At 34.0% G+C, this 1,153,433-nt stretch overlaps 1 protein-coding gene and 1 pseudogene across 3 annotated transcripts; one reads left to right on the plus strand and one right to left on the minus strand.

The window, feature by feature from the left end:
- Nucleotides 1-115,122: 115,122 nt before the first annotated feature.
- On the minus strand, nucleotides 115,123-858,789 carry EYS (eyes shut homolog). Of its 3 annotated transcripts, XM_056818439.1 has the most exons (15): nucleotides 858,065-858,789; nucleotides 847,187-847,326; nucleotides 811,748-811,911; nucleotides 795,787-795,926; nucleotides 398,876-398,989; nucleotides 384,487-384,684; nucleotides 378,414-378,535; nucleotides 287,633-287,754; nucleotides 214,005-214,264; nucleotides 207,555-207,651; nucleotides 207,176-207,283; nucleotides 189,875-190,020; nucleotides 128,126-128,297; nucleotides 126,726-126,804; nucleotides 115,123-115,487 (listed from the first exon to the last, which is right to left on the minus strand). In XM_056818439.1, the coding sequence occupies exons 1-15, from the start codon at nucleotides 858,237-858,239 to the stop codon at nucleotides 115,182-115,184; spliced, it is 2,343 nt and encodes a 780-aa protein (XP_056674417.1). In that variant the 5' UTR covers nucleotides 858,240-858,789; the 3' UTR covers nucleotides 115,123-115,181. The 3 variants fall into 3 exon arrangements, 2 of the variants coding, with proteins under 2 accessions (XP_056674417.1, XP_056674418.1); XR_008916582.1 differs by lacking the exons at nucleotides 115,123-115,487; nucleotides 126,726-126,804 and adding an exon at nucleotides 189,632-189,712 and having other exon boundaries at nucleotides 128,160-128,297; XM_056818440.1 differs by lacking the exons at nucleotides 115,123-115,487; nucleotides 126,726-126,804; nucleotides 128,126-128,297 and adding an exon at nucleotides 189,356-189,712.
- Nucleotides 216,593-218,713, plus strand: LOC107651445 (T-complex protein 1 subunit beta-like; annotated as a pseudogene).
- Nucleotides 858,790-1,153,433: the final 294,644 nt, after the last annotated feature.

Consider the following 1,153,433-nt stretch of genomic DNA (forward strand, 5'->3'; position numbering starts at 1 on the left):
AAAGGATATCATTTGAATTATAGTATTTTCAACAAGATTCTTCAGTGCTTGTATGTGTGTGTTTTTTACCAGAAATTTGAGAAACTTTTTGTTCCATATTCCTTTAATTTAAAAAAATTCCTCAATATAATTATTAATTTCCAACCATAAAATTACCCCCAATTAGTCAATTTTTTACTCAATCCCTCCCCAGAGGCACGCAGGTAATTTACACGTTTAATGCTAATCCATTCTCACAATTCTAGTTAAAGCCAACAATGCGTTACCTTGCAAAGTTTAGTTGTACTGACAATCACATGTGACACAAAGTATTCAGAACACTCAGGAGCAAGTTAATTTTTCTAATTAAAGCACATTGCTCAAAATACTTGGTGGGGAAAATATCTTTTATTTTACCAATTTATCCAGTTTCCTAAAATTTTTAGTATATTTTAATATAACATTACAGGAAGGGATGAAAGTTAGAAGATTTGTTAGGGAAAAAGTTGAAAACCACTAGGGTCACACATCAATAATCTACAAATTGGATTTTCCAGTAAAATATGATTTGGATACCAAATCTGATAAAATTTGAAGTGAGAAACAGATGATGCATTTTTTCCCTTCTGTACAAGTGATCTCTCCAGAGGAACCATTTTAAAGTGACACAATTAAGGCAACACACAAACCTTCACACTGTTCTGACATTTTGAAAGTTTGCTACGACAACTCCAGTGCATTTACTGCCAATAAATTATCTAGAGAACAATTTCACTGTTTATGTATTTTCACTGTTTACCAGCCGCAGACACCTGAAAAGGCACCTGTGAAAATTAAGGCTTCTGAAAAAAATCTATTAATACATGTAGCGGTATGAATCATTATTTTAACACCAATGAAATGAAAGCATGGGGAAATTAATAATATTCATAAAAGATATGGTAGACTTTTGAAGAGAATTCTAGCTTTTTCAAATCCTCTATGGCATAAACATGACCTTTGACAATAAGCAAGCTCACATATATAATAAGGATCCAATATTCTGTGGAAAGAAACAAAGTCAAACATAGAATTTTTCCTCTTTTTTTTTGGCTACCTTAAAAATCATATTATTTAACCTATAGTTATCTTTAAAATTATAAGAGTAGGTTTATTCAGATGTTTTATATTTATTTTTTTATGGTACATAACCAAGGTACTCTCAAAAACATTCCTTGCTGTAGAGGTAGAATGCAACAGTTGCAAACAAAAAATCTAAAATATGCCATTTCTGGAACATCTGAAGTTTAAATTTGAATACAACTGAGAATATAAGAAAAATGCCAACCCAAGTAATTTCGTGGGATAATAAAATTTCGTGACACTGTACTTTGAGATCAAGTCACACATTTAATATCATTTTGGAACAAATCTTATATGTGGCCAGGTATTTTTTTTATTACAATGTTAACAAAGGTTTTAGATTAAAAACCTTGTGTTTGTGGGCTTTGTTTTCATTCACTTCTTACAAGATAAAGGGTAGTTATAACGAGACAATTGAATCATTGAAGATTGTGCTTTTAGTATTGGATTTATCCTTTAAGAGCTATAATATCTTGGACAAGTAAGAGAAGGTCATGGTTTCATCATTAAAATAAAGTGGGTGGAAGAGAGATGATAAAGATGAGTAGGCAAAATAATTTTTAAAATTATTTTCTATTTTATCTCCTTTTGAAGCAGAACTATAAGAAAACAACATTTATATTATTTTATCATTCCTAAAGGAAGGAATATAATCAATCTTTACTTAAATGATGCCTGAATTAAACTTTAAAATTACCTCACCCTTACAGGATTATTTTCCTTTTCTACCTCAAAGGTGAAATTACCCTTTTTTAGTTGCATAGATGCTGTTCTCCTGAACACTAATTATAGTTTCCTAGTTTTGATGGGAAAATAAAAATAATTTTACCTTCTTTCCATGAGTTATCTACTGGACTCAACCTAAAGATATGCAAGCATTTGACAAAATATTTTTATTTATTGTAAATTGATGTTTGTTCACTCTTTGTTTATTGCATTCTATTCTTTATAATTCCATTTGGGGTTTTCTTAGCAAAGATATTTGAGTGGTTTGCCATTTCCTTCTTCAGTTCATTTTGAAGATGAGTAAGGGTTAAGTGAGTTGCGCAGGGGCACATAGTAAGTGTCTGAGACCATATTTGAATTAACAAAAATGAGTCTTCTTGATTTCAAATCCTGTGCTTAATACATTAGTTTTTGTTTAATAAAATTTTAAACCCTTACCTTCTCTCTTATAATCAATACTGTATGTTGGTTCTAAGGCAGAAGAGTGGTAAGAGTTAGGCAATGAGGGTCAAGTGACTTGCCCAGGGTCATATAGCTAGGAAGTGACTGAGGATAAATTTGAATCCAGGACCTCCCATATATGGGCCTGGCTCTCAATCCACTGAGCCACCCAGCTACCCCCTACATTAGCTTTAAATTAGGGCAGCTGTGTGGTTGTATAGAATGGTTAAATGATATCAGGAAGTCTTATCCTCCTGAATGAGATGGAGAAGGAAATGGCAAACAACTTCAGTATCTTGCAAGAAAACCTCAAATGGTGTCACAAAAAGCTGGGTATGATTGAAAAGCAACTTATTTTAAGTTAGATAACCAAGAGACTGTAAAAATTATTAGCTGCCATGGTTTTAATGGAAAATATTTTAAAAACATAGGCATTAAATGACTTTTTTATATTATCAAAATCAATTATTTAAAACCAAGAGAAATCACTATTTGTAACCAGTTTATTTTTCAATAACTAAGCATTTATTTTTCACAACTGCATTGGGAAAAAAGAACAAACAAATACAAACAAAGATATATAATCAAGCTAAATAAATTTCCAAATTGGCCCTGTAAAAATGTGTATGAGTTTCTGAATCTTAAATTCATCTATCTGTAGGTAAGTAGTATTCTTTATCTTCTGGAGTCATGTTTAGTCATTTCATTCATCATAATTCTTAAATATTTCAAAGGTGTGTTCTGTTCATTTCACTTTTTCTGGGTTTCTATAAATCCAATTTTCATCATTTCTTTTTTCAGTAATATTCCATTACACTCATATAGTGCCATTCAAATATATGCTATATACATACACACACGTTTTGCAAATATAGGTACTTTTCTTACCTATCTATATCTATATCTTTATCTATATGAGCTATACTCTTAAGGCATGCACAGTTTTCTATCTTTTGGGGAATAGCTTCAAACTGCCTTCCTGAATGGGTATACCAATTAACAGCTTTATCAAGAGTGCATTAGTATGTTTGTTTTCTTGTAATCTCTATAAAATTTGTCATTTCTATTTTTATCAACTTTTTTTTAATCTGAGGGAAAGTGAAATAGAAACTGTTATTTTAATTTGCATTTCTCTAATTAGTAGTATTTTGTATCATTTTTATATGATTATGATATTTTAGGATTCTTCCTTTGAAATTCCTGTTTATATCATTTAGCCAGTTGTACATCAGAAAAATGACTTATTCATATAAATTTAAATCAATTCATTATATTTTGGAAATTAGAATTGTCAGAAACTTATTACAAATTTAGACAATCCCATTATATCTTCCCAATCATTTCACTACTCCACTCACCACAGTGGCTTTTCCAAACTCTTTTTATCCTCCTCTAACATCCCACAACTTCCTCTACTCATAATTTCTCAGCTAGGAATCTTGCCTCATATTTTATTGAAAAAATCAGGGCCATTTATTTAGAATTTCTTCTCCTTCTCTGTCCTTATACCATATCACTCAGCTGCCTTCTGCCACTATTTCCTTCTTCAGTCATTTAACACCAAAAGGTGGTCTTTTTCTATGCCCGGGCAAATATCCTATACATGTAAGTGATTGTTTTCCATTTCATATTCTGCAGCAGATTGCAACCTTTGTCATCACTAATCTTATATATCTTCTTTTCAATTCACCATTTCTCTCTTGTCTAAAACCATTTCCCCTCTCCTCAAAAAATCCTGATTTAATCCATCCCAGTTATCTACCATCATATATCTCCTTTCCCTTTTATAGCTAGTCTTTGGTAAAGCAGGTTATGAAAGGTATCTCCACTACTTTTCCTCCCTATGTGTTCTTAACATTTGGCAGTCTGACTTTTGACCTCATAATTTCAAATAAAACGATTCACCAAAGATGGCCTTATTTCAATCTTCATAATGTTTGAACTCTTTGTAGCTTTGGCAGTTTAATCATTTTCTTCATCTTGATTCTCTCTTCTTTATAGATTTTCCTGAAACTTTCCTCTCTTGGTTCTCTTACTACCTGTTTTTCTCATTCCTTTGTCTCTTTTGCCAATTTTTCCTTCATACCATGCCAACTAATAAAGATAGTCCCTCAGACTACATTCTGTACCTGCTAATTTTATCTCTATATGATTCCAATTGGTGGTATCAACAGGTCTCATGATTTCAATTATTGTTTCCATGTAGATGACTTCCAGACCTTTTAGACTGACCCTAAACTCTTTCTTGACCTCTAGGTTTACATTTCCAGCTATTTTATAGGCATCTCAAAATGGAAGCTTCATAGAAAGCTTAAACCCAATATATGCAAAACAGAACTGATTATGCATTTCCCCAAAACCTATCTTTTTAAAATTTGCTATCACACATCACAATATCAAAATATCTCATCACAATTAATGAATCACAATATATCGTTCATAAAACAATCATCTCCCGAGAAAACCATGATCACGATGTAAGTATCATGCTAAAGTTCATTGTCTCCTATCTCATAACCATATCCAAACAGTTGTAGTTTCTCATCTTTTTTTATAATTTTAACAGATATTGTGTATTTTCTCCTCTGCCTTTTACACTGTAACCACTCTGATAAAGTCTTTCATCAACCTTATGCCCAGATTATTGTCTTAAAGTCAATAAGAATCCTGAATTTATTTTTTCATAATTTATAGAATTTTTATTTATTTTGTTAAATACTTTCAAATTACATTTTTAAGGAAATCAATATCCTTTTTCTCTTATATTTTGATTTCTAAATTCCCTGCCTCCCTCCAAACCCTACTCAACCACTGAGAAGAAAAGTAAATTATATCATTTGTACCTGTGAAATCATGTAAAACTTTTTTTTTTATTAGCCATATCCCAAAAAAAGTAACAAAAAAAATTCTGGAACGTGAGAAAGTTACACTTTAATTTGCATCACAGTTCATCAGTTCTCTCTCTGGAGGTAGTCAACATTTTTTCATCATGAGTCCTCTGGAATTTTCTTATATAATTGTATTGATCACAATCTTTTACATCTGATCATCATTACAACACTGCTGTTACCTTGCACAATGCTCTGACTTCATTTTGCTTCAGTTCATATAGGTTTTCCAATATTTTTTGAGACAACCTCCTTCATCATTTATTACAATACAATCGTACTCCATCATTATCACATATACATCGATTTTTTTATTTCCCAGTTAATGTAAATTTCAAATTCTTTCCCATCATAAGAAAACTACTATTAATATTTTTGTGCATACAGGTCCTTTTCCTTTGATCCATTCAGAGTATATAGACCTACCAGTGGGATTTTTTAGATTTTATTTAATTTATTACTTAAGAAAAATTTTCCATGGTTACATAATTCATGTTCTTTCCATCTCCTCCTCCCATAGCCAACACACAATTCCACTGGGTTTAACATGTGTCTTTGATCAAAACCTATTTCAATATTATTGATATTTGAACTAGAGTGATCATTTAGAGTCTACATCACTGGTCATATCCCTATCGACTCAAGTAATCAAGCAGTTGCTTTTTTTCTGTGTTTCTACTCCCACAGGTCTTTCTCTGGATGTGAATAGTGTTCTTTCTCTTAAGTCCCTCAGAAATGTCTTGGATTATTGCATTTCTGGTGGTAGAGAAGTCCATTACATTCGATTGTGCCATAGTGTATCCATCTCTGTGTATAATGTTCTCCTGATTCTGCTCCCTTCATTCTGTATGGCTTCTTGGAGGTCATTCCAGTTCACGTGGAATTCCTTCAGTTCATGATTCCTTTGAGCACAACAGTATTCCATCACCAACAGACACAACAATTTGTTCAGCCATTCCCAAATTGAAGGACATCCCCTCATTTTCCATTTTTTGCCACCACAAAGAGCATGCCTATAAATATTTTTGTAGAAATCTTTTTCCTTATGATCTCTTTGGGGTATAAACCCAGAAGTGGCATAGCTGGATGAATGGACAAGCAGTCTTTTAGCACCCTTTCAGCATAGTTCCAAATTGCCATCCAGAATCCTACCAGTGGTTTTGCTTCATCAATGATTATAGCCCTTAAGGCATAGCTCCAAATTGTTCTCTTGTTCTTATTTAGCCTTGTTCATAACTCCACTGATATTTTATTAGTTTACCAATTTTCCCTCAACTCTTCTAGAATTTGTCATTTCAGGTATTTATAAAGTAGTACCCTAAATTTATTTTAATTTTCAAATCCTTAATCAATAGTGATTTATGTAAAAGGAGATTAGGAGAAGGCAATCGGATTACAAAGAGTGTCATAGAATGCTGTGAAGTAAGACTGACGGGTTAACTCTGTTAGACTCTTGGAAGGATAGGGGTATGCTCCCAGCAATAAGAGTTGTTCCTTGACAGAGTTGAATCTGGAAGGACAACCAGCTCCCACATCCCTGCTCTAACCTTTGGAAAGTGGCAACCATTCCTGAAAGAGAACTTAACAAGAGCCTGAAACCTGCTGAGACTTATAACTCTCCTGTGACTGTGAAGAACAAGATCTGAGAGGGAGCTGATCAGACTCCTCAGTTTGCCTTTAGGGGTCATCCCCAAAGATCTGATCACTCTTGAAGTCTGACTTCATTTCTATTCAATCTACATTCTAGCTACTTATTTCTAAGTGCTTTTAGCCTAGGTTTAGTAAAGAATAGAAGAAATTTATCAGGCAGAGGGTGTATTCAGAGCAGTCTTGATTTTGCTCAAGGACAGAAGAGACTTGCCATCAAAGTCAGATGGTGGGGAAATAAAATTAGTTTTTATTAGAGATGGGGAGAAATCCTCAAACCTCTTCCCTCATCCCATACCCAGTTATTGTGATTAAACCTTGTTATCTCTGAGAAGCAATCAGATTGATTACTCACTGGCCTGAGGCCAGAGAGAGCAGCCATTTTTGTTCTCTGGCCTTGAAAAGACTACTGACCAGGTTCTGTATAATCCTGGTCACCTGTTTATTCCATCTTAACAGGAGCTCTCTTCACCATAACATTTAGAATATTTTTTTTTCATGTGATAAATTTGATTTCTTCTTTTGAAAGCTGACTGTTCATATATCTTGATCATTTATCAATTGGGGAATGGCTCTGATGTTTTATAAATTTGGCAAATATTTGTTAAAGGAAGCACTTATCTGTCCATATAGGAATATAAACAGTTTAAACATATTAAGCTATTTATGATTTCTCTTTCATGTTTTATCTTTTTATGCTTCTTTTGAACCTTGTTTTTGAAAGTCAGAAATTTTCTTCAGCTCTGATCTTTTTATCAGAAATCTCTGAAAGTCTTCTATTTCATTAACTGTTCATTATTTGCTGAAAGTTTGAAGTATTTTTCTTTACTTAGAAGCTCTGGAATTTGTCAAAAATATTCTAGTGTTTTTATTTTGAGGTTTCTTTTAGAAAGTGACAAGTAGATTCTATTTTACACTTATATTCTGAGAAATATGGGCAGTTTTCTCATGTTTTTTTGAAATATGATGCTTAAGTCTTTTGACTTTTAGGAAGTTCAATAAATATTAAATTAATGTCCTAGTGAGACATTATCTTCTGCTTGGTCTATTTTTATGTAGTCAATAGCTTTGGTTAGGTTTTGTACCTCTTATGTCAAGCTATTAATTCTCTTTCCATTTATTACTTTTACATAATTAATTTCTTTTAATTTTTTTTACCCTTATTTTCTCATTTACTTTTCTAATTGTTCCTGTTAGTACTCTCATGTTATTTATCATTTACCCTCCTTCCTCCTTCTGGCACTAGGGAGAGTTTAATGAGACACATGACTAGAGTTAAGTAAAAAGTATCAACAAAATATATTTTAAAAAAAGAAAGCTACTCTCAAGATTTCATGAATCTTAGTAGATAAAAAATTATATTTTAACGAAGAAGTACTAACCTAGGCTTCTCCAGCAGCTTTGTTTTCTTTAAAATTCAAGCCTTGCCTTCTATATGAGTCTTTTCCTGAGTCTCAATCCCACACCCCACCTGCCATCATTGAGTTCCCCTCAAAAACTACCATTGCATTATTTTTATATATTTTACATAAAAATAATTATGCACATTTTGGCTACTTTCCTAGCACATAATTTCCTTGAGGGCAGGAGCTGATTTATTTGACTTATCCCCAATGCCTAGCACAGCTCCTGGCACATAAGTGATTTTTAATAAATGCTTTTTGATTGTTTAATTTACAAAAGCCACAGGCCAATTGGCTGTCTTTTTTTTTTTCATCTCTAACTCATTTGTCAGTATCATAAAGAATATCTGATTTGAGAGTATGATAATTGGAAATTGCATACATATTCAAAACCTATTTTACATGCATACTTATGATAGCATACTTTGTCAGCTATTTGTCAAAAATTTCCTTGTTATTCATCATCTTGTATCTATTTTAACAAATTTAACTTGTATAGCTCATTAAAATATTTCCAAACAGATGTCATTAAGAAATATAATCATGATGCAGGAACTTAAAAGTCCCAAGCTTTTGCTGTTTTGACAGTTGCACTGTACCATGGGATATTAAGAAGCAAGTAATAATATTTCCCATTTGTTTAAAGTAATTTTACAAGATATTAAATTGAAAGGCATGTGCTTCATTGTATATGTAGCTGAATATATTTAATTTCAAACATCAGATAAATACATTTCAAATATATGAGATATAATCATTACTACCTCAGGTTTTAAAATAAAAGTGACAACAGATTTAGTGAGACACTTGCCAAATGTTCCTTAGCTATTTTGAGCATAATGATGTATTTGTCCACCTCTCTTTTGGGTAAACGGGGCAATAATTGAAGTGGGAGGACAATCAGGAAGAGGGGAAAGGTTGGTGGGAATTATAGGACTGAATAGACTGAGTGTATGTTTCTTTAGCTAATGGGTACCAATATGTAAGTTTCCTTGAGTTTGGTGAGATGAACAAGATGATGGATTAGGAAGTGAGGAGTAGACTGATCAATATTTCAATTAGTTAAAATAACAAGGGGTTAGATATCTTTCCGCTTGTCCCACAAAGGCAGAAATATGACAAATAGCTGAAAGTTATAAGGAAGCAAAATTTTGCTCTACAAGGATTGTAACAGTCAGCTATCCTATGGTGAGATGGGATTCCTCCTGGGGGAATGAGTTCTATAGGAAGTCTTTAGGCACAGGCTGCCTATTTATTAGAAATATTGTGTGTATTTTTTTATAATTTGGACTGAAATGGGTAATTTATGTTCCCTTACAGTGATTCTCTTCCATAAGATTTTTGCTACTGTGATTTCAATCAGACCTAAAACTCAGTAGTCTTTCTCTTTTTCCTTTCCTAGACCCTCACACTCAATCATTAATCCTTTCCTGTCAACTCTTCTTTCATAAGGTTTATCCAAACCTTTTCATTTGAGTAAGGTAATATGTGTGTATGTGTGTGTATTAACCCCTGAATAGGATCTCAAAGAAAATTGCATTATATTAAATAGATCATTTTATGACATTTCAGACCTAGAAGAAAGGAAATTTATATAATATTGCCCATATCAGAAAATGTCAAAAGAGATTGGTAGTAAATAGTACAAAAATGACAGAATCAAGGGGTTACTGAGGTGCTATGTATAAATATATTAATACATGTGGAGACTGGATCTGAGGTTCTATTGGCATAGACAACTTTCAGATTAGCAAGAGGGTTTTTTGTTATTTTAAGCAATTTTTCATAAACATACTTATTCCTAACCCAGTTATCCCTCATCGATCTCCATAATAGGCACACTGAGCATGCTCATAAGGCATATTTTTCTATATATCTTTTGAAAACTGTATTATTACTCTAATTTGCATTTCAGATAAATGTGTCTACAATTTCAATTTAAGGATCAGGCCTATAAAAGTAATCTGCTTTCTCTCTAAAATTACCATTTTCCCAAACTTCCTATTTTTGTGGCGAGCATTTCTTCTACTTACTTAAATTCATAACACCAGAGTCAGCCTTGATTCTTTTCTTTCTCCCACTTCATCTCATACCTCCCCACATCAAAATGTCAAGACTTGTTGTTTTTAGCTCTCAAAAATCATTTACATTTATCTCTTCTGCATTCACAAGTCCACAGTCACTAATATAATAATTTCATAATTGAGCTTTCTATCTCATTATTTTTCAGTATCAAAACCTCCTAAACATAATTTCCAAAATAAGCTTTTTAAGTGACCCCTTTGTTCCTCTGCTCTCAATGCCTCAATACTGTATTTTCTATCTGCCTTTATGAATTAATTTAATATTACCTTCTGTAATACAGTCTACATACCAATCAAATTAATCTCTTAGATTTCTTCAAAATTTGGCATTCTGTATCTTAAATCTCTGTCTTTCTATTGGCTACCAGGATATATGGAATATACTACCTACTGATGGGGGGGGAATGCTTTTCTGTGCTGATAGATAATACTTTGGTCTTCAAATTCAAATACTTGAGGAACCAATTCTTCCACTGAAAAATGAGAGTTGTCCTCAATAGCCTGAAGGATTGGTTCAAGTTCTAAATTTACAGACTATATTCTAAACAACCTGTACAGATTTATGCTAACTATATTAAAAAATTCCATTTCCCATTTCTTTGTGTTCATACTATCTGGTCCTCATACCTAAAATATACTTACTTTTCTCTTTAGCTTTATGCAATCCAAATAGATGGACAATTTTGAATCCATCAAATTGAAAATAAATATACAGATGAAATTAACATAACAAAGATTAAAAGCAAAGCAAGAAATTGGGAAAATTTTTCCAGGTAGTTTCTTGGATAGAGATCTTATTTTAAAAATATAAAGAGAACTGTGTCAAATATAAAAGATTATGAATCATTCCCCAATTGATAAATGGCCAAAATATATGAATAGAAAGTTTTTGGATAAAGAATTAAAGCTATTATGTAAAATTATATGTAACACACATATATAAAAGTATATTAAAAGCTTTAAATCATTATTGATTATAAAAAATAAATCAATTAAACTCTGAGACATCATCCCAATGCATAATATTGACTAAGTTTTAAATAGTGTGGAAAGGAAACTAGACTAATAGTTGGTGGGGGAAGGGGCAACTGGGAGTGGCAGTTGGGTCTTGTGACTAGCACTTCTTTCCTGCCAGGTGGGACTTGCTTCCAGGGGTTTGGAGGAGAGAGGAGCTTGTTCAGCCCAGTCTGGTGTGGTGTGCTGCCTCTTCTTGGTTCAGCCTGAAGATTCAGGCCCAATCACTTCTAAAAGTTATACCTGTTCTTGTTTGCTTTCTATCTACTGCTAAGATTCTGAATTAGACTAAGCAGGACTGATATAGAGTAGACGGGAGTGGGAGAAAGCCTCCTCCAGTCTCTGGGGCCTGGCCTCGACTCTAAAGCTAAGGAAAAAATCTCCAATCCCAACTGGTTAATAAACTTTATATTATTTTGAATTAGCAGTCAGATAAGTGGAGTATCTTTTCTGGGCATAGAGGGAGTTGAACTTCAGTCAGTCATTCCAAGACAAACAGTCCTTATCAGACCCCTGCTGTTTCCTCTCAGCAGGGGGCAGCTTCCTCCTTTGCCTCACCAAGCAATATTCTCTCTCCCTTCAACTACTCAATACCCCCATACAAACCTCCCATTATCCCCATTTTTCCAGTCCTCCATTTCCTTTCCCAATAAATATTACAATAGGGTGAAATGGCAAATGTTGAAGGTGATCTGAAAAAATAGGGACACAATCATATTTGGTGGGACTGTGAATTGATGCAACTATTTTGGAGAGTAATCTGGAAATATACTCAGAATTACAAAACTGTAGGTACCTTTTGACCTAGTATTACTATTATTATGTTTACTTCCTAAAGCTATTAAGGAAAAAGGAAAAGAAACTATATAATTTAACATTTTAGTAGCTGTTTTTTATTGACAAAGAACAAGAAATTGAAGAGATTTTCTATCATATGCAAAATGGCTAAATAAGTTGTGGTACATGATTGTAATGATAAACAAGACGAGCACAAAAAAACCTGGAAAGACATATGAAATGATGCAAAATGAAGCAAGAAGAACCAGAACATTGTACATAGTAACAACAATAATGTATGATAATCCAACTGTGAATGACATAACTATTATCAATAAAATCATATTGGATGAAAATCCAATATGATAATCCAACATGTGAATGACATAACTATTATCAACAAAATGAAGGTGCAAGGCAGCTCCAAGGCACTCTTGATGGAAAAAGGCTATATACCACTCTAGAAGGAACTGATATACTTTGCAAACTGAAACATACCATTTTTCACTATATATCTTCCATGAATTTTTCACTGGTGTAAGCAGTCTTATTTTAGAAAAAGATGAAGAAGGAAATATGTGTTATATGATAATACATGTACAAATTATATCATATCATCTGCTTTCTTTGGGAAGAATTAGGGGCAAGGTGGGAATGAATGATACATAGATTTTTTTTGAAATAACTAATATGTTTCTCTTGTATAAGCATATTTATTATAATTCTGAAATATTTACAATAAATCACATGTATTATATTAGTTATGCTACATAATATATTAAATTATATACTTTCCTTGATGGCATGATTTGTTATGTTTACTTATATAGACAATATATGTGTATATATATATTATTCTAAAGAATCTTAAGAATATAAAAGAATTCTTAAAATGTTATATATAATATTTATACATATATTCTTAATACTTAGAACAATGCCTGACACATATCATGTGTTTAATAAAGACTTTATCAGTCATGTATGTATGAGTGGATCTATCCTAACTTTCAATGATTAGGTGGTACAATGCAGAGTGTTGAGAATGGAAGAAGTAATACTTGAATTCAAATATCTTACTAGCTGTACGATACTGAGCAAGTTCTATGTAACTTATCTTCCTCAGTTTCCTCATCTCTAAAATGAGGATAATAATAGCATCTACCTTCCAGGGCTGTTGCGAGGATCAAATGGGATAATATTTATAAAACACTTAGCACAAGTCCCAACACATAATTGGTGCTTATTAAATGTTTTTTTCTTTCTCTGCCCTTAAATCTATCTCTCTATCTATTTATCTACAAATTAAAATTATTATTTTCCTTCCAGGTTTAATCCTTCTGGTTGTCAGGATCCTCTCACTCCTGAAATTGCCTTGTACTTACTTATCTGTGTATTGGCTGTATCTTCCAATAAGATGCCTGCTCATTAAGGGAAATGAATTTGATCATTTGTATTTGTATCCTAAGTGCATAGCTCAACATTTTGCATGTAGAAACCATGTTAAATATTTGTTAAAAAGAATCGTAGAAATCAAAATACTTATCACTATCTGGTGGCAATATATTAACAATAGAAATTCACTTCTATAGAGTATATAAATATATAGCATATAAAGTATATAAATAAACCTTTCTAGGATAAATCTATAACTTTGATATTATAAAGAAATAATGGTGAAATATCATGGTAAATATGCATTGCCACAAAATATGGAGCTGATGCTGTCATGCAGGACATGAACATTCAGATCCAATTATATTTTCCAAATTGATTATGACACGAAGATCTGTAAGTAACATATTATATAATCTAGTCAAATAGAACCACTCTGAAATCCCTAAACACCTACCTTCTGCCTCCATGTCTTAGTTCACATCTTTCTCATTCTGTCAGACATTTTCTTACTGCTTTTGCTACTTGCTCAAATTTTATTTATCCACAGATTCATTGTTTGTTAGTCAGGAAAAAAATACTAAAGTAGGAAGGGAAGGGGAAGTGAATAAGCACATTTAGTACTCATTATGTACTAACCAACAAGCTAAATGCTTTACAAATATCTGAACAGATACAACACTGGGAGGTAAGTACTATTAATAGCCCCATTTTACAGTTGAGGACAATGTGTCAAACAGAGGTTAAGTGACTTTTTTGGGATCACAGAGTTGGGTTTAAACTCAAGTCTTTTTGACTCCAATACTCCATCTATTGAGCCACCTAGCTACTCATCCAGTCCTATCTTATCATTTAGGAATGAGGACCTGAGACTCAGAGAATTTCATTGGCTTCCCAAAAGTTCATGTAATGATATATTTTGGAAATTTCTTTTAGAGGCTTTTTAACTATTAGTCTAATATAATTTTTACACGGTACCACTTCTTTTTATAAGGTCTAATTCAAAAGCTTCCTGAGAGACAAAACCTTCTTACATTTACCCAGGGAACTCTGGTCCTCCTTTTAAACTCATTACTTTCTACTTTTCCTTTGTATGTTATTGCATTATAATTGTCATTTTAGTGGGAGTGGGACTATATCTGTACCTTAAGCCTTTTGAGGCCTAAAGTCATATCTTCATATCTTCTCCAGACAGAAAATGTTGCAAACATTTCAAATGCTGTTTACATATTTTTTCTAATTATTGCTAAAAGAATAGAAATAAACATGTTAATTTAAACTTTTTTGATTTTTAGGTTAAATAATAAATTAAGCAAAATCGAGATAATAAAGATAATAAAAATGAACATTTATTTAGCATCTACTATATGTCGGGCACAATGCTAAGATTTTTTAAATTATTTTCTCATTTGCCAAGGTCACAAAGATAATGCATAAGACCACATTTGATCTCATGTCTTCTTGACTTTAGACCTAGATTTCTATCTGCTTTATGACTGAAGACATTAACCTCTATTATATACTTCCTTTTTATGTCCTCCATCAATTAAAGGAGAAGATTGCAGGGGCTTTTCAAATATGATAATGGACAACATTTTAAGTATGAGTCTGATTAAATTAAGCTTACTTGACCACTCTGAATCTCAGTTTCCTCATCTGTCAACTGAGATGAATCTAATAGAAGGCCTCTGAGGTCTCAAACTACTCTTCATCTATGATCATATGAAGTTTTAAAGATCCAAACATAAAACTGGCTGAAACAACTTTTTAAGCACCAGTGGTAAATATTTTATTATTTTGCATAGGAAACTAATTTGAGAAATTCCAGAGAAAATAGAAATAATTAGAAAAAGAATCTTCATATATTCACTTTAAGGGGAAAATGGGCTAAAAACAACTGGGACTTCCTCAAGTCTTCAAGTACTTCATAGATGTAAACATAAAAGAAAGAAGTAGTTTCAAACTATATACAAGAAAGGATAATTAGAACTAATTAGAAATGACTTTTTGCATTGAAAGATTATAAATATTTCTTTATATGAAAATCAGATTACCATAAAAGTTTCCTTAGAGGGATGAAGAATCAGTTTAGACAGTCTAATATTCCCACTGTCAATGCCTAAATGTAAATTATTATTGAAGCATGTAAAAGTGTCAACTTAGTAATGCATTAAAATATTATACTTACATTGAATATGTTCAGCAGGGATTTCCCTGACTGAATGCATAATAAAATTTTAAATGAAGTATGATAATCTTAATTAAGAGCAAATTTTGAAATGCTTTTAAAGCTAATAACAGACAAAAGTTATATCTTTCTATACTATTTCCTTGGAACAGATTTTCATACTTCTTTCTATTCTAGCACATAAGGATAGAGATTTTCATTTAAGCAATTTTTATCATTTACTTAATTCTTCTTACATAGAAAAAATATTTAAACATTTTATTGTTTTCTTGAAACATAGCCATTGCTTTGTGAGACAATACAATTCTCTTGAAGATTCAGGATAAAGATGTTCCAAGATATGAGAAATTAAATTCTTTTTTAAACCCTTACCTTCCACCATAGGATCAACACTATGTATTGCTACTAAGGCAGAAGAGTGACAAGGGCCAGGCAATGAGGGTTAAGTGACATGCCCAGTATCACACAGCTAGGAAGCATCTGAGGCCAGCTTTGAATTTAGGACCTATCATCTCCAGACCTGACTCTTAATCCCAATGAGCCACCCAACTGCCCCGAGACACTGAATTTCTGAGAGTGTCTGACTTGTAAAAATCAAAAGACAAATAAGTATTATGTAGTACTTGGAGGAGAGAATATTGATTGTATTAAATTACTACCTACTGAATTTGTGGGGAGCTTAAAATATTAATTAGTATTATTAGAATATCATCAGTTTATCAGTACAAGTTTTTTCAAAATTGTATTTTAATAATATTTTCTTATGTTGTGCAATCCATATTCTTTCCCTCTTATATCCCCAAGAAATCATGTAATACTATATTGGTTGTACAGGTATGATCATATAATATATATTTCCATGTTCATCATGTTGTGAAAGAAGACACATATCACTTACATTAGAGAAAAATTCATGAAGAAAATAAAGAATGATATTGTTCAATCTGTATTCACAATCTATCAGCTCCATCTATGGTGGTTAATGGTCTTTTTCATCATGAATCTCTTGGAGTTGTTCTAAATCCTTGCATTGCTAATAACAGTTTATTCATACAGAGTTCAGGGAAGGGTTGTCCTATCACCTAATGCATTTGCTTTCATGTGAAGACAGCATGTGGTTTATCTGCTTCTATATTTCATTATATACAAACAATTTAATTAAATCTTTTAAAATGTCATAAAGATGGAGTAGAGATAACAGAGCAAAACCTAGGTATATTCATTTCTTTTCTGTCTTTACTAGGAAAAACTTCTTGTTTCCACAACTGTAAGGTCCAGGGAGATTTTAAAATCATGTTTAGAACTTTCTGTTGAGATATATGCTCACAAAGCAAAGTAGTGTCTAAGTGTGAGGTTTCTGCCTCCTGTTAAGATAAGAGAAGAGAGGTTTTACATTGACAAGAGATCATTTCTTGGCGATACCAGCTAAAGAGAGAGTTGAGGAAGGGAAAAGAAAAAAAGCTGAGAATTGTAAGAGAGAATCAGAAGCTTGAAGATCCAATGGGCAACTCACTTCCAGCTGGGAGCCAGAGGAGAGAGGTGGATTCCTGGAGATCTACTATCCCTTCTGAAACCCTGAATACACTCAACTAAGACCTTCAGTTACAGCAACCCAAAGTCCTCAAGGGGAACCGTGGATTTGGACTTTTGAGCAGAGTCATTCACAGACCCCTTTCCTAAGATTTCTCCTTCTCTCTCTCCCTTACCTGTCTCCCTTACTTTGAGGATTAAGTTATCTTGAGAGTAGGGACTAAAAGGCAGTTGGTAAGAAAGAGGGGTCAAGGCTGAGAAGCCTTGAACTCCCAGACTTTGGAGGGCCAACCTGTTAGAGGGGAAAATCATTAGGGTCTCCTATTTCCCCCCTTCCTGCCTCATTCCTCTACCTTCTCCTTCTAACCTTAATCTAAATGAATTACTTGACATTTAGGATTTGGGGTTTGGACCTGCCTTTAAACTAGATCAAAGGTTTAGGAGACTCATATCTCTCACCAAGAGAGGGCTTGACTTTCAGACCCTAGTGAAATTGAGACCATCTGACCAGAAAAGGTGACATCTTTCCTTGGCAGTTGGGCACCCCTAAGCCAGGGAGGCAGAGATACAAGAGATCATCTTGTCTCTCAAAGACAGATTTGATCTCAGGAGCCCTGGGCTCCTCTGAGGGAGATGTCTTGCCATCTCATTGGGGCAATCCTACTCTGGTCTTCTGTCCTCCATCTCCCAGATAATATCTCTGTGGAGACATATTCCTCTTCCAAGGTTCAGTACCCTGCTTACCTCTCCCCATAAGTAAAGGAGGAGAGAACCCTATCCCTTCACTCCTCTCTCATTCCTTTTCCCTCCTTCTCCCTCCCGTTCTTCTGCTTTACACTCCTCAGCACATTCTACAGAATTCACCCCAAATCTGGCAACACATTTTATTCAGTCATTTTTAAATGCAAATTGCTTTATGACCTTCTGCATTAAGGAACTACAGAAAAATTCTTTGTACCCAATGTTACAGGTACAAGCCATTTTCCATGACTGTTACTTAGTTCTCATCATAAATTCTCTATAACATTTTATCAGAAGAATCTGTGACTCACTCATGAACAAATTATTCTTTAATACACAATAATAATCCATTATATTATATACCACAATTTTTAAAGTCATTTTCCAAACTATGAATACCTAGAGCTATACAAGAGGCAGGCAACATGACATTACCCAAATAAGTTATGAATAGACTGGGACAAAATTTGTGGAACGAAGGAAAGATGAAGCCAATACAGTAGACAAAATGGTAAGTCATGCAAATCCTGTCAATGGCACCTTGCTTCAATCCTCCATTCCTAGAACTGCCTAACTGTCCCAGCACTCTTTGTTTATCCTCCAAATGGGGAGAAGGAATGAAGGTAGGAAAGATATGCATCTTGTCTTAGTTGCAAGGTAAGTAAAATTTAGAAGCTTTTTCCACTTAATTGCTACTTCAAGGTTCCAAGTTATCTAGAGTTGCTATCATACTTGCCATTAACTTTCAACTATTAAAGACAGATAATCATTTTAAAAGGAGAAACAATTTTTCTCGGCAACATATGAAGATAGGGTTATCAAGGAATCAAAGAGAAAACTTCTATAGCAGTTGATATTTCGAAAATTTTAGAGAATACATATATATGTATGTATGAATACACACAGTCATCAAAGCAATCTGGTACTGACTAAGAAATAAAGTAATGGATCAGTGGAAAAGTTTAGGCACTCAAGATGCAGTAGTGAGGGATTAACTTGGAAAGTAGTATGACAGAATCTAGACACAAACCAACAATTCATGCCATTTACCAAGGTAAAGTCAAAATGGATAAATGATTAAGGAATAAAGGGTTATATTATAAACAAATTAAGAGAGCATGAAAGAGTTTACATGTAAGATTTATGGATAAGGAAAGAATTTATATCTGAAGAGAACAGAGAGAAAATCACAAGATGTGAAATAAATAACCTTGACATTTTATTTTAAAAGTTTTACACAAGCAAAACCAATGTAGGCAAGACTAGAAGGGAAACAGCCAACTAGGAAAAATATTTTATAGCAAGTGTCTTTCACAAAGATCTCATTTCTCAAATATATAGAAAATTGAGTCAAATTTATTAAAACATGTAAGACATTCTTCAACTGAAAAATGATCAGAGGATTTGAACAGGCAATTTTCAGATGAATTTAAAACTAACTTTAGTGATATTTATAAAATTTTCCAAATAACAATGAATTAAAGTAATGTAAATTAAAAAAGAAAACTCTGAGATACCACCTCATACATATCAGACTGGCTAATATGACAAAAATGAAAAGAATAAATGTTGGAAGGGTTGTGGAAAAATTGAGATCAATACACTGTTGGTAGGGTTATTAACTATAATTAATAATTATAAAATAATTCTGGAATGTAATTTAGAACTATGTTCAAAGGGCTTTTGAACTATGAGCCTTAGGTTCAGCATTACCACTCCTAGATCTATATCCTACTGAGATGAACGATAAAGGTAAAGACCCTACTTGTACAAAAAAAGAAATGTATCAGTGGTAGCAAAAAACTGGAAATGGAAAGGTTGTCCATCAATTGAGGAATGAATGGTTGATGACATTGCGATATGTGCTTGTAATGTAATACTATTTTAGCATAAGAAATTATCAATAAGAAGATCACAAAAAGATCTGGAAAGACTTATAAGAAGTGATGCAAAGTGAAGTGAGTAGTACCAGGAGAAATTTGTGCATAGTATAAAGTACAATGATCAACTGTGAATGACTTAACTAGTATCATCAAGACAAGAATCCATGACAACGCCAAGGGACTCATGAGGAAAATATTTTCCATAGAAGGAACTGATGGAGTCTGAATGAATAATAATTCCTTCAGGAGTTTTTCTCAGCTTAAGTGATATGTTTCTTCTTTTAAAACATGACAAATATGAATATATTTATTCTATGATAACATATGTACAACCTACATATGACCTTCCATCTTGGGGAGGAACAAAGGGTATATGAGAGAGAGAGAAATATTAAATTTTAAACATTGAAAAATGTTTTAAAACAATTATTAAATATTATTTTGACATGTAAATAAAACACATACACTCATTATAGGTGTACATGTATATACATATATAAACATGAACATAAATTCAAAAGGAGAGAGTAGAGAGATAGCAAGACAGAATAAAAGACACAGACAGACAGAGAGAAGCAGAGACAGATAGAGAGGCAGAAAGAGGCAGAAACTGACAGAAAAAGGCAGAAGGAGAGAGATGGAGAGATGACTTATAAAAGAGACAGAGAGACAGAGATAGCAAGATAAACTATAATGGAACAGCCAGATGGTCTTGAGATATAAGTATTTGGAGGGGCAATGAGATGGCACAGTGGATATAGCACTGAGCTTGGAAGCAGGAAAATCATTTTCGGAATTCAAAACCTTCCATAGACACTTACTAGCTGTAGGCAAGTTACTTCACCCTGTTTTCCTCAGTTTCTTGACTTGTAAAATTACCGATAGAAGGATATGTCCAACCTCTCCAGTACCTTTGCCAAGAAAGCGGCAAAAGGGGTCATGCATGGAACGTTGGATACAACTAAAAAAATTACTGAACAACAACAACTAGATATTTGGAATATAGTTTTTTTTCTTTTCTTTGAGAACTCCTTGGCCCTGCCTTCTCCTTCTAAGGAAATGTTGTTCCATCCTTTGTACTAGTATCCCTGAATTCCAATCACTGTGCCTGGAACATAGTAGGTACTTGATAAATGCATATTTTTATTGTTACTGTTACTGTCATATGTTTCTGTCATTAGAAGACATATAGTTCTAAAAGCAAATTTTCTATCCTGGACTGATCAGGTATTTCTCACTGCCACCTCTGTCCCCCCAAGCCCTGTTGCTCCTAGAAGGCTAGTCTAGATAGCAGACTTAGGAGATATTTTCTCTTGGCTATCCAACATTAATATTCTAAGAAATGCTTTTCATTACCATAGAGTGTTTCCTAAAACAAAGGCTCATCTTTATAAAAGTAAGGTGGCAAAGTCAATAACAATCTATACTGAAGGGAAAATCTCAGTTCAAATCCAGTCTCATGAAGTGCCAGATTTGTGATTCTGGCCTAGTGACCAAATTTGACTTAAGTCAGTTTCCATATCATTACAATGGGAACAACAGCAGCAACAACAATAATAATAGCATCTATCTTTCAAGGTTGTAAGTATCAAATGAGATATTTATAAGGTACTTATAAAGCCAGGCATATGGTAGGTATAATATATTACATATGAACTATTGGTATTATCATTAATGTTATTATTGCATTAGTATTTGACTGGTTTTGACATATGACGGTTGTAAAACACAAAAGTCTTTGAAGGATTAAAAGTGGACATCACTAAAAAAAGAGAAGAATAAATTTTGGAGGGAATGTGGAAAATTGGGGGCACTTATTAATGTTTGTAGAGCTATGAACTGATACACTATTCTGGAGAGTAATTTAGAACCCTAGCAACAGGGTGATCAAACTATGATCAAACCTTTGACACAACAATATCCCTACCAGGCCTGTAGCCCAATAACTTCAAAAATAGGGGAAGAAGCCTACCTATACAAAAATATTTATAGAAGCTCTTTCAGGGCTGGCAAAAACTAGAGATGGAAGAAGATATGCCCATCAAATGGTAATGACAGAACACGTGGTAGATAATTGTAAGGGAATAATCTTGTGCCACAAGAAATGACAAACAAAATGACCCTCATAAAAAAATTAAACAATTAGAAAGACATATGAAGTGATACAAAGTGAACAGAACCAGAAGAATGTTTTACATACTAACAGTTATAAAGTACAATAATTAAGGGTGATTGATAATAATTATCAGCAATGCAAAGATTCAGGACAACTTCAAGGAACTCATGATGAAAATATCTAGGCACTATTATAGAAGGAACTAATGATTTCTGAATGTGGATTGAAGCATTCCATTCTTCACATTACTTATTCCATAAATTTTTCTTTAGTGTAAGTGTTATGTATCTGATTAACAAAATAATATACATTCTATAATAATGCATGTACAATATATAATATATCTGCCATCAGGAAGAAGGGGAAGAGGTGGGAGAGAGGTAAATGACATGGATCACAAAATAGTAGAAAATAATTATTGAAATTGTACCAATATGTAAACTGGAAAATATTTTTAAAAATTAAAACTTGGAAAAATTCAGGTCACCTGAAGAGCAAGGAAGAAAGTCCTAAGTAAGATGTGACATACTACAAACAAAGAATTGAATAGGACATGTAACCAACAAAAGATTAAGTGACTAAAGAAGTAAGGGTTTGATCTTCTTAGCACATTGATTTATTAAACAAGCCAATTGCTCAAGAAATCACAACCATGGCCATTCTTGAGGTTAGGGTGGGATCCCCCCAAAAGGAAAATAGACTTTTGTGCATTTAAAAACAATTAAGTAAAAACCAATGAATCAAAAGGAAATAATAAAATATTTGGTAACTTAATAGTGATTCTAATTGGAGGAAAGATTAGGAACTTTCCAGGGTGCAAAGGACAGAGTTAACAGGTGCAATTCCCTTAATGAAAGAAATGAGGTGTCTCACTCCTTCCTAGTGTCTATAAACAATCAAAGGAACATGGACATTCCTTTAATTTCCAATTTTTTGCTACCAAAAAGAGAGCTACTATAAATATTTTAGAATGTATGGTTCCTTTACCTTTTTTCTCCAATCATTAAGGAGGTAAACTTAATAATGGTATTATTGGGCCAAAAGATATACACAGTCATATAAATCTTTGATCATAATTCAAGATTCATTTCTAAAAATGGTTGGATCAGTTCACTGTTCCACCAACAGAGCATTAGTGTTCCCATTTTTCAAAATCTTCTCAAACATTTGTCATTTTGCCTTTTTAACAGTTCAGCCAATCTGATAGTAATGAAATTATATATCAGAGTTTTGAGTTGTATTTCTCTAATCAATAATGATTTAGAACATTTTTTCATATAATCATACATAGCTCTGATTTCTTCATTTGAAAATTGTCTGTTTACATTTTTGACCATTTATCAACTGGGAATGACTCAGATTTTTATGTATTTGACAAAGTTCTCTATCTATTTTAGATGTGGGACCTCTAACTGAGAAAATGTCATTAATTTTCCCCCAACTTACTGCTTTCTTTCAAATCTTGGCTAAATTAATTTTATTTATAGGAAACATTTTAATTTAATGTATTCAAAATTATCAATTTAAATTTCCCAAAGCTTTCTATTACTTGTTTATTCATAAGCTCTTACCCTCTTCATAAATCTGATAGGTAATATGTTTCCTGTTCTAATTTGCTTATAATAGCTCCCTTTATGCCTAGGTCATATACCCATTTTATCTTGGTAAATGGTATATAATATTAGTCTAGATCTAATTTCTGCCAGACTATACCTCTAGAGAAAGAACTAATGAATAGAAATAAGTAAGACATAGTTATATATAGTTATATATATACAAATATTTATTTATTTGTTCATTTATATATTTGCCAACTGATGCCTTCTCTAATGAGGAGAGGGAGTTAAATGAGTATTTCAATGTAACAAACAAACAAATTCTGCCAGAGTGCATCTCAAGAGAAAGAATTAATAAATAGAAATAACTAAGACAGAGTTTTATATAAATAAATAAATATACATACATATATATTTGTCAACAGATACCTTCTCTAATGGGCAGAGGGGATTAAATGGGTATTTTAATGTAAAAATTCTTAAAATTAAAAAAAATTAAAATAGTTATGCAACACAAAGACCTTAAAAAAGGAACATGCAAATAGTAATTAATTAATCAGTATGGGGTCAGTTTTTAAAAAGACATATAGTTGTTTGTGATGTTTAATTACCAGAAAACTCCTTACATCAATTTTAGGATCTGTCTTCATTTTTATTCAACATAATCTAGGTCCTTCATTAAGGGTATCTAAACAGCAGGTATAGGTGGTTCAGTACCCTAGTCACATAGGGTTAAGTTCAAATAATGCAATGAATTTGTTTAGTTTTTTTTTTCCCCAATTACCACAGAATATTCACAGGACAGAATTTGGCCTAGGCCCATAGGTGGAGTCAGTATGGTTTACTCTACTGCCTTTTCACTACCACTTTCTGTCCTAATCCCCTCACTTCCTTCAGAGAAATGGCACACAGTTTTTTTAAAGAGACATATTCCAAGCCCCACTGCCACTTACCTCCTTTCTTAAGACTTTCTATTACCCACTCATCCCTCATATATTTTCCCTTCCTGTTTCCTATATCTGGTATTCTCAAAAGATCTTTCCCAAATCCCCCTTAATTCTAATGGCTCTCTTCTGAGATTATATCCAATTTATCCTGCATATATGTGGTTTGTCCATAGCTGTTTGCATATCACATTAATTAGTGAGCTCCCAGAGGGCAAACATTTTGCCTTCATTTGGATTCCTCGTGAATAGCACGGTGCCTGGCACATAGTAGGCACTTAAATATTGAATTTGATTTGGTGTTTGGGAAAGAATTTAGGTAAATATTGGAGCAAACATGAGGAATAAAGGATAAAAGATCTGTATTTTCTGTACATATGACAGGAGGAGATCAAGAGAAAAAATTCAGTAAGTACGAATGAACTTTCTTAAGGGATTTAGGAGGTACATGGGCAAGAGTATTAAGAATAAGCCATTAGAGGCCGCTAGGTGACTTAGTGGATAGATGGTTAGGCATGGAGACTGAAGGTCCTGGGTTCAAATATGGACTCAGACACTTCCCAGTTTTGTGAACTTTGATAAATCATGCAATTGCAATTGTTCGCCTTTATTGGTCTTCTGCCTTAGAAACAATACTTAGTATTGATTCTAAAACAAAGTATGGGTTGAAAAAAATATTAGGCCACAAGGTGTGAGCAGGTTGCCATTAGCATGATTGGAGAGAGAACACTCACACTGAGGTGATCATAAATCCATCAAATTAGTGAAAAATATCTTAAATCATTAAATATGAGAACACTTTATATAAATAAAAATTATCTCAGTGAATACAAAGCAAGCATATATTAGTTAAGAAAGAGTAAGGCAGTCACCAACTAAGACAGATAGATATGAGATAAAGATAGAGAGATATAAGTATATAGCATACTTAGAGATAAATATGAAAGAGATAGAAAGATAGGATAGACAGACAGGCAAACAGAGGCAGACAGACAGAATGAGAGAGAGAGAAAGAGAAAGAGATAGAGAGAAGAGACAGAGAGAGGGAGAGAGAGAGAAAGAAAAAGAGAGAGATGGATAGATGGATATAGATTGATAGATAGATATAAAGGTATGACAGCCTAATGTTATACAAATGTTGCTTCTATATTGAGGAACTAAAATATGAAAAGTGAGACAAAGTATTCTTAGGATAGTTGACTTGTCACTACTTGTTTTTTTGGAATTTTTAGATCTGGAGGAAAAAGAGCCCCAGTAAAATTCCATCATGTTAAAAAATTATTAATTTACTAACATACTTGAGCAGAAATGGTTATGTGTAGTTAACAGTTCTTCTGAGGTCCAATCTATCTCAAACATGAACTGTATAAAAAATGTGGCCTGAGTTATACAAAGTCAGTTTTGGAAGACTTTTGAGAGATGTAATTTCTACAAACAATTTGAAATAATGCTTTATAAAATACAAAGGACAAAAAAATCATAATTCTTTTTTCCCTTTTCAAACTTTTTTCAAACCTTTTCAAAATCCTTTTTCATTTCTCTTTAAAATGTATAACATTATAGGCTTTACATCAATACACACAATGGCTCACAAATTTCTCTTCTTTTGATTCTTCTTTCCATCTTCTAGTTCTATATATTTTGCACAGGAAGTCATCCAAAGCACAGAGGAAGCATATGGTCTTCACCCTGAGAATGCTAAACATCCTTCAGGACAATTTTCAGATGTCTCCTCTTAGACACCCTTCTGAATCCTGCCAATCATTAGTGTTCTTGGTCTGGTCAAGTTACCCTGTATTACTTAATAATTTAATTTAATACTATTTAGCCAATACAACAGAATAGAATAGGCAATAAAATAGAAAGGCCCAGTACCTAATAGAGCGAGTTCCATGTTACAGAAGTTTTATAAACCTTATCTGAATTGAATTTAATACAATATATCATAGAATAGAATTTCATGGAAAGGTATTTCATCTTGGATCCCTTCCAAGGATCAATTAAAAGATCTATATTACCTGTTAGTGAGATTTTGTTTTAGTGTTCCTTCTAAAATTTTAATAAATTAGAAATCATCAGAAGATATTAAAATGTAGATTTTTAAATTAAGAACCATGAAATTTTGGTTCAAAAACTAAAGACAAGTCTTAAAATAATTGGCTTTATTTGGAATCCTATCTATTTCATTATATGGATTTTAAAACATTAATTTTAAGAGCCCATAGGCTCCCCCATACTACCAAAAGCATCTTACACACACACACAAAGAAAGATTAAGAGCCTCAGCTCAAAAAGATATTAGATGTGTGATTTTGGGCAAATGACTTATTATGACTTGTAATTTTCCACATCTTTAAAATGGCAGCAAGGTGGTACAGTGTATAGAATCCAGGCTTGGAGTCTGGATTGCAAATCAAGTCCTGGGTTAAAATCCTGCCTCAGACATTGATTAGGTTTGTGACTAGGGACAAGTCACTTACCTTTTGTTGCCTCAGTTTCCTTATCTGCAAAATAAACTGAAGAAGAAAATGGCAAACCACTCCAGTGGTTTTCTTTACCAAGAAAACTCTAAATGGGGTCACAAAGAGTAAGATAGGATTGAAACAACAGAAGAACAACAAAATGGAGATATTGATAGCACATCTCAGGCTTATTTAAGGATACATATGCACATACATACATAATACATATATATGTATATATATACATATATATGTGCTTTCATATATTTCCTAATTAGGTGAATTTCAGATGAAAATGATCTGAAAACTTTATTGGAAAAACGTTAATGTGATCATACTTTAATACTTTTATCTTTCAATGGAAGTTTGGTCATATCAGAGGGACAATTCTTCCATTCTTGTAAAATACAAGCTATTACTGCCCCCCGATTCTTTATTATTCTTACCTATAGATTTCCATAAATTCTCAATAAAAAAGATACATGAAAGCCCTCTTCCTCAAGATCTTTTCAAATTTTGTGGAGAGTAACACTGGGGCTGTCTTCCTTCTCTCAGGATATATTATTGACTCATTTCCTTTTAAAGCCATGCAAGAGAAATTCAGGGTGGTATGATTGGATGGCTACACACTCTGCAGGCACAAGAATGGTTGGTGCAGTATCAGTCATAACAAGGAAATTTCTAGGCTCAGAGTTCTGAGAGTACTGGGGAAAGGACTGACTTTGCCAAAAAACTTCAGAAGCCTGTGATATGTGAATTTTTTCTGTTTATATATATATGTGTGTGTGTATGTGTATGTATACATATATACACATACATAAATGTGTATATATATAATTAATATGAATATATTTGCATATATTATTGATAGGCACATTTGTGTATATAGACATCCATATATATATATATACATATATATATATATATAATATTATGTGGGTGTTTGTGTGAAATTAAGCAGTTACCATGTGCTAGGCATTATTCTAGGCATAAGGAAAACAAAGGCAGAAAAATAGTTTCCTCTCTTGAGGAGCTTACATTCTAATGAGGGTAGATAACACATAAACAGATACTCTATGTTAGAAAGTATTTAGAAAGCAAAGCTTTAAATCCAGAGAGAAGAGTGATCCCAAAAAAGCTCATTGAATGTGTACTGGCAAAAAAAAAATGTATGTTTGACTCTATCATCATTTTTTACTTTTAGTAACTTATTTTAGAGGAATGATAGCTATTCAATGAAATTACAACATTGAAGGCTCCCAAAGTAAGATTATCTAGCAACTCTAAAAAACTGCTTAGATAAGAAGATATGAAAATAACTGACATGTGATGGGAATATTCAAAGCAGGTGGTTGTGAAGTGGTTGTTAGAAATTCTTTGCCCCAACACTGAACTGGAACTTTGAATATAAATGATCATTTCTGACATCAAGTGTAATCGAATTTGAGATTCAGTGATCATAATGACAATGTGGCTGAGATACTGTCCTGGAATTCTTTTTTTGTTTGTTTGTTTTCTTTGAAAACCCAGAGAAATTTCACATTGTAAAAAATGTATACCATATGAATTCATGTATTAGAGTGGTTTGATTACATTTTTGGTTAACTGTTTCCTTGGCAAAGTGTGGTCCATATAAGATTAGGGAAAAGAGTACAAGAGATTGAGAATGGAATAGATAACTACATATATGTGAACAAGAACAAATTGGGACGTTAGAATACTTTCTCTGGGATTAGAGCAGTTAGGTCAATAACAGTCTTTCTCTATACCACTGTAAATTCCTGAAAGTAAAGACTGCCATTTTATTTTGGGTGCTTTGCTATTTAAATTTTGGGTGCTTAGCATATACACAGTGCCACTTAATACTTTTTTTTCCCATTAACTCATCAACTTATTTATTCATTTATTGTTCAGACATTAATCACTTTTCACTTTTACTTATGTAATGACTTCCCAATTGGCCCCCCAGATTGCACACACTGATATACTTAAATCACAGTTGTCACCATGTCACCCCACTGCTGAAGAAACTCCTTTTAAAACTGTTTTTGTTTTAAAGTTTTTTATAACCATGCTCAATCTACTCAAAATTAAAGAGAAATTCTTTCCTTTACCTACTACAAATTCTAGGCAAACTCATCCAAGTTTCCCCATTCATGAAATTCTAATTCCTTTGTACAGTTTATCCATCATTCTGAAAAAGTATCATTCCTTACTTCTATTCTACAGAATAGCAAAACCTCTTAGAAACTCAGCTAAAGTGTTTCTTTCTAGAGAATCACTGTACTGATCCTCCCACTTCTTATTACCCTTCCTAAATTACCTTCTAAATATTTATATTTTCTTATCAGAATATATATTCTTTTCCCCAGTATAATATAAGCTTCTTGAGGTTAGGGACTGTTTTGGTTTTTTGCCTTTCTCCAGTGGATAACACATACTAAGCATTTAACAAATGAATGTTCGATGACATGAATAGTTTGGAATTTATGAAAAAGACCCTGGAGAAAGGAATTCTTTCCCTTCCTCTCTTCTTTAATAGGCAAAAGGGCTCATGGATGTAGATTATCTTGTTCTGCCCTATTGTTTTGCTTCCTCCATCCTTATTTTTCTCCTTCATTTAGAAATGAGAGGGCTATATCGCTTCATGCAAGAATTATCAAAAGCCTAAATGTTCACCTCCCGCCTCTACTTCCAGTCCATCTTCCACTCAATTATCAGATTGGTATTTCTAAATATAAAACCATATTGGATCTAACCATAACACATCTATTATTCAGTAAACCGTAGTGTATCCCTTATTAAGTCCACGATCAAGTATAAAATCTCTATTATCTCCTTAAATGAATTTTACATTATTCTCTACATGTATTTCACAATTTAGCAACACTATCATCTTGTTCTTCCAGGAAAACATGTTCTGAATAAGCAATTTCCTTGGCTATCTCTTATGCCTAGAATGTTTCTTTCTTTCTGGTTTTTTTTTTGTTTGTTTTCATTTCCACCTTTTAGCTTCCTTGATTTCTTTTAAGTCTCAGGTAAAGTCACACCTTCAAGAAACCATTCCTAAGCCTGTCTAATTTTAGTCTTCTCTCTGATTATTTCTAACTCATTTTGTTTATATTTTTCTTATAAATAATTGTTTTCATGTTAGCTTTCCCGTAGACTGTGATGCCCTTGAGAAAAGAATCTGACTTTGTTTTTTTCATTTCTTCCTATCCCTAACATTTAGCATAGGCCCTGGAAGACTCTAAGCATCATAGCCTTCTTAAAATAGTGTTATAACTGTTAGGGACTTTGATTACTTGTTATAGCATTTCCAAATTTCTTGAAACAAATGTTTAGCATTATTTTGTTTATAACTTGAATGTTTCTTGATGTTGAAAGAGTATTATTCTTTTTAAAGCTCTTAAAACTGTGCCTTTGATTTGTAAGCTTTAAAATTATCTGTAGAGTTTTATACTGCCAGTAAGCCAGGTTTAGTGAAATTAATACTTTTGTTAAGGGTTCAGGTAAAATGTTGTGTAGTGCCTAATTCTATAACTTAAGTTTATAATAAAACCAAATTCATTTCTGTAATACACACACACACACACACATATAATTAATAAAGACTTCTTGACAACCTGTCAAGATGCACCCAATGATATTTATGAGTGGTAAGCAATAAGTTTTAATTATATATTGTGTATATGGATAATTGTCTGTGTCTTTCATATTGTCATACCCTTAATTAACAGAAGTAATTTTTTGTGAATTTCCATGGTTGTATAGTGATTGGGGAAAACTTCAACCTATGAAATGGATTTCCAGTAAATGGCTATCCAGGTTTAGCATATACAGAGTTGTTTATACATTAAAACCATGTGTCATGACCTCCTTCTACCCCATTTGTCTTACTTTTAAAAGTCAAAAGGCAAAATGAGTACAAAGCAAAATTATTTAATGAAATGGAATAAGAAAAAACACAGCAACAAAATTTCCCTTATAACTTGGAGCATACTCTAACAAAAATACACAAAGAATCAGTGGGAATAGTAGATATGCATATGGAAAAAAAGTGAGAAACATACACCTATAAGGGAAATATGTGGCCAAAGATTAAATATAGGAGTATTATTAATAATTTTCATAATAATTTATGAAAAAAATTCCCATTTGAATTAGTTTAACCAATTTAGAAGATTATTCTTTGGTTACAATAATCACATTATTTCCCTCCCACCCCTCCACCCATTCTTCCCTCAGCCAATTTCATTGGGTATTACATGTGTCCTTGATCAGAACCTATTTCCATGTTGTTGATGTTTACACTAGGATGTTCAAATTACAGTCTACATCCCCAACCATATCCCTTCCACCCATGTATTCAAACAGTTTTTTTCTTTGGTGTTTTTACTCCCACAGTTTATTCTCTGCTTATGGATAGTGCTTTTTAGATCCCTGCAGATTGCTCAGGGACATTGCATTGCCACTAATGGAGAAGTCTGTTACATTCTCTATTGTACCACAGTGTATCAGTTTCTGTGTACAATGTTCTCCTGGTTTTGCTCCTTTTGCTCTGCATTACTTCCTGGAGGCTGTTCCAGTTCCTATGAATTTCCTTCAATTTATTATTCCTTTGAGCACAATAGCATTCCATCACCAATATATACCACAATTTGTTCAGGCATTCCCAAATTGAAGGGCATCCCCTCATTTTCCAATTTTTGGCCACCACAAAGAGAACATCTAAGAATAATTTTGTATATGTCTTTTTCCTTATTATCTCTGGGGTACAAAGCCAGCAGTACTATGGATGGATCAAAGGGCAGGCAGTTTTTTAGCCCCCTTTGGCCATAGTTCCAAATTGCCCACCAGAATGGTTGGATCAATTCACAATTCCACCAGCAATGCATTAATGTCCCAACTTTGCCACATCCCCTCCAGCATTCATTACTTTCCTTTGCTATCATGTTAGCCATTCTGGTAGGTGTGAGGTGATACCTCAGAGTTGTTTTGATTTGCATTTCTCTGATTATAAGACATTTAGAACACTTTTTCATGTGCTTATTAATAGTTTTGATTTCTTTGACTGAAAACTACCTATTCATGACCCTTGCCCATTTGTCAATTGGAGAATGGCTTGATTTTTTGTACAATTGGTTTAGCTCTTTATAAATTTGTGTAATTAGACCTTTGTCAGAGGATTTTGTAATGAAGATTGTTTCCTGATTTGTGGCTTCCCTCCTAATTTTGGATGCATTAGTTTTGTTTGTACAAAAACTTTTTTAATTTGATGTAATAAAAATTATTGATTTTACATTTTGTGATTTTTTTTTCCTAGTTCTTGTTTGGTTTTAAAGTCTTTCCTTTCCCAAAGATATGACAAGTATACTATTCTGTGTTCACCTAATTTGCTTATAGTTTCCTTCTTTATATTCTGGTCATTTATCCATTTTGAGTTTATCTTGGTGTAGGGTGTGAGATATTGATCCAAACCTCATCTCTCCCATACTGTCTTCCAATTTTCCCAGGAAACTTATCAAATAGTGGGTTTTGGTCCCCAAAACTGGGATCTTTGGGCTTATCATTGACTATCTTGCTGAGGTCATTTACCCCAAGTCTATTCCTCTGATATCTACCTTCTCATGTGTGTTTCTTGTAGATAGCATATGGTAGGGTTTTGGATTCTAATCCACTCTGTTATTCCCTTGCTTTTTATGGGTAAGTTCATTCCATTCACATTCAGAGTTATGATTGCCAGCTGTATATTTCCCAGCATTTTGATTTCTCCTCCTAGTCCTGCCTTTCCTTCTTTCACTATTTCCTTCTACATCAATGTTTGTTTTTAATCAGTCCCCCTAGTTCCCACCCTTATTTGACTTCCCTTTCTATCCCCCTTCCTTCTTATCCCCCCCTTATTTTCTTTTGCAGTCTTTTTAAAACTACCCTCACCCTCACCCTCCCTTGTACTGCTTCCCTCCCCACCAGTTCATTTCTTACCCTTCTACTCTCCTATAGGGCACAAATCTATTCTCTGCTCCAATGTATTAGATTGTTCTTACCTCTTTGGGTCAATTTGAATGTAAGTAAGAGTTGAATATTTCCTATCTCCAACCTCTCCCCCTCCGGCCATGAGCTTCTTTGTGACATATAAATTTACCCCCTTTTGTTTCTTTTCCCATTTCTTTTAGTATTAACTTCTTTTTTAGCTCTAGTTGTATATATATTTATGCATACATATATCTATATACCTATTTATATCTTGTCATTTCATACTATACAGTTTGTCACTGTTCCCTCTAAGTGTAATTCTTCTAGCTGCCCAGGTGATAATAACAATTTTTAAGAGTTACCAAATGACCTCTTTTAACTTATTGAGTCTCTTAAAAAAAAGTTGTTTTTTTGTTTTCTTTTTTTTCTTTTTACCCTTTTTTAAAATTACCTTTTGATGATTCTCTTGAGTTCTGTGCTTGGGCATCAAATTTTCTGTTCATGTCTGGTCTTCTCTTTACAAATGATTGGAATTCTTGTATTTTGTTGAATGACCATATTTTCCCATCTAAGAATATAATTAGTTTTGCTGGGTAGTTGATTCTTGGTTGTAGTTCCCTTGCTTTCTGGAATATCATATTCCATGCCTTTCCATCCTTCAGTGTAGATGCAGCCAGATCCTATGTTATCCTCACTGTGGGTTCCATGGTATCTGAATGACTTCTTCTTGACAGCTTGTAATATTTTTTCTTTGGTCTGATAGTTCTCGAATTTGGCTATAACATTCCTGAGTGATGTCAGTTGGGGATTAAGTACAGGAGGTGATCTGTGGATTCTTTCAATCTCCACTTTTCCCTCTTGTTCTTGAATATCAGGGCAGTTTTCTTGGATAATTTCCTGTAGTATTATGTCCAGACTCTTTCTTTTGTCATGGTCTTCTGATAGACCAATGATTCTTAAATTGTCTCTCCTCGAATGATTTTCTAAATCTTCTGTTTTGTGAATGAGATGCTTCATATTTTGCTCAATTTTTCATTCTTTTGGTTTTGTTTTATAGTGTCCTGCTGCCTTGTGAGGTCACTTAATTCTAGTTGTTGTATTCTGGTTTGTAAAGATTGGATACCCTCCCTGTCTTTTTAGTCATCCTTCTCCTTCTGGTCTGATTTTCTTTGGAGGTAATCTTTCATTCTCTTTACCTCATCTCTCATCTCCTTTGCCTCATCTTTCATCTCATTTGCCTCATTTTCAAACTGATTGATTTTGGCTTTCAAGACATGATTTTCTGTTTCCAGGTGTCTTATCTTAGTTTTTAAGTTTTTTTCCTAATTATCTTCTGCCTCTCTTAATTGTGTTTTGAATTGCATTTTGAGTTCTTCCAAAGCCTGTAATCAATTCTCTGGGATTTCTGATTTATTGTTTGATAATCTTTACTCCTCTGTTCCATTTGCTCTTTGTTTGTTGCCTGTATAGAAGCTGTCAATTTTAATGTCTTTCTTCTTTTTCTGTTGTTTGCTCATATTTACCCCTTCTTTTCTTCCTGTATTTGTCTGTGCTCTTGCTCCTCTCATTTTTTTTGGTTTTGGGGTTTTCTGACAGTCTCCTATATTGAAAGTTTTCCAGTAGATCTCTTGGTGCAATCTGTGGGGGAAGGGTGTTGGAGTTTGAGCATCCCTGTCCTCTGGAGGCTTTTGATTGGATTAAAGTCCAGCAGTCGGTGAGGGAGGGGTGTTGGAGCATGGGCTTCCCTGACTTCTGAATTCTTTTGATGAAATTAAGTTCATCTGGGTTGGGCTGGATGTTCTCTGAGGAGAAAATTTCCTGGAAGGCTCGAGCAATATGGAGGTTCTCTACCACTGTGACCAGACTCCTCGCTCTGATTTCCGTCTCCAGCTCCTTTCCCACCACCTGTATTTGATGCTCTAAGTCTGGCACAGCCCTGCCCTCAAGGTACACCCTCTAGACCAGCTCCATTGCCTGCCTAGAGGTTCCTGCTTCCACTGGAGCACTCTAGGTGGGGATGGAGGGGGTCCTGGTACATTCTTTCTGCCTTCCCCTTAAACCGAGGTGTTTTCAAATTCTGGGGAGAGGGCGTACCTTTTGAATTGAGTCCAGCAGGAGGGTTCCTTGACTCTGTCTTATGTTAGGTTTATTTTTCAGTCCCCTAGGAGCATTTAGTTTTTTAATTAGTAAGGAAGGGTATTCAGAGGTCTGAACTTTTGTTGCTTCTATGCTGCCATCTTGACACTGCCTCCCTATGAAAAATTTCCCATATAGTTTTGGGATTGTGATATTTTTAGGTTTATGATTTTTTCTGAATAGCTGTTTTTGTAACATCATAAGGTTATAGTTCCAGAACTAGAAGATACATTAGAGAACATATAGTCTAATTACTTTATTTCACAGGTGAGGATAATTAGCACATGGAATATCACTTTATCTGTTCAATGTACAAATAATAAGCATAACATTTAAACCCAGATCCTTTGGTTTCAGAGAGGGCTTTTCCTACTCTTCCTCCCTACCTATATTCCTCAAATTTTGCATTCTATCTTAAAGTTCATATTTTTTTAGTTTTGTAGGCCTATTATTTATTTTTGTCCATTCTTGCATTTTTGATTAAATCTTGGTCATTTTAATTTTTTAATTTTTGAGTTATTGAGAATATTTTTCTTTTTTTATTTGCAAATTCAGTTCATGATTACATTGGTCAATTTCTTTCTAGGTAACTTAAATTTCTGTCCTTATTGCTTTGTATTATTTCCATTCAATTATTTGTTCTCATGCAGGAATGACTTAAGGCCCATGTTGGCTCTGGGAGTTGGGGAATAATGAAATCTCAAATGTTGGGGATCCCAAGGACACTGCAGTAATGAAATGTTGCTCAATTATTATTGTTTTTCTTGTAAGGACTACATTTTATAGATCCAGTTTTTCTCTTCTTATCACTGAATTTTCTCCAATAGTCACTATACCTTTCATTTTGTTTGCTGAGGTAAAGAGAGAGTGGTCACTAGAAACATTTCCCTCTGTCAGGATACCTTCTCTAAGAGCAACATTTGAAGCAGTATGATCACCATATGAAGGTCACAATCTGAAATAAATTAAATCTCCTCACCCAAGTTGAAAATTTTTCTTTCTTCATATATTTGACTTTTCCATTTTAACATTCCAAAAGACAGTTCATCATTAGATTAGAGCCTTTAGTTATCAAAAACTTTGAGAGCCATGAGTGAAAAATAGAAAAAAAAACAAGCTAATACCAACTTATAACTGAAGAGTCAGAGATCCATTTAATATAGCAATCTGTCTCATTTATTTTGTAACAAAGTCTGACACATAATTGGATAACATCTGAATGCCAACTTAAGGATAGTTATGAAAAGAATGTTTCTGCCTCTCTCCTTAGTTTGGCTAATAAAATGTGGAATAATTTTCTTTGTACATATTTTACAATTGTACAATTTTAGGTTTTGATGACTATTTGACAATAAGGAAGGAAAGATCATTCATGTGCTAAAGATAGAATAGAGATATTGTATTGCACATCTATCTAAAAGGAAACTAGCACAAATCTCCCAGTAACAAATGGAAATTTGGCTTATGATAGAGTTGTTGTATTGAACTATTATCTACTTTGCTGTTATGTTAAATTTACATAATAAATATCAACATGGAAAAAGGTATAGATATTGTAGTATCATTTTCCATAGATTTGTAAATTATTTTAGTGCACTAAAGAATCAAAAAAGTATCCCATAAAGAAATGTCATTTTACCTTTTAGTCAAAGAATTTCCATTTTAGAATATGTTGATGATGATGATGTCTATTACTGCTATGAATTTTGGAAATGTTCACATCATATTTTCTCAACCAGAGTAAAAAATATTTTTATGTGATGTGATTGATATATACCTTACAGTGCAGTTATCATACCATTAAGGATGTAAATAAACTATCCCATAGCTATTCCTAGGGTGATTTAAAATGCATCTTACACAACTTCATAAACTAGAGAAATGGGAAAAGCATATCTGGCCAAAAAGTAAGCATCCTAGGTCTTTTGAAGCAATGAATTTTTTAAAAGGTTTGCTTAAAACAACAGACTATGTCAATTGGCAATATCAGTCCACATATGAGCTTTCAAATATGCTTGCTCTAAGCTGAGGCAGCTGGGTGATTTGTACTCTATTTGATTTTTACTTTTCAGCAGCACATTTTGATTTAGTGTCATTTGCATTTTTATAGGCAACAATGATCCTGCAGCAGGGTTTACTTTGCTGCTAAATTTTTAGAAGCTTATAACAATAAAAGGTATGGATAGTATGAATCTGATTTAGTCATGGTGTTTTAAAAACCATCAGTGCCAAGAAACCTGAATTAGGGGACCCAAAAGATATTTTGCCTTTAATATTTTTAATTTCAACTTATTATTCCAACTCAGAGAATTTTGGGGAGCATTTACCTTACCTTTTTCTACTTTAAGTGATTTCCCTTATTAATTAGACTGATAGCAATGACTTTTCTCTCACTAAATATGATCTATTATGAAACCAAATAACACTTAACACTTCTCTCTGTAAAAAGGATAATTTTAAGACTCAGTACTAAGGTCAGGGCTTCAATCAGCATGTTCTAGAACCTACAACTTTTCTTAGGTGAGTACATGGCCCAAGAAAAATCCTGTTGTATACCTCTCTCCCTCCACTATTTAATGGGGATCAGGTAGTAACAGAGATTTAACGATCATTAAAAGCATAGAAGGTAAAGGCTGAAGTAGGAAAAGGAGTTTTGTTTGTCTATCCAAAGACTCAATCACTGTTGCCAAAGCAGTTCTGTGTATATATATATATATATATTTATATATATATATTTATATATACATATGTATGTATTTGTGTGCTTTTATCAGTGTATACATACATACCTGCATCTCTCTCTCTCCTCCATTGTTTCCTTGTCTCCCCTTCTCTCTCTCTCTCTCTCTCTCTCTCTCTCTCTCTCTCTCTCTCTCTCTCTCTCTCTCTCTCTCTCTCTCTCTCTCTCTTCCTCTCTCTATCTCTCTCCCTCCCTCACCCCACCTCTTCTGTCCCCACTCCCCTGTATATCTCATCTATCTCTACATACCCAAGAGAACCCCAGTGACAAACATATCACCAAAGCTGTCTTTAACACTTACTAGTTGTTTTACTTGGTAAATCATTTATTCTCTGAATGCTCCTGGCAACTCACTAAGACTAAAATCTCAAAGTAGATATTAATCTGCTTTGGTTCAAAGATTCTCCTCTCTGGGTCTTCCCTATACTTATGAAATCATGTTCTTATGCCAATAAAGGTAAAATAAATTTTCTGAATCATAGGGGAGGGAGGAGCAGAAGGCAGGAATTTGGACCAACTGCAGAGTTTCAAGGGTCTGGTTAGAATGGGGTGCAAGTTCCTTTGCAGGCCAAGACTTAGTTGAACCCCTCCCTCATTTCAAAATGTTTGTTTTCCAGGAAGCATACCAATTGCTATTTCAATGATCCATACTTATGGAATGTTCTCTCAGTTCAGATCCTCTAGCCTGATGCTAGTGGAACCAAGTAAAGAGAGCTACAGCCTGTAGCCCTGACTTTCCAATTGCTGAGGATATGGGGGGAACATGTCACATGACTGCCTGAAGGCTAGTCCAGCTGATCAGCGGGGAGCAGGCAGTGCAGTGTGGGACTCTCTGCCTCAGTGGAAATGTAGCCACAGGAGGATAGGGATGTTGATAGAAAGCTGGAAGTTAGCAGCCTAGGGACAGAGACATGGAAATGGTTGATTTCAGCAGGGAGAAGCCCCAGCAGGTGTCTGTACCTGGAGCAAACTCTTGTGGCCTCAGGCTAGTTTATATTATGGTTATCCCCATCTATGACCTTCCAAAATCACTATGCAATGTGAAAAGCATAATATCCCAATATGATATTCCCTAGGAACACCTCTAGTCAGTGCCAAAACTTTTAATTTAATGTTAACAAGCTTAATTTTGTACAGGATCCTATTGAGTTTAGTTTAGGGGATGATGAGATGTGCCAGAAGAGAGGCTAGACTTGGAATTCCTGATAGCTCCAGAAGCAAATTGAGGTCAGAACACAGATAAGGTCAAAAGGATTTGCTTGTAAAGAAATAAAATCTCAAGATAGGTCTGATATTAAGAGATCAGTCTATACAGGGAAAGAGAAGAAATACAACTATAATTACAGAAAAGTCTAAATCATTTCTAAATACAAGGATATTATTTAAGCAGAGTGGGAATTGATAATCAGTCAACTCAATATCCAAGGAGAAGAGGCAAGTAGTTAGTGCAGTAGATAGAGAGCCAGACCTGGAGTTGGGAGGATTTGGGTTAAAATCTAATCTTAAATATTTCCTGGAAGTGTGATTCTGGGAAAGCCACTTAACCCTGATTGCTTACTTAGCCCTTGTCTTGATTCTGTCTTTGAAATGATAGTAAGATGTAAGGATGGAAGGGAGGAAGGAAAAGAATTTGGAAGAGGCATGGAGGAAGAGAGAGTTTCAAGCTTGCAAGAAACAAAGCTGGAAACCTGATCTGCCAATCAAGGTGAAGATTCCAAAATACAATGTTCCCAGGAAAGGCAGTTGGAGCTGGCCAGAGGAAACAAACTGAAAAACTTCTTCTCTGGGGTTTCAGAACAAGGGAGACTGACTTTGTCTGTCCTAGGTTAAAGGACCTTTGCGGGGGGGGGGGGTGGCTTCTGGAATTAATCTGAGAAGAAATTAACTTCTATTGGTGGTTTTGTGTAATTGGAAGAAAAAGAAGATTTAACAGTTGTCCTCCATCTCTCTGACTGTTTCTGAGTCACAGTTGTGACAGGACTGACATTTTTCATAATCCTCCTAATTCTCCTTATAGATTAGGGACACCCCTATCCCTTTCACCTCAATCCCCATCCTGTTGTTCCCAATAAACCCCCTTTACTTGAGAAAGGAAAAGGAAGGAGTTTTCCTCATAAATCTCACAGTCCACTGGGGGGGGAGGGGTGAAGCCAAAAGGCTTCAAGAAGAGGGTGATTAAGGGAGGTGAAGGGATGGTGGAGGGTAGGAAATAGTTTGATCTATTAGCCATCAGCAGTGATCAATAGGCAACCCCAGAATACCCCAGAGTACCCCCTCTAGCAGCATCTCTCTATCTGAAGAAATATTTCTATCTCCATTTTAAAAACTAGGCACCTTGAGGTTTCCCCTGTTAGTAGTATCTCCATTATAATTAGGCACCCGCAGGTTTTGCTAGTATCCATTCACTGTAACTAGAAAATAGCTCCACAGATTATCTATTTATTACAGGAAATAAAAGAAGGAAGGGAAGAAGGAAGGAAAGAGAAAGAAAGAAAAAAAGAAAAAAGGAGTCTAAGAAAGAAAGAAAGAAAGAAAGAAAGAAAGAAAGAAAGAAAGAAAGAAAGAAAGAAAGAAAGAAAGAAAGAAAGAAAGAAAGAAAGAAAGAAAGAAAGAAAGAAAGAAAGAAAGAAGGAAGGAAAGAAAGAAGGAAAGAAAGAAAAAGAAAGAAAGGAAGGAAGGAAGGAAGGAAGGAAGGAAGGAAGGAAGGAAGGAAGGAAGGAAGGAAGGAAGGAAGGAAGGAAGGAAGGAAAGAAGGAAGGAAGAAAAAAGTAGGAAGGAAAGAAAAAAGAAAAGGAAATATAGAAAAAGAAAGAAAGATCCATGAAGCAAAGATATTTCAACTAGGCATTTAGCATTAGGAACACCTTATAGTAAAACTCAGGTAATAACTCTAGACAAATTAAGATTCAAGGTCAGAAAATCTAATCACACAAGAGAAAACTAAGGAATCTGAAAAGGACTGGAAAACATGGGAACTAAATAAGAATCACACCAATAAGGTCATTCTTTATTTTTTTAAGAATTATTTTCTTTTCTTTCAAAGTTAACATGCATACATGTATACTTCTTATACCAAAAGTCATCAAATTTTTTAAAAAAATCTTTTTGTAGACAAAGTAATATTGGTTGTATCTAACTTTGATTCATCCCATCTTAGGAAAGGGATACGATGATTTATTATTCTTAACTTAGATCAGGGATTTGCTTCCTGCTATATTTCTTCTAATTTGGTTTGATATGCTTAAAAATGCCAATAGCATATAATGAAACCTACTAAAAATTGTAGGTACCAGACAAATGGAAAAGATGGAGTAATGGTTTTAAAGTTAAATAGGAACTCCACGATTATCTGGATTCCAAAGTGTTAAATGAGTTGCCCAAACTCACTATAGGCTGCAGAATTAAGATTCAAACAATTCTTCTGACTATAAATCCAATGCCTTTTCATTATGTCAAGTTAGCTTTTCATCACATATCTATGATTTCATTGGTTGAGATTATAATCCTTTTTTATTTTTTTAATTTTAATTTTCATATAATTTCAACCAGTTTAGGGAATTTCTATATTGAAATTCCTTTCCTAGATACGGATTAACAACTATCCTATATAATCTGAAAGAGCTGCCTGTGATGCAGGAAAAATATGGCTTGGACGTGGTACCACAGCTTGTAGTCTAATGTAATATTTGAACCCAGGGATTTCTCACACCAAGACTGACTCTCAAGTCACAATGTCCTTATGGCTCCTATTAGTACAGATTATAATTCCCATAAGAGCTTAGTCAGAGATCTTTTTAGACTTGATAATAGCTGAAAAATTCACAAACCTATGGCTAATGTGGTTGTGAGCTTCTCAGATTTACCTATGTTTTTCTCTTCGGACAAAAGACATAAAATCAATTATCAGACATAATCTAAAAATGTTTCTGTTTGATTGGGACTTGCCAGATTTTGCCCTTCACTGATATGGCCTTTGAATTCCCTTGAATCCATATTAAATATTTTGATAGGGCTTTAGTCACTCAGTATGAATAACACATTTTTTCTCCTCATCTTCCTTAAATACTTAGGTAATTTAAGACAAATTACTACAATTACTTGAAAATTGATATTTTTTCCATTAACAGATTCAAAAGTATTTATTGTAAAAAGTGTTCAGTATAAAAATTATAATAATGACCTTACACTTACATAGTTTTTCAAAGAATCTCTTCAAGTATAGTTTCATTAAAGATAAGTTGTTCTCATAGAGTTATTCTATGAAGGCAGAGATGGGAACATTGTGTTATAATTTATTGAAAACAAATCTGATGTAGGCTGAGATAAAGTACTTTCAGATCATCTAATAATGCTTAGAGGAAATTGGAGCACCTAGATAAATGGTTATTTAACAGATATATTAAACTGTCTTTCTCAGATACTAGATGTCTTAAATTAGTTTTAGAAAGATAACATATATCCATTTGTTTTTCATATTTAAATATTCTCCTTGATTTGCAGTTCATAATCATATTCTTTCATCAGTGTCCATAGCTCTGGTATTCATACTACTAATTAAAGTAAGAGAACAAATTTATGTTTTGTGCTCTGTAGACTTCCATTTCTCAAACTTCTCCTTTAGTGACATCCCCATTTCCTCAGTGTCTTTACATTCTTTCATAAAGATTGCTCAGAAATGGGCTATTTAAATCAATTTATACAAAGTTGTTAATGACTGCTAATACTGAAAATATTATTCTTAGGAAGGATTTTTTTCATTGTAACAAGAAAAAGAGAAGAGGGAGCTATGAGCCAAAAAACATACTCTTAGACACCAAAAACTGGTAGAGTCAATTTTGAGGGGGCAGGGAAATTTTCCTGACATTCTTGAAGTTACTGCATAGAGACCATCTTTACCTAATTCCATAACTCTATCTGGGCTTGAAAAATAACCAGTGTCTTTTAGCAAGGATCCCAGTAAGATGTTATATAGGAAATTCTCCAGAATGTTACATTACAATATGTAAGCTAAAATATAAATACAAAATTTATCAAAACAAATTTACATGGGTATATTCATTTGGATCTTTATACATGTCTATGTAATTTTTAAGAGTAAAAAAGTACTAAAATGAATACAGAAACTTTCAAGTCAGAAATTCCCCAAGTGACAGTATATCCTTTGTCTTCTGCACCCAGAAACTCTTTTGATGCAGTAATGGAAAAGATAAAAGGTTTAGTGTGAGGAGAACTAGTTTCAAATCCTGGATTTCATATAAGCACTTTATCCATTTTTACTCAAGGTGTCTCATCTGTAAAATGGGGCAATTAATGTCTCTTAATGGAGGAGATCTAGTAAAATTAACAACCTTTTCAAAATTTGAATAAGGTCTCCATTATTTGAAGGGCAGTCACGTAGAAGAGGGCTAAGATTTGTTCTTTCTGGCCCCGTAGAATAGAATTTGAACCAATAGATAGAAATTGAAGAGAGTGCTACTTTGAATTTCTAACTAGAGATATTCAAAGTTAGAATGAGTTGTCTTGTGAAGGAATAGATTCCCATTACTGTGGGTCAAATAAAGCCTGGATATCATTTCTCAGGTATATTATAAAGGAGATAGATGACCTCTGAGGACCTGCCAACATTAAAAAATCTTTTATTTCTGTGATACTTGCACTTTGTGCCTCATTGGATTTTTAGGAATATGTTAATTAATAAAGAACTATGTAAATAAGTTATCATTAATTTGCATTTTGACAATTGTTAATTAAAGGAATATAATAAAGTGCTATCTATGTGTTGGAGCCCTGAATTTATGGTCTGGGATATAGGAATAAGATAGATGAATCCAGTTCAACCTTTAATTTAATATAGTTCTAGCACTGGTAACTGATATTTTTTAATGATGGAAGATTTAGTTAGTATGAATGAAAATCATTAGAAATACCTGGAGGCTAAATATTTTTAATAAAAATCATTAACCATTGGACAAAACAAAAACAAACAACAAAAACCTTTTGGACAGTCCTTTTGAAAAATTTACATGTGTTAAATATAATCAGAAACCTACAAGTTTGGGGGAAGCTAGGTGACACAATGGATTGAACAACAGATCTGAAGTTATGAGGATAGTGGTTCAAATATGGCCTCAGATACTTCCTGGATTTGTGACCCTTGGCAAGTTATTAAACTTGCTTGCCTAGGTCTTACAAATCTGCCTTAGAGCTATTAATAGGACAGAAAGTAAGGATTAAAAAAAAGAACCTACAAATTGTGAAATTTGGAATCTCTCTAAATAGCTCCCCAAAAGCTTCCCTTTCATTTCCATTCAAATAAAAAGCAAAGAAAGCAAAATGCAGAGTAAAAATCCTTCTCTCTACATCTGCTACCTTTTGTATTCAAGGGGACAAAAACAGATAAACTAACAAAATGGAAAACAATTATAGAAGTTCCAAAAAGGGTTGGGAGATTCTGTAGTTCTCAAAAATCATACCATACAATGAGATAAAAATGTGAACCCAATATTTTCCCTATTGACAGATATGTTAACTTAATGCTTAATAACTTAATAAATATATATATAAAATCACAGGAAGCATCATTTTTATAGACACTATAAAAAGAGTTGTTTACTAGGCTAATATACTAATATATCACATGAATGAAAATCTTTATTTGATCTTATTTTTTTAATTTAAAAAAGTTTATTTAATTTATAAATTTAGAATATTTTTCCATGGTTACATGATTCACATTCTTTCTCTTCTCTCTCCCTACCCCTCCCACAGCCATTGAGCAATTCTGCTGGGTTTTACATGCATCATTGATCAAGACCTATTTCCATACTATTAATATTTGCATTAGATTGATCACTTAGAGTCTACATCCCCAATCATATCCCCAGAATGAAAATTTTTAAACAAAGGGCTACAATCAAGAGTGTAAGAAGACCACTGGTTTGCTGACCACATGACTAGAGTTGAACGACCAGAGACAAACAACATAAAAGGACATGGAAGGACTATGAAATTTTGGACTTTTGATCATGAGGATATATAAGAATACATCATACATGTTAACATCACATATATGCATACACATCCTACATAGAAAAGGAAGATGTCTCATGGAATGGGTAAGTATACAACGTACAGGATAGCTGCATATCACACAAAGTCACACAAAAATTATGTTGAAAATTCAAACAGATAAAGATATTTCTTATCTGCATGAGTTTGCACAGAAATCATGAACAATTTATATGGATGCACATATGTAAATTTGTAATAGGTATAACTTATGTACATATGTAGATACTAATGTACTTAAAAACTAACTATATTAGAATATTTTATTAATATTTTAATGACTAACGATAGTGACAGCTTAGTGAATTTGTTCAAGTCTTAGGAAAGTAGTGACAGATATAGTACTACTTAGATATAGAAGTTAGATTGCATTATGATTTTAGGTTAGCAATTGTTAGTGATAGAAAATTTTACTTAGTTAAATTTATAGACATTAGGAGATAAGACAGTTGCATATTCAAAATGTTATGGAAATTGTTGGAATGGCTTACAAATTGTTACATGATTTGTGGTTATGTAAAAACCGTGTTCATGTAAATCCCTATTACCTAAACCATTTTCCTATACCCAAACTTAGCATAGACCTAGGTAGACAGAATAGTTAATATAAGTTAGGATTTCTTATTTTGGGAAGGTAAAGGAATTTTTAAGATAGTATAGGGTAAGAATAGATAGAATAGATAGCTAGAAATATCCATAAGGTAAGCATCATTAAAATTTGCTGGTTGCAAATTTAAGACAAAAAAGGGAAGTATTGTCAAAGAGGCATACATGCAAAGGACAGAAAAAGCTGAGGATGAGTCATCTGTCAGTCAAAAGGAACATTCCATTTGGAATGCTACCGGGAAAGACAATTGAAGCCAAGCCAGGCTGAACTGGGCTGAGAGAAGAAGAAAGAAGACAGACAGTTTTCCTCCTATCTCTCTGACTGTCCCTGCTAGTGACTGATTGCCATTTCCCCAATATCCTCCAAACCAAGGCTCCTTGTAGAGAATAGGGAAACCTATCCCTCTTACCTTATCCTTCATCCTTCTCTGTCTTCCCCAAATAAACCCTTACTTGAGTTAAAGAAAAGAGTATTTTTCTCTAAAGCATCATAGTTCACACTGAGTGAAACTGAAGAAGGGGGTGGGGAGTTGAAAGGTTTCTGAAGTGGGAGGAAAAAGGAGAAGGGCAGGAAAAACATGATCCATTAGTTATCTAGAATCAATTAATAGACACCCTCAAGAAATATCTATCTATTACAGTGATCAATTCTTTTGGAAACTATAGAGAGGAATGCTTTTCAGATCCATAATGACAGAGGAATATGTCTCAACTAATACTTAGTTATCAAGAATTAGTATGAATAATTACAGAAAGACAACTCTCTTGTACTTAAATTGTATCTCGTACTTAATGCCTCTGTGTGCTAGAGTAAGTCACCTAACATCCCAGAACCTGGTTTCCTAATTTGTAAAATGAGAGCTATATTTGACTAGCTGGTGTCTGGAGTCCCTTCCAGACATAGATATATTATTGTCCTTTGATTTGTGATCATTATGATTCTAGGTCATTAAGAGGTCGAACTTTATTCAGTCATTCTGTCCAATAAGGCAAGAAAAATGTAGTGTGTTAAAAGTATTCTAAACAATTATTTTTAAAAACCACTTGAAGGTATGAAGGGATAGACTATTTATCTGGACAATTAATTCATGTGGAAGCTTTCATTCACCATAAAAACAGATTATTAGAGCAGAAAGGGACTTTAGTTATCATCTAGTATGGAATTACTAATTTTACAGATAGAGATATGGTTTACAGGGAAGTCAAAGTGATTTATTTGAAGTCATATAGCTTGTGAATAGTGACAATCAGGTTTTGTGACTTAGGACAATACTGAGTAGATAAATCAAGAGAATAAGAAAATGCAAAGGCATATTTACTTGTCACAGAACTCATTTCATGAGATTAACAGGTTTTTATTAGAATTTAGGAAACAGAGACTTTCTATAGTAATACCAGTGACCATGTTCTCAAAAGGCAAAGTTGTGCAAACCACATTAGATATTGATATATTTAATAGTATTTTATTATTTATTTCTTCCAAATTGATCAATTGTAAATAATTTATAGGATACTTTATTTAATAAATTTAGAAAAAAATGTGTCAAAATATCATGGCATTATATTTTACCAAGCAAAAAAGACACTGCCATGTTTTACATATGTGTACTCCCACATGCCTAAGCCTAGATACACATTTGAGCAAACAATTAGTCATTATTATAATTGAGCAGTTATTTGGAACTGTATACTTTCCATAAATCTCTTAGAATCAATTGGATTCTGAAAGAAGGGCATTAGGAAAAGGATTGAAAAAGGGTAAAGAAGCAGATAAATAGAAGAACATAGTTTGTCCCATTCACAATGACACACAATTAAGTTCCACCTCTATAGTTTCTGAAACATTGCAATTAAAGGGTCCAAGACTGTTTTTGAATCTCTTATGGACAGGTTCATAATTAGAAATCTAGGGAGTTCTGGTGATGGTTAAAGTTGATAGAGGAGGGTTTTTGGCAAAGAGTATAGATTCATCATACATGAGGTCACACTAATTAGGTACCACTAAATAGTTTATTTCTGACCACTTGAATGTTTGGGAAGGAAGACACCATATTAGGGACACTATGATGTTGTGACCATAGGAATGGTTGTGCCAGAAGACTAAAAAACAAGCAGGAGAAGCAGTTGCTACATAGAATCCATATGTTTCTTTGAATATTGAAATAAAGTTTTATATACCTATGCCTAAGATCTATAATGGGATACCTATATGTCAGATATAGGAATATATATATATATATACATATATATGTTCATAATATATGTACACATAACTATTAAATTAGTTTTATTAAATAATATCTCTTGAAGCTGAACAAAGAACACATTTCATGTACATTCAGAATGTGGTGTTTTTGTCAAGAAAGTTTTTTGTATCACATAAATCTACTTTAATATATTGGTATCTACCAGTAGTATCTTTTTATACTTGTAGTGAAAAATAGAGCAATAAGGAGAAATCACTGAATAATTAATTAATCATATGATTAATAGCACTTTATAATTATTTAAGTTAAACATATATCAAAGAAACAACTATCTAATCAATGTATCAGTCCCATTTTAGATGTAAGGTAGGGTTTTGCCAAAAATCACATACAAAAAATTAGTAGTTTTATGAAAAAATATGTTGATGAAAGACATCTTTCTTAACATTATGGGCAATAAAGTTGCAAAACTTATTCGCTAGCCCATGTCTCTTTTTGAATTATTAGATTTCAAGCTCAAGTTACTATAATTTAAGTATTATTAAATAAACTATGATATAACATAGTACAAAGGAGAGGAGGTTTTAAGCACCTGAATTTAAATACCAGTTTTGCTCTTTATTTTTCATGTGAAGTTGGGCAAGAAATTTTAATTCTCTGGGCCTCAGTTTTCCCATTTGTTAATTAAGGAAATTGAACTTTAAGGTTCATTCCAACTCTAAATGTTTGACTATTCAATCCAAGTCAACAAAATTCAAATGTGAAGATCAGCAAATGTTCCTAACCTGTTCAATATCATGAAAATCTATCTTTTTAAATATCGATAGTCTTTCAGTGACATTGTAAGGCTGTAAATCTTAAAACAACAGAATCACTACAAAATCACAATTGCAAGGGAGCTAAAAGAATGAAAAGATCCATGATGGATTAAAGTAGTCTGCAGAATATTTCCAAAGATGATTTACACTTACACAAGTACTGAAAAAGGAAATATCCTGAATATGCATAACTAGATAAAGAAGTGGACTGTTTATGGAATGATGTTGAGCAATAAAGAAGCAGAAAACTGTAATTTACTTCAGCACATGAAATACTAAAGAACAAAAGGAAGACAGCTTGCCTGACCAGATAGATGGAAGATTTGTATAAAGACAGGTAAGAATTAGATAAGTTGAAATGTATGTCTACATTAGGATATTAATCAGGAGAAGCAGTGTCAACATAGTTGTTATCACAAAAGCATTATTGCCAAAGATTTTATACTTTTGATGTTCACAATCCTTATGATATTATCTTTAAATACTGACTAATATTCTTCATTTGGGCACCTATCAACCAAGGAACTCTTTTACCCTACATTCAACTTTTATTTACTCTTCCTATAAAAACTCCAAGGAAAAGTAATTTAAATTCTTTTGCATCTAATGATAGCACTAATGGAATGATGAAGAAGAAGAGGAAGAAAAGTAGGAAAATAATTATAGTTAACATGAAGGTAGTGCTTTATTGTTATAAATTATTTTATATATGTTTGATATTCAAAACAATTCAATTAGTTATTTATTGCAAGTTAATTATTGTTCTTTTCCTCTTTTGTCTCTCCTAATGAGTTCTGTGTTTGCTATACTGTAAACAAACAGGCTCATGAAACTTGTTTTTACTATGTTCTCATATTTAAAAAATTGTGGAGTTGTTCTCATTTCCCATTGTTTTGCTTTCAAGTCACAACTTATTTTTTCATTTATTTCCTCAAATAGATATCACTACAAATATTTTCTTCTTATTGAATAGTCTCAATCTCTCCATGTTATACCATCCACTTGATAATTTTCAAATATTTATTAGCACTATCTTTTCAGACGTATGTACTTAATCTTCTCAATTGGTTTGTTTTTGGTATTCAGGGAACATATTCTCCATAACTGCTCTGTGCATTTCTATTGAGGATAAGAAGAGCATAGATTTAGGGCTTTGAGGATCTATCCATGTTTGAGTCCAATTCTCAACCTACACAGCCATATTAAATAGAAGGGGAATAAATGGAGGATCATTTGTTTTAAAATATTCCTAACTATTGCTTAGATTACATCATTATATTGTTGAACTCTAAATTTTACTGCACTTTTGGACATGTTCATAGAAAAATATATATTAGGACTAATTCAGAAGGAGTTCCAGTATATGAATATTATTTTTAACTTTAGTCTTTTATTATACACATTCAGAGTTTTAATAATTATGAAGATAGGCACTATTATCATTGTATTCATTAAAGATAAAGCTTCCTCAGAGGGGAGAGAGAAGCTTTAAGGTAGGAAGATAGAGAAAGGATAGAAGTTTTAGATACCACGAGGGGGATGAAGGAGTCGAAGTAGAGATATGAGGTGGCAGGAATGAGTCTTTATTAATTACCAATGAGCCACAGCCAAGCTCTGATCAAAGGACCCTTCCAAAGGCTTTTACCAGTCCAGAGATCCAGATTCAATACCACACAGGTCGGAGAGATGATAGAGAAAGATTAAAGATGCAAGAACATCTTTAAAGAGAACATCTTTTTAGAGAAAGATTAAAGATGCAAGAACAGCAAGAACAGCCATCAGTGCAACCTGGAAGGGAGGAAGAGTAGAAGAGAGCGAGGAGGAGCTGGCTGGGCCCTATTTATTCTCTTTGATATGCAAATATACACAGTACATAGGGATGATCATCATTGGTTAATGACAAGGTATAGGTGTGGTTTCTCTTAACCAGGTGAGCACAAAGAAACCTGTGTTCCCACTTAACCTGGGGGAAGCTGGGGTCAAGGGTCAGAGGCTTTCCCAGCCACATGCAATACTCTGTACATACCAACTGTTTCCCTTGCCCATAGCTAGGGGTGGACTGCTACAAAAGATTATTTTCATGTTTTATCATTTAACTTTTTTAAATCTTAAATCTTAACATCAAGAATTAGTTTTGACAGTTGAATTTACTTAGTGATTACATCTTGAGTAATTAATGTCAATGTATAACATCATTTAAGTTAATCCCACAAATGTCTCCATCAAGATTCTTTGACTTTTCATTTTCATTTATTTTTTATAAGCTAATGTGTATTCCATTATCTGGGTTTTGCACTTTTAATTTTGTATTCTCCATAAAGAACTTTCTAGATTTATTTGTATTTTTTTTTTTACATCTGGCTATGCTAAATGTGTTATAGTGTTCGATTATATCACTGTTAAAACAGCTGCTTCATGTTAGACATTTTAGTTATATAGGGTTTTTTTTTCAATTTTGTATAATATGTAATAAATATGTGATAATATGTGCAATTTTATCTAATAAAAATAAAAGATTTCAGAAATTTGTGATTCCAAAAGCAGAATGACATGATGTTCTTTCTAGAACTGATTTTCATTAGTTTTTCTTATTATGATCATTAATGGGCCTCCAAGTATCTTTAAAAAATGGATATATACAAGAATTATGTTGCGGGTTTATAAATTGAATTCAATAAAAGTGAAATATGTAATAAAATATTCATTGAACTTGTCTACCTTTGATACTTTGTGATGAGAAGTTATTTATTTTCTCAGATCCTAAATCTCCTTATCTGTAAAATAAGAATGATGGTATAAGTACTCTATCTTCAAGACTATTGAGAAGAAAACTTTAAAGCACTGTAGGAATATGAATAATTAATTTTGTTATCAAAAAAGGGATTAAGACAGTATGTCATATGCCAAAACACTCAATAAGAAAAATATTGTAATTTCTTCTCAATTCACTAAATTATCCTGCCCAGGGCTTCTAGTACTCAGAAAAAATTACCTTCTATACTCACATCTCAAATACTTTTCAAAAAAATAATGAAAATCTTGTGCAGTTTTTAAAATTTCAAGAATATTTCACTTTCCTTTCCTGAGAATATGAAGAAATTTTTATTGTCAAATATAGCATAATTAGAAATACTTTGAGAGTCTAAGGAATAATCATTGAGGTATTTTATTTTTTATTATTTTTGGCTATTGCTCCCAGTGTTATTTTCTGGCATTTTTTTTTCTGTTTCTATGGATTTAATGGCATTGAACAAATTAAGAGATATTTTTAAAATTGGCATGGATATTTAGCCCCAGTGGCATTGCTTTTAATCTAAAAAAGGTGTTCTCTAAAAGGGAAATCCAGTCAATTCCATTAGGTCCTGAGGTCAGGAAGTCTATAATTTCCCTATTAGATTTTGCTTGCTGTCTTCCATTCACTGAGAGAAGCTTCTGGGGATGTGGAAGTAGGAATGACAAAAGGAAGATATCAGAGGGAAAACAACAAGAAAGATAGTTTTGGTGTTTGTTTCTACAGGTCAGGGGAACTTACTTTTAATTGTTACTGTGGTTATCATTTTTTTTTGTTTTGTTTTAGTGTTGTTGTTTTGCTCCTAGCATTCTGGAACTGTTCCTTTGAATGGTTAGGAGAATGTTTTAGGAGAATGACTTCTTCTAAAACAACATCTTGCCTGGGACTTGGTGGTCTCCCTTCACTCCCTTGGGAGTCTGTTTGAATCAAAAAGCACAATAGGATGGAAAAGTTGAGTGTCTTCTCTACACACATTTTGCTAGGTGATTCAGGATGTCTGTGATAAACAAGTAATTCTCCCTTCTAAATGCTTCCCTGGAGTGTAGTGAAAGCTACAGCCTATTTGCAAATTGTTTTGAAGATGCAAAAATGTCTCTAGATATTAGAAGAGAATTGGGAATGCAGCAGATGCTCTGATAATGTTCAGATACTAAAGAGAACTAAGGAAGCACTGCATACAGGTAGGATAAATTCCCTGTTTTCTGGCATTCCTGTCATCTGGGAATATCTAATGATTCAGCAACTCCACTATAATTAGAATGATGATCATTAATGTTTATAATGGTAATCTGGAGGCATTAAATTTTTTTCTGAAGCACCTGAAAAACACAGTAAAGCACGCATAAATGAGAGCTGTTGGTGGGTTTTGGCCCAGAGTTGTGATTCCATTAGTATAAGGATTTCTGATAAGGAAACATCCTTTTCCCATATCAACCAGTAACTGTTAGCAATTGAAATTCTAAGAGTTTCCCAGAGTTTAAGTGCCTTGTCTATAGTCACAGATCTAGTCTCTATCTATTTAAATGAGCATTCAGATAGATCTGGTTACTAAAGTTGTGGGATAAGCAGATAAAATGGATTATATAAGAGGAGTTGGGAAACTGAAGATTTTGTTCATTTCCAGAAATTCTGAAGCTTTCTTTCCCCTGAGAAATAAAACATTAATTGAAATTTGCTGTAGCATAATTCAATTTACAAATATCCATTAAGCACCTGAGACATGCATGGCATATTATTATGAAGTGACCTCCCTTTTCTGAATTCTCAGAATCTTTTATTTATATCTCTCTTTAGGTATTTCTAATAATCTTCTCTAGCAGTCTTTCTGAGGTGCTAACTTGTTAAAGATTGGTAGTCGCATGGGGATATGATTGGGGGTTTGGCATTAAAAGATCACTCTACTGCAAATATGAATAACATGGAAATAGGGTTTGAACAATGATACATGTATAACCCAGTGAAATTGCTTGTCAGCTCAAGGAGTGGGAAAAAATCATGAATCATGTAACCATGGGAAATTATTCTAAAAAGATTGGTAGTTGCAGGTTGTATTTATTTTTTCTTCATCCCAGGTATCAATGGTCTAAAAATTTGAAGACTGATTTTTTTAACCTGCAGCAGCAATTATAAATTGCATTTTAGAGAGACAAAAAAAAAAAGAACTGGCAAGAATCAGAGAGTCCATAGGGGTAGAGAGAGGGGCAACTACAGTAGAAACAGATGGAGGCCACTTAGAACTGACTCTAAGCAATGTAGTGGTTGGATCCTTTTCATTTCCCTGGCCCATAACTCTGTTTTGTTAGGGAATTCAGCAGAGACTCACATGACTATAGTCACTGTGAGAAACGGTTGGATCAATAATGAATTTACCCTATTCTCTGTATCTTTATTATCTTTTGTTGCTGAAGCAACAGATAGCATTACTTATTAAATGTTTGTTCTTTCAATTATACAACAATTATTTCTCCCCAGTGTCAACCCCTTTCTCTATAATATATACCAAGGAGTCTATAGCAAAGTTATTACAGGGTTATCTATTTATCTAATCAAATATAAATAGGTAAACATAAATATATGAATAAAATGTACTTATATTTATGCAGCTTTACATAGATAAAACATATATGTATTTGTGTGTATATATGATTATATGTATTTATCCATATATATGTATATATTTATAATTTAAAAATACAACCATTGAGCAGAGTAAAATAATACTTAATAAAAAAGCAGTGTTATACATAAGAATACCTATATGTGGAATTGTGAACCTTAAAAAATTCTCAGACCCTACTTCATAAGGTTAGGATTGTAAACCTTAAAAATTCCCTATTGGGACCATTCACCATTTGGGCAGTGAAGGTACTTAGATCAGGAATGTGAGACCTCTACTCCACCCCTACTTAAGTCTGCCCTAGGGGAAGATAAAGTTGTCAACTCTTTTCTGAACAATGAAAAGTACTTAAACCCATACCTATAGTAAGACAAAAAGTTCCTTAAGCCACGCCTATTTTAGGACTAATACAAAAGGGTGCTAAGTACCTATAAAGGTCAAGCAACTTGTGAATTTACAAGGAACAAAGAGGTGAGGAACTTACTCAGAGCTTTCCTGGTGTGAATTACTTAAAAATTTACAGCTTCTTAGGTGTGAACTAAGAATGGTCTGTCCTTTGAAAACTGTCTACTGTGATTGGTAGATGTAAGGATTTAGGGGAGGTGACAAAGGAGAAAATTCCCTTTAAATAGGTGCTCAGATAGAGCTGAAAGGACATTTGGATTTGCATGCAGATTCAGGCATTGAGCTGGTGGAGACAGCTGAGATGAAGCTGGCCTGGTGTCACTAGAATCCTTGCTTGGACAGATCTTATGGTGAGTGATTAAGGACTGACTGATCTTTTAGGGCTTAGGCCTGGGTTGACCAGGGCTGTCCTGGGCCGGCTTATCCTTTTCTCATTATTTCCCTTTTCTCTCTTTCTCTCTTTCTTTAATTCCTCATTGTATTAATTAATTAAAATCTCTATAAAACCTAGTTGACTTGGGTATATTTCATAACTGGGAATTTTTCCCTGGCAACCACCTTATATATTGATTTAAAAACAAGACACTGTAGTGAAAACATATTTTCTGCGGTCACAATTTACTCATCCACTCTTATATCTACAACAATTTATATCTTCCACTATTTTAATCACTACAGTTTACTGCCTCAACTATTTTAATTCTTACAGAATCTATTAACAAAGAAAGACCTTCTAGACCTTTCAGAATCAGGTTATTATATGTTATTTTTTCCTTCACATCTATTCATATATTCTTTGAATCTTTACTTTTTGTCTATAACAATCCTAAAACAGAAGGGCAATGACTATGTAGGGGTGATTAAGTGACTTGCCCAGGATTACACAACTAGGAAGTGTCTAGGGCCATATTTGAACCAAAGACCTCTCATCTCTAGACCTGGCTGTCTGTCCACTCAATCATCTGACTGTTCCCATCAACAAATTCACTCTTTAGGTATTCTATTACTATTATACTTTTACATTTAAGTCCATTCTTCTCATGGACGTCCTATATATTTGTAATGGGTGTGGTGTACCAGGACGTTGAAGGAAATACTTTAAGCCAATTGTTCTTAATACATTTATATTTGCTAAAAGCTTATTAAACCTACTGACTGATTCTTAATAGGACATAGCTTTTTTTTTTCATGAGCTGTAGTTTTAGTATCATCGCCTACAGGGATAAATCTTAAAACCCAAGTTAACAGCTCTCTTGCACCCAACCTGTGACTGTTTGAGAGAGCAATCGAAAAGATGTGTGACACATCTCTATCATAGTATCAACATTGCCATCCAATTGCCATCAAACATTGATATATCTTGTGCAGATTTTTGATCATCTATCCCTTGGCTAGCCCTTCTTCCATTTGACAATCAGATTAGTAGTCTTGGGAAGATGTATGAACTATCTCCTGCTATCTTATATTTATTTTCCCTTACATCCTCATTCCATTGTCCTAAGACAGGTTTAGAGATAGGTAATTGTGGCATTACTTTATTAAAATACATTATACACTGTTATATAAGGTACATACATTATATATTATATAAATTATGTTATATAATAGTATATTACCTTATTAAAGCTCTGATTTGATCTGTGTGAGGATTTTAATGACTATATAATCATGTTAGAAAGATACTTAAGTTACAGAAAGTTTAAATGACTTGCTTCTGCTCACTTTGCTTAAAACTGTGAGAAAGGATTGGAACTCATGGCTATATAAAATCCTGAACTCACAACATATTAAGTGCTTAATTATATTATAAAATATTTTGAATTGACAAATAGGAAATACTCAAAAGAATACTGAATCAAAGATGAGTCCTAGCCCAAGGTACACAAATAGCTAACGGTATGGCCTTCAGAAAGCCAGAGCCTCTTTGGGTATCAATTTTTCCATCTATGTAATGGTTGTGAGTATCTTAGATCTAAGACCCTTTCCATTTCTAAAACTGTATAATTGTAACATTAAGTACTCAGAATGTCTCCTGGAGAAACAATGGCACAGGAAAAGATGTCACTACAAGATCAGCCACTTCTATATATTTTTATTAAATATAAATGTTATTAATAAAGATACACCACTAATAAATGGAATGATATGACAAGCAATATATGTTCCATAATCCTCATTTGAGGAAACTTTCAATTTGGCACTATCTAATATATAACAATGCCAAAAGCCTTTCTGTATCTTCAGACTTCAATTCAGGAAATAAATGACAGCATCCTTGCTTTCAGTCCATTTGCAGAAACAATCAATAGTCCATTTAGTGTCAGTAAGGAGAAACAACATATCTTTCATGAATTTTAATTAAGATTTAGCTTGCCCAATGGAAACACAATCCTCTTTCGAAATGTAGTTCATTAATGCTTAGGTCTAACCAAGCTTTCTTTATGTGGGAGGAAAAAGGACTCACACTTTCCAATGCTATTTAACACAGATAATCAATGTTCTTCTTTAACCTCTTAGAGATGTTTCTAGGTATTGTTATTTTTGTCAAAACTTGTTATTTTTCCATGAAAAAACATGTTATTCAGTTTTAGTGAAATAAATTTAGAATTGGAAAGGACCCTAGAGTTCATCTTCTGAACAGACCCTTGCTTTTAAATATTAGAAAACCGAACCCCAAAGAGATTAAATTATTTGATCAAGATCACAGAGGTAGTAATCAGTAGAACACTACCCTACAGTAAGGAAATCTGGACTCAAATTCCAGATTTGCTACTTAAGGGTTATGTAACCTTTTGCATAATTCATTTCACTCTATTGAGCCTTAGTTTCCTCACCTGTAAATTGAGGATGTTTGACTAGCTCATCTCTAAAGTTTCTGCCACACTAAATAGTCTATGATTAATTAAAAAGTGTTATGAATTTTTAATGGCCAAAAATGCCAAGAAACAATTTGAATTAAATACAAAAAAATAGTAGTCTTAGAAGAAAAATTAATATTTACATTTAATAGTTGCTATTGTTGATAGTAATATTAAGGGTTTTTTTATTACATTTTTATATAAATGACAGATATTAACTCCCTTCCTTCCATTGGCTATCAGTGTAAAATTTAAATGCATAAGAGCAATAGAGCAGTGTTTTTTGGAAGGAGCAATGAACAAGAAGTCAACTTAACCACTAATTAGCTGTATGAAATGGGATATGTCTCATCCCCATTTAGGGACCCAATTTGCTATTTATCTCTTACTATTCTAATATTGCAATCCCATTCTTTTTAAAATTAATTTAGTCAATTTAGAAAATTCATATCATTTCCCTCCCTCCACTCTATTTCCATGTTGTTGGTGTTTGCATTAGGATGTTCATTTAGAGTCTACATCCCCAACCATATCCCCTCAACCCATGTAATAGAGCAGTTGTTTTTCTTCGGTGTTTCTATTCCCAGTTTTTCCTCTGAATAGTGTTTTTTAATAGTGTTTTTACTCTTAGATCCCCCCAAGTTGTTTAGGATCACTGCATTGCCACTAATGGAGAAGTCCATTACGTTCGATTGTACCACAGTGTATCAGTCTCTGTGTACAATGTTTTCCTGGTTTTACTCCTCTCACTCTGCATCACTTCCTGGAGATTGTTCCAGTCCCCATGGAATTCCTCCATTTTATTATTCCTTTGAGCACAATAGTATTCCATCACCAACATATACCACAATTTGTTCAGCCATTCCTCAATCAAAGGGCATCCCCTCATTTTCCAATTTTTGGCCACCACAAAGAGCACAGCTATGAATATTCTTGTATAAGTCTTTTTCCTTATTATCTCTTTGGGGTTGTAATCCCATTCTTTCTAAAAGCTATATTTGAGTTTGTGGAATAGTTACAGAAAGCATGATAGGTATAACTAAATAGAAATATTTTAAGTGGCTTTGTAATGCAAAATGAAATCTATATTAAAATGGATTACAACATAATTGAGATCAGTAGTTTTACTTATTCATTCTTCACAATATCTTTCTGAAATGGAAATACAAGACATCTAGCTTCTATTTACTTTCATCTTCTAAGATGGTGGTTTGGAACCACAACCCAGAAGACTTGATTTTGGAGTTTTTTTCTCTATTAGAATATAAGCTTCTGGAGGACAGAGATGGAGTTTCCTTATTTTTTTTCTCTTTGTATCTCCAGTACCTAGAATACAGCATAATGAATGCTTAATAGATTCTTATTGTTGAGCATACATTTTCAGAGAACATATCAACATTCATTTTGCCTGGTCATCTTTGTGAATAACTATAAGGATTTTTGATATTCCTGGTTGGAAAGACATCAAATTGTGAATTCTTTGCCAAGCAAATTAGATAATTAGAGATCAGACCTGAACTTGACTTGATTAGTAAAAACATGCTCCAAACATCTCAGCTACTTGGCCCTACGCTAGCTATCACATATGGTATCGGTGAAATTCCATTACAATAAATGTCTCGGAGACAGCCAAATTATTTAATTTGATTTGTTGTAATGAATATTATCCAAAATAATCAGACTATCATGAGGGACACATGAATGCTTTCCTCCTGTAGTATAGTATTGTATTTGAACATCAATTTAACTGGAAATTATCAGTGCAGAATAAAGCCCACTGCAATTCCAAATTGTTATATGAAGAAGAATGGCCATGAGTGACAATATTTAGATATGTCACAGAGGTAATATTTTGATATTAATGAATCAATTAAAGATCTACTTATAAAATAACCAGGTGGCAGCTGGGGTCTAGATCAGTTTAGAAGTAATGGAAAATAGATTTTAGTTACAGACCACTTAAAGCTAGCCTCTTCTTCATTTAAAAATAGAGGGATGAGAATAACAATACCTGAATGTCTTTCTTGGTATATTATTATAGAATTTCTTCATCCAGTACTTTTTCCATAAGCAAAATGAAACCTCCAAATTTCCAATTTTCCATGACAGACTTAACTATGTGCTTCCCAACAGGAAAAATAAAATAAAATCATCTTTTCTTACCAACACAATTTAAGAAAACTTTCACAAAATCTCATAACAACTGGAATTGACTTCAAATTGTGTAAAATATAGGTTATATTTGAAAAATCCCTTCTATAGCATATGAGCCAAGTGGTCATCCTGAAATTGCTTAAAGACTCCTATCGTGGGGAGAGAATCACAAATTCCAGTGATGGTCATTGCCACTCAGATATTTTTATTGTTAGGAAACATTTCTCCATATATCAAAGCTAAATTTGAATTCTTAGTAACTTATACTTATTTTGTCTAGTCATCTCTTTTAGGGCAAGCAAAACAATTCAAATTTCTCCTTTCTCTTTAAACAGTTATCATATTCCTTTATAGCCTTTTCTTCTTCAGGATGATTGTGCCCAGTTCCTTTATTCACTTCTCATCTGGCATGAAAATTAGGCCTTTTGGTTTAGTGTTTGCATTCCTCTGAATGCACTCTGGCTTTTTCATGTCATTTCACTGCTAGAATGACAGAATTGAAGACTGTAATCTTGATATGGCCTGCCTGCAATTGAGTTCAGTGGGTCTATTATCCCTCATTCCTACAAAACAGACTTCTCTGAAATTTGATTCATAAAGCTTTAGCATTTTTGACTGTGATATCACATTACTGACCCACATTGAGTTTGTTATCCATTAAAACATAATATTTTTAAAACAACTGCTATCTTTCAATATCTTCCCATAACATAGTTTGTTCATTTTAAATCCTTACCTTCTGCCTTACAATCAATACTGAGTATCAGTTCCAGGTAGAAGAATGGTAATGTCAGTTAAGTGATCTGCCCAGGGTCACACAGCTAGAAAGTGTTTGAAGTCAGGCTTGAACCCAGGACCCCCCAGATCTAGTCCTAGCCCTTAATCCACAGAACCATCTAGCTGTTCCTACCCCCTTCCCCTTGACAACGTATAGTTTTAAAGTTGATGTTTTATACTCCAAAAATGAGAGCATTGTACCTAGTACAAACAATAATGCACAATGTTAATTGCGAAAGACTTAATTATTATCAGCAATATAAGCACCCAGAACAGCTGCAAAAGAATCATGATGGAAAAGACTATCCATAGCCACAGAAGGAACTGATGGAGTCTGAAGACAGATTGAAGCAAACTATTCTTTACTTTATTTCCTCCATGCAATTTTCTTTAGTGTAAGCAATATGTGTCTTCTTTCACAACATGATTAACATGGAAATATCTATAGTATGATAGCACATGGATGGCTTATATCATATTACCTGCCTTCTGAGGAAGGAAGGATGGGAGGAGGGGAGAGAATTTTGATTGTAAAATATCAGAAAATTATAAATGAAAATTGTATCTACATGTAATCTCAATTAAAAAAAATCTACTTGTCAAGTTCACAAAAAAACAATATTTCCCTCTTATTTAATTTTAGCTCCTCAGATTTATCTCAGTGTTCTAGCTTCTCAAGACTCTTTTTTAATACTGACTATTATCCAATGTGTTACCTATTTCAATGAGCTTTATGCCATCTGCAAATTTGATATTCATATAGTCTATTCCTTTATCCAAGTTGTTGATAAAACTAGTGAACAGCATATAGGTAAATACAAATCCTGAAATCAAACCCCTTTCCAAACTAATATGAAACCATTAATAATTTTTGGGGGTTCAGCTAAATAACCAGTTTCAAAATGACCAATCAGTAAATATGGATTAAGAACAAAACATCTCTACAATACATCAGTATTTGGTAATATGCAACTAGAGCTCAAGAGAGAAATATTGCAGTTAGAAATATAGAGATTGTATCTCTTGAAAGCTAGATCTTAGATTAATATTTAATTTCTTTTGAACAGATAGAGCCTCTAAGAGCAAAAATGTACAAAAGGATGACACCAGGACCATGAATCACCTTAAAATATACTCACAGTTTAGGATTATATTGTGAATAATAATCTAGGAAAAGGAAGTGAGAAGCAAGCATGCGATATGTAAAAAAATCAATAGGGGAGATAGGATTCAGTATTAAAAGACAATCGCCATTTTCAAATACAGCAAAAGGTCAAGAAGATGAGGTCTAAATCTATGCTAATTAGGGCAGCTGGGTAGCTTGGTGGATTGTAAACCCTGCTTGGATATGGGAGGTGCTGGGTGCAAATTTATATTTGATCACTTTCTATTTATATAACCCTATTTACCCCCAATACCTAATCTTTGTTGTTTTTCTGTATTGGAACCAATATACAGTGCTGATTCTAAGACAGAAGAAAAAGGTTTAAGAAATTTATATATATTGGTATACTAATATTTACCCATGATTCTCTGTCTTTTATACAATAATACTATGAGGAACTTTCTTAAAATACAGATAAGTCTCTTTGCCCTGTCCTCTACACTGCCCTAATATAGGAATCTAATTATCCTGTTGAAAAAAAAAAATAGAGGTACTCTAATATTACCAGTTTTTGCTAATGCCAATATTGACTCTTTCTGATCTTATGTCATTTCCTAAATTTTCACTAACCATATCTTTTACAACTAATTTTTGAAGGTTATTGGGGATCAAAATCAAATTGAATGGAATATATATTTCAGAATCCATTCTATTTCCTTTTTTTAAAATTTGGGAAAACAGGAGCTTTTCTCCAGTGTTGTGGTAGTTCACTCTTTTTTTCCACAGTCTTTGAAATATCACAGTAGCTCAGCACTTTGCCAAAAGGTACATTTGCCAACAGGCAATTAAGCACCTGAAAATAGAGTACATTTGGTAATTTAGATTCACAAATGTATCCAATGGTTCTCTTAATTTATCTACTTATTGTGGGTATCCATTCTCTATTAATATAAAACTTAGAAAGGCCTCTAAAAAGGGTCTCTATAGAGAGTTTTATTTCCAGGGTTAAATCTTTAGTTTTTTCATTTTTTTGTTTTTTATCTAAAATCTAATCTAGACAATTTAATAGAGGTCCAGGTAAAGCTTTCATAATACAATTTCTTTTCTCAGTAGCCTCTAACAAGTTTTTAACTGTGTGTATTTGTGTGTTTGTCACAGATCCTTTTTAGAGTCTATTGAAGCTACAGATCATTCTCAGAATAATGTTTTTGCATGCAGAAAACATATTGGATTCAAAGAAAACCAGTTATAATGAAATAGTTCTCAAAGTAATTAAAAACCAGTTCATAAATCCCAGGTTAAGTACTCTTGCTCTAATAGCTAATTCTTGCCTACTAGATAAATTGTTTATTCCCTATCCTGGCATGTAAGACTCTCCTGGTAACACCTTCCTTTCCTAGACTTAACTCACAAACTTTGAATTCTGTGATCAACTCTTCAGTTATGCTGGACAACCCTCAGTCTTAATGCACACCTAGTGCTATCTCACTTATAAAACTAAGGGTTTCCTAAGTCTGGAATCATGAAGACACTTTTATATAACAATTCAAGTTTATAAAACATCTATAAAGCTATTCACAGTTAATATCTAAGGTAAATATTGGAAGAAGTACCCTTTCAGATGTTCTAATAAGATGTAAAAGAGTCAAGTATATTTGGGGGTATTTCTTATTCCTCTGGCTTATTTATTTCCATCTGAGCAATCTGAGAGCTTCACTTTCTGACATCCCACCCAACATAGTGTCACAATACCCACTAAAACTCATTGACTTCCAAAACACAAGTAATTAGGATTTATAGCTTAAAGAAAATAAATTGGTCTCATAACAGATTTTATAGAAAATTAAATAGTGTCCTCCACTAGGCAATCCTCAGTCTAAAATCTAGAGAGTCTCAATGACAATTTTAAGTTTTCTAATTTAAAAAAATCCAAATATATTGATTTAATGCACATTTATTTTAAACCAGAAAAAGAGCCAGAAAGTTAGGTTTATTATTTCTATAACTCTTTGTGAGGGAAAGTTCTGTGATCAAATATTTTGGCTTTATTCAATAGTCAAGTAGTTGGACACCTGCCCATATATCATCCCAGAGGACATTGTTTCAAGTATGACTTGCTATATATCCACTAGGGAGTTTCCTTGAGCCCCTCCAGTTGACACTTTTACTTACTGGTTATTGATATGTCTATTCATGGTCATCACATTATTTGAAAAAAGCACACAGAATAAAGAAAAGAGTACTAAATTTAGTCTCATGAAAATTGAGTTCAAGACCCAGCTTTGACACTTACAATCTATGTCATCTTAAGCAAGTTACTTTTCCTTTTTTGGGCTCCAGTTAAACTGCTAATGTAATTTTCCTAAAGAATAGGTCTGACCATGTCACATCCCTCTCGGTAAACTCAAGGTGTTTCCTAATCCCTGTAGGATCAAATACCAAGTCATCTATTTTGCATTTAAAGTTCTTCATTATACACTTCCTACCTCTTCACTTATCATATAATTTGTTCTCCTCCCATTGACTTTATAGCCATACTGTATTGGCCTACTTCTTCATTGTACATGCAATTTTTCTATTGTATCTCTGTTTTTACATTGATTACCTTTTTTACCTAGAATGTACCCCCTTTTCACTTTTGCTTCTTAAGATTACTGATTTCCTTTAAGTCTTGCCTCAAATTCTGACTTCTATAGGAAATATCCCTATTCCCTCATCCCCCCCAATCTGGTAGTGACTTCATCTCTGACATGACATTTTATCTACTCTATATGTTTTGAATGTAGCTAGTTTTACATAATATATGTATGTCTTCTTCACCATTAAATATTAGCCCCTTAAGGGTAGACATTTTTTTTCATCTAAAAGGCTTAATACAGTGCCTTATAAATTGTAAATTCATACTTTTAGTTCCATTATTGATTGATTCATTTTTCTTTTTATTTTAATGAGGAAGTTATACTCAATGATTCCATGGTCATTTTTAGCCCTAAGCCTATGATTTTTCCCTACATGGAGAAATGTAACTTTCAGCACTGTTTATATTTCTTTATCATCGGCAGTGTTTAACCAGTCATGTCCAATGCTAAAACTGTTGTAGCTCTCCATAAATCCCAGCTGTTAATGTCCATCATTTTTGCCTGCATAACTATCCTATCAACATTCCAGTATTGAAACTTCTGACCAACCTATGTTCAATCCTAGTACAGAGTTAAATAATAATAACCAAAGTAATTATAGCTGACATTTATGTAGTTTTTTAAAATGTCTGCAAAACTCTTTATGTTCACTATCTCATCTAAGATAAAGAGAACTTGAAGGGGATACCAACCTTATGATAGAGTTCCTGTTTATATCTAAGACTGTCTAATGATCAAGGATATACTAATCCATTTTTCTTCTAAGCATGTCTTGATTAAAAAAAAATGTCAGTTTCTCGTATATTGATTGAATAAGGAATAATAATTTCATACCACAAATATTCTAGAAAAATATTTGCTTTGACCTGGAAAAGTTTACCATGGATATGAACTCTTCTGACTCAGGGTTATTAAGAAATTTCAAATTTATTCTCTCAACTTTTATAGCAGGACTTAACTCCTATCATTTTTAAAGGTTCTACTTTAGTTCAATATGGAGATGATTTGCTTTTAACAGCTCCAGAAGCAGAGATGTGCCAGGAAAATAGTAGACATCTCTTAGAGTTCCACTGGCGGGATCACAAGGTCTCCAAGTCAAAGGTGCAGTGATGCCTTCCAAACTTGTGTATTTAAATTTTTATTTTAGCTCTTAGGAATCCACTCTATATCTCCTAAATACATCCAAGTTATTGAATAATTCACTGCTTCCTTCTCTAAGAGGTTTTGGAGAGCAATCCTGGGTTCTGTCGACAGTGAATTCCTTGCTATGGGCAAATTGCTAAGCCTAACCCTTAGTTCAATCCTCATTTCTCTCTCTAGGGAACTGGGAATAGCTGACCAGACTCTGTCCTGTGGCATGGCTCCACCTGGATCCTCAATCAGATAAGAGCAATGCTCTTTTTTAAGTGGAGTGCAAGAAGCCCCACACAGTGGTTGAAACAATCCTAATCTGTGGCATCCCAGTCCTTATAATATATGTGTATGTATGCTGCCACAGTAATGTGTTAAAATAGCTAGTGATGGAGGAGGGCAGTGGCAGGAGGGAGATTTCCCAGCCTTCATATTAGGCTGTCTTGCATTCAAGGGGAGCACAGACAGTGTGTAAGAAATAAAAATATTGCTTCCGGTCAAGATAGCAACTTAGAGAAAGCTAAAGTTCGGAGCTCCAGAAACCCTTCCTTACCGATCTCAAATGGAATGCTCCTAGGGCATTGAAATTCAAAACAAACAGCAGAATCGACCCCAGAAACACTCCTCCTGGACCTGGATCAAAAGATACGGCCCCCCAAGAGTCAGAGCCCGAGATCACTCGGATCTAAGGGGAAGGCAAACAGAAGGTCCGAGGACCCATCCCCCCCAACCCAGAGTGCTGAGTATAAGGCAGCAGCAGGAACCTCAGGGCAGGCAGGGGGGCCTCGGGAGCCGGCTCTTCTGAGGGCCACCCCCTGAAAATGACCTGAGCCAGTCGTGGGGGCACCCAGACAGCAGGGAGGCAGAGAGAGAAGGGGGGAAGGGGAGGGCCTATAGCCCCCTGACCAGAACCTTCCATCTGGGTCTCACTGAAGGTCGCTGCCTGAGGGCATACTCAGTCTGAGGTTAATCCTATCACCAGCCCTCAGAGCTCCAGGAAGCCACGACACCTCCCCCCTCAGAGTGTAGGGTAGTCTGAAACAACAGTAACCCTCAGGGCTGGCAAAAGGGCCTTGGAGCTGAAGGCCGAATCCTGAAAACAACCTGACCCAGTCAAGGGGGCACCCAGACAAGCAGGGAAACAGAGGGAGACAGGAGGAGTCTGTAGCCCCCTGACCAGATCCTTCCATCTGAGTCTCACTGAAGGTCCTTTCCTGAGGGCATACTCAGTCTGAGGTTAATCCTCTCACCAGCCATCAGAGCTCCAGGAAGCCGCAGCCCCTCCCCCCTCAGAGTGCTGGCTCTTCCTGCTGGCTGAGGTACAGAAACAAGGGCCAAGCCATAGAATGGACAATCTGCCTAGGGCTAAAACCTCTGAATGCGGGACAGAGATAAGAAAAGTTAATCCTCCCCACTCAGATAGAGATGGAAAACTCCACAGAAGCACAAAAAACCCAAAATTCCAAAAAACACAAGAAGAAGGGGGTGATTTTGGACACATTTTATGGAGCAAAAATACAAAACACAGAGGAGATAGAATAGGAAACACAAGCAAATGCCCTGAAATGTTCCAAAGGAAATGGAAACTCTCCACAAACCCATGAAGAATATGAATCAGAAATGATAAAAAGATGGGAGCCTTCTGGGAGGAAAAATGGGAAATAATGCAAAAGAAATTCATGCATCTACAAAACCAGTTTGACCAAACTGAAAAGGAAAACCAGGCTTTAAAGCAAGAACTAATAAAGCAAAGCCAAAAGACCAAGAAATTAGAAGAGAACATAAAATACCTCACTGACAAAGTGACAGATTTGGAAAATAGAGGGAGAAGAGATAATTTAAGAATAATTGGACTTCCAGAAAAGCCAGAAATAAACAGCAAACTCAACATCATAATACAAGATCATTGTATTGTACGTACTTTGAAACTGACCCAAAGAGGGAAGAACAATCCAATTCTTTGGGGCAGAGAATAGATTTGCACCCTTTAGAGGAGTAGAAGGGTCAAAAACGAACTGGTGGGGAGAGAAGTACAAGGGAGGGAGAGGGTGGGTGGGCAATTTTAAAAGACTACAGGGGAAAATAAGGGGGGAATAAGAAGGGGGGAGGCTAGAATGAGAAGTAAAATAAGAGGGACTGATTATAAACAAACATTAGTGTAGAAGGAAATAGTGAAAGAAGAAAAAGTAGGACCAAGAGTAGCAATCAAAATTCTGGAAAATGCACAGCTAGTAATCATAACTCTGAATGTGAATGCAATGAACTCACCCATAAAACACAAGTGAAAAGCAGAATGGATTAGAATCCAAAACCCTACCATATGCTGTCTGCAAGAAACACACATGAGGAAGGTAGATATGCATAGGGTGAAAGTAAGAGAATAGAGCCAAATCTATTGGGCATCAACTGATAAAAAGAAGGCAGGAGTCACAATCATGATATCTGACAAAGCCAAAGTAAAAAGAAATCTAGTTAAAAGAGACTGGGAAGGTAATTACATTCTGATAAAAGGCAGCATATAAAATGAGGAAATAACTGTACTCAATATGTATGCACCAAATGGCATAGCATCCAAATTTCTAAAGGAGAAATTAGTGGAGCTCGAGGATGAAATAGATAGAAAAACTATACTAGTGAGAGATCTGAACCTTCCTCTATTCAAACTAGATAAATCAAACCAAAAAAAAAAATAAATAAGAAAGGTGAGAAAAGTGAATGAAATCTTAGAAAAATTTGAGGTAGTAGACATGTATTAGGGCAGAAAAACATTGCAGACAAGTGCAAAAGGGCAGAAATAATAAATGTAACCTCAGACCACAATGCACTGAAAATAATAATTAGTAAGGTACATGGAAAGATAAATTAAAAAATTAATTGGAAATTAAACTATATGACTCTCCAAAACAGCTAGTTAAAGAAGAAATCGTAGAAACAATTAATAACTTCATTGAAGAAAATGACAATGGTGAGATATCCTTTCAAAACCTATGGGATGCAGCCAAGGCAGTACTCAGGGGGAAAATTTATATCCTTGAGTTCATATATTAACAAATTAAGAATGGCAGAGGTCAATGAATTGGGCATGCAAATTAAAAAAACTAGAAAGTGAAAAAATTAAAATTCCTCAGATGAAGACTAAATTAGAGATCCTAAAAATCAAAGGAGAAATCAATAAAATTGAAAGTCAAAGAACTATTGATTTAATAAATAAGACTAGAAGCTTCTACTTTGAAAAAATAAATAAAATAGACAAAGTACTAGTCAGTCTAATTAAAAAAAGGAAGGAAAAAAAAACAAATTGACAGTATCCAAGATGAAAAGGGAGACCTCACTTCTAATGAAGAGGAAATTGAGGCAATCATTAAAAATTACTATGCTCAATTATATGGCAACACATATGGCAATCTAGGTGATATGGATGAATACTTACAAAAATATAAATTGCCTAGACTAAAAGAGGAAGAAATAAATTACCTAAACAACCCCATATCAGAAAAAGAAATTGAACAAGCCATCAAAGAACTCCCTAAGAAAAAATTCCCAGGTCCAGATGGATTCACAAATGAATTCTATCAAACATTCAAAGAACAACAAATCCCAATATTATACAAACTATTTGACAGAAGAAGCCAAGAAGGGGTTCTACCAAATTCCTTTTACGACAAAAACTGCAGGTTAAAAACAGAGAAAGAAAACTATAGACCAATCTCCCTAAGGAAGTTAGATGCAAATATCTTAAATAGGATACTAGCAAAAAGACTCCAGCAAGTTATCACAAGAAATGCAAGGACGGTTCAATATTAGGAAAACCATCCACATAATTGACCATATTAATAAGCAAACTGACAAAAATCACATTATTATCTCAATAGATGCAGAAAAAGCATTTGATAAAATATAACACCCATTCATATTGAAAACACTAGAAAGTATAGGAATAGAAAGTCCTTTCCTAAAAATAATAAACAGTATCTATCTAAAACCATAAGCAAACATCATCTGCAATGGGGATAAACTTGAAGCCTTCCCAATAAGATCAGGAGTAAAATAAGGATGCCCATTATCAACTTAATTATTTAATATTGTACTAGAAACACTAGCAGTAGCAATTAGAGAAGAAAAAGAAATTGAAGGTATTAAAATTGGCAATGAGCAGACCAAGCTGTCACTCTTTGTGGATGATATGATGATTTACTTGAAGAATCCTAGAGAATCAACCAAAAAGCCAGTGGAAATAATGAACAACTTTAGCAAAGTTGCAGGATACAAAATAAACCCACATAAGTCATCAGCATTTCTATATATCTCCAACCCAGATCAGAAGCAAGAATTAGAAAGAGAAATTCCATTTAAAGTCACCTGTGAAAATAGAAAATACTTAGGAATCTATCTGCCGAGACAAACACGGGAACTATATGAACACAACTACAAAACACTCTCCACACAATTAAAAATAGATCTAAACAATTGGAAAATCATTGATTGTTCATGGGTGGGATGAGCTAACATAATCAAAATGACCATCCTACCCAAACCTATCTATCTATTTAGTGCCATAACCATTGAACTTCCAAAAAACTTTTTTACTGAATTAGAGAAAAAACATACAAAGTTCATTTGGAAGAACAAAGAATCAACGATATCCAGGGAAAAAATGAAAAAAAAAAATACAAAGGAAGGTGGCCTTGCAGTCCCAGATCTCAAACTATATTACAAAGCAGCAGTCATCAAAACAATTTGGTACTGGCTAAGAGACAGAAAGGAGGATCAGTGGAATAGACTTGGGGTAAATAACCCCAGCAAGACAGTCCATGACAAACCCAAAGACTCCAGCTTTTGGGACAAAAATCCACTATTTGATAAAAAAAAAAACTGCTGGGAATATTGGAAGACAGTGTGGGAGAGATTAGGTTTGGATCAACATCTCACACACTACACCAATATAAACTCAGAATGGGTGAATGACTTGAATATAAAGAAGGAAACTATAAGTAAATTAGATGAACACAGAATAGTATACATGTCAGACCTTTGGGAAGGGAAAGATTTTAAAACTAAGCAAGACTTAAAAAGTGTCACAAAATGTAAAATAAATAATTTTGATTACATCAAATTAAAAAGGTTTTGTACAAACAAAACCAATGCAACTAAAATTAGAAAGGAAGCAACAAGTTAGGAAACAATCTTCATAACAAAAACTCTGACAAAGGTCTAATTACTGAAATTTATAAAGAGCTAAACCATTTGTACAAAAAATCAAACCATTCTCCAATTGACAAATGGGCAAGGGACATGAATAGGCAGTTTTCAGCTAAAGAAATCCAAACTATTAATAAGCACATGAAAAAGTGTTCTAAATCTCTTATAATCAGAGAGATGCAAATCAAAACAACTCTGAGTTATCACCTCACACCTAGCAGATTGGCTAATGTGATAGCAACAGAATGTAATGAATGCTGGAGGGGATGTGGCAAACTGGGAACATTAATTCATTGCTGGTGGAGTTTGAATTGATCCAAACATTCTGGAGGGCAATTTGGAACTATGGCCAAAGGGCGACAAAAGAATATCTACCCTTTTACCCAGCCATAGCACTGCTGGGTCTGTACCCCAAAGAGATAATAAGGAAAAAGACTTGTACAAGAATATTCATAGCTGCACTCTTTGTGGTGGCCAGAAATTGGAAAATGAGGGGATGCCCTTCAATTGGGGAAAGGCTGAACAAATTATGGTATATGTTGGTGATGGAATACTATTGTGCTCAAAACGATAATAAAGTGGAGGAATTCCATGGAGACTAGAACAACCTCCAGGGTGTGATTCAGAGTGAGAGGAGCAGAACCAGGAGAACATTGTACACAGAGACTGATACACTGTGGTACAATCGAATGTAATGGACTTCACTATTAATGGCAATGCAATGTCCTGAACAATATGCAGGGATCTATGAGAAAAAACACTATCCACAAGCAGAGGACGAACTGTGGGAGTAAAAACACCGAGGAAAGGCAACTACTTGACTACAGTGTGGAGGGGATATGATTGAGGATAGATGCTAAATAAGCACTCTAATGCAAATACCAACAACAAGGAAATGGGTTCAGAGCAAGGATACATGTGATACCCAGTGGAATTGAGTGTAGGCTAGGGGAGGGGTGTTGGGGGTGGGGGGAGGAAAAGATAATGATCTCTGTTTCCAAAGAATAATGTATGAAAATGACCAAATAAAATAATGTTTAAAAATTTTAAAAAATAAAAAAATGAAAGACTTAAAAGGAAAAAAAAATAAAAATAAAATATACAATTAATTGTTACATTTTTAAAATAGTGTTTGGGAAACATTTTTTTTCCTTTTGATTTTGTTTTGTTAGTTTTATAGCTTGTGGAATTTTATCTGATATTTAGTATTGATAGATTTGCTTATAATGTCTAAGAGTTCTAATGATGATATTGCATATCCCAAGACTTAGACTATTGAAACCAACCATTTGTTAACAAATTTTATGGGACAATAATTGATCTTGCTTGAGTCTGATTCCAGATATACTAACAAGGGAGTACTAATAAGCCACTGATCATAGATGATAAAAGTTCATGTAGGAATAACAAATGTTACTGATAAAGTGGGGAGAACTTTCTAGGGTAGGTTGGGAAAGTGATCATTTGGCAAAGACTGAAGTAGGGATTTCTTCATGTTTTCCCCTAATACCAAATCTCTGGGGAAAAACTCCCACCTAGTTTTGCTTGGTATTTCTATAACTTTGTAAGGAGAAGCCATCAGATTAGGGGATCACATTCTTCTCTGTCATACCGTTGCCCCTCTTTTTATTTATTATGATAACTTTTTTCAGTCATGGTAAATGGTAGGTAATTGTAATATTTTTTCACTTAGTCTGTATGCTTGTAGGATACATGTTACCTCCACTAGAAAGTGGATAAATATTAAGGATTTATTAGAATTTATATTTTTTTTCTTATTTGGAGGAAAAGTGGTTTAAATTTTATTTAGATGGACTATTTAATGCATGATTAAATAATTGATCTAGCCACATCTCATACCAAGCTTTGTTGTTATAAAAGAATATACACTACTCAAAAACATTCTTCACTGTTATCATCAAGTTATCTATGTAGTTATGTGTAAAATGAGGTACTTCATATTATATCTTCCTCCTCAGGGGTGGGAGTGTAAAGCTATCCTAAAAGTTCATAAATTGCTTGCCTTAAAATCTACTTTTAAGGAATTTTAGGGAAAGATATTGCCAGCAATATGGACCAGGAAAGCAGTTCTGCAGGAGAAATTGTAGAATTTCTACAGAATTTCTACAGAAACAGAATTGTAAGGACTATCATGATTCCAAATGGCCTAAGAAGATGAAAGCAATAGAAGATTCCCCCAGAAATCAGATACTTCATGAGACTCTGAGTGAGTACTTGGATATAATGATCTTAACTGTGGTGTTTGGGTCACATTTCTTTCAGTTCTCCCCATGTGCCAAACTTTTATTTTGATTATAAAACCCTTGTACCAAAAAGGAGAATGTCCTCCAATCACTCTGTTAATACATCTATCAATAATTTTAACATGTTGAGAAATATTAAAGCATAGTTAGATCCTTCCTGAAATGTATAATACATTTGGTCCCTTAAGAAAAAAGAAATAACAACTTCATCATGGTTAATTTCATATTCTAATATTACTACTCCCCTTTCATGTCAAAACCTCCCATTGCTTTAGAATCTTTATCACACCTTTCACTTAAAAATTACTTTTTAAGTACCTTTGGGTCATTTAAGGAATGATTGGTCTGGGTTATTTAAATTACCCAGGACTTCTTTAGCATTAAGGATCTAAGCAATATCTGAAATTTGACTTATCTAAGCATTCCTCCAGATATTGCTAAGTCATAAAGGAGGATGGGGGGTATATAATCTCTTTCAAACTGATTATTATATCCATTTTTCTAATGAGGAAATTGAGGTTCAAAGACCTAAAGTAAGTCAAGTCTAGTTATTACTTAAAGACATTAGTCAAGACTAATGATTATATGAGTAGTTAGTTCCCAAAGAGGCCTTAAAAACAAAATCTACTGATTTGAAATCTGATACTTTAAACAAATAAACAATAACTACACCTTTCCATTTCCATTCTTATCTCCAATTTTTGAAATAAAAATATTCTCCAAGACACAGAAGAAGCAATATAGATCCTCCAAAATATTGTACTTTTCTCAACAAATTAATGCTATACTCAGGGTGAAAATTTTCCACAGTGTGGGGAATCCCAGAGAAATAGACAAGGATATTTATGAAGTTGTGTGTGGGGGCGGAAGGGCTCTGGAGTCAGAGAGTGATTTCCCAGACCCTGATATTTTACTGCCAGTTATCCCAGTCCAATTTTCACACACACACATACCCAATGATGAACCTCATGTAACTCTAATAGTTGGAAACATGTATTATGATGGTCTCTTAGAAACTGGAGCATCCAGATTGGTATTGATGAGTAAACCTTATTCTGAATGCTATTCTATTGGCTTTCTAAATTTAGTAGGGGTATCAAGGCCATCCCTAAAAGTCTCAAAGCTTTCCCCTTGAATGGTGTCTTTGGGACCCCTATCAGCAGTACATTCTTTCTTTCTAATGCCTAATTGACCTACAAATTTATTAGGAAGAGATATTTTATGCAAGCTTAGAGTCACAATAACATGCTCTCCAAATGGCTCTATGACACTAGAATTGCTGGGGAAATCCTTAAATTTACTCCCTGTACTTCTTTCAGACAGTCGAGAGATGAAAGAACCTCCCACCTTTAAAATCCCAGCTGGTGTACTTGAGACTTTCTGGGTCACATTGTCTTTTGATGTTGGCCTACTACAGGTATAGCTGTTCTTATTCAAATAAAGAAAAAAAGGTGACCTACCCCCTTCCATTCCTCAGTATCCTTTATCAAAGGGGGCAACTGAAGGAATTATCCCAGTGATACATTCATTAATTGAGTAAGGAATAATAAATCCATACAAATCTGAATATAATATACCTATTCTACCTGTAAAAAAAAAAATCAAAGCCAAAATTAGGCCCAGACCAGAAAACTGTCTGTTGACTGGAAATCTTTTTGCTAGTGTCCTATTTAAGATTTTTGCATCTATATTCATTAGGGTGGTTGGTCTATAGTTTTCTTTCTCTGTTTTTGACCTGCCTGGCTTTGGGATCAATACCATATTTGTGCCGTAAAATGAATTTTGTAGAACTCCTTCTTTGCTTATTCTGGCAAATAGTTTGTATAATATTGGGATTAGTTGTTCTTTGAATGTTTGGTAGAATTCATTTGTGAATCCATCTGGACATGGGGATTTTTTCTTAGGGAGTTCTTTGATGTTCAATTTCTTTTTTCTGATATGAGGTTGTTTAGGTAATTTATTTCTTCCTCTTTTAGTCTAGGCAATTTATGTTTTTGTAAGTATTCATCCATATCACCTAGATTGCCATATTTGTTGCCATATAATTGGGCATAATCGTTTTTAATGATTGCCTTAATTTTCTCTTCATTAGAGACAAGGTTTCCCTTTTCATCTTGGAAATTGTCAATTTGGTTTTTTTCTTTCCATTTTTAATTAGACTGACTAGTACTTTGTCTATTTTATTTGTTTTTTCAAAGTACCAGCTTCTCATCTTATTTATTAAATCAATAGTTCTTTGACTTTCAATTTTATTAACTTCTTTGATTTTTAGGATCTCTAATTTAGTCTTCATCTGAGGATTTTTAAATTTGTTCGTTTTCTAGTTTTTTTAATTTGCATGCCCAATTCATTGACCTCTGCTCTCCCTACTTTGTTAATATATGACCTCAGGATATCAATTTCCCCCTGAATACTGCTTTGGCTGTATCCCATATGTTTTGAAAGGATGTTTCATCATTGTCATTTTCTTCAATGAAATTATTAATTGTTTCTATGATTTTTCTTTGACAAACCAGTTTTGGAGAATTGTATTGTATTGATTAATTTCCAATTAATTTTTGATTTACCTCTCCATGTACCCTTACTAATTATTGTTTTCATTGCATTGTGGTCTGAGAAGGTTGAATTTATTATTTCTGCTCTTTTGCACTTGTTTGCAATGTTTTTATACCCTAATACATGGTCAATTTTTGTGAATGTACCATGTGCTACTGAAAAGAAGGTGTATTCCTTTTTGTCCCTCTTTATTTTTCTCCACATATCTACTAACTCTAAATTTTCTAAGATTTCATTTACTTCTCTTACCTCCTTCTTATTTATTTTTTTGGTTTGATTTATGTAGTTCAGATAGAGGAAGTTTCAGGTTTCCCACTAGTATAGTTTTTCTATCTATTTCATCCTTGAGCTCCACTAGTTTCTCCTTTAGAAATTTGGATGCAATACCATTTGGTGCATACATGTGGAATACTGATATTTCCTCATTATCTATACTGCTTTTTATCAGTATGTAATTACCTTCCCTGTCTCTTTTAACTAGATTTGTTTTAACTTTGGCTTTGTCACATATCATGATTTTGACTCCTGTATTCTTTTTATCAGTTGATGCCCAATAGATTTGGCTCTATTCTCTTACTTTCACCCTATGAGTATCTACCTTCCTCATATGCATTTCTTGTAGACAGTATATGGTAGGGTTTTGGATTCTAATCCACTCTGCTATTCACTTGTGTTTTATTGGTGAGTTCATTCCATTCACTTTCAGAGTTATGATTACCAGCTGTTTATTTCCCAGAATTTTGATTTCTACTCCTGGTCCTGCCTTTTCTTCTTTCACTCCCTTCTACATTTTATTTCCTTCTACACCAATGTTTGTTTTTATTCAGTCCCCCTAGTTCCCTCCCTTATTTTACTTCCCTTTCTACCCCCTCCCTTATAATTCCCCCCCTTTTTTGCAGTCTTTTTAAAACTACCCTCACCCTCTCCCTCCCTTATACTGCTTCCCTCCCCACCATTTCATTTGTTATCCTTCTACTATTCTCTACCCCAATGGATTGGATTGTTCTTCCCTCTTTGGGTCAATTTCAATGCAAATAAGAATTGAGTATTTACTATCTCCCACCTCTTTACCCTTCCAGTGTATTGATGTTCTCTCCCCTCCTGCCATGAGCTTCTTTGTGACATATAAATTAACCCCCTTTTGTTTCTTTTACCATTTCTTTTAGCATTAACCTTTTTTAAACTCTAGTTGTATATGTGTGTGTATGTATTTATGCATACATATATCTATATACCTATTTATGTCTTGTTATTTCATCCAATACAGTTAGTCACTATTCCTTCTAAGTGTAATTCTTCTAGCTACCCAGGTGATAACAACAGTTTTTAAGAGTTACCAATGACCTTTTTTCTTATAGGGATACATATCATTTTAACGTATTAAGTCTCTAAAAAAAAAGGATTTTGTTTTGTTTTGTTTTGTTTTATTTTTCTTTTTCCCTCTTTTTTAATTACCTTTTCATGATTCTCTTGAGTTCTGTGTTTGAATGTCAAATTTTTGTTCAGGTCTGGTCTTTTCTTTGCAAATTCTTGGAATTCTTCTATTTTGCTGAATGACCATACTTTCCCCTGTAAGAATATAGTCAGTTTTGCTGTATAGTTTGATTTTTGGTTGTAGACCCAGTTCCCTTGCTTTCTGGAATATCATAGTCCATGCCTTTCAGTCCCTTCAGTGTGAATGCTGCCAGATTTTGCATTATCTCACTGTGGTTCCATGGTATCTGAACGACTTCTTCTTGGCAGCTCATAATATCTTTTCTTTGGTCTGATAGTTCTTTAATTTGGCTATAACATTCCTGGGTGTTGTCAATTGGGGATTAAGTACAGGAGGTGATCTGTGGATTCTTTCAAACTCCACTTTTCCCTCTTGTTCTAGAATATCGGGGCAGTTTTCTTGAATAATTTCCTGTAGTATTGTGTCCAGGCTTTTTCCATGGTCTTCTGGTAGAACAATGACTCTTAAATTGTCTCTCCTCGAATGATTTTCTAAATCCTCTGTTTTGTGAATGAGATGCTTCATATTTTCCTCAATTTTTTCATTCTTTTGGTTTTGTTTTATATTGTCCTGCTGCCTTGAGAGGTCACTTAATTCTAGTTGTTGTATTCTGTTTCTTAAAAACTGGATTTCCTTCCTGACTTTTTGGGCATCCTTCTCTTTCTGGTCTGACTTTCTATGGAGGTCATCTTTCATCCTCTTTACCTCATCTTTCATCTTCCTTAACTCATCTTTCATCTTCTTTGCCTCATCTTTCATCTCTTTTGCCTCATTTTCCAGCTGATTAAATGTTAGGTTTCAAGACACTGTTTTCTGTTTCCAGATAACTTATCATGTTGTAAAATTTGTCTTGAGCCTCTCTTAATTGTGGTTTGATTTGCATTTTTAGTTCTTCCACAGCCTGTATCCAAATTGCTGGGATTTGTGATTAATCATTTGCTGATCTCTCCCCCTCTGTTCCATTTGCTAAGTAGAAGCTGTCTATTGTAGTTTCTTTCTTATTTTTCTGTTGTTTGCTCAAATTCACCCCTTCTTTACTCCCTGTATTTGTTTGTGCTCTTGCTCCTCTCATTTTTTTTTTGTTTTGGGGGCTTCTGTCAGTCTCCCCTCTTTGAGCTTTGATAGAAGGTCTTTCCCTGAAGTCTGGAGATGGGGGTGTTGTAGTTTGAGCATCCCTGCCCTCAGGAGGTCTTGATGGGTTTAAGTTCAGCTGGGTTGGGCTGGATGTGCCCTGAGACCAAAACCTCGTGGAAGGCTGGAGCAATATGGAGGGTCTCCACAGCTCTGTCCAGGCCACCAGCTCTGCCTTCCCTCTCCAGTTCCTTCCCCACTGCCTGTGTTCGACACTTTGAGCATGGCACAGCCCTGCCTGCAAGGTACACTCTCCAGACAAGCTCCTTTTCCAACCCAGTGGTTTCTGCTGCTGCTGGAGACTTGGTGCTTTAGGTGGGGGGAGGGGTCTTGGGACCTTCCTTCTGCCTTCCCCTTAAACCGAAGTATTCTAGATTTCCAGCTTTTGGGGGGTATACCTTTTGGATTGAGTCTAGCAGGAGGGTTCCTTGTCTCTGTCCTGTTGTTAGGTTTGGTTTTCAGTCCCCCAGGAGCATTCAGTTTGTGATTGGTAAGGAAGGGTTTTCAGAGGTCTGTACTTGTGCTGCTTCTAAGCTGCCATCTTGACGCCACCTCTTAATGTTTTTTTTTTTATTTTGCACTAAAATAAGTTTACAATATCCATTAGCTCCAATATTAATCCATATCCAAAAGCTTTAGACTATGGAAACCTGTCATTGATTGTTATATATTATGGGACTTTGACTAATAATTGTTTCTGATTTCAGAAGAAGGCATCACTAAAGAGTCATTGTACAGTACCAAAAAGCACAAGGTCAAGGAGACCAACCAATTCAGTTGGGATTGACGAGAATTTGTGCCAAGACATAGGAATTCTTTTGGAGTTCAAGGAAGCAGCTGTTTGACAATGTCAGAGGCAGGATTTCCCTCCCCATGCCAGATTCAAACAAAGAACCTCAGTTTGGCTGCCATTTTGGCTCCCCTATCCATGTGAGTGAAGGTAAAATAAGACTAGGGAATGCTATTTCCCTTTTGCTTTAAATTCTAGTCCCCTTTCTCTCTTTTGTAGTATGGCAATTTTCTGTAGTCCTGGCTGCTGATTCTGTAAGTGCATATTGCCACAATTGTCCTACAGGTTTATGAAACATAAATCACCTTATTGGGCCCTGATTCTAGGACCTATTTTGGGTTTACTCTTGCTTAATCAGAATTTTAATATACAATTTGATTTTTATTTTTTTTCCTTTTCTTCTATTTTGTTTTGTTTTTATGTTTTTGATTTCTTTTGGAAATTTATTATATACCTCATAACTCAGCCATGTATCCGAGGGTGATCTGAGTGTTGGTCAATACCCTCCAATGGGGGAATTATATTATTATCCTATAATACAAGTTTTAATATCATTTAAAGAAATTTCAGGAAAAGAAACTTGCTAACTCTTCGAATCAAGAAAATGAACTGTTTGGAGAAGGCACCATGGAGATGCCTGCAGAAACCACACACTGCATCAAAAGATCCAGAATGAACTTTGGGATTTAGTGAATTGAACTGTGGGGGATTTAATTCATTTATTCTGAACGTAAAGTCTTATCAAAAAGGAATTGCCCCCTAATTGGCTTTTTGTCAATGCAGCCACCAAACATTGGTTTTGCTCTGTTTCTCTTTTATTTCCCTCTTATCCCAAAATTATTGTAATTTCCCTTTAGAGAGTACAATACTGTATGTACCTTTAGTAAGAGATCTTTTTGATATAAGTTGTTATGTGCAATGATTCACTGGGGAGACTAGGCATGTAAATCTCAGAGACTCCAACATGCTCGCCTCCCAATGGAATCATGGGGGTGGGGGTTGTGTGGATAGAATTTGCTCCCCAGGACTCAGCATCCCATTTCTGTATTTACACTACATGTGAATGTAGAGAGGATAAAGTTTTGATATAACCCCATCTCTCTCTTTTTTCTCTTTAAGGTGGCTGCTGAAGCTGGCTTTGTGCCAGGCAAGATAATTTACACATATGGTCTTACTTAAGTTAGAAAATTAGGCTTTGAAGTTGTATTTCTTTTTTTTTTATTTCTTCTACGTCAAGTGATTATTAATAAACTTTATAAAATTAATATTTGGAGTTATTGATGTTAATTTAAATATCTATAGAGAATCTTAGTGATTTTATATTTGTATAAAAATGTATTTCCAAGGTTAAGCAAAAGCATGTATTTGTTGCCTTTAACCTGGCAACACATGGCCTAAGGAGATTCGAATATCTGGGGATTAGACTGGTAGTGCAGTTACACAAATCTTTTCTCCATTGTTATCTGTATACAGACAGAGAATTTCCCTTAGAGAAGATACTGATCAAAAAGAGGAAGTCATTTGTAAGCTGTGGAGTAGAGCAATGGTGATATTGGACTGAGATATTAACATTCAAAAGGTAAGGATAAAAGGAACAAGTACCTGCCTGCCCATCATAGTTATTCAGCAAATAAGATTTTTGTATCATATAAACATCAGTTCAGGGTATCCAGTTATTTCTTATAAAATAAGCAATTCATTAAACTTTTGTGAACCAGCTATTTTCCCTGAAGTTCTGTGTTAGATGTAGGGGAAGGGGGGACAAAAATACTACTTTCTATCCTTAAGGAACTTTAGGTCTAATGGTGGGGTACAACATGTCCTCAAATAGGATACAAAATAATTTGCTGAAGACATTAAAAACAATTGGAGATGTGGGGAGAGGTTAATGGAGGTAGGTTAGAAGGTAATTTATTTAACTATTTAATGAAAACATTCACCACCATATGACTTCAAATAGGGAGTTACACTTAAGAATTTAAAATAAAATTAAGTGAATAAAAATTTATAGCCTTTATTTTCTTGAATCATAGTTAACATTTATATAGCATTTAAAAATTTATAACCTGCTTTCTTTCTCATATTGTGCTAAAATATAGGGCAATTACCAGCTCCATTTTACTGAAGAAGAGGCTAAGGATTAGAGACATAGACTGACTGACTTATTTACAATCATGCAATTAGCAAATGGCAAAGCGTGGCCTTGAATCCATGCCTTCTGCCCCCAAGTTTAATGTTTATCCATTATCTCACAATACATCTACTGTCCGAAACAAGGTACATCTGTGAAATGAACCATTATAAAAATTGAGTAATAGAACATAGAAGAAAATAAAGGAAAGCCCCTTTGTCATAGCTCTGTTCTGATTATATCTTTAAAATGTATAAATCCTCAAGTGAGAGAGTCTTTGGTTTCTTTAGTCACTGGTTTTTATTTTCTTTTGTTTTTTGTTTGTTTGCTACTAGAAACAAAAGAAACTTCTTGTCACTTGATGCATTTCTTCCTGTCAAGGAGTCAGCCGTTACCTACCAATATCACAACCTTGTTCGGAACCACTGATGAATCACCTATCGTCTCATTGATTTTCTCATTAGTATTTTGAGAAAAAGTCTCCATCAATGGCAAAGGGTAAATGGTATTTCTACATTTTAATGGAGATTTTAAATGAGAAGAAATAAAAAGGGTAAGAGAAGTAAAAAAGCAAACTTAAATCTTGCAAAAATTGAACAAGTTAAGAAAGGAATAACAAAGTATTACTTCTAACATTCCCTCTAACTGAATCTTTGAATCTGTGTTGTAAAAAAATTCTAATCTGCTCATTCAATATGATTTAGAAAGGGCTATATAATCTATTTTCAGAGAATTATAGAGAAGACCCTAGAAATGATCAAATTCCATTATTTTATAGGCAATTCAGAATCAAGAACAGGAGACAGAGAAGATTATATGGACAGGTTCAATGTTGAAAGTTTTCCTTTGATACTTTCTTTGACTTTAGACCCTTACCAACACCTAATATTTTCTTTTGGAACAACAGAATAACTCATACCCATCAAGGAAGCAAAAAGAGAGGAGCCCTATGTCTTCTGCTTTATTTTAATAAGTGACTCCCTTAACAAGCCTCCATTTATGTTTTTTTTTTCTTTAGAAAACCCCTTACTTTCATCTTAGAATCAATATTAAGTATGGGTTTCAAGGAAGAAGACTGGGATAAGGACTAGAAATTGAGGTTAAGTGACTTGCCCAGGGTCATAATAGCTAGGAAGTATCTGAGGACAGATTGAAACCCAGAACCTCCCATCTCTGGGCCTGGCTCCCTATTTACTGATTCCCCTAGCTGCCCCTTCCATTTCAGTTTAAAATAAACACCCAGGGTACAGAGTGGGCCCTAGTAGCATAACCCAGAAGCATAGGTGGTTGGGGCTGTGGTTTAGCCTGGGGAGGCACCTAAGCCTGTGGTGGAAGAGGAGAGCATTTTAGAATGTTGGGAAGACAAAGTTGGAAGAGTAATTAGGCAAGGACCTCATGTAGGTGGAGAGTTTTAAGGACAAGGTTGATTTAGTTCCTGAAGCCATACTGAACAGAATTCATAATGAGAAGAGTTAATGGAAGATCCTAGGCTCCATAGTCCCTTTCAAAGGTCTTAGAAGTGGTAATCCATGGCCACCATCCCTCCTATTCCTGGAATCAATATCTAGTTTACTTCACTTGTTATTCTGGTCCATTCTTCTTTTTTTTCCTGCTCTTCTCCCCCTATATCCATTCTCCTTCCCTTTGATCACCAGGTTGGTTCCATCAATCTCCATGGGCACTTTATGTTGCTACCCAGTGACCTACTACTGTCTAGCCTGTGGAGAGACACAATCAAAGAGAAGGCATGTTCCCTGCCAAGGAGGATACCGTTCATCTCACAGTGATTACAACTTCTTAGACTTTTTGAGTTTAGGAGTATTGATGAGGAGATTCAGCTTACAAAGGAATTATTCATAATGCTATCATTTTCCCAATAAAAGATGATAGTAGACCCTGTAACTGTTGTTCAATAACTAATGGATCTAATATCAACTATCAGTTTCTGAGACTAGAGTCTTTACTTTAACTTCACATAAGCATAGTCCCAATTTAGGATTAGCCTGTCTCCTTCCAGACATTATTTTGACTAGATACTTGTTGCCAGTATTCCTGGGTCTATAATCTAGAACCATGAAGAGTATAAATCCAATTAAACTATAACCCAAGAACTCCTTATTTCTCCCCAAATTCATATCCACCCAATTCCTCTGTTTATGTTTTTTATCTCCTTCAGTTCCCCATGTTGTTCAAGCCATGCCACAAAAAGCAAACGTGACTTACTTACTCTGCACCCACTACACATCGAGACTTAGATTGACTTCTCTCCATTTCTTCCCTTCCTTGCACCATTTATATTTGTGGAGGTAGGAACTTGTTTATATTCAGAACTCACTTTGACTGAGAAAAGAAATGTTGACCATCAGTTGGTCTTTCCATATGGTTTCCAATAATTATAAATCTTCTTCATCTGAATTTTGCCCCACATGTCAAATGGTTATTTACCATAATTCAAGGCTTCTTCAAAAAAAACAATGTACCCTCAGCTCCCATGGGAATCAGGCAAAAAGAAAATCATCAGATATTGTATAGAGTCTATTTAATCCCATTTTTAAAAACCAAAGCATTATATATAGGATCATAGATTTAGAACTTGAAGGGCCTTTTTGAAAATCATGTAAACCAACTGCTTGTTTTTAACAAGAGGAAAATGATCCCTGGAGAGGTTAAATTATTTTCACAAGGCTACAAGTTCAATAAATTTGAGAGCGAGGATTCAAAACTACATTCTCTGGCCCCAAATCTAAAAACTGACAGCAGATGTATTCACTTTCAAGAAAACTTAGGTTTTTCTTTTTCATCTTTTGGAGGTGAATCTCCTTCTTTTCTAGGGACTATCCTGAATATACTGTCTCTCACAAGGAAAGTTAATTCAGTGTTGCTAAATGTCAAGTAACTATCCCCTTTTGAAGGACCTCATACTGCCTTAGATATCGTCCACTTTTACATTATAAGGGAAAAACATTTGGGTATGCTAGAGAGTCCAGAGGGAGTCAAATAAATTTCCTCTATATTGAGTTATGAAATTCCTATGAGTTTATATACTCCTCCAGATTAGTAAAACTTCCCTAAGTGGGACCTCTTTGCAATGAGTTTTCCTCCATGCTATGGTTTCATGTTGTAGAAATTTGGTTCTGTCTCTAAATAACTCCTTTTTTTCTACAACTTGTTTTAGGAAAATTCCTCAAAGCACATATATGTCCCTAGAGATTCATGAAATAGCTCAGAGAGAATTCATGAACACCTAGAACCCTCTGCAAGAAACCTATTCTATGTAAATGGGAAAAAAAAATCTGCAAGAATTATAAACAACTTGATGGCAGCAAAATTTAAGATTAAAAATGGACACATTGTACAAAAATACACAAAATTGTGATATACCCATTAATAAAGAAAAAATAGATATCTCTTCAGAAAACACATTGAGAAAGCCAGAAATGAATAGTTAAGGTTTTAAAACCCTGAGGCATTTTGGACCTACCAGAGAATTCTATGTAATGTATAAAACATAATACCTATGCTCCAAATATTCTCAAAAATAGGGACAAAAAGCACTTTTCCAAATTCTGTTAAGAGGAAAAAGTTCTTTTTCTGATACTGAAGATGAAAGTGAATAATAAAGAGAATGAAAACTTTAGGTCATTCTCATTAATGAGTAACAATGCAAAGTTTCAGTAAAATCCCCCGAAAGAAGACAATAATTTCTGAAAAATTTACCATTACCAAGTGAGATACATGCCTACAATAGGAGTCTAACATTAAAAAATTACTAATATTAATCATATAAACAAAAAGTTATACAAAATAGGATTATTTCTAAGGATGCAAATACATTTTGAGAAAATGTGAATCAGCTGTAATTTATTAAAAACAAAACAAAACATAAAAGATGTATGAGAGCCATTTTTTGATATTTTCAAAAGCAATCTTGTTTGCCAAGGGGAAACTCTAGAATTCCCAGTCCCCATCCAAAAAATGAATAAAATAAGGATGCAATATTAATTGACACTACTAGAAATGATAGTCTTATTAATAGACAAGAAAACAAAAGGAAAGTTATAAACATGACCTGAAGTAAATAAAAGTATTCACATTTGCAGATAACTCATGAAGTCCTTAGGGAAAACACAAATATGACTGTGGCATCATCCCTTTCCTTTAACCCCTGTATTCAATAAGCTCCCAGACTTTTCTTTTACCTCTAGAAACAAATACAGGATATTCTGTTTGGCTTTCAGAGCCCTTCCTAACTTAGTCTCCTCTGACCTTTCCAGACTTCTTCAATCTTAACCCCAAACACACGTTCTTTATATTTAAACCTCCTGACCTTAAACAACTATGGACTCTAAAAATTACCTCTGGTTTCCCCCATTCCTGTAATGCTGTTCTGCTTCTGCTCAAATTACTGACCTCCCTGGTCTCCTTTAAGTCCCAAATAAAATCCCACCTTCTATCAAAAGCCTTCTGTAGTTACTCTATTCCACTGCTTCCCTCTGTTGACTATTATATTTAATATTGATATGGAGTGATAGCTTGCTTTTGTAATAAATTTGTTTTCATGTTTTCTCCACCAGTAAACTGTAAGCTCTATTAGGACAAGGGATGTATTTTGCCCCTTATTACTTTTTGTATCTTTGGTACTTAGAACAGTGCATTGTGCACCAAAGGTAATTAGTAAATGTATATTGACTGTCCTCAGGAAATCAGTAAAGAAACTAAAATAATTATAATTTTTGGAATTAATTTATTTAGTCAATTTAGAAAATTATTCCTTGGTTATAAGAATCACATTATTTTTCTACCTCCCCTCCCCCAACCCTTCCAGTAGCCAGTGCTCAATTTCATTGGGTATTACATGTGGCCTTGATCAGAACCTATTTCCATGTTGTGCTTACATTAAGATGTTCATTTAGAGTCTATATCCCCAGTCATATCCCCTTGACCCGTGTATTCAAGCACCTGTTTTTCTTCTGTGTTTCTGCTTCCACAGTTTTCCCTCTGAATGTGGATAATGTTTTTTCTCATAGATTCCTCCAAGTTGTTCGGGATCACTGCACTGCCACTAATATAGAAGTCCATTACATTCGATTGTACCACAGTGTATCAGTATCTGTGTACAATGTTCTCCTGATTCTGCTCCTCTCACTCTGCATCACTCCCTGGAGGTTGTTCGATTTCCCATGGAATTCCTCCACTTTATTATTGTTTTGAGCACAAAACTATTCTATCACCAACATAAACCACAATTTGTTCAGCCATTCCCGAATTGAAGGGCATCCCCTCATTTTTCAATTTCTGGCCACCACAAAGAGCACAGCTATGAATATTCTTGTACAAGTCTTTTTCCTTATTATCTCTTTGGGGTACAAACCCAGCAGTGCTATGGCTGGATCAAAGGGATCAAAGTCTTTAAGTGCCCTATGGGCATAGTTCCAAATTGTCCTCCAGAATGGTTGGATCAATTCACAACTCCACCAGCAATGAATTAATGTCCCCAGTTTGCCACATCCCCTCCAGCATTCATTACATTTTGTTGCTATCATATTAGCCAATCTGCTAGGTATAAGGTGATACTTTAGAGTTGTTTTGATTTGCATCTCTCTGATTATAAGAGATTTAGAACACTTTTTCATGTGCTTATTATTAGTTTTGATTTCTTTAACTAAAAATTGCCTATTCGTATCGCTTGCCCATTTATCAATTTGAGAATGGCTTTATTTTTTGTACAATTGGTTAACTCTTTATAAATTTGAGTAATTAGACCTTTGTCAGAGGTTTTTCTAATGAAGATTGTTTCCCAATTTGTTGCTTCACTTTTAATTTTGGTTGCATTAGTTTTGTTTGTACAAAAACTTTTTAATTTGATGTAATCAAAATTATTGATTTTACATTTTGTGATTTTTTATTAGCTCTTGTTTGATTTTAAAGTCTTCCCTTTCCCAAAGATCAGACATGTATACTATTCTGTGTTCACCTAATTTGTTTATAGTTTCCTTCTTTATATTCAAAATGTTAACCCATTTTGAGTTTATCTTGGTGTAGGATGTGAGATGTTGATCCAAACCTAATCTTGTCTGTATTATTTTCCAATTTTCTCAGCAGTTTTTATCAAATAGTGGGTTTTGGTCCCAAAAGCTGGGATCTTTGGGCTTGTCATGGACTGTCTTGCTGAGGTTATTTACCCCAAGTCTGTTCTACTGATCCTCCTTTCTGTCTCTTAGCCAGTACCAAATTGTTTTGATGACCACTGCTTTATAATAGAGTTTGAGATCTGGGACTGCAAGGGTACCTTCCATCACATTTTTTTCATTATTTCCCTGGATATCCTTGATCTTTTGTTCTTCCAAATAAACTTTGTTATATATTTTTTCTAATTCAGTAAAAAATTTTTTTGGTAGCTCAATAGGTATGGCGCTAAATAAGTAAATTAATTTGGGTAGGATTGTCATTTTTCCTATGTTAGCTCATCCTACCCATGAACAGTTGAAGTTTTTCCAATTGTTTAGATCTAGTTTTAATTGTGTGGAGAATGTTTTGTAGTTATGTTCATATAGTTCCTGTGTTTATCTCGGCAGATAGATTCCTAAGTATTGTATATTGTCTAGGGTGATGTTAAATGGAATATCTCTTTCTAATTCTTGATCCTGAGATGTTGCTGTTGTGGTGTTGGAGATATATAGAAATGCTGATGACTTATGTGGATTTATTTTATATCCTACAATTTTGCTAAAATTGTTGATCATTTCAACTTGCTTTTTGGTTGATTCTCTGATGTTCTTTAAGTAGACCATCATATCATCTGCAAAGAGTTTGATCTCCTCTTTGCCTATTTTAATACCTTCAATTTCTTCTTCTTCTCTAATTGCTACAGCTAATGTTTCTAGTACAATGTTGAATAATAGAGGTGATAATGGGCATCCTTGTTTTACTCCTGATATTACTGGGAAGGCTTCTAGTTTCTCCCCATTGCAGATGATGTTTGTTGATGGTTTCAGATATATGCTGTTTATTATTTTTATGAAAGGCCCTTCTATTCCTATGCTTTCTAGTGTTTTCAATAGGAATGGTTGTTGTAGTTTATCAAAGCCTTTTTCTGCATCTATTGAGATAATCATGTGATTTTTGTTGGTTTGCTTATTAATATGGTCAATTATGTGGATGGTTTTCCTAATATTGAACCATCTTTCCATTCCTGGTATGAATCCTGCCTGGTCATAGCGGATAACCTTTTGCTTGTATTGTATTTAAGATTTTTGCATCTATATTCATTAAGGAGATTGGTCTATAGTTTTCTTTCTATTTTTTGGCCTGACTGGCTTTGGGATCAATATCATATTTGTCATAAAATGTATTTGGTAGAACTCTTTCTTTGCTTACTCTGTCAAATAGTTTTTATAATATTGGGATTAGTTGTTTTTTGAATGTTTGATAGAATTCATTTGTGAATCCATCTGGACCTGGGGCAATATGGAATGTCTCTGCTGCTGTGACTGTGTCTCCCACTATGTGCTGTGCGTTTCTTCTCTGTCTGCTTCCCCATTGCCTGTGTTGGATGCTCTGAGCCTGGCATTGCTTTGCCTGCAAGGTACTCTTTCCAGATCAGTGCCTTTAACTGTCCAGAGGTTCCAGCTGTTGCTGGGGGCTTAGTGCTCTAGGTGGGGGAGGGGTCACCAGACTTTCCTTCTTCTTTCCCCTTAAACCAGAGTGTTCTTGAATTCCAGCTTTTGGGATATACCTTTGAATTTGAGTCTAGCAGGAGTGTTTCATGGCTTTGTCTTGTCATTAGGTTTGATTTTCAGTCCCCTAGAAGCATTCAGTTTGCAATTGGTAAGGAAGGGTTTTTCAGAGGTCTGAATATTTGCTGCCTCTATGCCACCATTTTGAATCCGCCCCCAAGATATTTATAAATTTGGCAGAACAGCAAGATATTATTTTTAAACAGCTCTCTATATAGGACTAAAAAATAGTTATAGAATAGTAGATTACCATTCCCAGAACCAGAAAGACTCATCTTCCTTAAGTTTAAATCTAGCCTCAGATACTAGCTGAAGTGAACCTGGCAAGTCACTTAAATAATGCTATTTGCTTCATTTTCTTCATCTATTCAATTTGCTGGAAAAGGAAGCAGCAAACCACTTTGATATCTTTGCCAAGGAATCGCAAAATAGTCATAAAGAATCAGACATGGCTGAAAAATAATAAATAACAATACAAATACAATATAGGAAGAAATAATATTTTTAAAATATGTATTTGTTGTTAATGATATTTAGTCACTTTAGTGTCACATCTGACCTTATATGAGTCTATTTGGGGGTTTTCTTGGCGAAGAAAGGAGTTTTAAATGTATGTGTGTGGGGGGGAATTTTTTGGTTTTGTTTCCATACATTTGATCCAGTTGCTTGTATATTTGAGAAAAGTTGATTTTATGAGAGAAACTTGCTATGAAAAGTTTTGATATTTCTTCATCTAAAGTATCTTTTATCAAAATGTTTTCCCATATCTCTTTTATTTAAGTTCATTTTTGTTTTTTCTTTGTCTAAAATCATGATTATTATCCTTGCCTTTAAAAAAAAAAGTAATTTATTTGAAGCTTAATAGACTCTATTCAGTCTCCTTATTTTGACTCTCTGTGTACATCTTTCTGTTTCAGATGTCTCCTGTAATCAACATATTGTTGGATTCTGATTTCTAATTGATTCTGCAATCAGCATTTTTTATGGGTGAGCACATTCCATTCACATTCAGTTTTGATTACTCCATCTATTTTCTTCTATTTGTTCTCTTTCTTTTCATTCTGTCCTTTGTCAAAAGTCTGTTTTGCTCCTGGCCACTGTCTCCCATATCTGCCATCTACTTTGTCATTTCTCACTCCTCCTTTCTCTTGTTCCCTTCCTCTTCTATTAACATATTTGATAAGAGAGATTTTTATACACAACTGAATGTGTATATGTATGCATGCATGCTTATATACACACACCTATATTGAGGAGTAACTAAAGCAAACAGAATAGGAATGAAATATGCTGTAATATTCTTTAAATTATTAAATTAAATATATGGGAAATTCAGAGGAATGTAGAAACATATTAATATAAATGACTAAAATCTAAATGAAAGGATTACTAAAATCGCTCTTTTCTGAATAACTGGGTAAAAAGTATTAGAAAAATAATTTTAAATGCTTTCTCCTTGATTGGCAGAGAGGTTGGAGAAAAAGAGTAATATTTCAAAGTTTGTCTTTGTGTGGGATATTTGTGCTTTTTTTAAGAGGAAAAAAATAATCTCTCTTGGTGAGTTCAGAAATAATCATCAAGTAAACACTAAGAGATGAATGACACCTTAAAACTTATAAATTTTATAGAATATGATTTTCTGCAGTAATAAGTAATGTTATTTAGTGGTTCCTCAGAGTTGAGTAAACTTCTCATTTCCTAAGCTCAGAATTTAAGTATTGTGCCTCAAATAGAACAAGCTTATAGTTTGTTAAAGCGTTAAATACTTGTCCAGGAGGCACAAGTAGAAAAAAGGACTTCTCACCTATTTGGGGGGCATGTCTGGGCCCACAGATTATATTTAAATGATGAATCTGACATCCAGAAAAGAGAACAAAATAGCTCCAAGTCTCATAGATAATATTTATATTGCAGAACACCAACTCCAGTAGATTCTGTCAAACTGTAGAGTCTTAAAGGACAAGTTAATCAAATATATATCTTTTGTCTTGGATCAAGCCTCGCTAAACTAAATTACTAAATGAAATTAAACTCTTAAACTAAACTAATATTAGAAAAATGGTAAGATAAGTTGATGTTTTGTTTCCCAGCTTTTTAAATTCATGATTACAAGCTATCAAATAATGAAGACTTGAAAGCTATTGAAAGTAGAAGGTAGTCATAGTAATAAAATCATGGATTCCAGAAGTATTGAATTAGGTGTGAATGTGTATAATGTCAATATAAAAGCTTAAGGTACTATTTCATTTGGTATTTGAGTAGCACTTTGTCTTTTAGCACAAATGTAGAAAGTATTCCTAATGTTGACAAAACTGAGCTCTGGGTAAAATATAATGAAAATCTTTTTATTTACATGGTTCTTAGAGACCCATTTCTGCTACCAGAGGAACACAGAAACTTCATTTTGAACTTGGGAGCTATTTTCTGGGTGGATTTTGAGACAGTGAAACTGAAGAAAATTAGACTATCTGCTATAAGGATGTTAAAAAAATTCCTTTTGGACAGAATAATGCAACTATTTCTTTAAGAACTTCAGTGGGAAACTACATGTCAGTGATATCTTTAGAATAAAACAAGAATCACAAGTCATTGAAACTAGATCATGAAGGAAAAGATCCACCAGAATCATTGTTTTAAAATGGAGAATATTTAATTTTTCAATCATTTTAATGATTAAATGATTTGGGAAGGGGATATACCCAAACACCAATGTATCTTTCTATAGGGCAAGACCATTTCATGTGGTTATTTTTCCAATCTGATTATGTCTTCTATAGGTTGAGAATATAATGGGGTGATGTCAGGAGCAATATTTGGCAAAGAGAAAGTTTAAGTGTATAATTTTTTTTACATGTCAAATTCAACTCCACTTCTTAGGGAGTGTAAAGAAACTTCATAATATTTAGAGAAAACCCCATTAGAGAAGAATTCATCTACTTTAAACTGCCACAGATAAAATATTGACTAAATTCCAATAATGTTCATTTTTAAGATACTTAATGTAATAATGTGGTGAAAAAGAAAGGAAAATCATTCAGAAAACAAAATGTTGAAGAGATATATCTTCAACAATAAAGGGAATTAAGCATTTGCAGGCTTGTTATCTTTTTAATTCACATCTATGTCTTCCCATTTTTTTAATAATCTTGTTCCTCATTTTTATGGCATAATAGTATTCCATTACAAGCATATATCACAACTTGTTCAGCCATTCCCCAGTTGAGAGACATCTCTTCAGTTTCCAGTGCTTTGCCACAACAAAAAGAATTTCTAGGAATATTTTTCTACAAGTAGATACTTTACCCCTATCTTTGATCTCTGTGGGATAAAGACCTAGTAGTAATCTTATTGGATAAAAAAAAAAAAAGTAAGTACAGTTTGGGGGCTTTGGGTATAGTTCACAATTGTTCTCCAGAATGTTTTTTTTTTTTATCAGTTCACAGTTCCACTAACAATGTATTAGGGTCTCAATTTTCTCCTTCTCCTCTCTAACATTTATCATATTTCTTTCTTTTTGCCATATTAGTCAGTATGATAGGTATGAGATGGTACCTCAGAGCTGTTATAATTTTCATTTCTTTAATTCATATTGATTTGGAATATTCTTTTATATGACTTAGTATAGTTTTAATTGCTTTATCTGAGAACTGTCTGTTCACATCTTTGGCCATTTATCATTTGGGTATTAAATTGTATTCTTATACATTTGATGCAGTTTTCTAGGTATTTGAAAAATTAGGTGCTTGTCTGAGACATTTGCTAAAAATTAGCCCCAATTTGTTGTTACTCTTTGAGTCTTTGTTGCATTGGCTTTGTTTGTGCAAAACTTTTTATTTTAATCAAAGTTATCTATTTTGCATCTTATATTTTTGGTCATCAATTCTTCCCTTATTGAAAGGTAAACCATTTTGTTTTCCCCTAATGTGTTTATGTTATCCTCATTTATTTCTAAAATCATGTTTCCATTTTGTCTTCTTGGTTTATCTTAAAATTTAAGTGACCAGTTTCCCCTTTTATTAGGCTCTAATACATGCTCTTCTCCAAGACTGTCAGGGATATAAACAGATAGATGAAAGAAGCACAACATTACTCTTCACTATCAAATTTTTCACTCTTTATTCATTGATTTAATGGCATGTACTTCTATTCCAGTGTTAATAAAACTTCATTAAAATCAAAAGTAGTTCTAGCATTCTAAAGAAAACTTAAGTGGAAACCAGAAATACATCTTGAAAACCCATACAGGAATTTTCCATGATTGAGAAAAAATTTTTGAATGAGATGCTTCAGCAAAGCCTCCTGATTAACTGTACTTAGCTACTGAAGGAGTCTGTGATAACTATTGTGGGTCAATAATGGCCCAAGTTGGAAATGTCATTAGAGGTTATCTAACCCAAATCTCTGTTTTACCAAAATGAAAAATGTGGTCTAAGATAGCAGAGATGACATTGCTAACTGTTTTTTTTTTTTTGGTGTTGTTCTTCTTCAGTCATTTCAGTCATGTTCTACTCTTTATTACACCATTTGGGATTTCTTGGCAAAATACCAGATTAAAACAAAGAGGTCAGATTGAATTGTCCAGGGTCACACAGCTAATATTGCTCTGAGGTTAGATCTGAACTCATGAAGATGAATCTTCTTGATTCCAAGCTTAGGTTCTATTCAATGTAGTGCCTAACTGTGCTACTTAAATGCTTTAAAAAGGTAAAAAAGGGTAGATTATAAGTGAACCACAGAATTATGCTAAAAGTGAGAAATGTTGAATGCTTTATAAAGAAGAAAAGGGATACATGAAGGAATTTTCTTTAAGAATAAGGAGTGCTCTTTTTATCCACTGAATATTGAGGGTATCATTAAAACTTATGTTTAAGAGATGTCTTTTAAAATGAAATTGGAATTGTTATAATACACATGTGTGTGTCCTTTACATGATTCAAATTCAAATACATGATTCTTGGTTCAAATTCAAATTAAAAAAAAAGTTAAATGCCATCTCACATTTTCTATGCATCATCAGTCATTTCTGTTAACTTCAAAGCTATATTTTTTTCTTCATGAGAAATTCATAGATTTGTAAGACCTTTCTACTGATTTGTATAAAACAACCAGTCTATTAAGAGTTGGGTAACTGCCTCTCTTGATCCATGATACAGTGGGAAAAGTGATAGATTTGGATCTTCAGATATGGCTTCAAATAGCTAATTATTACACAAATAACATTGTATAAGGAACATAATCTATTCTCTCTGGGCCTCATATTGTTCATCTATAAAATAAAGAGTTGAACTTGATAACTTCCTCAGGTCCCTTCCTGATCTAAATTCATCATCTTAGGAGCCTCCACCAGATGTTGATCTCTAACCCTTCCAAGACCACTTCACTTACAACATTAAGATTTTAAGATTCTACAAATGAGATCTTTTGCTTGGTCACTTTTCAGGCTTGTCTACCTCGTTGTAACTCCATTTGGGGTTTTCTTGGCAGAGTTACCGAGTAGCTTGCCATTTCTTTCTCTAGCTCATTTACAGATAAGGACCGGAGGCAAATGGAGTTAAGTGTTTTGCCCAGGGTCACACAGCTAATGTGCCAAAGGCTGGATTTGAACTTATTTGAACTCATGATGATGAGTCTCCCTGATTCCAAACATAGTGTTCAATATATTGCACCATTTAGCTCTTCAAAAGGGAAACTTCTGACTTCAAATTTGATGAAAATTAATTCAATTACATACTGAGTGAAATACAACTAAGCATGGACTTGTATTATCACTCAAAATTAACAGTACTTTCCAAAGTGGATAAAAAAATTATAGGATTTTAATATTTTCCTTTCCTTACATTACTTAGTGCTTATGGAAAACTTTCCTTTGAGCAACTTTTGCTGAATGTGTGTTTGTGCATTCTGAAGAGACCAGGCATTAAAAAGGAAAATTTTATTACTCACCATAAATAATCCTACAAACAGATCTTTATAAAGACAAAGACTACTGTTAAGTGAATCAAAGTGCTAATGTGTCCTAAGCCTGAATGCGGATCTTGAACAAACAGCAGACCTATGAAATCTGTAAATCCACAAGCAGAAAGTGTCTATTCATTCTGCCAACAAGCCAGATGGTTCAACTACTTAAATTAAATAAATTAATGAATGGAAAATAAAGATACATCTTTCACAATTCCTGTAAAACTTCTTCTTACTTGTAGTTATTTGATGCCCGAAATAAAGAATGAGAACAGAATGAAACTGAACCTCTGAAATAAAATATTTGTTATAGCATATTATGTTATAGTTCTATTATTTAGAAAACTTCCATTTTCAATATTTCATTGATGGTCAGTAGCATGGTATAAATATTATAACACTGAAACCTATTAATGTAATAGTTTATTTTAGCTAAATTAACTTAAAAGAAAGCAACTATTTCCTTAAAGAACTCATTCTGTTACTATTCTTCCCTTTGTTGCTAAAATAGACTTAGTATTCTATCTTGATGTAGTAAAAAAATCTGTAAGTAGTAAATTTCTCTTTTAATTTTTAAAACTTCAGAGTTCTATAGTAATACATCCCAAAGGGTTGTCAAAGTCCATATTCCCTTGCTCAAAGAGCTAATACATAATTAATGACATCCTAAATATTTTAGATCTACTGAATATTGGGAGTTTATAAGAGAATAATGTATATATTTAAAATAAATCTACTTACAGATCTCCAGAGCTTTTTTCTATTTTTTCAAATTACAAAATCTATTATATAATCTGTTCAATGCTGCAGAAATTAAATGTCTTTATTTTATGAAAAATAAAGAGAAATGGGACAAAAAGTATATGTGAACAATTATGTAGATATATAAAAATGTACATGTCTTCCTATTTCATTTTTTAAAAAGGCAAGCTGTCCATTTATTCTTGGTTTAAAGCATGGGATCTATTATAAGGAACTCTTTCCACTATTTATTGATAAAGAAGCTTTGGCTTTCCTATTTCTGATTTAGGTAGTTTTGCCTTATATCATTTTGATACTAAATTTAATGAGGATACCCATCTGCATAAATCACTGCAACTCAGAACTCTTGTGCACAAAACTCTGCCAGTCTCCCCCTTCTCAGTAACTGGAATTACAAATGTGTGAGACCATGGTTTTCATTTTGTTTACTGAAAAGACCAATAAAAAGCACACACACATATATATATATATATATATAATACACACTATATTTCTGATATATGCATATATATCAATATATATCAGTATCTTAGCTTTTCATGCCTACCTATAGTCATGGTAGGCAACTAAGAGCATAATTTAGAGATAAGTTACTTATCAGTGTTAGAGTTACAAAAAGAGACTAATTTGTTCTAGTACTTTTTTTTTCATATCTCCATGTTAAATGTAAAATTTTACATAGATATAAAGTAGTCTCCATGTCTTAGGTAAATTCTACTCAGAAAGCCAAAGAAACAGAGAGAGAGCTAGGAGACTAAGAAAGGGAATTGGATTTGTTTTCAGTTCCTGGAAACTTTAATAAAAACAGGAGTGCTTAATTTCTTTTGTGTCACAGAAATAGATCTTTTCCAGTTTGATTATGGCTGTGGATGCTTTCTCAGAATAGTGTTTTTAAATGCATAAAATACATCAGAAACCATAATATTGCCACATAATTATGAAATTTTGAAAAAAATGTTCATGGATACCAAGAACAATTGATTGTGAGTTCAAGTTCAGAGAAAAATATGGACAGCAGATATAAGATGGCATGAAATGTATAAGGAATATTTTATTATCTGCTTACACTCCTTTTCATGAGTCATAAGCTAAATATACTAAGTTATAATCAGAAGCCAAAAAATTGTAAATGTGGTCATTTCAGTCTTCATCAGGATTAGAATTCAAGTTCCAAGCTGTCTGCTGGAGCTAAGACCTGGATCCAGATTTGACAAGTTTTACCTCTAATAAATGACCATATATATTACACACATAGGATATTATTTGATAATTGTACTGTGTTTCTTAATCTCTATTAATTGTCAATGAGATGAATAATCATGGAGTCTTACAAAAAGTCAGTTCTATTTTTTTCAGTTTAAATGTATTTGTTTATTTGTTACATTAAATCTCCTAATGTATTTTACTCCCTTCTTCCTCTCCACACATTAGAAAGGGCATCATTTGAATACATATTTATTTGCACATATACATAAATACTTAAACATATATATATCCATCTACATACATGCATGTATATACTATATTGTGCATGTTTCTATTTATCTTTCTTACAACTCTTGAATCCAAGTGATCATCTATCTGTTCTCTTGGAGGTTCTTGGTTCTAGAAGAACCTGTACAGTAGCAGATGTATTATTATTGTTTATTCTTTTTTTGTTTTTTTTTTATAGCATCCAATCATGTCTTGCTATTTTCTTGGGAGTCAAGTCCATTATGCCAAGGTCATGTGACTAGGGATCCATGAAATATAATAGGAATGAGGGAAGTTAATGGGTTGACAGTAGCTGGAAGATATCAAACTCCATATGGATAAATCCATACTAGCTGTACCCTTTTGACAAACAAGATAACTTCTACAAAGAAAGAGTAAACTGGGTTTAGAACAATGTCTGTTATCTGAGAGTAATACTGTTTTAGCATTACCTCATTATTTTCCATCAATAATATGGAGTACATTCAATAGAGTGATAGTGGGACTTTCTATGGCTAAGCTCCTATTAAAATCTGATTAAAATCTAATTGATATTTCTTAGCTTCACAGCCTGAGAGTCCTGGTTTGAAATCCCAGACACATTCTACCTATGTAAGTAGTAAGTCACTTAACTCCTTCATGATCCCAGACAACTCTCTAGGACTGTAAGTTACATATTCTAAAAACCTATGAGGTCCCAACAGTTTTTTTTTTTCAAATACTGAGTTCCTCTCCCAAAAGCTTGGATATTTGGGTTTATCATACATTAGGTTACATACTATATCAATTACCACATGTTCGATTACCTAATCTATACATTTCTCTATTTCTAAGTGAGTACCAGATTATTTTGATGATTACCACTTTATATTATGGTTTGAGATATCATACTGCTAGGCCTCCTTCTTCCATTTCATTAATTCCCTTGATATTCTGGGTTGTTTATTCTTCCAGATGAATTGTTATTATTTTTCCTAGCTCTGTGAAATAGTTTGGGATAATTCAGTTTTTATGGCACTGAATAGCTTAATTAATTTAATAAAAGTAATAAGTTCTGTTTCAGAATTAGACATTTAAGTATCTAAGTGGCTGGAAATTCTAGTGATAAAGTAATGTATTTTGGAGGAGGGAAAGGAATGGAGAAATTTAAAAAAGGCATTATAAATTTGAAAAAAAAACATGATAGTATTTAAGATTTACAGGATTTAATCATCTTAAAAATCCAAAGGATTTAATGATGACATAAGAAATAAAGCCAACCATCCAACTTTTTTCTGACAATTTTTAATGTGCACATGATGCTGAAATAATAATCATAATAGTTATCCTTTGTTGTTTTGTGGTTATGAAAACCTGAGTCAAATATGGCCACATAAGCTTGCCATCTATATATCTCTGAGCAAGTGTCAAACTCTGTCTTAGTTTTCTCCTATATAAAATTAGAGGCATAATAAAAACCAACCTACCAAAATTGTTGTGAGGATAAAATGATATAATATTTGGGAAGTGCTTTATTAACCATAAAGAACTATATGTCTTATCTGCATTATTATATCCTCACAAAAATCTTGTGAGGTATGTATTATAATTTCAAATCTTACTTTTTTGCTACATTTTGCTACATACAAAAGTACTTACTTTTCCAAATTACATTTCTCCTTCTTCCTCACAAAGAGAATTATCATATATAATGAAGTTTTAAAATGAAAGAGAAAAAAAGCTTAACATCACTTAAGGCACAAAAAAAAAGCATTTCAATAATGTATGTAGTATTCTATACCCCCACTTCTGCAAAGAAACAAAAGGGTTACATTTCCTTAGTTCTCATCTGTGGCCAATCTTAGTATTATTGCACAGTATAAAAGTTTTATTTAAATTTTTTATTACTTTGCTCCACTTAATGTATATTTTTCTAGGTTCTATATACTTCATTTTGCATTAGTTCACAGAAATCTTCCTATGTTTCTCAGCATTCTTCATATACATTTTGTGTTATTTATTTTTATATATAATACATATTGTTCATTATAAATATGTAGTAAATTATGCTTTTTTCAAGAGAAACAAATTTTTACATTAGCTACGTCTAGGTTTCATTCTTTTATTTTTTCTCTCCATCCCACTCCTTTCCCCTCCACAAGAAGGCAAGTATTATGATATAGGTTATATATATGTATATATGCATATCCTATAATATATATTTTCCTATTTATCATGTCAAACAAGACATATTGCTTATACTAGATAAAAACTCATGAATTAAATAAAGCAAATAATGGAATGATTTATTCTGCATTTTGACTCTGTTCTTTCTATGGTGGTGGATATCATTTTTAGTCATGAATCCTTGGAATTGTCTTGGATCTTTGCCTTGTTGATGATTGCCATTAATAGCTGATCATCATATATTATTATTGTTACTGAGTACAGTGTTCTCTTGATTTTGTTAAATTATTTGCTTCACTTCATATAAATCTTTTCAGAATTTTGGGGGATCATCTTGTTTGTTATTTCTTGTGGCACAATAGTATTTCATCACAATCATAAACTACAGCTTTTTTCAGCCCTTTGGTTTCAAGTTCTTTGCCACCACAAAATGAACTGATATAAATACCTTAAAACATATAGTCTCTTTTCATCTTAGGAAATAAAACTAATAGTGGTGTTTATGGGTCAAAAGGTATACCGAGTTTTGGTCTCCAAAATGGTTGGATTAGTTCATAGTTTCACCAACAGTGTTTTAGTGTCCTTATTTTTCTATATCCCCTCCAACATTTATCATTTTTTTCATTTTAGACAATCTGATAGTTTCTTAATGAGTAATGATATCCTGTTTCATTTACATATTACAACTTGTCTACCCCTTGATTAACAAGTACAGAAATTGCAAATATAATCCCTCCTCTACAGATGGGGAAACAGAGACAGAGAGATGAATTAAGTTGTTTTTGGCCACATACCTATTGAATGTCAGAGGTAGGATTTGAATAAAAGATTTTCCTAAGGACAAGTCCAGTATTTTTTTCAACATGCTGTAAAGTTCCTCTTGCAGAATATTTATAATGTTTTTCTAGTTAAAACACATATGCATATAAACACAAAAACTCAAATACTACCCCATTTTCTTGTTTTCTTAAAATTTTAAACTAAATGAAAAAACATATTTGTTTCAACCTGCTATTAATTTATGAAATCATCAAACTGCAAAAGTTTCTATCATCACCAGGGCCAGGCCAGTAATAAGCTGAAGCCATACTACTGAACCATATTTTCTTAGGGGGCAGATAGATGTTGTAGTCGATAAAGTGATGGGCTTGGAGTCAGGAAGACTCATCTTCATTAGTTCAAATCTGGCTTGTATCAAATCAAATCTTGGCAGTATCTTTGCCAAGAAAACCCCAAATAGGGTCACAAAGATTTGGATACAACTGACATGACTAAATAACATATTTTCTTAGAACTATGTGTTCTGAAGCACACCCAGTAATTTGGTGGCATATGGAGAGCTATAAAGTATTTTAGAATAATTTTACAAAAGCATGGAACACTTTGAAAGAAAAGGACATACTGTCAGTATGTATTATAACTCTTGGAACTGTCTGTGCTAACAACTCCAAAACATTGTGGGAGCTGCATTATTCCAAGACATTATTATTACTGAAGGAAATGTCTTTTTACTGATTCATTGGCAGGAGGTCTTGCACAGATTGTAAAGTGAATGGAATAACACAAGCAAAATACATTGCCCAGTGGGATCCAAGGGAACCACTGAATTGTAGAAAGATAAGCAATTTATCTTCTAAGTCAAAAGAACAAGGTCTGTCCTAGTTTATTAGTGTCCTAAATTGACTTTACAATAGCAACTTTGGACAGAGTCCTTTAGATTCACTATATTATTTATATTTCATATTATGGCTTTTATATTTCCATGCTTAATTACCAATAAATTCATGTTAGTTATCACATAATTTTTGAAAGAGATAATCAAGAGACATTTATTAAGTGGCTATGATGAGACAGATAAGTAGTCTATGACCTCATGCTGTTGGGAGGAATCAACAGGCATACATATCAGCCTACAAAAAATGCAGGCATGGGGGATAAGAATTAAATCATAAGTTCATTGATATAATAAGGTGCAAAAATGAGGTTATTTTCTTTATTGATACAAATTAGCACATTCTCTGTAATTTATAGTCTTAGATAGTAATCTGTGGTACTGGGAAGGGTTAAGTGACTTGCTTAAAGCTAGAAAGCAACCATTAAGTTGCAGAGGTGGTTCTTGAACTCAGAATTTCCAGGATCTCAGACTAGCACATTTTAATAACATTTTATTAATAAAATTTTTTTCTGACATTTTATGATCCATATCCTCTTCCTCCCTCTCACCTCTCCCCATGTCAGCAGACATTATGATATATGTTGTACATGCACCATAATGCAAAATATATTTCCATATTTGTCATGTTGTGAAAGAAGATACATGCTGCTTACACAAGAGAAAAATTCATGAGGAAATAAAATGAAAAATGATATGCTTCAATCTGCATTCTGACTCCATTAGGACATTTTGTAGCTTTGGATAGGTTTTTTTCATTATGAGTTCCTGGGAGATGCCCTGAATCCTTGCATTGTAGATAAGAATTAAGTTATTCACTTTTAATCATTGAGCATTAGTATTGTTACTGTGTACAATGGTCACTTCAATTTATACCATGTCATATAAGTCTTTCTAAGTTCCTTTTTAATTATTGCAATATGCCTCTCAGGTTGAAATTATTTCAACATAAGTAAAAGATAATTTCATAGAAAAGAAAGGCATAACAAAGGAGCCAATAAAAACTGACCTTTAAAGGAAACTAGGAATTCTAAGGGGCAGTGGTAAATAGGGATTATATTCCTGACATACAAATGGGCATTCTTTGGCAGCTTCTAGGAGTACTGGCTGATGCACAGACTTATAGATTTAGATTAAGAGACCTCAGGAATATTCCCTTATTCTCATTTTACTAGGACACTGAGACTGTGGGAAGGTGATTTCCCACAAGAGTATAATGGGATTTGAAACCAGATCATCTTGACTCCAAAAATCAGAGTTTTTTTTTCACTTTTTTGTGTTTATAATGGATACTGATGAATTTATTAGCCCCCAAATGAATGACTGCAGCTATGAAGTAGCTTTCAAAAAAGAAGTGGTAACATGTTTATTATCTCAGCTATCTGTGTTATTTACTGCATATATATATGTATATATAATTGAGAATGATATTTCAGAAATATATTATAGTGCTTATCTTTTCCATTAGCTAAATTTATAAAATCTGTTTGCAACATCAATAATTAGATTAGAAATTAACTTCCCTAATGAGTTTAGAAAAGTTCAAAATCTATCTCTGTCTCTCCCTGACAGAAAGTAGAAAATTAGAGTGAAAGAGTAATAATAGGGAGAAATAAAAAAAAAATTCTTGATGAAGGTAGAGATTAAAGCCTGGAGGGAGTATCTTGCTGGCACAGCTATGCCAGACTCAAAGTGCAGATCACAGTCAGCAGGGAGGCACCTGGAAGAGAAGCTCTTAGAGGGCAGACTAGTCACAGCCCAAACTTTCCATCTTGCCTGCCCCACCTTCTTGAGGATTTGGCCTCAGGGCACACCCAACTCCTCAGATAATCTCTGCCCTGGATTTTTCTTATCATTAGGGCAGATAAGAAGACTTCAGAGGGCAGGGAAGCTCAATCTCCAACACCCCTTCCCCATTGACTGGCTGAGAGCCTTCCTGACTAAGTTCTCAGTGCAAAGAGTGCGAGCACTACAGAATACCTTTATAACAGGGCAGAAAATATCTCTCTCTTTAGCCTCCACACCTTCACCTACACCTTCAACTTCTGCTGCCAGCTAGGGAAGATCTGATCTCAGAGCTCATTAATACTCTATCAGCCTTATGTAGTCAATCAGCAGAGCAGAGAAGAAACCCCTTTAGGAACAAATAGCCCAAACACACAGATCTACCAAATAATCATAGGAGCAAGATTCCAAAAAATGACAGGTGGCAAAGAAGGACAAAAAATATGAATAAACAATAGAAAAAGAAAAAAAGAAATTACAATCAACAGCTTCTATCCAGGTAATGAACAAAGAGCAAATAGAACAAAGGAAGATCAAGGAACAGCAAACAAAAATGCAGAAACTCCAGGGAATTGAACACAGGCTTTGGAAACACTCAAAATACAATTTTAAAAAATTAAGTGAGGCTGAAGACAATTGAGAAAATAACTTAAAAATCAAAATAAGTCATCTGAAGACAGAGGCACACAAACAAAAATAGGAAACTGATATCTTCAAAGGCAGAATTGACCAGCTCAAAAATGGGGCAAAGAAGGTGAAAGATGACCAAAAACTCAGGGATAACATTTAATCTTTAAAAATTAGAATCCAACAACTATCAGCAAATGACTTCACAAAGCAGTAGGAGTCTGTAAAACAAAATCAAAAGAATGAAAAAATTGAGGAAAATTTGGAACATCTTATTGACAAAACTACAGACCTGGAAAATAGATCCAGGAGAGACAATTTAAGAATTATTGGACTACCAGAAGATCAAGACAAAAGAAAAAACATGGATATCATTGTACAGAAAATTATCTAAGAAAACTGCCCTGACATTCTTGAATAAGAGGGAAAAGTTCAGATTGAAAGAATCCACAGATCACCTCCTGCATTTAATTCCCAATTGAAAGCACCAGGTTTATATATATATATATGAAAGGGAGGAGAACACCATATTATGGTGAATTCTACATGTCAGGAGTAGGTTTGCATTTTGTTCTATAGGCCACTAGAAGTCTCTGAATAATTTGGGAGAAAAGATTTACAGAATCAAATTTTACTTAAATTTTTTCCCATGGGGGATATATAAACACACACAACACACATATTTTTCTCTCTCTTTCACCTTGCCATTTCCAAGAAGGAAAATAGTGTAGTGGATCAAGAGCTAATCTTCTAATCAGAAAAACTGTATTCAAAGTCAGTCATACATACAAAGTATGTAACCCTGGGTAAGTCACTTAAACCCCTGTTTTCTGTAATTTCCTTATCTGTGAAATGGGAATAACATGAATACCTACTTCCCTGGGTAACTGTGAGGCTAAAATGAGATCACTATTGTAAATAACTTGACACAATGCCTGGCAAATAGCATTATATAAATGTTGGGCATTGCTATTATACTTACATCTTAAGAGTACTTTAGAATGATCACTTTGTAAATTTACAGAATATAGCTGGGAAAGTTTAGAGAAAAGAAGCAAGGAAATATTATAAAGTTATTGGTATTAACAAGGTGAGAGATGATGAAGTCCTAAATGACCATAGTAACTTGTTGGAGTGAGGAGAATGAAATAGATGAAGGGATTGTATGGACAAAGGATTGAAAAGCTTGGCAAAAAATAAGTCTTGGCAACTGATTGGATGTGGAGGATTAGGCAAATGGAAGTGTCAAAGATAACTCCAAATTTGTGAATGTCGATTCATAAAGGGTTGATAGTGTCCTCGATAGAAATGAGGAAATTTGAGAAGTATGTTTAAGGTAGGAGGAGGGCATTAACAGAGATGACATTCTGTTTTGGACATATTGAGTTTGTGTTATTTATGGGACAGCCAGATGACAATATCCAGCAGGAAGCTGGTGATACAAGACTGCATTAAGGTTGGCTATATCAGTAGGAGATTCCTTTACACAGGGATAACTGAATCCACTGACAGACAAAAGTTCAAGTCATGTTTTCAAAACTTATTGGTTTCATGATTCTGGTTAAGCTAATAAACTGATCTGTGTTTTAGGTAGCTCTCTAATACTTTGCTTTAGGAGAGCCAGGGATGTATATGAGTAAAAATTTTCCTTTCTGGATATTCTATGAACCTGTGAAATAACAAAAGGACATTCCCTACTCTCTATAAACCTTGTCCAATTAAAGCTAATGTTCTAAGCCTTCCCCAGTCATTTTGTTATAAAAACAAAAACAAATTAATCTTCAATTTGAAACTATAGAGGGTGTTGATTTGTTTTCTTTGTTTTAAATTAAGGATAAAAGTAAAGTTTGGGGTAGGAAAATTCACTGATATCCTCATCAAAAGATGGAGAATTGACAAGAAGTTAGTACATGATTTTAACAAAGATCTGTATAAGGTTAAGCATATAGGTAAGTGATGGTGGTAGAAGAGGAATTATGAATGTGACAGTGATAATCAAACCATTCTGGAAAACAATTTGGAACTATTCCCAAAGGGCAATAAAACTGCAGATGCCATTTAATCCAGCAATATCACTACTCTGACTATATCCCAAAGATATAAAAAAGAGGACATATTTATACCATAATTTTTGTCAGTCTTTTTGTGGTAGCAAAGAAGTAGAAATTGAGAAGTTGTCTATCCTTTGAAAATTGGCTGAACATGTTGTGGTATATAATTGTAATAAAAATATTATTGTGCTATAAAAATAATGAGCAGGATAATTGAAGAAAAACTTGTAAAGACTTGATGAACTGATACAAAATAAAGTAAGCAGAACCAGAAGAACATTGAATATAGTAACAGCAATATTTTTTGATGAACAACTGTGAATGACCTAGTTATTCTCAGCAGTACAGTGAAAGAACACAATCTCAGAGACTCATGATGAAAAATGTTATCTACCTTCAAAGAAAGAACTGTTTCTTTCTACAGCTTTAGACTGAATATATACTTAAACATTCTGAAAGTTATTTTCTTTTTTCCCTTTTTTGTTTGATATCTTCCACAAAATGACTAATACCAAAAAAAAAAAGGTTTGCATGAATGAACATGTAAAATCTATGTAATTTTCAGTTCTATCTCAGGGAGGTGAAAGGGGTAGAAAGAAAGCAGAGGATTTCGAACTTATTTTTTTAATGAATGCTAAAATTTGTTTTTACATGTAATTGGGGAAAATAAATATTATTATATAAAAAAGAAAAGATTTTGCCTACTTCTCTTTAATGTGTCTAATGTACATAGAAAAGCCTCTTGAAAATGCTGCTAATGATCTTCTACAGGAGCCAGATTTGTTTTACATGTGGCACAAAGTGTATAGCACTGGAATCAGAAGCATAGAATCAGAAGATCCTGACTTTAATTCAGTCTTTGACACCTAAGTGGTGTGATAGTTGGAAAGTCATTTAATCTGTTTTTGCCTTAGTTTCCTCTTCTATAAAGTGTGGATCTTTATATTATATATATAATATAAATTGTGAGGATCAAATGAGATTCTATTTGAAAGAACTTAGGACATTGCCTTGCACATAGTAAGCAGCATATAAAGTTAGCTATGATTGTACAGTAAGTATAATTATCAGAAGATATAATTTGGGATGAAAAGAATAAGGATCATGAATAATTTGTTAAAAGTGGAATAGAAGTTTCAAAGGGCTTGGGGAGGGTGAATTCGGTCAAGGCCTATATAAGATTATCAAAATTGTCCTTAAAATAAAAAGAAAAAAAGTCAGTTTTGCATGCATTATCGGGAAAGCTTGATTGTAGTGACTGAAAGTCATCAAATAAAATGAGTAATCCTTGGCATTGATTTAGCCATTTAAACTTGTTTGATGAGAGGGCTTGTTAAATGGTTTTCTTGAAAAGGTAATTGACCTTCTTGGAAGAACTTGAACATTTGAAATAAGAATACCTAAACAGTTTATGGTACCTGTACTTCAAGGACCTCAATCATTTTTTATATTATGACCTAAATTTGTAGAAGAACTGCTAATTTGGTCAAGAAAAGATTATTTCTAGCAATTATTCACTTTTTGAAAATGAACATAACCAGGTTTTTCTTTTCCATTTTATGTGGCAAAAATTATTAATCTTGTGGGAAAAATATTGTTAAAAATTGATCTTTGTGCAGCACTGCATCTTTTGCTAAGAGAAAAATTTTCAAATATCTATGGAATGTACAAAATGTGATTTGGCATGAAATTCATTTTTTAAACTTATTAAATATATTTTGAGGAAGAATTAATTAAAAATAAGAAAATCATTACTATGAGTTAATTTTCTGTTCAGTTTTTCTGACTTTCACATCTATTTCTCAAGGTACTTTTGAGGAAAAATACTTGTAAAAGTATTTTAAATTAAAAAAAATACTTGTAAAGCACTGGCAAACACTTATATGTTAGTTTTTAAGTGCCAGTTACTATTGTTGTTGCTGCTAGTATCACTGTTGTTGCCATTACCACATCCCCTTGAAGTCAAAATAATGTGGAAAAACTTGGCAGTCTTAGATTTGAAAAATAATTTAGTTTAGCCTTTTCACTTGTAATTTTTCATACAATTGATAACTTAATCATCCACTGAAAATTAACAATTCATTGTTTTCATAATCTTCATAAATTCATTAATAGTTTTCCAAAAATTACCGCATAATTGAAAATGAGCAAAAAAATAATTAGAAGTTGTGAAAACAGAAAAGAGAGAGAGAATAGTAAATATGGAATATAGAGCCTGAGCAAAACCTGGAGAAATGCAAAATTTAATGAAAATTTGATTTAATATTTTATTAGGATATTGATTTGGCAAAATTAGTCTTTTGAATAATTTCACTTAATATAGAATATTTGAAGAAAGTAAAGACAATTAAGTATTGAAAATATGATATGCTTGAAACAGATGATTAAAAACATTAATAAAACTTAAACCCAAAGGGTTTGCCATTACTTCCTTTAAATAATGTACATTCTACTCCTTATCCAGAAAAAAGGTCTTTGGTGGTCAGTAATAACAGTATATGGAAGCACTAGTATCCCCCCAGAGGAATTTCAAATTATTCCACAATAAAAACAGAAAAAAAAATAACAGTAATACCCAATTGTCACATGGTTCTTCTCTAGCAAAGGGATCAAAGGTCTATTATGAATAAAAATCTAAAATTGCATCTTGATCATTAAAAATAAATCTCTAATGCCAGCAAGCAAGATATAACTAAATATAAAAAGACATAAATATCTTGAATTGTGAATATTTTCTATTTCTGAAGGGAAAATACTAAAGTTATAAAAAATATTATTCCAGCATTTAATCAGGGAACAGACATATTCTCTGTCCTCAGATCACTAACCTAATTCTGCAAGTTAAAATATCACTTATAGTTCTGGACCTCCAAATAAATAACATTCAGCCAGAACTATGAATCCTAAATGATAAACTTATCTTATTAATAATTTTCCTATTGGAGTGTATCTCTATTAAGACTGTAGAGTAATTTGCTAGAATATTTTCACCACCTGATTTATATTTCTACTTGGCCAATGTGTCTCAATAGAGATAATTTTTAATACAATCTGAAATATTATAGCAATTATATTTCAGGTTGTAATCATAAACCATTGTGTTGGGGCTATAATTGAACCTATCAATGTTGAGTGACTTAGCCTCAAAGGCCTCTGAATAAGAGCAACTTCTGCCTTCTTACAATATACAGAGCTACCCACAGTTTGTACTAGTCAACAACAGGTATCTAAGAGACCTAAACTTAGTTCATCAGAGTCCAAATCATTCATGTGTGTAAATCCCTAAGTCTTGAACAACTTTCTAACCTCCCGTTCATATTAATCCTCAGAGTTACCTTCACCAGGAGGAACCTTTGCAGACTCTCTTACTTACTAGAAATTCCCTTATATTCCTGAGCAGGATCACTCCCTACCATAAAGGAAGGGGACCTCAAATACCATTTGGGTTGTCCACATAGTGGAGTTATGGGTACCATCTCTTGCTGGCTACTGGTGCTGAATGAAGGCACAATCCAATTATAATAGTAAGTTACTAAAATAGATGTCTCAGAAGAGTGTCCTCTATTAGGATAACTAACCAACATCTGGGGACTATATTACTATGCACGAGTATACAGAGATAATTAATTATAGCATGTGGTTAAGTGACTTTGTTTACATAAACAATGCTTGACCTGAAAAGACAGTCAAAGTAGGATTGACTGGCTTTAGATGTAAGGGCAGTAATGTGATACCATGGATAGAGCATTTGGCATGGAGGCATGAAGACATCAGTTCAAATCCAATCTCAGTCATTAGCTAGCTGTGTGACCCTGGGGATATTACTCAATCTCTGTTGGCCTCTATTTCCTCATCTATAAAAATAGGAAAATAATAATAGCATCTAACCTCTAAGGATTAAATGTGATAATAATTTTAAGATACTTAGCATAGCACCTGGCATAAAATGCAATATAAATAATAGGGATGATGATAATTCACAGTCAGTGGTTACTAATATAATATGATATGATGAGAAAAAAAGGCTTTCACTAAGAGAGTGATGAATGGCTTGGGAAAGCAATCTGTGAGTTCAGTTTCTATGTTGGTATTATAGGTCAGTGGACACTTACCAAAAAAGGATAGCCATAGCATAAAAAGGATATCCAAAAAGGATATTCAAGTCATTAGCATGAATGGATGTAGTTCCCTTTATTACATGGCCCCAAATTTCCTTAAATGATTAGGAAGCCAGATCAATATGGTGAAAAGCTACTACAAAGTTACATCAAGGGAGGTACAGTTTGAATCATGATCCTTGGTCAATTATATTAATGAAGAGCTTTGCCATCTTATTGGGAAAAGAAAAAAAATAAACTAATACATTAGAAGGGAGACGAGAATAGCAATCCATTCACCCTATCCAATCTAAATACATATTCATAATCAAATTTCATGAAATTTAATCATTAAAAGAATAAGCTTTGTGGTTACCCCCTAGAGCAACGGTTCTCAACCTGTGGGTTGTGACCCCGGTGGGGGTCAGATGACCAAAACACAGGGGTCACCTAAAGCCATCGGAAAATATGCATTTTCCGATGGCTTTAGCCGCTGAGAAGTCGTGCTACTTTACAGCAAGATCTCGGAAAGAACGGGGACCCTGCTGCCCACACATTGTACTAATATTAGTTACCTATCAGCAGCCCTCCCCCAATGAGAGGTGATGGATTTACCCTGTTGCCTGGAGACTGAACTCAAACAGAGACCCAGAGAGAGCACCCAGGCACTGGCTCCAGAGGGGTTAAGAATGAGTCCTGGAGCAGATAACTCCTGGAGCAGATAATGGATCTGAGTAACCCCAGCAAAGTGAAGCCTCAGCTCGAGCTGGAGGGAAACGATAGGAAGAAGAAGGCAGTGTCTGCAGACCCCCTCCCCAGGCAGGACTTACCTCCCACCCCAGTGCTCAGGCTGCCTCCTGCTGGATTAATATTTCTCAACATATAATTAAATATTGTTTTTGTGATTAATCACTATGTTTAAATTATGTTTGATTTGTAGCAATGAGAATACATAATGCATATCAGGTATTTACATTCCAAATAATAACTGTAGCAAAATTACAGTTTTGAAGTAACCACCAAAATAATTTTTTGGTTTGGGGTCACCACAACATGAGGAACTGTATTGCGGGGTCATAGCATTAGAAAGGTTGAGAACCACTGCCCTAGAAGAAGATCTATATTAGTAGGCCATCATTCGTTCACTTTAATTCATTTGTTAATATAAATTAACTTATCAGATCACTTTTCTCAATCAACTAAAATCAAAACACTGAAATGATATATTAAGACTCAGTAGTGTTATTACTATTATTGATTTGAATGGTGTTAATGATTATAGATAGCTGGTTGGCAATGCCCAGCTGTTATAAGTAACTAAAACTGGTATGGGGCCAAGTTGTTGTAAGTATAATTAATATGGACTAGTATTGAATATTAATAACAAAATGGTAATGGCCAGTTATTATATGACAGCTCAAGCTTTCAGAGGTTAAACTGAATTTCAGGCAGTGGATGGATAGCCAGGTGTAGTTTAATCCAACTATAATTTATTACTGGTTGAGGTAGGAAAAGGAAGAAGGAGGATAGAAACCAGGAGTTAGGGGTAGTATATGAAATCTTTTAATATTATTCTAAATATCTAAATAACCCCCTCCCCCAAATCCAACTCCTCACAGAGTTTCTTCTTGTCTACAGAGGTGGACCTGCTCTGAACCATGCTTACTGACTAAACAAAAGATTTCTCTATCTTATCCTGAGCTAAAACTGAATGTCTCTATTCTTAGAATAATTTTTGAAACTCAAAATATCACTTTGGAGTTGAGTGAGAAAGAGGAGCTTCATTTAGTTTCATTAGTTGTTGTATGGTAAAGCATCTCCTATGTGGGCTTCTCAGGCAAATGAGTAATAGAGAAACAAGAAGTGAAAGCCAAATTTTCAAATAACATTTATTAACGATCAATGCAGAAAGCCAACTTTACAGATTTCCCACTATTATGGAGAACTTTGTTAAGGTATAGATTTATGAAGACAAAAATCAAATAGCCTCTAATATCGAGGATATTCTGTTTAATTGGAAAGAGGGATGACAATGAAGGAGTAGGCACATACTGTAGACAAATTTCAACCACATCTCAATTTTGCTTAAAGATAGTATAAATTATTGTAGGCCTGGATTGGGGAGTCTACTAGTATAGGCTTTAAACATAGACTTCAATATTCCTAACACACTCTGTCTAGTATTGTATTGTACTTTTCCTTTACTTGTCATATTCCCTATCAGACTGTAAACTCCTTGAGGTCAGGTACTATGTCATTTTTTATATTTATATCCATAGTGTAAACCTTAAAATTTCTTAGACTTATGAATGTTGGAAATTTCCCCATTGGGAAATTTCATACTGGAAAAAATTTCCTACTGATAGTAAGAACTCTATTGGAATGTGAAACCCCTTGGCATGGGAGGATCCTTCTCCTCCCTACTTAAGACTACTTTGGGACAGAAACCTTTTGCTAAACAATGGAAAGGGTTTTGACCTATGCTTAAGCATAGAACAGGAAGTTCTTTGAGTCATGATTGATTTTAGAATTGATACAATAGAGATACTTGGAATGACAGAACCAGGTCTTGGAAAATACAATCTCCACCCTACTTAGAGTAACAGGATTTAGGAAGGGCTGCAGCAAAGATCAAGATTTAATTATTTGAGAATATGACCTTCAACAGACATGTGCAAAGCCACAGACCTCTGGGCGGTCCTGGGTTAAACTAGAGCCACCATTGGCACAGGGGAGACATCAACAGTGATTGGTAGATGTGAGAACTGAGGGAAGGGAACTTAGATGGTTTCCTTAAAGATAGCAGGGGGTCTGAGAACAGGGGAGGAGAGTTTTTTGCTCGGAGGAGGTTTTGCTCTGAGTGAGGTGGCTCTGAAGGAGGACTGAGGAGGTTGCTCTGTGGGAGGACCAGGAGAGAAGGCTGGCTCTGAAGGAAGAGAATTCTCTGGAAACATTTCTTGAAAGGAGACTCTCTTGAAGGTGGAGCCTGAGGTTGGCATGAGAAGCCTTACCTAGAGAGATCTTGGGTGAGTGATAAAACCAACTGACTGATTTATTCATTCTTATTCCTTTCTTCCTTTCTCTCTTTTTCTATTGATTAATCAGTGTATTATAAATTAAATTTCTCTATAAAACCCAGTTGGCTTGGGCATATTCATAAATTGGGAATATATTCCCTGGAGACCATCTTATATTTATATAAAACCAAGACACAGTAGAAAACATATTTCAGCGGTCGTAATTGATATATATATATATTTCCCTTGCTCCCAAACATTTTAATTATCACAGTTTATGGCTCCCACTCTCTTATCTACAACTATTTAACACTCAAAACTATTTTAAATCTAACAATAGAAACTATATAGTATTCTCCACCTAGAAGGAAATAATTGTGTTTTTGTCATTGAATTATAAATGATTTCACACAATCAAATAATTTACAAATTGGTAGAGATAGAAGGCTCAGGCCATCTAATCCAGACCCTATCAGAAAAAAACAAAAAAACAAACAAAGAAAAAAAAAACCATTGTTGCTACAAATATATCCAATAAAAGGTTGATGAGTATTAGCTGAAAGGGAGCTATTGAGGGTAAACCAGGGATCTACTAAAGCAGCTTACCTTGAACAATCTATACACTTGTAGATTTACCAGTTAAATATACAATTTCAAGTTTTTATTTTTCTCTACAATTTCAGATGTTTGAAAGTTTAATTTAGATTTTAATGTGACTTCAACACATTCTTAATAGTTTAATAAAACTTAAAGGCATGAAAATACTATTAAAATGTTAGATGTGGTTAATAATTGTTATAGACTTCTGAAAAGCAGCTATTATTATATTTAACAAAGCAATTAATTTCTCTAAGCTTTGCTTCAGGCTATAAAGTAAAAACCAGATGTTCTACAGCTTTTAGTGTTAGTGCTACATGTGAGAACCCATTTCTGTCACTTCATATGTCCTTATTCTTTTTAAACCAATAGATAAAACAATTTGTATTTCCAGTTATGAATAAAACCACCAACCTACTTCCTAAAGTAAATGTTTTAAATGCACCTTGAAAGACACAAAAATGTGTATGTTCAAGAATGAATAGGCTTTGATAACTAATTATAATTTATCTGTAGGCTACAAAGCTCCATTTTCCCCACAGAGGAACTAGTCTTTCAATTGTGATTATTCATCATCCTTTTACTTCTTAAGATCAGCATTATTAAAATAAAATTGCTATATTTTCATGAGGTCATTTTATCTGAATCACTAAAGCTATTTGCACTGTCTCATGTGCATAGAAATTAAAATAAAAATTATCTTGTTGTTCTGAAGTTTCATTTTACTTTTCTATACGTCACTGCTGAACTGCCAATAGTATTTTTTAAAATTGAGGGCTTTAAAGGATAATGTACTAAGGCAATTCACAATGATCATTCTACACATATATAGATTTAATAGCTTAATGTTATTTTTTGTATTTATTATTATTATTATTATTTATTATTTTTTGATTGTAGAAAGGAAACAAGACTGACAGTTTGTGTGGGGGAAGGGCCAACTGGGAGTGGCAGTTGGGTCTTGTGACTAGCACTTCCTGCCTGCTGGGAGAGGTCTTGAGTCCTGGGGTTGGAGGAGACTGGAGCTTGTTCAGCCCAGTCTGGAGTGGCATGCTCTTCTTGGTTCAGCCCAAAGACACAGGCTTCTAAAGGTTAGAATTGTTCTTGTTTGCTTTCTGTGTACTGCTAAGATTCTGAATTAGAACAACAAGAGTAGATGGGAGTGGGACAAACTCTCCGCCAGCCTCTGGGGCCTGGCCTCAGGTCTGAAACTGAGAAAAACTCCAATTCCAACTAGTTATTAAACTCTATGTTATTTGAATTCGCAGTCAGATAAGTGGACTATCTTTTCTGGTCATAGAGGGAGCTGAACTTCAGTTTCCATCATTCAAAGACAAACAGTCCTTATTGGACCCCTGCTGTTTCCTCTCAGCAGGGGGCATCTCCCTCCCTTGCCTCTCCAAGCAATATTCCCTCTCTCCCCTCTCTCCCCTCTCTCCTTCATACCCTGCAACAAACCTCCTTTTATCTCCCTTTTTCCCAATCCCATTCCCTTTCCCAATAAATATTACACTGCCAATAGTATTTTTTAAAATTGAGGGCTTTAAAGGATAAAGTACTAAGGCAATTCACAATGATCATTCCACACATATGTAGATTTAATAGCTTAATGTTAAGTATAAAGGTTTTATTTTTCTTTACAGTCTCATGTATTTTCAAGTTTAATTCATATCTCTAATGTAACCAACACTTTTTTACATTTTAATACAGAACTCTTCATGATCAAGTAAATCTATTTTTTTCAAATATCCTATTTATGTAATAAGTACTGTCTCTTTTACTTGTTTGAAAAGGACTGATTTGTCATTACTGTTTAATATCAAGTTTTCCAATTTTTTTTCTAAGATCTTGTTCATAGACAGTGAAGAGAAGTGTTCTGGGAAACCATGGATTTATCTACTTTAATCATCTTCATATTTGAAACTAATTATCAAATTACAAGACTATTGGGGTCCACTTCCAATAAAAAGGGCTTTTGAAGTAGAATCAGATTTGCCTATCAAATCTGAAAGTAATAGGCCTTTTTTTAAAATATGGCATGACTAAGTGAAGGTCATTTAGATTAACTGGAAACCCCAAAGTAATATAGAAAGAGATACTGGATTGACAAGAGAAAGCTATTTGGGAAACAACTGTTTCCAAAATGGGTCAACCAAGAGGAGGAATCAAAAATGTGTACCAAAAGACTACTGCCTGGATTTGAGATATGAGTACACTAAGCTTTCCCTGGAAAAACTATGTCCAACACCTTTCCTTTCATTCATTAGAGCATTTGAGAAAGCCCAGAACAGATCAGGGAATTCTATCATTTAGGTAAAGACAGGTGGTGTCTTATTCAGGTATTTTGAACTGACTTTCTGCCTAAGACAGGAAGATACCTATCAGCCAGGAAACTGACAGTATTTAGTCGAGGAAAAATATAGCCAAAAACGATTCAAATATAGGAAGGGTAAAAAGAAAGGCCAAACTAAAGGTTTGGACTACTAGATAAGTAAAGGAAACATAAACTGCTTGTTGAACAAAGACTTCAACAGTCAAGCAGATTATGTGTCAAAATATATTGATTTTTTCCCCAAATTAACTATCAGTCAACCATGTTGTAAGTACACAGATTTTCCAGTAGAGATAATGGATAGCTAATTTAAGGACAAAAGAATGTTTATTGTCAATATCGATGACTTTCATTCCCCATGCATAGCATAATAATATATACAGATTTATAGTCATACTTTATTTTTCAAAATATTATATCATGTATATTTTTCTGAGATTTTCTCAGCATTGCAGCTCCCCACACTCTGATCTTTAAGAATAAAATGCATATTTTCTATATCAAAGATAAATAAACAAACTGACCTGCAAGAGAAATTGTGTCCAGGTCCATCAACACATATTCCTTCATTCAAACAATAGGCTAAGTTCATTGCAGGATCCTCACAAACATCAATATCCTCTTCACAGGATTTACCAGTGAATCCACTTGGGCAGACACAAACAAATCCATTGACCAAATCTTTACAAGAGCCACCATTTATACAGTGAGCTGAGGCACAGTCCTAAAAGAATGAGTCAAGAATTGATCATATTACGCAATTGGTCATTCATCAGATATTCACTGAGCGATTATTACAAGCAAGAAACTATTAGGGATTGAGAAGATAAAGATACAAGATTTTTTAATGAGGAATATGAACATAAATGAATATAATATTCAACAAAATGTGATAAGTGCATAGGGCAACTACAGAAATAAGAATTAAAAGAAAGAAGAAACATTGCATAACGTGTAATTGTGGGTAGGGATCATAAAAAAAGCTTTGAGGAAGAAAGGACATTTTATTTTTAAAAATTATATTTAATTAAATTAAAATATTTTCCATGGTTACATGGTTCATGTTTTTTTTTTCCTTCTCTTTCTCCCTCTCCATCCCAGAGTCAACAAGCAATTCCATTGGGTTTTATATGTATCATTTATCAAAACTTATTTCCATATTATTCATATTTGCAATAGAGTGATCATTTAAAGTCAATATCCCCAATCATATTTTTCTTCTGTGTTTCTACTCCCACAATTCTTTCTCTGGATGTGGAGAGTGTTCTTTCTCATAAGTGCCTCAGAATTATCCTGGGTCATTGCATTGCTGCTAGTAGAAAAATCCATTACATTCAATTGGGCCACAGTATATCAGTCTCTGTATAATGTTCTCCTGGTTCAGCTCCTTTCACTCTGCATCAGTTACTGGAGGTCTTTGCAGTTCACATGGAATTCCTCCAGTTCATTATTCATTTCAACACAATAATATTCCATCACCATCAGATACCACAATTTGTTCAGCCATTCCCCAATCAATGGATATACCCTCTTTTCCAGTTTTTGCCACTACAAAGAGCAAGGCTATGAATATTTTTGTATATGTATTTACCCTATTATCTCTTTGGGGTACAAAACCAGCAGGGGTATGGCTGGATCAAAGGAAAGGCATTCTTTTAAAGCCCTTTGGGCATAGTTCCAAGTTGCCCTCCAAAAAAAAAATTGTATCAATTCACAACTCCACCAGCAATGCTTTAGAATCCCAATTTTGTCATAAACCCTCCAACATTTATTATTTTCCTTTGCTGTCATATTGGCCAATCTGCTATGTGTGGTTATTGATATGTGCTTATTGATAGTTTTGATTTCTTTATCTGAGAACTGCTTATTCATGTTCCTTGCCCATTTATAAATTGGAGAATGGCTTGATATTTTGTACAATTGAAAGGAAAGGTCCATCTATTCATATGCTTTCTAGTGTTTTCAGTAGAAATGAGTATTGTATTTTGTCAAAGGCTTTCTCTGCATCTATTGAGATGATTATGTGATTTCTATTTGTTTGGTTGTTGATATGGTCAATTATGTGAATGGTTTCCCTAAAATTAAACTATCCTTGCATTCCTGGTATAAATCCCACCTGATCATAGTGAATAATCCTCATGAAAACTTGCTGGAATCTTTTTGCTAGTATTCTATTTAAGATTTTTGTATCTATGTTCATTGAAGAGATTAGCCTGTAGTTTTCTTTATCTGTTTTTGGTCTGCCTGGCTTTGGAATCAGTACCATACTTATGTTATGAAAGGAATTTGGTAAAACTTCTTCTTAACTTATTTTGTCAAATAGTTTGTATAATATTGGGGTTAGTTGTTCTTAAAATGTTTGATAGAATTCACTTGTGAATCCATATGGCCATGGGAATTTTTTCTTAGGGAGTTTTTTGATGGCTTGTTCAATTTCTTTTTCTGAGATGGGATGGTTTAAGTATTCTATTTCCTCTTCTATTAATCTAGGCAATTTATATTTTTGTTATATTCACACATTTTGCCTAGATTGTCATATTCATTGCAATATAATTGGGCAAAATCATTCTTAATTATTACCTTAATTTCCTCTTCATTAGAGGTGAGGTCTCTCTTTTCATCTCAGAAACTGTTCATTTGGTTTTCTTCTTTCCTTTTTTAAATTATATTAATCAGTACTTCATGTATTTTGTTTTTTTTTTTTAAGTACAAGCTCCTAGTCGTATTTCTTTCTCCAATAGTTCTTTTACTTTCAATTTTATTAATTTCTCCTTTGATTTCTAGTATTTACAATGTACTTTTTATCTGGGAATTTTTAATTCTTTTCTCTTTCTAGTTGTTTTTTTTTTTTTTAGTTTCATGCCCAATTTATTTCTTCCCTCTCTGATTTGTTGATACTTGCACTCAGGGATATAAATTTTCCCCTGAGCACTGTTTGGCTGCATCCCATAGATTTTGATAGATTCCCCCCCCCCGCATTGTCATTCTCTTCAATGAAATCAGCAAATGTTTTTTGATTTGTTCTTTGACCCACCAGTTTTGAAGAATTCGATTGTTTAGTTTCTAATTAATTTTATATATACTTTTAAAGGCCCTTATTGATTATGATTTTTATTGTATTGTGGTCAGAAAAAATTCATTATTATTTCTGCTTTCCTACATTTGTTTGCAATGTTTTTATGACCTAGTACATGGCCAATCTTTGTATATGTGCCATGTGCTGCTGAAAAGAAGGAACATTCCTTTTTATCCCTATTTATTTTCTCCAGATATCTATTAGCTCTCATTTTTCTAAAATTTCATTCACTTCCCTTAGTTCTTTCTTATTCATTTTTCATTTTTATTTATCTAGTTCTGATGGGTGAAGTTTGAGGTATCCCACTCGTGTGGTTTTACTATTTATTTCCTACTTAAGCTCCTTTAATTTTTCCTTTAGAATTATGAATGCTTTACCATTTGGTGCATATATATTGAATACTGATATTTCTTCATTATTTATACTGCCTTTCATCAAGATGCAATTACCTTCCTAATCTCTTTTTTTTGCTTTAGCTTTGTCTGAGATAATAGTTGCTACTCCCACCTTCTTTGTTGCAGCCTAGTAAATTCTGCTCATCTCTCTTAACTTTCCCCTGTGTACCTGCCTCAAGTGTGTTTCTTACAGACAATATATGGTTGAATTATGGTTTTTGATCCAATCTGCTATCTGTTTTCTTTTTATGGATGAGTTCATCCCATTCACATTACAGTTATGCTTATTGTCTGTGTATTTCCCTCCATTTTGACTTACTCCTTTTCTTCTTCTTTTACTCTTATTCCTCTTAGCCTCCCCTACAACTTTTCATTTTTATTCAGTATCCTCCTTTTCTCCTTTCTAATGTTACTCCTCTTCTAATTCCCTCCTTTCTTGTTATTTCTCTCTTGCTGTAGACCCTTTAAAATGATCCCCCTAATCTTTACTTGCTTGTATTGCTCCCCTTCCAACCAGCATGTTTATTACCCTTCTCCTCCTCTATGGGGCATGATACAATTCTCTTCCCCAATGGATCTGGGTTGTTTTTTTCTCTCTCTGAGTCAATTCCAGTGAGTATAATATTTAAGTATTACCTGTTGCCAACCTTTTCCACTATTCCATTGTATTGGTCTTCTCCCCACTCCCCCTATGTACTTCTTTAGGAAGCATATATTTACCCTATTTTTTCTCTTCCCATTTCTCTTAGTATTATACTCTTTTTTACTCCTACTTTGTAATATATTTTTGACATATCATCCTATACAGTTTGTCACTATACCCTCTAGGTATACTTCTAGCTACTCCAATGATAAATTTTAAGAGTTACCAATATCTTCTTTTCATATAGAAATAACAAATCATTTGAAATTATTGGGTCCTCTAAATCTTTTTTTCTTTTTAAAGTAGCTTTTGGTGATTCTCTTGAGGTCTGTATTTGAGCATAAAATTTTCTATTTAGGTCTGGTCTTTTCTTTAGGAATGCTTAGAAATCTTCTATTTTATTAAATGACCATATTTTCCCTTGCAAGAATATAGTAAAATTTGCTGGGGTGTGGATTCTCAGTTGTAGATTCAGTTCCCTTGTTTTCCAGAATACAATATTCCATGTCTTCTTGTCTTTCAGCATGGGTACAGTCAGGTCTTGTGTAATCCTTACTGTGGCTCCATGATATCTGAATTTCTTCTTTCTAGCAGTTTGTAGTACATTTTTCTTGTTCTGGAAGTTCTTGAACTTGCCTCTAACATTACTGGGCATTATCAATTTGAGATTTAATATAGAAGGTGACCTGTGGATTCTTTTAATCTCTACTTTAACTTTTTGTTCAGGAATATCAGGGCAGTTTTCTTGGATCACTTCCTATAGAATATATCCAGGATTTTACTTTTGTCATGATTTTCAGGTAGTCAAGTAATTCTTAAATTGTGTCTCCTGCAATTATTTTCCATGACTGTTGTATTATAAATGAGGCTTTTCATATTTTGCTCAATTTTTTATTCTTCTGATTTTGTTTTATAGGTTCTTACTGTTTTATAGAGTAATTTGCTTCAGTTGTTTGATTCTAATTTATAAAGTCTGAATTTCATCCCTGGCTTTTTTATTCTCCTTTTCTTCTTGGTCTATTTTTCTTTGCAGGTCATTTCCCACTTTCTTTGCCTTATCTTCAAGCTGGTGAATTCTGGCTTTTCAGACACTGTTTTCTTGTTTTAGTTCATGTGCCTCTGTTTCCAGATATCCTCTTTGGCTTTTTCAATTCTTTTCTCAATTTTCTTCAGCCTCTCTTAATTGGTGTTGTTGTTGTTGTTGTTTTAATTGTGTTTTGAGTCCAATCCACTGGATTTCCTTAGTCTTTGCTTGGTATTCCTTGGTCCTCCTCTGTTCCATTTGTTCTTTGTTCATTACCTGAATAGAAGCTGTTGATTGTAATTTATTTTTTCCTTATTTGTTGTTTACTCATATTTTTCTTTCTTCCTTCTTATTGGATGTATTCTTATTCTTCTGTTTATTTGCTGGATCTGTGAGTTTGGGCTTTTCTGTCCTAAAGACCCTTCTTCTCTGCTCTGCTAATTAATTGGATTAGGCTGATGAAGCTGATCAGTGGTAGTAATGTACCCTGAGACCAGATTCCTCCCCCCCCCCCCAGTTGCCAACAGAGGCTGCAGATGAAAGTTAATGTGAAGAGGAGAGTCTGATGGTAGTTACCCTTGTCCTCCTCTCTTCCTTTCTGCCAGCTGCCTTCCTGCCAGAAGTCTGGTCAGAGTCCTCAGCTCCTAATTTCCTGTCCATAATGGCACTCCTCTTGATTCTACAAATGACACCTTTCTAGAATCTCAGGCTTTGACCTCAAGTCAACAAACACCTGAGCCCAAATGCTGTTTTGAAATTCTGAAAGTTGCATCTCCAAATCATCACTTTGCATCCATTCAAAACCATTTAATTCCAAACTACTGTAGACTACTACATCAGTATACTTGATTATTTTCATGGTCTGTTCTAGGCTTCTAAATTTATTAAATCTATCACTGAACTGGTAAAGTAATGAATCTAAAACATGCCGGTACTTTATAGGCAAGAGTTCCATTTCATTTTGAATAGCTGCACTGGCCTTCTCAAAACACTTTGTTCCTCAAGGAAAATATTTATAAGTTTTAGTTTCCACATCTCGCTTGAAAATTTTAAGTTTACTTTCAAAATTTTTATGTATCCAAACATAGTGTCAATACTTTTGCCAAAACCTTGAAACTTTAAATTCAGTTCATTAATATGAACAGAGAGATCTGTAAAAAAGCATCAGAGTGTTGACCTACTTATCATCATTGAGCCGAGGAAAGTTTCCCAGATCCTTATTCTCAAGAAATACCTTATTTTCTTCAAAGCACTCCACAAAGCACTCAAGAACTTTGCCTCAGCTTGGCCATCTTACATTATTGTACATCAGCAGTCCACTATAGGTAGAAATCAACCTCCAGTAAAAACGGAGAAAATTCTTGCTTGTGAAAAGGTTGAGCCACTATTAAATTAAATATTTTTGTAACAACTGACATTAATTTCCTTAAGTCAGTGAATCCTGTCTTGGCACATAAAGCCTCCTGATGGATAAATGGGACCCATAGCACAAGCCCTCGCCTCTCCCAGCCTCCCCCTCACTTATCTCAGTAATGATGGTCAATTAAAAATCCATGACACCCCAGAAAAATAGATTGGATGATGGTTGCTGTGGTTATGTGGTTTCTGATAATGGCAATCACAGGACCCCCAGAGATGTGTTCCCTGTGGCATTCTGCTGCTCCCTGTTCTGCTGGCCAGAAGTGATGTCAAAGATCCCTTAACAGCCTAATCGGAAGTCTCAGAACTAGAAGCTCTGTGTCATCAGAGTTATTTTGTTTTGGCCTACAGACCTTCGGCACAGTGTCTACACTATACTCCAGCAAGTGTTTTATCCTCAGCTACTGCACCTGGCCTTGCAGGAGCCAAGGATGAAACATCCTTCTTGGCAATAGGCCCCATACTTTTCTGTATGTGGCCGAATGCAGCCATGTGTCATCAAAAATGGCTATATGTGTCATAGGTTTGCCATCAGGGTCCTAAGATGTTATAACTGAGGATCACAGAGTTGAAATGATTTGCCAAGTTCTCAGAGGTAATACTATAGATAAGACTTGAAAGTGGTTCTAAATTCAGTACTCTGTCACACCTTTATATACCCAGTTTACATTTATTCATAATTTAAAAATATAGACATATCTATTTGTGAACAATATTTTCATCTTTATCTTTCCTCTCATCATTGTATCCACTCTAGAAGGCATAGTTCATGTTGCACCTCCTCTCAGAAATTTCCACTCCTGCTGAAGTTTCAAAGTATCTTTTTCTTTCATTTCACAATGACCAGTCAATTAAATTAGCATATCTATTTGTGACATTAGCATGAATATGTAGTTTTTCCAACAAGATTTAGGGTTGAAAGAATCTTTAAGGTGCATCCAAGATAACTCCTTAATTTTAGCCATGTAAAGAAATTTAATATCAGAGATCAAATGGCTGGACAAGGTATCAGCAGAAAGTAAACAAGAGGAAAGGTCTGAACCTAAGGCTTAAGTTAAATATTGTGCTTTTTTTCTGTTGTATCATGCCTGGGACATATGTAAAACTTTTGTGTTCAATATAAAACTTATGAAAATGCCTTGAATATAACATAATAAAATGTTAGTTATAATTTCATTTAAATCTGTAAAAGTTATAAATCCTTTTTCTTACTATTGATCATCTAGAGATTTATACCAGTATTTATAAACAACAAACCTTCACTCATCCAAACACTTTTTTTTCTTTGCTAACTCAAGAAAAAATATTGCCTACTCCGTATTTCTTAGTGAAAGTTACCTAATTTGAATCTCTTGCACTCTGGCATCTCAAGTAATTATATACATAATGCTAATTACCACATACAAACATGTAATATCCCTTTGGCATCATAATAACCTGAGAAGTGATAATTTTCTAGAACTACCATTAATTGATAGTATTTATGCTTACAAACAGTTAGTGACTTTTTCAAAGTGTTAACACAACAATAACAAATCATTCTGACAAGGCTAATGTGCAAGCCATTGCATTCTGATCATGTAAAGCAGTGGTGAATTAACAGTTTGTCAAAATTACCAGAGAGTTTAATTAGTGTCATTTTCAAAAAGAAATGGATTTTGCCCTTGAGTCTGGAAACCCAAGTCAAGCCTAGAGCCCAGATGTGATCTTTTGTTACATTTACCCAAGTGGCTAAGCTAAATGACTTAGACTTCTAAAAATGAGATACTTGTTTTTTACATATTTGTTTTACTTTGCTGAAAAGGTAAACTCTTTGAGCATGATCAAGGTTACTTTGTAGATTACATGCAGGTACTGCAGTTATTTTTATCGAATGGGAATGGGTAATTCTATGGGGAGTTGTATGAGAACAATGTTTTTCTATCAGTACTACAGTTGGGCATATATAGAATGATTTATTAGAGTGCATTACATAAACTAATTGAATTATATATCCCATAGGAGGATGGGGATAGTTTCTAGGCTGCCAAAAGTTCTGTCTCTTGGGTTTAGGAAGAATATTTTTTACTAAATTAATTAGATGGCTTAATGGGAAATTCAAAGGCAATTTCTTTCAGAGAAAATCAAATTGTCATTTAAAGTTCTTGATCTTTCCTTGTTCCATATATCAAAGAGGAAGTCATTCTTTTTTCATCATTGTTTCTAAAACTTTGCTTTACTTCTAACTTTAATGTAACAAAATACTTTCCATACTACCACTCACAAATTTTATTCAATAATAGAAAATAAATACAAGCCTTCAAGTGGTGGGAATCAGGGAGCTAGAAAGAAGACTGAAGTTAAGGGCATTCTTGAATCATTAAGGCAGTCCATCTTGGATAAATTCACCCTGTTTTGGAACATATAATATGGAGGAGAGTATGCAAGACTGAAAGAGAGGAATGTTCAGTGAGTAGCTAGAGAATATCAGCATAGAAAATCAGTGACATTAATTTATCATAGATTCATTGCTTCACTTGAGCAAATGACATTCTGTGGCATTATAGAAATTATTATCTTCATGTTTTCATGTCCATGTAGGTTAAAATCATGCATGGTTTTTATCCTAGTGTGAATCATGGGCTGTAAATAAGAGAGGGAAAAATTAAACCTGATTCTTTTATCTTCACTATTAATTTATAGGTTTTTTAGCACCTAATTGACCTTTCAGCTGAAAAGATGATGCTTCTGATAGAGACTATGAAAAGGTCCTAGAAATTCCTTCCTATTCATTCTGGCCTGTTCAGTCAACAATGCCACTACAAAGCAGGATTCCAAGCCATATAATTAGGGTAAATTTTTCTGCCAATCTCCATTTATTCTGGACCAGTTTTAAATCAGGAGAGGCCAGTGTTTGAAATTTGGGACTGGAATGCCATGAAATATTCATGGACCATAAAAATGGGAAACAAATTTATTTATGAAATTAAATATGATATATTTATTAATTGGAATTCATACCTGTTCTCTTCCACCTTTATGTTCGCCCTGGCAGTAAGATATGTTAGGTTAAAAAGGTACTCTCCCAGAAAATGGTGATTCTGCTAAATTTCTTCTGCACAAACCATGCCTAGAGCTTTCTTTTGCTTTAATGGGAATATAAGCAATGATAACAATGAAAGCCCTAGTTCTCTAAACCAAGGAAATCTTTAAGATGGTCTCTTTGACCCTTTATAGAAAAACCTAGTAATTATCTCAGACTAGATTAGATAGGCTGTGCCTATCTAGATACTGTGCCACATCTGACATATAATTTGTCATCTGACATATAATACTTGCTTAACTAGATGAGTTGAAAAGTGCAAGAACATGAAAATTAATTATTTCTGGAAATTAGATTCTCATACATAAGTTGTAACTTCAGTTCCCTGAATTTCCCAACACCCCAAAAAACCTGAGGATTTTTCCACAGTTAGAAAACTTTTCAGTACTTCTAAAACTACACTTTGGTAGCTTTAGCAGATAAATGATACTCGTGTGAAGTTGAAAGCAGAGGTGGAAGAGAGAGTTTGATTCTGAATGAACTAGTCAGCAGAACTTACTTAATCGGGCCATTAGCTCCTCATAAGAATGGCCAGCTTTTTCCAGGTTCTTCTGTGTCATGTTCTATATGATTAATGAAATGAGTGCACAGCTAGTGTCTTTTTGCATTGGAACATTTGTTCCCATTTAGAATTTTGTATGACCTCTGCTGATGTTTTCTTGGCAGTTAAGCTAAAAATGTCCAATTCTTTATTTTCCCCAGAGGATAGTGGGGTAGTGGTGGTGATATCTCCAACCAAATGACTTCAAATATGTTTAGAATTCATAATGGTTTTAAATGGAATATCTGGAAACTGAAGATTAGAACAAGAAAATGTTTCCATACATATTTAATTGGATTTTAATAGATCTTTGGGATATATAATTATCTTTTCATCATTGCCTTTTCTTTCATTTTAATACCTTTGTTACTGTTATCTTTTGATATTTGAGAGAAACAAATTGGATGCTATGTTATATTTATTCTCCAAAGTTCCCTTCAAATCCAAGAGAAATGATGTGGTTTCTATGGCAGCATCTCCTATTTCATAATTAGCACATAACCAAGTATAGCTGGACCTGATTCCCTCAAAAAACACACAGACTTATTCATTCTCTATCTTCCTCTCTCCATGCTGTAATACAGTATTAATAGAAAATAGAAACATTTGAAATTTTGATATTTCTTTTTGTCCTTTTCAACTAATTTCTCATGATGTGTTTGGATTCCTACTATAGATGTTATGAAACTAATTCCTAAAAAAATAATAGCCAGCATTTTGATAGAACTTTCAAGTTTTTTAAGCACTTTATATGCCATTTCATTTGATATTCATAATAACTCTTTGAGGTCCAGAGAAGTTAAGTGCATTTCCCAAGATGACAGTCCTAATGTGTGGCAGAATTAAAACTGAAAACTTCTTGACTCCGATGGATATGTTACTCTATGTACTACGTGTTGTTCAGTTGTTCAGTACTCTCTAACTCTTCTTGAACCTGTTCCTGGTTTTCCTGGCAAAGACATTAACATTGTTTGCCATTTCCTTCTCCACCTTACTGTACAGATGGGGAAACAGACAAATAGGGTTAAGTGACTTCAGCATGGTCACATGGTTAGTAATTGTCTGAGGTCAGATTTTAAATCAGGTCTTCCTGACTCCAGGTCCAGTGCTCTATCCACTGCATCACCAACTGCCCAATCTGCTATATTATATATTTGTTTAAATTGATGGTAGTTATATTTTTACCTTTTTCCGTATATATAGAGCATGATCTATGTGTAAATATATGTGTATGCATGTATTCATATCATATATTAATTCATTAATTATAAATGTTACATTATATATAAATTTATAAATTTATGTTAAAAGATCAATGAGAATAAGGGCAGTATTGTTTTCATCTTTTTATTTCTAGTATATAGCACAGTGGTTACACATTAGGACTATCTATAAAAATAAAAGATGTTTTTTCTAGCTGTGTGGTGGCCAATTCTTGATCATTTTAGATACTGGCTAAAAGTATGAATACTTCATTAAGGAAGTTAGATTCTGAAACATATTAGAAGAACCTAAGTAGATAGGGGATACAAGTGACCTTCTACATCTCAGGAATATTGGGAAATTAAACCAAGTTATAAGAGGAAAAAATAGAGAACAGATGAGTGGCTTTGAAGAATTCATAGGATGCTGATAGAAAGATAGATTAGTGAAGGACTTTAAAAGCAATATTATTTATACTTAATAAATTAAGTAATGGGCCAATGCTAGTGGATTTTAATTAGTTCCAAGTGACTCTTTCCCCCATTTCTTATGAAAACATTAATTAATTTAAAAACCTACATTTATATTGATCTCACATCTTGAGCTTGTCCATCCAGCTTCACAAGAACATTCATATCCATCAATGAAATCTATACATCTGGAACATAGAACAAAGTCTTCCATTAGTATCACTATCTCATTATTAACTCAATATTAAAATTTAAGTTTTAGCAATTACCCTAACTGGTCTCCATTTTCCTTTTCTGCTCTAGGTCTGGAAAGATGCCTTGCTCCATTCTTTTGTTTTCTCTAGATAGTATTAAGACTTCTATCCACTTCAGAGTCTTTTTATTTACCTCTAGTCATTTGGTAATAGGTGACACAGTGAATAGTGCACCAGATCTGGACTAAAGAAGTCCTGAGTTCATATGAAACCTCAATCTTTGTAACCTTAGGATCCTTAGTCACTTAAACTCTTTATGACCCAGATTCCTTATATATTAAATGAAGATAATGGCACCTCCTTGCCAAAGATTTTGTGAGGTTTAAAAGAATTTATTTGTAATGTATTCAGCATACTGGCTAGTATGAAGTAGGAACTACATACATTTTGTTAGTGTTACCTAAATAATTAGCTAACATTCACCCTGCCTTATTCCTTATGAAGTAGGAAGACAGGAAATGTATTAATAGATTTAAAGTAATATATAGAAAAACTAGGAAAGTCATGAAAGTTATGGAAGTTAGCAGTGAGCCACATGGATCCCACTCTCTTTGAAAATCTATCAAAGAAGGTGTTATGGTTGCATAATTTAAAAATGCTACACTATACTTAGAGCATGGTACATATTTGTGAATAGCTTTAGGGTATGGAGTATGAAGATGTGAACATTCAAATGTTCCAGGAGGTCTCTTTGGCAGTTACTCCAATCCCTTCAGAGGGATGGCACTCCCATCTCTCCTCTAACATTGAATGAACACATCCACTGGACTTGAGACCTCCTTAAGTCTTCCCACCAAGGATAGAGAGATCTCTCTTATCAAGCTCTTTTTGGTACATTAAAAGGACAGAATAGGAGTTTGTTTAGGCATATGTTATTTGATACAGAGTAATAAGAATGTAGAGAGAGAACCTAATAAGAACAAAACAAAAATATATGCTAGATTCATTCTACCTTCTTGCATTATGTGTGGAAAAGTCTCTTTAAAAGAAATTAAAGCCTAATTAATCTACATTTATTGAAAATGACTTCATGCTAATGAACAGAAATAAAAGAAGAGGAGAGCTAATGTATCAGTATATTCCATTAACTAAAACAGGCAGCATCTGTCATCTTAACTGTGCTTGAGCTCTTATTTTATGGCAGAGCATAATTAAAATTATCTTTATCAACTTTCCCTTGGCATTAAATCTAAAACATTGCCAGCTAAATATACTTCCTCAAGAGTTAATAATAGAAAAAAATAAAAATAGCCACCTTCCATGGAGACAAGGATCCGACAAACAGGCATCTGCATTAGTTTCACAGTGAGTGCCAATGAACCCATCCTTGCAGTAGCATGTGTAATAGCTGATGCCATCAGCACATATTCCATCATTGAGGCATGGTTCTGATAAACATTCATTTATATTTACTTCACATTTTGTGCCTGAATTAAAAACAGACAGAAAAAATCCCAGTTTTTTTTTTAATTTACAGTTCAATGTTTGTTTATTTTATTTAAAAGAAAATAAAGATATTCTATCATACATCCTCATGTTGTTCATTTAACATCTTTCCTTAGAAAACATTGTACAAGGTTAAACATTTATAGAACTAAGATTCCTTATTTAAAAAGTATGAGTAGGAAAAAGAAACTTGGTACCTAATTGTTATATGATAATTCTGAAATTATGATATTGAGGGAGATTTTAATGTAAGGTTTCATATGCTCTGATTTAGGTGAAGTATTGAATTTTATTTACAACTTTGAATCTAATTTTTTAAATATTTCCCTGAAATTGATCTGAGAAGAGAGAAAAGTCCTTTTTCTTTAAGTATCATTAAAGAGTTTTATTTATTACTAAAATTTTCATATTTTGGAATAAAAAATATACTGCATACTGGGTCTCTTCTATTTAGAATACGGACATGATTAGCATGGTAGCTTTGAAAGCATGCAGAAGGCCTTAAAGAATTATAGCACAAAATAAAGTTTTCATGAAGGATGAGAGTACCAAAGAGAACTTATCTGAGAAACTTCCCTAACTGTAATTTCATTGGCATCTAGAATGAGATCATTGGGTAGGGATGTCGTAGAGTAAAGCAAAAAAGTGTATGGATTCTCCAATTGGTAGATGGTCATATAAACAAGTAGTCAAAAAGAAAAACTCAAAGCTATCAAGAGTAATGAAAATATGCTCAAAATTATTACTGATTAGAAAAATGCAAATTGAAATAACTCTGAGGTACCACTTCACACTTATCAGATTGGGTAACATGACAGGAACAGAAAATGATAAATATTGGAGGAAATGTGAAAAAAAATGGGACACCAATGCACTGTTGGCAGAGTTGTGAATTAGTTCAGCCATTCTGGAACTTATGTGTGAAGGGCATTACTATGTCTGAAACCCAAAGAGATTAAGTAAAAGGAGAAATGCTCTATTTGTATATAAATATTCATAGCAGCTCTTTTGTGGTAGAAAACAATTAGAAATTGACGGGATTCAAGTGTAGATGATTGTGATGGAATACTATCATACTATAAGAAACAATGAGCAAGATGGTTTCAGAAAAACTGATAAAAAAGCAGAGAACAAAACGAGAATATTGTACACAGTAATAGCAATATTGTACAGATAATCAGCAGTGAATGACTTAGTTATTCTCTCCAAGACAATGATCCAAGCCAATTCCAAAGGACTCATTATGAAAAGGCTATCCATCTCTAGAGAGAGTCTCACTGATGAACTTTTAATGTAAATTGAAGAATATTATTTTTCTTATTTTGACCTGTTTTCTTATCGAACATGATTCATATGCAAATATGCTTTGCATGCCTTTGCATGTATAATTGATAGCAAATTATATGTCTTCTCAAGGGGTAGGAGATGGTTGGGAGGGATAAAGGGAAAGAATTTGGAACCCTGAATAAAAAAAAGGGAATGTTAATTTTTTCATGAAATTGGGTAATATTTAATGAAATAAATAAAAATACATTTTAAGATGAAAGTATATGGGGCTAAGGATAGAGAGAGGAAACCCAGAATGTTTCATCTAATTCCCAGTTATGTCAGGATTAGTTCTCTTGCTACAAGATGCCTATTAGGCATTATTGACTACTTTTTAAAATGAGTTTATAATTTTTCTATACCTGACAGCTGATAACACTGAAGATATTTATATATACAATGAAACACAGAGATTACATATCCATGAAATGAAGCCAAAATCACTTTACTTTTTCCAAAACTCCCAAAATGCATAATTGATTAAAATTTTTATAAGAACAAAAATTCACTTGGTGAGAAAACATTAGTGAATCCTAAAATAATTCATCCTAATAGAAAAATAAAACTCTTTATCATCAAAAGTAAAAATAACATTTAACACTTTAAATTTTGAATCCATTTTACATATCTAATTCAGAATATAAATAAATATCATATTTGAGTAGCTCTTCCAAACTGAAGATTAAAATTGGAATATGATTGTGTTTTTAATAATAGAGGTAATACTCTAATGGTTGTCTTTTTTGAATACTTATTTTAAAGGCAATATTAGAAGAAAAATTTAAAAACACAAAATGTGACTTGTAAAGTTTTATTTCTAGAATTGTAATTTATTTTCCTCTTGTCTGTTTCCATCTCTGCCACAATGAATTCCAAGAAGTTGTCACATCTCAACATAGAATCTCAGAATTATAATCTATCAGAGCTGTAAAAAATTGTAAATTTCTGGATCCATTATTTTACAGAAAAAATAACTGAAGGCTAGGGATAGGCTTAAGATATTATGACTAGTTAGTGGCAGAACCAGAATTACAATTTAGATCTACTACAGTACCCTTTCTATCATATCATACCACTTTGTGTGTAGTCAATAGGTTTTTCTGCTGTTATTATATCCTTGGTGATGAGTATGATAGGACTAATGTTTTAAAGTTGAAAGAAATCTAAGAGGCCGTCAAGTCAAATTATTTTATTCTAAAGATGAGGAAACAGGCCAGAAGACTGAACTTGCCCAAGATCACATAGGTAATAAATATTAGAGAGAGGGTTTCAACCCAAATCTGACTCCAGAACCTATATACCTATATGGTTTACACTCTATGATAATGATGAAAAAACAGGCCTTTTTAGCTTGAACATATATACTTATATGTATTTATATATAATGTAACAAATAGAATAATGCAAAATATAGTCAGAAACATCATTTGAGACCAGATTATGAAGTCCAGAATAATGAAATTTTATTTTATCCTAGTGATTACTCTAATCAATTGTATTTCAAAGTCCTCAGTAAAATTATTCAGAGTAGAAAATAATTAATGAAATCAGTGAAGCACAGAATAATAGACAATATACTAGATAAAAATTTAAAAAGAAGAAAAGGATTCTAGTCCTACTTCTGTAAATTAAAATGTGGCTTTTAGTAAAAGATTTCACCTCATTAAGTTTCAGTTTCTATATCCTGATGTAATTCTTATATGGGTAAAATGACATGTTTATGAAAGAAATTTAGAAGACAGTTTAAAAATGAAAAATAACAAAATATAGGTGGTCAGTGTTAAGAAAACTATAGGTGAGGGAAGCAACAAATTGGGAAATATTACAACAAAAACCTCTGACAAAGATTTAATTTCTCAAATCTATGAGTTGCTAAATCAATTGCACAAAAAATCAAACTATTCCCCAATTTATAAATGGGCATGGGACATGAATAGGCAGTTTTCAGATAAAGAAATAAAAACTATCAATGAGCAAATGAAAAATTATTCTAAATGTATCATAATTAGAGAAATGAAAATCAAAACAACTCTGAGGTGCCACCTCACATCTAGCAGATTGGCTAATATCTGTTTATCTATCAATATTCCTAGTCTTTATAGAAGGAAAACATTCCATATGTTTATGCATCTGTAGATATGTGGTAGGAGGGCTCATTTTTTATTTTAAATATCTGAAGGTAAAGAAACTTGAAAAACCATCAAGCTTGTTAAAATATGTGCTGATACTTTTTTGACAAATTTATGAATTTTAGCCACATGCATTTAGAATATGTTCAAACATCATTGTAAATGAAATTTTCCCTATTTCCCATTAAAAGAATGGGAAGGATTCACACAATATATCAATATTTAGGTTGTATAATAGGAAGAGAAATATATTTCCTCTCCCATTTTTCTCTACTTTTCTTTTCTAGTCTTTTTTTCCTTCTCTCAATTATCTGAACATATTTATCTTTGTGCTTCTTCAATTGTTTTATCTTCATCTTTAGTTTATTCCCTACATTACATAAGCTATTTGTAAGAGTATAAGAGGGCTTTGTATTTTGGTTTTGTTTTCCTCCACTGTCAATGTAAACTTTTAAATTACATAGCTTTTCAATCCCATAGTTAAGCACTGTATGTTATCATGATAAAAATATGCCACCCAGATTGATTTTCTTTATAATTAAAGAAGATTAGAACATCAAATTATCCTTCTGCTACCTCCCTAATTTCCCTGTAAGGCAGTAGGAAGGTAGGAGGGTGGAAAGCCTCCAGGACAAAACATTGTCTTTGACCTCAGGTCTTTCATTTCTTGTACATGCCCCTTGAGGGAAAAGAGAAGTAGATGAGAATAGGACTTCCCTCTCATGCTGGGCTGTCTCCTAACTAATTTCTAGCTTTCTAAAGGAAGGGGATTAAAATAGAGTAGTAAAATGGGGTTTCCCAACTAGCTATCTTCCATCTGGTGGTATGATTGTCTCTTGCCTGTTCTCTAACTTCCTCTATGAAGACTAGCATCTTCAATTCCACGATGAACCTTCTCACACTTGACTAGATTCTATACATCTGAGTGTTTCTGAACCTCTCTAAGAAATCATCCAAACCCCATTCTCCAATTCTACATTCTAGTTTCTTATTTCCACCCCTTTAATGCTCCTGCCACAAAGTCCTAACAAAATGCTATTCACTCCTTACTGTCACATAGGCAACAAACTTTGCTTCATCCTGAAAATTTTCCTCTCCCAATCAGGCCTTCCAACTTTAACAAATAAATTAAATATTGCTAGAAATAAATGAAACCTGGCTCTTTACAAATAAGACCTGACTCCAATACAACCCTGGTCACTCTTTTCAGTAACTGGTTGCACCTTCATTCATTAAGCTCAACTCACTGACTGAGGTTCATTAATCAATCTAAAATATCAGAAAGAAATTGTTTGGTAAGTTAGTGAAAACTTCAATATATTACCCAAAGGGCATCTTTGATGGTGTGAGAGATAGTTCTTCAATCTTTGCAGTTGAGACTGGAGAAGAATCTACTGGCTGGAGCTGAGACTCTGTTCCTGGTGAGCCTGTCCTTAAATCTCTCCCTTTGGATTGACATGTGGTGAATGAAAAAGCTGACTGCTTTCCTGGATTTTCTGATAAAAATTAGCCTCAGGAGAGACCTACCTCTTGAGAGAGACTTCCCCAGGTCCTTGGCTTTGCCTGGCTGGGTTGAGCCAGGGGCTGGGATTAAATTACTTAGTGCTTAGGCTACATATCTTACCCTATCCTCTCTCTGATTGTCTTACTTCACTCTTTCTATATTGTTTAAATAAACTGTAAATAAATCTCTTTGGAATAAATTAAACTCCTGGTGACCCTATTATAAATATAATCCTGTCTGACCTTTTTTATATAATGTAATCCCCTTTTCCCCCTTACAATGGATTCAACAAGGTAAACAAATGCTCCTAATCTGAAAAAGTAAGATAGATTCAATATCCTTAGAGCAGTTTTTCTCAATGAACCACAAAGTTTATTTGATGAAAAATCTATATAATTTCAAAAATGTTCATCATGCACAATCCCTCCAACTATTTCCAGGATTACTTCAAACAATAAAAAAATACTTCTCTTGGAACATTCAGTTTGATTTATTCAAGAGCCAATACTTTAAAAAAAAGAACCTATAATATCTCAGAAATAAATTTATAAGTATGCATCTTATTCGAGAGAGTAAATTAGTTCTAATACTAAGAAAACAACATGATACATTGTTGATGTAGCTGTGAAGTAATCTTTTATGTAGAGATTACACTATTGGCCATACTCCCAAGGAAATAATCAATTAAAAAAAGTTCTATGAATACTAAAATATTTATTTTAGTACTTTTTGAGGTAAAGAACTGGCAAAAAAATAAATTGCCCATTAAGTGGCAATGACTAATCAAATTGTGGTGCATAAATGTAATGGATCATTTTGATGCTCTAAGAAATAATGAATTTGAAGAATTCAGAGAAGCATAAAACGATATATTTGAACTTATTCAAAGTAAATTAGGGAGATCAAGAAAAGCATGTGCCTAAAGACTATGTTAATGTAAACAGAAATATTAAAAATAAGGATCTCATCAAGAATGAGTGTTGTCAACATATGTATACAAAATATTCAGAGTAGCTCTTTTTTGTGAACAAAGAACTGGACACTGGGGCAATGTCCACCAATCAGAGAATGGCTGAACAAGTTGTGCTATATGATTATAATGGAATAGCATTATGCCATAAGAAATGACAAGCAAAATCATAAAAATACATGTAACTTTTTATGTGAAGAGATATAAAGTGAAGTGAGCAGAACCAGGAAAACATTACATAACAACAATAATGTATGATGATCAATTTTAAATAATTTAATTATCATTAGAAAGGCAAGGAACCAAGACAACTCTAAGGAAACCATGACAAAAAAGTATATTCACTGCCACAGAAGGAACAGATGGAGTCTGAATGCAAAATGAAATAAAACATTTTTCACTTTGTTTCTTCCATGAAAATGTCTCTGGTGTAAGCAATATGTATCTTATCTCACAACATAATAAATATGGAAACATTATATGATTATATATGTAAAACCTATGTCATATTACCTGCTTTCTTGGGGAGAGAAAAGGGGTAGGAGAAGGGGAGATAATGTGAATTGCCAAATGTCACAAAATAAATATTTAAAATGGTATCAACATGTAATCCAGAAAAAAAATAAAATTTAAAAAGTATCTATATTGTAAAATTTCAAAGAACAGGCATGTACACAAAGTAGAGATATGAGAACATCTTCCCCCATAAATCTCACTGACCACATATCTTTGTATAGATCAGTTATCCACTGGTACAGAAAATAATATACATAACCAGAATTTTTTCAATGTTATTTGCCAATCATTTATTATTTTTCTTTTTTCCTCTTATTTTTTTAGAAACATTTTTATTTGAAATATATCTCTTAGATGGGAACAAATAGAGGGAAAATCACATTATAGAAAATTAAAAGAGAATAATATTTTTCTTTTAAATGATATTGTGAACTTCTGAAAAAGATGACAAAATGAAAGGTTATAGTTAGGTCTGACTTCTTAAAAAATTCTCCAGCAAAGATGAAAGAAAATACCAGGTAAAATAATAATAAATAAAAACAAAGGGAAACACCAGACAGCCAGAAACCTGAAGGAATTGTTGAAGGGATACACCAAGAGGCCTGAAGCCAGAATCAATACCAGTAAATTATGGCTTGTCTCCAGTTTACTGTAAGTCTTGGCCCATCACAGCCTCAGCAGGGAACAAAGCAGCAGAACACTGTACATTAAGATGGGACAAAGGCATATGGGCAGTGCATACATGTTTTAGTGCCTATTAGGAAGCCTGAAATCAACATAATTTCTGATATAAAGTTGGAAACTTTCATTATCAGAGTGACAAATTCAATTCACACTACTTAGTAATAGTAGAAGACAAAAAGAGAATTGAGACTAGTGCCTGTATTGAGTCACCAGGAGATGGACACAGAAGACAAAATTGAAGCTGAGAGCAGGGAACTGGGACCAATTACCTTTCCCAAGCCCCTGTTATAGAAGAAAACAAGAAGGAATATGAGGGTACCCAATTCATAAATTCAGCAGCAGTCATAGACCTTAGGGTCAAGACAATAAGGACACAACCACTGTGTCTAAATGTTCATGAATTTATGAAACCTGAACTTGGAATGAAGTCTCAATAATAGAAATGTGAGTGAAGAAAAGTAAATATCCAATTTGTAAACAGTATAGGTTCAGAGAAGTCCAAGATAAAAGTTTCATTCCTTATTACTTTTAAGTACAGAATAAAACTAGTGATACTAATTGTTTTCTATTATTTTTTCCACTCTAAGAAGTACCTTTAAGCCAATTTTCCATTTATCTATAATTTTCTTTTTTCTTGTAGTTTTCTTATTGTAAGAATAAGATTGGTATAATTTTGTTCATCTAATTATGTGTCAACTCATTGATCATCAAAAAGGATCTCACATTCACAGTAAAAATAGCCAAGTTAAAATATAAATGGTGCATAAAAATTGCATGAATTTTAGTCCTCTATGCTTACTTTACCACCAGTGGATGATAATTACTTCAGAATCAAAAAAAAAAAAGGTAAATAGGCCTGAGGAACATTCTGTTGTTTTGAGATAACCAAATAACAATATGTACCCCAGCTCTCTGAATCATAAGCTGCCATGGACAGAGACTTCATCACCATGTTAGCCTAGTAGGGATGAACCTTGTCTTCGTTAGATAGGCTGTTCCTCTCAAAAGGTGTTTTTATTTTTTTTTGTTAGTTTGTTTTTATCAAAACTATACTAACAGCCCTTTCAGCATGGTGCAACCTATCAAGGTTCCCAGTACACAAATATAGCCTTCAAGAACCAAGAGTCACTTACAAGCCATGATAAAATGTCAGTGTAGGGCTACTGAAACTAATCATCCCATAAATATTCTATGAGAAAATCCATATTAGATAAAGGTTAAATGTATTTTTGTTTTCAGGATTTTCATAAAAAATTTTATGCAATGATGAAGATATGCATGTATCTAAGTATATATGCAATGATACACATATATACCTCTATGTTTCTGCTTCTGTATAAATATTTATTTGTATATATATATGCATATATCTACATTTGCATGTGCACCTTTACATGTAGTTATAATTTTATTTTATGTGAATTATTTAAATATTTATAAACATTTGTAATTATATACCCATGTGTGTATACATATACATGAATATATGTATGTATATCTAAACATATATAGATGCATATATATTTAAAAGAGGAAATCTTTGATTAGTTACCTACATTTTAATGTAGAGTATGTCAGCATTCTCCATACATAAATGGGATTAGTCATAAAAAATAAAGACCATTAAGTACCTAATCATTTAAAATACATCAGTGTTATACAGTTGATTTAGGTTTGTTGGTTTGAATCCTCCAAGTACTCAATGAAATAATCTTAAAAAGTAACATTTTCATACTCTGGCTCTACTAAATAGCTGCATTTTTGTGCCTTTCTAAGTAAAGAAAACCCACAAGAAGGAAAATAAATATTAGTATTCCTTTTATTTTAATGTAAATGAAAGTTTAAAATGAATTTTATTTAATAAAAGGATATACTTGAGTGCAGATCTAGAGGTTTCCACTTAGGATTTATATGTGAAAATGAATTAGAATTCAGAAAGCAAAGCTAGTAAGATTAAATGTTTGAAATATTTCTATAGAGAAATATATAAGCTTTTTTTTTCAAAAATATACATGGGCCAAAGTTCATAACACATTTTCATAGCTTCAAAGAACCTCAGTATCTAATTCAACCTGTACCTGATCAAGAATCTCCAATAAGTGGTTATCCAGCCTTTTATTAAAGATGTCCAATGTGAAAGACAATCTTATTCTGAATTATTCTATTTCACTTTAAGACTGGGCTAATTTCTCTTTTACATTAATTTAAAATGAACTATCTTCAAATTCTATCCATTGTTCCTTGTTTCCACCCTTTGAGGAGGGAAAATAATTCTCATTCCATCCACACATTCTACTCCTTCATGTTATCATGTATAAAGAATAATTGGATTTAGAATTAGAGAAACTAAACTGAAATCCTGATTTTGCCACTTATTCAGTGTGTGACCTCTGATTCTCAGGTTCCTCATCAGTAAAATTAAGAGGCTAGAATTCTAATACCCTTTACCTCTCTAAATCTTTGGAGTCTACTTCATCTTCTTGTTCTTTCAGCAACAACAACAAAAAATATTCCTAATTCCATAATTAAATTTCATTCAGCAAGGGTTTCCAATATTCTCATCATCTGAATATGCAGCTTCTTAACAATGCCTTTCTTAGAATGTGGTGCCAAACACTGAAGACAGTATTCCAGAAATGGTCTTACTATGGCAGAAGATTAGAACTCTTTGGTACTGTACAATTTGATTCTTTTAATATGGCCTGAAACAACATCTAAATTTTAGATACTGTAGTGTAATGTGGATTCCTATTGAGTTTCAAGTTCATTAAACTCCTATATCTTTTTTTTTAATTTCCTTATATACTGTGGTGTTACAGCAGTGCTTTTCCCCAATCTACTTGTGAAATTGATTTTTTGAACTCATACTGAACTTCAAACTTATCTCTATTACATTTAATTTTACTATATTCGCCTCATTGTTCTAGTCAGTCACCTATTGTGTGTGCAGATTCTCACTCTGATATTTGATGTTAGATATTTTTCTAAAATTTGGCTGAACCTCTGACAAGTATTCCTTGAAATGCAGACTAGTAGAATACATGTCATCAGGAGCAAAAGGATAGCGTATGGCAGCTATGAGAACTCTACCTCAACTGTGACTGTCTCAAAAGTGAGAGACTAAATGAAATGATTTAAATCAGCCTTCTGCCCTATATCAGCTAGCCAACAGTTACTAGAATGGAAGAATAGACAAAAATGTCTTTAGTTCTTGTATTTGAAGGGCCCAAGGCCTTGAATGCTTATCATAGTTTATGGCCCATTTGAGAGGAATAGTTTCACTATAGCAATTTTTGGAAAAAAAGAGAAAGTATTTTTAAAATACATGTTTAGATCCAGAAGGCTAAAAGAGAAAGGAAAATGAAAGATTGGTTCATGATTCACCTGAGGTTTCTGAACTAATCATGCCCATAGAATTCCCTGATCTGAATTTCTAATTTGTTCCTTGCCTAACACTCAATTGGCAATTCATCAAAAAAGTCTTTGTGACATCTCTATTATGATTGAACTTCGGTATTGTTTTTAATTTCTCAGCTATATCTGGCATATTGGTTTTGCCTCCCAAATGGATTTTGAATTCCTTGAAGAGGGGTTCTGCCTAAGAAACTTTTCTGGATTGCCCAAAACTATGCATGTAATAGCTGCTCAATAAATATTGATTGAATAAATGACTGTGAGACTGCACTATGATAGGAAAAAGAAACATGAAATTTATGAAGACTTCTATAAAATACAAATCTAATGTATATATCCAAATTAGAAATTTTAAGTTATATCCTTAATTCTAGAGAATAAGTTGATGAGGAAGTATAATTCAAAATTTCCTAGAGTAATTAATAGGTTCATAGATCCAGAGCTAAAAGGTAGCTTATAGACCAACTAATCCAAATTAATTGAATTGAATTGAATTTAAAAACCCTTACCTTTTGGATTAGTATCAGTTCTAAGACAGAAGAGAGCCAAGGGTTAGGGATAGTAGTTAAGTGACTTGGCCAGGGTCACATAGCTAAAAACTGTCTGATGTCAGATTTAAAACCAGGACCCCCATCTCTATGCCTGACACTCTATCTACTGTTATACCTGAATACCCCCAAACCTCTGAATGAGAGCTGAACTCTGCCTCATTATCCACAGAAAATGAAAAGAGGCAAAGAAAACCTTTTCATGTGTTAGATAGTTTCTCATATGGATTTATCAAAATCTCGAGACAAGAGTTACACCAAATGAGAAAGTGAGATGGATTGTGATCTTCAGTGGTGAAGCAAGTGACCACATTGATTGGAATCACAACCATATATCATTAGAATTGAAGCTATTGCTATGAGGGATATACCAAAGTTCTTGGATATGAGACAAATGTATACAAATAATTTTTGAGGGAAAAATAATGATCACAATTAGGTACTTCTTTATCTATAGATGCCCAATTGTCTCTAAAATAGAAGTTCTCAATAATTTCAACAATAAAGACCTTTTTAAAATGCAAATGGGAGGAGGGCTGCTAGGTAGCTCATTGGATTGAGAGCCAGACCTAGAGATAGGAGGAACTGGATTCAAATTTGGCCTCTGACACTTCCTGTGTGGCATTGGGCAAGGCACTTAATCCCTGTTACTTAGATCTTACTATATGTCTGCCTTGGAACCAATATATAGTATTGATTCTAATATATAAGATAGTTTTAAAAAATGCACATGGTGGCACTTCTGGTCAAGATGGCGGCTTAGAGAAAGCTAAAGTTCAGATCTCTGGAAACCCTTCCCGACCGATCTCAAACTATAAGCTCCTAAGGCGCCGAAATTCAAAACGATCAACAGCATAGACCCTGGGAATCTTCCTCCTGGACCTGGACCTGGATCAAAAGGTATGGCCCCCCTCAAAAGATGAACCCAAGATCACTCGGACCTAAGGGGTAGGAGCTCAGAGTCCAAGACTCCGGGAAGCCGCAGCCCCGTCCCCCTCAGAGAGCAGGGTCATCTGAAACAACAGCAACCCTCAGGGCTGGCAAGACAGCCTCACGGCCAGCTATTCTGAAGGCAACTTCCGGAAAGCAACCCAACCCAGTCCAGTCGAGGGGGCACCTTAGCAGCAGAGAAACAGAGAGAGCTGGGGGAGAGTGTGGCCCCCTGTTCCAACCCTTCCATTCCAGTTCCAGTGAAAGTCATTGCCTTAAGGCATAATCAGTTTAACCCAGGGAAAGCTCATAGAACCAACAATCTGCCCAGGAATAAAGCCTCTGAACACCAGACAGAGATAAGAAAAGCTAATCCTCCACATTCAGAGATGGCAAACTCCACAGAAGCACAGAAGCCCCAAAATCCCAAGAAAAATAAGAAGAAAGGGGAGACTTTGGACACATTCTACTGAGCCAAAATACAAAATACAGAGGAGATAGAAGAGGATACACAAGAAAATGCTTCGAAACCTTCCAAAGGAAATGGAAACTCTCCACAAACCCATGAAGAATTTGAATCAGAAATGACCAAAAAGATGGAAGCCTTCTGGGAGGAAAAGTGGGAAATAATGCAAAAGAAATTCACGCATCTACAAAACCGGTGTAACCAAACTGAAAAGGAAAACCAGGCTTTAAAGGCCAGAATCAGGCAACTGGAAGACAACTTTTGTGTAAAAGAGCAAGAATTAATAAAGCAAAGCCAAAATACCAAGAAATTAGAAGAGAACATAAAATATCTCACCAACAAGGTGACAGATCTGGAAAATAGAGGGAGAAGAGATAATTTAAGAATAATTGGACTTCCAGAAAAGCCAGAAATAAACACCAAACTAGACATTGTGATACAAGATATAATCAAAGAAAATTGCCCAGAGATTCTAGAACAAGGGGGTAATACAGCCACTGACAGAGCTCACAGAACACCTTCTACACTAAACCCCCAAAAGAAAACTCCCAGGAATGTAATTGCCAAATTCCAAAGCTCTCAAACAAAAGAAAAAAATCCTACAGGAAGCCAGAAAAACACAATTTAGATATAAAGGAATGCCAATCAGGGTCACACAAGACCTTGCAAGTTCTACTCTGAATGATCGTAAGGCATGGAACATGATTTTCAGAAAGGTAAGAGAGCTGGGTCTTCAACCAAGAATCACCTACCCAGCAAAACTGATTATATACTTCCAAGGGAAAGTATGGGCATTCAACAAAATAGAAGGTTTCCAACTTTTTGCAAAGAAAAGACCAGAGCTCTGTGGAAAGTTTGATACCGCAAAACAAAGAGCAAAGAATACCTGAAAAGGTAATATTAAGGAAAGAGGAGGGAGAAAAATGTTATCTTCTTCTTTTACTCAAACTCTCTTCTATAAGGACTACATTTATATCAATCTATGTATACTAACATGTGGGGAAAATGTAATGTATAAATAGGGAGTAAAGAAAGACCAAATAGAATGATCTTTCTCACACAAAGATTCACATGGGAAGGGGAGGGGAAGAAAACTCCTATAAGAAGGAGAGGAAGAGAGGGTTGTTTTTTTTTTTTACTTAAACCTTAATCTCAGGGAAATCAACTCTGAGAGGGAAAAACATCCAGATCCATTGGGATCTTGAATTCTATCTTACCCAACAAGGGTAGGGAGAAGGGAAAACCAAGGAGGGGAGGGGGAGAGGGAAAACAAAAAGGGAGGGAAGAGAGGGGGTAGGGAGAGGGAACAAAAAGGGAGGGACTAAAAAGGGAAACATCAAGGGAGGGGACAAGGGGGACTGATTCAAAGTAAATCACTGGACTAAAAGGTAGAGCCAAAGAAGAAAAGGTTAGAATTAGGGAAGGCAATCAAAATGCCAGGGAGTCCACAGGTGACAGTCATAACTTCGAACGTGAATGGGATAAACTCACCCATAAAATGTAGACAAATATCAGAATGGATTAGAATCCAAAACCCTACCATATGTTGTCTTCAAGAAACACACATGAGGCAGGTTGACACCCACAAGGTCAGAATTAAAGGATGGAGTAAGACCTTCTGGGCCTCAACTGACAGAAAGAAGGCAGGAGTGGTAATCATGATATCTGATAAAGCCAAAGCAAAAATAGACCTGATCAAAAGGGATAGGGAAGGTAATTATATTTTGTTAAAAGGGACTTTGGACAATGAGGAAATATCATTAATCAACATGTATGCACCAAATAATATAGCACCCAATTTTATAATGGAGAAACTAGGAGAATTGAAGGAAGAAATAGACAGTAAAACCATATTAGTGGGAGACTTAAACCAACCATTATCAAATTTAAATAAATCAAATCAAAAAATAAATAAGAAAGAGGTAAAAGAAGTGAATGAAATCTTAGAAAAAATTAGAATTAATAGACATATGGAGAAAAATAAATAGGGATAAAAAGGAATACACCTTCTTCTCAGCACCACATGGCACATTCACAAAAATTGACCATATATTAGGTCACAGAAACATAGCACACAAATGCAGAAAAGCAGAAATAATGAATGCAGCCTTCTCAGATCACAAGGCAATAAAAATGATTAGTTATGGTACATGGAAAACCAAATCTAAAACCAATTCGAAATTAAACAATATGATACTCCAAAATCTTTTAGTTAAAGAAGAAATCAGAGAAACAATTAATAATTTCATCAAGGAAAATGACAATGGCGAGACATCCTTTCAAACCTTTTGGGATGCAGCCAAAGTGGTAATCAGAGATAAATTCATATCCCTGAATGCTTATATTAACAAACAAGGGAGAGCAGAGATCAATCAATTGGAAATGCAACTGAAAAAACTCGAAAGCGATCAAATTAAAAACCCCCAGCAGAAAACCAAACTAGAAATCCTAAACATTAAGGGAGAAATTAATAAAATCGAAAGTGATATAACTATTGATTTAATAAATAAGACAAGAAGCTGGTAATTTGAAAAAACAAACAAAATATACAAAGTACTGGTCAATCTAATTAAAAAAAGGAAGGAAGAAAAGCAAATTAACAGCATTAAAGATGAAAAGGGAGACAGCACCTCCAATGAAGAGGGAATTAAGGCAATCATTAGAAATTACTTTGCCCAATTATATGGCAATAAATACACCAATTTAGGGGATATTGATGAATATATACAAAAATACAAACTGCCTAGACTAACAGAAGAGGAAATAGAATTCTTAAATAATCCCATATCAGAAAATGAAATCCAACAGGCCATCAAAGGACTTCCTAAGAAAAAATCCCCAGGGCCTGATGGATTCACCTGTGAATTCTATCAAACATTCAGAGAACAGTTAATCCCAATACTATACAAACTATTTGACATAATAAGCAAAAAGGGAATTCTACCAAACTCCTTTTACGACACAAACATGGTACTGATTCCAAAACCAGGCAGGTCAAAAACAGAGAAAGAAAACTATAGACCAATCTCCCTAATGAATATAGATGCAAAAATCTTAAATAGGATACTAGTAAAAAGACTCCAGCAAGTGATCAGAAGGGTCATCCACCATGATCAAGTAGGATTTATACCAGGGATGCAGGGCTGGTTCAATATTAGGAAAACCATCCACATAATTGACCACATCAACAAGCAAACCAGCAAGAACCACATGATTATCTCAATAGATGGAGAAAAAGCATTTGATAAAATACAACACCTATTCCTATTAAAAACACTAGAAAGCATAGGAATAGAAGGGTCATTCCTAAGAATAATAAACAGTATATATCTAAAACCATCAGCTAATATCACCTGCAATGGGGATAAACTAGATGCATTCCCAATGAGATCAGGAGTGAAACAAGGATGCCCATTATCCCCTCTACTATTTGACATTGTACTAGAAACACTAGCAGTAGCAATTAGAGAAGAAAAAGAAATTGAAGGCATCAAAATAGGCAAGGAGGAGACCAAATTATCACTCTTTGCAGATGACATGATGGTCTACTTAAAGAAACCTAGAGATTCAACCAAAAAGTTAATTGAAATAATCAACAACTTTAGCAAAGTTGCAGGATACAAAATAAACCCACATAAATCATCACCTTTTCTATATATCTCCAACACAGCTCAGCAGCAATAACTAGAAAGAGAAATCCCATTCAAAATCACCTTAGACAAAATAAAATACCTAGGAATCTACTTCCCGAGACAAACACAGGAACTATATGAACACAGCTACAAAACACTCTCCACACAACTAAAACTAGACTTGAGCAATTGGAAAAACATTAACTGCTCATGGATAGGACGAGCCAATATAATAAAAATGAACATCCTACCCAAACTTATTCATCTATTTAGTGCCATACCCATTCAACTACCAAAATACTTCTTCACTGATTTAGAAAAAACCATAATAAAGTTCATTTGGAAGAACAAAATATCAAGGATATCCAGGGAAATAATGAAAAAAAACACATACGATGGGGGCCTTGCAGTCCCTGACCTTAAACTATATTACAAAGCAGCAGTCATCAAAACAATTTGGTACTGGCTAAGAAACAGAAAGGAAGATCAGTGGAATAGACTGGGGGAAAGCGACCTCAGCAAGACAGTATACGATAAACCCAAAGATCCCATCTTTTGGGACAAAAATCCACTATTTGATAAAAACTGTTGGGAAAATTGGAAGACAGTGTGGGAGAGACTAGGAATAGATCAACACCTCACACCCTACACCAAGATAAATTCAAAATGGGTGAGTGACTTAAACATAAAGGAGGAAACCATAAGTAAATTGGGTAAACACAGAATAGTATACATGTCAGACTTTTGGGAGGGGAAAGAATTTAAAACCAAGCAAGACATAGAAAGAATCACAAAATGTAAAATAAATAATTTTGACTACATCAAATTAAAAAGCTTTTGCTCAAACAAAACCAATGTAACTAAAATCAGAAGGGAAACAACAAACTGGGAAAAAATATTCATAGAAACCTCTGACAAAGGTTTAATTACTCAAATTTATAAAGAGCTAAATCAACTGTACAAAAAATCAATCCATTCTCCAATTGATAAATGGGCAAGGGACATGGATAGGCAGTTCTCAGATAAAGAAAGCAAAGCTATTAAGAAGCACATGAAGAAGTGTTCTAAATCTCTTATAATCAGAGAGAAGCAAATAAAAATAACTCTGAGGTATCACCTCACACCTAGCAGATTGGCTAGCATAACAGCAAAGGAAAGTTATGAATGCTGGAGGGGATGTGGCAAAGTGGGGACATTAATTCATTGCTGGTGGAACTGTGAACTGATCCAACCATTCTGGAGGGCAATTTGGAACTATGCCCAAAGGGCAACAAAAGAATATTTACCCTTTGATTCAGCCATAGCACTGCTGGGTCTGTACCCCAAAGAGATAATGGACAGAAAGACTTGTACAAAAATATTCATAGCTGCGCTCTTTGTGTTGGCCAAAAACTGGAAAACAAGGGGATGCCCTTCAATTGGGGGATGGCTGAGCAAATTGTGGTATATGTTTGTGATGGAATACTATTGTGCTAAAAGGAATAATAAAGTGAAGGAGTTCCATGGAGACTGGAACAACCTCCAGGAAGTGATGCAGAGCGAGAGGAGCAGAACCAGGAGAACATTGTACACAGAGACTAATACACTGTGGTATAATCAAACTTAATGGACTCCTCCATTACTGGCAGTGTAATGTCCCTGAACAATTTGCAGGGATCTAGGAGAAAAAAACACTATTCATAAGCAAAGGATAAACTATGGGAGTAGAAACATCGAGGAAAAGCAACTGCCTGAATACAGCGGTTGAGGGGACATGACAGAGGAGAGACTCTAAATGAACACTCTAATGCAAATATTATCAACATAGCAATGGGTTCAAATCAAGAAAACATGTAATGCCCAGTGGATTTACGTGTCGGCTATGGGGGGTGGGGGAGAGGAAAAGAAAATGATCTATGTCTTTAATGAATAATGCTTGGAAATGATCAAATAAAATATAAAAAAAATGCACATGGTGGAATCTTATAAGATATAAGATAATCTTATAAGGGTATCCCCTCCTTGTGCCTATACATACTCATTCTCCCTAAGCATGGTATGCATATTTATAAGGCATCATGCCCTATATTTATGTGAAGATATTCTACTACAAACATATATTTTTATTATACCTTAGAAGAGGCTGAAAAAGTAGACATATTGGTGAAGAGTGATGAGCAGATGCTTTAAGTGAATGTGAATCCCAGAGAATCTTGCACACAGTAATTATAATAAGGACCCCTGTAGTGGGGAGTATTTTTTTAATATTTAGGGGGAGTTCTATATGTACTGTATTTAAAAATAATTGTAGTGATTGTAATAAACTCTAGAGGAGATCTCCCCAGATAACAAGATGAAATTTGGCAATGATCCTGACTATCAGTATTTTAGAAGTTGTCCTAAGGGCAGCTACTGAGAAATTCCAGGGTTTAACTGCATGAATACAAAACATTATGGCTTCATTTTGATAAGACAAAAAATAGTGAACAAGAAAAACCATAGAACTGGATTTGGATTTTAAGGACCCATATTCAAATCCCACATCTGCTGCTTGCTAGGTTTATCATTAAGAATAAATAAGCCACTCATATTTTCTCTAATGTTCAGTTTCTCCATCTAGTATTAGATAATCTCTAACATCCTTTCTTGCTCTAAATTCTAATATTTTAAAAATGCATGTCAAATCCAGAGATCTCAAAAATTCTATAGTTATAAAAACTCTATGCATCTATCTCTCTTTATCAAGGGAAGAAGGAGGAAAGGAAGAGAGAGACAGAGGCAGAGAGAGACAGAGAGAAAAAAAGACAGAAAGAGACATACAACAGAGAGATATAAGCTTCAACTTTCCAGGAATTATACAGAATAGTATGTTATGAATATATGTATTAACTCATTCTAATCTCCCCCCCCTTTTTTTTTCTTTTCATGGTTCTTAATGGAATTTTATTCCTGTGGGGAATTCCTGGAAATGAAATCATTCCTCTCAGATGAGGCAACTCCTATGTAATTTAAAGAATTAAAAAGCTGTCTAGATGCAGAATTTGAATTAAATTCTTTCTGATTCCAAGGGCATCCCTTTATCTGGTACCCCATACTGTTCTCTGTTTCCATCTGTACCAACTAAAATAGTCAGTTACATTTTATTTAGTCTGAGTGGTTATAAAGCAAGGCTGTCTTTCTTGGTAACTGAGAAATAACTCTTGGTTAACAAAATCTGCACCAAAATCATGGAATTTTTGCCAGATTCCTCTTTCACCTGATGCTACTTTATGATTATCATTAACACAATTAAAGTCTTATGATTAAGACTTGTGAAATTAGTCTGAAAACTTTAACTTTGCCAGCTTTCAAGTTCAGATCTCCAAGTCTGCATTTATTTCTATAGCACCATATGTTTCATGTGACTGGTACCTCTTAACTAGCTTGTTACTTTGTCTACAGGCATGCATATGCATACATCATACCAGCTAACATTTTTATAACATCTCTCGTTTCCACATCCCTTGATTTTGTTTCTGTAAAGGAATCCCATGAGTGTTTCGTAACCATGAGAACTGCATAACTAGTGAAACATGAGATTGCATATAAGTGAATAAATATCTATCCCAGATGGTTTCTTGCATAATCCTAGTTCATCACACAAATGTTTTGATTTTCTTAGACTTTACAGTCCCTCATTTTTGTGCTCATGGTGCTATCTAAAAATGTTTGAGTGAGTCTATGGTAGACATTCATTTATTTAGATTCCTAAATACCTATTTCTCAAATGCCTGAATTTATTCTCCTTGCTTCTATTTCTGTGGCTACCTTTTTTTTTTTAACATTTTAGATTTAAAGCCTGGGCAACTAGGAGGAGCTACAACTCCATGGTTAAATTGTAACCTACAGAGGGAGAACTTTAACAAGGAAGGCTATTAAGAAATCGTTTTGGCATGCCTAGAATTTAAGGAATCACTGAGAGTTTTACTTCATTCCCAGGGTCTTAGCAATTATATATTCTATTCATAATAAAAATTCCATAGTTAGTACTTGATGATTAACATCATGTAATTAAACACATTTTGCTAGACTTTCTTGATCTGCCCTTATTTCAGCTGTATTGATCCAATACGATATTGAATTATTTTTTGCTAAAGCAGTTTGGTAGACATACAATGAAAACCTATTATTTTATTGTGTAAAAGGAGATTGGATACATAAATTTCATTAAGCATTAGATAATTACCAATGCCCCATGTTTTCTAAGTCACTAACCTGTTATACAAAAACTGTGGCTTTTTCAAAATTTCAGCATAACAAAAATATAAAGTGTGGTCACATTTGGCTTTCTAAATTAATAGTAACTAATTTTATATAGCACTTTAAGTTTTGCAAAAAGCTCTAAAAATATTATTTCATTTGAGTCTCACAACAGCCCTCTGAGGTGGGTGCTCTTATAACATTTGACAGATGAAGAAACAGGCAGACAGTTTAAGAGCCGCCCCTCTTGATTATCTACAATTTATCCTTTACATATGTTGTTTATACATAGGTGAATGATTTCTCCTAATAAAGCTGTGAGCTCCTTGAGTGCAGGGACTGTCTTTAGTCTTTCTTTTTATCCCCAGTGCTTGTTACAGGGCTTGAGACATAGTAGTGACTTAAAAAATGTTTATCAATACTTTCCTAGGGTAACACTAATAGTAAACTCTTGTAATCATATTTGAATTCAGATCTTTATGACCAGTTCCAATGCTCTATTCACTTTACCACTTAGCTGCTATTATTCTACATTACCCTTGACTATATTAATGTTTATTAATGGTGAAAAATTGTTTTTAAAAAATAATATTTTCCAGATTACATTTCAATACAATTTTTAACATTAGTTTTCTGATCTTTTGCAATCTATGTTCTCTCTCTCTCCTTCCTACCTCTCCCCAGAAGGCAGGTAATATGATAAAGATTGTACATATATTATCATATAATATAATATATATTTCCATGTTCATTATGTGGTGAAAGAAGATATATTGCTTTTACTAGAGAAAATTTAGTGGAGAAAATAAATTATAGAATGTTATGTTTCAATTTGCATTTGGACTCTTTTCCTTTTATGGTGGTGGATATTATTTTTCTGTTATGGTCACTTGAACTTTTCCTGGATCCTTGCAATCTTTATAATCATTAAGTCATTTATTGTTGATAAACCTACATTATTGTTGTTACTATATACACATTCTCTTGGTTCAACTCACTTCATTTTATATTGCATCTAAGGAACAGATTTATTTAGTAATATGTCAATTCACCAAATTGAATTGTGTCATGATTCAAGAATACTTTTCAAAACTTTTAGTTGTTGAAAAAAGATACTATATTTAATAATTCATTCATTCATATTAATTTGTCATCTATGTAATCCACTTCTTCCAAGGCTATTTTATCTGCCATTTTAACTATTTTAACATTCATTCTTTTCAGTATTCAAACTGATTGGAACCATTTGATATTTACCTTCATAGAAACCTTTAACAGTTTATGAATTTTATGCCATTTTAGCAAATTATGTTCCTTGTTGAGATTTTATGATCCCATATATTTTCATTTCTTTCCTCATAGCATAATCCACATATCATTTAATGTTTCTACTTTAATTTCACATTAAAATGATTTAATTTGATGTAATACGTGCCTTCTAGGTCCCCTAAACTATGAATTTAATTGAAATCTTTATGATTTTTTTTGGGTTAGGACCAAAAGAAGTAGTGAGTTATAACTGGATGAATGCTGAGCTTGGCATTACAGGACTAAGTTCAAATTCTGATTCTACCATGTATGGCATATTTTGTCTTAGTGATTTATTTAACTTCTCTGGACTTTGATTTCTTTAGCTCCAGAATAAACTATTATAGTAAGTTACATCTAAGGCTGCCTCTAGCTCTATATCTGTGATCATTTAACCAATATTTTATCAGTAAATAGTAATAACTTACATTTATAGAGAGCTTTATATTTAATAGAACAAAATTCCTCACAATAATCTATGCATAGCTGGTATAATTGTTTTATTTCTTATGCAAAATAAGTATGGCACCAATATTCGAATGGACAACCTCCAACCCTACCCTAACTCTATGTAGTGTCTCTCTTTTCTTTGAATGGGAGTAGCTTCCTCTTTTCAACTACATCCGTGTTGGTGGGTGGCATGATTCCCCAGACTATAAACCAAGATGCTACAAATATTTTCTCATATTCCTAGGGATAACTCCGGAGTTATATATAGTAGTAGTATTCTCTCAGTGACCGAGAAAGACGATTGTCTTTGTGCATTATCATCTGTTGATGCACCCTCATGTGGCTTTGGAGTCCAAAGGCCGAGGCTCAGAGTTTGTGGCACACGGGGCCTGGAACACCAGGTGTTACGGGAGGTGTGGCTGTGGCCTGGTGTCGGCGTTCGCGCAGCAGCAAGACGTCAACGTCGCTCATCTTCAAAGGTGGTGGCGGCATGGTTAATGTGGGTTCGCCAGCTGCTTCTGACAGAGGCAGCGAGTTCTAGTTGCCTTGGTGTAATGCCAGCCCACTTCAAGTTGGACTTTAGCTGATCCTTGAGTCTTTTCTTTGGTCGGCCTTGTTTCCTGAGTCCAGCTGACAGTTCACCATAGAATACCTGTCTTGGTATTCGCTGTGGGTCCATGCGGATGACGTGTCCAGACCATCATAGCTGGGTTTTGAGGATCAGGACTTCAATGCTGGTGGAGTTGGCTCTGTCGAGGACTTCCTGGTTGGTGATTCGGTCCTGCCATCGGATCCTCATGACTGACCAGAGAGAACATTGGTGGAATTGCTCCAGCTGTTTAATGTGCTTCCGGCACAGTGTCCATGTCTCACAACCGTACAGGAACGAGCTGAGGACCACTGCGTTATACACTTTGAGCTTCGTCGCAGTGCTTACACCTCTGTGTTGGAGGACTTTGCAGCGCAGCCGCCCGAGTGCCTGGCTGGCCTTTTGGATCCTGGCATTAATCTCGTGGTCTAGGGACCTGTCGTTGGCGATGGTGCTGCCCAGGGACTTGAAAGTGTTGATGTTAGAAAGCTGCATGCCATCGATTGTAATGCACGGCTGGTTCGTTGGCCTCCCTGGTGCAGGTTGGAACAGCACCTCTGTTTTGCTGAGGCTGATAGTCAGGCCAAACATAAGGATATATAAATCTACACTCATGACTGTAGCTCCAAAGACCACACCGATGAGCTTCCTATACAAATAAATTAGTCACAATTAAATCATTACTGATGTTTCAGAAGCAATGATCAGCTTTTTTAAAGGGAAAAAAAAAGAGACAGTTAGGTACCTCTGTGATTACGCACTAAATGCCATCAGGAAGAGATGAGTTTAAATCTAACCTTTGATGCTAATTCATTATTTATCTCTGGGCAAGTCATTCACCCTTTTTATACCTCAGTTTCCTCAACTGTAAAAGATGAATAACAATAGACATACCTCCCAGGGTATTTATGAGGGTTAAATGAAATATATTTGTAAAAGCACTTAGCTGAGCCCAATAATCTACAACAGTAGGTACTTAATAAATCCTTGTTCACTTTCCCTTAGTCTAGTAGCATCATTAAGCATGATTTCTTCAGAGTTCCCCAAGCATTCTCCCTTGCCTGAGTGATGAGAAAATATGACATTTTTTTCAGTGAAAGGCAAATGTAGGCATGGAATCTAAAACTATGGCTCTGTCTCCTATTGTCTTTGTAGATTTTGAAGGCATCCTTAATGCCAACTTTCTGTTAATTCACATTCAATGTTGGAATAAAAAGAGTCACTGAAGTCCAATAGCTAACAAAAAGAAAGTTTGCCCTACACTAAGAGCAAGGCTATACAACAAGAATAATTTGGCACTTAGCTTCTGATAATTCAGACACTTCTCTTTTTTCCATATGGAAATCTATTAGGTTATCAAGACAGTATATTATGAATGACATGGTGACATCATAATCATCAGAGGTCCATTAAATCCAAGAGGGCTTGAACTCTACATGGCTGATAACTTTTATGATCTCAGGAAACCAGGAATCTGTGAAAGAGAAGTTAAGGATAGAGCCAATTTTCTTACCTTTTTAGGGAAAACTAATTTCTCTTTAAGGAGGGTAAGGAAGAGGGGTCTAGGCTCAACCTAGGCTGCATATGTATATGAGTGAGGGGGGAGAAGCTAGAAAGATATATCAGGGAAATTATGCTAAACATCAGTTCTATTTTTGAAGCATTTTTTTTTTTGCTCCTGAGATACAGAGAATAACTTGGACAAAATTTTGAGAGATTTCCCCTTTCTCTAACTATATATGGAACTATATACAACATTATACTGGTTTTAAGCTCACTTCACTTTGCATCACTTCATAAATGTCTGTTTTGGGGGGGATCATTTTATTTGTTATTTCTTATGGCACAATATTATTCCATTGCAATCATCTACAACTTACTCAGCCATTTCACAATTCATGTACAATCATTTCAATTTCCAGTTCTTTACTATCACAAAAAGAGGTACTATAAATATATTTTGTGTCAGTAGGAACTTTCCCCCTATCTCTAAACTTTTGGGGTTAAAGATCTAGTAGTGGTATTGCTGGGTTAAAGGATATACACAGTTGTATGGCCTTTTGGACCCAAATAACTCTTCAAATAGAAAAAAGACTAACAAGACAAAAGGGAATAGCTTAAAGATACAGTTTGGAAATTCTCTAATACTTCTTAAAAATCAGGGAATTTTGGAGCAAAGGTGACCTTATATCTGTCTGTCAGTAAACCAGTACTTATTTTAAAAACTTATTAGGTGGCAGACATTGTGCTAAACACTAGGGATACAAGGAAATATAAAAATATAAACACCTTTCTTCAAGGAGCTCACATTCTAATGAGGGAGACATAACATAATGTACATATCAGATATAATCAGAGTAGATGGGAGATAATTTAAGAGGGAAAGCACTAGCATTTGGGGGATGGAGAGGAAGTATGGCAGCGGGATCTGAGCCAAATGTTCAAGAAATTCATGTGGAAATAATGGGTATGTTTCAGATATTAAATATGAAAAGTCCCAGAATTGAGAGAGAGTATATTTTATGAAAAAAATATCAAGAAATCTAGAGCAATTATTGGACCTTAGAGTACATACAGGAGAGTAAAGAATACTGGAAAGTAAGAAGAGGTCAGGGTTGTAAAGGACTTTAAATGCCAAATAGATAATTTTATATTTGATCCTGGAGGTGATATGAAATAATTGGAGTTTATTGAATGCCAGTAGTAGAGAAAGATAGGCAGGAAGGAATATGTTTTTTCAATTGTGTGAAAATTGTCAGACATGTTTTTTGGTAAGATCACTTTGGCTGCTGAATTGAAGATGCCTTGGTGTGGGAAAGAAACTTGAAGCAGGAAAACCTAACAGTGGGTTATTTCACTAATCCTTCCATGAGATGATGAGGGCTTGCACTGAAATTGTTGCTGAGAGTTGAGAGAAGGCGACATACCGGATAAATATTGCAGATGTCACAATGACAGGATTTGGCAACAGATTGGATATTTTAGGTATGTGAGTCTGACAGGTTAAGAATGACACCAAGCTTACCAGCCTGAGTGACTGAGAGAGAATATGATCTTGATGAGATATTTCTATTAGCTTCTATTATTCCCAACCACTGAGTCATAAAAACAAGGAAGAACAGTCACATGGTAATAAAATATTTTCCTCATAAATATCAGGTGAGGCAGATAAAGTTATTTTATCCCTTTTTCCAGATAAGAAAATAACTTGCCCATGTTCATGCTTTATTCGTAAGAATCACAAATCAAATTGAGATCTCTGACTCCAAGATTTGTAATCATTTTTTTTTCTTACAAAAAGCAGAATAAATGTGAATGTTACATATAGGTGATTTATATAACAAGTATGGCTTTCCTCAAGGCAAAAATAATATTAATTATATAAAAGAGTAAATAATCAATAGAGAGAGCTAATTATGGAGATATGTATTTGAATCCAACCTCTAACACTGAGTGAATTTCTGTAGGGCATAGAACACTAGGGCCTCATGGAATTCTTTATGACTTGCCAGAACTCTTGCAAATCTGTATTTGGTATGGGGACTTTCCTCCCTGGGATTTATCCAGGTTGATGAAATCACAATTTGAGAGCAACAATTATAAGAATTCCTAAAGTATTAAGTGATATTGACAATAGACATGCAATCCAGCTTGCAGCAGACAAAAACAGATATCAAAGGAGGCCTAGTCCTTTCTCTCCCATCCTTGCCTTTCTCAAAGAAAGATGGAAGAGTGAAAATAGAGGTTCACTGAATTCTGCCCTTTGAAGAGTTAATTAAGGTATTTTAAAATGAAATGTAAAATAATAAGCCAGAATCAATAACCTCAAATTATTAATGGCTAAAACATTAAATAAGAGAACCTAGGTTCAGATAATCAGAAGGTAAGTTCTAAAACTTTATCTAAATTATATCTTTGACTTTAAGGTGTGATCTTGATAAAGTCATTTAACTCCTCTCCCTTGGTTTACACAAATGTAAAATGAGGGTGTTGAGTAAGATGGCCTTTCTAGATCCTTATTAATAATCATTTATCAATCCATTTTGGGGGTATAGAGAAACATAAAGCTATGATAACAGTTGGTCTGCTCTCTTCATGTTCTCTGAATGCAGATTAGAGTGGATTTGAAATTATTAGAATAATTATTAAATGACAACAATAGGCAGTGTTCATATAATTAAATCAAAACTATCAATAAGCACATGAAGAGGTGTTTCAAATACCTCTTGATTAGAGAAATGAAAATTAAAACAACTCTGAGGTACCACTTTACACTCAGCAGCCTGGTCAATATGGCAGCAAAGGAAAGTGATAAATGTTGGAGGGATGTGGCAAAATTGGGACACTAATACAGTGCTGGTAGAGTTGTGAATTGGTCCAACCATTCTGTAGGGCAATTTAAAATTATGCCCAAAAGAATTTAAAAGAATGCTTGCCCTTTGATACAGCCATACCACTGCTGGGTTTGTACCCAGAGAGATAATAAGGAGTAGTGACAAAAAATTGGAAAACGAGGGAATGCCTTCAATTGGGGAATGGCAGAACAAATTGTGGTATATGTTGGTGATGGAATACCATTGTGCTCAAAGGAATAACGAACTGAAACGAACTCCAGGAATTGATGCAGAGCAAAAGGAGCAGAATCAGGAGAATGTTGTACACAGAGACTGATCCATTGTGGCTCAATTAAATGTAATAGACTTTTCTGCTAGCAGCAATGCAATGATACAGGACAGTCCAGAGGAATTTAAGAGAAAGAAAGCTATGCACATCCAGAGAAAAAACTGTGGGAACAGAAACACAGCAGAAATGTGGTTCGATGGGGATATGATTGGGGTTTTAATGTTAAAGAATTACTCTACTGCAAATATGAATAACATGGAAATAGGTTTTGAACAATGATACATGTATAATCCAATATAATTGCTTGTCATATCCACGATGGGGAGGGAAGAGGGGTGGGAAAAATCATGAATCATGAAACCATGGAAAAATATTCTAAAGAAAAAATATTGAAATAAGATTACAGGTTGAGTCTTTTCTTTCCTAATTTAGAAATATTTTTTTTCATTTTCCTTTTTAAATTAACAAAGGAAGATATGTTTTGATCATGCAAACATGAGCATTTTAAAATATATACACTTTGGTAGTTGCTTATGTCCTGCTGTAAAAAGTAAAAAAAAAAATTAGAATGCTTTCAAAGAGATGGAAACTATTTTTATGGTCAAATCTTGGAAGAGTTCCTGTTAGGAAAGGATTTTCAGTCAGATGCTTTGCTCACAGATTGAAGAGATTTATTGTGATGGGTTGATGTTTTAAAAAAAATCACCAAATACAGGAGATAAAATTATGACAAATAGCTTGTTCCAATTCAGGGAAAGAAAAAAAAAGAACAGTAGTAGAGGAGAACAGGTGTATGAGCAGAAGGATGAATGTCTTTAGTTGCACTGAACAAGAGAATAAAGCTGATGTAAATAGCATTGACTGGGTAATAGTAAGCAGAACTAGTGAAGGAGAGAATGATAAATATTGAGAGTGCCACAGTGGATCAGTGCATTAGTCCATCTAAGTTGCAATTCTTCCTATGGCAATGGCCAATATTTAATGCTCTAAAGGAAGATAAAAACTCCCATAATGTGCCTAGTCAATTTTTGAAGTGCTGTTTATCAGGTGAAAAATTCTTCCCTGATTCTCATGTGTAATCATTGGACACTGTGTATTGCACTGTTTAAAGACCCATATGATACTTTTTTTTAACCCAGCAGAGCTGCAAATGTTATTGACAAAAATAGAGCAAAGCTTTGTAAAAGAAAATTCACCCACAGAATTTGTATCAATGCTGTTCATTTGATGTTAAATGCACCAGGCACCTGCAACAAGGGAAATTCATGCAGAAGTTGAATGGAATACTGGCAATAGACTTGGGCAACAATATTGCTAAAATTCAAATATTTACCTCCTATGATCACAGAATATAATGTAACTGCAAAGCTATGTGTTTATATATCTTGCCATGTATTCACATAACTACATTTTAAATTCCTCCTGGAATTTAGACCAGTTATGTTTATTACACAACCCACCAAAACAGAATGTTTCATATTAATGTGGTTGAACCAAAGAAATTTATCTTAATCAAGTCTGGCTCCCCTGGAAAGACTTCATTCCACAAACGGAAAGTTTGAAGGAAAGTGTCAAAGTTAGAAAGCAAGGAACAGAAATTTTGAAAGGGTGGAGTAATAGGTGAGAATGCTAAGAGTTATTTTTTAAAGTGACTTTTATATATGCATTTAAAGTTTGCAAATAGGTTTAGAATAAATTAAATTCAATAAGCATTTATCAAGCATCTAAGTGTGAAATACTATCCTAGATGCCTTGAGTATTAAAGAAAATCAAGAGAATTTCTGTCCTCATTAAGCTTTTATTCTGCTAGTGTAAATATGATTTGATTGGAAATGGAGGAAGAAACACTAATAAATGGAATCAGAAACAGACTCTTGAAGGAGATTCTCTTTAAGCTGAAACTTGAAGGGAGCCAGAGATCTAAGAGGTGAAAGTGGGGAAGGAGGGAAGTATAGGGAAGGGGAAGGGTGAGGCACAGGAAGAGAAGAAGATTAGAAGAGAGGGGGGAGAAGAGAGAAGTAGGGGAAGGGAGAAATAATTTTGATTACATTAAATTAAAAAAGGTTTTATACAAACGAAACCAATGCAACCAAAATTAGAAGGGGAACAACAAATTGGGAAAAACTTTTTTTATAACAAAAAGCTCTGACAAAGGTCTAATTTCTCAATTTCATAAGGAGCTGTCAATTGTACAAAAAAAAAAATCAAGCCATTCCCCAATTGACAAATGGTCAACAGGACATGAATAGGCAGTTCTCAGACAAAGAAATCAAAACTATCAATAAGTAAATGAAAAATTGTTGTAAATCTCTCATAATTAGAGAAATGTAAATCAAAACAACTCTGAGTTACCATCTGACACCTAGCAGATTGGCCAATATGACAGTACAGGAAAATAATAAATGTTGGAAGGGATGTGGCAAATTGGGTTTTTGCTGGTGGAGTTGTGAACTGATCCAACCATTCTGGTAGGCAATTTGGAAATATCCACAAAGGGGTTTAGAAGATTGTCTGCCCTTTGATCCAGTCATACCATGCCTGGGTTTGTACCTAAATAAAAAGGGAAACGGTGTGTACAAAAATATTTATAGCTGAGCTCTTTGTGGTGGCAAAACAATTGGAAATTGAGGGGATGTCCTTTGATTGGGGAATGACTGAACAAATTATGGTATATTATGGTGATATAAAACAATTGTGTGAAAGGAATAATGATCTTGAAAGACCTCCAAGAACTGATGCAGAGTGAAATAAGTAGAACCAGGAAAACATTTTACACAGAAAATGAAACATTGTGGCACAATCAAATGTAATGGCCTACAAGGACAATCCTAAGGGACCTAGGAGAAAGAACTGTGGGAGTATAAATGCAGAGGAATAGCATATGATCTGCTTAGATGGATACATGATTGTGGATTTTGGCTTTAAAAGATCACTCTATTGTAAATATGAATAATATGGAAATAAGTTTTGAACAATGATACATGTATAATCCAATTGAATTACTTGTCAGCTCCAGTATGCTCCACTCCTTATAAAAAAACAATTTATTATTTTTTCTAGATTATATATTAAGACAATTTTGAATATTCATTTTCTGACATTTTGCAATCCATGTTCTCATGCTCCCTTCCACTTCTCCACCCTCCCCAAAAAGCATATAAGTTGATTATATATTATCATACAATACATATTTCCACATTCTTCTTCTTGTAAAATAGACACACATTTTTATTGCTTACACTAGAGAAAAATTCATGGAGAAAATAGAGTGAAGAATGGTATGCTTATATCTGCATTAAGGCTCCAATTGTTGCTTCTATGGTAAGGGATGCCCTTTTTGTCATAAGTACCTTGGAATTGGCCTGTCTTCTTGATAATAGTTGATTCACTCATATTTGATTATCATACACTATTATTGTGTACAACAGTTTTCCTGGTTCTTCCAGTTTCACTATGCATTACTTCATATAAATATCCAGTAATGTTAAATTGCCAAAAGTCACCTATATAATTGTATTTCAGGAATAATGAGAACCCAGGTCCTTTAATTTCAGAGTAAGGGCTGTACCAATCTGATTTCTCATCTTCCTGACTCCAAGGTTGTCACTCTATTCAATATGCTGGTTTTCTTTTATTTTTAAAATTTAGAGATAACAAAAATATAGTTAATTTCCAAGAAAAAAATTCAGTGAATGATGATTATAGAGACTGATGTATAATAACAGCTAAAATTTCTTAGTAATGTTAACCATGCAGCATTATTAAAACATTTTTGCATTAAAAAAGTCCATAAGAAATATATATAATGTGTATATATATATAATATACATAGTGAGAAAGTCTTCTAATATGCATACAAATTAAGTGGTAACTTACTGAAAGGATTCTAAATATATCCCTTATGTAAAAATAATAATGGTGAGGTACATAAAAATATATCGAAAACTCACCAATACAGGTTCAAAACTGTTTGGATACTTTTGACAGATGTTAATCAAAAGTATCTTCAGTGATGAAGTGAAGCTCAAATGTGAACTTCCCTTCAGGGCCAAGTACAAGAAGGCTAAAGAGACTCTTATAAAAATAAAAATATTTACTGAAATATATAAGAATAAAAAAAATTTCTAATTTTAAAAATTCACCCAAATAAACTCCCTGGTTTCAAAAGGAACTGCTTCTCCTGTGTTTCAAAGGCTACAATAATCCTCTCTGATCTGACTAACCCAAATTCATACTATCTAAATAAAAACTACCACTATTATCCTTATAATTCCTAACTTTGCCTTCAAATTCTAAAATTGCAAAGCTTAGCTGGTTGAGTCTCAGCAGGAATCAAGTTAGGACTCTGAGCCTTAAAAGACTCAGAGTCCAAAGCCTTAAAAGACTCAGAGTCCAAACCAAAGACCAGGCTTTTCATTGGTCTTCTTAGAGTTAAATCAATCTATAAAAACCACAATAGATAGACAATAGTGTTTCCCAAGTTGGGAAAAGAAAACACTGAGCTCCTTCAGGTCTTTCCCTCAGACAGAGAGAGGCAAAGATGTTACTTCCTCCAGCCCTGAGAGAGAGTCTCTGAGTGTGTGTCTCTGCCAACAGCCAGAGAGAATAATTGACACAGGAAAACAGTTATAACTGTCAGCAATTGAAATTAACATGCTTTCTCAGCTCTGCTTCAAACTATAATTATTTCTTAATCCAGGCACTTTACTTCTTATCTCTAAACTAATCAAAAATATTTATTTTCTAATATAATCCTTACATTTATTAGCATTTTCCTATTTTTTAAATGAACTCTGAGTACAAATATAGAAATTTCATAATAGATTATGAGACTAGATCAATCTAGAAATCATGACCTTTTCCCATTTTCTAGCAATTTTTTCTTCCAATGAAGTAGCAAGTCATCTAAAAAAATGGATTTGGAAAGAATGATTACATCTGACATACAGAAGGAATTAATCATGCCAATAGTAGCTTAATATTAAAGGCAAAGATAATTTATTTTAGAAATCTCAAAAAGGGAGGAATTCCAAAAGAATTGGGAAATTAAAAAATATTATTTTAAAAGATAACCAATAAAACATCAGTAACTACCATTACTATATACTTATTGGTAAATCCAATCAATAAACATTTATTAAGGTTCTGTTATATTCCAGGCACTATATTAAGACTGGAGTTAGAAAAAAAAAGAAGAAAAAAATCCATGCCATCAATATGCTTACAATTCCATGATGGAGACAATATCTAAACAAATATATACAGAATAAGCTATACACAGGATAATTAGTAATTAAAAAAGGGAAGGCACCAGAATTCAGAGGGGTTATGAGCTTCCTGAAGCATTAAGTGTTTTCTATATGAAAATAGGACTAGTAGAAATTCATAAGTTATTCTCCACAGAAGTTCATATTCGGTTGTACAGGAAAACATAGAGCATATAACATCTTGTGATATTTTTATTATTTTAACAACACAAAAATTACTTAACTGAATAAAACAAAGTATATTCTTAATTGTTCTCTGCTAAGAAGGTGCCTACAGTGTAAAATGGTACTTTAAGCTAGAAGACATCAAATCTCCCACTTTAACTCTTAAATATTTGATCCTATCATCATCATCATGTTAGTACCCTCCTCTATAGAAGCTTCATAGGTAGTCAGTCAAGAGATGAAAATAGATTGTTGAACTTAGTTTCCAGAAAATATGATTTCAAATTTTTCCCTAAACACTTAAGTTACTTAAACTCTCAAACATCAATTTCTTCAGATGAAATTAATAAGCATAACCTTTAACACATAAATAGTATCTATGACTGTGGGATGAGAGTGTGTGTGTATATAATAATTTCCAAGTGTATGTTATTGATACATGATGTTAATTCAATGTGATGGTGAATTTTATGTATTACTTACATTAGTTATGTAGTAATATATCCTCCTTGCCAATAATGTTTGATACACTTTGTATAAAGTTCTTTATGCCATTTAATACATATTTAGAAACCCAGGAGAGAGGCTTATGTAGGAATTTCTTTATAAGTTATTCTTACCAATACAGAACAATATCATCATCTTCATCAAAGAGGAGGAATTTTAATATTTTCTTGTTGAAGGGACTCTTTATGGAGTTTGATAAAGCCTGTGGATTCCTTTTATAAATACTATTTTAAATTTTTTTCAAAAAGACCCAATATAAGCAGGATTACAAAGAAAACCAAAGTTTTTTGAAAATAAATATATTTTTCACATTAAAGTTAATGGTCCCCTTAACCCCAGGTTTAAAACATAACTTATAGAGTTGATTGGACCCAAAGAGAAGTCTCTGATACTTTCACAGAGGCAGAATGTGTCTGACTTAATATTTGAACCCAAGATTTTTTTTTTCACTCTGATGCCAGTTCTCAGTCCACAATGCAATGCTGCTTCTCTGTAAATTATTCAATTCAATTCAAATCTCTGTAAGTATAGCCAGTGAGAGAGCTGGGTGAAGTCAAGCACTTGAGGCTTCCTGGAGAGTATGAATTTAAGCTCATCTAAAGGAGTAAAGTATATCGATTACAATAGAGAGGAAGACATTCCAACTAACATCCTGAATGATGAGTGAAGTAGCCCTACAGCAGTGTTAAGTAGTTTAGCTGGCCTAAGAGCCTAGGGCTCTTTGTGAGATGTCATTGAACATGGTATGATTTAACAGCACAAAGGCTCTTAGTGGAGCAGCTTAAATTCCAGGTTCTTTTCCACAGATGCTCTAATAGCATCTCCTTCGCTCTCATCCTTTCAGCTACTTTAGCAGAAAACTCACTGGTGGTTAGTATTTCATTTATTTCTCAACATTATATTTTTATTCTAGTTGCACAACAACTATACTATTTTTCCAATCCTGGAATGCTCATGAAAATACATGGCATTAGCCTAGAGAGATCATAAAATCTATTCAACTGTGTCCTATGAATATGTGATTCCATAGATGTAAGGTGGTCACATAGCAGTGTTGGACTCTTTGAAAGGATCATTTTATAAATGGCTTCTCCAAGTGATAAAGAAGGCATAAACAGTTTACCTGCCAGATTTGGGCTATAGAAATTTGGGAAGTTGGGACAGAAAAAATGACACAATAGTTACTTGTGCTATTAGCGTACAATGTAGGACTTCCTACCCTATGGCATATTATTTATTCAGAACCTCCTAAATATTTAAAGTCATACAATTTTTCTTCTTCTATAGAAGGAATGTTAAATATCCCCATAGTGCTGAAAGTTAGGGATTTTTCATGATGCTAGGCATAAATATTCCTTTCTTTAATTCCATCTATCTGATATAGCTTTCTAATATTGATTTATCTTGATTAAAAATATACCAAAAGTTTTTTTGCATGATAATTCGAGGTTTTAAGAGGATTCAGGGGAATGATTATATTTTTTATAGAAAAGGTCTGCAGAATAACAATAAATATTTAAGGATAAATGCCCAGAGTGCAATTCAAATTCATCCACCTATTTGAGTATAAACAAATAAAAGCAATCAGAATGAAAGGGGATAAGTTATTTAGAAATATAAGAGAGACAAACTCATTTGCAACATCAATTAAGTTACAGATATTTACTCTCCCTTCTTGCAATTGATCAATACCATTTCATTATGTGCCAACTATGTGCCAGAGCCAGGCACTCTATTAAAGGCTGAGGATGCAAAAATGAACAAACAAACAAAAAAGAAAACAACTTCCTTCCAAGAGATTACTTTTGTTGGGTTTATAACACAGAGAGAAGTAAATACAAAACCAAATGTCAAAATCAAAAATAAAAAATATGAGCAAATATAAAAATCAGCTAGGTGGTACAGTGGATAAAACCTTGAACTTGCAGTTAGGAAGGTCTGAGTTCAGATTCAACTTCAGACACTTTCTAATTGTTTGATTCTGGGTAAGTTACTTCTGTTCTCTATAATCTCATTTTCAAGTCTGTAATATAGAGATAATTGGATCTATTTCTTAGAGTTGTCATAAGGATAAAGTGACATAATATTTGTAAAGCACGTTGACCACAAAAAAAATGTTAAATGCTAACTATAACTAAATGTGAAGTTAAATACTAACATCTAGGGGAGATCAGGAAAGGTTGAATTTAAGAAAAAGAAAAAGTGGCATTTGAACTAAGCTTTGACTTTTAGGATGCAAGAATTCAGAGGTCAGACGGTACGTTCCAGGTATAGGGAAATATACATATGCACATATGCACTCAGTTAGGAAATGGTTTGCCATATTTGAGGAATATATATATATATATATATATATATATATATATATATATATATATATATATATATATATATAAGCCATTTTGCCTGGGCCTTTAAGTTTGAGAAAGGGAATAATATGTAATAAGACCTGACAAATGGGCTAGAATCACATTGTGAAGGGCTTTAAATGCCAAATAGAAAAAAATATTGCATTTTTCCCCCTGGAGTGTATAGAAAGCCATTGAAGATTATTGTCTTTGTTTATGAAATGTCTTGTGATTAAGAATATCACAAGAGCAGCTGTGTTAAGGCTAGATTGGAGAGGTGGGATAATGGAGTCAGAGAAACCAACTAGACAGCAACCACTATAGGTCTGGGAGAGAGATGATGAAGGACTGAACTAACATGGCAACTGTAAGAGAAGAGAAAAGGGGAAAGATGCAAGAAATGTTATGAAGAGACAAAACTGGTCATTTATTGAATATGAAAAGTTAGGGGATAAAAGAGGAGTTGAAGATGACTCTGAGTTTTGAGACTCTAGATGCCTGAAAGAATGGTGTTACTCTCAAATATATATATATATATATATATGCATATATATATGCATATATATATATATATAAAGTTCACAAAAAAGAAGGATTTGGTTGCTTTTTTGATATCTTATGTTTATTGATTTTCTTTTCTTTGTTAAGGAAAAGATGTGGTATTCTAAAGACCTTCCTAATTTTCCCCAGATCTTGCTCATCCTTCTACCTCCTTTTGTCATGTACCACATATTGCCTGACCCTTTGGTTTTAGCCAGTCTTTTATTACTTCATATGAAAATCTTGCCTTTTAAGCAGAATAAGGAACACATTCAAAAGCCATAGTCTTAAAATCCCTCAATTTTTCACTCAGACTTAGATATATAGGAGGTATTTGATGGGTCCAATATGAAATCAAGCAATGGAGCAAAATGACAATTACCTCAACAGATTAGGTTGGTTGGAATGTCAAAATTTCCAAGCCATTTTAGAAAACCACACAAAATTAATCTCCAATTAAAAAAAAACTATTAAGGTAAATGGACTGTGATGATTTGTCTAAATTTCCTGGTCTTTCCTCGCCAATTAACATTTGTCACACAATGAATTTTCATTGGATTATTTCTGTGAAGTGTTCACTTAAAGCATCATTAATTTTAATTTCATTTCTAAAAAACAAAACAAAACAAAACAAAATTTGTGTGCCATTTAGCTATTTTGTGATAACCACATTTAAATATATAAATTTTCCAAAACGAATCACTGGTAAATTTATAAAATAAATCAAACAAAATCCAACCAGAAAATGTGACCCACTGACATAATTATTTTCCCCCTATATGATCAGTTCAGATAAATATTCAGCAAGCCATTTATTCTAAAATCTTTATATAAGTATTGCTGTTATTTCAAAGCAACTAGATATAATAGTAGAGTGAAGTCAAGGAGTCCTGAATTTTAATCCTGTACCCAGCTTTATGACCCTGTGAAAGGTGAACTATCAGAGTCCCACTTCCTTATTAGTAATGAAGAAGACAAACATTTTAAAAGTACATAATATATGCCAGAATCTTGAGATAACTTGAAGAATTTAGGGTCTTAGTGTATTTTATTTTATTTTCCTCAGATGCACAATTTCATTCATGTGAGGAGGAATTCCTGGTTTAGAAAAAACTTAAATGTATAGTTCTCCTCTTTCCTTGCATTTTTTAGTCTTAGAGATGAGAGTAATTGGCTTGAAGGTCAAAAAGTAAAGAAATGCCAGAAACAGGTCTTAAACTCATGTAATCCTGACTTCAAGGCCTGCCTTGGCCTCTATAAATACTATACCATTCTATCTCTTATCTTTAATGTTTAAAGGATTTTAAAATCAAATTCTGCCCAAAGTGATAAAAGATAATGTGAAAGAAAATTATTTACTCTATTATCTATCTTGAGTTAACACTAACTTAAGTACCTCTACTTAGTACTTCACTAGACTGAAGACAGGATTGACTCTCCTTTGGTTACTTTTAAATTGGATCAACAAAATATTGAACACCCTACTTAGTACTAGGTGAAAGTTAGAAAATTCACACCCTTAGCTATGAATCCTTTTGAATGAGAACTTAACCTTCAGAAGGTCAGAAGGTGAGACAGTTGATCCCACAGATACTGCCCCCTGGGCAGTGCTAGACAATTTGGAAACTAATTGGCCCCTGTGAAAAGGGAAAGGGACAAGAAGTCACCATAATAGCAATCCCCCAACTACCTCAGAGATTATTTTTGAGAAGACAGTCTGAAGAGATTATCTTCTGAGATAGTCTTCTGACTGGGGAGAATCTTCAAAGAAAGCTTTGCTGGAGACTGTGGCTTGGATTGTGGGCTTGGAGCTTGGCTTCAACTTAGACTGACTCCTGGACTACTTCCTTGGGTGAATGAAAGGCTGACTCTTCCTAGTTTCCTAAGAGACTAGCTTCCATCTTGAAATAAGCCTCATGGTTACTCACCACCAGTTAATTAATCTCTGCCTGGATTAAGCAGATAGATAACCTCTCTAACCTCTTCACATTATTCTACTTTATTGCTTCATCTCCTTTTTGTAAATATTTGTAAATAAATTTCTGACTTGAGATATAATAAATATTGGCGACCACATAATTTCATAAAATTATTGTTAAACAGTTAAATTTAACCCTTACAATAAGGGAAAATAACCTACTTGTACAAAAAAAAATTATAGCAGATGTTTTTATCATGACAAAGAATTGGGTTCTGAAGGGATTTCCATCAACTGGGGAATGGCCAAACAAATTGTGATATATAATTGTAATGGAATATTATTGTGCCATAAGAAAGGATGAACAAAAGGATCAAAAAATTCTGGATAAAATATATCAAATGTTTCAAAGTGAAGGGAACAGAACTAGGAGAACTTGGCACACAATAACAATAATAATATACAATGATTAATAGCAAATGACCTGTCTATTATCAGCAATGCAAAGTGCAAGACAATTTCAAGGCATTCATGGTACAGAGAGTATTTACCACCAGACAAGGAACTGACAGAGTCTGGATACAGATTGAACTACACCATTCTTCACTTTATTTCCTCTACAAATGTTTCTCCAATGTAAGCAATATGCATCTTCTTTTACTATATGATGAACATGAAAATATGTATTATGTGATAACACACGTACATCACATAATACATATTTACACATTACATATTTACATAATACATTTTACATATAATGCTTTCTTTCTTAGAGGATAAGATTGGAAGGAGAGAACATAGATCACATAACAACAGAAAAAAAGCTCATTACAAATTGTATCAACCTGTAAAAAAACTTAAAATGAAAATTCTAACTAAAATATTTTACAGTCTTTGGTATTTTTCCATCTCAATCTCATTCAATTATTGATACATTTGCATAAAATTGTGTCATAGTAATTGCTGTAAAAAGTAAAAGTGAAGTCATCCAAAGATTCAAAATAATACTGAATTTCCTATAATTTATCTCATTAAGTTATTCCAACCCAAGAAAAATATATCTGTTTCAAAAGGTGACATGTCATTGTTGTTCATTATATTATTCTTCAGATCTGTATTTTAGGACTTAGAAGTTCAAAAATCATAAGTCTAAGACTTAGTCTTGACTCTGTAGTGCAGAGACTTCTAACTAGTTAATACACTTCCTAATTCCTATCTTGAGGCAGCTAAATTACTTAGTATATAGAATCTTAGGCCTAGTGTCAAGATTTTAAATAATCTGACCTCAGGTACTTAACTAGTTATGTGGTCCTGGGAAAGTCACTTAACTTCTGTTTACTTTAATTCAGTGAAAAAATAACTGCCAAACCATCCCAATATCTTTGCCAAAAGAACAAACAAACATCCCTGTATGGGGTCACAAAAACTCAGATGCAAACAAACAACTGCAAAATTCCTTTCTTCTCTATTTCTATTGAGGTCAACATCATTCTTCTGATCAATCTGGTGTGCAGCTTCAAAGTCAATCTCAATTTCCCATTCTCCTTTAACCCTTCATATCCAACAAATTGTAAAGATGGCACAAAGATATCATTCTTCCCATTATGTTCTTTTATAGAAGGGGGGGACTTATTAAGGGGGGGTGTTATATATATATATATATATATATATATATATATATATAACTTCCTAACTACTTGTAGGGATAATATGGCTATTAAGATTTTTCTTTATCTAGCCAGTCCCAGACTTAATCATATTTTTTTAAAACTGATCTTCTTTAGACCTATTGCTGTCCCACTTGTTCTGATTGCTTTAATAAAATCAACAATGCAAGAACCCTTCCAGGAAGGGCATGACAATTAAAACTGCTTTATTATTCTGTTTATCTTCTCTATGACTTCCCAGACCAAAATACCCTTCCCTGATTCATCTATGTCTCCTCTTACTGGATTATAAATTCTTTGAGGTCCAAGACTTCTTTTTAAAATATTTTTATACATAATGTTTAGGATAGGGTAAATGCTTAATAGTTTTCCCCCTATTTGTTTCTTTATTCATTTGCAAATAAATATTCAAGTAAATAAATTAAATACCTTCTCTTACCTCAATAAATGTCTTACTTATCTAAACATTATTAAGTCAATCTTTCTGGCAATGTTCAGTGACCATAATTATATGAGGGGGTTGAGAAGGAAAAGTGCAATTAAGGAAACTCTTAAATATTCTAAAGTACTTTAGTTCCATTCAATCCTCAAAAAAAAAGAAAGAAAGAAAGAAAGAAATTCTAATAGATATTATTATTCCCATTTTACAGATGAGTAAGCTGAGGCTGGGATAGTTAATAAATATTCCTAATGTCCCCCTCAGACATGTGACTTCCCACCTGATTGAATTTATTATGGACCACATTGGCTTCTCCACATGTGATCTAGGAACCATTATTTTGTACCCGGAATCCATTCTCAATGAGCTTTTCTGGACATCTAATTCCTCATTAGGATTTCTGATCAAAGACTTTATTGCTTCAATAGTAGTAACAAATAATATACTTAATTAAGCCAAGAGGACAAGAAGGGATGAGATTTCCTTTCTCTCTCTGCTTTTTCTTGATTCAATTATTTGAATATGTTTAAAGGTAATACTTTAAAAACACAGGAGAGAAGGCTGGAAAGACTCCATTTAGGTTTGTAATACCAATATTGATTTGGGGTACAAAGCATAATCAATTGATCACCTGACTAAACTGCAACAGTCAAAACTAAAAGCTTAGTAGATTTCCATTTGTGTGAGCAGGACAAATGGAATGATAGACATTGCTATGGCTACTGTTAATTACTAGAGTCTACTGCAGTAGGGTTTGCTAAGTAGAAGGAGTTTGTTTCAATAAGGCATGTATTCTTTGAATGTCAGAAAAATAAGTTAGGCAAATGCTATGCAACAGTGGATCAAAAATGGTTCATGTCAAGTGGAAAGATGTAGTCAGTCTCTTTAATTTTATGTCAAAATTTCCTTAACAAATATGACTATTTTAAAAACTCTGGGAGAGATGAGGTAGAATTCATTTGCTAGACTAGCAAAATGACTCAAGTGAAGGTAGAAGAAAGGTGAGACATTTTGTGTTGATGATGAAAGGTTGTGGGGAGGGGGTAATTGATTTCAGGTAAATTAATAGGCCATCCAACTATCTAATCATTTAAGACATATTTATGCCAAATACTGTTCTAAAGACATTTCCAAATATCACAGAGACAAAAATGAAAGTCCATGACTTTAAAGTGCTTATATGTGGAGGGAAAAAAGCATGTACACAAATACTAGATATATACAAAATTAATACAAAGTTATTTTTTTGATAGGACATTAGTAATTTGGGGATTCAGAACAGATCTCCTTTGAATGTGACAAATATGTAAGTTTGATGGCATTTAGAGATTTAAAATAAAAGGGGTGGCAATAGGGCTAAAACTCTAAGGCAGAAGATGGAGTATCAAATTCAGTAAGTAGCAAGCCAGTTTGGATAAAAGCAATAGTATATGAATGAGGGGTAGCAGAATGGATTAGTGGATAGAAAGCCGAGCCTGGAGTGGGGAGGTCCCGAGTTCTAAACCAGTTTCAGACACTCTCTAGCTGTGTGACACTGGGTAAATCTCTTATTCACAATTTGCTTAGTCCTTACCACACTTCTACATTGGAATTGATACTTAACAATCAATTCTAAGAGAGGAAGTAAGGGTTTAAAAAAAAGTATATAAGTATACTCTTTGATAACCTGGAAAAGTGGTCTGGAGGCAGATTGTAAAGCACTTCAAATGTCAGGCATCAAATTTTGTATTTTATCTTAGAGATAAATATCCTAATATAGAAAGAAATCCTAGTAGAGATGTCCTACGTTCCTTTATCCATTACATAGTGGGGTGGCCTCCTGTAACTAGTAATGCAAAGGTAGATAAACATTTGATAGTCCATTTTCCCCTTCCCAGAGGTATTTGGAACATTGGCTCAGTTCTGGCAGGAATTTAGATCATTGGAGACTTACAGTAGATTCTGAGATCTGAGGTTGACTAGAGCCCTAGTCTGAGGATGAAGACAATTACATTTTATCATACGATCAACTAGCATTTATTAACTGCCCATTATGTTCTAGGAATTATCCTAAAGGCCTAAAAAGCCAAATATAGTATGTGTATTTAAAAAGTTCACAATCTCCTTCTATGTATCATATAATGTTTCTTTGGATGGCAAAGAGAGAAGAAAGAGGGGTATCAGTATTTCTTTTGATGAAGGAATGGCAGTCTTTTCCTGAGGAGAGAGGCAATAACTGAAAGTGGGCTCCAAACAACCTAAACCCAAAGACTTCATTTATGTTTCTTCAGTGCAATTAAGGATGTGTAGATGAGTGGAAAACTCTTTGCTGGAACAGGAATTTAGACTGAAAAGTGGTATTGACTCAGTATGTGAGAAATGGGGAAATTCTAAAAAGATAATCACTTGTATGATTCAATCTATTTGTCCAAAGTCTTAGTCTTTTTCAGCAAAACTTTCCTTTCTTCTCTGGAAACTTATCCTACTAACTGGTCTGGTTCAGATCACTTTCATTGTGACTACTCAGAAATTAAGTCTTTCCCAACCTCCCCAAAACCTCCTAATATGTGTAGGATATTTCTTGGAAGAAAAGGAAGACATGGATGGAAAGTTTCTACCAATTCTAGGGAACTCTGGAATAATTTTATAATAGTATTTCCTTTATTCATTGTTCCCAAGTTCTCAGAATTCTCTCTCCCTATGCAAACTCATCTATCTATGCTTCCTGGACTGAAGGCACTCAGACCATGTTAGCTGAGACACCATGAGTCACACTTCCTTAATGATATATTAACCAGATGTCTTTCAGTGGAAAAAAATGGAATAAATCGGGGAAGAAACCACAGTTGCTATAGAAGATTGAGTATTAGGTAAACAAGTGGATTTTTGTGAAGGTCTGATGGTAAGAAATTTTGCAATGAAACTGAATCCTATGGATTATATATTACTATTAACTGGATTATATAGACCAGTCATCTCCATTATTATTATGAAAAGGAAGAAGAGAGCAATTTTAAAATTTGAATTCCTAGCAACATTTGCCCAATTATAGTTATATATATATATATATCTGTAGTTTTGACCATAAAGGGAACATAGAAATGATTTTTTGACTATAAGAAGGTTGCAATAATTCCAAACTATCTTTTCTCTGGGGTCTAAGGCAACAGCCATATATTTTTTCAGTGATCAAGTCAGTCAACTAGCACTTATTAAGCACGCATTACTATGTGACATGCACTATGTTAAGTGCTGAGATTATAGAGGAAAAACAAAATAAAACAAAACAAAACAAAACAAACAAACAAAAAAAACCCAGTCCTTGTTTTTAGTATAGTGGAGGAAACAGCATTCAAACAATTATGTACAACTAATGATACATATGTAGAGGAAATGGAGGCAGATACATATGGGAAAACATGAGCGCACATAGACATCCACAACTGGGGTAATCTCATATTAAGGAATCTTCCAAGTCTACTTGCTAACAAAATGCTAACAAAATCCCAAAACTTGGAAGTTTGGTTACAAAGTACTAAACACTGTTAAGTATCAGACATTTCTAGATGGTTACTAGAATGTGAAGAATAGTCAATTTTCCTGAAAGAGTAAGAGGACCATACTATTTGCATATCCATGGTGGTAGCTTAGCCTGCCTCTATATTAGTCCCTGCCTGGGATAAGGCCTCTTATGCCCAGTCAGAATGGGGGTGAGCTAAATTTGGTTCCCTTTAAGCTATTTCTGCTGTCTTCCCTCCAAGTATTCAGTTGGTTCCTTTATGAATCATAACTAGAAATTTTGGTACCTTGGGTGAAGAGCAACCTCTCCCCCCAAAATTACCATAAGATAGTAGCCTTCAAAATGTTTGTAATTTCTAATGAAAAAAATAATACAAGTAATTAAGACAAATTGAGGTGAGACGAAATCTGAGATACCAAACCAAAGGAAATACACTGCATCCAAGAGGAGGAGATAATGGAACACTATCAGTACTAGGAAGAACTGCTTTCAGATAAAAGAACAGAGAAAGGCCCAAAAGAAAGAGCTCACTTGTTGTTAGGCCAAAGGAGGGATAATCTGATACCATATGGAAAATTGTATAATTTTTTAAAATCATCACATTAAGTATTCATTTCTAAATTTCAGTGATTAAGTACAAGCTCTCTTTGTCCCCAGTCTAGATAGTGTTTCTGGAATGGGGGAGCTACATAGTACATTTTAATTTTGGTCAAAACCTAAGGTGATTCTATAAGTTCATACACTGCTGTGTGTAATTGTATGCATTCTCATAGAGACCTTAAAGTCACACCATTCCTTCCTGCTATGGCTTTACTTTCTTCTGATTGAAATTTTGATCCTATAGGTAACTAACTGAAATGGGTTTTTTTTGTTTTTTTTTTTTTGTGCTAAAAATATGGCTGTGAAGGCCATACATGCCTTATTGAACCATGTCTCTGCTATTTGGGGGTAGCCAAGGACTCTCCATGGGCCCTCCTTCTCTATACTATCTTAAATACAACATGTATAAAATGAAACACATTATCTTTTCCCTCTAAATTTACCCCTCCTCCAAAGTTCTTTTTATTTACTGAGTGTAACTCCTCTCCTTCCAGGTACCTAAATTTTCCTTTTAGAATTTATACTTAACTCTTGACTCTCCCTCAATACTCTCCCAATACTCTCATTTGAGTTAACAAGTCTAATCATTTCTATCTCAGCAACATCATATGTATTTATCTCAAGTTCTCCATTTACACAGTTAAGTTCACTTCTCCTTAGTCCATGATTTTGTCATCTCTCATCAGATAACTATAATCTCTTTTAGATCTTTCCACTTGCTTCCAGTTTTTTTCCAAATTAACTTTCTTAGAAATGCCAAAATCTTCATTAAGCACAAGTTTGACCACATAACATCCCTGACCCTCATTGCCATAATATTTCAGAAGACAAAAATTTTAAATGAACTAAAGAACAAGGGAGAAAGAAATCATCATTTGTGCTAAAACTTACTGAGCAATTTAATTTTTTTATCACATGTTACAAATATCCCATTTTTTTCTTCACACTAGGCTTTGGTTATAGATATTATTATCCTCATTTTACAAATTAAGAAATTGAGGGAGAATGAGATTAAGGTGCAACTTCTAAGTATCAAAATGGATTTGAATTAGTCTTTCTGCCTTCAGGTCCATCAATCTAGCTACTATGCCATAAACTTATGGTGGGCAAAAGCAAACTCCAGCATATAATAAAATCTTGCTTGAGTACCAGGAATAGTATAAATGACCTCAGGAAGGACATGAATTATGGATTCAAGTATTTCTGACTCCATGTCCATTGGTAAAAAGAGGTCATTGGCTATTGTAAAATATCAGAGAGCTCAAATGCTTTATTGGTATCCAGGAGACCTAAGGGGAAGATTTCTAGAACCATGGGTAGATCCATTATGGAGGATTTATGGGAGTATGTTGACAAGAATTATACAGGATAAGGCTTAGATGTATACTGTTGGTAAAAGTATTCATGTGAAATTGAAGAGGGACTCATCAGGATAAGAATGATCCAAGAACAAAGGTTATTTCTAAATTTCTTGACAGATTAGAGGGGGATTACTTAAGATTTACTGCAGAAAGTGATATTTGATAGCTGGGCCTTGAAGGACAGCAGAATTTCTCCAGGTGGAAATGATAAAACATTTAGGTTGTTCTAAATATATTTAATACGAATATCAAAAGCACAAAAAGTGGAAAAAGATGCGGTGAGATTTCATACTGAAGTAAAGAATTAAAGAAATAAAAACTTAGTAAATTTTATTCTTTTGTGATAATAGATTGGATATTGGACCTGGAGTCAGGAAGAGCCAAGTTCAAATTCATTCTCAAACATTAGCTGTGTTAAAGGGATTTTCTTAATCTCTCCCTCTGTCTCCTTAAGAGGCTAAAGGGCAGGGTTTCTAAGTAGATCAGAACTGACAGGAATCAGTGAGCCAAAGCTGAAGATTCTATTACCAGGGAGAACAGGACTGAGGAGAGGAAGTAGAAGGTCCTCTGACAGGAAGTTGGAAGTGGGGGAAGTTGGTCAGTGAGGAGAAAAGGAAGCAGGGCTGACAGTTGAAGGTATTTTGCCTCTGGTATCTCTAGAGAGCAGGTCTGTCTTTGAGGCAAGGATCTGCTGGCAGTTGGCTTCTGACAGTTGGGCTGCTATAGAAAACTGATTGAAGGAGTGAGTGAGTGAGTGAGTGGTGGCTGTCTATTATTTTAGGGAGTTAGATAGTTAGTGAGTAATTTATAGACAGAGTAGGTTAAGATAGACCTGGCATGCCAGGTAGAAGAAACTGTCCTCAGAAGACAATGAGAGATAGTTTTAGGAAATTTTAGGTAATATTAGGAATTTTTAGGTATAGTTATAGGGTATAAGATTAATAATCTCTTTCCTCTTTTCTATCTATCTGTACTTCTTTCTTAAATTAAACAATGTTTCTGTTTAACTGCTCTCCTCACTTTGTCAAACTCCTTAACAGCTGGATCTTAGATCCTGGGCAAGTATTTAATCTCATCTTGAAAAATGAGCATAATAGTACCTAAATTCCAGGTTTCTTATGGGGATAAAATCAGATATTTGAAAAATTGCTTTTAAACCTTATAATAGTATTCAAAATGCTAGTTGCTATTATGTAATTTTAGAGATTCACCTCAGAGGGTTATTTTTTTACTTAAATATAAAATATCCAATAAAATCATTGATTTTTTCCCCATTATTTGTTTTTATAGTAATATATTTTCTTAAATTATAGGAAGGAATAACATTTGATAATAAGGAAATAGGAGTACTACTTTACTATCCTCTCATAAGACTATAATAGGAATATTTTCTATAGTTGTGGGTAGTAACATTTTATAGAATTTTTAAGGGAGAATTTAATTTAAGAACATCCATAGGAAGGCAACCATGATGGGGAAAATCTTTAACATTTTAAGAGCAAATATTGAAAGTTTGGCCAGACATGAGATAGCATGTATGTGGGAAGGAGGGAGTGATTTAGAAGCAGAACCATGTATGTGTTGAAGAATTTGAAGTGCTTTCTGAAAGAGGAATTATATTGTTCTGCTTGGGGAAAATGTTTCCATATTAAGAAAATTTCAACTGTTAAACATGACAAAATAGGAAGAGTTGCTTTGGAAAGTTTTTTTATGCCTTCAACCAGTGACTACTTGTTGTCTTTTTAGGAAGTTGTACTGGAAACCATCTTTAAGGTTTGTCATGAAGAGATTGCTCAAGTCCCTTTCCACTCTGAAATGCTTTGAGGTGGTAATCCTCTGAAGTAGCAGAAATATCCTTTTAGAGCAAATGTGGATAAATATTTCTTCCCTAGAGAAGAAATCCCTAGATCCATAAATGGATCATGACCTGCAGTTTTCTTATAATTGATGAGTATTTAATAGTCAGAACATTTTTTCATTATCTTATTTTGTAAGTTTAAAAAAAAATTAACTGCTTTAAGAGTACTTTATGTGTTGCATGAAAAACCCCTAATGATAAGGTCACTTGGCTTAATTTTCCATTGATTTCATTTTTGAAAGATTTATTATAGGCTAATGATGAATACGAAAGGTCTGAATTTTGGATTTTAGGTCATTTCTAGATTTATTATGTGGTAATATTTCACTCATTAAAATTAAATCAAATGGAATTCCTCCTGAATTGAAAGTTGGATTCCTAATTTGTGAGAACTACCACAGCATGCACACACACACACACACACACACACACACACACACACACACACACACACAAATCTCCTTGTCTCTGCACAAAACTGTTTCACATTTTTAAGAATAAAAATAAATAATTTATATTTTCTTTAGCTTGCCACAGACTCAATCCTGCTAAAGTCTAAATTTAGTTTCCTAAGAAATTAATGAAAGTAGTTGCTGTATAAATGACAATGTAGCATGATAATGTAATGCTTTCTGAATGAAGAAAACAGCCCCAATGGGTTGTTGAAAGTAACAGAAAATTTAAAAATTCAAAGAAAAGTATTGTCAACTTAAAAGAGCTAAGAGAAATTGAATTTATCTCAGCAGAGGTATTATAAGATCATTTTTAGGTGCTTAGACAAAGGAGAATATAACTAAAGTCTTAAAGTAACACATAACACAAAGCACATTCTTTTCACTATTATAGTCCTAAGGGATACATACAGAAAGAACTGGTTAAAGCACTGTCCTGAGGTTTGTTATAGTTTGGGCTCTATCACTGTTGAGACCTCTGTCTTTGGAATAACATTTAGCCTTTTAGTGTATATTTCTTTGTTTGTAAAATTAGGGTTGGACTGGGATGTGAGAGTAAGTCAAATTCAGCCTTCTGCCTGTTTCTGAATAGCATTTGAGTTAAAAAAAATTTTTTTTAATTTTTACATTTTAAAATGAAATAAATTGTACTTAAAAATGTAGAAATCATTTTTGGTTCTCCAAGCACCTGGATACAAGCTATGGGCTTGTTTGGCCCTGAGACAGTAGATGACTAGACTTGTACATCATTAGATGGCATCTGAGGGTCTTAGCACTACTAAACTCATGATTATTCCTTTGACTTCTAAAGTTTCTCCCAATGGTAGAAGATATTATTTTTAATGAAAGTCTCCCCTCAAAGATTTTGATCAGGCTTAAACAAATACATTAGAATTTATTCTTTCATGTCTAATTTCACTGATGTAGGGGACTCCTCTGGAAGCTCTTTTCAAAGATGCAGGTTGGCAACTCATCTATAACTGACTAGCTCATGATGACAAAGCTAGAATGTGTCAACAGCCTCATTAGAATTAACATTTTTCTTTACTCTAAAATAAGGGCCTTCTATCTATTGTTCCTTCACTATCTATCAAATGAATAACATAAACAATAAAAAAATTAGAAGAATTAGAGGAAATGAGAAAAACTATGAGCTAGGATGGTCAGGGAAGATTTCATAACTAAAAGTGACTAGTGCTAACTCTTTAAAGGTTAGAATAGATATTTACAACAGAAAGAGAAGATTAGAATCAATGACAGAGAAGAAAATAACTCAATTAGAGTCAGAAGTATTTTAGGGAACAATAGGAAGAAGAAAAGATAAGTTGGAGCTCTGCTAAGGAGTTTGAATTTTTTGCAATAATAGGCCATGAGGAGCCATTGAAGATTTTTGAGCTGGAAAGATCAAAATGAAAAGTGGGAATTTAGGAAGATTAATACTCTGTCAGAACCAAAGAAAAATAAAATTTAAAAATGGGTTATTTATATTTACCACCAGGTACCATCAGGAAAACCATCTAGGAGAAAGAATCAAGTTACAGTAGGAGATTTACAAGTTTTCCTTCAGTGTAGAACAATTCAGAAATGCATCACACATGTAACACGATGTCACAACTGAATTTGTATATTTGTCAAAATAATATAAACTACAGCCACAAGAATACTTCAAGTAACAAAATATTCACTTAAGAAAACAAAAGATCAGTAATAGAGTACTTTGCTTAAATCTTCATCTTTTCCCCTAGTGGAACATAAGCATACATTTATAACTATTGACCTTTCTTTGATATATTTGGTTTAGAAGAGAGCTATTCCTTTCCCATCTACTTTAGTTTGTCTACTTAGGATGCCTAAGTCACCTGTATTTTGTTATTCTTAGTAGGTATTCAAATTTACCTAATAAGCCTGTGGTTCTGAATATGCCCAATAAGAATGGAAATGTGATTCTAATGCGAGAGATGGAAGAGATTACTAAACCATCTTGTCTAAACCTTTCATTTTATAAATAAGGACATAAATGCCCTTAGAGATTCTGGGATTTGCTCAAGGTCATAGAAAGTGTAATCATTAGAGATAGTGGTGACCTTCCTCTCACAGGTGAAAGTAATGTTCCCTATAATTAATTCCATTCCCTTCTCATTTACTGAGCACTTGCTACATGCATAATTCTGGACTGAATACTTTTAGAGAAAGAAAAATCCTAAGGGTCATGTTCCCTGCCTCAAAAGAGATTAGGAACTCACCAGGGACAGAAGACTAAAGGATGTGAAATGGCCAGGACTGATTTACTGCCCAAATATATGATCTAGAGTGACAATATTTGCTAATGGTGTTTTAAATGAGCCCAAGTAAATTGGAAAGAACATTAGGCTAGGGAGTCAGAAGGGATAGCATTTATAGAACATTATAAGTTTACAAGGCACTTTATAAATATAAGCTCATTTGATCCTCACAATGAACCTTGGGAGTAGGGAGTAATATCCTCCCTTTACACATAATGACAGTGAGGTAGACAGAGGTTAAGTGACTCTTCCAAGGTCATATAGCTACTAAGTGTCTGAGGCTACATTTAAACTCAAATCTTCCTCATTACAGGTCTAATATTCTATCCACTGTATCATGCAGTTGCTTCCAATACAGAAGGCAATATATCTTTTGACAAAATTGTAGGAAAATTATAGAAATGATTAATTCTTCTCTTATAAACAGTGTGACAGATTTCATCAAGTCGTTTCACCTATGAGGCTTAGCTTCCTTATCTGAAAAATATAATGATAAAAATAGATATGTTACAAAAGTGTTATGGGAATCCAAAGAGGTTACATATTCAGTGAATTCACTATAAAGTTCTATAGAAATGTCAATTATTTGTTAACATTTCTCCATTAATGCTTAATGAACATGCTTGGAAATAATGTGACAAATTTAATGATTATCTCAGTCTTTGCATTTAAAGACCAATTAAATATATATACTTGATTGATGGCTTTTCAGACCATGCTGAACATGTTCAGCGAGGGAAATGAGGTTCACTGTTGGACAATTTTAATTATTAGAAGGTTCTGGACATAATGATCATAGGACTCTTTTAGCTCTAAACTATATGGTGAAATCACATAACCAAGAATTTTTAAAAATACAAACAGAAAGAGAAAAATTAAAGTCATAAACATTGTGAAAGAGGATGCTAACCTATCCTTTTTGTTGATAACAAAACACCGTACTTGGAAAGTCCTAAATATTCAGTAAAGAAATTGAATCTCAAAATTAAAAAAAATAAGTATATACCAATGACAAAATTAACAATGATTCAGAAATGGAGACTATATTGAAAAACTACAGAAATACATTAATATTTGTGAGTCAGTGTTCAAAGGAATATCCAAGATGTATAGATATGGTAACGAAGAACTCTTAAAAGCCATAAAAATTATATATGATACTTTCCAAAAGAATTTATATATTAGTGCTATTTAAAAATCTAGGGGGCAGCTGGGTGGCTCAGTGGATTGAGAGTCAGACCTAGAGATGGGAGGTCCTAGGTTCAAATCTGGCTTCAGACACTTCCCAGCTGTGTGACCCTGGGCAAGTCACTTGACCCCCATTGCCTAGCCCTTACCACTCTTCTGCCTTGGAGCCAATACCCAGTATTGACTCCAAGACAGAAGGTAAAGGTTTAAAAAAAAAATCTATATAGAGAGCATGGAAAAAATATATATGTAGTCAGATGGAAAATATAATTTGTAGAAATGCAAGTCTAAAGAAAGTCTCAAAGGGTTTTTTTTTAAAAGGAGGAATTAAAATGGAATAGAACTCCCAAACTCTAAAATGTGTACATGTATTCAAAATAACTTAATATTATTTTTACACATGCACTCTTAAATTATCAAATGTGTATAGCCATCATTTTTAAGAGTGTCTTTCTACATATTTTGCCACATTCAGCAAATATATTCCAGAAAGACTAAAAACTCCTCTACTGCTAAAGTTGTGAACAAACATCTGTCTTAGTACCTTTCATCTGAGAGTTGCCAACCACCATTTTTTACTACTATGACTAGGGCTATAAAAGACTGTCTGCCCTTTGATCTAGCCATAGCACTGCTGGGTTTGTACCCCAAAGAGATAATAAGGAAAAAAACTTGTTCAAGAATATTCATAGCTGCACTCTTTGTGGTGGCCAAAAATTGGAAAATGAGGGAATGCCCTGCAATTGGGGAATGGCTGAACAAATTGTGGTGTATGTTCGTGATGGAATACTATTGTGCTAAAAGGTATAATAAAGTGGAGGAATTCCATGGAGTCTGGAACAACCTCCAGGATGTGATGCAGAGTGAAAGGCACAGAACCAGGAAATCATTATACACAGAGACTTACACACTGTGGTACAATCGAAGGTAATGGACTTCTCCATTAGGGACAATGCAGTGCCCCTGAACAATCTGCAGGGATCTAAAAAACACTATCCTTAAGCAGAGGATAAACTGTGAGAGTAAAAACACTGAAGAAAAGCAACTGCTTGACTACAGGGGTGGAGGGGATATGACTGAGGAGAGACTCAAAATGAACACTCTAGAGCAAATACCAACAACACGGAAATGGGTTCAAGTCAAGAACACATGTGATACCCAGTGGAATCATGAGCCGGCTATGGGAGATGTGGGGGTGGGGGGGAGGAAAAGAAAATGATTTTTGTTTCCAATGAATAATGTTTGGAAATGACCAAACAAAATAATGTTTAAAAACAAAATAAAATAAAATGCTCAAAAAAAAGGAAAAAGAAAATCAAATAGAAAAAAAAAACATTAGGTCTTCATGCATCTATCCTTCTTGGTATTTATTTCTTTGGAGAAAATAGGATCTAGAATTGCCTCTGGCATCCTTCAGTTTTGGAACTCATATCTCTTTATTTCTTTTCCCCTGTCTTATGAACTTCCTTTTTCTTGAAGTCCCTTTATCCTCTTTTGTGTTACCTAATTGAGGCCTTTTCTTCCGCTTCAGACAACCAGCTTCAGGACTTCCTGTGTCAGCTCAAATCTTCCAAGTTTTCCCTCCCCCAAACCAGTCTCTCTTCTTCCATCTTATTCCAAAGTCCTCCTCATCTCTCTTGCATCACCTACTTTCCTTGTTTGCCTCTCATATTCCTCCTATTCCTCTTACACAAAACTGTCTATCAAAATTCTTCCTCATATCAATAGAAGCCACCCAAGGCCAAAGTCAGGAACATCAAAAGCATAAAATATAAGGTAATATTGAAGCCTAATCATTCTAATTTAATTTATTTCAATATATTATGTTCAGTAAACAGACATCCCCCCTTGAGTTTTTAATCTAAGATACACCCAGCTTTTATTACTTGGTCTCCAATGACCTTCTGCTGTGGAAGGCTTTGGTCTGAATAGTACACAGCTATGTTAGTGGCAAAACTTCATATTTTACAAATGGACATCACAATTCCTAGTTTAGCACATGTTAGGCATGTGAGAAATATTTGGTTAATCAATGCAGTAAGCCCTCTAGCAGAGAAGTACAGAGCCAAGTACATCAGAACTCTTTTTGCTGGATGTTTGTGTTAATGAATTGGATGGAAACATGAAAGGCATGCCAATCACAATTAAAGATGCATCACATCAGATTCCAGTATTAGGTTTCAAAAAGACTTCAATAGAATAATCATCATTATTTCAGAGAAAGCAGAACAAAAATGGGCAGAAAGGATTTGAAATTCATAAAAAAAAAAATTTAAATCACCATATATTCTAGTCCAAGTACTAGAGAAATAAGTTTTATTCTGTTCAGCTGATGGGGAATAAAGAGTGATCTCCTTTCCTAATAAGACAAGAGCATTCAGTTATTTTGTGAAAGGTAAACTTTGTTAAGAGGTTCCTTGTGAAAGGAAACAGCACAAGAAAGCTCATCAATAGTTCAATATCCTCTGGTGTTACTTTTGAGTCACGTTCTCTTTCAATGTTATTTGACTTTTTGTCTTTGTAAAAATCTTTCAGCTATTCCTTTCAATGTTTATACAGATTATTACCTCTTATGCCTTTTTCTTTTTCCTAATACTATTCATCATTGTAAACTAAAATTCTCATACTAAACAGATCTATAATAAACTTAAAAAATGCACCCAGGCAGAATCACTATGAAATTGTTATGACTGAACCAATAACAAAAACCAAATAGCATCAATATTGTAAAAATTAATGCTTAAAGTTTAGACTTATTTTTCATTCAAACACATGAAAATAAATATATGAGGATTAACCCTTCAGCATCTGAGAAGTACAAGATAAAGGTAATCAAAATGATTCTGATGAGATATAGGAAATGTGTTCTTTAGTAATTGATTAAAATCCATCCCTTAAGGATCATATCTATAGAAATCTTGTAAGGTATTTATTTGTTAATAGATACTAATTACTATCAAATCATATGATGATACTTAAAAAAAAAAAAACTCATTTTCCTTTACATTAAGAATTGTGGATATATGACTTCCAGTCAAGATGGCGGCTTAGAGAAAGCTAAAGTTCAGATCTCCAGAAACCCTTCCCTACCAAACTCAAACTATATGCTCCTAAGGCACCGAAATTCAAAACAAACAACAGCATAGACCCCGGGAATCCTCCTCCTGGACCTGGACATGGACCAAAAGGTACACCCCCCCCAAAAGCCAGAACACGAGATCACTCGGATCTAAGGGGTAGGCAGAAGGAAGGTCCCAGAACCCATTCCCCCAACCCAGAGCACTGAGTCCGAGGCAGCAGAGGCAACCACAGAGCTTCAGGGCCGGCTATCCTGAAGGCCTCTTCCTGAAAACAACCTGACCCAGTCGAGGGGGCATCCAGACAGCAGGGAAACAGAGAGAGACAGGGGGGTGAAGGAGCCTGTAACCCCTGACCAGATCCTTCCATCTGAATCTCACCAAAGGTCCCTGCCTCAGGGCATACTCAGTCTGAGGTTAATCCTATCACCAGCCCTCAGAGCTCCAGGAAGCCAAGGCCCCTCCCCCCTCAGAGAGCAGGGTCCTCTGAAACAACAGTAACCCTCAGGGCTGGCAAAAGGGCCTTGGGAACCGGCTATTCTGAAGGCCACATCCTGAAAACAACCTGACCCAGTCGCAGGGGCACCCAGACAGCAGGGAAACAGAGAGAGACAGGGAGCCTGCAGCCCCCTAGCTGGATCCTTCCATCCAAGTCTTACTGAAGGTCCCAGCCTCAGGACATACTCAGTTCAACCCAGAGAAAGTTAATCTTATCAGGAGTCCTCAGAGCTCCAGGAAGCCATGGCCCCATCCCCCTCTGAGTGCTGGCTCTCCTAGCCGGCTAAGGCACAGAAACAAACACCCCAGGGAAAGGGCCAAGCCAGGCTCAAAGCATGGAAGTAAGGCAATGGAGAAGCATCTGGAAGGAACTCAGGAGGGCAGTAACACGGAAACACCAACAATTCCTGGCTTCCCTGGGAAGACAGAACAACAACTGCATAGCAAGGACAATCTGCCTAGGGCTCTGTGGAAAGTTTGATATCTAAAAACAAAGAGCATGGAATACCTGAAAAGGTAATTTGTGAAGGAAAGGGAAAAGGAGAAAAATGTTATCTTTTTCACTTATTCAAACTCTCTTCTATAAGGACTACATTTATATCAATCTATGTATACTAACATGCGGGGAAAATGTAATGTGTGAATAGGGGGAAAAGAAATATCAAAAAGTATAATCTTTCTCACACAAAGATCCACATGGGAGGGGGAGGGGAAGAAAAGTCTTATAAGAAGGAGAGGAAGAGAGTTTTTACTTAAACCTTACTCTCAGGGAAATAAACTCTGAGAGGGAAGAACATCCAGATGCATTGGGATCTTGAATACTATCTTATCCAACAAGGGAAGGGAGAAGGGAAAACCAAGGGGGAAGTGGGGAAGGAACACAAAAAAGGGAGGGAAGAAGAGGGGGAAGGGGAAGGGAATAAAAAGGGAGGGACTAGAAAAGGAAACATATCAAGGGAGGGGACAAGGGGGACTGATTTAAAGTAAATCACTGAAGTAAAAGGTAGAGCTGAAGAAGAAAGGTTAGAATTAGGGAAGGATATTAAAATGCCAGGGAGTCCACAGGTGACAGTCATAACATTGAACGTGAATGGGATGAACTCACCCATAAAATGTAGACGAATAGCAGAATGGTTTAGAATCCAAAACCCTACCATATGTTGTCTTCAAGAAACACACATGAGGTGGGTTGACACCCACAAGGTCAGAATTAAAGGATGGAGTAAGACCTTCTGGGCCTCAACTGACAGAAAGAAGGCAGGAGTGGCAATCATGATATCTGATAAAGCCAAAGAAAAAATAGACCTGATCAAAAGGGATAGGGAAGGTAATTATATTTTGTTAAAAGGGACTTTAGATGATGAGGAAATATCACTAATCAACATGTATGCACCAAATAATATAGCACCCAAATTTTTAATGGAGAAACTAGAAGAATTGAAGGAAGAAATAGACAGTAAAACCATATTAGTGTAGGGCTTAAACAAGCCATTATCAAATTTAAATAAATCAAATCAAAAAATAAATAAGAAAGAGGTAAAAGAAGTGAATGAAATCTTAGAAAAATTAGAATTAAAAGAAATATGGAGAAAAATAAATAGGGATAAAAAGGAATACACCTTCTTCTCAGCACCACATGGCACATTCACAAAGATTGACCATACATTAGGTCACAGAAACATGGCACACAAATGCAGAAAAGCAGAAATAATAAATGCAGCCGTTTCAGATCACAAGGCAATAAAAGTAATGATCAGTAATGGTAAATGGAAAAGTAAATAAAAAACTAATTGGAAATTAAACAATATGATACTCCAAAATCGTTTAGTTAGAGAAGAAATCAGAGAAACAATTAATAATTTCATCGAGGAAAATGACAATGGCGAGACGTCCTTTCAGACCTTTTGGGATGCAGCCAAAGAGGTAATCAGAGGTAAATTCATATCCCTGAGTGCATATATTAACAAACTAGGGAGAGCAGAGATCAATCAATTGGAAATGCAAATCAAAAAACTCGAAAGTGATCAAATTAAAACCCCCCAGCAGAAAACCAAACTATAAATCCTAAAAATTAAGGGAGAAATTAATAAAATCGAAAGTGATAGAACAATTTTTTTAATAAATCAGACAAGAAACTTGTACTTTGAAGAAAAAACAAAATAGACAAAGTACTGGTCAATCTAATTAAAAAAAGGAAAGAAGAAAAGCAAATTAACAGCTCAAAGATGAAAAGGGGTACATCACCTCCAATGAAGAGGAAATTAAGGCAATCATTAAAAATTACTTTGCCCAATTATATGGCAATAAATACACCAATTTAGGTGATATGGATGAATATATAAAAAAATACAAACTGCCTAGACTAACAGAAGAAGAAATAGAATTCTTAAATAATCCCATATCAGAAAATGAAATCCAACAAGCCATCAAAGAACTTCCTAAGAAAAAATACACAGGGCCTGATGTATTCACCAGTGAATTCTCTCAAACATTCAGAGAAGAGTTAACCCCAATACTATACAAACTTTTTGACATAATAAGCAAAGAGGGAGTTCTACCAAACTCCTTTTATGACACAAACATGGTACTGATTCCAAAACCTGGCAGGTCAAAAACAGAGAAAGAAAACTATAGACCAATCTCCCTAATGGATATAGATGCAAAAATCTTAAATAGGATCCTAGCAAAAAGACTCCAGCAAGTGATCAGAAGGGTCATCCACCATGGTCAAGTAGGATTTATACCAGGGATGCAGGGCTGGTTCAATATTAGGAAAATGATCCACATAATTGACCACATTAACAAGCACACCAACAAGAACCACATGATTATCTCAATAGACGCAGAAAAAGCCTTTGATAAAATACAACACCCATTCCCATTAAAAACACTAGAAAGCATAGGAATAGAAGGGTTGTTCCTAAAAATAATAAACAGTATATATCTAAAACCATCAACTGCAATGGGGATAAACTAGATGCATTCCCAATAAGATCAGGAGTGAAACAAGGATGCCCATTATCACCTCTACTATTTGACATTGTACTAGAAACACTAGCAGTAGCAATTAGAGAAAAAAAAAGAAATTGGAGGCATCAAAATAGGCAAGGAGGAGACCAATTTATCACTCTTTGCAGATGACATGATGGTCCACTTAAAGAATCCTAGAGATTCAACCAAAAAGCTTGTTGAAATAAACAACAACTTTGGCAAAGTTGCAGGATACAAAATAAACCCAAATAAGTCATCAGCATTTCTATATATCTCCATCACAGCTCAGCAGCAAAAACTAGAAAGAGAAATCCCATTCAAAATCACCTTAGACAAAATAAAATACCTAGGAATCTATCTCCGGAGACAAACACAGGAACTATATGAACACATCTACAAAACACTCTCCATACAACTAAAACTAGACTTGAGCAATTGGAAAAACATTAACTACTCATGAATAGGACGAGCCAATAAAATAAAAATGACCATCCTACCCAAACTTATCTATCTATTAATTCCATACCCATTGAACTCCCAAAATTTTTTTTACTGATTTAGAAAAAACCATAACAAAGTTCATTTGGAATAACAAAAGATCAAGGATATCCAGGGAAATAATGAAAAAAAAAACGACAAATAATGGGGGCATTGCAGTGTGCCAATGGTGGCTCTAGCTTAACCCAGGACCGCCCAGAGGTCTGTGGCTTTGCACATGTCTGTTTAAGGTCATATTCTCAAATAATTAAATCTTGATCCTTTGCTACAGCCCTTCCTAAATCCTGTTACCCTGAGTAGGGTGGAGATTGGAATAATTAAATTTTGATCTATGCTGCAGCCCTTTCCATTGTTCAGCAAAAGGTTTCTGTCCTAAAGTAATCTTAAGAAGGGAGGAGGAGGAACCTCCCATGCCAATGGGGTTCACATTCCAATAGACTATCAGTAAGAAATTTTTCAAGTATGAAATTTCCCAATGGTGAAATTTCCAACATTTATAAGTCTAAGAAATTTTAAGGTTTAGAGTAGTCCCAGACCTTAAACTATATTACAAAACAGCAGGCATCAAAACAATTTGGTACTGGATAAGAGACAGAAAGGAGGATCAGTGGAATAGACTGGGGGAAAGCGACCTTAGCAAGACAGTATATGATAAACCCAAAGATCTCAGCTTTTGGGACAAAAATCCACTATTCGATAAAAACTGCTGGGAAAATTGGAAGACAGTGTGGGAGAGATTAGGAATTGATCAACACCTCACACAGTACACCAAGATAAATTCAAAATGGGTGAATGACTTAAACATAAAGAAGGAAACCATAAGTAAATTGGGTAAACCAGAATAGTATACATGTCAGACTTTTGGGAGGGGAAAGACTTTAAAACCAAGCAAGACATAGAAAGAGTCACAAAATGTAAAATAAATAATTTAGACTAAATCAAATTAAAAAGCTTTTGCACAAACAAAACCAATGTAACTAAAATCAGAAGGAAAACAACAAATTGGGAAAAAATCTTCATAAAAACCTCTGACAAAGGTTTAATTACTCAAATTTATAAAGAGCTAAATCTATTGTACAAAAATCCAAGCCATTCTCCAATTGAAAAATGGGCAAGGGACATGGATAGGCAGTTTTCAGATAAAGAAATCAAAACTATTAATAAGCACATGAAGAAGTGTTCTAAATCTCTTATAATCAGAGAGATGCAAATCAAAACAACTCTGAGGTATCACCTCACACCAAACAGATTGGCTAACATGATAGCAAAGGAAAGTAATGAATGCTGGAGGGGATGTGGCAAAGTAGGGACATTAATGCATTGCTGGTAGAGTTGTGAACTGATCCAACCATTCTGGAGGGCAATTTGGAACTATGCCCAAAGGGCGACAAAAGAATATCTACCCTTTGATCCAGCCATAGCACAGCTGGGTTTGTACCCCAAATAGATAATGGAGAAAAAGACATGTACAAGAATATTCATAGCTGCGCTCTTTGTGGTGGCCAAAAATTGGAAAACGAGGGGATGCCCATCAATTGGGGAATGGCTGAGCAAATTGTGGTATATGTTGGTGATGGAATACTATTGTGCAAAAAGGAATAATAAAGTAGAGGAATTCCATGGAGACTGGAATGACCTCCAGGAAGTGATGCAGAGCGAGAGGAGCAGAACCAGGAGAACATTGTACACAGAGACTAATACACAGTAGTATAATCAAACGTAATGGACTTCTCCATTAGTAGCAGTGTAATGTCCCTGAACAATCTGCAGGGATCTAGGAGAAAAAACACTATTCATAAGCAGAGGACAAACTGTGGGAGTAGAAACACCGAGGAAAAGCAACAGCCTGACTACAGCGGTTGAGGGAACATGACAGAGGAGAGACTCTAAATGAACACTCTAATGCAAATACTAATAATATGACAATGGGTTCGAATCAAGAACACATGTGATACCCAGTGGATTCAAGCGTTGGCTATGGTGGGTGTGGGGGGAGGAAAAGGAAATGATCTTTGTCTTTAATGAATAATGCTTGGAAATGATCAAATAAAATATTATTTAAAAAAAAGAATTGTGGATATACAAACATGTATACATAATACATGAAAGATATGTACATATATTTTCAAAATATTCAAGAATGCATGTATAATAGAATCTGAGGGAAGTGTATTAAATTGTTCTCCATTTTAAAAAATCTTCCTCTTCAACACTTTCAGACTTTCCCCTTCGCTTTTGAAGTTGTTTACTTCAATTGATAACCAGTTTTAAAATAGTCATTAAAACTTACTCAAATACTGTGGGTTTAATCAATTTGCCACCTATCTACAAAGTATTGGACACCAGATTATTTTTTAATCAGAAACACTTAGAATATGCAAAGATTAATTTATGTTATGAGTACAATCATATATTTGTGGGTAAATTAATAAGTAAAACATTTAAATTTGCTTATTTGAGGACAAATCCTGAACTCCCAAATCACCATGAAAAATTATTGAAAAAGTGAATGAGAAAACTTATTTTCATTCAGCTCTGCTTTCCTTAACCTGAAATAAATTCAAATTCTTTAAACCTTTTCCATATTTATGATGATTATTTTTCTCTTTGTGTCTAGTAAATTACCACCTATGTGATTGCTGGCAAAATAATATTCTTTCTCCTCTGTCATATATTTGTCTGCCATTTCTAATGTACAGGTGCAGAAAATATGTTTTGATATATTACTATGGGTAGGCAACTGAGTCATCTTTATGACGTTAAGAACTTTCCCCTGATACAACTTATCTGTGATTACCAGCTGGATAATGATAAGAAATAATATTTAAATTATCTATAAAACTTGCTTACGGGAGACTCCTTTTTGTTTCTCTGTAACTTCACTAAAGGAGGCCAGAATTGTGTGTGCAATTTGAGGATTTCCCATTCAAGCTGACATAAGACAAAGAAAAACATTGGTCATATCTTACATTTTTAAGAGGCAGAATACAATAGAATCTGTTAGTGGTCACAAGTGTCCTCTATATATGTGTCCCACTATGTTCCCTGAATGCAAAAAAATCAAATGATTAACATTCCAAGGGAGGATGATACCTGTAAATCCAGGAGCACAAAGACAATAGTAGTCTCCAAGGTGTTTTTTACAACTCCCACCATTTAGGCAAAGTAAACTTTGACATTTAATTATTTCCAACTCACAGAAGGATCCATTGTACCCAGGAGGACATGTGCATAAAAATCTGTGGAAAAAAAGAAGGAAATTTTAAATAGAAATGTGGTATAATGGAGCAAGTATTTGTTTAATGTCTACATTGTTCACCACAATTTTGGAAAATTTGTATTGCTTGTTATGACAAAAATTAGAAATATTGATTTTTTCATACCCAAGTCATCAGAACATTTTCAAATCCAAATGCTAATTTCAATGTACTATCAAAAGGCAAGTTCATTAACCATTCTTGCTTAGATAAAGAACAAATATATCATATTCATCATGATAAATTTAACCAACAAATGATTCAATACTAATTTATTAAATATTGATCAGCTATTTAACGGGCACTGTTCTAGTACTGGGGAAGCAAAGACTAAAAATGAAACAGTTCTTGCCTTCATAGAGCTAACATACTATTGGAATAGAATTGTCCATTATTATACTATAAGAAATGAAGGGACAGTTCCAAAAATTTTTCAGAAGACTTATAAAAGCCAATGCACAATGAATAAAGATTTAAGAAAAATTTATTCTATGACACAATTATTATGAAAATAAATAATTTAGAAAAACTTAAGATATCATATCAAGACAATGATTAACCATAATTGGTCCTGATTTAATGGTGAGCCATTGGCTTTTATTCCGTGGAGGAATAACATGGTTACATCCATAGATTAGATAAAAAATTACTTTGGTACCAAAAGGCAGGATGAATTATAAAGGAAATTAGAGAAATGTACAGGTTTTTAAAATACATAGAGATTTTAGTCTTTTGTGAATTTTCTATTAGTCAGTTTATTGTCTTGCACTTTCATAATTCATAATGTACAAAAATCTAGTAGATACTATATTTTAATTTACAAGCAAAAATTATTTAAATTCTATTCTATATAATTCATTTTCAAATGTATTATGTAGTTTAATTATATGCTTCCTAGGAAAAAGGGAAGAATCATTTTATATTAATGTAATAACTAATTCCTATGGGCCAGGCATTGTGCTGATTACTTTATAAATGCCTCATTTGATCCTTATAACAACCCTATAAATTAGGTGCAATTATTATCCCCATTTAAGAGTTGAGGAAACCGAGGCAACACAACAAAGAAGTCACACAACAAAGAAGTATCTGAGGTAAGTTTTAAACTCATTTTCCTGACTCCTTGCTTGATGCTCTATCCTCATACTGTTCCACTATATGATAAGCATGAATTGACTCATGTGAAAATTGCAGATATTACATCAAGAGTTACCATATAATAATTATATTTGTCTATATTAAATAATTGTTGTGAAAATATTCAATGTCAATTGAATTTTGTCTTTATTATATTGTCTTGATTGTGGGAAAATCACACAAACATATATTTAGACATAAGTTGTTCTTTAAAATGTCTATAATTTTTGTTATTGATTTATACCTAATACCATGTTCATGAAGATAGTTATGCTCCATAGACTATAAATTTCTGTTTTATGAGGAAGAGCTACATGCAGTAAAAGTTTTATTTGTTTGCCCCTCACCCTTCCTCTAATGATATCATCATAATATATCAATTTCACAGCAATATCAGAGGTTTGACACCACTTCCCCTTCCTATTCAATAAACTCCAGCAGCTTACTTTGACCTCTAAAATCAAATAACAACTCTTCTTCTTCTCTTTAGCATTTAAACTCTTCTCCCCTTATAGCCTTTCTCCCTTTGTAGTGTTTCAAACACATTGTTTACATTGACTGACTTGTCCAGCCATACTGGACTAGTGGTTGTTACACATAAATAGACATTATCACCTTTCTTCTGGAATTCATTCTTTCCCAAACTATGCTTCTAAAAATTTCCCTTTCCTTTCCTTCTTCATGATTTAGCTCAAATACTACCTTCTACATAAAGCCTTTCCTGATTTCCATCAAATCCTTACTCATCAAACCACCTTGTTTATTGTTATTTGATTATTCCTTATTTATTCATCATGTACATATTCTATATATACTTACAGATGAGCATTTCATCTGTTAGAATATAATAACTTTTGCTATTATAGCATTAATTTTCAAAATTGGCTGGTATTTAGCAGCCACTGAAAAAATTATTTTTAATAGATTGAAGGAGAGTCAAAGATAAGTTCAAAGTTATGAATATCAGAAACTAGGTAATGAATGGTGATTTCACAGATAATGATGTCAGAAAAAGGAACAAGTTTTTGGAAAAAGATAATGAGCTTGTTCTTAGATATGTTGAACATTAGTATAAATATGAGGAATAAAAAAGATACCCAGGGATATGGAAATACTCTACCATAAAGACAGTTGGAATTGCAATGATCAAGCTCAGAAGAGGGTTCAGATCTGGAAATGAAGATCTTGTGTTATCTATATAAAGATGGTAATAAAAGATGGGTGTGGCAAATTAGATTGTGAAGGGAGAGACTGTAAAGGAAAAAATAAGACTGAATTGAGATCCTTAAAGTCTAATAGTATTAAGGAAAGGAAAGAGGGAAGTAGGGAGAGAAGCAACAGTTAGATAATAAGACTGCAAAGAAAGTGGTATTTCTGAAGCTGAGGGAGGAACGAAAATCTAGCAGAAGGAAGTAGATAACAGTGAAAGAGACATGAAAGAGGACAAGGACTAAATAGAAGCTACTAGAATTGATGATTCTGAGGTCACTGGTTAATGTGTTCTTAGAAAAGTAGAATAATGGAAGCTAAATCTTTATTACAAAGAACTAAGAGAGAAGGAAGGGATTAAAGGTAATGGGCAAAAAAGTTTTTTTAGAGCACTTAAGTAGTAAAGAATAGGAAAATAATGGAATAGTAGTTAGATGGCACGGACAATGCAAAGGTTTTTAGACACAAATAATGAGACCTCAGCATATCTGTAGGTTCTTGGACAGGGACAATTTATAGAAGATGCTGAAGATGGATAGAAAGGTGAATTGAGATGGCTTCTAAGAACAAGATCCTACAGAAAGCAGAAAGGAATGGAATCAAGGAATCTATACAAATTAAAATGGAAAATAATATATACTAAATATTAAATAATTATATATTTATATATAAATAATTAAATCAATAAAATTATATATACTAAACACCTACTATGTGGAAAGGGGGCACCTACATGGCACACAGCTATAATAAAGCACCAAACCTGGAGTTAGAAAGACATGAATTCAAAACCAGTCTCTGGCATCTAGCTTAGTGTGTGACCCTGTACAAGTCACTTTACCCTGTTTACTTCAGTTTCCTCATCTATAAAGTGAATTGGAGAAGTAAATGGCAAATTACTCCAACATTTTTGCCAAGAAAACTCCAGATGGGGTTAGAAAGATTTGGACACTACCAAAGTGACAGAATGACAGCAACAACTCTGTGGAAGATACTGTGCCAGATGTTGGAGTTATAATGACAATAACAGAAAGGAGTCTTGCTCTTCAAGAATCTTTCATGCTATTGGGGATGGAGGAAAATAAAATATATTAAGTTAATTCACAATAATGTGGAGAAGATTTCATGGAGATGATGATGCTACATTAGCAGAACCTTGGAGGAAGGTGAGGATTCTGAAAGGCAGATGTGATTGGGAAATGCATGCCAAGCCATGGGGCATCACATGTGTGAATTCATATTCAGGACATGACTTGTAGTTTAATCTACTGGGAATATAGCTTATGTGAAGAGAAACAATGTGAAATAGGTCTGCTAAGGGAGATTGAATCTGCAATTATGGAAACCTTTAAATAAAAGGATAAAGTGGCACTTTGGTCTCCAGGCAGGTTTCTGAATCAGGGTGGGATGTGGTTGGATCCTGTTTGTGCCTTAATATTGTAAACCTCAAATTTCCTTAGACTTATAAATGTTGGAAATTTCACCATTGGGATATTTCATACTTGGAAAACTTCTTACTGATAATCTATTGGAATGGGAACCCCATTGGCATGGGAGGTTCTTTCTTTTCCCTTCTTAAGATTACTTTAGGACAGAAACCCTTTGCTGAACAATGGAAAGGACTTTGACCTATGCTTAAGCATAGAACAGGAATTTCTTTGAGTCTTGATTGATTTTAGAATTGATACAATGGAGATACTTGGAATAAATCTCCACCCTATTCAGTCCTAATAGGATTGAGTAAGGGCTGCAGCCTAGATCAAAATTTAATTATTCCAATCTCTACCATACTCAAGTTAACAGGATTTAGAAAGGGCTGTAGCAAAGGAGTAAAGATTTAATCATTTGAGGGTATGACCTTCAACAGACATGTGCAAAAGCCAGAAACCTCTGGGCGGTCCTGGGTTAAGCTGGAGCCTCCATTGGCACAGGGAAATTGATGAACAGTGATTGGTAGATGGGAGAAAGGAGGGGAGGAACTTGGATGGTTTCCTTAAAGATAGGGGGAGGTTGAGGTTTTGGTCGGGGGTGGTGCCTGGGCTCTGAGAAGGCTTGCTCTGAAGGAAGCTGAAGGTGGGGGCCTCTGAGACTGTTTCTCCATTTTGGACACGTGAGTAATAGGGACTGATCTCTTTTCTTTGCCCCAGCTATCTAAGGGCTTGGGCCTTTTGGCCCAGCCTAAACAGAAGGGGTATTTAAGCCCTATTCCCTTCTCTCCCTTTTTCTCTCTCTCTATCTCTAATTCCTTTCTTACTCCTATTGTAATTAAACTCCAAAAAAGGCTGACGGCTGACGAGTTTTTCATTTAGGAATTACATAGCTGATTCCTTGACGACCTTAAATTAATATATATCAGTCTTTTAAAGTGATTCCCATGTTACAATATTCATTTGACAACTTAGTGAAGGGTAGATTGGCAAAAGTAAGAACAACTCAATGCAGGGAAACTAGATATGAGACTATTCTTAATAACATGATAAAAATGGAAATATGTATTGCATGATAGTATATGAATAAGTTATATCATATTACTTCCTCCCTTGGAGGAAGGGATGAGGAGAAAAATAGAGAAAGAATATAATCACAAAATATCTGTAAATGATTATTAAGAATTATATCTAAATGTAATTGGGAAATATAATAAAAAGAGACTATTAATAAAAGTTCACATTACAGATGACTTATGGCACATTTTAGGGTAACCTTATCATCTTTGAAAAGGTTTCTCAGGACACATTCCAGGATGTCAATGATCTACCTAAAATACCTGAATTTCAATATAAAACTTCAGGTGTGGTCAAACCAAAACCAAATGTATTGTGACTATCTTTTCTCTAGTTCTAGAGATCATAACTGTATAAGTTTCCATGCGTTAATATGGCAGGGAGGGATGGTATATTGTTTTGCATTATTTAGTGAGCTTTCTTCTTTCTAGTCATGTATTCCCACCCTCTACTTGCACAGCTTATTTTTTACCTAAATGTGAACAGTTTTCCAAGAATAGGTATCCATATTTTAATTTCATCTTATTATAAACTATTTTTAAACTCCAATGTAGCTCCAACTTTTCCTAAAGACTCTTTAATAGTAAATTCCACAAATTTTACTAGAAACTAAAGTGAAGCTCACTGGTCTATAATTTCTTTTCATCTTTTTCCTGAAAATTGAAAAAAAAAAACATTTGTTCATCTTTATTTCCTACTCTCCCCAAGTGTTTCAAAGAAACCTACAGTAGCTCAATAATTACACGAGTACATTTGTTCAGTGGCCTGCTAACTTGTTCAATAGGGTCTGATGACTTGAAGTTATTGAGGAAATCTAACAATCCTCTCAGTATTCATCATTTATCGTGGATGAGCATCCAAAATGACTACCTCTCTGTTTGGATCTGCAATTTACAATTGCAGCCAAACTCTCTTGATGTTCTATCTGCTCAATCTTTCTTCTATGGCCCATGGCTAAGTCTTTCCTATATCTGCTTGCCCCAGGTCTGCCTAGTATCTTGAGTTTGTTCATCACTTTGTATCCTGCTCTGAGAATAACAGAACATTTGTACTTACAGAAAAAAAAATGTTTATATATTTTAATGTTAAGTTTTCTCTTGAAGAAAAAAAATATGAAAAATTCTACTAACCTGAATTTAGACACAACCTGAATAAAAAAGAACCTTTTTTAGAATTCATTTCTTCATTCGTATATACTATTTTCATAGATTTATGATATATGGTAGGAGAAAAAGTTTGATATCCTAACAAGATTTGATTTCTTTCTTCAAAGAGAGTCAAGTGTTGGCTTCATGATAAATTCTCACTGGGCTTAATTATTGAGTTTTATTCTCTTTACTATGTATTCTTTACTTTATATTCTACTTTATAAGTAAAAGGTAATTCTACACAGGGGAGTAGGAGATAACTATCAAGGGAATAGTGTCTTTGTTGCAACAAATTTACATTCCAGGCATGTCAGACACAGAATATTACATAAAAGTTTCATCTCTTCCATGTTTCCAATTTCTGGCACTCGTGCTAGATTTTAGTAAGACATTTGTAAAAGTTTCTATTATCTTTTTGAGAATGAAGGCAAGATATGAGCTATGAAATAGTAAAGTTTAATGGATTCATAACTAGTTAAAAAGATTTGGCCTTAAGAGTCATTACTAATGAGCCAGTATCAAAGTAGAAATTTCTAGTTGTACTCCACATAATCTATACTTGACTTTAAGCTATTTAATATGCTGTCAATGACCTGCTTAAAGTAGTTGGTTGTTTGCTTATATAGGCTCTAAGTTATGCAAAAAGAGATGGGGTATTATTCATTGAAAGCTTTCTGGATTTGGATTTGAGACCTAGATTCACATTCCTGCTCTGACACTTTCTGTTAATCATTTTAACTGTGGAAAAAGTTTACCTAATGTCTCTAAGCCTAAGTTTCCTCATCTGCAAAAATGAGTGGATTGGGCTCGATGGCCACTAAGGTCCAGTTCCATGTATATGTTCCTATAATTGTAAGAAGGAATTGGGAATGATTAGCTTGGAGATGAGAAAACAGGGGAAACAATTGTTTGAACTACAAAGTAAGTTGCTTTCCTTCCCCATGTCCTACTAGAATGTAAACTTCTTGGGAGGAGTAATTGTTTTAAAAAATAATAGCTAATAAAATCCAACATCTCTATGTCACTTACTATGTTCCAGGCATTGTATTATTTGCTTTACAATTATTTCATTTGTTTCTCACAAGAATCCTGGGAGGTAGGTATTCTTATTATCCCCATTTTATAGATGTAGCAAATGAGGCCGTGTCTGAGACCAAGTCTGAAGTGAGGTCACTCCAGACCCAACTCTCTAACCATTGTGCTGCCTTGATCTTGTTCTTCTCTAGACCTCAGTTTCCTCATTTCCTAGCAAAATTCTTGGTATTTATAGGTTCTTAACAAATACTTGTTGTTTGATTTGAATGAAGAGCTTTCCTATAGAATATGGATTTTTTTTTAAAGTTTACTTTTTGTCTTGGAATCAATACTGGATATTAATTCCTAGGTAGAAGGGGAGTAAGGACAAGGTAATTGGCTTTAAATGGCTTGCCCACTGTCACACAGGTAAGAAGTGTCTCATTCCAGATTTGAACCAAAGTCTTCCCAATTTTAGGCCTGCTGTCCTCTCTACTGAGCCATGTAGCTACATCTCACATGGCTTTTTTTTTTTTTAAAGCAAAGTCAATATCAAGTTGTAGAAGGAGATAATCCTTCTGTATTTTGCCTTGACGTGGGCAAATTTTGCATTCATTTATGAATGTCACAGTTTAGGAAGAACCTAAATTGGAGAATGTCTGAAGTAGGGCAATCAGGATGGCAAACGTCATTTAGGGGATTCCAGATGATGATAAATTGAAGGAAGCAGAGACACGGAACATGGAGTAGTCTCAGAGGGAACTTTTCTGAAAAAATAGCAATAATTTTCAAGTAATTGAAAAATGTCAAATAGAAAAAGAACTAACTTTGTCCCATTTGCTTCCACAATTTAGATCAAGCATTAATAGGTGAAAGTTGCTTTAAGACAAATTTAGATTTTATTTTGGAAAGAAATTCCCTAGTAATTCATACCATCTGAAAGTGAAAGGAGCTGCTGTGGGACACAATGATTCTCTCCTCTGCCTCTGATAGGAGGTTATTGTTGAAAAAAAAGTAAACACTTGCCATAATATAATGCCAATGATTCTACTTTTCTAGGTATTTACTGGAATTGATGATTGATGAAATATCTTTGTTCTTGTTCCTCCCCAAACTTAGTGTCATATTAACAACTGCTTTCTAAGCATTTCTCTAGATAGTTTAATTTTTTTTCTAAAATGGAACTAAATATTCTTCCTTTAAACCCATCTCTATTCATAATTTCCCTGTTTCTTTGGAGGGCATTGCTATTATCCCAGTCATACAGATTCCCAATCTCCATCAACCTCACCTCACTTTTTACTTATTCTCCCCTTATTCAATCACTTGTTAAGCCCTGATGATTCTACTTCCATGATATTTTTCACATCCACTTCCCTCTTTTAACTCATAGTCAGTACCCTACTTTAGTTCCTCTCACCTGTATTCTTCAATAGCTTCCTAATTGATCTTCTTAGATTTCATTTCTTTCAATGCAGACTCCAAAGAGATGTCAAATTAAGATCCCAAAAACATATCACTCCCCTTCTTATTGGATAAAACATTTCTTTTATAAAATTGTCAACCCTTACTTTCAATCTTGGAATCAACACTTATTATCAATAATTTCCAAGCAGAAGAGTGATAAGGACTAGGCAATTGGGGTTAAGTGATCTATTCAGGGACACACAAGTAGGAAGTATCTGACCCCAGATTTGAACTGAGTACCTCCCATTTCCAGGGCTGGCTCTCTATCCACTGAGTCATCTTCCCTAGCTCTAATATTTCTAGGAAAAAATACAAATTTCACAATTTAGCATTTAAAATCTTTCACCATCTAATTTCAGTCAATTTTAGGGGGATAACTTTGTATTACTTTCATCATACACTCTAATTTTCAGGTAAATTATCATTTGTTATTCTTCTTATAAGATAGCATTGCATATTCTGCTGTTCTCTTTTGTACAGGTTGTCCCCTCCTGTCCCTTTAGCTCCTCAGCTTTCTTCAAATCTTAGCTCAAATATCACTACCCATAAGAAACATTTTCCAATTCCTTCCAAATAGTGTAGTCAATGAAATTGTTAGTTTGATTAAATATATAAATGTGCATCTGTAAGGGTATGTGCATGTGTGTATGCATGCATGTATCTGAAAGGAATGATTATTTGGTAATTAGAACCCAGAGCTCAAGGCTAGAAAGTCATCTTTTCAGATGCCACCTCCAGCACACATTTGATATGTGATCCTAGACAGTCCACTGAAGATCTCGGTGCTATGGACAACTTTCCAAGGTTTCATATTATAGAGAAGTTATGAGCTTGCATCAGTAAAAGGAGCTTCCTTATGAAGAAATTGGGCTATCACTTTACAGGCATTGTCCTACTACATGGGTGTTATTGTTTCTCAGAATCATTTCTTTTTGTTAATGACAACATGAAATGGAGTGAATGCTAATCTAGAGGTCAGGAAGACCTAAATTCCTGTCCTGTCTTTGGCTACACTATGTGCACTGAAACCATTCATATAACCTCTTAGTCAATAAGGCCAAATTGTACAACTACAATTTCTGATTGCTCTCCTAAGAGAAACAAATTTTCATGTTGAGAGTTTTCCACGTCAATAAAATCACAGATTTTGGCAAAATAAATGATAAAAAGAAAAAAAACCATGAAATTGTATTATGATTAACTTCTTACAAATTTCAGTTTTTTTTTCCCCTCTTCACAATAGAAATGGGCTTAATTCTTTAAACACCTTTGAGTCTGATAGGTTTTACTCTTAGAGAAGTTTTTTTTTTTTTATAAATTTTCAGTATATTAGGGGAGAATGTTGAGAGTGGCATAATTTAAAATCAATTATTAATATTTTGTAAATTAGAATTTTCTTTTCTTTATTTAATAGCAGTATGTCATTGTAAATAAATATTGATTCTGGTTTCAGGAAGAGGTAAGATCTGCTGCCTCTGACAAATGCTAGCTGTGTCAGCAAAGACAAACTATCTAACATCCCAAACAACATTTTTTGGTGAGTGGTATTTGTTATCAGTATATGATATTCCAAGAGCAAAATAATTAGATTATATTTTGTTATAATAATTCAAGTACTAGATGATGGCGGGAAGACATGGGTTAATGCTATTTTAGCCAATAATCAATCAAAATAATTTATTAAATGCTCATTATATGCCAGGCACTGTGGTAAGCAGTAGAGATACAAATATAATTAATGGAATAAACACTTGACAAATAACTTAAATTGTAATAGTCATATATATATATATATATATACCTATATGTATATACAAACAGAATAAATATAAGGAGAACAAATGAAAAGTAAATTAACTTCCAGGTTGTTTGGTAAAAACAGCACTAACAGTTGGGAGGCTGAGGAAAGAACTCATGAAGAAAATAGTTCTTGAAATATGTCTTGGAGAAAGAGAGGGTGATCCCATGAGACAGAGATGAGGAAAGTGTGCCTTCCTGGAATGGGGAATAGGTAATTAAAACACGAGTATGAGAGTTGTGATATCATGGGGTTCAGAAACTTAGTAGCAGTGTGACCCTGGGAAAGTCACTTAACCTCTTCATTCTTTGATTTCGTCCTTTGTAAAATGACCGAGTTGAACTTGATGGCCTTAAAGACCCTTACAACACCACATTTATGCTTCTATGGTGAAATGATAACAATTTTGATCACACAATTCAAGATGTCATTATAGAATAACATAGTTTACTGATTTTTCCTAAGCAAGATGACAGGTTAGAGATACTTAAAGGTTAGGGACAGTTTGTCACTGAATAAAATCAACAATCATATATAAACTTGAAATACTAAATAATTAATTGCTTCATTAGACACATGACCATGGATGAAAATGGACCCATTTCTCTGAATCATAGCTAAGAAAATAATCCTGTGTTGTATCATTATTGTCAGACAAAGGAAAGATTATGACAGTAGATAGACAACTAAACATCAAAACCAGGAAAATCTATATTTAAATCATGTCTTTAATACATACTGACTATGGAAACTCTTAGTACTCCAGGTAACTATGAGTTGATGAGAAGCAAAGATGCCAAACAGCATGTTAAAGGGATTTTCCTCAACTGAGAGCTCATTAGGCCAATTTAATCATGGATACAATCCCTAGTCCTATTGAGAAGACAGTCTCCAGGAAAAGACAAACCATTTATCTTAAAATTTTGAATGCAATCACAGTATTTTTAAAAAATGCCAGATGGCTACATTATAGACATTGAAATGTCTCCTTCAAGAAAATTCTCTAGACTAATAGCTTTTTAATTTGATTGTGAACTGGACCTTATCCAAATATGGTTTTCAAGTCACCTCCACTATCCCTAAAATGCATTTGAGCAGGTGGGTTCTGAAGGTAAATGTAATAAAGATAAAATCAAGGAGACAAAATACGTACTCCAATTTTAATTCAAATAAAATGACATTGTAAAAAGTGGAAGGATAGAGGAAAAATGTTAATTAGGATTTCGTTTGGCTTATTTGATATGAGGCACCTTTCTTTGTATTCCCCAAGCCATTCATTTTCTGTGATCATCACCACCTAATTCATTCAATAAAAGGTACTGGCATGAAAGTGACAAGTTATTTCTACAATGAGGAATGTGTTGCTTGTATATTACAGGTCATCTTCAAAGGTAAATCCTTAAATAATTGAAGTCCAAACATAGCAAAGCAAGAAACTTTCCAAGTTATATCATTATGTGGGAATTTTTCTTAGTTAAATATTTCAAATTCAATAGCTTCCTAACAAATTGTTGCCCAAAAAACAGCTAGAAATTTCTTCCAAGAGATCCTTTTTTAATATTTTATTTTTTCTAATTACTTTTAAAAACAATTTTAACATTGGTTCTTTAAAATTTTGAGTTCCAAATTCTCTCCCTCCCTACTTCCCCTTTCTCCTCATTGAGAAAGTAAACACTTTGACATAGGTTATTCATGCAGTCATGCAAAACAAATTTGCATATTAGTGATGCCCAAATAGAGATTTTAATAAGATCTTTCATAACTACTAACAAGAGTTTTAAATTTTTGAGAGAAATGATACAAAGAATATTTTAACAAATTTTTTTTTTACTATTCAGATCTTTTGTATTCATTTTCCTTTAAAACAATATATTATCAAGTACTTAAGACCTTCTATGTACCAGACACTGGAATGCATACAAAATACAAAAACAAAGAAAGGAAGGAAAGGAAAAGAAAAAAAAAAGAACATTCTGTCCTTGAGGAACTTGCCATCTTCTGGGGGAGATAGCATGTACATAAGTATATACAAAACAAATGCACCATTAATTTAATTTTTTCTTAAGAAAAGGGAACTAACGCATATGTGCAATTTCAAACATTTAAGACATCACTTGTGCTAAGTTTGAAGGGGTGGGGGAAGGGTTTAAATATATAGAAATGAAGATAAAATACATTTCAGGAATAGTGTACACCCAGTATAAAAGTATAGTAAGGGGAGATGTAAAAAACAAGAAGACTTGCTTGAATGGAACATTAATAGTAAGGATAACAACAAAAAATATAGTTGAAAAGGTAAACTGAAGCCAGAATTAGAAGAGTATTTAAAGGCAAAGAAATGAACTAATATTCGATTTTAGAGGCAATAAGGAGTCAGAAGAATTCACTAAGAAGAAGAGTAAGATATTTAGGAAAAATCACTTTGGTAGGTACAAGGGAGGAAGGATCAGTTAAGGGTGAAAAAAGGCAGAGAGATGACTTAGGAAGTTATGAGTCCAAATAAGAGGTTATAATAACAGGAACTCAAGTAATGGCTATTTAAATAAAGAGAACAGAATAAAAATAAGAGATGATTTATTAAAAAAAGATTTGGCAATTAATTGTATACATTGAGTGAGGGAGACTTAGGAGCCAAAGATAATGCTATGGATGCAAGTCATCTGAGTGCTAGAAGGATGGTGATGTTCTTTACTGAAATAAAGTTAATATATGGCAAAAATTTGTTATAAAATATCTACAAAGAATTCCAGTAAATATATTTGTATTTTTCTATTGTATTTGTAGTGATAGTGTATATGCAATATATGTATTTGTAAATGTTAGTCATTTATAAAAGATTTCATGATTTCCCTTCATTTATTGATTGTTCTTCCAAAATTATTGTTTAAATCATTATTTTTTTGAATAGTGGAAATTTATGAGTAATCACAAATGCCATTTATATAGTGTTTTAGATCTGGCAAGGAAATTTACCTACTTTTTTGAGCCTCAAAATAACCATGGAATATTGGTTCAAAGGATATAAATACCCTTATTTTATAGAATACTGTGAAGTTGTGATATTTTAGTATTTCTAACAGTCACATAATTAGTATCAGAAGCAAGATTTGAAACTTTTTTCTTGACTCTAAATCTACTACTAATATAATAGAAAAATATGCATTCCAATTTAGTATATATTTCTACAACCCACAGAAAAATCTATTAAATAAGCATGCAATTCATTATCTGTTTAAATTAATGAAATGTTGAAATGGCTTCTCTTTTTCTTCTTTTCTCAGGAATTTCTTTCTAAGATGACTACTTTAAAGTTTGACATTGCTAGTTAACTTCAAGGAGGGGAAAGCTTTAAACAAAATGTAGCTTTCAACCACATTTTCCAATGAGAGTAATTTTTTTTTAATTTAATTGTCTTTACATATCTATCTTATTGTTGCCCAGTGTGTGAGTATGAATTTCTCCTGATTGACAGTTCATTTGCAAGTATATTCTGTATAGACATGTATACAGAGCTTTAAGTTTTAGTGAAATGCACATTAGTAAACATTCATCATTCTCAAATTTGTATTATTGAATAACTGCTGAAATGTTAGGCACCACCCACTGATAGCTTACAATGTGTTGCTGCTGCTGATTAAACTCTGGTGAGGCAAAAATATTCTACATATTGTAGAATGGTCTGGAGGACAGAAATTTATACTTAGCATTAGAAAGACAGACTCAAGTCAGACTTCTGACACACATAGTCAATGTGACTCTGGGCATATCACTTCACTTCCAGGGCTGAGGTTTCTCTAAGCATAAAAATTGCAAAGCAATTGTAGCTCTTCATTAGCAGAAGGAGTTTCCTCACTAAAAGCTTCCCACACAAATGAAATTATATGTTCATTAATTTGGTAAGCAGATAAATAGGTAGGAAGGGAGAGAGGTAATTAGATTAGGTAATATTTCACTAACTGCTTATGTTTCATCTATCAGAATAGGTATTTTCTGGTGAATATTCTATATTATATTCTATTAAAATCTCTAGAAACAAAAGAATATAAAAATCTTTCCTTTGTAGAGGAAGGGAAGATTAATTTTAAATGCTTTTTAATTAAAAAATGGGAAAACTGCCAAATACAAGAAATAAATGTAATCACACACAACAAGTAAAGTGGTGTCCTGCAGATTGTCTTATCTATGAATGGCATTGCACTGATTTAATCATGACCAGAAACATAGGGATCCTCCCAAATTAGATTCTTCTTTACTCAAATGAGTATTGTCCATCTATACAGGAAAAACCAGTAGAGAAGGGTTTTGTCCACATGATACCTACCAGTACCAACAATTTATAGAGAATATTCTTCTGTACATGTATCTTAAACAAAACTGGAAATAGACAATGGGAAAAAATAAAAGAAGGGGAAAGGAAGGGAATAAGCATTTATTTAGTTCCTAAAATATGCCAGGAAATGTGCTAGAAAAATTTTTTTGCATTTCATTTGTTCATCACAAGAACCCAGAGAGATAAGTGGAATTATTTTCTCCATTTTTTCCAGCAGAGGAAATTGAAAGAGACAGAGGTTAAGTGATTCTCAGAGTCACACAACTAGTTTATATCTGAGACCAAATTTGAACTCCTGTTTTACTGACTTCAGGTGCAGTGTACTACTGTACCAACTACCTGCCTACTAATAAGTCAATCTCCAGGATTAAAATAGTAGAACAATTGGCAAAAAAATCTTTGGCAAATTGCAACATTATTTTGATGCTATATCTTTTGGACTAGAAATAAACATCCATATTTTAAGTATAAAGGTATTTTAATGATGTATGTTTATAAATCATAGATCATTTAGCCTCTAAAAATCTGAAGCATTACCTAAACCATACTGGAGAGGACCATGATGGGCATGATCATGCACATTACAAACAATGAATTACAAAGAAGCAGCAATATGTGACATGTCAGAAAAATGAATGATCAGAATGGAAAATGGGCAAGTAATACTCAACAGACAATACAAATGCTTCATATATATCCTTGAGATATGAAGAAAATAGAAAGTTCTCTATCAGTTTAGGCAGATCCCCTGTGATGAATTTTTCTGGACAAAATTGGCAAGATTCATCAAGCATTGGCTAGTACTCATGTGTTATGATCTTCGGGGGGGGGGGGGGAAGGAGGTTATGTTCCATCAGTGAGAATACATATTCACCCAGTTGTTGGAAGACTCTCTGAAATTAAATACACTAAGTTGATGGGAGTTTGAAGTGGAATAAAGGTAAAAGGTAATTTTGTTTCATTCAATATTATGAGACAAGACCTGAGGAAACCTGTGGCATTATGAGGTTACTATGTGCGAAGTAAGAGAGAAAAGGAGATTTTTTCAGAAGATAATTAGAAAAAGTTCTACAAGAAAAGTTGAAAGAAAAAATTTGCCTATTCTGAATTTCTTTTCCCTAGGGCTAGTAATACTAAGTGCAAAGGCATAAAATCCTGAATCTGAACTACTATTTTCACACTGCAGTTTTCTTTCTTTTTTTAAAGTACAAATTTATTTTGTGGGTCATGGATTTTGGGGCTAATGCAGACCAATTTGGCTTAAGTCCATTATTTTATAAATGGAGAAACTGAGGCTTTTGAGAGGTTAAGTTACTTCTTTATAGGACTACAAATAGAAAATAGTAGAAACAGTATTTTCACCCAAGTCAGTTGATTCTAAATCAAGTATTCTTGTTACCGAGGATAAGTTGAGACTTGATAACAAAATTTTATCTGTGATGATGAAAAAGATTTCTGTTCTGTTCTTAGACCTGGTCTATATGCAGTTCACACAGCAATTGAAACAGATGTCCTTTTGGAGTCCATAAGTCTTGTCCTTTGTACCTGACAGTTATAGCATCTGGTAGTGGCATAGGGGGTTTATTAGTAAAGGAAGATTGATTTCAAACCTTGGAGGGTAGACTTATTATAAACATAAATCATAAAAACAAATATATTGGATTGAGGCTTAGTTCATGAGGGTAAAAAAAACTATATAGGTCAGTCTTTAAGATTATTTTAATTCAATTTTCATATGCTATAGTAGCACCTAGAAGTTTCTTCTCAAGAAGTATTAATTTAATGTAACTCATTATTATTATTTTCATTAGTTGTAGTAGTAATTATAGTAATAGTAGTACGTAGGATAATAACTTTATCTTACCATTGTAGTTTAAATAAGACACAGACTTGTGAAAATTATGTGAACAAAACTGACTTCCTTTCATAATACTGACTCCTTTTTGAGATCTAAATTTCATTTTCCCGGAAATTCCAACTGTTTGCTAATTGTGAGAACTGAGGGAAATATTAACCAGAAAAGTCATCCTAATCACTCTCTATCAACTCTCAAAACTCATCCCCATTCCAACTCAGAAAGGATATGATCTTTTTTCCAATTAGAAATCAGATTAGCTAATCTTGTATCTTCATTTATATTCTGTCAATTGTTTTCTTTTCATGCAGAAAAACCCATCTTTTCCTTTATTGTAGGTCCATTGTGAAACGTAAGAGTTCTGGTCCAGATTTGCTATATACTTGGCATAATAAATCAATATGCTTTAAAGTATGAACCTTGTTTCCTAAGTTATTTCAGATTTCCCCTGTCATAAGTAGAAAAAATACTGCCTTTTCACCTCTGGGGAAAAATAAATTCAAAATGTACTCATGACATATTGTCAAGATATAATTTGATGGAGAGTAGTGGAAGAATCTCATGAGTGACTATTTTTCCAAAATATTAAATTACTACCATACAGTATCAAAATATAGTTGAGTAATGTCATAGTGTTCACCATCCCCCAAAGTATCATAAAAATTAAACCTTGACCTGTTTATAAGATCCACACATGTTCCATTATTTTTGCATGGGGTAGAGTAGCACTCATTAATTTCAATTTCACATTGGGATCCAGAAAATCCAGGGCTGCAAGTGCATCTGCAAGAGAAGAGAGAGGACAGAGAGGAGAGGGAAGAAAAAGAGACAAATATATATGTAAATATACATAGAGAGAGAGACAGAGAGAGACAGAGACAGAGAGAGTGAGAGAAAAATAAAGATTATTGTTATCGATACTTTTCTTATGTGTTATGGCCCTAGATGAGTATACTGTGCATGGAAGTTTTACAATAATAGTAACACATAACTGAATATAAAGTGATCATGTAATATTTTAATGATATAGTCCATATTTTGTTTTTCTCCTTACCTGTAACTGTTGACTCCATCCATACAATGCCCATGGTTTTGGCATGGAAAAGAAATGCATTCATTGGTGTCAGTTTCACAGTATACCCCTTCAAATCCTGAAATATGGATAAGATGGACTCAGATGAGTGATTTTCATGATCCATATTAAAGGCAGTATCAGTGATAAAGTCCCTGATGAATGCCATCTTAATGGAACATTTTCAAACCAGAAGTACAGCTTGCCTCTTTGATCTTTCACAAAACATTTACCTATAAAAATCTTAATCACAATGTATATTAGACCACAATATAAATTAGTTGAAATAAAAGAATATAAGATATGATCCACTTTCTAAATCTACTAGGAAATATTTGAAGGGGTCTAAAACATTTTCATTAGAAAAAGGGGAATAATTCAGTAAATAAAGAACATCAAAGTATCTGTATATATTTACATAAACACAAATATAAATCTATTTATCTAAAATTAAAGTTTAATGTATTATTAAATTACATTTACAGAAATTAAATTTGCCTAAGGCCATTAGTAAAGCAGGAAGATTATTTGCTTTCTATATCTAAAAAAAATTCTTTTTCAAATTCATGGCTTAATAATTAATCACTTAATTCAAGAACAAAAAAAAAAAGAGTATTTGATGCAGACTGATCACTAAGATGTACATTTAAAAAAATTTTAGTACTCTACTTTTGAGAAATCAATACAAATTTTCTTAAGAACTGATGATGTTGGGAGCAGCTGGCCTAAAGATGGGAGGTCCTAGGTTCAAATCTGGCCTCGGACACTTCATAGCTGTGTGACTCTGGGTGAGTCACAGTCCCCATTGCATCTATGCATACAGCATATCTCCCTCCTCAGTGATATTTTACATAGAGTTATAAATTGTCTTAACTACTCAAGGGAATGCATTTTGCTTCTCCTTTGTATAGGGAAGTGAAATAAGGATCCTTACATTTAGATCTTTGCTTTCTCAATGGTACTATCATTTGAAGACTTTGTTAGTCTTTGGTTCAAATGGCCTAGCTCAGGGTGCTGAAAACATATATAGTGTACCAATATTAACAGTTTCTCTAAAAATGGAACTCCTTACTGGCTTCATAAACTCACCCTATTCTTTTTCACTATTAGGATGATCATCAAAATTGCTTCATACATTTAACAAGAATTACTTAATGATTATTCATTATAATTATAATTTAAATGTATTATTTTTCCAAAGTTATTTATTTTACTTAATGCAAAATTAAAAAAAATAAATTGTTTGAACCAAGAAAATATGTACAACCAACAATAATGAAAATTCTAAAAGACATCAGATTTCAGATTAAATATAAGAAATAATCATTGTTACTCTAGAGATTTGATGATACAAATTCCCTATTGCTTAGGGGTTGCAATTAAGGAAGGACTCATATCTCAGATTCTGTGAAAGTTTGTTTTATTAAGCTGATTTTCCTTGTTATGAGGAACTATTTCATGGGGATACTGGGAAGTAAGAACTGTATAGAAATAAATGAAATATATAAAATGTTAAACAAATTAATTCTATCCTTTTCTCAAATTGATTTAGGGGTTGACAGCTGTTTTTCATTATTCCAATATATTTTATTCTCCTTAAGTTGTAGGTGAGACTTTGGCCTTAAAAATGAATTGAAAGTCACATAATAACTCTTCTTCAGTTGCCTTTACGATTTAGATTCTAGATTTAAGGATTCCTTGTCAAAAGGGAATGTGAACAGTTTAGAAAGAAAGCCTTCACAGTTCCCTCTGACTGCTTTTTAGAATGTCTGTTTTTATCAGTTAGGCAGGAAATTTTGACACTGAGCAGTTCTTCAAGAAATAGTCTTTTGATTCATTGGACCCCAGTGACAATACACAGCCAGAGGAAAAGTGCCAGTGTGTCTCCCTAACTGGGTTGGGTTGATGAATCAGAAGAACATTCAGCACCTGTGAGCCTTGGACCTCCCCAGGAGTGTCTGGAACCAACTTTCTCTTTTGTGATTTCCCTTTATTCATTATGTTTGACATTTTAAAGATTGAACTTTGTTACAAACTAGCAGCCCATGTCAATGGGCTGGGGGAATGAACCTGCTGAAATGAAGGAGACATGAGGAGAGAGAAAAGAGGTGAAAGGAAACGTGGGCAAAATTTTAAAGAGGTCAAAGAAATTCACAAGTTTGCTGAAGGAGCATTTTTTAAAAAATTGAAATAGCCAAGAAAAGTTCCCAAACAATATTTTCCATTACTATTGTAATATTCCAATTTGAAATTCATTTGCAAGATGAATTCTTGTTTTGGATATGTGTAGTTCTTGAAAAGAGATAGGTAATGCAGAAAATTCAATGAATTAATTCAACCTTGATCCCCTGCTGTTTATCACTATCCTGTGAAACTTCTCTGCACAAACTGTTAAATTAACTTAGTTCATATTCTTTACAGGCACAAACACAGAAACATTCCAATATAGAGATACAATGCACTTTACCTTACAAAATGCCCCAACTTTCCACTTTTTCATGTCAAACATGCTTGGTTTAATTCCAGATTTAGGGAGATATTAAATAAATGATTTTTGATGGTGATATTTTGACTTGTATGGTGATAAAAAAAAATTTAATCAATTCTTTAGATCTGGCCAGGGGTTAAATGAAAGCAGACCTCAAAAATATCAATTTTTTTTCCAATTACACTTACTTCTCTCTTTATTATCGCCTTTATACTCTTTTGGTACATAGTCCCCTCGAGGAAGGGAGGCCATAGAATAGATTTTATTAGCAATATATAGGATATCAAGAAGTCAAGATAACATCAGACATTTATATAAAGTTTTTAAAAAGGGAAATATTTTTAGAAAACGTGATACTATTCAGTCCCAAGCTTTAGCCAGCTATTACTTCAGGGAATGTACAAGCAATATAAATTGAGAGAATACAGGTTTCCTAGTGAAATAAACAAAATCTTTATATTCATTTCAGTACAACAACCAAAGTTGAGTACGACAGGAAGATGTAGGATAATTGAACCTTGTGGGCAAATTAAAAAAAAATATATATATATATATATACATATATATATATATATATATTCTCCTCTTCTTTTCCCACAATCTCCACATTTTTTAAAATCTAGTTAACTACAGTTTAAGAAATAAGAAACATAGCCATCAGGTCTCCCTATTGTTGCTATATGGAGATATTTATAATTTTTAAACTAGATAAATTAGAGATTCCTTGTCCCTTCACCTCCCATTTACTCCCCCCCACACACACACACAGTTAGAAATATTTGCATTTTTTGTATATGTTATTTCTCTACAGTATTCATTTAAAAGGAAGTACCTTCTCCTTAAAGGAAGATCTTGTTTTGTTTACATCTTTATATCTCTAGTACCTAACACAGTTTCAGGAGAATAATAATGGTGAATTAAAATTTACTGAATTGAATTATTGTGACAAGTGTGAAATTTCCTTTACTTAGACCTTAGATAAAATAAAATCAGGTATCAGCTAGAGGCAATTTAAACTTGCTTTCCAAGGGCAATTATTAAATTTTAAACGTGAACATGTACACCTCAGAAATTAGTAAGTGCTGCACTTCACAGTTTATTGTTTTGTTGATTGTCTAGACTTGGGACAGTGATAGAGAAAATGTTAATAATACAAATTAAAAACTTAAACTTAAAAGTTCCTTGTACCAACATTTTCCCCCACTCCACTACAATAAGCTGGTTGTATTTACTAGCATATTCCTGAATAAAGTACTGCATATGAGAATACATAGCCAATAACTGTATAATAAAAAACAAAGATTGATGGTCAGAACAGGCAAGGCAGGGGAAGAAAGCAATAACTATGTATAGGTTGACAAATATTTTGATAATATAGAAATATTTTTAAAATTTCTAATAAAAAACATGAAAAATCAAATGTCCTATTTTTAAAAAGAAACATTGTTTTGCAAAAGGAGATAAAACATGTTCATATTTTAAATTACAGGAGACATTTTAAGAAAATGGAAATATCTCAGTGTGAAATAACCCACATTGTGCACTTTTAAACAAGACTTAAATTTTTAAATAAATATAAAATGCTGACCACAAAAGCCATAGTGTTCCAAAGCTAGAATAAAATGCAAATATAACTCTACAAATCCAGTAATGTGTATTGACACAAATAACATTCCAGATAAGCCCATGTATATTGATTTTATTAATGAAAAAATCAACTTGTATTATAAAATTAAAAAATTGCTACTTTGGGATTCAATGGAAACTTCAAGTTACTAAGATTTAATAAGACTAATTCACTAATGGGGGAGAATTTTTAAGTACTGATTTTCAGACTAAAAAGTTATTGTAAGGATACTTAGAAAGCTAATTAGCATATAACACTGTAAATATGATTCTTGCTTCAAAGCTATAAAGGGAATTTTGATTTTAGGCAAGCTATTTTCTGAAGTTATATATTTAGAATTTTAAAATATATACATTGGATGTTACATTTTTATGATAATCCTAGTATGTATACTAGAGTAATAGACATTTAAGTGCAAAAACTTGCTGCCTCTGTTAATATAAATCAGTTGAGCTTAGTAACTAATTTATAAATCAATAGCTTATGGAAATGCTCTGGTTTTAACCTTCTAACACTATACTTAATAAGTTATATTTTTCACATTTTACAAATGGGTAAAATTTACTTGAATGAAACTTCTCCCCAACCTCACTGCCCTCCACCTTGACCTTGGACCAAATGCTAACATTTTTATATTATGCCTGCAAAATATACTATACATGGTAAAGAAATGTTAATTTAGCAACATTTCAAAGTCTTTTTCTACCGAGACTTCAGTTTCCTTATTTGTAACATGAAGTATCTAGATTAGATGATATCTCTATTAGATGACTTCTAAAGTTACATTTTGCTTTAATTGATGAACCTAGGACCATTTTTAAAGCTGAGACTTAACTACAAAAGACCAAACTTTGTTAAATGGAGCTCAGAAATTATTTGGTAAGATTACTAACATTGGACAAGTCATATGTGATGATGTGAATGTATGGAGATCCTGCTAAAATGAGCACTAGAATCCTTCTCCTATATTCCTTCAGTTGTTTGTTGCTTCTTTACTTGTGCTGCTGTTAAATGAGCTTCTAAAGGAGGGTTATGGCTTAGAGTCTGGCATTAACCTCTCAATTGCCACCAACATTTGTAAAAAGTGCCTTGAGCACTTCTAGCCCCACAATCATTAATACTGGCAGAGGTCCTGAGTTTGAGAATATAGACATTGCTGTTTCACTTATTGGTTTCCAGAACAAAGTCGATGTTTTAAGGGAAGTATTCCATCTTCAAATTTGTCCAATCTCATGAGCCCTATTGCTAAAGTCTTTGTGTTTGGTGTTATACATTTTCAGGGATTTCATGTTGACTAACCCATCAAATTTCCTTGAAATGGTAGATAACACTTCAACCTATCCCCTGATATTCTTCTGTACCTCAAATATTTCCATCATTCTTCACTTTGCTTTGGTTCCTAACCTATATATTACATTCCAGAAGTTGTCTCTTCAGTGAATTGGTAGCTTCTGAAATCATTAGGATAGAGAGCTAATGTCAGTGGAGAAGGTCCTGAATGCTTCTACTGTATAGGAGGACTGTAGTAGTATCTTCCTTCTCTGGAGAATATTGGCACCATATTTGAAGGTCTTGGTCATATGTTTTTTCATATAATTTTTATACTAGAACCCACACACATAAGTTTTAGATAAGTTATTTTAATAATTACATATATATACATATATATATATATATATATATATATATATATATATATATATATATATATATATATATATATATAAAGTAAAAGAGTAAAGTGCAAATGAATCCTGAAGATTTGATTTATCTGTGATGGCTAGTTTCAAATGTTCTTCATGAGTTTGTCGAGAAGAGCATCTCATTTGCTTTTAAGTTTGTGAGATTTCTCTAAGGTTTGACATTCTTCTGCCCTCTCACAGGCAAGCAAAGATAGGAAATAGATTTTATGCTTACATAAACCTAGACCTAAAATGGGAAGAAAACATGGGCAGTTGATGGGGGTGCACTGGAGCAGTAGGTTTCAGTAAAGGAGATTGATTTCAAACTTTGTGTTCTCTCCTTTGGTAACTGTAAAATATTCTCAATGCATAGAGAAATGGGGAATAAAGCAATCAAATGAGCAATGATCATTTACAAGATCTTTTTAGGTGAATAAGATTTGGACTTGGAATTAATCATTCTGTAAGCAACAATAATGTATCCCTGTTCAATTCATGAAAGTATAGCATATTCATGTATCTTTCTTTCCTTTCCCCTCCCTAAAATATTAAGAAGCTAATGCTAACAACTTGAATGTATGCATTATCCTGAACACAAAGGATTAGGGTAAAAAAAAAAACGTGTTAGTTCTTACCTTTTGGGCAGACACAATTGCTATTTCCATCAACTGTAATCAAACATGTTGAGTTGTTTATACAAAGGTTGTAGGCCATATCACAAGGATTATATATTTGTTGGCAAAAGAAGCCAGTAAAAAAAGGAGGGCAAAGACATACAAATTGCCCTGGGACTGTGGACTCCTGACATATTGCTCCATTCTTGCATGGGCTGGCATCACATTCATTAATTTCTTCACTACAATTTTGTCCAGTCCATCCAGGGGTACAACCACATCTGAAATGTAATACAAAGTGATAATAAGGATACATTAGAAGATACTTTTACATTTATACAGTGCAATAACCCATTTGCCTAAGAATTTGTTTTTAGTAACAAAGTTATAAAATATATATAAACTTAGAATAAAATAGTTTCCCTGATTCTCAGAAATTATTATGAAATTAAGTGCATTGAAAAGAATTGAATAGGAATCAGAGATAATTTATAATCAAATATAGCATTTTATAAAGTACTGACTATTTCAATTTTAGTTTCTGTAAACCTGAGCTTATCAATTCTTCAAATATCAAATATTTCTCAAGATAGAATCAACATGTTTTGTTGAAGGAAATCGGGTTATATTTCTTGTCTATAGTAATGTAAAGCATTTTCTTTGTTTATAGCATTCATTATTTGTGTTGATTTTTTCAATATTTCAAATACCATTAGGAAATTTAACTTTTCTTTTTTATTTTAGTATTTTTATTTTAGTATTATATGCACAGTTGGAAATACAGTACAGAAATACAGTATGACATAATAACCTGATTGAGTATTTGTGTATATGTCTGTTTGTATGTATGTGGTGGTGTCTGCTGCTTACACTCTAAAGGGTTTCAAAGAAAAATCGAACATATTAATCAGTGTTAAAGCATCAGGTACTCCCTTTTTATTTTACAAATTAAAGGGAAAGCTGGTGAATCTTACTGGTAATACTCAAGGAATCATGGAAGAGAAGTAATAAGCAGTAAGGAAAGGGCAAAAGGACAGTTCTCCCTCCCCATGTAAATGAAGAAGCAAATGACACCTTTAAAACTCAGTCAACCTTTTGAGATGCCCAAATGGGGCTCAGATTAACACCTCTAAATCAGGGGAGAGAAAACCATAAAAGAGGTGTAATCTGAACCTTTGCCAGAGAACTTCAGGTATGATGGCATTTAGGTGGGCATACAATCAGAGCACAGAGATTCTACTAGATAGACTATAGATGAGAATTTTTTTTCTGTTCCCAAAAAAAATCTATATATTTAATGTCAACACCAAATTGTTCATCTCAATCCACCTATCAGTTAACCTTTTGGAATAAAAAGAGAAATAAAATTTGAACACAAGTTAACAGGCATTCAAAAATGCAGGGTATTTAAGGATAATTCATATGTATGATATCAATAAAAAAGCTAAAACATGATATGTCTTCTTCAAAAGATCTGACACCATTCTAACAACTTAAAAAAAAAACAAAGAAAATAACTGAAGGTATGTAAAGGTATTACAAGTTTTATGATGAGTTTATATTTTACCAAGCTGGGGATGAATCTCAGTATATAACAAAGAGAACAATTAGAAATACATACAAAGTAGTTAATTCTAGTGAGTTTGGAAGGCAGAGCACTAGTAGTTAATGGGATCAGAAAAAGCTTCATGCAATAGTTCTGTATTGAAGGAAGTCCAGGTTGTTATGAGGTAGAGGGTTAAAGGCATGGAGATCATAGGTGGAGTATCATGAGGGACAAATGGAAAGAGGAACAATTGGTTATACTATTCTACATGATTAATGAATAATATGAACCATGGGAAATAGCTTGGGGTATGTTATTCAAAAGATTCAGAAGCTAAAAAGGTATTGTATTTATTGGGGAGAAAAAAAGGAGGGATCTCTAGTTGAAAGACTGAAAATAATTTTGTAGAGCTAGATGACATACCAGCTGAAATCATAAATCATATGGGAAAAGCTGAAATCATAAATCATATGGGAAAACCTTAGTTTCTCAGTTGCTACCTTTATTTTTAAGAGCCCCATGATCAGCAAAAACGATGATAGAAAATTAGATGGAAGCATCTCTCATCATCTCTTTGCACTGTACTGGATTTAAGATTTTCCACAATGGAAAGATATCTCTTCAATAAAATGTGTGATACTGCATTTTTCTCTTAACTTGAGAATTATACTGGAGTAAGTTAGTGGTAGAAAATAGGGACAGGCAAAATTAAACTGGAGCATATACAAAATATGCTACCAAAGAATCATAAAAGAAATAGAGAACAATTTCTATTAGAGATAAAATTGAGTTTTCATAATTATTATTCTATATCTAATCCTTATTTTCAACTAACTGACATGAACTTTATGATTTCCAAAAAGTCAAAAGTAAGGCACATATTACGCAGACTGTAGACAGCATCAACATTTTTAAATTTTTTGATATCCTGAAAGAAAGGATTGTTTACATATAGGCAAATGGAAAAATAGAAGGAAATGTTTCTCTGTTGTGGTATATTGACAAAGGTTAATTTCTTTATACTAAAAATAATAATATTTTCTTAGTTGTACAAAACAAAATAATTTCCATTACATATTTTTTCCTTTGAGAATATGACTTTTCATGTTATTCTCTTTTCATCTTTAAAAAGAGACTTAATTGGCTCCTCTCCCAGAGAGCTGACCTGGGCAGACTGTAAATGGGCTAGTGGTGTGGTTGCCGGGAACTTTGGAATCATCACATCCCTTTTGCTTGCACCCATCAACATCTTCAAGGCTGGTACTGATAAAGAAAGAGCTGAAACATCCCATTTGTCTTCTTTTACTTGTGCCATCAACATTGGAGACTTAGTAAAAAGCATGTTAGAACCCAAAGGCATGAATACAATTCTTTTAAGCAGTGGAAAAAGCGCTTCTCTTATGGTAACCAATGTTGGTGCAACCATATTAAAAACTATTGTTGACAATCCAGCAGCCAGAGTTTTAACTGATATGTTAAGGGTTCAATATGATGAAGTTGGTGATGTAACTCTGTAACTGTGTTAGCAGCTGAGTTATCAAGGGAAAGAGTCTTTGGTTGCAAATAAATCCATCTTCAAACCATTATTGCTAGTTGAAGAGAAGCTACAAAGGCAGCAAAAAGGCTTTGTTGGAATCTACATTTGATCATGGTTATGATAAAGCTGCATTCCATGAGTATTTAATAAAAATTACTAGAACCACAATGTCTTCAAAACTCTTAACTCATCACAAAGACTACTTTACTAAATTTGATATAGAAGCTGTCCTTAAGCTGAAGGGTTCTAACAATCTCAAAAAATCATCAAAAAACTGGGAGGAAGTCTGGCAGACTACGATTTAGATGAAGGTTTTTTTTTGTTGTTGTTGTTAAATAAGAAAATTGGAGTAAATAAACCAAAGCAAAATGAAAATACAAAAATTCTTATTGCATATACTGGGATGTATATGTACAAAATAAAAAATATTTGGTTCCCAAGTAAGAGTTGACGTTAAGTAAGTAAAGGTTGCAGAAATAGAACAGGTTGAAAAAAGGGGGGGAAATGAAAGAGAATGTTGACCACATCTTGAAGCATGAAATAAATTGCTTTATCAAAAGGCAGCTGATTTAAATTTGGGGTTGCTGGCATGATGGAAATTGAACATGTAGACTTTGCAGGTGTAGAATGCCTAACCTTTGTTACAGGTGGTAAAATTGCCTCAACTTTTCAACATCCAGAACTGTTAAAGCTAGGAAATTGCAAATTTATTGAAGAAATTATGATTGGAGAAGACAAACTCATCCATTTTTCTGAAGTAGCAATGGGTGAGGCTTGTACCATCGTTTTACACAGTGTTAAATACACAGTGGATTCTAGATGAAGCAGAAAGACCATTCTTTGCATGATGCCCTTTGTGTTCTTGTTCTGACTATGAAAGATTCCGGAATTATTTATGGTGATGTTTGTTCTGAGATGCTGATGGCCCATGCTGTTACAGAACTTGCAAGCAGAATGCCAGGCAAAGAAGCTGTTTCAGTGAAGGTTTTTTTCTATAACTTTGAGAATTCTGTAAACCAACACAGCTGACAATGCTGGTTATGACAGTTCAGATTTTGTAGCTTAACTCCATTCTACCCACAGTGAAGGCCAAAAAATATATGGACTTGACAAAAAAGAAGGTACCATTAGAGATATGGCTGAGCTTTACATAACAGGAAGTTTCCAAGTGAAAAGAAAAGTCTTGTTGTGTGGCTGAGGCAGGAGAAGTAGCTCTTCATGTAGATAACATCATTAAGGTAGCACCAAGAAAATGGGTACCAAATCACCATTCCTGTTAGATATTCCCATATACCAGAAGATTCTGGGGCCAACCATTTCATAACATATTAGTTGGAGAGAAGAGCACTTCTTAAGGAACACCAAGGAACAGAAACTTATCTGAGAAGCATATCCATAAATTTGGACATTTAACTTACTCTTCTATTTCTATATGGATCTAATTTATTTGCCATTTCATTTTCAGATAGCATGAATTGTTTTTTTTTTAATTTGTTTCCCCCTACTGTGCAATGAAATAAAATTTCCAATGTTAAAAAATAAATAAATGACAAATAAAGACTTAATTGGTTCTATGTTGCTTATAGCTTAGAAAAAACAAAGCAAAGGAATTTGGAATAAAAAAGGGTGTTTGAATCGTACATGTCCTATGTACTTACTAATAACATGACCTTGGGCAAGTCAGCTAAGTTCTCTTAGCTATAAAAAAAGGAAACTGAAAGAAATGATATTTAATATTCTTTCCAAATGTAAATTACATAAACCTTTAATTCACAAAATTGGTATTCAGAATAGTCCATGATCTGACTCATTTAAATCTATAGAGTTTCCTTTTCTATAGTACCATATATACATCAAAAGTTCCTATCTAATTGTATTACTTTCCATGCCATGAATATGTCTTCTACTTTCCCGCTTGGTGCACTTGATTGAAATCCTTCTTTCCACCTGGAATTATCTCTAATCTAATCTATTTGTCCAAATTCATATCTTTCATAAAGTCCCCCCAAATAGGCACAACTGAACATTTTTGTCTTCCCTCTTTTTAGAGCTCTGTGTTTCACTTTTATGGTGTTTAATACCTGCTACTTAGAACCATGGTTAATTCTATGTAACCCTATTTTCTAAGGACCAGAGTAGTTAAGGTCAGGGAGACACCTTAGCAACATACTTGTCTTCATGAATTCTTTCCCTGTGATAAGCCATAAAACAAAGGAAAATACAAAAGAGCCAGTGTTCTATGCCCCTCCTTCATTCCCTCCATTTTCCCCCATGTAAATATAAGAACAAACTGGCAAAAAAGTAGACATGTCATCCTAAAATAAGAAGTTTTAATCATCCATAAAAGTTAATTTATTTTTTATTTTTCTACATGTGAGAACTTTGAACATGAACAATAGTCACATGGACTACTGGATAAGCTAACTCACAGAAATTGTTCCATTTTCATTTTAAATTAATCCAGAAGAAAGAAAACTGGTATGGAAGGATAGCTCAGAGATATTCCTGGGAGAGACAAAGAAAAGAATTGGGGAACTTAATTTTTTCATGCATTCGAAGGCAACCCCCCCCCCAAAACAAAAACAAAAAACAATTTCCTACATTGTGTCTACACTGGATCATGTTTGTCCTGTACCTATTTATCTACATGATGTCTTCTTCATTTAATGTAAGCACCTTTAGTGCAAAACCTATTTTCACTCTTTCTTTGTACTTCAATCATTTACCACAGTATTTGGCACATGATAATTAAATGTAAATGTGTGTTGATTGATATTTATTTTCAATTTAATTTCATAATAACTATTTGCAATGTCAAAAATTGCCACTTTTATACTACTAATCCCTGTGTCAGTAGATGAAAAATGAGAGAAATTGTATGAGAAACTTGCTAAGACTGACAAACTTAAACCAACAAATACTTTAAGTTGGGTATCTTCAATGTAAGTAAGAGTAAGGAGGCTAAAAAATGTATTGAAAAATATGGTTCAGGAGAAGTAAAAGACTAATGAACTAGAAAAATATTTATGATTATATATTATGAATAATTTCTTCAAGAAAAATCAAATAATTCTGGACATGAAATTGAAAACATAGAGCTCATTTCATTTATTATATTTTAGAAGGGAAATTACTTTTTTATGGGTCTGGTAAAGAGGTACCAAACAGTTTTTTTGAGCAATTATTGATAAACACATAAAGGAAACTAAAAGAAAAACAATTGGATCAATTCTGTCCTAACCTAACATATTGAAGAAAGGGCATTACAAGGAAACAGCTATGTGGCTCAGTAGATTGGAAGCCAAGCCCAGACACAGGAGGTTCTAGGTTCAAATTTGACCTCAGTAACTTCCTAGTTGTGTGGCGCTGGGCAAGTCACTTAGCCACTTATTGCCTAGTCCTTAACATTCTTCTGCCTCAGAATCAATATGCAATATCAATTCTAAGATAAAAAGTAAGGCTTTAAAATAAAAGAAAGAAAAGATATTGATACTAATGAAAACAATTACATAAACTAATATCTTCATTTACTGTAAAAAAGTAGACTAAAATAGCCTAATAAAAATCTTAATTAGTAAATATTTGACTTACTTGCTAAACAGAGACAAATGATAATAGAAAACTGCCATTGAAACTTTTTTCATAAAATTTTACAGAGAAAGATGGCAAAACTATTTATTGTAATACTTCTTGTTTTAGCAAAAAAATAGAAGCAAAGTAGATGCCCATCAACTGGAATATGACTAACTTATCATGAAAGAAGGATGGAAGATTGTAATTGGGTATGCCTCCTAAAAAAGCAAGAAGCTATGGAAAAAAAAAACAGTTTAAAGGAATCTTGGTGTGAGAAACAAGCAAAGTACTCAAGGCAGAATTGAAGAATGAAAATGTAAAGATAAATTATGTAAAAGATAGAGAAGATTGGCAAATAGGTTTTTAAGAAAAAAATTTACATTATCAAGGATAGCATACATAGCACATTTGAATGGTAATTGAATAGCATTTGATACACTTGTTGAGTAACTGGATATGCCAATGAAGATGGGTAATAATGGGCAAATATACTGGACAAGAACAATGATCTACAGAAAAAGGTCTGCACTATTGCCAAAAACAATATTGAAGGCATTAAGTTGCCTGAAGGGAAACCAAAGGCATGTAAGGAAAAAAAAGGAAGCCTCAAAAATCATTACTATCCAAAAAAAGTTAATAAGGAGAATCTTAATTTTTGGCACATTTTCCTTCTTTTCCATTTTGATGTTATTTTTATTTTTGATTTTGTTTTTGTTTTTATTTTTAGAGTATAACTTACCAAGAGGATTGTCTATAGTGGTACAATGGTACAAGCAAACTTTCACAAACTGTCTTCTAAAGTAGAATACATTTTTACAATCACAGAATTTATGGAAAACTGTAGGGAAAATGAATGAATATTGTTGCTCAAATTCCATTTTGAAGAAGACCAATGATATCATATAGTAAGGGTTTGATTTACACATGAATTGAATTTAAGTGAGGTAGAGTTGTAAGAATTTGTCAGCCTCACTCTACTGTAGTCATTGAAGTCTATCAACAAGTGTAATGATTGACATTTGAGAGGCAGTGTATATTAAATTTAAGTTAATTTATTAATCATTGTCTCAATAAAATCTAAACTAGGCAGTAGACTCCTTCTATGATCTGTACAGACACCAAGGAACATGAACAGGACAAAAGAAAGTGGCAAAAGAAACCTGAGCCAAATCAGAATGACTGGGCAGGAGAGGTGGGCCACAGCAAGAGCATCCATAACCAGAAAAGAGATTGGGAACCTCAGAGGTATATTGATATATACCCCTTGTGATGCTATTGTTCCATCCCTCTCTTGGATACCCCAAGACATTTCTGATTGGCAGTCACTGAGGAGTTGGGCTCAGTGACCTAAATCCCTCCCTCATTATTTCATAAAAAGAAGAGGTAGATTTTAAGGATGCTAAAAAGCCCGTTTCCTCTGTGCCATGTAGCTGGATAAACATGGCTGAAATGCACATGATACCAAGAGCTTGCTGACAATTTATTCTTTCAATTGACTCAAGTGACTGTTCTTCCCTAGCCTAAATCCTGTCATCCTTGCAAAGATATCAACAAAAGGAATCATCCAACCCAGTTTCATAACCTGGGGGAGAACCTGTTTCAGTTTTATAACCAAACTGTTCTTGGAGGGCTAAAGGGTAAATTACTTCACAAAAGAATTCCCAATTCAATATTAATTGTCCACTTCAGATAAAAGTTAATAATACCACTGTCAGTCCCCCAGGATGCAGTGGATGACCTCCCCATCTTTGATGTGTGATAAAGTTCTATGCACTCCACAGCATCAATTTTAGCCACCTTCAAAGCCATGAGAATAATCTTTCTCATATGCCCATTTTGTGGGGGAAAACCTTTACATGCTTAGGAGAAACATCCCCTTAAATCACCAATGGGTTTGAGCCTGTTTCTTACCCTTGGCATGAAATTTAAACTGCCTGCTTACAAAGTTTTATGCTGGGGTGTAACTGTTTCACATGCTACAGTTTCATGGAACCACAGGTAAGACCTTGGTGAAAGATAGACATCAAAGGTGAATGAGCAACCCTGAAAAGGGCTCTGTAAGCCCTCACACCAGAGGTACTACTCCTCTCTAAAAACTCTGTCCACTTCATTGCTATATAATGTTTGAGCAAAATACCACCTTTACTTATGTGGTATCCTGCACGAATGATTTCACAAATGATGCTACATAGCAGAAGAGGTATTTATTATCAGACCATTGATTGAATTGATTGAAAGGTATAGAGGGTACCAAATCTCATTGTTTGTTGTTTGTAATGATAAAAATATATTTGATTTGGTAGAGAAATTAACACCTAAAAAGTTTCTTCAAAAAAAAAAAAAGGTATCTCCTATGTATGTATAAGAAAAAAATCATAGTCTTAAAGGAAGAAGTATGTTTGCCAAAGATGTTAGCAATTGTAACATAATTCAAGTGGAAATGAGAGTTCCATAGATACTGTATAATCTGTTTGTCTTTATATTTTATTTCAACATTTTGGTAAAATTTCAAAATCTTCTAAATGATATTTATATTTATAAAAAATATAAAAATAAAAATCCCCATAGTCTAAATATTCAAACAAGAAATGTCAAGTGAATGCATAATGTTTATAGTCCAGAATACTGGAAAATATAAACTATACATCACATCCATCAATGTTTATCTCACTTATCTCACTTTATCTCTATCTATATGCTGAAGAAATAGAGAGGGAAAGAGAGAAAGACAGACAGAAACAGAGAGACAAACAGAAACAGAGAGAAGCACACACCTGGCACAAAAACTGCAAGAGGCCTGGGCAACTATAATAGACAGTATTTCACTATTCATATAATTTCACTGCTATTGCAATGATATAAGGCAATGTAACACTAAGGTATCAAAAGAATTTAAGATGTTTTACTCAGAAAACAATGCAGATACATATGGTAGACGAATCTTTTTAAGACATTATAATGAAACAATTATGCAGGAGAGGTGGTATACTACTTATCTGATATTGAATAAGTCATTTTAATTTCTATTGGCCTTAGGTCACACATCTTTAAGGAGAGGAAATTGAACTAAATTACCTATAAGTTTCTCATTCTAGCTCTAATTTTTTAAAATATATGATGCAAAAAAGGAGATAGGCTTTTTATTTCATGAGAATGGAAAATAACAGAGTTTTGATGCTCTAATGATACACTTACAAAATCTAGACAATATGTAAAATGACCAAGCATGTAGCATAGATCCTTTGTGGCAAGCCAATTTTAGAGGAATGGACAATAATAATATAGAAGATATAGTCATCAATAAGATGAAATTTGTACACTAAGAGACAATACAAACTTCAGTGAAGTGACCGAAAAAGATTGGTATATTTGGGTATACGTGCCTCATGCACCCTAGTTTATTGTAAGTTTCTTGAAAGTTGAATCTATTCCTAACTCACTTTTTTAATCCCCTACAGAAAATAAGAGAGTATTTTATATGCCATGGCTGAATGTCTTTGTTAAATGAATGAACAAGAGTCATATGAATTGTCTCTATTCAGAAAATACATAGTATATATGAAATGTACATATATGTGTGTATACATATTATACATATACATAATACACACAAACATATATATTTCCATTAAATAATTAGTTTGCCCATAAGATACTTAATTATTTCAAAGATAGACATAATCACTCTACACATTTTTCTTTTGTTCTATAAAATTGTGATGATTGGAAAAAATATATAATTTTGTTGCTTTTTGTATAATGAACCTGTTGGCAGATCCTTGCACAAGAGATGTCCATCCTTTGAATGAGATTTTGCTTAAAATCTTTCTAGATTAGTGTGGTTTGCCAGAATTTACATGGTAGTGGCTTTGAAGCATCTATGTCACTTTCATACCACAACTACTAAAAGTAGTAACTTCTCTACTATTATCTTATTATTTTTATTACATATATGTTTCACCTTGAAAATACTTGGTGTTTAAATATAGAAAGTCATGAAAGTAAAGCTGATAAAAATAAATGTGTTAGTAGAAAAATAATAAGAAAAGTAATATTTTCCTATGAAGATATTTTCCTGTGGAAAGGACATTTCTTTCAGGGAGTCACACAAATGTCTAAGTTCATTTCAGCACAGTTACTTCAATGTAGCTTTCACTAAAACTCTAAAATAAATGAATATTTAATACAGTACTTTTTGACACAATTATGACAGGTGGCTCATAGACTACCTACAGTGCTATTAGAAGGACCAAATCATTAGATCTGCCTGTGACCATATGTTAGTAGGGTTGGTGCCAGTATAAGGCACTAAAGGTTTTGATGTTTATATTGAAACATGATTCCCAAGGCAGAAAAACACCATTAGTACAAAAAAAGTACCAATAAGGTCTATGAGTTGATATCATTGAATCTGCTTTAGTAATATGTCAAATAAACTGGTCTTTGATGGATGAAATGTAATATTTCATGTGATAGCTCCAATTTGATTGTGTGGTTGTATCATGAAGCTATTTCAGAAGTCACTCTGCTTCCAACACCATTTTTCAAATGCACAGCAAGGCTCAACATCCTTCATGAGTTTTCAAAGAGGTTGTAGGACTAAATACTGCAGATTCCTTGTAGCAGTCATCTAACTTACAATGCAGCATATCAAGAAATAAATTCTCTTTCCTGAACGTGCCACCTAGCATCTCTTTGCGTTTAATATAGTCTTCATAAAAAATTTGTATAAAAACGTAAATATAAGGGAATTCAATGTATCAAAACTAAAGGATCATATTTGACTCTTCAGTTATCATTACTGAAGCTCAATCAATGAAGGAGAATTTATCAAACTATTATTTATGTGTCAGACATTGTTCTAGATGCTCAGGTTATAAAGAAATATATATAATTAGTCCTTTCCCTTAAGGAGCTTGCATACAATTTAGTGAAAAAAATATGCATATATGTGGTCAGGTTATTAGCTACTGAGAGATCAGGAAAGGCTTCATGTAAAATGTTGGAATTTACTGATTCTTGAAGGAAACTAGAAATTCAAAGAAGTGGACCTGAGTGAGGCATGTTTCCCAGGCATAAGGGAGAGAATGTGCAAGGCATTAAGAGCAGAAATAGAATGCTATAAGTGAAGTATGCTAACAAAGTGATATTGACTGAACTATAGAGTGCTTGGAGGAGAGTAGTGTGTAATGAGACTGGGAAGCTAGGTTAGAAATGGGTTATAAGGACTTTAGACATAAAGCAGAGTAGTTAGCATACATACCTAAAGGGAAGAGAGGGGAAATTTTTGAGGAAGGGATTCTAATCAGGCAGCATAATATATTGGTTAGAACACTGATTAGCTCAATAATTCTAGGCAAGCTCACTGATCATGGTAGAAAATAGACTCCCCCATGTCATCCTACAATAATAGATTAAAAAAAATTGGACAAGTCACTTAATTTGAAAATTAGCAGAGCTAATTACTATAGTGGTTTTTTGGTTGTTCTATTTAAAAAGTCACATTCATTTTTAAAATTTTAATTAATTTTTATATTTAATTAATTTATTTATTACTATACCAGGATTCCTCTCTTTTACATTAAGTAATAATGTAAACAACTCATATTAAAGGTAGATTCTTATTTTTATATATTATAGTAGTAAGACATTTTATTACAGATGTTTGCTTTCTTGAATCATCTCTATAAAACAGATCACAATATGAATATTACTTAGTAAATAGGAACATAGGGAGTTAACTGAGCTACCACAAGATTAAGTGATTTGCCCAGTGACTGGGTTATTCAGTGGCCTCACCACTATGTAGTATTACCTCTATAAACTTATATTTAGTAGCCTTGGATTTTTAAACATGTAAATTTCATAGTACACTTAAAAATAAAAAAAATATTTTTTCTCAAAAATAAACATAAATATATTTTATTTTTCCCATTTGGGGTTTGTAAATGTAACATCTGACACTAGTGCATTGGGGTCCCTGGGTGTGATTTCATACATCTGAAATAAATAGGGAAAATGATTTTATACATATGTACACATGCAAATATATGCATATGTATATGCATACATGTACACAACATTTTTTATTTTTTAATATGAGCACTGTATTAAAATTTTATTTTGTGCTGGTCTCCCCATGTGGATGACATCATGATTTGAGTTTCTGCCCCTGAACCAATCCAAGCACATCTCATGCCTATAGTTGCACATCTTACCAGTCATAGTTGAGCTAATGGTCCCCATAAAATTCAAGCTTCTCAAAGTGAATGAAATCCTTAGGATATAAATGAACACATAAAGGTAGTGAAATCCTCACCTGAATCACAGATAAACTACTCATCCTCAAAGTTCCTATTGACATTAAAGAAGCACAACATCGAGTGAGTGGGCAGGTTTCAATTTTGGAGGCAATATATTCACTGCCTCAGAGTCGTATTTGCTCCCATCTATAACTTTACCTTTCAGCTGGTCCCAAAGCAATAGAAGGCTCTGGGTGCAAACTGGCAGTCTGTCAGACATTGCCTTTAGTACCAGTGGGTGATGACTTACAGGCAGAGGGCTCAATCGCATCCACTCTTGCCTCCTAGAGTCTATGGATCAGTGACAAGGGACCACTAACAGGGTTCTGAAGCAAGAAATAATCATCATTGAAGAGATAGATCTTTGCTGCCAATTGTGTTCTAATGGGCACAGAGTCCTTGACAACCACAAATCCTATCACTACAAGGTCTGCTGTGGTTTGGGGGGGGCAACACTTTTAGGAAGCTTAGGTGAGTCACTAGTGTCACCTTGTTAAAATGGAAATGCTATTTTTAGGAGAGGGATAAGCTGGTCCCCCAGGGAGTCAGCAATCCCCAAAAACGTTGGCACAAACCCTCGTAAGGCCACTTGTAGCAAGAGATAAACATTATCCCATCCTGCCTGACCCACTTGGGAATGGAGTCCTCAGTCAGATCAGCTGACAAACAGATAGGGCTGAAGTTTATTTTACAAATGGTAGTGCCTCTGGTTCTGCTGAGTATCATTGCTGGGTAGCAGCAGTCCTACCCTACAATTGCTACTTCTTTAAGGATTGCTGGAAGAAAACATAAATCCCAGTGGGCAGAGCTGAAGGAGTTCCACTGAGCCATGAGAGACTTGCTAAAAAGCAAAGGAGGGTTATGGAAGAAGCAGAACTCGTCCAGGTGGTTGATGACTTCCTATGATTAACAGTTCAGACTTCCCCCATTACTGCACAGGACATGCTTCATATGGAAATAAGACTTATAAAATGGGCACCTGAGTGTTAGGGACATTGAAAGAGTGCTGGACTTTCATGTTGGTTGAGAAGGCTAAGAGTGACAGCTTCCATATCATTCCTGGACCAGGTCACCAGGGAATGTGAACTATAAAATGTATTCTACCTCCAGAAACATAATCTCAAGGGCAGCGATGTTAAAGTGTGGGCACCTCCCCAAAATTGACAGTTGGACTCTAAAGACCTTTGCCCTCTCAAGCTGGAACTTTTAAATATGCCAATACCATGACAGACACTTACACTGTACGTATGCTGTGTCACACATATAGGGTTCTGACAGCCCATAATTTCATCAACTGACAGAGGAAATCTTTGTACCCAAAGCCATCCACAATGGTCAGTGCACATATTTTACAGCCTGGGCCATGCAATAGTGATCAAAAGAACATGTTATTTTGTGGTCTTTCCATTTTTCCTATAAGCTACAAACTAATGGACGGATGTAAAAGCACAATGGACTCTTAAAAACCAACTTGCTCAAAAGACTTGGGGAAAATTGGACCCCCAAGTGAATGTGGATAGGAGCATTTTTCATGCTAAACAATTGGTCCCTTGACCCCTATTACAATGTCTACAACCTAGTTCTTGTCCCTGTCTCACTCAAAGCAAAGAAGATGTCTTCTAATGGCACCCTGATAGAATTCTGGACCTCCTAATCCCCATATCTAAGGAGAACCTACATCTTTTCCCCCTACCAATGGTTGGGAGTAGATAAGGGTGAAGTGATATGGGTATCAGACAAGAAAGTATTGATGCAATGTAATTTCCTTAATATAGAGGAAGGAGAAACACCCAGAGTTCCAGTCACTAGACCACCAAGTTTGCCACACTTTCAGATGGGACAACAGCAATCCTCAGTAAGGATGGCATGATCACCTTCCAGAGACTTGTCAAACCATAGTGGGGAATGAGTGAGCCATTAGACTAGGAAAGCCCCTCTCTTAATGACACCAAAGTGACAGCCTCAGATCCAATAAGGATCACTAAGCCTTTATCAGAAGAGAATTCAGGTAAATATCTCACCCTCAAGAAGGTAGCAAACACCACTCTATAGAGAGTACCATTGAAACTGCTCCGCTGATAATTCAAGACACTCATGGATTCTCAGCTCAGTTCCCATTACAATCAATATGTAATAATGGGAAGTAGGACAAAAGAACCATTAGGGGAAATTGGAATGTAGGAATGGCAGGTGGGAACTGAACAAGGACTTATGGGAAATTCTCCTGAGAAGCAGGGCCTTGAGGGCTGAGATGCAGAAGGGAGTGGAAGGAGCTGTTTCTAGGGCCATTCAAGACACCTGTGGAGATTTCTGTCACTCCAGAAATCCTAACATTGCTGATTCCTGTCAAGAAACCCAATTTCTTCAGACTTTCATTTCCATTAACTATTAAGATACTGGACTCTAATTGGTGAGCAGTGCTCACTCCTCTTTTTTCTACCTCTTACCTTGGGCATGAGAAAATGTTGTACTTCAATAATTATTTTTATTTAGAAAAGAGATTTAGGGCAACCAGAACCCCTCTAAACTCGACCCTTTGCCCCAATCAACAATTAAATCTAACAAGCAGTCAGATAGTGAATTCAATCTCTTTTTATTTTTATCTAGAGAGTAAACCCATTGGTAGACTGTTGCCAGTTTTCAAGAAGACACAATGGTGTGGGCACCCCAAAGCAGTGCATATCTGGATTGAGGTCCCAAATACCTCTCCTTGTAGAGAAGACTTGAGGGCCAGTACTGCCATCAAAGGGCAAGCCTTCACCAAGGGGAGATCTCCATTTTGTCTCCCTTAAATAACTTGGGGACTCTAGGAGGGAGTAATGAAGGAAGCCATTTTCATTCACCTTTTCCTCACTGTCTCCAACCCTTATTTCTCAATCTAAGGAGTATGAGTCCCCCCAACCCCCAATTACATTTGGCTGAGCCAGTTTTAGGGTGAAACCTACTATAAGGTAATAGAAATTTATTTTAAATAAATTGGACTTGTAACCTGGGGCATTGTAGAAGAAGAGATCCATGGGAAGTTGAAGCATGCAATGATGACTACTGCAGAACAACTAAAGGATCAAATTGAGGACACTGCCGGAGGATTTCACAAATTGGCTGAAAGCAATGCACTTTGAGATCTATCCTGATGGGCCACCTATTGTTGACTATCTATTATCCAGTAAGGAAGGAGTTTATGGTTTTATAAACTCTTGCTGTTACACATAGATTGTTCCATTAGTAGAAATAGCCCTCTTCATGAACTATATGAGGAACAGAGTAAAGATTATTGATGTCATCATCACGGATATCAAGAAAATTCCCCCTAGTCTTCCAAAAGTTTTCACTGATCTTTTCTTCTGGATATTTCTGGGAAATGGGCAGGATTCCTATGAGGATACTTTGATCTCATTGTGCTTGCTGTAATTTTGTTTAGATTACTACATAAACCAGTAGTATATAAGCATGGTCAGGGGATCAGAGAGAAGATTATTTAAATTGTATCTTGCTCTGGTGCCCTAGACCTACACACCCCCCTCTATTCAGTATTATATGTTTTATCAGGAAGTAAGATTAAAAAGAAGGAACTGAAGTCATATGCAAACTGACCTAAAAATACAAAATTGCATTATATAACAATGAAAATTCACATTCTAATAATATGTGCCAAATGAAGAAAACCATTTAGGGCAGTTATGGCAAACCTATTAGAGGGGTGAGTCATTTCCTCAGGTATCTGTGGAAATGGAAAGGGCATAGCCCTCTCTGCATCCCTCTGGCTTTCTGGTAATGAACTCTGGTGAACTCTGTACTAGGGTGAAGGTAGGCATGCCCACAAAGAGGGCCCTGAGTACCTCTTCTGGCACTCATGCCATAGGTTAACCCTCACAAGTGCTATGCTTATCAAAGTTATAATCCCATGAAATGTAAATTCTAGACAAATTCCAGACCTCCCTAGTTCCAAACTTGTACAGAAAATTAATATTGAAATGTGAAATAATTTCCCCTTTAGCCCCTCCAAGAACAGTTTCTTTTTAAGACTGAAAAAGTTTTACCCTCTCTAGACTATGAAACTTTTGTTTAGGTCTTAAAAGGGTAACAGAATTTAGGCAAGGTTGAGCAGTCACTTGAACTACTTGAGAGATTAGGTAATGAAATCAACAAGCTTTGGCTATCATTTTGGACCACAGTGACACAGTCATGCGGCAGTGAGGAAAAGGGTATGTTGGCATCCTTAAAATTAAGTTGGGGCCTCTAAATCTATCTTCTTTGTAGTTATTTACCAAATCAGAGATGTCTTGAGACGTCTAAGGGAGGGACAGAGTGATGAGGTCACAAAGGGTATATATTTACATACCCAGGAGAGTTTTCTCTTTTTCTTTTGGCTATGCAGACTCTTGATGAGCCTCTTTTTGCTGACTCTCTGTTGTTCACACCTATTCAAATTGTAAAAAGAAACTGCCAGCCAGTTTAGATTATCCTAAGTAGTCAATAAATTAACTTGAAATTTTAAAAAAGGTTTTTAACATTTTCCCCAGATTACATATTGATACAATTTTCAATAATCATTTTTTGACATTTGAGATCTATATTCTCTCCTTTCTTCCCTTTCTCCAAGATGGCAAGTAATATGATATAGGATGTACATGTGTTATCATTCAATACATATTTCCACATTCATCATAATATTGATAATTTTTGATGATGCTATTGAAGTATTACCAAAAACTTTGGGATAGTTTGGGTACATTCACAAACTAAGTGCAAGGAAGAACTTATAGAAGTTGGTCTGCTTCAAAAAAAAAAATACCTATAAAAATGAGACTTCAAACTACTGTTCTTCACCCTGCCCCCTGCACTCTCCTATCTCCATCAGGTTCATGCTATCTAGTATAAAGGTAAAAATTAATGGTTGGGCAATAACTTTATGAAATTATGTGGTTGCTAATATTTATTATATCTTGAGTCAGAATTTTATTTACAAAATAGAGGGGAAACAATAAAGTAGAGAAATGTGAGGGGGATAGAAAAGTTATCTATTCTATCTTAATCCAGGCAGAGATTAATTAACTCTCAATCAGGAAGGTCAATAGTAAGTAATTATGCAGCCACCTACAAAATGGAATCTAGTTTCTCCAGAAACTAGGAAAGGAGACAATCTTTCACCCCCACCACAAAATAGTCCAGGAGTCCAAGTTCAAGTTGAAGCCAAGCTCCAAGCCCAGGAATACAAGTCACAGTCTCCAATTAAGCTCCCTCTCCAGTCAGGAGGCTATCTCCACAAGGCTGACTCAAGTTGCAGAATCCATGGTTTTTTGTGGTGATATCTTGTCCCTGCCCCTCTTCACAGGGACCACTTACAGTTTCCAAATTGTCAGGGCAGTGTTTGTGGGAATCAGTTCTCACCTTGAAGGAGTGAGGGTTAATACTCAACAAAAGGGTTCACAGATTCCTGGCTGATTGAATTTCTGAGAGTGTAAACTCTGATCATAGTATTCACAAGTTTGGGACTGAGTTAAAAGGGTGGAGCTTTCTAAATCAGTGACTTGTGAGTTCTCTTAGTACCCTGCTAGCTTCTCACCTAATACTAAGTAGAGTGTTCAATCTTTGTTGATTCAATTCAAAAGTAGACAAAGGAGAATTAATCCTCTCTTCACAATCTAAGTAGGGGTACTTAAATTAGTGTTAACTCAAAATAGACAAAGGGAATAAAGGATTCCATTTCACAAGTGTAAACTCAAAGAAAACAAAGAATTCCCTTTTACACAAGTGCTCCAGACTGTAATTCATAAATATGTAACTGCTACTTTCTAACTGTCCCTATTCCCATGTTCTTTCCATTCTTAGTTCCCTCACCATCTTATTCCTCCATCTCAACCCAGTCCCTCTATCTCTGAATCCCTCCCCACCTTTCTATTCTTGTCTCTGTGCCTTATTAAAGGGGAATGTCTACTACTCTTTTCAAACTGCCAATCATAATGTTTCCCAGTAAGTACCCATAGACTAGGAAAGGAGACAATCTTTCACCCCCACCACAAAATAGTCCAGGAGTCCAAGTTCAAGTTGAAGCCAAGCTCCAAGACCAGGAATACCCATCCCTATTTCATAAATTAATGATCAGTTTAGGCATAAACATTAAATAACTGTTTCAGGTGAAACATCAAATGTATTTTAAAATCATGGCCTCTGAAACCTGCAAAAGCTCCCAGCCTTTGAAACCAGACAACCTTCTGAGAAAACACATTTTAAAATCTTTTTTTTTTAATTTTAAGGGTTTAAGATGGCTGCAAGGTAGAAGGAACATCACAATTCTTCCTACTACCAATCATAGCAAAGCATCACAAAAGGCCAAAAATCAAAATCAGACGAGGAAAGGGACACTGCCAAGGGGCACAGGTTTGAAGGTAGTCAGGGTTTGGACATTTCCACAATATAAGGAGGTAAAATTACACCTGCCAAGGCACAAATTGATACTCCCTCCCCCACACCACCTTCTAGGCCTGAGACAGAGCAAGAGCTGGGTGTATTGGAAGGCTGTTTGGGGTATAATGGAGAAAGAGTAGATGATCCCAGAAAGTAGAAGGAGGGTGAGATGGATTCCCTCTTCAGTCTTCTTTAAATATGTCTCTTCACTAACCCTGCCTTTACTCCCCTTAATAACTGATTAATGGGTGAACCTTTTCCCTTGGGGAAAGAGAGAGAAATCAGCTCTCTCCTCCTTCAATATGGCAAGGAATTCAATTTAAGATAACTGACACTTTATTCTAACAAATGGTAATTAGGGGTAAGATAACAAGATGTCTGCAGGTTGGAGTTTATAGGAAAGAAGGTAAGGACAGTCCCTATCTGTCTAAAAATGTCTTTCTCCCTGCCCCCCAAAGTTCAGAGACCCATGACTGTCAACCTGGTCTCTAAGAGGCTCAGGAATTGGTGACCCCTGTTCTTAGCACAGCCGAACCAATGTCCAGGCTCAGGGTGTCCAGAGGAGCTGTGTGAGATCTTCTGATGCTGTTCATCATCTCAGTTTTGCCACAACTCTTGGTGTCTTTGTGAGGGGGGTGAGGTGTGTGATTAGGATCAATGAGGGATTATGTATGGCTCAGGAGAGAAATCTCTGATCATCCAGTCACCCTTGGCTTCTCAAACAAGAGAGATATCAACTGTCTCCTCCCAGAATCTCCTCTTCCCTCAAGATTCCAAACCTGATCCTTCACCAACCCTTCCTATGGATGAAAACCTCTGCAAGTCCTCCAGGCTCTTTCCCTCAAAGTTTCTGGATCATTCCTCTACCACATGGGACAATTTTTAAATTCTCCAGATCTGACTGAGGACATCGACATCTTAACCCAGAGAACATTGCAAAGCTTTGGCAGCAAGACTTGGAAGCTGAGGCTGAAGAGTTTGGAGCACAGATACTGTGGAGACTCAAAAAATAGCTTCAGGGCCAAAACTGTTCTGTAGCTCCATACACAGAGAGCTGACTACCCTCCTCACTAAGACTTCTGGCTGGGAAGGGAAGAAAAAACTAACACAAAAAGAAAGAAAGGCAAGTAATTCAAAAGGAAAATAACATTTTAAAAGTCATAATCTGGGGAGGTAGAGTCAAGATGGAGGCATAGAGGCAGCAAAAGTTCAGACTTCTGAAAACCATTCCTTACCAATTACAAATTAAATGCTCCTAGGGGACTGAAAATCAAACCTAACAACAAGACAGAGCCAAGGAACCCTCCTGCTGGATTCAACTTAAAAGGTATGTCCCACAAAGCCAGAATTCCAGAACACTCTGGTATAAGGGGAACAAAGAAGGAAGGTTCCAACACCCCTCCCCCTTTTAGAGCACTAAACCTTGAGTGGTAGCTGGATCCTCTGGGTAGGCAAAGACACTGGTCTGGAGGGGTTCAACACAGTCAGTGGAGAAGCAGTTAAAGAAGAAATGCAAAGCTCAGAGCTGATAGCAATTGCAGCAGCAGAGACACTACATATTTGCCCACCTCCCCCATTTCCCAAGGTTTTGGCCTCAGGGCACATCCATCAACTTGGCTTTACTTAATCCCATCAAAGCTGTCAGAGAACAGGGAAACTCAACCTCCAACATACCTCCCCCACAGACTGCAGGATTTACTCCCATCAAAGCCTCCAGAGGGCAGGTAAGCCCAAGCTCCAACACCCCTCCCTCATAAACTGCACTGAGAGATTTACTGACAAAACTCCAAGTGTGAAGGTGGAAGGAAAAGCTTAAAACCACAAAAAAATGAGAGGAGTAAAAACTCAGGCAACTGCAGGGAGTAAAGAAGGGGTAAATAAGAGCAAACAACAGACAAAGGAAAAAAGAACTTGCCATCAACACCTTCTATATAGGCAATAAACAAAGAGCAAATAGAACAAAGAAGGATGAGGGAACACCAAAGGGAAAAAACAAAAACAAAACAGAAACCCCAGTGAATGTGATACAAGCTCTGGAGGAACTCAAAATACAATTAAAAGAAACTGAAGACAACTGGGAAAAGAACTTAAAAACTAAGATAAGGCATCTGGAAACAGAGGCACTTTAATAAAAAAAAAAATAGTGTCTTAAAAGATAACATCAACCAGCTTTAAAATGAGGCAAAAGAGATGAAATATGAGGCAAAGAAAATGAAAGATGATAAAATAGGATGAAAGATGAGCTCCAAAGATAGTCATATCAGGAGGAGGAGGATGACCAAAAAGCCATTAATGAAATCCAGTCTTTAAGAACCAGAATACAACATTTAGAAGCAAGTGACTTCACAAGGCATCAGGAAACTATGAAACAAAATCAAAAGTGAAAAAATTGAGGAAAATATGAAGCACCTCATTCACAAAACAGAAGATTTAGAAAATCATTCCAGGAGAGACAACTTAACAATCATTGCTCTACCAGAAGATCATGACAAAAGAAAAATCCTGGACATCATACCATAGGAAATTATACAAAAAAACTGCCCCAACATTCTACAACAAGAGGGAAAAGTAGAGATTGAAGGAATACACAGATCACCTCCTGTACTTAATCCCCAACTGACAAGACCCAGGAATATTATAGCCAAATTCAAAAACTATTAGAACAAGCAAAAAATATTATAAGCTGCTAAGAAGTCATTCAGATACCATGGAACCACAGTGAGGATAACACAGGATTTGGCTGCATCTACACTAAAAGACTGAAAGGCATGGAATATGATATTCCAGAAAGCAAGGGAACTAGGTCTATAACCAATAATCAACTACCCAACAAAACTGATTTTATTCTTGCAGGGGAAAGTATGGTATTAAATAAAATAGAAGAATTCTAAGCATTTGTAAAGAAAAGACCAGACCTGAAAAGAAAATTTGATGGCCAAGCACTGAACTCAAGAGAATCATCAAAATGTAATTATAAAAGAGTAAAAAAGAAAAAAAAACAAATAAAAAACACTTTTTTTTAAGAGACACAATAAGTTAAAATGATATGTATCCTTATAAGAAAATAGGTCATTGGTAACTCTTAAAAATTGTTATTATCACCTGGGAAGCTAGAAGACTTACACTTAGAGGGAACAGTGACAAACTGTATATGATGAAATGCCAAAACATAAATATACATGTATAAATATATGTATGTATAAATACATATATATATATATAATTAGAGCTAAAAAAGTGGTTAATACTTAAAAAATGGGAAAAGAAACAAAAGGGGTTAAATTTATATGTCACAAAGAAGCTCATGGTGGGAGGGAGGAGAACATCAATACACTGGAAGGGTAAAGAGGTTAGAGATAGGAAGTACTCAACTCTTATGTGCATTGAAATTGACTCAAAGAGGGAAGAACAATCCAATTCATTGGGGCAGAGAATTTATTTGGACCCTATAGGGAAGTATAAGGGTAACAAACAGAATGGTGGGGAAGGAAGCAGTATAAGGGAGGGGGTAGTTTAAAAAGACTGTAAAGAAAATAATGGGGGGATAAGAAGGGAGGGGGGGTAGAAAGGCAAGTAAAATAAGGATGAGAATTAGGGTGACTGAATAAAAACAAAACATTGGAGTTGAAGGAAATAGTGAAAGAAGCAAAGGCAAGACTAGGAGTAGAAATCAAAATGCTGGGAAATACACAGCTGGGATTCAAAACTGTGAATGTGAATGGAATGAAATCACCCATAAAACACAAGCAAATATTAGAGTGGATTAGAAAACAAAAACCCTACCATATGCTGTCTACAAAAAATACACATGAGGAAGTTAGACACCCATAGGGTCAAAGTAAGATGATGGAGTCAAATCTATTGGGCATCAACTGATAAAAAGAAGGCAGGAGTCATAATCATGATATCTGACAAAACCAAAGTAAAAATAGAACTAGTTAAAAGAGACAGGGAAGGTAATTGTATCCTGATAAAAGGCAGTATTGACAATGAGGAAATATCAGTACTCAATATGAGGAAATATCAGTACTCAATCAGCACCAAATGACATAGCATCCAAATTTCTAACAGAGAAACTAGAGTAGCTCAAGGATGAAATAGATAGAAAAATGATACTAGTGAGAGACCTGAACCTTCCTCTATCAGAACTAGATGAACCAAACCAAAAAATAAATAAGAAAGAGGAAAGAGAAGTGAATAAAATTTAGAAAAAGTTAGAGTTAGTAGATATTTGGAGAAAAATAAATAGGGATACAAAAAGGAATACACCTTTTCAGCAACAAATGGTACATTCACAAAGATTGACCATATATCAGAGCATAAAAAATTGCAAACCAGTGCAAAAGAACAGAAATAATAAGTACAACCTACTCAGATCACAATGCAATGAAAATAGTAATTAGTAAGGGCACATGAAGAGGCAAATCAAAAATTATTTGGAAATTAAAAATACAATTTTCCAAAATCCATTAGTTAAAGAACAAATCATAGAAACAATGAATAACTTCTTTGAAGAAAATGACAATGATGAGACTTCTTTCAAAATCTATGGGATGCAAACAAAGCAGTACTCAGGGCAGGGGGAAATTCATATCCTTGAGTTCATATATTAACACATTAGAGAGGGCAGAGGTCAATGAATTGGGAATGCAAATTAAAAAACTAGAAAGTGAACAAATTAAAAATCCTCAAATGAAGACTAAATTAGAGATTCTAAGAATCAAAGGAGAAATTAATAAAATTGAAAGTCAAAGAACTATTGATTTAATAAATAAGACTAGAAGCTGGAACTTTGGAGAAAAAAAAACAAATAAAATAGAAAAGGTAGTGGTCAATCTAATTATAAAAAGGAAAAAAGAAAACCAAATCAACAGTATCCAAGATGAAAAAGAGACCTCACCTTAAATGAAGAGGAAATTAAGCTCATTATTAATAATGATTTTGCCCAATTATATGGCAAAAATATGGCAAATTAAATGATAGGGATGAATATTTACAAAAATATATATAAAGTGCCTAGACTAACAGAATAGATAGAATACATGAATAAACCCCATATAAGAATTAAATTGAACAAGCCATCAAAGAACTCCCTAAGAAAAAATCCTCAGGTCCAAATGGATCACAAATTAATTTTATCAAAAATTCAAAGAACAACTAAGCCCAATATTAAATAAACTATTTGACAGAATAACCAAAAAAGTAGTTTTACCAAATTCCTTTTACAACACAAATCTGGTACTGATTCCAAAGCCAGGCTGCTCAAAAATAGAGAAAGACAACTATAGACAAATCTCCTTATAGAATATAGATACAAAAATCTTAAGTAGGATATTATAAAAAAAAAAAAAACTCCAGCAAGTCATCATGAGGGTTATTCACTATAACCAGGTAGGATTCATACCAGGCATGCAAGGATGGTTCAATATTTGGAAAACCATCCACATAATTGACCATATTAACAAGCAAAATGACAAAAATCACATGATTATCTCAATAGATGCAGAAAAACCTTTGACAAAATACAACACTTGTTCCTATTGAAAACATTGGAAAGCATAGGAATAGAAGGGTCTTTCCTAAAAATAATAACCAGTATATATCTAAAACCATCAGCAAACATCATCTGCAATGGGGATAAACTAGGAGTCTTCATAATAAGATCAGGAGTGAAACAAGGATGCCCATTATCACTACTATTAATTAACATTGTACCAGAAACACAGAAATAGAAGTTATTAAAATAGGCAATGGCGAGACCAAGCTATCACTCTTTTCAGATGATGTGATAGTCTACTTAAAGGACCCCAGAGAATCAACCAAAGAGCTAATTGAAATAATCAACAACTTTAGTAAAGTTGTAGGATACAAAATAAACCCACATAAGTGATCAGCATTTCTATATATCTCCAACACATCTCAGCAGCAAGGATTAGAAAGAGAAATTCCATTTAAAATCACCCTAGACAATATAAAATACTTAGGAATCTATCTGCCAAGACAAACACAGGAACTATATGAACACAACTACAAAACACTCTCCACACAATTAAAAATAGATCTAAACAATTGGAAAAACATTGACTGCTCATGGGTAGGATGAGATAACATAATAAAAATGACAATCCTACCCAATTTAATTTACTGATTTAGTGCCATTCCCATTGAAATACCAAAAAACTTTTTTACTGCATTAGGAAAAAAAATAACAAAGTTCATTTGGAATAACAAAAGATCAAGGATAATCAGGGAAATCATTTAAAAAAAAGAAGAAGAAGGAATGAGGCCTTGCAGTCCCAGATATGAAACTATACAAGTAATGCAGTGGTCATCAAAATAATTTTGGTACTGGCTAAGAGACAGAAAGGATCAGTGGAACATACTGGGGATAAGTGATCTTGGCAAGACAGTCTATAATAAGCCCAAAGATCCCACCATTGGGGGACCAAAACCCACTATTTGATAAAAACTTCTGGGAAAATTGAAAGTCAATATGGGAGAGATTAAGTTTGGATCAACATTTCACATACTACAGCAAGATAAACTCAGAATGGGTGAATTACTTGAATATGAAGAAGGAAAATATAAGTGATTTAGGTAAACAGAGGATAGTATACATATCAGATATTTGGGAAAGGAAAGACTTTAATACCAAGCAAGAGCTGTAAAAAATCAGAAAATGTAAAATCAATAATTTTTATTACATCAAATTAAAAAGGTATTTTACAAACAAAACCAATGCAACCAAAATTAGAAGGGAAGCAACAAACTGAGAAACAATCTTCATAACAAAAACCTCTGACAAAGGTCTAATTACTCAAATTTACAAAGACCTAAACCAATTGTACAAAAAAATCAAGTCATTCTCCAATTGATAAATGGGCAAGAGACATGAATAGGCAATTTTCAGTTAAAGAAATCAAAACTATTAATAAGCAAATGAAAAAGTGTTCTAAATCTCTTATAATCAGAGATATGCAAATCAAAACCATTCTGGGGTATCGCCTCACACCTAGCAGATTGGCTAACATGACAGTAACATAAAGTAATGAATGCTGGAGGGGATGTGGCAAAGTAGGGACATTAATGCATTGCTGGTGGAGTTGTGAATTGATCCAACCATTCTGGAGGGCAATTTGAACTATGCCCAAAGGGCAATAAAAGTCTGTCTGCCCTTTGATCCAGCCATAGTAAGGAAAAAGTCATGTACAAAAATATTTATAGCTGTGTTCTTTATGGTGGCAAAAAATTGGAAAATGAAGGGATGCCCTCAAATTTGGGAATAGCTGAACAAACTGTGGTATATGATGGTGATGGAATACTATTGTGCTCAAAGGAATAATAAACTGGTATAATTCCATGGGAACTGGAATGACTTCCAGGAATTGATGCAGAGGGGAAGGAGCAGAACCAGGAGAATATCGTACACAGAGACCAATAAACTGTGGTACAATTGAATGTTCTCAATTAGTGGCAATGCAGTGTTCCTAAACAACTTGGAGGAATATATGAGAAAAAATCATTATCCACATTCAGAGGAAAAACTGTAGGATTAGAAACACAGAAGAAAAACAACTGCTTGAATGCACGGATCAATGGGATATGGCTGGGGATATAGATTCTAAATGAACATCCTAATGCAAACACCAACAAAATGAAAATAGGTTCTGATCAAGGACATATGTAATACCCCATGAAATTGTGCATCAGCTGTGGGAAGGCTGGGGGAAGGGGAGGGAGGGAAATAATGTGATTCTTGTAACCAAGGAATAATGTTCTAAATTGACTAAATAAATTAATTTAAAAAATAAATAAAAGTCACAATCTCCCACTTGGAAAAAGAGGGACAGAAATCACATTAAAAAAACAAGCAAATTGGAGACCAGAATTGACCTTCTGGAAGGCACGAAAAGCATGTTAGAGCAAACTGAAAAGGGAAATCAAAAGATAATAGCTGAAAACAAGTCTTTAAAGACTACAATTGGGCAAGTAGGAAATAATGACCTGACAAGACAGCAAGAATTAATAAAGCAAAGTCCAAAGAATCACAAAAATTGAAGGAAACATGAAATATCTCACTGAGAAGACAATGAATCTGGAAAACACTGAAGAAACAATTTGACAGTCATTGGTCTACCTGAAAACCTAAAACAAACAAAAAAAAAAAAACAGAAGCCTTCACATCATATTACACAAAAAATTATCCAATAAAATTGCCTTGATATTCCTGAATAAGAGGGCAAAATAGACATAAAAAGACTCCATAGATCTCCCTCTATATTAAATCCTCAAAAGACAACACCCAGAAATATAATTGCCATATACAAGAGTTTCTAAGCCAAGGAGAAAATATTGCAAGAAGCCAGAAAGAGACAATGCAGATATCAAGAACCCTAGTCAGGATTATACTGGATCTGACAGTTTCCACTCTAAAGGAATGCAAGACTTGTAATATGATATTCAAAAAGGCAAGAAAATTGGGTTTACAACCAAGGATTACCTACCCATCAAAACTGACTCTATACTTCCAGGGAAAATATGGACATTGAACAAAATAGATTTCCAAAGACCAATTATTCCAAATACCAGAATTAAAGATAAAGTTTGATATTCAAAGACAAAAATCAAGAGAAACAAGAAAAGGTAAGTAAGAAAGAGGTGGGAAAAGTTAAGGACTTCAGTAAGGTCAAGTTTTTTTTATAATCCTATATGAAAAAATGATATTTGTAACTCTCAAAAACTATTTTCAGTATTATAGTAGTAAGGTGAATTATTCATAGGTAGAGGCTGGGATACTTGAGGTTTGTTTCTACTGAGAGAAAGGTTAAAGTTTTTACCTATTGGCACTCTCTTCCTCTCATTTTTATAATAGTATTCTTCCCTTCCCCTTCCAATGCACCTCTTTATGTGCTATACTTTATCGTATTTTTCTTCTTTTGTAAAGTTTCTCTTGGTGCCATCTTCTATTCCTCCCCTCCCTTTTTTTTCATATTTATTAAACTATTTTGTACCTCAACCTCTACCTCTGAATAATTCTCCTTACTACTATAAGAGTATCTAGATCCACTGGGGCATAAAATTCTATCTTACCCTATAGGGAAGTTGTTAGGGAAAAACCAAGGAGGATTAGGTTGGATGGGGGAGTACCAAAACAGCATATAAAGGTATGGAGGAAGGGAATTTAATAGACCCTAAAGAAAAATAAGAGGGGAATAACAAAGGAAGTAAAATAAGGGTGTAGAATAGGGGGACTGATTAAAAGAAAAACACTGGTGTGGAAGGGAATAGTGAAAGAAGAAAGGGCAGGATTAGGAGAGGAAATCAAAATGATTGAGAATACAAAGGTAGTAAACAGAATTCTGAATGTGAATGGGATTAACTCACCCATAAAATGGAAGCAAATAGCAGAGTGGATTAGAAACCAAAATCCTATCATATGTTATCTACAAGAAACACACATGAGGCAGGTAGACACACATAGGGTAAATATAAGAGACTGGCACCAAATCTATTGGGCATCAACTGAGAAAAAGAAGGCAGGAATAACAATCATGATATCTGACAAAGTCAAAGTAAAAATACTAGTTAAAAGAGATAGGGAAGATAATTACATCTTGAAAAAAGGCAGTATAGACCATTAGGAAATAACAGTAATCAACATGTGTGCAGCAATTGATATAGCATTCAGATTTTTAAAGGAGAAATTACTGGAGCTTAAAAATGAAATAGATAGTAAAACTATCCTAGTGGAAGACTTCATTCTTCTTCTATCAGAGCTAGATAAATCAAACCAAAAAAAAGTAAATAAGAAGGAACTAAGAGTTGTGAATGAAATCTTAAAAAAAAATAGAGCTAATAGATATATTGAGAAAAATAAATAGGGATAAAAAGGAATACACCTCCTTTTCAGTAGCACATGGTACATTCACAAAGATTGAACTTGTATTAGACCATAAAATCATTACAAAGAAATGAAAAAGGAGAAATAATAAATGCAAACTTTTCAGATCAAAATGCAATATAAATAATAATTAGTAAGGGTACATGGAAATGCAAATAAAAATTAATTGGAAATTAAATAATATGATTCTCCAAATTTGGTTGGTTAAAGAAAAAAATAATAGAAACAATTAATAATTTCATTCAAGAGAATGATAAAGAGAAGACATATCAAAATCTTAGGGATGCAACAGGGAAAATTTATATTGCTCAGTACATATATCATCAAAAAATCTGAGAGAGATTGTCAATGAATTGGATGTGCAATTTAAAAAAACTAGAAAGAGAACAATTTAGAAATCCACAGATGAAAACTAAATTGTAATCCTAAAAATTAAAGGAAAAATTAATAAAATTGAAAGTAAAGAACTATTGAATTGAAAAATATGACCAGAAGCTGGTAATTTGAAAAAAAAAAAACAAATAAAATAGATAAAGTACTGGTTAATCCAATTAAAAAAGGAAAGAAGAAAACCCAATTAACAGTATCAAAGATGAAAAGGGTGATATCACCTCTAATGAAGTGGAAATTAAGGTAATTATTAAGAACTATTTTGCCCAATTATATGGCAAAAAACATGGCAAATTCAGTTATAGGGATGAATATTTACCAAAAAAATATAAAGTGCCTAGATTAACAGAAGAAATGGAATACTTAAATAACCCCATATCAGAAAATGAAATTGAACAAGCCATCAAAGAAGTCCCTAAGAAAAAAATCACTAGGACCAGATGGATTCACAAGTGAATTCTATCAAATATTTTAAGAACAACTAATTCTAATACTATACAAATTATCTGAAAAAATAAGACAAAAAGGAATTTTACCAAATAATTTTTATGACACAATTATGGTACTGATTCCAAAGCCAGGTAGATCAAGAAAAGAGAAAGAAAACTACAGAGCAATCGCGTTAATGAACATAGATGTAAAAATCTTAAATGGAATACTAGGAAAAAGATTCCAGAAAATGATTATGAGAGTTATTCACTATGATCAGGTGGAATTTATACCAGGAATGCAAGGATGATTTAATATTAGGAAAATCATACAAATTATTGACCATATCAACAAGCAAACCAACAAAAATCACATGATTATCTCAATAGATGCAAAAAAGCCTTTGACCAAATACAATACTCATTTTTATTAAAAACACTAGAAAGTGGTGGGACTTCTGGTCAAGATGGTGGCTTAGAGAAAGCTAAAGTTCAGATCTCCGGAAACCCTTCCCTACCGATCTCAAACTATATGCTCCTAGGGCGCCGAAATTCAAAATGATCAACAGCATAGACCCTGGGAATCCTCCTCCTGGACCTGGACCTGGATCAAAAGGTATGGCCCCCCTCAAAAGCCAGAACCCAAGATCACTCGGACCTAAGGGGTAGGAGCGCCGAGTCCAAGGCTACAGAGGGAAATTTAGAGCCGAGATTGTAAACTGCTGGCTGGATCCTTCCATCCGAGTCACAGTGAAAGTCACTGCCCTCAGAGCTCTGGGAAGCCATGGCCCCTCCCCCCTCAGAGAGCAGGGTCATCTGAAACAACAGTAACCCTCAGGGCCTAGAAGACAGCCTCAGGGCCAGCTATTGTGAAGGCAACTTCCAGAAAGCAACCTGAACCAGCCGAGGGGGCACCCAGACAGCAGGGAAAGAGAGAGAGCCAGGGGAGAGTGTAACCCCCTGGCCGGATCCTTCCATTCCAGTTCCAGTGAAAGTCACTGCCTTAAGTCATACTCAGATCAACCCAGGGGAAGCTCATAGAACGGACAATCTGCCCAGGACTAAAACCTCTGAACACCAGAGAGAGATAAAAAAGCTAATCCTCCCCATTCAGAGATGGCAAACTCCATAGAAGCACAGAAGCCCCAAAATCCCAAGAAAAATAAGAAGAAAGGGGCGACTTTGGACACATTCTATGGATCCAAAATACAAAATACAGAGGAGATAGAAGAGGATAAACAAGAAAATGCTCCAAAACCTTCCTAAAGAAATGGAAACTCTCCACAAACCCATAAAGAATTTGAATCAGAAATGACCAAAAAGATGGAAGCCTTCTGGGAGGAAAAGTGGGAAATAATACAAAAGAAATTCACGCATCTACAAAACCAGTGTGACCAAACTGAAAAGGAAAAGCAGGCTTTAAAGGTCAGAATCAGGCAACTGGAAGACAAATATTTACCTGAAAAGGTAAATATTAAGGAAAGGGGAAAGGAGAAAAATGTTATCTTCTTCTTTTATTCAAAGTCTCTTCTATAAGGACTACATTTATATCAATCTATGTATACTAACATGTGGGGAAAATGTAATGTATAAAAAGGGGGTAAAGAAAGACCAAATATAATAATCTTTCTCACACAAAGATTCACATGGGAAGGGGAGGGGAAGAAAACTCCTATAAGAAGGAGAGGAAGAGAGGGTTTTTTACTTAAACCTTAATCTCAGGGAAATCAACTCTGAGAGGGGAAAAACATCCAGATCCATTGGGATCTTGAATTCTATCTTACCCAACAAGGGTAGGGAGAAGGGAAAACCAAGGGGGGGGGAGGGGTAGAGGGAAAACAAAAAGGGAGGGAAAGAGAGGGGGGAGGAGAGGGAACAAAAAGGGAGGGAATAAAAAGGGAAACATCAAGGGAGGGGACAAGGGGGACTGATTCAAAGCAAATCACTGGACTAAAAGGTAGAGTTGAAGAAGAAAAAGTTAGAATTAGGGAAGGATATCAAAATGCCAGGGAGTCCACGAATGACAATCATAACTTTGAACGTGAATGGGATGAACTCACCCATAAAACCTAGATGAATAGCATAATGGATTAGAATCCAAAACCCTACCATATGTTGTCTTCAAGAAACACACATGAGGTGGGTTGACACCCACAAGGTCAGAATTAAAGGATGGAGTAAGACCTTCTGGGCTTCAACTGACAGAAAGAATGCAGGAGTGGTAATCATGATATCTGATAAAGCCAAAGCAAAAATAGACCTGATCAAAAGGGACAGGGAAGGTAATTATATTTTTTTAAAAGGGACTTTAGACAATGAGGAAATATCATTAATCAACATGTATGCACCAAATAATATAGCACCCAAATTTCTAATGGAGAAACTTGCAGAATTGAAGGAAGAAATAGACAGTAAAACTATATTAGTGGGAGACTTAAACCAACCATTATCAAATTTAGATAAATCAAATCAAAAAATAAATAAGAAAGAGGTAAAAGAAGTGAATGAAATCTTAGAAAAATTAGAATTAATAGAAATATGGAGAAAAATAAATAGGGATAAAAAGGAATACAACTTCTTCTCAGCACCACATGGCACATTCACAAAAATTGACCATACATTAAGTAACAGAAACATAGCACACAAATGCAGAAAAGCAGAAAAAATGAATGCAGCCTTCTCAGATCACAAGGCAATAAAAATAATGATCAGTAATGGTACATGGAAAACCAAAACAAAAACTAATTGGAATTTAAACAATATGATACTCCAAAATCATTTAGTTAAAGAGGAAATCATAGAAACAATAATTTCATCGAGGAAAATGAGAATGGCGAGACACCCTTTCAAACCTTTCGGGATGCAGCCAAAGTGGTAATCAGAGGTAAATTCATATCCCTGAATGCTTATATTAACAAACTAGGGAGAGCAGAGATCAATCAATTGGAAATGCAAATGAAAAAACTCAAAAGCAATCAAATTAAAACCCCCCAGCAGAAAACCAAACTAGAAATCCTAAAAATTAAGGGAGAAATTAATAAAATCGAAAGTGATAGAACTATTCATTTAATAAATAAGACAAGAAGCTGGTACTTTGTAAAAACAAACAAAATAGACAAAGTACTGGTCAATCTAATTAAAAAAAGGAAGGAAGAAAAGCAAATTAACAGCATCAAAGATGAAAAGGGGGACAGCACCTCCGATCAAGAGGAAATTAAGGCAATCATTAAAAATTACTTTGCCCAATTATATGGCAATAAATACACCAATTTAGGGGATATGGATGAATATATACAAAAATACAAACTGCCTAGACTAACAGAAGAAGAAATAGAATTCTTAAATAATCTCATATCAGAAAATGAAATCCAACAGGCCATCAAAGAACTTCCTTAGAAAAAATCCCCAGGGCCTGATGGATTCACCAGTGAATTCTATCAAACATTCAGAGAACAGTTAATTCCCATACTATACAAACTATTTGACATAATAAGCAAAGAGGGGGTTCTACCATAGTCCTTTTATGACACAAACATGGTACTGATTCCAAAGCCATGCAGGTCAAAAACAGAGAAAGAAAACTATAGACCAATCTCCCTAATGAATATAGATGCAAAAATCTTCAATAGGATACTAGCAAAAAGACTCCATCAAGTGATCAGAAGGATCATCCACCATGATCAATTGGGATTTATACCAGGGATGCAGGGCTGGTTCAATATTAGGAAAACCATCCACATAATTGACCACATCAACAAGCAAAGCAACAAGAACCACACGATTATCTCAATAGACGCAGAAAAAGCATTTGATAAAATACAACATCCATTCCTATTAAAAACACTAGAAAGCATAGGAATAGAGGGGTTGTTCCTAAAAATAATAAACAGTATATATCTAAAACCATCAGCTAATATCATCTGCAATGGGAATAAACTAGACACATTCCCAATAAGATCAGGAGTGAAACAAGGATGCCCATTATTACCTCTACTATTTGACATTGTACTAGAAACAGTAGCAGTAGCAATTAAAGAAAAGAAATTGAAGGCATCAAAATAGGCAAGGAGGAGACCAAGTTATCACTCTTTGCAGAAGACATTATGGTCTACTTAAAGAATCCTAGAGATTCAACCAAAAAGCTAATTGAAATAATCAACAACTTTAGCAAAGTTGCAGGATACAAAATAAACCCACATAAATCATTAGCTTTTCTATATATCTCCAACACAGCTCAGCAGCAAAAACTAAAAAGAGAAATCCCATTCAAAATCACCTTAGACAAAATAAAATACCTAGGAATCTACCTCCCGAGACAAACACAGGAACTATATGAACACAACTACAAAACACTCTCCACACAACTAAAACTAGACTTGTGCAATTGGAAAAATATTAAATGCTCATGGATAGGAAGAGCCAATATAATAAAAATGACCATCCTACCCAAACTTATTTATCTATTTAGTGCCATACCCATTGAACTACCAAAATACTTCTTCACTGATTTAAAAAAAAAAAACATAACAAAATTCATTTGGAACAACAAAAGATCAAGGATGTCCAGGGAAATAATGAAAAAAAAAAACACACATATGATGGGGGCCTTGCATTCCCTGACCTTAAACTATATTACAAAGCAGCAGTCATCAAAACAATTTGGTACTGGCTAAGAAACAGAAAGGAGGATCAGTGCAATAGACTGGGGGCAAACGACCTCAGCAAGATAGTATATGATAAACCTAAATATCTCAGCTTTTGGGACAAAAATCCACTATTCGATAAAAACTGCTGGGAAAATTGGAAGACAGTGTGGGAGACTAGGAATAGATCAACACCTCACACCCCACACCAAGATAAATCCAAAATGGGTGAGTGACTTAAACATAAAAAAGGAAACCATAAGTAAATTGGGTAAACACAGAATAGTATACATGTCAGACCTTTGGGAGGGGAAAGACTTTAAAACCAAGCAAGACATAGAAAGAATCACAAAATATAAAATAAATGATTTTGACTACATCAAATTAAAAAGCTTTTGCACAAACAAAACCAATGTAACTAAAATCAGAAGGGAAACAACAAATTGGGAAGCAATCTTCATAAAAACCTCTAACAAAGGTTTAATTACTCAAATTGTACAAAAAATCAAGCCATTCTCCAATTGATAAACGGGCAAGGGACATGAACAGGCAGTTCTCAGCCAAAGAAATCAAAACTATTAATAAGCACATGAAGAAGTGCTCTACATCTCTTATAATCAGAGAGATGCAAATCAAAACAACTCTGAGGTATCACCTCACACCAAGCAGATTGGCTAACATGATAGCAAAGGAAAGTAATGAATGCTGGAGGGGATGTGGCAAAGTAGGGACATTAATTCATTGCTGGTGGAGTTGTGAACTGATCCAACCATTCTGGAGGGCCATTTGGAACTATGCCCAAAGGGCGACAAAAGAATGTATACCCTTTAATCCAGCCATAGCACTGCTGGGTCTGTACCCCAAAGAGATAATGGACAAAAAGACTTGTACAAAAATATTCATAACTGTGCTGTTTGTGGTGGCCAAAAGTTGGAAAACGAGGGGATGCCCATCAACTGGGGAAGATCAGAGCAAATTGTGGTATATGTTGGTGATGGAATACTATTGTGCTAAAAAGAATAATAAAGTGGAGGAGTTCCATGGAGACTGGAACAACCTCCAGGAAGTGATGCAGAGCGAGAGGAGCAGAACCAGGAGAATATTGTACACAGAGACTAATACACTGTGGTATAATCGAACCTAATGGACTTCTCTGTTAGTGGCAGTATAATGTCCCTGAACATTTTGCAGGGATCTAGGAGAAAAAGACACCATTCATAAGCAGAGGATAAACTGTGGGAGTAGAAACAAGGAGGAATAGCAACTGCCTGAATACAGTGGTTGAGGGGACATGACAGAGAAGAGACTTTAAATGAACACTCTAATGCAAATATTATCAACATAGCAATGGGTTCAAATCAAGAAAACCTGTAATGCCCAGTGGATTTATGCATCGGCTATGGAGTTTGGGGGTGAGGAAAAGAAAATGATCTATGTCTTTAATGAATAATGCTTGCAAATGATCAAATAAAATATTTTTAAAAAACACTAGAAAGTATGGGAATAGAAGTACCTCTCTTAAAAATAATAAACAGTATATATCTAAAACTATCAGCAAGCATCATGTGAAAAGGGGATAAAAGAAAAGCCTTCCTAATAAGATAAGGAGTGAAACAAAGATACCCATTATCACTACTATTATTTAACATTTTACAGGAACACTAGCAGTAGCAATTAGAGAAAAAAATAGAAATTGAAGGTACCAAATAGAAAACGAGGAGAGCAAGCTATCACTCTTTTCAGATGATATGATGGTCTATTTAAAAAACCCTAGAGAATCCACTAAACTGCTAGTGGAAATAATCAACAACTTTAGCAAAGTTGTAGGATACAAAATAAACCCACATATATCATCAGAATTTCTATATATTTCCAACACAACTCAGCAGAAAGAATTAGAAAGAGAAATCCCACTCAAAATCACCCTAGACAATAAAAATATTTAGAAATCTACTTACCTAGATATACAAAGGAATTATATGAGTACAACAACAAAACATTTTCCACACAATTAAAACAAATTTGAACAATTGGAAAAACATTAATTGCTGAAGGGCAAGATGAGGTAGCATAATAAAAATGACAATTTTACCCAAATTAATTTACTTATTCAGTGCCATACCTATCAAACTATCAAGAAACTTTTTTACTGCATTAGAAAAATATTATAACAACATTCATCTAGAAGAACAAAATATATAGAATTTCAAGGGAAGAAATAAACGAAAAATGTGATGGAGTGGGACCTAGCAGTACCAGATCTTAATAATTCTGTATTCATCAAAACAATATGGTAGTGGCTAAGAAACAGAATGGAGGAAGAGTGGAATAGACTTGGGATAAATGACCTCTTTAAGACAGTGTACAATAAACCTTACGATCCCAACTTTTGGGATGATAACACACTATTCAACCAAAACTGTTAGGAAAATTGTTAAGCAGTATGGGAAATATTGGGTTTAGATCAACATCTCACACCCTACACCAAGATGAACTCAGAGTGGGTGAATGACTTGGATATAAAGAAGGAAACTAAATAAATTAGGTGAACATAGAATAGTATACCTGTCAGATCTATGGGTAAGGAAAGACTTTAAGACCAAGCAAGAGCCAGAGAATATTACAAAAAGTAAAATTAATAATTTTGATTAAATTAAATTAAAAAGCTTTTGTACAAACAAAACAATGCAACCAAAACTAGAAGGGAAGCAATAAATTGGAAAAACAATCTTTATAACAATAAACCCTGACAAATGTCTAATTACTCAAATTTATAAGTAGCTAATTCAATTATACAAAAATCAAGCCATTCTCTAATTGATAAATGGGCAACAGACATGAATAGATAATTTTCAGAAAAAAGAAATCAAAACTATCACTAAGCACATGAAAAAATATTCTAAATCTCTTGTAATTATAGAAATGTAAATTAAAACAATCCTATGGTTACCTCACACCTAGCAGATTGGCGAATATGGCAGCAAAGGAAAGTAATAAGTGATGGAGATTTGGCAAAATTGGGGCATTAATGTATTGCTGGTGGAGTGGTTAATTGATCCAACCATTCTGGAAGGCAATTTGAAACTATTCCCAAGGGGCTTTAAAAGACTGACTGCCCTTTGATCCAGACATATGACTGCTGGGTATGTACCCCAAAGAGATAATAGGGGAAAATGGCTTGTACAAAATTATAGTCATGCTCTTTGTGGTGACAAAATATTGGAAAATATGGGGATGTCCATCAATTGGGGAATGGCTAAACAAAATGTGGCATCTATTGGTGATGGAATACTATTGTGTTCATAGGTATAATTAACTGGAAGAATTCCATGAGAACTGGAACAATCTCCAGGAAGTAATGCAGAGTGAAAGGAGCAGAAACAGGAGATCATTGTACACAGAGATGGATACACTTTGGCACACTGAATGTAATAGACTTTTCCACTAGCAACTATGCAATGACCTAGAACAACTCTGAGGCCTTATGAAAAAGAATGCTATCCATATCCAGAGAAAGAACTGTAGGAGTAGAAACAGAAGAAAAGCAACTGTTGATCACATGGTTTGATGGGGATAAAATTGGGGATATAGATGCTAAATGATCACTCTATTGAAAATATTAATAATATTGAAATAGGTCTTGATCAATGACATATGAAAAACCCAATGGAACAGCACATTGACTATGGGAGGAGGCTAGGAGGAGTGAAGTGAAAAAACATAAATCATGTAACCATGGAAAAATATTCTTAATTAATTAATTGAAAAAAGAAAAAAGATTAATTTTTGGAGCTCTAGCTATCAGATTTTTTTTTTCATTTGTGTTGGACATTATCCCATTTGATTTGGATTAAGATGGAATTTATATGTCATTGAATGTGATAACTTATTTTACTTATCTTATCATCTGATAATTTGCAAACATGTCGCCTAAGCTTCTATTGAAGTCAATAAAAATTACAGAAAATAGTGACAAGTATAGATCCCTGACACATGGCAGGGTAAAGAGACCTGTGGACTTATGAAAAGAATGCTATCCACATCAAAGAAAGAAATGGAGGAGTAGAAATGCAGGTGAAAACATATGATTTATCACTTCTTTATTTGTTTATATGATTTGGGTTTTGGCTTTAAAAGATTGCTCTCTTATAAAAATGAATAACATGGAAATCTGTTTTGAGTGATAATACACATATAACCCTGTAGAATTGCTTGTCAGCTCTGGGAGGGGAGACGAAAGAGGGATGGGAGACAACATAATAATGTAATCTTGGAAAACTTAGGTATAAATTTATTACAGGAATAAAGTAAAGAAACAATATTAAAAAAAGATCTTCCCCCAAGTTAAAAAAAAAAGAAAAAATAAATAAAAGGTAAGGCCCTATTCCCAGAACAAACAATTTAGAATAAATGCTGCTTTATATAGAAAGATCATGAATTTCCTCTCAAAGAACAGGAGAAAGTATGGAAATGACTGAGGGATTGTCAAAAGCAGATTGTTTCTATAACCCTGACTCAATTTTATAGAAAAAGAATTGAGTGAGAAGAGTATATATTCAAATTTAAAAATATATTACGATATTTAATGGTATTTTCTAATTCCTGGAAGTCAGTGTTTCATTTATTCATTCATCTACTATAACTGCATACTCAAAGCTCATTGATGGAGATTGATGCTGTGGTCTCAGTGCAAATAGTGCAGGGTGGACCAGAGTAGAAGAGTTCTAGTCTTTTTCAGTCTTCAGTTTTCTTAAACCTTTAATTTGCTTTGAATTCTGTGACTGTTCTGGGCACATCTTGTTTCCAGCTTCAAAAGGAAAATGAATAAGACCAACCCAATTTAGATAGCTACAGAAAAGATTCCTGGAAAGAGTTGACATGAGAAGAGATAGAAGTCTCCATCATATTCCAAGTTTATTACACTAGAGATTTAAGGAACTTCTTCTGTGATATTTAAGGCTCTTTGATTAGCGTTATGCTATAATGTAGATAAATACAATTTCTTTGATAAGTACTGTATGTATTCAATTTGGATGGGTATTTTTTGGAAGGGAGTCAAATCTTGGATATTATCTTTTAACTTCTCCAAATAGAACAGACATCAGAAGATAGATTGAACATGGTCACATCCCCTGGAATTATACTATTTAAGAGAGTAGATATAGATATAATTGTAGCCTGGTACATCCTCTCTTTTGAAGAGAACAAAGAGGAGTCTGGTCTGAAATTCTTGCTTCTCCTCCTGTCAGATTTTAAATTAGGGGAAGAGTAGGGGATAAAGAGACTAGAGATGTATAGTATGTCTTTTTTGAGCTACACACAATACTCTTAGTCTATAAGTAGGGAAAAGCCTTAGTCATAAGTGGAACTTTTATTCATATTCAATAATAAAAAGATAAAAACACTTACAATGTGCTTTTTATTTATTTTTTTATTAATTAATTTTAACATTTAAATTGAATTGAATTAAATTCAATGTTTAACATTTTTAAAATAATATTTTATTTGATCATTTCCAAGCATTATTCATTAGAGACAAAGATAATTTTCTTTTCCTCCCCACCTCCCCCATAGCCAATGTGTGATTCCACTGGGTATCACATGTGTTCTTGATTCAAACCCATTGCCATGTTGTTAGTATTTGCATTAGAGTGTTCATTTAGAGTCTCTCCTCTGACATGTCCCCTCAACAGCTGTAATTAACTGATCTCTGAATGTTTGATAGAATTCAATTGTGAATCCATCAGGCCCTGGGTATTTTTTCTTAGGAAGTTCTTTGATGGCCTGTTGGATTTCATTTTCTGATATGGGATTATTTAAGAATTCTATTTCTTCTTCTGTTAGTCTAGGCAGTTTGTATTTTTGTATATATTCATCCATGTCACCTAAATTGGTGGATTTATTGCCATATAATTGGGCAAAGTAATTTTTAATGATTGCCTTAATTTCCTCTTGATCAGAGGTGATATCCCCCTTTTCATCTTTGATGCTGTTAATTTGCTTTTCTTCTTTCCTTTTTTTTAATTAGAGTGACCAGTACTTTGTCTATTTTGTTTGTTTTTTCAAAGTACCAGCTTCTTCTCTTATTTATTAAATGAATAGTTCTATCACTTTCGATTTTATTAATTTCTCCCTTAATTTTTAGGATTTCTAGTTTGGTTTTCTGCTGGGGGTTTTTAATTTGATAACTTTCTAATTTTTTTATTTGCATTTCCAATTGATTGATCTCTGCTCTCCCTAGTATATTAACATATGCACCCAGGGATATGAATTTACCTCTGATTACTGCTTTGGCTGCATCCCAAAAGGTTTGAAAGGATGTCTCGCCATTGTCATTTTCCTCAATGAAATTATTGTTTCTATGATTTCTTCTCTAACTAAATGATTTTGGAGTATCATATTATTTAATTTCCAATTAGTTTTTGATTTGGTTTTCATGTACCATTACTGATTGTTATTTTTATTGTCTTGTGATCTGAAAAGGCTGCATTTATTATTTCTGCTTTTCTGCATTTGTATGCCATGTTTCTGTGACCTAGTGTATGGTCAATCTTTGTGAATGTGCCATGTGGTGCTGAGAGGAAGGTGTATTCCTTTTTATCCCTATTCATTTTTCTCCATATGTTTATTAATTCTAATTTTTCTAAGATTTCATTCACTTCTTTTACCTCTTTCTTATTTATTTTTTGATTTGATTTATCTAAATTTGATAATGGTTGGTTTAAGTCTCCCACTAATATGGTTTTACTGTCTATTTCTTCCTTCAATTCTCCTAGTTTCTCCATTAGAAATTTGGGTGCTATATTATTTGGTGCATACATGTTGATTAATGATATTTCCTCATTATCTAAAGTCCCTTTTAACAGAATGTAATTACCTTCCCTGTCCCTTTTGATCAGGTCTATTTTTGCTTTGGCTTTATCAGATATCATGATTGCCACTCCTGCCTTCTTTCTGTCAGTTGAGGCCCAGAAGGTCTTACTCCACCCTTTAATTCTGACCTTTTGGGTGTCTACCCACCTCATGTGTGTTTCTCTTGAAGACAACATATGGTAGGTTTTGAATTCTAATCCATTCTGCTATACATCTACATCTACATACTATATACATATACATCTACTATTTCATTGGTGAGTTCATCCCATTCACATTCAAAGTTATGATCATCACTTGTGGACTTCCTGGCATTTTGATATCCTTCCCTAATTCTAACCTTTTGTCTTCAGCTCTAACTTTTTAATCCAGTGGTTTATTTTAATTATGTCCCCTTTGTCCCCTCCCTTGATATATTTCCCTTTCTAGCCCTTCCCTTTTTGTCCCATCACCACCACCTCTTCTTCCCTCCCTTTTTTATGTTCCCTCCCTCCCTACCCCCCTTGGTTTTCCCTTCTCCCTACCCTTGTTGGCTAAGATAGAATTCAAGATCCCAATGGATCTGGATATTCTTCCCTCTCAGAGTTGATTTCCCTGAAAGTAAAGTTTAAGTAAAAACTCTCTTCCTCTCCTTCTTATAGGAGTTTTCTTCCCCTCCCCTTTCCATGTGAATCTTTGTGTGAAAAAGATTATTCTATTTGGTCATTCTTTTCCCCCTATTTACACATTACTTTTTCCCCACATATTAATATACATAGATTGATATAAATATAGTCCTTATAGAAGAGAGTTTGAATAAAAGAAAAAGATAACATTTTTCTACTTTTCCCTTTCTTTCATATTTACCTTTTCAGGTATTCCATGCTCTTTGTTTTTCGATATTGAACTTTCCACAGAGCTCTGGTCTTTTCTTTGCAAAAACTTGGAAATCTTCTATTTTGTTGAATGCCCATACTTTCCCTTGGACGTATATAGTCAGTTTTGATGGATAGCTCATTCTTGGTTGAAGGTCCAGCTCTCTTGCCTTTCTGAAAATCATGTTCTATGCCTTACGGTCATTCAGAGTGGAACTTGCAAGGTCTTGTGTGACCCTGATTGGCATTCCTTTATATCTAAATTGTCTTTTTCTGGCTTCTTGTAAATTTTTTTCTTTTGCTTGAAAGCTTTCGAATTTGGCAATTACATTCCTGGGAGTTGTCTTTTGGGGATTTAGTGTAGACGGTGTTCTGTGAGCTCTTTCAGAGGCTTTATTGCCCCCTTGTTCTAGAATCTCTGGGAAATTTCATTTGATTATCTCTTGTATTACGATGTTAAGTTTGCTGTTTATTTCTGGCTTTTCTGGAAGTCCAATTATTCTTAAATTGTCTCTTCTCCCTCTATTTTCCAACTCTATGACCTTGTTGGTGGGATATTTTATGTTCTCTTCTAATTTCTTGGTCTTTTGGCTTTGCTTCATTAATTCTTGCTCTTTTACATGCTCATTGTCTTCCAGTTGGCTGATTCTGACCTTTAAAGCTTAGTTTTCTTTTTCAGTTTTTCAAAATGGTTTTGTAGATCTGTGAATTTCTTTTGCATTTTTTCCCACTTTTCCTCCCAGAAGGCTTCCATCTTTTTGATTATTTCTGATTCAAATTCTTCATGGTTTTGTGGAGAGTTTCTGTTTCTTTTGGAAGGTTTTGGAGCATTTGCTTGTGTTTCCTCTTCTATCTCCTCTGCATTTTGTATTTTTGCTCCATAAAATGTGTCCAAAGTCACCCCCTTCTTCTTGTTTTTCTCGGAGTTTTGAGGTTTTTCTGTGCTGTTTTCCATCTCTATCTTAGTGGGGAGGTCTAGCTTTTCTTATCTCTGTCTGGTGTTCAGAGGCTTTAGCCCCAAGCAAATTGTCTGTTCGCGGTTATTACTGCTCTCAGTTTTCTCCCAATGTTTCTTCATTGTCTTACTTCCATGCTCTGAGCCTGGCTTGGCACTATCTGCCAGGTATCTCAGAGCCTTTGTGGACCAGAGAGGCCTGAGCTCTGAGGGGGGAGGGTCCAAGTCTTCTAGGAGCTCGGAGGGCTCATGATAGAATTAACTTCAACTGGGTTGGATTTAGTGTGTCTTAAAGCAGGGACCTTCCCTGAGACTCGGAGGGAATGATCCAGCCAGGGGGCTACAGGCTCCCCTCTGCCTTTCTCTGTTTCCCTGCTGTCTGAGTGCTCCCGTGACTGGCTTAGGTTGTTTTAAGGGTGCGGCCTTCAGAATAGCCAGCCCTTGGGTCCTTTTGCTGGCTCTTATGTTCCCTCTGCTGCCTCAGACTCAGAGCTCTGGGTTGGGGGGGATAGGTCATGGGACCTTCCTTCTGCCTACCCCTTAGATCCAAGTGATCTCGGGTTCTTGCTTTTGGAGGGCTGTACCTTTTGATCCAGGTCTAGGAGGAGGGTTCCCGGGAATCTATCCTGTTGTTTGTTTTGAATTTAGGTGTCCTAGGAGCATACAGTTTGAGATCGGCACGGAAGGGGTTTCTGGAGATCTGAACTTTAGTTCTCTCTAAGCCACTATCTTGACCGGAAGTCCCAATGTTTAACATTTTTAATAAAATTAAAGTTATATCTTATTTTACAACCAAAGAATTACATTCCCAAATATTGGAAACTTAGGATATTAACTTCAAAGCAAGAAAACAGTGTTGCATTTTCACAACTACTCTAATAAGTGGATTTAGAAACAGTATTAGAAACAGAATATATTTCCATGATATGAACAACTTTGTCCATATTAATTATTCATGAATACAAATTTATTAATTTACTTATTCATCAAAAATTTGTTGTGTACATACTGCAAATCATTTACCCCCCAAATTAATAGACTTATAATTTCTTTTTTAATTAAAGGAATCTTATCCATTTAATTCAAATGCATTTCATCTGTCAGATTTGTTTCTTAAATAAATCATTTTGAAAATGAACTAAGAAAATCTCTTTAAAGATATTTGATAATTAATTTTTGTCAATTTATCATAACCTAATGTATATCTTGTTTTTATTTTTAAATTGATTTACTTTTTTGAATTGTATATTTCTTCAGTATTCAGTCTTATTTGTCCACCTCTGGTGATTCCTATTACACTAACAAATACAATAACAAACAAAATCATTAAAATATCGATATTTATTTGTAACTTATGTAATTTTAATATATACATGTAATTATATTTGTAATTTATTTGTTGGCGATAATCACCAAGGAGTAAGAATTAGTTATTGGGCAGGAAATAATCCATAAACTTAGAATCAGAGACCATACCTACTTAAAATTTGTGACATAAATATAGAGGAAATATAGGAATGTTTAAGGAAGTATCCTGGATTGGGGAACAATACATTTCTGAAAAGTCAAAATCTATATTAACAACAATCTATCATGGAACATGCAAAGCTCTGAGTACACTGAGCAACATTAAGTCTCAATTATTTTGCCATTATCGTTTGAAGCAAGTATCAGAATGGGACACTTCTCAGGGAGAGGTGGTCATTAATTAGTTGGTTATGCTTCTTTAGCAATGGAAAGACACTGGAATTAACTATGACAGCATCAATTTTTCCTGCCCCTCACACATCAAAATGAGTATTGAAATAGCGGAAAAATGGTGCTGTAAAGTTTATAAAGAACTGTACATACATAATTTCATTTGATCTTAATGGTAATATTGTGATGTAGATAAAATTATTATCCTTATTTTACATTAGATAGTAAACTGAGGTCAAAGAGATGAAAAGAATTACTCAGAGTAATACAACTAGAAAGTATCAAAATCAAAATTATAACCTAGTTATCTCAACTGCAATTTCAGTGCCAATATAACAAAATCCTACTCACAAAAAAAATAGTGGTTGCCAAATTATGCCTTAATTAATCTTTATCCCTATTGACATACTGATTTGTGAATATTTTGACTGTCACTTTACTTAGTTCTAAATATAACATAATTTTTAAATTGGCTAATTTACTAAAATTTACAAAACAAATTTAAAATATCTAAACAGCTTCCAATATTTATATTGACCTCATTTTCCTTTTTATTTTATTATTCCTACATGAAAACAGGAAAAAAATTATGAATTAGCTCTGTATAATTATTATTCCATAACTTTACTTAGTAAAATGGAACCAGAAAGATAAAAATAAGCCAGAAGGTAGATGTAACTTCCTGAAAATATAAAATAATTAACAGAGATATTTGTTATTTTGTGTCTTCTTAAAATGTTTTATTTGTACTTTTATTAGGCTTTAGGCAGAAGAAATTTTTAACGATAAAGTGTAATACTTAAAGCTACTAAACTAATGGACTATGGAATTCAGGCATATTCATAACAATTTTGTTAAACAACTCACAGGAAAATGCAATAGAAATAAAAATATTTTTTAAAGGAGAAACTTTTAGTGAGTATGCTTAATGGAATATAAATTTGACTTCTAAAAAACTACCTGGATAAGCAAAAGTAAAAGAAAAAAATGGGTGCATGTATCAAAATTAAATTCGATTTGGAATTAATCTTTGAATTGTTACAGCAAATTAAACTTTAGGCTTGAAAAGCTTTATGAGTCCATTCATAAGTCCATTCAAATAAACAAGTATTAAATAAAAATAATGCATTCCACATTGGGCTAATGACATGAAGAAAAGCAAATACAAACAAATACAATAGTATCTGTTCTCCAGAATCTCACAGTCTAATGGGAGTGAACTACTATATACAAATAGGATATACACAGGATAAATAGGATATTATTATAGCTGGGATGAACTAGTATGAATGGAGAATGGGAAAAATTCTTCAGAATGTGGGATCTTAGGACCTGAAAGGAAGTCAGAGAAAGCAAAGAATAGAGATTTAGAAGGGAAAGAAATCCAGGTAAGAGAGATAGCCAATGAAAATATTAAAATTAACTGAATGGGAAAATGTGTGATGAATATCTAGAGAGGGATAAGGTAGATAAAGGTATATAAAGTATAAAAAAGTATATAAAGACTGAACATAATGGGAGAGGGTATGAAGAGCTTAAAAAATCAGAGAATTTTATATTTGATCTGGAAGGTAATAGGGAGCTGCTAAAGTTGTTTGAAGAAGGGAAGATATGGTTACACTTGTACTTTAGGAACGTCAATGTTATACCTGAAGGGAGGACTGGAAGGGATTATGATAGCAAGACCAACACAAAAACTAATGTATTAGTCCAGACACAAAGAGGTAAGGTCCTGCCCTATTACAGTGTCAGATGAAAGATGGTATCATGAGTAAGAGTCATAATGAAGGCAGAATAGATAGTAGTACTTGCCCTCTAGTGGTGTAGAAGGGATTAAGATAGCACAGAGGATAAGACTGGGGCTTGAGACCGGAATATCTGAGTTCAAATATTGCCATACTTACCTGCTGGGTGACCCTGGGCAAGTCACTTAACATCTATTTGCAATAGTTTCCTTAACTGTAATATAGGGATAATAAGAACATATGTGTCTAAAGGCTGTTGTGATGATCAAATGTGGTACTGTTTAGAAAGCACTTCACACAGTGACTGACACATTACAGGCACAAAATAAATATGTTCTCTGCAAGTGGGAAAACTGAAATTGACAGAAGTTAAGTACCTTGTCTAGGTGACACAGCTAGTAAATTTCTGAATCAAAATCTAGATTCAGGTCTTCCTGATTCCAGCTTTAGCATTTTACGAGAACTTTGTCTTATATTCTGTGTGACATGAATTTAGACTTGGAAAACCCATATAATTAGCTATTAAAATGATTTGTAAGACTATAGCTGATCAAAATATTCATTTATGTTTTTAAAGGACACACACATAGATTATGAAATATGCCCTTTTAAAAATAATCTCATATGAAAAAGCTATCCAAAAGTTATTCACCACAAAGCATTTGTATAACATGAAAGACCAAGTTTCCAAATGGAATTGCTTTCAGTAACGAGTAAATGCCAAGTCAAGTTGACTAGTTGCAATAGTAAAGTTATACCAAGGAAGCAAAATGCCAAAGCTTGACAAATGTGGTATTGAAGTAAAGAAAATTGACCACATCAAGTTGCTGAAAGAGCATTTTTGGTTTTCAGTGCTTGAATGTGAGTAAATAAAAACAAATGGTTTCTTAGTGTTGTGTTTCTGAGTGCCAAAGAATATGTAAGCTATGAATCAATGAGCATTACCTCACTGCAGCTGTATAAATAGGACAAGATAGAGATTTTGAAGCATAAAGAATCCTTTTCTAAGATTTTCCTCCCTTTAAATTTCCTAGTATGAAGGCAGAAAATTCGAGGTATTTGGGTTTATAAACACTGCTAAATTTATTTCCAGGTCATTTCCATTGCATTCTTCACTTAAGCTACACTGGATTATTCATTGATCCCTTACAGAAATTCTCTGTTTTCAATTCGACAATTTCCCTTATAGTCTAGGCCTAGAATGAAAGTTCTCTCATTTTTATCAGTTGAAATTCTACCCATTTTTCTAAGAGCTTCCTACTTCTCCAAGAAACCTTCTCCTAATTCAGGTAGAAATACATTTTCTGAAGAACCAAAAGTTCTTTGTAACTAATTAGTTGGCATGTGAAAGGCAGGAATTTAGTTAGAACAAAATACTTAAGGTAGACAGTAAGCAAATTTGTTGTTCTTCAGTCATTTAAATACTGTCTAACTCTTCCTGATCTTATTTTGAAGTTTTCTTGGCAATGACCCTTGAGTAGTTTGCTATTTCCTTTTCTAGTTCATTTCATATATGAAAAAAACTATGGCAAACAGGGTTAAATGATTTGCCCAGAAGTCACAGTGTCAAAATCTGGATTTGAAATCAAGTCTTCATGATTCCAAGCCCAGTACTCTACGTACATGTGAAGTATAGCAACGTCCTGCTAATCACCATAACCATGGCTTAGAATGCCCTCTTCAGATGCTAGATCAATGATGGTAAACCTTTTAGAGACTGTATCAGGTCCCACCCCCACAGACCATGTGCCATGCCCCACCACCCCTAAACCCACACAGGGGGAAGAAGAGAGCACTTCCACTGGCCTACTGGGTGAAGGATGGGTGATGTGAGGAGTGTCCTCATCGAGTGTAGAGAAGGGGAAGGGAGTGGTCAAGTGTTCCACTTCCTTCTAGCTATGCCACCTGTGAGTCACCCACCTTACCCCATGTGCACTCCCATTGAGCTACTGAGCAGAGGGGTAGAGAATGTGAAAAAATATTGTCATGTGCAGTGGAGAAGGGGAGGAACCATTACTCTCAAGTCCTTCTGCCTTTCTAGTAATAAACTTGGAGGAGGGAGAGCAGCCACATGCTCACAGAGAGAGCTCTATATGCCATATTTGGCATGTGTGCCATAGATTCACCATGACTAGTCTAGCTCTTAGGAGATTTCTCTGCAAATAAAGGAGTGACATGCTATATGAGAGTTTTAGAATAAATGAATTGTGAGGAGTCTCTGTGGGGCTATAAATCTCTACCTCAAACCTTTGGTCTAAATTCTTTCTTTTTTACATAAAATCTTCATGTATGTCTTTTTAAAGGACAGACATGCCATTTATATACACACATGTACTTTTTAATAATGTCTCAAATAAAGCTATCCAAAAGTTTTTCAACATAAAGCATTTCTATGAAAACTACATGAAAAACCATGTTTCTCAATAGAACTGCTTTCAGATTGTCCTGTTTGACTTTGTGTTAAGATTTATTTGTTTATATCCTATTCATTTAAAAGTTTACTGAACATGAGAGACTATATTTTACTTAGCTGGCCTCCCCTCCTTCCTTGTTGTTCAATTTTTTTTTTCAGTCATATACAATTCTTTATGATGCCATTTGGAGTTTTCTTGGCAGAGATGCTGGAATGATTTCCCATTTCCTTCTCTAGCTCATTTTACAAATGAGGAAACTGATGTACACAGGGATAAGTGAATTATGCAGGTCACACAGCTAGTAAGACTAGATTTCAACTCAGAAGAAGACTCTTCCTCACTCTAGGCCCAGCACTCTATTCACTGTACTACTTAGCTGTTCTTCTCCCCCTTTTATTCATTTTTTATCTGTATTCTTCATATAGAATTACACTGAAATGGCATAAGGGTAGAAATATGAAAATTTTAGTACTACCAACCTACTGAGTCTATTCATAGGCCACAATACTTTCCAATTTTTTTTTTTTGTTTCACTGACCTTGTGCAAAGAATCCTTAAAAAATCCTTCTATCAGGGCTACTTACAAGGGAATTCTATTGCATCTTTCCTGAATTCCATCAGCCTCTCAAATCTTACATATTCTGTCTTTCATTTCTCAGAACCTATCCAGGAGATTGATTATCTAATTTGAAAAAAATTAATGTATGTTGACATAAATTAGGGACCATTAACATACCAAACCTCATGTAGAACATTTTTAATTTAGCAGGGCCCTTCAGTATTTTCATTCAAAGAAATCTAGCCTCCCTGGAAGTTTATTAATAGGATATTTTTATTAGAAGAATTTTCAAATCTTACTACATAAAACTGAATCAAATACATAAATTATCAATAACATTTCATATTTTTGCTGATAAAGTATCAGGTCTCTTATAAATTATACAAATAACAAAGGATAAAAATATATTTTCTTATAATTTATCATGGACATAGTTAAGCATGAATATTTTTCATAATTAGGCCTTTATTTTACTAGATATTTTACTAGATAATGGAATTTACTGATGACTTACTAACACTAAGTTAGTGTTAACTCAAGATATACAAAAGAGTAAAGAATTTTTTCACATTACCTTTTATCACTTTGGGCAGTGTGATAGGGAAAGGGCATTTTGCAAAAGATTGTGTAATGCAAATATCAGGTATTGACAGGAGCATGTGGCTAATTTAGTTTTCGCCTTGATTTTAGAAGCTAAGCTGAGTGGAGAGTCACCAAATAAATTCTTCTATAACTTGCTAAAGTCCTTTTCCCACCCCACAATCCCTCACCTCTTTATAAGATTCTTTTGTTGTAGCATCAAATTACAGACACTGAATAGCTAAACTGAAGTAGCTTCTGAGAAGAAAGATAGTATTTTTAAAATTCCTTCAAAGTAAGTTTTGTATTTTTAATTTATGGTACCATTTAAAATTTATTTGATGTTTGATCATTGTCTCTATCAAGGAAGATTTATGTATCATTAAAAACTATAAAAGGAAGGCCTTTAAATGATGCTATTGCTATTCTACTGTAATAAGAGTAGCTTAGCAATATAAGCATGAGTTTGAAATTCTTTGTTTTTTTAATAAATACTAGTTGAAATAGAGGACTTTGAAAACTAAAAGTAAAACACTTTTTTCTGGCATATTCAGCTTTCTGAGTGTATGGGGGACAATCTGGGGGGAGAGAGAGAATCTGGAACTGAAAATTAAAAAAAAAATTGAATGTAATTCTCTTAAAGAATTAACCTTGTCCCTGTTACTTTCTTTTGATATTCCTTGAAGCAACTCTCCTTAAATGTGCTAATATTATCTTCTCTGGAAAATACATAATAATTTCCATCTCAAAATTCTGCACAAATAAATAAGGCTTATAAAAATCTAAAGTATGTTTTAATATCAAATAGTTACTTGCTTTCCAAGTTTTTAGTTTGTATTGGTTTTTTCTCTGTCCACTTGGTTATCATTAAGTCTGTTTTCATCTTTCTCTCTGTCTCTCTGTCTCTCAAATAGTCCTCTATTGTTCTACTCTAAACACTCTGGGTAGTTGTATAGTTCAGCTCCTGTGCCAGGAATACAATCCCTTTTATACTCTACTTATTGAAGTCCTCCTTTTCTTTCAGAGCTGAAATCATTTGCTGGTCTCCACTAATTTAATTTTTCTTCTTTGTATCAACAATAATATAATGTTTGAAGTATGGGGAATCTAACTAAATGTTTGTTGAATTGAATTGAACATAAAATGATATACATTTTTTCAACTCTATATATTTTTAAAACTTCTGATACTTTTATACTATACTGAAATAAATTGTTTTAAAATGGCCTCTGAGTGAGCTATTCAATAATGATGGGGTAACACCATAATAGAAAAAAAACATGTTCTTACACAAACCATTTTCACAGTAGAAATCCTTCTTTTCTTTTTCTAGTTTTCCATGCCAGTGGTCTCCAAAGTGGGCTGAATAGATTATAAGGTTGTATAACAATTAATTTTGGGTATGTGAAAATAATAGAATAGCCTGCCTCTTGCTTGCAACAGTTGCTTAAACTTTTCTACTTGTCTTCAGTAGATAGTCAGCCACATCTATTTCTGCTCAGGGAGCAAGTTAGGTAGGTGGTCATTAACCAGTTAAGCCCTGTAGTCCCTTATTCCTTACAGTATTATTGAAGACTTCATAAATATCCAAGGCTGTGATCTGTAGTGATCTGAGCTTCCTAGTTCTTATAATATTACACACCACACACATACACACACACATATATATATATACATATATGTAGAAATATATATAAAGCTTGATTTTATTTATTTGTTTATTTATTTATGGCTTATAATTTTTTCCCCTCTTCCTTAATTCCTGTTCTCATACTAATGGACTTCAACATTCATGCTCATTCTCCCTCAAATTCTCTGACCATTCAGATTCTTAGCTTACTCAATTCTTATTTCCTACTTATCTATCTCACCTCAGATACACCTAAAGATGATTATAGCCTTGAACCTGTCATTATCCAGGAAGGTGCACCCTCCATGTTTTACCAAGAGATCTCCAGGCTTCAGAGTTACTCCACTGATAATTGATTAGTCATTTATCTAGAAGTAATAGTCTTAGCAATTTGACTATAGGCACAAAATTTTAAGAAACTGGCTTTTGATTACACAGCTAGTATAATTCATACATGGGCCTTCAAGGTAGAGATTCTTCATCTACAACTATATACTCCTTAAAATTGATATTAATAATAAATCAGGATTTTTCTAGATACTAAATACCACATAAAATTATATTGCCATTATCTCCAGAAATCCATTTAAAAATTGTAGCCTTAGGTGGCCCCTGTTTAAGGGATAAATATAGACATAGAAATATGCATATTTCTGATATAGAAATTGCATGGACATAAAAGTGTTCAAATTATGAAGACAAACTGAATATCAAACTTATAAAAACTTGTGAGCATTTTTATGGATTCAGTGATGTGTTAAAGGAAGCAAATATTAAAGAAGGTAAAAGGGAAGTTTTAAATAGAGAAATTCCATTAGTTCAGATATATAAAACAATATTTTTATAAGTATAAATCATCTTGAATGTCTACTTATTATAAAATACAACAAAGTTCAGTAATTTTTTTGAAATATTTCAAATGTGATACAGTTATGACACTATTATCCTAAATCTTGGGCAGCTAGGTTGTTTATTAGATAGAGTATTGCATTTTAAGTCAAGAAAGCCCATTTTCCTGAGTTCAAATCTGACCTCAGAAACTAGCTGTGTGACAGCTGTGCAAGTCATTTAGTCCTGTTTGCCTCACTTTCCTCATCTATAAAATGAGGTGGAGAAGGAAATAACAAATCATTTTAGTATCTTTGCCAAGATAATACCTAAAGGGGTCATGAAGAGTCAGAACTTAAATGACTAGACAGCAAAAAGCATCAATCATGTATCACATTAGACAGAATACTAACTCTGAAGTCAGAGATTCTGTGTTTAAATCTTGCCTCTGAGACTTAACCATGTGTTTGATCTCATGTGTTTATGCATGTCTGTATGTATATAGTATTTGCTTTAGAAAATAGAGTTTCTTTTAAGCATATAACCTTATACATTACTGGTATAAGTTGATATATTTATATCTAAGATTATTATCTTAAATTACATTGAGATATTTAGAAAATCCTACAGGTATTGGTATATATGTATTGCATATGTGTGTGTTTTAAAAAAGAGTGAGTTTGTACACACACACATACATATAAACATACATACATACATATATACATATATATATATAATGTGTATTTTATATACCCTGCTTGAATATCACTTCAATCTCTCTTCCCTCCATTCCAACCAATACTTTCATGAAGAACTTTCTTTTCCTGATATGAAATACATTTTAAATTCCAGGAGAAATTCAAGAAAACAAATGTGTCCATAGCAAAATATTATGTCACATGAACACATATATGTAGGTACTTATCAACATATAATATGCTTACATTTAAATATACATAATATACCTACATATACATAATATATACAACATATATGTATGGTATACACTACATGTATATACACATCTCATTTAATAATTTTTTTTACAAAATATTCTTCTAAGAAATTCATATTTTCCTTATTTGAGCCTCAGTTTCTTTGTTTATAATATGAGGGAGGTTGTCACATAATCTCATTATTTCTTTCCATCCCTAAGTCCCTTGAAATTCCATGAAAATCAATGAAATGCTTTTGTAAATATAAAATTGGCTTCTTTGTGATTTTCATTTTGACATAAAATCATTTATGCTTCATTTAACTATGTGATAAATTGATTTAATATGAAATAAAAGTGCATTTGAGGTATCTTTATAAATGCTTTAAAAACTGTCATAAAATTATTGCCCAAATATCTTTGAAAAAACAAAAACATCACGAAGTTAATTATTTTCAATTTTTTATGAGATTTGTGGAGGAAAAGAAAATGTGGATTTTGTGCTAAGGAAGACTTTAATCTACATTCTGTCACTTTGTGTGAAAATGCTTATTACCCATTCTCCATGGTTCAATAAACTAGAATGTGATCAGTAATTCCCATAATCCTCTCTAAATTTTCCTTCTTGGTACATGTCATAGTTGTTGCCCATGCATGAAACATCTCATCTGTAGAAAACAATGACGGATGGTTTTCCATTCCTTTCTAATGAGCCATTTTGAAAATGTCTGGGTCATTTTATTGTTGTTTGTTTAAACTTCCTTTTTCTTTGAGTTTTGTGTAAAAATACTCACCATGTTTTCAGAAAATCATTGAATGAAGGGCAAAAGTACATACAAAATTGATTTTGTTATGCGTTGTCATCTGCTATAGACATATAATGAATCTATGTCTGAAATAACAAGGTCATCACATACTTCTTATTGCCATATGGTTTTCTTAGGATTAAAAAAAATCCTTGAGGTTCTTAGTTTCATAGAAAATATGCTAGGAATAAGGACCCTCCTATGGGTAAGGAATCGCCTATGAGTCAATTTTCTAAGCTTTATTCTATAGATTTCGTTTTATGTGCTTGTCTAAGAATAAGCTCTTAATAAGTACTGGTTGATTTGTTATATCAATTTTGGTTTTGCAAACTTTAAAACTTGTTTTTGTTTCTTTTATCTTTCTTGGCTGTATTTTGGACATTTAAATTACTGAATGATTTACTTCTAGATAAATGAAGCATATTATGTTTCAGGATATTATGGACTATTTACCCATTTACACACACATTCTATACTTTTATATGTTCTATAGTATACCTAAAAATCATAGAATAATAAAACAGATGCTAGAATGTATCTTGCCAAATTGCCAACTCAGCCCATTCTTTTTACAGATAGAAAAACATTGAAGGTTTAAATTCTATCAAAATGTTGCCTTCTAAAATAGTGATAATATAAACAAATTAAGGGAACACAAATAACTAATCTGTCAAACCTCCATAAAGGGATGAATTTAGGTCAGAACAAGACATAGAAGAACATTATGAGATGTAAAATAGATAACTTTGAATACATTAACAAGTGTCTGCAGAAACAAAAGCAATACAACCAAGGTTAGAAGGCAAATAACAAATTAGGAGAAATAAAAACTTTATATCAAGTCTCCATAATAAAGGGTTCATTTTAAAATACAGAGAGAATTAAATTAAATATATAAGAATACAAAGCATTTCCCAATTGACAAATAACAAAGGGAGATGAACACGCAATTCTCAGATGAGAAAATGGAAACTATCTTAATTCATATGAAAATATGGTCCAAATCAGTATTGATTAGAGAAATGCAAATTAAGATAACTCTGAGGTGCCTACTTATACCTATAATGACAAAACATGACAAAAAAAAGAAAATGATAAATGGTGCTGGTAGAAATGTGAACTGATACAATTATTTTGGATAGCATTCTGAAATCATGTCCAAAACTTCATCAATCTGTGCATACATTTTGATAACATAGTAATACTGCTACTGGGATTTTATCCCTAAGCAAATAAGAGGGGGAAGATAATTTACCTGTAAAAAAAAATAACTCTTTTTGAGGTGACAAAGAGCTAGAAACTAAACAGTTGTCCATCAGTTGGGAAATGGATAAATAAGTTGTGATATATACCTCTAACAGGGTACTATTGTGACATAAGTAATGACAAACAAGATCATGACAAAAAAACAAAACCTGGAAAGACTTATATGAAGTGATGCAAGGTTAAATGAGCTGAACCAAGAGAACAATTGTACATAGTAACAACAATAATGTATAATGATTAACTGTGAATAAGTGAACTATTATTAACAAGGCAAAGATTCAGTACAATTCCACGAGAATAATAATAGAAAAAGGAGGTTCACCACCATAGAAAGAACAGATGGAGTCCAAATGCCAACTAAGACATATCATCTTTACTTTATTTCCTCTATAAATTTTTCTCTAGTGAAAGCACTATGTTTCTTTCACAACATGGTGAACATGGAAATATGCATTATATGGCAACATATGTACAACCTATTTCACATAACCTGCCTTCTTGGAGAGGGGAAAAGGGTGCAAGCTTGAGAGAGAAGATGGTTTACAAAATATCAAAATAAATATTAAGAAATTATGTTGGCATGTAATCTGGAAAAAAATAAAAATTATGATTCAAAAGATGTTGTTTTCTATGTCTGTAAAATCTTTAATCTGTTAAATAGTAAAGTTATATTTCTTAGTTGGTGGTTTCATAGGGTCTTGTGAATTAATAGCAACTCAACAAAATATGTGTGTATATATGTATGTAGAGGGTATGGCCATCAATTCCTGTGGGGAAAAAGACTATCACACCTAATGTTTTTCATGCACTGTGCCTTATTTGTGGTAATAAATAAATATGGAAGCATTCTTTTATTTAGCATTGTGCTTGCTTATTTAGAATTGAGGAAAATAAATGACCAGTTTCAAAGGAATTATTTTTTTCATTAAAAAAGATAATTATTAGGAAAAAATGATTAAAATTCTAGGACTTTAGAGCAAGGTAAGCTAGAGGCAGAATAGAATGGTCATGTGGCCTGAGGAAACTGTATTTAAATCACATTTGCTTTTCATTTGACCTTAGAAAATTCCCTTAAATTCTCTAGGCCTCAGTTTTCACATATGTTAAAAGAGGGGTTTGGGCTAAATTACCTCTAAGGTCACTTCCAGCTGTGATCCTGTAATTACTTATTTTAATTACATTTTAAGACAAGCAAATAATTAATTAACAATAAGAGGTAATTTTTAAATTATTATTTAGAAAGGTTTATACTTACAAACAGAACTCAGTTTTCCATATAGAAACTTAAACTTTTTAGAATGGAAATTCATATGTAGTATTAAAATGAGTCAGTTGGGACTTCCGGGTAAGCATGGCTGCAGAGTAGACACAGCTCACTTCCTCTCCTCAGACCCAATGACACAGACAACCCCAAAAGACCCCCCCAAAAAAAAACAACCAACCTCATAAGAACAGAGGGACCGTACACTAAGACACAGCACTGAAGGTAGGTGGGATTCAGGCATTTCCACAATATAAGGGAACAAAAAGCTGACCTACCCTCCACCACCTACCAAACGTCGGAGCCAGAGTTAAAGTCAACACTGGGCAGAATCAACAAGACCTAGCAGTTTCCACACTGAATGACCATAAAGCCTGGAACATGATATTCAGAAAGTCAAGAGAACTGGGTCTTCAACCAAGAATCAGCTAGCCATCAAAACTGACTATATACTTCCAGGGGAAAGAATGGGCATTCATCAAAATAGAAGATTTCCAAGAAAAGACCAGAGTTCTGTGGAAAATTTGACATCCAAACACAAAAAGCAAGAGAAACATGAAAAGGTAAATATAAAGGAAAGAGAAAAGGAGAAAAATGTTATCTTTTTCTTTTATTCAAACTCTCTTCTATAAAGATTACATTTATATCAAATTACATATATATGTATATATATATATATTAATATGTGGGGAAAATGTAATGTGTATCTCTCGAAAAACTGTATCCTTCATTAGAGTTGTTAGAAGAATCACGCATAGGAAAAGATTGGGGCATCAAGACAATATGGAGAAAGGTGGGAAAGAAAGAAAAAGGGAGAGGGGGAATTGTTGATGGTACTAAGATATACTTCAAGAAATAGAAAAAAAACTAAATAGAATAATCTTTCTCACACAAAGATACACATGGGAAGGGGAGGGGAAGAATTCACCTATAAGAAAGAGAGGAAGAGAGTGCAAATTGGTATTACTTAAACCTTACTCTCAGTGAAATCAACTCTGAGAAGGAAGAACATCTAGATCCATTGAGATCTAGAATTCTAGCTTATCCAACAGGGTAAGAGAGAAGGGGAAATTAAGGAGGGAGACGGGGGTTGGAGTATAAAAAGGGAGGGAAGGAGAGGGGGGAGGGAAGTTAACAGACCCAAACCAACAAACAAACAAGAAGGGAACAAAAAGGTAAGGGCTAGAAGTGGAAGCATATCAAGGGAGGGGACAAGGGGGACTGATCTAAAGTAAATCACTGTCTTAAAAGGTTATAGCTAAAGAAGAAAGGTCAGAATTAGGAGAGGATATCAAAATGCCAGGGAATCCACAAGTGACAATAATAACTTTGAACGTGAATGGGATGAACTCACCCATAAAACATAGACGAATAGCAGAATGGATTAGAATCCAAAACCCTAACGTATGTTGTCTCCAAGAAACACACATGAGACCTCACAAGGTCAGAATTAAAGGATGGAGTAAGACCTTTTGGGCCTCAACTGATAGAAGGCAGGAGTTACAATCATGATATCTGACAAAGTCAAAGCAAAAATAGACCTGATTAAAAGGGATAGGGAAAGTGAATATATTCTGTTAAAAGAGAGTATAGACAATGAGGAAATATCACTAATCAACATGTATGCACCAAATAATATACCACCCAAATTTCTAATGGAGAAACTAGGAGAATTGAAGGAAGAAATAGACAGTAAAATCATATTAGTGGGAGACCTGAACCAACCACTATCAAATTTAGATAAATCAAATAAAAAAATAAATAAGAAAGAGGTAAAAGATGTGAATGAAATCTTAGAAAAAATAGAGTTAATAGACATATGGAGAAAAATAAATAGAGACAAAAAGGAATGTACCTTTTTGTCAACACCACATGACACATTCACAAAGAATGACCATAAACTAGGTCACAGAAACATGGCATACAAATGAAGAAAGGCAGAAATAATAAATGCTGCCTTTTCAGATCATCAGGCAATAAAAACAAGAGCCAAATCAAAAATTAAATGGAAATTAAATAATATGATACTCCAAAATTGGTGAGTTAGAGAACAAATCATAGAAACAATTAATAATTGCATTAAGGAAAATGACAATAGTGAGACATCTTTTCAAACCTTATGAGATGCAGCCAAAGCAGTACTCAGAGGAAAATTCATATCCCTGAGTGCATATATTAACAAATTAGGGAGGGCAGAGATCAATGAATTGGAAATGCAAATTAAAAAATCTTGAAAGCAAACAAATTAAAAACCCCCAGAAGAAAACCAAAGTAGAGATCCTACAAATTAAGGGAGAAATTAATAAAATTGAAAGTGACAGAACTATTGAACTAATAAATAAGACAAAAAGCTGGCAGAAAAAAAACCAAACAAAATAGACAAAGTACTGGTCAATGTAATTTAAAAAAGAAAAGAAGAAAAGCAAATTAACAGCATCAAAGATGAAAAGGGGGAACCTTACCTCCAATGAAGAGGAAATTAAGGCAATAATTATAAACTACTTTGCCCAATTATATGGCAATAAATATACCAATCTAGGTGATATGGATGAATATTTACAAAAATATAAATTACCTAGACTAACAGAAGAAGAAATAGAATTCTTAAATAATCCCATATCAGAAAATGAATCCAATAGGCCATCAATGAACTCCCCAAGAAAACATCCCCAGGGCCTGATGGATTCACAAGTGAATTCTATCAAACATTCAAAGAACAGCTAATCCCAATACTATACAAACTATTTGACATAATAAGCAAAGAGGGAGTTCTACCAAACTCCTTTTATGACACAAAAATGGTACTGATTCCAAAGCCAGGCAGGTCAAAAACAGAAAGAAAACTATAGACCAATCTCCCTTATGAATATAGATGCAAAAATCTTAAAAAGGATACTAGTAAAAAGACTCCAGCAAGTGATCAGAAGGGTCATTCACCATGATCAAGTAGGATTTATACCAGGGATGCAGGGCTGGTTCAATATTAGGAAAACCATCCACATAATTGACCATATGAACAAGCAAACCAACAAAAATCACATGATTATCTCAATAGACGCAGAAAAAGCCTCTGATAAAATACAACACCCATTCCTATTTAAAAACTCTAGAAAGCATAGGAATAGAATGGTCGTTTCTAAAAATAATAAACAGTATATATCTAAAACCATCAGCTAACATCATCTGCAATCGGGATAAAATATATGCATTCTCAATAAGATCAGGAGTGAAAAAAGGATGTCCCTTATCACCTCTATTATTTAACATTGTGCTAGAAACACTAGTATTAGCAATTAGAGAAGAAAAAGAAATTGAAGGCATTAAAATAGGCAAGGAGGAGACCAAGTTATCGCTCTTTATGGATGATATGATGGTCTATTTAAAGAATCCTAGAAAATCAACCAAAAAGCTAATCGAAATAATCAACAACTTTCCTATACTAACCACTCTGTCCTTTTTCCCATCTTGTCCTTTTTGTGTACCAGTTTAAAACTACACTCTTCCTTTCTCTTGAGTTTCTGTACCTCCTAAATTATTGTATTGTCTTTTGTCAAACTCGGTTTTGGATAACTCTTATCATCAGCTTTCACTTTTACAAACTGCTGGTACATGAAGATAGAGAAAACATGCAACCCTTTTGACTGAGTCCACTACAAATTTATGTTTCTCAATTTCAAATTTTCCTTTGCTGCTGCTAAGTGATCTTTCTATACCTCCCTTATTAACACTGCTGTCCATTCTCCTCAGACTCTCTAAAATCTGTCCATTCATATGCAGTCTTTTCCTGACTCTCACTCCACACATCCTCTGAGCTGAGAAATCTCCCCAATATTTTACAGAAAATTTTGTGACCATTTACTGTGAGCTTGTTCTTCTCTTTTTCTAATCTCTTATTCCTCATAAATCTTCTGCCATTTTCTCAGCCTTCATCATCAGTTTACATGAAGAAGTCACCTGACTCTTTACCAAGGCTAACCCCACTACCCACTCAAACAATCCCATTCTATTACATCATCTACAACAGAAATGTTCCTGTTTTACTTATATTCAATCTCTCCCTTTCTATTACCCACTACTCTGTTATCTACAAATATATATGTTTTTCTCATTTTCAAGAAACCCTCACTTTTTCCTTCCATCCTGGTCCCTCCTTTATTATTTCTGTCTTCTGTGGCTAACCTCTTTGAAAGGAGCATCTACAGGTGATGGATCCTGTCATTCTCTTTTTAAATCCTTTAAATCCAATCTCTGACCTCATCATAACTCCAAAACTGTTTTCTCCAAAGTTAATAGTGATTTTAATTGCCAAATTCAATGATTTGTCTCACTCTTTTTTTAATAAACTGAAGTCTTTGATATTGTTAATTAACCTCTTTTCATTTTCAGGATACCAGTTTTTCTTGGCTCACCCTGCCATCTATATGGTCACACCTTTTTTAGGCTTCTATACTGAATTCTCATCCTGTCCATGTTCTTTCTCTAAATGTGTGTCTTAAAAGACTCTGTCATATTTATTTTTCCCCTTCTCTCTCTATAGAGTACTATTCACTTGGTGTTCTCATAAGCCCCAATGGATTTAATTATCATCTCTACACTCATGATTCTCAAGTTTCCTTATCTTGATATAACATCTTTTCACTTCCAGTCTCACATCTCCAGATGTTTTCTGGACATCTCAAACTGGATTTCCAAAAGATATCTTAAATTCACCATGTCCAAAGCTGTTTTTCCTTCAACCCTCTCCCTACCTATGAACCTATCTAAAACTTTTGAAGGTGCTGCCATATTCCCAGTTGAAGTGGTCTACATTTCCTCCCTGACTGCTAGCTCTCTTTCATCCCACCTCATAGCTAATTTGTTGCCAAGGCCTGTGCATTTTACTTTTGCAGACATTCTCAATTATGCCATTTCTTCTGAATAGTGAGCTGTCTCTGGCATAGGTGTTTAGCCACTTGGTAGGTCTTCATGCCCTAAATCTCCCCTCATGTTAAATCATCCTCAATTCACTTACCAAAGATTTTCCTAAAACTCAAGTTTAAACTGATGCCACATTTTTTGTTCAATAAAATCTAGTCATTCCCTATTATCTCCAGGATCAAATATAAAATCTTGTGTTTAGTGTTTAAAGTCTTTCATAACCTAGGATTCCCACTTCTCTCCACTTTTCTAATGTTGATAGACATTTTTCTCTAGCATATACTCTTTGATTCAGTGATAAAGGCTTCTTGGCTGTTCCTCAAACAAGACATTGAACATGTCTCTCATCTGTGGGCTGGCTTCCATTCTTTGAAAGCCCTTCCTCCTCATCTCTTTCTACTGTCTTCAGTAGATTCTTTCCAGACCCAATCAAAACCTCCTCTTCTATAGGAAGTCTTTTACAACTCCTCTGAATTCTATTGCCTTCCTTCTATTAATTATATTTTATTTGTTCAATGAAAATTATTTATATATTGCTGTTTAGCTCCCTTATTTGATTGAGAACTTTTAGAGGGCAGGAACTGTCCTGTTTCTTTCTGTATCCATAATCCTCACCACAGTTCAGAGTACAGAGGAGAAATCAATACATTTTTATTGAATTATTCACTATTTCTCACAACTAATGTTCTTAATGATGGCATATAACTATGGAGCTGCAGGTAGGGATGCATTTGTAAGATGAACTTCATTTATATCTGAAAAGGATAAAGGAGACCTGAATATACACACCCTTAAAATATATGATGCCATATATACACCATATGTATGGTGTATATATGGTGCCATATATATGGCACCATATGATGCCATATATACATATATACACCATAAAATATATGACTCCAAGATGAAAGGTAAGGGTTTAAAAAATATATGATGCACACAAAAGTCAGTGGGGTATAATTAAATTGTTGTTTCTGAATGCAGTGAAATATTATTGCAGTAAAAGAAATTATGGAGTATAAGATCTGGAGTTATTATGAACATGTGCAGACTGTGAACAAAACCATGAAAATAATTAATACAAAAGACAAAAATATAGCAAATAAGAACTACTTTTAAAGGCTTAAGAACTACAATCAATTAAATAACCAATCAGGTTTCTAGAAGACCTGTGAAACTTCACCATGTGGCTCCCAAAAGACCTCATCAGCAAGATTTGTGCGGGAGATGCAAAGGCAAACACCTCTTCTGTGACAGTACCTTCAGCTTCAAATACATCATTTAAGAGAATGAATATGTAAAGAGTACAGCTGTAATTTCTGCAAACAGACGAGCTTCTTTTGCCTACCACCTTCCCTTCTTTGAATTAAGGCTAATCAAAATAGGATTACTTAACAGAGCCATTAAATAAAGGTATTGCAAAACAATCTATACATTAAAAATATGATGAAGCATATTTATCATTTGCTGATATAGAGGTGATAGACACAATTTGCAGAGGTATACATGCTTTGTCATAGGCAATAGGTAGATTAATTTTTTTCTTTGAGTGTTTTTTTTATAAGAATAGATTTAATGTACAGAATAATAAAGAACTAATTCCAGAAGAAAATCAGACAAGCAGTATGGTTTTGAAAGAAATATGGAGATTTTATTGTATGCTTTTCTAAAAGATATTCAATATGAAATAGAGATGCAGAATTATTATGAAATCCACTTTTATACTTCTACTGCATGTATGTGAGTACTCCTCTGTTAATACTCATTTTAGATTTTTTTTAAAAGAAAGGCTTAAAAAAACTAAACCATTTGGCCCAGAAATTTTTCTATTAGACATAATGACTCCACATCCACCTCAAAGTTGAGTTATACCAGAAGACCGTATATATGCCAAGATATTCAGAGCAATGTTCTTTGTAGTAGTAAGGAATTAGAAGAAAAGGAAATGTTCATTGACTGAGGAATTTCTAAAGAAATTGTGTCTTCTAATAACCTTGAAGCCTCCATGAAAGCAGAGGAAGATAGAAGAAATACAAAGTTTAGAAAGTAGAACCATAAAATAATTTATACACAATGTTTACAATATTGTAAATAAGCACAAGGAATGCAACAAGTATGAGGAACTCTATCCATGATATTATAAAGATCAAACTTCATCACAAAGCAGAAATATGAGAATGAAAATGATTCCTTCTTTTTTTTGTAGAGGTGAAGTGTGGATGTGGTATGTTACATTTACCATAAGACATGATTGATATAGTAGTTTTTCTGCACTTTTATATATTTCTTTATTAAATGGTATAATTCTAAAAATGAGTAGGAGAAATAGACTTAGAAATTAAATTAATGTAAAAAGAAGAGATATCAACAAAATATATTAACAAAAGCAAAAATTACTAAAATGGTATTTTGAAAATGAGTATGTACTTATTAATTTATGTTTGAGGAAATACATGATGAATCTTCATATACATCTCTTGATGAAAAGAGGAATCCCGTGTAACAAGATCTTAAAATTATCTGGAAGACCACTCTATAGTGACCAGCAGAAAAGCAGGTGAAAGAGCCAACACAAGTGCCAATTAAGGAGACAACAACAGAGCCAGATGCTGCTGGCAAAACATGTTCCAGAGTGTGACATCTGGGTCCAATAACTGCCACACAGAGCCCCATCTGTAGCTAAAGCTGTTGACTCTGCTTTGGGGAAAGAAAAATCAGAAATAAAGAAGGCAGTTAAAATCTAAACTGTGCCAGGAATAGCAGAAGGCAGGTTGAAGTCAGCATTCAAATTACATCCCTAGCCCAATTTGCTTTTTAATGTCTTGAAACTGAGTAAACACCAAACTGTGTTAACTCCAGTTGTTTATAGATGAGCACATCGAGGTAATTCAGGAATACAGAATTCACAGATCCCCAAAACAGATTTGATATTCTAACATATGTTCATTATATTAACATTTTTCTTAAGGAATGTGAACATATGGTCAAAGATATGAAGAAGTAATTTTGATTTTTAAATATACATATATATGTGCTTATGGATACACACACATATAATTTATGCCATGCTTGTTATAGTCCATATTATGGCTTACTTCAACATGTTTATAATTGACTAATGAAAGAAGATTCTTTAAAATTCATATTACTCTAGTGAAAGCCATCCCCATTATTTGATTTTCTTCAGCTGTTCAAAAAAGTCAGTGAAATGAAAGGACCTTGAATTTCCTTCAGATTACAAAGAAGCCATAACTCAAATGAAACTATAAGGGAAGAGTCCACAGGTTGAAAACTCTCAATTGAATATATTTTTCTCCATCACTCATCAAATTATGACTGACAACATTTAGTTTCCTCATAGTCCTTTTGATGTAGAGTACATGTAAAGACATGAGTTTTTAACTTATTTCTCAGGGGGTTGGTATTTTTGTATATATAGTCTATAATTCAATTCAAAGTAGATTAATTCCTGAGTTCCATCTTTTGTGTTGGAAGAAAAGAGAGCAGAATTTTTAAAAAGAATTTTGAATGGTAAATCATGATATTTAAATATAAAAATGTAGTCTACACAACATATTCAACATAGAAAACAAGGACTTCAAAGCTAAAAAAATATTTTGATATAATGATGAAATTAATTATATTAATGAAATATTGATATATTCATCCTAATACTTTAATAGTTACATAGATGTAGTCTTGGAATGGACCTCAGAGGTAATTCAGTAATCTTTCCATTTTATAGCTGAGGCACTTGAATCCAGAAAAGTTCTATACTTTGCTTAAGATTACATTTGATAAGTGGGAGAATTGGGGCTTGAATCAATATCTGGCTCTAGAACCAGTAGTTTTAAAATTCATAAAACTAAATATAGGATATTCTCAGCTGGATATGTTTTTCTTTAAGAAATATATTCAAACACAATAGGCATGTATCAAGGAAGGAATGACTGAAAAAATGAAGGTATATAAATATGATGGATTGTTACGGTTTAGTTAGATAAAACATACAAATTCAGAGAAATATAAAAAGATTCATATGGAGTAGTAGTGAAAAAATTAACCAAAAGACCAACATATACAATCAATATGACAGTATTAAAAATCATAAAGAGAAGCATTAACTCTGTCCATTATAATAGTAAATATTATCTCTATGTCAAAATTAAATAAATTCCAGACTAGAGCAGATAAAGATTCATAGAAAGGAAAAACAATAATCTATATCCATTGGTCATTTAAGATTTTATAGTAGTTTGGAGAAAGAAAAGAAGAATATTCTTTTAATATATTTTAAAATACACACACATATATATGTAAATATATATATATATATATATATATATATATAATTTGGGAAAAGTCATGATACAGCATAATAGAGTATTAAACTTAAGAGAAGAAATCTGAATTGGAATCTGTTCTTATCACTTAGCATCCAAAGCACCAAGTGTCCTTGGGAAAGTGACTTTATATCTGTAGACCTGTGTCTTACAAAATGAGAGGATGATCTGCTACATGGCCATTAAGCTCTAGATCGATGATCTCATGTTCATCTATTCAGAACTACTGGCCTTTTGTTGTCATTATAAAAATGCTGCAATGGTTCTCTCAATTATGCAAAGAATATTAAGGAGATTTTTAACTACTCTTATATTTTCATTTTTTTAAATTTCTTTCAAATGTATCAAGTAACATACCTTTTATTCCCACATTGGCTAATTAAGCAATACTCATCATTTTCACTCAGTGCAATCTTAGAATTAGAGAAATCTAATGTAGGAAAATATGTGAACAAGTTTAACATGGTGCACTCTCACTTATTTTGAGTTTTTGAGTTGGTGTGATTGTATAGAGTCCCTACCCAAACTTTCTTCACAGATATGAAGCCCATGGAATACTTCATCGTCATATAATTTATAAGATTTTTTCTCATTTTTAAAAAATGCTGATTAACTTGTAAAGAGTGATATTCAGACAACTTTGAGTACTATAAAACAGTGTAGCTACAAGTTACTGGTTTTGCTTTTTGTAACCGTAATGACAATTTTGATCATAATGTGCAAATGGACAGCAAAATACCTTTCCTTACATAAAGGGTTGTCTTCATCCTTGTAATTTGGGAAGTTCTTCAAACTAAAGCAAATGTCTTTCTTCTTACGTTAGGCAAGGTACCTCTTAGTTTGGACTAGGGTTTTAAAATATGAAGAAAACATACAGAATATTGCACAAATGCCATAGTTTGGGCTCAGATTTTCCCAACATTTGGAATTTACTCCTAGGAAATCACAGTATCAGATATTTAGAATGGAAGGTACCTTAGATATTATTGAGTCCAATCCATTCAGGCAGTCATTACCTTCCCCAGATGTCCAAGAAAAACAAAAGGAGACCTCATTCAGGTAGGGTGACAAGAAATTTCTTTATTATGGTTTGCTACATGGGGACAGTGCATGGCCTCAGCACTATCTCACTAAGCATCTCCATCTGTCTTTTTGAAGAACGCTGCAACAAACATTTATCAAACTTTTTCATCACTACAGCTTCATGTATTTTCTATCATTTGCCTGGTCTTATCTCCTTCCTTTCCCACCTGGTTGTACTCCTAGGGACTTCTCCATCATGTCCACAAAAATATAATCATTCCACAAGATCACCTCAGCCTTGACACTCATAGCTCATCAATACCTTCTACCCTTAGAAATCTTCTGAATGGAAGGTCTAGACCTCCTCACAGAACCTCCATTTAAGGAGGGTGCCCAGGGAAAGCTATTTCTTCATTTTCCCACATTCACTCCTGGCTGCTTTCCTTTGTTTTTTTCTAGAGACTTTCTAGCCCCTCCCCATTGGGCTTACCCTTTCATCTTCCTTTTTTGGGTTGGATTTTAAATTTCTTGAGATCAAGTATTGACTTTTACTGTACTTTTATTCCTCAGGACTTAGTACCTTTAGCTTAGTACACAGAAGCCACTAAATAAATGTTTATTAACTAAATGGTCCTAGTCACTTTCATCATCAGGGGCAGCCAGAAACTAGTAAAATGCAAAATAAAGGTCTAGCCTCCTAGCAAAGAAATTGCTTTTCTACAGAGGCATTAAAGCTGTGGAACAATATCATTCTCAACATCAAACTGGATGTGAAAATATATCACAATAGACTGTGCCACTGGCTTCAAGCAGAAGGTATTTGCTGAACATAGCAAAGGAGCTGTCTTTTGGTTGCAAATTGGCAAGCAACACTTGGTAATGATTCAAATAGATATTTTATTGATAAATATATAGAAATATGTCATTACTGGGGCACGATCTCTCTTCAGACATATAGCATTCAAAGAGACATCTTCAAATATTCAAATGCATCAGTGATCTCATTGATTCTAAAGTTCCTTCTAATGATAGAGCTTATCCTTGTAACCTGATCCTTTATGACTTTTGTCAGTATCTTCCTATAAATTCCTAACTTGGAATCAAGCCAATATACTAGAAGACTTTATTAATATTTATAGACATCAGAAAGAACCTTTGGTTGATTTCTCTATCATTCCTCACCATTGCCATGTAATTGGTTGTAAGTTTTCTTAATGTTATCTTTTTGCTTGAATTCTTTGAAATTCCAAATCAGATATATGGCTTAAGACTGCTTACACCCACATTATCCTACCCCAGTGGCCTCTTGGTGATAGTCATTTAAAAAAATTCTTCAGAGATTGTTTCACTTGGTGCATCACTATTTTATAGTAATTTGCTAGCTCCTTTGCATTCATCATCACATTTGAGCTTTACAACCACTCTCAGGGAGATATCAGCACCATTTTGCAAATGAGCAGTGTGAATCTGTTAGAGGCAAATTGCCTATGGTCACATAACTAGCTGGTATTAGAGATGATTTTAATCACTTCAAACCTAGCATTTTTGATATATAACATTCTAATATATTTCTTTGCCAAAGTTTCTTCATGACTCCAGGTTTGGGCAATTTACCAGATATAATTGTACATATATATCTATATACATATATTTATTTACATGTGTATATCTATATTTATTTATATTTATACATTTCATATGCATGTTTATATTGTTTATATCTATATGTCTTTTATAAAATAGAAATCACTCACAAATCAAAAGAAACATATTAGAGTGGGAGGCAATAAGTAATAATTAAGCACCTACTATTTATCAGGCACTGTACACTAAGCACATTTGTTACATTTAAAATATTTTGTCTGCCACAAACTGTGGCAATTAAAAGAGTTAATGCTATAAACTGTTATAATTAAAATGGTTGAGGTTGTAAACTGTAGTGAGTTAAAATGGTGGGAGATATAAATTATGCTAGATATAAGAGAGGGTGAGTAAATTTGTGACTGCAGAAAATATGTTTCACTACAGTGTCTTGGTTTTTAAATCAAATATAAGGTGGTTGCCAGGGAATATATTCCCAAATTATTCAATATACCCAAGTCAACTGGGTTTTATAGAGATTTTAATTAATAATACAATGAGTAATCAAAGAAAAGGAAAAGGAGAGAGAAAAGGAATTAATGAGAAAAGACTAGGTCAGCCCAGGGCAGGCCTGGCCAACCCAGGCCTAAGCCTTAAGAAAGAAACCAGTCAGTTATCACTCACCACAAGATTTGTCTTAAGCAAGGATGTCTGGGGAACAGAATCTCCCCAGAGGGAGTTCCAGCCAGAGTCAGCCTCCCAAGAGATCTTCAAAGGGCCTCCTCCAAAAGGATCTATCTCCAAGCATCTAAGGATCTAAGGATCTCCAAGCCTCCCAGGATCTCTTGCTCAAGAGATTCCTTTTCTTATATAGGATTTTTTTTCCTATGTCACCTCCCCTAAGTTCTTCCATCTACCAATTACTGTAGATGTTTTCTAAAAGACAGCCCATCTGAATTCCAGCTAAGTCGACTAATCCCCTCAGTAAAGCTGAACCAGAGAAAACACATCTGAGTCGACTAATCCCATCAAGAGAAAACCTGCCCGACCTTTATAGGTACCTAGCATCCCGTTGTATCAATTCTAAAAACAGGCATGGCTCAAAGAACTCCTTGCCTTATTATAAGCATGGGTCCAAGTACTTTCATTGTTTAGCAAGAAGTTTTCTCCCCTAAAGCAGTCTTAAGTACAGGTGGAGTAGGGGTCCTCCCATAGCAAGGAGTTTTCTCCCCTAAAGCAGTCTTAAGTACGGGTGGAGTAGAGGTCCTCCCATTTCTGATTCTGGCGAGTTCTCACATCAAAATGGGGAATGTTTCCAGTAGGGAATTTGTTCCAATGGAGAATTCCCCGATGGGGAAATTTTTAACATTCACAAGTCTGAGAAATTTCAAGATTTACACATTACAAATATTTTCTCAATCTTCACAACAACTCTGTGTAATAGGTGCTATTGTGACATTAATTTTATAATTAAGGAAATTTAACTAATTAGATATTAAATGGCTTTTCTCTGGTTACTTAGCTAATAAGAGTCAGGCAGATTTTCCTTAAGACTACTGTTCTATCTACTATGCCACCAAGCTGCCATTATATCAATTAGTAATAGCATCAGGAAATAGTCCAAAGGAGTAGAATTTTATAAACTTTATAAATTTTATGAACTTTAGAAAAGCTTAACCAATCAGAGCAGAGAAATGAGACACTCTTATCTTTACATGGTGCAATTATGATTGATACAACAAAAAGACATTGATTTTTGTGGAAGGCACACAATTCAAAGCTTCCAGTCTAAGAAAATGAAGGATTTTGGACAGGAAATTTCAAGAAGAAAAGAATAGTCTTTTCTATAATATAAGATAAATTGATAAATATTAGAGTTGATCCAAAAAAGTAGATGGTTTCTACACTCATCACTACCCCATTTCCAGATATATTCATCTAACTCTGCCAGCTGCTTTGCAATAGCTCCTTTCATTGAATCATACAATATTGTGAGATTGCTGCTGGCCAACAAAATCAGAATTATCATGCTGTAGTCATGGGGGAAAAGAGATATATTTGATGTTTTGAGAGAAAATTACTTGCTACTTGAGATGAGTCAGAATTCTTCACAAACATCTTTTAATGCATATGGAAAATGTAAGCATATGAGTAATTTTGGGGAGGACACAATGAAATAATTGAGACTTTCCTGAAAGATAACCAGCTATATATGAATACTAGGGCACTAATTATCTGCATCTGTTGCACAGAGTAAAACATCCTGGTGACAATAGGTTTGTTTGGCTCCTTGGCCAAAAGGATAAATTTTGTGTGTCCTGGCTATAATTTTGGAGAAAAAAAATGGTTTACCTTTAGAAAACTTAGAGAGCAAACTCTTGAAATTTTTTGCCCTTAGCACAATTCAAACACAGTTTATTCAGCAAGCAAAATATAAAACATGCTTAGTATGCCTCTCATCACAAAGCTATGATAAGAATAAATTATTGTCTTTTTAAAGTTTTTCAGTATATATGTGTATTTTGTATATTAACGTATTTTTTCTCACATAATTCCTTGTTCTTACTTTCAGTATTGTCATTTTTACAGGTTTGGAATTGGTTTAAAGAGAAAATAATCCAACTGACATCTCTGTTTTGAAAATCAGTTGTTCACTTTTCCCCTTTTGGGCTATGTAAAGAACTTAACAGAACTATTTTAAAGTGTAAATTGTCTTCACAATGGTTTGATATCAGACGTGACGTTCTTTGATGGTAAGAGCATAGCTTCTTTTTCTAAACATATTAAGAAATCCTAATCATACCATTTTTGTCAGGAAAAAATGGAAAATGTTTTCTCAAAGCTGCTCTCCAGCTATCCAGTTATCTCTCCTTTTTCTCTCTCTCTTTACTTGTGAATTTCAAGAGGACTCCATTACTCCTCATATGGAATATTTCTTATATTCAGTTAACTCTTGTTTTCTCAAATGTCTTCCATGTTACCTTTAAGCAAAAACTTTTACTAATTAAAAAAGTGGTCATTTTATTATTATAAGTTAGTTTCAAAACAGGCCTTTTAATGTAACACATTAATCTATTTTTACTTTTTAAAAAAAATGAACAATTTAATTTTTTAAAACTAATTTTCTTGGAAAACCCATTCAGTAACTGTAATCAAAGCCTGTTCCTCTTAACTATATGATAATGTAAATAAAAGTAAACATCTTGGTGAAATGTGAAGAAGTCTATAATATGGGAGAGCATTTGGAATTCTATACCTATGTCACAAGGGATGTGGCTAAATAGTTTCATTGGTGGCACTTTATTAAGCTTCCTAGAAACATAATAGTTCATATTTTTATTTATATTATATTTATATGATTGCATACACATATTTATATGGTTATATACATGATCTATAGTTTTCTCAGCATTAGAAAATTCTAGTATGAGAGAACAATTAATTACAACACATTATAAATCTCCTCTCACCTGATGATATATTATATTAGAAATCTTCTGTAGTTGTCTTAGGAGAAAGAGATCCAGGGAATATCCTAGGTTTATATAGGTAGTAAGCATCATAGTCAGAATTTAAACCCATCATTTCCTCATTCTAAGACCAGGAATCTGGCCACTAAGTCACTGACCATATGAGTACATAAAGTGAGAATAATTTCATTTGCTCAATTGGATGAAGCCTTATAGTACAAGTATAAAGGAAAGAAAAATTAAGTTAAAACAAGTAAAATGACTAGCTTCGTATCACTTTGTTAATAAAACTGGGACTTGAATCCAAATCTTTTGGTTCCATGATCCATTGACTTGCTCCTCTAAAACACTGTCTTCATATGAGAATTTATCCTTTCAAAAAACTTGCATTAAAGGAAATTCTATAAGTTCCATTAGTTATCCCATTCCAAAAGACAACAGTCTTACATGGAATTCTTTCTTAAATGGAATGTTATCATTGCAAACTGAAGCTTAATTTTGAACTTTGTCTTAAAAGAAAAACTATTTCTAATAGATAGATTACCAAAGACAGCTTTTAAAGTATTACTTTGGAAAGTAGGTAGGGATTTGAAAGTAAAAAGGGATAAGAACACAAAGCAGTTCATTTTATTTAAAGCTACAGAAATTACTTCAAATAGCTATGTAGAGTTATCATTGTCCCATCATTTAACTTGTCACCATTTTTTCATATTCATCAGATAGTTTTGCCTCATATTAGCTATCTACAATGTTGCAGGAATTTTGTCATCTCATTTTAATCTCTATGTAGGAAATCCATCTTTATCTTCTATGATGGACTCTTTGAAAGATAATTTATTATTTATACTCTCTCTATATATAGGAGTCCAATATATTAATTGTATTTAAAATACGTATAGAAAAAAATCTTGTCCCCTCTCAACCAGAGCTTGGCATTTAATTTTGAGTTAAGCAGTTTAGACTTATTCTTTTCAATTAGCAACATAGGTTGCTGTTTTCTAAGAGTTTCACATGAAAAATATAAAAATGAAATAATGTGTTCATGTCAGAATTTGTCTATTTACCTGTATGGTTTGTTTGTTTTTTCAAATGAACATGAAAACAAGAAAAAATCTAACTGCCTTCCATGTTTTAAGAAATTAAGTCATTTTAAGGAGAAGATGGAAATCAATTACTTACTGGTATCCATTGAAAAGATCGATACAGGTGGAATTGTTCTCACAAGGCTCAATACTGCACTCATTGGTTTCACGATCACAAAATGTTCCTTCCCAACCAGGCAGACAGATGCACTTGTAGTTCTAATTAATGATGAAAAATTAAATGAGTTCACTATCATTTCTTCCTGTTATGGAAACATATCAAATAACATGCCTGACAATTATGATCTCTATCAATGTATAGATCTCTCTTGATACTTTTTCTTCATTTTTCCTCTTCCCTTGGAACTTCAAACTTTCAAAATTATTAATTTGTTTTTTTATTATATGAGATCTTTGTAGGGGACAGCTTTTAAAACATTCTCTTTTACAATTTCTCTAGAAACCTCAGACAATAAGAAAATTATTGATGATCAGAAACTATCCTCAACCTAATTGAGCTACTTAAAAGCATAATGGCTCATTAACAATACAATAGTGGCTAGCTAGTTGTTTAACTACAAGTCTAGGAACTAAATTATAAATTTTAAAAAGACTAGCTTGCAATCTTGTGATAGCATTAGAAAATTATTAGAATGAAACATGAATACAATATGGAGGTGTGTTTAGAAAGCCATTTTCAAAGCTACCAAAACTAGATTTGAATTCCTCTAACACATGTTGGCTGGGTGACTGAGCTAGTCATTGAACTTCTTACTATGTTAGGTGAATGCTTAAGAAGTTAATTCATGGAAATGTCAAGCTAGTTTGATAGGAGTTTCTTCACATGGAAATTTAATTTACTGGTGAAATCACAGGTATGGTCTCTAAGAATTTTTCTATGGATGCAATATTACTAAAGTATAGAACTGTGGGAAATGACATATTCATATCTAAATAATAGTTTCAGAATAATAGAAAGGACCAAAGATGTCATCTTGAACTACTCATAAATTCAAGTAATCCTTACTATAATATACCTGACAAGTGATCATAGAGGATATACTTAATGACTTCTAAGGAATGTGAAGTCATTGCATTGAGACAAAACATCTGATTTTCTGCCAGCTCTAATTTGGAAGCTTTTCCTGACATCAAATCTAAATTTACCTTTTTGCAACTTCTACCTACTATCTCTTGTTCTTCCCTGTGGGGACAAATAGAACATGTGATATCTAATTCTTTACATTATAGCCTTTTAAATACTGGAACATAGTAATCATGAATGTCTCTTTTCCCATCAAATTAAACATGCCAAATTCCATTATCTGATCCTATTATGTTATGAACTCAAGTCCTTACAGCAGCATGGTTGCTCTTTTTTGATACTTCTAGCTACAGTACTTTAAATCACTTAATTTGTGCCTCAGTTTTCTCATGTGTAAAATGGGAATAATAACAGTACCTAAGTCCCAATGTTGCCATGAAGATAAAATTACAAGAAAATCATAAATGGCTAAGTACAGAGACTTGTACAAATTAATCACTAACTAAAAGTCAGCTGTCATCATCATCATCATTATCATCATTATCATCATCATCATGAACATCTTTGTGATTATAATATGTGCATTAGAATACAACTATTTTTGAGGGCAATGGTTTACCTTTGGGTACCTAGAATCCAATATAGTGTTTTATTCATAGTAGGTACTTAAAACATATATGCCAAATTGAATTCACATCAAATAATTGCATATATATCTATAAAGATATGCATGTATACAGGTTTGTTATACATGTTTGTATATACACATACAGACATTTATAAAAAAATTAATCAGTCAAAACACACTTATTAAGCATCTGATATGTGAAAGTTGTGCTGTATTGGGGATATGAATATAAAAAAGAAAGATAATCCCTGCCCTCAAGGAGTTTAAAATCTAATTGTAGAAGGCTACATAGAAAAGAAATCTGAAAAGAGGGTTGGGAGGGAAGGAGAAAGTACTTAGTAATAAGGAGGAAGGATGGGGAAGGCCAAAGGAATATAGCTAGGTAGAAAATGAAGTCATAGTTGGATTTAGTGCTGTTCTTAAATGGAGGTTTTAGGAACAGTCCTTTGCTTTTCCCTGCAATAAGTAAGGAAGAGAATACTGTGAATACTGAGGAAGGATGACAAATGCCCAAATCCAAACTTTTGGACACATACATACACACACACACACACACACACACACACATATATATACATATATATATATATATATATATATATACATACAGATATATACAGATATTCTAGTTTCCAATATTCTGGACTTTACTTTTGGGAAATGAACTAGATAGCTAGTAATTGAAATATTACCAAATCACTTTTCAAATTTCATGTTGTCATTGAGAAAGGCAATTTGCAAGACAGAAATTATTCAATACTTGAATAGCCACTTGATTTTGAAACTATAAACATGTAAAATTTAAATTACAATTAAAAGCAAACCAATGAAATAATAAAAAAGTATTTTAGCTATTATGAAATCAATAGTACAAGACAAAAATAGGAAAAAGAATCACATAAGAGTTAGATGATATGCATCCTAATCCTGACTATGCCAATTAGTAGCTGTGTGAATTTGTGCAAATAATATTTATACCTCTGGTCCTCAGTTTCCTCACCTGCAAACTTAAAGAATTAGAGTAGATGCATACAAAGGTCCTTTCATCTCTGACTACTAGGAAACTGACATAAAATATGTCATAGCACTTAGAAAGAATGGGAATAACTTCTGATTAGATAAATTATGAATACTATCTTATTTTATATCCAGAAAGTCATTTTGCTAAATCAACTTTAATTAACAGTTGACCCCAAATTAATAAAAACACGTTCCAATTTAATCTTGAGAAAGAAAAAACCAAACCATAGAGTTTAGGTGGCCTTTAAACTCAACATCAGTACACAAATAGATATAACTGCCAAAAATCTTAAGGACTTCATTTATGCTGCATTAAGAGAGACATGTTGTTTAAGACCAGGGTAATGACATTCTTGCTCTATTATTTTCCTCGTCAGATCACACATCTTGCATATTGTGCCAAATTATCTAGGGTCTTCGTGTCACTAAAGACACTAACAAATTGACATGTCTAGAAGAAAATGACCAGGATAGTGAAATGTTAGGGCTATGAAGATTAAAATTAACTCTCCCCTGATTGTGAGGATTAAAATTGTAACCCCTGCCTATTTTTAGAACATCCTACTTAAAGGTAAGTGGGAAGATCTGCCCATTTTTTAGACCTAATCACCAAAAGTGTAAACATCCCACTTAATCATTATGTGGGAGGTCTGTGACTCATTTGTGTAATAATGGGTGATGAATTAGAATTGACTGATTGCCTCCTGGGAACTCCTAAGCAAGGTTTTAGATTATGATTTGTCTATGTAAAATTTTGAGGAAGACACAGGAAGTGACACAAGAGAAGAGTCTTTAAAAGGAGTGGTCACTTCCTGTGAGAGAGACTTCTTCATTCTTTGGAGTGGAGGCTGAAGGAGAAATCTGCTGACTGGACTTGAGACTTTGTTTCTGATAAGACTGTTGGACTGACATGCAGTGTGTGAAAGAGCTGACTCCTTTCTTCAGAAAATATCCTGAAGAAACTAGCCTCAGGAGAGACCAGCCTCTTGAGAGACTTTTTCCCCAGGTCCTCGGTTTTGCCAAGGCCAGCTAACAACCAACTCTCCCTCCCTGGATTGGACTAGGGGTCAAAAGTAAAATTACTTAGTGCTTAGGCTAGATATTTTACCCTATCCTTTCTCTGATTTTTCTTACCTCACTCTTTCTACATTTTGTAAATAAATTGTAAATAAATCTCTTTGGAATTAATATAAATTCCTGGTGACCACACTCTTAAGAAATTCAGTCCAACCTTTATATAAATTAACCTCTTTTTCTCCCTTAAAGGGCACATGTCCTTTGAGGAAAAGATAAAGGGTATGTAGAATGGAGAAGAAACTTAGAGAAAATATGATAAATATTTGGATGGCTATTGTAGGGAAGAATGATTAGATTCATTTTACTTAGATCTAGAAAGCAGAATTAGAAACCATTGCATGGGAATGGTAGAGAATCAGATTTATCAATGAGTGTAATGACTATCCAATAAATGACCAAATTGCTTCAGATGTGATCTTCATGTGGAGGATGTTAGGAAAAAATATATCTCTCCAAATGGAAGATACTAGAAATCTATTTCAGTGAGACTAATGAAGGTAAAAGAATTACCTCAGATAGACAAACTATGATTTATGCATAAACAATCTGTAAATAGGTATGCAGACATCCAAAAATTCCTTTATCTTCAATTATACTCTCTTTCCCTTAAAACCCTTGGGGAGCTTGTCAACCAGTGGCAAGAGTTGAGAGAGCCTAAAATTTGTGAGTACAAAAGATCTAGAGCATCCCTTTGCATGCCAAAGTTTTAATCTGGGCTTAATAGTTTGTGGAGATCAATGTCCAAATAGCAAGGAACTACCTTCAGGAGAGATTTTTAAAATTCTAACCCAAAGGAAGGTTTCAATCCAAAATATTCATCTGCATATGAATGTGATACAGGAACTGAGCCAAATTTTCAGTCCAATAATCCAAGAGTGAGGTAGGAATTATACCCCTAAAGTGGTAGGGAGAACTGTTTACACATTTGTTCTTTTAATAACTTTTTAATGTAATCTACAGTCAATAAGAGGTAGCTAAATCTTGTCTACATATAATGAATGGTTCTTTAATTTAAAGGACATTTTCCATATAAAGCTGTCTTGAACCTATGAATGAGGCATTTTCCAAAAGTTCATTTAAATTAGATGTTTGGAATATGGAAAGCAAGCTACCTGGGTAGAGCTGGCAGCTAGGGTAGGACAGGTGCAAAGTGTTCATCATCTGAGATTATATCTATTATCCCAGCTCTACCACTGAGTTTGGAGCCAGAAACATACTGGAAACAGAAGGAAGTCCAACAAGAGTTGTGGCCTTTGAAAAGAAAAAGAAATTCAGCTGTCAAAGGTCTCTTGAAATGATGATGGATTCGGGTAAATGACTTTGGTCTCTTAACTCTGGTGATATTCAGATAGGAAGAAGCCAAGAAATGAGTCTAGGACAATATAAGAAAAAGCTAAAATTCACTTTAGAGAAGAATAAGATTTAATTCCCAATTGATAGACTTGCTTCTGTAAAAGTTCCAGATGATTACATAATAGGTCAGTAGTAGTATTAGAATTTTTGAAGGCCCAAACCATCAAAATGTATTAAAGAGGAAAGGAAATACCTGGAGTAATATGGGAAGGTCTATAGCCCAGATTAGCTCCCTTAGACTGTTAATAGGAGCATTATTTTTGTTGTTGTTGTTTATTTGCTTTGTTGGTTGGTTCATGGAGTCACATTCAAGGGGATGATACCAGTGGGACACAAAACTATTAAAAACTTCACAGAGGATGGAAATTGCATTATAAAGTTACTAGAAGAATAACATGAAGTTTAAGGAAAAAATTGAAGGGACCAAAAAATTGGTAGTGGATTCTATGAATTAGAGATTTCTACATGTGGAACTGAGAGTAGCAAGCAGTTTCTAGAATTTAGAATCATTAAGTTACTTAATTGAAAAACCAGACCTGTCTCAACTTAAAAAAGCATGCAAATTAACAATAATAATAAAAAACTCAAACACATAGAACCTCCTGTAGCACCATACCAAGCAGGTCTGAGCCAGCTGAATGAAGAGGCAAAATCTTCATTTAAGAGTCTGGTTAGGATATGAAGAGAATAAAAAATCATACCATTTATCTGGCCTCTGCCTTTGGCTGGAAAATCAGAACTAAAACTTTATTATAAAGCATTGCTTCCCACCACCACCCCCCTTTTCAGTCTGTGATTTGAAATGCTTTTATGTTTCTCTATACTGAATAACAATAGAAACTTAAACTACATATATTAAGTATTATGTACTGATTTCAGAAATATCTGTTTAAGTGGTCTTTCCATAGAGTACAGGGACTTCTATATGAAAGAAAAAATGGTGGTAGTGCAAAAGGAATAAGAAGTATTTTCCAATGTGAAGAATTGGGAGAAATGGTCAGTAAATAAATGTTGGGTCTGGTTTTAGAGGAAAGATTGATCTCTGACTAATTGACTGAACTATAATTTGGGCAGGTGAAAATTTAGATAATTTATTGCAAGAGATGCAGCAATGATAGCAGAGTAAAAGGAAGCAATGCAACTGAGCACTCATCTACAATCCCTCAAACAGATCTTTAAAATGTACTGGGATTGAATCATGATGGAGAAATACAGGAAAAAGTTACAGTGAATCTTTTACTGGTCCTTGGACATGACAGGGAGAAAGATAAATCATCACACTAGGAACTTATCTGATGCCATATCGTTCTTGGATGACTCCAGCAATCAGGGAGAGGCTTTCACTAGCAAAAAAAAGGGACCTAAACTGAGACATCCCTGGATTTATATTGGGTCATAACAATGGGAAAGGAGATCAAATGGTGGCTTTGTTGTCCACTACCCAATCCTAGTTGGCAAATCTAGAGCCAAGTGAGAAGAGGACCTGCCCCTAATGCCTTTCCCAAGAAGGGAAGCCTTGGGCAATGTACTAAGAAAGGAGGAAGATCCAAACCCAACAGCAGCAGTGTTTGATTCAGACACCTAGCTAAGAGCTGGATATCTCTTCTAGCATCTGTCTAATTTGCAGAATAATAAACAAGGCAGGAAACCTGGAAGACTACAAGTCTATTCCTTTGAACTGAGAGCTGCTAATAAGGACAGTCTATTGGCAGCCTAGTTTCACACAGACCCAACCTCAGATCAGGAACTTGAAGAGTTCAGACCAGAGAGGCAGTATTCAGACTTTGTCCTTTATCTTGGGAGCATTTAAAGTTTGCAAGTCCCTAGTTTGTCTATGATAACTTGGAAAAACACAATTAGAAGGAATGTACATCAATTGGGGAATGGATGAAAAAGTTGTGTTAAATGCTTGTAATGTAAAACATAAGAAATGGCAAACAGGATGATTTCCAAAATCTTGGAATGATTTGTATGAAATGATTCAAAGAGAAGTAAACAGAACCAGGATAACTCTGTACACAATTACTTATTATCAATAATGTAAGAGTCCAAGACAACTCCAAGAGAATCATGATGAAAATGGATTTCACCTCAATAAATGAAGAGTCCAAGTGAAGATTTAAACATACCACTCTCCTCTATGACTTTTCTCTAGTGTATGCAATATGTGTCATGTAGTATATGTATTATATGACAACATATGTAACCTATATAACAAGTAGGTAGGGGTATGAAGTAAAGAGATAACATGGGTTGCAAAATGTCAGAAAATGGACATTAAAAATGCATCAACATATAAACTGGAAAAAAAATTTAAAATTAAGCATACACACACACACACACACACACACACACACACACACTATAATGAGCTTCTAAGTGATGGATATGAGGATCCTTTGAAAAGACCAGAGTTGTGGTGAAACTTTAAAGTTCAAACATAGGAATGAAAGAAGCATGAAAAAAAAATAATCATGAACAACAATAACAGATGAAACAATTATAAGCTGCTTATATACAAATATAGAGAAATAATACCTGGTACCCTTTGATCCCTAACATCTTTTTTATAGAAGTCCAAGTAGACATGGTCTGGGAGTTGTGTTATATCTTGATTTCAAGAAAATAATGGAATGAGAGGAGAAGAGCAATATACTGAGCAATGGGGGTGGGGAAGGTTAGAGAAAATTATTCCATATAATGAAGATGCGCAACTATACTTCTATACATAAAATGAGGAGGTGGTAGAAGTATAAATAAGGAGTAACTAGCTGGCTCAGTGGACAGTTAGAGGAGGTCCTGGGTTCAAATTTGACCTCAGACATTTCCTAACTGTGTGACTCTTGGCAAGTCACTTAACCCCAATTGCCTCCCCTATTTTGCTTAACAGTTTTCCACCTTGAAACCAATTCTTAGTATTGATTCAAAAACAGAAGGTAAGGAATTTTTCAAAAGAAGAATAAATAAGAAATAGTAATCTTTATCATAAATTACTTTATTTAACATTTGCTGAATTCCTATCTTCAAGATTTTTTAAGAACACACACATATTCTGACAAGTTCTATATACACACATATATTAATATGTGTGTAAATATGTGTGTATATATAGAACTTATCAGAATATAAATCTTGAGTGTTGGAAAATCATCTAATCTCTATGTACTTCATTTTTTTCATCTATAAAGATATTTGGTGGCCTATGGTTTCTTAGTTCTAACTGTATCAAATAGTAATCTTTCAAAACATTCTGTAAGCATACAGAATAGAGCTTTATTAAGTGTTTAATTTGCCTGAATTGTTTTTTTTAATTGAAAATGGAGAATTTTCCCAAATTATAATATCTCAACTAGTCTCTGCTTCATGTATTTACTACACAAGATGCCCATGCTCTTTCACTTATCTAATGATTGAACTGTGACAGGTATGAAACTCCTTTGTAAAGCAATTGATCTTAATATCAATAACAAATTAAACTATAATTTGTAAAATAATAAGAATAGCAACAATTATTACCATTTATAGATAACTTTGAGGTCTGTGAGTCACTTTACACATATTATTTTATTTGATCCTCAAAATAATATTGGGAGGTTGGTATTATTATTATCATTCCCATTTTTCTGATAAAGAAACAGAGAGAGAAAGTGATATATGCATGAAAACATAGTAAAAAGTCTGAAGCTGAATTTTAACTCAATTCAGTGATATTTTTAGTATATAGAAAAGTCTATCCACAAAGATATTTTATGTTCATTTGTTTGACGAGACAGAGTAGAAATAGGTGCAAAAACAGAGGAATCATTTACCTCTAGGGAAAAGTAGTTACTACCTTTAAGAGTTAATATACTACAGTGGTTCTAGAGTGAAAGTCTTCAAATAAAATGTAAAATAATTGAGGAATGGGATTGTGTCTTGCCTTTTTTATTCCCAACACCCTCATGCAATATCTAAACATTTGTTGAAGTTCATTAGAAATTATATGCAGTGGATTGATGTATATGTATATGTCATCTATGTGTATATAACTGCGAGTATAGTATATATACATATATTGGTGATATAATATCTATTCCATATATATGTATAAATACATATATATAATCTTATATATACATGCAGATATGTACCTATATACATAAATCCTCAAGGTACTATATATAATTAGATCATGCATTATACATTATGTATATTATGTATTAAATGACACATTAAACAATTAAAATATATATGTATAGATATGTTTATGTATTTATAACATACATATACACACAAAGTCAACAAAGAATTTAATTTACCATTATTAAAAGCTAGCAGTATGTTATACTTGCTTTCCATTTGTGCTTCCTCAATTATAATGTGAACTTATTCAAAGGATGATCTTATTTTATATTTATATCCACAGAAGTTAGCATAGTGTTTAATAAATGAGTTTTCATTTATTCATTCCTTCATTTTTAGATACTACTATATACATTTACAGTTTCATCAACTAGAACTACATTTCATAGGTAAGACAAACCCCTAGATTGATTGTACAGAAACAAAAATAGTTTTCCCATTTGTCTTACCCATGAAGATCATAAACTTTAAATCAAATACAAAGAAGGTTTAGAATGGAAGGGGAGAGAAATGAGAGTATATTCAAGACAAAAGAGAATAGGATGGAAGAAGGAAGAGTGACATAGAAAGTAAATTTGTGGGAAAAGGTTTGTCTAACTGGATGATGGGAGGAAAATATGTTCACTTCATTCCACATATATTTATAATCTATTACCTGAAGTGCAATGGAGTAAGCACTGAGGAAGACAAAGATAAGGGCTGATTACAGATATCATTTCTTCTAAATATGATTAATGTAATACCTGAATGCCATCTATAACATGTATTTTTCACTATATGAATAGGTTTTCCTTCTACATTGAATGGTTTCCTCTCTTATTCTATACATCAACAGTTCCAAATCATTTCCTATCTCTTCAAGCCTTCAGGTATATCCCCTGGTCCCCACACAGAGCAGATTAATCAGTTTTCCATTTCATTGTGATTCAGATCATTACTGAAATTTCTTTTTTATTATCTATTCTTTCTCTCTCTGTCTCTCTCTCTCTGTCTGTCTCTCTCTGTGTCTCTCTCTCTCTGTCTCTGTCTCTCTCTCTGACTCTCTCTCTGTCTCTGACTCTCTCTCTCTCCCCTTAGAAAAAATAAATAGCTCTAGCCCTCATTAAATAATAAGACTAACAACAGAGGAAGAAAATTACAAACCAATTTACTTAATTAACATAGATGCAAAAATCTTAAATAAAAATACTAGAAAAAAGATAAGAGCAAGTTTTCACAAGAATTATTCACTATGACCAGGAATGCAAGGATACTTAAACATTAGGGAAGCCATCCACATAATTGACCATTTCAATAACAAAACTAACAGAAATCACATGATTATCTCAATAGATGCGGAAAAGCCTTTTGCAAAATATAACACCCATTCCTATTAAAAATATTAGAAAGTATAGGGATAGAAGGGCATTTCCTCAAAATAATAAATAGGATTTATTTGAAACCAACAGCAAATATCCCCATCTCCTTTTCCTCCCCTTCTTTCTCTTCCTTCTCTTTTAAAGACTGATTTTACTAAGTCCACTTACTTAAGTCCACTGTTGGTCAGCAAGGGACTTTGGCATGCTTCATTCTAGTCATGCAATGAGAGCCTTATTCTCAAAGTTCACCATATTACTATTGGAATTAGTGTGGACACCTGAACTGCTTAGCACACTATAATTTAGAATTCCTGAGCTCAAAGAATCAATCAGCCTCAACCTCCCCACTAGTTGAGAATGTAGGACTGTACCACAACTCCTTACTGTCAAGGTTATTTTCACATAAATTACTAGTTTGCCCAAATTTTCAATATTCTGTACTTATACTGATGACAAGTATATGTTTAACTAAAGGAAAGATTTTAAATTCATACTTCTTTAATTTCATTTTGGTTGGATTCAGTTCATCATGAAATCATGTTGATAAGCATTTTTAAATCCTAATTTTATCATCCAACATACTCTATGTTCCTACTTTTTATTATCTAAAAGTATTATATATCTAACAGATTTTCCCTCATCAAAATTTATACAGATGCCTACTATTCCTCATTATTCATTCTCATCAATTCTTCTGCAATCCAGTTTTTGTCCACAACTATCTTCTTCTGAAAATAATTTCTTTTCCTTCTTTATTAAACCATTATTTTGTCTTAGAGGTACCAAGACAAAAGAGGGTTAAGGGCTAGGCAATTGGGGTTAAGTGACTTACCCAAGGTCATGTTGCTAGAAAGTGTCTGAGGTCAAATTTGAATCCAGGACCTTCTTTCTCCAGGCCTGGTTCTCTATTTACTGAACTACCCAGCTACCCCTGAAACTGATTTTCACATTTAATAAATTTTTCTTAATCTCTATTCACTGTCTTGTCTGCCACATTTGACTATAGCTTCCTAATGACATTACAAAATGCTTTGTGATTTTAAAACTTTTTTTAGGTATAATCTATTTTGACCCTCATAAGAATTATGCAATATAGCTACTATTATCACTAATTTATAGTTAAAGAAATGTTATCTGTGTGGGAGAGATTCCAGTCATACAACCAATAACATCTAAGGCCAGATTCAAACTCATGCTTTCCTGATTCCCAAATCATTTTTCCTATTATGCCCCTGAGCTATCCTCTTCCAAGTGTTGTCTCTACTTTGCTTTTTGAGATAGACCACACATTAGTATCCTCCTTTAGACTTTACTTTTCTTTCTCCTGCATTTCTCTTGCCCACACCACAGAGAGAGCTGTCCCCCAAGGCTTCATTCAGTGCTCTCTAATTCTCTCTGTTTTTTTCCTTGTCAATTATAGTTATTCATATATTTAAGTTATCAACTTTACACAGGAAATTCCAACTCCATAGCCCCAATCTTCCTCCCCAACTCTTTTTAAGATATATCTATTGGATATACTATTAGCAAAACAAACTCAACATGACTGTCCAAAACAGTTTTGTGTTTTCTCCCAAACTTGCTTTGATTTTTCATATGATATTTAGTTAATGACACTATGTTTCACCTGCTTTTCCAAATTCATAATGTTGGGTTTTTTTTTTATGATTTCTCCCCAAATTTCCAAAATAAATTAGTTTCAAGTCCTGGCAATACAACTTCTGAAAGATCTGAAAGGGGGAAAGTTAAGGACCAAATAAAAGATAGAGTATGATGGGAATTAATATGGATAATTTGATTAAATGAAATTTTAAAAGATTTTGTGCAAAGAAAGCCTATACAGCCAAAATTAGAAAGAAAGTAGGAAAACTAGGTGTTGGTGGGATAGTTAAAGTAAATTTCTCTGATAAAGACCTCGCTTATTAAATATATAAGAAATTAAACTTAATCTATAACATAAGAGAAATTATTTAATAATAAATGGTTAAAGGATATAAAGTCAGTTTTCAGAAGAAATCAGAGCTTTGAAAAAAATTCTAAATCATTATTGATTATAGAAATGAAAATTAAAATTCTTAAAATACCACTTTATACCTATCAGGTTGGCCAACGTGAAGGGAAAGGAAAAATGACAAATGTTGGAATGGAATGTGGAAAAATGGATGTACTACTATAGTGTAGGTGAAATTATTGATTGATCCAACCATTCCTGAGAAGAGTTTAGAACTGTGCCAACAGATCTATAAAATTATGAATACTCTTTAATCCAGTAATACCACTACTAGGTTTATATCCTAGAGAAAAAAGGAAAAGGATCTTTATATACAAAATTTTAGCATTTCATTTTGTACTGGCAAAGACCTGGGAATATAAGGAAAGCTCATCAATATTGAAATGGCTGAATAATTTGTGGTATGTGATTGTGATTAAAAAAACTGGGAAGACATGAACTAATGCAAACTGAAGTCAACAGAACCAAGTGAACATTGTGCATAGAAACAAAAACATTGTGACAACCAACTGTGAAAGACTTCTTCTAACAATGATCCAAGATAACACCAAAGATCCTGTAATAAAATGTTATATAACTCCAGAGAATGAACTAATGAATTCTGAGTCTTCATTAAAGAATACGGTTTCACTTTAATTTTATTGCCTTTTTATTTCATGATGAATATTATAAATATATTTTGCACAACTTCACATGTTAATTGACATCATATTATTTGCTTTATCAATGGGTGCGAGAGATACAGGAGGGAAGGAGAGAATTAAGAACAAAAAATGAATGTTAAAATAAGTAAAATATAATTATTTTTAAAATATTTTTGAAATCTCCCTTGTACTTGTTTCAACCTAATATAGGCCCAATAATCTTTTTCTTTGATTGCTATAATAACCTACAAACTTCGTTTCCCCTGTATTCTTTTCCAGCTTCTAAACTATAGACTAAAAACTCTATATATAGTATAAATATAATTGCCAGAGTTCAGTGTACACAGATTTTGTAATGTCACTTACTTCTCTGTTTGAAATTGTTAATAATTATCTATTGTTAACTATATAAACACAAATCCTTATCCTGATATTTGAGGTATTTTTAATCTTTAACTGATTATGTTCCCTAATTATGAAATTTCTTCTATGAATACTTTTGAGATCTTGCTCATACTTTAAAGAACAGCTCATATATTATAATCTCTCTCAATTTTTTCTCATAATCAATCTCATATAACACTTAAATCTACCTGTCTTATGTGCTTACCATGTGATTATAGCTATTTGTATGTTTCTCATATTCTTTTTAAGTCCATAATTTCCATGAAATCAAGGCTTTTTAATAACCCAAATGTTTCATCTTTTTTGAACTCCTAGCCCTTTCTAGCCTCTGCTTTCTGTGCACCTAAGATATATTTCATGCAAAAGAAAGAGCTTAAAGAAATGAGATACTTTGGATTTTGAACCTCTCTATCCAATATGCATTCATATTTATTTTTCAATAATATTTCCTTGAAGAATATATAGTTTTAGATTTTGCTAACAATCAAGTGAGTCAAAAATTAGTCACTTAGATTTCCTTTAGGTAAGAACACTTGAAAAATAGTGAGCAAGTGTATCTATTTTACACTTGTGACCAAAATAGCATCTTAAGCTTCATCTAATAACCTAGATGAGCAAATGTAACAAGGTTAGATGTATATAGGACAATTTTAGCAGATCAGGAACCATTTCACTTAGTCTACCCCCTTAACTCAAATCCCCATTCACCTTAATATACTATTGCATTACGGGATTTATTTCCAGATTATAAAAACCTTTAGTGCAGTCATATGGAAAAAAATTAGCAAATTTGAACATTCAGTTATGGTTTTCTGTGCTTTAAGAGTGGTCATCAAATAAAAAAAAAGAGTGGTCATCTCTCTGAGGTTAAATAAAGGTAAGTAGTTTACCTTTTCTCCCTCCTATTTGATAAGGAATCACTGCATCTTGATAAATCTAAATAATAATTTATTCTAAATTGGTCTATCATGAATTCCTTTGTATTTAAAATGCCATTTTTAGAGTTGATTTTCATTAATTATAGAATAAATAATCATCAATCATTAACAAATAGCACATGTAAATCCAGCATTTAATGATTCCCATGACACAAGACAAGAAGCATCCTGAATACGGGGATTTTTTTTCAGTATTTCTATGATTTCCTTAGGTTAGAAAAAAAGGTAAAACTTGGCATTTCAAATTTTAAGTGTAATAGTATATATTATTCAGGCAGGACACTAATGGCACATTCAGAAACTGTTTCTGTTTGAAAAGAATCATTGCATCTACTGAATTTGACTATACATATTTAGAAGAAATGAAAATATACCTTTAAAGTAATAATTCATTCAAGACAGAACCATTGCATAATAACACATTTTCTTTAACTTGTGACAACATAATAAAAATAGTAAATGAAAGATGTGAAATGTCACAGAATTCAATTATAACTGATATGGAAGTTTGTAGATTATAATTCAGGTTATGTTTGTCTTTTAAAAGGTTTTTCTAGAGAAAATATAAAGTTCTGAAAACTAACTAACCAGAATTTTTATCTGTATAAATACAGTATTGAATAGAAATTAGAGTAGCAAATAAACATTATAGTATCTGCTTTTCTCAAAGAAGAAATTGCAATATGCTATTACAAAGTGGTTCCCCCATGCCTGGAATACTCTCCCTCCTCAAAAATCACTTTTTAGAATCCCTAACTTTAGCATAGATGAGGTGACATTTCTGCCATGGTACTACTCTCAAATCTCTTAGTTATTGGTGCTTTATCCTTTTTAAATTACCTTTTACCACTCTGTATAAATTTAGCAATTAGGCATTTGTCTATAGGGGAGAATAAAGCTCTTCCAGGGTAGACAACATTTCCTTTTTGATTTTTATCAGCAGTGAGGCAGCCCATTGGATAGAGCATTGGACCTGGAGTCAAGAAATCTTAAACTCAGATTCTGCCTCAGATACTTACTAACTGTATGATACTGTGCAAGTCACTTAACTCTATTTGTCTCCATTCCCTCAACAATAAAATGGGGATAAAATAGCACCAAACTTCCAATGTTGCTGTGAAGATCAAATGAGATGATATATTTAAAAGCATTTAGCACTGTATAAATGGAGATTTTGAGCCTTTGGACTTCATCCCCCAGAAGTCCCTTAGAATTTCCCAAAATTCCATTTTTCCTGTGTCCCCATGTTTTGCATGATTGTATTTTCTGTAACCCCTCCCTTGTCCTCTTTTGAACCTGTGATCAATTGGGCTGAAGTCAGGCAGTTCTTTTGCTTTAGTTATTATTAATAAAACTTTTAAAAATGTAATATTTAGTTATTGATTATTAGTTTAAAAAACCCACAGTTTGGCATACCACAAAGCGAATATGAATTATCCAAAAAAAATTTGAGCAGTTAGCCTTACAGTAAAGATAGTAAGTTTGCCCAGTTGCTGCCTACCACGAGGTCCGGTGGCAGGGTGTGCCTGAGCTCCTGCCCTACACTGCTGCCTGTGCCTGATGCTGCCTGCTGTTTCTCCTGTCCATCTGCTTGGCCAGTATTCTTCACCCCTCTTCACCCAGCTTGGAGCCTCCTCTTGCTGAGACCAGACCCACTACAAGAGCCTGCCAATCCCAGCCATTCTTTTTTCCAGAGGGTGAAGTATAAAAAATCTTTCCTCCCCAATTTCTTTCCACTCTCCACGTATATGTTTCTAGTCTGCCATAGCCATTTTTCAGGGTGGAAAAAAGAACCCTACACCTTCTTATTTTCAAGCAGATTTTTTTAAAGCTGATCCTGGACTCCTAGTTTAGAAGGTTGTTACTAAAGGTTTTTCACTGGGAGGGCAATTAGTTCTAAATCAGTAGATTTAAGTCAGTTCTGGAGAATAAGCCTGATTTTTTACCCTTTCTCTTGACCCAAAACTTTTTAAACAAACCCCATTCAGCATTTTTCAGGAAAAATGCTATTGCAAAGCATGCTTGAAATTCTGAAACAACAGTTTGAATTGGTAGAGCTAAAAAGTCCAGTTTGGATCTGCTTAATTATTATCCTGGGAGTTTTCATTTTCATTGGAGATTTCCCACTTTATTTCCTTCTCCTCAAGAATATGCCACAAGCTAGGCTGCTTATACTACAAACCAACCTGAAATATTTTGACAAAGTCCTAAAAGTCCTAACTGCTCTCCACATGCAGAATGGAGATTCTGCCTTGTGCTTCTATAAGGAAATTCAGAGCACTGACAAACATCAGCAAGAACATCTTGCTCAAACCCTTGTCACTAGATCCATTGAAGATCAGGTGTTGCTTTTGTTAACTGTCACGAAGATGATGATGGATGGATTTCAACAAAACTGGTTAAATTTTATACAACCTTTAGAGAATTTAATAAGCTAAGAATTTAATTGTAATTTTAAGGGGTCTTCATGTATAATTTTACATAACTAGTGGTTTCTGAATGGATGATATTTTATATTTATACATATATATTATAAAGAATGTTTTATTAAAGGTAGAGAAACAAAGAAATGTTTCTACCAAAGTGTTTATAAAAAGTCAGAAAAAGAGCTCCTGCAAAACTCTTCATTTGAATTTACTTCCAGCAGAACAATCTAGATTTCTTGATGATGTTCTAGACTGAAATAAGTTTTATTTTGTTTAAAAATATGTTTGCCAAGGTTGAAAAATTTGCTACATCTGTAAAAATTGTGACAAATATCCATCAGTCCACAAGTTTTTTTAATGTCATACAGCAAATTATGTGAAATATGATAATGGGTTTGTTTGCTATTGTAATTATATGGTCTATTGTGAATTTTGAGGACTTTGGTACTTCGTTAAATGTACATTATCTATTATGTTACTGTTTTATTCTGAAAATCATTTTGTACTCACACATGGCTGACACAGTGTGTCACTGATTTTAAGCTATGTATTTTTGATTTTTAAAACTTTTTAAAAAATAACCTTTGAGACTTGGGGAGAGGCGGAGTCAAGATGGCGGCATAGAGGTAGCAAAAGTTCAGATCTCTGAAAACCCTTCCTTACCAATTACAAACTAAATGCTCGTAGGGGACTGAAAATCAAACCTAACAACAAGACAGCCAAGGAACCCTCCTGCTAGACTCAATTCAAAAGGTACGCCCCCCCCCCCCAAAAAAAAAGCCAGAATTCGAGAATACTCGAGTTTAAGGGGAAGGAAGAAGAAAGGTCTCAGGACCCCTCCCCCACCTAAAGCATTAAGCCTCCAGCAGCAGGGGGAACCTCTGGGCAGGCAAAGGCATTGGCTTGGAGGGAGTACCTTGCAGGCAGGGCTTTGCCAGGCTCAGAGCATCAAACACAGGCAGTGGGGAAGGATCTGGATAGGGATCGCAGAGAGGGCAGCCTGGTCACAATGGTGGAGACCCTCCAAATTGCTCCAGCCTTCCAGGAGGTTTTGGCTTCAGGGCACATCCAGCCCAACCCATCTGAACTTAATCCCAACAAAAGTCTTCAGAGGTCAGTGAAGCTCAAGCTCCAACAGCTCCCTCATAGACTGCTGGACTTTAATTGAATCAAAAGCCTCCAGAGGACAGGGAAGCTCAAGTTCTAACACCCCTCCCCCACAGACTGCACTGAGAGATCTCCTGACAAAGCTTCAAGAGGGGAGACTGACAGAACCCCCCCCAAAAAAAAATGAGAGGAGAAAGAGCACAGCCAACTGCAGGGAGCAAACAAGGGGTAAATATGAGCAAACAACAGAAAAAGAAAAAAGAATCTTTGATTTTTTTCCCTTGGATATGCAATATAGTATCTGAGTTTCATTTTTTTCTCTCTGTTTTGTATTTGAAGCACATGTCAATAGTATTGAGAAGATTTTTTATTTTTTTTATTTTGCAATAATATAAATTTAAAATACATTTGTTCTTATATTAATGCATGCCCAAAAAGCTTTAGTCTATAAAACTGATGCCCTTGATTGTTTATAATAAATTTATGGGACTTTACATAATGATTCTGTCTGATTCCAGGACAAGAGAATACAATAAGAGCCATTGCACAGTGCCAAAGAAGCTAAAAGCTAAACTGCATAGTGCATAGAGCACAAGGTCAAAGAGACCAACAAATCCTGGTGGTATTGATGTGATTTTGAGCCAAGAGAAGAGGACTTGAACTTGTTTTGGGTTCGAGGTTGTGACTGTTTAACATGTTAAAAGCAGGTCTTCCTTGTCCCATATTCTACCAAGTATCTCAAATTTGGCTCCAACCTGGCGCTTATGATCTAGTTGCTTTTCTGTCTTTCATAGTGTGGCAAACTTTCTATAGTCCTGGCTACTGATTTGGTAAATGCATAATTGCTTAAATCATTTTAATTGGACCCTGATTCAAGGACTTGTTATAGATTTGTTTTTCCTTTACTCAGATTTTTTTAGACATAAGACTTTTACATTTTGTATTTCATCCACGAGTTATTTTCTCTTTTATTTTGATTTTTTCATTTTTTTTTAATTTTCTTTTGCAAATTGATTCATTTACCTCATAACACAGCCATGCATCCCTGAGTGATCCCTGTGTTTGTTATTATTCACCTCAGGGGGGCCAAGTTATTATTGCAAACTTTGATTTAAATTTGAGCAATTTTAGGATAAGAAATTTGCTACCTCCCAAAATTCAGAATGTACCAGGAAGATAGATGCCTGCAGAGACCACATGCTGTACCAGAAGATCCAGAATGAACTTTGGGATGTGAATTGAACTATGGGGGGTTGAAATGCCTTTGTTTTGAATGTATACTCTGAGGCCAAAGGGAACTGTCCCCATATTGGCTTTTTGTTCTATTTTCCTCTTATTCACAAATTATTGCAATTGTTGTTATGTTCCCATGATCTTTTTGGGAAACTAATTTCCCAAATAGGATCACAGAGGGGATATTTATAAATTGAGATTTTGAGCCTTTGGACTTCATCCCTCAGAAGTCCCTTAGAATTTCCCAAAAATTTTATTTTTCTTGCATCCCCTCATTTTCATGATTGTATTTAAGTGGCTGTAACCCCTCCCTTGTCCTTTTTTGAACCTGTGACCAGACTGAATTCAGGCAGTTCTTTTGTTTTAGTTATTATTAATAAAACTTTTAAAAATATAATATTTAATTATTATTAATTTTAAAATCCCTAGCACAGTGCCTGGCACATATTAGGTAATATAAAAATGCTTATCTTCTCTTCCATTCCTACCTTTAACTTAAGTGACTAGCACAATGTTACATATAGCATGACTATAATAAGTATTTGTTGAATTAAGTGGAACTGAATAATGTAGTGAAAAGATCACTGAACATGGATCCAGGAATGATCTGGGTTTGAATCCTGTCTCCTGATTGATTAGCTGTGTAACTATTCCTCTTATACCTTATATAATTATTACCTCTTTATTTTAGTTTTCTTATCTGCATAGTGGGTGGATAATTATATTAGCAACACTTTTCCTATTGTGTTATGGTGAGGAACGAATGAGAAGATATGTATGAAGTTCATTGGTAACTTTAAAGGTCCATCTAAATGTTAGATATTAGTAGGATCTCATACTCTTGAATTCTCAAATAATTCTGTTATCTCAACTTAATCATATTTGAAAATAATGAAAAATTATAATCCTTTTAGTACCATAAATTCATGATGGGAATTCACTATGTTCACATCATTAGCTGATTATCTTTTTTTCTTTCTCTTGTTATTAAAAGGAATAATATTATGAAATGTGTAGTATACACTAACTGTCTTTTGCTCTCACCAAGTGTCTACTCCATCTTATTGTTGAATCATTTAACTATTGATAGCTTTTAGTCCAGCTCTTTTTTCATAGTTCCTTATCTGTTACATGTTGAAGGCAGCTCTTGCTCATTCATCTTTCCACTGGTTTTTGAGTGACAATTTTTTTTTAAGTTTTGTGAACCAATAACTTCTGCATCTAAATTTTCTATTTTTAGTTTGCCTTTTGATTTTTTGATTTGAAAGATTTCTTTCTTTCTTAAACCTAAATAAGTAATGCAATGTAAGTAAGTTTAATAATAATATTCAAGTTGAGATAAGAATTAGCATTTTTTTACCTTTCTGTATAAGCTGATTTTCATGAGACAAGGAGAAATTCCCATTCAAATAGAAAATTTCACAATTAAATAGTGGCATTCTCCCAACCCCTCCCAACCCCAGTTCATTTAAGAATAAGCTTGGAGCTATTGCCAGAAACTATTGGGCTTGAAAGTTCAATGACTTTATCCAAGAGAACTAATTTAATGGTTTAAGCACTATCATGAATATTTAAGATGACAGATTTCACCAGCTGGGTTTAGATCGACTTATCTTTAACTCTTTAAGTTTACTACCTGCCTCAAAGATTTCTTTTCTGTCTTTTATGAAAAAAAAAACAACAAAATAATACAAGGTTATTTGGATTTGGAAAGGGAAATGAAAGGAACAAAGAATTACACTTGTACTATGTCTGGTACTGGGTCAGGTGTCAGGTAGGCACTGTATTTTACAAATACCTTACTTGAGTAACACTGGAATCTGGGGAACAATTGGAAAAAAGACTTATTTTGGGAGATGACAGGAGTTTTGTTTTGAAGAAACTAGAGCTTTTAAGAGGTGAAGTGAGGAAGAAAAACATTTTAGAGAAATAGACAGCTTCTGCAAAGGTATATAGATAGGAGAGGGAATTCGGCATGTCAAGAAGAGGCTGACTACAGAAAAGAGTATATGAAAGAAAGGATTTTTTAAGGCTTCTTTAAGAAAGGAATAGGGCCAGCTTGTGAAATAATTTAAAGGCTAAACATAGGAACTCAAATTTAATCCTATACACATGTAGATTCACTTGAGCTTATTCAACAGTTGAGTAACTCTTCTTGTCTCCAGAAGGCCCTCCCACTGTATCACATCCTCCTTTGGAGGATCAAACTAAGGACCTTCAGTTTATGAGACTGACTCCTTGCCTACTGTGTTAAAGAGTATTTGGTTTGGGCTTGGCCCCAGGTGTGGGGAATTGTCTTTTACCTTAGGGTTCATTATTCACTCTGAAACTGCTAGCCTGCGATTCCCTTCAGGGTGGATTTTCATGGAAACAGGGAACAAGTACAAGCTTTGGAGTCTCCAGCTTATCAGCTAGTCCTAAAACTTGAGGTTCATCAGATCGTATTAGGCTATAAGTTTGGGGTTCCTTCATTCCATGTTGACAATAGAAAGAACTGACTCTAAAAGTAGCCTCAAGTATAACATTCTTCACTTTAGTTCCTCCATGAATTTTTCTCTACTTTAAGTGATATGTGCCATCTTTCACAATAAAACAAATTTGGAAATATGTATTGTGTGATAACATATGTGCAACCTATATTCTATTACCTGCCATCTTTGGGAAGGTGGAGTGATAGGAGAGACAGAGAAAATGGATTGCAAAATGTTAGAAAATGATTGTTGAAAATTGTATTAACTTAAATCCTAGAAAAAATAAAGTTAAAAAAAGGCATAAACTGAAAGGAAGAACCAGAAAAATTAAGTGCATTTTCATTTAAAATTATTTTTTATTAAATAACTGATAATTTAAAAAAATCTTTTCAATAATGGAATACCTGCTATGTGCCAAATACTGTGTAGGGACTGAGGATTCAAAAATAAAAATAAAGCAGTACTTCCTTTCACATTTGTGAATGCCATCCATCGTAGAATGAAAAACTAGGATTTTTTTTTTTTAAGGAATTAGTGGAAAGAAAAATTTCAAGAAATTTAGAAAGTACTATAAAAGCTAGTAAAAAGTTGCATGTTATGGGGTACTCTGCTATAGTAAATGATTACTAATATATGAAATGTGGTGGTGTGCCATTCTAAGGTCTGGGTCCCATGTGGAAAAATAAATTTGCTTGAAGTTATTTAAATAATTTTTTTCTAATGATGTTTTCATGTACTCCTTTTAATTTAACATCTTCTCCCACCCCCATGGAAAGTTAAGCTCAGCTTTGTCAGGTAGATTGTTCACACTTAAAATGTCTTGCATCTAAAGTTTCTAATTTGTTTTTCAGAATACATTCTTTCATTCCTTATTACATTTGCTGGCTGGCACTGAATACTTATGCTATCTGAATTTCCTTTCCTTTGTGATTGAATGTCTTTCCCCTGGCCATTTACACACTTTGTTATTTGACATCATAATTCTGAAATTTAACCATTATACATCTTGGAGTTTGCCACAAAGGTTTCTGTTTATTTCCAGGAAGCAATTTGGGAATTAGTTTTGGAGAGGACAGTTTCAGAAGATTTGATTACAGTGTGTGTGTGTGTGTGTGTGTGTGTGTGTGTGTGTGTGTGATTTCTTTTATTATGGTGTTCAGATTTTTTTAATTCTCTGGTTATACTGAGAGACATAATTCTTAACTTGTCTCTAAATATCCAATTATGGACATCAATGTGCTTTGGAGATTGGATTTATATGCTTTTATATGGAGATTATGTTTTCTTTTAATTTTATTGCTTTTATTTCTCATATTTCAAGTTGTCTTTCATGTATTTGTATTTTCTGTCAGGTATTTTCTCATTTCTTTGGAAAGACTTGCCATCATGGATTCAAGTTTTTCCATTATGTCACTTTCAGCTGTTCACTCTATAAATTCTGCTGTCACAATTCTTATTATTTTTTAATCAATTCAAGAAAATTTTGCTGTGGTATTTTCACTCTTGGGAATCCACCATATTCTCTGCCTCATTAGTTGTTGATTAAATTTTCTTTATAATGTAATGTTCATTTATAGATGTCTCAACCTGAATAGGGTCTTTGTGGTCAGAAAGATTGCAATCTTATTTCCCCCATAGCACCATGCATTAGGGGACCTGGATTTCCCCAATCCAATATAGAAAAAAAGGGGATATTGTAAATAATATTTTGGAAAGGGATAAGAGATGATAGCCAGATTACTTGGGGTTCATAAAAGTTTTGAAAGAGGCAATAACAAGGGCTGGGATAGTTGCAAAAGACTTCCTTTCTATTGGTTTGATTGTCCTCCAACTTCAGTTCTTATGATAGAGAAGATCAGTTCTGTGAAAGAGACAAAACTAATTCATAAAGAAAGAGTCAATCTGGAGATTCTCTGAAAGTAGTGTTGTCAGATGTTGAAATTATTTTAGCTGATCTTAAGGGCCACTTTCCTTTCTTTTGCTAATTTCTTCTCTAATTGTTTATTTGCTTTTCTCAAGGTCCTTAATTGATTTTTCTTTATCCTAAGATCATTGGTAATTTCTGTCTTTTTTTCCTATTGTTTGGAATTCCTTTACCACTACATGGGGATTTCTTTGGGAGAAAGATCTAAAGCCCCCTCAGCCTCTACTCATACTGGACACTTCACATTTCACTTGTTTTTGTCTCTGCAGCAAGTGACTTTTATAATAATAGAATTGATCGCAGCGAGATGCCGGGTTTTTTCCATCAGGCTTAGTAAACTGTCATATAGTTACATGTTTTGCTCCAGCTGACTCTTCTTCAGTTGTCTGACTGAGCTCTATTGCAGCACAGAGGACTGCCACATTACTGTCCTAGCCACATAAAGATGTGTCTTTTTGGTTTTTCTCTAGCACTGTAATGAAGAAGTAGTGGCACTGAATTCTGTTTCAAGCTTTATTCCAGTAATGGGCAGTGGAGTGGGTAGAAGCTTATGAATAATGATTAACCTTCTTTACTATTAGTTCATGAGGTTTTTACCATTTTTAATCATGGAAAAAGATGAAATTGCCTTATCACTTCCTGATAATTCCCATTTTACAGAGCTTTGAGAGACCACGAGGAAGGGAAAAATGTCTCGTCCTCCATCTTTTGGTTATGTGCCTTGGAAGTCTGTGGATGGATCTTACATGAAGTTTTAATGTTGATTATATTTGTAATAAAAAGAAAGTACAGCTATATAGCCCATTCACATACACCTAAATCAGAAACCTTTTAATATATCAGATATTCCCTTCATACAATTTGGGTTGTCATCAAATTCTGAACTAATGGATATCCTACATCTAGGTTTAGTATGCAGAGATATTTTAGTAGTTAAAAATTTAAGGTGGAACCTACCACAAAACCATCTAAAAATAAGTTGAGGCAAAGAAAGTGAGCTATTCTATTGACCACTGATGTTGGGGGGATTGTGACAGCTGAGATAACAGCTGATTTTACTATTTAATGTCCATTTCTGCTCACGAATATTAAAATTGCTTTTCCCTCTCATATAGAATATTAAAATATAGTTCTTACATATGAGCAGACTTTTTTTTCCTTCAATAAAAGATCTGTAAAGTAAAAACTCTGATACAACAATAATATAAAAATATATTTTAAATAAGCTCTCAAGCCAAGAACTGAATTAGGAAAATCTCATCAACTTAAACTCAGTATGGACAGCAGCTTGGAACTGCTGGCTGAAATACTGGTCCTCATTAACTGAGCTGGATATTCACTGAATATATCATGGTCTGTTGGCTGCCTAAAATTTTATCCATATGTTCATCTGGTAAAATGCCCATCCAAATGTTGTTGATCCGTTGCAATAGGTTGAGGAGTAGGTGCCAAGATACCAAGGTATTTAACATTAACTGGTCAGCAACAGAGTATTTTATGTTTTCTCACTTGGAGTAAAGACAGGACAAATGATTCTCAAAAGGAATGAATTTAAGCTCAATAACATCATATAATTGCAAGAGAGGTCATTTAGAATACACAACCTTGTAATGTCCATAGATTGTGAAGTGTGATTCCAATATAAAATATATGATGAATGTTAGGAAAATCTTAGCCAACATCAGAAGGACATTTGTTGTGTGTTTTAATGTAAGTGACATATTATGTATGTTAGTGATATTTTAATATAAAAATAGTTTTGCTCCTAGAGCTTGATTTCAGGCTTTTTTAGTCACATGGTCAGTCTAAATTAATTTGGAATGTACAACAGAGAATTTTGCTTATGAATTATATTTTGGCTGTGACAGAAAATATATCATTATAATTACTTCCATTTTGTTCATTTTTTCCCATTTGTTTTATAAAAGTTGAGTTTAATTTAAAACTATTAACTGTACTCAAATAGAATCTCAACATGATATTGAGAGGCAAAATGGAGCAACAGAAAGAAAGTTAGGGTTAGAGAATCTGAATTCAAATAGAAGATCTCTTATTATATATCTGGGTGATTTTCAGTGTTAGTTATTGTGTCCATCGATTGGGGAGTGGCTGGACAAACATGGCACATAATGGTAATGAAATATTATTGTGCCATAAGAAATGATGAACAAGATGATTCCTTTCCCCCAAAAAAATATTTATAAACTTGGAAATACATACATGAAGTGATGCAAAATGAAGTGAACAGAACCAGGCAAATGTAAACAGTTAACAACAATAATATATGATGATTAATTGTGAATGACTTTACTTTCAACAAGACAAAGACTCAAGAGAACTCCAAGAGACTCATGACAAAAATGGCTATCAAAGCAGATGATTTTTCGCTATTTCCTTTATGAAATTTTTTCATGTGTAAGGGATATGTCTTCTTTCAGAATATTATGATCATGCAAATATGCATTGTATGTTATCACATGTAAAATTGTTATATCATCTTCCACCTTGGAGACAGTTAAAGGAAGTGAATGAGAGAACATGGATTATAAAAAGTAAGAAAACAATTATTAAAAATTATATCTGCCTACAGTACCACTACTAGGATCATATCCCAAAAATATGAAAAGGAAAAAGAAATGGACCTACTTATACAAACATATTTTTTGCAGCTTTTTTTGTGGTAGCAAAGAACTTGAAATTGAAAGGTTGTCCATCAATTGGAGAATGTTTGAACAAATTGTGGTTTAATGTTTGTAATGAAATACTATTGTGCTATAAGAAATGATGAGCAATACAATTTTCAAAATAGACACCTAGAAACACATGAATTGATGTAAAGTGAACAAAATAAGAAGACTGTTATATGTAGTAACAATATTTTTGATGAACATTTTTACTATATAATTATTCTTAGCAATACAGTAATGCAAGACAATCACAGAGACTCATGATGAAAAATGTTATCTTCTTTCATAGAAAGAACTGATGGAATCTAAATGGATTCCAAAACATGCTCCATTTCACTTTCTTTCTTCTATTTTCTTTCTTTAGTTTGAGATCTCTTCCACAACATGACTAATAAACAAAAATGTTTTCATGCTTGCACATGTGAAATCTATATCAGATTACTTACTGTTTCAAGAAGGTGGGCAGGAAATAAGTGAGTGAGGGTGAGAAGCAGAAAATTTGTAACTCAAAAAAATTAAATCAATGTTAAAATTGTCTTTACATGTAATTGGGGAAATAAAAATATTGTTATAATATATATCTACATGTAATTTTGAAAATATAATAACTGTAAGTTAATTATTTTCTCTGGGCCTCAGTTTCTTCATTTATAAATTGAAGATGAAAGTGAGGCAAGATTATCTCAGATTTTTTTTCTTTCTCTGAGTCTTGTATCTTACTTGAATTACAATGAGACAGATTGAAAATGTCACCTCTTTGTATTTTTTATATTCTGGTTATGACACAGTCTTCTCTCTATCTCCATCTTGTAGCTTCCTTTATGTAGAGAATTAACAAATAAAGAAACATGACCTACCAAGAAGGCAATAACTGATAAAAAATAGCTGAAGATATTCACCCACTCTGTGTGTGTGTGTCCATTGTGAACTGTCATTTAAATGTTCCCATTGTCACAGCTAGATCACACATAGAACTTAAAACCAGACCTACTTGACTGTCTTAAGGCTAGTTCTCTCTTATTGTTTCTATTCTTTATCATATAAGCCTATCATTAAATATATATTTTTAATTAATAATCATTCACTTAATTTCTTGTTACCCCCCCCCATTCACAATAATTAAATAAGAAAAGGAGAATCTTTATGCAAATATTCACAATTTTTCTTTAAAAAACAATTGGATGGATAATATAGCATGGTGATGGAATGCCAATCTTTGAGTAAGAAAGACTTGTGTTCAAGTTTTGTCTTCCACATATTAATTCATTAACAAGAATTTATTATGAAATTTGTCATAGAGTAAAGGATTATTAAATAATAAATATTTAGATAGGTCATGAAAAGAGAAAATTAAAACTGAAATGATTCCTCTCTTTATGAATTTTATAAGCCATTCACTTTAGGGAAATTTTAAAAAAATCTGTATACACAAATATATACCAAATATTTCAAACTAATTCAGGCAGGGAACTGGCACCAAGATCTGGGATAATTAAGAAAGCCCACGTGTGGGAACTGGTACTTGAACTGAGGTTTGAAGGTATGTAAATAGAACCCCCTCCCCTCAAGGGTCATGGACTTCCTTCCTGTCTGACCCAGCTTGTCCCATTTGGGTTTTGTGTGCTGGAGAATAAAGGAGTAGAGGAACAAAGAGGGGACTTCTGGAAAGTGCTCTCTATTCCCTGAACAATAGCGGGGAGGGCAGAGCTAAATGTGAGGATCAGATTAGAAAATAGGCTTTAATCTCTTTCTGCTTTCTTTATTTGAGTAATATTAATAAACTCTATGGAAACTAAGAAGCTGGAGTTTGTAATTTAATTGTAACAGATGTAACTATGGGGAAAGAATTCTAATTTTTTTTAAAAGAAAATCTCTTATAAAATAAGGAATAGTTCAGTTTTACTTCATCTTGCCTTGGTTTCACCGCCACCCCTTTGCTTCTACTGATAAACTGTGCTGCCAGGGTTTCTCCACCTATCCCAGCTGCCACTGCCTCCTGACCATTACTGATTCCCTGAGAGTACTGGGTGAGATTTATCCCCTTTCCCTTAAACCATTCCCCTGGTGGGAGCTGTAGGCTTCCAGTTTAGAGCTGGGGAGGCTCCTGGACTGAGAGCACAGTCTAGACCCTGGCCCTGATGCCAGGCCAGGCCATGGGCAAGGTCAGCCAGCTTGCTCATGTAAACCTTAAAATTTCTTAGACTTGTGAATGTTGGAAATCTCACCATTGGAAGGTTTCATGCTTGTAGGGAATTTCCTACTGATAGTGAGAACTCTATTGGAATGTGAACCCCATTGGCATGGGAGGTTCCTTCTCCTCCCTACTGGGGACTGCTTTAGGACAGAAACCTTTTGCTGAACAATGGAAAGGGCTTTGACCTATGCTTAAGCATAGAACAGGAAGTTCTTTGAGTCATGATTGATTTTAGAATTGATACAATAGAGATACTTGGAATGACAGAACCAGGTCTTGGAACTTCCAATCTCCACCCTACTCAGGGTAACAGGATTTAGGAAGGGCTGCAGCAAAGGATCAAGATTTAATTATTTGAGAATATGACCTTCAACAGACATGTGCAAAGCCACAGACCTCTGGGCAGTCCTGGGTTAAGCTAGAGCCACCATTGGCACAGGGAAGACATGGACAGTGATTGGTAGATGTGAGAACTGAGGGGAGGGAACTTGGATGGTTTCCTTAAAGATGGAGGGGTCTGAGGACTGAGGGGTGGTTGGAGAGGCTTTGCTCTGAGAGGTTGTGCTCTGAGAAGCTTGCTCTGAAGGAAGCTGGAGGTGGAGGCCCCTGAGACTGTTTCTCGATTTTGGTCACCTGAGTGATAGGGACTGATCTCTTTCTTGCCTCAGCTATCTAAGGGCTTGGGCCTTTTGGCCCAGCCTAAACAGAGGGGGTATTTAAGCCCTATTCCCTTCTCTCCCTTTTCTCTCTCTCTCTCTAATACCATTCTTCCTCCTGTTTGTAATTAAACTCCATAAAAGGTTGACTGCTGACTTGAGTTTTCATTAAGGAATTATATAGCTGAATTCCTTGGTGACCTTAAATTAATATATATCAGTCCTTTAAGTGATTTCCTTGTCACACTCAAAAGGGGAGACCCTGGGCCTCCATTCATGCTATCCACCCCCATCCCTGCCTGGCTTCCAAGTCATTCCTATCCTAAACCATGGGAATTTTCATGCTTCTGGCTGTGAGTACAGGGGCTGAAGTGCTAGACCACACAGGGATCTCCCATGCTGCCTGCTGGAACCTGACCACACTGAGGGGTTGAGATCCAGTCTTCCTAGCTATAGCTAAAGGTGCACAGCAGCCAGCATACACAGGTGTAGGGGAATCTAGGTGGCTCCCTGCCAAACCTCTCCCAAGTAAAGCCTTGGGATTTAGGAGCCCTTCAGAGCTAGTGCCCCTGTCCCCCAAACCTGGAAGCCCACCTAGAAGCACAGGGCCACTAGGCTTTTTACTCCTAGAGGGTGGAGAGGAGAGTTTTTCCCAACTTCTCATCTAAAACTCAAGCTATATTCTGTGAGGTGGTTTTACCTACAAGGAAGTATGTTTCATTTTGCCTAAAGTAAAAAGCCTTTACTTTTTATTATTTTTCCCTTCCAAACCTTCCTTACCACCATTTGGCCTCAGGTTACAGCTTCTCTTTTCCCTCTATTCAAATACCAACAAACTCGGGCTTGCCTACACCCACACCATTTTTTTTTCTTCCTTATTTTTAGGACAATCTGCCCTCTAGCCCTTAGAGACTTGTAAACTCCTAGCCAGCACACACTAGGGTAGCTCCATCTACAGATAAGAAATAAAAACTGTAGGAAATTGAATTAAAATAAATAAATAAATGAATGAATGAATGAATGAATGAATAAATAAATAAATGAATAAATGAATGAATGAATGAATGTATAAATATAATAATAAAATTAAATATAATTGAATATATCAAATCGAATATAATCAAATTGAATAAATTGCGATAGAGGATTGCTCCAGAGACTTTGAGAGACAGAGCCTAGAGGACATGCCAAGGTTTGCATCCACAGCAGGGGATGGTGAAGGAGGTTTGGAATCTTGAGGAAAGAGGAGATTCCAGGGGGAGACAGTTGATCTTTCTCTCTTGCCTGAAGAAGCGAAGGGTGACAGGCTGATCAGAGATTTCTCTCCTGAGCCATACAAAATCTCTCATTGGTCCTAGTAGCCATTTCCCCCCAAAGATACCAAGAGTTGCGGAAACCTGAGAAGATCATCAGAAATCTCACACAACTCCTGTGATACCCTGAGTCTGGACATTGGCTTTGCTGTGATAGACCATTGAGCCTCTTAGAGACCAGCCTGACAAGCCTGGGTCTCTCAACTTTGGGGGGTGGGGGGAGAAAGATATTTTTAGACAGATACTTTCCTTACCCTCTTTCCTATAAACTCCAACCTGCAGACATTTTGTTTATCTTACCCTTAACCACCATTTGTTAGAATAAAATATCAATTATCTTAAATTTACTTCCTTGTCATATTGAAGGGGGAGAGAGCTGACTTCTCTCTTTTCCCCAAGGGAAAAGGTTCACCCATTAATCAGTTATTAGAGGGGATAAAAGGCAGGGTTAGTGGAAAGATATAATTGAAAAAGACTGAAGGGGGAATCCATCTCACCCTCCTTCCACTTTCTGGGATCATCTACTCCATTAGACCCAAATCAGTCCTATAATATAAAATTTAAATAAGAGAAGTATTAATAATTAAAAATTAATAATATTGAATTAAATTAAATAAAACCAAATTAATAAAATTGAACAAAGCCAAATTAAGCCAAACCAATTCAATGCAATATTATTCAAAATATTATTTCAGTGTTTTATCATTTCAAACACCATAATAATAATTTTAAAACACAATAATAATTATTACAAATATATATTATTGGTACTATTACCTTGCAACAATTACTAGTGCTTTGCATTATTTTCTTATTTAACCCTACTCTAGTCACCTTCGACAATAACATTAAAGGAAGTTGTGTCTCAATTTTTTTTTTATGTTTTAGAAACCTTTCATTGTTTAATTGACCATTCAGCAATAGTCAGAAAAGCTTAAATAGACATATTAGACAGAAAAACTAGAACTATGGGAAATATTGCAATGAATCAGAAGAAATCAGGTAAAATTCCTTGAGGTTCACCCCTGCATAAGTTATTAAATTCTTGGGGTGATCCTCATATTCCTATGGAGGCTTGGATAACCAAAAGAAGAAACTTGACAAAACTTGAACAGATAAGTCTTTTAGCAGGCCAAAGTATGGTTCTTTTGAATTTAAGAATTAAAAGATTTAAAACTGGCCATTAATAACAAAGATTCAAAAGATGTTATCTCCTTATGGACTTACCATCTTGATAAATCAACCAAACCCAGTCCCTCATTGCCCTCCAGTGAGGAGGTCATTCTTTCTTTGGATCCAGAACATTTTCTCTTAACTCCTTCATTTCCTCCTCCTGAAACCTTAATTAGATCTAGCAAGAAAAACACCCTATCATCCTCCCACCATGACTGTGAGGAAGGTTCTCCTCCTACTGACCCAAACCAAGACTTGACCCCTTCAGCCCCTCCCCCTGTCAAACCTTGCTCATTCCTCACTCCTCCCATCTCCTCTCCTCCCAATCTACCTCTCTACCCTCCCTTACCATCTGACTATCAATTCTACTCTTACCCAGGACAGCTTCTTCCTCCCTGCTACCCTTTCCCCACCCACCTTTCCTACCCCTACTACCTTCCATCTGCTAACCATCCTTCTCCTCCCCTTCTTTGCTATTCCTTTCCCTGATCAACATTACCCATTCTATTATGGCTCCTCCTTTCTCTCCTCCACAACCCTACCCCCACTCCTTTAGCCCTGCCTCCCCACCTCCTGACCAGCCCCTCCTTCCCTGCTGACTCCCTCCTCCCCCATCCCCCCACCCTCTCCAGTACAACCCAAACAATAAACAAAGCAACCATAATCCCAGACAATTAAAATAAAGATCTATTCCCTTTAAGGACTATTCCCACGTATAATAAACGAGGAACTTAGTAAACATTAGACAGGAACATCTCTCAATAGAATCACAAGGAGATTGTGTAAATAGACCCCCCCTCCACACAAGGTAGTGGACTTCCTTCTCTTCCTGACCCAGTTCATCCCATTTGCATGACTGGACTTTACCACACTTATGTGTGCTGGAGAATAAAGGAGAGGGTGGGACAGTATGCACTCTCTCTCTCTATTCCCTGGGTGGAAATGCAGGAGGAGCAACACATGGTCAGACTTAGATTAGAAAATAGGCTTTAATCTCTATCTGTTTCTTTATTCAAGTAATAGTAATAAACTATGGAAACTAAAAACCTGGAGTTTGTAATTTAATTGTAACAAAGGAAACTGGAGAAGCCAATATGCAGTAGGAGAAGATAGATTATGAGCATGGCAGGTCGGGGAGTGATACAAAAGGCAGTCAATGCAAAGTCACTGGGATGAGCAATAGTATCAAAAAAAAAAAACAAAAACCTTATCTTTCATTTTAGAATCAATACAGTGTATTGGTTCCAAGAGCTAGGCAATGAGGGTTAAGTGACTTGCCTGGGTCACACATCTGGGAAGTATCTGAGGTCAAATTTTACCCCAGGACCTCCTGTCTCTAGGTCTGGCTCTCATTCCACTGAGCCACCCAGCTATCCCCCTGAGAAATGGTATTTTTATATGAAAGGAACAGCAATATGGCCAGTTTGCCCTAAGGTCCATCTAAACTGGGGAATAAAAGTTTTAAGTATCCATTATCATTAATATCATCATATCTCACATTTATAAAATATTTAACTGTATGTCAGACACTTTAATAAACACCTTATAAATATTATTCCATTAGCTATTGATTTGATAGGCAAACAAGTTTATATTGAACTTAGAGCCATTATGCAGTAACTACAGTTTAGTGAATAGAAGAGAGATTGGATAAAACCTCCCTGTGTTTAAGAAGTACATTTATAATAATTGTTATTCAATCATTTTCAGTCCTACTCTTTGTGACTCTAGCTTCAAATGGAGTCACTGAAAAATGACTGAATGACAAAATTAATGAAAGGTAGCAGACTACAGTGGAAAAGAAAAGTGGCTTTCAAATCAGAAGATCTGGGTTCAAATCCCATTTCTCTTATTGATTATCTATGTAACATATTTGGACGGTTATCTGTTTTTTATTCATTTTTTAAACCCTTACCTTCTATCTCAGAATCAAGCATCACATTTGGAATGAATGATAGCATGTATTTTGAACTGAAAGGCAATCTATAAATCATCTCCTTTGATACAATTGTTTTAGAGATGAGACAACAGATCTCTTAAAGTTTAAATAACCATACAAAGAGGTCAGCTGGGTGGCTCAGTGGGCTGAGAGCCAGGCTTAGAAATGGGAGATCCTGGTTTCAAAACTGGCCTTAGACACTTCCTACTTTGTGTGGTTCTGGGCAAGTCACTTGACCTCTATTGCCTAGCCCTTACTACTCTTCTGTCTTAGAACCAATATACAATATTGATTCTACGATTGAAGGAAAGGGTTTAAAAAATGAATAAAAATAGATAACTGTCCAAATATGTTACACAGATAATCAACAAGAGAAATAAGATTTGAACCCAGATCTTCCAACTTGAAAGCCACTGTTCTTTTCCACTGAAGTCTGCTACCTTTCATTAAATACTTTTCATCAAATAGAATCAGGCATTTCTTGAATGAACAGATTTTTATAAAATTAAAGGATTTTCTTAGATTTACAGTTTTAGAACTATGAGTCAGCTTGGAGATGATCTCATCTAAACCCTTCATTTTACAGAGGAGGAAAATAAGGCCCAGAGGAGTTAAATAGCCTTCCAAAGGTCACACAACCAGTAAATGGCTATGTTGTGATTCAATCCTACATCCTCAGAATACAAATTCAGTGTCTTCTTTATGATATCATGCTGTCCCTAATTTGTTATTTTGGTAACTCTCTTGTCTATAGAAATATATACACTTTCCTTTCTCTTGACCTTTCACAATTTGGGAGGTCACAGTGTAAAATAAATTATTCAGGGGGAGTTATCAAAAAATTTTTTCCATCACATGGTTTATATCAGTCAACACTTATTAACAGGAGAGAATTTGGCTTTCATATATTTCTATGATGTGGTTAATATAGAGTGGAAATGTGAATAAAATGTCATATGGCTCAACCATTGATATCAAAGACAGTGGCTGCCATAACACTCTTTATCCCCACTATACCCCACAAAAAAAACAAAAAAACAATCTACGCCCTGCTTCTTTTTTCTTAGTTGCAAACTGAAAAGAAAAAAATCATAGGATGCAATAACGACAACAAAAATTCTGATCTCCCCTGTGTGTCTGAGTCCTATTTGTGACTATACTCTCTGTTTTAAATTGGGTGAATTCAAATGAGTGAAAGTTAATCGACCTGTTATCCTACTTACTAGGTAAGAAATAAGATTTTTTTAATGACTTAGCAACCAAAACTCTGTAGCAAGTAGAATCTGGAAATGTTGCTAGGCGATATGATCACTTCAATTTCTGGAAAGAAAACTGTTGCCAGCTTTTTTGGGAAGCAGTCATGCCCTCTCATTTTGTCAATGATAATTCACAAAAAGGGAAAGAATGATTCCTGAGGAATATATTTAAGCATATAAAATGAATCAAAAGAGAAAGGAAATCTAGAAATGTTCACTTTTATTCTTTGTGCCAAGAAAGCAATACAAAAGATCAAGAGAATTTAATTTGATAATTATTTTAAAATATAGAACTATTTTTAATCTGAAAAGAATTTTGATGTATTGGGTAGCTCATAGTTCATGTAATTAACTGCATCCTCCAGATTTTTTTAAATTTATTTGAGACTGAGGTTTATTTCCCCACACCCACATTGCTTACTTAAACTATTAAGACAGCCAAACTGTTCATATTAATGGTCATCAGTATTTCGAATATTTACTTTCTCCTCTCCATTCCAGAAATGATAGTGTAATGATTTTCTCTAAAATGGAATGCACATAGCCCATTTAGTGAAAAAAAAAAAAGATCTTTCTTAGAGGATAAGAAAAAAATAGAAACTTTTAAATTAATTTTACATAAAAATTAATTGAGCTTAAAAATTAATATATGAATTGATATATTCACATATTGCTTTATGTGCATAATATACATGTGCCATGATATACTAGTAGAAGACAGGGAACTCCACAATATATTGTGTATAACAGATATCCCCACTCATTTGTGTGTTTTTATTGTATTTCAATATTTTGACAGGCTAAGTAAATTTTATAAATTATATTACCTAGTTTTAATCAATTAACAAACATTCTATTTTACCACTTTTTATGTGCCAAATATTGTGGTAAGTGTTTAGAATACAAATAAAAATAAAATAGATTGTTGTCCTTATTAGATCATCTGATTGTTTTTTCAGGATTCTTTCCAGATTTGCTCTATGGCCTCCCACTTTAGATATGCTTTCAAAAAATAAAATTCATCTGTTAAACTGACAACATAGAAATCTTAAAAAAAAAACTCTATCAGAGGTATAGAAATTGCCTCTTTTTGCCTAAGGATCTTTACCCATTCACTTTAAATGTGCTGGACAACTGACCCCAGGAGGTCAGGCAAACAAAGCCTGATCCTGCCAGATTTTGGGGAGCAGGGGTTCAGTTATGTTAGGGACTTCCCATTCCCTCTTTGCCATTATCTTACTCTTCAATTCAATTGTCCTAGCCCTTTATTTGTTCCCTTAGAGTAAACAGCTGTTCTTAAGAGCAAGAGACTGGCTTCATAGTATCTAAGAAAGGAAGGAGACTTTGGGGAGATTGGGGGGAGGAAAGTTCCATTTCTCTCATCAGAGAGGGAGAAGCTGTTGGTATCATAATTGTTTCAACCAAGTCTGAGGGAACAGAAGTTTGTGATTTTGAAGGCAGTCAGAGTGGGGTTTGCCACGGAGAAAAGAGAGGGAAATCAATGCATCCCCTTTCTCTTTATATCTGACTCCATTCCACCTTTACCTCACTCTGGTCCTAATGCAGAAGGGGAGACTCCATTCTCTCGCAGCCCTTTTATTACAATGCTTTGGAGTCCATAGAGACTTGAGAAAGGCAAACTCACCAGCAGATTATTACCTCAAGCCAGATGTGAAATGATTAGATTCTTTACTAGAGTGGTAGCAGTCAGAGATAAGAAGGTGTTTTGAAGAGATATTACAAATGTGAAATTGAGAGATTTTGCCAATAGATTGGATATAGGGGTGAGTCAAGAATGGTGAGAAGTCAAGGACAACAGCAATATTGCAAATCTGAGGAAATGGAAGGATGATTTTCCTCTACACGCATAATCAAAGGAGGAGGGAAGAGGGTCAGGGTGAAATAAAAGAAATTCAGCTTGAGACATGTTGAGTTTAAAATGTCTACTGGATATCCAGTATTAGGATTAAAATAGATTTGGGGTTACTTTGGGGATTTAGTGGTTAATGACAGAGAGAAGATCCTGTCTGTGTAACTTGGAGGCTTTGTTCAAATCTTGAGACAGAATTCCTGGTGAGGGGTTCTGAGAATTCTGGGAAGCTTTAAGGTGGTTGGTTTTCCAACTGTCAAGCTCTCTCTGGGAGTTAACCTTCACTCAGAGAGGTTGGTTGGTTCTTGCTCTCTAGATATCCTCTAGAAAACTAGGAACTGGCATTTAAGAGTGGAAGTGGTTTGGAGTTTGGGAGTTAAGTTGATGAAGACTAGAAGAGAAGAAGAAAAGAGAGACTGTTTATCATCTGTGTGGTTCCAGAGTGGAGACAGGCTTTTGAGGCCTGCTAGGCCCAGAAACATGACTTGGCCCAGGAATAATTGAAAGGTGGAGAAGTGAGCTGAAAGAATCAAAGGAGACAGTTATTTAAGATATATGGAAGGATTGTAACTAGCATAAATTTGGGGGTTTTAGTGGTAGATTTAATGATATTAGTGGAGGCCTGGACCCCAGGCAGAAGAAACCCCAAGTAGAGTCTTAGTTTGGGAATTAGGACAAGTTAGATCCCCTTAGATTTTAGATTTACACTATTCCCACTTATATCAAGGGAATAGGTTTACCCAATTATGTGATGGCTATACTGTCATTACTGGATTTTATTTCTTTAGGAGTAGGTTTACTATTCATGTTTCTGGGGAAGATGATGCTTATATTCATCTTCAAACAATGGTAAGGACTAATACTGAGACAAAATACATTCAGCAAACTAAACCATAAAGTTAACTATCTGGAGAATAGGTTAATGAGAATGGAGACAGAGAAAAACAAAATAGAAAAGCAAACGGGCACAACAAAACTGGAGAGAAAGACACAAGCTTTAGAGGGCAATGAAGCAAATTTGTTTTCACTGCATAAAATACCCATGATCACTCCTGATCATGAGATAATTAATATAAGACTGCACAAGGGATTCACCCAGAGTGATATAGACTCATTTAAAAAGGGAACCGCCTCTTTTGAGGACAAACCAATAGCAGTGGTAAAGAAATTTTAAAAAATAATTCAGCAGTATGATCCTAGCTATACTGATTTTGATAGCCTTTTGGAGGAAATGCTAAAAAAGAGGGAAAAACAAAAGATAATAAATGAAACCAATGAAAATTCAAGAATTCTTGATTGGTCTGAGAAGGATCCAGATTGGGAAATAAGTTCTTCTGTTGGATATCAGCAATTAGGACAAACGCTAGGGAAGCAGTACTCCAAACCATAAAGGAGTGTTCCAAAATACCAGGAACATAGTCCAAATTTGAGAGGGTAAAACAGAAAGTGAGAGACATACCATTCACTCTCTTTGACAGGCTAATAGAACTTGCAGAATGTTGGATTGGGCTGGATATTTGCAAAGAAAGGGACGTCAACCATATTAGGAGACAATATGTCAAAAATTCTTGCCCTGTAGTGCAGAATTATTTTCACAGTCAGTGTCTACACTGGGATGAAATGGAATTTGATGAATTAAAGAGGGTACCTTCCTATATTTATCAAAGCCGTAAGGACAAACAGGAAGAGGAGAAAAATGAAATAATAGAACATCTGAAAAGGGAAATTAAGGAACTTAAGCTTAAAATAATCAAGTCAGAGAAACAAGACCAGATGATGGCAGCTAGAGGGTATAGACCACTAATACAGGTCTATTGCCAACAGAGAGGGTTCAACAACCAAGCCCTGAGATTTTATATGTGTGGGAGGCCAGGCAATTTATGCATAATTATTGCTCATGGGAACAAGTATTCAGGCGGAATTTCAGGAGCAATGGAGGAAATTTTCAGGGACACTGAGGCAGAGGCTTTAATGGATACAGGTATAATGGCTATAGAAGCTATGGTTTAACAATGGTTTTGGAAATAATTATACATAACAGAGACGCTAAAGAAGAGAAAAGTATATCCCATTTTCATAGCTTACAGTTTATACCTTACACCAGTTTAAGATATATGAAAGCCAAACAGAGATGCAACATAAGAGGTTAATAGTTAAGAGCAGGATAGGCAGATTTGGGAATCATCAGTATAAAGATGGTGATTAGACCCATGCAAGCTAGTAACCACATAAAGTAGTATGGGGGGAGAAGAAGAGAGGACCCAGGAGAGAATCCTGGTGGGAACCCATGGTAAAAAGTATGATTTGGATGAGGATTTAGCAATGGAGACTAAGAAGGAACAGTCTAGTAAGTATAAGGAGAAGTAAGAGAGAATAGCATCCTGAAAACAGAAAAGTGAGTATCAAGGAGAAAATGGTGTCCATTTATCTCAAAGGCTGCAGAAAGGATGAGAACAATGTATATTGAGGAAAGTCCATTGGATTTGGCAATTTAGATATCATTGCTATGATGATTAACTGAATGATTTAAATATTATCATTAGTGGAAGGGATCCAAGCTAGATTCATGACAAAAACAGCTCTCCACCACCATGGAAATAATTGATGGAGTCTGAATACAGAATGAAGCACACCATTTTTCACTTTACTTTCTTTATGAGTTATTTTTAATGTAAACAATTTTGAGTCTACTTTCACAATGTAATGAACATAGAAATACACATTCAATGATAATGAATGTATTCTCTATGTCATATTGCCTTCTGTCTTGGGGGAGGGAGGAAGGGTAGAAGAGAGGGAGAGAACATGGATCACAAAATGCTAGAAAATTATTATTAATTGTATCTACATGTAATCTGAAAAAATATTTTCAAAAAGATAACATTGATAACTTTGCAGAGAGTTCTTTCAGTGGAATGAAGAAGTGGCTGAACATATTGTAAGGGGATAAGAAGTGAATAAGAGGACTCAAATCACTAATGATTAATGATATGAAAACTAAAACATTTCTGAGATAGCACCTTACACCATCAGACTGGATAACATGACAAAAAAAGGAAAATGATAAATATTGAAGAACATGTGAAAAATAAGCATATCTATACAACCATTTTGGAAAGCAATCTGGAAGTAGTCTCAAAGAGTTGTAAACCTTTTCCCGCATACTCAGCATTACCACTACTAGGTCTGTATCCCAAAGAGATTAAAGACAGGGGAAAAGAACCTACCTGTATAAAAATATTTATAGCAGCTCTTTTTGTGATGGCAAAGAACTGAAAACTGAAGAGTTGTCCATCAACTGGGGGATGGATGAATTAGTTGTGGTATACATATTGTGCAATAAGAAATGACAAATAATATGATCACAAAAGACCTGGAAAGACATATAGGAAGTCATGCAAAGTGAATTGATCAGAACAAGAAGAATGTTATGCACAGCAACAAGAATAATGTATGATGATCAATTGTGAATGATTGAATTTTTATCAACAAGGCAAGAATCTAGGACAAATACAAGAGATTCATGACAGGAAAAAAAAAAAGGATAACCACCACCGTAGAAGGAACAGGAGTCTGAATGCAAACTGAAACATACCATCTTTATTTTCTCTGTAAACTTTTCCTAGCTTAAGCAATGTGGGTTTTCTTTCACATGATGATTATAGGAATATGTACAGCATAATAATATGTGTATAATGTATGTCATATTGCCTGTCTTCTTGGGGAGGGGAGAAGGGTAGGAGGGAGAGAGTGCATGAATAGCAAAATGTCAGGAAGCAAATATGAAAAAAATAAATTGATGTACTCTATAATTTTTAAATAAGAAAATGAAGGATGAAATATATAGATTATTGTGCTATACATTGAGAGTGATCAAAAAGATACATGGCATAATTCTTATTTTCTTGAAGCTAGTACAGCAAAAAGGTAATAAGGAACATAGTTATCCGCAGACTCAGAAACTTGATTCTGCTAATATAAGTGAAAAAACCAGAGGAGGCTGGTGGACTTGATCTCAAATAACAGGAGTTTGTGTTTAATGCATATTTATGGATACTAAATGAGAAGATGGCAACATGGCAGGTCAGTGTCAGCTCTTGGTTTTGAAAAACACAGTTTTGTTTTGATTTTTATAATGATTAACTGTGAATGACAACTATAATCAGCAATCCAAGGATCCAAGTCAACTCCAAAGAATTCATCAATACTACCTGCCACCATACAAGAAATTAATACAGTCTGAATACATATCAAAGCATACCATTTTCACTTTACTTCCTTCATAACTTTTTCTTGTATTGTGATATATGTATTCTTTCACAACATGATGAATATGGAAATATGTATACCACATATATTATCTATATCAGATTACTTGGCTTCTTGGGAGAGGAAAGAGGAAAGAGAGAAGGAAATGATTCAGATGGCAAAATGTAAGAAAATATAATGTCAAAAATTGTTTCTACATGTAATTGGGAAACTACAATAACATTTTTAAAAGAAAAAAAGAAGAGAGTAAGAGGTGAGAATGTAGAGGCATCTTGTTGAAAGACTTTTCAAGTTGGAGTTGGTATATGTAAATCTAAGTATATTATTTTCACATCAGTTTATTTATGGATTATTTTGGTTTTGTTTGTGTGTTCTTATAATGCCGATGAATATGATGATGTGACTTGCATGATAATACATGTATGGGATCTCTGAGTGGGGTAAGGGAAGTAGGGGATAGAGATGGTTTGGATCTTATAATTTTGGAAAATGTGTGTTGAAAGTTATTATTGCGAGTAATTGGGAAAATAAAATTGAGTTGAAAAACTTTTCAAGGATTTTATCCATAAAGAGCAGAAAATATAGAGGCCTATAATTAGTGGGAATGCAAGGATTGAGTAAGATTGCTTTTAAGTCTGGGGAAGACATGGGCATATTTATAGAAAGTAAGAAAGAAGCCAACAGACAATTTACAGTAAGTGATAAAATGTGGACAGAGGAGACAATCTGTTGCTGCAGAGAGGATATAATGGTATTGTTTGAGTAGATAAAGGGTCCAGTCATGGTAAGTATTAAGATCACCTTATCATTTGAGACAGGAGTGAAGGAAATAGGGGAAGAAGGCATAGGAGTGATATGAAATTGAATAAAAGGAGAGGGGGAAATGGTAAACATTCAGAAATGTATCCCTGAAAATGAGGCAAAATTCTCAGCTGAAAGGGTGGGAAAGGGGAGAGCCATGGGTAGTTTGAGAAGGAATTCAGAAAGACTGTGGAGAGTGGGTTAGTAAGTCACTCAGGAAGGCATAGTTGAATTGCCCAAAGCCATCAGAGCCCAGTGAGGTTGTGTAACATAAATTCATAGTGGACCCAATGAGAACAGTTGCATGATTTTCTTCACCATTGTTCAACAACTCATGTGTAAGAACTTATGTGGAAGTGTTCCAAGGCTGATGCTAATCAGATTCCAAATCAGCAAACTGATAAAGTTAGGAGCTCAATAGAAGACATTGTACAATTGAATTGGTTCACCAATTGGTCAAAATGAGGAAAAGAAGAGAAAGCAGCTAGTGCCAGGGAGATGGACTAGGAGAAAAAATGAGGGATTGAGTGATTGGTAGTCATGGTGTTGTTAGGGTCCAGTGCGTCGCCCACCACCATGGAAGACCCACAGACAATGCAATCAAGCAGGAGGGTCCTTTATTCTGGTATACACCAGGGGAAGCTCAGCCCAAGAGTTCCGCCTGCAGTTGTGAGTGCAGAGTCTTTTATACCCAATGCCTGACAGCATATCACTAGCCACCATACCTGGCCCACAAGTTTCTCCTGGAATCTATGTTTTGGGTATCAGTACAAGTTTCTCCTGGACTCTACGTTTTGGGCGTCGGCACATTTAGGTTCCCTGACAGGGGTCTGTTGGTCAGATGTTCTATAGTGATAAGTGCTGTACTGACCAAGCAGTTCCCTGCTTGGGGCTCCTTCAGTGTGATGAAGAGTAGGGTTTTATAAGGGAAGGTGGGAAGCCAATAGCTTATGGTCAGATAAACACTGGAGTTGGGTCCTGCTTAACTTCAGTACTTGCACAGAAGACATCTTTTATCCTACATTGTTAAATTCTAGTTTATATGCCTTTCCTTTTGTCTTCCATAGGTTGATAGTTCCATTTTAATTTGAATAAGGTCATGAATTCCACATTATCCTGATGGATTATCCAAAACAATAATAGGTGGGGTGCCCTTTCCTCACTTCACTATTTTAAAGGGAATCCCAAAGGAGTTGTGATGGTAATTTCTGTGCTATTCAAACCTGGGAAAACTTGATCTGCAAATCTTTTCAAGTGAAAAAGGAAAACAAAATTCAGAATACAAATAAAAGCATATTCACATGCATTTCTTAGCTTATTTTATCCTTAATAATACTTTGGCCAAGTCATATCCAAAAAGACTTGGGAAACAAAAGAGATAAGTGTCATAAAAACCTAGAAGAGTTTCTAGGAAGAGTCAGTGGTCAATATTGTTAAATGCTACTAAATCAATAAGTATAAATATGAAGGAAAATCCAGTGAATTTGCCAATTAAGAGACTATGAATATTAGTAACTTTGAAATAATAATTTCAATTGAGTCATTATCTCAGAAGATGAATGTGAGATAAAAATACCTATTAAAAGCTAAATGAACCTGTATTGAATTGTAAAGAAATGAATTGAGTCAAATCATTGACCTGTCATTAGGTTATTGGCATGACAGTTTTAAAATAGTAAAAGTTTTAGGTTCTTTAGAAACAATGTGAAGATTTTTTAACCCTTCCAAGAATGAGCCCTGAAACTATATATATCTGACATGCCTAATATCGTGAAGGAGTCCTAAACTGTGAGTGTCTTATTGAAATTAGGGGAGTTAAAGCAATTGTTGATTTTTTATTGTTGTTAAAAAAGGGAAGGTCTGATTCTGAGGGAGAGTAAAGATCTACCATTAAAGCAACATATTACCCATTTCATAAAACAGACAGAACTTTTCTTAAGAATGATTACATTTTAAACTAATCTTTACCTCAAAGCAATCTCCAGAATACCATGATATATTTATAATAAATATATTTAAATGATCTTATTAATTTGCAATTATAAACTACATATTTCTATAATTATAATTAGAATCACATTAAAACCAAGTCTGCTGTTAAGTACTGCATCTCCATGATACAACTATTTTAAAGATATTATTACTATTTTTGGCTGTCCTATCATATTAAGTTAAAGAATGATAGAGGTTTACATGCATTACATGCTTTATTAAGTTTTATGAGTCTGGAAAAACCCATATAAGGAGATCAAGGTAAAATATTATATTCAAGATCATTAGAGCTGCCAACATGAATGGGAGGAAGCACCTTAAACTTTTATGAAATTTTAATGAATTCTCATCAGGCCTAAGGCTTTAATAGCTAAGAGGTGATGTATGCTTTTACAGATCGTATTTTTAAAAAAATGTGTTTGGCAGGGAATAATCTCTATGAACTAGAGAGGGCAAAAATGTATCACTTGAGTGAAAAATATTTGACATTAAGAGCTATATGGGCTTCTGACACATAATCTTGAAATCAAATACACACATATAAATATACATACAACAATGCATCATGCATATATGTGTCTTTTTGTGTTGATTTTTTTTAAATTAGGTCTGCTTGGTAAGTTGAATGAATCTCCATTAACCTATAATACTGTCCTTATCTTTGATGTTGCAGAAATTTAGGTCTACTCAAATAGTTGTCATTTTGATGGTAAGATCTTTGAGTGCTGACATTTTTTTGTTTATCATTGTACCATCTAAAAGTGCCTTTTACAGGGCTCTGCTTGAACTATGTTAGATATCTTAATATTTTTCTTTGCTTTCTTTTTTTTAATGAATGATGAAAAACTCACTAAATGAGTAAATGTCAATAATAATTGTCTAACTTGTATACTTGAATTTACCCCAGATAAAAGCTATGGACAACTGCAATTTCTGATCCTTACTAGGTGAATAATAATAATTAAGTTTACTTTGTCTGAGTCTCTTTCCTCTTTTATAAATGGAGATATCTGCATCAAAGCATTATTGTGAGTATAAAATGACAATTTCCCAATTTTTGTCCTAATTACCACTTTGAACAATTCTTTGATTATATATCAACACAAAAAGCAAGACAATAAACAAAAAATAAAGTCATGAGTGCAAAATTGTCAAAAATCAATTATAATTAACAAGAGAAACATGTATATAAGTTATGGCAATTAGAGTAGCTTTTTAATAATTATTGAATTATGATAAATTGTTCTCTATATCACTGGGAAATTTTGGTACCCTTTTTACTTTGTGAGCCAGTATAAAGTGTTTGAAACCTTTATCTTTTTGTTTCAACCCCACTTATTTTTATTTATGGAGAGAAGCTAGAGTTGTGTTTATCTTCCTTAATGAAATTGTACTATTAATTATAATAATGATACTTAAGCTTCCCATTTCTTATGTGTTTGAACTAGCATGTTCTTTATGTTGGATTCCTTGATGTCATATAAAGATCTAAATATTATCCACATCCTCTTTATTCAGTATTTATTATCTCCCCTAATATCTTTATTTCTCAAAATTTCGAATTTTGATTTTGCTTAATATTGAATCATTTATTTTGTTCTTTGGAATTCTTTCCTTTGACACCTATAATCACCACCTTATCCTTTTGACTCATTTTAAATAGATAATTAAATGATTTCTGATGCACTTTTGTTATCTGTATTTCTCATAATTTGGGGGGCTGTGAAGCAAATGATATATATATATATGTATGTATGTATGTATGTATGTATATCTGTATATGTGTTTATGTGTATATGTATTTCAAGCTCTAAAATGCCAAACTAAAGAATGTCTTGCACAATAGATATTAGAGATCAAATAATTCTTGTTTTATATCATAATGAACTTTATGTCAGCATTATTTTTCTTCCTTATTGATATTCTAAATCCCAAAGAAGGCAAATCATTTGCAGTGTCCTTCAAAATATGATCTACTCATTGACTGGGCAAGTAAATAGGAATTAGTCTTGAAAAAGGTCTTTGAATGGACAAAGTGTCAAGAAGATAGTGATGTTGCATTAACTAGCATAAAAAATAGTAAGGAAGGATGAATTAATTAACTGAAATTGTCTCAGGTGAGATACTCTTTTCATACTGAAAGGATAATAGTGACAGATTGCTATGTTAGGACAATTAATTTACCAAAATTTCAAAGCAAATATATTAAAAAATTATACAAGCAACCCACGTATTTGAAGTCAACAAAAATCTGCGAACAAAAAATAAGCTTGGATAGGAGCAAGTTTCTTGTAAAAAAAATAAATTAAATTGAGGTCTCAAAGTGAGGGAAAAGTCAAAACACTGCATTCAATTGACAGAGGGTATTCTGAGAAAATCAGTTGCAAATATGAGACTTTTAGAAAACATTGGATAATAACAGCTAACAAAATAAGTATTAAACTATGTTTTTATAGCAACCATGATATGTTAATTCAGTTATTCAATATGTAAACACTTTGGAACATGCTATATATGAGACATTCTATAAATTGCAGGAACAACTCTATCCTTTGCCTCTATCATGCTATATGTTATACAATGAATATTTTCATGCATATTATATATATATATATATATATGTATACATGCATATGAAACTTGTAGTAGATTTAAAATTTCTTAGGGATATCATGTCTATTTTTTCCTTGAAACCTCAGAATCTAGCAAAGGAAATTGAACATTGCACACAATAAATAATAAGTTGAGAAAAGAAATGATCTTTATCAACAAAGTATGACCAATATCCATGGAAATTTAAAACATGATTAGAAATTATTACAATACACATATAGTTCTATAAATGCCCAATGAAAAGAACCCAGTGCTGAAAAAAAAATTGAATGGGGAGACTATTTTAACCTCTGATGAGATAGGAAAAAATTTCATAAAGGGTGATAGTCAAACTGGGCATGTTGAATATAAAGAGAAAAGTAATAATGTCAGATGATTATAAGTAGAAAAATCCACCAAAGAATCTTGGAAAAGTGAGTAATCAGGTATTATTGAACTATAGGAACTCTAAAAGCATTTTTCCTAGCCTTAATAGGGAGCAGGGTGAATTTAATTTTCCATAATGCTTATTAAATTGGTAGCTCATGAAGAATCACCAAAGTTCTGAGACACAGTGTTAGTATGAAGTTATCACAGCTATGCATGAGGATAATGCTGTGGGGAAAGTGCTGAATTCAGTGTCACAATATTTTATTTCAAACCCTGAAATTTACTGCCATTTACTATTTGAATGATCTTGGAGAAGTTGGCTCACATCTGTAGACATTAGTTTGTGCATCTAAAATGAGTTTTTAAAAAGTGTGGATTAGAGTGGCAACAATGGGAATGGAAAGGCAGTATTGATTGGAAAGACTTTGCACAGGTATAATCAATTGGATATGATTTCTGATTGGATAATTTTTAGGGAAGAAAATAGACTCCAAATTTACACTCAAGTTTTGAGTCTAGTTGGCAAGGAGAATGCTGATGCCATTAACAAAAATAGGAAAGTGATAAAGGAAAATTGTGGAGAAAGATAAAATGACATTTGAAAATCATCATTTTACTCTATTCCATAAATAACATGATGTTGACATTATGATGTCATGATGAACATGATGAAATTAACTTTAGTTTATGACAGTCATATATACTCATGGGCTTAAGGAAATATATCTCTTCATACCACACTGTAAGCTTCTTTCTCTCTGATTTACAGGCATCCCCTCTAACCCAAACTAGTTCTTTTGCAATTGCTTGCCATCATTATTGAGGATGACCAGGTCAGATATGTGTCTGGATAAATTTTATATGATTACTAAAGTTACAAAAAAACAACTCAAAACACATTATTTCAGGAATGTGGATTAATCTTCATTTAGATCAATATGAATAATGAATTATGTGAATGTTTAAAGTTCCTTTGAAATATTAAAAAAGGAAGTAGAAGCACAAATTAAGACTGATAAAGTAATTTATGAAGGATTATGCTTTTATTTTAGAAATCTATATACTTTAAAATTTTCATGCTATATTACAACTGACTTTTATACATATACACATTCATAAATGCATATGTATGTATGTATGTATAAACTGAGATCTACATGTCCAAGCTGATTGACTTAGCTATCTATTTGATGTTCTTGACACTAGTTTTGTTATAGAATGGAAAGTAATTGTCAATATAAATCATTCGATAAAATCACTATTCAAGAAATGAAAGACAATGTTGTTCAGTAATAATATGAAGAATTTATGAAGCAATTAGATTTATTCACATTAATAATTTTAAAACATTTAAACATAGAAATTTGAGTAAGATACAACATTATACAGGCAGTATTACTTTGAATAACATTTCCAAGTCATCTCTAAGTATCATGGTTCTACATCTTCCAAACACGTATGAAATTTGTATTGATTTCCCCTCCCCCTCCCAGACATAATAAATCAAATTCTAGGCAGCATTTCCATATGTTCTGTCTATTGTAATTTCAATAAGCAGAACTGTATTAAATGTTGTGAAATATAAAAAGAACAACTACAAATTTATAAGCAATAAAGGTGTCAAGTCTGTAGATTTTAATCACTGGAATAATTTGATTATTCACAGAATAGTATAGGAGATATACTTGAGAGTGCATTATAAGTTCAGCATAATGATATTATTCCAATTGATATAAATTGATAGAATTAGATTGAATTTTATTGATCCAGGACAAAACCTGTACAGTTATTTTTAAAATTTCTTTTTAAAGTTATAGTATTTTTTTTCTGATTTATATTCAGCTCTTGATTTCCAATTTCTTGGATATAACTTCTGAATTCCAAACATAATATAAGAAAACTCAATTTATCATCTCCATGACCCTTAAAATATATACTTTATATATAAAATATATACTTTCTCCCAACCTACCTGTTTTTCTGGTGGAACTACAACCATACTATTTACTCAGTCTCAAAACCAGGGAGTGATACTCTTACTAATCCCTCCCCATAATAAAATATTTGCTAAATTCAGTCATTTTCTTTCTTACCTAAGATATGTTTCCATTTCCCTCCTATTTTGGGTTGATTTTTATATCCTTTGTGAAAATGACATTGTAATGGGGGTTCCAGTCATGTAGAGAGTGCTTTGGATTGTGTATCTTAATTCAGGGAACTAAGATCTTTATTCTGGGAGAGCCCCAATGACTTGTAAAATAGTCACTTCAATAAAGCTGTGAAACATTTGTAGACATTCTGTAAATAGTTCATTCTACTACTTGTGGTAAATTGAAGAATATCTGTCTAGAAGTGGAGTCATTCTAAAGGTCTCTGCCATCTTTTTCCTCAGACTTCACACTTGTCCTATTTGTAGTTATTCTACTTCATTCCTGATACATCAACAGATACAAGTGATGCAAAAGGTGATTCTTAGGGTCTGACCTCACCCCCTTCATGTCCATAAAATCCCAAGAAATGTAACTTCTTTTCTAACATAGTTTTAGCTCTCACCTTATAAGTTATAACATTCAAGTTGGGAAAGTAAGCCACAGTAGTCAGAAAATCAGAGTACAAGCTGTGTTGTAGTCAGACCAACATCAATATTTCATGTAATAAATAATAATAATACAATTGTACCTTCTAGACCCAAATCAAATAAAGCAAGGATTTATCCAGCTATCATGCTATATCTGAATATGAACTCAATCACCATATCTGAATATGAACTCAATCAGACCAATATAATGTACTAATTGGGGCCAGTTATGTGTCTATTCCACACAGACTGTGTGAAATGGGGTAGGGAATAACCCCTGAGATGTTGTTGGTGGAAAGTTTACACTTTTATTCCTATATTGTTGAAGAAAGCATCACTATGTAATAAGTAATTATTGCTAAGTGCTTAAATGAAACTTGGATGCTGTTTTCTGGAAGCTAATATGGAACATTGCTAGTGTGTGCCCTAGTCATTGAGAGTATAAAAAAGATACTCAACAAATCTCTGAGAATATCTTTCTATCCCTTAGGGGAAGAAGAAGCCACATTTTGACCCAAGAGAGTCTATGCTACAACAGAATCTCAGAACTAGAAGTAAACTCAGAGACAATTTAGTTAAATCAATATTTGAACAGGAAATTATCCAAGAGATATAACTTGAAAGTGGTCTCCATACTTTTGTTGGAAGGCCTATGGTGAGAAAATGAAAACCTAATACCTTTTAATCCAGGCCATTCCACTATTAGATAATTATGATTCCAAAAATTTTATTCTTTTATTTTATTATTCTTTTTTTCTACTGATCAAGTTTTAATCCCTTCCTTTGCAAAATTTATCTTATGATTCTAGTTTTGACCTTTCAGGCCAAATGAAGCTAGTTCTTCTGTATGATAGCCTTACAAATATATGAAGACAACTCTCTTGTTAGCCCCATGGTGTTTCTTCTCCATACAAAACTTCTCTTCATATGACATGAAGCCAAGATTCTTTTTTACATTAATTACATATCATCTGGGTATTTGTTCTCCAATGAACTTTCCACATACATACCAATATAATCTTCCTCAAGGTCTTATTTGAACATATATTTAGAACCCAGCTCTAAAGCAATAAATGGATTCCTTTGACTTCATGATAAAATATGTCACCAAACGGTTAAGCATTTAATTGCTTAAAGGAAAATATAAATAAGTTATAGGAGGGAGTATGCAGCAAAACTCTATTGGTGAATGACTTCTAGTTTCTCCTATAAGAATTAGATAAATCTAACAATAACAAAAAATTAAAACACAAAAGAAATTAAGATGGCTAGAATTTGAGAACAGTTAGATATGATAGACCTTTGAGAACAGTTTCAATGAGAAAAGAGAGGAATATGCATTTTTCTCCAGGGAACAAGATGCCTACAAACAGGCAAAACAAAACAAAATTAGCCATGTATTTGAGCACAAAAACCTCACTAACAGAAGCATAAAAATTCATTTTATACTTTTCATATCATAATGCAATTAAAATATATTTAGTAATGGGATATGGAAACATAGATTAAAAATTAATCAGAAACCAAATAAGCCAACACTAAAGACTGAATGGGTTAAAGAACAAATAAAAACAATCATTAATTTCATTGAAGACATTGATAATAATGAGACAAAATACCAAAATGTATAGAATGCATACAAAAAGTACTTAGGGGAAATTTATATCTCTAATTGTCTACATCAATAAAACAGTAGAATAGTAGATTTATGAATTGATCATTGAACTAAAAAAATACCCCAAAAAATAATAAATTGAAAATCCTCCATTAAGCATCAAATTGAAAGTTGTGAAAATCAAAGGATGACTTAATAAAACTGAAAAAGAATCATTGAACAAAATTTAAGCAGGGAGCTAATTTTACGAAACAACAACAAAAACAAAATAGGTAAACCACTGATTAATTTTATTAAAAAGGCCAAATTATCAGTATCAAAAATTAAATGGTGAATTCATCATCACTGAAGATGAAATTGAAGTAATTATTCAGAGATATTTTCCCCAATTACATACAAAAATATAATAATCTAACTGAAATAGAGTACTTATGAAACTACAAAATGCTGGGATTAACAGGAGGAAATAGAATACTTAAAAATCCTTTTTTAAGAAAAAGAATTTGAACAAGTAAAACTCCCTAGATAAAATAGATCCTCAAGGGAATTCAACACATTTAAAGGACAATCAATTCCAATACTATCTGAACTATTTGGAAAAATAGGTGAAAAAAGTGATCCACCAAGTTCTCTTTACAACATATTGGGTTTATACATTAATCATGAAAAACAAAAAAAGGGAAGGAAAACACTTTACAAATTTTCCTTATCAGTAATGATTCAAACATTCAAATAAAATACCTGCAGAGATTTAAGCAATATATAGCAGTGATCATAAACTAGGATCAGATGCATTTTATATCAGGAATGCAAGATTGGTTCAATATTAAGAAATCTATCAGCATAAATGACCTTAACAATAACAAAACATATAAATATATATTTAAATGTGCATGTATATGTATCTCAAAAGATTCAGAAAAAGCTTCTAAAATACTGCTTCTATAAAAAATAGAAAGCATAGGAATAAGTGGAGATTTTCTTAAAATAATAAGTAGTATGTATCTAAAATCATTATCAAGCATAATCTGTAAATGGATAAATTCGATGTCTTCTCAGTACTAACAGAGTAAGGAGTATTAACAAAGTAAGGAAGTACATTATCAGCACTATTATTCAATACTGAAAAAGAAGTGATATTTAAAAATATAAAAGAAGAAAAAATAATTGAAGAAATTAGAAAAGATACTGAAGAAGCAAAATATCCATCTTTGCATATGATATAATCATGCATTGAGAGAATCTTAGAGAATCAACTTAAAACTTGTTGAAATATTTAACAACTTTAGCAAAGTGGAAAATTAAAGAAAAAAGAAACCGGCATAAATCATCAGCATTCCTATACATTAACAATGTCCAGCAGTGAGAGATAAATTCTATTTAATATAACTGCAGGAAATGTAATTTGAAGTCTACCTGCCAAAATAAATCCAGAGTCTATATGTACACAATTATAAAATGCTTTTTGTATGAATTCATATTTAAATAATTAGAAAATATTAATTGCTCATGAGTTGATAGAGCCAATAGAATACAAATGATAGTTCTATTTAAATTAATTTACCTATTCAATGTCATACCAATCAAACCAACAAAATTTATATTATAGAGCTGGAAGACTAAGAATAAAATTCATCTCAGAGACAAAAGGTCAGGAAAATCAAGTGAATTAATTAAAAAAAAAAACTAAGACACATGGCTTACCTCTATAAGAACTTGAAAAACTAAAGGAAATATTTTCAGATTTATTCGTGGAAAACAATATTTTGACAACAATTGTGGAAGACAATTGTTAATTGGAACATTTTTGTAGTATTTAGTTTCCAACTTTCTTTCCTTAAGAAGACCATGATAACCTACAAATAATAGTACCCATGATCACGATCAAAGAATAGCCTGAGAATCATAAAGTTATCTTTAAAGAGTTCACAGGTGTTAAGTTTTATAAGTGACATTCAAAGCCATATTTTCTCACTCTAAACTTATAAATCTTTCCATTATGTCGTAATAAGTCATAGCAATAACTTAAAAAATATACATCCCTTATTGTTTTCTTGCAGTCCAAGGAAAGAAAAATATTTTTGACAAAGAGGATCAAGAAAGGTTTCATAGGGTTGGTGAATTTTGGCTCTTCTGGGAATTCTTATTGGATTTATAGCTTTTTTGCATTTTTTTTCTTTTAAAGAAGTATTCAGGTCATTATCTTGTTTTCTCTTGCACTTCTTTGCCACCAAAATAATTCTTTATCATAGATATCATTTTTAAAAGAAGACACTTTATGGGGACAATACTCCACACAAGGAGAAGAGGTTAGCTTCAACATATAGACAAAATCAAGTGGAGAAAAAAACAACTTTCAAATGAGCACAAGACACAGGAAAAAGCCTGATGCTAAAATAAATACATAACAATTCAATAATTCAATAGAAACAGTGACCAAAATACAAGCTGAGAAGAGGGCAGCAATACAAAAATAAAAATATGTGAAACCTCAAAGGAAAATGTGAAAGAATGTCAAGCCCAAAATGAATTCCTGGAATGTCCTCAAAATAAGATGGAAAAAAGAAATAAGACTTAGATAAATAATTAGAAAAAGGAATGACAAAAATTTCAATAGCTTAGGTAAAAAACTAAAAGAAGAAAATTATTTCCTAGAAAAGAAAATGCAATACCTCCAACAGGAAAATAACTCCCTAAGAAAAGAGATAGAAGACCTGAAAAAATAATGACTCTGTGAAATTTAGAATTGGACAAATAAAAGCTAATTACTCTATAAAATGGCAGGAAACATAAAAACAAACTAAAAAAAAAAAAGAAAAATAAAAGTAAATCTGAAATCTCTCACTGGAAAAAAAACTTACCTGAAAAACAGATGCAGGAGAGATAATCTAAGAATCATTGGATTGCCTGAGAGAAATGATAGAAAAAAGAACCTGGACACCATATTGCAGGAAATTATCAGAGAATATTTTTTTTGATATTCTTGAAAATAGAGGGGAAATTAGAAATAGAAAAATCTACACATGACCTCCTGAAAGAAATCCCAAATTTAAAATCCAAGGACTATTATAGTTAAAATCTAGAACTTACAAGCCAAAGAAAAATATCATGAGCAAACAGAAAAACACAATTTAAAAATTGTAGAACTATAGTCTGTATTACCCAGAAGCTAACAGTTTCTACATTAAAGGATTAGAGGGTAAGAAATGTGTTATTCTCCAAGGCAAGAGATCTAGGTCTACAACCAAAAATTACCTACCCAAAGAAACTTGGTATAATACTCCAGGGGAAGAAATGGATTATTAGTGAAATAGGTATTCTAGGTATTCATGATGAAATGATCAGACCTAAAATATTTATAAGAATCTTAAAGATGTAAATAGAAGAACAAACAAACTTCAAAGCAAGCAGTGGTGTTAAACTATGCACATCCATGCATGGAAAAAATGATAACTAATATACTTAAGATACCTATGATACAAGAAATACTTAAAACACTTAATATATTTAAGGTAATCAAGGGAAATAATGGGCTGAAATTGATTATACTCATTGCAGGGGAAAACAATAACTAGAATACTTGAGATATTGTACAAAAATATTTAAGATACTTAATATACTTTAAGATAATCAAGGGAAACAATGGAGTGAAATTGATTATATTCTAGTAAGATGGTAACTAAAATGCTTAAGAAATATATGGTACTTGATGTACATAAAATGCTTAAAGTACTTAGGATACATAATTTATTGAAGACACTTAAGAACTTCATCCCATGACTTTGTAGATATCTTTTTTTGGTTTGAGGGCTTTGGGGTAGAAATTTGAGCAAATAATAGTATTGGTTCATTTTCACTCATATTCTTATCTCCCCTACTATCTCTCAACCTTAGAAATGCTTTCTATATATTATTTTTCTATCAGATGTAACTATATAAATTAAGAGCCCATAAATGGTAGAGAGTTTACTAACAACTTACAGAGACTGGCAGAATTTGACAACAATAGATAATCTTTTTCTTAAAGCATACATTCAAAATCGATCAAACCTGATGACTACTGACTTTTCTGGTGATTCATTTGAAGAGAAATAATAATGCCAGTAAGAATTTTTAAAAATATTACTGAGAATTATAAAAAAACATAAAATGATTAATGAAGAACATAGTGATTGTATTTTCATCATTGCTTATTATTGAATTCAAGAGCTCAGGAAAATGAGCAGAAAAGAGGACAGTTGATTGAAAAAATACTTTGAGAGATCAGATTTTGAATTCTTAGACCTTGATGCATGTTAAAAGAATAATAGGCGGTAACATGTACATAGAGGACTGATATTTGTATTTTTTTTTTGTCTTGGAGGTTATGAATCTAATCCAGAGGGCTTAAATAATAAAAGAAATTAATAAAGAGAAAAGTGTTTCTGTATACTTAGAAAGTTATATATCATTGAAAGTATCTAAAACATAAGAAAAATAATGGAAGTAAATGACAAAATTGATACATGCAAGAAGAAAATAAATTATAAAACTCATGGCCTTGAGTGTTTTCATAAGTACTTGAAGTATGGCCATCAAGCTTAACAACCAGGAAATCATTTTAGTTAGTTTGTTTGTCCTATTCTTCATAACAACCAGCCACTGACTTGTCCCATACACATATTAGTGGATATATGATTTATCCAATACCAAAAGAGATTTTTGACATAAGTATCAAGTTCTCTATGATTTCCAAAAGAATTAAGGTCTCTCTCCACTTCATTTTGTCCTTATCTATTTGGCAGTCATTTATATTGCATCATTAACTTTAAGTAGCATAGCTATTCTGGTTATTTCATATTCACAAAATTCAAATAGCTCAAGAAATCCCATGATACAAAGTAAACTCTCCCCTGCTAACTCTATCTACTAAATTTCATCAAGCTCTAAACATATGAACAAGACTTAATGAATTCAATCACATTGATAAGCAGAAGTCATTCAACTGTTTTACAGTCATCAGTCATATACTTAGAATCAACAAAAGTAACAAAACCAAGGATATAACTGAAATTACACCCATAATTTGACTGACCCCATCCCATGCAGTCAAAAAACACAGTTCACGTATTTAACCTTACTGATATATTTACTATCCCTCTCTCTCAACACATAGGAATGAGCTAAGGGAAGAATTCTCCCCACTCCCCACTCCCCATGCTTTTTATCTTGCTTTTGTGTGTTGTCTTGTGCCATCAGTGTAGGCTGCTGGGGATTGTTCTTTTAACTTGTATTTGTATCTCCAGGATTTAGCACAATTCCTAATACTTAGTAAGCACTCAATAAATACTTTTTGCCTTACCTTGACATTTTAAATATTTTTAAATACACAAATCTGATAGAAACAGTCTTTGACTCAAAAACAAAACAAAAAGCCTTCTGAGAGAAACATATAATCCTGATCCTAACATTCAAGGTGATTTCAGCTTCATCTCAAGAATTTACTTAATGATTAATTTAAACAAGACTATTTTTCTGTTCTTATTTATCTATCATCTTAACTTCCACTCAAAACTTTGCCATTCTTGGAATCACTTCTCTAGTCCTTCATTTTTATCTATCGCACACATGATTGTTTTAATGTGTTATTATGCATACATACACACATATATAAATGCATATATTTATGTATATATATGATTATATATTTTATAGGGTAAAATTGCTAATGATTACATTAATGATTTATTTTAGCAAGAGAGAACTCTAGCTAGCTAGCAGGCCTAAATGCTGAGTTGTCAATATTTAAATTTAATAAGAAGTTAATCATTTCACTTTGTTCATAGCCTATAATAAGTTAATAACTTAGAAGTAAATATAAAGTAAAATAAATATTAGAAATAGCCATTAAAGTTGGAAATCATTAGATAATAAACTGTCATCAGGCTTTCCCATGACTAGAAACTTCCTTGCAAGCCCTCTTGTCACTACAATACTCACAGACCATAGTTGTCAGTCAAAAGAATAAAGAATCTTGTCCTACTGATAGTCTTTTTTTTAAAAAGAGAACTGTTCAAAATCACTTTCAAAATCAGATGACAGGACAATAGACACAGATTCCCATGCAATCCAGCATTAGAATCACTAGTAGTTTCACTTTAGACACATCTTGATCTCATCCTCTTACACTGAGGAGTGAAATGTTACAAATCGCTCTAATCTGAAATTTTGTAATTTCGTAGTAGCTATTCATATTTTGTTTTGTTCTTTGATGAAACCTGAATATGCTCCTTTTTTTTCTACTACCAGAATTGTAATTTCTGAGAATTTACGGTTTCTCTATCAAACCGTTGACCTTGACTTTGCATAAATTTTATGCTTCATATTAAAACTTAAAAGTTTTTATCTCCAAGGGGTTGTTTTAAATATACATACACATATTTATTGTACAGTTATATATTTACATACATTCATGTTTTTTATAGCTATATGTGTGTGTGTGTGTGTGTGTGTGTGTGTGTACTTTTACCTGGAGGGGAACATTAGGATCACCAGGAGATACTGATAAAGTGTCATGGATACAGAAAGATGATCAACTGAGGGAAGAGGCAGTATTGAAAGAGAAGGGTAGACACATTCTCTCCATTAGAAGTTCTACACAAAAAGGGAGGTGCTACAAGATAGCAAAAAAGACTTCTAAGCCATTTAATCCTGAAACTATATTACTTTTTTATTGCTTTAGTTTTGCCAAACATATATTATACATGGGTGCTTCACTTCTATTGTACTTTAATTTCATACCTAATTGTTGTATAAATTTTTAGAAAAGTATATTTAAATTTATGACAGCAATATTTTATAGCTACTAATATTACTGTACCATTTAATCAAATGCCATGGCTAAGATCGATTTTTTTCTGTTGGCATGACTCTACCTGGGGACCACACCAGTGTGGGCTTTTGAGTTTTACTAGCAGGAATTGCAGGGTTACTCCTAGAGCTAGAGATAGCTACTATTTTCTGGAAACTCAGCTCTCATATTGGGAATGGAAAGTATCCCAGAAGTTTTTCACCCTTGAATTATCAACTTTGTTCTCTAATTTAACAAGTTAAAAATGATCCCTCATTTCTCAAGTTTATTTATTATTTTCTCCAGGAACTTTGTTTTGCAAATATCTTACTGTCATTTCTTTTAGCTATTTGTATGTCTTTCTTCTCTTTAGAGCATAAACAGATAAGCAAGGTGTGTACCATGTAAGAAGTTGTATTACTAGCATTTATTTTAGTACCTTCAACATAATAAAGGTTTAATAAACATTTGTTGAATTGAATTAAATTGAATAGAAAACACATTCCATTCATGATAATTTAAATATTGAGAGAAAATCCTTCTGCACTGATTCCTAGTGTACTATAAAAATCTGGCCTAGTTTGTTGCCACAAAATAACTCATTCTTCCTATTTCTGTGCCTTTGCTTTGGTGTTTTAGCTGCCCTTCTGGTTTATATCAACTTGGCTGATTTCTCACTCTTTATGTCCTAGTTCAAATTTTATCAGGCCAAGCAACTCTTCCCTATCCCTCTAAGCCAGAAGTTACAAATCTGTCTTCTGAAATAAAATTTTATGTCTCTCTTATTATACTTTCATAGTGTGCCTTATTTTATGGTCACTTGCCTGAATGGATTTGTATTCTAACAGAGATCATATTTTATAATATTTTTCATCTTCCTCAGTACCTAGCACAGTACTTTATGCATAGTAGGTGCTCACTATAAAATAAATTCAAATTCTACCTCCTACCAAAGTCTGTGCACTTGATGTCATGAAGACCTTATTCAAATAACGTTGGGGAAATAATTTTCTTTTGGGAATTTACTCTTAGAGGGGACAGAGAATGTAGGTGGTTCAGAGGGGATACTTATTTATTAAGTAACTACTTGGGATTGGTACTATGTTAAGCCTTTTATAGATATTGCTTTATTTTTTATCTTCACAGGCAACTCTTAGAAGTAGGTATTATTGTTATTATCCTCATTTTACAGCTGAGAAACTTGAGGTAGACAGAAGTTAAATGATTTACTCAGAATCATACAGCCAGTATGTGCTTGAGGTGGGATTTGAACTCATATCAACTTAACTCCAGACCCAGTGCTTGATCTACTCCATTACATAGATACCTCTAAGTTTTGGATATTTTCTTGGCTAAGTTAACTAAGTGGAAGAGATCATTCTTTTTGTTCTATTATCTGGTGGTTTCAAATCAGTATAACTTCTGTTATTTGTTTATTAGGTAAGTAAAAGGAAAAAGGCCTTATTCATTACTCACTATTTGAGATGGTCTTTTTATAACTGGTATTTATTTGGAAAGAAATCAAACCTTTAGTTATACCTCAATTCTATGAATTTTCATTTTATATAAACTTATCTAAACACATATTTTTCTCAACTCCACCTGCACCTCTATTACCATCCTCTCACTTCTGAGAATATAAGCTTTATTAGTGCCAGAACTTTTTTCATTTTTGCCTTAATATACCCTTTGCAGTAGGGAGAATTTAATAAATGCTCATTTAGCTTAATTTTATTGAACTCATGCCAGATAAAGGAAAACAGGATTATTAAAATTTGCTTCTTAACCTGGAATTTGTAATTTTTTTTAGTACCATATAATTTATGGATACATCTGCTTTAATTGCAGCAAACTGGAGTAGACAGAACAATGAACTAAAGTGTTTTTGAAAATTATGGTAATTTCATAATAGACTTCATGTTATGTCTATTATTCTTAATGTTAAACATGATCTATTTAATTAAAACATAGTCATTTTTGGTTAGACACTGATTAAAATACATTATAAAACTTTTTGATAAAAAAAATTCCAAGTTTTCATGCACAGGATCAAAAAAAAGGAAAATCAGGCAAAGGGCACAGATATAGTGATTAAGCTAATTGGATTAGTAAATTTCAGGAAAAGATTAGTTGATTGTCTCTTCTAGAGTACTGTAAGTACTCTCTACTAGTGACATCATTGGGCGAGTGAAGATGGCAGCATAGAGGCAGCGAAAGTTCAGACCTCTGAAAACCCTTCCTTACCGATTACAAACTAAATGCTCCTAGGGGACTGAAAATCAAACCTCACAACAAGACAGAGGCAAGGAACACTCCAGCTAGACTCAACTTAAAAGGTACGCTCCCAAAAGCTGGAATTCAAGAACACTCAGGTTGAAGGGGAAGGAAGAAAGAAAGTCCCAGGATCCCTCCCCCACCTAGAGAACTAAGCCTCCAGTAGCAGCTGGAACCTTTGGGTGGGTAAGGGTGCTGGTCTGGAGGGAGTACCTTGAGGGCAAAGCTGTGCCAGGCTCAGAGCATCAAACACAGGTGGTGGGAAAGCAGTTAGAGAAGAAGTGCAGAGCATAGAGTGGGCAGACTAGTTGCACCAGCAGAGACACTCCATATTGCTCTCTCTTCAGGAGGTTTTAGCCTCAGGGCACATCCAGCTCAACCCAGATGGACTTAATCCCATCAAATTCTTCAGAGGGCAGGGAAGCTCAAGCTCCAACACCCCAACCCCAGAGACTGCACTGAGAGATTTTCTGACAAAGCTCCAAGGGTGAAGGCTGACAGAAAAGCCCAAAACCACCAAAAAAAAAAATGAGTGGAATAAATATGAGCAAACAACAGAAAGAGAAAAAAGAAGTTACCACTGACAGCTTCTATACAGGCAAAGAACAAAGAGCAAACAGAACAGAGAAGGATGAGGGAACACGAAGCAAAAAAACTGAAAACTCAGCGAATTGGATACAGGCTTTGAAAGAACTCAAAATAAAATTCAAAACACAATTAAGAGAGGCTGAAGACAACTGGGAAAAGAACTTAAAAAGCAAGATAAGTCATCTGGAAACAGAAAACAGTGTCTTGAAAGCCAAAATTAATCAGCTTGAAAATGAGGCAAAGGAGATGAAAGATGAGGCAGAGAAGTTGAAAGAGGACCTTCAAAGAAAATCAGACCAGAAGGAAGATGACATTTATTCTTCTTTCACTATCTTCGTTGATATTAACCAAACAAATTTAAATTATTATCCTGTGTTGCCTTCATAGCTCTGAAAAGTAAATCAAACATTTGCTGTTTAGGTACTTTTGGTCTCCTTTTTTTGGTTAAGAAATAAATACACTGGCTAAATTCCACTTGAAATTATTCTAATAAGAAACACATATTCTAGCAATGGCATTTACCAAAGCCACAAAGAAAATATAGTTTAAATTTCAAAGCAAAGAGGAATTTCCTCTGTGTGATTGGTTTCTCAAAATATTATTACCAATATTAAGGTGGTTGCAACAAGCCCTAAAATTGCATAGTATCTACTGCTTGAGAGAAGTAATCACATAAAAGAATTTGAATTAAAACACCAAATAGGAAAAACCAAGTAAATTAAAACTATCTATACCATGAACTGTTATATGAAATTAGATGAACAACCTAAAGGTACCTCAATTATCATATAATCAAACAGAATAAATTATTATAAACATATATATAGATATATAGATACATAGATAACTGAATGTAATTAAATAATTTTATATTCTTAGACTCAAAGATCACTATAGACGCCAGGTGTAACCATAAAATTGAAATTAGTTTGCACCTTGGAAGAAAACTATAATAAATCTATACAGTATACTAAAAATCAGAGATATCACCTCAAAAGGCCCATACATTCAATAATATGGATTTTCCAGGAACAATGTATAGCGATGGGATTTTGACTATAAGGCAAGCTGAGCACCCCAGAATTGATGCTTTTTATTTATAGTTTAGACAAGATTTTTAAGAATCATTTGAACAGAAAGAGTTCTAACTAGTCAATATTTAAGGGAATTGATTCAGATTATTCATTGGAAGATTAAAATGAAGCTGAAGCTTAGATATTGTGGCCACTTTATGAAGAGACAGGAGTTATTAGAAAAGGCTATGCTGTTGAAAACGATTGAAGGCAAAAGAAGGCAACAACAGAAGTTGAGTTAGATAGATAGTGTCATGAACTTAGACAAACTTGACTAGATAATGGAGGATAAAAAGATCTAGTTTTCTATGGTCTATTGGGTCACAAAGAGTCATACAGGACTGAATGAGCAACCAACAACAACAACAACAATCTGAACAGAAGGAGATAAGCAGGTTAGATTGTCTTTGGGAATTTATAAATTTCTTATAATTACTTTAAAGTTCTTCAAGAAAGAAAGACCCATATTTTCAATGCCAACATTCTATCCATGTTATATGACTATACATTATAGATATCTACCTTCTCCAAAGAATAAAATTTGAGAAGTATCCAAATAACAATGAAGATGCACAGGTTGGGGCTGATAAATTTGAAAAATGATAAAAAGAAAGAATTTTAAATGGTATCAAAGAAATGAGTGAAAAGAAATGTTCCTTTTGCCAAAAAAGAGAGGGATTGACATCATCCCTTTTGTTAAGAAAAAAGTAAACAAGTCACTTTACATGTACTTTATATCTTATGATTAGATTTTAATCTCCTTGAGAGGAGGGGACTATCTTGGACCTTCTTTGTGATGTTAGGACTTAAGAAAATGCCTGGCACGCTGTAAGTAGGTAATAAGTATTCATTGCCTGACTAAATAACTAGGAAAAGATGTGGACAAAAATCACATAGGATTGTATAGCATGTATAGATTGTTGTCCATAGTTAATATGGTGTGTATACATGTATATACATATATATACATATATATATGTATATATATATAAACGGCATCATACTAATATACTAAATATGTAGAAAGGATTTGGAATATGATATATTTTTAAAAGATACTATTTCTATAGGTTTAAAGGTATAGAAGGTATAATTTCAAAAATGAATCAACCAGAAAACTAATTGAAACAACTAACTACATTAGAAAAGTTACAGAATATAAAATTTAAATTTAATTTTTTATTAAATTTAATTATTAAATTTAAAAATAAAATTTAAAAATCACCAGTATTCTTCTATACTACCAATAAATCCCAACAATAAGAGATAGAGAAACACCATTTAGAATAACTAGTCAACAAAAAATGCTTGCTAAGGCAAACTCAGGAACTACTTGATCACAACTACAAAACACTTTTTACATAAATAAAGGAATATATGAACAACTAGAAACACATTAATTATTCATGGGTAGATTAAGTCAATGTAATAAAATGAAAATTCTTCCTAAATCAATTACTTATTAAGTGTCATACCAATCAAACTACTAAAAGTTATTTCATAGTGCTAGAAAAAAAAATATCAAAATTCATCTGGAAGAAAAAAAGACCTAGAATATTCAGGAAATTTGTGAAAAAATAAGAAGGAAGATGGGTGAACTCTATCAGCTCTCAAAATATATTATAAAGCAGCAACCATCCCAACAATTTGCTACTGGCTAAGAAATAGTGTGGAGGACCAAAGAAAGAAACTAGGCTGTGGCACAAGTGCCAAAAAGCACACACAAAGCCTATTCTGAGGGCATGTGAGCTGTTGCCCACCAGAGTTCATTACTAGAAAAGTGGAGGGACTCAGAGGAACTGTTCCCTTCCCCCTCTCTACCATGCCAAGGACATTCCCCCCCCCAAGACATTTTTCACTTCACCTGCCCCTCTGCCCAGCAGCCCATTGGGAACACTTCACATACAGCAGAGCTGGGAGGGGAGAGGAGAGCTCAGGCCACTCCCCTACTACTCTCCATGAATGTCCTCACCACCCCCTCACCTACCCAGCAGTCCAGTGGGAGTACTCCCTCCCTTTTCTGGGATAAGGCAGGGCCCTTAGTGTGCCTGGCACAGGGTCTGGGGGGGCACAGTAATCTGTCGCAGAGTGGGCATAACATGGCAATAGTCTCTATAAGGATTGCCATCACTGTACTAGGTACTCAACATATAAAGCTAAATTACCATAGTAACCTAGTGTTTGACAAAGCCAAAGATACAAGCTTCTGGAAAAAACTTCCTTTTTCACAAAAATTGTTGGGAAAACTGGAAGAGTATGACAGAAATTAGGCCTATACCAACCCCCTCATGCATATATTGAGGCAAAGTGAAAATGGATGCATGATTTACATATATATATATATATACATATATATATACATATACATATAATATCTATGATAACAAAAAAAAGTAATGGAGCACAAAATACTTTACCTGCCAGACCATTGGATAAGGGAAGAAATAGGTCAAAAGAAGACACAGAAAACATTATGAGATGTAAAATAGATTACTTTGACTATATTAAATTAAGAGGTTTCTGCACAAACAAAAGCAGTGCAAACAAGATTAATAGACAACTGGACTGGAAACTAAAAAAAAAAAAACTTTATAGCAAGTCTCTTTCACAAAAGCTTCACTTCCCAAATATGTAGAGAACTGACTCAAATCTATAAGAATACAAAGTACTTCCCAACTTAAAAGAAATGAAAACATATGAACACAGAATTTTAGATAAGGAAATTAAAATTTACCTAAGTTGTTTAGAAAAGAAAATACTCCAAATCACTACTGATTAAAGAAATGCACATTAAAACAATTTTAAGAAACTATCTCATATGAGTCAGATTAGCTAAAATGACAAAAAAGAAAAAGAAAAGAAAAATGTTGGAGAGGATGTGCAAAACTTGGGATACTAATACACTGCTGGTGTAGCTGTGAACTGACAACCATTCTCAAGAGCAGTCTGGAAATGTACCCAAAGGGCCACTAAACTGTACTATACAGAAATACCACTACTAAGTCTATCCCAAAGAGATCAAAGATAATGGAAAAGTATCTTCTTTTACAAAAATATTTATAGCAACTTTTTTTTTGGTGGCAGAGAACTAGAAATTGAAGGATTGTCCCTCAACCATCAACTGGGAAATGGCTGAACAAGTTGTGATATATGCTTGTAATAGAATAGTATTGTGCCATAAGAAATGATAAACATGATGATCACAACAAAAAATAAAAAGGCTTATAGGAATTGATGCAAAGTAAAATGAGCAGAATAAGGAGAATGTTGTACACAGCAACAGCAATAATGTATGATGATCAAGTACGAAATACTTAAACTATTGTCAATAAGGCAAGGATCCAGGTCAGCTCCAAGGGACTCCAGGCAAATAAAGGATAGCTACTGCAATAGGAGTTCAAATGCCAACTGAAATTACATTCTTTATTTACTTAATGAATTTTTCTGTAGTGTTATCAATATGTGTCTTTCTTCACAAAATTATGACCATGGAAATATGCATTATATGATAATATGTGTACAACCTACACTATGTTACCTGTCTTTTTAAGGAGTTGGGAGAGGTGGAAACAAGAGAGACATCATTGACTGCAAAATATCAGAAAACACATATTAAAATATTGAATTGACATGTAGTCTGGAAAAAAAATAAAATTAAATAAAGTGATATGAAAAAATGGGCTCAAATTACATTAGGAACAGAGAATTAGAGATTTAGACCTTTAGGAGAACTTACTGTTCACTGAAGTCTAAATTAGTCAGATAAAGAGCAGCATGAACAGTTTTTGAGATGAGAGATTGAAAGCAAAATTGAGATATTTGAGTATGATGAACAATTGGGACAGATGTCTAATGTTTATATTAGCATAGTTGCACTAATTATCAATAATTAATATCTGATTAAGTACATACATGATAATTTGAGGTTATGGAACTTAAATGAATTATAATATGCTATTGGGCTTATTATAACATAACTAATTATTTATAATAATTCTTCTAAATATAATATACCTAATTCTTCCACAGTTATTGAAGTCAATCAAGCAGTAAATAAAAATGTATTTTCTCCTATGTGCAAGTCACCGGACTAAGTGCCACAGAAAATATGCAGAATATATCTGTCCTGGAGAAGTTCATAATATAATAGGGAGATAACATGCAAAACTATATAAAAGTAATCAACAGAGGACACACCAAAGAATAAAGTTTCATGTCACAGGTTGGATTTTATCAGAGAATTGAAGGAAGCATAAGAAACCAGGACTAGAGATGAGAGGGGAGAACATTACAAGTTCTGGACAATTTCTCTGGTTGTCCTCAGTTTCCTTTTTTTTTTAATTCATATATTTGATTTTATGAGGTCTTAGGTGCCTTTTAGTTCTAAATATATGACCCTATAATGAAGAAAAGAAGGAATTCAATCACTGGCACATATCACTAAAAAGACTATCTTTCCATGGAAGACTGGAAACTTTTGAGCAAAATCATTTTTTCCTGTGATATAGGAAGCCTTCCTCAACCCCTTTTAATCCACTGACTTTCTGTTCCTAATTATATCTTATACATATATTGGTAACCCATGAAGGAGAAACATGTTAGAGGTGCCTTTTCTTTTAGACAAGTATGCACATTCCCCAAAAGATAGATACTTTTTAAAAGATTTATTGATTAGTGTCAATCACTAACCATCTCTATGAAATTGAATAACATTAGAAGGAACTCAAAAAGAATCCCTAAAACCTGAATTCCTAGTAAGGAAGTAAAGGACTTGGGGAATCAGCATTGTCTTCCTCTATTATAACTCTAGAAAAGATGGTAAGATAGAGAGAAATGACTCAAATGACTCTGGAGATACAGTAGAAGGCTAACATTTAGCCTTGAGATTATGAAATGCCCCCAAAATTCTGGAATTCTGGGTAGCTGCACTGAATTGATAGTGTTATTTGACGAGAATGTGTTTTTAACTAGAAATGGATTACATATAATTAGAATCTGGAAGATTATGTTTGGTGAATTTCTTATCTAATCAGGAGGATCTGAAAATTAAAATTAAGAAAAAAGAGAAAAACATCACTAAATATCTGATAAATTCATAATGATTAAGAGTAGAAAGCATGTGTTGAAGATAACAATGAGTGTGAATATTAATCAACAGGATTATATTGTCTTCTTGAAAGTATGAAATCAGGATATACTGGATAAACTGGAAAGATTTGATGAACTGGGACTATTACCTACTTCTGGGAACTTCTGTTAGTACAAATACTATTGCATATTCTTTTTGAGGAGTGAATTTGAGATCTTTCCTAATGAAGTTTGATTTTGGAGGGAGTAGCTTCTGTTCGTCAGCTTTTGAAAGCACCAAATAAATCTTTTCTTATAGTATATGTGAATAATGAAATTATTTCCTGTTGCAAAAAATATCTCCAAAAAATTATCTATTGCCTCTTAAGACAGAAAGACCACCTTCCAAATTCAGTATGTCTTTCCAAATATAAATTAATTTATACAAAGTAATATGTCAGAATGATGCTGACAAACTTTACCACATTCCCCCAATTTAGTATCCACTTGTACCTACATAGGCCATTCTCCAAGTCAAGGATGAATTTATTAGTTACCTCTAACTGTTTATGAGATAGATATTATAGGTAAAAATGAGTTAGTTATTTCAATACAACTCTAATTTGTGACATAAGATTCAAGTATAAGAGCCTCGAATCAGGTGGGTAAGTCCTCTGTGGAAGAGCTTTGAGAAAACATGATAAATAATTTCAAAGGATAAACGAGTGTGAATGAGTTGCCATCTATACAGATAGAGAACATATGTATTTCATTAGAGTATGAATTAGAGAAGATAATATATGTAGTACTAAAAATGTCTATGACATTCTTCCAAATTCCAAAAGTACTTTAAATTAATTCATCTGAACTTCCAGGTTCTATGCTATATAGAATGCAAAGTTGTTTTTGTTTTTTTCCTAAGATTTAAACATAAAGAAGAAGGCTCAGCTTCCCAGAGCTCCAGAAATTATCCTCATTTATATGGAACTTTTTAAAAATTACCTGACAATTTCACTTAAGTGGAACTCTGTTAAAACTAAAATTAGTAAAGTTGGTGGATTAAGAACAAAGAAAATAAAATTAAATAAATGCAGCAGACCTCAACTAGCTGAAAACTATTTCTTTTCCCATTTAAAAATGTTTAAACTTCAATAACTGAGGAAACAATAATTTTATATAAAAAGAAATCTTTGTAGTTTGCCAACTCTCAAGAGCTTGGGAATCTGGGCTGGCATGACACATCCCACTGAGAAACTTCAAGATAGAAAAGGAACTATTGCATTGCAATCTTGCTCACAAACATTTTTTAAGTAAAATTTTATTTTATTCTCTTTGAATCAAAGTCTAAAGCACTGGAACAGATGGAACAACCAAAAGGAGGATGATGCTTACAAGGGAAAGGAGAAAAGAATTCTGCTGTTAAAGGGAATGCCATTTGAAGCCTTTCAACTTTTTAAAGGATCTTTAAATTTTCTGTTTGAACTGCCAGTTTGTGAGTTCCCAGGACAAATGAGTTAGAATATCTTTTTTAAGTCTCTTGTGAATTGAATAAGGAGGATCTGGTTAAATATCAAATGGAGAAATAGATGATTTACCCCAGATAAATGGTACAATCTGATTGGAAGCCCAAATCTCAGATTTCTAGGCCACTAGTCTTACCACTATCCCACAATTTTAGTGATATTTAGTCATTTTTATTTATATTCAAAATACTATAGTAATATTTATAATGTTATATTCATTCATTTTATGATCCTTGAATCTTAAGTAACATTTAGAGTTTGTGGTAATATACGCATGTTGGGTTTAAAGTGGGGAAATGAATGACTGAATGATACAATGAAAAAAATTATTAAGCCACTGACTGATGACATGAATAGGGAAGTAAGACAGTCCCAGCCCTCAAGGAATTCACACTTGAATTAGAGAGATAGCTTATATAAGAAGAGTTTACCTGCAAGCAGATGGAAATTCCCCAAGATCCCTATACTGAAGCAGTAAAACAAATGGGAATATATCTTCTTACATTTAATTTCTATTGTTCAATTAAAAAATACAGTATTTTCTGATATTGCCATTTGATGCCAAGGACTTTGGGGCTACCCTAAAAATTTTTAGCAGAGGCACTTATCTAAATGCATGTCTTGCTTAACTGCTGTGTGTACAGGGTGGAAGGAAGCCAGTTTTCTTTCCTTGGATTCTTATGCTTGTCTCCTTTTGGGTGGCAACTGGATGTTATTTGTAGGTTGCACTGTCTAATATAGTAGCCATATCTCCATAATATTCCTCTCTAGACAACTGAGGTCTGGAATGGATAGAACATGAATCTGCTACTTTTAAGGTTCTTGGGATCAGGACTTCTTTTTTCCCCCAGGGACTGAAGAAAAGTAGTTGACAACATGATGGCAAGTGACTTGATTCTCTTAGCACATGATTTTTCTCCCTCAGAATGCTTGCTGATTCATCCAGGCTAGTTTGCCTGCCTTTTTGGTGGCTACTCAAAATTCAGTATTGTTGGTAATGGGAATGATGGACTTTTTCTCCATAAGTGTTGCTCAAACTAAAATGGATGAAAACATCAGACAAAGCAAGAGAGGCACAATAAATCTTACAGTGATCTCTTTTGTTGTAGAACAATTATCCCATAAAATAATAAAAATAAAAATAATAATGATAATAAAACAACTGAAGTTTAGAAGCAGAATATGGAGAGGAAAGTTAACTTTGGAGTTTGGGAAAACTTGATTTCAAGATAGTCTCTGAAACATACTTGCTGTGTGAGCTTGGGTATTTTATATATCCTTCTATTTCCCTCAGCTATATATTACAGAGAAAGTTCTAGCCTTTATTTGTTTGTGTATAAAGTTTTCTCATCTAGGAGCTCTCTTACCAATTAAATTAGAGATCCAAATACTTAATCAAGGGGAGAAAAAACTAAAGAACAAAAATTTTAATAGCAATGAGAGTCTGCTTGGGAAGATGAGGGACAAGGAATATATTTGATAAATTAGAGCAGGGAATAGGAGAGAATCCACTGAAATTTATAAACAAGCTTACAGTTCTGGTCTTTTCTTTAGGAATTCTTGGAAATCTTCTATTTTATTGAATAGAATATTAAATACTTCCTCTGGAAGTAAAAGGCAGTTTTTATGGGTAGGTGATTCTTGGTTGTAGACCCTATTCTCTTGCCTTTCTGAGAATCATAGTCCAAGCCTTGCAGTCCTTTAGTGTGGAGGCTGCCAGATCCTGTGTAGTAATCCTGACCAGAGCTCCTTCGTATCTGAATTGTCTCTTCCTGGCTGCTTGAAATATGTTCTCCTTGGCTTGGAAGCTCTTGTATTAGGCCATTACATTCCTGGGGGTTGCATTTTGAGAATTTAATGTAGGGGGGGTATCTATGAACTCTTTCAATGTCTATTTTGCCCTCTTGTTCAAGAATATCAGGCAGTTTTCTTAGATAATTTCTTGTAATATGATGTCAAGGCTTTTTTTTTTTTTCCCCAGGCTTTCAGATAGACCAATAATTTTCAAATTGTCTCTCCTGGATCTGTTTTCTAGGTCAGTTGTCTTTTCAATGAGATGTTTCATGTTTCCTTTTATTTTGCAATTCTTTTGACTTTGCTTTATTAATTCTTGCTGTCCTGTGAGATCATTAGCTTCTACTTGCCCATTTCTAGTCTTTAAAAACAGATTTTCAGCTATGATCTTTTAATTTTCCTTTTTGGTTTGGTCTATCCTGCTTTTCATAGTTTCTAACAGGTTAATTCTGGTCTCCAATTTGCTTTTACTACATTTGATTCCTGTGCCTCTTTTTCAATGTAGGCAAATTTGTCTTTAAAGTTGTCATTTTCTTTCTGAATTACTTTCATTTCTTTTTCCCACTTTTCTTCCCATTTTCTTCTATCTTTCTTACTTGGTTCTTGAACTCCCTTTTGAGTTCCTTGGGAGCTTGTGACCAATTTACAGTTTTTTAAAAGTTTAGATGTATTTGCTTGTCAAACCCTGATGTTGCTTCTGTATTTTGCTCTTTTTCTCCATAGAAATTATCCAAAGTCAAAAGCTTCTTTTGCTCCTTATTTCTTTTGCTACTTCTGGATTGCTATTCCTGCATGTTGGTGGATATTGCTTTCTTAGCTTCTGTCTCACTGGAATTTACCTGGGTAGTATCTTCCAGGCAGTTCTTTCTGTAGTGTATTTTGAAGCATTTTGTCCTGAGGCTATTTTTGAAGTCCCTGCTGCCTCTGCTCTGGCCAGCCCCTCTTCTACCCAATTTCCATACTCTGCTTCACAGGCTCCATGCTCTTCAGCCTCAGGTCCTAAGTCTTGCTCAATGCTTTGCATTGCCCTCAGGGGTAAGTCTCAGTTAGCCCTTGAGAATTTAGAGATTTCCTGGCCCTTGCTCTGACTGTGGCATGGTAATTGCTGTGTGGGAGGAGAAATAAGCTCAAACTTTGATAAATGTAGTTTCCTCCTTATAGGGTAGGAATACCCAAACACTGCCTACCATTAAAGCTGTGTCCTACTTGAGAGCCCCTTTACTTATCTGAATTTGATTTCTATCCTTTTGTGATGCTTTGTATTGATTGGTTGGAAGAAGATTTAGAAAGTTACTTCTATGCCATGGTCATGTTAGCTCTGGCCTCCCAGTTCCAATTTCTTAGAAAATTCACTTTTTTATCATTTCCTATGGAACAATGATATTCTATCAAAATCATATATCATGATATGTGTTCATTCTCCAATTTATGAACATCCTCTCAATTTCCAGTTCTTTGCCATCACAAAGAAACTTGCTATAAATAATTAAGAATATGTAGGTTCTTTTCCTTTTTCTCAGATTTATGTTGGGAATCTTGCTGGTTCTTAGGGTATACACAGTTTTATATCTATGAGCAAAATTCCAAATTGCTTTCTAAAATGTTTTCATATGCTCACAGTTCCACTAACAGTGTATTAATTAGTATCTCATCTTTTCCACATCTCTGCCAAAATTTGTCATTTTTCCCTTTGTCATTTTAGCCATTTGTATGAGTATAGGTTGATACCTCAGAATTGCTTTGATTTTCAATTCCCTGAAAAATAGTAATTTATAGCATTTTTCATGCAGTTTTATGTAGCTTTGATTTCTTCATCTGAAAACTCTCTTCTGTTTATATATTTTATCCAATTATCATTTGGGGATAACTTTTATTTTCATACATTTTATAAATTTTCTCTATTTTTTTCAATATGAGGCTTCTATTAGATATGTAATTATTTCTAAATTTTCTTCTTCCTTCTAATGTTGGCAATGTTTGCATTATTTGGAAAAAAAACTATTTTAATTTATTATTCTTTAAAAATTATCCATATTATATCATAAAATGCTCTCCATCTCTTGTTTACCCATAAATTCCTTTCCTATCCATAAATCTGATAGGAAATATTTTTCCTTTATCTTATAATTTTCTTATTATATTTCTCTTTCAGTTTAGATCACCTATCCATTTTAATCTTATCTTGGTGAATGACATATTCCATTATTCTGAAAATTAAACAAAAATATTTAAAAAATTTTAATATATGAATAAGGGACAAGTATGAAGAAAATAGTGAGAGAAATTACAACATGCATTCAAAATAATTACAAACACTTCTATGAACCAATAGAAAACAAGACTAACCCCAGCTGTTATTTTGTTGTTTGTTTGCTGCTGTTTGTTTACTTATTTGTTTAGAAAAAATAGAGTTTAAAGAATTGAACAGGGAATTAGTGATAAAAAGTCTTAATTCTACCCTTGCAAGCTTTGTAACTAAGTATTTTTCTATATTCAGCCTCAATTTCTTCATCTGTAAAACAGAAATAATTTTTATACTAAATATCTAACTCAGAGCTGTTGTAAAGGGGAAAAACATACACATTATGAACTTTAAAGAACATTAAGAATGGGTGTTATTATATCTGTGATTGTTCAAAGTTCACCATTGTGGCCCTCATGATTATGAAGGTATAGTTGCCATAAAATTTTATAAGTCTGAATAATTCAATTCAAAACCATAGCTATTCCATATTCAGGAGAGAAAGGGTATTTTAAAATAACATTCATGTCAGTTTATAGTTTTCAATTCATATGCATTTTTGTACAATTGATTTAGCTCATAAATTTGAGTAATTAGACCTTTGTCAGAGGCTTTTGTTATAAAGATTTTCCCCAATTTGTTGCTTCCCTTCTATCTTTGGTTGCATTGGTTTTATTTATTAAAAAAAAAAAAACTTCTTAATTTAATGTAATCAAAATTATTTATTTTACACTTTGTAATATTTTCTATCTCTAGCTTGGTCTTAAAATCTTTCCTTTCCCAAAAATCTGACATGTATACTATTCTCTGTTCATCAAATTTACTTATAGTTTCCTTCTTTATATTCAGGTCATTCACTCATTCTGAGTTTATCCTTGGTGTAGGGTGTGAAATCCATGTCTTGTATCCATGTATCCATGTCTTGAGTTGGATAGATACAGATCAAAGCATATCTTTCACAGCAGGTATTTACTGTTTTATTTGGGGTTCTGGTTTTGTATGAGTGTGCTCTTACAACAATGATCAGCATAGCGGTGTGCTTTGCATAATAATACATAAATGGTCCAGATATAATTGCCATCAGATCTTACAATTTTGGGAAATATATATTGAAAATAACTATTACGGTGTTCAGGGAGGGGTAGCACCCTTGGTATGGAGGGCTTGTCGTGCCCTCTTAGGGCAGCTCTCCAGCCTCTGAAACCCACCTGACACCCAGCTCTTACTTGTGGCTCCCAGTAGCTGCTAGCATGTGGCAGCGGCCACACCCTGGGCAACGGCTTCGACAGGCCAGCCAAACCTTGTGAGGGTAGCCATCGGGTCGTTGTTGACCCCTGATGAACTAGGGCTTTGCTCACCCAGCATGTGAAGACTGTTTTGGCGGAACAGGTGGAAGAAACCATCAAGAAGGTTCAACACCTGAGATGGCGACACAGCAAAGCACTGTGGAGTGCTTAGGGCTTGTTGGAGCATAAAAGACAACATGGCCATCCAATGCAGCTGAGGAAGTCTCCAGGTATAATGATTTTTCATGCCACTGGACCCAGGCTTCCAACGCCGAAAGAGTGGGACTGTCTCTGTGCACCTAATTTTCCACTTAAATCTCTTTCAGGCACAAATATCTTTGTGCACGCATGCACAAAGACAATCGTCATACTCGGCTTCTGAGAGACTACTACTATTACTATTACTATTCATATGCATTAAATATTTCTTACTTACTTAATATCTATATAATCATATAAATATCTTCTCAAACATCCAATAATGGTTATGCAGTGAATAGCTTGATTTCTTTCCTTTTGTCCTCTTTGTCCTTAATACCAACTATTTCCTTTAGGTTTATAATTAGAGAAACAAACAAAAAGGAATAGGAGGGAAAGGTCTTTATTTTATAAATTATATCTTATGTATATTATAAAGTATATCTTATAATTTTTTTAGCTTGTGCTAATACATGAGACTGGTTATATCATATCTGGAGTATTGTACACACTTCTGGGTACTACAGTTTAAGAAAGACATTGGTAAGATGCAGTGTCCAAAAGAAAAAAATTTAGATGGTGAACGAACTTAAGAGGACATGTTAAAGAGACTGGATATTTATCTTTGAAAAGAGAAGATTGGGAGAAGGTATGAAGAAGTCATGTTAAAGGGAGGATGAGAGTTATCTTTAAGTGCTTGAAGAATGATTATAAGAGGTATTACATTTAAATTAATCAATTAACTGTATTTATTAAGTATATGCTATACTCCAGGCACTACATTAGATGCTACAGAACCAAGTATAAAGAATAAATGAATTGTTACTTGCAATGAATTTATATTCTAATAGGATGCACACACACACACACGCACATATAAAGAGCCAAAACATAAAGTTAATAGTAGAAGTTGTTTGAGAAGAAGGGAAATAGAAGTTGGGGATATCAGGAAAGATTTCTTGAGTAAGACTGGACCCAAGATATATTTTAAAGGAAGAAAGGGGATCTGTTAGGCAAAGATTGTGAATCTTAAAAACTACTCAGACTATACTTTAGAAGATTTGATTTAAACTATTTCCTTATTGTAACAATGGAGATACTTGGTCTAACAAGAATTAGGAATGTCTTGGGAACTTTACATTACTCCACCCATTCTTAGACATACTTTATAGGGGAAGATAAAGTTGTAAACTCCTGATTGAACAATGAAGGTTATTAACTCATACCTTATAGTGTAGCTAGAACCTTAAAGTAAGTCTATTTTTAGATCTAATACAAAAAGTTGTTAAGTACCTCTAAAGATTAAATTAATCACAAAAAGGTCAAGTAACTTACAAAAGGCAAGCTTAACAAAGAGTTATGATGTACTCAGAAGATATAATCTAACCAGAGAAGGTGAGAACCAAAGAAGGTGAGAACTAAGAATGGGCAGTCCTGGAAAAAAGTGACTACTGTGATTGGTAGATGTGAAAATTTAGGTGGCATAAGAGAAAATTTCTTTAAAAGGAAGGGGTAAAAAGTCAGGAGGAAATCGAGTTCAGAATTGAGTTAGATTCTGAACTCAATTCAGGAAATTGAGTTCAGTGGAGGACTGGAACCCATCTTGGAGATGGTCTTGTGGTGAGTTATAAGACTGACTCCTCTTTCCCTTAGGCTCTGGGAGGCCACTTTGGCCAAGGCCTTTAACTTCGGCTTGGCTCAGCCTGAGCCAGAGCAGTTTAAATTAATTCTCTCTCTCTCTCTCTCTCTCTCTCTCTCTCTCTCTCTCTCTCTCTCTCTCTCTCTCTCTCTCTCTCTCTCCTTCCCTTAATTCCTTCTTTCTTTATTAATTAAAATCTCCATAAATCCCCAGCTGACTTGGGTATTTTAATATTTGGGAATTTCCCATGGTGACCACTTATTTAGATTTTAAGTCAAAACACTAAAAATTTATCCTTACAAGGTGAAGGAGGCATGCATTCCAGGTTTGTGGGAAGGCCAGCTTAAAGGCAGAGAGGACAATGGAGTTTGTATGGGAGGAACAGAGGGGAAATCATTTTGAATGAACCACAGTATTAAAATATGAGTAATGTTCAATGAAGGCTACATGAAGGAAAGATTATGAAAGGCTTTAAACAGAAACATATATATATATATTAGGCAATAGGAAGCTAATAGAATTAGAGAGACACAAGGTCAAATCTGTGTTTTTAAAAGAAATTACTTTTGGAGAAGATAAGTAGTTTGGTAGATAGAGAGCCAAGCTTGGAGATGGGAGGTTGTGAGTTCAAATTTAGCCTCAGTCATTTCCTAGCTGTGTGATCCTGGGAAAGTCACTTAACTCCTATTGCCTTAAGAAAGAAGGTAAGATTTTGGTTGTATTTTTCTTTTTCTTTTTAAAACATTATTTTATTTGGTCATTTCCAAACATTATTCATTGGAGACAAAGATCATTTTCTTTTCCTCCCCCCCATCTCTCCCATAGCCAAAGTGAGATTCCACTGGGTATCACATGTGTTCTTGATTTGAACCCATTTCCATGTTGTTGGTATTTGCATTAAGATTTTCATTTAGAGTCTCTCCTCAGACATGTCCCTTCAACTCCTGTAGTCAAGCATTTGCTTTTCCTCTGTGTTTTTACTGTATTTTTCTTTTAATGAAAAATTACTGATAGATTGGAATACAGGATGAATTTGAATGGCAAAATAATTTATAAAAATAATTTAGGAGGTTTTTTACTAATTTAGATATGAAGTGATATAGGCTGGAACTTTGTTCTATTTGATTTTAGAATAGGGAAAAATCAGTGAGGTTGCAACAGGTCAACTTAAGGCTCATTGTAAGAAACATATAATCACATTTAAATTTGTGAGACAGAAAAGAAAGTGAAATAAGAATTATTAATAACATCCAGTTTTTCCCCAAAATTATTCAAACCAAGATGTGGATAGTAGGCCAAGTAGTCATTACAAAATCGAAGGGAAAAAAACAAAAACAAAAATAAAAACACAGCACATGATTTTTCCAATCCAAGATTAAGAAGTGAATATTCAAGTGACCAGAGCAGGAATTGTATAATAAGGATAAACATTTAAAATGCTGTCTTTCTGCCCTTGTAACAGGCTCATTGATTCAGGACATAGGCAAGTGACCATGGCAGGGATTACTGAGGTTTGGGGAGAGAATGGATTTATCTCTCTTACTCTGAAGCTGTAGAATCAGCAACTGTCTACTAGAGTAGCACCTAAGGGCAACATTACAGTTGTGTTGCTCAAATCCAAATCAGGTTCCAGAGCCTACAAATTCAATCTAGGAAGACAGTATAAAAGCAAACAAACAAAAGAAAAAACAAACTATGCCCAGATAGTAATATTTAAGGAATATTGAAAGTTTATGACAATTTAACCTTAGCCACCCCTTAGATCCATAAAGTATGTAAAGCACTCAATATCTATATATCACAGCAAAAAGACACTGGATAATATATACTAGGACCATGTAAGGAAAAGTCATTGCTTCCATAAGCTTTCAGAAAATATTTTTAACACAAAGTCTCAATTCAGGAAGTAAATTTGTATGAATAAATAAGCTGTTAAAGTTATGAAGAGTGTAATGGGCTTTGTTAAGTGTTAGTGAATTCCTCTCACTGATGATCTTCAAACAAAGATTAGCCACATATTTGGGTGTTTTATGGTTTCTTTTACAGATATGATTTGGGCAAGATGGCTCTAAGTGCCAACTCTAAATGTCCAACTCTAAATTTTGAGATTCTGGGTTCATCTTAGAGTCAGGAGGAATTATTTCAAATCTTGCCTCTGATCATGTATGTCACTTAACCTTGCTGAGTCTCAGTTTCCTTCTCTGTAAAATATACATATTGATTCTGTGTAATATCTACCTTTTAGGGCTCTTATAAGGCTTAAGTGAAATGATGTACTTAAAGAAATTTTTAAATTTTTAAATTTTAAATCATTATATAAATGCTTTTTATTACCTATATTACTCTTCTGTGTCACTAACATCACTAGAAGATAACTGGTTATTTTTTATGTTTGGGAAACTATATTACTTTTTATTTTTTAAACACTTACCTTCCATTTTATAATTAATACTGGGTATTGGTTCTAAGGCAGAATTGCAATAAGGGCGGAGCAATGGAGTTAAGTGACTTGACCAGAGTTACATATATAGGAAATGTCTGAGTATTGAATTGAACCCATGTCCTTCCATCTCCAGCCTAGTGCAACTATATTTCTAAGCAACTTAAAAGTAGTGTAGTTGTTCAGACTCCATTCAGGGTTTTCTTGTCAAGGACAATGGCATGATTTGTCACTTCCTTCTCTAGTTCATTTGACAGAAGAAGAATCTGAGACAAATAGTGTTAAGTGACTTTCCCAGGGTCACATAGCTATTAAGTATCTGAGGCTATTTATGAATTTGGGAAGATAATTTTTCCTGACTCCAAACCCACCACTCCATCTTTTGCATCACCTATCTGCCCAATTTATAAGACAATGCTAATGCCAAAATTGTCCTTGCATTGGAAATTATCTGATTTAAAGATCATTAACTATATAGACATTCCTATGAAAAAATAGAAAATGTTTCTATGTAGCTAGAAGTTTTACTACAGAACCTTGAAAGGTATAATTTATAGTCTTTAGGAATTTGTTGTTCCTCAACATCTCTGATGAAAAATTTAAAATAATAATCTTCTCATTCAAGACTTCTTCACTTATAATATTCAAAATACAGAAATCAATCCCTTTCTGCAAAGAAAATAAAACTCAAGTATTTGGCATCCTTTATGTCTTTCACACACCTGGAGAATCAATTCCTCAACATGTGTAACATAATATCAACCTTTTCTTACCATACACATTTAATTCAACTGTAATCTTTATCTTGATTTTCTTTAGCACCTTCACTAGTTCTTTATACCACACAACAGGGACTGAGATTACAGAGAGTACATATGTTAACTGCACCCTCAATGGTGTATAGAATAGTTTGTGCTGAAAAAGTTGAAGTACTTTTGCCATCCTCCACCTATTTACAATTTATTTTCCTGAATTATCTAGATTACTTATGTCTCATATCAGAATTCCTGTAAACTTCTCTTTTTGCTTAATGTGATCCATTTTAAACAAAGAATTTAAGAATTGATTAGATGAGTCACTAAATTAGTAAAACAATAGGACCTTTTTATTTGGCATGTTTAAAACTATGATAATTAACTAAAGAAATCAAAAGATAAATGTATGGGGTGGAGAGGCAGGGGCAACAAGGAAATGACATCATGACATAATTCATTACACAATTACAAAAGTAATGACAACTAAAAAATTGGGCAGGACTCACTCTCCAATTTAAAGCAGCTAATAACACCTTCATAACAAGATGAAGGAAAGGCATACAACTAAGTATGTGACCAAAATAAGAACAACAATGGTCTTTATGTAAGGAAGAGGAGAGAAAATCCAGAATGGTTCTATGACAGTTTATTCCTTATATTTGACACATGATTATAAACCTCATTCGTCTGCTGGTGGGATTCTTGAACACCCATGTATCTAAGTAGCTATGGTTTAATGAACCAATTTAGATGCCCACATGTTTTAAAGGGAGGGATAGAGCTTACTCATGTGTATCTGATTAATGTCCCAGGTCTAAAGTCATAAATATGAATCTAAATATTAACAATACATGGGAGATAAAAGATCTAGCAAGGAAGGTTTGGGGCTCATTTCATAAAAGACAGAGGGTACATGACAGGGGGAAAAGGATATAACTAGAACTGAGAGTAAGTTTGACAAACTCTAGTTTTGTAGTTATAATTATTTTCCAGAACAATTCTATTTATTTTTCAGAGCTTTATGATGTGATTATCACCATAATTTTCTTATATAAGATTTTAGAGTTGAGAATATACTATAATCTGGTATCAACTGCCATTTATCTCTTTAAAAAGCTTTGTTTGATGAGGTCATTTCTAGGCTTTTTTTACTTCTTTTGGAGGAATTTTGCTTTATAAAGTTTAAATTTTTATTGAAGAGAATAACTGATATTGTCAATTGTTGCTTCTTATTTTTGTTTCCATTTTTAGCTCCCATATCGAGTTTAAAGATATAACAAGAGTTCTAGGCCTTGACTTTACTGCTTTTGAAACCTATGAAGTTGATTGAGTTCTATTCAAAAGGAATATTGTAGTGGAAGTCAAGATGGAGATGTTATGGAAGTTGCTATAGTAGGGACAAGAGATCAGAATGGTGGCTAAGAAAAAGTTATATATACCAAGATTTGTTCTTGATTACAAATTCCCTTGGTCCCCAAAAGTTGAGCCAGTTTTCTTGAGGTCATTGCTGGCAACCTAATATCAAATGGATGAGCAACAACTTCAAGAGTCACTAGAATCAATATAGTACTCAGATAGCCCTGACTAGAGATGTAGAGGAATCTAGATTGAGTTCAGAGTTGTAATGAATAATTTGGGAAGATTAACTAACTCCTGCATATGAAAAGTTTTGTTGATTCTTATACTGGAGACTGCTACTATTCTGGAAACATCCAGGGCTGTGTTTATAGATGTTTAACTATTCCTTACAACTATTATTAGCATGTCCATACTTAGTAGGGTGCCCAAAGTCTAGGAACATTATGGTACATGCACTATTAAGTAGTTTTATTGCTTTTATTCATTTTGTTTAAGGAGTAAAAACAATGGGTAATGGAAATTGTTTGGAGAAAATATAACAGTTCTCTTCCTGGTCTTAGCTAATTACTTTTATTTGCCTTGAACTATGGAGGTGTAGCTTGATGAAGACTGTGTTATTCAGTGGAAACACTATCCTTCGAGAGGACAAAATGACCCCTTTACTAGACACTGAGCAAGAAAGGAGAGTTAATGAATAAGGATACTTTAAATCAAGTGATTTTACTCCTGTTATTTTCCTGAAACCTTCCAGGCAGCATCATGTAATATCCATTTATGGACAGATGAGAAAAGGGCCTTTTCTCCACTGACAGCTTGGAGAGTGCTCTTATATGACAGGTAAATTGGGAGAAATTAGCTAGCTGGGCTTTTGTCTGGGCTTTCAGCTATCTCTTCTGCTTTGTGCTGTCTTTTCTGTTTTCATCAAACACCATGATCCAGGGTCATTGGTGATCTTGTGGATTAAAGAGGTTCAGAGGGCTTGGATCCATTATGTTGCACTAAGTGGTTGCAGGAGAATTTCCTGCATCAGAAAAGATGCCACCATCAGGAGGAGCACAACTCTTGGTCTGGTTGGCTAAAAACCATCAAATTTAAGACAGATAATGCATGATCCTGGTAAAATATAACATATATGTATATATATATATATATGTATGTATGTTGCAAACTACTAGGTGTCTATATGTTTTAAACATTAATCTCTTTGTGGAGTATAATAGTAAACAGAATAGCCACTTGTTTATGTCAAATATGTACTTGGAAAGTTTCCGTGTTTAACATGTCTCTCATGTGCAAGAAATAAGTTACTGAACTCATATTTGATTTGCATTTTATATTGAGTACTTTTAAAATCCCTATTCTCTTTTTGGGGAGTTTAAATAGGCTCAAACTTCAGCAATAAATATAATTTCCTCTGAGAAATTAGGGTAATGGTTTAAAGAGGCAAAGAATATGAGAAATGAAAGTCTAACTACATTTCTTAGAAGCCAGGCCACCTCAGGAAAGAATCAGCTTCAAAAAACTTATGTGTGTCCAGAGGAAAGACAAGTTTCTTTGAGAAAAGGAAAGTAAGTAAAATGGGACTCTGATTTTTGAGTCATGAAGTAGTCACTTTTGTGACAAATGCAAGTTATAAATCATATGTTTGTGTGACCATTCAAGTTATTATTACTAAGTAATAATAAAGTATAACAGAAACATAAAAAAATCAATTTTTCAGTAAGTAGGGGTTTAAGTAATTCTAATTACTAATAAATAGTTGTTGAATAAATGAGCAAATGAATGAGTGATTGGGTATATCTACACTTACCATATATCTTTTACTAATGGAAAAACATGGCCAACATAGAGAAATGAAGTTGAAGGACAGAAGCTCATCCATTCTTGAAGAATCATGTTGAGTTTTCTTGAACTCTCTCTGATATTACCACCAAGTTAAGTATGGGACTCATAAAAACTATGTTCCTTTTGGTGAATAGGATCAGTTACAAACTGGCAATTTCATATAGTATTAAAAATAAAACAATAAAATTTAAGTTAACTCCTTTGTTTAGTAGATGTATCATTTAATTTTTATTCTTTTACTTTCATGTTGACTTTTAGCTTTGCTCTAATAAGTCAATGATATGGATTTTCAGAGAGAGAGCTGATGAAGAAATGATTCCTACATTTGGTTATGTAATTTCCTGTAATTCACAATATGATTGATTTCATTTTATTGTAATCATGTGCAGTGCTTACCATGTCATGCAATTGCCAACCCTTTTCACAATATATAAGCATGAAGCATATAAAAAGTTTATAAACTTCTGTATTGTTTCATCTTGATCTTGACCTATATTTCCCAATTATTTTTACTTTTCTCCCCTGTGCCCAACTTTTGATTTAATTTAGAAGATTTTTCTTATTCTTTATATAATCTACTTCATTTTCCACTGCACCAGATGTTGGTGCATAAGCTACAATTATCTTCATAAGAAAGAAAGAATGAATAAATAAAAAACATATATTAAGCATTTGTCATGTTTCCAGCACTGTGCTAAGTGCAGGAAATAAAAATACAAAAAGAAAAACAGCAGTCTCCTTAAGGACACTGTACTCTAATTGGAGATGAAAGGGAGTTGTGAGAAGGGTTTCTCACAGTGTTTGAGAATTCAAAGTGATGATGAGTGGAATGATAGGGAAATTGAAACATATTTCCTTGAAATGATAGTGTCAATTTCATTACTGTTTCCAGAGCAAAAAGTGAATCAGAAGGGAGGCTTTAATGCCAGTACTCTCTTAAATCAGATTTAATGTTGGGGAGTAATGAAGCATTTGCAAGTCATTGAGTACTTAATACAATGAGCTTTCTTTTTCCCTGACACAATAGGGACATGCAACAAGGATACAGAGGGGCACTTACTATTTCTGAACTTGTCCATATATAAAAGCATCTGATAAGTAGGGCTGCAGAAGATGACTCTTTTAAGCTTCATAAATACACCAATTTTAAGGAGCCTAGATTGTGTATGGTTAAGTCTTTTTATTCCCTTATCTGACCATGAATCTATAAAAGGGTAATCAAGAAATCACATAGTCCAATCAGATTTCAGGAATAGCTTTGTATTCTTTTAAGTAAAGTGTTTCTATGTTGAGTATGAGAGAAAAAAAGTTGAGTCACAAGGTAGACAATATGGTGTGGATGGGAAGATTTCTGAACAAGAGGTCATAGCAGGAAGTTTTCTTGAGCTCTTATAAAACCTGTAGTGACACCAAAATATTGCAAATTCTCATCAATCAGGAGTATAAAAGCCCTATGGTTGGACTTAGAGCTAAAGTTCCTAGTGGAAATAAAAAGTAAATATTAATTGGAGAGTAAATAAAGAATGAGTAGGTTAAATTAAAAATCATGTAAATAATAAATAATATCATTTAAGAGAATGATAACAATGTAAAAATATACCAAAATATATGGCACATAGCAAAACATTAATTAAAGGGAAATTTATATCTCCAAATGTTTATATTAATAAAATATAGAAAGAAAAGATCAATAAATTGGGAATTAAATAAAAAATAAGCAACAAATTTAAATCTCCAATGAAACACCAAATTAGAAATCCTAAAAGTTAAAGGTAAGATCTTTCAAAGTGAATATAAGAAAACCATTGAACTAATGAACAAATATTGGAGTTGATTTTATTAAAAAATCAACAAAATTGAAAAACCATCGATTAACCTAAGAGAGAAGGAAACCAAATCACTTGCATTAAAGATGAAATTAAAGTAACTATCAGAAGTTATTTTTCTCAACTACAATAGAACAAATTAAACAGTGGAATAGAAATAGAAAAATCCTTACAAAAAATAAACTGCCTAGACTATTGGAGCAAGAAATAAACTATCTCTGTTTGCTGATGATATAATGGTATATGTAGAAAATCCCAGAAAATCAACTAAAACGTTAGTTGTAACTATGGATAATTTTAGCAAATTAGTAGGATATAAAGGAAATCCACATAAATCCTCAGCATATATATATATATATATATATATATATATATATATAGCTGACAATGTCCTACAAGAAGAGATAGAAATAAATAATCCATTTAAAATAGCTACAGATAAAATAAAGTACCTGGGATCATACCTGTCAAAAAATCCAGGAATTACCTGAACATAATTATAAAAGACTTTTAAAAAATATTATCTAAATAGAGAATTGGGCAGAGACAATAAAATTAAAATGGCAATCCAATCTAAACTAATCTACTTATTTAATTGTTTCCCAATTAAAATGACAAAAAATATTGATCTAGAAAAAAATAACAATTCATTTGGAAGGATAAAAGATCAAGAATGTCAAAGGAATCAGTTAAAAAAAGGTAAAGGAAGGTGGTTGAGTAGTACCAGATTTTAAATGGCATTATCAACAATTCATTATAAAAACTATCTGGTTCTGACTAAGAAACAGAAAAATAAGCTAGTTGAACAGGACATACAAGAAACAGAAAGAAAAAGTTTATTATAATCTTGCATTTGACAAAACCATAGACCCAGGATTTGGGGGTAATATTTCACTGGTTAGAAAAAAATCTGGAATAGTTGCAAATAATTTTGCATAAATTTGGTATAGACTGATATGCCATTCACTAAAGCAAGCTCAAAATTGATGCATGATCTAGATATAAAAGGAGAAAGGATAACAGAGAACATAATACCTATCAGATTACGGATAATAAGTGAATTTATGAGCCTAAAAGAAATGGTGAGCACTGTGAAATGTAAAATAGATAATTTGGAATACATTAAATTAAAAAGGATTTGTACAAATAAAATAAATGCTTCCATGATTAGAAGAAAAACACAGGGAAAATTTTATAGACAACCTATCAGTTAGAGGTTTCATATCTAAAATATATAGTGAACTTTGTCAAATTTATAAAAGAATAAATCATCCCCTAATAAATGAGAAATGATATAAGTGGACAATTTTCAGGTGAAAAAAATCAAAGTCATATGTAGTCATATGAAAAATGTTTCAAATCACTACTGATTAGAGAAATGCAAACCAAAACAGCTCTGAGATATCACCTCACACCCACCAGACTAGTTAAAAATAACAAATAAACATAGTAACAAATGTTGGAATGGATGTGGAAAAATGGAAACATTAAGGCATTGTTGGTGGAGTTGGAATTAATTCAACCATTCTGAAAAGCTAAATGGAATTACAGCAAGAGAGTTAAAAACTGTGTATACTCTTAGACTCAGAAATACCATTTCTATTTGCTAAGAAAATTAGGTAAAGATGAAAAGAACCCATATCTTCCAAAATATTTATAGTAGTTCTCTTTCTGGTGGCAAAGAATTGAAAATTGAGGGGATATTCATAAATTATAAAATAGGCAAACAAATTTTGGCATATGATTGTGATGGAATATTACTAATAAGAAATAATATGCAAATTGATTTTTAAAAACCTGGAAGGAAGGAAATTTCTCTTATAATCTGCTTTAATTTATAACTAGAATATCAGTATAGTTCTGTTATTTTTCCTATAGTATATTGATTTGGTCAAAAAACAAAGATATTACAAATGTGTAGAAGAGTACAAGCTACAAAATTAATTTTTGTTAATGCTCTAAAAACAACTCTGAGATCGTTAATTCCTAACACAACCTGCTTAATCTGGTACTTATTTATACATAAGCAAAAATGGACCACCCAGTACTAAGGGCTCTTAATATTTTTCCTTATTTCATCAATTGCCATGTCAAAAGTGAATAGCTAGCTGGTGATGAACTTCTCTGTGATTTAGACTGTCTTCAGAAAACAGTCTATCATTGAGAATGTATTATATATTAATATAATAAAAGGAAATGAAATTACATGGATTATTTATGGATTTCCATTATTCATATAATCCTTATTCTTGCCCCTGAGGCCCAGAGTTAAATAAGAGTTCATCACAAACTTTCTTGGAAGTTTCCTAATATCTTACTTTGCCTTGCCTAACTTGAGAGTATAAAAATACAATATAGCTTTAGATTTTTCTTTTCCAAAATAAACAATGCTATTGGCTCTGTCATCAAAATAAACTCATAAAACAGTGTTTAAAAATGCTTGTTATCAAAGCATGAAATAAGGCCCTTGTGTTTTGCAAAAATAAAACCAAGAACAATGTATAATCCTAAACTAGTCTTAAATGTGTACTGTCATTTATTTTCTAAAGTTAGTCAGTGAATCCACACTGAGTGGATATTTTTGTTGTCAGACTCTGAGAAATGATGAGCCTGCAGGGATCATTCTGAGTTGCCAAAGGTATTACAGTCCGTTTAAAAAAGAATGGCTAAACTTTGTGTCAAACCAGTAGACAAATGGATATATACCAATGGGTAGAACAAACAGAGATGAATGAAGAAAATAAAAAAAAATTTGACCCATGAGATAAAAACAAAATTAAAATATAAGATTATAAATGACATTGAAATATTATTTGTGTATACTGACTATCCTGATATAGACACAAGTGAACATCTCAGTAGGGCTAAAAACATTCTTTAAGATGACTTCTGTCATCTTAGAATGGTTCTACTTTGCCAAGAGGTATTCCTTTAAGGAATAAGTCATAATTTTTATGATATTGACTCAGATTTAAACATAGTAGTGAAAAGGTTTCTATTCCTAATAAAAATAAAAGAAAGCATGGGATATATCAGGGACTTGGATTGAAAGTAGATATTCAACTATTTATCTGTCGGTAACAAGTACAGTCACCATTCTGAAAACATGTGGAAAAGAACATATTCAGTACTGCCAATCCAGTCTAAGGAACATTCAATTTGGAATAAAATGATCTGGATTAAAATCTATTTAGAATGTGAATTTATTAGAGGTATCAACATTAGATGTAATGTTCCTTACAATTCTGAATCTATGATCTTAAAAATTTTAGGATTTATTTATTTGTTTTTATCTGGCCTCTATTTTTGTGTGACTTCTTCCAGTAGAGAATGCTTAAGGAGAAAATTCCCTCTATTAATTTTAGCAATTTTTTAGCAATTTAGCAAAATTTTAGCAATTTACCTATTTATTTTTACCTATTTATTATTTACCTATTTATTATTTGTCTGAGACATTGAGAGATTAAGGAGTTTTCCCAAGTCCATAAGACAAACCTTGAACCTAAATCTATGATTTGTCCCCGATGCCCCCCATGAAATATTAAATCATTACTACTTTCTCAAATTTTTGCTTTGTCTGTAGTAATGTCATTTTGGCAAGTAAAATCCTATCCTCTTTTCAGGGAAATTTGTTTTGAACCAACATTCTTTGGTTCCTTTTTTCAAGAGACTTCACCAATGTCTCTTGGGTGTGTTCTTGACCTGCCCCAAATTGAACTGCCAACTCTTACCTCTTGACCAGTTGTCACAGGTCAATCCTTGGTCAAACAGCTTTTAGTTGGGCTTCCTGGGACATACACATAAAATCACAAGCTTCCATCAAAAGGCTTCTCTCTCCAGGCACTGTACTCTCCCAGCCTTTGCCCTCAGTGGATAGCATTCTCCCATCACCTTCTACTTTCTCAGTTTCAGAACTCATGAAGTATAAAACTGGTTTATTATGTACCACTGTTCATACCTTTACTGTTCTGCCCCTCTGTTCCTCAATATTCCAATGCAGATCTACTCAACCCATCCATTGTTCTGTCTGGAATGCTTACTCCAAAATTAAAACAAACAAAAAGCTTTTATTTTGAACCTTTTCTTTTCTCACCCCTTCCATCCTTGATACTTCCTTGATACTCCTAATGACATTGCATCCATCATCACCCTTTCCAATACTGATTGCATTTTTATTTACTCTTTTTAATTCCAATTTAGTGGGGAACAAGTAGGTGAGAGACAGAGTCAGGTGTGGAGACTGGAGTTACTAGTTTCAAACCTGGCCTTAGATACTTCCTATCTGTGATCCTGGACAAGTCATTAAATCCCAATTGCCTAGCCTTTACAGCTACTCTTCCTTGGGGCATAAAGTAAGGGTTTAAAAACAATACCAACAAAATGGTATTAAACATTATTTTCCATCCCTTCCCAACCTTCACACCTAAGAACTTGGCATCATACTTCACTGAAAAAAAAATGAAGCTATTTAAAGAACTTCCCCTTCTCTCCACATCTCACATCACTTAGACTTTTTCCCACACTAAGTTCTCCTATACTTGTGTACATCAGGGAGATGACTATTCTTGCTGAAATAAACTCTTCTACATGAATCCTTATCCATCTGATCTTTTCTTCTCCAGACGGTCCCTTGTATTACCCTAATCTCTTTCTAATCTTTTAATGTCTCTATGTCTAATGGTTCCTAACATGTTACTTATAAATATGACTATGTATTGTCCATCTTATAAAACAAGCAAAAGAGCCCCAAACTCTCACTTCACCCTCCCACTATGACTAGCTGTCATTGTTACTTATAACATGTAAAACATGATCTTATCAATAGAAATGAAAATTTTAAAAAAGAGGCATGACCATCTACTTTGCCATTAAAGATTTGCAAACTTCCATATTTGTTGCTTACTCTCTTAGAATGTTGGCTCCTTGAGAATAGGGGCTCTTTTAATGTTTCTATTTGTATATCCACTGAATGTTTAACACAGAACTTTGGACATCATAAACATTTAAATGTTTCAGTCATTCATTCAACTCTGCTCCTGTTCTCAGCTAACTGCCTTGGAAAAGCTATTTATAATAAGTACTTGCCAAGTATTGTCATTTTTACCTTTATGACATTTCTCAAAAATGTCACTTTCTCTCTATTCACCAGCACATCTCTGTTCACTATTCTAAACTGTCTATAATTTGACTTCAGACCACATCTTGCCATTAAGATGCTCTCTATCAAGTATCCAATGATCTCTTAATGGTCAAATGAAACATTTTTTCTTACTCTTCAATGTTTTGACACCTGAGCAGTCTTTGACACTTTTGATCATATTATTTTAGTGGATATGCTCTGCATTTTAGGTGAGATTGCTCTTTTTTAGTCTTTTTTTTCCTATTTTTATGTCTATTTCTTCTGTCTCATTTGCTAATTCTTTAACCATGTCACTGACCCTCTTGGACAAAAGAGAGCCACTTAGGGGGTACAATGCATAGAGTCTGGGCCTGGAGTCAGTTTGCTTCAAGTTCAAACATCAGCTTCAACTACTAGCAAGTGGAATTCTAGGCAAACCATTTAATCTCTTCCTGCCTCAGTTTCCTCAACTATAAAATGGAGATAATAATAGCACATATCCAACAGAGTTGGGAATACTTGTAAATTACTTAGTGTAATTACAAACTACAAACATATATTCCTTTTTTTTCCTTCCTCTTGCTGCTACTTTCTTGATTGTTTTAGGTCACATGAATTTAATTATCATTCTTATGTAGATGATTCTCAAATCTATATCTAGATCTATATCTATATCCAGTCCTACCTTTTCTCCTGAGCTCTCATCTAGCATTACCAACTGCTTTTTTAATATCTCAGACTTGATGTCACATGAAAATCTCATGCTCAATATGTCCAAAAATGGAACTTTTTATACTCTATCTACTTGTAGCCATCCTTTCTTCTAAACTTCCCTATTACTTTCAAGAATATGATAGTCCTCATAGTCTCCCAAACTCAAAATTTCTTTGGAATTTACAAAATTTCTCAACAATGTCTCCTCTCCACTTCCAAGATCTTCAGCTTACTTTGTATCCTAATCAATTGCTACTTGGACTTTTGAAATAGTCTTCTGTTAAAGCTCCTTACATCCCTATCTGTTTCAATCAATCCTCCATTAATCAGCTAATGAGAATTTTCCAAAGTGCAGGTCTGACAACAGCATAATCTCCTGCCTCCTCTAATTAATAAATACCAGTAGCTCCTGCTGGCCTACAGAGTCAAGTATGAAATACTCTACAATTTTAAACCCTTCACAGACTATTTTTCTATTTTTTCAGTGTTCTTTAATTTAATTTCCTTCCACATAATCTACAATCCAGTCTTATTGTTGTTCCTAAAACTACATTCTAACTATTCTATGTTCTTTTTACATGGGTCATCCCAATGCCTGGAATGCTCTCTCTTCCCTCCTCTCCATCCTAGCTTCCCAGGCTTTCTATAAAATTCAGCTTAAATCCTATTTTCTGCTGAAGGCCTTTATCAGTTTTCTGTACTGCCAATGCCTTCTTTCTTAAAAAAATACTTTCTATTTACTATATGTATGTTTCTATGCCTTTGGATAAATAAATGTTAACTCCAAGTTAATCAACCACTACTGTGACTAAATAATAGATGCCCAGGACTCACTTCTTCTGGGAAGTTAATAGTGGAAATTTAAATGCTAATACTTATGTGGTGACTGAACAAGAGAGTTATTCCCCTTGGAGAGAACCACAGAGCAATAAACAGATCAGAGTATGTTGGAGAAATATCTATTCAGCTTGTTCCTCCTAAAGAGTAGAAGATAGATTTGAAGACATACACTCTTTCTCCTAAACCATCATCAGTTCAATTTTCCCAGAGTCCAAAAAAGGGGAACCTGCTTTAAGTAATTTTTATATTCCTATCATCTATTAATATTACAAGAAACAGATACCCAGAGTATAGATGAATATTCTCTATTATTAAGTACAGATTCATGGAACTTTGCAATTATTGTGAAAAGAATGAATATTACTATAATATATACTAACGAGATGTAGATCTTGGCAGGTAGAATTGTTTTCACAAGCATGTGTAATGCAGTCATCAATAGTCTGTTCACATCGTAGTCCAGCATATCCTGGATTACATAAACAGGAGAATCCATCAACAACTGAAATCAGAAGAGAAAGCACACTTAATTAACATTCATTAGAGTAACAATATGTGATACTAATTATATGAAAAAACAGCATAGAATCAAATATTTGAATTCTTGAGATCCCAGAGCCTAGAAAGAATCTCAGAGATCTGTTCTAGCCCTAAGTTTACAGATGAGGAACACATCTCCCACTGTGTTCAATATATAAAATTAAAAAATATATAGTTAATGTCATCCTCTACAGTTCTCCACAATATTTTTAATAACTCAATAACCAAGTCCTACTTAACTCACAGAATTCAATTGCTTGAAATAAGAAGCAATCCCAATGGACATTTGTCAACAGGCAGTGGAAAATATACAATTATCCTCTGATTTTTTTCAGGAGTAAGCAATATGTAAGACAAATAGGTTACTCTAGGACTAAAATATTTTCTTGTTTGCTAAAATTAAAGCAATCTGTAAAAAAAAAACATTAAATATTTGAGAAAATCCTATATTTCATAGAGCTACATCAGGTCCATTTTTCTCTAAGGGTCTAAATCTGTCAATTCAAAACTTGAATAAAAAAAGAAAATCCATATATTAAAATAACCTTTCTAAAATAATGATCTGAATATCTTTATCATTATTATTACTATTATTATTGCCGTTAATGATATAAAGGTAAATGGTATCCTTGAAGTATTACAAGGAAGTGAGGTCAGTGAGATATGTAGTTCTTAATATGAATTTTGTAAGCATTTGACATAAGTCCCCAGCTTCTTCATTATCCCTTAGATTTACTGTGTAATAATCTATGCTGTCATTCTAGCACGGCACATATGACTGCTATTAGTCTTATTAAATAATTTGGCTCCGTTGTGGTGACAGAATCTTCCAGAAGATGATTAGATGATCAACATTCTCTGAGTCTTAGTATTTTGCAGTCATGATCATGTGATCACACTGAAGCAGAATTCTCAGAATAAGTCAGTCAGAAGCCTCAGAAAGGGATGACATTTGCAAAATGATTGGCAGCTTCACAGTATCAGTTATTCTTCTTATTTCCAAGTATTTGTTCATCCAAATTCTTGTTTTTCAAACTAACTGAACAAAAGTCATAAATTTATGGTAATATGAAAAGACTTGCTATATAAATTAACTTGGAAAAATATTACTGCATCAATTAAGACAACTACATTGTACCTGCATATTCCTTACATGTTTATGAATGGTTATAAATTATAATTTTCTTTTTCTCTGTGAGAATGTAAACTTTTTGCAAGCAAAAATTATTTCATTTATTGCAGGACCTAGTATGGTGCCTAACATATAGTAGATAATTAATAATAGCTTTTTATATTGACTGATTAAATATAATGCATCAAAATATTTTTGGAGGGAGGGATCCAGGAAGCTCAGAATGAATATATATATATAATATGTAATAGATAAATTTTATAATAATACATCATAATATAGAATAAAGTATGATATATAATTATAACCATTTAAAATTTCCAATTTCAATTGTGTATACACTATAACTATAACCATACATATATGTATATATATATATTTACCAAATAGCAATAATAATAACTCAATACACATATAGTTTATAATTTATACATATATTGTCCAAATTAGAATGTGAGCTCCTTGAAAGCAGGTGCTATCTTTCTTTTAAAATTGTTTCTCTGGTTTTTTAAACATAGTAAATATTTCATAAACATTTTCTCAATCATTCAGGGCTATCTCCACCTTTCCACTATTCCCTTTAGTCCATCTGTCAGAATCCCAATCCCATTATGCCTTCCTCAACTCATTTAGACCTATTTTTTTTTTGTTTTTGTTTTTTAACCCTTACCTTCCATCTTGGAATCAATACTGTGAATTGCTTCTAAGGCAGAAGAGTGGTAAGGACTAAGCAATGTGGGTTAAGTGACTTCTCCAAAGTCTTACAGTCAGGAAGTGTCTGAATCCAGATTTGAACCTAAGACCTCCTATCTCTAGGCCTGGCTATGAATCCACTGAGCTATCCAGTTTCCCCCTAGACCTGTTTTCATCAGGCATTTCTTAAAGTTGTAAAGTTCCTTTATTCCCCTCCAACATTTTTCAAAGAATATTGAGTCTCTAATTCTCTTTCCCTCCTTCTCTCCCCAACATACCCTCAGTATCCCCTGTTGAAATAGTAAGTAATCTCATATAGATTTTACATCTACCATCTATGTAAAACATCATCCATATTAATCCTTTTGGGGAAGGAAACTAGAACAAAAAAGTTAGGAAAGAAAGTGAAAAATGTTTGTTTTTGCCTATGCTAAAAGATCTACTTTAAATATCTTTGTACATATGGATCCTTGCCTTTTTAATTTATCTCTTAGGGATACAAGCCTAGTTATATTATTAGGTTGAAGTCTAATACCCTTTGGGCATAGGTGCAAATTGTTCTCCAGAATGATTAAATCAATTCAGATGGTCCCCAACAGTGTGTTAGTATCTCAATTTTCCTACATCCCCTTCAAGTTTTATGATTTTCCTTTTCTGTCATAATAGTCACTCTGATAGGAGTGGGGAGGTACCTAACATTATTTTAATTTGCATTTCTCTAATTAATAGCTGTCTAAAGCATTTTTGTATGATTCTAGAAACCTTTAATTACTTTGTCTGAAAACTGTTCCTGTCCTTTGACCCTATATCATTTCTCATATATTCTTATGTACTCAACCCATTTGTCTATGTATTTGAGAAGTTAGTCCATTATTAGAGAGACCTATTTTTTAATTGCACCATTACAATTATTGTTTATTACTCTCCGTCCTCCAAAAATTCCCCCTATTTAGTTTCTGACTACCATCTCCCCCAATTTGACCTTTTCTCTATCAATTTCAACCACCTTTATCTATCTTTGTCCCTTCTTACTTTAATTTAGGGTAAAATTTGTTTTTATACCCAATTGAATGTGTATGCTCTTCCTTCATTGAGCCAGTTTTGATGAGAGTAAGGTTCACATGCTCCACTCCCAAACTCCTCCATCTTTCCCTACTCTGTAAAAGTTATTTCATGCCTCTTTTATGGGTAATATTTTGCTCCATTCTATTTCTCCCTTCCCTCGCCTTCCAATATATTCCTATTTCACATGCTTTAATTTTACTTTATTTTTATATCATACCATCATATTCAACTCACACCCTTGCCTTCTGTCTATGTATACTCCTTCTAACTACCCTAATAATGATAAAGTTCTTTTAAGTTATAACAATCTTCTTCCCATATAGGTTTTAAGCAATTTAACTTTATTAAATGTCTTTTGATTTCTCTTTCCTATTTTTTTTATCTTTTTATTATTCACTTGAGTCTTTTATTTGAGAATAAGATTTTCCATTCAGTTTTACTCTTCATCAGCAATGTTTGAAAGTCCTATATCTCACTGCATACTCATTTTTTCCATGAAGAATTATGTTTAATTTTGCTTTGTAAGTGATTATTTGTTGAAGTCCTATTCCTTTTGCCTTTCTTATCCTTCAGTGTAGAAGCTAAAATCTTGTACTATGTTTTCTATGATTACATGATATTTGAATTATTTCTTTTTGTCTGCTTGCAATATTTAATCCTTGATCTGAGAGTTCTGGAATTTGGCTAGAATATTCCTGGGATATTCCTTTGGGGATCTCTTTTAGGAGGTGATTGGTGTATTCTTTCTACTTTTAATTTTGCCCTTTAGTTCTAGAATAATAGGGCAGTTTTTCTTCATAATTTTTCAAAATATGACTTTTTTATCATAGCTTTAAGGTAGTTCAATAATTCTAAAATTATCTCTACTAGATTTATTTTCCAGGGCAGTTGTTTCTCCCATGAGATATTTCACATTTTCTTTTTTTTTTCATGTACTTGATTTTACTGTTTTTCAATGTCTCATGGTGTAATTATTTCCTATTTCTCCAATTCTAATGTTTAAGACATACTTTTCTTGAGTAAGCATTTATACCTCCTTTTCCATTTGGCCAATTCTTTTTTGTAAAGAGTTCTTTTCATCAATGAATTTTTGAATTTATTTTTCCATATGGCCTATTCTGCCTTTTAAGAATATTTTTTTCTTCAATGCATTTTTGGATATCTTTTTCCATCTAGCCAATTCTTCTTTTTAAAGAATTCTCTTCATTCCCCACTTCTTTTATCAATTAGCCTATTCTGTTTTTAAGCTAGTGAGTTCTTCAATATTTTTTGGGCTTCCTTGAAAAAACTATTGACTCTTTTTTCATGATTTCCCTATATCACTCTCATTTCTTTTCCCAATTTTTCTTCTAGCTTTTTTACATGAGTTTTAAGTCCCTATTGAGTTTCTCCATTAATTCTCTTTGGCCTTAAAAGAAATTCACATTTTCCTTGGAAACTTTGGATGTAACAATTTTGACTTTGTTGTCTTTTTCCAAGTTTGAATTTTTTTTCTTCCCTCTCACCAAAATAACTTTCTTTTTTGAATGTCTTTTTATCCTATTGTTTACTTAATTTTGAGCCCTTTTAAAATTTTCTTTTAATTAAAAAAAAACCTTTTAAATTTGGGCTTTGTATCTGTGGTGAAGGAAGCATTGTTCCAAAATTCATGTTCTTTATGTAGCTGCCTTCAGAACTTCAGCTGGGGATCTAACTGCTTTGAAATCTTGCAAGGTGTATTTCATACTCTCTTGGCCTGTGCTCTGCTCTGTAAGTAACCATAAGCTCTCTCTTTCCCCTTGGAACAGAGACCATAGTCCCTTGTGACTACAAGCACTGGTGTTTACTAGTGTTCCTCCTCACCTTGGAACCCCATCCCAGTCCTGAGAAATGATTCTAAATATGGGCAATGCAACCCTCCAAGCCAGCAAAGGAACCCCTGTCATCTCCTGAGCAGTTACCCAACAAATTCTCACCATCTCCGGCTGAGAGCTCTGCAAGATTTTGATGCTGATTCAACTGGGTCTAGGTCCATTGCTGCCATGGAGCCTGCCTTGTCATGTTGCTTTGACCTCTACTTCCATCCCAGTAAACTAAATCTTTTGTGGTAGCCTACTAAATTGTTTGGAGCCGAAAAACTATTTTACCCTCTCTTTTTATGGGTTATGCTGCTGCAAAATTCATTTTGAGTTGTTATATCAATTTTTTGAGGTGAATTTGGTAGAGACCAGAGATCTGTATAATTGTACCACTATCTTGGCTTTGCCACTCTACAGCTTAAAATTTTAAAGAGTTAATTAGACTCTTGAATGAAAGGTTATGTTACTTGCCAGAGGTCACATAGCCAGCATATATCAGAGGCAGGTCTCATATTCAGATCCATGCATCTCCAAGGCCAGCTCTTTATCCATTACTCTATGTTACTCTGTTTATAATCTCTATACAGCTGTATAAGTGGTGAAAATATTAGACTTTCATGTAGTTTAATTGTGAATTTAGAACTAGATGTAAGTAGAGTCATTTATCAACTTGCAACTGATATAGCAGAAAAATATTAAATAATTCAGTAACAATTTTAGGTAAAAATATTGTTATTCACTTCCACAATTGCTGTCATATAGACTATCCACTATTAAGGTATACCTAAAACTTGATTTTTTTATAGTAGATTTGTTAAAATCTCTTGTTATTCAGCATTATTACTCTAGATAATGCTTTTCTGCACCTGAAAATAAACACTTGTGAGACACTCCATTCTAAGAAACATGTGTCTAGTTTAGGCACCCTCATGAATAAATCACATCTCATTAAGATTTCTCATTAGCTGCAATGTTAGTCCATGGAAACCAGAGTGTATGTGGCAGGAGTGGAGGTGTTTTGGTTAAAAAAAAAGAAAAAAGAAAAAAATGACATCTACTTTCAAGTGTTCGACAATCTAAATTTCAGTAAATTATCAATTGTGTTCCCCAGAGCTATTCAGTCACTGAATAAGATTCAACTGTTGGTCTGATCCATATTAATGGGGGTGACCAGACTGAACTCACTGTCATAGCAATATCCATTTAGGCAAGGGTTAGAGCTGCACTCGTTGATATTGATCTCACATTGTGGACCTGCAAATCCTTTCACACACTGGCACTTGAATCCAAGGGGAAAGTTGTCCAAATCCATTTCCTCTACACACACAGCTCCATTTTCACAGGGATTGCTAGCTTCACAAGGTCCAAATTCACAGTAAGAACCTGGAAGAGAAAGAAGAAAAAATGTCAGTGTTTATCTAATGAACCAATCACCACAGTTGCTGTAATTTACCTGTCCCATTTTCATGTAAAATGTCTTCTATTTAGTCTCTAGGAAACGATTCACAATAATTTTCCTGATGTACAATTGCTACATCTTTCTCTCTTCCTCCCTCTCTTTCCCTATGTATGTATTATAAAGGGAGGGAGGAATATCATTCCTGATTTCATTGTTTCATAAGAAAATTTTGATAGGCAAGATCCTTATGAGGGAATATTTTAAAGAAAAAATATCATTGTTTTTCCTTATCTCCCACTCCTCTGTAGCCTGAGAGTATAGCCTTCTGTCATTTAAAAAAGTGGATAATTAATGATTCTCATGCTGCCATTGTTTGCTTTCTGAAACCCTTCGGGTTGATGATACTGTAAATATTTTTTGGTTTTATCTCAAATTTAAAATAAAAGTAAACAAGAAATAGAATGAGATCATTCACTATGCCTTCATCCTAATAATATGACAATACATTCAGAAGCATGTTAACTACTTGAGGGCAAGAGGTAATTTATTTTTCTGTTTCTGTATTGCCATTGCCTAGCAGAGGAATTAGCTATAACAATGACAGCTAACATTTATAGAGTGCTTTAATGTCTGCAGATCACCTGATTCATGTTAACTCAATTGATTCTTACAAGAACCACAAGAAATATGTCATTTTCTCATTTTACAAATGAGGATGCTGAAGAAAATTGAAATTATTTTCCTGACTCTAAGTTCTCTCCTCTATCTTTGGGGAAAAAAGACCCCTACTTCCTTATACTTGGTTGGGTTTTAGTGATAGTGATAGGTTTAAGATAATCAGTATTGTGATTCTAAAGTGATTAGTATAAATTCCATTAGAATCTTAATACCATCAGTGGAATTCATACTTTTTACAAGGATTTCTAACTAAAACATAAAAACTGCTTCTAAAGGGATTTCTAACCCTTCCCCAAGTTTGTACTTCCCTTTATCATGAGATGCTGACTATCTGAATTTCCCAATATGGCACAAACATTTTGCACCATTCCCTGTTTGAAAATCATCATCCTTTCCCCCAGATCAGAAGAGAGAGAGGTAATGGTCATTTGACTTGACTGTGTCTTTAGTCATGTGGGCTTTCTGAAATGAACTAACCAATCAGCTTTGTAATTGGGTAACTGTTTCTAAAATGAGGTCTATATGATGTTATGTCTTGTGATATGTCATTTTGTTATATAAAATAGCTCTCAGCCTCTGGGTGTTGTCTCTTGCCAGGATCCGACAATGTAATACATGCAAGACAATACTTTTGTTGGAGGACTTGACCCTCTTCCAATAAAATCTAAGTTTCTACCTTGACATGGAGAAATTTGGCTTTATGACTTTACCTAAACTGTCTAAATGGAGTCTGTAGGTTTCTATTTCATAGCATATCCATTTCCCCATTTTTCTATTTGAGAATTTAATAAATTTCTTAATTGCATGGAAATAAATTTAAAAGTTACAAAGGAAATATCATACAGTGGACAGAACACTGGCTTCAGTCAGAAAGTTCCAGGTCCAAGTTCAGTCAAGTCATTTAACCTCTCAGTACCTCAATGTAACTAACTATGATTATAAAATTATAAATTGCTGAGAAGGTGCTGATCTATATTGAAAGAGGAAGTTACTTCACTGGAATGCCCTAAGCAGATGAAATCAAACAACTGGTAAATATCAAGTGTAAGTAAATGAAATGCACACAAACTATAATCCAGAGAAACATTATATAATCAGAGCTAGGATACTTTTGTCTGAGAGAAAATATGTTAGTTTTCAGAAAAGAATGAGAGCCAAGAGTTTAAGACTTTCCTTCTTAAAAGTTATATTCATGTGAGAAGCTTCAGCCCTACTTAACAATCTCTGACTACAAATTGTGCTCAGGGAAAAATTTTACTAACTCCCAGCTAAATGCCAAAAGCATCAATAAGTTTCAGTATGAATGGTCTAGAGTAGTTTAAAGTAGGAGCCCTAACATATTTTTAATGTCATATATGCCTTTGCATCCAAGGTGAAATCTAAGGAAACTTCAGAATGTCTGTAAATGCATAAAATTAAGGGTAAAGAACTGACAAGATAAACAATTATTTTATAATGTGATTACTATGTTTTAAAACAACAAAAAGAATTTCATAGATACCAAGTTGAAAATCTATGATTGTCAGAGATAAATTAAAATTAGTTCTTTATTTTTCTAAGTCACTTAATATTCCATTTAATAATATTCATTATTTCAGTCAGACTTTACAAGTCATAGGGGGAAAATATTCAATTGTTTTCAGGTTTGACATTTTTTTTCAGCTCTGAATACTATTCTAGGAATTATCTTTCAGCTATTTGACTAAATATTCCAAAATGTCAAATTTCATGACCTTGCTAAAGGTTAGGTGTACCTCTAAGCTTTCAATCAGCTTGATCAGTCAGATGATTAGCTCTATCTATTTCATAGCATAAATCCTCAGTTGAGGTGATTAAAGGGAAGTGCATTTAAGCCTGGAGTAAAGCTGAATAGAGAAGATAAAAGCCTATGGATACAAGCATGAAGATTTTTACTTGAAAAATAAGTAAAAGCCATGATTACATTTTAAGTAAGGACCTAAACTTTTTCTTTCTTTTATTTAGATTTACATTATGCAATATTACCAGATTTTTGAGAAATGTTATTTTCCATTAAAGATTCAAGAAAAGTGCTAGTTTGTAATTTCTGAAAGATGATATCCAACAATATAATAGACTTTACTGTGTAAATTTGTGCACACCATAAAATTGAAAATCAATGAATATTATGCATGAAATGAACATTTAAAAAGCAGTACTTAGCCATTACTATATTTTAAATAGTGCTATGCATCACTGTATTCATTATACAAAAAGTACATCCATAAAAATATAATACAAAGTACTTCGACATCACCCATTTTAATGTAATATTCAAGAAAAGTACACACTCACTATATGTTAATTTTTAAATTAAAGAATGAATTTTATATTGTAGGTGATTTTTTTAATTACATAAAAACTCTTCTCCACTAACACATTTGTAAACATATGATTTCTAAATCACTGTGTAATAGGTGTAAAGAATTTCATACTCTTAAAAAGAAAAGAGTTGATAATAATACTTTATAAACTTTCAAAGCATTATAATCTATTCTAATCACTTTGTATTCTAGAGAATGGTTCATAAATTTATTATGCACTGTGGTTTCTACCACTCTATATCATCGCACAAATATATATATAAATAAAGGAAGGATATGTAGAACTAAGGGATAGTTGGTATATTTTTCCATTTTTTTATCTTTTCCTTTTTATTCTGGGTTGTTACATGCAAAGAATTTACCTACTATTGGCCAGACTACTATTGATGAATCATTATACTAGACCTAATCTGTCACAAAAAACTGCACATAAAGCCTTCTGTCTTGGAAGAATATGACAGAGACTGTTTTCTACTGGTACAATGGTTGCTTACACACTAAAATTAACTGTTAGAGTAGAAGTTTTGTGACAAACAAAAAGAGTAGTACTTGTTATATATTATTGAAAGTTAAATTTGAAAAATATGAATACACACACAGACATATATATATATATGTATATATATACACACACTTAATTTTTTTCTCAAGTCATAATAGAATATTACATGAATCCGACTATTGTTATTTTCATTGCTGTGGTTTCTAATCTTTGGATTATTATCCAGATTTTTTCTGACAACTAACAGTTTTATGAACATGGTAGATATGTAATTTTTAAAAATCCAAATGTCTTATTTTCTCATTAAAATAATCATAGGATATGTTCTTAATGATCATCTCAATTAATATTTGTTGGTACAGACAGGAAATATAACTTGTGGATGGTGACATAGCAAACAAAGTTTAAGTTCAATGCTGGGACTTCATGGTGTGTTACAGATATTTTTCACTTAGGGCATTAAGTAGATGCTAATGGTTCTCTCAAAATTTTACCCTGAAAAGAATAATTAAGAGAAATAGACCATTAAGGAGTTATCACATACTTAGTTAAAAACAGGTCTATGCTACAAACCATCATTATATTCCATGAATCAGTAGAACTGTATGTAATGCAGTATATGTGTATGTATATACACATATGCCATTTATTTGTATATAAAATATGTGCATATATGTATATTTTATGTATGCCTATATAATTAGTCAAGGGCATAGACTCTTCTCCATTCTCTATTATAACATTTTAAAATGGATAACTTGTCTTTTTTCCAGGGTTTAATCCTGAATATGCCACAAGTATAATTATTAACTTGGTTAACAAATTATATATATATATTTATATACATGTCTATATACACATATATTTATCTATATTTATTCATATACACACATATGTAAATTATATTTCTCAGATTTATTTTTCTTTCTTTCTCCTATCTTTCCATCCATCATTGTTGTCAATGTTTGGGCTGGATCAATAATAAAGTAAGTTATTCTGTGTTTAAGGCAAGAGCTGGTTGAAAAATACCATAGTGAGTGATTTCATCCTTTGCTGTGGCTAGTTTGCTAAATACTGCTTAGGGAACATAAAGACAGAGTGGAATGAATTAAGGTAAATTACCACTTTCTCTAATCCTTCTAAATAAGAAAAATCAGAGAAAAAAATTGGTGCAAAGTTAACCACTTCCTATCCAAAATGATTTACATGTTGTCCATTGTAAAGTTAAATGTAATCAAAATTAATAAGAACTGACTTTATATATTCATAAGCATAAAATATGATTTTGGAATTTGGTAATTACAGATATTTCATTGCCTTATCATTCATTCAGCCAGTCAATCAGCATTTAACAAATACTTAATATATTCCAGGCACTAAATGTTAGGGAAACAAAAGCAAAATGCACAAAAACTATTTAAAAATACATTGCCCTCAAGGAACTTATGTTCTTATGGGATAGACAATGTAAAAATAACTATAACCAGTATAACTTTGTATTCATAAGACATACAAAATACATGGGAGAAAATATCAGAGGGAAGTTACTAGCTGCTTGGGAGACTAGGAATGGCCTCCTACAGAAGGTGGGATTTGGGGGAAGCTAGGTAAACAAAACTGGGGGAAAAAAGTGATGAAGATGCAGTATTTTAAGCATGAAGTCTTATCATTATTATAACACCGAAACTATTTGTATTTGAAAATGTCAAATGAAGTCATATTGAAAGAAATGCATATTTTAAATGCTTTTGAAATCAAGTTCAATAAAGTCATGAGTGATTCAGGGAAATTCAGAGCAAAGCATCTAAAATATCTTTAGAAAATGGGTAATTTCTTGAGCTCCTAGTAAACTATTTTCCTACAATGTTATATATTGTGTTAGACAAAATCCACAACTATTAAAGGGTAAATACCTTTTTCACTTGGAGAATGCTCTGATAATTTAGTAAAAATAGATAGGATAGGATGGAAAATCGAAACCTGACTTTGTATTCATAAAATATGATATTCAAATTTTGTCTCTGACCTACTAGTTGTGTGACCCTGAGCAAGTCATTGAAGCTCTCAGTGATCCTAGACGACTCTCAAAGACAAAATATTTTAAATAGTTTGTCAGTATGATTTGATAAAGAATTGACAACTTTATTAACTCATACTAATGGAATCAGAGGTATAAAAAATGACAATAAATGCACAGGAATGACTTTTGAATGATCTACTTAGTTTAGTTTACCTAAAACCAAAAATATCTGTTTTAAGTGGCAGGGGTTTAAACCAAGTAATGTTGCCACCTTGGTTAAAAAAAAAAATGATCTAAAACTGAACTGAATCAAGAAAAAGAAGGTATTTATGGTATGCTGTGAAGATTTAGTCAAAATCTCTGCCCTCTAGTAGTGTTCAGTCTAATCATAGGCAGATAGCTTGAGCATTTAATTATAGAGCAGCTGTAGTTTGGCATTGAGCCCTCACTCAAGAAAGACTGAGATATGGCCTTTGAATGCTGAAAAAGTAATTGTTCCATTATCTGCACTCTAGTCGTTTCCTGTCACAAGCACTTAAAATTTGTACTTAAATCAGTTTTCTAATTATGTGCTCCCATAATAGAGTATTCTATCCAGAGAACTGCATTATTGTTCTAACATTTCAACTGACTTAAGCATTTTTCTTTTGCTGAGCTGTCTTTCTTCCTTGTTTAGTTTCTTTTGCAAACATGTTTAATGGATAATTACCAATTTTGCTTTTTATCTTAATTGTAACCCATTTGGCAGCTTGTGTCATTAAAGATGCAATAGATAAGAAGGGGGTTGCTCAAAACTGTTTTACAATTTTCCTTTTCTTATCTATGTTTTGTTTAACCCCAAATGGTTTAAACACTAATTTATGACAGTTTATTAGTTTCTTATTCTGTCCTGCATTGTAACAAAATTTTATATTCAGCAACAATCTAAAATGAGAAATACCTGTAGTTGTGTCCACACTCATTTTTCCCCATGTTGAAGAAAACCTTACTTCACTCACCATGCAAAACAAAAACAAAAACAGAAAACCTGAGATTCTTAATTTTCTATCCAGAAAATAAATTCAGGTTGTTCAACTATGTGGCAATTTTGTATATGATCTTGATACCTGACCCATCTAAAATATTCTGAATTTGAGATATAGGCTGAAAAGATTAGGAAAGTTATAGCATTGTGAAATTTAAGATCTTTTTAGGAATTCTAGTTAATTTTAGAGACATATGATGTAAAGTACAACAAACTTGCAGTTAGGAATTCCAGTCTAAAATTTGTCCTCTGTTGATCACTGACTAAATGCCCAAAGGAAATTCATTTAAACTCTCTGAGTCTCAGTTTCTTCATTTGTAAAATGAAGATTTTATAATATCTACCTCATAAAAATGTTATAAAATTCATAGTTAAATAGCTATTAATCATTTGTAAAGTTCTGTGCCAATATATTATTGAATAATAAATAATCATTGAGATTAAATATAAATAGTATTACTGATATATTACTAAACCACTTGAAGGATTGTCATATGGAAGAGGGACTAAATAGTTTCTCTTTGATAATATAACTCAGAACCAGGAATGATGAATGATGATCACAAAGAGAACACATCTTGGCTTAATGTCCAAAAAAATCAGAGCTATCCCAAAATCAACTGGGTTGCTTTGGGAGGTTCTGTTCACTGGATAACATCAAGCAAGGACTGGGTGACAACTTTTTTGACATGTTGTAGTGGATTGTTTGAGTATATGAACACTGAGAGCCTGTCAAAAACTAGAATTCTTTTAAACCAGACTTGTTGCAAAAAGGTCATAATACTCTGTGCCCTTATTTACCTCTAAAATGATGGTAAGGGATGAGGTGGCTGCAAAGTTATTTTTTCCTGCAATTTTCTGCTCTTTAAGTACAAAAAAGAAAATAAGCATATGGAAAAGAAAAACCCTAGGGATGGGAAGTATCATGAAACACCACTGATAGAGGTGATTCTATTGTGATTCTGGGAAATTCTAGTTGAGTAGATCTAGCACTTCTTGACTTTTGAGTTATTTTTTTCTGTCTGACAGAAGGCAGGTATCCGATTATATTGGCAGCTTGGAAGTAAGTTTTAGTAGAGTGGGGAGGGGAGGCCAACATGTAAAAAAATCAGGTGTGTCTTTGTCCAAGGACTGACTGCCCTCAGGCTGCCACTGAGATAGGCCACCAAGGTCTTAGAAAGAGTTAAGTAGAGAGAAGCTGATCACAGGGTCTGTCAATAAGGAAGTAGATATGATCACCTGCCTTGATAGCTAAAAGTTGGAAGAAATTCACTATTAGTAACCGAACTTAATTGAGGAGCTTGAATATTGGAGGAAAAAAAATCTCTCCTTCTTCCTTGTGTGAAACCTCTGTGAAACCAAGGCTCTTTAACCATTTCCCTAAAATGGCCTTGAATTTATAGTGACCTCCCCCTTCACTGCTACTATAAGGAGGCCTGATGTTAGAAGAGACTGAGAAGCAGTTGGCTAAGGTCGCTCCAACAATTTGAATATACTGATGTTATACATTTGATTCATTTCGCTTTGAGTAAATTTATTTTAATCTAAATGGTGACTGAACGTTTTATTTAGGAGAAAAAGCAATGTTGGCAATCCAGCTAGTTTGATATTAATGACTATTAAATTATTATTGAAATACGCAGATAGTACTATCATTCGCCTACTAATATTCTTGTTCTTCCTTTATCACTTTTGCTAGGACATAATATGTTTTACCTTCTATTCTTGCTTTTACCCTTGGGCTTTGTTTCAAAAAACTCCTCTCTACTCAGCATTGTCTCCTGGTAAGGTCTTTAGCTCTCATGGGTTTAATATCCTCTTGAAATTAAATCAAAGAACATTTATAAAGAGCCTTATCATGTGCCAGGCACTGTGCTAAATATACTCTACCTCAGTTTCTGAAAATCTTTCTAGGTTTTTATGAAATCTTCACTTGTGATTTCTCATGGGAAAATAGTATTTCATTACAGTCATATACTGAACTTACTCAGCCATTCCTCCATTGATATCTCTTTACTTTCTGACTCTTTCCCACCAGGAACAGAGCTTTATCTAAATATAAAACTAGTAATGGTATTGCTGCATAAAGATTATGTACTGTTTTTTTTTGTTTTGTTTTGTTTTGTTTTGTTTTGTTTTTACCTTTTGAGCTTAGATTGTTCTCAGAATGATTGAATCAGTTCACAATTCCCCCAACAAAGCATTTTTGTGGCAATTTCCCCACATCCCATTCAGCTATTGCCATTTTCTTCTATTATAATAGCCAATCTCAGTGCTACCTCAGAGTTGTTTTAATTTGCACTTTTCTAATTAATAGTGATTTAGATGTTTTTTCACCTGATTATAGATAAATTTAATTACTTCATCTGAGAACTGCCTGTTCATACCTTTTGTTCATTTATCAGTTTGGGAAATGACATATTGTTATATATTTGACTCATTTCTCTATGTATTTGAGATATGAAATCTTTATTAAAGGGACTATAAAAAATGCATTTTTCACCATCATGATTCCCATGTATTACCTTCCATCTTATTTTTCCCATTTATTCTATTCTTTCTACTTTTATCCAGTTTGCCCTCAGAAGCTTCTGACCCCCCACATACCCCTCTTGCCCTGTCTTGTATGCCTCTCACCTTTCTCTTATCCCTCTCTCCTCCTACTTTCCTATAGGGTAAGTTAGATTTCTATGCCCAAGTGAATGTATATATTCTTCCCTCTTTGATCTAATTCTGATAAGCTTAAGGTTCATGTGTTCTTTCCCTACCTCCCCCATCTTCCCTTCCACTGAAAAAGTTCAATTGTTTCTCTTATATTTGAGATAATCAACACTACTCTACCTCTCCCATCTTCTAATGCATTTAACTTTCTCATCCCTTAATTTTATTTTTTTCCTATAATCCCATTTTATTCACTCACTTCATTGCCCTGTCTATGTATACTCCTAAGGAGTTAAAAATATCAGCTTCCCCTGTATGAATGTAAATGGTTTAATTTATTGAATCTCTTATGGTTTCTCTTTCCTATTTACCTGCTTGCACTTCTCTTGAATCTTGTATTTGAGAATCATATTTTCTATTCAGCTCTGTTCTTTTCATCAGAAAGACTTGAAAGTCCTCTTTTTCATTGAATACTCATTTTTCCCACTGAAGGATTGTACTCAGTTTTGCTGGGTAAATGATTCTTCATTGTATTACTAGATTCTTTGCTCTCTGGAATATCATATTTCAGGCCTTACAATCCTTTAATGTAGAAGCTGCAAAATCTTATGTTATCCTGACTGTAGCTCCATGTTATTTGAATTATTTATTTTTAGCTGCCTGCAATATTTTCCCCTTCACCTGGGAGTTCTTGGATTAGGCTATAATATTCTTAGTAGTTTTCATTTGCGGATTTCTTTCAGGATGTAATAGGTGGATTTGTTTTTCCTATTTTATTCTCTGATTGTAGAATATCAGTATAGTTTTCCTTGATAATTTCCTGAAAGATCATGCCCAGGTCAATTTGTTGATCAAAGCTCTCAGGTAATACAATAATTCTTGCATTATATCCACTGAATTTATTTTTCAGGTTGGCAGTATTTTTGTTTGTGCATTAGAGGATTCGTTTGGGTATAATGGAGAAAGAGTAAATGATCCCAGAAAGTAGGAGGGTGAGATGGTCTCTCCACCAACACTGCCTTTACTACCCTCTAATAACTTTAATGGGTGAACCTTTTCCCTTGGGGAAAAGAGAGAAGTCATCTCTCTCCCCCTTCAATATGACAAAGGAAGTCAATTTAAGATAACTGACACTTTATTCCAACAAATGGTGGTTAAGGGTAAGATAAACAAGATGCCTGCAGGTTGGAGATTATAGGAAAGAGAGTAAGGAAAGTCCCTATCTTTCTAAAAATATCTTTCTCCCTCCCCCCAAAGTTGAGAGACCCAGGCTTGTCAGGCTGGTCTCTAAGTGGCTCAGGATTTGGTGACCCCTGGTCTTAGCACAGCAAAGCCAGTGTCCAGACTCAGGGTATCACAGGAGCTATGTGAGATCTTCTGATGCTGTTCTTCTCAGGTTTGCCACAACTCTTGGTGTCTTTGGGGGAAATGGTGATTAGGATCAATGAGGGATTTTGTATGGCTCAGGAGAGAAATCTCTCATCAGTCTGTCACCCTTGGCTTCCTCAGGCAAGAGAGAAAGATCAACTGTCTCTCCCTAGAATCTCCTCTTTCCTCAAGATTCCAAACCCCCTTCACCATCCCCTGCTGTGGAATGCAAATCTTGGCATGTCCTCCAGGCTTTGTCCCTCAAAGTTTCTAGATCATTCCTCAATCAAAGTTGTTTGTTTTTAGTGATATATTTCACATTTCTTCTATATTTTTTTTCATTTATTTCACTTTGATTCTTTCTTGATGTTTCATGGTGTCATCACCTTCCAATTTCCTAATTCTAAATTTTAACAAATTATTTTCTTCAGAGAGCTGTAGTACCTCTTTTTTCCATTTAACCAATTGTATTTTTTAATGTAAAACAAATTGTAAACTTTTACCTTCTCACTTAAAATCAATACCGTGTATTGGTTCAAAGGTAGAAGAGCAATAAGGGCTCAATAACTGGAGTTAAGTCTTGATCAGAAAATATGTCAAGAAGTGTCTGAGCAGATTCAAATCCAGGACATCTTGTCTCTAAACAAGGATCTTAATCCACCAAGTCAAATAGCTGCCCACTCAATTCCATTTTTAAAAAGTTCTTTGCCTCAGAAAATTTTTGTACATCTTTTCTCATTGGCCTATTATACCATTAAAAAGAATTCTTAGCATTAGTGGATTTTTGTTACTCTTTCATTGTCTTACTCTTTTTTAAAAAGTACTATTTTCTTCTATATTTTTATGATTCCTTTACCAAGCTTTCTATGCTTTTTTCATGATTTTCTTTCATCACACTCATTGCTTTTCCAAAATTTTCTTCTACTTCTCTTATTTGATTTTTAAAATCTCTTTTTTATTCAGAGCTATGCAATTTGTTTCAATAGACCATAATTCATTTTGGATTCAAGACAAATTTATATCTTTCTTTGAGGCTTTGGATACACTGGTATTGACCTTGTTATCTTCTTCAAAGTTTATGTTTTGTTCATCACTATCATCAAAATAACTTTCTATGTGTTTCTTTTTTGTGGTTTGTCATTTTACAGCTTTCTTATCTTTTAACTTAAAAAAAATCAAACACAATTCTTATTAGGGTTCCTCACTCCTGTCATGAAGGGGGTAATGTACAATGCTTCAGGTATATATGTGCAGCTGCCTTCAGAGCTACTCCTATCTCCCCCTCTAAATATTCAGTTCTTTCAAGTTGGTATGATCTAAGTAGAGATGCATTTTAATACTCTCCTCTCAGTCTTTGCTCTAATCTTTTGAGGATGTATCTATGACCTATTTGATTTAAGTTTTTGTGTAAATTCCAACTTCTGTATTTTCTTACTTCTTATTTCCCAAACATATTTTTAACAGAGATTTGGAAGATTAACTAAAAAGAGAGAAAATACTGGATTTCTACCTGTTAGATAAGTGATATATATAGTACAACTATCAACTCAAGAGGAATTTTATCTTATATTCCAAAAAACAGGGAAGAGTCCTTATAAACTTAATACATAAATGAGTACAATAATTTATTGTATTGACTTTTTCATCAATGGTATAAATTAGAGCATTTTTACTCAATAGTTATTGTTATATTTGTGAAAAGGAGAAGGAGGAGGAGGAAGAGGTAGTGGAAAAGGAGAAAGAGGAGGAGAAGGTCTAGGAAATTACTACTGTATTGTAATTGAGGTAGGAGAAAATATTTTAAATAGTATTAATTAATGGTCATATAACTTTTACTTATTCTTCTATATTTAATTTGCCTTATTTTAGCCAATCACTAAATACAAAGTGCAAATTTTTCAGTGGAGGTACCAACAAAGCTGGTTTCACACCCATTTCAGTCTTAGGGATAATTAGTTGGTCACTTTAAAGACTGACTTTAAGAAAATGAAGGTCTAATAATGTGTTGGAAGAGTGAAATGAGTTAAAACAAGTGACAGAAATGCTTTCTGGAGTTAATTATGTTTGCTTTTCCTTCTCTCTGTGTGTTCGCTACCTTTAAACAGAGTCATACATTGGCAGATGTAATTACCAGGTTGGTCAATGCAAGTAGCTCTATTCTTTCAGGGAAAAGAGTCACAGTCATCTAAATCTGTTTCACATCTTAAGCCTTTGGAAAAATAATAAAATATTCAGAAAGATATGCAAGTGTCATTTCAAAATTCTGCAACCTGTACAAGTATCTTTAAACACTGGTGATAAGATGGAAGAAGAAATTCATCAAATAAAATTCCACATATATTACTGTCAGTGTCCATTTACTTCTCCTTATCACAAGCTGTACCAACTCCTTTCTGAATAACTAAGCACAGACTAATTTTCCCTGGGTGTGGAAACATTTAAAGCCTGATTCCCTATGACTTAATCTGTCCTCAGCTGGTTAGTTTATAAATGGAGTAGGTGTTCCAAGTTTTGCAATTCAAATGAAACATTAGTCTAAGGCAAATAATGAAAAAGCAGAGAAAGCAAATTAGTCAAGAGCATTTTGGTATATGCTATGTGGTATGTATGTATGTAAGAGAGAAATCAGATCCAGCATGGAAAAAGAGCAATCCCAGTGGAGGAAGGGCAAGGAAGATGGAGAATTCCAGGAAGGAACTCAGGAGAACTGAGGAGAAAACTGACAGATGAACTCACTTCTCTTTGGGAACTCCTCTTTGGTTGGTCTAAGAGAAACCTCTGAGACAGAAGACCTTCTGAGCAGTGACCATCTCTTAGTGAACCCAAATGCCTTGGATCCAGCTGAAGATAAAAGGAGTGGATGGGACTTTATTATAAAGCCATCCACCCAAAGACTTCTCTCTCTATCCCCTAAAGTTATTCTGTGAACTTCATGCTACAACTAGGACAGATAGAAATCAGAAAAGAGATCACAACTGACCAAGGAGGGTCAGGCAGATAGGCTGAACCCTCAGGATTTGGGGAGATTTTGGAGAGAGTTGTTAGTTCTTAGGGATCTAACACTTCCCATTTCCCTTACTCAACAGCCCTATTCTCCCTGTCTTGTATGTCCCTTTAGAATAAAAGAATTATTCCTTTTAGATTAAGTTGTCTGCTTCATAACATCCAGGAAGAGAATCGAAGTTTGGGGGGGGGGGGAAGCTATATACCCGTCCCTCAAGGAGGGAGAGTCAACTTCAGTCATTGACTTTATATTTAACTCAGTCTCTGAAAGAACATATTCTGTCCCTCTAAAAGACAATTGGTGCTGTCTTCACTAGGGGAAGGGAGGGGAAGATCAATCTATCCCCCCCCCCTCCATCTTCTGACTCCATCCCACCTCTTTCACTCTTTAGTCTCAAAGTAAACAGGGTGGGGTGACTCCATTTTCCCATTCATTACAGTTAGTTTATAAATTGAGTAGATGTTCCAAGTTTTCAATTCAAATGAAATATTAGTCTAAGTCAAATAATGAAAAAGAAGTGAAAGCAAATTAGTCAAGAGTATTTTGGTATGTGCAATGTCAATCAGCACTACTCACCAGTGTATCCATGAGGACAGTGGCATTTGTATCTCTTGATGAGGTCTGTACAAGTCGAATCAATGAAGCATGGTGACAGATGACATTCATTTATATTGATTTCACAAAGGATGCCTGTAGTACAAAGAAAAATAGAGACTTCTATAGGATTAATTTAATGATGCATCTTTTTCCTTTAACATTTCCTTTGAAATAGTTCCCCAGTTCCAATTTGTCTTTTACAATTTCTCCACTTTCAATCCACCCTTCTAAAGCAGAATTTATGTATTGTATTTTCAGAATTGTTCCATAATTTGTAGAAATAAAAAGAAAGAATTGTTTCATGTATTACTGAGATTATTCTTATAACAGAGAAAATATTCTTATTAATTTGTATTAACTATTAAGAAAATAGAGAGAAAATGATAGAGAAATGCAATATAGTATAGTGGCTTCCACAAAGGGGAACATCTTCCTTGTGTGCCTAGTAAGTGAATTCTTATATAATAAATACAATTTGAGTTGAGAAATTTTTTTCAATCTAAACAAGAGGGTGGAGTTATGTCCTTGAGCACTGAAATGAACTTTCAACAGTGAAAAAATAAAATAAAATGCCTACAATAAACTAAGCACTAGGCTAAGTGCTGTGGACATAAAAGAAAAACATGAATAAAAACAGTTCCTGACCTCAAGGAGTTTGCAAACTAATGAAAGGACACAAAACATGAAAAGAAGGTGAAGGGTGAGAGTGGCAATACTCAATCGGTGGAGGATGCTGGAAAAATCAGGGGAGTTTCAAAGTAGTGGATATAGGAGAGAAATGAAGAGATGTTTTTAGCTGAGCTCCATTCTTTAACAGAGGACTTGGAGAGTTCAGGCCCCACTTTTTCGGGTCATGGGTTAGGGATGAGGTAGATTATTAAGGTTGATATGAAATTACAGGAAAATGAAGATCTCCCTACAATGAGGAAAAGACACTGGTGAAATATTTCAGTGGTTCCTCATGTTTAAAGAACTGAGGAACCAGTGAAATGCTTTTTAGGACATTTCTATAAAACTATCAGATTTGTGCCATGATACAAACAAACATTTTGTAGGAATTAAAATGTATTTATAAAATACCTACTACATACCAAATATGGAGCTATCTGTGTACATGTCTGCGTCTCTGAATATCTTTTTGTCTCTCTCTTCATCCTCAAACAACAAGAGTCAATAAGAGGAACATCTAGAGAATTCAAGGATATTACCATCCATAGGGAAATCTGTCTCGACTTGAATTACGTGCCGAAAACAACATTTTCCCCATTTTCTTACATATATGATATATGTATATATAAATAACATGTGAATAATCTATACATGGTTTATGAGTAGCCTTCCATGAGAGTGTTTTTAGGGAACAAGTGAGCTTTAATATCAATATTCAACAATTTAATATGTTTTTTACTGTTTTTCAGTTGTTTAAAAAATTACAAGTATGTGAGATCGTGTGCTTATTATTAAGTAATTATATTTTCTTTTTAAAATTGTTACATTTGGATGAGAAAAGCACATTTTAATGGTATTTTTGCAAGATGGAATCTTTCTTCTACACTTTGGAATCTTTCAAAATTCCTTAAAATACATAACTAAAATATAACCTCATTCAATAATCTCTAAAAAAAACCCAAAATGATAAAGCATTGTAAAATGGAATTCTTTAATTTCTTTAATTTAATGGACGACATGGAGGTCCTCTTACTATTGAGATGTGTAAGAATTAACCAACCCAAAGTGTCAGGAAGTAGGAACTGGGGAGCCCACTGCTGAGTGAGTGTCAGTTGCAGGCTGTCAGTTGCTGACAATTAGGAGATTCAGTTGCTGAGAGTTGGTGGGTCAGTTGCTGACAGTTAGGGCTGGCAGTTGTGGGGAACCTGGCTTTTGGACATGAGTTGATCATTGGAGGTTGGTTGCTGGTAATGTGGATTGTCTTTTAGTTACTGTAATATAACGGTGGACCTGAGGTGACCAAGAGGGCTTTTGGCTTTAGCCTTTAAAGGGCTTTTTGCCTCTGGGTTCTCAAGAGAGCAGGAGATCTATCTCTTAGGCAAGGATATGCTGTCAGTTGGCTACTGACAGTTTGAGCTACTATAGAAAACTGATTGAAGGAGTGAATGAATGGTAGCTGTCTATTAGTGTAGGGAGTTAGGTAGTTAGCGAATCATTTATAGATAGTGTAGGTTAGATAGGCCTTATGTTTGCCAGGTAAGAAGAAGCTGTCCTAAGAAGAGAATTAGAGGTAGTTATTAGGAATTTTAGGTATATTTATAGGGTAATCTCTCTTTCCTTTTTTCTATCTTTCCCTTCTTTATTATATTCTTTTACTATTTCTATTTTAATTAAACTAAATTATTAATTGTTAAAAGCTGCTAGAAGTTTTCTCTGGTTTAAAAGGATAATATTAATTTAAAACTCTATTATATTCTCATTAAAACTTAAATTATTAGAATCTGCTCTCTTATTTTGTTAAAACCCCTATTTTAACCCTTACAACATGTATGCATATATATATGTAATATATATATATATATATATATATATATATATGCCAGTGGTGATGAAGGAAACCAGGGAAATTAAAATGTGTGCAACACAAATGCAGAGTAATGATGTAAGAAAATTGTAACATTTTTGGTGGGGTAGATAAGTAAAAGTCTCAAATTGCAAAAACAAATTAAAATGGACAATCACAGTAAAAATGTTTTTGTTCAAACATCTTTATAACATGTGAATTTAAAAATTCTGTAAAATAAAACTTCAAATATCAATCATAAATGTCCCATCAATAGTGCATCAATGCAACATAACTGAATACCAAAGCTTATTTGTGAAAGTGAAATAATCAGTTCATCCTAATGGTCCATTTATGGATGATGTGGTGGTGTGTTAAGAGCATTTAAGTAGAAGATATTTCTTCAAATATTCCACCGAAGACAAAATTCATATGTATGCCTAAAAATGAATGTTATCTTGGAAAAATAATGAGTTGCCTCCTTTACAAATTAACCTTCAAAGGTCATTTTGAGGCTTTGTATGCATGACTTCCTGGAAAGCCATGATGACACAGGCAGCTGAGGGCAATGATATGATCAGTACAAGTGGTCTAATTGTAACAGGGTTGCTGAGGCACTCATTAACCTCCCTCTCACAATTATTATTTAGACAAAAGCACCTTGTTCACTTAATCATTAATGGGTCACTGGTGCAAATAGAAACTGGAAAAATCACCTAATATATTATATATTAGATGACTTTTATTGAGAGTTTTCCACTGAATGGAACAGGAAAGAATCAAACCATTAGCTAATGGCATGAGCTTGACAAGGTTTTAATGTTCTTTTAAAAAAATCCTTATCTTCCATTTTAGAATCAACACTATATTTATGTCAAGGCACAAAAGCAGTAATGGTTAGGCAATGGGGCTTTAAGTAACTTGTTCAGGGTCATATAGATGGGAAGCATCTAAGACTAGATTTAAACTAAAGAACTCCCAATTCTAGATCTCGTATTCAGTCCACTAAATTACCTACCTGAGCCACAGTGATCATTTGAAAAGGTTACGAATGTATTCTCATTGTCAGAAAACTACCCCAAGGATAAATGCAACCTTCTCAGATCACAATGCAATGAAAATAATAATTAGTAAGGGTGCATGGAGAGGCAAATCAAAAATTATTTGGAAATTAAACAATATGACTTAGGGGGAAATTTATATACTTGAGGTCATATATTAACAAATTAGGGAGGGCAGAGGTAAATGAATTATATGACAATAAATAATCTAGGTGATATGGATGAATATTTACAAAAATATAAATTACCTAAACTAACAGAGGAAGAAATAGAATATATAAACAACCCCATATCAGAAAAAGAAATTGAATAAGCCATCAAAGAACTCTCTAAGAAAAAATCCCCAGGACCAGATGGATTCACAAATAAATTCTATCAAATATTCAAAGAACAATTAATATCAATATTATACGATGTATTTGACAGAATAAGCAAAGAAGGAGTTCTCCTGAATTCCTTTTATGACACAAATATAGTACTGATTCCAAAGCCAGCCAGGTCAAAAACAGAGAAAGAATACTACAGACCAATCTCCTTAATGAACATAGATGCAAAAATCTTAAATAGAATAGTAGCAAAAAGACTCCAGAAAGTGATCAAGAGGGCTATTCATTATAACCAGGTAGGATTTATACCAGGAATGCAAGGATGGTTTAATATTAGGAAAAACATACACATAATTGACTATATTAACAAGCAAACTGACAAAAATCACATGATTATGTCAATAGATGCAGAAAAAGCTTTTGACAAAATACAACACTCATTCCTATTGAAAACACTGGAAAGCATAGGAATAGAAGGGCCTTTCCTAAAAATAATAAACATTATATATCTAAAACCATCAGCAAATATTATCTGCAATGGGGAAAAACTAGAAGCCTTCCCAATAAGATCAGGAGTGAAACAAGGATGCCCATTATCACCTCTATTATTTATTATTGTACTAGAAACACTAGCTGAAGCAATTAGAGAAGAAAAAGAAATTGAAGGTATTAATATAGGCAATGAGGAGACCAAGACTCTTTGCAGATGATATGATGGTCTACTTAAAGTATCCTAGAGAATCAACTAAAAATCTAGTTGAAATATTCAACAACTTTAGCAATGTTGCAGGATACAAAATAAACCCACATAAGTCATCAGCATTTCTATATATCTTCAACACATCTCAGCAGCAAGAATTAGAAAAGGAAATTCTATTTAAAATCACCCTAAACAATATAAAATACTTAGGAATCTATCTGCTGAGACAAACACAGGAACTATATGAACACAACTATAAAACACTCTCCACACAATTAAAACTAGATCTAAACAATTGGAAAAACATCAATTGCTCATGTGTATGACAAGCTAACATAATAAAAATGACAATCCCACCTAAAATTATTTATTTAGTGACATATCCATTGAACTACCAAAAAACCTTTTTATTGAATTAGAAAAAAACACAACAAAGTTCATTTGGAAGAAAAAGATCAAAGATATCCAGGGAAATAATGAAAAAAAAATGCAAAGGAAGGTGGTCTTGCAGTTCCAGATCTCAAACTATACTGTAAAGTAGTGGTCATCAAAACAATATGGTATTGGCTTAGAGATAGAAAGGAGGATCAGTGGAATAGACTTGGGTTAAATGACTTCAGCAAGACAGTCTATGATAAGCTCAAAGATCCCAGCTTTGGGGACCACAATCCACTGTTTGAATAAAACTGCTGGGAAAATTGGAAGACAATATGGGAGAGATTAGGTTTGGATCAACATCTCACATACTACAGCAAGATAAACTCAGAATGGGTGAATGACTTGAATATAAAGAAGGAAACTATAAGTGATTTAGGTAAACAGAGGATAGTATACATGTCAGATATTTGGGAAAGGAAAGATTTTAAGACCAAGTAAGAGTTTGAAAAAATTACAAAATGTAAAATCAATAATTTTAATTACATCAAATTAAAACGTTTTTGTACAAACAACACCAATCCAACGAAAATTAGAAGGGAAGCACCAAATTGGGAAAGAATCTTTATATCAAAAACTTCTGACAAAGGTGTAATCACTGAAATGTATAAAGAGCTAAATCAATTGTACAAAAAAATTAAGCTGTTCTGCAATTGATAAATGGGCAAGGGACATGAATAGGCAATTTTCACATAAAGAAATAAAAATTATTAATAGACATGAAAAAGTATTCTAAATCTCTTATATTCAGAGAAATGCAAATCAAAACAACTCTGAGGTATCACCTCACACCTAGCAGATTGACTAACATGACAGTAAAGTAAAGTAATGAATGCTGGAGGGGATGTGACAAAGTTGGGTCATTAATGCACTGCTGTTGGAGTTGTGAATTGATCCAACAATTCTGGAGGGCAATTTGGAACTATGCCCAAAGTACACTAAAAGACTGTCTGTCCTTTGAACCAGTCATTGCACTGCTATGTTTATACCCCAATGAGTTAATAAGGAAAAAGACATTTTTACAATACAAGAATATTCATAGCTGCACTGTTTGTGGTGACAAAAATTTTGAAAACCAGGGGATGCCCTTCAATTGGGGAATGGCTGACCAAATTGTGGTATCTGTTGGTGATGGAATACTATTGTTCCCAAAGGAATAATAAACTGAAGGAATTCCATGTGAACTGGAACAACCTCCAGGAATTGATGCAGAGTGAGAGGAGCAGAACCAGGAGAACATTATACAGGGACTGATTCACTGTGGTACAATCAAATGTAATGAACTTCTCTACTAGCAGCAATGCAGTGATCCTGAACAACCTGGAGAGATTTATAAGAAATATCCACATTCAGAGGCAAAGCTGTGGGAGTAGAAACACAGAAGAAAAACAACCACTTGACTACATGGGTCGAAGGGGATATGATCGGTGTTATGAACTCTAAATGATCCTCCTAGTGCAAACATTAACAACATGGAAATAGGTTCTGATCAAGGAAAAACACAAAGCCTAATGGAATTTTGCATTGGCTATGGGAAGGGGTAGGGGAAGGAGAGGGAGTGGAAGAATATGATTCTTGCACCCAAGGAATAATGTTCTAAGTTGACTAAATACATTTTTAAAAAAATAAAATAAAATATCCACCAAAAAAAAAGAAAGAAAACTACCCCAAGGGAGATTTTAAGATCAGAACTACAAGTGTCTTTTCAACAAAAATACACTGGAGTCAAGATGGCAGTATCATATCAGCAACCTTCTGAATGTCCTTCCAATCAACCATTACAAAGCATCTCAAAAGGACAGAAATCAATCCAGATGAGTAAAGGGGATTTCCCACTGGATGCAACATTAACAGTGGGCAGTGAGTGGGAATTTCCATGATACAATGGGCAAACTACACTAATCAAAGTGCAAACTGATTACCCCCTCCTCAACACCCCCACCAGAGTTAGAGTGAGGTCAAGGGCAACCTCTAAATTCTCAGGAGCTGGCTGAAAACACCACAGATTTACCCTTGATGGTAGGGCAAAGCCTTAGCAGGGAGACTTGAGGCTGATGAGCAGGGCAGCAGACCAGGGAGCTAGGGGAGAAACACTAGCCAAGGCAGCAGTGGTTGGGATGACAGCCTCAGGGCAAAACGCTTTAAAGCTTGCTACATAAAGAACATCACAGATCTACCTGCCCTCAATCAGGCTTCTTACAGGGAAGGGAAGATAGGAACAAGGCAAAGCCCTGTAAGACATAAGCTAAGAAAGCAATTCCACCAACATGCAAGATCCCCAGCCCACTAGTGGCAAAAAGAATGAGCAACTGCAAAAAAAAAAAAAAAGCTCTTGATTCTGGATATTTTCTTGGAGGAAAAAAAAAAGCAAGACAAAAACAACAGCAGAAAGTGAAAAGCAAGCAAACACATCCAAACTTTCCAAAAAAGATCACAATTGGTCACAAGCTCTCAAGAAACTCAAGAAGGAATTCAAGAGCCAAGTAAGAAAGATAGAAGAAAAATGAGGAGAAAAGTGGGGAAAATAAAGGAAAGTACTATGAAAAAAATAACAGCTTAAAAGACAAAATTGCCTATATGGAAAAAAGAGACACAGAAATCAAATGAAGTAATAAAGAAATTGGAGACCAGAAGTGACCTACTGGAACATATGAAAAACAGGTTAGACCTAACCAAAAATAAATATCAAAAGATATAGCTAAAAATTGACCTTTAAAGACAGAATTGGGCAAGTAGAAGCAAATAATGTCATGAGACAGTAATAATTAATAAAGAAAAATCAAAAGAATGAAAAGATAGAAGGAAAAGTGAAATATCTCATTGAAAAGTCAACAGATGAAAATAGATCCAGTAGAGACAATATGAAAATTATTGGACTACCCCACTGCCTGTGGGGTGAGGGGAAGCTTGACATCATATTATAAGAAATTACCCAGGAAAATTGCCATGATATTCATCAATAAGTGGGTAAAATTGACATCAACAGAGTCCATAGATCATCCCCGATATTAAATCCCCAAAAGACAACCTCCAGGAATATTATAGACAAATTCTAGAACTTCCAGGCCAAGGAAAAAATACTTCAAATGGCCAGAATAAAACAATTCAGATGTCAAGGAGCCTCAATTAGGATTACACAGGATCTGGCAGCTTCTACATTAAAGGAATGAAAGATTTGGAATATGATATTCAGGAAGGCAAGAGAATTGGGTTTACAACCATGAATCACCTACCCATCAAAGCTGAATATATACTTTCAGGGTAAAGTATAGGCATTTAACAGACCAGAAGATATTCAAGGATTCCTAAAGAAAGACCAGAACTAAATGGAAAATTTGATGTCAAATTACAAAATTTGAAGAGAATCATAAAAAGGCAAACAAGAAAGAGGGAGGAAATTTTAAGGGCTTCAATAAGGTCAAATTGATTATATTCCTATATGGAAAAATTATTATCTGTAATTCTTAAAATAGTTTTCATTATTATAGTAGACAGAACAAATATTCATAGGCAGAGGTTGTGTTATTAAGCTGCTTAAGATGATATGTAAAAAATATAGGTGCAGAGATAAAAAAGTGGATGGTTCTAAGAGAAAATAGATGGAAGAAATAAAATAGTAAAAATTACACCACATAAAGATGAACATGGAGGGGGAAAGAATAGTATTATAGGAAGCAGAGGAAAAGAGTGGTAATAGGTAATACTTCAACCTTACTTTCAGTGTAATCAGTTATGAGAGGAAAGAATAGCTAAATCTATTTGGTATAGAATTCTATCTTACCCTAAGGAGGACTTGAAAGGGAGTAAGTATAGCAGAGTTCTGGGGTTGGGGTATTGAAAGGGAGGGAAGATTTGGGAGGCATTAATAGATTTTAAAGAGAAATAGGAGGGTCTTGTTTCTCTTCAGTTTTTTATTTGGTCATCATAATTTCTATTTAGTTCTGCTCTTTTATTTACAAATGCTTGGAAATCTTCTATTTTGTTATTTGTCCATACTTTCTCCTGGAAGTATATAGTCAGTTTTGATGGGTCGATGATCCTTGGTTGTAGACCCAATTCTCCTGCCTTTCTGAATAGCATATTCTAAGCCTTGTGATTCTTTAGTATGGAGACTGCCAGATCCTGTGTAATCGTGACTGATGCTCCTTAATATCTGCATTATCTATTTTTTGACTTCTTGAAATATTTTCTTTTTAGCTCAGAAGTTCTTGTATTTGGCAATTACATTCCTGGGGGTTTCCTTTTGAGAAATTAATGTGAAGGGTTATCCATGGACTCTTTCAATGTCTATTTTGCCCTTTTGTTCAAGAACATAAGGGCAGTATTCTTGGATAATTTCTTGTAGTCAAAGATGTCAAAGTTTATTTTTTATTTCTAGTTTTCAGGTAGACCAATGATTCTTAAATTGTTTCTCCTAGACCCGTTTTCCAGGTCCATTGTCTTCTCAGTGGGATATTTTATGTTTCCTTCTTTTTTGTCAATCTTTTGACTTTGCTTTATTAATTCTTGCTGTCTTGTGAGATCATAAACTTCTACTTGGCCAATTCTAGTCTTTAAAGACATTTTTCAGCTATTATCTTTTGATTTTTCTCTTCAGTTTGCTCTAATCTGATTTTCATGGTGTCCAATAGGTCAATTCCATTGTCCAATTTATTTATTGTTTCATGCAATTCCTTTGTCTCTTTTTCTAAGTGGGGGATTCTGTCTTTTAAACTGTTATTTTACTTTTGAATTACTACATTTCTTTCTCCCACTTTTCTTCCCATTATTTCCCCATCTTTTTTACTTGGTGCTTGAACTCCAATTTGAGATCCTGGAGAGCTTGTGACCAATTTCTATTTTCTTTGAATGTTTGGGTGTGTTTGCTTGTTTGTTAACTTTTGTTGTCTCCTCTGTAATGTGCTGTTTTCCTCATAGAAATTATCCAGGGTCAGAGTCTTTTTATTATTTTTTTTTTGGTAGTTGTAGATTGTAGTTCTTGGTAGATGGTGACCAATGTCATGTTAGATTTTTTTCTCTTCTCAGTCAAAAGTCTGAATGAGGAAGGTAGGCAGGTTTTTGTGCATTGAGCTACAGAACAGTTTTTTTTTCCTTGAGGCTATTTTATAGTCTATACTGATTTGGCTTGTGGGCAACTCCTCCCTGCCCTATCTCTGAGCCCAAGCTCCATTTTCCTCAGCCTCCTGAGGTCCCAGGTCTTTCTTCTCTTGTGGGTAAGTCTCTGGTGTCCTTAGCTAGTCCCCCAAGAACTTAGAGATTGTTCCACACTCACTCTGACTCTGGAGCCATAGGTGGAATGGATGAGGGGAGATCAGCTCTAACTTTGGTAGGATTAACTTTACCCCTAATAGCATGAACTCAAACCCTGCCTACCTTCAAGGTTCTGCCCTATGGTAGAGCCCCTTTGTTAATATGATTTTGATTTTTGTCCTTTTGAAGCCCTTTATATTGGTTGGTGGTAAAGAGAAGAAGACTCTTGCTTCAACTCTGAGGCCATTTTATCCCAGAAGTCCTCACTTTTCACACAATTAAAATTAGATCTAAATAATTTGAAAAACACTAATTGCCCATGAGTAAGATATTAAACTGCTTGGAAAATTGGAAAACAATATAGAAAAAAAATCAGTTTTAGTTTAATATCTCATACCCTATAAATCAACATGAAATAGTATGCCTGTCAGATATGTGGGAAAGAAGGAATTTAAGACCAATCAAGACAGAAAACATTACAAAATGTAAAATTAATTGTTTTGACTATATAAAATTAAAAAGGTTTTGTACAAACAAAACTAATGCAACCAAAATTAGAAGAAAAGCAACAAACAGAAAATTTGTATAACAAAACTCTGACAAATGTTTGATTTCCCAAATATATAAGAAACTAAGTGAAATTTACAAAATATCAAAGCCTTTCCTCAATGAACTTGAACTAATTGTCAAGGGATATTAATAGGCAGTTTTCATGTAAAGAAATCAAAACTATCAATAAGTAAATAAAAAAGTGTCCTCAACCCCTAATGATTAGAGAAATGTGAATGAAAACTCTGAGGCACCACCTCATACCTATGAAATTGGCCAATATGGCACCAAAGGAATGGGATAAATGTTGGAGGGGATGTGGCAAAATTGGGAAACTAATATACTACTGATTGAGTTGTGTATTGATCCAACTATTCCGAAAATCAATTTGAAATTTTACTTAAAGGGCATTAAAAGACGGCCTGCCCTTTGATCCAGCCTTACTGCTGCTGGGTTTATACCCCAAAGAGATAATAAAGAAAAATACATTTACAAAATTATTTATAGCCACACTCTTTGTGGTGGCAAAAATTCGGAAACTGAGGGCATTTCCATCGACTGGTGAATGACTGAACAGTTTGTGATATCTGAAAGTGATTGAATACAATTGTGATGAAAGGAATTTCATGTGAAGTAGAAAGACCTCCAGGAATTGATGCAGAGTGAAAGGAGCAGAACCAGGAGAACATTGTACACAGAGATAAAATATGATAAAATATGGCACAATTTAATGTTATGAAGTTCTCTACTAACAGCAATGCAATGATCTAGGGCAATTCTGAGGAACTTATGAGAAAGAATGTTATCCACATTCGGAGAAAGAACTGTGGTAATAGAAGCACAGAAGTAAAACATATGATCGATCGTGAGATTATATTAGGATATGATTGATGTTTTGGCTTTAAAAGATTACTCTGTTGCTAATATGAATAACATGGAAATAGATTTTGAACAATGATGCATATATAACCCAGTGGAATTGCTTGTCACCTCCAAGAGAGGGGATGGAACAGGAGTGGGAAAAGTCATGAACCGTGTAACCATAGAAAAATATTATTAATTAATTAATTAATATTAAAAAGAGTGAAATTATAAATAAATTAGGAAAACATATAATAGTATACCTATTAGATCTATGGGTGGGAAAAGAAAGGACTTAAGACCAAACAAGAGATAGAGAAAATTACAAAATATAAAATGAATAATTTTAATTATATTAAATTTAAAAGATTTTGTACAAATAAAGCCAATGCAAAAATAAATTAGAAGGGAAGCAACACATTGGGAAAAATTTTATAACAAAATTCTTGGAGTGACAAAAGCCCAATACTGGTGAGGAGGAACAGAGTGAAAGGGATCTAAAGGGGATAAATTGATGAATGGAAATACAGACTTAGTAATCATAATGTGGAATTTGAATGGGATGAAATCACCTATAAAATGAAAGTGGATAGTAGAGTTGATTAAAATCCAGAATCCTCCTAAATGTGGTTTATAAGAAATACATTTGTGGCAGGATGAAATACATAGACTCAAGGTAAAAGGCTGGAGCAGAATTTATTGTGCATCATCTAAAGTAAAAAACAAAAACAAAAACAAAACAAAACAAACAAACAAACAAATAAAAAACAGGAGTAGCACTCATGATACCAGACAAGCTAAAGTAGAAATTTATCTGATTAAAAGAGACAAGGAAAGAAATTACATTTTGCTAAAAGGTACTCTAAACAATGAATGATATCATTACTAACTATTTTTTTGCACCAAATGGTATAGAATGTAGATGTCTAAACATGAAATTAAAGGAGCCTAAGGATAAAATAGATAATAAGACCATACTAGTGGGGGATCTCAACCTTCCTCTTTCAGAACTAGATAGATTGAACTAAAATTCTCTGACAGGTCTTATTTCTCAGACATACAAGGAACTAAGTCAAATATATAAGAAATCAAATCATTCCTCAATTGATAAATGGTCAAGGGTTATGAATAGGCAGTTTTCAGATGAAGAAATCAAAATGATAAATAATCATATGACAAAATGTTCCAAATTCCTCCTGATTAGGAAAATGCAAGTCAAAATTACTCTGTGATACTATCTTACACTGAACAGAGTGGCCAATAGAATAGCAAACAAAAATAAATGTTGGAGAGGATGGGCAAAATTGGGACACTAATGCATTATTGGTGGAGTTGTGACTTGATCCAAACATTCTGGAAGGCAATTTTGGATTATGTCCACAGGGCTTTAAAAGAATGCATGTCCTTTGATCCAGCAATACCACTACTGGGTTTGTATATAAAAGAGATAAAGAAAAAGAACTGAGAAAAGTTTTACTTCTATAAAAATATTTATAGCAGAAATGTTTGTGGTGGAAAATGAAAGGATGTCCCTTGATTGTTGAATTGCTCAATAAATTGTTCTATACTATGGCAATGGAATACTATTGTACTATAAGGAATGATGAACTTCTTGATTTCCAAAGATGTGCATGAACTGATGCAGAGTGAAATAAGCAGAACCAGAATAACATACACAGTAATTGAAACTGATTGTGGGATGATCAAATGTAATTGATTTTGCTACTAAAAGTAGTGCAATGATCCAGGACAAATCTGAGGAACTAATGAGAAAGAATGCTATCCACAGATAGAGAAAGTATGATGGCAGTTGAAATCCAGAAGAAAATATATGATTTAACATTTGTGTATATGAGTATATAATGTGGGGTTTTGGTTTTAAAAGATTACTCCATTACAAAAATAAATTATATGCAAATAGTTTTTTTTAACAAATGTTGATTTATTTATTTTTAAACATTTTTCTAAGGTTAAATAATTCTTATTTTCTCTTTTCCCTCTTCCCTCCTCCTTCCTGGAGCTGATAAGCAATTTCAATGGATTGTATGTATTATCACTCGATACCTTTTTACATTTTTTTATTTAATTAATTAATTTAGAATATTTTCCATGGTCACATGAATCATGTTCTTTCACTCCCCTCTTCCTTTCCCCCTCTTGGAGTTGATGAGTAATTCTGTTGGGTTTTACATGCATAATTGTTCAAAACCTATTACCCTGTTATTCATCAGCAGTAGAGTGATCATTTAAAGTCAACATCCCCAATCATATCACCAATGAACCATGTGATCAATCATATATTTTTCTTCTGAGTTTCTACTCCCATAATTCTTTCTCTGGACGTGGATAGCTTTCTTTCTCATAAGTCCTTAAGAATTGTCCTGAATCATTTCATTGCTGTTAGTAGAAAAGTACATTACATTAAGTTGTCCCACAGTGTATCAGTCTCTGTGTTCAATATTCTCCTGGTTCTACTCCTTTCACTCTGCATCAATTCCTGGAGTTCTTTCCATTTCACATGGAATTCTTCCAGTTCAGTATCCCTTTCAGAACAATAATATTTCATTACCAACAGATATCACAATTTGTTCAGCCATTTCCCTATCAATGGACACCCACTCATTTTCCAATTTTTTGCCACCACAAGGAACACAGCTATGAATATTTTTGTAAAAGTATTTTCCCCTGTTATTGATTTGGGGTACAAACACAGCAATGGTATGGCTGTATCAAAGGGCAGGTAGTCTTTTAAAGCCCTTTGGGCATAGTTCCCAATTGCCTTCCAGAATGGTTGGATCAATTCACAAATCCACCAAGAATGTATTAGTGTCCCAATTTTGCCACATCCCCTCCAACATTTATTTCATTCCTTTGCTGTCATATTGGCCAATCTGCTAGGTGTGAGATGGTACCTTAGAGTTGTTTTGTTTTGCATTTTTAAAATTATGGATATGTATTTCCATATTATTTATGTTTTAATATAGTAAATCTTTTAAAACCAAAACCCCTGGGTTTGTAACCTAAAGAGATAATAGGGAAAATATTGTACAAAAATATTCATAGCTGAGCTCTTTGTGGTAGCAAAAAATTGGAAAATGAGGGGCTGCCCTTCAATTGGGGAGTGACTGAACAAGTTGTGATATTGTTTGGTGATGAAATACGATTGTGATAAAAGTAATTATGTAATTGAGGAATTCCATATGAACTGTAAAGACCTCCAGGATTTGATGCAGAACAACAAGAGCAGAACCAGGAGAACATTGTACACTTAGACTGATACACTGTGGCACAATCAAAAGCAATGGACTTCTTTACTAGCAGCAAACCAGGTCAATTCTGAGGGACTTAGGAGGAAGAATGCTATCCACACCTAGAGAAAGAACTGTTGGAATAGAAACAGAGAAAAAAAAACACAACTGTTTGATGACATGGTTCAATGGGTCTATATGATTGGGTATGTAAATTCTAGACAATCACTCTATTAAATACACTAACAAAAATGAAAATGGGTCTGATCAATGACACATGTATAACCCAGAGGAATTGCTCATTGACTACTGGAGGTGGGTAACATGAGGGGAGGGAAAAAACACGAATCTGTGAAGATTAAAATTAACTGCCCCCTGATTGTGAAGATTAAAATTGTAATCCCTGCCTATTTTTATATTTTAATCACCAAAAGTGTAAACGCCCTACTTAAAAGTTGAGAATGGAGACCTGCCCATTTTTTAGATATAATCACTGTGACCCATGGGTGTGATAGTGGGTGATGAATTGGAATCTACTGCCTGCCTCCTTGGTAGTCCTAAAGCAGGATTTCAACTGTGATTGGTAGTCACAGAATTAGGGGAAGGCATAGGAAGTGACATAAGAGAAAGTGTCTTTAAAACAGAGTTACAACTTCCTGAATGAGGTACTACTGGCAGTTCTTCATCCTTTGGAAATGGAGACTGGAGAAAATTCTTAATTCTTTGAATGAAGGCTGGACCTGAGACCCTGTTTCTGCTGAGGCTATTCTAAAATTGCTTCCTTGGAATTGAAATGGGGTGAGTGAAAAGTTGACTCTTAACTGCTGGATTTTCTGAAAAAAAATTAACCACAGGAGAGACTTACCTTATCCTCTCTCTGATTTTCTTATTTCATTCTTTCTACACTTTGTAAATAAATTGTAAATAAAGTCTATGGAATAAATTAAAATCCTGGTGACCACACTCTTAAATAATCCAGTCCAACTCCTTTAAAAATAACCCCCTTTCCCACTTACAAATCATATAATCATGGGAAAATATTTTAAATTAATTGATTAAATAAATAAACTTTTGAAAAACCCAAATCATATACACCTATAAACAAATGATGAATCATGAATTTCTTCTACATTTCTGTTTGAACACACACAGTTCTTTTTCTCGACATGAATAGCATTGTTTCTCATAAGTTCCTTGGGACTGTCCTGGATCATTGCATTGCTATTAGTAGTAAAGTCTATTTCATGTAATTGTTCCACAATGTTTCATTACTGTTTACAATGTTATCCTGCTTCTTCTCATTTCACTCTGCATCAGTTCACGGAGTTATTTCCAGTTTATATAGAAATTAAGCATTCATCATTTCTTATAGCACAATAGTACTCCCTTGCCATCATGAACCACAATTTGTTCAGTTATTCTTCAATTGAAGGACACCCCCTCATTTGGACATAGGATTTGAGTGACAAGATATATATAATTCTAATAAAAATGACAATCCTACGCAAACTAGTTTGGGGCCACACCCCAAAAAAAACCTACCAAAAAACTTTTTTATAGAATTAGAAAAAACAATAACAAAATTTATTTGGAAGAACGAAAGATCAAGAATATCAAGGGAAATAATGAAAAAAAATGTGAAGGAAGGTTGCCTAGCAGTACCAGATCTTAAACTATACTATAAAGCAGTGGTCATCAAAACCATATGGTAATGGCTAAGTACCATATTGTACTATACCAAGATAAACTCAGAATGGGTGAATGACTTGAACATAAAGAAGGAAAAAATAAGTAAATAAAGTGAACACAGAAAAGTATACTTGTCAGATCTTTGGGAAAGGAAAGAGTTTAAGACCAAGCAAGAGTTAGAAAAAATTACCAAATACAAAATAGATAATTTTGATTACATTAAATTACAAAGTTTTTATACAAACAAAACCAATGCAGTCAAAATTAGAAGGGAAGCAACAAATTGGGAAATAATGTTTATAACAAAAACCTCTGACAAAGGTCTAATCACTCAAATTTGTAAGGAACTAAATCAATTGTACAAAAAATAAAGCCATTCCCCAGTTGATAAATGGGCAAGGGACATGAATAGGCAATTTTCAGATAAAGAAATCAAAACTATTAATAAGCACATGAAAAAAAATGTTCTAATTCTCTTATAATCAGAGAAATGCAAATCAAAACAACTCTGAGGTATCTCACTTCACACCTAATAGACTGGCTAACATGACAGCAAAGGAAAGTAATGAATGTTGGAGAGGATGTGGCAAAATTGGGACATTAATGCATTGCTGGTGGAGTTGTAAACTGACCCAACCATTCTGTAAGGCAATTTGGAACTATGCCCAAAGGGCGGTAAAAGACTGTCTGCCCTTTGATCCAGCCATAGCACTGCTGGGCTTGTACCCCAAAGAGATAAATAGGAAAACGACTTGTACAAGAATATTCATAGCTGCGCAGTTTGTGGTGGCAAAATATTGGAAAATGAGGGGATGCCCTTCAATTGGGGAATGGCTGAACACATTTTGGCATCTGTTGGTGATGGAATACTATTGTGCTCAAAGGAATAATAATCTGCAGGAATCCCATATGAACTGGAATGACCTCTAGGAATTGATTCAGACTGAGAGGAGCAGAACCAGGGGAACATGGTACACAGAGACTGATGCACTGTGGTAAATTCAAATGTAATGGACTTCTCTACTAATAGAAATGCAATGATCCAGAACTATTTGGAGGGACATATGAGAAAGAACACTACACATCCAGAGGCAGAACTGTGGGAAAAGAAACACAGAAGGAAAACAACCCAACCACTTGATCACATGGGTCGGTGGGGCTATGACTGGGAAAGTGAACTCTAAAATATCACCCCAGTGCAAGTACTAATAATAAGGAAATGGGTCTTGATCAATGGCACATGTTAAACCCAGTGTAATTGTGCATCATATATGGGATGGGGTTAAGGGGAGGGAAGGGAAAGAACATGAGTCTTGTAACTATGGAAAATTATTCTAAATTATCTAATTAAATAAAACGTAAAAAAAAAAAAGATATGTGAGGGAGGGAGAAAACAAGAATCCTATAACCATGGGAAAAAAACAAACAACAAATCACCAAAATCAGAGATATATCTAAGTCCTGTAAAAGTACTAAATTGAAAGTACCTCTATAGTCGCCTAATAATTCTTGACTTGACCTCAGTCTTCATGAAGTCCATAATACTCCTGATTATGAAACCTCATATAACAAAATAATTATTTTCATGTATGGCAAAAAAATAAAAATAAATATGTTTTGCTTCAAAATACAGGTACATAAGAATGATAATGCTAAATTGTTTGCATCCTGATATATTGCTTAGAAATAATATAAATCTAAAAAGCAAGCTTGAATAGAACTTCCCATCCCACCTAAAAAAAATGTGTCATTTGTCTGGTTACTTGGTGTCATTATTGAGAAAATTGGTTTGTTCATAAGATTGTGAATAGAACAAAAAAACATATATATATATGTTCTTAATATGAACTTTTCAAACTAATAAAATGTACACTGAGTTACATTTCACATTGTGTAGTTCTAAAAGAAGCAGAGACTTGATATCTTGATAATGAAGAAGTTGAAGGTTTTTTTTCTTTTTTTAAAAATGTTTTGTGTTCTATTATCCTGTCATTGAAATAATCTGTGCCCTCTTATCAACTTATGCTATACAAAGATAAATGGATTTATTCTGTCCTTAAGTTCTTATAATCTAAGTTACTTGAGCAACAAGTAGAATTGTTTTGATCAGATTGATCTACTTTGTTTTGTCAGAGCCACAAAGCCTTCATTCTTTCACTCAAGAAAACATTCAATTCAATTTTATGAACAATTATTGAGAATTTAGGAATTAACACTGTGCTTGGAGCTTTAGGTACCAAAATAAAAATTAATCAGCTTACTTTTAAAAAATTTCAATTGTATCAGACCTGGAGGGAGGAGATAGCATGCACTTGGCAAAGTTACACATTCACATATATAATATCATATAAGAAGGAATAATATAAGAATAATATAATTTAAATTGGGAGAAGGGAGGATGAAAAGTGATATGTCATGAAGAAAGAGATATTATAGGGCACCTATATCTGCATGGCATACATTTCAAGACGTAAAGTGGATGGCTATAAGCAAACACTTGCTTATTAGAGTCATGTGTAACTAAATGAGTGGATTACTGAATCAGAGGATATGGGGACACGACTGTAGTACCAGCACTGCTACTCTTTTGCTTTGGGGCCATTATTACATATATAAAAGGCTTTCTTTAACAAAGGCATTGAGATAATATTACAATGAATATAATCAGGAAGAACACTAAAGTCAGACTAGAATAAAAAAAAATGATGGGAGCATGGATATGGGGACAAAGGGAAATGAGTCATGTAGTTGATAAGGAGATTTTACCATGTTATAATCTGTACTTGCTTTAGTGACTTGAAATTCATGAACTTTTTTTTTCTAATTTTCTGGAATTTTCCAAATGTTATATTTTTTAAAAAATTTCCCCCCAATATTTAAGTACAAACAACTGACTCAGTAGATCAGGAACTATTATAAGGAAAAGTTAAGTTAAGGAAAAATGTGGGTATTTGCAGAGGGCAGAGACATGGCACAGCAGAGTAAGGAATTCTGGAATTCTGCAAGGGTGAGTTAAACTGTTGCTAAGAGACAGCAGGGGGTTGTACTGGCTCTATCTCTCTGGTTTACCTGGAGGGGACTGGTTGCCTTCCCTTGCAGGCTGTTTTCTATCTGGTCTTCTCCACTCTACCTACTTCCCTGCTGGCTGGTTGATATCTACAGAGCTTCCTGGTATGATCCTGAACTGTCTGGGCTATCTCTCTGTAAGATTCTATCTGGAATACTTATGGATCCAGGACCTCTTCCTGGGCCCTGCCCTGCCTAACTGCCAAATCCACTACCTCTAATACCAACAAAAGGGGGGTTGGTTTTGGTGAGTGTAGATCAAGTTATATTAGGGTCTGGGTCTTTAGACAGCTAGGTAGTTCAGTGTAATTTGAATCCAAGAAGACTGCTGGTTACAGGACATGAAGATGCAGAGGGGTTTTAGATAATTTATATTAGATTAAATTATCCAAATCCCCTTTCCACCTTCCCTTGACTAATAAATCCATCATCTATTCTTGAAATAACCTGGACTATGTTTATTACCTCGACAGGCTTTGCCTAGACTGGACCTGTCAGACCACAGCTGGCCTTCCCAAAGTTATTCTTCTGATACTGGCCTTATATTTAAACATCTAATAACATTCCCTAAACTACCCTTAATTACAGAACACAACTCTATAAAAACATGCAAAATAACAGTAATTTTAAGAGATAAGATTTACTAAGTGGGGGCAAAGGAGGTCTTGTATTTGATATGGTACCTAAGCTAGGTTTTAAAAGAGGTTAGATGAGCCAGCACACCAAGTATGGGGGATAAGCTGTGTAAAGTGATGAGAATGAATTTTTATCAAGAACAATTATACATTTTCTAGTTTTTGGTTGAGGGAGAGATGGGGAAGGGAAAAAGAATATACATAATAACTAAATTATATGTCTAAAATATATACATATACACACATGTACACATATGTGTATATGCACATATATGCATACACCACACAAAGATCCTGGAAAGAATGGGGGAGGCAATAGAACTCCGAGCATAAGACAGGTCTTAAGTAGGAGTGGGAGGTAGATTTTAAGCTAAGTTTTAAAGGAAGCTAAGAAAGCAGATGGGATGAGGAAGCATATTGCAAGTATGGAAGTTTACATGGGCATAGAATGTCATTTGTGATTCACCCTTGCCTTCAGCAAGTTTTTTGTTTTGTTTTGTTTTTTACTTTTTTTCCTCTCTGTACAATAAACATATAATAGGAAATATTGAAATATTTAGTCTTTATACCCACTGAATGGTTGTAAGGTTGAAATTAAATAATTTGGTTTAATTATTTTTACAAAATTTAAAACATCACACAACCATCAGTTATTAGTATAACAAAGCATCTGAATTGTTCTTCAAGTAATTATACAATCAATATTACATAAAGAAGCAACATTTATCTCAAATGCTTAATGAGAAGCAAGAACAGTTGGCCATTGTTAGGTTATATAACTGACTATGACTCCATTGCATTGGGGCAGATTTATTTTAGAGAACAGTGATATTGACTCAAGGAGTGTTTCCATGCATTGGAAAAGTAGCAACTGGAATTATTTGGGTAACTCATTTAGACAATGAATGTTTATTAAGAACTATTAGGTGAGTCTTTAATCTCAACCAAGATAGATTGCTCTTGGATGGACTCCTCCTGGCACTCTCCACTGCTGGAAACTTCTTCAAGGGATCTTCACCCCTGCTCCCCTAGTCACACAAGCTCACAAGCTACTGACATGGTGAACCTTGGGAAAGCTGTTAAAAATCAAGATGAGCCAAAAAAAAATGGCCCTTCTCACAAAGTAGATTAAACATAGTGAGGTCCAGGGGAAAGTTTTGGTGGCCTTGGTCCTGGAGGCTGTGTAGACCAAGGAGAGGGTAGAGGAGTCTGAGGTAGAACCTAAAGATCAAGGTGGTATATGAGGAGTTCAAGGAGGAGGAGACAACAAGCCACCAGAAAAGAAGACAAAATTTGAAGAGCTTCTTTCCATTCTGTTTCCCATTTGAACAGATTCTGAGAGTTTTATTTTCTTCTATAAGCAACTTTCTGAGGGCATTCCAAGACAGACATACAGGCTGGAGAATGTCATCTTGGAATGACATTTCACTTGCATTTCAAGAGAGAGTAAATGTGGTTTTGACCAGACAGACATTCCATATAAACTTTTTTGCAGAGAGTAGTAATAGATGTGGGAATTGACTTTTTTGTTTATGGGTTATCTTGAATTTAAGGGTGGATCACAAATGACATTCTATGCCCATGTAAACTTCCATATTTGAGAAAACATATGCCTTTTTTATTAAAGTCAAAAGAGCATTTTAAAATGAAACAGAAAACCATTAGAGTTATTTGTAGGGGAAAAATTGTTTTGTAGATGATATATATATATATATATATATGTATATATATATATATATATATATATATATATATATATATATATATATAATGGCTCCCTCCCTTATTACACTCATGGCTGAGAATTTTGACTTTTATTTCATTGAAAAAAAATTAGGTGTTTTACCAAGATCTTCCTCTTATGTCCTCCTTATTTTATATCCCTCATGTATAAATATATTATATCCCAGATAAATTAATCAGGTTGGGAAGGGGGTTTTACCCCATGTCATTTGATAATCACTTAAAGGAACTCGGTACATAATATATGTATAAGAAGGCTATCCTATATCTTTTAACAACAATTGTAATTAATAATTTGCTTTTTGCACTAATACCTTTAACAAATTATGCATGTTACATGTCTTATATTCTAATTTGCTAAAATATGCATATTCAATTAATTGGCATATCTGAGTTACAGAATTGATTGACTTAAAAACTGAAATCTAGGTATAAATAAGTCCTTAATGTATTAGGGAACAATAAAGTGCTTAGAGATATTCTATGAAATCAATCATATGATGATACACTGAAAATACATTAGAATTGGTTAAAAGAAACAGAACTATGGACCTATGTAGTGTAATAGATAGTAATACTGAGGGTGTATTTGATTGATTCTCTAGATGACTAATGGATCAAGTTTTGCCTACCCTCCTCCCTTTTCCTCCCACTTCAGAAGCCTTTCAGCTTCTCCTCCCGCTTTTCCTTCAGCCTTCTTCTAAGTCACTCAGGGTGAATTATGATACTTTAGAGAAAATACTCTTTTCTCTTCTTTAACTCAATTAAGCATTTATTTGGGGAAGACAGAAAAGGTGGAGGATAAGGTAAGAGGGATAGGGTTCCCTATTATCTACAGGGAGTGTTGGTTTGGAGGATATTGAGGAAATGGCTATCAGTCACTAGCAGAGACAGAGTGATAGGAAGACAACTGTCTTCCTTTTTCTTTTTCTTCTAACCAGCCAGGTAACCTCCAATTTGATTAATTCAAGTCCAGAGACACAATTAGTTTCTTCACCACCATCAGCCACACCAGCCAAAGCCTCAGCTTCTTCTCCCCCACTCTGTCAGAAGCCAAAGGTCCAGTCCAGCATCTCAGCAGTTGGTTTAGCTCCAACTTTTTCCTTGTAACATTCCAAATGGAATGTTCCTTTTGACTGACTGATGATGTCCTTTGCATGCATGTATATTCTCTCTTTTACAGTAGAAAGGGGGAAAATTAGGATTCTGGCATTGTCAAACTTCTGGAGCACTTTGAGGAGGTAGGCTAATCCATCTGTAGTCAGTGTGCTGCAAGGTGGAGGAATAGATTAAATTCTCCACTTTCTCTTTCATTTCCAGAGAATGATCTTGTGAATTTTGGAATATTTGAAGATTTGGACATCCCTCTAGTTGTCAGTAGCAATGTTACCAGAATAGCAGATGCCTGAGGATTTCAAAATGAAGAAAAACATCTTCCTATGAAAAAGACAGCTAGGTGGCCCAGTGAATAGAATGTCAGGCCTGGAACTGGGAATATCTGAGTTCAAATCCAGTCTAGTTTACTTAATAACTGTGTTACGCTAGGCAAGTCAATAGCTTTTTACCTCAGTTTCCTCATCTATAAAATGAGGATAATAATAACATTTATATCCCTTTGTTATTATGAGAATCAAAAGAGATAATAATTGCTATCTACTTGGTACAGTGCCTGGTCAATAGTATGTACTATATAAAGTTCATTATCATTATTATTATTATTATTATGAATCATGGGTCATGGGTCATAGATCAGGGATCATGGCCTCTTGCAGCTCTGGACTCTCTAAAGACACCAGCCATTCTAGCAAAAAGGTTACATGTAAGATGAACTACATGAGGTCTCCACAATAGAAGAATTTCACTCCCACCCAACCCTTTACCACATGCAATCTCTAAGCTTGAGCTCACTCTTCACTAGATAGACATTGGATATACTTTGTAGAGTGTGTTGTGGTCTGAGAGGTATGTAATTTGGACCAACTATTCATATTATACCACAAAAAAGAATACTGTGTCTAAAAAACGAATGAACTCTGACTGATTAATAAGTATTAATGAACATGCTAGATGGGAGCTAAGGAATGATAATACTAATTAACCCCAAGTCTACAAAGGTAGTCTGAGAATCATGAGAAAAAAAGATATTTATCTGCCCTCTGGGAACTCATCCTATCAGTGCAATTTGGATATCAGCAAAGGGATCCAGAGTGAAAGATCTGCGTAATACATTTTGCAATCTTGAAATAACTATAAATAATGTGTAAATGCTATTTAAACCATTGCTATATAGAATGTAAATACTATACAAAATTAAAAGGCATGCCATTCATCATGGCACCAGCCTATTCTGTAGATTAATACAATTAGAGGTCATATTTCATGGTATGAGTAATTATGGTGAGGAAGAGGAGGAAGCATTGAATGTATACTCACTATAATTATCATTGAAAATGGGGGAAAACCCATAATAAACAACTTTTAAATGAGTCCAAGAAAGGTGTTTACTTTTTTTCACATAAAAGGAAACACCTCAGTATTTTTACAGAAATAGAGAAGAAGCCAAAAGCAGAGGAGAAAGATTAAAGATGAAGGGAAATATATGATCGAGGACTTATACTCCTGAAGGAAACAGAAGGTATTATCTGGGAAAAATAAATTATACTTTATCTTCAGTGCAATGGCAAGCCAATATTTTTGTGTGTATGTATGTACCTGTAAAGAGTCGTATATTTAATGGCACAAAGGAAGTCAGTTAAATTCCATAAGGTAGATAATTTCCTCATTTTCTGAACTTGAAGAAAAGTATGAAAGAAAGGATGGGTGAAGACACTTAAAAAGACAAGGAAAGCTTTCAGGTAAGCGTGGTGGCAGTCTAGATGTGGGGTGTTTCCTCTCCTCAGACCTACCAACATAGACTACATCAAAAGACCCAAAAAACATTTTCATAAGAAAGAAGGGACTCTAGAGTAGGGCAAAGCATTGAAGATACATGGGATTTGGGCATTTCCACACTATAAGGGGGTGATAAAGCTCCCACCTAAATATGAGCTAATATACCCTCCCCCACTCCACCTATGGAGCCAGAGTCAGATCCAGCAAGCGCCAGAATCAGCAAGTGAGCTAGGGACACCTCTGGAATGAGCAAGGGGCACCTCTAGGTCCTTGGGAGCTGACTAAAGTACCGAGGACCTACCCCTGAGAGGAGCTACACCTGAAACTCTGAGGGGCTAGGGAGTGCAGACCGTGGGCTCTCTCGGCAAGGAGGCACAGAGAAGGACAGGGAACAGCAGAAGCTGCACCTGAAACCCTGGTCAGTAGGGGAGCTCAGACCACGGGCTCTCTTGTCAAGCAGTCACAGAGAAGGGCAGTGAATAGCAGAAGCTGCACCTGAAACCCTGGAGGGTTAGGGAAAAAGACCATGGGCTCTCTTGGCAAGGAGGTGCAGAGAAGAGCAGCAAACAGCAGAAGCTGCTGATATTCAAGAATTTGCCTCAGGCAAAATCCTTGCTCCTTGACTCCATACACAGAAAGCCTGCCCATCTCACTCGGGTTTCTGACTAAAAAGGGAAGGAAAAACCTGCACTGTGGTGGCAAATTGTGTACAGGAGCCACAACCTCCATACACGGCCAATAAATAAATAAATAAATAAATAAATGAAGGCATTGAACCTCGAAAATTTTTATGGAGGAAAAACCCAGGCTACAGAGGAAATACAGGAGGAAATTTAAATGCCAATGCCAAAACCTTCAAAAAAATGAAAATTGTCAACAAGCTCTTGAAGAATTTAAATTGGGGCTTATCCAAAAGATGGAATCCTTCTGTCAAGCAAAGTAGGAAATAGTTAAAAGAAAAAATAACAGTTTGAGGGACAAGAACTCCCAATTGGAGAAACAGCTGAAAGTCATGAAAAACAGGATAGGACAAACCAAAAAGGAAATTCAAAATATTAAAGCAGAAAACCAAAAGATTATAACAGAAAACCAGGCCTTAAGGGATCAGATTTGGGCAACTGGAAACCAATGATGTTGCAAAACAGCAAGAATTAATAGAGCAAAGTCAAAAGACTGACAAAATAGAAGAAAACATAACATATCACTGACAAGATGACAGATCAAGATGAGACAATTTGAGAATCTTTGGTCTACCTGGAAATCCAGAAATAAACAGAAATATTGACATCATACTACAGGGCATCATCCAAGAAAACAGCCCTGATGTTCTTGAACAAGGTGGAAAAATAGACATTAAAAGAGTTCATAGAATACCCTCTACATGAAATTCCTAAGAGACAACTCCCAGGAATGTAATTGCCAAATTCCAAAGTTTTCAAGCTAAAGAGAAAATTCTACAAGAAGCCAAAAAGAGACAATTCAGATACCAAGGAGCACCAAGCAGGATCACACAAGACCTGGCAGCTTCCACACTAAAGGACTTCAAGTCCTGGAATATGATTTTCAGAAAGGCAAGAGAATTGGGTATTCAACCAAAAATGACCTATCCATCAAAACTGACTATATACCTCCAGGGGAAAGTATGGACATTCAATAAAATAGAAGATTTCCAAGTATTTTTAAAGAAAAGACCAGAGGGAAGAAGAGGAGGGAGGGAACTTAACAGACTAAAAAAATTAAGAAGGGAACAAAAAGGGAGCGACCAGAAAGGGAAGTATATTAAGGGAGGAGATTAGGGAGATTGATTAAAAGTAAATCATAGGTTTAAAGGGATATTGTAAAAAGAAGAAAAAACAGAACTAGGAGAGGATATTAAAATACAAGGGAATTCACAAGTGACAATCATAACTTTGAACATGAATGAGATGAACTCACCTATAAAACGTAAACGAATAGGAGAGTGGATTAGATTCCAAAATCATACCATATGTTGCCTACAAGAAACACACCTGAGGCAGGTAGATATTCACAAGGTCAGAGTTAAAGATTGGAGCAAGACCTATTGGGCCTCAACTGATAGAAAGAATGCAGGAGTTGCAATCATGATATCTAACAAAGTCAAAGTAAAAATAGACCTGATTTGAAAGGGATAGGGAAGGTAAATACATCCTGATAAAAGGGAGTATAACAATGAGGAAATATCAATATTCAACATGTATGCACCCAATGGTATAGCATGCAAATTTCTAAAGGAGAAACTAGTAGAATTGAAGGAGGAAATAGATAGTAAACTATACTAGTGGGAGATCTAAACCTACCACTATCAAATTTAGATAAATCAAAAAATAAATGAGAAACAGGTAAAAGATGTGAATGAAATCTTAGAAAAATTGGAGTTGATAGATATATGGAGAAAAATAAATAGGGCCAGAATGGAATATACCTTCTTTTCGGTAGCACATGGTACATTCACAAAGACTGACCATAAACTAGGTCATAAAAACATGGCAAACAAATGCAGAAAAGCAGAAATAATAAATGCAACATTTTCAGATTTTAAGGCAATAAAATAATGATCAGTAAGGATACATGGAGAGCCAGATCTGAAATTACTTAGAAATTAAACTATATGATTCTCAAAAATCAATTAGTTAGAGAGCAAATCAGAGAAACTATCAATAATTTCATCAAAGAAAATGACAATGATGAGACATCCTTTCAAACTCTATGGGATGCAGTCAAAGAAATACTCAGGGGAAAATTTATATCCTTGAACTCATATATTAACAAATCAGGGAGGGCAGAGGTCAATAAGTTGGACATGCAAAACAAAAAACTTGAAAATTAACAAATTAAAAACCCCCAGAAGAAAACTAAATTAGAGATCCTAAAAATTTAGGGAGAAATTAATAAAATCAAAAGTTAAAGAACTATTGAATGAATAAATAAGACTAGAAGCTGGTATTTTGAAAAAACAAACAAAATAGACAAAGTACTGGTCAAACTAATAAAAAAAAGGAAAGAAGAAAAACAAATTAACAGTATCATTGATGAAAAGAGAGACTTCACCTCCAAAGAAGAGGAAATTAAGGCAATCATTAAAAACCTTTTGCCCAATAATATGGCAATAAATATACCAATCTAGGTGATATGGATAAATATTTACAAAAATATAAATTGCCTAGATTAACAGAAGAAGAAATAGAATTCTTAAATAATCCCATATCAGAAAATGAAATCTAACAGGCCATCAAAGAACTCCCTAAGAAAAATCCCCAGGGCCTCATGGATTCACTAGTGAATTCTATCAAACATTCAAAGAACAGCTAATCATAATACTATACAAAGTATTTGGCATAATAAGCAAAGGAGCTCTACCAAATTCATCTTATGACACAAATATGGTACTTATTTCAAAACCAAACAGTTCAAAAACAGAGAAAGAAAACTATAGACCAATTTCCTTAATGAACATAAATGCAAACATCACAAATAGGATACTAGCAAAAAGACTCCAGCAAGTGATCAGGAAGGTTATTCACTATGATCAGTTGGATTTATACCAAGAATTCAAGGATGGTTCAATATTAGGAAAACCATCCACATGATTGACCATATCAAAAAGCAAACCAACAAGAATCATATGATTATCTCAATAGATGCAGAAAAAAACCTTTGACAACATACAACACTCATTCCTATTGAAAACATTAGGAGGTTTAGGAATAGAAGGGTCTTTCCTAAAAATAATAAATAGTATCTATTTAAAACCATCAACCAACATCATGTGAAATGGGAATAAACTAGATGCATTCCCAATAAGATCAGGAGTGAAACAAAGATGCCCATTATCACCTGTATTATTTAAGATTGTACTAGAAACACTAGAAGTAGCAATTAGAGAAGAAAAATAAATTGAAGGTATTAAAATTGGCAATGAAGAGACCAAGCTATTACTCTCTGAGGATATGATGGTCTACTTTAAGAATCCTATAGAATCAACTAAAAAACTAGTGGAAATAATCAACAACTTTAGCAAAGTTGTAGGATATAACATAAACCCACAAAAGTCATCAGCATATCTATATATTTCCAACAAATATCAGCAGCAGGAATTAGAAAGCAAAATTCCATTCAAAATCATCCTAGACAATAGAAAATACTTGGGAATCTATCTGCTGAGACAAACACAGGAACTATATGAACTCAACTACAAAACACTCTCCACACAATGAAAACTAGATCAAACAATTGGAAAAACATTGATTGCTCATGGGTAGGACGAGCTACCATAATAAAAATGACCATCCTACCCAAACATCTATTTATTTAGTGACATACCCATCGAACTTCCAAAAAACCTTTTTTTACTGAATTAGAAAAAAACATACCAAAGTTCATTTGGAAGAACAAAAGATCAAGGATATACAGGGAAATAATTTTAAAAAAAAGTAATGGAGGGTGGCCTTTCAGTCCCAGATCTCAAATTACACTATAAAGCAGTGGTCATCAAAACAATTTGGTACCGTTAAAAGACAGAAAGGAGAATCAGTGCTATAGTGGTAAGTGAACTCAGGGAGACAGTCTATGACAAGCCCAAAGATCCTAGCTTTTGAGACCAAAATCCACTATTTGATAAAAACTGCTGGGAAAATTGGAAGACAGTGTGGGAGAGATTAGGCTTGTATCAACACCCCACACACTACACCAAGTTAAAATCAGAATGGGTAAATGACTTGAACATAAAGAAGGAAACTATAAGTAAACTATGTGAACACAGAATAGGATACATGTCAGACATTTGGGAAAGGAAATATTTTTAAAACCAAGCAAGACTTAGAAAGAGTCACAAAATGTAAAATCAATAATTTTGATTATATAAAATTAAAAAGTTTTTGTACAAATAAAACCAATGTAACTAAAATTAGAAGGGAAATAAACTGGGAAATAATCTTCATAACAAAAACCTCTGACAAAGGTCTAATTTCTCAAATGTACAAAGAGCTAAATCAATTGTACAAAAAATCAAGCCATTCTCCAAATGATAAATGGGCAAGGGACATGAATAGGCAGTTTTCAGATAAGGAAATCAAAACCATTAATAAGCACATGAAAAAGTGTTCTAAATCTCTTATAATTAGAGAGATGCAAATCAAAACAACTCTGAGGTACCACCTAACACCTAGCAGATTGGTTAACATGACAGCTATGGAAAGTAATGAATGCTGGATGGAATGTGGCAAAGTTGGAACATTAATTCATTGCTGGTGGAGTTGTGAATTGATCCAACCATTCTTGAGGGCAATTTGGAACTATACCCAAAAAGACTGTCTGCCTTTAGACCCAGCCATAGCACTGCTGGGTTTGTATCCCTAAGAGATAGTAAGGAAAAGGCATGTAGAAGAATACTCATACCTGCACTATTTGTGGTGGTCAAAAAAAAAAATTGTAAAGTGAGGGGATGCCCTTCAATTGGGGAATGGCTAAACAAATTGTGGTATATGTTGGTGATGCAATACTATTGTGCTCAAAGGAATGATAAAGTGGAGGAATTCCATGGGAACTGCAACAACCTCCAGGAAGTGATGCAGAGTGAAAGGAGCAGAACCAGGAGACCAATCTACACAGAAACTGATACGCTGTGGTACAATCAAATGTAATGGACTTCTCCATTAGTGGCAATGCAATGATCCTGAACAACTTGGAGGGATCTATGAGAAAGAACACTATCCACATTCAAAGGCAAAACTGTGGGAGTAGAAACACAGGAGAAAAACAACTGCTTGACTACCTGGGTCAAGGGGGATATGACTGGGGATGTAGACTCTAAATGAACCTTCTAGTGCAACCCCCAATGCTATGGGAGGGGTTAGGGGGATGGGAGGGAGGAATAGAAAATGATTTTTGTAACCAAGGAATAATGTTTGAAATTAATCAAATTTAAAAAAAAATAATGTTAAAATTTAAAAAAGACAAGGAAAGTATAATGACTTACTGAATTCTACACAAACCAGTTCTCAAGACTAGATTTGGCAAAAAATGATTTTAAGGATGCAGCCAAAGCGGTTATCAGAGGTAAATTCATATCCCTGAATGCTTATATTAACAAATAAGGGAGAGCAGAGATCAATGAATTGGAAATGCAAATGAAAAAACTCGAAAGCGATCAAATTAAAACCCCCCAGCAGAAAACCAAACTAGAAATCCTAAAAATTAAGGGAGAAATTAATAAAATCGAAAGTGATCGAAGTATTGATTTGATAAATAAGACAAGAAGCTGGTACTTTGAAAAAACAAACAAAATAGACAAAGTACTGTTCAATCTAATTAAAAAAAGGAAGGAAGAAAAGCAAATTCACAGCATTAAAGATGAAAAGGGGGACAGCACCTCCAATGAAGATGAAATTAAGGCAATCATTAGAAATTACTTTGCCCAATTATATGGCAATAAATACACCAATTTAGGAGAAATGGATGAATATATTCAAAAATACAAACTGCCTAGACTAACAGAAGAGGAAATAGAATTCTTAAATAATCCCATATCAGAAATTGAAATCCAACAGGCCATCAAAGAACTTCCTAAGAAAAAATCCCCAGGGCCTGATGGATTCACCTGTGAATTCTATCAAACATTCAGAGAACAGTTAATCCCAATACTATACAAACTATTTGACATAATAAGCAAGAGGGAGTTCTACCAAACTCCTTTTACAACACAAACATGGCACTGATTCCAAAACCAGTCAGGTCAAAAACAGAGAAAGAAAACTATAGGCCAATCTCCCTAATGAATATAGATGCAAAAATCTTAAATAGGATACTAGCAAAAAGACTCCAGCAAGTGATCAGAAGGATCATTCACCATGATCAAGTAGGATTCATACCAGGGATGCAGGGCTGGTTCAACATTAGGAAAACCATCCACATAATTGACCACATCAACAAGCAAACTAGCAAGAACCACATGATTATCTCAATAGATGCAGAAAAAGCCTTGATAAAATACAACACCCATTCCTATTAAAAACACTAGAAAGCATAGGAATAGAAGGGTCATTCCTAAAAATAATAAACAGTATATATCTAAAACCAACAGCTAATATCATCTGCAATGGGGATAAACTAGATGCATTCCCAATAAGATCAGGAGTGAAACAAGGATGCCCATTATCACCTCTACTATTTGACATTGTACTAGAAACACTAGCAGTAGCAATTAGAGAAGATAAAGGAATTGAAGGCATCAAAATAGGCAAGGAGGAGACCAAGTTATCACTCTTTGCGGATGACATGATGGTCTACTTAAAGAATCTTAGATATTCAACCAAAAAGCTAATTGAAATAATCAACAACTTTAGCAAAGTTGCAGGATACAAAATAAACCCACATAAATCATCAACTTTTCTATATATCTCCAACACAGCTCAGCAGCAAGAACTAGAAAGAGAAATCCCATTCAAAATCACCTTAGACAAAATAAAATACCTAGGAATCTACCTCCCAAGACAAACACAGGAACTATATGAACACAACTACAAAACACTCGCCACACAACTAAAACTAGACTTGAGCAAATGGAAAAACATTAACTGCTCATGGATAGGACGAGCCAATATAATAAAAATGACCATCCTACCCAAACTTATTTATCTATTTAGTGCCATACCCATTGAACTACCAAAATACTTCTTCACTGATTTAGAAAAAAACATAACAAAGTTCATTTAGAAGAACAAAAGATCAAGGATATCCAGGGAAATAATGAAAAAAAAAAACACATATGATGGGGGCCTTGCAGTCCCTGACCTAAAACTATATTACAAAGCAGCAGTCATCAAAACAATTTGGTACTGGCTAAGAAACAGAAAGGAAGATCAGTGGAATAGACTGGGGGAAAGCGACCTCAGCAAGACAGTATATGATAAACCCAAAGATCCCAGCTTTTGGGACAAAAATCCACTATTCGATAAAAACTGTTGGGAAAATTGGAAGACAGTGTGGGAGAGACTAGGAATAGATCAACACCTCACACCCTACACCAAGATAAATTCAAAATGGGTGAGTGACTTAAACATAAAGGAGGAAACCATAAGTAAATTGGGTAAACACAGAATAGTATACATGTCAGACCTTTGGGAGGGGAAAGGCTTTAAAACCAAGCAAGATATAGAAAGAATCACAAAATGTAAAATAAATAATTTTGACTACATCAAACTAAAAAGCTTTTGTACAAACAAAACCAATGTAACTAAAATCAGAAGGGAAACAACAAATTGGGAAAAAATCTTCATTCAAACCTCTGACAAAGGTTTAATTACTCATATTTATAATGAGCTAAATCAATTGTACAGAAAATCAAGCCATTCTCCAATTGATAAATGGGCAAGGGAAATGGATAGGCAGTTCTCAGATAAAGAAATCAAAACTATTAACAAGCACATGAAGAAGTGTTCTAAATCTCTTATAATCAGAGAGATGCAAATCAAAACAACTCTGAGGTATCACCTCACACCTAGCAGATTGGCTAACATAACAGCAAAGGAAAGTAATGAATGCTGGAGGGGATGTGGCAAAGTAGGGACATTAATTCATTGCTGGTGGAGTTGTGAACTGATCCAGCCATTCTGGAGGGCAATTTGGAACTATGCCCAAAGGGTGACAAAAGAATATCTACCCTTTGACCCAGCCATAGCACTGCTGGGTCTGTACCCCAAAGAGATAATGGACAAAAAGACTTGTACAAAAATATTCATAGCTACACTCTTTGTGGTGGCCAAAAACTGGAAAACAAGGGGATGCCCATCAATTGGGGAATGGCTGAACAAACTGTGGTATATGTTGGTGATGGAATACTATTGTGCTAAAAGGAATAATAAAGTGGAGGAGTTCCATGGAGACTGGAACAACCTCCAGGAAGTGATGCAGAGCGAGAGGAGCAGAACCAGGAGAACATTGTATACAGAGACTAATACACTGTGGTATCATCGAATGTAATGGACTTCTCCATTAGTGGCGGTGTAATGTCCCTGAACAACTTGCAGGGATCCAGGAGAAAAAAAACACCATTCATAAGCAAAGGATAAACTATGGGAGTGGAAACACCGAGAAAAAGCAACTGCCTGAATACAGAGGTTGAGGGGACATGACAGAGGATAGACTCTAAATGAACACTCTAATGCAAATACTATCAACAAAGCAATGGGTTCAAATCAAGAAAACATCTAATGCCCAGTGGACTTACGCGTCGGCTATGGGGGGTGGGGGGGAGGAAAAGAAAATGATCTATGTGTTTAACGAATAATGCTTGGAAATGATCAAATAAAATATATTTAAAAAAATAAATTAATAAAAAAAATTCAAGATGAGCAATTCATATATGCCACATCCTTTTTAGCCTCCAAAATTCTTTCTAAAATATTTTCAACAGAAAGATTGTTGTGGGAAGAAAAACAAAGTTTATGATAATATAAGTGAACAAAGAAGAATAAAAGAAAATGGGAAAGGTTTAAAAAATATGTAGAGCTTTGTAATTAGTTAATACATCTCCCCATGATCCTCAAATCCAGAAGATTTAAAACCAAAAGTTCAGAGTAAATAAATTTCAAGTTATTGCATTTTCCTAGATTATAATACAAACAAAATTTTTAGAACTAGGTTTTAAAAAATATTTTCAGATGCTGACAATTCTCAGGTAGTTGGTATAGAAATATGTTGGTGTATTGACTCTGATCCTTCTCTTGCTCCATTCCTGATCTAGAATCTTCCATATTCAATAAGATGAGAAAAAAATATTGGTCTATGTTTTGAAAAATGTAAAATCAAAAATAAATAACATGGGGAAATGGTTTAAATATTTTGCCTCAACTTGAATAAACTTTTTGATACTAAGAAATTTATTAAGATTATACAAATATAGTCTTAAAAGTACTGATAAATAAGACACATGGCAGAATTCGGGGGGGGGGGAGTGTGTTTTCCATAGAGAATTTCTAAAAATGAGTGTTTATATAGGTATATAACACTAGAAGTTTTATTTTTATATATGTATATATTTTCAAACTCTCAAAATATAATTTCTTTGTTTTACTTCAATACAATGTTAACATTTTCTTTCTTTGAGATTTTGTCATATTCTCATAAACTGAGCAAGTTAAACCTTCTTTAAAGGTTAGCACATCATAGCTCCATTTGTAGCAAAAAAAACAACAATAACTTTTAGTCAATCTGCAACCATCTAAATCTTCAATTCAAAATATAATAATATGAATATAATAATGTGAATAAAATGAATAAACAGTTATTAAACACCTACCATGTGAGATATTATGCTAATTTCTGGTGACAAAAAGAAAAAGAAATAAGAAAAAATACTCTGAAGAAGCTTACATTTTAATAAACATAATTTTATGATTCAAAAAAAAATTATTTTAAAATTCTTGATTATATTCTAAACAACTGGTCCTTAATCAGTTACATTCATTTTCATGATTTTAGAACACAATTTTACAAAAATTAGATTGTATTTAAATAAAACTGCAAATATGATCCAGGGGGTTGGAGGAAAACCTCCTCTTCCTTATCAAAGAAATTACTACATGGAATAATTTGTATGCTATACACATCAAGTCCTCAGATTTCCACATCAATATGTATGAAATTTTAAAAATGCCACATTTAATTCTGTTTTGGGAAAAATTAAGTCAAACTATTTATATATACATGTATACATATATACACGAATTTCTCAAATATTCTTTGTTGATTGCTTCCCCCATATTTTTTTCCTTCGCAATGCTTTAGCAAAGTCTATGATTTTAAACAACTAAACTATATGAATTTTTTGAGAGAGATAAAAAGTCAAATCCACTATTTAGTGTCATGTAGATCAAATAAACAAAAAGGACAAACAAGTCATTAGCATTCTGAGTATAATCAGATTTTTAAAAATTAATTCAGATTAAGCAATTTGTATGCAGATGAATCAATCCATCAGTTTGAAGTAAACATCACTTCCAGGCAGTTAAAGAGCTTAAATTATGAATAAGTCTCTGGTCATTTCTCAGAATCTCCCTGAAAAGAGTTCTTACTATACCCTCCATTTCATCCAGTGTTCAAGGTCTGCTTAGAAAGAGCCACCTACAATGAAGCTGACTTATGCTTTCATACAAAGCATATAAACACCATTATAAAAACTTAGTTACCAGTCCACCATTAATTGATTATAAGTTGCTTAGAATGTGTCAGGCACTGTATCAGGAAAGGAGAAGAGAAAGACAAAAAAAAAAACATACTTTGACCTCAAGCCTCTAACAAATTACCAATAGCCTTCATTTCTATGATTTATTTTTATTTATTTTAGTTGTAATCTAGGTCCTCTTTTCTTTTCCTTCTCCCGATTCTTAATGCAATTTCCAGTTTCTCTATTTTTGTCATTCATGCCTCCACATTATATTTGGTAGAATTTAAGATCCCTGAAGCCAGACTTGCTTTTATCCTCTTAACTAGTGTCTGGAACACAAAAGATGTTTATTTTATTTTTTTTTTTTGAATGTTAAATTTTTGTCTTTATTTACTCAGTACCCAGTACAGTACCTGGTGCTGTAGTAGTAGGTACTTCAATTGAACTAATGGTCTCTTTCATCTTTTCTATTCCCAATGTCACCCTATATTACTTCATGCCTGAATGATTGCAGTGTCTTTTGTTTTGCTATTCCCTGGTCATCAATTCAACCTGTATACAATGCCAGGTTTTATTTTTCTTTTTTTTTTGTTTTTTTGTTTCTTTTTTTTTAATTTTATAGTATTTTATTTGATCATTTCCATGCATTTTTCATTAAAGACAAAGATCATTTTCTTTTCCTCCCTCCCACCCCCTGTGGCCGACTTGTGATTCCACTGGTATCATATGTGTTCTTGACTTGAACCCATTGCCATGTTGTTAGTATTTGCATCAGAGTGTTCGCTCAGAGTCTTTCCTCTGTCATGTCCCCTCAGCCATTGTAGTCAGGCAGTTGCTTTTCCTTGGTGTTTCTATTCCCTCAGTTTGTCCTCTGCTTTTGGATAGTGTTTTTTTCTCCTTGATCCCTGCAGATTGTGCAGGGACATTACACCACCACTAATGGAGAAGTCCATTAGGTTCGATGATACCACAGTGTGTTTGTCTCTGTGTACAATGTTCTCCTGGTTCTGCTCCTCTCGCTCTGCATCACTTCCTGGAGGTTGTTCCAGTTCACATGGAAATCCTCCACTTTATTATTCCTTTGAGCACAATAGTATTCCATCACCAACATATACCACAATTTGTTCAGCCATTCCCCAATTGATGGGCATCCCCTCATTTTCCAATTTTTGGCCACCACAAAGAGCGCAGCTATGAATATTTTTGTACAAGTCTTTTTGTCCATTATCTCTTTGGGGTACAAACCCAGCAGTGCTATGGCTGGATCAAAGGGTAGACATTCTTTTATCGCCCTTTGTGCATAGTTCCAAATTGCCCTCCAGAATGGCTGGATCAGTTCACAACTCCACCAGCAATGAATTAATGTCCCTACTTTGCCACACCCCCTCCAGCATTCATTACATTCCATAACTGTCATGTTAGCCAATCTGCTAGGTGTGAGGTGATACCTCAGAGTTGTTTTGATTTGCATCTCTCTGATTATAAGAGATGTAGAACACTTTTTCATGTGCTTATTAATAGTTTTGATTTCTTTATCTGAAAACTGTCTATCCATGTCCCTTGCCCATTTATCAATTGGGGAATGGCTTGATTTTTTGTACAATTGATTTAGCTCTTTATAAATTTGAGTAATTAAACCTTTGTCAGAGGTTTTTATGAAGATTTTTTCCCAACTTGTTGTTTTCCTTCTGATTTTAGTTACATTGGTTTTGTTTGTACAAAAGCCTTTTAATTTGATGTAGTCGAAATTATTTATTTTACATTTTGTGATTCTCTCTATGTCTTGCTTGGTTTTAAAGTCTTTCCCTTCCCAAAGGTCTGACATGTATACTATTCTGTGTTTACCCAATTTACTTATGGTTTCCTCCTTTATGTTTAAGTCACTCACCCATTTTGAATTTATCTTGGTGTAGGGTGTGAGGTGTTGATCAATTCCTAATCTCTCCCACACTGTCTTCCAATTTTCCCAGCAGTTCTTATCAAATAGTGAATTTTTGTCCCAAGACCTGGGATCTTTGGGTTTATCGTATACTATCTGGCTGAGGTCGCTTTCCCCCAGTCTATTCCACTGATCCTCCTTTCTGTCTCTTAGCCAGTACCAAATTGTTTTGATGACTGCTGCTTTGTAATATAGTTTGAGGTCTGGGACTGCTAGGCCCCCCTCATTAGTGTTTTTTTTCATTATTTCCCTGGATATCCTTGATCTTTTGTTATTCCAAATGAACTTTGTTATGCTTTTTTCCAAATCAGTAAAGAAATTTTTTGGGAGTTCCATGGGTATGGCACTAAATAGATAAATAAGTTTGGGCAGGATAGTCATTTTTATTATGTTGGCTCGTCCTACCCATGAGCAGTTAATGTTTTTCCAATTGCTCAAGTCTAGTTTTAGTTGTGTGGCGAGTGTTTTGTAGTTGTGTTCATATAGTTCCTGTGTTTGTCTTGGGAGGTAGATTCCTAGGTATTTTATTTTGTCTAAGGTGATTTTGAATGGGATTTCTCTTTCTAGTTTTTGCTGCTGAGCTGTGTTGGAGATATATAGAAAAGCTGATGACTTATGTGGGTTTATTTTGTATCCTGCAACTTTGCTAAAGTTGTTGATTATTTCAATTAGCTTTTTGGTTGAATCTCTAGGATTCTTTAAGTAGACCATCATGTCATCTGCAAAAAGTGATAACTTGGTCTCCTCCTTGCCTATTTTGATGCCTTCAATTCCTTTATCTTCTCTAATTGCTACTGCTAGTGTTTCTAGTACAATGTCAAATAGTAGAGGTGATAATGGGCATCCTTGTTTCACCCCTGATCTTATTGGGAATGCATCTAGTTTATCCCCATTGCAAATGATATTAGCTGATGGTTTTAGATATATACTGTTTATTATTTTTAGGAATGACCCTTCTATTCCTATGCTTTCTAGTGTTTTTAATAGGAATGGGTGTTGTATTTTATCAAAGGCTTTTTCTGCATCTATTGAGATAATCATGTGGTTCTTGTTGGTTTGCTTGTTGATGTGGTCAATTATGTGGATGGTTTTCCTAATATTGAACCAGCCCTGCATCCCTGGTATAAATCCTACTTGATCATGGTGGATGACCTTTCTGATCACTTGCTGAAGTCTTTTTGCTAGTATCCTATTTAAGATTTTTGCATCTATATTCATTAGGGAGATTGGTCTATAGTTTTCTTTCTCTGTTTTTGACCTGCCTGGTTTTGGAATCAGTACCATGTTTGTGTCATAAAAGGAGTTTGGTAGAACTCCCTCTTTGCTTATTATGTCAAATAGTTTGTATAGTATTGGGATTAACTGTTCTCTGAACACAAAAGATGTTTAATAAATTATTATTAACTATTATGAGCCTACTTGAAATTTAAGCTACTTGTCTTCAGTCTTATTTTCTAGGGAAGCAGAAACTCATTTAGGATTAATTAAAAAATTTTTGTTTTTTATTCTTTGGCTTTAATTTTTTTTTAAATTTAGAATTCCAAATTCTCTCCTAGAACCCTTTAAAGAGAAAGCAATCACTCATAGAGTTTACATTTTTGAATTACATATTTACAAATGTATTTTTTTCAAAATTAATAATTTTGTGGAAGCATACTCAGAAAAAAAAATATCCAAAGAAAGTGAATTTTAGTTTGTATTCAGATTCCATCCTCTTTCTCTGGAGGCAAATAGCCTTTTCCCATCCTTAGTCCTTTGGGATTGTTATGGATCATATTTTTGTTATGAATAGCTAAAGCATTCACAGTTATTTATCATAAAATATTGCTGTTATGGTATAAAATATTCTCCTGGCCTGGTTTACTTAATTTTGCAGCAATTCATGTAAGACTTTCTATAATTTGCTCAGCAATTCTCCAAATGACAGAACTATACTCTTTCTAATTATTTACTACCACAGAAAGAGTTGCTAAAATATTTTTGTACAAATAGATCCCTTTCCAATTTTTAAAAATGTCCTTAGAATATAGAACTAGAAGTGATATTACTGTTTCGAAGGGTATTTGCAGTTTTAAATTCCTTTGGGTATATTCCAAATTGCTTTACATAATGGTTGGATCAATTCATAACTCCATTAGTGTCCCAATTTTCTCATATACTGTCCAACATTTATAATTTTCTTTTTCAGTCATATCAGCCAATCTGATAGTCCTGAGGTGGTATCTCATAGTTATTTTAATTTGTATTTCTCTATTCAAGAGTAATTTAGGGCATTTTTTTCATATGACTATAAATAGTCATAGTATTTCTTTTTGACTGACATAACTGAGAACTAAGTCAGTCCAAATGATTTATCTGATTCCAAATCACCTTAAACAGATACATTCATATTGAATTTTGGCAACTCCTTTACCTAACCAAGTCTTATTTTTCCCAATGTTGTCATAGGCCTATCATTTATAAGTATTTTCCTTGCATACATTATTCAACAGTTTTTATAAGCAGACCAAGAATGCTGGACATGAAATCAGAAAAAACCTGAATTCAAATATCTCAGACACTAACTAGCTCAGTAACTCTGATCAAGGTACTTAAAATCTTTCAGGCCCAGTTTCCTCATCTGTAAAATGTAGAGAATATTAGTACCCAAGGAACATTGTAATTAAAATATCAAAGAACATATCATGACTTTGAAGCAATATAAAATATTAGTTATTATTAAGTTATTTACACACACAAAGTATTTTGAAGAAACTTGGAATAGATAGATTGGCGATAAGAAGATTTGATGAAATAACATAATACCTATTTTCAAATATTTAAAAGGTTGAAAACCAAAAGAGAAATCATTTTGTTTAGCTGAGGAATAGAAGTTGTAGAAAGATAGTGTCATGGAACTATTCAGATATTTATATACTCAAGTGGATCTAATTGCATCCATTCAGGTATTCTCTCCAATTACTCAAATTGCAATTAAGCTATGCAAAATGTTTGCCCAGGAAGGTCTATTTCAAATGCTAAACTACTTACTTGTTTTCCCCTGATATTAGGGCAGTTACAGCTGTATATTGTGGTTGTTCATCTGTCATTCTTCACTCATTTTGTCACCAGTCTAACTTCTCTTCTAAACATACAAGTCTTTCCTGATTTTTTAATTGTGTTCTTCAGTGTTTCTTCTTTGTTATATATACTGCAGTCTGATCATTGCCACCATATCCTTCTCTACTGCCTTCAGTGTGCTTCATATTCTTAGCTTTTTAGAAGCTAGTTCCATGTCTGATTGCTATATACTGTTGGCAAAATGTTGAAAAGATGGTCCTTTACCCTCAGGGAAAGTCTGATTCTAGCAAGTGAGATTTATAATTTACTAAAAATACCCCTATACTACCTTTTCAAATTTGACCCCAGCTTGTTACCCATTTAGAACTTGTTACCCATCTAGAACTCTCTGTTCTAGATATATCTGTTATTGGATTAACGCCATAAGGGGTCCATTCATTTACTTGTTGAAATTTTGGAAATGGAAATTCTCAATCTACTTGATATTCTTGCCTGGATGGACAGAACGAATTCTAATCATGAGGTAGCAAATCTCTTCTTGGAGGCTTAACATTGTCTTTAAGACTAAGATAATACAATATCATCTATAAACTTTAATATTTGAAAGGCATCACTATCCACAATTACTTCATCATCCACTTAGATTTTATGATGAATTTTCTTCCTTAGAGCAGTGCATACATTTGGAAAATTTACATTTCTCTTTATGGAAAAATTTACCCCTAAATTAGCACTGTCTAAAGGTATAAAAGGAAATACTGAATTATTATTTAAATTATTTCATTAATTGAAAGGTAACATATTGTGGGAAATATGGGTATTATCTCTAAGTTATAAGTTGGAGACAATGGTTACTGACTGGATCTTTCTATCTCAGAGACTTTTTGTTTCTTTAAATCCTGGACGTAACATTTTATTTCTCTGAAGGACTATCTATATTCACTTAAATGAATACCCACCAGATTTACCCATGAAGATGAAAGTATTTAATAGCAGCTGAGTCAACAAGAAATTTAACAAATGCTGATACATAAAATGAGAAAGTATTTTTTTTTAAGTTTAAGAATTTAATTCATGAACAGAAGAAAAAAGATGTGTTGGCAGAAATACCACTAAACATGGCTTTTATGCTTCAGTAAAAAAGCTTAATGATAGCATTGTTAAGTTGAATGCTGGTAGTGTAGCCCCAAACAATGAAGTATATTTTTTTTATCATTATCACACCTCTTTCTACTTCTGATTAAAAAGAATCACTAAAATTTGCTATTGCTAGGAGAATGGTCAACAATATCAATGCTCTGTCCTAAAGTGAATGAAAAAAATTTGATTGTACTCAAGTTGTCTTTACTAGCATTGTGTATTTTTGAAACATGAAACTTCATACAGAACTTGACACATAATCATCAAAGAAAAGTATCAATACAATCATCAATAAGTCAGAAATGTATGTCTGCAGATGGAATAATTTTCTCCCTAATGAAGAAATTCTTTAAAATGCAATGTGACATAATAAAGAGAGGACTGGTCTTGAACTCAGTAAAATCAAATCTCAAATCTTCATGTGTGGCCCTGGGCAAGTTACTGAACTTCTCAAATACCAAGGAAAAGTTCTAAGACTCTAACTTGCAGAATATTTATCAATAATATTGGTTACCTTTTTGTAACCTAGAGTTCCAAGAATAAAATTAAATATATGGGTCAAAAATATTTTAAAATTCTGGATATCACAACTGTAGTAAAATAGCTATAAATAAAAAAAAGATAAATCCACAAGCAATGACCAATTATCTCTTTAAGTTCTGTGATACTATACACAATTGAATCACACAGAAAGAACATGTAATTACTTTGTAAGAAGGTGGAGCCATTAAACAGTAGTATGGTGGGAATTCCCTGAGCTTTCTCAAATTAACCTCCCAAACACTTTTAAAAATACTACAATACGAATGCTGGAGAAGTAGAACCAAGAAAAGAATGGGTTAAAACATTTTCCCACCCAAGGCAACCTAGAAGGTCAGGAGGGAAGGTAAGACTCACAAGGAAGAGGAGTTTGGAGTTCAATGTGGTTAAAAGTGGAGCTTAGGACAGTTTCCACTCTACCATAGGAGTAGAACCCAAATTTAACATACAATTAAATCTCATGAAATAGGCTAAAAAAAAAAAAAAGCAAAATAAGAGCCTGACTATAAAGTTACTTTTATGAACAGGAAAATCTAAAACACAGACACAGTAGAGGACAACAATGTCAAATTGGCTACAAGTGAAGACTCAAACAAAAAATCTGACATGGCGGCAAGCCCATAAAGAAACCCTACAGGAACTAAAAAAATGATACTAAAAATCAAATAAAGGAATTTGAAGAAAAATGGGAAAAATGAATGCCAATAATACAAGATGTGTGTGTGTGTGTGTGTGTGTGTGTGTGTGTGTGTGTGTGTGTGTATGAAAACAGCTTGGTAAACAAAGCAAAAAAGTGGAAATGAAAAGTAGAACTGGTCAAATGGAAAAGGAAGTAAATGATTCAATAAAGAAAATAATGTTTAAAAAAATAGAATTGGGTAAGTAGAAGCTAAAGAATTCACGAAGCTCCAAAAAACAAAACAAAATCAAAAGAATGTAACATAAAATAAAATACATTGTGAAATATCTCATTGGAAAAACAACTAGAGTGGAAAATAGGTTTAAGTGAGTTAATTTAAGAATTATTGGTCATGATTAAAAACAGTCAGGATATCAGATTTTTAAAAAAAAGTATTGAGAAAGAAAAACTGCTCTGATAATCTTGAACAGGAAGGTAAAATAGAAATTTAAAGAACTGAGAAATCACCTTTTGAAAGAGATAGCTGAATGTAAACTCCCAGGAGAATTATAATAAAATCCCAGAGCTATCAGACCAAAAGAAAAACACAAGGAGCTGCCAGAAAGAAGCAATTAAATTATTGTGGACCAACACTCAAAATTGCACAGTATTTAACAGTTTCTATACTGTGATAGAGGAATAATTCAGGGACTTTGAATGACAGAGACTGGAAGAAATACAAAGGTTTCCATCCACAGTGGGAGATGGGTTGAGAAGGCTTAGAATTCTGAGGGAAGAGGAGATTCCAGGGGAGAAGCAGTTAATCTCTCTCTATTTTGAGATATAGAAGGAGAAAGTCCTATTGGAGACATAATTCTGAACAAAAGGTCTCATCCTTCTCTGAACCTGTTCATTATCCTCCCCAAACCCCAACAAATAGTGGCATAAATCTGAAGAAAAGAAGAAGCAGTCCTAAATAAGCTCTTTCATAACCTCTTTATACCCTGGATTTGAACATTGCTCTGCTGTGACAGAACCCAGGGTCCACCAATCTGAACCTCTCAGAGGTTTAGACTACCGAGCCTAAGTCTCTCAACCTTTGGAGGGAGAGGAAGATCTAGATAGATAGGTATCTCCCTCACCCTCTTTCCTCTAGACCCCAAACTGTCAGCCATTTTTTCAGTTTTGCTCCTTGTCCTTAATAGCTTAGAATAAAAGTTATTACCTACCTTTCAGCTGACTCCATTGTGAGTGAGGTAAATAGTTACAACTGAAGGGGGAAGAGAACTTATTTCTCCCTCTTCCCCAAGGGATGAAGTTCATCTCCAACAATAGTTAATAGAGGGGAGTAAAAGGCAGATATAGTGTGGAGACATAACTAGAGAGGACTGAAGGGGAAGCATAATAACTCACCCTCCTTCTACCTCCTGGGACACATAACATCAACTCCTCCTATCCCTTGTCTTTACCTTGGGGGAGGGGAGACTTCATTCTCTCTCTCTCTTCCATACCACCAAACAGTTATCTATAACAAGTGGCACCCCACTTTTCAACTGTCACTGGGGACACTTGGAACTCCCTGAGCAGGACAGCCATCTTGATAGGGATCATTAAGGCAGTTCGTACTTAGAATCAGCTGTTTTGATTCTAAGTAACTTGGAAATAGCAACTAAGAAATACAGTGAAAATACAAGGAAAAGAAAAGACTATGCTCCATATAACATTTTGGTTATTTCTTATGGGAGCAATCATGACATACTGAGGATACAGTTTTATTTATAAAACAGTGGCAGTAATGATAAATGATATCATACCAAATATATTCAACAACTTATTGGACCCAGACACCCCTGGAAGTTTTTTTTTTCCCTCTAGCAAACTCTCCCTCAAATTTATGTAAACTTCCTTGTAGTTGTACAGGCTTTGAACTATTTCAAGACAGAGCACTCATCCTAGCAGACAAAGCCAATGTAGATATTCATCTGATTAAAAGAGATAAGGAAGGAAATTACATTTGGCTAAAGGATACTATAAACAATGAAGTATTATCATTACTAAACATTTATGCACCAAATGGTATAGCATCTAGATTTCTAAAGGAAAAATTAAAGTAGCTCAAAGAGGAAAAAGAAAGTAAGACAATATTAGCAGAGAATCTCAACCTTCACCTTTCAGAACTAGATAAGTCAAATCAAAAAATAAATAAGAAAGAAGGGAAGTGAATGAAATGCTAGAAAAATTAGAGTTAAAAGATATGTGAAGAAAAATGAACAGGGATAAAAAGGAACATACTTTCATCTCAGAAGTACATGGTACATAAACAAAGATCAACCATGTACTAGGGCATGGAAATATTGCAAACAAATGCACCTTTTCACATTATATTGCAATAAAAATTATAGTTAATGAGGGTCCATGGAAAGGCAAATATAAAATTAATTGGAAACTAAATAATTGAATATTTCAAAACTAGTGGGTCAAAGAAATTATCATAGAAATAATTTCAGACTTTATTAAAGAGAATGACAATGAAGAAATAATACATCAAAATCTATGGGATACAGGCAAAGCAGTACTCAGGTGAAAATTTATAATACTGAGTTTCTATAGCAACAAAATTAAGACACAGGAGATTAATGAATTGGACTTGAAAATTAAAAAAAAATAGAAAAAGAACAAATTAAAAATCCCTGAAAGAAACTAAATTGGACATCCTAAAATGTAGAAAAGAAATTAATAAAATTGAAAGTAAAAGAACTATTGAACTAATAAATAAAACAATGAGCTGGTACTTTGAAAAAACAAATAAAATAGATAAAGTATTGATTAATCTAATAAAAAAGAAAGAGAAGAAAATTAACAGTATCAAAGATAAAAAGGGTGATTTAATGAAGAAATTAATGTAATTATTAAGAACTATTTTGCATAATTATAGGGCAATAAATATGATGATCTAGTTGAAATGAGTGAATATTTACAAAACTATCAATTGCCTAGATTAATAAAAGAGGAAATAGAATACTTAAGTAATGCCATCTCAGAAACAGATTTAAACAAGCCATCAAGGAACTTCCTCAGAAAAAATTCCCAGAGACATATGGATTCACAAGTGAATTGTATCAAACATTTAAAGAACAATTAATCACAGTACTAAACAAATTATTTGACAAAATAAGCAAAGAAGGAACCTTAAGAAATTATTTTTATGACTCAAATATGCTATTGATTCCAAAGCCAGGCAGATAAAAAACAGAGAAAGAAAACAGCAGACCAATCTCCCTAATGAACATAGATGCAAAAATCTATTTTTAATTAAAAATATTATTTAATTAATTTAGAATACTTTTCCACTGTTACATGATTCATGTTCTTTCCCTCCCATCCTTCTCGCCACCCCCATATACAACACTCTGTTCCACTGAGTTTTACAAGTATCATTGATCAAGACCCATCTCCATATTATGCATAATTGCAACAGGGTGATTATTTAGAGTCTACATCCCCAGCCATATCCCCATTGACCCATATGATCAAGCAGTTGTTTTTCTTCTGTGTTTCTACTTCCATGGTTCTTCCTCTGAATGTGTTTAGCTTTCTTTCTTTTAAGCCCCTCAACTTCTGGGTCAAGATGGTTGCAGAATAGTGAAACAGGGGAGCAATTTCCCCCACCAAGGGGCGAGTGCTCATCACCCCTCCCCACTTCACCAACCTTGCCAGAGTCCCAGCAAGCACAGGACAAACTTCTAAGTTCTAGGAGGGAGACTGGCTGAAGTCAACACAGACTTACGCCTAAAAGAAATTAGACTTGGAACAACAGAAAGCTGAAGAAACACTGAGATAGGGTGTGGAGCTTTAGTATTTATTGGGAAAGAAAATTGGATTTGGAAAACAAGGAGGATAATGGGAGGTTTGTATGTGGGTAAGGAGGAGTTTAGGGGAGAGAGGGTATATTCCTTGGAGAGGCAAAGGAGGGAGATGATCCCTGCTGAGAGGAAGCAGCAGGGCTCCAATGAGGTCTGTTTGTCTTTGAATGACTGAAACTGAAGTTCAGCTATCTCTATGACCAGAAAAGGTAGTCCACTTATCTGACTGCAAATTCAAATAATATAAAGTTTAATAATCCAGTTGGAATTGGAGTTTTTCCTTTTCTTCAGAGTATAGGGCCAGGCCCTAGAGGCTGGAGGAGGGTTTTCCCACTTCAGTCTCCTCTATATCAGTCCAGTTTTGTATACTTCAGAATCTTAGCAGTAGATAGAAAGCAAACAAGATCTGACCTTCAGAGATGAATGGCCCTGAATCTTCGGGCTGAACCAAGAAGAGCATGCCACTCCAGACTGGGCTGACCACGCTCCTCTCTCCTCCAACACCCAGAAGCAAGTCCCACAGGGCAGGAAGGAAGTGCTAGTCACAAGACCCAACTGCCACTCCCAGTTGGCCCCTTCCCCCACAAACTGTCAGTCTTGTTTCCTTTCCACAATCATACCCTTTTTTTGTTGTGACCTTCCCAAGGTCACATATTTATATTATAGTTACCAATTTACTAAATCTACTCTCAGGAATTCTTAGCAGGAAAGTTTGGGCAAGGGTAGTTTTGGGGTTTTACAATAAATTCAGTAAAAAAAATGTTGAACAAAACTATTACAAGAAATTTGAGTTTTAGTGCTAATAGTACTTACTCTAAGTTAAATAAAACTAATATACTATTTATAGAAATTATTTACATATAATACAATAATATACATTGTTCCACATCATGATGTCAATCAAATAGAAATATCTATTGATCTTTCTATTTGCCTAAGACCTTATGGAACTAACTATATACATATTTACATTTGGCATAAATACAATTTCAGACACTTGTTTATATAAACAAGGTCTCTCAATGTGTCAGTTTGTGATTTTGTTTTGTGTCTAATAGTGTTGTGTTGAATTAATACTTATCAAAGTTTATTCAGATTTCCACTTCTCATGTTGACTGATGGATCTCTTCTTTCTTCCATGTTATGTAATGATGCATCCTATTTCCCTAATATGTGAAATTACTTTTGTTTTATTATTATTTCAACACACTCAGTTTTACATATAAGTCTCATTTTCATTTCTCAGCACTATCTGTTGTCTATCTTTGATGTCTGTTACAGTGGTGTTGAATTTTTTCTGGTTTCATGTGGGAACAGTGAAAACACGAGTCTTTCCCTGCAACTTTTATAGCTGTTGATGTGGTCCAGTCCATTTTATGTCTGTAGTCAATTTTCTATTGAAATTTTTAAGTATACCATGTCTCCTGGTTTGATGTTGTGCAAATTGTAATCCAGGGGTACTGTTTGTTGTATCAAGCCCATTTCATGCAATTCTGCTATTCTTGTCTGTAAAGCTTGTATATATTTTGTTAATTGACAGTCTAGTTTGTGAGAAGTTCTATGTCAGTGAAAGGAAGATTTGATAGGAGCATTACATTGTTTTCTTCTTCCTTTTGTTTTGGATCAGGTATGATTTCTTTTAATAGGATTTTGACCACAAATGATGCGTTGTTCTTTTTGGAAGGAAAAACTTCTGGCCATCTAGTCAGTCTGTCTATGATGACAAGGCAATACTTAAACCCTTTGTCTTTTGGCATATTGATAAAATCTATCTGTATGCATTCAAATGGAGTATATGCTAAGGGATGACCTCCTAAGTCTTTGGTCTTATAAACTCCCTGATTGAATTACATACAAATTTTACATTTTTGACAAATTCTTATGGCATATGAGGATATTCCTGGTGCGGTCCAAAATCATCTCAATGAATCGATCACAGCTTGGGTTCCACAGTGTCCTTGTGCATGTATTGCATTGCACACATGATAAAATAATTTTTTAGGCAGAATAGGCTTGCCTAGTTGCGAAAACCATATTCCTCTTATTTGTTTTGCTCCTAAGTTCTTTATCCATGATTGAATTTCCTGTTCATTATAGGCATCAGTTAGATTGTCCTGTTCAACTATTGAGAAATTCAATACATGAAAAGGTCCTTCTCTAGCTCCAAATTTTGCTGTAATATCAGCTCTATGGTTTCCTAAAGACACACGATCATTAGCCCCTGTGTGTGATCTACAGTGGATTATTTCCACTTCCTTGGGAAGTTGTACAGCCTCAAGAAGTTGCATTATTAGTTTGGCATATGCGATCTCTTTACCTGCACTTGTCAAAAATCCTCTGTGTTTCTAAAATTCTGCAGTGGTATGAATTACTGAAAATGCATACTGGAAATCTGTGTAAATATTGACCCATTTATCTTTACCGATTTGCAAAGCATTTAATAAAGCAACTAGCTCTGCCCCTTGAGTGCTCACATGCTTTTGTAAGGACGCATACCATAATGTCTCTGTTAGTGTTACTACTGCTGCTCCAGTATACCTTTCTCCGTTAATTATCCCGCTTGAACCATCGGTATACATTTCAATGTCGGGTTGTTCCAGGGGAGTGTCTTTTAAATCATTTCTTGGCTTTTCTACTACTGATATTGTTTCTTGGAAATTATGAATTGGTTCCCCTTCTAATGGCAGATCTGGAATCAAGGATGCTGGATTCAATGGTTGGCAACGTTTTAAAGTGATGTTTTTGTTGCTTAGTAACACAATTTCATATTGAGAAAGTCTTTGCTGTGTGAAAGCTTGTAAATGACATTTCCTCAATATGGATTCTAGTTGGTGTGCAGAGTAGACATTAAGTTTGGATCCTAATACCAAATCAGATGACTTTTGGATCATGGTTGCTGTGGCTGCAATTGCTCTCAAACAGGGAATCATTCCTTTCTCAATTATATCTAGCTGTGTACTATAATATGCCCCTGGCCTAAAATTGGGTCCTAAAGTTTGGACTAACACTCCAGAAGCTATGCCTCTTGCTTCATGTACAAAGAGATGGAATTCTTTGTTGAAGTCTGGAATATCTAAGGCTGGAGCTGTTATGATTGCTTCTTTGAGCTGTGCCAAGGCTTGGAGATGCTCTTTCATTAGTTTCAAAGGTTCTGTGACTGTGTTTTTGGTTAAGTCCATAAGGCATTTTGTTATTTGGCTATAGCCTGGGATCCATTGTCTATAGAAACCTGTCACTCCTAAAAAGGCTCTCAGTTGTTTCTTAGTCTTTGGCACAGTGAGCTGCAGTATGTCTTCTACTCTTTTCTTGGAAAGCATTCTCGTCCCCTTTTCCAAGATAAATCCTAGGTATTCCACTTTAGGCATGACCTAAACTCCCAGTTGGCCCCTTCCCTCACAAACTGTCAGTCTTGTTTCCTTTCCACAGAGCTTGTGCAGAGGGGGAGGCACACAGCAAAACTCTGTAGAGCCCTGAAAAAAGCCTTCACGCAAAAACCTCTCCAGCCCCCAATACAGGTACTTGCCTAGAGTCCACACCCAGACCTCCTCCAGGTAATCATTAAGTTCTCAGGGTCTGGACCTGCCCCTAAGAGCAGCTGGACACAGCTGATTCCTGGGGAAAATATCCTCAGAGCAAAAAAACTTTCCAGAGCCCAATATAAAGATTGCTCACATTACTCACTGAGACATCTGACCAGGAAGGAACAAGGAAATGGCCACCTACTCCAGGAACTAAAATCCAAAACACCAAAAAAAATCAAGAAGAAAATTTTAACCCTTGATAAATTTTATGCAGAAAAACTCAGACTAAAGAAGAGACAACAGAAGATGACAAACAATTAAACACACCTATGCCTTCAGAAAAAAAAATGGAAATTGGTCACAAGTCCTTGAAGACATTAAATTCGAGATTATGAGAAAAATGGAAGAGATGTGGCAAGAAAAGTGTGAAATAGTTCAAAAAGAAAATAACACTTTAAAATACAGGATCTCCACTTGGAATTTGAGGCCTAGAAACCGAATGAAATAATAAGCAAATTGAAGACAGAAACGATCTGTTGGAAGCCATGAAAATCAAGATAGATCAACCTGTAAAGGAAAATCAAAACATTTTAGCTGAAAACCAGTCATTAAAAATTAGAATTGGGCAAGTAGAAGTCAATGATTTCATAAGACAGCAAGAATTAATAAAGCAAAATCAAAAGAATTACAGATTAGAAGGCAACACAACATATCTCATTGAGAGGGTGGTTGACCTGGAGAAAAGATCTTGGAGAAACAATTTGAGGATTATAGGCCTATCTAAAAACCTGGACACAAATAGAAACCTTGACACCATACTACAAGAAATTATCCAAGAAAATTGCCCTGAGATTCTGCAACAAGAGGGTAAAATAGACCTTGAAAGAGTCTATAGATCACCCACTACACTAAATCCTCAAACAACTACCCCCAGGAATGTAATAGCCAAAGTCATGAGCTCCAAAGCAAAGGAGAAAATATTATAGAAGCTGGAAAGAGACAATTCAGATGTCAAGGAACATCAGTCAGGATTACACAGGATCTGGAAGCCTCCACATTAAAAGACCGCAAGGCTTGGAATAAGATTTTCATAAAGGAAAGAGGATTGGGTCTACAACCAAGGATCACCTACTCATTAGAATTGACTGTATACTTCCATTGGAATGTATTGGTATTCAAAAAAATAGAAGACTTCCAAATATTTGTAAATAAAAGAACAGAACAAAACAGAAAATTTGACATCAAAATACAAAAACCAAGAGAAACATGAAAAGATAAATATGAAAGAGAAGGGTCTTGTTTTTTTTTTCTTTAAGGACCTCAATAAGGCCAAATTGTTTATATTCCTATATAGGAAATGTTATTTGTAACTCTCAAAAATTGTATTAACTATTATAGTAGCTAGAAGAATTATTAATAGGCAGAAATTGGCTTACAAAGTGGTTTAAAATCATATGTAAAAAAAGAAGAAAGAAAGAAAAGGGGGGAAGAGAAGATGGAATTAAGAGAAACTTGAAGAAATAAGAAAATTAGTATGATCTATACTACCAAAAAAAAAAGGCAGATGGTAGTGGGAGGGTAAGAAAATAACAATAAGAAGGCAAGGAAGAGAATGCTAAAAATACTCAAACCTTACTCTCAGTGGAATCAGTGATTAAAGGGAAGAGAATCTAGATCCATAGGAGTATCAAATTCTATCTTACTCTATAGAGAATTTGAGAGGGAAAAACTAAGGGGAGGATTGAGGTGGGGAGTTAAAAAGAAGTGAGGGAAAGAGAGGGGGAAGGGAATTTTAATGGACCCTAAAAAATAAAAGGGTAATAAAAAGGGAGGAGCCAGAAACAATACTAGGGAGGGAGAGTATGTGGGGTAGCTTAAAATGACCCCAAAAGAAAAATGTGAGAGGAATAAGAAGGGAGGAGGAAAAGTGAATGTAAAATAAGGCTGAGGATTGTGGGATTGATTAAAACCAGAACACTGGTGTAGAAGGAAATAGTGAAAGAGCTGTACAAGGAGAGAAAATGAAAATGTTGGAGAATACACAGGTAGTAATCATAACTTATAATGTGAATAGGATGAACTCACCAGTAAAGCAGAAGCAAATAGAAGACTGGATTAGAAACCAAAATCCTGCCATATGTTGTCTATAAGAAACACATGAGGAAAATAGAAACACACTGGTTAAGGGTCAAAGGCTGGAGAAAAATTAATTTGGTTTCAAGTAAGAAAAAAAAGGCAGGAATTTCAATCATGATATCTGAAAAAGCTAAGATAGAAATAGATCTGATTAAAAGAGATAGGGAAGGTAATTACATCCACATAAAAAGCAGTATAGAAAATGAGGAAATATCAGTACTAAACAGGTATGAACCAAATGGTATAGCATCCAAATTTCAAAAAGAGAAACTAGTGGAGTTGAAGAAGAAAATAGATAGTAAAACTATATTAGTGGGAGACCTGGACCTTCCTCTATCAGATCTAGATAAATCAAACACAAAACAAATATGAAAGAGGTAAGAGGTGTGAATGAAATCTTAGAAAAATTAGAAGATATATGCAGAAAAATAAATAGCGACAAAAAAGGAATGCACCTTCTTTTCAGCATCACATGTTAAATTCACAAAGATTGACCAAGTACTAGAACATAAAAACATGGCAAACAAGTGCAAAAAAAAAATAAAGAATGCAACCTTTTCAGATAATAAATCAATATGCCCAATTATATAGCATTGCATATGGCAATCTATGTGAAATGGATGAATATTTACAAAAATATAAATTATCTAAATTAACAGAAGAAATAGAATACTAAATAACCACATAGCAAAAAAGAAATTGAACAAGTTATAAAAGAACTCCCTAAGAAAAATTCCCAGGGCCCAATGGATTCACTATTGAATTCTATCAAACATTCAAAGAACAACTAATCCCAATGCTATACAAATTGTTAGACATAATAAGCAAAGAAGGAATTCTACCAAATTCCTTTTATGACACAAATATGGTATGGATTCCAAAGCCAGGCAGAAAAAAAAACAAGAAAGAAAGCTATAAACCAATCTCCTTAATGAACATAGATGCAAAAATCTTAAATAGAATACTAGTAAAAAGACTCCGGCAAGTGATCACAAGGGTTATCCAATATTATCTGGTAGGATTTCCACCAGGAATGCAAGGATGGTTCACTATTAGGAAAACTATCCACATAATTGACCATATAAACAAGCAAACCAACAAAAATCATGTGATTTTTTCAATAGATATAGAAAAAGCCTTAGAGAAAATACAACACTCATTCCTATTGACGATACTAGAAAGTGTAGGAATAGGTGGGCCTTTTCAAAAATAATAAACACCATATATCTAAAACCATCAGCAAGCATCATCTGCAATAGGGATGAATTAGAAGCATTCCCAATAACATCAGGAGTGAAACAAGGAGGCCCATTATCTCCTCTACTATTTAACATTGTACTAGAAACACCAGGAGTAGCAATTAGAGAAGAAAAAGAAATTTAAGGTATTAAAATAGGTAATGAGGAGACCAAGCTTTTACTCTTTGGAGATGAGATGATGGTCTACTTAAAGAATCCTGGAGAATCAACTAAAAAGTTAGTGGAAATAATCAACATAGCAAAATTGCAGGATACAAAGTAAACACACATAAATCATCAAAATTTCTATTTATTTCTAACACAATTCAGCAGCAAGAATTAGAAAGAGAAATTCCCTTTAAAATCACTATAGACAATGTAAAATATTTAGTAAGCTATCTGCAAAGACAAACATAGGAACTATATGAACACAACTACAAAACACACACAATAAAAAATAGATCTAAATAATTGGAAAAATATGAATTGCTCTTGGGTAGGATGAGTTAACATAATAAAAATAACAATCCTACCCAAACTTATTTGGTGCCCTGCCCATAAAACTACCAAAAATATTTTTAATGAATTAGAACAAACAATAACAAAGTTAAGTTTGAAGAATAAAAGATCAGGAATACCAAGGGAAATAAGGGGGGAAAATGTAAAGGAAGATGGCCTAGCAGTACCAGATCATAAACTGTACTATAAAGCACTGGTCATCAAACAATATGGTACTGGCTAAGAGACTGAAGTGAGGAATAGTGGAATAGACTTGTGGTAAGTGACCTCAGCAAGACAGTCTATGATAAACTCAAAGATCACAGGTTTGGGTGCAAAAATCCACTATTTGACAAAAAAACTGCTGGGAAAATTCATACCCTATACCAATATAAAATCAGAATGGGTGAATGATTTGAACATAAAGAAGAAAAATATAAGTAAATTAGGTGAACACAGAATAGTATATTTTTCAGATCTTTGAGAAAGGAAAGATTTTAAGACCAAGCAAAACTTAGAAAAAATTACAAAATGTAAAATAAATAATTTAAATTAAATTAAATTAAGAAGTTTTTGGACAAAGGAAATGAATGAAGTCAATATTAGAAGGGAAGGGAAGCAACAAATTGGGAAACAATCTTTATAACAAAAGCCTCTGACAAAGGTCTAATCACTCAAATTTATAAGGAGCTAAATCAATTGTCCAAAAAAATCAAGCCATTCCCAAATTGATAAATGGGCAAGGGACATGAATAGGCAATTTTCACATAAAGAAATCAAAACTATTAATAAGCACATGAAAAGTGTTCTAAATCTCTTAGAATCAGAGAAATGCAAATCAAAACATTTCTAAGGTATCACCTCACACCTAGCAAATTGGCTAACATGACAGTAAAGGAACTTAATGAATGTTAGAGGGGATCTGGTAAAATTGTGACATTAATGCATTGCTGATGGAGTTGGGAATTGATCCAACCATTCTGGAGGGCAATTTGGAACTATGCCCAAAGGGTGCTAAAGCCTGTCTGCCCTTTGATACAGTCATAGCACTGCTGAGTTTGTACACCAAAGAGATAATAAGGAAAATGAGTTGTACAAGAATATTCATAGCTGTGCTCTTTGTCGTGGCAAAAAAAATTGGAAAATGGGGGGATGCCTCCAATTGGGGAATGGCTGAACAAATTGTGGTATATGCTGGTGATGGAATACTCTTGTGCTCAAAGGATTAATAAACTGGAGGAATTCCATATGAACTGGAACAACCTCCACGAATTGATGCAGAGTGAAAGGAGGAGAACCAGGAGAATCTTATACACAGGGAATAATGCTCTGTGGTACAATTGAATGTAATAGACTTTTCTACCACCAGCAAGGCAATGATCCAGGACAATCCTTAGTAACTTATGAGAAAGAATACTATCCACATCCAGATGTAGAATTGTGGGAAAAGAAACACAGAAGAAAAACAAATGCTTGATCACATGGGTCTATGGGAATATGACTAGGGATGTAGTAGTAGTAGTGGTAGTCTCTCGGTTACCGAGAATGACAATTATTTTTGTGCATTATCATCTATCGATGTGCCCTCATGTGGCTTTGAAGTCCAAAGGCTGAGGTGCAGAGTTTGTGGCACATGGGGCATGGGATGCCAGTTGTTACTGGAGGTGCTGTTGTGGCCTGGTGTCGGCGTTCACGCACAGTGGCAAGACGTCGACGTCATTCATCTTCAAAGGTGGTGGTGGCATAGTTAATGTGGGTTCACCAGTTGCTTCTGTCAGAGGTAGTGAGTTCTAGTTGCTTTGGTGTAAGAACATGAGTCTTGTAATCCTGGAAAAAATATTCTAAATTGTCTAATTAAATAAAATAAAAAAAAAGTCCCTCAGAGTTGTCTAAATGCAAAAATCTTAAAGGGAATACTAGCAAAAAGAATCCAACAAGTGATCACAAGGATTATTCACTATGATTAGGTGGGATTTATACCAGGAATTCAAGGCTGGTTTCATATCAGGAAAATCATCCATATTGTTGACCATATCAATAACTAACAGAAATCATATGAGTATCTAAATAGATACCGCAAAAGCCTTTGAAAAAATACAACACTCATTCTTATTGAAATCACTAGAAATAATAGGAATAGAAGGGCCTTTCCTAAAAATAATAAACAGTATATATCTAATATCATCAGCAAACATCATCTGCAATGTGGATAAACTAGAAGAAACATTCCCAATAAGATCAGGAGTGAAATAAGGATGCTCATTATCACCCCTATTATTTAACATTGTACTAGAAACACTAGCAGTAGCAATTAGAGAAGAGAAAGAAATTGAAGGGATTAAAAACTAGGCAGTGAGGAGACTTAACTATCATTTCTTGTACATATGATGGTCTACTTAAAGAATCCTAGGAAATTAACTAAAAAGCTAGTGAAAATAATCAACAACTTTAGCAAAGTTGCAGGATATGAAATAAACCCCATAAATCATCAGCATTTCTATATATTTTCTACAAAACTCAACAGCAAGAGTTAGAAAGAAAAATTCCTTTTAAAATCACCCTAGACAATATAAAATACTTAGCAATCTATCTGCCAAGACAAACACAGGAATTATATGAACACAAATACAAAACACTTTTCACACAACTAAAATTAAATCTAAATAATAGAAAAACATTAATTGCTCATGGGTAGGATAAGATGATATAATAAAAATGACAACCCTACCCAGATCAATAGTTATTCAGTTCCATACCTATCAAACTACCAAAAAATCTTGCTTAAAGAATTTGAAAAAAACATTTAAGAAAATTCATCTCAAAGATCAAAAGATAAAACCTATCAAGGGAAATAATGAAAAATAATGTGAAGGATGGAGGTGTTATAGTACCAGATATTAAACTGTACTATAAAGCAGTAGTCATCAAATCTATATGCTATTGACTAACTGACAGAAGGGTGGACCAGTGGAATAGGCTATGGGTAAATGATCTCAGCAAGCTAGTGTTTGATAAACCCAAAGATCCCAACTTTGGGGACAAGAACTCATTATTTGATTAAAAAAATAATTGCTAGGAAAATTGAAAAACAGTATCAGAAAAATATGGTTCAGATCAACACCTTATACCCTATTCCAAGATTAATTCAAAATTGGTAAATGACAAATATAAAGAGTGAAATCATAAACAAATTAGGTGAATATAGAAGAGTATTATCATCAGATTTGTGGGATGAGAAGGAATTTAAGAGCAAGGAAGAGATAGAGAACATTACAATATATAAAATGAATGACTTTGATTATATCAAAAAGATTTTGTACAAACAGAACCAATGCAACCAAAATTAGAAGGAAAGTAAAAAACTGGAAAAAAACATTTTTATACCAAAACTCTCTGACAAAGGTTCAATTTCCCACATATATAAAGAAGTAAATGAAATTTACAAAAAATCGAGCCATTTCCCAATTGACAAATGGTCAAGAGACTTGAATAGGCAGTTTTTACATGAAGAAATCAAAATTAACAACGAGCACATGAAAAAGTGTTCTAAGTCCCTCCTGATTAGAGAAATGCAAATTAAAACAACACTAATGTCCCACCTCACACCTAGCTGACTGGACAATATGGCAGCAAAGGGAAGTGATAAATCTTGGAGGTGATATGGCAAAATTGGGAGACTAATACTCTCCTGGTGGAGTTGTGAATTAATACGATCATTCTGGAGGGACATTTGGGACTATGTACAAAGGGCTTTAAAGGAATGATTGCTTTTTGATCCAACTATACCACTGCTGGATTTGTACCCCAAAGGGATAACAAGGAAAAATACTTGTAAGAAAATATTTGTAGCCATCCTGTCTGTGGTAGAAAGAAATTGGAAAATATGGGTGTCAATCAATTGGAAAATGTATGAACAAATAGTGCTATCTGATGGTGATGTGGAATAAAGTTGTATGGAAAGGAATGATGCACTAGAGAATTTCTATATGTACTGGAAAGACTTCCAGGAATTGATACATAGCAAAAGGAGTAGAACCAAGAGAACATTGTACAGAGAGACTGATACATTTTGGCCCAATTGAATATAATACATTTTTCTACTAGCAGCAATGCAATGGTCAGGAAAATCCAGAGAAATTTTTGAGAAAGACCATTATCCACATCCAGAAAAATAATTGTGGGAACAGAAACATAGAAGAAAACATATGATCAATCACATTGTTTGAGGGGTATATGATTGGGGTTTTGATGTTAAAAGATCACTCTATTCCAAATATAAATAATATGGAAATAGGTTTTGAGCAATAATACAGTATCACTGAGTGGGGGTGGGAAAAATCATGAATTCTGTAATCATGGAAAAATATTCTAAATGATTTTTTTAAAAAAGGAAAGACACTGAACAAGCCATCAATAAACTCCTGAAAGAAAAAAAAAACTCAGATAAAGATGAATTCTACAAATTAATTAATTCTAGTATTAGATAAACTTTTTGGCAAAATGAACAAAGAAGGACTTCTATCAAATTCTTTTTTGTGACATAAATATTTCAAACCAGTAACAGTGAAAACTATTGATCGATTTCCCTAAAGAATATCTATCAAAAAATAGAAAATAAAATACTACCAAGGAGATTATGTCCACATATCATACTGATCACATATTATGACTATATGAAATCCATTCTAGTAATGCTAGACATTTTCAAAATTAGGAAAATATTATCATAATTGTCCATATCAATAAAAAACCCAAAGAAGACATGGTTATCTCAGTAGATACAGTAAAACTTGACAAAATACAGCACCCATTCCTATTACAAACACTAGAAATCATAAGAATAAATGGAGATTTCTTTAAACTTTTAAGTAGCATACATGTAATACTATCAGCATGCTTATTCTATAACAAAGGTAACTGAGAGGTCTCACTAATTACATAAGCAATGAAACAAGAATGCACATTATTAACACTATTAATATTGTAATAGAAATTCTAGCTATAGCAATAAGAATAAAAATTAAAGGAATTAGTATATGCAATGAGGAATCAGAACTATCAGTTCTTGTAGATGATAAGATAGTATAACTAAAGAATCCTAAGGAATAAAAAATAAAAATTAATAATTAAAATGTTTAGTTTAAGTTGCAGGATATAAAACAAACCCACATTAAGTCATGAACATTTATTTATTGTTAACCAGGAAAAATCAGCAGGAAGAGAGAGAAAAAGAAATCCATTTAAAATAACTATAGACAATGTAAAATATCTTAATGTCTACCTGCCAAAAAAAGCCAAGAATTATATGAATGCAATTCTAAAACAGTTTTCACACAGATAAAGTAATATCTAAATAAATGGAAAAATATTAATTGTCCATGGATTGGCTATGCTGCTTTGGTAAAAATGATAATTCTATCAAAGTTAATTTATTTTATTAAGTGCCCTATCAATGAAACTACCAAAATTTTCTAAAGCTAGAAAAATAATGATGAAATTCATGTAGAAGAATTAAAGGTCAAGGATAAAAGGGAAGTAATGAAAACATATAAAGGAAGGTGGCAAATCTAAATCATATTTCTAACTATATTATTAACAATATTATTGTCAAAATAATTTGATCCTAATTAAGAAACAATTTTAAAATAATGCCTCAGATTGAATTCTGAAGCAGAAAGGAGAGTTAGTACTTGTAGCCAAAGGAGAACCAGGAAAACTTACTAAGAACCTGGAAACAGTCTCAGGGTAGAGAAGAGCCCTTGTCATCACTGACAAGGGAGTAGGAACCTTGGATTAAGCTCTAAAATAGAAAGGAGAAATAGCTTATGGGGTTACAGGAGAGGACAGAACCTAGTCAGTTCCAAGGACAAGGAGCATTATCATTTGTGGCAATAGGGAGTGAAGTTGTCTTCCTCCAGAAATTAAGAATGTAGACCAGAAGAGCAATGGCCACACCTCTCTTTAGATCATACCTCCTTAGAAGCACTGAAACCTTAAAAGCCCTAAGAATCAGCTTTTAAAAAGCTAAATCCTAAAGTCTAAAAAAATGCTTCTTTTGTTCTGGAAGAAAAACCAAGTTTAAAAATAAAGATATAATCCAAGAAATATGCTGGAAAGTAGAAGAAACATTTTTTAAAGTATTATGAAAATAAATACAGTGAGAGAGAAGACCAAGGCACAAAATTAGACCACAATGTCAAGACAGGAAAAAGCAAAAATTCAAAGAAAACTATTAATGGGGGAAAACTCAACAAGAATTTCTGGAAGAACTCAAAAATATTTTAAAAACTAAATGAGAGATACAAGAATAATTGGGAAAAGTAATAAGAGAGATACAAGAAAATTTTGAAAAGACTATTGTGCCATATGAGATATTGATCAAGATTATCACAAAAATACCTAGAAAGGCATATGAAATCATTTAAAGTAAAGTGAGAAGAATTAGGAGAATATTGTACACAGTAACAGCAATAATGTATGATAAGAAAATATGGATGAATTAAGTATTATTAGCAATGCAAAGATACTAGAACATTCCAAGGAACTTAGGATAAAAAAAGCTATATGTCACCATAGAAGGAACTGACAGAGTCTGAATGTAGATTAAAGAATATATTTCTTCTTCTCTTCATTTCCTCCATGAATTTTTCTATTTCGTAAGCAATATGTGTCTTCTTTAATAACATAATGAACATGGAAATATATATTATATGAAAATGCAAGTATAACATATACGTTACCTGCCATCTTAGGGAGGGAGGAAGGGTAGAAAAGAAAGAACATAAATCACAAAATTTCAGAAGAAAATTATTAAAATTGTATCAACATACTAAAATAAAATTAATTAAAAACAAACAATAATAAGAGAGTCAACAGTTTGGAAAAGGTGGCACAAAAAAACACTGAAGAAAATAATGTTCTTTTTTTTTTTTAAACCCTTACCTTCCTTGGAATCAATGCTGTGTATTGGTCCCAAGGCAGAAGAGTGGTAAGGGCTAGGCAATGGGGGTTAAGTGACTTGCCCAGGATCACATAGCTAGAAAATGTGTGAGGCCAGATTTGAACCTAGGACCTCCCATCTCTAGGCCTGGCTCTCAATCCACCGAGCTACCCAGCTGCCCCCAGAAAATAATGTTCTTAAAAAATATGATTGGCCAAATGTTAATGGAAGGGGTTTTCCCAGTCGCAGTAACCTCTAGAACAGGGAACTTTGATCCTTCCCTCATCTTCCCTTATTCCCTTCCTTGGTACCAATTCACAGAAATGATTCTCCATTCCACTGAATAACATATGGACAATCTACATATAAAGTATCCCAGAGTACAAAGCATTGTGTAAAGCATTTTGCTAGCTTTTAAAACTAATATGCTAACAATGGGGGTTTTAATGATAATAAAAAGGAAGAAAAGAAAAAAGTGGACTCTGCCATTAGAGGGGAAACATGTCCTTATACTGGACCTGGATCTGGAGTCAGGAAAAACCTGGGTTGAACCCACCTTTAAATTTCACTGCCTTTGTGACTACAGTTAAATTGCTTAACTGCTCTAAGTCAATCCTGTAAAAAGAGTTTCAACTTCACATCATTTTTGTGGAGTTCAAATGATATAATGTAGATAAACTGCTTTGTAAACATTAGATTAACAAGTTTTTATTAAGTGCTTATCTTCTATGTGTCAGGAACTATTCTAAGTGCTGTAGATATGAAAAAGAACCATACCACTTTCTGCCCTCCAGGAGCTCATATTATAATGGATGCATATCAGTACTCAGAATAAAAAAGGGAACAGGCAGAATAAAATGGCATTAGAGTTAGAGATAGGGAGCTTATTTATTTTTGGCTATCACAAGATTTTGATCAAATAATGGGTGGTTTAAATCAATGCCTTCCTTTCTCAATTTGAAAAAATATTAATGCTTACCACTTACCTAAATGAGGAAATATTATAATTGAAGACATGAAAACTATGAAACAATATTAAATTCTCAGATGTGTGCTATAATAAACATTAAAATCCACATTTATCTGATTAAATATCTCTTTAGCAATGGCACACCTATTTCCAGGTCAGAAAAGATGATTAATAGTAAGACTACCCTTGGTAATTATACACTGCTGGATTTCCAAAGTCTATCAGGTAGAAAAACAGTACAGTGCCTATTTTCCTATAAAGCTCAATCTTTGAAGGAATTTATTAGGCATGTCATCAGAGATGAAAGGAAATGTACAACAGACTTATTTCATGGTACAGTAGTCTTTATATTAGAAAATGCTTTAGAAAGGAGATATTAGATTTACAAAAATAATTTTGTTTCAGTTTTTAGTCAAAATTACAACATCTTCAAAGACTGACTACAAATTGATTCAAGCTTGAATTCATCAGGGAAGGTATCTAAATTGTCTAGATATTCTGCTTTTGAATCAGTCTCTTTCAAAGCAGTCTTTTGCTAATCATATATTAATCCTTTTGCAAGTCATGTATTTATTCATAAGCAATAATAATATCCTGCAGTATGAGTTTGCTAATGAGAAATTGCCTACAACAATTGGGAGATGAGCTATACAATATTGATATGGCTATGTGAGCAGACTGAATGAGACCATCCATTCCAGTTTGGTAAATCATGTTAAGCTTGTAGAATTATTGCTCTTGAAAGTACAGAATATAGAGAAATCAAGATTTGTTTTATACCACTTCCATCTCCTTTCTCCTTCTGCTTTTCCATATTTTATGATAAAGGATTTGTTTAATCATGGTTGTAGTGATGACATGTAAAAACATAGATGTAATTGTTTTATTATTGTTATTTATTATTATTAAGTAAATAAAACTACTAAATCCTCACAAAGTAATTTTTTCCAATTTTTTGAACTTTTTTTTTTTTTTGGCTTTGACATATAGTGGAAGGGAAAGGGGAATATAATGGAAAGAGGGCATAAGGGGGAGAGAGAGAAAAGGAGAGAGAGAAAAGAAAGAAAAGAGACAAAGGAGTGGGGGAGGGAAGAGAAGACAGAAAGAATATACATCAATGCACACATAGATAAGATCAACTACTGGTTGCTAAGGATAATCCCATTTGTCACAAACCTCAAGTTGATTATTAAGAGTTGACATAAATTAGGTAGTCTTTCATCAGAACTTAAATTTAGGTTATACCTTTTATACATTTAATATCTAATGAGTCAGTGAATAATAGGTAATATTATCTAGGTGTTAGACATGTTAGGGTGATCTTTGTAAGGTGGTGATAAAAATCAGGGGATGAATGTAGAAACAATACTAATTTGCTAGGGAAATGATAAAATTCAAGATGTCCATGACATGAAGAAAATCTGGGGATAAGGACAAAGGGCCATATTTTCTACATTTCTAAGCTAATAACATGGTATTCATGGGAATGGATTTATGTTACCATGAATATTACATTATTTGCTTCAGCAAATATAGCCAAATGCTTTAAGATTAGTAATAGCATAAGTTGCAGAAAAAAATAAAAAAGTGATACAGATCATGTAGAAGGAACTGGTACAAATTCTGCTTTGTTTATACTCTAGGTCAGTGATGAAAACCTTTCAGAGACCTTAGAGATGGAGTGCTCAAAATGCAACCCTCATGCCACATGTGAACCTCCCAACTCACCCCAGACAAAGGAGGGAGGAAATGCTCTCATTTAGATGGGCAGAGAGGTTAGTTATGTGAGAAATTACCTCAAATATGCATAGAGAGGGGAGAAGGAAGCAGGCCCCACTAGCAGGCTCTAGCATGCATGCCATAGGTTTACCAACATTTCACTAGGTCATGTCCCTTTTAATTACCCAGGCATTGTGTAATGTTGAGGTAGACATAATGACTTCCTATTTTAGGCATTTTAATCTTATAGAGCTTTTTCCTTTCCTCCAAGTATAGCAGAACTTTACTTCCCTTAAAAAAAAAAGCATTATGTGTTATCCTCTCCTATTCTGTCTTTCTTTTAATGCTATGAACTTCCTGCCAGTTTTAAAAGTCCTGTTAAATAACTTCTTTAAAAAATTTAATTTCATTTTCAAAAAATAATTATTAAGCTTTATGTAATTGGAAATCTTGTGCCTTTGAATTACATTTCCCAGGAGCCCACTGACTTCTTGTCATTACATGATGATGTAGACAGGAGATAAATAGGGTGGTCTTCTGTGGCTAGCTCTCTTTCTTTCTTGGGTCAGGACATTGGTGGAGCAGGCTGTTTGAGCAGGTAGATTAGCCATGGGCATGTGGTTTTATCTTGTTACCTTTTTATTTTATTACTTCTAGTCACCATTAATACATCTTACAAGATATAATATTTGAAGTTATTGTATATTACAGAAGAGCCCAGAAAAAACAGAAACCTCTTGACTATTAATGAAAAACTTTTGGGTCTAAAAGATTACCAAGAATCTACATCATTCTGGTGGAAGGGTAGAGTAAGATAAAGAGTTACAAATATATATAAACATTTTGAAGCTCTATACTTCACAGGAATAAAAAATCCTTTATACCTCCTGGATGAGATTATAACCCATTAAAATGATATAAGCAGTTAAGCATTTACCCAGTCAGTAACCAGGACTATAGAAAGTTGCCACACTATGAAAGACAGAAAAGGGACTAGATTATAGGAGTCAGGTAGGAGCCATTTGTTTGTTTTTATCCATTTAGATGCTATTGTCAGAAGGCAGAAGATTGATAAGGGCTAGGCAATGGGGTTGAAGTGACTTGCCCAGGGCCACACAGCCAGGAAGTGTCCAAGGCCAGATTAGAACCCAGGACCTCCCATTTCTAGGCCTGGCTCTCAGTCCACTGAGCCACTGAGCTGCCTCCCCATAGTGAGGGTAGGTTTTTGGAATCTCAAATTGGGCCAAAGAGTTGAAAGGAGATGAATTTCTCCCCTGAATCTCAGGTGAGATAAGTAACATAATCAGTGCACTCAAAAGATATCCTGTGAAATACACCATGCTTTTAACTTCCTGTTTGGAAAAGTCTCTTCCTTCTCCTCATTCCCCTCCCACTCCCGCGGTCCCCTGCCCTCTGCCCCCTGCCACATGGAGGCTAATTGTAGCCTAAGGAAAGAACATCCCCATTTTTAGCAGCTGGGTTGTGATTCCTGAAGACATAGGAGCAGCTACAAGCAGCCTGGGTTCTGGGATTGGGTCTGGGGCAATGAGCGATATGGCTAGGAGGCCAGAGTTTTTGGGGCTGCGGCTGGAGCCAGGCGGGTCGGGACTGAGAGAGCACTCTGGGTCAAGAAGGTCCAGATTGCTGGAGTGCAGAATCAGGCAGCAAGAGATGGGCAGGCAGGGCTGGGACCAGGTGAGCAATCGTGGTCAAGAAAGTCAGGAGGAGCTCAAAAATCAGCTTTGCTGAAAAGCCTTGGCAGGAGGAATGTGGCTTAAAAAAAATTATCTAGGCTATCTTTTAAAAAAAATTGAGACCTTCTCATCCAATCTAGTGGCTGCCATTAACTTTAAAAATTAAATTAGTTTCTAGCAATAAAGTGAAATTCCTTATATAGACAGTTTTACAACATTTTCCTGTGTCTCAGCTGTACCAATGGCAGCTTAACTTGACTTAGGACAGCCCAGGTGTCTGTCCTTTTTTTCTGCACATGTCTGTTGAAGGCCATCTCCTCAGATAATTAAATCTTGAGTTTGATGCAGACCTTGCAAGATTTATTAAACTAAGAAGGGAGGAAAAATGTAGAATTCCTAAGACCTGATTCTGTTATTCCAAGTATCTCCATTATTGATCAGGAAATAGTTAAATCAGATCTTATAAAGAATGGTATGATTAGTTTGGATTAGTTTTAAAATTCACAGGTAAACCAGGGAATTAACAGCAAGATGCTGGATTGACAGCAACAATGCCAGAGGCAGCAGCAAGGAATGCTGGCTCAAGAAAATGGGCATGAGAAGGGGCTTATCCCTTCTCTGCCAAGAGCCCCTGGCTAAGTCATTCAAACTAAAAAAGCAGCCAGGTGGCCAGTCAGGAAAAATGGGGAATAAAACCCTGCAGGATCAAGGCAGGGTAGCAGCTCTAAAGAGAGTTCAAAGTTTGCAGGGGGGTTTGGGGGTGGTGGTGATGGGGTGAACAGGCATGGCAGGAGAAAAACATGGCTTTTCAAAATTTATCTAGGCTATCTTAAAAATATTGAGAATTCTTTCTCCAACTTCAGAGGTTGCCATCAAATGTAGAATTTAAAATTAATATACAATAACTTCAAATATTATATGTTGTAAGATTTATTAATGATCATTAGAAGTAACAAAATAAAAAGGTAATGAAATAAAACCTTGTGTCCATGGCTAATCTCCCTGTTCAAACAACCTTCTCCACCAGTGTCCCAACCCTGGAAGGAAAGAGAGCTAGGCACAGAAGACCACCTTATTTATCTCCCGTCTATGTCAGCATGTAATGATGAGAAGTCAGTAGACTCCTGGGAAATGTAGTTCAAAGGCACAAGATTTCAAATTACACAGCTTTACAATGTATTAAACACTGTAGAGTATAAACATTAAATAAGATATAAACTCAGCCCTCAAAAAAACTGAAACCAGTTAAAAAGTATATTACATATACACAACTAGTTGATGCAAGATAAATTACATGTCATAATATAAATAGAATCCTAGGAAACCTCAAAGTAAGAAGATATTTTTTGGTAATGAAGAATTTCATTCTGAAATGGATCTGATCCTTAAAGAACGAGAATGTTTTTAATAGACAGGAATAGGGGTGAAATTTCCAAAAGATTGGATGGATTGAACCAAGGTGGGGATGTAGGAAAAGGCAAGATGTGTTCAGAGAATAGTAAGGATCACATTTTATCTGGTGTCTAACAGATGTAACTAAGTATTAATATATAAAGTTTAAAAAGTAAATTGGACCCAGAGAATTATAGAGGCTGTTAATACTTAAAAAAAAAAAAAAAACTTATCTCACATCTAGGATTCAATATTAAGTATTGGTTACAAGGCAAAAGAGTGATAAGTGCTATGCAACTGGGGTTAAATGACTTGCCCAAGTTCATACAGGTAGGCATTATATAAAGTCAAATTTGAACCCAGGACCATCCATATCTAGATTTGACTCTCTATCCACTGAGCCCCCTACCTGCTCCTGCACATACTTTATTAAATAGATCATGAGGTGATTCTTCAATTGGCAATTAGATTTTGGACATGTCATGGGGCTTGAGGTGGTAAGGAGATGTCCAAGTGGAAGAAATCTAGCACATAGTAAGAGAGTTCAGGAAAAAAAGTTCTGAAAAAATAGGATGGAGTAATCAATTTGTAAGTCATTTTTGTAATTTATATAATCAAATCTCTTGGCTTCGATAAGATCACCAAAGTAGAATACATATAGAAAGAGGGGAAGTAAGCCAAAAAGAGATTTTTGAAGAATATTTATTTATATAAATATTTATTTATATTTATTTATTTATAGAGTAGGGGGAAGGGACCCAATTTAAGACAACTGAGCTGTGTAGGAATTGAAATTTTAATGGTTTGAGTAAATATATATGAAAATTATAAATAACATGGTAGTCACCAATTTAAAATATTATTGTTGAAAGTTGAAATGATTTTAATAGCTTTTATTTATAAAAGAGGTGGAAAGAGAGCTTAGATTACAGGGACTTCTGAAAGGACAGGAACCTCAGGGCGGGCAAAGGCACTGGGGTACCTTGAGGACGGTGTTGTGCCAGGTTCAGAGCATGGAAGTAAGGCAGCAGAGAAGGAACTGGAGAGAACTGAGAGCAGTAACACCCAAAACCCCAGCAGGCAGGGGAGGGAAGACCCTGGGCTTCCCTGGGAAGACAGCCCAGCTGCGAAGAATGGACATTTTTTCCTGGGGATAAAGCCTCGGAACCCCAGACAGATACAATGAGAGCCAGTCCTCCTTACTCAGATTTCTGACTGGAAAGGGGAGAAAAAACCATAGATATGGCAAACAGTGCAGAAGTGCAAAAGCCTCAGAACACCAAGAAAAGCAAGAAGAAGGGACTGACTTTGGACACATTTTATGGAGCAAAAATAGAGAAGAGATAGAAGAGGAAACACAAACAAATGCTCCAAAACCTTCCAAAAGAAATGAACATTCTCCACAAACTCTGGAAGAATTTAAATTAGAAATTATCAAAATGATGGAAGCCTTCTGACAGGAAAAATGGGAAACAATGCAAAAGGAACTCAGCAATCTGAGGGACCAAAATATGCAAATGCAGAAAGAGCTTGAAGCCTCAAAAAAGACGTCAGACCAAACTGAAAAGGAAAAACAGTCTTTAAAAGTCAGAATCAGGCAACTGGAAGATAATGATCTTGCAAAAGAGCAAGAATTAATAAAGCAAAGTCAAAAGACTAAAGAATTAAAAGATAACATAAAATATCTCACTGACAAGCTGACAGACCTGGAAAACAGAGGAAGAAGAGACAATCTGAGAATCATTGGTCTACCAGAAAAGCCAGAAATAAACAGTAATCTTATTTTCATAATATATGATATCGTCAAAGAAAACTGCCCAGAGATTCTAGAACAAGGGGACAAAATATGCATTGAAAGAGTTCACAGAACACCCTCTACACTAAATTCCCAAAAGACAACTCCCAGGATTGTAATTGCCAAATTCCAAAACTTCCAGGCAAAAGAAAAAATCTTACAAGAAGCCAGTAAAAGACAATATAGCTATAAAGGAACACTAATCAGGGTCACACAGCACCTAGCAATTTCCACTCTGAACGACCGTAAGGCATGGAACATGATATTCAGAAAAGCAAGAGAGCTGAATTTTCAACCAAGAATCAGCTATCCATCATCACTGACTATATACATCCAGGGGAAAGTATGGCCATTCAACAAAATAGAAGATTTCCAAGTATTTAGGTAGAAAAGACCAGAGCTCTGTGGAAAGTTTGACATCCAAACACAAAGTGCAAGAGAAACATGAAAAGGTAAATATGAAGGAAAGGGAACAGGAGAAAAATGTTATCTTTTTCTTTTATTCAAATTCTCTTCTATAAGTACTACATTTATATCAAATTACATATATATTAATATGTGGGGAAAAGGTCATGTGTAACTCTCAGAAATATTATGCATCAGTAGAGTAGGGAGAAAAAACATGTATAGGGAAAGTTTGGGGCGTCAAGATGATATGGAGAAAGGGGAGATAGAAAGAAAAAGAGAGGGGGGAATCGTTGATGGTGCTAAGATATACTGCAAGAAATAGAAAAAAAAAACAACTAAATAGAATAATCATTCTCACACAAAGAAACGTACAGGAAGGGGAGGGGAAGAAATCTCCTATAAGAAGGAGAGAAAGACAGTTTTTACTTAAACCTTACTCTCAGTGAAATCAACTCTGAGACAGAAGAGCATCTAGATCCATTGGGATTTTGAATTCTATCTTATCCAACAGGGTAAGGGAGAAGGGAAAACCAAGGGAGGGAGGAGAGAGGGAACACAAAAAGGGAAGGAAGCAGAGGGGGGAGGGGAAGGGAACAAAAATGGAGGGGCTAGAAAGGGAAATATATCAAGAGAGGGGACTAGGGGGACTGATTTAAAGCAAATCATTGGCTTAAAAGTTTATAGCTAAAGAAAAAAGGTTAGAATTAGGGGAGGATATCAAAATGCCAGGGAGTCCACAAGTGACAATCATAACTTTGAACGTGAATGGGATGAACTCACTCATAAAACATAGACGAATAGCAGAATGGATTAGAATCCAAAACCCTACCATATGTTGTCTTCAGGAAACACACATGAGGCAGGTAGATACTCTCAAGGTCAGAATTAAAGGATGAAGTAAGACCTTATGGGCCTCAACTGATAGAAAGAAGGCAGGAGTTGCAATCATGATATCTGACAAAGCCAAAGCAAATATAGACCTGATTAAAAAGGATAGGAAAGGTAAATATATTTTGTTAAAAGGGACTATAGATAATGAGGAAATATCATGAATCAACACATATGCACCAAATGGTATACCACCCAAATTTCTAATGGAAAACTAGGAGAATTGAAGGAGGAAATAGACAGTAACACCATATTGGTGGGAGATTTGAAGCAACCACTATCAAATTTAGATAAATCAAATAAGAAAAATAAGAAAAAGGTAAAAGAAGTGAATAAATCTTAGAAAAATTAGATTTAATAGACATATGGAGAAAAATAAATAGGGACAAAAAGGTATAAACCTTCTTCTCAAAACCACATGGCACATTCACAAAGATTGACCTTACACTAGGTAACAGAAACATGTCATACAAAGGCAAAAAGGCAGAAATAATAAATGCAGCCTTTTCAGATCATAAGGCAATAAAAATAATGATCAGTAAGGGTACATGGAGAACCAAATAAAAAAAATTAATTGGAAATTAAATAATATGATTGTCAAAAATCTGTTAGAGAACAAATCAGAGAAACAATTAATAATTTTATTGAGGAAAATGATAATGGTGAGACATCCTTTCAAACCTTATGGGATGCAGCCAAAGTAGTACGTAGAAGAAAATTCATATCCCTGAGTATATATATTAACAAACTAGGGAGGGCAGAGATCAATGAATTGGAAATGCAAATAAAAACACTTGAAAGTGAACAAATTAAACCCCCCAACAGAAAACCAAGCTAGAGATCCTAAAAATTAAGGGAGAAATTAATAAAATTGAAAGTAATAGAACTATTGAACTAATAAATAAGACTAGAAGCTGGTACTTTGAAAAAAAAAACAAACAAAATAGACAAAGTACTGGTCAATCTAATTAAAAAAAGGAAAGAAGAAAAGCAAATTAACAGCATCAAAGATGAAAAGGGGGACCTCACCTCTAATGAAGAGGAAATTAAGGCAATCATTAAAAATCTTTTGCCCAATAATATGGCAATAAATATACCAATCTAGGTGATATGGATGAGTATTTAAAAAATATAAACTGCCTAGACTAACAGAAGAAGAAATAGAATTCTTAAATAATCCCATATCAGAAAAAGAAATCCAACAGACCATCAAAAACTCCTTAAGAAAAAATCCCCAGGGCCTGATGGATTCACAAGTGATTTCTACCAAACATTCAAAGAACAGCTAATCCCAAAACTCTACAAACTGTTTGATATAATAAGCAAAGTGGGAGTTCTACCAAATTCCTTTTATGACACAAACATGGTACTGATTCCAAAGCTAGGCAGGTCAAAAACCAAAAAAGAAAATTATAGACCAATCTCCCTAACGAATACAGATGCAAAAATCTGAAATAGGATACTAGCAAAAAGACTGCAGCAAGTGATCAGAAGGGTCATTCACCATGATCAAGTAGGATTTATACCAGGGATGCAGGGCTGGTTCAATATTAGGAAAACCATCCACATAACTGACCATATAAATAAGCAAACCAACAAGAATCACATGATTATCTTAATAGATGAAGAAAAAGCCTTTGATAAAATACAATACATATTCGTATTAAAAATGCTACAAAACATAGGAATAGAAGAGTTGTTCCTAAAAATAATAAACATAATATATATATCTAAAACCATCAGCTAACATCATCTGCAATGGGGATAAACTAGATGCATTCCCAATTAGATCAGGAGTCAAATAAAGATGTCCATTATCACCTCTATTATTTGACATTGTACTAGAAACACTAGCAGTAGCAATTAGAGAAGAAAAAGAAATTGAAGGCATTAAAATAGGCAAGGAGGAGACCAAGTTATTGCTCTTTGCAGATGACATGATGGTCTACTTAAAGAATCCTAGAGATTCAACCAAAAAGCTTGTTGAAATAATCAACAACTTTAGCAAAGTTTCAGGTTACAAAATAAACCTGCATAAGTCATCAGCATTTCTATTTATTTCCAATACAGCTCAGCAGCAAGAATTAGAAAGAGAAACCTCATTCAAAATCACCTTAGACAAAATAAAATAATTAGGAATCTATCTCCTGAGACAAACACAAGAACTATATGAACAAAACTACAAAACACTCTCCACACAACTAAAACTTGACTTGAACACCTGGAAAAACATTAACTGCTCATTGGTAGGAGGAGCCAATATAATAAAAATGACCATCCTACCCAAACTTATTTATCTATTTAGTGCCATACCCAATGAATTTCCAAAAAAAATTTTGACTGATTTAGAAAAAAACATAACAAAGTTCATTTGGAAAAACAAAGGATCAAGGATATCCAGGGAAATAATGAAAAAACAAAGAAAGGAAGGGAGCCATGCAGTCCCAGATCTCAAACTATATTATAAGGCAGTGGTCATCAAAACAATTTGGTACTGGCTAAGAGACAGAAAGGAGGATCAGTGGAATAGACTTGAGGTAAGTGACCTCAGCAAAACAGTGTATGATAAACCCAAAGATCCTAGCTTTTGGGACAAAAATCCACTATTCAATAAAACCTTCTGGGAAAATTGGAAGATTGTGTGGGAGAGATTAGGTTTGGATCAACACCTCACACCCTACACCAAGAAAAATTCAGAATGGGTGAATGAGTTGAACATAAAGAAGGAAACTATAAGTAAATTAGGTGAACACAGAATAGTATACATGTCAGACCTTTGGGAAGGGAAAGATTTTAAAACCAAGCAAGGCTTAGAAAGAGTCACAAAATGTAAAATCAATAATTTTGACTAAATCATATTAAAAAGTTTTTGTACAAACAAAACCAGTGTAACTAAAATCAGAAGGGAAGCAACAAATTGGGAAACCATCTTCATAAAAACCTCTAAATCAATTGTACAAAAAATCAAGCCATTCTCCAACTGACAAATGGGCAAGGGACATGAATAGGCAGTTCGCAGCCAAAGAAATCAAAACTATTAATATGCACATGAAAAAGTGCTCTACATCTCTTATAATCATAGAGATGCAAATCAGAACAACTCTGAGGTATCACCTCACACCTAGCAGATTGGCTAACATGACAGCTATGGAAAGTAATGAATGCTAGAGGGGATGTGGCAAAGTAGGGACATTAATTCATTGCTGGTGGAGTTGTGAACTGATCCAACCATTCCAGAGGGCAATTTGGAACTATGCCCAAAGGGTGATAAAAGACTGTCTGCCCTTTTATCCAGCCATATAGCACTGCTGGGTTTGTACCCCAAGGAGATAATAAGGAAAAAGACTTGTACAAGAATATTCATAGCTGCACTCTTTGTGGTGGCCAAAAATTGGAAAATGAGGGGATTCCCTTCAATTGGGGAATGGCTGAACAAATTGTGGTAAATGTTGGTGATGGAATACTATTGTACTAAAAGGAATAATAATGTAGAGGAATTCCATGGGGAATGGAACAACCTCCAGGAAGTGATGCAGAGCAAAAGTAGCAGAACCAGGAAAACATTGTAAACAGAGACAGATATGGTATAATCAAGTGTAATGGACTTCTCCATCAATGTCAATGCAATGTCCCTGAACAATCTGCAGGGATCTAGGAGAAAAAAACACTATCCACAAGCAGAAGACAAACTGTGGGAGTAAAAACACCAAGGAAAAGCAACTGCTTGACTACAGGGTTTGAGGGGATATGACTGAGGAGAGACTCTAAATGAACACTCTCATGCAAATACCCACAACATGGAAATGGGTTTGAATCAAGAACACATGTGATACCCTGTGGAATCGCGAGTTGGCTATGGGAGAGGTGGGGGTGGGGGTGGGGAGGACAAGAAAATGATCTTTGTCTCTAATGAATAATGTTTGGAAATGACCAAATAAAATAAAGGTGTTTAAACAGAATGAATTATAAAAGTTACAACTACAAGGCAGAGAATTCTAACCTTTAGAGTAAAAGTGGAAAAATGTAAGGAAAACGTAGAGAAGACATTTAGCCTATCTATCTAAATATTTCTCTGGAGCTCAACTCAAGTAGGACTTGTTCCTCCAGCCAGAATTAAACTCTCTCCCTTATTTTGTATGGTTGGCATCTAATAATCATAATGAAAAGTATAGAGACATATAGAGTATTGTGTTAAAGGCATCAAAAATCATCTCAAGTATATTGAAAAGTTAGTTTAACATTTATTTTTATATGGCCATGTTATATTAGGTAAACAACTTGTTATTGAATGCTTTGCAAGTAGTTATAATAAAGTCTACCATTAACCTCATGGCAGAGATTTCCATCTAGAAAGAGGTAGTAATCAAATTTATCAATGTCTATAAAACTTTTTTTGTCTCACAGAAAGGCAAATCAAATATTAAAATATTAAATCATGTTAAATTTGAAAAACCAGGAAAACTACTTCATAGACCAGGTGACAAGAATATCATCTAATAATCCCAAATTGATAATATTGCATTTTATTTTTACTTGACAGATTTAAAGCTTTGGATATTCATGGATCATAGATGCTAGCAATGAAAATTAATTAATTCTAATGAGTGAGGCCTAACTATACTTAATTATTATTCTCTCTATATTATTGGGGTGTTTTTGGGTTTAACAATTAGTATCACCTTTTGTATTATAAATCATTCTCTTTCTTTTTGTAGTCAATCCTCATCCCATCCCCCCCAAAAATACATGTCAAATATGTTTAGGGATTTTTCAGTTTGAATTTTGCTTTTAGTATTTAGAAGCCTAACAATTTGTTTAAGTAGTCTTTTATTTTCAGTTTCTTCTCATTCAGTCTAATGATTTCATGGTCCAAATGATCTGTGACATAATTAAGTAAAATCTAATGAAGATTCTTTATTATGAAGATATGGATATCTTAACCAAATTGTCTTTCTTAAAATATAACTGTTAAAGTAAAAACCTGCTCTAAAATTTTACACTTTTAGATGATTCTAATTATGGTCTACCAACCCCAATATTATAGAGTATTTTCAGTATTCATCACATTTTCTCATTTTCTTTATATAAGATAATACATCCATGTGAGTCAATTCAAATTAAATGGCTCTATACTTCATTAATGAAGATCATATGAAGAAGCCAATATTAATAGCACAAAAAATTTCAGATTTCTAGTTACATACTATTGGTAATAGATTAATAACTATTGATCCAAATTCTATTTCTTATTACCTGTGAGACATTTTTTAAGTCATTTAATCTCTCCTCATCTGTAAGATATGAGGGCTAGAATAAAAAGTCTTTTTGCTTCCCTTCTAACTCCAAATCTATTATTCCCCGAGATGTAATGTCATATATTTGTGGCTTTGGTGTATATTTTCTCACTATGGCATAGAGTGACTTTAAGTAGTCCGTTTTTGAAGTTATATTCAGTACCTTGTTTTTAACAAATTAACAAGAAGGCAAAAAATAAATAAATAAAAGTATTATTGCGTATGTGAATAGTAAGCCAAAGTTGAATAAGTAGGATTTAATATATCCATGATAATAATAATAAAGTATGTTATAACATGCTTGTAAAGAAAATCCTCAAATTAAATATAAGGAAATAACCTAATTAAATAAAAAATAACATGATTTTTAAAATGCTGCTTATTATTTAAATCTCCTAATGTTGGATAGCTATAAAATATACTTAAATTTGATTCATATATATTTTAAAAATTTTTGGTTGACTTATTGAATAGAGTCTTTCCATTACAAAGGACATGTCTTTATTTTTATTCTAAATTTTCAGGAATAATAATTTCTTTAAATATATTTGTCCCTGTCAATTTGAAATCTGGAGATCCCAAGTCTGCGCCTGTCCCCTGAGAACTCACCCTAAGAGAAGTTCCAGACTCACCCATTTGAGATAAAAAAAAAAAGACTTAAAAGGTAGACCTAATTAAATGTTAAGTACTCTTTTGTTCTAGTAGTTTCTCCCATTGTATCAAAGTCCTTTCCCAGGTAGCCCATCCCTTTTATATCAGCCTCTCCCTGATAATCCTTTCTTGGGCTTCTCATTTCCTTGTAGCCATGGTAATGCCAATCAATCATACTTCCTTGTCCATAGTTCTGCAAAAGCTATATGTTCCCCAAGTTCTTTTGTTCTTTGGATAAATCATCTAGAATGGTGCATTCTCCTAGGAATATGTCCTGGAGCCCCAGGGTATTAACTCTGAGTAGTTTTTGGTGTTTGACTCTGTGATAGCAATCGATAATTGTATCTATTTCTTTCCTGATTAAGGACTTTATTTGCCACTATTTGAGTAGTTCTGTGATATTTCAGTGTTAACACCCCCAAACAAGGAAACATTAGAAATGGACTACATTTTAATTCTAATTGAAACTAAATAACTTAGTTAAATATCAAAGAAAAAATAAGTTCTCTACTTTTCAAAAAGAAAAATTTAGGATGATAAAATAAGTTAGATTTAAATGAACTTTCATCAGTTTTTTTTAAGGAATGCTTTACTTCCCTTAGATGGTTCTTTGATTATGAGGCTTTACCTCATAATTAAACAAGCCATACTTAATATTCACAGTTGAAAAACCAAAGGAAATTATGCCATCAGGCTTCCTATAAACAAGACACTTTTGTTAATGTCTAACTGATTGGGAAAGTGGCATTATTGAACTATAATTGATTTTCTCTTTCACTGTATGCAACTCACTGGTTGCTTTGTTCAATATTTTTACTGTAAGATGATTCCTTAATTTAATTTGTAAAATGTAAACAATGTTATTGTAGTCAAGTGCCCTTTCAATTTGTTTGCCTGCTTACATTTCTTCAATGTTGGCAGTCAAAAATGGAATTTTCTTATTCAACTTTCAAATCATCATTTATGGTAAACAATTTCTCTAACAGGTAAATCTGGTAAAAAAAAAAAAGGTTTATAGTCAAAATTCATCAGGCTTATTGGATGTGCTGCTTACCTTAATATAAGCTATTTCTCCAGTGCTATCAGGGAATTTAAGAATGTACTGAAGGAAAAAATTGAAATGATGATGTCAAGGATGATACTGTTTTTAACTGAGGTCTTTGGAGGTCAAGAGAAGGTAACTAATGAGATTTAAATTACCTTACCCACTAGAGGTATATTATATGTATACAGAGAAGCTCTCATGGGTGGAATGGGTGAGCATAGCAAAGCATAAACCATGTGGGTTTGAAGATGCATGACTGTAGGGAGATGACATAGTTTCTGTGGATCATAAATATCTGAGAAGGGTTACTTAAGTGCTTTGCCCCATTATAAATTACAAATCAGTACAATGATAATCTGTGTGAATCTGATGACAGAATTTCCCCAGAGTACAATGCAGTTAGTTGAACTAATATCATTTTTAGCTCTTCCTCAGGAATGTATTTATTTAAGGGATTTACCTGTTAAGTACAAATCTTAAAAGGGTGGACTTGAAAAACAAAGACAGTGACAGAAGAGGTTATTTTTTCCAAATTAAATGTTGATATAAATTTAATAACTCTTTTCTGACATTTTGGAATGCATGTTCTCTCCTTACCTCTCATCACTCTATCCCCAAGGGGGAAGATAATATGATATAGGTTTTACATTTTTATCATACAATATATATTTCCATGTTTCAAACAAGACACGTATCACTTATATTAGAGAAAATTTATGGAGGAAAAAATGTGAAGAATAGTGTGCTTTACTCTATATTCAGGATCCATCAATTTCTTTCAAGGTTGTGGCTAGCCTTTTTCATCATGAATTCTTTGGAGTTATCCTGGATCCTTGAATTTCTTATAATAGTTGTCATTCAAAGTTTATCATCATATTTCTGTTACTATGGACATTGTCCTGGTTCTGGTCCCTTCACTTTACAACTCTTCATATAAGTCTTTCTAGCTTTTTTTTTTTTGTGCATGATTCTCTTCTTCATCATTTCTTATTGTACAAAAATATATTCCATTACAAAGTTGCCCAAGACTGTAAAAACTAAATTAAATTTACACAATTTCTGATTCTTAGGTTCCATAGAGTTTATTAATATTTTCTTGAAATAGAGAGCATAGAGATACAGGGAGATTATCTCTATTTTAATCTCTTTCTTGGAGTGTATGGGGTGCTCAGGAAGGGGTAGTATCTCTGGTATGGAGGGCTTGTTGTGCCCTCCTAGGGCAGCTCTCCAGCCTCTGACCCCCACCTGACACCCAGCTCTCACTTGTGGCTCCTAGTAGCTGCTAGCATGCGGCAGTGGCCACACCCCTAGCAACGGCTTCGACAGGCCGGCTAAACCTTGTGAGAGTAGCCATCGGGTTGTAGATGCCTGGTGAACCAGGGCTTTGCTCACCCAGCATGTGAAGACTGCTTTGGCGGAATAAGCAGAAGAAACCAATAAGAAGGTTCAACGGCTGAGAGGGCGACGCAGCAAAGCACTGTGGAGTGCCCAGGCATGTTGCAGCACAAAAGACCACAAGGCCATCCAATGCAGCTGAGGAAGTCTCCAGGTGTAATGACTTTTTGTGCCACTGGACCCAGGCTTCCAACGCCAAGAGAGTGGGACTGTCTCTGTGCATTGACTTTTCCACTTAAATCTTCATGTACAAGTGTCTTTGTGCACAAAAACACATAAAGACAATAGTCATCCTCGGTTACCGAGAGACTACTACTACTACTAATCTCTTTCTAATCTAGCCATGTGGCCTTCCATCTCATAGATCTCAGCCACCATCTTGCAATGCCCCCATTCAAGGTAATAGAGAGATCCTACTTCCTTGTCTCAAACATTTTAACTTCCTTCTTTCCTCCCAGGTCCAAATTCAATCATCTCCAGAATCTGTATGTAGGTCACAGTCTCATGACCTACCCTGAGGCAAACTCACATGATATATTCTCATGTGACATAAAGCTATAAGTCCCGGGAACATAGGTAAGACCTCAGGAGATTCCCTTCACACACAATCATATACTACAGCTTGTCTAGCCATTCTCCAACTGATGGACATCTCTTCAGTTTCTAGTGGTTTGCCACCACAAAAACCTAAAATAAGTATTTTTGTACATATGGATCCTTTTCCCTTATCTTTGATCTTCTTGGGTTACACATCTAGTAGTGGTATTGCTAAGTCACAATTTGAAGACCCTTTGGGCAGAGTTCTAGATTGTTTTCGAGAATCATTTTATCAACTCATATCTACACCAATAGTGTTTAGTGTCCCAATTTTTCTGCATCACTTTCAACACATGTGACAAGGGAATCACTTTAAAAGACTGATATATATTAATTTAAGGTCGCCAAGGAATCAGCTATGTAATTCCTAAATGAAAAAGTCAAGTCAGCCGTCAGTCTTTTTTGGAGTTTAATTACAATAGGAGCAAGAAAAGAATTAGAGATATATATAGAGAGAGAAAGGGGAGAGAAGGGAATAGGGCTTAAATACCCCTTCTGTTTAGGCTGGGCCAAAAGGCCCAAGCCCTTAGATAGCTGGGGCAAAGAAAAGAGATCAGTCCCTATTACTCACGTGTCCAAAATGGAGAAACAGTCTCAGAGGCCCCCACCTTCAGCTTCCTTCAGAGCAAGCTTCCTCAGAGCCCAGGAACCACCACGACCAAAAAACTCAACCTCCTCTCTCCAGTCTCCAGACCCTCCTATCTTTAAGGACACCATCCAAGTTGCCTCCCCTCAGTCCTCACATCTACCAATCACTCTTCATCAATTTCCCTGTCAATGGAGGCTCTCGCTTAACCCAGGACCGCCCAGAGGTTTCTGGCTTTTGCACATGTCTGTTGAAGGTCATATTTTTCAAATGATTAAATCTATACTCCTTTGCTACAGCCCTTTCTAAATCCTGTTAACTTGAGTATGGTAGAGATTGGAATAATTAAATTTTGATCTAGGCTGCAGCCCTTACTCAATCCTATTAGGACTGAATAGGGTGGAGATTTATTCCAAGTATCTCCATTGTATCAATTCTAAAATCAATCAAGACTCAAAGAAATTCCTGTTCTATGCTCAAGCATAGGTCAAAGTCCTTTCCATTGTTCAGCAAAGGGTTTCTGTCCTAAAGTAATCTTAAGAAGGGAAGAGAAGGAACCTCCCATGCCAATGGAGTTCCCATTCCAATAGACTATCAGTAAGAAATTTTCCAAGTATGAAATATCCCAATGGTGAAATTTTCAACAATTATAAGTCTAAGGAAATTTGAGGTTTACACACATATAATTTTTCTTTTTGTTATATTAGTCAGTCTGCTAGGGATAAGGTAAAACTCAGGATGATTGAATTTGCATTTTCTAATTAATAGTGATTTCTTCATATGACTATTGATAATTTTAATTTCTTTATCTTACAGGGTAAAATTACTTTTAAATTTATCTAATTTTATTTTTCTTTTCAAATCATAAGCTACTGCATAGGTCCTGTCAATTTCAGGGCTTCTTAACTTGGAGACTGTAGACTTTTTTTAAATATTTAAAACTTTAATTCAATATAATTACTTTCCTTTGTAATCCTATGTATTTTATTTTATGTGTTTCAGAACATTATAGAAACATAAATTTCATAAGACTGCTAAAGAGGTTATTGACATAAAAAAGATTAAGAAACCATATCTTTTATTGTTTTTCCCTAAATATTCATTAATTTCTTCCTATCATCTGGAAATTGCATGTCCACTTCTATATACAATATTTCTCCATCATTAAATTTTCAAATATATTGAATTTTTTACCTCAATAAACCAAATGTTTTGGGGGTCATTGAGGTTTCCTGAAAAGAGTTTATTTCTTATAATTTGCTATGACAGGAAATGATTTGTTGGTTATATAAGAACCAACACTCATATGTAGCACATGAACGTGTATTTGCAGATGTTAAAAAGTGGATAGGGATCAATTAATTTCATTATGGATCAAAAGCTAATCAGATTAATATATTTTAGTTATAAAAGAAACAATGAACATAAATTCAATGCATATGATACATTTTTATAGAATTGCACACTATGTTTTTTACTGATTCAATATAGTTGGAATCCTAAAGCTACCTTCACATCATAAATATATTCCTAAAATTTTGACACACTGTCACTTTGGTAAGGAAGACAGCCTGATATCTAAATAAATAGAGTTGCCTAAGAGATGCAAATGCAATGTCCTGAGAAATAGAAATTTCAGGCAAATGATTAATTTGCCCATGCATTGCCAAGCAACAATTTTGACTGAATTTTTAAGTTGAATTACTTATGTTAGTGTTGCCAAGATATCCTGTAAAATGTACTGTGCCAGAATCAGAACACCTGTGATATTAAATAGTCTATAGAAAGAACTCTTAAACATGTGTATATGTGTATGAGGGTTTGAACCCTGTGGCATTGTGATGAAGTTTGTGGACTACTTCTTAAAAATTATTTTTAAAAAAATCTTAAAAACAGTTAATGAATCATTTATATTGCAATAGTGTCATCTAAATATTAAAATAAACAAATACAAATTTTTGGACCTTGGGTCAAAAATCCTTGTTATTCTCTATTTTGCATTATGTAAAAAATTGACAATAATGTTACTTAAATGGATTTTTCCCATCACAGAAAGAATTTTTCAAAAAAATACTGAGCCAAAGACAAAATCCAGGTTATTTCATTAAGACTTCTTCCACATTGAATTTTTATGAATTAATCTCTATGTGTTCCAAATTTTCCTACTTAAACTGTCATTCTGTCCATTCATTTACCAGAATTTCATGAGCAAATCTGATAAATATCTAATTTAAATTTGGGTATACAACATATAAGAACAACAAAATAAGAACTCAAATTAGTCTGGCAGGATCATATATTTATGACACTGCAGGCTATTAATAATCATGCTTCTCTTCCTGAATACTCGCAATTATTGCTTAAATTAAATAATGTTCTATAAAATTTGTTCAGGGGTTGAAATCATTTAATGTTTTATACTTTTCAAAATTCACCATTTTCTATATTTTAAAAGTTAAATAGTGTAGGGGGCAGCTCAGTGGTTTGAGAGCCAGGCCTAGAGATAGGAGGTCCTAGGTTCAAATCTGGTATCAGACACTTCCTAACATTTGTAACTCTGGGAAAATCACTTAAACCCCATTACCTAGCGCTTACCACTCTTCTGCCTTGGAACCAAAACACAGTATTGATTCCAAGATGGAAGGTAAGGATTTAAAAAAAAAGTTAAATAGTGTGGAAAATCAGTACATGGCACTGAGTCTACAGTCAGGAATACCTTCCTTCCTTCCTTCCTTCCTTCCTTCCTTCCTTCCTTCCTTCCTTCCTTGCTTCCTTCCTTCCTTCCTTCCTCCCTTCCTTCCTTCCTTCTTTCCTTCCTTCCTTCCTTCCTTCCTTCCTTCCTTCCTTCCTTCCTTCCTTCCATCCTATAGTAATAACATTACTATAGTAACTCTCTCTTCTCTAAAATCTGTAAAAAATCTTGCGATTGAATTTCAGTATTCCTGCTTCACAATTTTTAGTAGCTTGGGAGCATTTCTCAAGAATGAGTTGGTGTTTTCTCACTACTTTCTTACATTAGGATGACTTCAGTTCAACTTAACTATTTTTATGCCAACCTTTGGAGTAAGACAGATCATTTTAGGGAATAAAATTTCAACTGAGTAGCTATGTGGCATAGTGCATAGTCTTTCAATTGGGGTTTATATGACTATTAGCAAGTTACTTATATACTCAATGGCCTAGGCAATGGCCTAAGAATATATGTGATAGAAAATTTATCAGTCAATATTGATAGAACTTTTTCCCTTATCAGATGAAATATCAAACCAATAATATCACATTTAGATATATTCCTCCTCTGCCTCAATTACTGCATGATAGAACTTAGTAAAATGACATTTAAAAATTGATCATGGAGTTATTAAAATATTAGGGACTTTAGACCCCCTTTTCTGTATTTGCAATGTATTTTTAAAATCTAATATAAAATCTTTTAAATATTTTCTAATATTGACTAATATATGAAAACCATGAGTTTCCTTTTTATTTCCTAGATTTTGATTTTCATGTATTTTTGCTCACCTGAATAATGCAGAGAACAACTGCATAAAAATTCTCTAGTCAGGGTTAACATGGGTTTCATTATTTTTCTTTATATTCATGATTCCACAATCTTAAAGACTTAACAAGCCAAGGTCTAGAGGCAGCAGATTAAGCAATTTCCATTTCTCACTGTTTATTCTGGAATTTAATATATGTTTACTTTTTTATTAGATAACAAATCTAGAAATCATGAGAGGGATGGCATTTTTTGAAAAGTAATGTAATTTTATTTGTCACTTATAACCTGATGTAAATCTGGTCATGGCAAAAACTTTCCTTTTCATTTCATTTCAGATTTCTGACTAAATTCATTGTGATAGCATTTGAATTAACTTCCTAAAGTCTCTGGGTAACATAGAGAGAGGTGTAATCATGGCTAAGACTTGAAATATCTGGAAAAATTTTTCTTTATAAAATCTTAAATTTTGATATCTAGATAATTTTAAAAATCATAAATTTCAGTTAATTCAGTAATTCTTAATCATGTTTCCCCAATTTGTCTTCCAAATCTGTTGTTTTTTCCAATGAAATATGTTATATTTTCTTTTATAGTTTTCATTACTTTAATATTAACTATTTCTTGATACCTAGTTGATTTGTTAGCTTCCACTTGATGAATTATAATATCTAAAGAATTATTTTCTTCAGTGAGATTTTGGTCTACTTTTATCATTTGAACAAGTCTTGTCTTTTATGCAATTATTTTCCTCAGAAATTTTTTTGTATCTCCTTAACTAAGCTTTTAATTCTATATTCAAGATTTTCTTGCAATACTTTCTTTTCTCAATTTTTCCTTTGTTGCTCTTATTTTATTTTTATTTTTATCTTTTTCATATTTTTAATCATTCAAGTATTTTGAAATTTCTTGTTTTGGTCTAAAGATCACACTCATTTTTTTTAATTTGTTTTTGGTAATTATAGAACACTTGATTCATTAAAAGTGCAGTGTACTAAAACTTTCAAAATATTTTCAGAATCAAAAATATTAGTTAACCATGTTTCCCCATCTTTTATTTTTAGAGATAATTTTAATGTAACCGAAAGATTTTTACTCATTTAATATTTTTAGATTTAGCTCAGTCTTCTAATCTCTAAAATGTTATTTGTATCCTGACTCATTTAGACAATACTTCTCTCAGTTTCATATTGTCTGAAAATCTTATAACTCTGTGAACTTTGCCTCTATATGATTTGATTAATAAATTTGATTAACAAAAAATTAAATAATATAGGGTCAGCCATTCCTGGGACATTCTAATGGAATACATATATATTGCTACCTTCACAACAAAAGATAAATTGTTTGGTCATTATGCCTAATTATTCATTTAACTCCAAATACATTTAATTGTAGAATTGTTTGGCTCATATCTTCCAAATTTCTACATGATTACTGCATGATATACTTTAACAAACATTTTGCAAAATTCTCAGTAAGTATTTACTATTCTAGTAACCTTGTGAGAAAAGTAAACATGTATGTTTGACATTTCTGTCCTTGAAGCTGTGCAGGCTCTTGGAATGACTATTTCCTTCTCAACCAACACTTTAATAAATCTACATTTTCCTCTGGATTTGAAATCTATCTCACTGGTCAAATATTTTTAAACTCTATGATCTAAAATTAACAGAAAAGGCACAATATTTAACTTACTTCTCAGATGAAGCATTAATTCCCCACTGGAAAATATTTCACTCCTCTGTTCATGTTCAGCAATCACCTTTTCTAGTAGTGCTTTATATTTTTATCATAAAATTTCATCTATGATTTAGCCTGAAATAGTAATCTTTTGAAATATTTTTGAATCTTTAGTTAATTGAATTAACCATCTCTTACATTTTTGTACCATGGATGATTTTGAAACATATTTTTAATCATCAAAATCATTGATAGGGAGAAACTAGATTAAGAACCAGTCCTAGAGACAGGAGGTTCTAGGTTTAAATTTGGTCTCAGACACTGCTTAGTTGTGTGACCCTGAGTAAGTCATTTAAACTTCATTGCCTAGCCACTCCTGCTCTTCTGCCTTGGAACCAATACACAATATTGATTCTAAGATGAAAATTGTTTTTTTTATTAAAAATCATTGATAAAAATTCTGACCTTAGGAAAAAAAGCAATGGAGATGATAAAAAGGATAAGTATGAAAAGCCAAGAAATTGAAATGCCATGAAACTAAGGAAGTAGCACAAAACAATGGCCAGTGGAACAAGAGCAATAAAAATGAAAATGTTAAAGTAAATGACACTTTGGAAAAGGGTCACATGTTTAATTATTCATTTGTTAATTTAACAATAGTCAGGAATTGTTGAAAATTTTAGATGAGGAATTTTTAACCTGCTGTCCCTGAACTTGCTTATCTTTAATGTTTTTCAACTTCATTTCAGTATAATTGATTTTCTTTGATATCCCAAAAATTATTTTATTCATGTAAAAACTCCATTATTTTGAAGTGTATATAGTGTATTTGAAAATTGTTAAAGGAGTCCATCACTCATACATAAAAACAGACAACCACACACACAGAAAACATTAAAAAGTAACCCTTGTTTTACACCAAAAATTCTTGCAACTAGCAGGAAATTTTTAAATCAAATTTATTTTAAAAAATAATATTCACCTTGATCTTTAAAATTGTCATGAGCTATAGGTATATTATATAAGACATGGTTTTCCCCACTATGTTTTCTCAAAATTCTTAATAAACATTTGCCCAGAGATCCCTTTTCCATTTCATTTTGCATTCTCTGGGGGAACAGAATAATATTCTTATCAAAATAATAGTGTTAACCATACCACTGGTGTTTATTTACTTACTTATGGTAAAGAAGAGAATTCCTTATTTCATCTGATTTGTTTTTAAAGTCCTACCAGTGAAATCTTAAAAGGACAAACAAAAATGTAGTCAGCAACCAAGTTCAAGTAGGTTAAATTATTCTTGAAGAAGCCATAAGCACTTTTATCTAATGTGATTTCACAGATCAGGCCTTCAGAAACTCAGTATATATATATATATATATAAAAGAAATGGTATATTTCTATACCTTAGCCTTAGTCATAGAACTCTGATTTTTATATATAACAAGATGATTCTCATTGGGTCAGTTTAGATAGATCAATAGATAAATTGATCAAAAGATCAATTGAGACAGACAGATAGATAGATAAATACATACATACATAGAAAGATAATAGAAATTGGAAGATATTTTCTTGTGTTTCTGTGAAATGTTTTCCTTTTGATATTAGGAAATGATAATTTCATTTGATTCTGAAATGAACATTTATTGGCTATCTGAAAGAAAATATAAAAGGTAAGTTGAAAATTTAATTTTGAAGTAGGAAGAAGCTTCCAATGACTCAGAGCTATTCAAAAAGAGATTAGGTTTCTTTAGGAAGTAGATGGGTATCTGCACTACAACTTTTCAAGGACCTGCTGAATAGCTTATCCTTGTGATGATCTGAGAATGTACTGAGAATACTTTTTCAAGTCTGATTTTGATCTTTATAAGGCATATTACCCTACTTTGAAATTAAATTGGTATCTAATTCTTCAATCCCATGTATCTCACATTAGACAGTATTTATTTCAATTCATTTGGGGGGGAAGGGTGATGGAGAATAATGCACTTTTGGAGGGAACTAATTTGAGAAACATGACATAATATAAAGACCTTTGGTTTTGTATTTCAAAGACCTGGTGTCATATTCTTAGTCAGTTACGTGACTAATTATGTGACCTTGAACACGTTATTTAAGTTTTCTGAATTCAGTTTTTTCACCTGTCAAGTAAGAGAGTTGGACTAAATGATCTTTAAAGTATTTAAAATTTTTAATTATATCATCCTTCATTGTTTAAAAAATGTCACACTCAGATGGCTTTGAAGGCATAGTAGTTCATTTTTATTTCTTTGACTGTACAATATGTTAATATGATTTCACTATTCAAGCTGAGAGAGATTTTTTTTTAGAATTTTTACACATTTCTTTATTAAACTTGAGAACACTGGGCATATGTAACCATTTCAGCAAAACTTTAACTTTCATGGAGATAAAAGGGTCCTTGTGACAAGAACTGCTACAGAATCTTTACTTCACCATTCACTATTTTATGCTCTTGTAAATGTATTCTAATATATGGTCACGCTACAAAATGACTGTCATTAGTGTTGTCACAGGCCATGGCTGTGGGGAGACCATGACTAATGCTAAGTCATCAGTATTACCAGTGCAAGGTGTATTCTAATAATTTCTCAAACTGACCATGGAGCCAATTTCCACTGATCTCTAAGTCATAAAATTTTACAATTATCCCAAGTTCATTAATAATGTATTACTATTCTCATTTGCAATCAGTGTTTAATCAGACCCATGTCTCACAGGTAGGGTAACAAGTAAGCCACAAAATTATCCATATAAATGTCAAGATTTATTTTCTCAGTATAAATGATATCACTCATTCAAGCATGGTTAATAATGAAATGATGCTTTTAAAGCTTAATCTTCACTTGCTATCTAACCTATTTGGACTAGTATTCCCAGCTACGAAATAGTAGAATTCATTATTATCCAAATTGAACAGACTCCATTTTTATAGTAAATATATGCAGATTTTAGGATCTCATATGAAAATGCTTAGCCATGATTTCTTCAAGACAAATATTAAACATAATTAGACCTCAGGTCCTTTAACAGGATCACACGATCATGGAACTAATACAACTCCATTGAGGTAACTAAGGCTCAGAAATCTGATGTTTCAAGCACAGTCACAAAGTTGGAAAGAGAAAGAATTGGGATTTGAATCAAAGTCATCTGGTGCCCAACTTAATTTTTCTTCTCTTATTGTCTAAAGGTATCATCATAATGAAACTATCTATATCTATATTTCTTTCTTGATATATTGAAATTTCTGAGTGAAAAATCAGTTAAAATACAAATTTAAGTTAAGGGTTCTCTGACTTTCTGTCTCAGTCATGGTTATAATTCTAAATATCAAGGTTTTCTTTCCACCAATCATAAAACTTTATATGAAAAGGAAGTTAGAGGGAAAAATGAGACAATGGTATTAATACTAGCTTTGGTGTCAAAGAATTGAGGTTCAAATCCTACTTCTTCCAATTACATTTCTGACTTAAGAATCCATTTCCTCCTTTCGATATTTCTTTAAAAAGTAACTACAATGACAATATTATATGAGAATGAATGTCCTAAACTTTTTTCTCTTGTTTTCATTTTTGTTAGATCATGTGTACTTAATCTTTTTTGTCCTTGATCCTTTTTATGATGTAGTGAAACCAAAAACCATTTTCAGAGAATTGATTTTTAAGTGCAAAACATCAAAAACACAGAATTACAAAAGAATCAATCAGTTGAAATTACTTATACATTTATCATATTTGGTCTCTAATTTATTCATCATTTCATTTGATTTCTGGGCTTCTTTCTCTAATTGGGTGTTCTTGTCCTTTAAACTGTTATTTTCTTTTTGAACTACTTCCCACTTTTCTTGCCAATATTCTTCCATCTTTTTGATAAACTCCTATTTAAATTCTTCAAGAGCTTGTGGCCAATTTCCATTTCTTTTGGAAGCTTTGGATGTATTTATTTGTATGTCCACTTCTGCTATTTCCTCTGTAGTCTGGATTTTTCCTCCATAAAAATAATCCAGGATCAATGCCTTCTTATTTTTCTTGGCTTTGGGAAATTGTTTTTCCTAGACATTTTTTGATATCACTATGGTGGTTTTCCTTCCCTTTCCAGTCAGAAGTCTGAGTGAGGAGGATAGGATTTCTGTGTATGGAGCTAAGGAGCAAGGTTTTTGCCTGAGGCCACCTCTCAAGTTTCTGGAGACTGCTATTTGCAGCCCTTCTCTGAGCTATCACATCACCCAAGGTTAGCACTCTCCTGCCTGTTGGGGTCTGAAGTCTATCTGCTCTCAGGGGTAGGTCTTTGGGGGTCTTAGTCATCTGCCAAGGACCTAGAGGTGCCCCTCACTCACTCACTGATTCTAGTGCACACTGGCTCTTAGTCTAGTGCACTGGCTCTGTACATAGGTCAGGTGGGGAGGGTAGATCAGCTTGAGGTTTGGTGGAAGCTATTTCACCCCCTTATAATGTGGAAATGTCCAAATCCTATGTACCTTCAATGCTGTGCCCTACTGTGGAGTCCCTTTGTTCATATCATTTCAGTTTTTTTGTACTTACATAATAAATGAACATGTAGAACTGAGAATCATCTACTTAGATTGAAACTATCACTATTCTCATCCTTAGAGGTTCAGTAATTTCCCCAAAGTGGCAGAGTTACAGAATATTTAAGGGAAATTTTAAAACAAAGCCTTTTGACTTTAGGTCCAAGATTCAATTCACTGTTACTTCTTGAAACTCTAATCCTAACCCTAACCCTAACCCTAAAATTTAAGTATAACTTAAAAAAAGAGAAAAATGGAAAAGAAATGCAATACAAATTTTTCACTTCATCTGTTTTTCATGTGTTAGCTATCCTTGAAGATAACTAATTAATCTTCTTTTTCTATTCATTGACTCCATTTGTTTACTCTAATTAAGCAAGGTTTCTTCTTACCTTATATACCTCTTTCAATCACATATAATTTTTAGAGTTTTTCTATTTTATTTGTCTCATCTCATCTCTAATTTTTTTTCTATTCCAAACTTCCTTTTAAAAAATCCTCTGATAATCCTTTTCAAAGTAATTCTTCAACTTTGTATATTCTTAGTTTCAATTCAACTTAACAAGTATACACATATATACATACGTATACACATGCACACCAAACATAGGTAAATAGACATATGTATGTGTGTATATATGTATTTATGTATATGTCTATGTGTGTGTGGGAGTCAGAGAGAAAGTGAAAGAGAGAGAGAGAATTTAATATATAAGATATCAAAATGATTCAATAACTTTGTGGAAAACTAAATGTCTCTATTATCTCCCCTACTAGAATATAAGCTCACCGTAGAATGGATTTATTTTTGGTGCTTTTATCTCCACAACTTAGTATATTGCCAGCAAATACTTAATAAATATATTTTATTGTTGATTGAGTCAGGTATATACCTTCAAGAGACTGGTTTGAAACTTAAAAGCTCCCACAGACAATAGGAAGAAGGGTAAGGAGTGACTAGAGAGAAAGTCATGTTAAAAAGGAATAGAAAACAAAAATGTTTAGGGAAAGTAGGGTGACTGACAGCTATTCCTGGTTTTCTACTAGTAAAGCAAGAGGAATCATGCTGTTACATTAAAAATAGAATTTTTGAGTCTACTTAGATACATAGATTATGAGAAATAAATGACAGCTATACTGAACTGTATCAGCATAGTTGAGTTTTTATGGCATTAACTCTCTGTATTTAATCTTTGGTTGAAAGGAACAAGTCCTTCTTGAAATACATAGGAAATAGCTAAACCAGTCATTTAGGAACAATCAATTAAGCCCCTCAATCTGTTTATCGATTACTAACTAGTTCTTCTTTTATAAATCCCTGTAAAAGGGAGGAGCCAGTCCTAGGAGGTAAATAAACTAGAGCATACAGTTCAGAATATATTGTTGCTTGTCCTACATTTTTGAAGAGATCCAATGACATCATAGGGTGATGTCTTGACTTGCTTCTGAGTTGAATTTAAGTGATACAGAATTGCACAAAGTCATCTGCCACACTTTCTTTTCCTGTCATGAAAGTCCTATGGCAAGAGAAAAGTAAGAACTGGTGATATCTCATGTTGTAGTGGATGACCTTGGCATCTTTGATATCTCTCCAAGTTATAAGTACTCCACATTCCCTTCTTCACCTGCTTTCATGGATGTTGGAATGAATTGTTCTAATCCACCCACTCAACCAGGAGAATTCATCATATATTTGGGAAGAGATACCCTCTTAACTCATTGATGCATTTGAAGTCCATCAGTTACCCTCAATATAGCATAACTATCCATTGAGATAGTTTACCAGGGTGTGGTTCCTGCACATGCTACAGCTTCTTGGAGTCATAGGTGAGAAATGAGTGTCAGGTGGAGGGCAAAAATGAATGTGCACAAGCCCTCATATCAGAGGTACTATTTCTCCTTAAAAAAATGGACTCCAGTCAAAATATTTATGTTTAATATGTATTTATACATCAGGGAAGGAACAACAGAAGAAAAAATGGCAGTGGCACATCTGGATTATGGATGTCTAGTCTTACATATCCAATGTATTTATAAAGTTTATCAAGATTAGTGGTAGGCAGAGTCAAGATGGCAGCCTAGAGATAGAAGACCTCTGTAAATCCTTCCTCACTGAATCAAAAACATAATGTTTCAAGGGGACTGAAAACCAAATCTAAAAATAGGACATAGCCAGGGAACCATCATGCTGGACTCATGTTAAAAGATACACTACCCAAAAAAGCCTGAACACTAGAACACGTGGACTTAAGGGGAAGGAAGAAGGAAGATCCAAGGTCACATCCCCCACCTACAGTACTGAACCTCCAGTAGTATCTGGAATTTCTGGGCAGGCAAGGGCTCTAGTCTGGAGGGAGGACCTTGAATACAGATGGCATAGAGGGAGCTGGAGGAGAAGCACAGAGTAGGCAACCTAGTCACAGCCAAAATGCTTAATCTTGCATCGTCCACTTCAGGAGGTTTTGGCCTCAGGGTACAGCCAGCTTTGCAGATCAACTCTGCCATGGTTCAATCTCATCAATAGGCCAGATAAGAAAACTTCAGAGGGAATCTGAGAGCCTGGTTGGCTAAGATCCTAGGTCAAAGACTGCAACAGACTACAGGCAACAACCTTGATAACAGGTGTAAACCTTAAAATTTCTTAGACTTATGAATGTTGGAAATTTCCCCATTGGGAAATTTCATACTTGAAAAAATTTCCTACTGATAGTAAGAACTCTATTGGAATGTGAAACCCCTTGGCATGGGAGGATCCTTCTCATCCCTACTTAAGACTACTTTAGGACAGAAACCTTTTGCTAAACAATGGAAAGGGCTTTGACCTATGCTTAAGCATAGAACAGGAAGTTCTTTGAGTCATGATTGATTTTAGAATTGATACAATAGAGATACTTGGAATGACAGAACAAGGTCTTGGAACTTACAATCTCCACCCTACTCAGAGTAACAGGATTTAAGAAGGGCTGCAGCAAAGATCAAGATTTAATTATTTGAGAATATGACCTTCAACAGACATGTGCAAAGGGGGGCAGACCTCTGGGTGGTCCTGGGTTAAGCTAGAGCCACCATTGGCACAGGGGAGAGATTGACAGTGATTGGTAGATGTGAGAACTCAGGGGAGGGAACTTAGATGGTTTCCTTAAAGAGAGCGGGGTCTGAGGAGGAGGGAGAGAGGAGGTTTTGCTCGAGGAGGTTTTGCTCTGAGAGGTTTTTCTCTGAAGGAGTCTGAGAGGAGAGAGGTCCTAGAGGGAGAGCTCCTGGAGAGATCTGAGAGGAGGGCTTGTTCTGAAGGAGGCTGGAGGTGGAGGCCCCTGAGACTGTTTCTCCATTTTGGTCACATGAGTGATAGGGACTGATCTCTTTTCTTTGCCTCCATGATCTAAGGGCTTGGGCCTTTGGCCCAGCCTAAGCAGAGGGGGTATTATTAAGCCCTATTCCCTTCTCTCCCCTTTCTCTCTCTCTCTCTCTCTCTCTCTCTCTCTCTCTCTCTCTCTCTCTCTCTCTAATACCTTTCTTCCTCCTGTTTGTAATTAAAAACTCCAAAAGGTTGACTGCTGACTTGAGTTTTCATTTAGGAATTACATAGCTGAATTTCTTGGCGACCTTAAATTAATATATATCAGTCTTTTAAAGTGATTTCGATATCACACAGGCCAAGAAAACCAGCTCCATTTCAGTTTCTACTGTTAGCTAAGGAAGATCTGACTAACCCAATAAATCAGCAAAATAGAAAAGAAGCCCCTTCAGGACAAAAATAGCCCAAACAAATGGAACAAGCACTTAATGAGAGGAGTAAGACTACAGGCAACTACAGAGGGGAAAGAAGGGGAATATGTGAGTAAACAACAGAAAATGAAAAAAGAAATTACAATTGACAGCCTCTATCCAGGCAATGAACAAAGAGCAAATAAAACAGAGGAAGATCAAGGAACACCAAGCAAAAACACAGAAACTCCAGTGAATTAGACACAGGATTTGGAAGAACTCAAAATACAAGTCAAAAAACAATTAAGAGAGGCTGGAGACAACTGAGAAAAGAACTTAAAAAAGCAAAATAAATCATCTGGAAACAAAAAATAGTGTCTTGAAAGCCAAAATTAATCAACTTGAAAAATGAGGCAAAGGAGATGAAAGATGACCTCCAAAGAAAATCAAACCAGAAGGAGAAAGATTACCATAAAACCAGGGATGAAATTTAGTCTTTAAAACTAGAATCCAACAACTAGAAGCAAACTAATTCACAAGGGAGCAGGAAACTATGAAACAAAATCAAAGGAATGGGAAAATTGAGGAAAATATGAAACACCTCATCCACAAAACAAAAGATCTAGAAAACAGGTAGGGGAAAGACAAATTAAAAATCACTGGACTACCAGAAGACCATGACAAAAGAAAAAGCCTGGACATCATCCTATAGAAAATTATCCAAGAAAACTGCCCCAACATTCTAGAACAAGAGGGAAAAGTGGAGATTGAAAGAATCTACAGATCACCTCCTGTACTTAATCCCCAACTGACAACATCCAGGAATGTTATAGCCAAATTCAAGAACTACCAGACCAAGGAAAAAATATTACAAGCTGCTAAGAAGAAGTCATTCAGATACAATGGAACCACAGTTAGGATAACACAAGATCTGGCTGCATCTACACTGAAGGAACAAAAGGCATAGAATGCGAAATTCTGGAAAGCAAGGGAACTAGGTGTGCAACCAAGAATCAACTACCCAGCAAAACTGACTATATTCTTGTGAGGGAAAATATGGTAATTTAATAAAATAGAAGACTTCCAAGCATTCTTAAAGAAAAGACCAAACTTGAATAGAATATTTGATACCCAAACACAGAACTCAAGAGAATCACCAAAAGGTAATTAAGAAAGGGGAAAACCAAAACCAAAAACTTTTTTTAAGGGACCCAATAAGCTAAAATGATTTATATGCCAACATGAAAAGACAATATTGGTAACTCTTAAAAATTATCACCTTGGTAGTTAGAAGAACTATACTTAGAGTGAATAGTGACAAACAGTATATGATGAAATGCCAAGACATATAGATGTATACATACATATATAATACTAGAGGTAAAAAAGGTTAATACTTAATGAAAAGGGAAAAGAAACAAAATGGGGTAAATTTATATGTCATAAAGAAGCACAGGATGTGAGTGGAGGAATCCACCAATACATTGGAAGGGTAAAGAGGTTGGAGCTAGGAAATACTTAATTCTTATTTGCATTGAAATTGACTCAAAGAGGGGAAGAACAATTAGATCCATTGGGGCTGAGAATTGATTGGTAATCTATAGAGAAGTAGGAGGGTAACAAATGGAGAGGGAAGCAATAAGAGGGAGGGAAAGCATGGGAGGTAAATTAAAAAGACCATAAAGAAAAATAAGAGGATAATAAGAAGAGAGGGGGGAAGCAAAATAAGGTTGGGAAATAGGGAGACTGATTAAAAACAAAAAGAATGAAATAGTGAAAGAAGAAAGGCTATTACTAGGAGTGAAAATCAAAATGTTGAGAAATACACAGCTGGTAACCATAACTCTGAATGTGAATAGAATGAACCCATAAAACCCATAAACAGAAGGAAATAGCAGAGTGAATTAGAAACCAAAATTCTACCATGTGTTGTCTACAAGAAACATATATGAGGAATGTAGACATACATAGAGTAAAGGTAAGTGAATGGAGCAAAATCTGTTGGGCATCAACTGAGAAAAAGAAGGCAAAAGTCACAATCAAGATATCTGAAGAAGTTCAAGTAAAAATAGATCTAGTAAAAACAGATGGGGAAGGTAATTACATCCTGATAAAAGGCAGTATAGATAATGAGGAAATATCAGTACTCAAAATGTGGCATACCAAATGGCATATCACCAGAATTTCTAAAGGAGAATCTAGTGGAGTCTTTTGTATATGGATTAGCACAATGTCTGGCACATAGTAAATAATTAATAAATGTTTTTCCCTCCCTTTCTAAGTCTGGGGATACAAAGAAATTCAAATTCATTCCTGTTCTCAAGAAGCTCACAAGTCTAATGTGGGAGACATTTTGTAAACAAGTATATATATATATATATATATATATATATATATATATATATATATATATATATAGTGTTTTCAGTCATTTTAATTTTGTCTGACCCTTTGGGACCACACTTGGCAAAGACACTGGAGTAGTTTTGGCATTCCCTTCTCCATTTCATTTTACAGATGAGGAACTGAGACAAACAGTTGCCCAAGGTCCTAGAGCTGGTAAATGTCTGAGGTAAAATTTCAACTCAGAAAGATGAGTCTTCTATCTACTGTGCCACCGAGCTGCTCTTCCCACATGCCACAACTTTTAAAAGACTACTCTATTACAAAAATGAGTAATAGGTGTGACAAGGAAATCACTTTAAAAGACTGATATATATTAATTTAAGGTCGCCAAGGAATTCAGCTATGTAATTCCTAAATGAAAACTCAAGTCAGCAGTCAACCTTTTATAAAGTTTAATTACAAACAGGATGAAGAAAGGTATTAGAGATAGAGAGAGAGGGAGAGAGAAAGGGGAGAGAAGAGAATAGGGCTTAAATACCCCTTCTGTTTAGGCTGGGCCAAAAGGCCCAAGCCCTTAGATAGCTGGGGCAAAGAAAGGAGATCAGTCCCTATTACTCACGTGACCAAAATGGAGAAACAGTCTCAGGGCCTCCACCTCCAGCTTCCTTCAGAGCAAGCTTCTCAGAGCACCTCTCCAACCACTCAGAGCCAAAACTCTCCAACCAAACCCCCCCTGATGATCATTGGGAGACTAGTCTCCCCATTGATCATTTAACATAATCATTTTGTAGTTCTAAATTCACTTCTAACTAAAGATATACACAATATTCAATTTTATAAGAGAAATCAGAATAGTGAGAGAGGAAATAGAAATGAAAAGAAATCAAAACCAATGTTTGCTAGGCGCATTGACAGAAAGCCAAATTAGGGGCAATCTAGGATGGATTGATGCACTTCTAGGCCAATACAAAGGTCTTGAACCTAGTGTGAAGACTCGAGGTTACTATGTTAAACATGTGTTAAGACATAGGCTTTCCTTGTATCCACACTCACCCTGAAGATACTCACAGACGAGTATCCCCGAAACCTTGGTTCCTATAATCTGGTCCCCTTTTCTGCCTCTCATAGTGTGGTACCTTTCTGTAGTCCTGGCACTGACTGGGTAAATGCATCATTACTTAGGTCATTTTGATTGGGCCCTGATTGAAGGACCTGTTATAGATTTATTTTTTTTTTCTACTTGGAATTTTTACACATAAGACTTTGATAGTCTATATTTTCATCCAGAAATTTTTCTTTTGGGTTTTCTTATGTCTTTTTAATATCTCTTGACAATTGATTCATATACCTCATACCTCAGCCATGCATCCCTAACTGATTCTGAATCTTTCAATCACCCACAACATGGGGGAATGTAAAAAAAGATCATTATTTAAATTGCAAAGTTTAAATTCCTTTTGAGAAGAATTTTAGGTAAAGAAGATGCTACCTCTCTGAATCCAGAACTGAACTGTTGGAGAAGCCACCATGAAGAAGCCTCCAGACCACAAGTTGCACAAAATTGAACTTTGGGTGTGGTTGATTGAACATTTATTTGTATGTATACTTTTATGCCAAAGGGGACTGCCCCCTAACGGCTTTTTGTCAATGTGTTCAGAAATTATTGGTTTTATTCTTTTTTCTCTTATCCTCACACTATTGTAATCTTTTAAGTTTATATGTTTTTATGATCCTTTTGGGGAAAAATTAATTTTTCCAAAAATGATCATTTGGAGGCATTTAAAAAATAGACTCAAATACAGGACTACAATCCCCATGAGCCTTTGCTCCACTTCCCCAGAATGCCTTGTAATCTCACCTGGGCCAAGATTGAGAAGGTATTATGTTGATTCAAAGGCTTTTGGCTCTCTGGGCTCTTTTTGGACTTCCGTTTTGGAGCAGGCAGTCTCTTGTGTGATGTGAGGTTATTTTGTCTAGGCCTCTGGCCTAGGCACATGTTTCTTACTTGTATATTCTTTAATCTTTAACCTTTAATATACCTCTAAAAAATATAATACTCCTTGAAGAGAGAAACTAATTTCTACCTGCCTTCACCTGTCTCAGTCTCCCCAGTCTCCCCTAAATTTTAATCTTTACATAGGGAAATATGTATTGAGTGATAATACATGTAAAATCCAGTGGAATTTCTAGTCAGCTTCAGGAGGGAAAAAGGAAGATCAGAGGGAGGGAACATGAATAATTTAACTTTGGAAAAACCCTTAAACAAGAATAAATTTTAAAAAAATAATAAAATAACCACCAATAGAATAAAATGCCTTGGAATATACCTGCCAAAACAAACCCAAGAACTAAGCAAAGATAAGTTTTACACCTTTTACACAATTACAATAAGTTCTAAATAATTGGGAAAAGATTGACTTTTAATGGTTGTGCAGAGAGAGTATACTCAAAATGAAAACCCTACCTAAACTAATCTACTTATTCCATGTCTTCCCAGTTAAATTACCAAAAAAAAAATTTATTAAGCTAGAAAAAATAATAAAATTCATTTGGTAGAAGAAAAATCAAGAATATCAAAAAATTAATTTCAAGAGGTGAAGGAAGAAGGTTGAACAATACCAGACTTTAAATTGTATTATTAAGCAGCAATTTTCAAAACATCCTGATGCTGGAAAAGAAGAGTAGATCAGTGGAAAAGAACAGGCATATAACATAATTATCCAAATTATAGTGAATCAATTTGTATTTGACAAAAGCAAAGACCAAATATTTGGGCTACAAAAATCATTATTTGATAAAAATTATTGGGATGACTGGAAAGTAGTTTGGCAGAAACTAGATAAAAATCAATACCTTATCCTAGTTACTAAGTTCAAAATAGATACATGACCTAGACATAAAAGGAGATATAAGTAAATTAGAAGAATAGGGAGCATAATATTTATCACATTTATTGACAGGAGAGCAACTAATGAGTTGACAAATGTTAAGATTAAAATTCTCTGGAAATCATATCTTAATTTATAATAATTTATTAAATAATAAATGCAGGCTAGAGAAACAAAATACACTATGTGACTGGCCTGAAAGTCACATATGTGACTGGCCATTCCCTTAGTAGCCTCCTCTCTGAACTGGCCTCACCCAAGTTTTCTCCTGCAGCATGCTTTGAGCCAGTCCTTGGGCTTACTGACACTCCCTTAGCAAGCCCTCAGCTAGACTTTGCTGGCACTGTCACTTTTTCTGTGTACAGTTCTGCTGGTGCAATCAGTCTAGAACTTTGTGAGCAGAAGAGGTGGAAATAGTGAACCTATTGCATTTTACATTTTTAGATTTCTTTTTATCTTAGTGAGAAAGATGAATTTTGTTTATTTCACATATTATTCCTACTTGGAGAAATCAGAAAGCTTGTTAGAGTCAGAGAAATTTTCTAGTCCCCAACCTTTTCAGTTTCTTCAATTCAATTCCAAATAAGCACTGTTTTATATTTTCTGCTCAATAGGTATTTGTAAGTTGCTTTTTAGAGAGAAGAGGGCATTATGGAATAATAGAAGGTGATTTCAGGTTCCAGAAACTGTAGAATTAATGACAACTTTAATAAAGTACTGAATGCATGCCCACAAAAAATGCATGGTAAGTGATTAAGAATTTTACTGGTTAAGAAGTAGGAAATAAATGGGACTTACATTAGTCATTTCTAAATTTTATAATCTGATGGAACTCTTGGCTACTAGACAGTTATCATTATTCAGTGTTTTTTAGTTAAAAATAATTATGATAATTTTGGTTAATACGGGGGATGCTTTATACATTTGAAATATATTTTATTTATATTGCCAAACTTTTCAGAAATGAACTAAAGTCATTTTCAAATCAAATTTCATACTCTCTTAGAATATCATATATTTATTTTTACTTTCATTGCTTTACCCTTCATTTTTGGCTTGGCTAATGTAAGTAGCTAAGAAATAGTGGGTATTATTCTGTGCATACTGAATTGTTGCATATTGCATTAATGTTAAATTGTTTTATATATATTTTAGGCAACGTAATGACTACTCTCATAAGAAGTTAATTTCCTTCAGGACAGGGACAGTGAACAGCATATAATGCTTAAAAAATTCATTGTGTGTGTGTGATCATGATGATGTCTGAATGTGTCTTATATCTATGATTAATACAGAAATACATATTTTATATATGCATGCATATATACTCATAAACATATGTAAATGTACATTTAAGTTTTGCATATAGTTCACATATGCATATAGAGCACACATATAAACAAATGTGCATGCAATATTATAAATAAGCATATCAGAATGCAAAAACAAAGAAATAGTTCTAGGGCATTTTTCCTTTTCTGAAATCTAATAGAAATATAGAAAATGAAACAATGTAGATTTAATCCAAACATTCTCTAGTAAATATTAACTTCTGGTTTCTCTACTCTGCTATAAAGATTAGTATTGCCAAAGCAGAGAACACTTTGTAGGAATACTAAATACTTGGTCCCCAGGAGGTAAAAATTGTTTTCACTTTAAATCATTGGCCTTATCTATCACTTTTTTAAAAGATTTGATTTGCCATTGATACAATCATAACTAACTGTTTGTATACTTAAAATATAATTAAATATTTTATACAAAACATTACTAAAAACACCTATGGTATATATCTTCTCTATGGTTTACGAACAGTGGTATAATTGAAAAATTCCTTGTCGTTCACATCACTAATATTACTTGATTTTTCTTTCCATCTCTATTAACTGCTTTAAATTGCTAATTTATTCCTGTACTCATAAAATGTAGACCAATATTTTTTCTTTGACTAAAGTGCTTTGTAAAATTTAATGTATTGCCTTCTGCTATCTTTTCTGTGAATCATAGGAAAACCTGAAAAACAATTCCCTAAAAACCAATCATTTTTTTAAGCGAGAAAGTCATAAAAGTCATCTTCTCAATCTTGTCAAAAACTCCACAATAATAATCAAGGAGGAGAGATAGGGCCATGGAAGCTAGGGCCCTGAAAGGTAAATGCTGAAGACTGTGGAAGAGAAGAGAAAAGAGGATCTGTGATGGCGAAACCATGTGAACTCCTGTACAAGAAACACCAAACCATCCAAATCTCTGAACAGAGGGGTCATAAGCCAATATAAACTCTAGTAACTAGGGACTTGAAAATAGAGCTGAACTCTGAACTTTCAAATCAGAAGAATTCTGAAATAGCTTTTAACTTCTTAGAGCACTGGCAATCCCAAAGGAAACAGGGACCTGTCAGGTTCTGAGTACCAGTATAGGTGGGTAGGAGTGAGTGGAGAACTATACATATTATCTGAAATCATTGTTTTTTCTTACATATCACTTGAGTTTAGCAGGGCCACAGCATGGGGCAGAACCAACTCAAATAGGGAACATGTAATAATAAGAATAGTGGTTAGTCAAGGAGAGAACTTACAGTGCATACTGAGAATCTCAAGACAAAATCCTGTGACTAAAGTAGACTATGGAGCCAAATAACAATTGGATCATCCATATCAGCAGCAGTAGAGGATTCAGAATATTGATCAAGGCCTGTTAAATAACTTATATATTGCCAGAGACCTTTTTTGTTATAGCAAAGGATAAAGGACAAAAAGGTTTCCTATCAATTAGGAAATGGGTGAATAAATTATGTTATATAAAGGTATTAGATTATTACTGTATAATAAGAAATAAAGAAGGGTGTAGATTAATGGAAATCCAAGAAGACTTTCACCATCTGATTCAAAGTGAAGGGAGCTCAGACATGAGAACAAAGTAAATTATTTTGATGTTATAAATAGAAACAGTTGTGAGAGTATTTAAACTTGGAATGAAAACACTGATGAATAATAACTCTAAAAAATGAAGATTAAGGCTTCTGGGGAAACATGGCCTCAGTCTAGACACAAGACTTGTCCACTCCTCAGCACCTACCAATATAGACTACCTCAAAAGACAAAAAAACAAAAACAAAAACAAATTAATGAGCATGAAGGGACTCTATTGTAGGGCACAGTATTGAAGGTACATGGGATTTGGGCATTTCCATACTATAAGGGGGTGAAAAAGCTCCCACCAAATCCGTGAGCTGATTTACCCTCCCCCACCCCACCTATGGAGCCAGAGTCAGAGCAAGTGTGAGCCAGAATCAGTGAGCAAGAGGTAAAAGAGGTGAATGAAATTTTGGAAAAATTAGAGTTAGTAGATATATGGAGAAAAATAAATAGGGACAAAAAAGAATACATCTTCTTTTCAGAAGTACATGGTACAGTCACAAAAATTGACCATGTACTAGGTCATAAAAACATGGCAAACAAATGCATAAAAGCAGAAATTATAAATACAAACTTTTCAGATCATAATAAGATGAAAATAATAATCCATAAGGTTACATGGGGAGCCAAATCAAAAATTAATTGGAAATTAAATAATATGATTCTCCAAAATCAGTTAGAGAACAAATCATAGAAACAATTAATAATTTCATTGAATAAAATGACATTGATGAGACATCCTTTCAAAATTTATGGGATGTGGTCAAAGTAGTACTCAGGAGAAAAATTATTATCCTTGAGTTCATATATTAACAAATTAGGGAGTGCTGAGGTCAATGAATTGGACATGCAAATCAAAAAAAAAAAACTTGAAAGTGAATAAATTAAAAATCCCCAGAAGAAAACTAGAGATCCTAAAAATAAACAGAGAAATTAATAAAATCAAAAGTGAAAGAACTATTGAATGAATAAATAAGACTAGAAGCCTGTATTTTGAAAAAACAAACAAAATAGACAAAGTACTTGTCAATCTTATAAAAAAAGGAAAAAAGAAAACCAAATTAACAGTATCATTGATGAAAAGAGAGACTTCACCTCCAATGAAGAGGAAAATAAGGCAATCATTAAAAACTATTTTGCCCAATTATATGGCAATAAATATGCCAATCTAGGTGATATGGATGAATATTTACAAAAATATAAATTGCCTAAATTAACAGAAGAAGAAATAGAATTTTTAAATAATCCCATATCAGAAAAAGAAATTGAACAAGCCATCAAAGTACTCCCTGATGGATTCACAAGTGAATTCTATCAAACATTCAAAGGACAACTAATCCCAATACTATACAAATTATTTGACATAATAAGTAAAAGGGAGTTCTACCAAATTCCTTTTATGACACAAATATGGTACTGATTCCAAAACCAGCCAGGTCAAAAACAGAGAAAGAAAAGTATAGATCAATCTCTTTAATGATCATAGATGCAAAAATCTTAAATAGGATACTAGCAAAAAGACACCATCAAGTTATCATGAGAGTTATTCACTATGATCAGGTAGGATTTATACCAGGAATGCAAGGATGGTTCAATATTAGGAAAACCATCCACATAATTGACCTTATCAACAAGGAATCTAACAAAAATCACATGATTATCTCAATAAATGCAGAAAAAGCCTTTGATAAAATACAACACTGATTCCTATTGAAAACACTAGAAAGTATAGGAATATAAAGGTCTTTCCTAAAAATAATAAACAGTATATATCTAAAACCATAAGCCAACATCATCTGCAATGGGTATATACTAGATACATTCCCAATAAGATCAGGAGTGAAACAAGGATGCCCATTATCACTACTATTATTTAATATTGTACTAGAAACACTAGTAGTAGCAATTAGAGAAGAAAAAGAAATTGAATTTATTAAAATTGTCAGTGAGGAGACCAAGTTATCACTCTTTGTGGATGATATGATGGTCTACTTAAAGGATTCTAGAGAATCAACCAAAAAGTTACTGGAAATAATCAACAACTTTAGCAAAGTTGCAGGATACAAAATAAACCCATATAAGTCATCAGCATTTCTATATATCTCCAACACATCTCAGCAGCAAAAATTAGAAAAAGAAATTCCATTTGAAATCACCCTAGACTATAGAAAATACTTAGGAATCTATCTGCCAAGACAAACAGAGGAACTACATGAACACAACTACAAAACACTTTCCACCCAATTAGAACTAAATCTATACAATTAGAAAAATATTAACTGCTAATGAGTAGGATGAGCATACATAATAAAAATGACAATTCTGAACAAATTTATTTACTTATTTAGTGCCATACCAATCGAACTACAAAGAAACTTTTTTATTGAATTAGAAAAAATCATAACAAAGTTCATTTGGATGGACAAAAGGTCAAGGATATCCAGGGAAACAATGAAAAAAAATGTGAAGGAAAGTGGCCTTCCAGTCCCAGATCTCAAACTATACTATAAAGCAGTGGTCATCAAAATAGCATTGTAGTTGCTTAGAGACAGAAAGGAGGATCAGTGGAATAGACTTGAGGTAAGTGACCTCAGCAAGACAATCTATGACAAGACCAAAGATCCCAGATTTTGGGACAAAATTCCAGTATTTGATAAAACCTTCTGGGAAAATTGGAAGACTGTGTGGGAGAAATTAGGTTTGGATCAATGCCTCACACCCTACACCAAGATAAACTCAGAATGGGTGAATGAGTTGTACATAAAGAAGGAAACTATAAGGAAATTAGGTGAACACAGAATAGTACACATGTCAGACCTTTGGCAAAGGAAATATTTTAAAACCAAACAATACTTAGAAATGGTCACAAAATGTAAATTAAATAATTTTGATTACATCAAATTAAAAAGGTTTTATACAAACAAAACCAATGTAACCAAAATTAGAAGGGAAGCAAAAAATTGGGAAATAATCTTCATAACAAAAACCTCTCACAAAGGTCTAATTACTCAAATTTACAAAGAACTAAATCAATTGTACAAAAAATCAAGCCATTCTCCAATTGATAAATGGGCAAGGAACTTGAATAGGCAATTTTTAGTTAAAATAAAAACTATTAATAAGCACATGAAAAAGTTTTCTAAATCTCTAATAATCAGAGAGATGCAAATCAAACCAACTCTGAGGTATCACCCCACACCTAGCAGATTTGCTAATATTATAGCTATGGAAAGTAATGAATGCTGGAGGATATATGGCAAAGTTGGGACATTAATGCATTGTTGGTGGAGTTGTGAATTGATCCAACCATTCTGTAGGGCAATTTGGAACTATGCCCAAAAGACACTAAACAACTGTCTAACCTTTGATCCAACCATAGGACTGCTGGGTTTTTACCCCAAAGAAATAATAAGGAAAAATACATGTACAAAAATATTCATATCAGTGCTCTTTGTGGTGGCCAAAAATTGGAAAATGAGGGGATGCCCTTCAATTGGGGAATGGTTGAACAAATTGTGGCACATGTTGGTGATGGAATACTATTGTGCTCAAAGGAATAATGAAGTGGAGGAATTCCATAGGAACTGGAACCACCTCCAGGAAGTGATGTAGGACAAAACAAGCACAACCAGAAGAACATTGTTCACAGACTCTGATACACTTTGGTATAATTGAATGTAATGGACTTCTCCATTAGTGGCAATGCAGCGATCATGAACAACCTGGAAGGATCTATGAGAAAGAACACTATCCACATTCAGAGGAAATACTGTGGGAGTAAAAACACCAAAGAAAAACAACTGCTTGATTATATTCGTTGAAGAGGATATGATTGGAGATGTAGACCCTAAATGAACATCCTAGTGCAAACATCAACAGCATGGAAATAGGTTCTGATCAAGGACCCATGTAATACCTAGTGGAATTGCACGTTGGCTAAGGGAAGGTCAGGGGGGAAGAAATAGAATATGATTTTTGTAAACAAGGAATAATGTTTAAAATTGACCAAAACAATTTAAAAATAAATTTAAAAAATATAGATTAATCATACTTCTTTTTGGCAGTGAGGTGTGAAGATAGGACTAACTCCCCCTTGTCTATTTTTAGCTAATGAAATCATGAAATTAAAGAACCACCACTTACCATTAAGTATGAGAGTTCACAAGTCACTTACTAGAGTAAGGTCACACCTCCAAAGGTTACCCCCCCACCTCCAACTCCAATGCTAGGCAAATTGAAAGACTGCAATTTGTTTCTGTAAAGAGGAGAGAAAGGAAGTGACATGGAAAAGGAAAATAAAAGAAGAGATCAATATGCCCAATATTATTCGTTTCCTGGAATTTGGAATGAGTGGCTGACATTACTGCCTTGGCTTTGAAGGAAGCTGCATTGGTGGAACTCTGGCTGAAGACACCACCGGGACTTCTGTCTGAGGATTACTGGGAAATTCATATGGAGAAAAGAACTTGGGGAAACCCTTGCCAGGGCTGAGCTGGACTTCACCAGAGAAGGGCCTGTAGGCTTGTTTGGAATCTGTATTTTTATCTGCATTTTATACTTCCACTCTTTTCATCTCCTAGTAAATAAAAACTGCTAAAAGTCTTTTGGACTTAAGGTATAATATTTTAAAATTGGAGACTACAATATAACTTTATAACTCATATTTAGTCAAAACCTAAATTTAAACCTTACAGAGTTAATCACCTAGAGTTATAGAATGAAGCTTGTGTTTTCATACATTGCCAGTGTATTGATTTGTACTTTCTAAAGAGGGGAGGGAAAAAAGTAGGGTGACTGCTATAATAATAAATTGATACTGAAAAAAAAAATGAAGAGTTGTAGTGAATCATTTATTTTTTTTCTAGTGAATCATTTAAAAGAAATGATAATAAGCCAACATAAGAAGCAAGTAAGAAATTCATAAAAGAATACAAGAAAGCTGGTATTGAAATTGCTATATATTGAATTTGAGTTTTATATATTTGAAATACACACACATAGACACACATCAGATTCCTTATCTGTGTTTCAAGACCTACCATGGAAAGCTGAAAACTCAGATATAAGTGAATCCTCACTGATCCTCTGTGTGTGTGTGTGTGTGTGTGTGTGTGTGTGTGTGTGCGCGCGCGCGTGTGTGTGCGCTCTCTTTCCTCACTCTTGTTCCTTTTCTCTATAGGACTCTACAAATCTCCTTTCCCACACAGCAGAAAAAGGGAAAGTAGAAGTTAAAAAGTTAAAGTAAAAGCCAAAGAATTAACCCCAAAGAGACAGTAGTTTCACTGTCCTGGTACATCTTTAAGTGCTTAGTGTTTGACTATGGTTATTTGAAACTCCTGAAAAAGAAATCATGCATAAAGCAGCCCTATTATATGTACAGACACAAATATATATACATATATAGAGATATTCATACATATATGGGGCTGTAGGTGTATATACATATATACATGTATGTATGTACATAAATAGAGAAATGAACCTGAGACATTATCAAAGCATTACTTGATTATAATTTCCTGTCTTTATTTCTTCTATAATTTCCTAAATCAGATCTTCTCTTGTTCTATTACTCACTAACTACCTCTTACCTCTAGGCATCTCATGAATCACTCTTATTCAGCAGGTGCTCAATTGAATTGAAACTTTTATTTTTTTTTTAAATTTTCTTTTTTAGTAGTAGGAGGAGGAGGAGGAGACATCCTGCTGTGGTAATATGCACTCTTGGGAATCCACAGGATCCTATCTCATCAGGTATTGATTCATTTAGCTTTATTATGATTTTTTTTCAAAGATGTCTAGATTCATTAAGCATATCTGACTTGCAAAAAAGCAAATATATTAAATATACTCTTTTCATATCATAATGCTATTCAGTGGGACAGGCTCACACACAGTTGACCCCTCCACTGCAATAAGCTCATAAACACGGAGTTGAGATGCCCAAGTATAAGATAGCAGTTTATTCTTTCATGAAAAAGACATTCCCTCTTTGGATGTTTGAGGAATGTCAAAATATTGAGTTCAATACTATCTTCTCCATTGTATAATGTGGATTTTTATTGCAGAAAAGTAGCAACACTTTATGAATTTTAGTGCTAGACACAGAAAAAAGAATGTTGAATATCATTCTCATGACCAAATTTAATTGGCCTTAATATAGATAAGTTGTATTGTGGTGAAAGAATGATCAGGTAGTATTTATTCTGGAGAGAAAGGCCACAATTACAACACAGGTAACAATATAAACATTCCACTCACAAATTCCCTCACATCTGGATACTTTGATAGATAACTTGGGCTCTGTAGACTTATTGAGCCTAAATTCTCTCCAAATCATATCTCACAAACTTTCTTGTATGATGAAGGCATCTAGGCTATATGATACATAAATTACTGGTCTTATAGTCAGAAAAACCTGAGTTTAAATCTGGTCTCAAACACTTGCTATTGGATGTAAGAAAAATCCACCCAGCACTTTGTGCCCCAGTTACTTCACCTAAATAAGAAGTCAATAGCATCTACCTCCCAGGGTTGTTATGACAAACAAACTAACATAATATTTTCAAAGCACTTTGAATATCTTGAAGTATCACATAATAATAAGCATTATCATCATACTAATTAAATTTAGAAGGTCAATCAGTTTGTATCTCTGATTCTACAAAACTACCAGTATTGTCTGTTTATATCACCCCACTGTTCTCTGTTGGATTTGCTCCCCATTAGGCATTATAATTCATTGCTTTTCACTGGGCAAGTATCTCAGCTGTTCTCCTTTGCCTAGGAATACTAAGCATTTTTAGTTCATTAAGTTACCCATTAGATGTTACCTGTAGTCTTCAAGTGAGTTGCTAATTTCAGGACAACCATCACTCTGTCTAGTACCTATTGAGGTAATACTGAGACTAATAAGTCTTTCCATGACAAGAAAATGTCACAACTCCTTTCAATCATGTTAAATATTTGCATTATTTGCAATTATATTGCAATTATGCAATTGAAAAATAATAAATTATGTGCATATTACAACAACTTAGAAGGACAAAATATTATAGAGAGTATTATACCCATTTGTCAGATGAGCAAACTGAGACTCTGAAAGCTCAAGTCACTTGCTCTGGATAACAGAATTAGCAAGGATCACAGATAGTAATTGATGCCAGATCTTTCTGACTAAGCCACTACACTGCAATGAACTCTCTCTCTCTGTCTCTCTGTCTCTCTCTCTCTCCCCTTCCCTTAATATAGTATAATGTTAGTAACCCTCTGTGGTTACTAACCTTCTTTTCTATATATCTACACATTATTCCTGGCCAGCTGTTTTTAAGTGGCTTGTCATATATAATTTTAGACTATTTCTGCTAAAAAAAAATCAGCTCTTATTATTGCAGAAATAGGATATGATAGCTGTTGCTGGATAACACATAGACTAGATAATGGAAGAGGTCTTGATTTTGATGTAGTTATTTCTGTCCTGGAACTTTTACAATTATTATGTTATATATTCTACTTCTCTTTTATAATTTTGCATGTTTCATGGCTGTTCTCTTGAAATAGACCTGATCTGACTTATTTGATGAATTATTGCTTTGTGCTATGCATATTATTGATTCCTGAGATGCTGCTATGATTTTCCCATCTTAGCTTCTTCTATAGAAGTCAAAAAGGGTTTCATTAGTGTATATGACATGGAAGTGACAATGGAAAAGGTAACCTAAATATAAATATATCATAAATAACTGAATATGTTATATTACATAGGAACAGACCTAGATTGAGCTATTTGAAATACTAAAAAAAGATTATCAAGAATATATAAGCATTAAAGCTTTCCCTTAGAAAACCTACAAGTTGGATCCATATGAATAAAGAGCAAAAAGAAGAAAAGTTAATTTATTAAATGGATTATCAGACATTAATGCATTGTTGGTGGAGTTGGGATTTGATCCAACCATTCTGGAAGGCAGTTTGGAACTATGCCCAAAGAACTTTAAAAGAATGCATACCCTTTGACCAGCAATACCACTACTAGATTTGTACCCTAAAGAGATAATAATTAAAAATGTTTGTACAAAAAATATTCAGAGATTTGCTCTTTGTGGTGTCAAAAAAAAGTGGATGTCTATTGATTGGGGAATGACTGAACAAATTGTGGCATATGATTGTGATGGAATACTGTTGTGCTACAAGGGATGGTGAACTGGAGGATTTATGTATGAACTGGAAGAACCTCCAGGAACTGATGCAAAGTGAAGTGAGCAGAACCAAGAGAACATTATACACAGAAAGTGAAACATTGTGGAAAAATGCAATGTAATGGACTTTGCTAATACAAGACAATACCAAGCAACTTATGAGAAAGAATGCTATCCAAATCAAGAGAAAGAACTGTGGGAATAGAAACTCAGAAGAAAAATGAATGACTTATCTTTCATTTATATGGATATATGATTTGGGGTTTTGGTTTTAAAAGATTATTGCAAAAATGAATAATGTGGAAATAGGCATAAGTGATAACATTTGTATAGCCCAGTAGAAGTGCTTATTGGACTTGGGGGAGGGAGGGAAGAGTAGAGAGTAGGGAAAGAAAATGAAATACATAAAATTGGAAAAATATTTTTTAAATAAAAAAAATTTAAATTCATTGTTAGAAATTTTATGACAAAATACTGGTTGGATAATTTCTTTGTTTTCATCAAAGTAAAATAAATTAACTTTTTTCTCTTAAAAGAGTAGAAAACTTTTATTATTTTCTACAATTGTTGTGTCTTCACATTTAATGTATTTGGGAAGCAAACTTTAAGGGCAGTAAAATTAGAAATGTAATAACTCATTTTGATATTTTAAAATCATTACATTTTACTTATACATATTTAATATCTGATTGAATTACATTAGACAAATTTTTTAAAAAGTGATTATTTATCTTAGTATGTACCTCCTTGAGTCTATTATTCATTTTCAAAGGAATATTATGTTCTTTGATCATGTTTATTCATTACTGATTAAAAATGACAAGTCATAGTATAAAATTAATTAGCTATTTTATAGTAAAACATTAGTCATTTCAAGACACCTTTATTTTTGTGACATCAAAACTGGAAACATTAGCTGCCCCAAATAATGTATATAATCATAATAGTAAGACATAGATACATATTATTTCTTGTCTATAGTTAAAAACACTTTCTACTTATAACTCACTAATGTATAAAATATGATATTTTTCAGTTTGAAGAATTAAAAAACAGTAAAAGTTCAAAATTAATAACATTTTTATTCTGGCTTAATGAAGTTCATATAAGTTAATATATCAGAAGTATGCTAAAGATAATAATTATAGCTATTTACAAATTAGATAGTATTTCAAAATATTAAACATATCTCTCTCTTTAATTTATCCATAATAATTGTATTTCTACATATTGAATTGGTGATTTCATCCCATTCACATTCAGCATTATGATCACTAAAAATTTATTGCCCTCCATCATAGTATCCCCTTTAAATCCTGCTCTATTCCCTTTCTCTCTGTTCTTCCTCAGCATTTTGCTTTTTGTCAGCCCCTACTTCCCTCTCCCTTCAACAACCTTCCCCTTCTCTTGTCTTGTTCCTCTTCTATTTCACTATAGGGTGATAGATTCTATACCCCATTTAGTATTACTTGTTTAAACTTTCTGAACCAGTTACAATGAGAGTAAAGCTTAAGCATTTCCAGTCACTACCATTATCCTCCCCTTTCTATAATGATTTTAATTTACCCCATTCTATCTCTCCCTTTTCCTTTCTCTCAGTGCCTTCCAAACCTTCATTGATTTTTTCCATATTTTCATAAGCATACATATCATTTCATATATACATATCATTCCATATCATCACATTTACATATACATCATATCATAATCAGCTTACTTCTCCTACCTCTTTCTGAGTAAATTCCTTCTATCTTCTCTACTAGTAAGAATGATTTTTGAGAATAACAGAAATCCTCTTTCCATGTATATATAAACATTTTGACCTAAATGAGTGCCTTAGATTTTTCTCTTTCTTATTTACCTTTTTGGGTTTCTTTTGTGTCTTGTGTTTAGACTTGAATTTTTTTTTTTTTTTACTGTAGGTCTGGCTTATTCCTTAGGAATGCTTGGAAATCTTCTATCTTGTTGTATGACCATTTCCCCCCCTGAAAGAATATACTCAATTTTGCTATATTAGTGACTGGATTATTCACCTAAATCTTTTACCTTCCTGAATATCATATCCTGAATATCATTTCAATCCTTTACTGTAGAAGCCTCTAGGTCCTGTGTGATCTTGATTGTAGCTCCTTGGTATTTTAAGTGTTTCTTTCTGGATGCTTGCAGCATTTTTCCTCATCTTGGAGACTCTTGAATTACACTACTACATTCCTACAATCTGTGAATTATTTAAATTTAAATTTTATTTTCTTGTTTGAGGATCTCTGGGCAGTTTTCTTTGATAATTTCCTGTATTGTGATATCTAACTTTTTTTCTTGACCATGGCTTTCAGGTAGTTCAAAAATTCTCAAATTGCCTGTCCTATATCTATTTTCTAGGTCAGTGTTTTTTTCCAAAAAGATATTTAATGTTTTCCTGTTTTATCATTCTGTTGATTCTGCATCATTGTTTTTTAATTTTTTTTCTAGATTGTAAAATCTGATTTTTAAGACATGATTTTCCTCTGTCAGTTATTGGTTCTCCTTTTTCTATTGGCCCTTTTCTTCTTGTATCACTCTCATTTCTCTTCCCCACTTTTCTTCTGCCTCTCTTAATTGGTTTTTGAAGTCTCTTTTGAGATCTTCCAGACTCTGTGTTCAATCCATATTTTTTATTATGGAATTTTCATGTATTTCCTTTGCTTTTGCAGTCCCCATCTATGTCTGTACCTTGTTCTTTGTATACATGAAAATTCTTGCTTTTGGTGCTTTTTTTGTTGTTTGCTCATTTTTCCTATCTAAGTATAAGTAAGATCTGGAAAGTTGAGGTACTGTCTTAAACTTCAGTTCTTCCTTGATTTTATTCTCAGCTTATTTTCTAGGTTGTTATTTCCTTCCCCCTGCTGATTCAATTGACTCTTGATATGATGATAGCTTAGACTTTCCTTAAGTTTGGGTGTAAGTTTTTTATCTCACTCTGATTCTGATCAGGTCAGAGGCTAATCAAATTCTAGCCCCAAACTTATGCTCAAGTTTTTTGTCTTGCTGTATTATTGATCCAGTCAGACATCCCCTTGATTGTCCTGTCCTGGAACTCCATTCTTAATTTTGGGCAAAAAGATCTGAGGAGGGGGAGCCCCCTAAACTGTGTCATCATCCCAAACTGTGGATTATGTCCTCATCCCAGACCCACACTGAGATTCCTGGCTCTGCTCTGGACCCACAGGAATCATCCCCCTTGAGCCCTGATTGCCCTGATCTAGGCCTCCAGACTTCTACATAGGTTTGAAATCCAAGGTGTGTGGGTTGACTTGGACCACTATTTGCCCAGGCAGGATCTCAGGGTCTGAATGTTTACTTGGATTAAGGTTGGAACCTGTGACAGAAGATGTGGGGTGGGAAGTGTCTCTTGGTCTTGGCTTGCTCTTCACACCTTGCTATATCTTCTTACTGGCTCTGATCTCCTCTTAGCCCAATTTCCCAGATGTTGACAGCCTATCTTTTGGTGTTTTCTTTTCTTGAAGTTGTTTCACTTTGTGTCCTTGTTTGTACTTTCAGTTTTGTATTCATTTTGTGGTGATATTTTAATGTTGGTCAAAGAGGATTCTCATAATGTCCCAGAGTTGCTCTGGATTACACTGCCATCTTGGTTACATTAATCATATACTTCCAACTTCAATTCAGAAATTCATAATCCCTTATCTATTCTAATAGAATCCTCATTTTCACATTGTTTCAGTGACCACATAATTTTTTTTTGCTGAATTAAAGTCTCCCTTTCCCCATTTCATCTTCCACACTGCTTTCAAACTGATTTTCCTTAAGTCTAGAAATGACCATGTAACTCCCTTCCTCAATAAACTTGAGGGGTCCTCTTTTGAAACTAGTAATAAATACAAATTCCTTTTGACGTTTTTCCAATCTGGCCTCATTGTATATATCCAGTTTTATCATATTTAACTTCATTTTCTATTCTATGACATTGCCAAAATGAGCTTCTCTCTCTTCCTCACAAACAGATCTCTTTCTCACATGTCTCTGTTGTTGTACTAAATAACTTCAAAGCAGGGGATGCATTTCCTCCTCTTTACATCAGGGAATTACTATAAATTCAGGACAAAGACCAGACATCATATTCATTCATTTTTCCTTGGACCTCCCAATTCATTCTCACTGTCTAAATTACCAATATTTAAGTGACTTTTATGTAATTTTTATATATTTATTCCATACAAACTTAAAATAATAACATTTTGTCTCCTCTGATAGAATCTATAGTCCTTGGTAGTAGGAATGTTTAAAAATATTCACTAGGTCTAACAGACAGCACAAGATTTGGAAGAGTATTAATAAATGTTTATTGATTAATTCAGTTAAATCTATTGCTTCAGACAGAATTCCTCTGAGTAAAATTTTTGATAAATGGTTACTCACTCTCAATATAAAAAAACAAACAAACAAACTTATATTAACATGAAGTTTACAAACACATGAGCTGACCAATTTTATTTTACTTTAACTATTCACTGTTAATATTTTTTCCTTTAATCAAGCTGAAACATTTCTATATAACTTCCATAAACTGACCCAAATATTATACCTTCAAAGTGAATATTAAAGTTAATGTATTTCCATTTTCTATCTTAGATGGTTATTTTTTTAGTAGTTGTATTTGTTCCACTAAAACTGAAGACTATAATTTGATGTAAATTAGTTAGTTTCATTAAGAGATTTAGCTAAATTAAAAAAATAAAGTTGTACAATATGAAAATTCTGGTAATGAAATTTTCCATTTTCAACTATGTTTATACATTAATCAAATCCTGTTACCTATGAGCATATTTCAGTTTTATTTTGATCCATGTGTTTTTCAATACCTTCTTCAGGAGGGAATTTATAATTATTTAAAACTGCAAAGTTTAAATTCATTTGAGAGAAATTTTAGGTTAAGGAACTTACTACGTCTCCAAATTCAGAAAATGAACTATTTGGATAAGTCACTATGAATATGTCTCCACAGACCACAAGCTGCACCAGAAAATCTAGAGTGAACTTTGGGATGTGGTGATTTGAACTGTGTGGGGTTGAATGCATTTGTTTGGTATGTATACTCTTATGCCAAAGGGGACTGCCCCCTAACTGGCTTCTGTTAATGTGCCTAGCCAGCATTGGTTTTGTTCTTTTTTCCTCTTACCTCAAATTATTGTAATTTCAAAGTTGGTTATGTTTATAAGATCCATTGGAGAGACTAGTCTTCCATGGATCTCAAGGGGGAATGTATGATTGAAAATCTGTTACCCTAAAAAAAAAAGAACTACATTTCCTAGGAGTCCACTGACTTCCTCTCCTTTTGTACTTCCTATAGACAGGGGATATTAGGCAAGGACGGGAAGTGTCCCAGCTTTTTACTTCTTGTCCTGAGCTTGGTGGTGGTAAGGTGGGTGTTTGAACTGACTGATCAGCCATGGGCATGCAGTCTTTATTTTGTATCTTCTTTATTCCTTGATTTCTAATGATCTTTAATAAACCTCTTAAAATATACTATTTTTATTATTGAGATTTAATTTTAACTTTTACAATAATTCTATTGTGTGTAGGTAATTTTTGAGGGTAGTAACCCTTTAAAATCTCTGGATTATTTACAAATCATAATAAGCTATTGGAATTATAACAATAAAAATTGAATACAGAATTATTATTTTTCCCATGTTAGATTTAATCCACTCACTTTTAGCCACTTACTTTTAGTCTATCTTAAAAAAAAAACCTTTACTTATTTCTATCTTAATATTGGTACTGTATGCAGTGGCAGTCTAGCCAGTATTCAAGAACCTAGAAGCCATCAATCTTAATGTAGTTGTTTATTGAGAGAGAAAGAGAGAAAAACCTAGGGAAAAGTCCCTCACATCCTTGACCTGCTACTTACTCCATTGGAACCTACTCTCTAACTCCCCAGATTTAGTCAGAACACCTCCTTCTCAGTTAGAGCTTCTAATTTACATAACCATTGATATTCTGTAGGAACAGTCTGGTGAGGGTTTGGTTAGAGGTTCTAATTTGCACATTCACTCAAAATGCAGATAGATATATGCTACATGGGTTAAAGATTAGAGAAATTGGGAGAAAGCACAAATTTATTAACACCTTAAAGTATCAACTTGAAGAACACATCCCTAAATGCCCAAAATACTTTGTATCATATAGTAAAGAAATAAATTGTTTCTGTCTTACTCAGGAAATTAAGAGACCTTTGTATTCTGGATGGGTTGAGGCAATCCTAGGAGAGACTAATTTTAGTAGGGTCCTTAGCATATTCATTTTGGATGTATTAATAACTATTACCATGAGAGCAACACATTAATCTCTCACACTACATAGGCAGGAGCAGTAAGGGCTTGGCGGTTAGAGTTAAGTGACTTTTCCATTGTCACATAGCTAAGAAGTATCTGAAGCCAGACTGGAACCTAGGATCTTTCATATCCAGGCCTAAATCTTTCTCCAGTGAGCCACTCAGCTGCCCCTAACCTATCTTTTAAAATTCTAATTCTCTTAGGGGATATTTAGCTTTTTATCTGGCAACAAAAACTATTTTATATATCTTCATCAAGATTTTTATTTCATTGCCATAAAACCAAGAAAAAAAAAACTATGGAATTCTAATAGAAATATCTCTTTAAATTGATACTAATTCATTGATTTCTACTCTTCTATTATGATGATATAATTAGTTCTGAAACTAACTGTTGGCAATATTTGCTATCTAGTTCAAATTTCTTTATCTTACTTTAAGAGTAGCATGAGTGACTGGAAACCTCACTGGTCAATGTGTTCTAGAATTTGCCACTTTCTAAATTTTGAAAATAGGGTCAATTTTGCTGCTATGATCTACCTTACACCATTCTCTACATTTTTCACATTTTATAAAATCGAACATTATTAATGTATCCACATGTGAAATTGTATAGCACTTTTCATTACATTTTAACTCTAGAATATTGAATTTATTTAAAGTGTATGGAAATTCTTTTCTTTTTTCCACTATCTTTGGCTTGAACATCAAGTGAACTAAGTTGTTTTGTTTGATGTTTTATTATAAAAAAAGAAGATAAAATAAATTTTGAGAAATTGGACTTTGTGTCATCCATGAATATTAGTTGAACTTCTAAAAGTTCTGAAACCATATTTGGATTATTCACATATGTACTCTAACATAGCTATAAAAGCCTTTTTTTCTGTTGTCATTAGATATCTCTGTAGGTGTCAGATCATTTTGGGCTTTAGAATTTGTGACACTTTTCTTATAGGGACATGTTATCTTAGGTATTTTGTTGCTGATCATACACCATTACTTCTATCCTTTGTGCATGCCCTTTAAAAGTTTGAACTAAAAATAGAGCTCCCCATGAAGTTATATTGATCTCTTCAAATAGAAGTCCTTCATCCCTCACCCCTTTCTTTGTTAGAGGAAATAATTAATAATTGTGTCATCAAAGGATCTTGCCTCACCACCCACTATGCCTCTACAGTTGACAATATTTTTAGAGTTATGAAGTTTTATTCAATAAATTCTTTCCTAATATGTAGGATAAAATGACAATGTCCAAAATTTTCTTTATGTCACACAAATAACATAGAGAGAAAATAATTCAAAATGGAAAGTTAATTACAGTAATGATATTAAAAATATTTATATACAAATGTGAAACAGGTGGATAATAAACAAAGTGAATATGTTTTTAACCCAAGAAAGTTAATATAACAAATCCCCTTTTTTCATTTTTCCATTATTTCCATGTTATCAGTTTCTTTTAAAAAATTAGATACTTCATACTTTTCCCTTGTTTATTCTACATTTGGAAAAATGAAGTTATTAGCAAGTTAATACAAGAATTTATCAAATCTCTTTTTTTTTTGTCAACATGCAGTATATATGTTTGACCCTGGGTAAGTCTTATTTGCCTTAGTTTCCTCATCTATTAATAGAGCTGGAGAAGGAAATAGCAAACAACTCCAGTATCATTGCCAAGAAAACCCCAAATGTGAGGACTTGGAGTCAGATATGACTAAATAATGACTGAATACTATCAATCTATGTTTGGTTGTTAAATTTTTTTTGATGGTGGAATGACTAAAATAAAATGGAAGTGACTAATCTTCCATCTTATCATGTGACTCTGCTCTCCATTATTCTTGCCAATTTTTATCTTCTGATCTCCATCTGATTCATGAGCCAAGGAGATTTCTCTTGCCATCGCTATTTTCACATAAAATCCCTCTTAATTAGATCAATGTCTCCTGGAAAGCAATTGTTATTCTGCTATTCAATAGAAACTTCCTTTAGCAAAGGTGTGAAATCTGATAGCACCTTCTTAGATTGCTACTTCCTTCCTCTATGACAGTGATGGTGAGCCTATGACACAGGTGCCAGAGAGGGCACCTAGAGCACTCTCTGTGGGCATGAGGCTTCCCTCCCCACACCACACTCAGAGTTCATTACCAGAAAGGCAGAAGGACTGGTGCTGAACTGCTCCCTTACCCCTCTCTACAGTACCTGACTACATCTTTTCACATCACCCATTTCTCTGTCCATTAGCCCATCAGAAGTTCTTTCTCCCTCACTGTATTGGGTAAGGGGTGGAGGCACATCTAGCACTCGGTAGAGGGTGGGCAAAACACTTGAACCACACAATGGTGTGAGAGATGGGCCTGGCACTCCATCTCTAAAAGATTTTCCATCAATGCTCTATGGGATTATGGTTCTAAAGTTGAAAGAGATCTCTGAGGTCAATCTAGTCTATTTTTTTTCCATTTTCCATTTAAGCAAACATGTAAGTTACTTGGTTAGATACATACAAACTAAATAAATATCAGAGGTAGGTTTTGAACTCATCCTTATGAATTCTGTTCAGTTTCTCTTCTCTTCTAATGTCCAACCTTTCAAAAAGGTGGGAAAATGTGGTTAAAATACCACCTATAGCCCTACTCTTATAATTCCTGCTCAAGACTTCACAATACTAAAAGATTTCCCCAATTTCCTCTGGTGCTCTCATCCATCTCCACATATATCAATAATACTGGGAGATGGTAATCTGGTATAATGTACCTCAGAAGATTTTACATATGATTTACATAAATACCATAGAATGACCATTTATCACTAGATTAGTCATATAAGCTCAATAAAAGGCTTCCTCCATATCTCATATCTCATGGCAGAGAGTAATGATCACTAAGGTTCATTTCTTCACATTTGGTTTATATATTATTTTTCTTATATTTTTGTTACTTACAGATATTTCTAATTATGCACTGAATTACCAGATATAGTTTATTTACCAGAGTTTAGATTTACTTTTGGTAACAAAAGCTTCATGTTTACTATAATAGTTCCAAAGGTTTTCCTTCCATTCCGTTCACATTATTCTATCTCCATTTCCTTTAGCGTTAATTTATATTTTCTTTCAAGAAATCCATGAGGTAGCCTTTTCTTCTATTACTTTTTTTTTTTAAATGTTGCAACCTTTTTATGAAAATCTATATCTTTTTTCTTTTGGACAGAAATTTTTCTTCTATTAGATATAATTTATATTTTCAGTTGTTTATTTTCTTTAAAGGCAGGAAATTTTTAATGAACTCCCAAGACATCTTAGCAGTGATCTTGATATTATTATTTAGAAGGTTGTCTAAGACCAGTACCTGGAAAGTTTACTCAACATAATACAAGATTTTGAACAAAATCAGGCTACCTTTCAATAGCTACAAAAGATATGTTTGTTGGTGAGTTTCTAAAAAAGGATGAATTATAATTATGTTTTTTGGAAGGAGAACTATTAGAGAAGTTGCCAAAAAATTATAACGGAGGGCTGTGAATATCAATGGATTTGAAATTAGGAAGTCTCAAATGGAAGGGTGATCTGAAGGTATTTTCCTATTACTTTCTTTTATTTCAGAAATTATAACTATGTATATAGTCAAATCAACTAGTTTTTCTCTTAAAGAAGATAAAAAACTGAGAGAAATGATAGTTACTCTAAGGAGAAACAAGACTTTTTAAAGGTAGAACAGCAACTGAAAATGAGAGATAATGAATGATGTATCAGTTATTATACCAGACTTGGAAAAAGTAGATTCAGATTTCAGCTCTTTCAATCAACTCTCTTCTTATTCTTTTTGAGCCCCCCCCCCCATTTGCAAAGTAGAAAAGTATTTAAACTACTTCATTCATGAGATTGTTATAAATGAACCATTTTGTAAATCTTGATTTTCCAGAGAAGCAGCTTTCATTTTCCATTTTATTGTGGATCCTTGAAAGTGGTCAAGTTATGTTTTCCTGCTCTTTTATTTTGAAATGTTTTATGACTAAGTGCTTAGATATATTCTTCCCCACAAAAGTTAGACACTTTGTCATTTTATAGGAAGTTCTGCTGTGTCTTTATTCTCAACTTCTAAGATATTCTTCCTGACATAAGATAATGTTCAAATGACTTCTTGTCCCACATCTATCACATATATTTTTCTGTCCCCATATCAGGTATAACCTTCTCTGATACTAGGTGAACACTGGGAAAGTGATGAAACTTGTACTTTCTAGGCCACTAAAAATCTTCTCTTGTTGAAATTGTCCTCCCTGACCACCCACCCACTTAGAAAGTATATTGATTTTCCAATCTTAGTCCTTACCTCTATCACCATTTTCTACACTTTTAGGAAGGAATCAAATAAGTATTTATTCATCACCCACTTTGTGCCAGACACTATGCTAAGCGTTATCTCATTTTTGATCCTTATGTTAACTCAGGGAGATAGATGCTATTGAAACACAGTAATCATTTTATACTTGAGGAAACTAAGAGAAACAGCCGTTGAATGACTTGTCCCAGGTCACATAACTTATAAGTGTGTGAGAAAACATTTGAATTTAGGCCTTTGATTCATGACACAACACTTTATTTGTCACTGAGGTGCCTCTGGCCAGCATCAGAATGTTTTTTCTTTATTCCCTTCCTAATATCCAACATTCTGTTATTTCTTTTTTACTCTACCTTTCTTACTTATTTCTATCTTAACTTTTGCTTATCTATTTAATGAGGAAATTATGAATTAGCAGTAGGAGGACTCAGATGTAAATCCTGGCTCTGCCACTGGATAACCTGGGATAGGTCTTTTTTATCCTTCTGATCATTTGCTTACATAAAGTGTGGATCAGGAGTTTCCAGGGATACTAGCTTACAAAAAAAGTGTTCCATGACTATCAATGTTTTGGGCTTCAGTTTTCTCCTCTAAAAGTATAAGGTTTAGACTCAATTATTTGGAAAATTATTTTTAGATGTTAAGTCTAAGATTTCATCTTAGTTATATAGTTTAGTGGACAGCAAATTAGAAATGCAATCAGGACATGAATTATAATCCTACTTCAGATACTTACTGTGTGTGGACCTGAGTAAGTCACTTAACTTCACCCTTCATCAGTAAAATGGTGGTGGAAATAGCATCTATTATCACTTTATTGTTGGGAGTATCAAATATATAACTATATATATATATATATATATACACACATATTTATATAATACTTGTACAAACCTTCTAAGAACAGTAGTTAGCCTTTTATATTCCCATTGCCTGGAAGGAATCTGGTAAGATGAATGAGGAATAGAGATTCATGGTTCAATATATTTAATGTCCTAGGGCCTACTTCAGTTGGTGTTTTTCTTAAAAATTGTATTCCTCTACCAAGTCATGAGTAGTTTGTGCCATGATTTTATTCTTTGGCTTTCCTGCTAAAGTTGGTACAACATCTTACTTTCTGCATCTTCTCATTCTGCTTTTTATTCCCTTTGACTATGTTCACATGCTATGATGCATTCCCTGCATGTATTACCCTCTCACACATGAATTTCTCATTTAATACTTAGGACCAACTTGTAAGTTTTTAGGGATGGTATCATTTCTCTGAATTTTTAGGTGAGTTATCCAAGATTCAAAAATACTTAGTGACTTTTATAAGATTGTACTATTTCTAGTTCAGGAGAATATTGATAAAGAACAATGGGAACACACAATGACAGCAGTTAACAAAATTTTATCACTACTTTCAAGGGGAAGAAAACCTTTACCAATAGGGAATAATGTTAGTGTATAACCCACTTTGCCCTTTGAGGGCAACACCTAACAGGTAATCACTAGAAACAGAAATGATAGATGTTTTTTGTTTGTTTGTTTTTGAACTTGAGTTGAAGGGCTGACACTTACATAGTTTTAGACAAACAGCTGGCTGACACCAATAGCAGACTAAACTCATTCACAGAGAAGACATTTATATATCATTTGAACCAATGAAATGAAAATGAAAATATTTTCCAAACTGGCTAATAAATTGGGCATATTAAGAAGAAAAATAGGTGATTAAACAGTGCCATTCCAAAAAGAAGCTGGGCAGGATAAGTAATGCTCATTCTTTAGCTTATTAGCTTTAGGATATTGTATATATTGTGGTGTAGGGGAGTTAGAGCTATACCATTTAAACTGGTTTTTACCAGTTCAAACTATCATTTTAAAAGACTGTTCCAAAACCAGATTTCTTGACTTCTAGTATGCTTTTATTTTCTGTTCTTTCTATCCTACACTAACCATACAATTTTCTCTCTCATATGTGGACCTTTTAAAGGCATTCTGGGAGAGTAGATAGAATGTTTAGTCTGGTTCAGTGACTATGGGTTTGAGACTCCCCTCTCATATTTACTACATCTGTGATATTAGGGAAGCCATTTAACCTCTGTTTGTTTCAAGCAATTCCTTAGAACTTACCTATTAGGAGATAGTTGAGTTTGCTGTCTATGTGTTGTTGTTAAGTTCTTTTCAGTTGCATCTAACTCTTCATGACCGTATTTGGGATTTTCTTGGCAAAGCTACTGGAATGGTTTGCAACTTTTTTTTTCTTCTCCAGCTCATTTTAAAGAGGAGGAAACTCAAGCCAACATGGTTAAGTGACTTTTCCAGGGTCACACAACTAGTGAGTGTCTGAAGTCCAAAGTGAACTGAGGAACATGAGTATTCCTGATTTCAGACCCTCATCTCTCTCTACCATGCCACCTAGTTGTCCCTATATTGACTCGCATATAAAATATTAAATCTCATTAAGTCAAAATGCAGACAAAAATACCTATAACAATTTAGTAGTATCTGACACTTTTTTTCCTATGAAAAGTTAGCTATGAGCAATCATGACCTCTACTGAATATGTAAAATGCTTTGGAAATTATTGGAGAGTTATTTATAGCACATTCATCCAAACAGGGAAAATAGATGAAACTCAGGCATTTCAAAGTTTACATGAAAATAAATTGAAATCTATTTTAAATCAATACAATTTAAATTCTTTCTATAATTTCTAATATTAATATGAGGAAAGGAACAATATTTTAATATTATCTTAACTTTGCCAACATATATTCATTTTTTCTGTTAATCATACAAAATTATGTAATATTAATAATTGTTTCACACAGAAAAAATACCCACTATATTTTAGAATTAGTCAGTCAATTAAGTAACAGAAATTATTTGTTTTTAACCTAAAGTGATATTAACAGGCATTGTGCTAGGTACTGGTGATAGCTAAGAAATGAAATATTCTCTACCTTTGAGGAGTTCATACATAATCCAGGAAGAGGCAAAATATTACTTTTGAGTATTAGACATCTGTTTGATTCCTAACTAACCCTCAGAACACAATAATACCATTTGAGTGAGGAAGGCAATCTCAAAACATGAATTAATAAGCTATATTACATTAAATATGCTTGTGTTGTTATATCAAGCCTAGTGATCCAATTAAATGAATATCATATAAAAGGAGAGAGTCCTTAATAGTGTAAGAGTAGAGTTTTAGTATGAAATATCTGACTATATTCATGGTCACTTCCTATAACCTCTACTAACTTCTGTGTATACTGCTTTATGAATTTTATAGTTAGAAGCAAAAGCAGGTTCAATGAAGCGACTATCTTGTCTTTCTAACAATTTCACATCATAAAGCACTTTAAAGTAAGTAGTCATTTGTATGAGATTATAATAGTCCTTTGTAAAATCAGGCTGTTGTATATTCCAATATTTGCTTCTACTATTATGATATGCAAATATAATCATTACATCCTTTTACTGAATAGCTCAGGCTATTTCTACACCTTTTAAGTCTGTGGAAATGAATTGTGATATTATACAACATTAATATGAAGTACCAGAAAATTGCTTACATAATACAACTTTCATATTTTATTATTTGGAAATCTCATTCCATCAGTTGCTGGCTTGATGTTAATAGTGAGAATAGAAATAAGTGGTGCCATAAGTAACCTTTCTTTTATTTTAAAAAAGTTCCCTTTCTAAAGGATCAAGATGTTTCTATTATATGGTGTCCTCAAAGTTTGTAGAAACAAAGGAGAAAATATTAATCTCATCTTTACCTGTCTCTGTTACAGTTATAGAAATTTAGAAACTGAACAGGTTTCTATGAATGATAAATGATTAGTTAATATCCTGCCTCATATACATTTATGTCATCACATTTTCCAAAATTTCTTTGTAACTTTCTGAATTCTCAGGCTTAAAAACAATGTCATTTCTTCTATTATTTGACAAATAATTGAATCAAATATTTCATTCTCTTTCAGTCAAGCATTCAGGTAATGATTCCATCTCTTTGGTGCCTCTGTCCTACTCTTCTTACCTTAAAACAAAAACCTTTATACTCAACCTAAAATTTTGACCTCTATCTTTAAATATTCCTTAACTGATGTCTCTTATCATTGGCAAAGGTTAGTCTCTCTTCTTTTGAAGCTCCTACACTGTGTCTTAACCAAATTTATTAGAGATAGAATTTTTTAGCTTATTTAGCTCACTGTAACTATGGGATAATCACTATACAAGCTTTAGGTTTGCATCCTATTTACCATCTACTGAAGCCATACCCAGTATCCTTGAACTCTTTGGACATTAGTTTTTTTCATCTGAAAGAAATAACATTTTGTGACATGACCTACTGGATCTCTTCTATCTCCAAATTAAAATGTATATGATTAAAGACATATTTCAACCATTTATTTGAGAGGTGAGGAAATTATAAATGTAAGCAGGAAATTTCTAGACCTGGAGAATAACTTACATGGACATAGAGGTGGAAGATAAAATAATATGTATTGGAAATAGGTAGTAGATCCATTTTGCTGGATTATAGAGTATGTGTGGTGAAGGAACATAAAATCAATATGGGAATAAGGACTGAAATTATTATAAAATGCATTGAATGCCGAAGTATTTTGTATTTTATCCTAGAAACCATATAGAACCATTGAAGCTTTTTAAGATTGGGTGAAAAGGTCTGATATGTACTATAGATATTTTACTTGAGCAGCTGTGTGGGCAATGAATTGGAAAAGGGAAAGATAGGAGACAGAAAAGCAAATTATGATGTTATTGCAATAGAACCCATGAGAGGTGATGAGGTCATAAACTTGATAGCTGGCTGTATGAGCAGAAAAAACAGGACTAGATGAAGAGATAGACTTGACAGCACTTTGAAAATGCTTAGATATAAAAGGTGAGTGAGAGCAAAAGGTCAAGAATAACCCTACAGTTACAAACTTGGTAATCAAATAATGAAAAATAAATTAGAGTGAAGGCTTGCATAATTAAAGTGTATAGTAATTTCTATTTTGGATATTTTGAATTACATATGCCTTTGGGAGATCCAGGTAAGGATCCAGAAAGGAGGTAATGATTAGGGACTGGTGTTCAAAAGAGAGAGGTGGGTGGTATAGTTAGATGGGAGTCATTTACAAATACATAATTTATTCATGGAACTGATGAGATCATTGAGAAAGATTATAAGTTATATAGAAAAGAGGATTTATAATATGGCCATGTATATGTACATGAGGGGTTAATAATCCATCAAAAGAAAATAAAGGTAGTTTAGATTTGTAATAAAATAAACACAAGGTTAGATATGTCAAATTTAAGATATTCAAAGGTTAATCAAAATGTTGTGAATTTTCACTTTCATATTTAAAATCAAAACTATATCATTGATTGGATAGAGGGAATAAGGAACTTGGCAAGTAATATTAGGATATTCTTTCCCTAACTTAACTCAAAAAGTAAAATAAAGGAGAAAAGTGCTGCCTTGACCATTCTTCTGTCATGAGAGCAAATGGGTATCATTAGATCACTAGAAAGGGAAGAGGGCTTAGGAAACATTTCTTTGTGTCCTTCATGAACAATGAATGAATTAGTTAAACAAAAGTTATTCATTAAGTACCAATTATCTGTCAAACACTATGCTAAACTGGACATTCAAAGATGAGACACTCACATTCCTATAAGACTCTTGACCATGCCATACAATGCAGACTTATTAGAGATATGTCCATATGGTTAAATTTAGTATGGGAGGTAATGGGAACAACATGGGTCATCAGGGCAGTAAGGCAATTAGCATTTATCATTGAATTAGATGATCTTTTAATATTCTGCAATGAAAGAAAAATACTGATTTATTTTCGCAAGGTAATTTGATGAAACAAGAAAATATAGCTTCCATAAAGTCACAATGTTATTTGGACTATACTAGTTCCAAGAATTATAATAAAGAAACCAGAAATTTTAACATTTGACAAATTTCTGAAGATGAGACAAGAATAAGACCTTTTTATTTTCGTAACCAGTATACTTTGGAAACTGGAATTTAGTACTTACTATAAATTTTTTAAAAAATCTTTTCATAAATAATGTATTACACTTACGTTTAATTAATCTATCAGCAACAAATTATACTGGCAAGACAGTTCTGATTGATGGTGAAACTAGCTAAGCCAAGGAAATAATGCTTTGCTAATCAGAAATCACCCTCACCATGTACATAGCCAGAAAACAGCCTGACCTAGAACTTAATTGTTGCTTTAAATGCTTTGTGAAGTGTTTGAATAGGTGCAATTTATTTACTTGGAAATTACCAACACAGATGCTCTCACCCATCACACACATCCTTTGTATTCAACTATGATTTAATGGGTTTTTGTATACAACCAGTCCAAGCCAATTAAAAAGCAAATAAATAGTCTCAGTGGAGGGTAAATTGCCTGCTCAGCCTTAGAGAAGCATGTGTGCAGTTGTAAGATAAGATGTTGTCAATCTGTTAAAATCTCAGCATAATTCATTCTCATCTGGTAGCATAAAAATTAAAAAAAAAAAAGACAACTTCAACACTACTGAAACTGTGAGGGGTCATTTTACCAGTTGTATTAAAGTCTTAAAAGGAGAATCTGAATTATATTTCTTTTAACCCAATATTTTTATATCTAAAAAGCTAGAAAAGTTTCTATGTATAAACATTTTTATATGTGTGTGAGCATCATGGTACCAATTATATGTCTTTTTTTTTTAACCCTTACCTTCCATCTTAGAATAAATATTATGTATTTTTTCCAAGGTGGTAAGGCTAGGCATTGGAGGTTAAGTGACTTGCTCAGGATCACATATCTAGGAAATGTCTGAGACTACATTTGAACCCCATAAGTCACATCTCTAGGCCTAAAAAGCTCTAGTCTTTGCTAAACATGATACACACAATCTTAACAAAAAATGAAGCAGGTTAATATTTGAAAGGAGGCCAAGTTTCAAAAATATTTTTGTCTTTCTATTACAGAATTGTTCAATCTGAAAATGATAATACAAATATAAGATATTATCATAGAAACCATTTTCAACTTAACATTATTTTGTTTATGTAAACAATATATTCCTTCCATTCAGTCAAAAATATATATCCAGGAAATTATTGCTTTTTGTATTTGTTTTAGAGAAAGTAGTTATGGGAATATACATGCACATATATACACAGGAAGAGAGAGTTGGAAAACAATTTTAAAGGGATAGTTGAGTTCTATTGATTTATACATAAACACTTACTTACATGAAATAAAAAAATGTGAGTATTCTGGAGATAATTTTCCTTTAATGAATATTAAAATATAGTTGTGCTTTAAGTATTAAAAAGATTTAAAATATCAATAGAAAAATGATAATTAACTTAAAAAAATCAAGATGAGATAATCAATATACACAAATTGAAATTATTTCATTTTAATTTTAAATTGTGAATTATAAAATATTAAATGTAAAGTTAAATGATAAAATATTATGTATAAAAATTAATTTACAAAACATTCTCCATCTGAAAACAAGAACTAGTAATGTTAATTACTCAAACAATATGATTAATGAGATGCCATATGTAATTATTTTATAATTTAGATACCAAACTTTAAAAACTCTAATAATTAGTAAGAAAATTTCATATCAATATTGGTAAATATTTCCAACTAGTGAAATGCATAGTCATAAAAATACATATGTGAATATATGAACACAGAAAAATAAGGTAGATTTTTAAAAATCTGGCACTCAATTGTGTATATGTTCATGATTACATTTTAATTTGATTCCTTAATTCCTTAGTTCAGGGGGCAGCTGAGTAGCTCAGTGGATTGAGAGCTAGCCCTAGAGCCGGGAGGTCCTAGGTTCAGATCTGTCCTCAGACACTTCCCAGCTGTGTGACGTTGGGCAAGTCACTTGACCCCCATTGCCTAGCCCTTACCACTCTTCTGCCTTTGACTCCAAGAAGGAAGGTAAGAGTTTAAAAAAAAATTCCTTAGATCAGTGGGGAAAATGTTGAATTTGGAGATGTAGAACTTGTTTTGAAATCTCAGAGCTACCTTTTATTACCTTTGACAAAGCTCTTAAACTTCACAATGATCTTGGTTTCTTCATTTGTAAGACAAAGGATTTGGACTAGAATTCTTATTTCTATTCTAATGAAAAATCAATACCCTTGTGATCATTTTGTATATATATATATATATATATATATATATATATATATATATATATATATATATATATATATACGTATAGACTTGAATTCTAAGAAAAAGAATAGGTGTCAACTAGAGAACATTAATTTTAATAAAGCAGATATAAAGTAATGTCCAGTGACCAAAAAGGAAACATTTGGACCTCTTTTGTGTTAGTTTTACAATCTGCCTCATTTCAAACTTTCAAATAAGTTCTGAAATCTCTTCCATTAAACCTTCATAGGTTGATATCTTCTGTATGATATAATATTTCCATTATAATTCAGTCATTATTTTTATCATGTTGCTGTGAATTATTTTTGAAAGGGAAGGTAGATCATTTCCTTCAGGAAACAACTCTTGGTAAGCAAAATCTACTAAATTATTCATTATCAATCAACTATTTATAATTTAGTTGCTGGAGGAACAAGATGTTAAGTGAATTGTCCCCCTTCACTCTGTTAATTGGAATTAGAGTTAGGAAGTATTAATTTGGAATCCTTTCTTAGACAGTAGTAGTGTAGGCAAGCCTTCCTAGGCCCTAATTTTCTGATCTAAAAAAAATGAAGTAATAGTAATTAACTCCTAAGGCTATTGTGAGCATCAGAGATTTAAAAGCAGGAAGGACTTTGCAAAGCTTTAAGAGTTGACTCTGGACACAACTGTTAGTACTGTTGAGATTATTCTTCCTGGATTCTTTATTTTAAAAAAATGTTTTAATATATTTTTTGCATCACTTTAATTTTGAATAGATCTTTCTTCCTAATTTTCCATCTAGAGGAGTATCTCCAATGAAAACAAAATTAAAGAGATGATAGAGGAAGAGATTATCAAATCTAACAAGCACACCAATTAGGCTTGACAGTATCACAATATTGAACAAATATAATCCTTCAATGTGACAGTAGAGGAGCTAAATGGTATTGTGGAGAGAGTTTGGGGCCTTGGTTTAAGAGAACTCCTCTTTCTGAGTTCATATCTGGCATTAGATACTCATTAGCTGTGTGACCTAAACAGGTCACTTAACTCACTTTGCCTCAGTTTTATTATATATAAAATCATCTGGAGAAGAAAATGGCAATCCCCTCTGCTGTTTTTGATAACAAAATGCTAAATGGGATTCACAAAGAATCAGACAATACTGAAAAACAATTGAACAATAAAATCTTCAACTTGGCACAGTCCTAGCATCAAGCAAGTTCATTCAAATTGCTTAGAGTTTAATTGTTTTTATATCATTTATGTTTTTCATATTCTCTTGCTTTATGTTTTAAGGGTTGACAGTAATTTTCCTAAAAAAAATTCTGTGAAATAGATTGTGCAATGCTTGTTATTGATGTTAATATTGCTTTTGCAGATGTGGAAGATGAGGCTCTGAATGTATAAAATATTTGTTCTTAAACTGGCATTGAGTAAATATCTAATTTAGGAGTTGAACTCAGGTCTTCTTATTCAAAACTCTTTCTAATGCTCAGTCGATAATCATTTATTTAGTGCCCATTATATGAGAGGCACTATGTTAAGCACTACAGATATAAATTATATAACTAAAAGTATAATAATTATGATACAATTAAAAGGATATAATTTGTTCAGTAATTTCTCAGCTGATAGTCTCAAATATCTGAAAAAAAAAACAGGAAAAAATATTCCTTAAAGAAATCAGTGAAATGCCAAAAGTCTAAATAATGTCTATAAGGAAAATGAGCTTTTGAAAGAGCCTGTGCATTCTAATATTATACTCAGTTCCACAATTTTGGATAATCTGGTTTCATAATCTATAAGAGTAGAAAAACAACACATAAAAGGAGGTTGACAATTGAAGTTACTGTAGTTGACACTGACAAATGCTACCCTAAAAAAGTCAGTCAGTAAACACTCAATCAGTAAGCATTTAAGTGACTATTAATTATGTCACAAGGAGAGAGCTAACTGTTGAAGATGCAAGAAAGGTAAGACAGTTCTGTTCTTGAAGAATTCATAATGTAATGGGAGAGACAACATGCAAATAAATATAGAGGAATATGATATGTACCAGAAAAACTGGAAAGAGTAAAAAAGGCTGTGGTGAAGTTAATAGGAATAGAGAAATATTTTCTTCAGATGATGATATTTTAGAAGGGACTTGAAGGAAGCAGAAGAAGTCAAGCGACAGAGATAAGGAGGGACAGTATTCCATGCATGAAGGACAACCATTGAACATTCCTGAAGATAGAATAACTTGTTAAGGAAAGAGTGAAAGTGGCCAGTATAACTGGGTCATAGAGTATACATGGAAGGATTTCAGATATAAAAAGACTGGAAATATAGGGTGGGACAGGATATGACATATAGAAGACAAAATATTTACCAAAAAGAAAAGGCACAAGACCTTAAGAAGCATGATCTTCAAATTTTAATCTTTGAGAAAATGGAAAAAAAAGAACAGCATACAATTTTTAAATATCAAATGCCTGCAAGTATTAAAATTAGAAGTAAGAGATAATATAAAATATCAACTTTTTATATAACTACACATCATTAGTTATATGATGTTAATATTATTATGGAGAATGAATAAAATGTAGATCTTATGTACATCGATGCCAGTTTTCCCCCTAATACTACACATGTAGTTAATTGTTTCAACATGAGTTTTGTATATAGGAAGTGTTTATTAATTTGAAATATGTGCATTCATTTTTATATTGTGAATGTGAATTTTCAAAATAAGTACTAGATAGATTTGGAAGGAAATGAAACACATGAAGAAATATAAATTAATCATAGTTGAGCCATAATTGACCAGTTAAGATGCACTGTCTGATTGTATTTGTTTTTTTAATGCCCCTAGTTCTCTTTTCAAATGTCAAATCATTATGTGAGTGTAAGAATACAATTATATTCAATTTGTTTATGGCAAATATGGCAGAGAACAAATCAGGGATGATTTGTAATTTTAATAATATAAAAGTACTTGTTTAACAAAGCAAAATAAAGATATTTTTGTGCCCTAAATCTTGGATTTGCTATTCTAAATGTTTCAAAATGAAAATATAACACGTAAAATACTTTCCAGGCCACAAATTAAAAGTTATTGTTATACATTATTTCAAGACAATAAGCATCTTTAATGTCCCGAAGTGTTCCTTATTTTAAACACCATAACATAAACACCATAAAGAAGGGAATATTGAATCCTGGAAAACATAGCAATGTCTTCTTGACATGGTTTTGTATTTCTGTGGTGTTGTAGTCCAAAGTTGGGCATGGAGTAGATAAGTGAAGAACATCAACTCAGATATCTAGGTAGCAATGGACAAATGATTTTCATTCTGTTGGATTAATTCCCTAGGAGCATTTTCTCCCCTATTCAGCTAAAATCTTCCATAGTTACAGTTGCCTATGTGCAATGAGCAATGATAGATATACAAACAACATATTCCTCAAACTATTTTGTACTTTTTGGCAAAATCAATATTTTAGGAGAACCATTCTTTCTTTTGATGACTTTTGAACCTTCAGCGTCTGCTTTGCCTAGATGAAGCTATATAATTATCTTTCCTATTCATTTAATTGAGGCATTTAATTTTTGGAAAATATCCATGCTGTGGTCATCCATTTTCTTAGTATTTGTCATACATGCATGAATAATGTCTACATTGCAAATGGAAATCATCCCTAATTCTTTTGTTTATCCAAATGAATTTTATTTTGTAAAATAAAATATTGCCTTTGTGATTTTATTTTTATATTGCACACTATTGCTAACTGTTTACAAAAACTCCTGGTTATTTATACTTCATTTGCTTCACTTCATATGTCTTTCTAGTTTTTTTGTTTGTTTGTTTTTGTGACCATGTTGATTGTCATTTTGCATGGCACAATAGTATTCCATTACGATCATATGCCACAAATTCTTCAACCATTCCCCAATTAATAAATATCCTTTCAGTAACTGGTTCTTTGCTATTACAGACATAATATGTTTTTTTTCCCCCACAAATAGGTCTTTTCCCTATATCTTTAATATCTTTGGGATACAGTCATAATACTAGTATTGCTAGAAAATTTTATGGTAAATTGTAATAAAAATTTAAAAAAAGATATAGCATTTCATGGTGTCTGGAGTTTCCCCTAAGAATCTCTGAATTGGGGGTTAAATATTACTTATTAAGAATAGCAGTGTGACTCAAGGTAAGGCTTATAACCACTCATAGTCCCATATAACTAAAAGACTAGAAGTCATATAGAAAACAACCTTAAACAGAAGAAGTTCTGTCAGAGCAAATTCTTACAGATATAAAATCATAAGCCACTTAATGATAGACAGATAGATAGATTAGAGAGACAGGGCATATATTTGAAAGTAATACAACTGAGTTTCTTCAAAAACTGCAATTCAAAATTTTAATTTATAAATTCTCTCCCTTCTAATTGTTTTTAATTTGAAGATTTCTATTAATAATAAGAATTAATATTATTCCATAAAATAAATGCTTAAAAACTGGAGAAATTATAGAAATAATTACTAATCAAAAGATTGTACTATGTTTAATTACCACTGCATAAATGTTTCCTTTAATATATAAGGCTTTTTACTCCAATATAAGTTAATATGCTGCATTAATAGCACAGATCATAAACATATAAAACATGTAAAATAATTTAAATTTAGTAGTAGTCTCTCGGTAACTGAGGATGACGATTGTCTTTGTGCATTTTCATCTATGATAGATGAGTGTGCACAAAGACACTTGTGCGTGAAGGAGATTTAAGTGGAAAAGCCGATGCACAGAGACAGTCCCACTCTCCGGCGTTGGAAGCCTGGGTCCAGTGGCACGAAAAATCGTTACACCTGGAGACTACCTCAGCTGCATTGGATGGCCGTGTTGTCCTTTGTGCTCCAACACGCCCTAAGCACTCCATAATGCTTTGCTGTATCGCCATCTCAGCCGTTGAACCTTCTTATTGGTTTCTTCCGTCTGTTTGGCCGAAGCAGTCTTCAGATGCTGGGTGAGCAAAGCCCTGATTCACCAGGGGTCAACGACCCGATGGCTACCCTCACAAGGTTTAGCCGGCCTGTCGAAGCCGTTGCCCCGGGTATGGCCGCTGCTGCATGCTAGCAGCTACTGGGAGCCACAAGTGAGAGCTGGGTGTCAGGTGAGGGTCAGAGGCTGGAGAGCTGCCCTAGGAGGGTATGACAAGCCCTCCATACCAGAGATACTACCCCTCCCTGAACACCATATCATTAAAGCATAATTTAACTTCAATATAATCAATCATTCTAAGGCCAAATCTACTGATAACTATATATCATAAGGAGAAATATTAAATTTGTGCTATGATTTATAAAATGTTATGGTATCTATTCATAAATGAAATTAAAATTTATTTTACCACTTATTTTCTTCATATCCTTTTGTAAGACATTTCCTTCAGTTATGAATCATATAATTAAGTGATTATAATTCTGCTTTTACTAGATTTGTCTATAATATGGGTATATAACAATTTTACCAACTGAGTGATATTAAGACATATTTTGGGGGGCTATTATCTTCTTTCTATATATTAAATTCTTCAATTCTGTAACATAAGTGCCTTAATAAAGGTTGTCCAGCTAGAAATCTACAGTCACATAAAACTCTATGGACCTCCGTTTCCTCATTTGTTTTTTTAAAAAGTAAAGACAGACTATTATCAAGGACTATATCAGCTTAAAATCTTTGGCTGCACAACATTCACATGTAAATTAAATCAAGAATAATGATGACTTTGATATGGTCACAAGGACATGAGACAAGATAATTGACTTTACATATTTTAAAACTAAAGATTAGGGGGAAAATACAGGTATCTTACTCAAAGATGCATGGTTTAAAAGAAATAAAGCCATAATTTAAAGCAAAACCTACTGACTCTAAGCCCTGGTTATTTTAATTATACTACACTGTTACATGTTAAAGACTACATTATCTTTCTATTCACAAGGTTTATATTATTAACTAATCCCTTGCCTTCTATCATGAAGCATTGACTTCAAAGAAGAAGAGCTGCAAGGACTACAAAATTGGGATTGAGTGACTTGCCCAAGTTCATACAGTTAGGAAGTGTCTCAGTCCAGTTTTGAATCCAGGACCTTCCATCTATAGACCTGATTCTCAATCCACTGAGCCACCTAATTGCCTTTAGGCTTATATTTTTAAGGTAAACTCAATTTTTCCATTTCAATTGCCTCAGATATTATCAAGTGAAAATTCTTGCTGATTCTAACTCCACAATATATTTTATACTGGTCTTTGGTCTCTCATTTAAAAAAAAATAAAGCTAAAATTTGGTTCTTTCAAGTCTAATAAAAGTAAACATCTTTTGGATAATGTGGAAAACAGTCCAAATGGCAAATAGAGATCTTATATTTACTATTAGCAAGAAAGGTAATAAATTTAGGTACAATGGAATTATCAAGTTCATTTGGGGGGATAAGGAAAATCTTCCTAGTTCTCATGGATTTATTGGAGAAACTGTCAATTTTAAAATGATCAGTGTCAATATTTCACAAAATATTCTAAAAATTAAGAAAAACACATTCTCATAGAATGTTGTACAAAGTAACAACAATAGCATGTGATGGTCAACTGTAAATGATTTAAATATCATCTGCAATCTAAGGTTCTAGGACAGTTCCAAGAAGCTCATGACAAAAAATAAAAGGCTATCTACTGGCAAAGAAAAAAAAAAACCTGGAGTTTCAATGCAGACTGAAGCAGAACAATCTTTCTATTTTCTCAATGAATTTTTCTCTAGTGTTAAACAATATGTGCTTTTTATATCGTGAAAAATGTATTGAAATATATTTTTCATGATAACCCATGTATACCTACATCATATTACCTACTATCCTGGGTAGAAGGGAGGTGTAGGAGGGAGGAAAAGATTATGAATTGCGAAGTGCTAGAAAAAATATGATTGATTCTGATAAAAATCCAGAAAAAATGTTAAGAACTATATTTTGAAAAAGCTCTCAAATATTTTTTGAAACAAATATATTTCTAATATCCAAAGCAAGGAAAGTCAAAATTCAAAATGAAAACTATAGTTCAATATAATAAATAAAAATTACCTAAAAAACTTTAAACAAAATCATATCAAATAGAAAAAAGTGATTTATCCTAGAAGTAATTCAGTATGACTAAGTAAGATTTAAATTTGGGACGCAAGAATTATCATCATCAGGAAAATAATACACATAATTAATTGAAACCAGTGCACTGAAAAACCAAATCACCATCTCAAATGTAGCAGGAAAAAAAAAGTTTGTGAGCATATAGTATCTTTTAGACTAAAAAATACATAGCTTAGGCTTAGAGTAACCTGTTTTGCTAGCAACAATAATAGGAAAGGAGAAGGATATTATAGGAATAAATAAATATTGATAAAGAGTACAAAAATTGCCTATTTTTGTTGATGACATGATGATATGCTTTGAAAACCTACAGAATAAGCAAAGACCCCCAAACAATAGCTTCAGCAAAGTGGCTGGCTACAAACTAAATCCTCAAAATTAATAGCATTTCTATATACTATATATTAATAACAACCCCTAGAAACACAAATAGAAAAGAAAATACTATTTCAAATAATGACAAAATTTATAAAATAAGGGAGCATCAATTTGTCAATAACACAAAATACTTGCTCTTTAACAAATTACGAACAAGTTAAAGAGCTAGAAGAATATCCAGCTTTTATGGGAAACCTGTTCCATTTAAAAAAAAAGTGACAGCTTCTGGTCAAGATAGCGGTGTAGAAGCAGCAAAAGTTCAGACCTTGGAAACCCTTCCTTACCGATCGCAAAAGAGTGCTCCTAGGCCACCGAAATTCAAACTGAACAACAGGATAGACCTGGGGAAACCTCCTCCTGGACCTGGATCAAAGGTAGCACACCCCAAAAGCCAGAATCCTAGATCACTCGGATCTAAGGGATAGACAGAAAAAAGGTCCCAGGACCCATCCCCCCCAACCCAGAGTGCTGAGCCCATGGCAGCAGTGGGAACCTCAGGGCTCTGAGGACTCACCTTGAAAGCAACCTGAGCCACTCTCCTCGGTGCCCAACACAGACAGCAGGGAAACATAGAGAGAAGGGGGAAGCCTGTAGCCCCCTGGCTGGGTCCTCCCATCTGAGTCTCAAGGAAGGTCCCAGCTTTAGGGCACCAGCTGAACCGAATCCCATCAGGAGCCCTCAGAGCTACTGAAAGGACAGAAAACTCAGGGCTGGCAAAGGGGTTGCTCCAAAGAGCTTACCTTGAAAGTAACCCAGGCCAGTTTCTGGGCATTCAACACAGACTGTGGAGGAGGAGTTTGCTGCTTTTTTTTTTCTTCCTTTTTTTGGCTCCAGGATCATTCACCCCACACCACCTGAACCTAATCCCATCAGGAGCCCTCAGAGCTTCTGAAAGAACAAAATCCTCAAGGCCAGTGAAGGGATTACCTTGAAAACAACCCGGGCCAGTCTCCAGGCACTCAACACAGATTGTGGAGGAGGTTTTTTTGCATCAGGGCTCAATAGTCCCAAACCATGTGAACCTAATCCCATCAGGAGCCCTCAGAGCCCAGGCAAGCCACAACCCCTCCCCCCTTAGAGAGCAGGGTCTTCTGAAAGAACCAGCTGAACCTAATCCCATCAGGAGCCCTCAGAGCCCAGAGAGGCCATGCATCTCCCCCCTTAGAGAGCAGGGTCTTCTGAAAAAACAGAAACCAAGAGGCGAAGTCAAGATGGCAGACTAGAAGGAGCATAGACCTGGCAGCCTGGCCAGAGCTTTGGAGATCCTCCATATCTGCTCCAGCTGTCCAGGAAGTTTAAAACTCAGAATAAACCCAGCCCAACTAAGCTAAAGTGAATCCCATCAAAAGTCTCCAGAATGCAGGGAAGCCCAGGCTCCCCATCCATCCTCATTGACTGCTGGACTTTAAGCCAATCAAAAGCCTCCAGAGGACAGGAAAGTTCAAACCCCCAACAATCATCCCCCAGAGATTACACCAAGAGATCCTCTGTTAAAGCTCCAAGGGGGAGACTGATAGAAGTCCCAAAACAAACAAAAAAAAATGAGAGGAACAAGAGCACAGACAAATACGGGGAGGAAAGAAGGGGTGAATTTGAACAAACAACAGAAACAGAAGAAAGAAACTACAATAGACAGCTACTACTCACAAAATGGAACAGAGGGGGAGAGATCAGCAAACGATAAACCAGAAATCCCAGCAAATTGGATACAGGCTGTGGAAGAACTCAAAACACAACTAAGAGAGGCTGAAGACAATTGGGAAAAGAACTTAAAAATTAAGATAAGTCATCTGGAAACAGAAGCACTTGAACTAAAACAAGAAAATAGTGTCCTGAAAGCCAAAATCATCCAGCTGGAAAACGAGGAAAAGGAGATGAAAGATGAGGCAAAAGAGATGAAAGACGAGATAAAGAGGATAAAAGACGATCTTCAAAGAAAATCAGACCAGACGGAAAAAGAGGACCAAAAAGCCAGAGATGAAATCCAATCTTTAAGAACCAGAGTAAAACAACTAGAATCAAGTGAATTCACAAGGCAGCAGGACACTATAAAACAAAACAAAAAGAATGAAAAAATTGAGGAAAATGTGAAGCATCTCATTCACAAAACAGACGATTTAGAAAATCGTTCAAGAAGAGACAATTTAAGAATAATTGGACTACCAGAAGACCATGACAAAAGAAAAAGCCTGGACATAATACTAGAGGAAATTATCCAGGAAAACTGTCCCAATATCCTAGAACAAGAGGGGAAAGTGGAGATTAAAAGAATCCACAGATCACCCCCTGTATTTAATCCCCAACTGACAACACCAAGAAATATTATAGCAAAATTCAAAAACAATCAGATGAAAGAACAGCTATTACAAGCTGCCAAGAAGAAGCCATTCAGATACCATGGAAACACGGTGAGGATAATACAGGATCTGTCTGCATCCACACTGAAGGACCAAAAGGCATAGAATATGATATTCCAGAAAGCAAGGGAACTAGGCCTACAGCCAAGAATAAAATACCCATCAAAACTGATTCTATTCTTACAGGGGAAAGTATGGTCATTCAACACAACAGAAGAGTTCCAAGCATTCATAAATAAAAGACCAGACCTGAACAGAAAATTTGAAGTCCAACCACAGAACTCAAGAGAATCATCAAAAGGTAATTAAAAAAGAGGGGAACAACAACAACAACAAAAATTTTTAAGAGACTCAATAAGTTAAAATGATATGTATCCCTATAATAAAAGAGGTCATTGGCAACTCTTAAAAACTGTTGCTATCACCTAAGCAGCTAGAAGAACTACACTCAGAGGGAACAGTGACAAACTGTATAGGATGAAAGGACAAGACAGAAATAGGTATATAGATATATGCATGCATAAATACATATACATGTATATATATATATATATACATGACTAAAGCTAAAAAAGAAAAGAGGTTATGACTAAAAGAAATGGGAAAAGAAACAAATGGGGATAAATTTATATGTCACAAAGAAGCCCATGGCGGGAGGGGGGAGAACATTGATACACTGGAAGGGGAAAGAGGTTGGAGATAAGAAATACTCAACTCTTACATACTTTGAAACTGACTCAAAGAGGGAAGAACAATCCAATGCATTGGGGAAGAGAATAGATTTGCACCCTATAGGGGAATAGAAGGGTAAAAAACAGACTGGTGGGGAGGGAACATTACAAGGGAGGGAGAGGGTGGGGGGGATTTAAAAAAGACTACAGGGGAAAATAAGGGAGGGAATAAGAATGGAGTGGGGTAGAAAGGGAAGTACAAGGGTCTCTGATTTAAAGTAAATCACTGGACTAAAAGGTAGAGCTGAAGAAGAAAGGTTAGAATTAGGGAAGGGTTTCAAAATGCCAGGGAGTCCACAAGAGACAATTATAACTTCGAACGTGAATGGGATGAACTCACCCATAAAATGTGGACAAATAGCAGAATGGTTTAGAATCCAAAACCCTACCATATGTTGTCTTCAAGAAACACACATGAGATGGGTTGACACCCACAAGGTCAGAATTAAAGGATGGAGTAAGACCTTCTGGGCCTCAAGTGACAGAAAGAAGGCAGGAGTGGTAATCATGATATCTGATAAAGCCAATGCAAAAATAGACCTGATCAAAAGGGATAGGGAAGGTAATTATATTTTGTTAAAAGGGACTCTAGACAACGAGGAAATATCATTAATCAACATGTATGCACCAAATAATATAGCACCCAAATTTCTAATGGAGAAACTAGGAGAATTGAAGGAAGAAATAGACAGTAAAACCATATTAGTGGGAGACTTGAACCAACCATTATCAAATTTAGATAAATCAAATCAAAAAATAAATAAGAAAGAGGTAAAAGAAGTGAATGAAATCTTAGAAAAATTAGAATTAATAGACATATGGAGAAAAATAAATAGGGATAAAAAAGAATACACCTTCTTCTCAGCACCACACGGCACATTCACAAAGATTGACCATACATTAGGTCACAGAAACATGGCACACAAATGCAGAAAAGCAGAAATAATAAATGCAGCCTTTTCAGACCACAAGGCAATACAAATAATGATCAGTTGTGGTATATGGAAAACCAAATCAAAAACTAATTGGAAACTAAATAATATGATATTCCAAAATCATTTAGTTGGAGAAGAAATCATAGAAACAATTAATAATTTCATCGAGGAAAATGACAATAGCGAGACATCCTTTCAAACCTTTTGGGATGCAGCCAAAGCAGTAATCAGAGGTAAATTCATATCCCTGAGTGCATATATTAACAAACTAGGGTGAGCAGAGATCAATCAATTGGAAATGCAAATAAAAAAATTTGAAAGCTACCAAATTAAAAAAACCCAGCAGAAAACCAAACTAGAAATCCTAAAAATTAAGGCAGAAATTAATAAAATCGAAAGTGATAGAACTATTGATTTAATAAATAAGACAAGAAGCTGGTACTCTGAAAAAACAAACAAAATAGACAAAGTACTGGTCAATCTAATTAAAAAAGGGAAGGAAGAAAAGGAAATTAACAGCATCAAAGATGAAAAGGGGGACATCACCTCTGATGAAGAGGAAATTAAGAAAATCATTAGAAATTACTTTGCCCAATTTTATGGCAATAAATACACCAATTTAAGTGATATGGATGAATATATACAAAAATACAAACTGCCTAGACTAACAGAAGAAGAAATAGAATTCTTAAATAATCCCATATCAAAAAATGAAATCCAACAAGCCATCAAAGAACTTCCTAAGAAAAAATCCCCAGGGCCTGATGGATTCACCAGTGAATTCTATCAAACATTCAGAGAACAGTTAATCCCAATACTATACAAACTATTTGACATAATAAGCAAAGAGGGAATTCTACCAAACTCCTTTTATGACACAAACATGGTACTGATTCCCAAACCAGGCAGGTCAAAAACAGAGAAAGAAAAATATAGACCAATCTCCCTAATGAATATAGATGCAAAAATCTTAAATAGGATACTAGCAAAAAGACTCCAGCAAGTGATTAGAAGAGTCATCCACCATGATCAAGTAGGATTTATACCAGGGATGCAGGGCTGGTTCAATATTAGGAAAACCATCCACATAATTGACCACATCAACAAGCAAACTAGCAAGAACCACATGATTATCTCAATAGATGCAGAAAAAGCCTTTGATAAAATACAACACCCATTCCTATTAAAAACACTAGAAAGCATAGGAATAGAAGGGTCATTCCTAAAAATAATAAACAGTATATATCTAAAACCATCAGCTAATACCATCTGCAATGGGAATAAAGTAGATGCATTCCCAATAAGATCAGGAGTGAAACAAGGATGCCCATTATCACCTCTATTATTTGACATTGTACTAGAAACACTAGCAGTAGCAATTAGAGAAGAAAAAGAAATTGAAGGCATCAAAATAGGCAAGGAGGAGACCAAGTTGTTAATCTTTGCAGATGACATGATGGTCTACTTAAAGAATCCTAGAGATTCAACCAAAAAGCTAATTGAAATAATCAACAACTTTAGCAAAGTTGACAGGATACAAAATAAACCCACATAAGTCATCAGCTTTTCTATATATCTCCAACACAGCTCAGCAGCAATAACTAGAAAGAGAAATCCCATTCAAAATCACCTTAGACAAAATAAAATACCTAGGAATCTATCTCCCAAGACAAACACAGGAACTATATGAACACAACTACAAAACACTCGCCACACAACTAAAACTAGACCTGAGCAATTGGAAAAACATTAACTGCTCATGGATAGGACGAGCCAATATAATAAAGGTGACCATCCTACCCAAACTTATTTATCTATTTAGTGCCATACCCATGGAACTCCCAAAAAATTTCTTTATTGATTTAGAAAAAACAATAACAAAGTTCATTTGGAATAACAAAAATCAAGGATATCCAGGGAAATAATGAAAAAAAAAACACAAACGAGGGGGGCCTTGAAGTCCCAGACCTCAAACTATATTACAAATCAGCAGTCTTCAAAATAATTTGGTACTGGCTAAGAGAGAGAAAGGAGGATCAGTAGAATAGACTTGGGGCAAGAGACCTTAGCAGTATACAATAAACCCAAAGATCCCAGCTTTTGGGACAAAAATCCACTATTCGATAAAAACTTCTGGGAAAATTGGAAGACAATGTGGGAGAGATTAGGAATTGATCAACACCTCACCCCCTACACCAAGATAAATTCAAAATGGGTGAATGATTTAAACATAAAGAAGGAAACCATAAGTAAATTGGGTAAACACAGAATAGTATACATGTCAGACCTTGTGGAGGGGAAAGACTTTAAAACCATGCAAGACATAGAAAGAATCACAAAATGTAAAATAAATAATTTCGACTATATCAAATTAAAAAGCTTTTGTACAAACAAAGCCAATGTAACTAAAATCAGAAGGGAAACAACAAATTGGGAAAAAATCTTCATAAAAACCTCTGACAAAGGTTTAATTACTCAAATTTATAAAGAGCTAAATCAATTGTACAAAAAATCAAGCCATTCCCCAATTGACAAATGGGCAAGGGACATGGATAGACAGTTTTCAGATAAAGAACTCAAAACTATTAATAAGCACATGAAGAAGTGTTCTACATCTCTTATAATCAGAGAGATGCAAATCAAAACAACTCTGAGGTATCACCTCACACCTAGCAGTTTGGCTAACATGACAATTATGGAAAGTAATGAATGCTGGAGGGGATGTGGCAAAGTCGGGAGATTAATTCATTACTGGTGAAGTTGTGAACTGCTCCAGCCATTCTGGAGGGCAATTTGGAACTATGCCTAAAGAGTGATAAAAGAATGTCTACCCTTTGATCCAGCCATAGCACTGCTGGGTCTGTACCCCAAAGAGATAATGGACCAAAAGACTTGTACAAAAATATTCATAGCTGCGCTTTTTGTGGTGGCCAAAAATTGGAAAACGAGGGGATACCCATCAATTGGTGAATGGCTGAACAAATTGTGGTATATGTTGGTGATGGAATACTATTGTGCTAAAAGGAATAATAAAGTAGAGGAATTCCATGGAGACTGGAACAACCTCCAGGAAGTGATGCAGAGCGAGAGGAGCAGAACCAGGAGAACATTGTACACAGAGACTAATACACTGTGGTATAATCGAATGTAATGGACTTCTCCATTAGTGGCAGTGTAATGTCCCTGAACAATCTGCAGGGATCTAGGAGAAAAAACACTATCCATAAGCAGAGGACAAACTGTGGGAGTAGAAACACCGAGGAAAAGCAACTGCCTGACTACAGCGGTTGAGGGGACTTGACAGAGGAGAGACTCTAAACGAACACTCTAATGAAAATATTAACAACATGGCAATGGGTTCGTATCAAGAACACATGTGATACCCAGTGGAATCACGTGTTGGCTACGGTGGGTGGGGGGGGGAAAGAAAATGATCTTTGTCTTTAATGAATAATGCATGGAAATGATCAAATAAAATACTATAAAATTTAAAACAAAACAAAACAAAAAAGAATTCTCTTATAAGGTAACTGACATAGAGGCCAATGAGGCGGGGAAGCCATAAATACTGTTTCTTTCAATGCAGTGTCACTGCTATCTAATTCTGAACAATTCCTCCATTTGTCCCAGAGATATGTAGATTGAACACCTTAGTTTTTGCATTCTTGCTTCCTTATTAAGGCCTAATACTCTCTTAATGCATTTCAACAATGTGTTGTTAATTTTAAAATAGTATTAATCTGGAGGAGGTTTCCAGTGTCATGTTTAAAGTACCTGTCATTGGTCTCATTTTGATTAACATTAAATTAATGAATTTATTGAAGATGTGGCAAACATATTACCATATTTGAAGATAATATAAATCTAGATCTGATTAAGAATGCAACTTTCAATGCCAGAACTAATATTACAAATGAGACGCTTGAAAGATAAGGTAAAAATTCACAACACTAAACTTAATGAATTCTTATGAAGTCTTGTAGTTGCTTTAAATAGTGAAATGTATATATTCAATGTCTACATGAAACATATTTAAAGGAAGGGGAGATACAGTCTGGACAAGAACCTACTAGGCTTCAGTCAAAGTTTAAAAAAAAAGGTAGCAATTATGATCTCAGACTGATTCGGATGGAATACTATTACAACATAAGAAATGACAAAGATGAACATAAAAAGAAAACAAATCCCGGAAAGACTTTTTTTTGAAGTGATGCAAAGTGAAATGAACAGAACCAAGAGAACATAGTACACAGTAACAGCAATAAAGTTAAATAAATGAACTTTGGATGACTAAACTTTTATTAGCAATTAAATTATCCAGGACAACCCTAAAAACTCATGAGAAGAAAAAATTTCTTGACTATTATAGAAGGAACTGATAGAAACTAAATGCAGATTAAAGAACTGATATGTATCTTGTTTTACATGATGAACATTGAAAAATTTATTGTATTATAACACATGTGTAACCTATATCATATTACCTACAATCTTGGGAAGGGGAGAGAGAGAACATAGATTGTAAATTGTCAGAGAATGTTTGTAAAATATTAACAACCTGTTAAAAAAAAGGATAACAGAATATGAAACTCCAATTAATTATCATTATAAATTTATCCAGTAAAATAATTATGTAATTTTAAGATCTTAAATAACAAAATAGTAACAGGATATCTCAGAAATTTTCTTAATTACTTGAAGTAAAATAGCACTAGAGTACTAGTGCTGTACAAAGATTGAAATTGTTGAATTTATGTATCTTGATTGGGTTAAGGAATTCCATAACAGTCCTTCATCTAATTAATGGAAATACATTCATGAAAATAATCTTAGCTGTTTTTAGTCAATGAGTAATAAAAAAAGGATTCTTAGTCATCAAAAATCATTTAATGGGTATATTTGCTGATGGGCATTACTAATGTACACTATAGCTTCTAAAAGTTGATACATTTCAATAGTGAACATCTATAAAATTAATATACCAGGTGGATATTTAAATCTATTATATGGCTTTATTTATGGATAAAAGAATTAATTCACTGATTTTTTCATCTGTGTGTTTTGATGCCACAATACACTGATGCAAGGCTAATTTTATTCTCTAAGTAATTATGCCAAAAAACAAAATTTCCTATCAATCTAAACATGACAGAACCTTGATGTTATCTATACTATAGGTGCGATTTCTAATATGTTTTCTGTACCTACTTGCTAAACATATCCTACAAAAAGTAAGAGCAAACATCAGTCACATATCTATACAATATCATTAAACTAATTTCTAAGAATGCCCTTTGATATATTAATACACACACATTTATGCACAGAGTACATTATTAAGAAAACTCTCCTAAGTGCAAGTGAAACATTCTTTGTGACCCCAATTTCTAAAAAGCACTATAAAAGAGATACTATTATAGTCTTCTTACTCTGCAACTGACTTTCATATGATTTAGATAGAATTATTAATATGTATTCACAGTACTGATATTTATTTTTTAACTAACCCATTCCAGGCTTTGACCTAATCAGAAAGAAGTGCTTGCTCCTTCCTCTAAATATTCTCAGAACTGTTTATAAGAAAACCACCATATATTATATTGTGTGATATTTGAGAGTGTGAATCATGTTTATTTCAGTAGTTTGTGGAAGAATTAGGATTATTTCCTACATATCTCTGTATTTTCTAGTTGACCTAAAGAAATGGTCATTATATAATGATTATACAATAAATGGATAATAGGAAGGAAAGAAGGCTGTTAGCAAATAAAAAAGGAATAAAGGAAGGAAAGAAGGAAGAAAAGGAAGGTTAGAGGAAAAAAAGAAAGAAATATAAAGTACAACTGCCATGGCCTTGTTGTTGCTTTATTTTCAGGAAAGTGCTGAGTCCTTCATTGCAGTTTACACTGTTAATCTCTGAAGTTGCAGTTAATCTCTGAAGAAATTTCTTCTCTAAACATTTACCATGAAAGATTATTTATATAGCAACTTCATAATCAAATGATTAACACTTATTGATCATTTATAGCACATCCTTCGTCATTTGAAAATTGTTCATTAGCACTGCTAAACACTAAAATTGTTCATTATGCACTTCATATTCATATTCATAGAACTAATGGAAATTCATAGAAACAAAATTGGACTGAGGAAGCAGAGGAAGAGTGTAGGATGAATGTAAATACTGAAGACAATTCTTTAGTAGTCCCCTGAGGAAGTGATATTTAACTATATCTGTTAAATATATCCCTGCAATGATGATCAGAGATTGAAATGTGTTATTTAACAAAAGGAGTGAAAAAATAATACAGGACCTGTGAATATAGTCGTGATAGTTAACTCTTCTGATCATAGGACTGAAATTTTGCAGGGCGATTTTTTCCACATTAAAAAGAGACAAGACACCTAACTTGAATTAATAATTTCTGAAGAATTAAATAGGTCACATTAGCTAAAATGCATTGTTATGGCAGAATATAGGCAAATTTGACACTAATTAGAGCCAATTTTGCAAAGGGAATTTATCAATGAATATAAACTACTTATACATGACATCATTAGCAAAAATACACTATGGAGTTAAGGTATACTGTCATAAACAATGATTATATGTGCAAAAAGACTGCCAGATTTTATATCTCATTGGAATTACAAAGGACAAACATACCTTTGTGGAGAAAAAATAAAGCCACTTCCCTGTCAGGCCACATTCTATTAATGCTTTCTCTGATACCTTCCAATTACCTGAACCTTATCTATTGAAGCCTTAAGTAGATGTCTTTCACCAAATTTACTGTACTGACATGTATGTGAGTGACTCTAATCAAAATCAGAGGAAAAAGATACAGAGGGAGTAGGGTTACATCCAAATTAATAGTTTCTCTGCCTAACATATTCAATTTTCCCCCCTCCAAATGTTTAAAACTTCAGAATGAATTGGTTGCTCACTAAATAAAGCCTTCAAGAAATTATTCCCAAGGGATTAGAATCTTATGTTCTAAAATTATCATTTAGAGATCAAGTGGATGTTGGAAAACTTTATTGCCATGCATAGATTTCCATTATTTCTTGCCACATAAAATTGCTTCCTCATATAAGATGAAAGAAATGAATTATATGATTTTATATTCAATTCTAGATATGTTATTCGGTAATTATGCCTAGGGGCAGCTAAGGGCCATAATGGATGAAATGATGGGCTTGTAGTCAAGAAGATCTGAATTCCAGTCCTGTTGCAGACAATAGCTGTATAACCTGTATAACAAGTCATTTGACGTCTTTCTGTCTCAGTTCCCTCAACTATAAGATGGGTATAATAATAGCACCTATCTCCAAAAGTTGTAAGAAATAAATGGGATAATATTTTAAAAGTTTCTTAGTATAATACTAGGTACATATTAGGTGCATAATAAATAGTTTACTTCTTTAGTTTCTGAGGCTTACAATGATTCTTTACCGTAGTGCAATTCCATTAACTGTGAAAAGGAAATATAATCAGATAAATGAAATTCATGCAAACTAAATAAAAATAAAGTAGTTAATGTGTTTGTATGGCAACTTTTAGTTGAAATTAATACAGTATGAAATATGTGTATGGTACCATAGCATCTACCCTTCCATATGTCAGGGACTCTGTCCAAAGTGTCACTTTTAGGCAAGATAGTAAAGCAAGCAAAATTTGCTTTTGCTATTTCATTTTCTTAGTTCCCTGCTTCCCATTTATTTCTTTGCTATGTAACTCTATTTAAAGTTGTTATTATTATCAAAAAGAAATAAATGTACAATAACTTACAAACATAATTTTCAATACCCACACACATATAAATATTTCAAAGTACTATTTTTAAACTATCCCAAGAAAGATTTCCAGGAAAAACAATACAAAGCAGAACTATGTCATTCCTATCTATATTTTGAAATATGAAAGTTGGTGGTTGTCAGAAGAAAGAACAAGAGGTTTAAAAATATATAATAAATTTAGGGTTGGAGAAAGGGTGACAGTAAAGCAGAGCATGTTACTGTTTTATTTTTTATCCATTTAGGTAATTTTTTCTTCTCCATAAATCCATCACATATTCTTGCTCAAACATACATTTCTTGTCATCCTGGACTGAACCTCTTCAGGTTGTTTCTTTCAGAGGGTTCCTCATGCACAATGCCTTTTATATCATTCTATGTATTTGGGATCTACAAGCATTCCCCTGATCCCTTCCAACTATTCCAAAGTGTGCTATTGAACATTTTATTTTATCATTTCAGAACAAGGAAAAAGATAAGAAACTTTCATAATTTCTTGAGAAAAATATAACATTTTTTCAAAAAAAGGCAAGATTTTTTTGAGATTTCTTTTTCAAACCTTTAGGAATTTAGGAGTGACACTTTCTTTGCCAATGCAATACCCATGACAATTTACACAAGCCACTAAAGGAATATCTTGATGTCATGCTATTTCCATCCACAGAGGATTATGTGACAAGGTGGTATAAGTTATAAAGTAAAATCTAGCCATAGTACTTTACACTTAAAAATAAATTATGGAACATTCTATAAGAAAATGCGACACTGAATTCAACATTACTTAAAGAAGTTCTAGAAATATCAAATTTATTTCAGTATCCAAAAAGTTTTTTTTCAAAGATATCAACTTAATTTCTATAAAGTGGTTGTTTCTATTTGAACACATATTTCTATTCAAGTTGTGGTTAAAATAATGTGTTGACTCTATAGTCAATATTCATGAATAATAGATTTGTGCCTTGAATCTTATTGAACTACAGTTTAATTTGATATGCTAAAGTTTATCTTGACCTGCTTTGGCTAATACATAATGCTGACACTGACTATAATAATCTTTTGGAAAAAAAAGTTTAGAAAAATAAATGTTCCAAAGGAAAGGGAAATATATATCTATGTAGATCTATATCTTTCTTTCTTTTTCTTTCTTTCTTTCTTTCTTTCTTTCTTTCTTTTTCTTTCTTTCTTTCTTTCTTTCTTTCTTTCTTTCTTTCTTTCTTTCTTTCTTTCTTTCTTTCTTTCTTTCTTTCTTTCTTTCTTTCTTTCTTTCTTTCTTCCTTCCTTCCTTCCTTTTTCTTTCTTTCTTTCTTTCTTTCTTTCTTTCTTTCTTTCTTTCTTTCTTTCTTTCTTTCTTTCTTTCTTTCTTTCTTTCTTTCTTTCTTTCTTTCTTTCTTTCTTCCTTTCTTTCTTTCTTCCTTCCTTTCTTTCTTTCTTTCTTTCTTTCTTTCTTTCTTTCTTTCTTTCTTTCTTTCTTTCTTTCTTTCTTTCTTTCTTTCTTTCTTTCTTTCTTTCTTTCTTTCTTTCTTTCTTTCTTTCTTTCTTTCTTTCTTTCTTTCTTTCTTTCTTTCTTTCTTTCTTTCTTTCTTTCTTTCTTTCTTTCTTTCTTTCATCTATGCACCATTATGCTTCAATAAGAAGCTAAACCATATCATATTTGCTCCTGATGTCACTAAACAATCTTAGAATACTTTGGAGAGGCTCTGGCTTGCCCCATTGAAGACAACATATAATTTTGATTAACAAATCAAATTTAAAGTTAAAACATTTACAAAAGAAACTAACGTTTGAGAGAATAAGATTGTTGATTGATAACAAATACAGCTTAGTCTTGATAACACCTACATTTTTAACCTTCTCCCCATCCAAATCAAAAATTATAAATCCCTTGTATCACAGGAAAAAAATGGTTTTCTTTTGGATAGTCTAGTAAAGAATGACTTTAGCTGCATCCATTTTCAGTAAACCAAAATATCAGTCTCATACAATAGGGCTAACTGTAGGTCTATAAAAGTTACCAACTTTCAAACTATCGTCATTGGTATCTTCAGTCAACAATTATCTATTAAGCATTTGTCATGTAGGAGACATGCTATGGAAAACAAATATGGGGAAAATAAAGACAGCCTTTACATTCAAAGAGCATACATTTTATTGAGGGAAGACAATACATTCATGGAAGCTGAAGGTATTGGAAGTGAGACAGTGGAGAAAATTCATTGTTAGGAATGAATGATGCAGTGAATAGACCTCTGGTTCTAAAGTTAGAAAGATAGTAATCTAAGAAATAGAAAGGTCGATCAGTGGAAGACAGTAGAGATGATATACACAACAGTAAATGATTATCATTACCTTGTGTTTGACAAATGTAAGAATTCAAGCTTCTGGAATAAGAATTCAGTATTTGGCAAAAAGTTGGGGGAAACTTGAAAGTTGTCTGGAAGAAGCTAGGTATAGGTAAATGTCTGAAACCATTTACCAAGATAAGGTCAAAATGGATAAATTATATAGACAGAAAAGAATAATCTTATAAACAAATTAGAAGAATGTGAAACACATTACAGATCAGATTTGTGGTTAGGAGAAGAATTTACAAATAAATAATAGAAAGCATTGTGAGAAATAAAATATGTACTTATGAATATATTAAATTAAAAGGTTTGTATAAATAAAAACAATGTAACCAAGATTAGAAGGAAAGCAGAAAATTGTGGGAAATTTTTATAGTCATTTTACAAAAAAAAAAAAGACTTTATATCTCAAAAATGTAGAGAACTCTGTCAAATTTATAAGATGAGTCATTACCCAATTGAGATTTGGACAAAGGATATGAACAGACATTTTTCAGAAGAAATAAAAGCTATATATAGCCATATGACAAAATGTTCTTAATCATTATTGCTTAAAGAAATACAAATTGAAAACAACTCTGCGATATCATCTTGCACATATCAGATTGGCTAAAATGATGTTGTAGGAGTTATAACAAATGGGGTTACTAATACTCAATTTATTTGAACTGTGAACTGATCCAGCCTTTTTGAGAACAATCTGGAATTTATACTCAGTTATAAAATTGTATGTACCTTTTAAAATAGCAATATCACTATTGGGTCTATTTCCCAAGGTGATATTTTGTTAACAGTACCTTCTTAAGTGTGGGATGATGAGGGACAGAGGGAAGCAGCCACGAACTTAAGATATAGACAAAAAATAAATAAAATCACAAGTAAAATCAGGAAGATCTGAGTTTAAATCTGGCTTCAGAAACTTACAGTTTGAATGACCCTGAAAAATCAGTTAAACTCTGCTTCAGGTTTCTCATTTGTAAAATCAGGATGACAATAGTACCTACCTCCCAGGATTTTTGAGATAATTAAATGAAATAATCAATTACAATGTGCTTAGTATAATTCTGGCACATAGTATTATTATAGTATATATTAATATTATATAAATGCTAATTACTATTATTACTTTCATTATTATTAATGCATATATGGATGGCCTGGGAAATTTCCTTAAAATGGAGTGTTAGAGAGTAACTACTCAGAGAAGAAAGTATAGAACAGAAAACTTTGAGGATTATTAGACTAATGTAACATAGTGGAGAAAATTTGGAGATTATGGGCAGAGCATTTTTGACCTTTTTCAGAAGATATAAAGAAGTACAAAGAAAAGCATCCTGGAGTTATTGAACATAAGTGAATCTTCTTTCTAGCACACAGGGCCTACCTAGCAATGAGATTCTAGGCAACTCATACTATCTGCCTCCATTTTCTCACTTGGAAAGTGGGGATTATAACATCATCTCACAAAGTTGTGTAGAGGATCATAAGAGATAATATATTTAAGGTACTTTGAAGAAATAAGCATATGTATTTTAGCTATCATATTTTAAGATAATATCTCTAGTGATATAGTCACTTCTCTACAAAATGAGTGCATATTAATGTAGATGATAGATGCCTTTCCCTTCTTTGCCATAAGTCATGTCTCTTTCTTAGTGGAATGGATATCATAGAAATAGAGTTAAATCCTGGAGAATACTTTCTGATCCTGGTAAAACTGAGCATTTCCTGAAGCAAGCAGAAGCACTTATAAGACTGCCCCCAAGTAGTCTGTAATTTTAGTTTTGTGTTCACTGTAACACAGAAACACAGAGCAGTGACCCATTAGGTATTTAGAGCTGAAAGATCTCAGATGCAGAGTAATCTGATTTCCTCATGTTATAGATGAGGAAATTAAGTTATAGTGAAGTTGCCTAGTTTGCTGAAGGTCAGACAGATACTAAGACAGAAATAAGGGATTTGAATCCAAGACTTTTGATTCCAAGTTGGTGATCTTTCTTTTGCCTCTATGCTATATCTCCTTGGTTGAAGTAGTACAGAAAGTGGATTTTAAAACAAGAAAAATTACAAGAGAAATTTTATGACCTGAGATTCTATAAGGAGTATTGAATCAAAGACAAGAAGTCTCTTAAGTATGAAGTTCCAGCGATGTGAGTAAAAAAAAAAAAATTCAATGGCTGGTAAAATGGAGACTGTCAAAACAGGAATAGAATAAGCATTTCTATTGTACTTATTACATATCAGATATAATAGTGCTTTTTTACAAATATTATTTCACTTGTTCAAAGTAAAAAAAATGTTGTTGCACAGAGAAATCAATTAAGCTTAATTAAAATAGCAATTGTAGTAAAGTGAAAAGATCATTGTACTTAGTCATTTTCATGGTTTTACCTGAAGGCAAATAATTTGACACTTTGGCCATTAGTTTCCTTATCAGCTAAATGAAATGGTTAGATTAGGTTATCATAAAATTCCCTTCTAATTCTAAGTCAAAGTGCAAATAACTGAGGTTTAATGAATGATGATTCCACACTAAAAGAGTGGTTATGGATGCCAATTTGAGGAGAGATAACCATTGAAAGGGGTGTATGGGGTGCTCAGGGAGGGGTAGTATCTATGGTATGGAGAGCTTGTCATGCCCTCTTAGGGCAGCTCTCCAGCCTCTGACCCTCACCTGACACCCAGCTCTCACTTGTGGCTCCTAGTAGCTGCTAGCATGCAGCAGCGGCCACACCCCTGGCAATGGCTTCGACAGGCCGGCTAAACCTTGTGAGAGTAGCCATCAAGAAAATCAAGGGCATCCATTCATTTTCCAAAATTTTTTTGCCACCACAAAGAGTGCAGCTATGAATATTCTTTTACAAGACTTTTTCCTAATTATCTCTTTGGGGCACAAGCCCAGCAGTGCTATGGCTGGGTCAAAAGGTAGACAGTCTTTTTGGGTATAGTTTCAAATTACACTTTAGAATGGTTAGATCAATTCAGAACTCTGACAACAATGAATTAATGTCCCAACTTTGTCACATCCCCTCCTGCATTCATTACTTTCCATTGTTGTCATGTTAGCCAATCTGCTAGATGTGAGGTGATACCTCAGAGTTGTTTTGATTTGCATCTCTCTGATTATAAGGGATTTAGAACACTTTTTCATGTGCTTATTAATGGTTTTGATTTCTTTAAGTGAAAATTGCCTATTCATGTCACTTGCCCATTTATCAATTGAGAATTGGCTTGATTTTTTGTACAATTCATTTAGTTCTTTGTAAATTTGAGTAATTAGACCTTTTTCAGAGGTTTTTATGATGAAGATTGTTTCCCATGTTCTTATTTCCCTTCTGATTTTGATTACATTGCTTTTATTTATACAAAAACTTTTTAATTCGATGTAGTCAAAATTATTCATTTTACATTTTGCGACTCTTTCTAAGTCTTGCTTGATTTTAAAATCTTTCCCTTCCCAAAGATCTGACATGTATGCTATTCTATATTCACATAATTTACTTATTTTTTCCTTCTTTACATTCAAGTCATTCCCCTATTCTGAGTTTATCTTGGTGTAGGGTGTGAGGTATTGATCCAAACCTAATCTCTCCCACACTGTTTTCCAATTTTCCCCAGCAGTTTTTATCAAGTAGTGGATTTTTGTCCCAAAAACTGGGATCTTTGGGCTAGTCTTGCTGAGGTCACTTACCCCAAGTCTATTCCACTGATCCTCCTTTCTGTCTCTTAGCCAGTACAAATTGTTTTGATGATGACTGCTTTATATTATAGTTTGAGATCTGGTACTGCAAGGCCACCTTCCTTTGTATTTTTTTTTCATTATTTCCCTGGATAACCTTGATCCTTTGTTCTTCCAAATGAACTTTGTTATGTTTTTTTTTTCTAATTCAGTAAAAAAGTTTTTTGGAACTTTGATGGGTATGGCATTAAATAGATTAATTAAATACTTTGGGTAGTATGGTCATTTTTTAAATTATTTTAGCTCGTCCTGTAAACCTAAAAATTTCTTAGACTTATAAATGTTGGAAATTTCACCATTGGGAAATTTCATACTTGAAAAATTTCCTATTGATAGTGGGTCTTGACTTTTGGAATGTGAAACCCATTGGCATGGAAGGTTCCTTCTCCTTCCCTTCTTAAGATTACTTTAGGACAGAAACCTTTTGCTGAACAATGGAAAGGACTCTGACCTATGCTTAAGCATAGAACAGGAATTTCTTTGAGTCATGATTGATTTTAGAATTGATACAATGGAGATACTTGGAATCAATCTCCACCCTATTCAGTCCTAACAGGATTGAGTAAGGGCTGCAGCCTAGATCAAAATTTAATTATTCCAATCTCTACCCTACTCAGGTTAACAGGATTTAGAAAGGGCTGTAGCAAAGGCACAAAGATTTAATCATTTGAAAATATGACCTTCAACAGACATGTGCAAAGCCTCTGGGCGATCCTGGGTTAAGCTAGAGCCTCCATTGGCACAGGGAAATTGATGGACAGTGATTGGTAGATGTGAGAACTGAGGGGAGGCAACTTGGATGGTTTCCTTAAAGATCAGGGGGGTCTGGAGACTCGGAGGTGGTTGAGGAGTTGGTCGGAGTGGTGGCAGTGGACTCTGAGAAGCTTGCTCTGAAGGAAGCTGAAGGTGGGGGCCTCTGAGACTGTTTCTCCATTTTGGTCACGTGAGTAATAGGGACTGATCTTTTTTCTTTGCCTCAGCTATCTAAGGGCTTGGGCCTTTTGGCCCAGCCTAAACAGAAGGGGTATTTAAGCCCTATTCCCTTCTCTCCCTTTTTCTCTCTCTCTATCTCTAATTCCTTTCTTACTCCTATTGTAATTAAACTCCATAAAAGATTTACTGCTGACTTGAGTTTTCATTTAGGAATTACATAGATGAATTCCTTGGCGACCTTAAATTAATATATATCAGTCTTTTAAAGTGATTCCCTTGTAACAGTCCTACCCATGAGCAGTTAATGCTTTTCCAATTGCTGAGGTCTAGTTTTAGTTGTGTGGAAACTGTTTTGTAGTTGTGTTCATATAGTCCCTGTGTTTGTCTTGGCAGATAGATTCCTAAATTATTTTATATTACCTAAGGTGACTTTGAATGGAATTTCTATTTCTAATTCTTGATGCTGAGATGTGTTGGAGATATATAGGAATGCTGATGACTTATGTGGGCTTATTTTGTATCCTGATACTTTACTAAAGTTGTTGACTATTTCCACTAGCATTTTTGTTTATTCTTTAGGATTCATTAAGTAGTACATTATATCCTGTGAAAAGAGTGATAGTTTGGTCTCCTCATTGCCAATTTTAGTACCTTCAATTTCTTTTTCTTCTCTAATTGCTACTGCTAGTGTTTCTAGTACAATGTCAAATAATAGAGGTGATAATGGGCATCCTTCTTTCATTCCTGATCTTATTGGGAATTCATCTATTTTATCCCCATTGCAGATGATGTTGGCTTATGGTTTTAAATAGATACTGTTTATTATTTTTAGGAAAGACCCTTCTATTCCTATACTTTCTAGTGTTTTCAATAGGAATGAGTGTTGCATTTTGTAAAAGGCTTTTTCTGCTTCTATTGAAATAATCATGTGATTTTTGTTGATTTTATTGATATGGTCAATTATGTGGATGGTTTTCCTGATATTGAACTATCCTTGAATTCCTGGTATAAATCCCACATGATCATAGTGAATAACCCTCGTAATGATTTTCTGGAGTCTTTTTGCTAGTAACTTTCCACTTAGTTCTGGCCTTTTCTTTACAAATTCTTGGAAATCTTCTATGTTGAATGTCCATACTTTCTCTTGGAAGTATATAGTCAGTTTTGATGGATAGGTGATTCTTGGTTGAAGACCCAGTTCTCTTGTCTTTCTGAATATCATGCTACAGGCCTTGCAGTCCTTTAGTGTGGAAGCTGCCAGGTCTTGCGTGATCCTGCTTGGTACTCCTTGGTATCTGAATTTCCTCTTTTTGGCTTCTTGTAGAATTTTCTCTTTATCTTGAAAACTCTGCAATTTGGCAATTGCATTCCTGGGAGCTATTTTTTGGGGATTTAGTGTAGAGGGTGTTCTATGAACTCTTTCAATGTCTATTTTGCCCCCTTGTTCAAGAACATCAGGTCAGTTTTCTTGGATGACTTCTTGTAGTATGATGTCAAGATTTCTGTTTATTTCTGACTTTTCAGGTAGACCAATGATTCTCAAATTGTCTCTCCTTCCTCTATTTTCCTGATCTGTGACCTCTTCAGTGAGATATTTTATGTTCTCTTCTATTTTGTCAATCCCTTGACTTTGCTTTATTAATTCTTGCTGTTTTGCATGATCATTGGTTTCCAGTTGCTCAATTCTGGTTCTAAAGGCCTGGTTTTCTGCTTTTACCTTTTGGTATTTAGTTATGATTTCTTGGTGTGTTTTTTTTTAAACATTCCCTACTTCTCTTGCCAGAAGGCTTCCATCTTTTTGATAAGCTCCAATTTACATTCTTCCAGAACTTGTGGACAATTTCCGTTTGGTATTTTTAGAAATTTTTGCTTTTGTTTGAATTTCATCCTGCATTTCCTCTATAGCCTGGGTTTTTCCTCAGTTAAAATTTTTGAGGGTCACTGTCTTTTTTTTTTCTGGAGGGATTTTGAGGCTCCTATGTGCTATTATCCATCACTATGGATGTTTTACCTTCCTTTTTTAGTCAGAAATCTGAGTGAGCTGGGCAGGTTCTCTGTGTATGGAGTTAAGAAGCAAGGATTGTTCCTGAGGCAAGCTCTCAAATATCCGCAGTTCTTTGCAGCTCTTCTCTGCACTACCTTCCCAGGGGTACCCAAGGTCTGAGCTTCCCAACCTGCCTGGGTTTCCAGTCTAGCTGCTTTCAGGGGTAGGTCCCTGGTGGTCCTAGTCAGTTCCCAAGGACCTAAAGGTTCCCCTTGCTCACACTAGAGGTGCCCCTCGCTCACTCGCTTGTTCTGGCTCTGTAGGTGGGGTGGGGGAGGGTAAATCAGCTCACAGTTTTGGTGGAAGCTTTTTCACCCTGTTATAGTGAGGGAATGCCCAAATCCCACATACCTTCAATGCTGTGCCTTGATGTACTGTTCCTCCGTTCTTCTGAAAAAGATTTTTAAGGACTTTTGAGGTAGTCTATATCAGTGTATGCTGGGGAGAGGAAGTGTCCTGCATCTAGACTGCCACCATGCTTACCCAGAAGTCTCTATATTTCATGCTTCTTAAGAAGTTAGAAAGAGGAAACAGTGTGAATTAAATATAAAGGGGTATCTTATTCTAACAGACTTACCTCATTAGGGAAGATGCCACTAAATCATATGCCTAGATTGCCAAGGTGGCAATTCAGTTCCTGACCAGTAGAAATTCATGTAGGTAAAGTGTCTGAAATCTAAAACTCTAGTAAGGGGCTTAGTTAAGACTGGCCAATTAGACACTTTAAGAAGGAGGGACTAGTTTTAAAAAGCCAACAAGAGAATCTCTAGGCTCTCTCTGTTGTTGTTGTTGTTGTTTTGTTTTTTTTTTTAATTAAAGTACCAGACCTAATCTCCTTCCTGGGCAAGAACTTCTGGCCTTATCTCATCTGACCTAGTGATCTGCCTAAGAATTCTGACATGCCTCAGGCTCTTCCCTATCTGGTTCACCAGTCTCTAGGAAGCTGTCACTTGGTTCAGTCATGCAACTGGGAACCTGGAGCTAAAGAGATGCAAGTGCATCTTGGAGACTTTTTAATTAGACTTCTCTCTCACACTTTTACTAATAAATAATTATAATTTAATATATAGTCTCCAAGACAAATTTTAATAATTACAAAATTTCATTGTTGACTATTAAAAGAACATTATCAAAGGCAGTTTCTTGAACCCCTTTGGCAGCCAGTTAAAGACTATGTACCTTTTCTTAGGATCATATTTTTTAAATCATTAAAACAAATTATAAAGAATTCCAAAGGATGCTGAACCTATTAGATGTATGTCTTTCCCCCATCTAATTTCATAAACTCTCTGAAATCTCTCCACAGCCTCTGGTTCATAACTCTTGGTTTAAGGATTGATAGGAATAAACTGGGACAGGTAGCAGGGACATTGGATAGAATGCTTGGCCTGGAGTAAGGAATACATGTCTTCCTGACATGTTGTTTAACTCTGTTTGCCTCAGTTTCTTCATCTCTAACATGAGCTAGAAAAGGAAATGACATACTACTATGGTATTTTTGCCAAGAAAACCCAAATGCAGTCATGTTGTCAGACAAAATGAAAATCAAATGAACAACAAAGGAAATAAACTAAAGGACTTGTTTGACACTATTGAGTATGATGTGGTATTAAGAACGCAAGACTGGACATCGTAAGGTTTATTTTAGTTTCTGATTTTTCCACTTACAAGGCATTCCCTTGGGAAATTTCTCTGGGTCACAGCTTCTTGTATCTTTAAAATAATCTTCTTTCATCTTTAAAATAAGGTGGTTCAACAACATTATTTTTCCTGTGAGTTCTAATATCCAATGATTTCTGAATACATTTATTATCCATCTCAGAGATGTTACTCTGCATTTTAGCATCAAATAGACTGTGTATGTGAAATCACTTCAGAAACTATATAACAAATAATTTCTGCTGCTACTAAGGAGATAATCCTCCTTTGGCCCAAGGATAAATCTGTTCTGCCCCAGGCCAGTTGGTGATTGATTTACCAAGGCCATGCATTTCAAAATTGTATTACAGTTCCAGTAGGCTGAACAAAAAAAGAGTCCATATAATAATGAAATTTAAGACTAATAATACTGCAAATATTACCCCCTGTCTCCCACCTTTTTGAGATGCATCAGCTGCTGGTCTATGTTTTTTTTTCCCCCTCCATGACTTCCCTGTGGTCAGCACCTAAAAGTTTATGGCAGTTTTCCTTCCATGATTTATTCACGATTTGAAGCAGGTTATTTTCAAAAGCTCAAATTTTAGATGGGATGGTTATTCTCTAGAGCAAGCCAACTATCAAGAGACTTTCTTTCTTAGTACTATTTTCAGCACACTTTTACTTACAACTTAAACTTTCAAATTTCTTCTCTCTCCACTGCAACTTGGTATCCTCCTGTGGTTTCTCATCCCCCTCCCCCCATACTTTTTCCTACTCTTTATGCTCTCTAGCTTCTCTAAAGCATATTCAAGTTGTCAGCAATCTAATCCTTTCAGAACTAAATTGCTAAAATTTGGGGGTCAAGAGTCTGTGTCACAGTAGCAGTTATCTTTAGCTCTAAAGTCCGTGTTTCTTCACCTGAAATCAGCTTTGCAAAGTTTTCTTTTCTGGCCTTTCTAACCTTTTGTCCACTGTGGTTTCTTTTCTTTTTTGTTTATTATTGTTTATGGTTTTTCTTTATTTAGATTGGTAAAAGAATTTTATATTTTTAAGTCAAAGAGAAACGCATTCATTCTTCCTTGAACATACTAAGTGCCATGTAAGAGAAAAAATGGTTTTGGTAGAAGGAGTTTTTCAATGCCTTCTATGGTGCCACACAATATGTTAAGCACTTTTACAGATAATTTATTTGATCCTCATGAGAACCCTGTGAAGTGGATGCTAGTATCATCCCCACTTTACAAGTGAAAAAACAAGGTAGGCAGAGAGTAAGTGACTTGTCCAGGATTATACAACTCTTTAAGTGTTCAAGATCAAAAGTGAACTCAGGTCTTTCTGATTTGAGGCCCACATTTCTGTTAACAGCTCCACCTCACAGTTCTAGGACTTAAAAAGTCAAGCTCAAATTCTTCTTCTGACACATACTGTACTATGACTCTGGAAAAAGTCATTTAAGCTCATCATTTTCCAAACTATTCTCAAGCTGTAGAAGAGTTGCTGCTTCATGATAGTAGAAAAGTTCCTTATGCCAGGATTCCATTACCTGAAGAAATAAATGAATAAAGCAATGTGCTAGGTTCTGGAGGACAAAAGGAAGAAATTGAGAGCAATCTTTGCTTAAAGAATCAGAATATTTTACTTGTATAATAATTTCTTTGGGCATAATTTTCATTTTTCAATTTATAAAATCATTTGTTTTAAAATAAAAAAGGTAAAAGAAAGTGGAGAAGGTCATTTATACCTATGCACATATCCATAACACATCTCTTGTGATGGAAAAAAAAAACAACAAAACAAGACTGGAAACTGATTATGCCCATCCATCCTGGTCATTGCACCCCCATAAACTCAGGCAAACTATTATCAGGGAAATTCCTTTGCTCCCTTAAACCCTCTGACTCCCAACCCAGAACCTCTGACCCTGAGAGGACTATCCTCCTTTGATTGTTCCATTGATCCAAATCATGAGGAACCATCCCCATGCCTTCAAGGAAAACTCCTCCCCAACCCCTTGCCCCAGAGTCAAGTCTTCATTGCTGTAAAAGAATATAAAAACCCCAGAACTGAGGCATACTGGGAACAACCTTCCTGGTTGCTCCATTCATGCTGTCTTGCTTGGCAAAAATTCAACATTACTAATAAATCTCTCTTTACTTTTAAATTAAGTTTGGGGTCTTGCATTCTTGCAAAGGTATCTTTCCCAAATCCCAGGGGTACATATCTATACCCCATAACTACATCAATTGGAAAATGACTGAATAAATTACAGCATATGATTGTGATGGAAAAGGATTGTGCTAAATACTTATATGAATTGATTAAAAGGGAAGTAAGTGAGACAAAGAAAAACAATTTTAAAAATAAATCATTATAAAGACTTTTTTTATACTGATACAGAATAAAATGGACAGCCCTGAGAACAATTTATACTTTAACGACAACACTGTAAAGACAACTTTAAAAGCTATAAAAACTAGAATCAACATTATGGCAATTTAAGATGCCAGAGGGCAAAAGTTGAATATTGCTCTCTACCTTTGTAAAGAAAGATAACAAATCCAGGGGAAGACTGGGATCTAATATTTCAATATAAGCGTTTGAAAATTTTGTTTAATTTGATTATGCATATTTATAAAGAAGAAACCTGAAGTGCTAGGTAAAGCTATTATTTTAATTGTTTGTGCAGTGTATAATTAAGTAAAAAGGAATTATTTTACTAATGTAACTACTTTCTTACAGCAAAATTTTAGATTGGTAATATAAGTATTTTTGTATCCATTTTAATGTTGTGGAAACTTAGAACCAAAGAAGTAATATAACTGCCTAATAATTACAAAACTCAGTAGTATTGGATCTGGGGTTTAAATTCAGATTTTCTTATTGACAATCCAACAATCCAAGACTCTACTGTTTCATGTACCCTTCCCATAAGAAAATTATGATGAAATTTCTTTACACGTGAAAAAGAAAAACCATTAAAAAGAATAATCTTTACAATGTCCAGTAAAGGAGAAAATACACCCTGAATATAATGGTTCAATGTTGATAAAACTGAAAATCTCAATAAATGTTTATATTTATATCCTAGAGAAGGCCTCCTTTAACATGTTACATTGGCATATTGCAAGACAAATCAATTACATAGAAAACCCACCACTATTGATTTTGATAGATAATTTATTTGAAAATCAATGTCTTAATCTCCATGAAAACTTTAAAAATGGTAAAATTTTAATTATTTATATATATATATATATATATATATATATATATATATATATATATATATATATATATATAGGGGAGCTATATTACACAGTGAACAGACCAGGAGGCCTGGAATCAGGACGACTCATCTACTTGAGTTCAAATTTGAGCTCAGATACTTACTATAGGACCATGGGCAAATCACTTCACCCTCTTTGTTTCAGTTTCATCATCTGTAAAATGAACTGTAGAAGTTGTAGAAGAACTCCAACATCTTTGTTAGGAAAACTTTAAATGGAATTTTAAAACAAAAGAATATCTGTAATGTGATTCCTTTCCTCCTAAATATCAGCACCATTAATCCTATCCATCATCTTTTTTGTGAACACAAATATCTGTGTAGGTATGTATGTATGTATACTCAAATGCATACTGAAACTTTAATAACATTTATTTGTCATTCTCATACAGTCCCCATAATATCTGCTAAAATTGTGATATATTCTGAAAGTCTACTGCTGTTTAAATTCAAATTCTTATACTTTGAGCCCTCTACCTATGATATATATATATATGTACATATATATATATATATACATATATATATATATATATATATAACAAATAGTATTACAGGTGAATGATTTTTGCATTGTGTGAGGACAGACTGCTGCATTTCTTATTTGGCTATTTTATTAAATATTTCTAATTGGAACCATTAGTTTACTTTGTAAGATTTAAAATTGTTGAAGAGTATAAATTGTGATAAATATAAGAATGGGTGAGTAAATTCAACCACAGAAAATATGTTTCACTACAGTGTCTTGGTTCTAAATCAAACATAAGGTGGTCGCCAGGGAATATACTCCCAAATTATGAATACGCCCAAGTCAACTGGGCCTTACAGAGAATTCAATCAACAATACAATGAGTAATCAAAGAAAGAGAGAGAGAGAGAGAATAAAGTATAAGTATGAAGGGCCTTAAGCCAACATGGCCTAGACCTGAGTTTTAAGAGAGAGAGAATCAGTCAGTTTTTTATCACTTACCACAAGATTTGTCTTAAGCAAGGATATCTGGGGAACAGAGTCTCCCCAGAGGGAGTTCCAGCCAGAGTAAGCCTCTCAAGGGACTTCTTCTCAAGAGATCTTCAAAGGGCCTTCTCCAAAAGGATCTATCTCCAAGGATCTATCTCCAAGGAATCCAAGGATCTCCAAGCCTCTCTCAAGAGATTCTTTCCAAGCGATCCTCATCAGAGATCCTCCAAAAGGATTTTCCTCTCAAGAGATTCTGCTTTTTCTTATATAGGGGTTTTTCTCCCATGTCACCTCCCCTAAGTCCTTACATCTACCAATCACTGTAGACGTTTTCCAAAGGACAACCCATTCTAAAAACACTGCTGGGTCTACTTAATCCCTTTAGTAAGTTTGAATCAGAAAAAACACTGCTGGGTTGACTAATACCCTCAGTAAGTCTGAACCAGAGAAACCACAGCTGAGTCAACTAATCCCCTCAGAAGAAAACCTCTAAGTAAGTTTTCACCTCTTTGCTCCTGGCAAGTTTACAAGTTGCCCGACCTTTATAGGTACCTAGCATCCCATTGTATCAATTCTAAAAACAGGCATGGCTCAAAGAACTCTCTGCCTCATCATAAGCATGGATCCAAGTACTTTCATTGTTTAGCAAGGAGTTTTCTCCCCTAAAGCAGTCTTAAGTACAGGTGGAATAGAGGTCCTCCCATTTCTGATCCTGGCAAGTTCTCACTTCAAAATGGGGAATGTTTCCAGTAGGGAATTTGTTCCAATGGAGGATTCCCCATGGGGAAATTTTTAACATTCACAAGTCTGAGAAATTTTAAGATTTACACTTTAACTAACTAGAAAAAAATAACATAATAGTTTTAAAAAACAATAATATGATTGTAATTGTCCTACCTTGGACTTTTAAAGGCCTTAAAATTCTACTGAGATTTCCTGAAACTATTATATTTGAAATAATTATTTAGATAAGTTTTAAATGTTTCCTTTTAAGAAATGAGAGGGGTCCCTTAATAAAATCTACGGAAAGGATTTGGAAAAGAATAGAATTAGTTAAAATATATAGCTAAATGACTGGGAAAGTGAAATAAATTACTGATTAAATGTAAAATCAATACATAGAAATAAGAATGTTTCTCATCGACTTTGTGAATACAGATTCATAAAGTAATAATATTTACTCACAGCACTCAGAGTAGCAGGGAAAGTACATGATAGGAGGAAGAAGAAGGAGGAGGAGGAGGAGGAAACAGAGTTGAATTTACCTAAAAGGAAGATTATGTTAGGATGAAATATCAGAAATTTGAGAGAATAAATTAACACTTTAGTTATTGGTAGAGGGCAGGTGGCGGAGCGTGGGGGTGTGTGTGCGGGAATGGGGGGTGGGATAGAGTAGATACCAAGTAGCAAAGTAGTAAAGTCCTGGGATATCCCAATGGAAATGTATAGCTAAGTAGATTTGATAAGAGTTGAGTTTAGTGACTACTGTACACATTTTGTACTTACTTGTTTTTAAAATTTGAAACAAATTTAACTCCAAGAATTAGGACTTATATATGAAGAACAATTTTTAAAGGAAAAAAAAAACACGAGTGAACATGTATTCTCTCTTAATTCTTAAGAAGGCTTGTCAACCTAATCTGATCATAGTTATAACTGTCTATGTGATAGTAATCAATGAAAAAACAGGCAAGCTAATTAATTATGAAGAATAAATTAGCTTCTTACAAGAAAGAAAACAGCAAATTAAATTATGGAAAGTATTATATCATCTCTCTAGTCTATAAGGATTTCTGAGTAATAAAATTTTTGAATGATAAGCATAGGTGGTGCCTTGGAAGATCCTTAAGTATGTCTTCATAAAACAATCAAATATCATCCAAAAATACACACCTCTTCTACAATGCTTCAAAAAGATCTATAATTTGTATTTAAATATCTTTAAATATTCCTGCTCTATTGTAGACCTTATTCTCTTTCTCTTTCTAGTTTCTCTTTTAGTGCTTAATTTCTATGGCTTCATTATAACTCAGATTTTTATTTGCTCAGTTTTGTTTCACCACAAGTTGACTGGTCCACCAGAATAAAAGAAAAATCAGTATCAATAATATTGGATTTAGTATCTTTATATACAACATTCCTGCTTTTATCTCTAGGTTTTTAGATAAATCACCATGTCTGAAATGTACTGTGATCACACTTCTCCCTCTTAGAATCTCTGCGTTTCTCCAAAATTTAGCTTGGGTCCATCCCTTTCAGTAACTTTGAAAAGCACTCAGCCACTGATGTTCCTTGTTCCCTTTCCTCTCCTCATCCTTTTCAGTTAATTTGTGCTGAGAGTGTGTGTGCTCATCTATTCTTTATGTTTACATGTTCATTCTCTTTGATAGAATGCAAGCTTTTGAGAATAGTGATTATTACATTTTCATATCTGTGCCTCCAGCACCTAGAATTGTGCTTGGCACATAGTACTTGATAAATGCTTTTTGATTGAACATTAATTGATCACCCTCTAAACTTGCCCTTTATGGTAACCATTATTTCTGATTATGACTTCATCATATCTCCATTTAGCTATTCTCAGAACTTTAAAATTCATTTTCTCTCCGTTCCTTTACAAAATAAATTCAGCCATTTTTACATCTACAATATTACTCCAACATGACCCATACTTTCAACTCCCACTGAAATCATGCTAGTTTAGGTTTTCAGATCTATTAAATTATCCTTTGACCTCTAATCTATTGCTTCTCTGCCAAATCAACCTCACTATTACCTGAGAAATTTTTCTGAGAGACCATTAGGACCTTGTTATGCCTCTATTCCAAAAATTTTCAGTGACTTAAATTCCCAAATTTATCCCTTAATTTAGCTGCATTTAAGAATCTATGTGCAATATGCTGAGTTGGGCCATGGTGAAACAATGTACGGAAGGTCCAGATATCAAACATTTTTTAAGCTAATGAAATGAAAATTGCATATATACAGAATGTGATAAAAGATGATAAATATGAAATAATCTTTCATGTGAAAATTATCTTTTGTATTAAATTTTTAAAGAATTTTGCTTAGATAGCTATTTTGCATTTACATTACATTCATTCATTCCTTAGATGTTTTCTATTTATTCTTTTCTTTTTTAAACTGCAATATTTACTGGGCATAAATAACATTTCTTTTTCTTTCCTCAATGGCAGGTTCACTCTCACATAGAATGTAGAACTAATAAAGGTTGAGTGATCTGATTTTTTTTTTATTTCGGATGGATGATGAAGTATTATTGAAATTTGATTGTGAACTATGACACAGCAAATGGAGGAATGTGGATGAGAGTTAAAAGAACAGATTTAATTGCCTTCCCCATACATTCAGCTTGAAATATAAGGAATTTAGCCAAACCAATGGGCAAATGCTTCTTCTAAAGCCTCAGAAAGTCAATACAGATTAAGTTTTTGGTTTCTTGCTGATCTACTAAGTTTGTCAGCATGTACTGTCTGCTATATACTGGAATGAAGAAAGCAAACAGCAGTTTAATGTAATTTGGTGGTAATGGAAAAGTTCTTTTCAACCTGCAAAAAGCTATTTTTGTAACAAGGCAATGATGGTGCTATAAAATAATTGTAGGGGCATTTTCCTAATAAGAATGACTCAATTTACAGACGAGCTAATTGAGTCAATTACTAAAAAAAACCCCACTGTGAAGGGTGAGATTGTAATGGGTTTTAAAATACATGCAAGCATCTTCAAACTGAAAAACATAGTGAAAAAGAATTATATCTCTAGGGTGAACAGGATTAAGAGGAGCAATACCATGTAAAAGGAGAAATGTGTACATGTGTATAGATAGATATTGTTAAACTTTTGAACAAAAAGGTCAAAAGTGAGTCAATGAGGAGGCTAACTGACAGTCCAAGAATTAAAGCACAATTTTATGGATGATGAGGGGGGAAAAGTTTAATGTGTATAGAGCATGTTAAATTTTTTCAAAGTGGAAAGTAAGCAAAGTGCCCAATACATGGAACATAACCACCATTTTTCAATTTATGAGAGAACATGAACAAAAGCCCCACAATATGAGCCAGCAAGTGTTGGCTGTAATGCTTACTATTAGAGGAAATCATATTTTTGTGATAACAGATTTGTTTGAGTCTCTGTGGCAGCATATTAAAATTTTCATTTTTTAAGTTCAACTAAAATGTGGAGAAATAAATATTTTTCTATTCTAAATCTCCCATTAGGAAAATGTAAAGATAGGCAAGAACACAGGATGGAAATTAAGTTAAAGGGTGACAACCAGACAGAATAAAGAGTACCTTTTGCCTAGTTCCTATTGTATTTCCAATCCCCTTTAGGGGATTACCGTTATTATGACCCATTTGGGGATAGTGCCCTAATCCCTGAAAATGGGAGAGTTCTTTAAGTGCTTGACAGTTGTTAAGGAAGGAATCCAATAGTTTGATTATCTTTAGTGAACAATTAAGTAAAAAGCCCTCAATAATGTTGACTCCCCCCCCAAATAAATTCTGCATTTTAACATAATCTGACTGTTCTTTTGTTCAAAATTTCTATAAATATTATGAGTGTGTTAGAGGAGGATGACCAAGGTTGTTGTGGGAATAAATAATTTGAATATTTCTTAATGCTATCAATGCTTTGAATCAGAAGAAAAATGAAGAATTCTTTCTGTAATATTTGTGTCTAAAACCACCAGAATTAGTATTTTCTCCCACATTTCTGTGTGTATGTGTATACTATAATTTATCTTTTCAAAGGAAATAATTAATGAAACACAGATGGATGAGCAATAACAAAATTAACATGAAATTAAAATGGTATTAAATCACATCAAGAGGTTAAATACAATTGAAAGAACTAAGGTTCATTTTAGTTGTAATACTGATTAAAAACCTGAAGATTTCAATATAATTATTATAGAAGGTCAGATAAAGGGATAAAAGAACATTATTTTAAAAGATTAGAAAATATTATAGGAAAAATTAACACAGAGCAAAAATTTTCTAATAATCCAGTAATTTCTATTACTGAAATATATTGAAAAATATACCTGAGGAATATGTTGACTTGGAGATCTATTTATATCTTTAGCAATATAAGATAGAAACTGACCTGCTATTTCAACAAGGAAAGGAATTTCTGGATGAAGAAACTCTCTTTACATATACCAGTTGGCACTTTCCTTGAAACGTATTCTTAAAGAATAGCTTATAACATTTGCAACTTAAATAAAATTGCTCAGGGTTGGAGGGCTAAAGGCAAAAGGATTGAACTCAGTTCTTCACAGCTCTAAGCCCAACTCTCAAAATTTTCTTCTATAACTATCTCTTTGTCTGTCTTTCTCTATCTGTCTCTCTGTCTATTCCTATTTCTCCTCTGGTCTTTTTTTTTAATCTCTCCCTCCCTCCAATTTACCTTGGCCCTTTGTGACCTAATATATATGGGTGTATACATATATAATGTGTGTGTATATATATGTGTGTGTTTACAAATATATATGTATATATATATAATATGATGTGCTTTGTCTCTATATACATTTGAGCTGTCAATAATATTTGAAATATATGGCAAACTCTATATTACATATATCTACTTATCAAGACAGATGGAATATATTGTTATAGATATAGATATAGATATACCTATCTCCTGAGCCCTAGAGGTAGTCATATAAATCAATTGAAACATTGTTATAATGTTATAGTACCTCTTCCTTTGGTGCTGTAAATAGCTACTGATGGAGGTCATGTAGTACAATAAGATATTTTGTATGGAAGGTCATATATTATCTGCATCATTGGACATTCTTCAGGAAAAAATAGCTGTGTACTAATTTCATGGAAAGCCATATGACTAGTAAGAGAATTGAAAAGACAAAAATTATGGAAATTCTAGTACCACCTCTGCTATTCATTTTTAAGGATATAGAGGAACCACATAATGCCCTATAATGGTGAGAGACATGAATAATGAGTTATAAGACAAAAGGAAATTCACCAAGTGAAGAGATATTCCACAACGATTCCCCCCACAAGTATTTTAAGAAGCGCATCCCCTTCTTGTCATTTGAAACTTTCAACTATTTTGCTTCCTCAGGGCAACTCCTACAGATGATGAATAATTCAGTCATAATCCTAATTAAAAACAGAGTAGGAGCTCCACAGCCAGTCAGAGTTACAGGGCAATGTTACTAATTAACTGTTACTTCAAATTGCCATCTGAAATAGTAAAAGGCAGAGTGTAGGAAATAATGTAGAGGATTTTTATTTCAAATCAAACCAGTGAAAGAAAAGGATGCTTGATGACTGAACAGTAAAAAGACAATAAACATCATATATTCGGTAGCTTCTAGTCTCTCCAACATATTTTTTCAATTGACGTCAAATATAAATATATTTAATCAAATGACTTGATTTCTTTAAATAAGGAAGGTTTTCTTTTATTGACTATTTAAGGCATACACAGAGATCTCGAAAGCAATCTATAATTATTCAAATAGGACTTTTCTTCAGGGTTAATTTTATAGTAGTAAACAGTTTTATTTCAAGTAATCACAAATTCACAAATGTAGTAATTTCTTCATTAATCAATCCTAATTCACTGGCCTACTAACCTTTTGTCCATGTGTTTTCATGATTTTTTTCCCCATAAGAACTACATGAAAAATTCTGTCAAAACTTTAGTTTGTCGAGGTAAACAATACTCATTTTGCCACTGTTATTGCTTTTATTCAATATATATATATATATATATTACTTATTTATGTATGTTATTCACCAAATGCCCTTATAACTAGGATTTAAACTGCCTCAAGATAGGACTGTTTCTAACTTGCACCCTCAGCACCTTATCTAGTATCTAAAGCATGATGATAGGGATTGCTCCTGTTATTTCATTAGTGTAGAGAGCTTTCAGGTAAAGACTCTTCTTCTTTTTTTTTAATCCTTACCTTCCCTTTTGGGGCAGAAGAGTGGTAAGGGCTAGGCAATGGGGGTTAAGTGACTTGCCTAGGGTCACACAGCTGGGAAGTGGCTGAGAACAAATTTGAACCTAGGACCTCCTGTCTCTAGGCCTGACTCACAATCCACTGAGCCACCCAGCTGCCCCCAAAGATACTTCTTATTCTGACAATAGGCTTGAATGTCCTTTGGAAATTATTATCTTAGATAGTTACCTACTTAACCTTCTCCATTCCTCTCCCTAAACTACCTTATAATTAAATAGCTTCTATATTTCATACTTATGCATATGATATTTATGCTACATATGACCTATGATATATAATATGCTATCTCACATAACTATATTTCTACTTAAAACATTCATATATACCTTTAGAAGTGCTTCTTGTTTCCCCAATTAGCAAATTGGTTTTATTTCATTCTTTGTATTTTAATACCCAACATATAGCACAATACCTGATACAGATTTGGTGCTTAATACATTATTGTTAATTGACTAATCAGAATGAGGTTTATAACAACATTCTACATATTATGCAATTAAAATGGTGGTATTCATATTGAACTCAGAACAATTAAAGTAGAAATTTTCTAAATATATTTGAAATGAAGCTTAAAATTATGCATAGTTTATTTTTTTTCTACTTCAGGTAAGCACTATAAAACTGTATGTAGGGCAAAATACATTTGTAAAATAAAAAGGAATATAGAAGAGACTTGTTTTTTTTTTAAACATATAATCCAGTAGAGGACTCATATTTTAAACATTCATCTTAAGAAAGCACTAAACCCTGGACTTTCATCACTATTAATTGTCTGAAAAATGAAACAAATCTAGGAAACCACAAAATATCACTGAAAAGACTTATGATAATGTTCTTAACCTCATGAAAATGTACCAATGACTCCTAAAGAAATTCAGAAAGGCCATTAAGTCTCATTGGCATAAATAACATAAATAAAGGAAGAGCCAAGTGACTTCAGATGTATTCATCTCTCAAGATATATATTGAAATGCATCTTAACCATTCTGATGGAACAAGGGACAAATAAGACAGATTATTGTCAATTTGTTTTAAAAGTTATTGAGATTTTATTTTGAAAAATCTCAAGTAAATGAGTCTATACACAACACTAGGAAATTAAATTTGGCAAAGAAAATTCAATGTGTTTAATTTTATGAACTGTCACTACAATTTGGAAGTACTACTGGAGCATAGGTGACATGAATTGTCTGGATAGATAAAATCCAAAAAAATTGATTAACCCATTTATGTGGAGAATTGAGTAATGTGGATTTGAATTCTAGCTCTTCTCTTATTATATATATATAATATACATATATATACATATATAAATGGATAGATAGATAAACCATTTAACTTCTTAGACTTGCATTTTATTTATCTATAATATGGTATTAAAATACAGGATTTTGATATTTTTTCTTTATTAACTAAATATGATTCTTATCTTATTGAATCTTATGATTCTATTCACGCATTTTATTTCCATTTAAATGGAGAAACTAATTGGTGACAGTGACAGCAACAGCAGTGGCACCATTGACTCTGGCAGCAGCTGCAGGTGAGCAGCAGCCATGGCAGCAAGGATGGTGGCAACAGTGGCAGCAGCATCTCAAGTAAAGATGGCAAAGTAAGAAACACTTGAAGCCTACCAAAAAACTAGTAAGAACCCTCCAAATGACCAAGAAGAACAAAAATGCCTCAAAATGAATATAACAGTAGAAATAATAGAAGGGGTAAAGCAGTGATATGGCCCAGAACAATACTGAAAGACAACAAGAAAGACATCTCACTGGAGTACAAGGAGAAATAGCTAAAGAAGCTTCAGTAGAACTCAGACACAATATAGATTAAGTGGTAGGGGAAAGAGCATAGTTGGTTCCATCTAGCCTCAGCAGAGTAAGAGCAGAAACCAATCCAATACAGAACAAGCAGTAGGAGGAGGAAAGTGACCCAATATAGTACAGGTGGACCAGAGGCTGGTCATGAGTCAGTACAGGCAGTAGGGAGAGGAACTCAGCACAACAAAACCATGCCTTAGTGGGAATAGGAAGAACTCACAGCTCCAAACTTCTAAATAGCAGGTCAACCATGCTGTTTCTACAGGGTATTTGACTTGATACTGAGACAGATGAGCCCATCTCCAGGCAGTATAAATGTAGTATAGTGGTCCCTCCACCCCAGGAACGGAGCTAAACTTGGGCTAGGAAAAAAATAAGGGGAAAAGTAACTCCAAAATGATAAAAAGACAAAGAAAAATTCTGATGGAAAAAAATATTTCAACAAGAGACATAACAAAAATTCAAAATGAGAAGAGGACAGCAATACAAAAATGAAAACATATGAAGTTTCAAAGGCAAATGTGAAAGGATATCAAGCACAATATGAACCCCTGGAACAGCTCAAAAAAGGATAGAAAAACAGATAATAAGAAACTTAGAAAAGAAAATGATTGAAAAAATCAACAACTTAGAATAAAAACTTATTGAAGAAAACAGTTCTCTAAAAATGAAATACAGAACCCCAAACCAAAAAATAACTCCCTAAGAAAGAAAGTATAAGGTCTCAAGAAAGAAAATGGCTTACTAAAAATTAGAGTTGAACAAATGGAAGCTAATGACTTCATAAGCGAATAGGAAACAATGAAACAAATTCAAAAGAATGAAAAAGAGAAGAAAAGTTAAAATTGAATAGGGTTATACAGCCTTAGGTCCACAAAGTATTGGTGTTCACATAAATCCATTCTATTCTGTCTTGGTTAACACATCTGAAAAACCATGTTGAATTTTGCCTTTCCTAGTTTAAAAAGGTCAATGAAAAAAATATAGCTTATGCAGGAGAGAAAAATAATTTTGGGAGACTTGGAAATGACCATATGAAAAACAATACCTACTTCAAATACCTGAATGGTTATTTGGGCTTGAGTTAGGATAGCTTTTTGTTCAATGCCCTCAAAAAGCAGAACAATGCAAAAAAGAAGAAATTTTTAAAAAGAGAGTTTCACTAATAGGCTAAAGAATCTTCAAAACAATTTAATCTGACTAATGAAAATGTAAATATATATGTGTATATATATACACACACACACACATATATATATATAAATATATAGGTTCATGAAGAAGCAAGCATTAGACTAGATATTTGTCTATGCTTCTACCAACTTAGAACAGTTCATATGTTATTTGTAATCCTATATAGTTATGTAGGGAACTGAAAGATTAGGGGACTTGTCCATGATTAAAAAACTGACACATGTCAGAGGAAAGTTTTAAAGTAAGATCTTCCTAACTACTAGGCTATAATCTGCTAGGCAACTAGGTTGAATAATAAATAGAGATCAGGACCTGGACTCAAGTTTAAATTTGGTTTCAAATACTGACTGTGATTCTGGGCAAGCTATTTAACATCCTCAGCCAAAGTTTGCTTATCTGTAAATGGGTGCACCCAACTCTCAGAATTATGATGAGTGTAAAATGTAATAGTATTTTAAAGCCCTTAGCAAACCTTAAATTGGTATATGTGTGATCTGCTTAGATTATATAAACATATTGAAACATTGGTCAATAATACACAACTTAAAAAAGGGGGAACCCCTGTTACTAAAACTATTTGAGGAGAAAATGATATAACTGCTTAGGGTTTGAGAGTAGATAACCTCTCAGAACCTACCTCAAATATCAGAGTACATTTTCTTTGTCCTATAACTCCTACTCGTTTGAATTTCATTTTTTTGAAAAGGTATTAAACCTTAGTCTTTCTTCTGTGTCTTTTAGTTTACATCTTACAAAAGAATTATTGTTGCTATATCTTATCATGTGTGGGTATAAAACATCTTAATCATATATGAATGAGACAAGGGAAACTTTACCTGATACTTTGTAAAACCAAGAACATCTACAAAAAATAAATCAGAGCAATAAGGCATAAATTTAGGTGGAATGGGCTTCTTATCACACTCAATGCTGTGTATTACCACACACAATATGTCTTCCTTGCTATTTGCTATTGATTTTACATCATTAAAACACATTTAATGTTCAGAAATAAAACTTTTTCTGACAATACATTCTAAACAATGAGAGAGAGAGAGAGAGAGAGAGAGAGAGAGAGAGAGAGAGAGAAAGAGAGAGAGAGAGAGAGAGAGAGACAAAGAGCCACAAAGAGAGACAGAGACAGAGAGAGAGAGATGGAGGGAATTTGGGGTTTTTAACATATGTTAAATATTCTTAGAATAATACAAATTAATAATCTCTCAATTTCTAAATCCAATGACCTTTCTCAATTCTTTCTTACTTCTCTGTAGACTTTGACATTGTTGATCACCCTCTTCTCCTTGATAATATCTTTCTCTAATTTCCCTCAGTTTTCCAGAAAACTGTCTTGGATTTGGGTATTTCTGTCATTGTTCTCCTTCTGCATTTCAGACTTTTCTTTTCTGTGTCCCTTTATTGTCAAGCTAAACCTCAACATGTCTGAAAATGAATTAATTATCTTTCCTCTTGAAATATTATCTCATCCCATTTCTGTATTATTTCAAAGGACACCACCATTCTCTTAATCCATACTAGGTGTCATTCTTGACTTCTCATTATCTTTCACTCCTGATATCCAATCTGTTGCCAAGGCCTATAAATTTCACCCTTGCAATATTTCTCAAACACATCCTCTTTTCTCCTCAGATAGTACAAGCACCATTGTGAAGGCTCTCATCACTTCATGATTGGGTTATTGCAACAGCCTACTATTCTACCTTTCTCAACTATCTCCCCATTCCCAATCCTCCTCCATTAAGCAGTTCAAAATGATTTTTCTAAAGTACAGATCTAAATCATGTCAAACTCTTCCTTATTAAAAGCCAGTGATCCTTTATTACCTTCAGAATCAAATATGAAACCTTTTGCTTGCCTTTCAAAATCTTTATAACCTAAACCTTTCCAGCCTTATTATATCTCATTTCCTGCCACATAATCTTTAATATGGCAACACTGTCCTCCATGCTGACCCATGAACAAGACAATCCACCTCTCAGTTCTGGAAATTCTCTTTGGATGCCCACAGTATATGAAATGTTCTCTTTCCTTAACTATACCTCCTGGCTTCTCAACCAGTCTCAACTAAATCTTATCTTCTAATGGAAGTTTTGCCTACACTTTCTTAATTCTAGTTCTTCACTTCTTTTAATTATTTCCTATTTAATCGATATATAGCCAGTTTCTACATATTTGCTTGTTTGTTATTTCCTCCACTGGATTGTAATCCCCTTGAAGGCAGAAACTAACGTTTTCTTGTTTTTGTATACCTAGTACTTGTACTTGTACAGTCAGGCATTCTTAAACCCCTAAAAACTATATTACCCAAAATTATTTTCTGTATTATGTGAAGATTAACTCTCTCCTGCCCATTTTTAGATTTAATCACCAAAATCATATACACCCCATTCACACTTGAGTGGAGGAGGTCTGTGACCTATATGTGTGATGGTGGGTTACAAATTAGAATGGACTGACAGCCCCCTGGGCAGTCCAAAGCAAAGCTTTAGCTTTAATTGATACACAGCCAGTGGAGGAAAGTCACAGGAAGTGACTAAAAGGAATGATCTTTAAAAAAGCTAAAAACTTCCTGTGAGGAGGCTCTTTGGTCTTTTTATCTTGATCTTGACTTTGGAGGAACTTGGGCTTGAGATCTCGGACTGCTTCCTTTTCGACTGACATGTGGTGAGTGAAAAGGCTGACTCCTTTCCTGAATTTTCTGAAGGGACTAGCCTCAGGAGAGACCTAGACTCTTGAAAGAGGCTCCCCACATCTCCAAGTCCTCCATTCAAGGCCAAGACCCCTCTGGCTAAGGACTAATTAGCCCTGCCTGGGTTGAGCCTGGAACCAGAGCAAAATACTTAGTGCTTAGGCTAGATATCTTACCCTATCCTCTCTCTGATTTCTTTCTTTCACTCTTTCTATATTGTGTAAATAATTTGTTAAAATAAATCTCTTTGGAATTAATTAAAATTCCTGACAATCCTACTCTTGAATAATCCAGTCTAATCTTTTATAAAAACCCTGTACATTTTCTTCCCCCCTTACAATTACCTAGAATTCTTTTCCCTTTTTCTGTGTCTTCTCATTTAAGTGATTTTATTTAAATCTGCTGTGATTCCTCCCATGCTCTCTTTTATTTGTGACCTGGCTGAGCTCAGGTAGTTCTTTTACTTTAGTTATTATTAATAAAACTTATAAAATACAATTCTTAGTCATGAAATATTAATTTTAAAACCCACATTATGGTTTATCACAAAGATATAGAATTCTCAAATAATTTTTGAGAGAATAGATTTATTTTTTCAAGCATACACTCCTAACTGTCTGCCTTTTTTTGCACCATTATGGCTGCCACTGATGCTCTGCTATTGTATATTTGCTACCTTGTGAAGGTAGTCATCGGGTCGTCAACCCCTAGTGAACTAAGGCTTTGCTCACCCAGCATGTGAAGACTGCTTTGGCCAAACAGACAGAAGAAACCAATAAGAAGGTTCAACAGCTGAGAGGGCGACACAGCAAAGCACTGTGGAGTGCTTAGGGTGTGATGGAGCACAAAAGACAACATGGCCATCCAATGCAGCTGAGGAAGTCTCCAGGTGTAACGACTTTTTGTGCCACTGGACCCAGGCTTCCAACACCAAGAGAGTGGGACTGTCTCTGTGCATAGACTTTTCCACTTAAATCTCCTTCACACACAAGGGTCTTTGTGCACACTTATCTATCATAGATGAAAATGCACAAAGATAATCATCATCCTCGGTTACCGAGAGACTACTACTATATTTGCTATTGGATATATATTCTGTTTCACTCTCTTTATTTGTACCTTGCTATACTTGAACTAGAAAAAAAAAACATTATAAAGCTCCATAAACTAGCTGGAATAAACCTGTATTAGTAACCTTAATATAAGTTGATTTTTTGTGTATTTTGAGAATTTTGTATTTCTTTGAATGTGCATTCCCTACTGTATTACTGTTTTATAAATCTCTAAAAATCATTTGCACTCACACTGTGGATCATGGAGAAGTGAAAGAAGGAAATGGATTTCATTTTTATGTGAAAAGCCTCTGTATTTCAGTTCTCTTGGCCTGGCACAGTGTGTCCCTGAATATGAACTATATATTTTTTATTACTTTTTTCCCTTGTATGTGCAATATAATTCAATTTTTTCTCCTTTCTCCAACTTTTTGTACTTGAAGTACATGTCACCAGTATTAAAAAGAATTTTGATTTTGCACTAGCATAAGTTCAAAATGTCCATTAGTCCTAAATGTAAGTGCATACCCAAAAGTTTTAGACTATGGAAACCTGCCACTTGTTGTTTAAATATTAAGGAATTTTGCTTAATGAGTGTGTCGGACTCCAGGAGAAGGGATCACAAAGGAGCATAGACTTAAACTGCATAGTGCCAATTGAGCACAGAGGTCAAAGAGACAAACCAGTCCTGTTGGGACTGATGAGATTCTGCACAAAGACAAGAGAACTTGGACCTTCTTTGATGCTTGAGGTTGCAGCTTGTTTAACATATGTTAGACCCAGGAACCCTTGTACCACATTTTCTATCAATTACCTAGCATTGGCTGTTCTGACTCCCCATATCCCTGATCGACAAGGAAAGTCAGACCAGGGAATGCTATTTCTAATCTTCTTCAATAATCTAGTCCCTTTTCTGTCTTTCATACGGTTGCAATTTACTGTAGCCCTGGATGCTGAATGGGTAAGTGCAGGATTGCTATTACAGGCTTATAGGACATAAATCACTTTAATTGGACCCTGATTCAATGACCTGTTGTAATTTTATTTCCTTCTTTAGGATTTTTAATTATATGACATAGTTTTATATTTCATTTAGTAGTTAGTTTTCTAACTTTTATTTGAATTTTTGTGATTTTTTTTAATTTTTCTTTGGCAAATGATTCATATACATCATAACTCAGCCATGTATCCCTGTGTGATCTCTATGTTGGTCAATATCCTCATCAAGGAGGAATATATTATTATCCTATTTTTCATACCTTAATTTCTTTTGAGAGTGATTTTAGAATAATAGACTTTCTATCTTCCAGAATCCAGAAGAGCGAACTGCTTACAAATGGTGTCATGAAGATGCTTGCAGAGATCACACAGCAACAAAAGATTCTGAGTGAACTTTTGGATGTACTGAATTGAACTATGGGAGGGTTGAATGCATTTCATTTTTTAAAAATGTATACTTTTATGACAAAGGTTTGCCCACTAATTGTTTTTTGGGTGCCAAAGCACTTAATATTAGTTTTATTTCTTTTTTCTTTCGTTTCCTTTTGCCTCCAGATTGTTGTAATTTCCCCTTGGAAACTGTAATATTGTATATATCTTTAGTTGAAGTTGGGTTATATTTTCAGTATCTGTTGGGGTGACTAGTCTCTCAATGGATTCCACAGGGGAATGTGTGTTTTAAAATTCTTTACCCTGGGGACTTCATTTCCCAGCATTCTTTACTCTTCACAGGGTTCTCTTTTATTGGGTTCCTGTGTTGGGTCCTGGCATGGGCTTGTTTATCAAATTGCTGAAACCCAAACTGAGGGGGCTTTTTTTTTTTTTGGCTTGAGCATGGCAGTCTTCTGGGGCTTTGACTCTTCCCTTTGCTCTCTCTCACTTTGTTATTATTAAATCCTATAAATTTAAATACTTGGAGTATTTTGGGTATTCATTTTTAGTTTTACATATTTCATTACAACCATATACCACAACTTATTCATCCATTTCCCAAGAAATGAACAGCCTTTGAGTTTCATAATTTTTGATGATCAATTATGAATGACTTAACTAGTATAATAAGATCCAGATCCAGGACAACTCCAAGAGACTAATGACAAAAATAAAAGGATATCTACCATCATAGAAGAAATAGGGAGTCTGAATGAAAACTGAATTTCCACCATGAATTTATCCAAGTATAAGCAGTTTTTGTCTTCTTTCCCAACATGATGGATATGGAAATATATCAATATCAAAATAACCTGCTTGGCATTGCACATGCCCTTGGTAACTTTCTTAAGACTCAAACCAGCCCTTTTGTCTCTCAGTCCATTGAAATTCATAACTTCATCATTTTGAAGATATTTGCCAAAGGAATTTTGTTTCAAACAACTAAAAAAGACAAAGAAATGCAATGGAACCATTTCTTGCTTTTTTTCCTACTTATTATTTCAGAGTTATTTAAACAATCATAGTATAAAGGAAGGGATAAACAATCAATGAAAATAGTCGTAACAGAGCTGAAATGGAAGAAAACTTTTGAAATATTAGTTCAATCTGAATTTAGGAAAATTTGGCAAGAAGTGTAAGCAAAGATCTAGGAAGGAAGTTAGATTTTTAGTTTTAATCTTGTTCTTTGTCTTTCTTCTTTTCCACAGCCTAATTGACAAATAGTGCTTAATTAAATTTTACTGATTAACTGACCAATGGAATCCCTCAATCCAGAAGTCACTGGTCAATATGGCAACAAAGGAAAGTGATAAATTTTGGAGTGGGTGTGGCAAAATTGGGACACTAATGCACTGCTGGTGGAGTTGTCAATTTGTCCAGCCATTCTGAAGGGCAATTTGGAATTATGCCCAAAGAGCTTTAAAATAATGCCTACCCTTTTACCTAGCCATACCACTGTTGGGTTTGTACCCCAAAGAAATAATAAGGAAAAAGACTTGTACAAAAATATTTATAATCGCACTTTGTGGTGGCAAAATATTGGAAAATGAGGAATGTCCATTGATTGGTGAATGGCTGAATAAATTGTGGTTTATGATGGAGATGGAATATTATTGTACCAAAAGGAATAATGAACAGGAAGAATTCCATGTGAACTGGAAAGACCTCCAGAAATTGATGCTGAGCAAAACGAGCAGAACCTGGAGAATACTGTACACAGAGACTGATATATTATGGTACAATTAAATGTAAAAGACTTTTTTACTAGCAGCAAAAAAAAAAAGACCCAGGAAAATCTGGAGGAACTTATGAAAAAGAACACGATCCACAGCTAGAGAAAGAACTATGGAAACAGAAATACAGAATAAAACATATGATTGACATTGTAGTTAAATGGGGATATAATTAGAATTTTGATGTTAAAAGATCACTCTATTGCAAATATGAATAACATGGAAATAGGTTTTGAACAATGATACATGAATAGTCCAATGGAACTGCTTGAAAACTTTGGGGAGGGAAGAATGAGGAGGGAGTTCATGAATCATGTAACTATGGAAAAATATTCTAAATAAAAATAAATTCAGAAGACACAAGAATGGAAGAAATAGAATTTGCCTAATCACTCAAGCTAGAAATCATCTTAACTAACTCAAATAGGATTTTGACCCCTTACCCCAACATAGATTTGTTTTGTAACATATTTATATTCATGTCAATTAACCAAAAAGCTTAATGATCTAGGTTAATTGGATTTTAATTTTCCAAGGATACTGGAGTGATTTGCCATTTCCTTTTCCAGAAAGGATAGTACTACTATCTCCTAATATGACCCAGTAGTAAAAATGATGGATCTGGAGCCAGGGGAATTGGGTTAAACCTGGTTCAGCTCCATACTTTGTTTATTATCTTGGGCAAGTTATTTACCCCATTTGGAGTTCATTTGTTGTTGTTGCTCCTGTTCTTTCTATTTCATTTCTCTTTTTTGTTCAACAAGTATAAAATATAGGCATGACTAGCTAGACTCTAGAGTTCTGTCAAGCAAAAATCTATTAGCCTATCAATAAAAATTAGGCATCTTAAAGCCTTATTATATATTACTATACCACCAAGGTTACTTTATTGCTATTAAGTGATCATCAATATGTGAAAAGTTTTTTCTCTTCTTTATGTCCCTTAGTAGCTCCCAGAAATCTCATGTCAACATTTCCTTTAATAATACCCATGAAACATATTCTCACTCTCTTCCTAGCCTGCTAGGTGAGAGTGGATATTATTTGATTCAACTTTTTATTTCTTTTCATCCTAGTATAATGCTTGACACATAAGATTCATTCATTTAACACACTTATTGTGTCTACTGAATCAGAAAAGATGAGAAGTTTTGAACAGGGTGTGAATTGTAACCTATATCTATGAAGGGAGTACATACATTTCTGAGATCACATAATCCCTGAAGTATTTAAGCACCCATCTAAGCAATTCTCAGTGCTGGTGGGATTATAGGGACTCAATATTTGATAACACAATAGATCTTGACTTTATGGTACTTACAATAAGCAATATTATATGATAAATTCATTGGAAATTTGTAAGATATGGTGCTATGAAGGCTCTAAAGAGAAAATGAAATTTGAGTTAGGCTTCAAAGGAAAATAATTCAATTTCTATAAAAGGAAAGGAAGTACATCCAAGAAATAGTGTACAAAATGAATAAAGTCTTATATAATCTTAGGGTTGGGTGATAAGAAAGTAGTCCATTATGGCTAGATAATAAAGCTTATGTAAAAACCATATAATCATAGATCTAGAAGGGATATTAGAGGTCATCTAGTCCAACCACCATATTGTAGATGAATTAACTTAAACAAAGGGACTTTAAATGACTTGCCCTAAATTATATAACTAAGAAATAACAAAACTAGTATTTGAACCCATGTCAAAAATTGATCACTACATATTAATTCAATGTAAATATCTATTAATACTAATAAGAATATGCTTTTTAATTTCCAGGAATATGAGAATAATATGAATTAAGGCTATAGGATGCAATAAAAGGTTTTGGATTCAGAATCAGAATGCATGAATTTGAGGGATATCTTTGATACTTCTTGTTGTGACTAAGCTAGTCACAATCGCTTTGAGTCCAGTTCTTGATATGTAATGGAAAATAATAATGTCTCACAGGCTTCTTTTGAAGGGAAATTTTTTGCCATAGCTAAACTTTATATGAATGTATATGAACCTTTATTATTGTGAAAGGTGGCCTAGCATAGTGAAAAATGTGGGCATTGAAAGCAGGAAGATATTGCTGTGAATTCTAAAACTAGTCCACCTTAATTGGACTGTACTTTAGAAGATCTGATTTAGCTATTTCCTGATGTAAAGATTAAAATTTAGGAATATGGGGAGACTGAGTAAGGTAGAAATTAGTTTCTCTCTGCAAGGAGTATTATATTTTTTAGAGGTTTATTAAAGGTTAAAGATTAAAGAAAATACAGAATAAGAAAAAAACACGTGCCTAGGCCAGAGGCCTAGGCCGGATAACCTCACATCACGGAAGAGACGCAACTGCTCCAAAACGGAAGTCCAAAAGAAGCGAGAGAGACCCAAAAACCTTTACCACCAGCTTAAATCCTTCCTCGATCTCAGCCCACCTCAGAATTCCCATGAGATTACAAAGCATCTTGGGTAAGTGGAACAAAGGCTTGTGGGGATTGTAGCCCTGTATTCGAGTCTATTTTTTACATTGATCAATAATAATAGAGATACTTGGACTAGCAGAATCAGGTCTTGGGGACTCTACATTTCTCCACCATCCTTAGTTTAACAAGATTAGCACCAAAGTCAAAGATTAAATATCTGAGAAAAATGGCCTTCAACACACATGTGCAGAAAAAGCAGACAGACCCCTTGGCTATCCTAAGTCAAGCTAAGCTATCATTGGTACAGATGAGATGCAGGAAAGTGACATAAAACCATCTATATAAGGCACATCACTGGCTCTCTTTACTCTCTTTCCCTGGAGAGGTGACTCTGGCTGGCAGCGTGCTAGGCATTCCAACATCTTGGAGTGGTGGCAGTTTGGCGGTGAGTTTGCCCTTGAGCTGATTCAACTTGGCTGAGCCCTTTGGAGTTCAGACAGATTCTTTTCCTCCTTACTCTTCAAAAAACCTTACTTTCTAGATCTCCTAATCTTCCCACCCACTACTATCCAGGTGGGAGTAATTCTACCCTTTTTCCTTCTTCCTTCTTCTTAATCTCCTCCACTATATCAATTAAATCACCATAAATTTCCAGCTGACTTGGGTATTTTATTATTTGGGATTTTCCCTGGCAACCAATTTAATTTTAGATTGTAAGTCACAACACTAAAAATATTCTTTACATTGCATAAAGGAGAGCTACTGGAGGTCATGGAATAGGATAAAGTGATAAAATAACGTCTTGCTTAAAGGACATCATTTTGATGGTTTTCTGACAGATGGATTGGAGTGCAGGAAAATATAAGTAGAACAATTACGAGACCACAGCAATGGTCCAAGGGAAAAATAATGATGACGTGAATCATCGTTTTTTGAGTAGGGAGGAAGAAAGAGATTTCCTTCGATGGGCGAAAACTGAAATCAGTCTGTGAAAAGATCTGAGCTCACGGATGGAGACACATATGGAATGATTAGGGCCAACAAGTAAAGAAAGCAAGGAATAAGGTAGTACCTGACAAGGGATTATATCCATACCAAGTGTTTCTCTCAAAGTTCTGATTTCCCTGGCAGGGTACCTGCAAGTTGATTCTAATCTCATCAAACTTTTTCCAAGAATAGAACTATGTTTGAATCTAAACAACTTGTTTAGATAAATTCCCTGCTGATACTTACTACATTTTTTATATTATACTAACAAATAAACCTCTGTGGGACATAGCTTTCTCATCTAAAAAAGTAGAAAGTTTGAAAAATAGGTGGGGCAGAGCCAAGATGGAGAAATAAAAGAATTGACTTGATGTCTCTCAAATTAATCTCCAAAATAATATTAAAATAATGCCTCAAAATGGATTTTTGAGAAGCAGAACAAACAGAAAGATAGACGGAAGCAATTTTACAGCCCCAAAGCAAATTGGCAAATCTTCAGGAAAGGTCTGTCTGCACTGAGACTTTTGCCATCAAGTCATTTCCTGTAAGTTAGAAGTAGTATTTGGGGATAAATAAATCAACAGTAGCATCAGTTTCTACTGCTCTCAGAATACAGACAGTAAAGGAGAGTACAAGGGTCTCTTTGCTTCACTTGAAGCAGGACTTTATTACATTACCCATACATGGTTTTGGGTACCCAGTCTCAAGGCAAGAAGTAGTAAGTAGAAACAGAGACCATTGGTCACAGTTCCAGGGAAGAAAAGGCTGCCTGTGATCTCTCATGAAACAGAGTATAAACCAGGAAAGCAGTGGAAGGTGGAAGAATTTAGAGCTTTCAGACCCTCAGAGTTTGCTCTGAAAATAGTAGCATAAAAATCCTGAAGGTTGAGGCAGTGACTAATGTACCCTAAAACCAAAACCCAATTTTAACTTTAATTAAAAAATCAAGAAAATAGGATGAAAAAATGAACAATTACAAAATAACTTGGACACAAAGTTACTATGGGAACAGAGAATATCAGAATACAGTATTAGGGAAATCAATATAATATTGGTGGAGCTGTGAATTGATCCTGGAGATCTGGAGAGCTCCAAAGGTTATACAACTGTATAAATCCTCTGACACAGTAATACCACTATTAATTCTATAACCCAAGGAGATTTTTTAATAAAGGAAAAGGATCTATATGTACCAAAATTTTATTGCAACTCTAAGAAATTGGAAATTAAGGGGATGCTCATCAATTGGAGAATGGCTAAACTAGTTGTATGATATGCTTATGTTGTAATACTATTGTGATATAAGAAATTATGAGCAAGATACTTTCAGAAAAAATTAGGAAAGTAGGTAAGAGTTATATAGAATGATGTAAAGTTAATTGAATAAAATGAGGAGAAAATTGTATGGAGTAATAGCAACATTGTATAATTATTTGTGGATGAGCTAGGTTCTCCCAGCAATACAATGATCCAAAATAATTCCAAAAAACTTAATGATGAAAAATACTATCTAAGTCCAGAGAAAGAACTATTAGAATCTAAATGCAAATCAAAACTTTTTTAAACTTATTTTTGGTTTATATATATTTTCATAATATAGCTAATATGGAAATAGGTTTTGCATGACTGCACATGTATAATTCAATATAATATTACTTTTACAATGTGGGGGAAGGAATGGAGAAAGAGAAAAATAATTTGTAATTCAAAAAATTTAATGAGGAAATATAAATATTTACATGTCTTTGGAAAAATAAAGAATTTGAAAAATAATAAGATAAAATGGGCACATGCACATATACACCCCCAATAAAACACAGAAGATTAGACTACATGATCTTTCATCTCTCATCACCTTTCCAAATTTACTATTTCTTTACATTCCTTGTAGATCCTTTTTTAAAAATACTATAATGCACTGGTTCCCTGTTAACATTCTTTTTAGTTTTTATTTAATTCATGTTTAATAATATTCCTTACAAAATACATAGACTTAAATTCTTATACCTTTGTTTGCCTGGAAAATACAATACATGTTTGGTAGATAAGGGCAATTTAGGCCCATGGACCATTTCAAATTTGCACATAATACAGGCAAAAGTTTTACTTACAGGTCTGAACACATTTTTCTGCTATCTCCTTTTGTTTGTTTGTTTTTTAACTCTATAATCCCATGGAAATATAAGCTATATTTCAGGTAAGCTTGGTTCTAGTTCTGTCTCTTGATCCTAGCCTAGGCTTAAAAACCATCAGAAATTTGAGATACCTTATTAGCTGTCAAGCCGTATACTGCTAAACAAGCTCTTATAAGTGGTATCAAGAAAGCCATAACAAATATTTGGAGCTTAGCAGGTAGCATATGACAAGTAGGTGATATCAGGCACTCAACCAACCTGACAAACTTATTATACACATGTCAGACTTGGACTTTCTATAGACAGACTTCACATTCGCACTGATCAGCTGTGCTTAACATGAAATAGCAAATGTATTTCTTCAGCACTGAAATCATAGTATTATAGAGTTTAAGATTTAGAAAAAAGTATGCAGATAACATTTCAACCCATTATCTTATACAGATGGGAGCTCATGTCCTGATAGTTTGTCACTTGACCAAGCTCATAGAACAAGGTATAGGCAGAAACAATATAACTAGCATGTTTCCTGAAAGCAAGACTATTTGAATGGAGCATTCTGCTGCTAAAATTTTAGCCTCAACTATTTCTGATTCTACCTCATTTTTCTTACCTGTCCCATTGACACTCTAGAAAAACTTTGTCCTGGGATTCTAATCTCCTCATTGTGGGTTCATTCCCCTGGACCTACATTTTGGCCCCAAACAAGGATTCTAATCAAGAGGATCACTCTTGCCTTGATTCTCAGATTTCAATATCCTTCTTTATTGTGATCTCCTTGAAGACAAGGATCAAGGTTTTTTCTTTCTTTGTATAATTAGCACTTAACATAGTTAGTGGTATATAGTAAGTGCCTAAAAATTGTTTCTCTTTCTCTATGTCTCTGTCTTTGTATCTCTCTTTCTCTCTATCTCATATTACTACCTCAATATCATTCTATGTATTGATCCAGTTTTATTATTTCTAGTAACAAAAAAAAAAAATTAGTGTCAGAAGTTCTTTACTGACACATGCTTAAGTAGGGGAAGCCCTTAGGGAAAATTGTGAAGTAGGAAAATGTTTTCTGCTGGTGCTTCATCCATAAAACTTTTAGAAACTATACTGGGAGGAACACAAAGTTCTGTCCTAGTCTCTCTTCTTTTTCTTATTTCTCTTCTCCATCTGTAGATTTTTGCCTAATGATCTCATAAGGTCCAATAGATTAAATTATTATGTCCATGTACATGATTCTTCCATTTATTCAAGTGCTAACCATTGTTCTGAATTCCACTCTCACATTTCCACCTACTTATTCAACATCTAAAATGGATTTTCATTTACACTCTCTTAATTTTAACATGTCCAAAACTGAACTCATCATCCCTTTCCCAAAAATATTATATCTTTATATATCTACTAATTTTGAGGGCATAAGATAATCTTTAGGCTCTAGACCTAGACTCTCAACAGTTCTTTTTTTTAACCTTAGAAACAATACTGTGCTGATTCATGAAAAAAAAAACTTGTATATATATATATGCATATATATATATATATGAAATGCCAAGTAAAAGAACAAAATATATGAATATGCATTAAGTAATATGAGAAGAGATTTTTAGAAAGGATAAAATTAGAATTCAGAATTCATTATGTTCTTTTGTCTTTAATATTGCTTACGTTTATGATTTTAATATTAAAAAAAAAGGTTGGTATTATTTAAGCAGAGGGGACCTTTCTGGAATCTATGCAATGTTTTATATTCTAGACTTATGGCAGTTCAATAGTAACCATTCTGTGCTATTAATGATATGATCTTTTGTTCCTTCAAAAATATTAGAGTGACTGTGTTTACTGATGTAAATCTTATTAACAATTTATAAACTCTGATTTCATTGTTTCCTGTTTATTGTATTTTTTAACTTAGTCATTCATGTGACTTTGTTACTTCTATACCCAAAAAGATATAAATTAAGATTTTACAAAGTTGTGACAAAGTTTGTGATTATCTTTTGGAGTAAATATTACTCTTTTTTGAAACTTACACTGTTAAATTTGCAAGGTCTCATAGAAATATATACTACATATATGAGCCAGGTGGCTCAGTGGATAAAGAGCCAGGACTGAAGAGAGGGGATCCTGGGTTTAAATGAGGCTTCAGACACTTTCTACCTGTGTGACTCTGGGCAAGTATACGTATCTTAAATATTAGACCTTTATTCAAGAGGCTGTCTAAAAAATTCCATAATTTTCATATTTGCTTCTAATTTGGCACATTTGCTTTGTTTTTACAAAATCCATTTACTTTAATATACACAAAATGGTCCATTTTACATCTCACAATGATCTCCATTTCATGATGACTCCAAAATTCCACTACTACCAATAGATAATGACTCTTGATTCTTCTAATTTACTTATAATATCTCCTTTTATGTCTATATCATGCATCCATTTTGAGCATATCTTAGTGAATGGTGTAAGACATTGGTCTATATCTAGTTTCTTCCAAACTAATTTCCAGTTGTCCCAGTAATTTTTACCAAAGAGTGATTTCTTATCCTTAGGACCTGGATCTATGCATTAGTCAAAAGCAGGGCTATTAATTTTTCTACTAGTTTGATAAATTTCTGTCCTGTTTTACTAATCTACCTTTCAATTTCTTAGCCAGGACCAAGTAGTTTTGATAATCACTACTTTATAATACAGTTTAAAATGTATTAATGCTAGGTTTACTTCCTTTGCATTTTTATTAATCTTTTGATATCCTTTATCTTTTGTTCTTCTAAATGAATTTTGTTACTATTCTTTTTCTAATAATATTTTTCCTTTGGCATTTTTATTGTAATGGCATTGAAAAAGTAGATTAGCTTAAGTAGGATGGTCATTTCAATTATATTAAATCTACTAATACATTAATAATTAGTATTTCTTCAATTATTTAGATGACTTTGTGTAAAAAGTATTTTATATTTATGGTCATGTAGTTCCTGTGTTTGTTTTCAGAAACATACTACAAGATATTTTGTTCTATCTGTAGTTATTTTAAATTTAGTATGTCTTTCCATCTCTTTTTACTGGACTTTGTTATTAATATGTAGAAATGGTAATGATTTATGTGTGTTTATTTAATATCCCACATTTTGTTAAAATTATTTATAGTTTCAACTAATATTAGTTGAATATATAAGATTTTCTACATATACCATTATGGTATCTGCAAAGACAGATAGTTTCCTTACATCTTTGTTCATTTTGACACCTTCAGTTTCTTTTTATTTTGATATTTCTATTGCTAACATTTTTTTAAACAACTCTTACCTTCCATCTTGGAATCAATACTGTGTATGGGTTCTAAGGCAGAAGAGTAGTAAGGGCTAGGCAAAGGAGGTTAAGTGACTTGCTCATTCATCTGGAAAATGTCTAAGACCAGATTTGAACCTAGGACCTCCCATATCTAGGCCTGGCTCTCAATCCACTGAGCTACCAGCTTCCCCCTATTGTTAGCACTTCTAATACATTCTAAATAACATTGGTGAAAATGTGAATCCTTGTTTTTCTCCTGATCTTATTGGAAAATATTTTATCTTATACCTATTAAAAATAATAATTATTGATGGTTTCAGTTTTGTATCCTTTTAAAAAAAATCCATTCATGCATTTCCTTTCCACTGTCTTCACTAGGAATAAGTGTTGTATTTTTTCCAAAGGATTTTCCTGCAACTTTTTAATATAATTATATGATTAACATGATCTATTATGTTGATATTTTTTCTCATATTATACCATTCCTGAATTTCTTGTATAATTTTTGTTTGCTCACATTTTTTCTCACGGTATTACAAATTCACACAATCTTTGTGATGTATTGCTGTTGTCTCATAGATAGTAATTTATTTAGAATTTTTGTGTCCATATTCATTAATGAAGTTAATTTATATATTTTTTTCTCTTTGTTGGCTCTTCGTGCTATAGGCATCAGCACCACATTTGTATCATAAAAAAGCAATTTGGTAAAACAACTTCTTTATTTGTTATTTCAAATAATTTATTTAATATTAGAATTAGTTTCTTTTTTAAGGTTTGGTAGAATTAACTGTAAATCCACTATTTGATAAAAACTGTTGGGGAAATTGAAAGAGAATATGGGAGAGATTGATTTTGGATCAACATATCATACCGTACCCCAAGATAAACTCAGAATGGGTGAATGACTTGAATATTAAGAAAGAAACTATAAATTAGGTGAACAGAAAATAATATATACATGTCAGACCTTTGGGAAAGGAAAGATTTTAAAACCAAGCAAGACTTAAAAAAAGTCACAAAATGTCAAATAAATAATTTTGACTACATCAAATTAAAAAGTTTTTGTACAAACAAAACAATTCAACCAAAATAAGAGAGGAAGCAAAAAATTAGGAAACAATCTTCATAACAAAAACCTATGACATAGGTCCAATTACTCAAATTTATAAAGAGAAAAAAAATTGTACAAAAAATCAAGCCATTCCTCAATTGAAAAATAGGCAAGGGACATGAATAAGCAATTTTTAGATAAAGAACTCAAACCTATTAAGAAGTACATGAAAAAGTGTTCTAAATCTCTTATAATCAGAGAGATGCATATCATAAGAACTCTGAGATATCACCTCACAATTAGCAGATTGGCTAACATGGCAGCAAAGGAAAGTCATGAATGTTGGAGGGGATGTATCAACATTGGGAAATTAATGCATTGCTGGTGGAGTTGGGAATTGTTCTAACCATTGTGGAGCACAATTTTGAATTATGCTCAAAAGGTGCTAAAAGACTGTCTGACCTTTGATCAAGCTGTGTTTGTAGCCCAAAGAGATAATAAGGAAAAAAAAAAACTTGTACAAGAATATTCATAGCTTCATTCTTCATGTTGGAAAAACATTGGAAAATGAGGGGATGCCCTTCAATTTTGGAATTACTGAACAAATTGTGGTATATGTTGGTGATGGGATACTATTGTACTCAAAGGAATAATGAAGTGGAGGAATTCCATGTGAACTGGAAAGACCTCTAAGAATTGATGCAGAGTGAGAGGAGCAAAACTAGGAAAACATTACACAGAGACACTGAGGCACTATGGAATGTAATGAACTTCTCCATTAGTGGCAATGCAGTGATACTGCACAACTTTGAGGGATTTACAAGAATGAACACTATTCACATTCAGAGGAAATACTGTAGGTGTAGAAACACCAAAGGAAAACAACTGCTTGATTACATGGGTTGAGGGGGATTTGATTGGGTATGGAGACTCAGGGGGATTTGATTGGGGATGGAGACTCTAAATGATCATCCTGGGGCAAACATCAACAACATGGAAATAGGTTTTGATCAAGGACACATGTAAAACCCAATGGAATTGCATGTTTGCTCTAGGAAGGGGTTGGGGAAGTCCAAGGAAAGAATATGATCCCTTTGACCAAAGAATAATGTTCTAAATTGACTAATTAAATAAAATTTCCAAAAAAAATTAAAAAGTACATGAATGATTAAAAAAAGGAATTCCTTTCATGAATTGTTCAATTTCTTTTTTCTAAAATAGGTTAATTTAGATATTCTATTCCTTCCTCTGACAACTTAGGCAGTTTAGTTTCTATATCTTTTACATTGTCCTTTTTCTTTTACATTGTTAAATTAATTTTTTAATTGAGCAAAATAATTCCTAACATTTGCATTAATTTCATCTTCATTATTGTTGTATTTACCCTTTTTGTCTTTAATGCTAGTGATTTGGGGTTTTTTCTCTCTTTTAATCATATTAACCAAGGGTTGATTTATTTTATTGATCTTTTTCATAAAACTAACTTCTCAATTTATTTATTAATTAAAAGGCTTGTTTGAATTCATTTGAACTGATTTCATCTTTATTTTGTAGGATATCTAATTTAGTGTTTAGTTAAATATTTTTATTTTTAGTTTTTAGTTTTTTTAAATACATGCTAAATTCATTGATCTTTTATCTATTTCATTAAAGTATTTTATCAATTTTATTAAGTATTAAATTTTTTATTTTATTTTATTAAGTACTAAAATATAAATTTTCTTCTACTGCTTTTACTGTATCTCATTTGTTTTTCTATGTTGTCTCATTATTATTATTTCCTTTATGGCAATTATTGTTTCTGTAATTTGTTCTTTAACCCATTAACTCTTTAAGATTAATTTATTTAGTGCATTGAATTTGTTTTTGTGATTCTGTCATCCCTTATTATAATAATTTATATTGCTTTATGATCTAAAAAAGATGCATTTAATATTTTTGGTATTCTACATTTAACTACAATATTTTTCTGTCATAATATATGGTCATATTTTGTGAAATTACTGAGGATACAATGTCCTTTTCTATAGCATTCAATTAATTCCAGATATCTATCATATTTTACTTTATAGATGTAAGATACTTTTTATTTCCTTGACTTCTTATTTATTTATTTTTTTGTTAGATTTATCTATTTCTGAGTGAGGAAATTTGAATTCTCCCACTACTGTTTTTGTTATTTATTTCCGTTTGTAACTAATTTTATCACTTCTTTTAAAAAATTTGGATGCTAGGAAATAGAGAACATTACAAACTGTCAATTGAATGACTTGGATTCTATCAAATTTAAAAGGTTTTGCATAAACAAATCCAATGCAACCAAAATTAGAAGGAAAGCAACAAACTAGAACAACATTTTTATAACAAAACTTTCTGACAAAGGTTTAATTTCCCAAATATATAAGGAACTGTCATATTTACAAAAAAAAAATTAAGTCCTTCCCCAGTTGACAAATGGGCAAGTGACATGAATATGCAGTTTTCACACTATGAAATCAAAACTAATAATAAGCACATGAAAAAGTGTTCTAAATCCCTCTTGATTTAAGAAATGTAATTTAAAACAACTCTGAGATACCACTTATACCTAGCAGACTGGCTAATATGACAGCAATGAAAAGTGATAAATGTTGGAGGGGATGTGGCAAAATTGGGACACTAATACACTGCTGGTGGAAATGTGAATTGGTCCAAACATTCTGGAGGGCAATGTGGAAGTATGCCCAAAGTGCTTTAAATGATTGCCTATTTTTAACCCAGCCATACCACTGCTGGGTTTGTACTCCAAATAGATAATAAAGAAATTGACTTGTACAAAAATATTTAGCGTCATACTTTATGGTGGCAAGAAATTAGAAAATGAGGCTATGTCCATCAATTGGAAAATGGCTGAACAAATTATGGTGTGTGACAGTGATGGAAAATTATTGTGTTAAAAGGAATAATGAACTACAGAAATCCCGTGTGAACTAGAAAAGACTCTAGGAATTGATGCAGATGGAAAGGAGCAGAGCCAGGAGAACATTGTACACGGAGACTGATACATTGTCCACAGTCAAATGCAATAGACTTTTCTACTAGCAGCAATGCAATGACCCAGGACAATATAGAGGAACTTTTGAGATATAATGTTATCCACATCCACAGAATGAACTGTGGGAGCAGAAGTGCAGAAGAAAAACTTATGATCCATCACTTGGTTCAATGGGGATATGATTTGGGGTTTTCATGTTAAAAGATCACTTTATTGCAAATATGTATTACATGGAAATAGGTTTTGAATAATGATACATGTATAACCTAGTGAAATTGCTTGTCAGCCCTATGATTGGGGAGGTAAGAGAGGTGGGGGAAATCATAAATCATTTAACCATAGAAATATATTCTAAATAAATAAAAGAAATATACAAAATACTAATCATAAGGAACCCAGAATGTAAAATTGTTTGATTCCTATATGGGAAAATATCATCTTTGACATCTTCGAATGGTATCATTGCCTGCATATTTTGAGGGGGCAACTATGAATGGAAGTCTCAAGATCAAGGAGAATTTCTATGGAATGAAGGGTTCTGGTAGGGGAATAGATCAGGAAGAGTTAGAGTGGGTTGGATATCTTATATGGAGGAGGAATTGGTGGAAGAACAGCCATAGAAAAGTGGAGGAGGGGATGGAGGGCTGATAATACTAGAAGCCTACTCTCATCAGACCTGGGATAAAGAGCAAACATACATAATTAGAATGGTAAACATTTTCTTAATGCACACAGAAACAGGTGAGAATGGGAATGGGACAATGGGAGATACATAGAGGGTAGCACATATCAAGAGATGGGGGATGAATGGAGGGAATAAGGAGAAACCATTAGGATAAGATAAGGGAGAGAATTTTAGAATTTAACTCACATCAAGAAGTAGGAGGGTATAGTTGAGGGGGAAAGGAAAGGATTTAAGTGGATAAAGCAAGAATTAAAAGATAAAGGAAAAGGGACAGAGGAAGGACCTTTGGAAAGGTCAGCCAATCTGGAACTAGAATAGCAGGGGGGGGGGGCAGAGTCAAGATGGCAGCTTAGAAGCAGCAAAAGTTCAGACTCTGAAAACCCTTCCTTACCGATCACAAACTGAATGCTCCTGGAAACTGAAATTCAAACTTAACAGGACAGAGGCAGGGAACCCTCCTTCTGGACTCAAATCAAAAGGTAAGCCCCCCCAAAAGTTGGAATCCTAGAACACTCGGGTCTAAGGGGAAGGCAGAGGGAAGGTCCCAGGACCCCTCCCTCAAACCCAGAGGGCTGAACCCCCAGAGGCAGTGAGAACATCTGGGCAGGCCAAGGTGCTGGTTTGGAGGGTCTACCTTGTCAGCAGTGGGGTGCCGGGCTCGGTGCTTCCAGCATGGACAATGGGGAGGAAGCTAGGGAGAGACCAGGGTCCTTCCACCTGGTTCCAGTCTCACCTTTGCCTCGGGGCACATCCAGACTAATCTAGTTGAACATAATCCCATCAGGACTCCTCAGAGCTCAGGGAGGAAAGAACCCCACCCCCCACCCCCAGAGTGCAGGGTCTCCTGCAAGGACAGGAACCTCAGGGCAGGCAAAGGCACTGGGGAACCTTACACGAACAGCAGTAAAGCTGCTGGAGAGAACTGGAGAGAGCCTGGGTGGCCCAGCCTTCCAGGAGTCTTCAGCATCAGAGCACATACAGCCCAACTCAGTTGAACTTAATCTGATCAAAAGCCTCCAGAGGACAGGGAAGCTAACATTCCTCCCCTACAGACTCAACCAAGAGATCTGACAAATATCTAAGAGGGGAGACTGACAGGCCCAAAACCAAAAAAAAATGAGAGGAGCAAGAGCACAGACAAGTACGGGGAGCAAAGAAGTGGTAAACTCAAGCAAACAACAGAAAAAGAAGAAAGAAATTACAATAGACAACTTCTGCACAGGTAATGAGCAAAGAGGGAACAAAACAGAGGGAGAGGGATCAGGAAAGGAAAAATCAGAAATCCCAGCAAATTGGATACAGGCTTTGGAAGAACTCAAAATGCAATTCAAAACACAATTAAGAGAGGCTGAAGACAATTGGGAAGAGAACTTAAAAACTAAGATAAGTCATCTGGAAACAAAGGCACTTGAACTAAAACAAGAAAATAGTGTCTTGAAAGCCATAATCAACTAGGTGGAAAATGAGGCAAAGGAGATGAAAGATGAGGCAAAGCAGATGAAAGATGAGGTGAAGAAGATGAAAGATGAGAAAAAGGAGATGAAAGATGAGGTAAAGAGGATGAAAGATGACCTCCAAAGAAAATCAGACCAAAAGGAAAAGGACCACTAAAAAACTAAGGATGAAATCCTGTCTTTAAGAACCAGAATACAACAACTAGAATCAAGTGACCTCACAAGGCAGGAGGACACTATAAAATAAAACCAAAAGAATTTAAAAAATTGAGGAAAATATGAAGCATCTCATTCACAAAACAGAGGATTTAGAAAATCATTCAAGGAGAGACAATTTAAGAATTATTGGTCTACCAGAACACCGTGACAAAAGAAAACTCCTGGGCATTATATTACAGGAAATTATTAAAGAAAACTGCCCTGATATCCTAGAACAAGAGGGAAAAGTGGAGTTTGAACGAATCCACAGATCACCTCCTGTACTTAATCCCCAACTGACAACACCCAGGAATGTTATAGCCAAATTCAAGAGCTATCAGACCAAAGAAAAGATATTACAAGGTGCCAAGAAGAAGTCATTCAGATACCAAGGAACCACAGTGAGGATCACTCAGGATATGGCTGCATCCACACTGAAAAAAAGAAAGGCACGGAATATGATATTCCAGAAAGCAAGGGTCTACAACCAAGAATCAACTACCCAGCAAAACTGACTATATTCTTATAGGGGAAAGTATGGTCATTCAACAAAATAGAAGAATTTCAAGAATTCATAAAGAAAAGATCAGACCTGAACAGAAAATTTGATGTCCAAGCACAGAACTCAATAGAATCATCAAGGCAATTAAAAAAGAGGGACAAAAGCAAAACAAAACAAAACAAAAGAAAAATTTTTAAGAGACTCAATAAGTTAAAATGATATGTATCCCTATAAGAAAAGAGGTCGTTGGTAACTCTTAAAAACTGTTGTTATAACCTGGGCAGCAAAAAAAAGTACACTTAGAGGGAACAGTGACAAACTGTATAGGATGAAAGGACAAGACATAAATAGGTATATAGATATATGCATGCATAAATACATATGCATGAGTATGCATATATATATATATATAACTAGAACTTAAAAATAGGTTAATATTAAAAGAAATGGGAAAAGAAGCAAACAGGGGTAAATTTATATGTCACAAAGAAGCTCATGGTGGGAGGGGCGAGAATGTCAATACACTGGAAGTGTAAAGAGGTCAGAGACAGGTAATGCTCAACTTTTAAGTGCTTTGAAATTGACTTAAAGAGGGAAAAACAATCCAATCCACTGGGGGCAGAGGATAGATTTGTGCCCTATAGGGTGTAACAGTTAAAATTAGGGGAGACTGAGGCAGGTAGAAATTAGTTTCTCTCTGCAACCAGTATTATATTTTTATGAGGTTTATTAAAGGTCAAGGGTTAAAGAAAATACAAGCAAGAGAAGCACATACTAGATGGGCCACAAGGCCCACCCAAATTTCACTCACATCATGAGATGCATCTGTTGCAAGCAGAGCAAGATAGAAAAGAGAGCTCCGCCTACGGGGAAGACCCTTTAACTAAAATTTTTCTCTCGCCCCAGGTGAGAATTCAGTGAGATTAGAGGGCATTCTGGGATCTAGCAAGGACTCCTGGGGAATGGAAGGGGAGTAGAAGGGTAACAAACCGTCTGGTGAGGAGGGATGCAGTACAAGGGAAGGAGGTGCATTAATTTTAGAAAGACTACAGGGAAAATAAGGGGGAGGAATAAGAAGAGAGGGGAGTAGAAAGGGAAGTAAAATAAGGGTGGGAACAAGGGGGACTGTTTAAAAGCAAACATTGGTGTAGAAGGAAATAGTGAAAGAAGAAAAGGCAGGAAAAGGAGCAGAAACGAAATTGCTGGGAAATACACAGCTAGTAATCATAACTCTGAATGTGAATGGAATGAACTCACCCATAAAACGCAAGTGAATAGCAGAGTGGATTAGAATCCAAAACCCTACCATATGCTACCTAAATGAAATGCACATGAGGAAGGTAGATACACATTGGGTGAAAGTAAGAGGGTGTAGCCAAATCTATTGGGCATCAACTGACAAAAAGAAGGCAGTAGTCGCAATCATGATATCCAACAAAGCCAAAGTAAAAATAAATCTAGTTAAAAGAGATAGGAAAGGTAATTACATCCTGATAAAAGGCAATATAAACAATGAGGAAATATCTGTACTCAACATATATGCACCAAATGGCATACCATCCAAATTTCTAAAGGAGAAACTAGAGGAACTCAAGGACGAAATAGATAGAAAAACTATACTAGTGGGAGACCTGAACCTTCCTCTATCTGAACTGGATAAATCAAACCAAATAATAAATAAGAAAAAGGTAAGAAGAGTGAATGAAATCTTAGAAAATTAGAGTTAGTAAACATGTGGAGAAAAATAAATAGGGACAAAAAGGAATATACCTTCTTTTCTGCAGCACATGGTACATTCACAAAAATTGACCATGTATTAGGGCATAAAACATTGCAAACAAGTGCAAAAGAGCAGAAATAATAAATGCAACTTTCTCAGATCACAATGCAATGAAAATAATAATTAGTAAGGGAACATGGAGAGGTAAATTGAAAATTAATTAGAAATTAAACAATAAGATTCTCCAAAACCAGTTAGTTAAAGAATAAATCATAGAAACAATTAATAACTTCATTGAAGAAAATGACAATGATGAGACATCCTTTCAAAACCTATGGGATGCAGCCAAAGCAGTACTCAGGGGGAAATTTATATCCTTGAGTTCATATATTAACAAATTAAGAAGGGCAGAGGTCAATGAATTGGGCATGCAAATTAAAAAATTAGAAAGTGAACAAATTAAAAATCCTCAGATGAAGACTAAATTAGAGAGCCTAAAACTCAAAGGAGAAATTAATAAAATTGAAAGTCAAAGAACTATTGATTTAATAAATAAGACTAGAAGCTGGTACTTTGAAAAAACAAATAAAATAGACAACATATTAGTCAGTCTAATTAAAAAAAGAAAAGAAATAAACCAAATTGACAGTATCCAAGATAAAAAGGAGACCTCTCCTATAATGAAGAGGAAATTAAGGCAATCATTAAAAACTACTATGCCCACTTATATGGCAACAAATATGGCAATCTAAATGATATGGATGAATACTTAAAAAAATGTAAATTGCCTAGACTAAAAGAGGAAGAAATAAATTACTTTAACCACACCATATCAGAAAAAGAAATTGAACAAGCCATCAAAGAACTCCCTAAGGAAAAAAAAACCCAGGTCCAGATCTATTCATAGATGAATTCTATCAAATATTCAAAGAACAACTAATCCCAATATTAAACAAACTATTTGACAGAATAAGTCAAGAAGGAGTTCTACCAAATTCATTTTATGACACAAACATGGAACTGATCCCAAAGCCCAGAAAGGTCAAAAACAGAGAAAGAAAACTATAGACCAATCTCCCTAATGAATATAGATGCAAAAATCTTAAATAGGATACTAGCAAAAAGACTCCAGCAAATCATCACAAGGGTCATCCACTATGACCAGGCAGGATTCATACCAGGAATGCAAGGATGGTTCAATATTAGGAAAACCATCCACATAATTGACCATATTAACAAGTAAACTGACAAAAATCACATGATTATCTCAATAGATTCAGAAAAAGCCTTTGATAAAATACAACACACATTCCTATTGAAAACACTAGAAAGTATAGGAATAGAAGGGCCTTTCCTAAAAATAATAAACAGTATATATCTAAAACCATCAGCAAACATCATCTGCAATAGGGATAAACTAGAAGCCTTTCCAATAAGATCAGGAGCAAAACAAGAATGCCCATTTTTCACCTCTATTATTTAACATTGTACTGGAAACACTAGCAGTAGCAATTACAGAAGAAAAAGAAACTGAAGATATTAAAATTGGCAACGAGGAGACCAAGCTATCACTCTTTGCAGATGATATGATGGTTTAATTAAGAAATCCTAGAGAATCAACCAAAAAGTTACTGGAAATAATCAACAACTATAGCAAAGTTGCAGGATACAAAATAAACCCGCATAAGTCATCAGCGTTTCTATATATCTCGAACTCATTTCAGCAGCAAGAATTAGAAAGAGAAATACTATTTAAAATCACCTTAGACAATATGAAATTCTTAGGAATCTATCTGCCGAGACAAACACAGGAACTATATGAACACAAATACAAAACACTTTCCACACAGTTAAAACTAGATCTAAACAATTGGAAAAACATTGATTGCTCATGGGTGGGAAGAGCTAACATAATAAAAATGGCAACCCTACCCAAATTAATTTACTTATTTAGTGCCATACCCATTGAACTACCAAAAAAAATTCTTTACTGAATTAGAAAAAAATATAACTAAATTCTTTTGGAATAACAAAAGATCAAGTATATCAGGGAAATCATGAAAACAAATGCAAAGGAAGGAGGACTTGCAGTCCCAAATCTCAAATTATACTATAAAGCAGTGGTTATCAAAACAATTTGGTACTGGCTAAGAGACAGAAATGAGGATCAGTGAAATAGACTTGGGGTAAGTGACCTCAGCAAGACAGTATATAACAAACCCAAAGACCCCAGCTTTTGGGACAAAAATCCATTATTTGATAAAAACTGTTGGGAAAATTGGAAAACAGTGTGGGAGAGATTAGGTTTGGATCAACACCTCACAACCTACACCAAGATAAATTCAGAATGAGTGAATTTCACATAACTCATTTCACATAACTCATTTCACATAACAAACTTGGTAATATGTATTATATGATAATATATCTACCACCTATATTAGAAAGCTACCATCTTGGGGCAAGAAGAGGGATAATAGGAAGGAAGAGAAAATAGATAAAAAATGACAGTTATGTTGATATGTAATCTGGAATTTAAAAAAAAAGATATATACAGAATACATTGTGGATAATCTTAGAGGGACAGCACTAAGATTAAAGAGGACAAGGAAAGGCTAATTGCAGAAAGTTGAGCTTTTAGCTGAAACTTGATGAAAGTAAGGGAAGCCAGGAGGTAGAAAGCATTCCAAGAGAGGAGAAAGCCAGTGAAAACAGGAGTCAGAAGCAGTCAGAAGACTGAATATCCTCTTAAGGAAAAGCAAGGAGGCCACTTCCAATTGATAGTAGGGCAGGTAAATGAGAGTAAGCTATAAGAAAATTAGAATGCCAAAAAGGAGCCAGATTATGAAGAAGGTTTTATATTTGATCCTGCATATAACAAAGAAGCATTGGAGTTTATTTAATAGAAAGGGATAATATATTCAGGTCTGCATCTTAGAAAACATAGTATGACTTCTGAATGACTTTAAATCCTCAAAGAAATGTTCTAATCCAGCAAGTGATCAGGAGGGTCATTCACTATGATCAAGTAGGATTTATACCAGGAAATCATTGTTGGTTCAATATTAGGAAAACTAGATGAATTATTAGGATAAACTAGATGAATTCCCAATAAAATTGAGTGAAACAAGGATGCTCATTATCACCTATATTATTTCTCATTGTACTAGAAACACTAGCAGTAGCAATTAGAGAAGAAAAAGAAATTAAAGGCATTAAAATAGGAAAGGAGGAGACCAAGTTATTGCTCTTTGCAGATGATATTATGGTCTACTTAAAGAATCCTAGAGATTCAACCAAAAAACTAGTCAAAATAATCAACAACTTTAGCAAAGTTGCAGGATACAAAATAAACTTGCATAAGTCATCAGCATTTCTATGTATTTCCTACACAGCTCAGCAGCAAGAATTAGAAAGAGAAATCCCATTCAAAATCACCTTAGACAAAATAAAATACTTAGGAATCTATCTCCCAAGACAAACATAGGAACTATATGAACACACTACAAAACACTCTCCACACAACTAAAACTATACTTGAGCAATTGGAAAAACATTAACTGATCATGGGCAGGATGAGCCAATATAATAAAAATGACCATCCTTCCCAAACTTATTTATCTATTTAGTGCTATACCCATTGAAATTCCAAAAAAATTTTTACTGACTTAGAAAAAACATAACAAAGTTCATTTGGAAGAACAAAGGATCAAGGATATCCAGGGAAATAATGAAAAAACAATACAAAGGAAGGTGGCCTTGCAGTCCCAGATCTCAAAATCTATTATAAAGCAGTGGTCATCAAACAATCTGGTACTGGCTAGGAGACAGGAGGGAGGATCAGTGGAATAGACGTGGGGTAAGTGACCTCAACAAGACAGTATATGACAAACCCAAAGACCCCAGCTTTTGGACAAAAACCCACTATTTGACAAAAACTCCTGGGAAAACTGGAAGACAGTGTGGGAGAGATTAGGTTTGGATCAACACCTCACACCCTACACCAAGATAAACTCAGAATGGGTGAACAACTTGAACATAAAGAAGGAAACTATAAGTAAATTAGGTGAACACAGAATAGTATACATGTCAGACCTGTGGGAAGGGAAAGACTTTAAAATCAAGCAAGACATAGAAAGAGTCACAAAATGGAAAATAAACAATTTTTTATTTCATCAAGTTAAAATGTTTCTGTACAAACAACCAATGTAACCAAAATGAAAAGGGAAGCAATCAATTGGGAAACAATCTTCATAACAAAAACCTCTGACAAAGGTCTAATTACTTAAATTTATAAAGAGCTAAGTCAATTGTACAAAAAATCAAGCCATTCTCCAATTGATAAATGGTCAAGGGACATGAACAGGAAGTTTTCAGCTGAAGAAATCAAAACTATTAATAAGCACATGAAAAAGTGCTCTAAATCTCTTATAAAGAGAGATGCAAATCAAAACAACTCTGAGGTATCACCTCACACCTAGAAGATTGGCTAACATGACAGCAAAGGAAAGTAATGAATGCTGGAGGGGATGTGCCAAAGTCGGGACATGAATTCATTGCTGGTGGAGTTGTGAATTGATCCAACCATTCTGGAGGGCAATTTAGAACTATGCCCAAAAGGCGATAAAGGAATGTCTGCCCTTTGATCCAGCCATAGCACTGCTGGTCTTGTATCCCAAAGAGATAATAAGGAAACAGATATGTACAAGAATACTCATAGCTGTGCTCTTTGTGGTGGCCAAAAATTGGAAAATGAGGGGATGCCCATCAATTGGGGAATGGCTGAGCAAATTGTGGTATATGTTGGTGATGGAATAAGATTGTGCTAAAAGGAATAATAAAATGGAGGAATTCCATGGAGACTGGAACAACCTCCAGGAAGTGATGCAAAGGGAAAGGAGTAGAACCAGGAAACCATTTTACACAGAGACTAAAACACTGTGGTATAATCGAACATAATGGACTTCTCCATTAGTGTCAATACAATGTCCCTGAACATTCTTCAGGGATCTCAGAGAAAAAACACTATCTACAAGCAAAGGAAAAATTGTGGCAGTAAAAACACCGATGAAAAGCAACTGTTTGACTACAGGGGTTGAGGGGACATGATTGAGGAGAGAATCTAAATGAACACCCTAATACAAATACCAACAACATGGAAATGGGTTTGAATTAAGGACAGATGTGATACCCAGTGGAATTGAGAGTTGGCTATGGGAGGGGTGGTGGGAGGGGAGGAGGGAAAGAAAATGATCTTTGTTTCCAAGGAATAATGTTTGAAAATGACCAAATAAATTTAATAAAATAAAATAAAATCTCACAGCACAAAAAAAGAAATGTTCTTTTGTTTATTAAACAATAAAGTATGTTTCATAATATTTAAATTAGTTTAAGGATAAGCATTTCAGTATATTGCAACTACTAGCCAGAATAATTGATTCATCAAAATAACCTTTTCTTCTGTCTTTTTAGGTAACAGAGTTGGAAGATCACAAAAAAAGAAAATAATCTTTTTTCACTTCATAAATCCTCAGAAGTTTCATTTCATATAGAGAAAAATTCAGAATACAAATAATTATACTTTTAAAAAATGGTCTAGCCATTCTAAAAATATTTTAAAAAATATCATCCAAATCTGTGGTATCTATGACTAACTAAATTTCATGTGATTTCTTCCTCTTTGTGCTGGATATTCTTGTTTTCTAAAAGACAGAATCCACTGAGATTAGAAAGAGATAATAAAATATCAGAGGCAATTAATATAGGAATATCTTCATGTTAACTCTAGAATATTTTTGTTTTTTCTCTCTATGACTTGATAAAAATAGTCCTAATACAGTCTTGTTTCAGAGACACCTATCAAGAAGAAATCATTACAAATGATTATTTGGAAGCCAAGTTTGAAAGAAAGCTGAGTGATGGTACAGCCATACTAACAGATATTTCTTGCTGGCATATGAATTATGTCTACTTTTCTATTGTTTTGAGTTCTCTCTTTGAGGGTGAGATGACTTATTCAGTGTCCTGCTTTGTGCTACTATGTTTCATAACCACTTATATTTATGGATGTATTTTACACAATATTGTCAGTTTGGTGATGTGGGATAAATGTTGCTTCCCAAACCATGAAGAGAGAGTAGAGAGTGTCAAGAAATTTCAGTTACTGAGAAGTTTCAGTGCAAGGAAGTCAGTAGTCATGACAAGGAGCAAGATCTGTATTTTTAAGATCTTTTTCCATCTTATAAAGGTCATCTTTTCCTTTGTAAACTTGTTATAAATTAATTGATTTGGTTTGAATCAGTTGCCAATATATATTTTCAGTTTCATTTTTGTTTCTAACACTTTTAGAATAACATTTACCACTTTGGGGAAAAGGGGTGAGATTCAATTTGTACATTCCCTACTTTTGGGGGGACCTTTTACAATCAGTTCACAGAACACTGTAAATAGAGAGAAAATACACACATTCAACTCTTTGAAGGACAAAAATATTTAATGAATTGAAAGATTAATGAGCATATGGGCTTATGCATAAATTTCTAGTTTAATTAAAACTGTTAAATCTATTGAGAAAATAATACCTATACAACTTTTACCCCCTTCACATGAAAGACACATATGCCTTCAAACAAAAAAGAATTATAGTAGATTGTCTCTTAGGTAAATCCCAATGCCAGATGCCATACCAATTCTAGAATTTGAATCATTAATGAGAGAGAAGGTGAAAGAGATGGGCCTGTGGTGAGAGAAACAGAGACAAAAGGAGATAGAGAGACAGACAGGAATAGGAAGAGACCAAAAGATAGACAGAAAATTAGTGAGACACGGCCCCTATTTCTATTACTCATGAGAAATACCTATTTATTAAATGTCTATAGTGAAGTAATATGATAGAGAAATATGTAAATAACTATGAATTATTACATCTGAATGGATTATAATTGTGATTTAAGAAATGAGGAAATTGAAGATCTCAGAGACATTCCAAAATTTATATTAATGTGTATCAATATTCATTACTAAATGAGGTAAACATCAGCAATTTTAAAATTTGTGAGAAATATGATCAACATAATAACTGTCTTTGGATTGTATTTGAGGGGTTGTTTATTTGTATACTAGGTTAAGATTTTTAGAATAGAGAGGGTGGAAAAAGAGGAGACTCCCTTCTCAAAGTGGGGTTCAGGGGAGGCAGCTGATGTTTAGGGTTGGCTCAGAGAGAGAAGAGGGGATTTGAAGATTTTCCCTCTTCTGCCTTCCCTCCTTAGCAAAAGCTGCTCTTCCAGATTTTCTTTTGTTCCTCTTGTTCCCCCTCCACTACTCCAGTCCAAAGACTTTCCCCTTGATCTGTTCACTCACACACAGCTTGGGGAAAAGATAACTATTTTAATGTCAACTCAATCAAGGTAGAATAAAGGAATAACTAGCAGGGAAAGACTGGGAAAGGAACGTGGGAAAAGGGGGTCCCTGTCTCTATCTAAACCTTTGTCCTCCCTCCTCATGTTTGGGGGGAACTCAGGCCTTGGCAGCCTGAGCCCCCTGAGAGAAAGTCAGGTTGACTCTCCCTGGGTTTGGCCCCTTGACCACAGTTTAGACTCCGGGCAACAGGAGCTGAAGTAAAGTTGGACAGAGATTTAAAATGTCTTTCTCAGGTTTCCTCTTCAATAGTCGTTTCAATTGAGAAATGTTGAGGTGGGGGGGGGGATTTCCAGTCATAGACAGGAAAAAGTGAGTAACCCTCAGGAGAGACTCTTTTTCAACTTTCTCTCTTCAGCTTCTCAAGACAGCCCAATTCCTCTCCCTGCCAGAATCTTCTCCTCCTCAAGATTCTAAACTCCTGGGGCCCCTACCCTATCAAGGTGATCAGTTCCACACACTCTTCAGCCTGGAAATTTTCTTTAGTGCCAGCCTGTGCCACAAATCCTCCATTTCCTGTTGTTCGCGTGGTGCCACCTTGGCCCACACCAGTTACTTACCTTCTCTGTCTATTCTAATCTATCTATGTTACTTATTGTTCCCAACTAACCTACCCCTTCCCAAAATAATAAATCTTAACCTAATCTATTTGCTCATGTAAGTTCCTATCTTATGCTAAGTCTGAGCTGTGGGAAGAGGGTTAGGATTATGTGCCAATGAAGTTTTACAATATAACAATTACTTAATACAAAGGTTATTCGTATTACAATCAATATAAAATTTAACTCAAGTAAAATTGAACTATTCTATGCCTTATATAATGCTAATTCCAATGTGAACAATTCATAACAATTATATATATACATATATATTAACTTGTATTTAAATGAAATCTGATTTATTTTGTCCGTATGATACCTCTCTAGTTATAACATTCCATTTTCCACCCTAAACTACTCTGTCCCTGTCAGTTAATGATTACTATTTTAACTCTCTCCTTTCTATCTATATTAGTGAATTATATCATTATTATGCTACATATGTACATGCCTGTTATTTGTACATATTTACATATGTCACATGTTATTTATATACATACACACATACATACATACATACATGCATATATATATATGTATATATATATATACATCCTCCTTATGGGCTGTCCTTATTTAAGGCACAGCCCCGAATGTCAGTGTGAGATTTGTTTGTGTTCTAGATATGTTGTGGTGAATGCATATTTATTCCAATGTGCATGTGAATGTACTTCCCTATATGTGAAGTTAATGTGATTGTCAATTAATCTTACATGACCCATTTTCCTGAAGTTCATTACCCATAATATCTTTGATTCAAAGTTCTTTCCAGTTGCCAATGTGTCTTCAATCCTTTGGAGTTGCTTGAAGTAGTCACCTGCCTGGATGTTTTCATCTTTACAGGATACATACTTGTTGATTGTCTCACCTTGAAAGATGATCTCAGGTATCAAGAACTACAGAATCATGTGTGCGTGTAAGATTAATGTGTGCATGCATGTAAAAGTGAGTATGTTGATGCATGTGAGTGAAACTTTATACAGGATGTGCCATCTTCATGTGTGCAAGCAAGATTTTTTTAATGTAATGAATGTAGATAACTTTCTTAATGTGTGATTGTAAGGCAATTATTATATTCCTTTATGGTTGATTATAGAGGTTAAAGATATTTTAGTCTAGGCTTGAGACTGATATTTGTTTATATGTTTACTAATTCTAAGGGATTCTAAATTCACCCAAATAAAATCCCAGGTTCCGCAAGGAACTGCTTCTCCTGTGTTTCACAGACTATGCTAATCCTCCCTGATCTAACTAAACCAAATTTATACTATCTTTGTTGGGCATTATTCTGTTTTAGTTTTCACTGTCTCTGCTTTGTATCTCTATTTCTTCTTGTGCAATTTTATTGGATTCATGGGTTCTATGGTTATTTATCAAGAGTTGTTCTTGGGGCATCTGTATTTGAAGGGATTCTTGGGCTTTCATTAAGTTGTATTTGGTGTGTTATCATGGGTGTAGTTATGTTTAACGTGAGATGTGTGAAACCAAGAATTTTTTTCCTATTACTTTAATCAATATAGGAGTGGTGAGAGCTACATTGTATGGGCCAATCCATCTGGGCTCTGTGGGTTTATCTTTGGTAAAATTTTTCACATATACTTTGTCCCCTGGCCTGATGTTATATAATGAGAAATCTGGTGGGAGCCTTTGCACTAGTAGTTCTAACCTTCTGAGTTCTTCCAGCCTATCCTATATCTGTGTCAAATAGGTGTGAAACTGGCATTCCCCTGCCAGCATGGAAACATAATATGTTTTAGCAGTCCTTCCTATCTATACTGGCTGTCCATACAATATCTCATATGGGGAAATATGTAACTCTTCTCTGGGTTTTGTCCTCAGAAAGAATGGTGCAAGTGGAAGAAACTCTGTCCTTTTAAGTTGAGTTTGAGCACAGAGTTTAGCCATCATGGTTTTTAACTCCTTATTCATTCTTTCCACCTGTCCTGAACTTTCTGGTCTATATACATTATGGAAATTACCCTTTATTCCCAGAGACTTATACACTTATAAACTGTAAAATGCTAGATGTAAAGTGACTTCCCCTGTCTGAGTCTATGGCATCTGGAATGCTGTATCTAGGAACTATTTCTTTAAGCAATGTTTTCACTACCATGCCAGTGTTGCTTTTCTTTGATGGATATGCTTCTGTCCATTGAGTGAGTCTGTCAACTATGACTAAAATATATTTATACCCTCGGTCTCTATGCATGTTAATAAAATCAATCTGCTGACACTGAAAAGGTGTATAAGCTAGGGGTCACCCTCCCAATGCCTTGCTTTTGAAATGACCTTTATTAAACTTTCTACAGATGTCACATGCCTGACACACTCTTATAACATTTGTTATATATCTTATATATATATATATATATATATGTATATATATATATATGTATATATAGTTATATATTTGATATCCCTGGACCTTCCCAAAACAGGCAGACCTCATCTAGCATGGATTGCACTCTGTAATGACCTCTGGAATGAATTACATTGCATAGATGTTAGTACAGCCTTTTGGGCAAGATGGACTTTCCCTCTTTGTGATAAACAGATTCCTTTGACTAATCTGGCCCCTAGATGTTCTTGCTATGCCCGAATCTCCTCTTGGAAGTATGTTTGCTTGAGATCATGCTTATCCACCAGAGAGAAATTCAGAACATAGATAGGACCAAATCTTGCAGCGAATCTTGCTGTTACATCAACCCTGTGATTTCCTAGGAATACCTCATCCTTGCCAGAGAAGTGAGCCTTGTAATGAATCACCACCACTTCCTTTGGCAAGTTCACTTCTTCTAAGAGTTGGTTCTCATATGCTATCCTTTTTTCCAGATGTTGTGACAAATCCCTTATTCTTCCACATTTGTCCTGTGGAAAATAAAATTCCAAAGGCATAAGTTGAATCCATATAATCCTCTTGCCTTTGGACTGAATCAGCACTTCTATGAGGGCTCTGAGGTAGACTTCTTGAGCACTGACATGACTTGGTAATGATGCATGCCAGAGGATCCCTTCCCCCATTACAACCATCTGAATATATCTGAAGGTCAGGATCATTGAGTGGTGTGTCCTTCAGATCTTCTCTAGTTCTATGTACTATTTCTACTGTCTGTGTACAATCATGTAGGGGCTTTTCTCCCAATGGTAGCTTGGGGATTAATGTGGCTGGATTCAATGGTACACATTTATGTAAAATTAGATTGTCATTAGCCAGCAAAATTATTTTGTACTGGGATAGCCTTGCAGATGTAAATGCATGCCAACTCTGTGATTTTAGCAATTGTTCTAACTGGTGTACAGAGTAAACATGGAGTTTGCATCCCAGCACTAATACATTAGGTTTTTTAACCATGAGGGCAGCAGTGGCAATGCTGTAAAATGTTAGATTTAAAGTGATTTCTCCTGTCTGAGTCTATGGTGTCTGGAATGCCATATCTAGGAACTATTTCTTTAAGCAATGTTTTCACTACCATGCCAGTGTTGTTTTTCTTTGTGCACAGACAATGCACCAAGGCTTTTGTCACTGGGTTCAAAATTGCACTCTAATATGCGATAGATCTTAAACTCAATCCTAGATATTGGGCTAGCATTCCAGAAGCTATACCCTTAGCTTCATGGACATATAGTTGAAAATCTTTCTTATAATTTGGAATGCCAAGGCCTGGAGCTGTTAGGATAGCTTGTTTTAAAGAGGACAGAGCATGTAGATGTACTTTTGTGAGCTTCAATGGCTCCTCAACCTCATTTTTGGTCAGATCTGTGAGACACTTGGAAATATGTGAATTTCCTGAGATATAATGAAGTGAGAACCCAGTAGTGCCCAGGAATGCCCTAAGTTCTTTCTTTGTATGTGGAATACCTAGCTTCTCTATATCCACTACTCTCTTACTGGATATTTTCCTGGTGACCTTTTCCAGGATAAAGTCGAGGCACTCAACTTTTGGGAGAACCCATTGCAACTTTCTTTTTGAGACCTTGGGTCCTCTTTTGTACAATTCGATTAGCAGCCTCTTTGAGTCTTCTAGGCATGCTTTTGCGTCAGGGGATGCCAGAAGCAGATAATCTACTAGAATGCACTAGCTTGCTGTGTTTGAATTTTATATATTCTAGGTCTCTTTTCAGCAGCTGGCAGAAAATTGATGCACTCTCACAACAGCCCTGCACTAAACAAGTCCAGTAGAGTTTATTTTTCTTTCACAAGAATGTAAATATATTTTGGCTATTGGGATGGAGCATAATCGTAAAATATGCATTGCTTAAGTAAATTACAGTATACCATAATGCATTGCTATGAATCTCAGAAATAATATCATTGGGAGATGGTGTGATGATATGGGTTTTCTTGATTATATTATTGATTGCTCTGAGATCCTGCACAAATTGCCAATTTACTGTACCATAAGAATTTGGCTTGCTCTTTTTAATAGCTAGTATTGGGCTATTATATTCTGACACTGTGTGTCTCAATATGCCCTGCTCCAGCAAGCTGTTGATAATAGGTGTTATCACTTCTTCAGCTTCTTTGCTGAGTTTATAGTGAGGGATCTTGGGAAGTATACAGTCTTTGACCTCTATTTTTACTGGCTGTACTGATTTAAATCATCCCTATTATTCTTATGTGCAACCCATACACACTGTGGAATGTCTATAAGAATGTCATAATGAGATGTTATAGCCTGATGCTGATCAGTGTTCTCATCAAGCTGTCCCAAAAATAATAGAAGATAATGTATTAGGGCTTGTTTTGGTAAATGGAGGTATATGTTCCCTGATTGCTCACATTGTAAAGTTGTACCAATTTTACAAAGAAAATCATGTCCCAAAAGGTTGTCTAGACACCCTGGTATTAGATGGAATGTATGGTCAATGGACAATGGACATAACATTGCCATCTTAGATTTCAATTGTGAAACTCATTCTATCTGTCCCATACCACCTGCCACTGAAAGCATACCCTCTATCATGGTGTCCCCTGGGAATGACTTTAATATGGATCTGGCTGCCCTGTATCAATGAGAGTCTTGTAATTTTGATCTCCCACTTTGATCCATACATATGGTTCCTATATCTCTGCCTCATATTGAAAACTAGCTATTGTGTTGTTTGCATGCACAGGTTTGCTATTATCATCAGAACCTTTTTCTTGCCCCATGGTTTGTAATACACTTATATAACTAGTAGATGTTTCAGGTTTTGTAGATGTGATAATGTAATCTACCATTCCCTCTTCAGTTATTCCATCCTCATTCAATGCAATATTATTAACTAGCTCTGTATCACTTTGGACCACTCCTGTCTGTGAGCTAACAGCTTGCTCAGAAGAAAAGTTTGTGTTTGTTTTTACTTCAGTTTGAGAACTGCTTGGATGATGTTTCACTATCAAAGACTCTTTTATTCCCACTCCTTTAGATTGTTTTGCATTCCCTGGTCCAGGGAATAGACAGTCATTGGAATTTTTGTATGGATTTGTGCTAAACCCTTGCCCAGGACTGGTATTCTTGAGTGTCATAGGATTTCATGGGTAAAAGTCTTTGGCTTTTGGGTTTAAGGTAGTTCTCTCCTCATTTCTCTTTCTTTCCCCTCTTAGATATATAAATGGATCAGGTTTAAGAATGGTCTGGATACTTAAATTGCTGTTTTAAAAATTTGATAGCCCTGTTTGATTTCCTACTCCCTAGACCCATTCTGCAAGCTAAGAATTTTTCTAAAAAGGTTTTAATCCGTTCCTTCCTTTTCTCCATGCAGTTTTGTGTGCCCATGTATTGTGAACCATAAATGTCATGTTTAATATCTGCTGTTATCTGCACAATTTCTCTCTATCTCAATTATAGATTTCTGTTTTGTATTTAAGTTGCCTCCCTTGGAATCTTGCCCAACTATCTGTTTCTCCACCATTAAAATTTTAAAGTTTTCTTTTTCCTTTCTACCATCTCCCTTTTTGCCCTTTATGCTTATGCCCTCAAGTTTACTCCCTGGGGTACCTCCTCCATTGATCTCTTTTTTTACTAGATAATGCTAGAGCATGGCATCATGCAGGATAATGATTATTCCTCACTGCCACTTCTGAATAATGGGGTTTTGTTCCAGAAGCTATTGCTGCTTCCATGGATTTCATGTCTGGGGTCTCCTGTTCTCTCAGTCTGCAGTGAGAGTAGCACTGCTTGCTATTAGAGTTCTGTCTCCCATAGTTTTTGTTATTATATATTTTTCCTTGGTAATATGCATTTTGACCTTTCCCATCTCTCTTATTTTGTCCCTGTTCATAGCGATATTTCATTGGGCAGTTTCTTACTATGTATCCCTGACAAGAAGATAAAAAAGAAAGTCCTGGTGCTTCTTTTCACCCTGTGTTGACTTGGGGTGTCTGTCTATACTGTGTGGTTTGTCTGTTAAATGTCTTAATTGTAGCCAGTTTAACCTCCTGTAATTCTTTCTGCTTTAATATTTCAGAGGTCTATTGGAGTTTTTTTCTTTAGATTGTCTCTCTCCTTTTCCTGCTCTACTATGTTATCATGGAGATAGGTTTTAGTGTCCCAAAGTTCATTAATTGAGATGGTGTTAAACTTAGGGCAATAGTTCCTGAAAAAATCCCTCAAGTGCTTATTACAGCCCTTGAGAAATTGTCTCCTCACATTTGCCTCTGATCCTTTTGAATCAGAGTTAAAGCCCAACAATTCCTCAGTTTTTTCAATAAGGTGATAGATAAATGTGCTTGGGGTGTTCATTTTTTTCTTGGGATAACCTTTCAAATTTTCCCCATGCATTGGGTCTTTCTGACAATTGCTTTATTTCCTGTAATAGATCCTCATGACATTTTCTTAGAAAAGTCATTGATCTTGGATTAGAAAAATCCAGATCCTGAAAAACTTTTGGCCAGATCTAGAGTGAGGAATCTTTTCTAGCTTGTTCAATAAAGTTTTTATGTTCCTGGGGCATAAAAATTTTAGATAAAAGAATTTTTACATCCTCAAAATCTGGTTCATAGCAGCGAAATGCTCTCTTTAGTTCTTTAATTGTGAAATGAAGCTCTAATAAAAACTTAGGCATGTGTTTATGTAAAGACTCTAAGTCATGGGTGGTGAATGACTTATGAATCTTTGCATGTAAAACACCAGACTTATCAGTGACCTTAGCTACATCACACAAAGGCATAATCTTTTGAGCCTTTGATTCATTTGCAAGATTGTTAGCAGACACATCATTTGGTGCCTTGTTGTTTTGTACCTGTATGTTATTGGCAAGCATTTCCCCCTACTGCCTCTAATATTGTCCCAGTATTCGTATTGGTAATTACATTGTCCTTATTAGTCTATCCCATCACATCCCCAGTCTCCACATCAGTTCCCTTCCCCATGAATTGTTTTCTCTGCATGTAATCCTGGCATATCTCAGTTGTAATAGGAATCTGACCAAACAATGCCTCTAATCTATTATCAATGACTAGAGTATGTACAGTTTTCTTCTGGAATATCAGGTTGACACTGGCTTTGATATGCTTTAAGATGTCAGTCACTGCCACAAACACAACATAGACTTGGGGTATGATTTTCCAGAGGTAATTCACATCTAGATAATTCATTGGTAACTGTGTCCATCCCATAGTCATATAGGTTAATGTCCCCAGAACATTGTCTATCATCCCTGCTACCATATTATAAAAGATACAGTAGCCCCAATAAATTGAAATTATTACTACCACAACAGACCACACTATTAGTTGCAATATATTTCCCATTAGAATATTTCTGTATTCTAACTTCCAGGAGTTAACAGTTAGAAAATGGTTGTTATCCTCACAAGCTTTGCTTCAAGACCAGATCTAAGATGGCTAGATCCTATAAGCTGACAGCCCTAGTACAGCCTTCCTTTTAAAATAGCCTCTCTCCTTCAGTTTTCCAAATGATAAGAGTGGCAGTTGGTAACTGACTTGTACTCCCCTCACCATGAATCAAGATGTCTTTGATTCTGTGTGGAAACTCCTGGGCAAAGCTAGTGACTATGGCTGTTAGCCTCAGGAGTTACAACTGACAGTTGGTGACAGTGACAGTTGGTCATGAAAGCTTTTTTTTTAATGAGGTTCTTTTAAATCTGAGGTGCCATTTGTATTTGAGGGAATGTAAAGTTTTTCAATATAGAGAGAAAAGACTGGAAAATAATAATCCACATGCACATGGGAATAAATATGCATCCACCATGACAGGATCCAGATGATTGATTATGAAGAATAATATCTACCCTCTAACATAAATTAAGGTGCAAAATGAGAAATATATATTTGTATACATTGAGAAAATTTGTTTTACTTGACTGTGTATGTGTTAAAAGGATTTGTTTAAATGTTTTTCCCTTTGTTCTCTCTAATGTGATAAGGGGTGAGGAAGAGAAAATACATTTCTTTAAATAAAAAAAATAAATTGAGAAGTAGAGTTCCTAAAATATGGAATAGCACATTAATTTTACTTAAACATCTTATTTTGTTATGAGATTTCTCACTGTAAATCTGGGACATAGAAATCAAACATTAATAAAACTTTTGAAAAAGATACCAAGTTAAAATATAATGAGTGATTTTTAGCTACAGGGCCATAAATAAGTCATTTACCCTCTTATTGACAGTTTATTTATATTAGGTATATTGTTCAATGGATGTATATTTATTATGTTGTCATTGTACTTATGAATTCCTATATCACAAGTAGCTATAAACCATAAAGCCCTAAGGAAAAATTATCATTATTATGTGTGACATTGGTAATTATGTTACATTATGCTAAAAGTTATAGATATAATAACAAAAAAATTTAAAGCTTCACTTTCATCAAGAAATTTACTATGATGAAAAGAAACATTATTTCATGCCATGACATGAGTATAGTGGAAAGATATGAATAAAATTTTGTGAGAGATCAAAGAGCAAATGACATACCTAGCCCAAAGATGAAAAGTCTATATTTTAGGGATTCCTCTCTATTGTATTTTGATATTTTTTGTTTGTTTTTCTTCAATAACAGTTGATAAGATTCTGCACACTTTAGAAAAACTTCAATATTGTATAAATATTTTTTACAAAAGAGTATAGAAAATGCTTTTCAACTGAATATAGTTTTGCATCATTAATTTTTAGATTCAAATTTGGAATTCACTTCCATGTGAACTGGAAAGACCTTCAGGAATTGATGCAGAGCGAAAGGAGCAGGATTTTCAGAATTGTACACAGAGACTGATACATTATGGCACAATTGAATGTAATAATAGACTTTTCTACTAGCAGCAATGCAATGACCCAGGATATTCCAGAGGAACTTATGAGAAAGAATGCCATCCACATCAAAAGAAAGAACTGTAGGAGCACAAGCATTGAAGAAAAACATATGATCAATCATGTGGTTCAATGAGGATATGATTGGTGTTTTGATGTTAAAAGATTGCTCTATTGCAAATATGAATAACAAGAAAATAGGGGTTGAACAATGATATATGTATAACCCAGTAGAATTGCTTGTCAGCAATGGGAGCAGGGAGGGGATAGGGTAGGGAAAATCATGAATATATAACCATGGGAAAATATTCTAAATAAAAAAGCCCACAAACTTGGAATTCACTATTTATCTGTTTTAATATGGGTATATGCTGTTAGAATATATAAGCAAGATATTTTCAAAAATATTAAGCCCATATTACATTTGAGAATAAGGTCACTAAAAATATTTTGAATGAAGATATAATTCCTGTATGCCTGTGGTCAGATATCATTCACAGTGTTTAGTGAAATAAATATAAATCATGACCAAGCCCTGGAAGATTTCTTATATAATAATTCTTATTATTCTTATATAATAATAACAATAGATAATTGGAATATATAGAGGTTTTGTTTTGTTTTGTTTTTCATCCTTTCACTCTCTCAATTCTGCAGGACAACAAATGATAGTGTCACACGGAATAAAATTTAGGTGTCATCAAACTCAAATATCATTCGAAAGTTTGTTTAAAAAAGAGAGATTCCCTAAATGTTTTTAGAGCTCTGAATATAGGAAGCAATGGATAATGAAGTCTATTTTATTGGTGAATATATTTTAATGAAGAAGGCAAGGAAGTACACAGGGTGAATGGTTCTTCCTCATATCTAAGCTTAGTCATTGGGTCCAAGCTTAGTCATTATAATTTCATATGATTTAATTTTGATTGTTTGGTTCTTTTTCTTTAAATTTCCTTATATTATTTTCCTGTTTCTTCTTACATCCCTAAGTTCAAGTTCATATTAAATCTTTTTTAATTATTATTTTTCCCAAATTACATGTTAATACAATTTTAATCATTTTCTGATCAATATTCTTTCTACTTCTCCTACCCATCCTTCCTCCCCAGTACAACAGGTAATATGATGTATCTTGTACATGCGTTATCAAACAATACATATTTTCATGTGTGTCATGTTGTGAAAAAAGACATAATATTTAACCTAGAGAAAAAATCATGTAGCAAATAAATGTTGAATGCTATGCTTAAATCTTTATTCACACTCTGTAAATTCCTCGTATAGTAGAAAAAAGTCTTTTTAATCATGATTCCCTTGCAGTTGTCCTGGATGCTTGTTTTTATATTTATTAAATTATTCACAATTGATTATCATAAATTATTTTGTTTCTGTAAAATCTTATCCTTGCTTTGGTCACATTAGTTTGGATCACTTCATATAAGTTTTTCTGGGTTTTTTTGTTATCATATGGTTTATCATTTTTTTATGGCACAGTAGCATTCTATTATTATCATGTACCACAATTATTTATCCATTCTCCAACTGATTTTCATCCCTTCAGTTTCTATTTTTTTGCCACTAAAAAAGAGCTACTATAAATATTTTTGTATCACTAAGTCTTTCTCCCTGTCTTTAATCTTTTTGGAATACAGTGATATTTTGGGGTCAAAGGTTTGACACAGTGTGATGACACTTTGGGCAGGACTCTACATTGCTTTCCAGTTGGTTGTCTCAGTTCACAGTTCTACCAATAGTGTGTTAGTGTACCTATTTTTCCATCTCTCCTCCAACATTTATCATTTTTTTTAATAATTCAGGCTGATAGGTGTAAGTTAATAACTCAGAGTTATTAATTTGAGTTTATCTAATTAATAATGGAGCATTTTTCATATGATTAAATGCCATTTAAATTTCTTGATCTGAGAATTGTGTTGTATTTTTATAAATTTTATTAAATTCTCTATGTATTTGAGAAATAAGTCCTTTGTCAGAGGCACTTGCTATAAAATTTTTCTCCATTTGTTGTTTCCCTTCTAATCTTTATTACATTTCTTTTTGTTTTTGCAAAAACATTTTAATTTAATGTAGTCAAAGTTATCTATTTTACATCTCATCAAATTCTCTATTGTACATATATTCTTCCCTTATCCATAAATCTAATAGGTAAACTATTCCATGATACTCTAATTTGTTTATTATTTCATCCTCTATTTCTGAATCAATATCCATTTTTAATTTACCATAATATGTGGTTTTATATGTTGGTATGTATCTAGTTTCTGCCATGCTGTTTTCCAGTTTCCCCAAAAGTTTTTGTCAAATAGTAAATTATTTTTTGAGAAGATAAAACCTTTGGTTTTGTGAAATGCTAGATTACTATGGTCAGTTACTACTGGGTGTTGAATGCCTACTTGATTCCATTGATCAACTACTCTATTTCTTAATCAACACCAAGTTGTTTATGTGGTTGTTGCTTTATAACACATTTTGAGATGTGGTACAACTAAGTCACGTTCCTTCATATAGCTTTCTTTACTTCCCTTGATAATTTTGGCCTTTTGTTCTTCCAGATGACTTTCATTAATGTTTTTTCTTGCTTTACCAATTAATTTTGGTTAATTTGATCAGCATAACACTGAAGAGAATTAATTTAAGTATAATTATAATACATTGGTTCAACTTATCCTTGAGTAACTATTTTTTCCAAGTGTTTAGATCTGACTTTATTTATGTAAAAATATGCTATGTAGATGTCATAAAATTCAGGGGTTTCCCTTGACAAATGGATTCCTAGGTAGATTATATTGTGTACATTTATTTTAAAAGGAACTTCTCTTTCTTTCTCGATGTTGGACTTAATTGGTACTATAGAGCAAGACTAATGATTTATATGGATTTATTATATATCCTGCAACTTTTGATAAGTTATTTCTTTGGATTAGTTTTTGCTTGATTCACCTAGGATTATCTAAATATTCCATCTAATAATCTGAAAACAATAATAGATTTATTTCATCCTTTCTTATTCTAATTCCTTCAATTTCTTCTCTTATTGATATATCTAGCATTTTAATTGTCATATTGAATAGTAGTGGTGATAAGGGATATTTTTGCTTGACCCCTGACCTTATTGGGAAGCCTTTTGTTTTATCCTAATCAAAGGATAATGTTTGCTGATTATTTTAGATAGATATTTATCATAATGAGGACAAATCTTCCATTAATCCCACTGTTCCACAGTGTTTTTAATAGGAATGGGTGTCATATAAATCTGTTATTTTTTTATATTATTATATTGGCAATCATTTGTAACATAATCTTCCATTATGTTCATGTAACACAATCTACATGGCCATTACTCAGTTTCCAAAATACATGTCCTTTTCTCGTCGATGTTTTGCTATACAAAATGAAAAACAAAAAAAATTGTCATTATTCTAGGAAATATGGGACATTTATTTCTGTCTTTGACTTCAGGTATGAATGTATGTGTATGTGCATGTATATGTGTATAATATTTAAATTTGCAATTTCTTTTATTATTAGTTATTTGAAATACTCATTTATATGACTCAATAGTTTTAAGGGATTTTTAGATGTTTTTGTTTATACTCTCTCCCATTCAGTTGTATACATATGAATATATGCACAATATATCTATAGACAGATAGTTTTACCTACATACATAATTTGTTTTATTTAGTAATTCCAGTTGTGTCTGACTCTTAATAACCCCATTTGGTGTTTTTTTAGCAAAGCTACTGGAGTGGTTTGCATTTTCTTCTACTCATTTTATGGTTGAGGAACTAAGGCAAACAGAGTTAAGCAACTTTTCCAGGATGCATATTTGTACATATTTCCACATAGACATATAAATATATATGCATTTGTTGTCTATATCATATATTTTACATTTACTCTGGAGAATCATCTGTCAAAACTGAGTTTCAGTATGGTATATGTATTAATAAAAACCCAATTTCTTAAAAACTGTTTTTAAAGATCCCCCCAAAATCATATCCTGTCATATAAGGATCTTTGCTAATTAATTAATCTTCTAATGCTTTTGAAACACTGAACTATTGAATTCAATTATTTCTCCTTTTCACCCAATCTTTTCAATTATTTTTTTTTAACTTTTTATTTGCCTACAAGGAAATTCAAAATCCTAAATTAGTTCAAGATCTGGAACAGAAAAATGTTCCTAGGGAAGTTCATAGATATCTTAAACATTTGAAAGGTATGCTTAACTAATTCATCATTCTGATTTTCTATAGAACCTAGTTCACTAATGCTGGAGACTATTCTTCTAAGGGGAAAAATACAATGAAACTAAAGATCTCATAATTGAAGACTCAGTGTCCGTAATGAGATAAAAAGAGATGAGTATTTCCTTAGTATGAGAGTTAGGTAAGTGAAGAATCTTCATTCTTCACTAAAAAATCTGAAAATCTAAATTAAAAAGAAAAGATGTGAAAATCCATCTCCCTTACCTCAGTTAAATACTTCAATTAAAATCCAGAAGTAATAATCATAAACAAAGCACAACACTACTCAAGGCAGCCATGAAATCAACAGAGTACTTCTCAGAGGTGTAGACAATATGAGAGAAGAACAATATACAATATGATAGAAGAAAGCTGTCCCCAAAGGACTGCATAATTCATTATGAGACCTTCAATATCAAAATATTTCCATCTAGGTTTGTTACCTGGTCACACATTTTTTTTGGTCTTTCCTATGTGTGGTCTGACCATATATATTTATTACTTTCATTTAATACATCTTTCCATATATATGTTGGCATGTTAGCTCGGTTTCTGGCCACATTATTTCCTACAGTTTTATTTCCCCATACATATTCTCTATTTGAAGAGTCCTTCCTTTGATGATGTGTTTATTTGTAGGAAAATGTATATACATATATATATATACATAGATATATACAATTATTTTCTATTTATTTATTATATTTTTCTCATATTTTTGGTATTGTACTTAAATGTCTGCTTTGATCTGTGTGTTCTATATCATTAATAAAATAAACAGAATGCTGAAGAATTATGAGTTATGGATTTGAGGGAATTTGTACCAAAGTATTCCTTGAAATTTGAATACCCCTTCTTTACCTGACCAAGAGACTCACATTGAAGGCAGGATACGCCATAGGTTCTAAAGCTAATATAGAGGTATAGGTGTCATGGTAGCTGTACTTTAGTTGGGAAGGTAAAGTACATACATAAAAACATGCAGATATACATATACAAATAATGGAATAGTAACAAAATAATTATATAACAATAAAAGATAGTGGTACAATGTATGTTACATAAATTGAATACAAATACTTTGCTCCAAATGTTTTGAGTTCAGATGACAGAAAATCTATTGTGCTTAATCAGTCCTTTAGCCTTATTATATGGTATTCAAGTAAGCTAATTGACATGTAACAAATATTTGTTCTATCTAAATAAATGAGATTTTTGTGGTTATGAATAAACCAGCTTTTTAATGGAAATGTGTGCATGTATGTTCATAGATGTCATACATAAATAGATTTACACATATGCATGTATTTATAAATTTGCAAATGAATCAAAAAGCCCATTTTTTTCAGTGTTATTAAATCCCTGTGTGAGAACGCTTGTTTATACAGATGAAAATACATATGTGACTTAGGGGATAAAACTTTTGGAATTCATTGATAGAGTTTAAAGGCTTGGCCCAGGATGACAAAGTGAATAAGAGGCAGACATTAATTTGAATCTAATTCTTCCTAACTCCATATTCAGCATTCTACTCACTATACATACTCCCTCAAAGATAGACTTATAAATATAGAAATTAAACAGGGACACAAGAGAATCATAAATTTTGAGGTCATATGAAGGGGAAAGTATGGCTTTATTGCATGTTTGCAGCAGCACACAGAAGTGCATTAGCACACTTTCTGGTACATAATGAACTGGTAATAATCCCATTGGAAGTGGATCCTAGGATTTAGAAATATAAAATATCCTTAAGACTTTAACAAACATAATAAAATAATTATAATAGCTTCATTCTCTTTGAAGTGTGATATCATTTATTCTTTTTGGAATGCAGTTAATGTATTGCTGGAAGAGATACAGAGAGACAGAGAGAGGTATAGAGAGAGAAAGGGAGAGAGAGAGAGAATGAGAATGTCTGTTGGTGTTTGAGTTTGTATCAAAGTACAGATTAGTAGAGAAAATAATGTCTAGAGGATATGTATTTAATTACTATTATCTGATCACAGCACATTACTTAAAGTCTTAGTGGCGTAGGCAACTCTTTCAAATTCTTTAAGTTATTAATGCATTTCATCTGCAATATCAGGATCAATGACATATAGGTACTTGCAACTATTTATAGCCACAATTTTGTTCTGGTCTATTCATGCTATATGAATTTTGAAAAACCATTAACACCTGTTTTCACAGTTTTAGGATCAAATCAAATGTCCAAAGAATTTAAATTTTCTTGTAAGTTTTTTTTTTTTTACTGAACATTTTGTGATATAATTCACAAATAAAAATTGTTTTACCCTTTGCTATAGAGTAAGCCTAATTCAGGCCAATTTGGTGCTTCAGATTTGGATTTGGAATTTTAATTAAATGAAACCTATATAGACTAAGAGACAAAAATAACATTTACTTAGTCAAAGATATGTAAAGAATATTCAGTATCGCATGAATCAGTTGGACTCAACCCCTAATGTTTCAAAGTCATGCTAGTGTGTTGGTAAACCTTGACAGAAGTCAACAATTGCATCTTCCTTGAATATTTTGACACATCGAGCATGAGGAATCTCTTTAGCTAATGGGGGACAGTTTCAATACCTTTAAGGAAATACTAACCTGGAATAGAATGTAGATGTTGTTTTTATCAAATGAGTTCACAAGTATTCCCATTTATATTAAATGAACAACAGGAGGCTCCTCCTTTTTTGAAAGGGACAGAAAATGATTTTCATTAGAAAAGATGTTAATAATGATACCTTGAATACTTTTTTTATTTAACGAATGTGAAAAACAAAGTTGATAAAATTTTCAAAGAGGTAATATTTACCCTTTCAAAAAATTAAGAAGTACCTTGATTCCTGTCTTTTAGATTTTTTCAAAATTTATTACTCTAGAAAATTAAATTTTTAATGATGGACTTGGGTCATTAAGTCCAAAAGGAGTAGGGCTCCAAATATATTGACTAGATAATAATGCAAATTTTCAATTTAAATCATATGTGTATAACCATAACCTACTATTGTAAACCTTAAAATTTCTTAGACTTATAAATGTTGGAAATTTCACCATTGGGAAATTTCATAATTGAAAATTTTCCTATTGATAGTGGGAACTCTATTGGAATGTGAACCCCATTGGCATGGGAGGTTCCTCCTCCTCCCTTCTTAAGATTACTTTAGGACAGAAACCTTTTGCTGAACAATGGAAAGGGCTTTGACCTATGCTTAAGCATAGAACAGGAATTTCTTTGAGTCATGATTGATTTTAGAATTGATACAATAGAGATACTTGGAATGACAGAACCAGGTCTTGGAAAATACAATTTCCACCTCACTCAGTCCTAACAGGATTTAGGAAGGGCTGCAACAAAAGATCAAGATTTAATTATTGAGAATATGACCTTCAACAGACATGTGCAAAGCCACAGACCTCTGGGCGGTCCTGGGTTAAGCTAGAGCCACCATTGACACAGGGAAGACATGGACTGTGAATGGTAGATGTGAGAACTGAGGGGAGGGAACTTGGATGGTTTCCTTAAAGATAGAGGGGTCTGAGGACTGAGGGAGGTGGGTTGGAGAGGTTTTTGGTCTGAGAGGTGGTGCTTTGAGAGTGGGCTCTGAAGGAAGCTGGAGGTGGATGACCCTGAGACTGTTTCTCCATTTTGGTCATGTGAGTAATAGGGACTGATCTCCTTTCTTTGCCTCAGCTATCTAAGGGCTTGGGCCTTTTGGCCCAGCCTAAACAGAAGGGGTATTTAAGCCCTATTCCCTTCTCTCCCCTTTCTCTCTTCCTCTCTCTCTATCTCTAATTCCTTTCTTCCTCCTGTTTGTAATTAAACTCTATAAAAGGTTGACTGCTGACTTCAGTTTTCATTTAGGAATTACATAGCTGAATTCCTTGGTGACCTTAAATTAATATATATCAGTCTTTTAAAGTGATTTCCTTGTCACACTTTAGCAGTCAAGGGAAATTTAGTATGAAATAAAGTGAAAAGTTTGTATTTAGAGTGAGATGACTTATATTCACCTCCGAACTTTCGCTTTTAATATTCATATGACTTTGGGTGAGCCATTTTACTTTTATTGACTTCCTTTTTCTCATGTCTTAAATCAGAAAGTGGTACTAGATGATCTCTGTAATAATTAAAATTGGTGAATGTAATAGTTAAAATTTTGGTTATGAAAGAATTGTTGTGGTTGCTGTTTATAAAAATTAAACTATGAGTATGTTAGTAGATTTAGTAGCTTTATTAAAGCAGGGTAGATATAGTAAAGAGGGAAATGTATGAAGGAGTTAGAAAATATTTCTAGCTAAATATCCTATTATTATCAATCTGAAAAAATTCAGCATGCTCCTTGACAAAGTGCCAATCTCCACATGGAAGTCCTCTAGCCTCTTCAACAAGGGTCTTATCAGCATAATCTTTTTCCTTCAGCTTGAGTCACAATACCAAACCTATGCGGTGCAGAATACTTCTTCAATCCAACTCACCAATGCCAAATGTATTTTTGTAAAGTGCCTCACAGAATGAATCACAGAAAAAGCCTCCTTTTCAGCCAAATTCCTTCTAAAATGTCTCTTTGGAGTCCATGGGCTAGCTTTTTATAAGCAGTTTCTCCATGTCACTTTCTGTCTCTCTCCCATTTCACAGGCACCAATCACAACCTCCCAATTTGCTTGGTACTGTTCTTGGGGCAGTGCTTATGGTTGTTGGAGGTGTGAACTTTTTCTAGTAAAAGGCTCTTATTAAGTGTGAAATGAGGGGTGCTTCAAATTATTGAATGATTAACTTAAAATAAGCAAATTTTAAATTCTCTTTTAAACCTCTTAGGTCCATCCTAGGTCTAAATGTATAATCCTATAAAAAATCCCTGTCATATAATTTATAAATGAAATATCTTATTTAGACTAAACTAGATTATCTAGAGGTCTCTTCATTTTCTAAATCCTAAGATACTCAAAGACAGAAGATGTTTGTATGTCTAAACATAATGCATTCAGAAATACATTATCTAGCAAATAATATGGAATGATGTGGTGAAAGAAAGTAAGAATATTACTAGCTGAAAAAATTAAACCAATTAATTTTATTTTTGGAAGAGTGGTTAAAGTTAGAATTTAAGAAATTGGGACAATGAGAAAAATCAATATAATTATTTTGGAAAACTAAACCTTTTCAAAGGTCACTCCACCATATCTGGTTCAAAATACTGGAATAATTTTATTTGGTGGAGAAACTCTCCTAATTGTACTATGCTCACAGTTCCCCAGCAAAATAGTGATGTTTCTTATGATACACAGACATATACATACGAACATATAATACAATCACATACACTAATAAGTGTGTGCATATTACTGAATTAGTAGAGGTTTCTTAGATCAATTCTACAGTAAACATTCTTGTAGTGCCATTTGAACTTTTTTTAAGTCCTATTAATAAAAGCGACCTAAGATAGTGAAAGATCAATGGTAATTGAGTTGAAATCTCCCAGCAATCCCATCCAAAGAACTTTAAAATAATTCATCAAATTATATTTTTGGAGCAGCAGAGCCAACAAAAGTTTGGAGTAAGATATTATTCTAATCTAATGCAATTTACCTGGGCTAAAAGAGAGATCTCTGACACCAAAGTGAGAGCCTGCTTGGAGAGGAGAAGGAGCAACAGATATGGGCATTGGAAATTGCTGCAAAAGTGTCAGAATCACCCCCAGCAGGTTCAGAAGCTCTCAGCCTAGGGGTGCAAAGAGAGTTGAACAAAAGAGATGACAAGAGACACTTTGCTGTCACTGGATGCACATGTGGGCTGATTGGCAACTCTGCTGCCCATTAACAGTTTTAGGTCTCAGTTATAGAGTAGAGAAGAGTGCTTACAGTCAGTCAGAAGAGGGCAGAGGCTCTAATCCCATTTCCAAGGCAAAGAAGAGCCCTGGAACTTGTACTTACAGGAGAACTTGGAATCTGATCACTGTTCCAGGACCAAGCGGTACAGTAGAACTCATATCTGTGGTTCTTCCTGAGGACAAATAGTAGTGACCACACCTTTCCCCAGATTACATTACTTTGGAGATACCAAAAACTTGCAGATCCCCACAGTATTTCTGAAAATAGCAGCAAGAAAAAGCCTGAAGCTTGGGATAGTGCTTTCCCACCTCCAGGTGAGCAGAGCCAACTTTAATTTAAAGTTCAAAGTCAAGAAATAGCAAACTACAAAAAAAAAATACTGTCCCTAAAAGCATATTTTGGTGGCAGGGAAAAGCAAGATACAAACTCCAAAGAAGAAAACAATGTGGTACAGCTACAAAAAAAAAAGCATAAAATAAAAAAAATAATTGGACTCAAATACAAGTATTATTGGAAGAGATAAGGAAAGATATTAGTAGGAGAGAAAAATTTGGTGAAACTAAGGAAAGTGATAAAAATTGTGAAAAGAAAATTAATATCTTGGTAAAAGAGGCACACAAATTCACTGAAGAATGCATAAGAGACTCAATGAAGTTAACTGTTTACATTACTATATAGAAATGATTATCATTTTTGTTGTTCTTCATCATTCATAATCAAAGAGGACCAATGACACCACAACATTGGGGTTAGAATATAGTAGGTTCAGCTGTGGCTGATCAGTTCAATATAATCTCAGAGGCTTTACCACAGGTCAGGCACAAATAGTCTGTTTGAACATTTGGTATTAATATATCTCTTGATTTATACATCTAACATTTACTTTGTATTACTGAGATTCCATTTTTCTCATGGAACACAGAACCTTCTTTGATGCAGGCACCACCATGATAGATAGTCTTATGCAAGTGAACTATTTAACTTGAAAATGCTACAATTCCATACTTAAATGGAAGAAGAGGATGCAATAATGAAAATGATATGTAATACCTATGAACAATCATTAATAAAATTTTACAGAAGTGGAGCAAGAACATATGCTAATACTGATCTTCTTAGCCAGGCCATGAATGTTCTCACCCCTGGCAGGAATTTTCATGGTGTCAGTGGGTCTGGATCAGCTCACAGAGTCGAGGATGTGTTTTTTTTTTTTTTCACAAAGCTTAATAGAGAAACTTTGGCAGTGATTGGTTATAAAGAATAAGAGAAACAGTACTTTTACTTATTATTTCTAAGAGTCAAGATATTGTTGACCACCTGCCATTACAGTGAATCATGAAAATTGGTTTGACAGCAACATGATTTTTTTGTTTATTTTTTCTAGGACTGAAAATTTTTGTTTCTGTAGGGAGAATCTATTGAGAACTTTACTAAGACAACAGCAAATGCTCTCCCATTTAAAATCAGAGGAAAGTGCATAAAGTTCTGAGAAATTAAAGTATTTGAATAGGAGCAAATGACCTTTAAGTGTAAGAGGCAAGGGCCTTCCTTACTCTAAGGAGAGTTTTCTACTTACAATGCAACCACAATATTCCAAACATGGTATTTTATTGATGTGAAACATGAAAGATGGCAGAATCCATTTTTTAAAAATGTGTATTATTCCCAGGCTAAAAGGGAGGAACATAGTTCACATGATCAAGCTGACACATTCTAATGATGAGTAAAAGAATAAAGAATGCCATCAATGACATGAATGCTTTAAAAAAATATAACTTTTTTAACGGCAAGGGAAGATTGAATGAGGGCCCATCCACATGCTACAAATTTAGTATAGTAGTGTTTGTAAAAATTAAGTAAAAGAAATCCTAGTAGTTGTCCATTTAATGGTGAATCTGAGTGAGGTTATGGATTAATGTCATATAAGATCTCCACTAGAGTATTTGAGAGAAATAAGATGAGTATGGAGAAGAGAAGTACTAAAAATAGTAGTAGGCCAGTGAGGAATGGTGACAGAGAATGTTTTCCTGATTAGATAACTGCTGGCTTTGGGAGAATGTCAGATTATGTTTTTTTGTTTTTTGTTTTGCTGTTGTTGTACAATATCACTGTCTATGAATTCAATACATCACCCACCATAGAGCTGTTATACTCTATATACCATACGAACCTCTGTTGAGGTTCGTATGGTATATATCACATTGATCTCCAGCATTATTCATAGAACAAATTAAAGATACTCAAAAAAGATAAGTATGTAAATATCTATGTGTGTGTGCATATTAGTAGGAGTAAAGGTAATAAATGTTTTCTATTGGAATATCTGCTAATTATTGCAGATAGTGAGGTCAACAGTATGCCATTGATTCAGGTTAACAATAATTCCTTTCATATAGTTCATAATAACTCTGAGAGAAGTATTATTTATCTTCTCTTACTAGATGAAGAAATGGAGGCTCACTGAGGTGAAGTGCTTTGCTTAGGCTCATAGGGCAGCTGCAAACAACAAGAGCCAAGATTCAAGGGTTGAACAAATACCTCTTGATTCTAAATGTAATATACTATCTACAATAGTGCTTCATGCAAATTCCTGTTTCGTGATAATTAAGTCCTAATTTGTGGAGATTTATCTTTGTACTAGCAACTAGGGAAGGTTGAATAAGCACATTAATAAAAATGAATGAGGAAACATTTAGCAGTTGTAAAAATGAAGGCTGTCACATTGTTTCCAAGCATTGCTTTAGGAGAAGGTTTGAATTATAACAAAAGAAAGCATTTGTTCAAATTGTTTTTTTTTTTTGTTTCTATTTGCTAAACCACTTATGAGATTCTTCTAAATGTAATAGCTAGGATCCAATTCCTTTTTGCCTGGTGGCAGTGTTAGTAAGGTATTTGAAGGAAATAGCAATATATGGTTTAAAGCTCTGTGGTAAATGAGTCATGTTAACTGCCCTGTGATGTCCATTTCAAACCTGAAGAAGACTGAGGAGTTAAGAAATACTACTACATATCCTGGGCAGCTTGGTGGCACAATGGATAGAACATTGGAATGGGAGTCTGGAGGACCAGAGATCAAATTTGGTCTTAGACCCATACTAGTTGTGTGACGCTGGGAAAATCTCTTAACTCTGTTTTCCTCAGTTCCTTCATCTGTAAAATGAGCTGGAGAAGGAAATGGCAAACTGCTCCAGTATCTTTGCCAAGAAAACTCCAAGTGAGGTCATGAAGAGTTGGGAAAAAAATGAACAACTATCGATTTGTCAAAAACAAAGAAGAAAAAAGAAACTATAGCAAATAACAATAGGTTAGCTAGTCTAGATTATGTGGGAATTTAGTGAAAGCTGCATACTACACTCAGAAGAATCAGGCTTACTAGTTGATGTCACTACTAAGAGATTCTAGGGAAATAAAAGGAAATCTTAAAAAAAGATATCTTATTTGAGTAGCAACTTTGAATGCATTCATCAGAATGTATCATTTTGATAATAATGAGAAATGATTCCTTATGTACAAGCTTGGCCATATTGTGTCTCTTCCTTGCTCAAGAAACCTCAATGATTCCCATTGCTTCTAAGATTTAGAACACACATTGCTTTAGCACTTAAATCCCATCACTATTTTGTTTTTCTTTTTCTTTCAAGGATGAGTGAATATTACTTCACCTCAGGCTTTTCCTTTATTTACCTCAACTGACTTAATTGCCATCTCTCACATATGATTTTCTTATCTCTAGTCTCCATGATTTTGTATGGGTGGTTTCCCCATGTTTGAAATGCATTCTCTCTCATCTCTGTCTCATGAAATAGCTGACTTCTGCCAATGTTCAGTTCAAGCTCCATTTTCCATATTAGAGTTTCCCTTACTACCAGAGGAAATCCTCATATATCCCCTCCTCTAATACTTCCTATACCACATAGAGAAGTACAACATATTATATTAAATTTGTATACTCTCTATATAAATCAATTCTTTTGAAAATACAAATATATGAACATGTAAACACCCTCACACACCCCATTATTACTCTTTATAGAATGCCAACCTCTTATAGATAAGCACTATTTTGTCTTTATCTTCATGTCTCTAGTCCCTAGCATAATGGTTATGAAATATTGAGATACTTGATAATTGCTTATTGATACTATGTATCCTATTTTATCAGAGAATGTGTTGTTTGAACCTAGTAGAACAAAATATTTTTGAGCAAAGAGACTAACTTTTTGTCTTTGTATCTTTGCTTACTGTGTGCCAGGTACTGTGCAAAGGTCTTGAGGGGATGGACCATCAAAGCATGAAGAAAAGTATTCCCTGCTCTTATATTTAATGGGGGATGAAAACATATAAAAGGAAGCTAGAAGTGGTGTTCCCCAATATGCAATAATAAAGGAGAAATATAAGTGGAGCCTTGAGAAAAAGAAACATGGTGAAAATGGCTTCTGCAAATACATGGATGCTGGAGATTAAACATTATTTTTGAGCAAGTAAGTAGGGTAGTTTTTCTGGAGCAAAGAAGGCATTAGGGAGAGTGGAAAGTGTAAAATAATTCTGGGATTCTAAGTTAGTGAATATGAGACTCCTAGAACTCCAGTGAAAGAGGTTATCCATGACCACCATTTCTTTCTACTCTCCAGGCTATACTCTAATCTTGCTCTTTTATGACACCACAATGGGTTAAAGGAGATTGTTGGATGTATAGATCTGGCAATAATCTACATAAAAATAATAATAATAGAACAGATAAAATTAGTGTCTGTTGGAGTTGGTAAAGTCTATAAGACAAGTGTCATTTAAAAATAAAGGTAAAAAATCTGAGGAAATAATTTTGGGTTTATAAGACAATTGATAAAATAAATGATTCACAAATTCAATTAAAGTCTATGAAAGAGAATAAGACTCAATTTAATATTAAAGAAGTTATGGGTATGTCTTAGCTTACTGAATGGATCACTCTTTAGAAGAAGTGGATGTCTATATACTACATGCTGGTGCACTTCCCTTCTTTCAAAGAATTGTCAGAAATATGATCAGGCATCACCTATACCAAACAGGAACACTTTCTGCTTCAGCAATTGTGAACACCAACTACAGCATAGGCATTTGTAATTTTACATGGGACAGAAAATAATTTCAAGGCAATCAACTATACTGCAATAAACATTGTGTATGCATCCTAGCATTGAAAAAGATATAAAAGATATGACTTGCCAACAGAAGAATCAGTTTGTACACAATGCTTGGAAAACCAGTGAGAGTGCATTAAAACATAAAGAGCTATTTTTAGGACAAAATGACAGAGTAGATTGATGTGCTGCTTTTCAGCACTCAGAAGGGCCCTTAAGGTGCACTGGGATGCATTGCTATAAAGAGTATTATCTGACCCAGTGGACATGGGTTGGCCATATGCTATATTGGGTCATTTTATCATAACTACCTAGAATAATTTGGTTCATTTTTCGATGTGGAGGTTTTAACTGAAGGGTCACAAATTGCTCTCCTGCCAAACAAGTAATAATTGACATGAGTATCTTGATTATTTTTCAAAAATCATATTGCTCAACCATAGCTACTATCCTTTTCTTAAGCTAGAAAAAAAGCTTACATAAAAGGAGGAAAAAATACCAGTCATAACAACATTAATTTTTATATTGTCCCTGTCAATAGCCCAGTTAATCCAGGTTGGAGAGTCAGTAATATTTTCTTAAAGTTTAACTCTATATGCATACATGTATACATGAACATATTTTCCTGTTTGTATTTATATTCATATATATACACACATACATACAAAATACCTAACATATGCATACATATGCATAATGTGCAATATATAAGGAAGTGTGGTAGATGATAAAGTGCAATAGGACTGCCACATATATATATATATATATATATATATGTAATACTGTAATGTATTTGCCTGATAACAAAGCAACAATCATATCTCACAATTTAAAAACTATGCCTTTTGAATGAAAAATTAAATTTTGAGAGATTAATAGTACATTACTAGTGATATAGATTTAATTAGTGTAAATTCCATTGTTGCCCTGAACCTTTAAATAGATCTTTTGTTTCCTCTAAGCCACAGAGTCCTACATACAATTATTAGAAAAACTGACAGAAGAATCAAATTGGCAAGGAAGGAAAGAGGCCTAGATGACAGTGTCTTCATTGCAGTTAAAGAAATTGGTTGTGACCTTTATCTGGGCTTACCTATTGAGGAAAGATTCCAGAAGATAGAATTCATGTTAGATAAGCTGCAAAATGAAATTGATCAGGAGCTAGAACATAACAATTCGCTTGCTAGAGAAGAGAAAGAGACAACCGATTCAAAGAAAAAAAGCACACCTTTTGAGTTCTTTGGCTAAATCAGGTGAAAGACTACAAGCTCTAACTCTTCTTATGATTCACTACAAAGCAGGTATTGAAGACCTAGAACTAGAGACGCTCTATCACATCAAAAAAAGCAGCTAAATATACAGAAGATGCAGAAGAAGACCTTCATAATGAAATATGCCAACTAATTGTGACTCAACCTTTTGACAGTCTATCAGATGAATTATTTGAACCATCTGAACCTCTGTAGTAGACTGCCTATTTAAATTTCCAAACAATAGCAGAAAAAAATTACACTTACAAAAATATATCAGATATACCCACATTTAACATTCTTAGAATATGTATGGTCTGCTTCTCCACATTTATTGCCTGTCTAATAGCAAAAAAAAAAAAAAAATAGGTTTGGTTTGTTTGTATTTCCCAGCAAAATACATGACCATTTGAGTTGACTAAGTTGGTTGATTTGGATTGTATTATAATATGCTTTGGGGGTTAATAATGGGAATTTATTTTTATTAATTCATTTTTAACTTTTTCTATTATGTAAACTAACATTTCATGTTGATATTGTTTTCCTTTTTGGTTTCTGAATTCCTATTAAAATAGGATACTATCAAAATTCTTAAAGTTTTCATTTACTTCATGGTAATGGTTATATTTATTGCATGCCCAAACTGACAACACAGCAATCATTAAGAGAGCAGGCTTTGAAACTTTTGATCATGTTAAATTGATTTTTGTCTCAAATCAGTTGTTGGGTTTGTTTTTTGGTTTTTTGTTTTGGTGGGGGGTGGTTAATGAGTTAGATTTGTTGGAGGCAAGTTTGGGCTGGGGAGGTGTTTTTGTGGGTTTGGGAGAAGGGTGGCCAAACATAACATGAAAGCAAACACCACAGCTTTTATCTTGTCTATGATGATTTAGTAAAGATATTATTATATATTATATTTTTAAAATGCCTATTCAATAAGATCAATTAGAGGAATCTCATAATGAAACAAGTAAAAACATAGAAACAGAACAAAGGAATGGCAATAAGATTGAAAGTAAAGGGGGTAGTTGGGTAACTCAGTGGATTGAGAGCTCTTACCCAGTCTCCACAAACTGTGTTCCCTGGAAAATAGAGAGAGAAGGAAGAGCTACACAAAACTTATATCTTTTCTACATTAGTAAATTAGTATAAATATGCAAATGAGATGCTGGGAGAGAAAGTTCTGAGGTGGGAAATTCTTATCATACATGCCTAAGAAATAGAATGGTATATCAAAATGAGACACTCCAAACACAGTAGTGTTTGAAAAATCCAAAAATCTTAACTTTTGGAAGAATAACTCACTATTCAACAAAAAACTGCTGAGAAATTTGGAAAATAATGTGGCAGAAATTAGGTAACACCATGCTGTATATCAAGGTTAAGTCAAAATGGATATAAGATTTAGAAATATTGGGTGATGCCATAAACAAATCAATGGAACATAACTTATATGATATATGGAAAAGGGAATAATTTAGGTACAAACAAATATGGAGAACATTATGAGATTTAAGATACATAACTGACTACATTAAATTAAAAAGTTTTGCATGAACAAAACTAAGCCCACTAAGATTAAAATGCAAACAAAAACTGGGGAAAATATAGCTAATGTCTCTAATAAAAGTCTCCTTTCTCAAATATATATGTATATATAACTGAGTAAAATGTATAGGAATGCAAAGCATTCCTCAACTGACAAATGGTCAAAGGATATTAGCAGACAGTTCTCAGATGTTAATTATTTTAATTGTTATCATTTTATATATGTAATTATTTTTAATATTACAAATTAAAATTATCTTTAGTAAAATGAAAAAAAAAATGATCCAAATCACCATTAGTTAGAGAATTGAAATTAAAATAGTCTTGTGGGTGTATCTCACATGCACCAGGTTGATTTACATGACAAAAATGATTACTGTTCAATGGGATGTGGGAAAAATGGGAACACTAATGCACTGTTTGTAGAGTTATGTAGAAAGCAATTTAGAGGCATGCTTAAAGAACCATAAAACTGCATACACTTTGACTCAATAATACCATTACTTGTCTTGTACCTAAAAGAGATTAAAGAGAGGGAGAAGCACCATATTGTACAAAAATATTTATGGCAGCTTTTTTTGTGGTAGCAAAATCCTCTTGAGGAATGCTTGAAAAAAATTGTGGTATATGGTTGTAATGGAATAAAATTGTGTCAAAAGAAATGATGGAAATATTTCTAAAACAAAACCTGGAAAGGCTTGAACCAGAAAACACTGTAGACAGTAACAATAATGTATGATGATCAACTCTTAATAACAACTATTATCAGCAGAGCAATTATACAGGACAGGTCCAAGTGATGAAAAACTCTGTCCACCATAAAAGAAGGAATTGATGAAATCCAAATGCAGATTGAAGCAAATAATTCTTTGCTTTATTTCTTGCACAAATTTTTTCTGGTATAACTAATTTACATGTCTTTTTTTCACAACATGAATAACATATACTTGTTTTATGATAGCATGTATAATTTATATTACCTTCCTTATTGAGGATGGAAGAGGGTTGGGAATGAGAAACAGAACATGGATTGAAAAATATCAGAAAATTATTATCAGGGGGCAGCTGGGTAGCTCAGTGGATTGAGAGCCAGGCCTAGAGACAGGTGGTCCTAGGTTCAAATTTGACCTCAGACACTTCCCAGCTGTGTGACCCTGGGAAAGTCACTTAACTCCCACTGCCTAGCCCTTACCACTCTTCTGCTTTGGAACCAATACACAGTATTGATTCCAAGATGGAAGGTAAGGGTTTTTAAAAAAGAAAATTATTATCAAAAATTGTATCAACATATATTCTGGAAAAAAAGTTTAATGTTCCACTTCTTTTGGTCTATATTTATACTTGGTTCAATACTCTAAAACAAATTTATAAAGATTTTCTATATGGACTAAATAGAAGACATAATCTTTATTTTACATTAAACAAGTTAAAGATAAATAACTATGATTCACAACATCAAAAAAGTCAAGAGACCCATATATTTTCATTCTTGGCCTAGCATTTTCCTGTTAAGTAAAAAACATATCTACGTACAGGTGCCATTTCTTTGTTCTCCTCAGTTTATTTATTTTTTTGAAAAGTAATTAAAAATGGATAAGACCCTTTATATCCAAAATAAAATGGTTTAAAAATGAATATCCTTATATAAAGAGATGAAAATTGAAGTGAGTAGAACTAGTAGAGAACATTGTATGTACACAATAAAGGCAATAATGTATAATGATCTACTATGAGTAAACTGTTATCACCAATAAAAGGATCTAAAATAATACCAAAGGACTCCTGAAGAAAATGGTTATTCATCACTTCAACAGGAACTGAAGGAATCTGAATAGATATGGAAATAGATCATTGCTAACTTTATCTCTTCCATATTTTTTTCTCTAGGATAAGTGACCTATAACTTCTTCCACAAAATGGCAAACATCCCATTGCTTTACATAATATCTTGTGGAGTATGAGGGGTGTGAATGAGGGAAGGAAGGAGAGAACAAGGTTTGCAAAATGTCAGAAATTTTTTGTTAAATTTGTATCTCCATATAATTTTGAAAAAAAAATGAAAAAAATAAAAAAATGGGATCTAGGAGGCAAAGAAAAGATTGTGAGGGTAAAGACTGACTTTCCTGAGATCTCACAAATTTCACTCCAAAAAATTTTAAAATAATGCCTCAAAATAAATTCTGGAGCAGCTGAATCATCAAAAGGACAGGTTGAACCAAATTTTCAGCATAAGATAATTTAGTGGGTATGCAGGAAAGGTCTTTCTCATTGGGTGAAAGTGTAGTGCAGACCAGCATAGGTGGTTCCCTGGCAATTAAACAGCATTCTAGGTCTTTGTAGGTCAGAATAGATCTTGAGGTCACTGAATTATCAGTGGAAAATTCTGGATCTATAAGCCTATACATAGTGAAGAGGTTAGACAGCAAATCATGAGGTTGCTGGGGAAGATTTATTATTACTAGGCATAAGACATTGCTCATACAATGGTGTCAATTGAAGGCCAGGGCTAAAGGTATAGGTAGAAGTCTTTAGCTAGAAGTACAAGCACACTTGAATTCATCAGGCCCAGGTGAAGAGAGTCTAAGGTCACAATACTGGGCAGGGGTATGGGGGAGAATAATGCTTGTAGTCATTCATAGATAATAGCACAAGACAAAGCAATGAACACACCTCTCTTGATATCACACCAGACATCACACTTAGAAGAACTACAACTTAAAGGTCTGCAGAATTGGTTCTGAAAATATTAGCTCAAAACATGAAAGGGACAGGTTTTCTCCCACTGTATAAATAGATTCCAATTTTTACATAAAATAAAAAGTTAAGAAATAGTTTGGAAAATTGAACAAACAAAAAAAGAACCCAAATAAATGAAACTATTATAATTACAATAAAGATTAAAAAAACTCAGAAGAGGACAATCATGTCAAAATGGAAACATTTGATAAGCTTCAAAGTAAAATGTGAATTCATATCATGCCCCAAAATAATTCCTGTAAGAGCTTGAAAAGGAGTTTTTAAATTAGAGAGGCAAAAATTAGGAAAACAAATGAATGAAATGAAAAAGAATGATGAAAATACATTCAAAAGCTTGGTAAGGTAAGTACAAAATGTGGGGAGGAGGTGTAACATTCACTAGAGAAAACTACTCCTGAGAAAATATAGTTGGCTAAATGGAAAAGGAGGTACAAAAAAAAGTTCACTAAAAAAATAATTCCTTTTAAATTAGAATTGTGCGAGAGGAAGCTAATGTCTCCATGACATATCAAAAAATAATAAAATCATTTTTAAAAGTAGAAGAAAATGTAAAATATTACTGGGGGGAAAACTGATCTGAAAAGAGAAGAAATAATTACCAATTACTGGGCTACTTGAAAGTCATGATCAAAAAACCTTATCAATATCTTGTTTCAAAAAATTATTAAAGAAAATTATCTATTACTAGAAAACAAGAAAGTAAAATAAAAATGAAAAGAGTTCAGTATCATTTCCTAAAAGAGTTTAAAAATTTTAAACTCCCTGGAATATTATACCCAAATTCCAGAGCGTTGAGGTCAAGGAAAAATTACTATAAGCAGTCAGAAAAAAATCAAACATCAAGGAGGCACAGTCGGGATTTCACTAGATTTATCATTTTCTACACTAAAGGATCAGAGGGCTTAGAATATGATATTCTGGAGGGCAAAGGAGCTAAGATTACAATCCAGAAACACAGATCAATAAAAGTGAGTATAATAATTCAGAGGCATAATTGTTATTAAATGGAATAGAGTGTTTTCAGCATTCCCAATGAAAACACTTGAGCAACTAAAATCTGATTTTCAAATACAAGATTCAAAAGAGTCATAAAAAGGTAGATGAGAAATGGAAATCATAAAGATTTCAATAAACTTTACATTCCTACATGAGAAGAAAATATTTCTAACTCCTAATAGTTTTATCATTATTAGTATGGTTAGAAAAAGTATATATATAGAGACTTTAGCTATGGGGGTAAATTGACTATTCTAGGATGATATACAAAAATAAATAAATGAATAAAATTAAAGTGTGAAAAACATGGATGCACTGAGAGAACTGAGTAGGGAGAAGTAGAATGGAGGAAATTCTCACTTAAAAGGGGTCCATGAGAGTTTTTTAAAGTGAAGAGGAATATGTATGTGGCATGACCTTCAAGGTTCATACTTGAACCTTCAGTCTTATTGAAATTGGCTTAAAAAGGGAATAACATACATACTAAGTTAGGTTTAGAAATCCAATTTACCATATAGAGAAGTAGAATGGGAGGAGAATTAGAATGGGTGGTTTGCTAATAGAAGAGAACTTGGATTTTGAGAGATGGAAGTCATAAGCAAAATGCCTCTAAGGAAGGGCAGGGTGAAGGGGGAATAAAGAGGATATAGGATGGAGGGAAATCACACAGAGTAGTCATAGCTAAAAATATGAAAGGAATGAACTCACTCATAAAATGGAAGTGAATATCAGAGTAGATTAAAAACCAGAATCCTAAAATTTGTTATTTACAAGAAATACACTTGAAACAGAGAGATATATACTAGTGGAAAAAGGCTGAGGAAAAAAATTAATTATTTTTATGTTGAAATTTTTTTTAAAAAAAGCAGAAGTATCTATTATGATCTCATACATAGGTAAAGTAAAAACAGAAATAATTAAGATATCAGGAAACTTTCTTACTGAAAGATATCATAGGGAATGAAGTAATATCAATAATACTAAAACATTATGAACCATCCATATTATTCAATATTATACTAGAAATACTCACTAAAGCACTAAGAGAAGAAAGAGTTTGAAGGCATTAAATAGGTAATATGAAAACAAAGCTATCACTTTCTGCAGATATTATGATTCTATACTTGGAAAATCCTAGAGAATCCTAGAGAATTAAAAACTAGTTGAAATAATTAAAACCTTTAGCAAAATTGTAGGATATAAAATAATTTCACATAAATACCATAATTTCTATTTACTATCACAAAATCCAGAAAAAAAAGACAGAATAGAATTCTACTCAAAATAACTTCAGACAATGTAAAAGACTTAGGATTCTAATTGTCAAGAAAAGCTCAGAAAAACTATGTGAGCATAATTACAAAACAGTTTTCCAAAAATAAAATCATATCTGGAAATTTGGAAAAAAAATATCAATAATACTTTCATAGGGTGAGCCAATGGGGGAAAAATGACAATTCAATTGCCATGACAATCAACCTGACAAAAATATTTTATATATCTAGGAAAAATAACAAAATTCATGTATCGGAACTAAAGTTTAAGAATACCAATGGAATTAGTGTAAAAAAAATTAAGTCATGTGGCTTACTTATACCATATCTCAAGTTGTATTAAAAAGTGGCAGTCAGTAAAACAAACGGGTAATGACTAAGGGAGGGAATGGTGTATAAGTGGAAAAGATTGAGTATACAATAAACAGTTATAAATGATCATAACAATCTAGCATTTGATAAATGCAAAGATCTCAGTTTTGGGGATAAAAACTTACTTTTTTGAAATAAAACAAAAATGAAAATGAAAACAAATTCAACACATCCAGACTAAGATGGCAGCAGAGTAGAAGGAAGTGGCATACTCTCCTCACAACTGATTGATATAAAAAGTTTCAAAACGACAAAAATAGAAATCAAATGAGTGAAGGTACTCTTCCAAGGGGAACAGCCTTGAAGGTAGATTGTTTGGGGACATTTCCACACCTTAAGGGGGTAAAACTATACCTACAAAAGTGAGAGTTGATCCCCACTACACCATACCACCCACCTGCCAGAGTCAGAGGGAGGGCTGGGGCAATCTCTAAATTCTTGTGGCCAGGATTAGGGTATCACTGACTTATTCCTGAGGGTAGTGCAAGGTCTTTGTAGTGAGACTTGGAACCTGAGGCTGAGGAGCACAGAGCATGGAGTGCCAGCACAAAGACAAGGCATACCTGGGATGGCCACAACAGACTTGACAGAAACTGAAAAATAGCCTTAGGCAAAAACTTTAAAGCTAATTACAGCAACATCTGCTTTCCCACCTCGCTCAGACTTCTGGCTGGGAAGCCAAGATAATATGAAGGGAAAAAAAATGAACACAGCAATGGCCACAAAGATGAAGTAGTCACAACCCACAAATACCAAGCTTTTGACTTTGGATAACTTCTATGGAGAAAAAGAATACAGAAACAACAGCAGAGAGTGACAAACAAGCAAACAGCCAAACTTTCCTCCCCAAAATGGAAATTGGTCATAAGCTCTCGAAGGAACTCAAAAAGGAGTTTAAGAACCAAGTAAGAAAGATAGAAGAAAATTGGGAAATAGAAATGAAGGTAATTCAAAAAGAAAATAACAATTTAAAAGACAGAATTTCCCACTTGGAAAAAGAAGCACAGAAATCATATGAAGTAATAAGCAAATTGGAAACAAGAATAGATGTGCTTGAAGCCATGAAAAGCAAGACACACCAAATTGAAGAGGAAAATCAAAATATCATAGCTGAAAACCAATCTTTAAAGACCAGAATCAGGCAACTAGAAGCTAATGATAGCACAAGACAGAAAAAAAAGTCAAAAGAATGACAAAAATAGAAGGAAACATGAAATATCTTATTGAAAATACAACTGACCTAGGGAAAAGATCTAGGAGAGACAATTTGAGAATCACTGGTCTACATAAAAACCTGGAAAAAATAGAAGTCTTGACATCATATTATAAGACATTATCTAAGAAAATTGAGCTGATATTCTTGAACAAGATGGCAAAATAAACATCGAAAGAGTCCATAAATCACCCTCTACATTAAATCCTCAAAAGACAATGCCTAGGAATGTAATTGCCAAATTTAAGTTTCTAAGTAATAAATAAATTCATCAATCTAGGTGAAATGGATGAATATTTACAAAAATATAAAATTGAATATTTTTTCTAAAGAAAGCTTATTGTTTTTTTTCTTTCTGTTATATCACTGTGATAGTACTCCTATATTATATTTTTCCTTGTGGTGTTCCACCTCCAAGTTATGAAAGTTTTAGCCTTTAGAAGCATCAGTCATTGTTCAGGCCTGAGACTAATTCTACACCAATTTAGGTAACATAAAAGAACTGTATAAGGATAGTATCTCCCCTCTTCTCCTTGACACCAGAGCTGAACCAAATGCTCCTCAGGCTATTTTGTTTCCCTGAACAATATAAGTAGTATGTAAAAAAGATAGCCATCTCACTTTGATTTTGCAAAGAGAGGTAACAATCTCTGGAATCCTGATTTCACTGAATTTCTATGTAAAACAATGATCCAAATAAAGTTATGAGTTTTGGAAACAGCATGGAGATTTGGTCTGATCCATGTACACCCAGTGCTGAGAGAGCTGCAGCACAGCTAATACTAGTGACAGAAAGCATATAATTATTTCTAGCCATTTAAAAATTAATATTCATTTGTTCTATAGTCTAAAACTAATTATAGATAATATTATGCATATAAGTTATTAATATTTTCCTTTGGTTTCCCTGAGAGAAATGCATCATTACTTGTATATAACACCTAATAGTTAAGGTTTATATAGTGGTTTAATATTTGCAAAGTACTTTATATATATTATTTTATGAAAAGATACTTTTATCCTCAAATTTAATACTTTCTAAAGATATAGCAGGATGTAGTAAGCATATTCAAGTAGATACTTTTCATTTTTGATACTTTCCTCAAGATATTTGATAGTAATATTATTCTTTCAATAATTATCGCTATCTTTATTTTAAATGACTTTAAAACTAGTTTTCTAGTGAGTAAATAAACTAAGTTGAAGCAAGAATGAAAATTTAAAAACAATTAACATGCTTTATTTCTTAATTACCTTTTCTAAACTAAAAATTCAGTGACAAGTAGAAATGTCTTATTTTGAAGGTTAATCATAGTTCATATTTGACAGATGAATGTAGAGGTAGAAGGAACCTACAAAATCATCCAGTCTGAGTTCAGAGGTGAGGTTAGAGTAGTAGTAGTGGTCTCTCAGAAGCCGAGAATGACGATTGTCTTTGTGCATTATCATCTATTGATGTACCCTCATGTGGCTTTGGAGTCCAAAGGCTGAGGCACAGAGTTTGTGGCACATGGGGCCTGGGACGCCAGTTGTTACGGGAGGTGCGGTTGTGGCCTGGTGTCGGCGTTCACGCGCAGCGGCAAGACATTGATGTCGCTCATCTTCAAAGGTGGTGGCGACCTGGTGAATGTGGGTTCGCCAACTGCTTCTCTCAGAGGCAGCGAGTTCTAGCTGCTTTGGTGTAATGCCAGCCCACTTCAAGTTCGACTTTAGCTGATCCTTGAATCTTTTCTTTGGCCGGCCTTGTTTCCTGAGTCCAGCTGACAGTTCACCATAGAATACCTGTCTTGGTATTCGCTGTGGGTCCATGTGGATGACGTGTCCAGACCATCGTAGCTGGGTTTTGAGGACCATGACTTCGATGCTGCTGGAGTTGGCTCTGTCGAGGACTTCCTGGTTGGTGATTCGGTCCTGCCATCGGATCCTCATGATTGACCGGAGGGAGCGTTGGTGGAATTGCTCCAGCTGTTTCATGTGCTTCCGGTACAGTGTCCATGTCTCGCAACCATACAGGAGCGAGCTGAGGACCACTGCGTTGTACACTTTGAGCTTCGTCGCAGTGCTTACACCGCTGTGTTGGAGGACTTTGCAGCGCAGCCGCCCGAGTGCCTGGCTGGCCTTTTGGATCCTGGCATTGATCTCGTGGTCTAGGGACCCATTGTTGGCGATGGTGCTGCCCAGGTACTTGAAAGTGTTGATGTTAGAAAGCTGCATTCCATCGATTGTAATGCATGGATGGTTAGTTGGCCTCCCTGGTGCAGGTGGAACAGCACCTCTGTTTTACTGAGGCTGATAGTCAGGCCAAACAGTTTTGTTGCGGTGGAGAACCTGTCCACAATGGTTTGGAGATGATTTTCTTGGTGGGCCATGAGAGCACAGTCATCTGTGAAGAGAGCTTCCAGGATGAGTCTCTCTGTTGTCTTTGTTTTTGCAGTCAGGCGGCGAAGGTGGAATAGTGAGCCATCCAGTTGGTATTTGATGTAGACACCCAGGTCTAGATCTATCACAGCATGTCATAATACTTGGGTGAAGCATAGGTTGAATAGCACTGGAGCGAGGATGCAACCTTGTTTTACGCCATTGGAGATGTTGAAGTGATTGGAAGTCTTTCCACCAGATAGGACTTCCCCTGTGATGTCAACTTGAAAGAGCTGGATCAGTTTGACCAATTTTGCTGGGCAACTGAGCTTGCTGAGGATCACCCACAATGTGTACCTGTTCACTGTGTCGAACGCCTTCAGATCTATGAAGACAATGTAGAGACTCAGGTTCTGCTCAAGGCATTTTTCCTGCATTTGCCTCACCGTGAAGAACAGATCGAGTAGCACCCTTGGTATGGAGGGCTTGTCGTGCCCTCCTAAGGCAGCTCTCCAGCCTCTGACCCTCACCTGACACCCAGCTCTCACTTGTGGCTCCCAGTAGTTGCTAGCATGCGGCAGCAGCCACACCGTGGGCAACGGCTTTGACAGGCCAGCCAAACTTTGTGAGGGTAGCCATCAGGTCGTCGACCCCTGGTGAACCAGGGCTTTGCTCACCCAGCATGTGAAGACTGCTTTGGCGGAACTGGTGGAAGAAACCAACAAGAAGGTTTAATGGCTAAGATGACGATGCAGCAAGGCACCATGGAGTTATTAGGACATGTTGGAGCACAAAAGACAACACGGCCATCCAATGCAGCTGAGGAAGTCTCCAGACATAACGATTTTTCGTGCCACTGGACCCAGGCTTCCTATGCCGAGAGAGTTGGACTATCTCTGTGCATCGACTTTTCCACTTAAATCTCCTTCATGCACAAGTATCTTTGTGCACACTCATCTATCCTAACCCTGTCCACCCTCTTCAAGACCTGCGGTGATGGGGGAGTGGTGACGCAACAGGTGGAGGTGACCACTGGCAGTTGTAGTCACAATCCTGCACGTAGGTGGCCCACGGACCAGTGGTTGTTCGGCCCTGTACCTGGGCAGCAGAGACATTCGGCAGCATCCTGGGTGACTGAGCAGCCCTCTCTAGGACAGCACTGCTCACTCTAATCAAAGGAGGGGACTAGAAAAGGTGTCCCAAACATTGCCTGCCCTACAAACACCCGGTCAGCACACCGCGGCTGGCGGGTCATCCCTTTAAGCAGTCGAAACCAAAGAAAACAAAACACAAAGAAACTCCTACTAGGAGCATGGAACATCAGGACATTACTTGGCAGAGAGAATACCCCAAGACCTGAGAGAAGAACAGCTCTAATCGGTAAAGAACTGGCACAATATAATATCGACATCACAGACTTAAGTGAAACACGCTTACCAGAAGAGGGATCAGTCAGCGAACCCACCACTGGATGCACCTTCTTCTGGAAAGGTAGAGCTACAAGTGAAGACAGAGTCCACAGTGTTGGCCTGGCCATCATGACCAACTTGCTTAAACAGCTGCCAGACTTGCCTGTGGGCATCAGCGAGAGGCTCATGAAGATCTGTTTGCCTCTCAGCAAAGACCAGTATGCCACAATCATTAGCACATATGCCCCAACACTGACCAGCACAGAGGAGGTTAGAGTAGATCTGAAATTAAAATCATGCCCTCTAGCCATATGTATATGTGTGTGTATGTATATATATATATGTATATATATATATATTCTGTTTAAAAACTATGGATTAATCAAATGGCTTTGATGATTATTCCCACATGAAGGAAGGGATTGAAGTCTAGCCATAATGTCTTGAAATAATTAACTTTGATTTGAAAAAAGGAATATATTCATTTCTCAAAATTCTTTTGACTGTCAAATTAAAGAGACTAATAATGTAATGCTTTGATTGTTCACCTTAATGTGTGTTCCTTCTTCCCTACCATGCATTATTTTTCCTTGTCACTGCCAATCCCCAGGCTGAAAATATTAAATTCAAGTTGACTGAGAGTTTGGGTAGGGACGAAAATGATCACTCATCCATTTCTCTGTATGTGGATGGTTAGAAGTTATGTGTGTATAAATTGATTGTATCTAAAACCTTTCTAAGAATACTCATCTAATATCAGTGTTTGACTTGTAAGCCTATTGTAACAGTATATCAAGAAAGAATTTAGCAAAAAATGTATGTCTTTTTCATATTTATGCAATCAATATATCAAAGGAGTAAATTATGACAAAGAAAGCTTCCTATACAAGAACTCATTCTCCATAGCTAAAAGGACTGAGAATAATAAATTATGCAACTTGAATATCTTCATACATAGATTTGTAGAATAAAAATCACCACTCTTAGAGGATCTAAGCAATATCCCTGAGCAAATCATCTACATAGGATGCACTGGAAAGATATTTGAAACTACATTGCATATCACATGCTATAATATAATGTATTTTAAAAATAAGAAGTCTAATTTATTTTAAAGTACATATAAAATTGATCAAAGGAAATTTGCTATTCCAATGACATATTTTTGCTAACCTTAATACAAATTTGCTAACATTTTACCACCCACTGTTTTTATTTTTATAAAAAAAAAGTATTACCAAGACTTGATATATTTTCTGTCTAAATCAAAAACCTGTACTTCCATTTCTAGAAACACTTAATTTTCACATAAGGAATATAGAGAAGTTGATATTTACTAACACAACTAATTTTATTGCTGCCAAAGAATGCCTTATGTATTTTTTAATCTGTAACATTTTTACTGTAACAAATGGAGAAATTGAAAATGTTGTAAATAATAAAATCCATTTTATCCAAGAAATCCAGTATTCTATTTGGGATAGGAGGTCCATACAAATGTGATAATTTAATTGACAAAGATATCTACTCCCAGCCTCCTTGTTATGATGGTCATAAATTTATTTATATTTGAAAAATATTTTTCTCCTCTTCACTAGTAATCTGTTTCCATAATGATTTGATGGAAATACAATGGTCAATATATTTCCTCATTCCATTTGTTCTTCTGACCTAGCTGATATACCTTAATTCATTTCGTCCACAGGGACTTTTATTTTTGGAGTGTTTTATTCCAGACTAATGGTGAAAGGAGGGGGGAGAAAAAGGCAGAGAAGGAGAGGGAGAGGGAGAGAGGCACTACAGAGACAAAGAGAGAGAAGAAGAAGAAAGAAGAAGAAGAAGAAGAAGAAGAAGAAGAAGAAGAAGAAGAAGAAGAAGAAGAAGAAGAAGAAGAAGAAGAAGAAGAAGAAGAAGAAGAAGAAGAAGAAGAAGAAGAAGAAGAAGAAGAAGAAGAAGAAGAAAAGAAGAAGAAGAAGAAGAAGAAGAAGAAGAAGAAGAAAAGAAGAAGAAGAAGAAGAAGAAGAAGAAGAAGAAGAAGAAGAAGAAGAAAAGAAGAAGAAGAAGAAGAAGAAGAAGAAAAGAAGAAGAAGAAAAGAAGAAGAAAAGAAGAAGAAGAAGAAGAAGAAGAAGAAGAAGAAGAAGAAGAAGAAGAAGAAGAAGAAGAAGAAGAAGAAGAAGAAGAAGAAGAAGAAGAAGAAGAAGAAGAAGAAGAAGAAGAAGAAGAAGAAGAAGAAGAAGAAGAAGAAGAAGAAGAAGAAGAAGAAGAAGAAGAAGAAGAAGAAACACCAAAGATGTCATATTTTCTTTTCTGTTTTTTCTTGATGTTAAGGTCATTTGGAGTAGTGGATAAAAACTTCTATGTTTATATCCAATTACAAAATAAGAAAGTTTGGTATTCAAGACATGATTATGATTCATTCTGTGTTTTTTGTCTCTGGGCAAATCACTTGACCTTTCACTTCTTTAGGTCAGAGGTGTTAATCTGTATCTAAAGGTAGTCTATAACACCACCCAATATGTTTTGTGAAGGATTAAAATATATTTGGGAAATACAATAAAATGCAACAGAGCATAGACAATGTTAATATATGGTTTTCTAAGTCAATGCAGGCTGTCAGAACTAATAAATATTGCTTAGTGGCCCCTCTTTCTATTTGTGTTTGATTGAATTGGTCTAGATGATGTTCCAAAATAATAAATTTCAAAGAAATTTGGGAGGAGTTCCTCACCCAAGTATTCTTTTTTAAAAACTTTAGGACATATCTCTATCACTTTAACAAAACTTAACATTAACATTTAGATACAATTTAAAGGAAGGATTTTAGCCACTTTTATATCTAAACAGCAGTTTTTCATCACTTTTCATTTTTTGAAATGAAAAATAAGAAAAATAAGAAGCTTATCCTCAGGTACAATAATGTTCGTCCCTCATCAAAATAGATGATCTATGAATCTTTGAATGAGTTTCACCACTGTGTGTGTATGTGCATGGCATGTGTGTATTTATGTGGTACATGCTATGTGTGTGCATGTGTAGCAGAAAGAATGGGGTAGAGTCTGAAACATATAGGACATATTGTTTTGGTCAGACATTCTATAGCTAGAATTGCTTGTTCCAGTTTCTAGTGAAACAGGTTAGCAACTAGTTAATTTGAAAGATGAATGGGAGAAGGAAATGATCAGAGGGCTAGATAAAACCAAAAATCATGAGCACTGATGAGTGTTGCTAAGCAGGAATTATTTAAGAGAAAGAACTTCAGCCGAGACATAGAAGTGTGAATAGAACATCTAGTTGCATAATAATATCCAATAGAATAAAGATGTTTGTTTTAAAAGATTATCTTGAGCTGCTCCCACTGGAAAAACCATTTATCTCTTCTCCTTGAGGGATTTTAAATAATCAGAGGATAAGGGGAAGGGCTTGTATAAAGTAGATTAGGCTTCCTGCTTTCACATGTGAATGCAATATTTATTGTAATTGATTTTGCTTAATGATCCCATTTAATAATTTCATTTAAGATCTAGAAGATAATTTTCTGATAACATAAGACTTGGAGAGGCAGCAGTTACTAAGCACACTAGAGGTTAGCCTGAGATTATGGAATCAATTGGCATGATCTCAAATGTAGAAAAATTGGAAGGAGAAGGCAGTTTGTGAAAGTCAGCCTTAGGGAAAATGAAAAATGGCATAAGATGGGATTCAATGACATGAAAGAAAGCATGAATAAAAAAGATAATAGAAGATGAAAATGTAGATGTGGGATCTAAGTGACAGCTAAAAATATGTCAAATGTTTTGCATGAAGATTTCTGTTCCTGAGAAGTGACTTAAATCTTTGGAAGCAATTTTGAACATGTAAGAAGAAAGTTATAATTTAAATGCTAACACACACACACACACACACACACACACACACACACACACACATATATATATATATATATATATATCAAAGTGAATGAGGACAGATAGAAATAGTGAAAATGCTTTAAAGAGCAAATTTTGAGACAGAAAAAGTCAATAGGTTTACACAGGATCCAAGAACCCTGTTAGAACATACAGAGGTCTCTGCAGAGTTGCTCAGCTCAGTGGGAAACTTTCAGTTCATTACACCCCAGTGAACTTTGGTGTTCCTTACAAATCACTTATACGGGAAAATGCCCTCACTTTTTTAATGCTATGTTGAGTTCATTTGAATTAGAACAATTGCTGAGAAAAGCAGAGGATAGATTCTATCCTGGGTAAATCGATAAATGTATATACTTTCAAAATAATTCTGCCTTTTAAAATTTTTCATATCCAACTTGAAATATGGTATATCTGCTTCAAGCATAAATGCCATGAATTTTTAAAAATAAAGAGTACATGGATTAGATTTTTCCATCATATTTGTATTAGAGTAAAAGAAGCAAATAAAAGGACATTCATGTTTAAACACACACAGACACACATTCAAGCTTAAACCTGTTGGTACAGTAATGCATTTTAGATCTGTATCATGTTTTGTTGCATTTCATTTTACATAGATTTTTAGAAATAGAAAGACCCCAAAAAGCCAGTTAATCTAAACCCCCCTCTTTTTTACAAATGAAGAAACTGAGAACTAGAAAGAGAAAATGATTTGCCAAAAGCCATATTGGGAACAGTGATTAGCAAAATTAGAACCTGAATTTAGGCCAAGTCACTCCTATAATTTCATTCAGTCTAGGAAATTTCCAATATGTAAACAATTTTCAATTGCTATTTTCCTTGCCTAATTCTTATCTTCCTTTTCCATTTACCAAGAGTAAACTTAAATATAAATGGTCCTTGACATGCTGCCTCTAGCAATATAAAATTGAACTTTCTTGAGCCTTCATTTTCTCAGTTTTCTACTTTTACCTTCAGTCCTTAGCAGAAAGTTTAGCACAATAAAAGTAAGATGTCAGGCAACACTTCTGGGTAAAGATCTGGCTTTATTGTGACTGAAAAATCACATGGCCAGCATCTGCAGGTTTCTTTCCAGTTTAAAGCCTGAAACCCCATTTTGGGAAACACTCCCCTTTTATAGTTCCCTGTTTTCCTCCATCCTCTACCCCAGTAGGAAGTCCTCAACATTTTTCTTATTCTGGGGCTGCTCCCTTTGAGCCATTTCTTCTCCCTGCCAGTCTATGGTTTTACTTTGCTTCTATATCTGGTATGAGAGCCACACTTCTTCCAACCACTTCTGCTCCTTCTGGTCTATGTTTTTTCTTGGCCTCAGAGAGACCCTTTGCTTACCTTGTCCAGAGTACATTTTTAAATAAAAGCACACTTATGATTAACATGTTAACATGTGAAGTGATGTGATAATATACTAATACACATGATAATTTTGATAACAGACTTATGATTGATTATACTGATAACACACACTTTAATTTATAACTCAGGTATTATCCTGAGACTATAACCTTAATCTGGTTACATACACAACCATTTTTTTTTTTGTCTAGGACTAAATAACTATAAAATCACAGTTAAAATAAAAAAAATCAAACTCTAAATAAACACTGACTTAGTTATGGATTATCAATTTTCTGGTTACAATACATAGTAAATACATAATAAATTATTTTTCTTTTTTAGTTCTATTACATCATTGTAGAAAATAGTGGGATCAGTCAGAAAAAAAAACAATTTAAATTTCATGGATCTCCAGTCAGGATTAAATATGATCTGGCAGTTTACTTTGAAAGCTCAGAACTCATGGTGTATGATATTCCAGGAAGGCAAGGGAACTGGATTTACAACCAAGAATCACATACCCATCAAAACTTATTCTTTTGGGGTAAAAAATTATCACTTAATAAAATAGATTTTCCCAGCATTCTTGATGAACAGACCAAACTTAAACCTAAAATTTGATGTCAAAATACAAAATACAAGAGAAGCATAAAAGATAAATAAGAAAGAAAATTTAAGAGACTCAAGACACTTGTAAAGGATAATTTTAGCATTGTGACCTAAACTATATTATTTGGTCACCATGGATATCCCAAATGTAAAAAATAAATACCCAATTCAGCTGGAAATTTATGGTGATTTAATTAATATAGTGGAAAGAAAATTAAGAAGAAGGAAGAAGGAAATGGTGTAGGATTTCTCCCGCTTGGCTTGTGACAGGAGGAAGACAAGAAAGAGGCTCTAGGAAGGTAAGGGTTTGGAGAGTGAAGGAGGAAGGAAACAGCCTGAACTCCAAGAGGGCTCAGCCAAGATGCCTGAAACTGAATCAGCTCAAGAGCAAACTCACTGCCAAAACCCAGACAAATAGTTGCCACCACGCCAAGATATCAGAACACTTAGCACGCTATCAGATAGAATTGCCTCTGGGGAAAGAGACAGCCAACAGGAAGCCCTGGGAAAAGAAACCTAGACTACTCTACCTCCCTTTCCTGTGTCTCCTCTGCACCAATCATAGTCTAAGCTTGACTTAGGACAGCCCAGGGGTCTGTGGGCTGTTTCTAATTTGTCAGTTTCTAGATCAAAGGCCATCCTCCTAAACACTCAATCTTCAAGCATGTTTACAGACATTCCCGATTTTGTATACAAAGTAGGGTGGAGTAATTCAAAGTTCCAAAAATATCCCTGATGTTGTTAGAATAAGCATCTTCATTGTTACAAATCCAGAGAGAGCTAAATCAAATCTTCAAACAGTCTAGAGTTTTATATTCATATATAGTAAGATATTTGTAACTCTTAAAATTTTTATCATTATCATAGTAGTTAGAAGAAGTATACATAGTTTGGTAGTAAATGATTTAGGATCATATGTAAAATATGCCCCCATGCCTTTTATGTGATATAATTTAGCTCATTTTACCTCTCTCTTTCCATTTATCTCAGTGCAATTCTCTTTTTTACCCCTCATTTTTTTACATATGAATTAATATTCCCATAATGAAAGGATTTGAATGACTAGGGTTTCCCTATTTTATAATTAATATAAAAATTACCTACTTCTCCCACAAATACTTTTGAATTGATTGAAATATTGGAATCAAATTGTAAGGAAAAAGTACTCATTAAAAACCCTATTTATTTAAAACCAAGCAAGACATAGAAAGAGTCACAAAATGTAAAATAAATAATTTTGACTACATCAAATTAAAAAGCTTTTGTACAAACAAAACCAATATAACTAAAATCAGAAGGAAAGCAACAAATTGGGAAGCAATCTTCATAAAAACCTCTGACAAAGGTTTAATTACTCAAATTTACAAAGAGCTAAATCAATTGTACAAAAAATCAAGCCGTTCTCCAATTGATAAATGGGCAAGGGACTTGAACAGGCAGTTCTCAGCCAAAGAAATCAAAACTATTAGTATGCACATGAAAAAGTGCTCTACATCTCTTATAATCAGAGAGATGCAAATCAAAACAACTCTGAGGTATCACCTCACACCTAGCAGATTGGCTAACATGACAGCTATGGAAAGTAATGAATGCTGGAGGGGATGTGGCAAAGTAGGGAAATTAATTCATTGCTGGTAGAGTTGTGAACTGATCCAACCATTCTAGAGGGCAATTTGGAACTATGCCCAAAGGGCGATAAAAGACTGCCCTTTGATCCAGCCATAGCACTGCTGGGTTTGTACCCCAAGGAGATAATAAGGAAAAAGACTTGTACAAGAATATTCATAGCTGCGCTCTTTGTGGTGGCCAAAAATTGGAAAATGAGGGGATGCCCTTCAATTGGAGAATGGCTGAACAAATTGTGGTATATGTTGGTGATGGAATACTATTGTGCTTAAAGGAATAATAAAGTGGAGGAATTCCATGGAGACTGGGACACCCTCCAGGAAGTGATGCAGAGCGAAAGGAGCAGAACCAGGAAAACATTAAACACAGGGACTGATACACTGTGGTACAATCGAAGGTAATGGACTCCTCCACTAGGGACAATGCAATGTCTCTGAACAATCTGCAGGGATCTAAAAAACACTATCCACAAGCAGCGGATAAACTGTGGGAGTAAAAACACTGATGAAAAGCAACTGCTTGACTACAGGGGCTGAGAGGAAATGACTGAGGAGAGACTCTAAATGAACACTCTAGTGCAAATACCAACAACATGGAAATGGGTTCGAACCAAGAACACATGTGAAACCCAGTGGAATTGTGCGCCAGCTATGGGAGAAGTTGTGGGAGGGAGGCTGGGGGAGGAAAAGATAATGATCATTGTTTCCAATGAATAATGTTTGTAAATAACCAAATAAAATAATGTTTAAAAAGTAAAAAAAAAAACCTATTTTATGTTCTAGTTTTTTTTTTTTTTAATAGATCCATATCAAATGAGATGGCTTAGATGCAACTCACCAGAGGGCAGAGGAATAGAGTTTCTTTCAATTCTATTAGCCTACATAAAATTCACCAGAATTTTATATTTATCACTTTTGTTTTTGAGTACTTTTTTGAAATGTATTTTCTCAAAAATGGTGACAGTATTGCCATTGAAAATTGAAATGAGGGAAAGCAAAAATGGGAGGAAAGTATGCAAATGATTAAAAAGGGCACATTTCCTCAAATATTAAAAAAATAATCAAAACATTCTTTTTTTGGGTGGTATGGTTTCACATTTTTGAGAAGCTGTGAAGTCAATTTTTTTCTTTCAGTTTTCACTTACCATTGTATAGTCCTTTTTGAACACATCTTACCCTTTCCTCATCTGTCCTTATGTTAACGTTATTCTCTAAGTCTAGAATGCCTTTTCTTACTCTCATCTTTTGAACAATGACAAAACCTTTAAATACCAACTTACATACCACTTTAACAAAACCTCCTTGTGTCTTTATTAGTAAAAATGATCCCTCTGCTTTACTTTGTACCTCATGTAGCTCTTCACTTGTGCCTGTCCTCTACGTTCATCATGAATTATTTTGAATAATTGTTATTTGTAGACATTCCACGCATTCCTATTAAACTGCGAACTCCAGAAGGGCAAGGACCATTTTTCCCCTGAATTTTCCTTTCTGCCTTGTAATATGCTCTGTTCATAGATGGTACATAATAAATATGCTAGTTAAATCACTAAGGCAAACCCCTCTAAATGCATAAATGACTGCACTCCATCTCTTTTCTTTCAGGAGATTGAACCCTCTGTCACCTCCACTAATCCACTTAGCTTGATATTTTCCCTGCCTTCTTGACTGCCTGCCCATTGGCTATAATCATGCTTAAGTTTTCACATTCTCAAAAAAAAATCTTCTTCCTCATGTTCCAGCCTTCCTCACTAATTATCATCTTGATCTTTTATTTCTCTTTTCTGGTAAAATTCCCTGAGAAGGCTGTTTATAATACATGTATGTCTTTCTTTATCATTATCTTCTTAACTATCTACTGTCTAGCCTTGGACCATTATCATTCAACCTGAATTATTTCTCCAAATTACTAATAACCTCTTACATGTCAAATTTAATGACTTTTTTCAATTCTCTTTCTTTTTCACATGTGTGTAATCTTTTGCACTATATCACTCATACTCTTTTCTCCTTACATTTTGGAAAAATTACTTTTCTTTGTTCTCTTCATCCCTACATGGCCACTTTTCAGTATCCTTGGCTAAATATTGATCAGTTCAAACCCATTATCTGTGGATATCTAACAGGGTTCTATTTTGGACCTTCTCTTTTTCACTATTTCATTTATTCATCTCATCAGCTCCTGTGTATATCATTTACTTCATGATTATCTACTTTTCTGGCCCTAACCTCTCTGCTGACCTTCAGTCTTATATTTCAAGCTGCCTATTGGACACATAGAAAGGAATATTTTATACACATCTTAAATTCAGCATGTCCAAAATTGAATTTGTCTTCTTTCCCCCAAAATTTGTCATCTTCCTAACTTCTCTGTTATAGTTGAGATATTTGAATCCTCTCAATTTCCCAATCTCAAACTGAAAAGTTACACTTTCTTCCTCTCTCTCACATCATATTGATAGCACCTGTTGATGTAAAGTAGCATACATTGTTACAGTTAACATGTGAAAAGTAGTCCTCTTACATATTACTCCATATTCTCCTCATACTTTATGATTCAATGATACTGGCTCCCTTACTATTCCTTTAATAGGACACTCCCTACATTTTCACTGGCAGTATCTAATGCATGGAATGTTCTTCTAATCTCTGTCACTTGGCTTTCTCCAAGTTCCAACTTTATTCCAAAGTAATTTGTCTTCATTTTAGTTTTAGTGCCTTCTCTCTGTTAACTATTTCAAATTTATCTTGTCTTCTTTGTTGGTACATAGTATATATGTTGTCTCCTCCACTAGACTGTTAGCTCTTTGAAAGCAAAGGACTTCATTTTTGTTTTTGCCTTTCTTTGAATATCCAGACCAGCACAGTAAGCTTAGTAAATGTTTGAAATTAAAATGACTGAAATTGATTTGAAATGCTTTGTGTACTGTGCCTAGATATCCATTACCATGATGTTTCAAAACTCACCCATATGAAGACAAACTACCTTGGATACCACCTTACTTCTATCAGACAACTTATCGTACCTTACCTGTAACATTGTTTGCTAGTTTAAATTTCTAATTATAACTTTCAATATTCCTTTCATATTGTATTCTCTCAAATATTAATGAAATTCAAAATTTGGTCTCATGTTTATCTTTTAAAAGCAATATATATGTTTAATATACATGGTTGTTTACTATCATTATTATGATATCATGATATAGCTTATCTCCAACTCAATATGGCCAAAATTGAATCTATTCTCCACAAAACCTAACCCTTCTTCCCCCTCCCCCCGGAAGTTCTCTCTTACTCTATAGGGCAAAATCATCTTCCAAGATTCTCAGGCTCAAAACTTAGTAACCATCCTGGACTTCTCACCATCTTTAACCTTCCTTATCCAAGCTGTTACAAAAGTCTGTTGATTTCACCTTTTGGCATCTTTCAACACTCATCTCCCTTTTCCTCCAATTCTATGTGTCTACTCTATCACAGGCCCTCATAACCTTATAACTTGATTACTGAAATAATTTATTTGGGGCTGTAACTGCCTCAAGCCTTTCCCCAATTCCAGAACATTCTTTATTCATCCACTAATGTAATTGTCATAAAACAAAAGTCTGATAATTCACTGTACTCTGCATATACAAAATGCTGTTTTGCATTCAAGGTCCTTCATAGCCTAGCCCCATCTTATTCTTCCAGTACTCTTACACCTTACTCCTTGACATGTAACCTGAGATCTAGTGGTATTGGGCTTCTGGTTCTTCAGCAAATATTACACTCAAATTCAGTTCCATGCAAATATTTTTGGTTCTTTCTCCTTGTAATGCTCTCCCTCCTCCTTTTTCCACTCTTAACCTTCTTTGTTTCCTCTAAATACAAGCAATAATCCTACCTTTTACAGAAAGCCCTCCCTAACCCTTCTTAATTCCAGTACCTTCCCTCTGGTAACTTTATTCTATATATAGCTTGTTTCTATATATTAGTTTCCATGTCATTTCCCTCACTAAATTATATGTTCCATGAGAATATAGTCTATATTTTTGCTCCTTTTTATATTCCCCCAAACTTAGGATAGATACTGTAACAGATGAGGCTTTTAATGAATGTTTACTAAGTTGAATTCAATTTCAGCAAGATTGTGTAGTGAGAGATTTAAAGGAATTTACAGGTCTTCAAGGTCTCCACTTTACTCTTTCACTATATTTTTGTGAAAAGTTTTCTCTCTTACTCTTTGACCAGAGACCATACACTATAGGATTTAATTCTTTCAGGCGTAGAACACCTCACCTAGAGTATCCAAGACCATAAATGGTACATTTCTCACATGTGGTACAGTATATCAAGGCAATATTTCAGTCATGCTTCACTTTATAACCCAACCATTATTTCACCAGCTGCTTTGCTAACACTTGCTACAAGACTTTCCAGTTTTGAAACAATAATTTAAATAATACTACCATTACTAGCGATAAGGATGCCAATAGGGTTACAATCTGAATACACACATATATGTATACAGACAGAACTGCACATACATATATGTGCAGGGTTGTGTGTGTATTCATCAAAACTCCCTAGTATTAGTTAAAGAATAGAGACATAAACCAATGGAACAGATGAAACACAGGAAATTCAGAAACAAAGAACTCAGTAAGATATTGTTTGATAAAGTAGAAAACATAAATTACCTCCAGAAAAGCTCCATGTTTAATCAAAATTGGGTAGGGGTGGGAGAAAAAAAAAAACAGTAGACACTCAGCTTAAATCATTATCTTAAGTCACACTAAATATGTTATAAATAGATAGGTAACCTTAATATTAAAAATATGTAAAAATTTAAAAGAGAAACATTGTTATACCTCTAATACCAATGAGTAGGAGATACATTCTTAGCCAAAAGAGACAGTTAAATGAGAAAAAAAGATAATTTGGTTGACTTGAAACAGAAAAGTTTCTACACACAATATTAGTGAATATAAGACAATAATGGATATGATGAGATATGGGAAAATATAACAGATTTCTCTGATAAAGGTTTGATAACAAAGAATACACACATATGTATAACTAGTAGATATTCTCCAATAGATAAAGGGTTAACCCATATGTTCCAAATAGTTTTCAAAAGAACTGTAAAGAAATCACAACCACATGAAAAATACTTTGAATCAGTAATAATGACAATAACATTAATTGCATATAGAGTGAACCAATAAAATAAAAATGAGAATTCTAACTAAATTAATATAACTATTCAGTGTCAGACCAAACTGTCTAAAAGTTATTTCATAGTACTAGACAAACAACAAAATTCATCTGAAAAAGGAAAATTTCAGAATATCAAGGGAATGATTTTTAATAAAAGGAAGGTAACAGCCATATCAAACATCAAACTATATTATAAAACAGTATTCCATCAAAATCATCTTAAAGTGACTAGGAAAGGGTAATGGATCAATGGATTAGATTAGCTATTTAACACAGTAATAAATGGCTACAGTAATCTAGTCTTTTATAAATATAAAGATTCAAGCTTTTGGAAACATAACTCATTATTTGAAAAGAACTGCTAGGGAAATTGGAAAAATATATGCTAGAACATAGGCTTAGAAACACATCTTGAATTTTACTCAAAGATAAAGTCAAAATGGATACATGATTTAGTAATAAAGGCTGATACCAGGGAGTATAGGATAATCTTCCTGTCTGACTTATGGGTAAGAAGAATATATGACTATAAAAGATATAGAAAACATTGTGAGATATAAATTGGATAATTACAATTATTTTTATATACAGACACAAAACTAATGGGACCAAAATTAGAAGGGAAACAAAAAAAACTGGGAAAATATTTTAGCAATTATCTCTAACATAGGCTTAATTTCTCATATATATATTCAGAATGAAATAAAATTATAGGAATACAAGTCATTTCCCAATTGATAAATGGTCAAAAGATATGAATAGGCAGTTCTCAGATGAAGAAATTATAGTTTGTGAAGAGTGAATCAAACTTTATATCAAAATTTAAAAGTCTATCTATCAGCAATTTTTAAATTAACCTATCAAAAACTTAAACACCTTTACTTAAAATTAAGCAAGAGAGTTTACAAGTCACTTACTAAAGTGGGTGACAACTCCAGAGGCCCCTGGACAGTGCAAGGTGAATTGAAAAACTGCAATTGGTTCTTGTAAAGTGGAGGAAGTGAAAGGAAGGGACATGGAAAAAGGACTATAAAAAGTCCTGAACTTCCTGCCTAGGGGGCCTTCAACTTGACTTGGGACCTTAGCTCTTGGACTGTTTCCTGGAGGTCTGCTCCTGGATCTACTCCTTTGGATTTCAGCTTTGGAGGACTTGGCCTTGGGACTTGGCCTTTGGTCTTCTCCTTTGGAGTTTGTCTTGGGTGGGTGAGTAGCTGGCCTTTCTTTCCAATCAAGATTGTTTCTTGATATTCCTGGTTTGGCTTTGAAAGAAGAAGCAATGGTGGCACTCTAGTTGAAGATATCCCCAGATGTGGGGAAGCCCCTGTGGGTCTGAACCTCATTTCATTGGAGAAGGGCTAGTAGGCTTGTTAAAATCTGTCTCTTTAGCTATCTTTTTCCATTTCCACTCTTTCCATCTCTTTGTAAATAAAGCTACTAAAACTCATTTTGACTTGTTATAATATCTTTAAATCTATGATCATAATACCACTTTAGAACTTTCACATTTAGTTAAAACCCTAAAATTTATATTTTTATAAGTTACATGTAGTCATAAGAAAAATGCAAGTTAAAATGAATCTGAAGTGCTACCTAATACCTAACAGATTGGCTAATATGACTATAAAGATAAATGATAAATTTTGGATGGGACATGGAATAACAAGGTTACTAAATACGTTGTTAGTGGAGCTGTGAAATAACACAAGCATTCTGTAGAGCAATTTAGAACCTATGGGGCCATAGACCTGAGCATACCTTTTGATGCAACAATCTCACTAATAGGACTGTCTCAAAGAGATCATAAAAGGGTAAAGGACCTACTTATACACAAATATTTATAGCAAATCTTCTTATAGGGAATGGCTGAACAAGCTCTGCTATATATTGTTATAATGAAATATAATGAAATGAAATTGTCATTAGAAATTAAAAGGCAATTTCAGAAAAAATCCCTATAAAGACATATGAATTGATGAAAAGTTGAGAGAACAGAATGTTGTACACAGTACAATCAATATAGCAAGTATTGTGATCCACAGTGAATGACTTAACTATTGTCAACATTAAATATATCTAAAACAACCCCCAAAACATTAATTCATTGCTGGTGGAGTTGTGAATTGATCCAACCATCCTGGCAATTTGGAACTATGCCAAAAGGGCACTAAAAGACTATCTGCCCTTTGATCCAGCCATAGCACTGCTGGGTTTGTACCCCAAAGAGATAATAAGGAAAAAGACTTGTGCAAGAATATTCATAGCTGCACTCTTTGTGGTGGCCAAAAATTGGAAAATGAGGGGATGCCCTTCAGTTGGGAAATGGATGAACAAATTGTCATATATATTAGTGATGGAATACTATTATGTTCAAAGGAATAATAAAGTGAAAGAATTTCATGGGAACTGGAACAACCTCCAGGAAGTAATTCAGAGCAAAAGGAGCAGAACCCGGAGAACAATCTACACAGAGACTGATATAATGTGGTACAATTGAATGTAATGGACTTCTCCATTAGTGGCAATGCAATGTCCCTGAACAATCTGGAGGGATCCATGAGAAAAAAACACTATCCACATTCAGAGGAAAAACTGTGGGAGTAAAAACACCAAAGAAAAACAATTGCTTGATTACATGGGTCAAGGGGATATGATTGGGGATGTAGACTCTAAATGAACATCCTAGTGCAAACACCAACAACATGGAAATGGGTTCTGATCAAGGACACATTTAATACCCAGTGGAATTGCACGTCGGCTATGGGAGGGGTGGGGGGTAGGGGAGGGAGGAATAGAAAATGATTTTTGAAACCAAGGAATAATGTTTGAAATTGACCAAAAAAAAAGTTAAAAAAAAAAAAACCAAGAGATCCATGATGAAAAAAGGCTATCCGCTGTCAAAGAATGAACTGATGGAATCTAAATTAAGATTGAAGCATTTCATTTTATTTACTTCATGAGTTCTTCTTGGATGTGTGATGTCTTCTTTTATAATATGATTAATATGGAAATAGGTAATAAATTATAGCACATATATAACATATATTGCTTATTACCTCTGGGAAGAGGAGTGCAGAGAGGGAAAGAATTTAGATTATAAAATGACAGAAAATGAACGTTAAAATTGTCTCTATATGCATTCAAAAATACAATAAAACAAATATAAACCAAGTACAACACTAGGTTTGGATGAATGACTCTCCATTTCTAGGGTACATTTTAACAATTAGAAAATGATGGAATTGTATTTTTTGTTAGTCAACAAAGTCTGAAGTCTGAAGGGCAGTTCTCCAGCCTCTGACCCTCACCTGACACCCAGCTCTCACTTGTGGCTCCCAGTAGCTGCTAGCATGCGGCAGCGGCCACACCCCGGGCAATGGCTTTGACAGGCTGGCCACACCTTGTGAGGGTAGCCATCGGGTTGTAGACCCCTGGTGAACTAGGGTTTTGCTCACCCAGCATGTGAAGACTGCTTTGGCTGAACAGTCAGAAGAAACCAAAAAGAAGGTTCAACGGCTGAGATAGCAATACAGCAAGGCACCTTGGAGTGCTTAGGGCATGTTGGAGCACAAAAGACAACACGGCCACCCAATGCAGCTGAGGAATTCTCCAGGTATAACGACTTTTCATGCCAATGGACTTGGGCTACCAATGCTGAGAGAATGGGACTGTCTCTGTGCATCGACTTTTCCACTTAAATCTTCACACACAAGTGTCTTTGTGCACAAAAACACACAAACACAATCATCATCCTCGGTTACCGAGAGACTACTACTATACTGTTAGTCAACAATTCACTACGTATTCTGTTTGGCTTTCAATGCCCTTTTTAACCTTGCTCCCTCATAACTTTATAGACTTCTTTTTTTTCCAGACTATGTCAGTACAATTTTTATAATTGTTTTCTAACATTTTGAAATCCATATTCTCTCCCACCCTCCCATCTCTCTGTTCTCCCCAAGATGGTAATAACTATAAGTTATCTATATGTAAATTACAGACACATATTTCCATGTTCATAATGTTATGAAGGAAGACACATATTGGTTATAATAAAGAAAAATTAATGTAGGAAATAAATGAAGAATGACATAGTTTAATCTGTATTTTCAGACTGTCAGTTTCTCCTATGTCAGTGAATAGACTATTTCATCATGGGCCCCTTTGGGCTGTCCTGGATCTTTTCATTGCTGATAATAGTAACCGAATTTTAAGAAACCTCTAGAGTATTTTAAGAAACTTAGAGTATCTTTTGTTGTTTTCAAATAACATTTACAATAATAATGAGGTAGAAAATGTCATTGCCCCATTAAGATATATATTTTGCAACATAAAATCTATTCATCAGAACTTTGTAAATAGAAGAACCTAGTTAAAATATAATCCCTGAGTTTCTCTGCAAAGTAGCCCCCAGTTAAATTTTGTACCAAAAAGAGAAGGGAATAAAGTGATTAGAAGTTGCTAAATTAACCACTTAATTGGAGAAAAGATAGTTATAGAGTATGATCTAAATAGATAATTTTATCTTGTTTATTGGATTCCTTTTTTTATCATTGGGAATAAGGGTAAGTAAGAAAGGCTAAAGGGTCAATTCTGATGCCAAATAACAGAGGAAATTATGTAATGTTCTGGATTTTCCCCTCAGTCACTGGTTTGGTAATTGGAGTTAGCAGGAGCCAAATCAATGGCATCTCTATGAAATGCTAAATAAGCCTTGATGCTATTCTGAAACTCAAAGTGATTGAAGCAAAGAGAAAAAGGCTTTCAATATCAACACTGGTTAAAAAGCTAACAAAAGTGCCAACTGGAACTATAAGTGGTTCCAAAGTGTGGCACTTTGAGAGAAAATATAGATATAATTGAAAGAAGATATGGGTATATTTTCAAAAATTCCCCAGAAAATTCAAGGTTTTCATTAGTGATTAGAGGTAGAAGACTGAAACCATTTAGGGGAAATACAATACTATAGTTGTCTTTGGTTCTAATTGTTCTTAATTAATTTTTCCTATAATGTATCTGAATATATGGAAATAATACAAATTCAATTTAACTTGGTAAACATTTATTACATGCTTATTCATTGCAAAAGAATACACCAGGCTCTAGAGCTACAAAGATTGAACTTAAATAGTTTCTGCCATAAAAGAATCTATTTTAAGAGGACTGAAAGAGAATACATGCATTTGTATATAACTTATGTATGCAAAGATTATAGGGAACATATACATTTGCATATATATTTACATAACTTTCACCAAATTCCTATATTCATTCTTGATTTTAGTATAATCATACTGATTTATTTATCAATTTAATTAAAGAAATATTTATGAAGAACCAGCTATGTATGTTAGAGTATCAAGGCCAGAGGATATAAGTAAATTATTATTACTTCCTATACTCAAGGATTTTTTATTTTATTGTATTACTTTCCCTAAAAAATAATGATGGTAAAATTAATAGTATTCAACCAACAAATTTTATTCAGACACTTTACTAATGCCCACTACATTTTATTAATCAGAGAAAATTCTTATATTTCACTACTTCAGTGTGTCTGGGATATCACTGATGCAAATATTTTCTTCAAATGTACATCCTATGTGATTCTTTTAAATATATTCCCATAAATCATCCACCAAAATTGGAAGTCATTCTGAATTATAAGTATCTTAACTTTTGTTGGTAGCAGTAAAAGAAGGTCTGACAAGTTTTTGGATCACAAGTTTCCTGAAAAAATACCCACCTACATGCATACATATATATGAGTGTGTTTGTGGGTTTTTGTGTGTGTGTATGTGCAGTTTCTTGATAGCTTATAATTAAGCTATACTATTATCCTGTTGCTCCAGTATTTTCTCAACTAGCTTTCTTTTTCCTTTAGCTTAAATAATTATCAGTATATTATTTGATAATAAATGTGATATCCAGGAAACTTAAATGATTGTTCAAGTAATGTGGCAAATTCTGAAATGCAAAAGAGTGAATTAAAATTTATTAAAAGCCCTGGATTTTTTAAACTTTATTTTTAGTCTCTTTTTAAGTTATTTACAAATAACTTTTACTCTCTCTCCCCCTCTCCACATTATACACAACATCATCCAGCAAACAACTATGTATATATAATAATGTTTTTCATGCTTTCATTTTTCATTTAATTTTCTAGAGATGATAGTCCCAAGTCATTAATCAAGAATTAAATCTGTAAGTGTATACAATGTTTTCTTGGTTCTACTCATGTTAGTATTTATTATCCCATATAGTTCATTCCAAGTTATTTTTAAAAACCTGCTTATTGTTTCTTATGGTGCAATAGTATTTCATCACAATTATATACCATAATGTGTTTAACCATTCATTGATTGATATGAATCTCCTCAGTTTCAAGTTCTTTGCCACCATAAAGAGAACTGGTATAAATATTTTGGAATATATAGGTTCTTTTACTTTTTCCCTGATCTCCTTGGAAAACAGATCCTGCTGTTTTGCTGGATCTAAGAGTATACCATAGTTTTATAATTTTCTGGGTTCGATTATAAATTGTTTTCCAAAATGGTTGAATCAGTTCACAGTCCCACCAATAGGTTCTCAGGGTCCTAATTTTTCCAATTTCCCTCCAGCATTTGTCATTTTGTCATTTTATCAGTTTAGACATCCTGATGGGAATGAGATGATATCTCAAAGTTATTTGGCTAGCATTTCTCAAATCAATAGTGATCTGGGGCATTTTTCATATAACTATATATAGTTTTGATTTCTTTATCTGAAAATTGTATTCTATTATCTTTTCCCTAATTATCAGAAATGAATATTATATTTTGTCAAAGGATTTTTCTGTATCTGATGATAAAAGATATGAGGGATAGCTCTTATTCTCATAAATTTGACAAAGTTCTCTATATATTTTAGATTTAAGACCGCTAAGAGGTTGCTTTCCTTCTAATCTTGGCAATATTTATTTTTACAAAAGCTTTCCAATTTAATGTAGTCAAAAGTGTCCATTTTATATCTCCAAATGTTCTCCATTTCTTGTTTGACACAATATGTTTTCTGTTTTTCTAATTTACTGATGTCTCCTTCTTTATGTAGATAATGTATCTATTTTGATCTGATCTTAGTGAATGGTTTAAGATATTTTTCTATATCTAGTTTCTGCCAAATTACTTTTTTAGTTGTTACATCAATTTTTACCAAATAGTGATTTCTTAGGATTTCTAGTTTGATTTTCTGCTGGGGGTTTTTAATTTGATCACTTTCGAGTTTTTTCATTTGCATTTCCAATTGATTGATCTCTGCTCTCCCTTGTTTGCTAATATAAGCATTCAGGGATATGAATTTACCTCTGATTACCGCTTTGGCTGCATCCCAAAAGGTTTGAAAGGATGTCTCGCCATTGTCATTTTACTCGATGAAATTATTAATTGTTTCTATGATTTCTTCTTTAACTAAATGGTTTTGGAGTATCATATTGTTTAATTTCCAATTGGTTTTAGATTTGGTTTTCCATGTACCATTACTGATCATTATTTTTATTGTCTTGTGATCTAAAAAGGCTGCATTCATTATTTCTGCTTTTCTGCATTTGTGTGCTATGTTTCTGTGACCTAATGTATGGTCAATTACTGTGAATGTGCCATGTGGTGCTGAGAAGAAGGTGTATTCCTTTTTATCCCTATTTATTTTTCTCCATATGTCTATTAGTTCTAATTTTTCTAAGATTTCATTCACTACTTTTACCTCTTTCTTATTTATTTTTTTATTTGATTTATCTAAATTTGATAATGGTTGGTTTAAGTCTCCCACTAATATGGTTTTACTGTCTATTTCTTCCTTCAATTCTCCTAGTTTCTCCATTAGAAATTTGGGTGCTATATTATTTGGTGCATACATGTTGATTAATGATATTTCCTCATTGTCTAGAGTCCCTTTTAACAAAATATAATTACCTTCCATATCCCTTTTGATCAGGTCTATTTTTGCTTTGGCTTTATCAGATATCATGATTACCACTCCTGCCTTCTTTCTATCAGTTGAGGCCCAGAAGGTCTTACTCCATCCTTTAATTCTGACCTTGTGGGTGTCAACCCACCTCATGTATGTTTCTTGAAGACAACATATGGTAGGGTTTTGGATTGTAATCCATTCTGCTATTTGTCTACGTTTTATGGGTGAGTTCATCCCATTCACGTTCCAAGTTATGATTGTCATTTGTGGACTCCCTGGCATTTTGATATCCTTCCCTAATTCTAACCTTTTCTTCTTCGGCTCTACCTTTTAGTCCAGTGAATTACTTTGAATCAGTCCCCCTTGTCCCCTCCCTTGATGTTTCTCTTTTTAGTCCCTCCCTTTTTGTTCTCTCCTCCTCCTCCCTCTCTTTCCCTCCCTTTTTGTTCTCCCTCTCCCCCTCCCCCCCTTGGTTTTCCCTTCTCCCTACCCTTGTTGGGTAAGATAGAATTCAAGATCCCAATGGATCTGGATGTTTTTCCCTCTCAGAGTTGATTTCCCTGAGATTAAGGTTTAAGTAAAAAAAACCCTCTCTTCCTCTCCTTCTTATAGGAGTTTTCTTCCCCTCCCCTTCCAATGTGAATCTTTGTGTGAGAAAGATTATTCTATTTGGTCTTTCTTTACCCCCTATTTATACATTACATTTTCCCCACATAATGGTATACATAGATTTATATAAATGTAGTCCTTATAGAAGAGAGTTTGAGTAACAGAAGAAGATAACATTTTTCCCCTTTCCTTAATATTTATCTTTTCAGGTATTCCTTGCTCTTTGATTTTTGGTATCAAACTTTCCACAGAGCTCTGGTCTTTTCTTTGCAAAAAGTTGGAAGTCTTCTATTTTGTTGAATGCCCATACTTTCCCTTGGAAGTATATAGTCAGTTTTGCTGGGTAGCTGATTCTTGGTTGAAGACCCAGCTCTCTTGCCTTTCTGAAGATCATTTTCCATGCCTTACGATCATTCAGAGTAGAACTTGCAAGGTCTTGTGTGACCCTGATTGGCATTCCTTTATATCTAAATTGTCTTTTTCTGGCTTCCTGTAGGATTTTTTCTTTCATTTGAGAGCTTTGGAATTTGGCAATTACATTCCTGGGAGTTGTCTTTTGGGGGTTTAGTGTAGAAGGTGTTCTGTGAGCTCTGTCAGTGGCTGTATTGCCCCCTTGTTCTAGAATCTCTGGGCAATTTTCTTTGATTATATCTTGTATCACCATGTCGAGTTTGGTGTTTATTTCTGGCTTTTCTGGAAGTCCAATTATTCTTAAATTATCTCTTCTCCCTCTATTTTCCAGATCTGTCACCTTGTTGGTGAGATATTTTATGTTCTCTTCTAATTTCTTGGTATTTTGGCTTTGCTTTATTAATTCTTGCTCTTTTACACGATCGTTGTCTTCCACCTGCCTGATTCTGGCCTTTAAAGCCTGGGTTTCCTTTTCAGTTTGGTCACACCGGTTTTGTAGATGTGTGAATTTCTTTTGCATTATTTCCCACTTTTCCTCCCAGAAGGCTTCCACCTTTTTGGTCATTTCTGATTCAAATTCTTCATGGGTTTGTGGAGAGTTTCCATTTCCTTTGGAAGGTTTTGGAGCATTTTCTTGTATATCATCTTCTATCTCCTCTGTATTTTGTATTTTGGCTCCATAGAATGTGTCCAAAGTTGCCCCCTTCTTCTTATTTTTCTTGGTATTTTGGGGCTTCTGTGCTTCTGTGGAGTTTGCCATCTCTGAATGTGGAGGATTAGCTTTTCTTATCTCTGTCTGGTGTTCAGAGGCTTTAGTCCTGGGCAGATTGTCGGTTCTATGAGCTTTCCCTGGGTTAAATTGAGTATGCCTTCCCGCAATGACTTTCACTGGAACTGGAATGGAAGGGTCGGACCAGGAGGCCACATTCTCCCCCGGCTCTCTGGGTCGGGTTGCTTTCCCGAAGTTGCCTTCAGAATAGCTGGCCGTGAGGCTGTTTCGTCGGCCCTGAGGGTTGCTGTTGTTTCAGACTACCCTGCTCTCTGTGGGGGGAGCTCTGAGGGCAGTGACGTTCACTGGGACTTGGATAGAAGGCCCTGAGGGTTGCTGTTGTTTCAGACTACCCTGCTCTCCGAGCCGGGCCGGGCCACGGCTTCCCGGAGCCTTGGACTCTGCGCTCCTACCCCTTAGGTCCAAGTGATCTCGGGTTCTGGCTTTTGAGGGGGGCCGTACCTTTTGATCCAGGTCCAGGTCCAGGAGGAGGATTCCCAGGGTCTATGCTGTTAATCGTTTTGAATTTCGGCTCCTTAGGAGATTATAATTTGAGATCGGTGGGGAAGGGTTTTCAGGAGATCTGAACTTTAGCTTTCTCTAAGCCGCCATCTTGACCGGAAGTCAAATAGTGATTTCTTAACAATATAACTGGGATCTATGATTTTATTAAAAACAAAGTTACTATAATCTTTTACTGTCCTGTGCCAGTGATCTCCATTGCTATTTCTAAGCCAATAACAGATAGATTTTATAACTACTGATTTGTAATACAATTTAAAATGTGGAATTGACTTCCTTCTTTTCTATTTTTCATTCATTATGTTTATATTCTAGAACTTTTATTCTGCCAAGTGAATTTTGTCTTTGTTCAATATTTGTTTTAGTTGATGTTGAAGCTTTGGTAGAATTCACTTATATATTCATCTAGTCCTGGTGTTATGTTCTCAAGTAGTTTATTCATGTTCTGTTAAATTTCCTTTTCTAAGATAGGCTTATTTAGATAATCTATTTCCTCCTCCTAATGCATAGGCAGTTTATTTTTTGTGAATATTTTTCTACTTAATTTACATTTTTACATTTATTTTGTAAACCTCAAATTTCCTTAGACTTATAATTGTTGAAAATTTCACCATTGGGATATTTCATACTTGGAAAATTTCTTACTGATAGTCTATTGGAATGGGAACTCCATTGGCATGGGAGGTTCCTTCTCTTCCCTTCTTAAGATTACTTTAGGACAGAAACCCTTTTGCTGAACAATGGAAAGGACTTTGACCTATGCTTGAGCATAGAACAGGAATTTCTTTGAGTCTTGATTGATTTTAGAATTGATACAATGGAGATACTCCACCCTATTCAGTCCTAATAGGATTGAGTAAGGGCTGCAGCCTAGATCAAAATTTAATTATTCCAATCTCTACCATACTCAAGTTAACAGGATTTAGAAAGGGCTGTAGCAAAGGAGTATAGATTTAATCATTTGAAAAATATGACCTTCAACAGACATGTGCAAAAGCCAGAAACCTCTGGGCGGTCCTGGGTTAAGCGAGAGCCTCCATTGACAGGGAAATTGATGAAGAGTGATTGGTAGATGTGAGGACTGAGGGGAGGCAACTTGGATGGTGTCCTTAAAGATAGGGGGGTCTGGAGACTGGAGGGAGGTGGTGGATTTTGTGGGTCGGTGTTGTTCCTGGGGTCTGAGGAAGCTTGCTCTGAAGGAAGCTGAAGGTGGGGGCCTCTGAGACTGTTTCTCCATTTTGGACACGTGAGTAATAGGGACTGATCTCTTTTCTTTGCCCCAGCTATCTAAGGGCTTGGGCCTTTTGGCCCAGCCTAAACAGAAGGGGTATTTAAGCCCTATTCCCTTCTCTCCCTTTTTCTCTCTCTATATATATATATCTAATTCCTTTCTTGCTCCTATTGTAATTAAACTCCAAAAAGGCTGACGGCTGACTTGAGTTTTTCATTTAGGAATTACATAGCTGATTCCTTGGCGACCTTAAATTAATATATATCAGTCTTTTAAAGTGATTCCCTTGTAACATTGTGGCTGACCACACGGGAGTCTAAAGAATCCTCTCAATAAAACTTTTTCCTTGCCTTTTTACTATACTGTTTCACCACTTAGTCCTTTTTTTTAAAAAAAAAAAAACTTGGCTTAAAGACACAGCTGCTAGAACACGTGAGTATAAAAAACTTTTTCTCTTTTCTCCTTAAGTTAAATTGGAATCAGCAGTTTTTTCTTTTTCTTCCCTTTAATCTTAAGGGACAGCTGGGTAGCTCAGCGGATTGAGAGCCAGCCCTAGAGGCAGAAGGTCCTGGGTTCAAATCGGACCTCAGATACTTCCCAGCTGTGTGACTCTGATAGACAGAAAACAGCTGTTTTTAAATCTCAGCAACAGGACTCTAAAGTCCTGGCTGGAAGAACTGTTTCTAAATATCCTTTCCCTTAAGGAACAACTTCCTGGATTAAAAAAAAAAAAACCCTGTGGAAAGTTTGTTGCTTTGCCCTGCTCCCCACGTGTTTTGTGAAATTACAAAATATACATATAAAAATGAGTACTACATTCTTTGACAATTATATGGCAGCTGAAGAAGTAGGGGCATTGAGGAATGAAGGATACCTCCAAATTTTTATATTAATAGGTACTGTCATTTTTGTACTCCTCAATACTATATTTAGAGATGAAAAAATAAAAAATATTGAGGATAAAATAAAACAAAATGAGGATAAAATAAAACAAAATGAGGATAAAATAAAACAAAATGAGGATAAAATAAAACAAAATGAGGATAAAATAGAAAATATTGAGGATAAAATAGAAAATGTTGAGGATAAAATGAAAAAAAATGAGGATAAAATAGAAAATATTGAGGATAAAATAGAAAATATTGAGGATAAAATAGAAAAAATTGAGGATACAGTAGAAAAAATTGAGGATAAAATAGGAAATATTGAGAATAAAATAGAAAAACTTGAGGATAAAATAGGAAATATTGAGAATAAAATAGGAAATATTGAGGATAAAATGGGAGATATGGAAGATAAAATAGGAAAAATTGAGGATAAAATGCAAGCCCAATTAGAAGATCTAAAAAGTTTCTTACAGGATCAATTGGCAAAAAACCACTCTACCAGAAACAGACCTGTTTCTGAACCTTTGAATGAGGAAATTTCCTTCCCTGAAATAGAGATGGAAAACACCTTCCCTATAGCCCAGTTAACAGACTGCTTCTCTCGTGCAGTGCAAATCTTGTCTGAATTTAATCCCCAAAACCCTTCCCCTGCAATCCCAGCTTCTCATGTTCCTTCTCCTACAGAAAACCAAATTCCAATGCAAGGGAGATCTTGTCCTCCTAGAGAAACCTGTCCTTGTCAAACTGACCCACAGGTGCAAAATTCAACTAGAGGCCTGTTTCCTCTAAGAGAAGTACCTGAAATAGGACAAAATGGGGATGTGGTGACTTTAAGACATAGGATACCGTTTACTCCCCAAGAAATAAATGAATTTACACGAAATATCCCCACATATGAACAAGATCCTTTTCTAGTAACAAAAAAGATGGGAGACATATTTTTTCAATATAATCCGTCTTACAAGGACGTTGAGAGCTTACTACAGGCTTTTATAAGTGAACGTGAAAAAAATAAAATAATTGCTCATGTCAACAAAACCCGGGGGCGTAATGCAGCACATTGGCCATCTCAGGATCCCGAATGGGACTATAATAATCCTGAGGACTATCTACAACTATACCGTTGTAGAGAGGCCATCCTCACGGCCATGAAGGAATGTGCGGACAGTACAGATAAGTGGATGGAACTGGAAAAAATTAAGCAAAAGGAAAACGAAACACCCTCCAGATTTATGGACAGAATTATCGAGTTTGGGGACAGATACTTAGATTGGGACTTAAATAAAGAGAATAGTTTAAGACAAGTTAGAAGAATCTTTGTAAATAATTCTTGCAAAGTAATTAAAAATTATTTTAAAACACAATGCCCAAGATGGTCAGATATGGACCTTGAAGAATTGCGAAAAACAGCTATATATGTTTTTAAGGGAAACGAAGAAAAGGAGAAAGAGAATAATGATGACATGGAGGAAATGAAGAAAAAAATGAGATGTGTAATAGATAGGATAACTAAATTAGAAAGTGGGCATGATAATGAACCAACGACAATTGCCCCTCTCCAGAAATCCAATTATCAATCCATTACTTGCCACTTCTGTGAGAAGAAGGGCCACAAAATGATGGAATGTAGAACCTTTCTTAAGATGTTTGGAAGGAATACACAGTTTAATAATGGTTTTAGAAATAATAACTATAGAAATTATGATAATGGTTATAGAAACCAGAATTCTAGAAATTATAATAATGACTATGGAAATAACTATAATGAATATAGAAATAAGAACTTTAGAAACCAGAATTATAGAAATAGGAATTGGGAATTTAATGACAATGCTCAAATTGAAGAAAATTTTAATGATAATACTCAACAATATATGAGAAATGGCGCTCGTCCAAAAATTACTCGAGGTACTAATGACCCTCAGAGAGGTGCCCTTCAGGGGGGTGCCCAAGGAATATCCCAAACACAATGATGGTGCCCGGGGGGGGCTGGGGCACAGGAATCAGAGGATACAACCTTTGATTTCCCAGACCCTGATGTCCTACTACCCGTTGTCCCTATCCACTGCCCTCCCCATACTAATGAACCCCATGTTACCTTAAAAGTGGGTAACACCTATTATGATTGTCTATTAGACACTGGAGCTTCCTGGTCTGTATTAAAGAGAACACCTGATTTACAATGTTATTCTATTGGCTCAGAGAATGTAATGGGAGTATCAGGAATAACCCAAAGAGTTAAAAGACTTCCTCCTAGAATGGTGTCTGTAGGACCCCTAGAGGTACAACACTCCTTCCTTTTGATGCCTGACTCCCCTTTAAATTTGCTGGGGAGGGACCTTCTATGCAAACTCAGAGCCACAATAACCTGCTCCCCAGATGGCTCATTATCATTAGAAGTACCAGAGGAATCTTTAAAATTACTCCCTGTACTTCTCTCGGAAAACCAGGAGGCAAAAGAACCTTCCATTTTTGAAATACCTAAAGATATACCGGAGTCTCTTTGGGCCACATCTTCTTCTGATGTAGGCTTACTTAAATCTGCTGTTCCTGTGCAGATAAAAACTAAATCTAGCCCACCTCCTTCTATCGCTCAGTATCCCCTCTCAAAGGAGGCAATTGAGGGTATTACACCAGTTATTAACTCATTAATAGAACAGGGAATAATAATCCCTTGCAAATCTGAATACAACACGCCCATCCTGCCAATTAAAAAACCAAAAAAAGGACCCGATGGCAAGCACATCTATAGATTCGTACAGGATCTAAGGGCAGTGAATAATCATGTTATAAAGAGACACTCCGTAGTTTCTAACATACATACTATTATTTCATCTATTCCTAGCACAGCTACATACTTTACAGTAGTAGACTTGTGTTCAGCTTTCTTTTCCATACCAATACATGAAAACTCCAGGCATATTTTTGCTTTCACCTGGAAGGGCTCACAATATACCTGGTGTCGGCTGCCACAGGGTTATGTCGAAAGTCCGAGCTTATTTGAGCAAATTTTGAGCCAAGACACAGACAATATAACATTTAAAAATAGCAAATTAATCAAATATGTAGATGATCTACTCTTGGCTTCAACAGATGCAGAAACATGTCAAGAAGATAGCAAACACCTTCTTTTGGAATTGCACAAAAGAGGACATAAAATCTCTAAGGATAAAGTTCAATGGTGTCTCCAAAAAGTAGAATATTTGGGATTCATCTTGACTGCGGGTGCTCGTTATATTTCTCCAAAACGAATTGAGAACATTCAAAAATTGAGTGCTCCTACCACTAAGAAACAGCTGAGAGCAATTTTAGGAGCAACAGGGTTTTGTAGACAATGGATTCCTTGCTATGGGGAAATCACTAAACCCCTTATAGCATTAACAAAGGATTCAGTTCCTGAACCCCTCAAATTAGAGCCTGAACACTTGTCAGCTCTAACAGATCTGAAAAAGGCTATCATGTCTGCCCCTGCTCTAGGCATCCCAGATTACAACAAGCCATTTACTTTATATGTGCATGAGCGAAGAGGAGTAGCCTCTGGTGTGTTAACTCAGACTTTGGGACCTTCTCAGCGCCCAATTGCTTATTATTCTGCCCAACTAGACCCAGTAGCAGCAGGAGCACCACCATGCCTTAGAGGAGTAGCTGCTACAGCCTTACTAGTAACAAAAACCGTTGATTTAGTATTGGGATGTCCATTAACAATAATGTGCCCACATGAGATTGAAGCATTATTGGTAAAACATAGAACACAGGCATTCTCGGATCAGAGAATTACAAGGTATGAAATAACCTTATTAAATAGTGAAAATATTACCTTGAAACGCTGTTCAACTCTTAACCCTGCCACCTTGCTTCCAGATTTACCCACTTCAGGAGAACCACTACATAACTGTGAAACATTAGTGTCCATGGCAGAAAAGCCTCGAGATAATCTCTTGGACACTCCCTTAGACAATGCAGATCTGATTTTATTTACCGATGGTTCCTCTTTTATGAGGGATGGCATACGTTACACTGGAGCTGCCGTAGTCTCAGAATTTGCCACTGAATGGTCAGCTTCACTACCTTCTAACATTAGCGCTCAAGGAGCAGAACTCATAGCTCTAAAACAAGCTTGTATAATTGCCAAGGATAAAAAGGCAACAATTTATACGGATTCTAGATATGCTTTCGGTATTTGTCACTCAGTCGGGATGCTATGGCTCCAAAGAGGATTTTTAACCTCAGCTGGAAAATCCATAGCTAATGCAGAAATTATTAATGAAGTTCTTTCTGCTCTCAAACTGCCTAAAGCCCTAGCTGTAGTTCATTGCTCTGCCCATACAGGTGGCTCTGACCCTGTCTCTAGAGGAAATGACCGAGCAGATGCCGCTGCAAAACTAGCAGCCATAGAAGGACCTGGATTAATTTTAACATTAACAACCACTGATAATTTAAATTTATCACTCTCCTATAATGAAAAGGAAGTGGAAAAATGGAAACAAAAATTTAAGGCAAAACAAATTAATGGAGTATGGGTGTCACCTGAAGGAAAACCCCTGCTCCCTAGAAGTTTCTATAACCAAATTTGCCAATCTATTCATAAAAATGGTCATTTTGGCACCCAGGGCATCGTGGACTCTGTCAAGAGAGTATGGATAGCCCCTGGTATAACTACTGTAGCCTCTAAAGTATGTTCAGCCTGTCCTATTTGCCAGGCATATAACCAACATGCATATCGTGGAAAAGCCTTTGGGGGACGTCCTCTGGCTTACACACCTTTTGAACATCTACAGATAGATTTCATAACAATGCCAAAGGCTGGACGTTATAAATTTTGTCTAGTAATTGTAGATCAACTAACCAGATGGCCGGAAGCATTTCCTACGACCCGAGCCACAGCAGATTTTGTTGCAAAGATACTTTTAAAAGAAATTATTCCTCGTTTTGGCCTACCAGCACGTATTGACTCCGATAGAGGGAGTCATTTTACCGATTCTGTCTTAAATCAAATATATTCTTGCTTGGGGATAACTCCAAAATTCCATGTTCCATATCACCCCCAGAGCTCAGGCCAAGTGGAGAGGATGAATAAAGAACTTAAGACTATGATTGGCAAATTATGCACTGAGACCCATTTAAAATGGCCTGAAATTCTCCCTCTGGCCCTATTTTATCTTAGAAGCAGGCCTAGAGGAGACTTACATATTTCACCATTTGAGATGCTTTTTGGACATCCGCCTATACAGGCTAAGCCTTTCTCCCCGGCTTATACATCGCTATTAGGGGGAGATATTACTATTGCTTCCTATATACAGGAGTTACAGCACAAACTACGTGAACTTCATGAATCTGGAGCTGCAGTACAAGCTGGACCATTAGACTTTTCTCTGCATGACCTTAACCCAGGAGATAAAGTTTATATCAAGAATTTCAAGCGAACTGGAGCAACTGAACCTTCATGGGAAGGACCATTCCAAATATTATTAACTACTCCAACATCTATAAAGATTGGAGAAAGAGACTCTTGGATTCACTGCTCACATGTGAAGAAAGCATCTTCTGCTGAGACTGATTGACTCTATCCTATCATATGAATTGTGACTCTATCTTATCATAAGAATTGGAGATAATAATCCATAGACAAATGGATGCTGGTTTTTTTTCTCTCAAGAATATATTGAATTACTGATTTTTTTCTTATTTTTTCTTATTTCTTTTCTTTTATTTTTTTATCAGAATATTTGATTTTTTTCTCATTTTTTGTACTGAAGGTACACATAATTAATACTAATATTATTTTTCCCTGCAGTAATACAAGTTAATATATATACTCTTGCTATAATATCAATATATGCCTAAAAGCTTTAAACTATGGGAACCTGCCATTTATTGATAAAATATTATAGGACTGTGATTAATGTTTGTGTCTGATTCCAGGAAAAGGGATAAAAACAAGGAGCACAGACTAAACCTGAATAGTGCCAATAGAGCACACTAGAAATATTAAAGTGAGACTCAAGGTTGCGACGCTTAACTTATGTTTAAGTCGTAGGACTTCCTTGTATCTACACTCTTTTTGAAGTACTCAAACAAGTACAAAGCTTGACTATCATGCTGGCTCCCTATATCTCTGAAGGAAAAAAATCAGACAAGGGAATGACATTTCCCCATCAAAATAGAATTCTAATTCTTTCCTTCTTATATTATGGCAACTTCCTGTAGTCTTGGCTACAAATGGCTAAGTGAAATATTACTGCATTCTGTCCTACATACTTGTGGGATAGAAATTACTTTAAACTGGACCTATACAAGGTCTATTTTGAATTTTTCTTATGTTTTTGATTATTTTTCTATTCTTTTGATAATTGACACATACACCCCCATAACTGAACATTGCATTCTGAGCTAAACTTGATATTTTTTTTTAAATACTTACTTCAGGGGGGATTGTATTTTAATTTAAAATCTAAGAATTTTTGAATTTTTTTTGTTTGAGATTGTATTTTTATAAAAATCCAAGACTTTTGTTTAAGATTTTACTGTTATAAAAAATTCAAAGACTTTGATTTTGTTTGAGAAAAGATCTTCAAGAAAGAAGCTTGAAACTTTTATATCCAGAGAATGAACTGTTGCAGAAAGATGCCGAAAACCTACACTTCATCAAGAAGATCAAGAATGAACTTTGGATGTGATTGATTGGACTGAACTTTTGATTGAACATTTATTGTAACATTTATGCCAAAAGGGACTGCCCCTAATTTGGCTTTCTGTCAATGCGCCTAGCAAACATTGGTTTTGCTTTCTTTTCTTTTCTATTTCCTCTCTCACTATTCTAATTTCTCCTAGAAAATTGAATATTGTGTATATCTTTAGTTAGAAGTGAATTTAGAACTACAAAATGATTATGTTAAATGATCAATGGGGAGACTAGTCTCCCAATGATCATCAGGGGGGATTGTAAACCTCAAATTTCCTTAGACTTATAATTGTTGAAAATTTCACCATTGGGATATTTCATACTTGGAAAATTTCTTACTGATAGTCTATTGGAATGGGAACTCCATTGGCATGGGAGGTTCCTTCTCTTCCCTTCTTAAGATTACTTTAGGACAGAAACCCTTTTGCTGAACAATGGAAAGGACTTTGACCTATGCTTGAGCATAGAACAGGAATTTCTTTGAGTCTTGATTGATTTTAGAATTGATACAATGGAGATACTCCACCCTATTCAGTCCTAATAGGATTGAGTAAGGGCTGCAGCCTAGATCAAAATTTAATTATTCCAATCTCTACCATACTCAAGTTAACAGGATTTAGAAAGGGCTGTAGCAAAGGAGTATAGATTTAATCATTTGAAAAATATGACCTTCAACAGACATGTGCAAAAGCCAGAAACCTCTGGGCGGTCCTGGGTTAAGCGAGAGCCTCCATTGACAGGGAAATTGATGAAGAGTGATTGGTAGATGTGAGGACTGAGGGGAGGCAACTTGGATGGTGTCCTTAAAGATAGGGGGGTCTGGAGACTGGAGGGAGGTGGTGGATTTTGTGGGTCGGTGTTGTTCCTGGGGTCTGAGGAAGCTTGCTCTGAAGGAAGCTGAAGGTGGGGGCCTCTGAGACTGTTTCTCCATTTTGGACACGTGAGTAATAGGGACTGATCTCTTTTCTTTGCCCCAGCTATCTAAGGGCTTGGGCCTTTTGGCCCAGCCTAAACAGAAGGGGTATTTAAGCCCTATTCCCTTCTCTCCCTTTTTCTCTCTCTATATATATATCTCTAATTCCTTTCTTGCTCCTATTGTAATTAAACTCCAAAAAGGCTGACGGCTGACTTGAGTTTTTCATTTAGGAATTACATAGCTGATTCCTTGGCGACCTTAAATTAATATATATCAGTCTTTTAAAGTGATTCCCTTGTAACAATTTGCATATAATTGAGCAAAAAATAAATCTAATAATTATTTTAATTTCTTCTAATAATTGCTTAAATATAATATAATTTAATATATAGTATTCTATTTGCCATTTTCAGCTGGTTCATCTTAGTGAATTGGTTTTCTTCTCTTACTTTAGATCATATTAAACAATGGTTTATAAATTTTGTTGATTTTTTATAGGACAAACATCTGATTTTATTTATTAATTCAATGGTTTTCTCATGTTCAATTTTATTGATCAAAATTATTGATCTTTAATTTTTAGGGTTTATAATTTATTTAGGTGGGGACTCAATACTTGATGCCTCTGCTCATATCCATTCTGTAACTGACCTCAGGTGTTCAACCCAGAGCCCTCCTGGCAGTTGTGCCACTACAACTCAAATCTCCTGGAGAGGACCATTGCTGACAGGGCCCCAGACTCTCAGGAACTTCATTTATCAGTGTGTGAAGCTCCCTTTCCTGATACCATTGCCTGGGATGGAACAGGTATTTGGTTGATTGCTTGAGTTCCTGAAGTCCTTCCCTGGTCAGCTGTCAATGCCCTGCTGTTGGTGAGTGGGGATCTTCCAAGCAGAATCTGTAGTCCGTGTGGCCATTCCCAGAATTTGCTGTCTGTTGATGACACTGGAATGTAAGCTCCCTGGTTCATCAGACAACGTAGGGCTGAAGGTCCTGCCATCAGGGCATGGATCTTGGTGATTCTGCACTGTTTGCTCTGGGATATTTGTACTTTCTGATGGGACTGATGCCAGGGAAGTCAGAAATTTTTCATCCAAGATTTCCTGACTCTTATTTATTTTTGCTGCTTTTACCATTGATTCTGTGGAGTTGTTTTTGATTGTTAGTGGAGGAGGTCTGAGAGTAAGGAAGTCACATGCCCTGCTTCACCATTTTCTAACAATTCAATTTATCTTATTTCTTCATGTGAGTCAAAAACTTTCTAGATTTTAAGAAATGTATTATGCAATTTTTCAAATTGTATTGGGATTTACCTAATTATATCACAAAGGCTAACCCTATGAAAGATAAGGTAAGAAAGAAGATGCTGGTTAAATTACATTAGATTTGTAGAAATTTGAAATGGGCTGAAGATACAGAAGTGATCACATTCAGGAATACATCAAAGGTAGAATTTGATGTACTTCAATGGAATGTAAATTAGACAAAGGAAATCACACTGAGGTAAAATTATTAATATAGATTAAAAATATGCTAGACCTTGCTGTGCTCAGTTCCCTCTACTGTTGTCTGTATTGGATTAATCCTGACCTCTGAAAGGGCTGCACTGTGCTGGACTTCATTTCTCCCATTGTATCCTTTAAAATAGGCCATTGATTTCTCTTCATCCCCTACTGCGGATGAACTAAATTCCAGCTATACTCTTTCCTCTGCCTTTTGAAATTTTTCTTGAGAGTTCTACCTGAATTTTTCAGGTATCCTTCCACTTCAGTAAGATGTGCCCTTCTTGTTGACTTTCCATATTGTTCTGGACTTCATTGTTGACCCACCTTATCTTCTGTTGGTTGTGCTCTTCTGATATTTGAAGTGAGGCATTTAGTTGTTTTTGTTGGTTAGCAGGATGGATGGTGAACTTCAAGGGTCTCCTACTCCACTATCTCAGCAAACAGATACCCTTTGAACATGGGTTCATACCCAACAGTAGCATTCCTATGTAAGTACTGCAAAGAGATCAAACTTAAGGGGAAAACAGCTCTTTTTGTAGTGGCAAAGAACTAGAAATGGAAGTGATGTCTGTCAATTAGGGAATGGCTGAACAAGTTGTGGTATATATTTGTAATGGAATTCTATTGTGCCTTTAAAAATGGCAAACAATATGATCACAAAAACATCTGGAAAGACTTATACAAAATGATACAAATTGAAGTAAGGAGAACAAAGAGAATGATGTACACAGTAATAATAATTAAGTGTTGGATGATCAACTGAGCATGAATGAACATTATTATCAGCAAATGAATCATCCAGGACAATTCTAAGGAACCTGTGAAAAAAGGCTATCCACTGGGACAGAGGTAGTTGATAAGAATATATCACTTAAACCCTATTTGCCTCAGTTCCTCATCTGTAAAATGGGGATCTGTGAATTTTAGATTTTCTCCGTTTTGCTTAGTATTAGAATTCTAACAACCAGGAATGTATACACTGCTACTTAAGGATTAAGTGTTGAGGAGGATGGTCTATGACCCACATGTGCTAGCAAGTAACAAATAAGAAACAACTGACAGACCCCCTGGGCTGTCCTAAGTCAAGCTTAAGCTACTAAGGACATGTGAGATTCAGGAAGTGATGTAAAGAATGGTCTATATATTTCACATTAGTTCCTCTCTCTGGCTCTAGGTCATGCACTCACTCTTGGACACATGGGGTCCTTTCCTTGTTGGGAGCTCATAGTGGCAAACTTTGTGTCTTGGAGGTTTGGTTTTTGCAGCTTGCTGGTGAGGTGACTGAGAAGCTCTGTAGTGAGGGTTAGGTGAGGAATCTTCACTGAGCAACTTTGTTAAGATGACTAATTCCTCCTTTCCTCCTTTCCTTGACCTCCAACTACTATCAGGCTTGCCAGAGCAGTTCAATTCCCTTTTCTCTCTCTCTTCTTCTCAATTTCTTCCCTCTATTGTAATTAAACCACCATAAAAATCCCAAACTGACTTGAGTATTTTATTGGGATTGAATTTTAATCCCTGGCAACCACTAGTATAATGTATTCAGTCAACAACCCTAATTTTACTCTTACAGATCACTGGAGAATGAAATGGCAAACCACTACAATATCTTTGCCAAGAAAACCCCAAAAAGGGTCATAAAGAGTCAGATGCAATGGAATAACAAAGAAAGAATCACATGCCACTATATTGTGTTAAATATCTGTACATATATATATATATATATATATATATTCTTACCAGGTAGAGAAACAAGGACGTTTTCCAAGAAAACAGAAGCCCATTCCTGTAAGTTCTGTGGCTTTGTCAATAGAGCTCTGCATTACTAATTTCTTTAAACTAAACAAATCATTTTAGTTGTCTGGGCTTGTTTTCATTCATTTTTAAGACTAGAGAGTCAGATGAAATGGCCTCCAAAGTCTCTTCCAGAGGTTAACTATGAACTTCCCTAATCACCATCTTTTTGCATCTTTACCCACTCTCTCCTTCTTTACTCCATTCTCCATTCTCAGAGGAAATGATTTCTCTTTTTTTTCAAAGAAAACCCTTCTTTTTGTGCCCTTGAATTAAGTGTCTTTTAATCTCTTCTAGGACCTGACCCCATTAATAATTCTCCTATCTTCAATTGTTAATTTTCTATTAGGTTTCTTCTCAGTCATTCAGATTGTGTTGAGGTCTCCACAAGACGAAAAAATTTAACTCCAACCTGTCCTCCCTTCAAGGTCCTGCCCCAAATTTCTAATCCCATTCACTTCCAAATTTCCTAGAAAGAGATATAGTGGATTGGTAAACGTAGTGTCAGAATAAAAATCATAAATACTTCTGTTCAAATTCCAATTCTAACCTTTATTATATCATCTTAGTAAAGCCCCTTAACTTCTGATCCTCAATTTCCTTATTCTGGGATGTCTAAACAAATTCCACTTACCTTTGCTATGTATTTGGTCAGCAGAAATCAAGAAAGGTGGTGTAATTGTACCTATAATCAAACCTGTGCCAACCACAATCTATTCTACTTTCACAAAATAAAAAGGGATCATATTTCCCAAGAATCATATGATCCAAAAAAAATCATATATATTTAAAAGTTCAGAGACATAGCACTTTGTAAAATATAACTATTTCTTCAGTATATTGCCAGTCATAGAAATAGTCCTTTATCTTACTGAAATGGTACAATATTACTAGATTTAATATAATTGTAATAATGCCATCTACATACAAGATTATCTGAACAAGAGTATCTGGGAGTTTCAAACTTAAATTTATTAAGTATCTTCTCTTTGATAAAAGAGAACTTAGGTGAACATGTATTTTCCTCTTTTATTACTTGATACATATTAGTAATAATTGCTTAATTAAATAAAATTATTTTTGAGTCAATTTATTAAAACTTGTACAATCTTAACAAATATATAGGAGATTTTTTTGGGGAAATGTTGATTTAATTAGTTAGTTATTTAATTATTTATTAATTATTTGTTTATTTATAATTATTTATAATAATTAATAATTATTTATAATAATTAATTAATTTAGAATATTTTTCCTTGGCTAAAAGAGTCATCTAGTTTCCCTCCTCTACCTACAATGCCTCCCATTAACAACACTCAATTCCACTGGATTTTACAAGTGTCTTTGATCAAAGCCTATTTCCATTTTGTTGATGTTTGCATGAGAGTGATCATTTAGAGTATATATCACCAATCATAGCCCTAATCCACTCATATGATCAAACAGCTGTTTTCCTTCTGTGTTTCTACTCCCACAGTTCATCCTCTGAATGTAGATATCATTCTTTCTCATAAGTTCCCCAGAATTGTTCTGGATCATTGCATTGTTGCTAGTAGAGAAGTCCATTACATTCTATTGTACCAGAGTGTATCTGTCTCTGTGTACAATGTTCTCCAGGTTCTGCTCCTTTCACTCTTCATCAATTTCTGGAGGTCATTCCAGTTCAGATGTAATTCTTCCAGTTCATTATTCCTTTGAGCACAATAGTATTCCATAATTAACATATACCACAATTTGTTAAGCCATTCCCCAATTGAAAGGCATCCCCTCATTTTCCAACTTTTTGCCACAACAAAAAGTGCAGCTATGAATATTCTTGTACAAGTCTTTTTCCTTATTGTATCTTTGAAGTATAAACCCAGCAGTGCTATGACTAGATCAAAGCAAAGATAGTCTTTTCGTGCCCTTTGGGCATAGTTCCAATTTCCCTCCAGAATGGCTGGATCAATTCACAACTCCACCAACAATGCATTAATGTACCAATGTTGCCACATCCCCTCTAACATTCAATACTTTCCCTTGCTGTCATGTTAGCTAATCAGCTGCGTGTGAAGTGGTACCTCAGAGTTGTTTTGATTTGAATTTCTCTGATTATAAGAGATTTAGAAAACTTTTTCATGTGCTTATTAATAGTTTCATTTTCTTTATCTGAAAATTGCCTGTTCATGTCCCTTTTCCATTCATCAATTGGGGAATGGCTTGATTTTTTTTTACAATTGATTTAGCTCATTATAAATCTGAGTAATTAGACCTTTGTCAGAGATTTTTGTTCTGTAGATTTTTTTTCCAATTTCTTGCTTCCCTTCTTATTTTGGCTGCATTGCTTTGTTTTTACAAAACCTGTTTAATGTAATGTAATCAAAATTATTTATTTTAAATTTTGTAATTTTTTCTAATTCTTGCTTGGTCTTAAAGTCAAATATATTACAAGTATACTATTCTGTGTTCACCTAATTTACTTATAGTTTCCTTCATTATATTCAAGTTATTGACCCATTCTGAATTTATCTTGGTTTAAGGTGAGATATTGATTCAAACCCAATCTCTCCCATATTGTTTTCCAATGTTCCCAGCAATTTTTGTCAAATAGTGGATTTTGGTCCCCAAAGCTGGGATTTTTGGGTTTATCATAGACAGATTTGCTGAGGTCATTTACCCCAAGTCTCTTCTACTCATCCTCCTTTCTGTCCCTTAACCAGTACCATATTGTTTTGATGACTGCTTTATAGTATAGTTTGAGGTCTGGTACTGCCAGGACATATTCCATCACATTTTTTTTCATTATTTCCCTGGATATCCTTGATCTTTTTTTATTCCAAATGAATTTTTTTATGTTTTTTTTTCCTAATTCAGTAAAATAGTTTCTTGGTAGTTCAATGGGTATTGTACTAGAGAAGTAATTAAATTTGGATAGGATTGTCATCTTTATTATGTTAACTAGTCCTACCCAGGAGCAATAGATGTTTTTCCAATTGTTCAGATCTAGTTTTAATTCTGTGGAGAGTGTTTTGTAGTTGAATTCATATAGTTCCTGTGTTTGTCTTGGCAGATAGATTCCTAAGTATTTTATATTGTCTAGGGTGATTTTAAATGGAATTTCTCTTTCTAATTCTTGCTGCTGAGATGTATTGGAAATATAAAGAAATGCTGATGACTTATGTGGGTTTATTTTTTATCCTGTAACTTTGCTAAAGTTGTTGACTATTTATAGTAGCTTTTTATTTGATTCTCTATGATACTTTAAGTAAACCATCATATCATCCACAAAGAGTGATAGCTTGGTCTCCTCATAGCCTATTTTAATACTTTCAATTTCTTTTTCTTTTCTAATTGCTACTAGTAGTGTTTCTAGTACAATATTAAATAATAGAGGTGATAATAGACATCCTTGTTTCACTCCTGATCTTATTGTGAAGGCTTCTAGTTTATTCCCATTGTAGATTATATTTGCTGATGGTTTTTGATATATACTGTTTATTATTTTTAGGAAAGACCCTTCTATTCCTATACTTTCTAGTGTTTTCAGAAAGAATGAGTGTTGTATTTTTCTCAAAGGCTTTTTTTTGCATCTATTGAGATAAGCATGTGATTTTTGTTGGTTTGCTTGTTGGTATGGTCAATTATGCGGATGGTTTCTCTCATATCGAAGCATCCGTACATTGCTGGTATAAATCCCACCTGGTCAAAATGAATAAACCTCATGATCACTTGCTGGATTCTTTTTGCTAGTATACTCTTTATGATTTTAGCATCTATGTTCATTAAGGAGATTGGTCTATAGTTTTCTTTTTCTATTTTTGACCTGCCTGGCTTTGAAATCAGTACCATGTTTGGGTCATAAAAGGAATTTGGTAGAACTAATTCTTTGCTTATGCTGTCATATAGTTTGTATAATATTGGGATTAGTTGTTCTTTGAATGTTTGATAGAATTCACTTGTAAATACATCAGTTCCTGAGGATTTTTTTTTAGAGAGTCCTTTGATGGCTTGTTCAATTCCTTTTTCTGATATGGGATTATTTAAGTATTCTATTTCTTCTTCTGTTAATCTAGGCTATTTATATTTTTAAATATTCATCATTATCATATCACCTAGATTGTCATTTTGCTATATTTATTGTCATATAATTGGGCAAAATATTTTTTAATGATTACCTTCATTTCCTCTTCATTAGAGGTGAGGTTTCCCTTTCATATAGGATAAAGTTAATTCTGTTTTTGTGCTTTTTTTTATTAGATTGAACAGTACTTTCTATATTGTGTATTTTTTTTTCAAAATATCAGCTCCTAGTATTATTCAATTTTATTTTAATTTCTCCTTTAATTTTTAGGATCTCTAATTTACTTTTTTTTTGACCATTCTATACTTTATTAATTTTTCTCCAATGAAAGTATCTTGTGTCTTCTTTCACATGAGAAATGTGAAAATATGTATTATAGGATTATATATATATATATGATTATTAATATATTATGTGATGTACATATTATATATACAACCTCTATCATATTACCTGTCTTCTCTTTTTTTTAATTTTTATTTGGTCATTTCCAATCATTATTCATTGGAAACAAAGATCATTTTCTTTTCTTTTTTCCCCTCCCTCCCACCACCTCTCCCGTAGCCCACACGCAATTCCACTGGGTATCACGTGTGTTCTTGATTCAAACCCATTTCCATGTTGTTGGTATTTGCATTAGAGTGTTCATTTAGAGTCTCTCCTCAGTCAAATCCCCTCCACCCCTGTAGTCAAGCAGTTGCTTTTCATCGGTATTTTACTCCCACAGTGTATCTTCTGCTTGTGGATAGTGTTTTTTAGATCCCTGCGGATTGTTCAGGGACATTGCATTGCCACTAATGGAGAAGTCCATTGCCTTCGATTGTACCACAGTGTATCAGTCTCTGTGTACAATGTTTTCCTGGTTCTGCTCCTTTTGCTCTGCATCACTTCCTGGAGGTTGTTCCAGTCTCTATGGAATTCCTCCACTTTATTATTCCTTTTAGCACAATAGTATTCCATCACCAACATATACCACAATTTATTCAGCCATTCCCCAATTGAAGGGCATCCCCTCATTTTTCAATTTTTAGCCACCACAAAGAGCACAGCTATGAATATTCTTGTACAAGTCATTTTCCTTATTATCTCTTTGAGGTACAAACCCAGCAGTGCTATGGCTGGATCAAAGGGCAGACACTCTTTTATTGCCCTTTCGGCATAGTTCCAAATTGCCTTCCAGAATGGTTGGATTAATTCACAACTCCACCAGCAATGAATTAGTGCCCCAACTTTGCCACATCCCCTCCAGCATTTATTACTTTCCATAGCTATTATGTTAGCCAAACTGCTAGGTGTGAGATAATACTTCAGAGTTGTTTTGATTTGCATCTCTCTGATTATAAGAGATGTAGAACACTTTTTCGTGTCCATATTAATAGTTTTGATTTCTTTGGCTGAGAACTGCCTGTTCATGTCCCTTGACAATTTATCAATTGGAGAATGGCTTGTTTTTTTTGTACAATTGATTTAGCTCTTTATAAATTTGAGTAATTAAACCTTTGTCAGAGGTTTTTATGAAGATTGTTTCCCAATTTGTTGCTACCCTTCTGATTTTAGTTACATTGGTTTTGTTTTTACAAAAACTTTTTAATTTGATGTAGTCAAAATTATATATTTTACAGTTTGTGACTCTTTCTAAGTCTTGCTTGGTTTTAAAATCTTTCCCTTCCCAAAGGTCTAACGGGTATACTATTCTGTATTCACCTAATTTACTTATAGTTTCCTTCTTTATGTTCAAGTCATTCACCAATTCTGAATTTATCTTGGTGTAGGGTTTGAGGTGTTGATCCAAACCTAGTCTTTCCCACACTGTCTTCCAATTTTCCCAGCAGTTTTTATCAAATAATGGATTTTTGTCCCAAAAGCTAGGGTCTTTGGGTTTGTCATAAACTGTCTTGCTAAGATCATTTACGCGAAGTCTATTCCACTGATCCTCCTTTCTGTCTCTTAGCCAGTACCAAATTGTTTTGATAACCACTGCTTTATAGTATAGTTTGAGATCTGGGACTGCAAGTCCTCCTTCCTTTGCATTTTTTTCATGATTTCCCTGGATATCCTTGATCTTTTGTTCTTCCAAATGAACTTAGTTATGGTTTTTTTCTAATTCAGTAAAGAAGTTTTTTGGTAGTTCAATGGGTATAGCACAAAATAAGTAAATTAATTTGGGTAGGATTGTAATTTTTATTATGTTAGCTCATCCCACCCATGAGCAATCAATGTTTTTCCAATTGTTTAGATCTACTTTTAGCTGTGTGGAAAGTGTTTTGTAGTTGTGTTCATATAGTTCCTGTGTTTGTCTCGGCAGATAGATTCCTAAGTATTTATATTGTCTAGGGTGATGTTGAATGGTATTTCCTTTCTAATTCTTGCTGCTGAAATGGGTTAGAGATATATAGAAATTCTGATGACTTATACGGGTTTATTTTGTATCCTGCAACTTTGCTAAAGTTGTTGATTATTTTGAGTAACTTTTTTGAATGATTCTCTAGGATTCCTTAAGTAAACCATCATATCATGTGCAAAGAGTGATAACTTCGTCTCTTCATTGTCTATTTCAATACCTTCAAATTCTTTTTCTTCTCTAATTGCTACTGCTAGTGTTTCTAGTAGAATGTTAAATAACAGAGGTGATAATGGGCATCCTTGTTTTACTCCTGATCTTATTGGAAAGGCTTCTAGTTTATCCCCATTGCAGATGATGTTTGCTGATGGTTTTAGATATAAACTGTTTATTATTTTTAGTAAAGGCCCTTCTATTCCTATACATTCAAGAGTTTTCAATAGGAATGGATGTTGTATTTTATCAAAGGCTTTTTCTGCATCTATTGAGATAATCATGTGATTTTTGTCAGTTTGCTTGTTAATATGGTCAATTATGTGGATGGTTTTTCTAATATTGAACCATTCTACATTCCTGGTATGAATCCTGCCTGGTCATAGTGGATGACCCTTGTGATGACTTGCTGGAGTCTTTTTGCTAGTGTCCTATTTAGGATTTTTGCATCTATATTCATTAGGGAGATTGGTCTATAGTTTTCTTTCTCTGTTTTTGACCTGCCTGGCTTTGGGGTTAGTACCATGTTTGTGTTGTAGAATGAATTTGGTAGAACTCCTTCTTGGCCTATTCTATCAAATTGTTTAATATTGGGATTAGTTGTTCTTTGAATGTTTGATAGAATTCATTTGTGAATCCATCTGGACCTGGGGATTTTTTCTTATGGAGTTCTTTGATGGCTTGTTCAATTTCTTTTTCTGAAATGGGGTTGTTAAGGTAATTTATTTCTTCCTCTTTTGGTCTAGGCAATTTATATTTTTGTAAATATTCATCCATATCACCTATATTGCCATATTTGTTGCCATATAAGTGGGCATAGTAGTTTTTAATGATTGCCTTAATTTCCTCTTCATTAGAGGTGAGGTCTCGTTTTTCATCTTGGATACTGTCAATTTGGTTTATTTCTTTCCTTTTTTTAATTAGACTGACTAGTACTTTGTCTATTTTATTTGTTTTTTCAAAGTACCAGCTTCTAGTCTTATTTATTAAATCAATAGTTCTTTGACATTCAATTTTTATTAATTTCTCCTTTGAGTTTTAGGCTCTCTAATTTAGTCTTCATCTGAGGATTTTTAATTTGTTCACTTTCTAATTTTTTAATTTGAATGCCCAATTCATTGACCTCTGCCCTTCTTAATATATGAACTCAATGATATAAATTTCCCCCTGAGTACTGCTTTGGCTGCATCCCATAGGTTTTGAAAGGATGTCTCATTATTGTCTTTTTCTTCAATGAAGTTATTAATTGTTTCTATGATTTGTTCTTTAACTAACTGGTTTTGGAGAATTGTATTGTTTAATTTCCAATTAATTTTTGATTTACCTCTCCATGTTCCCTTACTAATTATTATTTTCATTGCATTGTGATCTGAGAAAGTTGCATTTATTATTTCTGCTCTTTTGCACTTGTTTGCAATGTTTTTATGCCCTAATACATGGTCAATTTTTGTGAATGTACCATGTGCTGCAGAAAAGAAGGTATATTCCTTTTTGTCCCTATTTATTTTTCTCCACATGTCTACTAACTCTAATTTTTCTAAGATTTCATTCATTTCTCTTACCTCTTTCTGATTTATTTTTTGGTTTGATTTATCTAGCTCGGATAGAGGAAGGTTCAGATCTCCCACTAGTATAGTTTTTCTATCTATTTCGTCTTTGAGTTCCTCTAGTTTCTCCTTTAGAAATTTGGATGCTATGCCATTTGGTGCATACATGTTGAGTACAGATATTTCCTCACTGTCTATACTGCCTTATATCAGGATGTAATTACTTTCCCTATCTCTTTTAACTAGATTTATTTTTACTTTGGCTTTGTCGGATATCATGATTGAGACTCCTGCCTTCTTTTTGTCAGTTGATGCCCAATAGATTTGGCTCCACCCTCTTACTTTCACCCTATGTGTATCTACCTTTCTCATATATGTTTCTTGTAGACAGCATATGGTAAGGTTTTGGACTCTAATCCACTCTGTTATTTGCTTGAGTTTTATGGGTGAGTTCATTCCATTCACATTCATAGTTATGATTACTAGCTGTGTATTTCCCAGCATTTTGATTTCTGCTCCTTTACCTCCCTTTTCTTCTTTCACTATTTCCCTCTACACCAGTTTGCTTTTGAACAGTCCCCCTTGTTCCCACCCTTATTTTACTTCCCTTTCTACCCCCCTCCCTGTTTATCCCCCCCTTATTTTCCCTGTAGTCTTTCTAAAATTAACCCCCTGCTCCCTCCCTCTCTTGTACTGCTCCCCTCCCCACCTGACCATTTGTTACCCTTCTACTCCCATATAGGGTGCAAATCTATTCTCTGCCCCCAATGGATTGGATTGTTTTTCCCTCTTTGAGTCACTTTCAAAGCACGTTTAAGTTGAGTATTTCCTCTCTCTGACCTCTTTACCCTTCCAGTGTATTGATGTTCTCCCCCCTCCCACCATGAGCTTCTTTATGACATATAAATTTACCCCTATTTGTTTCTTTTCCCATTTCTTTTAATATTAACCTATTTTAAGCTCTATTTATATATATATATATATATATATGCATACTCATGCATATGTATTTTTGCATGCATATATCTATATACCTATTTATGTCTTGTCCTTTCATCCTATATAGTTTGTTGCTATTCCCTCCAAGTATACTTCTTTTTGCTGCCCAGCTAATAACAACAGTTTTTAAGAGTTACCAATGACCTCTTTTCTTATAGGGATACATATGATTTTAACTTATTGAGTCTCTTAAATTTTTTTTTTGTTTTTCTTTTTTCCCCTCTTTTTTAATGACCTTTTGATGATTGTCTTGAGTACTGTGCTTGGACATCAAATTTTCTGTTCAGGTCTGCTCTTTTCCTTACAAATTCTTGAAATTCTTCTATTTTGTTGAATGACCATACTTTCCCCTGTAAGAATATAGTCAGTTTTGCTGGGTAGTTGATTCTTGGTTGTAGACCTAGTTCCCTTGCTTTCCGGAATATCATATTCCATGCCTTTCTTTTTTTCAGTGTGGATGCAGCCAGATCCTGCATTATCCTCACTGTGGTTCCTTGGTATCTGAATGACTTCTTCTTGGCACCTTGTAATATCTTTTCTTTGGTGTGATAGTTCTTGAATTTGGCTATAATATTCCTGGGTGTTGTCATTTGGGGATTGAGTACAGGAGGTGATCTGTGGATTCTATCAATCTCCACTTTTCCCTCTTGTTCAAGGATTTCAGGGCAGTTTTCTTTAATAATTTCCTGTAATATAATGTCCAGGCTTTTTCTTTTGTCATGGTGTTCTGGTAGGCCAATAATTCTTAAACTGTCTCTCCTTGAACGATTTTCTAAATCCTCTGTTTTGTGAATGAGATGCTTCATATTTTCCTCAATTTTATCATTCTTTTGGTTTTGTTTTATAGTGTCTTGCTGCCTTGTGAGGTCGCTCAATTCAAGTTGTTGTATTCTGGTTCCTAAAGACTGGATTTCATCCTTAGTTTTTTGGTTGTCCTTTTCCTTTTGGTCAGATTTTCTTTGGAGGTCATCTTTCATCTTCTTCCCCTCATCTTTCATCTACTTTGCCTTATCTTTCAACTCCTTTGCCTCATTTTCCAACTGGTTGAATTTGGCTTTCAAGACACTATTTTCTGTTTCCAGATGACTTATCTTAGTTTTTAAGTTCTTTTCCCAATTGTCTTCAGCCTCTCTTAATTGTGTTTTGAATTGCATTTTGAGTTCTTCCAAAGCCTGTATCCAATTTCCTGGGATTTCTGATTTTTCCTTTGCTGGGTCCTCCCCCTCTGTTTCATTCTCTCTTTGCTCATTACCTGTGCAGAAGCTGTCTATTGTAATTTCTTTCTTCTTTTTCTGTTGTTTGCTCGAGTTTATCCCTTCTTTGTTCCCTGTATTTGGCTGTGCTCTTGCTCCTCTCATTTTGCTTTGGTTTTGGGACTGTCAGTCTCCCCTCTTGGAGCTTTGTCAGATCTCTTGGTACAGTCTCTAGGGGAAGAATGTTAGCTTTCTTGTCCTCTAGAGGCTTTTGATCGGATTGAGTTCAATTGGGTTGGGCTGTATGTGGTATGAAGCACTGAGGCTCTGAAGACTCCTGAAAGGCTGGGTCGCCCAGGCTCTCTCCAGTTCTCTCCAGCTGCTTCTCCGCTGTCCACAAGTGCCTTTGCCCGCCACCCTAAACTCTGAGGAGTTCTGATGGGTTAAGTTCAACTGGATTGGTCTGGATGTACCCGAGGCAAGGGTGAGACTGGAGCCCGATGGAGGGACCCAGCCATGGCTGTTTCTCCCTGGCTTCCTCCCAGCTGTCCAAGCTGGATACTCTGAGCCCGGCACCCCACTGCTCACAAGGTACACCCCCCAGACCAGCACCTTTGCCCGCTCAGAGGTTCCCGCTGCTGCTGGGGGCTCAGCCCTCTGGGTTGTGGGGGAGGGGTCCTGGGACCTTCGCTCTGACTTCCCCTTAGCCCTGAGTATTCTTGGATTCAGGCTTTTGGGGGGCTTACCTTTTGATTTGAATCTAGAAGGAGGGTTCCCCGCTTCTGTCCTGTTGTTCAGATTGAATTTCGGTGCCCTAGGAGCATTCAGTCTGTATCGGTTAAGGAAGGGTCTTCCACGAGGTCTGAACTTTTGCTGCTTGCTAAGCTGCCATATTGACTCCACCCTCTAATTTAGTTTTAATCTGAGGATTTTTAATTTTTTCACTTTCAGGTTTTTTTTATTTGCATGTCTAAATTGTTTACCTCTGACCTCCCTAATTGGTTAACATATGAACTCAAGGATATAAATTTCCCCCTGAATACTGCTTGGGCTGTATGCCATTGACTTTTAAAGGATGTCTCATCATTGTCATAGTCTTCAATAAAATTATTAATTGTTTATATGATTTGTTCTTTTCCTAACTGATTTTGTAGTCATATTACTTAATTTCCAATTAATTTTTGATTTGTCTCTCCATATACACTCACTAATTATTAATTGTATTGCATTGTGATCTGAAAAGGTTGCATTTATTATTTCTACTCTTTTGCACTTGTTTGCAATGTTTTTATGCCCTAGTACATGGTCAGTCTTTGTGAATGTACCATGTGCTGCTGAAAAGAAGGTGTATTCTTTTTTTGTCTCTATTTTTCTCCATATATCTAATAACTAATTTTTCTAAGTTTTCATTCACATCTCTTATCTCTTTCTCATTCATTTTTTTGGTTTGATTTATCAAGATTTGATAGAGGAAAGTTTAGGTCTCACATTATTATAGTTTTACTATCTTTTCCTCCTTCAAATCCACTAGTTTCTCCTTTAGAAATCTGTATACTATGTCATTTGGTGCATACATGTTGAGTATTGATATTTCCTTATTTTCTATAGCCTTTAATCAGGATGTAATTACCTTCCATATCTCTTTTAACTAGATCTATTTTTACTTTGGCTTTTTCAGATATGATTGTGACTCATGCCTTCTTTAATGAAAATTGCAAAAAGGATATATGCTGGAGACAAGTCATTGCAAGGAAAATTTCACTAAGGTTTGTACCTATATATATAGGGATTTGTTTCTACCCATGACCTCTTCTTCTCTAAGCTCTATTTTTCTCCCCCCCCCCACAGCTATAAAGTCTCTATATAATTCATTTGAATGAAATGAGAACTATAAGCTGCCCAGAAATTTCTACACACTATCCTCATTCAATAAGGCCTTTGGAGATTGTTTAATCTCTTATTAATCCATGTACTCTCATTTTTCTGAGTATTCTTTCTCCTTCAATAAAGTCTCATAATAGCACAGCTTCTGGACAGCAGCAGCATCCAAGTTCTATTCCAGTTCCCTTGCTATTCCTAGTCTGAAGAACTTTCTTGAACTGAATTAATTTTAAATGCTTCATAGGCTGTATGCAACCTAGAGTTATTTTCTGTGACTTTACAGATGATTTTCTAAACAAAAGAGATTTTTTCAGTCACATGATTTATAAAATGAGGACTATTTTTGTTTATGTTTTATTATTTTTTACTATATAAAAAATAAAAATGTGCCTTTTGTAGAGAAAAGTTCAGTTTGAGACTCTCATTCTATTAAAATTCTCCTATCCAACATTTTAATCTTCTGGGTAAACATAGCAGCAGTATAGACCTAGGACTCTTCCTCTCCTCACCACCTACCAATATAAACTACCTTAAAAGGCCAACAAAACCAAATTCAAATGAATGGAGGGACTCTACAGTGGGAAAGAACATTGAAGGAATTTGGGATTTGAGCATTTCCACACAATAAGGGAGTGAAATAACTTCCACCCAAACTTGAACTGAACAACCCTCTCTCACCCCACATACAGAGTCAGAGTCAGAGCCAGTGCATGCTAAAATTAGTGAGTGACTGAGGGGCACCTCTAGAGGGAGTGAAGGGCACATCTAGGTCCTTAGCAGCTGACTAAGACCACCAATGACCTAACCCTGACAGCAGCTATACTTGAGACCCTAACAGGTAGAAGATTGCAAATCTTGGGCACTGACATGGAGATAGTGCAGAGAAGAGCAGTAAAGAGTACATGTTGAAGAGACTCCAAAGGTGTCCTCAGGCAAAAAGCAGGCTCCTTAGCTCCATATGCAGAGAGCCTGACTTCCTCACTCAGACTTCTGATTGGAAAAGGAAGGAAAAACCTCCACAGTGATGGAAAAAATGCCCAAGAAAAACAACTTCCCAACACCAAGAAAAACAAGAAGTCACTGACCCTGTATAATTTTTTATGGAAGAAAAATCCAGACTACAGAGGAAATAGCAGAAGATGATATACAAATAAATGTACCCAAACATTCCCCCCAAAATGGAAATTGGACACAAGCTCTTGAAGATTTAAATTGGAACTTATCAAAAAGATGGAAGAATTCTGTCAAGAAAAGTGGGCAATAGTTCAAAAAGAAAATAATAGCTTAAAGGACAGGAACACCCCATTAAAGAAACGGTTGAAAGCCATGAAAAGCAGGATAGACCAAACTGAAAAGGAAAACCAAAAGATTATAGAGGAAAACCAGTCCTTAAAGACAGAATCAGGCAATTGGAAGACAATGATCTTACAAAACCATAAGAATTACTAAAGCAAAGTCAAAATAAAAGAAAACATAAAATACCTCACTAACAAGATGATAGATTAGGAAAACTAGTCTCAAAGAGACAATTTGAGAATCATTGGTCTACCTGAAAACCCAGAAATAAACAGAAAACTTGACATCATACTACAAGAAAATATCCATGAAAATTGCCCTGATGTTCTGGAACAAGGGGACAAAATATACATGGAAAGAATTCATAGAACACCCTCTATACGAAATCCTCAAAGGCAACCCACAGAAATGTAATTGCAAAATGGAAGAGCTTCCAAAGGAGAAACTTTTACAAGAAGTCAAAAAGAGATAATTCTGATATCAAGGAGCACCAATCAGGAATGCACAAGATCTGGCAGCTTCCACACTAAAGGACCACAAGGTTTGGAATATGATATTGAGAAAGGCAAGAGAATTGGGTTTTTAACCAAGGATCACCTACCCATCAAAATTGACTATATACTTATAGGGGAAAGTATGGGAAATCAACAAAATAGAATATTTCCAAGTATTTGTAAAGAAAAGACCAGAACTAAGTGGAAAGTTTGATATCCAAAAACAAAAATCAAGAAAAACATGGAAAGATAAACATGAAAGAGAGGGGAAAGGGAAAAATGTTTTTTAATTTAACTTTTCTCCTTTAAGGGTTTCAATAAGAAGAAATTGTTTATATTAATATATGGAAACTGTTATTTGTAAATTTCAAAACTTATATTCACTCATAACAATTAGAAAAATTATTCACAGGTAGAGATTTAGGTAATTAATTATATAAGATGATATGTAAAAAATGGAAAAGGGAGGGGGGGAATAGAAGATGGCACCAAGAAAAACTTGAAGGAATAAGATGAATAGGATAATCTATACCACACAGAGAGGCACATGGGAAGGGGAAGGGAAGAATACTCTTATAAACTGCTTGACCATACAAGTGTAAAAAATATGCTGATATTTCTTTTACTTGTGATATCAAAAAGGGGGACAAAATCATTTCCCTAGAGCAGATCATTGTTAAGGACACTGAACTATTTTAAAATAGCTATTTCTTCAATTTTCTCTGCCTATTTATTTATAGTATCTTTGTGAGCAGCTTATTTTCTGGCACTTTTCTAAAGTGATGATCATACATTGCAATGAAAAGCAAAGAAAAATTGTAAAATGAAAAGGCATTCAGTTCTCAATTTCACATCTCCTCAATTTTCATATTTTAAATTATCAATGCCAGACTTAAGGGGAAGAAGACTATTTAACAATGAAAAGAAAAACAGACAAATAGCTCTTAGGAAGAAATTTGGGAGCAGGGGAGGAACATGTAGAAGAAAAAGATAAGTACATTTCAGGATATTTGGTTTGTTATAATGTCAATAAAGTAAAACAACTTTACAGTTAAAGGCTTCTCATGTTTCAATAAGAAAAGTATTATATACCATTATATACAGAGTAAATGGTCTTTTCCAAAGGATAACATATTTCATGGATTAATAAACACTAAACTTCAAAACAATATACTGAAATGTGAATTGAGGTATTTAAATTCAATTACAAAATGGGGGGGGGTAAAAAAAGAGGAGAGAAGGAATAAAGACTAAAAAATAGAGGTGCCATTAATTAAAAATGAATTAACAGAAAAATAAAATCGTGTAGAAATAGAATGAAGGGGAGGAATGTGTATTTTTAAAAAGAAAGAAAAATTTAAAAATGAATGAACTAATCTTGTTGAAAAGGAGGAAAGACAAGGCAATTTAAATAAATGACTAAAGAGGATAAATATGATATTAATATAGAAAAGTAAGAAGGAAAAAATCTAATAAGCAATTATTAAAACACAAGAAAATGAGTAACAAAGGTGAAAAGAAAAGCTGAATCCAAAAGGAAGAAAACCAGTTGAAATTAAGATCCTTAATTAAGAAAAAATAGTAATAAATTCAGAATACTTTCTTTTCAAAGAAAGACAGACAGAAAATCCTGATTAGGAACAAAAACAATCTTAGAGAAAAATGTGGGAAAATATAAACCTTACTTTCATTGCTTAAAATGTTAATAAAAATAAAAATCCAATTAAAATAGGTGACAGATTGAATAAGAAAACAAAACCCCACAATATATTATTTACATTAAATGGATGTTTTAAAATGAAAACTTATATTGGATAAATATGATGGAAAGGGGAATCAATTTTATGTAGCATTTGAATGAGAAAAATGTAGGATTTGAAATTATTATTCCATCATCCAAAAGACTGAGAAATATTCAATATATAAAAAGCAATATATAATGAAACTATTATTATGAACAGAATAACAGGGAAAATATCAATATTGAATTCATATGTTCCAAATTTATAAAGGAAACATTAATTCACCTACAAAATACATTGTGACAGGAAATTTTCACACCCTTCTTTTCATCTGGGCTAAATCTATAAGAATAAAAATAAAAAAAAAACATAGAATACAAAAAGTTCCTGCAGAAACTAAAACCAAAAGTCTTTTGGCATCTTCTACATTGGACTAAAAAGCAATATATATTTCTCTGTAAAACATGGAACACTTTATCAGAACTGAGCACACATTAAAGCACAGGTATGTTATAAACAAATGTTTCTATCTAAACCCCAAAGTAAATATTATGTTTAAAGAAAATTTGTCATGTTTACCCAATGAAAAGGAGTAAATTAAAACTGCTCTCTTTCTTTACTATTATTTGATGTAGCTCTAAGATTCTGGCAATAGTAATAAGAAAAAATAATAAATTAAATAGACAAAAAGGAAGAGAAACTATATCTGATAATGACATAATGCTGTATTTGGAAAATCTTATGAAATAAGCAAAAATAATAATTAAATCAATAGGTCTCAAAAAGTAGGAGGGCATAAGATAAAGCTCCAAAATTAGTAGCTTTTTGGATGAAAATAATAAAAAGAAATTACAAAAAAGAAATTAAGGAAATGGAAATCTAATTCAAAGTAAGTACAACATACAAAAAAATTTGAGAAACAACATACCAAATTTTAAAAAGTCATGTATAGATTCATTTATAAAATACCCCATTAAAAAGAGTATAAGCTATAGCTGTAAAATTATTAATTATTCAGGGCTGGATTATGCCAATATAATAAAAATCACAATGCTAACAAAGTTAATTAAATATTTTTGATATGATGACAGTAAAATTATCAGTGAAACTTTGTAGTTCTTGATTAATTAATAACATTTAATTTGAAACATAAAATGTAGATATCAGAGAAAATGATAAAAAAGATAAGTACAAATTAAAAGGAAATAACACTTCCAAAACTGAACATATATTACAAAACAGAAATGATAAAATTGTGTAGTATTGCTAATAAGAACAATAAAAGACAAGCAAAGTATAATCTGAAAAAAATGGAAATCAATGACCAAATGTTCAATAGCACAGAAACCATAAAGAAGGAAAATAATCATTTTTACTTAAATGAAATGATTGAAAAACTGGAAATTGGTCTTAAATCAATTAGGTTTACAGTGACAACTTACTGTACTGCCTACAAAACATTCTAAATACAAATATTACTTTAGTATTAAGACATTTGTATAAAAATAGTAGAAACGAATATTATTACCTCATAACCCTTAGTAGAAAATTTACTCTGTTTAAAAAAAAATCCTTATTTTTTGCCTTGTTTTGGTACCAAGGCAGAAGAGTGGTAATGGCTGGGCATTGGGGGTTGAGCAACTTGTCAGTGTTAAATTGCTAGGAATTGTCTGAGGCCAAATTTGAACATTGGGCCTCACATCTCTAGGCCTGGCTCTCAATCCACTGAGCTAAACAGCTGCCCCTGAAAAAAAAAATTATTCTGAAAAATGTTAAAGTTAGAAAAATGTTTTTGCTTCAAGCCTGTCTAATAAGAATGTGGTATTACATAATTCACAAATACATACACATGTACACACTTACACAATATGCCATTTTTCAATAAATAAATATTCAAAATATATAAACAATCTCCATAGAAGAATATCAAACTCTTAACATCTACATCAAAAAATGCTTCAAATTATTACAAGAAAAAAGTTCATTTGGAAGAACAAAAGATCAAGAATATACAGGGAAATCAGGCAAAGGAAGGAGGACTTACAGTCCCAGATCTCAAACTATACTATAAAGCAGTGGTTATCAAAACAATTTGGTAATGCCTTAGAGACAGTAAGCACATGAAAAGTGTTCTAAATCTCTTATAATCAGAGAAATGCAAATCAAAACAACTCTGAGGTATCATTTCACACCTAGCAGATTGGCTAACATGACAGCAAAGGAAAGTAATGAATGCTGGAGGGGATGTGGCAAAGTAGGGACATTAATTCATTGTTGGTGGAGTTGTGAATTGATCCAACCATTCTGGAGGGCAATTTGGAACTCTGCCCAAAGGGCGCTAAAAGACTGTCTGCCCTTTGATCCAGCCATAACACAGCTGGGTTTGTGCCTCAAAGGGATAATAAGGAAAAAAATGTACAAAAATATTCATAGCTGCACTCTTTGTGGTGGCCAAAAATTGGAAAATGAGGGGATGCCCTTTAATTGGGGAATGGCTGAACAAATTATGGTATATGTTCGTGATAGAACACTATTGTGCTCAAAGGAATAATAAAGTGAAGGAATTCCATGGGAATTGGAACAACCTCCAGTAATTGATGCAGAGGGAGAGGAGCAGAACCAGGAAAACATCGTACAGAGACTGATACATTGTGGTACAATCGAATGAAATGGACTTCTCCATTAGTGGCAATGTAGTGATCCTGAACAACTGGGGGTGGGGGTGGAGGATCTATGAGAAAGAACACTATCCACATTCAGAGGAAAATCTGTGGGAGTAGAAACACAGAAGAAAAACAACTGTTTGAATACATGGGTCAAAGGGATATATTTGGGGATGTCGACTCTAAATGAACATCCTAGTGCAAATACCAAGAACCTGGAAATAGGTTCTCATCAAGGACACAAATAATACCCAAGGAAATTGCACATCAGTTGTGGGGAGGGTGGGTGGAGGGGAGGGAGAAAAATAATGTGATTATTGTAACCAAGGAATAATGTTCCAAACTGACTAAATAAACTTATTCAAATGGGAAAAACAAAAACAAAAACAAATTATTAAGAGAAATATAAATTACAACATCTAGTATTTATCACATACTCACCAAAATGGCAAAAAATGGGAAAAGATTTCAATAACATGTTGAAATAATTATGAAAAAATGGGCAGCCTAAAAATAGTTTTGTAGCTATGAATACAATAATGTTGGAAAGAAATTTGAAATTAAGCAAGTAATGTGACTAAAATGCCTATGACATTGACTAAGACATTCCATTGTTATAACATTTTATAAGATAGCAGAAGTTAGAAATTCACTCAAAAAGGGCTAAACTGTTCTGGGGGTCAAGCCAAGACTGAAGAGTAATCCAGAGGAGCTCTTTGCCACTATGAGAATAATCTCTGACCAAGATTAAAATATTGCCACAAAACGAAAACAAGAGTGAAACAACCAACAAGGATATGGAATGAAACAACTCTGAGGAAAAATTCCCAACTAAAAGGTAAGCAAATAATGTCTTGGTCACTGGGGTGAAAGGAGATGAAAGCCAGCATGGTGCTGTAGCAAGGAGAAAAGAGCAAGCCAAGAGTGAGCCAAACCAACCCCAACCACACATCTGCTGTCTGAGGTTCAAGAACCTATGCCCAAGCCAACATTCAGATGCTGAGATCCTGCCTGGGCAAATAGGTAGAAGTCAACCCATACCCCTTGAAATTTCAAACCTGTGGAGAAGTCCAGAGCCCCAGCCCAGGGAATTCAAAACTGGGCCTGGGATAAGGACTTAGGTAACACTTTGGGGTACTAAGTTTTAAGTACTAAGTATTCATCTTTTTGCCTAAAGCTCAAGACAAGACAATCAATGGTGTGCTCAATTGGATCAAGTACACAGTGAAAACAAACACTTAAGAATAAACTTGAGGCTAGAATTTAGCACCTGACCTTATCAATATCAGAATGAGACCAAAAGCTTACACCTAGGGGGCAGCTGGGTAGCTCAGTGGATTGAGAACCAAGCCTAGAGATGGGAGGTCCTAGGTTCAAATCTGGCCTCAGACACTTCCCAGCTGTGTGACCCTGGGCAAGTCACTTGACCCCCATTGCCTAGCCCTTACCTTCTGCCTTAGAGCCAATACACAGTATTGACTTCAAGACGGAAGATAAGGGTTAAAAAAAAAAAAAAGCTTACACCTAAGCATAAGGCAAGTCTTTGTCTTGCTATAAGCATATTAAGGGTCAATTGAATCCACAGTGGGAGGGGGCTTTCAGAACTCTCAGCACTAAAACAATCACATAATTCCCCAAAGCCTACCTATAATTGAATAGGAGAATTCAGCAAACAACAACAACAAATACCTAACTCTAAACACATTTTATGATACAAAGAGCAAGTTAAGACACAAAAGGGGACAGTGAATGCAAAGGAAACACACCTGAAGTTCAAAAGAAAAATATGGATTGGACACAAATTCTAGAAAAAATCAGAAAGACTTAAAAAAAAACAAAAAAGACAGAAGAAAAGTGGGGAAGAGAAGTGAAAGTGATGGAAGAAGAAATGGGCCAATTGAAAAAGAACCAAAAACTGACAGGGGAAAATCAGATTTTAAAAATCAGAATTGACCATCTAAAAACTAATGATATCACAAGAAATCAAGGAACAATAAAGCACAATCAAAGGAATGGAAAAAAAGAGGAAAACATAAAATATCTTATAGAGAAAACAATTGATTTAGAAAAGAGATCTAGGAGAGGCAATTTGAGAATTATTGGACTACCTGAAAACCACGATCAAGAAAAGACCTTGGACATCACACTACAAGAAATTATCAAAGAAAATTGCCCAGAGATCCTCAAAGAAAAAAATAAAATTGAACTTGAAAGAATTCACAGATCACTTCCACAAAGAAATCCTTAAATGACAACTTCCAGTAACATAATAGTTAAATTCAAAAACCACCCAGCCAAGAAAAATAAAGTTCAAGGAACCAGAAAGAAACCATTTAAATACCATGGAGCAACAATCAGTATCACACAAGACCTAGTGGCTTATACATTAAAGTATCAAAAGGCATGGGATATGATGTTTAGGAAGGCAAAATATTTCAGTTTATAACCCAAATTCACCTATCCAGCAAAAATAAGTATATTCTTTCAGAGGAAAACATGGAAATTTGATAAAATAGATTTCCAAGCATTCCTGAGGATTAAGTCACAACTAAACAAAACAAAAAATTTGAGGTCCAAACATGTGACACAAGAGATGCCCAAAACAATAAAAAAGAAAGAAAATTTATGGGACTCACTAAGGTAAAAATTTTTATAATTCCACATTGAAAGAGGATTTCTTTAATTTTGAAAAATTACTCTTAGTAGAGAAGATAGAAGGAATTTACTCAGAAAGAGATTGGAGAAGTAGATTGATTATGATGATATGATATAAATTACTAGTGAGGGATCTCAAACTTTCCCTTTCAGAACTAGAGAAATCAAACCAAAAAAATGAATAAGAAAGAAGTAAGGGAAATGAATAAAATGCCAGGAAAATTAAAATTAATATCTGGAGAAAACTAAACAGGGATAAAAAGGTCTGTCCTTCTAAAAAATATCCAGGGCCAGATAAATTCACAAGTGAATTCTCACATATATTTAAAGAACAACCAATCACAGTACTACACAAATTATTTGACAAAATAAGCAAAGAAGGAGTCTTATCAAATTCTTTTTATGACACAAATATGGTACTGATTCCATAGCCAAGCAGACCAAAAATACAAAATACAAAAATTACTACAGAGTAAACTCCTTAATGAACATGGATACAAACATAATGAATAAAATACTACCAAACAACAACAAAAAAAATTTTTTTCTAGAATTAGAAAAAATATGTAACAAAGTTCATCTGGAAGAACAAGGGATCAAAAATATCAAGGGAAATAATGAAAAAAATATGTGAAGGATGGGAGCTTACAAATACCAGATCTTAAACTGTACTATAAAGCAGCATTTATCAAAACAATATGGTACTAAGAGACAGGTGGATTAATGGAATAGACTAAAGATAAATGACCTCAGCAAGGTAGTGTTTGATAAACCCAAAGTTCACAGCTTTTGAAATAAGAACTCACTATTTGTAAAAAAAACAACAAACAAACAAAAAAAACTGCTTGGAAAATTGGGAAGCAATATGGGAAAAATTAGATTTAGATAAACATCTTACACCCTATACAACAATACAAAATTCAAAACGGGTGAATGACAAATATAAAGAGTGAAATCACAAATAAATTAGGAGAATATTAAATAGTATACCTGTCAGATCTCTGAGAAAGATGGAACTTAAGACCAAGGAAGAGGTAGAGAACATTGAAAAATGTAAAATCAATTACTTTGATTATATCAAATTTAAAAGTTACTATACAAACAAAATCAAGGCAACCAAAATTAGAAAGAAAGAAACTGGGAGAACATTTTTATAACAAAACTCTCTGACAAAGGTTTATTTTCCCAAATATATAAGGAACTAAGTCAAATTTACAAAAAATCAAGCCATTCCCCAATTGACAAACAGTCCAGGGACATAAATAGGAACTTTTCAGATAAATAGATCAAAACTATCTATAAGTACATGAAAAATGTTCTAAAATCTCTTATAATTAGAGAAATGCAAATCAAAACAACTCAAAGGTACCACCTCACACTGAGCAGATTGGATAATATTAAAGCAAAGGAAAGTAATAAATGTTGAAGGGGATGTGGCAAAATTTAGACTAACACATTGCTGATGGAGTTGTGAATTGATTCAACCATTCTGCAAGGCTATTTGGAATTATGCTCAAAGAGCTTTAAAAGACTGCCTACCATTTGATCCAGCCATACCAATGCTGAGTTTGTACCTCAAAGAGATAATAAGGAAAAGATGTACAAAAATATCTATAGCTGCACTCTTTGTAGTGGCAAAAATTTGGAAAATAGGAATGGCTGAATAAATTGTGATACCTGATGATGATGGAATTCTATTGTGATGAAAGGGATGATGCACTGAAGTATTTTCATGTGAACTGGAAAGACCTACAGGAATTGATCCAGAGCAAAAGAATTAGGATGAGGAGAACATTGTACATAGGGATTGATATATTGTGGTACAATCTAATATAATGGACTTTTCTACTAGAAGCAAAGTAATGATACAGTACAGTCCTAAGGAATTTATGAGAATGAATGCTATTCATACCCAGAGAAAGAACTGTGGAACAGAAAAGTGGAAGGAAAAAATATGATTCATCACATAGTTCAATGGAGATATGATTAGAGTTTTGATATTAAAAGGTCACTCTATTGTAAATATGAATAACATGGAATTTGGTTTTGAACAATGATACATGTATACTCTAGTGCTTGTCAGCTTGGGGAAGGGGAGGGAACAGGGGTGGGAAAAAGCATGAATCATGTAACCATTGATAAATTTCCTAAATAAAAAAAATGATAATGGCTAAACCTTTTATTACACAAATATAAAGCAATATGCATATGCTGCAAGAAATGAAAAATAAAAAAATGAAATGAAACAATTAACAAGACAAATACAGATAAATAAGAAAGATCTAAATTGACTAATATAGAGTGAAGTGAGTAGGTCCAAACAAACCACACAAATCATGACTATACTATTTTAAGAGTATACACAAACCATCAAAAAAGACAACAAATACAACATCGTAAAATTAAAATGAATAAGGATGATTTAAAAGGATATTTGAAAAGACATTCTTATGTTCTTCTTAGCACAGGGGAAAAAATAAACATTTTCAGCATTTGGGAAGTATTGATTCTTTATGCTATTTTTTCTTTATTTTCTTTTAGGCAATATTATTTGTTACATATAATATATATATATATATTATGTATAATAAATAAATTTTATATTATTATTTTATTTAAATTATACTTATGTTTATTGCACCATATTATCGTAAAATTTTATTATTTAGGTATTATTTTGATTTTTTAATTCCTTGCTCTCCATCTTAGAATCAATACTCTGTGTCAGTTCCAAGGTAAATTTAGTGAGATATCCAAAGTCACACATCTAGGAAGTATAAGAGGTTAAATTTGACCCCAAGACTTCCTGTCTCCAAACCTGGTGCTTTATCCGCTAAACTGCCTAGTTGACCCTTAATATTATTTTTGAAAGAACAAGTTTTAAAAAAGATTGTATATGTGATGCTAAGTTTAAATACTCATTAATATCATTCAACCAAGTTATTCATGCCTATCAATTAATACTGTTTAGGTAACAAAAAAGGGAAAAATAAGAAGACAGTGAAATATAGTGGAAATGCTGTAGAACTATTAGTATGAAAAAGTGTTTGAATCTCTGATTTTACACTTACTAATTCTGTGACACCAGGCAAGTCACTTCAATTCTTTGAGCCTTCGTTTCCTCACACAAAATGAACATAGCGATACTTTTACTATTACATTATAACATCATTTTACAAAGTGTAAATCTATAATTTGAATATAAATGTAAACTACTGTTATTATAGCAGTCTTAGGCATCATTAAATCTGAGTTAGTGTAGCCAGTTGATAACTTTTTTCCTAAGTTCTATTCCAAGAATGTAGTGATCAGGCAACTATAACATTTTAGGGGCAAGACCTGAACCAGCATCTCTCATACTTCAAAGTTAGCACTTTATCTACTCACAAATGCAACCCAACCATACTTTGTCACCAAACCAATAAAAAAATGCATCATTATTTGAGACTTGTCTACAAATATTGGCTTAAATTTTCTCCCTTGTTGGGGAAAATTTGTTTTTACCTCATCTCCTTTTCTTATAACCTTCTGTTGATGTCAAAATTTTCCTTAGCCAACAAATATTAGATGAAGCCTTTCCTAGACCATTAAGTTCTACTATTTTAGCCCCCCAAAAAAGCTTGCTTTGCACTTAAAAAAAAGCATTTTATAAATATCGCTGTACAAATTTTGTTCTATAGAATATAAATTCCTTGAGGGCAGGGACTTTGAACCTTTGTATCCCCAGAACCTAGCACATTGTCTAATGCAATACAAATGAATGTATAGTAAATGTTTTCTAATTGACTCATTCAATTATGGTGCTCATTTATTATGAGATGGCATCTCTTGTGGGTGACAATGACATTTTCCTGTGTGACTTTAATTTTCTAAGGCAAATGAGTATTTCTTTCATTGATTTTATATTACTTCAGTAAAACTCCAGCAAATCTCAAGAGTGGGCTTTCTCTGATTTTGCCTAGGAGTTGATAGTAATTCTGATTCAAAACAGGCTACTACAAAAATTTCCTTTTCTATTTCACTTGCCAGCATAGCTTTCTTAAAACAAATGTTATTTATCTAATTTATTGGAAAAAAGCAAAATCTAAGGTACATGAAATGCAACTTATTTTGTATGGCCAATAAGTATTTCCTAGTGATATGTTGAAGTATCTGATTTTGAAATTGAACATTCGCTTATAATTATAGCCTTTTTAAGACTGATATAGTAGCTAATGATCTTTTAATGACTGCAACAGTGCAAAGCATCAAGCGTGAAAATGCTTTTGATAGGAATGAGGTATGAGTGCTTTTTTAAAAGAGCCCCTGTTGATTCATCTCTTGGAGAATGATATGCAAAGGGAGGTGGGAAAGGGACACTACAAAAGATAACGAATTCTGCTAAACAATATATTGCAATGGATACATGCAATAAATACACTGCAAATACTAGTAAGACTTTACTAAAGTGAATAAAATAAAGTCATTGATATAGTCTTCAAACAAAGATTTGCCACTAATCCCCTTTCCAGTGGTAAATCAGAGAGGAGAAGAATTTCAGTAACTCTCATATCTCCTGGAGTTAAAAGAAAATAAAATGCGACCTTTCTTTACCATTAATACATTCTTTAAATTCAGCTTTTTGGCTAGCATGTAAGACCAAGTCAATATGTTACACTAAACAGAAATTGATAGAGCTGCCACCCTTTCTTTTTGTTACCTTTAGCATAACATAAGCTTTTTCTCAGCACTTTCTATCAGACTTCCTCCTTGATCTTTTGAGTTAGGTCAACTCAAGGTGATGCTTTTCACTGAGGAAAAAACTCTCATAAACCTTAAGACTTCCACTTTCCCGGATTACATCCACAGATGCAATTTGCCAATCTCTTTTCAGCTTAGAATTAAGTTAACATTAATATTGCTTTCCCTTAGGGAGACTCAAAGCTGCCTCTTCACCTGGCAGTCCTGGGGAATTTGTGAAAGAAGAAGGTAAATGAGCACAAAAAAGAAAAGAAAAGAAGTGGAGGAATCTTAAGGCCTGAGCAATGAGTCCAGAGATCTGATTAACTAGAAACAAATTTTTGTGGTCAACTTAAAGATCCCAAAGATCCCTAAGGCAAATATCTATATCTATATTTATACATATTATGTTTTAAGGGGAAAAAAGTTTCAGATACACTGAACTAGTATTTTGCCTTCTCTGAATTTGTAGTGTTGTCCAGTCATCAACAGATATAATCCAAATAATCTTATTTATCTAGCTATCAAAAAATGGTTAGATTTTACTTTATTAACTGAAGACCTACTATATAGTTTAAACCAATGATGGTTAAACTTTTAGATACTGAGTGTCACATGCCCCTCCAAGAGACCAAGTGCCACACCCACTTCCACTTAACCCCCTACCCCTTACCACAGACTAAGAGGGAGGAAGCACTCCCATTGAGCTGCTGGGCAAAGGGGAGGGTAAAGTGAGGAATGGCCTTGACCACATAGAAAGGTTGGGGGGAATAGCTCCTCCCCAAGTGCCTCTGACTTTCTAGGAATGAACTCTGGCACATGACTACAGCTTTGCCCACAGAGAGGGTTCTAAATGTTCTTTTTGGCACACATGTCATAGGTTCACCATCACTGGCCTAAACAATAGTAATGTCCTATGATAGAGAGACTACTTGGAGACAGAGAGCAAAGCAACAATCCCAAGTTCTCATTTATCTATACATAAATTAGTTATTTAATCTCCCTGGGTATCTGTTTACTAATCTATAAAATAATGATAATAACATGTTTTTCTATATGCTTAATAAAAATACTGTGAAGATAAAATTAAAACCAAAATGTATGAGGAATTTTATAAACTAAAAAAGTTTAAAATAAACAAGTCTTATAATTTTGGGAGTGGAGTCTCAAACTATTATTACATCACCATGTATCTGTGTATGGAAATGCCCTCAAATAATTCAGATTGAGAAATTAAAGGTAATTTATAGTTTTACTTACTTGGGACACTTAGAAATGACTTGCTAATTGTTACATGTAATACTAAGGAGTGGATGGATTTTATATTTCTCTAGTATTAAGTACAAATTCCCATCTACTATATTACTTTGCCTCTCTTTTCTGTATTATATTGGTTTGTATTATGATGTGAAATTTGATTTAAACTACAGAATTGAACTGAAGGACTGAGTGGAGTACTTTTGCAAAACTCTATAGAATGAAAATTTTCTTAATACTCCAAACTTATCTCTGAAAAAAGATCCATCTTTTAAATATCAGCATTGTTTTAGTTGATATTACAGTCTCTGAAGAACTAAATTTGAAGTTCACCCAAAGGGCTGTTTAAAGCTTAGTACCAAGAGAGAATATTGTTTTAACACATTGGATACAGGGGATTTTACATATGAAGTTGTATAAAAATTATCAACAGAGAAATGTATGACCCAGGAATAATTTAATATGTGTTGACTATATAGTAAGAGCACAAGAGAGGTGAAATCTCCATGCTCTATTAGTATTCATTCAAAGTAAATAAATAAGGCAGTTTCATCTAATAATATTTCCATTCTTATAAGGTGTACTTCTGGTTTTGCTCACTTTATTTTGCATCAGTTCATATAAGTCTGTGTGGGTTTTTCTGAATTCATTCTGTACCTCATTTCTTATGGCACCACAATATTCCATTACAATCATATATCACTTCTTGGAGTGAATAAAATATAAGTAAAATATCACAAAGCAAACTATATTTTGCCAAATTTTCCAGAATATGTTTTATTCTACTTCTTTTAAAGAAATAAAATCTTAAGAGTACAAACAGGATTAATTCAAATTAATATTTGAATACTGGGTTAACACACAAATACATATATTTATGTGTGTATGTACCTATTGATATCTATACATATATATAGCATTCACATGTGTATTTATGTATATATTCTATATATAGTCATTTAGACAATTATTTTACTTTCCTCCATGTATAATCTTTTAAAGAGTGAGAAATTAGCAAAAAAAAAAACTTTGCTTTGATTATGGTTGAAAAATATAAAGATTAAAAATATATTTGTGTATTACAATATTTCACATTATAAGAAGTAGAAATGACTGTAAACAACCTCCCATTGTCTCCCTTTTTTTTACAGATTAAGAAACTGAGGTACAACGATGGGAAGTGTTTTACCAGAAGTCATGCAGAAAAGTTAGCTTTTGACAAGTTATGTGGCATAATTAGTAAAATACAAATTTTGTGATTCCTAGTCCAATCCTCTTCAAAATAGATTGTCACCTTTGTCAATTATTTCAAAAGTCTCAGATAATTTTATAGAACTATATTAATTTTGAATTGGTATATGTACCTAAAATATAGAAATATAGCAACTTCTGAAATTATGCTCTTTTGGACCAGCTTTTAAGAACCTAAAGTCATTTTAACAACAGATTGGCATAGTGACATAGGAAAACACTGGAGAAATTTTTGAATGAAATACACACACACATATACTAATTCTTTAAAAAGTTAGTTTACATTGTTGTTAGATGATACAAGAATGATATTTATGTAAAGAATGATTTTTTTGCCTTGTTTAAAAAAGCAGAACATAGGTTATAAATGCTCAATAGATGACTTCTGAATTTCTGAATCACTGGATCATTGTGGAAAAAAAACATGCAAGTATTTCATGACATAAGAAATGAGAATAAGGAATAAGTTCTACAAGTAGAAGTCAGATGTGAAGAAGAGATGGCATCTTCTGGGAAATATTGTAGAAAGGATTCTTGATCAAGAATAGATAGAACAATAGTACCCTCCAGGGACTCTTATAGTTTGTGAATCTGCTGTGATTTGGTATAATTCTGATTGTCTGAAAAATCCGTTTGGCGGGAAATTGCTCCTGATGAACTTTCATATTTTAACAGGGTTTCTTTCAGGCATTTCTAAGATGCCCTTAGTGATCATTTTAAAATGGGCAGGATACTTACCTCCATCAGGTAAAGACATGCGAAGTAAGAACAAGTTCAGACTTTTTAGTTCTCTGGGTCACAAATCTGCCTGAAAATAGCTCTACAGCTAACTGTTTCAGTATATGTATATTGTATTAATAGTTCAGCTTGTTAAGAAAAGATTACAAAAGTAGCATTCAATGGAAACGTTCTGAAAGTCTTTATTAGTTTTTATTTTATTTTATCATCCACATCAATTGGATTTGTTAATCATTTTCCTGTGATATAATAATGTTTAAGGTCGATGGAATATCACAATCAGACCAGTGCATGAACCTGAAACCTAGCATCTTAGCTGGTACAGTAGAAGTAAGTGTGCTTATAATTATTCTTCAACTGTATGAATCCAAAATTTTCTATGCTACCCTTCCCATGAATAAGATTATGGTAAAATTTACATTTATAATTGTTTCATAGTATAAATGCTTCTTTTTTATTTAAGTATTGCTTATAAACGTCAATCATTTCTTCTGCAGTTACTGCTTTTTATTTTATCTAGTTTAGTGTTCTGCAAAGGAGTGCTATTGTCTGATAAGGTCTATACTGGTTGAGCTTAAATCTTTCTTCTTGATATAATAGAGTATTCATAGAGAGGGGGGTAAGCATTTCTTCTCTCAATCTCTAGCTTTCAGACGGGTGAACAAATTCTATTTTTCATATTAAATGTCTTAATCTGATCTGTCCAATATTGTTGGTTCCATTCTTCTTTACTTTTCTTTTCCTTTTTAATATTTACTTATGGTTATTTCCCCAGTTTAGAATTTACTTATGCTTCTTTTCCTAATTTCCTTAACCTCTGTGCTAGTCAGATACTTTTAAAAAGATTTGTAATTCTATTGGTCTAAGGTCTGAATATCTATTTAGGTCCCATTTAAATCATCGCAAGACTTTCTGGGAGGGGAAGAATATTCATACCAAGTTCTGTGTTTGGGAGAATGTCTGGGAGACTAAGTAGTGAAAATAGAGCCATATGAGTAGTTTTTAAAGAATATCATTGCATATATGATGAGGTATCATGTATTATTCTTTCATACCTACAATTTGACTAATTTACTTTAGTCATGTCCATTCTAGGTTCCAAAGTAATAAAATGATACATTGTGACAGGATAAAGATATTAATCAAATATATTTTAACTGGTTAAAGGGAACTCTGAGTTGGGAAAACAACTGCTTCTCAGGCAAGTGACTACTTTACTTTATCTAGTTTTATCTCTTTTATAAAATTACACTAGAGCAAGGAGAAATTGAAGTGGCTTGCTTAAGGTCACAGAGTCAATAAATGTTACAACATGATTTGAATCTAGTTCTTCCAGAGATCAAGACAAGGTATTCAGTTATTCCAGCTAGTGGAAATTAATGACTCCATGAGACATCAAAATCTTTAGCAAAGTTGCAGGATAAAAAATAAACCCATGAACATTTAAAGAAGATGGCGGCTTAGAAGCAGCAAAAGTTCAGACCTCTGAAAACCCTTCCTTACTGATCGCAAACTGAAAGCTCCTAGGTGACTGAAATTTAAACTTAACAACAGGACAGAGGTGTCAAACCCTCCTTCTGGATTCAAATCAAAAGGTATTCCCCCCAAAAGCCAGAATCCGAGAACACTCTGGTCTAAGGGGAAGGCAGAAGGAAGGTCCCAGGACCCCTCCCCCCAAACCCAGAGTGCTGAGCCCCCAGCAGCAGCAGGAACCTCTGCACAGGCAAAGGTGCTGGTCTGGGGGGTGTACTTTGAGAGCAACTTGGGCCAGGCTCAGAGCGTCCAACACTGGCGGCAGGAAAGCAGCCAGAGAGAGACTGAAGCACCTGCAGCCCCATGGCTGGGTCCTTCCATCTGGCTCCAGTATCAACACAGGTTTTTGCCTCAGGGCACATCCAGATCAACCCAGTTGAACTTAATGCCATCATGAGTTCTCAGAGCTCAGGAAGGCCAGGATCCCCCTCCCCCTAGAGTGCAGGGCCTCCCACATGGACAGGAACCTCTAGGCAGGCAAAGGCACTGGTATACCTTGTAGACAGTGCTGTGCCAGGCTCAGAGCATGGAACGCAGGGAGCAGAGAAGCAGCTGGAGAGAACTGGAGAGAGCCTGGGTGCCTCCAGCCTTCCAGGAGTCTTCGGCCTCAGAGCATATACAGCACAACCCAGTTAAAATTAATCAAATCAAAAGCTTCCAGAGGACAGGGAAGCCAACATTCCTCCCCCAGAGACTGTACCAAGAGATCTGACAAAGCTCCAAGAGGGGAGACTGACAGCCCCAAAACCAAAGCAAAATGAGAGGAGCAAGAACACAGACAAATATGGTGAGCAAAGAAGGGGTAAACACAAGCAAACAACAGAAAAAGAAGAAAGAAATTACAATAGACAGCTTCTATACAGGTAACGAGCAAAGAGCGAACAAAACAGAGGGGGACGGAACAGCAAATGAAAAATCAGAAATCCCAGAGAACTGGATACAGGCTTTGGAAGAACTCAAAATGCAATTCAAAACACAATTAAGAGAGGCTGAAGACAATTGGGAAAAGAATTTAAAAACTAAGATAAGTCATCTGGAACTGGAAAATAGTGTCTTGAAAGCCAAAATCAACCAGGTGGAAAATGAGGCAAAGGAGATGAAAGATGAAGTGAAGAAGATGAAAGACAATGTAAAGAGGATGAAAGATGACCTCCAAAGAAAATCAGACCAGAAGGAAAAGGATGATCAAAAAGTCAGCGATGAAATCCAGTCTTTAAGAACCAGAATACAACAACTAAAATTAAGTGACCTCACAAGGCAGCAGGACACTATAAAACAAAAGCAAAAGAATGAAAAAATTGAGGAAAATATGAAGCATCTCATTCACAAAACAGAGGATTTAGACAATCATTCAAGTAGAGAGAATTTAAGAATCATTGGTCTACCAGAAGACCATGACAAAAGAAAAAGCCTGGACATCATACTACAGGGAATTATTTTTAAAACTGCCCCAATATCCTATAAAAAGAGTAGAAAGTGGAGATTGAAGGAATCCACAGATCACCTCCTGTACTTAATCCCTAACTGATGATGCCGAGCAATGTTATAGCCAAATTCAAGAACTGTCAGACCAAAGAAAAGATATTACAAGCTGCCAAGAAGTCATTCAGATACCACAGAACCACAGTGAGGATAATGCAGGATCTGGCTGCATCCATACTGAAAAAAATGAAAGGCATGGCATATGATAATCGAAAAAGCAAGGGAACTAGGTCTACAACCAAGAATCAACTACCCAGTAAAACTGACTATATTCTTACAGGGAAAGTATGGTCATTCAACAAAATAGAAGAATTCCAAGAATTCCTAAAGAAAAGAGCAGACCTGAACAGAAAATTTGATGTCCAAGCACAGAACTCAAGAGAATCATCAAAAGGTAATTATTATAATATAATATAATAATGCTATTATCATTAAATGGGCTATTATAATTTGGGGAATATTGATACTTTTTGAATGTGCATTACCTGTTGTACTACTGTTCTTTATAAAAAAAAAAAAACAACTGTTACTTTATGAAAATCATTTGCTTGTACTCACAGTGGATTATGACCAGGTATGAAGAGGAAATGGATCTCATTTTTGGTGAGAAACCTTTGAATTCTACATTTCCTTAGCTGACACAGTGTGTCAATGATTATAAGCTATATTTTTATTTTTAAAACTCTTTTATTACTATATTTTTCTTGCATGTGCAATATACTATTTCAGTTTTTTTTATTTTTTCTCTCCTTTTTATATTGAAGCACATGTCACCAGAATTAAGAATATTTTAACTTTTTTTGATTTTTCAGTAATATAAGTTTAAAATATATTTGCTATAATGTCAATGCATGCCCCAAAAGCTTGAGACTATAAAAATGATGCCATTAATTGTTGAAAAAAATTAATGGGACTTAGCTTAATGATTCTGTCTGATTCCAGGACAAGAAGATACAAAAAGACCCATTACACAGTTCCAAAGAAGCACAAAGTTAACTCCAAAGTGCCAATCAAGCACAAGGTTAAATAGACCAACCAATCCCAATGGGGTTGATGAAAATTTTGATCCATGACAAGAGGACTTGAACGTGTTTGGGGTTCAAGGTTGTGGCTGTTTAACATGTGTTAAAGGCAGGTGTCCCTTGTTCCACATTCTACCAAGTATCTCACATTTGGCTTCTACCTGGCTCCTAAAATTTAGTCCCTTTTCTGTCTTTCATAGTGTGGCAAACTTTCTGTAGTCCTGGCTACTGATTGGGTAAATGCTTAATTGCTTATATCATTTTAATTGGGCCCTGTTTCAAGGCTCTGATATACATTTATTTTTCCTTTACTTAGAATTTTTACACATAAGATTTTGATAGTCTATATTTCATCCACAAATTATTTTCTTTTTATTAGGATTTTTTTAATTTTTTTATTTCCCTTGCCAATTGATTCATATATGTTGTAACTCAGCCATGCATCCCTAAATGATCCCTGTATTTTTCAATCACCTTCTTCAGGGGTGAATGTATAATTATTATTATTTTAAATTGCAAAGTCTAAATTCCTTTTGAGAATAATTTTAGGTTAAGAAACATGCTACCTCTCTGATTCCAGAAAGTGAACTGTTTAGAGAAGGCACTGTAAAGATGCCTGCACAGACCACATGCTGCACCAGAAGATCCAGAGTGAACTTTGGGATGTGGTGATTTGAACTGTGTAGGGTTTAAATGCATTTGTTTTGTATGTACACTCTTATGCAGAAGGGTACTTCCCACACTTGGCTTTTTGTCAATGTGCCTAGCAATCATTGGTTTTGTTCTCTTTTCCTCTTATCTTCAAATTATTGTAATTTCAAAGTTGGTATGTTTACAAGACCCATCAGAGAGACTAGTCTTCCTCGGTTCTTAGGGGGGCATTGAAAAAAATGGAGAATTTGACCCCTAGATTTCATTCCCCAGAAGTCCTTGATATTTCCCAGAATTCCCTATAATCTCTCCTGATTCTCCACATTGACGAGATCACAATTTAAAATGGGCTAATCAGCTATGGGCATGTGGTTTTTATTTTGTATCTTCTTTATTCCTTGGTTTTCTAATGATCCTTAATAAATCTCATTAAATACAATGTTTTTATTGTTAGAGATATATAATTTAATTTTTACAGATGTTTAAAAATTTTGTGTAGTTTAATGAAATTTTACTGATTGTGAGATCAATTCTCTCTTCTACCACAGTGCTTTAGTGAAAAAATGAAAGGTAAATTTATTTTAAATAAACTTTGGGAAAATAGTTAATTGTACAAAGCCAGTCTGAGAACACAAAAAGATGAAAATACCATTAAAAAGACTAGTAAAGACTAGGATTTTTATAATAGTTTTTCATCCTTAAGATATGATAAAGAAATTACCTCAGACAAAGCCCTCAACATCTATTGCATAGATTATTTCAGTGTCCTACTAATTGGTTCCTCTGTTTCAATTTTATTTTTCTCGTAGTCTATTTTGCAGACAACTGTCAAAATAATTTTTGTAAAGCACAGATACAATCACACCATTTCCCCTACTCAATAAACTATGGTGACTCCTTATTATGTTAAGAATAAAATGCAACATTTATGAAAAGTAGTTTTTAAAATTCATTACAACCTGTCCTGAAATTCACTTTCAAATCTCATTATATATTACTCTCTTGCACTCAGCAATCCATCAACTCTACTCACAGACAGCAAAATCTATTTTTCATATTTTTTCTCTTTTTTTTGAGCTACAAAAACAAATTTGCTACATAAAATAGCAAGAGTTAGGATTGTGGTTTTTTTGACATGACAACAACAAAAATTAACAATGTTAAAAGACTAGCACAGACACTATTGACTTGAAAGAAAAATAGACAATATTATTATATATATAAGCACATATAAAATCTAAATTCAAAATCTTCAATTAGACTTGGGTTATGGTCCACTTGCTTTTCTTTTTAAATTGTTTTTTTTTCTTTTCTCATTATGTGTATACAATTTTTAATAATCATTTCCCAACATTTTGCAATTCATGTTCTCTCCATGCCTTCTGTAATAGGATATTTGTTAAATAAGAGTTAATCAAGAGTTGATTAGGAAATAGGGTTGATTGCAACAGATAAACATAGACAATTGGAGAAAGTTGGGTTTCTTTAAGCTAAAATGGAATTTTTCAACTCAATGATATTTCGCCACAGTTTCCTTCCTTCTTACTTGAATATTTCTCACAATTATGATGAATTGTATACCAATACCAATAATTTATAAGGGTTAGAAAACCCTCACAATACTTCTACAACTCAATCATCCCCAAAATGGCTGGTAACATGATATAGGTTGTACATGTGTTATCCTACATTTAAGATGTCCATGTTTGTCATGTTGTAAAAGAATAATCATATTGCTTTGCTTAGAGGAAATAATCATGGAGGAAATAAAATGAAAAATGAGATGCTTCAATCTTCATTCAGACTACATCAGTTCCTGCTATAGCAATAGATAGATGGTTTTGTCATTAGTCCCTTGGAGCTGTCCTGAATCCATGCATTATTGATAATGAAGTCTTTCACAGTTGTTTGTCATACTTTATTGCTATTCGGATGTGAAATGTTCTCTTGGTTCTGCTTCCTTCACTTTGCAGCATTTCATATAAATCTTTCTAGGATCATTTATTTATTTATGTTTGTTTGTTTAGTTATTTTTGGTGTCTGTGATAATCTGGCCTGTCATTTCTTATGATGCAATAGTATTTCAGTACAATCATATAAAACAATTTTTCAGCAATTATTAAATTGATGGACATAACTTCAGTTTCCAGTTCTTTGCCTCCACAAAAAGAGCTATTTCCATTTATTTTTATAAATAGGACCTTTGTCCCTATTACTGATCCCTTTGGGATACTCTGTATATCTTTCCACTGGCTTACTTCTATCTAATAAAATCCTCTTCATTTAGGTTTCATCTGAAATTCTACTTTCTGTATAAAGTGTTTCCTTATCTACCCAATGGCTAATGTCCTTCCCTACTAACTACATTTTATTTAATTACTTTATATTTGCTTATAATATTTTATTTACATGTATATGAAGTCTACATATACAGACTGTACATAAACTTTTTGAGAGTGATAACTGTTTCTTTTTTTTTTATATGCATCCCTAGCACTAAGAAGTTCCTAGTGTATAGAAGGTATTTAAATGATCCTTCACCATTTAATTGACTGAATCATTACACTTGTAATCTAAAATTGTAGCATTAAAAAGGCTTATATAGAAGATTGAAATGATCAAAAGAGAGGGAAAAAAAGCTGAGTGGTATGGAAGCAGCTGGATTAAGCCAAGTTTATCTAGAGAAAATGTGTTCTGGATATGACATAAATGTTAGGATTCTGAGGGACTAGAAACAATCCTGGACATTAGTAATACCAAATGGAAGAGAACCAAGAAGAAAGTATATAATTTTCAGCGTGTATGATGATTATCCTATCTATATAATATGTTAATAAGAACTGTTTATATAGGTTTTGTTGAGAATAATTATAGTAGAAAAAATATTTTGCAATAAATCACATTTTGATAATTATACAATAGCCAGAAATATTTTAAAACTATAAGATTTAAATGGGCTTCTATATTATGTTAAAATATTTGCTACAACACAATGCTATTTTTAAAAACTATCTTCCAACAAAGGACATGAAAATTATTCAGTATTCTTTGGAATGTATGTTAGACATGAGCTTGTAAAATGATCCTTTAACTGTAACATTTAGATAAGGCAGAAAACATAAAGAAATATGTTTCCAAAGATTTTTTTTTCATTCTCCTGGATCAAATACCAAGTGGAAGTCAAGTTGAAAAATGAGTTGTTATAGATAGTGAGTTGTTAGTGTGTATACTTTGTGTACTGGAAAGCTAATTACTAGAAGAAATTTTTGATCACTGGCTAATTTGTCATAACCATCAACAGCAGAAAAATCAAGTGAATGACTACAAAATTATGACAGGCAATTTGATGAATAACTTTTTAAACTATTTCATTTTTTAGTATTTACATGGACATATGCATGTATGTATTATACATATAATAGTATATCTATATATTATCTTTTAATTTCTATTTGTTCTATATCTATGACAAAAAAAGCACAGTAAATACTGATAATTGTTGGATAGCCCTTGTATTCCATTGCTCTTTTTGTGAATTCAAGAAAATTTGAGATAAGTTCCAAGTACAACTTAGAATATTTCAGAGAAATGTATAAGCTTAGACTAGAGTCAAGAAGAACAGACAAAAATGGATCAGTTGTAATCTCTGTCATGGATGTGATCATCCATATTGAAGATATCTCATTTCAATTTAAGAATGCAAACAAAAACATCTCAATATGACCACTCTCTTGAGCTTTGCCTTTTAGAAGAAAATTATTTATAGTCTAAGGAGATAGTTTAAATATTAATATACTTGAGCAAGAAAAAGTAACTAGTTCAATTTCCAAATATTTAAAACCTTGATTTTTAAAAAATGGAGAAAAACCAAATTCATCAAATTAATAATTTTCTTATGAAATTGGTGTCATTTTTCTTGTTATCATAGCCCTTTCCTCCCCAATGTCACATATACTCTACCGATTTTGTTTGGACCCCATGATTCCAAATGTTCATTAACTACAGAAAAATGTTACAGAACCATGAAATATATATATATATATATATATATATATATATATATATATATATATGAAAATTCATGCAAAGCAGGCAATGAATTTATTCTACAATACTTTTCAAAGTCTGAGTTTACCAAGGGATTATATAATATTTCTCTATTTTTCACCCAATTTAAATGCAACTTAAATCAGTAAAGTGCTTTTGAATTGACTTAGTCATTGAATTTGTTTAAGCAAGGCCTTTTTTCTCTGGTGAGAAGGGCTTAACATTTAAACCTAAGAGAATTTGGCATAAGTAAGGGGGAAATAATAGAAAGTACATATGTGAGACAAACAAATGAATAATATTCAATATTGTGCTATTAGATTTGGTATTGTTATAAATTACTCTTAGTTATTAGGAAGTTATAGTCATTTAATTTGTCTATAGAAATAAAAAAGACAATATTTATAAACTATACAAAACAATGCCTGATTTAGTACAGGCCTTCACTGAAAATATAGACCCTGAAATAGCTTTATTTAGGAACATACAGTAAATTTGAGGTATGAAAGATGAAAGGAATTCACAATTTTAAGTACTGACAAAATGGCATGTTTCAAGGGATACTTACAGGGGATAAAAAAGAGTGACTGTAAATTTTAAAGAAATAATTGCAAAATACTTTTTCCTCTGGAGGAATTCCATGTGAACTGGAATGACCTCCAGGAATTGAAGCAAAGTGAAAGGAACAGAACCAGGAGAAGCTTAAACACAGAGACAGATACACTGTGGTACAATCAAATGTAATGAACTTCTCTAATAGCAGTAATACAATGATCCAGGACAATTGAAGGACTTATAAGAAAGAATGCTATCCACATTCAGAGGGAAGAACTGTGGGAATAGAAACACAAAAGAAAAACAACTGCTTGATCACATGGGTTTATGGGGATATTATTGAGGATGTGGACTCAAAATGATCATCCTAGTGTAATTATCAATAATACAGAAATAGGTCTTGATCAATGACACAAGTATAACCTAGTGGAATTGCTTGTTGACTGGGGGGGGAAGAAAATGAACCATGTATGAATCATGGGAAAATATTCTTAATTAATTAATTAAATAAAAAATTTTCAATTAAAATCTCCTAGGGAAAGAAAACATTTTTTCCTCATTTCTACAAATTTGAAAGTTTTTTTTAATATATTCTCTCAATTTAAATATTGGTACTTTATGATTTACCATTTTAAAGAATTTAATCCTTGGATCTTTTAAATAAATATCCTTTTCAGATTCACTGAGAATTGCAATTAATCTTTAAAGGTATTTTATTTTGAATAATCATCTTTTATTGAGATATTAAAATAATAAAAGTTCATTATGAACATTTCAAAGACAACAAATATTTCCAAAATACTTAATATTAACTAGAACTCTGTTAGGTATTTCAGATGACAGTGAAATAACAAGTTCTTTTCATTGCCTTTGAGAAATATATAATTTTATTGTGGAAATGACCCCATGCAGTCATGAAAGAATAAGGCAGCAAGCAATATACAATATAGTTCTGTTCTGAATTGTTTAGGATGCAAATTAATTCAAGAAGCGCTCCTCTAAGAAAAAGCAGTATAACAAATTTGATAGACAAACTGCCTAGAATCAAATTTGTCTTTTGATATATTAATGACTAGATCTCCCTGAGAAAATCACTTAGCCCTAGGCAAAGCTCTGAGACTAAATTGAAGAACAGTTGACAATCTAGCCTGTTAGGAAGAGTTTCTTTTCATAGATTTCTCATAATCTATAATATCATAGATCTAGACCATCTCTCCTACAATGAAACATACTGTGAAAATAATCAGTGTACCATAGGAACAGAAATAACAAAATATCTACAAAATGCATATTTTGTGCAAAATACTTTTTATAGGTGCTGACTAAAATATAAATTACCAAAGTTAAAAAGAAAAATAAAAGAAATAGGTGAGGAAAATGTATAGGCACCTTTTCAGATAGAGGTTTCATACATAAAATACATAGAGAACTTTGAAAATTTATAAGAATAAAACCTACCTCCCAATTTTTAAACTGGAAAGAGTTATGAATAGACAACTTTCATATGAAGAAATCAAAGCCATATATAGGTATATGAAAAAAGATCTAACTTACTACTGATTAGAGAAACACAAGTCAAAATAATTCTGAATATCATCTCACCCTCAGAAGACTGACTAAAATTACATTAGGGCAAAATGATTAATATTGAAGTGGAAGGAAAAATTGGAATGCTAATATATTTTTGGTGGAGCTGTGAACCAATGTAATCATATTGAAGAACAATTTGTAATTAAACCCAGAATGTTATAAAATTGTATATATCACAAAATGTTCAGCTTTTTCCTAATTGATGAGCAGCTCCTCACCTTCCAATTTATTTCTAATCCCAAAGAACTACTATATTTCTGTACATATAGGCCCTTTTCTTTTTATATTTTTTAGTCCACAATGATTTTGCTAGATCAAAGAGTAGGCACAGTTTTATAGCACTTCAGGTGTAGTTACAAATTTTTCTACAAAATAGTTGGAACATTCAAAACTAAACCAACAATTTATTATCATATTTTCCTTAATACTCTGAAGCATTTGTAATTTATCTTCCCCCATTTTTTATATTCTCCTCAATTACATGCAGATATAATTTTGAATAATCACTTTCTAACATTTTGTGATTCATGTTGTCTCCATCCTTCCCCTTTCCCATCCCTAAGGTGGAAGGTAATAGGATATGTCACTGATGGTGAACCTTTTAGAGACTGAGTGCCAGGGCCCAACCCAAACACACACACACACACACACACACACACACACACACACACACACACACACACACAGACCAAGTGCTGTGCCTGCCCTCCCCAGACACCAAGTGCCACAATGCTCCACCTCACCCCCTGACCCCTCCTTATATCCAAAAGGGGAGGGAAGAAGCACTCACATTGGGCTGCTGAGCAGAGGGGCAGGTGATAAGAGGCACATGTGGAGAGGGGGAGGAGAGTGGTCCCAGCACTCTGCTCCTCTTCAGCTCTGTATCATTATATGAGCTTTGCTATTCTCAAAACTAACTCCTTTCTAACCCCACAAGAATAATATTCATCACAGACTTAACAGGCTACCATATGTGCCATACCCTCATGCAGCACATGAGCCACCATATCTTCCCCAGAACCTTATTCCAGATGGAGGAGGGAGGAAGTGCTCCTATTGGGCCACTGGGCAGAGGGGTGGGTAAAGTGGGGAATGTCCTCAGAGACATGGAGAGAGGGAGGGGAACAACTCCACCTGGCTTACTGTAACAAATTCTGATTGGATATTGCAGATATATCCACAGAGAGGATTCTGTGTACCTATTTTGGCACACTTGCCATATGTTCACCATTGCAGTATGTTATATATATATATATATATATATATATATAATATATATATATATATATATATATATATAATCATGAAATAGATATTTCTATGTTTGTCATATTGTGAAAGAAGGCATAAATATATAGTTTATATAAGAAAAAATTAAGGAAATAAAATGAAAAACACTTTGCTACAATTTGCATTCACACTCTATACATTCTTTTTATGAGGGTACATAGTCTTTTTCATCATAAATCCCTTGGAGTTCTAGGATCATTGCATTGTGATAATAGTTGTCATTCACAGTTGATCATTGTATTTTATTGTTACTGTGTGTAGCTTTTTCCTGCTTCTGCTCACTTTATCTCACTTCATAAAAGTCTTTCTAGGGTTTTTTTCCCCTTTTGTTTGCCCTGTCTGCCATTACTTCTGACACACTCATATTCTATTCAAATTACAAACTGCAATTTGTCAACCATTCCCCAACTGATGGTTATCCCTTCAGTTTCCAATTATTTTCCAAATATATTTTTAAGTTAAGTTGTAATATACTTTGATTTTTGAGAAATCATGAAATTTTATGTGGAGTATTAATGAAGAATTTTTTAAAAAGTAATACAAGGACAAACTACCAACTTTCAAGGTTCAGAGCCAAGATGACAGAGTAAAGGAAGCACTCAGAGGAACTCTCAAATATGTCCTCAAAAAAAACTTTAAAATTATGCTTCCACTTGAATTCTGAAGTTGTAGATCCATTAAAAGGTCAGAGAGGAATATGTTTCTAGCTCTAGAGTTAGGAATATAAAGGAGAGATCTATGCCATGAGATTGGCAGCTGGCTCAGAATTTATGTGAACAACATCTATTGTGGAATTGGTGGGTACAATGGAAATAGCAACTTCAGGAGCTCCCATGTCAAAAACATTAAAGAGATTTGTTAAATAGTAAAAAAGAGATTACAGGGAATCTCAGCACTATAACTAAATTCAGAACTAGACTCTCTTTGGTGGCCTATAACCATCTCAAGCACCCAGGAACCATATCACTTTTAGTCCCTAGAGAGAAGGAGCCTTTCCTGGTAAGCAAAAAATAAATACACCTAAGACTAGGAGAAGAGTAACCATACATTTCCCCAAATCACACCACCTTAGAAACACTGAAAACATCCAAAACCCAGAATTAGTTCTCAAAAAGAGCAGTGCAAAACTTTCTGAAGTTAGGACAATGTACTTCCCCATATTCACAACTGGAATAGAGAACAATTTCAATTTAAATTTTAAAGAAGTCTTAAAAGAATAAAATATTGTTGAAAAATGAACAAACAAAAAAGCTGATCAGATAAAGATATTATTACTGAGAAAATCAAGACAGACACTCAGAAAAATAAATAGTGTAGAAACTTCTATGTATGACAAAGGGGGGAAAAAAACTGGACTAAACATAAGGCCAACAAGAATTTCTGGAAGAACTATAAAATGATTTTTCAAAATTTAATGAGGGTAGATAATATTGATTTAAAAAAAATAAGAACTAGTAATTAAAAAAAGAATTCCAAGCATTGTAAAGAAAAGACCAGACTTGAACAGAAAACTATGCCCAAACACAGAACTCAAGAGAACATTCAAAGAACAGATAACCCCAATACTATACAAACTATTTGACAGAATAAGCCAAGAAGGGGTTCTACCAAATTTCTTTCACGACACAAATATGGTACTTATTCCAAAGCCAGGCAGGTCAAAAACAGAGAAAGAAAACTGTAGACCAATCACCTTAATGAATATAGATGCAAAAATCTTAAATAGGATACTAGCAAAAAGAATACAGCAAGTGATCGTGAGGGTTATTCACTATGACCAGATAGGATTCATCTCAGGAATACAAGGATGGTTCAATATGAGGAAAACCATCTTTTATTTTGTTAAATGAACATACTTTCCCCTGTAATAATATAGTCAGTTTTGCTGGGTAGTTGATTCTTGGTTGTAGGCCTATTTCCCTTTCTTTCCAGAATATTATATTCCATGCCTTTTGGTCCTTCAGTGTAGATGCAATCAGATCCTGTGTTATCCTCACTGTGGTTCCATGGTATCAGAATGACTTCTTCTTAGCAGTTTGTAATATTTTTTCCTACATCTAATAGTTCTTAAATTTGGCTATAAAATTCCTGGGTGTTGTCAGTTAGGGATAAAGTACAGGAGGGGATCTATGAATTCTTTCAATTCCCACTTTACCCTCTAGTTCTAGAATATCAGGTCACTTTTCTTGGATAATTTCCTGTAGTATGATGACCAGCCTTTTTCTTTTGTCATGGTCTTCTTGTAGAATAATGATTTTTAAGTTGTCTCTCCTGGAATGATTTTCTAAATATTCTGTTTTGTGAAAGAGGTGCTTCATATTTTAATTTCCCCAATTTTTTCATGCTTTCAATTTTGTTTTATAGTGTCCCGCTGTCTTGTGAAGTTGCTTGCTTCTAATTGTATTCTGGTTTTTAAAGACTGGATTTCATCCTCCTCCTCCTTCTGATCTTTCAACTCCTTTGCCTCATTTTCAAAACTTTTTTTGACACCCAATAAGTTAAAATGATATATATACCTATAAGAAAAGAGGTCATTGGTAACTCTCAAAAATTATTATTATCACCTTGGCAGCTAGAAGAGTTACACTTAGAGGGAACAGTGACAAATTGTATAGGATTAAATGCCAAGACATAAATATGTAAATAAATATATGTATGTATAAATACATATATCTGTGTATATATATATGTATATATATATACATATATATATAACACTAGAGCTAAAAAAAGGCTAATACTAAAAGAAATGGAAAAAGAAACAAAAGGGGGTAAATTTATATGCCAACAAGAAGCTCATGGCAGAAGGGGGATGAATATCAAAAAACTGGGAGGATAAAGAGGTTGGAGACAGGAAATACTCAACTCTTACATGCATTGAAATTGACTCAAAGAGGGAAGAATATTCCAAGCCATTGGGGCAGAGAATTGATTTGTGCCCTATGGGGAATTAGAAGGGTAACAAATGGACTGGTTGGGAGGGAAGCATCCACATAATTGGCCATATTAAAAAGCAAACTGACAAAAATCACGATTATTTCAATAGATGCAGAATTTGCCTTTGATGAAACACAACACTCATTCCTATTGCAAACACTAGAAAGCATAGGAATAAAAGGGTCTTTCCTAAATAATAAAGAGTATATATCTAAAACCATCAGCAAACTTCACCTTCAATGGGGGCAGACTAGAAGCTTTCCCAATAAGATCAGGAATGAAACAAGGATGCCCATTATCACCTCTATTATTTGCCATTATACTAGAAACACTAGCTGTAGGAATTAGAGGAAAAAAAGAAATTGAAGGTATTACAATATGCAATGAGGACACCAAGCTATCGCTCTTTTCCCAGAGAATCAACCAAAAAGCTAGTCAAAATAATCAACAACTTTAGCAAAGTTGCAGGATACAAAATTAACCCACATAAGTCATCAGCATTTCTATATATCTCCAACCCAGTTGAGCAGCAAGAATTAGAAAGAGAAATTCCATTTAAAGTCACCTGAGACAATATAAAATACTTAGGAATCAATCTGCCAAGACAAACACAGGAACTATATGAACACAACTACAAAAAACTCTCCACACAATTAAAACTAGATCTAAACAACTAGAATACATCAATTGTTCATGGGTAGGATGAGCTACCATAATAAACATGACTATCCTACCCAAATTAATTTACTTATTTAGTGCCATACCAATTGAACTACCAGAAACCTATTTTTTACTAAATTAGAAAAAAAATAACAAAGTTCATTTGGATGAACAAAAGATCAATTATATCCAGGGAAATTATGGGGAAAAATGCGAAGGAAAGAGACCTTGTAGTCCCAGAACTCAAACTATACTATAAAGCAGTGGTCATCAAAACAATTTAGTACTGGCTAAGAGACAGAAAGGAGGATCAGTGGAATAGACTTGGGATAAGTGACCTCAGCAAGGCAGTCTATGACAAACCCAAAGATCCCAGCTTTTGGGACCAAAACCCACTATTTGATAAAAACTGCTACAAAAATTGGAAGATAGTATGGGAGAGATTAGGTTTGGATAAACATTTCACACCCTACACCAAGCTAAACTCAGAATGGGTGAATGACTTGAATATAAAGAAGGAAAATATAAGTAAATTAGGTGAACACAGAACAGTATCCCTGTCAGATATTTGGGAAATGAAAGACTTTTAATCCAAGCAAGAGCAAGAAAAAACAATCACAAAATGTAAAATCAATAATTTTCTTTACATCAAATTGTAAAAATAGACTTGAACTCTGGACTTCAATCCCCACAAGCCTTTGCTCCACTTCCCCAAAATGCTTTGTAATCTCATGGAATTCTGAGGTGGGTCGAGATCAAGAAGGCATTTAAGCTGATTGCAAAGGCTTTTGTGTCTCTTTTTGGACTTCTGTTTTGGAGCAGATGCGGCTCTTCCATGATGTGAGATTATCTTGTCTAGGCCTCTTTGGCCTAGGCAAGTGTTTCTTATCCTGTATTTTCTTTAATCCTTAATCTTTAATACACCTCTAAAAATATAATACTCCTTGCAGAGAGAAACTAATTTCTACCTGCCTCAGCCTCCCCTAAATTTTAATCTTTACAGTTGGCATAACCACTTCGGGAAAATGAAATATCTCAATCTTCTGATTCTTTTCTGATCTTTAGTTCAGCTTTAATAGCTAGTGCCTAGAAAAAAAAAATAAGCTACGTTTCTCTGGTCAAGGTTTTGTTTTACCCTTGCAAAGCTGCTGCTCGTTCCAGCCATTAGATAGCTCCCCACCCGGCTCAGCCACTTCTGCCTGTGGGCATTCAGCCCCCCCTCCCCTCCGATCCAGACCTGTTCACAGATTGCAGCTCACCTGCCCACCCAGGCTGTCCACTCTGGGTCCCGGCCGCTTCCTGCCTGCAGCCCCAGATCCTGACCTCTCTCTGTCCTCACCTGGTCCAGGCTTTGGCTCCTGCTTCTGGTCTCTCACCTGGTGCCCGATATCCCGGCCCTGCCTGCCTGTTTCTGTGCCCCAGACCCATGAGTGGGACCCCAGCCAGCTCATCACCCAGATCCTTGTAACAGACCACTCAGGACTCATTTCTACCAGCTGGTAACTATTGGCCATGTGGGCGGATGGTAGCAGGGGAGAGAGAAAAAAGGGAGAGGAGAAGAAACAGATTTTTCAAGCAGGAACTTAAAAAGCAATGGGCTATTAAAAAGGATACCTTTGGACTATTCTGGTAATAGCATTGATTTCTCCTGTGTGCAACTTTAACTTTGAAGGGGAAAATGAGTGGCTCAGCAAACTGAGAACCAGGCCTAAAGACATGGGGTCCTGGTTTAAAATCTGACCTCAGATACTTCCCAGCTGTGGGGCACTGGACGGGTCCCTTAACCCCCATTGCCTAGCCCTTACCACTCTGCCTTAGGACAACAGACATTTAAATGGATAATTAAAAACAAACAAAAAAAAACCCCAAGGAACTTTAAAGACTGGGGGTTATGATTTTAAGGCATTTCAGACTCCAATGGTTTATTAAAAAAATCTCTTTATTTTATTTCATTTTTCCTGATTGTTTTGTTTAAGGTTTAACTTTGTGATTTTAAGTTCATATATTACTGGATTCAATATTATTCTGTTACACTGAAGGTTGATTGAATTTATTTTGAATGTACTGAGTTTTGAAATTCTATTGTTTTTCCCCTATAACTGTGCTGAACAAATATTATTGTAATTAAGCCCATATGAAAAAAAAACAGCCTTTCTTTTTTGACTTTGTAAATTATCATATAGAGGATAGATGGACTTCAGGACTGGTTATAGTTGTATAACAACCTTTGGAAAATTTTATGTGCTAAATATCTCAAATGATTTTAAGGGTTTTTGATTTTTGTAATTTTTTTTTAACAATCTCTGGTCATTTTTGCCTGCCCCTACCACAAGGTAAGGCTCATAGCTAAAGTGAAATACAATAATAACCCCCAACCTTCCCGCATTTCTAAATATGTGAATGCAAGTTGGGGTAGTTAATCTCAGGGCATTTGTACTCCTAAAAAGCCTCCAAAAAAGGAGCACCCCTTTATTACTCTTCAGCTCACTACTTAACTTCTACCAGAATGATATATAGATTTCTTGATTATGTTCTTAACCCAAGGTGAGTTTTACTTTGTTTAAAAATATGTTTATTACCAAAGTTGAAAGATTTGCTATGTTTGTGAAACTTGTGACAAATATCCATCAATTCATAGGTTTTTAAAATGTCATACAGCAACTTATGTGAAATATGATAGTGTGTTTGTTTGCTATTATAATTAATTGGGCTATTGAGAATTTTGGGGATATTGATATCTACATATTTGTACTACTGTTCAATTCATTTGCCTTATACTCACAGTGGAGCATGGCCAGATATTAAGAGGAAATGGATCTCATTTTTGGTGAGAAAGCCTTGCATTTTATATTTTCTTAGCTGACACACTGTCAATGATTATAAGCTATATTTTTTGAATTTTAAAAGCTCTTTTTTTATTATATTTTTCTTGCATGTGCCATATACTTTTTTTAGGTTTTTTTTATTTTTTTCTCTCCTTTTATATTTGAAACACATGTCACCAGTATTAAGATTTTCTTTAACTTTTTGACTTTTCAGTACTATAAGTTTGAAATACATTTGTCAGAGCATGCCTAAAAAGCTTGTGACTATAAAAACGATGCCACTAATTATTTAAAAAATTATGGGACTTTGCTTAATGATTTTGTCTGATTCCAAGACAAGATATACACACAAGAGCCATTCCACAGAGCCAAAGAAAAGCCAATCCAGGATGAATTGATGCACTTCTAGGCAAATACAAAGGTTTTGAACCTAGTGTGAGACTTGGGGTTGCAACACTTGACTTATGTTAAGATGTAGGTCTTCCTTGTGTCCACACTCACTCTGAAGATACTCACAGATGACTATCCCCAAAACCTTGGCTCCTATAATCTGGTCCCCTTTTCTGCCTCTCGTAGTGTGGTACCTTTCTGTAGTCCTGGCTACTGACTGGATAAATGAATCATTGCTTCCATCATTTTGATTGGGCCCTGATTGAAGGACCTGTTACAGATTTATTTTTTCTTTTACTTGGAATTTTTACACATAAGACTTTGATAGTCTATATTTTCATCCAGAAATTTTTCTTTTCTTTTTGATTTTTCTGATGTTTTTGTTAATTTCTCTTACCAATTGATTTGTATACCTCATACCTCAGCCATGCATCCCTAAGTAGTCCTCTATTTGTCAATCACTCTCTTAAGGGGGGAATGTAAAAAATATCATTATTTAAATTACAAAGTTTAAATTCCTTTAGAGAAGAATTTTAGGTAAAGAGGATGCTACCTCTCTGAATCCAGAACTGAACTGTTAGAGAAGATACATGAAGAAGCCTCCAGACCAGCCAGCTGCACAAAAATTGAACTTTGGGTGTGGTTGATTGAACATTTATTTGTATGTATACTTTCATGCCAAAGGGGACTGCCCCCTAACTGGCTTTTTGTCAATGCATTCCGCAATTATTGGTTTTGTTTTGTTTTGTTTTGTTTTCTCTTATCCTCAAATTACTGTAATGTTTAGTTTGATTATGTTTTCATGATCCTTCTTGGAGAAACTTGTCTCCCCAATAACGTTCAAATGGGAGAATGTAAAAATAGACTTGAACTCTGGACTTCAATCCCCACAAGCCCTTGCTCCACTTCCCCAAAATGCTTCGTAATCTCATGGAATTCTGAGGTGGGCCGAGATCGAAAAGGGATTTAAGCTGATTGCAAAGGCTTTTGTGTCTCTTTTTGGACTTCTGTTTTGGAGCAGACACAGCTCTTCCATTATGTGAGATTATCTTGTCTAGGCCTCTCTGGCCTAGGCACATGTTTCTTATCCTGCATTTTCTTTAATCCTTAATCTTTAATACACCTCTAAAAATATAATACTCCTTGCAGAGAGAAACTAATTTCTACCTGCCTCAGCCTCCCCTAAATTTAATCTTTACAAAATTAAAAAGTTTTTATACAAGCAAAACTAATGCAACCAAAATTAGAAGGCTAGCAACCAATTGGGAAACAAGATTCATAACAAAAACCTCTGACTAAGGTTTAATTAGTCAAATGTATAAAGAACTAAATAAATTGTACAAAAAATCTAGCCATTCTCCATTTGATTAATGGGCAAAGGACATGAATAGGCAATTTTCAGTTAAAGAAATCAAAAGTATTAATAAACACATTAAAAATTGTTCTAAATCTCTTATAATCAGAGAGACACAAATCAAAACAACTCTGAAGTATCACCTCACACCTAGCAGATTGGCTAAAATGACACCAAAGGTAAGTAATGAATGCTGGCGGGATGTGGCAAAGTTGGGACATTAATGCATTGCTGGTAGAGTTGTGAATTGATCCAACATTCTGGAGGGCAATTTGAAAGTAAGCCCAAAGGGTGCTAAAAGACTCTCTGCCCTTTGATACAGCCATAGCACTGCTGGGTTTATTCCCCAAAGAGATTATAAGGAAAAAGACTTGTACAAAAATGTTCATAGCTGTGCTCTCTGTGGTGGCCAAAAATTGGAAAATGAGGGGATGCCCTTAAATTGGGAAATGGATGAACAAATTGTGGAATATGTTGGTGATGGAATACTATTGTGCTCAGAGGAATAAAATAGTGGAGGAATTCCATGGGAACTAGAATGTCCTCCAAGAATTGATGCAAAGCGAAAGGAACAGAACCAGGAGAACATTGTACACAGAGACTGATATACTGTGGTACAATCAAATATAATGGACTTCTGCATTAGTGGCAATGTAGTGATCCTGAGCAACTTGGAGGAATATATGAGAAAACACACTATCCACATTTAGAGCAAAAACTGTGGGAGTGGAAACACAGAAAGAAAACAATTGAGTCAATACATGGATTGAGGGGATATGCCTGGTGATGTAGACTCTAAATTCACATCCTAATGCAAATACCAAGAACATGGAAATAGTTTCTGATCAAGGACACATGCAATACCAATGAAATTGCACATCACCTGTGAGAAAGGTGGGTGGAGTGGAGGGAAAGATTCTTGTAACCAAGGAATAATGTTCTAAATTGACTAAATAAAGTAGTTTTAAAAATGTTTAAAAGAATGAGTTCATTATGTAGGATGAAATAAAAAAAGAATGGGCATGAGTGAAGGATATTTTGTTAGAGGACAAAGGGTCAGACAGAGAAAGGGGGAAACTGTCTCATTCATTAGCTTTTAGAGTAAATCAGTAACTGATGGGAGTAGGGCAACCTCATTCTCATCTAAATTGTTTCAAAAAGGGAAAATATATATGCATACACACTATATGTATATGTATATGTATATGTATATGTATATGTATATGTATATGTATATGTATATGTATGGAGAGAGAATCTATCTTACAAAACTTTGAACTATTAGAAAAAGAGGATAAAAGAACACACACAACTATGTATTACATATAAATCATGCAAACAGGTGCACAAAAATTAATCTGCCCTTTTCAGGTCATAATTCAATAAAATTTAATATACTGAAGGAAGCACAGACAAAAATTGAAAACAAAAAAAATCTAACATTAAACAATAAGGGAGTAATTTTTAAATGAAAGTAATCATTAGTAATTTTATTAAAGGAATAGACAAGTCAGATACATATCAAATTTTTTAGATATAACCATAGCACTATTTGTAAGAAAATTCATATATTTTAATGCTTATCACAATAGAGAGAATGGGAAATTTAATTAATTGGACATGCAGATAAAATATCTGAGAAAAGAAGCAAATTAAATATCCCCAATTAAATGCCAAATTAAAATCCTAAAAATAGGAGAGATTATTAAAATTGAAAGTTAGAAAGTCATTAAACTAATGAATAAAACAAAGATCTGGTTTTGTAAATAAATAAATGAAAAGAAATAGACAAATCATTGGTTAATTTGATTTTAAAAATAAAACCAAAGAAAATCAAATTGCCAATATCCAAATTAAAAGGCTGAATTCATCAATGATGACAAAATTACCACTTTTATTAGGAGTTATTTTGTCCAATTATATGGCTTTAAAAGGTATTATCTTTGTAAAAATAATATTTAGAAGATATAAATTCCCTAAATTAAAAGGTAGAATAATTAAATAATTCTTTATTTAGAAAAAAAAAATTGAACATCTCATAAATTATCTCCTTAAATGAAAATAATTCTCCATGCCACATGGATTAACAAAGAAATTCTAATTATCATTTATGGAATAATTAATTCCTATACTCTATAAAGTATTTGAAAAAAATAGGTTAAGGTAGAATTCCTACCTAATTCCTTTTCTGAAACAAATGTGATTTCAATAGTTGAAGCAGAGAGAAAAACAAACAAACAAAGAAAACTATAGAAAAAAATTTACTTATTGAATTTAATGGAAATCTTTTAAATAAAACAATAGCAATGAAATTATATCAATTTATCACTAACCATGGCAAAGTCAGTTTTATACTAGGAATACATAGCTTGTTTAATATAAGAAGACTAAAAGTATAATAACAAAATAAAAATAACAAAACTAGAATGATCTTCTCAATAGATGCAGAAAATGCTTTGACAAAACACACTACCACCTATTTTTGTTGAGTCTTTCTTAAAATAAGTAGAATGAACAAGACCAAGAATTATCTGTAATGAGGAAGAACAACCCAGGAAAATGAAACACAGTAAGGACCATATGTAAAGAAAGGATGTCCATTATCTCCATTATTATTTAATATTGTACTACAAAACCTAGTTGTAACAAAGAGAATAAAAAAAATAATCCCTGAATTTCTTTTTTGCAGGTAGAACTCTAAGTATTTTATGTTGTCTCCAATTGAAATACATTTTTTATATCTCTTGTTGCTGAATGTGTTTGTTTTTGTTTTTTTTTTTAAACCCTTGCCAATACTGTGTATTGCCTCCAAGGCAGAAGTGTGGTAAGGGCTAGGCAATGGGGGTCAAGTGACTTGCCCAGGGTCACACAGCTGGGAAGTGTCTAAGGCCAGATTTGAACCTAAGACCTCCCGTCTCTAGGCCTGGCTCTCAAATCACTGAGCTACCCAGGTGCCCCCGAGTGTGGTTTCTTTTTTTTTGGTAATATTTAGAAATGCTGATGATGTTGGTTTATTTTATATTCTGAAACTTTACTAAAGTTATATGTTGTTTCAACACATTTTTAGATGAGCCTCCAGGATTCTCTAAGTATATAATAATCAAGGGAATCAACAAAAATGTGAAGGAAGACAATCCAGCAGTTCCATGATATAAATTATTACCAAGAATTAATTATGAAAAAAAGTGTTACTGATTTAGAAATAAAGTGGCATATCAGTGGAAAATATCAGATACACAATACATAGTCCCAAGTGATCATAGTAATTTAATACTGGAAAAAAAATGAAGATTCAAGCTTTTGCAGTAAGAATTCACCATTTTACATAAATAGTTGGGAAAATGAGAAAGACCAACATTCAAACTTTATATCAAGATAAATCTAAATGAATAAATGATATAGACACAAAAGATTATTTTATAAGCAAATTAATAGCTCATGGGAAAATTTTTCCATCACATTTATTGTTAATGGAAATGTTTATGCTCAAACAGGAGACAGAGAAGAGCATAGGAAATAAAATGGATCATTCTTATTCCACGAAATTAAAAATAGTTTTTGCACAAAGCAAAATAAATATAACAAGAATTAGAAGAAAAACAAAAACCTGGAGGAGATTAAAGAATATTTCTCTGATGAAGGTGTCATTTCTTAAAATAGGGAATTTAAACAAATTAATAAATATATGATTCATTCCCCAAATGACAAAAGGTCAAAAGAAGTGAACAGGAAGTTTTCAGAAGAGGAATTCAAAGTTGCAGTCACATAAAAATGCACTAAATCATCTTTGATTAGAGAAATGCAAATTCAAACAAATCTAAGGTACCACTTTATACGTATCAGATTAGTTAACATGACAGAAATAGAATATGGCAGATGCTTAAAGGGATGTAGAAAAATAGAAATAATAATGCACCTTTGGTGTAGTTAATAAAGTGGTCCAAACATTCTTGAGGAAAAAAAGAAAAGAACAGGAATAAGCTTAAAGAGCTAATTTTTCTTACCCTTTGTCTCAACAATGGCACTACTAGGTCTGACTAGTTTGTTTTTTAATTGTTGAAGTAAAATACCTATTTGGGAAAAAAATTAGCTATGCTTTTCATGGTAATAAAGAATAGCAAATTGAGAGAATGTCCATCACTTGGGGAATTGAACAAGCTGTGCTATATGAATGTGACACAATATTTTTATATTATAAGAAAAAGCAAGCAAGATGGTTTTAGGGAAACAAATAAATAACTGGAAAGTCTTATATGATCTGATGCAAAATGATGTTAGAAGAACCAATATAATATTATACACAGTAACAACAATAATATAATGACTATCAGCTATGAAAAACAACTACTTTGATCAAGACAATGATCCTAGACAATTCAAAAGGAACAATGATAAAAATGCTATATTTTTAAACTTTGTTTTTCATGTTGTGTGTATGTTTTCTTGTATTAATATGGAGGAAAAAGGACAATATTGAAATGATATTACTTAGTCTAGTGGGAGGGGAACATAATCTCTTTGTCTATCTCCCCCTTATCTTACTATATATAACAATGATCCTAAAGAATATGTATCTTTGGCAAAACCTAGCAGCCTCTCATTAAAAATTGAAGAAATACTACCTAGCTATTTCAGATGCTTTGAATTTAATCAGTCCTTCCCAATAGCTTTGAGTCTCTTTTCCTTTAAGATTCAGCTCAAGTATTACATTCAGCATGAAACCGTCTCCATCACTCAGTTGCTAGTGCTTTCCTTCCCTAATTACCTTATAGTTAACTAATTTGCATGCATATTAATATTTGTTCACTTTGTAGTTATACTGTACCTATTTTCATTGATTTTGGTGTCTCTTCCATTACAATGTATGCTTATGTTATTAGGGATGTTTACTTTCTTTGTAGTTATATCTCCAGTGCCTATCACAAAGTGTTGCATAGTAGGAATGAATAACTACTTGTTAATTCCATGAAATCATGATAAAATGATTAGAACTACTAGAAAAAGCAGTAGAAAGAAAAAATCAAAGTCAGCAAATGAAAATTTAAAGGTTAAATATATCCAGAAATTAGCTTTACATCTCATGATTTAAAAAAAAAATAGAATCTTGGAGGAAGAAAACAATTTACATATCAATTTAAGCAATCCAACTTGTCCCTTCAAAACACAATCAAATAAAAACACATATATTCACACAATTACTCAAAGAACATGAAAAATAAAAGACTAGTTTTATATGCCAGAAAGTGAATTTTCTGTGTCTCTAAAATGTTTATTCTGAAAACATGAAAACATGGCTTCATGAACAGAGGTGACTATTAAATATTTTTTCCATTTTATTTTTCTGCTGAAAACGTATTGATTTGGAGAAGTTTTTGACATACATATAATCTGCACTGTGGAAACTTCATAAGTCTAAATTTGTTACATCTTTAAATCAAGAACAAATATAGATGTCTATATCTGGATTCTCAAAGAAGGAAAGGAAGGTTCCTTTATCTTAAAAGTACAATTTACTCAATTAAATTAAACAAGCATTTATTAACTGTTTACTATGTCCAAGACAATGTATTAGGCCCTATAGCCACAATGATACCCCAGATATACACAGTAATTTTTTCTCACAAGGAGTTTTTATTATACTCAGAGCTACAACCTTTACTGTTTGTTGCAAAATCCTTTAGAAACAAATAGTCTGTCTTTAGAGGGAAAAAAAAAAGCAAATTCTTGAAATCACTGAATACTAGATAATATGAGAGGGGATAAAGACGTCATAATAGATATATAAAAAAGATTCCTCAAGAAAATTGACTATTAAGCCTTAATGGTAGCTTGTGAATCTAAGATGAGGAGACCAAGAGAGAATATATCTTGGGCATATTCTATAACCTGTGCAAAGAAATGTAGATAATAGAGAAAGCTGAATATGAGAAACTGCAAGTAGATCAATTAAATTGCAATGGAAAGCACAATTTTCAAATTGATCTTCCTATAGCTCAGGTCTTCCTGAGCTTCGAATCATTCAACAAATAAATCAGAACTCTGTGAGTTCGATCCTAGGTTACTGAATAGATATAGGTGAATATATTTGGGTTTAATTGTTGTGTACATATGAAGTCAGATTATGGTTGGGAATTAGTTGTATCCATAGGTAGCATAGAAAGACATGATGAGAATTAGTTGAAGAGAAACTGAGAGAAGGTTATACATCAGTGTTTTAGAAATTGTTTCCAATTGTGAAGGAATTAGAGAAAGTGAGACCTCCAAAAAAGTTGGGAGTTTTCAGCACTCCATTTTTTGTTAATTGGAAGAGGTAAAATGAAAAGTTTTCAGATCATGAGAGGAACCAAGATAGCTCCAAATCACAGTTACTATAATAATTATTATGCTCAATAAAGCTCAATAGTTTAAAGCTTTAGTAGAAATGAAAAAGTAGGATGGAATTGAGTAAAAAATTGACAGAATAAGGACAGTATAAAAATTTAGTGAAATTGTTTTATGAAATAAAAATCTACAGATTCAATAATATTTATGAAATTACGGTGAATTTTTATGTGATATAATATTAAACAAAACAAAAACTACTTGTTCATTGAATCAAGATATGTGGTTTAAATTTATAATGTGTTTTGACTTCCTTTTCATACTCAACAGCTATCCTGGATTACTTCTATAATGAATGTTATATCTTATTTTATTTTTGAAAATTTTATTTAGTCAATTTAGAAGATTATTCCTTGGTTACAAGAATCATATTCTTTCCCTTCCTCCCCTCCCACACCCCTTCTCATAGCTGACACGCATTTCCACTGGGTTTTACATGTGTCCTTGACCAGAACCTATTCCCATGTTGTTGATGTTTGCACTAGGATGATCATTTAGAGTCTACATCCCCCATCATATCCCCTCTAACCATGTAACCAAGCAGTTGTTTTTATTCAGTGTTTCTGCTCCCTCAGTTTTTCCTCTGGATGTGGATGGTGTTCTTTCTCGTAGATCCCTCCCAGTTGTTCAGGATCACTGCATTGCCACTAATGGAGAAGTCCATTACATTCAACTGTACCACAATGTATCAGTCTCTGTGTACAATGTTCTCCTGGTTCTGCTCCTCTCATTGCATCAATTCCTGGAGGTCTTTCCAGTTCACATGGAATTCCTCCACTTTATTATTCCTTTGAGCACAATAGTATTCTGTCACCAACATATACCACAATTTGTTCAGCCATTCCCCAATTGAAGGGCACCCCCTCTTATCCAATGTTTTGCCACCACAAAGAGCACAGCTATAAATATTCTTGTACAAGTCTTTTTTCTTATCTCTTTGGGGTACAAACCCAGCAGTGCTATGACTGGGTCAAAGGGTAGACAGTCTTTTAGCACCCTTTAGGCATAGTTACAAATTGCCCTCCAGAATGGTTGGATCAACTCACAACTCTACCAGTAGTGTATTAATGTCCCAACTTTGCCACATCCCTTCCAGCTTAATGCTGTATTTTAAAATAAATAGAATGGAAGGGATGGAAAGTATGTGGTTGTTTGAGGAATTTTATTTTGGGAAAAATATTTTTGGATTTCTTTATTTGAATAATATTTGAAAATCATGTTGCTGACAACATAATATTATCATTTTCTTTTCTCCATGTCAGAATCTTATTATTATGAAAATATATCAGAATATTATCATATAATACTGCTTAATTATAAAGTCATAACATTGTTTCTTTACTATTAATTGGGATTTTTTAATAGCCGGAAGAGTTCATATTCACTTATATTAATAGAAGTTAACAGTATCATAGAATTTACTTCACAAAAATTATGCAAAATATCTCTCTCAAATTACCTGTAGTAATCATTTTCTTGGTAACTATCTTTCAATAATTTAAGATTAGCAGAAAGGAAGAAATCCCATTTTCTTGTACTTCTTGGACAAACATCATTCAAGCATTTATTTTGTTTTAAAAATATTTCTTTTCATTTAATAAAGAAGAATAAATAAGTTCACTTATTTCTGAATATGAAGGATACTTACTAAACTTCTTAAGCAAAGGCAAATTATATGCTATATTTTATAATATTGTGACTTTGACAATGATTTATCTATGTTAGCAGTTTACAGTTCAGATAAACTATTTATCCTTCAAGGATTTTGCCCAGCCTGCACTGATGCAGCAGAATTTCTTACTGCTAAAGATGGTCAGAAAGAACACAGACACAAGAAAATCAGTGTGTTCCATTTAAATTCCCTAAACATAGGAGTTCAGCTGATTATACTTGGTATTTTCTTTGTCCTTCCTGCATTTTCAATGGTATACAATCTATTGGTTATTATAGTACAATGTGCTTTGAGCAAGCACTACCCAAAATATTTGTATTTTTATGTTAACAAAGTAAATGAATATTAGTTCAAAACATATCTCAGAACTATGACATAATAATCTAAAAATTATGCAACTGCCAAATTTTTATACAAATTTCATATTCATAACATTAAAAATCACTCCAGTCAAATTTTTAATTTGATTATTAATTATTATTAATATGATTAACCAAGTGATTTTTAAAATATTTTGTTTCATAAAGAATTCAGAGTTCTAAACTAGAGGAATAATTTACATGAATAATTTACATGTATGAATTAAGTCAACATTTTCCCTACACATTACTTTCAAAAAGAAAATTGCTTGAAATATATTAAAAAAAAGTTAAGGGTCTACACTATGATTTTTAAGTCAATGGGGAGTCATTGCTGAACATTAATACACATATATATCTATATATCCTATAGGTATATATTTTATATACATATATACAATATGAGAGGAACATTGATCTGTATTTGGACAGGATTTTAGAGGTTTTCAATCCACTCTCCTCTTTTGACAGTTGAATGAACCTCAAAGAATTTAACTAATGTATCCAATTCCACAAAGTTAGAAAATAATAGAGGTAGCTTTTCTGTGATATGAAAAAATTTTTTGAAAGATAAAATAATTCTTCTAATAATAGAATAGAAAAAGATCTAATTCACGTTCAATCTAATCACAACCACTCATTTAAGTAGGAATTAGAAGATCAGTCATTTAGCGATAAATATGTATAGAACTTGAAAATTGTCATAACTAAAAACATAATGCTCTCTCTGCTCTAAGATACTGCCCCAATTATTTTATTGACTATTTGAAACATTTTTCCTCCTAATAATATTATAGAATCTTATAAGAATAATAAACTTAGAAGGATATGAGGTCTAATGTAACATTCAATACAACATCTTGAATAAATTGTTAACTATTTTCTTTTGGATATTCTTATTGATGACAAACTCATAATTAGTCATTCATTCTATTTGCAGAGAGCAATTTTTATCTTGGAAAACATTTCTTATATTGAGCCCAAAGCCATATTTTCAAAAATTCTACCCTGTAAACCTAGGTAGTATAAATTTTCATTTCTCCACTATTTTGAAATATTAGTTATTTTTCACCAATGATCTTTCTCTCATTTCTTTTTTTATGATTTCAACATTAATTCAACTCTTGCTGCTGCAGCTACTGTTATTGATATAACAACTACAAACCTGTACTCCAAAGTTTACAGGGTTTACTCCTGAAGAAGGATATTATATCCTAATCTCTCAGTTAATAAATTTAATTGGATTACTAATATCTCTAGTTTAAAATATAAACTTTACTGTTTCTCATTTGAAAATCTTAATAATCAAATCAATTCTTTTCTTTCCAAGGTGTTTTACATATTTCTTTCTGTTACAAACTTGATTTAACTTATCCTAATGGAGTCACAAACTTACTATGAAAAATATGAGTACATAAACTAAGCTTTTATAGTTCAATTATGTTTGCTTGAATTTCATACGAATTATTCATAAATATCATTTTTAAAACCTTTTATAAGAAAGTATTCTACACAAAACAGAACTAAACCAAACAATATATAAATTGGGGAAAAAACTCCCATAAGCAGAAAATTTCAAAGGGTGTAGTGTGCAATTTATTAGCAATTTGATAATTATTGGATAAGCCTTCTGATAGTTTCATTTGTACTACCTTTATTTACTGTGAAAAAGCCTTTGTCTGAGTTCCATGCTCATGGATAAATTATATACTAGATATATGAAAAATGAGCCAATAAATAAAGAGGTCAATAAAAATGAAAGCTAATATAAACAGAAGAATGCTAAGAACAATTGATACAAAACATGGCAACATTCATGAAACAATGTATATTTTCTCTGTAACCTTAATCTGATCCTTTCTCCAAAATAGAACAAAAATGGTCAACAAGTTAGACAGCATTTACAAAAACATCTTATTAATCATTTATGGTAAATTGATGATATCTTTAAATGACTACACTAAAGTTTTCCACATTTCTTCATGTCCAAAAATATTTCTTAAATTATAGATAATGTTCTTTGGCATTGATTGGTAAAAAAATTATGAATGTACATTAGCAAAAAAGAGAAACTGAAGTTTTCAAGTTTGAATATCTAGGATAAACTGAGAGAATGAACAACAGTGGATACTTGAACATATGTGGGTATCCTCAAAAGGGAACTATATCAGGAAGAATTCTATAAAGAAGAAAGTCGAGTCTGTAAAGGGAATAATTGGCATGCTGAAATCAAAGTATAATGCAATTTTTACATACATTTTAGGGAATGCAGTGGAAACCTTTATGTATTTCTGAATTTTCTCTAAAAAAATGCATATCAGTATTAACACAAAAGACGGTCTATGCCTTTATCGGTACAGAAAAAAAGGTCCTTGTCAAAAAGTAGGAAGTGGTATAATGTTATTACAACACATGATAAACAACTTCAAAACAGACAGGCAATTGCAAAACATTTGCTCATAATCAGCCAATTGTAAAATATATCAATAAACTATTTAGGGAAAGGGTTTAAATAGAATTTCCCTTACTAGATACACAATGTCCAAGCCAAATGAAATGAAAAGTTCTAAAAGCCATCTCCTTTGCCTGGTCAGCTTCTGGAGCACTCTGAATGGTTCTTTCAGTCAGACTACAGACAATGAAACTGATTCATGGAGGACAAAATTATCTTTCCCACACATATGAGGCCTTCCTCTGAACACAGCTAAGCTTAAGCATTTTAATTTTCCTATTAATCACCTCAAGTAAAATGTAAATATATTTATGCATTAAAGCATATATGTTTGTATGCAGATACAAATCAGCACATCTGAAACATAACTACTTTTCCTCACAAAATCAATCCTCTGTGATTGCAAAAATGAAATTGTATAATAATTATTTTTCAACTTTCATGTTTTTCCTTTGTTTAAATTCAAGAATTCTAGTTTTTAGTTACTTTATAGCATTCAAACCAATTTAGTTAAATTTGATCTAATACTTTAGGACTCCACAAGTCCTACTGAAGTTGATACTATCATTAAAAAAGAAAAGGGATATACGTAAATGACTAGTTTTCAGAATATATTTGAAATATATAAATATATAAATACACATGTACAGATATGACATACTTATACATATGCCTGTTATATATATGTATACATGTATATATGCCCAATAATGTACTGCTCATATTGCCACTGCAATATATATGTATGTATCTATTTCTATATATGCATATATAGCTGCAGTATATATGCATATACATATATATTTCAGATACAATCTTAGTCATTTACTTACCTAAATTTTTCTACCATAGTATCAATTCAGATAGGAAGATGTTCAGCTTAAAGTCTAAGAATAAATGTGGCCAAATTGGTGCTTATATAATAACTTTTAAAAAAAATCAACCTCTTGAATATATACAAGGAAAACCTGAAATTAGTAGGCTTATTTAATAATTATGTCATTATACATATATATTATTTTGCAATGAAAAAGGATTGATTTTGTGGTAAGAGATAATTAATTATGTTTTAGATTTTTTTTACATCTAGTTGGAAATGACAATATGCCTTTAGTGTCAATTTGACATATTCCCTTATTAAGTTCCATTCCCCTATTTAAAGCAAATTGTTAAGACCACAGGAGCTGATTAGGACATCAAGTAAGAAAGCATAGAGAAAAGAGGGAAAGATGTCTATGAAAGAGCCTTTGACAAGAATCAGAATTATGGTTGTTTGATCAGTCTGAGAGACTAAAAAAAGAATAGTCAGGAAAGTAGAAAAAGAAAAAGAAAGCAATCTTATAAAAACCCACATAAGGAGCAATAGCCATGAAAATAGGATGGTAAACTCAAGCAGTAATCTATCAATGCGTCTTCTTGTTCTTATTTTCTAATCTGGATATATTAAAGCAAAAAAAAAAAAAAACAACAGTATTATTTTCATTTAATTTGCTTACCAATGATAAATTTTAGCATGTTTTCGTGTGGTCATTGCTAGTTGGTAAAGATCATGAAAACTGTATTTTATATTCTTTACACATTTTACTAGTTGATACCTTGACTCTATCAAGTCTTTTCCAATTGTCTTCATTAATTTTATTTTTAAAATTAATGTAAAAATAGACCACTATTTAATTTTTCATTAAATATATCCCTAGTTAGAGTAAAGATGAAGTATACCAGTAGATAATTGTTGTAAAAATTACCTGATATTTATAATATGGCCTTTTATATTTAAATTACAGGACTAGTTTGAGCACATCATGGTAGAAGGTGAGAAATATTAATCTAGTCCTAATTTTAAGCAAATCTCATTTGATATTTCTTATTTGTTCTGGAAAATAACTATCCACATACAATAGCACTATTTCCTCCAGTAATTTCCATTTCTAGAAGTACCATGTATGGAAATATTATTTTACTTGTTTGCATCTTTTTGCTTATCTAATATGTTTAAGTGATTTACTTTTCTATTTTTTCTTAGTATCAAAATTATTGACTGCTCTTTTAACTTTTAATTAAAGTCTCACAATGCTACACCCCTTTATTTTATCTTTTTCTTTTTATATTCCAAAAAACTTTTGTTTTACCAAATGAAATATTTTGCTTTGCTTGGTTCAATAATTATCCTTTTGGTAATTTGGTTCTTATAACAATGTTTATAAATTAATTTAGCCATTAAGTGCATTTTTATTGTATACTCTTGGCTCAATTATAAGAAATAATATCGTTTACTTGATTTAGTTACATTTTTACAGATATTATATATTGTGATAAATTCACTCATATTTTATATTTCTTCCACATTTGTTAATGGAATTTTCTGTATTTCTTATGATGTTGTTGCTTTTTCCTTGAATGATTTATAGAAACCCTGATGATTTCTATGGATTCATTTGGTATCATGTAAATTTGCTCTAGCTATTATTTCAACTACATTGCTTTTTTCTAACTATTATTTTAACTACATACTGCTTTTCTATGTTCCCTGGTACTCCAAAATTTCATTCAATAAAAATATTCTCTTCTCTACTGATATTTAAATATTTTATTTCATTCTCTACTCTTTTTTCTTTTTTTGGTAATTATGTAGTGTAAACTTGCGGAAGGTTCTACTATGCGCCTTGAAAAACCTCTCAAACAATTCTATGTTTTTGAAGTTTTGTAAAAGAAAACTATTTTAACTATACTATGTAGTTTTATATTATTATTTTTCTTTCTTCCTTTTCTTTAATTGTTTGTTTTTCCTTTCTTCCCCCTTTCTCTCTCATTTAAGTATTTAATTAAAAGCCCCACTACTTTCCATCAACTACTTTTTTTTTCATTTTATGTTCTTGTTTTCTGAAATGAGATTTTTCCAAGTTATTCTTAGAACAATTTTCTTACTTTTCAGTTTTAAAATTTATTTCTTTGATTTTGGTCCTTTATTATTTTATAATCACTTTATGTTCTTGATTGAATTAAAAGTTCAAAGGTTCTCTTTCTAAATAATCTTTGTTATATTCTTATTGATTTCCCCATTTTATCCTTTGTTGTTGTTTTTATTATCTTGCCTGACAAGGACATTTTACTGTCCTTGCTGACCTCAGGAAGTCATGTTTCCATCTATAGCAGCATTGATGAAGTATTGGCACATGATCAGAGCCCACAGTAGGGTAGCTGCTCTGTTCCTCCTCTTCCCAGCACCTGAGGACATTTTTTTGCTTGTCCCACCTCTCTGCCCAGGCACCTGAAGTGAGCACTTCCTCCCTCCACACTTTGGGGTTAATGTAGGGGCCTCATTAGCAGCTTGAATTTGCAGTTGGTGGCATTTGAACATAAAAACCTTTACCAACAATGAATACCATAGGACTTTCAGATTAAAGGAAGTCCTGTTCTCTTTTTTTAAATATAAATGTAAGGGGATGGCTTCAAGAGTTTTCAATCCCTTTAACCTTCTTTTCCCCCTCTACAATACTACTCAGCTCATCAAAAATAAGGACCTATCAGGCTTTTGGTTTGTTTGCCAGAGGTAGAAGCCACCCCATTTTAGTTTAAAAAGCAAGTTATTTGGGACTACCAGGTTAAGAGTAGTAGCAAGACTCTTCTTCTCCCCTCTACCAACTGATATAAAGTGCTTCAAAAGGACAAAACCAAAATCAGATGAGTGAAGGAATCCATGGTAGGGTACAGCATTGAAGGTAGGCAAAATTTTGGCATTTACACACTAAAAGAGTGTGAAATTACTCCCACCAAAGGGCAAGTTCATCATCCCCCCACACCACCTACAGCCCCAGAGTCAGAACAAGTGTGGGGCAACCTCTAGGTTCTTGGGGGGATGGCTGAGGACTTACCCCCAATATGTGGGTGACAGACAGCAGACACCCTGGAGACTTGAAAAATAGCCTCAGGGCAAAAAACTCTCCAGAGCTCAATACAAAGACTTGTCTATGCTCTTCACTCAGACCTCTGAGGGGAAATCTCTAGGTTCTCAGGGGCTGGCTGAGACCCCACAGATTTACACCTAAACACAGCAAGACTTGGAACCTCAGGAGGCTGAGAAACATGGAGAATGGGTGCAGGAAAAAGACAGGGTAACACACAGTAGACAAAGCCAGAGAGACTTGAAAATAGCCTCAGGACAAAAACCTCTCTGGAGCTCCATACAAAGATTGCCCACCTTCCTCACTCAGACTTCAGAATTGGAAGGAAAAAAACAATGGCCACCAACACCCAAGAAATATAATCCACAATCACCAAAAAAAAATCAAGAAGAGAAACCTAACCCTAGATAATTTTATGCAGAAAAATACAGACTAAAGAGAAGATAGCAGAAGACAATAAACAAGTAAAAAATCCAAATGTCCCCCCAAAATGGAAATTGTTCACAAGCACTTGAGGAGCTCAGATTTGAGATTATGAGAAAGATAGAAGAAACTTGGCAAGAAAAGTGGGAAATAGTTTTAAAAAAATAACAGTTGGAAAACAGTATGGGAGATATTAGGTTTAGATCAGCATCTCACACTCCACACCAAACTCAGAAGGGTTGAATGAATTGAAAATAAAGAAGGCAACTATAAGTAAATTAGGTCAACACTGAATCATATGCCTGCAAAATCTTTGGTAAAGGAAAGATTTCAAGACTAAGCAAGAGCTAGAAAAAATTACAAAACGCAAAATAATTTTGATTACATTAAATTAAAAAATTGTTTTACAAAAAACCCTTCCTTACCAATTACAAACTAAATGCTACTATGGGAATAAAAATCAAACCTACCAACAAGACAGAGGTAAGGAACTCTCCTACTGGACTCAATTTAAAAGGTATGTCCCCTAAAAGGCAGAATTCAAGAATGCTCGGATTTAAGGGGAAAGGAGAAGAAAGGTCCCAGCCCCCCCTGGCCCCACCTATAGCTATAAGCCTCCAATGGCAGCTGGAACCACTGGGCAGATAAAGGCACAGGTCTGGAGGGAGTACATTGCAGGAAAAACTGTGCCAGGATCAGAGCATTGAACACAGGAGGTGGGGAAGGAGTTAGAGAAGGAGCACAGAGCAGGCAGCCAAGTTGCTGCAGCAGAGGCCCTCCATATTGCTTCCCCTTCCAGGAGGTTTTGACCTCAGGGCACATCTAGCCCAAACCAGCTGGACTTAATTCCATCAAAAGTCTTCAGAGGGCAAGGAAGCTCAACACCCCTCCCCCAAAGACTGCACTGAGAGACTTGCTGAAAAAAATCCAAGAAGGAAAACTGAAAGAAAAGCCCAAACCCACAGATCCAACACATAATAAGAGGAGCAAGGGTGCAGGCAACTAAAAGGGGAAAAGAAAGGGCAAATATGAGAAAACAACAGAAAAAGAAAAAAGAAATTATGATCGATATCTTCTACACAGGCAATGAACAAAGAGCAAATGGAACAAAGGAGGAGGGAATGCCAATAAAACAGAAAACCCAGTGGATTGGACACAGCCTTTGGAAAAATTCAAAATATAATTCAAAACACAATTAAGAGAGGCTGAAGACAATTGGGAAAAGAACTTAAAAAACTAAAATGAGTCATCTGAAAACAGAAGCACTAGAACTAAAACAAGAAAATAGTGTCTTGAAAGCCAAAATCAATAAGCTTTAGAATGAGGCAAAGGAGATGAAAGATGAGGTAAAGAGGATGAAAGATAACCTCCAAAGAAAATCAGACCAGAAGGAGAAGGATGAACAAAAAGCCAAGGATGAAATCCAGTCTTTAAGAACTAGAATATAACAACTAGAATCAAGTGATTTCACAAGGCATCAGGACACTATAAAAAAAAAAATCTAAAGAATGAAAAATTGAGGAAAATATGAAACATCTCATTTATAAAACAGAAGATTTATAAAATCATTCCAGGAGAGACAACTTTGAATTATTGGTCTATCAGAAGACCATGACAAAAGGAAAAGCCTGGACATCATACTACAGGAAATTATCCAAGAATACTGCCCTGATATTCTAGAACAAGAGGAAAAAGTAGAGATTGAAAGAATCCGCAGATCACCTCCTGTACTTAATCCTCAACTGACAACACCTAGGAATGTTATAGCCAAATTCAAGAACTATCCAAGCAAGGAAAAAATATTACAATCTGCTAAGAAGTCATTCAGATACCACAGAACCACAATAAGGATAACACAGGGTCTGGCTACATATACACTGAAGGACCAAAAAACATGGAATATGATATTCCAGAAAACAAGGGCACTAGATCTACAACAAGGAATCAACTACCCAGAAAAACTGACTATATTCTTACAGGGGAAAGTATGTTCATTTAACAGAATACAAGAATTCCAAGCATTTGTAAAGAAAAGACCAGACCTGAACAGAAAATTTGATGTACAAGCACAGAATTCAAGGGAATCATTAAAGGTAATTTAAAAAGAGGGAAAAAAGAAAAATAAAACTAAACAAAAAAACTTTTTTTTAAGAGACCCAAGAAGTTAAAATGATATGTATACCTATAAGAAAAAAGGTCACTGGTAACTCTTGAAAATTGTTATTACTACCCAGGCAGCTAGAAGAAGTACACTTAGAGGGAACAGTAACAAACTGTAGAGGATGAAATGACAAGACATAAATATGTATATAGCTATATGTATGCATAAATACATATTTGAGTGTGTATATATGTGTGTTTATATACTAAATTAGAGATCCTAAAAATCAAAAGGAGAAATTAATAAAATTTATAAAGCCAAAGAACTCTTGATTTAACAAATAAGACTAGAAGCTGGTACTTTGAAAGAAAAACAAATAAAATAGACAAAGTAGATAAAATATAATTAGAAAAAGGAAAGAAGAAAACCAAATTGACTGTGTCCAAGATGAAAAAAGAGACCTCACCTCTAATGAAGAGAAAATTAAGGTAATAATTAAAAACTATTATGCCCAATAATATGGCAACAAATATGGCAATCTAGGTGATATGAATGAATATTTACAAAAATATAAATTGCCTAGACTAAAGAAGGAAGAAATAGATTATCTAAACAACTGCATTTCAGAAAAAGAAATTGAACAAGCCATCAAAGAACTCCCTAAGAAAAAGTCCCAAGGTCAAGATGGATTCATAAATGAATTCTATCAAACATTCAAAGAACAACTAATCCCAATGTTATACAAACTATTTGACAGAATAAGCAAAGAAGGAGTTCTACCAAATTCATTCTACGACACAAACATGGTACTGATCCCAAAGCCAGGCAGGTCAAAAACAGAGAAAGAAAACTATAGACCAATCTCCCTAATGAATATAGATGCAAAAATCTTAAATAGGATATGAGCAAAAAGGCAAGTCATCAGAAGGGTCATCCACTATGACCAGACAAGATTCATACCAGGAATGCAAGGATGGTTCAATATTAGGAAAACCATCCACATAATTGACCATATTAACAAGCAAACTGACAAAAATCATATGATTATCTCAATAGATGCAGAAAAAGCCTTTGACAAAATACAACACCCATTCCAATTGAAAACACTAGAAAGCATAGGAATAGAAGGGCCTTTACTAAAAATAATAAACAGCATATATCTAAAAGTATCAGCCAACATCATCTGCAATTGGGATAAACTAGGAGCCTTCCCAATATGATCCGGAGTGAAACAAGGATGCCAATTATCACCTCTGTTATTTAACATTGACCTAGAAACACTGGCTGTACCCATTAGAGAAGAAAAAGGAATTGAAGTTATTAAAATGGGCATTGAGGAGACCAAGCTATCACTCTTTTCAGATGATATGATGGTCTACTTAAAGAATCCTAGAGAATCAACGAAAAGGCTAGTCAAAATAATCAACAACTTTAGCAAAGTTGTAGGATACAAAATGAACCCACATAAATCATCAGCATTTCTATATATTTCTATCTCTAACACATCTTAGCAGCAAGAATTAGAAAGAGAAATTCCATTTAAAATTACCCTAGACAATATAAAATACTTGGGAATCTATCTGCCAAGACAAACACAAGAACTATATGAAAACAACTACAAAACACTTTCCACACAGCTAAAACTAGATCTAAACAATTGGAAAAACATTGATAGTTCATGGGTAGGATGAGCTAACATAATAAAAATGATAATCCTACCCAAACAAATTTACTTAATTAGTTCAATGCCCATCAAACTACCAGGAAACCTTTTTACTGAATTAGAAAAAAAAAACATAACAAAGGTCATTTGGAAAAACAAAAGATCAAGGATATCCAGGGAAATCATGAAAAAAATGGGAAGGAAGGAAGACTTGCAGTCCCAGATCTCAAACTATACAATAAAGTAATGGTCGTCAAACAATTTGGTACTGGATAAGAGATAGAGAGGAGGATCAGTGAAATAGACTTGGGGTAATTGAACTCTGCAAGACAGTCTATAATAAGCCCAAAGATCCCAGCTTTTGGGACCAAAATCCACTATTTGATAAAAACTCCTGGAAAAAATTGGAAAACAGTAGGGGAGAGATTAGGTTTGGATCAACATCTCACACCCTACACCAAGATAAACTCAGAATGGGTGAATGACCTGAATATAATGAAGGAAACTATAAATAAATTAGGTGAACACAGAATAGTATACATGTCAGATCATTGGGAAAGGATAGACTTTAAAACCAAGCAAGAGCTAGAAAAAACCACAAAATATAAAATCAATAATTTTGATTACATCAAATTAAGAAGTTTTTGTATTAAAAAAAAAGTAGAAGGCTAGCAACCAAATGGGAAACAATCTTCAAAACAAAAACCTCTGACCAAGGTCTAATTACTAAAATTTATAAAGAACTAAACCAATCGTACAAAAAATCAAGCCATTCTCCAATTGATAAATGGGAAAGGGATATGAATAGGCAATTTTCAGCTAAAGAAATCAAAACCATTAATAGCACATGAAAAAGTGTTCTAAATCTCTTATAATCAGAGAAATGCAAATGAAAAAAACTCTGAGGTATCACCTCACACCTATCAGATTGGCTAACATGACAGCAAAGGAAAGTAATGAATGCTGGAGGGGATGTGGCAAAGTAGGGACATTAATTCATTGCTGGTGGAGTTGTGAACTGATCCAACCATTCTGGAGGGCAATTTGGAACTATGCCCAGAGAGCAATAATAGACTGTCTGCCCTTTGATCCAGCCATAGCACTGCTGGGTTTGTACCCCCAAGAGGTAATAAGGAAAAAAGACATGTACAAAAATATTCATAGCTGCACTCTTTGTGGTGGCAAAACATTGGATAAGAGGGGATGGCCTTCAATTGGGGAATGGCTGAACAAGCTGTGGTATATTTTGGTAATGGAATACTATTGTGGTCAAAGCAATAATAAAGTGGAGGAATTCTATGTGAACTGGAATGACCTCCAGGAAGTGATGCAGAGTGAGAGGAGCAGAACCAGGAGAACAATGTACACAGAGACTGATACACTGTGGTATAATCGAGTGTAATGGACTTCTCCATTAGGGGCAGTGCAGTTATCGGAACAACTTGGAGCAATCTACTAGAAAAAAATGCTATCCACATTCAGACAAACAACTGTAGGAGGAGAAACAGAATAAAAAACAACTGCTTGAATTCATAGGCCGACGGGATATGTTTGGAGATGTAGACTCTAAATGAACATCCTAGTGCAAACACCAACAATATGGAAAAAGGTTTTGATCAAAGACACATGTAATACCCAATGAAATTGTGTGTCGGCTGCGGGAAGGGTGGGGAAAGGGGAGGGAGGAAAATAATATAAATCTTGTAACCAATGAATAATGTTCTAAATTGACTAAATAAATTAACTTAAAAAAATAAATTAAAAAAATGTTGGAGGAATTGTGGCAAAATTGGGACACTAATGCATTGCTGCTGGAGCTGTGAATTGATCCAACCATTCTGGCAGGCAATTTGAAACTATGCCTAAAGGGCTTTAAAAGACTAACTCACCATTGATATAGCAATACCTTTTCTGCGTTTGTGCCTCAAAGAGATAGTAAGGAAAAAGATTTTTACAAATATATTTTTAGTTGAGGTTTTTATGGTGGCAAAAAATTGAAAAATGTGACAGTGTCCATTGATTGGGGAATGACTGAACAAATTGTGGTATCTGATAGTGATGGAATAGTATTGTGGCAAAAGTAATGATGAACTAGAGGGATTCTGTTTGAACTGGAACAACCTCTAGAAACAGTTGCAGAGTGAAAGGAGCAGAACCATGAGGATTTTATTCACAGAGATGGATACACTGTGGCAAAATCCAATGTAATGGAATTCTCTTCTAGCAGCAATGTGGTGATCCAAGATATTTCTGAGTGACTTATGAGAAAGAATGCTATCCACATACAGAGAAAGAACTATGGGAGCAGGAACACAGAAGAAAAACAAATGTTTCATCACATGGGTTGACGGGGATATGATTGTGAATGAGATTCTTCTTCTTTTTTTTTTTTTAAACCCTTACCTTCCGTCTTGGAGCCAATACACAGTATTGGCTCCAAGGCAGAAGAGCAGTAAGGGCTAGGCAATGGGGGTTAAGTGACTTGCCCAGGGTCACAGAGCTGGGAAGTGTCTGAGGCCAGATTTGAACCTAGGACCTCCCATCTCTAGGCCTGACTCTCAATCCACTGAGCCACCCAGCTGCCCCCAGGGATATAGATTCTAAAGATCACCATAGTGGAAATATCAACAATATGGAAATAGGTCTTGATCAATGACACATGGAAAATTTTTGGAATTTTGAGTTGGCTACAGGATGGGAATTAGAGGAGAGGAAGGAAAGAACATGTATCATATAACCATTTTTCTTAATTTAATTAAATAAAAAAAAAAGAAATGAATGTTGTCTGGGGAAAAAACTAGTCATTTGGTTTAGGATGCCCACTTGTAGTGAAGTCCCCAAGAGTTTCAGGCTGTCTTATTGAGATACTGCATTTTCATTTTCTCAGATTAAAGACTTGCTAGATATAATGTTATTGGAAAAAGAATTGGCTCTAAAGCTTTCTTTAATTCTCAATGTGAACACATTATTCCCTGATATACCTACCTAAGGGGAGGCCCTTCATGATTGTTTTCCTGTGGTCAAGATAACTGAGAGATCTTTCAAGGAACTTTTTGACACCTTTTTGCAGAATCTTTTTCCCCACCCATATTCTGATTATTCCTCTTTCATGATAGATGGCATCTAGTACACATGCACTGTGTGGTTTCTGACCATGACACTACTTAAGCAGACTCTCTACCACATAACTTCATTGCCAGAACTTCTAAAATTATTGCCCTTACTGAAGCTTGCTGTCTGGTGGACGACAAAATGTTTATACTGACTCATATTATGCATTTGGATTTTGACGAGCTATTGGAAGGATACAGTTGCTGAGAGTCCTTTTGAATTCTTATCATAAATTCATCACAAACATACAATGCATTATTGAACTTCTATTTTCTCTATGACTTCCTAGTGATAAGGCTACTGCCCATTGTCCTGCCCAAACTAACAGAACAACCATGTGAATGCTACTGCAAAATTTGCTGCCCTCAAATGCCTTGAATATCAATTTCATCTTTCTGCTTCTGATAACATTGACCTCTCTAATGCACAATGTCTCAAAAGTTTCAAAGTGGAAAGAACATTCAGGTATTTAAAAATATCAAATAGGTATGCAGAGATTTGGTGACTATGGAAAGCAAACCACTCCTTCCTCAAAGTTTCTGTCAACAGAATTGTCTTTCTGTCCATCAGTGGAGCTGTTACATTATATAAAAGATCACTAATAAGGTTAGAAGGGTGTAGGTCACTCTAGGTATTAGCTCTGCTTTTCTGCTTTTTGTGCCTTCTATCCCTTTTGCTTATAATCATTTTAAGGACTGAGAAATTTGTTTCATATTCATACCTAAGTCATGCCATTGTAAAGCCACTTTATTCTCTTTGTTCATCTCATGTAATGGGTCAACAAATTTCCCATTTCTAAAAATACAGAGGGTCTCATGGCTAAAATTATTCTCAAAGAAATTGTGTTCCTATTTGGCCCACTGATTAGGATTGATTCTGAAAAGGCATCTCATTTCACTGACATCATAATTTCTCAGTTTTATACATGTCTCAGAATAATCCAACCATTTTGAAAAGCAATTTGGAATTATGCCCAGAGAATTATAAAACTATATACATCCTTAGACCTAGCAACACCACTGTTAAGTCTGTTTCCCAAGGAGATTATGGAAAAACAAAAATAATATACATATTACAAAATATTTATAGCAGCTCTCTTTGTGGTGGCATAGAACTGGGAATTGGGGGATGTCCATCAGTTTGGGAATAGATAAACAAGTTGTGGCATATGATTGTGAGGGAACAATATTTCACAGTAAGAAATGATGAAAAGGTCAAAAAAAAATCCTTGAACAAACTGAAATGAAATTATGAAGAGTGATATGAGTAGAATCTGGAGAATGTTATTATATACAGCTACAAAGCTAATATTTGAATACCTTCTGAATGTCCACCTCAAAAAAAGACTGATAAATAGAAACTCGAAATTCACAATTTATATATATATATACATATTTTGGGGTGGGTGATGCCTTCTATGGTGTGGAGGGGAGAAAAAGATATCTTGAAATTTAATGTACACACATAAATTATCAAAACTATTTTTTTAAGAATTAAAAAGGACAAAAAAAATCACAGTCCTTGACCTAGAACCAGTAGAAATCCACACCAGTATTATTATCTCAGAATCTCAACTCCAAGTTTGACCACCTCTTCAGCTGCACAATCCTCACAGCAGTAGCCAAGTTCTCTAGAGCCTCCTAATGATTTCATTCACTCATTTGAAAACCCTCCGAGACTATCCATCTTCTAATGGAAGTTCATAGCCTCTACCTAATGCAAAGCATTTTTCCCATTCATATTGAGATGAACCCCTCAATTCTCATACCCTTACATTAGTAAGGTACAAAAATTTATTTAGCATCTATTTTCAATGCTTGACCTATTAATCATGGGGGAAGGTTAGTCACCATTGAAGTAACCTTGATATTTTCTCACAAATATGCAAAGAACAAAGGGAAATATAAAATGGTCCTCAGTTCTATTAGCCTCCCATCTTCTTCAATGCTTATTATATTAATATTAGTTGTTGATGCTAAAATGTGGAACTCTCATTCAGAGTAGATATATTACTGGAGTTGAATAGTATCAATACTAACATTTTTTCTATAAAGGAAACCAGAATCCAAAGGAAGTTGCACATCTCCTAGTAATGCCAAATTTTGTTAAATCAAAAAGCAATACTATCTCAGATAAGTTAAAGTTTTAAGGATTCCAAAACCTATGGAAAAGTATGTGACGGATATGAAAAGATCATGTCATGAAACTAGAAATTATATGTATACAAAAGTTATATAAAATAATAAGAATGATGGTGATGAAGATAATAACTAACACTTTATAGTTCCTACTATGTGGCAGTGTACTTATTTAATGCTCTATAAATATTATATTAGTTGATCCTCATATGTTCTCTGGTAATTAAGTGCTATTGTCTCCCTGATGTAGTACTTGATTCAGTAACTGAGACAAAAACAGTTTAAGCTGTTATTTCAAGATCTCACAGTAAATGTTTGAGGTAAGATTGTGGTTTTATTTTTTGAGGTAAGATGTGTTTTTCCTACTCAAAGCCTGGTACACTATTCAATGTTGCCAACTATATGCTTCTTAGTTAAAATACTTAAGGATGATTTAATCAGAATTGGATTGAGATTGTCAACATGTAATCTAAAAGTCCCCAGACTTGTAGCTTAGAGGGATTTGGTGATCCCCAGGTTTTGACCTTGTCATGGGAAGAATTTCTCCCTGAGGGAAGGTCCTGCTTCACTGGTCTCAGGCTAACAATAGTTCTTGAGTTATAGCGCAATAGGTAACCCATCAGTCTCATAAGCCAAGGTCCTGAGTTAGGTCCTCAAAAGGGGGATGTGATACAATGAGAGAAGCTTCTAAGGCAAAAAGAGACATCTGATGGGATTAACCATCCCCACTCAGAACTAACTCAAGGTGGGCTTAGCTCCCACCTGAAGTGGATTGTCATTCCCCTGAAGGTCCCTCACTTAGTCTGAATCTGCTAGCCTGGGTTTCCCTTCAGGGTAGATTCCCATAGGAACAGGGGATAAGTATAATCTTTGGGGTCTCCAACCTATAAGCTAGTCCTGAAACATGGGGTTCATCAGATCCCACTAGGCCACAAGTTTGGGATTCCTAGATTCCATGTTGACAGACCCTTTAAAAAATTTGTATAGAAGCTATAATTAGAATCATGTAAAATAAGGTTTCAAAATATTATGATGTTGGAGCAGCTATAAGAATCATTATGGTTCAAAGTAGGGAAAGGTTAAATATTTCTAAGTTGCAAAAATGTTAATGATATTATTCTATATCTGAACATTAAAATGGAAATATATCACTTCTTGGAGAATTGGTCATCTAAAATTAAGAATACTTATAATGTGTTGAATTTTTCTAATTCCTGGGAAGAATAGAATAATATACTCTTTAATGAAAGAACAATACATGTTTAGTGATGATGAAAAAACTTTTAAACTTTTAAACAATGCCCTTGTATTTTTATGAATTTTATTTTTCTAGATACATGTCAATATAATTTCTTAATACTTATTTTTTTGATATTTTGTAATCCATGTTAACTCTTTCCCTCTCATCCCTCCTACTCCCCAAGAAGGCAGGTAATATGAGATAGGGTCTACATATATTATCATATAATGCATATTTCCATGTTCATTATGTTATAAAAGAAGACATATTACTTACACTAGACAAAACTTAATATATTAAATAAAGTAAAAAATGAAATGTTTCAAATTGATTCAATCTCTGTCTGTTCCTTCTATGGTGGTGGATATCCTTTTATTTCATAAATTTCTTGGAGTTTTCCTAGATCCTAGACTTCTTTATAATAGTTATCATTAAGAACTGATCATTATACATTATTGTTGTTGCTATGACCAATGCCCTTTTTAAAAGGCAGCCTCACTTTAAGGAGATGTCTTAGTACTCAGTAAAGGCCTGTTAACAATTCATTGAATGGACAAATAATCTTGTCTATAATTGCCTATTTAATATGTTTTGGGAGAAAATGCTACTTATAATTGTCACGACAGTAATGTACTATTGGTTTTTTGTTTTTGTTTTTGGCATTCCTCTTGTTCTTAAGTGAATTGTTTTGGCTATTTTCTCAAAATGTGAATTGTTTTTCTGATTAAGCTTTTTAAAGAATTTAGTTCCTTTTATTCTAATTTAATTCCTTTCCCTACTAAAATGTGTCCCAAGACATTTGAGGGGAAATAAATTATTAATCAAACACATTTACACTTTGAAAATACTTTTAGAAACATTCACTTTAAGGACCATTTCAACTATCAGAAATAGAAAAAAAAAAGCTTTTTTGAAATACTATTATTTGAACTTTGGAGATGTCAATATGGAAATTAGGAACCCCAAATATGTGGTGTAGTGGGATCTGGTGAACCCCGGGTTTCAGGACTAGCTTGTAGATTGGAGACCCCAAAGTTTGTACTTGTTCCCTGTTCCCATGGGATTCTACCCTGAAGAGAATCGCAGACTAGCAGTTTCAGACTGAATGGTAGACCCTCTGGGGAGTGGCAATTCTAGTTGGGTGGAACTAAGCATATGCTAAGGACCCTCTTTGTTTTAGGTTGTCTCCCCTATTATATCAGAGACCCTTTCCCAAGAAGATCCACACCAGGGCAGGAACTATCCTTTAGTATCCATTCTAAGTAGCCCTTCCCTTATACCCTAGCCTCTAGCTATGATTCCTTTCCCAAGCTTGATTGTATCCTGTCAGTGAATTTTGAACACTCCCATTTCCTTTGTAGCTACAGTGATGTGAATCATCTTTCCCTGCCCCTGGATTCCACAAATGGTATATAGGTTCTCCAAATTCTTTTGTTCCTTTGAAATGTACAATCAAGCATGGTTGGCATTCCCGGGGTTAGTGTCCAGAGTGGCCAGAGTTCAATCCTCACTCTGTGCAGTCATGTGTGGCATGCAGCTCTGTGCTGAGGCCTACTATTGTATTGAACCCCTTGTTCCCTTGATTAAAGAGTGATTTTGACTATTTAATAATTCTGTGTTTTTCTAAATCAACAGATGACAAAAAAAGTGACCTACTGGGTTGGTTCAGAAAATAGGAAATAAATTACTTATACCTGAATTACTTACACTGACAAGATATTTTTTCTAACATAATTTTCATGCCTATATTATATTATTATCCTTGAAGTCTTTCTATTTCTCTTGGCAGAAGTCACTACAGATTTTCATGTAAAGTATAGGTAGCCACTTATTAGATACGTTATTGAAGGAACTCTTATCCAGATAAGAAATGAAACTGTTGATTTCTGGTCTTCAAATAATAATCTTAGAAATTCTACTTGCTTTGTATATTTTCATCATTCTTGATGATCTTCCATGATAGCATGTATTTTTTTTACCTTTTTTAGAGTAACAAGCTTGAAAATTTCTTTTAATTTACCATCAAAGGGAATTATAATCAGAATTTTCAGTTTCAGGAGAAAGGATCCAGATGGAAACATCATTCATAAATTAGTGTTCTGGGGGGGGGAAAGGGGAAAGATGGAGAGAGAGAGAATGAAACAGATATAAACTTTTATTTTTAATAGTTCTCATAACTAACTACAATTAGTTTTAATTAATTTAATTTTCCCGAATATATAAGAAATACATATTTTTGGGTTATTAACTAGTTAGTTTTAGAAGGTAACTATATTTTAATCCAGTCATAATTTAGCATTTGCATCTCTTTGCTGTATGATTCATTTTTAAATGATTCCAATAACCAAAAGGATGCCCTTCAGTTGGGAAATGGATGACTAAATTGTGGTATATGATGATGATGGAACATTATTGTGCTATAAGGGATAATGAATAGGATGATTTCAGAAAGAACTGGAAAGATACACCTAAACAGATGAAGAATGAAATAAACCGAACCAGGAGAACATTGTACACAGTAACTGAAATATTGTGGCATAATCAAATAAGACAGACTGTTACTAACAGCAATACAATGATCCAGGACAATTCTGAGGGAAATACCCATCCACATATGGGGGAAAAATGTTTGGAATACAAATGTAAATGAAAACATATGATTTATCACTTTTTTAGTTGTGTATATGATGTGGGATTTTGGTTTTATAAGAATATTCTATTACAAAAATTAATACTATTAAAATATGTTTTCAGTGAGCCCTCCTAAGCTCAGGATTCAGACTGAGTTTAATAAATGCTGAAATATAGGGTTGTGCTGTCTTTTTCCCTTTCCTCTTGCAAAACAGGTCCAATTGTTGGATGGTATAATAATTCAGTGTGCCACGGATAGGCCATGTTTCTTGCTTATCAAGAGTGTAATGTGGCCATTTAACATTACAAAAAGAAATTAGTTTCTCTTTTTTCAAGTTGTATAGATTCAATTTTTCCCAATTTTCAAGTATACACCCCAAAGGGAAATTTTGGGGTATGCTCTGTGTAGCAGTCCACAGCTGTGTTTACTCAAAACAGATAATTAAATCATAAAGTTAGGCCTGAGAAGAACGCATTCTCGGTCCTGCACATGGCCAGTAAGGTAATGAACTTTGATCCTAACTAGTTTGGGCACGAAAGTAGGTTTCTTTGTTCTCCCCAGGCTGAAGAAGGGTCCTCCCTTATCTTATGACAATTTACCTTTCTACCAATGATAATCCCCTATGTCATTAATTACTATGCATTATGTATCTTTGCATATGATAATCAATAAATAGACGAGCCCACAGGCCCAGCCAAGCTTTACCCACTCATCTTTCTTCCTTACTACTATCTCTCTCTCTCTCATGGAGCAGGCCTCTGGCCATGCTCCATCTTTCTACTCTATTGCTCTTATCTCTATCATTAAGCCTTAATAGTCAGTGCTAATAGCACGGGTTTAAGGTCTGTGGCTTGTCTCTCCTGATCTCTAAGCTCATTTCTGATGCCCATGATGTTATGTTGTGGTCTTCTCACTGTCTCATGTATCTATGAAGTGGAAGGCCGGAGCTTAAGTCTATGGAGCTCGATTTATATATGATTCGATGTCTGGTTCTCTCTCTTGCCATCCCTCCCAGCTTCAGATCCTTGTTTCCCCCAGAGATAAACCTCTATCTATCTTTCCTCTTGTGGGTGAGGGCTGCTGGCCAATCTCTTGCATCACTCTGTCTCTGCCCCATTTTGATGTGGAATGGCCAATTCCACACCGAGGATCAACAACTGTGCGTCCACAGAGGTTGCCCGACCTATAGCACTCATATTAGTGAGGCAAGAGTCTCCCCTTCACCAGAAGTTCTTCTAGTATAAAAAGAGGGGAGCCATATAGACCCTAGATCAAGCAGCCAGGCTGACTTGACTTCTGGGACCTGTGGGCATGAAAGCCCACAACCATGGATGTGGAATAGTCAATTCCACACTGAGGGTCAACAACTGTGCATCCACAGAGGTTGCCTGACCTATAGCACTCACATTAAGTGAGGCAAGAGTCTCCCCTTCACCAGAAGGTCTACTAGTATGAAATAGGGGAGCCGATAGACCCCAGAACAAGTGGCCAGACTAGACTGACTTCTGGGGCCAATGGGAGAGAGAGCACAAAGGAAGTCCCACAAAGATGTCACCCAAAAATGGGGGTTTCAGGAGTCCAAGAAAGGTTCCTTCCTACCTGAGAAGCTGTATCCTCATGGACGATCTGGGATAGCCAAACATATTGGGAGCCAGATGTTGTGGGGTGCAGATGTGTACCACTGGGGTTTTGGAATGATACATTTTGCAAGAATGCAAGACTACAAATTTAGCTTAAAGGTAAAGAGAGATTTATTAGTAATGTTGCATTTTTGGCAAGAAAGACAGCATGAGTAGAGCAACTTGAGAGGTTGCTCCCCAATGTCTCAGTTATGGGGGTTTTATATTCAATGAAGATTTGACTCTGGGGCAAGGGGTTGGGGATTTTTCCCTGAAGGCATGGGGGTGATTCTTATAATTTGGATCAATGGGACAATCAAAGGAGGATAATCCTCTCAAGGTCAGATGTTTTGGGTTGGGAGTCAGAGGGTGTAAGGGAGTGACATGGGCACTGTACCCCAGAAACTCAGGCAGACTATTATCAGGGAAATTCCCTCGCTCCCTTCCATCTTCATGACTCTGAACCTGAAAACACCCAATAACACCCCCCCCCAAGTCTTGAGATGACTATCTACCCTTGAACATCCTTGAGATTTAAGACAGACAAAGAGATGAATCTTTATGCCTCCAGGCAGACCCCAGTCAGATGACCACCTCACCACACCAAATGCTTGAGGGCTTACCACTCTAAGTCATGTCCCCAGCAGGGCATAGAATCTGTTGTAAAAAGGTATTAAAAACCTCAGAACTGATGTTGTTTAGGGGAACAGTCTTTCCTTTCATGCTGTCCTCCCAAGGAACTGGTCCCCATCTCGCTGTTCCATCTTGCTATCCTCCTGGACACTCTCAACATTACTTTCTAAATTAATAAATCTCTTTTTTGTTTTTAAGCTAAGTTTTGGAGTTTTGCATGCTTGCAAAAGGTATCCTTCCTGAACCCCAAGGGTATCCTTCCTGCCCATAACATTTTGACGCCCAATGTTTTTGGCTCTCCTGAAAGCTACTCCTGTACTCCAAATCATCCACAAGGACACAGCTTTTCAGGTAGGAAGGAGCCTTTTTTTTTTTTGACTCCTGAAATCCCCATCTTTTGGGTGATATCTTTGTGGGAACTCTTTCGTGCTCTTTCTCCCATCAGCCCCAGATCAGTCTGGCCGCTGGAGTTTGGGGTCTATCTGTCGGTTCACCCTTATACTGGAAAACGTTCTAGTTGTGTGGGAAGTCTTGCCTCCTCAGTGTTCAACTGAGTGCTCGCCTCAGTGTCAAAACTGAGTGCTCTTGGTCAGGCAACCTCTGTGGACACACAGTTATTGACCCTTTGGTGTGGAATTGACCATTCTGCATCTAAATGGGACAGAAACAGAGCATACCCTGAGATTCCCCTTTGGGGTGTATACCTAAAAATTGGAAAAAATTGGCTCTAAACAGCTTAAAGTAAAAGCAATTTCTTTTTGTAATGTTGACTGGCCACCTTACATCCTTGGTAATCAAGAGACATGGCCTATCCATGTTACTCTAAATTATAACATCATCAGACAATTGAATTTTTTCTGCAGAAGGGAAGGGAAATGGACAGCCATTCCCTACATTTCCACTTTCATTAAACTCAGCCAGAATCCTGAGCTAAGATGATTATGTCGCATGTGCTTTGCCACCTCCTTACTGACCCCTTCTGGGGAAAGTCCCCAACAGGATGTTCTGGATGACTTAGCTCTCCCAGGCAATTTAGCTACTGTGAGGGGAGGGAGATAACATCTCCTATGCTGGCTGTGGAGCAGTCAAGGCCTTCCTCTTCCCCAAAACTAACTTCTACCACAGAATCCCTTCCAGATTCTTCTGTTTCCTTTCCCCAACCCTAGGCTCCAAAACCTTCACCTTATTCTCAGGGTTCAGAGCCTGATACCACTCCTCTCTCTACTCCCAACCGTAATATCCTTTTGTACCACCACTGCCTAAGGATAATGTTACCTTGCCCATTCCTAATCAAGCCCACTCCACACCTGCAGTGGACTGAGCTATGGTGACAGGGCTCCCCTCTTCCCTATGAGAGAGGTACCCTCACCAGATGGGCTGGCTCCGGTACATGTTCCCTTTTCTATAACTGATCTAGCCCAGATGAAGGAGAAATTGGGTTGCTACTCAGAGAACCATACCAAATTCATTGAGGGTTTTAAATCCCTTACCCTGCAGTTTGACCTGTCCTGGGCAGATCTACATATTATTATTTCCACCTGTTGCACCCCAGATGAGAAAAAAATGGATCTGGGACTTAGCTGTAGAAATAGGTGATGAGAAGGCCTTAGCTGGCACATGGGGAGGAGTTACTGGTGCCACCTCAGTCCCAGGGCAAGATCCTGGATGGGACTATATGAATGAAAGGGACAGACTTAGGAGAGACCATATGATAGATTTTCTCCTTGAGGCCATGCAGAAAGGGATTAGAAAGCAAGTGAATTACAATAAGTTCAAAGAAATCACTCAGGGAAAGGAGAAGAATCCAGCCCTCTTCCTGTCCCAATTAGTGGAAACCATCAAGCAATATACCAACATCTACCCAGACACTGATGAGGGGCACCTATCTTTAAGGCTCAACTTTATAGGGCAGTCTGCCCCAGACATCAGGCAGAAACTACAAAAGCTTGATCTGGGACCTCAGACTCCAATTAACCAATTAATGGATGCTGCTTTTAAGGTTTTTCACAACAGGGATCTAGCTGAGACAGGAGGACTAAGACGCGAGAAACTTCTTAGGGCGGCTCTCACCTCTCTGACCTATGGGCAGAGGCCAAGGGGCTCTTACTACACTTATGGATGGGATGGGCAATGGTCGAAGGACTGTCCTTCTAAGGGAAGACTGCCCATGACTCCGTGTCCAGCCTGTGGCCAACAGGGACACTGGACACAGCAGTACCCCACCAACCAGAGACCCCAGTGATCCCAGAGGCACATTCCTGACCTCTAGACTCCTGAGGACTCGAAATAGGGCTGCCGTAGGGTTTGCTCACTCCCAGTTTCCATCACCATGGCCGAACCCAGGGTTATTCTCGAGGTTGAAGGTAAGAAAATTACCTTTCCAATTGATACGGGAGCTACATATTCTGTTCTCCAAACTCTCAATGTTCCTACATTCCATTTGCAACATAAGGTGATTGGAGTTGGGGGAAAGACATGTGCCCATGAAGATAAATTATTCCAACATATATTCCTGGTTATTCCTTCCTCCCCATGTCCTCTACTGGGCAGGGACATTATGAAAAAATTGGGCTCACAATTTTGCTTATCTCAGTTCTAAACTCTCCAAACAGTGCTTTGCAGAAGCCTGCAACAATCTCTTCAGAAATCTGGGAGAAAGTGCATTCCATTGTCTGGGATCAAGGCATACCAGGAAGAGCCCTTCAGGTGGATCTGGTAATGATAAGCCTCAAGCCTGATTCCCTTTACCAACAAAGGAAGCAATATCCCATTTCCCCAGAGGCCAGAGAAGGATTACAACCTCTCATAGATAAATTCCTAGCCTATGGTCTCTTAGAAGAGTGCTCTTCACCTTGCAATTCTCCCCTCCTGCCAGTGAAAAAGCCAAATGGTAGCTGGAGTATGGTTCAAGATCTCAGGCATGTTAATGAAGCAATAATTTCTGTTCACCCCATTGTCCCAAACCTGTATAAAATCCTAACTAAGATACCAGGGAATTCTCAGTGGTTCTCTATTATTGACTTGAAAGATGCCTTCTTTTGTATACCCTTGCACCCAAAATGTAGATTCCACTTTGTCTTTGAGTGGGTTTCTCCTTCAGACCCCTGACCCCATAAGGTCACATGATCCAAGCTCCCACAAGGACTAAGGGTCAGCCCCCCACTACTTTGGGGCTGCCCTCAACAAAGATCTTAGAGCCCTGAGACTTGTGAGCAGCTCAATCTTGCAGTACGTTGATGACATTTTAATATCTAGTCCATCTGAGGCTGCCTGTATCACAGACACCTTTTCTACCCTAACTTTTCTAGGAGAATGGGGTTACAAGGTTTCTGATTCTAAAGCCCAACTTGTCTCCTAGTCTGTAACTTATTTGGGACACACCCTAACCCCAAATTTGCGCTCCCTGACCACTGACAGGAAACAGGCCATACTGTCCATTCCTGTCTCCTCTACCAAAAGACAGCTCTGAACTTTTCTGGGTATGGCAGGGTTTTGCCGTATTTGGATACCTAATTGCGGGATCATTGCAAAATCTCTCTATGAAACCACTAAGGAGCCTGATTCGGAACCCCTAGATTGGGGGGGGAGACCAGGAACAAGCCTTTTCACTTTCTTCCACCACCCCCCCTAGGGATTCCAGACCTTGAAAAGCCATTTTTCTTGTTTACCGATGAGAGAAAGCAGTTTGCCCTAGGCGTTCTAGCACAGTACCTAGGACCTGATCTCCGTCCCATTGCTTACTTCTCCAAGCAACTCGACTCAGTTAGCAGGGGATGGCCACCATGCTTGAGGGCAGTCATTGCCATGGTCCTCATGGCAGAAGAGGCGCTTAAACTAACTTTGGGTCAACCCCTAGAAATCCTGATCCCCCCATCGGGTCCTCAGCATTCTGGAAGCTAGAGATCACAGATGGCTTTCTGGGGGCTGTCTCACTAAGTACCAGGCTCTTTTATGGACACACCTGGCCTTATCCTAAAGGTATGTAGTACATTGAATCCAGCTACCCTCCTCCCTCTTCTGGGAGACCCCACCTCCCATGATTGTGAGGAATTGATAGACCACACCTTCTCCAGCAGGCCAGACCTTAAAGATTCTCCTCTCCCTGAGGAAGAGGTCAGCTGGTATACAGATGGGTCCTCCTTTATGGAGAATGGGGTAAGGAAAGTGGGGTACTCTATAGTCTCACAGACAGCCACCATTGAGGCAAAGAGATTCCTCCCAGGGACTTCAACACAAAAAGCAGAGCTGATCGCCCTCAGTAGAGCATTTCAGCTTGCTGAAGGGAAAAAGGCAAATATTTTCACGGACTCAAAATATGCCTTTCATGTTTTATATACTCATGGAGATATATGGAAAGAAAGAAAAACTCTCCCTTGAAACACAGGAAGGAAACCGTGAGTTTACTTGAGGTAGTCACTTTACCCAGCCAAATCACTGTCATCCACTGCAAAGGACATCAGGGTCTAGATTCCAACATAGCCCGAGGCATACCTAGCCACCAAAGAGGCTGCAAGAGCCACTTCTCTGACTGCTCTGACCCTAACTCCACAACACCCCACAATACCAAAGGGCATTTCTTCCTCGTACACTGAGGAGGAAATTGCACAGGCAGAACTTCAGGGATTCACCCTTGAAGACAGTGGGTAGTGGCGTTTTCCCTCTGGACCTCTGCTCCTCCCTAATAACCTAATGTGAAAGCTGGTTATGGGATTACATAACTCCACACACTTGGGCAGAGAAACACTAACCACTCTAATAAAGCCACTTTTCACAGGCAAAGGCATCTCCAAAACCATCCAGGAAATTTGCAGATCCTGTGCCCTGTGTGCCCAAACCAACAGCACTGGAGCTCTTAGGCCACCTCCCCTCCTCAAGCCTGTCCAGAGGAGAGGGGAATCACCCGGTGAGGATTGGAGGATAGATTTCACCCATTTGCCACCTTGCAAGAGGTACAAGATCCTTTTAGTCTTTGTAGACACCTTCACAGGCTGGCCTGAAGCATTTCCCTCCAGATCAGAGAAGGCACAAGATGTCACAAAGGTCTTACTCAATAAAATCATCCCTAGGTTTGGCCTTCCAAAAACCCTTCAGAGTGATAATGGCCCTGCCTTTATTTCACAGATCACTCAGAAAGTTTCTAAGGCTTTGGGCATTACTTACCATTTATACTCAGCCTGGCATCCCCAATCTTCAGGGAAAACAGAACATATGAATCAGACCCTAATAAGAGCCCTCACCAAACTCTGTGAGGATGCTAAAATTGATTGGATCCAAGCTCTCCCCATTGCCCTAACCATAATCAGAATTGCTCCCCGGGCAAAGTTAGGACTGAGTCCATTTGAACTGCTCTATGGGAGACACTTTCTAACCTCTGATGTTCTATTAGATACAGAAATACACAGTCTTGTTCGGTTCTCTAAACAACTTGGCCCAATCCACCAGGTTCTGAGAGAATACTCTAATCAGATCCTCCCCAAACCCTCAACAGAGGATACAGAGGAATCTCTCCACCCAGCCCAAACAGGAGACTTGGTATATCTGAAGACATGGAGTAGTTCAAACCACCTAACACGCCGATGGGAGGGCCCCCATAGGGTTATTTTATCCACTCCAAAGCTGTAAAATTAGAGGGGCAGAATACATGGACTCATGTCTCTTGTATTAAACCCTTTATTCCTCCAGAAACAGGTGGTGAAGGGGGAACGGAAGCCACTTATTCCTGTGAGCCACTGGAAGATCTCAAATTCCTCTTCCGCAGAAAGACCCAACCTAAGGACAATTTGGAATAAGTAGCTTCATCCCCTCCTCCTTGTTATCATAAATCTCTCTTGCTCTAGTCATGACTATCTCTTTCCTTACATTCTTTGTCCTTTTTGGTATATCAATAATTCCCACAACGTGGAAATACGAGTTCAAGAGTTACATGAAGTGTACACTTGGATGACTGATGCCTGTAGAAAGCTGTTTCCTGACTCATCCTCCTGGAAATCCTGGCTATATGCCCTCCTTGCCCCTTTTATCCTTATAATCTTGATAATTGGGGGTATCTTGATATGTGCACCTTGTATTTGTAACCTTGCCGTCTCTCTAGTTGCTTCTAGGGTGAAAGCATTCATGGGAGTTATGGAGATGCCACTGCAACCTCTGCAACCACCCCAGCCTGACACTCTGGCCATGGCCTATAGTCAAGACCTCTCTCTCCTATGTGATAGGCAGGGACATCTCTACGCCCATTCTCAGCTCTGAAGAAGTTACAGAAGACAGACCGCCATCCCTTTTTTCCCTTACATATTAGGAGAGGGGGGAGATGACATGGGCACTGTACCCCAGAAACCCAGGGGAACTATTATCAGGGAAACTCCCTTGCTCCCTTCCATCCTCCTGACTCTGAACCTGGAAACATCCAATGACCACCCCCCCAGGGTCTTGAGATGACTATCTACCCTTGAACATCCTGGAGACTTAAGACAGACAAAGAGATAAATCTTTATTCCTCCAGGCAGACCCCAGTCAGATGACCACCCCACCCCACCAAATGCCTGAGGGCTTACCACTCTAAGTCATGTCCCCAGCAGGGCATAGAATCTGTTGTAAAAAGGTATTAAAAACCTCAGAACTGATGTTGTTCAAGGGAACAGTCTTTCCTTTCATGCTGTCCTCCCAAGGAACTGGTCCCCATCTTGCTGTTCCACCTTGCTATCCTCCTGGACACTCTCAACATTACTTTCTAAATTAATAAATCTCTTTTTTTGTTTTTAAGCTAAGTTTTGGAGTCTTGCATGCTTGCAAAACATATCCTTCCCAAACCCCAAAGGGATCCTTCCCTCCCATAACAATGTGAGCATTTGAATTTTATACCATCCATGAGATCTTCACATAATCCTCCATTCTGACATGGTGTGTTCCAATACTAACTTTTAATGAAATATATTTCCACTTAAACAAAGAAATAATTTAGTGATTAAAAAAATTAAAGTATAAAAAAGAAGAAAGGATTAGCCTGGTTGATTTCATGCTCTTATTTCTCATGTAAGTAGGTTGACTGACAAAATACTTAAAATGGTTTCACACCATCACCTAGACTCACATTTCAATGTTTACATTGATAAGGACACAGGTGGTTATATTAATTTACATGTGGAGTGAGAAAGAATTAATATATACTTTATCCAGGCGTTTTTAATGTGCACATATAAAGAATATTTATTAATTTAGACTTTTTTTCCATAAGATGCTACATCTGGAGTTGCCTCAAGTCCTTTATTTAATTCCTGATAATTTCATGCTATAATCTTTGGTCTGCCTTATCTATCTTTCCAGAACCCCATAACAATGCAATAATCAAATTCTTCTTAGTTATAAGCTCAGTTTTGAGCATTCCTCTTCCCTTAAATATTTTGAAATGTATTAACATATCAAATATGCAAAAATACTCCCATATTCTTATAAAATTATGGGCTTTTAGAAATAAAATGATATCAGATGTAATTTCTCTTAAGTTTCCCTATTTTATAACTGAGAAATTAAGCAAAGTACAGTAGGTTAATTTAGGGTTTAACTGAATGACTCACAGTCACAGATGTTAAATGCCAGAGCTGAGTTTAGAGTTCAGCTTTCTGAATTCTAGGACTCTCAAATATAATTACAAGCATTTTTTCCGGATGTCCATAATCTCTCTACCTTTAGGAGAATAAAGTTATTTTCTTAGGATACATTGATCATCAGAAACATTTTAGAACTTTAAGGATCTTGATGCTGTTGACTGGGAAAAAACACAGAACTATTAAATAGTCAAAATCACTCTTTAATCAAGGGCAAAAAGGGGTTCAGTGCTAGTAGGCCTCGACACAGAGTTGCACGCTACACATGACTGCACAGAGTCTGAGGATTGAACTCTGGCCACTCTGGTCACTGACCCCTGGCAGTGCCACCACGCTAGATGACAAAGGAACGAAAGAATTTGGGGAACTGTATACCATTTGTGGAATCCAGGGCCAGGGAAAGATGATTGACATCACTATAGCTACAAAGGAAATGGGAGTGTTCAAACTACACTGACAGGATACAATCAAGCTTGGGAAATGAATCATAGCTAGAGGCTAGAGAAGGGGCTACTTACAATAGATACTAAAGGATCCTTAGCCTATGCTTAGTCTCACCCAACTAGGATTGTCATTCCCCAGAGGGTCTCCCAAACAGTCTGAAACTGCCAGCCTGGGATTCCCCTCAGGGTAGATTCCCATGGGAACAGGGAACAAATACAACTTTGGGGTCCCCAAACTATAAGCTAGTCCTGAAACTTGGGGTTGATCAGATCCCACTAGGCCACAAGTTTGGGATTCCTAGATTCCATGTTGACATTGCAATAATAACTGTAGCTCATTCTTCTCATGATACCTCTAACAGTTACAACCTACTTTAGAGAGGATTTAGCCACCCTTAACTCTAATTTTACAGATAATAGAAAAGATAAGGTTTAACATATAGCTAGTAAGCCACATATTTGCATTTTGGGCTGATACATTATGATTCAAAGTACAGATATCTTTCTGCTCTGCCACACTGCTTCTTTATTGCTTAATATAATGTAACTTTTTCCTCGCCATTTTTATGCCATTGTAATGGGTTAGGAACTGAAGTCACGGAGTTTATTTTGATTTTTTTCTTTTTCATTTTATTTCTAAATCAGTTTCTTTAGACAATATAGATTATGTGATATATTCAGTGAACCTTACCATACAATAAACATATTTTTGAGGGTGAGGTTAGTGGTAAGATATGTATAGGGATAAGTATATAGATATTAAAATGAGAGATGATGAAATAATGAGAGAGTTATAAGAACTCCTTTAAGAATACTTTAAGAAGACAAAGGCATTTCTGATTTTTATAGTGAGTAAGTGCTACACAAAAAAAGGTGACACTCAAACACAAACATGAAGGAAGATGATTTAAAAAGAAGAACCAACTACAAAGTGTATTATAGGCATGGTTTACTGCCTATAAAATTCGAGGGTGTGGGGCAGCTTGTAGTCCAGTTGACATGAAATATAGAATTCATGAATCTGAAATATAGCTGGAAATATTGGTTGAAATCAAAATGTGATGCATCTAAATGTGACATTAAGGAATATTCTATTTTTATGCAGAAAAGATATTCTATAGGTATTGTTAAAATAGACATTATATTAGCAAGCTTAGTCTTTATGGAAATAAATAAATCCATATTGATATTTATATCTGCCTATCTAGATGTTGATATTCATAACAATAATGATAGTGATATAGATGGATCTGTTTAGAGATAGATTGGCACTTTTAAAGACATATTAAAGAGAAAAAACAATCAGAATATTATTATAATAGTTTGTATAGATAGTAATATTAGGGTGTGAACTAAAGTTATTTCAATGTAAATACAGTGAAGGGTTCAGTTATGAATGATATTGTGAAAGCAGGATTGATACAACTTGAAAACATTTTGAATATAAGGGGAAAGGAGAGGGAGGACTCAAAGATTATTTTGAAATTTTATAACTGATTCCCTGAAAAAAAATCATGATCACCTAGGAACATGTTGAATTTCAGATATGGTATTTACTAGGACAGAATTTAGGGAAGAATATGTATAATTTAGAGTTAACCAAAGAGAGTTAAAAGTTGAATACATGAGAACTGGTAAGATGACAAATGTAAAGATTAGATGTAGCCAGATCCTGTTATCCACACTGTGGTTCTATGGTATCTGAATGACTTCTTCTTAGCAGCATGTAATATTTTTTCCTTGGTCTGGTAGTTCTTGAATTTGGCTATAACTATAATATTCCTGGGTGTTGTCAATTGGGGATTAAGTCCAGGAGGTGATCTGTTGATTCTTTCGATCTCCACTTTTCCCTCTTGCTCTAGAATATAAAAGGATCAGTGCACTAATGAAGGCTAGAAGCTATTTAAAATAGTCAGTGCACTGCCCTTTCATAGAGTACATCATGCTTGTAATCAACTTCCTATTTGGAAGAGTGACTTCCTTCTTCTCTTCTCCACCTGGAGGTCCCCTGCCACATAGAGTCTAATTTTGCCTAAGGAAAGAACAGCTCAGTTTTTACCAATTGGTTTGTGATTCTGAAGACATAGTGGCAGCTACTAGAAGCCTGGGAACTGGGGCTGGGGCTGGAAGAAATATCTGGATGGAGGCCAGAAGTCAGGAAGAGAGTTTCTGGAGGCCAGGGGCTGGGGCATAGGGCAGGGTGAGCAATCTGGCTTGAGAAGGTCAGGAGTGGATAGCTGAGAAAACCAAGGAGGCAGGAGTGGGCGGCAGTAGCAGGACCAAGAGTAGAAACAAGCCCCTGGCATTTAGCAGCAGGAGAAAGTAGAATCAGGAGAAGCTCTTTATATCTTCTCTGCCAAGAGTCCCCTGGCTAAAAATAGTGCAGCCAGTAGGGAGAGCAAGCAACCGGGCAAAAAGTAGGAAAAGAAAAAGAGAGTTCAAGTTCTTTCTGAGTTTGTGAGGGTAGTTAAAAGACTTGGCAGGAGAAATGTGGTTTAAAAAATTATCTAGACAATCTTAAAAAAAATTGAGAGTTTCTCTCATCCCTTCTGGTTGCCAAATTTTCCTCTTGTCTTCAAATAATTGTAATACCAAAGTTGGTATGTTTACATGACCCATTGAGAGACTAGTCTTCCTCAGGTCTCAGGGGGTTATGTATAAATGGAGATTTTGAACCTTTTACTTCATTTTCCAAAAGTCCTTAGTATTTCTCAAAATTCTCTATATTCTCTCTTGTGTCTCCATGTTGGTTAGATCATGTTATCGGTACTTAACTGGCTGTAACTCCTCCCATACCCTCTTTGGCATGATGCAGCAATCATTGTGTTATGGTAAGGTTCAGATTTTGAAATGCCTAACAAGCCACAAGTATGTGGTTTTTTATTTTGTATCCTCTTTATTCCTTGATTTCTAATGATCACTTAATAAACCTGCTAAAATATAATATTTTCATTATTAAAATATACTTTTAATTTTCACAACACACAGGGTAAAGGTAAAAGACTAGAGCAAATCTATTGGGCATCAACTAAGAAAAAGAAGACAGGAGTCACACTCATGGTACCTGACAAAGCCAAAGTAAAAATAGATCTGATTAAAAGAGATAGGGAAGGTAATTACATCCTGATAAAAGGCAATATAGACAATAAGGAAATATAAGTAATCAACACGTAAGCACAAAATGGCATACCATCCAAATTTCTAAAGAAAATATTGATGGAGCCCAAGGAGGAAATAGATAGTAAAACTATACTAGTGGGAGACCTGAAACTTCCACTATCAGATCTAGATAAATCAAACCAAAAATAAATAAGAAAGAGGTAAGAGAGGTGAATGAAATCTTAGAAAAACTAGAGTTGATAGATAATGTGGAGAAAAATAAATAAGGGAAAAAAGAAATATACTTTTTTTTTAATAGCACATAATACATTCACAAAGATTGACTATGTACTAAGGCATAAAAACATGGCAAACAAGTGTAAAAGAACAGAAATAACAAATGCAAACTTTTCAGATCATAATGCAATAAAATAATAATTAGCAAGAGTTCATGGAGAGGCAAATTAAAAAATAATTGGGAAATTAAATAATATGATTATCCAAAATTGGTTAGTTAAAAAACAAATCATAGAAATGATTAATAATTTATTGAATAAATTGACAATGATGAGACATCCTATAAAACCTATGGGATACAGACAAAGCAGTACTCAGGGGGTAATTTATATTCTTGAGTACATATGTTAACAAATTAGGAAGGGCAAAGATCAATGAATTGGGCAGGCAAATTTAAAAAAAAAACTAGAAAATAAAGAAATTAAAAATCCCCAGATGAAAACTAAATTAGAGATCCTAAAAATTAAAGGAGAAATTAATAAAATCAAAAGTAAAAGAACTGTTGAATTGATTAATGACTAGAAACTGGTACTTTCAAAAAACAAATAAAAGAGACAAAGTACAGTTCAATCCCACTGGTGAGGGAGGATTTACTAACTCACACTTCTGGGTAGCTCTAATGTGTAATAAAGTGTTTTTTGGGGGGAGAATAAAAATGTGTGAATTTTCTACCAACCCTTCCTTCTTCTTCTCTTGAAACAAATTATTTTAATAATAAATTGTTGATTTTTGTGGCAATGACGCAAATAGTTGAAGATGGGATTGCTGATTCTCCTGCCTCTGACATTCTGCTGAAAATTATGAATTTCCTTAATTATTAATTATTCCTTATATGGCAGGAACTCAAATTCCTCTTCACCATTCTAGTTGTCTTTTTAAGGATACCTTCCAAATTATAATAGCTAATATATTATCTGCTGCCTCAGAATAAATCTCAACATTACTATCAACCTTCTATTTCATGAATTTGCATAGCACAAATGCTGAGATTTTTCTGATTCTTTCTCCCAAACACTATGTCTATTCTTCCTCCACAAAGCCCAGTCCTTTATTTTGTATCTGTGCTGTCTACTTTAATAAAATGTAAAGTCTTGAGGACTGTGATTACTTCATTTTTATATTTGTAGACCCAGTTTCTAGCTTAGAACATAATAGTTTGTTAATAAATGCTTGTTTATGAAATGATTTGACTTATTATAGGGATGCTTCTGTTTTTCAATTCATAGTATCAGAACTTACTGGGCTACAATTCCAAAAGGGTACTCATGTAATCTATTCACTAAGGAATATTGTTTTTAGAATTCCTGAAATACTATATACTATTCAAATATTTTTAAATTGAAAAATCACTGGGGAGTTCCAAGCATTTATTATTTGGAAAATGCATAATATTCATAAAATCTATAGGGAAAATTAGAATATGGAATCCTATTTAAAGATTACTTATCATATAACTTTACTCACTATAATAAGATCATCTAATTTGAAGAAGCCCAAATTTGCTACCATTTATGTTTCATTTTTCCACTCCTTCCATGCTTGCTAGTAAATTGAAATTTTAAATTATCAGTTATTTGCACTTGAGAGCAGTGTTATTTTTAACTTGTCAGAAAACATTACCTTCCATAAATATGTTAAGTTGTCCAATTACAGTGCATGTTTTCTACAAATAGTGATAGAGTGGCTGTAATATTACTTCAATAACTTGACAATCACATTTTTCCTAAGTTGTAATTTGAGCTACTACTTTTGAAATTCTTTCTAGCCCTTGGTCAGCATTCTGAGAGTCTGTGAAGATTAGCAATCTCTCGTGAACTTCTCTGGCAGCAAGAAAATCCATGTTACCATTTACTCAAAAATATTATTTTGTACAGGAACTTACTAAAGCAGCTTTTGGAAACACGTTTGTCTATATTAGAGGGGCAAGAGGAAATATTCAGATGCTGAAAAAGTACAGAGGAGAAAAAAAGAAAATGTTTAATATCTTCACGTAAATGAGGGAACCTTATAGCAATAAATCACTTCCAAGCTTTAAAATTAAATATTAATTGTTATTTTCTTCACTTTAAAGGAAAAGTCTAGTCTTTTTCTTTTTGCATGAGCAGAATAGCTAGCTCAGTAAGACAGAAGGAAACTAATTTAATTTTTTTTTTCATTTTAAGAATTTTAAATAAAAGAGGAGGGAGTGTCTCCCCAGCATCCCAAGAAATCTATAATCCCCTTCTCTGACTTTATACTAAGAAAGATTAAGGACTAAATTCAAGCCTTAGTTCCATAGTCAACAGAAAGTATACTCCTTAATTCAATAGTGTTGATAAATAAATCTATGCTGAATTGAGTGGCAGATTTTAACAATACCAAGGAATGCCTTGCACTGAATTTTAAATGTTCTCACTAAGACATGGAGTCATATAAGCAAGGTGTTTTTGCTCTTATTCTATATTTCATCCGGAAAATATATTAAAAGAGGAAAAAAATCTTACATAACAAAGATATAGCTAGATAATGAGATTTTATACTCATGATTCAGGATTATGGATAAAAGATGCCCTATAAAGAATGCATAATACCTTGCTGATAATGACCACATTTTAATAATGCTAAATATTACAAAAAGGTAACATATTTTAAAGCTATATATATATATATACTTTAAAACTACATAAACCTTAACCATAATATTAATTAATGTTGGTAATATGAGTTCACATTTCAATATTTAAGGTATATTGAAAGAACTGCAGTCACCATCCCACTTACTAAAATTGTACTTGATAATGTCCAGAAAATAACTTGACTATTTGCAACTCCCCATTCACCTGAGAATGACTATTATAGAGTACACCTTATTTGTTATGGAGTAATAATGCTAACTCAGAGATAACTTTAGGAACTGTCTATTCTGGTTTTTCCAACAAGGTGAAACAAAGAAACAAGCATTTATTGAGCACCTAATAAGTTCATCCCACTGTGTAAATGCTTTACAAATATTAACCTGTTTAATCCTTATAGAGACTTTGTGAGAAATGTGCCATTATTATTCCTATTCTATAGTAGAAGAAACTGAAGAAAAGTTAAGTAACTTGCCCTAGTGACATGCATAGTCACTTTGTTATGAAAGCACAAATTCCCATTGATAGCCTCATTTTGCACTCAAAATCTTAATATTAAAGTTTGATATTAACAGGTTCAGTAACAGCTGAGACAATAAATAAGGGGTTTTGTTGCACATTTTCAAAATAAGTTTCTGAGACCACTTTGGAATCAGGTCTTTTTTGATTCCAAGGCTAACCCTTTATCCATTGTACCACCTAGCTATCACCAGCCCCTTTCTTTTTCATCAACAAAAATGGACACACATATTACCTCTCTTACCCTCTTTTTCCATTTTGATAAAATATATACTCACACATATAGAATAAAGGAAAAATAATTTCAATGGGCTCACTTGGCACAGATGGATAACCAAAAGTTAGATTAAGAATTGCCTGATGTTGTACACAGAGATTGATACATTGTGGCACAATCTAATGTAATAGACTTTTCTTATAGCAGCAATGCAATGATCCAGGACAATCCAAAGGAACTTATGAGAAAATGCTATCTACATCCAGAGAAAGAACTGTGGGAGTAGAAATGCAGAAGAAAAACATGATTGATCATGTGGTTTGATGGGGATATGATTTGGGTTTTGGTATTAAAAGATCACTCCATTGCAAATATGAATAACAAGGTAATGGGTTTTGAACAATGATACATGTATAACCCAGTGGAAATGCTTGTCAGCTATTAGGGGGGGGGGAGGAAAAGAGTGGGACAATAATGAATCATATAAACATAAAAAATATTCTAAATAAATTTTAAAAAAGAATGGTCTCATGTAAGGGTGGCATTTGAAGCAGAATTTGGGAGGAAACAGGGTTTTCTAAAATGTGTAGGTCATAAGAGGAGGGCATGAGGTATGAGGACATACAAAATATGAAGACAAAATATAAAGACATATAAATGTATGGAAATTGTAGATGGAATATAACATGGGGAGAAGTAGAAAATAGCTAGTTTTCCCAAACTCCATACTTCCTATTGAGTCTGGGCATTTAGGGAGTTATCTGATTTTAATATTATTGAATTTGCATTTCACTTTACTTAATCCTAAGAAAAGTGTGAGGAATTTTATCAAATGCTGTTGAAATCTGGGAAAATCACATAGCATTACCGATATCTAAGAGTTTAATAAATTGGTCAAAAAATAAATTATTTGATGAAGGTCTACATTTTATTGTTTTTAAATATAGATATAATTTTAACAGTCATTTTCTGAAATTTTGCAATCCATGCACTTTCCCTTCTTTCTCTCCTTCCACTCAAGATAGCATGTAATACTATGTAGATTACACATGTGATATCGTGCAGTACATTTTGATATTATCATGTTGTAAAGGAAATAAAGTGAAAAGAATGACATGTTACAATTTGCATTCAGACTCCATCAGTTTTTTTATCGTGAAGGATAGGCTTTTTTTGTCTTGAATCCCTTAGAGTTTCCCTGGATACTTTCATTAATGATAATAGCTAAGTCATTAATAGTTGATAAACATGCTTAATTCTGTTACTGTATATAAAATTATCCTACTTCTGCTCAATACACTTTGCCTCACTTCATATCCCATATTGTCTTTGTGTGTGTGTGATCACCCACTTCATCATTTCTTTTGACATGTTAGTATTCCATTACATTCATATACCACATTCTCCACTGATGGACATCCTTTCAATTTCTAGTTCTTTGACACCACCAAAAAAAAAAAAAAAAAGAAGCTGCTATAAGTATTTTTTATAAAAGTAGGTCCTTTACCTTTATCTTTGATCTCTTTTGGTTATAGACCTAAGAGTGGCACTGCTGGTAAGAAAGGTAAGGTACGTTCAGTTTTATGACCTTTTGGGCATGGTTCCAAATTGTTCTCCAGAATGTTTAGATCAGTTCACAGTTTTGAATAATGTATATTTTATGAGTCAACACACTAATTTTAGTGATTGATTTCTGTTTTTAGATATAAAGTCAATATAGCTATAATGAACATATATTTTCATTATTCAAAGTCAAGATCATTGGCTTATTGTTTACAGATAATATTGTCTCCCTACCTGTTAAAATAGGAATGTTAATTTTTGTAAATACTACTATGGTTCAGAAAATCATATCTTACAATTCTTTCAAGGTTAGTGAGTTCATTTAGGTCAGTTTACAATTTTACCACTCAAGTAGTTGCTGACTCATGCTCCAAGACAAGGGTCAATAATTTCCTGCAGCGCTTTTAAGTTTTACTCCTAAGGAAATATTTTTGTAGTATAAAAGTATAGTGATGGGACTTAAAAAAAGAACTATTGTAATCATGTCAGATCATAGACTGGCTAGGAGGGATAGTTCAGACAGAAATAAAGGATTTCCAGAAAGAAAATTAATGACTAAGGATTTCTCCAACTATTTATAGCCTAGGTATGAATTGTAAAAAAAATGAGATCAACTGGAGAACCAGGAGCTAAAATACCTAATAGATTTCTACTCCAGTGAAAAGAGGACACATAAGAGCTATTGACAGATCACAAAATAAAGAAGCAAAGGATGCTCAGAAAATATTCCCATCATAGTAAACTAGTAAGTGGCAACAAATAACATCATCATACCTTCTGGGAATAATACCACCATAAAGATTGGACAGAAGTCAGCAAAGCAAGGAAGAGCTGAGTAATGCAGCCTTTTTGTCTTTTTACCAATATAAAAGTTAGAGTTTGATTAATTGAGTAGCATTTGAAATTAGGGGAGAAACAGCAGCCATTAAGGGAGAAATTATATATATATATATATATATATATATATATATATATATGTACACATATATATATATTATACACATATATGTATGTATATGTATATAACCCTACAGTGTTCCAGTGTGCAAATTGCTTAAAAAATACTGTCTCATTTTATCCCTACAGTTGGATTATAACCATAGGATGGCAGGTTGTCCTTGTTCTGTATCCCTACTGCAGTGATGGTATTCTTCCACTAACAGCATGGGAATCTATTTGAAAGTGTATTCTCTCTATGCATAAACTTTGCTTGTCATTTATTTGCTTATACTATTTATTGAAATATATTTAGTTTTAAACTGATATGTCTCCTCGTTGACCAGGAAAAAGAATGCCAACATAGACATGGTTCCTTTCTTCTTATATATTTTCAAGTTAAAACAATTACTTTAGTCTTAACTTTTACTTATTTCAATACTTGAGTATCTGCATTTATTCAATATCTCTCTAATTTTTAAAAGGAGAACGGTTTGAATATACTATGATGAAAGGACAGTTAGGGTACAATATATAGAACAATATCAGATTTGACCTTGCCTGGGGGTTACAAATACATGTGTATTCCTACTCAGGAGTTCTTCAGTATTGGATTTGACTACAACTTTAATGAATTGAATTTATAAAGGCTGGGTGTCCATAATGCCTTGTTATTTTATCTATAACTTCACAAGATATGACTGATTCCCTTCAAACATTTAGAAAATAATTCTTATGTGGCATCTCTTTCTACACTCACTCATTGAAACAAAGTCCTTATGATCCTTCAAAATTAAGGGTTTAGTCACATCTAGTACTTCTGATTGATTTCTTGAATTGAGATGTATGGGTCTTCTTCAGTAAAATTAGTTTGTGTGGGGATAGAAACTTTCAACATTCTCATCCTTCAGACACAGAAAACAAAAATCAAATGACATAAAACCACAACATAATACTTAAGGTTTTCAGTGATTAATGTTTTTGAGAAAATCATGATTAATTGCATTTTTTCAACTATGAATTTAGTGTCTTTAAAATAAAATATGATTTGATAGGAAAAAACCCTAAATTTAATTTTTGCTATGCTTAAATTATATTGTTATTTTAATCTTAAACTATTTCAAAAATTGGAATTATGGATGCTGTGAATGACTTTAAATAGTGCATAAACTTCAAAACAGTAAAAATTCTCATAATTTTTAAGTACACATATCTTTTTTTTATTTAGAATATTTTTCCATGGTTACATGATTCCATGATCCCTATCTGCTCTTTCTTCACCCTCCCAAAGCTGACAAGCAGTTACACTAGGTTAAATATGTATCATTTTTCAAAACCTTTTTCCATGTTATTCATATTTGCAGTAGAGTGATCTCTTGACATCAAAACCCTGATCACATCCCTGTCAAACTATATGATTAATCATATGTTTTTATTCTGTATTTCTGCTCCCAAAGTTCTTTCTCTGGATGGGATAGTGTTCTTTCTCATAAGTTCCTTTGAATTTTCCTGCGTCATTGCATTGCATTACTGCTAGTAGAAAAGTCTATTACATTCAATTGTGCCATAATGTATCAATCTCTGTATACAATGTTCTCCTGTTTCTGATCCTTTTGTTCTGAATCAATTCCTGGAGGTGTTCCAGTTCACATGGAATTCCTTTAGTTCATTATTCCTCTTAGCACAATAGGATTACATCACCAACACATACCATAATTTGTTCAGCCATTCCCCAATCGAAAGATCCCCTCTCATTTTCCAATTTTTTGCCACCACAAAGAGCATGGCTATAAATATTTTTGTACAAGTCTTTTTTCTTATTATCTCTTTGTAGTACAAAGCAACAGTGGTATTCCTGAGTCATAGGGCAGGCATTCTTTTAAAGCCCTTAGCACATAATTCCAAATTGCCATCTAGAATGTTTGGACCAATTCACAGCTCTATCAGCAGTGTATTAGTGTCCCAATTTTGCCACATCCCCTCCAACATTTATCACTTTCCTTTGCTGACACATTTGCCAGACTGCTAGGTGTAAGGTGGTACCTCAGAGTTATTTTAATTTGCATTTTTCTAATCAGATGGGATTTAGAACACTTTTTTATGTGTTTATTGATAGTTTTGATTTCATCATGTGAAAATTTCCTATTCATGTCCCTTGACCATTTGTTGATTGGGAAATGGCTTGATTTTTTAAAAATTTGAATTAGTTCCTTACATTTTTGGGAAATTAAATTTTTGTCAGAGAGTTTTGTTATAAAAATGTTCTCCCTGATTTTTGCTTTCCTTCTAATTTTTGTTGCATTGGTTTTGTTTGTACAAAAACTTTTATTTTAATATATTAAGTCATTCATTTTATATTTTGCAATGTTCTCTATCTCTTGCTTGATCTTAAATTCCTTCCTTTCCCATAGATCTGAAAGGTATACTATTTTATGTTCAACTAATTCATTTATGATTTCACTCTTTATATTTAAATCATTTACCCATTTTGAATTTAACTTGGTATAAAGTGTAAGATGTTGATCTAAACCTAATTTTTCCCTAACTGTTTTCCAATTTTCCTAGCAGTTTTTGTCAAATAGTGAGTTCTTGTCTCCAAAACTGGGGAAGTCATCCACATCTTAACAAACCATTCTTGGCTTTGCTACTATTTGTGTAATTTGGAGAAATTACTCAGTCTTTCTTGTGCTCAGATTCTTCATTTGTGAAATGAGAAAGCTGGACTACATAAACTTAAAGCTCCCTAGAAATCTACATTCTGCAATTCTGAGTATTTCCTTTCTCCGTTCTGTAACAAAAAAATCAGGACTTTTAAAAATCATATTTGTTGTGAATACTGTTACTAATTATCACTGAATGATAACTACAATATGTTAAATTATGTGAATGACAATGCACTCATTACCACCACTCACAGTTCTAGATTGAGTATATGCATATATTAGCACAATAGAAGCGAAGCTTCATTTTCATCTTGTAATTAGATCTAACAACACATTTCTTCAAATATTAGTGCCATTTTAATATGTTAAATTCTAAAGGATTGAATAAATATGTTGAATTTATGTTGCCTATATCACATCAAACTGTTGATGTCTAGTAAATAGCCAGTTAGAAATGTGGGATTGGGGTTTAATTGAAACTAAAGCTTTAGATATGTAAATCAATATCTATCTATATTTATGTATTTGGAGATCATCCTCACATAGATATTATTAGAACCTATGAGACTTGATGAGATCCATTGAGGGAGAATAATTGTTGAAGGACTTTCAACTAGTGTAGTTTAAAAGTATACTAGAATTTTGTTCTCACCGTATTACATCATACCCCTTTTAATTTATTGTTAGTTAATCCTTGATTACACATAATTGTTCTTCTTTAAAAAACTATGGCAGTTTCTATATGACCATCACCTGACTGACCTTTAACTTCTTTCCCATTATTTCTTTAATCTTGTGTTTTAAGTTCAGTGTGAGGACAAAATCAAATATATAGATGATAATTCTATATTAACATGAGCCAAATTAGTTCTTTGATTTTTATGCCATTCAATTTATCCCATAGGTTTGGTCCCAGAGATAGCAGTAACTTTATAAGGTGCCCTAGGGATAATAGGAATTTGGGGAGCCAATTTAAGGTTGTTAGCAATATAATCTTAGTCTTTGTGTTTATACATATTTTTTAAACAAATAACCATTTATTTGTAACTTCAACTAAAAAAAACACAAAAAAACATGATCAAATAAAAAATGATGATAATAGTATACTCTGAACATGTTTTCATATCGTATTTGATAAACCAAACACATTTCTCTCGTGGAGCTCAAAAGATATTTCCTTAATAATCCTCTTTACTTCTCTGGTATAATTATAACTTAAATTTGTATCATGACAAGGTATTCTCTCATTGTTTTCTATATGATGTTCTCTTGTTTGTTTGCATTTCTCAACTGGAGAAAAATATATCCTTATTCATTAATTTTTTTTTTAATTTTTTAGATAGGCCATCATGAAAAAGTCAACAGGATTTCAGTAAAATTAGCATGAAGCTATAACTATCCAAAGAGAAGGGATTATAATGACAACCTTATATAGGGTTTATATATAATATATATTTATATGGTATAGAATAATTACATTGTCTTTAAATCTCTGAGCAAGTTTAAAGTTTTCAGAGATGAAGAATAGTAGCAGTTTAAATTTATAATTAAAAAAAAAAAACCAAAGGTCCTCCAGATCATAGTCAATAAAGGTTCCAGGAATGCAGTTACAATTATGAATGTCAACAATGTGAGATGGAATAGCAGGAATAAGCAGAATGAAATTGCCGCATGTATTGAAAAAGGATAATCTCTATGAGTCAATATTTTAAATTCAATGTCTTCACATTGAATTTAAAATAGCACTGCAAAACTGAACTTAAAATGCTAAACTTGTAGTCAAGTTTTGGAACCCATCACTATTATCTTCTTTCTGTCTGCCCTTGGACAAGTAATGAGGGAATGCAATTATCTCTGTTATAATTACTTGTCCCTTATTGATCTTTTTCTATGATTCATAATATCACAAATCTCACAAAAATCCTATCAGATAAGAAGCAAAATTATCCTAATTTTATAGATGAAGGAATTGAGGATATTATAGATTAAGCAATTCACCCAAGATCATATACTTGAGTGGCTAGGACAGCCTTCAAACTCAGTATTGCAGGCAATATGATATTGACAAATAGACAAAGAAAAATAAAACTATGTCTTTTATTTACTTGCTTTAATTTGATTTTTATATTCATGCAAAACACGCTTCCACATTGGTTATTGTTGTAAGAGCAAAGTAATACATAACCAAACCCCAAAGTAAAACCAAAAATTCACTGTTGTGAAAGATGACTCCAGCAGTTCTTTCTCTGGATTAGCATTCACTGTCATAAGTTTTTCAGGATTGTCCCAGATCATTGCATTGATGAGAGTAGCCAAGTTTTCATAAATAATCATCATCCAATATTGCTGTTATTGTGTACAATGTTCTCTCAGTTCAAATTATTTGGCTTTGCATCAGTTCTGGAGATCTTCCCAGCTTTTTCTGAAATCATCTTGCTTAACATTTCTTTGTTTTAATTTAAAAAAAACTTTACTACAATAGCTTGAGAAATCACAGATGAAAGGGTACCCCAAAAGAAGGAGGACATAGACAACTACCACTTGTCTCCATGTATTGTATAGTGGAAATATACATTGAATTAAACAAGAAATGGAAAACTGTGCACTGTAAGTATAATGAACTGACAGAAGAGTTATGTCAAAGGAAAAGACAGAAACTAGCTTTTCTTCAAAACTATAAAGCAATAGGACCAGATAAGCTACACAATCATTGACTCAAATACTTCACAGTGGCACATGGATTATGAGCAGAACACTTTCCCAGTTTCCTCTCAGGCATAAGTCTGATCTCATCTTTCTTAACAGAAGGCATGGCATTTCTACTAACAAAAGATAAGAATTTGCTTATCATTTCTTATAGCACAGTAGTATTCCATCACCAATGTGTTCCACACATTGTGTTCCACACCAATGTGAACCACAATTTGATTAACCATTCCCCAATTGATGGACACCCCCTCAATTTCTAATTCTTTGCCACTATAAAAAAAGCTACTATAAATATTTTTGTATAAATAGCTCCTTTCCCATTTTTTAACATCTCTTTGGAATATAGGCCCAGAATTGGTATTACTGGATCAAACTGGTAAGCACAGTTTTGAACATAGTTCTAAATTGCCTTCAAGAAATGTTGGATCAGTTTACAAATCTACCAATGATGCATTAGAGCCCTAATTTTGCCACATTTCCTCCATAATTTACCATTTTATTTTACTGCAAAATTGGCCAATCTGATAGGTATGAGATAGTATCTCAGGGTAGTTTTAATTTGTATTCTCTAATCAAGAGTGATTTAGAACATTTTTTCCCATATGTTTATTGATGACTTTGGTTTCTTCATCTAAAAATTGCTTGTTCATAAACTTTTACCATTCATCAATTTGGGAATGACACATATTCTTATATGTTTAACTTAATTCTCTTAAAATTTGAGCAATTACTTGTTATTTGAGGCTTCCTTTATGGAGATGATCTGTAGATTCTTTTAGTATCTATTTTACTCTCTTGTTCAAGACTATGTGGGCAGTTTTCTGTGATAATTTCTTGTATTGTAATTTCCATGCTTTTTAAAAATTATGGGTTTCAGATAGTCCAATAATTCTTAAACTGTCTCTCCTGTATCTATTTTCCAGGTCAGTTGCTTTTCCAATGAAATATTACAAGTTTTCTTCTTTTTTTCCATTCTTTGGATTTTGTTTTATTATTTCTTGATACCTCATGAAGTCATTAGCTTCTAATTGACCAATTCTAATATTTAAGAAATGATTTTCTTCTGTCAGCTTTTGAGCATCCTTTTTCATTTGGTGCATTTTTTCTTTAATTGCTTTCATTTCTCTTCCCCATTTTTCTGCTCACTCTCTGAATTGATTTTTGAAATCTTTTTTGAGCTGTTACAGAATCTAAGTTCAATTTATTTGTTTCTGGGTTTCTGCAAGTTTCAGTTGTTTCAAGAGTGTATGATGGCCTATAGGTTGGGTAGGTAGGTTCTCAATGCCACCTCCTACTGCTGATTCAATCACCTCCTGCAACTGTGGATGACTCAAATTTTAGCCTCAGGCTTAGACATAGGCTTCTGGTTTCACTCTGAGTTTGAACAGATCAGACACACCTCACACAGGGGACTGCCCTGTCATGGGACTCCATTTTGAACTTTGGCAAGGGCCAGCCAGGATTTCTGGGAGCCAGCACCATGGGTACTGCCCTTGCCTGGAATTAGGGCCGAGCTCTGTGTATGCCAACTGCCCCAAACTAAGAGTCAGTTCCTTACTTCAAGCCCCAGCTGGGACTCCTCTTCTTGTTTTGGGCCCATACAAATTAATCTAGATAGCACAGAATGTCCTACACTGGAATTTTGAACCTTACCATAGGTTTACTTAGAACTTTAAGGAATGAGTATTGGGTTGAACCACTGTTGGGCCAGGAAGGGTCCCAGAGTATGGATGGGACCCAGGTTCAGAATCTGGAACAGTATATATGGTGTGGTGGATAAGGAGGGACTTTCTGTTGGCTTGTTCCTTACTACTTATTGTAACCTCCTAATAGCTGTGCTTACCTCTTATCCCAGTGCCTCAGACATTCTCTGCCTATCTTTCAAGTTGTTCTCTTCATGACAGGTACTTAATTCCATCTCCTTGTTGATTCTTTACTCCTGAATTTACTTCATGGAATCGTTTTAAGATTGGCTGGAGAAAATTTCTTATGGTGGCTTTGAACTTCCCTGATTCTACTCCACCATCTTGGTTCTACCTCCTGTATCACTGTCTATCTTCCTTTTTTCTTTCTTTCTTTTTTTAACAAATACCTTCCATCTAAGAATCAATACTCTGAATTACTTCTAATGTAGAAGAATAATTAAGAGCTAGGTAATGGAGTTTAAGTGACTTGCCATGGGTAACATATCTAGGATATGTCTGAGGCCAGATTTGAACCTAGTATTTTCCATCTCTAAGCCTAGCTCTCAATCCACTGAGCCACCTAGTTGCCCCCACTGTCTACCTTTCTAATAAAGAAAAATTTTTAAAAAGCATTTCCAGTACAATTGATGGAGTGTTGGACTTGGATTCAAGAAGACCCGAGTAAAATTTTTTCATATACTTACTAGCTGTGTGACCTGTTGCAAGTCTTTTAATCTTCCTTAGCCTCAACTTCTTCTTTTGAAAATTAAGGATATTAATTGCATTTTCCTCACAGTGTTCTTGAGAGGATCAAATGAGATAATATATGAAGTCCTTTGGAAATCTTAAAGTGCTATACAAATGTGAGTTATCATTATTTTTGAAGCTTATATAGTCAATAGTTGTGAGAGTAATAAGAAATATTTCTTCCTCTTAGGTCTGTGTATTATTTCTGCAGGGATATAACCTTCATTTTTATGAAATAGTTTCCACTTATTTGGAAATCTATTAAATTCTGCAAATCAAAAATAATTAATATTTTTATTATTGAAATGAAGATATGTTTCCTTTTACCCAAGAAGTTTATCTACCTGATCTCTCATAAATACAAAACAAACAACAAAAACTGCACACTCTATGTGGCTTATGTTGTACCAGTTTAATTAATGAAAATGTTTTATCTTTAAAAATCTAGTTCCCTTGGAGAAGATCCCAGATGTGTCAACCATTAGGCAAAACACTCAATATTTTTTGTTGCCAAAACTTTAATTAAATTCTTGAACACAACCTTTAGCTTCCAGAAATACATTTAGCAAATTATATTAGAAGTGCATGATTTTTTGTAGTTTATTCTAATTTTAATAGGTCTTGTCAAAACTATATATAGTGTATGAAGTTCTAAAGATGAATATTGATCTCTTCAGTGTCTTTTATATTTTCTCCAATTTTATTATATAGAAACATATTCTGCTTCTATTTTATTAATATTGAAAATCAGTCATGATTTTTAACAAATGATTAGGATTTTTAAATGTGTTTTTTGGTGTATGTATAGAAATAGTAAAACTAGGGTGAGATAATAGGGCTATGTTCCAGGACGATTAATTTAGATAGGAATGGTAAGACTCATAATCTTTATGTATTATAGAAACCAAACTTATTTTAGCAAGCAATTAGTATAAATTTATAAAACAATGTGCTATCAGATGAGAGGTAAGAGTGAACTCCTCCTTTCTTCTTGTCCTCTCCCCTTTTGCCATCCTATCAACTTTAGGTCTCTGTTCCCTTTAAACTGGCTAGTCTCTCACCTCACAGCCCAGTTCATATATTTCATTACTTTTAAATGACTGTCAAATGCATCTATGATAGGGGGAAAAGTTATTGATCCCTAATTTAAATGAGTACTTGTCTAGAATTTTGTATAATTTATATATGTAGGCAGATGAACTAGTCAGCATTTCAAGTTTCTTCCTTTTAAAACAAATTATACATTTATCTTTTTAAGAATAAATTTTATTGTTTCACAATTATTTTCTGAATAGCAAAAATAATAAATACTGGAAAATTGTTGCTTGTATTCAAATTCACATTATTGCAATTATAATTATGTGCAATATAACAATTTGTTCTAGCTCTCTGGAAATATGCAGTGAGGATTGGGAAGGAAAAAGTTCCAAGCAAGGGCTCTTACAGAATATAGTATTAGATTTGAATCTTTAAAGAAGGCAGGTGTTGTATCTGATGGTTATGGAATACTATTGTGCTGAAAAGAACAATGAACTAGAGGAATTCCTTGTGAACTTCAATGACCTCCAGGAATTGATGTAGAGTAAAAGGAGCAAAACCAGGAGAGCATTGTACAAAGAAACTGAAACACCATGGCACAATCAAGTGTAATAGACTTCTCTATTAGCAGCAATGCATTGATCCAGGATAATCCAGAGGAATTTATGAGAAAGAACACTATCCACATTCAGAGAAAGAACTGTAGAAACAGAAACACAAGAAAAATATATGATAGACAATGTAGTTCAATGGGGATATGATTAGGGGTTTGATGTTAAAAGATTACTCTACTGCAAATATGAATATGGTAATAGATTTTTGAATAATAATACATGTATAACACAGTAGAATTGCTTATCAAATCTGGGAGTGTGGAGAGGAGGGTGGGAAAAATCATGAATCATGTAACCATGGAATGGAATAAAATAAAATAAAATGAAGAAGTCAAAGAAGGGAAGAGACAAAGAAGGGAAGAGAAAACAAGATTATTCCAGACATGTAGCATAGCCAATGAAAAGGCATTAAAAAGGGGAAGGAAGATCAAGATCATAGAGTATATGGAAGGCAATAATGGGCAAGAAATCTGTAAGGTTAGGAAGGAGACAGGTTTTACAGTTCTTAAAAAGCCAACATATGATTTTATTCTTAACTCTGGAGCTAAGGGGAACTACATAGTTTACTGAATAGCTTACTGACATGTTCAGACTTGTGCTTTCAGAAGATTATTTTGGTAGTTAAGAGCAGGACATACTGGGGTATAGAGAGACTTGAGGCAGCAAGAAAAAAACTAAATCCTAATGCAATAGTCAAGAAATCAGTCGACTTGGGCCTAGGGCAGAGATGGGGTTGAGAGAATAGAGACAGAGAGAATTGTCTAAAACACATTATAAAGGTAAAACTGACAGTACATGGCAAGATATTGGACAGGTAAGAGTGGAAATTAGAGGTTGATAATGTGTTTAAAGTCTGGGTGATCAGGATGATTTTATGTAATGTTCAAAAATAAGACGTGCTTATCAGAATAAAAAAATGATTCTTTTTGTGTCCTCTGAATAATTTCTGAGGGATTAGCAACGGGGAACTGCAAAATACACATTGAGCAAATTTGATATTGTTACAAACCAATCTCCTTAAAATACTAGCAAAGAGACTATAGAAATATAGCACAAGGGTTATTCATTATGACAAGATGGAGTTTGTACCAGGAATGCAAGGTTGGTGTAATATTAGGAAAACAATCTGAATAATTGACAATATCAATAACCAAACTAACAGAAATCACATAATTATGTCAATAGATGCAGAAAAAGCCTTTGACAAAATATAACACCAATTTTTATTGAAAACACTAGATAGTAAAGGAGTAAAAGGCTCTCTTTCCTCAAAATAATTAGTATTTATTGAAAAGAATCAGCAAGTATCATCTGGAATGGGGATACATTAGATGCCTTCCCAATAAGATCAGGAGAGAAACAAGGCTGCCCATTACCACTAATATTATTTTAATATTATACTAGAAATGCTAGTGATAGAAATTAAGAGAAAAAAATTGAACGGAGAGTAGGAAATGAGGAAATTAAACTATCACTTCTTTGCAGATGATATGATGATGTACTTAGAGAATCCTAGAATATGGACTAAAAAGCTAGTAGAAATAATTAACAACTTTAGTAAAGCTGCAGGAGACAAAATAAACCCATACAAATCATTAGCATTTCTATAGAATTCCAACAAATTCAGCAACAAAAGTTAGAAAGAGAAACTCCATTTAAAATCACTATAGACAATATAAGATATTTTGGGAACCTATCTGACTACACATATGGGAATTATATGATCACAACTATAAACCATTTTTCACACAAATGAAACTAGATCTAAACAATTGGAAAAAAAAAACATTAAATGCCCATGGGTAGGATAAACTAATATAGTAAAAATGACAATACCTAAATTAATTTACTTATTCAGTACCATACCTATCAAATTACTAAGCTGTACCAGCTCTTAAACTGTACTTTAAAGCAATGATCATCAATACAATATGGTACTGTCTAAGAGATAGAAGGGTAGATCAATGGAATAGACCAAGGGTTAATGACCTCAGCAATCTAGTATTTGATAAACTCAAAGATTCCAGCTTTTGGGATAAGAACTCACATTTTGACAAATTGGAAAACAATATGATGCAAATTAGGTTTAGATCAATATCTCACATCATATACCAAGATAAGTTCAAAATGGATATATGAGCTATATATAAAAGAGTGATATTTTAATTAAATTGGGTTAACATAGAATGTTATACCTGTCAGATCTATGGAAAGAATTTAATACAAGCAAGACATAGGGAGCATTATAAGATGTAAAATGAATAATTTTTATTATATTAAATTTAAAAAAAATTGTGCACAAACAAAACAAATGAAACCAAAATTAGAAAGGAAGCAACAAAATGGGGGGGAAATCATAACCAAATTTTCTGATAAAAGTCTAGTTTCTCAACTATATAAGGAACTAAGTGGAGTTTATTAGAAATAAAGCCATTTCCCAATTGACACATGGTCAAGGGATATGAATAGGCAGTTTTCAGATGAAGAAATACAAACTTCCAATAATCATATTTAAAAGTATTCTAAATCCCTCCTGATTAGAGAAATGCAAGTCAAAACAAATCTGAGGTATGACCTTACACCTAGCAAAGTGACCAATATGACAGTAAAGGAAAATAGTAAATGTTGGAGGGGATGTGGCAAAATTGGGACACTAACACTGTAAGGATAGAGAGATAAGGGAAAATGCAAAAGTTGTCTCTAAAAGGGAGAGAAGAGAATTTAGCCATGGACCCTGGGAAAAGATTCTAGAAGGAAAAGACACTGCACAGAAGGGTTGTGGAAGTTAACTGAGTTAACAGTCAATTCACAACTATCCTGTCTGAGCTGGAAGGAAGAATGGTTGCTCCATCAAATCCTGTATCCTGACTGGTTTCATGGAAAAAACTTGGAGGGTTTGGCCTTGGAAGATACCTAGTAGGAGATCTAGGATTCCCTGCAGTGCTGTGGACAATTTGGCTGTTCCATTTTGGCTGAGGTAAACGAAAGGGTTTAAAATTTGGGACTTTTTTTTTTTTACCTAAGAAGTCAACCCCAGCCTTGGGAAAGGACTCAATTCACTTGTGAGTCCACTCTCACTAACCCCTTTTATAGACAAGTAAGGTTAGTTGATTAAAAATCTAGAATTCCTAGTCTAGAAAGTTAGTCAGATGGTTTTTGGGTATGGAAAGATCAGGGGGCTGATAATAAGGGCTTAAGAAGATCAGAAGGGATTCCTTGTGAGAGGAGTATAGGAAGTGGGTAGAGGTAGAGCTTTGTAGATTCAGGGGCATATTGGATCTTAATTTTCAGTTCCTTAACATGAATAAGCAAAATAAGCTTGTGTTTTCATATAGTCTTGAGGGGTTTACACTTCACTGCCCCTGAGAAGGTCTGTAGGTGGGTTTTTCATAACTAATACATCTGAGTCCTTCTCTATCCACATATCTCCTTTTGGAGGTACATTTCTTTTTCAATACTTTGCTGATGGAGTTTTGAAGTGATCCAACTATTCTGGAAGGAATTATGTCCAAAGAGCTTTAAAAGAATGCATGCCTGAGACTTCCGGTTAAGATGGCGGCTTAGAGAAAGCTAAAGCTCAGATCTCCTGAAAACCCTTCCCCACCGATCTCAAACGATAAGCTCCTAAGGCGCCGAAATTCAAAAGGATCAACAGCACAGACCCTGGGAACCCTCCTCCTGGACCTGGACCCGGTTCAAAAGGTACGGCTCCCCTTAAAAGCCAGAACCCGAGATCACTCGGACCTCAGGGGTAGGAGCGCAGAGTCCAAGGCTCCCAGAAGCCGCAGCCCTGCCGGGCTCAGAGAGCAGAACCCTCAGGGCCTTCTACAGTCCCGGTGAAAGTTACTGCCTGGGGCTTCCGCTGCAGAGAGCTGGTCGAAACAACAGCAACCCTCAGGGCGGGCAAGACAGCCTCATGGGCTGGATCCTGCTATCCAAGTCGCAGTGAAAGTCCTTGCCCTCGGAGCTTGGGCTAGCTGCAGCCCATCCCCCCGCAGGCCTACAAAACAGCCTCACGGCCAGCGATTCTGAAGGCAACTTCCTGAAAGCGAGCTAGGGGGAGAGTGTGGCCTCGTGGTCTGACCCTTCCATTCCAGTTCCAGTGAGGCATATTCAGTTTAACCCAGGGAAAGCTCATAGAACCAACATCTGCCCAGGACTAAAGCCTCGGATCACCAGAGATAAGAAAAGCTAATCCTCCACATTCAGAAATGGCAAACTCCACAGAACCACAGAAGCCCCAAAATACCAAGAAAAATAAGAAGAAAGGGGCGACTTTGGACACATTCTATGGAGCCAAAATACGAAATACAGAGCAGACAGAAGATAATATAAAAGAAAATGCTCCAAAACCTTCCAAAGGAAATGGAAACTCTCCACAAACCTATGAAGAATTTGAATCAGAAATGACCAAAAAGATGGAAGCCTTCTGGGAGGAAAAGTTGGAAATAATGCAAAAGAAATTCACGCATCTACAAAACCAGTTTGACCAAACTGTAAAAGAAAACCAGGCTTTAAAGGCCAGAATCAGGCAGCTGGAAGACAACGATCGTGTAAAAGAGCAAGAATCAATAAAGCAAAGCCAAAATACCAAGAAATTAGAAGAGAACATAAAATATCTCACCGACAAGGTGATAGATCTGGAAAATAGGGGGAGAAGGGATAATTTAAGAATAATTGGACTCCCAGAAAAGCCAGAAATAAACACCAAACTGGACATGGTGATACAAGATATAATCAAAGAAAATTGCCCAGAGATTCTAGAACAAGGGGGCAATACATCCACTGACAGAGCTCACAGAACACCTTCTACACTAAACCCCCAAAAGACAACTCCCAGGAATGTAATTGCCAAATTCCAAAGCTATCAAACAAAAGAAAAAATCCTACAGGAAGCCAGAAAGAGACAATTTAGATATAAAGGAATGCCAATCAGGGTCACACAAGACCTTGCAAGTGCTACTATGAATGATCGTAAGGCATGGAACATGATCTTCAGAAAGGCAAGAGAGCTGGGTCTCCAACCAAGAATCAGCTACCCAGCAAAACTGACTATATACTTCCAAGGGAAAGTATGGGCATTCAACAAAATAGAAGACTTCCAACTTTTTGCAAAGAAAAGACCAGAGCTCTGTGGAAAGTTTGATACCGAAAATCAAAGAGCAAGGAATACCTGAAAAGGTAAATATTAAGGAAAGGGGAAAATGTTATCTTCTTCTTTTACTCAAACTCTCTTCTATAAGGACTACATTTATATCAACCTATGTATACTAACATGTGGGGAAAATGTAATGTATAAATAGGGGGTAAAGAAAGACCAAATAGAATAATCATTCTCACACAAAGATTCACATGGGAAGGGGAGGGGAAGAAAACTCCTATAAGAAGGAGAGGAAGAGGGGGGGGGGTTACTTAAACCTCAATCTCAGGGAAATCAGCTCTGAGAGGGAAAAACATCCAGATCCATTGGGATCTTGAATTCTATCTTACCCAACAAGGGTAAGGAGAAGGGAAAACCAAGGGGGGGAGGGGGAGAGGGAGAACAAAAAGGGAGGGAAAGAGAGGGGGGAGGGGGAGGGAACAAAAAGGGAGGGACTAAAAAGGGAAACATCAAGGGAGGGGACAAGGGGGACTGTTTCAAAGTAAATCACTGGACTAAAAGGTAGAGCCGAAGAAGAAAAGGTTAGAATTAGGGAAGGCAATCAAAATGCCAGGGAGTCCACAAATGACAATCATAACTTTGAACGTGAATGCGATGAACTCACCCATAAAACGTAGACGAATAGCAGAATGGATTAGAATCCAAAACCCTACCATATGTTGTCTTCAAGAAACACACATGAGGCGGGTTGACACCCACAAGGTCAGAATTAAAGGATGGAGTAAGACCTTCTGGGCTTCAACTGATAGAAAGAAGGCAGGAGTGGTAATCATGATATCTGATAAAGCCAATGCAAAAATAGACCTGATCAAAAGGGATAGGGAAGGTAATTATATTTTGTTAAAAGGGACTATAGACAATGAGGAAATATCATTAATCAATATGTATGCACCAAATAATATAGCACCCAAATTTCTAATGGAGAAACTAGGAGAATTGAAGGAAGAAATAGACAATAAAACCATACTAGTGGGAGACTTAAACCAACCATTATCAAATTTAGATAAATCAAATCAAAAAATAAATAAGAAAGAGGTAAAAGAAGTGAATGAAATCTTAGAAAAATTAGAATTAATAGACATATGGAGAAAAATAAATAGGGATAAAAAGGAATACACCTTCTTCTCAGCACCACATGGCACATTCACAAAAATTGACCATACATTAGGTCACAGAAACATAGCACACAAATGCAGAAAAGCAGAAATAATGAATGCAGCCTTCTCAGATCACAAGGCAATAAAAATAATGATTAGTAATGGTACATGGAAAACCAAATCTAAAACCAATTGGAAATTAAACAATATGATACTCCAAAACCGTTTAGTTAAAGAAGAAATCATAGAAACAATTAATAATTTCATCGAGGAAAATGACAATGGCGAAACATCCTTTCAAACCTTTTGGGATGCAGCCAAAGCGGTAATCAGAGGTAAATTCATATCCCTGAATGCTTATATTAACAAACAAGGGAGAGCAGAGATCAATCAATTGGAAATGCAAATGATAAAACTGGAAAGCGATCAAATTAAAAACCCCCAGCAGAAAACCAAATTAGAAATCCTAAAAATTAAGGGAGAAATTAATAAAATCGAAAGTGATAGAACTATTGATTTAATAAATGAGACAAGAAGCTGGTACTTTGAAAAAACAAACAAAATAGACAAGGTACTGGTCAATCTAGTTAAAAAAAGGAAGGAAGAAAAGCAAATTCACAGCATTAAAGATGAAAAGGGGGACAGCACCTCCAATGAGGAGGAAATTAAGGCAATCATTAGAAATTACTTTGCCCAATTATATGGCAATAAATACACCAATTTAGGAGAAATGGATGAATATATACAAAAATACAAACTGCCTAGACTAACAGAAGAGGAAATAGAATTCCTAAATAATCCCATATCAGAAATTGAAATCCAACAAGCCATCAAAGAACTTCCTAAGAAAAAGTCCCCAGGGCCTGATGGATTCACCTGTGAATTCTATCAAACATTCAGAGAACAGTTAATCCCAATACTATACAAACTATTTGACATAATAAGCAAAGAGGGAGTTCTACCAAACTCCTTTTACGACACAAACATGGTACTGATTCCAAAACCAGGCAGGTCAAAAACAGAGAAAGAAAACTATAGGCCAATCTCCCTAATGAATATAGATGCAAAAATCTTAAATAGGATACTAGCAAAAAGACTCCAGCAAGTGATCAGAAGGATCATTCACCATGATCAAGTAGGATTCATACCAGGGATGCAGGGCTGGTTCAACATTAGGAAAACCATCCACATAATTGACCACATCAACAAGCAAACTAGCAAGAATCACATGATTATTTCAATAGATGCAGAAAAAGCCTTTGATAAAATACAACACCCATTCCTATTAAAAACACTAGAAAGCATAGGAATAGAAGGGTCATTCCTAAAAATAATAAACAGTATATATCTAAAACCAAGAGCTAATATCATCTGCAATGGGGATAAACTAGATGCATTCCCAATAAGATCAGGAGTGAAACAAGGATGCCCATTATCACCTCTACTATTTGACATTGTACTAGAAACACTAGCAGTAGCAATTAGAGAAGATAAAGGAATTGAAGGCATCAAAATAGGCAAGGAGGAGACCAAGTTATCACTCTTTGCGGATGACATGATGGTCTACTTAAAGAATCCTAAAGATTCAACCAAAAAGCTAATTGAAATAATCAACAACTTTAGCAAAGTTGCAGGATACAAAATAAACCCACATAAATCATCAGCTTTTCTATATATCTCCAACACAGCTCAGCAGCAAGAACTAGGAAGAGAAAACCCATTCAAAATCACCTTAGACAAAATAAAATACCTAGGAATCTACCTCCCAAGACAAACACAGGAACTATATGAACACAACTACAAAACACTCGCCACACAACTAAAACTAGACTTGAACAAATGGAAAAACATTAACTGCTCATGGATAGGACGAGCCAATATAATAAAAATGACCATCCTACCCAAACTTATTTATCTATTTAGTGCCATACCCATTGAACTACCAAAATACTTCTTCACTGATTTAGAAAAAACCATAACAAAGTTCATTTGGAAGAACAAAAGATCAAGGATATCCAGGGAAATAATGAAAAAAAACACATATGATGGGGGCCTTGCAGTCCCTGACCTAAAACTATATTACAAAGCAGCAGTCATCAAAACAATTTGGTACTGGCTAAGAAACAGAAAGGAAGATCAGTGGAATAGACTGGGGGAAAGCGACCTCAGCAAGACAGTATACGATAAACCCAAAGATCCCAGCTTTTGGGACAAAAATCCACTATTCGATAAAAACTGCTGGGAAAATTGGAAGACAGTGTGGGAGAGACTAGGAATAGATCAACACCTCACACCCTACACCAAGATAAATTCAAAATGGGTGAATGACTTAAACATAAAGAAGGAAGCCATAAGTAAATTGGGTAAACACAGAATAGTATACATGTCAGACCTTTGGGAGGGGAAAGGCTTTAAAACCAAGCAAGACATAGAAAGAATCACAAAATGTAAAATAAATAATTTTGACTACATCAAACTAAAAAGCTTTTGTACAAACAAAACCAATATAACTAAAATCAGAAGGGAAACAACAAATTGGGAAAAAATCTTCATAGAAACCTCTGACAAAGGTTTAATTACTCATATTTTTAAAGAGCTAAATCAATTGTACAAAAAATCAAGCCATTCTCCAATTGATAAATGGGCAAGGGAAATGGATAGGCAGTTCTCAGATAAAGAAATCAAAACTATTAACAAGCACATGAAGAAGTGTTCTACATCTCTTATAATCAGAGAGATGCAAATCAAAACAACTCTGAGGTATCACCTCACACCTAGCAGATTGGCTAACATAACAACAAAGGAAAGTAATGAATGCTGGAGGGGATGTGGCAAAATAGGGACATTAATTCATTGCTGGTGGAGCTGTGAACTGATCCAACCATTCTGGAGGGCAATTTGGAACTATGCCCAAAGGGTGCTAAAAGAATATCTACCCTTTGACCCAGCCATAGCACTGCTGGGTCTGTACCCCAAAGAGATAATGGACACAAAGACTTGTACAAAAATATTCATAGCCGCGCTCTTTGTGGTGGCCCAAAACTGGAAAACGAGGGGATGCCCATCAATTGGGGAATGGCTAAACAAACTGTGGTATATGTTGGTGATGGAGTACTATTGTGCTAAAAGGAATAATAAAGTGGAGAAGTTCCATGGAGACTGGAACAACCTCCAGGAAGTGATGCAGAGCGAGAGGAGCAGAACCAGGAGAACATTGTACACAGAGACAAACACACTGTGGTATCATTGAACGTAATGGACTTCTCCATTAGTGGCGGTGTAATGTCCCTGAACAACTTGCAGGGACCCAGGAGAAAAAAACACCATTCATAAGCAAAGGATAAACTATGGGAGTAGAAACACTGAGAAAAAGCAACTGCCTGAATACAGAGGTTGAGGGGACATGACAGAGGATAGACTCTAAATGAACACTCTAATGCAAATACTATCAACAAAGCAATGGGTTCAAATCAAGAAAACATCTAATGCCCAGTGGACTTACGCGTCGGCTATGGGGGTTAGGGGGGGGGGGAGGAAAAGAAAATGATCTGTGTCTTTAACGAATAATGCTTGGAAATGATCAAATAAAATATATTTAAAAAAAAAAAAAGAATGCATGCCTTTTGATCTAGCAACACCACTACTAGGTTTGTGTCCCAAAGAGATTTTAAAAATAGAAAAGGAACTATTTGTACAAAAATAAGTGATGAAATATTATTATGCTATATGAAATGGTGAATATCTTGATTTCTATGAGAACTGGAAGGGCCTACATGAACTGATGTGAGTGAAGTCAGCAGAACCAGGAGAACCTTATACAGATAACTGGAACATTGTGGGATGTAATAGACTTTGCTACTAATAGCAATGCAATGATCCAGAACAATCCCAAAGGACTAATGGAGAAAGAATATTGTCCACATTAGAGAAAGAATTGTGGGAGTAGAAATGCAGAAGGAAAACATGATTTATGACTTGTTTGTATTAGGTGTATGATTTGGGGTTTTGGTTTTATAAGAATACACTCTTATAAAAATGAATAATATGGAAATTGGTTTTGAGTGTTAATACATATATAACCCAATAGAATTGCTTGTCAGTTCTGAGAGGGTGGAGGTAAGAGATGATCACATAATCAATAAATATATATATTAAAACAAAATTATATTAAAGTAAAATAAAAATACATTAAAATAAAATAAAATTGATATTATAATAAAAATATAATATATTGCATAGTTATTGCTATGAGAAGAGTACTTTTTTTAATGGGCAAGTTTTGATAATATTATTTACAAAAAAATAGGTTATTTTTAACAGGCTTTATATATTTCCCAGTATAACTTAACAGACGAATTATTTTTCAGTCATTCTTCCCTTTACCCCTCTTTTTCATGTAAGAGCATCAAACTACATAGAAAAAGGAAAACACCCAAGTTCTGTTTTTAAAGCAGAGAACAATGTAATTAGATCATTTGTCTAGACAGGCAATGCCAAATCTTCAGTGCAGTGCTTATAAAGCATACTTCCTTCATGAAATGACTGCTTATTTTTCTGTGAAACCCTTGGCTATTGCCATTCCATAGTGCTGCCCAGCATTCTAGGTTTCATTTTCATGCATAGTAAGTATTAGAGAAGTGAAAATGGCTTTTGCAAATCAAGGTATTTGCTTTTTAAAAAATAATAAAGTCAAAAAATTATGCCAATAATTTAGCTAGATTTATGATGGCAAAGAAATATTTCAGTAACCTGTTCTAAAGAAAGATAAACAGTTGGGGCATCTGGATAGCTCAGTGAATTGAGAACCAGGCCTAGAGACCTAAAGACCTAAAGACCTCTACATCATAGGTGCTAGGTTCAAATGTGACCTCAGACACTCCTGAGTTCAGTGACCCTGGGCAAGTCACTTAACTCCCATTGTCTAGCCCTTACCACTTTACTGCCTTAGAACCAATACCTAGTATCAATTCTAACATAGAATTCTGGTAAAGGTTTTAAAGGAAAAAATTTAAAAAAAGAAAAGTGAGATATCTAAGAAAACACTTACCTATAAATCCAGTGTCACACTGCCAGAAGACATGGTCATTTAAACACATGTAGGTAGCTCCATTTTTACAGGTCTCAGACACACACATATTTGTCTTTATTCCGCAGAAGAATCCATCACCTCCTTGAAGACACCCACACCTGTTATTGTACAAATAGCTTAGGCAAAATCACCAAATTGGTTTTCTAAGCAGTGATTAATTTCAATTTCACAGAATCTGGCATTGTAACCAAGAGGAGATCTACAACTAAAACATACAGAGTATAATTTCTTTTTAAAAGTATATTTGTATTAATATTTAGGAAGAAGTTAGCAACAAAAAGGTAGGGAATTTTTTAGCACTTCACATAAAAAACTTCTATTAAGCTTCTGACTGCTGAAATCTAATATTTCATTGAAAAAAAGGTTTTTTCACCTTAATGTAACTAATTCAATATGATTTATTCATGAGAAAACTATATTGAGATTATAAAACTTTATGAATGAAATAATCACATTGATAATTTACCTAAGAAGTTAGGATAATTTAATATAAGGTGAAATCATAGGACCATAGAATCAAAACTGTGATGGCATAATCCCTCAATTTTACTCATGAGGAAGTTGAGGCTTAAAGATGAGGAAATTGACATTAAATGACTTGTCAAAATTCCCATAAATAGCAAAGAACTGTGCTGGGATTTGATTCCAAGTCCTCCTTCTCCTAAATGCAGTGATATTTCCATTGTGAAATTGCCAATATAACATATACAGTTCTGATTCTCCCCATTAGTATCACCTCATAACTTTTTATCTAGGTAAGAAAATAACTTACTCACACTTTGGGTTGGTTTATTCAATCCAATCTGTTTTCACCTTGGCATGTTGAGAATCTCAGAGGTAGAGTACCACTACACAGTGACATTCAAATCCAGGATACTAGCAATAATGATATAGACAAGCAATATACTTATCATGTTGATCACTCTAACTCTTGAGACACCTATGAATGCATTTGCATTTACACATACAAAGCACTCAAAATAATGAATTTTTAGATATTTTGTATAATCAGCAACAAGCCAAAATAAATTATCTTTATATCTTGAGTAGTTTTATATTTCAGTCAATGAATAAATAAGAACATTCAATAAAATCTTTTTCATAAATCTGTTATATTATTCTACAACTACACTCAGTATCATTGAGGAAGAATGACTTTAGGTTGAATAAAAGTTTAAATAAATATCATATAATGGATAATGAGAATTGGCAAATTGATTTCAACCTTGATATATAATCTGACTCATAGAATATGAGAACTTGAAGAGACTTCAAAGACTTGAATTCTCTTCTCTTTATTTTATGTTATCTTACTAGATTATATTTTTCTTATAAAATTTGCTAAAGAAATTATATTTTACACATAAAATAGGCAATACTTGCCAAATATTGATGAATTAAATTTGAGAAATATGAAAAATGTGTTTCCTACCATTTAATCATAGTTTTGTTGTTGTTGTTGTTGTTGTTTGCTACCTGTTTCTTTAACCCCTCTATATAACTATCTAGAATGGTTTATTTCTTGTCCTTTTAATATATGGTCCCTTTTAGTTCCCTACCCCATAAATTATTGTGTAGAAATCATACTATTCTGTTACATAAAATTCAAAGATAAACCCTCATTTCAACTATCTTTGCTACTCTTCCCCCACATTTTTACTTGTTTTATATGAATTTCTGTATACATTTTTAGAAGTAAATATGATGGAATTATAAGGTTTAATCAAGTATCTATTAATTGGCTTTAATAGTGATTTGTACTTAATTATAGTAGTCAATAATCATGACCTAATGCAAAACCCTTATTGGTATTTCCATTTCTTTGCTTTTTTATTAAAGATGTCATCTACTAGTTGTCTGCAATAGTGAGGAACTGAGTCCAAAAGCTTTCTTTGCAGTTCAATATCTATGTGATATTAGGCAAGCTATGTAACCTTTCCAAATTTCCTTATCTGTAAAATAATAGTATAAATTAGACCAGCTAATGTTCCTTCCATATACAAATTATATAGTCATTTTAAAAAATTGTCAAGCCAATTATTTAATTCTAGGGAGAAAATAATTACCATTACAACTAAAATTTCCATATTTAAACTCATCCTACTGATTCTTTTGTTGGCAAACAACATAATCTAATATTTTCATAGCTTTTATAAAAATAATATCCTTGATGACAAACTCATGCACATTAATTAATAGGGAAATAACTTAATTTGGAGTTGTCAGAGGCTATTTATGCCATAAATTTAAGATGGTGATAATGGCCTTATAGTTCCAATACCTAGTCAGCTATTACTTTGGGGCTTCAATGTGAAACATGAATGCTCATAATAATAAAAAAACAACAACAATAAAAAACAAATTAACTTATTTTTTTTCTAATTTTGCATTTGACATGAAACCATGTGTAATTGGAGTCTATCATTTGCCCTGTGAAATTACAATTCTAAAGTAACTCTCTTCTTGGAACCCAAAGACCTGGAATAAGTGTTGTCATTGTTCCCTCCTATACTCAAATAAGCTAATGTAAATAATTTCTTTACATATTTAAATTTGAAAGTTTTTTGTTTGTTTGTTTTTTTGTTTATTTTTTTACCAATTTGGCATCTAAGATTTTATGAACTCATTTCACTGGAATCTTGTTTTTCTATTAAATTACAACTGTTTTAGAATGAAGTTATTTAAATCTCCAGTTCCAACATGTTTTTCTTCAATGATTTACTGAAGGTAAACACATTAGTATCAGAAAAGAATTGGAAACAGTGGGATGTTTACAACAGAACTAAAATAAAATAATTAAATACATATTTATTCCCTCTTGAACAACAAAGACTAGATCTTCTAAATACATTTATTCTGTGGTATCTTTTGTATACTGAACTCTACAAATATCTTTTAGATGCAAGTTCAATATACACAGTAATACATTAAATAAATGAGGCTTTCAGCTGCCATAGTAAACATATTCTATACATGTCTTTCACTAATGAAAATGACCTTACATAAATAACTTAACCTTGACAACTTAAACAACCAATCAAAATTTCAAAATGTTTTCTGAAACATTAACTAATTCTAGAGTATTTAATAAATATAAAACTATTTAAAAATTTAAAGTATACCATCCTTGAGTCTTACAAGAAATTATATATTCCATGTTAACTATGAACAAATTAATTAACTAGACTGTCTTGTTTGTTTTGTTTTCATAAAGGATATAATACTTGGTTAATTAATAATATTTAGTTGTTGAGGATATCTCCCACTTCTCTTGCCCACTCCCCAAAATGTGAAACATTTTTCAATATCTAAAAGATGTATTATTTGCCCACTAGAGCTTCTTTATGATTGTGCAAATATGGTAAATACATACATTTATATGAATATATATACATATATAATATTGACTGATTTAGGGAGTTAGAGAGAGATATATTTAGTTAAGAGATTAGGAAGTAAACATTTCTGAGAAATTTTTAGTGTGGCAATTAAAAATTATAAGAAACTGGCTTTTGAGGAAGAAAAAATATTTCTATTAGGTTTGCACTAGCCAACAAATTAATTGGTCTGTGATCTCTGTGGAAGAGAGAGAGATTGGAAAAGCATGCAACCAGAGTTTGGAACAACTGAGACTGATGACCTGTCAGTCAAATGAAAATATTCTGATTTGGAATGTTACCGGGAGAAACAGTTAAAGGCAAACAAGCTGTTTGGTGGACCCTGGTTACCTTGAAAGATGGAAGAAGGAGGTTTCCTCTCTCTGAATTGAAGACTGAAGAAAGACAAAAGTCCAGATATCTCTCTGACTTGCTTTGTTGATGATAGTGACTGAACTTCCAGACCTATCAGCCATTTCTCTCAATTGAATTATATTCCAACATCCTCCAACCTAAGACTCTGTAGTATTAGGGAAATTCCCAACCCTCTTACCTCCATTTCTATCCTTTCCTGTCTTGCCCAAATAAACCCCTTACTTAAGATGAAGAAGAAAAAAAGTATTTTCATTTGAAATATCATAAACTCAACCCTGAGTTGATTTAAAGAAACCAGAAGGAGAATAACCAAAATGGGGGAGGCAAGAGGGAGGCTGGAAGAGGGAGGAGAAGGAAGGAAGGGAGGGATAAAGAAAATAACTGCCTGATCTTTAGTTATCAATTAGCAATCAATATAGTCCCTTATTATGACATTACAATTTGGCTCCCAGATTGACCGAACTTCACAATTCCTGAAAGCAAAGATGTTCAAGCAAGTGATCTGTGAGGTAGCGGTACTGGCAGCTATTGTAGGCTATTGGATTTATAATATCTTATATAGCAAAATGACTAACATGTTAGTAGATTCAGTTAGAATACATTCACAATACCACTATGTTCATACTCCAGTTGCCATTTCAAAAAGAAAACATTCTCTGGCAAATTCTAACACAGATCTACACCATTTCCATGGCTTCAATACAGACACTGACCTACCTTAAGAGCATTTACACATTTGTGATTCCTAAACATACAGCACAGACCATGGTAGTAGATACAAACTTGGAGACTTTTATTAAGAACATGTTTGAAGAAATTCTGAAGGCAAAAGGGCTGGATCAGATAAAGGATAAGGGAAATGGTCAGGCAGATAATGCACCCAAAGAGAAAAACAGAAAGACCAAGAAAGCAAAATCCAATGCACAGGGCAATGACAGTGACAAGGATATTAAGGCAAATAGTGAAGCTGAGAAAATTTTTCCACTCAAAGACATTTCCAAGGTTTCAAATACACCTGGTGTGTTACACTCAAAGGTTCATAGGCAGATTACTACCCAGGAATTAGATTTCCTGAAGAAAAGGTTCCCAAAATTTATCGATGAGCCCTATAAAACTCATAAGGAGCTGAAGGGTGCTTTCCAAGTTTTTTAAGCCGATTTTCAGTATGTGGAATTTCTTTTGGCAGAACTTTTTAGCCCCCATAAGCATCGCCAATTCATTGATAAAAATAGGTCAGAAAACAATCTGACAAGTTAGCCTACAGAGGAGGAGCAAAGGGAAGACTTTGATTTCTCTAATCCCATCAAGATGACCTACCTGAGGAAATGCAGAGAGGACTTGCTCCAAGCCATAAAAATGTGTTGCTCAAAACCAAATGCATGGGGGAAATTTGACAGACTGGTGCAAAATAAAGGAGAACATCCACCTTACTGTCTGAAATTGCCTGTCTGAAATGGCTGAATCTATAATGGGTTTAGAAACAAACACAGAAGAGTGTATATTGCATTTAAGGAGACAATTTTTGAAATGATGCACACCACACAAAAAACTTTTTCAAACATTATTTTTCAAAATATGACACTGTGAGTTTAATCGAATTATGGGAGGCTGCATCATACATTTTTGAGAGTCACTCAGATCAGAGTAAACAGTTGGCAGATTTAAAGGAAAAATTAGAAGTATCACAGAAAAAATTAAGAGACAAGGAGATTGAAGAAATCAAAAAGTTGAATACTATTAGGACATACCCCAAAACTGTTTATAAGCCAAGAAATGGGCAGAGAGAGACTAGGCAATGTGGTTTTTTTTTTTTTCTGCTATAAGACAGGACACCTGATAAAAGACTGTTTTCTAAAAAAAAAATATGAAGTTAGTAACAACAAAAGCACAAAAGTGAAATAAATTAAGCAAAACCCTATATGCTGTGAGTATTGTATGCTGAAATCCATACAACATGCAACTGACTTGGAAGGAATGAAAGATGCTATAAAATCAGGAGCTTAGCCGAAATATTCAGATATGGTTAGGCGGAAATTATGAAGTCAGGATTATAATGTATGTAGTTTGGTACAAAGAGATAGAAGAACTGGTGAAAAAGAGGCTTCTATTAAACTTAGGAGAAAACAGATGAGAAACAGTGAGTTAGGTGGAAATTATGAAGTCAGGATTATAATGTATGTAGTTTGGTACACAGAGATAGAAGAACTGGTGAAAAAGAGGCTTCTATTAAACTTAGGAGAAAACAGATGAGAAACAGTGAGAAAGGATTGCAAGAAATTAAATCTGTGAGTGAGGAGAAAGGCAATCCAAGTAATAAACCACATGATAGACAGAAAAAAGTAAAACAGCTTGATGCAGAAGTTAAAGACATCATTTCTCAAATAACAACAGAGATAGGAGACTTAGAGAAAAACTGTGTAGTAACCACACATGAAAAAAGTAGAAATCAAGTCAAAACATACTTAGAGAACTTTTTTCAGTGCAGATTGGGCACAGGGATTGAATTTTGTAAAAGAAAAAGTTAGAAAAAGTAACAAACTCAATCAGGACTTAGTGAGAGATACAGAGAAACAAAATGTCAATTCCCTGAAGCAAAATGACTAACAGAAAATCAGATGATGAGTTTACTGTTACCAATGAGTTTACTGTTAATGGAGATGTAAATACTTTGGAAAAATTCATAGATTTGCTTAAAACCCTACAAAACACAGTTAATTCTTCAAAAAGCTATATGGCACAGATCTCCTTAGGGGAAAACAAACAAACAAACAAAAAAATCTCATCTGAATCCCAAAGATGAAACTTTCCATCCTGCAATGACTGATTTAGACAATGCAAAATTTGATAAAAATGAAGCTGATATTACATTTGAAAATAATAATCATATTCAAAGTAATAGAGGTGAAATAATAGTTAAATTTGAACATATGAGTGGAATTAAAGACTTAGAACCTGAAAGAACAGCCAAGGATTCAAATGACAGACTCAAAACCAACATTCCAAATGGAGGGGGGAGGTCTGGTCAAGTAAAATTATATGAACTTAAAATTTGATTTGAATTCATTGTCCAATGTAGTAGAGAATATAGTACAATCAACCTCAAATGAAGATTTCATAGGAAATGATTTAAATCAAGAAGATTTAACTGATTTAACCATACAGCTGGCTGAAAGTAGTAAGAAATGCACAGTGATTCAATAACAATAAATGCCTTAGCTACACAGAAGCCAGAACCATATGAATGGATTAAAGTGGGAAAGAAAAACTATAAAGCTCTCTTAGATACTGGTGCTTCAAAATATGTCCTAAAGACATGTTCAGGGGATACCAACATAGGGGGTATGGTTTCTGTAGCTGGAGCTACGGGATAGATACAATAGGTCACTGAGCTTAAAAGCACTATGGTCAAATTGGGTCCTCTCACCATATATCATACTTTCCTATTAATTCTCTCATGTCCAAATAACCTTTTAGGACAGGATTTTTTGTGTAAGATTCAAGCTACTTTACGATGTGAAAAATCTGGGAAAATTTACTTGCATTTACCCCAAAATTCACTAAAACACTACCCATTGTTAGACTTAGAACAACTAGAAGAAGAACCTGAGAAAATTCAAAATTTAATATCTATGTATGAAGTATATAGTATTGTAAACCTTAAAATTTCTTAGACTTATAAATGTTGGAAATTTCACCATTGGGAAATTTCATACTTGAAAAATTTCCTATTGAGAGTGGGAACTCTATTGGAATATGAACCCCATTGGCATGGGAGGTTCCTCCTGCTCCCTTCTTAAGATTACTTTAGGACAGAAACCTTTTGCTGAACAATGGGAAGGGCTTTGACCTTTGCTTAAGCATAGAACAGGAATTTCTTTGAGTCATGATTGATTTTAGAATTGATACAATGGAGATACTTGGAATGACAGAACCAGGTCTTGGAAATTGCAATCTCCACCCTACTCAGTCCTAACAGGATTTAGGAAGGGCTGCAGCATAGATCAAAATTTAATTATTCCAATCTCTACCCTACTCAGGGTAACAGGATTTAGGAAGGGCTGTAGCAAAAGATCAAGATTTAATTATTTGAGAAAATGACCTTCAACAGACATGTGCAAAGCCACAGACCTCTGGGCGGTCCTGGGTTAAGCTAGAGCCACCAGTGGCACAGGGAAAATGATGGACAGTGATTGGTAGATGTGAGAACTGAGGGGAGGGAACTTGGATGGTTTCCTTAAAGATAGTGGGGTCTGAGGACGGTGAGGGTTGGTTGGAGAGTTTTTTGGCTCTGAGAGGTTGTGCTGCTCTGAAGGAAGCTGGAGGTGGAGGCCATTGAGACTGTTTCTCCATTTTGGTCACGTGAGTAATAGGGACTGATCTCCTTTCTTTGCCTCAGCTATCTAAGGGCTTGGGCCTTTTGGCCCAACCTAAACAGAAGGGGTATTTAAGCCCTATTCCCTTCTCTCCCCTTTCTCTCTCCCTCTCTCTCTATATCTCTAATTCCTTTCTTCCTCTTGTTTGTAATTAAACTCAATAAAAGGTTGATGGCTGACTTGAGTTTTCATTTAGGAATTACATAGCTGAATTCCTTGGCGACCTTAAATTAATATATATCAGTCTTTTAAAGTGATTTCCTTGTCACAGTATATAGTAGTAGTCTCTCAGTGATCGAGAATGACTATATGTATGAAGTACCAAAAGATATACCACAAGGGGTGTTTGCAAAACATCAAAATGATGTGGGTAGCATCAAGTCGGTGACACCAGTCAGGATTGGGGTCAGAAAAGGAATAATGCCTAAGATACCAATACAAATTAAGTAAATTTGCAAAAGAAGGAATAACACCTGTCATAAATAGTTTGCCAAAACAAGGCATATTAAGACCTATTTTATTTGAATACAATAGTCCAATTCTAGCTATTAAAAAGAACAAGCTGAATGAATATGGCACTCCAGCTTGGAGATTTGTCATGGATCTTAGGGCTGTTTAACTTTGTAAGAAAAAGACACACTGTCACACCTTCGCCAAATGATATAATAACCCAAATACCTTCAGAAGCTAGGTGGTACACAGTGCTAGACTTGAGCAATGCTTACTTCACCATACTGTTGCACCCTGATTCTCAAAATATTTTTGCTTTCCAATGAGGACAAACTCAGCTGTACTACACCAGATTAGTGCAAGGATGTTGTGAGTCTGCTTCAATATTTTGTCAACTTCTGCACAGAGAGATTTAGCCACCATAACTTTCAAATATAGCAGATTAATACACTATGTGCATGATTTACTGCTAGCATCACCTGACCCAAAAACATGTTTGGAGGATTCAAAGAAATTATTGATAGAGCCTCATAAGAGAGGGCATAAAGATTCAAAAAAGAAAATTCAGTGGGTCCTTCCAGCAGTAGAATATTTGGGATTTGTCCTGGAGGGGGGCACCAGGAAAATCTCTAATAAAAGAATAGCAGACATATAGAAGCTAGGTATCCCCAGAACTAAGAAAGACCTTAGAGCTTTTCTAGGGGTTGCTGATTTCTTGAGACAAATAGTAGGATATTCTCATATTTCCAGATGTTTAACTGATTTGACAAAGAAAGAAATTAAAGAATCATTGCAATTGATCAAAGAAGATTTCCATGCTTTGTCACAGTTGAAAGGAGCTATTCTATCAGCTCTAGCTTTGGGAATACCAGATTATAAGAAAGAATTCCACTTGTATGTCCATGAAGCTAAAGGCATCGCTTCTGGAATGCTAGCACAGTATTTTGGCTTAAATCTAAGGGCCATTGAGTTTTACAGTTCTATCCTCGACTCTGTCACAGAAAGAATGGTGCATTGCCTCAGGAGCATAGTAGCTACAGCTCTGATGGTCAAGAAATCATATGATATAGTACTGGGATGTAAATTGCATGTGTATTCTGCACACCAAGAAACATGCAGAACATTTGGCCTAAATAGTTTCTTGTTTACAAGGCAAGGTCGAATTCATAATCTTTCTTTTCTATTACTCTAAAATGGAAGATAATTTAGGGTGGGGCAGTCCTTGTAGTTCCTTAGGAAAAACAAATGCGTAGTAAGGACCAATAGATAGATCTGAGCCTCAATTTAAAACTTAGAAATAAACATGATTCAATATTAGAAATGAATCCCCTCATTAGGAATTTTAAAAAGATAGCTAAAGGAAATATTCACAAGATAGTTTCACATTTCTCAATGAAGTAGGGAAATAAATTAGATAAATTGAAAACTGATTGAATGCTTAGTTTCTTATAAATAATCATAGACAATTAATATTTTGTTAAGATCTCCAGTAGAGTTTCCTAGGAATCTGTGCTTGAACTTAAACAATGTTGGATGAAGTCATTTTTCAGTGAAGAGGTAATTAACATACCACATAATGGTAAAGATGTAAATGTCTTGACAACTAGGTCTTTACTATGAATATACCATGAAATTTAAAAGGGATAAATATAAATATTTATTTTAAGATTTTTTAAAAATCAATTTCAACAGCATAAGTTGAGAGAAGCATGGATAGACTACAGTTCACCTGAAAAGGAATGTTTAGAAGATTTAGTACACTGGAGTTCAACTAAGGTTCAACAGTATAACATGGAAATTGGGGGAAAAAAATATGTGATCTTCTGCTGCATAAATTCCAAGAATAAGGAAGTAATATTTATTTGGTATTATTCCCTTATTAGAACAAATCTGGTATACTATGTTCAGTTTGGGGTTTCACAGACTATACGGTATATGGATGACCTGAAAAATGTCTTACTAGAGCACCCAGAAAAATGAAGCAACTTATGAAGGAAAAAGATAATCCTTTTCCTAGAAAAGAAAGGGCTTAGGAAAACACAGTGGTCATGACTCTTTTTAAAGTAAGTTAAAGGGCCACTGTGCAGAAAAATGTGTAGATGTTCTCTTTGACCTCACAAGCCAGAAAAACAAGCAAATGTTGAAAAGTTCAAATTTTAATTTTTATGTCAGGAAAAACTTCAACGAATTAGAGGTAACCTAAATTGAAAATTGAAAGTTGTTGTTCATTGAAATTTTCAAGTAGAAGTTGGATAACTATGCCTGGAATGTCACAGTGTATATTCTTTTTTGGGCATTAGTTGAGACCCTCCTAATTATTTAAAAAAATCTATTTCATCAGAAGAGGATTATTTGAAGATTTTTGTAAACAAGGAAGTATTTAGAATAAATTCTTTTAAAAGTGAGCTACTCTTGGAAACAATCTTCATAAAAACCTCTGACAAAGGTTTAATTACTCAAATTTACAAAGAGCTAAATCAATTGTACAAAAAATCAAGCCATTCTCCAATTGATAAATGGGCAAGGGACATGAACAGGCAGTTTTCAGCCAAAGAAATCAAAACTATTAATAAGCACATGAAAAAGTGTTCTACATCTCTTATAATCAGAGAGATACAAATCAAAACAACTCTGAGGTATCACCTCACACCTAGCAGACTGGCTAACATGACAGCTATGGAAAGTAATGAATGCTGGAGGGGATGTGGCAAAATAGGGACATTAATTCATTGCTGGTGGAGTTCTGAATTGATCTAACCATTCTCAAGGGCAATTTGAAACTATACCCAAAAAGACTGTTTACCTTTTGACCCAGCCATAGCACTGCTGGGCTTGTGCCCCAAAGAGATAATAAGGAAAAAGACTTGTACAAGAATATTCATAGCTGAGCTCTTTGTGGTGGCCAAAAATTGGAAAATGAGGGGATGCCCTTCAATTGGGGAATGGCTGAGCAAATTGTGGTATATGTTGATGATGGAATACTATTGTGCTAAAAGGAATAATAAAGTGAAGGAATTCCATGGAGACTGGAACAACCTCCAGGAAGTGATGCAGAGCGAAAGGAGCAGAACCAGGAAAACATTGTACACAGAGACTGATATACTGTGGTACAATCGAACGTAATGGACTTCTCCATTAGGGACAATGCAATGTCTCTGAACAATCTGCAGGGATCTAAAAAACACTATCCATAAGCAGAGGATAAACTGTGGGAGTAAAAACACTGATAAAAAGCAATTGCTTGACTACAGGGGTTGAGGGGATATGACTGAGGAGAAACTAAATGAACACTCTAATGCAAATACCAACAACATGGAAATGGGTTCGAATCAAGGATACATGTGATACCCAGTGGAATCGCATTTCGGCTATGGGAGGTGGTGGGAGGGGAGTGGGGAGGAAAAGAAAATGATCTTTGTTTCCAATGAATAATGTTTGGAAATGACCAAATAAAATAATGTTTAAAAAAATTAAAATAAAAAAACTAAAAGTGAGCTACTCTGTCAAAGTAACCATGAAAGTAAATGAAATATTATTATCCTTTACAAAATGTATATAGTGAATGTATATAGTTTGGAGATATTAAATAATTTGCTTATTGCTATTTCTGGAATATATAGATTATATGATGAAGCTAAACTATGATTTAGATTAATGGTATGATGATTTCTGGTATCAGCATATTAGTAATTTAGATTTTATATGTGGAAACACTTATTGAAGATAACCACAACAGATTTAGCTTAAATGAGCAAGCAGTTTCCTATATGTAGAAGGAAATCAAAAGCTGCTAAATATCAAATTAGAAACTTATCTTTTACTGGATGTTCTGATTTCTGCCCAGACTTAGTATCCAAAAAGAAAGAACTATTCTCAGCTTGGGGACTCTTTATCTGGCTTTAGTTAGATAAGTCTGACTGCTAAGACCAAAAACCTGTCAGTCCCAGTCCCCTTCTGAGATTTTAGTTTACATGAAGAAAATAGAATATTCTATTGAATTACAAGCTGGAGGTCTAAACAACTTTTCTAAAATTTAGGACTTCTCACACAACTTCAAGAAATGGATTATACACATGAGAGCAATTACAGCTGTCTCTACCAGCTAAGATACCCACAATCCTTACTAGGTAAGAAGTTTAATTACATGCTCATTCATCATCCCCTTTTCACAGCACCTAACATACTCAGGTATAGCTGCACAAGCCTATCAAGGGACTTATAACATAAATATAATATCTATTATTGGAACAACCACAAAATCATGGTAAACATGTAAAATTCTTCACATCTTAGCCCCTTACTTCTTTTCTATTCTTACAGCTTACACACCTTCTAGTAATCATTGACATTGGCATCTTAATTTTTATTTATAGGAGATATTCCATCTCCCAACTCCATGAAGTTTTAGTGGCTGCCCACAATGCCTGAAATCCTTTCTTCTCATCTACACCTCTTTTCTTCCCTGGATTTATTTTTTCATAGCTAAAATCTCACCTTCACTAAAAATCCTTTCAAAATCAATATTAACAAAAATACCTTTGCTCTGTAATAATTACCAATTTATCCTTTATATATCTTTTTGTTCATAACTGTTTTCATGATTTTTCCCCATGAGACTAGAGGGTCATGAGAGAAAGGGCTACTTTTGCCTTGATTAGTATACCAAGAACTCATAACAGTATGAAGCTATCATTGGAAACAACTTTTTTCAAAGTATTTGTTCCCACTGAAAAATCAAAATGCATCCTCTGATTAACAACTCTCATTTTCATACATTAAAAATTGAAAATGAAATATTCTCTCCTAAGATTTAAATATGCTAAAATATAGCATTTAAATTTAACATTTTAAAATACGAAATACCTAGCATCTATCTATATTTCTATTTACCTATGTTATTGTACATAGAGATATAAAAATATTGATAGACGGTAAGTAGACAGAGAGACACACACATACAGATGATAGATATTACTAATATCATCCAATTTGTTTGGGAAAACAGCTGGTTGACATCAGGGAAGATAGAAATTTATGAGCTGAATTTCAAAAGAAAAACATCCTTTTTAAAATTGTTAGATTGGAATATAAAATGACTATCATGATTTAGTAAGTACTAAAGATAATGTACTTATTATATTTGTATCTTTGAATCTTAGGGAAATAATTATCTTTGCCTATGACAACAAATATAAAAATTAATTTGTTAGAAACAGATTTTGAATTGCTGTAACAAAAAAGTATTAAATCAGGAATTATAAAAATATAATAAAACTGTCCATTTCATTGTCATTATTAAATAATCCAATGCTTGTTTTATGTAACATAAAATTGATTTTAGCATTAATAATATGACAAAATTATTTTGAATATAATTTATTTCCTCTATCTCATCTTAGAAAATATTTAGTTTTATTTTTAAAATATACTTCATCACTACATTAATGTATTGATGTAATTAACAATTGATCACATGTGTGTACCTTAATATATATACATATATGTATATGTGTGTGCAAGTGTAATTGCTTATTTGATTAAAACATTTGTTTTATAGGAATGTGTAGTCAAAAAAGTTTATAGACAACTCTCTTAGTAGACTGAAGCTGAGATGGCTTGACTGACCCCTGAAGAGAAAAACACAGATGCTAGAAAAGGAACATGCCAAGTATGCCAATAAAAAAACTATATGAAAAGGTGAATTAAGTCCAGCATGGAAATACATTAATGAAGGACCAGGCCTGGAAGAAATATTAAGGCCAGTAATGTCAATGAAGCAACTAAGAGAAACATTAAGTCCAATGTAAATCAGTTAGATTGAGAGCAGCATGATGACATCATTAGAAGAAAAAAGGAATTCTATAACAAAATCACTGGGCTTGTCTTTGGAATCCATGTTGTTAATATTTTATAGTAGAAGAAACTGAGTCAAACAGAGGTTAATTCACTTGCCCATGGTAAAAGAAAATATTAACTCTCTGAGACCATATTGAATTTCAGGTCTTCCTGCCTCCAAAATCCAATGTTCTATCCACTGAGCTGATACCTATTTTTGCTTGATTTCCCCACTATTGATGCATGTATTTTTGGGAATACATATGATAAACTCTATACCTGTATGTGTGTATGGGTTTATGAACATACACACACATGCTGCTTTAAGCCACCTTTGCTTGTGACTCAATTCCCCATGTTTCTGAAAAAATGCTTAAAAATTTAATGATACTGGCAAAGATAATGATACTAAAAATCATAATTAAATACCATTCAAGAAAACTTACAAAAGCCTAGTTTTAAAGTTTTAATTTATTTTATTCAATATCTATCATGCATTCTTTATAGAAAAGGACAGAATCATTTTTTACAAAGTAAAAAAAAAACAATTATCCAAGTCTTTCAATATCTACTGAATTGTGCGTCAAATTCTTTACCAGAATTTTTTCAAGGAATCTGCTCATTTCTGTTTTTAGAAGCTATCAGAAAATTCAAATGATCTGATATTAAGACAAGCAGTGTGTCATAATGATAAAAAGATTCTAAAAAGGGAAAAAATAGATCATAAAATATTCTGTTAGAAATAGAAATTCTAGAAATAAGCAGTACAAGAAAATATACTGTTAAATCTAGGGTTGTTTCAAATTACTGCTATTAAGTTATTTAATAATAATTTTAATGGACATTTAAAAATATAAGATAATAGAATTAATCTGTAAGAGTAAAATTCTCACTTTAATCAAAAGTCTAAGATGACTTATATAAACTAGCAATGACTTCACCAATGTTATAATTGTAGTAGATCATACAACCAGGATTCAAAACCAAGCATTCTGTCATTAAAGGATGCTTTTATTCCAGTCCTACCTGCTTCCTTCTAATAACTCATTATTTTACATCCACACAGTAATTAGAATAATGATGATAATGATAACCTCTTATCTAGCCTCTCCAATATTATACTAAAATATTAGTTCAATATTGATGACTTGGCATGAAGCCATAAAGTCAATCATATGAATGATATTCTCTTAAGTGATATAGTCATATATTAACCTCCATTACATTAGGGAAAAACCCTCTATATTATATTATGCTATATTATTCAAAAAAAATCGAGCACGAATCTGAAACTTTGGAGCCTAGGGAAGTCCTAGTACAGAGATGAGATACTAAGCACTTCAGACTCTGAGAAAGGGAGATAAAAACATGCTATATTCATATACTTATCAGGAAAATGAAAGAAAAGTCAAGCAAGGGAAGAGAATATGGGACAATGAAATAAATATGATTATTGTCTTGTAAAATTTTTTAACAAAATTTCTTTTATAGAGACAAAGACCCACACACCTGTATTCATTAATTCCATCTTCACAGATAGCTCCATGCTGGTATCCATTTTCTTCGCAACCATTAATATTCAATAGGAAGGTTTTGCAAGTCCATCCAGCAGCACATAAACTGTGGTAGCTATTGTTGTGCTCCTCAGCGTAGTAACACTCTACCTTTGCACACTTTTAAAGAGGCAAAAAAGAATAATTATGCATTTATGTAAACTCTAGTCTTTTAATGTTGCCCTTGTCACAGCAACAAATATTAAATGCACATATATTTACATGTATATTAATGAAATATTGACCAAAATTTGATTCCCATTTTCAATTATCCTACAAAGTTCCATATGTTTGAATATAAAACCAACCAATTTAAGATTTCTCTTTTTCCAAGAAAACATATAAAAATAATTTTGCATAACCATTTAATCATTTAGATAAAAGAAGCATTACTTTGTAGCTTTTATATGTGGGAACTGCTAAAAACACACAAAATTCATTATTTTGATTTCTCTTCAGTTCAATTAACATTAAATTTTAATTCTCTTTATTTCAGTTAGCATAAAAACACTTAAGGCATCTAGGCTACAATGTTTGAAATCTAGTGGTTAGTTCATAACTGTATGTGAATAAATTATACATGTGAATATACAAATAAATATAATATAAAATAATATGATAAGTATCCTACAAAGAAATGAGCAAAATTGCATATGAGGTCTTAGATTCTGACTCTGTCAAAGGAGAATTAAAATACCTTATTTACTATGTAGTCCACTGTATCTGTATGAGAGCACATAGGGGGCTGGGGAAAGAAAATATTTTGCAACCTTAACTGAAGTGATGATATATTTATGCTAAGTTAAAATAATTTTTATATGAAATTTAAAAAATGTAAATATATTTTTCTATGAAAAATTAGAGTGAGTGTAGATAGAAAGCTACCTTTGAAGTCTGTAAGTCTTGGACTGAATTTCCATCTTTTTAAGATGTTTAAGAAAAATATATCAATAAAATAGAAACAAAGAAAATAAAATTTATTTCTACTATATTTTGAAAATCTTGCCAGTTCATTTAAACACTAAGTTCCTAGACAATTTTCTAAAATGCAAACTTCAAAGAATTTGCAGATCATCATTGACAGAAAGAGTTGCTTTTTTTTAACTTTTTCAAAAAATTATTTTTCTTGGAGTTTTTTTTTGTCTGTTTTTTTTCACAACATGACTAATATGGAAATACATTACATATGAATGCACATGTCTAATCGCTATCAAAGTGCTTACTTCCTCAAGGACGGGGAAGAAGAGAAATGGCAGGAGAGAAAGTGAAACTTAACATTTAAAAATGTTAAAAACTGTTTTCCATGTAATTGAAAAAATATGCTTAAAGAAATAAAATTTGGGTTTGTTCCTTCTGCCTTGTCTATTCCACAGGGCAGTTGTGGCATTTGAATAAAGATGAAATAAAAAGATTTTGAAACAGATGCTGCACTTGATGTCTGTGGGGTGGTTTTCTTTTTGTTTTAGGTATAAGGGCTCATGCATTGCCCCCTTTCTGTTGGTATCTATTGTCTTCAGTCCCCAGATTATTCTTTAAGAGGAAAAACAGGAGGAACCTGAACCTGACTAGGAAACAGAATGAAAAAGAAAGGATATGATGCAGGTAGGGTATCAGTCACTGAACCCAATCCTCTATCAGTAAAAGAGCATTTTTTTTTTTTGCTGAGAAATCCCTACATTGCAAAAAAAAATCTATAAAACAGAAAGGAAAATGTCTAACATTAGCTGATAGCAATTCAAGAACTTCTCAGAAATTTGCTTCCTTGTGTAGCAGAAATCAATATTGTGACCAAAACTCAGGGGCTAAAATACTGAGCATGAAGGTATACAGTCAGACTTTTATCTACTGGAAAATATAGATTAAGACCTCTCCCTGCCACTGGGACTAAGATCTACATTGATTCAGTGTTTACTAAATTCTTGGTTATATCTTGATAGAGTATCAAAACCTGGAGTAGGAGATATAAGCCATGCTAGAAGAGAACAAGATCTTATTTATAAGCAAAATTGATAAGGTAAAACATCCTATTTGACTCCTTTAAAATTGTTTTGAGATGGTTTTACATTCTTTTTTAATCATACCAACCTTCTTACAACTTCTTTGTTCTAAAGCTCTATGAACATATTCCAAAGAAAGTGGTGTCTTTCCTTCTAAAGAGAATGATTTATTTAGGAAACTACTTCTCCTAAGGGTATAGCACTGGCAGAAAATTGGCTAACTGCAATTTGTGAAAATGACTGTCATTTTATAGTGACTATTAGGCACTATAGCAATTAAATTTCCCAAAAAGCACTATTTCTTAATTCTAAAATTCTTTAATTAACTAGTTGAGACATCCTAACCTGGTCAGTTGACCCTCTCCCCAATCCAAAAGGAGAATCAAAGGGCAAAAGAGACCAAATTCCTCTAGTGCAGGTACAAATATAGCCCTTGTGAGATTTCGCTCAGTTCCTCCCTCCACCCCCAATCCCAAAACATCTCTGATTGGTAAATAACCACTTAGCTGGTAGACTAAGAGACCTCAATTCCTCCCTCATTACTTCTTCAAGAGAAGAGACTGATCTTTGTTTATACAAGGTAGATGCCAACACATTTAACCATGTGGAGTCCATCAGGAGACTGTTAGAGTTTGTGATTTCTCTTAATCTTTCAGATCAGTCAGGGGATTAATCATGGTGGTGCAGCCCTGCCATTAATCATTTTATCTTTATTAAAGAGGAAAGAACTCAATCCATTTTCATAGTCTAGGTTTCACTCCCTTCCCAACGAATGCCAGTTCACAATGAACATGTAGCAAATAGCAAAGAAGTCATTTCATTCTAATGGAAAGCAAAATGTAAATCAGAGAAAGTATACCCAATAGAATATATAGCAGACAATACACATAGTAAATCAGGTATCATGCTAGGAGCAAGATAAATTAGATTAACAGGAAAAAGAATCTCAGATCTCATATAAGGAAAAACTCTTACAAATGTTTACTATAGTAAACTGGTAATTGGTATATGATTTAAGTGCTGGTTTTCTGACATGTTAGCTTCTCTGGTGTTTTGTTTTTTTTTTTCGTTGCCTGGCTTCTATGTTGGTACAATTTTCAATAATTGCCTTCTAACAGTTTGTAATCCATGTTCTCTCTCTCTCTCTTTCTTGTACTCCCTCCCCTAGATTAGAAAACATATATAACTTACAGTAGAGGAAAATTCAAAAAATTTATATAAAGTGAAGAATGACATTCTTCAATTTGCATTTATACAGTCAGTTCCTTCTATAGATGTGGATATACTTTTTCATCATGAATACCTTGTACTTGTCCAAGATCAATTCATTTATAACATCAATTAAATCATTCACAGCTGATTATTATGCTTTATTGCTTTTATTGTGCACAACATTCTTCCAGTTCTGCTCACTTCAATTTGCATCACTTCATATAAGTCTTTCCAGATTTTTTGTAATCATCTTGTTCATCATTTATTATAGTACAACGGTATTCCATTACAATCATATAACACAATTGTTTCAGCCATTTCTGAATTTTTATATATATATATATCTTCTACTTCCAATAATTTGCTACCACAAAAAGATTGACTATAAGATATTATTATATAGGTAGGTCCTTTTTAACCCAGTCTTTTTCTCTCCCTTAAGAGATCTAAATAGCTTGAACTGAGTAAAATTTTCCCCTCTCAAACCTGGAAGTCCTAGGACACCTTTTAACCTTTCACCAATCTAATACTGCCCACCTCAAACAGGCTAGAGCAATGATCAATACATTTCTATCAATAAAGAAAGTTGTTTCCAAATGGTTCTTGAATCAAAGCTTAAATATATTTCACATTTTTAAAAAAATTAAAGCAGTCAAAGGTTAGCCTTTTTGATTGTAGTGTACTCACATAGCTCTGTATTATGAAATTAAGATAATTTCCTCAAGAACAGAGTCCAAATACTGGACATGGAAAGCACCAGTGATCATTACAAAAATAATCAGGTTTATTAAGCATAAACTACTAAGGAACAAATCAGTCATCATGGTGTAATCCTGTAATCTCTTCTATTTGGACTTGCTGAAGTTGTTTAATTGCTTAATCTTCAAAAGAATAAAGGCAATTGAGCAATTGTCCAAGCAATGTCTGGAATAAAAATGATAACCTTATGATAATAAGAGACACTAGAGTGCCTAACAAGTGGTCAAAATGTCCCATAAAGGAAAGAGATAGATGAAAGCTCTTATAATTACTAGGAATAAGATTTGGCCTTTAATTGACCATGTTTCTTCTTTCCTGTATAAATTAGGGAAACAATTTAAATAAATAAATAACAAAAATAACAATTTCATTTCAGTGACATCAGTGTCCTAGATGGAATAAATGTATATAATAACATAAGTAAATGATATGGAAATATAGAATTTAGCATTTAATAAGAAGAAATAATAAAGAAGATTTTTTCAAAATAATCACTTATGTCAGATATGTCTTGAATAGGACTTTTGATTACAAGACTTAGAGAAAATTAGAAAGAACTTATCTAAGTTTTCACTTAAGTGTCACTCCTCATTTCTCAGATGAGGAAGTCCTAATGAATTCATTCATTAATTCTAGTACACACAAGTTAAAAGTAGCTGAGACAGGATTCATAATTTTCACCTAGAGATTCTGACTCTTACACTGAGTCAAAGATAATTTAGAGGTTATTTCATTTAAACTCCTCATTATGCATATGACATACATAAATCTCCAGAAGATTAAATGATAGAAGACTTTGGGGGGGGGGGGGAATGGAGCCAAGACGGAGGAGTAATCCAGAGCAACTCCATGCCACCATGAGAATCCTCTCTGACAAAGATTAAAATATCACCACAAAACAAATATAAGAGTGAAAGAACCAATAGGGAGAAAGAGTGAAACAACTTTTAAGAAAGAAAACCCCAAAAGCTCAGTATAGACCTCCAAGGGTGTGCTTGATTGAGTCTAGTACACAGCACCTCCCATTATCAAGATAAGAAAGAGATCAAACACTTATACCTAAGCTTGAGGAAAGTCTTTAAGCTATCAGCATCTCAAGGTTCAGCAGTGGCAGGAGGCTTTCACAGCCCCTACCCCTCAGATTACCACATTATCCACCCAAACCTACCTTTAATTAGATAGGAAAAACAAAAAACAACAACAAAAATAGCATGTTACTCTGAATAATTTTTATGGAGGTAAGGAACAAGGAACAGGCACAGAAGGGGGGCAATGAAACCAAAGGAAACACATACAAGGTCTAAAAGAAAAATATGGATTAGACACAGATCCTGGAAGAACTAAAAAAGGACTTCAAAAAACAGATAAGAAAGGCAACTTCTTGGGTTAAGATAGCTGTTGCATAGAAGCAGGACTCTTCCTCTCCTCACTACCAACTTATATAGACAACTTCAAAAGGCCAAAATAAATCAATTTCAGATGAACAAAGGCACTCCACAGTAGGGAACAAATTGAAGTTACATGGGATTTGGGCATTTCTACACTATAAGGGGGTGAAATAGTTCCCACCAAAATGTGAGCTAATCAACCCTCCCCCACCCCACCTTCAAAACCAGAGTTAGAGCCAATGTGCCAGAATTAGAGTGAGAAAGGGACAATCATTGGGAGGTGAATAATACAAGGGATTTACCCCCGAGAGCAGCTGGTCTTGAGACCCCAGGAGGCTGGGGAATGTGGAACTTGGGTGAGGAGATAGAGCATAGAGGGGTGCATACAGTAGAAGCTGCAAAGACTCAAGAGGTGGCTTCAGGCAAAAACCACACTCCTTAGATCCATTCCCAGAGAGCCTGCACTACTTGTTCAGACTTCTGACTGGAAAGGGAAGGGAAAACCATCATAGTAATGGCCAGCAATGTCCAGTAAATACAACCTTCAACCACCAAGAAGAACAAGAGAAAGAGAAATTTTAAGGAGAAAAAATCCAGACTAAGAGGAAACAGCAGATGACTAACAAGTAAACACATCAAAACCTTCCAAAAAATATAAATTGGCCACAAGTTCTAGAAATATTTAAATCTGAGATTATGAGAAAGACGAAAAAGTTTTGGCAAGAAAAGTAGGAAAGAGTTCAAAAAGAAAATAAGAGTTTAAAACACAGGAACTCCTAATTAGAGAAAGAAGTGATGAATAAATTGGTTTTAACCAATTAACCAAAATTAAACATCTGGAAGTCATGAAAAGCAGTATAGACAAAACCAAAAAACAGAAAACCAAAAGGTTATATATGAAGACCTGTCTTTAAAGACCAAAATTGGGCAATTAGAAGCCAATGATTTCACAATACAGCAAGAATTAATAAAGAACAGTCAAAAGACTGACAAAATAGGAGGAAACATGAAATATCTCATTGACAGAATGACTGACCATGAAAACCATTCTAGAAGAGACAATTTGAGAATCATTGGGATATTTGAAAATTCAGAACTAAACAGAAACCTTGACATAATGCTACAAGAAATCATCAAAGAAAACTGCCCTAATGTTCTTGACCAAGAGGGCAAGAAAGACATAGAAAGAGATCATGCTCTGTACTAAATCCTCAAAAGACAACCCCCAGAAAAGTAATTGGCAAATTTAAGAGCTTTCAAGATAAGGAGAAAATATTATAAGAAGCCCGAAAGTGACAATTCAGATATCAAGAAACACCAGTCAGGATTACACAGATCTGACAGATTCCACACTAAAGGACCACAAGTCTTGGGAAATGATATCCTAAAAGACAAGAGAATCAGGTTTACAACCAAGGATCTCCTACCCAAAAAACTGACTATATCCTTGGGGGAAGGTATGAGCATTCAACTAAATAGAAGATTTCCAAGTATTTATAAAGAAAGGACCAGAACTAAGTGGAAAGTTTGATGTCCAAACACAAAAATCAAGAGAAACATGAAAAGGTAAATAAGAAAGAGAGAGATAGAAAAAAAGAAAGTTTTAATTTTCTTCTTTAAGGGCTTTCATAAGGTTAAATTGCTTAAATTACTAATATGGAAAAATGTTATTTGTAACTCTCAAAAACTGTAATTAGAAGAATTATTCATACAGAGAGGTTTGGGTAGTAAGTGGTCTAAGAGGATATATGAAAAAAGAAAAAAAGTTGGGGAATATAAGATGGTACCAAGAAAAAATTGAAGGAGTAAGATAAATAGGATAATCTATACCACACAAAGATGCTCATGGGAAATGGGGGGGGGGAGAATACTATTATAAGAAGGAGAGGAAGAGAGTGTTACTAGGTAATACATAAACCTTACTCTCAGTGGAATCAATTCTGAGAGGGAAGAGCAGCTATAAACATTGGGGTATCAAATTCTATCTTATTTTACAGGGAAAGTGAGAAGAGAAAAAGCAAGGGAGGAAAAGGACATGAAGTAAAAAAATGGGGAGGTAATTTAATAGACCCTAAAAAATAATAAGAAGGAAGCAAAAAGGGAGGAAGCAGAAAGGGAAGTAAAATGAGGGCAGTGATTAGGGGGATTGATTAAAATCAAACCACTGGTTTAAAAGAAAATTGTGAAAGAAGTCGAGGCAGGACAAGGAGACGATATCAAAATGTTGGGGAAAACACAGGTGGTAATCATAACTCTGAATGTGAATGGGATGAACTCATCCATAAAACAGAAGCAAATAGCAGAGTGGATTAAAAAACAAAATCCTGGACTTCCGGTCAAGATAGCGGCTTAGGGAAAGCTAAAGTTCAGATCTCCGGAAAACCCTTCCCGACCAATCTCAAACTATAAGCTCCTAAGATGCCGAAATTCAAAACGATCAACAGCATAGACCCTGGGAATCCTCCTCCTGGACCTGGTCCTGGATGAAAAGGTACGGCCCCCCTCAAAAGCCAGAACCTGAGATCACTAGGACTTAAGGGGTAGGAGCGCAGAGTCCAAGGCTCTGGGAAGCCGCAGCTCCGCCCTGCTCAGAGAGCAGGGTAGTCTGATACAACAGCAACCCTCGGGGCGGGCAAGACAGCCCTACAGCCAGCTATTCTGAAGGCAACTTCCTGAAAGCAACCCAACCCAGTCCAGTCGAGCGGGCACCTTAGCAGCAGGGAAGCAGAGAGAACGGGGAAGAGTGTGGCCCCCTGGTCCAACCCTTCCATTCCATTTCCAGTGAAAGTCATTGCCTTAAGGCAGCCAAGGGAAAGCTCATAGAACCGACAATCTGCCCAGGACTAAAGCCTCTGAACACCAGACAGAGATAAGAAAAGCTAATCCTCCCCATTCAGAGATGGCAAACTCCACAGAAGCACAGAAGCCCCAAAATACCAAGAAAAATAAGAAGAAAGGGGCGACTTTGGACACATTCTATGGAGCCAAAAAACAAAATACAGAGGAGATAGAAGACGAGGCACAAGAAAATGCCCCGAAACCTCCCAAAGGAAATGGAAAATCTCCACAAACCCATGAAGAATTTGAATCAGAAATGACCAAAAAGATGGAAGCCTTCTGGGAGGAAAAGTGGGAAATAATGCAAAAGAAATTCACTCATCTACAAAACCAGTTTGACCAAAGTGAAAAGGAAAACCAGGCTTTAAAGGCCAGAATCAGGCAGCTGGAAGACAACGATCGTGTAAAAGAGCAAGAATTAATAAAGCAAAGCCAAAATACCAAGAAATTAGAAGAGAACATAAAATATCTCACCAACAAGGTGACAGATCTGCAAAATAGAGGGAGAAGAGATAATTTAAGAATAATTGGACTTCCAGAAAAGCCAGAAATAAACACCAAACTTGACATGGTGATACAAGATATAATCAAACAAAATTGCCCAGAGATTCTAGAATAAGGGGGCAATACAGCCACTGACAGAGCTCACAGAACACCTTCTACACTAAACCCCCAAAAGACAACTCCCAGGAATGTAATTGCCAAATTCCAAAGCTTTCAAACAAAAGAAAAAATCCTACAGGAAGCCAGAAAGAGACAATTTAGATATAAAGGAATGCCAATCAGGGTCACACAAGACCTTGCAAGTGCTACTATGAATGATCGTAAGGCATGGAACATGATCTTCAGAAAGGCAAGAGAACTGGGTCTCCAACCAAGAATCAGCTACCCAGCAAAACTGACTATATATTTCCAAGGGAAAGTATGGGCATTCAACAAAATAGAAGACTTCCAACTTTTTGCAAAGAAAAGACCAGAGCTCTGTGGAAAGTTTGATACCAAAAAACAAAGAGCAAGGAATACCTGAAAAGGTAAATATTAAGGAAAGGGGAAAAATGTTATCTTCTTCTGTTACTCAAACTCTCTTCTATAAGGACTACATTTATATCAATCTATGTATACTAACATGTGGGGAAAATGTAATGTATAAATAGGGGGTAAAGAAAGACCAAATAGAATAATCTTTCTCACACAAAGATTCACATGGGAAGGGGAGAGGAAGAAAACTCCTATAAGAAGGAGAGGAATAGAGGGTATTTTACTTAAATCTTAATCTCAGGGAAATCAACTCTGAGAGGGAAAAACATCCAGATCCATTGGGATCTTGAATTCTATCTTACCCAACAAGGGTAGGGAGAAGGGAAAAGCAAGGGGGGAGAGGGAGAGGGAAAACAAAAAGGGAGGGAAAGAGAGGGGGGAGGGGGAGGGAACAAAAAGGGAGCGACTAAAAAGGGAAACATCAACGGAGGGAACAAGGGGGACTGATTCAAAGTAAATCACTGGACTAAAAGGTAGAGCCGAAGAAGAAAAGGTTAGAATTAGGGAAGGCTATCAAAATGCCAGGGAATCCACAAATGACAATCATAACTTTGAACGTGAATGGGATGAACTCACCCATAAAATGTAGATGAATAGCAGAATAGATTAGAATCCAAAACCCTACCATATGTTGTCTTCAAGAAACACACATGAGGCGGGTTGACACCCACAAGGTCAGAATTAAAGGATGGAGTAAGACCTTCTGGGCCTCAACTGACAGAAAGAAGGCAGGAGTGGTAATCATGATATCTGATAAAGCCAAAGCAAAAATAGACCTGATCAAAAGGGATAAGGAAGGTAATTATATTTTGTTAAAAGGGACTTTAGACAATGAGGAAATATCATTAATCAACATGTATGCACCAAATAATATAGCACCCAAATTTCTAATGGAGAAACTATGAGAATTGAAGGAAGAAATAGACAGTAAAACCATATTAGTGGGAGACTTAAACTAACTATTATCAAATTTAGATAAATCAAATCAAAAAATAAATAAGAAAGAGGTAAAAGAAGTGAATGAAATCTTAGAAAAATTAGAATTAATAGACATATGGAGAAAAATAAATAGGGATAAAAAGGAATCCACCTTCTTCTCAGCACCACATGGCACATTCACAAAAACTGACCATACATTAGGTCACAGAAACATAGCACACAAATGCAGAAAAGCAGAAATAATGAATGCAGCCTTCTCAGATCACAAGGCAATAAAAATAATGATTAGTAATGGTACATGGAAAACCAAATCTAAAACCAATTGGAAATTAAACAATATGATACTCCAAAATCATTTAGTTAAAGAAGAAATCATAGAAACAATTAATAATTTCGAGGAAAATGACAATGGAGTGACATCCTTTCAAACCTTTTGGGATGCAGCCAAAGCGGTAATCAGAGGTAAATTCATATCCCTGAATGCTTATATTAACAAACAAGGGAGAGCAGAGTTCAATCAATTGGAAATGCAAATGAAAAAACTCGAAAGCGATCAAATTAAAAACCCCCAGCAGAGAACCAAACTAGAAATCCTAAAAATTAAGGGAGAAATTAATAAAATCAAAAGTGATAGAACTATTGATTTAATAAATAAGACAAGAAGCTGGTACTTTGAAAAACAAACAAAATAGACAAAGTACTGGTCAATCTAATTAAAAAAAGGAAGGAAGAAAAGCAAATTAACAGCACTAAAGATGAAAAGGGGGACAGTACCTCCGATGAAGAGGAAATTAAGGCAATCATTAGAAATTATTTTGCCCAATTATATGGTAATAAATACACCAATTTAGGAGAAATGGATGAATATATACAAAAATACAAACTGCCTAGACTAACAGAAGAGGAAATAGAATTCTTAAATAATCCCATATCAGAAAATGAAATCCAACAAGCCATCAAAGAACTTCCTAAGAAAAAATCCCCAGGGCCTGATGGATTCACCAGTGAATTCTATCAAACATTCAGAGAACAGTTAATCCCAATACTATACAAACTATTTGACATAATAAGCAAAGAGGGAGTTCTACCAAACTCCTATTATGACACAAACATGGTACTTATTCCAAAACCAGGCAGGTCAAAAACAGAGAAAGAAAACTATAGACCAATCTCTCTAATGAATATAGATGCAAAAATCTTAAATAGGCTGGTTCAATATTAGGAAAACCATCCACATAATTGACCATATCAACAAGCAAACCAACAAGAACCACATGATTATCTCAATAGACGCAGAAAAAGCATTTGATAAAATACAACACCCATTCCTATTAAAAACAGTAGAAAGCATAGGAATAGAAGGGTCATTCCTAAAACTAATAAACAGTATATATCTAAAACCATCAGCTAATATCATCTGCAATTGGGATAAACTAGATGCATTCCCAATATGATCGAGTGAAACAAAGATGCCCATTATCACCTCTACTATTTGACATTGTACTAGAAACACTAGCAGTAGCAATTAGAGAAGAAAAAGAAATTGAAGGCATCAAAATAGGCAAGGAGGATACCAAGTTATCACTCTTTGCAGATGACATGATGGTCTACTTAAAGAATCCTAGAGATTCAACCAAAAAGCTAATTGAAATAATCAACAACTTTAGCAAAGTTGCAGGATACAAAATAAACCCACATAAATCATCAGCTTTTCTATATATCTCCAACACAGCTCAGCAGCAAGAACTAGAAAGAGAAATCCCATTCAAAATCACCTTAGACAAAATAAAATACCTAGGAATCTACCTCCCAAGACAAACACAGGAAGTATATGAACACAACTACAAAACACTCGCCACACAACTAAAACTAGACTTGAGCAAATGGAAAAACATTAACTGCTCATGGATAGGACGAGCCAATATAATAAAAATGACCATCCTACCCAAACTTATTTTTCTATTTAGTACCATACCCATTGAACTACCAAAATACTTCTTCACTGATTTAGAAAAAAACATAACAAAGTTCATTTGGAAAAACAAAAGATCAAGGATATCCAGGGAAATAATGAAAAAAAAAAACATATATGATGGGGGCCTTGCAGTCCCTGACCTTAAACTATATTACAAAGCAGCAGTCATCAAAACAATTTGGTACTGGCTCAGAAACAGAAAGGAAGACCAGTGGAATAGACTCGGGGAAAGTGACCTCAGCAAGACAGTATACAATAAACACAAATATCCCAGCTTTTGGGACAAAAATCCACTATTTGATAAAAACTGCTGGGAAAATTGGAAGACAGTGTGGGAGAGACTAGGAATAGATCAACACCTCACACCCTACACCAAGATAAATTCAAAATGGGTGAATGACTTAAACATAAAGAAGGAAGCCATAAGTAAATTGGGTAAACACAGAATAGTATACATGTCAGACCTTTGGGAGGGGAAAGGCTTTAAAACCAAGCAAGACATAGAAAGAATCACAAAATGTAAAATAAATAATTTTGACTACATCAAACTAAAAAGCTTTTGTACAAACAAAACCAATGTAACTAAAATCAGAAGGGAAACAACAAATTGGGAAAAAATCTTCATAGAAACCTCTGACAAAGGTTTAATTACTCATATTTATAAAGAGCTAAATCAATTGTACAAAAAATCAAGCCATTCTCCAATTGATAAATGGGCAAGGGACATGGATAGGCAGTTCTCAGATAAAGAAATCAAAACTATTAACAAGCACATGAAGAAGTGTTCTAAATCTCTTATAATCAGAGATATGCAAATTAAAACAACTCTGAGGTATCACCTCACACCTAGCAGATTGGCTAACATAACAGCAAAGGAAAGTAATGAATGCTGGAGGGGATGTGGCAAAGTAGGGAAATTAATTCATTGCTGGTGGAGTTGTGAACTGATCCAACCATTCTAGAGGGCAATTTGGAACTATGCCCAAAGGGCGGTAAAAGACTGTCTGCCCTTTGATCCAGCCATAGCACTGCTGGGTTTGTACCCCAAGGAGATAATAAGGAAAAAGACTTGTACAAGAATATTCATAGCTCCGCTCTTTGTGGTGGCCAAAAACTGGAAAACGAGGGGATGCCCATCAATTGGGTAATGGCTGAACAAATTGTGGTATATGTTGGTGATGGAATACTATTGTGCTCAAAGGAATAATAAAGTGGAGGAGTTCCATGGAGACTGGAACAACCTCCAGGAAGTGATGCAGAGCGAGAGGAGCAGAACCAGGAGAACATTGTACACAGAGACTAATACACTGTGGTATAATCGAACGTAATGGACTTCTCCATTAGTGGTGGTGTAATGTCCCTGAACAATTAGCAGGGATCTAGGAGAAAAAAAAACACTATTCATAAGCAAAGGAAAAACTATGGGAGTGGAAACACTGAGGAAAAGCAACAGTCTGAATACAGCGGCTGAGGGGACATGACAGAGGAGAGACTCTAAATGAACACTCTAATGCAAATATTATCAACAAAGTAATGGGTTCAAATCAAGAAAACATGTAATGCCCAGTGGATCTATGCGTCGGCTATGGGGCGTGGAGGGAAGGAAAAGAAAATGATCTATGTCTTTAATGAATAATGCTTGAAAATGATCAAATAAAATAGATTTTTTAAAAAATGCTACCATATGTTGTCTACAAGAAACACACATGAGGAAAGTAGAGACACACAGAATAAAGGGTAAATGCTGGAGCAAAATCTATGGGGCTTCTGCTGAGGAAAAAAGGCAGGAGATGCAATCATGATATCTGAAAAAGCCAAAGTAAAAATAGATCTGATTAAAAGAGATAGAGAAGGTTATTACATCCTGATAAAAGGTAATGTAAACATTAAAGAAATATCAATAATCAACATGTATGCACGAAATGGTATAGCATCCACATTTCTAAAGGAAAAACAATGGGAGTTCAAGTAGGAAATAGATAATAAAACTATACTAGTGGGATAATGAATCTTCCGGTATCAGATCTAGATAAATCCAACCAAAAAATAAATGAGATAAGAGAGTTGAATGAAATCTTGGAAAAATTAATAATTTCATTGAAGAAAATGACAATAATAAGACGTTTTTTTTTCAAAATCTATGGTATGCAGTCAAAGCAGTACTCTGGGGAGGAATTCATATCATTGAGTGAATATATTAACAAATTAGGGAGGACAAAGATCAATGAATTGGACATGCAAATTAAAAAAATTGAAAGTGAACAAATTAAAAATCCCCAGTTGAAAACTAAAATAGGGATCCTAAAAATTAAAGGAGAAATTAACAGAATCAAAAGTAAAAGAACTAATAAATTAATAAATAAGACTAGAAGCTGGTGTTTTGAAAAACCAAATAAAATAGACAACGTACTATTCAATCTAATTTAAAAAAAGGAAAGAAGAAAACCAAATCAACAGAATCAAAGAGAAAAGGATCCTCACCCCTAATGAAGAGGAAATTAAGGCAATCATTAAAAACTATTTTGCCCAATTATATGGCAATAAGTACAGCAATCTAGGTAATGTGGATTAATATAAAACATATAAATTGCCTAGATTAACAGAAGAAGAAATATAACTCTTAAATAATCCCACATCAGAAAAAGAAATTGAAAAAGCCCTCAAAGAACTCCCTAAAATAATCCCCAGGACCAGAGGGATTCACAAGTGAATTCTATCAAACATTCAAAGAACAAATAATCCCAATACTATAGAAGTTATTTGACAAGATAAGCAAAGAAGGAGTCTTACCAAACTCTTTTTACGATCCAAATATGGTATTGATTCCAAAGTCAGGCAGACCAAAAACAGAGAAAGAAAACTAAATTGAAGGGATTAAAGTAGGCAGTGAGGAGACTAAAATATCACTCTTTGAAGATTATATGATGATATATCTAAGGATTCCTAGAAAATCAACTGAAAGACTAGTGGAAGCCATTAACAATTTTAGCAGAGTTTCAGGGTACAAGATAAAGCCACATAAATCATTAGTATTTCTATATACTTCCAACAAAACTCAGCAGTAGGTGTTAGAAAGAGAAACTGCATTTAAAAACACTCTAGACAATATAAAATATTTTGGAATCTGTCTGCTAAAACAAACACAGGAATCATATGAACACAACTAAAAACACTTTGCAGATAATTAAAACTAGATCTAAGTAATTGGGAAAACATTAATGGGTAGGATGAGCTAACATAATAAAAATTACAATTCTATTCAAATTAATCTGTTTATTCAGTGCCATTCCTATCAAACTACCAAAAACGTTTTTAGAGTATTAGAAAGAATTATAACAAAGTTCATCTTGAAGAACAAAAAGTTCAAGTATATCAAGGGAAATAATGAAAAAAATGTGAAGGATGGGGGCCTACCAGTACCAGATCATCAACTTTAAAGCAGTGGTTTCAAAACCATATGATTCTAGCTACAATACAGAAGGGTGGATCAATGGAATAGACTAGGGCTAGATGACCTCAGCAAACTAGTGTTCAAAATCCCAGCTTTTGCTATAAGAACTCCCTACTTAACAAAAACTGTTAGGATAATTGGAAAACAATATGGGAAAATTAAGTTTAGATCAATATCTCATACCATATACCAAGATAAATTCAAAAAGGGTAAATGTCTTAAATATAAAGTGAAATCATAAATAAATTAGGTGAATATAGAACAGAATACCTGTCAGATCTGTAGAAAAGGAAGGCATTAATGACCAAGATAGAGAACATTACAAAATGTAAAATGAATGAATTTGATTATATCCAATTAAAAAGGTTTTGTATAAAGAAAATCAAAGCAAAAAGAAATAGAACACAACAAACTGGGAAAATATTTTCATAACAAAACTCTCTGAAAATGGTTTAATTTCCAAAATATATAAGGAACTAAATCAAATTTACAAAAAAATCAAGCTATTTCCCAATCAACAAATGGGATGGGAATAGGCAATTTTCACATGATGAAATCAAAACTATCAATAAGCACATGAAAAAGTGTTCTAAATCTCTTATATTTAGAGAAATGCACATCAAAACAACTCTGAGGTACCACCTAACACCTAGCAGACTGGCCAATATGGCAGCAAAGGAAAGTGATAAAAGTTGCAGGGGATGTGGCAAAATTGGGACACTTATACACTAGTGGTGGAGTTGTGAATTGGTCAAACCATTCTGGATGTCAATTTGGAATCATGTGCAAAGGTCATTAAAAATTGCTTGTCCTCTGATACAGCCACACCACTGCTGGGTTTCTATCCCAATGAGAAATTAGGAGAAAATACTTGTACAAAAATATTAATAGCCACACCCTTTATGGTGGTAAATAATTGGAAAATAAGAGGATATAAATGAGGGGATATCCATCAGTTGGGGATTGGCAGAACAAATTGTGGTATCTATTGGTGATGTAATCCTATTGTGCTGAAAGGAACAATGAATGGGAGGATTTCTATGCAAACTAGAAAGACCTCCAGGAATTGATTCAGAGTGAAAGAAGTAGTATCAGGAGAACCTTGTACAGAGATTGATACATTGTGGCACAATAGAATGTAATAGGCTTTTCTACTAGCTGCAATGCAATAATCCAGGACAATCCTGAGGAATTTATAAAAAAGAATATTATCCACATCCAGAGAAAGAATTGTGGGAACAGAAACACAGAGGAAAACATATAATTGAACATGTAGTGTGATTGGAGATATGATTAGAGTTTTTATGTTAAAAGATCACTCCTTTACAAATATGAATAACATGGAAATGGATTTTGAAAATGATACATGTATAACCCAGTGGAATTGCTTGTCAGCTCCTGGAGAGGAGAGGAAAGAGGGGTGGGGAAAATTATGAATCATACAACCATGGAAAAATATACTTAAAAAAAAGGTTAAGTGATCTGTCAATTTCACTCAAGTGGTGACATCCTGAGTTTGAAATCAATTCCAAATCATTAGAGATCCAGTACTTTGGTTGATACTCCAATGTACAAAATACTTTCTATTATCCAAGTAACATTGTTCACAGTACAATTCTGTTGATGCAACCTAAGATTGTATTACTCCTTATCACTATGACTTTGCATTATTGACTTATATTAAACTCACAGTAAAGAAAGCCATTTTTAAAAGTTCTGTTAAATTATGCATGTACCAACCTGTACTTGTACAGTTTTTCTTTTTCAGTTAAAATGAAGACTTTATACTGATCCCTATCAACTGAGTTGTTGTTTGTGCCAGCTCATTATGCTGTGCTGTTCCATCTTGCCAAGATTTTTTTGGATCTTGATTCTGTTATATAATTAATTAGCTATGATTTCAAGGTCATGTCATCCAAAAAAATTGACAAGGAACAAAATGTTTTTTTTTTTTAATTCAAATTCTTAACAAACTTTTTTTTTTTTAACAGAAAGAGATCAACTGTAGAAACATTCCTTTTTTTTTTTTTAACCCTTACCTTCCATCTTGGAGTCAATACTCTGTATTGGCTCCAAGGCAGAAGAGTGGTAAGGGCTAGGCAATGGGGGTTAAGTGGCTTGCCCGGGTCACACATCTAGGAAGTATCTGAGGCCAGATTTGAACCTAGGACCTCCCATCTCTAGGCCTGACTCTCAATCCACTGAGCCACCTAGTTGCCCCCATGTAGAAACATTCCTCAAAGTTAAACATTCATATTATTCTATTAATTTTTTTAAATTTTTTTATGCTAGCTATGAATGTATTTACCATTATAGTTTTTCGTACAACCTTTTCTATAATGTTCAACAGGATTTTATGTGAAATGTCTTCAAATGCCTACAAGAAGTCTAAGAATATTCTTTATAGAACATCTATTTTATTTAGTCACCCAAACAAAGTTCCTAATGAGATTACTTCTTTTTAGAAAACATCTCTTGGTTTCCTATGATTCCTACTTAGCTTTCAATTATTTACAAATATATGTTTTGATAATAATATCTAGAATGTTGCTGATTATTTTCTTCTAACAATCAATTTTATAGTTTGGGGGAAATATCTCAAAATTTCTGGTATTTTGGTTATTTTAACTTATTTCTGATTCTCCATATAATATAATCCATGTTACTACCAATTCATTTTCATTTTTCTATTAAATCAATTAAATTTGGGGGGTTAGGATAGTTGAATTATTTTGATTTTCTAGGAATTCTCTCTTACTATCTCCTCACCAATTTTGATTCGCTTCCCTCTTATGCATCTCTATTTTAACTTTTCCACTTTGAGGATCATTAATTTTTTTGAATTTATTTATTTAGTCAATTTAGAACATAATTCATCAGTTACAAAAATCGCATTATTTCCCTCTCTCCTCTCCACCCATCGCTTCCTGCAGCCAGTGCGCAATTTCCTTGGGCATTACTTGTGTCCTTGATCAGAACCTATTTCCATGTTGTTGGTGTTTGTATTCGGATGTTCATTTAGAGTCTATTTCCCCAAATATATCCCCCTTGACCCATGTATTCAAGCAGTTATTTTTCTTCTTTGGTTCTACTCCCACAGGTTTTCCTCTGAATGTGGATATTTTTTCTTGTAGATTCCCCCAAGTTGTTCAGGATCACTGCATTGCCAGTAATGGAGAAGTCCATTACATCCAGTTGTACCACAGTGTATCAGTCTCTGTGTACAATGTTATCCTGGTTCTGTTCCTTTTGCTCTGCATCAGTTCCTGTAGGTTGTTCAAGTTTCCATGGAATTCCTTCACTTTATTATTCCTTTGAGCACAATAGTAATCCATCACCAACATCTACCACAATTTGTTCAGACATTCACCAATTGAAGGGCATCCCCTCATTTTCCAATTTTTTGTCAGCACAAAGAGCGCAGCTATGAATATTTTTGTACAAGTCTTTTTTCCTTATCTCTTTGGGGTATAAACCCAGCAGTGCTATGGTTGGATCAAAGAGCAGACAGTCTTTTATTGCCCTTTGGACATAGTTCCAAATTGCCCTCCAGAATGGTTGCATCAATTCACAACTCCACTAGCAATGCATTAGTGTCCCTACTTTGCCACATCCCCTCCAGCTTTCATTACTTTCTGTTGCTATCATGTTAGCCAATCTGCTAGATGGGAGGTGATACCTTAGTTTTGATTTGCATTTTTCAGATTATAAGAGATTTAGAACACTTTTTCATGTGCTTATTAATAGTTTTGATTTCTTTAACTGAACATTGCCTATTCATGTCCCTTGTTCATTTATCATTTGGAGAATGATTTGATTTTGTCTACCATTGGTTTAGCTTTTTTGAAATTTGAGTAATTAGACCTTTGTCAGAGGTTATTTGTTATGAAGATTGTTTCCCAGGGATCACTAATTTTGACAGAGATAGGGAAAACAGAAGAGCTGTGTAGGTTTAGCTTGGAAAGGCTCCATGTCCTCAACAAATATTTCATTTATCTTTTTTTAAGTTAAAAAAACTTTTACAGGCCAGTATAATTTTTAATAATTCCTTTCTGAAAACACATGACTTATCACTGGGTATATGTTTTGAAATTTTGGTTTATGAGATTATTCACTTGTAAAAATGAATAATATGTATATTTGTTTTGAAAAATAATGCATGTATAACTCAGAGAATTGTTTGCCAGCTCCAGGATGGGGAGAGAAGGGAAACAATTTTGATCATATAACTTCAGAAAACTTATATAGAAATGTTTTATTTTTTAATTAAAAAATTACTTTCTGACAATTTGTGATCTATGTTTTTTTCCTCTCCCACTTCCACTTCCCTTCCCCATGACAGTAAGAAATATGATATAGGTTGTAAATATATTATTATTGAATACATTTTCCCATGTTCATCATACTGTGAAAGAAATTACACATCACTTACACAAGAGAAATTTTTCTGGAGGGTATGAAGTGAAGAATGGCATTTTTCAGTCTGGATTCAGGTCTCTTCATTTCTTTCTATATAAGTGGGTAACTTTGTTTCTGTTTTGTTTTGTTTTGTTCTAATTATGAGTTCCTCATAGTTGCCCTAGATCCTTGATAGTTAACTCATTCACACTGATCATTTCCCTTACTGTTTCTGTGTACAATGATCTCCCGGTTCTTCACATTCCATTTAGCATCACTTCATTTAAGACTTTCCAGGTTCTTTGACACTATCTTATTTGTCATTTCTTATGGCACAATAGTAATCCATGACAATCATGTACCACAACTTATTCAGCCATTCCTCAATTGATGGACATTACTTCAGTTTCCATTTCTTTGCTACCACAAAATGAACTGCTAATTTTTTTCAGTAGCTCCTTTCTCCCTATCTTTGATCTCTTTGGAATACAAACCAAGTAGTCATATCACTGTGTCAAAGAATACACATTATTTTATGATATACTTTGGGGCATGGTTCCATATTGCTCTCCAGAATGATTGTATCAATTTATAGGCCTACAAATTATATTAGTGTCCCAATTTTTCCACATTCCCCCTAACATTTATGTTTTTTGTCATATTATTCAATATGAGAAGTGTGACATGGTACCCTAGAGTTGTTTTCATTTGAATTTCCAAGTAGATATTAATTTGGAGAATTTTTCTTATGAATAAAGATACTTTCATTTCTTCCCAAGTATTACCTGTTCTTATTATTTGACCATTTTTCAATTGGAGAATGCTCTTTATTCTTATAGATTTGATCCAGTTCACTATATTATATATATGAGAAATGAGGTCTTTGTAAGAGAAACCTGCTAGAAAAAAATTTTTTTCCTCCAGTTTGTTTTTTTCATTTCTAATCAGAGTGGAATTGGTTTTGTTTGTGCAAAAAATTCATTGTAGTCAGTTATCTATTTTATATCTCATAATATTCTCTATGTCTTATTTGGTCATCAATTCTTCTATTATACTTAGATTTGACATGTAAACTATTCTATGTTGCTCTAATTTGTTTATGGTTTCATTCCTAATTTTTAAATCCTCTTTCCATTTTGCCTTTACTTTGATATGTGGTGTGAGGTGTTGTTTTGTGCATATTTTCCTCATGCTGTTTTCTATTTTTTTTCCCCAGCAATTTTTGGAATAGTGAGTTCTTCCAAAAGCTTGAATATTTTGATTGCTCAAATATTAAGTTACCACAGTCATTTACTAATGTGTATTGAATGCCTAATATTGATTGAGTCACTACTATGTTTCATAGGCAGGACCAGGTTGTTTTGAATGATATCACTTTATAATAGAGTTTAAGGTCTGAGACAAATAAGGCATTTTGCTTAATTTTTTTTCTACTAATTTCCTTTATATTCTTAATGTTTTGTTATTCAAGTTGAATTATATTTTTCTAGCTCTATGAAATAGTTTTTGGTAGCTCAATTGGCTTGGCACTTAATGGGTAAATTAATATAGATATAATTATCATTTTTATTATATTGGCTTACCCTATCCTTGAGCAATTAATGTTTTTCCAATTATTTAAATCTAACTTTATTTGTGTGAAATGTGCTTTATAGTCATGATTATACAGTTTTTTTATTTCTTTTGGCAAGTGGACTTCCAAATATTTTATATTATTTATTGTTTTTTTTTAAAGAACTCCTCTTTCTATGTCTTGCTATTGGATTTTATTGATAGTATAGATAAATGATAACAATTTATGTAGATTTCTTTTATATCCTAATGTTTTGATGTAATTATTAATTCTTCCAAAAAGTTTTTAAATTGTTCTCTGAGGATTCTCCAAATATACCATCATATTATCTGCAAAAATTGATAGCTTTATTTCCTCATTGACTGTTCTAGTACCTTCAATTTCTTTTTCTTCTCTTATTGCTATAGCTGCCATTTCTATTAAAATGTTGAATAGTAGTGGTGATAACAGGCATCCTTGCTTCATGTCTGATCTAATTGAAAAGGATTCTAGTTTATCTTCATTGTAACATCTGTAACCAGACATTACCACACCATCACAATACAAGCAATAGAATTAAAACCATTTTTCTTCCTTTTGCAATATTCCTCATAAAAAATTCTTTTTTCCCCTGTTGTTGCTTTCCTAAGGCCATTTTAAAGTCACAGCCTGTTTTGGCCTTTAGCTTTCTTGACACTATTATTGTTAGGTTTTGCTAATCTTTTGTCGTAATTCTTATTTATAGGTCACTCTTCCCAACTTTTATAAATGCCAATATTTGAAAGTACTTCTGAAACAATCTTTTCCATTTATGAAAATAGAATTTAGAATCAGGCAATGGGGACATGATTACACTCTTTCTACTTAGCTACATATATATGTATATATATGAAAATTTTATCCCTTAGCTTGACAAAAATATATTCTTTTCAGTAATATGTTTTAAAAAAGGGAAATTCATTTGTTCTCATGGGAGGGAAAATAAATGATACTAGTTTATTTTTCTAGTAAATGTAGAAAGCAATGAAAAATCACTATCATACTTACTGGCATGAGTTTAAAACCATTTTATAATGCCAACTGTGGATATTTAAAATGTAATATGGAATAACTATGGCTTTTAAAATTGTAATAATGTTGAGTCCAGTTGTCAAAAAAACCCATGCTAAATTCAGTCAGAGGTCCCCATGACTTTCATTCCATAAGTCATCGTAGGTATGATGAAAGTTGTTGAACAGACAGTGCTAAATAAGTTATTCTAATAAAGGAGCCTTAAGGACATCCTCCTTTTTATTTGGTGCCTATATAGAAAGAGAGCCCCTTATCCCATCTCCAGTTTGGATATCTCTCCCGTTTAGTAACTGATAATGAGTTTCCAATCCTTTCACCTGCTAGGACTTTTTGACTCCTTGTTCATTTCTTGTTCAAATGTCCCTGACACAATTTTCTTTTTAGGACATTCTGTCTCTTCAGAAGATCATAAACTGTATTTATTTCCAGCTTGTGGGTTGGGGTGCTAAGCTCTGGTCACATTCTGTTTAGCAAACTTCCCTGATGAGAAGGCATGCATTTTCAACTTTTCTCTCTCAATAAATACCTCTTATTTTAAGAAATGTTTGTCTGAAAAAATTTTTTCCAAGTTAACAATGGTATTAAGAATTGTCAAATCCTATTTATTTTTAATAATGTTTTTATTTTGTTTTTAATTTTTAAGTTTTTCTTTCTCCTTTCCCTCCCCTCCTTAAGAAAGCAAGCTCTTTAATTTAGACCATATACATGTCATCATGCAAAATATATTTCCAAATTATAAAGATTGCAAAAGAGAACCTTAATCTAGAGGAAAGAAAGGAAGGGAGAAAGGGAGAAAGGAGTGAGGCAGGGAAAGGAGAAAGAAAAGAGAAAGGAAAAAAGAAAGAATATTTTGTTCTATATTTAAGCTCCATCAGTTCTTTCTCTGGAGGTGGATGATTTTTTTTCATTATGTCTTTCAGAATTGTCTTATATCAGTATATTGTTGAGAAAAGTTAAGACATTCACAACTAAGTATCATACAATATTGATGTTATTGTGTACAATGATGTCTAAGCTCTGTTCAGCTCACTTTGAATCAACTCATATGAATCTTGTTTCCCCCCGAAACCTTCCTACTCATCATTTATTAGAGTATAATAGTATTCCATCATAATCATATGCCAGAATTTGTTCAGTTATTCCCTCAATCAATGTACATTCTCTCAATTTCCAATTCGTTGTCAATACAAAAAAGCAGTTACAAATAATTTTAAACATATATTTCCTTTTCCTTTGATGTCTTTAGAATACAGCTCTAGTAGTGTTATTATTGAGCCAAAAGGTATGCCCATTTTAAAATACTCTTCAGATATATTTCCAAAGTGATATCCAGAATGGTGGAACCTGTTCAAAACAACATTCTTAGTGGCACATTTCACTGCATATCCCTTCCGGTATTTGTCATTTTCCTTTGCTTTATATTAGCCAGTGTGATAGGTTTGAAGCACTTTCTCAGAGTTTTAATTTTCATTTCTCTCATCAATACTGATTTAGAAAATTTTTTCATATTGCTAGACTACAGAGAGGTTAAGTTTATTCCTCTCAAACTTATCTATTCATACCATTTGACTATTTATAAATGGTAGGATTACTTATATTCTGAAAAAATTTGACTAATTTTACTACATATTTGAGAAATTATGCCTGTATCAGAAAACTAATTATAAAAATTTCCTACAGTTTCCTACTTTCCTTCTAATCCTGGGTACTTTGGTTTTATTCATGTAAAACCTTTTTAATTTAAGGTAAAAAATTATCTATTTTACAATCTATAATTCTCAGTAACTCATTTGGTCATACATTTTTCCTTACCCACTGATTTGACAAGTAATAGTGTTGATGATCTAAGTCCTTGCTTCACATGTGATCTTATTGGGAAGGCTTCAATCCTCTTTTACACCCCCAAATTTTTTTTCTCTATCATCCTAAATAGCTTACTACCACAAATACTGTCAATATATAGTCCTTACTTCCACAAAAATGCTAAAAAGGTTTAAGAGTTATAAGATATTATCTTTCCATGAAGGAATAAAGTCTTAATTTTTCCTATTTCTTATTTACCTTTTCATGCTTCCCTTCAATTTGATGTTTGAAAATCAAATTTTCTGTTTAAGTTTGATCATTTCTTCAGAAATGCTTATAAATCTTCTATTTTATTAAATGACCACACTTTCCCTGGTCAGTTTTGATGTATACATGATTCTTGGTTGTAAACCCACTTCATTTGCTCTCTAAAATATCATAGTCCAGATGTTATGTTCTTTCAGTGGAAAAACTGCCATATCCTGTGTAATCCTAACTAGGGCTCCATGATATCTCAATTGTTTATTTCTGGCTGCTTGAAATATTTTCTTCTTAGCCTGGGAGCTCTGGAACTTGGATATAACATTTCTGGAAATTGTCATTTGGAGATTTTTGCAGGAGATGATTGGTGGTTTCTTTCAATGTCTATTTTGCCCTCTTGTTCAAAAATATCAGAGCAGTTTTCTTGGATAATTTCTTGCAATATGATATCTAAGCTTTTTTTTCCACTTATGACTCTGAGTTAGTTCAATAACTTTTAAATTGTCTCTCCTCAATCTATTTTCCAGATTAGTTGTTATTTCAAAAAGATATTTCAAATTTTCTTCTTTTTTTAATTCTACTATTTTTTTTGATTCTTGAAGTCTTGTGACATCATTAGCTTCCATTTGCCCAATTCTAACTTTCAAAGAATGAATTTCTTCCATGACCTATTGATCCTTCTTTTCTATTTGGTATATTCTACTTTTCATGGAACTCTTTTCTTCACTGGATTTTTGTGCCTCATTTTCCAGTTGACCAATTGTGCTTTTTTAAACTTATTTTTTGAATTACTTTCATTTCTTTTCCTCATTTTATTCCCATTTTTCTTTGATATATCTTATTTGATTTTTATATTCCTTTTTTAATTCTTCTGGGGCTTGAAAACATTGTTCATTTTTCTTTCCAGTTTTGCACATAGTTGCTTTGATCTCAACATCATCTGTTGATTCTGTATTTTTCTCTTTGTCACCATAGACATTTTTTGGAGTTAAGGTTTACTTTTGCTGTTTATTCATTTCCCAGCCTTTTTTGCCAAGACTGGGAATTCTGAAAGCTGATTATTCTATCTTCTCTGCTGCTGGCTTGCAGGACTCAGCCCTGTGAGCTATTTTGCCCTAGTGCCTCACTGTGGACTGGTGTCAGGGCTTGGGACTTCAAAGGGTAGGACCATGGTGTTCTTTTGTTGGTACAGCCTGGGTCCTTGGATGCCAAATTTGGTCCATGTCCAATTTCAGAATATGGTATTGGGCAGGTAGATGCATGCTTATAAGCAACAGAAGTAAAATCCTCTGTGACTTTTCTTTCACACCAAAAGCAAAATAAGCACTTCAAAATTGACAGAAAGCAACACTCATCAGCAAGGCAGAGTTACATGTCTTTCCTAGTCAATTCAATCTGAAAGGTACACAGATAAAGTTAAATTCTCAAGAATAATAAAAAGATCCCACATCCCTCCCCCATGTGGAGACCTGAGGTAGGACTCTGGTTAACTGTGGGGTCAAGGCAGGAAACACCAGGGAGTTCCTTGGTACTACTAAGAAAAGCTCAGGACTCTGACTAGGTGGCTGACAGAGAGTAGTAGAGAGGAGAACCAATGGTAAATATCTTTAACCTATGGAACTTCACTATCACCTTCAGCCTCTGATGGCAGCTGGGGAAGATTTGGCCCTAGGACACATTAATACAATAGGTCATCTCAATTAGCCTAATCTAGTTTATCAGAGATGGAGCAGAGAGAAAGCCCCTTCAGGCAGAAAAGTCAAGACTCACAGGTCCAACAAACAGAGGAGCAAGAATACAGTCAGTAAGGAAGGGGGAAAGAAGGAAACATATTAATAAATAGCAGAAAAGGAAAAAAATAAATTATGATTGATAGCTTTGATTCAGGTAGTGAACAAAGAACAAATGGAACAAGGAGGACCAACAAACAACAAGAAAAACCTCAGAAACTACAACAAGTTGGATTCAGGCTCTAGAAGAGCTTAAAAAACAATTCATAGAACAATTAAAAGAGGTTGAAGAAAATTGGAAAAAGAACTTAAGAAGCAAAATGCATCATATCAAAACAGAGGCTCATGAACTAAAACGAGAAAATAGTGTCTTAAAAGCCAGAATTGACCAGCTCAAAAATGAGATAAAGAAAATAAAAGATAAAACCAATGACCTACAAAGAAAAGTAGATCAAAAGTAAAAGGAAGATCAAAAAGTCAGGAATTAAATTTAACCTTTCAAAATTAGAATTGAACAATTAGAAGTTAATTAGTTCACAAGGAAGCAAGAATGTATAAAACAAAATAAAAAAGAATGATAAAATTGAGATTATGAAACACCTCATTGATAAAACAACTGACCTGTAAAATAGATACAGGAGATACAATTTAAGAATAATTGGACTACTGGAAATCATAACCAAAGAAAAAGCATGCATATAATTCTACAGGAAATTATTTTAAAAAAACTGCTTTGCTATTCTTGAACAAAAGGGAAAAATAAACACTGAAAGAATCCACAGATAACCTCCTGAATTCAGTCCCTAATTGACAATGCCCAGGAATGTTATAGCCAAGTTCAAGAACTTCCAGACCAAAGAAAAGATACTATATTGCTAAAAAGAAACCATTCAAATATCATAGAGCCACAGTCAGGATTACACATGACTTGGCTGCATCCATACTGAAGGACCAGAAATCATAGGATATGATATTCTGGAATGAAAGGGGACAAGGACTATAACCAAGAATCAACTACCAAGAAAAATTGACTACATTCTAATAGGGGAATGTATGATAACTTAAGAAAATGGGAAGATTTCCAAGCATTCCAGAAGAAAATACCAGACTTAAATAGAAAATTTGATGCTGAAATATAGAAATCAAGAGAATATCCAAAAGGTAATTAAGAAAAAATATTAAGGGACTCAATAAGGCAAAATGATTTGCATTCCTATATGAAAAGATGATATTGGTAACTCATGATTATTATCATCAGTGTAGCTAGAAGAAAAATACTTAGAGAGTACAGGGACAAACTGTTGTAAACCTTAAAATTTCACAGACTTATGAATGTTAAAAATTTTACTCCACATTGAGGAATCCTCCAATTCCCTACTTGAAATAATTCCCTACCAGATAGTGAGAACTCTACTTGAATGTGAAAACTCCTTGCTATGGAAGTATCCCTACTCCACCCCTACTTAATACTGCTTTAGGGCAGAAAACTCCTTGCTAAACAATGAAAGTACTTGAAAACCATTCTTATAAAGGAAAGGAGTTCTTTGAGCCATGCCTGTTTTTGGAATTGATACAATGGGATGCTAGGTGCCTATAAAGGTGGGGCAACTTGTAACTACTTAGACCTAAAAGGTGAAAACTTACTCAGAGGTTTTCTCTTAATGAAATTAGTTGACACAGCAGCATTTTTTTCTGATTTACTAAAGAGATTAATCTACTCAGCTGTGAATTCAAAATGGGCTGTCTTTTGGAAAACATCTACAGTGATTGGTAGATGGAAGAACTTAGGGGAGGTGACATAGGAGATTTTGCCCTTAAAAATAAGAGCTCAGAGAAGAGCTGGAGGTCATTCTGAAACATTCAGATTGAGGAGGTCATTCTGAAACATTCAGATTGAGGAAGGACTGATTCTGAAACATTCAGATGGAGGAGGGAGCTGGTGAAAGCAGCTGAGATGATGCTGGCCTGGTGTCACTAGAATCCTTACTTAGGCAGACCTTGTGGTGAGTGTTAAATGACTGACTGACTGATCTCTCTCTCTTAAAACTTAGGTCTAGGCCATGTTGGCTTAAGGCCCTTCATACTTATTTACTTTTTTCTCTCTTTCTCTCTTTTCTTTAATTCTACATTTGTATTAATTAAAATCTCTATAAAACCCAGCTGACATGGGTATTTGAATAATTGGGAATATTTCCCTGGCAACCACCTTATATTTGATTTAAAAACCAAGACACTGTAGTGAAACATATTTTCTGAGGTCAAATTTACTCACCCTCTCTTATATCTATCACAATTTATATCTTCTACCATTTTAACTCACTACAGTTTATGGGCTTCACCATTTTAAATCTCACACTGTATAAGAAGATATGTCAAAATATATAAAAATAGGAATAAAAAAGAGAATAATTAAAATCTGTCTTTCAAGGAATATTACTTAAAAAGCAAAAGTTAGTAGGCATATCATGTTTTGGTATGTAACCCAAAATTTCTCCAGCCTATAAAGTATCTTGAGACAAAGCTCCAAGCCTATTACTATTTATTAAAGGAACCAATCCCCTTCAACAAATAGGATCCCAGATCTTCCTCACGGACTGAAATCCCTTTGTATTCCAGGGACTATATTTATAGTCCTTAAGTTGAAGAAACAGTCTATTAGTACAGACCATTCTATACTGTTGCAACTCTAACTATACATTTTCATTGATGGATTAAAATTAGAAGGGAACAAGTATGTCTACTACCATTTCATTTTCTGGAAATGAGGCCATGTCCCTAAGATTAAAATGTGTAATGAAAGACTCTTTTCAAAGAGTTGAGGTCATGTTCCGCTTAAGGATAGCCAATCTACTGTAGACTTTTGTGATGTAAGGCTCCCAAAATAGTCAGAGAATTTTCACTTGACCTCATGACATCTTGTGCCATGAGAAATAACTTGTGATATCTGGTGCCATTTGAAGTTTTGGATGGTCAAAACTAAAGTGAGGACCCTTTAACTGGTAGAACAGGGGTATATCTTATGAAGCTCAAAAATCTAACATGATGAGATGCTATCTTAACTTTTTCACCATTAATTTTTCTCTAGTGTAAGCCATGTCATGTTTCACATGACAAACACAGAAATATGTTTGTATGATATTATATGTAGAACCTTTACTATAATACCTGCCTTTTGGGGGAATAGGGAATGTTTGGAGGAAGGGAGAGAACATAGGTTGCAAAAATAATATTAAAATTTTTATCAACATATAATATGTAAAAATTAAATTAAAAAATCTAACATGAAGAAGACTTATTCAGCTGTCTAGTGGTAATTACTCATAATTGTATTGTGAAATTTAAGTTAGTTGATTATCTTTAACTCATTAGAAGCATATCAAACTCTGTTAATACATTTATTTAATTAAATAATTAGTCACTAGTATGGAATTGTATTAACTGAATAATACTGATATAAAATTAGGATGGGGATTAAATAATTGATTTAGGATTGGCAGAGATATGTTCAAATGGAGTAGGGGTCAAATTATTTCTCACAGTTATAGAAAGTGGAGAATAAGTTATTCAAAAATGCAGAGATGAAATATGAAATACTGTGTATAGAGGGATAAAAAAACAAACTATAGTAATTGTAATGAAAATTCAGCATGAATTTAAGTTACATATGAATATAAATGGGTTTATCTACACAAACAAAAACACTAAAAATGAGACAATAGTTCTAATTCTGATTGTTATTTATTTCCATGGTACTAAATTTCTTATGAAATGAAAGGGTTGGAATAAATAACTAATTATTTCCCTTTATTTTAATTCATGCTTTATAAATATTTGTAGAATTGTAATCATTTTTTAAATTAACATACATCTCAACCACAAGAGGAAGTAAACAGTAAAATCTAAATTAAAAAAAAAAACCTACCTTTTTCGAGGTCTCTGTTTAATTTCATTCTTTGGTGGGGTGGGAAGCAATGTAGTGGGTTAGGACTGAGTGTGACTTATTAACAGATGGTAACAAACCAATTGAATGGACAGTTTCAACTCCATGCTATCAGAACAGAGCTTATGTCCCTTCTCCTTAAAAATGAATTTTATCTGTCATCTATCTGAAATGAATTTATTTCTCCAATTTTTGGTTTGTTTCTTTTCCAACATATCACAAGCATACTTAGATATATTAAATCTCCCAAGAACTCCTAACTTTTTGGTGGACCTAAAAATATGCTCTGTCCTTTCAGTCAGTTTCTAAATAGGGAAACTGAAAAAAAATCAGCAAAAGTCAGAGAAGTTAGAAAGGAATTTAAAAACAATTCCATCAGGAGCAACTGAGCAGCTGAGTAGCTCAGTGGATTGAGAGTCAGGCCTAGAGATGGGAGGTCCTAGGTTCAAATCTGGCCTCAGATACTTCCTAGCTGTGTGACCCTGAGCAAGTCACTTAACCCCCATTGCTTAGTCCTTACAACTTCTGCAGTAAGGTAAAGGTTTTTTAAAAATTCCATCAAAAGAGAGTTATGCTAAATTCATGAATCAAAGATCTGTCATTTTAAAAACACAATGCAGCTATCATATTTCTTGTACATCTGGAAATATTGGGACCAGTCTGGTAATCAAGAGAAAGTCTGATTTTGACTCTGTGTGTGTGTGTGTGTGTGTGTGTGTGTGTGTGTGTGTGTGTGTGTGTATGTGAATTTCTGTATTTGCACCTAGGGCCAGAGGCAGTGGATTTATATCCCCAAAATACTGATATGTAGTTCCTAACAATTAACAAAGATAACTTTCTTTTCACTCTAGCCATGATTTCTACCCCTATTTACTACAGGTAAAAATTGGTTCTTGGTTACTACAGGTCAATCTAGCCAAGCTTGATATCTTTATGCATGTATTTACATTTTTAATATACTTAAAAAAAAACAAAAAACAAAACTTAATATCCCAATATATCTGTATTAATTAAATTTTATATAAAACTACACATATACATATGAATATAAACACAAATAACATAACTTGGTGAAACTTTTAAAATGATTGTCTTAACACAACTTAAAAAAATATATGCATGTCTCCATTCCTTATCTACAGAATGATCAGAAATGTATGAATAAATTATATATGACTGAAAGCTTTTAAGAAAATATTATACTAAAATGTTTTACTAGCTGCTAAAAGCATCCTTAGCGCATCATCGCTTTCTATCCCAACTAGCCATAATGATTATGGCATCATTATAATGCTATGCCACATATAGAATATTTGCATACATTATAGCTCTTCAACTCATAAAAATGCTAGATTTTACCAGATGCCATACAATTCAAGTTTAAACCTTTGAGGCAGTAAGTTTTCTCTGAAATATATGTGACGTTCATTGGATAATGGTGTGCTCATGAAATTGAAGGTAAAATAAATATTGAAGACGTCTTTGTAGAAGTATTCATTATTTTTTCTACGCCATCTATATTTTTTGGCCTTTCAATAGATGAATTCACTAACAAATATTAATTAAAATTTTATATCTTTTAAGTTTTTTTTAAAGAGTTGGTGATTTTCCACATGATGCAAATATCAATATGATGAATTATTGTAGACAAAAAACTTTTTTCTTTTTTTAATAGCAAAATTCTTACAAAGTATAGCTCACTTACAATAGTCATTCAGTTTCTCAGCATTCATGCTTACTCTCTAATACTATAAGAAATGGTCCCAATCTGGAGTAGTAGAGGGATTATCTATACCAGGATTTTCCTATAATAGTAAAATCAAATATCTAATCCCTATTTATGTCCCCAAATTATCATAGACATAGCCGTAATCCATGATTAAAGTATTTTATAATACTATAATTCCATGCTTAGATTGTAAAAAAATACAGTAAATATTAACTTCCAATTAAATTCTAACTTAATGCTTCATTATCATGTAAGATTGATTCTATGTTTACACAGTTCATACCAAGTTGGTATAGTTTCTTGGCTTTGGAGTTCTACCTTAAAAAATTACACAAATGTGTAATTGTGAAATGTCCAATAATTTAGGCTTAAAGGATGACCACCATTTGATTTCATTTCTCCTGCTTTCATTATAGAATCGTGTTGTATAGGATCCCTTAAATGAATTGATTTTTAGTCCATCTTATGTCATGAACTGTCATGACAGTTCAATGAAGCCTGTGTTTTTTAAACATATGTATCAAGTAATTCTTTGACTTCTCTCAAAGTAAGTTTGCTGCAACTGCCTCTTTCAGAGTAGTAGTCTATACTTGGGTTTTTGTGAATATATCTTCTGTAATACCATTAATTCAAGCCAAAACAGTGTTTTTTCCCTAGCTGGGGGCAAGAAGCACATTCTTAATTCCATTTAACCAGTTAAAATAGCTTTTACCAACCTTAATAAGTTTTCACTCAGGTATTTATTTCAAATCTAAAATAGGAAATATATATATATACATATATATTTATATATGGATATATCTCTTAGTATTTCAAAAGTGAACTTTACAATTAGCCATTTTAGTTTGGGAAGAATAGACCTAACTTGATTTATTTCCTATAAAAAACTGATCTGACCATATTTATGTAAAAATGTAGTCTTATTGATCTGTAAACTTATAAGCTTCACCTCTTTAAACTTGTAAACTTGATCTCCAGAATGTGGAATGAAAAGGAAATTATACACCCATACTTCATAACTAGGGACTTTAGTTTCATAACTAGAGGCCATGTTGGTTGCTAAGTAATGCTCTATTATGTTGAATATTGAATTGTTCTCTGGATAGTTTGAATCCATAGGATAATAACCTCTAATGCCTTTGTTATCAGCTGTAAACCTCAAATTTCCTTAGACTTATAAATGTTGGAAATTTCACCATTGGGATATTTCATACTTGGAAAATTTCTTACTGATAGTCTATTGGAATGGGAATCCCATTGGCATGGGAGGTTCTTTCTCTTCCCTTCTTAAGATTACTTTAGGACAGAGACCCTTTGCTGAACAATGGAAAGGACTTTGACCTATGCTTAAGCATAGAACAAGAATTTCTGAGAGTTTTGATTGATTTAGAATTGATACAATGGAGATACTTGGAATAAATCTCCACCCTATTCAGTCCTAATAGGATTAAGTAAGGGCTGCAGCCTAGATCAAAATTTAATTATTCCAATCTCTACCATACTCAAGTTAACAGGATTTAGAAAGGGCTGTAACAAAGGAGTAAAGATTTAATCATTTGAAAAATATGACCTTCAACAGACATGTGCAAAAGCCAGAAACCTCTGGGCGGTCCTGGGTTAAGCGAGAGCCTCCATTGACAGGGAAATTGATGAAGAGTGATTGGTAGATGTGAGGACTGAGGGGAGGCAACTTGGATGGTTTCCTTAAAGATAGGAGGGTCTGGAGACTCGAGGAGGGGGTTGAGTTTTTGGTCGGTGTGGTTCCTGGGCTCTGAGGAAGCTGAAGGTGGGGGCCTCTGAGACTGTTTCTCCATTTTGGACACGTGAGTAATAGGGACTGATCTCTTTTCTTTGCCCCAGCTATCTAAGGGCTTGGGCCTTTTGGCCCAGCCTAAACTGAAGGGGTATTTAAGCCCTATTCCCTTCTCTCCCCTTTCTCTCTCTATATATATCTCTAATTCCTTTCTTGCTCCTATTGTAATTAAACTCCAAAAAAGGCTGACGGCTGACTTGAGTTTTTCATTTAGGAATTACATAGCTGATTCCTTGGCGACCTTAAATTAATATATATCAGTCTTTTAAAGTGATTCCCTTGTAACACAGCCATGAGAATAGAAATCATAAAGATTCACCAAAACCACTGGCAAGAAAAAATGGGTGAGACTGATAAAGGTTTTTGATTCTATACTTAATTCTATACTCATGGGTCAGAAAAAAATGAACAGGTTTTTCCTAATTTTAAAATCACAGAGAGCTGTCCATTAAATTGATTTAGTTAATAGTCCTAATTTTAATTTTATGACTCAGTTGAAACAATAAAGATGAATCTAGAAACTAGATAAGCAGGTCCATTGAAAATGAATACTTTGCTCAAATTTGAACAAAAAAAATTATCCACTTCCAAATGTGTTTATTTAATATATGTGTGTTTATGACTTGTATATTTGTAGATACATGTATATATGATTTATATATGTGTATATGTTTATACACATATATATGTGTATATGTGTATGATTTCTTCTACTGGCTGATCCTTTGACCTTAGCATTTTAGACCCTTCCATGCCTCACCATTCCAGATATAAGACATAAATTATTTTATCTTTCTTCTGCCTTTACCTCTAGCTCTTGGTTATCGCAGTGGTAAAATTTTGAATCTCTTTATTTTCCCAACTTTTTTTTTAATAGACTTGTGAACTTAACTTTATAATTGGCCCCGACTTTACAATCATGTGGACATTTATTAGAGAAAGCTAGACTTCAACATTAACTGATTATTAATGACAAATATACAAATTTCTTAATACATTAAATAATCGGGAAGGATTACTATAACTTTTTTTTTTGTATATTTATTAAAACCTATCAAACTTTAGTTATTTTTTTTTTCTCCTGAAGTCAGATGTCTCCTTGGCCTCTCATAATTTTATAGGTAGAACTTGAAAATATCACTTTCATCCATGATGGCTTTAATTAGCTTTTCTAAATGTTTTAGTATTTGCAACAGAAGGGGTCATCATTTTCCACAGAGGGGATGAACAATTTTAACAAAAATGAACAAATTTCAAAATTAAAAAAAATAAATTATTAACCAGAACAATGAAGACAACAAAATGTAGATTTATATGACAAGGTAGAGAAATTTATGGTAAGATTATTTACATGACTCAACTATTCAATTACGTAAGTTGCTTATATATATATTTTTTGAGCTCTGAGACTTCATAGATTTGTCAGATTTTGTGAATTCATATATATTTAGCTAAAAATACTTTAGTTAGAAAGAGGTTATTTTTTTTTGCATTTTCTTACCTCAATACTCTCCGGACAAGAGAGCCAACATTTGTTAGTAGTTTCATGTGGTTTCTCTACACACAAAAATCTTGCCATACAACTTGCCATGTATAATAAGCAGTAGTATATATCTACTTCACATTTTATACCTTCACACCCTAGAAATATTAAGAGAAAAAAATCAAACAAACATTCAAAAGAATAATTTTCAAATACAAATGTCACATACTATTATATCATCAACCTAATAGATCACGCCAAGACTTTTTCAGTTTTACAAATTTAATTAAATTCATTAATTATGTTAACAATATGCATGATAGGAAGCCAGGTGGCTGAATGGATAGATCACTGGGACTAGAGTAAGGGAGACTTTAGTTCAAATTGTATCTTAGACACGTTATTAACTGTGTGAACCTGGATAACTCACTCTACTCTTTCTTCATCCACTGGAAGAGGAAATGACAAACCATTATAGAATCCTTGTCAAAAAAAATCCCATGGACCATAATGATGTGAAATATCCAAATTGGGTCATGAAGAGTTGGACACAAATGAGCTGAACAATGTGAACATTACTGCATTCTTTCTCCTAAGTCCTTCAGAACTGTCCCAGATCATTATATTGCTCAGAGTCTTTCACAGTTAAGAACTGTAAAATATTGCTGTTACTGTATACCTATTCTCAAGGTTCTGTTTATTTTGTCCTTCATCAGTTAATGTAGATCTTTCCAGTTTTTTTCTAAATCATTTTGGTTATTATTTCTTATAGTACAATATAATATTATATCACCAACATACACCATAATTTCTTCAGTCATTCCCCAAATGATGGAGATCCCTTCAATTTCTAATCCTTTGCATCACAAAAAAGTGGCTATGCTTATGTTTGTACAATTAGGTCCTTTCTCTCTTTTATGATCTTTTTGGAATACAGACACAGTAGTAGTATTACTGAATTAAAAAGTAGGCATAGTTTTATACTCCTTTGCCCATAGTTCCAAATTTCCCTCCTGAATGTTTGGATCAATTCACAACTCCACCGAAATGCACCACTGTCCCAATTTTGCTACATTCACTCCAACATTTATAATTTTCCTTTACTATCATATTGGCCAATATGATTGGTGTGAGGTGTTTTAATTGGTATTTTTCTAGACAACAACAAGTTAGAACATTTTTCCATATGATTATTGATAGTTTGGGTTTTATCATTTGAAAATTACTTGCTCATAACCTTTGATCATTTATCAATTGGAGAAAAGCTTATATTATAAATTTGACTTAATTCTCTATAGATTTGAGAAATGAGATCTTCATCAGATAAATTTGTTACAAAATTTTTCCCACTTTATTTCCCTTCTAATCTTGGTTAAAATGACTTTATTTGTACAAAAGCTTTTTAATTTAATGTAATCAAGCTTATTCATTTTATAAATTATAACACTTTCTGACTTTTGTGATAAATTCTTCCCTTATCAATACATTTGCTAGGAAAATCATTCTATGATCCCCTACTTTTCTTATGGTATCACTCTTTGTATCTAAAACATATCCATTATGACATTATATTGATCTAAAATGTGAGATATTGTCCTATACCTAGTTTCTGCCATACTCTTTTCCAATTTTCCCAGCAGTTTTTGTTAAATAGTTAGTTTTTATCCCAAAATCTATTCTTTGGGTTTATCAAACACTAATTTGCTTAGATCATTTACTCCTGTATATAGTGTATCTAATCTATTCTATTGATCCACCATGCTGTTTCTTAGCCAGTATCAGACTGTTTTGATGATTACTGACTTATAGTACTTGGGGTGTATGGGGTGCTCAGGGAGGAGTAATATCTTTGGTATGGAAGGCTTGTCGTGTCCACCTAGGGCAGCTCTCCAGCCTCTGACCCTCACCCAGCTCTCACTTGTGGCTCCCAGTAGCTGCTAGCATGCAGCAGCGGCCACACCCCGGGCAAAGGCTTCAACAGGCCGGCTAAACCTTGTGAGGGTAGCCATCGGGTCGTCGTGGATGCCTGGTGAACCAGGGCTTTGCTCACCCAGCATGTGAAGACTGTTTCGGCAGAACAGGCGGAAGAAACCAATAAGAAGGTTCAACGGCTGAGAGGGCGACGCAGCAAAGCACTGTGGAGTGCTTAGGGCGTGTTGGAGCACAAAAGACAACAGGGCCATCTAATGCAGCTGAGGAAGTCTCCAGATGTAACAACTTTTCATGCCACTGGACCCAGGCTTCCAACGCCGAGAGAGTGGGACTGTCTCTGTGCATTGACTTTTCCACTTAAATCTTCATGCACAAGTGTCTTTGTGCACAAAAACACACAAAGACAATCGTCATCCTCGGTTACCAAGAGACTACTACTACTACTAGTACAGTTTGAGATCTAGTACTGGGAAAATACCTTCCTTAACATTTTTTTTAATTAATTACCTCGATATTCTTCATCTTCTCTTCTACCAGATTAATTTTGTCATTTTTCTCTTATTCTATAAAATAATTATTTGTTTGGTTTTATTTGATTTGACATTCAATGGGCAAATTAATTTGGGTAGATTTGTCATTTTTATTTTATTATTTTATAATGGCTCAACATACCAATGAGTAGTTCATAATTTCCAATCATATAAATTTGACTTTATTTGTGTGAAAAGCATTTTGATATTGTGTTTATATATATATTTTTTGTCTGTCTTGGCAAGTAAATTCCTAGGTATTTTATATTGTCTAGTTATTTTTAATGGAATTTTGCTTTCTATCTCTTGTTGCTAACCTTTTTTGTCAATATACAGAAAAGCTGATGATTTATGTAGGTTTATTTTATATCTTAAAATTTTAGTAAAGTTATTTGTTTCAACTAGTTTTTTATTTTATTTTTTAGGGTTCTTGAGGTATACAAATTTATATGAAATTAACTAGACTTTAGTTTCCTCATTGCCTACTTTAATTGTTTCTATTTCTTTTTTCTTTTCTTATTGCTAAAGATGACATTTCTAGTACAATATTAAATAATAGTGGTGATAATGGACATCCTTGCTTCACCTCTTATCTTATTGTCAAGGCCTCTAACTTATATTCATTGCAAATGATTCTTACTAATGGTTTTAGGTAGATACTATTTAGCATTTTAAGGATTGGTCTAATTTATTCCTTTGCTTTCCAGTGTTTTTAATAGGAATGGTTGTATTTTTCTCAAAGGTTTTTTCTGCATGTATTGAGATAATAATGTGATTTGTTAGTTTGGTTATTGATGTGGTAAATGATTCTAATAGTTCTCCTAATATTAAACTAAGCATGCAGTCCTGGTATAAATCCCAACTAGTCATGGTGAATGATTCTAGTGATATATTTTTGCATCTATAAGCATTAATGAAATTGGCTTATAAATTCCTTTCTTTGTTATTGCTCTTCCTGGCTTAGGTAACAATAACATTTGTGTCATTAGGCAGGATTCCTTCCTTGTCTATTTCCCTAAATAGATAATATTGTTTTGTAATTGATTGTTCTTTAAACATTTAATAGATTTCTCTTGTAATTCCATCTGGCCCTGGGGATTTTTCTTAGGGAGTTCAATTATGACCTGTTCAATTTTTTTTTTCTGAGCTAAGATTATTTAAGTATTTTATTTCCTCTTTTTTTTAAACCTGAACAATTTATATTTTTGTAAATATTCATCCATTTTACTTAGATTTTCAGATTAATTGGCATATAATTGGGCAAAATAGTACCGAATGATTGTTTTAATTTCCTCTATATTGGTGGTGAATTCACCCTTTTCACTTTTAATATTAGTAATTTGATTTTCCACTTTCCTTTTTTAATCAAATTAACCAATAATCCATATATATATATTTTTTTAAATTTATAAAAATCAGTCTTGCGGTCAGCTGGGTGGCTCAGTGGATTGAAATCCAGGCCTAAAGACAGGAAGTTCTATATTCAAATCTGGCCTCAGACACTTCCGAGGTGTGACCCTGGGCAAGTCAATTGACTCCCATTGTCTAGCCCTTTCCACTCTTCTTCCTTCGAACCAATACAGAGTATTGATTCCCATATGAAAGGTAAGGGTTTAAAAAATGATCAGTCTTTAGTCTTATTTATTAATTAATTTCCTCTCTTATTTTCAATTTTGTTAATTTCTCTATGGATTTTTAGGATTTCAAATATAGTCTTTAATTAGGGTTTTTTAATTTGTTCTTTTTTCGCATTGTATGCCCAATTCATTGGTATTCTTTTTCTCTATTTCATTGATGTAAGTGTTTAGATATATACATTTTCTCCTTGCTACAGCTTTGGCTAAATTCCATAAACTTTTAATGTTGTCACTTCCTTGTCAATTTTCTTAGTGAAATTATTAATCATTCTTGTAATTGGTTCTTTGACCCACTTCTTTTTTTAGAATTAGAATGGTTTCAAATTAATTTTCATTTCTCTTTCCATAGACCCTTACTAATTATAATTTTATTGCATTATGATCTGAAAATGATACATTTATTATTTCTACTTTTCTGCATTTGGTTGGGAAGTTTTTATGCCCTAATTATGTGGTCAGTTTTTGTGTATCTGCCATGTACTGCTAAAAAGAAGGTATATTCCTTTCTCTTCCCACTTAGTTTTCTCCAGAGATCTCTTAGTTCTAAATATTCAAATATTCCATTTATGTCTTTCACTTCTTTATTGTTTATCTTTTAATTTGTTTTATCTAGATCTGAAAGGGGAAAGTTGAGCTTCCTCACTAGAAGAATTTAACTTATTTTTCCTCCTGAAGTTCATTGAATTTCCCTCTTAAAAAATGTGGATTTATGGAAATGTGGAAAAATATCATTTGGTGCATATATATTTAGTATTGATATTATTTTATTGTCTGTAGTACCTTTAAGCAAGATACCATTTCCTTCTTTATCTATTTGAATTGGATCTCTTTTTATTTTAGTTTTGTCTGAGATTATGATTGCTACAAGAGTTTTTTTTTTTTAATTTAAATGATGTACAATAAATTCTGTTCCTAATATTTTAGTCTGTGTGTTTCCCCAAGCCTTAAATGTATTTCTTATTAATGAATCATAGGATTCTGGTTTTTAAAACATTCTTCTATCTGCTTCCTTTTTATGGTTGAGTTCATTTCAATAAAAATTACATTCACAGTTATGACTACCAACTGTTATTCCCTTCATCTTACTTTCCCCTTTTGATCTTGCTTTTTCTCTCTTTTCACTCTGTACCTCCTCACAAGTGTTTTGCTTTTAATCACCACCCTCCCATCCATTACCCACCCTTCTCTTCTCCCCCTTCTTCTCAAAAGTCGTTTTAATAGTCTCTATGACTATGAGGGATCAGATGATCTGGTACTCCTCTATTTATGGCATGTTGTTATGATCCACACAGTAAAAGTATAGTCAGTGAAGCAGAAGTATTTTTTTTTCCTTCTGGAACTCATTTCCTTTCTGCATAATCTAGTAAAGGTTAGCAATTTGGTTTCTAGTTTCTCTGCCTTTTTGAAAAACATCCTGAACTTTGGGGTCTTCTTAGTTAACATATTACTGTAGCCAATCTTGCATAATTTTAGCATAACTTTGCTGATGTATGGGAAGAGCTCAATTGTTCAATAATTTGATTATTACTTGGCATTGCCTTTCTTTAACAAACGGTTGTAAACTTACTGTTCCCATGTGCAAAGAGTGATAGTTTAGTCTCTTCATTGCCTACTTTAATCCCTTCAATTTTTTTTCTTCTCTAATTGCTACTGCTGGATTTCTAGTATAATGTTAAATAATAGAGATGATAATAGGCATCCTTGCTTCACTCCTGATCTTATTGGGAAGGCTTCTAACTTGTCCTTGCAGTTGATGCTTGATGATTCCTTTTAAAACAGGTTTTTTATTATTTTGTGGAAAGGCCCAATAGTAGTGTTTTGTAGTGTTTTTGATAAGAATGAGTCTTGTATTTTGTCAAAGGCTTTTCCTGCATCTATTGAGATATGTATTTTTTGGTTTGGTTGTTGATATGGCCAATTATCTGACTGGTTTTCCTAATATTAAACCATTCTTGCATTCCTACTGTAAATCCCATCTGATCATAGTGAATAATCCTTGTGATTACTTGCTGGAGTCTTTTTGCTAGTATTCTATTTAAGATTTTTGCATCTATGTTCATTGAGGAAATTAGTCTATAGTTTTCTTTCTCTGTTTTTGGCCTTCCTAGATTTGGAATCAGTATTATATTTGTGTCATAAAAGGAATTTGGTAAAACTCTGCTTATTTTGTCAAATAGTTTGCATAGTCTTGGGATTCGTTTTTCTTTAAATGTTTGATAGAATTCACTTGTGAAACCATCTGGCCTTGGGGATTTTTTTCTTAGGGATTTCCTTGATGGATTGCTCAATTTCTTTTTCTGAGATGGGATTGTTTAAGTATTCTATGTCCTCTTTTGTTAATCTAGGCAATTTATATTTTTATAAATATTCACCCATTTCACCTAGATTGTCATATTTATTGCAACATATAATTGGACAAAATAGCTCTGAATAATTACCTTAATTTACTCTTCATTGGAGGTAAGATCACCCTTTTCATCTTTGATACCGTTAATTTACTTTTATTGTTTCTTTTTTTAAATTAGATTAACCAGTTCTTTGTCTTTTTTATTGATTTTTTTCCAAAGTACCAGCTCTTAGTCTTATTTAGTGGTTCAATAGTTCTTTTACTTTCAATTTTATTTTTATTTTTAAGATTTTCAATTTAGTTTTTATCTGGGGATTTTTAATTTGTTTTCTTTCTAGCTTTTTTTTTTTTAAGTTCCATGTCCAATTCATTAACCTCTTCCATCTGATTTGTTAAGGCATGATTTTCTTGAGGGAGATTTTATAACTTATTTTTGTGTAGTCCAATTCAACCTTTTTAAAGAGATTTTTTCTTCTGTGAATTTTTGTACATTTTTTCTTCATATGGCCAATTCTTCCCTTTAATAAGTTCTTTGCTTCATTGCATTTTTGTGTATCTTTTTTTCCATTTGCCAAGTCCACTTTTGAAGGAGTTCTCCTCATTATACTTTTGTACTTCTTTTACCAATTGGTCGGTTCTATTTTTTAAGATATTACTTTCTTCAGTATTTTGGGGGCCTCTTTTACCAAGTTGTAGATTTTTTCATGATTTGCCTACATAACTCTTATTCATTTTCCTAATTTTCCTCAACCTCTCTTATTTGATTTTTTAAATTGAACTCTTCCATTAATATTTTTCAAGCAATTCATATTTTCTTGGAAGTTTTGGAAGTAGCAATATTGACTTTGCTGTTTTCTGAGTTTCTGTTTTTGTCTTCCCTGTCACCAAAATAACTTTCTTTGTTGTTGTTTTTTTATTGTTACTCATTTTCCAGTATTTCATTTTTCTTTTAATTAAAAAAAATACTGTTAAAGTTGAACTATGTAATTATGGAGAAGACAGCAATGTTCCAAGCTTCAGGTTCTTTATGAAGCCACTTTTAGAACTTGCTCTGGGCATGAATAAGCTTGAGGTTCTTCAAGGTGATATTACAAAACGAAAAGCATCTTTAGTACTTCTTAAGCCTGTGTATTTTGTGCCACTCTTCTAGGTTGTTTTGGGCTGAAAAAATATTTCTCCCTGCCTTTTTGGAGGTTATGCAGCTCCAGGATTTATTTTGAGGTGTTATATAATAGATTTATAGTGGATAATTTGTTAGACATCAGGTAGATCTGTGCACCTTCTCTCCCATCTTCTATTTCTCTTAAGTCTAAGTTATTTTTATTTCTTATCATGCAAATTTATAAAAGAGATGTTCTTTTGGTATCTACAATTTCCCTAAAGATACCTCTTTTGATTCTCACCTTAGTCTCATTCTGAAATTCTGTATTCAGATGAATATTTCTTTCCCTTTGTCATTTCCCTTTCCCTCTCCTTTTTTCCCCAACTTTTTGTAATGCCTAGTCAGAAAGCTATGTTGCATTAGTGTTATATAAGTTTTAAAAAATTGGTGGCACATAATAATTTCAAATTAAAAATGTTTCTCTTGATAAGAGCATATACTATTAATCATTTTCTTAAAGGATAAAGAGGAGAAGTGGAGATGTTCTTTGATAATATTTTTTATCAATCAATCCTTATTTTAAATGATGTTTTGTATCATCTTATTTCACTCTTATACCTCATTATCTACTCTGACAGTGGCTCCTTCTTTCAAAACTAATAATACATATAATGAACATAGATGATAACATTGAGAAGAAACAGGGCATGTCAGCTCTTTTAAAGTTGGGCACAGTAGAGCAATTGTCCTTGAATGATTTTCTTCTAATTAATTACTACCTTGCCTTTTGTGTAAAGCAATCACATTGGCAGGAATTGATTGGGCGTGTAAGACACTTCATTTAGTTGGTAGAAAATCCCTTAATTAAAATAATTTTACTGCTGGTGAAATTAATAGCCCACCAGTAAACTTGCCAGGAAAGTTCATATGCTGTGACTTTTTTATTATGAAAAAATTGTAAGTTTTCATACTTTGGCAAATTTAGATGATAAAGAAGCTTTCTATTCTTATGATACATAAAATTTTTCATGTAATTCATCTGGCTTTTTCTGTTCCTAAATCGTCTTAACTGGATATTAAGTTCAAAATAATAACAATATTCTAATTACATATATAATTTAAAATATAATTTAATGTCAAGATTTGGCTATATGCACTTGCCCTATTTACCCAAGTCTTATTTCTTTTAATTTAATTGCTTTGTTTTCCTTTAATTTCATTTTCACAATCATTCTTTGGAGAAGTCTCTTGCCTCGTGATTCAACACTCCTTTATTGCAAAGAGCAGTTAAGTGTAAAAAAAAAAAACTTATACATTGGAGACTTTAGAGAATCCATATATTTCACTCTAATAGTCCTTTCCCTTCCTCTGTTGAGAAGGGAGATATTAACTTCTCTCCAGAATCATCACTGTCATTTTTTCTTTTTTTATGTTTCTCAGAGTGGTTTCTCTTTAGTGATTTTGTCATTTTAGTTATAGTTGTATATTCTTTGTATGCTGCTGTTTTAGCTCTTTTAGCTCTATGTATATCACTCCACAATGATTTATATGAAACTGAAAATTTTTCTGAAATCCTTTTATTTATCATTTCCTACTGTATAACATTATATTGATATGTTTCTTAACAGAGACTATAGGATACAATGAAAATTGTTATTTGGCAACCATTTCTGTTTCTCAGTATATTACTCATCTGTTTTCCATTTTGATGCTGGGCCATCATTTCTTTGAATACTCTAAATTACCAACCAATTTCACCCTAATTGAAGACAATCTTATCTTTGAGAAATAGTTCTCCTGAAATGTTCAAATCTCTACAGTAGTGTTTCCATAGATCCTTATCATACTTGCTCCTTTTTATGTTATCATATTGCTTCAAAAGGGTAAAATGATGCAATCATATTTGTGTGTGCATATTCATGTGTGCACCTGAACACATATGTTCTAAAAATACTGGACTCTAATTACTCTGTGATAGAATGTCTAACATGTTATATCAAAAGGAATTAAATAGCTCTCATGATATTTGCAAGTTATAGCTAGTCTTTTATCAAATGTGTACTATGCACCAGAGACTATACTAGGTGCCAGTAATATCAAGAAAGTCCATGCCTCCAAGTAGTTTCCATTTAATTGAGACACACAAGAAGAATACATTTCTTTTACCTTTCTAGACTCATTTTCTCTACTCCCACTTACACTGGAAAAAGGATCCCTAAAGGAGATTTTGAAGATTCTAGGTTTAACTGTGAGAGTTGGGAGATGGAGATGTCTTTCCCAGAAACTGCAGAGGTCAGTTTCACTAAATCAAATAGTATGTGTCTGAGTATTGGGGGAGTGGTATGAAAAGTGTTGAGGTAGTAGATGACAAGAAGCTAACTATTTCTGAGAGCTGGATATACTACCTAACAACAAATAAGGACAGCCACTAATTGAGCAAAAAAATTAGTGTGAGCCAATGAAGTTCTGGTAGGTAGTTCTATACCATTGAAGATAAGAAGATAAAGAGATCGATGGACTGTGTAGGGTTATGTTGGTCTCCCTTTCTCAAACAATCCTGTTTTCCTTTAGCTTAGAAAAAAATTAGGTGAAAGTGCTATTCCCTACAATGTATAATTATTCACCTCATTAATCATTTAATATATCACAGACACTATGCTAGGTGATGACAATATAAGAACAAAGAATGAAATGATCATTAGTCTAAAGTGTTTATATTCTAAGAGGAAAGACAAAAAGCATATATAAAATATTAAATATAAAGCAAAATAATATGATTATTATAAGATATGTATGCTATTTACATATTTATAAAGAGTACTTTATATACATATATATGCATATATGTGTATATATTTATAGAAAGAGATAAAGAGAGGTGCCTGTAAGTTTATATATGTCTATGTGTAAATATAATGAAGAAATATAAAAGATACTATGGTAGGAAGGGCACTAGCAGTTAGGAGAATGGAAAATGTTTAAGATGTCTGAGTTTTGCCTTAAATAAAGAGAGGGAAATTGAGTCAGAGGTAAGAAAGGACATTCATTATTTTTATACTCTAGGAATTCATACATTGTGGGAATCATGACTGACAGTCTGTACAAAGGCATGGGTGATTTTGATGATTTATGTGAAAGGAAAAGGTAACTAGGTTATTATCCAGCAACCAATCCATAACAAATTGAAGGAAAAGAGGCAATCGTTTATCCCAAGAGGGGATGACTCAAGCATACACTACCATTTATCTAGAGCTGTGAACCCCCTTTGTCAGTGATGGTGAACCTTTTAGAGACCAAGTGCCCATACTGCTACCCTCACATCACATATGACCCCCACCCCCTTCTTACCCCAGACAGTGGATGAGGGAAGCTCTTCCATTGGGCTGCTGTACAGAGGGGTGGATGTGGAGAGGTGAAAGGAAACAGCTCCCTCCTGCATGTATTCCATAGGTTTCCTAATACAGCTCAATGTGATACCAGGATCCATAGGATCAATGCAACTATTCAGCCTTTGTTCAGTCATTAAGTCATATCCAGCTCTTCATGATGCTATGGACCATGCTGACCATGGGGTGTTCCTGGCAAAGACATTCTTCCCTTCTCAATAATTCTTTTTTAAAATGTGATTTAAATTTTATTTTTACATGTAGATTATTGGGAATATTATTGAATAGGATTTGGAATAGTTTTCTGATAAGTTAAGTGGCAGGAGAGAAAAATTCTGTCAAATGATCTTAAACCAGTTTAGAATGAGAGATAAAAATCTGTTGGAATTCTCAGGCCAGGGTTTCCAACTGAAGTTCTGAGCTCTGAGGAGATTTTGAGCAGTCTTTGGATTGAGCTTGGTCCAAGACAGGGGCTGTCCTAAACTCTCTGGGATTTTCCTTTAAAAACTTTTGAAAATACCTCGATTGGAAGTTGTTAGAAAGAGAGGAGTGATTGTGTGGCTAATGTTAAACCCTGACAAGAGAAGAAGATGTTTCCTCTGACCTTTTGGAAAAAAAAAAAAAACAGATTGAAGACAGGGTTTGGCCAGACCTTGGTCAGGTCAACTCTTGACTGGCTGAAACTGAAGTTATGATATTTGGAGAGTTACTTCAAGAATTTTATATATTATATATATATATATGTATATATACATATATATATATATATATATATAATTTATAAGGATATTAGTATTACGTTGTTTAGTTAAGATTTGGGGTTTTTAGTGCATTATAAGGGGTGTTAGAGTAGTCTGGTTATCCAGGAACGAAAAGACAGCATAAGGCATCAGAAAGTGGGTGGCATTAGTTAGAAATCTTTTTAGTGATAGGGGAACCTTCCTATTATACCTTAATATCTTTTAAAATCCTATAATGTTAATTTAAAAAAGTTTATTTTTTTATACTAGTCTTGAAAGTTGTGTTGTTGGCAAAGGGCCCTGAAGTCAAAGCCTAAACAAAAAAAACTTGCAGCTGATCTCTTATAATAAACAACAGCAAATAGTAGGGACTTTTGGATACTGTTTCCAAAAATATCTTACAACATACAATTTTCAATAATCTTTTTTTCTGACATTTTGTAGCCACCTTCTATCCTTCCCTTTCATGCTTCCCCAAGATGGCAGATAATATGATATATGTGGTATATGTGTTATCACACAATATGTATTTCCATGTTCATTGTATTGTAAAAGAAGATACATATTGCTTACACTAGAGAAAAATTCATAAAGAAAATAAAATGAAAGATGGTATATGCTTCAATCTGCATTCAGACTATTAATTCTTTCTGTGGTGGTAGATAGCTTTTTATGGAATGAGTCCTTTGGAGCTGTCTTGTGTGTTTTCCTTATTGATAATAGTTTATTCACAGTTGATCATCATGCATTGTTGCTCTGAAATATTCTCCTGTTTCTTACTTCATTTTACATCTTTTCATTTTTCTGATTCTCATTCACAATTTCTTGTTGCACAGTAATAATACATTAAAATCATAAAAGTCAATGCATTTTTCATTTCTCAATTGGCAGACAACTCTTTATTTTCCAGGTCTTTGCCATAAAGGGAACTTTATAGCTATTTTTAACAAATAAGTACTTTCACTCTATCTTCCATCTCCTTGTGACACAGGTTTTGATTTTGAATCACTTGATTTCATTGTAAAAACATTGTTTTCTATCCCCCAATCTGTCTCCCTCCCAATTTTAATATCCTTCAAATTGATCTCATCAATATTCTACTCCAAAATCACCTATCCCTTACACTATGATCTCTGAAATACCTTTTATATAGTTAAGAAATGTGCTTAATCTTAATTTTTCTTTCTCATTACATCTTCTTGCACAATCTAAACCACCTTATCTCTTTCAAATGACCTTGTTTCTCTGAGCAAATTTTCTAGCAATGGATGTACACTCATTCATGCACACGCAAATCACTTGTTCTGAATTGATGAGTAAGTCCTTAACCACAATTTCCAATTTTTGATGAAATGGATATTTTGAAGATGAATTATAAATTTTATTTTATAGATAGTTTCTCAGGCAGAGGTCTTATATCTAAAATATATAGAGAACTTTGTCAGTTTTATAAAATATGATACTTTCTTCAAATGATAAGTGGTCAAAAGATGGAATATACAGTTTTGGATGAAGCCATATACATGCATAAGAAAAAATACTCCAAATCATTGTTTATTAGGGAAATGCTAGTCAATATAATTCCTAGCTATCATCTCACACATCAAATTGACTAAAATTATAAAAGGTCCAAATGTCACATTTTGGAGCTGATATGAAAAATTAGGACACTAATATATTTTTGGTGGAATTGTGAATTGATACAACCATTTTGGAGAGCAATCTATAATTTTGCCAATGACATTATAAAACTGGTTTATCATAAGAGCCCCAAATAACATTGTTGGGTATGTATTTCAAGGTAATTAGGAAAAAAAGAAAAGAAACTATATATTCTAAATTATTTATAGAAGCTATCTTTGTGGTGGCCCACAACTAAAAACTGAGAGTATATTCATCATTTGGGGAATGTCTGAACAAGTTTTGGCATATCATTGTAATGGAATACTGTCATAAAAATTATGAGCAGGTTAACTTAAGCAAACAATTATGGAAAGACTCACATGAAATTAAGAAAAGAAAAATGAACAGAACAAAAAGAACATTATATTAGCTACAGAACTAATGCTTGAAGAGAAACCTGTGAATGCCAACTTCCAGAAAAAGGATTGATAAATTGAAATAAGAAAGACATAGTTTAATAGTTTATATATGTATGTATGTGTGTGTGTACATGTGTGAAGTGATGTCTCATTTAGTGCAGGCAGAGAGGATATAAACAAGATGTCTGGGGAATTTAATGTCACCAACTAACAAATTAATTAATTTTAATTCTTTTAAAAGATAGGTTGGAGCTAGATTTTTTTTTTGTCTTTATGGCATTCCAAACAAAGTACAATGATTCCTCACTTATCATGAAAGTTACATTTTAGAGACCCCTGCAATAGGTGAAAATCCTTGAATCTTAGTGGAGTAATATTTAATTATTTATAAATATTTTAAGGCTTTATAAACCCTTCCCACACTCATATACACTTCATATGCTCTCAAACACTTTCTGAATGTTTGTGCACAGTGGGGAAGAACAAACAGACTGATGATATAGTCATTGAGTCAATCAGTACCAAGGATACAGAACACAGCACTGTGGTTGGTTGCTTTTAATTCCATCAGCCAATAGTTTGCCATGTATAATCTCATCCAGGAAAACTTGTGCAAGCAGTAGTAGCATACTGAATTTACATTGTGCACAGTACAGTATTTGCCTGCAAAATTCCATGATATAGTGAAAATTCTGAGACAGAATTAGATATATATTTTTAAAAACCCACAATATAGTGAATCTGCAATAAGTGAACCTCCATATAATATGGGGCAACTGTAGTTGTGTCTAAGTATACAAAAGTATATACCTTTGTGTAGGTTAGGAAGGTAACCTTCACAAAAGTTAGGAGGAGCCCAGAGATCTCTATGCAAATCTTGTTGCCAAAAGCAAAAGAAGAAAAGAATTTAAAGTATAAAATTAGGGAGAAAATATTTGGCTTGAAAAGGAATCAAGTGGCCAGATCCAGAGGGATGTGAAGGGGAGCAAGTAAAGAATTCCCCAAAGCTGAGATGATGACAAATGTTTTGAAAAAAGAAAACATATTGAGCAAAAGGGGAACGGAGATTCTTAACTACTGCCTACTTGGTCTTGGGTTTTTTGTTTTTTTGTTGTTGTTGAGTTGAATATGATCATGATTAGCTCTACTAGATTTTCATATCCCCTATGGATAAATGACAGGTAAGTCATAGCTTCATCTGAATATTTAGTCAGAAATCTGCCTTTCTCTCCATGCCTATGTCTGAGGAAAACTTTTGCCTCTAGTTATCTATAGTCAGAATTTTCAGAAGCTGAAACAGTTAATAAGATGAATTCAGTTAGGGAACTTGGAAGAGAAAATTAGCAATATAAGAGACATAAGAAGATTGTCACTTAACAAAGCCTCGGGGCCCTGATACTATAAAAATTATATAAAATGATATCAACAATAATACTTGATTTTCTTTTTTAAAAAACCTTACCTTAAATCTGTTTTTCATTGGACAAAAATAATTTCTAATTTGATAACGCATTTTATTATAACTCTAAAAGGAATCTTTTTTTTTTCCTCAGCACACACTAATGTGTGTGAGTGTATATGTGTTGAACTAGAAGTCAGAAAAAGCTATGTCACCTCAGATACTTAGCAGTTATGTGACTATGGGCAAATCTATTTAATCCCTTTAAACCTTAGTTACCTCATTGTGAAATAAGAATATTAATAGCAAAGAATTCACAGGATTGTTGTGAGGATACAGTGAATTAATATATTTAAGATACTTTTCAAAATTAACAGAAATATGAACATAGAGATTATTATTGTTAATTATTAATACTTTGTCATGAATCCTTCCTCAGAATGTTTAAAATTCAGAAAGCAAAATACATAGTGTTACAAAGGAAATCAATGATGTTGAAATAAATTAATTTATTGATCTATCATTCAGTCAATCGATTTCAATTTCAAAGGTCAAAGGTTAAAAAATTCCTTACTATTAATCCATTATGGCATGTCACAATAGGATAATCTCTTTTACATCATTCAGGTCATATTCAATTTTTTTGTCATTCTAATATTCCCTCATATAAAAATTTTCTTTTTTGGGTTAATTATCTTTTTAACATTTCATTTAATATATTTCCTTTGGAAATGTGTTGAACTAGAATTCTGTCAATATTTTTGACATGGGCCAAATTTTTATTTTAGTTCATATTATGTAAAAAAAAATCTAAAACTTTGCTCCAAAATATGGGAATGGAAACTTTATTTCTTCAAATAATAATAATAGCATTAAATAGTCAATGTTGATATACCTTAACATAAGCTAGTCTACTTATTTGGAAAACTAATTGAAAATGGAAGTAGCAAAATAGATGGAAAAAAAGTTAAAGTTTATAACTATCAGCGTGGAAAAAAACAGCTATTCATGTAGATTGCTAGGAAGCTATCATAATTTATTTTAATTGAATTTGATGGTGAAAATTATAAATCTTACATAGACACATTGATTTTCTTTTAAGTCTAAGTTTGTGAGCAGACCCCATGACCATTTAGGTGTACAAACCAGTAATTTAATGGGAACAAAAGATAGCAAGGTGTTTCTAATGGAAAGAGTATCGGATTGAGAATAAGAAATCAAGGGCACTTTTGATTATGCCTCTGCCAACAGTCATTAGACATGAACAAATTGCTAAATGCTTCTGGGCCTCTATTTCCTAATTTGTATCATTAGGAAACTGGACTAAGTAATTTTTAAGGTACTAACATTTTAATCCTCAATTCTGTGTATGTATATATGTGTGTGTGCGTGTGTGTGTGTATTTTTTATGTCAGGGGGAAATAAAGTATGATTCAACATTAGACTTCAAAGAAATTCAGGGGAAGTCATGTGTAAAGGAGAATAGAGAATTATAAAGAGTCACTGAGGTTTAGAGCATGCAAAGGAAAGTCCTAATTTTGTCTCATGTTCTCCTCTTCCCTAAGGAAACTGAAATGAAGCAGATTTCCAATAATCATTGATTTATAAAAGCTATGTTATTAGATCCAAAGGAAAACAAAAATAAAGCAATGAAAGTACTCTGAAAAAGGTTAATGTGGATGTCAACTTTCTTCTCACTCTTCCAATGGGGTAAGAATTTTAACTCTGAAGTATGGTCCTTTCCAGAGTTTTGTCGATTTACTTGCCTATAACCCTTTTCAACATCTCTCAAAATTTCTCAACTAAAGTGATTATTCCTGGCTATATCACTTCTTTATTTATCTCTTACTTTAGAATAAATATTAGATCATTGAGGGCAAGATAAGTTATTGCTTTTGTATTTTTATCTACAAGTTTTAACATAGTACTTGGTACTTTATAAGCCTTTGACAAATATTATTTTATTCATTCATTTGTTAATTTATTCAGCTATATTGGTGATCTTAACATAACAGGTTTTAAATCTATACCAGTGAGTAAATGTATATATTTAGAAAACCTGATGACTAAGCAAATATGTTCTGATTAGACACAAAGGAGGTCAGTTTTGCTTGTTTTTATCTACTTTATGTTGTGCAGGGCACCCCAACTTAATCAGATCTATGACCATAAAAGTACTCTTCAAAAGCCTTGAGCATCAATGTCCCAAATAACTATAGAATCAGAAGCTATCCTGTCCAACCAAGCCTGTCTCTCTCTCTGGCTGGCCTGCACACTAAGTCAAAATTTTGCAATCTAAAATTACTAATTAAAAACAGTGTGGAAAATTCTTATAACAAGTATCTATTACTGGCATTCATTTCTCAAACAGATAGAGAACTGAATCAAACTTGCAAATACAAGTCATTCCTATATTTATAAATGGGCAAAGGATATTAACAGGAAGCTTTTGGATAAAGAGATTAAAGCTAACTTTAGTTATATGAAAAATATTCCACCATTCCAAAAAAAGTCACTATTAATTAGAAATTAATTAGAAAAATACAATGTACGTACCACCTCATGCCTATCACAATGGCTAATAAGACAAAAAGAAAATTAAAAATGTTGGAAGAGATGTTCAGAAATTGGGGAACTACTACACTTTTACTGGCACTGTGAACTGATACAACCATTCTGGAGAACAATTTGGAATCACGCTCAAAGGACCATCAAACTGTCCATACCCTTTGAACTTGTAATAGCAATACTATATCTGTATTTCAAAGATATCAAAGCTAGGGGAAAAGGATTTATGAGAATAAAAATATAACACCTCTTTTTGAGGTGGCAAAAATTTTTGAAACTGAAGGGATGTCCTTTAATTGGAAAATGATAGAACAAGTAATGTATATGATTGCAATAGAATACTATTGTGCATAAGAAATGAGACACAGGGTGATAAAAAATAAAACAAAACAAAATAAAACCTGGACAGACTTATATGACGTGATTGAAGTGAGGAGAACCAGGATAACATTGTACATAGTAGCGGCAGTAATGTACAATGACCAACTATTATCAGCAATGAAAAGGTCTTAGAAACTACAAGGGGACAGTTGTCCACTACCAAAGAATGAACTAGTGGAATCTGAACGCATATTGAAATGTGAGTGAAAAGTCCCCTATCCCCTTATATAAGAATTAGATTTTAATGTTAGCAGTAGTCTTTAGATCATCATAATTATAATTCTAGAGTAGTTAAAGTTGACATCATATTGTAAATTTTCAGGTTTGAATTAGATAACTGTTTTTAATTAATCATTGTTAGCATAGGCATCAGTTTCAAGCCTTAGTTTTAAACTTGCTATATCATGCACACTCAGCAATTATGGTCTTGAACTTTTGACTTGGCCTTCATTAGCATAGAGGCTTTTCCCTCTTTTAAGAAGCCTGGTGCCACCCCTTAACCTATGTATACACCCCAGTATACATCACCAGGCTTTTGCCTCACCTGGAGGCCTGGCATCTCCCATTCACCCTGGTCTCCTTAGAGTGCATCATCCTTGACATCATCTGGCTTAGGAAGTAGGGTTCAGGATCCCCTATTTCCACTTGACTATCAAGTGACTTCTTCTACCAATGAGAAATATTTCCTGATTACTTCAACCAATCAGCATCTCTCTATTTTTGTCACTGTCCTGAATTATTTGTGTACTGGTATATAAGATGGGTTATTCTTGGGGAATAAAGAAAGGTCTCTCACTAGACTCTGGGTATTTTGTTCTTGACCAGAAATCTGGCTTTATGATGAGACTGGCCCTCTCCAAAGAAACCTATTTCTTTTTTGCTTTGGAGGCTTCATTTTTCTTATTTGTGTTCCTGCTCTTAGAAATTACAGAGTGGGACAGCTGGGTAGCTCAGTGAATTGAGAGCCAGGCCTAGAGATGGGAGATCTGGAGTTCAAATTTGTCCTCAGACATGTCCCAGCTGTGTGACCCTGGGCGAGTCACTTGACCCCCATTGCCTAGACCTTACCACTCTTCTGCCTTGGAACCAATACACAGTATTGATTCCAAGATGGAAGGTAAGGGTTTACAAAAGAAGAAAGAAAGAAAGAAAGAAAGAAAGAAAGAAAGAAAGAAAGAAAGAAAGAAAGAAAGAAAGAAAGAAAGAAAGAAAGAAAGAAAGAAAGAAAGAAAGAAAGAAAGAAAGAAAGAAAGAAAGAAAGAAAGAAAGAAAGAAAGAAAGAAAGAAAGAAAGAAAGAAAGAAAGAAAGAAAGAAAGAAAGAAAGAAAGAAAGAAAGAAAGAAAGAAAGAAAGAAAGAAAGAAAGAAAGAAAGAAAGAAAGAAAGAGAAACAAATTACAGAACACAAACAGACCATTCTTTACATTATTTCCTCCAGGAATATTTTTGTCTTTTATAAGAGATATGTCTTATTTCACAAGATAAAAATGAAAATATGTATTGTATACCAGTATGTGTAAAACGTATATTACCTGCCATCTTGGGAAAGGGAAAGGAAAAGGAGAGAAAAAGAATATGTTCTGCAAAATGTCAGAAAATGATTATTAAAAACTATGTGTGTGTAATTGGAAAAATAGAATAAATTATAAAACAAAGAGTTCTAATCTTTGAGAAGGTCTGGGACAAATCACAAAACCTTTCTGGGCCTCAATTTCTTTATCTACAAAATGAGGAGCCTGGGACAGATTATATATAAGTTCCATTCTAGATTCCCCAAAGGAAAATAACAAGAGTTAGATATATTGGTTTTTAAGTAGTTAAGTCTATGTATTTACATCATTGATTTCTCTTTATTTTTACCTTTTTCTGGTTTTTTTTTCTTAACTCTTTTTCCAATCTGTTTTTTTAATAGTCATTTCCTCAATTATTTACTCTGACATATATTTCCCCCATATTATTAATCTCCATTAAATGAACATTATGAAGGCCTAAGTACATTTTATCATTCACAGTTATAGTTATTGAATATAATTTTACTTTTCTTTTTTATAGCAAAGAAACATTCATATATATATTATATATTTACTCTAGAATGCAATCTGCAAAGTGAGCAAAAAGGATGAATTAGAAGAAGTTGGAAAGGGGAGGCTGAATAGAGTAAATGATTTCACATTAAAGAGGTACAAAATAAATGTCAAAATGAAGGGGAAAATGAGGGGGAGGGGGCCAACACTTGGACCTAATATTCATTGTACTTGAGTGAAAGAGGAAACAATGGAAAAGAGGTGTATATTTCTGAGAGTTTTAATTTGGTATTTCTTTCAGGAAGTAATTGGTAGATTCTTTCCATTTCTATTTTACCCTCTGTATAAAACATATTGAGGCAGATTTCTTTAAAATTTCTTCAAATATAATTTATAGGCTCATTTTTTCATAATTTTAAGTAGTTTAATTATTCTTAAATTATCTTCCTTCAACCGGCTTTCCAGATCAGTTGTTTTTCCAATGAGATTTCACATTTTCTTCTATTTTTTTCATTGTTTTGACTTTCTTTTATTGCTCTTAATGTAGTAGTCTTTAGCTTCCACTTAACCAATTCTAATTTCTAAGAAATTATTTTCTTCAATGAGCTTTGGATTTCATTTCCCTCCCATTTGGCCAGTGATATTTTTAAAATAATTTCTTTTCAATGTTCTACTTTTTAATTTTTAATTTTTGCATCTCTTTTGTCCTTACACTCTTTCTGGTTTTTTAAGGTGTCCCTGTCTTCAGTATTTTTGAGTCTTTTATTTATTTATTTTTAAGAAGTGGTAATTCCCATTTTGTGATTTTCATGCATCAATTATTTCTTTTCCCTATTTCCTCTCTACTACTTATACTTATTTTTAACTCTTCCTGGCATTTTTTCTTGGCTTTTGGCTCAATTATCATTTTTTTCTTTGAAGCTTTGGTTTTTATCTATTTTCACATTGTTGTCTCCTTCTTAGTTTTTGCCTTAGTCTCTCTCTGTCACCATAGTAGCTTTGCATGGTTATTTGTTTGTTTGTTCATCTTTCTATCCTATTCCTTGACTGAATTTTATATTAAATTGGGCTCTTCTCACTGTTGATGGAGAACTGTTCCTAGATTCATAGTTTTTTTTTAATTACTTTCAGAATTAGATCTAGGGGTTTACAAGTTTGGGGTACTTCTAAGGTGGTAGGATGTCAGGAAAGGCTGTCATCACTGCCCTCTCTGTCTGTGCTCTGGTCTTTATGCAGGAAGGGCTAAAAGTTCCCTCAACCACAAGCAGAAGCAAACTCTTAACTCTTGATAGATCCCTTGTGACTAACAACAAGTTGTCCTCCCTACTACCTAAAATTGTTTATGGGCAAGAGAATTTCTAATTAGTGTTAGTTCTATCCAGTGCCAGGAAAGGGTCTCATAATCTCTTTCTGACCAGTTGTTGTCTGACCCTCTTACTTTCTCTGGGCTGAGAGCTCCCAAAGTTGCTGCCATTGTTGTCATAGCCACAATAGGTCTGCTACTAGTGGTGCTTTGGCATGTGGTCCAGACTAGCCCCCATGCTGCTATCACAGATTTCTCCTGTCAATTTCTTAAATTACCTTGGTCTGGAAAATTTTTCTCACTTTTTTGTTTTGTCAATTCAAAAGTCAACTTGGGGCACTGTTTTGCAGTTCTTTGGTGAATAATATTCAGGAAATCTAGTTGAGTTATTGCCATTATCTTAGCTCTGACAGTGAAAAAATATTCTTAAGTCAATAGCAGAAGAAAATAAGGTCAAATGGGAAAAGCCCTTGTCACATTATAAATTGTTTTGGAAAATAAAAAAACAATGCTTTTGACTATCTTTTAGTTATGGTCTTCAAACCAGTTTTGAATACATTTGAAGGCTGTCAGCTAAATTTAAGGTGGGAGGTAGATGTGGTAAAGGGAAGGTGGACATTTTCCTTATTTTAATAACTTAAACAAAGTTTTGCTTATTATTATTAATTTTTATTTACTTATCTCTGAAGTTCTGTAATTCAAAGAATCATGGAATAAGAGAGTTGAAACAACTCAATTTAGATACTCGTTAATCAATTAATAAATTCAATTTAAAAGTTCATTTTCCTATTACTATGTGCCAAGCTCTATAGTAAAAGTTGAGGATAAAAAGATAGTACCTGACTTTAAGGCTTTCACAGTCTAACAGGAGAAACACCATGTAAACAACTAAGTAATTGCCTTTGTATAGGATAAATTGAAAACAATCAAAGGCAGCAATATAATAAAGGCAGATTGGGAAAGGCTTTCTGAGAAAGGTGAAGGAATCTGAGAGATTTAGATGAAGAGGGAGAACATTCTAGGCATGTTAAAATTTCAGTCAATGTGCCTGTTTTAAGGCATATTTCTGTTGGGAATGGATGGACAATGAATTTCTAAGGTCTTTGAAGAATGGAAAGTTGTATAGGACAGTTTATGAAGGGTTTTAAATACCAGAGGATGTTCTGTTTGATTGTTGAGATGTTAGAGTTCCACTAGAATTTATTTAGTAGGTTAATGACATAGACCTGAGCTTTAAGAAGATTGCTCTGATAGATGAGTGGAGAATTAACTAGATGGCACACACAAAAAGAATCATGATTGTAACATACCTTACCAATATATCCATCTTTGATGACTTATAATTAAGGGGAATTCACTAGCTCTTAAGGAATCCCATTGCATTATTTCACTTATAGGCAGCTTTAATTATTTGAGATATATATTTTTTTTTTCCTCTCTGACATCAAGCACAAATTTGTCCCTATTTTTATAAGGAAGATAAGGTTTTAACAAGAGGAGTGGTCTGCAGGGGAAAGGTACAGGAAGATAAAGATTCTAGTATTTGAAAGCAGGGGGTTGAGACTGTTAACTGAGGTTTGGGTTGTCTCTCTCTGGATTTACCTGAGGAGAGTGGATGCCTTTCCTGTAGTTGCTGATCAACTCTGATTTTCCCATCCTACCTGATACCTTGCTATTATCTGCTCTTTTTCCTGGTGTTCCTGAACATCTGCCTATCGGACTATAAGACGAGGTCTGGGATCCTTTGGGATTCAGGACCTATCCTTGGGCCCTGCTTAACTGCCATTGACCACTACCTCTAATACCACCTAAGGGGGAGAGGGGGTAGTGCAGATTTAGGAAGAGCAGGGATTGGGGTTTTCTTTAGGTCAGAGAGGTGAGGATTAATGTAGATAAAACTCTATGAAGATTTCCCTGTGAAAGGACTATCAGATCTGGGAAATTTTAGTTAGTTGATATTAGTATTAAAGTCATCCTAGTTTCCCTTTATCCTTTTCTTTTAGAATAAACACAACTTTCTTGTTATTAAGTAGTCTGTGTATTGGTTTCAGTCCAGGATCTGCCTGGCCTGGGTTTCTGTTGGCTTTCCCAAGTCAGTGTTATCAATTTCATATTGGCCCCCAATACCACCCTTTCTTATATTGTTTTTTGGTTCTTCCTTTTGAGGCCAAGAAATAATTAAATCTAATCCTTTTTTAACAAAAGAGCCCTTCAGCCAATTTGGAATTATGCCCAAAGGCCTATAAAAGAATGCATAGCTTTTGGTCCAATAATACCACTACTGGGTGTTATAAGGAAAAAGTTAAATTATCTAGGAAAGTGTGTAAGTTTGAAGAGAGAAGTGCCATGAGACCAGCAGGAAGATTCTGGAACTTTCAAGGAAGGGTACTAAGGCTGTTAGCGTCTTTCTGGAGAATTATCTGGAGGTGGTAGCTGCAAATTTCTTTGGTGGCTAATTCTATCCTGTCCTGCTTATTGTTTTGGTTGTTGTATTTCATTGAGGCAGTTCCTGGTGATCCTGAACCAACTGCAGTGATTGTGAGACTGGGCCTGGATTCTTTTGGATCTAGGGCCTTCCCTGGCCCTATCAAAGGCTTACATAGACCATTTCCTTAAATCCAGCTAACGGAGGGTTAGTTGTAGATTTAGTCAAAAACAGGGACTGGAATTTAGACAGTTAGATCGGATTTGAGTAGGAAATTCACTCTGAAGAAATCTCTGTGAAGAGATATTTAGATCTGGGGGTTAATGTAGATAACGTTCATTTGGGGTTATCCCAAATGCCCTTTTTACCTTCCCTTGTTTAATAAATCCAACAATCTGTCCCAGTTATATAGTGGTCTGTGTTTGTTACCTCAGGAGGGCTCTGCCTGGACTGGGCCTGTCATCCATAGTTGGCCTTCCCAAAAGTTAGTCTTCTGATATTGGCCCTACATTATAACATCTTATCTCATCCCCAAACTACCATATATTACATAGGTCTGTATCCCAAGGGGATAAAAAAAATGGGAAAGGACCCATTTGTACAAAAATATTTTAGCTACACCTTTTGTGCTGGCAAAGAACTGGAAACTAAAGAGACATTTTTCAAATGGGGAATGGTTGAACAAATTGTGGTATATGGTGGTGATGGAATACTATCATCCTCTAAGGAATGATGAACAGCATAATTTTGGAAAGAGATAAAAAGAACTATGTGAACTGATTTAGTGTGAAATAAAGAGAACCAGGAGAACATTATAGGCAGTAACTGCAATTTTGTACAAGGATCAGACTTTGCTACTAACAGCAATACAATGGACTAGGACAATTCTGAGGGACTTGAGCAAAAGAATGCTATTGACTTCCAGAGAAAGAGCTATTGGAGGAGGAATGCCAATGAAAACATATGGTTTATCACTAGTTTCTTTGGGTATATTTTCAGGGTTTTGGTTTATAAGATTATTCACATGGAAATGAATAACAGAAATTAAAAAAAAACATCCCTTTATATAACTGAAAATAGTTATCAAGTCCACCCTGACTCCTATTTTCTCTTGGCAAAACATTCAAAATTACTTCAGCTAATACGCAATATGACGTAGACTTCAGGTCCTTCAACATTCTCTTTTCCCTCTTCTGGGCACATTTCACATTATCATCATATTCAATTTTTTTATATTTATTAGTTTTTTTCTCCACTATATCACATTACTTACTCAAAATGAGCTTGCTAAATCCTAAAACACCCAGAACTTTTCCAGAAAAGCTGATGCCTAACCATTCTTCTCCCATCTTGTACTTGCAAAGTAAAATGTTTTACATCCTTATGCAAGATTTTATACTTATCCCTATTGCCATTTGCAAAATGTAATGAGCATAATATATATGTCTTATTCTTACTTCAAAAATAAAAATTAAACAATATAGTCTGTGCATGCACAGACTCCTTTTCCAATTTGGTGGCATCTCTCATTTTCTTCTAAATATTGGTAAGGGTATCCAAGCTATCATATCTGCTACCTTTTTGAAGATATGAGGATGTAATTCACATGTTTTAGGTGACTGGAATCCATTAAGAAAAATGAGGACATTTCTCCTACTCAGTTCTTATTTCCCACTCATTTCCAGCGACTTCCTCCCCTCACTCACCCACCACCCACCACCCACCCCCGTGGTCAGCAAATAGTGCTTATTCTGTTCTTTTAAGTTAAAGGTTTGCTTATTTAACTGATGAATCTCTTTCTTGTTGGCAGAGGAACAGAAATGAGACCAATCCTAACACTTCAAAAGGCATTTTCTGAACTGCACAAGATAAATTATGTTTACATATATGTCCAAAGCTAACTTGTTTTCTTATAAGAGGGATTTTCTTTATTTCAAAGACCTTTCTAGGGACAGCAGCTCTCAGTTCAACAAAATGATCCATCAGTTGAGAACAAAATAGTTTTGCCACCAAAACGTGTTAAATTATCTTATTTCTTAATCAGTTATGAACTTTAATGGTGACATCTTGCTACTAGAAGAAAAGTATATTAAAGCAAAAAGTAAATGTAGCAAATAATTACAACAATCTCTCAAGTTAAACTATCAGCACCAATATCCCAATATACATTGGTTGTTCATAGTTTGTTAAAAATGTGACCCAAGACCAAGAGATTCATGCTCATCAATATGTTTATCAATACAATATTACTTTTAATCTTTACATCATGAAGACATAAATTCTCAATTTCTCTAACAAAGGAGTGCAATGATTTTATTTCTACTTGTAAATTAATATTATATGACAAATTATTTTCCTTTATTTTAAGGGATTCTGCATTATTTATTGCCTTTTGAACAATTATTAAACAATTTTTATCATGTGATAAAGGTGAGTTATTAAGAGGTTACAGAGAAAATATGACTTCCATACAGTTCTAGTTAATGTGAGACCAAGATCTGTGATCTCACCAATATATGGAGTTCCTGATAAGCAAACTCCTTTGACAAATTGATATTAACTACTCTGTTATACTTTAGAGCTTTAGAAAACTGTCTAGGTACACTTAAAGTTAATTGATATTTTCAAGGGATTTTAGGTATGACTTGATCCATGACTCCAATACCAGTTCTCTCTATGCATTGCTCCATGATGCCTCTCAGATAACCAGTAGAACTGTTTTTATTTATAAATATTAAAGTGTGCTGAGAATGGACAACAAATCAGAAAGTAGAATTTTTCTCATCTGACTTTCTTAAATGCAACAAAAAGCTGAAATGTAAATGAAATACAATCTGGGCTTACCTATAAATCCCATTTGACATATACATTGAAACTGGGGATGCTGATTGGGTTGACTAACATCAGTGCAAGTTGATCCATTGTAACAGTTTTCTGAATAAATGGCACAGGCATTTTTCATAAGAAGGCAGAAATCTCCTATCCATCCTAGAGCACATGAGCACTATGAGAAAAAAAGACCAATTATTTTCCATTAAATATTAAATATTACACCATGAGGTTCTACATGTAAAAAGTGCTCTATTTTCCAAGACAATTACTTTAAAAGTCCTACAATGTGTCAAAACACTTTAATTCATTTTTTCTAGTTCATTCATTCTATTTCCTAGCTACATGAAATTCCAAATTATTTTGGTGTTTGAATATTCTATGTTCATTAAAAATTTCTCATCAAATAGCTTATTCTTTTCCTATGTGAAATTATTAATCTTTCTTTTTTAAAAGGCTATTTAATGTATATTACAAATCAAAATGAATTCTCCATTTCTCCTAATATAAAGGTTGTTTAAAATATAATAATCTAATATAAGTCTGCCAAAATATTTTTAGGGCCTTAGTTTCTTTATCTGTAAAATACAGGTATTAGATTTGATTTCTAAAGTTCATTTCAGTGGGACTATTTTAGAATTAAAGATATTTTTAGTTCTCATAACTTTGGAAATATTATGAGATTTTTTTATGAAGTTTGCCTGGATCATCCCATCCCTTTACCTTCACCACATACTACATAGCACAGTGGGAAGAAAAATGAAATCAAATTTAAAAGAATTTCTTCAAAATCCACTAGGAATCTCTTCCCAACCTTTTCTATTTCCCCATATGTTTTGTTTCTCTTTTTCTTTGTCTCTTTATTTTAACTTATCATATTCACTTAATAATTTCTATAACATTTTGCATGAAATTTTCCTTTTTTAATTTAAATTTTTAAAAATGTCTTGATTGGGCAAGGAAGGGTTTATGGCATTATGAATATCAACCATTCTTGTGATTAATGATATAATACTTTTAGTTTCTAAACTCCTTCTACACATATATGAATGTGTATAGATTGATAGAAATAGATCCGTCTATATTTTTATAGATGTATTTGTCTGTGATTTCATCAGTATAGAAAGATCTTGATAAGGAAATTACTTCTACAAATGCAAAGCAGCAACTCTTCTACTCTTTAGGGCTTTAGAAAGTTGTATAGATACATTGAGAACTTAAATGATGTTCACAGGGCTTAAGGATATTTGGCAGAACTTGAACCCTGACTCCAATGAAAATTTTCTCTATGCACTTCTATATTCTGCCTCTCACTTGAGAAGAATAAATATTTGAGTTATAAATAATAATTACTTAACTGTGTTCACTATAGAGAAAGATAGTTATATAGAGAGATAGATCGATTGATAAGGAATGCCTTCCTTTTTCTTCAACCTAATACTGGGTAGCTCAATGAAATGGACCAGCTATCTCCATTAAGCCCAAAGTGGGGAGCTATTATATTTCCTTCATCTGCCCATAATGGCAATGGATTATTAGAATTTTAACCAAAACAATCTGCTGCCATTGAGGAAATTAATGGACTTTTCCCTTCTTCAACCAACCCTAGTTAGTTCAATGCTCATTACCTCTGCTGGAAGCATTCCAAAGCCCTATCTTAATCTAAACCTTCAGCATGATGTCATTAGGTAGTAAAGCATCTGCTTTGCATTACTCCCAAACGTCCTTTGTAACTTGCTATTTGCTTTGCTATTTTTCTGCCATCTACTAAAGATAAACATAGGGCCCCTTGCTGTATTTCTCTGCTAGTATGAATGTGAACTATTTGAAAGCAGAGACCATATCCAGATTGGCATCCCTACCACTTAGCAAAGTTCTTGGCACCTAATAAATACTTATTAAATGCTTTATATTCCATTCCATTCTTAAGTTTTTGGAAGTCCGTATTTATGTGTCCAATTGTTCACAAGTTATCATCAGTTCTGTGCCTCTGAACTTGATTTAATCAAGTACCAAATAAATTTTAGGATTGCTGCTTTATACTGTAATGCGAGATTTAGAAGCAATATTTCCCCATCATTCCTACTTTTTTATATTATTGCTTGATATTCTGAACTATTTATTATTTTGTCTGTCTCTAAAAAGAAATCCTTGGCTAACTAAATGTCCAGTTTACTAGAGTATTACAATTCAAATATCAATTGGTAGCATTATCATTTTTATTATCTGAAAATCCCTCCAATTATTGATCACCCTTAATTCAGTAGTAATTTATATAATTGTATCCATAGAGATATTGAGAGTGCCTTGAATAATTAAGATATTTTTAGCATTTTGTTTCTGTCTTCAATAGGTTATGACTTTGGATTTATTTTGTCCTAGTTTTTGTTATTTCTATATTGAAATGTTCTCAATTTTTGTAGTTTTATTTTGTTGCTTTACTTGATGATTCTTTAAAGCTGTGATGGCGAACCTATGAAATGCATGTCAGCACTGACACATGTAGCCTTTTTCAATGACGTGTGGCTGCATATGACCTCAACATACCTTGGGACCCAGGAGCCACCTGGGGAGCCATGTGCCTGCAGCCATAGCCATGGCCATGCCCCAGCCTGGCTGTGGGGACTAGGGGACTGCTCCACAAGCTGGGGTAGGGGTGGGGGGTGATCGGCAGGCAGCATCCACCAGGCGGCTGGGTTGGGTGGGGCTCCTACAGGGGCCGGGAGGAGGAGTGTGTGTATGCAGAAGGAGCATGCATGGGCAGGCAGGCTGGCACGTGGCAGCTGCTCTCCCAGAGCACCTGGAACTGATTTCCAGACACTTTTAGCACCCCGAAAAATATAGTAATGACTTTATTCACAATTTTTCCCTCTACGTACTTTTGTGAGACCTTATTCTCAGCGTTAAATAATATCACAACCAACAAAAGAAACAGATTGACAGATGAAGTTAATAGTGCTTGCTTGGGCTTGAAGTGTACAAAATACAATATACCAACCTTCAATTGAAGATTTAGCTAATGAAATTCAGCAACAAAATAGTCAGTAATAGGCAGGTTAGTTAAAGAACCCCCCTCCTTACTTATCTTAATTCATGGCACCCCACACAAGTTAAATAATATCAAGACCAACAAAAGAAAGTGACTGACAGATGAACAAAGAAGTCACTAAGCAGGCAAGTTAAATAATTAGTTTTTGATTTATTAAATAGTTATATATGTATTAAAATTATACCTTTTTGTTATTTAAAATACAAATTAGGGTGTTTTTTTTCTAGAAGTGATATACCACCTGAGTTATGCTTGTTTTTTGGGCAAATTTTGACACACCAAGCTCAAAAGGTTGCTCATCACTCTTCTTAAGGTTTCTACGTTAATTATCATATCACTGGAAGACAGAATGATTATCTTTACTTTTCTAATATGTTACCTTTAAATTTTTTCTCTTCCTTTGTTGCTATTGTTGATATTTCTATAAAAATAAGAATGAGGCAAAGGTATAATTTTGGTTTATTCATGCAGTCATAGATAAAGTTTCTGTTTCCCCCACTGCATATTAGACCAACTTTGAGTTTTAGTTTTATTTTAATAATATCAAATTATTATTCTTCTTTCCTATACTTTTATGATTCCCATAAATTTTCCTCTGAGTGCTACCTTGATTCATTTTTCCCAGAGTTTTCAAAATTCTGAAACAATCTAGATCTTGATTGATCCTAAGGTAAGGAATTTAGATTGCATCATCTGAGGTTGAAATATGTAGAACTCCTGCCTGAGAATCCTGATATAACTGGAACAGTATTATTCCCAAAGACATTTCATCTAGAAACATGCTGCTCTCTATGGCCTCTGCATAAACATACTTCTTCATCCTTTTTACTATATTCATGAAACTTTTTAAAGATTTTAGCTCCTTAGATACCACATTTTTTTTGGATAACTTTCCTGGTCATCATCATTTGGAGCTCAGGCTTTATCAAAAGTTTAAAACTGTGACATAAAAACACTAAGGGAATTGTCAAGATCTCACAAGGATATACTGAGGTAATATGAGAAAAGAGAACTATTACCTCTCATTCATGATTCAAGAAATGTTGTCAATTTTTAAAAATAAAGTAACTAAGAGAAAGTCAAATAAGTTCAATTTAATAAATATTTAGTCCCTTTGATTGAATTGAATTAATTTCTTCTTTTTTGCTCAAAAAATACAGGCCAAGTTTTATTTACCTTCAAAAAAAGTTATCATTTTCAACACTTAGCGAAGTTCTATTTATTTGTGATTAAAACCTATTAGACTTGAAATTAATTTATATTTGTTTTCCAAAAAATCCAAAGAAACAATAAACTTTTTAATAGCTGAATTCCTATCTTTCAACATAAGCTTACTGTTAAACCAAAGAACTTAAGCAAAAACTAAAGTAGTTGAGGTCAACTCCAGAATCACCAATGTCATTAAAGGGAAATGATGTGATTACTATGTTGTCAACTCTAAATAATAGTTTATTTCAGAAAGTAAGTTAGAGATCTTGGTATAAAGCCAATATTATAGCATTGCCATATCAAAAAAAAAAAACATTAAACATTCTTAGAGACTGGTACTTTTAAAGGGAGAAGGTGGTAGGTATTTTTATTTTTAATATTTATAGAAAACATTTTACTAATGTATAAAGAACTTTTTATTCTTAATATTTATAAAACTTGTATTTAATAAATAATTCTGAGATGATTGTGGCCAAATCATTTAACTCCTTAGCATGCCTACCAACTTTCTAAGACTATACATGAGCTGGAAATGAGTTGCTGCTCTCCATCAGTAAACAGTTTCCACAATGTGAATAAATACAAAAGCTATCATGGAGATCAAATATGTGTTGAACTTTAGGGCTCTCTGGAGCCTGCTATCTCAGAAAACACATTTATTAATTGTTAACTAATTTAAAGTTTCTGGTGTCTTTCCGGCATTAGATATAGACTGACTTTTAACTACATCTCTATTAAAAATATTTTGAGGCAGAACTCTATAGATCTGTTAACTTTGGATATTCCATGTTGAAAATACAAAAGCAATGTGAAAGACTGCAGCTTCAGTTTCCTTCTTTGCTATTGGTGTAGATGTCTTTAATAGCTCCTGATTTCTATCAGGACCTTAACGTCTGCTAGTGGAAGCCACAAATGCTAAAAATATCAGGGTGGTATAAGAATTATATATGTGTGTGTGTGTATGTATGTATGTATGTATGTGTGTGACATACACAACAAATTTCCTAACTTTTTATGTCTTTAAATGAAAAATGTTTTAATTAATAAGAAGTCAATACTTTCACATAATTATTTGACATGAGCTAACACTGAGTTCACAATTTTTATAATATGCCTATATTATATAAATATAGATAGATATATACACATACATAGAAATATACATATATACTCACAAACACACCCCATCCTAAAGTTATTGATATTGAATATGAAGTATATATTTGACAAATAAGTATTAGTTTTCCAAAATCTGTTCTATCGCCCTTAAGTTTTCAATAGGTTTTCAATCTAATTGTATACTATTGTAGCATGTTTATCTCTACCACTTGTATTAAGTTCTTAACCTTTTTTTTTGGATATGGTTGTATGCCTTTGCATGTTTACTTCCTAACAAAAATTAATACCTGTTTTAATCTAATTTTCTTATCCTTCCAAATGTAAGAAATGTATGTTACAGTGGACTGATTTACAACCTCTTTGAAGTAATAATTCTGAATATTTTTCTTGTTTTCTGAAGACTAAGCTGTTTTGAAGCAATAATTTATGAGTTATTGATTTTTTTCATTTTCGTTTTTAATTTTTTTCACTACAAGGTGACAGATCCTGTTTCATTGTGTTATTGAATAATTCTAGAAATCCTTGACTTCCTGATAGCAATAGATACTATAATATAGCTAACATTTATTGAAATGCAAACATAAAAATAAAATATTCATGTTAAGCTGGAGTAACATTAAATCTTAAAAACCATAGAATAAAAAAAATGTCAAAAGTGAATAAACATGTGTATGGTATGGGATATAGCACTCAGATAACAGAATTAACTTAAAGTGAGAAATAATTTAAATATAGTAATATCTAGTTAAGGTCAGATAGTCCATGTCTGCATTGTGTCAGAAGAAATACACATCCACATGAAACCATTAGTGTCAAAAAATGAAAACAGATTAAAATTGCTATTTTCCCCAAGAAATTGTCCTACAACTGTACTTCTGGAGAAAGGGCCTTAAGAAGAGTAAAACCCAAAACACGAAGAATAAATGAATTAATATACAAATACATGAATGAAAGTGATTTTAAAAAAATGTGAAGTTTACTATAAGTTACAAAAAGAAAAGCAAGATAATACCAGTGTTGAAGGAGATAACATTCTAATTTTGTTGTTGCTCAGTCATTTATCAACTGTGTCTAACTTTGTGATTTCATTTGAGACATTGGAGTGGTTTGTCATTTTCTTCTCTAGCTCATTTGCAGATACAGAAATAAAGTAAAACAGGATTAAATGACTTGGCTAGGGTCACTCACTATGTTTCTGAGATTAGATTTGAGCTCAAGACTATAAGCCCCTGATTCCAGGCTAGAGACTCTATTCACTCTACCACTTGGCTACTCCAATATTCTAATGAAGAGAGACAACTTCTATATCAGGATTCAGCTGCTAGTCAAACAGAAAGGCCATGTGGTTTTAGTGTGTAGCAACAAAATAGATGGTAATAGCATTTCCATTGAGAGTTTTCTGAGACTGAATCATTTGAAAGTGACAAAAGTGTTGATGGCCAAAATTTGACTTTCTATATTTTTAGTAGCAATAGTTTCTGAGAAGGGAATGACTGTCATATCTATTTCTTAGTGATACTTGGTCAAAACTTGTTTTTGATGAAGGAAAAAATGATGGCTACCTTCTTCACAAGGGTTGCTCTCACTGATGATAGACACAAGAGCCAAACTTATAATAGAGGTTCTGATTTGGAGGGCAGTAGTTTATCTATGCCAAAATGGAAAGAAATTAGTTTTTGAAGTGATTTACTTGCATGAAAAGAATTTTTTGTGAATAATGAGACCACCACTGTGGGGAATTAAAAGAGATGACCTGGAGAAATGCTGAGGGAGAATAGGAGAAGTGATTTCTGTGAAGATAGGATTTGGCTCCCACTGACTGTAACAATGAAGGTACTTAGCTCTTCCCTGATTGTGAAGATTTAAATTGTAACTCATGTCTATTTTTAGATTTTAATCCCCATAAGTGCAAACACCCTAGTTAAAATTTAAGTATGAAGATCTGTCCATTTAGATCTAAACGCCAAAAGTGCAAATATAACACTAAATCATGAAGTGGGTAGACGGTGACCCACGTGTGCAATAAGGGGTAATGAATCAGAATCGACTAACTGCCTTCTCGGCAGTCCTACAGCAAAGTGTCAGATGTGATTGTTAGCTGTGGAATTAGTGGAAATGATACAAGAGAAAATGCCTTTAAAAGAGATACTGCTACCCAGAGTACGGGGACTCTTGGAGTGGAGTTCAACTTGGGATATCCACTTCTGCTGGAATCGAATTCTTCATGCTTTTGACTTGAGACTGGTGAAGAGAGCAGAACGATCTGCTAACTGGACTGACACGTGGTGAGTGAAAAAGCTGACTCTTAACTGCTTGATTTTCTAAAGAGAATTCCCGGGTCCTCAGCTTTGCCAAGGCCAGCTGAAACTAATTCTCCCTGCCCAGAGGGAATGGGAGTAAATTACTTAGTGCTCAGGCTAGATATCTTACCTTATCCTCTCTCTGATTTCTTGCTTCATGCTTTCTATAAATTGTAAATAAAATCTCTTTGGAATTAATTTAATTCCTGGCAACCAAACTCTTAAATAATCACGTCCAACTCTTTTAAAAAATAAACCCCTTTTCCCCCTTACATTTCTGAGTTAAACAGAAACCTGCCTTTGCTGGAATTTTATAGTCATGCAATATTTTGGCTCCCAATGCTGGATTCATCTTAAAATTTTAATTTCATAAAATATAATATTGACTTTTTATTAAGGATCAAAAAAAAAAGACTGATAGAGAAAAGAAAATAACCTGATAGTTGCCATTAGCTCAACAAGCTCCTCTGCATTATTCTTATTATTTTCCATAAATTCTAAGGCTCATCATTTATAAGGATCTTGTAAATAGACTATGAAGATAGGAACCAAATGTACATATTGATTGATACATCATATTGCATGCCCTATCAGTTGGAAAAAGTCAATTTACTTTATGTTATCTTACCTATATATACTCTATGCTCCAAACAAATTGACCTGTTAGCTATTCCCTAAACTCCACAAGCCATTTTTCACTCCATTGCATTCATACATAACACTCCTCATGCCTGAAATCTTGCTTATTTTTGCCTTTCAGAATCTTCCTTCAAAGTTCAGCTCAAGCAACACCTGGTCTATATAGTCTTCAGAGATTCCATACAACCTCCCCAATTTCTTTGATCATTGATTGTTTTCTTGGGTTTCCTGTTAAGAGCTCCACATGTTCTGTTCAAACCTTGTTAAGTAGGAGGTTAATTGTACTACCTAACATTAGTGATTCATGGCATAATAAAATTCTTGGGAATAGAGATCCAAGGTAAGATTGTAAATAGAATCATAATAGATAATTCAAAGATGATTGGTCAAATACATTGTCTCACTTTTGATGAGAGTGAAAAACATCTCATCAGAAAGCAGTAGAGGAGGTATAGTACTTTGCACCTGAGGTAAAATATACTGCTTCTAATGACTTGGGCATACTCCGTGAATATGATGGACTTTGGGGTTGTGCTTGTCAGTGCATATCCTTATTAATAGTTTGATATTTGTTGTGTTATCCAATAACTTTTTCCTAATAACTTTGTTGACACAATTTATTAAGTTCTGAAGTTGTACTTACAACCAGAGTGATTCCAATTTCATGCACCTCACTCAGTATCTTGTTTTATAATTTTCTTGCACACCCTACCTGTTTTGAGGAAATTATGTACATTTTAAATATGTATATATAATCATTTTTAAGGCTGGAAGATATGTATAAATCATTTTCCAAATCTTGAAGTGTTGTATAATCCTCAAAATCATCATCATCATGTTGACCATCATCACCCTAATTATTCCTATAATTCTTCCATTATAGAGACTTAAAATTATTGAATATTTGTGGAATAGAATTGTCCTGGTTATTTTCTAGTAGAGGAAATATTCTTCTAACTTTTTCCATGTGATCTCATTTGAGAAAGATTTTCAAGAGTAGATCCAATTCTAACTTTGAAAAATCTGGTTTCTTTCATTGTTGAATGCAATCAAGCATTTAATTAATAAATGTTCTTAATTTGGATGAGATACTTAGATGACTCAATGGATAGAGTGCTAGGCTTTGAGTCAGGAAGAATGAATTGAAATCTGGGCTCAGAAAACCAAGGTTTGACATTTTTGCAGAAATCTTAGGAAAAGAAACTCGCCAACATCCCAAATCAAGAAGGCAAATCTTTCTTGAAGAAGGTGCCATAAGGAAGCCTACAGAAATCATACTCTACATCAAAAGATCTAGAGTGAGCTTTGGGATATAATGAACTGAACTGAGGGAGCTGGAACACATTTATTCTGAATGTAAACTCTTCTTCCAAAGGGGAATGCCCCCAATTGGCTTTTTGTCATTGTACCTATCAAGCCAATTAGGGGGTCCCCCTATCCTCCCACCTGGGCAATGCTAGGCAAATTGGGAGACTGTGATTGATTCCTGAGTTGTGATGAGGAGAGCTGATGGGTGGATTATTTTGTGGCTTTGGATTTTGGCTTCTAGATTTGGACCTTGGATTCTGGTGAAGATTCTGCTTTCTGTGTTAGAGACTCAGACTAAAGAGAGACTCTTAGTTCAGTGAGACTCTTGCCTACTTGTTGTGAGAGACTGCCCTTTGTGGCTCAGCTTCTTAGGTGTTGGTCTTTGGTTATTGAAACTCCTGGCTGGAAACATGCTTGTGGACTGGTGAGGTTCACATTCAGATTCACATGCGTGGTCTAGAAGCACTCAGACCTGGACATAGGGTATTTTTAGTTAAGTAATCTTTTCTACCTCCTTTCTAATTTCCTTCTCTTACTATCACTGTTTTGCTGTAATGAAGCTATTAAAGCTACTAACAGTCATATGACTTAATATTTAATTATTATTATAAGTGCTGACCACAATTTTTAAAATTCTTATATTGATCAAACTCATTTTAATTATTATAATTTTTGGCAGACCACAAATATTTGATGAGTACCTTCAATCTTCTAAAATTTTCTTCACTTTTTACTCTCTAACATTATCCTTAAGTCACTTCATTAGTAGCTAATTCTGAAATTCATGGAATTCTTACTGTGCTCCAAGTTGGTAGAGCAAAATATACAAAAGTGCAGATTAGCCACAAGCTACAGCTGTTGGTCTATTTCCTGCACAGAAGGGTAAATGCTAAATCTCTTTCCTCCCCACCCCTTTTACTGAGAACAGTTGAGTGCTTGCTGATTCCTGGTAAGCAGAGTATTCTTTTTAGCAACAATCAGCCCCCTCTGGGCTTCACCTGAGAGGTCTCTTCCACTACCACCTCCACTCCCTGACTCCTGGAGCAGCTGCACCACCTCTACAAGCTACTACCAAATAGCCCAGAACTTGAGAGAAGTAAGAAGGAGTTAAGTATCAGAAGGTGTTAAATATTGAGCTAAAATTAGCAAGTTTAGCTTTATCTTGTTCCTGGAAGTTCATTTTTACTTTTTTTAAGGCCTTTTCCCAGCATCCCACACATAGCCTGTGCTCTCCACCCAAGTCTTTTGCCCTCCCAGGCCAGCTCAGCAAAGCGGCTCCCTGTCCAAGTGACTGGGGAAGCACATGTTACTGATGTTTTTACCCCTAGGGTAAAGGGAGGAGAAAAAACTCTTCAGATCCTCTTAGCCAAACTTGGACTATACACTGAGGGGTTTTATAAGAAAGTGTATTTTATTTGGCCTAAAAATAGAAACATTTTTCTTGCTTTTCCTCCCAAATTTAGCTTCAGTTTAAGGTTTTCTAGCCACCCTCCATACAAAGTCTAGTTAATTAGGGTGTGTCTATATCTACACCAAATTTTTTGTCTAAAACATCACCTTGTGAGACTCTAACCACTAGCCAGTACACAGAAGGGTAGCACCACATATGGACAGGAAGTAGAATTGCAGGCAGTTTAATAATTAAATTTAAAAAATAAATAGGTGACTGAGTATGGTGCTGAAAAACATGGCCCACACTGTGAAAGAGCAGTTTCCTGCTTATCTCAAACAACTTCTGTTCTTGGAGAGCATTACCAAAGTTGAACAGCTCACAATTTTAGATTATCTTCATTTATTACCATTTCTGATTGTATTTGTTCTAATAGTATACCTTGCAGTTTACCCATTCCTCAAAAACAAACAAACAAACAAAAAAACAGAAAGATAGCTTGAGTAATCTCAAGATTGGAAGGGAAATTTATCTCCATATACTCCTTCACCACCTAAGCCTACTCAATCTTTGCCTTGTCCTGTCCAATTCATCCCTTGTCCTGTCCAATCCATTTCTCATCCTGTCCAACCTGTCTCTCCCCCTGTTCAACCCATTTCTCCTCCTGCTCAAACCTCTCTTGTCCTGTTTAAACCATCTTTCATTCTACCCAAACAATATCTACCCAAACCATCCCTCACTCTATCTAAACTACCTCTGGACCTACTTGACCCATTCCCACACTCTACCCCTACAACTTGTCCATTGCAACACAAATGAAAAGCAAAGCAGCAATAATCAAAGATAATTCAATTAAATCTTATTCCCCCTAAGGGAATTTCACACTTTTAATAGTGGAGACTTTTTGACCATTAGGCATCAAATACCTTTCACTCCACAAGATCAAAATATTAAGAGATTCAAGGTAAATATACCTTTCTTTGAAGATGAGCCCATTATGGTCATAAAAAAGCTTGACAGTATTTACCAGACTTATGATCCCATGTGGATTGATTTGGAAAATTTGTTCCAAGACTTTCTAAAGGAAAGAGAAAAAAATAAAATATTTTCTCTTATTAAGTCTTAACCTGTTTACTTTAATTCACAAAAGAAGGAAATTGTAAGTCACACCAGTATCTTTGCCAAGAAAACCTCATGAGCAATATGGTCCAGGTGTCACAAGGAGATGGAAATGACTGAATAACAACAACAAATTTGGATACAACCTTTCACTGATAACAAGCTTATGACAAGCCAGTAAAAGGCCGAGAGCTGTGGGTTTGGAGATTTTATGCTACAAAATAACTGAAATTTATCAATCATACCCTATGTCATACACCCACTCCTATGAAGTTATTTGCAAATGCTTTACAGAAGGTGACTGAGAAAATCAGTAGAAGTACTGGAACAAATTTCAAATGATCACATTTTCCCATATTTTTCACTGGAACCAAAATAGCACTGTTTTTATTTTTGTAAAATATTATCCCATATGAAAGATTCCCCCCCCCCCTCTTTGGTAAAGAAAAAAAAAACTGAACATCTGCTGAGGAATTATTTCAATTATGAGAAATTTTCACAGTTCATTAAATCTGCCCTTATGTGCAGCCTATGCTGTCAAAAGTATTTGCTATATCTTAGAACAACAATGATTCCAGGAAAATCTATCTATACAAAGGAATAGGGTTTTCTACCAGAAAGATCCACTGAATATGATGAAATATGAACTGTTGGTCAGTCATAAGCAAAGTGGCTAGAACACTTGACCTAGAGTTAAGACCTGAATTCAAACCATGCTCATACATTTAATAGCTGATTAACCCTTGGCAAATCACTTAAACTATGTTTCACTTGCTTCAGTTTTCTCATCTGTAAAATGAAGATAACAGGACTCATCTTTCAGGGAGGTTGTAAATATTAGATGAGATATTTTTTATAAAGCACTTTGTGCTTACTGTGTTATAAAATTATAAAATTATTAAATAATATATATATATATATATATATATATATATATATATATATATATATATATATATATATATATATATATATATATATATGCCATGTTATACTAAAAGGCAACAGGGCATAAGTGATTAGAAAACTGACATTGGATCCAGTAATATCTGGATTCATGTCCTGTGTCTGATACATACTAGCTATGTTGTCCAGGGAAAAGTATCTAATGTTCATGTGTACAGATTTCCTCCTAAACACTCCAAACTCCAGAAGTATTGCGGGTCAAAAGGGATACAGGAATTTTTTTTTTTGATCCCTGAGAGGAATAACCACCTTGGACTTCCACCTAGATATTTAATTAAATAGATATGCAAGTCCCAATTCCACCCTGATAAGCATTGGGTGGTACCTAATCCAATCATCCTTTGAGTTCCACAGATCATCCTTTATTCCACCCCCCCCAACGCAATGAATTACCTCATTCCTGATTCTTCCCATCTCCTCTTTCTCATCCTGTAACCCCTGTTGCCAAAGGGGTATGAAAACCTCAGACCCCATCTCCTGGGAGATACAGTGTTTTAGCTGCACATTGTCTCTCAGTTGTTCAATATTACTTCCAAATTAATAAGTGTCTTTTTTTTTTAAGCTAATTTTTGAAGTTTTGCATTCTTGGAAGAGCAAACTGTCCAGAACCTGGGGTTTCACTTCAATACTCTCCCACAACAATGTTTCAATAATTCATACAACTTTCTAAGAAAAGAAATTACAGAAAAGGTGCTAATACAGCCGCTGTAGAAAATATTTCTTTATCTGGGAGCTGCTTTTATTCTTAGAATTAGAGGTTTAATTCCGATTCCCCCTAGTGTTGTATTCAACTTTGTGAAAAGACACTTATTTAGTCTTCAGTGAGTCAATAAATATTTAAGTAACTACTATATATGCCATGCTCTGTGTTTATAGGAGACACCCAGAGGCACAATGGATGAAGGAGTCAGATGAAATCCAACCTGTCACTTAAAAGCTATGTGACCCTGTGGAAGTCACTTTTTCTCTCTTTGTATCAGATTTCTTAACTGTAAAATAAGGATAATAAAGGCTTCTACCTTTCAGGGTTGCTATGAGAATTAAATAAGATAATATTTAAAAGTCTGTTTAGCATACTGCTTGGCACCTATGTGCTATATAAATGTTTATTACCCACCTTTCCCATAATAGTGGTACAAAGAAAGTCAAGAGACAGTAGCTGCTCTCGAAGAGCACATAATCTCATGCATCAGCCTCTTAAAATTTATAACCTATGTAAATGAAATATTTCCTTAGGATCCTTGGCAATAACATGAATATTTTTGTATACAGGAAAATGTGGAGTAAGATCATGAATATTAAAGGATGAGAAAAATAGCATTATATTAGAAATAGCTAGAACTTACAAAAGGATGGGGTGAAACAATTTTTCAGGCAAAGATACTTTAGAAGGTCAGCAGGAAAGGTCTATTTTACCAAGTATAGCATCTGTAAACCAGTACAGGGCTTATGGGCAGCTGAATTACCAGAAATGACTTCCAAAGCTATCACAGACAATAAGTGGGTTGAACAGTTGACTAGAAGAAAATCATAGGAGTCTATACTAGCTTGGGGTGCAGTTCTCTACTGCATTTCCCATGCACAGATTTAGGTCATAGTCAAGGTAATAATCCCAGGGTGAGAATGGGCACTAGCACACATCAGTGCATGGAGCCTCAGGAAAGCAATGGACCTTAAATGAAGTTACAGCACAAGAAAGAGTGTTTATGGTCACTAAAAAAACAGAGAACAGACCTAGATAATTATGAACACACCTTTCTATAGAACAAATATACTACCTTGGAAGGATTGAAAACATACATGCCCAGAGATATCTTTGAAGGCACCAATAAAAATAATCTGAAGTCTCGAACAAGAGTATTTTTGTTTGTTTGTTTCTTTGTTGTTTTTGTTGTTTTTACTTACAAGACAAAGAAAAGACTGGAAAATGAGCAAACAACACAAAAGAAACTCAACATAAAAATTTATTTTGGTGATAGGGAAGGCCAAAATACAAACTCAGAATTCAATACTATTGCATCCAAAACCCCCAAAGAAAATATGAATTTGTCTCAGGCCTAAAAAGAATTACTGGAGTAGCTCAAAAAGGACTTTAAAAATCAAATAGGAGATATAAAGAAAAATAGTGTGAATTTTAAAACTATTCCACCCTAATCAGACATGGTCGCCAAACTGTAAAGGGTGAAATTATGGTTGAGACTGAAAAAAAATCTAAATTTAAGTGGTTGCCAAGGGAAATCCCAAATAACAAAATACCAAGTCAGCTGCCAAATTTTATGGTGATTTAATTGATATAGTAGAGAAAATTTTAAGAAGAAGGAGGAAGGAAGGGTCTAGTAATGGGCAAGAAGATAGGAGATCTAGAAAGTAAGGTTTTGAGTGTGAAGGAGAAAAGAATCACCCTGACCTACAAAGAAGCTTAGCTAAAATGCCCAAACCTGAAATCAGCTCCAGGGCAAAACTCACCACCCAACACTCCAAGATGGCGGAATGCTTAGCACGCTACCAGCCAGAGTCGTCTCTCCAGGGAAAGGGAAAAGGGCAGAAACTGACGTGCCTTATGTGGACGTTTTTACATCACTTTTCTGCATCTCATCTGTACCAATGAGGACTTAGCTTGACTTAGGATAGCCCAGATGTCTGTTCTTATTTTGCACATGTCTGTTGAAGGCCATCTCCTCAGATAATTAAATCTTGAGTTTGATACAGACCTTTCAAAATCTTGTTAAACTGTGTAGGATGGAGAATGTGGAGCTTCCAAGATGTGATTCTGTTATTCCAAGTATCTCCATTGTTATTGATCAGGAAATAGCTAAATCAGATCTTCTAAAGAATGGTCTGATTAGAGTGGAATAATTTTAAAATTTACAATAGTGGAAAGAAATGAGTGAGAGAGGAAAATCATGAAGCAGCTTTATAAAGAAGGCATTAAAAAAATAAAGTAGATAAAGTATTAAAAATAGATTAGGCCAATTGGTAAAACATGCAACAATATCTGCAGAAGAAAAGAAATACATAAAAGGCAGAATTGGCCATGTGGAAAAAGTTGTACAAAAATTCACTGATTAAAAGAATTTCTTAAAAAATAGAACTGTCCAAATGGGAAAAAAGAGGTACAAAACTTCACTCAAGGAAAAAAAAAATCTTAATAATTATAACTGAGCAAGTGGAAGCAAATGACTCCATGAATCATTAAAAAATAGTAAACAAAGTTAAAAGAATGAAAAAAAAAAGAAAATGTGAACTATCTCAATAGAAAAAAAATCAACATGGAAAATAAAGCTAGGAGACAAAATCTATGAATTATTTTATTATTTGAAAGCCATGATTTATAAAAAAAAGCCTAGACATCATATTTAAAGAAATTGTCGCAGAAAACTTCTGTGACATTCTAGAATTGGGGAGAGGATGGAAATTGAAAGAATCTACTAATCACCTCCTAAAAGAAATCCCCAAAGGAAAACTACAGGAATATTAGAGCCAAATTCCAGAACTCCCAGGTCAAGGAGAAAACATTGCAAGTGTCCAAAATAATACAATATTTAGCAACTTCTACAATAAAGGATCAATGGGCCTGAAATATGATATTATGTATGGCAGAGGACTCAGAACTACAAACAATACTTACACAGCAATAATTATATAAAATATTTCAGGGGGGAAAAATAGTCAGTGAAGTAGAGGACTTTCAAGCATTCCTGATTTTTTAAAAAAGAGATGAATAGAAAATTTGACTCTCAAATACAATATTCAAGAGAATCAAAAAGAGAAACAGAGAAGAGAAAAGAACTTAGTAAGGTTAAATTTCCAAATGTGGGGAGATGATACTTGTAACTACTAAGAACTTTGACACTATTAGAGTATCTAGCAGTATACATATACAGAGGGTGAAAGGGTGACTTGAATATGATAGTATGGTATCTAAAATAATATTAAGGGGTGAGAAAGTAATGTATTGAAAGAATGAGAAAAAGAGACATAGATATAAAATGCAGTAAATTATATATCAAAGAAGATTAAAGAGCTTTTTTTTAAAACATTATTTTATTTGGTCATTTCCAAACATTAATCATTGGAGAAAAAATCATTTTCTTTTCCTCCCCCCTCCCCCACCTCTCCCATAGCCAACACACGATTCCACTGGGTATCACATGTGTTCTTGATTTGAACCCATTTCCATGTTGTTGGTATTTGCATTAGAGTGTTCATTTAGAGTCTCTCCTCAGACATGTCCCCTCAACCCCTGTAGTCAAGCAGTTGCTTTTCCTTGGTGTTTTTACTCCCACAGTTTGTCTTCTGCTTGTGGATAGTGTTTTTTCCCTGCAGATTGTTCAGGGACATTGCATTGACACTAATGGAGAATTACATTACGTTCAATTGTACCACCTTGTATCAGTCTCTGTGTACAATGTTTTCCTAGTTCTGCAACTTTCGCTCTGCATCACTTCCTGGAGGTTGTTCCAGTCTCCATGGAAGTCCTCCACTTTATTATTCCTTTTAGCACAATAGTATTCCATCACCAAAATATACCAGAATTTGTTCAGCCATTTTCCAATTGAAGGGCATCCCCTCATTTTCCAATTTTTGGCTATCACAAAGAGTGCATTTATGAATATTCTTGTACAAGTCTTTTTCCTTATTATCTCTTTGGGGTACAAACCCAGCAGTACTATGGCTGGATCAAAGGGCAGACAGTCCTTTATCACTCTTTGGGCATAGTTCCAAATTGCCCTCCAAATGGTTGGATCAATTCACAACCCCACTAGCAATGAATTAATGTCCCTACTTTGCTTTTACAGTGGAGGGGAAGTTGGAGGAGTTGGGGAGGGTAGTCCTTAAACTTTATTCTCTTTGGAATTAGCTCAAAAAAGGAAGAGCATATGCTCTAAACTGAGTATAGAATTTTAATTTACCTTATATGAAAGTAGGAGGTAAAGGGAATGAAAAAGGGTTAAGGGGTAACAGAAGAGAGTGAAATTTGGGGAAGGAGGTCTTCACAAGCAAAACACTTTTGAGCATGGTAAGAATGAAAGGAGAGAGAGTAAAATAAACAGGAGAAATGAGATGGAGGATAATACCCAATAATCTTAATGATGAACATTAATTTCAAGTCTTTTTAACATAGGTCTCATTTCTCAAATACTGAAAGAAATGAGTCAATGTATAAGATTCTAAGCCACTTTCCAACTGATAAATGGAGTGATGGAGTCTTAATGCAGAGCAAAGAATACTATATTTCACTTTCTTCATTTTTTGTTAATTTTCTTACTGATTATCATAAAAAATGTTTTGTGATTACACACGTAAAATCTATGCTTGATTGTTTACCATCTCAGTGAAGTGGGAGAGGAGGGAAGGAAAGAAAGAATTTGAAACCCTTTTGTTTAAAGTTTAAAATTGTTTTAATATAATCAAGGAAAATAAAATATTTTCAAGTAAAAAATATATATAAAGAAATTTAATTTGGGGGGCAGCTAGGTGGCTCAGTGGATCGAGAGCTAGGCATAGAGACAGGATGAGAGCTAGGCCTAGGTTCAAATCTGGACTCAGATACTTCCTATCTGTGTGAAACTGGGCAAGTCACTTAAACTCCATTGCTAGCCATTACTGCTATTCTGCCTTAGAACCAATGGACAATATTGATTCTAAGATGGAAGGTAAGGGTTTAATAAAAAAAAAAAAGAAATTCTATTCTATTTTTTAACAATTTCTTCATGAGCAGTGGTATTAAAATAGCAAAAACAACAAAGAAAATAAATTAAAACAATGCATTTGTAAACTGTATTTTCATCAACATAGCACTTTAATGCTGTTCAAGTTAAAATCATACAATTTTTTCATGGGTTATTAGTATTGTAAAGTCAAAACAAATTTTGTCATAAAAATTTGGTTAGAGATCTAAAAATTTATATCTAAACCATCTTTGACCAAAGATTTATTTTATGAGACCCTAACAAAATGTCCATAATTAATCTCTATTCTAAAACTGTTACACAGTCTAGTGAATTTTTAGATGTTACTAATTAGCAGTAAATTTTATATAGAATCAAAACTAAATATACCTTTCTACTTTTACGTCTTACCCCAAAATCTGCTATCTAGGACCATTAATGAGAAGTATATTCTGATTTCCAAGGTTTTATAAATATTTAGTTCCCCCAGGTTAGACAGGAACACAGGTTTCTTTGTGCTCACCTGGTTAAGAGAAACCACACCTATACCTTGTCATTAACCCATGAGAATCATCCCTATGTACTGTGTATATTTGCATATCAAAGATTATATATAGCCCAGCAAGCTCCACCTCTCTCTCTCTTTCAGGCTAGCTGATTGCTGTCCTTGCTGGAGCCTGGCCTTAGGCCAGGCTCCATCTTTAATCTTTCTCTATCATCTCTCTGACCTGTGTGGTATTAAATGTGGATCTCTGGACTGGTAAAAGCCTTTGGAAGGGTCCTTTGATCAGAGCTTAGCTGTGGCTCATGGAAAATTAATAAAGACTCATTCCTGCCACCTCATATCTCTAATTTGACTCCGTCATCCCCCTCATGGTATCTAAAACTTCTATCCTGTCTCTATCTTCCTACCTTAAAGCTTCTCTCCCCTCTGAGGAAGCTTTATCAACAGACAAATCTGATTATAAAAGTATTTATAGTGTCTCAAAAGTAGAGTAATTTCTTATCCCTATTGTGCTATAAAAGCATCATCCAGGCACAGATAATTGTTAATGAACATTGAAGAGACAATAATATTCCACAATTGCCAAATGAATGGTCCTTTCCCATTTTTATAGGTGCTTGTGAGGTGGGAAATTGTAAGGAATTAATAGTAAATATGTTGTCTAAATTTAAAAGTATCATTTTAAAAAATTCTTATTTTTTCCCCAATTACATGTATAAACAGTTTCCAACATTTTAGAAAGAATTTTGAGCCTCAAATTCTCTCCCTTCTCAGATCTGTCTAGATGGTAAGCAATCTCCTATAGACTTTATATGTGCAATCATATCAATTGTTTCCCATATTAATTTGAAAAGTATATATTTTTTTCATTCTCATCAGGGTAAGAACTGAAGGTTTTATCTATAAAGTTAGCCTAGATTATAGTGAACCACAATACAATGCTGCAAGTTGACCTACTTTTCTGACAGTCTCATTGAAACAAAAACAGAGGACAAAAGATAAAAAGAACTTTTAAATATTTTTTTCTTTTAACTTTTAATATAATTTTTCCTCTAACAATTTTACCATTCTGGGCTCTTCTCCCCCTAGAAAGTTCTCAGTATAAAATTCGATGATTTCACCAGCCATCTTTCTACTATCTTTGGGGAAAGTATCACATGAAAATTAGAAGCTACTTCAAGTGCTCTAGACTTCAGAAAGATTTTTGTTTTTCCCTAGTCCCATTTCAGACTTTCCCACCTCTACATCTCTACACTCTTCTAAATGACTTGGGTACATTTCTACCTTTGAATAAACAGTTTATCAGTGACCTCTACCCCCACAGAGAGAAGAGATACTACACTAGCATTCTTTATCATATCTCTCCTTTAAACAGTCACATGCTATTTTGGTTAGGAATCCTCTGTGAATGTCTGAGATTATTATGAAATAGGGAAAAACTTCTGTATGGAGGGATACTATAATTATTCTTTAATGCTAACTTAAGAAGCCTTCTCAGACTAAAAAAAGAAAAAGAAACAGTGGGAAATTTGATGAAGATAATACAAAATTGTTTTTTTCCATCACATAACTAATAAGTATTAGGAACTATCAATAATAATTGATTTGTTTCTTTTTAAATAATGGAATCTATCATTTAAATTAATTAGGTAAATTAAAATGTTTTGGTCAGATGTTTTGAGGAAAATAAGTTTAAATATTTTCTTCTATTTTTTTTCTTTAAACACAATTCTACTTTTCTATCTGCTTCAAATTTGAACCATTTTTGCATCTACAATACCTACATTCTCCCAGAGGAATCATCCCTAATAAATTTTCTCTTACTTGAGGATTTTTATTTATTTATACTCCTTCTCTAACAGGAGACTTAAAAATCCCAAATACAGAGACTGTCTTCAATTTTTTACCTTCACTTTAAGGAAAAGAAAAATTAACAAATGCACAACCATTCTTAAATGTTACTCTTTTCTTTTCATCAGCAAGTTATTATTCTCTCTCAAAGAACTGTGGAAATGGATTGATTGCCTTCTCTGCTAAATCAACTTTTAGCTGCCAGGCTAAAAAAGTTTCAATTTCAAAGCTTAGCCCAGATTACTATCTCTTACTCTTTTTATGGGCTTGCATCCCAAATGTCATTCCATTTCAGAAATGGATTTGATAGTCTTGGATCTGTACTTAATGTTCCAAGGTAGTAGAAATGATTGCCTGTAATCATTTGCAATAAAGGCTTAGAATCTTCCCTTTTCGTGCAGTTGATATCTTCATCTTTCTTTTATAACCTGGATAACACACACTTGTCTCATAATGCTACCAAACAATTGGCCTTGAGAAAGACCCTTGTGGAAAAATCTCTTTTCCTGAAGTTCAAGTAGTGCCTCACAGTAAAATCACAGAATAATGTGTCTATACCGAAAAAAAAGTTTCAGAGATGAAAGTTGCATTTTTATTTTTTTAATAGTAATGGATTGTGATACTCAAGAATAGTTTTCCCATGAAGTCTCTGTCTACACAATGAACTTTTTATTTCTAAACTAAAAGACAAATACTTTTCAAGGAGTAGGTTTCAGATCATCTATACAAAGATAAAAAAGAAAAAAAAACAACTAATGAATACTATAGACATCCAGAAGAAAACATGAATGTTCAACAATATTTCCCCCAAGTCATTTTTCTCCAGGATAATACAGAATTTCATAATGGCTGCATGAATTTCTAAGAAATGTGATTTCCCTAGTTGAAGGAAGAAATTGAAGTACCCACAAGCCATAAATCTCAGAGATACTTAGGAGAATGGAGGTAAGGACACAATGGAGGTATAAGCTAATGGCAGGTGAAAGGTATTATTGCCCTGGATGAACATGTACTTATGAGAAGTTGGACCCTTATTTCATATGCTACTCTTTTTTATGACTGATCATTCTGTACAGAAATTTGGTTTTCCTAAATATGATGGGATTTTTGCTGTTATTTGATGGATTTTTCAAATATTTACTTTGTCTAATGTGAAATGTGGGAGAAAGTTGTTGAGAGACATCTTCTTTCTTTTCTTCCTTTCTCCTCCTTCCATTTATTTAAGTCAAACTAAAATGTTTGAGATTATTTATGAGATTGATTTTTCATTTATAAGTTAATAATGCAAATAAAATTACTAAAAATAACTTTAACCCTTAGTTCAGTTTCTACTGCTAGGTACATAGATCAAGACAGTCATTTATGAAAGGAAAAAACTCCATTTCTACAAAATCTTTTAACAACATTTTTTATGATAGCAAAGAGCTGGAACCAAAATAGATGCTCATCTAATTTGCACTGGAGAAACAAATTGAAATAAATAATTACAATATACTATTATGGTTTTTAAAAGAAATAACAAACATGGTGAATATAGAAAAACATAAGTAGGTTGTGATGATAAAAATAAAATGAACTGAGTAAAAACAGAAAATAAAAACTATTTATATGCCTACAAATAATTAAATTGAAAAAAAATTAAAACAATGTTGCAAAATTATATTATGAAGTTCATCTTCAAAGAAGGCATATTAAAATATACATGAGAATGCACTAATGAGAATTTCCATTGAATTTGGAACTAAAAAAAACGAAAAAAAGAACAAATAAAAAATCCTCAATTCAAGACTAAATTGGAAATCCTTAAAGTTTAAAAATTGAAATCCTTTAAAGTTTAAATTGAATCCTTTAAAGTTTAAAAATTGAAAGTAAGAAAACCATTTAAATAATGCATTAAACTAGGAGTCACCTTTATGAAAAATAAAATTGACAGAGGTTTGGTTAATTTGATTTAAAAAAAAGGAAGAAGAAAATCAAATAATTGGTATCAAAAATGAAAAGGGTGAATTTACCTCCATTGAAAAGGACATTAAAGCAACCATTAGGAGTTATTGCACAATTACATGCCAATAAGTCTGACAATCTAAGTGAAATGGATTGATATTTACAAAAATAAAAATTGCACAAATTGCACAAATAATAAGCACATGAAAAAGTGCTCTACATCTCTTATAATCAGAGAGATGCAAATCAAAACAACTCTGAGGTATCACCTCACACCTAGCAAATTGGCTAACATGTCAGCAAAGGAAAGTAATGAATGCTGGAGGGGATGTGGCAAAGTAGGGACATTAATTCATTGCTGGTGGAGTTGTGAATTGATCCAACCATTCTGGAGGGCAATTTGGAACTATGCCCAAAGGGTGATAAAAGACTGTCTGCCCTTTGATCCAGCCATAGCACTGCTGGGTTTGTACCCCAAAGAGATAATAAGGAAAAAGACTTGTACAAGAATATTCATAGCTGCACTCTTTGTGATGGCCAAAAATTGAAAAATGAGGGGATGCCCTTCAATTGGAGAATGGCTGAACAAATTCTGGTATATTTTGGTGATGGAATACTATTGTGCTAAAAGGAATAATAAAGTAGAGGAATTCCATGGAGACTGGAACAACCTCCAAGAAGTGATGCAGAGCGAAAGAAGCAGAACCAGGAAATCATTATACAGAGAGACTGATACATTGTGGTACAATTGAAGGTAATGGACTTCTCCATTAGTGTCAATGCAATGTCCTTGAACAATATGCAGGGATCTAAAAAATACTATCTACAAGCAGAAGACAAACTGTGGGAGTAAAAACACCAAGGAAAAGCAACTGCTTGACTACAGGGGTGGAGGTGATATGAATGAGGAGAGACTCTAAATGAACACTCTAATGCAAATACCAACAACATGGAAATGGGTTAGAAACAAGAACACATGTGATATCCAGTGGAATCGTGCGTCGGCTATGGGAGAGGGAGAGGTTGCGGGGGAGGGGGGGGTGGAGGAAAAGAAAATGATCTTTGTTTCCAGTGAATAATGTTTGGAAATGACCAAATAAAATAATGTTTAAAGGGGAAAAAGAAATAAAAATTAAAAAAAAAATTGCCCAGATTAACAAAAAAAGGAGATAGAGCTATCCTACCTCAGTAAAAGAAATTAAACAAACCATTAGTGAACTACCTAAGAAAAAATTCCTAGGGGCAGATGGATTCAAAAGTGAATTCTATCAAACATTAAAAGAAAGATGTAAGGTGCTGACCAGCAGACCTCACAAGAAAGGAAAGATAGAAGATTGACCCTTGGGGGAAGGGCTGAAAAGAATGGAGGCAGATACCAACGCAATATTAACAATAAGCGAGCTGCACAGATGGAGCCCCAGCTACCTAGCTTCACAAGGACATGAGGCAGTTAGATAACTTTAAATTAACAACATGGGAGTCAGAAATGAGTATAGAGATCAGCTGAAAGAAAAGCCACTGATCGCTTAGAGCCAGTGCTCTAAGCACGGATCACTCCGGCTTGAGGAGAGGAGATTAAGAAGGAAAGATCTTTCACAGGGATAAAGGAAATTCCATGAGAAAGCTGTTCTTGGTCAGAGGCCAAGCTCCAGGAAGGAGAGGGACAGGTGAAAGAGATAAATAAAAAAGACTGGCTTTCTGTGAGTTGCTCATATTTATTGACATTGTGATGCAAAGGTATGTAATACATATTAATGAAGACACAGGGGATTGCCATTGGTTCAGGTATAAATTACAATAAGTCAAAGGTGTGATTTTTCTCAGCCAGGTGAGCACAAAGAAACCTGAGTTGGCACCTAAACCTTAGGAATGCTGGGATCAAAGGTCAGTGCCTTTCTTGCCATGTGCAGGACTGAGTATGCACTCTCCTAAGACAATCCTTACAGATTAATTATCTACCTTGCACATACACAGGTGTGGACTGTTACAAATGATTAATCAAACATCTATATATTTGAGAAAATAGACAGAGAAGGAATCCTACCAAATTCTTTTTATGAAATTAATATAATTCTGTTACCTTAGCTAGGAAGAGAAAAAACAGAGAAAGAAAATTATAGGCCAATTTCATTAATGAATATAATTGCAAAAATTTTAAATAAGATAATAGCAATGAGACTACACCAATATATTGCAAGGATTATTCACAATCGCCAGGTGGGATTCACACAAGGAATGCAGGGTTGGTTTAATATTAGGGAAACTATCAGCATAATTGACTATATCAATAACCAAACTAACAGAAATAATATCTAACATTGAAATCAACTAACATATCAATAACCAAAGTAACAGAAACATAATTATTTCAATAAATGTAGAAAATTTGTCTTCCACAAACTACCACACACATTCTTTTTAAAAATACTACAAAGTATAAGAATAAATGGGCCTTTTCTAAAAATGATAAGTAGTATCTATCTAAAACCATCAGCAAATATCAGCTGCAATACAGATAATTTAAAAGCTGACCCAATATTATCAGAAGTGAAGTAAGAATGACAATTTTCACCACTATTTATAATTCTATTAGAAATGCTAGCTTTTGCAATAAGGGGAAAAAAAGAAATTGAAGGAAAGGAGGAAACTAAATTATTGCTCTTTGCAGGTGATATGATGGCATACTAAAAGAATCCTGGAGAATCAACTAAAATACTAGTTGATATAATTAATGAATTTAGTAAATTGGTGGTATAGAAAAGAAATCCACACAAATCAATACATTTCGATATATAACCAATAAAGTCCAGCAGCAAGAGTTAGAAAGAAATTTCATTTAAAATCATTTCAAACATTATAAAATACCTGGGAGGACTCTACTTGTCAAGACATAAAAAAGACTTATATAAACACAGTTACTAAACAGTTTTCGCACAAATAAAGTCAGTAAAGTGGGTACTCACTGCTAACATTGGGTGACTGTATATTGTCACATATATCATATTTGCTGCTTGTTTGTTTTAAGATTTAATTTTATTCTTAAATTTACATATTAATCTAATGCAAGATGTTCCATTGTAAAAGGTCACTTTCAGTTAGTATGTTTTTGCTATTAGCTATCTGTTCTATTAAAAAAAAATTAATTATGTGTACTCGCACCATGGATAATGACCACATTAGAGGAGAAACAGAGCTGGCTTTTGAGTGAGAAACCTTTTGTTATGCCTCTGTTTGACTGACCCATTGTCAAATGGAATATGCAATATCAATTGCTGATTTTTTATTATTGTTTTTCTTAATATTTTCAATAGGATATTTGTTTTCTTTTCTCTTTTCTTATTTTTTTATTTGAACACATGGAATCAGTATTAATGTTTATGATTTGAAGGATAAGTTTACAATATCTATTAGCCCTAATACCAATGCATATCCAACATTTTTAGACTATGGAAACCTGAATGAAACAATCTGCATTGGTTGTTAAGTATTATGGCACTTTAACTAATAATTGTGTCTGGTTACAGAAGAAGGGATCATAAAAGAACCATTGAACAGTGCAAAGAACAAGGTCAAGGAGACCAACAATCCCTCTGGGATTCATGAGAATCTACACAGGGAAATTGTTTTGAGATTCAAGGATGTGGCTGTTTGACAGAATTCAGACGATGGACTTTCCTGTGCCAGGTTTCTACATGTACCTTAGTTTAACTTTCATTTTGGCTCCCCATTCCCTAATAATGAAAGTAAAATCAGACCCAGGAATCATATTTCCCTTTTACCTCAGATTCTAGTCCCCTTTTCTATTATAGTGTGGCAATTTTCTGTAGTCCTGGCTGCTGACTAAGTACAATATTGCTATCATTGTCCTGCATGCTTGTAGGACATAAGCCACTTTGCCAGGGCCTTGCTGGTGATTCAAGGACCTATTTATGGGTTTATTCTTTCTTTTTTTCCTCATGGTTTTATACACATAAGCTAGATAGATTGATAGAAAGATGTGTCCAGATTTAATTATTTTATATTGGATTTTTGGTTTTCTTTTGAGAATTGTTTCATATATCCCATAACTCAGTCATGTATCCTGGGGTGATTCTAGTGTTGGTTAACACCCTCCTCAGGGGGATTGTATAATTATCCTAAATTCCAAAAGGCTAATATTAAAAAAGAAAAAACCCTTACCTTCCATCTTGGAATCAATACTGTGTATTGGTTCCAAGTCAGAAGAGGTGGTAAGAGCCAGGCAATGGGGGTCAAGTGACTTGCCCAGGGTCACAAAGCTGGAAAGTGTCTGAGGCCAGATTTGAACCTAGGACCTCCCATTTCTAGGCCTAACTCTCAATCCACTTAGTTACCCAGCTGCCCTCTAAGGTTAATATATTTAAAGCAATTTTAAGAAAAAAAAAATCATCAACACCTGAATCAGGAAAGTGGAGCTTTCGGAAGATCTTATGGAGATGACTACAGAAACCTCACATTATATCAAGAGATCCAGAATGAACCTTGGAATATAATGAACTGAAATGAAAGGGGTTGAACCTACCATTTATTCTGAATGTAAACTCATGCCAAAGACAAGTGCCCCCTAACTGGCTTTTTGTCAGTGGATCTATTAATTGTTTTTTGTTTCTTTTCTCCTTTTTCTTTTTTTACCCTCTTCTTCCCCAAATCCTTATGATTCCCTCTATGTAAAGTACAAGATTTTATATGCCTCTAGTAAGAGAATCTTTAGATATATAAATTGGATGTGTGGAATTATTCACTGGGGAGATCTGGCATGTTAATTTCCCAGAAACCTCAAGTGAGGAGATTTTAACATGCCTGTCTCTCAATAGAATCATGGGGAGATAGTTGGAATTGTTGCTTTTTTTTATGTCATTTCTCAGTGACCCGAAGGTCAAATACCACTAAGTAAATTGAGATATAGATGATCTTCAGAGGAAGGAAGTTAAAAAGAAGCAATGAACGAACAAGACAAGAAACTGATTCCATAGGCACTATCCCTCTGGGTGGCTCAGGCAAATTAAGAAACTATAGTTGGTTCCTCAGATATGATATGAGAGAATTAATGGGTGGAGAAAAGAGCTTATAAGTAGAGACTATGAGATCTTTGGGGTCTTTTGTTATGTGTGTGGAGGAGCAGAGTGTTTTGTAGCTACAGGCTCATTATGACATCTGCACATTAGAAAGGTTAAGTACCTCTACCTCTCTCATACATTTTCCTCTCTTTACTACTATTACTACTACTACTACTACTACTACTACTACTACTACTACTACTACTACTACTACTATTACTTTTGATTTAATAAAGTTATTAACCTACAACCAGTCATAATTTTAAATATTACAATGTTGTAGTTAGAAACTAAATGGGGGAAATGGGATAGAAATTAATCCATAGTAGTATAATGGTCCAAAAAAAAAGTTTACTATGAGTTTCTCTAATAAAAGTGTCATTTCTTAAATATTTAGAGAAGTGAATTGAATGTATAAGAATACAATTCCCCAATTTAAATGTTCAAAGGATGTGAACAGACAATTCTCAGGAAAATAATTTAAGTTCTCTATAGAGATGTAAAAAGGCTTTAAATCACAATTAACGAGATAAATGCAAATGAAAACAACTCTGAGGTACCACTCCATCCCTATTATATTGACTATTATGATAGAAAAAGGAATGACAAAATTTAGAGGGGATGGGGGAAATTGAGACACTAATGTACTGTTGGGTAGTTTTGAAATAATTCAACTGTTCTAGAGAGCAATGTCTACCTATGTCCAAAGGCTATAAAACAATATGAACCCTTTGACCCAAAAATACCATTACTAGGTTTGTTTCCCAAAGAGACTAAAAATGGGGGGGGGGGAGAGGATGTTAGGAAGAACAACTATATGTAAAAAAAAAAAACATTTAGTTCTGTTTTGGGGAACAAAGAATGGAAATTGAAGGCTATATCCATTAACTGGGGAATGGTTAAGTAAATATAGTATAGGATTTTAATTGAATGTTATTGTACTATAAGAAATGATGAGCAAGAGGAGCTCAGATAAACACCAAAAGTCTTACAAGAACTGAAGCAGTATAATAAGCAAACCAGGAGAACATTGTACACAGTGAGAAATATTGCACATTGAAAAACTGTAAATAACCTAGCCACTCTCTGTAATACAATAATCTAAAAAAATCCCAAAGAACTTGGAAAAAAAATTCCTTTGCTTCCAGAGAAAGAATTGATGGGCTCTGAATCCAGACCAAAGCAATTTTTTTCATTTTCTTCATTTTTTTGGTTTCAGTTTCCTTCCTCAAAAGAATTAATATTGAAAAACGGTGTACATAATTTCATATGAAAAATCTATGTCCAATTACTTCCCATGTCAGTAGGAGAATGTGTGTGTGTGTGTGGGAGACTTTAAGACTCAAAATTAATTTTTAAATGTTGGATGGTGTTTTACATGTATTTGAGGAAAAATAAAATTAGAAAAAAATGCTCATCGATATTATCATTCTTCATTGTTCAGCAGCTTGAATACAGTCAAGAGACAAAGAAGGGGAATTTCAAAAACTTGTAAAACTAAAGTTCTAAAAATCAGTGCTGGAATCTTGGGAAAAAAATGCATATAACTGACTCATTTTATGACTGGAAATGAATTCAGGACCATCTATTTCTCTTACACCCAAAAAACCATTTGTCCAAATTGACATTTTCACATTGTAAAATTTAAACTGTATTGGATTGTCAGTATGTCCTAATGCCTGTGGTGATTCTAAGCTTTTCTATTACCTTCCAGTTTTCTTAATGGAACCCCAATGGTAGGAATACGGCTCTAATAAAGGAACTTATATAGTACATATTCTTTAGAATTTCTCAAAATCACTGAAAAGTTCACTCATTCACTCTGAGGAGAACTATTGTGCTTGTAGTCCTCTTTACTTAGCTATACAGACATTTATTTTTGAGAAACTTGAGTTTCTTTTTTATAATCCTTGATGTGTGGCAAAAGTCAAAATTCTAACTTCCTTTTAAGAAGTAGAAAAAAATGTGTTTGACTATCTTGATATGCTCATTCAGGTATTCTAGATTCAGTTTATTAAGATTGGATTAAATATCAAGTATATTTTCTTTTCATCATGGTACTTTTTAATTCTTTTATTTATCAATAATTTATTCAACATTTATCAAACATTTACTAGAAGCTTAATATTGGCAAAATATCTTATTAGCTCCTTTGGGACTGACAACTTTATTTTATGGAACACTCAAATTTGCCTTTGTCCCTTAGAAACTTGCCTTGAAGGAAGTCCCAGACTGACCTTGGTTTAAACTGAACAATAAATCTTAAAGTACCCATTGATCTCAGCTTAGATACAATTAGCAGAAATAATATAATCTTAAATACCCTTTTGTCTTAGAAGTTTCTCCCATTGTATCTAGACCTCTTCCAGGTAGTCCAGCCCATGACTGGAATCCCCTTGCCTTCTCTCTTCATTGTAAGCCAATCAATTATCCTTCCTGTCCTTTATTCCTCAGAAGGTATATAAGACCCCAAGTTCTCCAGTTTACTGCAAGATCCCTTTTCAAGTTGCTTTTTCCTGGAGACATTGTTCCCAGAGTCCTGGGTCTTTGTCTCTGTGTGGTATTTTGTGCAAAACTGTGTGTAGAGCCAATAGAGTACTATCTTCCTTGTCCTGATTAAAGACTTATGCTTTCTAACTACTTTGGTGGTTCTGTGTTTTTCTTGATTGACAGTAAATAGATAAATAAACTCTGATCACAAAGAGGACCTGTTGTGGGAGATCTCTGAGGTAATGCAAGGTTACCTCTTGCAAGAATGCAGGGGTCCAAAACATAAGAATAAAAAAAATAAATTTATTAATTTGGAAGTCATGTTGAGAGGCCAGGAGACAGTGTGCAGGCTGAACATTGCCTACCCAAGGAGATGGATATGGGGATTATATGACCCTTTCATAGCATGGGGTTATAAAATTAAAAAGGGTTATGGAGTTAATCAGGAATGAGGTAATTCCTTGAGGTTGGATGTATAAGAATGATCTATGGAATTAAAAGGATGATTAGATTAGGTACCACCCAATGCTAATCAGAATGGAACCAGGAAGTTGCATTTCTATGGTTACCAAAGATCTAGGGGAAAGCTCAAAGGGTGGGGTGGATGCTCCTGGAGAGGAATTCTTTATGCCCTTCTTTGACCTAGAATACTTCTGGAGTTTTAGGATGTTTAGGGTAAGCTTGTACTCCCATATCAAAACTAGATTCATATCCTGGAACTTTTACTTCCTATTTACTTTATTCAATTAACTTAATCTCTATTTTTCAGTTTAGTTAAATGAAAGAGTTGAATATTCAAGGAGCCTTTTAAATCTGAATTTCAGAGTCTATGTTCTTAATGTATTTTTAAGACATAGACTGAACAATGAAGACATCAACACCCAATTTGTTAAAATTTCAGGGACTATAATATTTTTATGGAGGATATTCTAAATTACAAAGAGCTTCTTCCCTAGAATGGAGTCAGGTCATGACATTGCTTTTAAATAATGCTAATAGATCACTGTTTACCATGGAGACCTATATATGTTTCCAGTACCTGAACCACTTTATTTTAATATGAAAACTGAAAGAAAAAAATTTTCATAGCTTCACTCAGGATTTTGATTCAGTGTTTCCCTGTTGTGCTAATTGGAAGTCTAAAAAGCATCTTTGAAAAATTAAAGAACCATTTAAAAATGTATACAAAATCAATATACATCTGGTGTGTTTATAGCTAATAGTACTTTAAATGGGAGTAATGATTCTTCATTATCCTGTCTTCTTTCCATTTTTGTTCATCTAAAAAAAACCAGTAAATGGAGGCTGCTCTATTGTTAATAAGCCTTAACTAAAGCTCTTAGTTCTACATAAGGTAGCTTTATGATATTTAAGATTCTGACACATTTGATGGCTTGGATTTAGGTTACTGTGGAAGCAGCATAAGAAGATCAGGGGCTTCCACGCCCAATGCACCCCAGGATGTAAAACCTCTGGGTAGTTAGGAAATCAGGGGCTTTCCATTCAGAAAGGCTGTGGAAACAAGCCCAGGGCACCCTAGATTGCAAGGCCTCTAGGTAGTCATTAACATAGAAGCAGTAAGACACATAGTCTGCTCCCCAACATGAGAAAAGAAAACATTTCCCTCCTCCCAAACACAAGATGTCCTTCCAAGAAAATAATAAGCAAGAGTACTGTAAGAAGAACATATAGCATTTGGGTCATATATTAATATACTGACCCATGATTTATTATCCTATAGAAAACAGTGCTTAGATCTGCTCACTAAGGCAATATACATCCATTGTTTCCATTTTGTAAATAATTGTGAATCATTGTTCCTGCAAAAGGCTTACCTAATCCTTTAGCCTACATAATTTTCCCTATAAATTGTGCACCCCAAATCAATAAATTTTATCACCACCCACAAGAGGATGTCTGTGAGTCTGATCTGTAAGCCTGTGGGGTTGATCCTCCTATAATCCCAAAGTCATTTCTCTTGTCCGAATTTGGAACCCACAAGTAATTTGTCAACATCACCTGACAGGTTACTATGAGATTATAAATTAAATTATTTTCAAATGGGTTTTGGGGAACCCCAAGTTTGTCCCTGTCCTTTGGTAAAATACTTTAAGGGGAGTTCAGACTGACCTTGTTTCAGAGTGAACAAAAAACCTTAAGGTACTCAATGACCCCAATTTAGGTGGGACTAGTAGACATAATCAAATGTTAAGTAATCTTTTGTCTTAGAAGTTTCTCCCATTGAATCAAAGTCCTCTCCCAGGAAGCCAGACTTTGGGGATTCTTTCTTTGGTATCCATTATAAAGTATCAGCTTCTCCCTGATAATCTTGTCTTGGACTTCTCATTTCCTTGTAGTCATCCTAAAACCTATCAATCATACTTCCCTGTCCTTAGTTCCTCAATAGGTATATAAGTCCCCACATTTCATTGCTCTTTGTGGAATCATATAACACAGTGATTCTCTCAGAGACACTGTCCCTAGAGTCCCAGAGCCCTTGACTTTGTGTGGTGGCCAAATATTGAGCATTAACTCTTGTCCAGATTAAAGATTTGGTTTTGTGACTACGTTAGTGATTCTGTGTTTTTCCAAGTTAACACTACTTATTATACTCTGTTGAAGATTTTTATTAGAAAAAAATTTAATTAATATTACAAAAATAATTTTTAAAAGTCTCCCAAAAGTTGTTTTGAATTCAGAGATAATTAGAAGCTATTATGGAAAGAAAAAAAAAAAACTTAAACTATTTTTCTTTTTTTCTTCTTTATTTTTTGTTATGATAATATTCACTGGCAATCATTGCTAGTTTGAAATGTCTACATCTAAAGTTGCAATTCAGGTGGCAGACAATAAGGCAGCAGTGTTGTATTTAATTACATAGCTAATGAATCAACAAGCATTGATGAAGGATGTGACAATATGCTAGGGACAAAAATAACATTTTCTCTGACTATGCTTGCATTTTATTAATAGAGGTAGAGTGGGGGAAGAAAATGTACATATGAAATATAAAATGTATATGACTTAAAGGCATATGGTTTTTGGTTGGTTTTGTTTTTTGAAGAGCTCAAGGGGCTTAGGGCACAATATGGAAAGCTGATAGAAAAATTCTCTCATTGGAAGAAGTATTTGAGCTGAACATCATCAGAAGTTAGAACTTCTATGAGGTGGAAGTCAGGAGAGTCAGTTCTAGGGATGGAAAACATTGGGCATAAATATGGAAATGGAAAATGCATCATATACAAGGAAAAGGAAATAAGCCACTTTGACTGAAAGGGCAATAATGCATAATAAGGCAGGAACAGTGGTTTTGGGAAAGATAAGAATGATTAAAATGTCAAATATTCCATACTTCCTCCTCTATGGAGGCAATAAATACAATGGAGTTTTTTGAACAAGGGAATACCTCCAGTGGATGTATAGTTTAGAAGTATCACTTTTGCTATCTATAGGGAGGATTTATTCAAGAAGGGAAAGATGTCAGAAATACAGATAAAGAGGCAATTGTCAATAGGATAAGATGTCTTATCTATGGAACATGGAGAAGGGAAGAAGATGTAATAATTAAAAAGATCACCAAATTGTAATAATTAAAAATTAAAATTATGAGGCTGTTAGTAGCTTTAGCAGCTTTATTATACTAAAGCAGTGATAGTAAAGAGAGGGAAATGTAGGAAAGAGTTAGAGAGTAGTTTAACTAAATACCTTAATTGCCATTTTATGGAATGAAGCTTATCACCAACAAAGTCTCCTTCAGGTCCATGAGAGTTTCTTCAACAAGAGTCACCAGTACAGTAGTGTCTCCAGCAAGCATGTCACCAATACCAGAATGTCTCTTCAGACCTCTGATCATGCCTTTATAAGCCATTTTTCACACCCACTAGCTCTCCCACATCATATCTCCAGAACCAATCATAGTTCCCTAATTTGCCTGGCACACCCCAGGGGGCAGTGCATATGGGAACAATTTCTTGTCTCTTTGATTTCAACTGTGGGCATGTGTATCCTTGCACATTTCAAAGGACCTCCAGGTCCTTGATTGATTAAATTAAAAGGGAGATGAATTCCTTTCTCAATGGATACTTCTGCTTCCACTGAATAAGCACTTACTATGTGTGATATAGTTCCTCTTTTTCAGAAGGTTACATGCTATTGAGGAAAATAAAAAATACTACAAAATAAATACAAAGACATTTGGGAAGTAGAGGTACTGGCAGGTATGGAAGACAAGATCTGGAAAGTCCTCACATAGATGAGATTTAAACAGAGAAAAGCACATTACAAGAGATAAATAATGAAAATATCATTTCAGATCTAGGATGTAGTCACAAAATATTCAGAAATATAAGAATGGAATGCTATATGTGATGAAAAATGAGAAGGATGGTTTAACTTGTCTCTTACTGTATCATATCTAAAATATGATCATCTACTTTAAGGAAGGGAAAAAAAAAAACAGTAAAAGACAGATACCAGACACACAGAATATTTGAGTGACACATAATACTAAGCATACTATAACCCCAAGGGATGTTTTTATGGGGAGAGAGCAATTCTGAATACTTTTGAGTTTGACATTATAGATTTCAACCATACCCTCCTTCAAGCATCATATAATTATATTGGCATTCAGGATCTTGGATTAAATTAGGGCTTGAAAAAGTGTGTAACCTTGTAAATATATATTTAGAAAACTATTATGAAGTAATATTATTCTACTGTGCCATTCATATATGTGACCCAAATTATATGGGCCTATGTATAGAAATCACACCTTAATTTTATATTGCACAGGAATCATGTGGAAGAGAGAAATTGAGAAGCATGCAAAAAAGCAGAAGCAGTAGCTGAGTGATGACCTGTCAGTCAAATGAGAGGGTTCTATTTGGAATGTTCCCGAGAGAAATAGTTGGAGGCAAACCAACTGCTTGGTGGACCCTGTGTGGCTTGTATGAGGGAAGAAGGAGTTTTCCTCTCTTAAGTCTTAAGCTGAAGGAAGTCTGGTGACTTTGAAGGAAGAAGAAAGAAGGACAAAAGTCCATATATCTTTCTGACTTGCTCTGTGGATGATAGTGACTAAACTTCCAGACCTATCAGCCATTTCTCTCAATTGAACTATATTCCAACATCCTCCAACCTAAGATTCATTGTAGTATTAGGGAAATCCTTAACCCTCTTACCTCCATCCCTTATCCCTTCCTGTCTTCCTCAAATAAACCCCTTACTTAAGATAAAGAAAGAGAAAGAGTATTTAATTTGAAACATCATAAACTCACCCCTGAGTTGATTTAGAGAAACCAGAAGAAGAAGGAAAGGGGGAGGGGAGGAAAAGGGAAGAAGAGGGAGGAAGGGAGGTATACAGGGAGGAGGGAAAGCAGAAGAAAGAAGATAACTGCCTGATCTTTAGTTATCAATTACCAATCAATATAGTCCCTTATTATTATTTATTACAATCAGTAAACAGATACTGTTTCCCTCACTAGATTATAAAGCATCCTTCTTTGTAACAGTTGGGAAGTCTGAAAAATATCTTTCAAAATTTTCTGCCTATGTTCTCTTAACAAATCAGGCCCTCTAAGATCAAAATATATGAAAATCCACTGCAGGAATGTAATCAACAGTAATTGCACAACAATGAAACAATGTTCAATTAAGAATCTTTCTAGTATACTCACCGGACATTCTCTTAACAGTTACTTGGATAAGCCTCTCTAATAGTTACTTGATAGTATCTTTCTAGTGTACTCACTGGACATTCTCTAATGGTTATTTGATAATCCCCTCAGAACAGAACAACATTTTGAGCATAAGTTTTTAGGTAGGAGCTGCCAAAAATCCTTTCCCTGACTTTTCAAAAGGCATCCATGCTCCAATCAGAAGCAAATGGACTCATAAGAATAGATTTTTAAAAAGTAATTAGCCTTTTTTATTCACTTATTCATTAATTTGTGTAATAATTTATGCAATACTTACTATGAGAAAATCTGTTTGATAAACATTGGTCACAAAAACTTAAGAGTCAATGTGATATAAAATGTGTATATACAGCAACTATAAAGCATCATAGAATATAGTAAAATAAAAGATGTAAAAATATATAGTATAAAGTAGAATGAAATAAAAATAATTTCTAACAAAGAACATGAGAGTAGATTTCATGGAGGAGATGACATTTGAGGTTGGCAATTATAGACTTATTTATTTTGATAGAGGATAGTCTTGAAGTCATTTGACTCCTCATAATCAATAATTTCATTAAAGGGAATGAAAAGAAGACAATATGCCACAATTTTTGGGACACAAGCAAATCACTACTTAGGGAAATTTTTTCTAATTCTTTTTTTTTTTAACTTTTACATTCCACCTTAGGACCAATACTGTATATTGGTCCCAAGGCAGAATAGTGGTAAGGGCTAGGCAATGGGGGTTAAGTGACTTGCTCAGGGTCAGAGTTGAGAAGTGTCTGAGGTCAAATTTGAACATAGGATCTCCCATCTCTAGACCTGGTTCTCAATCCACTGAGCTACCCGGATGCTGTATATATATATATATATATATATATATATATATATATATATATATATATATATATATATATATATATATACATATATATATTTCTATATACTTACATGAACAAAACAGAGAAAGATCACATTAATGACTTAGGTATGTCAAACAAAAAAATTAGAGAAAGAAAAAAATTACAAACTCCCATTTAAACACCAAACTAGAAATCTTGAAAACCAAAGGAAAGATTAATGAAATTGAAAGTAAGAAACCCATCAAGGTAACAAATAAGAGAAGGAGTTGCTTTTATGAAAAAATAACATGAAGTATTGATTAATTTGATCCAAAAAAAGAAAGAAAACAAAATAGTTTTAAAAATTAAAGGGGTTAAATTGTAATCAATGAAGAGGAAATTAAAGCAACTATCAGATGTCATTTGACAAATTATTTTTATATGCAAATAAACATAATTTAAATGAAATAGATGAATAAGTTATTTAAAGAAATATAAATTGCCTGATTAACAGAAGAGTAAATGGCATACTTAAACAATGCCACCTCAGAAAAAGGAATTCAACAAAACATATAACAATTCTTGTAGAAAATATCTTAGTGTCAATGGATTCACAGGTGACCTGAAAACATTTAAAGAACTATTAATTTCAAAAATTGCAAAAAAGATGATGAAGGAATTCTACCAGATTCATTTTATGACATAAATATGGTTGATACCTAAACAAGGAAAAGAAAAAAATAAGAAAGAAACCTATAAAATAATATTCCTAATAAATATTGATACAAAAATCTTAAACAAAATATAAGTAAGAAGAATATAGCAATATATAACAATCATACACTATGGTCATAAAGATCTCACTATTTATAGAAAATATGATGCAATATATAGAAAGGAAACCAAAAAAAGAATTGAAATAATTAACAATTTTAGAAAATTTAAGGGATATAAAATAAATATACACAAGTCATCATTATTGCCCTGTATTACCAATAAAGCCTAACAGTAAAAGATAGAAAAAAATTCCATTTAAATTAATTGTAGACCATTTAGTACCTCAGAATCTGTCTGCCAAGAAAAGCCCAGAAAATATATGCTCGCAAATATAAAAAAACTTTTTCACAGAAAAAAGTTAGATCTAAACAATTGGAAAAACATTAAATGCTTATGGTTAGGCTGATCCAATATAGCAAAAATGACAATTTTACTTAATTTATTTATTCAGTGCTGTACTAAAGTAACCAAATCATAGAGATTTCACAGAGATAGAAAAAAATAAAACAAAAAATCATCTGGAAAAACCAAAATCCTGGAATATTAAAGGGATTAATGAAAAGGAATAATAAAATATAAGACAAAGTGGTGTTAAAGGGATTTTCTTAATCTCTTCCTCTGTCTAGTTTAAGAGGGGAGAGAGTAGGGTTTCTCAGTGGATCAGAGAACTGACAGCTTCAGTGAGCAGTGAGCCAGAGCTGAGGATTCCATTACCAAAGATACCAGGACACTGAGGAGAAGTAGTGGGCCCTCAGACAGGAAGTGAGTGGGGAGAGAGTTGCATAGTAAGGAGTTAAAGGGAAGTAGGAATTGCTTTCTGGCAAGAAAGTTGTAAAACTGCAGTTGGTCAGTGAGGAGAAAAAGTAAGCAGCTGCTGAGTTTTACAGAGGGGCCCAGTTTACTGTCCCTCAGACCGTTGGAAGGCCGAACTATAAAAAATCTATGAACAAATCTGTAAACCTCTGTCTGGGATAATGGAGACTGCAGCGCTGGCTGTGATGGGCCTATCACATCTTGCACAGACCCATCATGGCCACCACTATACCAGGTAGCAGTATACATAATGCAGAATCCCCTCCCCCAGATCACCACTCACTATGCTGATGTCTTCCATTGTGCAACCACACAAAGGATTATGTCACTGGAAGTAGAACTGTACATGAGTGATGTCACAGTTTGCAGCACCACCACATACAGTGCTCCTCTCACTGATCACTAATGAAAGAGATGCCCTTCCAGAAGTGCAGTGGGGGCTGGATGAATGGTCTCAGGGCTTGCATGTGGCCCACAGGTGATAGTTTGGGGACCCCTGCACTAGATTGTGTCAGGCCAGGGAGTCAGTACTCAAAACTAAGAGGGCATGTTCTGACAGACTGAGTACCTGGACAAAGTTTGAAAAACTCAGACAAGAGATTGGTGAAAATACTTCCCAGTTCATGGACAGACATATAGAACTGGGAGGAAGATATATAGACTTAGATTTGACCATAGAAAGGGATGTTAGACAAATTGAGAAGGCAGTATGTGAAAAATTGTTACAGGGTGGTCCAGGACTATTTCAAAACCAGCTGTCCTAACTGGCCAAATATGGAACTTGTTGAATTAAGGACAATTAAGGAGAGTGTTAATATATGTGTATAATAGGCATGAAAAGAAAGATGAATATGATAGTGATTTAGTGGATGCATTAAGAAAGAATATAAAAGTATTAAAGGGAAAACTTGAAAAAAAGAAATGCAAATTATAGGATGGCCATGGCCCTTTGTGAGAATCTACAAAGCACATATCAACATGTTACTAATGTGAAAAAAGGGGACACGATGCTAAATTGTAGAAGCTGGATTCAAGTATTCAATAATTTTAGAAATAATGGAAATTTAGGAACAACTATTTTAGGAACAACAACTATTCTATAAATAATAACAACAAAAACAATTGCATAAATAATTATAGAAATTATGATGATGATAGAATCAATAATCAAAATAAGACGAATGACATGGGGCTCATTTACACAATAGCCAAAATGTAAATCCTTCTCAGGGAGAGGAATCTCAGAGAGGTGAACTTTGACCTTCATGAAGAACCTCTAAATTTTTTCCCCCTACTCTTTTTAGATAGTCAGAAGGTGGATAAAACTCCCACCTTTGAAATACCAAAAGTGGCAAACATCAAAACAATCTGGAACTGGTTAAGAAATGGAATGGAGGACCTATGGAATAGACCAGACTCAACACATAGTGGTAAATAGTAAGTAAATATTTGACAAACACAAAGATCCAAGATTTTGGAAGAAAAACTCTGTTTGACAAAATAGAGTTGGAAAATGAGAAAACATTATGACAGAAATTAGACATTGACCAATACCTCATTCCATATAATAAGGTAAATTGAAAATGGATACAAAATTTCAAAATAAAGGGTGAGACCATGAACTAATTAGGGAAGCACTAAATAGTTACCTGTCAGTATTATGGATAAGAAAACAATTTAAGTCATCACAAGATGTAGAGAACATTATGAAATATAAAATAAATAACTTTACATTAAATTAAAACATTTCTACACAAATGAAAGCAATGGAACCAAGATTAAAATGCAAATAACATACTGGGAAAAATCTCTATAGCAAGTGTCTCTGACACTTGCTTCATTTCTCAAGTTTATAGAAAACTGAGTGAAACTTAAGAGAATACAATCCAATTGACAAATGGCTAATGGATGAGAATAAGTAATTCTCAGGTGAAGAATTAAAACTATTTCTAATTATATATATGTATACACACACACACACACATATATATATATATATATATATATATATATATATATATATATAAATAACCATTAATTAGAGAAAGGAAATTAAAATAAGTCTGAGGAACCACCTCACACCCACCATACTGTCTCACATGTAAAAAATAAAAATATTAAATGTTGGAGATATAGAAAAATTGGGTTACTAATACTCTCTTGTCGGAGCTGCAAACTGAAAATCTTTCTGGAGAGCAATTTGGAACTATGCCTAAAAGGCTATCAAACTGTGCATTCCCTTTTACACAGAGATAACACTACCTGGTTGGTATCTCAAAGAGATTAAAGGTAGGCGAAAGGAACTTATCTGTACAAAAATATTTATAACATCTTTTGTGGTGCCAGTGAACTGGAAATGGAAGAGATATACATCAATTGGGGAATTAGTTCGTAGTAGTCTCTCTGTGACCAAGAATGACTATTGTCTTTGTGTGTTTTCATCTATTGATGTACCCTCATGTGGCTTTGAAGTCAAAAGACTGAGGCACAAAGTTTGTGGCACGTGGGGCCTGGGACGCCAGTTGTTACGGGAGGTGCGGTTGTGGCCTGGTGTCGACGTCTCTCATCTTCAAAGGTGGTGGCGGCATGGCATGATTTGATTGGTATTTAATTTTGTTATGGTGGGTTCACCAGCTGCTTCTGTCAGAGGCAGCGCGTTCTAGTTGCTTTGATGTAATGCCAGCCCACTTCAAGTTTGACTTTAGCTGATGCTTGAATCTTTTCTTTGGTCGACCTTGTTTCCTGAGTCCAGCTGACAGTTCACCATAGAATACCTGTCTTGGTATTCGCTGTGGGTCCATGCGGATGACGTGTCCAGACCATCTTAGCTGGGTTTTGAGGACCATGACTTCGATGCTGGTGGAGTTGGCTCTGTCGAGGACTTCCTGATTGGTGATTCGGTCCTGCCATCAGATCCTCATGATTGACTGGAGGGAGCGTTGGTGGAATTGCTCCAGCTGTTTCATGTGCTTCCAGTACAGTGTCCATGTCTCACAACCATACAGGAGCGAGCTGAGGACCACTGCGTTGTACACTTTGAGCTTCGTCGCAGTGCTTACACCGCTGTGTTGGAAGACTTTGCAGTGCAGCCGCCCGAGTGCCTGGCTGGCCTTTTGGATCCTGGCATTAATCTCGTGGTCTAGGGACCCGTTGTTGGCGATGGTGCTGCCCAGGTACTTGAAAGTGTTGACGTTAGAAAGCTGCATTCCATCGATTGTAATGCACGGCTGGTTCCTTGGCCTCCCTGGTGCTGGTTGGAACAGCCCCTCTGTTTTGCTGAGGCTGATAGTCAGGCCAAACAGTTTTGTTGCGGTGGAGAACCTGTCCACAATGGTTTGGAGATGATTTTCTTGGTGAGCCATGAGAGCACAGTCATCTGCAAAGAGAGCTTCCAGGATGAGTCTCTCTGTTGTCTTTGTTTTTGCAGTCAGGTGGTGAACGTCGAATAGTGAGCCATCCAGTCGGTATTTGATGTAGACGCCCAGGTCTAGATCCATCACAGCATGTCGTAATACTTGGGTGAAGGATAGGCTGAATAGTACTGCAGCGAGGACGCAGCCTTGTTTCACACCATTGGAGATGTTGAAGCGATCAGAAGTCTCTCCACCAGATAGGACTTCCCCATCATGTCGACATGAAAGAGCTGGATCAGTTTGACAAATTTTGCTGGGCAACCGAGCTTGCTAAGGATCACCCACCATGCGTCCCCGTTCACTGTGTCGAACGCCTTTGTCAGGTCTATGAAGACAAGAGACTGAACAAGTTATAGTAAGAGATTATAATAGAATACTATTGTACCAAAAGAAATGACAAAGAATAATAATAAAATACTTGGAAAGACTTATATAACATGATGCAAAATGAAGTAAGTAGTAGTAGTCTCTCGGTAACCGAGGATGACGATTGTCTTTCTGCGCTTTCATCTGTGATGTAGAAGATGAGTGTGCACAAAAACACTTGTGCGTGAAGGAGATTTAAGTGGAAAAGTTGATGCACAGAGACAGTCCCACTCTCGGCGTTGGAAGCCTGTGTCCAGTGGCATGAATAGTCGTTACACCTGGAGACTTCCTCAGCTGCATTGGATGGCCGTGTTGTCTTTTGTGCTCCAACACTCCCTGAGCACTCCACAGTGCCTTGCTGTGTCGCCCTCTCAGCCTTTGAACCTTCTTGTTGGTTTCTTCCATCTGTTCAGCCGAAGCAGTCTTCACATGCTGGATGAGCAAAGCCCTGGTTCACCAGGGGTCAACGACCCGATGGCTACCCTCACAAGGTTTAGCCGGCCTGTCGAAGCCGTTGCCCGGGGTGTGGCCGCTGCTGCATGCTAGCAGCTACTAGGAGCCACAAGTGAGAGCTGGGTGTCAGGTGAGGGTCAGAGACTGGAGAGCTGCCCTAGGAGGGCACGACAAGCCCTCCATACCAGAGATACTACTCCACAGTAGCAACAATAATGTATGATGATCAACTGTGAATGAGTTAAATATTTTCAAAAATACAAGTAAATATACAAGATAATTCTAAGAGAATCTTGATAAAAAAAGGATATCCACTGACATCATAGGAACAGATAGAATTTGTCCTGAATCCCACAGTGTCTTGAGACTGAATCTGAATACAGGTCTTCCTGATTCCAGGTCTAGTGCTCTATCCATAATATCCATAATAAATTTGTAAAATTTCCTTATTTTACATCAATTTCTAAATAGCTTCAAAAACTTGTTTTTCTTTCCTCTTTCCCAATTTAACAAATATATATTGAGTCCCTACTAATGGGACAAGAACTGTGTTAGATATTTGTGATAGGCAAAAATGAAATCTACATTCTCTTTAAAGACTTGCTTATAATATTAAGAATATGGAAATAGATCTTGTTCAATAACACAGGTAAAACCCAATGTAATTGCTTGTTGCCTATGGGAGTGGGGGAGAAGGGGAGGGAAAGTACTTGAAACATGTAAGCATAGAAAATATTCTAAATTAATTAATTAAATAAAAATTTTCAAATAAAAAATAAGGGACTTGTTCATAGTTAATTATCCACATGATACATATCTATATAATATGTTTATAGATAAATAAAAGAAAGGTTCTTTAAAATAAGGACAAAATAAGACTAATGACAAAATAAGACTAATTGATATTCATATAAGTCTAATGTTTGCAAGTGGCTATATAAATATTCATTTCAATTCACAAGTTTTGGATGTAGGTGCTGCTATTAACTCTATTTCGCAGAGGAAGGTAATAAAGGTAGATAGAGGTTTAGTGATTTGCCCAGGCTCTTACCACTAATAAATGAATAAGGTAGGACATCTACTCAAATGTTCCTGACTACAGGAACTCTTTATTCACTGTTCTACTTGCTCTCTTAAATAAAATTTTAAAAGCCACACGACATATGAAAAGTAACTTTCTCAGTTGCGATGGGGCTGGTGAGAATAGTAACAACTTGAAGTATCAACACATAGTTAATAAATTATTTAAATCTTTTAATCAAGCAATCTCACTATTGAGTTTCTAAACCAGAGCAACAATAAGATCTATTTGTACAAAAATATATATTCTGATACTAAATATAATAACCAAAAGCTAGAAAAAAATTATATGTTCAAAATTAAGGAATGACAGAACAAAACTGGCATATAAATGGGATATGAGTGTGATTATAGACATATAAATATACAATGTTCATATATACATGTGAATGGAAACAGAGGCATGCATATGCATGTGTCTATAAATGTTTATATGAATGTATGCTTACATATATACATGTGTGTACAGCTGCATTTAAATGTACATGTTTTGTAGTGTTTTTAAATTATATTTATTACACAATACATCTCTTTTCTGCCATTCCCATACTTTAACCATTCCTTATTAAAATGCAAGTTCCTTCAGGATATACTTTGCTTGATATTTTGCAGTTGTATCTCTTATATACTGACTCCTAAATAGTAGGTACTTAAGAAATGCTTATTGATGTGTTCAAAGACTGGGTATAAGAAGAAAAAATAGTTAAGCAAAACTCACTGAAAGAGTAACTGCCTACCAAGATGTGAAACATTTCACATCTGTGGCCTCTTATTTTCATTAACTATTCTCTCATATCAAGATTCATCATCGCAATTAATCTGCAAAGAACCACATTTCAACATTCTTTCATTTATATTTTATTATCCATCATATACATTGTCCTTTTCATCCTAACATCCCCAACTAAAAATCATCAGAATATATTTAAAGTATTTTTGTTTGTTTTAAAAAATGATGTTGATCTCTCTTAAAAGCTGATTGCTTCCACAATTTTTTTTTTCCAATGTAGGTTTATTTTACAAGAACATGATTAGCTACATTTTCCTTTTGCAACCTAAGTCCTGCCCATTATATTTATTTAATGCCCTATAGAACATAATTCTTTTGAAAATGCACAAAAATCCATATTACAGTGCTATGTCTTACATTATTGATTGAAATAAATAACGTACATGCAAAGATATGTTCCTCTAGTCACTTAGATGAACAAATGCTTTTGAAGTTGTGACTAGCTGAACCTTTTTATATTTTGAGGTGTTGAATTAGTTTGTCTTATATTAAATTACTTACTCCAAATCCTCCAATTATATTGAAACACAATCCTTCATTCAGACAGTTGATGCTGAGCAGTCTGCAGTAGTCAATTACTTCCTCACAGTTCCTTCCAGTAAATCTTAGCACAATTCTGCAAAAATCATGAGTGTTTTAGAAGATATACATTTTAAAACATATTTTCACCTTATTGCATTCTGAAGTTAAAATTCAACAGTATTCCATCAAATATAAGAACAATTTTGCTTCATATCAGACAGATTTTATTTCTATAACTTATTAGTGGATAGAGATAACATCTATGAGTTCATTCATTTGGAGCAGAAGTTTCAAACTTCAGGCAGAACCACATTAATATGTAATTGGAAAACGTTTAATGAAATATTTTAAAATAACATAATCTAGATAATGCTATTTTGTAGTTGTTTTTAATTCAATATGCAACCTGCAGAGTTCCATTTCTATTTCAGTTTAATTCCACTTATGTGGGGAACTAAGGAAAGAAATTCTCTCAATCCATGCAAGTTGTCATTTTCTCCACAATTTACAGTCTTAAAAAGCCTCATCAAACACTGTCATATACAGTGTGTGTCAAAGGTGGACCTTGAACTCAGTCTTCTTGTATAGGATGCTTCCTTTCTATATACTTTACCAAATTGCTTCTTGACGTGCTATTAACTTTGTTTATTTTGAATCCATTTTTAGGAGAAAAAAATTAACTTGTTTCTAGAAGATTCACTATAAACATTATTTTAACTAAATGGTCTTAATATTATCTTTTGGGAATTCATGTGTAAAATCAACCTTGAACTAAAATGATATTTAACAATAAACTATAGGTTTTGGAAAGCTATTAGGAGAAATGAGTCTATTACAAAGAAATGGAGGGAAAATGATGACAAATGAGATTAACATCCATTAGCAGAGTCATTATACACTGATGATTAGCTAGTAGGAGACAATAATGACACATTTGAGTTTGAAGAAATAGTGTAGGGAGCCACTGTTGAGGATAATAGCATGACTGCAGTTGAGTCTGTTTAATTATAATTATAGATTTCCTTTAAAGAAAGAAGCTAACATTCTCTTCTCCAATAGTTCATTAGCTCTACTCTATATGGTGCCCAGGAACAATGTGAAGGTTGTGAATGTGTATACTTAGCCTGACTTCCTTTGATATCATTTTCATTAGTTAGTAAGAATTCTCAGCCTACCTCTCTGTAACATGTCACTTTTTATATGATACTCTTTCTATTTTTATAGTCTCTAACTCTATCTTTATTTTTTTCTTTATCTCTGCCCTGCCTCACTTTATCACACATTGCAGTATAGAAGAAGCAAGCCTATATAACTTTAGTATTTATTTTGTAAGCTAAAATACATTGCCTTTTGAAATTTTGAGTTTATTAAATGTATAAAAAATAAATATAACCATATCCTCATATTCATATTTAAATAATCATATTATAGTTTGGAAAATAAAAGGATTACAAAATATGTTTTACCATTTTATTTTAACTGGAAAGTTGAAAGTAATATATGACAATTAAGTTTGATGATTCTCTCACAGTACTCTCCTTTGGAGGATACAATTATGAATCATCTTGCTACATTAGAGATCACTAAAAACATATTTATCCTATTTCTCCACAGAGGTCCAAGATCCTAAAACTATCCTTTTTAGCTAAAAGGATTGCTCTTCTTTGTCTCCAGTATTTTCAAGAGAATTTGGGGTGATATATTTGTGAGCCATTAGGAGAGTATTCAGTCTTTAAATGGGGTTATAATAAGACACATAACGAGACAGAACAGACTTAACTATGTCAATTGTTTTGCTCTCTAATCACATATAGAACTTGACACTAGTTTAAATAGTTCATTTTTTTTATTTGGTTGCTATTTTCTATCTAATGAGCTGCCTCTAAGTTAGACACTTTCCCCTTCTGACAACAGTACCCATATATGCTTTCAATACTTAAAGAGAAGGTTGGAGAAAATTACTCCTATTGTTTTTTTAATGTCTGGTTTTGTTCTTCTTCATTATAATTGATGTAATGTATTTCATTTTTAATTACTACTATGACAACTTTAGAAAAGGTGAGGAAATTCCTAATTTCATCAGTAAATTGAAGTGTAATTTTAGTCATCTTAAATGACTAATTATTCTATTTGTATTCTTTTATTTGAAGGCTGGAACTATATTTTGCTTCTTTTGGAATTCCTAGCATGTAGCTCAGTTATTAGTACATAATATGTACCTAATAAGTATTTACTGATTACTGACTGACTGACAGATTCTACCCTCTACTGGGTTAATGTAAATTAACTATTGTGTTAACATTGCCACCATAGAATTAAATAGTATTAGCAAGATAACAAAAAAAAAATAAACTATAAAAAAGATTTTTCTTATCATCTAGCCACATTCCATTATTATTTTTAATCCCTTATTTCCAATTTAGAATCAATACTTCATATGCCCTACTCAAAGAAAATAATTTGTAAAGTAAGTGTAAGTGTTACTTATGTGTAGGTTTTAATTAGTACTACAATTGAATTTGTGAAGTCACTGTTTTACATGGTTAAAGTGAAAGAACATAACAAGACAGGTTATCGTCTTTTCCTTTAAAATCACTTCAAAATTAAGTAGGACAATGCTGTGAAAAAGAAAGAAATCTGCCTACCACTAAGAATTTATGACTATCCCTTTTAAGTATTCAACAGAATATCACATTCATTAGAGGCATACAATAAGTATTGATAGAACTTGAAAATTCCATTATCTTGGGAGTTTACTCTTTGTTTAGTAAGAAAGACATCCAATTAAATTTTTGCAATGTTATCTTTCTAAAGGTTACTATGTCCTGGTCACTTTTTTGGATCATCTACACACTAAGTAAATATTGCATCATTTTATTTCAGAAACTCAAGTTGATTTTGCTAAGTGCTTCTCTTAACCTATTCCTTCTTTAAAATATAAAATTTATTTATTATGAGATGAGTAAATCCTAATAGGTGTCATATAGAGAAAAAAGCAATAATTATCAACACAGTATCTTATAGAATTCATTAAAAATAAAGCATTTCTGAATAGATTTTTATTGGTGTATCTGTGAATTTAATAATGCTGGAGAATTCTTCATTACTTTTTAAATTCTAAATTCCACATGTCATAATATGCCTTTTTAAACAAATGCTGAGTTGTTTAATAAGTATTTTTTAAAATATCAATCTATTAAAAATCATCAATTATCTAAAGATGAAAAATGACAAGTTGTTAAAATTTCAAATACATTGAACAAAAAGTTGATTATAATGATTATTGACTAAACGTTTAAAGCTTTGTATTTCCATAATTTTTAAGTAATCTTTTAGGCAGCAAGATCCATTTTCCCTTCACACTATTTGACTGTCCCTTAACTTTTTATGTCCTCAAACATTAAAATCTTCTTTGCAACTATTCACATTATTATTATAACTCATTCCTCTAATGGACATAAGTGGACTTTTTGACATTAAAAATATAAATTAAAAAATCCCTTCTACTTCTTTGAAGGATATTTTTAATCAAATGGAGATGTTGAGATGAGTGTGGCTAAGGGAGGTAGAAAAGGTAAATTGCCTATATCCCTCCTCAAAAAAATGTTCTTTTTTCAGGAAAATGTTCTCAATAATGTGGACAATGAAAATCAGATTATATTGGAGAACTAACTGTTCTCTCCATGTTTTTTTTTTTAATTCATTCTGTGCCTCAGTCTACTAACCATTGTTTGGAGCAGATATTATTCCTCATATTTATACACAAGCATGTTAATGTAGAGAGAAGAGTAGTTTTGCTCTTCCAGGACAATTGTGCATATAGCACGTTTATGTAATCAATGGAGAAACTTTCCAGGCTTTGGTTTCTTTAATCATTTAAATTTAAAAGAAATAATTTAGCAAATAAAACACAAATGCTTGACCCTAAGTCCAAAATATCTATCATAAAGGCTTGCTATGCCTTTTCTAGGCTATTTCAGATTTGTTATCTTACCCTAGCAAGAACAGAAATCAAATTTCTTCTTTTTGACTGCCCATAGAGTAAAAAATACATTGTTTTAATTTTGTAATTCTTTTTTTATTATTTGGCTCAGTTTATATTATGTCTGATCCATAGTAGTAGTAGTAGTAGTAGTAAAATGCAACAATATTCAACTTTTCATTCAATTATTATATATATATATATGTATATACACATATATATGAGAATCTAATAATCTCACGTGAGTCAGATTTAGATTAAATTGTTGTCCCCTTATAAGTATCAAATTTTCCATCTCACTCAGTCAATGAAAATTCTACCCTACACCCCTTCTGTATAATTTGGAATTGACCGAGAGCAAGAAATATCACAGAGGTGAAAAGATGGTGATGGATCTTACAGTTAAAGTTGACTTTGAAAATGAATTCAACATATCCAACATTTGCACATTAATATGACTCAATAAACTAGCAAATAAATTTACTTTATGAGGCAGTATGACACAGTGGATATGGTACTGAACACAATCACAAGACGAAGATTGTCCCATTTGGACTATTGTTAGCTATGTGAATGTGGAAGAATCCCTTCACCTTTAAGAATTTCCATTAATTTTTGAAGACTTAATTTCTCAGATAAAGACCAGTTGAGATCTGTGTTTACAGATTGAGTTCAAGCACCAAGAAAATTATAGATCTTGACATATTAATTAAAAATCACCTGAACATTTGAAAAAATAATTTGTTGCTCAGTTGTTTTAGTTGTGTTTGACTCTTTCTGACCCCATTTAGGGTCTTCTCAGCAAAGATATTGGACTGGTTTGACATTTTATTCTCCAACTTATTTTATGGATGAGGAATTGAAGCAAAGAGGGATAAGTAACTTGTTAAGATTCACATAATTAGTATGTGTCTGAGATCAAATTTGAACTCAGGAAGATGAGATTTCCTGATTGCAGATTGGGTATTCTATTGACTTAAATGCCTACCAATTCCTATTTCAAGTAACAAAACTTTGTAAAATGTTCTTTTAAATATTATATTGATCCTATATAAAGTACATATAAGCAAATTTTTTTTTAAATTATGCATTTATATTCATTGTAATTTTAGTCCCTGCAAGTTCTGATAAACTAAAAGTGGTTACAGGGCAGAATGAGCAGAAAGACCAATATAGTCAGGAAGTCCCAAGAAGAAATCCTTCTTTAAATATTTAGTAGTTGAGTGTGTCTGGGCAAGTTACTTTGCCTTTCTCTGCCTTAGTTATCTTCATCTTGAAAATAAAGACAGTAATAATATCTATCTCACATACTTTGCAAATGCTTTGCAAACTTTTAATTAGCTGGTGGGTGTCCATTACGTCAACTCCCATTCCCATTATGAAACAGCATCTTGAGAACTTTTCTACATCACCCTGTTCCTTTCTTTCTTTCCCTATGCATTTCTTTCTTTCTCTGTTTCCCTTTCTTTCTTTTTTTTCAAAACACCTCACCTTCAGTTCAGAATCTATAGCAAGTATTGATCCCAAAGCAGAAGAGCAGCTGTAAGGGGCTAGCAACTGGCTTTAAATGACTTGTCCAAGATCACAAAGCTAGGAAGTTTCAGAGTTCAAATTTGAACCCAGTATCTCCCATCTCTAGGCCTAACTTTCTATCTTACAAGATACTTAGCTGCCCAGCATTAGTTTTTAATGCCATTTTGTCAAGCCATGAAAGTTTGCCTCTCCATAAAATTATCAACCAAGAATAATTTTGTCAGCCAATCCTAAATAACATTTATAAAAAATAAAATTCACCTAAGTTGGTAAGAACACTACCCCAAAATATTTCGCCCAAAGTATATTCTAAATAATATATATATATATGTATTATATATAGACAGATTGTATATAATAAATTTATACAGATTAAAGGGGAAAGTGAATTTAAGCTTAGAATTCAAACATGCAAAAATATAATTCATATTCCCTGGTTACTGGAAATCCTCTTTTCCCATTTTTTGAATCCTGAGGAAGTTAGTTCCCTTCCAGCAAATTCTTGTGAAAATACACTGAAGGCAGTCAGTCAGTCAACCAGTAAATAACTTCTGTTAAGTGCTTACTATGTGTCAAAAATTTGTATCAATTTCCAGGAAGACAAATAAAGGAAAAACAAAACAAAACATAACAAAAACCCACCAGATAATTAGAGAATTAAGAAACTAAGACTGTAGGATGTTTCCTAAACTATCAGACTGGGGACACCATATTGTTTGGTTGGCTTTATTTAGGAGTCTTTCTTTGAGAGAGTTCATTTTTGGAGGAGTAGAGTATAGAGAAGGTAATAGTTGAAAATAGCTTTGATGTAAAAAAAAAAGATACTAATGAAACAAAAAAGAGAAAGTACACTGAAGTTTAAATGTGTATTAGTAGTCTATAAACACTTGAATCTCTCCTATTTAAGATATAGAGTAAAATGGAATGGGATGAGTAACTTCAGCCTTACATTGGTTTTGAGAAAGAAAGAGGGCAGGTTCAGCAATAAAAAAAAGCTAACATCTAAATATACTTTAAATATTTCAAAGTTTGACTAAGGATAAATCAGTTAATAAGTCAATTTCAGTTTCATCACCACCAGCTAACATTTATATACTTATTATGCTCTAAGCACTATTCTAACAGTTTTATAATAATTTTCTAATTTTAACTGCACAACAACTCTAGGAAGTTGGTGATTTAATTCCCTCCATTTTGCAGATAAGGAAACTGATGCAAATAGAAATTAAGTGACTTGCCCAGCATCATACAGCTTGGAAGTGTCTCAGGCTGAAGGCTGTCTTTGAACTCAGGTCTTCCTGATTTTATGTCCAAAATTATATTCACTGATTGTGTAGTTGCTCTTTATTCTTTTCTAAAAAGGATTTGGAAAATTGCTTTGAGCCTATAGTTGTTTATGTGTGTGTGTGTGTGTGTGTGTGAGAGAGAGAGAGAAAACATAAGAGAAAATACATACAATTACATATTTTGATCCATACATTTTATATATACATATATGTACACATATGCATACATATATGGCTCCACATGTACACACAGGGTATATGCATGCATACATATGTATACTGAAATAGGCTAGTAGTCTGGATTGATGATTGTTAATAGGGAGATACCAAAGTTTGATGATTTCTTGATAACCCCAGCGAAGAAGGCCTGCACACCTCCTTATGAGACCAGGGTACTGTTCAGACCCCAAGACTGATTTTACAAAATAAGACAAGGGTTTATTTTGAACCACAATAAGCTAAAAAGGGAGGATTAGGGAAAAGGATGCCCTGATCTAGGAATTCTAGCTACACCTCCCCCATTCTAAGACCTGCAAAGGGATTTCTTTCTTTGTCTTCCAGCTCCTTAGATCCCTACCCTGACTGTATAAAAATTCCAACTATCTCACTACCTGACACTAAAATCCTCCCAGATAAGTTTTGGCAATGTATATAGTTCTTCAACGTAGTTTAAGGTTGAACTGGCCAGTTAGGCCTAAGATGGCTGTAGGCCTTTCCACAACAGAAAGACAGGTTCACTGATTGGACACAAATCTGTAAAGCAGTTGGAAACACTCTCTCAATAGGCTGGAAATATGAGTTGATCACAGGCTATTGGAGGATTTCTCCAAACAGGGCACCAATTGGTAGCTCTGGCTCTAAAGGGAGTGGAAATAATACCCCTCCTTGACTCGTAGAGATCCCCAGCAGGAGGAAGTCGGAACTTCAGGCTGTCCCAGAACAAGGAAGTCCAAAAAGCCTCTAGTCACTCCCAGCGTCCTTTTTAATTCATTTGCCACATTTCAGAACATAACCTATGCAGTTCCACAGCATGTGGTCATTGCAAACTCTCTGTTACTTTCTTGCAACTCATTTCTCTTTTCCCCCATATCAATACATAAAAAAATTTGTGAAATATTTTGAATAAATCTTCTCATTTGATACCAGAAAACAAAATAAAATGCAAGTCATAAGGTAGGTGATAATATCATCCTTAGACTCTTATCATAGTGAGGACTCTGAGGCTGAGAGAGGTTAAGTGACTTACCTTGAGTCTCACAGCTACAAAATATCTAAGGCAGGGTAGAAATCAGGTCTTCCTGGCTTCATGTCCTGTGCTCCATTAACTGGGCTCCCTTATTTCCTCAATTATGTTTCAGAGGCAGAGTGAATAATTAGCCAATAGAATAACAACTTTTAAACCTTTCTTCCAAGCATACATTCTTTGGTCATGATAAACACAAAAAGTCCAAAAAAAATCTGTGATTAAGTAAATGATATAAGATTTATGTCCTACTTATTGTTATAATAAAAAGCATCAAATATAACCTGTAATCATCCTTTCAAATTGGTTTACAAGCCAGCAATGTAATGTGTAGAGGACTGAAATTCAAACTGTTGGTTTATTCTAAGTTTTGTTAATGCATGACTATGAAACACAATATGTCCCTATGTGCTGAGTTGCTCGTTTTCAAGGAGCCTGATATTAGTTATGCTGCATCCTCCACTTCCCCATTCTCAGTTTCTTTCAGAAAGTTGTACTTATAATGTCCAATGTATATTTCAAATTTTGCAAGTGTGAATCTTTTCAAAAAAGATAAAATTATTGTGTACTGTACATCTGCGATGTGGATGCATATTCTAGGTTGATTCACAGTGTGTCCCGAGGCTTTTATGTATTGCAGCTTTTAATTTTCTGCTTTTATGAATATCCTAAAATGTTGAGGCTGTTTACTGCACTTGAATAATGCCCAACAGAACCTACTTTAAGCAGCCAGATAAAAGTCAAGCAAGTGTGAAGAGGACAAATTGTACTTCTTAATGGTGTGAGGAAATATCTATAAAGCTATTTAAAATGTACTAGAATTATAGGCCCATATATCTGGGTCACTTCTGTCATTTGCAAATGGGTAATTTTGAGCATATTCCTATTTGAATAACGCATTGCATTTTAATAGTCTGCTCAAAGGCACAAACTGAGAGATATCAACATAAGTCCATGAATTAAGCTTAAGAAGATTTCTTTTATCTTTTAGAAAGATAATATTATGATTATATAAACTGAAAGAGTGATGCTTTGGTGATTTAATTGCCTCTCTTGTCACCAAGTGTCATTTATATACTTTATCTTATAGAATTCATGAGGAAACAACTTATATATAATTGAAATTACTATATTTGGGGAATTTTTTAATTGAAATGTTTTCTTTAAGAAAAATACTCCTAAAACAAAATATTTTCTATTGAAAAAATACTCCTAATCTCAGTATAACACAAAACAGTTATGTAAAATAAATTAGTGCTATGTGTTCAAGGCCTGGAAAACTTTTACTTGGGGGGAGGGTGAGATAAAATCTATGAAAAGAAATTAATGAAGTCAGAGAAACAATAGAAATATATAAATTAATTAACTGATTATGATACCTGTAATGATAACTCCTGTCTTTTTCTTCACAAGTGGCACTTTTTCCACAAAACATCGAACGGGGCTTTAGAATTAGGTCACAAAATTTGCCTGTATATTCTGATGAGCACATGCATGTGCAATCCTAGAAAAGATTTGATCACGGAAAATTGCAATTATTTAAAAGAAAATAGAATTGAATCTTACCTAGAAGGATATAAATTCCCTAAAGGGACACTTTGTACTTGATAAGTTATAAGATAATAATTATTTTAAAAATAAAATAGAGTTGCAGATCTTCAATTAATATTGATTTTTCAATAACCAATTAACACAAAACCAGTCCTAAAAAAGTTTCAAGAGATTATTGCCCATTAGAAAAATAGCTCTCACTCATGCTAAAAATACATGAATTACTAAAATGTCACAAATTAAATAGACATACAACATGGCTGTGTGTCCACAAGGTGTGATTGTGGCTTTTCAGTGGTATGATTCATTAGGTTGTGAATGTAATTAATTACACATTGATTCCCATGTCTAAATTGGATCAATGTTATGGAATTTATCACTTTGATGACATTTATTTTTGTTGTAGTCTACTTTTTTGTATCTAAACTACAGTCTACAACTACAGGTAATGGATCAAAGCATCACACAAATCACAGTTGTAAGGGATCAAAAGAAAATTGAGTCTGACCATTTTGCAAAAGTAAGAACTGAGGTCTAATGAGGTTAAATTGCCTATCTAAGTTCACCTAAAGAGGAAGTTGCAGGGCTGGCTTTGGACCCACATCCTCTGACTCTAACAATATTCTTTTTATTTTATCAAAATAGGTTCCTCTTAATGGTCTCTAAATATGTTTATTTTTTTAATTAAGAAAAATCTTTTGTCCACCAAATAACTACCTCTCTCTTACAAAGTAGATGAATACTAGAATTTATGGAATACATCTAGGATTGGATTATCCCTTAGAATGTCGATTTCAAAAGAAAAAGAGTAAACAAAAGTATCTAGAGAAGAATTTTGCTATTTTGGGCTTATGACATCCATTTTCTTTAAACAAGGTTGCCAAAACATTTTTTTGTGAAGAGAATCATCTTCCTCCAGAGCAAGCATTCCTATTTTAATTTTTTCTATAAACAAATACTTATTGAATTCAAGGAATGTGAAGAATGAGGATCCCATGAGAGTACATAATTGATCAGAAACTCTCATGAAAATATGCTTATTTGTTAGAATCATTATTAAATTCTCTCCTAGTCTAGAATTTTTTCATCAAATTGAAAAAAAAAGTTTGAAACTGAAAAATACCAACAATCAGGCTACTTCAATAAAAAAAATAGTGGCAAAGAGAAACAATCAATAACTAATAAAGGAGAAAAGGAAAGCTACTTACTTCACAAAGACCAAATCTTATGAGAATTGAAATTAAATGAAATTAAAGTCATGTGAATTTAAAAAAAAAAATTTTTTTCTTTAACATACGGGAAATGAAAACTAGAAATACTAAGTTTTGGGGTTTCTTTTCTTCCTGATATGTAAGAATACATTTTATCAAGAAAGACCTTAGGACTTGCAACTTTTTCAACTCTTCAGGATATTAAATTTTGAATAGAAAAAAAAAAGAATTCATAATTTTATAAAATACAGACTTACATTTGGCATATCAATGCATTCAGCTCCATTCTGACATGGCAGGGATAAGCACTCATCAACATCAGTTTCGCACTTTGAACTAAGAGAGCCATGTGGAAAATCACAAATATAAGCTGGTATTTGATTCTGACAGGTTCCCCCATTCCAGCACGGTTGAGAAAGGCAAGGCTCTGGCAGCTCCTGACAAAATGGACCTTAAGTAATAAAAGATATCATAATCTTAGCATACAAGTTGCTGATTTCCAAATCCATACTACTGGTGTGTATGAACACATATATAACTTGAGCCCCAAATCCCATTGATATGAAATTCTTTCTTTATTGATGAATATGAATGCCACACTGATTGTGAGGGCCAGGGAGCAGTTAGTGAGAACAATTCAGAGGACATGTCCACTCTTTAGTCTCTGGATTTTTCTGCTTTTAGCTTCATGAAAGAAAATTCCTGATGGCATAAAGCCTTCTCTTCAGGCACAAAGGGAGAAGATTCTGGGAAGAAGTTCATATAAAAGGAGCTGACAAATTATCATTTATTTAATCCTAGTTTTCTGTATTAATATCTCCAAGGAAATTCCTCTTGTGAAGGTCTGATCACTCTCACTGATGAGCTAAGTTATTGCTCTTCTATTGAGATTATTTCTTCACTCTATAATATCTGGTATATATTCTCCTAAAATACTTTCTCTGCTTTATCTTTTGTTAAGAGATTAATACTTTGCTATGTCCTATGTGTGTTCACTATGGAAATGGAAACCCATATTGAATGGTGCAAAGGAGATATAAATTTAGCCTGGGATCCCTTATCTCTTGGGGGAACAAAAAGACTATTATCTTATCCCACATTTTTACAGGAATTTAAGTTGCCCTAGGAAAGAATGAGGAATTTGATGCTGGAAGCATGTCTAATCTGGTAGCCTTACATTACACCTTACATTACACATATAAATTTCATTAAGATTACAAGTCTATAGATGAAGGTGATCTCGACATTTTATTAATTAATTGAAAAAGATGAATATTTATGTGGATTTATAATAATTTAAATCTTAATAGGAGATAGAAAGACTATTGGAATATTTTGTCCCAAATTCCTTATTACTATTGCTCAAAGAGTAGGAATTGAGAATAGGTTTCAAAAAATAGAGACAATTTATCCAGCATTTAATCATACATAATATTTTTATATTCTACATGATGGGTTTTTGTAATATACCTGGGATTTTGCAGTGAATTGTGTTTATCACATATTATATTATATCTGAAGCCTACCTAGATTAAAACTACGACATCAAAGACAAAACTAAAATATTTATGAATCTAAATAGATTGCATATTTGGATTACATGCAATCATTCTCCATTCTTTCTTTCTCTGTGTTCATACATGGATTCTCCCATGCCAAAGCTCACTTCTAGGTAACAGGATAAGAGACTTTCTCTCTTCTTCATTATTATTATTGACAATTTCCTGATAATATACTACATAGGTAACATTTGGCCCGGAGTCAAGAAAACTTGAGTTCAACTCAAGTTTCAGACAATTACTAGCTATGTGATGTTCTTTGTTTCCATTTTGCTAAAATGGAATGAGGGTAATATGAGGGTAATTAATACCTACCTCCCAGGATGCTTATGAGGATCAAATGGAATTCTAAATGTAGAGTGCTTAATGTGTGGACAGAATTTGTTTCCCAGGACTCTCTTACCCATCATCCCATTTACATGCTACAGAATTTATACAGAAGATAAAGTTTTGGTCTGACCCTGCCCCTCTCTCTCTTCTTCCAGGAATGTGGCTGTGGAGGTTGGGTGCAGAGCTTGGCAGGAAAGTTTACTCACATGGTCATACTTAAGCTTCATATTTTTATTTTTTATTTCTTCTACTTCAAGTGATTACTCATAAATATTATAAAATATAATACTCGTACTTATTGATATTAATTTAAATCTTACATATTTGGTGACCAGAAGTCTGGAGTTTAGGACCCTCTTACTCATATCTTAGTTAAAGAAATCAGCTTTAAAAGCCTCTGCTGCCCTAACTGCTAATCCTCCTCCTCCTCCTCCTCCTCCTGGTGCTGCTGCTTCTGCCTCCCTCACTAACTGCCTGGGGGTCTTTGCTGAGCCTGTTGCCACCCATCTGCAAAATGTCTGTCACAAAGTAGGTGTTATGTAGAAGTTATTATTACTACTACTCTATGTGTTCAACTTAATTTTTTTGAAACACAAATGCCACATAACATGAATCAGTGAATCATCTGCAGAAAGTTATACAACAAAGTTCTTAGCCATGACATAAAGTACTACTTTGTAGAACCTAAAGTAAAATATTTAGATCCTATATATTTAATACAAGTAGAATAAATTTCTCATTTAGTGTCCAAAATAACTAATTCACCTCATAACCCCTAGGCCATTATTAATATATAATGCGTTAGCCATAACTTTTGCCAAAAAAAGATAACAATATCAAACTCGTATATTATACGCGGAAAGGAAACAGAAAGTTTGTCAATGATAAAAGGTTGAAAGTTACTTAGCAACCATGAATATTCCAGAAATACCTTTTAGGAGCTCTCCACTGGCTCCAAAAGAACATTAAATTGCACAAAAATCTTTTTAAAACATATTAATAAAATATCATTTTTGCATGTGAAACTAGTATAATTACATTCAAATGGCTCATTTTAAAAACTGAATGCTATTAGTACCTAGTCAGTAAATTTATTTATAAAATAGTAAAGCACTTGCAATATCTTTTCCTTCAATTACATGAAATTTTTGCATTGCATTTCAAAACAAAACCATTAAAACCTCTGGAGTGACTTTTGTCAACTAGATCAAAAATAGTTAATGCTATATATGATTTCAGGTAGTTTTAGAGTGAAATTTTACAACAAAAATTCCACTGGATTATTGGCTACTTAGCCAACTCTATCCATTTCAGTTCTTTAAGGAAATATATTTTTTTAAGAATCCCAAGTTACATATGTTGGAATGTTTTTATTATTAGAAAGCTTTGTTCTTCCCAAAGCATGACAATAAAAAAATTACATACCCTCATATTTTTGCCACAGAAAATCTTACATCCTGGTAATTATCTAGTCTTTCCTGCACTCACTTACTTTACTGAATTTCCAGAAACTAAAACCCACATGTACAAAATAAACTAATTCAGACTTATGGAATCTTGGTTTTTCAAATAAACTAATGCAACCTGTACAACCAAAAAAAAAAACAACCTTTAAAAGAAATGGATATCTGAATATTGTTTGAAGTGAGGAAGAACATATGACCTTCTCTTGATGTTCCTAACACTCTGCAGTTGCAGTAGGTTCCTAAGGAATTTTTTTTAAACACCAAATTAAAATATGTTCTATGAAAATTCCACCATTTTTTTTGAGTTCTGTTCTCTAGGATATCTGATTACAAATGAAATGAGGATAAATCTGATACTATCACTTAAAATGTTACTGTATTTGTGGAGAGGATACATTATAGAATTTTGATATTATTTGGGAAGGGTAATTCTAGTGTGGCAAGTCACTCCATTAATGAAAATTAAAAATTTATCTGTGCTTAACAGCCTTACAGAATTGCCTGGCAAACTAAAAATATAAAAATAAAAGTGACGTTACTTAGTGACACAAGCTTATATGGGTCAGAGGATACCTTGTTGATTTCAAATGTGTTCTCTAAATCTTATATACTATAAGTGAGAAATATACTGTAATTTACTTGTACCAGTTGAATATTAAATTTTTAGTGTATTTATATCAAAGGAATTAGCAAACATTATTAGTGGTGGACTTAATTTGTTGTCTTATAGATTTTTTAGACTTAAGAAAGTGATGGATAAAATGTTAATAATGAAAATTAAACTTAAAAGTGTTTGATATGTAGATTTTTTCCCTAGATAGTTTTATTGATAATGTTTACATGAACTTGTTATCACTTTTTTTTCCTTGTGTTTGAAATGAAATTAGATAGGACTTAACCTCTCTCTCAGTTTTCTCATCTTTAAAATGTGAATAATAATAGCTTGACTGAGGATAAAAAGAATCATATGTATAAAGTCTTTTAAAATATTAATTTTCTAAATTAATTCTACATATCATCATCATGATGACTGTTGTCTTAAATCAAAAGGGTTATGCCTTTCCTAAGGATGTTATATATTCCTGGAGGTTGTCCCAGTTCACATGGAATTCCTCCACTTTATTATTCCTTTCAGTACAATAGTATTCCATCACCAACTTATACCACAATTTGTTCATTTCCCAATTGGAGGGCATCATCTCATTTTCCAATTTTTTGCCACAACAAAGAGTACAGCTATGAATATTCTTGTACATGTCTTTTTCCTTATTATCTCTTTGGGGTACAAACCAAGCAATGCTATGCCTGGATCAAAGGGCAGACAGTCTTTTAGAACCCTTGGCCATAGTTCCAAATTGTCCTCCAGAAGGGTTGGATCAATTCACAACTCTACCAGCAATGCATTAATGTTGCAACTTTGTGACATCCCCTCCAACATTCATAACTTTCCTTTGCTGTCATGTTAGCCAATCTGCTAGGTGTGAGGTGGTACCTCAGAGTTGTTTTGATTTGCATCTCTCTGATTATAAGACATTTAGAATACTTTTTTCATGTGCTTATTAATAATTTTAATTTCTTTATCTGAAAATTGTATCTTCATGTCCCTTGTCCATTTATTGATTAGAGAATGAATGGCTTGATTTTTTGTACAATTGACTTAGCTCTTTATAAATTTGAGTAATTAGACCTTTGTCAGAGGTTTTTGTTATGAAGAATTTTTCCCAATTTGTTGCTTCTCTTCCTATTTTGTTTGCAATGGTTTTGTTTGTACAAAAACTTTTTTAATTTAATGTAATCAAAATTACTTATTTTACATTTTGTAATTTTTTCTAACTCTTGCTTGGTCTTAAAATCTTTCCTTTCCCAAAGATCTGACATATATACTATTCTGTGTTCATCTAATTTACTTATACTTTCCTTCTTTATATTCAAGTAATTCACCCATTCTGAGTTTATCTTGGTGTTGATCCAAACCCAACCTCTTCCATACTGTCTTCTAATTTTCCCAACAGTTTTTATAAAATAGATTTTTGTCACAAAACCTGGGATTTGGGGGTTTATCAGAGACTGTCTTACTGAGGTCACTTACCCCAAGTCTATTCTACTGATCCTCCTTTCTGTCTCATAGCCAGTACCATATTGTTTTGATGACCACTGGTTTATAGTATAGTTTGAGATCTGGTACTGCTAGGCCACCTTCCTTTACATTTGTTTTTACTATATCCCTGGATATTCTTGCTCTTTTGTTCTTTCAGATGAACTTGGTTATGATTTTTTCTAATTCAGTTAAAATGATTTTTGGTAGTTCTATGGGCATGGTACTAAATAAGTAAATCAGTTTGTGTAGGATTGTCATTTTTATTATGTTAGCTCATCCTACCCATTGTGAATTTTAGTTTTATTCCACCCTGCTAAATCTTTAGAATTCTAGCAACCAGGAATGTATACACCCCACTTAAGGATTAAGTGTGGGGAAGGACAGTCTATGACTCACGTGTGCTAGCAAGTGACAAATCAGAAACATCTTACTGAGCCCCTGGGATGTCCTAAGCAAGTTTAAGCCACCATTGGTACATGTGAGATACAGGAAGTTATATAAAGAACTGCCTTTATATTTCATATCACTTCCTGTGAGAGGGACTTTTGTGGTGGTTTTTGACTTGGAGAGCAGAACCTAAGACTTCATCTATACAGTGCCATAGAAGCACAGACTTAACCTGAATAGTGCCAGAAAAAGCAATCAGGTCAAAAGAAAGGAACCAATACAGGTAGGATTGATGAATTTCAAAGACAATATGAAAGGTCTTAAACCTAGTATGAGATTCGAGGATGACATATATTGAGTCATAGGACTCCCCTGTATCTACACTCTTTGTGAAATATTCACAAACAAGTACCGAAGTTTGGCTATCATCTGAACTGCCCATATCCCTGAGAATGACAAAAAAATCAGACCAGGAAATGACACTTTCCTATAACAAAAATCTAGTCATTTTTCTCTTTTATAGTATGGCAACTTCCTGTAGTCTTGGCTCCAAATGGGTAAGTGAAACATTACTACATTTTGTCCTACACTCTTGTAGGATAGAAATTACTTTAATTGGACCCTAATACAAGGGTCTATTATGAATTTATCCTTGTTTAATCAAAATTTTATATACATAATTTTGATATTTTGTTTCTGATTTCGAATTTTTTTCTTTCTCCCAAAAGTTCAACTTTCTTAAATTTTTTTCTTTATGTTTTGGAGTTTTTTTTATTCTTTTAATAATTGACTCATACACCCCATAACTCAATCATGCATCCTGAGCTGAACTGGGTGTTTCTCAATACCCACTACAGGGGGGTAATGTATTTTCATAAAAATCCAAGATTAAAATTTTTTTTGTTTGAGAAAGATCTTTAAGGAAAGAAGCATGCTACTCCTAAAATCCAGAGAATGAACTATTTGCAGAAAGATGCCTGAAAAACCTACACTATATCAAGAAGATCCAGAATGAACTTTGCGTGTGGTTGATTGAACTGAAGGTTGATTGAACATTTATTTTGAATATATACTCTTATGCCAAAAGGGGACTTCCCTCTAATTGGTTTTTGTCAATGTGCCCAGTAAAACATTGTTTTTTCTGTCTCTCTTTCTCTCTCTTCTTTTTCCCTCTATTGTAGTTTCTTCTTGGAAGGTGAAATTTTGTATGCACCTGTAGTTAGAAGATTTAGTGTTAGAAGATGATTATCTTTAGTGATCAATTGAGGAGACTAGTCTCCCAATCATCATCAGAGGGGATTGTGAATTTTAGCTTTACTCCACCCTACTTAGTCCTTAGAATTCTAGCAATCAGGAATGTATATACTCCCACTTAAGGATTAACTGTGGAGGAGGATGGCCAATGGCCTGAGTGTGCTAGCAAGTGACAAATCAGAAACATCTTACTGACACCCTGGGCTGTCCTAAGTCAAGTTTAAGCCACCATTGGTACATGTGAGACACAGGAAATGATGTAAAAATGTCTTCCTGTTAGAGGGACTTTTGTGACTTTTGCAATGGTTCTTGACTTGGAGCATGGGACCTCAGACTGCTTCCCTTAGGTGACCATGTGGTGAGTGTTAAGGCTGAATCCACTTACCCTGGCTTTCTGAAAGCACCAGCCTCCAAGAAGGCCCCTCATCGTGGAGGAAGCATCCTGGCTAGAAGCAGAGCTAGATATAATCTTCTGGGAAGGCCCTTTGGCTCAGGCCTCTGAACTCCTCCTGGCTCAGGACAGGCCAGAGCAGATCTTCTACCCTTTTCCCTCTTTCCTCCTCATTCTTAATTTCTTTCTTTTATTGTAAGTAAACCACCATAAAATTCCATTCTGACTTGAGTATTTCATTGGGATTTAGAATTTAATCCCTGGTAACCACTAAAATTATATTCAGTTTCAACCCAAAATTTTACCCTTAACACCATGAGCAATTAATGTTTTTCCAAATATTTAGATCTAGTTTTAATTGTGTGGAGAGTGTTTTGTAGTTCTGTTCACATAGTTCCTGTGTTTCTCTTGGCAGATATTTTCCTCAGTATTTTATATTGTCTAGGGTGATTTTAAAAGGAATTTCTCTTTCTAAGTCTTGCTGCTGAGATGTATTGGAAATATTTAGAAATATATTTAGAAATACCGATCACTTATGTGAGTTTATTTTGTATCCTGAAACCTTGCTAAAGTTGTGGATTATTTCCACTAACTTCTTAGTTGATTCTCTAGAATTCTTTAAGTAGATCATCATATCATCTGCAAAGAGGGATAGCTTGGTCTCCTCATTGCCTATTTTAATACCTTCACAATTTCTTTTTCTTCTCTAATAGCTACTGCTAGTGCTTCTAGTACAATGTTAAATAATAGAGGTGATAATTGACATCCTTGTTTCAGTCCTCATCTTATTGGGAAGGCTTCTAGTTTATCCCGAATGCAGATGATGTTTGCTGATGGTTTTAGATAAATACTCTTTATTATTTTTGGGAAACACCCTTCTATTCCTATACTTTCTAGTGTTTTTAACAGGAATACGTGTTGTATTTTGTCAAAGGCTTTTTCTGCATCTATTGAGATAATCATGTGATTTTTGTTGGTTTGCTTGTTAATATGGTCAATTATGTGGATGGTTTCCTAATTTTGAACCATCCTTGCATTCCTGGTATGAATCCTACCTGGTCATAGTGAATAACCTTCGTGATCACCTGATGGAGTCTCTCTCTTTACTTTTAAGCTAAGCTTTGGAGTCTTGCATTCTTGTGAAATGTATCCTTCTGAACTCCAGGGGAAAACCTCTATACCCCTACAACACTAGGACTGTTTGCCTGTAAGAGAGCTTCTTGCACATGCCATGAAATGGCAGAGAGAGCAACTGCTTCACTTGCTGACTTTTTAAGCTTAGTCTAAACCTTTCCCCTGAGATTTTCTAATTGACCAAGGTTTAACTTCAATCTCTACACATAACATTCCTTGACTTCCACTGCCCATCAGCAATCTCACCTTCCATTGCTGACAAATTAAAACATACTGCTCTATGATGCCCATATTAGGCAAGTCTTCTGGGATTGGGAATCCTCAATTTACTTAATTCACATCATCCTCCCCTCTGATTCTTTGGGAGATTAGCATGTTAAATCTACCCATTTTTGATACTCCAAGGAATTTATATGTTAGTCTTCCAATGAATCATTCCACAAAAGGAGTCTATACATTTAGGATTTTCTCACCAGGATGAATAAGGGCACAAAAGATATTTTACATTTCATAGAGGGTGTGACTATAGTTTAGGTAATTAAAAGAAAGAGGAGAAGAAAAGAAATTAATAGGCACATTGACAAGGAATTATTAGGGGACATTCCCCTTTTTGTCATAAGAGTTTTATAATCAGAATAAAATATCAATGCAGGGGAATAGTGAAAGGGGAAGGAGGACTTAATCCCGCTCATTTCAGTTCATTATATTCAGTGCTTCACTCAGATTTTCATAATGTAGTATTTGATTTCTGGAAACATCCTCTATTGCTCTCATTTTTTTAGTTCTTTTAGGATTTTGATGGTCTCTACAGGAGTTTTGCTTTCTTGGTCCAAGTTATTGTTGATATCTTTTCCTAAATTGCTATAAAATGATGTTATACTTTGGACTTTTAGAATAATTAAAACTGGGTAGACAACATGTTGGTCTCTCAAAGAATTGGGGGGCAATTGTATGAAATTAATATAAAAATATATACATAATTGGCACATGTATATTAAGGTAAGACAGAGTAAGACATTTATTTCACTCTCAATGAAATAAATTCTGAGAGGGAAAAGAATCTAGATCCATTCAGGTTGAGAATTCTATCTTACCCTATAGGGAAAATTATAAGGGAAAAACTAAGGGGGAGGTGTGGGGTAGAGTACAAAAAAGGAGGGAAAGGTGGGAAGGGAACTTAATAGACACTAAAATAAAAAAGAAGTAGGGAGCAAAAAGGAAGGGGGTATAAAGGGAAGTATAATAAGGGTAGGGATGAGGAGTGCTGAATAAAAACAAACCACTGGTTTAAAAAGACATAGTGAAAGAGGAATGGGCAGAACAAGGAGAGGATATAAAAATGTTGGGAAATATAGAAGTGGTTATCATAACTCTGAATATGAATGGAATGAACTCATCCACAAACAAAAGCAAATAGAAGAGTGGATTAGAAACCAAAGTCCTTCCATATGTTGTATACAAGAAACACACACATAAGGCAGGTAGACACTCACAGAATAAGGATCATAGGCTGGAGCAAAACATATTGGGCCTCAATTGAGAAAAAGAAGACAGGAATTGCAATCATGATATCTTACAAAGACAAAGTAAAAATAGATCTGATTAAAAGAGATAGGGAAGGTAATTACATTCTGATAAAACACATTATAGACAATGAGGAAATGTCAGTTATCAACATATATGCAAAAAATGGCATGGCATACAAATTTCTAAAGGAGAAACTAGTGGAGTTAAAGGAGGAAATAGATAGTAAAACTTTATTAGGAGGAGACCGTGAACCTTCCTCTATCAGATGTAGATAAATCAAACAGAAAAATAAGAAAGAGGTAAGAGACGTGAATGAAATCTTAGGAAAAAATAGAGTTAATAAATATGTGGAGAAAAATAAATATGGACAAAAAAGGAATACACCCTCTTTTAAGCAGCACATTGTACATTGACAAAGACTGACCATGTACTAGGGCAAAAAAGCATAGCAAATAAGTATGAAAAAGCAGAAATAATAAATTCAAACTTTTTAAATCATAATGCAATAAAAATAATAATTAGTAAGGGTAAATGGAGAGCAAAATCAAAATTAATTGTAAATTAAATATGATTCTCCAAAACCAGTTAGTTAAGCAACAAATCATAGAAACAATAATTTCATTGAAGAAAATGACAGTGATGAGACATAATTTTAAAATCTATGGGATGCATCCAAAGCAATACTCAGGTGGAAATTTATATTCTTGAGTTCATATATTAACAAATTAAGAAGGGCAGAGGTCAAAGAATTGAGGTGCAAATGAAAAAACTTGAAAGGAAACAAATTAAAAATCCCCAGTTGAAAACTAAATTAAAGATCCTAAAAATCAAAGGAGAAGTTAATAAAATTGAAAGTCAAAGAATTATTGAATAAATGAATGAGACTAGAACCTGGTATTTTGAAAAAACAAATAAAATTGACAATGTACAGTTCAATTTAATACAAAAAAATGAAAAAAGAAAATCAAATTAATAATATTAAAGATGAAAAGGGAGACCTCACCTCTAATGAAGAGGAAATTAAGGCAATCGTTAAAAAATATTTTGGCAAATTATATGGCAATAAATATGGCAATCTAGATAATATGGGTGTATATTTACAAAAAATATAAATTGTCTAGATTAATAGAAGAAGAAATAAAATACTTAAATAATCCCATATCAGAAAAAGAAATGGCATAAGCCATCAAAGAACTGCCTAAGAAAAAATCCTTAGATCCTGATGAACTCACAAGTGAATTTGATCAAACATTCAAAGAACAACTAATCCCAATACCATACAAAATGTTTGGCATCATTTTCAAAGAAGGAATTTTAGCAAATTCCATTTATGACACAAATAGGCTACTTATTCTAAAGTCATGGAGGTCTAAAACAGAGAAAGAAGCTATAGATCAATCTCCTTCATGGAAATAGATGCGAAAATCTTAAATAGGGTACTAGCAAAAAAAAATCCAGCAAGTTATCACAAGGGTTATTCATTATGACTAGGTGGGATTCATACCAGGAATGCAAGGATGGTTCAATATTAGAAAAAGCATCCACATGATTGACCATATTAACAAGCAAACCAACAAAAATCACATGATTATCTCAATAGATACAGAAAAAGCCTTCACCAAAATACAATACCCTTTCCTATTGACTAGACTATTAACACTACAAAGTATAGGAATAGAAGGCTTTTCCTAAAAATAATAAATATTATATATCTAAAACGATCAGCAAAAATCATCTGCATTGGGGATAAACTAAAAGCCTTCCCAATAAGATGAGGAGTGAAACAAGGATGCCCATTATTATCTCTATTATTTAACATTGTACTAGAAGCACTAGCTGTAGCAATTAGAGAAGAAAAAGAAATTGAAGGTATTAAAATAGGCAATGAGAAGACCAAGCTATCCCTCTTTGCAGATGATAAGATGGTCTGCTTAAAGAATCCTAGAGAATCCACCATAAAGCTAGTAGAAATAATCAACAACCTTAGCAAAGTTGCAGGATACAAAATAAACCCGCATAAGTCATCAGCATTTCTATATATCTCCACCACATCTCAGCAGCAAGAATTAGAGAAATTCCTTTTAAAATCACCCCAGACAATATAAAATACTTAGGAATCTATCTGCCAAGACAAACAGAAACAATATAAACACAAATACGAAACATTCTCCACACAATTAAAACTAGATCTAAACATTGGAAAAAACATTTATTGCTCATGGGTAGGATAAACTAATATAATAAATATGACAATCCTACCCAAATGAATTTGCTTATTTAGCACCATACCCACTGAACTACCAAAAAAACTTTTTTTGCTGAATTAGAAAACAAAAATAAGGAAGTTCATTTGGAAGAAAAAAAGATCAAGGATATCCAGGGAAATAATGAAAAAAAAAATGTGAAGGATGGAGGACTTGCAGTCCCAGATCTCAAACTATACTTTAAAGCAGTGGTCATCAAATCAATTTGGTACTGGCTAAGAGACAGAATGGAGGAACAGTGGAATAGACTTGTGGTAAATGACTTAAGCAAGACAGTCTATGGTAAGCACAAAGATTCCAGCTTTTGGGACCAAAATCCAGTATTTGATAAAAACTGCTGGGAAAATAGGAAGACAGTGTGGGAGAGATTAGGTTTGGACCAACACCTCACACCCTATTCCAAGATAAACTCAGAATGGGTGAATGATCTGAATATAAAGAAGGAAACTATAAGCAAATTAGGTGAACAGAGAAGAGTATACATATCAGATCTTTGGGAAACTAAAGATTTTACAACTAAGCAAGAGCTAGAAAAAATCACAAAATATAAAATAAATAATTTTGATTACATCAAATTAATTTTTTTTTGTACAATCGAAACTAATGTATCCAAAATTAGAAGGGAAGTAACAAATTGGGAAACAATCTTCATAACAAAGACCTCTGACAAAGGTATAATTACTCAAATTTATGAGAAACTAAACTAATTGTACAAAAAATCATGCCATTCTCTGATTGATAAATGGGCAAGGGACATGAATACACAATTTTCAGTCAAAGAAATCAAAACTATTAATACGAAAATGAAAAAGTGTTCTAAATTTCTTATAATCAGAGAAATTGAAATGAAAAGAACTCTGAGGTATCACCCCACACCTAGCATATTGGCTAACATGACAGCAACGGAAAGTAATGAATACTAGAGGGGATGTGGCAAAGTTGGGACATTAATGCATTGTTGGTGGAGTTGTGAATTGATCCAACCATTCTGGAGGGCAATTTGAAACTATGCCCAAAGTTCACTAAAAGACTGTCTGCCCTTTGACCCAGCCATAGCACTGCTGGGTTTGTACCCCAAAGAGATAATGAGGAAAAAGACATGTACAAAAATATTCATAGCTGCGCTCTTTGTGGTGGCAAAAAATTGGAAAATGAGGGGATGCCCTTCAACTGGGGAATGGCTGAACAAATTGTGGTATATGTTGGTGATGGAATACTATTGTGCTCACAGGAATAATAAAGTGGAGGAATTCCATGGGAATTGGAACAACCTCCAGGAATTAATACAGAGTGAGAGGAGCTATAAAAAATAGACTCGAATACAGGACTACAATCCTCACGAGCCTTTGCTCCACTTCCCTAGAATGCCTTGTAATCTCACCTGGGCCGAGATCGAGAAGGTATTTAAGCTGATTCGAAGGCTTTTGAGATCTCTCTCTTGGACTTCCGCTTGGGGCAGATGTGGCTCTTTCCATAATGTAGGTGAGTTTGTGTCTAGGCCTCTCTATGGCCTGGACTGGTGTTTTCTTATGCTGTATTTTTTTTAATCCTTAACTTTTAATAAACCTCTAAAAAATATAATATTCCTTGCAGAGAGGAACTAATTTCTACCTGCCTCAATCTCCCCTAAATTTTAACTGTTACAGAGCAGAACCAGGAGAATGTTGTACACAGAGGCTGATACACTGTGGAACAATCAAATGTAATGGACTTCTCCATTAGTGGCAATGCAGTGATCTTGAATGTCTTAGAGGAGTCTAGGAGAAAAACCACTATCGACATTCAGAGGAAAAACTGTGGGATTAGAAACACAGAAGAAAAACAACTGCTTGAATATATGAGTCGAGGGGATATGGCTGGGAATGTAGACTCTAAATGGACATCCTAATGCAAACACCAACAACATGTAAATATGTTCTGATCTAGGACACAAGTAATACCCAATGAAATTGTGCATGGGCTGCAGGAAGGGTGGGTGGAGGGGAGGAAGAGAAATAATATTATTATTGTAACCTAGGAATAATGTTCTAAATTGACTAAATTAATTAATTAAAAGAATAAAATTTTAAAATAAATAATTAAATAAATTGTTTTCAAAATTAAAAAAAAAACAGAAAAATAAAACTCTGGACCAATCTTTTTAAGGAACATAGATGCATAAATTTTAAATAGAATACAAAAAAAGGCCTGCAGCAAGATATCATGAGGGTTATTCATTATTGTTTTAAAAAAATTTTAAAAAAGAGAAAAAACATGTACCCTGAGAGGGAGGCTTGGGCTTTTTGGTATGGAGAGAGAGAAAGAGAGGAGAACCCCCTACTCCACAAAACGGTGTTCAGGGGAGACAGCAGATATAACGGGTTGGCTCAGAGAGAGGAGAGGGGGTTTGAAGACTTTCCCCTTTCTGCCTTTCCTCCTTAGCTAATGCTGCTCTCCCCAATTCATTCTTGTCCCTCTTGTCTCCACTCCACTACTGGAGAACAAAAGGTCTCCCTTTGATCTGTTCACTTACACTCAGCTTGGGGAACAGATAACTTTTATGTTAACTCAGTCAGGTAAATACAAAAGGAATAACAGACAGGGAAGAATGGGAAAAGTAAAGTGGGGAAAGGGGGTCCCTGTCACTATCTAAACCTCCTGCTTCCCTTCTCAAGTTTGGGGGGAACTCAGGTCTTGGCAGCCTGAGTCCCCTGAGAGAAAATCAAGTTGACTCACCCCTAGGCAACAGGAGCTGAGGTAAAGTCTGCTCAAGTTTCTCTTTAGAAAAGTCCCTTCAATTTGGAAGTGTTGCAGGGGAAAGATTTCTAGTCAACAGTTAGAAAAATGAGTAACCCTCAGGAGGAAGTCTTTTCCACCTTCTCTCTTCGTTAGTCTCAAGACGGAGTGACCCTCACTGCTCTCCAGCCAGAGACTTCTCTCCTCCAGATTCACTCCTGGGGCCCCTCCCCTGTCAAGGTGATCAATTTCATATACTCTTCAGTCTGGCACTTTTTCTCTAGTGCCAGCCTCTGTCACATTATGATCAGGTGGGATTTATACCAGGAATACAAAGATGGTTTAATATCAGGAAAACCATCCACATAATTGACTATATCAAAAGCAAACCAACAAAAATCATATCATTATCTCAATAAATGCAGAAAAAGCCTTTGATAATATACAACACTCATTCCTAATGAAAACACTAGAAAGTATTGGAATAGAAGGGCCTTTCCTAAGAATTATAAAAAATATATATCTAAAACCATCACTAAGTATCATCTGTAATGGGGATAAATTAGAAGGCTTTACAATAAGATCAGGAGTCAAACAAAGATGCCCATTATCACCTATATTATTTAACATTGTACTAGAAACACTAGCAGTAGCAATTAGAGGGAAAAAAAAGAAATTGAAGGTATTAAAATAGGTAATGAGGAAACCAAGCTATCCCTCTTTGCAGATGATAAGATGGTCTACTTAAAGAATCCTAGAGAATCCACCAAAAAGCTAGTAGAAATAATCAACAACTTTAACAAATTTGCAGGATACAAAATGAACCTACATAAATCATCAGCATTTCTATTTATCTCTATCCATTTCAGCAGCAAGAATTAGAAAGTGAAATTCCATTTAAAATCACCCTAGACAATACGAAATACTTGAAAATCTATCTGCCAAGACAAACACAGTAACTTTGTGAACAGAACTACAAAACACTCTCCACACAATCAAAACTAGATCTAAATAATTGGAAAAACATTAATTGCTCAATGGTAAGATGAGGTAACATAATAAAAATGACAATTCTTTCCAAACTAATTTACTTGTTTAGTGCCATTCCTACCATGGTGCCAAACAACCAAGAAACTTTTTTACTGAATTAGTAAAAAAAAACTATAAGGAAGTTTTTTTGGAAGAACAAAAATTCAAGAATATCAAGGGAAAATTTGAAAAAAAATGTGATGGAAGGTGGCCTATCAGAACCAGACCTTAAATCATACTATAAAGCAGTAGTCATCAAAACAATATGGTACTGATTAAGAGACAGAAGGGAGGATCAGTGGAATAGACTTGGGGTAAGTGACCTTAGCAAGACAGACTATGATAAACCCAAAGATCCCAGCTTTGGGGCAAAAACCCACTATATGACAATAAAGATTAGGAGAATGGGAAGACAGTATGGGAGAGATTAGATTTATATCAACATCTCACATCCCAAACCAAGATAAACTCAGGTGAATGAATTGAATATAAAAAAGGAAACTATAAGTAAATTAGGTGGACACAGAATAGTATACTTGTCAAATCTTTGGGAAAGGAAAAATTTTAAGATCAAGCAAGAGTTAGAAAAAAACACAAAATGTAAAATCAATAATTTTGATTACATCAAATTAAAAAGTTTTTGCACAAACAAAACCAATGCAACCAAAATAAGAAGGGAAGCAACAGATTGGGAAACAATCTTCATAACAAAGATCTCTGACAAAGGTCTAATTACTCAAATTTACAAAGAGCTAAATCAATTGTACAAAAAAACAAGCCATTCTCCAATTGATAAATGGGCAAGGGACATGAATAGGCAATTTTCAGTCAAAGAAATCAAAAACATTAATAAGCACATGAAAAAGTGTTCTAAATTTCTTATAATCAGAGAAATGCACATCAAAACAACTCTGAGGTACCACCTGACATCTAGCAGATTGGCTAACATGATAGCACAGAAAAGTAATGAATGTTGGAGAGGATCTGTCTAAGTCGGGACATTAATGCATTGCTGGTGGAGTTCTGCATTGATCCAGACATTCTGGAGGGTATTTTGGAACTATGCCCAAAGGACACTAAAAGATTTTCTACCCTTTGATTCAGCCATAGCAATGCTCGGTTTGTACCCCAAAGAGATAATGAGGAAAAAGACATGTACAAAAATATTCATAGCTGTGCTTTTTGTTGTGGTAAAAATTTGGAAAATGAAGGGATGCCCTTCAATTGGGGGAATGGCTGTACAAATTATGGTATATGCTGATGATGGAATGCTACTATGCCCACAGGAACAATGAACTAGAGGAATTCCTTGTGAACTGCAATGACCTCCAGGAACTGTTGTAGTTTGAAAGGATCAGAACCAGGAGAACATTATACACAGAGACTGATACACTGTGGTACAATCAAAAGTAATGGACTTCTCTATTAGTAGCAAAGCAGTGATCCAAAACAATTCAGATTGATTTATGAGAAAGAATACTATTCACATTCAGTGGGAAAACAATGGGAGTAGAAACCCAGAAGAAAAACAATTGCTTTATCACATGGATTGATGGGGATTTGATTGGTGCTATAGACTCTAAATGATCACCAATGAAAAACCTCAATAATATGGAAATAGGTTTTGATCAAGGACACATGTAAAACCCAGTTGAATTGCATGTCAGCTATGGGAGGGGGTGGAGAGAGGGGAGAGAAAGAAGATGATTCTTGTAACTGAGGAAAATATTGTAAATTGACTAATTAAATAAAATTTTCAGAAATAAAAATAAAAGAATAAATTAAAAAAAGAAATTTATGTCAGTAACAGGGTCCTCAGACTTTATAAATCAGGGAGATAACTGTTTAATTTTATGTCTATTCTTAGGAGCTATTGTCTGAGAGTATTAGTTGTAAGTTCAATCAATTGCCTGGACCTTATACTAGAATTTGTCAACTATTAGCTAACATAGTATGAGTATGTTAGTTTTGTTAATTAATTATTTGTATCAGCTATCAAAAACTTATAAAAACAACTGTGAATATCCTCAAGATGTCTTTCATCACAAACTACCCATGAATAAAGTCAGTTTTTCAGCTCAGAATTATGGTTCATAGATTTCTTAATTTATTACATCAGAAATACAGAGAGTAATGCATAATTTGCACCACAAAAGAAGGAACTCCCAGTCTAAAAGCAAATCGAATCATACCTATTTTAATTTTACCTGTTTCATAAGGTTTTTTTCTTGTATAAGCTGTATGTCCTCTTTTTCAATATAAGTGTACAAATATGTATTTCATGATAGCACTTGTATAGTCTATATCATATTACCTGCCATATCCAGATGAGGAAAAGGAAGGAGGGAGGGTAAGAACATACACTGAAAAATATTAGAAAATGACTGTTTTAAAAATTATATCTATGTATGATTGGGGAAATTATAATTAAAAAAGAGAGAGCAATGTCTAACTTAAGGATTTTAAAACTCTTATCTCCAGATCATCAAATATTAAAAATTTTGAAGATGAACTTAGTCATCTCAAGGCTAAATTAATCTGTATATTAGTTTTCCTTTCCATAATGAGATAATATTGCAAAAGAATCTCAATGGGAAAGGGTAGGAAATTTTTAAAGTAGTCCTTTAGAAGCTAAATATCTTTAGAAGATAGTGAAAGAGTTATATAAAAATAAATCAGGTTGTGAGTAGTTTGATTCTAATCTTAAGGTTAAAAGAGAGAAAAACAAGATATTATAAAAAAGAATACACTAGAAAGGGAAGAGGGTGAGATTTGCTTTTTCTCATAAATAGACTGAAGTTTAAATAGATGGGCAAAGCAAAGTGAACACATATACAAAATTTTGGTCTAGAAATATATATCAAACTTAAATGGAAAATGATTCAGAACAGAGAGACATCATTTAACAGGGGAGAAATATTGCAGAGGGAAAAATGACAAGAAAATCATCCTGATCCTGAAGTGGGGATTAAAAGTCAAAACACTAAGAATCTGAAGTGTTTTAGATGGCTGCTTGGACAATTGAGAAATTTAGGGTTAAGGTTAGGTTTAAATTGGGAAAAAAATGGTACATGAACATAATGGAATATTTATTGGTAGTATAATCCTGAGTAGGGTGAACTGATACTAAGTCAAATGATCAGAATCAAGAATATCAATCACCATGACAATATTGTAAAGAGAAACAACTTTGAAACTAATGAATAAACTTAAATGATCAAGTTTTCAGAGAGAAGTGATGGACTCAATGGAAAAAGAGACCTACATTTTTGGACAGTAACACTAAGGGAATTAATTGTGTTTGTGTTACAAGACCTCCCACAAATTTGAGTTTTGGAGGAGAAATGAGCTTCATGATAAGGTGGGGTTAACAATAATGATGCTTTGCTGACCATAGCAATATAGTAAATTTACACACACAAGAAAGAGAAGGAAGTTCAAATAGGAGCACGACAAACATTTTGAAATGAAAGTATAGAATTATGTACTTAAAGCAAATTGTCTGATGTAGAGTTCCTGGTTTAATATAGAGTCCAATTTTTCATTTGCATATTTTGCTTTATGTATGTAATCTTTATGTTGTTTAATTTTAGTAATAAAAGTTAAGCTCCCCCCAAAAAATAAGTAAACTGAAATTATATATGTGTGTGTATGCATGTGTCTACATTCTTCAGTTGGAGCTCATGAGATAATTTTTTGAGTGGATATAGAGCTAGAGATTCTAGAGTCCTGCTGTGTAAAGGAAGATTCCCAAATGCTTTATTGTAATACCTAGGGAATCTCTTTAGCAATTTCCCAATTTGAATGAGATGTTTAAAAATTGACGATAGGTCTTTGATCTTCTACTTACTTCTTTGTAAAATGGAGATGATAACATTTGTTATATATATACATATATATATGTATATACGACTTTTATATTTTTATACATTTAGAATATATATAATATTTTTGAGGAAAATGTTTGAAAGATTGAAAATGTGATATAAATGCTAAGTATTAATTAATGTTAATCTGGTTAATAACAATTCCTTATCTATTTTGTGAACATAATAGAATTAGGTCTCAGTTTTTGCTGAGTTATATACAAGACCCAAGGATTAGACTTTCAAAGCATGATAACTTTCCTTTTTTATTTTGACTTACCAAAAGTAACAATAATGTATCTATTCTAATCTTACTTTTTCCGAAGAATTTTTAACATTTTTATCACAAAAAGCAAACATCTTTTCAATGTGAAAATGTTATTTCTTCTTTATCTTCTTTATATATAATTATGCTATAAAATTTATTCAATTGTAAAAATACTTTCAGTTAATTTGTTTTTTTTTTCAATTTGTTATTTCCCCTTTCCCTCCTATCTAGAACTAATATTTTCACTGTTGACCTCATTTTCACTCATTCAACTTCAGATTGTCACTAACATTGACTCTATGTTTAAGAAATAGGCATTTTGGAAAAGATTTAATTAGTTTACAAGGTTATGGTTCTGTAGTACTTAACACTTCTCTATTAGGATATATAGGCAAAATTGTGCATAAGAGATAGTATTGCATCAAAGTCCTTTCTTTGCCTATTGTATAATGATATGATATTAGATTTAGAACCCAAAGCAAATGAAGAGTTGTGATCCAAAACCATAACTTTACACATAAAAAATCTGAAATCCACAGAGGTTGCATGACTTACCATAGATGGAACCTATGTCCTATTAATCAAAATCCTATAGAAATTACATGATATTTTCTCAGTTGGAAAGGCTCTAAAAACAGTCATACTTTGTCCACTATGAATCTGTATAGAGGAAGTGGCTGTGTTGATAATAAGTAATCTAGATTTATGGGTAACCTTAATTCCCAAACTTGATTCATTCTTGCTTTCTTCCAACCCTGACCTTGTTCTTTCAGACATTAAAAAAAATAAAAAGAAAAAAGAAATACTTTCTATACAAAACCATCCTGATTGCTTGTGAAATTTCATGTTACCCTACCTGTAACACTGTCTAGTTCGTTCATTAAAGAATTAAACTTATTTAAGCCAAAAAATTGGAGAACATTCATCTAGAGTTCTGTTGTAGGAATATGTGATTAGCCTTTTGCTGCAAATCAGGAGATCCTACAGGACAGAAGCAGAGCCAAGATTCCAGAGCTCTGTAGAAGACATCTTCTGGCAGTAATTGCTTCTCTGGAGGAGATGGGGGAGATGGTGGAGTTGTTCTCTGGAGAAGGAGACTTTTAAACTGCCAAGAGCCTGGAACCTACCTTCAAATGAGTTTTCAACTTCTGGAATTGGTAGAGACAGTGGTTTCACTCCACACAGGTGGACTGTGTGAGTGAAGTCATTTCTCCCCTTCCTGATCCTGTGTGTTGCTATTGATTTCTACTGGGACTTCTGCCAGACCCAAGAGTACATCAGTGAGAATTCCTTTGGCCTTTGTTCCTATACCAACAAGTCCTTCCCTAATTTTAATATAGTAATTGAGGATTAATTAATATAGGTTAGAAAAATGGACTTATAAGTAGAGTAAACATTGGTTAGTGGGGTTTAGTACTGTGACTTTGGGGGTATGATCAGATCTTCCCAATTCCCTTCTGTTTCTTCCCTTAGCTTAAATAAACTATTAGTTATATTTATTTATCTGTGCTTATTATTCTATATACTATTTCAATACACAGAATGCATCCAGGTTCATTAGCATGAATAGTTGAAGTCTGAGGCTATATATGTTGCCAAATAACCAATTAATTTTTTCAGTTAATGCCCAAATTGATCAAATATTTGGTTTTTATATCATATCATAATCACTTCAACAGAGAAGCAGCAATTTCTTATGAACTTTTAAATAACTTTGCATTAGAATTTAATCCAGTTCCATATATCTACATTGAGACAAAAAAGTATTTTGCTGTAATTACATTTCTGGGGAGGGTGGGAATCATATGAAAAAGGAATTTTACTATAATTGTATTAAAAGCAATTTTTTTCTTTATTAACTTTGGCTCTAAAAGATGTGGCTAATTAACCTTTTTTTTCTTTTAGTTCATTTCAAGGGAAATTTTCTAGTTATAAGAGAAAACAGTTAGACCAAAATGATTTTCTAAATGTGATAGTTTAAATGATATGAAACAGTAAAAAAAGATTTGATTTGAAGAGATTTTTGTCCTATATTTTCATGACTTTGATTCATTACTGTGTGGACAGAATTAAGTTCAAGATAGTTTTGAAAGGTGTGCAAGCTGTTAACTTTACAGTGATTAATGGCAAGACAAGATATCGGGCATCTAAGAGTTGAGAACCCATTAACTTGGGAGAAAACTGAAAAAAAAAAAAACCAGAGGGAAAGAATAAGTTGCACTAGCAAAAGGAGAGGAAGAGCAATGTACTGCTCTTGATTGGAGTTTGAGGTGTTTCTGAAGCCATGTAGAATTAACAAAAGGAATTTCAAAATATTCTTCCTCTTTTGCAGGACTATCATGACAACAAATTTTTTTTTTTTAAAAAAGCATTACAGGAAGTGAAACAGAAATAAAAAAATAACCAAATGCAACTTTAAAGAATACCAAGATTTTTAAATATTGATACTGACAATTATTTTAATTTGAGGTAATAGAAAAAAAATAATCTAAATGCTTATTATTCACTACTAACTCAGTGATCTTTAATTAAATACACCATATATAAAATAAAATATAATTTTAATTAAAATGAAGGACTATAAATGACAACATAAAATTAAAAGGATCAGTTCTTGATATGGTAATATACAAAAATTCCTAGATACAAGAACAAAACTGAAACATATTAATATCTTTTTATTCTTTTTGTCCTTTTGTTCTGAATCTTTTATTACATCTTTGGAGATAACTCCTCTTGTTGAAACACTCTGAAGACAAAAATTGATCTACAGCTACTCTGTAACTTACAGAGGTCTTAAGAACTTAAGTGACTTGCCCTTAGTTTCCCAGATTATATGTCTTTAGGACCAGTCTGTCCAGTACTTCATAAAATAAAAGCATGTTAACATTGCTTCAAATTAAATATCTCTATATTATTTTTAAATATATCCTCAATTATATTTTAAGTCCAAAAATGCATATTTATTGCAGTGTAAGAGTATATACATATACATATTAACTGGGTGAATACCATAAATATTTTTTTTCAGAAAGGTCAGTTATAATTCTAACCTTTTCTATACCAATGAAGAGCTTCCTCACTGAGGCACTCTATTTTTCAATAACTTCCAGCAAGATTTCCTTTGTAGATCATATCACATCACAAAAGTATGCTTTAGTTTACAAAACTAAAAGCCTAATTCATTTCCCAGACAACAAAAGGATCTATGGGTCATCAGGAAGAAAACGTTGTCCCTAAATTGTTTTAGGTTATCTTCAGTTTCCTACTGAGAATCAATTACCCACTCATTTGTAAATGTTGCTTTTGTCAGGCTCCTGGTTACCTTTTTGCAAATTATTGTTTGAGGTGATTAAATAATGGATGTGAGCCTATACATCTTTTCCCTCAATTATTACTCACCTAGTAGAGAACATGAGATTGTAAACTGAGGCATTAGTTCCATGGGTTTTAGGTTGATTTTTCCCTATGGGGGGGGGGGGGAGAGAAACACCCTGGACTGATGAGACTCCCTAGAGATCTCCATTCCACTGTAGGATTTAAAATTAAATGTCCAATACTTCAAGTATTATTTTTATAAAGTTTATTATCTAACAAAATTGAGCCACATGACTGAGTTTTTCTTCCTGCTCAAAAATATCACTCTGCTAAAGGGGCTGCAACAAGAAGGTAAAAGACAGAGAGAGGGACCTCCACACAATTTATGCCCTGTCTATATCAGCACGTAACAACAGGAAGTGAGTGGGGTTCTGGGAATCATAGTTTTGCTGGGAATGGTAGCTTCGCTGGGGATCATAGTTTATAGGGTAACAGGTTCTAATTACACCAACCCCCCTGAGATCCTTTGGAAGACTTGTCTCCCCAATGGTTCCTATAAACAAAACCAATGATTGCTAGGTGTATTGACAAAAAGCCAATTGGGGGAAGTCCCCTTTGGCATAAGAGTATACATACAAAATAAATATGTTACAACCCCACACAGTTCAATTTCACTACAACCCAAAGTTCATTCTGCATCTTTCAGTGCAGTATGAGATTTCTGTAGGTATCTACATGGTGCCTTCTCCAAGAAGTTCACTTCCTGGATTCTGGGAGGTAGCAAGTATCTTAATTTTTATAAAACTAGACTTTTATGACAATCCCCCCTGATGAGGGTTTGGAAAAGTGCACAGATCAAGTCAGGATACATTAATTTTCAGTAAGAAAATAGCTTTTCAAAAAACAGTAGTATAGCACCTAATTCAAGAAAACCTTTTGGGTCTAAAATGTCACCAAGAATCTAGATCATTTTGGTGGAAGTTGATTAAGCTGAAGAGTTAAAAATCATCCAGAGGCTATTTAGGCTTCATGGGAAATGCTCCCTCTTGGGAGCTATCCAGGAATAACATGCCCTATAGGAAAACTTTTTCAACTCCTCTGGTATGAGACTGTAACAGCCATAAAAGGCAAGTTTTATATGTCTCTTCCATTACATTTTTATAAATGTGGAGATGAGGATTAGTGCTATAAAACTTCACTTCAACTACTAAATGGACTCTTACCTTTTCTTACAAATAACTAAAATATACTTTTACAATGGTATTTTCTCCAGTGAGACATGCTTGCACTTCTACTTCCTCTCTGTAGTTTAGAAGAGTAACCTCCCCATCCCTTCCCCCTAGGGCAATGATGGTGGACCTCTGATATGTGTGTTAGCACTGACTTGCATAGCCATTTTCAATGACATGTGGACACATATGGGCTCAGAGTGCCTCAGGACCCAGGAGCCAAGCCCACAGCAGTGGCTGTGGCCATTCCCTGGACCAGCCCAGGGGGAAGGGCTGCTCCACAAGTTGACTGACAGTGCAGGGGGGTGAGCGGTGGGTGGTGCTAGGTGGTTGGGGTACATGGGACTCCTGTGGGGGCAGTGAGGAGGAGCATGTGTGGGCAAGTAGGCTGGTAGGTGGCAGCCTCTGCTTTTGTAGTTCCCCTAGGTCAGCAGGCTGGGAAGGTGTGGGGCCAAGCCAGTGGAAGGTTGGGAGGGGCTCCAGCCCACATGAAACAGGAGTGCCTCGAACTGATTACAACATACTTTACCAGCCTAAAAAATACAGCAATGTCTTTACTCACAATTTTTCCCTCTACATACTTTTGTGAGACCTTACTCTCAGGGTAAATAATATCACAACCAAAAAAAGAAACAGATTGACAGATGAAGTTAGTAGCTCTTGCTTGGGCTTGAAGTGAACAAAATACATACCTTCAATTGAAGATTTAGCCAATGAAATTCAGCAAAAAAAAAAAAAGTCACTAATAAGCAGGTTACTTAAAGAATTCCACCTCCCCCTCACTTACCTTAGTTCATAGCACTGCACACAACTTAAATAATATCAAGTCCAACAAAAGTAATCTACTGACAGATGAACAAAGAAGTCACTAAGCAGATAAATAATTAGTTTTTGGTTTATTAAATATAGTTATATATTACAAATATGCATTTTTGTTATTTAAGCTATAAATATTGTGAAATTATAGCTTTTTTCTCAAAATGTCACACCACCCAAGTTATGCTCAATTTTTTTGAGAATTTTGACAAACCAAGTTCAAAAGTTTGCCCATCACTGCCCTAGGGGGAAAATGTCAGGGAGCAGCTTGCTTCCCCTGCCGAGTGGACAGGGAGTTAAGAGGGATTGCCTAAGGAAAACACACTCAGGCTTCCAATGCAGCCTGCAAGTATTCAACTGTTGGCAATGTAAGGGAAAGAGGGATTTATACTTTCCAAGCCTCCAGAGAGTTGCTCCAATCAGCCACAGTAACAGCAGCAGCAGAAGCAACAGCAGTACCAGGTGGGAGCTCCAAAGAGAGTTCGGGGGCAGGGGGTGAAAAGCTGTGGCAAAAGAAACGTGGTTTCTTTTCACAGTAATATACTCAGAGAGAATTAATGGTTCTTTATTTTATTTTATTTTTTTAAACCTTTACCTTCCATCAGGGAGTAAATACTGTGTATTGGCTCCAAGACAGAAGAGTGGTAAGGGCTAGGCAATGGGGGTCAAGTGACTTGCCCAGGGTCACACAGCTGGGAAGTGTCTGAGGCCAGATTTTAACCTAGGACCTCCCGTCTCTAGACCTGGCTCTCAATCCACTGAGCTACCCAGATGCCCCTGAGAATTAATGATTCTGAACCACATTTTGAGTTCATCCATGTGTTTGTCCACACCCTCCTCAGGGGGGATTGTATAATTGTCATAAAATTTTAGTTTTATAAAAGTTAAGACACTTGCTAACTCCCAGAATCCAGGAAGTGAACTTCTTGGAGAAGGTACCATGGAGATGCCTAAAGAAATCTCACATTGCACTAAAAGATCCAGAATAAACTTTGGGTTGTAGTGAAATTGAACTTTGTGCGGTTGTAACACATTTATTTTGTATGTATACTCTTATGCCAAAGGGGACTGCCCCTGAATTGACTTTTTGTCAATGCACCTAGCAATCTTTGGTTTTGTTCCCTATCCCTTTTATCCCCAAATTACTGTAATTTATGAGTTGGTTATGTTTACAAGAACCATTGGGCTGACTACTCTTCCAAAGGATCTATGGGGAGATTGTGTAATTAGAACCTGTTACCATAAAAACTATGATCCCCAGCAAAACTACAGTCCACAGAAAAACTATGATTCCCAGAACCCTACTCAGTTCCTGTTGTTAGGTGCTAATGTAGACAGGAAATAAATTGGGTGGAGGTCCTTCATTCTGTCTCTTACCTTCCTAGTGCAGCTTTGGAAGAGTTAGCTTTTTGAGCAGGTAGAAAAACATAGTATTATGGTTGTATTTTATCAGATAATAAACTTTATAAAAAATAATACTTTAAGTATTGCACATTAATTTTAATTCCTATAGCACTTTCCTAGAACTAAGAGCTCTGATGTCTAAAAATCAAATTAATCTTTATTAAGTAAGGGAGCAAATTAATCTAATAATTACTCTGAGTATAATCAACTATGAATTACTTTAAAAATTCTTAGTGAAAACTTCTGGACTAAGATGATAACAGAGTAGAAGTAAGGGTCTTCTTTGCCTCACTACCTACTAATATAAAGTGCCTCAAAAGGACAAAATTCAAAATCAGATGAACGAAGGGTCTCTACCATAGGGTGCAACCTTAAAAGTAGGTAGGGTTTGGGCATTTCCACACTATAAGGGGATAAAATTACTCCTACCAAAGGTAAAGCTGATCACCCCTCCCCTACGGCACCTATGACACCAGAATTAGAGTAAGTGCAGGGCAATCTCTAGGTTCTTGAGGGCTGGCTGAGGACACCAAAGACTTACCCTGAAACCAGCAAGACTTGGGACCCCAGCAGTTTGAGGAACACAGAGCTTGGAGACAGAGATAGGGCAGATTGTGCCTGCCCACAACAGAAACTGCTGCAGACTGGAAAAATATCCTCCAGGCAAAAGTCTCTCAGGAATCCAATACAAAAATAGCCAATATTACTCCTATAGAATTATGACCAGGAAGGAACATGGCAATGGCTACCAATTCCCAAGAACTACAATCCACAACCACTATTTAAAAACAACAAGAAGAAACCCTTAATATTTGATAATTTTTGTGCAGAAAAAAATCCAGACAAAACAGGAGATAGCAGAAGACAACAAAAAAGTAAACATACCTAAACTTTCCAAAAAAATTGAAATTGATCACAAGTTCTTGAAGAGTTCAAATCTGAGATGATGAGAAAGATGGACAGAATTTGGCCAGAACAGTGGGAGATAGTTCAAAAATAAAATAATGATTTAAAATACAGGATCTCCCACTTGGAAAAGGAAGTCCAGGAATAAAATGAAATGATAAGCAAATTGGAGACCCAAATTGACCTGCTAGGAGTCATGGAAAACAGGATAGGCCCTACTGAAATGGAAAATCAAAAGATCATAGCTGAAAACCAATCTTTAAAGACTAGAATCAGGCAAGTAGAAGCTAATGATCTCAAAAAATCAAGAATTAATAAAGCAAAGTAAAAAGAATTACAAAATAGAAGTAAACATGAAATTTCTCATTGAGAAGACATATAATCTGGAAAACTGTACAGGAGAGATGACTTGACAGTCCTAGGTCTACCTGAAAATTTAGGGGGGAAAAAATCAACAGAAAACGACATATTATAAGAAAGTATTCAAGAAAACTATCCTGATATTTTTGAATGAAAGGGCAAAAGAGACATTGAAAGAATTCATAGATTACCCTCTACATTAAAATATCAAAAGAAACCCCCTAGAAATGTAATTGCCAAATGCAAGAGCTTTTAAGTTAAGGAGAAAATATTGCAAGAAGTCAAAAAGAGAAAATTTCAATGTCAAGAAGCACCAATCAGGATTACATAGCATCTGGCAGCCTCCAAAGTAAAGGACCACAAGCTTTGGAATATGATATTCATAAAAGCAAGATAATTGGGTCAACAACAAAGGATCACCTCCTCATTAAAACTGACTATGTACTTCCAGGGGAAATTATTATGGGCATTTAACAAAATAGAAGATTTTCAAGTATTTGTAAAAAGACCAGAACTAACTGGAAAAATTGATATCCAAATACAAAATATTCAAGATACACATGAAAAGGTAAACAAGAAAGAGTGGGAAAAAATAAGTTTAAGGGCTTCAATAAGGTTAAATTGTTTATGTTCCTATATGGAAAAATGATACTTGTAACTCTCAAAAACTTTATTCATTATCATAGTAGATAGAAGAATTATTCATAGCTAGAGTTTGGGATACTAAATGATTTCATATGATATGTAAAAAAGAAAAGGGTGGAAATAGAAGATGGCATCAAGAGAAACTTGAAGGAATAAGAAAATTAGAATAAATTATACCATATGGAGAGGCACATGGGAGGAAGAGGGGAAGAATATTATTATAATAAGAAGAGGAGGAGAGTGATGATGGGTAATACTTAAACCTTACTTTCAGTGAACTTAAATCTGAGAGGAAAGGGCATCTAGACCCATTGGTATAGCAAATTCTATATTAGCCTATAGGGAAGATTAGAGGGCCAAATAAAAGGGAGGAGGGGATTGGGAAGTACAAAAAGGGAGAATTAAAATTAATATATAATAACACAAATATTTATAAGATATATTAAAATAAAAACTAGTTAAAAAGTAGCTAACTCAAGCCACCTTCTAAAGAAAGAAGAAAAAGAAGGAAGAGTCCCAAAAAGTTATAAACAATACATAAAAAATAATAGTGATAGAAGAAAGGGAAGGACTAGGAGGGAAAATTAAAATGATCAGGAATACACAGGTGCTAATCATAACTATGAATGTGAATGGGAGGAACTCACCCATAAAATAGAAGCAAATAGCAGAGTGGATTAGAAACCAAACTCCTACCATATCTTCTCTACAAAAAACACATGAGGCAGGTAGACACACACTGGATATAGGTAAGAGACTAGAGCAAAATATATTGGGCATCAACTAAGAAAAATAAGGCAGGAATCACAATCATGATATCTGACAAGGCCAAAATAAAAATAGATCAGATTAAGAGAGATAGGGAAGGTAATTACATCTTGATAAAAGGCAATATAGAAAATGAAGAAGTAGCTGTACTCAACATGTATGCACCAAATGCTATAGCATCTAAATTTTTAAAGTTGAAACTATTGGAGCTTAAGGAGGAAATAGATTGTAACATGATACTAGTAGGATACCTGAACCTTCCTCTATCAGATATACATAAATCAAATAAATAAATAAATAAGAAAGAGGGAAGAGAAGTGAATGAAATCATAGAAAAATAGAATTAATAGTTATATGGAGAAAAATAAATAAGGACAAAAAGGAGTACACCTTCTATTCAGCAATACAAGGTACAATCACAAAGACTGACCATATACTAGGGCATAAAAACATTGCAAACAAATGCAACCAAGTGGTTGGTTAAAGAACAAATCATAGAAACAATCAATAATTTCATTGAAGAGAATGACAATGATAATATATTATGTAATATAATATTATATATATGATATAATATAATAATAATAAAAAACAATAATAAAAATAATTTTAAAAATCATAATAAAATCCATGGGATGCAGCCAAAGCAGAACTCAGGGGAAAATTTATATCCCTGAGTGCATAAAGAAACAAATCAGAGAGGGAAGAGGTCAATCAATTGGGCATGCAAATTAAAAATAAAAAACACTAGAAAGAGAACACATTTTAAATCCCCAGATAAAAACTAAATTAGAAATTATAAAACTTAAAGTAGAAATTAAGAAAAATGAAAGTGAATGAACTATTGAATTAGAAGCTATTTTGAAAAAACAAATAAAAAATATAAAGTACTAGTTAATCTAATAAAAAAAGAAAAGAAGAAAACCAAATTAAGAGTATCAAAGGTGAAAAGGGCGAAATCACCTCTAATGAAGGGAAAATTAAAATAATTATTAAGAACTACTTTGGCCAATTATATAACAATAAATATGGCAGTCTTGGTGATATGGATGAATATTTACAAAAATATGAATTGCCTAGATTTACAGAAGAAATAGAATACTTAAATACTCCCATTTCATAAATAGAAATCAAACAAACCATCATAGAACTCCCTAAGAAAATATCCCCAGGACCAGATGGATTCACACATGAATTATATGAAATATTTAAAGAACAAGTAATGCCAATACTATGCAAACTACTATATACAACATAAGCAAAGAAGGAGTTCTATCAAATTCATTTTATGACACAAATATGGTATTGATTCCAAAGCCAGGTAGAGCAAAAACAGAGAAAGAAAACTTCAGAGCAATCTCCATAATGAACATAAATGCAAAAATCTTAAATATAATACCAGAAAAAAGACTCCAGCAATTGATCATGATGTTTATTGACTGTGATCAGGTGGGTTTTATTCCAGGAATGTAAGGATTATTTAATATTAGGAAAATTATCCACATAATTGACCATATCAATAATAAAACTAAAAGAAAACACATGATTATATCAATAGGTGCAGAAAAAATACAACACTCATTCCTATTGAAAACACTAGAATGTATTGGAATAGAAGGACCATACCTCAAAATAACAAATAGTATATATTTAAAACTGTCACCAAGTATCATCTGCAATGGGGATAAATTAGAAGCAAGGATGCCCATTATCACCTCTATTATTTAACATTGTACTAGAAACACTAGCAGTAGCAATTAGAGAAGAAAAAGTAAATTGAGTACATTAAAATATGGAATGAAGAGACAAACTATCATGCTTTGCAGATTATATGGTCTACTTAAAGAATCTTATAAAATCAACTAAATAGATAATGTAAATAATCAACAACTTTAGCAAATTTGCAGGATACAAAATAAACCCACATAGTTCATCAACATTTCTATATATTTCCAACACAACCAGGCAGCAGTATTTAGAAAGATAAATTCCATTTAAAAACACCCTAGGCATTATAAAATATTTAGGAATCTATTTGCCAAGACAAATACAGGAATTATATGAACACAACTACAAAACACTTTCCACTCAATTAAAACTAGTTCTAAACAATTGCAAAAAGATTAATTGCTCATGGGTAGGATGAGCTCACATAATAAAAATGACAATCCTACCCAAATTAATTTACTTATTCAGTGTTATATATATATATATATATATATCAAACTACAAAGAAACTTTTTTTACTGAATTAGAAAAAATATAACAAAGTACATTTGGAAGAACAAAAGATCAAGGATATTAAGAGAAATAATGAAAAAAGTAAAGAATGGTGGCCTACTAGTATCAGATACTAAATTGTACTAATTGACAGTGGAAATCAAAAAAATATGGTACTGGCTAAGAGGCAGAAGAGAGGATCAGCTGAATAGACTTGGAGTAAATGACCTTAGCAATATAGTGTATGATAAACCTAAAGATCCCAGATTTTGGGACAAAACCCCACTATTTGAAATCAACTTCTGGGAAATTTTGAAAACAATGTGGGAGAGATTAGGTTTTGATCAACATATCACACCCTATACTCAAATAAATTCAGAATGAATGAATGACTTGAATATAAACAAGGAAACTATAATTAAATTTGGAAAACATGGAATAGTATACCTGTCAGATCTATGGGAAATGAAAGATTTTAAGACCAATCAAGAAATAGAGAATATTATATAATGTAAAATGAATCATTTTGATTATATTAAATTAAAAAGTTTTTGCACAAACAAAACCAGTGCAACCAAAATTAAAAGGGAAGTAAAAAATGGGAAATAATCTTCATAACAAAAGCCTCTGACAATGGTCTAATTACTCAAATTTATAAGGAGCTAAATCAATTGTACAAAAAAAATCAAGTCATGCCCTGATTGATAAGTGAGCAAGGTACATGAATAGGCAATTTTCTGGTAAAAAAAAATCATAATTATCAATAAGCACATGAAAAAGTGAAAAAGTCTCTTATAATTAGAGAAATGCAAATCAAAAGAACCTCACACCATGCCGATTGGTCAATATGATAGCAAAAGGAAAATAATGTTGGAGGGAATATGGCAAAATTGGGACATTAATTCATTGCTGGTGGAGTTGTGCATTGATCTAGCCATTCTGGAGGGCAAATTGAAACTATGCTCAAAGGCACTAAAGATTATCTGCCCTTTGATCTAACCATACCACTGCTGGGTTTGTACTCCAAAAAGATAATAAAGAAAAAGTATTGCACAAATATGTTTATCACCACACTCTGTGGTGGCAAAAAAGTGGAAAATGAAGGGATGTCCATGATTGTGGAATGTCTGAACAAATTGTGGCATATGTTGGTAATGGAATACTATTATTCTTTTTTTTTTGCCTTTTTATTTTTACTTTTAAACAATATTTTATTTGGTCATTTCAAAACATTATTCATTAGAGACAAAGATCATTTTCTTTTCCTCCCCCAGCCCCTATAGCTGAAGCATGATTCCACTGGGTTTCACATGTGTTCTTGATTCGAACCTATTTCCATGTTGTTGGTATTTGCATTAGAGTGTTCATTTAGAGTCTCTCCTCAGACATGTCCCCTCAACCTCTGTATTCAGGCAGTTGCTTTTCCTCGGTGTTTTTACTCCCACAGTTTGTCCTCTGCTTGTGGATAGTGTTTTTTCTCCTAGATCCCTGCAGATTGTTCAGGGACATTGTACTGACACTAATGGAGAAGTCCATTATGTTTGATTGTACCACAGTGTATAAGTCTCTGTGTATAATGTTTTCCTGGTTCTGCTCCTTTTGCTTTGCATCACTTCCTGGAGGTTGTTCCAGTCTCCATGGAATTCCTCCACTTTATTATTCCTTTTAGCACAATAGTATTCCATCACCAACATATACCACAATTTGTTCAGCCATTCTCCAATTGAAGGGCATCCCCTCATTTTCCAATTTTTGGCGGAATAGTATTATTCTTAAAGGAATAATGAACTGGAGGAATTCCATATGAATTGGAATGACCTCCAGGAATTGATGCAGAATAAAAGGAGCAGAACCTGGAGAACATTATGCACAGAGAAGGATACACTGGCACAATTGAAGGTAATGGACTTCTCTATTAGCAGCAATTCAATGATCCAGGATAATTCTGAGGAACTTATGAGAAAGAACACTATCCACATTCAGATAAAGAACTCTTGGAGGAGAAACACAGAAGTAAAACTATTGCTTGATCGCATAGGTTGATGGGGATATGATTGGGGATGTAGACTCTAAATGATTACTGTACTGCAAATATTAATAATATGGAAGTAGGTCTTGATCAATGACACATGTAAAACCCAGAGGAATTGCTTGTTGACTACTGGAGTGGGGTGGGAGGAGGGGACAGAAATAACATGAATCATGTAACCATGGAAATATATTCTAAATTTTTAAATTAAAAAAATATACTTAAAAAATAAAATAAAATTCTTTGTGAAGAGTCAGGAAAGGGGTTAGATAGGACTTAAGGGAGGTATTTGAGATGGTAAAGGTGGAGAGTTCCCAGGAATGGTTGAAGACCGCCATGTGACAGGGGAATAAAGGCATATCTTGTACATGTTTTTAACATTTCAGTAAGATAAGTGTATGAAGTGCTAGTCTCAAGCTTATAGCAGTAGAATTATCCAGGGAGTCTTAGAGTCAGGTGTCCTATAGTTGAGACCAAATAATAAAACTCAGAGATAATCTTGGACCAGTTATGGTTTACACAAAAACCCAGTGAATTTTGACTAGCTCTGCTCAGAGACACCATGAAAACTGGAATGGAATGAACCAGTGGTAAGATGGACTTCAGCCAGGCTGTAATTTTCAAAGATAGTTTCTTCAGGTCTCTCTAGATTACGAAGACAGTCATTTTCTTCAAATCATTCTGAGTCTCAAGTAAATTAAATCCTTCTTACACATTTTCACCATTCATACTGAAGGGCAACTCTAGCATATTAAGAGAGTTATCCAAATAATTTACACAGGTTAAAAGGTTTAACTGAAAAAAATACACTAGGAATTGATAGGAGCTTCTTGAAAAATCAAAACCAAATATTCATTAGATGAATTTATTTTGTTTAGGCAAATAAATTTTTAAATATTTCTATTCAAATATTTAGTGTTTTATGATCTCTCTTTAAAGACATATTGATATATGGATGATACAGACATAGCTATCTATCTATATCTATTTGCCTATCTATATTTCCATATCTAGAAATAGATGTGTGTGTGTGTGTATGTATGTGTGTGTTGGAGAGAAAGAGAGAGAGAGAGATTTAGTGAGCAAATATGTCTATCAATAATTCACTGAATCTCCCCATCCAACAATTCTGTTTATGAAATGACATGAATTAAGAGTCAAATAGCAAAAATTCAACAATAAAAAAATCAATCTCAAGTCCTTATCACCATGCATGGAACATAGTGGCACTTAACAAACATTTATTGGATTCTACTATATTGGGGAAAAAAAGAAAGAAATCATAAAATAAGGGATTAGTAATAATTAATTAGAAATTGGAATACATAGTATTCAGTGTAGAATTTTAAAATACAATTAATGAATGAGAAAAATAGGACCAATCAATTAATAATTTTTATTCAAATTTATTCAATGAATAAATATTTATTGTGTGTTCTATATATCTATTATGGAGAATGTCTCTAAAGAACTTTAAAGTTAGTAGAATTGGAAAAAAATATACTGAAGTGAAAAAAATTTCAGCATAAGAAAAAGGAAACAACTTTAATAAACTAAGCAAATTCCGAGCAAGCTAAAGTAGCTGACTATCAGGTATTCAAGCAGAATAAACCAAATATCACTATCCTTTTCTGTCCTCCATACTTGACATCTTTTCCTTTTGTACATCTTCCTTATGGAATTCCTACCTCCTTTTAAGAAAGTGCCTTCTTAAGTCATTTCCTGATCCCCTTTCTCTAAGTGATATACAATTGATATACCTGATGAAATTATTTTAAATTTACTCATCAATAAACATGGCATATCTCAAAAAAGTCAGACACTATACTTTTAAAATTAAAGGGCTATGGTTTCATCTCTTTCATGCTATAAATAATTGCATTCACAGCTTGTAAAAGGGGTGAAATATTGACTCATATTCTGACTGACATATTTGCAGATTGTAAAGTGTAGAAAAACCTGAGAGTAACTCACTCATAGCTTATTTATATGATGTGCAAAGAAATATTTAAAAAGAACCCTTTAAAATCCACACAAATATGTAGACAACACGTTTTCTAAATAGTCAATAATAGCATCAGCTCTGACAGTTAAGGAAAAAAAGACAGCTGTGGAAGAACATAGTTATTGAGAGATAATGTATCTTTTTTCTTTTCTTTTAAATATTACCCAGAGTGAAGAAAATAATAAATTAAATTACTCTCTGCTGAAGCACATTAAATCCTTCACCCCAACCAATTGATAATAGTTTCCTACAGAAAAGTAATTCTCCTAGTAGGAGATTTGGTGCACAATAATCCTTCAGTTTCCAAAAACAGAGTCAAATTGAACAGCACAGAAGAGAATTCTAGGGATTCCAGTAAAGACAAATATAAACAACAATGCGACACACAGCAGGAGGGAGCTATAGGAACATAAAAGACATGAGCAAAAAGCTATGTTGGAGGTAGATGTTGCCTTGACAAGGTTTTATACATTTGTGTATACTCTCTAGTAGTATTCTCAAGTTATTTCTGCTGGTTGTAGGATAGTTTTGGGGTAGTGTATATGCAATTTTATGGGATATATATTCTATGTAATTTCAGGAAATGTTATTCACTTGGTCTAATTATGGAACTTGGCTAAGTTATATGTACCAAAATGGGGTTACAAACTAGAGTTTTAGGAATATAGATCAACAAAGAACTCTAAAACTAATGTGGCTGATAATCTGGGAAAATAAATTTAAATGTCAAGTTAGGTAGGGATAGGTCTGAGAAACACTATACAAATATGTAGGCATCCATGTCTACATAAATTGGACTAGATTTGAGATTCCATGGATACAATGAACCCCCTGTGAAAAATATGTGCGTCTATGTATGCATATATATGAAAATATACATGGAAAAATATGCATATACATATTTATTTATTTATTTCCACCAATACTAAATGTCATTATCTCTGAAACTTGTGATCTTAGTTGCCTGGGACTTAGAAATATTAAGTTAAGAGCTCAGATTCACATGGATGACATGCATCAGTGATATTAAAAGGACTCAGACTTTCCTAACTCTGAAACCAACTCTCTTTCTACTATACCAGCAATGGTTAACCTTTTAGAGACTGAGTATACGAACTGAAACTCTCATGCCACATGTGAGTTTCCCCATTACCCCAGCAGGGGAGAGAGGAAGCTTTCCCATTGGACTGCTGTGCAGAGGGGTAGGTGATAGGAAAATGTCCTAAGGCTTGATGGAGAGGGGAAGGGGGGAAGCTCCCTCTGACACTCATGCCATGGGTTCACCAAAACAGTATTATACCATGCTGTCACATAGGTATATATGTATTCATGCATATAATATAAATCTAACTGTATACATACATATGAGGCAAAGAGAAAGAAAAAAAAAACCAAGTAGGAAAGAATTGAAATGAGATGAGATGAGAGAAGAGGAGACAAGAGATGAAAGAAGAGGAAAGAACTGGAGAAAACAGAAAGCAGTTGATGAAGTATACAGCTTGAATTAAGGAATACAGGCTAAAATCCTACTTTTGACAGTCAGTCTTATTCTGAAGGTCATAAATTCTATTCCTTAGGATTCATCTAAAAAGTGATAGATGGAATTAGATCAACAAAATATTAAATATATCATTTTAGATCATAATGCAATAAAACTACATTCAATGAAGACATAAAATATACATAAAATTAATGGGAAAAGAAATAATTTAATCCTAAAGTATGAGTAGGTCAAAGAATATGTGAGAAAAACAATTAATATTTTTGTTAAAAAATATAAATATGAGACAACATATCAAAATTTATTAGCTACAGATAAAGCAGTACTTGTGGAAAATTTGTGTCTCTAAAAGCTTACATCAATGAAATAGAGAAAACATATATTAATAAAGTGGGCATGTAACTAAAATGAAAAACCTAGAAAAAGATTAAATTAATAATCTCCAAATAAATGTCAAATTAGAAATTCTAAAATTTTAAAAATTGATTAATAAAAATTGAAGTAAGAAAAAGCATTGAACAAATAAATAAAATTAAAAGCTGGTTTTAAGGGGAAAAGTACCAGAGGGCAGCTAGGTGGCTCAGTGGATTGAGAATCAGGCCAAGAGATGGGAGGTCCCGAATTCAAATCTGGTCCCAAACACTTCTAGTTCTGTGACCCTGAGCAAGTCACTTAACCCCCATTGGCTAGCCCTTACCACTACAATGCCTTGGAACCAATACATAGAATTGATTCTAAGATGGAAGGTAAAGGTTTAAAAAGAAAAAAAAAAGCAAAGAAACAAAATAAGTAAACTATTGGTTAATTTGATTTTTAAAAAATCTAAATTACTAGTATCTAAAGAGTAAATTCACTTTCAATGAAGAGGCAATTAAAGTAATTATTAGGAGTTATTTTGCCCAATTATATTATGATAAATCTAATGTGAAGATTAAATTTATCTCTCCCCTGATTGTGAAGATTAAATTGTAACTCCTGCCCATTTTTAGATTTAATCACCAAAAATGTAAACATCCTACTTAAAAATTGAGTAGGAAGATCTGCCTGTTTTTAGGTTTGATCACCAAAGGTTTAAAATGCCCCATTCACACATGAATGGCAGAGGTCTGTGACCCACTTGTCCAATAGTGGGTGACAAATCAGAATTAAACTAACTATCCCTGGGCAGTCTTAATGCAAAGCTTCAACTGTTTTTGGTAGACATAAAATTAGGGGAAGGCACAGGAATAGACTAAAAAAAAGTGTTTTTAAAAGGGAGTTACAACTTCCTGTGGAGAGAGAATTGTCTGAGTTTCGTGGCAGAATCGTCTGAGATCTTCAGCTGAAGAAGAATCTGCTGACTGGACCTGAGACCCTGTTCCTCATGAGGTTGTTCTTTAATCTTTTCATTTGGACTGACACATAGTGAGTGAAAAGCTGACTCTTGACTGCTGAATTTTTCTGAAGAGGCCAGCCTCAGGAAAGACCTATCCTCTTGAGAGAGGCTCCCTGCATCTCCAGCTCCTCAGCAAAGGCCACCTAAGGACTTATTCTCCCTGCCCAATTTGAGCCAGGGGCCAGAAGTAAAATTACTAAGTGCTTAGGCTAGCTGTCTTACCTTATCTTCTTTCTGATTTTCTTACTTCACTCTTTCTATATTTTGTAAATAAATCTCTCTGGAATTAATATAAATTCCTGGACACACTATTTTAAATATAATCCAACCCTTTAATATAATCAACCCTTTTCCCCCTTTACACTAACAATCTAAGTGAAATGCATTTTATAAAAAAATTGTCAGATAAACAGAAAAGGAAATAGAATGTGTCAATAACCCTATTTTAGACAAATAAATTGAGTAACTACTAATAAGCTAAAAAAATAGGACTGAAAAATTCAAAAGTGAATTCTTTCAAAAAATGTACTGCTACCAAATTTCATTACAAATTTATTACTGATACTTAAACTAGAGAGAGAGAAAAATAAAATTAAAAAGGAGTTTATGTAATGAATATTAATTCAAAATTTAAAATAAAATATTAGCAAGAAGACTATAGCACTATAATACAAAGAACATACACTATGACCAGAGTCTATTTATATGCGTAGTAGAGGGCTGGTTCAATATTAGGAAAACTATCTGCATAACTGACAATTTCAAAAACAGAAATATAGCAAATATCATATGATTATCTCAAAAAATAGAGAAAAAGCAATTGACAAAATGTTACAGTCACTCATATTTTTTTTAAATTGGAAAATAGGAATAAATGGAGATTTTCTTAAATGTTAAAAAAATAAATCTAAAACCATGAATAAGTATCATCTATAAGGGAATAAACTAGAAGCCTTTCTAATAAGAGCAAGAATGAAACAAGGATCCCCTTTATCACCACTATTATTCAATATTGTATCAAAAATGCTAGGGATAGCAATAGCAGAAGAAAAAGAAACTAAACAAATAAAAATAGGCAAGGAGGGAAAAATCTTTTTTCCAGAGGATTTTATTTTATAACTATTGGAGAATATTAGAGAATCAACTGAAAAACTAGAAAAAAATAATTTACAACTTTAGCAAAGTGGCAGGATATAAAATAAACTCATATAAAGCAATAAGATTTCACTATAGTATTAACAAAGTCCAGCAGAAAGAAATAGAAAGAGAAATTTCATTTAAAATAATTATAGACAATATCAAGTACATAGAGTTTACTTTCAAAGACAAATTAAGGAATTTTATAGAAAATATATGGAACATTTTTCACATAAATAGAGTCATTTAAATAACTGGAAAGATATTAATTGCTTATAGGTAGTTTGAGCCAATATAATAAAAAATGAAAATTTTGATTAAATTTATTTATTCACTGCTATTCCAATTAAACTACCAAAAATATTTTATAGAGCTACCAAAAATAACAAAGGTCATGTGGAAGAAAAAATTATCAATAAGATTAAGAAAATCAATGAAAAAATTTGTGAAGGTGGCTTAAATGCACTAGATCTTACATTGTATTATAAAGTGTCAATCATCCAAGCAATCTGGTGCTGACTAATAAATGTGGAATAGATTAGGTAAACAAGACATAGTAGTAAATGATGATAGCAATCTACTTTTTGATGAATCCAATGATCCAAGCTTTGTGAGAAAAACTTGCTATCCAACAAAAACTGTTATATAAAATGGAAAATAGTTTGGCAGAAATTAGGTATTGTCTAATGTTTCCCACTCCTTACCAAAATAAAGTAAAAGTGGATACATGACTTATACATGAATAGTGATGCCATAATCATATTTGGAGAGCATGAACTAATTTTCCTGTCAGATCACTGGATAATGGAATAATTTATAATCAAACAAGAGATACAGATCATTATGGTATCTCAAATGTATAACTTATACATTGAATTATTTTTTTTGTACAAACAAAACCATTCTAGCCAATATTAGTAGGAAATTGGTAAACTTGTGAAAATCTTCATAGGAAGTTACTCCCATAATGCCTTCATGTCCCAAAATATGGAGAACTGAGTCAAATTTACTTCAGAATTGACAAATAGTCAAAGTATATTAACAGGCAGTTTTCAGATAAAGAAATCAGTTATCTAAATTCATATGAAAAATGATCAACTCACTATTAATTATGCAAATTCAGTTAAAATAAGTCTGAGTACTATCTCACACACAAAAAAAATGTCAAATGTTGGAGGGTATATGAGAAAATTGGGACAATAATGTGCTGGAGGTCTGAATTGATCCAATCATTCTGGAGAGCAATTTGAAACTATATTCCAAAAGCTCTTAATACTGAGCATACTCTCTGACCCACCAATAGCACTAGAAGTTTATTATGAAGAGATGTTTTTAAAGCAAAACACAAATATCTGCAAAAATATTTATAACATTTCTTTTTGTTATAAAATTTAAATTAATATCAATAACTCCAAAGATTATTTTCCATATTTTATTAATAATCATTTAAAGAAGAAAAAAACTTTAAAGGATAGAAGTATAAAGTCTAATTTTCTAACCTTACTCACCACATGTGTGGCTTCCTCTGCTGTGTTTAGGGAAGTCAAGATAGAGAGAGCAGTCCCACACCAAAACTTTTATTCTCCATTCCCCCACGCACATGTGTTCACATCCATTCACACAACATAAGTACACAAATGGGATGTTGGGTAAGACAAGCTGGGTCAGACGAGCCTTGGGGAATGAATTCTATTTACACATTGTCGTGGCATAGAGTTGGAAATTGAGGTCATGATCACCAAATGGGAAATGCCTAAGCAAGTTGTAGTCTATCGTTACAATGGAACACTATTGTAGTATAAGAAATGATGCACATTATGCTTTCAGAGAAAAAAAAAACAAATAAGCAACAACAACAAAAAACTTAGAAAAGTGAAGTGAGCAGAACCAGGAAAACACTGTACATAGTAACAGTAATATTGTAAGATGATTAACTAAGAATGACTTAGCTACTATCTGGAATACAATGATTTATGACCTTTCCAAAAAATTCAAGATGAAAAATACTATCTTCCTCCAGAGAAATAATTTATAAAGTCTGAATGTATATTGAAGCATACTTTTTAAACCATTTTTTCTTTTTATTCTGTTTTCTTTCACAACATTACTAATATGGAAATTTGCTTTATATAACTGCATGTATAATTTATATCAATTTGTTTCCCTTCTCCATTGTAAAATCTAAAATTAGATCTCTAATAATGAACATATAGCTTAGGAAGTTTATTAAATGATCATTAGAAATCAAGGAATAAAGAGGATACAAAATAAAAACCACATGCCTATGGCTGGTTAGCCCTTTTCAGCAATCCCACTCACCAACATCACTGCTGTTTCTACATCATGCCAAAAAAAGAGAGTGTGGGAAGCATTACCATCAGTTAGATGGCAATAATGTGATCTTGCCAATGTGAAAATGAAGGAGAGATTATAGGGAATTTGGGGAAATATTAAAGATTTCTGGGGATTGAAATTCAAAATCTCTATATACCATGAAGGGGGATATAAAGAAGTGATAGAATTTGAAAATCATGTTTAAGTGAATGTTAACTTTTATAAGTAATTGGATAAGATACTTTTAAAACCCATGTTATGGGCTTCAGAAAATTTAAGAAAAATAAGAACTGTGAAAAGATGTCATCTAGGAAATCATTAATGACCCTGGAGAGAACACTTTCAGTGGAATATATTTTCAGAAGCTAACCTATAATGGGGGAAGAAGAGGAGAGGAATTTGTAGATGGTAATTTTAAAGACTTTAGCTACAAACAGAAGAAAACAAGTAGTTTGATAGCAAAGACAGAAAGATCAAGTGAGAGTGTTTTTCAAGATAGGTGATTCAGGGGCCCATTTGTTGGTAATTGAAAATAAGCCAGTAGGTGAGAAATTGAAAATAGTTAAGAGAGTAGAGATGACACATTAAGGAGTCTGTTAGACAGGGTAGAATTGAATCACTTGAACATGTAGAGAGATTAGCCTTGGTATAGAGTAAGGCTATTTAATCATGTGAAACATTTATAAAGGAGGGGAAAATGGAAGAAGGCATCTAACTGATATGAGATGTGGAAGATAGGAGAAGACAGAACTAGTGAATGGCTTGGTATTTTCTGCAAAATATGATGGAAAATTCTCTGCTAAAAGGATAGGAATAGGGTAGCCATTTGAGATTTCAGGAGAAGTGAAAAGGTTTAGAAGAACTGAGGTGGAGAGTAGGACAGTGAGTTGATAAGGGATGTCTAATAAAATTGCCAAGCAGCAGTGAGGGCCCAGTTGTGGTTATGTAATATAAATTAGCAGTGGATTCAGTCAGAATGATTGAATAATTTTCTCTACCTGAACTGTAGGAGTAATCCATTGGAGGTCTCACTCAGTATCAAGAGTAAGATTATGTAAAGGAAGGCAGGAAAAAAGGGTGAATAGACAAAAGATTATGTTCAGATATGGGGATATCAGAATTTTTGAATTCAGAGATGGTACATATATATGGGTGAATGTGAGATCAAGAATATGACCATCTGTTTTTGACTGAGGTGAGAAGAGAATAGGTAGAGAAGTGGATTGTATAGGGCAGTGATAGTGAACTTTTTAGAGATGTAGTTCTGGGCCTTGCCACCTACCCCATCCTTCAGACCAAGTGTCATTCCTGATCACCCCAGAGACCAAGTGCCCCCCACCTTGTTCTGCCCTACCTGACCCAAACACCCTCCTTTACCTCAGACAGGGGAGAAAACAATGCTCCCATTGGTCTGCTGCTTAGAGGGTGAGGAGAGTGGCTGGAACACTTTGCTCTGCTCCAGCTCTGCTCCCCTCCAGCTATGTACCATGCTTTAAACTATGCTCCTCTCAAACCTAGCTCCTCTCCAACCCAACATGGAAATCACCTTTACCACTTACTCACTAGGCTGCTCTCTGGGCCAGACCCTCATGCATCATGTGAGCACTTCACCCCCATCATCTTACCCCAAATAGGGGAGGAAGGATTGGGCTCATATTGGGCTACTGGGCAGAGGGGTGGGTGAAATGAGTAATATCCTCAGGTGCATGGGGAGTGGGAGGGAAGAGAACAGCTCTGCCTGACCTCCTCTGGTTTTCTAGTTTAAGAAAAAGTGACTGCAGGCATGCTCACAGAAAGGACTGCATGATCTTTTTGTTGTGCATAATATAGATTTGCCATCATGGGTATAGGGTATTTGAAGAAGAATCAATATGTATGTTGAAATCTCCTAGTGTGAAGGCAAGAGTGGAAGAGGAGAGAAAAAATTTAAGCTAGGTAGTAAACTGATTGATGAATTAAGGGAAGTGACTTGTGAGTGTTTAAAGAAGCAACCAGGTTAATAATCAAGATCCAGTTATTGATTAAGTATATATGTGAATAAATTAAAACTCAGAGAGACAGAGTGAAGAATAAAGGTAGAGAACTTGAAAGTGACAGTGGGAAAGAAAAAGTATTTCAATTTCTTTGCCTTGACCAGTGAGGTAAGGTGAATAAGTGAAGGTGCAACAAACACTGCAAAGAGTTTCTAGGTAGGCTGTGTCATTAGCAAAAAGCTAGGTTTCGATAAGAGTGAGTAGGTGGAAAGAATAGGATTCTTAATAGATTTAAGATGAAGATAATTTTATTGCCCATGAAACAGGTTAATTCCAGATGACACAGTTGGGGGGGGGGTAGTATTTCACTGGAATTGAGTTGGGAGTTTGAAGGAAATGAAAGTAAGATTGTAGGGCAGTGATGGTGAACCTATGGCATATGTGACAAAAAGGGATAAAGAGACCTCTCTGGGCACACCTGAAGTCTCCTGGCAAAGTTCATTACTAGAGAATCAGAGGGACTTAGGGCAGAGCTGTTCCCTTCCACTCTCCTTGTATCTGAGGACATTCCTTACTTTACCCACCTCTCTGCCCAGCAGCCTAATAGGAGCATTTCTTCCTTCCCCTGTCTGGGGTAATGGGGGGGGCAGTAGCAGGAGGGTGCATCACTCAGTCTCAGTGGGGAGGGGCATGACACTCAGTCTGGGGAGTGGAATGGTGACAGGACCTGGCATTTTATGTATAAAAGGTTTGCCATCACTATTGTAGGGGATGCTGAGTGGGGACTAGATGATGATCTACAGTATTCCATAGTCCCTGAAATAAGAAGGGTTATGACTAGGTTTGAGAATGCTCATCATTAGCTAGAGGAGTCTACTCCTTTACCCTCAAAGGACAGTCAGTGCAGGAGATAGGAAACAAGAAACAAGAAGTTCAAGGCAAGATTGCTCTTCTTTGCAATGGAGGCCTTCCACATTATAGCTGGGAGATAGGATGGCTGCAGGAGTCAGAGGTTGCCTTTTACTCTCACTGATATAAGTGGTTGCTTTGGAGTAGATGGAAGATGCTGGTCCTAGTCTCATGCATCTTCTTCTCTTAGAACACACTGCCCTAGCAGGAGATGTAAGACTCAGTATACAAATATTCTTTTAGTCTGGGATTTTCTTACCTTATGAAGCTGGTTATGAAGGGGCAGATTGCCCAGATGGAAGATGCCTGATCTGGCCCCTAGAAGCTTTTCTTCAAGGGATATACTGAATCAAGTAGAAGATATAAGTCTCAAAATGCCAGGGCACTCACAATTAGAATAGCACTGTGTTAAAATAGCATTTTGTTCCCTTCTAGTTAGTGTAGTAAATTTATAAGTAGTCAATAAAAAGTAACAATAGCAGGAAGTGAGACTGCAAAGGCGAATCTGGAAGTTACTTATAGTCTACCCTATACGTCAAAGGAACATAATGGTTATTTGCATATTGTTTCATAAATTAACTAAAGTTACATCTTGAGACTATGTGCTAAATCAGGAGAAGTCAGCTAGGATTTATTTTAAAAGCCCTTTGGTCCTGTTATGGTCTATAAGCTTCAGATAAGCTCCAGATATCCACAGAAAAATGAAGGTTGCTCATTACTTTGAGATGATTGTCTATCTATCTATTGACATATATATATATACATATATATGTATATGTTAATAAATTAAGTCCAAGATATTATGGATGCATTAATCTGTCCCTTACCAAAACCCTGTAAATGAGATGCTGAAATCCTGGTTTCTGAACACTCTTCTACATACATCAGGGTTCTTACTATCTGAATGCTCCCAACTTCAATCTGTGGTGACAAAAGGCCCTTTCAAAGCATTTTTCACACCTGATTCTCTTCCCAATGCTGCCTGCCTCTTTCTACCATTTCATTCCCATCCATCTCTGCATAGCTCCCCCAACTCTATACCATTTGTCTTTTTATTTCTCATTAAAATATGATTGAGGGCAGTTTTGTGGCCCAATGGATAGAATATTGGGTGTGAAGTCAGGAAGAACTGAGTTCAAATCCAGCTTCAGGTAATTACTAATTATATGATTTCTCTCTCTGACTGAACCCACTAGAGAAAGAAATGAAAAACCCTTCAGCATCTTTGCCCTGAAAATTCCACAAGGGGTCATGTAGAGTCATTCATGACTGAAAAGACTGAACAATAAAAAAGTATGATTGAAGCATTTACCTGACCACTCCCATCATTGTTTATTCATAGTATGTATCCAAAAAACTAAGTGTGCCTGTCCCAAGTAAGCTCAGAAGGACTTCATTATTGTTTCATTCATTTAAATCTACTAATAATTGCATAAATTAATTTGCAAGTCAAGCATACATTTTGGGAGGGATTTTGCACCAAATTTCTCAAATGAAATTTTTGTCATACTATTTATACAGCTGAGCCAAATTTATACAAATGGAAACTATCCACTAATTAATAAATGGTAAAAGGATATGAATAGGCAGTTTTCAGAGGAAAAAACAAAAAGTATCAATAGGAATATAAAATACTCTAAATCTCTAATTATTAAACAAATGTATATTAATAAAATTCTAAAGTATCATTTCATATTTATCAGATTGGCTAACATGACAGAACAGAAAAATGACAATTATTAAAGGAGATATGGGAAAATAAGTACAACAATGTACTGTGGTTGAAGTAGTAAACAAGTCCAACTATTTAAAAGAACAATTTGTAACTGTGGCTGAGAGTCTATAAAAATGTGCAAACTTTTTGACTTATCAATAGTAGGTATGTACACATTAGATATGTATCCTAAACATCAAAGTAAAAGGAAAGAATGCATGTGCCCAAAAATATTTATAGCAGATCCTTGTGTTGACGAAGATTTGGAAACTGAGGGGATATTCACCAGTTGGTGAATAGCTGAAAAAATCATGGTTTATGAAAGCTATGAAATGCTATGGTTTTGTAAGAAATGATAAATGGAATGGTTTCAGGAAAAACAAGGGAGGCAACATAAGAAGTGATGCAAAGTGAAGTAAGTTTAATGAGGAAAACATATAAACAGTAACAGTAATATTGTAATTAAATGTTAAAAATCTTAGTTACTTATCAAAACAATCATCTAAAACAAAGGACTCATAATATAAAATATCCATCTTCAGATAGAGAATTGATGGGCTAAGATTACAAACTGAAACATTTTTTTCTTTCTTTGCTTTTTTAAAAATTTGGCAAATGCAAAAATATATTTTATATTAGTTCATATGTACCCAGGACATCATATTTCTTTCCTTCTCAGTGGATGGGGAAGAGCAGGAGAGAGGGAGAAAATTAGAAAGTGAACAAATAATGTTATTTAAAATAAAGTACTTATAGGGGATATATAGCTAAAGCCTTCATTAGATAATTTATTCATGATGAGAACAAGATATCAAAGACTATCTTCCACAGAATACAGGATTAATTATACCACTTGAACTAGAACTTTTGGAATCTCCATTATCTACCTGTTTTATTTAATGTTAAATAGTATAACTAATTGCACTTGATCTTAAATAGAGCACAATACTGAATTTGTTTTGGAAGGGGTACACAAAAAAGCAATTGCTCAATGAAACGAAGATATTAATAGGTTTACAATTTTAGCATTTTATCCTTTAATAATGTCTTTTGGGGGCAGCTGGGTAGCTCAGTGGATTGTGAGCCAGGCCTAGAGACGGGAGGTCCTAGGTTCAAATCTGACCTCAGACACTTCCCAGCTGTATGACCCTGGGCAAGTCACTTGACCCCCATTGCCTAGCCCTTACCACTCTTCTGCCTTGGAGCCAATACACAGTATTGACTCCAAGACAGAAGGTAAGGGTTTTTTAAAAAAAATAATGTCTTTTAAAGAAAATCATGGGGGACTTCCAGGTAAACATGGCGGCACTCTAGATGCAAGACTCTACCTCTCCTCAGCACCCACTGATATAGATAACCTCAAAAGACCCAAAAAAAACAAATTCATAAGAATGAAGGGACTCTACAGTAGGGCGCAACATTGAAGCTACCTGGGGTTTCGACATTTCCACACTATAAGGGGGTGAAAAAGCTCCTACCAAAACACAAGCTGATCTACACTTCCCCACCACACCTACCAAGCCAGAGTCAGAGACAGCTCATGCCAGAATCAGCAAGTGAGCAAGGGGTACCTCTATACTGAATTAGGGGCACCTCTAGGTCCTTGGAAGCTGACTAAAATCAACCAAAGCCCTACACCTGAGAGCAGCTAGACCTGAAACTCCAGCAGGCTGAACAGTGCGGACTGTGGGCACTGGTGGGAAGATAGCACAGTGAAGGGCTACAAACAGTAGAAGCTGTGGAGATTTGAGAGCTTTCCTTTTATGACACATAAATTCCTTTTATGACACAAATATGGTACTGATTCCAAAGCCAGGCAGGTTGAAAACATAAAAATAAAACTATAGACCAATATTCTTAATGAATATAAATACAAAAATCATGAATAAGATGCTAGTTAAAAGATTCCAGCAAGTCATAATGAGGGTTATTCACTATGATCAGGAAGGATTTATACCAGGAATACAAGGATGGTTCAATATTAGGAAAAGCTTCCACATAATTGACCATATCAGCAAGCAATACAACAAAAATCAGAGGATTATCTCAATAGAAGCAGAAAAAGCCTTTGATAAAATACAACACTCATTCTTATTAAATGCACTAGAAAGTATAGGAATAGAAGGGTGTTTCCTAAAAATAATAAAAGAGTATTTATCTAATACCAGCAGCAAACATCATCTGCAATGGGGATAAACTAGAAGCATTCCCAATAAGATCAGGAGTGAAACAAGAATGCCCATTATCACCTCTACTATTTGACATTGTACTAGAAACACTAGTAGCAGCAATTAGAGAAGGAGAAGAAATTGAAGGTATTAAAATAGGCAGTGAGGAGACCAAGTTATCACTCTTTGCAGATGACATGATGATCTACTTAAAGAATCCTAGAGATTCAACCAAAAAGCTAATTGAAATAATCAACAACTTTAGCAAAATTGCAGGATATAAAATAAACCCACATAAATCTTCAGCATTTATATATTTTCAAAGAGCTAATTGTACAAAAAGTCAAGCCATTCTCCAATTGAAAATGGGCAAGGGACATGAATAGGCAATTTTCAGTCAAAGAAATCAAAACTATTAATAAGCTCATAAAGTGTTCTAAATTTCTTATAATCAGAGAAATGCAAATCAAAACAATTCTGAGGTATCACCTCACACCTAGTAGATTGGCTAACATGACAGCAATGAAAAGTAATGAATGCTGGTGGGGATGTGGCTAAGTTGGGACATAAATGCGTTGCTGGTGGATTTGTGAATTGATCCAATCATTCTGGAGGGCAATTTGGAACTATGCCCAAAGGGCGATAAAAGACTGTCTGCCCTTTGATCCAGCCATAGCACTGTTGTGTTTGTACCCCCAAAGAGATAATAAAGAAAAATACATGTACAAGAATATTCATAGCTGCACGCTTTATGGTGGCAAAAAATTGGAAAATGAGGGGATGCCCTTCAATTGGGGAATGGCTGAACAAATTGTGGTATAAGTTGGTGATGGAATACTGTTGTGCTCAAATGAATAATAAAGTGGAGGAATTCCATGGGAACTGGAACAATCTCCAGGAAGTGATGCAGAGCAAAAGGAGTAGATCCAGGAGAACAATGTACACAGAGACCAATACACTGTGGAACAGTCCAACATAATGGACTTCTCCATTAATGGCAATGCAGTGATCCTGAACAACCCAGAGGGATTTATGAGTAAGAACAGTATCCATATTCACAGGAAAATCTGCGCGATTAGAAACACAGAAGGAAAACAACTGCTTGATTACATGGATCGAGGGGGATATGACTGGCAATATAGATCCTAAATGCACATCCTAGTGCAAACATCAACATGAAAATAGGTTCTGATCAAGAACACATGTAATTCCCAGTGGAATTGTACTTTGTCTATGGGAATTGCAGGGGGAAGGGAGGGAGGAATAGAATAGGATTATTGTAACCAAGGAATAATGTTTGAAATTGACCCCCCAAAATTAAAAAAAAATAAAGGAAATCATATTATTCCAGAATGTTATTGTTATATTGGTCATATTGTATCTTACTTGTTATTGCCATTTGTATTCAAATGGTTGATGAAGTAATGTTGTAAATATCTACTAGAGCCAGCAAAGAGTCAGGCATTAGAATAACCATAAGTGAGATACAACTGTTGCTTTTTATGAGACTCAGAAAGGGTACAGTACAGAAGGAAATAATCAACAGTGAGAAACATGCAAGTATGTTTCAATATTGAGGAAAGTGGATGAGATGTGAGCAACACAAATAAGGGATAATACTATGTGTGAGGTAAGCCTTGCACAGAAAGGAGTTTTTGGAATGTTATGGAGGGAGACTTGGGAACAGCAAGGAACTCTGGAAAATAACCTTAGTGCAGTAATTCTTTTTTAGAACAGAGATGGGGACAAAGCTCTTTCCTTGCCTCAGGTTTTGAATCCTTGAATACTTGAGGATTTCCCAACCTTTTCTTTGAACATTGAAGACCTGGGACTGAACTTCTTTCTCCTGGAACCAACTAATAGGGCTAGCTGAACATTTTACAGTGGCTTGAGGGGCTGGACCCTGAAAACCTGCTGAGGCAGCCTGAACACAATTTACTCTCTTTCCAACAGCTGGCAACCATTCATTTGGATTAGGTTAGCAGATAGAAAGAAGAGAGGAATCAAGAACATTTTGGCTAGAACAGTAGCCTTTCACTAGGTTAAAGAGACTCCATACTACAATTATATTTATATTAAGGCTACCTGCTCCCACTCTCCATCCCCAACCTCTTCCTTGTTCATTAAACCACTTTTCTTGAGACTGTAAAATTTAAAATTAATATGCAATAATAAAATATTATGTTTAGGAGATTTATTAATGATCATTAGAAATAAAGGAATAAAAAGGTAACAAAATAAAAATACTATATGCCCATGACTAATTAGCCATTTCAAAATGCCCACCTTACCACCACCAAGATAGCTGTCAAGCCAAAAAGAGGCCAGGAACTTCCATGTCCCTGCCTAATATTCTCTGTCTACAAGAAGTATGTAATGACAGGAAGTCATTGGGCTCCCGGGAAATGTACTTCTTTTTTAGGGTAAAATATTTTCAATTATACATTCTCCCTGATGATCAATTTGGGGGGCTAGTCTCCCCAATTTGATCATTTAATATAATCAACTTTTAAATTACAGTAATTTGAGGATAAAAGGGACAAAACAAACTCATGATTACTAGGTGCATTGACAAAAAGCTAGTTAGGGGGCAGTCCCCTTCAGCATAAGAGTATACATACAAAACAAATGTATTCAACCCCACACAGTTCAGATCACCACATCCCAAAGTTCATGCTGGATCTTTTGTTGCAGCGTGTGGTCTGTGCAGTCATCTTTATGGTGCCTTCTCCAAACAGTTCTCTTTCTGGATTCAGAGAGGTAGCATGTTTCTTAACCTAAAATTACTCTCAAAAGAATTTACACTTTGCATTTTAGAATAATAATGCAAGACAAGACCCAGTTAGGTAATCCTTAAGAAGCAAAAAGGCTTTTAGGATGAGGGGTTTGCTTAAAGGTAAGAATCTCTCTATAATCCCAAGTGTTTGTCAAATCTTGGGGTGGCTTGGTTCTCACCCTAGTTGGAGTTGACAAGGGGGACATTGAGGAAAAGTAAGGTAAAAGCAAAGTCCTGACAACTAGTCTAACCCTAATTTCCTTCAGTGTTTCTGCTGAGGTCAGACTTCAATTTGCCTTTTCACAGCCACCGCACTCAGCACTGTCAGGGTAGACATTGTCTCCCTGGCAAAAGGAAGGAGATTTCCCTAAAAGTCAACTAGTCAATTCACCAGGACTAAGGCCAATAATATTTTCTAGGTGAACCCCTTGTCATCCCTTTTAATGTTTCCACCCACTATTGGGAAACTATCTAGAAAAGAGAGCAACTACCATCCCTCTGTCCAGTAAGGGAGGGAAGTTCTTTAGAGGGGTTTTGTTCATTGACTCTCTCTTAAAACAACTTCAAACCACTCACTCCAGGGCTCTTCCTCTCTTCCTCTACACTATATTTTAACATGTTTACAACAAGCATCAAGTATGATGCAGAGGGAGATAATTATTATAATCAGGATGTGCAAAAGATAAAGTTATAGAACAATAAGAATTAAAGAAGGTCAAATCAGTGCTCAAATGCATAGAATGATTGATGGGTCAGTGAAATAACTTCAACAAAAATCAGTTGTAGGCTTCATTGTGTGTATATTTAGAATTTAAAACCTCTTTTATTTGAGCAACAATGTATAGTCAAACATATTTAATTCAACAAATGTAGACAGTAGAAAAGTATTTGACTAGGACTGATACATAGGTCCTTGTCTTGATATTCTAAAATGTGTGATCAAGGTTAAATTCCTTAAGTTCTCATTTCACTCCTCTAAAATGATTAATTAAATAGACTTTTAAGATTTTTACTGTTATAAGAATTGACCATTTTTTTCATTTCATTTTATTTTATGTTATTTATTATGTTTTTATTTTTATTTAATTGATTAATTTAGAGTACTTTTTAATTTGATGTAATCAAAATTATTTATTGTTCATTGTGTGATTTGCACATCTATCAATTGGGGAATGGCTTGATTTGTTTTTTTGTACAATTGATTTAGCTCTTTATAAATCTAAGTAATTAGATTTTTGTCAGAGGTTTTTGTTATGAAGATTTTCCCCCAAATTTGTTCCTTACTTTCTTATTTTGGTTGCATTGGTTTTGTTTGTACAAAACATTTTAATTTAATGTAATCAAAATTACTTATTTTACATTTTGTAATTTTATCTAACTCTTGCTTGGTCTTAAAATCTTTCCTTTCCCAAAGATCTGATAAGTATACTATTTTGTGTTTACCTAATTTATTTATAGTTTAATACTTTATATTCAAGTCATTCACCAATTCAGAGTTTATCTTGGTGTAGGGTGTGAGATGTTGATCCAAACCCAATTTCTCCTATACTGTCTTCCAATTTTTTGAGTGGTTTTTAGCGAATAGTGGATTTTTGTACCAAAAGCTGGAATATTGGGGTTTATCATAGACTATCTTGCTGAAGTCATTTACCCCAAGTCTATTCCACTGATCCTCCCATCTGTCTCTTAGCAAGTACCACATGGTTTTGATGACCACTGCTTTAGAGTATAGTTTGAGATCTGGTACTGATAGGCCACATTCCTTCACATTTTTTTTTAATATTTCCCTTTACATTCTTGATTTTTTATTCTTCCAAATGAATTTTCTCATACTTTTTTCCTAATGTAGTAAAAAAGTTTCTTGGTAGTTTAATGGTTGTGGCACTAAATAAGTAAATTACTTTGGGTAGGATTGTCATTTTTATTAATTTAGCTAATCCTACCTATGAACAATTAATGTTTTTTTCCAATTATTTATATCTATTTTTAATTATGTGGATAGTGTTTTGTAGTTGTTTGTAAATAGTTCCTGTGTTTGTCTTGGCAGATAGATTACCAAGTATTTCATATTGCCTAGGATGATTTTAAATGGAATTTCTCTTTCTAACTCTTGCTGCTGAGATGTATTGGAAATATTAGGAAATGTTGATGATTTATATGGGTTTATTTTGTAAGCTGAAATTTTGCTAAAAGTGTTGATTATTTCCTCTAGCTTTTTGGTGGATTATCTAGGATTCTTGAAGTAGACCATCATATCATCTGCAAAGAGTGATAGCTTGGTCTCCACGTTACCTATTTTAATAATTCAATTTTTTCTTCTTCTGTAATTGCTATTGGTAGTGTTTCACAATGTTAAATATTAGATGTGATAATGGGCATCCTTTTTTCACTATTGACCTTATTGGGAAAGCTTCTAATTTATCCCCATTGTAGATGATACTTGAGTATGATGTTAGATATATACTGTTTATTATTCTCAGGAAAGGTCCTTCTATTCCTATACTTTCTGGTGTTTTCATTAGGAATGAGTGTTGTATTTTGTTAAAGGCTTTTTCTGCATTTATTGAGACAATTATGTGATTTTTGTTGGTTTTCTTCTTAATAAGGTCAATTATGTAGATGGTTTTCCTAATATTGAACCATCCTAGCATTCCTGGTATGAATCCCACCTGATCATAATGATCATGATAACTTGCTACAGTTTTTTTGCTAGTATTCTATTTAAAATTTTTGTATCTATATTCATTAAGGAGATTGGTCTATAGTTTTCTTTCTCTGTTTTTGACCTGTCTAGCTTTGGAATCAGTATCATATTTATGTCATTAAAGGAATTTGATAGAATTCCTTTTTTGTAAATTATGTCACATAGTTTGTATAATATTGGGATTAGTTATTCTTTGACTGTTTGATAGAATTCACGTGTGAATCCATCAGACTTTAGGGATTTTTCCTTAGGGAGTTCTTTGATGTTCAATTTCTTTTTCTGATACTGGATTATTTAAGCATTTTATTTCTTCTTTTAAATGTAGGCCATTTAAATATCCATCATCATCACCTAGATTGCCATATTTATTGACACATAATTGGGCAAAATAGTTCTTTTTTTAATTTAGTCAATTTAGAACATTATTCCTTGGTTACATGAATCATATTCTATCCCTCCCTCCCCTCCCCCTACCTTTCCCCTAGCCGACACACAATCCCACTGGGTATTACATATGTCCTTGAACAGAACCTATTTCCATGTTGTTGATGTTTGCACTAGGATGCTAATTTAGAGTCTATATCCTCAACCATATCCCCCTTGACCCATTGTAAAAAAATGGAGATTTGAATCCAGGACTTCAATCCCCAGAAGTCCTTGCTCCACTTCCCCAAAATGCTTTGTAATCTCACTGAATTCTCACCTGGGCCAAGAGCAAATCATTATTTAAAGGGTCTCTGCCCACGGCAGGGTCTCTTTTTCTTTTCTGTTTCCACTTGTAAGCAGACGTGTCTCTTTTCTTAATGTAGGTGAGGTTGTCTAGGCCCCTGACATGTGCTTTCTTTTCCTGTGTTTTCTTTAATCCTTAATCTTCAGTAAACCTCTAAACTTATAATACTCCTTACAGAGAGAAACTAATTTCTACCTGCCTCAGCTTCTGTAAACCTCAAAATTTAATTAATATTAATATTATTTTTCCCTGCAGTAATACAAGTTAATATATATACTCTTGCTATAATATCAATATATGCCTAAAAGCTTTAAATTATGGGAACCTGCCATTTATTGATAAAATATTATAGGACTGTGATTAATGTTTGTGTCTGATTCCAGGAAAAGGGATAAAAACAAGGAGCACAGACTAAACCTGAATAGTGCCAATAGAGCACACAAGAAATATTAAAGTGAGACTCGAGGTTGCGACGCTTAAATTATGTTTAAGTTGTAGGACTTCCTTGTATCTACACTCTTTTCGAAGTACTCAAACAAGTACAAAGCTTGACTATCATGCTGGCTCCCTATATCCCTGAGGAAAAAATCAGACAAGGGAATGACATTTCCCCATCAAAATAGAATTCTAATTCTTTCCTTCTTATATTATGGCAACTTCCTGTAGTCTTGGCTACAAATGGCTAATTGAAATATTACTGCATTCTGTCCTACATACTTGTGGGATAGAAATTACTTTAAACTGGACCTATACAAGGTCTATTTTGAATTTTTCTTATGTTTTTGATTATTTTTCTATTCTTTTGAAAATTGACACATACACCCCCATAACTGAACATTGCATTCTGAGCTAAACTTGATATTTTTTTTAAATACTTACTTCAGGGGGGATTGTATTTTAATTTAAAATCTAAGAATTTTTGAATTTTTTTTGTTTGAGATTGTATTTTTATAAAAATCCAAGACTTTTGTTTAAGATTTTACTTTTATAAAAAATTCAAAGATTTTGATTTTGTTCGAGAAAAGATCTTCAAGAAAGAAGCTTGAAACTTTTATATCCAGAGAATGAACTGTTGCAGAAAGATGCCGAAACCCTACACTTCATCAAGAAGATCAAGAATGAACTTTGGATGTGATTGATTGGACTGAACTTTTGATTGAACATTTATTGTAACTGTACACATTTATGCCAAAAGGGACTGCCCCTAATTTGGCTTTCTGTCAATGCTCCTAGCAAAACATTGATTTTGCTTTCTTTTCTTTTCTATTTCCTCTCTCACTATTCTAATTTCTCTTAGAAAATTGAATATTGTGTATATCTTTAGTTAGAAGTGAATTTAGAACTACAAAATGATTATGTTAAATGATCAATGGGGAGACTAGTCTCCCAATGATCATCAGGGGGGATTGTAAACCTCAAAATTTCTTAGACTTATAAATGTTGGAAATTTCACCATTGGGAAATTTCATACTTGAAAAATTTCCTATTGATAGTGGGTCTTGACTATTGGAATGTGAACCCCATTGGCATGGGCGGTTCCTTCTCTTCCCTTCTTAAGATTACTTTAGGACAGAAACCTTTTGCTGAACAATGGAAAGGACTTTGACCTATGCTTAAGCATAGAACAGGAATTTCTTTGAGTCATGATTGATTTTAGAATTGATACAATGGAGATACTTGGAATCAATCTCCACCCTATTCAGTCCTAACAGGATTGAGTAAGGGCTGCAGCCTAGATCAAAATTTAATTATTCCAATCTCTACCCTACTCAGGTTAACAGGATTTAGAAAGGGCTGTAGCAAAGGAGCAAAGATTTAATTATTTGAAAATATGACCTTAAACAGACATGTGCAAAGCCTCTGGGCGGTCCTGGGTTAAGCTAGAGCCTCCATTGGCACAGGGAAATTGATGGACAGTGATTGGTAGATGTGAGAACTGAGGGGAGGCAACTTGGATGGTTTCCTGAAAGATCAGGGGGGTCTGAAGACTCGGGGTGGTTGAGGAGTTGGCCAGAGTGGTTGCGGTGGTGCTCTGAGAAGCTTGCTCTGAAGGAAGCTGAAGGTGGGGGCCTCTGAGACTGTTTCTCCATTTTGGTCACGTGAGTAATAGGGACTGATCTCTTTTCTTTGCCCCAGCTATCTAAGGGCTTGGGCCTTTTGGCCCAGCCTAAACAGAAGGGGTATTTAAGCCATATTCCCTTCTCTCCCTTTTTCTCTCTCTCTATCTCTAATTCCTTTCTTACTCCTATTGTAATTAAACTCCATAAAAGATTTACTGCTGACTTGAGTTTTCATTTAGGAATTACATAGCTGAATTCCTTGGCGACCTTAAATTAATATATATCAGTCTTTTAAAGTGATTCCCTTGTCACACTTCCCAAAATTTTCATCTTTACAGTTTGGCTTACTATGTCAGGAAAACGAAATACTCTCAATCTTCTTATTCTTTTCTTTACTGATCTTTAGTTCAGCCTTTAATAGCTACTGCTTAGAAATTTTTTTAAGCCACATTTCTCCAAGATGCTTTTTAGAAAACCATCTTGATCAGCTCCTGCTGGCAGCCATCCACTTCGGACCTATTTGATTGATATCGCTCACCTGGTCCCGGTCCTGCCCACCCTGGCGGTCTTAGACTGTCTTTCTAAGGACATTTACCCCAAGTCTCTTCCACACATCCTCCATTCTGTCTTTTAGGCAGTACCAAATTGTTTTGATAAGCACTGCTTTATAGTATAGTTTGAGATCTGGGACTACAAAGCCACCTTCTTTGGCATTTTTTTTCATTATTTCCCTTGAGATTTTTTATGTTTTGTTCTTCCAAATGAACTTTGTTATGTTTTTTTTTTTCTAATTCATTAAAAAAGTTTGTTTGGTAGGTCAATGAGTATGGCATTAAATAAGTGAATTAATTTGGGTAGGATTGTTATTTTTTATTATGTTAGCTCTTCCTACCCATGAGCAGTCGATGTTTTTCCAATTGTATAGATCTAGTTTTAATTGTGTGGAGAGTATTTTGTAGTTGTGTTCATATAGTTCCTGCATTTGTCTTGGCAGATAGATTCCTAAGTATTTTATATTGTCTAGTGTGGTTTTAAATGGAATTTCTCTTTCTAATTCTTGCTGCTGAGATAAGTTGGAGATATATAGAAATGCTGATGACTTAGATGGATTTATTTTGTATCCTGCAACTTTGCTAAAGTTGTTGATTATTTTGACCAACTTTTTGGTTGATTCTCTGGGGTTCTTTATGTAGACCATGATATCATCTGCAAAGAGTGATAGCTTGGTCTAATACATTCATTTTCTTTTTCTTCTCTGATTACTACAGCAAGTATTTCTAGTACAATGTTAAATAATACAGGTGATAATGGGCATCCTTGTTTCACTCCTGATCTCATTGGGAAGGCTTCTAGTTTATCCCCATTGCAGATGGTTTTTGCTGATAGTTTTAGATATATACTGTTTATAATTTTTAGGACAGGCCCTTTAATTCCTATGCTTTCTAGTGTTTTCAATTGGAATGAGTGTTGTATTTTGTCAAAGGCCTTTTCTGCATCTATTGATATAATCATCTCATTTTTGTTTTATTGCTTGCTGATATGGTCAATTATGTGGATGGTTTTCCTTATATTGAATCATCCTTGCATTCCTGGTATAAATCCCACCTGATTATAGTGAATAACCCTCATAATGACTTGCTGAAATCTTTTTACTAGTATCCTATTTAAGATTTTTGTATCTATGTTCATTAAGGAGATTAGCCTGTAGTTTTCTTTCTCTGTTTTTTATCTGCCTGGCTTTAGAATAAGTACCATATTTGTGTCATAAAAGGAATTTGATAGAAATCCTTCTCTGTTAATTCTGTCATATAGTTTGTACAATATTGGGATTAGTTGTTCTTTGAATGTTTGATAGAATTCATTTGTGAATCTATCTGGACCTGAGGATTTTTTCTTAGGGAGTTTTTGGTGGCTTGTTCAATTTCTTTTTCTGATATGGGTTTAGGTATTCTATTTCTTCCTCTGTTAGTCTAGGCAATTTATATTTTTTAAAATATTCATCCATATCACCTAGATTGCCATATTTGTTGCCATTTAATTTGGCATAATAGTTTTTAATGATTCCTTTAATTTCCCTTTCGTTATAGGTGAGGACTCCCTTTTCATTTTGAATACTGTCAATTTGGTTTTCTTCTTTCCTTTTCTAAATTAGATTGACCAGTACTTTGTCTATTTTATTTGTTATTTCAATGTACCAGATTCTAGTCTTATTTATTAAATAAATAGTTCTTTGACTTTCAATTTTATTAATTTCCCCTTTAATTTAGTCATCTGAGGATTTTTAATTTGTTTGCTTTCTAGTTTTTTTTCTTTATTTCCATGCCCAATTCTTTGTCCTCTACCCTCCCTAATTTTTTAATATATGAACTCAAGGATATAAATTTAACTCTGAGTACTAATTTGGCTGCATACCATAAATTTTAAAAGGGTGTCTAATCATTGTCATTTTCTTCATTTAAATTATTGTTTCTATGTTTTTTTCTTTAACCAATTTTAGAGAATCATACTTTTTAATTTACAATTAATTTTTGATTTACCTCTGCATGTATCCTTACTAATTATTATTTTCATTCAATTGTTATCTGAGAGAATTGCATTTATTATTTCTGCTTTTTTGCACTTGTTTTCAATGTTTTTATGCCCTAGTACATGGTCAATCATTTTGAATGTATCACCTTTTCCTGAAAAGAAGGTCTATTCCTTTTTGTCCCTGTTTATTTTTCTTTACATATTTATTAACTCTAAATTTTCTAATATTTTATTCACTTCTCTTACCTCTTTCTTATTTCTTTTTTGGTTTGATTTATCTAGTTCGGATAGAAGAAGGTTCAGGTGTTCCTTGTGGAAAGGAAACAAGACTGACAGTTTGTGGGGAAGGGGCTAACTGGGAGTGGCAGTGGGGTCTTGTGACTAGCACTTCCTTCCTGCCAGGTGGGATGGGCTTCCAGGTGTTGAAGGAGAGAGGAGCATGGTCAGCCCAGTCTGAAATGGCATGCTCTTCTTGGTTCAGCCCAAAGACACAGGCTTCTAAAGGTTAGAATTGTTCTTGTTTGCTTTCTGTGTACTGCTAAGATACAGAATTAGAACAATGAGAGTAGACGGGAGTGGGACAAACTCTCCGCCAGCCTTTGGGGCCTCCGGTATGAAACTGAGAAAAAACTCCAATCCCAACTAGTTATTAAACATTATATTATTTGAATACACAATCAGGTAAGTGGACTGTCTTTTCTGGTCATAGAGGGAGCTGAACTTCAGTTTCCGTCATTCAAAGACAAACCGTCCTTAATGGACCCCTGCTGTTTCCTCTCAGCAGGGGGCATCTCCCTCCCTTGCCTCACCAAGCAATATTCCCTCTCTCCCTTTAACTCCTCCTTACCCCTATACAAACCTCCCATTATTCCCCATTTATTCCATTTTTCCCAATCCTATTTCCTTTCCCAATAAATATTACACCCTGTATTATAGTTATTCTATCTATTCCATCCTTGAGCTCCACTAATATCTCCTTTAGTCTTTTGGATGCTATTCCATTTTGTGAATACATATTTAGTACTGATATTTTCTCACAGTCTATACTGCCTTTTATCAGAATGTAATTACCTTCCCTGCCTCCTTTAATCGGATCTATTTTTACTTTGGCTTTGTCAGATATCATGATTGCAAATTTTGCCTTCTTTTTCTCAGTTGTGGCCCAATATATTTTGCTACAGCCTCTGATCTTTATTCTGTGAGTGTCTACCTGCCTCAGTTGTGTTCCTTGTAGACAACATATGGTGGGATTTTGGTTTTTAATACACTCTGGTATTTTCTTTTTCTTTTTTTTTTGAATGAGTTCATTCCACTCAAAGTTATAATAATCATCTCTGTATTCCCCAAAATTTGGATAGCCTCTCCTAATTCTGCCCTTTCTTCTTTCACTCCATTTTTATATCAGTGGTTTGTTTCTAATAAGCCCCACTAAGTTCCACCCTTATTATATTTCCTTTTCTGCCCCTTCCCTTTTTGTTACCTTACTCTTATTTTGTTAGTGTTTATTAAGTTCCCTTCCCTTTCTGTAATTTTTTATACTCCTCACCCCAATCCCCTGCTCCTTAGTTCTTCCCTTCTCAAGTTCCCTGTAGGGTGAGATAGAATTCTATACCCTAATGGATATAGATGTTCTTCTTTCTCAGTATTGATTTCACTGAGAGTAAGGATTAAGTATTACCTATTAGCACTCTCTTCCTCTCCTTTTTATAATAGTATTCTTCCCATCCCTTTCCCATGTGCTTCTTTGTGTGATATCGATAATCCCATTACCTTATTCCTTCAAGTTTCTCTTGGTGCCATCTTCAATTCCATCCTCCCTTTTTCTTTTTTTTTTTAATATAATCTTAGACCACTTATTATCCCAATCATTACCTATGAATGATTCTTCTAATTACTATTATTATGAATGTAATTTTTGAGAGTTACAAATAATATTTTGATATATTAATCTAAAATATTTGACTTTATTAAAGTCCTTAAGAAGAAAATTAAAATAAAAAACATTTTCTCCCTTTTATACACACACACACACACACACACACACACACACACACACACACACACACATATCATTTCATGTTTCTCTTGATCTCTGTTTTTGGATATTAAACTTTCTGCTTAGTTCTTGTCTTTTATTTTCAAATACTTGGAAATATTTTATTTTGTTGAATGCCCATCCTTTCTCCTGGAAGTCAGTTTTGATAGGTAGGTGATCTTTGGTTGAATACCCAATTCTCTTGCCTTTGTGACTATCATATTCTAAGGCTTATAGTCCTTTAGTGTGGAAGCTTCCAGGTCTTGTGTGATCCTGATTGGTGCTCCTTGATATCTGAATTGTCTCTTCCTGGCTTTTTATAAAATTTTTTCTTAGGTTAGAATCTCTTAAATTTGACAATTGCATTCTTACAGGTTGCCTTTTGGGGATTTAGTGTAGAGAGTGTTTTATGAATTCTTTCGATGTCTGTTTTTCTGTCTTGTTCAAGAACCTCAGGACAGTTTTATTGGATAATTTTTGATAGTATGATGTCAAAGTTTCTATTTATTTCTGAGTTTTCAGGTTGACCAAAAATTCTCAAATTGTCTCTTCTACACCTGTTTTCTTGGTCAGTCATCTTCTCAGTGAGATATTTAATGTTTCCTTCTATTTTGTCAAGCTTTTGATTTTGCTTTATTAATTCCTGATGTTTTGTGAGATTATTGGCTTCTCATTGCCCAATTCTAGTCTTTAAAGACTGGTTTTGTGCTATAATCTTTTGATTTTCCTTTTTTGGTTTGGTATATCCTGCTTTTCATAGCTTTCAGCTATTTAATTTTGGTCTCTAATTTATTTATCATTTCATTTGATTTCTGGTCTTCTTTCTCCAATTGTGAGTTCCTGTCTTTTATACTGTTATTTTCTTTTTGAACCATTTCCCACTTTTCTTGTCAATATTCTTACATCTTTTTGATAAGCTCTGATTTAAATTCTTCAAGAGCTTGTGGCCAATTTCCATTTTTTGCAAGGTTTGGATACATTTATTTCTTTTACCTTTTCTGCTATTTCTTCTGTAGTCTGGATTTTTCCACCATAAAAATTATCCAGAGTCAAAGCCTTCTTCTTATTCTTCTTTGTTTTGGGAAATTGTTTTTCCAGGGCATTGTTTGCCATCATTATGCTGGTTTTTCCTTCTTTTCCAGTCAGAAATCTGAGTGAGGAGGGCAGTCTTTCTGTATATGTAGCTAAGGAGCAAAGTTTTTGCCTGGGGTCACCTCTCGAATCTCTGGAGCTTCTACCGTTTACAGCCCTTCTCTGAGCTATCTCCTTGCCCAAGGTCTGCACTCTTCAACCTGTTGGGCTTTCTAGCTGCTCTCAGGGGAAGGTCTTTGGTGACCTTAGTTGGCTGCCAAGGACCTAAAGGTACCCCTTACTCACTCACTGATTATAGTGTGCACTGGCTCTGTAGGTGGGGTGGGATGTGGGGTATATCAGCTTGTATTTTGGTGGAAGCTAATTCACCCCCTTATAGTGTAGAAATGCCCAAATCCCATGTACCTTCAATGCTGTACCCTATTATGGAGTCCTTTCATTCATATGAATTCTTTTTCAGAGGGCCTTTTTAGGTAGTCTATATTGGTAGGCTCTGAGGAGAGGTAGATTCCTGCATCTAAACTGCAGCCATATTTACTTGGAAGTCTCACCAATTTTTAATATGAAAACAGTTTATAAAGTTGGTTTAGTGACCAGGAAAACATTTTTGTATTGAAAAGACTAAAAAAATTCATGAAGCAAACTGTTAGGCATAGATAACTGAAATGTTGTTCAGTGACTAAGAAACCCTGGTCAATAAACCATGTAATTTTTTCAAATATTTCAGAGGAAAAATTCCTTGATTATAGAATTCCCAGAATGGTAGCACTCATCTCAAAGCTTTGCTGTGGCTTTGAGAATTATTTGCAACACAGAGATTGCCAGACAAATTCTTAATGAAATAAAATGCAATATCATCACTTAACTCTTCTTCATTCTTATCTAGTCTGTATTTCTTACTCTTCATATTTTCTCTATGACCTCAAAGTAACTTCTTCACCAGAAAATATGTCTGAATATCTCTAACTGTAAGTATCCACTACACCTGTGACCTTTACCTTTGATTTATTGGTTCCTCCCAGAACCACCATTTTTAGGATGTCCCGGCCGGATATTTTTCTACAAGTTTTGCTTTTTCTGGACTTACTCTTTTATGCCAAGTAAATCTCTTTAGCAGGAAATAAATCTCTCTCAAATTTCTCAAAAAGGAAATATCCTTAACCCCTGTGGCTTCTTACATTATTATGAAGAATATGGTTAACATTTTCAGAACCCATAGAGAAATTTGTAAATGTGCAATAAACTTAATTTAACTCTTCCATGAAATGAAATGAAAAGGAATGGAAAGATTGTGCTATTTTCTCTACTCACTGAATGAAAAGTACAGATTTCATCCAAAGCATAGTTCATATTTGTGTCTTCCTCATTATCCAAGGTAACAACTAATTGGAATATATCTCAAAAGCTAGATCTAGGCCATTCTCCCCAAAGCTTTGGAATTTTGTTTCATAGTGGTGATTGATTTATTTTCTTACTTGCCTGCCTTCTTTATTTTTTCAACCCACAGGTTATAATAAATCCACACTCGGGGGTACACTGAAACAGGTATTGAAATTTGGAAGCTGGATCAGTCCACATTGTCCTGTAGTGGGAGTTCTTGTTCCTAGTCTCTTAATTCCTTCTCTGTTATGAATTGAGAAAATGCATCTTACAAAAGTAACATTTATTCTGGTCATCATAGCCCAAAATTGTATCTGCACATGCACTGATATTTCAGTGAGAGTGATAAAAGAGAAATTTCCCTTTTGTTGGTAAAAACATTCTGTCAAGTAAGTAGAGACATTAAGGCTTACCATAGGATTCCCCATTTTATCCTGGAATATTTATCCACTACTTTGGAGGCAATAAGTTTCATTGGTTCTCCATTTATGTCCATACATAAGAATTCATTACCAGAAGATTTATAGACTAATAAAACCATGTTGCTTCAACTACTATTTTAATATCCTGATGAATTATTACTTTTCTTGGACTAGCTTTTTGTTTTTCAAACTCAGAATTTATTTTCTTTTACATTCGAATTGAAACCCCAATATCATTTCATAGAAAAAGCTATAGAGCATAACGAACTAGTTAGAAATAATAAAATTGACTTTGTTCAACTGTATGAATCTGATTCCACCTTAAGAAACTAACACCCACACCCATATGCACTAGTTACTTCAGTCCCAAAGTGTTTTTTTTTTTTTTACCAACTCCAAGCAATGGACTTAGAGCAAAAATAACAACCCATAGAATTCTGGGTCCATCTGCTCTATTTTGCCTTGTTTTCTTATCAAACAGGACTAAAATGACGTTCACAGTGATGTACTGTTTATCTCCACTTAATTTTGGATTTCTCTCCTTGAAAGGTTGCTGATTGACTATAGCTGCCTGAAGCAATTGCTATGATTTTAGCTTTTTGGTGTCCACATGCATTCTATAAAAGTCTTCTTGATTTAAGTCTTATAGCTGTAAACACATAGAGGAAAATTGTTATAGGTTCATTTTCAGATTTCTATAACCATGAAAATATATATAATTATGAAATGCATCTGTAGATTTTATTTTAATAGGTAGGGACAATTATAACAATTATAGCTTCTTTGAGAGGGGATATTTGAGTGTATGTAGTGTCATAAATTCCTTATAATTTGACACTAAAGACTGAAAACTGAGTGCTACTGGCCAGAGATTATGTGATTTTGTTTAAACATTTCTTGAAATTTTCAATTGTAAGATAAAATAAAAGGAAATAAATAATATTTTGTTGTACATATTTATATATAATAGGTCTATATAGATGTATATTATATGCTATTTTAGATATGAGAAAATATAAGCATTCCAAAGATTATTTAATACTTTGATATATTCATAACCTCATCAATATGCACACTCCATAAAAATATTAAAGCCCATCTACATCTTTTGAAATTAAAGTCTATAATATGCTCAGGTTCTTCAAAGAAATCTCAATTTATTAGAAATAAAGAAACATATGTTTATTCATTGGTTATCCTTACCTCTCCTTTTGTGATATATCTCCATCTTGGTAAATGTTATATTTGATAAAATTTTATGTCAGTGCTGTAGCCTATTTATCCTAGTGATAAAACTCTCCATTGAAATCTGACTGATCTATAATTATTATTCTTTAGAAATTGTAGTTATTCATGAGTCAAAGCTATTTTGAACAATAAGAGGAACATTTCATCATTTAAAAAGTATACTTTTTCAGGAGAAAAATATATAATCATAAAAAGAAGGAAGTGATTGCCCCCCCCCAAAAAAAAAAAAACAACTGAGTTCATTTTCTTGATTTTTCTAAATTCTATACTTATGTATTCTGTATATCAGGTTGTATAACCTGTCTAGAATTCTACCTTTTATTCTCTTTTTCTGTTTCTGTCTCTCTGTCTCTCTTCTGAGGAAATGGCTCTTGGCTCTATATGCTGTGTATCTATTTTTAAATAATACTGATGTAAAGAAAATAGGAAAGAAAAAATATTGATTATGAACCTACTGTGTTCCAGGCACTTTGCTAAACACTTTATAAATATCCCATTTTATCCTAAGAACAATCCTGTGAAGTAAGTGCTATTATTACACTCATTTTACAGCTGAAAAAACTAAAAGATTTTTTGTGACAAAGGTTACACAATTAGAAAGTGTCTGAATTGGATTTGAACTCATTTTTTTTTTCTTGCTGGCAAGTTCAGCACTCTATTCACTGTACCACTGAGTTCCTAGATGAAAAAAAAATCATTCAGAAACCAACTTATTTGGGGAAAAAACTTTTATTATTATTTGGGAATCCCTTATTCACATTTTAAAAATGAAAACTCTTAAATATTAAAATGTTAGTATTTAATTTGCAGGGTTTCATTATGTTGTTAGAAAGAAAAAATAATCTAAAGGCTTATTACCAGATTTATGAGCATTTATTAGTAAAGAGAGAGAAATATGGAAAAAAAGGTTTTTAGACTTCCTAACTTTAGGCAAAGATATAGTCATCCATTGCAGTAGGCTGAGGACCAGGGCTTGACAGAGACAGAGACAGAGACACAGAGAGAGAGAGAGAGAAAGAGATAGAGAGAGAGAGAGAGAGAGAGAGAGAGAGAGAGAGAGAGAGAGAGAGAGAGACAGAGAGACAGAGAGACAGAGAGACAGAGAGACAGAGAGACAGAGAGAGAGAGAGAGGACCAGAGACCAGCCATGGAGCTAGTCAGTTCAAGTCCAGAAACCCAGAAACAGAGAGTTCTTCCTTTCCCAAGCTAATTTTTTAAACCTATAGTTCCTTCCAACCGCAGATAAGAGGCCAATAGTTTACAAACATCATGTGACAGTTATGCCTGTTCTAGGACTCTGTTACTGACACTGGGACACTGGAGCACCACAGACATGCCACATGTCTCTGTGACACCTATGGTGAATCTTTCTGAGATGGGATGAGCTAAGGACCTCCTAAATATTTACCTTACACTGTGTCTTTCATATAATTGCTCTGCCACCTACACAAGAGATATGCAACTATCTTCAAAATAATATTTTTACAACCATTCACACTGAGCCATGAAATATAAATATCAAATACATCAGAAAATCGGCTTTGTTTAAGGTTTTTTGGTTTCAATACATAACAAAAATATGCCTTTCCACAAAGATCCATGATCCACCTTTTAATTTAACTGTGATTTCAACTCATCTTTTGATTTCAATATAGAAAGATTTTTAACAATGATTATTAATTGTATATAGTACTATATTCACTTATAGGTCCCCAGAGCATTGTACTGTGGGGAAGGGAAATAACATTCCAACATTAGATAGGTAAATTTCACCTAATGCTTGTATTTCTTCAATATCAATGAAGTGAGGAAAATACTGCCTTGTTGGACTAAGAATCAAAATTTTCAAATAAAGAGTCAGGTACAAGAAATTAAGGAACTACAATGAAAATGCACAGGCCAGTAGTAAGTTTTACTTCAGGGAATTTTAAGAAACATATAGTCAAAGATAGGGGCATTCTAGTTTATTGGATTAAGGTTTATTTTTGTAGGTCAGAGAACTGCTGATAGCCATTCCCCAAATAATCAGTATATATAGAAGATGAAATTAAAGCTTTTTTAGGAGCACATTAGAGGTTCTTAGTCTTATGTATCATGGGGCTCCTTTGCCATTCTTATTATGCTTATAGAACCCTTCTGTATTGTTTTCAGTATATAAATAAAATACAAAGAATTTCAAAGGAAACCAATTATAGTGAAGTCAAGTTATCAGTATATTAAGAGAACACACTTGATATAAAGTTAGAAGACTTCTGGGTAAACATGGCTGCAGTTTAGATGCAGGAATCTACCTCTCCTCAGAGCCTACCAATATAGACTACCTCAAAAGCCCTCCTCCAAGAATTCATATGAATGAAAGGACTCCACAGTAGGGCACAATATTGAAGGTACATGGGATATGGGCATTTCCACACTATAAGGCGGTGAAATAACTTCCACTAAAACACGAGCTGATCTACCCTCCCCCACTCCACCTATGGAGCCAATGTGTGCTAGAATCAGTGAGCAAGTGAGGGGAACCTCTAGATCCTTGGAAGCTGACTAAGACCACCAAAGACCTACTCCTGAGAGCAGCTAGACTTGAAACCCCAAACAGGCATAAGAGTGCAGACCTTGGGTAAGGAGAGAGCTCAGAAAAGGTTGCAAACAGTAGAAAATCCAGAGACCTAAGAGGTGGCCTCAGGCAAAAACCTTGCTCCTTAGCTACATACACAGAGAGCCTGCCCTCCTCACTCAGACTTCTGACTGGAAAGGGAAGTAAAAACCACCATAATGATGGCAAAAAACTCCCAGGAAAAACAACTTCCCAACACCAAGAAAAACAAGAAGACTTTGACCCTGGATAATTTTTATGGAGGAAAAATCCAGACTAGAGAGGAAGTAGCAGAAGAGAACATACAAATGAATGCATCTAAACCTTCCCCAAAAAATGGAAATTGGCCACAAGCTCTTGAAGAATTTAAATTGGAGATCATCAAAAAGATGAAAGAATATTGGCAAGAAAAGTGGGAAATGGTTCAAAAAGAAAATAACAATATAAAAGACAGGAACTCGCAATTGGAGAAAGGAGACCAGAAATCAAATGAAATGATAAATAAATTAGAGACCAAAATAAAAGAAGACACTCATGAGAGATTCCTGGTTATAATCCTATTGTGAAATCTTCTATATATTGCCTTGTTTCCTTTTCATTTGTGTTTGTTTTTAATACTTCTCTAATCTTTCCTAACTATGCCCTTTTTTGTCGAGTATAGTTTCTCCCTAGAAATTTTAATATTTTGGTCCTTCTCATCCCTGATTATCCCTCTCCATGCCACTCCATTTGTCCTGCTGGTGAATGCCTCCCTGAGTCTCCCTTTCAGGAAGTATTTGAGACTTCTCAACTTTCATTTCTTTCCTGGATCTGCTTCAGACCTTCTGAACTTTAATACCATGGTCAGGATACCTCCTTTCCTCCACCTTTTCAGTTCCTTTTTAAAGTTTTGTCTTAATTCATTATAATGCAAATTCCTGGAGGTCAGCAGTCTTTGTTTTTGCTTCCATTATCTCCAGAACATTTTAATGCTATGACTGTCATATATAAGCAGTTAATAAATGCTTATTGTCTTGTCTTGTTGCCTGCTTTTGACAATGAGTTAAAACTGATGCCCTATATTCCTGGAATTCTTATTTTCACAGTCTTGCATTTTTAATACTAGTGTTAAATATATTAATATTATTTGTTTTCATTGAACTGAATTCTTGTGTTAAAGATGCAGTCTTTATTTGACTACTACCTTTTTTTTCTTTTCTTGGAAATTCATATATGCACATATGGACAGCACAGTGGAAGTGGAGAAGACTGACCCTAGAGTCAGGAGAACTTAAGTTCAAATAAAGTCATGGGCATTTTCTCTATGTGACCCTAGGCAAATTGTTTAGTTACTTAACAACTTAACAACAATGACAAAAGTATGCAAATACATGTTGTATTCAGAGGACTATCAATTATAAGATTAATTGTAATGAATCTTCCAGGAAGATTGTTCTAAATAATTTTCATATTTCCTGAAATTCTATGCCATCACTTTAATCCTGTACTAAAGTTTTTTGTGTCAATAAAATTTTTTCAGAGAATAAAAGTGGATGGTTTGGAACAAAATGAGAAAATCAGTTTAATAGTTAAGATGATTACTGCTCAGATTTTTTCGATTTACTCAGTAAAAGTCTTGTATGTGCTTAGCTATTTGCATATATTTTCCCCTTATAAGAGCAAGTTCTTATTCTCCAAGATAAGGATTGTTTCTTTTCCTTCTCTTTTCTTTGAATATCCAGTGTTTAGCACATTTTCTGGCATATAGAAAGCCCTTAATAAATCATGCTGAGTGATGATGACAGTAACATCTAAATCCAAAGGTGTTTCCCTGAAAAGACATACTATTTGAAGATTTTAAAAGAGTATCATCTTAATTTTCCATAAGCAAGCATATTGGGTGCAAAGAAATCTACATAATAGAAATTTATCTTTTAATTATTTTGTACTTTTTGTTCTAAAAAATAAATTTTGCGTGAACATTACCTGTACTGACTTTATTAAACTGAATAAATTACTTCAAGGGGAAAGAAAACAAAAGAAAGCAAAGATATAATAAAATAATTTGTTATATGTTTTTATATCTGGAGAATGTATAAACAGAAAGACATAATGTTACATGGAAAAAATAAAATGATACATCAAAATTACTGGTTTTAATACAGGGACCAAAGATGCACTGGATTGGTCATTTAAATTTAGGAATATAATTTAATCATTCTAATAGGAGGACAAATGATTATTTGAAGAGTTGGAATTAATTGCAACCTTTCATTTCTCTTATTTTAAGATCTATATTAAATGATTATTTTTTTCCACTAACTTCTTTTTTCTTTCCCCTTCTTTTTTCTTTCCTCCATTCCTTTTGGCCACTTCTTCTTTACTTTCTTCCTACCTTCCTTCTTCCTATCCTTTTTATTTTTCCCTTTATTTCTCCACACCCCATCCCTCTCCTTTCTTAATGTACTTTCTATGACATACTCTGTTTTCTTCATTTGCTTGTTATTTAGTTCCTTTCTATTCCCAATTTCTTATACAACCTTTTTGGACCTGCGTTCTCATTTTAGATGCCAATTAGCACTTGCTAATTGAAATTTGAAAAACTGAACATTATGAACATTTTAACACATTAAAACATTCTGTAATTCTAAGCAGATTTGACAATAGTTCAGTTGTAAAACTGAATATACTGAGGACTTTGCTGTCTTTTAATGGATGTGTGAAAAACAGGATATGTGTCTAAATTTTTCACTTATTTTATTTTCACAGTGCATATCTAATTGTGTCATTCTTCTATGACTTGAAAACAATACTGACTTTTGTTATTTTTTTCCTTTTCTTGCTTGAGTAATTTCATTAGAAATGTGTCCTCTTAATATCTTCAACTTCAATATCACCACACACATTCCAGATGTTTTAATAGTCATTCTTATAATTCTTGATTATATTAGAAAACATCTTTCTCTAGGTCCAATAGTTTCCAACAGATGTCAGGGATCACATAAACCTAATAAAAGTATTATTAAAACTTTAGTTCTATAGTAAAGAAATTTAACTTCAGGAATCAATAGCTACTTAATTTTTGGAAATATCAAATTATCCTTAAAATGCCATTACTAACCTTTTGTACTTTTTAATAAGTCTTGTTCTAAAATAGGTAAATTACTACCAATATATTAGTATATTTTCTTTTTCATGTCACATTTTTGATAACCACATATTCTTTAGCACTAAAATTTATTCTTTATAAAGAGTGCTGTGTCTTCACTTTTTTTTTTTAATTAAAGGTAATCCTTGATTAAAACTAGGAAAGAGCTCTTTGGCCATATATGGCATAAAGAAGAGTTAGAGGACAAGAATCCTGGAACCCTTTAGGATATGAAGGAAATCTCTTTCAATGGAGATGTTCTATAATACTATTATAATCTATTTGATACTAACATTGAGATTTCATATATATGTATATATATATATATATAATTCATTTTATTATGAAAAAGGCTCAATTACATATGAAGTTAAGAAAGATATATTTCATGATGATTATGGTAGGCACAGTTTTAACTTCTGTGGATAGAAAATGAGGAAAAGATACTTCCTGCCTTCAAGGACCATGAAAATTAAAGAGGGAGGCACATGGAAACTATATATATTTATATATAAATATGGGGCAATTAGGGTTACCTAGGGTCCCCAAGTCACTAGAAGGATCCCAGACCTGAAAGAATGCTGTGAAATTTCTAAGTGAAGGAATGCAAATAAGGTAAAGTAAGTTTCCAAGTTAAAAAAAAATAGGTTTATTAAGAGAGGGCCAGTCTCATAATAAAGCTGGACTTATGGTCATGACCCAAGGACCCAGAGCACTCTGAGACGCCTTCCTTTATACCCCAAGAATTACATAACTTATATACCAGTGTTAGGTTTAAATTGGGATACTGTATCTTCTTTATGGTCTCGGTGTTGTTTCTGTTAAAATAATAGACTGCCCGCTGAGTTTTGACTAAGGCCCTGATTAACAATTTGGGGCTTACTCAAGGAAGACTTGTTGATGCTCCTCTGATAAATATTAATGGTTTAAATAAGGTAAGGAGAGGTAAAAACAGGTTGAGGACAGGATCCCTAAATCTAAGGGGTCTAAGTTTTTCCCCAATTCCCCTCTGATTTGTGAGAATCTGCTTCTTGTTCAGGTTACCCCAAGCCTAATTTACAACTCCTTATCACTGAATTAAATCCCCAGGGTCTATGCTAAATAGAATTCTTAGAAAAATTTTTAAAATTCACTGCCTCCTTGTATTAATTCAGCTCATTCCTCCAAACTGTTCTGGACCTGGTTGGTCTAACTATACCTGATCTACTCTGCTGCCACTTAGAGGTAAAAAGACAGGTTTCTTTTATTGTTATCTGTTGGTCTCCATCCTCTAGCTATTCCCAAATGTACCAACTTTTTATCTTCTCCCAACTGCCACTTGGGATTCCAAATTTTCCCAGAGAGCCAAGTTTCTAGCCTCTTACCAGGACAGATACACAACCAGAAGAAAGATTTCAGTTGAATCCCCCCCTCCCCCAACAGACTTCCAGTTCCTCAAGATTCTCTTCCAGGAACCTTTTCCCAATATTCTAACTGGGCTTAAGGTAAAACTCCTCTCAACAGTATCACCCTCCCCTTAGCTTACCAAACCCCCAATCTACTTAATCCTAATATCAGTTTAAAATCAGGACAGTGATAAAAATAGAGAAACATGAAAAGTAATTAGGAAATACTTCTCATTTGTAGAAGAAGTCACATGAAGATGACTTGGTATCTGAATGACTTCTTCTTAGCAGCTTGTAATATTTTTTCCTTGGTCTGGTAGTTCTTGAATTTGGGTATAACATTCCTGGGCATTTTCAATTGAGGATTAAATACAGGAGGTGAACTGCAGATTCTTTCAATCTCTACTTTTCTCTCTTGTGCAAGAATATTGGGGCAGTTTTCTTGGATAATTTCCTGTAGAATGATGTCCAGACTGTTTCTTTTGTAATGATCTTCCAGTAGTCCAATAGTTCTTAAATGGTCTGTACTGGATCTGTTTTCAATGATTAATGTTTTGACAATGAGGTGTTTCATATTTTCCTCAATTTTTTAATTCTTTTGATTTTGTTTTATAGATTCTTGCTGCCTTGTGAACTCATTTGCTTTTAGTTGTTGGATTCTAATTTTTAAAGAATTTCAAAGGCTGGGATACCAGGGATTGATCTAAGATACAAATAAGAGAAATTACTAAGGCAAAAATGATGCTTGAGGTTTCATTATTTCTATTACTCATATTCAGATGCTTAATAGATGCTTGGTGGTCCATTGTTAAGTCTAAAACAAGGCCAGTCTGGAACTTCCCTCAAGGTAAGTTCCCAAGGGACAAAAGCATAACTGGGGATCCCATAAAACATGGTCATCACTACCAATACAATAAATATTAAGAAAAACACAATTATCAATGATTTTCTTTAAATTAACCTGTATATTGTAAAATTGAGATTTGAACTCTGGACTTCATATCACAAAAGCCCTTGCTCCACTTCCCCAAAATGCTTTGTAATCTCATGGAATTCTGAGGTGGGCAAGATCAAGAAGGTATTTAAGCTGATTACAAAGGCTTTTGAGGGCTTTTGGACTTCCGTTTTGGAGCAGAAGTGGCTCTTTCCATAATGTAGGTGAGGTCTTGTCTAGGCCTCTGGCCTAGGCATGTTTTCCTTATCCTGTATTTTCTTTAATCCTTAATAAACCTCTAAAAAATAGAATACTCCTTGCAGAGAGAAACTAATTTCTACCTTCCTCAGTCTCCCCATATTCCTAAAATTTTAACTGTTACAATAGTTGGCAGCCACTAGATTGGATGAGAACTTCTCAAATTTTTTAGCCTAGATAATGATTTTTTTAAAGCCATGTTTCTCCAAGATGCTATATAGAAAACCATCTTGATCAGCTCCTGCCTGCAGCCCTCTCTGGCTCCTGCTTCTGCTCCTGGCCTCTCACCTGGTGCCCGAGCTCCCGGCCCTGCTTGTCTTTGCTCAGGCTCCTGGCCCTACCCACCCCGGCGGTCTGTCTCTCACCCATCTGGCCTCAGATCCAGATGGCTCATCACCCAAGCCCCAGACCAACGAGTGTGACCCCAGCAGGCTCATTACCCAGATCCTTGGAGCAGATCGCTCAGGACTCATTGCGACCAGCTGGTAACAGCATTGGCCACATGGGCAGAGGGGAGAGATGAGAGGGAAAGGAGACCGGCAATTTTCCCTTAGGCTAAGCCTCCACGTGGATGGGGGTATTGACCACAGGGAGAAAGAAAAAGGGAGAGGAGAAAAAACAGACTTTTCAAACAGAAACTTTTAAGCAATGGGCTGTTTAAAAGGATACCTTTTGACTGTTCTGGTATTTTCATTGATTTCACCTGTGTGCCAGAAGAAAGATTCAGACCAAATATTCAACTTTGGAGGGGCAAATGGGTGGCTCAACGAACTGAGAGCCAGACCTAAAGACATGTGGCCCTGGGTTTAAATCTGGCCTCAGATATTCCCCAGCTGTGGGACCCCGAGCAGATCGCTCAGACCCCATTGCTTAGCCCTTACCACTCTGCCTTGGGACAATAGACATTTAAATAGATAAACACACCTAAGGAACTTTAAAGACTAAAGGCTATATTATAAGGCATTTCAGATTCCAATGGTTTATAAAAAAATCTCTTTATCTCTAACAACCTTTGGAAAATTTAATGTGCTAAATATCTCAAATGATTTTAAGGGTTTTTTAAATATGATTTTTGGAATTTTTTTTAACAATCTGGTTATTTTTGCCTGCCCCTACCACGAGGTAAGGCCCATTCTAGTAGCTGAAGTGAAATACATTTTATAAACCCCAACCTTCCCACATGTGAATGGAAGTTGGGCAGTTAATCTCAGGGAATTTGTATCCCTATAAGCCTCCAAAAAAAAAAAAGGAGCATCCCTTTATTTATACTCTTCAGCTCACTATTTTACTTCTACCATATTGATATATAGATTTCTTGATTATGTTCTTAACCCAAGATGAATTTTACTTTGTTTAAAAATATATGTTTAAATACCAAGGTTGAAAGATTGCTATGATTGTAAAAATTGTGACAAATATCCATCAATTCATAGGCTTTTAAATGTCATACAACTTATGTGAAATGTGAAAGTGATTGTTTGCTATTGTAATTAATTGGGCTATTGAGAATTTTGGGGATTTTGATAACTACATATTTGTACTACTGTATTTTTAAAGATGAAAAATTGTTAACCATGTTCAATTCATTTGCCTTCTACTCACAGTAAGCATGGCCAGATATTATGAGGAAATGGATCTCATTTTTGGTGAGAAAGTCTTGCATTTTATATTTTCTTAGCTGACACAGAGTGTCAATGATTATAAGCCATATTTTTGAATTTTTAAAGACTTTTATTATATTTTTCTTGCATGTGCAATATACTATTTGTTTTTTTTTATTATTTTTTCTCTCCTTTTTATATTTGAAGCACATGTCACCAGTATTAAGACTTTCTTTTAACCTTTTGATTTTTCAGTAATATAAGTTTAAAATACATTTGCTAATTCATGCCCCCAAAAGCTTGTGACTATAAAAATGATGCTACTAATTATTTAAATAAATTATGGGACTTTGCTTAATGATTCTGTCTGACTCCAGGATAAGATATACACAACAGAGCCATTGCACAGAGCCAAAGAAAAGCCAATCCAGGATGGATTGATGCACTTCTAGGCCAATACAAAGGTCTTGAACCTAGTGTGAAGACTCGAGGTTACTATGTTTAACATGTGTTAAGATATTGGCTTTCCTTTTGTCCACACTCACTCTGAAAATACTCACAGATGAGTATCCCCAAAACCTTGGCTCCTATAATCTGGTCCCTTTTCTGCCTTTCATAGTGTGGTACCTTTCTGTAGTCCTGGCTACTGACTGGGTAAATGCATCATTACTTAAATCATTTTAATTGGGCCCTGATTGAAGGACCTGTTATAGATTTATTTTCTTTTTACTTGGAATTTTACACATAAGACTTTGATAGTCTATATTTTCATCCAGAAATTTTTCTTTTCTTTTTGATTTTTCTGATATCTTTTTAATATCTCTTGCCAATTAATTCATATACCTCATACCTCGGCCATGCATCCATAAGTGATACTTTTTTTTTCTTTTAATCACCCTCTTAAGGGGGGGGAATGTAAAAAAAAAATATCATTATTTAAATTGCAAAGTTTAAATTCCTTTTGAGAAGAATTTTAGGTAAAGAAGATGCTACCTCTCTGAATCCAGAACTGAACTGTTGGAGAAGCCACCATGAAGAAGCCTCCAGACCACAAGTTGCACAAAATTGAACTTTGGGTGTGGTTGATTGAACATTTATTTGTATGTATACTTTCATGCCAAAGGGGACTCCCCCCTAACTGGCTTTTTGTCGATGTGTTCAGCAATTATTGTTTTTTTTTTCTTATCCTCAAATTATTGTAATCTTTAAATTGATTATGTTTTTATGATACTTTGGGGAAGGACTTCTTCCCAGAGGATCAAACGGGAGGAATGTAAAATTGAGGTTTTGAACTCTGGACTTCAATCCCCACAAGCCCTTGCTCCACTTCCCCAAAATGCTTTGTAATCTCACGGAATTCTGAGGTGGGCGAGATCAAGAAGGTATTTAAGCTGATTACAGAGGCTTTTGAGGGCTTTTGGGCTTCCGTTTTGGAGCAGAAGTGGTTCTTTCCATAATGTAGATGAGGTCTTGTCTAGGCCTCTGGCCTAGGCATGTTTTCCTTATACTGTATTTTCTTTAATCCTTAATCCTTAATAAACCTCTAAAAAATATAATACTCCTTGCAGAGAGAAACTAATTTCTACCTGACTCAGTCTCCCCATATTCCTAAAATTTTAACTGTTACAATATATATATATACATACACACACACATAACAAATATATTTGTCAATGTATTTTACTTATGTGTGCAAATTCAAAATTTAAATAAAACCTAGATCTTTACTTATTTTTATCTCTTTGTGATATGTCCCCTCTCAAATAACTCAAAAGATTGTGATGGCAGTTGTCTTTGAATGGATTTCTTTTTTAAAATTGCTTTGATATTTGCACCATGACAACAAATCAGACAGAAAGGCATTCTGATGTGAGGGAAATACATACATGACTTTCAGGAGTTAATAAAATAGTCCCTGTTAAGTGAACTTTGCCAAAATTAATTGAGAATAGTGCACCTGCTGATTTGAAAGGCTGGCTGTAACAGTATATGATGTGATAAGAAAGATGATGTGCTGATTTAATTTGTCAGTAAGGAAATGATGAAATATCTGCTACTCCAAGCACATATTTACATGAATATGTACATCTATTAAAACTATTTTTACATATTAATTTACAAAAAAAGGTTCAGGATGGATGCCATTTTAGCTCTGTTACTATACAATATGAAAAATGAAAATAACTTCAATATTTCAATATAAAGAACATGACACATAGCAAATACCTGATATCTCTACTTGATAGAAGCAGTCATTTTAATGGCATTATCTAGTTAAGAGAGAATTAAAAGAGAGTAGTGATAGTCATCAAGTTTCAAAGCAGAAGGCATGCTGATTTTTCTTGGCTAGAGGAATTTCAAGAAGGTTACTACCCTCTTGGGCTGTGTCCCACAGCAGGCTTTAAAATAGTTAATTTATATAAAATGTATGTCAGTATTTTTTTTTTTCATTCTAATACTATTCATAATATATGAGATGGTGGAAAAAATAAGGTAGGAAATTTTAAGCACAGATTTTCTGGTTTCAGTTACATGATGTTCTTTAATAATTTTTCCCCTATTACATGAAAGACTTGCCTCAATACTATGTTAAGCTAAAGCAGCAGGAAATATTTTTTCAGCAGGTAAATGCACTTTTGATTTGATAAATTGTTCTCACATAAAAAGGAGGAAATTTATTTTGTTTTTTTTTTCAGTACCACAGCACCGAAGGTGTTTTTTTTTTCCTATTCTCAATCTTTTTTTGTTGTTGTTGTTGCTGTTTTATCCTCCTGTGGACAGTGTTCTATCAATTATTCTTCCAACCCTTGTAACATCTTCTATCTCTCTCTGTTCTGACTCTTTATTTTGAAAAAAAAAAACAGGCTCTGTTCTCTACTATCTACATCAAACAAACAACAACTAAAATGTTGCTTAACCCTCCAACTTCCAAATAGCTCTGGTCCTATCTTTCTCTTTTATTTAATTTTCACCATCAGAATGAATAACCTGTAACTGCTGTGTCTAGTTTTCTACTTTCTTAACTCCTTAACTTCTTTAAGTCCCATAACTACCTAAAATGTAGATTCTCTTTTATTAATATATTAGATAATATCCTCTAGACCAGGGATCCCCAAACTATGACCCATGGGCCACATGTGGTCCACTGAGGCCATTTATCTGGCCCCACCACACTTACAGAAGGGGCACCTTTTTCATTGGTGATCAGTGAGAGGAGCACAGAATGCATCCATATCCTGTGCTCCTGGAGTACTTTATATAGTGGCTCCTCAAAGCATGGCATCACTCATGTACAGTATTACCTCTGGTGACATAATCCTTTTCATGGCACCTTGTTCTGAGAGTAACTGGATGAGAATATGCCCCTTGAAAAGGATTATGTGATTACACAAGGAAGACATCAGCATGGCAAGTGGCAATCTGGGGGAGGGGATTCCACACTGTGTATACTGCTGCCTGGTATAGTGGTGGTGGTAATGTGCCTGTAAAAGGTGTGCATGCATACATTTTTATTAGAGCCTTATCTCACAATTAAAGAACTAAAAAGAGCATTCTGTCTCTATGAATCAGAATTCTTTTATCTGAACATTTTATACTCCAGGACCATAAAAACTTTAATGAGCAAATTAGAAAAGATTCCTCACTCATGAGCTGACCAGAAGTTTTTGGGGATCTGGATTTTTCTAATCCAAGATCAATGACTTACCTAAGAAAATGCCATGAGGATCTATTGCAGGGAATGAAGCAATTGTCAGAAAGATACAATGCATGGGGAAAATTTGACAGATTATCCCAAGAAAAAAAATGAACACCCAAGCACACCTTATTGAAAAAAACTGAGGCACTGTTGGGCTTTAACCCTCATTCAAAAGAATCAGAGGTACATGTGAGGAGAAAATTTGTTAAGGGCTGTGATAAGCACTTGAGGTATTTCTTTAGGAACTATTGCCCTAAGTTTGACACCATCTCACTTAATGAACTTAGGGACATTGACACCCATCTCCACAATAACAAAGTAGAGCAGGAAAAGGAAAGGGACAATCTAAAGAAAAAAACTCCAACAGACCATTGAAATATTAAGGCAGAAAGAATTGCAGGAGTTTAAGAACCTGGCTACAATTAATACATTTAACAGACAAACCATACAATATAGACAGACACCCCAGTGTCAACAGAGGATGCAAAGACATACCAGGACTTGCTTATGTTCTCATCAGGGACACGTAGTAAGAAACTGCCCAATGAAACATCACTATGAACAGGGCCAAAATAAGAGAGATGAGAAAGGTCAAAATTCATATTATCAAGGAAAAGAGTATACTAACAAAAAACAATGGGAGACAGGACACTAATAGCAAGCAGTATTGCTCTCACTGCAGACTGAGAGAACGGGAGACCCCAGACCAGAAATCCATGGAAGCAACAATAGCTTTTGGAGCAAAACCCCATTATTCAGAAGTAGTAGAGAGGAATAATCATCATACGGCATGATGCCAGGCTCTAGCATTCTCTAAAAAAAGATGAATTTGGGAATTACTCCAGGGAGGAAACATAAGGGCATAAGCATAAAGGGCAAAAAGGAAAATGGTAGAAAGGAAAAAGAAAACTTTAAAATTTTAGTGATGTAGAAACAGATAGTTGTACAAGATGCCAAGGGAAGCAACTTAAGTACTAAACAAAAGTCTAAAATTGAGGTGGAGAATGACATTGCACAGATAATAGCAGACATGAAACATGACCCTTATGATTCACAATACATGGGCACATAAAACTGCATGGAGAAAAGCAAAAAACAGATTAAAACCTTTATGGAAAAAATTTTTAGCTTGCAGAATGGGTCTAGGGAGTGGAACATCAAACAGGGATAGCAAGTCTTTAAAACAGCAATTTAAGTAGCCAGATCATTCTGACAAAGAAGCTAAATGATATATTTTTTGCCAAGGATCTTGAAATGGATAAAATTATACATCTAGGAGGAGAAATAATGAGAAATGAGGGAAGAACTAACTTAAATCCAAAACCCAAAGACTTTTATCTATGAGATCATATCCAAAAGTTGATAACACTCAAAGACCAGTACTGGGGATGGGTTTAGCACAGATCAGTACCAAAATTCCAATGACTGTCTATTCCCTGAACCAGAGATTGCAAAACAATCTAAGGGAGTGGGAACATAAGAGTCTTTGATAGTGAAACATCATCCAAGCATTTCTCAAACTGAAATTAACACAAACAAAAACCTTTCTTCTGAGCATGCTGTTAGCTCACAGACAGCAGTGGTCCAAAGTGATACAGAGCTAGTTAATGATGGTGCATTGAATGAAAGTGGAATAACTAAATAAGGGATGGTAGATTACACTATAACATCTACAAAAGCTGAAACATCTACTAGTGATACATGTGCATTACAAACCATGGGGCAAGAAGAAGTTTCTGATGATAATGGGAAACTTGTGCATGCAAACAACACAATAGCTAGTTTGCAATATGAGGTAGAGATACAGGAACCATATGTATGGATCAAAGTGGGAGATCAAGATTACAAGACTCTCATTGATACAGGGGAAGCCAGATCCATATTAAAGTCATTCTCAGGGGACACCATGATAGAGGGTATGGTTTCAGTGGCAGGTGGTATGGGAGAGATAGAACGAGTCCTGCAATTGAAATCTAAGATGGTAATGTTAGGTTCCCTATCCATCAACCATACATTCCTTCTAATACCAGGGTGTCTGGACAACCTTTTGGGACACGATTTTCTTCATAAAATTGGGGCAACTTTACAATGTGAACAATCAGGGAACATATACTTCCATTTACCAAAACAATCCATGATACATTATCCTCTATTGTTTTTCAGACAGCTTGATGAGACAACTGATCAGCAGCAGGCTATAACTTTGTCTTTATGACTTTTCTACAGACATTCCACAGGGTGTATGGGTGGCACATATTAATGATGAGGGGATGATTAAATCAATACAACCAATAAAGATAGAAGTCCAAGACTGTATACCTCCCAAGAACCCTCAGTATAAGCTCAACAAAGAAGCTGAAGAAGGCATAACACCTATTATAAACAACTTGCTGGAGCAGGGCATATTGAGACACACAGTGTCAGAATATAATAGCCCAATACTAGCTATTAAAAAAAGCAAATCAAATTCTGATGGTACAGTGAATTGGCGATTTGTGCAGGATCTCAGAACAATCAATAATATAATCAAGAAAACCCATACAATCATACCATCTCCCAATTACATTATTTCTGAGATTTCTAGCAATGCATTGTGGTATACCATAATTGACTTAAGCAATGCACATTTTACGATTCCACTTGATTCCCAATAGCCAAAATATATTTTCATTTTTGTGGAAGAAAATAAACCCTATTGGACTCATTTAGTGCAAGGCTGTTGTAAGAGAGTATCAATTTTTTTTGCCAGCTTCTGAAAAGAGAACTAGAAAATATAAAATTCAAACAAGTAAGCTAGTGCATTATGTAGATGATCTGCTTCTGGTGTTCCCTGATGCAAAAAAAAAAAATGCCTAGAAGACTCAAAGGGGCTGCTAATTGAATTGTACAAAAGGGGACATAAGGGCTCAAAAAGAAAGTTGCAATGACCTCTCCTGAAAGTTTATTACTTAGGCTTTATCCTGGAAAAGGGCACCAGGAAAATATCCAGTAAGAGAATAGCAGATATACAGAAGCTAGGTATTCCATGTACAAAAAAACAACTTAGGACATTCCTGGGCACTACTCGGTTCTCATGTCATTACATCTCAGGATATTCACATATTTCAAAGTGTCTCATGAATCTGACCAAAAATGAGGTTGAGTAGCCATTGAAGCTCACAAAAGAATATTATCTGTTCACTTTAAAGCAAGCTATCCTAACAGCTCCAGCCCTTGGCATTCCAAATTATAACAAAGATTTTCATCTATATGTCCATGAGGCTAAGAGTATAGCTTCTGGAGTGCTAGTCAAATATCTAGGATTGAGTTTAAGACCTATTGCATATTACAGTGAAATTTTGGACTCAGTGACAAAAGGCTTGGTGCATTGTCTGTGCAGTGTTGCCGCTGCTGCCCTCATGGTAAAAAAAAAGCTACTGAATTAGTGCTGGGATACAAGCTCTATGCTTAATCTGCACACCAGCTAGAACAATTGCTAAAATCAGAGTTGGCATCCATTTACATCTGCAAGTCTATCCCAGTACAAAATAATTTTGCTGGCAAATGACAATCTAATTTTACATAGATGTGCATCATTGAATCCAGACATATTAATCCCCCTTTGTATTAAGAAATTGTTATATTGTAAAACTTTGTTTGCACAAAACTTTGTTGGCTTTATTATTTTGGGAGGGGAGAGGCTAGATGGGAACAATAAGTAACAAAGATAAATTCAAATAGACATAGAAGATAAGTAACTGGAGTGGGCCATGGTGGCACCATGCAAACAATGGGAAATGGAGGATTTGTGACAGAGGTTGGCACATAAGAAAAGTGCCAGGCTGAAGAGTGTGTGGAACTGATTGCATCAATGCGGGAGGGGCTTCAGGAGTTTAAATCTGGAGGAGGAGAAGATTCTGGCAGGGAGAGGAGTTGGTCTCTCAGTCAGGAGAAGCTGAAGAGAAAAGGTTGAAAAAGACTTTCTCCTGAGGGGTTACACACTTTTCTTGCTGGTGACTGGAAATCTTTCCTTCCCACATTTTCCATTTGAAAATTCTATTGAAGAGGAAACCTGAGAAAGACATTTTAAATCTCTGTCTGACTTTACTTCAGCTACTATTGCCCTGAATCTGAACTGTGGCTAAGGGGCCAAACCCAGGGTAAGTCAACCTGACTTTCTCTCAGGGGGCTCAGACTTCCAAGGCCTGAGTTCCCCCAAACTCAAGGAGGGAGGAAAAAGGATTTTAGATAGAGACAGGAACCCTTTTTCCCCACTTCCCCTTCCCATTCTTTCTATACTAGTTATTCTTTGTATTACCAAAATTGAGTTGACATTAAAAGTTATCTGTTCCCCAAGCTGTGAACAAGTGTGAGTGAACAGATCAAGGGGAGACCCTTTGGTCTCAAGTAGTGGAAGGGAAACAAGAGGTACAAGAACAAATCTAGGAGAGCAGCCTTAGGTAAGAAGGGAAGGCAGAAAGGGAAAAATCTTCAAAACCCCCTCTTCTCTCTCTGAGCCAACCCTAAACATTGGATGTGTCCCCTGAACCCTACTTTTAAAAAGGGGGGTTTTCCTCTCTTTCCCTCTCAATACTGAAAGACTGAACCCTTTGGTTACAAATTAACACCCCTCAAATACAACTGTGAGCAAGTTTTCAAATTGTCAAGCTAATAGCATGCACAGACCATTTGTGGGGGGAGAACTTGTTAAAGAGTGCCTTCTTTTTGTTACCAAAGAGATGTGTCCAGAAAAGGAAGACTTATTTAGTACAATAAATCTTTCAGGATCTACAATTACATGAAGGATTGAAGAATTGGGAGACAATTTTCATCAGCATTTGCAAAACTCCACAAGAAAACTTTCCTATTTTTCCTTGGCACTCGACGAGAACAATGATGTTTGTGATTCTGCACAACTTCTAATTTTTATTCATGGGGCAAATGACAATTTTGAAGTCACAGAAGAGCTTGCTGCACTGCAAAGCATCAAAGAAATAACAGCAGAAGAGGATATCTATAAAAAAGCTTTCCCAATCTGTGAAGGATTTGGAGCTGGACTGGGCTAAACTGACTGGTGGTGCTCCTAGCATGGTGGGGTCTAAGAAAGGAGTAATTGCTTGCATTAACCAAGAGATAGACAAATGTAACCATTCTCATCCAACAGCCATACACTGCCTCATTTACCAACAAACACTGCTATGTAGTAAATCACTAAAGTGGGACTCTGTTATGAAAATTGTGGTGTTTTGTGTTAACTTCATTAGAGCTAATGCACTAAACCACAGACAATTTCAGGAATTTCTGTCTGATCTAAGTGTCGCCCATGAAGATGTTCTGCACCACACAGAAGTCCATTGGCTGAGTCAAGGGAGAGTTTTGAGACATTTCTATGATTTATTTCCACAGATTACAACTTTTATGCTTTTAAAAAAACAAAGAAGTACCAGAGCTCAATGATGCAGAATGGAAATGGCACCTCACCTTTTTCACAGATGTAACAGAGTTACTCAACAGTTTCAATGTGTAGCTTCAAGGAAAAGGGAAGCTCATTGGTGATATGCAATCACATGTGAAAGCATTTGAAGTAAAATTAGGCCTCCTCATCAAACAAGTGAAGGAGGAAAATTTCTGCCATCTCCCCTTAACTCAAAATCTGTTAGCAGAAAAACCCTTTACTATATTCCCAAAAGAAACATGTGTGGATCACTGGAAAAGTTGCAAAAGGAGTTCCAATTCAGTTTAAAGAGCTTCATGTCCATGAACAGGACATACAGCTTTTCAGTAACCCATTTTCTATTGACATTAAAATGTGGATACAATTTACCAAATGGAATTGGCTAAACCGCAGAATTGTGACACTCTGAAAGACACATTCAAGTCTAGTAGCTGGCTTAATTTCTATGCATATTTATCCTGATATATATCCTCATCCCAGGATCCATGCACTCAAAATGGCAACCATCTTTGGCAGCAATTATGTCTGTGAACAGACTTTTTCCAGAATAAAACATCTGAAATTTCAAATCAGATCTAGACTAACTGATGCACACTTGCATCACTTGTTATGGCTAGCAGTGAAAAATATGGAACAGGACATTGATCATCACATTAGCCAAAAAAGGCCCATAGTTCCCATTGAAATACTGATCAGTTTGTTGATTTAAATTTATTAGTTCTTTATTTTTTTATCTAAATTTATTTAGTCAATTTATAACATTATTCCTTGGTTACAAGAATCATATAATTTCCCTCGCTCCCTTCAACCCACTATACCTGTAGCTAATGCACAATTTCACTGGGTATTACAAGTGTCTTTGATCAAAACATATTTCCATGTTGTTGGTGTTTGCATTAGGATATTCATTTAGAGTCTACATCCCCAAACATATCCCCTCGACCCATGTAATCAATCAATTGTTTTTCTTCTGTGTTGCTACTTCCACAGTTTTCCTCTGTATGTGGATAGTGTTTTTTTCTAGTATATCCTTCCAAGATGTTCAGGATCACTTCACTGCCACTAATGGAGAAGCCCACTACATTCAATTGTAACTCAGTGTGTCAGTCTCTGTGTACAATGTTCCTCTGGTTCTGCTCCTTTAGCTCTGCATCAGTTCCTGGAGGTCATTCCAGTTCACATGGAAATACTTCAGTTTATTATTCCTTTGAGCACAATAGTATTCCATCACCAACATATACCACAATTTGTTCAGCCATTCCCCAATTGAAGGGCATCTCCTCATTTTCCATTTAAAATTATTTTATTGTATTTATTTATTTAAATTAAATTATTTAGTCAATTTAGAACATTATTCCTTGGTTACAAGAATTATATTATTTCCCTCCCTCCCCTCACGAAACCTTCCCGCAGCCAACACACAATTTCATTGGGTATTACATGTGTCCTTGATCAAAACCTATTTAGATGTTGTTGCTGTTTCCATTAGGATGTTCATGTAGACTCTACAACCCCAACCATGTGCCCTAGACTCATATACTGAAGCAGTTGTTTTTTCTTCTGTGTTTTTACTCACACAGTTTTTCTTCTGAATGTGGATAGTGTTTTTTTCTAGTAGATTCCTCCAAGTTGTTCTGGATCACTACATTGCCACTAATGGAGAAGACCATTACATTCAATTGTACCACAGTTTTTCAGTCTCTGTCTACAAATGTTCTCCTGGTTCTGTTCCTCTCACTCTGTATCAATTCCAGTAGGTCATTCCAGTTCACATGGAATTCCTCCAGTTTATTATTCCTTTGAGCACAATAGTATTCCATCACCAACATATACCACAATTTGTTCAGTTATTCCCCAATTGAAGGGCATCCCCTCATTTTCCAATTTTTTGCCAACACAAAGAGTGCAGCTAGGAATGATTTTGTACAAGTCTTTTTCCTTTTTATCTCTTTGAGGTACAAACCCAGCAGTGCTGTGGCTGAATCAAAGGGCAGACAGTCTTTTATTGCCCTTTGGGCATAGTTCCAAATTGCCCTCCAGAATGGTTGGATTAATTCACAACTCCACCAGTAATGCATTAATGTCCTAACTTTGCCACATCCCCTCCAGCATTCATTACTTCCCTTTGCTGTCATGTTAGCCAATATGCTAGGTGTGGGGTGATACCTCAGAGTTCTTTTCATTTGAATTTCTCTGATTATAAGAGATTTAGAACACTTTTTCATGTGCTTATTAATAATTTTGATTTCTTTACCTGAAAATTGCCTATTCATGTCCCTTGCCCATTTATCAATTAGAGAATGGTTTGATTATTTGTACATTTGGTTTAGCTCTTTATAAATTTGAATAATTAGACTTGTCACAGGTTTTTATTATGAAGATTGTTTATACAATAACTTTTTAATTTGATGTAATAAAAATTATTTATTTTACATTTTGTGATTTTTTTCTAAGTCTTGCTTGGTTTTACAATCTTTCCTTTCCCAATTTAACATGTATACTATTCTGTGTTCATCTAATTTGCTTATAGGTTCCTTCTTTATAGTCAGGTCATTCACCCATGCTGAGTTTATCTTGGTGTAGGGTGTGAGATGTTGATCCAAATATGATCTCTCCCATACTGTCTTCCAATGTTCCCAGCAGTTTTTTTTTCAAATATTGGATTTTGGTCCCAAAAGCTGGGATCTTTGGGCTTATCATAGACTGTCTTGCTGAGGTCACTTACCCCAAGTCTATTCCACTGATCCTCCTCTCTATCTCTTATCCAGTAACAAATTGTTTGATGACCATTGCTTTATTGTATAGTTTGAGATCTGGGATTGCAAGTCTTCCTTCCTTCCCATTTTTTTCATGATTTCCCTGGATATCCCTCATCTTTTGTTCTTCCAAATGAACTTTGTTTTTTTCTAATTCAGTAAAAAGGTTTCTTGGTAGTTTTATGGGCATGGCACTAAATAAGTAAATTTGTTTGGGTAGGATTGTCATTTTTATTATGTAAGCTCATCCTACCCATGAACTATCAATTTTTCCAATTGTTTAGATCTAGTTTTAATTGTGTGGAGAATGTTTTGTAGTTGTTTTCATATAGTTCCCATGTTTGTCTTGGGAGATAGATTCCTAAGTATTTTATATTGTCTAGGGTGATTTTAAATGGAATTTCTCTTTCTAATTCTTGCTGCTAAGATGTGTTGGAAATAGAAATATATAGAAATGCTGATAACTTATGTGGGTTTATTTTGTATCCTTCTACTTTGCTAAAGTTGTTGATTATTTCCACTAGCTTTTTGGTTGATTCTCTAGTATTCTTTAAGTAGACCATCAAATCATTTACAAATATTGATAGCTTAGTCTCCTCATTGCCTATTTTAATAACTTCAATTTCTTTTTTTTTCACTAATCACCACAGCTAGTGTTTCTAGTACAATGCTAAATAATAGAGGTGATAATGGGCGATAAATAACATCCTTGTTTCACTCCTGATCTTATTGGAAAGGCTTCTAGTTTATCCCCATTGCAGATGATATTTGCTGATGGTTTTAGATATATACTATTTATTATTTTTAGGAAAGGCCCTTCTATGCCTATGCTTCCTGGTGTTTTCAATAGGAATGATGTATTTTGTCATCAATTCTCTGCCCCAATGTATTTGATTGTTCTTCCCCCTTTGAGTCAATTTCAATGCTCGTAAGAGTTGAGTATTTCCTATATCCAACCTCTTTAACCTTCCAGTGTATTGATGTTCTCCCTCTCTCCCACCAAAAGCTTCTTTGTGACATATAAATTTATCCCATTTTATTTCTTTTACTATTTCTTTTAGTATTAAACTCTTTTTAAACTCTAGTTATATATATATATACACATATATGTGTATTTATGCATACATATATCTATATAGATATTTATGTTATTGGCATTTTATCCTATATAGTTTGTCACTGTTCCCTCTAAGTATAATTCTTCTAGCTACCCTGATGATAATAACACTTTTTAAGAGTTACCAATATCAGCTTTTCTTTTAGGGATACATATCATTTTAATTTATTGTGTCCCATAAAAAAGGGCTTTTTTTGTTTATTTGTTTTTGGTTTGGTTTTGTCACCCTTTCTTAATTACCTTTTGATAATTCTCATGAGTTCTGTGTTTGGGCATCAAATTTTCTGTTCAGGTCTGGTCATTTCTTTTACAAATTCTTTGAATTCTACTATTTTATTAAATGGCCATACTTTTCCCTTTAAGAATATATTCAGTTTTGCTGGGTAGTTGATTCTTGGTTGTAGATCTAGTTCCCTTGCTTACTGGAATATCATATTCTATGCCTTTCAGTCCTTCAGTGTAGATGCAGCCGGATCCTGTGTTGTCCTCACTGTAGTTCCATGGTATCTGAATGGCTTCTTCTTAGCAACTTGTAATAATTTTTCCTTGGTCTAGTAGTTGTTGAATTTGGCTATAATCTCTCTGGGTGTTGTCAGTTGGGGAATAAGTACACGAGTTGGTCTTTGAAATCTTTCAATCTCTACTTTTCCCTGTTGATCTAGATTGTTGGCACAATTTTCTTAGCTAATTTCCTGTAGGGTGATGTCTAAGCTTTTTCTTTTGTTATGGTCTTCCAGGTGATCGATGATGCTTAAGTTGTCTTTCCTGGAATGATTTTTGAAATCTTCTGCTTTGTGAATGAGGTGTTTCATATTTTTCCTCAATTTTTTCATTCTTTTAATTTTGTTTTATAATTTCCTGCAGCCTTGTGAAGTTGCTTGCTTCTAATTGTTGTATTGTGGTTTGTTGTAATTTGGTTTTTAAAGTTGAATTTCATCACTAGCTTTTTGGTAATCCTTTTCCTTGTGTCTGATTTTCTTTGGAGGTCATCTTTCATCTTCTTTGCCTCACATTTCTTCTCCTTTGCCTCATTTTCAAGCTATTTAATTTTGTCTTTCAAGACAGTTTTCTCATGTTAGTTAAAGTGCCTTGGTTTCCAGATGGCTCTTTTTTCATTGCCTGGATAGAAGCTGTCAATTGTAATTTCTTTTTTCTTTTTCTGTTATTTGCTCATATTTGCCCCTCATTTTCCCCTTCTCATTGACTGTAGTCTTGCTCCTCTCATTATGTGGTGGATCTGTGAGTTAGGGCTTTTCTATCAACCTTTCCCCTTGGAGCTTAGCAAGGCTTTCAGAGCAGTCTCTTGGGGAGGGGTGTTGAAGCTTGAACTTTCCTGCCCTCTGAAGGCTTGATAAGATTAAGCCCAGTGGAGTTGAAGTTTGTAAACCTCAAAATTTCTTAGACTTATAAATGTTGGAAATTTCACCATTGGGAAATTTCATACTTGAAAAATTTCCTATTGATAGTGGGTCTTGGCTATTGGAATGTGAACCCCATTGGCATGAGAGTTTCCTCCTCCTCCCTTCTTAAGATTACTTTAGGACAGAAACCTTTTGCTGAACAATGGAAAGGACTTTAACCTATGCTTAAGCATAGAACAGGAATTTCTTTGAGTCATGATTGATTTTAGAATTGATACAATGGAGATACTCGGAATCAATCTCCACCCTTACTCAATCGATTGAGTAAGGGCTGCAGCCTAGATCAAAATTTAATTATTCCAATCTCTACCCTACTCAGGTTAACAGGATTTAGGAAGGGCTGTAGCAAAGGATCAAAGATTTAATTATTTGAAAATATGACCTTCAACTGACATGTGCAAAGCCAGAGACCTCTGGGCGGTCCTGGGTTAAGCTAGAGCCTCCATTGGCACAGGGAAATTGATGGACAGTGATTGGTAGATGTGAGAACTGAGGGGAGGGAACTTGGATGGTTTCCTTAAAGATAGTGGGCTCTGAAGACTCAGGGGTGGTGGTTGAGGAGTTTGTCTGATTGGTTGGAGTGTGCTCTGAGAAGCTTGCTCTGAAGGAAGCTGAAGGTGGGGGCCTCTGAGACTGTTTCTCCATTTTGGTCACGTGAGTAATAGGGACTGATCTCTTTTCTTTGCCCCAGATATCTAAGGGCTTGGGCCTTTTGGCCCAGCCTAAACAGAAGGGGTATTTAAGCCCTATTCCCTTCTCTACCTTTTCTCTCTCTCTATCTCTAATTCCTTTCTTCCTCCTGTTGTAATTAAACTCCATAAAAGATTGACTGCTGACTTGAGTTTTCATTTAGGAATTACATAGCTGAATTCCTTGGAGACCTTAAATTAATATATATATCAGTCTTTTAAAGTGAAATCCTTGTCACAACTTGCAGAGCTGGATGTGCTCTGAGGTCAAACCCTCAGTGAGGGGGCAATATGGAGTGTCTCAGCTTTGATAGGGCTGACTTCTTTGAGGTTCTACTCTAGCTGCCTCCCTGCTACCTGTGTTCAAAGACCTTGACCTGGCTCAGCTTTGCCCACAAGGTACTCCCCTTAGACTAGCGCCCTTGTCTGCTCAGAGATTCTACCCACTGCTGGAGTGGAGACTCAGTATAATAGGTGGGGGAGGGGTCCTGGGAACTTACTTCTTTCTTCCCTTTAAACCAGAGTGTTCTGAAATTCAGGCTTTTTAGAGGTGTACCTTTTAAGTTGAGTCCAGCAGGAGTGTTCCTTAGATCTGTCCTGTTAGATTTGGTTTTCAGTTCCCGATGACCATTTTGTTTTTAATTGGTGAGGAAGGGTTTTCATAGTTCTGAACTTTTACTACCTCTATGGCACCATCTTGACTCTGCCTACCATATTAAAGTCTTGATAGGTGAATGAATACTAAATTAACTAACCCACTCTATCTAACCCACACCAAACCAGATGTTGGAATCCATTTATCGATCAGTACAGTCTTTTTGCCTATCTAGTTTGCTACCACATGTTTATACTTTCCTCTCTCTTCTGAATTCTATCTTTTTCTATGGAAACAGTAAATAATGGAAAACTGCCTTTGTTTCTGGAATGTATATGATATCTTCTATTTATTACTCCATCCCTTATCCTTATCAGTTCCCAGAAAAACTCCTTTCCATAGACATAAATCCCTCATAATTGGAATGTAATTTATTGAGGGCAAGGACTGTTTGTCTGTATCCCCTGGATTTATAACGGTGCCTAACACATATTACTCATGTAGTGTCTTTTCATTTTTTCATTCATTCATTCATTCATTCATTCATTCATTCATTCATTCATTTATTCATTCATTCATTCTTAAGTTCATTCAGTTCTATGTACATGCATATTATCCACTTTTGCTTTTCCAAATTCATATCCATTTCTTTTATTTGTTTTTAAGTGATAGATTAGTACCTCTACCTTAAGTCCCCTCTCAAAATTGGACTTCTCCCTTAATATCTTTCTTCACAATTAACAAACTTTTCTCCATTTGAATTTTCATAGCTATTTGTTTTGTGTCTTGATAATGAACTTATTCTAATATTGTTCATTAACTTTATTTTTATATAGGGTTATTACATAATTAGAGTATAGCATCAATGAGAGGAAGGGTACTTTCTTATATAATGTTTATAACCCTATGCAATGGGCAGAACAGAGGAGACAGTAATTAATGTTTAATTAGTTAATATAATTAAATTGGATATACTGATACAGACTTTTAAATAAGAAGGGTATTCTCAAACTGCTCTGGGTAATGGAAATTATCTGGTTCTGAGATCATTAAAATACCAATAATATCACAGCATCCACTTTATAATAATTTTCAATAGTTTGTAGATCGAGGGGTATGGGGGTTGAGAGGGAGTTTGTAGGGAAATATACTAGCAAATAGATCATTACTAAAAAATAATGGTTTTGTTGTTGTTGTTGTTGTCCTTTATCTCCTGGTATGTAATGGTGGTAGGGGAAGGAACCGGCATATGATTGAGATTAGATCTACACTCTGATCAGAGAATTGAATAAGTAGTCATTCCTTAGCTTTAGCAGCTTTGCTTCTTGCCTAATTAAATTTTGCATGAATGCATTATATTGTTATCATATAACTTCATATTTTCTGTCTTCCTTAGCTGTTACATAAAAATTATAATATTAGAGCAAATAGAAGATTTTTTTTTTCAGGAGAAGGGTTAGAATGATATGGACATTTTTACAAATATCTATTATGAATAGAAAAATTATTTAAAGGTATGTCAATGGGAATATTGTTTTTCATGAAGGTGTGACTGTGCAGTCAATCTTGCTTTCTAATCTGCATATGAAAATAATAATCTGGAGTTTTTCTACATAAACATATCACTGACAAGAAGAGCCCCTCTAAGGTTTTTAAGTTATAATGGTCCTCTTATCCCAAGATTCTTGTTATAATAGGTGGCAGTAAGGTACTGAAACCTTCTCAAGAATGTCTCTATAGTGTGATTATTTCCTCTTATTACTCATTCTTGTTTGCTTGAATTGTCTTCTTCACCTTTCTTTGCTTGACAATTTTCAACAGTTTTGAGAAGATTTTGCAAAATATTTTGACAAAAATTGGGTGAAGAGTAACATTATTGCAGTCACCAAGTGGAGATGTAGTGGTTTTTTTACTTCTTAGAATTCGGTTTCACCATTACCTCCTTCATAAACCAGCTGTTCAAATAAAGCAGGAAAGATAAGCATTGGTTGAGGTTTTATATCAGGGCTTTCTTAAATTTTTGCAGGACCTTTTAGGTGTATAATTTAGAACCATGAGAGTCATTTGCTGAGAGATGGTCTTTATATTGTCAAATATCAGTTTTATGTATTACAATATATTCTATTTTTTGTACTTTGTACCATACTTAATATGTTTGTCAGTTTGTCAAAATTAAGTGTCATTTACCCACTTTAACATCTCAATATATTTGCCGTTTATTATGCTATATTTCTTTTCTATGATTCATTCATCAAGTTATATCTTGGGCAGTGAAAGCTCAAATTCTATGCTAATTTCTATACAAAGATGTCTCTAACTAATTAGATGATGCCCTTTATGTCATGGAAAGTAAGAAAAAAAAACTTCCTTCAAATGCCCACTATCATTAATAATAAATACTTCATATTTTAGAGGGAATATATGTAATGCAATATAATATTACATCACATTATTAAACAGCTATAGCCTAATATATCTATAACTATAAAAGACCTCAGAGACCAATTAGTCCAACCCCCTCATTTGTATACATGAAGAAACTGAGACACAGGAAAGTAAAGTGATTTGTCTAAGATCATACAGGCTATAAATATCAGAAATAGAATTTGAACTAAAGTCTTTTGATTCTAGAGCCATAGTTCTCTCTATAGATTTCTACATGTATAAAAAGTGAAGTGTTAGATATAGGTACAGAGAGATTTAGAAATGAAAATTATCTTGGCATAGAGGCAAGAGGGTTTGTCCTGCATTTAGGTAGGTCTGAATTAAATTCCTTTGGTTTAAGCCTGTTAACTTATTAGATGACTCACACATATCCCCTTACCTGAACTATACTCTTAGACGGTCAGAAATAAGTTGTGGATCTTCATTAGTGAAGGGAGCTTCTATACCCCAAACTCTTCCCAATATTCTAATGTTGTGCTGATCTCATTGATGTATTTCTTCCATTGATATCAATGATAATTCATCCAGTAGGCCTATTCCATATAATGTTTATACATGTCCTATTATAAACTTTTTATACTATAATCATTTAAAGCATGATTTTTGACATCCCAAGGATACAGATTCTTACCGGACTATCTCTCTGTCTCTATATCTCCTTTCCTCTTTGTGTGTCTCTCATGTTCTATAAATATATATTCATATGTACATGCATATATACATTTCTAAGGATTTTTATAATTAAAAATTGATATATGCCATATATACACGTATATGTATATCAGATCTCACAACAAATTTATGATGTAAATGTATATTGGGTTTTCTTGTGGGAAAAGAATTAAAGTAATCCTAAACCAAATGGTCAGAAACACAATTGATGGGTAGGAGTCTCAAATACTCATTTATGACTTTATCAGGGAAGAGTTTCCTATATAAAAAAATATGATGTCTTCCTTCAAGAGATGTATGAGTTCACTAAATTTGAAGGATTTTAAGAAAAAGCTGTGATCATACATCAGATGTGAGATAGTATGGATTTTTTTGTTTATGATACAAATTGTTCTAGATTGCTGTGGAAATCCCTTCCTCCTGTCTAACTTTATGATTTTGTGATGATGGAATACAGCCGAATTCAATTCAAATCAATTCCACAAAAACTGAAGCATGTTGTCAATTCAGGGCCACAGGATAATTGCCATATATCTCTACTTATCTTCTGGCTTTCAGGAATCCTACTACCCTCATGTCCCACTGGGAACTCATGAAAACCTCCCCCCATACTCTTTGCCCAAAGATTGATCTTAAGTTAGTTGGGTTTTCTTCTCAAACCTCAAAAAAATACAAAGGACAGTAGGACTTCTGGCCCACCAGTCCATCCCTTGCCAGGGGTTGTCCCACAACTTCAAAATAGATTTGGAAGGGTTAGGCTTGAGAACAGTAAAAAAAAAAAAAAGATCTCTGTAGGATGTGGTTCTAGACCAGAAACTTGAATGGTACTAAAGATTCTGATTAGAAGACATCTAGGTAAGGAAGGCAAAAAATTCCACATGTGATCTATCTCTTTGTGTGCTTTCTTGCCTGCTCCATCTCCATCTCCTTCATGTATGAAGTTGGACTCCCAACCCCAAACCTATTGTTCTTTCCTGTGGAAGTTATTCTTTTCTTTGAAGACCTACCTCAGATACAACCCTCTCCAGAAAACTGTATGGTTGTCTTTTTTGCATCTCCAGCCCCAGGCAGGACTCTTCCTTCTAAAGTTTCCAGAAATTCTTTTTTTTTTCTTTCTACTCACCTCTCTTTTCCTCTCACAGAATCACTGATGTCCTTGACCAGCCCTCCAATAGGAAGGTCCTTGGAAGGAAGGCCTATGTCCAAGCTATTTTTGAATACACAGCAACTAAATTAGTACTTTCCATGTATTGTCTTATTTGATCCTCACAGTCCTGGGAGGTAGGTGCTATTATTATTATCCCTATTTTGTTGATGAGGAAGATGAAGGTCAGAGAGATTAAGTGATTTGCCTAGGAACCTAGAACTAGAGTCTGAAGTGAGGTTAGAACTCAGACTTCCTCACTCTATCCACTTTGACACCTAGATGCTTTTGTATCCCAGCCCTGGAGTTTTGAATATAGTCGAGACTTAACAAATATTTATTAAATTGAAAAAATAAATTCCACGTGTATTATTCATTGGAAAATGACTAGACTGGCAAAACAACTTGTCTAAACCATACAGTTAAGTATTGGCATAAGTCAGACTTTTAATATAGGTCTTCAGATAATATTCTCTTTCTACTGAACCACAACAAAATAAGATCCCTATGATTTCACTCCAAACAGTAAATTTTTGCTTCATACTAACTCTTTCGTACTTTTGAGGGAAAAAAAATGTTGTTCCTTTTCTTCCATGAAGTAGAGATAAATAAAGTAGTGTGTTAGACATTACATTGCGGGGGGGTCGGGATAGAGAAATTTCCTAAAATATCACAGTCTGTCAGTAAGTCAAAAACATTTTACTAAGTACTTAGCATGTGTCAGGCACTCACCTAAATGCTGGGATAAGTATAAGAAAATGTCTGTCCTCAAAAACATTACATTCTAATGATGGAAGAAAACTCTAAAGGGGATTTTAAAGATAGGGAGAGTACCTGCACATACTGGGTGTACTATAGTCGAAGAAGTTCAGAAACAGAAGTGTGGAGCCCATAGAAGACTGAAGAGGTAACTAGGTGTGGCAAGGGAAGTATGGGGTAACACTAAAGCCTTCAGAATACCCTTGATGCTTTGCAACCATATCCTCATCTTCCCCTGAATTGTTTTCAAGGAATATCTCAGCTAGGAGACACGCATTTATTCTTTTAGGTAAAGGTGCTTAATATAGGTAATCTTTCAGGTATCTGTAATATTGTCATTTGGAACATTGACATAGCCTATAATAATCCTTTTCCACCTCCTCAAAATCCTTTCTCAAAAAATGGTGCTAAGAAATAAAAGCAAGATTTTAAAAGAATTAGTAAGCACTGTTAATTTTTCTCCCTTTCCTCCTTCTTTAGTTTCTCTGCAACTTAGGTAAAGACATCTCAAAGGATATCCCAAACCTTCTCTGTGATACTTATGACTGAATCTGGTTCTTCAGGTGACCTGGATATTTAAGAAAGACAGAATTGATCTTTATTCTTATCAAGGTAAGGTCCATACCTCTTTTATCCAAAATCTTAAGTAAATTTAAAACAAATAATCATTAAATTGAAAAATTGAGATATAGAAATGATGTATCATTGATATTCCAAATCATTCAAATGATATAGTAATATTAAATACATATGAAATGAGTACATATGATCTTAAAGGAAGAAATGTTTTTACACTGACACTATTAATCATAAAAGAAAAATATGTTGATTTTATTATATGCTCATTGGTAATTTCCTAGGAGAGAAAAAATTTAATATATTCCCTCCCCCAAAATTACAGACATTAAATAAAATGTGTTTTTTATTTTCCTCTATTTCTTGTACAGGGCCTTCATTAAAATCCTACACTGATTTCTCACTGTGCCATGCATAGATAATGTGTACTGAAATGCTAGGAAAATAGAAAATGACAGCCTGGGAAGATTCCTTCAACATGGAAACTCTTTAAGTGACATAGTGTGGGACTAATGATTTCCCTGGTGGGATAACTTCTGAACATATAACCGGGCACCCCTTTAGAAATTCATTGTCTGTTCTCCATGGGACATTGGGAGATAAACTGTCTTATCAAATATTATCCAGCCATTATGTATCAGAGGTAAGACTTGAACTCAGCTCTTCCCGATTCTAAAGGCAGTCTTCCATTCTCTTTGCAAAGCTGCCTCTTGAAATGCAATTTGCAAGAGAGATAAAGGAGGAATATTTCTATTAAGCATTTATAGTAAGTATTGTTTAATGTAAATCAAAATGGAGGAGTCATAGTTTAGTTACTAGCTGAAGGGCCCTGGACATGTTTCTGAAGTCATCTGAGCCTCAAAGTTTTTTCTTCTGAAAAGTGACAAGTAAATCAGTTCATTTCTAAATTCTTTCTAATTCTAAAATTATATGCCATATAAAGTTCCTCAGTAAACAAACTTTTCCATTTCAAAATCTTTCCAGTTCATGTAGTTTTGGTCTTTTAAAAATTGTCAAATTTAGAGAATTTTTGAAAAAATAACTTTTCCATGAACCCTTCTGAATAGCATTTAGTAAAAAGAGAACTAGGCTTGAAATAAGACAGAGGAATTCATATCTGAACAATCTCTCACTCTTTTCAAAGTACTTGTCTCCTCAGCTATACATAGCTACCTCTTCTGCCAAGCATCTGTTGAGGAAATGATGTAAGTAATTTTACAGTGATTTAAAACCTCTAGCTTCCAGACTAAGTTTAGAAAATGCCAGATTGCACCACCACTTATTATCACATAAAAGAACGCCACACATGCTTTCCTCACGTGGCCCTTGGGAAGTTCACATACGAATTGGGGAATATTTATATATCAGAAATCCTGTTTGCAGGTAATATTTTACAATTCTATTTTCCCCATGAAATAGGTGCTTCCTCAGGCACATAGGTGGTATCTTCAAGTTAAATTGATGTGTTTCCTAGAACAGTGAGAATATATAGTAGGACACAGCCCAATTTCATGTCTAACTTTAAAAAAAAATAAAATTTCTGATTAATTTAACATTTAAAATGGAATGTGCCCTTTTATTGTTACTTCCCATTTCCTAATGAATGATGCTATTTTTGCAGTTTATAAGCAAGGAATGATACCTTGGAGAGAAAAGAGGAAGAATAGAGAAGAACATGCAATGATTTGAAAAAAACATAGGAAGTATCTGCAACATACAGCAAAGTACATTTTTAAAACATTGAACTGGATGATCATTGACTTAGTTCCATCATTATTACAAATCTACAATTTGGAATTGTTGTACTACAAGCAAATAAACTTGTCAACAAAGGACAAATACTAGGTTACTTATCTTAATCCTTTGTCCTGGCATGATTTTCTTATTTAATATGGACTCATCATCCTCATTGTAACTCGGCCTAGTAAGTCATTCTTACTAAGATCATTGTACAAATGGTTTCATATACCCATAAGTTTTGATTCATTTTAATGGAATGATTATGTATGTAACTCTGCACACATGCAACAAAATCAACAAGAAAAGTTTTTTTAGAAGTTAGTGTTGGAAGCTTTAGGAAGCATAGAGGAATAAGAAAATAGTGCTTTAGACTTGAATTAAGGAATTGTTGAGGTTTAATCCTTTCCTATGACATTTCCAAACTGCATGCCCATGAAAGTCTCTTAATCTGTCTCAACTTTAGTTTCCTAATCTATAAGGCAAAAAAAAATAATACCTGTAATAACTGTCATAAGCTTGATCTGAGAGTAAAACTAGATAGGATATGAAAGGATCTTTACCAATCTTAAAATAGCTGTAATTATTTCATCATTGTCATAATATATTTGACTTATCATCATTACTTTATTCAAATAGCTAATATCACCTATTCTGTGTTGTTATTGTCTGTTCAATAATACTATAAAATGATGCTGACTTTAAGTTCACTAAAAACTCAAAGTGATTTTCCCACAAACTTCATTCTAACCATTTAGCTTTCTGTCTTTTCTTGAACAATTACTATTATGAATCCAAATGTCAGAATTTGCATTTATCACTTAAATTTTTATTTTATTAGTTATAATTATTAATTTAATTAGTAAAATCTTTACACATTGCTTCCAGTCTTCCTCAAGCCTCCTAGGGTACCCCTTCTTTAACCTGTTCAGTTTAGGACTTTGCTTCCTACAACAACAACAAAATGGAGCACATTTGCTTTCTATCTCCTCTTCCTCATCACATATCTCTTAGATGTTTTCCTCCACTATCTCACTTTCCTAACTATTGTCATAATGTACATGAAGAAATGTCTATTGTCCTGGTCAAACATGAGTTGATAATCTGAGTTTGAGTAATCCAGACCCTTTGTCCAGCATAACTAGTGATTGCTATATGGTAAAGTTTAATCAACTCAGAAACACAGTGTAAATATCCCTCTTTTTTCTCCCATAAATCTATTTGCTTGTTGTGACAGAAATAATGTTCAAAGATATGTGTCTCTTATTCCCTTCATTTCATCAGGAAATACAAAGACTGCTCTAATCCAATGGCCCAAATTACTTTTCTATTTCCCTTTCTTTGACAAGAGGTCTTCTTCCACTGTCAGCTCAACTCTTTGTTTAAAACTTTTAGATTTAAGGACTTCCGGTCAAGATGACAGCTTAGAAAAAGCTAAAGTTCAGACCTCCAGAAACCCTTCCTTACCGATCTCAAATTGAATGCTCCTAGGGCACCAAAATTCAAAACAAACAACAGAATAGACCCCAGGAACCCTCCTCCTCCTGGACCTGGACCTGGATCAAAAGGTATGGCCCCCCAAAAGCCAGAACCTGAGATCACTCGGATCTAAGGGGTAGGCATAAGGAAGGTCCCAGGACCCATCCCCCCCAACCCAGAGCACTGAATCCAAGGCAGCAGCTGGAACCTCAGAGCCGGCAAAAGGGCCCCAGGGCAGGCTATTCTGAAGGCCACACCCTGAAAACAACCTGACCCAGATGCGGGGGCACCCAACACAGACAGCAGGGAAACAGAGAGAGACGGGAGGGATCCTGTAGCCCCCTGACTGGATCCCTCCATCTGAGTCTCACCTCAGGGAAGGTCCCTGCCTCATGGCAGACTCACTCCAACCCAGGTGAAGTTAATCCTATCACCTCAGAGCTCCAGGAAGCCACAGCCCCTCCCCCTCAGAGTGCAGCCTCGGCTGACCAACAAAGGCAGTGCCAAGCCAGGCTCAGAGTGTAGAAGTAAGGCAATGGAGAAGCATCAGGAGGGAACTGAGGAGGGCAGTAACACTGAAACACCTAAATACCAGCAAATCCTGGCTCCCTGGGGAAGACAGACAATTTGCCTGGGGCTAAAGCCACTGAATACCAGACAGATAAAAGAAGAGCCAGTACCCCTCACTCAGAGATGGAAAACAGCACAGAAAAGCCTCAAAACAACAAGAAAAACAAGAAGAAGGGGGCAACTTTGGAAACATTTTATGGAGAAAAAATACAAAATACAGAGGAGATAGAAGAGGGAAAAAAAGGAAATCCTCTGAAACCTTACAAAGGAAATGGAAACTCACCACAAAATCAGGAAGAATTTGAATTGGGAATGATCAAAAAGATGGAAGCCTTCTGGCAGGAAAAGTGGGAATTAATGCAAAAGAATTTCACTCAACTACAAAACCGGTTTGACCAAACTGAAAAGGAAAACCAGGCTTTAAAGGTCAGAATTAGGCAACTAGAAAACAACGAGCAGGTAAAAGAGCAAGAATCAATAAAGCAAAGCCAAAAGATCAAAAAATTAGAAGAGAACATAAAATATCTCACTGACAAGGTAACAGAATGGAAAATAGAGGAAGAAGAGATAATTTAAGAATAATTGGACTTCCAGAAAAGCCAGAAATAAACCGCAAACTCGACAACGTAATACAAGACATAATCAAAGAAAATTGCCCAGAGATTCTAGAACAAGGGGGAAATACAGCCACTGACAGAGCTCCCAGAACACTAAATCCCCAAAAGACAACTCCCAGGAATGTAATTGCCAAATTCCAAAGCTTTCAAACAAAAGAAAAAATCCTACAAGAAGCCAGAAAAAGACAATTTAGATATAAAGGAATGCCAATCAGGGTCACACAAGACCTGGCAAGTTCCACTCTGAATGATTGTAAGGCATGGAACATGATTTTCAGAAAGGCAAGAGAGCTGGGTATTCAACCAAGAATCAGCTATCCAGCAAAACTGACTATATACTTCCAAGGGAAAGTATGGGCATTCAACAAAATAGAAGATTTCCAACTTTTTGCAAAGAAAAGACCAGAGCTCTGTGGAAAGTTCGACATCAAAAAACAAAGAGCATGGAATACCTGAAAAGGTAAATATGAAGGAAAGGGAAAAGAAGAAAATTGTTATCTTTTCTTTTATTCAAACTCTCTTCTATAAGGACTACATTTATATCAATCTATATATATATTAATATATAGAAAATGTAATGTGTAAATAGGGGGAAAAGAAAAATCAAATAGAATAATCTTTCTCAAACAAAGATTCACAAGGGAAGGGGAGGGGAAGAAAACTCCTATAAGAAGGAAAGGAAGAGAGTTTTTACTTAAACCTTACCCTCAAGAAAATCAACTCTGAGAGGGAAAAACATCCAGATCCAATGGGATCTTGAATTCTATCTTACCCAACAAGGGTAGGGAGAAGGGAAAACTAAGGGGGGTAGTGTAAAAAATAGACTCGAATACAGGACTACAATCCCCACGAGCCTTTGCTCCACTTCCCCAGAACGCCTTGTAATCTCCCCTGGGTCGAGATTGAGAAGGTATTTAAGCTGATTCAAAGACTTTTTAGGTTCTCTCTCTCTTGGCTCTTTTTGGACTTCCGTTTTGGAGCAGGTGGTCTCTTGCATGATGTGAGGTTATTTTGTCTAGGCCTCTGGCCTAGGCACATGTTTCTTACTTGTATATTCTTTGATCTTTAACCTTTAATAAACCTCTAAAAATATAATACTCCTTGCAGAGAGAAACTAATTTCTACCTGCCTCAGTCTCCCCATCTCCCCTAAATTTTAATCTTTACAGTAGGGTGAGAGGGAAAACAAAAGGGGAGGGAAAGAGAGGGGGGGAAGGGAAGGGAACAAAAAGGGAGGGACTAAAAAGGGAAATATATCAAGGGAGGGGACAAGGAGGACCAATTTATAGTAAATCACTGGACTAAAAGGTAGAGCTAACGAAGAAAAGGTTAGAACCAGGGAAGGATATCAAAATGCCAGGGAGTCCACAAATGACAGTCATAACTTTGAACGTGAATGGGATGAACTCCCCCATAAAACATAGACGAATATCAGAATGGATTAGAATCCAAAACCCTACCATATGTTGTCTTCAAGAAACACACATGAGGCAGGTTGACACTAACAAGGTCAGAATTAAAGGATGGAGTAAGACCTTCTGGGCCTCAACTGAAAGAAAGAAGGCAGGAGTGGCAATCATGATATCTGATAGGCAGGAGTTGCAATCATGATATCTGATAAAGCCAAAGCAAAAATGGACCTGATTAAAAGGGATAGGAAAGGTAATTATATTTTGTTAAAAGTGACTTTAGATAATGAGGAAATATCACTAATCAACATGTATGCACCAAATAATATAGCACCAAAATTTCTAATGGAGAAACTAGGAGAATTGAAGGAAGAAATAGACAGCAAAATCATATTAGTGGGAGACTTGAACCAACCATTATCAAATTTAGATAAATCAAATAAAAAATAAATAAGAAAGATGTAAAAGAAGTGAATGAAATCTTAGAAAAATTAGAGTTAATAGACATATGGAGAAAAATAAATAGGGACAAAAAGGAATACACCTTCTTCTCAGCACCACATGACACATTCACAAAGATTGACCATACACTAGGTCACAGAAACATGGCATACAAATGCAGAGAAGCAGAAATAATAATTGCAGCCTTTTCAGATCACAAGGCAATAAAAATAATGATCAGTGAGGGTACATGGAAAACCAAATAAAAAATTAATTGGAAATTAAACAATATGATACTCCAAAATTGTTTAGTTAGGGAAGAAATCACAGGAACAATTAATAATTTCATCAAGGAAAATGACAATGGCAAGACATCCTTTCAAACCTTTTGGGATGCAGCCAAAGCAGTAATCAGAAGTAAATTAATATCCCTGAGTGCATATATTAACAAACTAGGAAGAACAGAGATCAATCAATTGGAAATGCAAATAAAAAACTCAAAAGTGAACAAATTAAAAACCCCCAAAAGAAAACCAAACTAGAGATCCTAAAAATTAAGGGAGAAATCAATAAAATTGAAAGTCAAAGAACTATTGATTTAATAAACAGGACTAGAAGCTGGTACTTTGAAAAAACAGACAAAATAGACAAAGTACTGGTCAATCTAATTTAAAAAAGGAAAGAAGAAAAGCAAATTAACAGCATCAAAGCTGAAAAGGGGGACATCACCTCCAATGAAGAGGAAATCAAGTCAATCATTAAAAATTACTTTGCCCAATTATATGGCAATAAATACACCAATCTAGGCAATATGGACAAATATATATAAAAATACAAACTGCCTAGACTAACAGAAGAAGAAATAGAATTCATAAATAATCCCATATCAGAAAATGAAATCCAACAGGCCATCAAAGAACTCCCTAAGAAAAAATCCCCAGGGCCCGATGGATTCACAAGTGAAATCTATCAAAATTTCAGAGAACAGTTAATCCCAATACTATACAAACTATTTGACAAAATGAGCAAAAAATAAGTCTTACTAAATTCTTTATATGCCACAAATATGGTACTGATTCCAAAACCAGGCAGGTCAAAAACAGAGAAAGAAAATTATAGACCAATCTCCCTAATGAATATAGATACAAAAATCTTAAATAGGATACTTGCAAAAAGATCCCAGCAAGTGATCAGAAGGGTCATCTACCATGATCAAGTAGGATTTATACCAGGGATGCAAAGCTGGTTCAATATTAGGAAAACCATCCACATTATCAACAAGCAAACCAACAAAAATCACATGATTATTTCAATAGACTCAGAAAAAGCCTTTGATAAAATACAACATCCATTCTTATTGAAAACATTAGAAAGCATAGTAATAGAAGGGTCGTTCCAAAAAATAATAAACAGTATATATCTAAAACCATCAGCTAATATCATCTGCAATGGGGATAAACTAGATGCATTCACAATAAGATCAGGAGTGAAACAAGGATGCCCATTATCACCTCTACTATTTGACATTGTACTAGAAACACTAGCAGCAGCAATTAGAGAAGATAAAGGAATTGAAGGCATCAAAATAGGCAAAGAGGAGACCAAGTTATCGCTCTTTGCAGATGACATGATGGTCTACTTAAAGAATCCTAGAGATTCAACCAAAAAGCTAATCGAAATAATCAACAACTTTAGCAAAGTTGCAGGATACAAAATAAACCCACATAAGTCATCAGCATTTCTATACATCTCCAACACAGCTCAGCAGCAAGAACTAGAAAGAGAAATCTCATTCAAAAATCACCTTAGACAAAATAAAATACCTAGGAATCTATCTGCTGAGACAAACACAGGAACTATATGAACACAACTACAAAAAACTCTATACCCAACTAAAACTAGACTTGAGCAATTGGAAAAGCATTAACTGCTCATGGGTAGGACAAGCCAATATAGTAAAAATGACCATCCTATCCAAACTTATCTATCTATTTAGTGCTATACCCATGGAACCCACCCCAAAATTTCTTTACTGATTTAGAAAAAACCATAACAAAGTTCATTTGGAATAACAAAGATCAAGGATATCCAGGGACATAATGAAAAAAAAAAAACAAATGATGGGGGCCTTGCAGTCCCAGACCTCAAACTATATTCCAAAGCCAGCAGTCATCATAATAGTTTGGTACTGGCTAAGAGAGAGAAAGGAGGATCAGTGGAATATACTGGGGACAAGCGACCTCAGCAAGACAGTATATGATAAACCCAAAGATCCCAGCTTTTGCGACAGAAATCCACTATTCAATAAAAACTGCTGGGAAAATTGGAAGACAGTATGGGAGAGATTAGGAATTCATCAACACCTCACACCCTACACCAAGATAAATTCAAAATGGGTGAATGACTTAAACATAAAGAAGGAAACCATAAGTAAATTGGTTAAACACAGAATAGTATACGTGTCAGACCTTTGGGAGGGGAAAGACTTTAAAACCAAGCAAGACATAGAAAGAGTCACAAAATATAAAATAAATAATTTCGACTACATCAAATTAAACAGCTTTTGTACAAACAAAACCAATGCAACTAAAATCAGAAGGGAAGCAATAAATTGGGAAAAAATCTTCATCGAAAGCTCTGACACAGGTTTAATTACTCAAATCTATAAAGAGCTAAATCAATTGTACAAAAAATCAAGCCATTCTCCAATTGAGAAATGGGCAAGGAACATGGATAGGCAGTTTTCAAATAAAGAAATAAAAACTATTAATAAGCAAATGAAGTGTTTTAAACCTCTTATAATCAGAGAGATGCAAATCTAAACAACTCTGCGGTATCACCTCACACCTAGCAGATTGGCTAACATTACAGCAGAGGAAAGCAGTCAATGCTGGAGGGGATGTGGCAAAGTAGGGACATTAATTCATTGATGGTGGAGTTGTGAACTGATACAACCATTCTGGAGGGCAATTTGGAACTATTCCCAAAGGGCGATAAAAGACTATCTACCCTTTGATCCAGTCATAGCACTGCTGGGTTTGTACCCCATAGAGATAATGGGGATAAAGACATGTACAAGAATATTCATAGCTGCGCTCTTTGTGTTGGCCAAAAACTGGAAAACAAGGGGATGCCCTTCAATTGGGGAATGGCTGAACAAATTGTGGTATATGTTGGTGATGGAATACTATTGTGCAAAAAGGAATAATTAAGTGGAGGAATTCCATGGAGACTGGAACGACCTCCAGGAAGTGATGAAGAGTGAAAGGAGCAGAACCAGGGGAACAATGTACACAGAGACTGATACACTGTGGTATAATCGAATGTAATGGAATTTTCCATTAGTGGCGGTGTAATGTCCCTGAACAATCTGCAGGGATCCAGGAGAAAAAACTATCCATAAGCAGAGGACAAACTGTGGGAGTAGAAACACCAAGGAAAAGTAACTGCCTGACTACAGCTGTTGAGGGGACATGTCAGAGGAGGGACTCTAAATGAACACTGTAATGCAAATACAAACAACATGGCAGTGGGTTCGAATCAAGAACACACGTGATACCCAGTGGAATCATGCTTCGGTTATGGGGGGGGGAGGAAAAGAAAATGATCTTTGTCTCTAATGAATAATGCTTGTAAATGATCAAATAAAATATTATTTAAAAGAAAAAAAACTTTTATGTATATTTAAGCCCTGAGTAATTCTATCCTTTAATCAAGGGTATATATCCCATTGTATGTCCAAGCTGCTGCCCAATGTGGCCTATTTTCTTGTGGGGCAATGGGATATGCACATTTATGCTACCCCTTTTAACATGTTTTCATCTTTTTGTGAGTAGCAAAATAAAATTTATTAACCAATATTCGCATATAATATTGTTGTTCTTCATTCAAATTATGTCCTTCCCTTTTTGTCTCTCACTTAGATATACTGTTTCATCTAGTAAATTTACACCTTTTTTATACCACTCTCATTAATCTTCAATCTATCATCATTTACTATCTCTGTCTCTATCTAAAAACATTCTTCTGGAGTAGGCGGAGCCAAGATGGCCACTTAAGAAGCCGCAAAAGTTCAAACCTGGGAAGACCCTTCCTTACCAATTACAGACTGAATGCTCCTAGGACACCAAAATTCAAGCTGAGCAATAGGACAAAGGTGGGGAACCCTCCTTCTGGACTCAAATCAAAAGGTATTCCCCCCCAAAAGCCAGAATACGAGAATACTTGGGTCTAAGGGGAAGGCAGAGGGAATGTCCCAGGACCCCTCCCCCCCAGCCCAGAGGCCTGAGCCCCCAGTGGCAGTTGGAACCTCTGAGTGGGCAAAGGTGCTGGTTTGGAGGGTCTACCTTGTGAGCAGCCAGGCGCCGGGCACCGACCATCCAGCGTGGACAGCAGGGAGGAAGCCAGGGAGAGACAGGGGCCCTGGCTGTTTCCCTCTATCAGGCTCCAGTCTCACCATTGCCTCGGGGCACATCCAGACTAATCCAGTTGAACATAATCCCAACTGAACCCCTCAGAGCTCAGGGAGGCAGGCAAAGGCACTGGGGAACCTTGCAGACAGGGGAGAAGGAGCTGGAAAGAACTGGAGAGAGCCTGAGCCCCAGCCTTCCAGGAGTCTTCTGTCTCAGAGCACATACCACCAAACCCAGTTGAACTTAATCGATCAAAAGCCTCCAGAGGACAGGGAAGCTAACATTCCTCCCCTAGACTGTACCAAGAGATCTGACAAAGCTCCAAGAGGGGAGACTGACAGCCCCAAAACCAAAAAAAAAGAGAGGAGCAAGAGCACAGACAAATACAGGGAGCAAAGAAGGGACAAACTCGAGCAAACAACATAAAAAGAAGAAAGAAATTATAATAGACACCTTCTGCACAGGTAATGAGCAAAGAGTGAAGGAAACAGAGGGGGGTGGATCAGCAAAGGAAAAATCAGAAATCCCGGCAAATTGGATACAGGCTTTGGAAGAACTCAAAATGCAATTCAAAACACAATTAAGAGAGGCTGAAGACAATTGGGAAAAGAACTTAAATACTAAGATAAGCCATCTGGAAACAGAGGCACTTGAACTAAAACAAGAAAATAGTGTCTTGAAAGCCAAAAAATGCCAGCTGGAAAATGAGGCAAAGGAAATGAAAGATGAGGCAAAGCAGATGAAAAATGAGTGGAGGAATTCCATGGAGACTGGAACAACCTCCAAGAAAGGAGCAGATCCAGGAAAACATTGTACACAGAGACTGATACACTGTGGTACAATCGAGGTAATGGACTTCTCCATTGGTGTCAATGCAATGCAAGGATCTAAAAAACACTAACCACAAACAGAGGATAAACTGTGGGAGTAAAATCACTGATGAAAAGCAACTGCTTGACTTCATGGGTGCAGGGGATATGACTGAGATATGACTGAGGAGAGACTCTAAACAAACACTCTAATGCAGATACCAACAACATGGAAATGGGTTCGAATCAAGAACACATGTGATACCCAGTGAAATCGCACACCAGCTATGGGAGAGGTGGGGGGAGGGAAGAAAAGAAAGAAAAGCAATTATCTTTGTTTCCAATGAATAATGATTGGAAATGACCAAATAAAATAATGTTTAAAAAATAAATAAATAAAAACATTCTTCTGTCTCCCTCATTCTCAAAAAAAAAAATAAAGAAAAAGAAAAATTCTCATTGATCTGATCAGAATAGCTAGTTATCATCCAATAACAATATCTTCCCTCTTCTTGATGGATAAAAGCCTTGAAAATTTCTTCTAAATTTGTCATTTTCACTTCCTTTATCTTTGAATACCTATCTCTGTTTTGGACTTTATTCTTTTCTCCCCATATAATTTATGATTTGTGTTCTCATCAAGTCCTTTGGACTCATTTATCATCTCTAAATATATGACCCTAAAATTTTCATATCCAGGCCTATAATTTTCATATTATCAATCATTCTTGTGTCTATATATCTATCCTATATACTAGCTATCCTATATACATCTCAAAATTAACATGTCTTACCTTCTAAAATGCTTGTACTAAACAAAACCAATGCAACCAAAATTAGGAGGGAAGCAACAAATTGGGGGAAAATCTTCATAACAAAAACCTCTGACAAAGGTCTAATAATTCAAATTTATAAAGAGCTAAATCAATTGTACAAAAAAATCAAGCCATTTCACAATTGATAAATGGGAAAGTAGAAATCAAAACTATTAATAAGAAAATGAAAAAGTGTTCTAAGTCTCTTATAATCTGAGAGATGCAAATAAAAACAACTCTGAGGTATCACTTCACACCTAGCAGATTGGCTAATATGAGAGCAAAGGAAAGTAATAAATGTTGGAGGGGATGTGACACAATTGAGACATTAATGCATTGCTGTTGTGGTTTTGAATTGATTCAACCATTCTGGAAGGCAATTTGGAACTATGCCCAAAGGGCTTTAAAATACTGTCTGCCCTTTGATCCAGCCATAATACTGCTGGGTTTGTACCCCAAAGAGATAATAAGGAAAAAGACTTGTACAAGAATATTCATAGCTGAGCTCTTTATGATGGCAAAAAATTGGAAAATGAAGGGATGCCCTTCAATTGGGAATGACTGAACAAATTGTGGTATTTGTTGGTGATGGAATACTATTGTGCTCAAAGGAATAATGAACTGAAGGAATTCCATGTGAACTGGAATGACCTCTAGGAACTGATACAGAGTGAAAGGAGCAGAACCAGAAGAACATACACAGAGACTAATCCATTGTGATCCCTTTAATAGTAAGAAAGGAGGTGAGAAGTATAGGCATTTTTTTTAATTTACATTTTAAAAATTTTATTTAAACAATGTTTGCTTTAATTTCCTCATCTATAAAATAGGATAGATAATAACATCTAATTCCCAGATTTTTTTGTCAGGATGAAATGAGATAATAATTGTAAAGTATTTGCTACAGTACCTGGAAAATACTAAGCAGTATAAAAACATTAACTATTATTATTTTGGGCAATTAGGTAGAACAATGGATCAAGTTCTGGCTCAGATATCTCATTAGGAAATCTCCTCTTTCTGAATTCAAATTTGACCTCAGACTTTTATTAGGTATGTGACCCTGGGAAAATAAATCATTTTATCTTATTTGTCTAACATTTATCACCTGTAAAAATTTTTACAGAAGGAAATGACAAACAGCTCCAGTATGTTTGCAAAAATAAAATAAACAAACAAACAAATACTAAGAGCTCATGGAAAGTTAGATACAACTGAAAAAGACTGAACAATACATTTCCAATGCCTCCTTTCTAAAAAAAAATAAATATATTATTACCAAGTATCAAACATGATGTTGCTAAAAATAGTAGGATACATGAGATATACTATACAAATTAAACTGAGAAAGGAAAATTAAGGTGTTTTAATGAATTTGCAAGACCCTTCAGAGTATAGATTTTTCATTTTTGGCATTTATAATCACAATGCTTACCATATTGCTTGGCAATATGAAATGAATGCTTAATAAATTTTTTTATTGATTTGTTATTTGATTTGCCTATATTCATATCATAGTCTACTTAGTACTAATATTACTCTGAATTTACCAAATGTTCCTTAGTCTAAATTTTCTTCTTTGTAAAATGATCTAGTTAGACTAAATTCTATTCTCTTCTACCTCTGAGTCTCCAATTTTAGGAAACAAATACCCAATGCCAGACAGATCATATATATATGCAGTCAATATCTGGCTAAAACAGATAATAAAGGCACAACCACTGATGTGGACAGCTCTCAAAATGCTTTTCTACTTACCTTATTATACAAATTCAGTAGCTATGAATAGGATGGAGCAAGAAAAACCTTATTTCAAGTATGAAAATGTTAAATGTATTGAGGGAAAACAAACTAATGCTAGCACCAAATGATAAATGGGCAAAGGATATAAACAGGAAATTTTCAGATGAAGAAATTTTTAAAAAATCTTCAATTATGTGCAAAAAAATCCTCCAGATTAGTATTAATTAGGGAGTTGTGGATTAAAAGTACTCTGAAGTACTAAGTGCCAAACTGGCTAATAAAATGAAAAAGAGAAATGATAAATTTTGGAGGGTATGTGGAAAAAAAAAAACTATTGGCAGTATTATGAACTGATATAACCATACTGGAGAACAATCTGGAACCATACCCAAAGGGCCATAAAACTGTAGGTTGTCATCCCAAAGATATTAAAGATAGGGGAAAAGAATCTACCTGAATAAAAGATTTATAGTAGCTCTTTTTGCGATGGCAAAGAATTGGAAACTGATGGAATGTCTATCACAATTAAGATGATCACAAAAAAGTAGAAAAATATATCAAAGGATACAAAATAAAGTGAGTAAAACTAGAGAATGTTGTACAGAGCAACAAAGATGATCACCAACTCTGAGTTATTATTTAAAAAAAAAAAGGATTCAGTATGACTCCAAGGGACTCATGATGAAGAGGATATCTACCACCATAAAAAGAATAGTCTTAATGCAGATTGAAAAATATCCTCATTCACTTTATTTCTTCTGTTTATTTAATGTAATAGATATGTGTATTATTTCACAAAGGGATGCACATAGAAAAATGTATTGTATGGTAATATATACATATATATATATATAACCTATATCATATTGTTATGGGGTGCAGATGTGTACCCCTGGGGTTTGGGAAGGATACCTTTTGTAAGAATGCAAGACTCCAAAATTTAGATTAAAACAAAAAGAGAAATTTATTAATATAGGAAGTAATGTTGAGAATGGCCAGGAGGATAGCAAGGTGTAACAGCAAGATAGGGAGCAGTTCCTTGGGAGGACAGCATGAATGGAAATGCTGTTCCCCCAGATGACATCAGTTCTGATTTTATATTTTATACTTTTTACAACAGTGTTAGTCACCCAGGCATTTGGTGAGGTGGGGTGATAATCCGCCTGGGGACATAAAGATTCCTTAGTTTTAGGGAACAAACAAATGTCTGATAGGATTGAGGTATGGCTCAAGGTGCATCTTTCTGTCCATCTTAAATCTAGAGGACAATCAAAGGAAGATAGTCATCTCAGGACCCTAGAGGGGTCATTGGGTGTTTTTAGGCTCAGAGTCATGAGGATGTAAGGGAGCAAGGGAGTTTCCCTGATAATAATTTGCCTTGGTTTCTGGGTGTATAGTGCCCATGTCAATATTACCTGCCTTATTGGTGAGTGGCGACAGTGAGTGAGAGAACATAAATTATAAAATGTCTGAAAATGAGTATTAAATATATATATATATATATATATATATATATATATATCAATGTAATAAGGGAAAAAAGAAAAAGAAAAACATAATGAAAAGAAAAAAGTTATGCCACCAAATTATGGTGAGCTCTGAATATACAGCAAAGAAACTGAAATTTTATTAAGTAAGCCAAAGGGAACACCAAAGATTTTTTTGGCAGAAAATTGTGACATGATTAATTTGGTGCATAATGAAATTTATTGTTTCATTATTTTGAAAGAATGTTTGAAGGGATATGTAGACAGTAGAAACAAAATGACTTTTAACAAAGTTTTACAAGATCCCTTATAAAAAAAAAAAGATGTGTATTATTTTGACAGAATTATGAACAATTTCCAAAAGGTCAACTTTGGCTCATTTCTAACTCTCCTCTTGATATAACCCATGTCTCCCTAAGGATATTGGGGATCTATCCAATTTTGAGGGATAATAATTTTTAAAAATACATTAAAAACAGTCATTATTACTGACATGGGCATTGTACCCCCAGAAACTTGGGCAAACTATTATCAGGGAAATTCCTTTGCTCCCTTACATCCTCATGACTCCTAGCCTAAAAACATCCAATGACCCCCTATAGGACCCTGACATGATTGTCCTCCTTTAGATTTAAGATGAACAGAGAGATGGATGTAGCTCCAGGTTACACCTTGATTTTAACAGGCTATATCTCAGACATCTGTCTGTCCTCTAAAACCAAAGAATCTTTTATGAGGGTCATTCCCTATGTCTCCAGGCAGACCCCAAGTCAGATAACCAAACCCCTAACTGAATGCCTGAGAGTTTACCACTCTAGAGTCACGTCCACCCATGTCACAGCATCTGTTGTAAAGAGTACAAAATCTCCAGAACTGATGTCATCTGGGGGACAGCTTTTCCATCCATGCTGTCCTCCCAAGGAACAGCCTTCCATCTTACTGTTCCACCTGTACCATCCTCCTGGCCATTCTCAACATTACTCTCTAAATTAATGAATTTCTCTTTTTATTTTTAAGCTAAGTTTTGGAATCTTGCATTCTTGTAAAAGGTATTCTTTCTGAACCCCAGGGGTGCACCTCTTCACCACCACAACAATTGCCTTATCTAGACATTAGAAAGAAATAGCATTAAAAAGTGGTAGACATGTTAGATACCTAACATAAGTGCTCTGTTTCCATGTGTTTTCTGCAAGTGGTAATCTTCAATATAACAGACTTTCATAGACTCTCTTAGGGCATAATGCTACTTGGCTTCTACTGAGAAAATAATTTTGATTATTAATTTCTGAAAATGACATATGACTGAAGTTGAAATAAAAAGCCTAGAAAGTATGTTTAAGAGCTATGAACTTTATTTTTTTTTAATTAGACAATATAAAAAAGTCTTAAGCACAATACTATTTATGTATAGGAATCCAAAAACTATATTCATATATGTCTATCTCTATAATAAATTATTTATGTGTATATCTACCTTTTATCTCTCTTTTGGAATAAATGTTAATTAAATACTGACTAATTATCTTAGAACTATTAATTCAACAACTCTGAGCTACCACCTTACACCTATCAGATTATCCAATATAACAGTAAATGAAAATGATAAATGTTGGAGGGAATGTCACAAAATTGGACACTATTGTATTGCTGGTGGAGTTTTGAACTGATCCATTCTGGAGTGCAATCTGTAACTATGCACTATGTCTGAATCTCAAAGAGATTTAAAAAATGTTGGGGAGAGGACCTACTTGTATAAAATTACTTATGGTGCCCCTTTTGTGGTGGCAAAGAATTGGAAATTGAGGGAATGTCCATCATTTGGGGAATGACTGAGTGAATTGTAGTATATGATGGTGCTATAAGAAATGATGAATATGGTGATTTCAGAAAGAACTGGAAAGACCTACATAAACTGATGCAGAGCCAAATAAACAGAACTAGAAGAACATTTTACATGGTAACATCAATATTGTGGGATGATCAATTCTGAATAATTTAGGTATTCTCAGTACAAAGATCCAGGACAATTTTGAAGGACTATTGACAAAGACCTCTAGAGGAAGAACTGTTGGAGTCAGAATGCAGATCAAAGCATACTATTTTTCACCTTAGTTTATTTGTATTTGGGGGGAGAGGGTTTGGTTTTATATGAATATTCTCTTATGTCAATGAACTATTATGGAGATGTCTTATATGATAAAACATGTATAACCCAGATCAAATTGCATACCATCTCTGGGAAGGGGGAGGGAAGGGAAGAAGGAAGACAATTTGCATCTTATAACTTCAAAAAACTTATGTAGAAAATTGTTATATGTAGTTGGTAAAATAATATATCATTACAAAATAAGTAAATTATATCCTTTTTTTAAGCTGAAGAGGTATGAAAAAAGGGCTATATTATTTTTGAAGTGCTGAATTAAAAACTCAATAGTTGCTATATGCACAATGACACTTTCCAAGGGAAAGATAGTAATATAAGTTATTAGAAGATGAGACTGTGAAAGTAATCTTTTAAAATATATTTTTGATTTATTACTGGCTAAAAATGTAGAATCTTTGGTGTAGATATTTGAGAAAAAGCAACAGTGAACTTAGGTATCACTGGGAAAGATATGGAACATTTAATCTTCCTGTTTGCTTTCTTCGAGTTAAAGATTTGAAATTTTTATCTTAAATCTTCATTCCTCTTTAAAAGTACAGATGTTTTATATTATCTTCAACTTAATTATCAAGCTAATGAAAATGGATCAGTTGATCTTAGAATTTTTTATTAAAAGATGAATACTATTAACCATAAATAATTGCTTAAACCTCTTTTGCAAGAGCTACACCATTTCCTTCTTTTCTATAAATTAATATTTACTAGTACGAGATAATTGCCAGTAGACACAACTTCTAAAAATAATCATCAAATGTTTATTAAGTGCACAATATATTTCTCAAGGAACACAGGTCTAAACACTTGCTATTTTGTGTAAATTATCTTGATATACTCAAATTGATCTATTTATATTAGTGATGAAGATATGTAAGGCTTACTCTATCTGAGCACTGTCAGTTTGAAATCTTGAGATTCTAAATTTGAGTCCCCTCATTTCAGATAGAACAATAGACCATAGTCCTAATCAGATGTTAAGTATCCTTATCAGATGTTAAGTTTTGCATCAAAATCCTCTCCCCAATAGCCTAGCCCTAGGTTGTACCCTTCCCTTTTGTATTCATTGTAAAGCATCAGCCTCTACCAGATAATCCTGTCCTGGACTTCTCATTTCCTGGTAGCCATGGTAATGTCAATCAATCATGCTTTCCTATCCTTAATTCCCCACATAATATATAAGTCCCCCAAATTCTATTGTTCTTTGGAGAAATCATCTACCCCAGTGCATTCTCCTAGGGATACATCCCTGGAGCCCCAGGATGTTGACTCTGAGAAGTTTGGGCTCTGGGCTCTGTGATATGGCCAATTACTAGACCTCTCTCTTTCCTCATTAAAGATTTTTTTCTGACTAGTAGTTCTGTGTTTTTCCCAAGTTAACAGGACCCAGAATAATTTGAAACTGTCTGATATCTAGAGTGACTTGGAGAAGCTGACAATTCTTAAGAGAATGACCATGAATAAACCAAGCTGAAATAACCATGGAAATCTGGTTTGGAATACTTGGCTAAATTTAGGTTTCATATTCATTGATAAAGACATACAGCAGAAGTCTTTTAAGATGCTTCCTAGTATCCTTTAAGGAGAATGAAATTGTCAGAAATTATTCATGGAAATAACACAGAGAATTTCCCTAAATAAAGATGACATATATTTCCATTTGCTTAGTTAAACAAAAACCTCTCCTTTTAGGGGAGGAATGGAGTTAATTCAAGTCTTAAGAATACAAATACATAATAGCCATATAATTGTCAACATGGAAATATAGATATCCCCAGTATACTTAGTTTAAAGGTAGAAACCCTAGGTTTTGACCTTGTCACAGGAGAGGTTTCCCCCTGAGGGAAGGTCCCACTTCACCAGACAATAGACATCCACCCTCAGTAGGTAGCACATCAGTCTCCCAAGCTGAAGGTCCGAAGGGTGGTGTGATGTACTAGGAAAGGCTTCTGGAGACAAAAGAGCTACTTGACTTCAGATGGGGTTTACCTCCCCAACTGAAGTAGATGTCTATCCAGGAGGAAAAATAGGAGGAGAAGGTCTTTATCCACCTTCTCTCTTTGACATCTCAAGATGGAGAGACCTCACCGCTCTCTAGTCAGAGTCTTCTCTCCTCAGGAAATTCACTCCTCTGCCCTCCCACCCCCACCTTGAGGTGATCAATTTCATATACTCCTCAATCTGGCACTTTTTTCTCTAATGCCAGCCTCTATCACAGGGGAGAAGGGGTTCAGTGCTAGTAGGCCTTAACACAGAGCTACATGCCACACAGGACTGCATGGTCACTGTACCCTGGGAGTGGCACCAAGATAGATGACTACTCAAAGAAACAAAAGAATTTCAGGAACCTATATACCATTTGGGGAATCCAGGGACAGGGAAAAATTATTGACATTACTATAGCTACAAAGAAAATGGGAGTGTTCAAATTACACTGAGAGGATATAATCAAGCTTGGGAAAGGAATCATAGCTAGAGGCTAGGGAGTAAGAGAAAGGGCTGCTTCCAATGGATACTAAAGGATGGTTCCTGAACAGGTGTGGATCTTCTTGGGGAAGAGCCTGATATAATAGGGGAGACTACCTAAGACAAAGAGGGGCCTTAGCATGTACATAGTCCCACTCAACTAGAATTGTCATTCCCCTGAGGGTCCCTGAAATTGCTAGCCTGGGATTCCCTTCAGGGTGGATTTCCACAGGAACAGGGAATAAACAAACTTTGGGGTCTCCAACCTATAAGCTAGTTCTGAAACTTGGGGTTCATTAGATCCCACTAGGTCACAAGTTTGGGATTCCTAGACTCCATGTTGACAGGGTCTAAATTTTATAGCCAGGTTTCTTCTAAATAATTGAGTCCTGATCAAAAATCTCAACTTTTTATTACCAACAGTTATGGGGTTATTATTATAATTCATTATCAAATTAATGTATTATTATGCCATATATATAAAAAAGAGAAAATTTTTTGACTCACTAAAATCTCCAGATGAAAAATATCTATACCCCAGGGTCTATAAATCAAATGTACCAACTTTTCAAAACATATAACAGACACAGTTTTTAACCATGGCCTTTAAAGAGAAGACTGCTCCTTTTTTCTCATTAAAAGAATGAGATAATAACAAAGATCAGACAACAAAGGAACCATTTAACAAAAGGTTTCCTTTTAAAAGGAAAACTGCCTATGGCCAGAAACTATTTCCCTGCTTAATGAAGAAGGCTCTACAACAAGTCAGGGGAACCAAGATTCTGTTTGGAATTTTGACTCAACAAAGCCATGAGAAAGATAAAGTTCAAAGGACCTCTGGGAGATACCTTTACTCCTCTCCTGGTCAGAGTGGGTGGTCCTTAAGGTTTACAAAAACCATTCTTGTCATAAAAAATGCAAATTGAGGCATAAAATCTAAAGAAATAAATTCTCTCCCCTAAGAGGGAGCAAACATTGGGGAACTGAGAGAACTAGAGACTTTAGTTTAGTTTACAAGTGGTTGTTCTTATAATCACTCTTTCCTAAAACAGGAAGATAACTAAGAAATACAATGCTTTTATAATCCAAATAATAAATAGGGACATACATGCAAATGTGAAGCAAAAAACTCAAAGTTTAGTTTACAAGTGGTTGTTCTTATAATTCTTAGCAAAAGAAAGCAGGCAAAAGGCTAATCCAGGGAAGGATCTTGGGTAGTAGGTGTGGAGAATTCCTAAGAACAAGGGTAATATATTCCCAGGGGCAAAAAGGAAAAAAGACTCTTTTGTACATTAATTTGATATAAGACAGCAAGATAAGAATATGAAATAACTCAGTCTTAAGATTTCAGAAATATAATTACCCACTGAGTATTGGAGCTTGGTGTGAAGTTAGGACTCACGGTTAACAGAGAGAGATAATGAATCTGCTCCACATAACATGAGACCTAAAGTTAGTTAAGTGTCCCATCTCATGTTTCCATGGTTACTTCTCCTTGGTTTGCTCATGATCATTCTCTTAAGGACTGTCAGCTTTTCCAAGTCACTTTGAGTCTCAAAAAAAGATTTTTCAACTTGATCTGAGTCGTCAGATAAATAGGGTCAGTATTACAAAAATTGTTACCCATATAGAAGGGTAACTTTAACATATCAAGATAAGAACGTGGTATAAAATCATATACTCACTTTGATATGGGGGTCCAAGTTTCCCTTTGTCAAAGGGATTCTTTATTCCCTTTGTCTATTTTGAGTTACTCAATCAAGAACTTAAAGTACCCCTACTTAACACTTAGCAAGTCACTAAGAGTTCACAAGTCACTAGAAAAAGTTCACACCTCCAAAAGCCACTAGCACTGCCCCTCCCCCTCTGCAGTGCTAGGCAAATTGAGAAACTGTGACTGGTTCCCCTGAAGTTGGGAAGCAACAGGAAGTGACATGGAAAAAGAGTTATAAAAGGCAAGACAGAAGAGAAGATTGATTCATTCCTTGGCTCTTCTGTGAGGAGACTCTCCTGGAGGAGGATACTGGATAATTCTACAGGATTCTGCACTGGAAGATTGCTGGGTGAGTGACTGGAGTCAAAGGAAGAGGCTTACACCGGTGAAACTCTTGCTGAAGATACCACCAGGATTCCTGGCTTAAGCGAAGCTAACTCAGCAATATTTTCTACTTCTTTCCTATATTTCTCTTTTTTACTATATCTCTATTAAACTGAATTGTTAAGAGTGGCTAACAGACTCATGACTTAATAATTAATTTTATAAATGGAGACCACAATCTTATATTTTTTAACTTTCATATTTAGTCAAACCAATTTTAATTTTTACACCCTGCATACCCCTAACCCCGGAAGTAACTCAGGTCAAAGAATAGGTAAGGAATTCCTTTTCCTTGCAGTGCTAGTTAAAGTGGCATGAGACCTTGTACCCCCAAATTATAGAAGTGCTTCAGATCAAACTGTAAGCTGTAAAACTATTTTGCTTCCTTGTGCCAAAATGGAGTCTAGGAATCCCAAACTTGTGGCCTAGTGGGATCTGATGAACCCCAAGTTTCAGGACTAGCTTATAGGTTGGAGATCCCAAAGTTTGTACTTATTCCCTGTTCCTGTAGAAATCCACCCTGAAGGGAATCCCAGGCTAGCAATTTCAGACTGAGTGGGGGACCCTCAGGGGAATGACAATCCTAGTTGGGTGGTAATAAGCATATGCTAAGGACCCGTTAGTATCCATTGTAAACAGCCCCTTTCCTTATATACTAGCCTCTAGCTATGATTCCTTTCCCAAGCTTGATTGTATCCTGTCAATGTAGTTTGAACACTCCCATTTTCTTTGTAGCTATCCTGATATAGGTCATCTTTCTTTGCCCCTGGTTTTCTCCCAAATGGTATATGGGTTCCCCAAATTCTTTTGTTCCCTGGAGTGGTCATCTAACCTGGTGGCACTCCCAGGGATAACCTTCCCCGAGTCCAGGGTTTATACCCTGAAAAAGTAGTGGTACCTGACTCTGAGTAAAGAATTAAATACTGGATTTATCCCTAATCTGATTTAATACTTGGTTTTTTCTGACTATTTAATAGTTCTGTGTCATTTCCAAGTTAACACTTGCATCCTTGTGAATACTAACCCTAAAACATCAAAGAACTTGGACATCAAAGAGAAAGACCGTTGAAACATATATATCCATATTCTGGTTATGCCCCAAATTATCATCAGGTTGAAATCTAGGACTTCTACTAAAGCTGTACCCTATATCTTCAGGATATTAGACACCACCCCAGTCAGGTGGCCAACCTCCCCCCATTTGTGACTGAAGTCATGCCCTCTTCAAGTCCCGAATCACCTGCTATAAAGAGTATAAAAAGCTCAGAGTTTGTCTCTTCGAGAAGGCAACTTCCCATAAATGCTGTCCTCCTAGTCAAATTCAACATTACTTTCTAAATTAATATATTTATCTTTTTTATTTTTAAGCAATGTTTTGGAGTCTTCCATTCTTGCAAAGGAATCCTGAACATCAGGGGTTCACCTCAAGACCCCCACAACAGAAGGAAGATGATTTTGAGCAACAGAGACCTATGATAAGAAGGGGTTTCTGAAAGTGATACACCCTTTGTCCTCTCCCATACCTTTTTGATAAGCACAAATATACACTTCTCAGTTTGCTTCTGATAAGCATCCATTGGTATCTCAGATATTTACTCATCCCATGAACTGCACAGTTCACTCCCCTTGGTCTTTGAGGCATAACACATCACTCCATCACCCCATCTTTAGTCACATACTCCATTTGTCAAAAAGGTATAAGAATCTTAAATCCCATCTCTTTATGGAGGCACTATTTACTGTATCTACTTTCTTGTCATTCAACTGAATAATTCAGCTTTTATTCAACTTAATAAATTTTTCTATTTTAGAAGATAATCAATGGAACCTATCATTCTTAAGGGAGCATCCTTCCTGTCTCTGGGGTTTTATCTCAAGCTCCCTCACAACAACTTCAGCCTAAAATTTCAATGTAATGAAAATTTCTGTGAAGAGACCCTATCTAAATTATTCTTAGTATCAAATATCAATGTCAATAGATAGTAGTAGGTATAGGGAATATTTTGAAAATTAGAAATAATAGATGAATAATGCTAACATTGGTCAGTTTTGTTTTATCCTTTTTTTTTTTGGCGGAGGTGACAATCCATCTAATCTATCCCTAGCTAGTATATGTCAAAAGTAGAATATGAATTTGGGTCTTCCTCACTACAAGCTCATTATTTAACTAATATTCCAAATGTGAAAATTAAAATTAATTCTCCTCTGATTGTGAAGATTAAAATTGTAACCCCTGTCGATTTTAGAACATCCTACTTAAAGTTGAGTGGGAAGATATGACCATTTTTTTAGATCTAATCACCAAAAATGTAAACATCCCACTTAGGAGGTCTGTACAATAATGGGTGACAAATTAGAATCTACTGACTGCCTCCTGGGGTGTCCTAAGAAAGATTTTAGATTATGATTTGTCCATGAAAAAAGTGGAGGAAGACATAGGAAGTGATGCAAAAGAAACATCTTTAAAAGGAGCAGTCACTTCCTGTGAGAGACTTTTTCATTCTTTGGAGTAGAGGCTGAAGGAGAAATCTGTTGACTGGACCTGAGATCCTGTTCCTGATGAAAATGTTGGACTGACACATGGTGAGTGAAAGAGCTGACTCCTTTCCTGGATATTTTCTGAAGAAACTAGCCTCAGGAGAGACTAGCCTCTTGAGAGAGTTTTTCCCCAGATCCTCTGCTTTGCCAAGCTAGCTAAGAACCAACTCTTCCTGCCCGTGTTGAGCTAGGTGGTGGAAGTAAATTACTTAGTGCTTAGGCTAGATATCTTACTCTATTCTCTCTCTGATTTTTCTTACTTCACTCTTTCTATATTTTGTAAATAAAATGTAAATAAATCTTTTTGAAATTAATATTAATTCCTGGTGACCACACATTTAAATAATCCAGTCCAACTCTTTTAAAATTAACCCCTTTCCTCCCTTACACAAATTATCTTACTGTTGTCCTTTTAATAACCTCTAACTTCATTATGTTGGGCAGGATGATATTGTATAACATAAAACAATTCTTGAAAGAATTAGAGTGTTTTTCAAAAACAGAAAGGGAGAATGGAAAGGAATAAAAGAGAAAAAAGTAAAAAAGGAAGTAAGGAAAGAAGGAAAAGAAAGAATGTATTTATCAAATGCCTACTCTGTAAAATGCTGATAAATTCTGGAGATAAAAATAGAAAAAACAGAGAATGTTATCTTGAGGCAGTTACATTCCAATCAATGAGGTAACACATAAGAGATATTTAGGGCCAACTGATTGAACTGGTTCTGTGTTGCTTTGAGAGAAGTGGCAAAATATAAGTAATATGTAGAATAAAAAATTACTCCTCTTCTGAGATGTCTAATCAATTAAGATGATAAGTTATAAGAATGCACTGGAGAAGTACAGAATATACCACAACATAAACACTGAACGTCAGAGCTATAATTAGTCAAGACAATCAGAGAAGTGTTTTTTTCTTTGTGCATCTTTGTATATAGATATGGCATATAGCTACCTATGTGTTTATATATGTATGTAAAATATGAATACCTTCCTACTTATATAGCTAAACAAATATACCTTATTTAGACTTTATGAATTTTTTTTCAATATCGAATGAGGAATAAAAAGGAGGTTTGCATATGAACCTATAATTTGTGACATATATAGATAGATAGATAGATAGATAGATAGATAGATAAATAGATAGATAGATACTCTATGTTTGAGGAAAGAGTCTTAGTGGTACAGATGATAACATATTATCAACATAGGTCTTAAATTATGAGCATCCATTCAATAGAAAAAAAAAGAAGGAAGTTATTTCAGACAATGAAGAGAGTTTAAGTAAAATCTGAGAACCAAAACATGGCGATTACAAATCTAGAGCTAGAATTATTTTAGAGACCATTTATTCCAACCCAATTAATTTATCTATTTTATAGGCAAGGAAAACAAAGGAAGGTTAAATTGCTTGATTGGAATTATGCATGCATTGTGTCAAAGGAAGGATTTTAAATTGAATCCTTTAAATTCTATGGCCCTCAAAAAAAGTTTGGACTGTAGCCACTCTAAGCTCCTTAAAAATCTAAATCTATGTTTCAATGACTTTATATTAGCCTAATCTTGTTGTTTGTTTCTCTCTCTAGGTTATTCTCCCATCTTCCTTAATTTTTTGGCTCCTGATTTATAGGCATATATAAAAACTTTATTATGAAATCTTTCAAAAACTGAATGTAATAGGATAGAGTTGGAGGTAATAAAGTTGAGAGTTGTGCTTTGAGTGAATTATATTGAAGAGAGAGTGTGAATGACTAAGTATATTCAAGAAGGAGATGAAAGTGGCCTGATGTAGGGGAAAAAGAGACATATATGTTTGAGTTTTGGAAAGGTACAGAGTCAAAGGGATGATGAGCTCCAGAACCTCACCTAGTTGGGTAAAAGGAGTGGTTATTGAAGTTGTTGAAGCTAAGAGAAGGCAAGGCATAGAGGAAGATTGCAGCTCAGGCCATGAAGTCACTTGGATAATTGAATATAGAGTCATAAAGCGTATGAGACATAAAGAGTAATGAATTTATTCAGATGGCATGAACTTTAAATGATATGTAGCCCAGAGAAGGTAGCAGTTTGATAATCTAGAAATAGCATTATAAATAGAAACATCAAATCAACCCACTCTTTTCCTACTGAGTTAGAGCTATTGGAAGTTGAACACTGTGGGATGTATGGGGAGAATTATAAATTAATCTTAATAAAATTAGCCTTGATCATGACTTTTCATCTTTTGCTTGGAAGATTGTAACTTACATCTCTCCATTACTATTGTTCTCTAGTTGAAGGATGGTGGGGTTAGAATAAAACAATTGCAAAGAAATAAAAATCAAACTTTATTTCTTTGATAGCCAGACCTAATAAGAGGAGAAAGAGAAACAAAATTTTGCTTAAGTCTAGAGGAGAATTAATTGGAACTTTTCTCTTTTTTAGTCTATCCACTGAAAAAGACATTATACTCAGTCCATATAATCTCTCCTGAAAAAAAGTTGAATTTGGTTTTATAAACTACTTTTTCATACTTACTACCATATGGATGGATTTGGATAGTTGTGCCACTTAGACATCTTAGAATACTGGCTAAAATCTTTATAGGTATTAGGAAAACAAAATAACAAACAAAACTCTTTTTCTTTGTGTTGAAAAAGAAAAATGTAGCTTAAGTTTAAACAAACAAAAAAACATGACCACACAAAATGGTGGAGTAGTTCTCTTCTTGGATTATGCTCTTGTCTATCATATTGTGTTGTTATTTAATGATTACTTTAGATCTACCTTACATTTAGAAGATAACATTAACCACATCAATCATCTTACTTCTCTTAATTACTTCCTAAAAACACACTTTGTAACCAAAAATAATTTAATAAATCTGTGCATCCAGGGGAAATATTTTAAGCACAACTTTTTAAAAATAAAAATGCATGTTAATATAGTCTAATGACAATAAAAACTAATAACACAATACCATATTCCAGTTAATGAGACAAATGAAAACAATACAATGGTAGTATTTATTTTTAGGCAAAACAGAGATGATTATGTTTAAGATCATAGTTCTATCTAACACTATTTAACTGAAAGGCTTCAGTAAGAAAAAGAAAAAGTGAAATGCAAAGAAAGCTAGAAAAAAAAGAGAAAAAGGAAGAGAAAGAAATAGGAAGGAAGGAAGAAGAACAGAACTCCTAAACTCAATTGCCAGGAACAGAATATTTTTGTATAGGGAAAATGACTCATAATGCTGTCCAGAAAAAATGCTTGTGAGTTGAAAATTGATATTCTTAATATAGAGATATTTTATGACAGATCATGAAGTGGTCAAAGTGAAGAGATTCATATGGAAAATGTCATAGTACTTATGTAAGAACTCTTAGGGAGAGGAACTAACCATTATTTATAAGACATTTTGAAAAATGAAGCATTTTTAATTTTAAAAGATTCACTTGGCAGTATTCCTCTTCAGTGTATTCTATGAAGTCATATTTAGGATATAAATATTCATATGTCATATATTCTGGAGATTATGAATATGTATATATGTGTGAATATATAAATATATATGTATATATAAACACATATAGATAAATCTTTGTATATATACACATACACAAACATATGCATACATAGATTCAAAACTCTGAAATTTCTACACAAGGCTCAAAATTTTGCCCTCTCTGTCTAGGCAGAAAACATTCAATCACTTTTACATATTTCATGCTTTTTCATATTGTTGAAACCAGCTATCATATCCCCTCTAATTTATCTCTCTTTCTGATTAAATATATCTAATTCCAACTGGTTTTCATGTGGCATTAATACCAAATTCCACATATAGAGTGATCAATTGGAGTTTCATTCCATGTATTATTAGGTGTATTTTGTTTGATTTGAAAAGACAAAACTCTGAACATTAGGTAGAAGTTTGGAAAAATCATTTAGATTTGATGCCAAAGTGGGAAAAAAAAGCAAACCTTACTAAGAATCAGAACTATCTATAAATGTAGAGAGCTATTTCAAGAATCAATGGAAGCCTTATCATTCTTTACTGGAGGAATTCATGCAAAACTGAACAAACATTTGTCTAGTATGTTATAAAGGGCTTTTTTGGGTTGTAATATCATTTTATGGATTGTGATGGTTACTTTGAACTTTACACTTTGTTGTTCAATAAACATTTATTTAAAATTTTACAGGAAACCAGTCCTAATTGCCAAACAGTAGCATGATATTCTCTGAGTTACTGGCAGTAGAAGGAATCTTAGTTAATTGCAACTTTAAAATTTATATTTGCAAGGTAGCTAAATGGATTGAAAAATAGGCCCACAGATGGAAGGTCCTGTATTCAAATCTGTCCTCATACATTTCCAAGTTTTGTGGCACTGGATAAGTCATTGAGATCCATTAACTAGCCCTTACCATTTTTCAGCCTTGGTACCAATACATTGTATTGATTCTAAGATGGTAGTTAAGATTTAAAATAATAATAATTATTTATGCATGCAAAATTTAAATTATAATTCCATTTCCACCACATATCAGGATAGAAAATATACAGTTTATATTTGTATAACAGTACACAAAATTTGAAGAATTTTTTACATGAAGTTATAAATAAATATAATACAGCATATGTGTGTTTTGGGGTAAATTTTGACTTCTATAATCACAGTGATATCCTATGTCAATTAAAAGTCCCACATTCACCACTCTTATTCCTGTCCCACATTTATATTCACATAATCATTTACTAGAAATCTGACTTCAGAAATTCCTGCTAGTTGTCTAGGTAGGATTCCATATAATGAATGCTATTCCATATTAAAAGAAAATGAGTAACTATTTAACCTCTATTATTGAGTAGAGAGGTTATAAATCTGATTTGCTTCCTTAGGACAAAAGTTTCCAAGTTATACATACTCCATGAAAAGTCAAGCATTACTGAAACAACTGAACAACCACACCTCCACCATATTTCTATCCCAAAGAGATAAAGTGAGAATAGATCCTTAGGCACACACACACACACACACACACACACACACACACACACACACACACACAAAATTAGCAAATCGTTTATATAATTTTAAAGAATTTGAAACTAAGTAGTGTACCCATAAATTGGGGAATGCCTAAACATATTTTGGCAAATGCATATACAGTAATAGTAAAAAGAAAAAAAAAGGGAAACCTGGAGAAACTTAGGAGTGTTTGAATGAAGTGTTACAGAGTGAAGTGAGCAGAACAAAGAAAATAATTTATACAACAAGGACAATATTCAAGTAACTTTGAAAGACTTACTATGTCTTATAAGGACAATAAATAATGATTTCAGAGGATGTAGGATGAATTTTTCCTTAATAATGCATATTTGTTTAATTTATCTTTTTTTTTCCTTTTTTACGAATGGTTTGGGGGCAGTGTTTGGAATGGAATGAAATATTTTTTCATTAAAAATATAAAATCTAAATATTTCCATTATTAGATAAATTGAATGCATACATACATACATATACATATAGATAAATATGGATATTGAGTTATATGAATACATATGCACATTTGAAACTAAATGATATTTATAGGATCTATGAAATTTTGAAAAGTTTCATTTAGATAACTATAAATGTTTATCTGGCTTTCATTCTTTTTCTCGTCAGAATCAGCCATTCCTCACAATACATTTGGAAAAAGAGAGAGAAAATGAAGGAAATATGGCAGAACAAAGTTCTAACCAGATCATTCAAAACAATTAGTATACTTCTTTCTTAATACATTGAGTTAAATTACATTTTCTAAGAAAAATACATATTCATTTTACTGATTTTTTTTACTTTTTAAAAATTTATTTAGAATGTTTTTCCATAGTTACATGATTCATTATTTTCCCCACTTTGTTCCCTCCCTACTCATGACTCTGATAAGCAATTCCACTGGGTTATATATGTATCATTGTTCAAAACTTTTTTCCATGTTATTCATATTTGTAATAGAGTGAACTTTTAACATCAAAACTCCAATCACATCCTTATTGAAACATAGGATTGATAATATATTTTTTCTTCTGGATTTCTGTTCCCACAGGTCTTTCTCTGGTTATGGATAGCATTCTTTTTCATAAATTCTTCTGGATTTGTCAAGTATTTTTCATTATTATCTCTTTGGAGTACAAACCCAGAAGTGATATAGCTAGATCAAAGGGCAAGCATTCTTAAAAAACTCTTTGCTAATAATTCCAAATTGCCCTCAAGAATGGTCGGACGAATTCACAACTACAGCAGCAGTGTTTTAGTGTCCCATTTTTGCCACATCCCTTTCTATATTTATCACTTTCCTTTGCTGCCATATTGCTGCCAATTTGCTAGGTGTGGGAACTGATTATTTTATATTTTTCTAGTTAATTTTAAACTTATGATTCAGCTTTTATCAATCATATACACTCATACACTCAAGAATATTCTACTAAATAATTTATTCTACTAAAATTCTATGAAATTGTTTCAGAAACATTCCAGCCAAAGTTGAATCAATGTCTATTACTTGATCTAAGAGACTAACAAATGCTTGGGAATATTACTTTCACTGATTAAACTTTCATATAGATAGTATGAGGTGACATGGAATATTGAACAATGGTTTTCTTGATATCAAATATTCTTGGTTTCATATCCTACCTCTATATGTCACCAAGTAAGTCCCTTAACTGTCCCTCAGACAAGTTCCTCAGATTTAAGTCATAAATTGATTATAATATATGCTGATGGAAAGAATTCTCAGATCAAGGCTTCTCAATAATTATGAAATCATAGAAACTTTGAATATATTTATTACATTACAAACATTGGTCCTGGTGAAAGTTATGGTCACATTTTCTAATGAATTTGTTACTGTTTGTAAATACTACCTGAAAGTGCTCTTTTGTTGAATCTTATGATGGAAAATAGAGGAATTATGTAATTTTTTTCTTTCAGAAAATATATTTAAATTTTCTAGTATTTTAGGTAAAAGGAGGTTTTCTGGATACTCAATAAAACTTGAAGTTATTTACATTGAGAGTTCACTTTGATCTGAAATAAAAAGTTTAAAAAATGTGTTTCTTTTATAAAAACATATTTCAAAACACCAATATGAAATGATTAGAGAGATGATTCAGCTTGGAGCCTAGTTAATTGTCACACCTGTTTTAGTTGAAGAAAATACTGAAATATGCATACTTCAACTGAATTCAGGAACTCATTAACATACATGCACAGTACCAATAGAAATTACTGAATATGGAAAAATGCCAAACATTTTTAGGTAGTCAACAACTGATTTTAGAATCACTGAGATTAACAAATCAGAAGTAGAAAAATTATCATCATTTTTATAAACCATATTATTGCAATGTATGGAACATCTGTCACCAAATGTTAGCTAATGCTACTCTCTACAAGAGGAAGCAATGGAAAGGAAATATATATATATATATATATATGTGTGTGTGTGTGTGTTTGTGTGTTTGTGTGTGTGTATAGATATAATAAATACCTACTTGTCTATTTTTAAATAATAAAAATATATTCTTAGATTTTTTCCCAATTATTAAAAATGTAAACCCATTTAAAAGAGCATTATAAGATTTACATATTTTCCCAAAGATGCCCTTTGATCTTTAACTTCAGTAAAGGGAACATATCTAGATTTTTTAAAGAAAGCATTTCCTTCAATATTTTCTTCAGTATTCTAATGTCTTTGAGAAAAGAATATAGGAAAATCATGTATAGCATTCTATGGACAATAATTTCATAGGATTATAGATTTAGATTACAAAGTACACTTTCAGATCATTTCTTTCAACATTCAACCTTGTACATGTGGAAAATGAGATCTAGATATGCTAAGAAAGTTTCCCAAGGTCACAAATGTTCCAACAAACAACAACAAACCAGGATATAAACTCATTGTGTAACTCCATATCATCCTTTCTATTATATCTTGTTGCCATTTGGAGACATATATAATTAATATTCACTTATTAGCCATTATGTTTTCAAATCAAGTACTTTCATTATCACTGATAAATTGGTATAATATCTTAAGTATGCTCTTTGAAATGAGACCCAGATAGAAAAATAATGAGGACCACTGTTCTGGTGACAAAACCACATAAGAAATTTAAGTCTTTACTAGGCACTGATTATAGATTTAGAGGAAAGTGACAAGGTAGAAAAAAGATAAAGACAAAAAATAGGACAAACAGGGAAAACAAATAAGAAATGAATACTAAATTAACCCCTTGCAAATAGTTTTTTTTTTTATCTTCAGCACCTGAAACAATGACTGCCACATAATTCTTGTTGCATACATATTTGATTGATTAATCCATTATGAATTGATTTAAGCCTATTATGATGATAAAAGAAAGATAATTAAGCTTTATTATTCAGACTAAAGAGAAAACTAAAGAATAAATGTAACCTGAATAAGAATCTTAATGAACCTGGAAAGAACTTTTGTTTATAGTTAAGATTAGTTGTTCCATGACAAAATTATTGGACTTACTTTTAATGAGTTGTACTGTTTTGGTGAACATTTCAACTCAAGCATTTTTAAAATAATGTCTTTTTGAACTTGGATCCTAGAATATTTCTACTCAATAAATGCTTCATAACTCTAGCTGGATAACCTTCCTAAATCATTATTTTTGTCTTAAAACTGACTTTTCTGAAGACTTTTTATTTCAATTTCTTATAGGATGAAGTACAAAGTCCTTATACTGAAGTTCTAGTCTCTTTTCCTCTTCCCTATTTAAAACCTTCCTGCTAGCCAGATTAATTAACTCTTTATTATATATTCCTTAAAATTCTTGTCTTCATGTATCTGTATTCCCTAGAAAGCAATTCCTACTGTCCTGCACTTAGCCTATTGTTTCACAGAAATAAGTATTGAACAAATTTTTGTTGAGTTATCTATTTTCTTGAAATCATGTCCACACCTGGTACTGAAATCTGAAATCTGCTACCAGGATTTCATATAAGCTTTGCCTGGGCTTATTAGGATAAATATATATATATGTCTATATATCTAGAACAGCTTCTGCTTAAATGTACAAAAAATACAATTTAATGCTATCTACCTACAGAAAAGAAACTGTTGAAGTTGGTATGCAGATCAAAGCATATTTTTCACTTTAGTTTATTTGAGTTTTTATTTTGGGGTTTTGATTACATGTGAGTATTCTCTTACAAAATGACCAATGTAGAAGTAAATTTTGTAGGATAATACAGGTGTAACCCAGATAAAATTGCTTACCACCTTCAGGAGAGCGTAAAAAGGGAGGGAGGAAGTCAATTTGGATCTTAAAATTTCAGAAAATATAAGTTAAAAATTGTTGTTACATATAATTGGGAAAATAAAACATGTTAAAAAACAAACCAAAAATACAATTTAATTGAACATATATTATTTTGTACTTACATATTTCATACTCTCTTTGTCCTTAATTCTACATCTTGGTAAATGACCTCTCTCTTGCCATCCTCTATTTCAAGATCTAATATGGTCCTGTCATCCTACTACCAAAATAGAAAAAAAAGACCTAATATATACTTTCCATATATAATCAAAAATCTAATTTGCATAAAACTTTGCAAAGTGTTGTCCTTAGAATGAGGCTGACATATTAGGTATTACTAGAATCATAAGCCTCATTTTACAATTAAGGAATAGGAAGCTTTTCAGAGCTTATTTGACTTATCCAGCATCATACAGACATTGAGTGGCAGAACCAAGTATTTAGATCCAGACCTTGTGATAACCAAACCAGTAATTATTCTAACATACCTCTCTGTACCTCTTGTCTCCACTCTTTTCTTTTCTATTCTATTCATATTCCTCTCCTATATCATATCATGTTCTATTTTATTCTATTCTGTCCTGTTCTAGAAGACCTGAGTTCAAATATAGCCTCAGACACTTAAAAGCTATTTGATCCTGGGCATGTCACTTAATTACTGTTTGCCTCATTTGTCCTCAACTGTAAATGGGATTTTTAAGAGCATCTAATTTTCTGGGAAGTTTTAAGTATCAATTGAGATGACATTTGCTAAGTGTCTGGCACTATGTCTGACACATATCAGGCGTTGTGAAAATGCTTATTCCTTTCCCGAAGAGTTTATTGTTATGGTTGTGATTGTTTTTGCTATTTCAGTAATTGATGCTAAACTTCTTTTTAATTAAAATACTTTTTAGTTGCATTATTTTGATTCATATTAAGACTGAGAGAACTGTTTTCTTCACATAATCCCTCTTGCCAGGTTCAAATTCACATTGAAAAAGTTTAGAGAATGTGTGACAGGGAATGATCACATTTATAATGAGAAACTTAATGGTTTCATTGACTGCCTGAAAAGATAATAAATCTTGTCTCTTAAACTGTACTTTACGGAGGTAGAAAAGAAAGCCATTAATTTTCTCATGGAAATATGAATCTTATGCAACAAATTCAAATTCAGAACTCAAAGGAGGAATACATTTTCATAATATCTTTGATTAACACAATTACTCTTCATTTTACTTTTACAATGGTAGTATACTTTCTGACTTTCTGACTAATTATCTATTCCCATTTCATTTAGTAAAGTGATGGACCTTCAGAAAGAATAGGAAATTTATTTTCCAAAATACACACTCATTCTCAGAATGGATTAGTGAGTAAATATATTCACCTGATACCTCTCAGATCTTGGCTCAAATTTAGGGAGTTGTAGGTCACCAAATTTTTTTTTTCTCACCTTATAATTTTATTATTACACCAGAAATAAGATCAGCCTAGGTGTCTCCTATAAAGGAACCAATGAATAATTGGCAAATTTAAAATAAAAGTTATTTTAGCTAATATTTACTCCATCCTAATCACACTCAGAATGGAATTTTCTGATATATATATGTGTCATATTTTATACATTGTATATGATCTGTAATTTCACAACATAGAAGTATCATTTTTTCAACTTTATTTTATAACTAATTCATGATTGTATTAATATTGCTATTAATAGTCAGGTTAGAAAAGAGGGAGTCTATACAAATCTAAGGTATTCTTTAATTCCAACTCTTGAAAAAAAAGTATGTTATTCTTGAATGTCATTAAATTGCCATTGCTCCAAAATTTTAAAGTCAAGGATTTTCATACAGAGAAACTACCATATAATAGGAAGATATTGAATGTGAAGTTGATTTTTGGGTCCTGGAAGGGAATAATTTGAACTATTAACATTATCAACACATAGGTAGCTTGGTGGCAAAAAAGATAGAGTTGGCTTTGGAGTTGAAGATACAAGTTCAAATTCAGCCTCAAAAACTTACTAGATGTATAATACTGGACAAATCACTGAAGCACTGTTTCTTTACCCCATTCTCCTCAACTGTAAAATGAAGATGTTTATCAAAAGAAAATAATGAATTTTTATAGTTGGTACATAAGTCAAAAGTTCATGTATTCTGACCCCTAGACAAATTTCAAATTTCCCAGATAAATGGCCATATATTAATTGTAAGACTGACAGCAATGCATAATTTAGTAATATCCTAATATATCCTATGTTATTTTTGTTTCCAAATTAATTTTAGGTAAGTTTTCCTAATGTTGAACCATAATGCATCCTAGTAATTTTTAGCTTACTCTCCTCCCTATACCTAAGCAAAATGTATCTAAACTCTTTCCCACATAGTAATTACTAAATTATTTGAAGAGAGCTATCATAAACCTTTCAATATTTTTTCTTCTCTAAATAAACTTTTTCTATTTCTATAAATTTATCATCATTTGGTGGTTTCTAGTTTTTTTTTGAGCAGTCTAGTTTTCCACCTTCCAATGACATCTCTTTTGTAAAAGATACTTTAAAAATTGGTGCTAGAAACAGGCAAAAATATTTTTTTAAATTCCAAGTAGATAGAATCAATGATATTTTAAAAATAATAATTATAAAAATGAAATGCTTTAGGTTTGTAGACCACTTACTTCAGAATCTACACAAAAGTGCATATCTATAGTAGTAGTCTCTCGGTAACTGAGGATGAGGATTGTCTTTGTGCACTTTCAACTGTGATGTAGATGAGTGTGCACAAAAAACACTTGTGCGTGAAGGAGATTTAAGTAGAAAAGTTGATGCACAGAGACAGTCCCACTCTTTCGGGTTGGAAGCCTGGGTCCAGTGGCATGAAAAATCGTTACACCTGGAGACTTCCTCAGCTGCATTGGATGGCCGTGTTGTCTTTTGTGCTCCAACACGCCCTAAGCACTCCACAGTGCTTTGCTGTGTTGCCCTCTTAGCCGTTGAACCTTCTTATTGATTTCTTCCATCTGTATAGCCGAAGCAGTCTTCACATGCTGGGTGAGCAAGGCCTTGGTTCACCAGGGGTCGATGACCCGATGGCTACCCTCATGAGTTTTGGCCGGCCTGTCGAAGCCGTTGCCCGGGGTGTGGCTGCTGTCACATGCTAGCAGCTACTAGGAGCCACAAGTGAGAGCTGGGTGTCAGGTGGGGGTCAGAGGCTGGAGACCTGCCCTAGGAGGGCACGACAAGCCCTCCATACCAGAGATACTACTCCTCCCTGAGCACCCCATATACCTCGCATATCTATAAGGTAGATATTATTATTACCATTTTATATGTGAAGAAATTGAGGGTGTAAAAAGTTGTTACTTGGCAGGGTCCTATAGCTAGCAAGTTATCTGAGGGAGGATTTTAACTAGGTTATTCCTAATTTCTAATCTGGCATTTTATTCCCTGTTACCTACTATAGAATCACCTTACTCACTAAATACCATACTTCTGTTAAAGGTACATAATTAAGCTATTTCTGAGTCATTTTGTTAATGAAACCCAGTAAAACCGTGTCATCCACACTGAAGGCCTTTGAATCATAGTTTTCTGCACTTTCTTCATCTTTCTTGGATCTCCTTCACATGTCCCTTATTCAGTTGTCACACTGAAGATTGCTACCATGTTTTTCTTCCCTCACTTTAATGAATTAAATCTACATTGTGGAACATGGCCATCGTGTCTTCTGCCCTGTCTGTTTCTAATGTATTTCTTTTTAAAGACGTATCCTTATATATTTCCATCTTAAACTGTAGGTCATACTCCTAGTCCTTTGACATTTTAAGAAAAATTTAGCACAAATCATCCATTTTTTTTTTACCATTTGTGATTACTTTCTTGAAGATGGGGTGCAGAGGACTTATACTTTTTCATATGTGGTATTAGAATTGTCTATTATTACCTGTTAGTAAGAATGACAGTTTTCTTGTTGAAGTAGCAACTTATCTAATTTGCTCTTATACCCAACTTTATTTCAACTCACTATTGCTATTTCTACTCTTTAGGTCAAGGAGGAATCATTATTTTTTTCTTATTGTTTAAAAGCAATCCTTACTGGAGCCATTCTGAGATGAATTATAAAGAAAAATAATAAAGACTGGACCTTTTTTCAAACTTTAGGGATGAGGAAAATATCTGTAACTGATATTTTCAAATTGAAGTCTCAGAAAGTTTCCTAGAAAAATAAGAGGTTAAGAGTATCTATCTTTTACACAATATACTGACTCTCCTACTTAATTAAGTAAAATAAATAATTATAGGATTTATTTTTTCACCTGTAATTTCTCCTACACTAGTGATGGTGAACCTATGGTCCAGGTGCCAAAGATGGCATGCAGATGAGTATGCAGATGGGCACTCAACTATCCTCCCCCTCCCCAGAGTTCCTTATGTAAAATTTAGATTAATATCAATAACTCCAGGTCCTTTATTTTACATAGACTTTTATTAATAATCACTTGAACCAGAAAAAACAGATTCAAGCTAATCTAACCTAACTGACCACTGCCTGACTCTCAGTCTCATCCAGCTACCTTCAAGGTATTATGATTAGGATTTATTTAGTTTTATTAAGATCAGAAATGTTAGAGCAGAGACAGAGTTATAATTTGGATACTGTCCCCTTTAAGAAAGGAGACAGAAAAAGGTTGCTGTGGGCTCTTTAAGAAGTTAGCATAAATGGAAGTTGGTTAGAGAATTCTGGGACTATCTCTTAGACTTCCTCTTGAGAGCAGGTAGCTGAATCTTTCCTCTGAGAGAAAAATAGAATATTTTAGTTATTTTAATACCTTTCTATTTGAGACTTGAGATTTATACTGAACAGTTTACTAAGATCTTTACCCCTTTGAGCCACAGGGGGAGCTGAAGAGCAGTACTGTGTGAGCTGACAGTTTGACCACTGGAGCCAAGACAAGAAGACACTATGAGAAGGCCTACTTCTTTGCCTGATTTCTGAAGACAGAGAGAAACTGATTCAACTTCTCTCTCAAGATTTTACAGTTACTATAAGTTACTTTAGGTTATTATTTGTTTAAAGTTCATTCTTTTAGCATAGCTTAATGAAATAGAAATTAATAATTTCAGACAGAGAATAGATTGAGTGCAGTTTCACCTTGGTGAACATGAAGATACTCATGAGGAGCAGTTTTGGGGGGTCGTATTATTTAGAAATCTTAGTCTTAGATTTAAGAGATTCCTATCCTATTCTTAAATCCTATCTCCTATCCCTGCCTCTCCTCATATAAGTTAAATAAATTTATTTTGGATCAAATTCCTTCCTGAAGTCCATCAACTGCTACTAATTAGCTTACCTATAACAGCTTGGCTATACTAGATTCAGTTTACTTATAACAGTTCTTGCTTCTACAAGATTTATTTTACCTATTATAGTTGACAACCTACCAGTTTTATTTCACTTATTACAAAGGGAAACGAGAGAGAGGGCAATGCCACACCAAAACTTTTATCCTCTGTCCCTCTCAAGCATGTGTGTTCACATTTGTCTAATTGTGCATCATTCACACAGCATAAGCATGCAAATAGGAGGTTGGGTACGATGAGCTGGGTCGGATGTTCCTTGGAGAGATAATTCTATTTACACAATACTCACTGTGATTCTTTGGGAGATTAGCATGTTGAAATATCCCAGATTTACATGTCTAGTCTCTTCAATGAGTCATTTCACACAACCAGTTTATATCTCTAAAAATCTCTATTCATGCTCTCAATTTGGCCTGAGCTCTGGGGATGATACGGTACATGGAATTTGAGAGTGATCCCCAAACAATATATCTGAGATAAAACTGAATTGGCAAAATGAGTTCCCCTCTCTGAATCAATATGTGCTGGCAGGCCAAAGCAAGGAAGAATCTCTTTTAAGAGTACCTTAGCAACAAAAGCTGCTATTGTTCAGACTCTAGGAAACACTTTAAGGCATCTGGTCAGCTGATTCACTTCAACGAGAAAAAATTTATAAAGTCTAGCCTTTGGCATAGTAATAAAATCAATTTGTATGTGTTCAAAAGGTGAGTAATACAGAGGACACCCACCAAAAGATTTGCCATGAAAGGCAAAGCTGTGGGGCTTCTAAAACATTATAGTCTTAGACCAAAGGTTATGGCCTTGAAGCTAATATGTCCTTTTGTTTATTTTATAAAACTGCACTAGAGCTAAGATAATGGAAATGATAATCCTACCAAAATTAATTTACTTATTTAGTGCCATATCCATTGAACTACCAAAATTTTTTTTTTTACTATATTAGAAAAAAACACACCAAAGTTCATTTGGTAGAACAAAAGATCAAGAATATCCAGGGAAATAATGAAAAAAAAAATGTGAAGGAAGGTGGACTTACAGTCCCAGATCTCAAACTATACTATAAAGCTGTGGTCATCAAAACAATATGGTAAAAATAAATTTGGCAAGTTATAAAAATAAAGTATTTAGATGGAAAAACTATTCCAATATAGCTGCAAAAATGTTTTTAAAAACTGTTTAACTTGCCAATCAAGTTCAAACTATTTGGATACTTTCAGATACTTTTGATAGAGATAATCAAAAGTATCCTCAGTGATGAAGTGAAGCTCAAATGTGAACTTCCCTTCAGGGCTAGGCACAAGGACACTAAAGAGACTCTTTTTATAAACATAAGATAGTTATTGAAATATATAAGGATAAATAAAATCTTTCTAATTCTAAGGGATTCTAAATCCACCCAAATAAACTCCCAGGTTCCGCAAGGAACTGCTTCTCCTGTGTTTCACAGGTTACACTAATCCCTCCTGATCTTACTAACCCAAATTTATACTAGAAGTATTATCCTCATAAATCTTAATTTCACCTTCAAATTATAAAATAGCAAAGGCTAGCTGGTTGAGCCTCAACAATAATCAAGTTAGACTCAGAGTCCCAACCAAAGACCAGGTTTTTCTTTGGTCTTCTCAGAGTTAAACAATCTATAAAACCACAATAGATATTCAATAGTATTTCCCAACTTGGGAAAGGAAAACACTGAGCTCCTTCAGATCTTTTCTTCAGACAGAGAGAGAGAGAGGCAATGATGTTACCTCCTCCAGGCCTGAGAAAGAGTCTCAGACAGTGTGTCTCTGCCAATTGCCAGAGACAAGCTCCCTAACTGCCAGAGAGAATAATTGACACATAAAAACAGTTATAAATGTCATCAATTGAAATTAACATGCTCTTTCAGCTCTGCTTCAAACTCCATTTCTTTTTTTAAGCCAGCCACTTTACTTCTTATCTCTAAACTAATAAAACAATGCTTATTTTCTAATATCATCCTTACAATTTCCCCCTTTTGAGCATATGCTCGCTATTCTATGTAATTCTAAAGCTATACTTAACCTTACTTATTATTTTCCTAAAAATAGTCTTAATCTTATGCTTGTTTTATCCTATCCTAACTGCTATACTTATCTATGTTAACCTGTATTAGGGATATAAGTGAAAAAAAAAAGAAAAATTCAATGAAAACAAATAATCAATGAAAACATATTTGTACAAATGCAAATGCAAAACATACAATTATGGAAATTCAAAATGGAAAATACAAAATGCAAACTTTTCAAAAACTTTTGAAACAATAAAATATAGTTACAAATTAACATATTTTACAAAGACTAAAGTTTATCTAAAATAATAACTATGCAAAACTCAAGCAAATTTCATTTTACAAATCCTATTTGAACAATTCAAATGAAACTTTTTACTATGCTAAGACCTTATCATATTATTAATACAGAAAACCAAAACTAACTACATTAAAACTCAAAATCAATTTACTATATGAATAACATCATTTTTAATAATTTTACTATAAACACATCTATATAAATATACAGATCTGTATAATTTCTACATCTTTGTATATGTTTTGTATGAACTATTTACATGTTGCAGGAGAAAAATAAACTTCCCCCCTTAAGATAGTTTAAGAAAACCTTAAAGTTGTTCTTTAGAAAGTTATGTATGTTTTCTTGATTTTATCTCCAAGCAACACATAAAATTTTCCTTTGAGATAAGATCTTATTATTTTAATGTGTACAATTATTATTATTTTCCCAAGGTAATTTATCTGTATTTATTTATTTATATGGATACTCATCACCTTGTTATGATGTTGCAGAGTATGTGAGAAATGTGTCTTAAAGCGAGAAAAATAAAATAATTGCTCATGTCAACAAAACCCGGGGGCGCAATGTAGCACATTGGCCATCTCAGGATCTTGAATGGGACTATAACAACCCTGAGGATTATCTACAACTATACTGTTGTAGAGATGCCATCCTTAAGGCAATGAAGGAATGTGCAGACAGTACAGATAAGTGGATGGAACTTCAAAAAATTAAGGAAAAGGAGGAAGAAACACACACCGATTCATGGATAGAATAATTGAGTTTGAGGACAAATACCTGGATTGGGACCTAACTAAAGAGAATAGTTTAAGACAAGTTAGAAGGATCTTTGTCAATAACTCTTGCAAAGCGATTAACAATTATTTTAGAACACAATGTCCAAGATGGTCAGAGATGGACCTTGAAGAATTATGAAAAACAGCTATATATGTTTTAAAGGGAAACAAAGAAAAGGAGGAAGAAAATAATGATGACATGGAGGAAATGAAGGGAAAAATGAGATGTGTAATAGATAGGATAACTAAATTAGAAAGTGGGCATGATAATGAACCAACGACACTTGCCCCTCTCCAGAAATCTAATTATCAATCCATTACCTGCCACTTCTGTGGGAAGAAGGGCCACAATACAGTACAATGTAGAGCTTTTCTCAAGATTATAGGAAGGAATACTCAGTTTAATAACAACTACAGAAGTGATAATTATAGAAATAAATATAATTATGACAATGAAAACCACAACTTTAGGAATGATAACTATAGGAATGGATATTGGAAAAATGATAACTCAAATGAAATAACTCCACAACAAAATATAAAAAATAGTGCTCGTCCAAAAAATACTCTAGGCATGAATGCCCCTCAGGGGGGTGCCCTTCAGGGGGGCTCTTTTCACGGGGGTGCCCAAGGAACTTCCCAAACACAATGAAGGTGTCTGGGGAGGGGTGGGGCACAGGAATCAGAGGATACAACCTTTGATTTTCCAGACCCTGATGTCCTACTACCCATTGTCCCTATCCACTACCCCCCCATACAAATTAACCTCATGTTACTTTAACGGTGGGTAACACCTATTATGATTGTCTATTAGACACTGGAGCTACCAGGTCTGTATTAAAGAGAATACCTGATTTACAATGTTATTCTGTTGGCTCGGAGAATGTAATGGGAGTATCAGGAATACCCCAAAGAGTTAAAAGACTTCCCCCTAAAATAGTGTCTTTAGGACCCCTAGAGGTACAACATTCCTTCCTTTTGATGCCTGACTCCACTTTAAATTTGCTGGGGAGGGACCATCTATGCAAACTCAGAGCCATAATAACTTGCTCCCCAGATGGTTCTTTATCATTGGAAGTACTGGAGGAATCTTTAAATTTACTCCCTGTAATTCTCCCAGAGAGTCAGGAGAAAAAAGAGGATCCCACCTTTGCAATACCTGAAGATAAAACGGAGTCTCTTTGGGCCACATCTTCTTCCGATGTAGGCTTACTTAAGTTGGCTGTTCCTGTGCAGATAAAAACTAAATCTAGCCCACCTCCTTCCATTCCTCAGTATCCCCTCTCAAAAGAGGCAATTGAGGGAATTACCCCAGTAATTAACTCATTCATTGCACAGGGAATAATCCCTTGTAAATCTGAATACAACACGCCCATCCTGCCCGTTAAAAAACCAAAAAGAGGGCCCAATGGCAAACACCTCTATAGATTTGTGCAGGATTTGAGGGCTGTGAACAATCACATTATAAAGAGACATTCCGTTGTTTCCAATATCAATACTATTATTTCTTCTATTCCTAACCCAGCTACATACTTTACAGTAGTAGACTTGTGCTCAGCCTTCTTTTCCATACCCATACATGAGTACTTGAGGCATATCTTTGCTTTCACCTGGCAGGGCCATAAATACTGCTGGAGTCATTTGCCACAAGGTTTTGTAGACAGCCCGAGCTTATTTGAGCAAATTTTGAGCCAAGATACAGATAATATAAAATTTAAAAACAGCAAATTAATCAAGTACATAGATGACCTACTCTTGGCTTCAACAGATGCAGAAACATATCAGGAAGATAGCAAGCACCTTCTTTTGGAATTGCACAAAAGAGGTCATAAGATCTCAAAGGATAAGGTTCAGTGGTGTCTCCCTAAAGTAGAATATTTGGGATTCATCCTGACTGTGGGTGCTCTTTATATTTCTCCAAAACGAATTGAGAATATTCAAAATTTAAGCACTCCTACTACTAAGAAAGAGTTGAGAGCAATTTTAGGAGCAACAGGGTTTTGCAGACACTGGATTCCTTGCTGTGGGGAAATTACTAAACCCCTTATAACATTAACAAAGGATTCAGTTCCTGAACCCCTCAAATTAGAGCCTGAACACTTGTCAGCTCTATCAGAACTAAAAAAGGCTATCCTGTCTGCCCCCTCTCTAGGCATCCCAGATTACAACAAGCCATTTACTTTGTATGTACATGAGTGAAGAGGGGTAGCTTCAGGTGTTTTAACTCAAACTTTGGGACCTTCTCAGCACCCAATTGCCTATTATTCTGCCCAACTGGACCTGGTAGCATCAGGAGCACCATCATGTCTTAGAGGAGTAGCTGCTACAGCCTTACTAGTGACAAAAACTGTTGATCTAGTATTGGGATTCCCATTAACAATTATGTGCCCACATGAGGTAGAAGCATTGTTGTTAAGACATAGAACACAGGCATTCTCGGATCAGAGAATTACAAGGTATGAAATAACCTTATTAAATAGTGAAAATATTACCTTGAAATGCTGTTCAACTCTTAACCCTGCCACCTTGCTTCCAGATTTACCAACTTCAGGAGAACCATTACATAGTTGTGAAACACTAGTGTCCATGGCAGAAAAGCCTCGAGATAATCTCTTGGGCACTCCCTTAAACAACTCAGATCTGGTCTTATTTACTGATGGTTCTTCTTTTATGAGAGATGGCATACGCTACACTGGAGCTTGTGACAAGGGAATCACTTTAAAAGACTGATATATATTATTTTAAGGTCGCCAAGGAATTCAGCTATGTAATTCCTAAATGAAAACTCAAGTCAGCAGTCAATCTTTTATGGAGTTTAATTACAATAGGAGTAAGAAAGGAATTAGAGATAGAGAGAGAGAAAAAGGGAGAGAAGGGAATAGGGCTTAAATACCCCTTCTGTTTAGGCTGGGCCAAAAGGCCCAAGCCCTTAGATATCTGGGGCAAAGAAAAGAGATCAGTCCCTATTACTCACGTGACCAAAATGGAGAAACAGTCTCAGAGGCCCCCACCTTCAGCTTCCTTCAGAGCAAGCTTCTCAGAGCACACCGCAACCACTCCGGCCAACTACTCAACCACCTCCTCCTCGAGTCTTCCGACCCCCCTGATCTTTAAGGAAACCATCCAAGTTGCCTCCCCTCAGTTCTCACATCTACCAATCACTGTCCATCAATTTCCCTGTGCCAATGGAGGCTCTAGCTTAACCCAGGACCGCCCAGAGGCTTTGCACATGTCTGTTGAAGGTCATATTTTCAAATAATTAAATCTTTGCTCCTTTGCTACAGCCCTTCCTAAATCCTGTTAACCTGAGTAGGGTAGAGATTGGAATAATTAAATTTTGATCTAGGCTGCAGCCCTTACTCAATCCTGTTAGGACTGAATAGGGTGGAGATTGATTCCAAGTATCTCCATTGTATCAATTCTAAAATCAATCATGACTCAAAGAAATTCCTGTTCTATGCTTAAGCATAGGTCAAAGTCCTTTCCATTGTTCAGCAAAAGGTTTCTGTCCTAAAGTAATCTTAAGAAGGTAGGAGAAGGAACCTCCCATGCCAATGGGGTTCACATTCCAATAGTCAAGACCCATTATCAATAGGAAATTTTTCAAGTATGAAATTTCCCAATGGTGAAAATTCCAACATTTATAAGTCTAAGAAATTTTGAGGTTTACAAGCTGCTGTATTCACAGAATTTGCCCCTGAGTGGTCAGCTTAGCTGCCCTCTAATATTAGTGCTCAAGGGGCAGAAATCATAGCTCTGAAACATGCCTGTATAATTGCCAAGGGTAAAAAAGCAACAATTTATACGGATTCTAGATATGCTTTTGGCATTTGTCACTCAGTCGGGATGCTATGGCTCCAGAGAGGATTTTTAACCTCAGCTGGAAAATCCATAGCTAATGCAGAATTTATTAATGAAGTTCTTTCTGCTCTCAAACTGCCTGAAGCCCTAGATGTAGTTCATTGCTCTTCCTATACAGGTGACAATGACCCTGTCTCTAGAGGAAATGATTGAGCAGATGCCGCTGCAAAGCTAGCAGCCATAGAAGGACCTGGATTAATTTTAACATTTATAACCACTGATGATTTAAATTTATCACTTTCCTATAATGAAAAGGAAGTGGAAAAATGGAAACAGAAATTTAAAGCAAAACAGATTAATGGAGTATGGGTGTCATCTGAAGGAAAACCCCTGCTCCCTAGAAGTTTCTATCACCAAATTTGCCAATCTGTTCATAAAAATGGTCACTTTGGTACCAAGGGCATCGTGGACTCTGTTAAGAGAGTATGGATAGCCCCGATATAACTACCATAGCCTCTAAAATGTGTTCAGCCTGCTCTACCTGCCAGGCATATAACCAACACGCCTTTCATGGCAAAGATTTCGGTGGGTGTCCTCTGGCTTACATATCTTTTGAGCACCTACAGATAGATTTCATAACAATGCCAAAGGCCAGAGATTATAAATATTGTCTAGTCATAGTAGATCAACTGACCAGAGGGCTGGAAGCATTTCCTACAACCCGAGCCACAGCGGCTTTTGTTGCTAAGATGCTTTTAAAGGAAATTATTCCTCTTTTTGGCCTGCCAGCACGTATTGATTCTGATAGAGGAAGTTATTTTACTAATTCTGTCTTAAACCAAATATATTCTTGCTTGGGGATAACTCCCAAATTCCATGTTCCATATCATCCCCAGAGCTCAGGCCAAGTTGAAAGGATGAATAAAGAACTTAAAACTATGATTGGCAAATTATGCACTGAGACCCATTTAAAATGGCCTGAAATTCTCCCTCTGGCCCTATTTTATCTTAGAAGCAGGACTAGAGGAGACTTACATATTTCACCATTTGAGATGCTTTTTGGACATCCGCCAATAGAGGCTAAGCCTTTCTCCCCAGCATATACATCACTATTAGGGGGAGATACTACTATTGCTTCCTATATACAGGAATTACAACACAAACTATGTGAACTTCATGAATCTGGAGCTGCAGTACAAGCCGGACCACTAGACTTTTCACTTCATGACCTGAACCCAGGAGACAAGGTATATATTAAGAATTTCCAGTGTACTGGAGCAACTCAGCCATTGTGGGAAGGACCATTCCAAATATTGTTAACTACTCCAACATCTATAAAGATTGGAGAGAAGGACTCTTGGATTCATTGCTCACATGTAAAGAGAGCATCTTCTGCTGAGACTGATTGACTGTATCCTAAGCATTGAAAATAATAATCCATTGACAAGTGGATGCTGTTTTTCAAAATCACACTGAATTCCTGATTTTTTTCTTCTCTTTCCCTTATTTTTTAATTATTTTAATTATTGCTTTTCTTTTGAATATTTGAATTTTCCCCCTCTTTCCTCATTTCTTGTACAAAAGGTATATATAATTAATTTTTTTTCTCTCTATCTGCAGTAATATAAGTTTAAATATACATACTTGCTATATTATTAAAACATACCCAAACAGCTTTAGACTGTGGGAACCTGCCATTTATTGATAAAATGTTATGGGACTATGATTAATGTTTGTGTCTGATACCAGGAAATGGGAAAAAAACAAGGAGCACAGACTTAACCTGAATAGTGCCAAAAGAGCACACAGGAAATACTAATGTGGACTCTAGGTTGTGATGCTTGACATACATTAAGTCATAGCACTTCCTTGTATCTACACTCTTTATACAAGTACAAACATTTGACTATCGTGCTGGCTCCCTATATCCTTGAGAATGAAAAAAGTCAGACCAGGGAATGACTCTTCCCTATCAAAATAGAATTCTAGTTCCTTTCCTTCTTGTAATATGACACCTTCCTGTAGTCTTGGCTACAAATGGGTGAGTGAAATAATTAGCAACTTTGTAGGGATTGTTTAACTTGGAAAATGAAGTGAGAAAGCAAATTTAAAGGATTTTGAGATTCACTTTCTGTGAAGGGAAAAAATAAAAAAATAAATTCTGTATGCAGGATATATTTAAGTTTAATTTGCATTATTAATGTAATTTTTATTATTTTATTAAGTCTATTCAGTTAAAATAATAATAAACTAAATTTTGATTTGTAAAAGTTGATGATTTCCAAGTTATTAACATTGAAAATATGTCATTTGGTATTCTGGAACTGTTTCTAACCAGCTCTAGCACATCCCTCAATGATTAAGAGAATTGGAAAAATAAAGTATGAGAGTCCTATGTATGAATTTTACTGACATGAGGAAGAGATATAAAAGATAACTTCAGGAATCTGACAACTATAAGTAAAAGTTTTAAATCTTCTAATATTTTTGGATCTAACTATAGATTATGAGGAATTTAAATAATTTTATTTCTGTAAGGTATTAATAACTAGTTATGGAAAATAGTTGTTTTGCCCTAATTTCATGAAGGCCAGGATGGTACTCATGCAGCATCTCCTCTGTGGCTCCTATATCACACTCAAAGAGACATAAGATTTCTATTTTAAGCCAGAGACATCTGTTTGCCTTAAGAATATTTTGACAAAGGACATTCTGAATGCTTGAAAGAATAACTACTTTTATTAAAGTCACAAGGATTCTACTGGTTCTCTTCTGCCCAAAGTAAAATTTGTAGAAACTGAAATATTTGAAAAACTCAGATATAGAGAGATATCTATTGATAGTTGAATCCAGCTAGTGATGAATATATTATTAAACAGTAGATTGTGTTGGAGTAGCAATGAGGAAGGCTTTGGCTTATATCCTACCTCTTATACTTACTAACTAGAATGATCCAGAATATATTAATCAACAGATATCTCTTAAGAACTTTAAATGTGCCAAGCAGTGTTAAATTTTTAATACACAAAGGCAAAATAAAACAAGCAACTACAAGAAATATAAACAACATACAACAAAATATCAAGGAGTTTGCATTCTAATAGGGCTAAAATATTTAAATAACTTCATAATGAAATATCTGAGTAGATGAAAACAATTAAATTTAAGTGAGTTAAAATAAAACATGTCATATATAATCATATATGTCATAATATAAAATAAAAAATAAGTCATAGCTTATTCATGCATAGATTATAAGACATGATTTGGTTTGTTTCTTTAATCTGTTCTAGCTCTAAAATCTATGATTTTTCACTTCAACTGCCTGTCCATGAGTGTATACAATTCAAAAGAATGGAAATAGGGCCCTGGGAATGAGTATTCCACAAGAGCAATAGACAAGAGATTCTTCTATCAACCTCTGTGGAAGCCACTGAATACTTTAGCTTCTCTGCATTTCCAATCAGTTAATCTACCAGACTGAGAACAAAGGATGTCCTATCTTTTTAGTTCCTTGAAATCCTGGAGATCATACAGTTCATTTGAGTGCTAATATTATCTAAACCATATGTGGACTAATTATTGTCAATTATCTGCCTTTGTATTTAAGTTTATGAGATATAGAAACTGAATGATACTCTTTTTCATAGCCAGATACAACTAGGAGACTGATGTGAAGCTGAAGAAACCCACAGCCCTACTATTAACAATTTGGGTAAATAAAGTCAAAGAGCCAAATTTCTCCAAGTCAAGGTAAAAAGCTAGAGTTTATTGGAAGAGGGCCAAGTCCCTCAATAAAAGCATTCTCTTGCATGTGTTACATAGACAGATCCCAGCAAGAGGAGGTCTCCTAGAGGAGGAGATCTGGTTTATATACCCAAATCATTACAAAACAATCAATTTCAGTACAAGGATGACTTTTTATCACAAGATGTAACATCACGCATACCTTTTTTAGAAACCGCTGTCTAGCTACAATGATAATTGGTCAGCTTTGCCTAGATATGCCCACATATGTCTTAAGGTCAAGTCACAAGATAATACCTTAATATCCTTATTGGGTGAGGGGCTGACAACAACCTCTGATTCAGAGGAGTATTTCCAAATTGGGAGAGGCACAGAATACTTCACAACTTTTGGTCTTGAAATTGTGTGTCAGCAATATATGGAAAAGGAGAAGTACAACAGAGGGAGGGGTTGAAAGTCCCCTCAGAAGCAGCTGCTTTTATGCTTATGTAAGTAATCCTTATAAATCCTATGTTTCTTAATTCTCTAAAAATCTTATCTTATAAAATCTAATCCTATAAAATCTATAAATCATAAATTCTACTGATTTGTATCATGAGTATCACACCAATCACTCTATAATCACTCTAAACTCACACTATTTCTATATTTCTAACTTATCCACTTATCACTATTACTAAAATCCAATCAAGTGTAAGGGGGGTCTATCTTTCCAACACTGAAAAAAATAAACCCATCTCAACTTGAGATAGGAGTTTTCTTTGAATGGATGTAGCAAGGAAATGAAAAGACTATTGCATTCTTGGCATTTCTACTCTGTTGTTGATTGGAATTATGTGTTCATATAATCCAATCAGAATTGGGCAAATGAAAGGTAATGAAATAGTCAGACATCAAGAAACAATAAAACAAAATGAAAAGAATAGAAAAAATGAAAAAAAGTAAGCTATCTCATTGGAATAACAACCGACTTGGAAATATATTTAGAAGATATAATTTAAGATTATTGGATTACATAAAAACCATGATAAAAAAGAGCCTCGTTATCATGGTGACAAGAAAGATCAAAATACAAACTCAGTAGGCAACAAAGGCAACATTTCTATAACCATGCCCTCAAAAATATGAGTTGATCTTAAGCCAAATAAGAATTCAATTCTTGGAAGACTTTTAAAACGATTTAAAAATTAGATAAGAGAAGTTGAGGAAAAATTGGGAAAATATTTGAAGAAGGCAAAAAATTCATGTAAACAGACTCAACAGCTTGATAAAGGAGTTCCCCCCCAAAAAAAATTTCCAGAAGAAAATAAACCCTTTAAAAACAGAATACTCCAAATAGAAAAAAAAAGACACAAAACTTTGATAAAATAATTCATTAAAAAGCAGAGTTGTCTACATGCAAAAAAGATGTACATTAATTCACTTAAGAAAACAACTTATTAAAAAGTAGAATTGGCAAAATGGAAAAGGAGAAATAAAAGGTCACTGAAGATAAAAATTCCTTAAAAATTAGAATGAAATCTAATGTTTCCACAACATATAAAAAGGCAATAAAACAAACAAATAAATAAAATAAATAAATAAATAAAACAATAAAACAAAGTCAAAATAATGAAAAAATATAGAAGAAATGTAAAATATTTCACTGGGAAAATAACTGACCTGGAAAATAGAAGTAGGAGACATAATTTAATAATGTTTTGACTACCTGAAAGCCATGGTTCAAAAAGCCAAGAAATAATTTTCAAGAAATTTTAAAGTAAAACTACTCTAATAATTGAGAAGCAGAGAGTAAAATAAAAACTGAAAGAATCCATTGATTACCTCCTAAAAGAGAACCTGAAATGAAAACTACAAATAATGTTATCAAATTCTAGAGGTGCTAGCTCAAGGAGAAAATATTTTAAGCATCCAGAAAGGAAAAAAATCAAATATTTGGTAGTCTTATTTAGGAATACACAAGATTTAGCATTATCTATGGTAAAAGTTTGGAGGGCTCGCAATATAGTATTCCAGAGAGCAAAGCAGCCAGCAATACAGCCAAGATACACTTCCCCAGTAAAACTGGGTATAATATTTTAGAGAAAAATACATTTTAATGAAATTGATGTCTTTTAAGCATTCCTCATGGAAAGACCAGAGTTCATTAGAAAATGATCTTAAAGTAAAAGATTCCAAAAAAATAAAACATTAAATGATGACATCTAGGTAGCATAGTAGACAGAGCATCAGGCTTGGAATCAAAAAGGCTTGGGTTAAAATATGATTTTAGAAATTTCTTAACTCTGTTCCTTAACCTCTTTTTCTTAGCCTATATTATTCTTCCATCTCAGAATTGATACTAAGATAGAAGATAAGGGTTTTATTAAAAAAGGTGTTTATAAAGGTGAACAGAAAAGAATAATAAAGGAATCATTAAACTGTTCATATTCTTACCTGGAAAATGATACTTATAACTTCTAAGAACCAAATTATTATTAAGAGATTTAAAATGAATATCCATTAGGAGTATGAGTTTTACTTCATTTTGATGGGATGATAACCAAATCAGTTATAATTAAGGGGTTAGAAAAAGGGATGCACTGGGGAAAGAGGGGGAGAGAGAATGGAGTAAATTAATTCTCATTAACTGAGTTTTGAATGAAGAGCTTTTGCAGTGGAGGGGAAGATGGAGGGCAATACTTAAATATTTCTCTCTTCAAAATTGGCTAAAAGAGGGAATAATAACCATTCTCACTTGGGTATAGCATCTATCTTAATATATAAGGAAGTACTATTTGAGAAGGATAAGAAAATAGAAAAGGGGAACTGATAGAAGGGAGGGTGGATGAAGCTAGTCAACAATCAGAAGAAAAACATTTTTAAGTAGGAATAGGTGAGTGGAGAAAAGGAGAATGATGAATATGAGGAAAAATAGGATGGAGGAAAATACAGAATAATTATGAATGTGAATGGAAATGGAATTAATTAATCTATAAAAAGGAAACAGAAGCATTGATTTAAAAATGGAAACCTATAATATGTTGTTTTCAAGAAACTTGAAAGATACTTGAAGAAAACAGACAAGAAGCAAAAAATAAAGGGCTGTAAAAGAATCTATTTTGCGTTAGCTAGAGTAAAAACATAAAACCACAAGTAGATAACTTAGTCAAATTTATACAAGTCATTCCCCAAATAACAATGGTCAAAGGATATGAACAGGCAGTTTTTATATGAAAAAAAAATCAAAGCGACTGTGAAGATTAAAATTAACTATCTCCTGATTGTGAAGATTAAAATTGTAATCCCTGCCCATTTTTAGATCTAATCACCAAAAGTATCAACATCCCACTTAATCATTAAATGGGAGGTCTGTAACACATGTGTGCAATAGTGAGTGATAAATCAGAATTAAACTAACTGCCCTTGGGTAGACTTAAAGCAAATCTTCAACTGTGATTTGTAGATGTAAAATTAGGATAAGACACAGGAAGTGACACAAAAGAATCATCTTTAAAAGGAGCTGTCACTTCCTGTAAGACACAGTTCTTCATTCTTTGGAAGTGGAGACTGGAGATAATTCTTCATTCTTTGGAGTAGAGGCTCGACTTGAGACCCTGTTCCTGGTGAGGCTGTTCTAAAATCTCTTCCTTTGAACTGACATGTGGTGAGTGAAAAGCTGACATGTAACTGCTGGATTTTTCTGAAAAAAACTAACCTTAGGTGAGACTTACCTTATCCTCTTTCTGATTTTCTTATTTCACTCTTTCTACATTTTGTAAATGAATTGTTAAGTAAATCTCTTTGGAATAAATTAAATTCCTGGTGACCATACTCTTAAATAATCCAGTCCAATCCTTTTAAAATTAACCCCTTTTCCCCCTTACACTATCTACTATCATATAAAAAAAAGTTATAAATCACCATTGATTAGAAAAATGCACATTAAAACTATTCTTAGGTACCCCCTTCACACATATTAGATAATAAACAGGATAATTTCTACATGAATTGATGTAAATTGATGTGTACAGAATCAGGACCACATTGTACATAATAATAGCAATAATGTATAATAGTCAATTATAAATGGCTTAGCTAGTCTCAACAATATAGTGATCTAAGGTAATTCCAAATGACTCATGGTGAAAATGCTATCTCCAGGGAAAGAAGTGATGAAGTTCAAGTGCAGATTGAAGCATATTATTTTCATATTTTTTTCATTTGTTTTATGTGAGTCTTATTCCACAAATGAGAAATGTGAAAATATCATTTTCATGATCACATATCTACAAATCAGATCATGATTCTTGTTATGTCAGGGAGAGGTAGGGAAGGGAGTGAGGGAGAGAACTGAGAACTCAAAATGTTAAAGAATGTGTTAAGGGGCAGTTATGTGACTCCTGGTTATGTTCACTTCATTTTGCATCACTTCACATAAGTCTTTACAGTTTTTTGTTTTTTTTTTTAGGAGGAGGATCATCGTGTCTGTAATCTTTTATGGAATAAGAGTATTGCATTACAATTATAAATCACAACTTGTTCAGCCATTCCATAAAGAATAGGCATACCTTCAGTTTCCAGGTCTTTGGTGCCATAAAAAGAACAGCTAAATATTTTAGAACATGTATTTTTCTTTTCCTTTTTTCACTGATAATATAAGGAAATGAACCTAAAAGTGGTATTACTAAGTCAAAAGGTATACACAGTTTTATAATTCTTTGAGCATAATTCCAGAGTGTTCTTTGAAATGGTTGTATCAGATCACAGTTAACTTTTTTTTTACATTATATTATGGTATTGACTCAAACTTATCTTTCTTAATTTTTTTTCAGGTGAATTCAGTTCTTTCTAAATGCTTGTTAAATGACTGTTGACTATCCTTTCTCAAATTTCAGAATTTCAGAAATCTTGCTTGAGTGGTCATAAGAATAATTTTTGACCATCATGATCATTTAATACATATCATCTTAGGGTATTATATAATTATTTTACCCTAACCTCTTTCTATGTTTATAGTGACAATGATGATATTTAATAAAACATCTGACATAAAATGACTTTGTTCAGCAATTAATAGATGTAAAGTGGAAGGAAAGCAAAACAGATCTAAACAAAATTAAGTTGAGAATGACAAACTAAGTATTAACTATAAGTGACATGGACATTGTACCCCCAGAAACTCAGGCAAACTATTATCAGGGAAACTCCCTTGATCCCTTACATCCTTGTGACTCTGAGTCTAAAAACATCTAATGATGCCTCTAGGGTCCTGAGACTACTGTCCTCCTTTGATGGATCCTATCAGGCTATATCTCAGATATCTGTTTGTTCCCTAAAACTAAGGAATCTTTATGCCTCCAGGCAGACACAAGTCAGATGACCACCTCACCTCACCAAATGCCTGAGGGTTTACCACTCTAGAATCCTATCCATACCATGACATAGCATCTGTTTTAAAGAGTATAAAATCCCCAGAACTGATGTCGTCTTGGGGACATGCTGTCCTCCCAAGGAACTGCTCCCCATTTTGCTGTTCTACCTTGCTATCCTCCCGGCCATTCTCAACATTACCTCCTAAATTAATAAATTTCTCTTTTTGTTTTTAAGCTAAGTTTTAGAGTCTTGCATTCTTGCAAAAGGTATTCTTCATGAACCCCACGGGTGCACCTCTGCACCCCCATAACATAAGGAAATATGAATATATTTTGAATCAGAAGAATTATAATCTTTTTTCCCAGTCCTGAGAACATCCAGGTACATAAACCAAAAAACTCACATTGTCTTTGTGAAAATTGTTTTTTTTTCTGACTTACATTTGTAGTGCTAGATGTTTTAATTGCATTTGAATAGTCAATTGTTTTTATCATGCTGAAAACTGTTCTGTTTCTTTTAAGAAGTCAATAGTAAAACGTTAAATTTTAGTGTATTATTCTGTCAGAGACTATAAATTGAGAATATTATGGGAATACTGCAGGCTTAGTGACTTTATGTGTATCCATAATAAAAGGCAGCTCAGAAAATTAAGGAGAAATGAAAAGAGAAAAGAAGATTTAGGAAAGACCTTATGGTCTTTGTAGAAGCTGATTTACTCAGAAAGGAAAAGAAAAAAAAAACTCTGAATCAAGCTAAGAGAGATGAGACCCTTGGTTTTTGTTATTGATAGATTAGAGCAATAAAATATATTATTCTAATTCAACATAAAAATGTAAGTCACGTCAGCAAGTTTGTATTGTTTGCTACATGCTAGGCCAGTGATGGGCAACCACTTGAGCTTGGTATGTCAAAATTCACCAAAAAACCAAGCATAATTTGGGTGGTGTGTCACTTTGAGAGAAAAAAAAAAAACATGATTTTGTGATATTTATAGTTTAAATAACAAAAATGTATAAATGTAATACATAACTGTATTTAAGAAACCAAAAACTAATGATTTAACTTCCTCCCTGCTTAGTGACTTCTTTGTTCACCTGTCAGTCATTTTCTTTTGTTGGTCTTGATATTATTTAACTTATGTGGGGTGCTGTGAACTAAGATAAATGAGAGAGAGGGGGAATTCTTTAACCTGCCTATTAGTGACTATTTTGTTGCTGAATTTCATTGGCTAAATCTTCAATTGAAGGTTGGTATTTTGTACACTTCAAGCCCAAGCAAGCGCTACTAACTTCATCTGTCAATGTTTCTTTTATGGGTTTTGAAAGTATTTAAAGAGCATGTGCACTTCTCCATGTCCCCCTCAATAGCCCCAAGTGCCCCAGCTGCCTAGTGCCCACTGCCTACTGTTCGCCCTGCCTGCTCAGCCAGCTGGTGAAGTTGTTCCCCCATACCCAACCCCTCTCCCCAGGCTGGTGGGGCATGGCCAGGGCCACAGCTGCAGGCCCATGGATGCTCTCAGGCCCCAAGGCAGGCTGAGCCCACGTACGACTGTGTGTCATAAAAATGACTACATGTGTCAGTGCTGACACATGTGTCATAGGTTCGCCATCAAGGTGCTAGGCACTATGCCAAAGAAAATGGTTACAAAGAGAAGTTACAAAAATGATTAACAAATCTATCCATCCCTTAATATTCTGAATTTTTTCCATTTTTTTCTCCTTGATTCTATGAATATTTACTGAATGTTTATTAGTTAATTGATTATCTTAACAAGTGAAAATCAATGTCTATTTATTATTCATATCTTTTTTCATCTTTCCCTTCTGTTTAGATGCCATGCAAAATTTATTCTATTTGTTCTGTCCATAAGATGCCACTTTTTACTCAGTGGGAGGTTTGACAGGCAAAAAGAGAGAACTGAGAGAATCAAAGCCACTTTTCATAGAACTTCCAAAGACAGCTCAATCCCCAAGTTATACATCACACTTTCTTCAACTCATTTACCAGAATACTCAAGCATATCTCACATATACATATATATTCTTAATTTTCTTCCTGACCAAGTGGAATCTGTATTTTATTCAGAAAAATATATAGCAATAAAATGAAGTGATTTTTGTATGAAGAAATGTCAAATAAAATAAACAGAAACCAAATAATATGCACAAAGATTTAAATATTGGGAAAAATGAATACTAGAAAAATTATCCACAGTGAATAATAGTTACTACCATTCTTGACCTCAGTAATAATATTATTTTTGGGGGTTTTTTATTGTTTTATTTTGTGTGAAGTAGCAGACTACAGTAATATATTACTGCATATATTGTCAAATATGGTCATTTTTAGAATATGTAGTCAGAAATGACTAATGTAAAAAAAGATGTAAGTGAAATACATTATTTAAAATCATGGAATAAAAGGTGTCATGTTAGGAAAAAAACATTCTTGACATTATAATATGTTAATTATCCAAATTGCCTTTTAATGAAAAAATGATTTTCATTTGGAATTTTTAACTTGTGAAATGAGTTTATGGCAAAAGGGTACCATATTATGAATTATACAAATACCATTTAAAAATCTTACCTATAAACTGTGGAAGATAGATACATTCATAGGAATTTCCATTCTGTCCTTCTCTTTTGTTAATGCAAATTCCATTGTTATGACATGGGTTCTGAAAGCATTCATCAACTTCCTGGCAGAATTCTCCTGAATATGGAGGCTCACAATGACAGACATATGTCTTGTTCCAAACTTCACTAAGACATCTGCCATGCCCAGAGCAAAATGGTGCATTCTGGGATGCCTGGCAAAATTGTTGCTTAACTGTTACATTCAAACGAAGGCCAAGCTTGCAGAGGAAAGGGCTTCTTTCCACTACTGTAAGCAAGTAATGTGTTCCAATGCTGAGCCACTGAGGGTTAACTTCATGTGTCCCTTTTAGTTTGCAGCCAAAAAGCAGTTCATCTTGAGCACTGTCATTTTGTAGACAATTAATGAAAGTGTCTTTGGAAACATTCATCAGATTCATTCCAAGGAAATGAGAAGATAGTTCAGAAGAAATAATAAGTTTGTCCCCATATTGAAGTTGCAAGGGACAAATTTGGGGGATATTAAGTTCTTGATGGAGTGAAGAACTGCTTTGGGTGTTGGAACAATTTGCCCAGCATTCTCCATAAAAATCAGAGCAGATATTTTCTTTGAGTGACCAATTCACTGTAACTGATTTTGGTTCTATATGCCATTCTATTGTCTTTTGTCTCTTACATACTGTATGCCCACTAGTAACAAAGGTCTTTAGAAAAAATAGAATTGAAATAATTTCATATTTGATTAGCATCGTTGTTCAAGGTATTTTAAAAGTCAGTCTTTGAAAAAATCAGAAACTTTACTTCTATGGATTTGACTTCAGTTTTCTTCAGAGATGAGCAGTGATGTTGATGCTTCTAGAAATCCACCTTCAAAATAAACATAAAGCAGATTTTAAAAAATGATGATGAAATGATATGTATAAATATAGTCAACACATAAGGCACCATTTTTCAGGTCAAGATTAAATAATGAACAATTTAATTGGTCTCAGAGAAATGTTCCTAACTTTTTATATAATGTTTCATTTTAAACTATTTTAATTTGGTGGATAGGTGTTAAACATGGAATTTTATTAGTTTATAGAGCTTCTCATATGGAATCTTTTTTCTAGAGACTCAGATTTTCAACTTATCCATGTATTATAAAGGCACAGAGTTGTTTAGGACAATAAAGATTAAGTAATGCTTCTCATAGTCATGTAGCTGGCAAGGGTCAGAAATAGGACTTGAATTTAGGCCTTCTTGACTCTATCTACTGTATTGTACTTTCTATCAAAGTATTAACATGATCTAGACAAAAAAAGGTTGATGATTTATTTTTAAATTCATGCTAATTCAGTTTATTTTTTGTTAAGCATATTTACTGTAAATATTCTTCTCTAGTATATTTTAGATTTCTGATTTTAATTTTTCATTTTGTTTTACTCTAAAGAGGTGACATATAGGCAAATAAATCATATATGACAAATACACTTTTATGTAACCAAGCTTATTATTTGTTGTGTATGCATAAATGTCAAATAATAAAACTTCATCTAAAGCAAGCCATGCAAATGAAAATATATGATATTTTAGTCAGGTTACAAATGTGACCTTGCATTGTTGCATGACTAATGATGCACTATTCAAAATTTCGCAAAAACTGTCATACATCCATGATTTGGCTAAGGTAACTTGCTTGACATAATGAATTATGGTTAAGGAAATGTAGATGGTTGGAAAGAACTGCAATGCAGGTTAAAAAAATACAACTCAATCACAGATTTTATTTAATCATTTTGTTTCATCATTACAACTATACAATATTATATTTTAGATCAAAACTTTACTTGCATTAATCTCCTCTCCATTAGCATATACTTAATTTCTGATATATCTTCATCATACCTCTGATGAATTATATTAAAAGCATTCTAATTGGTCTCCTTCTTCTGGTCTTTCACCTATTCCATCCAGCCTCCAGAAAACTTGCAATTTTTTCCCCTAAAACAAAGATCTAATCATATCAATTATAATTATTTAGTGTTTCTCTCTTATTTACATGTTAAAACAGAAAATCTTCAGCCTGGCATTTGATATCCTTCACTATCTGGATCTTATCTAGTTTCTAATTATATTTCATACTATTTCCCCCCACAGGTTCCTTTCTCATAATATTCACCTGCCTGTTACCTGCTCCCCATATATTAGATTCCAATTTTTGTTTCCATTTCTTTTCATAGGATACTCTCACACTTTAGAATGCTCTCCATCTTCAATTCCACCTTATGAAATTCCTAATTCCCAACAGCTGTTACTACCTATAAAAGACCTTTCTTAATTATTTTAGCAGTTTTTAGTACTTTATCTTCCCCCATGTACCACAAATTCAGGGCCAGCCTTGCTCATGGCTTTGGGAGTCATCAGCCAGGTGTGATGACGAAAGCATAAATGAGTGATGGAAGACAGGTATGTGTATCAGCCTGGGGCTAAACTTTGCATGGAACTGTTTCACCAGACCCAGAGTTGTCTTTTATTTTTATACCCCAATAAATACATATTTTCTTGGCACACAGCTACATTATTCAACCTACATGTTCAAAGCACATAATTGTATAAGTGATACATTAACTTTTAACAAATTGTTTGATTAACATTCTGTGATCATTCTACATACTTATATTGTTACTATTGATTCTGACAGCATACACAAAGCTTTTGCAAAAGATAAGTGATTTTGACACAGGTGGTGTAACTAGAGGTCAATTTTTTTCATTAACCTGTGAGGTGCTTGAACTTGCATACAATCAAAGAAAATCATTTGTTACTTTTAATAAAAATAGATAATCAATCAGAAAGTTCTAGAAGACAATCAACAAACATTGTGGCCATGTTGAAGGATCAAAGCGGTGATAGAAACACAACTCAGTTTTAATATTAGTTTAATTAATTAAGTTTCAGTGTTTTATGGGGAGTTTCCAAGATGAATTTTGGTTGGCAAATAAAGTCACTGAGGCATGGTGTACTAAGGCATGGTATACAAGCCTCTCTCTAGGATGATTGATGTACTGGCTTAGGAGAATTTGTTCTGTTCATGAGAGTAGGGGATTTCTGAACACAACTATGTTAGAAGTTATATGCATAAGCAAAAGTTAACCCATGATAATCTTTTGGGTTTGGTTTTGTAAGTATGATCTTTTGGTGGTATTCTGGGAGGGGGGGGGAGGATAATGTACAAGTATTTTGCTCTCATATTATTTTTCCTGAAGCTAGGGAGAGAACAATAATAATAGCAATTCCATCAGTAAGGGATGTTAATGAGAGAAGACATACAGAGGGTGGCTGAGTGTATGTTTCCATCCTGGTAAGGAGCCACTTTGTGACCTCCTGTACTCCACATGTGACTATTTTTTAATTCAATTTTCTCCTTGCTAAAATGACTAACAATATTTGAATCAAAATACAATGAAAATTGAAATTTAAATCATATAAATATGTACTTCATTACAAAACCATCAATTAGAGAGGATAGATACTTAAAAGTGGATTAAAAATGAATATTACCTTCTTTATGAAATGTACTTACTGTGTCATTAAATTAATCCATATAAATCAATTTGTTGGACAAGTAATATAGATGGATTACAAAGTAGCTTTAGAATTGAATAACATAAGGATGAATTAAAATGAGAAACTGTAGGGTCTTCAATGATCCCCTAAACTCCCTGATATTGTAAAAGCACATCAATAGTATTTTCATACTCCTTTCATATACAATAATCAATTGTATTGATCATTTAAATTAAATTGACAATTTAATTGTCAAGCAATTAAAATGACAATTCAAAGTGCAATGAAATAATGCATTGAGACATATACAAACCACAAAATATTATCAACAACTTGAACACAGGAAGACATTTGGAAACTATGTGTAAGTAGATATTGGAGTTTTTTGATTTAGCAGAGGGAATGAGACAAGAGAAAGCTAATCTAAATATTCCTTTAGTACTTATGATTATGCAATATATCCCCCAAAACTTTCATAAAATTTTAAGCTATTAAAGTTTAACTTAATAGTTTAAGTGTTTAGAACTTAAAAATGCACTGTATTTTAGGACATCTTTTGAGTGTGTCAGAAGAGATACATGTACTATACATATATAAACATATGGGTATGAATCTTGTATATCATAAATCAAAGAGATCATATATCTTGAGTTGAAAAGGATGGAAGAAAAAGCCATCTCATCCAACCCTTCATTTTATAGTTAATGAAATTGGGGTTTGGGGCAGCTAAGCAACTGCCCAAGGCCACATAAATTATGTGTAAAAGGTAGGATTCCAGCATGTTTGATAGAAGCTACATAATGATTTAAGAGAGAAGAGTCTTGGATGACACTAGATAAACAAACATACACACACACACACACACACACACACACACACACACATACACTGGTCATGAATTACATTGTTGAATGCACCTAGACTAATTTATTCACAACTCTTTCAAAGTATATCAAGTATAGAAAGCTAGTAAGTTTTGGAATAAGAACATCCTAGTTTTATAATAAATTTGCTATCTTTAATTTTACCTAATGTACTTAGCAGAAAAAAAAAAGTGAATTAAGGAGAGATAGGCCTAGTGTTAATTGAAAGAACAGGAGAACTAAAAAAAAACATACTTGAACTCCAAACAGAATTCCAAACCCTTAAAGGAAACACTCAAAAATCTTCATTGTGTAACATAATTTAGCAATTACACTAAAACTGAAAATGCTCATAATTTCTTAGTAACTAATGAGGATTTCAGAGTAGTACAAATTTTCAGAATGTAATGTTATCTAAATGATGTTTTGTTCAGTGTTCTTCTTTTGTTTGTTTTGTTTAGTTTTAGTTTAGAAACCAGGTTTTATATCAAGTGGAAATTGTATTTTGCATGAAAGTTTAAAACAACCCATTGTCAGATTGTGAAGCACTGTGCTAAGTACTGAGAGACAAAAATGAAGACATACTACCTTAAGGGGTTTATAATCCTCAGTGGCTAGAATACAGATGAGTTTGAAATTTTGAGATGAGACCATTAAACACTAGGTGTGTCATGAAAATCTTCCTAACAGAGGAATAACTGAATTGACCCATGAAAGAATCTAATGACTCACATGCATAAAGCTTCTATGTATCCGATTAAAGTGAAGTATGGTTGTGCATTTTTTATGGGTGGTCATTTGCTGGGACATTTTCCTACTTCTGGAAATAGAGGTGCCATCTAGATTCAGAGTTATCAAGTCTGTAATACCAATGTGTTAAGGTCATAAGGTAGAGAGGGAACCAAAATGGCAGAGAATGTGCATAGACCCAACTGATCTTTACCTAATTCCCCTTCAAAAAACTGTGATATAATGTCTTAAAATGAATTCAGGAAAAGTATAGCACATAGAAAGACAGAGTGAAATAAATTTTCAGCCTAAAACAATGCAGAAGGCAGGCATTAAAGATTTATTGCACCAGGATGAAGTGGGGCTCAAAGGAGCATGCTAAACAGGTCCACCATTGCAGTGGGCCATAGGGGCAGCTAAATTAAGAGCAAGGGTTTTTGGAGTACTCAGTCAAAAATGGTAAGGGAGGGATTGGACAACTGTTCAGAAGGAGATTACTCTGGTCCATTTGCTGGCTCTGGGTGCAAGACTCTTGTCACATTATCCATAAGAAGATCCAGGTTGCAATCATGGGTCACAGATTCAGGGCAAGAAGAAACAATGACCCAAATCAGTTTGTAGCCTCAAGGGATCTTTTTTTCTTTTTTAATCCCTTACCTTCCATCTTGGAATCAATACTGTGTATTAGTTCCAAGGCAGAAGAGTGGTAAGGGCTAGGCAACGGGGGTTAAGTGATTTGCCCAGGGTCACACAGCTGGGAAGTTGTCTTAGGCCAGATTTGAACGTAGGATCCCCTGTCTCTAGGCCTGGCTCTAAATTCACTGAGCTACCTAGCTGCCCCCAGCCTCAATAGATGTTGGTCACAGTTCCAAGGCAGAAAAGAGTACTTGTAGTTACTCACAGACCAGAGTACAAGCCAGGAGATATTAAGAATATCTCTCCATCATACCAACTTGGAAGAATTAAAAGCAGATAGATCCCCAGAGCTAGCTCTGAAAGCAGCTACATGAAAAAAACAAAGCTTGGTAGAGCATTTCCTTTGCCTAGTTACACAACCAAACTTTAACATTTTTTTACTGAAAAATGGGCAAACAACTAAAAAAGAAAGTGGACATATAAAATTATTTTGGTTACAGGAGAAGACAAAACACAAACTCAGAAGACAACAAAGTCAATACTGCTTACGTCTAAAACTTCAAAGAAACATAATAATTGTTCTCAAGTCCAAAAGCAATTAATGGAGGAGCACAAAAAAGATTTTAAAAATCAAGTAAGAGAGGTAGGAGAAAAATTGGGGAAAGTAATGAGAGTGTGATGCAGGAAAATCATGGGGGAAAAGTCAACAATTTGGTAAAGGAGGCAGAAAAAATACTGAAGAAAGTAATGTCTTAAAATAGATTAGGCCAATTGGAAGAAAGGCACAAAAATCAATGGAAGAGAGGAACTTCTTTAAAAGTAGAATGACCCAAATGGACAAAGATATACATAAATGCACTGCAGAGAACTTCTTAAAAGATAGGATTGGTCATATGGAAAAAGTGATACAATAAATCAGTGAGGAAAACAAATTTTCCAAGGTAGAATTGGCCAAATGGAAATTGAGTTTCAAAATATCACTTAAGAAAAACATGACTTAAAAATTAGAATTGGGCAAGTAGAAGTTAATGACTCAATGAGACATCAAGAAATAATCAAGGAAAACTAAAAGAATGAAAAATATAGATGAAAATGTGAATTATCCTATGGGAAAAGCAAATGACATTGAAAATAAGTTCAGGTAAGGGAATCTAAAATTATTAGACTACTTGAATGCCATGATCAAAAAAAGTCCTTAGATATAATCTTTCAAGCAATTTTCAAAGAAAACTACCCTGATATAGAACAATAAGGTAAAATAGAAATTAAGAACAATCTACTTTTCACTAATTGAGATCCCTAAAGGCTAACTTCCAGGAATATCATAGCAAATTCAAGAACTCCCAGATTTAAAGGATAAATTATTGTAAACAGCCGTAAAAATGAAAATATCATGGAGCCACAATCAGAATGACATATGATTTAGCATATTCTACATGAAAGGATAAAAAAGTCTGGGATATAATATTCCAGAGGGCAAAAGAGCTAAGACTACACTTAATCACTTACCAGCAAAACCAAGCATGTTTCTTTTCTCCTTAAGGAAAAAAAATCAGTATTCAATGAAATATTAGACTTTCAGACATTACTGAGGAAAAAAACAGAGCTGAATGGAAAATTTAACTCTATAATACAAGACTCAATAAAAGTATAAAAAAAGTAAACAGGAATGCGAAATAAAAAGTCATTCAATAAAATTAAAGTATTACATACCATATGGGAGATTGATTCTTGTAAATCTTAAGGACTATCATTACTAGGGCAATTATAAGTAGTATACATAAACAGATGACAAGGGTATGAATTGAATATGATGGGATATCTGGCGCATAATTTCTAACCACAGGAATGCAAATAAGAGAAACAAAGTCTCTAAGCCAAAAAGAAATATGTTTATTGAGAGGGAGCCAGTCTCACAATAAAGCTGCACCCTGATCAAGACCAAAGACCCAGGGCCTTGTGAGAGGGCCTCCTTTATACCCAAAAAACAAGCACAACTACTACACCAATGTAAAAATATCCAGGATAGAAAAAAACAAACTCATGATACCTACCATTCAATGGTGATAGGTTGAAAATGTATCAAGTGATTGCCTAAACACCACCCCTCTAGGTTATAATAGAGGAGATGATGTATAAAGGGTGGAGATGTTAGATCTAACTGCTAGGTCTAGCTCCATAAAAAAAGGACAATCATATGACTAGGTTACAAGTTCAAGGCCTTATGCTGACTAATAATGATTATATTAAAACTATTGTTTACTTGAATCAAGCTTTAAAACTTATACTAAAACAAATCAAAGTCACAAAGGATATTATAATGTTAATTAATTTAAGGCTAGCATCACTTGCTATTCTAAAATTATAACTATGATTAATTCAATAGTACTGCTAACATTGAAATCTAACCATCATAAAAAGGGGTAGGGGATTTCTCATTAACTTATCATCATGAGAAAGTGGAATGCATTGGGAAAAGGGGGAAATATAAAACAGAATGGGGTAAATTATCTCACATATAAGGGACATGAAAAAGCTATAACAGTGGAAGGGAAGATGGGGAAGGAAGAGAAGGGAGGATGGAAAACTTACTCTCATCAGAAATGGTTTAATGAAGGAAACTCTTACACAATCAATTGGGTATAGAAATATATCATAGCCAATAGGAAAGTAGAAGGGGAAGGGAATGAAAAGGGGGATGGGTCCTATAGAAAAGAGTAAAACTTGCAGGGGATGTGGGAAAGGTGAGACACAAATGCATTGCTGAGGGGGTGGTGAACTCATTCAATCATTCTGGAGAGCAATTTGGAACTGTCTCCAAAGATCTAAACAACCATACATATCCTAACACCCACAAATACCATAATTGTGTTTGTATCCCAAAGAGATAAAAACCAGTAAGAGAAAACTCTCTCTATATATAAAATATTTATTCATTCATTTATTAAATTGTATTTATTTTAAAATATTGTTCCATGGTTACATGATTCATTTTCTCTCCCATCCTTCAATCCATCCAACTTCCCAAGCTGACAAGTAATTCTCCTGAGTTATACATGTGTTATCAATTGATACCTATTTCCCTATTATTCATTTTTGTTAGTTACCTATTAAAACCAAAACCCTCAAACAGGTGATGAATCATATGTTTTCCTTCTACATTTCTATTTCTACAGTTCTTTCTCTCAATGCGGATAACATTCTTTCTCACAATTCCCACAGGATTATCATGGATCATTGCAAAGCTCTTCGTAGCAAAGTCTATTACATTTGATGGTGCCACAATGTTTCCATTTCTATGTACAATGTTCTCTTGTATTTCACTCCACATCAGTTCATGTAGGTCTTTCTAGTTCATATAGAAATTAAGCAGTTTATCATTCCTTATAGCACAATAGTATTCCACCACAATTTGTTCAGCCATTCCTCAATTGAAAGCTATGCCCTCCTTTTCCAATTTTATGGCTCCACAAAGAGCAAGGCTATGAATATTTTTGTACAAACATTTTTCATTATTATCTCTTTGGGGTACAAACCTAGTAGTGGTATAGATGGACCAAAGGGCAGTCAATCTATTAAAGCCCTTTGGGTATAATTCCGACTTGCCTTCCAGAATGGTTGGATCAGCACACAACCTCACCAGCAATACAATACTGTCCAAATTTTGCCATATACCCTCCAACATTTTCCTCTACTGTCATATTGGCCAATCTGCTAGGTATGAAGTGGCACCTCAGAATTGTTTTGATTTACAATCAGAAGGGTGTTAGAATACTTTTCCAGGTAGTTTAATAATTCTCAAATTGTTTCTCATGGATCTATTTTCCAGGTCAGTTTTTTTAGTGAGCAATTTTACATTTTCTTTTTTTTTTTAATCCTTTTGATTTCCTTTTATTATTTCTCTATGTCTCATGAATTCATTAGCTTCTACTTGCCCAATTCTAATTTTTCCAGACTGATTTTTCTCTATATTCTTTTGGTTCTTCTTTTTGATTTGGTCTATTCTGCTTTTCATGGAACTCTTTTCTTCATTCAGTTTCTTTGCCTGTTCTTCCAGCAGGTCAATTCTGTTTTTTAATCTGCTGATTTCTGTGTTCATCTTCCCATTTGTTAAATTTTGACTTTCAAGCTGTTATTTTCTTTTTGCATTATTTTAATTTCTTTTTTCAGTTTTTCTTCTCATTTTTCTTAAATGATTCTTAAACTCCTTTTTGTGTTCCTCCAGAGCTTGTGACCAGTTTCCATTTTTTGAGAGTTTGCATGTGTTTTCTTGTTTCTGCCCTTTCCTAATGCTTCTGTTTTTTTCCCCTCTCTTTTTTATCTGTAGAAATTGTCCAGGTTCAAAATCTCTGTTTGCTACTGCTTACTCATTTTCCCATTGGAGGACTCTGAGTCCTGCAAGTTGCTGGTCATTTCTATTTTAGCTTCTGTCTCTTGGGGTTTTGCCTTGGGAGTATCTTCCCTTCCCTGTCAGAGGCCTGAGCAAGCCCAGTATAGGGCTCTGACCCTCACCACTAGGGCCTGGAATTTCCAGGTGTAGGTCTGAGTTTTTGTTGTTGTTGTTAGTGTTGTGGGTGTAGCCTGCTTCACAGTAATTTGCCCTGAGGCTATCTTCACTGCCACTGCTGCTGCTGCTGCTATTGCTGCTCCTACATCTATTGAGTTAGGCTACCACTCTGGAGATCTGAACCACACCTCCAGGGCCTGGGATTTTCTGGGGTAGGTGGGTGTTGTAGTATGCTTCTCAGTGTTTTGCCCTTAGTCTATTTTCACTGATGCTGCTGTTACTGAGCCAGTCCTGTGCTATTAAGCTTTGGATCTCACTACCAGGGCCTGGAGCCTCCAGGGGGTAGGTCCTCAGTGCTTTTTCTTTAGTGTATCCCATCTTCTAGAATTTGGGGGGTTCCCCAGGTTCTGCCTCTGTATGTGGCATGGTAGGGGTGTGTGTGTGGGGGTTGGTCTCAGCTTTTCCTTGTGCCCCCTTCTAACATGGAAATCTCCTTTCTCTGCTTATCTTTTACACTGTAATCAGTGGGAGTGTCCCTTTACTTCTCTTCCTTTGACTTCTGTCCTTTTGAGATGCTTTTTTAGATCAATTCTGATGGATATTCAGAGCACCTTTAGGATTTCCCTGCTACTCTGCTGTCATCTTGACTGCTCCCCTATACAAAAATATTTAAAGCAGCTTTTTTATGGAAGCAAGGGGTTGGAAAGTGAGATGATACCCATTAGTAGGGAATGGCTGAGTAAAGTTATATCACTCTAAGGAAATACTATTGTAACATATGAAATTGCAAGCTAGACAAGCTTGGAAAAACCTGGAAAGACTTAAGTGAACTGAAGCAGAGTGAAATAATCAGAACCAGAAGAACATTGTACAGAGGGACAGGAATGCTATACAATGAACAAATGTAAATAACTTATATATTCTTATCAATGCAGTGATCAAAAACAGTCTCAAAGATTAATGATAAAAAATGTTGTCTATTTCCAGAGAAAGAACTGATGGAGTTTGAATTCAGACCCAAGCACATTTTTTTTTCACTCTTAACTTATTTGTTGTTCTAATTTCCTTCCACAAAGAGATTAAAGTGGGAAAATGATTGATATGGTTGCACATGTAAAATCTATCTGAAATTACTATCTCAACAGTAGAGGAAAGGGAAGAAGAAAATTCATGATTCAAAATGTGTTTTAAAATCTTAGAAACTGTTTTTACAGGGGCAGGTGGGTGGCTCAGTAGATTGAGTCAGTCCTAGCGACAGGATGTCCTAGATTCAAATGTGGTCTTAGACACTTCCCAGCTATGTGACCCTGGGCAAGTCACTTAACCCCCATTGCCTATCCCTTACCACTCTTCTGCCTTGGAACCAATACACAATACCCCAATATGGTAAGGGTTTTTTTTTTTTTTTTAAAGAAACTGTTTTTACATGTAATTGGGGAAAATGTTTCAATGATACATTTGATTTCCAGGGCATAATTAGGACTCTTTTTCCTAAAGTGCTGTGACCTCCACATCCCAAAACAAAACTGTGCCCTAAAGGTATTATAAGAAAATTTTGCCTCGCAAGATATTAAAATGACTGAATATTCATTAGCCTATTCCATTAGATTTTTCTTTTTTTTCTTTCTTTTTTAAAATAAGTTCTAATCTTATATAATGGTGGTCTAAATGTTATTACATTTGCGGTTAATTTCCCTGCTCTATTGAGAAGCATATTGTTTTATCAAATGACACTTTCTCATGCACACTGGATTCCACTTGTTTCTGACTCCTTTTGATGCTAAGTTTCTGCAGTTTTCTTTGTCTTTATTTCCTGTGCTTTAAGGCAAATGTTTTTGATTTGTGAATAAGAGGCTCTTTCTTACCAATTCCTTAAGGGTATGTTTTAACTTCTTTGCTACAAAGATTACAATTTCATCTTATCAGTCAGGCAATGAAATTGACAAACAGTAAGGAAGTTATATTTCTTTTACTTCTGTTTTTACATCAAGGGATACATTATGCATGACATTGTATAAAAGATCTGTGGTAAAATAATAATAACATACCTGCTTATATTTTCTACTTAGTGGGTTTGTTTTCATCAGATAAATTCGGTTTAAGCAGCTATGCAAAAAATTTTTATTCTAGCCCAGAGCAAATACTTATGTTCATATTATTAAATTCTGTATATGAGTGCTTATTGTAGACATGCTTATCCAGCTAAAATTATTTCAGGTATGACAGTCTATTGTGAAATGAAATAAACTGATAGTAATATATGCAGTGTCCTTTAAAGCAAATTAGACTAAAAACCCAGAGACTCATTTCAATGTTTGGCATTACCACTCAATAACTTTATGATTTTAAATAAAGCAATTAAATCAAGAAGATCTCAGTTTCCTCACCTGTAAAATGATTTGTTTCTATTGAATAATATCTCAGATCCTTTTTTAGATCTATGGGCCTACATTTCCATATTATTTTCTATATCTCCTAGAAATAATGTGAGCATAGCATCTGAACAAGAGAGTTAATAGACTAAAGCAATGTTAGCAGAGGGCATGAACTTTAAAATTATTTAATCCAAATCCATCAATGCATAGATGAGAGAGTTGTTAACTAAATTAATGACTTTACTCATCTCAAATCATATAGCTATCCAGAGGACTAGAGGTAGAGCTTTAATGAAAGCCTCAGCTCTTTTGACTTGCAATCTGGTGATCTTAAATAGTAGCATTTACTGAGTGCCTACTCTTTACCTGATAGAGTGCAAGACACTGGCAGAGAGCCAAAAAAAAAAAATCCTGTCCCTCACAGTGTTTATAATATACAATACTGGTTGGTAATTTATATTTGTGTGGTTTGCTAATGACAATGGGGAACTTTACAGAAACAATAATGTCCAAGAACTAGAATTTCTATAGCTGAACAACATGTAGAGGCAATAAGAAGACAGAAAGGAAACAAAGCCAAGGTACTTTTGTACAGGTGAAACTGTACATCTTCCTGGCTATATGAATATAATCAGAGGGAAAGAAAACCTCATACATATATGAGATACATGCATCTCACACATTTTTCAATTTAGAAAAAAAAATTTCATCATAACAAATATATGAGGGACTAGAGGTCATATTATTCCCATTTAATTTGTTAAAATCATGGTGTTTTGAGTTGAGAAGAAGATTAGTGATATTCTGGTCTATTTTATAAATCAGGATATTAAGATTTTCTTCATCTCTGTCCCAGGTTATTTTTTTTAAACACCATACCATCTAGCTATTATATCACTATAGGATAACCAAATGTCCTGAGATTAATGTGTAAATGAGAGAGGCTTTGTAAGCAAAAAAGAACATCTAGGTTTCATGATATATGTTTGAGTCTGATACAAAATTGAAGAAGCTTGGATATTAATAAATATTTTAGTAATGAAGAAAAGAGATAAAAGAAGAGTAGTACATGAGGAACAGAGAATTGTCTTCAAATTAAGGAAGCATGCTTTCATGGTCTCCTTTAATCATATTTTTTTAGATTCTGTTCCTTTTGTGTTTTTTTTCTAATTCCTAAAAGGAGTTATTAGAAATAATGTTGGTATGGTGAAAAGATTTGGGAGTAAGGAGACCTGGTTTTACATTCTAGATCTGACATTAACTAGTCTCCCTTCTATCTAGATTTCTTCATCACTTACACAGAAACTTCATTAACTTGTATGATCAAATCAGCCTTTGCTATTATAACTGATCAGAATTCTCATACCTTGTGGCACAATTGAATGGACAGAAGACAGCCTGCATATAAGAAAGGAGTCCAGGTCAGTCACCTCTTCATTTTCCTCCTGACTACACTATTTCTTGACGTCCCTGAGTCTGTGTACCTTCACTTTCACCTACACCCTGCTTTTAGTTTCCTTTCATGTAATCTACTCAAAGGCCAAAACTCCCTTGTTTTTTTTTTCATATTTGTATCCCCAACATGTAGTTTGGTGCCTGACACTTTGTACATATTTAAGAAGTATTCGTTAATAGCTACAATGACTATTTTTTAAAAAATCACTCACTCTGGGCTTCGGTTTAATTATAAAAAATGAGGGTGGTTGGATTGGATAATATCAACTATTCCTTCTAGTTCTAATATTCCATGAGATTATTTTTATGAGACTAATTCTATGTGAAATCATATCTAGTTCAGTTGAGGAATTACTAATATAACATAATTAAAATAAATTTCAGGGACCATCATTGAAATTGCCATCCGGTTTTCATCAAAAGGAGAAAAATAAAATGTCAGTCAGAGTAATGGTGTGTTAGAAATGTTAGCTGAAAGGCCCAAAGGTGGTGTCTCCAACATGTTGGCCTTGGGAAGGAGAAGGAAAGGAAGTAACATGGAAAATACAATCAGCTTTCCAAATCAGTTTGCTAAACCTGAATTCCTTATATTCCTTCCAACACTTACTGGCCACACACCTGACTTGAAATAAGTTATAACTGTTCAAAATTTACCTATAATATTGAGACATATTTGCTTTGTATAATTTGTATTAAAGATTAAATGAGATAACCAATGAAAATATGTTTTTAAAGTAGTAAAGTCCTCTATTAATGTAAGGTGTGAAGAATTTCCCTTCTTAAATAAAAAAAAAATTTCATCCTATTTGCTCAACATAGAGAGAATAACCCCCAAACCCTTAGAAATGCATCAGAAAAATTTGTTTTCTTCTCCTTCAATTTCCCTAAGCTGGAAAGGACAACGACAATGATAAATCTGTAACTAGAAAATATTCTTTTTCCATTTTTATGAATAAAAATTTATCTAGGAGATTTTATGCTAATTTTATAAGTATTTATCAGTAAAGAGAAAAAAGAAATTTGGTTTTAAGTTTTCACTTCAGGCCCTACTTGTTTCATCTCTTGACTACTACTGCTCAGGAATCTTGCCTGCCACACTGGAAAATTAAGAAACATAACTCTGTGGCTTCTATTAGGTAAGAATTTTGGGATCTGGTGGTCTACTAGATTTTTATTTCACACACTATTATTATTATGAATCAAAAACCTAAATTTGAATACACATAAAGGTACTTGACAATATTGTACACATAATATACATATTTTATATGCATATGTGTATAGGTAGATAAATGTTTGTGTATAAAATCTTGATAATTTTTTTCTCCAGTGATGAAAATTATAACCCATATATGCCATTCCAACCTGAAGAACACTTACCTATATGTTTCCAAGATTTTATATTATAATAACTAATATCTCTTAAGCCCCCAGTGTATTCCAAGAACTGTGCTAATTCTTTTAAAATTAATATCTCATTTGATTCTCATAACAATCATGGGAGGTAGTTGCTATTATTATAACCATTTTATAGATACTGAAACTGAGGAAAATAGAAATTAAATGGTTTGCCCAAAGTCACATATCTGGAATGTATCTGAGGCCATATTTGAACTGAGGTTTTCTAATTCCAGGCCTATCTGCTCTCTATAATGCATTACTTGGTTGTCTTTAATTTCACCATTACATATTCCACCCAACATGCTAGGATCTTTCCACCATTTCTTATGACACAAAGAAGATATATATGAAGCATTAAGCTCCCTTCCTTACTCCAGTTTCTGATGAAGTGACCCTCATCAAAATTAAATCTCTCGATAGTCTTTTGATGACATCATTCATCCATCTGGTTCTGATACCTGGCTATATGTCCATGATGTAGCATTTACAATAGATTTAGTATGGAATGTAATATTAAATTTTGAGACAAGTCAACAAGTCTCCATTGCAGATGATAGTTGCTGATGGTTTTAAATATATACTGTTTATTATTTTGAGGAATGGCTCTTCTATTTCTATACTTTCTAGTGTTTAAGAATGGGTGTTGTATTTTGTCAAAGGCTTTTTTCTTTCAATAGATGCAAAAGCTATCATTATCAATGCACTCTATAGAAGTTACAAGAAGAAACAAACTTCCAAATAAAATCTCCTCCAACTAATGTTTTTAAGTGTCTAAATATAAGAATAGCAATCTCTTCAACATGAGATTAATTAAGTCATTACCATAGTAAAATACTATAGAAATATAGTATAGATAGCTAAACATAATTACTTAAGAAAATAGAAAGTATATCATTCAATTGTCAACTAGACATAGTGTATTACAATGAAAGAGGAAGCTTCTCAAAGACATATATATTTAGAAGACTTTCCAAATAATTAATGCATTCTATCTAATAACAATTTATGCCTTTGGTTAGATGCTCCTTTATACTTTTAAAACAATAATTTGTCAAATCACTTTTTCTAGAACAAATGGTATTCATGAACATTGATTCATGAATGTATTTCCATTGATTGTCTTACAAAATACATAAATATGCTTTTAAAATACATCATGCTTATGTAATCTCATGGGGTTTAAATAGACTTAGATTTTTATACTTAGAAGGGACCTGAGAAATGAAAGCCTTTCAGAACAGAGGGAAATAAACAATAACCTAGAAAGGGGATGCCTTTAACCTATGCAGATAACTTGCAGTTGAGCTAGAGACAGGATTTCTACTGGAAGACCTCCAGGGATTCATGCAGAGTGAAAAGGAGCAGAACTGGGAAGAACATTGTATACAGAGACTGATTCATTGTGGCACAATAGAATGTAATAGACTTTTCTACTTGTAGCAATGCAATGATGCATGTCAATCCAGAGGAAATTATGAGAAAGAATGTTATCCATAACCATATACAGAACTGTGGTAACAGAAATGCAGAAGAAAAATCTATGATTGATCATGTAGTTAGATGGGGATATTATTAGGTTTTTGATGTTTAAAGATCACTTTATTGCAATTATGAACAACATGGGAATAGGCTCTGAATAATGATACATGTATAAACCAGTGGAATTGCTTGTCAGCTCTGGGAGGAGGAAGGGAAGAGGGATAGGAAAAATCATGAATCATATAACCATGGAAAATATTAAGAATTAAAAAAAAGAAAATGATAGCATCAGAGCCTTGCAAGTAATTTTTTTTTTTAATTCATCCTAAAAAATCTGAATACTGTCTATTTCCTTGCCCACTTACTCAACAATTGCTTTCATTTAATCACAGATTCCCTTGAAATTCAAAGAGAGACTAGAAAAGACAGGCAATTACTGCAAATGTCCTGGGTCACCTGCCTCATTTCCAGTAATCTCTTTGGTCAATTCATATTCTTTGATTTATTTTTGGCTCAAGAAATATAGGTCAGGGTTTTACTCTTATAGTTTATTTTAAAATATGACTGTTATTTTAGGGCTTGTTTGTTTTTTACATTTTTATTTTTTAATGTATACAGAAACTATTTTATACATTTATTTTCTGACAATTTGTGATCTAAATTATTTCCATGGTTCTCTTCCCTATTCCTCTTTGAGGGGACAAGCAATATAAGTTATACATGTGCTATCATGCAATACATATTTGTCATCTTGTGAAGAAAGACACATATCACACATTCAAGAAAAAAGATCATGAATGAAACTATGAGGAAAATTGTATGCTTAAATTTTCATTTGGATTCCATTAATTCCTTCTATACCTGTGGTTTGTGTTTTTCATCACAAGTCTCTTAGAGTTGTCTTCGACACTCTGCTTCTTGATAACAGTTAAGTCATTTACAGTTGATTATTTTAAATTATTGCTATTATTGTGTACCATGTACTCCTGATTCTGCTCACTTTGCATCACTTAATATAGGTTTTTCCAGGTATATTTGTGATCATCTTGTCTCTCATTTCTTTTTTACTTTTTAAAATCCTTACTTTCTGTCTTAGAAACAATACTGTCTATTGGTTCCAAGGCAGAAGAGTGGTAAGGGCTAGGCAACAGTGGTTAAGTGACTTGCCCAGGATCACACAGATAAGTATATAAGATCACATTTGAACCCAGGACCTATTGTCTCTAGGCTTGTCTCTCAATCCACTAATACACCTAGCTGCTTCTTGTCTCTTTTTTCTTAGAGCACAATAGTATTCCATTACAATCATGTACCATAACTTATTTAGTCATTCTTCAGATTTTGGACATCCTATCATTTTCTAATTCTTTGCCTCTAAAAAAGAGCTACTATAAATTTTCTGTACAAGTAGGTCCTTCCTCCCTTTCTTGGATCCTTTTGGGATATAGATCTGGTGGTGGTATTGCTGAATCAAAAAGTATGCAATTTTATGGCCCTTTGGGTAAGGTTCCATTTCACTATTCAGAATGGGTGGATCATTTCTAGCTCTATCAACAGTAAAATTCTTTTCTCCTTTTACCATTATGATTACTCCTTTACTAAATGCTGAGTAATTATCAGAGTGGGAAGTAATTAAGAATTTATTTATATTGTGGAATTCTTTTATTTTAAGTTATGAAGTTATATTTTAAGTGAAATTAAAATTTGTAAAATATATATGTGGAATTGTATATATGTACATATATATGTATGTCTTTATATATGTATATATGTATGTATAAAACGGGTTTATAGCAATTGGCCAATCATTTTCTAGAACTTTGCTGAATCTGTCACATATTCATTATATATGTGGAATTATACAATTCCTTCAAGTCCTTGACTTGATGATGTTTAGCCACTACAACTATGATGGAGTACCTATGACATGCAAGTCAAAAAGGACACACTGAACCCTCTCTATAGGAATACCTACAATCTTTTTTTTTTTACTAGAAAGCAATAAGGACTCTGGGTGGAGCTGCTCCCCCACCCCACAACTCTCTTTGTACCTGAGGAAATTATTTACTTCCCCCTCCCCTCTTCCTAGCAGCCTAATGGGAGAGTTTCCTCCCCTGCCTGGGGTAAGGCACTGCAGGGTAGGGCAGGGCTCACTTGCTACATGAGGGTGTGGCGTGGGCAGCAGCTTATTGAATCAATGGTGAAGGTGATTCCTATGGTAGGGTTGGAGAGGAGCTAGGTTTGAGGGGAGCACAGCTCACGGCATGGCACATAGATGGAGGAGAGTGGATCTCTCAGGACAGTCTTCTTGCTCTCCATACATGCCTCTCATCGCCTGCCCATTTGCCTAGCAGCCCAATTGGAGTTCTTTCTCCCTCCTCTGGGAGGTGTGGCACTTAGTCTAAGGAAGAGTGGGCATAGCACTCCATCTTGGGGGTGAGGTGGGGTGGGACTCAGCACACCATCTCTAAAAGGTTCACCATAGCTGCACTAGAAGATGTAATATTTTAGACCTTTATATAGTTATTATTACAACATCAAGTGAGAAATAATGATTTTACCCCAAGATGGTAGTGGAACTTGCCATTTAAGGTGAAATCTTATAGGACTCTAGGTGACATTATTCTGAGTTTGATTCCAGGCACATTCATCAAGAAATGCTATTAAGCTGAGGATTCATAGTGCCAGCAGTGGGAGTGTTATCTATGAAGTGCAGGTGTAGTTCAGTTTCAAGGGAAAAGCTAGGGAATGACTTTCTTTGGGCAGAGGTAGACATTGACTTGATTTTCCTAGTATGATATTTCCTCTTGAATGGCATATATTCCCATGTAGCTGATTCTAAGTCTAGTTTATAGAATTTTTGTCAATGCATTTGACTATATGACTCTTGCCTGGAGTTTACAACACAATAGGGGACAATTTTACTTTAGCCAGGTCCTTCTTTTTCAGGGAAAGTAACTGGCGAATTATATGAACACCATATCTTAATCCTAATATAATAGAGTAAATCTGAAATACATCTAATTTATTAATCTATAAGATCAATGCTATTTGATCTGAAATTATAATTCTTTTGATATACCTGGACATAACTCTGTGGATGAGTATTTGTCTTTGTTATGTCATCACTTATTTAAAGTTCTTCAGATATCTCAGGGTGGTATAGGGATAGTTAGACAATTGTACAATAATCTGGGAAAATATAAAACCAAAAAATAATTCCACTGTTTAATAGCGATACATCAGAAATATTTTCTGTTTTGCATTAAATGTATTTGTGCAATTACTTATCTTAGAGATTGAATTGTGATTTATATTTTGTTATCTTTGCATGACATTTAATTTTAATAAGATTCATTATATGTTTGACCAACAATGTGTTCTGAACATTCTGACCATTGACCAACAGTGTGTTCTGAAATTCAAACAGATTATACATGGAATTGGAAGATTTAAGAGCAGTAATCTGAATAGGGAAGATATCTATTTTATTTAGGCATGATTTATATCTGAATATTGATAACATATAATAATGTGTGAAATAATTTTCCAACTTTTTTTAAAGAATTCTATTCTATGTCTATTGTTTTTAAAAAAGGATACAACAACTTTTAGGCAAATTCATTTATATAGTCATACAATTTAGGCATAGAAGTGTAAACCTCAAAATTTCTTAGACTTATAAATGTTGGAAATTTCACCATTGGGAAATTTCATACTTGAAAAATTCCCTATTGATAGTGGGTCTTGGCTATTGGAATGTGAACCCCATTGGCATGAGAGTTTCCCCCTCCTCCCTTCTTAAGATTACTTTAGGACAGAAACCTTTTGCTGAACAATGGAAAGGACTTTGACCTATGCTTAAGCATAGAACAGGAATTTCTTTGAGTCATGATTGATTTTAGAATTGATACAATGGAGATACTTGGAATCAATCTCCACCCTACTCAGTCCTAACAGGATTGAGGAAGGGCTGCAGCATAGATCAAAATTTAATTATTCCAATCTCTACCCTACTCAGGTTAACAGGATTTAAGAAGGGCTGTAGCAAAGGATCAAAGATTTAATTATTTGAAAATATGACCTTCAACAGACATGTGCAAAGCCAGAGACCTCTGGGCAGTCCTGGGTTAAGCTAGAGCCTCCATTGGCACAGGGAAATTGATGGACAGGTGATTGGTAGATGTGAGAACTGAGGGGAGGCAACTTGGATGGTTTCCTTAAAGAGAGAGGGGTCTGAAGACTCAGGGTGGTGGTTTTTTAGGAGTTTGTCGGAGTGGTTGCAGTGTGCTCTGAGAAGCTTGCTCTGAAGGAAGCTGTAGGTGGGGGCTCTGAGACTGTTTCTCCATTTTGGTCACGTGAGTAATAGGGACTGATCTCCTTTCTTTGCCCCAGCTATCTAAGGGCTTGGGCCTTTTGGCCCAGCCTAAACAGAAGGGGTATTTAAGCCCTATTCCCTTCTCTCCCCTTTCTCTCTACCTCTATCTCTCTATCTCTAATTCCTTTCTTCCTCCTGTTTGTAATTAAAACTCCATAAAAGGTTGACGGCTGACTTGAGTTTTCATTTAGGAATTGCATAGCTGAATTCCTTGGCGACCTTAAATTAATATATATCAGCCTTTTAAAAGTGATTTCCTTGTCCCTTTGTCCTTGTCACAGAAGCCATGTTTCCAAAAATTGTTTCAATCTTTGGCTCAGGTAGGATATGATTCTTACCAGAATTCCATCCTCCAGAGTAGGGATGGAGAAGTTTAAAGTTTGAGAATATTGAAGTAAATAATAACTCAACAACCAATAATACATAATAATAGAAAAACTATAATAAATAATATATAATAATAAATGAATTAAGAGAATAAATAATTTAAGTGGAAATAGAAATATCAGATGATTATATATGAATTCAAGTATAAGTAAAGTTGTAACTGGAAAAGCTAACTTGTTCCTCAAAGATTCTTTTGAATTTCCTTTCAAACTATTATTGGTAGTTTCTAAAGCAAGTACTTGGTTTGGATAGAAGTAGAGAGCAGAAATATGTATTGTATAGGAGATGCAAATTCTCCAGTGCAGAAGTTCATAATTGGATATTCTTTATATTAATAAGATTAGAAATATAAGTTTTCAGTTTTTTACTCATTAAAGTAAAACTTTAATAATTGTTTTAAGTTGTGTTAAGATTTATTTTTCAAGTGATTTTAAAGAAAGATATTGCCAGTATAGCAAGGGAAGGAAAGTAACAAGAGGATGATTGACAGGCCTGGATTCCAAGAGCCACTAGGTCAGGATTCTAAGTTGTTGAAAGGATCAGGTTTCCAACAGTCAGTTTGGAGATGGAATTGAAACCTGTAAGGTGATATCTGATCTCTACTGAACTCTCCTGGACAGCTTGCAAGCAGCTTCTTTGAATACCATCAAACAAGGGTGAGAGGACATCTTCATATGCTCTACTAGACAGAGTGGAAACTTGGAAAAACATTCTTTTTCCTGGGACAATTGAGGACTCAGTTAGATTCCTGTACCTGACCTACCAAGGACTCTCTGTATGTGAGAAATCTGGTTCCTTGTTGGATTTATGTGAATTTCAAAACTACTCCACCCTATTCAGACCATTCTTTAGAAGATCAGATTTAGCCGTTTCCTGATCAATAGCAATAGAGGTACTTGGAATAACAGAATCATGTCTTGGAAACTACATTCTCCACCTTACTCAGTGTAACAAGATTAGGAAGGGCTGCAGCAAACTCAAGATTTAATTATTTGAGAATATGGCCTTCAACATACATGTGCAAAAAAAGGACAGACCTCTGGGCAGTCTTAAGTCAAGCTTCAGCCACCATTGGCACATGTGAGATGCAGGAAGTGAGGTAGAGAACAGCCTCTGGAGTTCTTGGGACTTCCTGTGAGGAGGGCTAGAGTTGAGTTGGATCCTGAAGCCTGAGGTTGGAGGAGCCCCGCAGACTGTTTTCCTTCAGACTGGTCACGTGAGTGATAAGGACTGACCCCTTTCCCTTCCTTGGCTATCCAAGGCTTTAACTCCCACTTTGGCTCAGCCTGAGCCAGAGTGGTTCTGAGTTAAACTCCTTTCCTGCTCTCCCTCTTTCCTTCTCTCCCTCTCTCTCTCTCCCTCTAATATTTTCTTCCTCCTTTTGTAATTAAAACACCATAAAAATTTGGCAGCTAGGGGGCAGCTGGGTGGCTCAGTGGATTGAGAGCCAGGCCTAGAGATGGGAGGTCCTAGGTTCAAATCTGGCCTAGCTGTGTGACCTTGGGCGAGTCACTTGACCCCCATTGCCTAGCCCTTACCACTCTTCTGCCTTGGAGCCAATACACAGTATTGACTCCAAAACAGAAGGTAAGGGTTTAAAAAAAAATTGGCAGCTTACTTGGGTATTTTATTATTTGGGATTTCCCTTGGTGACCATTTAAATTTAGATTTTTTTCAGTCTCAACCATAATATTCACCCTTTACAATTACCCTTAGGAAACTTAGGTATTTAGTTTAGAGTATTTAGATAGTTAGCTTAATAATTGGGTTAGTTGTTAGATGCTAATCTCTAACCTTATTCCGTTCCCAAAACTTTTCCCTTACCTGTTAATAAATTCAATTTTATTTATATGAGCCTTCTCCCTCAGTATAACCTTCCTTTCCCTCTTTCTTAAAAATCATTATAACAGTTTGGCTAAACCAGGTAGGTTTAGGACTTAGAAATATAGATTTTATATAGAAAAATAGAAAGTCAAGAGTCAGTTAGACTGAAACATTCCATCTAGCATGCGAGAAGATTCTTGATGTTAATCTTTGTTTCTTTAGATTATAAAATATGGTGTACTAAGTTCTCTGATTCTTTAATGTAGAAGCTACTTAATCATGTGTTATATTGATTTTGTGCCACAATATTTGAATTGTTTCTTTATGTATGTTTGCATTATTTTCTCCTTGAAGCTCTGGAATTTGACTATAATATTACTGGGAATTTTCCATTTTGGTGTCTCTTTCAGGAGGTGAATGATGAATTCCTTCCATTTTGATTTTACCCTCTGGTTCTAGAACAAAAGGGTAGTTTTCCTTGGTAATTTCTTCAAAGATCCTATCTATCTATATATATTTTTTTATTCATTGCATTTATGTAGGCCACTAATTCTTGAAGTTACCTCTACTAGATCTATTTTCCAAGTCAGTTGTTTTCCAAATGAGATATTTTACATTTCCTTCTACATTTTTTCATTACTATGATTTGTTTTATTTTTTCTTATTATCTCATGGAATTATTAGCATCATTTGTCTTATTCTATTTTTTAAGGAATCATTAATTTCAGTGAATTTTTGTATCTTTTCCCCCATGTGGTCAATTCTGATTTTAAAGGTATTGTTTTCTTTAATTTTTTTTTCTTACTGTCAAAATTAGACTCTTTTGTTCCCATTGTTTTCTTGCATTACTCTTCAACCCCAAATTTTTTTCCTCTACTTCTTTTATTTTTAAAATTCTTTTTGACCTTATTTGGGAATTATTTTTTGACCTGAGGTCAATTCATACCTTTCTTTGAGTGCTTAGAGATATCAGTTTTAACTTTATTGTCTGTAGAGTTTATATTTTTATTCCCTGTCACCATAACTTTCTAGGATCAGATACTTTTTTGTTATTTGCTCATTTTTCTAGCCTCTGTCAGATTTTAACTCTTAAAAGGAGTGTACATAAAAGACCCTGATATGGGTTCTCTATTTTTAGGGTGGATGGGACACTGTCTAATACTTCAAATTTTTTGAGCTGCTGATTTTAGAGCTAGTTCTATGAGTCTATAAGATTTCAGTTCTTCAAAGTTGATTTAAGACATGTCTACCTCTCTGCTTACTTGTGCTGTAGTCTTTGAGCAACCACCACACTTTTGTGCCCTTAAGTTGAGACTAGTGTCCCTTCTTCCATGAGTGTGTAAGCTCTGGTGTACCAATGTTCCTTCTTATTTTGGGATTATATCCTAGGAATGCAACCAGTGTATGAACAATTCAACAGAGTCCTACACTCAGTGCTAGAATAGGGGTTCTTGAATTCTCCTTCTGATCAATTGTTTGACTCTGGCCCCATCTGAGTGCTAAGAACTCCAAAAGCCACTACCAATTAAATTGTTCCCAAGCCTTGCTGCAGGGATTCCCGAGGTCCAGCCTACTTGACAGAGCATTACTAGTAATGGATGAAAAACTCCACTTTATCCTTCTTGGGACAGATTTTCATGCCATCCTTCCAGTTTCTTTTGCATAAAAATTGTTTCATTCCATCATTTCTGGCTTCATCCACACTAGAATTCATTTATAGGTAGTATTTTAACTTTGTTTAAACAGTAGATAAGATACAAATAAATATTTAACAAAGGAAATTGAGAAGGACTTTCAGGTAGGTAGGAGGAAAACCAAGTTACACTATGAAACTCTAGATATGAAAAATTGGGAAGGAAAAAAGGGTTGTTGAAATGTCAAAGACTGCAGAGATATTTCAGATGAATAAGAATTTAGATAAGGCATGAATTTTACCAATTAAAAATTATTAATCAATTTGGGGAAAGTAGTTTCAGTTGGATTTTGAAGTAGGAAATGAGACCAGTTAATAAGTGAAAGGAATCCAAATACAGATTGAAACATAGTATTCTTCACTTTTTTCCTCCATGAATTCTCTCTAGTTTAAGTGATAGTCATCTGGTTTCACAACTTCAACATAGAGATATATATTGTATGATATTTCATGTATTAAATATCATATAAGCTGGCACCTTTGGTTTTGGATAAAGGAGAGAAAGTGCATAGCAAAATGTCAGAAAATAAATATTAAAAATTATGTCAGCACATGATCAGGAAATTTAAAAAAAATCAAATTTAAAAAGAAGGAACACAAAAAGTTGAAGGGAAATAATTGTCAGAAGATACTTGGAGGATAGACATGATGTTTATGAAGTGGAAACAAGTAGATGACTGTTAATATTTTTTTTTTGTTTTGTTTTGTGAGTGTGTCCTGAGTTTATGGGGAGGATATTTTACTATTACTTTACTTAACTATACTATTTCATCAAATTATATTACTTTGGGAGAAAAAAATAAGGGAATAAGAGGAAATCTAGTTGATATATACCTAAAATGAAGAAAATAAAGGGTCAGGATAACAGAATCATAAATTTGGAGCTGGAAGGGAGGTTTTTTGTTTTCTCAAAGAGATTAGGCACAGAAGTTCTGATTAATATAGAAAGGCAAGTAGTTGAGTTGCTCAAATCAGATAAGGTTCTGTTTTGTTTAGGTTTTCTAGGCATAAGGGAAATAGAAATGATCAAGCAGATGCCACTGCAAAGCTAGCAGCCATAAAAGGACCTAAATTAATTTTAATATTAACAACCACTAATGATTTAAATTTATCACTTTCCTATAATGAAAAGGAAGTGGAAATATGGAAACAAAAATTCAAAGCAAAACAGATTAATGGAGTATGGGTGTCATCTGAAGGAAAACCCCTGCTCCCTAGAAGTTTCTATCACCAAATTTGCCAATCTATTCATAAAAATGGTCATTTTGGCAACCATGGCATTGTGGACTCTGTTAAGAGAGTATGGATAGCCTCTGGCATAACTACTATAGCCTCTAAAGTATGTTCAGCTTGCTCTACCTGCTAGGCATATAACCAACATGCATTTTGTGGAAGAGCCTTTGGTGGGAATACTGTGGCTTACAGACCTTTTGAACATCTACAGATAGATTTCATAACAATGCCAAAGGCTGGACATTATAAACTTTGTCTAGTCATAGCAGATCAATTGACCAGATGGCCAGAAGAATTTCCTGGGACCGGAGCTACAGTGAATTTTGTTGCTAAGATACTTTTAAAGGAAATTATTCCTCACTTTGGACTACCAGCACAAATTGATTCAGATAGAGGAAGTCATTTTACTGATTCTGTTCTAAATTAGATATTTTCTTGCTTGGGAATAACTCCCAAATTCCATGTTCCATATCATCCCTAGAGCTCAGGACAAGTTGAGAGGATGAACAAAGAACTTAAAACTATGAATGGAAAATTATGCACTGAAACACACTAAAAATGGCCTGAAATTCTCCCTCTGGCCCTATTTTATCTTAGAAGCAGGCCTAGAGGAGACCTACATATCTCACCATTTGAGATGCTTTTTGGACATCCACCTATACAGGCTAAACCTTTTTCCCCTGCATATAAATCACTATTAGGGGGAGATACTACTATTGCTTCCTATATACAGGAGTTACAACACAAACTATGTGAACTTCATGAATCCGGAGCTGCAGTACAAGCTGGACCACTAGACTTTTCTCTTCATGACCCGAACCCAAGAGACGAAGTGTATATTAAGAAATTCAAGCATACTGGAGCAACTCAGCCTTCATGGGAAGGACCATTCCAAATATTGTTAATTACTCCAACATCTATAAACGTGGGAGAGAAGGATTCTTGGATTCATTTCTCACATGTGAAGAAAGTATCTTCTGTTGAGACTGATTGACTATATCCTATCTTATGCATTGGAGATAATAATCCATTGACAAGTGGATGCTGTTTTTTGAGAACACATTGAATTCCTGGTTTTTTCCCTTATTTTTATTATTGTTTTTCTTTATTTTGATGAGAATATTTGATTTTTTTCTCATTTCTTATACTAAATCTACACATAATTAATATTATTTTCCTGCAGTAATAGAAGTTTAATACATACACACACACACACACACACACACACACACATACACACACACACATATATATATATATATATATATATATATATATGCTATAATGTCAATGCATACCCAAAAGCTTTAAACTATGGGAACCTGCCATTTATTGATAAAATGTTATGAGACTGTGATTAATGTTAATGTATGATTACATAAAAAGGGATAAAAAACAAGGAGCACAAAATTAACCTGTAAAGTGCCACAAAGAGCACACAGGAAATAATATTGTGAGACTTGAGGTTGTGACGCTTGACATATGTTAAGTAATAGAACTTACTTGTATCTACACTCTTTGTGAAGTACTCATACAAGTACAAAGTTTGACTATTATGCTGGCTCCCTATATCCCTGAGAATGACAAAAATCAGAAGCTTCCCTATCAAAATAGAATTCAATTTTTTTTCTTCTCATATTATGGCAACTTCCTGTAATCTTGCCTACAAATGGGTAAGTGAAATAGTACTGCATTCTGTCCTACAGATTCGTGGGATAGAAACTACTTTAAATTGGACCTATACAAGGGCCTATTTTGAACTTTTTTCCTTATGTTTTTTGTTGTTTTACTTTTGATAATTGATTCATACACCGTCATAACTTAACATTGCATCCTGCGCTGAACTGGATGTTTTTTAACACCTACTTCAGGGGGGGGTTGTATTTTAATTTAAAATCCAGGAATTTTGATTTTTTGTTTCAGATTGTATTTTTACATAAAAATCCAAGATTTTAATTTTGTTCGAGAAAAGATCTTCAAGGAAGAAGCTTGTTAACTCCTGAATCCAAAGAATGAACGGTAGCAGAAAGATGCTGGAAAATTCACAGTACATCAAGAAGATCAAGAATGAACTTTGGATATGGTTGATTGAACTGAACTTTGATTGAACATTTATTGTAAATGTACACATTTATGCCAAAAGGGACTACCCCTAATTTGGCTTTCTTTCAATGTGCCTAGCAAAACATTGGTTTTGCTTTCTTTCTTTTCTATTTTCTCCCTCACTACTCTAATTTCCTCTCAGAAATTTGAATATTGTATATATCTACAGTTAGAAGTGCATTTAGGACTACAAGATGATTATGTTAAGTGATCAGTGGGGAGACTAGTCTCCCAATGATCATCAGGGGGGATTGTGAACCTTAAATTCTCAAACTCTACTTCATAAGGCTTGGTTAAGATCATTCCCCATTTAAACAATGAAGGAACTTAGATCAGGAATGTGAGAGCTCTACTCCACCCCTACTTAAGCCTTCTTTAATGGAAGATACTCCTTGCTGAACAATGAAAAATACTTAAACCCATACTTATATTAAGGCAAAAGTTCTTAAGCTGTGCCTATTTTTAGATCTAATACAAAAGGGTGCTAAGTACCTATAAAGGTCAGGCAACTTGTGAATTTCCAAGGAGCAAAGAGGTGAGAAACTTACTAAGAGGTTTTTCAGGTGTGAACTTAATAAAAAGTTCAAGCCTTCTTAGGTGTGAATTAAGAATGGTCTGTCCTTTGGAAAACATCTACTGTGATTGGTAGATGTGAGAACTTAGGGGAGGTGACATAGGAGAAAATTCCCTTTAAAAGGAGAGGAGAACTGAGAGCAGAGTGACTCTGGCTGGAACTCCCTCTGAGGAGAGTCTCAGAGGAACTCTCTCTGGAGGAGGCAGCTGGTGTCTCTCTGAACACTAGAATCTTTGCTTGGACAAATCTTGTGGTGAGTGGATAAAAGACTGACTGATCTCTCTCTTAGGGCTTGGGCCTGGGCTGGCCAGGGCTTACATGAGCCTGCCTATCTTTTTCTCATTTCCTTTTTTTTCTCTCTCTCCCTTTCTTTAATTCCTCATTTGTATGAATTAAAATCTCTATAAAACCCAGCTGACTTGGGTATATTTAATAATAGGGAATTTTTCCCTAAAGACCACCTTATATTTGATTTAAAAACAAGACACTGTCTTGAAACCATATTTTTTGCAGTCATAATTTAAGCCAAACACTATTTTAACTGCCACAGTTTATGTCTTCCACTATTTTAATTATTACACAAGGAAGGAGCAAATAAACAGAAAGAGATTAGAAGATTATTCATTGGAACAATAGTGATGAAAGATTGGACAATCTGGTAGATAATTCAAGATAATTTTTGATAATAAAGGGATTTTTCTATGTCAAAGATGACCATATCTTAGCCACAAGAGAATGGCATGGGAGGAGAACAAGGTAAAACAACTCGAAATAATATAAAATTGGGAGAAAGGGAAAAAAGTGAGCACTGGTTAATGGCCTCAATATTTTTCAGCAAAATATAAAGAGGGAACCATGGAAAGTTTGAGGAAAATTGAAAAGGTTTGGAGATGGTGATTCAGTGAAAGAAGTATAAAAGGATTAACTGGATTTGGTAAAGACTTAGTTGAAAATAAATAACATAAATTTGTAGTGAACCCTGTTAGTAGTTCATGATTTTCCTCCATTTCATTCAGGAGCATATGGTTAGGAGAAAAGGCAGAAAATGTTGAGAGTTTTCAAAATCTGAAGCTTGGATTGGCAAGGTTATCAACGGAAGAAATGTGAATGCAATTCAAGAGAATAAGAGGTTGTGGTTAGAGCTGTAAGGGTTCACCAAGGAATCAAAATGGGCAAAAACTAATAGTATAACCATTGAGGGACTGATGATCTGGGAATTAATTCAGGAGAAAAATAATGTTTATAGCTTGATTTTTCAATTAGACATAGACCATTGAAGGTATCAATAACTAGTAAATCTTTGATTTATGTGGATAATCTTATAATATTTTTCTGCTATCATTTTCTAGAAAGAAACTCAGCATTGCCTCAGCAGACTTCCTTACAACTTCTATTATTACTTCTGCCTGTTTTGATTATAATTCTCAAATATGAGGTTACTAATGATAACAGTTAAAAAGAGATTTCCTATTAAATACATTTCTATGAAAAAAATATGAAAATTCCCCAAATATCCTATATTTCCTTTTTCAATCCTTCCAAAAATTTGACTATTTCTCCCCTTCCATATATATGTTGTTTCTTTACTTTTAATCAAGTTTTTACATGTAATTAATATTTTTAGTTTAAGATGTGGAAAAAATAAATAAACAGACACTGACAAAACTTATCAGGGAAAACCTTATACTGGTCTTTCAATTCTAGACATGACAAGACTTCATATTCTTAAATTGTATTTTTTAAGGTCATAATATCCTTTTTAAAATAAGAAGGAGCTAAAGTCATAATATTTTTTGATTCTAAATTGAACTGATGCTCCTATTATTTTACATGATGTTAGAATATTTCCTGTATTCTGCCATGCTCTAGTGAATTAATTATCTCTAATTCTTCCTGTTCTGTCTAAGCCTTTATTCAAGATTAGATAAAAATATGAAGTGTTACAGTTAGATTCCTCAATATATTATCTCAAGAAGCAATGTGTTATTAAAACAATTCTTAGATACCACCTCACACCTACCAGATTGGCCAACATAATAAAAAAACAAAATGATAAATTTTGAAGGGATTGTGGAAAAAGTGGGTCACTAAGAACTGTTGGTGAAACTGTAAACTGATACAACCATATGGAGAATGATGTAGAACCAGGCCCAGAAGGCCATGAATCTATGCATACCTTTTTTGTCCCTTTAATAATACTTTTGGGTCTGTATCCCTAAGAGATTTGAGATAAGGGAAAAAGACTTCCCCATATAAAAATATGTTAGCAGCCTTTTTCTGTAGTGACAAAGAATTGGAACCTGAGAGATTATCTATAACTTGGGGAATAGCTGAATGTGGTGTATGGTTGTAATGGAATTCTATTGTGCTATTATAAATGATGAACAGAATGAAAAAACCTGAAAAGACTTACATCAAGTGATGCAAAGTGATATGAGCACAACCAGGAAAACAATTAAAAAAGGTAACAAAAATATACAATAATCACCTGTGAATGACTAAACTATTATCAGCAAAACAAGCTCCCAAGATATCCACAAGAGACCCATTATGAAAAATTATATCCACAGTCAAGGAAAGAATTATTGGAGTCTGATTGCAAATTAAAGCATTCCATCTTCCACTTTATTTCTTTGATGAGTGTTTTATTTCAGGTGTGTTAAATGTCTTCTATAACAAAGAGCACAATATAGACATAGGTATTCATGAAAGCATAGTATAATCTATATCAAACTATTTACTTTCTGAGAGGGTAGGCAAGGCAAGGAGCAAGAAAATCTGAATCCTAAACTGTCAGAAAACAATTATGAAAAGTTGTTTGTACATGTAAATGAAAAAACCTAAAAAGCATTGAGTTATCACATTTATTACTGGTTTTATCAAGCTATGTAATGAAAAGATGGCATGTTGATGTGGACATGGTGAAAGTAGCAAAGAGAGTCTATTCTTGCCTTGGGAACCATATGTATCATTTTTTTTTCCCTTTCTCTATATCAGCTTTGCCCTGGGGAGGGTAAAAAATGCTGGGAGTGGGTGAGGAGGACAAGAAAAGGTTCATTATGACTTCTGTACAGTGTCCTAATTCTTGCCTGATATAATTGTTGTAAGGTTAAAAACAGCTACTGTTTGTCTTTTAGGTCCCTTAGAGATCTGATTAGAATCTCTGAGACAGTGACACAATTTGACATTTTTATCCCTGTTATTGGCAATAAAAATTGAATCTTAGTTATTTTTAATTTTTAATTCAATATTTATGTCCTTTCTAGTTCAATAATTTCAATTCTGTCTTTCTATTTAGGTGTGCATACATTAAGCAAAATAAATTAATGACTTTGCAAACAATTAGTAATCATATTTTCCTACTTCTCCCCTGTTAGAGCTTAATCTAAATTTGCAGGCTATTTAAAGTTGTTTTCTCCTAGGAAAATAAAGAGATTCATATTTTGTCATGAAGAAAAAAATCCCTTCTAACAGCTGATTAGGAAGTGATCTAAAATTTAAAATTATTAGTAATATTTTAAAGGTTGTCAAGGTAGCTTATTTTTGTTCATTTAATTAATTGCAGCACTAAACACACATAATTGTAGATTAAACTAATCATTTGTGAATTGAAATGACCTATTAAAATTAAATTAATTGAGAATATAAGTTTGTTCCCAAAAAGCAATTACAGGTAATAAAAAAAGCATATTCATACAGGAAAAGTTGATAGTCTTTAAAAAACTTTGATTATTTTAACCTATCTATTCCTTTCTGGGGTCATATTTTATACACATATTGTACTAGACATAGAGATTTTTTTAAGACCTACTTCAATTCAACAAACAAGGGCTCATTGTATTATGGAATTATGATAGACTTGGGAGAAAATGTAAAGGTTCTATTAAGTACAGAACAGGAAGGAAGAGGTTAAGACACATTATTATAGAAAGATTCTCAATGTAATATTACATTAGATCTTGAGGAAGTGTAGGGTTCTGGTTTACTCATTACTTTTAGTTATGTTAAAGATCTATGTTTTTATCAGCTCAAGTAATATTCAATATGAGAATTCTCTCTAATATTACAGTTCATAAATCACCAAATACATTAAATATGCTCAAAGAAAGTAAACTTATTTCCTTTTTTGAAAAGGTTACTAAACTTGGAGAAAAGGAGCTTATTGTAAAAATAGTTCATCTAGTTGTTAGCAGAACAATTTAAGAATATATTATGATATTCTTATGGAAAGGATAGAGATATGCACTAGAACAGAGTAAAATTCAGATTGAAATAGGAGGTCAATAACCCATAAAGATTATAGTAGGACATATATTGACTTAGAAAACAATATATTTATACATTTCTTTATTTTTCCTTTTCTTTCTTTTATTTAACTACAACAACATATTAAGATCAAATAGGGAGAAGTTCCAGGGGTGAAGCCAAGATGATGGAGTAATTCTCTACAGCTCTGTGGCAGCATGAGAATCCTCTCTAACCAAGATTAAAATATCACCACAAAAAGAATACAGGAACAAAAGAACCAGTAAGGAGACAGGTGAAACACCATTCAAGAAAAGAGAAACCCAAAAGGTAGGAAACAACATCTGGGACAGTGGGGTGAGTGGAGAGCAGACCCAGCAAGAAACCAAGAACACTCTATACCCCCACACTTTGTATCTGCTATCTGAGGTTCAGCAACCTATGCCTGAGCCAACATCCAGGCACTGGGACCCTGCTCAAGCAAACAGAGGTATAAACAAACCCATAACCCTTGAAATATTAAACCTGTGGAAAGTCTGGAAGCCAAGCCCAAGGAATTCTAGTCTGGGCTTGGGACAAGGACTTAATTAACACTTTGGGGTGGATGATAGTACTAAGTACAAAGTATTAAGTACTGATCTTTTTGCCTAAAGCTCAGGGCTTTAGCACAATCAAGGGTGTGCCTGATTAGATCAAGTACACAATAAGTCCAAATACTTGAGATTAAGCCTCAGGCTAAAATTTGTCCATCTCCTGATCTGATCAAAATCAGAGTGAAATCAAAAGCAAGTCTTTAAGCTATCAGTATCTCAAGGGTCAACTGAAACTGCAGGGAGAGGAGGTTCTCAGAGCTCTCAGCCCTCAGACCATCACTACTTCCCTCCAAGCCTACCTAATAATTAGATAGGAAAAATAAGGAAAACAACAAAAAAGCACTTAATTCTAAAGAATTTTTATGGAGACAAAGAGCAAGGTAGAGACACAGAAGGGAACAGTGAAAGCAAAGTAAACACACCCAAAGTCTGAAGAAAAATATGGGTTGTATAGCAATTCTGGAAGAACTCAAAAAGAACTGCAAAAATCAATTAAGAGAGCCAGAAGAAAAGTGGAAAAGAGAAAGGAAAGTGATGCAAAAAGAAATGAAAATTAATACAAAAAGAAATGGGCCAAAAGAAAAAGAACCAAAAAACTAAAAGGGGAATATCAGGCCCTTAAAATCATAATTGACCATCTAGAAACTAATGATTTCCTGAGAAATAAAAAAAAAAGCAAAAGCAAAGGATGAAAAAATAGAGGGAAATATGAAATATTGGGGAAAAACCCAACTAATCTAGAAACTGGATATCAAAATTTCAAAAATATACTTACAAAGTGAAATTTGGTCTGAAAATTAATAGAATGGAAGCTAAAAGGAATAGATACAAAATATCATGCTTCATTTCTCTTTTTTTACTTTAGTATATATTTTATTCTTCAATATAATGAGTATAATGCCATGCCTTGGATAGTTATTTTTCTTTTCTTTCCTTTTATAAATTTAGAATATTTTCCCATGGTTACATGATTCATGCCCTTCCCCCCACTGCTATTTCCACCCCCCTTTGTAGCTTTTCAGACAAGAACTCACTGTTTGACAAAAGGTGCTGGGAAAATTGTAAAATAGTGTGTGAAAGATTAGATTTAGATCAACATCTCACATGCTATACCAAGATAAATAAAGAAGAGGCAAATGTCTTAAATATAAAGAAGGAAATTTTAAGTAAATTAGGTAGATGAACATAGAATAGTATAGTCATCAGTTGTATGGAAAAGAGATAAGGAAAAAGATTTATACAAAAATATTCAATTCTGCGCTCTTTGTACTGTCAAAAAACTTTTCCAATGAGGGGGTGCCCATTGATTGGAGAATGGCTGAACAAATTATGGTATCTAATGGTGATGAAATACTATTGTGCTGAAAGGAATAAAAAATGAACTGGAGAAATTTCATGTGAACTGGAAAGACCTCTAGGAATTGATGCAGAGTGAAAGGAGCAGAACCAGAAGAACATTGTACACAGAGACTGAAACATTGTGGAAAATCAAATGTAATTGATTTTTCCAAAAGCAGCAATGCAATGATCAAGGACAATTCTGAAGGACTTATGAGAAAGAAGGCTGTCTACATCTAGAGAAATAATTGTTGGAATAGAAAAACAGAAGAAAACATATGATTGATCAGATGGTTCTTTGGGGATATCATTTGGTATGTTGACTTTAAATGATCAGTCTATTACAAATATTAATAATATGGATATATGTCATGAATATGAATATGAATATATGTAAAACTCAGTGGAATTGCTCATCAGATCTGGGAGAGGGGAGGGAGGAAGGGAAGGAATGAACATTAATTATGTAACCATGGAAAAATATTCTAAATTAATTAAAGAAAATCTCATAGAGCTTTTAAAAAGAATGAAATGTGGTATTAAATGATTGGAAATTCTTGAGTCTTCACTTTCATTTTTCAGTAATCTCTGTGATCTGCAATTAGCAGTTCCAATGACATTTTATTTAACTTGTCTCATCTTATTTTCTCATCTGTAAAATAGGGGAAATGATATCAGTAGTATCTAATCCAAAGAAATAAGTTGAAGATACTTACTCTAACTCACTCTGTATAGTTTATATTAGGTATTAAATATATGCTGTTGTTTGGCTGTCCTTTTGGCATCGGATGCTTGTAATGGTTTCATCTCCTTGGAAAGAGATGCCCCTAATAGTAATATTATATGATGATCACTTATGAATTATCCATTCTCAACAATGCACTGAAAGAAGATGAAGTACTTAAGGTGAAAAATTCTATTCATCTCCAAAGAAACAACTGAGTGAGTTTAACTACAAATCAAAGCATAATTTTTCAACTTTTTTTTCTTTTCTTCTCTCAGTCTGTATTCTCTTTTGCAACCTGGCAAATATGGGAACATTTTGAATGATGGTGTATGAATAATCTATAGCAAAGTGCTTTCCTTTTCAAAGAGAAGTAGTAGAGAAGGAGAATGTTATGGAATTCAGAATGTAAAATTATTTTAAATGAATATAATAATTGTTTTTACATGTTATTGAGAAAATTAAACTAAAATATTCTTTAAAAAATAGATGTCCCTCAGAGAATAAGCTTACTACTGTTAATCTCATCACCATTCAACTCACACTCCCTGCCTCAGTCTCCTCTCTTCTCTGTTTGGAGGGTTTGTTGATGGACTAGCAAATTCTTACAAATTGCTTCCTTTATAGAGGAAAGAAAAAGTCTCTCAGCTCACTCCACTTTTCATCTACATTTCTATATGGTTTCAACTCCAAAGAATATGGTTTCTCCTACATACAAAACCATTTTCCTGTCTGAATTTGTACATTGTCTCCACCCATTGTATTGTAATTTTTAAAATTAATTGTGTTCCAAATGCTTATCATAGTGCCCTGCATATAGTAGGTACTTGATAAATATTTATTGAATATTAGATATTGACTAATTCAGTCATAAACAACTGTATATAGACAGAGTGGAGAGGCAGATCAGTAGATATAGTGCCAGACCAAGAGTCAGGAATAGCTGCCTTCAATTCTGGCCTCATACACTTATTAGCTATATGCCCCTAGGCAAATCATTTAGCTCAATTTGCTTGAGCTCCTCATTTGCCAAAGGAGCTAGAGAAGGAAAAGGCTAACAACTCAGGCATCTTTGCCAAGAAAACCCAAAGGAAAATAGAGGCAGAGTCAAGATGGTGGCATAGAGGTCTCTGAAAATTCTTTCTTTCCAATTACAAACTAAATACTCCTAGGGGACTGAAAATCAAACCTAACAACAAGACAGAGCCAAGGAACCTTCCTGGTGGACTCAACTTAAAAGTTATGCTCCCAAAAGCCAGAATTCAAGAACACTTCATTTTAAGGGGAAGGTAGAAAGAAGGTCATGGGTCCCCTCCCCAACCTAGAGCTCTGAAACCTGTGGGCAGGCAAAGGTGCTGGTCAGGAGGGAGTGCCTTGTGGACAAAGTTGTGCCAGGCTCAGAGCTTCAAACACAGGTGATGGGGAAGCAGTAAGAGAAGAATCTCAGAGGACAGAGTGGGCAGCCTAGTTGCAGCAACAGAGACACTCCATATTATCCCCCCTTCATGAGGTTTTGTCTGTCCTCAGGGCACATCCAGCTCAACCCAAATGGATTTAATCCCATCAAATCCTTCAGCAGGCAGGGAAACTCAAGATCCAACAACCCTCCTCAGCAGACTGCACTGAGAGATTTGCTGACAAAGCTCCAAGGTTGAAGGCTGGTAGAAAAGCCCAAAACCACAGAAAATGAGAGGAGAAAGAGTGCAGGCAACTGTGGAGAGTAAAAAAAGGGGGTAAATATGAGCAAACAACAGGGAAAAAAAAGAAATTAAAACTGACAATTTCTATACAAGTAATGAACAAAGAGCAAAAAGAACAGAGAAGGATGAGGGAACACCAAGCAAAAAAACAGGAAGCCCAGTGAATTGCATACAGGCTCTGGAAGAACTCAAAATACAATTCAAAAAACAATTAAGAGGCACTGAAGATAACTGGGAAAAGAACTTAAAAAGTATGGTGTCATCAAGAAACAGAGGCACTTGAACTAAACCAAGAAAATACTATCTTGAAAACCAAAATTAGGCAAAGGAGATGAGAGATGACCTCCAATGAAAATCAGACCAGAAGGAGAAAGATGACCAAAAAGGCAGGGATGACATCCAGTCATTAAAATACAGAATTCAACAACTAGATATAAGCAACTTCATAAGGCAGAGGGACACTATTAATAAAAAATCAAAAGAATGAAAAAATTGAGGAAAATATGAAGCACCTCATTCACAAAACAGAAGATTTAGAAAATTGTTCGAGGAGAGAAAACTTAAAAATCATTGGTCTACTGGAAGACCATGACAAAAGAAAAATCCTAGACATCATACTACAGGAAATTATCCAAGAAAACTACCCTGATATTCTAGAACAAGAGGGAAAAATGGAGATTGAAAGAATCCACAGATCACCTCCTGTACTTAATCCCCAACTGACAACACCCAAGAATGTTATAGCCAAATTCAAGAACTATCAGCCTGAGGAAAAAATATTACAAGCTGCAAAGAAGAAGTCATTCAGATACCATGGAACCCACAGTGAGGATAACACAGGATCTGGCAGCATCTACACTGAAGGACCAAAATGCATTGAATATAATATTCCAGAAAGCAAGGTAACTAAGTCAACAACTAAGAATCAATTATCCAGTAAAACTGACTATATTCTTAAAGGGGAAAGTATGGTCATTTAACAAAAAAGAAGAATTCCAAGCATTTGTAAAGAAAAGACCAAACTTGCACACAAAATTTGATGCCCAAGCACAGAACTCAAGAGAATCATCAAAAGGTAATTAAGAAAGTGGGAAAAAAGAAAAAACAAAACCAAAAAACAAAAAAAAAAACAAAAAAAACCTTTTTTAAAGAAACCCAATAAGTTAAAATATGTATCCCTATAAGACAAAAGGTCATTGTTAACTATTAAATATTGTTATTATCATCTGGGCAGTTAGAAAAATTACACTTAGAGTTAAAAGTGACAAATTGTATATGATGAAATACCAAAACATCAATATGTATATAGATATACATATGCATAAATAAATATATATCTGTATACATATATGTGTAGATATTTATACATTTATACAACTAAAGCTAAAAATGAGGTTACTACTAAAAATGTGAAAAGAAACAAAAGGGGTCAAATTTATATGTCATAAAGAAGCTCATGGCAGGATGGGGGAGAACATCAATATACTGGAAGGGTAAAGAGGTTAGAGCCAGGAAATACACAACTCTTATATGCTTTGAAATTGACTCAAAAAGGGATCAACAATCAAATACATTGGGGCATAGAATTGATTTCTATCCTATAGGGAAGTAGAAGGGTTACAAATGGACTGGTGGGGAGGGAAGCAATACAAGAGAGGGAGAAGGTGGAGAGTAGTTTTAAAAGACTCTAAAGAAAATAAGAGGGGAATAAGAAGGGAGAGGGGTAGAAAGGGAAGTAAAATAAGGATGGGAGTTATGGGGATTGATTAAAAAAAAGAACATTGGTATAGAAGGAAAAAGTGAAAAAAAGGGTGGGCCTAGCAATGGAAATCAAAATGCTGAGAAATACACAGCTGGTAAACATAACTCTGAATGTGAAAGGAATTAATTCAACCATAAAACTCAAGCAAATAGCAGAGTGGATTAGAAACCAAAACCCTACCATATGTTGTCTACAAGAAACACACATGAGGAAGGTAGACACACATAGGGGGAAAGTAAGAGGATAGAGCTAAATCTATTGAGCATCAACTGATAAAAGGAAGGCAGGAGTCATAATTATGATATCTGACAAAGCCAAAGTTAAAATAGATCTAGTTAAAAGTAAAAATAGATCTAGTAAAAGAGATAGGGAAGGTAATTACAGCATGAAAAAGGACAGTATAGACAATGATGAAATATCAGTATTCAACATGTATGAACCAAAATGCATAGCATCCAAATTTCTAAAGGAGAAACTAATGGATCTCAAAGATGAAATAGATAGAAAAACTATACTAGTGGAGGACATGAAGCTTCCTCTATCAGAACTAGATAAATCAAACCAAAAAGTAAATAAGAAAGAAGTAAGAGAAATGAATGAAATCGTGGAAGAATTAGAGTTTATCGATATGTGGAGAAAAATAAATAGGGACAAAAAGGAAGACACCTTCTTTTCAGCAGCAAATGGTACATTCAAAAAGATTGAGCACAGATTAGGGCATAAAAATATTGCAAACAAATGCAAAGGAGCAGCAATAATAAATGCGACCTTCTCAGATCACAATGCAATGAAAATAATAATTAGTAAGGGTACATGGAGAGACAAATCAAAAATTAATTGGAAATTAAACAATAGAATTCTCCAAAATTGGTTACTTAAAGAACAAATCATAGAAACAATTAATAACTTTATTGAAGAAAATGACAGTGATGAGACTTCCTTTAAAAATATATGGAATGCAGCCAAAGCACTACTCAGTGGGAAATTTATATCCTTGAGTTCATATATTAACAAATTAGGGAGGGCAGAGGTCAATGACTTAGGCATGAAAATAAAAAAAAAATAGAAAGTGAATAAATTAAAAATTGTCAGATGAAGACCAAATTAGAGATCCAAAAAATCAGAGAAGTTAATAAAATGAAAAGTCAAATAGCTATTGATTTAATAAATAAGACTAGAAGCTGATACTTTGAAAAAGCAAATAAATTAGACAAAGTACTGGTTAATCTAATTTAAAAGAAAAAAAAGGAAACCAAATTGACAGTATTCAAAATGAAAAGAGAGACCTCAACTCTAATGAAGAGGAAATTAGGGAAATCATTAAAAATTATTATGCTCAATTATATTGCAATAAATCTGGCAATCTAGGTAATATGGATGAATATGTAAAAAAAATAGATATTGCCTAAACTAACAGAGGAAGAAATAGAATACCTAAACATCCCCATATGAGAAAAAAAAGGGGGGGAAAGCCATCAAAGAACTCCCTAAGAAAAAATCCCCAGGTCCAGATGGATTAAAAAATGAATTCTATTAAACATTCAAAGAAAAACTAATCCCAATATTATAGAAACTATTTGACAGAATAAGCAAAGAAGAAGATCTACCAAATTCCTTTTATGACACAAATATGGTACTGATTCCAAAGCCAGGCAGGTCAAAAACAGAGAAAGAAAACTATAGACCAATCTCCTCAATGAACATAGATGCAAACATTCTTAAATTGGATACTAGCAAAAACACTCCAGCAAGTGATCATGAAGGTTATTCAACATGACCAGGTATAATTTATACCTGGAATGCAAAGATGGTTCAATATTAGGAAAACCATCCACATGATTGACCATAATCAACAAGCAAACTGACAAAAATCACATAATTAACTCAATAGGTGCAGAAAAAGCCTTTGACAAAATACAACACCCATTCCTATTAAAAACACTAGAAATCATAGGAATAGAAGGGCCTTTCCTGAAAATAATAAACAGCATCTATCTAAAACCATCTGCAAACATCATCTGCAATGGGAATAAACTAGAAGCCTTCCCAATAACACCAGGAGTGAAACAAGGATTCCCATTATCACCTCTATTATTTAACATTGTACTAGAAACATTAGTTGTAGCAATTAGAGAAGAAAAAGGAATTGAATGTATTAAAATAGGCAATAAAGAGACTAAGCTATCACTCTTTGCAGGTGATATGATGGTCTACTTAAAGTATCCTAGAGAATCAACCAAAAAGTTAGTTAAAATAATCAACAACTTTAGCAAAGTTTCAGGATACAAAATAAACTCACATCAGTCATCAGCATTTGTATATATCTCCAACACTTCTTAGCAGCAAGAATTAGAAAGCAAAATTCCATTTTAAATCACCCTAGACAATATAAAATACTTAGGAATCTATCTGCTGAGACAAACACTGGAACTATATGAACACAACTACAAAACACTCCCCACATAATTAAAACTAGATCTAAACAATTGGGAAAATATTGACCGCTCATGGGTGGGATGAGCTAACATAATAAAAATAGCAATCCTACCCAAATGAATTTGCTTATTTAGTGTCACACCCATTGAACTACCAAAAACATTTTACTGAATTAGAAAAAAAAAACATAACAAAGTTCATTTGGAAGAACAAAATATCAAGGATATCCAGAGAAATCATGAAAAAAAATGCGAAGGTTGGAGGCCTCGCAGTCCCAGATCTCAAACTATAGTATAAAGCAGTAGTCATCAAAACTAATAGACAGAAAGGAGGATCAGTGGAATAGACTTGAGGTAAGTGACCTCAGCAAGACAGTCTCTGATAAGCCGAAAGTTCCCAGCTTTTGGTACCAAAATCCACTATTTGATAAAAACTGCTGGGAAAACTGGAAGACAATATGGGCGAGATTAGGTTTTGATCAATATCTCATACCCTACACCAAGATAAACTCAGAATGGGCGCAGGACTTGAATATAAAGAAGGAAACTATAAGCAAATTAGTTGAACACAGAATAGTTTACATATCAGATGTTTGGGAAAGGAAAGATTTTAAAACCCAACAAGAGCTAGAAAAAATAATAAAATGTAAAATCAAAAATTTTGATTACATCAAATTAAAAAGTTTTTTGTACAAAAAAAAACAATGCAACCAAAATTAGAAGAAAAGCAACAAATTGGGAAACAATCTTCATAACAAAAACTCCTGACAAAGGTCTAATTACTCAAATTTATAAGGAGCTAAACCAATTGTACAAAAAAATCAAGCCATTCTCCAATTGACAAATGGGCAAGGGACATGAATAGGCAATTTTCAGTTAAAGAAATCAAAACTATTAATAAGCACATGAAAAAGTGTTTTAAATATCTTATAATCTGAGAAATGCAAATCAAAACAACTCTGAGCTATCTCCTCACACCTAGCAGTTTGGCTAACAGGACAGCAAAGGAAAGTTTTGAATGCTGGAGGGAATGTTGCAAAGTTGGGACATTAATGCATTGCTGGTGGAGTTGTGAATTAATCCAACAATTCTGGAGGGCAATTTGGAACTATGCCCAAAGGGTGCTAAAAGACTGTCTGCCCTTTGATACAGTCATAGCACTGCTGGGTTTGTACCCCAAAGAGATAATAAGGAAAAAGGCTTGTACAAGAATATTCCTAGATAAACTCTTTGTGGCAGCAAATAATTGAAAAATGCGGGGATGTCCTTCAATTGAAAATAGCTGATCAAATTGTGGTATATATTGTTGATGAAATACTATTGTACTCAAAGGAATAATAAATTCATCGAATTCCGTGTGAACTGGAATCACCTCCAGGAATTGATGCAGAGTGAAAGGAGCAGAACCAGGAGAAGATTATATACAGAGACTGATACACTGTGGAAAAATCCAATGTAATGGACTTCTCCATTAGTGTGCAGTGATCCTGAACAACTAGGGGGGATGTATGAGAAAAAACACTATCCACATTCAGAGGAAAAACTTTGGGAGTAGAAACACAGAAGAAAAACAACTACTTGAATACATCTGTAGAGGGTATATGTCTGGGGATGTAGACTAATTGAACACCCTAATGCAAACACCAACAACATGGAAATAGGTTTTGATCAAGGACACATATAATACCCAGTGAAATTGCATGTCAGCTATGGGAAGGGTTGGGGGAGAAGAGGGAGGGAAACAATATGATACTTGTAACCAAGGAATAATGTTCTAAATTGACTAAATAAACTAATTTAAATAAAATAACCAAGTTGGGTCAAGTTGGGAGAATTTGTGATGAATCAACAAAAACAAAATGACTACATGATTGTGTGTAGGTATTTATTATGTTCTCTATAGGGAAAGAGATTTTTCAGTCAACAGAAATAAGAATGAAAAGCGAAGAGTTAATCAGCCCTAAAATTCTAAAAGTGGACAGGAAAATGATGCTGGATTAGTAGGTCAATAAGAAAATCACATCTGGTAATGCTCTGCTGACCAAGATGATGGAAATGTAACATGAGATTGAGTAATAAAGCAGGTATTTTTTTATAATTAAGAAAGAATATTGAAAAAAGAACAGTTGAATAGTACAGAATTTGTCAATGTTTCTTTGGAGGAGAGAATGTTTTAGTTGACTGGCCTGGTTTTTTAGGTTGAAATATCCCCAGATTCTAGGAGGGTAATTCATCAAACTACTACAGTCTGAGCAAAATGTCCCTTAAGGATATGTAACACCACTTACTCTAATTCTGTGCTCACCAAGTAACCATCTGATATGTAATTGGTCTCTTGTGTGGCCTTATCCACCAGGAAGGTGGTTCCCAAAATAGAAAATCTACTAGTTTTATGTTCCCCCCTTCCTATAGCTACTACTTAGCCATTCTATGGGGGGTTTTAATTATCATTATCTGTGCCTATTTTCATCTCATATTGCCTAATCTTTTTGTGTCTGAAACTTATTTTGCTTTTTGTTGAGGTTACTATAATTTTACCAGTCTACATTTTTGGAGTTTGATTATTTCTGATTTTTTTAACCTGTACAGATTTCAAGAATTTAAAATAAACACTTTTCTCTGGAAATATTGCAGCTGAGATTAACAAAGGAAGGAAAACAGAAAGGAAGGAAAGAAACATTTTATTAAGTTCCTTATGCCATTTTGTGCAAAAGGCTTTACAAATATTTCATTTCTTCACCACTACTCTGAGAAGTAGGTACTATTATTATCCCCTTTTTTAATATTTGAGGAAACCGAGACAAACAATAATCAAATGATTTGCTCAAGGACATACAGAAAATATCTATCTGAATCAAGATCAGATCTCCAGTCTTAACTCCTAACCTAGTATATAGGAATATACTAGAGTTTTAGGGTTTACTTTGGTGTAGGGTATGAGATATCGATCTTATTTTTGTAAATATTCATCCATATCACCTAGATTGCCATATTTATTGCCATATAATTGGGCAAAATAATTTTTAATGATTTCCTTAATTTCTTCTTCATTAGAGGTGAGGTCTCCCTTTTCATATTGAATACTGTCAATTTGGTTTTCTTCTTTCTTTTATTTAATTAGATTGACCAGTACTTTGTCTATTTTATTTGCTTTTTCAAAGTATCAGCTTCTAGTCTTATTTATTAAATCAATAGTTCTTTGACTTTCAATTTTATTAATTTCTCCTCTGATTTTTAGGATCTCTAATTTGGTCTTCATCTGACAATTTTTAATTTGTTTACTTTCTATTTTTTTTTAAATTTGCATGCCTAATTCATTGACCTCTGCTCTCCCTTTCTAAAAGAGTTATTTGGGGAGGGGGATGTTTCTCTTTTTATCTTAAGAAACAATGACAGAAACCTTTCATTCTCCTGTCAATAACAGGTAAAATGTCAATTGAGCTTCTAGGTGAAATCAGAACTTAGAAGCAGAGAGAAATCTCAAACACATATGGTCAGCAGTACTGAACAACATTTTCTACATAAAAACTGGGAAAATACAAAATAGTAGTTATGAGCCACCTTGAAAAAAGTTTTGAATTCTAGTTCTGATACCTCCTTGTGGATTCTTGTAATAAGATGTTTCCCTTTTTTGCTTCTCACTTTTTTATCTATAAAATAGTTATAATGGATGAATCTTCTAACTTATAGTGTTATAATTACACAATTGTTTTATTAAGTATAAGATAGGCAAAAAGGGCACACTGGATAGGAAGTTTTCTCATAGTCAACTCTTGCATCTGATACAAGTAACATGTGAGAACTTGTGCAAATCATTAAAGTTTTGAGTAGCCTAACAACTCTCTAAAACTTCTAAAAAGGAAACAGAGCCCCTTAGATTACTTATTGGAAAGACAGTACACCTGGAGTGATAATAATCAGGGGTAGATCCCATCAAAACAATCTGATCAGTGAAGAAATCAGTGAAGGCCATCAAGCATGAGAGATGCAAATTATTTCTTTGAGTATATGCCTTGACCCTGGTTCTTTTTTTATGTATTCCTCATGATTCCTAAGTGTCTCCACATTGTAAACACATTGTGGGACAGTCATATACCATGATTTTGTCATTGTTGTAATTCACAAATCACCTCAAATCTAGAGTACCCTCATCTGGGGAACTCTTTGAAATTGGAATGGATCTTCAGGTGCTATGCATAGCATGTAGTAATTTTCATTTTGTTAAGGAGTATTGGATTGGGAATCAGGAAAATATGATTAGAAGTCACTAAGTTTCTATGTTATTTTAGGTAAATCATTGCACAGTTCTGTGTCTTATTTTGTTCATTTATTTTATGAGTAGGCATGTTGAGATTATCTGTAAAGTCCTTCTTCAGATCTAAGCCCTAAAAACCTTACATTTACTATCATTACTACTGTTTTATTTGTCATTCCTACTGTAATTTTCTTGGTATAGGAAAGGCCCATAAAGGGGATTCTCTCTACCAAAGAAAATTTAGCACCACAACTCAAAGTTGAGTGAGCTTTTCTTGGGTGTTAAAAACTAAAATGACTTGCCCAGATTCTCACACCATACATATATTAAAGGTAAGACTTAAACCCAAGTTTTCTTTACACTGAAGAAAACTCCCTATTCACTGTACTTTACTGCCTCCTCTAGACTTAGTAGTAGTTCCTCAGAGAAATTTAAATTTTAAAGATAAGATAGCATAGCCAATGAGGCACCAAGGTAGAATTTCTTATTACAGGAACTCATTTAGAGCATTATCAGAGCTGTGACTTATATCAAGTTGTTTTGTCTCCAAGTTCTATGTTCTTTCCATTATAATCCCTCTCTGTTTCTACATGAATTATTTATAATCTTGAAATCATCTTAGTGATTTCAAAGTAATACACTTAACTAATTCAGTTAAAATTAAAAAAAAAAGAATGGTTATTTGATTATCAAAGGTAGTATAATTTATTGCTGTCAACAACTTCTATTGACTTTTTTTTGGCATTTGGGAAGCCATAGGCTAAGGTCATGTCTGTACATAAATATGGGTTTGTTGGATAAACTAAAACAATGAGCACATATGCCACTGTTACATTCCTCCTACTATAGTACACCTTAAAAATAATTTGTTGTTAATGTTGTTATGTGAATATAGGTATTATCACCAGTTATATATATGTATATATATATAAATGGATATTAACATGAATAGATATATCTATGTTCACCATATTTAATCTATTTATCTTCCTTTACTTTTAGCAATTGTATTTATGATGGTTATTTAAAAGATAAAGAAACAAACCAAAGCTTTGCAAGTTTCCAGAATTCTGGTCACTCATAGGATCTTCTTAAGCAAATGCTAACATTAATATCTTTCATTTGCATAGCACTTTGTGGTTACTAATCTCTTTCCTAGTTGATCTTGTCAACAAATAATAGATAGAAAAAAAATCAAGCAATAATAATAACAAAAAAGAAAATGAATTCTTTGTATGTAAAGCTACATAGTAACTTTACAAATCATCTGATCTTACCTTCTTCATATCAAAATGAGTAAAATGAGGAACAGAACAGATTTCTTTATTCTAAATCTCATATTCTTTACTAAAAATGAATTAATTAAGTTATTATTTCTATTTCATGGATGAGGAAATTGAGGCTAAGTTAGTGTTATTTGATCAAGGTCATGAAGGTATCAAGTGTCATACCCAAAACAAACTTTATGACCCTGAAATTAGTGTCTCTTATGTTTCTCCTTCAAACCTAAGATAAACTAATCTTCAGAGATAAGTGGCACATGTGACAATTTGAACCAAAACGGGGCTTAAAACGTGGTAATGATTCATATTTGTTCAGTTTTTGAAAATGTATAAAGGTATTTATTTGAATTAATTTCATAAGGTTAAGAATGTAAATTATCATCACCATACTTTTCTCTTGGAGTCTCATTAAGTATTTCATTAAGTTTAAATCTTTATGATCCAGTAGCCTTGTGCAGAGGAAAGTGAATGGTCCCACAGGCTAGGTCATTTAGATTTTATAGTACATTCTCTGATTGTACTGAAGGATCACCTCCGTGCTCCAGGTACAACTTGTCATGAGAATATTGCTTTAGAGCCACAGGCTAATGGGATGGGTACATCCCTCCTACCCAGAACATGAACAACAACATGAAGCCAACGAAATCAAATAAATGCTTAGACAGTGTTCAAGAAGACAGGTGTGGGAGACATATCCACACAAATGTGAGTGTCCACATTAAGGTAAAAATCCATCATTTCACCCTAGTTCAGTTTCAGTTCTGAATGGTCCAAGTTATACCACAGGTCTTGTTCATGTTGAGAGTGGCTGGGAAGCCTGGGATAGTTACCAAACCCAAAAGAATAGTCGAGATAAGGCCTGTAGTCCTTCACCAGTATGATGTACTTTTTGGTGGCAGTGTGCTGGGGTATATTCCCAGGAGAATATTCATGCTGAGGCCCTAAGCTGCTAATGCCTGCAGAAGGGTTTTCCATCAGGCCATTGCCCCCATGCACCATATTACCCAGGACCTAATGATGGAAGCTACTATTTTAACCATCTTCTTGATTTGTCAGAGTAGGCAAAAGTAACTATCTAGAGAGGTTAACTGATTTACTCATGATCACACAATTAATTATAGAAATGGAGATTAAAAATGTCTCTTTTACAATATATGTAACAATATATACATTTTCCTATATCTCATCCATCCTTTATTCCCACTGAGACACATGCTAATTTTAGAGATTATTTATCTTCATTTTCTGTCATATTTCCCTGACAGTGCTTCAAATAGTCTTTGTTTATTAGTTTCTGAATACTCTATAAAATTGCTAATATTTTATAAAATACTCATATACATTATGTAGTCTCAGTGAAAAAGAAATTTAACTATGCCCTAAACTTAAGCTGCCCATAACATTTCACCCAAGAATATGGCTACTAAAAAAATTTCTGTAAAGAGATCAAAGAGAAAGGCAAAGGGTTCATTTAAACAAAAATATTTATACTGGTTTTTTATGTTTTGATAAAAAAAATTTGGAAAATGAGAGACGCCTATCAAGTAGGGAATGATTGAACAAGTTGGGTTATATAATTGTGATGAAATACTACTTTGCTATAGGAAATAATGAAGGGAATGTTTTCAGAAAAACATGGGAAAACTTAAATGAACTGATGCAAAGTAAAGTGACCAGAACCAGGACAGTAATCTACATTGTAACAGTAATATTGTAAAGATAACTAACTATTAAAAGATTTGGTAAACCTGATCAATACAAATAGTTACTGTAATTCCAAAGAAATCCAAATTCCAAAGCAAAATGCTACTCTCCTCCAGACAGAGAAATTACGAATTCATAATGCAGTTTGAAACATCATTCTCCCTTTATTTTTCTTGCTTTTTTGGACACATCTTAATGTATATGCGAGGGCCATGATGGAGAACACACATTTAAGCATGTGTGTCTAAAAGGTCGCTCAGAGCCCTCTCTTTGGGCATGACTGCAGTTGCTGCCAGAGTTAGTTGCTAGAAAGCCAGAGGGACTTAGGGTAGAGCTGTTACCCTCCTACTCTCCATACACTTGAGGACATTCTTCACTTTCCCTTACCCTCTGCCAGAAGTCAATGGGAGAACTTCCTTCTCCCCTCCTCCCCCAAACCCCCCTTTTTGGGTAAGGCACTGGGGATGGGTGAGGGGATGGATGGTGGGGGTGGGGAGGTTCATATGCTGCTTAAGGGCATAGCACAGAAGGTAACTTATTGAGTCTATGGTGGAGGTTGTCCCAGTGGTGGGATTGGAGAGGAGCTAAGTTTGACTGGAGAATAGCTCATATCATGATCCATAGCTGGAGGGGAGCAGAGTGCTCAGTCTACTTCTCTTCCCCTCTCCACAAGTACCACTCATCACCTGCCTCTCTGCCCTACAGCCCAATGGAAGCACTTCTTCCCTTCCCATCTGGGGTTTATAATATTACTTGTGATTTCAAAAGTAGTGTAAAAAAGTGCTTTTCAAAAATTTTTGAGAATGTGATTTATTAAACAAAGCAAGACCATGATTTTGAAAAGTGAAATATTCTAATAGATCTGTTTTCTCATCAAAGTGGATGTCCTTCCAAATGACAAATTCTTAAATCCATTCATGCCCACTTTTTAATCATTTATCACTATCATAAGCATCAAATCATAAATTCAACACATAGGACCCACCTAATCTAAAAGGGGCTTATTTATATATTTTACTTTTTTGCCAATAATATCATGTAAAATTCTGTGTAGGAAGTCAAACTGCAAGTTGCACTACTTGAAATATTATGCACTACTATGAAAATATCCAAGAATTACCAAGTTTTCATAAAAATAAATATTTGATAAATTATAGATAATAGTACATTAATAAATGATTATTTTATAATATTTAAATGAATAAGAACCAAAAAAGTGTATATAAATTCTTCTCAATACTAAAATGAACAAAGTATATTACTATTAAATTTTTTGGAAAAAATGAATTTTCTAGAACATGTGATTTCTGTTAGGGATTCTGCTTTGATTCAACAAATTACATTCCATACATACAAACATTCACATTCCAAAAAATTTCTAAATGCCAAATACTGGAAAAATGCAAAAAAGTAAAATAAATCATTAATATTTGAATACTAATGGTTAGAGTACATTGAAATTAGAGGAAGGAGCAACTGGGATTCAAAGTCTACCCCCAATATTTGCTAAGCATATACTCCTTGGTAAGTGTTTAACATTGCTGAATTGGAGCTTTCTTTTCTGTTAAATTTGGATAATAATAGAATCTACACTAAAAAGATCAAAAGAAAAATGTATAGCATATTTTAGAAGTTGAAAGGTGGTTTATAAATCCACTATTATTTTATTTAAAACAAAACACTAGATAAGTTAGTCTTTTGGCTCTGGGATATTATCAGTTCTTTCTAAAATTACAATTAGTCTAAAAACTCATTTCATGCTTAATTAATAATTATTAATAGCCTTGGAGTCATGAGTTAATGTCCCATGTCTGACATCTACTAGTTGTAGGACCTCAGTAAACCCAAAACTACTCAGGGAGCCCAGCAACTGTCTAAGAATAAAAACAAAACAACTGTAATTTCAACTACTAAAGACATTTTCTGTGGTAGAAAGTTCTAGAGAAAAGATGAAAACAAAGTTCTGCACCAAAATTATTATAAGTAATACTTTGACATTTCAAGAGTCAAAAATTTCAGCAGCATGAGTATTGCTTCCATTGAGAGATTATAACCTCTTTAGAATTAAATAATAGTATGTACATGCACATATATAATTATGTATGTATATGTGTCTATGTTCATGGGAATTGCTATGGTTGACAAAAATCAACATTTGGTTACCAGGAGTTCTAAAATCTTTAAATTTAGCCCTCAGATCTCTAAGGTGATCTGATGTAGGGACAAGTCATTTGGGTACTCTATCTCAGAGACACATATCTGTGAGAAAGATGGAAGGAAGGAAGGAAGGAAGGAAGGAAGGAAGGAAGGAAGGAAGGAAGGAAGGAAGGAAGGAAGGAAGGAAGGAAGGAAGGAAGGAAGGAAGGAAGGAAGGAAGGAAGGAAGACAGGAAAAAGGGGAGGGAAGAAGGAAGGGAGGGAGGAAAAGAAAGATTAAAAGAAAGGAAAGAACGGAAAAGAAATTAAAAAACTCAAATAAAATCATTCTAAAAACAAGAAAAGTAATAAGTGCAAAAGGAGAAAAATAGAAATTTTCTAGATCTGTAAAATTCTTATTACCATCTTAAAACTACTATACAAATGTTTTTAAAATACATTAAAAGGCTTACATTTTTATATGTAATGGGAAATATTTATTAGAATACTCATATAATTGCTGTTTCTATATATAATCATAATTGAAAGCTTTGAGGTCTCTCTCAGTCACATGAAAATCAGGCATAAATATCTCTCATATTGAGGTGTTACAGATCCTCCTAAGAGGCTATATATGTAGTGTTAATGGCTCAGACCATATTAAAAAGGTGAGGATACCCTCTTTGTCTCCTTTTTAAGTTTTGAATTCTGTCAAATCTTGTTTCCTGAGGAAATGGTACTAACTTCCTTCCTTCTTAAAACTTCTAAATTGTTCTTTCTTCTTTATGTTTTTTCCAGATTACATATTGATACAATTTTCAACAATTGTTTTCTAATGTTTCGAAATATATGTTCTCTCACTACTTTCCACCACTTGCCCCTCTACACATATATTAAAATACCATATATGTAGCAGTCCAGCCCATATGTATAATTAAGAGGCAAGGATTGTGTGTGGGTACATGGCCATTCTGTGCATGGCAATGAACTCTGTTCCCAGCATGGCTAAGGTTAGGATGTGAAACCTTGCTTCCCTTTGTCATACTCACCTGGGGATAAAAACTCCACCTTCACTTTGTCGTAATTTGCAATTATCCAATGGCAATACACTATGTAACTCATCAATATGTATTGAGACACTATGTAACTTATCAATATGTATTGAGTACATTTGTATATCAAAGAGATTAAATAGGGACCCATGGCCACCTCTCTCTCTCTGAGGATCTCACAGGATTGCTGAGCACTGTCTTTCCACCTTTTTCTCTCCTCTCTATCTCTACCTGAAACCTGGCCTTCGGCCAGGTGTCTCTTTCTTTTCCAATGCTAATATCTAGCATTCTCTAATTCTTCCTGTCATTCTCTATTCATTCTCTTAGCTGAGCTATATCATCCTCTGACCAGTGTAGTGTTAAATTGGGGTCTTTAGACGGGAAATAGCCTTCCAGTGACGTCCATTGATCAGAGCTTGGCTGTGGTTCCAAGATATTATTAATAACTGATCTCTGACACATTTTTGACATCTCGAACTTGGCTCCCTCATGCCCTTTGCGGCATCCAGAACTTCTATCCTTTTTCTATCTTCCTACCTTGGGTCTTCTCGCGGGTTTGGAAAGCCTCAATATTTTTTCATGGTCATCATGTTGTGAAAGAAGACACATTGGTAACACTAGAAAAATATTAAGGAAATAACATGAAGAATTGTATATTTCAGTCTTTCACACTATTAATTTCTTCTATGGCAGTAAATAGCCTCTTTCATCATGAGTCCCTTGGAATTCTTCTGGATCCTTGTATTTTTGATAATAGTTAAGTTATCCACATTTGATCATCATACATTATTGTTGTTAACTGGTCACAAGATCTTCCTGGTTCTGCTCAGTCCATTTTTCATCACTTCATTTAAGTACTTTCCAGGTTTTTCTATAATCATCTCTTTCATTATTTCTCATAGCACAATTGTATTCCATTACATTCATACCATATACCAATATTTGTTCAGCCATTCCCTACTTAAGGACATCACTTCGGTATCAAGTTCTTTGCCACAACAATAAAGACTCCAAAAATGTTTTTGTACTAGTTGATCTTTTTAACTTTTCTTTGATCTATTGGGGGTACAGACCTAGTAGCAGTATTGCTGGATCATAGAGTATGCATAGTTTGATGGTCCTTTTCATCCTTTTTTTTGGTAGAAACTAATTTAATGTAGCCAAATTAATCTAATTTACATCTTATAATGTTCTCCATGTCTCATTTGGACAAAAAAAATTTTCCCTTATCTATAGGTCTGACATGCAAACAGTTTCATTTTTCAAAAAGGACCAATAATGTTATGGGGTGACATCTTTATGTGCACATGAATGGAATTTATGTGAGGCATAGTTGCAGAAAGTCTTCAGCTTCATTTTTTCTTTCAGAGTAATCGAAGTTCACTGGCAAGACCAAAGTCAAGATGATTAGCAGTGGTCTGGAATAGTATGGCTGATCAGGGAAATTTCAATTTCTGACGAAACTCTTAAGTGCTCTATTGTTCCTGCTTTAGCAGTCTTCATGGAATTGAGAACAAATTGTTCTTATCTGCCTATTCCACCAAAAGAAATGTTAACATGCTTCAGGTAGCTATCCCCCTAAGTCACTGATGGTTTGAACCTTGTTGGTTACCCACAACCTAGTTTAGTCCATATGCAGAGAAAGTTTTATCAGGATGTTGCCCCCGCACATGTTACAGCTTCTTGGAGACACAGGTGAGAGTCCAGAGAGAATGTAAGAGTGCAGTAACTAATATACTCAATTCTTCATCATTTAAATTATCAAGATTCCTAATCAAGTTTTAACATAGATTTTGGGTTTCATGCAAGACCTTTGAGGAAAGATGATAGAGAAAGATTATTATAGTGCCAGATGGGAGGTATAGCTACCCCCCACATGAGTCCTATAACATCTATCTGTGGGAATAACCTGAGGTGGAAAGAGGAGGCCAAGGAAATGGGAGAATAATAATGACTCAAAGGCAAAAGTAGAAACACATGGGGAGTGACGCAAACTCCAAAGAGATAGGAGGAATAAGAAAATAGGTGGAGAGTATCAACCACTTGATACTCCTAGACAAGAGATTCTGCTTTGGGGGTGACAACATCACTAGGAAAAGTGGAGTCTTACTCCTGGTGCCTCATATCACAAAAGGAGGCACTGGGGGCAAGCACTTCGCTATGAAAGAGTGGAGCCTAGGTTCCTGGTACCTCTTTAGCAATAGCAGGTACTGGGGTGACTAAGTCGCTATGAAAGAGATATAGTGAAGCAAGAGAGTAAGCGGTGAGGAGGGAACAGAGCGAGAGAGGAAATGAAGGGCGAGAGAACAGGTATTTCTATTCAACTCAAATAATAAGAGAGCATTAGTAAGAGTAAGAGGAGGTTAGTAAGGGAGGTTTGTAAGAGGGAGTTTCTCACTAATTCCCTAGAATGTATTGAGGGTTTTAGGAACATATATACATAATATGACATAGGTTTTTACATTGTTGAATTGACAATGACGAGATAAAAGAGGTGGAGTTTTAATCCATCCCACACTTTGTAAATGAAGTCCGAGCAGAGCAACGCCCTGATTCAAACCCCGCTATGTAAATGACCTTACTCTGAGCAGAGGCAGCGTGGCTGTCCATGCCAAGCCCAAGAATTTGCCCATCCCTTGTTAGTCCCCTGGACTGTCCCTATTACATAATGAACATTAAGAGGTCTGACCATGTATCTGGTAATACAATATCAATATATCAACCATACTTCCCAAATGCCAACATGCCTGGTATGCTACATATTCCCCTTTTTGTTTACAAATAAAAAAACAAGGGTGTATAATGTTAAAAAATAATATAAAGAATCATAAACTCAATCAATAAAAAATAGTAGTGAGTATAGCAAAATTAGTAAATCGAAAATGAATTCCATATCAAATAGCAAAAATTAAATGCAAAAATCATGTAGGATTAATGATAAAAGTAAAAATTATCTTAACTTAGTAAAAATGCTGTAAAATGAGAAGGATGAAAAGTTTCATCAAACACCAAATATAATAAAAAATAACAATAAAATGATCTTCACTCTTTAGTAATCCTGAATTAATGTGATATCGATCCCATAGTCCATAGGACAGGTGCATTAATATATCATCTTACCCATGTACAGCCAAGACTATAAGAAGTTGTCAGATCTTAAATAGTTAAAGAAAAGGAGTATATCTAGAGATAAGAGGGAATTCTCCTCTTTCCCTTGTTCTGATTATGCATAGACTTAGGGATAAAGAAGCCAAAATGCCTGCCACATAGATATATGGTTGGAACTTTGGTACCTGGACAACTTGTGAATGAGGGTGTCAAAACACTGTGTCCTTTTACCTCCATCCTTATCAAACAATATATATCCATCTCCTATGGAATATACATCTGTCAGTGGCTTAGGCTGTCTGGCCAAGTGTAAGGTATCCATTGCAATCCCTTTTTATGCAATCAGGCACAATAACTCCAAATAGTCCTAGGAAGTTTAACAAATGCTGTCACGTTAGTCTCAAGCTTATGGGTATGTACAAAAATAAAAGTTCAGATTCATAGTTTGGGATCAGAGCATTAGTAGTACTTACAATGTGCTTCAAGTATTACCAAAGTTGTGAAAAAAGAAAGCAAAATGAATAATAAAAAGTATTCAACAAAAAGAAAGTAAAAGAAAAGTAAACCAAAAAATGTTCAATTAAAAATAATAATAGAATAATGATAATCTCAAATTTTTTTTTTGTGCCATGTGGCATTGTGTCAATCCACTTTGTGACAGGAAGAATTCATCTTCCAAAATGCATCTTTCATGGCCAACTTTAGATGGTCAATATTCATGGAGCAAGCATACCAAATATATTAGCATGTAACAAATTTTTCACCACATTAATGCAATCATTAATGTAACTCTTAAAAAGTACTATCATTTTCTTAAACATCGCGTTCTGAGTGATTGTAGTTCAATATCATCAGACAATAAACAACGAGAATGACGAGACAGAGCCACTTCTGGCTGCATATTTCTGATATAAGCCTTATTTCTACAAACTTTCCTGCAAAGTATGATTAAACCAATAACCAAAATGGTAAAGATTATAATATTATCTGGTAATACAATATCAATACATCAATCAGACTTCCCAAATGCCAACATGCCTGGTATGCTACAATTATTTAACTCATGTATATACCATCTGATGCACATGTGCTTCCTGGTCAAGTATGGGCTTGAATGTGGGATGTTTCTTTTGCACTGTGAGGGTTTGTTTTTGTTTTTGTTTTTGTTTTTTGGTCCCTGTCAATTAGGCAAACAAATAACTATTCTAAAATGCATATATCTGGGGTTAGAGAGGTTTTTTTTTTTTTTTTAAACTTTCTCAAGGATCCCGTTAAGTTAGATTGAGTATTAGTAACTTTTTCCCTGAAAAATCACACTTTTCCTAGAATGTCTGACATAGAACAAGAGTCAAACTCTGCCTCCCTTGTTTAGAAGCTTTTTTTCTTATAATGTCCAGCCAAATGTAAGTGGCTTCTTGGTTAGTTAAAGTAATAAAAAGCCTAATCTACTCCAGACTCAAAGGCTTTTACAATTGGAAGATTTGTCAAATTTACAACAATCAACAAACTGCACTACTGAAAAGAAATGTTTCCATGTGTATAGGCAAGCAACACTTAATCAAAAACAGTTAAGTGATGCAATATCCTTGTTAGATAGCTTCCCAGTAATGTGGCTTTTAAAAATATATATTTAAATGTTCTAACAATATTTTCTTTCCTTCAAACATAAAACATGACTTATTAGAGTACCAGTCTGGATAAGGCCATCTAATCATAACAAGAGATGAATATTTTGTTCAGAGTTACTTATCAGTAATATTTACCAAAGTGTGGAGGGATTTGACCAGGTAATATGACTTTGGCTTAAGTTACAAACCTGGGACAGTAAGTGGAGGTTGGGGATGTGTGACTTGCCCTTGGCTTGCTCTTCACTCCTTGCTATAGCCTCTTGCTGGCTCTACTCTTCTCTCAACACAGTGCCCCAGATGATCTCTGGCTACCTTTTGGGTTTTTCTTTTCTTGAAAGTTATTTCACTCTGTCTCCTTGTTCTTTCATTCCTGTATATTTGTTTTGTGGTGATATTTTAATATTGGTTGGACAGGACTCTCCTGGTGACTTGAAGCCACTCTGGTTTACTTTACCATCTTCCACCAGGTAATATGAGAGAAAGGATTCACTAACAAAAGTAATCTGAATTGCTGAAGTTTCTTTATAATACATTTTCAGAACCTATTTTAATTGAGTCATAGTAAATGAAACTTATAGTTCTACATGCCCAGTTCCAGTTTGAATACAGGAAGTTAGACTACATTAAAAATGCTTCTGAAATAGTTGTTGTTTTTTTCAGTGAATATTGAAGTCAAGTTATCTATTGAGGTTTAGAACTGAGAAAAACTTGTTACAGATGCCAGGCCACTTGGATGATGTATTAATTATTAATGAAAATATTAAAAAGACCTGTGTAAAAATCGTGAGCCAAAGATGTGACTTTTATTTTGTGGGCACAAAATACACAAGTCAGAGGTCAATAGACACACCCAGTATGTGTGGTATGAGATATTTAGTCTCCAGATTTTATAAGCATAGGCATTGACTCAATAGACATTATAAACAGGACAAGGCATTTAGAGAATATGTTTTCAAATTATGTTCTGAACAAACATCCAAAACAAGGTTGATGAATTGGATTCAAAGAATAGATTCAAGTAATTGCGTGGTTATGGCCAGGTCATCCCTTCCTTTTCTCTTTTCTCTTCTTGTGTGACTTGGTTATAGTGTTGCCAGGTTTCCTCATGTCACAATCTTTGGTATATGTGGCAAGTTAAGGGGAAGAATATAGGCACTTATATTATTGCAGAGGCTTTTAATACTATTATTCCTTTTACTATTATATCTTATGTAAAACACTCAGTTACAGCTTATAAAACTATTATAGAGGAATCCTTATACTTAAAAACCGATTAAACAAATTTCTTCTTACCCCAATAGTGCCATTTTCTAAAGACTTTCTGAGTTGATAATTGATTAATGTCAAAAAAGATAGATCTAAGGAAAGGAGACAAATGGAGTATATAAATAAGCAAACCTCAAATGCAGTGAAAACCCATTTCCTATGATTTTTTTCTCAATTTCATTATTTATTCCTATATGTAGTCTGATTAAAGAAACCAAAGAAATGTGTATTTTGTGTCAATTTAAAAGATTATCAAATATGTTAAAATTTAATAATTAAAATAATATTTAGGTAATGCAAAAAATATTGCAACATTCCATAAAATTTTCTTCATTCTGCTATATATGTTGATCCATATAATGCAGTCAAAAACACAGGCAGTCAAAAGTACAGAAAAATGGAATAATTTCATAATTATATTTGTATAACTATGTTTTTATATATGGCAGTTAGTTGTAAACATTTGCAGAGTATCTGTTTTAAAAAAGGGCATAGAAATAATTCAGTAAAAAAGTGACATATTAACATTCATTATCATTAACTGTAGACATGATACATAAAGATGTCATGCCCTTATTTTTCTTATTTTAAAAAAAATTCCAGATTACATGTTAATAAAAGTTTCAATAATCACTTTTTGAAATTTTGCAATCCATGGTTCCTTCTTCCCTTCAATCCTTCCCTTCTTCCCAAAGAACAGGTAATATGAAATGAATTGCATTAATGTTATTATAAAACATATATTTCTACGTTTACCATGTTGTGAAAGGATATATAGGTTACACTAGGCAAAAGTTATGGAAGAAATAAAGTGATGAATGGTATGCTTTGATCTCCATTCAGATTCCATAAGTTCCTTCCGTGGTAGGGGACAGCTTTTCTCATCATGAGTCCCTTGGGACTATCCTGCATCCTTGCACTGCTGATGGTAGTTAAAAGTTATTAAAAGTTGATCATTTAACATTATTGCTCATATGTCATATGTGTACAATGTTCTTCTGGTTCTGCTCCCTTCCCTTTGAATTACTTCATATAACTCCAGGAATTTTTGTGACACCTTGTTCACTATTTCTTATGGCACAATAATATTCCATTGCAATCATATACTACAACTTGTTCAGCTATTCCCCAATTGATGGATATCCCAATAATTTCCTGTTCTTTGTCTCCATAATAAAATAAAAATTCCTATGAATATTTTTGTATAAGTATTCCCTTTTCTCCTTTCTTTGAAAGTGGTATAGGTGGGTTAAAGGGTATATACAGTTTGATAGCCCTTTGGCCATAATGATATTTTGCTCTCCAGAATAGTTGTATAAGTTCGCAGCTCCACTAACATCATGTTACTGTCTCAATTTTTCCACATCCCCTCCAACATTTATCCTTTTTTCATATAGCCACATTTGTCGATTGGGGAATGCTTTGAAATCTTATAAATTTGACTCCGTTCTTTATATATTTGAAAAATGAGGCCTTTGTCAGACACTTGCTATAATTTTCCCTTAGTTTGTTGTCTTATTTTTCAATATGGATTAATTTTGCTTCAACCACAATCTAGCTACTTTGCATTACTACACTTAATGACTGCTACAATGACTACAACTACTAATATGACTATGATGACTACAATAACTGCTACTACTACTGCTACTATTACTACTAAAAGAGAAAAATTGAAAATTTAGGACAAATTCAAAAGGCAAATTAATTAATGTAATAGGAACACGAGTAGAAAATATTTTCATCTTTAGTTGAAATTACCCTCTAATGTCTTTGAAATTATTTTTTTTAATTTTGTTGTCTGGTAAATGCATAAAAGAAGGATTAAAAATGTCTGAATAGAAGCTGTCTTTTCAAATGTCTCTTCAAATAAAGCCAGAGAATAAAGCTTACAATACAATGGACATGTCTCCTAAACAGACTATCAGTTGAATAGAAACACCTGTGCCATGCCTTCATATCCGATTCCCTTCTCACAAGAGGAGGGTGTTTAACTATTCTAACCCAGTAGAGGAGATTCAATGGGTTTTAATTATCTCACTTAATATATAGTTCTCTGAATAACTATAGAATATTTTGAAAATCACTGTTCAGTGGTCATTTGGGTCATGTTGTACTTCCTGTGCAGATGGAATATATCCATTCAATGACAACAAAAGTCTTGCATTCCTGTGCTTATTCTTTATTTTGTGAATTGTTTTGTTATAGACTTAATAATCAACAGGAGCAACAAAAATATTTAAATTAACAAATGCATATAATATTATGTGCAATGCCACAAACTCCTCATTGTTTATAATATTTTAAAATAGGAAAATAAAATACATATGCTAATATAAGCATCCTCTGCTTTTGAGTTCAATTTAATTTGTTTTACTTGGTTATTTTTTCTCTTGATTTGTGACTATTTTGAAAAATGTAATCATAGTGTGTGTTATCCTTATTCTCTTTTATCTCCATTCATTTCTCTTATTTTCTTTTTATTTCCAATATGTCATTTCTAAAACATAATACAATCCATTATATTCAAATAGCACATTCTGTTCAGTCATGTCTCCCAGTCATTGCATTTATGCTATTTGCAGTTATTTTGTCATTACAAATATTCCATGAACATTTTCATACATACATAGCTTTTTTACCTTATCAATAATGATCTTGGGGCATAATCCCCATAATGTGTTTCCTAGGTCAATAAGCATAAAGAGCTTTATAGATCCTTCTGTATATTTCCATTTTATTTTCTTTAAAAAACAAACAAATGAACAATTCATAGTTGCTCCGGTAATGTAATATTAAACCTATTTCTCCACATTTCTATCAGAATTTAATTTGATCAGCTTAATCCATCTGGTATTCAGTTTATACAAGTTATCAGGACATATTTGGACAGATAGGTCTTTATGCAGCAGAGACACAATCTGTGGCAAGGATCCTTCTCCTTTCAAAATCAAGTCTTTCCAGCTTGGTCATACCCATTGTTGTCCCACCAGAAAGAATGTTTGTATTATATGTATGCTCAGGCTAATATCTCTCATCCAGATAGTTATTATATTAACTTATCTAAATATTTATCTTTATCTTATTCATCTCTTTAACTTTTTCCTTATTTAATTTTTGGATAAACGTATCTAGTTCTGAGAGGGGAGAATTAGAGTCCTCCATTATTATTATATTGTTATCTATTTCAATCTGTCTTCCTTTAAAAATCTGGATTCTTTAACACTTGGTGCATATGGATACAATATTGATAATGATATATATGCATATATAATATATATGTATTACATTCTGCTGTAGATTCATACCCTCTGTGTGTCTCTGATTTTTCAGTGTTTCTTGTAAACAGAACATTGCCAGGTCTTTTTTTTTTATCCTTTCTGCCATCCATTTCATTCCCATGTGTGAATTCATCTCATTCACACTCAATGTCATAGTTAATAGTTTTACATGGATTTCTACTGGATTTCCCCTCACTGTTGGATTTCCTCCTTCTTTCTTTCTGTCCTATCCCTCCTCAGATGTTCAATTTCCTTTGAATAGTAGTTCTTCAATTCAACCTCCTGCCTGAAATCCTTCCTTATCCTCTCCCCTTATCCTCTTAGTTCCAAATCAACCCCCTTGTCTCTTTTCCCTTACCTTTTAATTCTTATTCTATCCACCTTTCCAAAAATCCCTTCCTAATCCCACCAGCTATGCCCTCCCACATTGATATGATTTGGATTCTGAAAAAACCTTTCCCTTTTTTAGTCTGAGTCCATCCATTTCTCTTTATTTTATCTCTTACCTCTTAATATGCACTCCATTTTCTCTTTATGTTAATAAGATTTTTACCCTTTTAATTGTGTAGAGTTCTAGTACTACCAATCCTATTCTATGGAAGTTCTGCACTCATTCCTCCTCCAAATGAGATAACTATCCCACCCATTCTCCTCCTTGTCTACTCCTCTACAATTTCAGCTCATTCCATTACATACACCTTGACCTTTAGCCTTCTATTCATATATGATCCTTCAAAATACCCAGGCAATGATGCCATTACCAGAGGCCATAGATGAATTTGTCCTATATAGGAATCAAACAAAATGACCTTTTGGATTACTTATGATTATTCTTGTAATACTTTTGTATTCAATGTTTCTTATAGATCACATTTTCTATTGGTTTTTGGGTTTTTTCCCAGGAAGAGAGGAAACTCCTATAGGTCATTAAATATCTTTTTTTTAACCTTTTGTAATTATATTCTTCTTTGCTGAATATGTTATTCTTGTTTGCAAGACTAATTCTTTTGCTCTGTGAAATGCTATGTATCATGTACTCCATTCCTTTAATGCTGTCGCTACTAAGTTTTGTGTTATTCTCACTATAGCTCTTCAGTATTTAAATAGTTTATTTTTTCTTGTTGTTTATAATATTTTCTCTTTAATCTGGGAGCTACAGAACTTAACAATGAGGTTCCTGTCCATTTTCATCTTTGGTCTCTGGATTGCCAAGAGGAAAATATTTTAATTATCAAGTGAAGAATGGGATAATTCAATCTGCATTCAGACTCTATCTGTTCCTTCAATAGCAGTGGATAACTTTTCCATCATGAGTCACTTGGAATTGCCTTTAACCTTGCATTGGTGTAATAGATAGGTCATTAACAATTGATCATCATACATTTTTGCTCTTACAATGTATAGTGATCCTGGTTCTGCTTATTTCATTTTGAATTACTTCATATAAGTCTTCATAGGTAATTTTAGGATCATTTTGTTCATCATTTCTTATAGTATATTATTATTCCATTGTAATCACATACTGAAGTTTTTCCAACCATTCTATAATTGATGACATCATCCCTTCAGTTTCCAGTCCTTTTGCATAAGAAGAAGAGCTGCATTAAATATTTTCTGTACAAGGAGGTCCTTTTCCTCCAGCTTTGATCCCTTTGAGATACAGACCTAGTAGTGATATTTCTGGGTCAAAGGTTTGATGGCCCTTTGGACATAATTCTCCACTCTTCAGAATTGTTGGATAAGCTTACAACTGTACCATCAGTATATTAATGTCCTAATTTTTCTACATCCCCTCCAACATTTATCATTTTCCTTGTCTGTTATATTAGCCAGTCTGATAGGGATGAGGTGGTATCTCAGAATTGTTTTAATTTGTGTTTCTCTAGTTCATAGTGGTTTGAAACTTTTTTTCATGACTAAAGATAGTTTACCTTTTCACTTGTGATTTACCTTTTCATATCTTTTCAATTTTGTCAATTGGAGAATGCTTTGTAGTCTTATAAATTTGAATCAATTCTCTATATATTTGATAAATGTCAGACACTTGCTATAAAATTTTTCTGTTTTTTGTTTCCTTCTAATCCAGATTGTATTGGTTTTGTTTCAGCATAAACTTTTTCTTATTTGATGTAGAGAAAGTTATCTCATATCTTGTAATGTTCTCTCTATCCTGTTTTAGCCTATATTCTTCATTTATCCATTATTCTATGCTCTTCTAATTTGTTTATGGTACTCCCCCTTTATTTCTAAATCATCTATTCATTTTAACTTTGCCTTAGTATATGGATATATTTGTTTACTGTGGTCATTTAATATTGTTTGTTGAGTGCCCTATCCATTCCACTCCTCTATTATTTATCAAGCACCAAGTTTTTTTAGATGGTTTATGCTTTATAATACAGTTTGAAATGCAATACAACTAAGTCATTTTCCTTCATATTTTCATTAATTCACTTGCTATTTTGGGCTTCTTGTTCTTCCAGATAAATTTTATTTTTTTTCTAGTTCTATGAGATAACTTTTGAGTATTTTGATTGGTAGGGGACAGAATAGATAAATTGACTTTGGAAGAATTATCATTTTATTATATCGGGTTAGCCTACCCATTAGCAATTAAATGTTTTTCTTTTTGTTTAAATCTGACTTTAATTTTGTGAAAAATACTTTGTAGTTGTAATCATAAAGTTATTGGGTTTGTCTTGGCAAATAGTGTATTTGTATACCCTCTAAGGTTATTTTAAGTGGGATTCTCCTTTCTAATTCTTGCTTTTGAACTTTATTGGTAGTATAGAGAAATGCTGATAATTTATGTCAGTTTGTTTTACATTTGCAATTTTAATAAAATTGTTAATTGCTTCAATTATTTTTTTGGTTGATTCTCCAGGATTCTCTATAATCACCTTTACATTATATCACTGATCAGCTGGTAAACACTATAACATGTTTATGTACATATTTATCTTAAAATGGAGGTTCCTGAATGAGATGGAATGTTGTCCTATACTAACTAGCATAAACACCAAAAAATGTTCTATCACTGAAGACATATAACAAGGACTAAATAAATAATATAAAGAAAAGTTTGGTACATTCTTTATCACTGAGTGATAAAGACACCTGGTCAATTTTAACAGCTTTTGGCCATTCTGCTTGTTTCAAATCTTTCTGCATTCCTTTCAATTAGCAAAGTGATTTTCCTAAAGCACAGGTCTGACTATGTCACTCCCCTACTGGAGTGATTACCTATTATTACTGACTTCCTATTCCAGGAGGAAATACAAAATGTTGTACTTGACATTCAAAGTCTTTTATAACTTAACTCTCTTATATCTTTCCAATATTCTTATACCTTGCTCCTCTTCAAGTACCCTTTAATCTAGATCAGACATGACTGGCTATTCCTGAACAAGATTTTATATATTTCTTGGCTCCTGATGTTTTCTCTGACTATCCAGCATACATGGAATATTTTTCCTCTTCAATTCTGCTAAATAGCTTCCATTAAATTCCAACTAAAATTTTAACTTTCATTGTCCTTTCCTGACCCCCTACTTATTCCAGTACTCCAGTTAATTATTTCCATTTATTCTCTATAGTCTTAAATATATTTGTTTTCATGATATCTCCCATTTTGGGTTGTAAATGCCTTGAGGGCAGGGACTCCTTTGCCTCTTTTTATATTTTATGAATTAGCAGAGTTCTGAGCATATAGCAAGAGAAAATAAATGTTGATTAACTGATAAATATATGATTTGCATTGTTCTTGTCACCAGTATGTTCTATTATGTTGAAATATGTACTAACATTGAATTAACCTGGCATTCCTCATATGAATATAACTGGGGTATATTTTTAGTCCTTCTGATATGATTCTATAATTTCCTGTCTGATATTTTATTTATAATTGTTGCAAAAATATTCAATATCCATATATTTTTCTCTGTTTTAAAAAACCCAGGGATAAGTTTACTGAACATTTTTGATCACAGGAGGAAATGGACCCAAATTTTTCAGTCATTTAATTAAACATTTCAATTAATTTTTTGAAAGTCTGATAAAATTCACTTCTAATTCCATTTGGAAATGATATATCTTTCCTGCTCTGTTCCGCATTTCAGAATTTTATTTGTTTATTGATGCATTGTTTGAAAGATTTATGTATTTAAATCATCTGTTTTTCCCTATTATTCTGGGCATTTTAAAATATTTTAATATATACATCCATTTATGTGGGTTGTTATATAATTGGGCAAATTCATTTTTAATAATTTACTTTTTAAATTTAATTTCTTATTTTATATTTTTGATATTACTAATTTTTGTTTCCTAATTCTTATGTTAAAAATATCTGACATGATCTACAAATGCTATTAAAAATGTATAGTTATGATTTTCCCTTAAACTCTGTTAATCTCTGCTTTTATCTTCAATTTTTTTGTTTTCAAGTATTTTAAATGTATAGAAATATCACTGATCATTTCAATATCTTTTATTAAACTATTCAGACATATATTTTGTTAAGGACTACTTAAAAATTTTAGTGAATCCCTCAAATTTTACTTTGTACTTTTATTGTTATTATATTTAATTAAATTGCCTATTTTGCCTATGATTTATGCTTTTACTTTTATTTCTTAATTATTGAATTATGTACAAATAATTATGATTGATTAATTAGTAGACACTTATTAAATCTAATTTTATTCAATTATGGTTAGTAAACAATTCCACATTTATACAATTTCTTGTCATCAGATAATGTTACATCCTAGTATACTAGAAAAAAGTCATATAGTATTTGCTATCTATATTGTCAACTTTGTACATCAAAATCACTCTATATTTTCTCCAATTTTCAGTAATAATCTCTCACTTTGTTCTAGACAAAAACACGAAATATTCCTTGACGATAAGTACTCAGCTTGTACATTTGCTGACATCATTATCTTCTGTCCTCTCTGTGTGTTTAAATAAATTTTTTAAATCTCTGTGGATAATTGCTTGAATTGTCTAAATTATTCTATGAACATTTTGGGTTTTGGTGAACAAAATTTTATATAGTAACCCTCCTGAAAAAGAAAAACAAATATTCTATACCTTTTTCAAAATGATACAACCCTTTCTTTTATTTTTTTTTCTTTTGCAACTTTCTTTGACAGTGCTTTTTATTCTTATTTCACACTCATATCTCCAAGTGTTTCTTCCACTGTTCTTTTTGCTTATAATGTTATCTCTTATCTATTCTTTGAAAATAAGACTCCTCTGTCTCTAACTTTATCCTACCACAACTTCAATGAGGAAGAAAATCCGCCCAACCCAGCACCCACCCCCCAATTAAAACAATCTAATGAATAAAAACAGCTGGGTTGAGGGGAGGGGGCAGGGCCAAGATGTTGGTTTAATAGTATAAGATTTAAAATAAATGTCCAATAGCTCCAGGTATTATAAGATTTATTATTAATCATTTGAAATAGAAGCAATAAAAGAACAAAAGTATAAAGCCTAAGTAAAACCAAGTGGGAAAATTTTCCCTACCTGGCTCTCACCCAACCTCCACAACCACCTTCCCAGGAACACAGAGAGAGAGGGAGGAGCTACACTCACAACGTTATCTTCAAAGTGTAAGCACATAATGTGAGAAGGAAAATGGGAAGCTGGGAAAGAGAGTTCTGGGGAGAAAATTCTAATTCCACAATCCACCTTGTGATTCCACTGGGATATGAGCATGTAGAAATCTCCCAGATTTACAAGTGTAGTTTTCCCAATGAATCATTACATATAACCAACTTATATCTCTAAATATCTTTAACTAGAAGGTATATATAATATTGTACTTTATAAGGAGAAATTATAATAATTTGGGGGTAAGAGGGAAATAAAAGAGAAAGAGAACAAAAACTAATGATTATTAGGTTCATTGATAAAAAGCCAATTTAGGGGCAATCCCCTTTGGCATAAGAGTTTACATTCAATATAAATATGTTTAACCATCATCAACAGTTCAATTCAATATTTCAAAGTTATTTCTGGATCTTTTAATGCAGTGTGTGGTTTCTGCAGGATTCTTTATGGCATCTTCTCCAAACGGTTCACTTTCTTGATTCAGGGAGGTAGCAAATTTCTTATCCTAAAATTGTTCTCAAATAAGAAAAAAATTTATAAAACTGGAATTTTATGACAATAATACAATTCCCCCATGCAGAGAGTGTTGACCAACAACCTGATCACCCTGAGATATATGACTGAGTTATGAGGTATATGAGTCAATTGTCAACAGAAAATTAAAAAAAAAACATTAAAAAACCCAAATAAAAGAGAAAAAAAGTAACATCTTGATGAAACATAAAATATCAAAATCTCATCTGCAAAAATTCTGAGTAAGGAAGACTAAGCTCATAGCAGGTACT

Source organism: Monodelphis domestica, chromosome 2 (genome assembly GCF_027887165.1).
Source record: "Monodelphis domestica isolate mMonDom1 chromosome 2, mMonDom1.pri, whole genome shotgun sequence".
Lineage (NCBI taxonomy): Eukaryota > Metazoa > Chordata > Mammalia > Didelphimorphia > Didelphidae > Monodelphis > Monodelphis domestica.

Bases quoted from the DNA above. Each gene is read 5' to 3' on its own strand.
- EYS (XM_056818439.1), bottom strand. From the start codon at position 858,239: ATGACTGAACAAAGGCTGAATAGTTGCATTGATCCTATGGATCCTGGT. The intron at 287,755-378,413 runs GTTAGTATATAT...ATCATTAATTAG, and splicing joins CCTGCCAAGATCTACATCTC to AACTACAAGTGCATCTGTCT. The intron at 190,021-207,175 runs GTCAAGGTTTAA...TTTTTTCCACAG, and splicing joins TGTGTGGATCTTATAAACAG to ATTTTTATGCACATGTCCTC.